This window comes from Somniosus microcephalus, chromosome 10, assembly GCF_052327205.1.
Source record: "Somniosus microcephalus isolate GS21.2 chromosome 10, FLI_Smic_1.0, whole genome shotgun sequence".
Taxonomy (NCBI): domain Eukaryota; kingdom Metazoa; phylum Chordata; class Chondrichthyes; order Squaliformes; family Somniosidae; genus Somniosus; species Somniosus microcephalus.
In genome coordinates this window covers 117,525,191-118,607,789 of record NC_140996.1, presented here as the reverse complement: position 1 = coordinate 118,607,789, position 1,082,599 = coordinate 117,525,191, and the positions used below count along the sequence as shown (strand labels likewise).

The window sequence follows — 1,082,599 nt, the reverse complement described above, 5'->3', positions numbered from 1 at the left end:
TCCCCTGTCCCTCTCCGTCCCTCCCTCTCCTCTCCCTCCCTCATCTCCCTTCCCCTCTCCTCACCCTCCCCCTCTCCTCCCCCTCCCTCCCCCTCTCCTCTCCCTCCCTCCCCCTCTCCTCTCCCTCCCTCCCCCTCTCCTCTCCCTCCCTCCCTCCGTCCTCTCCCCCCTGTCCTCTCCCTCCCCCTCTCCTCACCCTCTCCTCACCCTCCCTCCCCCTCCCTCCCTCCCTCCCCCTCTCCTCCCTCCCCATCCCCCTCTCCTCCCTCCCCCTCCCCTCCCTCCCTCCTTCCTCCCTCCCTCCCCCTCTCCTCCCTCCCTCCTCCCCCCTCCCCTCTCCTCCCTCCCTCCTCCCTCCCTCCCTCCCTCCTCCCTCCCTCCCTCCCCCTCTCCTCCCCCTCCCTCCCCCGCTCCCTCTCCTCTCCCTCCCTCCCCCTCTCCTCTCCCTCCCCCTCTCCCTCCCGCCTCTCCCTCCCTCCCTCCCCCCCTCTCCCTCCCTCCCTCCCCCCTCTCCCTCTCTCCCTCCCTTTCCCCTCCCTCCCCCTCTCCCTCCTTCCTTTCCCCCCTCTCCCTCCCTCTCTCCTCTCCCCCCCTCTCCCTCCCTCTCTCCTCTCCCCCCTCTCCCTCTCCTCTCCCTCCCCCTCTCCTCTCCCTCTCCTCTCCCTCTCCTCTCCCTCTCCTCTCCCTCCCCCTCTCCTCTCCCTCTCCTCTCCCTCTCCTCTCCCTCCCCCTCTCCTTCTCCTCTCCCTCCCCCTCTCCCTCCCCCCGCGGACCAGCACCTCAGGGCCGGCCGGCCGGTGTGCGTCCTAGCGCGTGAGGCCCGGCGGGACTCACCTTAGCAACGGTCCGGGCCGACATTGATGTGCGCGCTGACTCCCGCCCCACCCGCCTTTACTAAGATGGCGGCGGTGGCGACACTCGGCTCAGGCCCGCCCCTCCAGCCTTCACAAAGATGGTGGCGATCGCGGGCCGCTTGTTGACCGGGACGGGAGGTGCCTAGCTCGGGCGTGGCTGCGGAGGAGAGGCCCAGGCTTCGAGGCCTGCAAAAACGGTGAAAGGTAGGAAAATGAATGAGGTTAGAGAAAATATCTACAAATTAATTAACATTTTTTAAAAACAATTTAATTGTGTTTTAAAAGCAATTTTTTTTTGCTGGAAATGTAGATTTGAAAATAAACACGCAGAAAGCGGGAAAAAGAAATTAAGAGTTTGGAATCAAGATGGCGGCCACTCACTTCAGCTCAGAAGGATTAGGCCCGCCCACACATGCACCGATTGGTCAACCGTCAGGTCACTGAACTGTAGGATTGGTCAATCATCACGTCACGCAACTCTAGGATGGCCCGCCCGCACACACAATGGACCCGCCCCCGTGATGCAGCGATTGGTCAACCGTCAGGTCGCTCGACTGTACGATTGGTCAACCTTCACGTCACTCAATGATAATGAGCGGAATTTTGAACGTATTTTGGATACCGTCGGCACAATTTTTGTCTGACCGAAAAGTAAATACGCTTATGGCCATTCTGGAATCATAAGCTTTCTTTTGATGTAACACACGTTATAGGTATGTTCTATAACTTCTGAGTGTATAGAGGACAGACAGACAGACAGACAGACAAAAGAGCTATTTTATATATATAGATATATATAAAAAAGATGTATTGGCCTCTACTACCTTCTGTGGTAGAGAATTCGACAGGTTCACCACTTTCTGGGTGAAGAAATTCCTCTTCATTTCTGTCCTAAATGACCTACCCCTTATCCTTAGACTGTGACCCCTGGTTCTGGACTCCCCGACCATCGGGAACATCCTTCCTGCATCGAGTCTGTCCAGTCCTGTCAGAATTTTATAAGCTTCAATGAGATCCCCTCTCATTCTTCTAAACTCCAGCGAGTACAAGCCCAATCGTCCCACTCTCTCCTCATACGTCATTCCTGCCATCCCAGGTATCAGCCTGGTGAATCTTCGCTGAACTCCTTCCATGGCAAGAACATCCTTCCTCAGATAAGGCGACCAAAACTGCACACAATACTCAAGATGTGGTCTCACCAAGGCCCTGTACAACTGCAGCAAGACACCCTTGTTCCTGTACTCAAACCCTCTCGCTACGAAGGCCAACATACCATTTGCCTTCTTAACCGCCTGCTGCACCTGCATGCTTACCTTCAGCGACTGGTGCACAAGGACGCCCAGGTCTCGTTGCACTTCCCCTTTTCCCAATCTATTGCCATTCAGATAATAATCTGCCTTCCTGTTTTTGCCACCAAAGTGGATAACCTTGCATTTATCCACATTATATTGCATCTGCCATGCTTCTGCCCAATCACCCAACCTGTCCAAATCATCCTGTAGTTTCTCGGCATCCTCCTCACAGCACACATGCCCACCCAGCTTTGTGTCGTCTGCAAATTTGGAGATATTACATCTAGTTCCCTTGTCTAGATCATTAATATATATTGTGAATAGCTGGGGTCCAAGGACTGATCCCTACGGTACCCCACTAGTCACTGCCTGCCATTCAGAAAAAGACCCATTTATCCCAACTCTTTGCTTCCTGTCTGCCAACCAGTTCTCTATCCAAGTCAATACCTTGCCCCCAATCCCATGTGCCTTAACTTTACATGCTAATCTCTTATGCGGGACCTTATCGAAAGCCTTCTGAAAGTCCAAATACACCACATCCACTGGTTCTCCCTTATCTATTTCACTGGTTACATCCTCAAAAAATTCCAGTAGATTAGTCAAGCACGATTTACCTTTTGTAAATCCATGTTGACTTTGTCCAATCCTGTCACTGTTTTCCAAGTGCTCTGCTATTACATCTTTTATAATGGACTCTAGCATTTTCCCCACTACCGATGTCAGGCTTACCGGTCTGTAATTCCCCATTTTCTCTCTACCACCTTTTTTGAATAATGGGGTAACATTAGCTACCCTCCAATCCATGGGTACTGTTCCAGATTCTATCGAATGTTGGAAGATGACCAGCAATGCATCTACTATTTCTAGGGCCACTTCCTTAAGTACCCTAGGATGTAAATTATCAGGCCCTGGGAGATTGCTTGGACTGGGAATTAGCACGGGGATCTTCAAACATTGGTTCGCTGTAGAAGATTGCACATAGTTCACATACTGCACAACCTACCTCCCTGAAAAGCAGTTTCAGTGTCATAAGGTGCTAGATGAACAATTTAACTGCAGCAGAACAGTTGTCACTTCCACATTTTTTTCCTGTGTGTCAGGAAGTCTCGCACCACTTTGTCCTTCTTTTGTCTTTGTATCAGTTGCAAAGCCAACTTTTTAAACTTAAAATTCAAATTCAAACATAATCCAAATAGTCCAATGGACCATCTCTTTAAGTTTCTACTGTCAGAAAACAGCCAACTGTTCCATCAGCTGCTTTTGCACCTTAGAAACATCACCAGCAGTCAGAGGCCCAGTGAGCAGAGTCACTTTACTTGTCCTTGACAATATGATTCAATGCTATCTGCTCATTCTGCTCTAAAAATAGTGTCAGTGTCAAATTAGCGGGTGATAACCAGCAACAGCAAACTCACAGGAAGGGAAACTTGTACGATTTTGCTGAAACCACAGATGTGGTCATACCATTTTATATGCAGTTATTTGGATTTGACTGACCTATCAAATATCACTCACTCTGGAGTGAAACACACTTGGAAAGGAAGTGCAGGACACCATGATCAACTGTGTCTTGGGATATTTCACTAGGTTAAAGGCGCTATATAAATGCAAGTAACTGTGCCAAGCGCTGTGGAAAGACAAGGAAGGATAAGACATCACAGTTGCAGAGGATTTAATTTGAGACTTTGGCTAGAGTAGTCTCGATGATTTAGCAGGATGGAACCCAGACTGAAGGGATTTGAAAAGGGAGCTTCAACAGAAATGGGCAGAGAAATGGGAAGCAATCACACATTCAAGGATCTTAGAGAGGAAAGGGTGGTAAGAGATGGGGCAATAACAAAGGAACACAGATGGGTCGTGGGTGGGTTTTGTTGAGGAAGGGGTGATCGCAGGAGTTTTGAAGAGGAGAGGGATGGTGCCTGAGAAAAGAGAACAGTTAACAACGTCAAGTAGGTTTCTACATGTTGGTTTCCAGCTTGTTGCATATTCTGGGCTTTAACATTCATAAGACATAGAAACTGAGTACATTAGTAAAGAAACATGTGCAAGAGTCTTACAGAGAGATACAGAAGTGAAAGGGGACAAAGGAGAGCCATAGACAAAGATGATAGAGAAAGAATGAGCAAGAGTCAAGACACAGAGAACAGGCAGATGAGATCTTAGTTTAACTTGTCATCCAAAGTATGGCACCTCTGGCAGTGCAGCACTCCTTCAAACTGAACTGTCTGCCTAGATTATGCATCCAAGAAAAAGAGAGACACAGTTTTATTTGTACCTGAGCAATTCCAGAGATCAACTATCTGAATAATATTAAGAAGTTTGCATGCTGTGCTTACGTCCTGTTCACAAACCATTACTTTCAGTTGTCGCGATTTTTGGTCGCACTTTGGTGTCAACATTTCCCATTCTATATTGCTATGCCAGCTGTCACAATGTAGTTGTGGGTTCTGGCCAATAGATGGCTCTGTAGAGCAGTTTTCTGAAGTTTCGCTCTCAACTCTGTTGCCATGTAAAAATATATATATAACTGTGGGCAACTCCACGGGCAATTTAGTGGGGTTATAGGATAACGCACTGTAACCCTGATTTTGAGAGTCCAGCAAATGAGGTTGAAATCCCCTATAGTGGAAATTAAGTTATGCTGGCAACCCGGAGGGTATATTACATCAGATTACATAGGATATATGGCACAGAAACAGGCCATTCTGCCTAACCAGTCCATGCCAGCGTTTATGCTCCACTCGAGCCTCCTCCCGTCTTTCCTCATTTAACTCTATCAGCATAACTGTCTATTCCCTTCTCCCTCATATGCTTATCTAACCGCCACTTAAATGCATCTATACTATTCGCTTCAACCACTCCCTGTTCCACATTCTCACCACTCTTTGGGTAAAGAAGTTTCTTCTGAATTCCCCATTTGATTTCTTGATGACTATCTTATATTGATGGCCTCTAGTTTTGCTCTTCCCCACAAGTAGAAACGTTCTCTCTGTATCTACTCTATCAAAACCTTTCATAATTTTAAAGACCTCTATTAGGTCACCCCTCAGCCTTCTCTTTTCAAGAGGAAAGAGACCCAGCCTGTTCAGCCTTTCCCGATAGGTAAAACCTCGCTTTTCTGGTATCATCCTTGTAAATCTTTTTTCCATCCTCTCTAGTGCCTCTATACCCTTTTTATAATATGGTGACCAGAATTGTACACAGTACTGCAAGTGCAGTCTAACCAAGGTTTGATACAAGTTTAGCATAACTTCTCTAATTTTCAATTCTATCCCTCTGGAAATAAACCCTAGTGCTTGGTTTGCTTTTTTATGGCCTTATTAACCTGTGTCGCTACTTCCAGTGATTTGTGTACTTGTACTCCCAGATCCCTTTGCACCTCTACCCCACTTAGAATCTTATTTTCCAAGTAATATGTGACCTCCTTATTATTCTTACCACAATGTAATACCTCACATTATCTGTGTTGAAATTCTTTTACCAAATAATGTTATGCCAAATATTGACAAAGATGAAACTTAAAGGCTGATTTTAACCCTGCCCACGCAGTCACTAACCTGGTAAGTGAGCTATTAAAATGGCCCATGGGACTTACCCACACCGATCCTACTGCTTTCCTGCAGGTTGTGTTATTAACCTGCTCTTCTAAGCAGCCGCGAGGGACACCCACCGGAAGACAGTACAGTTTATATCTTTAAATATCCATATGACATCATCGGGTCCCAACTGCCATTTTAATTGAAGCCTGCATAGGCCTTCCCTCCCAGACCAACCTGACAGCAAGAGGAGCCTGGGCCAGAGGAGGCCCCAAAAGGTGAGTGGATTTTATTTTTTCTAGTTTCCTTGTGGGCCAGGAAGAGCAGGGACCAATGGGGGGATGCTGAAGGGGTGCTTGGTTGTTTGCAGGACTGTTTTGTATCAGTGGGATGGGGGATGGGGCGGGAAGGGAAGAGTGCCGTTGCATGTGCTTGTGAAAAGTGTGAGGTGATGCATTTTGGGAGGACTCACTACCTCACACTTCTCCAGATTGAATTCCATTTGCTACTGTTCTGCCCACCTGACCAATCCATTGATATCTTCCTGCAGTCTACAGCTTTCTTCTTCATTATCAACCACACGGCCAATTTTTGTATCATCTACAAACTTCTTAATCATACTTCCTACATTCAAGTCATAATCATTGATATATACAGGAAACTTTGGTTTATCCGGAGGTTAACTGTCCGGAATGCTCGAGCCACCGGCAAAATTCAGGAGTCGGTTCAGTAAGTTTTTTTTCTTTTCGTTGCTTTTTTTTCACCAGTCAGGCTCTGCAAGGTCTAGCTAAAGCTGTTGCTTAGCTACAGAGACGCTTGCAAGCTACGGCCGACTGTTTAGAAGCAAGCAACAGAGTTTGTTGCTAGATACGGAGCTCAAAAGCTTCCGTATGTTTTAACATTAGCACTGGTTTGTCCGGCAGTTTTGATGGGACGGCAACAGCTCGGTCCCGTCGGTGCCGGATATCACAAAGTTTCCTGTACCACAAAAGGCAAAGGACCCAGTACTGAGCCCTGTGGGACCCCACTGGAAACAGCTTTCCAGTCACACAAACACCCTTCGACCATTACACTTTGTTTCCTGCCTCTGAGCCAATTTTGGATCCACCTTGCCACTTTGCCTTGGATCCCAAGGGCGTTTACTTTCATGACCAGTCTGCCATGCGGGACCTTATAAAAAGCCTTGCTAAAATCCATATAGACTACATCAAACGCACTACCCTCATCGACCCTCCATGTCACCTCCTCAAAAAATTCAATCAAGTTAGTCAGACATGACCTTCCCTTAACAAATCAATGCTGACTGTCCCTAATTAATCCGTGCCTTTCTAAATGAAGATTTATCCTGTCCTTCAGAATTTTTTCCAATAATTTTCCCACCACTGAGGTTAGGCTGACTGGCCTGTAATTACTCAGTCTATCACTTTCTCCCTTTTTAAACAATGGTACCACGTTAGCAGTCCTCTGGCACCACACCTATAGCCAGAGATAATTGGAAATGACAGAGCCTCTGCTATTTCCTCTCTTACTTCTCTTAACAGTCTGGGATACATTTCATCCGGGCCTCCTTAATACTTATTCTTTCACTATGTTTATTTCATCTACTATTTCACACTCCTCCTCCCTGATTGCAATGTCTGCATCGTCCCTCTCTTTTGTGAAAACAGACACAAGGTATTCATTAAGAACCATACCCATGTCTTCTGCTTCCACACACAGGTTACCTTTATGGTCCCTAATAGGCCCTACTCTTACTTTAGTTAACCTCTTGCTCTTAATGTATTTTTAAAACATCTTGGGGTTTTCCTTGATTTTTCTTGCCAATATTTTTTTCTTTCCTAATTTCCTTTTTGATTTCACCCCTGCACTTTCTATACTCCTCTCGGCTTTCTGCAGTATTGAGTCCCTTTTTTTCTTTATCCTACCCTGTATGCACCTTGACATCAAGGGAGCTCTAGATTTGTTAGTCCCACCCTTTTTCTTTAAAGGAACATACTTGCTCTGAACCCTCATTATCTCCTGCTTGAATGCCTCCCAATGCTCTGACACTGATTTACCTTCAAGTTTCTGTCACCAGTCCACTTTGGCTAAATCACCTCTCAGCTTAGTAAAATTAGCTTTTCCCCAATTGAGAACTTTTATTCCTGGTCCATCCTTGTCCTTTTCCATAACTAAATCTAAATGAATTATGATCACTACCACCAATATGCTCTCCCACTGATACCCTTTCCACCTGCCCAGCTTCATTCCCTAAAACTAGGTCCACAACCATCGGCTCTCTTGTTGGGCTTGCTACGTACTGGCTAAAAAAGTTCTCCTGAATGCATTTTAAGAATTCTGCTCCCTCTATGCCTTTCACGCTAATCTTATCCCAGTTAATATTAGGGAAGTTGAAATCCCCTACTATTACTGCCCTATTTTTGCACATCTCAGAAATTTGCCTACATATTTGCTCTTCTATCTCCCTCTGACTGTTTGGAGGTCTCTAGTACACTCCCAGCAGTGTGATTGCTCCTTTTTTGTTTTTCAGTTCAACCCAAATGGCTTCATTTGATGATCCTTCTAGGATATCCTCCCTCCTCACAGCTGTAATTGACTCTTTAATCAATATTGCGACCCCCGCCCTTTTATATCCCCCTCTCTATTTCGTCTGAAAACCCTGTAACCAGGAATGTTGAGCTGCCATTCCTGCCCTTCTTTCAGCCACATCTCAGTAATAGTTATAATACCATACTCCCACGCGTTTATCTGTGCCCTCAGCTTATCTGCTTTATTCCCTAGAGACTCCTTGCGTTGAAGTATATACCATTTAGCCTCTCCTGAGTGGGTTGTGCAAATGCAGTCTAACGCACTCAAGTGCAGTGCGGAAGTCGGCAGGTTGGAGCTGACATCCTGATACACTGTCATTTTTCAAGATTTTCACCCCACACCTGCACCCAAACCCACATGCTCCAGCATGTTAAAATTCCCCTAAAAATCACACGTAAATAATGACCACTTGGGTGAGGTAACTGAGAGAAACAATTGCCGGTGGAACCATTTCCTAGCAAAGGGGCAACACATTTAGGAGAGGAGGAGAGGGCAGAAAATTGATGAGAAAGAAAAAATTATTTTTAAAGAAAGTCATAATCAACAGAAGATTGGAAGCAGGTATTTTGTGTAGAAAGTTCTCGTGGTGAAATAATGTCACAAATAGGGAAAGAAACATAAAAACCAGTTAAAATTTTGTAGTTAAATGAAGTAGAAGTTATCAATCAGGAGGCAGTTGTCTTTGGGCAGCACTCTTCATTTGTAAAGCCACCAGAAGAGAACTTCCAGTTTTTGGCACAATGGAATTTTACACACACAAATTTGGGGGGCAATTTTAACACCCAAGGATGGGTGGGTTGGAGGTGGGTGTGAAGTAAAACATTTTAAACTCTCAAATCCGACCCCAACATGCCCAGTTTTAATGAAGACGTGTCATGGGTTAGGGGTTGGACGACCAATCTGCTCTCAGGAGGCGGGTCGGTCAGTAAAAGCATTTAAGGAGGCTGCGGCCTCCATTTTAACAGGGTTTTTATTTTTAACCCATGGAGGCCGGGTTTCCCAGGGCTCAAGATTCTTGGCAGGTAAACGGAGGCGCGAAGGGCCAGATTCATAAAGAAAATGCCTCAACAGCACTGCATGTGGGACAGGAGGAGCTGGAGTGTTTCAACCCGGCCCAACCAGCTAACACACCCCGCGATCGGCCAAGCCCCTACACCCTCCTGATCTCCGACCCCCCACCCCGATCTCCGACCCCCCCGATCTCCAACCCCCCACCCCTGATCTCCGACCCCCCACCCCTGATCTCTGACCTACCCCTGATCTCCGACCCACCACCCCTGATCTCCGACCCCCCCATATCTCAAACCCCCCACCCCTGATCTCCGACCCCCCTGATCTCCAACACCCCACCCCTGATCTCCGACCCCCCAACCCCTGATCTCCGATCCCCCACCCCCGATCTCCGACCCCCGATCTCCAACTCCCCCGCAATCTCTGACTCTCCCATCCCTCTGATCTCCAACTCCCCCAACCCGATCTCCAATCCCCCCAATCTCCGACTCCCCCCCACAATCTCGATAGCCCCCCTTGCAATCTTCTACTTACCTGGCATCCGCTCCCTGGCTGCTTTCCTGAAAAAATTTAAAAGACCCCCTGCGGTTAATTTGAGCAGGACGCCCGAAAAACACTCTGTTCATGGCCCCGAGTGAATATTGGGGCCAGAATGTCTGTTTGCAGATGTTGAATCCGTGATTCTTAAAGTATGATGTTTTCCAATAACTAGACGGAGGCTGTAAATTAACAATCAACAGGTGTTTACTGGAGGAGGGTACTAACAGTACAGAGGCATGCTCAAGGCTTATATACAGGTGTGGTCACTGCCAGTACTACAGTATACAGGAGCTGTAAAAGTAGTTCTCTCTTAAAGGTACATACACTACAATTCCTCCCCTTTTAGATTAACAGTACCCATAACATTCAAATAACAGTTAGCACTTTAACATGCACATTAAACTGAAATAGTCCATTTATAGATTCAGTCTTTGGGGCGGCTTCCTGATCCTTTCTGGATAGCGCCTTTCCTGAGGTTCTTGTTCTTGGTGCGGAGGCGATTCTGGCCCCCTTTCGTCGGTTAGTTCATCAGGTTCCGCTGCTACTGTTTCTGAGGTAGATGCTACCGGTATGTCGGGTTCATCCCCAGGTACGCGAGACATGGGGTTGACTCGTTCCTGTGATGCTAGGATCTGGTCGACGTGGCGTCTCACAATGTTCTCCCCGACATCCACTGTGTACATTAATGGCCCCTGCCGTGTGCATATCGTTCCGGGTTGCCATTTCTCTGTTCGGTAGTCGCGGGCCAAAACTGGTTGTCCTACATTGAAGCTCCTTGTCGGCTTTTCATTGATGTGCTGGAATTGCTTATCCTCAACATTTCTTCGCACATTTGGTCTGAGCAAATCCAGATGAGATCTCAGCCTTCGGTTAAAGAACATCATGGCCGGGGTCTGGTTGGTAACTGCATGTGTCGCATTTCTGTAGGCTAACAGGAAATTGTCCACCTTATGCTGTAGTGGAATTTCATCAACGCACATGGCCCTTATCGCCTTTTTAAAGGTTTGTACGAACCTCTCAGCCAATCCATTTGTGGCTGGATGATACGGGGCGGATGTGTAATGCCTTACCCCATTCCTTCTCATAAATTTCCGAAACTCTTCGGACACAAACTGTGGTCCGTTATCAGAGCAAATCTGCTCTGGCAAGCCGTTCCTGGCAAATATGGTCCGTAGGACTGCAATCGTTTTCTCTGTAGTGGTTGAGGACATTTTGATCACCTCAGGCCATTTCGAGTGCGCATCCACTGCTATTAAGAACATTGAGTCCATGAATGGACCAGCAAAATCAATATGCACCCATTGCCATGGAGAGGAGGGCCACTCCCATGGGTGTAGAGGGGCATGTGGTGGTGCATTTTGGACCTTCTGGCATCCTGAGCAGCTCTTTGTTAGGTCCTCGATTTGTTGATCGATCCCCGGCCACCACACATAAGCCCTAGCAAGGCTTTTCATTTTCACCCCTCCCAGATGGCCTTAGTGAAGCTCATTGAGCACTCTCTCCCTTAACTTGGGTGGAATTACCACTCGGGATCCACACATCACTGTCCCCTGGCATACTGACAGCTGTTCTCTTCTGGATGAGAATGCTGGCAACAGTGAGTCGCCATGTGTTGGCCATCCCTTGCAGGACTTGATCCATTACCCTTTGCCAAATAGCCGGAGCTGATGCTACCCCGAACACCAGCCGGTTGTATTGGTAGAGACCTTTATGAGTGTTGATCGTGAGGTATTGTTTTGAGGCTTCTTCTGCCTCCATTTGCAGGTACGCCTGGGCCAGATCAATTTTGGTGAAGCATTTACCTCCAGATAGCGAGGTGAAAATATCCTCAATCCGTGGAAGTGGATATTGTACCGTGTGAAGGACTGGGTTCACTGTCACCTTAAAATCCCCACAGATGCGGACCTTCTTTGGTTCCCCAGGCGTATTACTCAACGACCTCTTCATTACAGGAACGATGGGTGTAGCCCACTCACTCCAGTCTACTTTGGACAGTACCTCTGAACGTTCCAACCTTTCCAGCTCTGCTTCGACGGCTGGTCGGATCGCATAAGGCACCGGTCTGACCTTAAAAAACTTTGGGCTTGCATTTTCCTCTATTTTAATCATCGCTGTTATGCCTTTTAGTGTTCCGAGTCCCTCCTGGAACACTTCTTGTGCATCAGTTAGCATTTTTGACAGTCGTCCAGGTGTGACGTGGTCATCCTTTTTGGCCTCAACCTTCAGTGCCTGTATGGAATGCCAATCTAATTGTATCTTCCGGATCCATTCATGTCCTAGTAGTGGTGGTCCTCCATCTGGCAATACATATAGGTCCATTTTGGGTATTTCCTGGCCTTTGTATATCACGTTCACCCTTATTTTTCCTTTGGGGTAGACTTTTTGCCCCGTGTACGTCTTCAAGACAATCTCTGTAGCTTTCAAGGGTATCTGTGAAAATAGCCGCTTGTAGTCCCTTTGGTTTATGACTGTTAGGGCTGATCCTGTGTCCAATTCCATTTTCACTTGGACTCCGTCTATCTTGAGTGTGACCCAGATAGTCTGGTGATCCTCCATTTTGATTACCTTATGTAGTTTCAGACAACCCAGCTCCTTGCTTCCGGAGTCTGTATCACTTTTCTGTTCGTCTGAACTACTGTCCATCACCTTATGTACCTTTTTGTACTTCTCCTGTGGAGATTTCTTGCTGCTGGTTTTCTTCCCTGACCTGCAGACTCTTGCTATGTGTCCTGCTTTTCCACACTGTCTGCACACTTGGTCCTTGAACCAACAATCCTTCTGGTCGTGTGTTGTTCTGCCGCAGCGATAACACTTCCCTGCTCCATATGACATTTCATTGGTGCCATATTCTTGCGGTCTCCGTTGTATCTCTGCAGCGCCCCGTGCGGCTGCTTCGTGTGATACTGCCATGCTGAAAGCCTTGTCCAGCTTAAGATCCTTTTCTGATAGAAGCCGTTTCTGGGTTCCTTCACTTTGAAGCCCACACACAAACTTGTCCCTTAACGTATCTGCTAGTCCCAATCCAAACTGGCAGTGTTTCGACAGCTTGTGCAGTTCCGTTAAGTACTCAGCATTACTTTCGTCTTTATGCTGGTTCCTTTTGTGGAACTTAAATCTTTCTGCTATCAGCAGCAGTGTGGGGTTTAAGTGGTCCTGTAGGATTTCCACTATGCTTTCGAAATTCTTATCCACTGGCTTCTCTGGGGTTATTAGGTTTTGCAGTAAGCCATAAGTTTTTGCACCCATGGAATTCAACAAAACCTGTGCTTTCCTAGCATCTGGCGCTTCATTCACCTTGCAGTGCACCTCAATGCGTGTTCCACATATGTCGCCCAATCTTCGACTTCATTGTCGAACGCAGTGATACTGCCACTCTTCGGCATCCCTGGGTGTGATTAAACTGTCTAAAATGGCGTCTCCTGTGCTCTCCCTTCTTCTCCGCTGGCACAAAATGGCGTCTCCCGCGCTTTCCTTTCTTCCGGCGCTCGCCCTTCTTCTCCGCTGCGGCTTCTAAAATGGCGTCTCCCACGCTCTCCCTTCTTCTCTGTGGCTCAATGGCGTCTCCCGCGCTTCCTTTCTTTCCCCCGCGGACGCTGTTCAGCCCTTGAGCCCTGGCTGTGCTCTGCGTGTTCTCCTGTGCGCCTCTCTCATTGCCGCCGCTCGGTCCTGAACCCGGCTGCTGCTTTACCCTCTCTCTCTTTTTGTTTTCCGTCGACGCCGCTCGGTTTTCAACCCCCGGCTGCGCCCTGTGTGCTTCACCCTCTCTCTTACCCCGTCAACGCTGCTCGGCCTTTTCTGTGCCGTCGGTCGGCTCCAGCCGCCGCTGTCCGGGAAGGGTCTGCGCTGTACCTGTTGCCAGTCTGTTGCTGGATCATCGTGGCTGGAGAACCAAGCCCAGCTCTCAACAGCCTCCCCTGCGATGTTCACTCTCTGCCGGATGACTGGGCGGTTGCTCGTGGTCGACGCCCGTGCTTCTGGCCTCGACTTTCTTCCACCGTCCTCCCGGAGCGAATCCTTGAAAGGAAATGCAGAGTTGCAGGTAGATTCGAATCAACCTCGGCGCCACTGTTGAATCCGTGATTCTTAAAGTATGATGTTTTCCAATAACTAGACGGAGGCTGTAAATTAACAATCAACAGGTGTTTACTGGAGGAGGGTAGTCTAAAGACTAACAGTACAGAGGCATGCTCAAGGCTTATATACAGGTGTGGTCACTGCCGGTACTACAGTATACAGGAGCTGTAAAAGTAGTTCTCTCTTAAAGGTACATACACTACAGCAGACTGCCTCTCAACTCGTGAATCCGATGAATCTGACTCAAGGACAAAAAGTTGCATTGTGAAGATGAAAAGGTACAAAAGGAGTCTCTTGAAGGCGGCTAACTAACTCTACAATTAACCCTGTCTCCTGGCAAATGAGGAATAATACTGAGTACATTTTTAGCCATGAAAAGTAACAAAATTGCTCACCAGATTAACCAATGTAAGTTCAGTTGAACAGACTATCTGCAAATGTGATATACTGACATGCAGCATCAGAATGAAAAGGCAGGGACCGGTACACATCAATCTTTGTAGGCCTAATGGGTTCTCTTCTGAACAGCTTCTAATTTTGGTCAGTGAATGCTTGTGATTCTGATACGTGTGCACAGTTGTAGGTAAGCAGCCCAAGGTTCAAATTTACTTTTAACTTCAACATATTTCAGTGTTCATACTCTATCCAAAATTCTCCTTGTATAGCGTGTACTTTCAGTCAGTCAGTTGACATAACCAAGTTGCCCACAGATGACAAAACATTGCCATCATGCTCTCCCTGCTTATACCTCCCTGAGCTGACTCCATTATGCTGCACTTCCGTTCAGTTACAGTCCCACCATCTCAACTTTGGTCTTCTAAATGGCCTTCTCCCAGCTGGTACCCATTCCATCACTGAGGGTGCCACGCCAATCTTCAACCATATCACACAAGTATTCTTAGACAGTGGAATCTTTTCACAGCAGTACACTTTGTTACTGCACATAAACTCCTCCTCACTGTTTCAATATTGGTAACTCTTTCCTTCCAGGTAACATCTAAAATCCTTCTTGTACAACACATTTGAAAATTACATCTAGTGTGTAACTTTGCAATATATATGCACTGGTGTGTCGGTGAACTCTTTCTGGCCACATAGGGTTCGAGACTTTTATAATAATGTCACCCATGAGATTTTTTACTGCATAAATCATGCAACATGAAACACAAAAAATTAAGGAAGTGTTGTCACAGTGAATTAAAACCAATTAACCAAACTTATTTACATGTCCCTTTTCTGCTGGTGTTTGGAGGTTGTATCAGACCTGGAATCCTATGTTCATCTAACATGCAAATTGTTTTACAGCCTTGCTGTCAAGCAAGCAAGGCTGTGTCATCGCACCAACGCTCTTCTCAATCTTCCTTGCTGCAATGCTCCATCTCACCCTCAGTAAGCTCCCCACTGGAGTGGAGCTAATCTACAGAACAAACGGGAAACTGTTCAACCTCCGTCGCCTCCAGTCCAGATCCAAGGTCATCCCATCCTCTGTCGTCGAATTACAGTATGCAGACGATGCTTGCGTCTGCGCTCACTCGGAGGTCGAACTCCAAACCATCGTAAACACCTTCACCGAAGCATACAAAAGCATGGGCCTCACAGTAAACATCCGTAAGACAAAGGTCCTCTACCAACCAGCCCCCGCCACACAGTGCTGCCCCCCGATTATCAAAATCCACAACAAGGCCTTGGACAACGTGGACCACTTTCCATACCTCGGGAGCCTACTGTCAACAAGGGCAGACGTCGACGACGAAGTCCAACACCGCCTTCAGTGTGCCAGTGCAGCCTTCGGTCGCCTGAGGAAGAGAGTGTTTGAAGACCAGGACCTCAAACCCGGCACTAAACTCATGGTCTACAGAGCAGCAGTGATACCTGCCCTGCTGTATGCCTCAGAGACATGGACCATGTACAGCAGGCACCTCAAAGCACTGGAGAGGTACCACCAACACTGCCTCCGCAAGATCCTGCAAATCCATTGGCAGGATAGGCGCACCAACGTCAGTGTTCTTGCTCAGGCCAACATCCCCAGCATCAAAGCTGACCACGCTCAATCAGCTCCGATGGACGGGTCACATTGTCCGCATGCCCGATATGAGACTCCCAAAACAAGCACTCTACTCGGAGCTCCGGCACAGCAAGAGAGCCCCAGGTGGGCAGAGGAAACGCTTCAAGGACACCCTCAAAGCCTCCTTGAAAAAGTGTAACATCCCCACCGACACCTGGGAATCCCTGGCCCAAGACCGCACAGAGTGGAGGAGAAGCATCCGGGAAGGCGCCAAACACTTCGAGTCTCTTCGCCGGGAGCAAGCGGAAGCCAAGCGCAGGCAGCGCAAGGAGCGCACGTCAACCCAAGCACCCCACCCACCCGCCCCTTCAACCACCGTCTGCCCCACCTGTGACAGAGGCTGTAGGTCCCGCATTGGACTCATCAGTCACCTGCGAGCTCATTTTTAATGTGGAAGCAAGTCATCCTCGGTTCCGAGGGACTGCCTAAGAGAAGAAATTGTTTTAGATTATAAAGTTGCAGGGACAATCTTTAGGCAGCAATGCCATCTTTCTGACAGTCAAAGTAACAATAGTTCTCAATTTTTTTGGCATTGGTAGCTTTCAAGCCCCTACAGAGACATCACAGGGATGAACTGCTATTCAGTTGACACAGCCATTAAACCAGTGAGTGATGGGCTGCTTGACTGTGTGTCAGTTCATGCAATATGGCATTGAACTGCGCCTGTGACCCCCAGAGAAACAGGATTTCTATCAACTTGTCAGTTCCTTTAGGTTCAGGGAATGATCATTGTTCCCATGTTGCTATTTGGCACTGTTCAGCAATTCTATGGAATACATACATTAACACTTACATTTTCTTAATTTGCAGATGGTACAAGACCCAAATTTACCTGCACATGAACTACTTCCCCAGGTGTACCCGTGATTCATCTATTAGCAACAACACAATGACCGGAATTTTCTGTACCTGGGCAGGACGGGTGCGGGTGGTCGCCGTGGCGGGTTGCGACCCCGTTCTTCATACCATGTCGCTCCTGAGATTGGCTTTGCGTTAATGGGGCATATTAAACCGCCCTGCGTGTTACCCAGCCCAATTAAATGGTACAGGTCTGATGACGCCAGCGATGATGCGTTTTCACTGGGATGTTTAAAGGAGCCATGGCCACATTGCATTTGAAGGTTCATCTAGGAGTGTGCAGGCAGCACACTGCACAATTGGACTGCTGGAAAGAGTGCCAAATGTGACTGCACTGAGACAGAGGGCTGCACCCAGGATCTCCGATGACTCCCTCCATATGCTTGTGGAGGGAATGAGAGCACGCAGGGAGGTTCTCTTCCCTTCTAATGGGCAGAAGAGACCTCCCAGGGGACCAAGAGAGCCTGGCTCCAAATAGCAGAGGAGGTGACCAGCAGAGATGTTGTGAGGAGGACCTGGGTGCAGTGCCGCAAACGTTTCAATGATCTCATTAGATCAGCAAAGGTGAGTGCAAAACCACACTCAACTTTATCCTGTTGCACCTCTCATCTCATCCCCATCACTCTGCCTTCCCAACCCTACTCCTGCACATCCTCACACCAACATACCTTGCACCTCCAACCAATGCCTCTCTATCTACATTTTCACATTCCCATCTGACGAGCCACCCCTCACACTCACCCTCATCCTAATGCAATCATACCAACTAACAACATAAAAGGAGGCCACTTGGCATTGCCACCCCAATCCATCATAGTCTCCCTCTAAAGATGTAACCCATTCATTCCTTACACTCATTCCATCACTGTCACTCAACCTTCTCTTCTTTCCCTCTTTGCAGGAAAAGAGAGCCCACAATAAGAGGGTGAGAGAGAGAACTGGAGGTGGCCCTCCATCACTGGCCACCCTGATCACAGCAGAAGAGGCTGCCTTGGAAGTCTCTGGAGTCACCAAGCAGCTGGAGGTGGGAGATGGAGAGAGGGGGACATCTCAGCAACCTGGAGACAGAATTACATATCATACAGCTACATGGCAAACAGCAGTCACTCATATGGGGACTGATGTCAGCAGCTAGTGAATGTTCATCATGTGCATAATGGTATCTGTAGCCATTCTTCATATGACATATCTAACTCATATCTTTACTCTCCCCCAGGTCCATCAAGAGCACCCGTGCCCCCCCCCCCATCACTGTCCAGGCGGAAAAGGTAGACGATGTCTCAGAGCAGCATCCAGCCTCTGAGGGTGCACTGTCTCCAGACGTAAGCGCACCCAGCACCAGCGCAGATACACCTCGGTGGCTGCCACGCGAGATAGAATATTGTTGTCTCCTGGTGTTTCACAACCTGAGCAAGAGCAGATGGTAGAGACAGGACCAGCAGGGGAGACTCCTTGCTGGAGGGCACAGGATGCTCCCAGCTCTGCTCAGCTGCATGCAGACGCTGAGCCTCGGGGCCATCCAGAAAGAGGGCGTTCCTGGAGGTGCAGCAAGAAGTGCAGGAGGCTTTGACAGGTTTTGCGAGCGTGATGTCTTCAAATGTGCAGAGAATGGAGGAGTCCATCTCCAACATGAGCACCACCGTGTCGCAGGCGATGGCAACTGTAGGCTCTTCCATGGATAGGATGGCCATGTACATGGAGCAGCTAATGCAGCACTCACAGGAGCTCATGGTCTCAATGAAGAACAGATGGCTATCTATGGAGAACAGATAGCTATCTATGGAGAATAGATGGCAGAGGCTCAAAGATGTCCTCTCTAGGAGGGATGTCAATGTAGAAATGGGTCCTCATGGCCCCACTGCTGTGCAACAAGGTGCTCTCCAGCTCCTTGCTATCAGGGAAGTGCAGGTGGCCCCTGAGAGGAATGATGGTGAGAGGGGACATGCAAGTGGGGGCTCCTCTCAAAGCACTCACCCTGTGTTGGGGGTATCACCTGCGCTGATGCCCTCTGCCCTGTGCAGCATCAGATGGTTGAGAAGGTTGGTGGTGTTTTTGTTGGTGCTGCTGGTGTTGGGGCTGATTGTGGTCCGATTCTGAGGACGAAGGTGAGACAGTGTAAACGTTACCCATGTTGATGGAATAGATGGCAGGTCAAGTAGAAAGAAGCAATAGGTTCTACCAATGAGGTGACACTGGATGCTGACATTGCTGGAAACATTTGCAACAACCTCTAGAAAGCTAAATCTGTACTGACAATGCAGTCAGCAACAGCATCTGCCATATGAAAGCGATCAACTGTGAGGTTGGAGATTTTATTACTTTTCATGCTGTGCACTAAGGAGGTGGATCAATAGTCACTGAACTTCCGCCTCAGGATGACAGACGTGATTCCCGAGCTCCTCCAGAGAAATTTGAAAGGTATTGTGAAAAAGGCGCTTAAGGGTCTGACAAGTACCTCATAATGATTTAAATTAGCTCGCCTGCCTGTGCCGTTCGGGTCACTGCCGTGCCGGCAAACGCGCCCGAGGGAAAGGCGCGTGGGGATGGGATGACGGTGGGTTCCCGACCCGCTGCAAGCTATTTCAAATTTTCCTCTCGACCCGCATCCAATTGCACCTGCACGCACCCCAGAAATTTCCGGCCAATGTTACCAAGTTCTTTAAATCAAGGGAATGTTTGACAGCAGACTGCTGAGAAATATGTTGCTACTGTTTATAATAAAATCCATGCTTGTTTCAGGATGTTTTTTGAGCAAGCATCTAGTACCTGGACTGCTCTGGATGTTGCCTTATGTATATGACTCTATAGAGGCAACTCTTACAGAAATAATCTAATTTGCAATTTTCCACAACAGATAGACGGTACAAACATACAAAAATGATGCGTAGGCAAAGACCAGCTGGTCCATCAAAGTCATCCCCAAAAGATATTTTTGAAGTAAATTTTGGTACCTCATGCTCTGTTAGGGCAGTGTTGTCCAATAGAAATTGTTGACTAACCACGGGTGTGGCTACGGTGAAACAATTTTAGCCACATGCCCTAATTCTAGTAGAAAACTTCTCACGTGTATATTTACTTAATGAACATCTTACCGCCATTCAGTAACTAAACAAGTAAAGCACTCACAATGATCAAAAATCACTCACGCTGCTTTTCATTTGACCATTTAACCAAAAAATGCATAAAAAGTACACATGTATATGGTGTGCGAATGAGTATTGAGGTTACATGCCAAATGACGCTGCCTATTACTCAATTTTAATTTACTGGTCAGAAATGCAACTAGTCACATCTGGATTGTCAGGAGCAGTGAGAGCGGAGACTCAGTAAGTATTTAAACTCACTTTTGCGGGCTTTTTTTACAGAGGCTTACCAATCTCGCAGACTGGCGGCGGCGTTCCAGAGCCACGTCACAATTCAAAACGTGACGCGGGCAGGAGGAAGCAGCTGATTGGGTGAGTATTTATACTACTCTATAATTTGACAGTTAAGGTTCATAGGCTTGGAAATTCAGTGGCGCCAGCCTCGCCTGGGAGCCGGAAGTACCACCCCGGAAGTAGTCGCGGCCGCCCGCCGCAAATTCAGTTTGAGTGCCCCAGAGGGAAGCGCTGCGGTATGGCGCGCTGCGGTACTGCAGGCCTTCCTCCCCTTTTTAAAGGGGAGGGGCCTGCTGCAGCGCGGGTGACGATCGCGAGTGCCGGCAAAAGAGCCCGGCACCGAGGAGAAGTGCTGGGCTCTTGGGACACAGCCAGCACTCTGCGGTGGGGGGGGGGCTCAGGAGGCCGGGGATGGCGGCACGGAGAGGTGCTGGCAGGCAGCCAGCAAAAAAAATGGCCGCTCAGCGCCTCTACCGCCGCAGGTAGGCCCCCTTGAACCGGTCGCAAATAGCGACCGGCGTTAAAGCAGGGGGCGCTACTAAATTTCACGATCGGGGCGGTAGCGGGACGCTGCGCACACCGATGACGTCATCGGTAGCGGCGCAGTGCTAACGGCCAGTGCCGCCATTAGTGCACCACTAAATTTAGCGGAAGGCGTGGGCAGTGGCGTCCAACCCACTAAGTGCCCCCCTAAGGCGCTAACGGGTGGCGCAGCCCACTGAATTTCTAGGCCATAGTTTATAAAGTTTAGACGGTCTTAATTTTGTGGTTATAGTTTCTAAGGTCACTGTTGTGTAGCGGGGAGTGCTAGGAAACAAGGGCCCTTGAGTATATCATTTAATTGTAGTATAATTGGTGGTATTAATTTAATTTAAATTAATTAAAGGGTAAGTCATGGCAGCACAGCTCGGCCCTGTGGCATGCTCCTCCTGCACTATGTGGGAAATCAGGGACACTTCCTATGTCTCTGACGACCATGTGTGTGGGAAGTGTATCCAGCTGCAGCTACTGGCAGACCGCATTGCGGCGCTGGAGCTGCGAATGGATACATGCTGGAGCATTTGCGATGCTGAGGATGTCATGGATATCACGTTTAATCAGTTGGTCACACCGCAGGTAAAGGCTGCACAGGCAGGAAGGGAATGGGTGACCGCCAGGCAGAGTAGTAGGCACAGGCAGGTAGTGCAGGGGTCCCCTGTGGCCATCCCCCTCTCAAACAGATATACCACTTTGGATATTGTTGGGGAGCATTGGCTTATCGGGGGAAGGCAGCAGCAACCAACTTCCTGGCACCATGGGTGGTTCTGCTGCACGGGACGGGAGGAAAAAGAGCGGGAGAGCTATAGTGATAGGGAATTCTATTGTAAGGGGAATAGATAGGTGTTTCTGCAGCCGCAAACGAGACTCCAGGATGGTATGTTGCCTCCCTGGTGCAAGGGTCAAGGATGTCTCCGAGCGGCTGCAGGGCATTCTGGAGGGGGAGGGTGAACAGCCAGTTGTCATGGTGCATATAGGTACCAATGATATAGACAAAAAATGGGATGAGGTCCTAAAAGCTGAATATAGGGAGTTAGGAGGTAAATTTAAAAAATAGGACCTCAAAGGTAGTAATCTCAGGATTGCTACCAGTGCCATGTGCTAGTCAAAGTAGAAATAGAAGGATATTTCAGATGAATACGTGGCTAGAAGAATGGTGCAATGGGAAGGGATTCAAATTCCTGGGATATTGGAATCGGTTCTGGGGGAGGTGGGACCAGTACAAACTGGATGGTTTACACCTGGGCAGGACTGGGACCGATGTCCTAGGGGGAGTGTTTGCTAGTGCTGTTGGGGAGGGTTTAAACTAAACTGGCAGGGGGTTGGGAACCTGTGCAGGGAGACAGAGGAAAGGGAAGCAAGGATGGAAACAAAAGACAGGAAGGAGAAAAGCAAAAGTGGAAGTCAGAGAAATCAAGGGTCTAAATCAAACATGGCCGCAGTAAACAATAATTCTAAAAGGTCTAAGAGTGTTAAGAAAACAAGCCTGAAGGCTTCGTGTCTTAATGCGAGGAGCATTCGTAATAAGGTGGATGAATTAGCTGCGCAAATAGATGTAAACGGAAATGATATAATTGGGATTATGGAGACATGGATTCAACATCCAGGGGTATTCAATATTCAGGAAGGACAGGCAAAAAGGAAAAGGCGGTGGGTTAGCATTGCTGGTTAAAGAAGAGATTAACACAATAGTAAGGAAGGATATTAGCTCTGATGATGTGGAATCTGTATGGGTAGAGCTGAGAAATACCAAGTTAGTGGGAGTTGTATAAAGACCCCCAAACACTAATGCTGGGGTTGGTGATGGCATTAAATGGGAAATTAGAGATGCGTGCAATAATGTCACAGCAGTTATCATGGGTGACTTTAATCTACATATAGATTGGTCTAGCCAAATTAGTAACAATACTGTGGAAGAGGAATTCCTAGAGTGTATACAGAATGGTTTCCTGTCACTGAACGGCTGCAGGGCATTCTGAAGGGGGAGGGTGAACAGTCAGAGGTCGTGGTTCACATTGGGACCAATGACATGGGTAGGAAGAGGGATGAGGTCCTGCAGCAGGAATTTAGGGAGCTAGGTAGCAGACTGAAGAGCAGGACCTCAAAGGTTGTAATCTCTGGATTGCTCCTGGTGTCACATGCTAGTGAGTATAGGAATAGGAGGATAGAGCAGATGAATGCGTGGCTAAAGAGTTGGTGCAGGAGGGAGGGCTTTAGTTTCCTGGATCACTGGTCCTGCTTCTGGGGAAGGTGGGACTTGTACAAGTCGGACGGGTTACACCTGAACCAGAACGGGACAAATATCCTTGCGGGGAGGTTTGCTAGCACTGTTCGGGGGGGTTTAAACTAACTTGGCAGGGGGATGAGATACAGAGTGGAGCTATAATAGGGGGTGATGTACAGCCAAATATAGAGGAAAAAATAAGTCAGACTGGAAGACAGAGCAAATATATAACGGCACAAGGGAGTAGGGCAAGGCTAAATGGCATTTATTTTAATGCAAGGAGTCTTACGAATAAGGTGGATGAACTGAAGTTGTTGATGAACACATGGGAGTATGATATTGTTGCTATCATGGAGACATGGTTGAGGGAGGGGCAAGACTGGCAGCTCAATATTCCGGGGTATAGAATCTTCAGGCGAGACAGGGGGGGGGGGTAAAAGAGGAGGGGGTGTCGCAATATTAATTAAGGAGACAATTACTGCTGTAAGGAGGGATGATATATTAACAGGTTCCTCTAATGAGGCCATATGGGTTGAACTTAAAAACAAAAAGGGGGCTAGCACTTTGCTGGGAGTGTACTATAGGCCCCCAAACAGCCAGGGGGAGATAGAGGAACAGATATGTAGACAAATCTCAGAGAAGTGTGCAAATAATAGGGTAATTATAGTGGGGGATTTCAACTTCCCCAATATTAACTGGTATAGTCAGAGTGTGAAAGGCTTAGAGGGTGCAGAATTCTTAAAGTGCATCCAGGAGAGCTTTTTGAGCCAGCATGTAGAAAGTCCTACAAGAGAGGGGGCGGTACTGGACCTAATTCTAGGGAATGTGGCCGGGCAAGTGGTAGAAGTGTTAGTAGGTGAGCACTTTGGTGACAGTGACCATAATTCGGTGAGATTTAAGGTAGTCATGGAAAAGGACAAGGATGGCCGGAAATAAAGGTTCTAAATTGGGTGAAGGCCGATTTTAATATGATAAGGCAGGATCTGGCCAATGTGGACTGGGATCAGCTACTTGAAGGAAAATCCACATCAGAGCAATGGGAGTCTTTCAGAAAGGAAATTGAGAGAGTACAATGGCAACATGTTCCCGTAAAGGTCAAGGGTGGGACCAACAAGCCCAGGGAACCTTGGATGTCATGGGATATAAGAGAATGGATTAGAAAAAAAAGGGGGGCTTTTGCCAGATACAAAGGACTAAAGACAGAGGAAGCCCTAGAGGAGTATAACAAGTGCAGGGGGATACTTAAAAAAGAAATTAGGAGAGCGAGGAGGGGCCATGAAATAACACTGGCGAGCAAAATAAAGGAAAATCCTACGGTGTTTTATATGTATATTAAGGGCAAGAGGATAACTAGGGAAAGAGTAGGGCCCATTAGGGACCAAAGTGGCAAACTGTGTAGAGCCAGAGGATGTAGGTGGGGTTTTAAATGAATTTTTTGCATCTGTGTTCACTATGGAGAAGGACGATGTGGACATAGAAATCGGGCAGGGGGACTGTGATATACTTGAACATATTAGCATCGAGAGGGAGGAGGTACTAGCGGTTTTAGCAGGCTTAAAAGTGGATAAATCCCCAGGCCCGGACGAGATGTATCCCAGGCTACTATGTGAGGCAAAGGAGGAGATTGCAGGGGCTCTGACACAAATTTTCAGAACCTCTCTGGCCACAGGGGATGTGCCAGAGGACTGGAGAACAGCTAACGTAGTACCATTATTCAAGAAGGGTAGTAGGGATAAACCAGGGAATTACAGGCCAGTGAGCCTAACATCAGTGGTAGGGAAATTATTGGAAAAAATTCTGAGGGACAGAATTGGTCTCCACTTGGAGAGGCAGGGATTAATTAGGGATAGCCAGCATGGCTTTGTCAAGGGAAGATCATGTCTGACCAATTTGATTGAATTTTTCAAAGGGGTGACTAGGTGTGTGGATGAGGGTAGTGCAGTGGATGTGGTTTACATGGATTTCAGTAAGGCTTTTGATAAAGTCCCGCATAGGAGACTGGTCAGGAAGGTAAGAGCCCATGGGATCCAGGGTGCCTTGGCACATTGGATCCAAAACTGGCTTAGTGGCAGAAGGCAGAGGGTGATGGTGGAAGGTTGTTTTTGTGATTGGAAGCCTGTGTCCAGTGGGGTACCGCAGGGATTGGTGCTGGGTCCCTTGCTGTTTGTGGTCTACATTAATGATTTGGATGTGAATGTAAAAGGTATCATCAGTAAGTTCGCAGATGACACGAAAATTGGTGGGGTGGTAAATAGCAAGGCGGGAAGCCTCAGGCTACAGGACGATATAGATGGGTTGGTCAGATGGGCGGAACAGTGGCAAATGGAATTTAACCCTGAAAAGTGTGAGGTGATGCATTTTGGACGGACTAACAAGGCAAGGGAATACACAATGAATGGTAAGACCCTAGGAAAGACAGAGGATCAGAGGGACCTTGGTGTGCATGTACATGGATCCCTGAAGGCAGCAGAACAGGTGGATAAGGTGGGTAAAAAGGCATATGAGATACTTGCCTTCATTAGCCGAGGCATAGAATATAAGAGCAGGGAGGTTATGATGGAGCTGTACAAAACGCTGGTAAGGCCACAGCTGGAGTACTGTGTGCAGTTCTGGTCGCCACACTATAGGAAGGATGTGATTGCTTTGGAGAGGGTGCAGAGGAGATTTACCAGGATGTTACCTGGGCTGGAGCACTTCAGCTATGAAGAAAGACTGGACAGGCTGGGGTTGTTTTCCTTGGGGCAGAGAAGGCTGAGGGGGGACCTGATTGAGGTATACAAAATTATGAGGGGCATAGATAGGGTGGATAGAAAGGAACTTTTCCCCTTAGTAGAGGGGTCAATAACAAGGGGGCATAGATTCAAGGTAAGGGGCAGGAGGTTTAGAGGGGATTTGAGGAAAAACTTTTTCACCCAGAGGGTGGTTGGAGTCTGGAACTCACTGCCTGAAAGGGTGGTGGAGGCAGGAACCCTCACAACATTCAAGAAGCATTTGGATGAGCACTTGAAATGCCATAGCATACAAGGCTACGGACCAAATGCTGGAAAATGGGATTAGATTAGACAGGGCTTGATGGCCGGCGCAGACGCGATGGGCCGAAGGGCCTCTTTCTGTGCTGTATAACTCTATGGCCTAGAAATTCAGTTGGCTGCGCCAGCCGTTAACGCCTTAGGAGGAGCAGATCTCGAGCGCTAGGCGCTTAGCGCCCGGGCGCAGCGCGATCTGCGCCTCGCCCCAACTTCAGTAGACATTTAGCGCCGGCGCAAAGTCTTTGCGCGCGCTCAGCTGCGCGCGCAGATCATGACGTCATTTCGTCGTGCAACGCCCTTTGTGCGCCCGGAACTTCACTCGCGCCGCCCCATTGTGCGCCTGGCGGCCCGAACGACTGTGAAGTGGAACGGTACACAGCCGGGGCGGGCCGCGGGGAGTGCAAATTAAAGGGCACTCCTGCAGTAGAAAAGGCAGCCATTTTGCAACACTTTGTGAGAGACAAAGATGGTGATGATGGAGATGATGATGGATGATGATGATGATGATGAGGAGGAGGAGGGGAGGAGGAGGAGGAGGAGGAGTAGTAGTAGTAGTAGTAGTAGTAGTAGTCGTAGTACCGGTACCACATAACAAACTGATGGAGAGAAGCCCTCCCCAACAACACAAATACAGCAGCCTCGGCCTTTCAAAAAAACAAATCCACCCTCCCCCGTTAAGAGCTCACCGGAGCCAGAGTGTCTGCCGTTAATCAGCAGCTCGCCGCACCTGCCCTGCGCCCACCTTCCGGTGTTAGCGCCCGGGCCGGCTTAGCGCCTAAAGAGAGCCATGCATCGCCAGTTTTAGCGCTCGAGCAAACTCTTAGGGCGAAGCTAATGAATATCGGCGAAGTGGCCTCGAATTTGCGCCGGGCGCAAAGTTTAGCGGCCGCCCGACTTTACCGCCCCAAAAGTGGCTATAATGAATTTCTAGGCCTATGACTCTATGACCAATATGTCGAGGAACCAACTAGAGATCAGGCCATCTTAGACTGGGTATTATGTAATGAGAAAGGATTCATTAGCAATCTTGTTGTGCGAGGCCCCTTGGGGAGGAGTGATCATAATATGATAGAGTTCTTCATTGAGATGGAGAGTGAAGTAGCTGATTCAGAGACTTGGGTACTGAATTTAAATAAAGGAAACTATGATGGTACGAGGTGCGAGTTGGCTAGGATGGATTGGGGAATGTTACTTAAAGGGTTGATGGTGAATAGGCAATGGCAAACATTTAAAGATCGCATGGATGAACTACAGAATTTGTTCATCCCTGTTTGGCATAAAAATAAAACAAAAAAGGTGACTCAACATTGGCTAACAAGGGAAATTAGGGATAGCATAAGATCCAAGGAGAGGACATATAAATTGCCCTGAAAAAGCAGCAAACCTGAGAATAGGGAGCAGTTTAGGATTCAGCAAAGGAGGACAAAGGTATTAATTAAGAGGGGGGAAATAGAGTATGAGAGTAAGCTTTCAGGGAACATAAAAACTGACTGTAAAAGCTTCTATAGATATGTGAAGAGAAAAAGATTGGTATAGTCAAGCGTAGGTCCCTTGCAGTCAGAATCAGGGGAATTTATAATGGGGAACAAAGACATGGCAGACCAATTAAATGCATACTTTGGTTCTGTCTTCACAAAGGAGGACACAAATAAACTCCCAGAGATGTCGGGGAACATAGGGTCTAATGAGAGGGAGTAACTGAATGAAATCAGTATTTGTAGGGAAATGGTGTTAGGGAAATTGATGGGATTGAAGGCCGATAAATCCCCAGGGCCTGATAATCTACATCCTAGGGTACTTAAGGAAGTGGCCCTAGAAATAGTAGATGCATTACTGGTCATCTTCCAAAATTCTATAGACTCTGGAACAGTTCCCATGGATTGGAGGGTAGCTAATGTAACCCCACTATTTCAAAAAGGTGGTAGAGAAAAAACGGGGAATTATAGACCAGTAAGCCTGACATCGGTAGCGGGGAAAATGCTAGAGTCCATTATAAAAGATGTAATAGCAGAGCACTTGGAAAACAGTGACAGGATCAGACAAAGTCAACATGGATTTACAAAAGGTAAATCATGCTTGACTAATTACTGGAATTTTATGAGGATGTAACTGGTAGAATAGATAAGGGAGAACCAGTGGATATGGTGTATTTGGACTTTCAGAAGGCTTTTGATAAGGTCCTGCATAAGAGATTAGCGTGTAAAGTTAAAGCACATGGGATTGGGGGTAAGGTACTGACTTGGATAGAGAAATGGTTGGCAGACAGGATGCAAAGAGTTGGAATAAACGGATCTTTTTCCGAGTGGCAGGCAGTGACTAGTGGGCTACCGCAGGGATCGGTGCTAGGACCCCAGCTATTCACAATATATATTAATGATCTAGACGAGGGAACTAGATGTAATATCTCCAAGTTTGCAGATGACACAAAGTTGGGTGGGCGTGTGTGCTGTGAGGAGGATGCCGAGAAACTCCAGTATGATTTGGACAGGTTGGGTGATTGGGCAGATGCATGGCAGATGCAGTATAATGTGGATAAATGCGAGGTTATCCACTTTGGTGGCAAAAACAGGAAGGCAATTATCTGAACAGCAATAGATTGGGAAAAGGGGAAGTGCAACGAGACCTGGGTGTCCTTGTGCACCAGTCACTGAAGGTAAGCATGCAGGTGCAGCATGCGGTTAAGAAGGCAAATTGTATGCTGGCCTTCATAGTGAGAGGATTCGAATACAGGAGCAAGGATGTCTTGCTGCAGTTGTACAGGGCCTTGGTGAGACCACACCTTGAGTACTGTGTGCAGTTTTGGTCGCTTTATCTGAGGAAGGATGTTCTTGTCATGGAGGGAGTGCAGCAAAGATTCACCAGACTGATACCTGGGATGGCAGGAATGACGTATGAAGAGAGATTGGGTCGATTAGGCTGATATTCGCTAGAGTTTAGAAGAATGAGAGGGGATCTCATTGAAACTTATAAAATTCTAACAGGATTAGACAGACTAGATGCAGGAAGGCTGTTCCTGATGGCGGGGAGGTCCAGAACCAGGGGTCACAGTCTAAGGATAAGGGGTAAGCCATTTAGGACTGAGATGAGGAGGAATTTCTTCACCCAGAGAGTGGTGAACCTGTGGAATTCTCTACCACAGAAGACAGTTGAGGCCAATTCATTAAATATATTCAAGAAGGAGTTAGATATATTTCTTAAGGCTAAGGGGATCAAGAGATATGGGGAGAAAGCAGGGACAGGGTACTGAATTTGGATGATCAGCCATGATCGCATTGAATGGTGGAGCAGGCTCGAGGGGCTGAATGGCCTACTCCTGCTCCTATCTTCTATGTTGCTATGATTCCCAATTAGCCAAATGTGGATTCCCAATGTGGCTAGTGACTAATGTATTGGACAACACTGTGTTAGACAAGTGTTTATTCTCAAATCTCCTTAATATCTTTTATTACAGATGAAACCACTTTAATTCAATGAACCTGTGGAGTTCATTTCCATTTCCCAATTTTCTCCTCTGCTGTCCTGAAGGTATTGTTTATTGCTGAACTAGTTCCATGGGGAACTGGCTGCCTAAATGCCTGGTGTAGTACTCATCAAAGCAAATCAAATTCACAAGTCAGTTAGGACAGCAATTAAGCAACCATACAGTTGGTGCCGGCTTCCCTGGGCTCGGGAGGGGAAAATCAGACACCGTTCCCACTTCTACTCTGTATCCAGTGACCCTGTTGGAAAGTGTATGTGTGGACATTGACTGGACTGGGCTGGGCTATAAAGCCCATGATTGAATAGCAAATGTGAAAAAGATTGCCTTGGGCGAAGGTCGTGAGGGAGGGTGGACCCTGTAGAACTGTGATGCAGTGTACTTCAGCACTGAGAACTGCGTGAAAAAAATGGAGGTGAAGGGGAAAACACCCAAATTGTTCCCTTTTAATCATATTGTATATCAGAAAGAGAATAAAATTGTGAATAAAACTTTATAAGCACTGAAATACAGCATGGACTAATGCTGTAACCCCTCCAATACAAGCACATCCTCACATTCACCATTCCCATTTCCCCACTCCCCCCCGAGTTGGTCCAGTCACAAACCATGGCAAAATTGAAGAACGCTACAGTAATGGTGATAGAGAATATTGCAGCATTGGACTCGCTGCTAATAGTTGCTCTGTTTGGTTCTCTCTGTTCCATTGCTTCTTTGCTGTTTAGCCTGCTCAGCTGTATTGCCATTTTTCCAAAATGAATTTAATGACAGCTTTTTAAAGTTGGACGCCATCAGTATCTGTGCCTGTTTCCCCAAGGATATTTCATTGTGTGCTGCCAAAATAAGAGCGATGATCACTTTTTATTTGCAAGTGGAGACGCAGGAAGAAGAGGATTGGAATGCCACTACATACCAGACATGCAGTGGCACCTTAGGGGATCACTTAAGACCCACCCTTATGACACCACCCATGTTTGTGAGTCAATCATACATGTGCATAACCAAAGAAACCTATATATGAAAATTACCATTTCCCAAGGAGAGTGTCACAGAACTATGCAGCCACTTGCAAGATAGTTATGGTTTTGTTAATGATTGTCAAAGTAACTATCACATGTTTGGGTTTCTCCTCTCTTCAAAAGGAAGGCAATCAGACTGAGGTCAGGTTCTTAACTAAACAGGTGGTTTATTTAACTGAAACAGTTAAATGAACAGTATTCAGTACAAAACAATGAATCATCCTCCGCAACACGTAAAGTAATAAAGACACCACTCACTTCATCTCTATACATATACATTAAAAAATGTCCATGCTACTGGCCAAAATGTTGTAAAAACCCAAGTGGTTCACTAATGTCCTTCGGGGAATGGAACCTGCTATGTCTACCCAGTTCAGCTAAAATCAGAGCATGTGGAATCAGGGGACAAGTAGAAGAATGGAGAGCAAGCTGGCTTCAAAACAGAAAACAGAAAGAAGGGGTTAAAGGTAGTTACTCAAACTGGTAAAAGGTGGGAAGTGGTGTTCCACAAGGATCAGTGCTGGAACCACTGCTGTTCACCATTTACATAAACGATTTGGACTCAGGAATTAGAAGGACAATTTCATAATTTGCGGATGACACCAAATTGCGGGGTATAATTAATACTGGGGAGGGCTGCAACAAGATACAAGAAGACCTTAATAAATTTGTAGAATGGACATGTATATGGTAAATGAATTTCAATATAGATGAAGGTGAGGTGGCACATTTTGGTCGGAAGAATAAGGAGGCCACATACTCCTTGGAAAATTAGACTATAAATGGGGTAGAGGAGCAAAGGGATCTAAGGGTACAGATAAACAAATCACTATAAATAGCGACACACGTTGATACAACCATAAAATAAGCAAAGCACTGGGGTTCATTTCTGGAGAGATAGAATTGGAAATACATAGCAAGTCAGTCACCATCTGTAAAGAGAAAAGACAAGTTACCTCTTTGGATAAAACCCTTTGTCGGATTATTTTGCTTACACCTGAAATGTTAACTTGTCTTTCTTCCTTACAGATGCTGTTTACCTGCTGCGCATTTCCAACATTTTCTGTTTGTTTCAGACTTTTCAGTCTTTTATTTACAATTTGAGTAATGTGTTTGATTCTATTCACCACATCACAAAAACACGTATATGCATTGGAGAGGGCGTGGAGAAGAGCAACAAGAATGATCCCAAGTGCAAAACAAATGAGCTATAGAAAACATAAGAGAAGCTCTATAATCTAGAAAGAAGAGTAAGAGGGAATCTCATATTGGTGTATCAAATATTAAATTGTATATACAAGGAAAACATAGAATAGTACTTCAACATGTCAGGCGTGTTGGACCAGAGGACATAAATTTAAACAGGGTGATAAATTTATCGAAAGGTTATAAATATTGGAATAATCTGTCAAATTAGGTAGCAGAGACACAGACATTAGGCGTGATCGAAGTGCAGTTGGCTATTTGGCTCAGAGTTAGAAATATTAGAGGGATGAGCTTCTATAGACCAAATGGCCTTTTCTTTTGCCTTGACTGTTCATATGTTAATGAGTTATGTTTGCACTAATCCTTGGCTTCAAGCTGACCTGTAGAGAAGTTTAGAAAACTTTAGCATTAGGATAGATAGCTCCCGTTCAAGAGCTAGCACCCTGAATAGCCACCTTGTGTGCTGCAATTTTTATAATTGTATGATTCTATGAAAACTGTGTGAAGGACAGTGGGGATTCTACAACAGGCAGGCAATCACTCTGCCAGATTACTGCCCAGGTGATGAAGATGAAGCTTTATCCCAATGTCTCACATGTGATAGTGGGGTTGCGAGTGGTACAAAAGATAAACAAGGCTCCTCAGAATTTTTTGAAAATAAAACCTCTGGTATTCTGTTTAGTGTTGAATGATTTTGGTCCCTTTTAAAATGAAGAGGAGATGGGGGTGTTGATGGTGGGGTGGGGGGTGGAGGGGGTGAGCAGCCTGTTTCCAGGCAGCTGTTAATATTGCTCTTAATTGGCTCCCACAAGATACCCGAGAGTAGCTCAATGGAGATACACCATCCAGTTTCCCCTGCCTCCTCCAGCAGTTGCCTGGCCTTTACTCTGTGCCCACATGTGTAGGGTGACTCAGGTAAGAACTTCAGTGGAGTGAAAGGGTCAAACCTACACCCCTTTATTTGGAGGCACTGCATCGTGTTCAGGGCAGATATCTTTTCTTTCATTGCATTTCCACATTTACACTGCATCCTCATCCTGTTTCAATATGCCGACCTGCATAAAGTACAAAGGATAGTTAAACAGGGTTATTAAACAATAAAATATTAAGGGTTAAAATGATTTTGAAAGTTACTATACAAAATGCCCAGTAGAGGTCCTCTTATAATCACTTATCAGCACAACTGAATGGAAGGATGGTTGTACTTTTGAATTTACCAAAATAAATTATCACTTTTGTTTTCATTTTACTAGTTCTCTAATTTAGTGAACTAAAAAGTAATATGTGCTGGGGTTTTTTAGAGTTACATTCATTTACAATATATTATAATAAATGTATTTAATCTGTCCTGTATTTTCTGAAAAATTATATCCTTATAATCTGTATGTTCTTACATCAGAATTTACAGGTTATTTTCCAGAGGGTCTGTTGACACCCAGTGTCAGCCAATAACTTGGAGGCAGCTGTAAAAGGCTTTGTGGTGTCCTGAGGTCATGAAAGGCACTATATAAATGCAAGTTTTTCTTTTAAAACTGCATCTTTTAACAATGACTTTACATACAGTCTGTTGCATGACCCCCTCCCACACATAGAACATCCTGCCTTGCTCTAGTTATCTCTCTCTAATGGGTTCAGAAGGATTACTGCATTGGGGTGAGTCTACCCAGGATATATGTTTTTATTCTTTTGAAATTCATAGGATATACAGCACAGAAACAGGCCATTCGGCCCAACCAGTCCATGCCGGCGCTTATACTCCACACGAGCCTCGTCCCGTCTTTCCTCATCTAACTCTATCAGCAGAACCCTCTATTCCCTTCTCCCTCATATGCTTACCTAGCCTCCCTTTAAATGCATCTATACTATTCGCTTCAACTACTTCCTGTGGTAAAGAGTTCCACATTGTCACCACTCTCTGGGTAAAGAAGTTTCTTCTGAATTCCCTATTTGATTTCTTGGTGACTATCTTATATTGATGGCCTCTAGTTTTTCTCTTTCCCGCAAGTGGAAACACTCTGTAGCTACGCTATCAAAACCTTTCATAATTTTAAAGACCTCTCTTAGGTCACCCCTCAGCCTTCTCTTTTCAAGAGGAAAGAGACCCAGCCTGTTCATCCTTTTCCGATAGGTGTACCCTCGCATTTCTGGTATCATCCTTGTAAATCTTCTCTGCACCCTCTCCAGTGCCTCTATATCCTTTTTATAATATGGCAACCAGAATTGTACACAGTACTCCAAGTGTGGTCTAACTAAGGTTCGATTCAAGTTTAACATAACTTCTCTACTTTTGAATTCTATCCCTCTAGAAATAAACCCTATGGTTTGCTTTTTTATGGCCTTATTAACCTGCATCACTACTTTTTAGTGATTTGTGTATTTGTACTCCAAAATCCATTTGCTCCTCTACCCCATTTAGATTCTTATTTTCCAAATAATGTGACCACCTTTATTTTTCTTACCAAAACGTAATACTTCACATTTATCTGTGTTGAAATTCATTTGCTAAAGATATGCCCATTCTGCAAGTTTATTAATGTCTTCTTGCAATTTGTTGCAGTCCACCTCAGTATTGACTATCCCTTTTAATTTGGTGTCATCCGCAAATTTAGAAATTGTGTTTGTGATTCAAAACTCTAAATCGTTAATATAAATTGTGAACAACATTGGTCCCAGCACTGATCCCTGTGGGACCCCACTTTCTACCTTCTGCCTCTCTGAACATCTACCCTTTACCCCTACTCTCTGCTTTCTGTCTTGAAGCCAGCTAGCTATCCATTCTGCTACTTGTCCCCTGACTCCACATTCTCTGACCTTATTCATTAGTCTATTATGTGGTACCTTATCGAAGGCCTTTTGTAAATTTAGATGAATTACATCTACTGCATTACCCTTGTCTATTCTCTTTGTTACCTCTTCAAAAAATTCAATGAGGTTAGTCAAGCAAGACTTTCCCTTTTGAAATCCATGCTATTCATTATTTTATTTTTGGTTTCTATATGTTCTTCTATTTTTTCCTTTAGTAGGAATTCCATTATTTTTCCTACCAACGATGTTAAGCTGATTGGTGTATAGTTCCTTGGACATGTTCTATTTCCATTCTTAAATATAGGTATTACGTTAGCGAGCCACCAGTCCTCTGGCACTACACCTTTTTTGAACAAATTATTAAATATGTATAATAGTGTCTCTGCTATCTCTTCCCTAGATTCTTTTAAAATGCGTGGATATAATCCATCCGGACCAGGGGTTTTATCCTTTTTGAGTTTGATTAGTTTACTTAATATTTCTCTTTTTATTTTAAATGTGGTTATATCATTTCTAATCTCATCTTCCAATGTAATGTTCACCTGATCTGTCTCCCTGGTAAATACTGAAGCAAAGTAATTATTTAATATTTCTGTCATTTTACTATCGCTGCCTGTGATTTTATCCTAATCATCCCTTAGTGGTCCTATTCCCATCCCTACTTTCATTTTTTATTTATGTGCCTGTAGAATATTTTATTATTTTGTTTTATGTTCCTTGATAATTTAATTTCATAGTTCCTTTTTGCCTTCCTAATTGTTTTTTTGACTTCTCTCCTAACCTCTTTGTATTCTCCCTTGTCATACTTTGCCCTGCTGTTCATATACTTAGTGTATGCCTCTTTCCTTACCCTCAATTTTCCCTTATTTCTTTAGTCATCCATGGTGTCTCATTAGTGTTTGGCTTGTTCTTTTTTTATGGCAGAATATATTTTTCCTGTGTTCTGTTGAACACCATTTTAAATGTTTCCCATTGCTGTTCTACACCATTGTTTGCCAATATTGTTGTCCATTTTATTTTCCCCAGTTCTATTCTCATCCCCTCAAAATTGGCTTTTCTCCAATCTATTACCCTGGTCTTTGTCATACTTATGTCTTTCTCAATTACTATCTTTGTGATGAAATAACTCTGTGTTCTGGATTGTCCTCTTTTTGATTGGACCAAGCAAATTAAACAAATAGACTGTAACTAAGTGTTCTGGATTGTCTGTTGTTCCTCTTTTGATAGGACCAATCAAAATAAACAAATAAACTGTAACTAATAAAACTTTAAATAAACGTTAACAAATCAAATTAAAATTTGGTTGTCCAAATCAATTATGCACTCCAGTCCCCGCGGCGCCCTCCGGTCACGGAAGTACTCGAGCGTGATTGTCTGTTGTTGTACTTGTTAATGTCTGTAAATGTTTTACAGGTGTAACCACTAATGTTCCTCCCTAGCTCCGCCTTTATGGCTCCTCCTGATTGGTGTGAGTCTTATTTATAAGAGCTGGGTTTTACTCATAAGGGCTGGGTCGGTGATGAATGATGGTTGCCCTGTGTTAACTTGATGCCAAGATTCTTACTTAATAAAAGCCTTTAGTTTTAAGTTGCAACCTCATGGATTCAGGCAGTTATTTGGCACATCAATTTTATTAAGTAATAACTTTGGAAGATGGATCGATTTTTGAAACCAGAGCGTCTGGATATTGATCCCCATTCGGCAGATGCATTGAAGAAATTTACGCATTGCCTTCGATGTTTTGAATACTTCATCGCATCGATCGATCCGACAGTTAACAAGTTGGGTCTTTTAACCAACTTGGTAAGTCATCAAACTTACTCTATATTTGAAGATATTACTACGTATGAAGAGGCCCTTGCAGCTCTTAAGGCCCAGTACCTTAAGTCGGTTAATGAAGTATACGCCAGGTATCTTTTGTCTACTCGCAGGCAATTACCCGAGGAATCCCTGGATGATTTTCTGCAGGGTCTTAAAGCTTTGGCTAAGGATTGCAACTACAAGGCTGTCTCTGCTATATTGTATCAGGAAGAAGCCATCCGTGATTCTTTCCTATCTGGCCTTCGATCTAATTATATTAGACAGAGACTCCTCGAGAATGACTCGTTAGTTTTAAAAACAGTCGTTGTTACGACTCGATCGTTAGATGTAGCCCAGAAGAATTTAGAAGTGTATGCATCAGCCCATGCGTCTCTCTCAGCCTCGTGTGTTCCGAGTATGGAGGCATCCATAACGTCAATGGAGCCTCCACTTAATCCTACTGTTGTGGTTGTACCCCACGGGTCTAAGTGTTATTTTTGTGGCCAACCTAAACACTCCAGGCAAAGATGCCCAGCCAGAGAGGCTACTTGTTTTAAATGTAAGAAACGGGGACATTTTAGTAAAGTGTGTAAGGGTAATCCTGTACCTGATGTCTTCTCTGCTGCCGCCTATCGTTTTACTCTAGCCTCGGTTACGGTTGACCAGACCATACCGTGTTCCTTGTCGAAATCTATGATGGCATAGTGGTTAGCACTGTTGCCTCACAGCGCCAGGGACCCGGGTTCGAATCTGGCCTCGGGCGACTGTCTGTGTGGAGTTTGTGATTCTGTGATTGATGCGCTATCAATAACTCAAAAGACTGAAATTAAGCGAGTAATTAACAGGCTCTTATTAACAAGAGAATGAAGGTGTGCCTCGAGTGGTCGACCGGTCCAGAATACAGAGGGACTGTGGAGCAGTCACCTTTATACCTGGACTCGTGGGAGGAGTCAGCCGAGACATGTACAGGCATGTACACAGTGGAATACAAACAGTGGTTTACCACATTCACCCCTTGTTTAAAATGAGTCCGGCGGGGTGAAGTGTATTAAAAGTTAGTGTATTGGAGTCTCTCCGGAGGTCTTGTCTGCCGCTGTGATCGACGTGGCGACGGCAGGGGTAGTGAAGCTTCCGGCGTCGAGTCCCGCGTAGGCTGGGGCACTGGTGTGTAGTCCTCGTAGGTGTCGAGCGGGTCGCAGGGCCCAGGCCCGCCGTCTGCTGGGGCTGGATATCGGGTCGTGGGGGGGGGGGAGGTGGTAGTGGGTTACTGCGGCCCCCGAGGGTGCGAGGTCTCGTATGGAGACTGTGTCCTCCCGCCCGTCCGGGTACGCAATTTAAGTATACTGGGGGTTGGCGTGGAGGAGGTCGACCCTTTCGACCAGGGGGTCCGTTTCATGGGTCCTCACGTGTCTTCTCAGTAGGACCGGCCCTGGGGACGTCAGCCATGGCGGTAGCGATGTCCCCGATGTGGACTTCCTTGGGAAGACAAACATTTTCTCATGAGGGGTGGCGTTAGTGGCAGTGCAGAGCAGTGACCGAATAGAGTGGAGTGCATCGGGGAGCACATCCTGCCAGCGGGAGGTCGGAAGGCCCCTAGACTTTAAGGCTAGCAGGGCGGCCTTCCAAACTGTCGCATTCTCTCTTTCCACCTGTCCGTTCCCCCGGGGGTTGTAACTGGTGGTCCTGCTTGTGGCAATACCCCTAGCGAGCAGGTACTGACGGAGTTCATCGCTCATAAACGATGAGCCCCGGTCGCTATGGATATAGCTGGGGAAGCCGAACAGGGTGAAGAGGTCGTTCAGACATTTAATGACCGTGGCACTGGTCATGTCCGGGCAGGGGATGGCGAACGGGAAACGGGAGTACTCATCAATAATGTTGAGGAAGTACACGTTGCGGTCGGAGGAGGGGAGAGGCCCTTTAAAATCAACGCTCAGGCGCTCGAAGGGGCGAGTGGCTTTTATCAGGTGAGCCCTGTCTGGTCTATAAAAGTGCGGTTTGCACTCAGCGCAGACTTGGCAGTTCCTGGTCATGGTCCTGACCTCCTCAATGGAGTAAGGCAGGTTGCGGGCCTTGATGAAGTGGAAGAACCTGGTGACCCCCGGGTGGCAGAGGTCATTGTGGAGGGCCCACAGTCTATCGATCTGCACGCTGGCGCAGGTGCCACGCGATAGAGCATCCGGGGGTTCATTGAGCTTCCTGGGCCGGTACAAGATCTCGTAATTGTAGGTGGAAAGTTCGATTCTCCACCTCAAGATCTTGTCGTTATTGATTTTGCCCCTCTGCTTGTTGTTAAACATAAAAGCAACTGAACGCTGGTCAGTGAGCAGGGTAAATCGTTTTCCGGCCAGGTAGTGCCTCCAATGACGCACAGCCTCCACAATAGCCTGGGCCTCCTTCTCAACAGCGGAGTGTCTGGTCTCCGGTCCCTGGAGGGTTCGTGAAAAGAAGGCCACGGGTCTCCCCGCCTGATTAAGGGTAGCAGCCAGGGCAAAGTCGGACGCGTCGCTTTCCACCTGGAAGGGGATGGATTCGTCCACTGCGTGCATGGTGGCTTTGGCAATGTCTTCCTTGATACGGTGGAAGGCTAAGCGGGCCTCTGCCGTCACGGGAAAAGAGGTGGACTTGATCAGCGGACGGGCCTTGTCCGCATAGTAGGGGACCCACTGGGCGTAATAAGAGAAAAACCCTAGGCACCTCTTCAGGGCCTTGAGGCAGTGGGGCAGTGGGAGTTCCATAAGGGGACGCATCCGGTCGGGGTCGGGACCGATGACTCCGTGTTCCACAACACAGCCAATGATGGCGAGGCGGGTTGTGCGGAATATGCACTTCTCCTTGTTATACGTCAGGTTGAGGAGTTTGGCGGTGCAGAGGAATTTTTCGAGGTTTGCGTCATGGTCCTGCAAGTCATGGCCGCAGATGGTCACATTGTCCAGATATGGGAAGGTGGCCTGCAACGCATTTTGATCGACCATCCGGTCCATCTCCCTTTGGAAGACGGAGACCCCGTTGGTGACGCCAAAGGGAACCCTAAGGAAGTGATAGAGGCGGCCGTTTGCCTCAAAGGCAGTATACTGGCGGTCCTCAGGGCGGATAGGGAGCTGGTGGTACGCTGATTTCAGGTCAATGGTCGAGAAGACGCGGTACTGCGCGATCTGGTTGACCATATCAGCTATACGGGGGAGTGGGTAAGCGTCCAGCAGGGTGTAGCGATTTATTATCTGGCTGTAGTCGATGACCAGGCGCTGCTTCTCGTCGGTCTTAACGACCACAACCTGGGCTCGCCAGGGGCTGGTGCTGCCCTCAATAATCCCCTCCTTCAGGAGCCGCTCCACTTCGGTTTTAATGAAAACCCTGTCCCCGGCACTGTATCGCCTGCTCTTTGTGGCGATGGGCTTACAGTCGGGGGTGAGGTTAGCAAACAGTGGGGGGGGGGTGACTCTGAGTGTGGAGAGGTTGCACCTGGTGCACGGCGGGCAATTTGGAAGCTGCTGGCTGCGGACTGTGAGTGGGGGGAGGGGTCCACCGTACGCCATCGTAACACTTTTAAGGTGGCACTGAAAATCTAACCCCAGTAGAACGGCAGCGCAGAGGTGGGGCAGGACCAGAAGTTTAAAATTATCGTACACAGTCCCGTCTACTACTAGTGTCACCACGCAGTAGCCGCCAATGTCCGCCGACTGGGACTCAGAGGCCATAGAAATCCGCTGGTGCGCAGGCAGGACTGGGAGAGAGCAACGACGCACCGTGTCAGGGTGGATGAAGCTCTCCGTGCTCCCAGAGTCAAAAAGGCAGATTGTTTCGTGACCATTTACCTTAATGTCCATTGTGGACCGGGCCAGCTGGTGCAGTCTCGCTCGGTCCAGCGTAACGGAGGCCAGCGTAGGGGTCGGTGTGTCGCTGCGGGTAGCAGATGAGGCGGTGTTGGGGGCCTGCTGCGTCCCGGCTGTCGTCCAAGATGGCGGCGTCCATGATCCCCATGTGGCTGGAGGCGTCCAAAATGGCCGCTGTTCCGGTGGTTCGCACATGGCTGGGGAGGCCCAAGATGGCGGCCCGCACGGCCCACACGCGGCGCTGTTGGGGTTCGGGGTGGCTTTGGCCCTGCAGACGCTGGCGTAGTGTCCTTTCTTCCCGCAGCCCGAGCAGATCGCATTCTTCGCTGGGCAGCGCGCTCTGGGGTGTTTGGCCTGGCCACAGAAGTAGCATTTCTGGCCTTGGGGCACTGCTGTCTGGCCTTGGGACACTGCTGCGGTAGTTGTGTCGTTGCTGCGATGTGGCTGGGGTGGCACGGCGCTATGAGACGGTCCTACTGTGTCCCAGGCTGTCGTTCCCCGCGGTGTCCACGGTGCAGAGGAGTAGGCGTCCATGCCCCGGTAGGCTGCGTCCAATGATAGTGCGAGTTCAGAGGCCTTGTTGAGATCGAGGTCACTCTGCTCCAACAGTCGCTGTCGGGTGTAATTGGACCTGTGGCCCGCTACAAAAGCGTCCCGGATAAGTTCCTCTGTGTACACGGCGGCCTTTACATCCTTACAACCACAGGCCCGGCCAAGCACAGACAGTGCCTGAAGGTATTCCTCGGTCGATTCCCCAGGTTGTTGTTTACGACTCCCCAGGAGGTGCCTAGCGTACACCTCGTTCACTGGGCGCATGTACTGGTCCTTGAGGAGCTTGATAGCATCCGCGTACGAGGTCGTGTCCTGGATGACCGAGTACACTCGGTGGTTCACTTTGGAGGTCAGGACATCCAGTTTGTCCTCGTCCGATTTGACCGTTTCAGCGGAGGCGATCAGAAATTTTTCAAAACACCTAAGCCAGTGAGTGAACTTGGTGGATGAGTCCGCCTCCTGATGATCTAAGTCCAGGCATGCTGGTGTGAGGATCTTCTCCATTATAAAAATCTTGTTAATAAAATTGATGCGCTATCAATAACTCAAAAGACTGAGATTAAGCGAGTAATTAACAGGCTTTTATTAACAAGAGAATGAAGGTGTGCCTCGAGTGGTCGACCGGTCCAGAATACAGAGGGACTGTGGAGCAGTCACCTTTATACCTGGACTCGTGGGAGGAGTCAGCCGAGACATGTACAGGCATGTACACAGTGGAATACAAACAGTGGTTTACCACAGACATTAAGATTAATGGTCGTCCTACTGGGTGTTTGATAGACTGTGGCAGTACTGAAAGTTTTATACATCCCAACCTTGTTAACTCCTGTTCATTGAAGGTGTATCCGACTCGAAGTGAAATTGTGATGGCGTCCAAGTCCCTTACTTCGGAGGTAACTGGATATTGTAAAGTCACATTGACCGTTAAGGATACGGAGTATAAGGACTTTAAACTCCTTATATTACCTCAGTTGTGTGTGAACTTAATTTTAGGTTTGGACTTCCAGTGTCAGCATGAGAGCGTTACCTTTAAGTATGGTGGGTCTCAGCCTCCACTCACAGTCTGCAGCCTTTCTACTTTAAAAGTAAGTCCGCCTTCTTTGTTCGTGAACCTTGCTCCTAATTGTAGACCTATAGCGACTAAGAGTCGACGGTATAGTTCAGAAGATAAACCATTTATAAAAGAGGAAATGGAAAGGCTTCAACGGGAGGGAATCATCGAACACAGTAATAGCCCGTGGCGTGCCCAGGCGGTGGTGGTTAAAACTAATGAAAAGAAAAGGCTTGTCGTCGATTATAGCCAGACTATAAACTTGTATACCCAATTGGACGCCTATCCTTTGCCTCGTATTTCTGAGATGGTGAACCAGATAGCTCAGTATCGCGTGTTCTCCACCATTGATTTAAAGTCTGCCTACCATCAACTCCCTATCAAAATAGAAGACCGACCTTATATGGCCTTCGAAGCTAATGGGCGCCTGTATCAATTTCTTAGGGTGCCCTTTGGAGTGACGAATGGGGTATCCGTCTTCCAACGGGAGATGGATCGTATGGTGGATGAATACGCATTGGAAGCAACATTCCCGTACCTGGACAATGTTACTATCTGTGGGCGTGACCAACGGGAGCATGATCAAAATCTCGCGAAGTTCCTAGAGACGGCAAAGAGGTTAAACCTGACCTATAACGAAAACAAGTGTACCTTCAATACTACACGTTTGTGTATTCTTGGTTGCGTTGTGGAGAATGGGGTAATCGGGCCGAATCCTGAAAGATTACGTCCACTTAAGGAATTACCTTTCCCTCACACTGTAAAAGCTTTAAGAACGTGTCTGGGATTCTTTTTGTACTATGCCCAGTGGGTGGCTAGCTACTCAGATAAAGTCCGACCTCTTATTAAGTCGACGTCTTTTCCGCTATCGGCGGAAGCTCAGGAGGCTTTCTGTAATATCAAACGGGACATTGAGAAGGCAGTGGTATGTGCCGTGGATGAGAAGATCCCTTTTCAAGTGGAAAGTGATGCATCTGATTTTGCGTTGGCAGCAACTCTTAACCAAGCTGGTAGACCAGTAGCTTTCTTCTCTCGTACATTGCAAGGACCAGAAGTTCGACATTCTTCAGTGGAAAAGGAGGCGCAGGCGATTATCGAAGCAGTCAGGTATTGGAGACATTATCTCGCTGGCTGACGTTTTACGCTTATTACTGACCAGCGATCTGTGGCCTTTATGCTCAATACTAAGCAGAGAGGCAAGATCAAAAATGATAAGATTTTAAGATGGCGAATAGAACTGTCAACATATCACTATGATATTCAGTACAGGCCTGGAGTATTTAATGAGTCATCGGATGCTTTGTCACGAGGAGTATGTGCTAGTCTAGGTATAGATAAGCTTCAAAGTCTCCACGATGCACTCTGCCACCCTGGGGTTACCAGAATGAACCACTTCATTAAGTCCCACAATCTACCCTACTCTATTGAGGAGGTCCGGACAATGACCAGAACCTGTCGTGTTTGTGCTGAATGCAAACCCCGCTTCTATAAGCCATCCGAGCCAGCTCATCTTATTAAAGCAACTCAACCATTTGAGCATTTGAGTCTCGATTTTAAAGGTCCCCTTCCATCGAGCGACCGTAATGTCTATTTTCTTAATATTATAGACGAGTACTCTCGGTTCCCTTTTGTTATCCCCTGTCCGGATGTGACCAGTGCTGTTGTAATTAAATGCTTCTGCCAACTGTTTTCTTTGTTTGGCATGCCTAACTATATACATAGTGATAATGGTTCTTCCTTTATGAGCGACGAATTGCGACAGTTTTTGCTATCGAAAGGAACTGCAACAAGTAGAACTACCAGCTATAACCCTCGTGGTAATGGGCAGGTCGAGAAAGAAAATGCAACAGTGTGGAAGGCTATCGTATTGTCTCTGAAGTCGCGAGGCCTGCCGACCTCTCGCTGGCAGGATGTCCTGCCAGATGTGCTACATTCTATAAGGTCTCTTTTGTGTACAGCGACGAATGCCACCCCTCATGAAAGGATGTTTAGCTTTCCAAGAAAAGCTACTAATGGAGTATCGTTACCCACATGGTTGACGACCACTGGCCCTGTGCTGTTGCGCAGACATGTGAGAGGCCACAAGACTGATCCACTGGTGGAGGAAGTACAACTCCTTCATGCTAATCCCCAGTATGCGTACATCCAATATCCGGATGGGCGAGAGGATACGGTCTCTATTAAAAAATCTTGCACCTGCTGGAGCTCAAAGAGTTCGACTCTGAGAGTAGAGTTTTTAATCGTGGTATTGGACCTTCAGAGACACAAACCCTCAGTGTGGAAAACACTGATGATTCTGGGAATTCGGATGAACCGAAGTTGGTACTCCAGGAGGAGCCTTGGCAAGAGTTCCGTCGTTCCCAGAGGACTATCAGACCTCCTGACAGATTGAATCTGTAGCAGGGGGTGAATGTGATGAAATAACTGTTCTGGATTGTCTGTTGTTGTACTTGTTAATGTCTGTAAATGTTTTACAGATGTAACCACTAATGTTCCTCCCTAGCTCCGCCTTTATGGCTCCTCCTGATTGGTGTGAGTCTTATTTATAAGAGCTGGGTTTTACTCATAAGGGCTGGGTCGGTGATGAATGATGGTTGCCCTGTGTTAACTTGATGCCAAGATTCTTACTTAATAAAAGCCTTTAGTTTTAAGTTGTAACCTCATGGATTCAGGCAGTTATTTGGCACATCAATCTTAAAGCGTATTATATTATGGCCAATATTGCCTAGATGTTCCCCTACTTTTACTTCTCTTATCTGCTCTGGTTCATTCCCCATTACTAGATCCAATAGCGAATCCTCCCTCGTCAGGCTTCTTGCATATTGGGTTAGAAAGGAGTCCTGTACACATTGTAGGAACTCCATTTCCTTATCCCCTTTACCTACCTCTTCTGGCCAATTAATGTTAGGGTAGTTGAAATCCCCCATGATTATTGTTCTATGTTTTTTACTAATTTCCCTAATTTGTTTGCTTATTTCTTCGTCCACCTCCCTTCCACTATTAGGTGGCCTGTAAACTACCCCTATTAGTGTGATTAATCCTTTATTATCTTTTATCTATATCCACATGGATTCTATTTCTGTCTTACTGATAGCTGTGTCACTTTTTTCTACTGCCATTATGTTATCTATCTATAATAAATACAGCTGCTCCACCTCCTTTTTCCCTATCTTTTCTAACTATGTTGTACTCTGCAATGTTTAATTCCCAGTCCTGATTTTTCTGTACAACTTGTTTGAGATCATTAAATTTCTTCCTGTACTGCATCCATGTTCATCGAGCAACACTCCTGGCATTGACCTCCGCCGCTATTTCTTCCCACTGCCTCGTGAGCATATGTCCGGAGGGCCTCCTGCTCGCCCCCCTGTGGATACAGGGCGTCTCTCCTTTCCATCTCTTCCACCAAGACCTCCAGTATAGTGTCTGAAAACCTTAGTGATCACTCACTCGCAAGTTCAGCCATTGCTCAAAGTATCAGAGCACAGATTCAGTTTTGAAGAAACTTCCACCTCTTCTTGCAGCCACAATGCACCTCCCATGTAAGAGGTGAAGGCTGCCTTTCTGTAGCGCTAGACACTCACGATAACGGGCCCTCTGCTGATGCAACCAATGAACAGTGCAGGGAGTGCTGCCTGCACGCAGAAATCATTTAAAAGAGCAGGCAGCACCAATTTGACCTGCCTGCAACGCTATGAACGGGCACGGGTTAATTGTGCCCGTTTTCAGGTCTTATCCAAGTTCTTCCCCTAGATATATGTAACGTCCGTGTGTAATTGAGACACGGACTGCAGAAGTTGGTTATAACAGGTGTTTACTGAATGGAGACAAAACTGGAACTACTATACAAAGTTACTCCACAGGCTTATATACAGGGGTGGTCACTACTGGTACTGCAGTGTACAGGGGCTGCAGAATATAGTTCCTTCTTCAAGGTACATACACTACAATTCCTCCCCTTTTAGCTAAACAGTACATAACATTCGATTAATAATTAAATAACATATTTACAATTACAGTTGCTATATACATTAGCTGAAGTTAATCAATTATAAATTCAGTCTTTGAGGAGGCTTCCTGATTCTGTCTGGATAACGCCTCTTTGGGGTATCAGGTTCTTCTGGCAAAGTTGATTCGGGATCAACGTCGTTGTTTGGTTCGTCTGCTTCCAATATCACCGATTCTGAGGTAGATGCAATTGGTACTTCGGTTTCATCACCAGGTGTATCGGATCGTGGTGTGGAATTGACGTTTTCCAGTGACTCTAGAATCTGGTCAGCATGGCGTCTTACAATGCTCTCTCCAACGTCCACGGTATACATGAGAGGTCCTTGCCGTGTGCAGATCGTTCCTGGCTGTCATTTCTCTGTGTGGTAGTCCTGGGCCAAAACTGGTTGACCTATCTTAAAACTCCTGGTTGGCCTTTCATTCATATTCTGAAACTGCCTGTTCTCCACATCTCTTCTGATATTTGGCTTAACCAAATCCAAGCGGCATCTTAGTCTTCGATTGAAGAACATCATGGCTGGAGTTTGGTTGGTAACCACATGTGTCGCATTCCGGTAGGCAAACAAGAAGTTATCCACCTTGTGTTGTAGGGGTATGTCTTCATTACACATTGCCTTGATAGCCTTCTTGAATGTTTGAATGAACCTCTCAGCCATCCATTGGTGGCTGGATGATATGGGGCGGATGTGTAATGCTTAACACCATTGTTCTTTAAGAACCTCCGGAACTCTTCAGACACAAACTGTGGTCCATTGTCGGAGCAAATCTGTTCAGGCAGCCCATTTCTGGCGAATATGGTTCGTAAGACTGTGATAGTTTTTTCTGTGGTGGTTGAGGACATTTTTATTACCTCTGGCCACTTTGAATGTGCATCCACCGCAATTAAAAACATCGAGTCCATAAATGGACCAGCAAAATCAATGTGTACCCTTTGCCATGGAGATGAGGGCCACTCCCATGGATGTAGAGGGGCTTGTGGTGGGGCGTTTTGGACCTTCTGGCATCTTGTACAGCTCTTGGTCATCTCTTCGATTTCTCTATCGATTCCCGGTCACCACACAAACGCTCTGGCTAAGTTCTTCATTTTTACCCCTCCCAGATGACCCTCATGAAGCTCATTGAGCACTCTATCCTTCAATTTGGGTGGAATTACTACTCTGGATCCACACATCAAGGTTCCTCGGCACACTGACAGCTGTTCTCTTCTCGGAGAGAATGCTGGCAACAGTGGTTCGCCATGTGCTGGCCATCCCTTCACCGTTAAATAATAGACCCTGGAGAGTGTCGGGTCATTTCGTGTTTCCTTTTCTATGTTTGCACTCGTCACAGGTAGACATTCGACTATGGTCGAGTGGAATATCTCCACAGGATCCACTGCAGGTGCTTCTTCCACCGTCGACAACGGTAGGCGCGACAATCCATCAGCATTCCCATGCTGTTTAGTTCCTTTGTACTCGATGTCATATTGGTGTGCCCCTAGGAAAAGGGACCACCTCTGTAGCCGTTGTGCTGTCATTATCGGGACGCCCTTCTTAGGGTTGAAAATGGAGACAAGAGGTTGATGATCAGTTAGTAGAGTAAATTTCTGTCCGTGCAGTTAGTGATTGAACTTCTTCACCCCCCACACCAGGCTGAGGGCCTCTCTGTCAATCTGGGCGTAGTTACGCTCGGCTGCAGTTAACGAGCGTGACGCAAAAGCTGTCGGCCTCTCTGAACCATCAAGGGATTTACGTGACAGAACCGCTCCAACGCCGTAGGGAGACGCATCACACGCCAGTCTTATCGGTAGTGATGGGTTGTAGTGAGCCAATACTTCTCTTGAAGTGATCAGGCCTTTACACTTCTGAAAGGCCCGCTTACATTCATCGCTCCATTTCCATGCTACTCCAGTTTGTAGCAGGGCGTTCAGTGGGTGCAGAATTGTGGACAAATTCGGCAAAAACTTATGGTAGTAATTCACCAATCCGAGGAATGACCTCAGTTGCGACACATTTTCAGGCGCTGGAGCCTTAACTACCACTTCAATTTTGTCAGGGGACTTATGTAACCCCTCTTCATCAATCACGTGGCCACAATACGGTATTTGTTTTTTTTTTAAACTCGCACTTGGGGCGATTGGCTCGTAGCCCATGTTCTCTTAATCTAGTGAGCACCTGCTCTAGGTTGGCAAGGTGTTCACTGTCATTTTCACCCGTCACTAGGATGTCGTCCAAGTAACACTGAGTCCCCGGAATCCCTTGCAGGACTTGTTCCATCGCTCTTTGCCATATAGCCGGAGCTGATGCAACTCTGAATACCAGTCGATTATACTGGTAAAGACCTTTGTGAGTGTTTATCATGAGATATTTCCTAGAGGATTCTTCAACCTCCATCTGCAAATATGCTTGCGCTAGGTCAATTTTTGTAAAACGTTTCCCTCCAGATAGTGAGGCGAAAATATCTTCTATCCTCGGAAGAGGATACTGTAGTGTGAAGGACTGGGTTCACAGTCACCTTGAAGTTCCCACAGATGCGAACCTTCCTTGGCTCTTCAGACTTATTGTTTAACGTTTTCTTCATGACAGGAATGATGGGTGTCGCCCACTCGCTCCAGTCTACCTTAGTTAACACGCCTGCATTCTCCAGATTCTCCAGCTCTGCCTCGACGGCTGGGCGAATTGCATACGGTACCGGTCTTGCTTTGAAAAACTTGGGAATTGCATTCTCTTCTATTTTTATCGAGGTGGTAACGCCTTTAAGAGTTCCCAGTCCTTGCTAAAATACCTCTTTAGCGTTAGCTAAGATTTTTGACAATCGTCCAGGTGTGACGTCATCCTTTTTACCAGCCACAGTCAGTGCCTGAATGGAGTGCCAGTCTAAACTTATCTTTCTGATCCATTCACGTCCCAATAACGGTGGTCCACCATCTTGCAGTATGTACAGATACAATTTCTGTATTTCCTTGCCGTTGTATTCGACAGGCACCCTTATTTTCCCTCTGGGGTATGCTTTCTGCCCCGTATATGTCTTCAAGACAATGGATGTGTCTTTCAAGGGTAGGTGTGCGAATAGCCGCTCGTAGTCTCGTCGATTCATGACGGTCAGGGCTGATCCTGTATCCAATTCCATTTTGACTTGGGACCCTGCTATCGTGAGGGTGACCCAAATGGTTCAGTGATCCTCTTTTGCGATTACGTTGTGTAGTTTGAGACAGCTTAGTCTCTTGTTCCCGGATTCACTATCGCTCTTCTGGTCTTCGGAACTACTGTCCGTCATCTTTCGTACTTCCCTGTACTTTTCCTTAGTAGTCTTTTTGTTGTCGTTAGTCTTCTTCCCGGACCTGCAAACTCGTGCAATGTGTCCCATCTTTCCGCGTTGCCTGCATGTTTTGTCCTTGAACCAGCAGTCCTTCTGGTCATGGGTTGTTCTGCCGCAGCGATAACATTTTTCAAATCCCCGTGTCATTTCATGGGTGCCGTATTCCTGTGGCTTTTGCTGTATTTCCGCAGCTCCCCTTGCTGCTGCTTCGTACGATACTGCCACGCTGAAAGCCTTATCTAGCGTCAGCTCTTTCTCTGAGAGTAACCTCTTCTGGGTTCCTTCACTCAGGAGTCCACAGACAAATTTGTCCCATAGGGTATCTGCCAGTCCTGCGCCGAACTGGCAGTGCTTTGATAGCTTGCATAGTTCCGTAAGGTAATCAGCATTGCTCTCATCTTTATGCTGATTTCTCTTGTGGAATTTAAATCTTTCTGCTATCAGCAGCGGTGTAGGATTTAGGTGTTCCTGTAGGATATCAACAATTTCGTTAAAACTCTTCGCCATCGGTTTGACTGGAGTGATCAGGTTCCGCAATAGGCCGTACGTTCTTGCGCCCATTAAGTTTAGTAGTACTGATGCCTTTTTCTCATCGGCTACTTCATTTGCCTTGCAATATACTTCGACTCTTTCCACATACGTGGTCCAGTCTTCTATTGCATTATCGAAGGCAGTGATATTGCCAGTCTTCGGCATCTTGGAGATCTAAGATGGCGCCTCCCGCTTTGCCTTCTTCCCCGATTTAACAAAATGGCGCCTCCCGCGCTTTGCCTTCTTCCCCGCTGGATTAAGATGGCGCCTCCCGCGCTTTCTGTCTTTTCCGCTGCTGCTAGCGCTGTTGCTGCTGTTTTTATGCCTTGATGGTGACGCCCTATGGTCTTCGCGCACTTCCCCCCCGCGCTGCTGCCAACGCCGCTCTCCGCGGTCCCTGTGGCAAACTGCAGCTCCTCGCGGCTTTCTTCGCTTCTAATTTCTTTTATTTTAATTACTGTTCCCGTCGTCAGAGCAGACCCTATGGGACACTTTCCTCCCTCTTCTCGGGTCTGTACGCTGCCCGGCTTCGTAGCACCGGCCGCGCCGTGTGCTCCACCCTCTCTCTCTCTCTCCTCTTCCCGACAACGCTGCTCGGCCCCGTTGAAAAGCCACCCGATCGAGCTCTAGCCCGCCGCAGCCCAGGAAGGATCAGTGTACTACCTGCCACCAGCCCGATTAGCTGGAACACCATAGACTGGATAACCAAGCCCAGCTCTCGACAGCCTCTCCTGCAAATCTTCGAATTCGATGAATCAGTGGGCGGTTGCCCACGGTTGACGCCCGTTTCTTCTGTTTGTTTTTTTTTTCTTTTTGGATTTCTTCCTTCTGGCCTCGACCTCTAACAACTTCGCTTCAGGGATGGATCCCCGTGAGGTGGTGTGGAACTGTAGGTAAGTTCGGATCTGTTCGTCGCCAGTGTAACGTCCGTGTGTAATTGAGACACGGACTGCAGAAGTTGGTTATAACAGGTGTTTACTGAATGGAGACAAAACTGGAACTACTATACAGGCTTATATACAGGGGTGGTCACTACTGGTACTGCAGTATACAGGGGCTGCAGAATATAGTTCCTTCTTCAAGGTACATACACTGCAATTTACATAGCATGACAAAATATATCCATAAGGCCTGAGCATTCCAGAATCTGCCGACAGCATGAAAGTCAGGAATCTGCCAGTATCATAGCCTGCATGAAGCAGGTATTGAGAAATATATGCAAACTTGCCTAATGGTAAGGCATCAATTTTTTTTTATAGGCACTTTTTTTTAAAGAGTGCACTCTGGTTTTTTAGGCATAAGCTTTGGAATTGGCATAGGCATAGGCAAAGGACTGGATTATCAGCCCCAATATGTTGGGGGGAATTTTAACCCCCAAAATAGAGTGGGTTTGGGTCAGGTGGGATGTTAATATGTAAAACATCTCAAACCTGAAGCCAACCCCCCCTCAAACCCGCCTACTTCCGGTTTTAACAGACATGACGGGGGCGGACAACCCAGCCGTTCCCAGGAGGTGGATTGCTCATTTAAATATTTTAATATGGCTGCGTGCCTCAGATTTTATCACCGTTCCAGCTTTTAATGCCGGAAGCTAAAGGGAGGCAAGGACGGCTGCATGGAAGAGATAAGTGCTTTTCCAGCACTGCTTGTGGGCTAGGAGGAGCAGGCGTGCTTTCCCTCGGCCCCCCCCAGCAAACCTGTTTCCCCTTCCACACAATCGGACCGCCCCACCCCCTCGCGATTAGCGACCCCCACGATCTCCGACCCTCGCAACATCACCGCCCCCCACACGATCACTGAGCCCCCCCGCAATCACCAACCCCCTCCGCAATCACTGATCCCCCGCAATCATCGACTCCGCCCCCTGCCCCCAATCCCTCTCCGACCCCCTGACCCTCCAAACCATGCTGTACCTAGCCCCTTCGCAATCTCTACCCCAGCAGGAAGAAACCTACCAGCTCCTGGGCTACGGCCTCTGCTGCAGGGCTCCCCGCCCGACAGGGAGCCAGGCCTGTCAATCAGGCCGACTTCCGGGCACGGAACCAATTAAAAAATGCACGCACGGTGTGGGGATAAACTCCACGGCATTCGGACCAGAACTCCTCCACCCTGCTTGGAAATCCAGCCCCAGTAAATGTCAGAGCTGTTAGTTCCGTACAATGTGACCAATCACTAGGGAACCTAGATACTGAATTTGAAATCTCCAATCGGTTAGTTGGACTTTAAAAAAAATGATTTTTATGTATTATTTGATATTAACATTTAGGGCTGGATTTTGCCGGCGCTCAGAGGGCAGGTTTGGAGGCGGGTCCGCTGTCAAAATAGCAAAGATTGACAGCGGGTAGGAAACTCGCTGTCAACCCGCCTCCACGCGAGTCTCCCGTGTGTCGGGTCTGTCAGCGGCGAACTGACCCGACACCAAGCAGTGGGGGGAGACAATTGAGATCATTAAATGGCTTGTTAACAGCCAATTTAATGGTATTTTGAGACTTCCTTCCAATTTTTCATGCTCCCCCACTGGTTACCTGCTGCTCGGGGAACACGCCAGCTCACCCTGGTGTGAGTTGAGTCTGCTCTGATGTTTCTGATAAGCTGACAGCTGCAGAAGTGGTGTGAAGGATGCCATGTTGCAGATGGTCAGTTTCAGAGCACAGAAACTGTTGGTTACTGAATTTGTAAGACATATAGAGATTTCTTTAGCTTGCAAGTGTTTAGAGCCAATTGTATGTCCAGTGCAACCTCATTGGAACAACCTCTCTCACCATTGACAGATCGCTTCTGTCATCTCACCTGCAGCTGTCATCTATTGCAGCAACATCGGTGCCCTAGAAACTATCTCACCTTGGTCCTCTGATTCCTTCCACGATCAGCCCCAACACCAATAACACCAGCAGCACCAACAACAACACCAACCTTCTCTGCCATCACCTGATGCTGCACAGGACACAGGGCATCAGCAAACAACAACATTGCTGCCCGGGAGGCCAGCGAAGGCATCACCATGGCCAATTTACTTCACTTGATGCTGTAAACCCTGGCTGCCACATGATGCGCCAAGTTGACACCATCCCACACCAGCACCATAAAGCATCCCTTTAATGTCCAAGCCATTCCATGCACACTCATCATCTTAGTGAGGGTGATGGGGAAGTTATGTCTATAGACCAGTTAGCCTAACATCTGTGGTTGGTAAAATGTTGGAGTCCATTATTAAGGAAGCAGTAACAGGACATTTGGATAAGCATAATTTAATCGGACAGAGTCAGCATGGTTTTATGAAGGGGAAGTCATGTTTGACAAATTTGCTCAAATTCTTTGAGGACGTAACAAACAGGGTGGATAAAGGGGAACCAGTGGATCTGTATTTGGACTTCCAAAAGACATTTGACAAGGTGCCACACAAAAGATTACTGCACAAGATAAAAAATCACCAGGATTGGGGGTAATATACTGGCATGGGTGGAAGATTGGCTATCTAACAGAAAACAGAGTTGGGATAAATGGTTCATTCTCGGGTTGGCAATCAGTGACTAGTGGTGTTCCGCAGGGGTCAGTGCTGGGACCCCAACTCTTTACAATCTATATTAACGATTTGGAGGAAGGGACCGAGTGCAACATATCCAAGTTTGCCGACGATACAAAGATGGGAGGGAAAGCAGTGAGTGAGGAGGACATAAAAAACCTGCAAAAGGACATAGACAGGCTAAGTGAGTGGGCAGAAATTTGGCAGATGGAATATAATGTTGGAAAGTGTGAGGTTATGCACTTTGGCAGAAAAAATCAAAGAGCAAGTTATTATCTAAATGGAGAGAAACTGCAAAGTGCTACAGTACAAAGGGATCTGGGGGTCCTGGTGCATGAAACATAGAAGGTTAGTATGCAGGTACAGCAGGTGATCAGGAAGGCCAATGGAATCTTGGCTTTTCTTGCAAAAGGGATGGAGTATAAAAGCAGGGAAGTCTTGCTTCAGTTATACAGGGTACTGGTGAGGCCACACCTGGAATACTGCGTACAGTTTTGGTTTCCATATTTAAGAAAAGCTATACTTGCTCTCGAGGCAGTTCAGAGAAGGTTCACTCGGTTGATTCCGGAGATGAGGGGGTTGACTTATGAGGAAAGGTTGAGTAGGTTGGGCCTCTATTCATTGGAATTCAGAAGAATGAGAGGCGATCTTATCGAAACATATAAGATTGTGAGGGGGCTTGATCGGGTGGATGCGGGGAGGATGTTTCCACTGATGGGTGAGACTAGAACTAGGGGTCATAATCTTAGAATAAGGGGCTGCCCTTTCAAATCTGAGATGAGGAGAAACTTCTTCACTCAGAGGGTAGTAAATCTATGGAATTTGCTACCTCAGAGAGCTGTGGAAGCTGCGACATTAAATACATTTAAAACAGAGATAGACAGTTTCCTAGCTGATAAGGGAATTAGGGGTTACGGGGAGCGGGCAGGGAAGTGGACGTGAGTCTAGGTTTGAATCAGCCATGATCTTATTGAATGGCGGAGCAGGCCCGAGGGGCCGTATGGCCTACTCCTGCTCCTACTTCTAATGTTCTTATAAAACACTGACAGAACAACTGTCAAACTTAGTGTGGCCATGGTCCCTTTAAGGAAACCGGCTGATGACGCGTCATCAAATGACGTCATCAGACCCGCTTCCTGTTAATTGGCCGGGAAGCCCGCAGGGCAGGCTTAACAAGACCAGTCAAGGGAAAATTCCGTTTGACAGAACAGCTGCAGCCGGGAGTGGACCGGAACCCAGCAACCAGCTATCCCGTCACCATCCTGCCTCCGCAGAGAAAATCCAGCCCATAAACTCAGATGTTCACATAGTGATGGTTACGCTAAGACTTTATAGAGTAACAAACAGGAGATGGACTGTTCAGAGCTTAAAGAACAGGCTGACTAACTCCGATGCAGAAAAAATATATGGGCTTTTGAGGTTTCTACAGTTTTGATTTCTCTTTCTTAATATGGAAGCAAACACCAATAGTCACATTTAATTTAACTAGTAAAGGCTGAAAGCTAGTTTTTGTTCATCGTTGCCAGTGGTGATTTGAAGTTGGTTGACAGGTAGAAAGGAATCATTTATGATTGGATAAAACATGAAAAGTGAAAAGGAGAAGTGAGTTTTGATTAGCTGCATCAGAATGTTTGAATAGATTGAATATTCCAATCGTATGCCACTAATATGGTGCTGTCCTCTTACTTGATACACAAGTTTCTTGGTTTAAGTGTTGATTGATCAAAGACATGGAATTACAGTAAGATTTAGGCAGCTTATGGTTTTATAATCTTTAAGTCATTATATTCCTAGTTAGTAATATATGAATGACAGTGTGATGATGAAGAGAGGGCTGTAGAGAGGGCTTTAAACTAATTAGTCGGGGGGAGGTTTCAAGAGAGCGAAAAATAAAAATGTTAGCGGGGAAGGCAATAGAGCAAAGTAGTAGTGGGGAAATTAAAAACCAGAGCGTGTCAGGAAGGGACAGAATATATAAAGATAAAGGTAAAGTAGTAAAGGGGGTAAAAGCAGGAATAAATTGTCACAAAACATATTTAAAAGTCCTTTATCTGAATGCACGCAGCATTCGTAACAAAATAGATAAACTGACGGTACAAATAACTACACATGGGTATGATCTGGTGGCTATTACAGAAACATGGCTGCGAGGTGACCATGACTGGGAACGAAACATCCAGGGGTATTTGACTATTAGGAAGGACAGACAGGAAGGAAAGGGAGGTGGGGTGGCTGTGTTAATAAATGATGGAATCACTGCAATAGTGAGAAATGATATTGGGTCAAAGGATCAGGATAGTGAAACAGTTTGGGTGGAGATAAGGAATAATAAGGGGGGAAAAGCCACTAGTGGGCATAGTCTATAGGCCTCCTAACAGTTGCAACTCTATTGGTTGGAGTGTAAATCAGGAAATAGTTGGGGCTTGTAATAAGGGAACAGCTATAATCATGGGAGATTTTAACTTTCATATTGACTGGACAAATCAAATTGGGCAGGGCAGCCTTGAGGAAGAGTTCATAGAGTGCATTAGGGACGGGTTCCTTGAGCAGTATGTTACTGAACTAACCAGAGGGCAGGCAATCTTAGATCTGGTCCTGTGTAATGAGACAGGATTAATAAAAAATGTCCTAGTAAAGGATCCCCTTGGAATGAGTGACCATAACATGGTTGAATTCCAAATTCAGTTGGAGGGTGAGAGAGTTGGATCTCAAACCAGCATACTAAGCTTAAATAAAGGAAACTATGAAGGTATAAGAGCAGAGTTGACTAAAGTGGACTGGGAAAATAGATTATGGTGTAAGATGGTACATGAGCAGTGGTGTACATTCAAGGAGATATTTCACAACTTACAAGAAAAATATATTCCACTGAGGAAAAAAGGGCGTAAAAGAAAAGACAGCCATCCGTGGCTAAGTAAAGTAATAAAGGACAGTATCCAACTGAAAACAAGGGCATATAAAGTAGCCAAATCTAGTGGGAGGATAGAAGATTGGGAAGCATTTAAAAGCCAGCAAAGAATAACTAAAAGATTAATTAAGAAAGGGAAGATAGATTATGAAAGTAAACTAGCAAAAAATATAAAAACAGATAGCAAGAGTTTCTACAGTTATATAAAAAGAAAAAGGGTGGCTAAAGTGAATGTTGGTCCCTTAGAGGACGAGACCAGGAAATTAGTAGTGGGGAACATGGAGATGGCAAATACGCTGAACAAATATTTTGTATCAGTCTTTACAGTAGAGGACACTAAAAATATCCCAACACTCGACAAACAGGGGGCTATAGGGGGGGAGGAGCTAAACACGATTAAAATCACTAAGGAGATGGTACTCGGTAAGATAATGGGACTTAAGGCGGATAAATCCCCTGGACCTGATGGCTTACATCCTAGGGTCTTGAGAGAAGTAGCGGTAGGGATTGCGGAAGCATTGGTGGTAATTTTCCAAAACTCCCTGGATTTAGGAAAGGTCCCAGCAGATTGGAAAACTGCTAATGTAACGCCCTTATTTAAAAAGGGAGGTAAACAAAAGGCTGGAAACTATAGACCAGTTAGCCTAACATCTGTGGTTGGTAAAATGTTGGAGTCCATTATTAAGGAAGCAGTAACAGGACATTTGGATAAGCATAATTTAATCGGACAGAGTCAGCATGGTTTTATGAAGGGGAAGTCATGTTTGACAAATTTGCTCGAATTCTTTGAGGACGTAACAAACAGGGTGGATAAAGGGGAACCAGTGGATGTGGTGTATTTGGACTTCCAAAAGGCATTTGACAAGGTGCCACACAAAAGATTACTGCACAAGATAAAAAATCACGGGATTGGGGGTAATATACTGGCATGAGTGGAAGATTGGCTATCTAACAGAAAACAGAGAGTTGGGATAAATGGTTCATTCTCGGGTTGGCAATCAGTGACTAGTGGTGTTCCGCAGGGGTCAGTGCTGGGACCCCAACTCTTTACAATCTATATTAACGATTTGGAGGAGGGGACCAAGTGCAACGTATCCAAGTTTGCCGACGATACAAAGATGGGAGGGAAAGCAGTGAGTGAGGAGGACATAAAAAACCTGCAAAAGGACATAGACAGGCTAAGTGAGTGGGCAGAAATTTGGCAGATGGAATATAATGTTGGAAAGTGTGAGGTTATGCACTTTGGCAGAAAAAATCAAAGAGCAAGTTATTATCTAAATGGAAAGAAACTGCAAAGTGCTACAGTACAAAGGGATCTGGGGGTCCTGGTGCATGAAACATAGAAGGTTAGTATGCAGGTACTGCAGGTGATCAGGAAGGCCAATGGAATCTTGGCTTTTATTGCAAGGGGGATGGAGTATAAAAGCAGGGAAGTCTTGCTTCAGTTATACAGGGTACTGGTGAGGCCACACCTGGAATACTGCGTACAGTTTTGGTTTCCATATTTAAGAAAAGATATACTTGCTCTCGAGGCAGTTCAGAGAAGGTTCACTCGGTTGATTCCGGAGATGAGGGGGTTGACTTATGAGGAAAGGTTGAGTAGGTTGGGCCTCTATTCATTGGAATTCAGAAGAATGAGAGGCGATCTTATCGAAACATATAAGATTGTGAGGGGGCTTGATCGGGTGGATGCGGGGAGGATGTTTCCACTGATGGGTGAGACTAGAACTAGGGGTCATAATCTTAGAATAAGGGGCTGCCGTTTCAAAACTGAGATGAGGAGAAACTTCTTCACTCAGAGGGTAATAAATCTATAGAATTTGCTACCTCAGAGACCTGTGGAAGCTGCGACATTAAATAAATTTAAAACGGAGATAGACAGTTTCCTAGCTGATAAGGGAATTAGGGGTTACGGGGAGCGGGCAGGGAAGTGGACGTGAGTCTAGGTTCGGATCAGCCATGATCCTATTGAATGGCGGAGCAGGCCCGAGGGGCCGTATGGCCTACTCCTGCTCCTACTTCTTATGTTCTTATTAAGAGAGGTAAATAAAGCTGATCTTTCACATGTACAACTTTTGGCACACATCTTTCCTTTTCAAGCAAACATTATAATCCTTATCTCAAGATGAAGTACTTAAATTGTAAATGAATTACCCTACTAATGATCTGCGTACTTATCCTAATTAAAAAATGAGGTCGTGAGCAAATAGATCATCATAATAAAATAATCACAAATGCAAGAGTCACTTCACCTTTATCCTAATTTGAGGACATTATATTTATATTAAGTGGTACTCTGCAGAATGGAGACAAAATATTACTTGCAGGTCCCAGGAAAATTGTATTTTTTGCTTTCCATTCAACGCCACGTGTCAGGAACCCTGCACTGAGGAACCTTAAAGGAGATATAACAGCTCATTCTAGAGTTTTTTTTAATTGTTCTCAGGATATGGGCGACATTATTACGGCTGTATTTATTACCCGTCCCTAGTTGCCCTGAGAAAGTGGTGGTGGCCCTACTGATTGAACTGCTGCAGTCCTTGTTATGATGGTGCTCCCATAATGGTGTTAAGTAGGAAATTCCCAGATATCGACCCAGCAACAATGGCCCCGATATTAACTGGGAGCGGGGGATGGTCTGATATCGCATGGGAAACACGAAAATAAGTTCAGCGCATCTGTCAGTGGCTTTTTAACTCAGCCACCTCATTATCATATTATGTCCAGGTTTCCCGTCCAATCAGCGGCAGCAGGCATGAGGTGGACCCGCATGACATGATCTCAACGCCAGTATTTAAAGGGACAATCCAAAGATGTAATTTGGAGGAGCTTGGAGTTGGAAGCAACAGAGTAAGAACTCTCAGAATGGTATCAGGACGCTCAAAGGCTGCGCCCCACATAAATAATGCCTCCCTCGATGTGCTGCTGGGCTCAGTGAGAAGTTGGAGAGAGGTACTATTCACCAGCAACGGGAGGAAGAAACCTGCTGCTGACACCAAGAATGCACGGCTGGAGGTGGCCCAAGAGGCCAGCAGCAGGAGCATTGTGCCACGCTCATGCATTCAGTGCAGGAAGCGCTTTAATGACTTAACCAGGTCAGGAAAGGTGAGTACAGTTGCACATTTAGCAGTTGTGCGCATCATCCGAACTTCTCACTCTGCCTTCTCATAAGAAATAGGAGCAGGAGTAGGCCATTCGGCCCTTCGAGCCTGCTCCGCCATACAATGAGATCATGGCTGATCTTCTGCCTCAACTCCATTCACCAGCACTTTCGCCATATCCCTTGGTGCCCATACTAGTCAGAAATCTGTCGACTTCTGTTTTGAATATACCCAATGACTGAGCCTCCACAGCCCTCTGGGGTAGAGAATTCCAAAGATTCACCACCCTCTGTGTGAAGAAATTTCTTTTCATCTCAGTCCTGAATGGTCTACCCTTTATCTTGAGGCTGTGGCCCCTGGCTCTAGACTCCCCAGCCAAGGGAAACATTCTCCCAGCATCCACCCTATCAAGCCCTGTAATAATTTTGTATGCTTCAATGAGATCCCCTCTCATTTTTCTGAATTCAAGAGAATACAGGCCTAGTTTACTCAATCTCTTCTCATATGACAGTCCCGCCATCCCAGGAATCAATCTCGTGAACCTTCGTTGTACTCCCTCTATGGCAAGTATATCCTTCCTTTGATAAGGAGACCAAAATTGTACACAGTACTCCAGGTGTGGTCTCACCAAGGCCCTATATAATTGGAATATGACTTCTTTACTCCTGTTCTCAAATCCTCTTGTAATGAAGGCCAGCATACCATTTGCCTTCCTAATGGCTTGCTGCACCTGCACATTCACTTTCAGTGATTCATGTACAAGGACACCCAGGTCCCTTTGAGCATCTGCATTCCCCAATCTTTCACCATTTAGGAAATACTCTGCCTTTCTGTTTTTTCTACCAAAGTGGATAACTTCACATTTATCCACATTATATTCCATCTGCCATGTTCTCGCCCACTCACTGAGCCTGTCAAGATCCCCTTGAAGCCTCTTCACATCCTCTTCACAACTGACACTGCCACCTAGCTTTGTATCATCAGCAAATTTGGAAATGTTACATTTAGTCCCCTCATCCAAATCATTGATACAGATTGTGAATAGCTGGGGCCCAAGCACCGATCCTTGCGGTACCCCACTAGTCACAGCCTGCCATCCTGAAAAAGACCCGTTTATCCCTACTCTTTGTTTTCTGTCTGTTAACCAATTCTCAATCCATGCAAATATATTACCCCCAATTCCTTGTGCCCTTATTTTGTTCACCAACCTCTTGTGTGGGACCTTATCGAAGGCCTTCTGAAAATCCAGATACACCACATCTACCAGTTCCCCTTTGTCCACTCCATTAGCTACACCCTCAAAGAACTCTCAAGCCTACTCCTCACTCCTCACACCCACTTACCTTGCACACCCACCCATCCTTCTCTTTCTATGCACTTCCTCACATCCCCATCTATCCATCCACCATTCCCACTCATCCTCATCCTTATGCAATTTAATGCCTCTCCCTCAGTCACCCTCACCAAATGCTCTCCATCCATCCGTTGAATACTTGCCATTACACTCACTCATAGGTCTGTTATTTCCTTCCTTGCAGGAGAAGAGAGCACAGAACACCAGGGAGAGGGAGAGAACCGGAGGAGGCACTCCACAGATCTCACAACTAACAACTGCAGAGCAGGAGGCACTGGAAATCAGTGGAGTTTTGGCATCCCTGGCTGTCAGAGATGAGGAGACGGGGAGCTCCCAACTACCTGGCGACACAATTAAATGGAAGCCACCCACATGTCATACGGCACTCAGTCATGTTGACTTGGTTTCAACAGCGAGTGAAATATGATCATCTTCATCATGATAACTTGCAACATATTCTTCCCTTGCCAGGACTAATTCATGTCTTTTATCTCCCACAGGGCCTTCACACATGCATCGGGAGTCTATGGAGGTGGCCGGCGATGAATCCTCAGAGGAGCTGAATCCTTCTGAGGGTGCACCGACACAGGACTCATGCAGAACATGCTCCAGCTCAGAGGCTCGCACTTCAGAGGGACCAATAAGACAGATAGTTGGGGTTTCACCTAGTGACTCACACGTCACAGTGAGTAGCTGTGAGTACTGAGTATTTAGCTATATCTCCATGAGACAGATTGACCCCCTCAATTGCTGCTGTGTACTCACCTTGCTTTCACTGGCGAATTTCAGGAAGCCCAGGAAACTCGTGGACCCGATGTTAAAGTCAAAAGTGTGTTGAAATATCGCTGTAATTAACAGATGTTAATTGGCAACTTGCCTCTCCCGAGGGAGTTACACATACACAACCTAATGTGCTCGAGTGAAATGTGGAAGTTGGCGGGATGGAGCCGGCTTCCTGACATGCTGTCAATTTCCCCTCTTTTGACCTCTCACCTGCACCTAAACCCATGCGCTCCAGCAAGTTAAAATTCAGTCCATTTGGCTGAATATTATCAACAGTGATATTTGTCCAGGTCAGGATGGTGTGTGACTTGGATGGAACTTGGAGGTAATGGTGTACTCATGACATTGCTGCTCTATCATTCTCGGTGGTAGGGGTCGCTAGGGAGGAAGTGCGGTCAAAATAACCTTAGTGAGTTGCTGCAGTGCATCCTGTAGATTGTACATTCTGCAGCCACTGTGTGCCGGTGCAGATGCAGAGGGCTGGACATTGAGTCCAGTGGAGGGCCACCAACCAAGTGAATTGCTCCAACCTGGATGGTGTTCATCTTCTTGAGTGTTGCAGTTGCACCCATCCAGGATAGTGGTGAGTATTCTATTACATTCCTTACGTGAACCTTGTAGATCATGGAGGAGCTTTGAGAGGTCAGGAAGTGAGCCATTCATGCAACCTCTGTCCTGCTCTTGTAGCCACAGTGTTGATATAGCTGGTCCAATTAAGCTTTTGTCCCAAGATGTTGATCATGAAGGATTCAGTGATGGTTGTGCTGTTGAAGGTCAAGGGAAGATGGCTAGGCTTTCTCTTGTTGGAGATGGCAGGTATCATTCACGCCACACAAGTGCCAGGCAATGACTATCTCCAACAATCGAGCGTCTAACCACCGCCCCTTGACATTCGTAGAAACATAGAAGATAGGAGCAGGAGTAGGCCATTCGGCCCCTCGAGCCTGCTCCGCCATTCAATGCAATCATGGCTGATCATCCAAGTTCAGTACCCGGTCCCTGCTTTCTCCCCATACCCCTTGATCCCTTTAGCCTTAAGAAATATATCCAACTCCTTCTTGAATATATTTAATGTATTGGCCTCTACTGCCTTCTGTGGTAGAGAATTCCACAGGTTCACCACTCTCTGGGTGAAGAAATTCCTCCTCATTTCTGTCCTAAAAGGCCTACCCCTTATCCTTAGACTGTGACCCCTGGTTCTGGACTCCCCGACCATCGCGAACATCCTCCCTGCATCTAGTCTGTCTAGTCCTGTCAGAATTTTATAAGTTTCAATGAGATCCCCTCTCATTCTTCTAAACTCCAGCGAGTACAAGCCCAATCGTCCCAATCTCTCCTCATACGTCATTCCTGCCATCCCAGGTATCAGCCTGGTGAATCTTCGCTGAACTCCTTCCATGGCAAGAACATCCTTCCTCAGATAAGGCGACCAAAACTGCACACAATACTCAAGATGTGGTCTCACCAAGGCCCTGTACAACTGCAGCAAGACATCCTTGTTCCTGTACTCAAACCCTCTCGCTATAAAGGCCAACATACCATTTGCCTTCTTAACCGCCTGCTGCACCTGCATGCTTACCTTCAGCGACTGGTGCACAAGAACACCCAGGTCTTGTTGCACTTCCCCTTCTCCCAATCTATTGCTATTCAGATAATAATCTGCCTTCCTGTTTTTACCACCAAAGTGGATAACCTCACATTTATCCACGTTATATTGCATCTGCCATGCTTCTGCCCAATCACCCAACCTGTCCAAATCATCCTGTAGTTTCTCAGCATCCTCCTCACAGCACACACACCCACCCAGCTTTGTGTCGTCTGCAAATTTGGAGATATTCACAGAATCACAGAAACCCCACAGTGCAGATAGAGGCCATTCGGCCCATCGAGCCTGCACCGACACATATCCCACCCGATCCCCGTAACCCCTACACCAACACATATCCCACTCTATCCCCGTAACCCCATGTATTTAATCCCCCTAACACTAAAGGTCAATTTATCATAGCCAATCAACCTAACCCGCACATCTTTGGACTGTGGGAGGAAACCGGAGCACCCGGAGGAAACCCACGCAAACACGGGGAGAATGTGCAAACTCCACACAGACAGTCACCCGAGGCCAGATTCGAACCCGGGTTTCTGGCGCCATATCTAGTTCCCTTGTCTAGATCATTAATATATATTGTGAATAGCTGGGGTCCAAGGACCGATTCCTGCGGTACCCCACTAGTCACTGCCTGCCACTCAGAAAAAGACCCGTTTATTCCAACTCTTTGCTTTCTATCTGCCAACCAGTTCTCTATCCAAGTCAATACCTTGCCCCCAATCCCATGTGCCTTAACTTTACACGCTAATCTCTTATGTGGGACCTTATCAAAAGCCTTCTGAAAGTCCAAATACACCACATCCACTGGTTCTCCTTATCTATTTTACTAGTTACATCCTCAAAAAATTCCAGTAGATTAGTCAAGCACGATTTACCTTTTGTAAATCCATGTTGACTTTGTCCGATCCTGTCTCTGTTTTCCAAGTGCTCTGCTATTACAACTTTTATAATGGACTCTAGCATTTTCCCCACTACCGATGTCAAGCTTACCGGTCTGTAATTCCCCGTTTTCTCTCTACCACCTTTTTTGAATAGTGGGGTAACATTAGCTACCCTCCAATCCATGGGTACTGTTCCAGATTCCATCGAATGTTAGAAGATGATCAGCAATGCATCTACTATTTCTAGGGCCACTTCCTTAAGTACCCTAGGATGTAGATTATCAGGCCCTGGGGATTTATCGGCCTTCAATCCCATCAATTTCCCTAACACCATTTCCCTACAAATACTGATTTATTTCAGTTCCTCCCTTTCATCAGACCCTATGTTCCCCGACATCTCTGGGAGGTTATTTGTGTCCTCCTTTGTGAAAACAGCATTACCATCGCCGAATCCCCCACCATCAATATCCTGGTGGTCACCATTAACCAGAAACTTAACTGGGCCAGCCACATAAATACTGTGGCAACAAGAGCAGGTCAGAGGCTGGGTATTCTGCGGCGAGTGTCTCACCTCCTGATTCCCCAAAGCCTTTCCACCATCTACAAGGCACAAGTAAGGAGTGGTGATGGAATACTCTCTACTTGTCTGGATGAGTGCAGCTCCAACAACACACAAGAAACTTGACACCATCCAAGACAAAGCAGCCCGCTTGATTGGTACCACATCCACCACCTTAAACATTCACTCCCTCCACCACCGGCGTACCGTGGCTGCAGTGTGTACCATCTACAAGAAGCACTGCAGCAACTTGCCAAAGCTTCTTTGGCAGCACCTCCCAAACCCGCGACCTCTACCACCTAGAAGGACAAGGGTAGCAGGCACATGGGAACACCACCACCTCCAAGTTCCCCTCCAAGTCACACACCATCCTGACTTGGAAGTGTATCACCGTTCCTTCATCGTCGCTGGGTCAAAGTCCTGGAACTCCCCCCCTAACAGCACTGTGGGAGTACCTTCACCACAAGGACTGCAGCGGTTCAAGAAGGTGGCTCACCACCACCTTCTTAAGGGCAACTAGGGATGGGCAATAAATGCTGGCCTTGCCAGTGACACCACATCCCATGAACGAATGACATTTTTATTTGCACTTACGTGGCATGAATGTTACCTGCCACTTGTCAGCCTAAGCCTGATTGTTGTCCAGGTCCTACAGTAGGTTGGCATGGGATGCTTCACTTCAGGATGAGTTATGTATGGCGTTGGACACTGTGGAATCATTAGAGAACAGCCCTACTCCTAACCTAATGATGGAGGGAAGGTCATTGATGAAGCAACTGAAGATAGTTGGGCTGAGGACACTACCCTAGGAACTCCTGCAGCAATGTCTTGGGGCTGTGATGACTGGCCTCCAACAATCACAACCATCTTATTTTGTGTCAGGTATGACTCCAGCCACTGGAGGGTTTTCCCTTTGACTCCCATTAACTTCAGCTTTGCCTGGGCTCTTTGGTATCATACTCGATTAACTACTACCATGATGTTGAGGGCAGCTGCTCTCACCTCTCTTCTGGCATTCATCTCTTGTGTCCGTATCTAGATTAAGACTGTGATGAGGTCTGAAGCTGAGTGGTTCTAAATGAACCTGAACTGAGTATTGGTTAGCAGATTATTAGTGAATAGGTGTTGCTTGATGTCACTACTGATGACTCATTCTATCACTTGACTGATGATTGAGAGGCGATTAATAGGGTGGTAATTGGCTGGGTTAGATTTATCCTATATTATGTGGATAGGAAATACCTGGGCAATCTTTCACATTCTTGGGTAAATGCCAGTCTCATAGCTGTACTGGAACAGCTTGGTAAGGGTAACAACTAACTCTGCTGCACAGGTCTTCAATACTTCAACTGAGATGTTGTCAGGGCGCAGAGCCTTTGCTGCAGCTAAGTGCACTGGACACAGCAAAGGCTATGGGCCCTGACAACATATTAATGTCACGTGGAGTGAACTGAATTCTTCTTCTCTCTTAGGCAGTCCCTCGGAACCGAGGATGACTTGCTTCCACGTTAAAAATTAGTTCTCAGGTGACTGATGAGTCCAATGCAGGACCTACAGTCTCTGTCACAGGTGGGGCAGACGGTGGTTGAAGGGGTGGGTGGGTGGGGTGCTGGGTTGACGTGCGCTCCTTGCGTTGCTTGCGCTTGGCTTCCACTTGCTCCCGGCGAAGAGACTCGAGGTGTTCGGCGCCTTCCTGGATGCTTCTCCTCCAGTTTTTGCGGTCTTGGGCCAGGGATTCCCAGGTGTCAGTGGGGATGTTACACTTTTTCTTTGAAGGTGTCCTTGAAGCGTTTCCTCTGCCCATCTGGGGCTCTCTTGCCGTGTCAGAGCTCCGAGTAGAGCGCTTGTTTTGGGAGTCTCGTATCGGGCAGGCGGACGATGTGACCCGTCCATTGGAGCTGATCAAGCATGGTCAAAGCTTTGATGCTGGGGATGTTGGCCTGAGCGAGAACACTGACATTGTTGCGCCTATCCTGCCAATGGATTTGCAGGATCTTGCGGAGGCAGCGTTGGTGGTACCTTTCCAGTGCTTTGTGGTGCCTGCAGTACATAGTCCATGTCTCTGAAGCATACAGGAGGGCGGATATCACTGCTGCTCTGTAGACCATGAGCTTAGTGCCGGGTCTGAGGTCCTGGTCTTCAAACACTCTCTTCCTCAGGCGACCGAAGGCTGCAATAGCACACTGAAGGCGGTGTTGGACTTCGTCATCAATGTCTGCCATTGTTAACAGTAGGCTCCCGAGGTATGGAAAGTGGTCCACGTTGTCCAAGGCCTTGTCGTGGATTTTGATAATCGGGGGGGCAGTGCTGTGTGGCAGGGGCAGGTTGGTAGCGGAGCTTTTTCTTACAGATGTTTAGCGTAAGGCCCATGCTCTCGTACGCTTCGGTGAAGGTGTTGACGATGGTTTGGGGTTCGACCTCCGAGTGAGCGCAGACGCAAGCGTCGTCTGCATACTGTAATTCGACGACAGAGGATCTGGACTGGAGGCGACGGAGGTTGAACAGTTTCCCGTTTGTTCTGTAAATTAGCTTCACTCCAGCGGGGAGCTTACTGAGGGTGAGATGGAGCATTGCAGCAAGGAAGATCAAGAAGAGCGATGGTGTGATGACACAGCCTTGCTTGACCCCGGTCCGTACGTGAATTGGGTCTGTGGTGGAACTGTTGGTCAGGTTCAGGTTCACGGCTTGCATGTCGTCGTGAATCAGGTGGAGGATGGTGACAAACTTTTGAGGGCAGCCGAATTTGAGGAGGACACTCCATAATCCCTCATGGTTGACAGTGTCGAAGGCCTTTGTGAGATCAAAGAAGGCCATGTACAGCAGTTGGTGCTGTTCCCTGCATTTCTCTTGTAATTGACGCGTGGTGAAGATCATGTCCATTGTGCCCCTTAGTGGGCGGAATCCGCATTGCGACTCTGGGAGGGGCTCTTTGGCCACTGAGAAAAGGCGATTGAGGAGGATTCTTGTGATGACTTTCCCTGTGGCAGACAGCAGGGAAACTCCTCTGTAATTACCACAATCGGACTTGTCACCTTTCTTGAAGATGGTCACAATTACAGCGTCTCTGAGATCCCCTGGCATGCTCTCCTCCTTCCAGATAAGAGAAATGAGTTCATGAATTCGTGCCAGTAGTGCTACTCCGCCATGCTTTAGTGCCTCAGCAGGGATTCCATCTGCTCCTGAGGCCGCCTTGTTCTTCAGTTGTTGATGGCCTTTTCAACCTCATGCCGGGCTGGGGTTGTGCTGAGATGGTGGCGGGTAGCATGCTGCAGGATAGAGTTGAGGACACTCGCGTCAAAGACAGAGTCTCAGTTAAGGAATTAGCTGGACACGGGCATCGATAATGGGGACTCCAGGAAGAAGTCTAATAAGATCATCCACTCGCATTTTTGGCTGTAGACACTTGCAAACACTTCAGCCTTGTCTCTTACACTCAATTACTGGGCTCTACCATGGTTGAGGGTGGGAATGTTCATGGATCTTCCTACTGTTAGTTGACTGGTTGTTCAACACTATTCTTGATTGGATGGGCTATATTTTCATCTGTTCAAAAAAAGCTGGGAGGAATTCTGTTTTTCTGTTCGCAACCTTGGTGTCATATTTGACCCCGAGATGAGCTTCCGACCACATATCCACACCATCAATAAGACCACCTATTACCACCACCGTAACATCACCCGACTCCGCCTCTGCCTCTGCCTCAGCTCATCTGCTGCTGAAACCCTCATCCATGCCTTTATTACCTCAAGACTTGACTATTCCAACGCACTCCTGGCCGGCCTCCCATCTTCCACCCTCTATATAAGCTTAAGGACATCCAAAACTCTGCTGCCCATATCCTAACTCGTACCAAGTCCCATTCACCCATCACCCCTGTGCTCGCTGACCTACAGTTGAGCAATGCCTTGATTTTAAAATTCTCATCCTTGTTTTCAAATCCCTCAGTGGCCTCGCCCCTCCCTATCTCTGTAACTTCCTGCAGCCCTACAACCCTCCAAGATATTTGCACTCCGTCAAATCTGGCCTCTTGCGCATCCCCGATTTTAATCGCTCCACCACTGTTGGCCATACCTTCAGCTGCCGAAGCCCTAACCTCTGGAATTCTCTCCCTAAGCCTCTCCGCCTCACTCTCTCTCTCTCCTCCCTTAAGACGCTCCTTAAAACCTACTGTTTTGACCAAGCTTTTGGTCATCTGCCCTAATATCGCCTTGTGTCTCGTGTCAAATTTTGTTTTATAACGCTACTGTAAAGCACCTTGGGATGGTTTACTACATTAAAGGTGCCATATAAATACAAGTTGTTTCTGCGTAATTTTTACCAACTGAGATGTACAATTTCTGAAACTGTAATTTCATTACTGAAAAGAAAAAGTAACAGCCAATCAAAATGATCAGGAATTTCCCCGGAGTTGCTCCTACTCTGTTGCCGTAATCTCACTAGAGGTGCGGCGGTTAACTCCTTTACATGTGTGAAGTGAATTTCCGCCGAAGTTAGAGAAGCAAAATAAGAGCAGCTCTGAAAAAATTCCTTGCCATTAGAATCATAGAAACTTACAGCACAGAAGGAGGCCATTCGGCCTGTCTTGCCTGTGCTGGCTCATTGAAAGAGCCGTCGTGCTTTAGTCCCACACCCCCACGTTTAGTCCGTAACCCTGCAAGTTCCTCATCCTCAAGCACCTTTCTAACTCCTTTTTAAATTATTTATGGAATCAGCTTCCACCACCTTTTCTGCAATAATAATGTATTTTTTTGTCTCCAATTTTCTTCTCTTCCCTCCTGACAAGATTATTACAGATGAAAAAGACCATTCAACCCATCTCAGACCATTTGACCATTTCGTAAAGCTTACATTTCCCCCATGAGCACATCCAACAATCTCTTAAACTGACTCCAAAGCTTTTGCCTTCATTATACTACCCAGAAGTCTATTTCAAGTGTTAATTGCTCCTAACATGAAGATTTTCCTGGAAGAGTGTCAACTTGATTGTTCAGCTGTACATGTTTTGTGGTTTCATCACTAATGTGGGTGGAAGGAAAGAAATAGATAATGCAAACAAATCGAGCATTTAAAACGACAAAATTCAATGAACTTTTACTTCCATTGTCTGACCAGTCCAAGTTTGCTATTTTTCCTTACTTTTTGTTTCTTCTCCTACTTTCTCTGTGGCCCCATTTTTTAATAAGATATCTCCTTCTGCCACCTTATGCTCTCTTGCACCACATCCCAGCTTGTGAAATGTGGCCTTCTCCTGCCTATTTAGTTGGTAGAGTGCTAAAATCCTGCTGAGGAGCTCCAGTGAATGATATGCCTCCAATTGCGTATGGCTCTATCTTGGATATGCTAACACGTGCAACACCAAACAAGCTTAGTTTACCGCAAGGGGCAGCACAATGACATGCGCCGTGCAGCCTCACAACACCGATAAGTTAAGGTCGTGAATTTTTGATTTACATTGCAGGCTGCTGAGGCTAAGCTAGTTCCTCCCCCTACCTCCCCTAAACAAAAATTCAAACTGTGCTGTTAATATCTTTATAATCCTCAATCTCCCTTCTCAACAGATTTTGATCTGTTTCTCTTTTAAAGGTACCAATTGATCCCGAATCAGTTTCATTAATTGGGACTCTGTTCCACATGCCCATTATCCTGTGGGGGAAAAAAGTAGTTTTATTTAAAGTTTTTAAATGAGAAATAAAATATTTATTAAACATTTTACACCACCAGAAATTGTTACGGCATGGGAAAAATTCAGATGTTGAATGTGTTTCTTGTTTCTTGGAACAAAACTAGCATTACTTTGTATTCATATTGCCACACAATTAAAGTATTTTATTTGTTTAGTTTTATGTTTCCATTTTAATGGGCTCGGATAAACCAAGCATTTATCATGGGATTCACCCCAGTTACCAAGCAACCAGACTGCTGGATCCTCACTAATAATCCCATAATCTAATGAGTACCTTAGTGCTTTGCTACAAAGCCAAACTGGCTTTAAGGTAAGAATTTAAGGTTAGCCTTGAGAATTAACATCAGGAGTGCCTGCTCAAATTTTAAGACAATTATATATGATAGTTTATTCAAGATAACCTTTGCCAGTACAATAAAGCTTCAAATTTAGCTGCAAGCAAGTTTAGTTAGAACAGATTTTTATTCATCCAGAAATACATGTGAAGTAAATCTATAAAGCTTTTAAAATATTTTTTCTAACTAGAATCATGTATTTAATTCTGAGGCATTGAGAAGAATATGGCCATAAACAAGATGGCAACCATGCAGAAGTAGAGGCAGCAGAGGACTCATTGCAGTTATTGGGTGATTCGTTAGTGAAATGTTGGCAATAATTCCAGTTTTCCATTAACGATATCTGCCATAAAGCAAAGCACAGAAACTTATTTTTCTGAAAGCAGTAAAATGTTCTCCTCTACTACAATGTGGTTTAATGACAGCAATTATATAATATCATAACTTGTATTATTACTTTCTATTGTGTAATTTAATTGTATTGGGGTTAAATTTAACTGTTGGGTGACTGACCAGCAGAGGGTGCTGGCCAGCTGCCTGATCCTGCCAGTGGGAGGCCTGGTCCATTTTGGGAACCAGGTCTCATTATCAGACCGCTGACGAGCTACAGGCGCCAAATGAGCGGCCTGCTGCATCTCACCAACCAGCACAGTATGTACATCATAGGCCCCAATTTGCATATTGAAAGGGTCAACCACTCAACAGAAGCCCCCTTTTAGGATGACAGGTACCAAAGAACCAGTGTTAGTGGGGTGCTAAGCCATTTTCGTGCTGCTACCGCCTATTTGCCCCAGGTGTCCCAAGTAAAATCCACCCTATTGTGTTTTGCTCTTCACAAACTGTGGTACTGGACTGTCATAATTATCAAAAAATAAATGGGTGCATAAAATTCCTACGCGTTCAAAATCAAATTAAACACTAATTGTATTAATGAAAACACAATACCAGTTACAGTATCATTATTGGAAATGGCAGCAGCTGCCACTGCTCTCTTGTACAAGGATATTGCTTGCTTAGCAGATCTGTGCCTTTCAATATCTTGGAAAGTCATTATATAAATAACCGCTGTAGAGGGATGAGGTTGGGATTATGCTGGAGACCAGCCATAAACAGGCGTGGTTATTTTTTTTTGGAACTGATTTGCACTATTTATAGCTTCTAGACCTATTTCAGTGTTGATTTATACTAGTTCATTTCCTCATTTCACTGGAACACCCCTCTCCATTTTAGTAAACACGCAAAGGATCATGATTCAGAAGTCTGAGGTCTGATGCAGTTCAGATGATCTGGAAATGAAGCCTAAACTAAACTGATTTTCTCAGTAGTTCTTCTCTTCTAAGCTGAAGCTTGAATTATCAGAAAAACCCAAAGGAGGTGATTTTGCCAATGGGGGCGCGTTGGAGGTGGGAGTTCTGCTTGGCGCGTCGATGTCCCGTCTCCATCGATTTGTGGCCAACCCACGGTATTTTCCCTTGATTGACCTTGCGGCTTAACAAGGTCAATCTGTCAAAAAATTTTGACAGATGAATTGTCATCGTTTGACAGCTCTGTGAAGCTGTCAAACAGTGACATTCTCTGTAGTTTGATGAGTTCTTGAATTCAAGACCTCATCAAACCTCTTTCTTTTATAAAAATGAGATGGTTGTTGCATCTGAGAATGCAACGGCCATCTGTCATCTCCAACACGGAAGTCCGAGATTCTCCGCATACACACTGACTGAAGCCTGCAGGAAGAAACAAAGATAAGTACACTTTTACTAACAGTTTGCACTTACCCTAGATACTCACCTCTCCACTCTTGCACCCATCACTTACCTTCACAGCACACTTTTGCACCCCCCGACCCCCGCAGACACAGTACCCGTCTCGATGACCTGGTGGGTTTCGGAGCCTTCGGGAAGCCCGCACTTGTGAGGGCAATAAAAGGATAATCCTATTTTCTGCCAGTTAACTACCTGTTAACAGGCAGTTAATAGGCTTCAATCCCTTCCCGCCTCCAAGGAGACGGGACCCGGCCCGGGACGGCTACCTGCCTCCTAGGAAAATGGCATGGAAGCGGGTTGGGCACCTGCCGCCAAATTCTGCCATTTTCCCGGTAGTCCCGCCTCCATACCCACTTTGGGGGCAAAATCGCCCCCAAAGTGTTCAAAATATTCACACTGCATCCAAAACCAAAGACCTAAAACTTCCATCCAGAGACATACCTTTTAAATGTGTAAAACATTAACAGTGCAAATTGTTTTTCTTAAATATAAAAAGCCAAACTATTCCTCTACTTTTTATGTGAAATTACATCGAATTTACAGCACAGAAACAGGCCATTCGGCCCAACTGGCCTGTGCCAGTGTTTATGCTCCACACGAGCCTCCTCCCACTCCTCTTCATCTCACCCTATCTGCATATTCTTCTATTGCTTTCTCCCTCATGTGCTTATCTAGTTTCCCCTTAAAGGCACCTATGCTATACGCTTCAACTGCTCCATGTGGTAACAAGTTTCCACATTCTAAGAATCTCTGGGTAAAAAAGTTTCTCCTGAATTCTTTATTAGATTTATTAGTGACTATCTTATATTTATGGCCCTTAGTTTTGGACACCCCACAAGTGGAAACATCTTCTCTATGTCTACCCTATCAAACCTCTTCAGAATTTTAATGACCTCTGTCATGTCACCTCTCAGCCTACTATTTTCTAGAGAAAAGAGCCCCAGCCTTTTCAGTTTTCCCTCATAGTTGTAACCAATGATGTGTATCATCTATCCATATGACTAAAGTTTCTGTACATAATACCTTAAGGGAGTAATTTTATGGGGTTCCATTACTAGCATAAAGTCTCCCTTGTGTTGAACATGCTTTGGAAAATCAGGACTACAACATTCTAGCCCCATCTCCATTAATGTGCTTGCTACTTGTGAGGCTCTGCACCAGAAGTGGAGCCTAATCAAGTTAGCCGTAAATGTGAAGGATGGCACAATAAATCTATCTATCGCACAAAAAAATCCATTTGTCACAATTTTTGATTGGCCTTAAATGACTACCCATCTGTTAAGGTAACCATACTGATTCACTCAAGTATATATCAGGAAAGCTATCAATCATGAATGAGCATCCTGCACAAAACCAATCAATTCAATCACTCAATTTCTTTCTAAAGGTACCAATCTGGTAGCATCAGCTACCACACAATGAACCATCAGACAACCAACTATCACACAATGAACACTCAATTTATTTTTTCAATTTGTTTTCAGCCATCATCTTGATTTCTGACCCAGTTGAATATATAATCATATAGAATATAACATAGAATGCTACAGCACAGAAGTAGATCATTTGGCCCATTTAAGTATGAACCAGTGTTTTTCTCCTCATTAGCACCCTAGTCTAATCCAAATCTCCTGCTTGCTGTCCATACCCTTTAATATTCCTCTTTTTCAAGGAACCATTTAATTTCCTTTTAAAGTACTTATTGATTCTGCTTCAACAATGTTTCATGGCAGAGAATTCCACATTGTAACCATTCTCTAGGTAGAGAAATTTGTTTCTAATCTCCTCTTTAATTCTTTTTGTGATTATCTTAAATTTGTGCCACCTCATTACGGACTTGTCGATCAGTGGAAACAATCTATCATATTTACCTTATCATAACCCTTCAGAATGTTAAACATCTCCAGCAGATCACTGCTCAACCTTCTTGGCTCCAGTGAAAAAACTCCAACTTCTTTAGTTTCTCTTCATAACTTCATAACCCTGGTAACATCCCAGTGAATCTATGCTGCAACTTTTCCACTGCTTTTGTATTTTTCCTATAATGCCGTGCCCAAATGCTATGCACAATGTTCCGACTGCAGCTTAGCTAAGGTCTTGTACATGCTCATTATTACCTCATCTGTTTTGTATTCTATGCCTTAGGTACAAAATCAAGCATTTTGTTTGTCTTGCTTTTGGCTTCATCTACTTTCATTGCCACATTTTGTGACCTTTGCAACTGCACACCACTGTCTCTCTGTTCTTCTACTCCATTTAAAACTTGCCATTTAAGGTGCACTTACTTTCCTTATTCTTACTTCAAAAATGTATTTCTTCACATTTCTCTACATTGAACTGCATCTGAACCTACCTTCCCATCCTGCTAGCCTATCTATGCCCTCCTGCAGTCTCTCACAGTCCTTGTCAAAACTTGCCATGCTCCCCATACCAATTTGAAGTCATCAGCAAAGTTCAATGTTGCTCCCTTGATGCTCAAGTCCAGATCATTTATGTATATAGTAATTAAGAGCGGTTCCAACACAGACCAAGGCCTAGAAATTCAGTTGCGTTCGCCAGCCGCTAACGCCATAAGAGGGGTAGATTTGCAGCGCTAGGCACTTAGCGCCCGGGCGCAGAACGATCTGCGCCTACGCCCAACTTCAGTTGACATTTAGCGCCGGCGCAAAGTGTTTGCGCCCGCTCAGCTGCGCGCGCAGCTTATGACGTCATTTCGTCGTGCAACGCTGTTTGTGCGCCCCAAACCAGAAATTCAGTGGCGCCCGGCCAATGTGGGCGTGGCGCTGTTAAGAACTGTGAAGTGGAACGCAACAGAGGCCCTGTGGGCCTTGGGGAGCGCTAATTAAAGGGCACTTACACTGACCTATAAAGCCCAGCCATTTTGCTGCAATGACTTCAGTGCTTTGGATTTCTGGACAGAGACCAAGGAACAGAGCTTACTGATTTGGGACAACATAGGAGAGGTCTTTTTGGCTTCTGGCTAGAGCTTGGAAATTTGAATCATTGTGATTTAACTGTTTGCAAGTTTATTATGGGGGCTGTATGGGGTTCCAACCCTCAGTTCCAGCATTATGTGCGAAGGGCTCGCAGACGCTGTGTGAGAGGGCCAGCCATGCCTAGACGCAGAGGGGCCATCAGGCGTCGGCAACGTAGGCCTTACCCACTCAGGGAATACCGGCAGCAGGTGTCCTATCTCACCATGACTGCCGCGCATTGTGTTAAGAGGCTGCGCTTCAGAAGGGAGGTGGTTGCAGAGATCTGCCAGCTGCTTCACAGAGATCTGCGTCCACAGCTGATGTGCAGGACGTCTCTCTCGGTGGCTCTGAACTTTTATGCAAGCGGCTCCTTCCAAGCCGCTGCTGGGGACATAGCGAACATCTCCCAGTTCGCCGTGCATCGCTGCATCCGGCAGGTCACCGATGCCCTTTTCGCGAGGAGACACCAATTCATCTCCTTCCCCATGACCCTAGAGAGGCAGGAGCAGCGTGCAGTCGGATTTGGCAGGATCGCGGACTTCCCCATGGTGCAGGGCGCCATTGACTGCACGCATGTGGCTATGCGGGCACCTATCGACAATGCCGAGAATTACCGCAACCGGAAGGGCTACCATTCCCTCAATGTACAGCTGGTGTGTGACCACAGGCAGCGCATCCTAGCTGTCAATGCCCGCTTTCCAGGAAGCAGCCACGATGCATTTATCCTGCGCCAGACTACTGTGGCTGACATGTTCGAGGCACAGCCTCCACCAAGGGGATGGCTTATTGGGGACAAGGGCTACCCTTTGTGTACATGGCTCATGACCCCGCTCCGCGCGCCCAGGACCCCTGCGGAGGAGGCATACAACGAAAGCCATCAAGCCACAAGGAACATCATAGAGCAAACGATTGGCGTCCTCAAGCAACGGTTCCGCTGCCTGGATCGCTCCGGCGGATCTCTACAGTATTCGCCGGATAGAGTCTCCCAGTTCGTCGTCGTTTGCTGCATGCTGCACAACCTGGCTATCCGCAGGACTCAGGCACTGCCACCTCACGTTGGACCACCACCTCAGGAGGACGAGCAGGAGGACCATGAGGAGGAGGAGGAGGAGGAGGAGGAGTACCAGCCCAGGAGGGAGCCACAAGGTCCAAGGGCCGTCCGCCGGCGGCTTATTGAACGACACTTCTAGGCCCCCTGTCAGGGAATGGCTTGTGGCAATGAACGCACCTGAATGCAGCCGCTCCGCAAGCCCTCAGCCGCTTAACGCAACAACCACTGGAAACATGACACCTGGACAAGCTGAATAAATAAAAAGCTTTATTTAACAAACTCAGGGCCCTTCCCACATGAAACAGAAAAACAGACAAGACCCCCAAAAAACAGTCACAAAAATATCTCACTCCCACAACCTGGGGAGGAATAACAAAACTTGCCCATCCAATTGGCCTTCATCCTCGGCCTTACCAAAATAAGCACCCCCCACAACACAAACACCCCCATATAAAAAAAACCGTTGCCAACACACTCTACTGGGTGTGCCGAGAGGGCGAGTCCTTGTACAGCCTTGTGCGGCCCCTGCCCGACCTGTTGCTGCGCCTCAACCTGGGCCCTGTGGGTGTTGCAAGGCTGGGGGAAGGCTCCTGAGGGGCAGAATGCGTGACGGCAGATGCCCTTGGGGGTCGGCCTAGACGAGGACCGGCCCTGGAGGGGCCGGCTGCTGACTGCTGCAGCTGTGGCTGGGCAGCATCAGTCTCTGCAGCAGCTCGTCGCACCTTGGCTGGGGGAGTTGCAGTGGCGGCTGCAGCAATGGGGGCAAGCTGGCTGATGCCAGGCGCTCGCTGGTCGCCAGAGACACTGGCACTCGGCCGGGCTGGCAGTGCAGCAAGCGCAGCAATCTGGTGGAGGCCAGACCGCTGTGCTGCAGCAGGGCGGCGGGTGCCCTGGCGATGCTTCCGCGACACAGCGAGTGTGGCAGAAGTGAGTGCCCGAACTGCCCTGGTCTGTGCCCGCATCAGATCAGTGAGTGTCTGCACGGCACCACTCATGAACTCGCGACTCGCGTCCTGCGCTGCCGCGAGTTGCTGGACACCCCTGTCCTGTGCTGCCGCGAGTTGCTGGACACCCCTGTCCTGTGCTGCCGCGAGTTGGTCGACACCCCTGGCCTGTGCTGCCGCGAGTTGTTCGACACCCCTGGCCTGTGAGTCCCCGAAAGCGGCCACACTATGAGCCAGGGACTCAATGGCCTGAGGCAACTGTCCCACAACCCCCATGAACTCCTTGTGGCGGCGCTCAGAATCCGCGGACATTTCATCTAGGAGGCGCACCTCCTGGGCGAGGACCGTCTCCGGACTGGAGGCCGGACTCTCCCTCTGGGGAGAAGGCCGCCGTTCTGCCCGACCCTTCCCACGTGCCTGGACGCCACTGGGCCCAGGAACTGGCCTCCCCTGCAACACTTGCCCCCTCTGGGGAGAAGGCCGCCGTTCTGCCCGACCCTTCCCACGTGCCTGGACGCCACTGGGCCCAGGAACTACACCCCCCTGCAGCACTTCCCCCTGGCTCTCCTCCAGGCAAGACGTCTCCCCTCCATTGCCATCCCCTGGCGCGGATGAGGCTTCGCCCGATGTGCCGCCTTCCTGTTGGTCCTCATCATCCTCCTCTTCCGAGGGACTGGCACTCTCAGCTTCAAGGACCTCCTCCTCACCAGCTGAAAGCAGGAAGGCACAAGAGTAGCTTTAGAGTGAGGACAGGGCGTCAGCGAGGGAGGCATGAGTGGTGGCATTCAGCGCATTGGTCGGACAGTGGCAAAGGATGTAGATCTGATGCGCTAGGGGAACGAGAGAGGTCCAAACGGTCATGTCCTTACCATTGGGTCGCAGCACAGGGTCGGCATCTCCAATGGCAACAGGGCCAGTCACCCGGCCACGCATGAGTCGAGCCACGCTCTCCTCCAGCTCACTGAGCTCCTGGAACTGGGCACGGCCTCCCCCGGTGACATTCTGGCTCTTCAAATTCCGGGCCATCTTGGCCTGCAAGAGAAAGGACGGCCTCTAAGTACATTGTGGTGGCCTGTTGTTGTGTGCACTGCCTCCCATGGTGGAATAGCTTGGCCAGTGTGGTGGCCTGTTGTTGTGTGCACTGCCTCCCATGGTCGAATAGCTTGGCCAGTGTGTTAAGTGCAGAAAGTGCTATTGAGGATCATGCCAGTGCCATAGCTGCGGGAGGAGGGCTGGCCATTAGGCCTTTGAGGTCCCTTTGCCCATAATGTGAGGTGCACATGCAAGGATGAGGAGGACACTGGAAAGGGTACTCACCTTGACCATCCGAGTGAGGTCATTGTACTTCTTGCGGCATTGGTCACCAGTCCTGGGGACATCGCTGTTGACTGACACCCTGTGGGCGATTTTCCTCCAGGCTCTCCTGTACTGCCTCCTGGGAGCCTTCTTGCCACTGTCCGGGCACAAGATCTCTTTGTACCTTTCCAACCCCCTAACCAGCACCCTCAAAGCATGCTGGGAGAAGCGCTGCGCTCGTTCACGGGCCTTCTCCATGGCTTCAGGCGCTATTTGGGTCCACCAGCAGTGTTCAGGCCTAGCTGCAGGGCTCCACTATCCAGGGCGTGGCTGCAGACCAAGTCGACCCTTCCCCCTTTAAGAGCTGGCCGGCGTCAGCGTGTCTGCTGTCAATCAAAACATGACCGCACCTGCGCTGCGCCCGGCCTCAGCGTTATCAGTCCGCACCGCCGGCTTAGCGCCTAAAGATAGGAGTGCAACGCCAGTTTCAGCGCTCGCCCAAACTCTTGGCCAAATCTACTGAATTTCGGCGAACTGACCTGCACTTTCCGGCGGGCGCTAACTTTAGCGACCGCCCGACTTTACCGCCCCAAAAGTGGCTATACTGAATTTCTAGGCCCAAGTCTTTCTATTCTAAAAAACTTCCCTTTACCCCTAACCTTTGGTTGATGTCCTCCAAGCATGTCAATCCATGTGGCTACATTCCCTTTAATTGAGTGTGCCATTATATTTGCCATAAGTCTTTTTGTGGTTACTTATTAAATGCTTTTTGAAAATCTATATTAAGCACAACTATTGTAGCTCCTTTATCAATATTAGCTAAGCTCAAAGCTATGGAATTTCAAGGTAAATCTTGGCTATGGATAAGAAATTGGCTGAAGGGTAGACGCAATGTGTACTTGCAAGAGGAGCTACTTCAGGGTGGGAGAAAGTACTGAGTGCGGTGCCCCAGATATAGATCTTTCTAATTTACGTCAATGATTTGAACTCAGAAACCTAATAAAAATTGCAGATGATACTAAACTAAGTGGGACAGCGGAATTGAAGAAGGCAGCTCAGAAGTTACAGAATGAGTTGGACAAAACATGCAAGTGGGCAGGACAATGGAGATGATATTTAATTCAGACAAGTGCAAAGTATTGCACACAGAAACGAACATGGGCAACACACATACTTAATGAATGGTGATAAGTTAGCTAAGAATGAAGCTGAAAAAGACCTAGCTGTTTTAGCAACATGTCCAACCAAAGTTAAACATTATCAACAAAGCCAATAGAATGTAGAACTATATGGTCAAATGCAAGTCGGAGGAAATTATGATTAAACAATATTTTGCCTTGGTCACAATACATCTTGAGTACTTTGTTCATTTCTGGTCACTGAGACACAAGGGAGACATTCAAATGGCGGAAGCAGTGCAGAGAAGAGCCAAAATGCCAATCCCTAGTCTTAGAGGTCTAAATTATAGCAGAGACGAAAGAAACTCAGGTTTTTCATCTTTGAACAGAGACATCTGAGAGGTGATTTTGAAGAGGTATATGATTGTAAATAACATGGAGAAGGTAAATCCAGAAAATTATTTCAAATTAAATGGCAGGAGTGGACAAAGGGGCACAGGCTCAAACTTATAAAAGGCTAATATAGGGCTAATATCAAGATTCTCTTCTCCACACAAATAGTGATCAACACATGGAGTGGACTTCTGGATAAAATAATGGAAGCAAAAATCCTGGAATAATTTAAGAACCAATTGGATACAACAATGGGGAGACTTTAGAGTCATTCTGGGTGGATGAACTAAGATGGGCCAAATGGCCTCCCTCATCAGCAATTATATTATGATCTTGTGATCCTCTGTTATTTCTTCAAAGAATTCTATTAGATTGACCAAACATAACCTGCCCTTTAGAAATTAATGATGACTAGCTCTGTCGTGTTTCTCCAAGTGCTTAGTAATTTCAGCCCTGATTATAGATTACCAAATGTCCTAAAATTTTAAAATTAAATACTTAAGAAAAAAGTTAACTTTGTTTGAATATTAGCCATTTAAAGTTGGAAGTGTAGGAACTGGGGTTCCTAGCCGAAGAATTGAGATCGACTCAGAAAATCAAAAACAATAAAATTTAATGAACAAACGAAGCTGTACAGGAAACTGTAGGATACAATGCAAATAGGTCTGGTCTGCTTGAAAGCCTCTCTGGAAACTGCTAGAAGGTTCTGAGCTCAACTGCTAGCAGGTTCCGAGCTCAACTGCCAGCAGGTTCCGAGCTCAACTGCTAGCAGGTTCCGAGCTCTACTGCTAGAAGGTTCCGAGCTCTGACGTCATGACATCATCACGTTCTTCCCGCCGTTGAGAGATCACGTGATGGACGGCATGACGTCATCACGCGGAGTACAGGAAAGAAGCCCTAGTACAGTTAACAGATACATCAAAGGTGCAGCTCCCAGCTGTACTACATTGCTGTAAAAGGAATTATATACAATTGTCCGTAATCCTCTGGTGGTTCCGCCACAGAAGTTTGCCCTGCCTCGTTCTCTATGGAGCCTGGAGCTCAAGTCCTGCTGCCTTCTACATTTCCATTGTGTTTCTGGATCTTCCTTCACTGAATAGGCTCAACCAAGTAGTGGGCTCCCAAAATGCACCAGTGTCATTCTGTATATGTCCTACTAGTGTTAATGTGCATGCCACTCTGAGAGACTGCAACTGCTGGAATTTAGCTTAAGTCTGCCCCTTTCTCCTCTATCTAATGCAGCATTGATCCAGAGGGCCGAGCGTATACATAGGAAATTGTAGCATCTTCTGTGAATGACAGTTCATTTTTAATTCAGTGTCATTTCACTTGTGCTTATTTATAATTTTATTTGCCTCCTTTCACATTCCCTGAGCTGTCCAAATAACCTTTCAATTCATTTTTATTTCCCATTTCCTGACTCAGGCACATATGTTTTAATTCATTTTTTTTAATTCTTTGGGAGGTCTACAGTTTATTTTCCATAAATTGGCAGTTCATTTTTTATTTGGTGCCACTTCATTTTCTCTAATTAATTAATTTATTGCTCACATTTCCCACTCCTATTCCCTGATCCATCTAAATAATGTTTTAATTAGTTAAATTCAGTGACACTTCCTTTTTAATTCCTCGTGGAAACTTGGTCCCTATACCCTGTTCCCGACCTGACATGATGCCAATTCTAAACCTACAGTTAATTTTCAATTCATCGGTCCCCAATGTTTCTTTATAGTAAATAAATATATAAAGTTCAGTTTGTTTTCAATTCATTGGTCCCAACTGAGGGCAGTACATAAATTTTTAATTTTTCTTTAATTCACTGGTCCCAGTTCCCATTCCCAACCCCAGGATAAGCTTTCTCCAGACACCATTTTACTTAATTAATTCATTATGGAGAAGCCAATGCTTTTCACTGGGACTTGTTTTGCTGTAAAAGTCATCACTTATTTCCTGTAACATGTTACCCATCACATTTTATTGGTAGCACCCACAGGAGACTTGCTAGTGATATTATAAGGCGTGTATGCTCACCAGTCCACAGTTTGCCCCCATTCATTTTAAATGGACAGGAAAATTACATGCTCATGAATACAAAAGTAGAAAATCTAGCATTCAATTTCCTGTCCTTTACACTTCTGGATCACACTTCAAATGTCACTGTAGGGGGGTGGCGTTTGCGCCCAGTCAGCTTCACCTCTGACTGTCCTTTGAGCAGTTTGAATCGCTCCCACACCCCTGGGTTCTAGACACTGGACTTAGGTACAGGCGGCGATACAGAATTAGAGTAGACAAATGGTTTGGTGCAAGAAAACCAAAATTTTATTAAAACAGAATAAAACACAATCTTATGAGAATTACTGATATGAATACAAGCATAAACAATTACACTTATATGGGAATGGGGAACACACGGCACATCGAGGGAAAACAACTACATTAACAATCCCCTTATCCTTATCCCACCCCCTACACCTAACTAGATTAAGCTATGAGGGGTCAGAATTCATGCTCACCAATCCGAAACCTGTTGCTTTAACTGGGTTGGTTTTGAGGTCAGCTCTTTCTGTCCTTTGGGGTATCCTGTCGCCACGTGGTTTCAGGGCATGGCGCTGAAGTTGTTTATGCAAAGCACCCTCCAGGAAATCACCTGGACCTGATGGCTTACATCCTAGGGTCTTGAGGGAAGTGGCGGTAGGGATTGTGGATGCATTGGTAATAATTTTCCAAAACTCCCTGGACTCGGCAAAGGTCCCGGCAGACTGGAAAACTGCTAATGTAACACCCTTATTTAAAAAGGACAGCAGACAGAAGGCTGGAAACTATAGACCGGTTAGCCTAACATCTGTGGTAGGTAAAATTTTGGAGTCCATTATTAAGGAGACAGTAACAGGACATTTGGATAATCACAATTTAATGGGACAAAGTCAGCATGGTTTTATGAAGGGGAAGTCATGTTTGACAAATTTGCTGGAGTTCTTTGAGGAAGTAACATATAGGGTGGATAAAGGGGAACCAGTGGACGTAGTGTATTTAGACTTCCAAAAGGCATTTGACAAGGTGCCACACAAAAGATTATTGCTTAAGATAAAAAATCACGGGATTGGGGGTAATATTCTGGCATGGATAGAGGATTGGCTATCTAATAGAAGGCAGAGAGTTGGGATAAATGGTTCATTCTCAGACTGGCAATCAGTAACTAGTGGTGTTCCGCAGGGGTCAGTTCTGGGTCCCCAACTCTTTACAATCTATATTAATGATTTGGAGGAGGGGACCGAGTGTAACATATCAAAGTTTGCAGATGATACTAAGATGGGAGGGAAAGTAGTGAGTGAGGAGGACATAAAAAACCTGCAAGGGGACATAGACAGGCTAAGTAAGTGGGCAGAGATTTGGCAGATGGAATACAATACTGGAAAGTGTGAGGTTATGCACTTTGGCAGGAAAAATCGCAGAGCAAGTTATTATCTTAATGGCAAGAAACTGGAAAGTACTGAAGTACAAAGGGATCTGGGGGTCCTGGTGCACGAAACTCAAAAGTTTAGTATGCAGGTGCAGCAAGTGATTAAGAAGGCCAATGGAATGTTGGCTTTCATTGCTAGGGGGATAGAATATAAAAATAGGGAGGTATTGCTTCAGTTGTACAAGGTATTGGTGAGACCGCACCTGGAATACTGCGTACAGTTTTGGTGTCCATACTTAAGAAAGGACATACTTGCTCTCGAGTCAGTACAAAGAAGGTTCACTCGGTTAATCCCGGGGATGAGGGGATGGACATATGAGGAGAGGTTGAGTAGATTGGGACTCTTCTCATTGGAGTTCAGAAGAATGAGAGGCGATCTTATTGAAACATATAAGATTGTGAAGGGGTTGGATCGGGTGGATGCGGGGAAGATGTTCCCGATGATGGGTGAAACTAGAACTAGGGGGCATAGTCTTAGAATAAGGGGCTGCTCTTTCAAAACTGAGATGAGGAGGAACTACTTCACTCAGAGGGTGGTAGGTCCATGGAATATGCTGCCCCAAAAAGCTGTAGAAGCTACATCATTACATACATTTAAAACAGAAATAAACAGTTTCCTAGAAGTAAAGGGAATTAAGGGTTACGGGGAGCGGGCAGGAATTTGGACATGAGTCTAGGTTCGGATCGGTCATGGCCCTGTGGGTAGCGGAGCGGGCCCAGGGGCCGTATAGCCTGATCCTGCTCCTATTTCGTGTGTCTAATTCTGTTAGATTCAGGAGATGGTTCTGTGATAGTGGATTGGCGGTTAGGATCAGATCAGCCATGATCTTATTGAATGGCGGAGCAGGCTCGAGGGGCCGATTGGCCTACTCCTGCTCCTATTTCTTATGTTCTTATGTTCTTATGTTTTCCTCAGCTAACGTCATCGTCGAGTCACGATGGGTCTTCTTCTTCTTCTTCTTCCTTGGGCAGTCGTCGACGGTATTGCTGCGGTTGGGGGTCAGTTGGCGGTCTTTATCGTCTAATGATTTTGCTACCCAAGCTTCGAACGCCAGTTTATTCTTAAACTGGGCTATTATTGTCCATTGATTTTGCTACCCATCCTTCGAACGCTAGTTTATTCTCAGACTGGGCTATGATTCTGGGGTTTTACTGTCCATGCATGTAAACGCCAACTTACTCTTCAAACGCCAGCTTATAACTAGGCATTTGTCCCCCAATGCGTCTTTCCGCTGCCCTTCTCTGCTCTTATCGGTTTACCGTATTCTTCATCTTGTCTCATCTGCCCGTTTGTGGCCTGTGTGTCCTGTGTACTTTCGAATCGGGTCCGTTCTCCTCCCGCGTTTGGCCCCGGTGTAATGGGCGTCCTTGGTGTTGAGCGGCGTGGGGAGCGAGAAGAGAGCCTGCCACGAGGCCAGGGCACGAGAATGAGAGGCAGGAGCCCAAGAGTAATGAGCCAGAGATAAGAGAGCGATCACCGCTGATGAGCCTACAATTATACCCATTCTTCACCCCCTTATCTGCGCGCCAAATCAGGTCAGTCCTTTGTCTAAGTTTTGGCGGGCTTGTTTAAAATGATTACAGCCATTTACTTTAACGACTTCTGGAGTGGTTGTTTCCGTGCTTAATGGCCTCGATGTCCTGGTTGTTTGTCATTTATGAAACTTAATTGTCCCATCCTGACCTGATGGCTACTGTGAGCTGTTACCGATTAAATATGCAGAAACCTAATGGCCTCGATTTAGGCCCATTCTAACTTGATTTGTTTCAAGGCGAATGAATGTATATTCTGTGTTTGCTTTAGCTGTCTGGCTCCACAGAGGGGGAGAAATTGGGTATAGCCCCACTCGGGGCGCTCGAATTGGCGATGCACAAATTTTATCGCCAGGCGCAACTTATCGCCACCTCCAGCGATACTGGGTTGCTGCGCCCCTGAAGGTGATTGCGGCGTTAAATCAGGCGCTGCACGGGACTCCTAAGGCGCTAACCTGGCGGCGCTACTCAATATCTGGGTGGACGGGCGCAGCGCAGGTGCTGTCAATAATCGATGACCACGAGACATGCTGGCGCCGGCCAGCTCTTAAAGGGGTGGGTCATTTAGGTTCAGCAGCCAGACTCATCGCTCTGTAGGCCTCAAAATCGGCGCTGTGCAATCTAAGGCGTTAGAAACTTTGACCAGATGGAGAGGGTGAGGCAGAGAGCGGAGCGGTTTTCCGAAAGGACATTGGATGCTTTGGTTGACGCAGTGGAGCGCCAGCGAGCAGTGCTGTACCCTGACAATGGCAGGAGGCCTCATCAGAACGAGTACCGCAGAGCTTGGAGGGAAGTTTGTCAAAGAGTCAACTCCAGCAGCGTGGCGCCCAGGACTCCTGTGCAATGCAGGAAGAAGTTCAACGATCTCACTCGGGTCGTTAGGGTGAGTGGCTTGTTGGCAATCATCTTCATCCCTCCATCTGCACCTGACTTTATGGCCAGAGGGTGCGCAATGCCCCAATGGCCATCTGTCAGCCAGCACACATCGCCCTTTCTGGGAACGCACACGCACATTCAACTCAGGGCATCATGTAAGGGCTGATCCACCATGGGGGGGCATGAGATGACAACTCAGGACATAATGTAAGGGCTCATCCACCATGGGGGGGGCATGCGATGACAACTCAGGGCAGCATGTTTCAGAACTTCCCGTCCTTTCTCCTGCAGGGCAAGCTGGCCAGGAACCGGAGGGAACAGATTCATACTGGCGGGGGCCCGCCTCAGCTGCAGGAACTCACGGACCTGGAGGAAAGAGTCCACCAGATTGTTGGAGGCCGGATGAGTGGTCCTGTCACCACTGGAGCTGCCGACCCCATTGTGCACAGCGATGGTAAGGTCATCACCTTTTTGAACTCTCTCCTTCCACTTGTTCCCCCCACCAACATGCTTTTTCAGCCTGGACCCATGTCAGAGCATTGCAGCACTCTTGCATCCCTTGCTGCCACCCTCTCCTTTCGCTAAAGCCACTCTTCAACCTCCCTGCTTTTAGATGCTGCATCACCAGCTCGGGAGCCGGGCCATCTAGCTGCCAGGGACACTGACTCCGGAGGCGACGAGCAGGAGGAAGCCAGACCATCCGTCCCACCCTCAGGCGAGCCAGCCCATCTGCAGACTGGGGATCGTGTTTCCCTGGAAGGGAGTGGGGGGGATGGCTCTGAGGAGGAACCAGTTGCAGGAACCAGCGGCCTCCAGCAGCGCAAGGGGGGTAGGGAAGTTCGGGAGCCATCCCCCCGGAGGGCGCATCAGGCCACGATGACTGCTGCACAGAGCACAGAAGAGGTGCGTTCCCTCGCAGAAATGAGCGCCCAGGCTCGACTCAGGCACACTGAGCTGATGGCCGCAGTTGCAAGGATGCCTGAATCCATTGAGACACTGGCAAGGAGTGTGCAAGACTTCAGGACAGCCCTGGAAAGGAGTGCCCAGGGCTTCGGGGGAGCCCTGGAAAAGACTGCCCAGGGCGTCGGCACATCACTGGAAAGGACTGTCCAGGGCGTCGTGACATCACTGGAAAGGACTGTGCAGGGCATCACGACATCACTGGAAAGGACTGTCCAGGGCTTCACCGAAGCACTTGCGTGGCAGGTGCCAGTGCTGAGTGCTGCCACGCAGTCCCTCGCTGGCCTCATGCAGAGGCAGATTGAGGCCACACAAGCACTGACTGCTGCCACCCTCGATGGATCAGGCAGGATTATCCGGGGCCCTTGCAGCACCACAGCAGGCCAGCAATCTGTGGACCAGCGGATTGGTGCGCATGCTGCGGTGCTACCCTGTCAGAGTGCCAGTGTGTCGGCCGACCACGGAGCAGGTGTCCGCTCTCAGGATGTCAGCATTCCTGATGCCAACGCTGGCACGTCTCCACTGCAGCTGCCATCACCTGCAGGACAGACTGCTTCCACCCATGCCCATTTGGAGCAGTCAGCATCCGGCCCCTCGAAGCCCAGAGTCCGTCCAGGCCGTCCCTCAGGGGCATCAGCGCTTTCGGACAGTCAGCAGGCGTCCCCCAGCCTTCATGCAGCCAATGGGGTCCCATTACGGAGGAGCTGCAAGGAGGGAAGGGGCCGTTCTCGCAAGAGAAGTAGATCACCATCAAAGGGAAAAGAGTAGAAGGTGCTGCTGAAACGTCCTATTTCTAGAAATCAAGGCCGTGGATGTTGTTCTGAATGTTAGTCATGTTTTGGATAGTCTCCCGGGTGTGCGAGTCACTTGTTCTGAATGTTAGACATGTTTTGGATAGTCTCCCGGGTGTGTGAGTCACGTATGTGTTAGTTTGTTAGTTAAGCTTTCTGTTGCCATTGCTTTGTCATGTTGGAAGGAAGCACAGTTTTCAAAATAAACAAAAAATTTTAATGTCATTGGCCATGTCTGCTATTTACAATCATTGTGGCCTTCATAGGCTTTTGGTTATCCGAATGGTTCCATTCCTGGTCTTCGAATGGCACCAAGCAGTCCGTGAGAGGGGCCTAGAACCGACTCCTTATCAGCCTCAGACGGACGGCCCTTCCAGTTTCTCGGACCCTCCCGTCTTGGTCCTCCTCCTCCTCCTCCTGCTCCTGCTCCTCCTCCTCCTCCTCCTCTGCTGGTCCTTCAATGTCTGCTGGCATTGGCTGGGTGCGCAGGGTGGCGAGGTTATGGAGCATGCAGCAGACAACGATGAAGTGGGAGACTCTCTCTGGTGAGTACTGCAAGGCTCCTCCCGAATGGTCCAAACAGTGGAACCGCTGCTTCAGCACGCCGATTGTGTGCTCCACAATGTTCCTCGTCGCCTGATGGCTGACGTTGTAGTGCTCTTCTGCAGGGGTGCTGGGCGTCCGGAGCAGGGTCATCAGCCATGGGCACAGTGGATAGCCCTTGTCGCCGAGAAGCCAGCCTTCTGGGTGAGCCGGGGCCTCGAAAAGGTCAGCGACTGAAGTCTGGCACAGGACGAAAGCGTCGTGGCTGCTGCCTGGGAACTGTGCATTGACCGCCAGGATCAGCTACCGGTGGTCACAGACCAGCTGCACATTCAAGGAGTGGAACCCCTTGTGGTTGCGGAACTCCTCAGGATTCTGTACAGGCGCCCGCAAAGCCACGTGCGTGCAGTCAATGGCGCCCTGCACCATGGGGAAGTCCACTATTGCCGCGAAGCCCTCTGCGCGCTCCCGCTGCTTCTCCGGTGTCACATTGAAGGATATGTACTGACGCCGCCTTTTAAACAGGGCATCTGTAACCTGCTGGATGCAGCTATGCACCGCAAACTGGGATATGTTGGCAATGTCCCCAGTTGCTGACTGGAAGGAGCCGGTCGCATAGAAATTCAATGCCACTGTTATCTTCACAGCCACCGACAGAGAGGTCCTGCACCTTATCTGCGGCTGCAGATCTTCCTGAAGCAGGTGGCACAGCTCAGTCACCACCTCCTTTCGGAATCGCAGCCTCCTAACACACTGCTGCTCCCGAACTGCTGCCTGAAAACCCTGGCAGCGTAAGGTCTGGTGTGGCGACGTCTGTTGGCCCTCCTCCGTCTGGCCATTCCTGGCCCTCTCTCCCTCCGTCCCTGTGCCCTTTCCAGATGGTCAAGCAGCAGGACGTTCCCCTCCAAAGCAGCCCCCATAATAATAGGTCAGCAGAAATTAAATAGGGTGTAAACGCTCACCAGCAGCAGGGTGATGGTATGAAGGCTGAAGGTCCTCTGGCAGCGCTGGGTCACTAGTGAAATGGCTCAGAGTTCAACTTTGCAACTCTGTGTAAATCTCAAATAAGTTGTGCTCCCAAAATGGCTGCCGCTTTTATACCAGTGCAGTCCCCTTTAAAGAGCGCCTCCCCTAAGCCTGAGAGCCACTGGGGAACGTTCCAGGAAGATGTCCTTATTAGCGCCGGTCGGAACAGAGGGGGGCGCCACTGAATTTCCGGTCCGGGGCGCCAAAAAGGTGTTGCACACTGAAATGACATCATGATCTGCCTGCGCCCGCGAGCGGGCGCTAAGATTTAGCGCCGGCGCTAAAAGCCCACTCAATATGGCAAGAGGTGCTGGGTTCACTGCGCCCGCCCGAAAATTGGGTAACGCCCCAATTCTCAGCCACTTTAGGCGCTAATCACTGGCACTAACAACCGAATTTCTCCCCCAGAGTCTTTTCACAGATTCCTGCATTTTAAGTTTCGTTTCAGGGCCTGCCTGTTTGCAGGGCCTTGCTTTTAAAATCCTGTCGGTTTTGGTCACGAGGTTACAGAAGCCATTTTGGGTACCCTGTTTTTAATAACTTGTCCATACAGGGTCCCTTTATCCATAACTTTGGGGAAGGCGGGAATTTTGAGAACCCTACAGTCACACTCAAATTTCTGTGTCACATCTCAAAGAAAAACATAAAGGAATAAAGGAACTTTCCAAGAACACAAAATACCAGAGCCAAGATATCTGTAGTTCCTTAACTGACCTCTGTATGAACCCACACAGTGTTTACTTAACAGCAATTAGACTATAGGCTGAAAGTGAAAAACAACTATTCTTTAGCGGAAGAATAGTACTTTGAGTTTTACATGGTATAATGGTCATATTCTTACAAAAAAGCAATCTTTTGACTTAACATGAGCAGCACCACAGGCAATTTGCGAATATAATTTAAAGTCTTGCATCTAACACATGTCCGTCACACTTTAACATGTTACACTTGCAGTATGTATGTCATACTGTATATCACATTTGCTTGATTGACAAAAATATTATCAAATGGCAACAAATCATTGTTAACTGAGCAGTACAAATTGATGAAAAATGATTAACGTGTTGGAAACTTACCAATGAACAAGCAGCAAACAGGTAGGAAAACTATCATTGAAGAACCAACAAACACCAATCAACCAGACTCCAGGATGGTATGTTGCCTCCCTGGTGCAAGGGTCAAGGATGTCTCGGAGCGTTGCATGGCATTCTAGAGGGGGAGGGTGAACAGCCAGTTGTTGTGGTGCATATAGGTACCAACGATATAGGTAAAAACCGGGGTGAGGTCCTAAAAGCAGAATATAGGGAGTTAGGAGGTAATTTAAAAAATAAGACCTCAAAGGTAGTAATCTTACGTGCTAGTCAGAGTAGAAATAGAAGGATATTTCAGATGAATACGTGACAAGAGGAATGGTGCAAGGGGGAGGGATTCAAATTCTGAGATATTGGAACCGGTTCTGGGGGAGGTGGGACCAGTACAAACTGGACGGTTTGCACCTGGGCAGGACCAGCACCAATGACCTAGGGGGAGTGTTTGCTAGTGCTGTTGGGGAGGGTTTAAACCAAACTGGCAGGGGGTTGGGAACCTGTGCAGGGAGACAGAGGAAAGGGAAGCAAGGATAGAAGCAAAAGACAGGCAGGAGAAAAGCAAAAGTGGCAGTCAGAGAAATCAATGGTTTAAATCAAACATGGCCACAGTAAATAATAATTCTAAAAGGTCTAAGAGTGTTTAAAAAACAAGCCTGAAGGCTTTGTGTCTTAATGCAAGAAGCATTCGTAATAAGGTGGATGAATTAGCTGCGCAAATAGATCTAAGCGGATATGATATAGTTGGGATTATGGAGACATGGCTACAGGGTGACCAGGGCTGGGAATTCAACATCCAGGGGTATTCAATATTCAGGAAAGATAGGCAAAAAGGAAAAGGAGGTGGGGTAGCATTGCTGGTTAAAGAGGAGATTAACACAATAGTAAGGAAGGATATTCGCTCTGATGATGTGGAATCTGTATGGGTAGAGCTGAGAAATACCAAGGGACAGAAAAAGATAGTGGGAGTTTTACACAGACCCCCAAAGAGTAATGCTGAGGTTGGGGATGGCATTAAACGGGAAATTAGAGATGCATGCAACAAGGCCACAGCAGTTATCATGGGTGACTTTAATCTACATATAGATTGGGCTAACCAAATTAGTAACAATACTGTGGAGGAAGAATTCCTGGAGTGTATACGGGATGGTTTCCTGGACCAATATGTCGAGGAACCAACTAGAGACCAGGCCATATTAGACTGGGTATTATGTAATGAGAAAGGATTAATTAGCAATCTTGTTGTGCGAGGCTCCTTGGGGCGGAGCGATCATAATATAATATGATAGAATTCTTCATTAAGATGGAGAGTGAAGTATTTGACTCAGAGACAAGGGTCCTGAATTTAAATCAAGGAAACTACGATGGTATGAGGTGCGAGTTGGCTAGGATGGATTGGGGAATGTTACTTAAAGGGTTGATGGTGGATAGGCAATGGCAAACATTTAAAGATCGCATGGATGAACTACAGAATTTGTTCATCCCTGTTTGGCATAAAAATAAAACAAAAAAGGTGACTCAACTGTGGCTAACAAGGGAAATTAGGGATAGCATAAGATCCAAGGAGAGGACATATAAATTGGCCAGAAAAAGCAGTAAACCTGAGGATTGGGACCAGTTTAGGATTCAGCAAAGGAGGACAAAGGGATTAATTAAGAGGGGGAAAATAGAGTATGAGAGTAAGCTTGCAGGTAATATAAAAACTGACTGTAAAAGCTTCTATAGATATGTGAAGAGAAAAAGATTGGTGAAGTAAAGCATAGGTCCCTTGCAGCCAGAATCAGGGGAATTTATAATGGGGAACAAAGAAATGGCAGACCAATTAAATACATACTTTGGTTCTGTCTTCACAAAGGAGGACACAAATAACCTCCCAGAGATGTCGGGGAACATAGGGTCTAATGAGAGGGAGGAACTGAATGAAATCAGTATTTGTCGGGAAATGGTGTTAGGGAAATTGACGGGTTTGAAGGCTGATAAATCCCCAGGGCCTGATAATCTACATCCTAGGGTACTTAAGGAAGTGGCCCTAGAAATAGTAGATGCATTGCTTCCAAAATTCTATAGACTCTGGAATAGTTCCCATGGATTGGAGGGTAGCTAATGTAACCCCACTATTCAAAAAAGGTGGTAGAGAGAAAACGGGGAAGTATAGACCGGTAAGCCTGACATCGGTAGTGGGGAAAATGCTAGAGTCCATTATAAAAGATGTAATAGCAGCACACTTGGAAAACAGTGACAGGATCGGACAAAGTCAACATGGATTTACAAAAGGTAAATCGTGCTTGACTAAGCTATTGGAATTTTTTGAGGATTAACTAGTAAAATAGATAAGGGAGAACCAGTGAATGTGGTGTATTTGGACTTTCAGAAGGCTTTTGATAAGGTCCCACATAAGAGATTAGCGTGTAAAGTTAAGGCAAATGGGATTGGGGGCAAGGTGCTGACTTGAATAGAGAACTGGTTGGCAGACAAAAGCAAAGAGTTGGAATAAACAGGTCTTTTTCCGAGTGGCAGGCAGTGACTAGTGGGGTACCGCAGGGATCGGTCCTAGGACCCCAGCTATTCACAATATATATTAATGATCTAAACGAGGGAATTAGATGTAATATCTCCAAGTTTGCAGACGACACAAAGCTGGGTGGGCGTGTGTGCTGTGAGGAGGATGCCGAGAAACTCCAGTATGATTTGGAAATGTTGGGTGATTGGGCAGATGCATGGCAGATGCAGTATAATGTGGATAAATGCAAGGTTATCCACTTTGGTGGCAAAAACAGGAAGACAGATTATCTGAATGGCAATAGATTGGGAGAAGGGGAAGTGCAACAAGACCTGGGTGTCCTTGTGCACCAGTCGCTGAAAGTAAGCATGCAGGTGCAGCAGGCGGTTAAGAAGGAAAATGGTATGTTGGCCTTCGTAGCGAGAGGATTCGAGTACAGGAACAAGGATGTCTTGCTGCAGTTGTACAGGGCCTTGGTGAGACCACATCTTGAGTATTGTGTGCAGTTTTGGTCGCCTTATCTGAGGAAGGATGTTCTTGCCATGGAGGGAGTGCAGCAAAGATTCACTAGACTGATGCCTGGGATGGCAGGAATGATGTATGAGGAGAGATTGGGTCGATTGGGCTTATACTCGCTGGAGTTTAGAAGAATGAGAGGGGATCTCATTGAAACTTATAAAATTCTAACAGGACTAGACAGACTAAATGCAGGAAGGATGTTCCCGATGGCCGGGGAGTCAAGAACCAGGGGTCACAGTCTAAGGATAAGGGGTAAGCCATTTAGGACAGAGATGAGGAGCAATTTCTTCACCCAGAGAGTGGTGAACCTGTGGAATTCACTACCACAGAAGGCAGTTGAGGCCAATTCATTAAATATATTCAAGAAGGAGTTAGATATATTTCTTAAGGCTAAAGGAATCAAGGGATATGGGGAGAAGGCAGGGACAGGGTACTGAATTTGGATGATCAGCCATGATCGCATTGAATGGCGGAGCAGGCTCGAGGGGCCGAATGGCCTACTCCTGCTCCTATCTTCTATGTTTCTATGTTGCATAAATGATTTGGACTCAGGAATTAGAAGGACAATTTCATAATTTGCGGATGACACCAAATTGCGGGGTATAATTAATACTGGGGAGGGCTGCAACAAGATACAAAGGTATGTTGGCCTTCATAGCGAGAGGATTCGAGTACAGGAGCAAGGATGTCTTGCTGCAGTTGTACAGGGCCTTGGTGAGACCACACCTTGAGTATTGTGTGCAGTTTTGGTCGCCTTATCTGAGGAAGGATGTTCTTGCCATGGAGGGAGTGCAGCGAAGATTCACCAGACTGATCCCTGGGATGGCAGGAATGACATATGAGGAGAGATTGGGTCATTTGGGCTTATACTCGCTGGAGTTTACAAGAATGAGAGGGGATCTCATTGAAACTTATAAAATTCTAACAGGACTGGACAGACTAGATGCTATAAGGATGTTCCCGATGGTCGGGGAGTCCAGAACCAGGGGTCACAAGCTAAAGATAAGGGATAAGCCATTTAGAACAGAGATGAGGAGGAATTTCTTCACCCAGAGAGTGGTGAACCTGTGGAATTCACTACCACAAAAGGCAGTTGAGGACAATTCATTAAATATATTCAAGAAGGAGTTAGATATATTTCTTAAGGCTAAAGGGATCAAGGGATATGGGGAGAAAGCAGGGACAGGGAACTGAACTTGGATGATCAGCCATGATCTGATTAAATGGCGGAGCAGGCTCGAGGGGCTGAATGGCCTACTCCTGCTCCTATCTTCTATGTTTCTATAAACAACTAGCAAAGAACAGACAAACAAAATCACAAATCATTTCTTTGCACACTTTTCAGAAGCTATTTTCACTCAGACCAATGTATATGGCTTAAAATAACATTTAAGGCATAACTTACACATATAATTGCTCAACTTCCGGTTGACAATTGAGGCAGCTATTCAGAAGTGCTTCTAAAAATATCTTCAGCCCTTGAGAAAATTTAAATAATGGCAGAGGAAAATTAAGGGGACTGCAGACTCCATCGAGAGTTGTGAATATTGTAAGTAAAATAAGACAAAAATAAAAAAAATCAATGCAGCTGGACATCACAGCAAAGCGCTTCTCAGTCCAGCTACTGAAAGGTTAGAGAAATGCATGTGAGGGCACAAGCAAAAGAGACAATATCTGGTTTGGCTCACACAGGCATCCTATAGTTACACCCTGATTTACTCTATCACATAATTAGATATTGGGTAGTACAAACATACTCTGGACATAAGACACTCAGACCACTTACAGGAGAGACTAGAAGGACTGTAGCTGAGAGACTATCTAAGGCAGACGTGAAACTTGTAACATGCCCTTTTATTTCCAATAGGGAACTTCTGCCAGTAACATTTCCTTGTCTTAAGTTGCTGGTGACCAAGTAAATGTGAGGAAACAGCACAGAATCCCACCATTGTCAGCAGCATCCAGTTGGGCAGTTGAAGGGGAGGAGGGCAATAAATGACCCTGGCTCAGCTAAGATTACCACAGAACTACGCAATTATTTGGAAACTAGACAGTCATTTAAAACAATTTGTTTCAACCACCCTCTCCACTAACTAAATCAGCTGTCAAAAACACTTGTACGATAGCAAAATACTGCAGATGCTGGAAATCCAAAATAACAACAGAAAATGCTGGAAAAACTCAGCAGGCCAGGCAACATCCATGGAGAGAAATTAGAGTCGATGTTTCGGGTGAACCCTTTTTCAAAACTGGAAAGGAAATGAAATAGATCGAAGGCAGGGCTGCGATAGAACAAAAGAAGTAAAGAGACATTAAGAGGTATTCAAAACTAGACGAGATGGTAATAGGACAGTGGAGACAAATGACGGCTCAGATTAGGTGTGAAGTGTACTGGCAGGATGAGAGACAGCTGCCATGTGGGAGAGAGAAAAAAAAAGGAAAGGGGGGGAGGGGAGGGGAAAAAAAGTAAAATTGTAATAGGGGCCGAGGTTATGATCTGAAATTGTTGAACTCGATATTGAGTCCGGAAGGCTGCAAAGTGCCTAATCGGAAGATGAGGTGCTGTTCCTCGAGTTTACGTTGAGCTTCCGTGGAACAATGCAAGAGACCAAGGACAGTGAGGTCCGAGTGGGAATGGAGCGGTGAATTAAAATGACAGGCGACTGGAAGCTCGGGGTCACCCTTACGGACTGAATGGAGGTGTTCCGCAAAGCGGTCACCCAATCTGCGTTTGGTCTCCCCAATGTAGAGGAGACCACATCGTGAGCAGCGAATACAGTATACTAGATTGCAAGAAGTATAAGTAAATCGCTGTTTCACCTGGAAGGGGTGTTTGGGGCCCTGGACAGTTGAAAGGGGGGAGGTATGGGGCAGGTGTTACATCTCCTCCGCTTGCACGGGAAGGTGCCAGGCGAAGGGGAAGGGCTGTTGGGGGTGATAGAGGAGTGGACTAGGGTGTCTCGGAGGGAGTGGTCCCTACGGAATGCTGAAAGGGGAGGGGAGGGGAAGATGCATTTGGTGGTGGGATCACTTTGGAGGTAGCGGAAATGGCGGAGGATGATCCGTTGAATGTGGAGGCTGGTGGGGTGAAAGGTGAGGACAAGGGGAACCCTATCGTGGTTCCGGGAGGGAGGGGCAGGGGTGAGGGCAGAAGTGCGGGAGATAGAACGGACACGGTCGAGGGCCGTGTCAACCACGGTAGAGGGGAATCCTCGGTTGAGGAAAAAGGAAGACATGTCAGAAGCACTGGTGTGGAAGGTGGCATCGTTGGAGCAGATACGGCGGAGACGGAGAAACTGGGAGAATGGAATAGAGTCCTTACAGGAGGCGGGGTGGGAGGAAGTGTAGTCCAGGTAGCTGTGGGAGTCAGTGGGCTTGTAGTGAATATTGGTCGATAACCTATCCCCAGAGATGGAGACGGAGAAGTCGAGGAAGGGAAGGGAAGAGTCAGAGATGGACCATGTGAAGGTGAGGGAAGGGTGGAAATTGGAGGCAAAGTGAATGAAATTGTCTAGTTCGGGGCGAGAGCAGGAAATGACACCGATACAGTCATCAATGTATCGGAAAAAGAGGTGAGGGAGGAGACCTGAGTAGGACTGGAACAAAGAGTGTTTCACATATCCCACAAAAAGTCAGGCATAGTTAGGACCCATGCGGGTAACCATAGCAACGCCTTTGATTTGGAGGAAATGAGTGGAGTTAAAGGAGAAGTTGTTCAATGTGAGAACAAGTTCAGCCAGGCGGAGGAGGGTGGTGGTGGATGGGGACTGGTCGGGCCTCTGTTCAAGGAAGAAGCGGAGCGCCCTCAGGCCATCCTGGTGGGGGATGGAGGTGTAGAGGGATTGTATGTCCATGGTGAAAAGGAAGCGGTTGGGGCCAGGAAACTGTTAAAGTGGTGGAGGGCGTCCGAAGAGTCGCGGATGTAGGTGGGAAGAGACTGGACAAGGGGAGAAAAGATAGAGTCGAGATAGGAAGAGATAAGTTCCGTGGGGCAAGAACAGGCTGAAACGATGGGTCTACCAGGGCAGTCCTGTTTGTGGATCTTGGGAAAGAGGTAGAAGTGATCCCACCACCAAACGCATCTTCCCCTCCCCTCCCCTTTCAGCATTCCGTAGGGACCGCTCCCTCCGAGACACCCTAGTCCACTCCTCTATCACCCCCAACAGCCCTTCCCCTTCGCCTGGCACCTTCTCATGCAAGCACAGGAGATGTAACACCTGCCCCTATACCTCCCCCTTTCCCACTGTCCAGGGCCCCAAACACACCTTCCAGGTGAAACAGCGATTTACTTGTACTTCTTGCAATCTAGTATACTGTATTCGCTGCTCACGATGCGGTCTCCTCTACATTGGGGAGACCAAACGCAGATTGGGTGACCGCTTTGCGGAACACCTCCGTTCAGTCCGTAAGGGTGACCCCGAGCTTCCGGTCGCCTGTCATTTTAATTCACCGCTCCATTCCCACTCGGACCTCACTGTCCTTGGTCTCTTGCATTGTTCCACGGAAGCTCAACGTAAACTCGAGGAACAGCACCTCATCTTCCGATTAGGCACTTTGCAGCCTTCCGGACTCAATATCAAGTTCAACAATTTCAGATCATAATCTTGGCCCCTATTACATTTTTACTTATATTTTTTTCCACCCCTTTGTTTTGGGTTTTCCCTCCCCCCTTTCCTTTTTCTTCTCTCTCCCACATGGCAGCTGTCTCTCATGCTGCCAGTACACTTCACACCTAATCTGAGCCGTCTTTTGTCTCCACTGTCCTATTACCATCTCATCTGGTTTTGAATACCTCTTAATGTCTCTTTACTTCTTTTGTTCTATCACAGCCGTGCCTTCGATCGATTTCATTTCCTTTCCAGTTTTGAAAAAGGGTTCACCTGAAACGTCGACTCTAATTTCTCTCCACGGATGTTGCCTGGCCTGCTGAGTTTTTCCAGCATTTTCTGTTGTTATGTCAAAAACACTTTCTGAGTCTTTATAAGGAACCTTTATACGTGAATGTGTCAAAGCTTCATAATCCACCCTGCCATGTGAAAAGAATCCTCTTATTGCATTATCTAATTAAAAATCCTCTTTCCATATGTCACACTGTAGAGCAGACATTTTCCAGATGGATTGTTTGTTGAATTAAACTGACTTAATCTGAGATAGGGAAATCCTCAAAATAAATATAAATCAGGAGAGAAGATTTCTCCTATTCAACATTGTAGTAAAATCATAAATGCGTTTCTCATACTCACATTTACAAATAGCAAACAAATCTTCTCCCCAGGTATAAATGTGGCGTTTTGGATCTTATTGAATTATTCCAACAAAACACTGACATGGGTAATCTGTTTTCAATTGCATGTAAATAGTCATGTTAGTCTTAAGCTTCATTTCTTTGATGAATTGTGCTACATATTTTCTAAGAACAGTTCCTTTATATTGCATTTTTCAGGATTCTGTCAAATAAATTACAAATTATCCAGCCATTGAATGATTTTTTTAAATACTAGTCAATCTCCCATGGTGTTCCATATAAAGAGTGAAGACCAAGAGCATTCTTAGATGAAGGAGACTTAGAAAGCAAGGGATAATGAGAGCAGCGTAATTCAATCCCCATTTTAAAAGTCATACATTCTCTCCTTACTTTATATTCCTATGTCCACATTTATAATAGTTACTCCTCAGGCTATAATTACACCTTCCCACCAGTGGTGGCACCACTGTGTCTCCACTAGAAGAACAGTGTAATTATAGTGCAACAAGTTGACATAGGCAGTTTCCATTATAAGTGAGAACATAGGAATTTATCATGGAAAAAGTTAACAAGAAATGTGCATGAAAGTAAGATTTTCAACATGTGATAGAGATTGATAATCAACTCTGACTATAAGACCAGTTCTGACGAAGGGTCATCGACCTGAAACGTTAACTCTGTTTCTCTCTCCACAGATGCTGCCTGACCTGCTGCGTATTTCCAGCATTTTCTGTTTTTATTTCAGATTTCCAGCATCCGCAGTATTTTGCTTTTGTATGACTATACTTTCTTCTGTTTGGGAAAATATAAAAAAATGTCTTCATTAGTTTTGTCGTATTAATAAAATTGTGGGAAATGTGTAGTTTTGAAAGTGTGAATTTTGTTAGTGGTAAAAAACAATGACAAAAATATCAATATTTTTTTTACACATCTCAAGAGACTAATGAGCCATTTAAAAAGGAAAGAAAGACTTGCATTTATATAACGCCTTTCACAACTACCAGACGTTCCAAAGTGCTTTACAGCCAATGAAGTACTTTTGAAGTGCAGTCACAGTTGTAATGTAGGAAACGCAGCAGCCAATTTGCATGCAGTAAGCTCCCACAAACAGCAATGTGATAATGACCTGATAATCTATTTTAGTTATGTTGATTGAGGGATAAATATTGGACAGGACACCAGGGATAACTCCCCTGCTCTTCTTCAAAATAGTGTCATGGGATCTTTTACATCCACCTGAGAAAGCAGATGGGGCCTCGGTTTAACGTCTCATCCAAAAGACGGCACGTCCGACAGCCTAGATTTTTGTGCTCAAGTCTCTGGAGTGGGACTTGAACCCACAACCTGCTGACTCAGAGGTGAGGGTGCTACTCACTGGGCCACAATTGACACGTTTGAACCAGTTAACCAGTATAATATTTTAAAGTTTCCTAATCACTCTGAGAAGTGCAAAATATTTGTGCTAAATGGCTCACTATAAATTGAGAATATCTTGCTTCACCCAGGAGGCATCGGGTTTCTAGGCAGACCTATGTAACGTACAACATATTATTAGGGCCACTGATAATGTAGTGATTGAATAAGTTAAATTGTGTTTTATTATAGAACTATGTAGAAGAGCTGGAATAACTTTGGGCTTAAATACTATGGGGGAGAAATTCGTGTTCGCTAGGAAAGTTGCCGATGTCACTGGCAACTGGAGTTAACAGCCGCTGAAAATGGCTGCAATGCTAACAGGACAAAATTCGTCTGGGGGGCTGGAGATTAGTGGCACAGCATTTACCTTCCATGCAACACCGACCTGTGGCGTTAGTGGAAGCATCTGACCCAAAGTTCCTGTCCAGGTGCAGCGTTGGAGCTTCGCACAGCCTCTGGAAGGTAGGTGACTCATACGGTAACGGGCAGAAGACGGAGGGCCATTGTAAATTAATGGGAAACCACTTAACCCAAGATCAGGTGAGAAGTGCGACCCATCATCTGCCATTAACACCAGCACCTAGATGAGATAGCCCCGAAAGGCGGGAACCGGACAAAGGAGGGCCATTGGAAACTAATGGGAAACCACTTAACCCAGGATCGGTTAAGAAGTGCAGCCCATCATCTGCCATTAACACTAGCAACTAAATGGGATAGCCCCGAAAGGCGGGAAACCAGACAAAGAAGGGTGATTAAAAAGACATCACTGCAATACACAGATCTTAACAAACTTTTAGGGTATAAGAGAAGGCAGCTTTGGCCATTCTCGCTCTCTCTTGCTTGCTCTTGCCTTCGCGTGCCCTCATCGCTGAACCAAGAACCGAGCACTCCGTCCGAGACGGAGAAAAGAAACCACCATGAGCGACAAGAGCATCACCTTGCTCTTTGACTGTAGGAACGAACCTCGAGACTGGGACTTGGATACTGCATCAGCGATACGGAACCAAAAGACACGTTCTACACAGGGAAGCAGCGAGCAAGAAAATGGACAATCGGGGTGAGCATTGTCCAAGCCCACGCATCCTTAAGACCACCGGTACTGTGTGAGGGGGTGTTGTGTGTCCCAACCAATCCAGAGGGGCTTAGTGGGGAGGCTCTGTGTATTATATAGTGTATGTTCCGGGGTTTGTGGGACAAGTCCATGTTATACTCTGTATAGCAACACAGTGTGATTTTAGGCGTCTTAGTATGAGACAGGGGCCTGTTCGACGGGCCAAGTTGTATTGTTGTACTGTTTGTTTTACGCCACCGGGCATTTTACGTACTGGAGGTGGGTGTGTGTATTAACCTTATTAAACACCATACGGTTGAGTCCAAAAAGCTTGTCTGTGTTCCAATCCTGTTCACCGTAATTCCTGTCATCTAGAACTAAGTAGGAGAGGTGATTAGGACCACCAAGGCAAACCACCTACAACTGGCAACAGCAGCGCTATCGACCTCTCCAAAATGGCAGCTGCTGTGTCCCGCACCGGAACCGGGCGGAAACGAGGCAGCCGCCATTTTTTCATGAAGACCAGCGTTAACGGTCAGCGCTAAGGAAAAGAATTTCTAGACCACCAATTGTTACAGGTGCAATTTTCCATTTTCAGGTTTCAAAATGTACTGTACCAATTTTCCATGCCAGGGGACTGTGCCTGATGTCTTTCCTTGCATATAGGACTATCAGGTGAGTTAAAGTTCCTGGCAATTGCTAGTTGTGGGGGGATGCTGGTATTAGGAGAAAACAGATTATTAATGAAAGAAAGACTTGCATTTATATAGCGCCTTTCACAACCTCAGAACGTCCCAAAGCCCTTTACAGCCAATGAAGTACTTATGAAGTGTAATCACTGTTGCAATGTAGGAGAATTATAGAATCATAGAATAGTACAGCACAGAAGGAGGCCATTCGGCCCATCGAGTCTGTGCTGGCTCTTTCGAAGAGCAGTCCAGTTAGTACCAACCCCTGCTCTTTCCCCATATCCCTGCAATTATTTTCTTCTTCAAGTATTTATCCAATTCCCTTTTGAAGGCTACTATTGAATGTTTATCCATCACCCTATCAGGCAGTGCATTCCAAATCCTAACCACTCATTGCATAAAAAAAGTTTTTCCTCATGTCGCCTCTGGTTCTTTTGCCAGTCACCTTAAATCTGTGCCCTCTGGTTATTGCCCTTCAGACACTTGAAACAATTTCTCTTTATTTACACTGTCTAAACCCTTCATGATTTTAAATATCTCTATGAAATCTCCTCTTAACCTTCTCTGCTCTAAGGAGAACAACCCCAGCTTATGTAACTGTAATCCCTCATCCCTGGAACCATTCTAGTAAATCTCTTCTCTACACTCTCCAAAGCCTTCACGTCTTTCCTAAAGTGTGGTGCCCAGAATTGGACACAATACTCCAGCTGGGGCAGAACTAGTGTTTTATAACTCGATGCCTCTATATATTATAAGTATTTAATTCAAGCTTCCTGATGTGACGATTCCTTTACAATGAATGTAGTTTGCATTGGCATTAGTTAACCATTGCTGATGGCTTTTCTCTAAAAAGTCACTGTTGGGGATATCTGAGGTTTTATTTAATTTGCCGACAGGACAAAGTTTTAGCTGAGGGTAGGTTTCAGAACAGAAACTTAAATTAATCAGGGTAAATGTCACTTTCAAATGTCTGGAGGAGGAGGGAGAGTGCAGCAGCCGGTTATGTAACATTAATGACACACATTGTTTACAATGGGCCATGTAATGTACCATTTACAGTGCCACATACTAGTACAGTATCTTCAGACAATTGAGGCCATTCACCATTTTTAATATATAATGGATAATTTGTTGATCTCCCATGGTGTTACATATGGGATACCAGAGGCAGTGGATCTGTTGTAGTATTTGTTATGGTAGGCAAGACAATGTGGTTTGAGGTAACAGATTATTTGGTTTGTAGGATTTGAAAGGGGTGCAGGAGTAATTGGTTTGGGGAAGTCAGCTGAAGAGGTATTCAGTAGTGCCAAGGAAAGACTTTTAGGGATAGTTGGTACTTGGGATATACTAATGAAAGGGGAATGGTGAGATAGAGAGTAGTTGGGAGTGTGCAGGAAATAATGGGGTAGTGTGTATTTGGGGCTATTGGAGGATTGAGGAATTGGAATGTGTTAAGTGGGATACTTAGATTCTGGAAAAGGTGCCGGGAGAAAAAAAGACAACGGAGAACAGGCCTTGAAATAAAAGACAATCAGGAACAGGCTTTCAATAAAACCGTTGTGAAGAGCAGGCTTTGAACAGAAAAGACAATGAGGAACAAAGAGAGAAAACAACAAAAACACGCAGCACGGCTTAACAAAAAGAGAATGGGGAAAGAGAGCACACCGTGCAATGGGCTTTTAGAAAAGACAGGAAAAACACCTGGCTTTAGGGAACCGTTATTCAATAAACAAATAGATTGTGGGGAAATGGGTCTTCAAGAAAAAAGCGACAGCCAGCAACAAGACTTGAAAAAAGGACAGTGGGGAAGAGGCCATGGAAAATTCAAAAACAATAAGGAAAGCAACAAAGCTTTTTTTTAAAAAAGCAGGGAAAAAAAACTAAGCAGAACAGGACCACTTTAAAAAAGACCCAAACTTGCATTTATATAGTGCCTTTCTCCTCCTCAGGCTATCTCAAAGCACTTCACAGTCAAATAATGACTTTTGAAGTGTAGTTACTATTGTTTTGTAGGTAAGTGCAGCAGCCAATTTGTACACAGCAATATCCTACAAACACCAATGAGATGAATGGTCTGTTAGCCATGATTTGCTAGTGTTGGCTGAGAGATGAATTTTAGCCAGGACACTGGGAGAACTCCCTGCTCATCTTCAAAAAATAACGATGGGATCTTTTACATCTATCTGAACAGGCAGATGATACCTTTGTTCAACATTTCATCCAGTGCCTGTGATAATGCAGCAGTCCCTCAGTACTACAGTGAAGCATCAGCCTAGATTGTGTGCTTGAGTCCAGGAATAGGGTTTCAACTCACAACTTTCTGGTTCAGGAATGAGATTACTAAAGTGAGCCAAGCTGACAATTTTAGTTTCATGTCAGTGGCCAGACATACAGCACTGCCTCATGTCAAATGATGTCAGTCCTCTGTACAGCTACCACAGTTGTGTGTTGGTGGGGGAGGCCTGGAAGCTAAAAGTGAAACTGGCTGACGGTAGTGGCTTGTGCTATTTTGTAGCACATTTTAACCACATGAAAAAAAGCCTTCAAACAAAGACAGTAGTGTGAAAACATCTGGCAAACATCACTGAAACTGCTGAAGATACCAATAAACATGGCATTAGATGATTTCACCTTGTATAATAACATTTTCCTGCTGAATCATCTCCTTTTCTCTCTGTTAATTCTTTATTAAGCGAGTATTAACCTTACTTCCCTTACCCACCATAAACAACATATATAAATACTGTTAGCATAAGATACCAAAGGCCACCTTGTAAAGTATTTTCTTTAATGAGCATGACCCCTCAGCAGAATCCCGCATACATGTGCAAAGCTCACGTTGTATAGTTTACAGCAGGTTAGGTACTGAATATGGACTCTAATTAAACAAGGAATAAAAATCCCGGAGAATCCAGCTCCTTCTTTCTTTCCAGCTGTTCTCTTCCTTTACCCCACGTCAGCTGCATTTAATTTAGTGACTTGTTCAAACCATCCAGGATCCCCTCACCACCATCTAGGCTTGAGCTATTCACTTTTATCACTCCTGTAGTGATATTTTCAAATCATTCAATTATTTATACTCACTAATTCCAGGCATGACTTAAAGTAAACGACTTGATTTTGATTTGAATGCATTAACCCATTTATTGTGAATGAGAGTTAGTGGGGGCATGAGGCAGGAGGGGCGAGAGCAGCGGCCACCTGCAGGAGTCAGCGGGCATCCCAGTTTCCGGGTTGCCCATCATTTGCATGGTGGAGGCAAACTGCCAGTTCAAAACATACTCCCCATAGGCAGATTAGGAAGCAGGGAATTCAGTGTTGCTGCAGGGTCTTCAGGGCCTGCAATAGCTTAAAGAGGAGGTCCTTTCTCTGTGGGCAAAAGAGCAAAGCAGCACAGTGGAGCTACAGGAAGATGTCTGTTGTTGAGTCTGAGTGTCCCAGATATGCTTATTCTAAATCACTGGACACAGACAACAAGAATAACTTAAACAGGTCTTTACTAATCGAAGGTCAGGGCTGAACTGCTTAGCAAATTACTACACAGAGTTTATATACCGGTGTGGTCACCACCGGTACTACAATATACAGTAGCCAAGAGAAAGTAGTCCATCTCTTAAGGTAGTCTCTTAAGGTGGTACAGGTTACATACACCACAATTCCTCCCTTTTTAGCTTAACAGTGTACATCCCAATTTAAACATAACATGGATAACATATATACAACTTCATGCAAAACAGTTCAAAGATTCAGTCTCTGAGGAGGCCTCCTGATCCGAGTTGGATAACGCCTTTCAGGGGTCTCTGATTCTCGTTGCTGGGGTGACTCATCTAGTTGATCTCTTATGGATTGGACATCATCAGATACATTGGCGTCTGAGGTAGATGCTTCAGGTTCACTAACTTCTTCCACTGGTGTCTCTGTCGTAGTTATGGGTTCGACCCTTGTTCTCGATTCTACAAGTTGGTCAGCATGACGTCGTATTACGTTTTCACCAATATCTACCGTGTACATCAGGGGTCCTTGTCTGGCACGAATTGTTCCAGATTGCCATTTCTCATTCTTATAGTCCCGGGCTAACACTGGTTGTCCTATTTCGAAACTCCGAGTGGTCTTGTTATTTATATGCTGGAACTGTTTGTTTTCGACTTCCCTCCGCACATTTGGTTTTAACAAGTCCAACCTGGACCGCAACCTCCTGTTATAGAACATCATGGCAGGGCTTTGATTTGTCACTGCATGAGTGGCGTTTCGATATGCCATTAGGAAATTGTCCACCTTGTGTTGTAGTGGAATCTGGTCTTCGCTCATGGCCTTTATTGCCTTTTTGAACGTTTGTACAAATCTCTCGGCCAACCCATTTGTAGCCGGATGATATGGGGCAGAGGTATAATGTTTCACCCCATTCTTCTTCATGAATTTCTGGAATTCTTCTGACACGAACTGCGGTCCGTTGTCTGAACATATTTGTTCTGGCAATCCATTTCTTGCGAATATCGTTCTTAGAACTGCGATCGTCTTTTCCGAGGTAGTGGTCGCCATCTTAATCACTTCTGGCCATTTAGAATGTGCGTCTACCGCAATTAAAAACATGGAGTCCATGAATGGACCTGCGAAGTCAATATGTACACATTGCCATGGGGTTGAAGGCCATTCCCATGGATGCAGCGGTGCAATTGGAGGTGCATTTTGAACTTTTTGGCACCCTGAGCAGCTTTTAGTCAGATCCTCTATTTATTGGTCGATACCTGGCCACCACACATAAGCCCTAGCAAGGCTTTTCATCTTGACTCCGCCCAGATGACCTTCATGCAGTTCCTTTAGAACTCTCTCCCTTAATTTAGGAGGAATAATCACCCTTGTTCCATACATCAATGTTCCTTGACAGACGGACAGCTGTTCTCGTCTGGCTGAGAATGCCGGTAACAGTGGTTCACCATGAGCTGGCCATCCCTTCACTGTCAATTCGTAGACCCGAGACAGTGTCGGGTCATTCCTGGTTTCTCTCTCAATACTTGCATTGGTGACTGGTAAACATTCGATGATGGTCGAGTGAAATAACTCAACAGGGTCAACTGTCGGTGCCTCTTCTGCTGTAGGTAGTGGCAGGCGCGACAGCCCATCAGCATTACCATGTTGCTTTGTACCTTTGAATTCGATCTGATATTGATGTGCCCCTAGGAAAAGGGACCATCTCTGGAGCCTCTGCGCTGTCATCACCGAAACACCCTTCTTAGGGTTAAAAATGGAAACCAACGGCTGGTGGTCTGTCAGCAGCGTAAACTTTTGCCCTTGCAGGTAATGATTACATTTTTTTACTCCCCACACAAGGCTGAGAGCCTCCCTATCTATCTGAGCATAGTTGCGCTCAGCGGAGGTCAATGATCTGGATGCGAATGCGATTGGTCTTTCCAAGCCATTTGGCAACTTATGTGAGAGCACTGCCCCAATACCATATGGAGAAGCATCACAAGCTAAACGAATAGGCAGCGTTGGGTTAAAGTGAGCCAACAATTCCTTAGAGGTGATCAATGCCTTGCTTTTGTGAAAGGCCCGCTTACAGTCCTTGCTCCACTTCCATGGCACTCCCTTCTGCAAAAGAGCGTTCAGCGGGTGTAGCACCGTGGATAAATTTGGCAGAAACTTATGGTAATAGTTAATCAACCCTAGGAACGACCTCAACTGGGATACATTTTCCGGAGCGGGAGCCTTCACAACAGCTTCGATCTTGTCAGGTGACTTGTGAAGCCCCTCCTGGTCAATGACGTGACCACAGTACGAGATTTGCTTCTGAAAGAACTCACATTTCTGGTGATTAACTCGAAGTCCATATTCTTTCAATCTGGTGAGCACCTGTTCCAAATTTGCAAGGTGTTCCTCATCATCATCTCTTGTAATCAGAATGTCGTCCAGGTAGCATTGTGTGCCTGGAATTCCCTGCAATACCTGCTCCATGGCCCTTTGCCAAATCGCTGGAGCCAATGCCACTCCAAAAACCAGTCTATTATACCGATATAAGCCCTTATGCGTGTTGATCGTGAGATACTGGCGTGACGCTTCACCAACTTCCATCTGTAAGTACGCCTGCGCCAGGTCTATCTTGGTGAAGTGTTTCCCGCCAGACAACGAAGCGAAGATATCCTCAATCCGTGGAAGCGGATATTGTACCGTGTGAAGCACCGGATTAACAGTGATCTTGAAATCGCCACAGATGCGAACCTTCCCTGGTTCCCCCGGCTTGTTACTCGATGAACGCTTCATGACGGGAACAATGGGCGTGGCCCATTCACTCCAGTCCACCTTTGACAGTACTCCGGAACGTTCTAGTCCTTCCAGCTCAGCTTCCACAGCAGGTCGTATCGCATAAGGTACCGGTCTAGCTTTGAAAAATTTCGGGTTTGCATGTTCTTCAACCTTGATGTTTGCCGTAATTCCTTTCAGTGTTCCCAGTCCCTGCTGGAACACCTCTTTAGCATCGTCCAATATTCTGGACAGTCATTTAGGTTTGACATCGTCCTTTTTACCGGAATCTACAGTTAGTGCTTTTAAGGAATGCCAGTCCATATTTATTCTCCTGATCCATTCCCGTCCCAGTAGTGGTGGGCCTCCCTCAGGTAACACATATAAGTCCATTCCTCGGCTTTCTTTACCCTTGTGGACCACCTTTACCTTTATCTTTCCAATGGGGTATACTCTTTGCCCCGTATATGTTTTCAATACAATCTCCGTATCCCTTAGGGGAATGTGTGGAAATAACCTTTTGTAATCTTGCTTATTCATGACCGTCAATGCCGATCCAGTGTCCAATTCCATCTTCACTTGGACTCCTGCTATCTGAAGTGTGACCCAGATAGTTTGGTGGTCTACTGTGTTACCCACATTATGTATTCTTAGACAACCCAGTTCCTTACTGCTGGAGTCTGAATCCGTCTTCTGTTCATCTGAACTGTTCTCTGTCACCTTGTGTACCTTTTTGCACTTTTCCTGCGGTGACTTTTTGTTGCTGGTCTTCTTTCCTGACCGGCATACTTTAGCTATGTGACCGAGCTTGCCACATTTTCTGCATTCCTGATTTTTGAACCAGCACTGGTTCTGATCGTGCGTTGTCCTTCCGCAACGATAACACTTTACTGCACCCAATGCCATTTGATTGGTGCTGAGTTCCGATGACCCTAGCTGCATTTCCGCGGTGCCTCTTGCTGCGGCCTCGTGCGATGCTGCAATGGTGACAGCTTTATCAAGCGTAAGGTCCTTTTCCTCTAGCAGTCACTTTTGTGTTCCTTCTTTTAATAATCCACACACAAATTTATCTCTCAGAGCATCTGCTAGTCCTGTACCAAACTGACAGTACTTTGATAGCTTGCGCAGTTCAATTAAGAATTCAGCGTTGCTTTCCTCTTTCAGCTGCGTTCTTCTGTAAAATTTAAATCGTTCCACTATCAGCAGCGGCGTGGGGTTTAAATGTTCTTGCAGGATAGTAACAATATTCGCGAAAGCCTGATCCGCCGGTTTATCTGGTGTTACAAGGTGCCTCAATAACCCGTACGTCTTCGCACCCATTGAGTTTAATAAGGTTATTGCTTTCTTATCATCTGGTACCTCATTTGCTGTACAATAAACTCCAATGCGTTCTACATACGTGGCCCAATCTTCAACATCGCTATCAAAAGCAGTGATGTTACCGTGTTTAGGCATCCTTGAGAGTTTCTTTAAATATTTTATTTTCCCAAAATGGCGGCTTCCCGCGCTTGTCTTCTTCCCCCGCCTACTAAAATGGCGGCTTCCCGCGCTTGGCAGCTTTTCCCGCGCTTGTCTTCTTCCCCCGCATTAACGCTTCCCTTGTTGCTGCGCCTCTCAGCCCCGATTACAGCCCGGCCCTTTACACTGGCTGCGGTCGAGTTCTCCGCGGTTCTCGTGGCATTAACGCTGCCCTTGTCGCTGCGCCTCTCGGCTCCGATTGCAGCCCGGCCCTTTTCACCGGTTGCGGTCGAGTTCTCCGCCCTTTTTCCTCCGGTTTCCCTCCCCTTCTCCACTGACAACGCGGCCGACTTTCTGCCCGTGTCGCTAGATCGGCTTACCCACCACCGTGGTAGAAGGATGATCACTGCCTGTCGCTGATGGAGGACTTCGTGGTCAGTAATTTCAACCCGGGTTCTCGATGCCTCCCGTGCGATGCGGTGCTCAGCAGGCTGATGAGGGCGGATGCCTCTTCTCGACGCCCGTTCTGAGGACGAAGCTGCCTTGGATGCAAAACTGCCGCAGGGTAAGATCGGACTCGTCGCCACTGTTGAGTCTGAGTGTCCCAGATATGTTTATTCTAAATCACTGGACACAGACAACAAGAATAACTTAAACAGGTCTTTACTAATCGAAGGTCAGGGCTGAACTGCTTAGCAAATTACTACACAGAGTTTATATACCGGTGTGGTCACCACCGGTACTACAATATACAGTAGCCAAGAGAAAGTAGTCCATCTCCTAAGGTAGTCTCTTAAGGTGGTACAGGTTACATACACCACATCTGTGGGCAGCATGAATTGCAGTAGGGCCCTGAGGCTTTCAGATGTAGCCGTGGAGATACTGGTAAAGCAAGTGAACAACAGAAAGAAGCTCCTCTTGCCCATGGATGATAGACGGGTACCATGGCGAATTGGTAAAGGGGCATAGCAAGAAGTGGCACAACACATTAATGCCATCATTATTTTCACCAGGATCTGGCAGCAATGCTGAAGGAAATTTAATGACCTCAGCAGGAGGGCCAAAGTAAGACTTCCCATCAGATCTCTTTTCTGCAGAGTCCATCAAGGACCCAACATTTGCCTCAGCACTATGAATCCTTTCTTTTCCCGCTTGCCATGACTGCATAATTCAACTGGAAAGAAGTCACTGCAACTCCTTTCTGCTTGCACTCATACCCCAAAAGCTGCTATTGCCCTCACAACTACTTCTCCCTCTTGACCTCAATTGCTGCTTTTACCTGTCCTCATAAACACTATGATAAACTGGCACTCATGTGTTGAAAACGCTTGCCCGGGCAGATATTCACTCACATCCACTCTTTTTGCAGGAGAAGCTGGCAGACAATAGGAGGGAGCCAACCATCATAGGAGGAGTTTCTGCTACAATGCAAACACTGACGTCTATGGCAGAGGTCATCATTGGCATCATTGGAAGACACACAGCAGTCAGCATCAGAGATGGTGAGCCTGGAGGCCTGACACAGCAGGGTGTCTTGGCATCTTCCTTTCCACAGTGAGCATGACAACCTTGTGGTGTATTGGGCTGCCCCTGATTTGTTAGTGCTTACCCTCACACTACACCCTAACCCTTGTCCCTCCTGTCTTTCTACACCAGTCAGACGGAGAGGCAGCTCATCAGGACCTCACCTAGAATTGTGTGGAATTCCATGCTGTGAGATGCGTGTCAGAATTCCTGGCGAGTCCTTTGGCTCAAGGTTCTCCTTCCTTTCTCTTGTAACTCCTCTATCCAGTTAGCAGAGGTAGGGTGCATGGGTTGATATTGAGTACAAGCTTGACCCTGTTCACCACTGCCTTTTGTTTATATGGTTCTGTTTAAGAACAGAAAGATTCCGTTGAAAATCACCTGAGAACCAAGATCAAACACCAAATCCCTCAGTGATTTGGCTGAATTATTTGGGATTCTGACGTGCTGCCTTTTCAATGCGACATCATAAGGTTCAAAGAATGAGAAAATAATTCCAACAGGTTAGATTACAACAGATTTTTTTGAATGTTGTAAAGTTGTAGTTGATTGCGCATGCGCAAAGGTCCATTGCCATGGTAACAAGCTGCTGTGATTCGGCATGTATAGCATGTGCCTCACCTGTTAAAAGGGCACCAGCCGCCACTGGTCAGATGACTTAGTTGCTACTACCAGACAGACTGATGGAGATGATGCTGAAGATAATGCACCTGCACTCACTCTTATCCTGCCAAGCACCAGCACAGAAATGGGTATCCCAAGTGACTTAGATCGAGAGTTCAAGAGGACTGCACTGGGGAATACACAGTCAGCAGAAGCAGCTGCAGGTGGCCCAGGAAAGAGCTAACCAAAAGGCCAGCTCATGTCCTAGCTCTGATGCAAAGGACAGTGATGCAGACTTCACTGACCCAGCAATGAAAAGAAAGGTGATTTCTGTACACCAGCAATTGCTGAATGCATTGGACTGCCTGCAGAACTCTTCCAAAAATGTCAGATAGTATGGTGGAGTCCACTACCAACTTAGGTGGGGTTCACATGCATGAATTCAACATTCTGTAGTTACCATGGAGCATGTGGTCTCCTCAATGGCCACTGCAGCTGAGCCCCCATGCAAGAGTCTATCATCAGTAATAACATCTCTCAGGGATGCTCATACTGTGATCATGCAGGCTCTGGACTCCACCAACTCTTTCACCTTGGACAGGCTGGTAGTGCAAATGGATATGGACTTCAATCAGATCACTGATCTCCAGGAGTCTGCTGTATTGCAAATCAGTGGATGAACTTAACACAAAAATTAGAATTTTAAATTCGAGGCGTTACTGGACCGGGACCCAATTTAGGTCAATGAGCACAAGGGTGATGGGTGAATGGGACTTGGTGCGAGTTACAATACGAGCAGCAGAGTTTTGGATGAACTCAAGTTTATGGAGGGTGAAAGAGGGGAGGCCGGCCAAGAAAACATTGGAATATTTGAATCTGGAGGTAATAAAAGCCTGGATGAGGGTTTCAGCAGCAGATGGGCTGAGGCAGACAGGCAATGTTACTGAGGTGGAAGTAGGTGGTCTTTGTGATGGAGAGGATATGGGGTCCAAAGCTCAGCTTAGGATCAAAACTGACGCTGAGGTTACGAAAAGTGTGGTTCAGCTGGAGGCAGTGGCCAGGGATGAAACCGAGGCAGACTGGACCGGAATGTTTGAAATAGGAGGGAGCCAAGGATAGATCCATGGGAGACTCTAAAGGTAATGGCGTGGGGTGGGAAGAGAAGCCATTGCAGGAGATTCTCTGGTTACGACTTGATAGGTAAGAGTAGAACCAGGCGCGTGCAATCCTATTCATCTGGACAACGTAAGAGCGGCGTTGGAGAAAGATGGCGTGGTCAACCGTGTCAAAGGCTGCAGGTTGAGAAGGACGAGGAGCGATACTGCATCACGGTCACACTCACATAGAATCTAATTTGTGAATTTGATAAGGGCAGTTTCAGTGCTGTGGCAGGGGCATAAACCTGACTGGAGAAATTCAAACATGGAATTGTGGTAAAGATGGGCATAGATTTGGGAGGGGACAACACGTTCAAGGAGCGGAAGAGAGGTTGGAGATGGGGGCGGTAGTTTGCAAAGGCAGAGGGGTCAAGGGAGGGTTTTTGAGGAGGTGGGTAAAGATGGTAGATTTAAAAGGGAGTGGGACAGTGCCAGAGGAGAGTGGGACAGTGCCAGAGGAGAGTGGGACAGTGCCAGAGGAGAGTGGGACAGTGCCAGAGGAGAGTGGGACAGTGCCAGAGGAGAGTGGGACAGTGCCAGAGGAGAGTGGGACAGTGCCAGAGGAGAGTGGGACAGTGCCAGAGGAGAGGGAACCAATTACCATGTCAGCTAGTATAGGAGCCAGGAAAGGAAGTTGGCTGATCAGCAGTTTAGTGGGAATAGGGTCAAGGGAGCTGAAGGTGGGTCTCATGGACAAGGTGAACAATTGGGAGTGTGATAGTGCCGTGCAAGAAACTGAAGATCCAGTTCAGAACACAAGGGGGTTTCATTATTATCCTCCCAGATCCAACTATTCTACAACTAGGTATAGGGTAATATGAGTCAACTCCCATAAAAATAAGATGCTCACAGTGCATCACAGGAGAGGGTTGGGGGAGAAGCAGTAAAAAGAAATGTGTCAATTCTAAATTTGATTCCTAGAACCTTGTGAGCAGGGGGCTAAAACACTAAGGCCTAGAAATTCGGTTGTTTGCGCCAGCGATTAGCGCCTAAAGAGCCCGAGAATTGGGGCGTTACCCAATGTTCGGGCGGGCGCAATGAAGATAGCGACACCTCCCATATTGAGTATCCATTTAGCACCTGCGCTAACTCTTAGCGCGCGCCCGCGTGCGCAGGCAGATCATGACGTCATTTCAGTGTGCAACGCCTTTTTGGCGCCCCTGACCGGATATTCGGTGGCACCCGGAACCTTTCCACCTGGCGCCATTAGTGACAGTTGGATGGAACGTTCCCAGGCCCTTCTCGGAGTCGGGGGGCACTATTTAAAGGGGACAGCTCTAGTATAAAAGCTGCAGCCACTTGGCCTGTTCATTCTGAGCATTGCTGGAGAGAGTTGGTGAACTACTGTTGCACAGTCTTTTTCGGATTTAGCCTTCGGAGACTTGGGACCTGCAGCCCTGTCCGGAGCAGTTGGAGCACTAGACATTACTGCGTGTTGCCCGTCTGGTATAGCAATGGGAGCTGCTTTGGAGGGGAACGTCCTCATGGCCGGACACTTGGAAGGGGCACAGAGACGGCGGGAGAGAGGGCCGGGATTGGCCAGAAGGAGGAGGGGCAATGGAGGTCTCCCAATCCGACGATACGCTGCGAGGGTTTTCAGGCAGCAGGTGTCATACCTTACCATGTCGGAGGAGCAGTGTCTGCGAAGGCTCAGATTCGGTAAGGAAGTTGTGACTGAGCTGTGCCAGCTGCTTGCTGAAGATCTGCAGCCGCGTCTACGGTGCAGGACCTCTCTGTCGGTGGCCGTCAAAGTGACTGTTGCCCTGAACTTTTACGCCAGCGGATCCTTTCAGTCAGCCACTGGGGACATCGCGAATATATCTCAATTTGCAGTGCATTGTTGCATCCGGCAAGTGACAGCTGCCCTCTATAGAAGGAGGCGTCAATTAATCACCTTCCCTGTGACCCTGGAGAAGCAGGCGGAGCGTGCGCAGGGATTCGCTGATATTGCGGACTTCCCCATGGTGCAGGGGGCCATTGATTGCATACACGTGGCTTTGCGGGCGCCATTACACAATCCTGAGGAGTTCCGCAACCGCAAGGGGTTCCACTCCCTCAATGTCCAGCTGGTCTGTGACCACCGCCAGATGATCATGGCAGTCAACGCACAATTCCCTGGGAGCAGCCACGATGCGTTCATCCTGCGGCAGACCTCAGTTTCTGACCTTTTTGAGGGCCCGGTTCATCCACGAGGCTGGCTTCTTGGCGACAAGGGCTATCCTCTCTGCCCATGGCTCATGACCCCACTCCGTTTGCCCGCCACCCCGGCAGAAGAGCTTTACAACAGCAGCCATCAGGCGGCCAGGAACATTGTGGAGCACACTATTGGTGTGCTCAAACAGCGTTTCCGCTGTCTAGACCATTCGGGGGGAGCCCTGCAGTACTCGCCGGAGCAAGTGGGTCGCATCGTCATCGTCTGCTGCATGCTCCACAACTTGGCCATTCGACGAGTCCAGCCAATGCCAGCCGACCCTCAAGGTCCAGCAGAGCAGGCGGACAAGGAGGAGGAGGAAGAGCAGGCGGACGAGGAGGAGGAGGAGGAGGAGGAGGAGGATGGGAGGGCTCCTGAAACTGGAAGGGCCGTCCGTCAGAGGCTCATAAGGACTCGGTTCTAGGCCCCTCTGACGGAATGATGGGTGTCATTCGTCCTGCGCACTTCGGATCGTACAAAGCCTATGAAGGCCATCATGAGTGTAAATAGTTACGAGTACCATTGTAAATAAAAAAAATTCTTTATTGTCAAAAAAGTGCTTCCTTCCAGCATAACAACGTCATGTCAACAGAAACCATAACTAACAAAATAACAGTTAACTCTCTGGCAAAGCCGCAAAACTAAACAAACCATCACAAACAATCACAACAGGTGAGGGCGTCCTTGAATTTGGAGAAAGAAACGTCTCAGCAACTCCCTCTACTGCTGGCCCCTTGATGGAGACCGACTTCTCTTTCAAGGTCGGCCCCTTCCCTACCTGCTGCTCCTACGTAATTGAACCTCAGTGGCGGCGTCAAGGCTGGGGGACGCCTGCCGTCTGGAAGCACAGAAGCCCCTGAGGGACGGGCTGGACGACCTCTGGGCTTGGAGGGTGCGGAGGCTGGCTGCTTGATCTGGGCATGGCTGGAAGCAGTGTGCACTGCAGGTGGTGGCAGCTGCACTGCAGACGTTCCAGCGGTGGCATGAGCAATGGTCATCTGCCGAGAGAGGACACCTGCACCATGGTCGGACGACACACTGGCTCTTTGAGGGGACCGGTTCGGCTCATCCGCCACAATCGACTGCTCCACTGCTTCCTAGCCTCGTGTGGTACTGGAAGGGCCCGGGGTGATCCTAGCTGATGCAGATAGGGTGGCAGCAGTGAGAGTTCACGTAGCCTCAATCTGGGTGTGGACGAGGCCTGCAAGTGACTGCGTGGCAGCAGTGAGGACCTGTGTGGCAGGTGCCAGTGCTTCGGAGAAGCCCTGGACAGTTCTTTCCATTGCTTCGGACAAGGCTGGAGCAGTCCATTCCACTGCCTCGGACAAGCCCTGGACAGACCTTTCCAGGGATTGTCCGAAGCTCTGAACAGTCCTTTCCATAGCGGCCTCGAAGCCCTGGACACTCCTCTCCATTGCTGCCCCGAAGCCCTGGACAGTCCTCTCCATTGCTGCCCCGAAGCCCTGGACAGTCCTCTCCATTGCTGCCCCAAAGTCCAGCACACTCTTTGCCCGTGTTTCTATCGACTGAGGCATCCTCCCCACTGCAGCCATAAGCTCAGTGTACCTGAGCCGGGCCTGGGTGCTCATTTCAGCCAGGCTACGCACCGCCTCTGCACTCTGTGCAGCAGTCATCGTTCCCTGCCTTGCCCTGCGGGGAGCCGGTGCCCGAACTTGCCTACGCCCCTCGTGTTGCTGCAGGCCGCTTGTTCCGGCAACTGGCTCTTCATCAGAGCCCCCCCCTCCCCTCCAGGGAACTACTATCCCCAGTCTGCAGATGTGTAGGCTCCCCTGAGGCTGGAACGGATGGTCCGGCTTCCTCGTGATCCTCGCCTCCGGAGGCACTGGCACTGGCAGCTTCAGGGCCCGGATACCGAGCTGGTGATGCAGCATCTGAAAGCAGGGAGGTGGAAGAGTGGCTTTAGCAAAAGGACAGGTTGGCAGCAAGGCATGCCAGATTGCGGCAAGGCTATGACATGGCTCCACAGTGAGAAAGCATGCTGGCGGGGGGACCAAGTGGAAGGAGACAGCTGAAAAAGGTGAGAACCTTACCATTGCTGTCGACAATGGGGTCGGCAGCTGCAGTGGTAACAGGACCACTCAGACGTCCTCCAAGAATCTGGTGCACTCTCTCCTTGAGATCCGTGAGAGTGACCACTTGTGGAGGTCCTCTACCGGTTCGAAGCTGGTCTTTGCGAATCTTCGCCAGCTTGGACTGCAGGGGAAAGAAGGGGAAGTTATGTTACATGATGCCCTGAGTGATCATCTCATGCCCCCCATGGTGGAAGAGCCCTTACATGATGCCCTGAGTGACCATCTCATGCCCCCCATGGTGGAAGAGCCCTTACATGATGCCCTGAGTGATCATCTCATGCCCCCCATGGTGGAAGAGCCCTTACATGATGCCCTGAGTGATCATCTCATGCCCCCCATGGTGGAAGAGCCCTTACATGATGCCCTGAGTGATCATCTTATGCCCCCCATGGTGGAAGAGCCCTTACATGATGCCCTGAGTCAAATGTGCATGTGTGTGCCCAGAAAGGGCCATGGGTGCTTGCTGACACATGGCCATTGGGGCATCGCGCACCCTGTAGCCATAAAGTCAGGTGCAGATGGAGGGAATCAGAAGTTTGCATAAACACCACTCACCCTCACGACCCGAGTGAGGTCGTTGATTTTCTTCCTGCACTGTACAGGGCTCCTGGTCACCATGCTGCTGGAGTTGACCCTCTGAGAAACATCCCTCCAAGCTCGGCGGTATTCCTTTTGATTCGGCCTCCTGCCATTGTCTGGATACAGAACATCTCGACGGCGCTCCACTGCGGCCACCAATTGCTCCAGAGCCTCATTGCTGAAGCGCTCTGCTTTCTGTCTCACCTTCTCCATCTGGTCCAAGTTTTTTGCGCCAGAGAAGGGCCTGCGCCGATTCTGAGGCCTACAAGGCGCAGATTGTGGAAGCTGAGGCTGACTGACCCACCCTTTAAGAGCCGGCTGGCGCCTGGAAGTCTCGTGGTTATCGGTAATTGAGAGCACCTGCGCTGTGCCTGTCCGCGCCGATATTGGGTTGCGCCGGAAGTTTAGTGCCTTAGGAGTCCCGTGCAACATCTGAATTCACGCCTCAATCACCTTTGGGGGCGATGCAACCCAATATCGCGCCAGGCAGCGATAAGTTGCGTCTGGCTATAAACTTTGCACAGTGCCAGTTCTAACGCCTCAAGCGGGGCTATACCCAATTTCTAGGCCTTAGTACATTTACCCTCTGAGTCACGTGTACCGTATAATTTTGAAAGTATAAGTATGTCAATAGTTTCTTGTTTCTCCTCCTTAAATGGAATAATTTTGATCAGCTTTGATCCTTGAAAATGATATTGCTCATCACTTATTGACAGGAATTAAACAAATAAAATATGACTCACCAGGACTCAGAATAGACATTGGGCTTGTCCTAGATCTCAGTAGCAATCAAGAGCAGGAACACAAAATGATTTTTCATGGGGGACACTGAAGCCAATTGTGGAACTCCTACTGATACCCAGCCTGAGATGAGATGTCAACACTGATTAGAGATTGAACCGGAGACCTTTCTGTTGTGTGTGGCTCAGCTTGACACAATGTGGCGCCCTTTGTCCACTGAACCACTGGGAGAACGGCTTCCCAAACAATATCTTTTCTTCTCTTTCCATCTGTTTTCTCCCCTCCTCTTCGAAAGATGTCCCGGCAATCTGTACATATTCATCAATTTCAAGGTCATATATAAGCCAAATGATCACTACTTCTATCAACAGTGAGCTGGAGTCTCTCATTAGCAGTATCCCTATGACCTCCCGGGTAAAGTTTGACATGGTAGACTGCATCATGCAAATATAAACCCTCCCTGTTGCCTGGTAGGAGCTTCTGTTGTGAAAATTCATGGACTGGTGTTACCATCACAGCTACAGATAAAAGTTCCTCTCAAAAAGGGTGATTCCAGCTCAGGGTTTAACAACCAACAGATTAATAAGCACCTCTCTGCTGTGGCAAAAAAAACACCAATGCTGCTGTTTTGTCAATGACAAGTAGTTAGCTGTTGGCTTGTAAATTCTAGGGAAAGAAAAATCTTTCATTGTCCAGTCTCCGCCCAACATCTGCAAACATTCCACTTATTTGAGACACCGATGAAGTCAATTACATGGCTAAAGGAATGAGAGTGGGTTAGCAGTATTTAAAATCTACTTCAACTGTGGCTTATAGCACTAATGGAGTATGTGGATATTTAATGTTGAAAGTGACTAGTTAGCTTAGTTTAGTCAGAATCACTCCCTATTAGCGTGCTTAATTGATGTTTTAGTCACTGTGCACTAATCTATCATCATTATCATTGTTTAATTTAAAGTAGAAAATGCAGACTGACGGTAATTACACTGATTACCACTGAAAAAGAAACATGCCATTACAAGTGGTAAGCATGCAACAACACTAATGCACATAGGAGGATTCTAGCCACAGATATTAAACTGTACACTCCATTACTAGAGCTGGTTATGTAATGAATAATATTGGATAGCTAAATGTGGGAGTAGTGACCACAATATGCTAAAGCTTAAGATACAACTAGAAAGGAGAAAGTCAGTAGAAAAGTTAGACCACCATTTGGATGAGGGTGGATTTTAGAATGATAAGGAGTGAGACAGCTGAGGTGAGATGGAAAGAGAAATTAGCACAGAACTGTACAGCACAGTGGGATGTTTTTAAGAAAGAGATTCTAAAGGTATAGAATAAGTATATTTCATTAAAAAAGGAAACTACTACAGTAATAGTTCAGGATTCTATGGCTAAATAAAGAGGTTAGAAACCAAGTAAAATTGAAAAGAGCCTACAAGAATAATAATCAAAAAACTAAAGTCTGGATAATTTTAGCTATGAGGAAATATTAGATAAGCTGGTGTTGTTTTCTTTGTAACAGAAGAAGCTGAGGGGAGACTTAATTGAGGTGTATAAAATTATGAGGGGCCTAGATAGAATGAATAGAAAGGACCTATTTCCCTCAGCTAAAAGGTCAATAACCAGAGATCATAGATTTAAAGTAATTGGTAGAAGGAGAAGAACTTTTTTTCACCCAGAGGGTTGTGGGGGTCTGGAACTCACTGCCTGAAAGGGTGGTAGAGGCAGAAACCCTCACCGCATTTAAAAAGTACTTGGATATGCACTTGAAGTGCCGTAACCTACAGGGCTACGGACCAAGAGCTGGAACGCGGGATTAGGCTGGATCGCTCTTTTTCAGCCGGCACAGACACGATGGGCTGAATGCATAAATTTCTATGATTCTAAAGGAGAATATGAGAAAATAAGAAGAGGTTTAAGAGTAGGATAAGCAAAGCTAAGAGGGAGTGTGAGGGAAAATATATCAAAGGTACAGTAGAGTATTTTACAAGTCTATTAGGAAGAAGAGCATTGTTAAAAGTGTGAGAGGAGAGGATAATCAATTTGTAGATGATGATTAAAAATGGTGGAAACATTTAATAAGTATTTGCACCAGTCTTTATTAAAGAGAAGACTGTCAGAGAGGAGGTGAATCCTGAAGTGGTTATCAAGAGTTTTCCTAAAGTCCATGCTCACTACATACAGTGTGAGATGATTGATACTCAAAATACTAGTTGTTAATTATGGTGTGGAGATGCCGGAGTTGGACTGGGGCGGACAAATGTTACTTCTTACAGTTGTTAATTAGACTATGGGAAGACAAAGCGCCAGGGCCTGATGCGATGCATCCTGGGATCCCGAGGGAGCTCAGGGAGGAAATTGCGAGTCCTAAAAAATATATTTTAGGGCTGTTTTGAGTGTGAATTAATGGGAGGATTGGAGAGTGGTCAATGTAATACCCATTATTAAAAAGAGAGACAGAGCTAATCCAAGTAATTACAGGCCAGTTATCTTAGACTCTTTAAGGATGGAATTATCCTGTATCCAGATACAGAGAAAATAGTTAAGAGGTAGCCAGCTTGGATTTTGAAAGGGATACTCGTGCTCGACAATCCTCATAAAATTCTATAAAAATTGAATAGTCGTGATAGTTGGAGGAAATGCAGTGGATGTAGTGAACATGGACTTTAGGGAAACCTTTACCAAGGCATCACATAGGAAATTACTGGAGAAAATTAAAGAGGTATTGAATTAGGTGTTGAAATTTATAAACTAGAAGGTATAGTTGTAATATCTCCAAGTTTGCAGACGACACAAAGCTGGGTGGGTGTATGTGCTGTGAGGAGGATGCCGAGTAACTTCAGTATGATTTGGACAGGTTGGGTGATTGGGCAGAAGCATGGCAGATGCAGTATAATGTGGATAAATGCGAGGTTACCCACTTTGGTGTCAAAAACAGGAAGGCAGATTATTATCTGAACAGCAATAGATTGGGAAAAGGGGAAGTGCAACGAGACCTGGGTGTCCTTGTGCACCAGTCACTGAAGGTAAGCATGCAGGTGCAGCAGGCGGTTAAGAAGGCAAATGGTGTGTTGGCCTTCGTAGCGAGAGGGTTTGAGTACAGGAACAAGGATGTCTTGCTGCAGTTGTACAGGGCCTTGGTGAGACCACACCTTGAGTATTGTGTGCAGTTTTGGTCGCCTTATCTGAGGAAGGATGTTCTTGCTATGGAGGGAGTGCAGCGAAGATTCACCAGACTGATACCTGGGATGGCAGGAATGACGTATGAGGAGAGATTGGGTCGATTGGGCTTATACTCGCTGGGGTTTAGAAGAATGAGAGGGGATCTCATTGAAACTTATAAAATTCTAACAGGACTAGACAGACTAAATGCAGGAAGGATGTTCCTGATGGTTGGGGAGTCCAGAACCAGGGGTCACAGTCTAAGGATAAGGGGTAAGCCATTTAGGACAGAGATGAGGAGGAATTTCTTCACCCAGAGAGTGGTGAACCTGTGGAATTCTCTACCACAGAAGGCAGTGGAGGCCAATTCATTAACTATATTCAAGAAGGAGTTTCTTAAGGCCAAAGGGATCAAGGGGTATGGGGAGAAGGCAGGGACAGGGTACCGAATTTGGATGATCAGCCATGATCTCATTGAATGGCGGAGCAGGCTCGAGGGGCCGAATGGCCTACTCCTGCTCCTATCTTCTATGTTTCTATGTATAGTTAATTCTTTAGAAGATCAATGGAAACTGCAAAGGGACATTGATAAGATGGGAGAACGGGCTAAAAATTGACAGATAGAATTCAATGTCAGTGTGAGATGAAGCACTTTGGTAAAAAGAAACAGCAGTACTTATATTCTGAATGGAAGTAAGCTCGGTGCTGTGGATACAGATTCACAGGTCATTAAAACCAGCACCTCAGGTTGATAAGGCTGTAAAATAAAAAGCCGACAGAATCCTATGTTTTATCAAGATGCATAGACTATAAAAGCCAAGAGGTAACGATGAGCTTATATAAAACCTTAATAAGACTTCAGTTAGAATATTTTGTGTAGTATTGGGTTTAACTATACAAAGGATATTGATGCTTTAGAGAGGGTACAATGCAGATTCACAGGGATGATGCCTGTTACATAGAAATACAAATACGAAGAGTAGAAAAATGTGATCTTTTTTCATTACAATACACATTAGGGCAATGATAGAGGTGTTTAAAATTTTGAAAGGATGAGATAGGGTAGATAGAAGCAGACTGTTACCAGTAATTGTGGGACCTAGAATGAGAGGTCATAGATACAAGATTAAATATAAGAGAGCAAGAGAAACTTCAATTGTTGTGAGGCTGTAATTCACTTCCAGGGTTGGTGGTGAAGAAACTCTCTATCAACATTTAAAATAATATTGGATGGGTAGATGAAGGAAGTGGGGATGAAACAATATGGGAATAGGATGGGTAAATGTGATTGGGACTATCTGCTCGCGAGGCACTGCCACAGATTGATTGGGTCGAATGTTGAACCTTCTATGTATTTCCTTAAAATTACATTTCTGGTCCCTTCTTGAAACACTTCAGAACTAAACAATGTGGAGTATTTCATGTTGTTGATAGGGATGAATGATCAATTCACATGTGCTATATGTATCTCCAAAGTATTTTAGCCATGAAAATTTGACTAGATTTTCTCACCCAATTTGACTGAGAATGGCACCAAGAAACCCTAATAAAACTAAATCAAAAGGAAAACTCTCTAGCTGGAGTCATAGCTAACACAAAAGTAAATGGTTGCTGCAGCCCATATCATCACTTGCTCCAGGACACCACTACAAGAGTTCCTCAACCCAATCATCTTCAGTTGCTTCAATGATGACCATCACTCCATCATAAGGTGTTTGCTGACGATTCCACAGAGTTCAACTCTATTCACAACTCTTCTGATAATGAAGTAGCCCAAGCTGGTCTACAGTTGGACCTGTCCACATCCAGGCTTGGGCTGACAAGTGATAGGTAATATTCCAGTCACGTAAATGCCAGGAAATTACTCTGAACAGAAGAAAGCCCAACCATCTCCCCTGACCTTCAACTGCACCACCATCGCCAAGTCCCCCACCATCAATATCTTAGTGGTCATCACTAATCAGAAGTTTAACTGGACCAGCCACATTAACACTTTGGCTACAAGTCTGGGTACTCTGCAATGAGTGGCCTGCTTCCTGACCTCTCAAAACATCTCCACTATCTACAAGGGTCAGCTGGAGTGTGATGGAATAACAGCAACTCAACTGAAAGGAATAGCTGCAACAACATTAGAAGCTGACACCATCCTGGTCAGAGCAGTTTGCTTGATGGGCACCCCTGGCACTGGACGTATTATGCAGCCTTTTGCACTACCACTGGTACACTGTGGCTGCAGTATTTCTGATCTACAGGATGCACTGCAGCAACTCACCAAGGTTACTTTGGCAGCACACCTCCCCCCTGTGACCACTATTACTGAATTACATAAAATTTACAGCACTCCCCCACCCCCGATGCCACCCCCTCGATCACTCACCCCCAGCCCCAAAGCTGACTCCTAGACCCTGATCGCATTGGGCCCAACTGGTCTATACCAGTGTTTACGCTCCACACAAGTCTCCTCTCACCCCTATTCATCTAACCCTATCAGCATATCAAGAAGTACAAAAGCAGCAATGTCATGGGATGGCCATCATCTCCAAGTCACACACCATCCTGACAAATATATATTGTTACGATAGCAAAATACTGCGGATGCTGGAAATCCGAAATAACAACAGAAAACGCTGGAAAAACTCAGCAGGCCGGGCAACATCCATGGAGAGAGAAAGAGAGTTAACGTTTCAGGTCAAAACCCTTCTATATATATATTGTTGTTCCTTCATCGTCCCTGGGTTAAAATCTTAGAATTTCCTACCCACCGTGATTGTGGGAGCACCATCGCTTTAAGGACTGTAGTGATTCAAGAATACCCACTACCGCCTTCTCAGAGCAACTAAGGATGTGCAATAAATGCAGCCTTGCCAGCATTGCCCACATCGTCAGAACAGATTTTTAAAAGTTATAACGCTGTTCTCAATGACAGCACCAATTTGTTTTCAGCTAATTTATATTGATATACAGGATTTGGTTAACAGTAATAGTCTTCTTTTCATTCAAAAGGTTATTTCCTCCCATTTGCTAGTTAGATCTGTGTATTATGCACTATCCATTACTAAAAGAATGCAAGAGGTCAGCTCCCATACCTCCACAAATGCTGCTCTAAAATTGAGTCCTGGAAGATATAGAAGCCTGGGGTTTCCTTCACATTTGCACCTAGATACACCTGTAACTACAATACGCCTACGTTTCCTCAATTTTTTACGTCTGTCCATCAAACCCTCCGTTGCAACGAATCTCTGCCCACGCATTCGACTCTCAAATGCGAGTATCCTCCAATTGCACTTTTTCGGGGGTCTCTTAACATTTCAACCGGATATTCAGGTGCAGCAGGAAACAAAGTCATTTTTCTGGTCTTTTCATTGGAATTTTTGTTTCATTTAAAAAAAAATATCCTCAGAGACCTGCTCTCTTTTCTGTTTCTTTTAATACATTTTCATGGCATAGTATACGTCACATTGAAAACTGAAAAGCTTCCCCAATTGCAGATTCTTGTTGGGGCTAAATTGGGCTGCGTAGCTTTTCAGGCACTATGTGGCCTCCTAAGGCCCCAAAATGGAGGGCAGGAAATGTGAGCACACTTCCAACTTGAAGTGCGCCACCCTCCATATTGGGTAAGGACAAACAAGAGGCATCCTTTACCCATGCCTGAAGTTGGCGTGATTTCATTTGCATATGCAAATAAGGGGTCTAATGCCTGCTTCAAGACCCTGCTGCAACATTGGTTTGCCCTGAGGGGAAAACCAGCCCGCTCCTGATCTTGAGACCCCTGGGGCTGGATTTTCATTCAGGTGCGGGTTGGTGTCGTGTAATCCGCATTTCGTGTTAGCCACATGAATCTAAATGGATGTGGGAGATTGATGCAATTTTAACTTAGTTGTCCAATTGATTTCCAACGTGCGGGAACCCTTGGCAAATGAGTTTCTCCTGACTAAAAGTTGCCTCCGATGAAATCATCATTGCTGCTGCATTTAAGGTCTACAGCAAGCCTTGCTTCTTCTGCAGACTGCCAAGCTTTTTGACTGTGGAGTGAGTGGGACCTGGAGGCACCATGAGCAGCGGGAGACCCAGATCAGTTCCTCGTTTTGACGAGGTGGCATTGCAGGCTTTAGTAGATGGTGCTGCAGCCAACAGGGAGGTGCTCTTCCTTTCTACAGGGAGGAAGAGGCTTCCCAAGCAGACCAAGGCAGTGTGGATGCAGGTGACTGAGGAGGTCAACTCCTTGGGAGTCACCCGCAGAACTTGGATTCAGTGCTGCAAGAGATTTCATGACCTTCTCCGCACTGGAAAAGTGAGTGTGATTTTCCCATCACCCTCAATCTGATCCCCATTGCCTTTCCTCACCAGCACTCAGCTTCAGCAATCTCTTCCTCCACATCCCACTTGACACTGACATCCATGCACCCTTACCCATTCCCTTTCTATGGTCACATTCACATAACTATTCGACTATGCAGCCCTCACACTCCCTATCACTCTGATGCTTTGCAAACAACTGACAACACACAGGGAGGGCACTTGCCACCTCACTCCATCTTTGTCTCCTTCTAAGTATCGATGCTATGGAATCTCTACACTCACTCCTTCATTCTCACTTTGTTGCAGCATTGTGCAGATGTCACTCACTACCTCTCGCGAAAGTCGGAGCCGCCTTTGGCACTGCTGCTCAGACATGTTGAGGTAGCTGACCCTGTGTCTGTAGACCCTGTTTGGGGGGTATATCCTGCACCGACGGGCTTCCAAGCGCTGACCCCTTCTGGCCTGTGCAGCTTCAGGTGGGTGAGCAGCAGCCTGCCGTTCCTGTTGCTGCTGTTGTTTCTGGTTCTGCTGGTGCCGCGGCTGGTGCTCGAGCTCATCTAATGCCCAGAAGGGAAGGAAATAAATGGCTGCCATGCTTCTGGTATATGCCACAGTTGTGGAAGCGCTGGGTGAGGGTGGCGAGAGGGGTCTCGCAGGAGGTCACACTGGAAATGGGTGTCAGGCTCCAAACTTCCACAGCTGTGGTTATGCCTTCTAAAAGTTCCCCCAGAGCTGAGACTACAAAGTCTTGCCACCTGCAAATGATGGCTGATCAAATCTCCTCTTTAATGGTTGACCTGCAGCTGATAGTCAGCAATCCAGTAGTGTTCCTGCCAGGTTTCACCATCGTGTTTCCCACCAGGTGTGTTTCACGTGGGAAAAGGGTTAAATTCGCAAGGGCCTTTCAAACTAGGATTATAGAGGCCATTTAGTGCTTGTTAAGGGCCTTAACAACCTATCGCGCCTGTTGGAGGCGGGACGGAGTCGGGACCATTAGACACGACTGAGTCAAAGTTGCTCGGAGTCGGGAACCAGGCAGTGGGGTGGAGGGGGTCCCGACCGCCAGTTTTCGCAATTTTAACCCCCCGCACGCCTCCACGGCCCAATGAAAATCCTGGCCCTGATCTCCAGGCCCTGGCTCCGACACAAGCAGCTGCTACTCCCCAGGCCCCGAAGCCGACCCCTCGATCACTCCCCCCGGCCCCGATGCCGACCCCTCGATCACTCCCCCCGGCCCCGATGCCGACCCCTCGATCACTCCCCCCGGCCCCGATGCCGACCCCTCGATCACTCCCCTCGGCCCCGATGCCGACCCCTCGATCACTCCCCCCGGCCCCGATGCCGACCCCTCGATCACTCCCCCCGGCCCCGATGCCGACCCCTCGATCACTCCCCCAGGCCCCGATGCCGACCCCTCCCCCCAGGCCCCGATGCCGACCCCTCGATCACTCCCCCAGACCCCGATGCCGACCCCTCGATCACTCCCCCCGGCCCCGATGCCGACCCCTCGATCACTCCCCCAGGCCCCGATGCCGACCCCTCGATCACTCCCCCCGGCCCCGATGCCGACCCCTCGATCACTCCCCCCGGCCCCGATGCCGACCCCTCGATCACTCCCCCAGGCCCCGATGCCGACCCCTCGATCACTCCCCCCGGCCCCGATGCCGACCCCTCGATCGCTCCCGCGGCCCCGATGCCGACCCCTCGATCGCTCCCCCCGGACCCAATGCCGACCCCTCGATCGCTCCCCCCGGCCCCGATGCCGACCCCTCGATCGCTCCCCCCGGCCCCGATGCCGACCCCTCGATCGCTCCCCCCGGCCCCGATGCCGACCCCTCGATCGCTCCCCCCGGCCCCGATGCCGACCCCTCGATCGCTCCCCCCGGCCCCGATGCCGACCCCTCGATCGCTCCCCCCGGCCCCGATGCCGACCCCTCGATCGCTCCCCCCGGCCCCGATGCCGACCCCTCGATCGCTCCCCCCGGCCCCGATGCCGACCCCTCGATCGCTCCCCCCGGCCCCGATGCCGACCCCTCGATCGCTCCCCCCGGCCCTCGATGCCGACCCCTCGATCGCTCCCCCCGGCCCTCGATGCCGACCCCTCGATCGCTCCCCCCGCCCTCGATGCCGACCCCTCGATCGCTCCCCCCGCCCTCGATGCCGACCCCTCGATCACTCCCCCCGGCCCCGATGCCGACCCCTCGATCACACCCCCCGGCCCCGATGCCGACCCCTCGATCACACCCCCCGGCCCCGATGCCGACCCCTCGATCACACCCCCCGGCCCCGATGCCGACCCCTCGATCACACCCCCCGGCCCCGATGCCGACCCCTCGATCACTCCCCACAGCCCCAATGCTGACTCCGAGGCCCTGATCCCCCGGTTGCTCCTCCAAGTCCCCAATCCCAAGCTTAAGCAAGTATCTCCTTCTGCAGCATCTTCAAGATGCACTGCAGCAACTCGCCAAGGCTTCTTCGGCAGCACCTCTATCGCCTAGGACAAGGTAGCAGGCGCAGGGAAACACCATCACCTCCAAGTTCCCAAGTCACACACCATCCTGACTTAGAAATAGATCACCGTTCCTTCATCGTCTCTGGGTCAAAATCCTGGAACTTCCTCCCTAACGGCACTGTGGGAGTACCTTCACCACACAGACTGCAGCGATTCAAGAAGGCGGCTCACCACTACCTTCTCAAGAGCAATTAGGGATGGGCAATAAATGCTAGCTGTGCCAGCGACGCCCACATCCCATGAACGAATAAAAAAAGTGCCATCTTCATTTTGACGCGGCCTGAGGCCCAATATTCGGGGCTCCTTGGCTCTCAACATTTGTGCGCAGGGAAATATTGCTGCGTGGGGTGGCACCCAAATGTGGGTGCTCCCGAATTTAACCCCTGTTGTATATGAGCATGAATAATGGTTAAATCAGTTGAAACTTAAATTTTAAGACTCATAGAAGAAATAATACTGGTGTGGGTTCGGCATTTCCTTGGGTCACGATTGTTTACGCTGATTTATGCCCACCTTTAAGTTCGGGCGTATTCTAATAAGATTGGGAGGACACTTGAGTGTAATTCGCTATCAGCAAAAGGACTGCAGCTTCAGGTGCAATTTCGGGTGCAAATTCCAGTTGCCCACGGAGGAATCTCTAAGTCAGAGTGCCCCAAGAATGACTCTCCTTCCAATAATTCCCACTTCCCTGTGGGGGAAATGACTGTGCTTCTCTCCGTGGTTCCTCAGAGGAAAGTGACAGATCTTGAATTCATTTGGAACTGTAAGGGAAAAAAATCAAGTATTTTTTCTGTTAAGAGAGCATTGGGCTTCCCCCAATGGTTCAAAGGATAAATACCTCAAATGGTGTGTTAACCAGAATCTCAAATGGGTAGTGGACCTATAATTAGCCTGTGTGATAGATTTTTGCTGGGTAAGGGCATCAAGAGATATGGAGCAGAGGCGGGTAAATGGAGTATAGGTACAGATCAGCCATGATCTAATTAAATGACAGAACAGGTTTGAGAGGCTAAATGGCCGACTCCTTTCCCTATATTCCTGAGTAAAGGAGGGGAAAGTTGGCCACGTGAATTTCCCCCTGCACCTGTTGACATAACCTGCTGAAACTCACTATCTAGGTTTGCACATGAAGAATAGCCACTTGAGTGATGTTCTGAAGAGTTGCTGGTGCCTGTGGGAACTGAACTCCACAGTGTAAGTCACCACCATTGATATGGGAGGTATCATAGTCATGCCTGGTCCGTTTAGAGTCTATACATACCCTTTCCAGCCAGAGTTACAAGATAGTAGTGAAGAAAAGGAACTGTGGCTGATTTATTTTCTCTGCCCTTAGCCACAGGACACTACTCAATACTCCCCTGGCTGAGACCAGATAACTCAGCACAGATGAAGGGTCAAGCCTAGAGGCTCATAGTCTTTCACAATTTTTTTTGAACGATGCTGTTGAAAATTTTTAGTTGCAGTACCATTGGTAGAGCTAAAGTTCATTAAATGCACAGAATGTGGTCTGTAATCAGAATAGCTTGTAGTTTAATTACAAAGAAAAATAAATCACAGCAGTTTCATGACACGTTGCTTGTTGCATCTGCAGTAGTGTATTTGGAAATACTTCAAGAAAGATACTGTATTACAATAAAATACAAAATGCAGTATAATAATATTGTTTCAATAGAACTTTTACAAAATCTATTATACAAAAGTACCATTTCTCATGGTCTGCATATCTAAAAGACTTGGTTCTGTTATTTTCATTGATTGTTTCAGTTTGCAAGTCAATCTTGTGGCATGAACTAAAAACTCCAACATCATTAGCCACCTAGCTGAAAATTAAAAAAACATATTGGTTGCACGGGTTTAACCTGAACTCAAAACAAGTGTGCTTGACTCTAATAACTTACAACAGATACGAAATGACCCAATAACAAAAGATGATTAGATAACGCCATTAGTTTTCAGATCTGCCCTAAAAATGAAGTGCTCAGGCCCCAGCTAATTCAGTCTCTATGGTTTTATTTAATCTATTAGTCCAAATCTCAGCACCAAAAAATGCAGAATTAAAATGACAATGCTAGTGCTTTGTTTCTGACCCACATGTCAATATGTTCATATGTTTGGTGTTATCAACAATATTAAACTGACATTGAGTGGATAAGCTTTTTCTTAACACATTCAAAAGTACAGTGCTGTCATTTCTTACTGTTGATGTTAAGTTGTGGTAGAGAATGGCACGTGTTTCCACCCTGTATCTGGTGATAAGCCAGCATTGCCCAAGGTGAGCATCAGTATCAGACATATTTTACAAGGTCTAAGATTGTAGCCTAACCTCAATCAGAGAACACAATTTGAATTCTCTATACCTCTGCAACCTTTGGGCATAAAACATGGCCAATTGAGGCTAATTTTACTGGAACTGATTTAATTTATAATCCTAGGTTAACTTCTGCACAACAGTAATCTTTTCAATCAACCTTCCGGTCACTGCACCTCTTATTGTGAAGGACATTTCAATCTGCTGTTATAGCACCACTTTGTTTTACACACTCAAAAATTTCTCATGAACTATGGCTAAATTATTGGTTGGAAATGGGAAGTTGTGTTAATGTACTATTATATTGTCTTTGAAAATCACAAAACAATGATACGGCAGTTGAATTGAAACATATTTTAATAAGAGCTTGGGATCAGATGAATATGTGCACTAGTGCCATTAGCAATACTTTATCAGGGGTTAAGGGTGTCACCATTAAGTTAGAAAAATACACTTTGTACTGCCACAAATCCACAAAACTATTTGAGCAACTTATAACCATTTTCTCTTACCCGCTTTTTAAAGTGTCTCACTTCCACAATAAACCTTCAAACTGGGAACCACTCTGCAAAATGAGCAATGATAGTGCTCCATGGATTGGCTCTTTGGAAGTATGATTGCTGAAATGAAAATCTTAAGGAAGTTGCGTTTCCCAGATGGGCTGCTCCACCACAAAGCCAAGCTGAAAACTGAGGAAGCTCAAACAATATGTAGCAGGCAGGCTGGAATGTCACCTTCTCTCCAGATTTGTACCTGGAAGTGTAGAGGCTTATAAACATTCATAGTTGACAAACACAACCTTTCTTCATGATAAAGTGGAAACACAGTGACACTGAAATCCCATGCCTATTGTTGCACTCACAAATAGGTTGAAGCGGCTTAATGATAATGAAGTTTATCATTAAAACAAATAGTTTTAGGAAGTTTGGCCACAGAAGCTCACAATGGATAAATGTGATGTAAGTGAAGATAAAATACTCTGTTGGGACTGTAACAAAATCAATGAAACCAGAACAGGTCGTTTATAAAACAATAACTATACTGTAAAACACTTAAGCAAACTACTGTATGCATTTGAAACTGGTAATAAGTAGACTGCTGATCTAACATGTAAGTCAATTTAAAACTATAACACAAAACAAACATGTACAATTTAATTTTTGTAAGTAAAAATGTTTCACTACAATGATTCACAGAATTTTTTTCAGAAAAAAAGTATAAATATAATCTTCTTACAGAGAATATGATTTTCAGTAAAAAACATATTTTACAAAACTTCTTTTTACTAAGCACATAAAATCTATGCATTTTGAGCCCAGTAATATACACTTGGGGGGTAGGGCGTACTGGTACGTTTTTACACTGGTAATCCATTCGGCAACATGTATCGAATCGGGCACAACTGTGCACACCTGCGATTTGCTGTGGGGCTCTTTGCCAGCTGGCTATAGGCACAGATAAATTCTGTCCATCAGTACTTCTCCAACAGATGGATAATATTTACCAATCCTCAGGCTTTTTCATGAATGCTGCCCCAAAATTTCATCAAGATTTAAGTCTTTCATCCAGTCATCATTGCCAGTGCTATTTTTTATCAATGAGTCAAGGAAATCAGAGTCACTGCTGAGTCCAGACAGTGCATTGTCGCCTTGTTGGCTGAGAAAGTCAAATGCCAAGTCACTGTTGTGATTTGTTCCCTGGTAACCTCTAGGGGTCTGGTTGGTGGAAGGAAAATTGGTTGTGGGCAATGTTTGCACTGAAGGTGCCTGGCTCATTACAGCCATGCTTGCGGCTGACTGGCTCATTACAGACATAGCTTGTGGTTGTGGTCTTGGCTGATTAGCTCGAGGAGATGGCCCACTCAGTGAGCCTATTGTCTGTCCACTCATAGCTTGGTTCATTTGGGTCAAAGGTCGCATCTGAACGCCTGGAGCTATCTGGTTTGGTGGTGCCATGCCTCGCTGAGCAAAATGTTGATTGGACATATTAGGTTGCACAGACTGATTTGGGAAAGGAGGGTTATTAGAGAATCTTACATTAGGTCCCATTTGTGTCTGTTTTGGAGTTACCTGCACCCCCTGGGGTGTCCAGTTCTGCGCCGCCATACTGGAATTGGTCATCATATTTGTAAGTCTCTGTGCAGACATACTGGTGTTTATGTGGTTCAAAACCGGTCTCATCTGCTGCTGAGAAATGGCAGAACTCCCAACAGACCCAGTGCCAAACCCTGACATTGTGGTCCCTTGACCTAATGTTGGCTGCCTTGGCATCATTATGTTGTTCTGGGTTATTCCCATTTGACTTTGGCTTGTGTGATGCTGCAGTTGATTAACACTAGAAGAAACAGTATATGCTCCCTGCTGGGAAGCGGGGACACTTCCATATATTCCTATGGTTCTGTCACTTTGAGTTCCTGATATAGGAGGCATTCTAGGTCCTTGGCTGCTTGGTGGATTCACCTGCAAAAGGCTAGAGCTTGGAGGCATCACACGGTGATTAGGAGCAGGGTTTGACAGAGGCTGAGAGGCGTTCAATCCCATTGCAGCTGCAGCACCTGTAAGATTAAATTAAAGTAATTAATTTCCATAATACACACTCTGATATAGAATAACATACCATATACAGTAATATAGTGGCATAAATACAGAAAATAGATTAATTGCTACGAATGAAAAGTCATCAGTAAGGCCTTTCATAATTCAAATTTTACTAATGATAATGGGTAATGAAATCTGTCAGCAAGATGGATCCAGGATTTGGAGGTTGGTTGGGGGGGGCGGGGTAGAGTAGGAGTGATCATAATGGATTTAAATTCATTGCAAAGGGCACACAAATCAATGTAATTACATGCAGCCAATGACCAGGATTTCAAGTGAGGGGAAGAGGCAATGTTATCTCTCATCTCACAGCTGCATGCTGTACATTATTTAAAATAATAAACTGGATCGTTCGACCAACGAGTCAGTGGGTAAATATACCCTTTATTGGCCCAGAAATTTGGGTCGGGGGCTTCCCGCGGGTGCAAGCCCCTGACCTGCACTTACCTTGCGCGCCGGCCGTTGAACTGTGGGCCCCCATGGGATTCCGATCCGGGGCCTGGTCCAGCTGCCGGCGCGCAGTGCTTGTGTATCCCAGGGGCGCAGTTAGTTCGATGCGTCCCCTGGGATCACGTGGGCCATGGGGAGCCAATCGGAGCAGGGAATGCTCCATTCATAAGTCTGACAGGAAGTGCTGTCAAGACTTATAAATACTACGGCCCCAAAATAGCACTAAATCTTCAAATAAATTTAAAAAAAACACATTTTTTAAATAAACTATAAATTACATGAAATAACTATTTTAAACAATAATTTAAATTTTTGAAAAAAATAATTTTATTTTCTAACGGGGCTAAAAATAAACTACCCTTGCTTTAAAGTATTTAAAAATAATAAACCTGTGGGAAAAATGTTGTAATTTTAATTAATTCACCACTTACCTTGTACAAAGCAGGCCTTACGCCTGCTTTTTACATTTCTAAATTCTGCAGGCTTACGTTCCCGGGAAAACCTGTAAAAAAGACCGAAGTTCGATGCGCACGCGCAGCCCCTCCTGCGCACGCATTCGACCTCTGAACCCCTTTGTTCAGAGGAACGGAAGTGCCGGTTTCCCGTGCATGCGCAGTGCATGCAGGAAACCGGCACTTCCATTGGGCTTACGGGTGAGTACCCCGTGGAGACCCCAATTTCTGGGCCATTATTTTCTGAGCTACACAGGACAATCAAAAATCTCTCAGTTTAACCCCTAGTCTGTGCTAAATTAGCTGATCTTGGGTCGGGTAGCTGTCATAGAATCATAGAAGTTTATGGCACAAAAGGAGGCCATTCGGCCCTTCGTGTCTGTGCCGGCCGAAAAAGAGTTATCCAGCCTAATCCCACTTTCCAGCTCTTGGCCCGTAGCCTTGTAGGTTACGGCACTTCAAGTGCATATCCAAGTTCTTTTTAAATGTGATGAAGATCTCTGCCTCTACCATCCTTTCGGGCAGTGAGTTCCAGACCCCCACCAGCCTCTGGGTGAAAATATTTCTCCTCAACTCCCCTCTAATCCTTCTACCAATTACTTTAAATCTATGCCCCCTGGTTATTGACCTCTCTGCTAAGGGAAATAGGACCTTCCTATCCACTCTATCTAGGCCCCTCATAATTTTATACACCTCAAATGAAGTCTCCCCTCAGCCTCCTCTGTTCCAAAGAAAGAAAATGCAGCGTATCCAATCTTTTCTCATAGCTAAAATTCTCCAGTCCTGGCAACATCCTCGTAAATCTCCTCTGCACCCTCTCTAGTGCAATCACATCTTTCCTGTAATGTGGTGACCAGAGCTGTATGCAGTATTCTAGCTGTGGCCTAACTAGTGTTTTATACAGTTCTAGCATAACCTCCCTGCTTCTATATTCTATGCCTCGACTAATAAAGGAAAGTATCCCGTATGCCTGTAGGGAATTACCATTGAGGAGATTGAGAAAAAATCAACCAGGGAGCAGAAAAAGGCAGTAGCACAATAAACTTGTATGTTTTTGTTAGATCTCAACCCTAGCTAGCTGCTTGTTCATCATTGTCTCTCAAACCCTTTCTCATCAGCAGCGAAACTAATTCGGGGTGAAATTCAACTTTGGCGTGAGTGCAAAACAGGTGGTAGCAGATCAGCTGGAATATAATTGGGCCAATGTATAACTGGCAGCCTATTCACTACCGCCTGTTTTGTGCCCCTGCCAAAGTTGAATTTCACCTCTATTATACATTAAGTCCATTTCTCCCTGATAACTTGCTCCTCAAGTCTATTATACTTTTTGTAAAAAAGTTCCACTTGATGTAAAAAAAAAGTTCACCTTGAAAAAGTTTACTGTATCAAATACCATCAGGCTGATGGCCTCTAAATTAAAGCAATTTGAATGTAAAATTTAAAATATTGTGCATGCACACTATTCCACAAATACAGTGTCTATGTACTTCCATTTTTTTACAACTTACGTACAACAGGAACTCAACAATTCTGGTAGTTTTAACATATCCAATGTACTTATTGGCTGAGGATGCTGCAAAATCACTAAAGGAGTGATTTTAACCCTGCCTGCCTTGGCCCCCACCCAGCCGATTCCCGTTCTGTCTTAAAAGCGGGAGTTAAAGGTCTGAGAACAAGGGGGGGAAAATTGGGTCGTGTCCCCTTTGGAGCGCTAACTTCGCCGGGGCCCAAAAATGTTAGCGCCCCCATGCCCAAAATTGAATGGTAGCACCTCAAGCAGGAGGCAGGGCACTACTGGAAGCGCTCTCCCTCCCTCTTGGGGCGCTCCCATTGAATATCGCAGCGCTAGGTGCAACAGCACCACATGTGTCAGCACATAGCGCCATGGTATTACAGGCCTCCCCCCCCCCCCCGATTAAAGGGGAGGGTCCCAGTGCAGCGTGCACCAGGGTTCTGCAGGACCACCGGGGAGCGGGGTGCCGGCAAAAGAGCCCGGCACTCAAGAGGAGCGCCGGGCTGACCGATCGCGGCCGGCACCCCGCAGGAGGAGGCAGGTGCTGGCAGGTGGCCCAAAAAAAAAGGACGCCCGGCACCTGCCCTTTAATTTGCGCCGCCCCGACTGCAAACACAGCACCCTGACCCTGTCGGACATAGCGTGCGGCAGTAGGTCAGGGGGTGCAAGCGAAGTTTGCGGCTGGGGCGCTGTGCACGGCGGTGACGTCATCGCGGAAGGCGCAGCACCATGGGGCGATACTGGAGCCGCTAACCTCCTGCTGAATTTTGTGGGAGGCGTTAGCGGTGCCACGCTCGGGCGCTAGGTGCTTTGCGACCCCCGTTACCGCGAGCTGCAAAGCAACCAAATTTTTCCGCCAAGAAGTTCTGGCACTTTAGAATTTAACTTTACCATTTCTAGGGCAATTTACCTTGAAATCTATAAATAAATGAAATAAACTTCAATTTCTGAATATTAGGAATACCAATTTATAAAAAAAATTTCTATGATACAAGCAGAATGTGTGACAGTGCTGGTCACCAATCAATTCTTATTGACAACTCCAGTTGGCATTGTCTCCAAACCTTTAGTTCTGGGACGGCACCAGGTGACACAATTAGTCCAGCTGTGGAGAACAGATCGGGGCTGTAGAACGTGACATCAGAACCGCAGTGTGCTGGCAATGAATTTCATGACAATTGTAAAGGATGGTAAGAATCTTCCCCGTATACAAGTGTTATTTGAAGTCTTCTCCCTTTTTGTTATTGTATTTATTCTGAACGGTATCTCTTTTCACTTCCCATTTTCCAGTACAAGTCTCGAATCACCATGCCTCCTCCTCTCTCCAGAAGCTCTCAGAAAACCAGGTGGGTGGGCAGTTAAAAAGACCCAGGTTACTTACCAGCCAGAAAGCTGCCAGGATCCCACCATCCAGGCTTTTAACCTGCTCTCCTGAGCAGGCGGCAACGTCACCCATCGAAAGCTAACGGGGTCCTTCTTTACATATGCATGCCAATTACATCATCAGGACAGGACTGCAATTTTAGCTCAGGCCTGAGTCAGGCGGAATAGGATCAGCCATAGAAGAGGCTAAAAAAGGAGAGTTTTTTTCTTTCCTTTGTGGTGACAGCTGGAGTAGGAAAGCTTAGGCCTACCCTGCCCCAGACCACCCCACCACCTTTACCTAATACATGACTCCCGTGAAACGCCTCTGGAATCCGATTCTTTCACCTAATTTGTGTTGGTGGGCGGCCTCCAGGCCACACAATTTTCCACCATTTCCTGCCGACTTGCCACCCAGAATGGGCTGGAAGTTGGCTGGGGCGTTAAAATGGCTGGGCTCTGTCATTGACCACAACATCACACGTACAGTCTGCAAGTACAGTACTCAACCTGCTTCAGGAGCAGCAGAACACAGAGCAAGTTCCACTTGAAGCCCAAGTAGAGTGCTAAAAAGTTTATTTCCAACTTCCATCTTACCCTAACATTAAAATGAAAGGAAAAGTGTAAGTGGAAAGACCACATGCTGTATAAAGTGCTTCCCCACCTGAAATCCTGAATTTGATACTTTTGTGTAAGAAAACGCTCTTATTTTAACTTACAAACAGTGGCATTCATTTTTGTCTTACATGTGGTAATAGTGTATACTGCAGGCTCTGCTGATACGGGAATTGAGGGCAGACCTACTGTACAGCCGGCAGACGCTCCTCGATATCGGGGCCGACTGCGTGCAGCTCACATTCGGCGCCGTCGATCTGCCTCCCGACATCGCCCGACCCCCGGGACCAGCGTGGCGTCCTTCCCCAGCCGGAAGTCGGCGCAGACCGCGCAGGGAACGCAAGCAGAAGCGGGGTAAGAGGGCCGGAATCCAAAATAGGCTGAAGAGGGCCCCACACAAACCCTCCCTCCCAAGTATTTTCCTGGCCAACGTCAGGTCACTAGAAAATAAAATGGAAGAGATCAAACTTGATCTCTCCTCACAGAAAGGACAAAGGAATGCTGCGCCATGATCTTCACAGAGACCTGGTTGAACAATGGCATCCCTGACACCACCATCCAGCTAGAAGGACGCACGGTCTTCCGCGCCGACAGAACTGCAGACTCCGGTAAGAGCAAGGGAGGCGGTTTGTGCATTTACACTAACAATGCCTGGTGCACTAACACGGACATAATCGACAGATCCTGTTCGGCTGATTTGGAATTCCTCATGGTAAGGTGCAGACCCTTCTACCTGCCTCGGGAATTCACGGCTGTTATCATCACTGCGGTTTACATCCCACCACACGCTAATGCCAAACTAGCACTGAAGGACCTCTACAGGGCCATCAACGAACAACAAACTGCGCACCCAGACGGAGCTTTTATCGTCGCGGGGGACTTCAATCACATAAACCTAAAATCTGTACTACCGAAATTCCACCAGAATGTTTCCTGCCCCACAAGAGGGGAGAACACACTGGATCAAGTCTACACGAGCATTGTAGATGCTTATAAGGCCATTCCCTGCCCCCACCTTGGGAAGTCTGACCACCTCTCCCTGTTTCTAGCCCCGGCATTCAAACCGCTCATCAAAAGAGTGAGAACATCAGTGAGATCAGTGAAAGTATGGCCAGAGGGGGCAGTCTCGGAGCTTCAGGATTGCTTCGAACGCACTGATTGGGGCATGTTTGCCCATAATGACATCGAGGAATACGCATCCACAGTGCTATTAAGAACATAAGAAATAGGAGCAGGAGTAGGCCAATCGGCCCCTCGAGCCTGCTCCGCCATTCAATAAGATCATGGCTGATCTGATCCTAACTGCCAATCCACTATCACAGAACTATCTCCTGCATCTAACAGAATTAGACACACGAAATAGGAGCAGGATCAGGCTACACGGCCCCTGGGCCCGCTCCGCTACCCACAGGGCCATGACCGATCCGAACCTAGACTCATGTCCAAATTCCTGCCCGCTCCCCGTAACCCTTAATTCCCTTTACTTCTAGGAAACGGTCTATTTCTGTTTTAAATTTATGTAATGATGTAGCTTCTACAGTTTTTTGGGGCAGCATATTCCATGGACCTACCACCCTCTGAGTGAAGTAGTTCCTCCTCATCTCAGTTTTGAAAGAGCAGCCCCTTATTCTAAGACTATGCCCCCTAGTTCTAGTTTCACCCATCATCGGGAACATCTTCCCTGCATCCACCCGATCCAACCCCTTCACAATCTTATATGTTTCAATAAGATCGCCTCTCATTCTTCTGAACTCCAATGAGTAGAGTCCCAATCTACTCAACCTCTCCTCATATGTCCATCCCCTCATCCCCGGGATTAACCGAGTGAACCTTCTTTGTACATTAACAGTTGCGTTGAGGTCGTCACGACCCATAAAAATATCAGGACATACCCCAACCAGAAACCCTGGCTGAACGGAGAGGTCCGCTCGCTGTTGAAAGCACGTGACGCAGCATTTAAAGCTGGCGACGCGGCGGCTTACAGTGCAGCTACGACCAACCTAAAAAAGGGTATCAGGACTGCCGAAAGGAAACAGACACTGCGGATAGAGGATCATTTCCACAACAACTCGGACCCCCGGCGCATGTGGCAAGGCATCCAGTCCATCACTGACTACAAGAGTAAAAACACCAGCCCCCCGGTTAGCGATGCCTCCGTTCCGGAGGAGCTTAACAACTTCTACGCTCGCTTTGACAGGGACAACAGGGAGCCGGCTACCAAAGCCTTGCCACCCCTGGAAGACCAGGTGCTCACTCTGTCGACCTCCGACGCAGAGTGAACACACGAAAGGCTGCTGGACCTGATAGCATCCCTGGACGGGTACTCAAGGAATGTGATCAGCTGGCTGATGTCTTCACCGCCATCTTCAATCTGTCATTGGCCCAGGCAGTAGTCCCTACATGCTTCAAGACCGCTACCATTATTCCTGTGCCAAAGCAAACGGCTGTGACGTGCCTGAACGACTATCGACCTGTCGCACTCACACCCATCATAATGAAGTGTTTCGAGAGACTGGTCCTGGCTCACATCAAAGCCAGTGTTCCCGCCTCTCTTGACCAACACCAGTTTGCCTATCGTGCAAACAGATCAACGGAGGATGCAATCACAACTGCTCTACACTCTGCACTGAATCACTTAGATGGTAAAGAGACCTACATCAGAATGCTGTTCATAGACTACAGCTCAGCATTCAACACTATCGTCCCCAACAAGCTGGCCACCAAACTCCACACTCTTGGCCTGAACACTTCCCTCTGCAACTGGACCCTGGACTTCCTAACAAACAGACCCCAGTCTGTCAAATTAGGTAACCACACCTCCCCCCCCGACCCTGAACACAGGGGCCCCACAAGGATGTGTGCTGAGCCCCCTCCTCTACTCCCTCTTCACCCACGACTGTGTGGCTGTTCATGGTTCCAACACCATCATCAAGTTTGCGGATGATACCACGGCAGTAGGCCAGATCACCAACAACGATGAGTCAGCCTACAGGGAGGAGGTCCAGCATCTCGTGAAGTGGTGCGCCGATAACAACCTGGCCCTTAACATCAAGAAAACCAAAGAAATCATTGTGGACTTCAGGAAGTCTAAAGGCGGAAGTCACACCCCCATCCACATCCATGGGGCTGTGGTGGAAAGGGTGGACAGCTTTAAGTTCCTCGGAGTCCACATCACGGAAGACCTCTCCTGGTCCCTCAATACCTCCTCTCTGGTGAAGAAGGCCCAGCAGCGCCTATATTTCCTAAGGAGGCTGAAGGGATATAACCTGTCACCCCTGATCCTCTCTAACTTTTACCGCTGCACAATAGAGAGCATCCTGACGAACTGTATCACAGTATGGTATGGCAGCTGTAGCTACTATGACCGGAAAGCCCTGCAGCGGGTAGTCAAAACTGCCCAACACATTACCGGCACCCGGCTACCGACCATAGAGCATATATACCAGAAACGCTGTTTACGGAGGTCACGGACCATCATCAAAGACCCTACCCACCCCAGCCACAGTCTGTTCGCCCTCCTGCCATCTGGGAGACGCTACAGATGCATTCGCACCCGAACGACCAGATTTAGGAACAACTTCTTTCCCAGGGCTGTCATCCTACTGAACTCCACAAATAAACTCTAAAGCCTGCACATCTGCCAATGCACTTTATTATGGTTATGTTCATGTTAATGTATTACAAGCCAAATGAATGTTGAATGTTTAAATGTCTTAATCTAAATGTACACTCTCGGGAGCCGCAAGCCTACATTTCGTTGTACTGCACTTGTGCACTAACAATGACAATAAAGTTGATTATTATTATTATCTGCAACTTATAGCCTTAAACACCTATTATAATCTGTGCTATCCAGAAAAAATTTTATACAAAATAACTTTATATTATGCTTCTTTATTGTTGCAATGTACAGAAAATAAATTTCAAAGTGCAATGCTAAGTTGTGTAATTTGCTGTCCTTTTTTTATTACCTGAATATTGACTTGGCTGTGGGATTCCAACCAGATTTCGCCTCTGCTCTTTATAATCTGGAGGCGGCCTTGTCAAATGCCTGTTAAGTTGATCTTGCGTGTTCATTTTCTCCTAAAAAAATAAAACCTCAATAATCAGTCATTAAGCTTTCCAGAAAACAAGACAATTATTCCCCCCCCCCCCCACTTTTCTCCCCTTCATAGAATCTCCATGGGCATACACCTTCGCAGGTGAGAGGATGAGCTGGACATGTGCTATCCAGGACTCCACCAATGCTGCGCATCAGCCAGTTGCAAGATGTGTGACAGCAGCCTGGCTGACTGGACCACTGTGTGGGGAAGCGGCTGATTTCCACTTGACACTTCCACACGACAGCACAGCTGAAATCAGGCAGTCGCTGTGTGGGGAATCATGTGTCTGAGTCCATATTCTGGCACAGTTCACTGAAGTATTGTTTAATAACAGAGATGCTCTGGGGTGAAAGGTGTGTAGATAACAGGAGAGATTTTCCTTTCCCAGAGCTTCCCCAGTGCAACTTGGACTCTGCTTGGACCTTGACCTTAATGCATGAAGTTCCTCACAGTGGATGTGCACTGGGGACATGTAATGGCGCATTACTGGGCAAAGGCCTACAGGGGAGAGGAAGTTTGGTGCTTCTCGGGCCTTAAAGGCAGCAACTGCATTGAAGAGCCTGGTGCAGGAGCAGCCCCATGACAGAAGCTTCTGCTGAAACTGGGTTTTTGTGGGTGTGTGAGGTTTCTAGAGCAGGTTTGATATAATTTTAGCTGTTTTTGCATGTTTTAAATTGCTAGAATCTATTGTTGCCTTTGCTTTGTGTGCCTCTGCTCTTGACATTGCTTTTAATATGCCTTCCCCTGTCAATGTGCTATTGCTTCTCTGGAAATCTTGGAGGGCATCAGTAGCGGAAGCAAGAGCCAGGGCACACCATTTCTACGATTAAACCATCAACATACTGCTACACGTGGTGCAGCAAAGAAGGGCTGTGCTGTTTCCTGCCACAAAGGCAAAAAGTAATCAAGACCACAGGCCAAAGAGTGTGACAGGAGGGGGTGAAACAAGTCAATCCGTCAGCGCTGTATGCTGCACATTGCTGCAGTGACAGAAAAAGTGTCTTGACATCACCAGATGGGACAAGGTAGGCCAATGGTGGGTTATTCTTTTCAACAAGGGATGTTTGTGTGTAGATCAAAGCGCTGTCCCCACAATTTTTATTGTTTGGTACAGTCCTGAAATCATCCTGGTTTCACTCTTCTCTATTTTCCAATTCCTTGATCACGACGTCTTTCCCCAACACAAGCATGCCCACTAGTAAGCTAGCAAGGCATCTCTTTTGTAGAATTCACTTCTCTCTCTTATTAGTCTCCCTTATCACATGGGATTGGTAACGGGAACTGTACACTCTTTAATTTGCTGCATCACTGTTTCATCTCTTACAGGAGAAACCAGCACATAATAACAGGGAACCCTCTGTAACAGGAGATGGGGAAACCTCCATCAGGGACCTCACCCTCTTTGAGAAGTGGGCCATTAAGATTCAAGGGTACTTTTGCCAAAAGCTGACTGGAAGTGGAGAAGCAGGAGGGTGAGCCCAAGCACAGAGTTTGTATCCAAAGGCTCCATCGTGCACACTGCAATCTAACATCTATTGGAAGAACTAACACACACGGTGTCCAGGAACCAAGTGCTTGAAAATGATAGTTCAAGAGTACCAATTATCTCAGTTCCTTCTTATTAACACTGCCCCTTTTATACTTTTGCAGGATCCTCTCAGGCTTGAGGAGTTGGTCCCACATAGCACTCATCAGCAAGCAGCCCCATGCTGAGGAGCAGCAGCACACCAAGCACTTTGAATACATTGATACACTGACATTCACCAATTCAGGGGCATTCACCCTGGAAGCTTTGGATATTCAGTAGATGGCAACACAGAGGGTGAGGCACAGATCACAAGTAGACAGGAAGAGGAGTGGAAACAGGTGGAGGAAGAGGAGCAGGAAGCTCCTTAGCAGACGGTGAGGTCATTCCGCTCCCACCCACCCCCCCTCCGCCCCAGCCCATAAAGTTAGGGAGCCAGAACTCTGTTGTCTGGTTTTCAAGAAAAGAATGCTATCTGAGCATGAGAATTTGTTGGTACAGGAAACTTTGGTTTATCCGGAGGCTGTATGTCCGGAATACTCGATCTAACGGCAAAAATCAGGAGCCGTTTTCTATAAGTTTTTTTAGTTCTCGTTCTTTTTTTTCCCCAGTCAAGCACTGCAAGGTCTGTAGCTATAGCAACAGCTTCAGCTAGAGATGCTTGCAGCTGCAGCCGACTCTTTAGAAGCTGTTGCTAAGCAACAGTGTTTGTTGTCAGATACGGAGATGAAAACCTCCGTATGCTTCAACATTAACTTTGTATGTCCGGCAGTTTTGATAGATCGGCAACACGCCGGTCCCGTCGGTGCCGGATATCACAAAGTTTCCTGTATCATTGGGGGATCTACCCAGAAGCTTCTTGTGGTAAACCACTGTTGTTGTTGTTACACACTGTTGTACCTATGCATGCCTCAACATGTCTCGGCTGGCTCCACCCACACAGGCCCAGGTATAAAGGTGATTGACCTGCAGCCCCCTGCCTTCTTGGAACCCAGTCAACCACGAGAGGCATGCTCTGTTCTTTGCTAATAAAAGCCTTTAGTTACTCTCTTAACTCTCAGTCTTTTATGAGTAATTGATAGCGCATCAATTTTATTAGCAAAAACAAAATGTCGACATTTGCTGAACAGCAGGCTGCTGCACCAAACGCGGAACAGCAGGCTGCTGCACCAAACGCTGAACAGCAGGCTGCTGCACCAAACGCTGAGCAACAGGAGCTGCTGCGAGCCCTCAGACCAACATGCCTGAACCTAGACCCCCAAGAAGCGGGTTCGGGTACCAAATTCGCGCATTGGCTGCGTTGCTTCGAGGCCTACCTGCAAGCCTCAACTGTGACCCTGGACGAAAACAAGTTGGAAATCCTGGCCTCAAAGGTGAGCCACCAAGTTTATACAATAATCCAGGACGCGACGACCTACGCGGCGGCTATCGGTCTGCTAAAAGGGCAATACGCACGCCCGGTAAATACGGTCTATGCCCGGCACCTCTTAAGATCCCGCAGACAGCAGCCCGGGGAATCGGTGGAGGCCTTCCTACGGGCACTACGGATACTCGGCCGAGACTGCGATTGCAAAGAAGCATCAGCCGCAGCACACACGGAGGGACTGATCCAAGATGCTTTCATTGCGGGTCTAAGGTCCGACTACTCCCGGCAGAGACTGTTGGAAAAGGGAGAAATGGACCTGAGAAAGGCAGTGTCCCTCGCGCTCTCGCTCGACGCGGCCCATAGGAATATGGACGCCTTCTCCCCTAACCGCTCCGCAACGTGGACGCCACAACCTTGGGTCATGGGACCGCCACCTTCAACTGCTGCTGCGATGTCCAAGGCGCAGAAATGTTATTTTTGTGGCCAGGCAAAACACCCCAGAGCACGCTGCCCGGCGAGAAACGCTACCTGCTCCGGCTGCGGGAAGAAAGGACACTATGTCAGCGCCTGCAAAGGTAAAACCGCTAACACCAGCAGCGCCGCGTGCGAACCGTGGGGGCAGCCATCTTGTTCGCCATCTTGGGCTCCCCCAGCCGCGTGGGGATCGGGACCATGGGCGCCGCCATTTTGTCCGCCATCTCGGACGTCTCCAACTTCAACCACGGGGGACCCGGACTCAACCACCGCCTCATCTGACGACCACATCGACTCGCTCGACCATACGCTGGCCTCCGTGACGCTGGACCAATCTCTCCCTCATCAACTGTCCAGGTCCATGATGGACATTAAGGTAAACGGCCGCGCCACTACCTGCCTTTTTGACAGCGGGAGCACGGAAAGCTTTATCCACCCCGACACGGTGCGCAGTTACTCTCTCCCGGTCCTGCCGACGCAACATCGGATCTCTTTGGCTTCCAAAGCCCAGTCAGCGGACGTCGGTGGCTACTGTGTAGTGACCCTTTCAGTAAGGGGCACAGAGTACAAAAATTTTAAACTCCTGGTCCTGCCCCATCTTTGCGCTGCCGTTCTACTGGGGTTGGATTTTCAGTGCAACCTTAAGAGTGTCACATTAGCATACGACGGACCCCTCCCCCCACTCACAGTCTGCAGCCAGCAGCTTTTAAACCGCCCGCCGCGCACCATTTGCAGCCTCTCCACTCTTAAAGTCCCCCCCCCCTCCTTGTTCGCTAACCTCACCCGCGACTGTAAGCCCATCGCTACCAAAAGCAGGCGTTACAGTGCCGGGGATAGGAGCTTCATTAAATCCGAGGTAGCAAGACTCCTGAAGGAAGGGATTATTGAAAGTAGCACCAGCCCATGGCGAGCACAAGTGGTGGTAGTGAAGACTGGCGAAAAACAGCGCCTAGTTATTGACTACAGCCAGACGATCAATCGCTACACCCAGCTAGATGCATACCCACTCCCCCGCATATCTGACATGGTCAATCAGATAGCACAATACCGGGTGTTCTCGACGATTGATCTGAAGTCGGCATACCACCAGCTCCCCATCAGGGCTGAGGACCGCCAGTACACAGCTTTTGAAGCTGACGGTCGTCTCTACCACTTCCTCAGAGTTCCCTTCGGCGTCACCAACGGGGTTTCAGTCTTCCAACGGGAGATGGACCGGATGGTCGACCAGAACGCGCTCCAGGCCACTTTCCCCTATCTAGACAACGTCACCATCTGCGGCCGCGACCAGCAGGACCATGATGTTAATCTAGAGAAATTCCTCCGTACGGCCCAGCGGCTGAACCTAACAAACAACAAGGACAAATGTATGTTTCGTACCAAGCGCCTTGCCATTCTTGGCTGTGTAGTGGAGAACGGAGTCATCGGCCCCGACCCCGACAGGATGCGCCCCCTTATGGAGTTCCCCCTCCCCCACTGCCAAAAAGCACTGAAGAGATGCCTAGGGTTTTTCTCGTACTATGCTCAGTGGGTGCCCAACTATGCGGACAAAGCCAGACCCCTCATCAAGTCCACCTCCTTCCCCCTGACAGCAGAGGCCTGTGCAGCCTTCACTCTCATAAAAGGAGATATTGCGAAGGCCACAATGCACGCAGTGGATGGGTCCATCCCTTTCCAAGTGGAGAGCGACGCATCCGACTTTGCCCTAGCTGCAACCCTTAACCAGGCGGGGAGACCCGTGGCTTTTTTCTCAAGGACCCTCCAGGGCCCCGAGATTCGACACTCCTCTGTCGAAAAGGAGGCCCAGGCCATTGTGGAAGCTGTGCGACATTGGAGGCATTACCTGGCCGGAAAACGATTTACCCTGCTCACTGACCAGCGTTCAGTAGCTTTTATGTTTAATAATAAGCAGAGGGGCAAAATCAAGAACGACAAGATCTTGAGGTGGAGAATCGAACTCTCCACCTACAATTACGATATCTTGTACCGGCCCGGGAAACTCAATGAGCCCCCAGATGCCCTATCACGTGGTACATGCGCCAACGCGCAGGTCGATAGACTGAAGACCCTCCACAATGACCTCTGCCACCCGGGGGTCACCAGGTTTTTTCACTTCATCAAATCCCGTAACCTGCCCTACTCCATCGAGGAGGTCAGGACCATGACCAGGAACTGCCAAATCTGTGCCGAGTGCAAACCGCATTTTTATAGGCCAGACAGAGCAAGCCTGATCAAAGCCACGCGCCCCTTTGAACGGCTGAGCGTCGATTTTAAAGGGCCCCTCCCCTCCTCCGACCGCAATGTGTACTTCCTCAACATAACTAATGAGTACTCCTATTTCCCGTTTGCCATCCCTTGCTCAGACATGACCAATACCACGGTCATTAAATGTCTGAATGACCTCTTCGCCTTGTTCGGTTTCCCTAGCTATATTCATAGCGACAGGGGCTCATCCTTTATGAGCGACGAACTCCGGCAGTACCTGCTCTCGAGAGGTATCGCTACAAGCAGGACCACCAGCTACAACCCCCGGGGGAATGGCCAGGTGGAAAGGGAGAATGCGACGGTCTGGAAGGCAGTCCTTTTAAACTTGAAATCTAAGGGGCCTTCCGACCTCTCGCTGGCAGGAAGTCCTCCCTGCGGCGCTCCATTCCATTCGGTCACTGCTCTGTACAGCCACCAATGCTACCCCTCACGAGAGAATGTTCTCCTTCCCCAGGAAGTCCACATCGGGGATCTCGTTACCGACATGGCTGACTTCTCCAGGACCCGTCCTACTGCGGAAGCACGTGAGGTCCCATAAGACGGACCCCCTGGTCGAGAGGGTGAGCCTCCTCCATGCCAACCCTCAGTATGCTTACGTGGTGTACCCGGACGGGCGGGAGGACACAGTCTCCATACGAGACCTCGCACCTTCGGGTGCTCCCGAAACACCTCCCTCGTCATCCACCACTACCCACGCCTACCCCCAGTACGCTTACGTAGCGTACCCGGACGGGCGGGAGGACACACCCCCCACACGAGATCTCGCACCTTTGGGTGCCCCTGAAACACTACCATTGCCATCCACCATTACCCACAACCCAACCCCGCTAGACGGCATGCCGCAGCCCCAGGACCCGTCATTGACCACCCAACCACTCAATGAGACGCCAGACTCAACGTTGGATGCTGCACCATCACCGCCGCCACCACGACGATCAGGACGGCATACAAGGCCACCTGATAGACTTACTTACACGAACCTTTAGTACACTTCACCCCGCCGGACTCAATTTTAAACAAGGGGTGAATGTGGTAAACCACTGTTGTTGTTGTTGTTGTTACACACTGTTGTACCTATGCATGCCTCAACATGTCTCGGCTGGCTCCACCCACACAGGCCCAGGTACAAAGGTGATTGACCTGCAGCCCCCTGCCTTCTTGGAACCCAGTCAACCACGAGAGGCATGCTCTGTTCTTTGCTAATAAAAGCCTTTAGTTACTCTCTTAACTCTCAGTCTTTTATGAGTAATTGATAGCGCATCACTTCTAACAAATGGTGTTGAGTATGGAGGAGCCCACCAGTCACATGTGGGGAGGGGCTGCATTCAGAACCTGCACTCAGCCTTGGAAGGAGTGGCAATTCTAAGGCCATCTGCATTGCAACCTTTCAGTGCCATCCAGGCCTTGGGCTGCAGTCCAGCCACATAATTGGGCAGAATTTCTAATGAGCTTACCCAAATGAGGTGTAAGATAGTGATGGACTTCCCAAGATGTGATTGCCACCAACCAGTCTGCACACCCACAGATCAGATGGCATGGTGACATGGAGGGGTAGGACCGAAGTGGCCACGATAGGTGAGCTTCTCTCTCTCAGGATAACCAGGGCTTCCACACTACTCCTCTGTCCATCCCCCATGACTGTCCAGGAGCCAGAAGGCCGGTTGGACCAGGCTGTCATTGCAGCAGCAGGAAGTTCACAGCCTGCAGTGAGACAATCTGGGGTCGGTGCTCAAAGAGTTCCCAGCACCCTTTCCTAGAGACTGTACTTGAGACACAGCTGAGTCCCCTCTCCCGGTGTCCTGTCAGTGAGAGTTCACTTAGAAGAAGCACTGGATAGGTAGATGCGCCCCTCAGATGACAACTTGGAAAAGGGGCTAAAGGGAAACACATTGGTGCGAAGCAGTAAACACACAATACTCTTGCTAGTCTCATGTTGGTCTAAAAGTTTTAAATTTAGTGAACAGGGAGATAAGTATGGGTATCAAGGATGATGGTGTGGGAATACATAGAAACATAGTAGGAGCAGGAGTAGGCCATTCGGCCCCTCGAGCCTGCTCTGCCATTCAATGAGATCATGGCTGATCATCCAAGCTCAGTACCATGTCCCTGCCTTCTCCCCATATTCCTTGATCCCTTTAGCCTTAAGAAATATATCTAACTCCCTCTTGAATATACTTAATGAATTGGCCTCAACTGCCTTCTGTGGTAGAGAATTCCACAGGTTCACCACTCTCTGGATGAAGAAATTCCTCCTCATCTCTGTCCTAAATGGCTTACCCCTTATCCTTAGACCCCTGGTACTGGACTCCCCCGCCATCGGGAACATCCTTCCTGCATCTAGTCTGTCTAGTCCTGTTAGAATTTTATAAGTTTCAATGAGATCCCCTCTCATTCTTCTAAACTCCAGCAAGTATAAGCCCAATCGACCCAATCTCTCCTCATACATCATTCCTGCCATCCCAGGTATCAGTCTGGTGAATCTTCACTGCACTCCCTCCATGGCAAGAACATCCTTCCTCAAATAGGGCGACCAAAACTGCACACAATACTCAAGGTGTGGTCTCACCAAGGCCCTGTTCAACTGCAGCAAGACATCTTTGCTCCTGTACTCGAACCCTCTCGCTACGAAGGCCAACATACCATTTGCCTTCTTAACCGCCTACTGCACCTGCATGCTTACCTTCAGCGACTGGTGCACAAGGACACCCAGGTCTCGTTGCACTTCCCCTTCTCCCAATCTACTGCCGTTCAGATAATAATCTGCCTTCCTGTTTTTGCCACCAAAGTGGATAACCTCGCATTTATCCACATTATACTGCATCTGCCATGCATCTGCCCAATCACCCAACCTGTCCAAATCATACTGGAGTTTCTCGGCATCCTCCTCACAGCACACACGCCCACCCAGCTTTGTGTCGTCTGCAAACTTGGAGATATTACATCTGGTTCCCTCGTCTAGATCATTAATATATATAGTGAATAGCTGGGGTTCTAGGAACGATCCCTGCGGTACCCCACTAGTCACTGAATAGAGGGAGGGGGATCTTAGCAACAACTTGCGCCTTTATCGTAGGAAAACGTCCCAAGGCGCTTTGCATGAGCACAATCAGACAAAAATTGACACAAACTAAAGAAGGAGATACTAGGAGGGGCAAGTGGTAGGTTTTAAGCAGTGTCTTAACGGTGGAGAGGCGGAAGGGCAGAGAGGTTCAGGGAGGGAATTCTAGAGCTTAGGGTCTAGACGGCTGAAGACAGGGCTGACAAAGGTGGGATGAAAGAAATGGGAGATGCACAAAAGGCCAGAGTTGGAGGACCACAGAGATCTTGGAGGATTGTAGGGCTTGAGGAGGTGACAGAGATAGGAAGGGGTGAGGGATTTGAACATGAGGATGAGAATTTTAAAAGTGAGATAGTGGTGGACTGGGAGCCAATGTAGGTCAGCGAGCACAGAGGTGATGGGTAAGCTTTTTATTCAAGGTGGGATGAAGTAGTTGTATGGTCAGGGGCAAGAAGGATTCTTTCTATATGGTAAGGAAACCGTTGTTGGTGGCTCATGAGTTCAGAGCCAAGCAAAATACTTCAGCGGCCATCAAGAGGGGGTGGGTGAGAACTTACGGTTGTTACCCCCAAATAAATCACATTGCAAAAGAGTGGGCAGGGGGGGCGCAGAATACAACTTCAACCACTTTGTAGGAGATTAGCAACCTTTTGGCAACAAGTACTGAGGCAGCAAAATCATTTTTAATGTTAAAAGTCAAAGATAAAGACCTTTCTTGTCAATACCAGCCAGTCCCTTCAACAGAGATAATGCCTAAAGGACAGCTCAGGAAGTAGTAGCAGCAGGTTTAAATGGGAGCAGGCTACCCTTGGTCTGCACCCAACATTATTGGAGGCAATATGGGCGCAGGCCCAAGTGATCTGTCTGGTGCCATTTCGTGTAATTTAAATTGCTGCGCCCTCTTGAGGTGCACTCATGCACGGACATCAGAAAAGCCAAAGTAGCTGCACTATTTCAGCACAGAGCCGAGGCAAAGGATTAGCATCTTCTTTTCGTCTGTGTTGTGCCCATAATTCAGGCATTATTTGGGAGCAGTGCAGAGGAAAATCTACCCCAACATTTCTGTATTATTGTAAGAGACTTGAGCACACAATCTAGGCTGACACTCCAGTGCAGTACTGAGGGAGAGCTGCACTGTCAGAGGTATAGTCTGTCAGATGAGATGTTAAACTGAGGCCCTGTCTGTGATGAGGACAATTTCTTATGAGGTGGAACATGATAGGTCATCAGGCAAGAGAATTCAGTCTATGCTGTGGGCACTCAGTAACCAGTTCAGAGGTCACAGGCAGGCACTTATTGCCAGGGAGTTGGGCCCAGGGGCTTTCAGGCCCAATAACTTTGTTTGGCTACTTGAAATGGCTAAAAATGGCAAAGCAGCCGACAACTCACTGGTGAGCCTTATTGCCTGGTGATAAGACTTCAGCAGAGATAAAGTACGCACCCAGAGGAAGAGGAAAAAATAGAACGCAAGCAAATCTGCATCACTGTCTACTGACTGCCTTAACCTCCCTTTTACACTCTGTACAGTGGTTCTGGGGGAGATGTGCTCAAATGGAAACCCACAACCTCTGCACACTGCTCTTTTGTTGTTGTTGCTGCTGTTATTAATTGAGACTGGAGACCTATAATTCACATGGCTAAAAAGGAGGGAATCCAGCTCTGCACATTTAGCTGTAACTGGAGACCTGAGGGCAGTTCATGAGACCATCTACCTTGTGCCCGTGAGTGACCTCTGGGCCTCACGATTTTCTGCTGCTTCCTGTCAGTGTAGACAGTGGGAAGAGGAGCCGGAAGTTGGCAGGTTGCATTTAAATGAGGTCCAGGAGTTAAGATAGCCCGGGCCTCACTTCTGGAGCAGCAGGTGAGTTCTCAACTCATCTCATTACTCACCACCCAAAACCCACTCAGAGTTAAAATCAGGGCCCATTTATCTGCCATCAATGGCAGTCCCCGAAGGCAAAACAAGTTTGAGAGCAGCACAGACCTGGGGAAAACACTGCCTGGTTGCTCTCTCAATAATGGACAAGAGACAAGAGGAAACAACTTCAAAATGGATGGGAGGTTTAGACATTGTGCTTTGTGATTCGATGCAAAAATAAATAAAAACTTTATTCATAAAATACAGGCGTGTTAGCAAAGTGATCAGGAAAATACTGTACCGAGTCTGCTAGGATTTGTTGTCGAAGGAGCAGCTGTTTCTGATGCTCTATCATCTGCCTCTGCATGGCCTGTTTCTTCTCCATCAATTGCTGCTTTAACACAGCCTGATGTGAGTTGTTAATGTAGCTGTTGCCAGGATTTGGGTTTGGACAGGTATTTGGAGTTTGGCTCGGGCCCGGACCTGGCCCCACCACAGAGTTCTGATCCTGAGAAAGGAAAGAAAAGACAAGTCATTTCTTGTCTGAACTTTATAAATTTCAGCTTTGTATAGGGAAAAATGTATCATAAGAAATATGGTATGAGATTCAGAAAAAAATCATTTATAGTTAATTCATAATTGTTTCACAAGATTTGATTAATTCTGTATACATCTTTGTAAGCTTTTTTTAAGTTTAATCTAAGCAATTGCAATTTGTAGAGAGACCAAGTGACCTTTTTAAAGGCTTACATCTGTAACCATCCATGATGACAGCTGAAATCCAGAAGTCACTGTGCGGTGGAATCTTACACACAAACCTGTGTCAAACAACTCAGTGGAAGCATGTATTTAAACTTAAATTATTATTGCAATAATCAGTTAGGATATTTCAGTTAGGCTCCCATCATTACTAGAAACAAAACCACTACAGTACAATAACAATGTTTGTCCTGTTATATGGAACAAAAAAGATTTAAGATAAGTTTCCATAGAATTACATAGGGCCCGACTTTCTGGATCATGCGGGAAATTTTCGGGTTCCGACCCGAAAAAAAATGGGTCAGCCAGCTGCACGCAATTTTCCCTCAATTGGCCAATTAAGTTCCAGCGTGTGGGCAGCCTTGCTAATTGTCCATTTCCAGTCAGAAAGCCCCACAGTATGATGTCATCATTCGTGGTGCTTTCAAGGTCCACAGCAAGCATTGCTGCCTCTGTTGGCTTCCAAACGAACCATACAGGATGGCAGAGGAGCCTGCAGCAGCTGTGGCCAGTGCCAGATCCCGAGCTGCCTCCAAATTCGACGAAGCTTCACTGCAGGCATTATTGGATGGGGTTAGGGCCCACAGGGAGGTCCTCTTCCCTAGGTCAGGCAGGAAGAGGCCTCCCACTGAGACCAAGGCTGCATGGATGCAGGTGTCAGCATATGTCAACTCGCTGGGAGTCACCAGAAGAACCTGGATACAGTGTCGGAAAGGATTCCATGACCTTCACCGTACAGGAAAAGTAAGAATGAAGTTTCCAACACCCTCAGCCTGATCCCCATTGCCTTTCCCCACCAGCACTCAGCTTTAGCACTCTCTTCCTCCACATCCCACTTCACAATCACATCCATGCACCCTTACCCATTTCATCTCTCTCTATGCTCACATTCACATAACTATTCCACCATGCAGCCCTCACACTCCCTCTCACTCTGATGCTTTGAACACAGCTGACAACATACAGGGAGGGCCCTTGGTCTTGCAGCCTCACACCATCTTTGTCTCCCTCTAAGTATCTATGTTATGCAATCTCTACACGCACTCCTTCCTTCTCACTCAAACTCCACTTGTCTCCCTCATTGCAGGAAAAGAGAACTCACAACAGAGAGCGAGCCAGGACTGGAGGAGGCCCACCCTCAGTAGCCCACCTGACCCCCTGGGAGGAAGGAGTGCTGGAAATTGTTGGGGCTGATGTGGCCGCGGAAGTTGGGGAAGGAGAGACGGGGGCAGTCCCGCAAGCTGGTGACAGAATAGTTTGCCATCTCTCTCATTGACATAGCATGAGTCGCTGTTATGATTCTGAAGCTACATCATTTGGACTTATGAACATCTGCCAACTCCAATGTGCATGTAACCTTGGCATCACATCTCTAACTCCTTCCTCTACTCCCCCACAGGACCATCCAGAGCCCCCGTCCCCACTGTGGAGGAGGAAGAGGCTGTGCAGCCAGACTCCTCAGAGGAAGCTCCAACCTCTGAGGGCGCAGCGTCAGCAGACGTAAGCGCACCCAGCACCAGCGCAGACACTCACACCTCGGGGGGACCTTCGGGACATAGAGTAGTGTTGTCACCTGGTGTTTCACAGCTCACAAGTGAGCCTCAGCAGATTCTGGAGACATGGACAGCAGTGGAGAGTCCTCGTCGGAGGGCGCAGGACTCTGCCAGCTCAGCTCAGCTGCGCTGCATGTCGACCCTTTGCCTCTGGGTCCATCCGCAAGAGAAGAGGTGATGGATCTCCATGCACAGATGCAGGAGTCTCTGGCAGGTTTTGTCTCCAGGGTCGCTGCGAGTGTGGAGCGAATGGAGGAGTCCATAGCGACCGTGAGCAGAGCCTTTGTGGAGTCATTGGCGCATGAACGCATCACCATGGAAAGGTTGGCAATTTCCATGGAGGAGATAAGTCGCCAGGGTATGGAAAACATGGTGAGTGCTCATAAGAGAATGACATCTCTTGAGGAGCGATGGCCATCTGTTGAACAGAGAAACCAGACCTTCATGGAAGTCCTTCTGAATAGGACTGCCAGTGCAGATACGGGTCCCCATGGCCCCCTAATGCACAGCAAGGTGCTCTCAAGCCACTTCCAAGCGCTGGCCCCTTCTGGCCTGTGCAGCTTCAGGTGAGTGAGCAGCAGCCTGGTGCTCCTGGTGCTCATCCTGCTGTTCCTGGTTCTGCTGCTGCTGCCTCTGCTGCTGGAGATCCTCTAATGGCAAGAAGGGAAGGAAAAAAAGGCGTCCCATGCTTCTGGTAGATGCCTCTGCTGAGGAAGCGCTGAGTGAGGGTGGCAAGAGGGGCTTCCCAGGAGCTCACATTGGAGAAGTGTGGAAGGCTCCAACCTTCCACAGCTGTGCCTAAGCCTTGAACAAGTAGCCCCAAGCCTGCAACAACAAGGTCCTTCAACATACAAATGCTCTCCGATTAAATCTCAGCTTTCCCAAATGACCTGCAGCTGAGAGCAAGCAAGCCGGGATGCTTCACGCCAGGTTTCATCAGCGGGGTTCCCCGCAGGCGTGTTTAGCGTGGTAAACCCTTGAAAATAGCAAGGGCCCCTTAAAATGGCATTAAACATGCCAATAATTGCTGATTAGGGTCCTGACTGCCAGTCCCGCCAGCGGCGGGCGGGACTGATTCGGGTCGGGGAGAAACGGCAGTCCGAAAATCGGACGGGGCGGGGAATCAGGCGGGGGGGGGGGTCGCGACCCCGTTTTTGCGATTTTCCCCGCCCACACGCCCGAAAACCCGCCCGACGGCTGGGGGAAAATCGGGGCCATAGAGTCTACAGCACAGAAACAGACTATTCGGCCCAATTGGTCCATGCTGGAGTTTGTGCTCCACATGAGCCTCCTCCAACTTCTCTTCATCTCACCCTATCAGCATATCCTTCTATTCCTTTCTCTCTTATATACTTACCTAGCTTCCCCTTAAATGCATCTATGTTGATCGCCTCAACTACTCCATGTGGTAGTGCGTTCCACATTCTAACCACTCTCTGGGAAAAGAGGTCTCTCCTGAATTCCCTATTAGATTTATTAGTGGCTATCTTATATTTATGTCCCCTAGTTTTGGACTTTATTAGTGGCTATCTTATATTTATGTCCCCTAGTTTTGGACTCCTCACTAGTGGAAATATCTACCTTATCAAACCCCTTCATAATTTTAAAGACCTCTATTCTAGAGAAAAGAAACCTAGTCTATTCAGCCTTTTCTGATAAGTTGTAAGGATCGCAAAATTACACAATTTTCCCCCAATGTAAGAAAAGAGATATTGGACTGTTTGAAGGAAATATTGGGCCAAAGGGATTTAAAAATCAAAACCCCAGGAAGATTTGGCTGGTTTAAAAGGCATGTTCAGACCTGCAAAAAACGGTGACAAAGGAAGGTGGGATGGGTCCCCGAGTTTGGATATTGGGCCGTCTGGGAATGTTCTGGGCCACCCCAACCTTTACATAAAGACAATAAAGCCTGTTCCCACCGAAACTCACAGAGCCAAAGTACATGAATAAAACAGTACATGCCCACAGCAACACAAAAGAAAGAACATGGCCCAACAGGAAACAACAATCAAACAGCAGTCCAAAACCAATCACAGAGATTTCCAAAACGTTTTACATTTTTAAACTGGTTTCAAGGCAATCCCGAAACCAGTCAATGGCCAATTAAAAATCGATGGACCATCCCCGAAGCTCGTTAAAGTTTAAAAACATATTAAAAATAACGAGCCCGCCAAAACTTAAAGAAACCAGAGATTTGGCGGTCAGATAAGCCAGGCCTCAAACCAGTATAATTGAGGCCCACTTGTTCAGTTCAGCCAGCGAGAGCACAGTACAGTTCATCGGATCATCAGCAGAATCGGAGACTTGAAGTAAAGAAGAAGAAAGGAGATCGCGGCAACCGAAGGCCTCAAGAAACCAACAACTACCAATATTACCACCAACCAGGTAATACTGAGTCACCGCGACCAACCACCGAAAATTAGAAAATGAAAGACTTGTTTCCACTCTACAGGCTAGTCTGACTTACCCCTGGGTAAGATTTTGACACTAAAGACCCTAAAATTTAGCCTAACCAAAGAAAATTGGGTACTTACCCAATACATCCAAACTACGCAGCTAACCGCATCAGCGGACAAACCCAAACTGAAGACCCAACGCAGGTGCAGTCTTCTACCACGTCCAGGGTACGGCAGGCCCCAACCGCCACAACTAAGGAGAACCCCAAAATCGCGAACCTCTACAATCTGTCAAGAAAGTCGTTTGGTGAGCATTTCCTGGTCCTCTGGATTTCAACCTAGTTAGGATAGTGGGGTTGGGAGGGTAAGGGATTTTGTCTATTGTAATTCTCCCTCGTATATTCCAAGTGTTTCCCACCCTTTTAGAGCATAAGTTTTATTGTACTGTATATTTTCCTGTCTCAAAATAAAAAGATCTCAGTTCTTTTGACCAACCCAGGTGTCTGTTGCACTTTCATTACAACCCCCAAATTAAGTCCAAAGTCTAGAACAAAAGGGAGTGGGAGCGATTCGAACCGCTCAAAGGAGTCAGAGGTGAAGCTGACCAGACCCACACCACCACCCCTTACAAAGTATATCCTCTCAGTTCTGGTATCATCCTTGTGAATCTTTTTTTTAACCTTCTCAAGTGCCTCAAAATCCCTTTTATAATGTGGAGTTCAGAAATGTACTCTAAATGTGGTCTAACCAAGGTTCTATACTAGTTTAACATAACTTCTCTGCTTTTCAATTCTATCTCTAGAAATGAACCCCAGCGCTTGGTTTGCTTTTTTACGGTCTTATTAACATAGAAACATAGAAGATAGGAGCAGGAGTAGGCCATTCGGCCCCTCGAGCCTGCTCCGCCATTCAATGCGATCATGGCTGATCATCCAAATTCAGTACCCGGTCCCTGCTTTCTCCCCATACCCCTTGATCCCTTTAGCCTTAAGAAATATATCCAACTCCTTCTTGAATATATTTAATGAATTGGCCTCTACTGCCTTCTGTGGTAGAGAATTCCACAGGTTCACCACTCTCTGGGTGAAGAAATTCCTCCTCATTTCTGTCCTAAATGGCCTACCCCTTATCCTTAGACTGTGACCCCTGGTTCTGGACTCCCCAACCATCGGGAACATCCTTCCTGCAACTAGTCTGTCCAGTCCTGTCAGAATTTTATAAGTTTCAATGAGATCCCCTCTCATTCTTCTAAACTCCAGCGAGTACAAGCCCAATCGACCCAATCTCTCCTCATACGTCATTCCTGCCATCCCAGGTATCAGCCTGGTGAATCTTCGCTGAACTCCTTCCATGGCAAGAACATCCTTCCTCAGATAAGGCGACCAAAACTGCACACAATACTCAAGATGTGGTCTCACCAAGGCCCTGTACAACTGCAGCAAGACATCCTTGTTCCTGTACTCAAACCCTCTCGCTACGAAGGCCAACATACCATTTGCCTTCTTAACCGCCTGCTGCACCTGCATGCTTACCTTCAGCGACTGGTGCACAAGGACACCCAGGTCTCGTTGCACTTCCCCTTCTCCCAATCTATTGCCATTCAGATAATAATCTGCCTTCCTGTTTTTGCCACCAAAGTGGATAACCTCACATTTATCCACATTATATTGCATCTGCCATGCTTCTGCCCAATCACCCAACCTGTCCAAATCATCCTGGAGTTTCTCGGCATCCTCCTCACAGCACACACGCCCACCCAGCTTTGTGTCGTCTGCAAATTTGGAGATATTACATCTAGTTCCCTTGTCTAGATCATTAATATATACTGTGAATAGCTGGGGTCCAAGGACCGATCCCTGCGGTACCCCACTAGTCACTGCCTGCCACTCGGAAAAAGACCCGTTTATTCCAACTCTTTGCTTCCTGTCTGCCAACCAGTTCTCTATCCAAATCAATACCTTGCCCCCAATCCCATGTGCCTTAACTTTACACGCTAATCTCTTATGCGGGACCTTATCGAAAGCCTTCTGAAAGTCCAAATACACCACATCCACTCGTTCTCCCTTATCTATTTTACTAGTTACATCCTCAAAAAATTCCAGTAGATCAGTCAAGCACGATTTACTTTTTGTAAATCCATGTTGACTTTGTCCGATCCTGTCACTGTTTTCCAAGTGCTCTGCTATTACATCTTTTATAATGGACTCTAGCATTTTCCCCACTACCGATGTCAGGCTTACCGGTCTGTAATTCCCCGTTTTCTCTCTACCACCTTTTTTGAATAGTGGGGTAACATTAGCTACCCTCCAATCCATGGGTACTGTTCCAGATTCCATTGAATGTTGGAAGATGATCAGCAATGCATCTACTATTTCTAGGGCCACTTCCTTAAGTACCCTAGGATGTAGATTATCAGGTTCTGGGGATTTATCGGCCTTCAATCCCATCAATTTCCCTAACACCATTTCCCTACAAATACTGATTTCTTTCAGTTCCTCCCTTTCATCAGACCCTAAGTTCCCCGACATCTCTGGGAGGTTATTTGTGTCCTCCTTTGTGAAGACAGAACCAAAATATGAATTTAATTGGTCTGCCATTTCTTTGTTCCCCATTATAAATTCCCCTGATTCTGACTGCAAGGGACCTACGCTTGACTTCACCAATCTTTTCCTCTTCACATATCTATAAAAGCTTTTACAGTCAGTTTTTATGTTCCCTGCAAGCTTACTCTCATATTCTATTTTCCCCTTCTTAATTAATCCCTTTGTCCTCCTTTGTTGAATCCTAAACTGCTCCCAATCCTCAGGTTTACTGCTTTTTCTGGCCAATTTATATGTCCTCTCCTTGGATCTTATGCTATCCCTAATTTCCCTTGTTAGCCACGGTTGAGTCACCTTTTTTGTTTTATTTTTATGCCAAACTGGGATGAACAAATTCTGTAGTTCATCCATGCGGTCTTTGAATGTTTGCCATTGCCTATCCACCATCAACCCTTTGAGTGACATTCCCCAATCAATCCTACCCAACTCGCGCCTCAGACCATCGTAGTTTCCTTTATTTAAATTCAGGACCCTAGTCTCTGAGTCAACCAGTTCATTCTCCATCTTAATGAAGAATTCTATCATATTATGATCGCTCCGACCCAAGGGGCCTCGTACAACAAGATTGCTAATTAATCCTCTCTCGTTACATAATACCCAGTCTAAGATGGCCTGATCTCTGGTTGGTTCCTCGACATATTGGTCCAGGAAACCATCCCGTAAACACTCCAGGAATTCCTCCGCCACAGTATTAATCTGCATTGCTACTTTTAGTGATTTGTGTATCTGTACTCCGAGATCCCCTTACTCCTCGACTCCATTTGGACTCATTATCCAAGGAGTATGCGGCCTCCTTATTCTTCCTACCAAAATGTAACACCTCACACTTAGCTATATTGAAATTCATTTGCCAATTACTCGCCAAATTCTGCAAGTTTATTAATAGCGTCCTGTATTTTGCTGCAGTCGCGTTCAGCACCCTCCACTTTGGTGTCATCCACAAATTTTGAAATTGTAGTTTCAAATCATCATCAACAACTGAACAATGAGTGACCACAATGAGCAAATGATCAGGCTCTTATCAGAATCTAGACCATCAGTGCACATTTGCTTTGATGCAACAGATATGCTCCCATATAGATAGAATTCCAACTTAAACAGAAAGCTCTCATTTAGGCCTTTAATATCAGACTGTTGCCAACCAAACCCAAACAAACAAAATATACTGGTCTTGTAAAATAAAGAAAAGATGCACAGCATTACAGATTGGTAGGAAGCAGAGTCACATCCCATCATTTTCCATGCGTCAAGATCCAATTCTTTGGCTGAATTATCTTGGGAGGTGCCAGGCAGATATTGAGTCAATCAGGATAATTCTTGTACATCCAGAGACCTCAACATTTGAAAATTCCTCATAATCACATAAGCAGCAAGAAGCTCTACAAATAGACGTACAAAGCTGCAAGTTCTTTGAACATTAGGCCCCACATGTTTTGATAGCACTCTAGCTGACATCGTACATGAGTATTTTACAATCCTATATATGCGGGCAGTGCTTTCAGTCCAATCTAGTATGAGGATATGGAGCCCCTGAAAGGGCCTCCACTCAATTTTTCAGTATACATGTGTGGATAGAAAATAATGGCTACCCGGGAATGACAACAAGTAATCTAAATGCAGGTTAAGGTGAGGTCATAAACCACAGGAACAGTTTATAATTATCATCTAAACTCCCAAAATGGGATTACTGCCAGAAATCATTCCCAAGAATAAATTTTTATATATTTACTAGCTGGAGTGCCCGGCGGTGCCGAGGGTTTTTTGAGGGCATGTTGTTATGAAAAAAGTAGAAATAATTTTAATATATATAAATGAGTTTGTCTGTCTGTCTGTCTGTGTGGGAAGGAGAGAGAGAGAGAGGGAAAGAGAGAGAGACTGGGGTGGGGGGGAGAGAGGCCCGGGGATCGAGAGAGAGACTGGGGGGAGAAGAGAGAGACCGGGGGGAGAAGAGAGAGACGGGGGGGGGGGGGAGAAGAGAAAGACGGGGGGGGGGGGGAGAAGAGAGAGACGGGGGGGGGGAAAAGAGAGAGACGGGGGGGAGAAGAGAGAGACGGGGGGAGAAGAGAGAGACGGGGGGGAGGAGAGAGACGGGGGGAGAAGAGAGAGACGGGGGGGAGAATAGAGAGACGGGGGGGGAGGAGAGAGACGGGGGAGAAGAGAGAGACGGGGGGGGAGAAGAGAGAGACGGGGGGGAGAAGAGAGAGACGGGGGGGAGAAGAGAGAGATGGGGGGGAGAAGAGAGAGACGGGGGGGAGAAGAGAGAGACGGGGGGGAGAAGAGAGAGACGGGGGGAGAAGAGAGAGACGGGGGGAGAAGAGAGAGACGGGGGGAGAAGAGAGAGACGGGGGGAGAAGAGAGAGACGGGGGGGGAGAAGAGAGAGACGGGGGGAGAAGAGAGAGACGGGGGGGAGAAGAGAGAGACGGGGGGAGAAGAGAGAGACGGGGGGAGAAGAGAGAGACGGGGGGGAGAAGAGAGAGACGGGGGGAGAAGAGAGAGACGGGGGGGAGAAGAGAGAGACGGGGGGGAGAAGAGAGAGACGGGGGGGAGAAGAGAGAGACGGGGGGGAGAAGAGAGAGACGGGGGGAGAAGAGAGAGACGGGGGGAGAAGAGAGAGACGGGGGGAGAAGAGAGAGACGGGGGGGAGAAGAGAGAGACGGGGGGAGAAGAGAGAGACGGGGGGGAGAAGAGAGAGACGGGGGGAGAAGAGAGAGACGGGGGGAGAAGAGAGAGACGGGGGGGAAGAGAGAGACAGGGGAGAAGAGAGAGTGACTGGGGGGGGAGAGCGCGACTGGGGGGGAGAGAGCGACTGGGGGGGAGCGAGCGACTGGGGGGGAGCGAGCGACTGGGGGGGAGAGAGCGACTGGGGGGGAGAGAGAGAGAGGGAGAGAGCGATGGGGGGAGAGAGAGAGAGACTGGGGGGGAGAGAGAGACTGGGGGGAGAGAGAGAGAGACTGGGGGGGAGAGAGAGAGAGAGACTGGGGGGAAGAGAGAGAGACTGGGGGGAAGAGAGAGAGAGAGAGAGAGACGGGGGAGAGAGAGACTGGGGGGAGAAGTGAGAGAGAGAGAGACTGGGGGGAGAAGAGAGAGAGACTGGGGGGAGAAGAGAGAGAGAGAAAGAGAGACTGGGGGGAGAAGAGAGAGAGAGAGACTGGAGGGAGAAGAGAGAGAGAGAGAGACTGGAGGGAGAAGAGAGAGAGACTGGAGGGAGAAGAGAGAGAGAGAGACTGGGGGGGGAGAGAGAGAGACTCGGGGGGGGGGGCAGGCCTGGCGCGACTCACCTGGGTACCAGAACGGAGTCAGTCCGACACCGGGAGGCTGGGTGCCCATCGCTCCGAAGCGAGCCCGGGGATCCTCTCTATCTCTGTATCTATCTCTCTCTCTCTTTGTATTTCTGTCTCTCTCTGATGTCTGTCTGTTGACTCTTCCCCTCTGCTGCTGTCAGTTTTTCTGCCATTATCTCTCTCCCTTCCTGCTGCTGCCGCTCCCCGGCTGTCGGCTGCGCTGTATTTATTTTCTCTGGTTATTTAGCCGGTGCCGGGTTCGCCGGCCGCTGAGGCGCTGTATCGGGTCGCGTCGCGTCGGGCTGACTCTGCCTGGACAGCGCACACCAAGCCCACAACTGGGGGCCGCGCCCCTGATCAGGGGCCTGTCGGGCCAGCCGGCCGGCTGGTTGACTGTCTGAAAAGACGGGCACTCGGTGCCCTCGCCGGGCCCTGCTTCCCCCTCACTCACTCAGCAAACGGCAGACGAGCGCCTTTCGCTGTGGACTCCAGGTGTCCGATTTCGGTCGGGGACGGCTCGTTGGAAAGCCCTGGTTTTCCCGGTCCCGCATGCACGGCAAGAGAGGGGGAAGGAGAGAGAGGGAAGGAGAGAGAGAGAGAGGGAAGAAGAGAGGGAAGAGGAGAGAGAGAGAGGAAAGGGGATGCAGAAAAATCAAGATGGCCGAATTAACGGCAGTTTGAAAGATTAAGCCCCGCCCACAAACACCATATGAAACGCCCCCCGTGACGCAGCGCGCTCCCCCCGTAGGATTGGTCAACCTTCACGTCACTCAATGCTAATGAGCGGATTCCCCCGTATGATTGGTCAACCATCACGTCACTCAACGCTAATTCCCCCGTAGGATTGGTCAACCGCTAATGAGTGGGCTAATGAGCGGAATTTTGAACTTTTTTGTCTAATGTCCAAACAATTTTTGTCTGACCAAAAAGTAAATACGCCTATGACGCTCCCCTAATCATAAGCTTTCTTTTGATATAACATATGTGTTGGTACGCTCTATAACTTTTGAGTGATGCCCGGACATACACACAGACAGAACGATCCTTTTATACATAGATAGATAGATAGATAGCTAGATAGATAGACTAGCTGAAGTGCCCGGCGGTGCCGAGGGTTTTTTGAGGGCATGTTGTTGTTGGAAGAGAGTGAGAGAGCGACTGGGGGGGAAGAGAGAGAGCGACTGGGCGGAAGAGAGAGAGCGACTGGGGGGAAGAGAGCGACTGGGGGGAAGAGAGAGAGCGAGAGGAGAGAGAGAGAGAGGGAAGGAGAGACAGAGAGCGAAGGAGAGAGAGAGAGGGAAGGAGAGAGAGAGGGAATGAGGGAGAGAGAGAGAGAGAGGGAATGAGAGAGAGAGGGAAGGAGAGAAAGGGGAAGGGGGGGTGGGGGGGAAGGGGAGGGAAGGGGGGGTGGTGGGGAGGTGGGAGGGAAGGGAGGGGTGGTGGGGGAAAGGGAAGGGGAAAGGGGGTGGGGGAGGAAGGGGGGTGGGAAGGGGGTGGGGGAGGAAAGGGGGTGTGGGGGAAGGGGGGAAAGTGAGGGGGGAGGAGGGGGTAAGGGGGGAGAAGGAGGGGGGCGGAGGGGGGGAAGGGAAGGAAGGGGAAAGGGGGTGGGGGAGGAAGGGGGGTGGGAAGGGGGTGGGGGAGGAAAGGGGGTGTGGGGGAAGGGGGGAAAGTGAGGGGGGAGGAGGGAGAAGGAGGGGGCGGAGGGGGGGAAGGGGGGGTGGGAGGGGGGGAAGGGAAGGGGGAGGGGGGAGAGGGAGGGGGAAGGGAAAGGGGGTGTGAGGGGGAGGAGGGAGGGGGGAAAGGGGGTGTGAGGGGGAAAGGGTGGGGAGGGGGGAAGGGGGGTGGGAGGGTGTGGGGGTAGGAGGGGAAGGGAGGGGGAGAGGGAGTGGGGGAGCTAGCAGACCCTTTCCCCTCTGCCAGTGTTGAGAGTTGCGCTGTCGGCGGTTGTAAAAGGCTAGGCCCCGGGGCCTCGGGCACCCGCACTGACATGGCTCAGCCGAGCCCAGCGCCCCGGGCAGCCCGAGCTCCGCAGCCACCGTTCGACCGCAGGCCACAAAGCACCCGAGCCCAGCGCCGGTGATGGCTCCGTACCGCCCCGCCAGCCTTTACAAATATGGCGGCGGTGGCTACGCTCGGCTCATTCCTGCCCAGCCAGCCTTTACAAAGATGGCGGCGACCGCGGGCCGCATGTTGAGCGGGACGGGAGGTGCCTAGCTCGGGCCTGGCTGGGAAGGAGACGCCGAGGCTTCGAGGCCTGCAGTCGGGGTAAACCTGGAAGGTTGCGGCGCCCGGCGGAGGTAGCGAGTCAACAGGAAAAAAAGAGGGTGAAAGGTAGGAAAATTAATCAGCTTAGAAAAAATATTTACAAATTAATTTACTTTTTTTAAAAACAATTTATTTGTGATTTAAAAGCAACTTTTTTTTTGCTGGAAATCTATATTTGAAAATAAACACGCAGAAAGTGGGAAAAATAAATGAAGAGTTAGGAATCAAGATGGCGGCCGCTCACCTCAGCTCAGAAGGATTAGGCCCGCCCACACACACAATGAAACGCCCCCCCGTGACGCACCGATTGGTCAACCATCAGGTCACTCAACTGTAGGATTGGTCAATCATCACGTCACTCAACTCTAGGATGGCCCGCTTGCACACGCAATTAACCCGCCCCCGTGACGCAGCGATTGGTCAACCGTCACATCGCTCGACTGTACGATTGGTCAACCTTCACGTCACGCAATGCTAATGAGCGGATAATGAGCGGAATTTTGAACGTTTTTTGTGTACCGTCTGAACAATTTTTGTCTGACCAAAAAGTAAATATGCTTATGACCATTCCAGAATCATAAGCTTTCTTTTGATATAACACATGTGTAGGGACGCTCTATAACTTTTGAGTGTATAGAGGACAGACATACAGACAGATAGACTGAAAGACAGACAGACAGAAGAGCTCTCTTCTTATTTATATATATATATAGATATATACTGTGCAATTATTCTGTTTTACTCTATTTTTGTGGGTGGCAGTTTTCATGGCACATCTCAATGATCTGGATGCTCAGCAGAGGTGGCGCATGATCACATCCTCAATGAGGGTTAATAATTCTGATTATAGGTACTGCAAATTTACCAAGTGATAGTCTGTATTATAAAACAACACAGTGAGTATAATACTTAATGCTAATAGAGTAGTGCTGTTGCCCGTGGATAAAAATTAAGAAAGGAATAAATGAACATGTAAACAAATCTGTGCTCCTCACACAACCTACTTACATAAAATTAATTATTATATGCTCCTCACTCATCTGTAAAAAAAACATTGGTCTCGAACAATCTTGCGGCATCCAGGACGGCTGCCTAAAACAGGAGTTAGGCTCCTCATTAGCATATTCAAGGGGCCCAATGCCTGTTTTAGGACCCTTTTGAGAAATTGAGCTTCCCTGAATGGAGCAGGTGCTGGGATTTTCCTGGCATTGGAACTGCCACCAATCGAAAAGGTAAGTTTTAATTTTTTTAATTTATAGAATCATCGTTAGGCTGTGGCCTAACTAGTGTTTTACACAGTTGTAGCATAACCTCCCTACTCTTATATTCTATGCCTCGGCCAATAAAGGAAAGTATCCCGTATACTTTCTTAAACACTTTATCTAGCGCTGCTACCTTCAGGGATCTGTGGACATGCACTCCAAGGTCCCTCTGTTCCTCTACACTTCTCAGTATCCTACTATTTATTGCGTATTCCCTTGCCTTGTTAGCTCTCCCCAAATATATTACCTCACACTTCTCTGGATTGAATTCCATTTGCCACTTTTCTGCCCACCTGACCAGTCCATTGATATCTTCCTGCAGTCTACAGCTTTCTTCTTCACTATCAACCACACAGTCAATTTATGTGCAGCCGGGGGTACTCCTCTTTGCAGCTCCTGGCAGCATTTGGAGTGGGGGTTGGTGGGAGATGAGGGGAAAATGTGACCTCAGCGACTCCCTTCTCATCCTCTGCACCAATCATTTATGATTTCCCCATACCCTCGCTCCCATCGTGCCCCTATCCCTTCAATTTCCCATCACCCATTCCCCTTCTTACCTCTTCCACAGCCCCATTACTACCCCTACTTCTTCCCATTTGACCTACCTGCTCAACCTCTTCATCTACCTTCTTCCACTGTCACTCACCTCATCCTTAACCCTCTATCCACTTGCCCCACTCCCACGAACTTCCTCCAGGCAGATGGCAAGAGGCCCTCTCACCCTCAACCAGTTTCTTTCCTCCACCCCACCCTGCCCCCCCATTTTACGTTACTTCAACTTTAAATAAAATCAAATCAGAATGAGGAAAGAAAATGCCAGCATGCCTTTCTCTCTATTTGAGCCTTTCTCTTTCTTTCTCCCTCTGACTCATGGGTGTTAGAAATTAGAATCTCTGGGCCCGATATTTACGGGGAGGCAAGGTGGAGCGCAGTAGCGGGATGGAAACACGGAAATCACGGGGACACGGAGGTCCTACAATATTAAGCCCTGGTATTATTCTGGTGAATCTTTGCTGCACCCCATCCAAAGCCAATGGGGTAGATTTTGCCGAACCTGTCGGGAAGAAGGCGAGACTTCCCCTTTCGGGTTTTTGACCCGCCTACTTCGACGTCCGGCCAATCCGCGCAATTTTCCCTTGATTGACCTTGTTGAGCCCGGCCAATTAAGGGCCACCCGGCAACAGGTGATGTCACAGACTGAAATTTCATCTGTCAAGAGTCCTTGACAGATGAAATATCAGCGTTTGACAGCTGTTTGAAGCTGTGAAACACTGGCAGTCTGAGTTCTGACATGAGTCATTCTGCACAGACTCAGTTAGAACTCACACCGGCACTCAAAGCTGAAGGCTGTCACTTTTGACAGATCGCAGCCGTTCAGCTTTAAGTTCCGGCTGAGTGATACGCTCCTGACGGCTACAGGAAGAAAGCCTGTTAAGGTAAGTACAGGTAAGTAAAAGTTCTTTACACACTTTAGACACACCAAACACACTTACCTTTGCACTCATACACCCATCACTCGCCTGAGCGCCGACATCGCGACCCCTCCAACTCCTTCAATCCGACGGCCCGCCTGCTCTACCTGGCATGGTTTGGAGCCGTCGGGAAACCCACACGAAACCCCTCAAAATAGGGATTAGGCTAAAAACTGCCTGTTAACTACCTGTTAACAGGCAGTTCATTGGCACTAATCCCTTCCCGCCTGGTTTCGCCGGGTCCCAGTGCGGGGCGGGTACCCGCCGCCCCTGAAACTTACGCGGGGCGGGGTTTTGGGCGGGATGGTGTCGGGATCCCCAAATTCAGGGTTGCCCCCCCCCCCCCCACACGCCTGAAACCCTGCCTGACGGCTCCCTGAAAATCTAGCCCTATATATCTTTCCTGAGGTTTATGCCCAAAACCGATCACAGTCTCCAGATGGGGTCTGACCAAGGCTTGTACAACTGAAGCATCACTTCCTCCCCTTTGCACTGTATTCCAAATCCCTTAACACAAAGGATAACATTCTATTAGCCTTTTTGATTACTTATTGTACCTGTTCACTAGTATTTAGTGATTTGTGTACATGGACACCTAAACCCACAGTTCCTTGTCTCTCACCATTAAGAAAATATTCCGATTTGTCTTTCTTGGATCTTAAGTGGATGACTTCCCCGCATTGAAATCCATCTGCCTGCTCACTTAGTCTGTCTGTATCCCTTTGTAACTTCCTGCTCCAATCTACACAACTTACTGTGCGTACTAATTTAGTGTCATCTGAAAACTTGGATGTACAACTGTCTATTCCTTCATCCAAGGCATTAATATATGGTGAAAAGTCCCAATTCAGATCCCTGGGGAAAACCACCTGTCACATCCCGCCAATCACAGTTCCTTTCCTTTTTCCCTACTTTCAGTCTCCTACCTCGCAAACAATTACCAACCATGTCACATGGTTATCTCCAATTCCTTGCGCTTTCATCTTTGCTAATAACCTCTTATGCGGTAGTGATCAAATAAATGCCTTCTGGAAGTCCATTCGACAACATCCATAGACAATCCCCTATCCACTATAACTGGATAGCGGTGAAGTGTTTTCTTTGACTGGTTGCTGGGAAATCTGAGTTAGTTCATATAAATTGACAGTAGTAAAGTGTTTTCTGATTGTTACTTGAGAAATTTGAGTCAATCGGAAAAGCATGACAGATTGTTTTGTGCTGGACACATTTAAAGTGTGATGCATAATATATGCAAAACTTTTAATCCAAAGTTTATCCAATAGATGCTCCAAGGGTCATTTTACAACTTTGCACTCCTGACATGGAGCTTTACCCAGAGCAAGATTTTAAAGCTAAAGTACAAAAAACTCTGCAGAGTCCGCTGGCCTCCTTGCCCGAACTCCCAATATGTGCTTCCAATTGTGAAGCTCTACGCCAGGACTGCTATCCTAAGATTTACCCGCCAATGCACACAATGTTCTACCTCCTGTATCTGTCTTCAAGTTCAATATTGCAGTTATTTTGCAAGGATTTTCACTTTAAAAAAAAAACCTTTCCACAGCTTAGCAGGTTTCAGAGGCAGGCCTGTTTAAGGTGATCTATTAAAGCCATGGAGCAATCTAATGGTAGAAATTAAGCCCTTCCAAACCCTTTTTTCATTTTTTTGGATCAATATTAACATTTGTCTTCAGAACAGGTCTCATTTCAGATCTACCTTTTTGTCAGGATATTAAAACAGATCCTAAGGAGCCATAGCTACATATTTGATTCTGCTCAAAATAATAGATAGGTATAAGCCCAAGTTATGTTCCTCCTAACTTAACTCCTACAAACATAGTAATAACTGCTTAAAAGGGCTGGCCAATGACAATAGTGCTGCACAAAAACCCCATCAGTAATCCCTTTTCCTTGTAAATTCCCAACTAAAAAATTGTAACAGGTGTAGAGGTAAACAAGGGAGAACCATTTGAAATTCAATGTCATTTTGTTCCACTGTTCTGGAAAAAAGGGGCCTATTTCTTGAAGTCAATTATAAAGCAGCAGCTGAAGGTCCTAATGCTTCCTGGAACTCAGAGTCTGTCTCTACAGTCCCAAAATCTATTAGCCTGAGCTGTCAATGTCCTAACAGCATTGTCTAATAATTGTATATTCCGCAACAAACAAGAGGCAGTTTGTGTTCTAATTTTATTCCTGTGATAAATTTAAATTGATGATCTTGCTGTGTTTTTATTCATATTACTTTAGTATTTTAGGCGTTTCATGCTCTCATGAGATTCTTTTTTTTAAAAACACCCACATCCGGCTGCCTCCAGATTTTATTATTCTGTTGTCAACTCTAGGAGATAGTCACCGTTAAAATGTATGTGCTTTTATCCTAATTCTTATAAACATATATAAATTAATTATCACTGAAGGTTTATGTGCCGAGCAACCAAACAGGAAGGAGGTTACAAATCACTGAGCTAGTTTAAAAAGAAAAGAAAAATCACATAACCATTTATTTTAGGAATCATTTTGTATGACATAATATGTAGAGGGCAGGAGTCGTGAAAACTACAGGACTGGGGAGGGAACTTGGGAGAATTGTGAGTCAGAGCAAGTGGGCCTGCACTTGCACTAAGGATGAACAAAAGATGAAAATGCTCACTTTACTTCAAAAAATAGCATGGGTGGGTAGGGGGCGGTGTTAGCCTTGTAGATGGTTTGGCTCGGTTTCAGATTCTATTTTGTGCTCCTTTAAGGGACTGTACTAGAAATTAAAACAATTAAAGTGTTTCCATAAATGAATGATAAAAAGAACATATTCTAGGTTGAAAGGGGATGAATAATCAGATTTCTTTGTTCACTCCTAGGTCTAGATAATCAGTGGAGGTACCTGCACATGTGTGCAATAGGGAGGTGGGGAGAGAGAGAGAAAGAGACTGTATTATACAAAAACAAAACATTGAAAACCCCCAAGAATTATACTGGGTATACAGATGAGTGCTGGGAACCTGAATAGTTTATTTTGACTGTTAGCATCACTGTCAGCAAAGTTCAGCACTAACACTCAACAGCGGTAGGAATGCTGGTTACCAATATTCCCCCTAATTTTTTGGGGGGGCTGCGCGGCCCATTCACAGTTTCGCGCATGCATGAAATTTAACATAAAAAAAGCCAGTCCCGGGCTGTGCGGGACCGCCGTTTAGAGGGTATGTTGCTGGTTACCATCTGAGCTTATTACTGAAGGTTGACTATATTGAAGAGTAGTACACACATCATAGTTAAGAACACAGAAATTATTCAGCCAAAGGCAAGATCTCAGTAGGTCTTCTGCAGTGGTGTGAGGAGCACCTCAAAAATGGAGCCTGGTTGAAGGTAAGTCCTCTTCTTTCTTTCCTCCACGGTGGAGCTTCAGGTCCTGAGGCTGGCGGCCAGATGTGCTACTGTTTCAACCCTCCATTCCCAATACAGGGTCCTGCCGAGGAGTGGGCCTGCCTTCACAGGGCACCTGGCCCTACTCATCTGGCATTGGTAATTTGGTCACTTTTCCCTCGCAAAGGAAAAAAGTATTGGCATTTATATAGTGCATTTCATGGCCTCAAGACATCCCAAAGAGCATTAGAGCCAATGAGGTGCTTTTGAGGTGTAGTCACTGGTGTAAGGTAGGAAACGCGGCAGTCAATTTGCAAACAGCAAGGTCCCACAAACAGCAATTGGTAAATGACCAGATAATGGATTTTGCAGTCAGCGGCGAAGTGATGGCACTCGCCCCTGATCTCAAAGAAAGCTGCACACAAAGATCCAGCGATATCTGTGGCATGGATTTCATCTTTCTCGACATTAATTTGATTCTGGCCAAGTCGAGGGGATCTCCAGTGTCCAGCAACAGTGATGTCATAAAGCAGGTTAAGCAGCCAATCACACTGAAGAAATCTCACAGTCAGCAAACCAGGAAGTAAAATGCACTGATTATCCTTCACTTTTTATAAATTTTATAGAGCGAAATAAAGATTGGGACATACACATGGGAGTAAGGTAGAAGCTGAAATATTATACAACTTTAAAACATTTTTTCTTATTGGCCCTGAAATTGCAGTCGGCGGAGTAGCTAAGGAGTATGCCGCCAACCTCCGAATGAAATCTGCACTTAACTGGTGTGAGGCCCCAAATGATAACTTGCTTTGTAATGCTGCAGAGTTGTGTGCAGCGTAGTGGCCCACGGATCCCAGGGGCGTACCATTATGCGCAAGTGTACCTGGGATCATGTGGGGCGGTGTTCCTTTCACTAGCCAATCAGGAAACAGATTAAAACACCTCATCCCTCAAATCAACCCATTATGGCTGCTTCATATGTTGATACATGGCACTTTTCTGTGTTCGTTTTTAATTATTTATACAATTTTCTCATCCCCCCCTCCTCTTACTTTGTGCAAACAGGCTCCTGCGCCTGTTTGCACCAGCCATAAGGTTTTCCAGCGTAATTGCTGCACAGTTGGTGGGCAATTAGCCCAACTTCTCACTAGCAATGATGACTTAACAGTCGCAGCGGATGGTCTGTCTAGTCGGAACTTGACAGATTGCAAGTTCGGAATTTAGGCAGTACACCGTCATACCGACCACAAATTCTGCCCCAATATATTAAAAAATATGGATTTTTTATCATAATGGAGAAACTTGACTTTCTACAAATAAAAAAATAGTTTTTCTGGGCCAGAGATGTTGTTCAGCAGTATTTATAACTTAGTACGCAATTAAAAACCTAGTTACACCTTACTGAACAAGGCTTAATTTTTTCAGGGTTTTATAACAGCAATATTACAGCATAAAAGGGGAAGTTCTCGTCAGTTCAGTAATTTCTCAAAGACTGCCGTCTGTGGGGTCTTCAACAGCGTGTCCCGTGGGGGAGCAGGGAATCGGTGACAGTAATTTCTGGATTTCTGCGTTTAACTGCGCATGTGTGAATGCCAGATGTTGCTGTCAGTTTCACAGGGAAATGACGACAAATGCTGACAGTTTCGCCGTCATTACAACTGCAAAATCTGGGCCAATTTGTTTTCGCGAAGTTAGTTGAGGTATAAATGTTGGCCGGGACACCGAGACAGCTAACCTGTTCTTCTTCGAATAGCGCCATAGGATCTTTTACGTCTATCTAAGAGGGCAAACGGGACCTCGGTTTAACTTCTCATCCGAAAGATGACACCCTTGACAGTGCATCACTCACTCATTACTGCACCAAACTGCCAGCCTAGGTTATGTGCTCAAGTCTCTGGAGTTTGCCTTAAACCAACGATTGTCATTAGGTGCAAAATGATAGTTAAAAACTGTCATTGTCCTCTTGTTTACAATGCTATCTAAAGTTTGAGAAAATTACAATCTTCTAATCATTCATAGAAAGTTACAGCATGGAAGGAGGCCATTTCAGCCCATCGTGTCCACGCTGGCCAACAAAGAGCTATCCAGCCTAATCCCACTTACCAGCTCTTGGTCCGTAGCCCTGCAGGTTAGAGCATCCCAAGTGCACATCCAAGTACTTTTTAAATGTGGTTAGGGTTCCTGCCTCTACCACCCTTTCAAGCAGTGAGTTCCAGACCCCCACAACCCTCTGGGTGAAGAAATTTCCCCTCAAATCCCCTCTAAACCTTCCCGCAATTACTTTAAATCTGTGCCCCCTGGTTTTTGACCCCTCTGCTAAGGGAAATAGGTTGTTTCTATCCACTTTATCTATGCCCCTCATAATTTTATACACCTCAATAAGATCTCCCCTCAGCCTCCTCTGTTCCAAGGAAAACAGACCCAGCCTATCCAGTCTTTCTTCATAGCTAAGATTCTCTACTCCCGGCAACATCCTTGTAAATCTCCTCTGTACCCTCTCTCGTGCAATCACATCTTTCCTGTAATATGGTGACCAGAACTGCACGCAGTACTCTAACTGAGGTCTAACTACTGTTTTATACAGTTTAAGCATAACTCACCTGCTCTTGTATTCTATGCCACGGCTAATAAAGGCAAGCATTCTGTATTCCTTCTTAACCACCTTATCTACCTGGCCTGCTACCTTCAGGGATCTGTGGACATGCACTCCAAGGTCCCTTTGTTCCTCTACACTACTCAGTGTCCTACCATTTAATGTGTATTCCCTTTCCTTGTTAGCCCTCCCCAAATGCATTACCTCACACTTCTCCGGAGTGAATTCCATTTGCCACTGTTCTGCCCATCTGACCAATTTATTGATATCTTCCTGCAGTCTACAGCTTCCTTCCTCAGTATCAACCACACAGCCGATTTTAGTATCATCTGCAAACTTCTTAATCATATCCCCTATATTCAAGTCAAGATCGTTGACATATACCACAAAAAGCAAGGGACCTAGTACTGAGCCCTACGGAACCCCACTGGAAACAACCTTCCAGTCACAAAAACACCCATCAACCATTACCCTCTGTGTCCTGTTATCAAGCCAGTTTTGAATCCAACTTGACACTTTGCCCTGGATCCCATGGGCTTTTAACTTCGTGACCAGTCTGCCATGTGGAACCTTATCAAAAGCCTTGCTAAAGTCCATATACACTACATCAAACACACTACCCTCGTCTACCCTCCTTGTTAACTCCTCAAAAATTTCAATCAAGTTTGTCAGACACGACCTTCCCTTAACAAATCCGTGCTGACTATCCTTGAGTAATCCGTGTCTTTCTAAATTAAGATTTATCCTGTCCTTCAGAATTCTTTCCAATAATTTTCCCACCACTGAGGTTAGGCTGACTGGCCTGTAATTACTCGGTCTATCCTTTTCTCCCTTTTTAAACAAGGGTACCATATTAGCAGTCCTCCAGTCCTCCGGCACCACACCTGAAGCCAGAGGATTGAAAAATGATGGTCAGGGCCTCTGCTACTTCCCCTTTTGCTTCGCTAAACAGCCTAGGATACATTTCATCTGGGCCTGGGGATTTATCCAATTTGAAAGCGGTTAATCCCCTTAATACTTCCTCTCTCACTATGCTTATTTCATCTAATATTTCACACTCCTCCCCCGATAGCAATGTCTGCTTCGTCCCTCTCCTTTGCGAAAACAGACGCAAAGTATTCATTAAGAACCCTACCGACATCTCCCGCCTCCACACACAGATTACCCTCATGATCGCTAATAGGCCCTACCCTTTCTTTAGTCATCCTCTTACTCTTAATATATTTATAAAACATCTTTGGGTTTTCCTTGATTTTACTTGCCAAGAATTTTTCATGCTCTCTCTTTGCTTTCCTAATATCATTTTTAATTGCACCCCTGCACTTTCTGTACTCCTCTAAAGATTCTGGAGTATTTAGCCCTCAGTATCTGTCATACGCCTCCGTTTTTTTCTTTATCCTACCCTGTATGTCTCTAGACATCCAGAGGGCTCTAGATTCGTTAGTCCCACCTTTTTTCTTTAAGGGCACATGTTTGGTCTGAACCCTCTGGATCTGCTCCTTGAATGCCTCCCACTGCTCTGGCACTGATTTACCTTCAGTAGCTGTTTCCAGTCCACTATGGCTAAATCCCCTCTGAGCTTAGCAAAATTTGCTTTTCCCCAATTTAGAATTTTTATTCCTGGTCTATCCTTGTCCTTTTCCATAACTACCTTAAATCTAACAGAATTATGATCACTAGCACCAAAATGCTCCCCCACTGATAAGCCTTCTACCTGCCCAGCTTCATTCCCTAAAACTAAGTCCAGATCCGCCCCCTCCCTTGTTGGGCTTGCTACATACTGGCTAAAAAAGTTCTCCTGGATACATTTTAGGAATTCTGCACCTTCTATACCCTTCACACTAATTTTATCCCAGTTAATATTGGGGTAGTTGAAATGCCCTATAGTTTTTGCACTTCCCAGAAATTTGTCTGCATATTTGTTCTTCTATCTCCCTCGCACTGTTTGGGGTCTGTAGTACACTCCCAGGAGTGTGATCACCCCTTTTTGTTTTTCAATTCGACCCATATGACCTCGTTTGATGATCCCTCCAACATATCATCCCTCCTCACAATTGTATTGGTTTCTTTAATCAATACCGCGACCCCCCCTCCCTTTCTACCTCCCTCTCTGTCCAGTCTGAAAATCCTGTAACCAGGAATGTTGAGCTGCCATACCTGCCCCTCTTTCAGCCACGTCTCTGTAATAGCTATAATATCATAGTCCCAAGTATCCACCTGTGCCCTCAACTCATCTGCCTTGTTCGCTATACTCCTTACATTGAAGTATATACCATTTAGTACAGGCAAACCTTCTTGTTGACCACTATCTAGTCCTTGATTCCTCTGTCCTTCCAATTTACTTTCTACATTTTTGTTTTCCAATTCCAGTTTTTCTTCCCTCCCTATTGACGCTACACTTAGGCTCCCATCCCCCCTGCCAAGCTAGTTTAAACCCTCCCCAACAGCACTAGCAAACCCTCCCGCAAGGATATTGGTCCCGTTCCCGTTGAGGTGCAACCCGTCTGGCTTGTAGAGGTCCCACCTCCCCCAGAAATGGTTCCAACTCCTCAGGAATCTAAAGCCCTCCCTCCTACACCATCTCTCCAGCCACTCATTCATCTGCTCTATCTTCCTATTTCTGAACTCACTAGCACGTGGCACTGGTAGGGAGATTACTACCTTTGAGGTCCTGCTTTTTAATCTCTTTCCTAGCTCCCTAAACTCTGCCTGCAGGACCTCATCTCTCTTCCTACCTATGTCGTTGGTACCGATATGGACCACGACCTCTGGCTGTTCACCCTCCTCCCTCAGAATGCCCTGCAGCCGTTCAGTAGTAGCTTACATTCATAAGTAGCTTACGTAGTCTCTATTTAATCTTTATTATTAAAAATAGATCAGGAATGAGCATACCTATTGATTATCTGAATACCATTTAATCTAAATTAGACAACACTCACTGAAGCTACTCATTTATACCTGATAATTAACAGGATATTTAAGGCATCAAGGAGTATGGGGAGAGAGTGGGAATATGGTATTGAGATAGAGGATCAGCCATGATCATATTGAATGGTGGAGCAGGCTCGAAGGGCCGAATTGCCTACTCCTGCTCCTATTTTCTATGTTTCTACCCACACAGAAGCCCTGACAATCCTTGCTCATGCACATGTACTCCAAATGTACATGTTTTCTTTCTCTTCTGATCAGTTTGCTTTGTATACTGTGTTGACAGAAGCTGTCATGATGACTTTCTTAGAATAAAACCAGAACTGAGACATATTTAAGACACCTTTGAGGGTTTGAAAATTCCATATATTAACCCCTTGAGGGCTGATTAACGAATCAATGATCAAATGTAAAATAAAAACCTAGCCAGGACTATCCTGTTAATTATCAGAGAACTTGGTGATATTAAGAAGTGTCCAATGTTTCTATTTCATGTTTTTTTTTAAATCCTAGTTTCAAATATTAATCATCAAAATGTGGCAGGACTTTCTCACTACTGATGTTGTGTAAAAGAAAAGATGTGGAAATTTTGGAAGTAGCAAGGAAGGCTCAGTGTTTAGATGCTTTTATACCATGCTTTGGCCAAATGTGACATCACTTGATGTCACTCTTCACTGCTCCGATCCGATCCATGATAAATTCTCTTGTAAAAACTGCAAACTATACTAAAAGTTAACAAAATGCTTTCAAATATGAATACATTTGACTATCTTATTTGCCCTTTCGCCTAACTACCTTTATTTTGATCACTTTTGTAGTCTGTACCTAGCATATAGCTACTATTCAAAAATTAGCAGCCCAATGTCTTCCGTTTGGCTTGTTCAGTCTGCTTTCAACAAATCTACTTAAATAGGCAACATTTCAACCACATGGCAACCAGAGTCGAATTGCACGATCCGATCACAGTGTAGAAAATGAGTTCACCATCTGGTTAAAAATCTGTCAAAACAGGTTAAATTTTCACCACTTGCAGGCTTTACAAGTGAGGGGCAGAAGCTTCACTTCTAAAGATCAGTCGCACTTTGGCTACAATATTTTTTTTTGCCAGGATACTAAATTGTTAAACAGCTGCCAAGGAAATAGAGCTATGATTGTTGACCCTGACTTAGTGTATGAATGACATTCTAAATAAAACAAATAGAGTATCTAATTGACAAATGCTAAATACAAATATTATTTCACTTGTGACCGTCTAACACTCAGGTTGTGAAGGCTCAGTCATTTTTTATATTTGACCACTGTCTAATGGAAAACCGTTTATTAAATTATCATTCCTGACTCCCTCCCTTTAAAAAAACCTTCACTGCCTAAAGTTTCCTCAGGATCATTTAGTTGAATAAATTCCAATTATCACTGCTTGTCAAGTCACACAATTGAACCGTGGGAGTCATTTATCCCTTGCTTTCCGCAATGATACCCTACCAGCAAAAAAAAAGTTCAAACAGAAAAGCTGCAAGAGAAATTGTTAACTTTATGTTCATTACCTGATGTCCTTTAGGGAACGAAACCTGCCATCCTTACATGGTTTGGCCTATGTGACTGAAAACCCACACCAACATGGTTGACTTTTAACTGTTCTCTAAAGTGGCCTAGCAAGCTAATCAGTTGTATCAAACCACTACAAAAAATTAACTACAGTGGTTCAAAAAGGCCCACCACCACCACCTTCTCAGGGCAACTGTGGATGGGCAAACGTCAGCCATGCCAGCGGCGCCAACATCCTAAGAATGAATTTTTAAAAAACCAGAACACCATCACTGTACAGAAGACATCATGAGCCACTTGAGTTTTTCTCTGCTTAGTTTATGGCATCATAGGAAGATAGGATTGTACAAGACCAGAAAATACCACTGCGGTCTATCTGACCATCCCATCTCAATCCCTCAATGTATTACCTTGTTGTGTACACCAGAATGTGTAATCTTACATAATATATAACATATGCCATACAATATATGGTCCAGCCATAAACACCTGGTAATAATCTATATATATAAACCGGTATGTCTATCTGTCTGTCTCTCTGTCTGTCTCTCTGTCTGTCTGTCCGGCTATACAATCAAAAGTTATAGAGCGTACCTACACGTATGTTATATTGAAAGAAAGCTTATCGTTAGGGGACTCTCGTAGGCGTATTTACTTTTTTGTCAGACAAAAATTGTTTGGACAGTATACAAAAAACGTTAAAAAATCCACTCATTAGCGGTTGACCAATCCTACCTCTCATTAGCGTTGAGTGACGTGCTCCTTGACCAATCCTACAGTTCACTCACCTGATGGTTGACCAATCAATGTGTCACGGGCGAGTCCTAATCCTCCAGTCTCCCTAAACTTCGCCGCCATTTTTTCCATCCCCACAGGGACAGCAGCAGCAAAAGAAAGCCCCACATTACGGCTCCCGATCCCGCTCCCGCCCTGCCGGAGTGGCAGGTAAGTTGGGCTCACTTAGGCCGTGCCTCGCAACCGCTCGGCCCGACACACACAGCAGTCGGGGGAGCGGCAGCAGCCGGCCGTCAGCCGCGCGATCCACGGGGGAGCTCAGCTCGGGTCCGTCTCGGCCCGACAGCCCGGCCGCGCCTCAAGCGCTAGGCCCCGCACGGCCATTATCACAACGGCACCGGGCCTCAGGCGCTAGACAGGGAGAGGGGAGGGAGGGGGAGGGAGGGAGAGGACAGCACAGGGAGAGGGGGAGAGGGAGAGAGAGGGGGGACAGACAGGGGCAGGGAGACCGCGCGGCCCAAAATTGCCCTGGCAACGCCGGGCACCCCTGCTAGTATAGTATAATATAGGAATATGGAATCAGCTAATATACCTGTATCATTTTTATTTCCCTTTCATGTATATATTTAGCTCAATGTGACCAGCATATAAAGGTAATCATTGAAAAAATATTATTTTTGAAATAAAATAAACTGTAGATGATACGTTAAAAGATTAAAACAAGTATTACAGCAATTCAATCTTGTGTTTCTGTTGATGTTTATAAATCGCATGCGTTTTGCTCTCATGGTTTATGTAAATTAAATTTTTGCTCCGTAACTCATTGACAGCAGTCTGCATTTACTGAATACACTGATTAAAATCCTAACAGCAAAATTTATTGGTTGCAATTTCTTCATCATAGATGCTTCTCCTTTATCAACATCTAGAGCGGGAGTGTTCAAACTATGGCCCATAGGCTACAAGCAGCCTGCAAGCCCAGGTAATCCAGCCCATGAAGCCCAGGCAACTAAGTTCTACACTTATATTTTTTTCTGTTTGAAATTTATGGCCCTGCGGGTTTGGAAAGACTCATTCTTCGCACTGTTGCCTCATTAGTAGATAAATCCTCAACTGAAAACTGAAATCTGCTTCTACAGCTTAAGTATATGCAAATTCATGGGAACTTTCATTAAACTTTCTATGTGGCCCAAGAGGCTCAGTAGTATGCACTTAAAAAGTTTACAAAGATATAAAGCTTGGACACCTCCACGAGATCCAGAGGGCTGTAAATCGTCCATTTTAGTTTTATTCTTAGTTGTCGTGATTTTTTAATGATATATATGACTAGCTGGAGTGCCCGGCGGTGCCGAGGGTTTTTTGAGGACATGTTGTTATGAAAAAAGTAGAAATAATTTTTATATATATATAAATGAGTTTGTCTGTCTGTCTGTCTGTGTGGGAAGAAGAGAGAGAGACAGAGAGAGACTGGGGGGGGGGGGGGAGAGCGGCCCGGGGATCGAGAGAGAGAATGGGGGGAGAAGAGAGAGACGGGGGGGGGGGGGGGAGAGAGAGAGACTGGGGGGAGAGAGCGACTGGGGGGGAGAGCGCGACTGGGGGGGAAGAGAGAGAGAGACTGGGGGGAGAGAGAGAGAGAGAGACTGGGGGGGAGAGAGAGAGGCTGGGGGGGAGAGAGAGACTGGGGGAAGAGAGAGACTGGGGGGGAGAGAGAGAGGCTGGGGGGGAGAGAGAGACTGGGGGGAAGAGAGAGAGACTGGGGGGAGAGAGAGAGAGAGACTGGGGGGAGAGAGAGAGAGAGACTGGGGGAAGAGAGAGAGAGAGACTGGGGGAAGAGAGAGAGAGAGACTGGGGGGGAGAGAGAGAGAGAGACTGGGGGGGAGAGAGAGAGAGAGAGACTGGGGGGGAGAGAGAGAGAGAGAGACTGGGGGGGAGAGAGAGAGAGAGAGAGACTGGGGGGGAGAGAGAGACTGGGAGAGAAAGAAAGACACGGGGGAGAGAGAGACGGGGGGGAGAGAGAGAGAGAGACTGGGGGGGAGAGAGAGAGAGACTGGGGGGGAGAGAGAGACTGGGGGGAAGAGAGAGAGAGAGAGAGAGAGACTGGGGGAAGAGAGAGAGACTGGGGGGAAGAGAGAGAAACGGGGGAGTGAGAGAGAGAGAGAGACTGGGGGGAAGAGAGAGAGAGAGACTGGGGGGGAGAGAGAGAGAGACTGGGGGGAGAAGAGAGAGGCGGGGAAGAGAGAGAGAGAGAGAGAGACTGGGGGGAGAAGAAAGAGAGAGAGAGAGACTGGGGGGAGAAGAGAGAGAGAGAGAGACTGCTGGATTTAGTTCGGGACTAGCCTGGAGAGGGGGGGGAAGGAGCGCCTCAGGCCTGGTCCGATGGACCCCCGCGAAGGAAGGAAGGAAGAAGGCGAGCTCTCCCACCCCCTCACTCTTTCCCTCCCTCACCCTCTCTCTCCCTCCCCCTCCCTCACCCTCTCTCTCTCCCTGCCCGTCTCTCCCCTCTCCCCCCTCCCTCCCCGCTCTCTCCTCCCCTCTCTCTCCCTCCCTCCCCTCTCTCCTCTCCCTGCCTCTCTCCCTCCCTCCCCCTCTCTCTCTCCCTCACCGTCTCTCCCTGCTTTCCTCTCTGTCCCTCCCTCACCTCTCCCTCGCGCCTCAGGGCCGGACACTGAGCCGAGCCCCGGGACCGGGCTGAGGGGGGGAAGGCCGAGCCCCCGGCCCGCGGCCACAAACGGAGCCCAGCCCCGGGACCGGGCCGAGGGGGGGAAAGGCCAAGTCCCCGGCCCGCGGCCGCAAACGGAACCGAGCCCCGGGACCGGGCCGAGGGGGGGAAAGGCCGAGTCCCCGGCCCGCGGCCGCAAACGGAACCGAGCCCCGGGACCGGGCCAAGGGGGGAAAGGCCGAGTCCCCGGCCCGCGGGCGCAAACGGAGCCGAGCCCCGGGACCGGGCCGAGGGGGGGAAAGGCCGAGTCCCCGGCCTGCGGGCGCAAACGGAGCCGAGCCCCGGGACCGGGCCGAGGGGGGGAAGCCCGAGTCCCCGGCCGCAAACGGAGCCGAGGACCGGGCCGAGGGGGGGAAAGCCCGAGTCCCCGGCCACAAACGGAGCCGAGGACCGGGCCGAGGGGGGGAAAGCCCGAGTCCCCGGCTGGGGCCTCCAGCTCCACAAGGTGGGGAGACCTTCCCTGGAAGACAACTGAGTTCCTTCATACTTGAAATGGATCACTTCATTTCTAACTGTTCCTAAATACTATTTAAAACTGAATTAATTTGTTCTTTTCCTTAGTTCCCTGTATTAAAGTTCAGGTTTTTAAGCACCCCATAGCTAAGAAGACAACTGCACTACATGATCTGGCATTAAGCCATATAGAACAGGAAGGTGGCATCTGTTAAAATGTGAATAAAAGTAAAAGCTGAGGTAAAGATGGCCGAATTAACAGCTGTTTGAAAGATTAGGCCCCGCCCACACACACCATGAAATGCCCCCCGTGACGCAGCGCGCTCCCCCTGTAGGATTGGTCAACCTTCACGTCACTCAATGCTAATGAGCGGATTTCCCCCATATGATTGGCCAACCGCTAATGAGCGGAATTTTGAACGTTTTTTGTCTACTGTCCGAACAATTTTTGTCTGACCAAAAAGTAAATATGCCTCGGACACCCTCCTAATCATAACCTTTCTTTTGATATAACATATGTGTAGGTACGCTCTATAAATTTTGAGTGATGCCCGGACAGACAGACACCACTATCCTTTTATATAATAATAACTCGAGTTGCGCTGCTGGCAGTTGGAGAAGCCGAGGCCCCGGGCCTGGAAAAACGGTGAAAGGTAGGAAAATTATAGAGGTTAGAGAAAAGATTTACAAATTAATTAACTTTTTTTAAAAACAATTTGGCCTAGAAATTCGCTATCGCCGCGCCAGGTCTTTAGCGCCCGAAAGTTAGCGCACGCCCGGATTCCCGTAGCGCCCGCCTGAAATTCAGTTGCAGCGCCCCAAGACGGAGGCGGGCGCTATTGCAGGGTTTGGCCGCCTCCGTTTGGGGCGCTGAAAGTCAATTTCAGGCGTCCAGCTGCCGCAGCGCCACCCAATGCGGTGCGGCAGGCTGGGGTACTGCAGGCCTCCTCCTTCTCTTAAGGAGGAGCTGCCTGCACCCGTGAGATCGCCGCTGGATTCCCCCGGCAAATGAGCCCGGCACCACGGAGAAGTGCCGGGCTCGCGGGGGTCAGAGCCCAATGCCGCGGGGGGGGGGGGGGGGGTGGGGTGGTGTGGGAGTCCGGGGAGGAAGGTGCGGCCAAGCGGCCGCCGGGAAAGCGGCCGGCCGCACCTCCACCTTTACGCCCCGGCCTCTCGGAGCTGCAAGGCCCCGTTTTACAAACGCTCTTTGCGCCCGCTACGGGAGAGGCGGCCGCAACTGAATTTGGGCGTCGGGCCGGCATCGCGTTGGAACCGGGGCGCTGCGCACACCGATGACGTCATCGGTGCCGGCGCAGCGCTACCGGCTAACGCCACCATTTGCGCTACACTGAATTCCAGGCTACCAACAGCGCCGGCGCAAAAGACCTCTTTAGGCGCTAAGTGGGCGCTAACACCACTGAATTTCTAGGCCTTTGTGTTTTAAAAGCAACTTTTTTTTGCTGGAAATGTAGATTTGAAAAGAAACACGCAGAAAGTGGGGAAAAAGAAATGAACAGTTTGGAATCAAGATGGCGGCCACTCACCTCGGTTCAGAACGATAAGGCCTGCCCACACATGCACCAATTGGTGAACCGTCATGTCACCGCAGCGTAGGATTGGTCAATCGTCCTGTCACTCGACTCTAGGAGGGCATGCGCGACGAATCCGCCCCCGCAATGCAGCGATTGGTCGACCGTCGGGTCGCTCGACCGTACGATTGGTCGACCTCGACATCACTCGATGCTAATGAGCGGATAATGAGCGGAATTTTGAACGGTTTTTGGATACCGCGGGCGCAATTTTTGTCCGGCCGAAACGTAAATACGCTTATGACCGTTCTGGAATCGTAAGCTTTCTTTTGATGTAACGCACGTGTAGGTACGCTCTATAACTTTAGAGTGTATAGCCGGACAGACACACCGAAGGACAGACAGATCCTTTTTCATATATATATAGATAAAAAATAGATAGATAACCTGCAATATCTTGGTTAACTTGAATCTCATTCGACAGTGAAAGCTACAATATTCAACATTCATTTGGTCCAATACAAAGCAATTATTCATTTTCACCCCAATTTTCTTGGAGCAATATTGCGGTGACTTAATTTTTGCATCCATTTTCAAATCCAGTGTAGCTTCTTGACGATTATGTTACTTGTGGTTGACGGGTCCTAGCCAAGCATGTTATGCGTGGCTTCTTTCGATTGTGAAATTGTCCATAATTTGAAGGGGAAGGTGCTAATACTCTGAATCAGTTTGCTGATCTAACACAAAGGACAGCTGTGTCCGCAGAGTTGCTGAGATTGCTTCTTGGCAGCAGTCAGCAAGTGAAACTTTTCCTTGCCCAATAATCTGCACTTTTATTGCACTGAGCCACAAATTATCGTGACCATACAAAAACAGATGCTGCCATTATTCCCTGAAGGACAGGCTTCTTCAACCCATTTACTATTTAATCTTGGCCTCTTTGACACCACAGATCAAAGGATAATTGTTACAAAACTGTCACAAAATATTCATAATCACTTAGTTTGGAAAATCGTAAGTCTTGGCATTTTTACTGGAAACTTAGCCCTTTAATCCAGGTACAAAAATGTAATGGATGTATTGTAGGAGTCGCTGGAAATCAACAGACTGCGAGACTTTCATAGCAGCAAAGAAAAACGTGTGTTAGCTTTATTAATTCTCCGCATGGACTGAGGGACTCGGCCTCGTCGCAGGGCTATGACGTCATCACACAATCGACGACTCTTAAAGGGACCCTGCCCCGATAACCCAACCAAGTTCCATACATAACGTGGAGCGATAACAACATTGGTTATATAGTGAATTGTGTTACTGTCCCTATGTGGTCTCCGCCACATACGTCCCCGCAAAATTCACTAGAACTGGCAATGTCAGTCGTTGAGGGGCCCAGATCACACGGCCGAAACGGCTCCTTAAGTCCGGGGCGGAGACCGGGGGGGGGGGGGGTCGCAGGAGGGTCCCCGGGCGCTCGGTGGTGGACTGAGGGTGCAGAAGCTGGAGGTCGGCTCCGCCGCGGGGGCTGAGCCAACCCAACAGGTCGGTCCAGATCCAGGTGGGCCGGCTTAAGACGGTCCACGGAAATGTAGTCCGGCTTACCGCCAACATCCATCACGAAGGCCTTGTCCCCGGCTTCCAGGACGCGGAATGGTCCGTCGTAGGGTGGGTGAAGAGGTCCCCGGTGGGCGTCGTGGCGGACGAAAACGTACTCCGCCGCACGAAGGTCGGGCGGAACGTGGGACTGAGGGAGACCGTGCTGCGACATGGGCACCGGCACGAAAACCTTGGCGTTGTCCAGGAGGGCGGACTGCTGACGGGCTGCAGACCAAGGGTCTGTGGCGTTGGGGACGAAATCCCCGGGAACCCGCAGCGGCTGCCCGTAGACGAGCTTGGCGGACGAGGACTGGAGGTCCTCCTTGGGGGCGGTCCTGAGTCCCAGCATGACCCACGGGAGTCTGTCGATCCAACTGTCGTCCTGGAGGCTGGCCCGGAGCGTGGCCTTCATGGAGCGATGAAACCGTTCGCACAGCCCGTTAGCCTGAGGGTGATATGCGGTGGTGCGGTGGAGTCTCAACCCGAGGCCTTGGGCGACAGCGTTCCAGAGCTCCGACGTGAACTGGGGCCCCCGGTCGGAGGAGACGTCAGATGGGGCGCCGAACCGGGCGACCCAAGTGTTGATGAACGCCCGAGCCACATCGGCGGACGTTGTTGACGACAGCGGGACGGCTTCCGGCCATCGGGTGGTTCTGTCGACCATCGTGAGGAGGTGGGTGAACCCGCGGGAGGGCGGCAAGGCCCCCACCAGGTCCACGTTAACGCCTCTCGGGCAGCACGAAAGGCACTAACGGGGCCTTAGTATGGCGATGCACTTTCGAGCGCTGGCATACCACGCAGGTATTGGCCCAGTCGCGAACGTCCTTCTTGAGCCTGTGCCAGGCGAACTTAGCCGCCACCAGCTTCTGTGACGGCTTCCTGCCCGGGTGGGAAAGGCTATGGACGGCGTCGAAAACCTGCCATCTCCACCCATTGGGCACAACGGGGCGTGGCTGCCCAACGGAGACGTCGCACAGGAGCATGGTACCGGCATCGTCAAACACGACGTCCGCTAACTGAAGGCCCGTGACAGCTGTCCTGTAGGCCTGGACGTCCGGGTTGGAGGCCTGGTCGGCCGCCATGCGGGTGTAATCGATGCCGAGGTGTACGGCGTTGGCGACGGCCCGGGAGAGAGTCGGCGACTGTGTTGTTTTTCCCAGCCACATGCTGGATGTCCGTCGTGAACTCGGAGATGAAGGAAAGCTGGCGCTGCTGACAGGCCGACCACGGCTCGGAAACTTTGGCCATGGCGAAGGTCAACAGCTTGTGGTCCACGAACGCCGTGAACGGGCGGGCCTCCAGCAGGATATGGAAGTGTCAGACGGCGAGGTAGAGGCTGAGAAGCTCGCGATCGAAGGTGCTGTACTTACGCACGTTGGGACGGAGTTGTCGGCTGAAGAAAGCAAGCGGCTGCCACGTGCCGTTGACCCACTGTTCGTAGACGGCGCCGACAGCATAGTCCGAAGCGTCAGTGGTGAGAGCAATTGGCGCATCGGGCAACGGATGCGCCAGCATGGTCGCTTTAGCCAGGGCCCTTTTCGTGTCCGTGAAAGAATTGGCCATCTCCTCGGACCAGTCGACGGCAAGCATGGTGGGCTTGCCTTTGAGGGCCTCGTAAAGGGGCCGCATAAGCTGGGCTGCCCGGGGAACGAAGCGATGCCCAAAAACTCCTGCAGGGCCCTCACGGTGAGGGGTCGTGGAAAATCCTTCACGGCCTCCACTTTCGACGGCAGTAGCACCGCCCCATCCTTCGTGATGCGGTGCCCGAGAAAGTCGATTGAGGACAGCCCGAACTGGCACTTGGCCGGATTGGCGATTAGGCCGTACTGGCTGAGGCGTTCGAAGAGAGTCCGGAGGTGGGACACATGCTCCGTCCTGGAGGCACTGGCGATGAGAATGTCGTCCAGGTAGACGAACAGGAATGGCAGGTCCCATAACACGGTGTCCATTAGGCGTTGAAAAGCCTGAGCGGCGTTTTTGAGACCGAATGGTATGCGGAGGAATTCGAACAGCCCGAACGGGGTGATCACCGCGGTTTTCAGGATGTCCTGCGGCCGAACGCGGACCTGGTGGTAACCCCAAACGAGGTCCACTTCAGAGAAAACAACTTTCCCGGCCAGGCGGGCGGAAAAGTCCTGGATGTGTGGAATCGGGTAGCGGTCGGGGGTCGTAGCGTCGTTGAGGCGCCGGTAATCGCCGCACGGGCGCCAACCGCCGCCTGGTTTCGGTGCGATGTGGAGGGGCGAGGCCCACGGACTGTTTGACCGGCGAATGATGCTGAGGCGCTCCATCGTGTCGAACTCGGCTTTAGCGATGGCGAGTTTCCCCGGGTCGAGGCGCCGAGCGCGGGCATAGACAGGCGGACCGGTGGTCGGGATGTGGTGTTCTACCCCGTGCTTGGTGGCGACAGACGAGAAAGTGGGCTTCGTGAGGTCCGGGAACCTGGCGAGGAGGCGGGAAAGCTCGTCGGAGGCCGAGAGTACGCTGGACAACTTCGTCGTGCCGGAACCACTGAGCGAACATGGGAGCGAACTGAAAGTCTCAGCGTTGACGAGACGTCGGTTCTTGACATCCGAAAGTACGGATGGAACTGCCGTTGGCTGCTTCGAGGGCGGGGCCGTGGTTCCCCCCCTGTATATCTACGATTGACGCGGGCAGGACACTCACCTGGGCACCCGTGTTGCAGAGGAAACGACGTCCAGAGTCAGTGTCCGTAATGAATAACAGACTACCTGAACGGCCGACAGCCATGGTAGCTAATGAGTGGGCCTTCGCGTTTCCCGATGCGGTAAAGCTGCACGGGGGCTGGCACATCTTAGCGTTGGGACCGAACTGCGCGTGGTAGAAGCACATGCTTGGGGGCTGCCGCCATTGGGCTGTGGCGGTGGGGGCAGGGCCCCGCATGGCCGCGCAGTCCTGTTGCCTGGCGGAGAAAAATTAGTCAGTCTCCTTGGCCAGGGCGCGGAAATCACTAATATGAGAGTTGGCTAAAGCCGACCGTACCTGCCCTGGCAGCTGTTGTAAGAACAGTTCTCTGAAGAGGAAGCACGGCTTGTGCTTGCCCAGGAGGGTTAACATGTGGTCCATCAGTTCTGAGGGCTTGGAGTCGCCAAGCCCGGGTAGAGAGAGAAGCTGGCGTGCGCGCTCAGGTTCAGTTAGTCCAAAAGTCTCTAGGAGGTGCGTTCTCAGCGTCGCAAATTTGTGGTGCTCCGGGGTTCCTCGAGCAGGCTCACGACTCTGGCCGCGGTGGAGCTGCCGAGAGCAGAGACGACGTAATAATACTTCGTGTCGTCCGTGGTGATGTCCCGGAGTGCAAACTGAGCCTCGGCCTGGGCGAACCAAGCGGCAGCCTGCCGTTCCCAAAACTCTGGTAATTTGAGAGAAACGGCGTTCATTGCCATCTCGGATAAAGTCTTTGGAAACATTCAAAAGAGAAACGGGGTCACCAATGTAGGAGTCGCTGGAAATAAACAGACTGTGAGACTTTCATAGCAGCAAAGAAAAACGTGTGTTAGCTTTATTAATTCTCCGCATGGACTGAGGGACTCGGCCTCGTCGCAGGGCTATGACGTCATCACACAATCGACGACTCTTAAAGGGACCCTGCCCCGATAACCCAACCAAGTTCCGTACATAACGTGGAGCGTTAACAACATTGGCTATACATAGTGAATTGTGTTACTGTCCCTATGTGGTCTCCGCCACAGTATTTTTTTAACCCGTTTTGTGACCTATCTCAAGGGGGAAAATGTAACAAAAAATTAGGCTTGTCTATAAAAATTGACGTTATTAAATTTTACTTATTCTTTTCTTATGTCTTTTCCTATCTTCATTCTTATCATCTGCCTCCTTTGTTTTATGTCTTTCTTTTGCCTCTTTGGAGTTGTTTTGTCTTTTTGGTTAACTGTTTGATTCCTTTCTGCTTTTACTCAACTCTTGATATTTTCACTTATGCTATTTCTGTCATTTTGCTTTTGCCTTAATTTTGTTTCCTGTTTTGTTTTAGAATTATTTGATTTTAAATGTGGGGCTTTTCTCTCTGTTTTAAAGGATGCAGCTGGGCAGAGGTTGCACGTGACAACTCTGAGGCTGGGTCAGAGGTTGTGCCTCTGGTGGTAATCCACACCGAGGTCGTGCATGGTCGAGGTCTGAAAAGTATGAAGAGAATGAATGTAAAGTAAAGTAAGACTGTTATGTCTTCTAGCGCTCGTAGTGCTTTGTAAAGACGCCTCTGGACTTGGTAGTTTGTAATTATAAACTACTGTTTTATTTGAGTTGTAATGGCTGCCTGCCGCATGGTGCGGGGTGATATTTCCTAGTGCCCTGTGTGGCGTCTGCGCACTACTTTCCCAGCATCGTAGTGCTGCTACACTTGATTTGAGTGTTAGTACACTTGTACAATGTAGTCCCAACATAACTATGTAACATCCCTCTTTCGCAACAAAACTAATTACATCAATTTTTCTATTTTACAATGTTTCCAGTTGAATAACGTTAACAAAATACAGAACGTGAGCTTTCTTTGCTCAATTTATATACAGATATTTGTCCATGTTGTTTTACTGTTCTGTGCGAATTATAATTGTCTTTATAATTATTCGCGATACCGCTCAGGTGGTTGTATGTTACTCCTCCATCTTGTGGACTTGGCTGTAACTATTCCTTTCTGCAGTGTTTTGGTGTGTTCATTTCTTGTTGCCGGTGCTGTCATGTTTGGCTCTGGAGAGTGCATGTTTGCAGTTGTTGTATTTGAGGTGTTTGTTTCTGGCGTTATATTGTTTTCCGTGTCTGGTACCATAACTGCTGTTAATGTTGTTCGCTGTTTGACAGCTTCAGGTGAGGGTCTGATATGGATCCTGTTTCGCCTGTATTGGTTTCCAGGTTCTGTCTCTACCAAGTAAGATCTTGGAGTATCAGCTTTTCCAATAACCTTGGCTGGACTCCATGTTCTCAACAACGGATCTTGTATATGCACTGATTGCCCATTTCGCAGCTCCGGTAGTGCTTTTGCATGCTTGTTGTAGTGTGTGCTCCCCGTAGCTTGTGTTTCCATCAGCTTCTGCCGAACGTCCTCTTGGTCCTGGGGAGGATATATCTTTGCTGGTAGAGTTGTTTTGTATTTTCTACCGTTTAGTAGTTCTGCTGGTGATTTCGAGTCTGCTCTCAAAGGTGTCGACCTGATTGCCAACAGGGCGAGGTCTTGGTCTTCTCCCATCTCCTTGCTTTTAATGAGAGCTCTTTTGACTGTTTGGATCTGTCTTTCAATAAATCCATGTCCCCTTGGGTAATGTGGGGATGAGGTAATTATTTTAAATCCGTATTTTCCAGCCAGTGCTCTGAATTCGCTGGAGGTGAATTGTGTCCCATTGTCGCAGATGACCTTCTCTGGGATGCCCTGTTCTGCGAATAAGTTTTTCGCAATTTTTGTGATTGTTGTGGCTCTCATGTCGTTTATCCTTCTGACAAAAGGAAATTTTGAGTAGTAGTCTGCTACTATGATGTACCACTCCTGGTTGCACAGGAACAGATCTGTTCCGTGTGCCATGGTCTCGGGGGTACTTCCATTTGAATCATCTCCTCCTTCTGCTGTGTGTTTTGGTATTTCTGGCATATGCAGCATGTGGAGACCATTTGTTCTATGCTTTTGTACATGCCTATCCAGTACACAGCTGATCTGGCTCTTAGTTTACATTTCCCCATCCCCATATGGCCTTGGTGTATTAAGCGGAGAAGTTCCGTTTGCATCGTTTTTGGTATTATGATTCTTGAGCCAGCAAGGAGAACACCGTCCTCCACCGAGATGTCGTCTCTGATTGTCCAGTACTGTCGGATTTGGTTTTGGACCTGCTGGATCTTCTCCGGCCACCCCTGTATTACCTGTTGCATGAGTAGTAGCAACTCCTCTTCTTTACCAGTCTCCTCTTGAATTTGGCTGAGCTTTGTGGGAGTAACATTTATGAGGTGGTGTATTTTTACTGTCAGGCCCTTCATCTCGTGTTTTTTGTGTGGTGACAATCGAGACAATGCATCTGCCAGTGCCATTTCTTTTCCTGGCCGGTATTTTAATTCGAAGCCGTAACTTTGGAGTCTTAACAGTAACCTTTGCAGTCTTGCTGGGGCCTTGCTTAGGTTTTTCTTGTAAATTTGTTCGAGTGGCCGATGGTCACTCTCTACCTCGAATTTTCTTCCGTATAAGTAGGTGTGGAACTTTTTGCATCCGTATACTACTGCCAATAGCTCTCTTTCGATGTTTGCGTATCTTGTCTCTGTTGATGTCAATGCCTTCGATGCGAAAGCTATTGGTTTTCCTTCCTGCACGAGGGCTGCCCCTAGCCCCCTGGTAGAGGCATCTACCTGTAGGGTGACAGGTTTTTTTCTATCGTAATAAGACAGGCTGGTTTCTTTACATAATAATTCCTTTAGGTGTTTGAAGTTCCTCTCATGGGATTCTGACCATTGGTATTCGGTGTCTTCTTTTAGTAATTCTCTTAGGTTCGCTGTGTAGTCTGACATGTTCGGGATGAAAGAGCTCATATACTGGACCAAGCCGAGGTAGCTTCTCAGCTCCTTGTCGTTTGGAGGTTTCATCTCTGCTATCGCCTCGACCTTTTCGGGATTAGGCTTGACACCATCCGGTGTGTAGATCATGCCAAAAAATTTGCATTTCGTACTTTTAACGATGCATTTCTCGGCGTTCAGCTTGATGCCAGCCGTTCTGGTGCGCTCCATGGCCTCGTGCAAGTGCATGTCGTGGTCTCTTTCATTTGTTCCGTAAACTTGGATGTCATCAGCGATTCCAATGGCTCCTTCACAGCCTTTGTATGTTTCATCGATCTTTTGTTGGAAGATGTCTTGGCTGACTTTCAACCCAAATGGCAGCCGCAGGAATTTATAACGCCCCAATGGTGTATTAAAAGTCGTCAGGTTAGTTGATTCTTCGTCCAGTTTTACGTTCCAGTAGCCGTTTCTGGCATCCAGTTTGGAGAAGACTTTGGCTCCTGCCAGTGCTGGTGTGATTTCTTCTAATGTTGGTGTGGGGTAGTGGTCCCGCTTTATTGCCTGGTTTAAGTCTTTGGGGTCCAGACAGATTCTGAGCTGCCCGTTCGGTTTTTCCCGTACCACAATCGAGTTTACCCAGTCTGTGGGTTCAGTGACCTTTGCGATGATTTCTTTCTCTTCCATTTCTTTTAGTTCGGTGTATAATTTTTCTTTTAGCTCGATGGGTATTTTTCTTGGAGCGTGGATGACGGGTTTTACCTCTGGATCTATTGTTATATGGTACTTGAACTCCCCGAAGCATCCTACAGTGTCATCAAAACACTCTGGATACATGTCCATCAAATGTTTCGTGTCCATGATTTGTGGACGATTTTCCAGTGGGGTGTTGCTGTCGACTTTCAGTGATGTTTTTGTTAGTTCGTGGTTTACCGAGATTAACCCCAGCTTCTCGCAGCTGTTTAATCCCAGGATCGCCGGTCCCTCGGAGTCGGTCACATAGAACATGCAGTTGATGTTTCTGCTTTCGTGTGTTCCTTTTATATAGGTTGTTCCGAGTTGTCTGATCTCGCTCCCCCCATATGCTGTCAGCGTGACGTTGTTTGCTTTTAAACATCCTCTTTTCGGGTATCTATCTTCGCCCAAGTTTTCGGGGAAGATCCTCCGGTATAGCCTCAGTGGTAGGATGTTGCTCTGAGCTCCTGTGTCCAACTTTACTTTTAGATTGACGGTTGTGGGCTGTCCTTTGATCCTCTTTTTAATCTGGATGATAGTGTGCCATTCTTTCTTTGGGGTGCTTTCTGCTTTGGACGTTTCATGTAAGAGAACCTTTATGGTTTCAATGTTCAGAGCTTTGTCGTACCCGCAGTCTTCGTCATCTTGCTCACCCATGGTATGGATTTTGTTTTTCTTTTGTTGGTTCTGCTGTCCACCTCTGCTTTTGGTGTGTAGCCCCTCTCTTTTAGCTCTGCACATCTTTTGCCAGTGGTTTGCTTTACCACTGCAGCTTGTTCCATACGCTGGGCATTTTCTTCTGTCTGTGTAGTTGTGTTGTCTTCCGCATTTTCTACACGTATTCTTCCCGCTGTCATATACTTGTTTTTGTGTGCTGTGCTTTTCGTGCACTGCATCTACTCTGTGATCCGGTTCGGGAGTTGTCCACACGTCAGCCGTATGAGTATTCAGCATTGTTTTGTGGCTTCGTGAGCCCTCGCTGTATCTATGGCTTCTGATATTCCGAGCTTTTCTTTTCCTATTAGTTCTTTTTGCACTTCTGGATGTGCTGATCCCCATATTAGTTGGTCTACTTGCTTTCTTCTAGTTCCGTAAACTTGCATTTGCTGGCTTCGTTTTTTAATCTCGTCGGGAAATTGTCAGCTGTTTCACCAGGTTCCTGTCTTAAGCTTTGGAATTTATACCTGTGTATGCGGTGGTTTGATTTAGGCTCGGGATGGTTACTGAACTTTTCATAAATCTCCGTAGGATTCGTTTTATCCTCTTCGGATAAACTCCAGCTGTTAGAGATCTAAGCCTTTTTCTCCCGCCCACAGTAGAATGTAGCTGACTTTTTCCTCATCGGAGGAGCCTTTCAGGAAACTTTTAAATGTAAGCTCGCATTTTTGCTTAAATTTCCAGAAAGCTTCCACGATATTGTCGGCTTCCCAGTTCATGATGGGGAGCATATTCGCGGTCAGTGCATTGGACGCTGCCATTTTAGCTGCCTGTACGATTCGCAGTTAAAACGCTGCAGAGTTTACTTTTAAATTTCTTTCTTCAATCTGATATCGTTTTTATTTGCGTAAGTTTTACTCACTTATACCGCTGCCACCATGTTATGTCTTCTAGCGCTCGTAGTGCTTTGTAAAGACGCCTCTGGACTCGGTAGTTTGTAATTATAAACTACTGTTTTATTTGAGTTGTAATGGCTGCCTGCCGCATGGTGCGGGGTGATATTTCCTAGTGCCCTGTGCGGCGCCTGCGCACTACTTTCCCAGCATCGTAGTGCTGCTACACTTGATTTGAGTGTTAGTACACTTGTACAATGTAGTCCCAACATAACTATGTAACAAAGACAATGAAGAATTTGAACTCTAGAATGGAGGAGAAGATAAGCCCGAGACCCCCAAGAGGCGAGGCCTATGCAAGGGAAAAGTTAGAACCAATCAAAAACACTCAAACATAGACCGTGCACTTCACTGTATCGCAATACAATTTCCCATTACATCCCTGGAAATATTAGAAAAGCTTGAACTATTGAAATGTTATCACTGTGAGGTGGGTTGGGATCAACGTGACCACACAAAGGACTTTGAATTTTGTTTGCAGGGATGTGATTGAGAATTATTTGAGAGCCAGTGAAGTGCTCTGTTTATGTCTTAAGTCTTTATGATTGGTTGCATTTTAATAAATGTTAAATTTGAGACAATCAGCCGCTTCATATGCTACATACACGTTGCACATGTGCTCCATGCAAACAGGAACTTACAGGACCAGAAAACATTCTCCAGTCCATCCGTCTCAAAAACTAATAATTCACAATCACCCAATCCCTCAAACATCTACCCAATTCTACCATATATTTTTCCACATTATTTGCCTCCAATGCTTCCCATGGCAAGCCATTCCCCATTTTCACTACCCTCTGTGTAATCTAGTTAAATTTAAACAGTTTGCACACCTTCCCTATTTTAAGGTTCAGCTTAAGAACATAAGAAATAGGAGCAGGAGTAGGCCAATCGGCCCCTCGAGCCTGCTCCACCATTCAATAAGATCATGGCTGATCTGATCCTAACCGCCAATCTACTATCACAGAACCATCTCCTGAATCTAACAGAATTAAACACACGAAATAGCAGCAGGATCAGGCTACACGGCCCCTGGGCCCGCTCCGCTACCCACAGGGCCATGTCCGATCCAAACCTAGACTCATGTCCAAATTCCTGCCCGCTCCCCGTAACCCTTAATTCCCTTTACTTCTAGGAAACTGTCTATTTCTGTTTTAAATTTATGTAATGACGTAGCTTCTACAGCTTTTTGGGGCAGCATATTCCATGGACCTCCTGTTGTGTCTGTGTGTTGATAGAGACACTGAAGACAGGAGTTGGTTCATAGGTGTTTACTAAGCAAAGTCTGGAGGGGAACTAACGGATATAACACAATATACAGGCTTATATAGCCCGAGTGGCCATTACCGGCATTACAGCACACATGGGGCTCTTAAAGGCACATACACTACAATTCCTCCCCTTTTAGCTAACCAGTACATAATATTTTAAGTAATTATTAATTACATGTTATAAGAAAAATAATATACACATTGCTGCAGTTAATTAATTATAAGTCAGTCTCTCTGGAGGCTTCCTGACTCGGTCCGGATAACGCCTCGGTGGTGTAGTAGTTTCTGGTGGTGTAGTAGGTTCTTTTGGCAAGGCTGATTCGGCTTGAATGCCAGTGTCGGGTTCATCGGGTTCCAGTATCACCGGATCGGAGGTAGATATGGGTATCTCTACTTCATCGTTAGGCGTATAGAGTTGTGGTGTAGGTTGTCCCTTTTCGGATGACTCTATGATTTGGTCAGCATGGCGCCTTATTATGCTTTCTCTGATGTCCACGGTATACATCAGTGGTCCTAGTCGTGTGCAGATAGTTCCAGGCTGCCATTTCTCGGTACGGTAGTCCCGGGCCAAAACTTGTTGACCTATCTGGAAGGTTCTTCATTTTCACACCACCCAGATGCCCCTCGTGAAGCTCCTTTAGCACTTTATCCTGGAGTTTGGGTGGAATCACCACTCTGGATCTACACATCAAGGTTCCTCGGCATACTGACAGCTGTTCTCTTCTTTGCGAGAATGCTGGCAACAGTGGTTCGCCATGTGCTGGCCATCCCTTCACCGTTAAGTCGTAGACTCGTGAGGGAGTCGGGTCATTTCTCGTTTCCTTTTCAATGGCAGAATTTGTTATTGGTAGACATTCCACTATGGTTGAGTGGAACATCTCCACTGGGTCTACTGTAGGTGCCTCTTCTACCGTTGGCAACAGTAGGCGCGATAAACCGTCAGCATTCCCATGCTGTTTTGATCCTTTGTATTCTATGTTGTATTGGTGTGCCCCTAGAAAAAGGGACCGCCTCTGTAGCCTTTGCGCTGTCATAATGGGAACACCCTTTTTAGGGTTGAATATGGAGATGAGGGGTTGATGGTCAGTCAACAAGGTAAACTTTTGTCCGTGTAGGTAATGGTTGAATTTCTTCACTCCCCATACCAGGCTGAGTGCTTCCCTGTCGATTTGGGCATAGTTACACTCAGCTGAGTTCAATGAGCGTGACGCAAAAGCTATCAGCCATTCCGAGCCATCAGGGAATTTATGCGATAATACTGCTCCTATGCCGTAAGGGGATGCATCGCACGCCAGTCTGATTGGCAGTGATGGGTTGTAATGAGCCAAAACTTCTTTGGATGTGATTAAGTCTTTGCATTTATGGAAGGCACGTTTACAGTCTTCGCTCCATTTCCAAATTACTCCTGTTTGTAGCAGTTCATTAAGAGGGTGTAGAAGAGTTGATAAGTTCGGTAAAAATTTATGATAGTAATTTATTAATCCCAGGAACGACCTTAATTGTGAAACATTTTCAGGTGCTGGGGCTTTTATGACCGCTTCAATTTTTTCAGGTGACTTATGCAACCCTTCCTTATTAATTATGTGGCCACAATATGATATTTGATTTTGGAAAAATTCGCACTTGGGGCGGTTTGCTCGTAGGCCCCGTTCTCTCAGTCTAGTGAGCACCTGCTCCAAATTGGCAAGGTGCTCGTTGTCGTTTTCTCCTGTTACAAGGATGTCGTCTAGGTAGCATTGAGTACCCAGAATCCCTTGGAGGACTTGCTCCATAGCTCTTTGCCAGATAGCTGGAGCGGATGCTACTCCGAAAACCAGTCGATTGTACTGGTACAGACCTTTGTGTGTATTTATCGTGAGATATTTTTTAGAGGCCTCTTCAACCTCCATCTGTAGATATGCCTGTGCCAAGTCAATTTTGGTGAAACGTTTCCCTCCGGATAGTGAGGCAAAAATATCTTCTATCCTCGGAAGAGGATACTGTACCGTGTGAAGGACCGGGTTTACCGTCACCTTGAAGTCTCCACAGATGCGAATTTTTCTCTGTTCTTCAGATTTATCATTATTCAATGCTTTCTTCATGACTGGAACGATGGGTGTTGCCCACTCGCTCCAATCTATTTTGGATAATAGGCCTGCATTTTCCAAATTCTCCAGCTCTGCCTCGACTGCTGGACGAATTGCGTATGGCACTGGTCTTGCTTTAAAAAACTTGGGAATTGCTGCATCTTCCACTTTTATTGAGGTGGTGATGCCTTTCAAGGTTCCTAGTTTCTCTTGAAACACTTCTTTGGCGTTGGCCAAGATGTCTTAATCGTTCAGGTATGACATCATCATCGTTTTTTTTTCTTACTGGTCACCGTCAGTGCCTGAATGGAGTGCCAGTCTAAACGTATTTTCCTGATCCATTCACGTCCTAACAGCGGTGGGCCACCATCTTGTAGAATGTATAAATACAACTTCTGTATTTCCTTGCCGTTGTATACAACAGGCACCCTTATTTTTCCTTTGAGGTATACTTTCTGCCCCGTATATGTTTTTAAGATAATGGATGTGTCTTTTAAAGGTATATGCGGAAATAGCCTCTCGTAATCCCGTCGATTTATTACGGTCAGAGCTGATCCTGTATCTAGCTCCATTTTAACTGGGGACCCTGCTATCGTGAGGGTAACCCAAATGGTCTGGTAATCATCTTTGGCAAGTACATTATGTAATTTGAGACAGCTTAGTCTCTTGTTTTCGGAGTCGCTATCGCTCTTCTGGTCTTCGGAGCTACTGTCAGTCATCATTTGTACCTTTCTGTACTTTTCTTTATTGATTTTTTTTTTCCTGTCTGTGGATTTATTTTGTCCAGATCGGCATACCCATGCAATGTGTCCAATCTTTCCGCATTGCCTGCATGCTTTGTCCTTGAACCAGCAGTCCCTCTGGTCATGGGTGGATCTGCCGCAGCGATAACATCTCCCGAAACCCTGTGTCATTTCATGGGTGCCGAAGTCCTGTGTCTTTTGTTGTATTTCTGCAGCTCCTCTTGCGGCTGCTTCGTATGATACAGCCATACTGAACGCCTTGTCCAATGTTAAATCTTTTTCAGAAAGCAGCCTTTTCTGTGTTCCTTCACTTAAGAGACCGCAGACGAATTTGTCTCGAAGATAATCTGCTAGTCCTGCCCCGAATTGGCAGTGTTTTGATAGCTTTCTTAATTCGGTGAGGTAATCAGCGTTACTTTCATTCTTGTGTTGATTTCTCTTGAAGAATTTGAATCGTTCTGCTATCAGCAGCAGTGTTGGGTTTAAGTGCTCCTGTAGGGTATCAACAATTTCTTTAAAATCCTTGTCCTTTGGTTTGGCTGGAGTGATTAAATTTCATAACAGCCCGTATGTCTTTGCGCCCATTAGATTCAGCAGTACTGAAGCTTTTTTTTCATCTTCTATTCCATTTGCAGTGCAATATACCTCCACTCTTTCCACATATGTGGTCTAATCCTCTATCTCGCTATCAAAAGCATCAATATTGCCAGACTTAGGCATCTTAGAAAAGATATGGCGCTTCCCGCGCTTTCCCGCCGCTGCTGCCGATGACAACGCTGTTTCCCGTGGTTTCCGTTCTTTTTTTAAATTTATTTACAGTTGGAGACTCGTTCCCGCCGGACTTTCTCTCTAGGTCCGAATGCCGACCTTATTGCAGCGCCGGCTGTCTCCCGAGTGCTCCCTCCCCGTCTGTTACTGCTTGCCTCCGCTTTCGCTGCTTGGCCCAGCTGTAAAACCAGCCGCTGGAGCCCCAGCCTGACGCCCAGGAAGGATTAGCGCAGTACCTGCCACTAGCTTGGCCAGCTGGTGAAACCACAGCTTTTTTCACTTTCTTGATTCTTCTGGACGCCAGAGGAATCGATGTCCTTGAGGTGCTGCCGAATTGCAGGTAAGTCCATTTCCACTTCGTCGCCACTGTTGTGTCTGTGTGTTGATAGAGACACTGAAGACAGGAGTTGGTTCATAGGTGTTTACTAAGCAAAGTCTGGAGGGGAACTAACGGATATAACACAATATACAGGCTTATATAGCCCGAGTGGCCATTACCGGCATTACAGCACACATGGGGCTCTTAAAGGCACATACACTACACCTACCACCCCCTGAGTGAAGTAGTTCCTCCTCATCTCAGTTTTGAAAGAGCAGCCCCTTATTCTAAGACTATGCCCCCTAGTTCTAGTTTCACCCATCATCGGGAACATCCTCCCCGCATCCACCCGATCCAACCCCTTCACAATCTTATATGTTTCAGTAAGATCGCCTCTCATTCTTCTGAACTCCAATGAGTAGAGTCCCAATCTACTCAACCTCTCCTCATATGTCCATCCCCTCATCCCCGGGATTAACCGAGTGAACCTTCTTTGTACTGACTCGAGAGCAAGTATGTCTTTTCTTAAGTATGGACACCAAAACTGTACGCAGTATTCCAGGTGCGGTCTCACCAATATCTTGTACAACTGAAGCAATACCTCCCTATTTTTATATTCTATCCCCCTAGCAATGAAAGCCAACATTCCATTGGCCTTCTTAATCACTTGCTGCACCTGCATACTAACCTTTTGAGTTTCGTGCACCAGGACCCCCAGATCCCTTTGTACTTCAGTATTTTCCAGTTTCTTGCCATTAAGATAATAACTTGCTCTACAATTTTTCCTGCCAAAGTGCATAACCTCACACTTTCCAGTATTGTATTCCATCTGCCAAATCTCTGCCCACTTACTTAGCCTGTCGATGTCCCCTTGCAGGTTTTTTATGTCCTCCTCACTCACTACTTTCCCTCCTATCTTAGTATCATCTACAAACTTTGATATGTTACACTCGGTCCCCTCCTCCAAATCGTTAATATAGATTGTAAAGAGTTGGGGACCCAGCACTGACCCCTGCGGAACACCACTAGTTACTGATTGCCAGTCTGAGAATGAACCATTTATCCCAACTCTCTGCCTTCTGTTAGATAGCCAATCCTCTATCCATGCCAGAATATTACCCCCAATCCCGTGATTTTTTATCTTAAGCAATAATCTTTTGTGTGGCACCTTGTCAAATGCCTTTTGGAAGTCTAAATACACTACGTCCACTGGTTCCCCTTTATCCACCCTATATGTTACTTCCTCAAAGAACTCCAGCAAATTTGTCAAACATGACTTCCCCTTCATAAAACCATGCTGACTTTGTCCTATTAAATTGTGATTATCCAAATGTCCTGTTACTGTCTCATTAATAATGGACTCCAAAATTTTACCTACCACAGATGTTAGGCTAACCGGTCTATAGTTTCCAGCCTTCTGTCTACTGCCCTTTTTAAATAAGGGTGTTACATTAGCAGTTTTCCAGTCTGCCGGGACCTTTGCTGAGTCCAGGGAGTTTTGGGAAATTATTACCAATGCATCCACAATCCCTACCGCCACTTCCCTCAAGACCCTAGGATGTAAGCCATCAGGTCCAGGTGATTTATCCGCCTTGAGTCCCATTATTTTACCGAGTACCACTTCCTTAGTGATTTTGATCGTGTTTAGCTCCTCCCCCCCCTATAGCCCCCTGTTTGTCCAGTGTTGGGATATTCTTAGTGTCCTCTACTGTAAAGACTGATACAAAATATTCATTCAGTGTTTTTGCCATCTCCATATTTCCCACCATTAATTTCCTGGTCCCATCCTCTAAGGGACCAACATTAACTTTAGCCACCCTTTTTCTTTTTATATAACTATAAAAACTCTTACTATCTGTTTTTATATTTTTTGCTAATTTACTTTCATAATCTATCTTCCCTTTCTTAATCAATCTTTTTGTTATTTTTTGCTGTCTTTTAAAGTTTTCCCAATCCTCTATCCTCCCACTAGATTTGGCTACCTTATATGCCCTTGTTTTTAGTCGAATACTATCCTTAATTTCTTTACTTAGCCACGGATGGCTGTCTTTTCTTTTACACCCTTTTCTTCTCAGTGGAATATATTTTTTTTGGAAGTTGTAAAATAACTCCTTAAATGTACACCACTGATAATGTATCGTCTTACCCTTTAATCTATTTTCCCAATCCACTCTACTCAATTCCGCTTCTAATTTTTTTGATAGCAATTTTGCTCATATTATTGGGGTTCAATTTATCTATTCCCTTAAGAATCTCCAATACTAGTTTCTTAATAGATTGATATACTATTGCTTCTCAACTACTAAATTATTCTTCCATCCTCATGCCCTCTTCTCCTGAAGGTGATGACTCAGGTGGGAGGGCAGATCCAGGGTCATTGGCAACCCTTCATGCATGACCCTAGATAGTGAGTGTTGACAGGCTACTTACACATAGGGAGAATCACTTGTCAGAAGTCCACACTTAGGTACAATCCAGCATTAGAAAATGTTAAGGGAAACTGTAGCTGCTGTGCCAGCTGAGATCAGCTAATGCACAACAGTCAAAAAACTGAACCCTAATCTTCCAGGGAAGTATCGCTCAGTACTAACATGCACTATTACTTATAGGCCCGGATTTTGCAGTTAGCGACGATGGGACGGCGCTCGCTGCTGACCTCAAAAAAAGCTGCCCACAAAGATATAGTGGGATCTAGAGCACAGGTTTCCTCTTTTTCGATGTCAGCTTCAACTTGGCACCTTCTATGGGGGATCTGTGGCGTCCAGCAACAGGGCAGGCAGGCTGATCAGCAAATCAGATTGACAAATTCTCACAGACAGCAAAGCAGGAAGTAAAAAGCAGGGACCATAAATCACATTTAAATCATTATACAGAAAGCAAAATAAAGATTGGCACATTCAAATGGGGTTAAGGGAGAAACATAAATATTAGAACAAAAACTTAATTCTTTTTTAAACTTTATTAAAAATCTGCAATTTTTAAATGTTCTTCTGAGGGAATGAGACTCCACACTTATAAAATTAGTTTTTCAGGGCCAGAGAGGTTGTTCAGCTGCAAAGTTCCCGCTAAGCTGCGCGGTTGTGCAGTGGGCTGGAGGTCCCGCACAGGCCGCTCACTGGCTTTTCAATGCAAGAAACCGCGCATATGCAAAAATTTGAATGGGCCGTGCAGACCATTAAAGGGACCGTTCACCAAAAAAAATTACAGGGAACATTGTTCAGCAGTAATTATGACTTAGGCCTAGAAATTGGGTTGGGGCGCCAAAGTGGCGCCAAAGTCGCCTGAGCGCAGGATTTAGCGCAGCGTTCGAGGCTTTGGCGATTGTCAGATATTCAGTTTCATTGCCCCTAGAGGGAGACGGGGTGAGGCTCGAGGCGCTCCGCGTCCCTCTTAGGGCGCTGAAACTGAATATCGCAGCGCAACGTGCCGCAGCGCCGCACGCTGCGGTACTGCAGGCTTTCCTCCCATTGTTAAGGGGGAGGGGCCTGCAACAGCGCGATCCCCGCTCGCGAGTGCCGGCAAACGAGCCCGGCACCAAGGAGAAGTGCCGGGCTCTCGGGAAAAAGCCGGCAATGCCGCGGGGGGGGGGGGGGGCGGGGGTGGGTGGGTGCGGGTCAGGAGGCCGGGGACGGAGGTGCTGGCAGGCGGCCGCCGAAAAAGGCGGCCGCCCTGCACCTCCACCTTAACTTGCGCCGCTGCCGGCACAGCAAGGCCCCGTGAACCGGGCGCAGGTAGCGAATGGCGCAACTGCACCGTTCGCTGCCAAATATCGCGACCGGGGTGCGAATGGGGTGCTGCGCACACCGATGACGTCATCGGTGGCGGCGCAGCGCAAATAGCTAACGCCACCATTAGCGCCCCTGTTGAATATCGCGGGAGGCGCAGCCAGTGGCGCTACAGCCACTGACTGCCTCTTTAGGCGCTAACAGGTGGCGCTACTCACCCCATTTTTCCCCCTTAGTATGTTGTTAAAAACTCAGTTACTCCTGATTGAACAAGGCGTAACATTTTCTTTGGTTTTTACAGCGCAAATAGTACGTAAATAGTTGAAGTTCATGACAAATCAGTGATTTCTAATGATTCCATCTGCGAAGACTGCAACAGTGCTCCCTGTGGAGCAGCACGGTATCACTGACAGCAACTTCCGAATTTCCGCATTTAACTGCGCCTGTGCGGACGGCAGAAATTGCTGTCAGTTTCACACAGTAATAATGGCAAGCGCTGACAGCCTCGCCGTTATTACTACTGCAAATTCCGGGCCATTGTTCTTTCTGTTTGTACTTTGTCGCTTGTGCTTTATTTAGGTAGGTCCACACGTTGGACTAAGACTATATTTAACAGCTCCCTGATATGTACACTCTATTTCCATTGTTGCTTATTATTTGATTATCCACACTCACATGCATATAAATAGTACTTCAGTATTCCCCATCAAATGATCACTGTCTTTATGGGAAAGTGTTTGAGAGGAAGATGAGCTGGAAGAGCTCAGTTTCATTTTTATCATGGTGCCATCAGGGCTAAATTTGTGATCATTTTTTTCAACAGGATTTGTTTGGAAGGAAACAGTTTGGCCACCACTTTTATCATTAAGTAACTCCACTGTGGATTCTAACACCCTGGGCATCGGAAACATAGTCACTGACTACAACTGGAGATTCCTATTATTGTCATGACTGTATTTGGATTAATACGGTTACTTCACTTTCTAAAGGTGCATTGTTATCTTCATTAATTCTCTGGGAAAATCCCAATGTAAAAAACTCAGAATTAGATGAATGTTTGTGCAAGCTATGTGTATACAGTAATGATATTAATAAATAATTGCCATGTTCTTTAAGCAAAAGTAAAGCACTTTTCCAACAAGGAGTCAGGGAATAGTTATCAGGTGAGACCTCCCTTCCCACCTCCACACTTCTTGTAACAAGTTACACTGAGACATCGGGAGGGAGTAGGAGCATCACACTTCACATGGGTCGGATTGATTGATTCTCATGGCATGTACTTTTATACTGTTGAGTCTCTGAAGTACCAGGGAAGTTGGGGAGGGTTTTTTTTGGAGAAAACAATGTAGTGAAAAATCTATAGTGCTACAAACTGAGAGCAGGGTTGCTGGGGCTGCAGAGCATTGCCCCACTGTCAGCTTCAGAAAAGAAAAGAAAGCTTTGGTGGGGGCGGGGGGTGGGGGGGGGGGGTGGAGAAATCAAATTTGGTATCTGACTGCAATAATACAGGCGATCACAAGAATAAATTCTTTCATGTTACAAGTCTGTTCTTAGGCACTTAACGGTGCTGCTTCCAGAGTCTCTAATATCAAAAGGAACCAAGAGAATGGTAAAAGAAGTTCTATCTGAAATAAAAACAGAAAATGCTGGCGATACTCAGCAGGTCAGGCAGCATCTGTGAAGAGAGAAACAGAGTTAACATTTCAGGTCGATGACCTTTCGTCAGAACTGGGGAAAAAACAGGAAATGGAACAGATTTGTAGGAGCAAGTGTGGGAGCTGGGAAAGGGGGGAGGGGATGAAAGAACAAAAGGGAAGGTCTGGGATAGGATAGAAGGCAGGAGAGGTTAAGAGACATTAAGAGATATTCAAGGCAAAAGGAGATGGTAATGGGACAGGTTAAGAAACAAAAGATGGCTCTAGATGAAGTGTAAATTGCGCTGGCAGAATGAAAGACAGCTGCCATGTGGGGGAGAAAAAAAAGTGTGGAAACAAAAGAGATAGGGGCTGAAGTTATGGTCTGAAATTGTTGAACTCTATGTTGAGTCCAGAAGGCTGTAAAGTGCCTAATCGAAAGATGAGGTGCTGTTCCTCGAGCTTATGTTGAGCAAGCTCTTTATCTGGTTCGATGAAAACTCAATAAAGAGTTTTAAAGTTGACAGGACAAGTTCATGTGCAGTTACAGAATATTTACAGACATATGATCCAAAGAAATGACAGTTCCTAGCAGGCCCATTTACAAAAGGAATCCAGAGGATGATAGCAGATTAAATTAAAATCCCCCCAAAAGATTTTTTTTTATATGATTGAGATGACACATTGGGGTCAATTTTATCTGCTGGTCACCCCATTTCCTGGCAAGAATGGGGTGGCAGTAACACGAAAATCAGCGAGACTCGCATCCTGCCAGTTCTCGTGAATGGTTGACTATTCAATCTTTGGAAGGACCTCAAAGTAGGCGTCCAACACTCCCACCCAGAAGCAGTGGGGTCTCATATCAATATGCAGAGAGGTCCTGCACTGCCAGGCTATTTTCATATGTAGTCATGTTGCTGATGCCATTTTTAGAACACGAGAACAATTCACTGGCATTGCATGTCAAGGGGGCACTATTCTGAGTGCTGTTTAAAGGGAGGCTCATCCGATGCAAGGTAAATCTCGGGATTGCTGGTTGGCGATAGTGTCTTTTTTTTAATTTCTGCACCTGCTGCTATTGCTGGGACTGCCTTTCATGTCTGTTGCACTGAGAAGGGGCATCTGTCAGCACTCAGGGTGTGGGAGTGGTGGTTGGATTACCATTGTGTCTAGAGGAGGAGGAACAGCAGCAGGATGGGCTACACAAAGCTGCAACTGCAGCGGGAGGGACACAAGGCAGAAGGGGCGAGTGAGAAGGTCTCCCTACCTAGCCCGACCCCAAACTTTGTACCTACAGCTTTTGGAGGAGCCATGTGTAAAGAGGCTGCGGTTCTGCAGAAAGGCAGTGTTGCATCACCACCTGCAGCAGAAACTGCAGCCCATTGCTGCAGCATGTACAGCCTTGTAACATTCCTTCAACCCTGCAGTGAGAGGCAACCGCCCACATGGAAGCCCTGTACCACCACACAACTAACTGAAAAAGCACAATCCCCTGGTCTCACCACAACATCCAACACAGACCCAGATATCTCCAATTCTTGTATTTTCCAGTTGGTTTCCTGACACAAGAGCGGTTATTGGTGAAAGGAGTAGCGAGGGAGCAAATGGACTGTCATCCTACATTATAACAGCGACTACACTTCAAATAAGTACTTCATTGGATGTAAAGCACTTTGGGACATCCTGAGGTTGTGAAAGGCGCTATATAAATACAAGTCTTTCTTTCTTGAGGCAACCGGTGCCACTTTGATAGCACCACTACCACTCCTATGGGGCAGCAGCACATCACTTTCATTAAACTCCCAGGCCTAGGCGTTTGCTGGGCACCTGGCAGCCATCACGTGGAAAAGGACTTCCCTCCTATTGGTAACTTGGTCTGCCAGTACTTCCACAAACCTGGATACAGTTATCTTCTTCTCTGACAGTGAAGAAACTTTTCCAATAGAGCCATGAAAAAAGTGCACCTCCCCTTTTAGAGGTGCAGACAGCCTTTATATCGTGGCAGCCCGGACGAATTTCCCACTCTCCCAATGGGCAAGTTGCCAATATATTGAGCAAATCACACTGACAGTTTGTCCTTGACACTAAAATGGGGCTGGTATATGAAAGTGGTTCAGGTCTCCCACTCCCACCAATGTCACCGAGTGGCAAACCAAAATCAGCCCCACAATTTCTTACAGAAGGTCGAACCTGGACATGAGGGCAGTGAACCATGTGGTTCATAAGGAATAGTTATGAAATTAAGTTAAGATCTAGTGAAGTCTTTTTAAAGGAATTAAATTCCTTATTTTAAAATTTTTGGGTGAATTCTTTGCACTTATCATTGTTGTGAATGGAATGCTTTTTCCATTCTGGCCACTCAGTGTCAGTATTGAGCACTCCCACATTGGTTTTTCACAATCAGCTGCAGGTTAAAGCCTTACACTGTCCCAACAATGGAGAAAGCTTTCTCCGGTTTGCCATTTGTATCAAAATAGTGAGTGTGAGCACAAATAATAATTTTTGTAAATAGTGAAGAAAATCTTCCTCTGATGTGTCTGAACCCCAACTTCAGAACATACTTCCTAATACACCTGTATGAATTTTTCCATTTCTCAACCAGCCATCCTTGTGGGCCCTCTGGGATTGCCAATTAGTGCTGAATCGTGAATAGTATGTTCCTGTGAATATGGTGTTCTGATTAAAGGACCCATCCAGTCCCCTGTAACCTTCCCATTTTTCTCCAACCTTTCCTCTGATTTTCCCTTTACACTCCTCCTTTGGAGGCAGAGACTCTGGGGACAGTTCCGCACATTGTTGCAGCCCTCCTGACCTTCCCCAAGTGGTCAGTCAGCATCCGTGGGGAAAATCAATAAGTTAACATTTCAGATGTAGACCCTTTGTTAGTTCTGATGAAGCTTCTATACCTGAATATTAACTTATCTGTTGTCGCCACAGATGCTGATTGATCCACTGAACATTGCCAACATTTTCGGTTTTTGTTTTGGATTTGCAGTGTTTTGCTTTTTGTGGCTATTCTTCACATGTGAGCTTGACGGATGAATTCAACAGGTCATAAACAATGTTCCCTGTAATTTTTTTTGGGGTGTGTGGCCCATTCACAGTTTCCTTTAACATTGTAAAAACCAGTCCCGGGCTGCGCGGGACCGGCAGAGAACGTTAATGGGAACGTTTGGTCATAAAACTGCCGGTTGCCTTCACAGCCGAGCCGAACCTTGCCCTCGCCTGGCATCCACAGACGTTCTCAGTAAAAGTCGCTGGGGAGTGATCAGGAACAGGAAACCTTGCCAATTTTTCCTCTCTATGACCCTGGGATCATGATGTCAATTCATTTAAGCACACGCCAGGGTTCAAACCTGGAAACTTTCTCAGTCTGTATGGCTCAGCTTCACATGTTACTGGGGATAGGGCGCAAAGATTCCTTATCTTTTTACATTTGTTTTTAAGGCACCAGAATATAATGTTCTCATATCTTTTTGGACAGTACTGTATTTCAAATCAGTAAGCAGAGAATCGCGTGTGTGTGAAGCAGTGTCCCATCACACACGGCACTCAAGCACTGTACTACACTGTGGAGGGGTGTTCAAAACACTCAGTTTTGCAACTGCATAATTACTGAGACATTAGCATCTAAAAACCTCTAAATTATCTTAATATTGTGTGAATGATTAGCAAGCAGGATATATCTTTTTTTTTAAAAACAGAAGAGTGATTTTATCAGGACTGACCTATTAAAGGTGAATACTATTGAATGTTTAATTTGTTTTATTTGTGGAGGAATGAAGCTTTAAGTGGGGCTATGGTGTAAATCGCCCAGTTCACAGAAATCCTGATTAACCAGAACATTCCCTGGGAGACTAGTTATGCATTTATCAGCACTGCAGCAACACCACTCGCTATATTGTAATTAATATGGACTACACTGTTTAGTACACGAACGTTTAAACAAACCACAGTGATCATTTGAAAAAAAAAGGTTGGAATATAGTGAAAGGTTATTTGAACAATGTCTTTGAAATGCAGCCAAGACAGAAGTAAAGAGAATATTGTCTTTGTAAATCTGCATGCTAGTGCTGAAAAGCAGCTGTATTACTTAACCATTCTATCAATAACAGTCTGCATCCAAACTCATTAAATGTGGGCTCAGAGCGATATCTTGCAGAGACCAAAGATCATCCCTCACAATCTCATAGCAACAGACACATAAACTGTGCCTCATTACCAGCTTGCTACAATAATCAGGTCTTTAACAGGAACAAAGGTTGACAGTGATTAATAATTAAACTCTCTTAGCTCCCAAGTCTTTTTGCACATGTCCAAGCAACTCGTTGGAAACCAGCGAGTCAGCTTTGCTTCCCTTTACAAAGCTGGATCCTGCTGTGCAGTAGTAGCTTTTACTTATTTCGTGTTATCTGCCCTTTGAAAAAAAGCAGTGCAAAACAGGTCTCTGTTGGTCATTTCTTAACACGTTGCTGTAAGGTTCTGGTGGCAACAGTTACCAATCACTGATGACGTAAATAATATGTCATAATGCCAGTGATGTGAAAAGGACACATTCCTGATGCTGGATGCTGATTTCAACCTCTTAAGCTGGAGTCTTAAGCTGCTTTTATATTGGTCTTGCTTTATTTCAGATTCTGGGAGCCAGAGGTCCAGAGCTGGCTCCCAGGGTTTATACTGTTAAATCCGTTTTTTGTAGAACCAATAAACTAGGTATACGAGTCTGCTGCTGTGCTACGGAATTCACAGCACAAGCGCCTGAAGCCAGTTCACAGACGCAGAGCTCCCAGAATCTGAACTAAAAATATAAAAACAGCTTTAAAGTGAACCAAATCTGTTTTGGGGCCTGCAATAGATGATTCTGCATTGCAACTTGGTTCTCTTTCAAGGTAATCAACTGACCACCACCAGTTTGCCAATCCAATTTTCTCTGATGCCCCCTTTATATTAGAGCACTGCTTCATGTAGAAGTGGCTCTGGAATATGCTGGGGCTGCCAATGCTGTGGAATGCACTTGATTTACACTGCAGGGTGGATTCTACTTCTTTTACTCCTGGCTGCCAGAACTTGTCCATTTACATTTGTTGCTGACTGCACTTCTTCTTTTGGAGGAGGGACAACATCAACTTGCATTTATATAGCACAATTTAGCTTGAAAAACATCACAAGGTGCTTCTTGGAATCATAATCAGGAAAAAAAATGGGCGCCCAACCAAAGAAGGAGATAAAAGGAAAGTCTTAAAGGAGGAGAGACAGAGGGATTTAGGGAGGGAATTCCAGTGTGTGGGGCCAAATAGACTAAAGGCACAGTTGCCAATTTTAGGGCAAAGGAAGTGGGATATGCACAAGAGGTTGGGGTCAGAAGAACAGAGAGTTTAGGGAGGAGGTTGTAGGGCTACAGGAAGTTACAGAGATAGGGAGGGGTGAGGTCATGAAGGGATTTAAATTTGAAGTTTGAGGGACCAGGAGCCAATATAGGCCAGTGAGGACAAGGATGATAGATGAGCTTGGTGCGAGATAAGATACAGACAGCAGAGTTTAGCTGAAATTTACAGAGGATGAAGAAATGGGAGGTTGGCCAGGAAAGCATTGAAATAGTTGATTCTGGAGGTGACATAGGTATGGATGAGGATTATTTTAATGGAATGTTATGGAAGTAGGTGGTCTTGGTAATGAAGAAGAGATAAGGTCAGAAGCTCAGCTTCAAATAGGACCCAGATGTTGCTAATAGTCTGGTCTGGCCTGAGACAACAGCTGTGGAGGGGCATGGAATTGGTGGCATGGATATGGAGATTGTTGTGAGGGGCCAAAGATGATGGCTTCGGTCTTCCCAAAGTTTAAATGGAGGAAATTGCGGTTCAGGCAAGACTGGATGTTGGCTAAGCAGTCTGACAACACAGAGGTAGTGGAGGGGCTGAGAGAGGTAATAGAGAGGTAGAGTTGTGTGTCGTCAGTGTAACTGTGGAAGCTGACCCCATGTCTGCAGATGATGTCACCATGGGGCAGCTTGTAGATGAAAAAGCAGATGATCAGCTGAACGTCAGCTTTTGAGGTGACTTTACACTCCTCCAGGAGCAATTGTGCTGCCTCACTTACATTACAGTGTCAGGATGGCTGTCAGTGACAGTGTTCTAATAAAAAAGAAAAAAAAAACTTGCATTTATATAGCGCCTTTCATGACCCTCAAGACATCCCAAAGCACTTTATAGTCAATGAAGTACTTTTTGAAGTGTAGTCACTGTTGTAATGTAGGAAACGCGGCAGCCAGCTTGCGCATTGCAAGCTCCCACAAACAGCAATGTGATAATAAGAACATAAGAAATAGGCCAACAGTTTTATTTGAAATCACAAACTTCACCTGACGAAGGAGCAGCGCTCCGAAAGCTTGTGATTTCAAATAAAACTGTTGGACTATAACCTGGTGTTGTGTGACTTCTTACATAAGAAATAGGAGCAGGAGTAGGCCATTTGGCCCTTTGAGCCTGCTCCACCATTCAATAAGATCATGGCTGACCTTTTACCTCATTTCCACTTTCCTGCACTATCCCCATATCACTTGATTTCCTTAATATCCAAAAATCTATCGATCTCCATCTTGAATATACTCAACGACTGAGCCTCCACAGCCCTCTGGGGTAGAGAATTTCAAAGATTCACCACCCTCTGAGTGAAGAAATTTCTCCTCATCTCAGTTCTAAATAGCTGACCCCTTATTCTGAGACTGTGACCCCTGGTTCTAGACTCCCCAGCCAGGGGAAACATTCTCCCTGCATCTACCCTGTCAAGCCCTGTAAGAATTTTGTATGTTTCAATGAGATCACCTCTCATTCTTCTAAACGCTAGAGAATATAGGCCTAGTCTACTCAATCTCTCCTCATAGGACAATCCCCCCATCCCAAGAATCAGTCTGGTGAACCTTTGTTGCACTCCCTCTATGGCAAGTATATCCTTCCTTAGGTAAGGAGACCAGTACACAATACTCCAGGTTTGGTCTCACCAGGGCCCTATATAATTGTAGTAAGGCGTCTTTACTCTTATACTCAAATCCTCTTGTAATAAAGGCCAACATACCATTTGCTTTCCTAATTGCTTGCTGTACCTACATGTTAACTTTCAGTGATTCGTGTACAAGGACACCCAGGTCCCTCTGAACACCAACATTTCCCAATCTCTCACCATTTAAAGAATACTCTGCTTTTCTATTTTTCCGACCAAAGTGGATAACTCCACATTATATTCCATTTGTCATGTTCTTGTCCACTCACTTAGCCCGTCTATATCCCCTTGAAGCCTCCTTGCAACTTACATTCCCCACCCAGCTTTGTAGAAGAATTCTTAGAAGAATGATAATGACCAGATAATCTGTTTTAGTGATGTTGATTGAGGGATAAATATTGGCGGGACACCGGCGATAACGCCCCTGCTCTTCAAAACAGTGCATGGGATCTTTTACATCCACCTAAGAGAGTAGATAGGACATCGGTTTAACATCTCATCCGAAAGACGGCACCTCCGACAGTGCAGCACACCCTCAGTACTGCACTGGGGTGTCAGCCTATATTTTTGTGCGTGGGTGTTCAGTGGGACTTGAATCCACAACCTTCTGACTCAGAGGTGAGAGTGCTACCAACTGAGCCATGGCTGACACAATAGAAATAAGGTATGAGATAGTTCATGCTGAAATCAGCCCAGCAACGTCATTGATATCACAACACTGTGTGTGGGTATTTATGCAGTTTTTTGCAAAACTAAAAGGTTGCAGATGGCTGTATTTTGATTTTTGGCATCAAAATAGCTTTGTAAGACCTTTATTAGTGCTGAGTTCTGAGTTTCTCAGATTGGAGTTCAAGGTAACATCTTTTAAAAAGAAAAAATGGTGGAATTACATAGTCGGTCTATCAGCATCTTTAAATGGAAAAGAGAGACTAATGTTTTGCGTAGATACCCTTAATCAGAACCGATGAAGGGTGCACGGTCAAATGTTAACCTATCTTTTCTCTTTTCAGATGCCCAGAAACCTGTTGTGTATTTCAGATTTGCAGTATTTTAAATTTTTTATCGTATCTTTCAAGGCAGGACCTCCTAGACAAACAGCCAGGTGCACCCAGAAACCAAAAAACCAGGACACATGCAACAAACTAAGCCCTGGTGGCTAGACTGTCAATGAACTGAAAGACAACTTATTATTGTGGCCAGTTTAAAATTATTATTATTTTTGAAGAACATAAAAACGACCCTGGATACTACATGTAGCCCAGTCACAGTTATTTAAATGGAAGGCAGTGATATCACGGCTTCTAGTTAGGAATCAATAATGCAACTGGGGCAGAAAGTTTCTGTTATATTGTGCTTCCTGTGCTAGGCTTAACAATATTGCTAGAACAATTGAACAAAGAAATGGAGGAAACCTCTGCAATGAGATCCTGGTGACTACAGAAACGGTTCTAACAGGAACTTTCTGTCCTCGGCTATATCATCACCTCAAGAAGAAAACACGGTGAGCTGGCCTTGTAGCAATTTATGTATATATTTAAAGATAAAATTGTGTTGGCTACATATAATTTCTGGCACTGAATAAAAAGTGTTAATTGTAAGTGATTTTTCAACCCAGCTCACACACCTCCTCAATTTTCTCTTCCACTGTTGAATGCCTGATTCATGCCAGGCTCTTATTGTACAGGCACATGAAGCCCTCTGGTTCCTCACCCAGGTCAGAGGCTAGGTATTCTGCGGCGAGTGTCTCACCTCCTGACTCCCCACAGCCTTTCCACCATCTACAAGGCACAAGTAAGGAGTGTGATGGAATACTCTCCACTTGCCTGGATGAGTGCAGCTCCAACAACACACAAGAAGCTTGACAAAGCATCCAAGACAAAGCAGCCCGCTTGATTGGTACCACATCCACCACCTTAAGCATTCACTCCCTCCACCACCGGCGTACCGTGGCTGCAGTGTGTACCATCTACAAGATGCACTGCAGGAACTTGCCAAGGCTTCTTCGGCAGCACCTCCCAAACCCGCGACCTCTTCCACCTAGAAGGACAAGGGCAGCAGGCGCATGGGAACACCACCACCTCCAAGTTCCCCTCCAAGTCACACACCATCCTGATTTAGAAGTATATCACCAATCTTTCGTCGTTGCTGGGTCAAAATCCTGGCACTTCCTCCCTAACAGCACTGTGGGAGTACCTGCTGTGGGAGCAGCGGCGGCAGTGCGGACCTGGGAGGAGCGGCGAGGCGGCGGTACAAACTCAGCACTGGCAGAATTTTCAAAGAGTGACGTCAGAAGTCAAAAGTGACGTCGGCACAAGGGGAGGGAGCTGATTGAGGCCAGTGTCGGGAGTGGAGAGAGCGGCGGTATAGTGAGTACTTAAACTCACTTTCGCGGGCTTTTTTACAGAGGCTTACCAATGTCACAGACCAGTGGCGGCATTCCGGAGCCACGTCACGATTCAAAAAGTGACGCGTGCAATAGGAAGCAGCTGATTGGGTGAGTACGGCCAGGTGAGTATATATACTACTCTATAGTTTGACAGTTAAGATTAATAGTTTACAAAATTTAGAAGGTCTTAATTTTTGTGGTTATAGTTTCTAAGGTCTCTCTTGTGTATTGGGGAGTGCTAATAACCAAGGGTCCTTGAGTATATCATTTAATAGTAATGTAATTAATGGTATTGATTTGATTTAAATTCATTTAAATTAATTAAAGGGTAAGTCATGGCAGGACAGCTCGGCCCCATGGCATGCTCCTCCTGCGCTATGTGGGAAATCAGGGAGATTTCCTGTGTCCCTGGTGACCATGTGTGCGGGAAGTGTATCCAGCTGCAGCTACTGGCAGACCGCATTATAGCACTGGAGCTGCGAATGGATACATACTGCAGCATTCGTGATGCTGCGCACATCGTGGATAACACGTTTAGGGAGTTGGTCACACTGCAGGAAAGGCTGCATAGGCAGGAAGGGAATGGGTGACCATCAGGCAGAGTAGTAGGCGCAGGCAGATAGTGCAGCGGTCCCCTGTGGCCATCCCCCTTTCAAACAGATACACCACTTTGGATATTGTTGAGGGAGATGGCTTATCAGGGGAAGGCAGCAGCAGCCAACTTCCTGGAACCCTGGGTGGTCCTGCTGCACAGGGCGGGAGGAAAAAGAGCGGGAGAGCTATAGTGGGATTCTATTGTAAGGGGAATAGATAGGCGTTTCTGCAGCCGCAAACGAGACTCCAGGATGGTATGTTGCCTCCCTGGTGCAAGGGTCAAGGATGTCTCGGAGCGGCTGCAGGGCATTCTGGAGGGGGAGGGTGAACAGCCAGTTGTTGTGGTGCATATAGGTAAAAAACGGGATGAGGTCCTAAAAGCTGAATATAGGGAGTTAGGAGGTAAATTAAAAAATAGGACCTCAAAGGTAGTAATCTCAGGATTGCTACCAGTGCCACGTGCTAGTCAGAGTAGAAATAGAAGGATATTTCAGATGAATACGTGGCTAGAGGAATGGTGCAAGGGGGAGGGGTTCAAATTCCTGGGACATTGGAACCGGTTCTGGGAGAGGTGGGACAAGTACAAACTGGACGGTTTGCACCTGGGCAGGACCGGAACCGATGTCCTAGGGGGAGTGTTTGCTAGTGCTGTTGGTGAGGGTTTAAACTAAAATGGCAGGGGGTTGGGAACCTGTGCAAGGAGACAGAGGAAAGGGAAGCAAGGATAGAAACAAAAGACAGGAAGGAGAAAAGCAAAAGTGGAAGGCAGAGAAATCAAGGGTGTAAATCAAACAGGGCCACAGTAAATAAGAATTCTAAAAGGACTAAGAGTGTTAAAAAATCAAGCTTGAAGGCTTTGTGTCTTAACGCGAGGAGCATTCGTAATAAAGTGGATGAATTAGCTGCGCAAATAGATGTAAATGGATACGATATAATTGGGATTACGGAGACATGGCTCCAGGGTGACCAAGACTGGGATTTCAACATCCAGGGGTATTCAATATTCAGGAAGGACAGGAAAAAAGGAAAAGGAGGTGGGGTAGCATTGCTGGTTAAAGAGAAGATTAACACAATAGTAAGGAAGGATATTAGCTCTGATGATGTGGAATCTGTATGGGCAGAGCTGAGAAATACCAAGGGGCAGAAAACGTTAGTGGGAGTTGTATACAAAACCCCAAACAGTAATGCTGAGGTTGGGGATGGCATTAAACGGGAAATTAGAGATGCGTGCAATAAGGGCACAGCAGTTATCATGGGTGACTTTAATCTATATATAGATTGGGCTAACCAAATTAGTAACAATACTGTGGAGGAGGAATTCCTAGAGTGTATGTGGGATGGTTTCCTGGACCAATATGTCGAGGAACCAACTAGAGATCAGGCCATCTTAGACTAGGTATTATGTAATGAGAAAGGATTAATTAGCAATCTTGTTGTGCGAGGCCCCTTGGGGAGGAGCGATCATAATATGATAGAATTCTTTATTAAAATGGAGAGTGAAATAGTTGACTCAGAGACTAGGGTCCTGAATTTAAATAAAGGAAACTATGATGGTATGAGGCACGAGTTGGCTAGGATGGATTGGGGAATGTTACTTAAAGGGTTGACGGTGGATAGGCAATGGCAAACATTTAAAGATCGCATGGATGAACTATAGAATTTGTTCATCCCTGTTTGGCATAAAAATAAAACAAAAAAGGTGACTCAACCATGGCTAACAAGGGAAATTAGGGATAGCATAAGATGCAAGGAGAGGACATATAATTTGGCCAGAAAAAGCAGCAAACCTGAGGATTGGGAGCAGTTTAGCATTCAGCCAAGGAGGACAAAAGGATTAATTAAGAGGGGGAAATAGATTATGAGAGTAAGCTTGCAGGGAACATAAAAACTGACTGTAAAAGCTTCTATAGATATGTGAAGAGAAAAAGATTGGTGAAGTCAAGCATAGGTCCCTTGCAGTCAGAATCAGGGGAATTTATAATGGGGAACAAAGAAATGGCAAACCAATTAAATACATACTTTGGTTCTGTCTTCACAAAGGAGGACACAAATAACCTCCCAGAAATGTTGGGGAACATAGGGTCTAATGAGAGGGAGGAATTGAATGAAATCAGTATTTGTACAGAAATGGTGTTAGGGAAATTGACGGGATTGAAGGCCGATAAATCCCCAGGGCCTGATAATCTACATCCTAGGGTAGTTAAGGAAGTGGCCCTAGAAATAGTAGAGGCATTGCTGGTCATCTTCCAAAATTCTATAGACCCTAGAACAGTTCCCATGGATTGGAGGATAGCTAATGTAACCCCACTATTTAAGAAGGGTGGTAGAGAGAAAACGGGGAATTATAGACCGGTAAGCCTGACATCGGTAGTGGGGAAAATGCTAGGGTCCATTATAAAAGATGTAATAGCAGCGCACTTGGAAAACAGTGACAGGATCAGACAAAGTCAACATGGATTTACAAAAGGTAAATCATGCTTGACTAATCTACTGGAATTTTTTGAGGATATAACTGGCAGAATAGATAAGGGAGAACCAGTGGATGTGGTGTATTTGGACTTTCCGAAGGCTTTCGATAAGGTCCCGCATAAGAGATTAGCGTGTAAAGTTAAAGCACATGGGATTGGGGGTAAGATACTGTCTTGGATAGAGAACTGGTTGGCAGACAGGAAGCAAAGAGTTGGAATAAACGGGTCTTTTTCTGAGTGGCAGGCAGTGACTAGTGGGATCGGTGCTAGGACCCCAGCTATTCACAATATATATAAATGATCTAGACGAGGGAACTAGATATAATATCTCCAAGTTTGCAGATGACACAAAGCTGGGTGGGCGTGTGTGCTGTGAGGAGGATGCAGAGAAACTCCAGTACGATTTGGACAGGTTGGGTGATTATACTGCATTTGCCATGCATCTGCCCAATGTGGATAAATGCGACGTTATCCACTTTGGTGGTAAAAACAGGAAGACAGATTATTATCTGAACGGCAATAAATTGGGAAAAGGGGAAGTGCAACCAGACCTGGGTGTCCTTGTGCACCAGTCGCTGAAGGTAAGCATGCAGGTGCAGCAGGCGGTTAAGAAGGCAAATGGTATGTTGGCCTTCATAGCGAGAGGATTTGAGTACAGGAGCAAGGAAGTCTTGCTGCAGTTGTACAGGGCCTTGGTGAGACCACACCTTGAGTATTGTGTGCAGCTTTGCTCGCCTTATCTGAGGAAGGATGTTCTTGCCATGGAGAGTGTGCAGCGAAGATTCACCAGACTGGTACCTGGGATGGCAGGAATGACGTATGATAAGAGATTGAGTCGATTAGGCTTATATTCGCTAGAGTTTAGAAGAATGAGAGGGGATCTTATTGAAACTTATAAAATTCTAACAGGACTAGAGAGACTAGATGCAGGAAGGATGTTCCCGATGGCGGGGGAGTCCAGAACCAGGGGTCACAGTCTAAGGATAAGGGGTAAGCCATTTAGGACTGAGATGAGGAGGAATTTCTTCACCCAGAGAGTAGTGAACCTGTGGAATTCTCTGCCACACAGGGCAGTTGAGGCCAATTCATTAAATACAGGAAACTTTCGTTTAACCGGAGGTTAAATGTCCGGAAAGCTCTATCTACCGGCAAAATTCAGGAGCCGTTTCCTATTAGTTTTTTTTACTTCTTGTTGCTTTTTTTTTTCCAGTCAGGCTCTGCAAGGTCTAGCTGAAGCTGTTGATTAGCTACAGAGACGCTTTTAAGCTGCGGCCGACTGTTTTGAAGCTGTTGCTAAGCAACAGGGTTTGTTGATTCACACGGAGCTCAAAAGCTCCGTATGTTTTAACATTAGCGATGGTTTCTACAGCAGTTTTGATGGTACGGCACCAGCTCGGTCCAGTCAGTGCCGGATACCAGAAAGTTTCCTGTATATTCAAGAAGGAGTTGGATATATTTCTTAAGGCTAAAGGGATATGGCCTACTCTTGCTCCTATCTTCTACGTTTCTATGTTACCACACGGACTGCAGCGGTTCAAGAAGGCAGCTCACCACCACCTAAGGGCAATTAGGGATGGGCAATAAATGTTGGCCTTGCCAGAGACACCCACATCCCATAACAACGAATAAAAAAAGTGGTCAATCAGTGTTGTTAGGCTATTCAACGGTGGGGGCATCACAATGATCCTTTCCCACCCAACATCCACTTTTCAGCAGGGGTGACTGAATTGTAATCAGAAGTAGGAAGCCTGGCTAATTTCCTCTCTTCAGCCTGGGGACTGAGAGTCTGGTCCAGGAAACTATAGTAATACCATTTGTACAAGATCTCCTTCATTATTTCAGCTTCTGAAGAATACAGTAACATATCTGCATAAGTTCCAAATTTTGTTATAGTTTTTTTCAGGAAAATAAAAAAAGTTCTTTGGCTGTAAATTAGAACACTCACCACTGAACACTCCACTTCTCAGTCCTGCATATGTCACAGGATAGAGATTATTAGATGGATGTTTGAAGAACCTCCAGTACGTAAAGGGTTCATGAATGCCAGAAACTGATCCAACAAAAGCAATAGGATTACAGTCATGATTTCCAGCTTTTTATTGATTGGTAGACAAAGGCTGAGCTTCTGCAGGGCAGCCCTGGTGCTGCAGGTTTTGTCCCTCACCCCCTCCCCCACACCGCCATCCCCTAGTGTAGTTGACATGGTCAAAAACTGGTTTGAAGTCCCCAGATAAGGGCAGGTGAATCAAAGGTTAGTTGAGGCTTTGAGTTCATACTTGAATTAACTCTTTGAAAGAAAGGAAGTCTTACATTTAGATAGTGCCTTTCATGACCACCGGACGTCTCAAAGCCCTTTACAGCCAATGAAGTACTTTTGGAGTGTAGTCACTGTAGTAATGTGGGAAATGTGGCAGCCAATTTGCGCACAGCAAGCTCCCACAAACAGCAATGTGATAATGACCAGATAATCTGTTTTTATTATGTTGATTGAGGGATAAGTATTGGACAGGACACTGGGGATAACTCCCCTGCTCTTCTTCAAAATAGTGCCATGGGATCTTTTACGTCCACTTGAGAGAGCAGACGGGGCCTCGGTTTAACGTCTCATCTGAAAGACGGATTGCAATCATCTACCAGGGTACCTTAGCCTATGTATCAAGATTTTCGCACCCCCACAGTAACTTCTTTCTTCTATTGATTAGAGCCATCCTAGCCTGTGGAAAAAGTAACACTCCCAGTATGGTACATTATGGCTCAGAAATTAGTGTCCCAACGCGCGAGTAAGCACCGTGTACTCACGCGTGGGACTGATGGAATTGCCGGTTTTCTGCATGCACAGCGCATGCGCGGGAAACCGGCATTTCCGATCCTCTGAACCAAGGGGTTCAGAGGTCGAACGCGTGCGCGTTGAACTTCCTTTTTTTTCCCCAGGTTTGCCCGTGCGTGAAGGCCTCCACTTTTTACACTTTAAAAAAGCAGACGTAAGGATTTAATTTTAAAAGGTAAGTGGTCTATTAATTAAAATTAGAATTTTTTTTCCACAGGTTTATTATTTTTAAAGACTTTACAGTAAGGTACGTGTATTTTTAGCCCCGATTTTTTATAAAATTATTTTTTTCAAAAATTTACATTATTGTTTAAAATAGTTATTTAAAGTTATTTATAGTTCATTTAAATAGTGTGATTTAAAAAAAAAATTATTTCAAGTTTAAGTACTGTTTTGGGCGCCCGGAGTTTTCATGAGTTTGACAGTTCTTATTGTCAAACTCATGAATGAACTTTTGCATCCTCCGATTGGTTGCCCAGTGCTCACGTGATCCCAGCCGACGCATCGCACTAAGTACGCCGCTGGGTCACGCAAGCACAGCGCGCCAGGAGCTGAACCGGGCCACAGACAGGAAATCCACGCAGGCCCAGGCTTCAACTGCCGGCGCACCAGGTAAGTGTAGGTCGGGGGCTTGAACCCGCGGGAAGCCCCCGACACGAATTTCTGGGCCTATGTAGTTGAACTGAAAATGCAAGACTTGTGCACTTGAGCACCAACATCCAATCTTCAACTCCAGATTCTACCAATCAGAGAGCCAGGCATTCAGCCAAGGAACTGATGTTAGCAGTGCTCCGCATGTACAAACTATATTTTCCATCTCAGCTATAAAAAATAAAATATTTTCATAATGTAAGAAACATGATTTTTTCCCTCTCTGACAGGTGAGGTTCCTTCAATCTGATCTCTTGATTATAGGGCACTGCAGTTTTAATGAGATTTTTCTTAATTTATCAAGTGCAATGGTAAAATCTTATAGTGTGGCGGAGCCACCAAGGGTCTCAGAACAATTAGTAATAATCCCTTTAACTACAGTGTAGTGCAGCCGCGGACTGCACCTTTAAACTACCTGTTAACTGTACTGTATTGTGTTTTCCTGCACTCCACGTGATGACGTCATGACGCCGATCACGTGACCACCAGTGGCGCGAAGAACGCAATGACGTCATGACGTCAGCTTCCAGAATCTTCCAGTAGTCGTCGAGTGCCCAGCAAGCTGATTAGACCTGTGTACCGTTTCTCCTGTAGTTTCCCTGTTAACTTCGTTGTTCATTAAAACCTGTTGATTTGATTCATCGAGTCGAATACCTTATTCAGATAGGAACCACCGTTCCTACATTGGTGACCCCGATCTCGTCGGACAACTTTCGTCGAGGATGAACACGAACGCCGTCGCCCTTAATCTGCCGCAGCTCTGGGAACGGCAGCCAGCAGCATGGTTTTTCCAGGCAGAAGCACAGTTCGCTCTCCGGGAGGTCACAGCGGATTCGACCCGTTATTATTATGTGGTTGCCGCTCTCGACAGTGCCACGGCCTCGCAGGTCGTCAGCATCCTTGGCATCCCACCGGAGGAGGGCAAGTACGAAGCGCTTAAAGCCCGTTTGCTACAGGTACTTGATCTTAATAAGTCGGAGCGGGCACGCAAGCTTATTTCCATGCCCGGCCTCGGGGTCTCAAAACCGTCAGAGCTGATGAGTCAAATGCTCACGCTGTTGGGCGCGGAACCCCAATGTTTTTTATTCCGTGAGCTTTTCCTCTGCCAGCTATCCGAACCGGTTCAGGCGGCATTGGCCAACACTGCCATCACAGACGGTGCTGAACTCGCTGCAGAGGCAGACAAGATATTTACTGTTACTCAGCAATGTTGTGCAGCCACGAGGCGCCTTTCCCCCACGCGAGCGAAGCCCAGCCCTCCCCCAGCAGGATGGTGCGTGTACCACGCCCGTTTTGGCGCCAAAGCTCGATGCTGCCGGCCTCCTTGCCGTTTCCCTCAAGAAAAAAAAAAACTCCAACAAGCCCGCGTCCTCCCGGACGGACGACAAGGTCTGAAAAGCACGGCAAGTTAGCTATGGCGGCGGGCTCAGCGGGCAAACTCATTTACGTTACGGATTCCGTTACGGGCCGACGATTCCTGTGTGACACTGGTTCACAGTGCAGCATCCTGCCAGCTTCAAAGCTGGACCTACTATCCGGCGGCCAGGGGCCTTCCCTCGTGGCAATAGACGGCGCTGCCATGCGTACGTTCGGTAAACGGACGGTTAACTTAACCTTCGCCGGTCAGCGTTTTGTCTGCGACTTTATTACAGCTAAGGTCTCACAGGCCATCCTGGGGGTTGATTTTTTCTGTGCCAACGGTCTGCTGGTCGACGTCCAACACTGCCAACTCATTAATGCGTCCACTTTCCACGCAGTGCCCTGCCACCGCAGCACCGCAGTGTCCTGGTCGGTGGCCTGTGCGGTTCCGTCGCAAGACGGGTTTACGCGCCTGCTCGGCGAATTCCCGTAGCTCACCAGGCCTACTTTTTCGGCTGCAGGCACACGGCACGGGGTGGAGCACCATATCTCCACGACCGGAGCACCCGTTTACGCTCGGGCGCGGCGATTAGAAGCCGGCAAGCTGGCAGCCGCAAAGGCTGAGTTCCAGACCATTATCATCGTTTCGTCCCCAAGGCGGCCCGGTTAATGCAACCTCTGTACGAAGCACTAAAAGGAAAGTCAGGCAAGGATGTTCTCACTTGGACACCGCAAATGGACCAGGCGTTCCGCGATACCAAGGCGGCGTTGGCGGATGCAACTATGCTAGCACACCCACTCCTGGGCGCGACTGTTGCCCTCACTACGGATGCCTCCGACTACGCCATCGGAGCAGTTCAAGAGCAGTGGGTCGACGGGGGTTGGCAGCCGTTAGCATTTTTCAGCCGCCAACTGCGCAAGAACGAGCGAAAGTATAGGACTTTTGACAGAGAGTTGCTAGCCCTGTTTTTGGCCATCCGGCATTTCCGTTTCCTTCTAGAAGGCCGTCCGTTCACTGCATTCGTGGACCACAAGCCGCTCACCTTCGCCATGGCCAAAACGGCGGAACCTTGGTCAGCTCGGCAGCAGCACCACCTCACGTTTATATCCGAATTCACAACGGATTTGCGGCACGTGTCAGGCAAGGATAATCTCGTGGCAGATTGCCTTTCCCGGGTTCCAGTCCAGGCAGTCCACCTGGGCATCGATTTCGTCGGACTGGCAGAGGATCAACTGGCAGACCCAGAGGTACAAGCGTTTAGGACCACGCCTTCCAGTTGGCAGGTTGCAGACGTGCCGTTTCAAGCGGCAGGTACCACGCTCTTGTGCGACACATCCATGGGAGTGCCCGGCCCATTGTGCCGGTCGAATGGCGCAAGAAAGTATTCCAGGCAATCCACGGGTTATCTCACCCGGGGATGCGGGCTTCTCAACGGCTAATGTCCCGCAAATTTGTTTGGAAAGGCATGCATTTGGACGTCCGGGACTGGACAAACAATTGCGTCGATTGTCAAAAATCCAAAGTCCACCGTCACATCAAGGCTCCGGTGGCCAACTTCCCGGTGCCTGAGCGCCGTTTCGACCACGTTCACGTGGATTTAGTAGGTCCCCTTCCCGGGTCACATGGATTCACACACCTCCTGACGGTGGTAGACCGGACCACCAGGTGGCCAGAGGCGATTCCCTTGGCCGCTACCACCGCAGCAGACGTCGCCAGGGCATTTCTTTCGTCGTGGGTGACTCGTTTCGGGGTGCCATCGGACATCTCCTCGGACCGCGGTCCGCAATTCACATCAGAGCTGTGGAATGCAGTGGCACAAGGCCTGGGTACCAAGCTGCACCGTACCACCGCGTACCATCCACAGGCGAATGGTCTGTGCGAAAGGTTCCATCGGTCTCTCAAAGCGTCCCTCCGTGCCAGCTTGAGGGGACCCAACTGGGTGGACAGGCTCCCTTGGGTGATGCTGGGCCTCCGGACAGCCCCAAAGGAGGATCTTCAGTCTTCATCGGCTGAGCTGGTTTATGGCCAGACACTCAGAGTACCAGGTGACTTTCTCCCTCCACACACCGAACCATGGTCTGCAGCTCAACAGCTCCTGCTACATCAGGAGGCGGCTAGGAATTTCCTGCCCATCCCAACCTCGCAGCATGACCTGCAGAGGCCTCACGTCCCGACAGAGCTCATGAGTTCGGACTATGTCTTTATTAGACAGGACGGTCAAGCCGCCGTATACCGGACCTTTTCGTGTCATCTCATCAGGGGAAAAGTTTTTCACAGTCGAAGTCGGTGGAAAGTCCGATACCATCTCTATCGACCGGCTCAAACCAGCCCACCTAGATCGGAGTGAGCCTGTCGTGGCTGCCCAACTGCCTCGCCGCGGCCGACCGCTGTTGGCCGCCAGACCAGCCGTGCACCAGCCCACCGTCGAACAGCCCGATTCGGCCTCAGACGCGCCTGCACCTCTGACTACCGTTTCTGCCTCGCCCGAGACGCCGCTTCTGCCGCAATCCGGCACTGGTTTGTCTACTAACGCCCCATTTCCGCTGCCTGAGTTTCGTCGCCGTTCGGCCAGGATCATTAAACCTCCTACTCGGTTGACAATGTCCGTTAAAGTGGATTCTGGGGGGGGCGCCTGTGGCGGAGCCACCAAGGGTCTCAGAACAATTAGTAATAATCCCTTTAACTACAGTGTAGTGCAGCCGCGGACTACACCTTTAAACTGCCTGTTAACTGTACTGTACAAGTAGACTATCCTTTATCCGAAAACCTCGGGACCAGCCGTGTTTCGGTTTACGGAGAATTTCGGATTTCGGAAGGTGGGTCGGCGGGGGGGTTGGCGCCGGCGGGGGTCGGGGCCGGTGGGGTCCGCGGGGGGGTCGGGGCGGGGGTCTGCGGGGGGTCGTGCGCACGACTTACGCTGACGCTCAGCGTAAGTAGGCGGGGTTCGGGGTCGGCGGGGGTCCGCGGGGGGTCGTGCGCATGACTTACGCTGATGCTCAGCGTAAGTCGGCGGGGGTCGGGGCCGGCGGGGGGGTCGGCGGGGGTCCGTGCGCACGACTTACGCTGACCCTCTGCTCAGCGTAAGTCGTGCGCACGACTTACGCTGAACGAAAAAACCTTCGGTTTTTATAGAGGGTTTCGGTTTTCGGAAGTTCGGATAAAGGGTAGTCTACCTGTATTGTGTTTTCCTGCACGCCACGTGATGACGTCATGACGCCGATCACGTGACCACCTGTGGTGCGAAGAACGCGATGACATCAGCTTCCAGAATCTTCCAGTAGTCGTCGAGTGCCCAGCAAGCTGATTAGACCTGTGTACCGTTTCTCCTGTAGTTTCCCTGTTAACTTCGTTGTTCATTAAAACCTGTTGATTTGATTCATCGAGTCGAATACCTTATTCAGATAGGAACCTCCGTTCCTGCAATAGTTTCCTTTAAACCAGTCCCCAAGCAGCTAGAGCCCTGGCTGGAATTTTGAATCTGATCGCCTAGCCGCTCTATGAGCTGGGTTTAAACTGCCATTTACAGAGAGGCTAGAGTAGAGTAAATAAAAAATAACTTCCATTATATAACAAGTGATACATTCGTACAATGCAGGAAATGGGGACTGCGTGGAAGGAGGGTCGGGTCAGCTTTCTTTGTGCTGGAATTTCTTGTTTTTAATTGAGGATGATCTGGTGCTTTAGCACGAGCGGACATCTGCACAACTTATAATATGACATAGGAGGCACCTATACATGTGCCTTAAAAACATGACCTTTGGGTTAGGGACTCCAGGCTCTGTTAGTGTTTATACAGCATGACAGAATCAAAGAATCAACTGAGGAAGGGAGTTAAAACTCTGAAACAAATCAAAAACCTGCCACTTGAGAAACAGCTTTGTGCTAGTGGCTGGCAAGGCTCAGGTTTACAAAAACAGTTCCTCCCATTGTGGATTCACAATTTCAGCTATGTCAAAATGGGGAGGTGCTGCACAGAGCCCAGCTGTCACCTCTCCCTCCCCCACCACACACACACAGCGAGAGAAGTTAAAACAGACACCCCAGGCCTCATGCACCTCCTTGTGGTTTCTTAACTGGACAACAACATATGCAAAGTGAAATTTAAAAGAGAATATGTAGAAAGAGAGAAAACGGCTTACTCAAAAATGTCAGTATTAGTTGATAAAGAGCTTATTCCACAGTAAAAAAAACAAATTACTGTAAATGAACTTTTAATATGAAACAAGCCAAGGTGTAAAATAAATGGAAGTTAGACATCAATGTAGTTATTGATAAGGCTTCCAAAAATGAAAATGCATTGCTATTGCTATATTTCAAATGAACTGATATTTATCTAAACCCATGCTCTTTTCCCTTGCACAACCACAAGGTAGCTGATTGTGTTTGTTACCCCTCATTAAAAATCATGCCCTATCCTTTACAAGCTGGGTTTGTTCCTGTGCTGCAGCTAAAATCCACTCTTCCTGGGAGCTGTGCCAGATACACACATCGGCCCAGATACCTGTTGCATGCTGGGACATTCTGCCCACAAGCACAGATTTGGCTCGTTTTATGTAATAGCAACTGGCATCTACGCTTAACATTTTATTACTTTCCCTGCTTGTATGTATTCAGGAAAAAAAGACACACACCATGGCAAGAAAGAGAGAGAGACTTTTTAGGGAAAAAAACATAATAATACCATATAAAAGTGCTAAAATATGAATTTTAGCCCAACTACAGTCCTGAAGAAACTGTTTTATTAACTGCAATACTATTTACAGGTCCAGAAAGTGGTACTGTGACAGGGACTGCTAGAAATGTACTCCTCTGCCCAATACCATACACTGCAGAGATGATTACATTTTGTACCAAGAAGGCCAATAATGTTGTCACCTATACAATCAACCCTATGAGCAATGAATGGCCTCTGGAGCTTTTAAAACATAAGGCTATATGTTCTTCAGTCTTTACAGGAGCAAGGATGTCTTGCTGCAGTTGTACAGGGCCTTGGTGAGACCACACCTTGAGTATTGTGTGCAGTTTTGGTCGCCTTATCTGAGGAAGGATGTTCTTGCCATGGAGGGAGTGCAGCGAAGATTCACCAGGCTGATACCTGGGATGGCAGGAATGACGTATGAGGAGAGATTGGGTCGATTAGGTTTATACTCGCTAGAGTTTAGAAGAATGAGAGGGGATCTCATTGAAACTTATAAAATTCTAACAGGACTAGACAGACTAGATGCAGGAAGGCTGTTCCCGATGGCGGGGGAGTCCAGAACCAAGGGTCACAGTCTGAAGATAAGGGGTAAGCCATTCCATTTAGGACTGAGATGAGGAGGAATTTCTTCACCCAGAGAGTGTTGAACCTGTGGAATTCTTTACCACAGAAGACAGTTGAGGCCAATTCATTAAATATATTCAAGAAGGAGTTAGATATATTTCTTAAGGCTAAGGGGATCAAAGGATATGGGGAGAAAGCAGGGACAGGGTACTGAATTTGGATGATCAGCCATGATCGCATTGAATGGCGGAGCAGGCTCGAGGGGCCGAATGGCCTACTCCTGCTCCTATCGTCTATGTTTCTATGTTTACAATATCTACCTATCTTATAAATCAAAAATTGATTGCTATTTTTTGCTTGGCTCTATTTGAAATGCCTTTCTGTCCTCTTTTTGCCATGCCCCATTCCGCAGCCAAGAGGCTATCCACTCGCAGGCCTCTGCTAATGCGATTCTTGAAACAGCTGCTTGTGAGAAACCCAGGCTGATTCAATCCATTGGTATTGCCCACTCTAGAGAAGATTTTCCTTCGTCGTTATGTTTTAACGGCATTGTAAATAAAGCAGGTTTCCTACATATAAAATCAATCATAAAAGAATAGGTTTACAATTTTGCTAGAAATAGCAATCAAAGACAATCTTTCAGTACATTTCCGGCATTGCCACATAGCGACCAGAAGAAATCTTCCCCCTCTATGAAAAACCGATTGGCCCCTGCTCCACAGTTTGGCACTCCCTTCCCGAAGGTATAGCAGGGAATAAGCCTGCTTCCTGCTACTGCTCCATAGCAAAGGTGTAGCTCTGTCTCTAAAGGAAATGAAATGCAAGCACTTACTGTGCATGCTAGAAGGCAAAACCAGTATCTTATTTCTTCTCTTCCAACATTTTAAATTTATTGCAACAATATGTTTTTACAGAACTATGGTGACCATTTTGGAATTTAAAAAAAATTCATTCACAGGATGTGGGCATTGCTGGCAAGTCCAGCATTTATTGCCCATCCCTAATTGCTCTCGAGAAGGTGGTGGTGAGCCGCCGCCTTGAACCGCTGCAGTCCGTGAGGTCTATAGCAGTTTTCATGCAACTGGGCCAGACGGCAGTTCAGAGTCAACCACATTGCTGTGGGTCTGGAGTCACATATAGGCCAGACCAGGTAAGGACGGCAGATTTCCTTCCCTAAAGGACATCAGTGAACCAGATGGGTTTTTCCAACAATCCGTTAGTTTCATGGTCTGTACTGATAGAGCTTTTTATTCCAACTGAATTTAAATTCCACAGCTGCCGTGGTGGGATTTGAACTCATGTCTCCGGATCATTAGTCCAGGCCTCTGGATTACTAGCCCAGTGACATAATCACTATACTACCTACAAGGGAAATTAGATGCGAGGAAAACAGCATTTTAAAAACATTTGGAAGTTCTCCACCTTAAATTATGCCACGTCACTGTGGTCTCACAATATATTGGCTTATAAATTCCACGTGGGGAGTTCTAACGCTTTTAAGCCAATGGGAAATGAGTTACATCTGGGGAGGTACTTACACCAATTCATTTGCATATCCACTGGAGTAGTGATTGGTGTAATGTGTCGGGATGCATGGAAATTAGAGTGCATTTTTTGAAAAGACTTGTACTGTATTTATATACAGGTACAACACCGGTAATCTGGCACCCTCGGGACCAGGCCGGTGCCGGACCACTGAAAATTCCGAACCACTGAAGGTGTCGAAAGTCACCAAACACCGCTACCACCTGCTCCTCCTCTTCCTGCTGCTGCCCTCCCTGTGCCACCGCCGACCCCGCGCTGCTCAGGCTCGGGCTCCATCGCTCTGCCGAGCCGTCGGTGATGCTGCGCGGTCCAGGCGCTGATCCTGACCCGGCGGCGGTCCCGGGACCCGAGCCGGACCCATCCCAGGGAGGGAATGTGACAGCAGGACCTTCTTCGTGCCGGACCACTGAAGGTGCCGGATTACCGGTGTTGTACCTGTAGTACCTTTCACGACCTCCCAAAGTGTTTTACAGCCAATGAAGTACTTTTGAAGTGTAGTCACAGTTGTAATGTAGGAAATATTAATCAATGTTTTTTGACTTCTATGGAGCAGTGCGTGTGTATGGATATTGGGCGAGGACAGGGCAGCCATGCCCTTCCATGGTGGGCTAGTTTGCCATTGTTTAAGCTCACACACATGAAGAATGCCTGCTTGCTGAGGTGCAATGTTGTCACTGCAGTTATATAATAAATTGGTGCGATTATTGTTATTGGCAAAAGAAAATTGACAATAACTTTCATTTTGCACTGATATGCTTTTTGTGCGGTACTTGCAACCTATCATCTTAAACTGCTATCACCAAAACGACAGATCTATAACCAACAATACTTTACCCGTATATTATATGAAACTCAAAATTCTTTTCCCAGACCCAACCCAAGTTTAAAATGACAAAAATCTACAGTCTAATTGTACTGTAGGGTGTTTCGCATTATGCAAAATATTGGGAAGACCGAAGCTATTGTCTTCGGTCCCCGCCACAAACTCCGTTCCCTAGGCACCGACCCCATCCCTCTCCCTGGCAACTGTCTGAGGCTGAACCAGACTGTTCGCAACCTTGGTGTCGTATCTGACCCCGAGATGAGCTTCCAACCATATCCACGCCATCACTAAAGCCGCCTATTTCCACCTCGGTAACATCACCCGACTCCACCTCTGCCTCAGCTCATCTGCTGCTGAAATGCTCATTTTTGCCTTTGTTGCCTTTAGACTTGACTATTTTAACGCACGCCTGGCCGGCAACATTCCCATTAAGCTGCGTGGCTGCACAGCTGTCTGGTGGTCTCGTGCAGGCCGCTCACTGGCTTTTCAATGAGAGATTTCACGCATGCACTAAATTTTGAATGGGCCGTGCAGCCCGTTAAAGGGACAGCGCACCCCCAAAAAAATTAGGGTTAACATTGCTGGCCGGCCTCCCGCATTCTACCCTCCGTAAATTTGAGGTCATCCAAAACTCTGCTACCTGTGTCCTAACTTGCAACAAGTCCCATTCACCCATCACCCCTGTGCTCACTGACCTACATTTGCTCCAGTTAAGCAATGCCCCGATTTTAAAATTCTCATTTTTGGTTTCAAATCCCTCCATGGCCTCACCCCTCCCTATCTCTGTAATCTCCTCCAGCCCTACAACCAATGTTCCCTCCTGTTTTTTTTTCGGCACGCGGGCCCTTTAATAGACTGCGTGGACCATTCAAATGTTCACGCATGTACGGCTCTTCTCATACAAAAGCTGGTGTGGGCCTGCGCGGGACCTTCAGAGCGTGGCGTGGCTGCGTAGCTTAATGGCAACATTGCCTACAACCCTCCGAAATATCTGCGCTCCTCAAATTCTGGCCCCTTGAGCATCCTCGATTTTAATCGCTCCACCATTGGCGGCTGTACCTTCCGTTGCCAAGGCCCTAAGTTCTGGAATTCCCTCCCTAAACCTCTCCGCCTCTCTACCCTCCTTTAAGACGCTCTTTAAAACCTATCTCTTTGACCAAACTTTTGGTCATCTGACCTAAAATCTCCTTTTGTGGCTTGGTGTCAAATTTTGTTTGATAATGCTTCTGTGAAGTGCCTTGGGACATTTTACTACGTTAAAGGCGCTAAGTTGTCGTTGTTTAAGTGGAAAATTATGAAAATCTCACATTGCACTTGACTAAAACTCTGGTGACAACACTGGGCACCTAAAGACTGCCAGCATCATGTGACTGTATTCGAACCTGAGACACAATTTTAGGAAATTTTGCTCTTTCCCCATGTTTTCAGGCATACACTCCCCATGATTTCCCATTTGACCTGCATTCCTACCAGAAGGGTGATTTCATAAAATCAGCTCTTGCATCTTCAAGAGAGAATTTTAGAACTAAGAAGCACTTCTATATCTTGCACAGATTCTATATAAACACAATGGGGGACAAATTGAAAATCATTACTCCTGTTTTCTGGGTAAAGAGTAAATGTTGTGGCATGGATTTCAGGCCACAATCTCCCGTGCCCAGTCTTTCCTGTAAGTATGGCAGATGCCCAATAAAAGCTGGTGACTTCCAAGTAAGCGGAGCACCAGCCTGACACAGGCGTTAGGCACTGTGCAAATGCAAATCTGGGTCCTAGCACCGGTTGTAGGACCTGATGCAAAATTGGTCTTCAAATGGGAGGAGCCTGCACCACGTATGCTCCGTGTTTTCAGCAGCCTAACCAGCAGTCCTTAAAGGGAGCGATGGAGGCCGCCCATAAAAAAGGCAAGAAAAGATTTTATAGTTAAATTTCTGTGGAGCCAGGAGGAGCAGGAGTGCTCCTCCTGACTCCATAAAAATACTCCATGCTGTTGCTAGCCCAGGCTCGTCCCTCTCTGCATCTCCTCCCATCCCAAAGATCTACTGGTGGGCCAGTTTGGCATGTGAGCCGGCCGAAATTCCTAAAGCCCCAAGTGACGAGCTGCATTGTGAGGCCTGATTCGTGTCCGTAGCTCACTGGTTTCATGCACGAGGCCTCAGGCGCACATTCCGATCGCGCCATCCATTTCTCACCGGAAACGAGCACCAGTTGAATTTCTCCCCAATCAATTCTCATCACATTGTCTAACCGGAAGCTCTATTTTTTGCTTTAAAATTGATTATTAATATATATGGCACTTTTGCAATTATCATCAGGGCAAAATGGAACAAAATATCATCTATAAACAAATTATATGACTGTGGAGTTTGATCATTTCTGTAAATTCATTTTTAAGTGAAATCTCTGGAAGAGGTTGCTTTTGAATGTTTTTTCAGTCAGTTCTAATATACTTTAATACGTGCGGGTGTGGTAGCTTTGCAGATTTAACTGGAGCTTCCAACTGAGAAACACACACAAATGAGAGTTTTCAACCAATGATCCACATTTTCATGAATCTCACCAATCGCATTTTCAGAAGTCTACACTGCTGGCAGAAAGAATAAAGACTGAAAAGCAGCTTTGCACAGCTCTGGATCAAAGGGCTCAATTCATGGTGAGTCCCTGCTACCTATACAGTTTCAAGTGCCTGGGTTTTAAATCATAATCCTCGAGATCCCTGTACCCTGGAAACTCAGCATAATGTTTCTTTCTTTTTTCACCTTCCATCTTATTTACATGTACCATGATTCATGAAGGGAGTTCAATGGGCCATTTTTATGTTTATTTTGTTACTACGGCAACTGAAGGAGGCACAGGGAGACACAAGTTAAAAAAAGAAAACTGAAGAACCAAAAACGAACTTTCACCTTTTAAACACTGAACTTTCTTTAAACCTTTGCAGACTATAAAACTTCAATTTTGTTCCGTCACTGTTCCTTTTTATTACTATTTCTCGCTCCCATTCAGTGCTTATGTCCTATATGCAATTCCCTGACTAAAGCCGGGTGTGGTGGGGCAGGAGGAGGGGAGAGGATTGGAGCAACAAGAACCTAAGACATTGCGGCTGCTGCTTTTCTATGTCTTACTGTTGTGAGAAATGCGAAAGTGTCTTTGGTTGATTTGTGCTTCAATTCTTCTTTCCACCCTCTGGGAAAACTATCTTCCCTTTCCCTGACACCCAGCTGTGGCTTAGCCGTGACGTTTCCTCGGATGAATTGCCTGCTAATGCTTATTCTATCTAGCTTGTTTTGCGAAGAAAGGGCATTGGGAAGGTACCAAAGAGTTTCTGCACTTCTGACATTTTGGAATCATATCGCAGCACGAGACACGGTTTTCAGGAAGGAAAACAGAGAGAAAAGAAGTGGTAACCTCGCTGACATCAGTGGGAAGGCCCCTATGATGCAAATACCAGGCATGCGTATGCAGCATGCAACCAGGAAATCCAGCACCTGCCGGGGGGTGGGGGGGGTGGTGGGTGGGAGGGGGGATTGTTGTCAAAACTCCTTCAGCCTTCGTGAAATGGGGGGGGGGGTCAAGAAATCTTTTTTTTTTAGAATGTTCTGTACCTTGCCTTGGGAGTCCAGGCCGTTTCGCTAGCTCCAGTACAATGTTGCGTCCTAACTGAGGCAAGGATATGGAATCTCCCAGACTAGGAGTTTCCTGCACCTAGCTCTGCACTCCCGAAAACATTTGCCTTGTATGGAGTGGGTGGGGGTTCAGCCCTGTCCCAAGGCATGCTGGAAAAGCCCAAAAATGGCAGGGACCCAGGGCAACCAGGGCCTTGTTATTTTCCGGTGAGTTCCATGAGGCCAGAGGAACCTTCAGCAGATTCTGTGACCAACATTTACATTATGAGACCCACTTCCTGCTCCCTTGACCTTATTCCCACCAAACTGCTGACCACCCTGTTCTGGCTCCCATGTTAGCTGACATTGTTAATGGGTTCTCTCTCCTCAGGTACTGTCCCCCTCTCCCTCAAGTCTGCCGTCATCACCCCTCTCCTCAAAAAACCAACCCTTGACCCCTCCGTCCTTGCAAACTACCTCCCCATCTCCAACCTCCCTTTCCTCTCCAAAGTCCTTGAATGAGTTGTCGCCTCCCAAATCCGTGCCCATCTTTCTCGCAATTCCATGTTTGAATCCCTCCAATCAGGTTTCCGCCCTTGCCACAGTACCGAAATAGCTCTCATCAAAGTCACAAATGACATCCTTTGTGACTGTGACAAAGGTAAACTATTCCTCCTCGTCCTTCTGAACTTGTCTGCAGCCTTTGACATGGTTGACCACTCCATCCTTCTCCAACACCTCTCCACCGTCGTCCAGCTGGGTGGGACTGCACTCGTCTGGTTCCATTCTTATCTATCTAATCGTAGCCAGAGAATCACCTGCAAGGGCTTCTCTTCCCGCTCCCGCATCGTTACCTCTGGTGTCCCCCAAGGATCTATCCTTGGCCCCCTCCTATTTCTCATCTACATGTTGCCCCTTGGCGACATCATCCGAAAACACAGCATCAGTTTCCACACGTACGCTGATGACACCAAGCTCTACCTCACCACCACTTCTCTCAACCCCTCCACAGTCTCTAAATTGTCAGACTGCTTGTCCGACATCCAGTTCTGAATGAGCAGAAATTTTCTCCAATTAAATATTGGGAAGGCCAAAGCCATTGTTTTCGGTCCCCACCACAAACTCCGTTCCCTAGCCACTGACTCCATCCCTCTCCCTAACATCTGTCTGAAGCTGAACCAGACTGTTCGCAAACTTGATGTCATATTTGAACGTGAAATGAACTTCCGATCAAATAGCTGCAGCATAACTAAGAACGCCTATTTCCACCTCAGTAACATCGCCCGTCTCCGCCCTTGCCTCAGCTCATCTGCTGCTGAAACCCTCATCCATGCCTTTGTTACCTCTAGACTTGACTATTCCAATGCACTCTGGGCTGGCCTCCCACATTCCACCCTACGTAAACTTGAGGTCATCCAAAATTCAGCTGCCCATGTCCTAACTCGCACCAAGTCCCGTTCACCCATCACCCCTGTGCTCGCTGACCTACATTGGCTCCCGGTTAAGCAGCACCTCGATTACAAAATTCTCATCCTTGTTTTCAAATCCCTCCATGGCATCACCCTCCCTATCTCTGTAATCTCCTTCAGCCCCACAACCCCCCGAGATATCTGCGCTCCTCTAATTCTGGCCTCTTGAGCATCCTTGATTATAATCGCTCAACCATTGGTGGCCATGCCTTCTGTTGCCTAGGCCCCAAGCTCTGGAATTCCCTGCCCAAACCTCTCTGCCTCGCTACCTCTCTTTCCTCCTTTAAGAAGCTCTTAAAACCTACCTCACCTGGCCTAATTTCTCCTTATGTGGCTCGGTGTCAAACTTTTGGGGGGAGAAATTAAGTCCTGTCCCTTTGGGGCGCTAACTTCGCCAGGGCGCTACTTTTAGTGCTCCCGCGGCTGAAATTGAGTGGTACTGGAAGCGCCCCGCCTCCCTCTTGGGGCACTGCGAGGGAATATCGCGGCGCTACATGCCGTGGTATTGCAGGCCTTCCGCCCCTTCTTAAAGGGGAGGGGCCTTGCACAGCGCGACCCGGGATTGGAGTGCCAGCAAAAGAGACCGGCACTCAAGAGAAGTGCTGGGCTCATGGAGCGCAGCCGGCACTCTGCGGGGGGGGGGGGGGGGGGCGGGGGTCAGGAGGCCAGGGACAGCAGCGGAGGCAGGTGCTGGCAAGCGGCCAGCAACAAAAATGGCTGCCCGGCACCTTAACATAAGAGCATAAGAAGTAGGAACAGGAGTAGGCCATACGGCCCCTCGGGCCTGCTCCGCCATTCAATAGGATCATGGCTGATCCGAACCTAGACTCACGTCCACATCCCTGCCCGCTCCCCATAACCCTTAATTCCCTTACCTTGCCTTAAATAGCGCCGCCCCAGCCGCAGGTAGGCCCCCCTGAACCCGTCGGACATAGCGTTTGGCGGTAAGTCAGGGGGCGCTACCGAAGATCGCGGCCGGGGTGCGAGTGGGGCAATGACCTCATCGCCGGCGGTGCAGCGCCACAGGGTGCTAACGGTTAGCGCTACCGATAACCTCCCGCTGAATTTTGTGGGAGGCGTTGGCGGCGCCGCGCCCGGGCGCTAGTTGCTTTGCACCCCATTAGCACTCTCTTAGGGTGCTAACAGGAGTCGCAAAGCAACCAAATTTTTCCCTCTGTCTTTTAATACTCCTGTGAAGAGCCTTGGAACGTTTTACTACGTTAGAGGCATTATATAAATACAAGTTGCTGTTGTTATTTGTTTGTTCAAATACCCAAATCTTGCCCGAGTAGTCTTTCCATCCTGAGGCTGCTATTTTGTTTGTCTACTGTTGAAAAGAGCACAGGAGACCAGCAGCTGATATTTCAGCTCGTGCATATTTGAAAACATAGAAACATGGGTTTGTGATTCGAGGATGTGTCCTACTGAGAGGAGAACCCCAGAATTCAATAGCATTAGGAACCATCAAGTGAGCAATGTCCTTCATTGATGGAGGGGAGAAGGCCAGCTTCTATTTGGATTCATCTATGCCTGGTGGCAATGTACACAGAATTACATAGAATATGCAGTACAGAAACAGGCCATTTGGCCAGACTGGTCCACGCCAGCGGTTATGCTCCACATGAGCCTCCTCCCACCCCTCTTCATTTAACCGTATCAGCATATCCTTCTATTCCTTTCTCCCTCATGTGTTTATCCGGCTTCCTCTTAAATGCATCTATGCCATTCGCCTCATCTACGCCTTGTAAAAGAAAATAGAGTGAAGGATATTACAGTAGATGGCTGATACCATCACCCCGTTACTTTCCCAGACTCCTAGCTGTACCTTTTCTTTCGCTAAGAGACATACGAAAATGACCAGTATTCAGGGACGAACAGCAATATTGCAATTTGATGGATCTGTTCAAAGGAAAAATGATAGCCAGTATGTGTTTCCTAGCATCTCCACTGCTTCCCTTCTTCTTTCTCGGCTATTGCTGCACCTGATCATTTCTGGCTTGTTGCTGTTCTTTCTTACTTCATATTCTTAACATGAAATTCCTCTGCTTAAATTCAAACAAGAGTTTATGGAGTGTGAAAAGTTAATCAGTGTTATTTTTCAGCATCGCTCACCAAGAAATAAGAGGATAACTTAAATAGTTTCAAAAGATACTACAAAAGCAAAACAATGTCGAGAGAACAATGTCCCAGAAAACGGTTATTTCTCTGATTCAATTTCCAAGGTCTTGTTTCTTTGAAAAAATGTATGAGATTTGGTAGCACTATGTGTTTGGGTTCCGTTTGAATTCCGTTTGAGGGTCTCTGATACAGCAGTTGGAAAGCTAGCCAAACTGACTAAGAAGATCCCACGCTCGATCCCTGGTTTATGCTGAGTTAGTTGATCTCAGCCAGGAATTACTGGATGGGTCACTTCTGAGCCTACGACTGAGTTAGTTTTATAGAGCAATGGAAGAAAAATCTACCACTTCAAGCCAAATTTATTTTACTTGGGGCAGTTTGATGCTGGCACTCGGCCCTAGGGAGGTAATCCGACTCAACTAAACAACTACTTAACTGGTATGATTAGCATCCTCTGGCATTCCAGCTGTGGATTGTTTAATTTCTGTGAGAAAGTTTTTGCTGGTCCTTATCCACAAACATGCGTATGGCTCTTTCCATGGTTATGTTGCACACCCCTGTCATTCATATTATTGCACTATTACCATATCATAGAGCGCCTGCATTGTAATTCAAACATCAGCTGTCAATTGTCTGCCTCTCACAAGTGCTTTGTTGTTGGCTTTTTTCTGTGTAGTGACGTCACAAGCCACATTTCGAGTCGGTTACCCATATCTGAGTCAGTAAGCCAGGTCATTCATCTCCCTGGAATATGTGAGGAACCCATGATTCCATTAAGATATAGTAGGAAGTCACACAACACCAGGTTATAGTCCAACAGCTTTATTTGAAATCACAAGCTTTCGGAGCGCTGCTCCTTCGTCAGGTGAAGTGAAGAGAAGCATACAGGCACAGCATATATAGTCAGAGTCTCTGACTATATATGCTGTGCCTGTATGCTTCTCTTCACTTCACCTGACGAAGGAGCAGCGCTTCGAAAGCTTGTGATTTCAAATAAAGCTGTTGGACTATAACCCGGTGTTGTGTGACTTCCTACATTTGTCCACCCGAGTCCAACACCGGCATCTCCACAGCATTAAGATATAGCACCATGGGCACTCCCTGGAAACCATCCAATCAAGATGCAGTTATTTGTTGCAAACCATTTGAACATGAATGGAATGGTATTCTTGTCTGTTGATGAACTCTATGGGATGCTTCACAGGTCCTTCCATGACTTATGGTTACAGTGGATGTACTTGGGAATTTCCTAAAGTCTTGTGTGATTATCCTGCTCCAGTCTGATGTTAAATTTAGGAACATAGGAACAGGAGTAGGCCATTCAGCCCCTCGAGCCTGTTCCGCCATTCAATGAGATCATGGCTGATCTGCGACCTAACTCCATATACCTGCCTTTGGCCCATATATCCCTTAATACCTTTGGTTAACAAAAAGCTATCAATCTCCAATTTAAAATTAACAATTGATCTAGCATCAATTGCTGTTTGCGGAAGAGAGTTCCAAATTTCTACAACCCTTTGCGTGTAGAAGTGTTTCCTAATTTCACTCCTGCAAGGTCTGGCTCTAATTTTTAGACTATGCCCCCTAATTCTAGAATCCACAACCAGCAGAAATAGTTTCTCTCTATCTACCCTATCTGTTCCCCTTAATATCCTGAAAACTTTGATCAGATCACCCCTACCGTCTAAATTCTAGGGAATACAACCCTAATTTGTGCAATCTCTCTTCGTAACTTAACCCTTGAAGTCCGGGTATCATTCTGGTAAACCTACGCTGCATATGTAGTCACTAACATGTTGATGTGGGGCACATGCGACCTCATTTATGTTGTGGTGAACCATAAAATGGCTGTTCCTTGCTTAATCTTTAGCTATTGCCTCGAAAGGTCCTATGGCAAAATAACTGAGTCACTTTTACCATTACAGGCTGATGTCGCAGATCTAGTTTCAGGAAATGGCACAATTCATCTATGACATCCTGGATGAGGCAAACCCTTCTCAGTGAAGTCAAGGTAGCTCTGTTGTCTGTAGAAGACTCAGGGGGAAAAATTCGGTTGCTTTGCGCCTTCCGTTAGTGTCCTAGCCCGGGCGAGGCGCCGCCAATGCCTCTCGCGAAATTCAGTGGGAGGTTAGTGGCAGCGGAAACCGTTAGCATCCCGCTGCGCTGCGCCCCGGCCGCGATCTTTGGTAGCGCCCCCCCGACTTACCACCGGACGCTATGTCCGACGGGGTCGGGGGACCTGCGGCCAGGGCAGTGCTATTTAAAGGCGAGGTGCTGGGCGGCCATTTTTTTTGCTGGCCTCCTGCCAGCACCTGCCCCCGTTGCCATCCCTGGCCTCCTGAGCAGCCGGACTCACGGGGTGCTGCCGGCACTCCGATCCCTGGCGGCCCAGCTGGGCCCCGAGTCACGCTGCGCAGGGCCCCTCCCCTTTAAGAAGGGGAGGAAGGCCTGCAGTACCCAAAGAGGGAGCTGCAAGAGCAAGAGGCAGCGCCCCGCTTCCCTCTTGGGGTGTGACTGATGAATTTCGGCCGCGGGGGTGCTAATTTTTTCAGTGCGCTAAAAGTAGTGCCCCGGCGAAGTTAGTGCCCCAAAGGGGGTGCGACTCAATTTTCGCCCCTCACTGTCTGAGGTAGAAGTAAGAAATGTGATCCTCCTTCTACGGTCCAGGGGCAGTTTCGCTTACTCTACTGCTGCTTCTCCTTCTCCAATGTGTCCAGCAAATCGAGACGTGGAATGCACCTTTGCTGCTGTGCAGACTAAAACAGCCGAGTCACTTCTTACAGCATTTCCTGCTCTGCTCCATGTTGGGCTGTTGTCAAATCTCTCCACTGCCTTAATGCCACTTTTAATGTGGGTATCATTAATGACATGTGTGCCTAAAGGCAAACATGAGTAAAGTTGCACGTTGACCATTAATTGGTCCTTAACAAGCTGAACATTAATGCCAGGACTGTCTTTTAAAGTGCACTAAACTGGATTGCTCCCCAGAGGAATTTTAGGGGCACTGCCAAAAATACTTGCATGCTCCATTACTGCTAACACACAAAGCTACTACAAAGTACTGCATACCTAGCTTCAACACATAGAATAATTTCATTCCCTAATTATCATGTTCTATTCGTTATAATCCCTTACCTCAAATAGCTCAAAAATTAGATCCAGGGGATAGTCATCCATCCTTCTGTTACAGCAGTAAAGTACCTTCCCTCATACTCTTAAAGAATGCCCTTTGTAATGTGCCCAAACATTTGCAATTAAGATCAACATTGGTATAAGCCAGCTTACCTCAGCACTATAAGCAAAAATTGAATAATGCTAATCAAACATCTGTTTCTGAGTAACTGAACAAGGGGACTCCACGGAGTGGATTCTTAACTTGACGCCCGGGCAGAAAGCGGGCATTGCTGATTGGCCATCGATTATAGAAACAATTCGAATTTCCAGTGGTGGAGCAGGCATGCTGGAATTTCCGTGCCACTAACTGATCATTTATCCCCATAGCTGTTTGTGGGACCTTGCCATGTGCAAATTGGCTGTTGGGTTTGCCTACAAAACAGTGACTGCACTTCAAAAGGTAATTAATTTTCTGTGGAAAGCTTTGAGGTGCCCCGAGGGCATGAAATGTGTCTCATAAATCTACGTTCTGTCAGAAATTATTTCAGAATAATTCAAGGATAAAGAATTCTCATCTCGAACATCTGTAGCATTTTAACTATCTCGTTCAAAATACAGACTACAATATAAAAAGGCTACATTAGAAAATATTTTTGAGGGTATTAACCTAACTGGAGTATCAAAGGTGATAGCGGGAATGCTCCAATTTTCACAATGACGTGTGTCTGCAGTTTCAGAGACGCGGGCCTGAATTTCCATCCTGCTGGTGAGTTAGCAACCAAGTGGAAATACTGCCTGCCAGTGTGAATCCACCACGAACCTGCTGCAACTTCCTCCTGGGGCTCTCATTTGCCATACAGGGGGAGTTTGGAGCAATAATCCCATTTCTGATAGGTTAGCTGCCACTGAGCGGGAGGGAAATACAGTACTGGTGCTGCCTTTAAAAGGTTGCAGCCAGGTAAAGATTTGATTTGTACAAGAATGGCTGAAGCAGCTGCAGCGGCTTCAGGGGTGTCAAAGGCCATCAGGGCTCCCAGATTGCCTGATGTATCCATGGAAGTTCTTTGGGCAAAAGTCAGGTCCAGAAGAGCAAGATTATTGGGAACTGAGGGCAGGAAGTGTTGGGGTGGTGCAGGCTGGCTGGACGGAGGTGACAGAGTTAGTCAGTGTAACCTTTACCACCCCAAGAACAGCCACACAGCGCAGGAGGAGGTTCGATGACCTCACAAGGTGGCCAAGGCACATCCACTCCCATTCAGACAGCTTCACTCACCTCATACTCTTTCTCTGAGCACCTGGGTGTTAGAGTTGACAGTACTCTCTGCAAACAGTCAAACACCATCTTTACTCAAAACCATTTCGGCAACTCATGTTGCCTGCCACAAGGAATCCTGCTAGTCCTCAATGTCACTTCTAAAGGGACCATGCACCTGCATCTCTCATCATCATGGGATGCATATACTCATCTGGGGGAAATACCCATGGCACCCACATCTTTAACATTGTTCTCTGACTACAAAGGAAATGCTTGTCCATAACCCACGCCAGAGAAATGGCAGAGGAGCACCAGCACAAAGATTCACGAATCCACATGAAGAGGTGCCGTTAGACATCATAGGTCAACAGGAGAGGTGTGGGAAGACAGTAAGGTTGGAGGCCAGGTGGCAAGTGAAGATTGGTAAAGGCTGGGTAATGCTCATATCAGGTAGTGCCAGCTTTATGCGTTTTCCAAAGTACTGCAATGCCCTTGCACTCAGCCACTATTTCACCAAGAGCGAACGTCACTAGTATACAGCTAAACAAGCTCTTCTGTGTTTTAAATCATAGGGAGTGTTTGCAGGAAGATGCCAACTACAACGATCACTACCCAAGCACTTCCATTGAGGAATTCTCTGCTGGAACCACAGCCTCAGCTGCTGCTACTTTCTCACCAACTGCATCATGGCATCTTTCTTGTGCAAGCAGCAGCACAGAGATACCCACTTGGGAGGATGCAGCTAGTGAGTCTCATTGGGTGAAGCACTGAGAATTAATAAGAATGAGGACTAGGGAGTGGAAGAGAGGTTGAGTGGCATGCCTCCATGGAGCGCAGAGAAATGACCAGCCTTGGCTCAGGAGCCTGGAGACCTTGGGGCTAGAAATTCATCTATTTATCACCATTCCGTAGCGCCATGAAAGGGCGATAAAATGGCCACTGCCACTCGTTCGTCAGCTGGTGGTGAGTCCCGCAGCGGCCAACATATTCATGTCCCCCTTTGCACTGCCTGACCAGCGGAGTATTTCCAGCATTTAATGCTGTCATTTCACATTTACAGCATCCGCTTAGAGAGAGAAGAGGAGGAATTAGAAGAGGAGGATGCATCCCAGACAGCCCCTTTGTGGCCGGGATATCCAGGATGGAATCATCCGCCTCCGGCCCCAGTGACCCCAATTCCCCTTTCAACATTAGTCCCAGACCTTACCTTTCACCTGTTACTGACCGTCTCAACATCCTCTTGGCCACGATGCTAAAATAAAAGCCACCACAAAGCAAACTTTCCAATCCACCTATATACATCTATCCATTCAATGTGACATCAAGAAATCAACTCATCACCTGTATGCATTCTCTTAGTGACTGTCTTGTGTATGCCTTTGCCTATCCTACTGATGTCACGCAGTGTTACCCCAGTGGCTGCAGCATGGCTGGTGAAAGGCTGCTGACTTTCAGTGGGGGGACACTGCAAATGGCCTTGCTGGTTGACCTTGAGGAGCTGGTGGCTAGGAGTGACAAATCAATCTTCATCTGTTCTTGTTCTTCTTCACTCTCCTCTCCCTCTTCCTGGTCACCCACTGGCTGGGCAGGCTGCATTTCTTGGACTTGTGAAATGAGGTGGTGATGGGAGGGCGGGAAAGCATGAGGTACATGCCAGAGGAGGATAACGTATGAGGATTACAGCATCTTGTATCCTTTCAGCCCTGCCACTGGCCAAGGGCTCAGCCATGCCCTTGCCAAGAATGACCAGCACCGTCTCCTCCAAGGGGGTGAGGTGAGACTAGGAATGGGAGATGTACCTTGTGATTGGTGTAGATTGTTGGTAGGTGAGTGATTGGGAGTTGTGCATTGAGCAGTGTTTGAGGCTAGTGGTGCAGTTGGTAGGAAACGGCTTTTGAAGATGCATTCACTGACCTTGATCAGTGGTCTGAGGTCAATAAGCTTCTTTGGGCACTAGAGCCAGATGGTGGCCTCAGTGATGTACTCCCACGTCATTCTTACTGGAGGGCCTCCTGTCCCTTGTGGGCGGAGGGCCTGTCTTGCAATGTTGACCCCCTGCACAAAGCTGGAATGCTGCGTGTGAGTCCCTCGGTGCCCCTTCCCTGGCTTGATGAGCCATTTGTTTTGGTGCTGAGGCAGATTTCCCATTTGTTGAGGTTAGGAAGGTAGTTCAGCTTTAACAGCTGAATATTCACATTTGGGACTTCTTTTAAATGTTAAATATTTTTTAAAAGGCAGAAAGGGCTGAAAGCTGCATTGTTTCACTTTATTTTAATTTGTATTGTTTCAGTGTGCATGGCCCCTTTAATTCTCAGACCTCTTCATTACCCATAATTCCTTGCAAGCTCCAGCGCCTCGATTCCAGAGGCTCTGGGAAGCTGCAACGCCGCACCTGGACAGGAACTTCGTCTCGGATGCTTCCAGCACCACCAATCTCAATGCCCCTCAGACCAATTTTGCACCGTGAGCGTTGAAGCCATTTTCAGCGGCCGTTAAGTCCAATTGCCGATGACACCGGCAACTTTGCTGGCGAACACAAATTTCTCCCCTCCCATTTCTTCAAAAGAGTTATGCTTAGTGTTGTGTATTTTGAATGTTGTATTTGAATTGTCCCACATAGCTTACCGTAGTTGTGATGTGCAATGCACTATGGGAAATAGAGTGCATGAAGTGAAGAAGATTCTCTGGAAAGTCATGGCTGTTAACTGAACTCTGTCTCCTGCGTACTCTCTTAATTGTTATACAAGCAAGGTTATTAAACTCTTGAGATTTAACAAAAGTGGCGACGAGGACGTCTGAACTTACGTGGCTCTGCTGTGCGGAAGATAGACGGGTTTTACGTGTTTAAAACTGTTATTTTTGCCGTGGACAGTTAAATAAAGTGAGGCTGGCTCGAGGATAAAGGAGCTTGCAATGGCGGGAAGATGAGACGGCGTATAAGGTACTAACGACTTGAGAAAGGGGAGGAAAAGCAGTGGGTAAATCGGGAAGGACATTTATTCAACAGTGAAATGATCGGTAAATTGAAGCACTAAATAATTGATAGTGATTTTAGTTGAATTCAACATTGGAAGGATCCTTAGTGAATGATAATTAGGAGCCTGAGAGAAGGAAAATGGCTGGAATTATCGGTAACATTGGACCATTTGATGAGAATGTCGAACAATGGAGCTCATACACAGAACGATTTGAATACTTCACACAAGCAAATGACATTGGAGGGAACAAAGTAGTACCTACATTGTTAAGTGTGATGGGACCAAAGACTTTCAATCTTTTGCGTACTTTAGTGCATCCAGATAAACCAACGGACTAAGCAATATAGCGAAATTGTGGAGATACTAAAAGGGCATTTTTCACCCAAACCCCTAGTCATAGCTGAGAGGTTTAGGTTCCACAGGCGTAACCAGGAAGAAGGAGAAACAGTGACCATGTTTGTAGCTGCACTAAAAAGACTATCAGAGCACTGTGAGTTTAATGACATGCTAAATGATACTATAAGAGACAGGCTAGTGTGTGGTATGAGAACTGAAGCCATACAGAAGAGACTATTAACGGAGAGTAATCTGACTCTACAAAAGGCCATTGAAATCAGTATTTCCATGGAATTGGCAGCTAAGGAAGCTCAACAGTTGGGTGCAACAGAAAAAGTGCACAAAGTAAGAACAGAGAGCCAAGGGCCATGCTTCCGTTGCGGCAAAACGGGGCATCTTGCGTCTGCATGCTGGTGTGTGGACATGGATTGCCACAGCTGTGGTAAAAAGGGACATATTCAGCGTGCATGCAGAAATAAAAAGGACACAGAGAAAACGTCAAAGGCGGAAGGAAGAAAAAAAACATTCAGACAAAAGACAAAGAAGCATGTCCGCTCTGTAGAACAGGACAAAACAGAGGCAAGTGACACTTCAGAGGAGGAACTATTACTGAATGTGCTGACTATAGCTGGGGATTCGCATGGCTACTGGGTCTCACCCTTGCTAGAGGGGCAGCCTGTGCGAATGCAGATCGATACCGGGGCAGCAGTATCTCTTATGTCAGAGACAGTCTACAAAAAGACATTAAAGCACCTTCCACTTCAGCCAGCTAACATAGCGTTAAAGACATATACCGGTGAAAGAGTAACCGTGAGAGGTATCACTGAGGTCACAGTTCAGTTGACTGGACAAACTAGGAAGTTACCACTCTACGTAGTTAAAGGAGACAACCCCTCCCTGCTGGGACGTTCGTGGATGGAGAGAATAAAATTAGACTGGTCATCAGTCTACATGCTGTCACACAATGATCCAGGCTTACCCGCCATCTTAAAGAAACATGCAGAAGTCTTTAATGGAGAACTGGGTAGCATGAAAGATATTACTGTGAAGCTTCGTATTAAGCAGGATAGCAAACCCAAGTTCATGAAGGCACGACCTAGAAGCTCTAGTTGAAAGCGGAGTACTAGAACCAGTCAGCGTGAGTGAATGGGCAACGCCCATCGTACCAGTGCTCAAGAAAGGGGGTGGAGTTAGGATATGTGGAGATTTTAAAGTAACTGTTAACCCTGTATTGTCAGTGGAGCAATATCCGCTCCCCCATATTGATGATTTGTTTGCGGGACTTGCTGGGGGCCAGAAGTTTAGCACAATCGACCTCTGTCAAGCCTACCTGCAAATGCATGTGGATGAACAGTCACGAGAAATGCTGACTATTGTGACGCACAAGGGCCTATTTAGGTATCGCCGACTTCCTTTCGGAATGACATCAGCTCCAGCGCTTTTCCAACGTGCTATGGACCAGATCCTTAGTGGATTGCCTGGAGTCCAGTGCTACTTAGATGATATCTTAGTTACTGGGCGTGATGACCAAGACCATCTGTGTAACTTGGATGCAACGCTACAGAGACTGAGGGATTACGGACTCAGAGTTCGCAGGGATAAATGCAAATTTTTTCAGGCATCAGTTGAGTACCTCGGTCATGTGATTGATGCCACAAGCCTTCACAAGGCACCATCCAAGACCAAGGCAATCGTAGATGCCCCAGCACCTGAAAATATCAGCCAGTTGCGTTCTTTTTTAGGGTTACTGAACTACTATGGACGGTTCATACCGAACCTAGCCTCGATGCTGAGGCCGCTGCATTGGTTGCTATGTAAAGACAAGAAGTGGGAATGGACTAACAAGTGCCAGGAGGCGTTCATGACAGCAAAGGACACGCTCCTGAAGTCAGAGGCTTTGACGCACTTTAACCCTTCATTACCAATACAGTTAGCTTGCGATGCATCGTCATATGGTGTGGGAGCGGTCGTTTCTCATATCACGCCAAACAGAGAAGAGAAGCCGATAGCATTTGTATCTAGGACTTTGAACAGAGCTGAAACTACGCCCAAATAGAACGAGAAGCACTGAGCATCGTTTTTGGCATTCGCAAGTTTCACCAATATTTGTACGGGAGACAGTTCACCCTACTAACAGATCACCGCCCTCTCATGACCATCTTCGGGCCACATACAGGGATTCCGTCACTTGCTGCGAGCAGAATGCAAAGGTGGGCGCTGCTGTTGTCTGCACACACATTTGACATTAGATATCGCAAGTCTGACCTGCACGGCAATGCCGACGGTCTTTCCAGGTTACCGCTGCCTGTCACCAAGCCTATGACGCGTAGCATGGGCATCTGCTATTTTAGGCAGGTGGAGAACGCGCCTGTTACTTCGACACAGGTCCGACGAAACACCAGAAACGACCCAGTGTCGTCTGCAGTGCTGGACATTATCGTCAGGGGCAAGCTTGACAGCGATGACCCAAACCTAAAACCATATCTCTTAAGGAGAAACGAACTGTCGGTGCAGTCTGGATGTTTGCTGTGGGGGAGGAGAGTGGTTATTCCACCATCGCTACGGAAACCAGTGTTGCAGCAACTACACTCCGGACACTGCGGAATGGTTCATATGAAAGAAATAGCGAGAAGCTACTTCTGGTGGCCGGGTATGGATGGACAGATTGAGGACAAAGCTAAAACCTGTTCCTCATGTCAGAGAGTTCGTAATGTGCCACAGCTTGCACCTCTTCACCCCTGGGACTTTCCGGAGGAAGCATGGCACCGCATTCATGTAGACTTTGCAGGTCCATTCGAGGAGAGAATGTTCCTGGTGGCTGTTGACGCGCACAGTAAGTGGCCAGAGGTTGTTATAATGAAGTCCACCACCGCTGAGAAGACCATCGAGAAGTTAGATGAGGTGTTCAGCCGATTTGGATCTCCGATGCAACTTGTCTCAGACAACGGTCCACAGTGGGTGTCACAAGAAATGGCTATATTCCTGCAGGTGAATGGCGTACAACATATCAGGGCTGCACCATACCACCCTGCGACCAATGGTCTAGCTGAGAGGCTTGTTCAGACCATGAAAGACTCTCTAAAGGCATCGCAAGGCCAGGGAACGCTTCATCAGCGCCTGAATAGTTTCCTGTTGAGTTACAGGAACACACCACATGCGACCACAAAAGCATCACCTGCCACTCTACTGCTCAAAAGAGAGCTACGAACCAACTTTGACCTGCTGAAACCGCCAAAGGTGAAAGACGTGGTACAATATCAGCAGGACAAGCAGATCAAGCGACGTGAACAACGCTCCAAAGACAGAGTCTTCAGTCCAGGTGAACATGTGTTGGCACGGAACTACAGTGGTGGACCTAAGTGGGTTCCTGCTACTGTCATTGCACAGACTGGTCCAGTATCCTACACTGTACAGACACCCGAGGACATTGTCTGGAAGAGACCACCGATCAGCTTCTATGAAGTGCAGCAACACCCAATGAACCACCAACAGCAGTTTATCTGCCATTGGGTGACGCTGTGGGTCATCCGCCTTCTACACCGAGAGGCTCACCTTCTGAGGAAGCAGCCGCTTCAGCTCCTATCTCATCAGCAAGGGAGACCTCTATACAGGCACCTCAGCCGCCTACACCTGTGTTGACGTCACCTGTGAGAGACAATGAACTGGAGAGCCAGGTTGACCGCCGGTATCCTAAGTTTGAACTTATAGTTCAGAGGCTTATCCTTTATCTGTGTTTTATTGTGTTATTATTGTGTTTTAAAAATTTTGAATTATTATTGTGTTTTTAAATGTTGTGGTTCTATTGGGACATCTAATGTAAGAGGGGAGGAGATGTTGTGTATTTTGAATGTTGTATTTAAATTGTCCCACATAGCTTACTGTAGTTGTGATGTGCAATGTACTGTGGGAAATAGAGTGCATGAAGTGGAGAAGATTCTCTGGAAAGATGGCTGTTAACTGAACTCTGTCTCCTGCGTACTCTTTTAATTGTTATACAAGCAAGGTTATTAAACTCTTGAGATTTAACACTTAGGGAGCATCAATCTCATGTGAAGCAGTGGAGATAGTCTCCATGCATATAGCTGCGATGCGAGATCTGCAACACACTGGAGGAAATTTATCACAACCTGCAGAACACCCTACAGACTGTGACAGTCTGGTAGATTTCTCTGGTATCAAGATGCCAGGAAGAGCTTCTAAGGGCATTGCTGATTTCTGGGGTGGCAGCTAATGGTGCTGCAATATATGCTTTGAACTTGGCACTTTTGCAGGGCTTCCATGACCTGGTTACCTTCTTGCAACTTCTAATTATTTGGATCTAATTATTATTAAGAAGTTGGGGGAAATGGTTGGAAGGTTAGTCACGCTCCTGATACATTTACATGTCGCTGTCTCTGTCTGTGTGTGTGTCGCTGTCTCTCTCTCTCTGTGTCGCTCTCTCTCTCGCTCTCTCTGTCTGTGTCGCTGTCTCTCTCTCTCTCTCTGTCTGTGTCGCTGTCTCCCTCTCTCTCTCTGCCTGTGTCGCTGTCTCCCTCTCTCTCTCTGCCTGTGTCGCTGTCTCTCTCTCTCTGTCTGTGTCGCTGTCTCTCTCTCTCTCTGTCTGTCTGTGTGTCGCTGTCTCTCTCTCTGTCTGTCTGTCTGTGTCGCTGTCTCTCTCTCTCTGTGTGTCGCTGTCTCTCTCTCTCTCTCTCTCTCTCTGTGTCGCTGTCTCTCTCTCTGTCTGTGTCGCTGTCTCCCTCTCTCTCTCTGCCTGTGTCGCTGTCTCTCTCTCTCTGTGTGTCGCTGTCTCTCTCTCTCTCTGTCTGTCTGTGTGTCGCTGTCTCTCTCTCTGTCTGTCTGTCTGTGTCTGTGTCGCTGTCTCTCTCTCTCTCTGTCTGTCTGTCTGTGTCGCTGTCTCTCTCTCTCTCTCTCTCTCTGTGTCGCTGTCTCTCTCTCTGTCTGTGTCATAAGAACATAAGAAATAGGAGCAGGAGTAGGCCAATCGGCCCCTCGAGCCTGCTCCACCATTCAATAAGATCATGGCTGATCTGATCCTAACCTCAAATCTTCTATCACTCTCCATCCCACCTGAACCCATGTGATCTCCCGGGAGAGGCGAAAAACCAGATAAAAAACCCAATGGCCAATTTGGGAGAAAAAATCTGGGAAATTCCTCTCTGACCCATCTAGGCGATTGAAACTCTTCCAGGAGATCACTCTGTCCCTATATTTTCTACAGTACTTACCTTCTGTAAAGGCGATCTCCACCCCAGCCAGGAACAGGAATAAAACCATCTCCTGAAATCTAACACAGAATTAGAACACAAGAAGTAGGAGCAGAACCAGGCTACACGGCCCCTGGGCCCGCTCCACTACCCACAGGGCCATGACCATTCCGAACCTAGACTCATGTCCAATTTCCTGCCCGCTCCCCGTAACCCTTAATTCCCTTTACTTCTAGGAAACTATCTATTTCTGTTTTAAATTTATTTAATGATGTAGCTTCCACAGCTTTCTGGGGCAGCAAATTCCACAAACCTACCACCCTCTGAGTGAAGAAGTTTCTCCTCATCTCAGTTTTGAAAGATCAGCCCCTTATTTTAAGATTATGCCCCCTAGTTCTAGTTTCACCCATCATTGGGAACATTCTCACCGCATCCACCCGATCAAGCCCCTTCACAATCTTATATGTTTCAATAAGATCGCCTCTCATTCTTCTGAGCTCCAATGAGTAGAGTCCCAATCTACTCAACCTCTCCTCATATGACCACCCCCTCATCCCCGGGATTAACCGAGTGAACCTTCTTTGTACTGACTCGAGAGCAAGTATGTCTTTTCGTAAGTATGGACACCAAAACTGTATGCAGTATTCCAGGTGCGGTCTCACCAATACCTTGTATAACTGCAGCAATACCTCCCTGTTTTTATATTCTATCCCCCTAGCAATAAAAGCCAACATTCCATTGGCCTTCTTGATCACTTGCTGCACCTGCATACTAACTTTTTGAGTTTTGTGCACCAGGACCCCCAGATCCCTTTGTACTACAGTACTTTCCAGTTTCTTGCCATTAAGATAATAACTTGCTCTATGATTTTTCCTGCCAAAGTGCATAACCTCACACTTTCCAGTATTGTATTCCATCTGCCAAATCTCTGCCCACTTACTTAGCCTGTCTATGTCACTTTGCAGGTTTTTTATGTCCTCCTCACTCACTACTTTCCCTCCCATCTTAGTATCATCTGCAAACTTTGATATGTTACACTCGGTCCCCTCCTCCAAATCATTAATATAGATTGTAAAGAGTTGGGGACCCAGCACTGACCCCTGCGGAACACCACTAGTTACTGATTGCCAGCCTGAGAATGAACCATTTATCCCAACTCTCTGCTTTCTGTTAGAGAGCCAATTCTCCACCCACGCCAGAATATTACCCCCAATCCTGTGATTTTTTATCTTGAGCAATAATCTTTTGTGTGGCACCTTGTCAAATGCCTTTTGGAAGTCTAAATACACTACATCCACTGGTTCTCCTTTATCCACCCTGTATGTTACTTCCTCAAAGAACTCAAGCAAATTTGTCAAACATGACTTCCCTTCATGAAACCATGCTGAGTTTGTCCTATTAAATTATGTTTATCCAAATGTCCCGTTACTGTCTCCTTAATAATGGACTCTAACATTTTACCAACCACAGATGTTAGGCTAACAGGTCTATAGTTTCCAGCCTTCTGCCTACTACCCTTTTTAAATAAGGGTGTTACATTAGCAGTTTTCCAATCTGCCGGGACCTTTGCTGAGTCCAGGGAGTTTTGGAAAATTATTACCAATGCATCCACAATCCCTACCGCCACTTCCCTCAAGACCCTAGGATGTAAGCCATCAGGTCCAGGGAATTTATGCGGCTTAAGTCCCATTATTTTACCAAGTACTACTTCCTTAGTGATTTTAATCGTATTTAGCTCCTCTCCCCCTAGAGCCCCCTGTTTGTCCAGTGTTGGGATATTCTTAGTGTCCTCTACTGTAAAGACTGATACAAAATATTTGTTCAGCGTTTTTGCCATCTCCATTTTTCCCACCATTAATTTCCCAGTCTCATTCTCTAAGGGACCAACATTTACTTTAGCCACCCTTTTTCTTTTTATATAACTATAGAAACTTTTGCTATCCGTTTTTATATTTTTTGCTAATTTACTTTCATAATCTATCTTCCCTTTCTTAATCAATCTTTTAGTTATTTTTTGCTGTATTTTAAAGACTTCCCAATCTTCTATCCTCCCACTAGATTTGGCTACCTTATATGCCCTTGTTTTTAGTCAGATATTATCCTTAATTACTTTACTTAGCCACGGATGGCTATCTTTTCTTTTACACCCTTTTTTCCTCAGTGGAATATATATTTTTTGGAAGTTGTAAAATAATTCCTTAAATGTACACCACTGATCATGTACCGTCTTACCCTTTAATCTATTTTCCCAGTCCACTCTAATCAATTCCGCTCTCATACCTTCATAGTCTCCTTTATTCAAGCTCAGCACGCTTGTTTGAGCTCCAACCTTCTCACCCTCTACTTGAATATGGAATTCAACCATGTTATGGTCACTCATTCCAAGGGGATCCTTTACTAGGACATTTTTAATTAATCCTGTCTCATTACATAGGACCAAATCTAAGGTTGCTTGCCCCCTGGTCGGTTCAGTTACATACTGCTCAAGAAACCCATCCCTAATACACTCAATGAACTCATCCTCAAGGCTGCTCTGCCCAATTTGATTTGTCCAGTTAATATGATAGTTAAAATCCCCCATAATTATAGCTGTTCCCTTATTACAAGCCTATTTCCTGATTAATACTCCGTCCAACAGAGTTGCAACTGTTCGGAGGCCTATAGACTACGCCCACTAGTGTTTTTTTCCCTATTATTCCTTATCTCTACCCAAACTGTTTCACTATCCTGCTCCTTTGACCCAATATCATTTCTCTGTATTATACTGATTCCTTCCTTTATTAACATAGCCACCCCACCTCCCCTCCCTTCCTGCCTGTCCTTCCTGATTGTTAAATAACCTGGTATGTTTAATTCCCAGGCATTGTCACCCTGCAGCCATGTTTCTGTAATGGCCACAAGATCATACCCATATGTAGTTATTTGTGCCGTTAACTCATTCATTTTGTTACGAATGCTACGTGCATTCAGATAAAGAACTTTCAAATATGTTTTGTGACACTTAGTTCCTGTTTTTTCCCCTTTTACTACTTTACCTTTTACTTCATAACTTCTGTCCCTTCCTGACACGTTCTGTTTTTTAATTTCCCCACTGCTACCTAAGTCTATGACCTTCTCCGTTGTCATTTCTGTTATTTGTTCTCTAGAAACCTCCCCCCAACTAATTAGTTTAAAGCCCTCTCTACAGCCCTAGTTATATGATTCGCCAGGATTCTAGTCCCAGCACTGGCCAAGTGGAGTCCGTCCCAACGGAACAGCTCTCTCCTGTCCCAGTGCTGGTGCCAGTGTCCCAAGAAGCAAAACCCATTTCTCCCACACCAGTCTTTGAGCCACGCATTTAACTCTTTAATTTAATTTATCCTAGCCAAATTCGCTCGTGGCTCAGGTAATAGCCCAGAGATTATTACCCTTGAGGTTCTGTTTTTTAATTTGACCCCTAGCTGCTCATACTCCTTTAACAGAACCTTCTTCCTTGTCCTATCTACGTCATTTGTACCAACATGGACCACGACAACTGGATCCTCCCCCTCCCACTCCAAGTTTCTTTCCAGCCCAGAAGAGATGTCCTTAACCCTGGCACCGGGCAGGCAACACTGCCTTCGGGACTCCCGCTCTTGACTGCAGAGAACCCTATCTATCCCCCTAATGATACTATCCCCTACCACTACAACATTTCTTTTTACTCCCTCCACTTGAACGGCCCCCTGTACCACGGTGCTGTGGCCAGGTTGCTCATCCTCCCTGCAGTCCCCACTCCTGCCCTCAACAGGGAGTAAGAACCTCAATCCTGCTTGACAAGAGCAAGGGCTGTGGCTCCTTCAACACTACATCCTGGATCCCTGTACCTTCCTCACTCGTAGTCACACCGTCCTGTCCCTGACCACGGACTACATCTGCAGTCATTAATTTCATAGGTGTGACCAACTCCTGAAACATAGAGTCCAGGAACTTCTCCCCCTCCCTGATGTGTCGCAGTGTCTGAAGCTCGGTCTCAAGCTCTTTAACATGGAGCTTGAGTTCCTCTAGCAGCAAACACTTATCGCAAATGTAATCACCGTGAGCCTCAATGGGGTCCACCAGCTCCCACATTTCGCAACAGTGACACATCACCTGTTCACCCATATCTGTGGAATTAATTAAATTTCTTATTATTAGTTATGAAGACCCTCTGCCCCAATATAGATAATAATATTACACCACTATTTAATAGGACTTACCAACTTAAAGGTATAGAAGAGAAGGAAGAGAACCTACCAACCAGCTGATCACCAACCTCCCTCGTGGAAGCTGTCTGGGGGACCTGTCTGGTTGAATTGTCTCACTGCTCCACGTCCGCAGTGTTGGATTAGCCTGAGAGAGGGAAGCAAAACAGAGCAACAAGCACCCCCTCACCTCCCACTTGCCCGAAAGCCCGCCCCTTTTTATACCCGGATTCTACTTCCGGTTTCAACTCCCCAACAGCTTAATTTACTCTAAAAAATTTAACGTACTTCAAATAATTCACTTTTTTACTCACTAAAATTCAGTAAATGCACTTAAAAGACTTTTTCTGCCACTTACCAAAGTCACTGTCTCTCTCTCTCTCTGTCTGTCTGTGTGTCGCTGTCTCTCTCTCTCTGTCTGTCTGTGTCGCTGTCTCTCTCTCTCTCTGTGTGTGTCGCTGTCTCTCTCTCTGCCTGTCTGTGTCGCTGTCTCTCTCTCTCTCTGTGTGTGTCGCTGTCTCTCTCTCTCTGTCTGTCTGTGTCGCTGTCTCTCTCTCTCTGTGTGTGTGTCGCTGTCTCTCTCTCTGCCTGTCTGTGTCGCTGTCTCTCTCTCTCGCTCTGTGTGTGTCGCTGTCTCTCTCTCTGTCTGTGTCTCTCTCTCTCTCTGTCTGTGTCGCTGTCTCTCTCTCTGTCTGTGTCGCTGTCTCTCTCTGTCTGTCTGTGTCGCTGTCTCTCTCTCTCGCTCTGTGTCGCTGTCTCTCTCTCTCTCTCTGTCTGTGTCGCTGTCTCTCTCTCTCTCTGTCTGTGTCGCTGTCTCTCTCTGTCTGTGTCGCTCTCACTCTCTCTCTCTCTGTCTGTGTCGCTGTCTCTCTCTCTGTCTGTCTGTCGCTGTCTCTCTCTGTCTGTCTGTGTCTGTGTCGCTGTCTCTCTCTCTCTCTGTGTGTGCCGCTGTCTCTCTCTCTCTCTCTGTCTCTCTGTGTCACTGTCTCTCTCTCTCTCTCTGTGTCGCTGTCTCTCTCTCTCGCTGTCTTGTGTGTGTGTCGCTGTCTGTGTGTGTGTGTGTGTGTGTGTGTGTTGCTCTCTCTCTCTCTGTGTCGCTGTCTCTCTCTCTCTGTGTCGCTGTCTCTCTCTCTCTGTCTGTGTCGCTGTCTCTCTCTGTCTGTCTGTGTGTCGCTGTCTCTCTCTCTCTGTCTGTCTGTGTCGCTGTCTCTCTCTCTCTCTGTCTGTCTGTGTGTCGCTGTCTCTGTGTGTGTGTGTGTTGCTGTCTCTCTCTCTCTCTGTCTCGCTGTCTCTCTCTCTCTGTGTGTCGCTGTCTCCCTCTCTCTCTCTGTCTGTCTGTGTGTCGCTGTCTCTCTCTCGCTCTGTGTGTGTGTCGCTGTCTCTCTCTCTGGTTGGAAGGTTAGTCACACTCCTAATACATTGACATGAAGTGGATTGGGTCCCCAGCGAGCCTTACAGTGACTGGTGCTTGGGTGGATAATTTAGGTGTAGATTTTTTGAGGGCATATTAGCAAAAATTATTAACTCATTTTACTCCATTTACCGTCCCAAATCTGACACGAATTTGGAGGAAAGTATGAACATCACAGTTTTGGAAGTCATTGAAAAATATTTATTGTGGCATCTTCATAATCTTTCTCCCTATCTTTAACACTCCAAGCTAGCTGCTGATTGTACTTTCCGTTTGTACACGGGAATTCTTGGCTTGCAAGCCAAAAGATGGACAGGCTTCTTGATGAAACAATTGACGACACCACGGCAAGTACTTAAAAATACGTAAACACCTTTCCCAACCCAACAATTACTGCTTGGACTTTTGTGGAGGTTGAGCTTGATGTATTATGAGATTCATGCCTTTTCTATAAAGGAGGGCACTGAATAGGATTATGTCTGCATTATGTTTTGGTTATAGAGAAATATAGATATTTTATGTATATATAGAGGAACAGTGTTACTATGTACATTCTGGCTGGTGGGAGAAGAATGCTAAATAGCCAGTCTTCTGAACTACAGGATTTTTTATACATATGTTCCAGACATGACTTTTTCTAACGGATCATCAGGAAAGTGTTTCATCAGTACAGTATCCCGCCACCGTTCAAAGGTACCAATATTAAAAGACTTAACCAAGTTGAAAATGATGAATTTCAATAGGTTGTTCACAAGCAGAATTTCCCATTGCTGTTCCAATCTATTTATTAATGTGTTTTGGAAGAATCCAACTCCAACTACACTTTTGCACCACACGATGCTGTGAGGCTTCACCTTCTTTCTATCCATGGTGGATGGATTTTCCAGTAGAATGGCCGCAGGCGAGTGTGAGTGCAATGGTATTGAAAACATTGTACTCTGGATAACACATCGTGTCTATCCAAGCATTTGTTCTGTCAGCTGTGGCTAAGTGGGTAGCACACTCGTCTCTGAGTCAGAAAGTTTTGGTTCAAGTCCCACTCCAGCGACTTGAGCAAATAAAGCTAGGCTGACATTCCAGTGCAGTGCTGAGGGAGTGCTGCACTTTTGGAGGTGCCGTCTTTCGGATGAGACATTAAACTGAGGCCCCATCTGCTCTCTCAGGTGGATCTAAAAGATCCCATGGTACTATTTCAAAGAAGAGCGGGGGAGTTATCCCCGGTGTCCTGGCCAATACTTACCCCTCAACCAACATAACAAAAACAGATTATCTGGTCATTATCACATTGCTGTTTGTGGGAGCTTGCTGTGCGCAATTTGGCTGCCGCATTTCCCACATTACAACGGTGACTACACTCCAAAAGTAAGTCATTGGCTGTTTGAGACATCCGGTGGTCGTGAAAGGCACTATATAAATGCAAGTCTTTCTTTTTTTTCTCCACAGCCAGTTTGTTAATGCCAATTTTTCAGGCCAATTTTAACTAATTTAAAAATAACTCACTTTGTTTATATTTCGGACACCCCATTTATATTTCAGAACAGTAATAACCAATACAATAACTCAGCAGATAGTACAAGTCAACATCTTAATTAACTAAGAAATATCTTTGTACACATTGGAGATACTTGGCCCAGAAATTCGGGTCTCCACGGGTGAGTACGCACGGGGTACTCATCCATAGGCCCAATGGAAGTGCCGGTTTCGTGCATGCACTGCGCATGCGCGGGAAACCGGAACTTCCGTTCCCTTAAAGGAAGGGGTTCAGAGGTCGAACGCATTCGCCGGAGAGGCAGCGCGTGCGCCTGGAACTTCTGTTTTTTTTCCAGGTTTTTCCGGGAGGGTAAGTCTCCAGCAGCTACACTTTTAAAAAGCAGGCGCAAGGCCTGCTTTTAACAAGGTAGGTGAATTAATTAAAATTAAAACATTTTTTCCACAGGTTTATTATTTTTAAATACTTTAAAGAAAGGTAAGTTTATTTTTAGCCCCGTTAGAAAATGTAATTAATTTTATCAAAAATTTAAATTATTGTTTAAAATAGTTATTTTATGTAATTTATAGTTATTTTAAAAATGTGATTTTTAAAAATGTATTTGAAGTTTTAGTTATGTTTTGGGGCTTATAGTATTTATAGTTTTGACAGCTCTTCCTGTCAATTTTATGAATGGGCACTTCCCTGCTACCATTGGCTCTCCATGGCCCACGTGATCCCAGGGGACGTTTCGAACGTCCTGGGATACGCAAGCACTGCACGCCGGCAGTTGGAGCAGGCCCAGGATCAGAATCAGAATCCCACGCGGGCCCACAGCACAACGGCTGGCGCGCTAGGTAAGTGCAGGTTGGGGGCTTGCACCCGCGGGAAGCCTCCGACCCGAATTTCTGGGCCCTTATGTTTACCATACTAAAAACTAGAACTGCTCAAGTAGTACGGACACCCCCCAGGGTGAATGCAACATGTAGAATTACACAGCTTGTGGCCGAGTAGGCCAATTAGGGTGCCTGGTTGATCTAATTTTCTTAGTGACTTTTTAATTGTTCAAGAATTGATGTAGGTTGCACGTCCACATAATCTGAAAGCTTACAGTTTGGAGAGAAAGGTTCACACCTTCACAGGTGCTCTCATTCCTTCCTTACACTCAAGTTTATCCTTTAAACTCCTGGCCAAAGGCTGCCTAACAGAAGTAATTTTCAGCAGAATGTTCCTCTGCAGAAATGTCATGAAGTTCTGCTCCAGTGATATCACGAATGGGGATCACTGGCGGAGAACATCAGGATGTCACTAGAGGGGCAATTTTCTGCTTCGTGTGTCTGTTCCCAGGCTGCCTCTGACCAGTAGTTTTAAAAAGGCATTGTCTTTGTTAATTAATATTTAGCAAATCCTTTTTATTGTTTATGAAGTTAAAAAAGCGTGTAGAGCCCTGCATCCTTTTCATCATGATGAGATCAGATGTGAGTGATGTGGTCTGATGTGATATACATCATTTTTCATTGAAAACAGCCCAGTAGTCTGCTGACTCTCACTATCAAGGGTCACACTTGAAAAATGGCCACTGAGGCAAGATAACAGAGGGCAGCTGATGCACTTGGAGCTACAGCTCAGCAAGGAGAGAGGAAGCAAGGGAAGAAAATTGGCGTTTGAATTATTGGGAACCAGAGAGAACACTAGCAAGTGTAAAATCTCCCACTGTAATATATAACTGCTTGTATGCAGACACCAGTTGATCGCCCGTGGTGTTGCACATGGGGGTTGGGTCAAGATCAATTCCAGTCTTTAGGTGAAGCAAAGTTAGACACTGGAGAATAATTGGATCAGGGCATGTAGACATAATTCACCGTCCTCTGCCAAAACTGCAAAGGGGGCGGTGAATGGTACCTGCCAACATGTCAGGTAGCAGCAATGATTCCTTAGGGCAAGACCCAGAGGCCAGACGTAATGGAGGCAGTCACCAGGCTGGCAGGGTCACAGTACAACTGGCAGGATATCAGGGCTGAAGAGGATGCCCAGAGCAGCAAGCTGGGCCCGCTAAGGGTTGGGCAGCAGCAGAGATTTCCTAGAGTGGAAGGAGATTTCCTAGAGTGGTGGGGCCAGGGTTATGAGTGGGGCCTGCCAACTCAGCAAGGTAGAAGCAGGATTTTCCTAAGCGGGGGCCATGAATTTTAGGCAGTGGGGTTCCAACAGAGAGGGGGGACGATTTTAACTCCTAGGTGGGAACCCACAGGAGTCAGTTAGTTTCTGAGCTGTCTGCAGCGGAATGAGGCAACGGCGATTTTAACCACCAAGCATCATTACCAAGTAGATAGCTGTAGGGAGGGGGCTGGCAGCGGCAGCAATGGGAGTGGCGGACCTGCGAGGGAGCAGCGGCTGTGGGAGAAAATAAAGGTCGGTGATTTTCAGGCGCAGTCGAGCAGCAGCAGAATTCGAGAGTGACGTCACAGTACAGAAAGTGACGCCGGTGCAGGGGAAGAAGCTGATTGGTGAGTGGTGGGTGAGTGCTTTTTTTTCTTCAATTTTAAGTTTATTTCTTTTAAGGTAGTTCGGGAGAGTGAGAATACGAGAGTTTAAATTTGAGGTAAGAGTTTTTTAAATTAAAAGTATGGCAGGGGACCTCAGTCCCGTGTGTTGCATGGAATGCAGCATGTGGGAATTCCTAGACGCTTCTTGCAGTCAGGATGACCATATGTGTAGTAAGTGCCAATGGTTTGGCCAACTTGAGATCCGGTTTTTGGAGCTAGGGCATCAGCTGGAGGCACTGCGGTGTATCCGCGAGGCTGAGAGTTACGTGGATAGCACGTTTTTAGACATGGTCACCCCGCAGTTTAAGAAAGTGCAGTCAAAGAGGGAATGGTTGACCACCACTCATAGAAACATAGAAAATAGGAGCAGGAATAGGCCATTCGGCCCTTCAAGCCTGCTCCGCCATTCAATGAGATCATGGCTGATCATCCAAATTCAGTACGCTGTTCCTGCGTTCTCCCCATATCCCTTGATCTCTTTAGCCTTAAGAAATATATCCAACTCCTTCTTGAATATATTTAATGAACTGGCCTCCACCGCCCTCTGTGGCAGAGAATTCCACAGGTTCACCACTCTCTGGGTGAAGAAATTCCTCCTCATTTCAGTCCTAAATGGCTTACCCCTTATCCTTAGACTATCACCCCTGGTTCTGGACTCCCTGACCATCGGAAACATCCTTCCTGCATCTAGTCTGTCCAGGCCTGACAGAATTTTATCGGTTTCGATGAGATCCCCTCTCAATCTTCTAAACTCCAGTGAGTATAAGCCCAATTGACACAATCTCTCCTCATACGTCATTCCTGCCATCCCAGGTATCAGCCTGGTGAATCTTCGCTGCACTCCTTCCAGTCAGAAGGGGGGCAGGCAGGTAGTCAGGGAAGCCCCAGAGTGCATCTTACTCAACAACCGTTTTTCTGTGTTGGAAAACGGTGAAAGTGACGGTTCCTCTGGGGAGTGCAGCCAGAGCCAAGTTCACAGCACTGTGGGTGGCTCAGCTGCACAAGGGGGGAGGAGTAAGAGTGGAAGGGCAATAGTGGTAGGAGACTCAATAGAGAGGGGTGCAGACAGGCGTTTCTGCGGCCGCAGACGTGACTCCAGGATGGTATGTTGCCTCCCTGGCGCCAGGGTCAAGGATGTCACTGAACAGCTGCAGGGCATTCTGAAGTGGGAGGGCGAACAGTCGGAGGTCGTGGTTCATATTGGTACCAATGACATAGGTAGAAAGAGGGATGAGGTCCTGCAACAAGAATTTAGGGAGCTAGGTAGCAAATTAAAAAGCAGGACCTCAAAGGTTGTAATCTCTGGATTACTCCCGTGCTACGTGCTAGTGAGTATAGGAATAGGAGGATAGAGCAGATGAATGCTTGGCTAAAGAGTTCGTGCAGGAGGGAGGGCTTCAGTTTCCTGGATCACTGGGTCAGGTGGGACCTGTACAAGTCAGACGGGTTGCGTCTGAACTGGAACGGGACCAACATCCTTGCGGGGAGGTTTGCTAGTGCTGTTGGGGGTGGGGTGGGGTTTAAACTAACTTGGCAGGGGGATGGGATACGGAGTGGAGCTATAGTAGGGGGTGATGCACAACCAAATATAGAGGAAAAAACAAGTCAGTCTGGAAGGCAGAGCAAATATGTAACGGCACAAGGGAGTATGGCAAGGCTGGATGGCATTTATTTTAATACAAGGAGTCTTACAAAAAGGGGGCAAGCACTTGCTGGGAGTGTACTATAGGCCCCCAAACAATCAGGGGGAGATAGAGGAACAGAGATGTAGGCAAATCTCAGAGAAGTGTAAAAATAATAGGGTAATAATAGTAGGGGATTTCAATATCCCCAATATTAACTGGGATAGTCAGAGTGTGAAAGGCTCAGAGGGTGTAGAATTCTTAAAGTGCATCCAGGAGAGCTTTTTGAGCCAGCATGTAGAAAGTCCTACAAGAGAGGGGGCGGTACTGGACCTAATTCTAGGGAATGTAGCCGGGCAAGTGGTAGAAGTGTCAGCAGGACAGCAATTTGGTGACAGTGACCATAATTCGGTGAGATTTATTTATTTATTTATTATTCATTGATGGGATGTGGGCGTCGCTGGCTGGCTAGGTCTGCATTTAGTGCCCATCCCTAATTGCCCTTGAGAAGATGGTGGTGAGCCGCCTTCTTGAACCGCTGCAGTCCATATGGTGTAGGTACACCCACAATGCTGTTAGGAAGGGAGTTCCAGGATTTTGGCCCAGCGACAGTGAAGGAACGGCGATACAGGTCCAAGTCAGGATGGTGTGTGGCTTGGAGGGGAACTTGCAGGTGGTGATGTTCCCATGCGTCTGCTGCCCTTGTCCTTCTAAGTGGTAGAGGTCGCGGGTTTGGAAGGTGCTGTTGAAGGAGCTTTGGCGAATTGCTGCAGTGCATCTTGTAGATGGTACACACTGCAGCCACAGTGCGCCGGTGGTGGATGGAGTGCCAATCAAGCGGGCTGCTTTATCCTGAATGGTGTCGAGCTTCTTGAGTGTTGTTGGAGCTGCACTCATCCAGGCAAGTGGAGAGTATTCCATCACACTCCTGACTTGTGCCTTGTAGATGGTGGAAAGGCTTTGGGGAGTCAGGAGGTGAGACACTCGCCGCAGAATTCCCAGCCTCTGGCCTGCTCTTGTAGCCACAGTATTTATATGGCTGGTCCAGTTCAGTTTCTGATCAATGGTAACCCCCAGGATGTTGATAGTGGGGGATTCAGCGATGGTAATGCCATTGAATGTCAAGGGGAGATGGTTAGAGTCTCGCTTGTTGGAGATGGTCATTGCCTGGCACTTGTGTGGTGCGAATGTTACTTGCCACTTGTCAGCCCAAGTCTGAATGTTGTCCAGGTCTTGCTGCATATGGACACGGACTGCGTCAGTATCTGACGAGTCTTGAATGGTGCTGAACAGTGTGCAATCATCAGTGAACATCCCCACTTCTGACATTATGATGGAGGGAAGGTCACTGATGAAACAGCTGAAGATGGTTGAGCCTAGGACACTGCCCTGAGGAACTCCTGCAGTGATGTCATGTGAATGAGATGAATGACCTCCAACAACCACAGCCAACTTCCTTTGTGCTAGGTATGATTCCAACCAATGGAGAGTTTTCCCCTTGATTCCCATTGACTTCAGTTTTGCTAGGGCTCCTTGATGTCACACTCGATCAAATGCTGCCTTGATGTCAAGGGCAGTCACTCTCACCTCACCTCGAGTTCAGCTCTTTTGTCCATGTTTGGACCAAGGCTGTAATGAGGTCAGGAGCTGAGTGGCCCTGGCGGAACCCAAACTAGGCGTCAGTTAGCAGGTTATTGCTGAGTAAGTGCCGCTTGATAGCACTGTCGACGACACCTTCCATCACTTTGCTGATGATTGAGAGTAGACTGATGGGACGGTAATTGGCTGGGTCGGATTTGTCCTGCTTTTTGTAGACAGGACATACTTGGGCAATTTTCCACATTGCCGGGTAGATGCCAGTGTTGTAGCTGTACTGGAACAGCTTGGCTAGGGGCGCAGCTAGTTCTGGAGCACAAGTCTTCAGTACTATTGCCGGAATGTTGTCAGGGCCCATAGCCTTTGCAGTATCCAGTATCTTCAGCCGTATCTTGACATCACGTGGAGTGAATTGAATGGGCTGAAGACTGGCATCTGTGATGCTGGGGACGTCAGGAGGAGGCCGAGATGGATCATCCACTCGGCACTTCTGGCTGAAGATAGTTGCAAATGCTTCAGCCTTGTCTTTTGCACTCACGTGCTGGGCTCCACCATCATTGAGGATGGGGATATTTTTGGAGCCTCCTCCTCCTGTTAACTGTTTAATTGTCCACCACCACTCACGACTGGATGTGGCAGGACTGCAGAGCTTTGATTTGATCCGATGGTTGTGAGATCGCTTAGCTCTGTCTATCGCATGTTGCTTCCGTTGTTTGGCATGCAAGTAGTCCTGTGTTATAGCCTCAACAGGTTGACACCTCATTTTTCGGTATGCCTGGTGCTGTTCCCGGCATGCTCTCCTGCACTCTTCGTTAAACCAGGGTTGATCTCCCGGCTTGATGGTAATGGTAGAGTGAGGGATATGCCGGGCCATGAGGATACAGATTGTGGTTGAATACAATTCTGCTGCTGCTGATGGCCCACAGCGCCTCATGGATGCCCAGTTTTGAGTTGCCAGATCTGTTCGAAATCTGTCCCATTTAGCACGGTGGTAGTGCCACACAACACGGTGGAGGGTATCCTCAACATGAAGACGGGACTTCGTCTCCACAAGGACTGTGCGGTGGTCACTTCCACCAATGCTGTCATGGACAGATGCATCTGCAACAGGTAGATTGGTGAGGACTAGATCAAGTAGGTTTTTCCCTCTTGTTGGTTCCCTCACCACCTGTCGCAGACCCAGTCTGGCAGCTATGTCCTTTAGGACTCGGCCAGCTAGGTCATTTGTGGCACTACCGAACCACTCTTGGTGATGGACATTGAAGTCCCCCACCCAGAGGACATTTTGAGCCCTTGCTACTCTCAGTGCTTCTTCCAATTGGTGTAAGGTAGTCATGGAAAAGGACAAAGATGGACTGGAAATAAAGTTTCTAAATTGGGGGAAGGCCGATTTTAATATGATAAGGCAGGATCTGGCCAAAGTGGACTGGGATCAGCTACTTGTAGGAAAATCCACATCAGAGCAGTGGGAGTCTTTCAGAAAGGAAATAGAGAGAGTACAACTCCAACATGTTCTCGTAAAGGTCAAGGATGGGACCAACAAGTCCAGGGAACCCTGGATGTCAAGGGATTAACAAGAATGGATTAGGAAAAAAAGGAAGGCTTTTGGCAGATACAAAGGACTAAAAACAGTGGAAGCCCTAGAGGAGTATAGAAAGTGTAGGGGGGTACTTAAAAAAGAAATTAGGAGAGCAAAGAGGGGGCATGAAAAAACACTGGCGGGCAAAATAAAGGAAAATCCCAAGGTGTTTTATAAATATATTAAGGGCAAGAGGATAACCAGGGAAAGAGTAGGGCCCATTAGGGACCAAAGTGGCAATGTGTGTGTAGAGCCGGAAGATGTAGGTGAGGTTTTAAATGAATATTTTGCATCTGTGTTCACTATGGAGAAGGACGATGTAGGCATAGAAATCAGGCAGGGGGATTGTGATATACTTGAACAAATTAGTATTGAGAGGGAGGAGGTACTAGTGGTTTTAGCAGGCTTAAAAGTGGATAAATCCCCAGGCCCAGATGAGATGTATCCCAGGCTGCTGTGAGAGGCAAGGGAGGAGATTGCAGGGGCTCTGACACAAATTTTCAGAACCTCTCTGGCCACAGAGGAGGTGCCAGAGGACTGGAGGACAGCTAATGTAGTACCATTATTCAAGAAGGGTAGTAGGGATAAACCAGGGAATTACAGGCCAGTGAGCCTAACATCAGTGGTGGGGAAATTATTGGAAAAAGTTCTGAGGGACAGAATTAATCTCCACTTGGAGAGGCAAGGATTAATCAAGGATAGTCCGCAATGGCTTTGTCAGGGGGAGATCATGTCTAAACAATTTGATTGAATTTTTCGAGAGGGTGACTCAGTGTGTGGATGAGGGTAGTGCAGTTGATGTAGTCTACATGGACTTCAGTAAGGCTTTTGACAAAGTCCCACATGGGAGACTGGTCAAGAAGGTGTAGTGTACATTAATGATTTAGATATGAATGTAGGAGGTATGATCAGTAAGTTCGCAGATGACACGAAAATTGGTGGAGTGGTAAATAGCGAGGAGGGAAGCCTCAGACTACAAGATGATATAAATGGGTTGGTCAGATGGGCAGAACAGTGGCAAATGTAATTTAACCCTGAAAAGTTTGAGGTGATGCATTTTGGGAGGACTAACAAGGCAAGGGAATACACAATGAATGGTAGGACCCTAGGAAGGACAGAGGAGCAGAGGGACCTTGGTGTGCATGTACATAGATCCCTGAAGGCAGCAGGACAGGTAGATAAGGTGGTTAAAAAGGCATATGGGATACTTGCCTTCATTAGCTGAGGCATAGAATATAAGAGCAGCGAGGTTATGATGGAGCTGCACAAAATGCTAGTTAGGCCACAGCTGGAATACTGTGTGCAGTTCTGGTCGCCACACTATAGGAGGGATGTGATTGCATTGGAGAGGGTGCAGAGGACATTCACCAGGATGTTACCCGGGCTGGAGCGCTTCAGATATGAAGAGAGACTGGACAGGCTGGGGTTGTTTTCCTTAGAGCAGAGAAGGCTGAGGGGGGGCCTGATTGAGGTGTACAAAATTATGAGGGGCATAGATAGGGTAGATAGAAAGGAACTTTTCCCCTTAGTAGAGGGGTCAATGACCAGGGGGCATAGTTTCAAGGTAAGGGACAGGAGGTTTAGAGGGGATTTGAGGAAAAACGTTTTCACCCAGAGGGTGGTTGGAATCTGGAACTCACTGCCTGAAAGGGTGGTAGAGGCAGGAACCCTCACAACATTCAAGAAGCATTTAGATGAGCACTTGAAATGCCATAGCATACAAGGCTACGGACCAAGTGCTGGAAAATGGGATTAGAATAGAGAGGGCTTGATGGCCGGCGCAGACACGATGGGCCGAAGGGCCTCCGTTTGTGCTGTATAACTCTTTGGGCTCGATTTTGTTACTGGGGCAGGCTGGGGTCGTGTAATCCGCTTTTCGTGTTAGCCACCCGATTCTAAATCGATGTGGGAGAATGAAGCGATTTTAACTAAGTAGGCAGTTGAGTTCCAGCGTGTGGGAACCCATGGCCCAATTAGTTTTTTCAGTCTGAAACTCGCCTCCGATGACGTCATCATTGCTGCTGCATTTAAGGTCTGCAACAAGCCTTGCTTCTTCTGCAGACTGCCAACCTTTTGGCCTTTCATGTTAGAGGGACCTGGAGGCAGAATGACCAGCGAGAGACCTAGGTCTGCTCCCAGGTTTGAAGACGTTGCCCTGCAAGCTTTAGTGGAGGGAGCAAGAGCAAATAAAGAGGTGCTCTTCCCTTCTTCAGGGAGGAAGAAGCCTCCCCAGCAGACCAAGGCTGTGCGGATCCAGGTGGCCCAGGAGGTCAACTCTTTGTCGATAACCCGCGCACTGGAAAAGTGAGTATGACTTTCCCATCACCCTCAATCTGATCCCCATTGCCTCTCCTCACCAGCACTCAGCTTTAGCAATCTCTTCCTCCACATCCCACTTGACACTGACATCCATGCACCCTTACCCATTCCCTCTCTCTCTCTATGGTCACATTTACCTAACTATTCGACTATGCAGCCCTCACACTCCCTATCACTGTGATGCTATGAAAACAACTTACAACACACAGGGAGGCCCCTTGGTCTTGCCACCTCACTCCATCTTTGTCTCCTTCTAAGCATCTATGTTATGGATTCTCTACACTCACTCCTTCATTCTCACTCAAACACCACTTGTCTCCCTCTTTGCAGGAAAGGAGAGCTCACAATAAGAGGGAAAGAGCGAGGACAGGAGGAGAGCCACCCTCAGTAGTCCAGCTCACCCCCTGGGAGGAGGCGGTCCTGGAGATCGTGGGAGTGGAGGACGATGCGCAAATGGGGGATGGACAGACGGGTGCATCACAGCAAGCTGGTGACAGAATAGTTTTCCATCTCTCTCATTGACATTGCATGAGTCGCTGATCATGATTCTGAAGCTCTAACAGATGGACTTATGATCATCTGCAATATCCAATGTGCATGTAACCTTGGCATCACATCTTTGACTCTTTCCTTTACTCCCCCACAGGACCATCGACAGCACCCGTCCCCACTAGCCAGGAGGAAGAGCCTGAGCATCCAGACTCCTCAGAGGAAGCTGCAACCTTTGAGGGCGCAGTGTCAGCAGAATTCAGCACACCCAGCACCAGTGCAGACACTCACACCTCGGTGGGACCTTCGCGAGATAGAGTAGTGTTGTCACCTGGTGTATCACAGCTCACAAGTGAGCATCAGCAGATGGTGGAGACAGGGACAGCAGTGGAGAGTCCTCGTTGGAGGGCGCAGGACTCTGTCAGCTCGGCTCAGCTGCATGTCGACCCTCTGCCTCTGGGTCCATCCACAAGATCAGCGGTGCTGGAACTCCAGGAAGAGATGCAGGAGTCTCTGGCAGGTTTTGTCTCCAGGGTCGCTGCGAGTGTGGAGCGAATGGAGGAGTCCACTGCGAACATGAGCAGAGCCTTTGTGGAGTCATTGCTGAATGAACTCATCACCATGGAAAGGATGGCAACCTCCATGGAGGTGATAAGTTGCCAGAGTGCAGAAAACATGGTGAGTGTTCTGAATAGAATGACATCTCTGGAAGAGCGATGGTCATCTATTGAACAGAGAAACCAGGCCTTCATGGAAGTCCTTCTGAGTAGGACTGCCAGTGCAGATACGGGTCCCCATGGCCCCCCTGATGTGCAGCAAGGTGCTCTCAAGCCACTTGCAAGCGCTGAGGGGGACCTGACCCACGAGAGGGAAGTTGGTGGCAGACATCAAGGAAGTGGGGCTCCTCTCCAAGCGCTCACACTTCCATGCTACTGCAGAGCCCTTGGTCAGAGCCCCACCAGAGTCCACACCCAACGGAGATCGGCGTCTCAGCCCCTGCACAGCCTCAGGAGCAGCAGACTGTTGGCGAGCCCTCACAGGTTCGCAACCCCAGAGGGCGCCCGCCAAAGGTGTTGAGACAGGAGCAGCAAGAAACTGAGTAAGGAGCCTCCACATCTGCTGAAGCCACAGGGGAAGCACCACGTAGGAGCACGCGTAAGAAAAAGATACTGCACAAATAGTCACAACGGTAGTCACTTGGGTGAAATTTGATGTTTAATGTTAAAAAGCCATCAGGAGGCGATCTTATTGAAACATATAAGATTGTGAAGGGGCTTGATCGGGTGGATGCGGTGAGGATGTTCCCAATGATGGGTGAAACTAGAACTAGGGGGCATAATCTTAAAATAAGGGGCTGCTCATTCAAAACTGAGATGAGGAGAAACTTCTTCACTCAGAGGGTGGTAGGTTTGTGGAATTTGCTGCCCCAGAAAGCTGTGGAAGCTACATCATTAAATAAATTTAAAACAGAAATAGATAGTTTCCTAGAAGTAAAGGGAATAAAGGGTTACGGGGAGCGGGCAGGAAATTGGACATGAGTCTGGGTTCGGAATGGTCATGGCCCTGTGGGTAGTGAAGCGGGCCCAGGGGCCGTGTAGCCTTGTTCTGCTCCTACTGTGTTCTAATTCTGTTAGATTTCAGGAGATGGTTTTATTCCTGTTCCTGGCTGGGGTGGAGATCGCCTCTACAGAAGGTAAGTACTGTAGAAAATATAGGGACAGAGTGATCTCCTGGAAGAATTTCGATCGCCTAGATGGGTCGGAGAGGAATTTCCCAGATTTTTTTCTCCCAAATTGGCCATTGGGTCTTTATCTGGTTTTTCGCCTCTCCCGGGAGATCACATGGGTTCGGGTGGATGCAGAGTGATAGAAGATTTGAGGTTAGGATCAGATCAGCCATGATCTTATTGAATGGTGGAGCAGGCTCGAGGGGCCGATTGGCCTACTCCTGCTCCTATTTCTTATGTTCTTATGTTCTTATATGCCTCAGTTGAGGAAGCGCTCAGTGAAGGTGGTGAGAGGGGTTTCCCAGGAGGTCACACTGGAGATGGGTGTCAGGCTCCAAACTTCCACAGCTATGGTTATGCCTTCTAAAAGTTCCCCCAGGCCTGAGACAACAAAGTCCTGCCACCTGCAAATGATGGCTGATCAAATATCCTATTTACTGGTGGAGCTGCAGCTAATAGTCAGCAATCCAATTGTGCTCCCGCCAGGTTTCACCGTCGTGTTTCAGAGCAGGCATGCTTCACGTCGGAAAAGGGTTAAAATCACCAAGGCCTTTCAAAATGGGATAATAGAGGCAATTTAGTGCTTGTTAAGGGCCTTAAGGGCTTAGCCCGCCTCTTGGAGGCGGGACGGAGACGGGAGCAGTAAACACGATTTCTTGAAAATTGCTTGAAGGTGGGATGGAGGTGGGATTGGGCCCGCCCGCCACTTTTTGCAATTTTAACACCCCACACGCCTCCATGGCCCTGAGAAATTCGAGCCCTATGACTCTATGGGTGGGGCGGGGGGGGGGGGGCGGTGGTGATAGTTCAGGGCAATGGAGGCCTAAACTTTCCTCGTGGGGCTAGAAGGAGCACTTCTGCTTCTGCTGGCCCCACAAAAAAAAGTTTTAAAAAACTTACATTTCAGGGCCTCTTCGGGCTCCGATTCTCTTATAGGCCTGTTGCAGCCTGGTGAGAAAGCCGCAGCGGCTTCCCTGCTAAGGCCCCGAGTTAAAATGGCATTGGAGTCTGATTGTCGCTATCGGACCCTGATCTGCATATGTCAATTAGGCCTTTGCCTCCCGTTCAGAAGGGCAGGTTAAACTTGGACATGGTGGGATCCAGGTGGCTTACCAGTGGATAAGTAACCAGGGGCATTTTAACTGCCCTCCTGTCCTGTTTCCGCTAGGTGGGGAGGATTAAGATCTCCACCCACCAGCCCCCGCCACCCCCCCCCGTCCCCCCAGGGTTTGGGCCAGGGAGTGAGACCTGAGATCACGCCAGAGCAAGGTTCCAAGGGAGTAGGGGTGCAAGATTTCAGCAGCTTGACAATCTCAAAGGAAATGTTGAGAGAAACGTAACTTGAAATTAAATGGTTCAAAATGCATATTTTAAAATTTCTGGCAGATGCAGCTGTGGTGGGGGGCTGAGTGGCTCTCCACCACACGGTGGTGTAACAGGGAACGATCATACGTCAGGCTATGCCACACTGGAAATCCTAATAAATCCCCACATAGGGATGTTACAGAGGTGAGTGTTGACACACAGATTAGTGTGTATTATTACAATTCTCCCATGTATAACAGACAGGACAAATTGCAACTTTCCAGCTGTTATCTTGAAACACACAATGATTTAATTTTGTAGACATTAAATTGAAGTTCAGCAGAGAATTCTAACTGCAAACACGTTGATTTTCAATGTGTTTCCCTGATTCAGCAGTATTCCAATTTATATTTTAGCAAACTGTACAATGGAATTCTACGAATATAAGTAAAGAAATCTTGTCTGCCATTCCTACACATCTAGAAACAAAGATATAAATCCACATCACTGCCTCCTCCGTTTCTCACAGAGTTTATATCCTCTCCCGAGCATGAGCTGCTCCCTGGGGAAAACTTAGGCATGTCAACTTGGCAGTAACTACCATTCCCAGGAAATCGGCACAACGTTCACACTACCATCAAATAACAGGGTAACATTCTCATACATTTTACTCATTTCCTCACTCCCTCACCCATGGACAGCTCTTAAAAGGTTTCAGCCTGTGTGAAGAACTGTATCACATTTATCATGTTTTCCTTTTGACCACTGTGAACCTGAGACAGCCAAAGAGAGAGCATAGTTCTCTACTTTTGTACAGCATATTTTACATTAACAATAATAAAAAATAGCTTTTTACACACGTAACCTGCAGTGAGCATTTTCTCTTCAGACTTCTGAGGAACCACAAAAAGAAAATGCTGGGATAAAAAGATTGAAAGGCATGTCATCCAAGAGGTTGCACCTGGGTTGGGGTATCCAGCACTGAAAAGCATCTTGGCAGCATCAGTAACCACATCGTTTGAGGGGTTGTGCTTTGATCAATTTGGGGCCTATGTTTGCTTAGGGAGCTAGTTAGTCTTGTATCTCAGTTCTGGTCTAAGGGGAGCTGACAAAGTTCCTGGTAAAAACACCCAAATTTTGCTGAGATAGCAAACAGAAATTCATAGAATGGTTACAGCACAGTAGGAGGCTATTCAGCCCGTCGAGCCCGTGCTGGCCCTCTGCAAGAGCAATTCAGCTAGTCCCACTCCCCCACCCTTTCCCCATAGCCCTGCAAATTTTTTTCCTTCAGGTACTCATCCAATTCCCTTTTGAAAGCCACGATTGAATCTGCCTCCACCACCCTTTCAGGAAGTGCATTCCAGATCATAACCACTCGCTGCATAAACAAGTTTTTCCTCATGTTGCCTTTGGATCTTCTGCCAATGACCTTAAATCTGTGCCCTATGGTTCTCGACCCTTCCACCAATGGGAACAGTTTTTCTCCATCCAGTCTGTCTAGACCCCTCATGATTTTGAAGACCTCTATTAAATCTCCTCTCAATCTTCTCTGCGCTAAAGAGAACAACCCCAGCTTCTCCAGTCTATCCACGCAACTGAAGTCCCTCATCCCTGGAGCCATTCTCGTAAATCTTTTCTGCACCTTCTCTAAAGCCTTCACATCCTTCCTAAAGTGCAGTGCCCAGAATTGGACACACTCTAATTGTGGCTGAACCAGTGTTTTATAAAGGTTCATCATAACTTCCTTGCTTTTGTACTCTATGGGCTGGATTTTAACTCAGGTGCGGGCTGGTGTTGCATTATCCGAATTTCGTGTTTCCCACACGAATCTAAATGGATGTGGGAGATTGATGCAATTTTAACTTAAGTGGCCAATTGATTTCCAACGTGTGGGAAGCCTTTGCAAATGTGTTTTTCATGACTGAAAGTCCCCTCCGATGACATCATCATTGCTGCTGCATTTAAGGTCCACAGCAAGCCTTGCTTCTTCTGCAGACTGCCAAGCTTCTTGACTGTGCAGTGTGAGGGAGCTGCAGCAAAAATGACAAGCGGGAGGGCAACAGCAGCTCCTCGATTTGACGAGGCGGCACTGCAGGCATTAGTGGATGGGGCTAGGGCCAACAGGGGGGTGCTCTTCCCTTCATCAGGGAGGAAGAGGTCTCCCACTCAGGCCAAGGCTGTCTGGATGCAGGTGGCTGAGGAGGTCAACTCCTTGGGAGTCACCCGCAGAACCTGGATACAGTGCAGGAAAAGATTTCATGACCTTCAGTGCACTGGAAAAGTGAGTATGAATTTCCCATCACCCTCAATCTGTTTTCCTCACCAGCACTCAGCTTTAGCAATCTCTTCCTCCGCATCCCACTTGACACTGACATCCATGCACCCTTACCCATTCCCTCTCTCTCTATGCTCACATTCACATAACTATTCAACTATGCAGCCCTCACACTCCCCATCACTCTGATGCTTTGAACACAACTGACAACACACAGGGAGGGCCCTTGGTCTTGCAACCTCATTCCATCTTTGTCTCCTTCTAAGTATCTATGCTATGTAATCTCTACACTCACTCCTTCATTCTCACTCAACCTCCACTTGTCTCCCTCATTGCAGGAAAAGAGAGCTCACAACAAAAGAGAGCGAGCCAGGACAGGAGGAGGGCCACCCTCCATAGCCCACCTGACACCCTGGGAGGAGGCCGTCCTGGAAATTATGGGCATTGAGGATGATTTGCGCGTGGGGGACGGACAGACGGGTGCAACACAGCAAGCTGGTGACAGAATAGTTTCCCATCTCTCTCTTTGACATTGCATGAGTCGCTGATCATGATTGTGAAGCTGTAACAGATGCACTTATGAGCATCTGCAAAAAGCTATGTGCATGTAGCCTTTGCATCACATCTCTGACTCTTTCCTTTACTCCCCCACAGGACCATCACAAGCATCCGTCCCCCCTAGCCAGGAAGAAGGGGCTGAGCAGCCAGACTCCTCAGATGAAGCTGCAACCTCTGAGGGCGCAGCATCAGCAGAATTCAACACACCCAGCACCAGCGCAGACACTCACGCCTCGGTGGGACCTTTGGGACATAGAGTAGTGTTGTCACCTGGTGTATCACAGCTCACAAGTGAGCATCAGCAGATTGTGGAGACAGGGACAGCAGTGGAGAGTCCTAGTTGGAGGGCGCAGGACTCCGCCAGCTCGGCTCAGCAGCATGTCGTCCCTCTGCCTCTGGGTTCATCCATAAGATCAGAGGTGATGGAACTCCAGGCACAGATGCAGGAGTCTCTGGCAGGTTTTGTCTCTAGGGTCGCTGCGAGTGTGGAGTGAATGGAGGAGTCCATAGCGAACATGAGCAGAGCCTTTGTGGAGTCATTGGCACATGAACGCATCACCACGGAAAGGATGGCTACCTCCCTGGTAAGGCTGGCTACTGTAGAGGAGAGGATGGCTACGGTAGAGGAGAGGAGGGCTACGGCCATGAAGGAGCTTAGTCGCCAGGGTATGGAAAACATGGTCATTGTTCAGAATAGAATGACATCTCTTGAGGAGCGATGGGCATCTATTGAACAGAGATACCAGACCTTCATGGAAGTACTTCAGAGTAAGACTGCCATTGCAGATACGGGTTCCCATGGCCCCCCCTGATGTGCAGCAAGGTGCTCTCCAGCCACTTGCAGGCGCTGACGGGGACCTAACCCATGAGAGGGAGGTTGGTGGCAGACCTCAAGGAAGTGGGGGTTCCTCTCCAAACGCTGACACTTCCATGCCACTGCAGAGCCCCACCGGAGTCCACACCCAAGTGAGATAGATGTTTCAACCCCTGCACAGCCGCAGGAGCAGATGTTGACGAGCCCTCACAGGCTCGCAACCCCAGAGGACGCCTGCCAAAGGTGTCGAGACAGGAGCAGCAGGAAAGTGAGCAAGGGGCATCCACATTTGCTGAAGCCACAGGGGAAGCACTACGTAGGAGCACGCGTAAGAGGAAGATAAAGCACAAGTAGTCACAAGGGTAGTCAATTGGGTGGAATTTTGTGTTTAGTGTAAAACTGCCATCACGTCGTAATTGTGCATAAAAATTCTGATGGCAAATGTTGCAGTTGTGGCATCTGTCATTTCGCTATTGGGACTTCCACAATGAGGCCTTAGGAATACTTGCAACTACCAGTATGGTGGTCAGAGTGCTAGGAATCCTCTGGTTCTTGGACATTGTCAATGCTCTGGTAAGAAGCTGCGAGGCAAAAGTGCTTGATTGACTAGGCTAAGCAAATCTGGCCAGGATGAGTGCGTTCCTTGCATCCCGGGCAGCAATGTTCTTGCGTACTGCTACCGTTGGTTGATGGGCCTCTGCAGGATGTTCGTTTTCGCCCTCCTCCTCCTCCTCCTCATCTGAGGAGAATATGTGAGGAGCAGGAATCTGCAAGCCATGACGCTGTGCCATGTTGTGAAGTGCACAGCAAACCACGACAATTCTGGAGACCCTGGCTGCTGAGTACTGCAGGGCTCCACCTGATCTATCCAGGCATCTGAAGCGCATCTTCAGCAAACCGATGGTTTGTTCGATAAGTGCGGTGGTGACTTTGACGGCCACTGGTAATGCTTGTCCACCTGGTCCTCTGGGCAGCAGGTCTTGCTGTAGCATTGCGCAGATGTCAGTCACTACCTCTCGTGAAAGTCGGAGCCGCCTTTGGCACTGCTGCTCAGACATGTTGAGATAGGTGACCCTGCGTCTGTAGACCCTGTTTGGGGGGTATCTCCTGCGCCGACGGGCTTCCAGCCACTGGCCCCTTTTGGCCTGTGCAGCCTCAGGTGGGTGAGTAGCAGCCTGGTGCTCCTGCTGCTGCTGCTGTTGCTAGTGTTGCTGTTGTTCCTGGTTCTGCTGCTGCCGCGGCTGGTGCTCGAGCTCCTCTAATGCCCAGATGGGAAGGAAATAAATGGCTCCCATGCTTCTGGTATATGCCTCCGTTGAGGAAGCGCTGAGTGAAAGTGGCGAGAGGGGTTTCCCAGGAGGCCACACTGGAGATGGGTGTGAGGCTCCAACCTTCCACAGGTGTGGTTAAGCCTTCTAAAAGTTGTCCCAGACCTGAGACCACTAAGTCCTGCCACCTGCAAATGATGGCTGATCAAATCTCCTCTTTAATGGTTGACCTGCAGTTGATAGTCAGCAATCCAATAGTGCTCCCGCCAGGTTTCACATTCGTGTTTCCCACCAGGCGTGTTTTACGTGGGAAAAGGGTTAAATTCACAAGGGCCTTTTAAAATAGGATTATAGAGGCCATTAACTGGTAATTAAGGGCCTTAAAGACCAGTCCCGCCTGTTGGATGCGGGGCGGAGTCGGGACCATCAGACACGCCTGAGTTAAAATTGCTCGGAGTCGGGAACCAGGCAGGGGAGGGGGTGTCCCGCCCGCCAGCTTTTGCGATTTTAACCCCCCGCACGCCTCCAAGCCCAACTCCACGGCTCAATGAAAATCGAGCCCTATGCCTCTGTTTATGAAGCCCAGAATCCCATATGCTTTTTTAACCACTTTCTCAACCTGCCCTGCCACCTTTAACGATTTGTGCACATATACCCCCCAGGTGTCTCTATTCCTGCACCCCCTTTAGGATTGTACCCTTTAGTTTATATTGCCTCTCCTTGTTCTTTCTACCAAAATGTATACACTTTGCACTTTTCTGCGTTAAATTTCATCTGCCACATGTCCACCCATTCCACCAGCCTGTCTATGTCCTCTTGAAGTCTATCACTATCCTCCTCACTGCTCACCATACTTCCAAATTTTGTGTCATATGCAAATTTTGAAATAGTGCCCTGTAAACCCAAGTCCAAGTCATTAATATATCTCAAAAAAAGCAGTGGTCCTAGTACCGTCCCCTGGGGAACACCGCTGTGTACCTTCCTCCAGTCCGAAAAAGAACCGTTCACCACTACTCTCTGTTTCCTGTCACTTAGCTCATTTCGTATCCATGCTGCCACTGTCCCTTTTATTCCATGGGCTTCAACTTTGCTGGCAAGCTTATTACGTGATAATTTATCAAATGCCTTTTGGAAGTCCATGTACGCCACATCAACCGCATTGCCCTCATCAACCCTCTTGTTACCTCATCAAAAAACCCTATCAAGTTAGTTAAACACGATTTGCCTTTAACAAATCCGTGCTGGCTTCCGATAATTCATCTAGTCCAAGTGACTGTTAATTTTGTCCCGGATTATTGTTTCTAAAAGATTCCCCACTGCCAAGGTTAAACTGACTGGCCTGTAGTTGCTGTGTTTATCCTTACACCCTTTTTTGAACAAGGGTGTAACATTTGCAATTCTCCAGTCCTCTGGCACCATCCTTTATCCAAGGAGGATTGGAAGATTATGGCCAGTACTTCTGCAATTTCCACCTTTACTTCGCTCAGCACCCTAGGATGCATCCCATTCGGTCATGGTGACTTATCTATTTTAACTACAGCCAGCCTTTCTAGTACCTCCTCTTTCTCAATTTTTAACTCATCCAGTAGCTCAACTACCTCCTCTTTCACTATGACTTTGGCAGCACCTTCTTCCTTGGTAAAAACAGATGCAAAATACTTATTTAGTTCCACAGCCATGCCCTCTGACTCCATGCATAGGTTTCCAGTTTGGTCCCTAATCGGCCCCACCCCTCCTTTTACTACCTGTTTACTATTTATATGCCTACAGAAGACTTTTGGATTTCCTTTTATGTTAGCTGCCAGTCTATTCTCATACACTCTCTTTGCCCCTCTTATTTCCTTTTTCACTTCCCCTCTGAACTTTCTATATTCAGCCTGGTTCTCACTTGTATTCTCAACCTGACATCTCATAAGCCCCTTTTTTCTGCTCATTTACTCTCTATCTCTTTCGTCATCCAGGGAGCTCCGACTTTGGTTGCCCTACATTTCCCCTCGTGGAAATGTACTTCAACGGTACCCGAACCATCTCCTCTTTAAAGGCAGCCCATTGTTCGATTACAGTTTTGCCTGCCAATCTTTAATTCCAATTTACCCGGGCCAGGTCCATTCTCAACCCCCTGAAATTGGCCTTCCTCCAATTAAGTATTTTTACTCTAGATTTCTCACTGTCCTTTTCCGTAGATAATCTAAACCTTATGATACTATGATCACTGTTCCCTAAATATTCCCATACTGACACTTGATCCACCTGACCCACCTCATTCCCCAGAACCAGATCCAGCAATGCCTCCTTCCTCATTGGGCCGGAAGCATACTAATCAAGAAGGTTCTCCTGAATACACTTCAGAAATTCTTCCCCCTCTCTGCCCTTTACACTATTACTATCCCAGTCTATATTAGGTTAATTGATGTCCCCCATTATCTATAGTTCTAGAACTATATCTAGAACCTATCTAGAACTACTCTATAGTTCTTGCACCTCTGTAATTTCCATGCAAATTTGCTCCTCTATATCCTTTCCACTAGTGGGTGGCCTATAGAGTACACATAGTAGTGTACTAGTAGTGTACAAAAATATATATATTTTTAGTTATTAGCCCAGTCTTTAAGTTGTGCTAGTATGTAGTTGAGTTTTCTTTAAACTCCAGTACGAGGGTTTCTAGTGAAAAAAAATCAAATTTAGTCTTAACTATATCTTAATAAACATGGATTACTGATGTGGTTCTTTTTACAATAATGGAATAAAATGGAAGAACTACTTCTTAAAATATTATTTTTCTCCAAAAGTTTCCAAAATATTCAAAGGGATGGTTAACGGCATCACATGGTTTTTTTTGCCCCAACTGATTCAGTTAGTTTGTGGGACTGGGGCTTAGTTTCATGCAGTTGTTGGGCCTGCCCTGAGGAAAATGTTTGTAATCACTTTACTATATTGGCAAACATGAGTACCGATACTACACCGACCCCAGAACCTGAAGGAATGCTGATTCTGATCTGAAATAGTTTTGATATTGAGATGCAGATATCAGGATAGAATCTCAACTGCTAATATTTGTAAAACACTGTCTCGCACATCAAGCTTTCTTGTACAGTTATGTGATGCCAGCACTGGTCAGCCACTAAGATCCATCATATACAGAAATACTTTAAAACTATTTCCTGTTAACAAATCCTTAAAATTCAATAGGTTGCAAAGTCTTGACAAAGTTAATTATATAAGAAAAATGTTCTAAAATCTGAGTAAGAACATCCTTTTACTTGGTGTTGTGTCTCAAGGGGTTTTATACCCTTACCTATATAACAATTAAGAAGGACTCCGGGGTGGTGAGTTTAGTTAGCGGCCATTTTATTTACAATGTGCTTCTTCACTCAATGCACTACATTTCCCATAGTGCATTGCAAATCACCACTACGGTATCCCATGTGGGACAATTCTAATACACATCCAAAATACACAACATATTTCCTCCCCCTTAAAATAGAATGTCCACAAAACAGAATAACTGAAAATGACTATAACTTTGGAAGAGAGGGTAGACTGCCTCTACATTCCGCTAACCCTGGGGATTATTCTGCCCCATGCACACAGGTTAGCACTAACTGTAACTAAGGCGCTCTGGAGGCTGCCTTTCTCTTTGGGGGTAACGCCTAGTCTCAGGAGCAGGCTCTGGCTGGCTCTCCCGTGACCCTGCAGGCGTGGCTTCCTCCCTCGATGGCACAAGAGTGGATGGTGCCACTGTCTCAGGGTCGGATGACCAGTCCCTGCTGGAGCCCCCAGCAGGTCCTTGATCCTCTGTTTCTTGGGTTACCTGTGGCGACTGTCTTGGCAGTAACTGGTCTACATGCCGTCTCCATGTTCGGTCGTCTCCGGTGCGGACTCGGTATGAAACGGGGCCCGTCTTTTGAATGACCGTAGCCGGGACCCACCGCTCCGGGGTGGTGTAGTTACGCGCGAGGACTTTGCCCCCCACCACAAAGTGTCGTTCTTTGGACCTCTGAGCTCGTCTGCTGACTTGATCTTGCTGAATGGCGTGCACCACTGCTTCTGTGGACGTTGGCCTCAGCAGGTCAAGGCGTGTCCGTAGCTGCCTTCCCATGAGTAGGTAAGCAGGAGATGCTCCAGTCGTAGCATGAGGCGTGTTTCGGTATTTCAGCAAGAAAGCATTCAGGCGCTGCTTTAGAGAAGCATCACTTCTTGCCGCTTTCAACGTGCGTTTCAGCGTTCTGACAAATCTCTCCGCCAATCCATTCGTGGATGGATGATAAGGCACGGAGAACATGTGCTGAATTCCATTGCTCTTGAGGAACTCCTCCATCTCCTGGGATGTGAACTGTGTTGCATTGTCGGTTACGATCTGCTCCGGCAGACCAAATCGCCCGAACATCTCTCTCAGAGTCTCGATGGTTTTCTCCGTAGTGGTAGTGGACATTACTGCAACCTCCGGCCATTTGGAATGGGAGTCCACCGCGACCAGGAACATCGCTCCTTCCACTGGTCCCGCGAAGTCCAGATGGATCCGTTGCCACGGTGTCGCCGGCCATTCCCATGGATGCAGTGGCGCTGCTCTTGGCGTATCCCTGGTTGTCTCGCATGATGGGCATGATTTCGCTTCAACTTCAATTTCATGATCCAGACCGGGCCACCAGAAGTAGCTTCGTGCCAGCTCCTTCATGCGGACAATACCACAATGTCCTGAGTGCAGCTCGTTGAGGACATGTTTCCACAGCTTTGGTGGTATGATCACTTGCGTGCCCCAAAGGAGGCATCCTGACATAAGAACTAAGAACATAAGAAATAGGAGCAGGAGTAGGCCAATCGGCCCGTCGAGCCTGCTCCGCCATTCAATAAGATCATGACTGATCTGATCCTAACCGCCAATCCACTATCACAGAACCATCTCCTGAATCTAACAGAATTAGAAGCAGGATCAGGCTACACGGCCCCTGGGCCCGCTCCGCTACCCACAGGGCCATGACCGATCCGAACCTAGACTCATGTCCAAATTCCTGCCCGCTCCCCGTAACCTTTAATTCCCTTTACTTCTAGGAAACTGTCTATTTCTGTTTTAAATTTATGTAATGATGTAGCTTCTACAGCTTTTTGGGGCAGCATATTCCATGGACCTACCACCCTCTGAGTGAAGTAGTTCCTCCTCATCTCAGTTTTGAAAGAGCAGTCCCTTATTCTAAGACTATGCCCCTAGTTCTAGTTTCACCCATCATCGGGAACATCTTCCCCGCATCCACCCGATCCAACCCCTTCACAATCTTATATGTTTCAATAAGATCGCCTCTCGTTCTTCTGAACTCCAATGAGTAGAGTCCCAATCTACTCAACCTCTCCTCATATGTCCATCCCCTCATCCCCGGGATTAACCGAGTGAACCTTCTTTGTACTGACTCGAGAGCAAGTATGTCCTTTCTTAAGTATGGACACCAAAACTGTACGCAGTATTCCAGGTGCGGTCTCACCAATGCCTTGTACAACTGAAGCAATACCTCCCTATTTTTATATTCTATCCCCCTAGCAATGAAAGCCAACATTCCATTGGCCTTCTTAATCACTTGCTGCACCTGCATACTAACCTTTTGAGTTTCGTGCACCAGGACCCCCAGATCCCTTTGTACTTCAGTACTTTCCAGTTTCTTGCCATTAAGATAATAACTTGCTCTATGATTTTTCCTGCCAAAGTGCATAACCTCACACTTTCCAGTATTGTATTCCATCTGCCAAATCTCTGCCCACTTACTTAGCCTGTCGATGTCCCCTTGCAGGTTTTTTATGTCCTCCTCACTCACTACTTTCCCTCCCATCTTAGTATCATCTGCAAACTTTGATATGTTACACTCGGTCCCCTCCTCCAAATCATTAATATAGATTGTAAAGAGTTGGGGACCCAGCACTGACCCCTGCGGAACACCACTAGTTACTGATTGCCAGTCTGAGAATGAACCATTTATCCCAACTCTCTGCCTTCTGTTAGATAGCCAATCCTCTATCCATGCCAGAATATTACCCCCAATCCCGTGATTTTTTATCTTAAGCAATAATCTTTTGTGTGGCACCTTGTCAAATGCCTTTTGGAAGTCTAAATACACTACGTCCACTGGTTCCCCTTTATCCACCCTATATGTTACTTCCTCAAAGAACTCCAGCAAATTTGTCAAACATGACTTCCCCTTCATAAAACCATGCTGACTTTGTCCTATTAAATTGTGATTATCCAAATGTCCTGTTACTGTCTCCTTAATAATGGACTCCAAAATTTTACCTACCACAGATGTTAGGCTAACCGGTCTATAGTTTCCAGCCTTCTGTCTACTGCCCTTTTTAAATAAGGGTGTTACATTAGCAGTTTTCCAGTCTGCCGGGACCTTTGCCGAGTCTAGGCAGTTTTGGAAAATTATTACCAATGCATCCCCAATCCCTACCACCACTTCCCTCAAGACCCTAGGATGTAAGCCATCAGGTCCAGGTGATTTATCTGCCTCGAGTCCCATTATTTTACCGAGTACCACTTCCTGAGTGATTTTGATCGTGTTTAGCTCCTCCCCCCCTTTAGCCCCCTGTTTGTCCAGTGTTGGGATATTCTTATTGTCCTCTACTGTAAAGACTGATACAAAATATTCATTCAGTGTTTTTGCCATCTCCATATTTCCCACCATTAATTTCCCGGTCCCATCCTCTAAGGGACCAACATTAACTTTAGCCACCCTTTTTCTTTTTATATAACTATAAAAACTCTTACTATCTGTTTTTATATTTTTTGCTAATTTACTTTCATAATCTATCTTCCCTTTCTTAATCAATCTTTTTGTTATTTTTTGCTGTCTTTTAAAGTTTTCCCAATCCTCTATCCTCCCACTAGATTTGGCTACCTTATATGCCCTTGTTTTTAGTCGAATACTATCCTTAATTTCTTTACTTAGCCACGGATGGCTGTCTTTTCTTTTACACCCTTTTCTTCTCAGTGGAATATATTTTTTTTGGAAGTTGTAAAATAACTCCTTAAATGTACACCACTGATCATGTATCGTCTTACCCTTTAATCTATTTTCCCAATCCACTCTACTCAATTCCGCTCTCATACCTTCATAGTCTCTTTTATTCAAGCTTAGCACACTTGTTTGAGATCCAACCTTCTCAGCCTCTAATTGAATAGGGAATTCAACCATGTTATGGTCACTCATTCCAAGGGGATCCTTTACTAGGACATTTTTAATTAATCCTGTCTCGTTACACAGGACCAGATCTAAGGTTGCTTGCCCCCTGGTCGGTTCAGTTACATACTGCTCAAGAAACCCATCCCTAATACACTCAATGAACTCATCCTCAAGGCAGCCCTGCCCAATTTGATTTGTCCAATTAATATGATAGTTAAAATCCCCCATAATTATAGATGTTCCCTTATTACAAGCCTCAATTATTTCCTGATTGATACTCCGTCCAACAGAGTTGCCACTGTTCGGAGGCCTATAGACTACGCCCACTAGTGTTTTTTCCCCCTTATTATTCCTTACCTCCACCCAAACTGTTTCATTATCCTGATCTTTTGACCCAATATAATTTCTCTGTATTACAGTGATTCCTTCCTTTATTAACATAGCCACCCCACCTCCCCTTCCTTCCTGCCTGTCCTTCCTGATCGTTAAATAACCTGGTATGTTTAATTCCCAGGCATTGACGTGACAGACAACTCCTTCCCTCTTGACAGGTAAGGTAGGAGCTCAGGTGGTGTGTCTGACACACGTGATCCGTCTCCTCGCATCACCCGATCCAGCACCTTGGGTAGCGTAGGGTCCACTCTGGTCTCTTTCTTGACCTGCCGGGCCGTGACAGGGGCATTGCTCACCATGTCAAAGTAGAAAATCTTCTGCTCACAGCCTTCAGAGGGCACAGGCAGCGGAGGTCTTGACAATCCGTCCGCATTTCCATGTGCTGCTGACCTCCGGTATTAGATGTTGTAATTGTGAGCGCTTAACATCAGCACCCAGCACTGCATCCTGCACGCTGCCAGGGAGGGTATTCCTGTGTGGACCAAAGATCGATGTCAGAGGACGATGATCCGTCAGCAAGGTGAATTTCCTTCCGAACAAGTAGTGATGGAACTTTTTGATTCCAAAGATGATGCCCAAAGCCTCTTTTTCGATCTGCGGGTATTTCACCTCCGCCTTGCTCAGGGACCTTGACGCGAATGCAATTGGCTTCTCTTCGCCTGAGGGAAAGTTGTGGGACACGACCGCGCCGACGACATAAGGCGATGCGTCACAGGCCAGCTGAATCTGCAACGACGGGTCAAAGTGCGTCAACACTCTGGGGTCAGTCAAAGCTGCTTTGGCTTTCTTGAATGCAGCTTCGCACTCCTTCGTCCATGCCCAGGCCTTGCCCTGACACAGCAACTCATGTAATGGCTTCAACAGTGATGCCAGCTGTGGAATAAACTTTCCGTAACAGTTCAGGAGACCTAAGAATGACTGCAGCTGGCCGACATTTGTAGGTGCAGGAGCGTCGGCAATGGCTTTCACTTTCGACGGTGCTGTGTGTAGGCCGTCCGCGTCGATGACATGGCCTAGGTACTCCACTGATGGCTTGAAAAATTCGCATTTGTCCTTGCGAACGCGTAAGCCATATTCTTCAAGTCTTCCCAGTGTCTTCGTCAGGTTCTGCAGATGCTCGTTGTCGTCCTTGCCTGTGACAAGGATATCGTCGAGATAACATTGTACCCCTGGAATGCCGCTTAAGATCTGGTCCATAGCCCGCTGAAACAATGCTGGTGCTGACGTTATACCAAAGGGTAGGCGGCAGTACCTGTAGAGGCCCTTGTGGGTGGTGATGGTGAGGTACTTCTATGAGTCCTCTTCTACATGCATCTGCAAGTAGGCTTGGCATAGATCAATCTTGCTAAACTTCTGACCGCCTGCTAGACCCACGAAAAGGTCTTCAATGATGGGGAGGGGGTACTGTTCAGCTGACAGCACAGGATTCACTGTTACTTTGAAATCTCCACATAAGCGAACCGCGCCGTCACTCTTCATCACTGGTACCACGGGTGTGGCCCACTCACTGTGCGAAACCGGCACCAGGACCCCTATCTTGACCAGACGCTCCAGGTCAGCCTCCACCTTTGGTCTGAGGGCGTAGGGAACGTTCCTGGCCTTCAGGAATCGTGGCTGGCTGTCAGGCTTCACCTTGAGTTTGACCGTAATCCCCTTCATACTCCCCAATTCTCCGTCAAAGACAGCCGCATGCTTTGTCAACACTGCCGCTAGCCCCGCCTCTTCGACTGACACCGCATTCACTTTTTTCCAATCCAGATGAATTTTCTCCAACCATGGCCTGCCCATCAGGGATGGATAGTCACCCTTGACCACGTAAACTGGCAGCATCACGGTTTGTCCATTAAGCTCCACCTTGACCTCCGTCTTACCCAGCATTGGGACTGTTTCCCCAGTGTAGGTCTTTAAGATGAGCTTGGCCGGCATCAGTGATAGATGGTTCAGTTTTTCTTTGAATAGCTTCTCTGAAATCAAGGAGACAGCGGCCCCCGTATCCAGCTCCATTTTGACCGGTATTCCCTCTAGTAGTGGAGTGACTCCATAGCCTGATGAGCCTCCATTCATCGTTAACACATGGAGATTCAGCTCCCCATCAGAGTCTATGTCACTGTCTTCCTGTTCTTGTTTCACCATGTGTAGGTTTTTCTTTTTAGAACGCCAGTTGGATGTGTTTCCTTGTTTGTTTTTGTGTGTCTCTGTGTAGGATTGTTTGCTTTGCTCTTTACACACACGTTCAATGTGTCCTTTCTTTTCACATTTCCGACAGGTCAGGTCTTTACACCAGCAGTCAGATGGCTGATGACCTGACCTTCCACATCTGTAACACTCTCTGGCGCCCCTTGCATGCTTATCCGGTGTAGCTGCTACCCTGTGCACTCTTGTTGCAGCCCCCAACAGCTGTGCATCTTTAGCTGCTAACTCCATAGACACAGCGAGCTCCACTGCTGATTTAAGTGTCAATTTGTCAGTCATGAGCAAGCGCTTCTGTGTTGCTTCACATCTTAACCCACACACAAACCTATCACGGACAGTGTCATTTAGAGTTTCACCAAACTCACAATGCTCAGTTAGCTTCTTTAGCACTGCAACATATTCGGCTATGGACTCACCCTCCCCTTGGTTTCGTTTGTGAAACCTGAACCTCTCGGCAATCAGCAGCGGCTTGGGTGCGAAATGTGTTTCCAAAACTTCCACAATCTGATCATATGTCTTAGCGCCGGGCTTATCCGGGTGCATCAAGCTCCGTAAGAAGCCAAATGTTTTTGCGCCAATCACACTGAGGAACGTCGCCACTTTCACGTCATCTTTAATGCCATTTGCAGTCACGAAAAATCCGAAATGCTCTGTATAAGCACTCCATTGCTCCGCCATTTCATCAAATGGTCCAAACGCTCCGGTTAGCATAGCCATTTTGTTTTCTTTTTTTTAATCTTTACAGTCCTTTTCCTCGACATTTAAAAAAAATTTTACAGTCCTTTTCCTCCACTTCGTTTCACTGTATCGTTACTCTCCCCCTTCTTATTTGTGTAACACACGAACCGCCACCTTTACGAGGCGATTGCATCAGCACTAAATTGCGGGCGTGCCATTAAGAAAAGACAGGAACTTCTTACTTTAAACATCGCCGATTCCAGTGCAAAGTGATGCGCAAGTCCGTCGTCCTCGTCGCCAGTTTTGTTGTGTCTCAAGGGGTTTTATACCCTTACCTATATAACAATTATGAAGGACTCCGGGGTGGAGAGTTTAGTTAACGGCCATTTTATTTACAATGTGATTCTTCACTCAATGCACTACATTTCCCATAGTGCATTGCAAATCACCACTACGGTATCCCATGTGGGACAATTCTAATACACATCCAAAATACACAACACTTGGTCAAATAGCACAAATTTCTGGTCTCTCTCAAGTGATCATTCTACATTGAAAGAAATCATGTGAAGATTACTTTATTTGTTAGTCAATTCTGTGGAACTCACCACTTCCCTCAAGCCCCCCCCCCCCAGAATATAGAGGCTTTACAAACCTTTGGACCCGATTTTAATAGCCCCGAGGAGGCAGGTTGGCAGCGAAAATCAGAAAAAATGGCTTCAGACTGCCAACCCGCCTCCATCCCACCCCCACGCGATTTTTGTGATTGTCGGGTCAGCTGCTCCTAAACTGACCAGACGGGAACCAGTGGGACAGGCAGTTAACAGCCTGTTAACTGCCTTGCTAATCCTATTTTTATATGGTTTCCCATTTTCGTGTTTCTGGCTCCTGTTTCCCGTCTTGTCAGAAACAGGCCAGGTTCAAGGAGACGAGTTTCTCGAGGACATGATTTGGAGTCATTGGTGGAACACTTTAAAAGCGCTCCTGTAACATGGCTGACATTCAAATGCAACAACTTTGTTGTTGGAGGTTTGGGATAAGATTTTGCAAATCTACTGACCTTGTGACTGTTCAAGCTGACAGCCATCTGCAGTGTGACCTGATTGGAATAATTTCAGGCCACTTCGACTGTGAGCTTGCAAGCTTCTTGCCTCAAATGAAATCTATAGCAAGGGTATAGGAACCATTTATATCCTCTCACCCTGGTCGTCAGATTCGGAGGCAGAGCAGCCACGGCAGCACCACAACCGCAGCACCAGTACCAGGAGCACCAACCTCCTCCTCACCCACCTGATGATGCACAGGGTGGAGGGCGTCAGCGCAGGGCTGCACCTCACCTCAGGAGGATCAACTTCTTCAGCATGACTGAGCAGCAACGCCAAAGGAGGCTGAGACTTTTGCGAGAGGTAGTCGCTGACATCTGTGCAATGCTGCACTAGCAATTGGAGCCCAGAGGAGCACGTGGACACTCCTTACCAGTTCCTGTCAAAGTCACTACCGCACTCAACATCTTTGCTTCGGGCTCCTTCCAGGACTCATCTGCAGACATCAGCGGCATCTTACAGTCGGCCGCACACACCTGCATCACGCAGGTCACTGATGTCCTCTTTGCAAAGGCGCACAATTACATCCACTTTTCCACGGATGGCCCAAGTGTGACGGCGCGTGCGGTTGGCTTTGCAAATATGGCAGGCTTTCCAATGGTGCAGGGCATCATAGACTGCACACATGTAGCCATTAGGGCCCCCTATCACAACCCAGATGTATTTGTCAACTGCAAGTGATTCCAGTCCCTGAACGTCCAGCTGGTGTGTAACCACAGGAAGATCATCATGCATGTTTGCGCAAAGTACCCTGGCAGTTGCCATGACTCCTTCATCCTGCGCCAGTCTACTGTGCCTCAGCTCTTCCATCCGCCAAACCAACTTTCCAGATGGCTTCTTGGCAACGAGGGCTATCCCCTGAAAAAGTGGCTTATGACACCAATGAGGAGGCCATCAAACAGTGCTGAAGAGCGGTACAATGTGAGTCACATATCCACCAGAAGCATCATCAAGCAAACCATCAGCTTGCTCAAAATGCGCTTCTGATGCCTAGACAGATCTGGAGGAGCCTTGCAGTATGCACCAGCCAGGATGTCCAGAATCGTTGTGGTCTGCTGTGCCCTGCACAACATCGGACAGCAGCGCTGCTTAGTGCTGCTGGATGAACAAGTGGCTCAGCACACAGCCTCCTCGGAGGAAGAGGACGAGGAGGAGAACGAGGATGTGAACGAGGAAGAGGAGAGGGAGCGACGCTTTACGGGGTTGGATGTGGCCAATCCAGCAGCAGGCGACCACATTGCTGGCCATCAGGCAAGGGATGCACTCATCCATGCCAGATTCGCGTAAGCTTACGCTTCAACCACAGGTGGCTGGCACATGGAGATGAATATAAGTCCAGCATTCTCAAAACCCCAGGCATCATCTGTCCAACAGACGGTGGTTTGCACTCAGTGTCACCACCAACATTCTACATGGAATTCGCCCTGAGCCCTCACTCTCGAACTTCCATTTCCCAGAACACAGAGGCCACACTTTAGGTGATCTCAGCAGATCATTAAACGTCTGCACACAGACCTTGAACTCACCTCCTCAGCAATTCGCAGCCTGTGGTAAACCACTGTTATACCTGCCTGTGTGGGTGTTTGTATTCCACTGTGTACATGTCTGTACATACCTCGGCTGACTCCTCCCACGAGTCCAGGTATAAAGGTGACTGCTCCACAGTCCCTCTGTATTCTGGACTGGTCGACCACTCGAGGCACACCTTCATTCTCTTGTTAATAAAAGCCTGTTAGTTACTCGCTTAACCTCAGTCTTTTGAGTAATTAATAGCGCATCAATTTTATTAACAAGATTTTTTTATAATGGAGAAGATCCTCACACCAGCATGCCTGGACTTAGACCATCGGGAGGCGGACGCATCCACCAAGTTTGCTCACTGGCTTAGGTGCTTCGAAAGATTCCTGATCACCTCCGCTGCAACGGTCAAATTGGATGAGGACAAACTGGATGTCCTGACCTCCAAAGTGAACCACCGAGCGTACTCGGTCATCCAGGACGCGACCTCGTACACGGCTGCTCTCAAGCTCAAGGACCAGTACACGCGCCCAGTGAACGAGGTGTACGCCAGGCACCTCCTGGGGAGTCGTAAACAACAACCTGGGGAATCGACCGAGGAATATCTTCAGGCACTGTCTGTGCTTGGCCGGGCCTGTGGTTGTAAGGATGTAAAGGCCGCCGTGTACACAGAGGAACTTATCCGGGACGCTTTTGTAGCGGGCCACAGGTCCAATTACACCCGACAGCGACTGTTGGAGCAGAGTGACCTCGACCTCAACAAGGCCTCTGAACTCGCACTATCATTGGACGCAGCCTACCGGGGCATGGATGCCTACTCCTCTGCACCGTGGACGCCGCGGGGAACGACAACCTGGAACACGGTAGGACCGTCTCATAGCGCCGTGCCACCCCAGCCACATCCCAGCAACGACCCAACTACCGCAGCAGTGTCCCAAGGCCAGAAATGCTACTTCTGTGGCCAGGCCAAACACCCCAGAGCGTGCTGCCCGGCGAAAAATGCGATCTGCTCGGGCTGCGGGAAGAAGGGCCAAAGCCACCCCGAACCCCAGCAGCGCCGCGTGTGGGCCGTGCGGGCCGCCATCTTGGGCCTCCCCAGCCATGTGCGAACCACCGGAACAGCAGCCATTTTGGACGCCTCCAGCCACATGGGGATCATGGACGCCGCCATCTTGGACGACAGCCGGGACGCAGCAGGCCCCCAACACCGCCTCATCTGATACCCGCAGCGACACACCGACCCCTACGCTGGCCTCCGTTATGCTGGACCAAGCGAGACCGCACCAACTGGCCCGGTCCACAATGGACATTAAGGTAAATGGTCACGAAACAACCTGCCTTTTTGACTCTGGGAGCACGGAGAGCTTCATCCACCCCGACACGGTGCGGCGTTGCTCTCACCCAGTCCTGCCTGCGCACCAGCGGATTTCTATGGCCTCCGAGTCCCAGTCGGCGGACATTGGCGGCTACTGCGTGGTGACACTCTTAGTAGACGGGACTGTGTACGATAATTTTAAACTTCTGGTCCTGCCCCACCTCTGCGCTGCCGTTCTACAGGGGTTAGATTTTCAGTGCCACCTTAAAAGTGTTACGATGGCGTACGGTGGACCCCTCCCCCCACTCACAGTCCGCAGCCAGCAGCTTCCAAATTGCCCGCCGCGCACCAGGTGCAACCTCTCCACACTCAGAGTCACCCCCCCCCACTGTTTGCTAACCTCACCCCCGACTGTAAGCCCATCGCCACAAAGAGCAGGCGATACAGTGCCGGGGACAGGGTTTTCATTAAAACCGAAGTGGAGCGGCTCCTGAAGGAGGGGACTATTGAGGGCAGCACCAGCCCCTGGCGAGCCCAGGTTGTGGTCGTTAAGACCGGCGAGAAGCAGCGCCTGGTCATCGACTACAGCCAGACAATAAATCGCTACACCCTGCTGGACGCTTACCCACTCCCCCGCATAGCTGATATGGTCAACCAGATCGCGCAGTACCGCGTCTTCTCGACCACTGTCCTGAAATCAGCGTACCACCAGCTCCCTATCCGCCCTGAGGACCGCCAGTATACTGCCTTTGAGGCAAACGGCCGCCTCTATCACTTCCTTAGGGTTCCCTTTGGCGTCACCAACGGGGTCTCCGTCTTCCAAAGGGAGATGGACCGGATGGTCGATCAAAATGCGTTGCAGGCCACTTTCCCATATCTGGACAATGTGACCATCTGCGGCCATGACTTGCAGGACCATGACGCAAACCTCGAAAAATTCCTCTGCACCGCCCAACTCCTGAACCTGACGTATAACAAGGAGAAGTGCATATTCCGCACAACCCGCCTCGCCATCCTTGGCTGTGTTGTGGAACACGGAGTCATCGGTCCCGACCCCGACCGGATGCGTCCCCTTATGGAACTCCCACTGCCCCACTGCCTCAAGGCCCTGAAGAGGTGCCTAGGGATTTTCTCCTATTACGCCCAGTGGGTCCCCTACTATGCGGACAAGGTCCGTCCGCTGATCAAGTCCACCTCTTTTCCCTTGACGGCAGAGGCCCGCTTAGCCTTCCACCGTATCAAGGAAGACATTGCCAAAGCCACCATGCACGCAGTGGACGAATCCATCCCCTTCCAGGTGGAAAGCGACGCGTCCGACTTTGCCCTGGCCGCTACCCTTAATCAGGCGGGGAGACCCGTGGCCTTCTTTTCACGAACCCTCCAGGGCCCGGAGACCAGACACTCCGCTGTTGAGAAGGAGGCCCAGGCTATTGTGGAGGCTGTGCGTCATTGGAGGCACTACCTGGCCGGAAAACGATTTACCCTGCTCACTGACCAGCGTTCAGTTGCTTTTATGTTTAACAACAAGCAGAGGGGCAAAATCAAAAACGACAAGATCTTGAGGTGGAGAATCGAACTTTCCACCTACAATTACGAGATCTTGTACCGGCCCGGGAAGCTCAATGAACCCCCGGATGCTCTATTGCGTGGCACCTGAGCCAGCGCGCAGATCGATAGACTGCGGGCCCTCCACAATGACCTCTGCCACCCGGGGGTCACCAGGTTCTTCCACTTCATCAAGGCCCGCAACCTGCCTTACTCCATTGAGGAGGTCAGGACCATGACCAGGAACTGCCAAGTCTGCGCTGAGTGCAAACCGCACTTTTATAGACCAGACAGGGCTCACCTGATAAAAGCCACTCGCCCCTTCGAGCGCCTGAGCGTTGATTTTAAAGGGCCTCTCCCCTCCTCCGACCGCAATGTGTACTTCCTCAACATTATTGATGAGTACTCCCGTTTCCCGTTCGTCATCCCCTGCCCGGACATGACCAGTGCCACGGTCATTAAATGTCTGAACGACCTCTTCACCCTGTTCGGTTTCCCCAGCTATATCCATAGCGACCGCGGCTCATCGTTTATGAGCGACGAGCTCCGCCAGTACCTGCTCGCTAGGGGTATTGCCACAAGCAGGACCACCAGTTACAACCCCCAGGGGAACGGACAGGTGGAAAGAGAGAATGCGACAGTTTGGAAGGCCGCCCTGCTAGCCTTAAAGTCTAGGGGCCTTCCGACCTCCCGCTGGCAGGATGTGCTCCCCGATGCGCTCCACTCTATTCGGTCACTGCTCTGCACTGCCACTAACGCCACCCCTCATGAGAAAATGTTTGTCTTCCCAAGGAAGTCCACATCGGGGACATCGCTACCGCCATGGCTGACGTCCCCAGGGCCGTTCCTACTGAGAAGACACGCGAGGACCCATAAAACGGACCCCCTGGTCGAGAGGGTCGACCTCCTCCACGCCAACCCCCAGTATGCTTACATTGCGTACATGGACGGGCGGGAGGACACAGTCTCCATACGAGACCTCGCACCCTCGGGGGCCCCAGTAACCCACTACCCACTACCACCCCCCCCCCCAACGATCCAATATTCAACCCCAGCAGACGGCACGCCTGGGCCCCGCGACCCGCTCGACACCCACGAGGACTACACACCAGTGCCTCAGCCTACGCGGGACTCGACGCCGGAAGCTTCACTACCCCTGCCATCGCCACGTCGATCACAGCGGCAGACAAGACCTCCGGAGAGAGTCCAATACACAAACTTTTAATACACTTCACCCCGCCGGACTCATTTTTAAACAAGGGGTGAATGTGGTAAACCACTGTTATACCTGCCTGTGTGGGTGTTTGTATTCCACTGTGTACATGTCTGTACATGCCTCGGCTGACTCCTCCCACGAGTCCAGGTATAAAGGTGACTGCTCCACAGTCCCTCTGTATTCTGGACTGGTCGACCACTCGAGGCACACCTTCATTCTCTTGTTAATAAAAGCCTGTTAGTTACTCGCTTAACCTCAGTCTTTTGAGTAATTAATAGCGCATCACAGCCAAGCTGCCTTGGTTTGCCGAGGAGGCCTCCTCCTTTTGTTTCCAGGGAAGAGGACCTCCTGATATCCTCTAACTCCCTCAACAAGAGCATGGAGAGAGCCCTCATTGAACCTGGGTGCAGGCTTAGTTTTTGGGGCTGCCATTCCTGCAGGAGCCAGCATCTTTAGGAGAAAAAACCTAATGCTTTTGCAAAGAGGACTTGGCCCCTTTAAATTTTTACTCAAACAACGCATCAGAGGCGAGAATCTGACCTGCTCCAAGCAATTACCTGGAGGGACCCGCACGTCGGCCGTAACAAGGCCAATCAAGGTAAAATTGTTACTGCTGGGCGACGGCATCTGGGAGTGGGTCCGAAAGCTGCCGAGCAGCGGGCCCACCCTCAACCTGCCTCCGTTATTAAAATCGCAGCCTTAGTGTCACCTAATCACTGCACTTTGGTCTCAACTTCTATCCTATCCCTTTCAACGCTGTTACAATAAAGGCCTGATCCCTCACCCAATAATAACTATAGGCCACAGTGCAAATATTTGTACTCTCTCTTTTTACCACATATAGTAAGAAGTAGATTTTTCTGATAATCCATAACTGAAAAACAAATTGAGGATATTATGAACCAGAAAATCATGGGAACTTTACATTACCAGAACAGGAGGCGTCAGCTCGACTCAGCTGGCAGCACTTGCTTCTCTGAGTCAGAAGATTATGGGTACAAGCCCCACTCCAGAACTTGTGCACAAAATCTGGGCCAGTGGTGGACACAATATGACGCAGGCCATATCTGGCCCACCAAGTCATTCTATCCGGCCCGCTGGACGGGACAGAAATAGAACATGAGCCGGAGCTGGAGCTGTATATTAGTCTATCCACTTTCACTTCTCATGGGTCGGAGACGGACTCGAACCGCAGTCAAGGAAAAAACATAGTAATACTTAATACAAATTAATAATTCGCAAAAGCGATTCTCCCCGGCCTGCTCTTAAAAGGATCAGTTCCGCGATTCTGGTCTCCAATGGTGGACGCCCGTACCCAGAATGCACTGCGTACTCGAATATGTCCTACCCATTTTAGAGTCGAGTCATGGTTGCTCATCTCCATGACTCTTTTACCGAAGAAAGAGACCGGCGCTGCGTCTTTCCTCTCCCGCTACCCAGAGTATGATGGCAGGGGAGTTCTCATCGCCATCTTAGACACAAGAATGGATCCCGGAGGACGAGGACTCCAGGTAACGCGATTGTAGGGCTTGCGAAGCCTCGGGCTCCCGAAGCCTCAGGCTCCTGTACTCAGCACACTAAAAAGAGAAAATCTCTCGCGTCAGAGGCCCCGCAGACTCGAGCCACATAGACTTTCAGTACAACATGTAATCAATCGATCAATCGTTTCATTCATTTAGTAATGGAAGATTTATTATTTTACACTGCATTTTGTGTATTTAAGGCAGTATCTGACTACTTTCTGAATTTATGTTTACATTTATGCAACGTTTATTATGTTTATATAATGATCCCTCTTATTTTTTTTTCGTGCGCGGTCCCTTTAAATTTGCTGCGCAGTATCTCTTCCAGTGGCAGGAGCTGCTGAGCGGTATGCGTGGGAACTCGCGATTGCTGCGCAGCCACGCACCTTAGGGGGGATCATTGGCGTGCGTCCCTCAACAGCTCACCAGAACTTGTTAAGTGGCCCTCCAGCCCAAATTATTGCCCAACCTTGATCCTGGTTGACACTTCACTGCAGTACAGAGGGAGTGCTGCATTGTACGAGGGGCCATCTTACGAATGAGACGTTAAACCGTGGCCCTGTCTGCTGCGATCATAAAGACCCCACAGCACTATTTGAAGGAGTGAAGGTTCTAATCCCCTGACTAACATTCTTCCCTCAACCAACACCAACAAAAACAGATTATCTGTTTCTCATTCATTTGCAGTCATCAGAACTTGCTCTGTGCTTATTGGTTGTATCATCTGGCTACAAAACAACAGTGACTGCATTTCAAAATTAAATTAGCTGGCTGTAAAATGCTTTGGGACATCATGCAAGTACTTTCTATACCAGTTTACTGGATGTTTACACCTCCAGAGCCTATATCACTATTAGCCTGTTATCTTTTCACTTATGTCATTCCGTCTCTAACATGCTCAGTGTGACCATGCGTGTACTGGCATAACCAATAACATTCAAAATGTACATTAGTTTTAAAATATAATCCATTGGCTGCATACAATATAACAAATAATAAACTGGCAGTAAATTTAAAGCAGTAATTCAATCTCATGTTTTGCTACTGTTCATATAAACCACAGGAGCAAAACGCAAATGGTTTATCAGAAATATTCAATTGAATTACTGCCTTGTAACTCACTGGCAGTCATTTATTAACCTATAACAGAAGTATGCCCTCATTCAAGACCAGGGTTCCAATATTCCAGGGACTATGTTGTATCCACTAAGAGAGTGTGTTAAAAAGTTGGACAGTGACTCACTTAACAATATTTCCCCTCGCTCTGTGGGGAAGCAACTAGTCTCTGATTACTGTCTTTCCCTGATGGAATATCTGGGATCACGCACTCTATGAGGAACTGTGCACCCTGACACAACAATGCCACTTGACGCCTTTAATGTCTCTTCACTTCTCACAAACTTTCCCTTTTGTTTTTTCGTCCCCTCCCCCATTTCCCAGCCCCCAACTTGCTTTTTCATCTGTTTCATTTCCTGCTTTTTTTCTCAGTTCTGAAGAAGATGTTGCATGGCCTGCTGAGTTTTTCCAGCTTTTTCTGTTGTTATTTCAGATTTCCAGCATCCACAGTATTTTGCTATTGTTTTATACTTGATGCCACTGTTGATTGGAGCCTCAGCACAATTGCACTTTCAGGTTTTTTTCAAATCCTTTGTCTCTGAAGGTCTCCTTTCTATTTGTCTTGTAATCTTGGCAGTCGGAGTACAGGTAATTTAAGCTGTAATGATGTTGTACTAAACAGTCATGACTTTCACAACCATACTCACTGACTCCAGATTTCCAGAAACAAAACTGTATCTTGCAAGAAAAATCTCATGAACTCATCAACAGCAGAGAACCTTCATGCTGAACAAGTAATTTGCCTTGTTCTCCACCCCTTTAAGTATAGCTCTGACAGGTCTCTTCCAATCTCATATCATACCCACTCTCCTCTCACCTCCTCCTACTTCCCCCCCCCCCCCGCCCATAGATTTGGGGTTACAAAATGTCAGTTAGCAACAGAAATACAATGACATATCCTCAAGTTCCAATTAAAATTCTGCAGTAAAACTTACATGATTAATAAAAGTGTCTAAGAACCTAATGTTTGCAACATCTTTCACTTACAGTGCAATGAGAATCTGGTTCGATTAACCCCAAGCAGTCCAGTGTCATTACTTTCCACATGACTCCTTTACCACATTTTTCTCTCTTATTTGAACTGCTCCCTGTTAGCATACCTCACAATTACATTGGCAGCAAGTGCATTAGCACTGCAGCATTAATCCAGGGATAATCCATTTCAATCACTGCTGTCCAAAGAAAGCCCACTGATAACAACTGGCAATGGGAAGCTGCCCTGGTTTCAAACCTGCAGTAGGTTACAGGCCAGGAAGGGTATAAGTTCAGATAATTAAAATATTTAAGGCTTCTCCTCATTTCGAATCAACCTTAAATACTAGAATAATGAAGTGGTCATGTCTGAGTGTTAACACCCCATCCCCCCCCAAGCTGGAAAGCAGGTGAGTGGACAACACATTTATGATTTTGGATGCCAACGGTACTGTGCAGTTGCAAAGGCAGAAATGCACATTCACCAAAGTAGAACACCTAACCTAGAGAGCCAGGAGAACTGCCAAAACTTAACACATGCATCAGTAAGTACCCTGGAGTGTGCATCTTCAGAGGGATCTGAATCCAGACCCCAGAAAGTTAAGGGGGCATCGACCTGAAACGTTAACTCGGTTTCTCTCTCCACAGATACTGCCTGACCTACTGAGTATTTCCAGCATTTTCTGTTTTTATCCCAGAAAGTTAATCAAGGCACTGAAGCAGGCTGCTTGAGAAACACAACATCAATTTGTCTCGGTAAAGTTTTGTAGCATCAAAATCACAATTATGCTGCTGAAGGCAACTTTGCCGTAGATCAGTATCATAATCCAGCTTCTAGCTCAAAATAAATTCAGAGCCCGAGTTGGTGGCTGCCTCTCCAATGTTGGATTATAAACAATTAAGCAAATAGAATAAAAATCACTATTATTGATGATTTGAAGCTGCTTTTGTTGTTTCTGAGAGCCCACTATTACCTCGACTTTCATGGATATTGAAGAATGTAGATAATTGGAGTACAGATAATTTAAAAAATCTTTTCTCTCCCCCCCCCCCCCCCCCCAGTGTGTTGATTCCTTGCTGAGGTATGGTTGCTGGTCACTATTGCCATTATTTATGAGTGTGCCTTGACAGTGAGTAACAGTAGGCTATTCAATAATAAGGACTATTATTTATATTCAATAAGCAAACCCAAACCTGATGTTCACATATGCACTTCCAGTAGGGGTCACTCGATAGCAATCAGGAGCTGGAACCTTGGCCAATTTTTCCCCTCCTAGTTGACGGGTACTGAGGCCAATTAAAGGACTCCTATTGACCCCACATCTAACTCAGCACAGACTGCAGATTAAATCTGAGCCCCTCCTGGTCTACACTGCTCAGCTATTTACTGGGTAAACTCACTCAGTCATTCTGGAAACTCCTCAGGGCTGTTTGCATTGGTCTTCCAGTGAGAGACAAGTGCACACAGGTACAGTGAAAATGGAAGACTTCAATGGGAATTAAGATCAGGAAAGATGTATAACAGGTGGCTGGTCCGATATCACACATTTTACATTATCACCCAAAGTCAAAATTATCCCATGTAGGTCCATCTAGTCCTCCTTCCTCATGTCCTACCAGCTGTGTCTGATAATGTGTTTCTCTCTAAGGCACTTGTCCAATTTTGCCTTGTACATATTTGTAAAATCACAAGATACTTAAGGATGAAGAAAACCATTCAAGCCATCTTAATTCATCCATCCAGTACAACCATGCACACCCACCATTATTTATTCCAATTGTTTCTTAAGTGATTCCAAGGTTTTCATCTCCATCACTCTTCTTGGAAGTCCATTTCATATGTTGGACACTCTCTGCATGAAGAAGAACCTCCTGACATCCTAAAGTTACTCTCAGATAACTCCTTTTCAGATTGAAAAGCCCAAGTCTCTAGAGTTCTTCCTCATAACTCATTGTATAATTTCTGGGCTGCGTCCTTCGATTCCATTGCCCCTCTGAATTTGGTATCATCTGCAAATTTAGCAACAGTGAAACCTGTAAATTAGGGACACCTAAGGGAGTTGCATCAGGGGCTCTTTTTTGACAGGTGTCCTTATTTTCAAAATGGTCATTGCATATACAGAAAACCGGATGAACCAAATATCCCGGGATTGACTGGATCTCCTGCAGCATTTCTTCTTTTTTTTCATTCTCACCTGGGATCGTGCCTAATTCTGGAGCCCTGCCAGTGGGATGTGATTAAAGTTCATTTTCTGTTTGTTGGGTTTCCCAGTTCATTGCCATTCCACAGTCCTTTTCTATTATGGGAGGGCTGTTGTGATTGTGGGATCTGCTACGTTGGCAGCCTGCACAGGGTGAGGTTGCTGCAGTAGGGCCGGAGTACCTGGCAGATCCCAGCCAAATTCTGATTGGGCAGGGGGTAGGATTAATGTCCTGCAGACCCCTGTTTGGGACCCACTCCCGCCGTGTGCTGCAGCTGCTAATGTTTGAAATGCTGGGGTGGGTAGGAGGCTGTTAACAGCTCATCAGTACCTAACATACTGGCGGAGTGAGATGTCCAGGGTTGTCAACTCTGGTTAGAGGCATTACTGGAGGTTTGATCTCGTGATGTTCTGACTACTGACATTTGACCTTTTCACATATGATCACGTGACACCTGATCATGAGCAGCCATTCCCAGCTCTCTCCCGAGTCTCCATTCCCCAGTCTCTCCCCAAGCTCCCATTCCCCAGTCTCCCCCGAGCCCTTATTTCCCAAACTCCCCCATCTGCCATTTCTCCCCATAGCCCCCAATCTCCCTCTCCCCCCGAGCCTTCAAACCCCAATCTCCCTCTCCCCGAATCCCAAGGCCCCCCAGAGTGCCGACTCCTGAGCCCCCCACGATCCCCCTGATTCCGACCCTCGATTGTTCCCGACACCCGTGTAGCTCATTATTCGCCAGAATCCCGAACAGCTGGTCCCAGCTCTCTGTGGCGGTGGGGGTTACATGACCGGACTGGAGGAGGGAAATTACACAGTGGAGCCCAGTGAGATGAGTACCTGAATGTAAATTGAAGGTGAGGCAGAATGGGTGATCTTTACCAGGAGTTTAGAAACCGCTCTATCCCTGGGATAGAGCAGTGCAAGTATTCAATTCCAGAGATAGAGTGGCTTCAGTGCCACTATGGATGCTGGGTGAAGAGATCTCCATTCCACAAAATCCGTTTCTTTCACTCGCTGCCGCCTCGCACTTACCTGCGTGTCCCATGTTTTAAGTTGTAAACGGACTTGGTGCATTGAAGGCTGTCTGCTGTTTGTAATTTGGGAGTGTCCGTGGTTTCAAAATGCAGTTTGTATCTATTACATTGTAAGTTATTTGGGACTGTCAAAAGGTGTCCATTTGTACAGGTTTCACTGTAATTTGTGTTTAGTTTCTGAACCCGTTATTGATGTAAATTAGAAACAGGAGTGGCCCTACTATTGAGTCCTGGAGCACCACACTTTGTACTTGCCCACACCCTGACATTACCCGTTTAACCAGTACCCATTGTTTTCTGCATTTCAGCCAATTTCTTATCCATACCCAAGTATTGCTTTGAATTCCCACAGGATTGAGCTTAAAATGTAACCATTCATGTGGAACTTTATCAAATGCCTTTTGGAAGTCTAAGTGTAAAACATCATAGGCTTTCCCACAGTTGATTAGGGTTGTCACTGTGGGACTCCACTAGCTACAGCTCTCCGTCTAGAATCAGGGCCTAAATGTTTGGGAATTTGCTATTTTACATTTACAGTAATAGGCAGTTCAGGACTGTTTGAAGAGTTTAAAATGTGAGATTTACACTGGTGAGACTCGAGCAGAAAATGGAACAATTAACAGATTAGCAATTGCAATGGTGAGAATGGGGGTGTGGGCTGGAAAAGTAAACATGAGAAAATTACCCTCATTATACATTTAACAGAAGTCATCTACAGAAACAAGAGAAACTGGCATTTTAAAAAAGATGTAATTAAAGGAGAGTTGGTAGGGTCTGCTCATGGTGCAGCGCCAAATTGCCATAATGCCTCTATTATTGTAAATATTGAACAGCACAGCTCACTAACTTCCCCAAAATATACCATGATAAACCTGTATAGGTTGTGGGAAGCTAGTTACATGCTTGAAAAGATTTGTGCTCATCATACTCAAAAAACTGTCTCAGTTTTATGGAAGTGAGGTGTATAATGCACTTTGTATGTATGAGAGGGGTGAGTTTAGGTTAATAAAACCCTAAGCATTACTGGTACAGATAGGGTACTGAAGGAGACCAAGGAGCAGATTTGGGCACACACACACCACACTGGTTATCATCACGGCAGAATCATCAGGTGTTGATGGGTTTTAAGGGTGAAAATCTGACTGAGGCAACACCAAGCCTATCACCAACATACAAGATAATGGAAACTATTCTAAAGGATGAGCTGAAGGAGTACCTGTACATCAATAAATGAATAGCCAGCCAGCATGGATTTAATTGGGACAGATTCTGTCTGGCAAACCTGCTCTGTTGGGGATGTTATAAAAAGTAGATCATTACAATGCTCCAGAATATAGTTTGGTTGGGCTTTCTGAATGTTTTTTGACAAGGTTCCACATGAAAGGTTTTTAATTAAATTAAAAGCCATTGGAATCTAGAGCAAAACATGGGACTTCATAAGAAATTGATTAAAAACATAGGAAATAGTGTATCCTTGTGAGAGATGCAAGGGGTCATTTTCCAACTTCGCACTACAGTAGGGAGCCTCGCCAGCACAGTGTGCATCAGAACTAAAGGTCAGAAAAGCACGTGCAATGTACACCAAAGTTTTCAATATGTGCAGCCAGCAGGTGAGGCTCAGCAGGGAGTGTGAAGTCAGAGAATTACCCCTGTAATGTCAAACTGGGTAGAGGTGTTGATTAGAGAATACAGGAGTCAGTGTTGGATCCCTGCTGTTTCTAATCTATATTAATGACTAGGAAAACAAAACGCAAATGTAAACTTGTAAATCTGATGAGCAGTAGAGGCAGAGGATACAGCTAAAGATTTGCAGACGGAAATGGAACAGTTATATAAGTCGGCAGACAAATGTGAAATGAAAATGAACACTGATAAATGTAAAGTATTACACATTGTATATTTACAATACACATTTTTTTGACCAATGAATGGAACTGAATTGGCAGTGGGAGACTTAGAAAGTGACCCGAGGCTCATAGTAGACTTCTCAACTACAATGTTCAGACAACAAAATGTTCAGACAACGACTTGCATTTATGTAGCGCCATTATCGTAGTAAGGAGACGACATCAGGCCAGATGACCAAAAGCTTGATCAAAGATGTAGTTTTTAAGGAGCGTCTTAAAGGAGGAGGGAGAGATGGAGCGGTTTAGGGAAGGAATTCCAGAGCTTAGGGCCTAGAATGCTGAAGTCACGGCTGCCATGGTGGGACAGAAAAAGTGGTGGATGCCCAAGAGACCAGAGTTGGAGGTCCGAGTTCTAGAGCCGAAGGAGGTTAGAGAGATGGGGAGCGAGGAGGCCATGGAAAGCTATGAACACGAAGATGAGAATTTTAAAATCGAGTTTGTTGGTTGACCAGGAGCCAATGCAGGTCAGCGAAGACAGAGGCAATAGGTGAATGGGATTTAGTGCGAGTTAGGACACAGGCAGCAGAGTTTTGGATGGCCTCAAGTATATGGAGGGTGGAAGATGGGACGCTAGCTAGGAGACCATTAAAATAGTCGCGACTAGAGGTGACAAAAGCATGGATGAGGGTTTCAGCAGCAGATGTGCTGAGGCAGGAGTGGAGACAGGTAATATTAGAGGTGAAAATAGGCAGTCTTTGTGATGGAGAGGGTATGGGGCCTAAAGCTCAGGGTCAAATAGGTTCGCAAGGTTGCGAACAGTCTGTTTCCACCTGGTACAGTGGCCAGGGCGGGGGATGGAATCAGTGGCTAGGGAATAGAGTTTATGGTGGGGGCCACCCAATAGTCTTCCCAATGTTTAACTGGAGGAAAGTGCGGCTCATCCAAGGTTTGGATGTCGGATAAGCAGTCTGACAACACAGAGGCAGTGGAGGGGTTGAGAGAGGTGGCGGTGAGGTAGAGCTGGGTGTCGTGAGCATACATGTGGAACCTGATGTTATGTTTTCTGATATGTTTTCTGATGATTTTGCCAAGACCATCAAGTAGATGAGAAATAGGAGAGGTCCAAGGCTAGATCCTTGGGGGACTCCAGAGGTAACAGTGCTAGACAGCAGGTTTTCTGGCTACGACTGGGTAGGTAAGAGTGGAACCAGTTGAGGGCAGTCCCACTTAACTGAACAATAGAGGAGACACGTTGAAAGAGGATGGTGTGGTCAGTCATATCAACAGATGCAGACAGATGGAGAAGGATGAGGAGAGATAGTACACCACGATCACAGTCACATAGGGGTCAATTTTCTGGCCGCCGTCGGGCGGCTTTTCATGTGGCCGGGGGCCGAAAATCAGCGAAAAAGCGGTTCGGGAACCCCCCCCCGGCTAATTCCCCGCCCCGTCCGACTTTCGGACTGCCGATTCCCCGCGATCCGCTTCAGTCCCGGCCACCGCTGGCGGGACTGGTCGTCGGCACACTAATTACCAATTATCAGCTTGTTGAGGTAGTTATTCCGGGGCCGTTACAACTTTGGGGCTTTCCCCACATCAAACCCGCCTGCGGGGAACCCCGCTGCTGAGACCTGGCGTGAAGCTTGCCAGCTTGCTTGCTGTCAGCTGCAGGTCAATCGGAGAAGCTGCGATTTAAAGGGACAGCACTTGTATGTTGAAGAACCTTGTTGCAGGTTTGGGGCTACTTCTTCAAGGCTTAGGCACAGCTGTGGAAGGTTGGAGCCTCACACACTTCTCCAATGCGATCTCCTGGGAAGCCCCTCTCGCCACCCTCACTCAGCGCTCCCTCAGCGGAGGCATCTACGAGAAGCATGGGACGCCTATTTTTCCTTCCCTTCTTGCCATTAGAGGATCTCCAGCAGCAGAGGCGGCAGCCGCAGAACTAGGAACAGCAGGATGAGCACCAGGAGCACCAGGCTGCTGCTCACTCACCTGAAGCTGCACAGGCCAGAAGGGGCCAGCGCTTGGAAGTGGCTTGAGAGCACCTTGCTGCGCTTTAGGGGGCCATGGGGACCCGTTTCTGCACTGGCAGTCCTACTCAGAAGGACTTCCATGAAGATCTGGTTTCTCTGTTCAACAGATGGCCAACGCTCCTCAAGAGATGTCATTCTCTTATGCGCAATCACCATGTTTTCCGTACCCTGGCTAGTTATCTCCTCCATGGAGGTTGCCAACCTTTCCATGGTGATGCGTTCATGCGCCAATGACTCCACAAAGGCTCTGCTCATGGTCGCTATGGACTCCTCCATTCGCTCCACACTCGCAGCGACCCTGGAGACAAAACCTGCCAGAGACTCCTGCATCTGTCCATGGAGATCCATCAGCTCTTCTCTTGCGGATGGACCCAGAGGCAGAGGGTCGACATGCAGCGCAGCTGAGCTGAGCTGGCAGAGTCCTGCACCCTCCGACGAGGACTCTCCACTGCTGTCCCTGTCTCCAGAATCTGCTGAGGCTCACTTATGAGCTGTGAAACACCAGGTGACAACACTACTCTATGTCCCGAAGGTCCCCCCGAGGTGTGAGTGTCTGCGCTGGTGCTGGGTGCGCTTACTTCTACTGGCGCTGCGCCCTCAGAGGTTGGAGCTTCCTCTGAGGAGTCTGGCTGCACAGCCTCTTCCTCCTCCACAGTGATGATGGGGGCTCTGGATGGTACTGTGGGGGAGTAAAGGAAGGAGTTAGAGATGTAATGCCAAGGTTCTTCTGGTGACTCACAGCGAGTTGGCATCTGCTGACACCTGCATCCATGCAGCATTGATCTCAGTGGGAGGCCTCTTCCTCCCTGACCTAGGGAAGAGGACCTCCCTGTGGGCCCTAACCCCATCCAATAATGCCTGCAGTGAAGCCTCGTCGAATTTGGAGGCAGCTCGGGGTCTGGCACTGGCCACAGCTGCTGCAGGCTCCTCTGCCACACTGTATGGTTCGTTTGAAAGCCTTCAGAGGATGCAGTGCTTGCTATGGACCTTGAAAGCACCACGAATGATGACATCATACTGTGGGGATTTCTGACTCGAATTGGACAATTAGCAAGGCTTCCCACATGCTGGGAATTAATTGGCCACTTGAGGGAAAATTGCGTGGAGCTGGCTGACACTTTTTTATGTGTCAGAAACCCCACATTCGGGGAAACCCGACCATTTCCCACACAAGCCGAAAATCGGGGCCATAGAATATCATTTATGACTTTGATTTGGGCTGTTTCAGTGCTGTAGTAGGGGTGGAGACCTGATTGGAGTGGTTCAAACAAAGAGTTGTGGGAAAGATGGGCACAGATTTGAAAAGCGACAACAGCTTCATGGACTCGAGAGGAAAGGGAGATTGGAGCACGGTGCTGGGCAGCACGGTGGCATAGTGGTTAGCACTGTTGCCTCACAGCGCCAGGGACCCAGGTTCAAATCTGGCCTCGGGCGACTGTCTGTGTGGAGTTTGCACATTCTCCCCGTGTTTGCGTGGGTTTCCTCCGGGTGCTCCGGTTTCCTCCTACAGTCCAAAGATGTGCGGGTTAGGTTGATTGGCTATGATAAATTGACCCTTAGTGTTAGGGGGGATTAAATACGTGGGGTTATGGGGATCGGGTGGGATATGTGTCGGTGCAGGCTCGATGGGCCGAAATGGTCTCTATCTGCACTGTGGGGTTTCTGTGATTCTGTGATTGGAGATGGGATGGTAGTTGTGCAAGGACGGAGGGGTCAAGAGTGGGTTTTTTGAGGAGCGGGGTGATGACGGCAGATTTGAAAGGGAGAGACACAGTACCCGAGGAGAGGGAACAGTTTAAAATATCAGCTAACATGGAGGCCAGGAAGAGAAGTCCATGAAGCCCTCGCACTTGTTGTTGGTGGGGAGGGTGGAGGGGGCAGGGAAAGGGAAGAATGGTTTAAGGAAACGGTTGGTTGTGGACAATATAATAAAGCAATTAAAAAAATAACAATGTTGGGATTTGCAGCCAGAACAATAGAATGCAAGTTTCCAGATTATGTGCTAAGGTTTTATGTTGCAATGGTCTGACCCACTTGGAGTACTGTGTTCAATTCTATTCACCATGGAATAACAACATTTACATGTATTGTACTGTACATGGTGCAGAGAAGAGGAGTAAGATTGATCATAAGTGTACAGATAATAAGCTGCAAAAAAAGATCAGAGATAGTCAAGCTCTACAGTCTCGCAAAAATGCTGTTAAGGGAGGGCCCGACTTCACTGAAGTATACCAATTAAATGGTATAGATAAAATAAATCCAGAATGCTACTTTAAAGTGAGCCAGGACCGTACCCAGAAGACATAAATTTAAATGAGAAAATGGTAGATTTAAAACAGATGTTAAAAAGAACTCCTTTACTCAAACTATGATAAATGTCTGGAGTAATGTGCCAAGCAAGGTACTGGAGTCAAAACCATTCGGGACATTCAAAATGCAGCTGACTGCCAGAGGAATAAGCCTTGATGGGCTGAATGGCCTTTCTTATACTTAATTCACTCAAAGATCACGGGATGGTTCAGTGTGTGAAATGGAGAGGGGGAAAAAACCTCCCGAAGTTTGGGGCAAGGCAGAGGCATCATTTCTCTGTAACTGATACCCCTGACCTGGGAGTGCTTGATGCTGAGACCAGATGCCAAAAGTAAGAAAATATTCTGCTCCACACGGACAACGCTCACCTTGATGCAGTATCCCAGAAGGTTACATTAGTGATGAAACTGCATCCCTATCACCATACTAAATTCTTGTACCTAGTAACGTGTCGCTTTGGTTAAAGCTCAGGCTACTGTATTGCTGGAAATAACAACAGAAAATGCTGGAAAAACTCAGCAGGTCAGGCAACATCCGTGGAGAGAAATTTGAGTTGACGTTTCGGGTCGAACCCTTCTTCAAAACTGGAAAGAAAAGAAAATAGATCGAAGGCAGGGCTGCGATCGGACAAAAGAAGTAAAAGAAACAAAAGGTGTAAAAGAGACAATAAAAGGTATACGAAGCTAGACGAGATGGTAATAGGCTGAGATTAGGTATGAAGTGTACTGGCAGGGCAAGAGATAGCTGCCAGGTGTGAGAGAGAAACAAAAGGAAGGGGGGGGGGGGGGGGAAGGAGTGGAAAAATTACAAGTGAAAATGTAATAGGGGCTGAGGTTATGATCTGAAATTGTTGAATTCAATATTAAGTCCGGAAGGCTGCAAAGTGCCTAATCGGAAGATGAGGTGCTGTTCCTTGAGTTTACGTTGAGCTTCCGTGGAACAATACAAGAGGCCAAGGACGGTGAGGTCCGAGTGGGAATGGAGCGGTGAATTAAAATGACAGGCGACCGGAAGCTCGGGGTCACCCTTACGGACTGAACGGAGGTGTTCCGCAAAGCGGTCACCCAATCTGCGTTTGGTCTCCCCAATGTAGAGGAGACCGCATCGTGAGCAGCGAATACAGTATACTAGATTGCAAGAAGTACAAGTAAATCGCTGTTTCACCTGGAAGGGGTGTTTGGAGCCCTGGACAGTGGGAAGGGGGGAGGTATAGGGGCAGGTGTTACATCTCCTCCGCTTGCACGGGAAGGTGCCAGGCGAAGGGGAAGGGCTGTTTGGGGTGATAGAGGAGTGGACTAGGGTGTCTCGGAGGGAGCGGTCCCTACGGAATGCTGAAAGGGGAGGGGAGAGGAAGATGAAGATACGTTTGGTGATGGGATCACTTTGGAAGTAGCGGAAATGCCGGAGGATGATCCGTTGAATGTGGAGGCTGGTGGGGTGAAAGGTGAGGACAAGGGGATCCCTATCGTGGTTCCGGGAGGGAGGGGCAGGGGTGAGGGCAGAAGTGCGGGAGATAGAACTGACACGGTTGAGGGCTGTGTCAACCACGGTAGAGGGGAATCCTCGGTTGTGGAAAAAGGAAGACATGTCTGAAGCACTGGTGTGGAACGCCCGTCATTTTAATTCACCGCTCCATTCCCACTCGGACCTCACCGTGCTTGGCCTCTTGTATTGTTCCACGGAAGCTCAACGTAAACTCGAGGAACAGCACCTCATCTTCCGATTAGGCACTTTGCAGCCTTCCGGACTTAATATTGAATTCAACAATTTCAGATCATAACCTCGGCCCCTATTACGTTTTCACTTGTAATTTTTCCACTCCTTTTCCCCCACCCCTTTCCTTTTGTTTCTCTCTCACACCTGGCAGCTATCTCTTGCCCTGCCAGTACACTTCACACCTAATCTCAGCCTATTACCATCTCGTCTAGCTTCGTATACCTTTTATTGTCTCTTTTACACCTTTTGTTTCTTTTACTTCTTTTGTCCGATCGCAGCCCTGCCTTCGATCTATTTTCTTTTCTTTCCAGTTTTGAAGAAGGGTTCGACCCGAAACGTCAACTCAAATTTCTCTCCCCGGAAGACCAGGTGCTCACTCTGTCGACCTCCGACATAAGGGGTGTTCTACGCGGAGTGAACACACGAAAGGCTGCTGGACCGGATAGCATCCCTGGACGGGTACGCAAGGAATGTGCTGATCAGCTGGCTGATGTCTTCACCGCCATCTTCAATCTGTCATTGGCCCAGGCAGTAGTCCCTACATGCTTCAAGACCGCTACCATTATTCCTGTGCCAAAACAAACGGCTGTGACGTGCCTGAACGACTATCGACCTGTCGCATTCACACCCATCATAATGAAGTGTTTCGAGAGACTGGTCCTGGCTCACATCAAAGCCAGTGTTCCCGCCTCTCTTGACCAACACCAGTTTGCCTATCGTGCAAACAGATCAACGGAGGATGCAATCACAACTGCTCTACACTCTGCACTGAATCACTTAGATGGTAAAGAGACCTACATCAGAATGCTGTTCATAGACGACAGCTCAGCATTCAACATTATCGTCCCCAACAAGCTGGCCACCAAACTCCACACTCTTGACCTGAACACTTCCCTCTGCAACTGGACCCTGGACTTCCTAACAAACAGACCCCAGTCTGTCAAATTAGGTAACCACACCTCTCCCCCCCCTGACCCTGAACACGGGGGCCCCACAAGGATGTGTGCTGAGCCCCCTCCTCTACTCCCTCTTCACCCACGACTGTGTGGCTGTTCATGGTTCCAACACCATCATCAAGTTTGCGGATGACACCACAGTAGTAGGCCAGATCACCAACAATGATGAGTCAGCCTACAGGGAGGAGGTCCAGCATCTCGTGAAGTGGTGCGCCGATAATAACCTGGCCCTTAACATCAAGAAAACCAAAGAAATCATTGTGGACTTCAGGAAGTCTAAAGGCGGAAGTCACACCCCCATCCACATCAATGGGGCTGTGGTGGAAAGGGTGGACAGCTTTAAGTTCCTCGGAGTCCACATCACGGAAGACCTCTCCTGGTCGCTCAATACCTCCTCTCTGGTGAAGAAGGCCCAGCAGCGCCTATATTTCCTAAGGAGGCTGAAGGGATGTAACCTGTCACCCCTGATCCTCTCTAACTTTTACCGCTGCACAATAGAGAGCATCCTGACAAACTGTATCACAGTATGGTATGGCAGCTGTAGCTACTATGACCGGAAAGCCCTGCAGCGGGTAGTCAAAACTGCCCAACGCATTACCGGCACCCGGCTACCGACCATAGAGCACATATACCAGACACGCTGTTTACGGAGGTCACGGTCCATCATCAAAGACCCTACCCACCCCAGCCACAGTCTGTTCGCCCTCCTGCCATCTGGGAGACGCTACAGATGCATTCACACCCGTACGACCAGATTTAGGAACAGCTTCTTTCCCAGGGCTGTCATCCTACTGAACTCCACAAATACATTCTAAAGCCTGCACATCTGCCAATGCACTTTATTATGGTTATGTTTATGTTAATGTATTACAAGCCAAATGTATGTTGAATGTTTAAATGTCTTAATCTAAATGTACACTCTCGGGAGCCGCAAGCCTACATTTCGTTGTACTGCACTTGTGCACTAACAATGACAATAAAGTTGATTATTATTATTATTATGGATGTTGCCTGGCCTGCTGAGTTTTTCCAGCATTTTCTGTTGTTATTTCGGATTTCCAACATCTGCAGTATTTTGCTATCGTACTGTATTGCTGGATTCACTTCACTCTCATTTGGTATATAAAAGTACCTGTAATAGCTTGCATATATAAAAGTGTGCTTTTCAGAAAAGCACATTAAAAAAGTGTGTGAAAGTGCAATACTTCTAATGCAAAAGCAGTGTCAGTGATAACCCTTCTTCATGCAGCCTTTCATTCCTAACTGTGGCAAACTCAGCTACAGCAAACTGAAATTTGCACGATAAAAGTCACGGTGTAAACACAATCGCATTTAATCAGTGCAGCCAACACCCTCGCCCACCCCCTCTCCCATCTGAAACTACTTCTACAGCTTTGTGATTCCTCATGTCTGTAGCAGTGAAGCGGTGCTCAGAAATTAAATCAACCACATGCTCAATGCAAAATTTCGGATTTCCAGCATCTGCAGTATTTTGCTATCGTACATGCTCAATGCAGTTCTTCAATCCACCGAGTAGCTCTCTTCACAAACTGCAGTGAAGACATTTTAAACTTTTCAAATGGACCCCAGATGTCTGGTCCTCTTGTTTCCAATATCATAAAATAAACAACAACAAATGTCTTTTTTTAGCAAGATAATCCCAAACTAAATTACTAACAACAAACACAAACTTTTTTTTAGTAGCAACTGATTATTTATTAAATTTAAATATGCAATTTCAATTTTATTTTCAAACTTCTGTTTCTTCCTCTTTTCCAAACAGGGTATTGCAGTGATGATGCAATGTTAAATATCCTGCCATGATCCTCTCATCTGTCAATCTCAATCTAGATCTAAATCATAATCCAGTAGAAGAATGATAGCCTTGGCTCAGTGGTAGCACTCGTGCCTCTGAATCAGAAGGTTGTGGGTTTGAGCCCCAATCCAGAGACTTGCGCACGTAATCCTGGCTATCATTTCAGTGCAGTACTGAGTTCTGCACTATCGGAGGTGCCATCTTTCCGATGAGACGTCAAACCTAGCCCTCAATAGCCCTCTCGGGTGGACGTAAAAGATCTCCTGGTGCTATATGAAGAATTGCAGGGGAGTTCTCTGTGTCCTTGACCGATATTTATCCCTGGATCAATATCATAGGAACATAGGGACTTAGGAACAGGAGTATGTCATTCAGCCCCTCGAGCCTGTTCCGCCATTCAATGAGATCATGGCTGATCTGCGATCTAACTCCATATACCTGCCTTTGGCCCATATCCTTTAATACCTTTGGTTAACAGAAAGCTATCAATCTCAGATTTAAAATTAACAATTGATCTAGCATCAATTGCCGTTTACGGAAGAGAATTCCAAACTTCTACCACCCTTTGTATGTAGAAGTGTTTCTTAATTGCACTCCCGAAAGGTCTGGCTCTAATTTTTAGACTATGCCCGCTAGTCCTAGAATCCCCAACTAGCGGAAATAGTTTCTCTCTATCTACCCTATCTGTTCACTAAAAAAAAATATTTGGTCAGGTTGCTGCTGTTTGTGGGAGTTTGCTGTGCACAAATTGACTGCTGAGTTTCCCTTCATTACCATGAATACACTTAAAAAAAAAAAGTACTTAATTGGCTGTAAATTGCTTTGGGTGACCTGAGATTGTGAAAGCTGCTGTATAAGTGCAAGTTGTTTCCTTTCCTTATATGTATTAAGGGAACATAATTAGAAAGGAAATCTAAAGAGAATGTATTTTTATCCAGTACTAATTTGCTGTCAAAAATTTTAAAGTATGCCGTTAGCTGAACAGTGCAGGAAGGCCCCGAAAATATCCCGGCTGTCGTGCTGAAGACTTGTGCTCCAGAACTAGCCGCGCCTCTAGCCAAGCTGTTCCAGTACAGCTACAACACTGGCATCTACCCGACAAAGTGAAAAATTGCCCATGTATGTCCTGTCCACAAAAAAGCAGGACAGTTCGGGTTCCGCCAGGACCACTCGGCTCCAGACCTCATTACAGCCTTGGTCCAAACGTGGACAAAAGAGCTGAATTCCAGGAGGTGAGGGGAGAGTGACTGCCCTTGACATCAAGGCAGCATTTGACCGAGTGTGGCATCAAACAGGCCTAGTAAAACTGAAGTCAATGGGAATCAGGAGTGAAACTCTCCACTAGCTGGAGTCATACCTAGCAGGAAGATGGTTGTGGTTGTTGGAGGCCAATCATCTCAGCTCCAGGACATCGCTGCAGGAGTTCCTCAGGGCAGTGTCCTAGGCCCAACCATCTTCCGCTGCTTCATCAATGAGCTTCCCTCCATCATAAGGTCAGATGTGGGGATGTTCACTGATGATTGCAGAGTGTTCAGTTCCATTCGTAACTCCCTCGGATAATGAAGCAGTCCGTGCTCGCATGCAGCAAGACCTGGACAACATTCAGGCTTGGGCTGATAAGTGGCAAGTAACATTCGCGCCACAGAAGTGCCAGGCAATGACCATCTCTAACAAGAGAGAGTCTAGCTACCTCACCTCGACATTCAATGGGATTACCATCACCGAATCCCCCACCATCAACATCCTGGGGGTCACCATTGACCAGAAACTTAACTGGACCTGCCACATAAATACTGTGGCTACAAGAGCAGGTCAGTGGCTGGGTATTCTGCGAGGAGTGACTCACCTCCTGACTCCCCAAAGCCTTTCAACAACAGCAACAACAACTTGTATTTATATAGCGCCTTTAACATAGTAAAACGTCCCAAGGCGCTTCACAGGAGTACTATAAGACAAAAAATTTGACACTGACCCACATAAGGAGAAATTAGGGCAGATGACCAAAAGCTTGGTCAAAGCGGTAGGTTTTAAGGAGCATCTTGAAGGAGGAAAGAGAGGCAGAGAGGTTTAGGCAGGGAATTCCAGAGCTTAGGACCTAGGCAACAGAAGGCACGGCCACCAATGGTTGAGTGATTATAATCAGGAATGCTCAAGAGAGCAGAATCAGAGGAGCGCAGATATCTCGGGGGGGGGGGGGGGGCGGTTGTGGGGATGGAGGAGATTACAGAGATAGGGAGGGGCGAGGCCTTGGAGGAATTTGAAAACAAGGGTGAGAATTTTGAAATCGAGGTGTTGCTTAACCAGGAGCCAATGTTAACCGGGAGCCAATGTAGGTCAGCGAGTACAGGGGTGATGGGTGAATGGGACTTGGTGCGAGTTCGGACATGGGCAGCCGAGTTTTGGATGACCTCAAGTTTATGTAGGGTAGAACATGGGAGGCCAGCCAGGAGTGCGTTGGAATAGTCAAGTCTAAAGGTAACAAAGGCATGGGTGAGGGTTTCAGCAGCGGATGAGCTAAGGCAACAGCGGAGACGGGCGATGTTACGGAGGTGGAAATAGGTGGTCTTAGTTATGCCACGGATATGTGGTCAGCAGCTCATTTCAGGGTCAAATATGACACCAAGGTAGCGAACAGTGCGTTTCAGCCTCAGACAAGATGCTAGGGAGAGGGATGGAGTCAGTGGCTAGAGAATGGAGTTTGTGGCGGGGACCGAAAACAGTATTTAATTGGAGAAAATTTCTGCTCATCCAGAACTGTTTGTCGGACAAGCAGTCTAACAATTTAGAGACCATGGGGGGTCTGAGAGAAGTGGTGGTGAGGTAGAGCTGGGTGTCATCAGCGTACATGTGGAAACTGACGCTGTGTTTTCAGATGATGTTGCCAAGGGGCAGCATGTGGATGAGAAATAATCGACAAGGCTCAAGTCAGGAGTGTGATGGAATACTCTCCACTCGCCTGGATGAGTGCAGCTCCAACAACACACAAGCTCAACACCATCCAGGACAAAGCAGCCCGCTTCATTGGCACCCCATCCACCACCTCATTCACTCCCTCCACCACCGGCGTACCATGGCTGCAGTGTGTACCATCTACAAGATGCACTGCAGCAACTCGCTGAGTGTTCTTCGGCAGCACCTCCCAAACCTGCGACCTCTTCCACCTAGAAGGACAAGGGCAGCAGGCGCATGGGAACACCACCACCTCCAAGTTCTCCTCCAAGTCACACACCATCCTGGCTTGGAAATATATCGCCGCTCCTTCATCGTCGCTGGGTCAAAATCCTGGAACTCCCTCCCAAACAGCACTGTGGGAGTACCTTCACCTCACTGACTACAGCGGTTCAAGAGGGTGGCTCACCACCACCTTCTCAAAGGCAATTAGGGATGGGCAATAAATGCTGGCCTTGCCATCGACACCCACATATCATGAATGAATAAAAAAAAATTAAATCCCCGTGTTACTGAGTTTTCTGATTCTAGCCAGGGTAGCAGCAGGGATGCATTAATAGGCCTCAGTACTCCTGGTTTCAGGAGAGAGGGGGGGGGGAATTTTAGCCAGGGTACATACTTCCAAATTAACTGTGTGATGTTAGGGGGAAAATCAAGCTCAGTTCTGATGCCCCACATTTGAATCGGCTTACAATACTCACTGTTTGGCTCACGCATGAAGAGTGACTACTTTGGTAAATTACCGGAGGGCTGCCAGGATCTGTGGCATCATTTCACAGCATGAGTCAGCGTCTTCACGGGGACAAAATGAATCATGGTCCAATGATATTTGGAATGGGGCCCTTGCTGTTGGTCATAAACAACTAGACTGCTTTTAGTTGTGGGAGTAACACCCCTACTTCCACCCGGGCAAGATCAGCTAATTCAGTACAGACCAAGGGTCAAATGAGAGACCTTCCTGTTCTGTATGATTAACTGGGGACCCATACCCCAGGATGAGCCACTCCTTCAGTAAGGAATGAAATGAAACCTACAGCTTTTCTGCTGCCAAATGGGTGATGAATGGGTCTGGAAATCCTCTCTGATTCATCTACTGTACCCCTACCCATGATTAGCTACCCTTTGCTGCCTGTCTCATCTGCTTCAAACCAGTTTTTTCTAGCCATCTTTCAAATTAATTATTTTCCTCTGGCCTGCACAAAGGCATACAGTATCCATTTGTATGAGTCTACCACCCGATATATCCAGACACACACAGCATGCATCCATTAAAAAAAATTACACTCGTGGAATTACCCCACAGCAGCGTTAACGAAGCAGCTCCACTCACTCTAAATTCATGGATTGATACACTAAGTCCAGATCACAGCCCTGAACTCACTGCTCTGGGCACATCGGGGACTTATGACAGAGCAGCTGCAATTCTGTAGAAAATATTCATTTGCGGCTCTACAATAAATGGTGTTGAAGTCTCAACTCTCAGGAAGGTTTTCAGCTTTCAGTTATGGCTTTCTGCAACTACTTCAGCAAGGGAAATGCAGAGCACATCCCGTTTCATTTAAGCGTCTTCTGTGATGAAATAAGACAAAGAAATGCAGCGACTCCACTAAATGCTCACTATTACATCTGCAAGGGCATCTGTTGGGTGTGTGCATGGGAGTGAGTGAGTGAGTGATTGCAATTCCTGTACACTCTTCAGCACTTTGCTGAGATTACAGCTTATTCAGTTGTCCCCAGGGCTCGAGGCCTCCAATTAGTAAAGCTCAGCACTAACTATCTCCAACAATCTGACATGAAGTGGGTATGACAGGCAAAGAAATTATGAGCACCGTATGCTGATTTAGTAAGGCCTCAGGAATTTACGTCATATCCAAATGCTTTTAGGGAACCGTAAAAAAACAGCAAAACAGAGTATTAACTGTTCAAACCAACAATGTTAAAAGCCTAAGGCGTCTGCATTCTGGCACTGAGTCACATTTACTCTCTGCAAAAGGGGTTGAAATTAATCATGGTCATGAAATGTAGCAATCACAGTAAAATATTAATTGTACGAGCTTCCCTTGTCTAATCCAATTCATTTAAAAAAAATTCACGATACGTATGATTACAAGCATCCACAAATGAACCGCTGATAGTAATATAATATTAGTTAATTAAAGAGGCGATGCCCAAGACCCTGATTGTTAGTTACATGGAGGGAATGGAGGGCATACTAAATGTCTTGATTTCAAAATAAGACCACGTAATAACAGATGATATAGTTCAGTGAATGTATACTATATTATATATTTATGTGTTTAGATGAATCAAAGCAATTTAAAGATCCAGAGGGATTGTTTTAACTTACAGTTCTGTTCAAATAACCACTTTCTATGCTGAAATGTTACTACAGACCTCAAACTGGGTGTCACTGGGTTGAATTCTATTCAGTTTGTGTCACAGCACAGATATGTTGGTGCACATTTCCCAATACATTTGCTACAACACCATTCAACCTATTCAGGACCTAATCTGCCCTGTTGTGCAATTCTTAAAGTCAGTAATGAGTCAATGCCCAAGAATTTCAAATGGTATTGTGTACCAAACCACGCTGTAGCAGTCTACAGAGCCAAGGTAGCAAATATGAAGTATTTTTCAAAGGAAAAACATTCTATCATTTTTTTTCTTTTAATAAATACACTTTAGGGTTTTATTGTGGGGGCGGAGGAAATCGGCAAATGACTTCTGAATGCCCTGTTCAACTACATGATATCATTCACCCCAGCCACACGCATGGGTTTCTGGCAAACCTACTTGAAAGTATGATGGAAGTGGAAGCAACTAACCATGTTAATATCTGTTGCTGCAAACTGGCACTTCATGCTGCCAAATCATATAAGAAGAATAGAGCCTTAAGGCACATTGTGACTGCTAAGGCATTGTTAAAAATAATAAAATTCAGCTCGGAGTGCGACTACTGTTAGCCAAGACAGAACAGTGATGACAGATGGAGATGGTGGAGAAGTCTGACTCAGTCCACCCTGTATTCCTGGCTGAAGGAGGATTGTATGGATTAGAGAGGCCGGATATGGAGATATAAATTGTTAGTGGGGACCAGAGGAGCAGCACGTCTACAAAAACAAAAGTTGGTATAAAATCATTAGAGTTAAATAAAAAAGGGATCAGACAAGCTGCAAGTGGCTCAGTAAGCAAATGCTTCACTGCAGTTTTGTTTCATTGAAGTTCCTAATTCTAATTCTGAACCACATAACCACTGACTTAAGATACAGGGCAAAAATCAATGTGTGTTGAATTACTTTGCGTTTGTGAAATCAAAACAGAAAGTTTGCTGAATAGAGTTTGAAGAGCCAGACACTTATTTTTATTGCGCTCTCACTCTGCTAACATTTCATTGCATGTGACGACAGGCGTACTTCAACTTCAGAGAAATTTAAACCCTTTTCACCCGGTAGGAACTGGGCAGGTGGGCAGTTAATATGGCCTGCTGGACTAGGACACACCGATCCCTCTGTCTTCCTGTGGGTTCTGATCTTCTGAGCAGGCGAGAGGGACACCCGCTGGAAGCAAGCATGGTCCTTCTTTAAATATGCAGATCTGATGATGCCATCGGGGCACGGCTTTAATTTTAACCGAAGGCCTGTGCAGGGAAGCTGGTGCTGCTTTTCTGCCAGACCAACCTAGTGGGTTGAGGAGCCATGTCCAGAAGAGGCCCAAAAAGATAAGCGGTTTTCTTTTCCTTGCAGGGGCAGGAGTACATACTCCTGCTTCTCCAGGCCCCACAAGGAAAGTTTAGGCCTCCCCTGCCCTGGGCTTCCCACTCAACCCCCGCCCCTCCACCACCTCGACCGCAAGACCTCCCAGAACCCCCTCCCAACCCGAGTGCTGGTGACTGCTCCTTCGGGTCTCTGATTGCGGACTCTGGCTGGCCGCCCGACAGGGCCTAAGCAGCCGAGGCCTGGGAGTTAAAATTTCCCTGGCCTCATGCTGCCGAGGATCGGGCGGTTTGCTGCTCGCTTCGGCCCTCACTCACACGACTTATGCCCAAAGTTAAAATTAAGGCTTAAATGTTAGCTTTCACTAATTAACATTGATTTTAATCTTTTGATTATAGCTTTAGCCCCAAAGTGCTGAGATCCTGGCTGACACATTTCCTCCTCCCTCTATGTGCTAAAATCAACATTTCTTTCAGCTTCCTTTTCTAACTCATCCTTTCCCAGAACCTCAAAACTATAGGACTTTTTCCTTCTCACATTTTTTTTGTTCAGACTTTTAAAATCCAAGTTTAGCCGTGTCTAATTACTTCTTCCTGATTGAACTTGTGTACTTTCCTGCTCTTTCCAGCTTTGGTGGTTTCCTGCACTAAGGATTTGGCTCTTCACCTATGTGTCTGATTAATAATAAAAAACGCAGCTTTAAAGAGATGAATATTACCATGCAAAAGGGTCTTACAATATGCTTTCCCATGTTTGCATACAGAGGAGAGCACTATGGTATGATTGGAGGTGCAATGATGCAATGTGGCACTAAATGAATCTCAGCTAGAAGTTATAATGGGGAAAGATTTCCTCTGTGTTTGGTGTAGTGAAATCAAAGATTTTTCTACACCCAGTACACGAAGGGAATATTTTCCATTAGAATTTAAAAACAAGGTTAAACATGGCGGAAACCTGCATCCACTACAGAACAAGCTTTCCCCTGAAGTCAGTGGGGTAATGATACAGTGAAAGTTTTGGAGCAAGCTATAATTGGCTATTTAGGCACTGAGCCTGAACAACCCTTCGATGTAGTTACACACCCACTTTAAGCTGCTATTTCCCACTGCGGCTGTAGGAGACGCTTCAACTGAACACAGCCAATTTCTGACTAGACTTAGACTGCTGCTTCAAGAAATGACTTAGATTGCTGAAGCTTGAACAATCCCTCACAACTTCCTGTCATAAGTTGTAAAGAATTCAAAGGAGAAAAGACAGGTTAATGTTTCAGGTGTCAGTTGCCACACCTCACTGAATTCTAATGAAGAGTCTCTACCTGAAATGTTAACCCATCTTTTTTCATTTCAGATTTTGATAGACCTGCTGTATATTTCTAGTATTTTTCTGCTTTTATTTTTAATCAGCTTCCATGGAACTGCATAAGCTAAACACTGGTACACACTGCATCATATAACAACAGCCATTTATCATTAGTTGACGTGACCTGGTCTGCCATGGGGTTGATTGGAATATCAGATAAATCAAGAGCCATAAATTTTTGGCCATTAAAAAAAATCATTGACCTTTACTCCATCTATGGGCAGGTGCAGAGATTTATATATGCATTTAGAATTACATGTAAAAAACTTAAAATGTAAAAATTCATTTTGAAAGGTATGATTGCAAATCTAGTCCTAGTTTTCTCTAGGTCAGGTACAGTAACAGATATGAGTGTGCGGATTGCATCCAAAAAATCTGCTTCCTACTAAATGGAGGTCTGACTGTCGGTTAGCGACACTGTGCATCCTCTATATTGAAAATGGGAGTCCATGCTTCGGAGCGCTACTCTGTTATAACTATTTTGCTTATGTATTACTTTTTAATTTGAATTAGTTATACGATGAAATTTAACCTAAGGTATGCCTAAAATGAATTGAGTACTGGAGGAAACCATAGTCACATCTTGCTGTTGCTGCTGTCTAAAAGGTGTGAATAAAGGGCTCTGCAGAAAGCAATCTCAGCAACACCTCATCACAGTTTTGTGTCAGTCATACGCATGCACACTCAGCATGTTGTGTGCATGCTCTCCTCTGCCAAATATGTTGCTTCCATACTCACCGAGGTACAGTAACAAGATGTGGAATATCAACATGCCAGTCCAGTGAAACTCATTCTTCTGAGCATGTCAGAATCCATCAATGGCATGCCAGAGACTTCGGAATGTTGCAGGACAATGGATTCACCTTAGCATCTGTGCCAACAGTTGACGATAGTTTTAACTGTTTTTGCTGTAGGAACTTGCCCATTTGCACAGGAAAGATAAAAAAATAAGCAACCTTACAAAGTCACAAATTTTCTTTTAAAGGTGTTCTGTTGAAATAAATGAAAGGCAACTTCTCTTTGGTGTCAGTGTGGCACCATAAGCCACGCACAAAAGTTATAGCTTTTCTCATCAAACCTTTACATTTATTAAAATAGCACACACTTGGTGAAAAAAAAATTGGCAATTTATTTTTGTTTGTAGAGGCACTAGGAGAGAAGATTTCCTCAGCTGCTATGTGTAACAAAATCATAAATCCATTTATAAGAAGCAGGTTTTCAATTTCATTACACATAGTGCACTGAGGAAATCTTCTCCTTTAGTGACGGCATAAATCATTAAATGGATTATAAAATGTCAGCAGCATGATGAAAATGATCAATGACTGTTTTGAATTTTTTCTGACCCGAATAAAAAAAGTTTTCAATTAGGCTTTTCTGGAAGACCATGCCCCTTTAAAGATTAGGGACTTGTCAAATTTATGTCATGCCCTTTACCCCTCACCCCAACCCCCCCACAAATTTTCTCCCCTTTTTTCTGAAGACACTGAATTATTCTGAGTGTGGTTTCTTAGAAATCAGCTGTCCTCCAGTAACACTCCCAAGTGATCATTCGTCAGTGTAAACCTGTATAGTGAAGGTGGCAGGCCCTGCTCCCCCTAGGGTGCGTGGCTGCGCACCAATCATGAGGTTCCGTGCAGGCCGCTCACCAGCCGCTGCCGCTGGAAGTGATATCACGCATGCGTGGCCATGCAGCAAATTCAAAGGGCTCACACAGGAAAAAGAGAGGGAACATTGGTGGCAGGTTATTTGAACCGGCAAACAATTGTAGCCTCTATTGCTGCCAGACCAGCCGGGGACAAGAGTCAAATCAGATTGTGGATCAAACCCCAGTTGAGCCTGGTCTGTAGGATTCAGTTCTACCAGATCCATACATTAGGAGTTTGGGTGGTATAGATGATTTTTTTTATTTGCCAATGATCAAGCTTAAATTGTGAAGTTGACTCAATATGTTTGCGCTCACATTTCAGACACTTAACTTGGCGAGCAAATCCAACTTGGCGAGCAAATCCTCGCTTTGACTGCTCTGCTGTTTGGCACCGAGTATGCGCTGCATTTTGGTGGGAGGTGGTTGTGACACTGCATGAAGAGAATAACATGTCACTCTGTATATTAAAAAAACTAAGTGTGCTGCAGGATTAGAAAATCATGATGGGTCAGCTGATATCCTTGTATTACATGGTCTGATGATGAACCATGTAGTGTAATGGGGAGTGTAGCTGAGATGTTTGTGGAGACCATCAATTTTTCCTTACACAGCATGTTGAGTCCTGTGCAATAAGGTTTTAAGTAGGTTCACAGACTCCCAGGCCGCCTGCCTTTTCTGCGGCCTGGAGGATTCCGTGTTCCACGTTTATATGGAATGCGAAAGGTTACAGCTCCTCTTCCATTATTTGAAGGGGCTGCTCCTCGATTTTTGGCTGCACTTCAGTCCCACACTCCTGATCTTTGGTCACCCGGTGCGGAGGGGAGCGGGCAGATCGGGGGACCTCCTGGTAGGACTGCTCCTGGGCCTGGCCAAAGTGGCCATCAACTGGTCCAGGCAGTGGGCGGTCGAGGGGTCATTCGGCCTGACTGCCTACCTCTCTTCCGCAGCCACGTTCGCGCCCGGGTGGCCCTGGAGATGGAGCACGCGGTGTCCGCCGGCACTTTTGAGGCCTTCCGCGACCAGTGGGCACCGCAGGGGCTGGAGTGCATTATCAATGGAATTTTAATTCAATTTATTAAGTTTCCTTTAATGTTTTAAGTTACAGTTTATTTGTTTACTGCTTCACCAAAAGAGTACACAGTCTGTTGGTGAGGCAACTAGAGATAAACAGATTCTATATCTGTTTTTTTTAGCAGTGACCCTAGTGCTTTATCAAACCTCCATGTGGGGGAACACCTGGCCAGCTCTGATCATAATATAATTTGGATTAATCTTATTGGCCAATCTAAGGCTGTAGCCAATCTAATGCTGGTCCCAGATTTTAAGAGGGTTAACTTTACAAAAATGGATGAAGGTCTGGCAAAAGTTGATAGGTCAACCCTACTACATAGGCAATTAAGCACAAAGGACAATTGGGCTCTATTTAAAACCACACTCAAGACAGAATGAAGCCATGTACGTCCCAATGGTTAAGAGAAGGGCACATGGTAAAACAAAACCATTATGGTTGACTAGGAATATACAGAGGCAAATTCGATTGAAACAGAAGGTATTCTACACATTTAAGGCATTTAACTCATGGGAGAACAGGGTTTAACAAATTAATTTGAGGTTTTTTTAGGATGTAACTAGCAGGGTAGATAAAGGGGAACCAATGGATGTAGTATATTTGGATTTCCAAAAGGCATTCGATAAGGTGTCACATCAAAGGTTGTGACGCAAGGTAAGGGCTCATGTGGTTGGGGGTAATATATTCGCATGGATAGAGGATTGGTTAACGGACAGAAAATAGAGAGTAGGGATAAACTGGCTATTTTTCGGTTGGCAGGCTGTAACTAGTGGGGTGCTGCAAGGGTCAGTGCTTGGGCCTCACTAGTTACAATCTATATTAATGACTTAGATGAAGGGATCGAGTGCAATGTATCCAAGTTTGCTGATGATACAAAACTAGGTGGGAAAGTAAGCTATGAGAAGGATACAAAGAGCCTGCAATGGGATATAGTCCGGTTAAGTGAGTGGGCAATAAGGTGGTAAATGGAGTATAATGTGAGATTATTCACTTTGGTAGGAAGAATAGAAAAACATAATATTTCTTAAATGGTGAGAAACTATTAAATGTTGGTGTTCAGAGAGACTTAGGTGTCCTTGTACAGGAAACACAGAGTTAGCATGCAGGTACAGCAAGCAATTAGGAAGGCAAATGGCATGTTGGCCTTTATTGCTAGAGGGCTGGAGTACAAGAGTAAGGAAGTCTTATCACAATTGTACAAGGCTCTGGTGAGACCACACCTGTGCACAGTTTTGGTCTCCTTATCTGAGAAAGGACATACATGACTTAGAGGCGGAGCAACCAAGGTTCGCTAGATTGATCCCTGGGATGGAGAGATTGAGTCGATTGGACCTATACTCTCTGGAGGCTAGAAGAATAAGAGGTGATCTCATTGTAACATACAAGATCCTGAAGGGGATTGACAGGGTAGATGCTGAGAGGTTGTTTCCCCTGGCTGGAGTGTCTAGAACTAGGGGGCAAAGTCTCAGGATAAGGGGTAGGCCACTTAAGACTGAGATGAGGAGGAATTTCTTCATTCAGAGTGTTGTGAATCTTTGGAATTCTCTGCCCCAGAGGGCTGTGAATGCTGAGTCTTTGAGTGTATTCAAGGCTGAGATAGATAGATTTTTGGACTCTAGGGGAATCAAGGGATATGGAGATTGGGCGGGAAAGTGGGGTTGAGGTCGATGATCAGCCATGATCTTATTGAATGGCGGAGCAGGCTCGAATGGCTGACTCCTGCTCTTATTTCTTATGTAATTGTGAGCCTCCGGAATACACTGCCGGCTGGTGTGGTGGGTGCTGACTCTCTGCTGGTCTTCAAGAAGAAGCTGGACTGGTTCCTGACTGGGGCAGAGATTGCAGGTCTTCAAGAAGAAGCTGGACTGGTTCCTGACTGGGGCAGAGATTGCATCCTATTGAAGGTAAGTGTCTTCATAGGTAACACTTGGTCTATATGATCTCTTGAACTGGTTTCGATAGCCTGAGGGGGGTCACAGAGGAATTTTACAGTGTATTTTTTACCCTTATTGGCCCTGCATTTTCTCTCTGGTTTTCTGCCTCTCCCAGGAGATTACATGGCTGCAGGGGTGGGTGTAAGGTGGGGGGGAGAGGTCAGGGAGGGTAGAAGTGTTTTGACCCTCTTTATCCATTTGTCAAAGTTGGACCTTTCATGGTTGTATAGGTAGGGTATTCTGGCCCACAAATACAACATTGGATGGCTACAATGTCACTCGTAGTAAACCGCACAGGACAATCGATCTATAAGGTGGGGGATCACAAGGCACCTAAGAAACAAGACATTTCCCACACCATAGAACTGTGTACTGCAATCACTGGAGGGCTATCCGCAGCCATAGAACTGCACACTGTAATCACTGGAGGACTACCCGAACCCATAGAACTGCACACTGTAATCACTGGAGGACTACCCGAACCCATAGAACTGCACACTGTAATCACTGGAGGACTACCCGAACCCATAGAACTGCACACTGTAATCACTGGAGGACTACCCGAACCCATAGAACTGCACACTGTAATCACTGGAGGACTACCCGAACCCATAGAACTGCACACTGTAATCACTGGAGGACTACCCGAACCCATAGAACTGCACACTGTAATCACTGGAGGACTACCCGAACCCACAGAACTGCACACTGTAATCACTGGAGGACTACCCGAACCCATAGAACTGCACACTGTAATCACTGGAGGACTACCCGAACCCACAGAACTGCACACTGTAATCACTGGAGGACTACCCGAACCCATAGAACTGCACACTGTAATCACTGGAGGACTACCCGAACCCAAAGAACTGCACACTGTAATCACTGGAGGACTACCCGAACCCATAGAACTGCACACTGTAATCCCTGGAGGACTACCCGAACCCACAGAACTGCACACTGTAATCACTGGAGGACTACCCGAACCCATAGAACTGCACACTGTAATCACTGGAGGACTACCCGAACCCATAGAACTGCACACTGTAATCCCTGGAGGACTACCCGAACCCATAGAACTGCACACTGTAATCACTGGAGGACTACCCGAACCCATAGAACTGCACACTGTAATCACTGGAGGACTACCCGAACCCATAGAACTGCACACTGTAATCACTGGAGGACTACCCGAACCCACAGAACTGCACACTGTAATCACTGGAGGACTACCCGAACCCATAGAACTGCACACTGTAATCACTGGAGGACTACCCGAACCCATAGAACTGCACACTGTAATCACTGGAGGACTACCCGAACCCACAGAACTGCACACTGTAATCACTGGAGGACTACCCGAACCCACAGAACTGCACACTGTAATCACTGGAGGACTACCCGAACCCATAGAACTGCACACTGTAATCACTGGAGGACTACCCGAACCCACAGAACTGCACACTGTAATCACTGGAGGACTACCCGAACCCACAGAACTGCACACTGTAATCCCTGGAGGACTACCCGAACCCATAGAACTGCACACTGTAATCACTGGAGGACTACCCGAACCCATAGAACTGCACACTGTAATCACTGGAGGACTACCCGAACCCATAGAACTGCACACTGTAATCCCTGGAGGACTACCCGAACCCACAGAACTGCACACTGTAATCACTGGAGGACTACCCGAACCCATAGAACTGCACACTGTAATCACTGGAGGACTACCCGAACCCATAGAACTGCACACTGTAATCCCTGGAGGACTACCCGAACCCATAGAACTGCACACTGTAATCACTGGAGGACTACCCGAACCCATAGAACTGCACACTGTAATCACTGGAGGCCTACCCGAACCCATAGAACTGCACACTGTAATCACTGGAGGACTACCCGAACCCATAGAACTGCACACTGTAATCACTGGAGGCCTACCCGAACCCATAGAACTGCACACTGTAATCACTGGAGGACTACCCGAACCCATAGAACTGCACACTGTAATCACTGGAGGACTACCCGAACCCATAGAACTGCACACTGTAATCACTGGAGGACTACCCGAACCCATAGAACTGCACACTGTAATCACTGGAGGACTACCCGAACCCATAGAACTGCACACTGTAATCACTGGAGGACTACCCGAACCCATAGAACTGCACACTGTAATCACTGGAGGACTACCCGAACCCATAGAACTGCACACTGTAATCACTGGAGGACTACCCGAACCCATAGAACTGCACACTGTAATCACTGGAGGACTACCCGAACCCATAGAACTGCACACTGTAATCACTGGAGGACTACCCGAACCCATAGAACTGCACACTGTAATCACTGGAGGACTACCCGAACCCATAGAACTGCACACTGTAATCCCTGGAGGGCTACCCGAACCCACAGAACTGCACACTGTAATCACTGGAGGACTACCCGAACCCACAGAACTGCACACTGTAATCACTGGAGGACTACCCGAACCCATAGAACTGCACACTGTAATCACTGGAGGACTACCCGAACCCATAGAACTGCACACTGTAATCACTGGAGGACTACCCGAACCCATAGAACTGCACACTGTAATCACTGGAGGACTACCCGAACCCATAGAACTGCACACTGTAATCACTGGAGGACTACCCGAACCCATAGAACTGCACACTGTAATCACTGGAGGACTACCCGAACCCATAGAACTGCACACTGTAATCCCTGGAGGGCTACCCGAACCCACAGAACTGCACACTGTAATCACTGGAGGCCTACCCGAACCCACAGAACTGCACACTGTAATCACTGGAGGACTACCCGAACCCACAGAACTGCACACTGTAATCACTGGAGGACTACCCGAACCCACAGAACTGCACACTGTAATCACTGGAGGACTACCCGAACCCACAGAACTGCACACTGTAATCCCTGGAGGACTACCCGAACCCATAGAACTGCACACTGTAATCACTGGAGGACTACCCGAACCCACAGAACTGCACACTGTAATCACTGGAGGCCTACCCGAACCCATAGAACTGCACACTGTAATCCCTGGAGGACTACCCGAACCCATAGAACTGCACACTGTAATCACTGGAGGACTACCCGAACCCACAGAACTGCACACTGTAATCACTGGAGGACTACCCGAACCCACAGAACTGCACACTGTAATCACTGGAGGCCTACCCGAACCCATAGAACTGCACACTGTAATCCCTGGAGGACTACCCGAACCCACAGAACTGCACACTGTAATCACTGGAGGACTACCCGAACCCATAGAACTGCACACTGTAATCACTGGAGGACTACCCGAACCCACAGAACTGCACACTGTAATCACTGGAGGACTACCCGAACCCATAGAACTGCACACTGTAATCACTGGAGGACTACCCGAACCCATAGAACTGCACACTGTAATCACTGGAGGCCTACCCGAACCCATAGAACTGCACACTGTAATCACTGGAGGACTACCCGAACCCACAGAACTGCACACTGTAATCACTGGAGGCCTACCCGAACCCATAGAACTGCACACTGTAATCACTGGAGGACTACCCGAACCCATAGAACTGCACACTGTAATCCCTGGAGGACTACCCGAACCCATAGAACTGCACACTGTAATCACTGGAGGACTACCCGAACCCATAGAACTGCACACTGTAATCCCTGGAGGACTACCCGAACCCATAGAACTGCACACTGTAATCACTGGAGGACTACCCGAACCCATAGAACTGCACACTGTAATCACTGGAGGACTACCCGAACCCATAGAACTGCACACTGTAATCACTGGAGGACTACCCGAACCCACAGAACTGCACACTGTAATCCCTGGAGGACTACCCGAACCCACAGAACTGCACACTGTAATCACTGGAGGACTACCCGAACCCACAGAACTGCACACTGTAATCCCTGGAGGACTACCCGAACCCATAGAACTGCACACTGTAATCACTGGAGGACTACCCGAACCCACAGAACTGCACACTGTAATCACTGGAGGCCTACCCGAACCCATAGAACTGCACACTGTAATCCCTGGAGGACTACCCGAACCCATAGAACTGCACACTGTAATCACTGGAGGACTACCCGAACCCACAGAACTGCACACTGTAATCACTGGAGGACTACCCGAACCCACAGAACTGCACACTGTAATCACTGGAGGCCTACCCGAACCCATAGAACTGCACACTGTAATCCCTGGAGGACTACCCGAACCCACAGAACTGCACACTGTAATCACTGGAGGACTACCCGAACCCATAGAACTGCACACTGTAATCACTGGAGGACTACCCGAACCCACAGAACTGCACACTGTAATCACTGGAGGACTACCCGAACCCATAGAACTGCACACTGTAATCACTGGAGGACTACCCGAACCCATAGAACTGCACACTGTAATCACTGGAGGCCTACCCGAACCCATAGAACTGCACACTGTAATCACTGGAGGACTACCCGAACCCACAGAACTGCACACTGTAATCACTGGAGGCCTACCCGAACCCATAGAACTGCACACTGTAATCACTGGAGGACTACCCGAACCCATAGAACTGCACACTGTAATCCCTGGAGGACTACCCGAACCCATAGAACTGCACACTGTAATCACTGGAGGACTACCCGAACCCATAGAACTGCACACTGTAATCCCTGGAGGACTACCCGAACCCATAGAACTGCACACTGTAATCACTGGAGGACTACCCGAACCCATAGAACTGCACACTGTAATCACTGGAGGACTACCCGAACCCATAGAACTGCACACTGTAATCACTGGAGGACTACCCGAACCCACAGAACTGCACACTGTAATCCCTGGAGGACTACCCGAACCCACAGAACTGCACACTGTAATCACTGGAGGACTACCCGAACCCACAGAACTGCACACTGTAATCACTGGAGGACTACCCGAACCCACAGAACTGCACACTGTAATCACTGGAGGACTACCCGAACCCATAGAACTGCACACTGTAATCACTGGAGGCCTACCCGAACCCATAGAACTGCACACTGTAATCACTGGAGGACTACCCGAACCCATAGAACTGCACACTGTAATCACTGGAGGACTACCCGAACCCATAGAACTGCACACTGTAATCACTGGAGGACTACCCGAACCCACAGAACTGCACACTGTAATCACTGGAGGACTACCCGAACCCATAGAACTGCACACTGTAATCACTGGAGGACTACCCGAACCCATAGAACTGCACACTGTAATCACTGGAGGACTACCCGAACCCATAGAACTGCACACTGTAATCACTGGAGGACTACCCGAACCCACAGAACTGCACACTGTAATCACTGGAGGACTACCCGAACCCATAGAACTGCACACTGTAATCACTGGAGGACTACCCGAACCCATAGAACTGCACACTGTAATCCCTGGAGGACTACCCGAACCCATAGAACTGCACACTGTAATCACTGGAGGCCTACCCGAACCCACAGAACTGCACACTGTAATCCCTGGAGGCCTACCCGAACCCATAGAACTGCACACTGTAATCACTGGAGGACTACCCGAACCCACAGAACTGCACACTGTAATCACTGGAGGACTACCCGAACCCATAGAACTGCACACTGTAATCACTGGAGGACTACCCGAACCCATAGAACTGCACACTGTAATCACTGGAGGACTACCCGAACCCACAGAACTGCACACTGTAATCACTGGAGGACTACCCGCAGCATGGAATTACGCACTACAATCAAAATGTTGACTTTTCAGGTTAATTGCAAATTTTTCCTGTAATTGATAGCAAGTAAGTTAACGTTTAAAACCTCGCCCCAGTGTTCATTATACCTGCAAAATTTATCTATTGCTGACAAAAATATTAAAAGAGGATGTTTAAAGAAGCGTCATGTAAACCCAACTGACACTTCTGTCTTGTGTGTTGAATTATGAGTAAATCATACACCCTGGTTCCAGAGTTAATGAATAGCCATGTTTCTCAACTGTAGAAGAGGAATACTAGAGTGGAACCTCCAACATTAGTAGTCCAATTATGTCCTACCTCGATTATCCACCAGAATTTTTGTGCAACAAAACCTTGCACGCAGCTTTGAAATTAAATAATGTTTCCTTTGTTATTTGTGTTAATTTCCATTCCTCGGGCATTACTGTATCAGATGGCCAATGGTGCACATCCTCAGTGTCCTGTTTAACTTGGAGATGAGGTTCAAACCCCACACTGTTGCAACCATAAAGACCACCTATTACCACTTGCATCACTGCTTTCATCCCTACTTCACCCCACTGCCACTGAAATGCTTATCCTCATCTTCATTACCCCACTGCACTCCTTGCCAGCCTCCTGTGTTCATAGAATCAAAGAATAATACAGCACAGAAGGAGGCCATTCGGTCCATCGAGTCTGTGCCAACTTTTTCGAAGAGCAATCCAGTTAGTCCCACCTCTCCCGCTCTTTCCCCATAACCCTGCAATTTTTTCTCCTTCAAGTATTTATCCAGTTCCCTTTTGAAGGCTACTATTGAATCTGTTTCCACCGCCCTATCAGGCAGTGCATTCCAAATCCTAACCACTTGTTGCGTAAAAAACGTTTTTCCTCATGTCGCCTCTGGTTCTTTTGCCAATCAACTTAAATCTGTGCCCTCTGGTTATTGACCCTTCAGCCATTGGAAACAGTTTCTCTTTATTTACTCTATCTAAACCCTTCATTCCTACATTGCAACAGTGACTACACTTCAAAAGTAAAGGCTGTAAAGCGCTTTGGGACGTCCTGAGGTCGTGAAAGGCGCTGTAGAAATGCAAGTTCTTTCTTTCATGATTTTAACCACCTCTATCAACTCTCCTGTTAGCCTTCTCTGCTTGAAGGAAAACAACCCCAACTTCTCCAGTCTATTCACGTAACTGTAATCCCTCATCCCTAGAACCATTCTAGTAAATCTCTTCAGTACCCTCGCCAAAGCCTTCATGACCTTCCTAAAGTGTGGTGCCCAGAATTGGACACAATACTCCAGATGGGGCCAAACTAGTGTTTTATATACTTACAAATTACAAGTCGTTCAAAGCTCGATCGCCCACACTCTATCCTGCAATAAATTACAGCGGGAGACTCCCTACGGTATTTCAATACTGGTATACTTAATCTTACTATAATTTCCCACATTACAACAGTGACTCCACTTCAAAAGTACTCCATTGGCTGTAAAGCGCTTTGAGACGTCCGGTGGTCGTGAAAGGCACTATATAAATGCGAGTCATAGAGTAATACAGCACAGAAAGAGGCCCTTCGGCCCATCGTGTCCGCGCTGGCCATCAAACCCTATCTATTCTAATCCCATTTTCCAGCACTTGGTCCGTAGCCTTGTATGCTATGACGTTGCAAGTGCTCATCTAAATGCTTCTTGAATGTTGTGAGGGTTCCTGCCTCTATCTCTCTCTCTCTCTATCTATCTATCTTTCTTTCAACAGCACAGTTCAGATACTTTTTAATTGATTATTATGTTTAAGTTAAAAGTTCTTTTAAAAATATTATTTTGCATCACAATAAAAATCTTCCCATTGGAACCTTTTCATAAATTCCAAGCAATGACTTTTAACTTTTAATGACATTGGAAATTATTATTTTTAATTTGTTTAGAGTAGATATGACATGGTAAAGCCACAATGCATTGAGCCCATTACATCGTTAACACGTGTGATAAACATCAGTGCTGATTTTGCTGGCAGGAGATGTGTTCAATTCGTGAGAAAAGTATGTATGAACAATATACCTCACCCTGTCAGCCAGTACAGCAGACATGTTGCTTTAGTAGCAGTAGGTTGACCGTGATAAGCAGTTGACGTGACAAATTTGCTGAATATGGTGTTGGATTAGAAAAAAAATGGGGGAACAAGAAACTGATGTTTGTTTTGTGGATGCACTCAAACATTTGAAAAAGGCTAACTCGTACCTGTCGGTGTTGGGGCAGAGGATACTGCAACCCTGAAGGCTGTTGGTTTTGTTGCATCTTCTGCAGCAGCATCTTTTGTTGCAGTGCAATTGGTATGCTCTGTGCCCGCTGCATTGCCTGATTTTGGAGGTGACCTGTTGGCGGTGGCGGCTGCTGCTGCATTGGTGCTGAAGGCTGCTGCTGCTGAGTGTAATGCAAGACAGAAGGTTTGCTCTGGGAACCCAATATCGAAGAGATCTGGCCTGGCTCTGGATCAAAATGAGACAAGGGCTTGGTGTTATTGTATGAAAGCTGGTCTGGTGATGCAGAATTGGTATTCATCATGCTGCGATTTATACTGTGTGCCTGCTGCTGCTGGTGAATTATCATATCCATGTGGCTCGTCTGTGCTGCAGTTGGAGTCTTGTAGAGGCAGTTATTCATGTTTTTTGCCTGACTGTTGTTGGTTGACACCCCAGTGAGCAGAGAGTTTTGGGGGCTAAAGGGCTGTTGGTGGAGGGAGGGACTGGGTATTTTCTCCTGGCCAAAATTTCCTGATGAAGGGCCTGACTGTGGAGCAGGCGGCCAGCTAGTTGCCTGATTTTGCTGTTGGTGCTGCAGCATGGCATGCTGTTGTCGATTGTCCGCAATCTTTTTCAGCTGCTGTGCATGAGACAGGTCATGCCAATTGGATAGAGCTCTGTTTGCTGCAGCAGGTAAAGATTGCTGTGGCTGGTTCTGACTTTGAGGTGCTGAGGAGATGGGTGAAGGAGTGGACATGGCTGCATTTGTCATGGAATATGGTGGTCCTGCGGAAGGGGGCCGCATTTGGGGTGACCCTACCGGCGCCTGGGTAAAACCAGGTGAGTATTCAGTTTTTACTGTTGGATTTTCCAACTGTGAATGCGGCTTCGGTGTACTGCTCTGGTTTTGCTGGCCAAGGTCCATGTTGAATGATTCTTCGTTCCTAATGCTGGGGTTTAACATGTTGTCCAGGTCAATATCACTCAGCGGAGGAACACCTGACATATTTGTCAGTTCATCAAATAAATCCTGCAAATCTGGATCAAGCAACTGCATTCCTAGATCATCTTTGGGTTCGAATAACATATCGTTGTTGGAGATTTGGTTGTTTAAATGCTCGCTGCATGAAACACTCTCCACCGGCTCCTGTTTCATCTCCTTGTTGAGTGGCAAGTTGAACCCAGAATTGACATCACCACCATTGGCTTGAGTGCTTCCAATCAAGCCACCATCTTTTCCTGGTGTTCCAGATCCCATTGTGACCGAACCCTGCAACGTTTGGCCTTGCCCATTACTAAGCGGATGCCCACTTTGGCCTATTGCAAGACCACCTTCATCCATTCGTATTCTCTTGATATCCATTTGGAAAGGCCCATCAGAGATCCCATTTTGTCTATCGTTGCTGACAGGTGAACCATTTCCTTCCAGCTTTCTCTTTATTGAACCCTGTAACTAAAAGAAAGAAAATGTATTAATTTTTTTTAGTAGTAACATTTCCCATCACTTACCCTCCCTAAAAAAAAATTCAGATACTACTTGATTATTTAATGCTTAAGCATTAAGGCCCCTAAAATCTACGTGCCACAATTTGATTGACCATTGGAGTTTGAAGAGCCAGCGGAAGAGCACCTGATCTCCCTGGTTCTGGTGGGCATCCATGCCACTATAGCTGCATCTCTGGCGTCTGCCTGCCTCATGGGGTCGGAAAATGCAGCGCTTGCGCCATCCATCTCCCCCTTGGCCCCTCTTTTTAAGGGGGTCAATCCAAACTTTTAAAAAACAAAATGACCCCGCTGTTGGGGGCCATTTGTGCCCATTTAGAGGCTGTTACGCCTCATCTCTCAGCATACTAGCCTCCAGTAATACGCCAGATCCCTTCTGAGTCGGTGAAGCAGGAACTCCCAGCGTAGGAGTCCCTGTCCCCTTGGTGTCATTGACCTTAGGTGCTGGACGGGTAGAGGCGAGTGCCTGTATTCGCCAAGCTTTATCAGTGCATTGGTATCAATTAATTACACGAGAAAAAAAAATCAGCTTATACGTGCTTTTCAAGACCTCAAATTAATTCCACCACTACCATCGCCAGTGGCAGGTCTGCAACCAGTGGTACTTTACTTTAATATAATAGCAAAATACTGCGGATGCTGGAAATCTGAAATGACAAAATCATACTGCATACTTTCGATTGGGCACTTTGCAGCCTGCTGGACTCAACATAGAGTTAAACAATTTCAGATAATAATCCCTGCCCCATTTTTCATGCAGTATGATTTTGCCATTCCCATTTATAACATTTTCACAGCATGTTCTTTCAATTCCTTCCTCCCCTCCTAAACCCCTCCCCCCCCCCCCCCCCCGGTCTCTGCACCTGCTTAATATCTATTACATTTCCAGCTTTTTCCAGTTCTGATGAAGGGTCCCAGACCTGAAATGTTAACCCTGTTTCTCTCTCTCCACGGATGCTGCCTGGCCTGCTGAGTATTTCCAGCATTTTCTGTTGTACTTTACTCTAATGTTACTTATCTTAAAATGCTCTCTCCAGACACAATTGATGCTTGAAAAGACAACAGCAATAACTGTACTGCTAGCTTGTTTTTGCAGATCAAGTGTACACAGTACGAAAATATATTTCCACCATTACACTTTACCAAAATACTAGTGACGACAATACAATCAAATGTCTGATTTTTTTTTTAAATTGTCCACAAGACTAGTTTGTGTAAATACAGAGATACACACACACACTACTGTACATGGAGCTGAAAATCCACAGCCGTGCTCCACTGTGGGAATCACACCCTGCTGGTGACCCTGCAATTCTGGGGTCAGGCTATTTAAATATAACCCAGTGGGCACCCGTATCAGCACATCTTGGGCACCCGCTAGGCGGAGGGGTGCGGGTAATGTAGCATGGTTCAGCCCACTTGTGAGGGAAGCCAGTAAGTCCAGTTGCATCACTGGTTAAAAGTTGATTGAGCATCTTTCTAAGAGGGCCATTTTCACTAGGGCTGAAAATTTCTGTTTTGAAATGCTCCAGGCAATTGGAGGCCCTTGTATGTATGTTTTTAACCAAATAAATTTGCAGAACTTTTGATATTTGAATATTAGCTTCTTCTATTTAGTAAAATAATTCTTGCCTTCTAAAGAATGAACCGTTGTAGAAATATTGGTCTTTAAAATTCTTGGACCACAATCCCAGTAGTTACACCAGGATCCCACCAGCCCGCACCCTCTGGCACTGATCCTGACTATGTGGGGAAAGTGGGAGGGCACCCGAGTTGCATGGGGTCAACATGCACCTATGCCACTGAGTGAATCATGGGAACTTGCCTGCCCCATGCTGCCAGAAACTCCAGTCCCTGGCTGCCATCCAGATGGATGGGGATGGGGGGCGGCGGGGGCAGGTGTTCCTGTCCCCTATCCACTTGGGGAAAGGCTTTAATCTGCTCCCTTACTAAGGAAGCCAATACTTAATTATCTCCATCTTTGGGAGTGCAGGCCGTTTCCCCTTGCAGCATTCTGGAGGCTGATATAGCTCACCTCACCCGGTTCCAACCTTGTGGCGGGTCCCACTGAGGGATGTGTAAACTCACAGCGTAGGGTGAATGCTCCGCCCTTACAAGGAACTCCTAGCGTAGGCATAGTAACATAGCAATAGGAATAGGCCATTTAGCCCCTCGAGCCTGTTCCGTCATTCAGTGAGATCATGGCTGATCTATGACCTTACTCCATATACCTGCCTTTGATCCATATTCCTTAATACCTTTGGTTAACAAAAATCTATCAATCTCAGATTTTAAATTAACAACTGACCTAGCATCAATTGTCGTTTGTGGAAGAGAGTTCCAAACCGCTACCACCCTTTGTGGGTAGAAGTGTTTCCTACTTTCATTCCTGAAAGGTCTGGCTCTAATTCTTAGCCTATGTCCCCTAGTCCTAGACTTCCCAACCAGCAGAAACAGTTTCTCTCTATCTACCCTATCAGTTCCCCTTAATATCTTGAAAACTTTGATCAAATCACCCCTTAACCTTCTAAATTCCAGGGAATACAACCCTGTTCCAGTTGTCCACATATTTCTGGACTGTTTTGCTGGATTCCTGCAGGAGTTAGAATGAGAGTCTGTCAAAATGGCCAAGTAAATTCAGCCTCATTGGAGGGTTCATTTCTAAACTATTGCAACACAATATATAAACACTCAGATTACAAGTAGGCCCTAGATTAAAAAAGCCATGCAGAAAAAGTGCTAATCCTTTATGTTTTTTTGACAAGTCATTTTTTTTTTTACTGTGTATCCAATCTGTCAGGAAATAATACCAGCAATGAAACCACAAACCAGCAAAAATTAAATACACAGCATAGAATCCTCCAGATGCTAAAGTAAACGCCTCGATAATCAAGCAACTTTTTATTCTGTATTTTGCAGGATTCGCACTTGGGGATGGTATCAGGAGATACCTGCAGGATTGTAAATTGAATATTTTAGTTTTTATTTCCTGCCAGCTCTTGGCTAGTGATATCTGGCAAGCTGTTGGATTTAACAATACATATAAAATTAACATCCCTACTGAAAACAAACATTGCACTAGCAAATTACGTAATATGTAAGCAAATCATTTCTGCTTTTGCACAAGAGAACAGCCAAATAGTAACAGCGGCTCTCCCATTACAGCTGTTACTGCAACTATCGCTGCTCCCCCAGCCTACCTACCACCCAGATGAAACAACTCTAATATCTACTACAACTGGCATTGCCAGACTTGAGCAGGCATCTGGAAGTATGTGCCCAATGGAAAGAAATCTGAAATTGGAGACAACAAAACAAAATTGCAAAAATAGTCTCATTAATTTGCCAGGGTAACTTAGAATCAGTTGATTATAGAGATAATGTACACCAAGCCAGCTCAGTAGGTCTCCGTTATTTAACTGCAATAATTTTTTTCTTTATGTACAAACCACAAGTTACACACAAAGTGGGGCCAAATATCCCCGGCCTTTCCGACACACTCCTGTTATAATTGCCAGACTGGCCCTGTGTTAGGTGGCGAGGGAACCAACCTACCTGTCACAGGCATGTCTACGATAACTAGTAGGAGTGACCAACACACAGTCCTTGTGAAGTCAAAGTCCCATCTCCACAGTGAGGATATCCTTCATCATCTACTGTAGCACTATCACCATGATATGTGGGATAGACTAAGGACAGGTCTAGCAGTCCAAAAGTGGGCATCCAAGAGGTGCTGTGGACCATCAGCAGCAGAAAGGCATACCACCACAATCTGTAACCTCACTTCCCAGCACACTTTATTCCTCCAAGCCAGAAGACTAATAACTCTGTTACAATGGGGAGTGCAGAAGGGAGCAGGATCAGACATCTTAGACTATCTTCACCAACCTAGTGAAGCTATAACGCAGGCTACCTGCACGCTAAACATAAAAATCTGCAGTAGTCCCACAACCAACAGATCAAAGCAAAGTACTCTAGTCCTCCCACACCCAGTTGAGAATGGTTGTGGACAATCAGGCAACTAATCAGAGAACGAGGCTCCATCAACACCTCAATCATGGTGAAGCCTCACACTTGAATGCAAGATACAATGCTGAAGTGTTTGCAAGTGTCTTCAGCCTAAAGTGTCTAGTTCACAATCCCACTCAACCCCCACCATCATAGATGCCAGTGTCCAGGAAATTCCAGCCTGATTATACGAAGAAGCAGAGGAGTGCATTGGACACAGAAAAGGCTGTAATGCTGAAGGCCTGTGCACCAGAGAGTGCTGTTCCTCTAGCTAGGTTATTCCAGTGCAGCTATGGCACTGGTGTCTGTCTACCTAATAATGTGGAAGATTGTCCTATTCACGAAAAACAGGCTAAATCTAACCCGGCAACCCCCAGACTCGGCACACTTGCATTGCAGTATTTCGGCTCTTTGGCCCAAGAGGCATCCATAGTGGCGTGGGCACTAGCCATTGGAATACAAAGTAGGGAACCCTCACCTGACCCAGAAAGTGTGCCTGAGCCAGCAGTGAAGGTTCCCAGCTGACACATCTCGACACTTGTCTGGTTGAGGGTTTTCATACTGGTGGGGGTGGTAGGAATCTGCTCCAATAGGAGGATAGAGCAGATGAATGCATGGCTGGAGAGATGGTGCAGCAGGGAGGGCTTTAGAGTCCTGGGACATTGGGACCGGTTCTGGGGGAGGTGGGACTTGTACAGGCCAGACGGGTTGCACCTCAACAGAGCCGGGACCAATATCCTCACAGGCTGGTTTGCTAGTGCTGTTGGGGAGGGTTTAAACTAATTTGGCAGGGGGGTGGGCACCAGGATGTAGCATTAGAAAGGAGGAACAAGGTGCACAAAGGATTAGGAGCGACAGATAGCACTAGAGTAAGAAATAGTACGGTATTAGGTGGGGTCAGACGAAGAGAGGATACAAGAAGGTCTCAGATAGGTTTACACTGCATGTGTGTAAATGCATGAAGCACGGTAAATAAAGTTGGTGAGCTGCAGGCACAAATAGCCACATGGGAATATGATGTTGTGGTGATAACGGAGTCCTGGCTCAAAAAAGACAGGTTTGGGTTTTAAATATTCCTGGTTGTAAGGTGTTCAGGAAAGATAGGGAAGGAAAGTAAGGAGGTGGGGTGGCAGTATTGATTAAGGAGAATATTACAGTGCTGGAGAGAGGATGTCCTGGAGGGGTCAAGGACAGAATCTATTTGGTTAGAGTTAAGAAACAATAGAGGTGCCATTTCACTGCTAGGTGTATTCTATAGACCACCACCTAGTGGGAAAGATATAGAGGAGCAAGTTTGCAGGGAAATTACAGAGAGGTGCAAGAACTATAGAGTAGTGATAATGGGGGACTTCAACTATCCTAATATAGACTGGGATAGTAATAGTGTAAAGGGCAGAGAGGGGGAAGAATTTCTGAAGTGTGTTCAGGAGAACTTTCTTGATCAGTACGTTTCTGGCCCAACAAGGAAGGAGGCCTTACTGGACCTGGTTCTGGGGAATGATGCGGGTCAAGTGGAGCAAGTGTCAGTAGGGGAACATTTAGGGAACAGTGCCCATAGTATCATGAGGTTTAGATTAGCTGTGGAAAAGGACAGGGAGCAATCTAGAGTAAAAATACATACAGTAATTGGAAGACGGCCAATTTCAATGGGTTGAGAATGGATCTGGCCCGGGTAAATTGGAATCAAGGATTGGCAGGCAAAACTGTAATCGAACAATGGGCTGCCTTTAAAGAGGAGATGGTTCAGGTACAGTTGAGGTACATTTCCATGAGGGGAAAGGTAGGGCAACCAAAGTTAGAGCTCCCTGGATGACGAAAGAGGGAAAGAGTAAGATGAAGCAGAAAAAGGGGGCATATGACAGATGTCAGGTTGAGAATAAATGTGAGCACTAGGCTGAAAGTTCAGAGGGGAAGTGAAAAAGGAAATAAGAGGGGCAAACAGAGAGTATGAGAACAGATTGGCAGCTAACATAAAAGGGAATCCAAAAGTCTTCTATAGGCATATAAATAGTAAACGGGAAGTAAGAGGGGTGGGTCGATTAGGGACCAAAATGGAGACCTACGCATGGAGGCAGAGGGCATGGCTGAGGTACTAAATTAGTACTTTGCATCTGTCTTTACCAAGGATGAAGATGCTGTCAAAGTCACAGTGAAAGAGGAGGTAGTTGAGATACTGGATGGGATAAAAATTGATAAAGTGGAGGTACTAGAAAGGCTGGCTGTACTTAAAGTAGATACGTCACCAGGATCGGATGGGATGCATCCTAGGATGCTGAAGGAAGTAAAGGTGGAAATTGCAGAGGTACTGACCATAATCTGAACTGTGCTGTTGAAAGAAAGATAGATAGATAGAGAGAGATAGAGGCAGGAACCCTCACAACATTCAAGAAGCATTTAGATGAGCACTTGCAACGTCATAGCATACAAGGCTACGGACCAAGTGCTGGAAAATGGGATTAGAATAGATAGGGTTTGATGGCCAGCGCAGACACGATGGGCCGAAGGGCCTCTTTCTGTGCTGTATTACTCTATGACTCGCATTTATATAGTGCCTTTCACGACCACCGGATGTCTCAAAGCGCTTTACAGCCAATGGAGTACTTTTGAAGTGGAGTCACTGTTGTAATGTGGGAAATTATAGTAGGATTAAGTATACCAGTATTGAAATACTGTAGGGAGTCTCCCGCTGTAATTTATTGCAGGATAGAGTGTGGGCGATCGAGCTTTGAACGACTTGTAATTTGTAAGTATATAAAACACTAGTTTGGCCCCATCTGGAGTATTGTGTCCAATTCTGGGCACCACACTTTAGGAAGGTCATGAAGGCTTTGGCGAGGGTACTGAAGAGATTTACTAGAATGGTTCTAGGGATGAGGGATTACAGTTACGTGAATAGACTGGAGAAGTTGGGGTTGTTTTCCTTCAAGCAGAGAAGGCTAACAGGAGAGTTGATAGAGGTGGTTAAAATCATGAAAGAAAGAACTTGCATTTCTACAGCGCCTTTCACGACCTCAGGACGTCCCAAAGCGCTTTACAGCCTTTACTTTTGAAGTGTAGTCACTGTTGCAATGTAGGAATGAAGGGTTTAGATAGAGTAAATAAAGAGAAACTGTTTCCAATGGCTGAAGGGTCAATAACCAGAGGGCACAGATTTAAGTTGATTGGCAAAAGAACCAGAGGCGACATGAGGAAAAATGTTTTTTACGCAACAAGTGGTTAGGATTTGGAATGCACTGCCTGATAGGGCGGTGGAAACAGATTCAATAGTAGCCTTCAAAAGGGAACTGGATAAATACTTGAAGGAGAAAAAATTGCAGGGTTATGGGGAAAGAGCGGGAGAGGTGGGACTAACTGGATTGCTCTTCGAAAAAGTTGGCACAGACTCGATGGACCGAATGGCCTCCTTCTGTGCTGTATTATTCTATTCTATTCTAATCTTCCAATCCTCCGGGGGTGGTGCTAGAGGACTGGAGAATTGCAAATGTTACAGCCTTGTTCAAAAAAGGGTGTAAGAATAAACCCAGCAACTAGAGGCCAGTCAGTTTAACCTTAGTAGTGGGGAAGCTTTTAGAAATGATAATCCAGGACAAAATTAACAGTCAGTTGGACAAGTGTGGATTACTTAAGGAAAGCCAGCACGAATTTGTTAAAGGCAAATCGTGGTTAACTAACTTGATTTGAGTTTTTTGATGAGGTAACAGAGAGGGTTGATGGGGTGTACATGGACTTCCAAAAGGCGTTTTGATAAAGTGCCACATAATAGGCTTGCCAGCAAAGTTGAAGCCCATGGAATAAAAGGGACAGTGGCAGCATGGATACGAAATTGGCTAAGTGACAGGAAACAGACAGTAGTGGTGAACAGGTATACAGTGGTGTTCCCCAGGGGTCAGTACTAGGACCACTGCTTTTCTTGATATATATTAATTAAATGGATTTGGGTGTACAGGGCACAGTTTCAACATTTGCAGATGAGACAAAACTTGGAAGTATAGTGAACTGTGAGGAGGGTAGTGATAGACCTCAAGAGGACATAGACAGGCTGGTGGAATGGGTGGACACGTGGCAGATGAAATTTAACGCAGAAAATTGCAAAATGATACAGTTTGGTAGGAAGAATGAGGGGCAATATAAACTAAAGGGTACAATTCTAAAGGGGGTGCATGAACAGAGAGACCTGGGGGTATATGTGCACAAATCTTTGAAGGTGGCAGTGCAGATTGAGAAAGTGGTTAAAAAAGCATATGGGATCCTGGGCTTCATAAACAGAGGCATAGGGCAGGATTTTCATTGGGCCGTGGAGTCGGGATTGGAGGCGTGGGGGGGGGGGGGGGGTTAAAATCCCAAAATCAGGGGTCCCAACCCCATCCCGCACCCAAACCCGCCTCCATGTAAGTTTCAAAGGAGGCGGGTACCCGCCCCGCACTGGGACCCGCCTACCCGAGGTGGGAAGGGATTAGTGCCAATTAACTGCCTGTTAACAGGTAGTTAATAGGCAGTTTTTAGCCTAATCCCTATTTTTAAGGTTGAAGTGTGGGATTCCCGATGGCTCCAAACTACGCCAAGTTAGAGGAGGCGGGCCATCGTGTTGAAGGACTTGGAGGGGTTGAGATGTCGGTGTTCAGGTGAGTGATGTGTGCATGAGTGCAAAGGTAAGTGTGTTTGGTGTGTCTAAAGTGATTAAATAAGTTTTACATACCTTTTCTTACCGTTTCAGCCTTCCTTCCTTTAGGTCTCGGGACTCCCTCATCTCACCAGCACAGAAAGCAGAATGGCTGCGAACTGTCAAAAGTGACAGCCTGCAGCTTTTTGTGCAGGAGAGATTTCTAACCGAGTCTGTGGAGAAGGACTCATGTTAGAAGTAAGACCGTCAGTGTTTGACAGCTTCAAACAGCTGTGAAACACTGATATTTCATCTGTCAAAACCTCTTGACAGATGAAATTTCAGTCTGTGACGTCACCTGTTGCCAGGTGGCCCTTAATTGGCCTGCTGAGCCTGCTGGGCGGGCTCAACAAGGTCAATCAAGTTAAAATTGCGTGGATTGGCCGCATCTCGATGGAGGCGGGACCTACAACCCCGAAAGTTGTAGTCCCGCCTCGCACCCGACTCCTGGATGAAAATCCTGCCCATAAAGTACAAAAGCAAGGAAGTTATGATGAACCTTTATAAAACACTGGTTCGGCCCCAACTGGAGTATTATTTCCAATTCCGGGTGCCACACTTTAGGAAGGATGTGAAGGCCTTAGAGAGGGTGCAGAAAAGATTTACAAGAATGGTTCCAGGGATGAGGGACTTCAGTTATGTGGATAGACTGGAGAAGCTGGGGTTGTTCTCCTTAGAGCAGAGAAGGTTGAGAGGAGATTTGATAGAGGTGTTCAAAATCATGAGGGGTCTAGACAGAGTAGATAGAGAGAAGCTGTTCCCATTGGAGGAAGGGTCGAGAACCAGAGCACACAGATTGAAGGTGATTGGCAGAAGATCCAAAGGCGACATGGGGAAAAACTTTTTTATGCAGTGAGTGGTTAGGATCAGGAATGCACTGCCTAAAAGGGTGGTGGAGGCAGATTCAATCGTGGCTTTCAAAAGGAAAAAAATGTGCAGGGTTACGGGGTAAGGACGGGGGAGTGGGACTAACAGAAGTGCTCTTGCAGAGAGCCGGCATGGGCTTGATGGGCCAAATGGCCTCCTTCTGTGCTGTAACCATTCTATGATTCTTGTTGAATGTCTATTCCCCCCCTTTCTCGCCCACGTTTGAAATAGCTTGGGACGTTTTGCATGTCAAAGAAGTCATCATTTAGGCAGAAGATCGGCAAAACCCCATTTAAGTGGTTTATCTGTGGCTTCCGCTGAAGTTACTGTGGCCGATCAGGAGAATCCCAGAAGAAATTCCTGGCACCCCTCTTTGAATGTGAATTTCTTCCACGTGGGACAAAAACACCTAATCCTAGTTGTTCCAGTGTGCAGTATCTTGCAATAGGAATTAAATTCATCTTACTAGACAGTACACAGACTCTAGCCTTTTTCTGCATCCTATGTTATTCCTGTGCAGGACTATAGTAGTAATGGACAGTATAAAAGGAGAACTGTTATTTGAAGTCTATAAAATTTCAGCATGGTTTATTCCAATGTGACTGACTCTTTTAGTGAAAACATTGTGGTCTAATAGTCATCTTTGCTGCTGGCTCATATGTTGTAGACTGGAAAATAATGATTTCAAGTTAAACTCGAGAGAACAGATAAAGCACTTCACTAAAAATGATTTCAAAAGGACACTGTTAAGACTTCCCAATGGTACAGTCGGTAAACCAGCAATGCAGACCAGGAAAGTTCCAAGTTTGATCATTAGTTAGGTCATTTCAGTTGGGGCATTGGTGGGTACTATCATTGGCCTCAGCAGGCTCGGGATGCTTTTGGACAGTGCATGTTGATGTCAGATAAGGACAGAACTCATTTTAACTGATACCCTCCATAGTCTAGAACCGAGGTATCCAACCTTTTGGAGCAGGGGCCAGATCCACATTAAGTGGATCACACTAAAATCCACCCCCACTCACTAAAAAGCATGCTATCAAATAATAAAAATCGACCCACCCCCACCAAATTAGACCCTACCTTGCATATATTTCTGCTCTTCCTGGTCTGCTATCCTCAGCTCCACTACATTCTCTACTACTGCTTGGCTTGATCCATTACCTTCTTTGTTTTGTTCTGCTCCTAGCCTTACCACCAGTAGGTCTCCCTTTGTTTCGGGTTTTTTAAATTGCTTGGGCTCAAAGACTGCTTCCTGCTTAGCTCGATAATGCTGCTTTTTCAGTTGTCTAAATGAACCAATCAGGAAGCAACCTTTTCTAATTCTCTCAGTCCAGGATTTGTAAACCATGCAAAAGCTCCCAACATTACACCAGGAAACGAGAGAAATATAGGTTGGACTAAAGGAATTTGGGGGTGAATGTGGCACGCAGGCCATGTGTTGCACAATGGCAGTCTAGGTTACTCACTGGTCAGGCTCACATAAGAAGAATATACACTTGGGCAAGGGACTAGATGGCTACCAGAGCCTGGCGGACCATACCATAGTATGAGTCACTGCCTTCAAGAGAGATGGGGAGAACAGCTGAGAAAATCAGGGGATGGGGGTGGGGGTAGGGTGAGGGAGAAATAAAGAGCAGACTGCTCTTATGGAACAGACAGTTATAAAAAAAAAATTGTTGTACCCAATTAAACACTAGCCGCTGTAGACTCAGACAGAGATACTGCCACACACGTGAACATGCAAAGCGCAACAAGCCAGACTGTTGCTTTGTTTTATTAAAGATTTACACAAGATAACCCAGTTCAGTTTGAAAGCTTGTTTGCAATGAATTCACTGCCCAAGGGCAGGCAACAGACTCAACACAGCACAGCACAGGAGAGAAAGCAAATACAATATGGATCAGCGTGGTGCAGTCTTCAACGTCTTGGAATTCATGAGTTCAACACTGTTGTCATTTCATAATAATGTTCAATCTTTTGTTTAAAATTTGTGAGGCTAAAAGCTGACTGCACATTGACAGGGAGTAAATTGTACTGACCTGAATATTAAGCATTGTATTACTGTGCTGAGCGTACTAGACTGGTGCAGACTACAATAGTCTTCATTCTTTACTTTCTAGCATTGTTCTGTTGCAGTTTGACAATGGCTACGAGGGTGGCACGCTGGGGCTGGGCATTCAAGTGCCAGTGCGCTGCCCCATAGTGGAATAATGCTTCAATCTGAGCTGTGTTGTACAGAGAGATGTCAGATTTTGGTAAAAAAATCTTTCTGGGAGGGGAGAGAGAAAATTGGCTGGAGAGTCTTCACTGCACTACTAGCCTGTAACCCCGGTGGTGGTTTGGGAGCAGGCAACTGATTTACCCTCAAAACCAAAGACAAGGATAATATTTTGGGGGGGGGGGGGGGGGGGGGGGATATTTTGAATTCATTAACCAGGATCATGTTGGGAGGAGTTACTTATTTGACAGAGATGGGGAGCTGAGTTAATGTCAGTGGATCTAATTACTGGCCTGGAATTAGCGGTCAGCGGCGAAGCAAATGTATTTGCCGCTGGCACCGAAGTAAGCTTTGCACAAAAATTTTGAAATCTCTGTGTCGAAGTTCGGGTTTTCTGACGTGAAGTTCAAATCAACAGAGTTTAGTGGGGATCCCCTAGTGCGAGCTACTGTGACATCAACAAGCTGTCTAAGCAGCCAATTAAAACGCAGAATTCTCAGTGAACAAGGAAGTGAGTAAGCTCTTAAAATTCCAACTTTAAAAAAATGTTAGAGACATGGGGAAAAGGCAAACCTGAAAAGGAGGAACAAACTTTAAATTTTTTAATAAAAAGTTTCTTAAAAATTTAATATTTTTATTAAAATGGATAAATGTGACATTGCACAAAATTAAAATTAGTTTTTCAGGACCATAGCCTTTGTTTAGCAGTCAAAACACTGTTAAAACCTCAGTTACACCTAATCCCTTTGGGTTTAACTTTTAGTTGGAAATTTAACAGCGGAATTACTGCAGAAGGGATGACGGCCTAGAAATTCACTATAGCCACTTTTGGGGCGGTAAAGTCGGGCGGCCGCTAAAGTTTGCGCCCGGCGCAAATTCGAGGCCACTTCGCCGATATTCATTAGCTTCGCCTTAAGAGTTTGCTCGAGCGCTAAAACTGGCGATGCACGGCTCTCTTTAGGCGCTAAGCCGGAGGTGCTGAGCGATACCGCCGAGGCCGGGCGCAGCGCAGGTGCGGCCATTTCTTGATTGACAGCAGACACCCTGGCGCCGGCCAGCTCTTAAGGGGGAAGGGTCGACTTGGTCTGCTGCCACGCCCTGCACACTGGAGCCCTCCAGCTAGGCCTGAACACTGCTGCTGGACCCGTATAGCGCCTCAAAGTATGAAGAAGGCCCATGAACGAGCGCAGCGCTTCTCAGAGCTTGATCTGAGGGTGCTGGTTAGCGCTGTGGAGAAGAGACGCCATATTTTGTTCCCAGACAATGGGAGGAAGCCGCCGACCCGCGTCTACCGGAGAGCCTGGAGGCATGTCGCCACCAGGGTGACATCGAAGAGTGAGGTCCCCAGGAGCGCGGTACAATGCCGCAAGAAACTAAATGACCTCGCCAGGATTGTCAGGGTGAGTACCCTTTCCAGTGTCCTCCTCATCCTTGCATGTGCACCTCACATTATGGGCAAAGGGACCTGAAAGCCCTAATGGCCAGCCCTCATGCAGCAGCTATGGGTCAGTCATGAACATCAATTGCACATTGTACACTTAACACACTGGCCAGGCTATTCGACCATGGGAGGCAGTGCACACAAGATCAGGGCTACACACTGGCCAGGCTATTCGACCATGGGAGGCAGTGCACACAAGATCAGGGCTACACACTGTACTTAGAGGCCGTCCTTTCTCTTGCAGGCCAAGCTGGCCAATAATAAGAGGAGCCGGACTGTGACCGGGGGAGGCGGACCCCAGATCCAGCCGCTCACCGAGCTGCAACAGCACGTGGAGCGCATCATGGGTGCCCGGGTGATTGGCCCCGTTGCATCTGGAGATGCCGACCCTGTTCTGGCCACCAATGGTAAGGACATCATTTTTTGGACCTCTCTCGTCCCACTTGCGCATCAGATCTACATCCTTTGCCACTGTCCGACCAATGCGCTGAATGCCACCACTCATGCATCCCTCGCTGACGCCCTCTCCTCACTCTAAAGCTACTCTTGTGCCTTCCTGCTTTCAGATGGTGAGGAGGAGGTCCCTGAAGTTGCCAGTGACAGCCCCTCAGAAGAGGAGGAGGAGGAGGAGCAAGAGGAAGGCGGCCCATCAGGGGAACCCTCAGCCACGGCAAGCCATGCCACTGTAGGGGAGACGTCTTCCCTGGAGGGGAGCATGGGGGAAGTGTCGGAGGGGAGTGTAGCTCCTGGGACCAGCGGCCTGCAGAAACGCGGGAGGGGGGTGGAAGCTCAGCGGCCTTCTCGCCAGAGGGGGGAAGGGTCGGAGGGGAGTCCAATTGCTGGGCCCAGCGGCGTCCAGCAACGCAGGAAGGGTCGGCCAGCTCGGCGGCCTTCTCCCCAGAGGGAGAGTCCGGCCTCCAGTCCGGAGATGGTCAACGCCGAGGAGATGCGCCGCCTCGAGGACATGTCCGCGGACTCGGAGCGCCGGCACACGGAGCTCATGGGGGTAGTGTCACGGATGCCTGAGGCCATCGAGTCCGTGTCTCGGAGTGTGACCGAATTCGGGGCCTCACAGGCCACCGGTTTGGCGGAATTCGGGGCAGGTCAGGCAGCGACTGGCCAGGTGATCAGTGGTGTCGTGCAGTCACTGGCTGCTCTGATGCGGTCACAGAACAGGGCAACACGGGCACTCACTGCTGCCACACTCGCTGTGTCAGCCAGGCATCGCCAGGGCACCCGGCGCGCTGCAGCAGCACAGCGGTCTGTCCCTCGGCAGATTGCTGCGCATGCTGCAGTGCTGGCCCGGCCGAGTGCCAGTGTCTCAGGCGACCAGCGAGCGTCTGCCATCCGCCAGCTTGCCCCCATTGCTCCAGCCGCCACTGCCACTCCCCCAGTGGAACTGCCACGAGCTGCTGCAGCGACTGATGCTGGCCAGCCACAGCTGCAGCATTCACCAGCCGGCCCCTCGAGGGCCAGACCTCGTCTAGGCCGACCCCCAAGGGCATCTGCCGTCACGACATGTGCCCCTCAGGAGCCTTCCCCCAGCCTTGCAGCAGCCACTGGCCTCACTTTGAGGAGGAGCAGCAGGGCGTCCAGGGGCCGGCAAAGTTTGCAGAGGGCATCGCCCTCGCGGGACACAAAGTAGAGGGTGTGTCCAAATGTTGTGTTTTGTGGAATGGTTGTTTTTTGAAGGCCGAGGATGAGGCCATTTTTATTTACATCTTTGGTTAATCCTCCCCAGGTTGTGGGAGTGAGTCATGTGTGTGAGTGTTTTTTGGGGGTTTCGTGTGTTCTTGGTTTTCATGTGGGAAGGGCCCCGAGTTTGTACAATAAACCATTTTATTTATTCACATTGTCCATGTTTGATCTTTGAAGTGTTTGTTGCCTTAACCGGCTGAGGGCTTGCGCAGCGGCTGCAATCATGTTCTTTCATTGGCACAAGCCATTCCCTGACAGGGGGGCCTAGAAGTGACGTTCAATAAGCCGCCGACAGGCGGCCCTTGGACCTTCTGCCTCCCTCCTGGGCTGGTACTCCTCGTCCTCCTCCTCCTCATGCTCCTCCTCCTGAGGTGGTGGTCCAACATGAGGTGGCAGTGCCCGAGTCCTGCGGATAGCCAGGTTGTGCAGCATGCAGCAAACGACGACGAACTGGGAGACTCGCTCCTGCGAATACTGGAGGGCTCCCCCGGAGCGATCCAGACAGCGGAACCGTTGCTTCAGGACGCCGATTGTTTGTTCGATGAGGTTCCTGGTCGCTTGATGGCTCTCGTTGTATGCCTCTTCAGCAGGGGTCGTGGGCGCGCGGAGCGAGGTCATGAGCCAGGTACACAAAGGATAGCCTTTGTCCCCGATAAGCCATCCTCTTGGGTGAGGCTGTGCCTGGAACATGTCAGCCACAGTTGTCTGTCGCAGGATAAAGGCATCGTGGCTGCTGCCTGGAAAGCGGGCATTGACAGCTAGGATGCGCTGCCTGTGGTCACACACCAGCTGTACGTTGAGGGAATGGTAGCCCTTCCGGTTGCGGTAATCCTCGGCATGCTCCAGAGGTGCCCACAAAGCCACATGCGTGCAGTCAATGGCGCCCTGCACCATGGGGAAGCCCGCTATTCTTGCAAATCCCACTGCACGCTGCTGCTGCTTGTCCAGGGTCATGGGGAAGGAGATGAATTGACGTCTCCTTCTGAAAAGGGCATTGGTCACCTGGCGGATGCAGCAATGCACGGCGAACTGGGAGATGTTAGCGATGTCCCCAGTAGCGGATTGGAAGGAGCCGGTGGCATAGAAGTTGAGAGCCACCGTCACCTTCACTGCCACCGACAGAGACGTCCTGCGCATCAGCTGTGGACGCAGATCTCTGTGAAGCAGCTGGCAGATGTCTGTGACCACCTCCCTTCTGAATCGCAGCCTCCTAACACACTGCGCGGCAGACATGTTGAGATAGGAGAACTGCTGGCGGTATACCCTGGGTGGGTAAGGCCTCACTTGGCGACGCCTGTTGCCCCCTCTGCGTCTAGCCAGGGCTGCCACTCTCTCACGGCGTCTGTAAGCCCTTCCGACATAAGGCTGAAACTCAGCGTTGGCACCCAATGCAGCCCCCATAATATGCTGGCAAACACTGAGATCTCAATGAAGGCAAAGAGAATTGCACAGCTCTGGCCTGAAGCCAAAAAGACCTGTCCTAGTGTTGGGCCAAAGCAGTAAGCTCTCTTCCTTGGTCTCTCTCCAAAAATCCGTTGCACAAGAGTGAATGCTGCAAAATGGCTGCCATTTATAGTGCAGGGTAAGTGCCCTTTAATTTGCGCTCCCCGCGGCCCGCCTCGGCTGTGTACCGTTCCACTTCACAGTCGTTAGGGCCGCCCGGCGCACAATGGGGCGGCGCGAGTGAAGTTCCGGTTCCGGGCGCACAAAGGGCGTTGCACGACGAAATGACGTCATGATCTGCGCGCGCAGCTGAGCACGCGCAAAGACTTTGCGCCGGCGCTAAATGTCTACTGAAGTTGGGGTGAGGCGCAGATTGCGCAGCGCCCGGGCGCTAAGCGCCTAGCGCTCGAGATCTGCTCCTCCTAAGGCGCTAACGCCTGGCGCAGCCAACTGAATTTCTAGGCCGAAGTTTTCGTCAGTTTCCCTGATTTGAGAGATTTCATTGATTGCCGCCTGTGTGGGGGGGGGGGGGGGGCGGTGAGGCGGGCACAGCATAGCCTGTGTTGGAGCAGTAAACGACAGACCACAACTTCAGGATTTCCACATGTGCCTGCGCATGTGCCAAATCCCAAAGCTGCGGTCAGTTTCAATGGCGGAATGACGGCAAACAGTGCCAGTTCACCATCATCCCGACCGCAAATTCCAGGCCAATTCTGGAGTGCTTCAGCAATCTTTTCAATTCAACTGTTCTTCATAACTAACTAGTTGAATTACCTGGGCTCAGTAACTACTATCAGTGCCGATCATTCTTTATGTACTTAAGCATCAGCAGGTCATTTGTCACTGCTATAATCAGTTGAACCCTATCCTGTCTGCACTCAATGTGCTTTCCAGCTGGGGTTACTGGTTTCTTTTTTCTCCTCCCTAACTCAGGACACTTAGGCCAATTTTAGCACCATAGCACCACTCCAGCGGAGATCTGAAAACTCAACAGTAACTTCGAGTCTGACTCAGTCCCATTTGACACAGCTCACTGACCCACTGGGAAAACTGAATGCACCCAGTTCTTCCAATTTTCTCCCCTCCTCTCCTAAAATCTGCTGGCTCTTTGTTGGGGTACACGGTATCTTATCCAGAGGGGCAATCTTTAAATCCAAGTCTAAACAATGAGTGTTGAGTGGCGCATCGATTGCAGTGGAGGGAAAACGGGAATATGATCAAGAGTGGTAACCCGAGTTCATTTTTCCTCCCCTGGCCTAGGAATGCTGAGGCCAATTGTCACAGCCTCTGTAAGTTTCGTTAACACAGACCTACGATCGAACTTGGGACCTTCTGATCTCCATAGCATAGTACGAAGCTGGGTGGTGCCTTTACTCACTAGGCCATTGAGGGAGCTATTTGCTCATTTTTGAAGGAACTAATTGACATAGCATTAAATGTTTTTGTTGAGAGTTTGTTCCACATAGCCACCGCTTTGTAGGAAAATATGGTTCTTCTAATCAGTAGTCTTGCTTGAGGATCATTAGTGATGTATTCAGATCATTCAGTTAAAAGAGAAGGCTGAGGGGTGACCTAATAGAGGTCTTTAAAATTATGAAAGGTTTTGATAGAGTAGATACAGAGAGTGTTTCCACTTGTGGGGAAGAGCAAAACTAGAGGCCATCAAGATAAGATAGCCACCAATAAATTAAATAGGGATTTCAGAAGAAACTTCTTTACCCAGAGTGGTGAGAATGTGGAACTCGCTACCACAGGGAGTAGTTGAGGCAAATAGTATAGATGCATTTAAGGGGAGGCTAGATAAGCATATGAGAGAGAAGGGAATAGAGGGTTATGCTGATAAAAGTTAGATGAGGATAGATGGGAGGAGGCTCGAGTGGAGCATAAACGCCGGCATGGACTGGTTGGGCCGAATGGCCTGTTTCTGCGCCGTATATCCTATGTAATCTTATGTGCACACAGTCCAAGTAAAACAACCTGCTTACATCTACAATTTTTATGCCAATCATCATTTTGTAGACTCGCTTTTCCAAACTTCTTTTCTGCAGTAGAATGAGTTCAATTCTGTGAACTTTAATCCTAAAATCCTGTATTCATCCTTGAACTCCTCCTCTTAAACCCTCCAACATTTCGGAAGGTAGGGAGTGCAAAACTGCACATAATATTCAATCATGAAGTAATAAGAAAAGGATGTTGAAGCTGATGGTGCTTCTTTCTAACTTGAACTTTTAAAAGTGCTCCTTAAAAACTCTCTAAGTGGAATAAAATTGATGAACTTGTGCCAGAGACTTGAATATTAAACTTGTACTTGGTTCAGCACATTGGTTCCCATCTGGTAAGGCAGACCAGTACTGTGTTCATGTGCATATAAATTATACCCCCAACTTAAGTTGATTTACTCTTTGAAAAAAATGTGCTCTATATCCCAGCACTGCGAAACCCTGGTCCCTCTGACGTGCAAGTTAATATGGTAGTTATTGCATTTGTCCCATAACTAGGCAAATCATGGCACATGATAAAACACAATCCTCCTAGAGCTTGAACTTGCTCTGATAGTCAATCTGTGCCTGTGGGAACATTCTCACATAGAAAGTAAATAATTTCAGAGAGGAAAGAGGGAAAAAGTGGCAGTGAATAAAGAATGCAAGGATAAGAGGCAGAGAGAACAGACTGAAGAAAGAGAAAATTGACACCAGAACAAAATGCTAGAGGATATAAAGTAATAAGGAAGATGAAGGGGAAAAAATGAGATTACATGAAAAGAAAAACTGTGAGGAAAATTTAATTTAAGTCTGTTTCAAACTCTTAAAAAAAAACTGCAAACATTATAGTTTAGGGCATTGAAGGCCGACTGATGGAATCACAGTGTGTTAGAATGTGAGTTTGTGCACACGATTCCCAATACCGGAGTTCCTGAATTCAACTACGTCACCGTGGGGAATCCAGCATCTTCCCCATCATCCTTAGGTGTTCCCATCCACTTCCTAGGGTTGAAGTGACATCAGAAAGTCCTTGGAACAGGTCACTTGCCTGTCCACTCTCATGAATGCACAACATCGACTCCATTAAGCAGAAATGTAACACCATTTTCCAAAGTCAAAGCTAATTCCATCTCTTTTTGCACTGACTGTGCACACCAGTAGCTAGTTCAGTTAAATGGTGACAGGAGCCAGAAAGAAACACGAGTGACATCATCAGCGTTAAAAGAAAAGTTCACGGGAATCTGATGTAAATAACTAAGATCTTATTAACACAATTTTGACAAATTAAGCTGATACAATTCCTGTAACATAGAAACATAGAAGATAGGAGAAGGCCATTCGGCCCCTCGAGTCTGCTCTGCCATTCAATGGGATCATGGCTGATCATCCAAATTCAGTACCCTGTTCCTGCCTTCTCTCCATATCCCTTGATCCCTTTAGCCTTAAGAAATATATCTAACTCCTTCTTGAATATATTTAATGAATTGGCCTCTACTGCCTACTTTGGCAGAGAATTCCACAGGTTCACCACTCTCTGGGTGAAGAAATTCCTCCTCATCTCTGTCCTAAATGGCTTACCCCTTATCCTTAGACTGTGACCCCTGGTTCTGGACTCCCCGACCATCGGGAACATCCTTCCTGCATCGAGTCTGTCTAGTCCTGTTAGAATTTTATAAGTTTCAATGAGATCCCCTCTCATTCTTCTAAACTCCAGCGAGTACAAGCCCAATCGACCCAATCTCTCCTCATACGTCATTCCTGCCATCCCAGGTATCAGCCTGGTGAATCTTCGCTGAACTCCTTCCATGGCAAGAACATCCTTCCTCAGATAAGGCGACCAAAACTGCACACAATACTCAAGATGTGGTCTCACCAAGGCCCTGTACAACTGCAGCAAGACATCCTTGTTCCTGTACTCAAACCCTCTCGCTACGAAGGCCAACATACCATTTGCCTTCTTAACCGCCTGCTGCACCTGCATGCTTACCTTCAGCGACTGGTGCACAAGGACACCCAGGTCTCGTTGCACTTCCCCTTCTCCCAATCTATTGCTATTCAGATAATAATCTGCCTTCCTGTTTTTGACACCAAAGTGGATAACATCACATTTATCCACGTTATATTGCATCTGCCATGCTTCTGCCCAATCACCCAACCTGTCCAAATCATACTGGAGTTTCTTGGCATCCTCCTCACAGCACACATGCCCACCCAGCTTTGTGTCGTCTGCAAACTTGGAGATATTACATCTAGTTCCCTCGTCTAGATCATTAACATATATTGTGAATAACTGGGGTCCAAGGACCGATCCCTGGGGTATTCCAACTCCTTGCTTTCTGTCTGCCAACCAGTTCTCTATCCAAGTCAATACCTTGCCCCCAATCCCATAGATGCCAGCACTTGGCTCCAGGATTCCAACGTACTTGCATCATAACAGATTTTAACTTGATCATTTCCCCAATGGATCAGTGCGGTCTTAGGCCAGAGGCAGCAGAAAGGACCCGAGTTTTATCGCTGATCTATGCGGAGTTAGTTGACCTCAACCAGCGTGGGAATAGGGGCATTATAATTGGTCTCAACAGGAAAACTCAGTCAGGGTACCTGATGTCTGTCGGAAAGTTTGCACTGTTGATTACACTGCGGTGTAAAGACAGAATCTGGCTTGGCTGTGATGCTCTCCACTGTCAAACAGCCGAACAGTACGCACTGTTTTGGCTCACACATGAAGAATGAACACTTGGGTGAGATATTAGAGAGCTGCTGGCCCCTGTGGAACCACACTACAGCATGAGTCAATGCCATCAAAAAAGGGAGCCAATTAGAAGGAAAAAGAAGCCTATCATTTTTCTCCTCATGCCATGGGAAACTGGGAAAATAGGCTTTTGTGCAAGCGGGCAGGAATGAACGATGCCAGTTCCCTCAATCCACCCACGTTGAAAATGGCAACAGGGGAAACTAACAACATTTATTTAACTTTTAATGAACTAAATTTAAAAAGTTATGGCTCTTAAAAAGTATTTTTTTTAAATCTATTTCTTTAATTGGGTAATTATTAGCAATAAAATTGCGTTATTAATAAGTGTATCAATTGAGGCCTAAAGGATTTGCCTCTTGGAGCAACAAGGACGCAATTTTTTCTACTTAAGCTTCAACTAATGGGTAACATGGTTTATTAGCCATCTCCTTGTGCCATGAAATATCATTTACCACAAAATTTGCAGCAGATGAAAGAAAACTTATATGTAAGGACTTCCTTGTACCTCAGGCTACTTTTGTATTGAGCTGTAAAAATCACTGTGTGAAAACAATTTGTGATAAGGTGATATATAGTGCATGACCTGACTTCATAATAGGACATCTATAAAATATAGAGTATCAGCACTCTATTTCGATTCCTTTCCTTGATACACTGGACTGGATTCTCCTCCCATTGGTGGTATTGCAGCAGGGATGGAATTCTGCCACCCGCCGCCCAATCGCGACCCTGCCCAATTTTCCTTGGTGGGGGGTGGGGGTGTTCAGTGACTATGCAGATCGAGCTTCTTGAAAGATTTCTGCGATCAAGAAGGAGCCCACCACTGCAAGGCTGAATAATACGGACAGTGCAGCACCTGAAGAGGAAGAGTTAAAGGGGCAGAAGAACCTTGAAGCTTGAGGAGACTACTTATCTAGTAAGTCGCTGCAGCCTGAAGAGTGGGACAGGTGCTCACGAACAGTGAACATAGCAAAACTTCAAAGTACTCACACTGAAAATATTGAAACAGACTCCCCCAGTGGCTCCTTGGTAAATGCAATGTCTAATGTGGGACTGATCCATACAGGCTGGAAAGGTCCCAATTTCAATCCTAAACCCATCTCATCCATGTTGACAGTAGGGTGACACCACTGGCCTTAGTGGTCTTGCAAAAATCATACAGCATTGTTATTCCTGTTTCTTATCTAGAGCAGATGTTGAGCTCAACTGTGATGCCACCCGTGGTAATAGGCTGCCGACACTCACTGTCTCGGATTACACAAAGAAAACTGCCACTTTGGTGAGGTAATGTAGGGCTGGCAGTACCTGTGAACCATCTTTGCAATATTCACCAACTTTAGATGAAGAGGAATAAAATTGGGGGGAAAAGAAAAGATTGAGATGTATGTGTCCATGTTGGATGGAGCCATTGTTATTGGTAACAGCACAGACAGTTGTAAGCAGTTACCATAGTCACTAGTTTCTTCTCAGAAAGATAGCAATGCTCCTTTGAGTAGCTGGATGTACAATCATTTGGATGTTAAACTTCAGAATTCTAATTCATACTGCCACTTGTTTGAATAATCTGAGCTCTTTGTTGTGAACTAAAGACACAGTTCCCAGGGGAGAATCATCCTGTTTACAGAGAACTAAAAGCTCCAACACACAAATTTACAAATTGGCTGTGAATCCTCAATTTGTAATGTAAGCACACAGTGTGGTGATTGGTGGGGCTTCATAGTCTGCATTGCAAGACTCTTAGAAATCAAATACACACAGGCTACTCTTTCACTCCTTTCCAGAACAGACAACAAAAAATCTTTCCTAGTTGTGGTAAAGCCAAGGGTAATAGCTGCTGGTTGGACTAAAATTGTGAAAATCTTATTGATGAGGTCAAAGTGATCTTAGAAATTTCATGTTTGTCCAAATCAGTATAACCAGGGTTCCATCACCCTTCAATGACAAACCATCAGAAAACTACAGTGGCTTTTTTTCTTTTTCCACCACAAATAAGATTGTGAACAATTATATATCTGTTCGTCATCATTATGTATTTTGTTTATTTTCAAGGGAATGAAAAGTGAGTGGAGGTTTAGCAGAAGTGACCAAAAGAAACACATTTGAAGGGGTAGATTTTAAGAAGATTTTTGAAGGTGAGGCAGAGATGTAACAAGACAGAGGCATAGGGAGAGAATTCTAGAATGTGTGGGCACGATGGCTGAAGGCTCTGGTAGAGTGCAGAGAAGGGGGGGTATGCAATAGATTAGAGATGGAAGAGTGGAGGGTACAGGTAGAAGAGTGGAGGATACAGGTAGAAGAGTGGACGGTACAGGTAGAAGAGTGGACGGTACAGGTAGAAGAGTGGACGGTACAGGTAGAAGAGTGGAGGGTACAGGTAGAAGAGTGGACGGTACAGGTAGAAGAGTGGACGGTACAGGTAGAAGAGTGGAGGGTACAGGTAGAAGAGTGGAGGGTACAGGTAGAAGAGTGGACGGTACAGGTAGAAGAGTGGAGGGTACAGGTAGAAGAGTGGACGGTACAGGTAGAAGAGTGGACGGTACAGGTAGAAGAGTGGAGGGTACAGGTAGAAGAGTGGACGGTACAGGTAGAAGAGTGGAGGGTACAGGTAGAAGAGTGGAGGGTACAGGTAGAAGAGTGGACGGTACAGGTAGAAGAGTGGACGGTACAGGTAGAAGAGTGGAGGGTACAGGTAGAAGAGTGGACGGTACAGGTAGAAGAGTGGAGGGTACAGGTAGAAGAGTGGACGGTACAGGTAGAAGAGTGGACGGTACAGGTAGAAGAGTGGAGGGTACAGGTAGAAGAGTGGACGGTATAGGTAGAAGAGTGGAGGGTACAGGTAGAAGAGTGGAGGGTACAGGTAGAAGAGTGGAGGGTACAGGTAGAAGAGTGGAGGGTACAGGCAGCACAGTAGGGCTAAAATTAGATTGTAATGGGGCTAAGCCATACAAGGATTTGAAGACAAAGAGGAGGATTTTGAAATCAATGTGCTGAGGGACTTGGAGCCTTTAACAAAGATTGCTGTATAGGTGAGCAAGATTCAGTGCAGAATAGGATACAAGCAACATAGTTTGAGTTTGACTCTGAGGAAAGGTCATTGAACTGAAACGTTAACTCTGTTTCTCTCTCCACAGATGCTGCCTGACCTGCTGAGTATTTCCAGCATTTTCTGTTGTTATTTCAAATTTCCAGCATCCGCAGTATTTTGCTTTTGTAGTAGTTCGAGCTTGTGTTTTTGTAAAATGGGGCTTGGGAGGCCAGCAAGGATGGGACTTAAAAAGTAAACTCTAGAGCTGATAAGGACAATGACAAATGATGAAGGTCTCAGTAGCAATGGGAGGGTGAATGAGGACAGAGACAGGTAGAAAAAGGCAGTTTTGGTAATGAACCTGTTTACAGTTCAGCTCAGCAGCGAGAAGAACTTTGGGGTTGCATGTTAACTGATTGAGTTTGAGCAGGTATCCAGGAAAAGGGATCCATGGTTTAGGGTGTGGAGTTTCTGACAGGAGGCAAACAAGATTGGTTTGGTTTTGCCAATGTTAAGTTCCAAGAAATTCTGGCTCATCCACAACTTGACGTAGGACAAGCAGTCCTACAAAACATTGATAGTCATGAAATCAAGCAGTGTTAGTGGAGAAGTAAACAGGTGTACATATAAAAGCTGACCCCATGCTTGCAGATATACTCCCGAGGGTGACATAAAGATGAGTAATAGAAGGCCAAGGATGGAAACGGGGCATGCAAATGGCAGCGAGGGGACCCAGGTCCCAGCAGGATTTCCTTCTCATTCATCTCACTTAGCACTGCTGCTATACAGAAAGTGGTTGTAAGCCCCAGAAAGCAAGAGTAAAGACCTGGAGATCCCTCAATAGAGGGAGAAAGATTAGTTGCGGCCTCATCTCCCTCCTCTTCGATTACAGCGCTTACATGCTGAAGGCCTCGGTTGAGGTCTTTACTGGGAGCCTTGATGCCATCTTCAGGGTGTTTCTGCCCCTTTAAGGTTTCTAACTTCCTATTATGGTGTTGAAGCAGCATCCCCACTGCAACACATTCAGGCTTGTCCTTTTCACAATGGTGGGCTTCCTCTTGGTGGTGGGATTTCCACTGTGCATCGCAAATGAACCATGATCCAGGAGTATGATTTGGAGCAGATTCAGATGGGCTGGCAGAAGTCCTGCCCTGCCAGGACTCCACCACAAGAACCAAAATCCCAGCCCCACTGTCTAGAGTCACATGTGAAGAATAACCATTTTGGTGAAGTATTGGTGGGCAACTGCCATATGTGAGTTAGTGCAAAATGGCAGGAGATACAATGAAAAACCAGCATCAGAAAGGGGTTCCAATCCTACTGCTACACTTTTGGGAGGTTGAGAAATTATGTCACTTAATATTAAAAGTGTCAAATTAAGTTGTTGGGATGCAGTCTTGACAATTGCTGGTGTGTCTAGCTTGTTTGGTTCCTTAAGAAGCTGTTAAAACTTAAAAGCAAAAGATAGGAAGGAGAAAAACAAAAGTGGCAGTCAGAGAAATCAACGGTTTAAATCAAACATGGCCACAGTAAATAATAATTCTAATAGGTCTAAGAGCGTTAAAAAAACAAGCCTGAAGGCTTTGTGTCTTAATGCGAGGAGCATTCATAATAAGGTGGATGAATTAGCTACGCAAATAGAGGTAAACGAATATGATTTGATTGGGATTACGGAAACATGGCTCCAGGGTGGCCAAGGCTGGGAACTCAACATCCAGGGGTATTCAATATTCAGGAAAGATAGGCAAAAAGGGAGGTGGGGTAGCATTGCTGGTTAAAGAAGGGATTAACACAATTGTAAGGAAGGATATTAGCTCTGATGATGTGGAATCTGTATGGGTAGAACTGAGAAATACCAAGGGGCAGAAAACGTTAGTGGGGGTGGTGTATAGACCTCCAAACAGTAATGCGGAGGTTGGGGATGGCATTAAAAGGGAAATTAGAGAAGCGTGCAATAAGGGCACAGCAGTCATCATGGGTGACTTTAATCTACATATAGATTGGGCTAAACAAATTGGTAACAATACTGTGGAGGAGGAATTCCTGGAGTGTTTACGGGATGGTTTCCTGGACCAATATGTCGAGGAACCAACCAGAGATCAGGCCATCTTAGACTGGGTATTATGTAACGAGAAAGGATTAATTAGCAATCTTGTTGTACGAGGCCCCTTGGGTCGGAGCAATCATAATATGATCGAATTCTTCATTAAGATGGAGAATGAAGTAGTTGACTCAGAGACTAGGGTCCTGAATTTAAATAAAGGAAACTACGATGGTCTGAGGCGCGAGTTGGGTAGGATTGATTGGGGAATGTCACTCAAAGGGTTAACGGTGGATAGGCAATGGCAAACATTCAAAGACCGCATGGATGAACTACAGAATTTGTTCATCCCAGTTTGGCATAAAAATAAAACAAAAAAGGTGACTCAACTGTGGCTAACGAGGGAAATTAGGGATAGCATAAGGTCCATGGAGAGGACATATAAATTAGCCAGAAAAAGCAGTAATCCAGAGGATTGGGAGCAGTTTAGGATTCAACAAAGGAGGACAAAAGGATTAATTAAGAAAGGCAAAATAGAATATGAGAGTGAGCTTGAAGGGAACATAAAAACTGACTGTAAAAGCTTTTATAGATATGTGAAGAGAAAAAGATTGGTGAAGTCAAGCGTAGGTCCCTTGCAGTCAGAATCAGGGGAATTTATAATGGGGAACAAAGAAATGGCAGACCAATTAAATACATATTTTGGTTCTGTCTTCACAAAGGAGGACAAAAATAACCTCCCAGAGATGTTGGGGAACATAGGGTCTGATGAAAGGGAGGAACTGAAAGAAATCAGTATTTGTAGGGAAATGGTGTTGGGGAAATTGATGGGATTCAAGGCCGATTATTCCCCAGGGCCTGATAATCTACATCCTAGGGTACTTAAGGAAGTGGCCCTAGAAATAGTAGATGCATTGCTGATCATCTTCCAACATTCAATGGAATCTGGAACAGTACCCATGGATTGGAGGGTAGCTAATGTTACCCCACTATTCAAAAAAGGTGGTAGAGCGAAAACGGGGAATTACAGACCGGTAAGCCTGACATCGGTAGTGGGGAAAATGCTAGAGTCCATTATAAAAGATGTAATAGCAGAGCACTTGGAAAACAGTGACAGGATCGGACAGTCAACATGGATTTACAAAAGGTAAATCGTGCTGGACTAATCTACTGAAATTTTTTGAGCATGTAACTAGTAAAATAGATAAGGGAGAACCAGTGGATGTGGTGTATCTGGACTTTCAGAAGGCTTTCGATAAAGTCCCACATAAGAGATTAGCGTGTAAAGTTAAGGCACATGGGATTGGGGGCAAGGTATTGACTTGGATAGAGAACTGGTTGGCAGATAGAAAGCAAAGAGTTGGAATAAACGGGTCTTTTTCCGAGTGGCAGGCAGTGACTAGTGGGGTACCGCAGGGATCGGTCCTTGGACCCCAGCTGTTCACAATATATATTAATGATCTAGACAAGGGAACTAGATGTAATATCTCCAAATTTGCAGACGACACAAAGCTGGGTGGGCATGTGTGCTGTGAGGAGGATGCCGAGAAACTTCAGGATGATTTGGACAGGTTGGGTGATTGGGCAGAAGCATGGCAGATGCAATATAACGTGGATAAATGCGAGGTTATCCACTTTGGTGTCAAAAACAGGAAGGCAGATTATTATCTGAATGGCAATAGATTGGGAGAAGGGGAAGTGCAACGAGACCTGGGTGTCCTTGTGCACCAGTCGCTGAAGGTAAGCATGCAGGTGCAGCAGGCGGTTAAGAAGGCAAATGATATGTTGGCCTTTGTAGCAAGAGGATTTGAGTATAGGAACAAGGATGTCTTGCTGCAGTTGTACAGGGCCTTGGTGAGACCACATCTTGAGTATTGTGTGCAGTTTTGGTCGCCTTATCTGAGGAAGGATATTCTTGCCATGGAAGGAGTTCAGCGAAGATTCACCAGGCTGATACCTGGGATGGCAGGAATGACGTATGTGGAGAGATTGGGACGATTGGGCTTGTTCTTGCTGGTGTTTAGAAGAATAAGAGGGGATCTCATTGAAACTTATAAAATTCTGGCAGGACTGGACAGGCTAGATGCAGGGAGGATGTTCCCGATGGTCGGCGAGTCCAGAACCAGGGGTCACAGTCTAAGGATAAGGGGTAGGCCTTTTAGGACAGAGATGAGGAGGAATTTCTTCACCCAGAGAGTGGTGAACCTGTGGAATTCTCTACCACAGAAGGCAGTAGAGGCCAATACATTAAATATATTCAAGAAGGAGCTGGATATATTTCTTAAGGCTAAAGGGATCAAGGGGTATGGGGAGGAAGCAGGGACCGGGTACTGAACTTGGATGATCAGCCATGATCGCATTGAATGGCGGAGCAGGCTCGAGGGGTCAAATGGCCTACTCCTGCTCCTATCTTCTATGTAAACTTAAATTTGAAGATCATCATTCCTCAGAAAGGTAAAAACTGTACATAGCTGAACTTGGATCATAATGTACCCATCGGGAAGGATACAGCTCTGATCTGTGGAAGACATGGAAATTGTGAATGGGCTTCTAGCTTTCTTGCTGGCTGTAATCATCACACTGCCAAGCTGACCCCAGCATCATATATGTCTCATTTCTTTTGAGAGACTTCACTGATTCATCTGCTGCAGGTTAATAGGGATTCCTCCTTTAACTAATACTCTTAAGGTTCCTCACTTGAAAGCGATACTCTCCCTTTTTAAAATCCTAACCTTTGAATTTACATTTAATCCCACTTAAGATACCATCACTGCTTCACCACACAATTGGAACAGCTTAAAGCATAATGATTCCCCACAAATCTAATTTGCAAAAGGGAGTCTTTCCTGATCTTTAAAAAAGTCAAGGTCAAAATAGTAGCCGCGGGGGAGGAACACAATGACAATATTTTGTTTACAGCACAAAAGCCAGGAAAAAAGATTAGGAAAATATATGGTGTGTTGGGATTAGAAAGAATCTTTCCTGATGTTTAGGTGTAATGTACATCTAAAGTATATTAAAGTGGAGGTAAAATAAGGGGTGAGGTGCCTTTTAGACAGGGACCACATGTAATATGGGTGGAGGGTACAGAAGAGCGGGAATGAAAGTAGCCGTTCAGCCAGCACAGATATATATCCCCTTCAGGGTAGAGTGTCTGAGTCAGAGATTGTCAGATCAGGCTCAGTTTGTTCCTGTACACTATACACTTACCTGAACCATATCCCAAAAGGTTTTCTTGTGTGCACACAGTAAGAATGTAACAAGGAAAATGATGGAAATAGAATTGTAAAGAATATTCAAGGACAAAGCATTACTGTCACACTCTAGTATTTGTGGAAAAATGAAACCTCTTTATATCTAACTACATTGAAGTTCTTCTTAGATTTCAGATGGGCTTCCCAGTGGGCATATTCTCCATGTGGTGCAGTGTGATACTGAAACAGACTGATCAGGAAGCTCCAAGGTTCAATCCCTAGTCTGTGCAGAGCTAAATGATCTCAGCCAGGTTGGCTGGCAGGTTTTACAATTGGCTTCAGTGCTCCCGAGCTGCAAGTGAAAAAATCAGCCAGGATTCTAATTGTTACCAAGGGACCCTTACTGAAATGAGAATCTTAGGTGGGGATAGATTTGGGCCTGGCTATGTTGCATCCTACCACAGCTGAATAGTTAGCCTACCTTAAGAGTTGGGCCCTCACATGAAGAATGGTTACTTGGGTGAGGTACCAGAAGGCTGCCAGTACTCACAGCGCCATACCTCAAAATAAGTAGGGGGAAATATTACTTCCACATTACAAGCGTCAGCCATGGTAGCACTCTCGTCTCTGAGTTACAGGAACCTTTCGATTAACCGGCCCCTAAATAACCGGAAATGTCGGTTAACCGGCAAAATTCAGGAGTAGGTTCAGGTAACTTTTATTACTTGCCTTGCTCCATGTGTTGCTGTGCAAGGGTGTGGCTGCAAGCTGTTGCTAAGCTACAGAGACGCTTGCAACTTGTGGCCATTGTTTTGAACCTGTTGCTAAGCAACAGGGTTTGTTGCTTTATACGGAGGTCTCAGCTCCGTATCTTTTACTATAGCGTTCGGTTATCCGGAATTTTTGATGAACCGGCACCACGTCGGTCCCGTCTGTGCCAGATAAAAGAAAGTTTCCTGTTAAAGGTTGTGGCTTCAAGTCCCACTCCAGAGAATTGAGCACAAAATCTAGGCTGGCACTCCTGTACAGTGCTGAGGAAGCGCTGCACTGTTGGAGGTGCCATCTTTCAAATGAGATGTTAAACCGAGGCCCTGTCTTCCCTCTTAGGCGGATGTAAAAGAACCCATGGCACTATTTCGAAGAAGAGCAGGGGAGTTCTCCTTGGTGCGCTGGCCAATGTTTACCCTCAATCAACATCACTGAATTATCATTATCTCCTTGTGGTACCTTGTGCGCAAATTGGCTGCTGTGTTTCCTACATTACAACGGAGACTACACGTCAAAAGTACTTCATTGGCTGTAAAACGCTTTGGCATGTCCTGAGGTTGTGAAAGGCGCTATATAAATGTTTCTGTATGTCTTTTTTGAATTCTAACTTTTACTTCCTGACAATTTTCTCCCGTTCCCTTCTATCCTTTCTGAGGTACACGTTATCCAGTAGCCATTATTCATGTGTGAGGCTTGACAGCGAATACCTATTCCATCATGATGGAGGAGGGTGATCACAGTTGAACTAGGTCTTATCCTCACCTGACATCCACAAAGTCAGACTTCCAATATGGATCACTGGAGAGCAGTCAGGAGAGGTCAATTATGACACCCCTACTGATGCCTTGGCTTAAAATTAAATAACTAAGCGCAGACAACCTTCCCGGTCTGTATAGCTCAGCTACTGGCTCTACTGATAAACTGACAAGCGGCGCAGTGAGACCAACTGTGGTAAAGAGGGGAAAAAACACACTGTACCAAAAATATATATTTGCAGATCTCCTGTGGTGTTGCTCATAATCAGCAGAAGAGTGTAATAGGCAAAGTGGGGCAGATAAAGTCTTACAGGAAGTTAAGTGTGACACTTACAGGAAGTATATATTAATTTTCAAAATGACAAGCTTTTCAGGAGCTAATTTCCTAAATAATCCTGAAAGAATAAAGAACAAGTGTGGGCTGATGGGCATTAGAAAAACACACTATTAAAAATCAATGGAGCACTTTGAGGATGGGGAAAAATGGGAGGGAAAAATAAATAAACTATCACTATACAGAGAAATGTGAATCAGTCTATTAGTTTCCTATTGACAAAGATTACCATCAAGATGAAGGGCTTTATGTTCAGAATAATGAAAATCACCATTCATTACAGGCTGGACTTCTGGAGCAAACAATTATACAATCCTGTGTAGAACCACATGCTCCAGACAACAGGTACCTATCTGGTGTTTAGCTATAGAAAATCATGTTCAAGCCTCCAGCAAACAACCGCATTATAATTAGTTCATATGCATCTATGTGCATGGAGAGAGGGGAAGAGAAGGTAACTTTCTCTTTCAGTCATATCAGCCTCTTATTAGAACTGAGAGCGCAACAGAGCAACCTCCGCTTAATGACATCTCCACAATCTCCACTCATTCACATACTTCATCTTTATGAGTCAAAGTACTTTCCAGCCCATGACCAGTAAAAAAAACAGCTGTACACCCACAATCCCTTTCACTCTATGGTGTCTCAGGGAGTTTGCGTGAAACTATCTTACGTCAAATGCTCTTTGTGGCTTTCCCCAAGGGAAATCCCATTAGGGCTGGCTCATTACACTCATTCTTCTTTGCACACCACTGCAGAATTAATGAGAAATCAAAGAAGAAAAAAAAAAGCGTGTTCACTGTTTACTGGACTTCCACAACTCAGTGAGAACATCAGGCCAAATGAAAGATTAGCTGCTGTATCTCACGCTCACTTCTTTAACAGTCTGACTTTGTAGGAAATTACCTTTAATTCACAACAATTACTTTAAGTGGCACAACAACCCCACGTTTCCAACACCACGTCCTGAAGCAAACTGGAAATTCAGATAGCTGCTTTTTTGTCATTAACATTGCATGTTTTTTTACATCACACTTATGGAACATGGAACGACAGCAGTTACCAGAAAACGTTGATGAGGTCAGGCAAGGTAACAAACCGGCCACTCTCCCTTTTCTTCCTTGGGCACCAACACACTGTTCACCCTCTAAAATGATTAACTACACAAGTAACCCTTCACAAAGGGGGGAGTCACAAACTCAGGAAATTACATAATTATCCCCCCCCCACCACCACCACCAACAGCAATTATTTGCATAAAGAGCTTAAAAACCTTTTCCCCACTTTCACAGGGTGAACTCAGCAGATCTATTACATCAACTGTCTGATGCCACCTGGGAGACATCCTTCAATTGTGCACCTCCAGCTAATTCCCTTAAACTTGATACAGAAACTTATGCACAATGCATGTGAACGGCAGGGGTCCAGAGGGGTCTTTCGGGATAACAGCGAGCTGACCCCTACACGGAGCAGCCATGAAGCTGTTGGGGAGGCACACTTAGCCACGAGACGCGGCAATATCGCTGGCAAAGTTAGTGTCACCATGGCATCCCTAAGAAGAGGCAGTCTGCAAGAAACTTCCACATCCTTTCCTGTCTCCTTAATCCCAAGGTGGTTACGTTGACCCATTCTTATCTTATGCCCTTCTTTCCAGCAGATCCATCACAGCAATGGGGGCAGAGGATGATGAAGTCGAGTAAATTGGTGATGAGGAAATGGAAGAGGAGCAGGAGGGAAGAAAATGCTTTCTGGTGGACTATGATGATGACAATGAGAATGATGATGAGGAAGAGCATGTTGAGGACATGGACACACAAGAGTCCCTGGAGCAACATCCTGCCCCATGTTCCTCTGCCTCAACCCTCTTGATTAAACAGCACCCTTTGTTTCGGCTTCCAGACATAGAAACATAGAAGATAGGAGCAGGAGTAGGCCAATCGGCCCCTCAAGCCTGCTCCGTCATTTAATGAGATCATGGCTGATCATCCAAATTCAGTACCCTATCCCTGCTTTCTCCCCATATCCCTTGAGCCTTAAGAAATATATCTAACTCCTTCTTGAAGATATTTAATGGATTGGCCTCAACTGCCTTCTGTGGTAGAGAATTCCACAGGTTCACCACTCTCTGGGTGAAGAAATTCCTCCTCATCTTAGTCCTAAATGGCTTACCCCTTATCCTTAGTCTGTGACTCCTGGTTCTGGACTCTCTTGCCATCGGGAACATCCTTCCTGCATCTAGTCTGTCTAGTCCTGTTAGAATTTTATAAGTTTCAATGAGATCCCCTCTCATTCTTCTAAACTCCAGCAAGTATAAGCCCAATCGACCCAATCTCTCCTCATACGTCATTCCTGCCATCCCAGGTATCAGTCTGGTGAATCTTCACTGCACTCCCTCCATGGCAAGAACATCCTTCCTCAGATAAGGCGACCAAAACTGCACACAATACTCAAGGTGTGGTCTCACCAAGGCCCTGTACAACTGCAGCAAGACATCCTTGCTCCTGTACTCTACAATAGCACAATACAGGCATCTAGCCTTCCCCTGTAGAGCACCACATAAGTTGTGTTTGGGAGGTGATGCCAGGCACACGCCCCAGTGCAGCCAGCAGCAGCTCCCTCCCAGGACTAAGGTGGTACAAGAGGAGGGCCACTTCAGTTACATGAGTCTTTGTAACACTGAAGCAACCAATCCACTCTTTTGATCTTGTCCCTCAGCTTGAACCTTAAAGCAGTAAAAAAAAAAGTGCAAAGAAAGGCATGTTTAGCTACCCAGGGGAAGCATAATGTGAGCAAAAATTGGCTGGTTTAGGGTCACCTTTGAGCTCATTCTAATAAAGGTGAATGTGCATTTATCTGATGCTCAGCAATTTGTGCAGATTATAGTCATACATGAAAGGGTGAACTTACACGTCACGCTCAGGATTTCAATCAGATGATTAAGACTTCTAAGGCTATAAAGTCTGATGTGATGTGATATGATATTCTAGGATGGGTACTGGATAGATGGTTTTGTTATTTATTTGAAGGTGGCATAGAAGGAGTTATGGCAATGTGCCAAAAGTGGACTACGTTAAAGTTGAGAAGACCGCATTGATAAGCTAAGTTTTGATTCCTCCTTGCAGTCATCACCAAGGAGTCGTCTGATTGACGGTCTTCATGCCTCCGGGACATTAGGGGCCACCCCCTCCAGGAATCTCCATGTCTAGATCTTTTTGGATGACAAAATAGAGCAGCGGACAGCAAGCTTACAACTATGCAGGAAACGTGTACTGGAGCATATTAAAGACCCCCTCCTGATCTATCACAGCAGTGGAAACACTGCTATAAGACTCCAATGGTCTTCTCAATGACTACTCTGTTAGAGGCATGTGCCTCATTTTAGCACTCCTCTGCTGCTATTCCTGCAACTCTTACGGGATCATTATTGATGCCAGCAAGGGGTACATCTCGTCACTCACAGGCCACCCACTCACTCAGGGAGGGCAGAATTCCTGAGGATGAATGAATCATGACAATTTCCAGCAAATCAGGCATTCATTTCAAAGATTTTTTGTATTTGGTGACACAATCTGGACAGTCAGTGGAACCCCTTTCTATTAAGAATGTTGAGGGGCTTAAAGTAGGAACTCACAATATTACATGCTGCCATCTATTGCACCCTTATTTTAAGGAACTCGCAACGTGATTAAACAGGATGGTCCTATTACATGCTGCCATGCTGTCCCAGAACCCACCATTAAAAAGGTGCTGTACCTAAACAGGGCCCCAGAAACACCAGTGATTTTGGGGCCAATAGTTCTTTCCTTCCACTGCGACCGAGAGAGAGATAAATTGGGGGACATTGCTGTGGTATGATTTGGTGCTGGCAGCCTTCTGGCACCTTTCTTCATATGCGAGCCCAGATTGTGAGTGCTGGCAGGATATTTGACTGTAGGTTCATCACAGCTAAACCCAATCCTATCTTCACTCATGGTAGAAACACCCTGACTTGGGTAAAGTGCCGAAGGCTACCAGTGCCACTGACTTCAGGAAACTAGGGATTACGGGACAAACTGGATGGTGGGAGGGGAAGAAATATTCGAGTGTAAGTCAACCCAGCCACCTCAACATTCGAGAGAGGCCGGAGAGTTTGTTTTCCTGTACTTTCAGCTGGGGAATTGCATGGTGCAGGTAGAGAGGCCTGGTGGGGTGGGTGGGGGGAGACAATTCTGAAAATAGAGAAGTTTTATTTAAGTGGTAATTCAGTATAAACCATTTAATGGACATCCTGTCTGTGTAAAGTGCATTTAAGAGGAAACTGTGTTTAAAGGAAGCACATGCTCAGAACTATGCTTTAATCTTCACATACCTAGAGTGTTTGCAATTGGATAAAGAGAGGATACTGATTAACACGGGAGGGGAAGGTCTCAACTAAGAGGCCTCTGGAGTAAATGAAAATCCAGACATCAAGGTCAATCACACTGCTGTTACGTTTATTCTGCTTCACTATTTTATGTCTGGGTTGTTAGATAATCTGTACCAGGTCCTGTAAAATCCAAAGGAAAAAGAGTTTACTATTCCACAATTGAAAAGGAAAACTGACTCACTGCCAGGGTTTTACATCAGGGCTTGATCATGATCCCAGCAATTCTTACTCACGGCCAAAACCTTTTCAGGGTCCTTAGTTTCTTACTAACCCCCTCGAGCAGAAAAAGTGTACAGAATGACAATGGAAAATTAGGTCATTGAGAACAAGAAGTATGACTTATCTAAACAGCCAATCCTAATGAAATGCCACAGCTGTTAGCTGAAGACAGGAAGACAACTACTGCGCTATGGTTGATAGTTTTTTCCTCTTCCACCCACATCACTGTTTCCACACCTTCTACAAGTGAGGAGGGACACCAAAAAGCAGAGCTTCACAGTATATGGGGGAACTGAATTGAAATAACATATATTCACCCCTTCCACTGCTTTGATGTAGCCTTAACTCAGAAACATTCATTCAACTTCCACTGTTAAGTAACATCCAGAGCAGTTTAACTGCCTCTGGTATTCAATAAAGATTGTGTCCATCACATGTGGCATAAGTCATCACTTACACAGAAATCTTGCTTCAGTTAAAATCTTTAGAATTCAGCACCCCATCAACATTTCTTAAGATATTTGGGCTGCGTTGCTTACACCTTGATTAAATTGTATGCTGGCAGACAGGCCTTCCATTTGTGTGTGCTTTATAAAATTTAATTTTCTGGTTGCTGCTGTTAACATTCAACCATTTTATTCTGATCCTTCCTCTGTGTGGACTTTACCCCAATTCAAATTTTTATGTATAAACTGCACTCAAACAGAAATAAAATCCTCACTTTTGTTTGAACCATAAACACTCACTTTGGGCTGTGCACACATACTACTGTAATATGAATCCAAACTTTCCAGCTGCACATGTGAAAAATAATGCTAGTTATCCCCTGAACTTGTACAAGTAAACAGATGTTGTTTAACACAAAGGAGAATATTGCTGTAGCACCAAAGTGCTTAAAAGGAGGATAGTGTCAGGGATGGAGAAGCGGCACATGAGACGATGATTTTTCCTGTGACATAATTACACAAACTACAACAATGTGTTTAAAGTAATGAAGGGCATATGCAAGGTTAATAGCAAACAAATATTTCCTCTAGTAGGGAAATCATAACAAGGAGACGTAATCTTACAATTCACAAGATCAGAAGGTAATTATGGATGAAGTCAGTCTCACTCATCCAGGGTAATTCTAAAGTCCCCCAATGCAGCAACCAATTGGTTCTTAAATGACTAAAAGATTTTCACCTCCATTACTTTATCCAAGGCTCCATCCTATGTACTGATTACTCAGTGTGAAAATGGTCCCAAATTTGGCGTGCAGATTGTAAAAAGATCTCAGCAAGGATCTTTGCATACAAAGACTGTGCTTCATCAAACGGGCAATAGAGGAGCTGTGCCAGTGATGACCACACTCAACTTTTATGCTGCAGGCTCATTTCAGACAGCCATGGGGGAGCTGGACAATATCGCCAAGGGTGCCTTCCATATTTGTATTTATCAGGTCACTGACAAACTTTTCAAGGAGAGCTGTGGTATTTATCCATCTTTGCATAGCAACAGTCCGGTGTCACCTCCTAAGTGTCACATGTGTGATCCTCCGAACAGGAAAGCTGGATGCCTAGAAAAAGCTAGTGTCTTAAAGAAACAGCAGACTCATGCAGGTCACTTCCTGTTATCGGCATTACACTGGACCCTGGATCTGTATCCCCACTGACCAGATATCATATCCTGAAATACGTCTGCTGGCACCCAGTTTCTGAAAGGACGTTATATAATCTGTCCCCTATTGCCACCAGGGCAGCAGTCTGCTTCTGTGGAGGTGGTGTCACCGACTGGTCCATGCCCACTGGTGGGGGACTGCTACAGAATCCAATGAAGCTGCCACATGCTCCACTGATGTGTACAATGAAGCAAAAGCTTCCATAATATTACCATAAATGAGGACTGCAGACTCTAGAGGCACAGCTGGCAGCTGCAGAAATTCCCCAGAGACTGAGCTCAGAGCCTGCAGGTAGATATAATGTTATTTGAACATCCTATTTTTCAGGCGAGTACCCATGGGTTCTGGGTCTGACAACTCTGAAGCGATATGCACGTTACTCCTGCTGCCACATCCCCGCTAATTCCCCATAAATGGCAGGATCTGAGCTAGTGAGAAAACAAATGACCCAGGGTTGACATTGAGGGGGTTGTGACAGACGAACATGGGGCAGGATGCTGTTCCAGGAACTCTTGTGTGGCCTTGTCCTCAGCATGCTACTTCTCGTCATTGTCGTCCACATAGTCGACAAGGAAGTAATTGCAGACCTCCTAATCCTCCTCCTCCTCCTCATCTTCCTTGTCTTCATCATCTTCTGCCCGGTTGCTGCAATAGATCTGCAGTAAACAAGAGCTAAGCATGGGCATCAAAATTCTGGCAGACTGCTGCTTCATGGGGATGCCATGGTAACTTCTTAAGTGTGCACGCTCCCTCTGACTTTGCTTTCATCCATGGCTAGAGCAGAGTGGCTCCCCAGCAGCTCAATGGCCTGTTCCTCATAGCGGGCCCCTTGAGTCTCCTGCCTTTCATCATCATTGTGCACAAGTTTTTCCTCTAACAGATTGAGGGAATTAGGTGAAGAGTAGTGTAATGATCAGTAACATGTCATCCTAGAATGGTACACTAGGTGGAGCTGTATGTATATAAGAGTGGGCTACCTACGACACACTAGGCTACCCACAAGGCAGTAGTCAAGATGGATGCCTGCACACGAAGTCCACATGGCTGAATACATGACTAGCTCTAAGCTAGCTGTTCATAATGAAAACGTCTAGTTATTTATGAACATAACATGGTACCAGGATTGGTAAAATCTGCTGAATATTGTGAAACGCGACATGGAGAATTTGAAGCCACCGGAGGGTTTGAAACTCAAGGGGAATGTTGACTGCAATTGGCGGACTTTCAAACAACAATTCGAACTCTACATTGCTGCCATCGGGTTCAGTACGAAGCCAGACGCAAGGAAAATGGCGTTGCTGCTCACGGTTGCAGGCCCACAGGCGATAGAGGTATTTAATACATTTGTATTTGATCAAGAGGAGAACAGAAAAAAATTGGACGATGTGCTAAAGAAATTTGATACACATTGTTCTCCCAAAAAGAATGAGACCTATGAGAGATACGTGTTCCGTTCACGGACACAGCAGCAAAATGAGATTTTTGATAGCTTTATGACCGATCTGAAACTGAAAGCACAGACATGTAATTTCTCTGAGCTGAAATCATCCATGATTCGTGACCAGATTGTGTTTGGTATTCATGATAAAAAGGTCAGGGAACGTCTGTTGAGAGAAACCGAACTAACATTGGAGAATGCTGTGAAAATATGCCAAGCCAGTGAGCTAGCTCAAAAGCACGCGAAGACTTTCAGTGAAATTAATAATAATGCGATTGTAGTAAGTAACTGTGCTGCTGTCAGTGCTGTGTCCTACAAGGGGAAGAAACGTGGGCAGAACAGAGATGCAAAGCAATCGGAGGATGGAATTTTTAATTGTAAACGCTGTGATTACAAACACCAGTCACGACAATGCCCTGCGTTTGGGAAAATGTGCACAAAATGTTATGGAACGAATCACTTTGCCAAACAATGCTTTTCAAAAGTAAAAACAAAGAAAGGGCAACAAGTCAATGTGATTGAGGACACTGATTTAAGTGAGACATTTTTTGTACGAATGGTGTCATTTGACAATATAGAAAAGGATACAGAAAATGTGCAGCCCTCAGGAATGGACAATGCTGAATATAAAGTTAATGCGGTAAAAGAGGACAAATGGATGATGCCACTGCAGGTAAATGGAGCATTAGTTACATTGAAACTAGACACTGGGGCAAAAGCAAACTTAATCAGTATGAGTGACATTAAAAATATGAAAGAAAAGCCCAAAATACAGAAAAAGTCAGTACTACTGAAGGACTATAATGGACAGAAAATAGATAGCTTAGGTGTATGCAGACTTAAAGTGACAGTCAAAGACAAAGTGCATCATCTCATGTTTTCTGTTGTGGCTGAAGGACTTGATTCACTACTAGGTGACAAAGCTTGTGAGGACTTAGAACTGGTCAAGAGAGTCTACCGTATAAACTGTGCCATAAGCAGACCAGATGACTCGGTGGATTCTGTAGTGAGTAATTTCCAGGATGTGTTCAAAGGATTTGGAGTTCTACCATTCACTTACAAGATCCAGCTAAAGGAGGATGCTCAGCCAGTGGTACATGCTCCATGGAGAGTTCCAGCACCCCTGCGTGACCGGCTCAAGAATGAACTGGACAGAATGACCACACTAGGAGTCATCAGGAAAGTCGAAGAGCCAACAGACTGGGTTAACTCCATGGTATGTGTAAAGAAAAAGAACAATGATCTAAGAATATGCATGGATCCAAAGGACTTAAATGCAAACATAAAACGTGAACACTACCAGGTTCCCAAGTGAGAAGAAATCACCAGTGAAATGTTAGGTGCCAGATACTTCACAAAGCTCGATGCCTCACAAGGATTTTGGCAACTAAAACTGGATGAAGAGAGCACCAAATATTGTACCTTCAACACACCATTTGGCAGGTATTGTTTCCTCAGAATGCCTTTCGGGATAATATCTGCATCTGAAATCTTTCATAGAGCGATGGAACACATAATTAAAGATCTGGAAGGAGTTCGGGTCTATGTTGATGACATCATCATCTGGGGCTCCACACTGAAAGAACACAATGAGAGACTGACTAAAGTGCTACAGAGCATACGCCGGAATGGACTGAAGCTCAACAAAGCCAAGTGTCAGTTTGGCGTCCAGGAAGTCACTTTCCTAGGAGGTAATCTATCTGGTAAAGGAATAGAGCCAGATATGGAAAAAGTAAACGCCATACGCAAAATGCCCCGACCCACTGACAAAAAAGGAGTGCTACGCATCATGGGGATGATAAACTTCATTGGAAAGTTCATTCCTAACTTGTCAGCCAAGACAGCCTGTCTGCGAGACCTGCTACGTAAAACAAATGAGTTCGCATGGACAGAAAGACATGAACAAGAGTGGATGAACCTCAAAACAGTGCTGACAACCACACCTGTACTCACCTTCTTTGACCCAACAAAGAGAATCAAAGTGTCAACGGATGCATCAAAAGATGGCCTAGGCGCGGTCTTGCTACAAGCAGAGGGTGAAGATTGGAAGCCTGTTGCCTATGCCTCCAGGTCTATGACTGATTCTGAGTGTCGATACGCCCAGGTTGAAAAGGAATGTCTCGGCTTGGTAGTTGGACTAGAAAAGTTTCATGGCTACATATATGGACTTCCCACCTTCACAGTTGAGACAGACCACTGCCCACTGGTTGCCATCATAAAAAAAAACCTGAATGAGATGTCTCCAAGGATTCAACGACTCATGATGAAGCTGCAAAGTATTGACTTTGAACTGATCTACACACCAGGCAAACACATAGTGTTAGCAGATGCAATATCCCGAGCACCCACAATGAGTCATGTGAGCTCTACTGAGGAAGACGTGGATGTTCATGTGAGTATGGTCACTGCTGCGCTGCCCGTGTCAGACACAAAATCAAAGCAAATAGCAGAAGAAACAGTAAAAGATACAGTGTTACAAACAGTAATAGAGAACATTCATCATGGTTGGCCAAAAGGTTCCTGTCCAAAGTACTATCACATAAGGTCAGAGTTGAGTGTCGCAAGTGGACTATTACTAAAACAGAACAGAATAGTCATTCCACAGGCTCTACGTCGAGACATGCTCAAAAGGATTCATGAGGGACACCTCGGAATTGAAAAATGCAAAAGGAGAGCAAGAGGGTTGATTGGCTATGATAAATTGGCCCTTAGTGTTAGGGGGATTAAATATGTGGGGTTACGGGGATAGGGTGGGATATGTGTTGGTGTAGGGGTTACGGGGATCGGGTGGGATATGTGTCGGTGCAGGCTCGATGGGCCGAAATGGCCTCTATCTGCACTGTGGGGTTTCTGTGTGATTCTGTGACACTGTTTATTGGCCTGGCATAAATAAGGACATTGAGAACATGATAGGCAAATGTGAGACATGTCGGAAACACCAAAACAAACAAGCAAAGGAACCAATGATAGTAGCTGACTTACCAACAGCACCATGGCAAAAGGTTGGTATGGACCTTTTTCATTTGAATGGTAAAGACTATCGAATAGTGATTGACTACTATTCTAACTATCCTGAGATGGCGCTGCTCTCAAGCACCACAGCAAGCAGTGTCATAATGCATGTGAAATCCGTCTTCGCCAGACATGGAATTCCCAGGATTGCCGTTAGCGACAATGGTCCGTGCTTCAACTGTAAGGAGTGGCAACAGTTTGCAGCACAGTATGACTTTCAGCACATCACATCCAGTCCTTTGTATGCTCAGTCGAATGGTAAGGCAGAGAAAGGTGTTCAAGTTCTCAAACAGCTACTGAAGAAAGCAACAGAAAGCAAGTCTGATCCTTATCTCGCCCTGCTGAGCTACCGAGCCTCACCTTTAGACTCTGGTTCTTTACCTGCTGAACTCCTAATGGGTCGCAAGTTGCGCACCACGCTACCCTGCTGTGCAAAAGAAAAGCAGAGTAAGGAACTGAGACAGAGACTTCAACTGTTAAAGCTGAAACAGAAATCACACTATGACAAGTCATCTAAAACTCTGAAACCATTGACAAGGGATGATGTTGTCAGGATTGAGGATCCAGATGCATGGAACAGGAAAGCTACAGTTCTTGAGGAAGTAGGACCAAGGTCATACACTGTTAGAACTGAGGAAGGGCAGATTCTCAGGAGGAACCACCGTTCCCTCTTGAAAACACAAGAAACTATCCAAGAGCAAATCGATGACAATGCCGCAACTGAATCTTGTCACTCACCACCAGAACAATCTAACACAAACACACATACAGGCTCTCATGAAAACACATCAGACTCATCTGTGCTGAGAAGATCCACACGTGAAGTAAAAAAGCCTGATAGACTTAATTTTTGAGTATAAAGTAAAGCTTTGAAAATGTGTTGACTGTTGTGAAAATGTTTATGTTTATAGAGCACTAACAAAAGTGTTACTGATATCATCTTTATCGTGTTTCTTGAAAGTTGATTGATATTGATTTTGTTTAACCTCAAAGAATGGGGGATGTAATGATCAGTAACATGTCATTCTAGAATGGTACACTAGGTGGGGCTGTATGTATATAAGAGTGGGCTACCCACAATGCACTAGGCTACCCACAAGGCAGTAGTCAAGATGGATGCCTGCACACGAAGTCCACATGGCTGAATAAATGACTAGCTCTAAGCTAGCTGTTCATAATGAAAACGTCTAGTTATTTATGAACATAACAAGTAGCACTTGAGAGATGTCCCAGGTCGCATCAGACAGCTGATGTAATAGATCTGCTGAGTTCAACTTGTCAAATTGGAGGGAGGGGTTTCAAAGCCCTGTGGCATGTAATTGCTATTAGGGGACTGTCAACATAGATATCGTCAATCCTTAACCATAATGCAGTATGAAAGATAACTTATGCAGCTTTTCTTTAATTAATTCTTGGGATATAGGTATCACTGGCAAAGCCAGAATTTATTGCCCATCCTTAGTTGCCCTCGAGAAGGTGGTGGTGGGCCTTCTTCTTGAACCGCTGCAGTCCGTGTGGTGAATGCTGTTAGGGAGGGAGTTCCAGGGTTTTGACTCGGCAACGATGATGGAACGGTGATATATGTCCAAGTCGGGATGGAGTGTGACTTGGAGGAGAACTTGGAAGTGGTGGTGTTCCCTTGCACCTGCTGCTCTTGTCCTTCTAGGTGGTGGAGGCCACGGGTTTGGGAGGTGCTGCCAAAGAAGCCTTGGTGAGTGGCTGTAGTGCATCCTGTTAGCACTGTTGCCTCACAGCACCAGGGACCCGGGTTCGAATCCGGCCTCGGGTGACTGTCTGTGTGGAGTTTGCACATTCTCCCTATGTTTGCGTGGGTTTCCTTCGGGTGCTCCGGTTTCCTCCCACAGTCCAAAGATGTGCGGGTTAGGTTGATTGGCTATGATAAATTGACCCTTAGTGTTAGGGGGATTAAATACGTGGGGTTACAGGGATAGGGTGGGATATGTGTTGGTGTAGGGGTTACAGGGATCGGGTGGGATGTGTGTCGGTGCAGGCTCGATGGGCCGAAATGGCCTCTATCTGCACTGTGGGGTTTCTGTGATTCTGTGAATACACACTGCAGACAAGGTATGGTGGCGGTGAAGGGAGTGGATGTTTAAGTTGATGGATGGGGTACTGATCAAGCGGCTGCTTTGTCCTGGATGGTGTTGAGTTTCTTGAGTGTTGTTAGACTTATGCCTTGTAGGTGGTGGAGAGGTTTTTGGGAGGCAGGAGGTGAGCCACTTGCCGCAGAATACTCTGATATGCTCTAGTGGCCACGGCATTTATGTGGCTGGTCCAGTTGCGTTTCCAGTCATTCGTGACCCAAAGGATGTTGATGGTGGGGGATTTGGCAATGGTAATGCCATTGAATGTCAACAACAACAACAACTTGTATTTGTTTAGCGCCTTTAACGTAGTAAAACGTCCCAAGGCGCTTCACAGGAGTATTAAAAGACAAAAAAAATGACACCGAGCCACATAATGAGAAATTAGGGCAGGTGACCAAAAGCTTGGTCAAAGAGGTAGATTTTAAGGAGCGTCTTAAAGGAGGAAAAGGAGGTAAGCAAGGCGGAGATGTTTAGGCAGGGAATTCCAGAGCTTAGGGCCTAGGCAACAGAAGGCATGGCCACCAATGCTTAAGCGATTATAATCAGGGATGCTCAAGAGGGCAGAATTAGAGGAGCACAGACATCTTGGGGGGTTGTGGGGCTGAAGGAGATTACAGAGATAGGGAGGGGCGAAGCCATGGAGGGATTTGAAAACAAGGATGAGAATTTTGAAATCGAGGTGTTGCTTAACCGGGAGCCAATGTAGGTCAGCGAGCACAGGGGTGATGGGTGAACGGGACTTGGTGCGAGTTAGGACACGGGCAGCCGAGTTTTGAATGACCTCAAGTTTACGTAGGGTAGAATGTGGGAGGCCAGCCAGGAATGCTTTGGAATAGTCAAGTCTAGAGGTAACAAAGGCATGGATGAGGGTTTCAGCAGCGGATGAGCTGAGCAAAGGCAGAGACAGGCGATGTTAGAGGTGGAAATAGGCGGTCTTAGTTAGGCTGCGGATATGTGGTTGGAAGCTCATTTCAGGGTCAAATATGACACCAAGGCTGCGATAAGTCAGACAGATGTTAGGGAGAGGGATGGAGTCAGTGGCTAGGGGAGGTAGTTAGCTAATAATTTTAGAGCGTGAACAATGTGTTGGTGCCACACGTTGCCCAAGGAAGAAAAGGCAAAGTGAGCAGTTGGTTACCTTGCCTGACTTCGTCAGGTCATTGCACTATTTTCCAGCATTAGTCTGCAGCCCTGGTGGGGAGGGATGTGGCACGAAGTCTTTTAATGATAATTTTCAATTGACAACCACTTGTCACTGATTTCCCAACCAGCAAAAATAGTCTTTCCGCAATTCACTTTAACAAAATCCTTCATAATTTCATATCCTTCCATTGTATCCAACCTTTTAGCTTGAAAACATACTTAATAGCATCCATCTTAATTGTATTTCTCTCAGTTGCTTCAGTTTTAAATTTGCTTCTCCTAGGTGCTCCTGTTAATTTCACTTCTGTCATGTCCCTACTTGTTTGTATTTCTCTAGGGTGCTCGATTTATTTCTCTTGGGTGCTTCCTTTTGTTTCAGTTAACTTCTCTCAGGTGCTTCCTTTAATTTTCGCTTCCCTCTGACGTTACCCTTTTGGCTTCTCCCACCTGACTAAGTTTATTCAGGTGCTTTAAAATTACTTCTGCTAACCGTTTTAACTTTCCTCAGGCTGTGGATCCTGTTTTAATTTTTCCCTGCACTTTCATATTACCTGCTCCCAGCTGAAGCTCTGCAGCATTCTGCGAGCCTAGGAGAGTGGAATTGTTCCACTGCACCATTTTGTTTTGCTCTTACTTACAATACTCACAGCTATCGATACAGTCTGTGATCCATGTAAACTTCTTTTGCCCGTTTTCTGTTTTTCGGCGTCTGTGTGCTCAGATGCTTCTGGATATTTAAAAAAATTGCAGTAGCTCTCTCAAGCATCTGCCATGCCGGTCAAGCAGAAGCTGACACAGCTGGGACCCAGCTAAACCAGCTAAAAATTAATCTAGGAAAAATATCTTCACACATGGAGTTGCAAGTACGTGTAACGCACCACCCCAGAAGGCCATAGATGCAAGTCAACTGAGATGTTCAAAATGGGAGCTAGATAATTGGGAAGCAAAGGTATTAAGGAATGTGGATGAAAAGCAGGGAATTGGGATTTCAAAGATAGAGCAGGTATGGCTAACAAAAATGGCAGTAAGGGTCCAATTCTATGCTCTGAATATAAATACGTGGGTGCTCCTTTCACCAACCCAAAAAAGCAGCAATGATGCAGTAACATCTGTATATTATGAGCTCGTAAAATAGTTTATAGATTCAAAAACAATTGCAGGAATATTGGTTACTGTTTATCCAGTTCTCTCAGGAGATCTTTGAGTTGGTTAGACTCCACGTTAGTGAAAATTGTACATGGTTTCTTTCACAATTTCCTCTGCTGTTATAAAAGCTTCTTTAATTTTAAAGTGCAACTATTCCACATTCATTCAGCAGGAATATATACACTATATTCTACTGCTGATCTCCGAGAATGATTATGAATGACGCAAATTTTAAGCGTGAGGTGGGTTGGAAGCGGCGGCGGGGGGGGGCGGGCGGCACGGGGTGGTGGGGGGAGATTAGGAAGGTCGGGAAACCCAGGAAAATGGGTTTCCCCACAGGCCTTGCCAAATTTAACGCCAAGACCTGATTAGCATTTGAAACGTCTGCTTCCCACCCGCAGCCAGCCAGATGGAGAGGCTGGCTGCGGGCGGGTAGGCCTGCGGCACTAGGCCGCAGAGAGGAGGGAGAAAAGGATCGAGTGGGGGCCTGGGGCGGGGGATGTGTGTGGTCGTGGGCCGGACTCGAGCATCGGGGGGTGGTGGGAGGGAGAGAACATCGGTGACTGGCATCGAGGATTCGAGTGGGGTCGGGTGGGGTTTGGGGGGGGGGGGGGAAGAGTGGCGTTTATGCTTCCACATGACATCAGTGCTCCAATAAGCAACTGGAGTCAGGATATCCTGACTGTTCACACTGAGTTTTTTGAAACACAGCCACAACCGGAAATGTTAATATACACTGCAAAGGTGTTTATTGAATTAATTTTTCAGAAATGTTTTGTAAGCTTGACCACAACTGATACTGCCTCTTTAAAACAGGCTTATCTACGGGGTTTCTCCTGTAGGAAGTCTTGTGCTTCCTGATATTATTTGTAGTACTTTTCAAGGAGCACAGAGCAGTGTCATGTCAACAGATTCCTGGACTGTAAAGATAACAGATATGGAGGAGGTTATATTTGTTCTGCATTATCAAATTTAATTGATAACTTATGTCATTTCACTATAAAGACAGTCATAATGTCACCAGGTGCCTTAAAATCATGTATTAAATGTCCCTCCACATGGCAAAATACCCTCGAATAGACTGATTAACATATTGCTCTGCCCTTTATCAATTGTCATTTTTTAAATATATAGAACACATGGTGGACTCTGCTATTGTCCGACCAACGTGCAGCCCCCTAGGCTTTACAAATCATAAAATCATTGTTTATTATTGCCAATACCTTCATCTGTTGGGAAATACATTCTGAATATTACATTATGGGAGGAAGGAGGAAAATTAGATCTTTAAAATAAAAATACAACAGAAATTGATCTATTTGTAAATAAAGCTAAATTAGATTAAACCACACTTTATTTCTGCGAGAAGTGTTAATCACACTGAAAGATTTATTAAACACTATTTCATTCTCTTCCTTTTCACCAGTAATTTGCTTCCTGAAGACATTGGCTCTTTGCTGGGTCACTGGGCTCCCTTTGGTATCTCACTTAAGTAGCCATTACTCATGAGTGACCCTAGACAATGAGTGTATGTGAACTATTCGATTACAGGGGGCATCACAGCCGAGTTCAATCCTCGCCTCACCCAAAATCTGCACACTTGCACTTTAAGCACAGATCACTGGACAGCGATCAGGAATGGAACCCTGGTTGATTTTTCACTTCCTAATCCCAATGAGGCTAAATTTAACCTCCCTGCTGCCAGCATGGCTGAGATCAGCTGATTCAGCACAGGCAGCGATCAAACTTGCCTGATAATCGATAAACTTGTTGAGTCATTGGGAGACCCCGATAAACAAATTTAAAAGATACCTCAAGTATATCAAATGAAAACTTTCAGTGTTGTAGTGAGCCACAAAGCCCAGGGAAATCCTGGGTTTGATCCATGATCTGTGTTACGTTGGCTGATCACAGCTGTTACAGGGGTGGGGCACTAAGATTGGTCTCAGCATCCCGAGGCTAGAGAGCCCAAAGAAAAACCAAGCTGGGTCCCTGTTGCTGGTTGTTACCCAGTGGCTCCTGCTGCAGTGTGCTCGTGTTTGTAAGGTGAGGACAAGATCACAACTGCAGCATCCGCACATCAACGCTCATTGTCTGAGCTCCCCCATTAAGAACAGGTATTTCAGAGACGTACTCCCGGAGGCCTGCTAGTGTCTCTGGAATTGTATCCTAGTGTGAGTCAGTGCTTTCAGGACAGAAGGGGGAAAAATAGGATAAATTGAGAAAATGAAGATCCTGTTACTGTCTCAATCGCACTGATAAAACAGTAACACTCTGATATGAATATATAATGTTGAGAATTTGCTTTATTCGGCTTCACAAAGGATCTAAATAAATAGATCACAATCAAGTAGTTCAGATCAATTTGAATGCCATTACCCTGCACAATAAACTGTTTATTCACAAATGATATCCATTTCCAATGGTTCTCTATTTCCCAACACCAAAGCAAAAACAAAATGCAGTGAATAGACTGGAGTGTTGTTATGGTCATTCACTTAAACTACATTAATGTGCAGCTTCTTCCCTCCCTCACTACCATTTGCAATAGTGTGTTTTCCTTGAAATTTCTGCCTTACTCTTCTGAAGGCAGTGACTCATGAAGGAGAATAGTTCTTCATGTGTGAGCCCAGACTTAGTTTAAGCAAGTTATGTTGATTATGAAGGAAATTACAGCTAAGCTTAATCCGATCCTCAGTCAAAGTAAAACGTACATGGCAATTCCAGTTCAGGTCAATAGCAAGCAATCATAATCATAATCATAATCAACTTTTATTGTCATTGTTAGTGCACAAGTGCAGTACAACGAAATGTAGGCTTGCGGCTCCCGAGAGTGTACATTTAGATTAAGACATTTAAACATTCAACATTCATTTGGCTTGTAATACATTAACATAAACATAACCATAATAAAGTGCATTGGCAGATGTGCAGGCTTTAGAATTTATTTGTGGAGTTCAGTAGGATGACAGCCCTGGGAAAGAAGCTGTTCCTAAATCTGGTCGTTTGGGTGCGAATGCATCTGTAGCGTCTCCCAGATGGCAGGAGGGCGAACAGACGGTGGCTGGGGTGGGTAGGGTCTTTGATGATGGTCCATGACCTCCGTAAACAGCGTTTCTGGTATATGTGCTCTATGGTCGGTAGCCGGGTGCCGGTAATGCGTTGGGCAGTTTTGACTACCCGCTGCAGGGCTTTCCGGTCATAGTAGCTACAGCTGCCATACCATACTGTGATACAGTTCGTCAGGATGCTCTCTATTGTGCAGCGGTAAAAGTTAGAGAGGATCAGGGGTGACAGGTTACATCCCTTCAGCCTCCTTAGGAAATATAGGCGCACCAGAGAGGAGGTATTAAGGGACCAGGAGAGGTCTTCCGTGATGTGGACTCCGAGGAACTTAAAGCTGTCCACCCTTTCCACCACAGCCCCATGGATGTGGATGGGGGTGTGACTTCCGCCTTTAGACTTCCTGAAGTCCACAATGATTTCTTTGGTTTTCTTGATGTTAAGGGCCAGGTTGTTATCGGCGCACCACTTCACGAGATGCTGGACCTCCTCCCTGTAGGCTGACTCATCGTTGTTGGTGATCTGGCCGACTACCGTGGTATCATCCGCAAACTTGATGATGGTGTTGGAACCATGAACCATGAACAGCCACACAGTCGTGGGTGAAGAGGGAGTAGAGGAGGGGGCTCAGCACACATCCTTGTGGGGTCCCCGTGTTCAGGGTCAGCGGGGGGGAGGTGTCGTTACCTAATTTGACAGACTGGGGTCTGTTTGTTAGGAAGTCCAGGGTCCAGTTGCAGAGGGAAGTGTTCAGGCCAAGAGTGAGGAGTTTGGTGGCCAGCTTGTTGGGGGCGATAGTGTTGAATGCTGAGCTGTCGTCTATGAACAGCATTCTGATGTAGGTCTCTTTACCATCTTTACCATCTAAGTGATTCAGTGCAGAATGTAGAGCAGTTGTGATTGCATCCTCCATTGATCTGTTTGCACGATAGGTTCAAATGTCAAAGGTCTTTTTATACTGCGTCTTTCGGAGTGAACCAAGGGTGCCCTTCTCCCAAATTTACACTGCATCAAAGTTCATTCCAAAGGGTTGTGCGTTCCAAGGGGGCCGCGCGTTCCAAGGGGATATACATGGTGCGGCTGCTGCCACAGATTTGAGCGTGTACAACATAATTATGTCATGACATCACAAGAAGATGCCGCCATGATGTGCAAAGTGCCCCAGACTTTCTTCAGCAAGTTACATCATGATGTCAAATGGGGCTGAAAATCTTTGCCATTAGTGGCCAGAGGCTGAAACTTTACGTTGTTACACTAGTGGCAGCAGATCCAGGCTATGGGATCCTTTGGCCAAAGATTTATATCAAAGCAGCTCAAGAGGAGCAACTGTCACTAGTTTTCTCCATCGCCAATAATACATCACGTACTGCCTCTGAGATCAGCTAACACAGCTCATGGCGGGAACTGAACTTGGGATCTTCCTGGTCTGTATGGCTCAATATCATGTCACATGATGCATTTTTCCACTGAGCAGTTGATGAGCTCCAATGATTGCTATTATGAGTCTTGCCTTTCTCTTCACAATGCGGAATGATACCAAGGATGAAAACCTATAGTTATGAGGAGAGACTCGAGATACTGGGCCCATTTCTCCATTATATCTAAATCAGCCTGCAGTCTATTTATTTTGTCTAAAGTCCTAGGCCTAGAAATTGGAGATCGCTAAAAATCTGGCGGCCCCACCGCGGGCCTGATTTAACAGCCGTCGAAATTGATGATGCTGGCAGGATCGGTAAATTGGCGCTGGTTGCTAATTAACATTAGCCCAGCACCAAACTTACCGTGCCAGGCCATTTTCGTGATGTTAGTCCTGGCAGGAGGCCCAATGTAGCATGGTCGTGGCATCACTGCAGCAAGAACAGCCTTTTCTTAAAGCAAGGCTGTCATTTTAGAGAGCAGAACGGCCTTCTAAAATGAAAAAAATAAAAATAATTTAAAAAGGCAGTTTTTAGCCCTTACAGCTCAACTGCCTTCTAAAAAAAATTATAAGGATTCCCAAATGGGAGTCTTCAGCTCTTAAAGTTGCCCAAAGAAGCTTCATGACCTCAGACCAGAGGTCAAGGTCAGTGAATGCAGCTTCAAAAGCCGTCTCCTACCAACTGCACCACTAGCCTCACACACTTCTTAACGCACGACTACCCCTCCATCGTCAAATCACTCACCTACCAACAATCTGTACCAAACACGAGGCACACCTCCCATTCCTAGCTTCACCTCACCCCCTTGGAGGAGATGGTGCTGGCCATTCTTGGCAGGGGCATGGCTGAGTCCTTGGCCAGTGGCGGGGCTGAAAGATGCTGGTATTTTCATACGTTATCCTCCTTCTCGCATGCACCTCTTGTTTTCCCGCCCTCCCCTCACCACAACTCCACCCTTATGCCTTCCTAATTTCATACACCCAAGAAATGCAGCCTGCCCAGCCAGTGGTTGACCAAGAGGGACAGGAGAGTGAAGAAGAAGAAGAAGAAACAGTCACTTGATTTCACACTCCCAGCTACCAGCTCCTCAAGGTCGACCTGCAAGGCATTTGCAGTGACCCCCACTGAAAGTCAGCAGCCTTCCACCAGCCATGCTGCAGCCACTGGGGTAGCACTGCGTGACATCACTAGGATAGGCAAAGGCAGATGCAAGACAGCCACTAAGGGAATGCATAAGGGTGATGAATTGATTTCTTGATGTCATATTGGATGGATAGATGTATAAAGTTGGATTGGAAAGTTTGCTTTGAGGTGGCTTTTATTTCAGTATTCTTTTCCAAGAGGACGCTGTGATGGTCAGTAACAGAGGGAAGGGAAGATGTGGGACAAATATTGAAAGGGGAATTGGGCTCGATTTCACTTGTACTTCAGGCGGATGATTCCATCCCAGATATCCCGGTCAGAAAGGGGCTGTCCGAGTTGCAACCTTCCTTCTGCTTCCTCCTCTTCTGCTTCCTCCTCTTCTGCGTCTTCCTCTTCCCTCTGTGAGTGGATGCTTTCAATCTGAAATAAAAGCATAAAATTCAGGAAATACTCAGCAGGTCAGGCAGCATCTCGACCTGAAACGTGAACTCTGTTTCTCTCTCCACAGATGCCGCCTGACCTGCTGAATATTTCCAGCATTTTCTGTCTTGTCAGAGGCCTTCCTTTATCAGCCAAGGCGTTGCAAGCGTCCAGCAGCATTCCCTGCACACTTAAAAAAAAAACTTTTAACATGTACTGCACCAAGCTACCACTTCAATAAAATATAAAAAATCCAAAAGCTTAAATGCAAACTTACCTGAAAGATGTGTGTGTCCCTTTAAGAGGTGCTGACAGCGTCTGTCTGCTGCACGCTCGCTTTTCAGAACGGAACTCAGCGCTAAGGTCCAAGTTCGCAGAGCGTGACATTATGCTGACAGCACACTCTCCATATTTGCCTCTCCAGGGCCAGCGGCCGCTGAGTGCTGCACCAGAGAAGAGCTTGAGAGTGGCGGCCACCATTTTTTCCAGGATTGAGGCAGTAACTTGTGGCGGTAAGTAGCCCAATTTCTGGGCCCTAATTCCTGCGCAAACCTTAGTGTCATCAGAAAACTTAAGGACTGTGCTTTCATCTAATTCATTGCTAAAGATGGTGAAGATAAACATTCCTAACATAGATCCCCGTGGGACTCCACGAGTGTCCGTATCCCATGCAGAGCTGCTACATTAATAACCACCCTCTGCCGATGCAACTGCAACAAATTCACAATCCATCTTAAAATGTGACCTCCAATCCCACAGGATGCAACCTCACTTAAAAGTCGTCTTTGTGGCATTCTAGCCAAGGCTTTTTGGAAATCAAGGTATACAACATCTGCCAAGCTACCATTATCCACCAAAATTGAGACATTTTCAATAATCCAGTACAGCTACAACACTGGCATCTACCCGGCAATGTGGAAAATTGCCCAAGTATGTCCTGTCTACAAAAAGCAGGACAAATCCGACCCGGCCAATTACCATCCCATCAGTCTACTCTCAATCATCAGCAAAGTGATGGAAGGTGTCGTCGACAGTGCTATCAAGCGGCACTTACTCAGCAATAACCTGCCAACTGACGCCTAGTTTGGGTTCCGCCAGGGCCACTCAGCTCCTGACCTCATTACAGCCTTGGTCCAAACATGGACAAAAGAGGTGAGGTGAGAGTGACTGCCCTTGACATCAAGACAGCATTTGATCGAGTGTGGCATCAAGGAGCCCTAGCAAAACTGAAGTCAATGGGAATCAAGGGGAAAACTCTCCATTGGTTGGAATCATACCTAGCACAAAGGAAGTTGGCTGTGGTTGTTGGAGGTCATTCATCTCAATCACATGACATCACTGCAGGAGTTCCTCAGGGCAGTGTCCTAGGCCCAACCATCTTCAGCTGTTTCATCAATGACCTTCCCTCCATCATAAGGTCAGAAGTGGGGATGTTCGCTGATGATTGCACACTGTTCAGCACCATTCGAGACTCGTCAGATACTGACGCAGTCCGTGTCCATATGCAGCAAGACCTGGACAACATTCAGACTTGGGCTGACAAGTGGCAAGTAACATTCGCACCACACAAGTGCCAGGCAATGACCATCTCCAACAAGCGAGACTCTAACCATCTCCCCTTGACATTCAATGGCATTACCATCGCTGAATCCCCCACTATCAACATCCTGGGGGTTACCATTGATCAGAAGCTGAACTGGACCAGCCATATAAATACTGTGGCTACAAGAGCAGGCCAGAGGCTGGGAATTCTGCGGCGAGTGTCTCACCTCCTGACTCCCCAAAGCCTTTCCACCATCTACAAGGCACAAGTCAGGAGTGTGATGGAATACTCTCCACTTGCCTGGATGAGTGCAGCTCCAACAACACTCAAGAAGCTCGACACCATTCAGGATAAAGCAGCCCGCTTGATTGGCACTCCATCCACCACCGGCGCACTGTGGCTGCAGTGTGTACCATCTACAAGATGCACTGCAGCAACTCCCCAAAGCTCCTTCAACAGCACCTTCCAAACCCGCGAGCTCTACCACTTAGAAGGACAAGGGCAGCAGACGCATGGGAACATCACCACCTACAAGTTCCCCTCCAAGCCACACACCATCCTGACTTGGACCTGTATCGCCGTTCCTTCACTGTCACTGGGCCAAAATCCTGGCACTCCCTTCCTAACAGCATTGTGGGTGTACCTACACCATATGGACTGCAGCGGTTCAAGAAGGCGGCTCACCACCATCTTCTCAAGGGCAATTAGGGATGGGCACTAAATGCAGGCCTAGCCAGTGAAGCCCACATCCCATCAATGAATTAAAAAAAAAAAAAATTTGACCAAGTTGGTGAGATAGCACCTCCATTTCTAAAAGCCATTTTAACATTACATAATAACCGCTGCTGAATCATACAGTGCATCTTTAATAATTCCTTCTAGCAACTTGCCTGTACCAACGTCAAACTAGCTGGCCTAGAATTTCCAGATTTTTAATAGCTCCCCTTTTTGAATTTAGATATCACATGGGCCTCCTGCCAGTCCATGGGACCGATCCCAAACCTGAACAATGTTGATTTAGCACATCATTCATTAACTATCAGAGGTTCATGTTACAAAGCCCAAATATAAATCTCTACAATGTGTTCAATACGCCAAGAAGCTTCTTGTATTCTTCCATTTAAGAATTGATTTGAAAACACTGGTGCTGTATTTAGAGAAGCACACTATCAAAATGGCTGGTTCTATCATCCCTGTGCTCATCCAAGGTCTGGTATAGAGCTAGTCAGTGATGCAGGAGTAAGCCAATTACATCTTTCTGCAGAATGAAAGATAACTGACAAGGAATGCACAGCCTGATCTATTGTGAGGTGACGGGACCAGTTCACGTGCTGGTCTCCCCACCACGAAACAGAGTTAGCAATGCTTTCTTTGCCAGTTCTTGCTGATTCTGCAGAGAGTAGCACTCTCTTGCTGTCTTAAACAGTGCAGTTTGATTATATATATATATATAGAGAGAGAATAGCTGACATTGAAATGATTACAAGGCAGTAATCTCATCAAGGGGTTCAGTGGGTAGCACTCTCACCTCTGAGTCAGAAGGTTATGGGTTCAAGTCCCACTCCAGAGACTTGAGCATGAAAATCTAGGCTGACACTCCAGTGCAATGCTGAGGGAGTGCCGCACTGCCAGAGATGCCGTCTTTCAGATGAGACGTTAAGCCTATGCCCTGTCTACCCTAATAAAAACAGAAAATGTTGGAAATACTCAGCAGGTCAGGCAGCATCTGTGGAGAGGGAAACAGAGCTTTCATCAGAACTGGAAAATGCTACAGATGTAACAGGTTTTAAGCAAGTACAGAGGCAGGGAAAGGGGAGGAAAGAATAAAAGGGAAGGTCTATGATAGGGTGGAAGGCAGGAGTGATTGAATGACAAAAGGGATGATGGTGCAAAGCAAAAATGAGTGGCAATGAGACGAGTAAAGAAACAAAAGATGGGTCTAGAAGAGGTGTAAATGGGAATGGTGTGGAGATGCCGGTGTTGGACTGGGGTGGACAAATGTAAGAAGTCACACAACACCAGGTTATAGTCCAACAGTTTTATTTGAAATCACAAGCTTTCGGAGCGCTGCTCCTTCGTCAGGTGAAGTGGAGAGATGCATAAAGACACAGCTTATATAGTCAGAGAATAATGCCAGATGATTACAGGTAATCCTTCTAACTGCCATTTGTCGCACCTCGGCAGAGAGATAATCACAGCAATCAAAGGTGTGAATGGTGTCCAAACAGGTCAGTCAGGAAAACATTACATCAAAGAACAATGAGGTGGGGTCACAAGGGGTCAAATGTTGCAGATGCTGGGGTCTGTATGAAAAACAAAACAAACAAAAAAACATTTTTTTTGCTGGAAATCACAGCAGGTCCGGCCGCATCTGTGTTTCTGCCCCACCACCAAAATGGACCCCATCGGTCTCGCGGCAGACACAGAGGAATTCATCAGGAGAATGAGGCTCCGGAAATTCTTCCACAAATCCCAAGATGTCAACAGCGAACCCAATGAGACAACCAATGATCCGGAACAGCAGACAGAGGGATCCGCAGTGCAGCAACCGAAGAAGAAAGAGTCAAATTGGACCACTCCGGAGGGTCGCTGCCCTAAGCTTGACATGTATGCTCAAGCTGTCAGGAGATGCATCAACGCCAGATTCATCAGCCGCACTCACAAGACAGTCCAGAATGTCACCCGAGCACAACGCAACGCCATCCACGCTCTCAAGACCAACCGCAACATCGTCATCAAACCAGCAGACAAAGGAGGAGCCATCGTCATACAGAACAGAACGGACGATTGCAAAGAAGCATACTGATAACTGGGCAACCAGGAACACTACAGACAGTTACCCGCAGATCCGACCAAAGAACACACCCGCCAACTCAACAGACTGATCAAGACCTTCGATCCAGACCTTCAAAGCATCTTACGCGCTCTCATCCCACGTACTCCCCGCGTGGGAGACTTCTACTGCCTCCCAAAGATACACAAAGCCAACACACCCGGACGTCCTATCGTATCAGGCAACGGAACCCTGTGTGAGAACCTCTCTGGATACGTCGAGGGCATCCTGAAACCCATCGTACAGGGAACCCCCAGCTTCTGTCGCGACACTACAGACTTCTTACAGAAACTCAGCACCCACGGACCAGTTGAACCAGGAACACTCCTCGCCACGATGGACGTCTCGGCACTCTATACCAGTATCCCCCACGATGACGGCATCGCTGCGACAGCCTCAGTACTCAACACCAACAACAGCCAATCTCCAGACACCATCCTACAACTCATCCGCTTCATCCTTGACCACAATGTCTTCACCTTCGACAACCAGTTCTTTACCCAAACACACGGAACAGCCATGGGGACCAAATTCGCACCCCAATATGCCAACATCTTCATGCACAAGTTCGAGCAAGACTTCTTCGCTGCACAGGACCTCCAACCAACGCTATACACCAGATACATTGACGACATTTTCTTCCTATGGACCCATGGCAAAGAATCACTGAAAAGACTACACGATAACATCAACAAGTTCCATCCCACCATCAAACTCACCATGGACTACTCCTCAGAATCAGTTTCATTCTTGGACACACGAATCTCCATCAAAGACGGACACCTCAGCACTTCACTCTACCGCAAGCCCACGGACAACCTCAGGATGCTCCACTTTTCCAGCTTCCACCCTAACCACGTTAAAGAAGCCATCCCCTATGGACAAGCCCTGCGAATACACAGGATCTGCTCAGACGAGAAGGAACGCGATGGGCACCTGCAGACGCTGAAAGACGCCCTCGTAAGAACGGGATATGATGCTCGACTCGTCGATCGACAGTTCCGACGGGCCACAGCAAAAAATCGCATAGACCTCCTCAGAAGACAAGCACGGGACACAACCAACAGAGTACCCTTCGTCGTCCAGTACTTCCCCGGAGCGGAGAAACTACGCCATGTTCTTCGCAGCCTTCAACATGTCATCGATGACGACGAACACCTCGCTAAGGCCATCCCCATGCCTCCACTACTCGCCTTCAAACAGCCGCCTAACCTCAAACAGACCATCGTTCGCAGCAAATTACCCAGCTTTCAGGAGAACAGCGACCACGACACCACACAACCCTGCCACGGCAACCTCTGCAAGACATGCCAGATCATCAACACGGATACCATCATCACACGTGAGGACACCACCCACCAGGTACATACGGATGTGACTAGGCCAACGTTGTCTACCTTATACGTTGCAGGAAAGGATGCCCCGGAGCATGGTACATCGGAGAGACCATGCAGACACTGCGACAACGGATGAACGGACACCGCGCAACAATTGCCAGGCAGGAGTGTTCCCTCCCAGTCGGGGAACACTTCAGCAGTCAAGGACATTCAGCCTCCGATCTTCAGGTAAGCATTCTCCAAGGCAGCCTTCGAGACACACGACAACGCAAAATCGTCGAGCAGAAACTGATAGCCAAGTTCTGCACTCATGAGGACAGCCTCAACCGGGATCTTGGGTTCATGTCACGCTACATGTAACCCCACCTGACGTAGGGTCATCCAGACTCGAGTCGTCATTGGCTTGTTCTCTCTACACAGATGCGGCCGGACCTGCTGTGATTTCCAGCAAAAAAACATTTTTTTTGTCTGTTTTTTGTTTTTTTGTCTGTTTTTTGTTTTTCATACAGACCCCAGCATCTGCAACATTTGACCCCTTGTGACCCCACCTCATTGTTCTTTGATTGCTGTGATTATCTCTCTGCCGAGGTGTGATAAAAGGCAGTTAGAAAGATTACCTGTAATCATCTGGCATTATTCTCTGACTATATAAACTGTGTCTTTATGCATCTCTCCACTTCACCTGACGAAGGAGCAGCGCTCCGAAAGCTTGTGATTTCAAATAAAACTGTTGGACTATAACCTGGTGTTGTGTGACTTCTTACATTCATAAATGGGAATAGCAGAATCATCAACAGCTGCCATCCAAGAAAATAGGGGCATTATGATCTGAAATAGTTGTACTCAATGTTGAGTCCAGAAGGTTGTAAAGTGCCCAATAGAAAGATGAGGCGCTGTTCCTTGAGCTTACGGTGAGCTTCATTGAAACAGTGTAGGAGGCTGACGACAGAGAGATCAGATTGGGAGTGGAGCGGAGAATTAAAGTGACAGGCAACTGGAAGCACAGGGTCAGACTTGCGGACTGAATTGAGGTGTTCCGCAAAGCGGTCACTCAATCTGCGTTTGGTCTCCCCAATGTAGAGGAGACTGCATTGTGAGCAGTGAATACTGTACACTAAATTGAAAGAAGTACAATCGCTGTTTCACCTGGAAGGAGTGTTTGGGGTTAATTTTCCCTTTAAATTTTGAGTGCACGGCCCCTTTAAGGGGCTGCGCAGTCCATTCAAAATACCGCGTATATGTGGTTTTTCCCATTTAAAAGCCAGTGAAATGGCTGCGTGGGAGCTCCAGAGCACTGCATAGCCATGCAGCTTAAAGGGAACATTGTTTGGGGCCCTGGATGGTGGGCCAGGAGGAAGTAAAAGGGCAGGTGTTGCATCTCCTGCGCTTGCACGGGAAGGTGCTGTGGGAAGCGGAGGGGGTGTTGGCCATGATTGAGGAGTGGACCAGGGGTCGTGGAGGGAACGGCCCCTTTCGAATGTTGAAAGGGGAGGTGAGGGGAAGATGTGTTTGGTGATGGGATCATGCTGGAGGTGGCAGAAATGGCGGAGAATGATCCGTTGAATGTGGAGACTGGTGGGATGGAAGGCGAGGACAAGGGGAACCCTATCATGGTTCTGGGAGGGAGGGGAAGGGGTGAGAGCAGAAGTGAGGAAAATGGAACAGACACAGTCGAGGGCCTGGTCAACCATGGTGGAGGGGAATCCTCAGTTGAGGAAAAAGGAAGACATGTCAGAAGCACTGGTATGGAAGGTGGCATCATCAGAACAGATGAGACGGAGAAGGAGAAACTGGGAGAATGGAATAGAGTCCTTACAGGAAGCGGGGTGGGAGGAAGTGTAGTCAAGGTAGCTGTGGGAGTCAGTGGGCTTGTAGTGGATATCGGTCGATAGCCTATCCCCAGAAACCATGTGAAGGCGAAGGAAGGGTGGAAATTGGAAGCAAAGTTGAAAAAGTTTTCTAGTTCAGGGCAAGAGCAGGAAACGGCACCGATACAGTCATCAATGTACCAGAAAAAGATCAGCGGGACCTTGGTGTGCATGTACATAGATCCCTGAAGGCAGCAGGACAGGTAGATAAGGTGGTTAAAAAGGCATATGGGATACTTGCCTTCATTAGCCGAGGTAAGAATATAAGAGCAGGGAGGTTATGATGGAGCTGTACAAAATGCTAGTTAGGCCACAGCTGGAATACTGTGTGCAGTTCTGGTCACCACACTGTAGGAGGGATGTGATTGCATTGGAGAGGGTGCAGAGGAGATTCCCCACGGTGTTACCTGGGCTGGAGCGCTTCAGCTATGAAGAGAGACTGGACAGGCTGGGGTTGTTTTCCTTAGAGCAGAGAAGGCTGAGGGGGGGACCGGATTGAGGCGTACAAAATTATGAGGGGCATAGATAGGGTAGATAGAAAGGAACTTTTCCCCTTAGTAGAGGGGTCAATAACCAGGGGGCATAGTTTCAAGGTAAGGGGCAGGAGGTTTAGAGGGGATTTGAGGAAAAACTTTTTCACCCAGAGAGTGGTTGGAATCTGGAACTCACTGCCTGAAAGGGCGATAGAAGCAGGAACTCTCACAACATTCAAGAAACATTTAGATGAGCACTTGAAACGCCATAGCATACAAGGCTACGGACCAAGTGCTGGAAAATGGGATTAGAACAGACAGGGCTTAATGGCTGGCGCAGACATGATGGGCTAAAGGGCCTCTTTCTGTGCTGTATAACTCTATGACTCTAATGTGAGAACAAGTTCAGCCAGGCGGAGGAGGGTGGTGGTGGAAGGGGACTGGTTGGGCCTCTGTTCAAGGAAGAAGCAGAGCGCCCTCAGGACGGAGGTGTAGAGGGATTGGACGTCCATGGTGAAAAGGAGACGGTTGGGGGCGGGGAAACTGTGGTGGAGGGCGTCGGGAGAGTCGCGGATGTAGGTGGCAAGAGACTGGACAAGGGAAGAAAAAAAGAGTTGAGATAGGAAGAAATCAGTTCTGTGGGGCAAGAACAGGCTGAAACGATGGGTCTACCAGGGCAGTTCTGTTTGTGGATCTTGGGAAGGAGGTAGAAGCAGGCTGTGCGAGGCTGGGGGACTATGAGGTTGGAGGCCGTGGAGGGAAGATCTCCAGAGGAGATGAGGTCAGTGACAGTCTTGAAAACAATAGCTTGATGTTCGGAAGTGGGGTCATGGTCCGGGGGAGGTAGGAGAAGGTGTCGGAGTTGGCGTTCAGCCTCCGCAAATTAGAGGTTGGTTCGCCAAACAACAGCAGCGCCACCTTTGTCAGCAGGTTTAATGACAATGTTAGGGTTGGATCTGAGAGAATAGAGTGCTGCAAGTTCAGAGGGATATAGGTTGGAGTGAGTGACGGGAGCAGAGAAATTTAAATGGCTGATGTCACACTGGCAGTTCCCAATGAAAAGATCTAGAGAGGGTAAGAGGCCAGAGGGAGGGGTCCAGGTAGAGTGAGAATTCTGAAGATGGAAGGGTCAGCTGTGTGGGGGGCGGGGGGGGGGGAAGACTCCTGCCCAAAGAAGGCGGTGCGAAGGCGATGGAAAAGGAGTCCTGTCTGCCCTCTCAGGTTGATGTAAAAGACCTCACGGCACTATTTCGAAGAAGAGCAGGAGAGTTATCCAGTGTCCTGGCCAATATTTATCCCTCAACCAACACCACTTAAAAAAAAAATCTGATTATTATCACATTGCTGTTTGCGGGACCTTGCGTGTGTCAATTGGCTGCCGCATTTCCTGCATTACAACAATAACTATTGTATAAAAGTATTTCAATGGCTGTACAGCGCTTTGAGACGTCCCGAGGTTGTGAAACGTGCTATATACAGTAAATGCAAGTTCTTCCTTTCTTATAATGCAAGAGCAAGGAATTTTCTGGATTAATTTGCGTAGTTAGCTCCCCATTTTGTGAATTATTTTCTTTCCCTCTGGAGGAGCTGCCATGATAGCCTCCATTCTCTGGAGAGGGTAGACAGACTCAGATTCTCTTTTCCCAGGCCACTTGCCAGTATCGAGCTACCATGATAGTAGTACATGCTAATTCACCCTTCTGTTATCCTTCAAATGCTTTGCTTCGACGAACTGCTGCTTTGTTCAGGTAACGCAGCTGCAACCAGTGTAAAATCACATGGCACTACTCCCATTTTAATATTCCAAGTACAGTGCACTGGTACACCAGTACATGGCATCACTGTGCTGCCCAATCGAATGCCATTTGTACTGACGTCTACTTTATATTCATTCCTTGTGTATATCTTCAATAAGCATACAGCATAAAAATAGTGGAAAATCATTTATATATTTAGGATGAGAAGAAGAATACTGTGCACTTGGTCTGTGGAAAGACAAAGCCTAAGGGACTGAATAGCATTTTCTTCCACTAAGCTTGCTCATGTTTTAATGCGCTGCATTTCTAAAATCATCAGCCATTTAATTATTGCTTGACCAACTGCATCATCTCGAAGGAAAAGGTGGCTCTGTCACTAAGATCAATCTAATCTAAACATTGTAGCTTGAGAGAAGAGCTGTCCAGTTCTGGTGTACATCTTGCACTAAAGCCAGTGTCTGACTAAGGTGGCAAATTTCCATTGAGAATACAGGAGACCAGTCATTGTACTGACCATGTTCTCTTCCAGATGGCAGGTACAAATAGCAACAGATGTTCAACATGATTTTAAAATGGATTTTGTTAAGAAGGATCAAGCCCTATATTTCAGGAAATCATTTGACAGTCACCAAAAATAGTTTCATGATTTACACAGGACTAAGCTTAGTTCCATATGCAATTTTATTGTAAAGCAGGATGGATACAAGCTTCAGTTTACTTGACTCCAGTGAGCCACCCCTGGACTTTCCAAATCTCCTTTATCTTTTCCATTCATTCTTTTTCCAATTTCCCCCACTCCTCTGCTTGTGAAGACAGAGACTCATGCTGGGTTATGATTACATAAGTACCATTAGCTCTCCACTAATTTGCACAAGTGACCATATTGCATGTCTCAGCCTGGATACTATCTTCAAGCAATTCAACTATGGAGGGCATCACTGTCAAGGCTAATCCGGTCCTCCCCCAACATCCACACATGTACTTTCCACCATGGAAGTAACTGAACAGTGAAAAGGAATGGAAACCCTGGTTGATTTTCTATTTCCCTAACCAGAGGACAAAGGTCAATTGTAGGACTCGCATAAGCATTAACTAACTGGAAATAGGTAAGGGCTGAATGTGGGCCCTTCCTGATCTGTATGGTTCAGTGTTACAACATAATACCTTTATCCATATCTATCAAGAGTTTCCGACCCAAATAAACTCTTTGGCTGTGTTCTTTGACATGTCAAAATCTTAGTTACCCAAATCTAGTTTATCATGTCTGGAGTACTTTTATACAGATGGGTGTGTAGTGTGCTTCCTGCATGAACAACGCATTTTTCCACTAGCAGACAGAAATTTCACTGCTTGAAAGCTGCACTCTGAGCTGGTAAGGTCACCATGCCACCCACATACTGCAAGTTGGCTAACTTTTTCAGAAGGGAGCACATTTCAAAATGTGGCCCAAGAGTTTATTTTTGTCTCAGGTTTTCACTTGGTTACGGTTGCACAGACCTTTCAGATTCTGAATAGCACTAAAGCTGTGGCACAAACACCTGCAGAAGTAACTTTGAATCAGTTTCATTTCCCAGCAAAATGAATGAAAAGAAACCTAACACTTTCTGGCAATCTCACTTGGCACAAGATATGCTTCATACTGTTTGCTATTATGAGGACAGATTTGTTACAGTTTGCATTTTGATTTTTTTTACAAAAGTAGAATGCATTTTATCCAACTGCACCTCTTTTGCTAAATCCATCTGCCCAGTGCTTTTGCCAAACCAGGGAACAGTAATGAGCAACTTGGGTAAGTGTAGAAGCTGGGGAAGGGAGGAGAGAGGTCCAATCCACAAAAGGAACTGATGGATGTATTAGCAATTCATGATGATACTGTTGTTACTGGTGTTTGCTAATCTGACTCCTGCCTACAATGTTTTAGCATTTGTATTAAATCAGGCAGAGTTGAACTACTTTTATACTTGATGAACTAAAATAAAGCAATACTCTATCTATAATGGATGATAATCTATCCAGCCCAGCAGAATCGCTGTTATTAAAACATGGAAGTGTATGGTAAACCAAAACTCTCAATGTTAGAATACAACTGCGCATGGCAGTCAATGGTAGTATATAGCAGCATATGGCAATTGGGAGTGTGCAGAATTCAGGCTCAGTTATACACTCTTGATGCTAATGCTACTCTTTTTATCAATAGTCAATCACAGTTTTCGCTTCCTTAAGCTGTATATTATGAGATGAGGCTTGCAAAATTGAACTTGTTTTGACTGGAGAGAAAAAAAGATCGAGAAAGACAAATCCAAAATTCCCCAAGGCGTGGATAATGTGCATGCAAGTGCATTGTTCAACTGAAACTGTGATTGCAGAATTGAAGGACACAAGTAGAAGATTGGCAAGCCTCAAGCAAGACTTGTGATCAAAACAATCCCCCATCCTCGTCTCTCTCTCACACGCACGCACACATACAATAATGTGTGTGGAATAGATGCCCATCCATAGTAATTGATACCATTTTGATGAACTCCTTTCTAGCATTTCCATGCAATGAGGGAATTCTGCATTTTTCTGCATTCATATTATACATTGGATGAAATGTTAAACCAAGGTCCATCTATCTATTCAGGTAGACATTAAGCGTCCCACAGCAATATTTGGAGAAAAACAAGGAGGCCCAGAAATTCCGTTCGTAGGCCTCCTGCGGGCGGAGGGCCGCGATCTGGAAAAATCTGCGCCTGGACCAGAGGGCTCCCGGGAGGCGCAGAGTTCCGTTGCTGGGCCTCTCCAAACTGCTGGTAGAGGAACAGAGGGACCTTAAAGTGCATGTCCACAGATCCCTGAAGGTAGCAGGACAGGTAGATAAGGTGGCTAAGAAAGCATATGGGATACTTTCCTTTATGAGCCAAGGCACAGAATATAAGAGCAGAGAGGTTATGCTTAAACTATATAAAACACTAGTTAGGCCACAGCTGGAGTACCGCATACAATTCTGGTCACCACATTACAGGAAAGATGTGATTGCACTAGAGAGGGTACGGAGGAGATTTATGAGGATGTTGCCAGGACTGGAGAATATTAGCTATGAGAAAAGATTGGATAGGCTAGGGTTGTTTTCTTTGGAACAGAAAAGGTGGAGGGGAGACTTGATTGAGGTGTATAAAATTATGAGGGGCCTAGATAGAGTGGATAGGAAGGACCTAGTTCCCTTAGCAGAGAGGTCAATAACCAGGGGGCATAGATTTAAAGTAATTGGTAGAAGGATTAGAGAGGAGTTGAGGAGAACATTTTTCACCCAGAGGGTGGCGGGGGTCTGGAACTCACTGCCTGAACGGGTGGTAGAGGCAGAACCCCTCATACATTTAAAAAGTACTTGGATATGCACTTGAAGTGCTGTAACCTACAAGGCTATGGACCAAGAACTGGATAGCTCTTTTTTGGCTACCACAGACACAATGGGCCGAATGGCCTCTTTCTGTGCTGTAAATTTCTACGATTCTATGAATCTTGATCCATCCTCTCTTTAACAACTTGCATTTATATAGCAGATATATTATGTATATAGAAATACATATAGATAATATAAGACATTTCACAGAGGAAGAAAGGAATGGTTATATTGGTTATGAATGTGATGCAGTTGGTAAAGCACGCCACCATTCACAGCCCAACAGAATTGCAAACTAGCAACTGTAGTAGGATTTGTGAAGCAGGCAGTTCTGGGATTCCAACCCAGCCTGTCTTACTGCTATCCCACTGAATATTCAGTTATAAATGTTAACAGTAAATTAATACATGTATCCACTCTCTTGCCAAATTCAAGGCGGAGATGGAGTCTCTCCACCCAGTTTTTGGGCAATCCTCACATTTGTTGGGAAGGACATATTGCTATAGTTTGTGCTTTTTCCCAAAACATTTATAATTTGTATAATTAATGTTTGTTCATATTTCAGCTTCTACCTTATCCACATGTGGAAGCCCTGATCTTTATTTTGCTCTCTAACATTTTTTAAAAGTGAGAATAAAAGCTGTTTTTTATTTCCTGGTTTGCTGTCTGTGTGAATTCTTCAATGTGATTGGCTGCTTAAACAGCTCGATGACGGCATGGCTGCATCATTCTAGGAATCCCCTATTCACAGTGCTACAATCAATTACACGTCGAGAAACCTCAAGTTTTCGCCACAGAGATGGCGAGATCTCTGTGGGACGCTTTCTTCGAGGTCAGCGGCGAACACCTTTGCTTTGCTGCTGACCGCAAATTATGGGCCCATAGATTCAGTTTGTCAATTGCCTGTCCTATCCTCAATTAACAAGAATGAATACATGCAGTCTATTAGTGCTGTTAATGACCTTAAAAAGAGGCATTTATGACAAAAGTGTATTTAAAAAAAAGATAATTATACAATTCTCATATCACCCATGGTTGAATGTACTGTGACATAGCAGCACCATGTTATCGTTACTTCATCTTAAGTGTGTTGGAGCACCAACATGCCTTTGTTACCTCTAGACTTGACTATTCCAACGCACTCCTGGCTGGCCTCCCACGTTCTACCCTCCGTAAATATGAGGTCATCCAAAACTCTGCTGCCCGTGCCCTAACTCGCACCAAGTCCCATTCACCCATCACCTCCATGCTCTCTGACCTACATTGGCTCCCGGTTAAAAAAGTCTCAATTTTAAAATTCTCACCCTTGTTTTCAAATCTCTCCACGGCCTCGCCCTCCCTATCTCTGTAATCTCCTTCAGCCCCACAACCCTCCGAGATATTTGTTACAACAAAGATAAAAGTAATAGGTTGGTGGCATTGGAACTGTGGATTAAAATCATACAGTACAATATTAGTAACAAACACTTCAATGTATTTTAACAAAGGCATTAAGTCTTTTAAAGTAAAACCCATTGATTGGAAAACACTTAAAACGTCTTACGTAACATTTATCAGGGATCAATGCCTCATTAATTAACTGGACACACTTTCAACCAATTTGATCAATTATTTAAATGACCAATATGCATGAACATAAGGCCCAAGAGTAAATAGGAAAAAGATTCCTTCAACTGTTCAAACGACGGAGTTATATTTAGGGGCATCATCTTTATCAACAATCCTTCCTAGGTTTGTTTAGAAACACAGTGATATGAATTAGGTTGACACAGGTAAGAGTGAATTTGCCAATCTCACGCTACTAGTGGAGAGTCTAGCTCAAAGGGAGTGCAGGTCAGAAATAGGATTACAATACTGTAGCACCAAATCTCCAGCTTGCACTCCCTTCATTTCAGCTGGGAGCATAGGATTGATGAATTTCCCCCATAATCATGGCTCTATCTGCTCAGAGAAATGGTTTACCGAACAAAGTTTCATGAATTAAAAACAGAAAATGCTGGAAAAACTCAGAACTGACAAAAGTTCATCGACCTGAAAGGTTAACTCTGTTTCCTTCTCCACAGATGCTGCCTGACCTGCTGAGTATTTCCAGCATTTTTCTGTATTTATTTCAAATTTCCAGCATCTGCAGTATTTTGCTTTTGAATTTTTCATGAATATAATTTTCTCCTCTCCTCTCCTGTAGCAGTGATTCAGCAGTGTGGCGAGGGGGGGGGATGCAGAGCTAAGCCCCATCATGTTCTCATCTGACGTCCACACACAAACGTCCCAGCAGGAAATCACAGAATCACAGAAACCCCACAGTGCAGATAGAGGCCATTTCAGCCCATCGAGGCTGCACCGACACATATCCCACCCGATCCCCGTAACCCCTACACCAACACATATCCCACCCTATCCCCGTAACCCCACGTATTTAATCCCCCTAACACTAAGGGTCAATTTATCATAGCCAATCAACCTAACCCGCACATCTTTGGACTGTGGGAGGAAACCGGAGCACCCGGAGGAAACCCACGCAAACACGGGGAGAATGTGCAAACTCCACACAGACAGTCACCCGAGGCCGGATTCGAACCCGGGTCCCTGGCGCTGTGAGGCAACAGTGCTAACCACTATGCCACCGTGCTGACTGATTATTCTCATCTCCAGTTTAGGAATACTGATGGCAATTGTAGCTCCCTTACCAGCACCTCAGCTGACATCAGCTCACTCAGCAAAGACCAGGGATGAAATCTGGGGCCTTTCTGGTTTGCGTGACTGAGCATCATAGTTCATTTATCCACTGTGCTATCAAGCAAAGCAGAAAACAACTTTTCATGAAGGTAGGCACATGTCTCTTAATTTTTTTTTAAAACATACTTTCATGTCATCAAAAAGACGACTGATGTTCTATTGCCCGTCAGATAGCACAGCTGCCAATTTAATGTTGGGAAAACTTGATGTGTTTACAATTCAAGTGCAACCACCCCATCATGCTCAGTAATGGCTCTAATTCACTGCTCTCACCACAGCTACCAAGAGCGCATGTTGCTGTGAATAAAATGGTCACTGCTGCCGCTGGCTTTTTATTGCATTAGACCCTCTTTTGTTCCTGGAATTAGCTGAAAGCCCCCTGTGGCTCTGTGGCTGCACTGCTGGAAGCAAGACTGTTTGTTCTTATGATTAACTTACGAAGAACTGAGTCCCCTTGGAGCCAAGCAGGACACCACCATGCGTTCTGTCACTTACACATTGCGCTCTTTTTGATTCAATATACAGAACGGATTTAGAAGTTAAAACTCCACATTTTCTTATATACCACTCCTCCCTTAATTGCACAACATGGACTGAAGAATTTTCAACTATTCAGCAGATTATGTAATTAATCTATCTCTGTTAAAATATGGGAATCAGTTCAGTTCTCAGGTGATTTGGTTTTTCTATTTTCACTCGTTGGTGGTGTATTCTGCTGTATGTGTCAAGGCAGTGGAGGGGGAGCAAGGGGTGCGTGATAGTTGGCTAGTTAATGAGGTAAATCATCATAAAATGTGTAAATATGTAGGTGGGAATCAATGTGAAGGCAAAATCTTCTGCAAACAAGGAATTTATCCTTATAAATGTAGTCAAATATGTACATTGTGGTTACATAAGAAATAATGGCAGACAAAATCATAAGCAGGAAGCACCATGCTTTGTCTGACCCTGCTAGAATGCGATCATGTAAAGCGGTCATACTCAGGCATGTTGCCTCAGGATGGTCTATCTGGGTTGAATCATCTTTCTTTTAAGAACGTTGGTAACAGTATGTATGGCATTGCTAATTACTAGACTTGTTAGTCTCTTTTGCACACACCTAACAGTGCACTGGCGGTAGTGGTGCCACTCGGAAATCATTGCTACTGGATCACAGCCCAAGCTGTTCCAGACACCACGCACCTGCCCATAACAGCTGGCGGGACAACTGGGCCCTTTCCACTTTGCTGCCGTTCTTTCAGACGGCCTTTTAGATTATTTACTATACTGCGAACCAACAGTTTGTGGTTGCAAAAATGTTTACACTATTGACGAACTCCCAGCCTACCATAAACATTTTTCTAGACATGAACAGGGCACATTTAAATTAAAACTATCTTTAAGTCTCATGATATTAGTGGAGTGAGAAAATAAATAAATTCAGATGTGAATGTATTTTTTTTAGCGGACCACAAAATATTTACAGCACAGATTTTTGCAAGTTATTCTTTGTCTTTTTCTCCTCTTTTTCAGGTCTTTCCAGCCCACCTACAACTCTTTAACTAAGATGGTGGACAATAAGCTAGGTATCTCTCATTACCCATCTGAGAGGTATAGGACAGCAGGCCAAAATGACTCTCCCTCCAATAGGCCTTTATGCCTATGAAGGAGCATATGATCTCCACTCGTCAAATCACACCTATAGCAACGTATCATGTGGTAAATTGTGGATATGAACTCTGCATGTTGCCAAAGGTTGAAACATTTTAAGTTTACAACAACTTGCATTAATATAGTGCCTTTAATGTAATAAAATATCCCAAAGCGCTTTACGTGGAGGGATTAGATAATTAGAGTTAAGAGAGATGACCAAAACCATAGTTCAAGAGTTTGAGGATGCTTTTAAAGGTGGGGAGAATAGCAGTTAGGTGACAAAATTTCAGGAGACAGTTCAGAGAGAACGAGCCAAGACAGCTGAAGGCTACAAGGAACAGTTTGAGAAGATGCACTGGAGACCATAGTCAGATTACAGACACCACGGGCAGGATTTTCATTGGGCCGTGGAGGCAGGATTGGAGGCGTGTGGGGGGTTAAAATCTCGAAATCGGGGGGGCACGAACCCATCCCGCCCCAACCCGCCTCCATGCCAGTTTCCAACCTGTGCTGGGACCCGCCTCCCCGAAGCGGGAAGGGGATTAGTACCAATTAACTGCCTGTTAACAGGTAGTTAACAGGCAGTTTTTAGCCTCATCCCTATTTTTATTGCTGAAGTGCGTGATTCCCGATGACTCCAAACCATGCCAAGTTAGCGAGGCAGGCCGTCGGGCTGAAGGGCTTGGAGGGTTCGAGATGTCCGGTGTTCAGGTGAGTGATGGGTGCATGAGTGAAGAGGTAAGTGTGTTTGGTGTCTGTAAAGTGTTTAAAGAAGTTGAATTACCTTTACTTACCTTTACAGCCTTCCTTCCTTCAGGACTCGGGAGTCCCTCATCTCACCGGCACAGAAAGCAGAATGACCGCGAGCTGTCAAAAGTTGCAGCATTCAGCTCTCTGTTCTGGAGAGATCTCTAAATCAGCCTGAGAGGAAGGAATTAACTTAGTGTACAGATTGTCAGTGTTTGACAGCTTCAAAGAGCTGTCAAACGCTGATATTTCATCTGTCAAAAGTTCTTGACAGATGAAATGTCAATCTGTGACATCACCTGTTGCCGGGTGGCCCTTAACTGGCCTGCTGAGCCCGCTGGGTGAGCTCAACAAGGTCAATCAAGTGAAAATCGCATGGGTTGGCCACAACTCGATGGAGGCGGGACTACAACCCTGAAAGTTGTAGTCCCGCCTCCTACATGCCTCCAGAATCAAAATCCAGCCCCACCAGTCAAATGCATCAAAGTTAAAAGCTACAGGGTTGGTGAACTGTAATATATGGAATTGCTCTGCAATTGGAAAAGCTCTCCTCATATATAGGAATGAACCCTCCCAATAACTTTATTACATTAGAGACTTGTATCACAAAACCAACTACCCTGCTACAGATACAGATGGCCACACATTTTAGGCTTAGTGGCAGGTCAGCATTTAGTTTCTCAGCAATTTTTACATCAGACTTGAAACAGAATTAAGTTTATAGTTTGGAAGTGAGCCAGAAACACATTTGTAGTCACCATTAGAGTTAAGCCTTCTAATTGTGAGTCGTGTAATATTAATAGCCAGAAAATCTAGAGCAAAGCAAATTAGATGTACTGACCTCCATGTGCGATTCACTGATCTGCACTCTTGGTATTTTGGGGCCCTAAAGTTTCAGTCTCTCCTGTTACAAGACCATTTTGGTAGTGAAAACACAGTGGAAACAATGTGTAATACATGAATGAAAAGGAATTCCACGTGTGGTATTGCAATGACTATCACATTCGCAATTATTTATCATGACGTTAGATTTCTGATACTGGGGTATTGTCTCAAAGATTGACAACCGAGAATAAAACCCTATCTTGAACTCATTTCCCTGTAACTAATATGGCAGAGAACATGTTTACAATATGAAAGAATCCAACTCTACTCTGTAAACATTTTTTATTACCTAATGATAAATCAGAATAAAAATTAGAAAGTGACAGTGAAAAGCAGATCTGTAATATTTAAACTTAATTATGATTAGAAAAAAATCTGCTTTTCCATGACTAAAATCTGGAAGATGTTCCCTCAAAATCCCTTGAAAAATTATTTTAGAGTTATAGCAAATTGCAAATAGTTTCTATCTAATAATATTACTAAAACGCTAACTCCAACATAGTCCAGCTTTATCAGGAGAAAAGTTGTTCAGAACTTTCAAAATAGGTTCTTCGATCATATCAGCTGATCATTTTACAAGACTGAAGAAAGCATACTGGCAAGCACATAACATTTTGGACACAGTTAATATAATTCATAGGGTTTGATTTTCTCATAATAGTAAGACTTGTATTTAAAATTTTCACACCATTAATGAGCTTTTTTCCCCTGAAACACATGGCTCTCATTGCTGCGTGCAATCCATGGCAGTATTCAACTGGTACAAAACAGCATTGATCAGAGGTTTCATTGAGATTAAACTCAATATGGCCTATAGAAATGTCACAGGAGTTGTTAAATCACTATTTTAATTCACTAGATACGACAGTTGTAATAACTGAAATTCTGGAGTATTCAATTTCAATCTTTACACGCACAGGACTTTTACATGGGCTATTTGCAGATAAATTGACAGAGTTCTCTTACCAATCAGGGATGAATGGAGGACTGAACTACAAACTGTATCTGAACCTGAAGTAGATGAATTGAACTAGTTTGAGTTAACTTGGCAAATGCTCCAATTTTTATACTTGTTAGTTTGCATTCACCTGTTTCTTTGTTAACAATGGTGACCCAGAAGTACATTATTGACTCAAGTTTGAGTAGCTGAACTATACTGACCAGGAGGATCTTGAAACTGAAACAGCCTTAATCAAAGTCACAAAGGACATGCTCTGTGACTGTGGTGTACTATCCCTCCTCGTCCTTCTCTATCTCTCTCCAGCCTTTGACATGGTTGACCACACCATCCTCTCCTCCATTGAGCCGTCTTTTGTCTCCACTGTCCTATTACCATCTCGTCTGGTTTTGAATACCTCTTAATGTCTCTTTACTTCTTTTGTTCTATCGCAGCCCTGCCTTCGATCTATTTCATTTCCTTTCCAGTTTTGAAAAAGGGTTCACCCGAAACGTCGACTCTAATTTCGCTCCACGGATGTTGCCTGGCCTGCTGAGTTTTTCCAGCATTTTCTGTTGTTATTTCCTCTCCTCCATTGTCCAGCTAAGTGGGACTGCCCTCGCTTGTGGTTCCATTCATCTATCCAGTCGTAGCCAGAGAATTCTCATCCTCATGTTCAAATCCCTCCATGGTCTGGTCCCTCCCTATCTCTGTAACCGACAACACTCCAAGAACCGTGCGATCTTCCAACTCTGGTGTCTTGCCCATCTTGTCCCTTCCTTCATACCACCATTGATAGCCAAGCCTTTTGCAGTCTTGGCCCTAATCTCTGGAATTCCTTCCATATATCTCTCTGCCTCCACCTTTCTTTCCTCCATTAAGACCCTCCTTAAAACCTATCTCTTTAACCAAGCTTCTAGTCACCCAACCTAATATCTCCTTCTTTGGTTTGGTGTCAGTTGTTGTCTGATTAAGCTCCTTGGGAAGTTCTCCTATGTTAAAAGGCACTATATAAATGCATGTTGTTGTCCTAGATTCAATCTTAAGTCTGTTCTGAGCTAGCTGATCTCAGCTGGTAGAAATGCGACAGTTAGTCTCCATATTTATGGGTTAAATAGGGTAACATTTTCCAAGGATTCGTGCTCCCAATTGCTCTTCAGCAAGATCTGCTCGAAATACATGCATATGGACATCCATAGAACCACATCCTGAAAGGAATAAACACCTTCGGAGATGAGAAAAGGGGTAAAAATAGGCAAAGAAAGAGAAAAGAATGGTGACAAATATGTATAAAGGTCTGCGTTCAATCGCTGGAGATATAGATATGAGTATTCATTCATAATGACCTATTGATTTTGTGAAAGGGGTTGTATCCATGTTCCCGGATGGTCTAAGGAAATCCATGTGACTTCCTAGAGATATTAGGATTGCATTTTGCAAACACCTGAATGTCAAGATCTTCAGATCTCCATCAGAAACATGGAAATCCCTGAACATCATTCTTAGTATCAATTCATTCTATTCGTATAGATGTTCCAGAACTTTTCATTTGCTAAGTGAATGCTGTAACGTCTGTTTTTTTTGAAGACTCACTTTTCTTAAAAAGTATTTTTTCCCTTTCCATTCAAGTCACTGGAAAAGAAAATCGAGCAGTGTGTAAAACGAGCAGCTGATTAGTTATCATCCATTTTCTGTCCGACAATAAAAGTTAAAATTTCCCCCAATGTTACTGTAACAAAAAAGAACCTCTGGAGATGGTCGCTCATTTTACACTACTCATAAACCTGCTCCTGAAACTCTGCACTTATTCTAAAGCAGGCTCAGACAGCCTTAGTAACATATCTTCAGAGAATATTATTGTTTACAACATAACAAAATAAACATCTTCTCCTGCTTTCCTGACTGACATGTTGCTGTAATTGGACAATCAATTGTTTGACAATTTTATTGTGAGCAAATTTGGACAAACAAGTCATTGTGGTAAACAGGTTGCACCAGTTGGGTTTTTAAATATATAATCTGGTATGCACATTTCACCTGAAGCATCTACACAGAATCTGTTGTTCCATAACATGGTAAAGGTATGAATCAAAACATTAAAATTCTAATCAGCAGCTGAAGTGACTTCAAGCTAGATACAGTATTCAAGGACCTAATAAAATGAATCTATCTGCCAGCATTATTAGACCTCTTCTGACACTACTTGTACAAAAAATATGTACTGCACCTGCTAATTGGAAGGCAACGAGTACTGATTAGCTGCAGATACTGATTAAAGGGGCCACATCTTGTAAAAATAATATGCAAGTGAAAAACCTCTGAGGCCAAATTTGTGGTATTCAAATATGGTGGTGGTCAATTGAGTCCAGTCACTTTCATAACTAATATGGTTTCCAATTAAAACATTTCAAAGATGCAAGCGATTCACATCTTTGATTGTGTCTTGAGGTACTAAACTACCCTTTTAAATAGTAAGATTAAACAGAATAGGGAACATGGACTGGGGATGATCTCTTACGTCTGTGAAATAGCACCACTGTTCACAAAAACTACAAGGGTTATGTCCACATAAGTGAGAGAACGCCTGAATTCAGAAGTCCCAAGTGAGCTATTCTATGCATGGGCTATAAACAATACATGATGAGCAAGTTTGTCATCTTTTGCCAGTAGCTATTTGCCCAAGAGTTTCAAAACCCTACATTATTTGGTACTGCAGATTTCTTTTAACTATTTGCAGAAGAGTGTCCTTAATATACAGCACCAAAGTTGCAGCATGCACTCATTCTTACCACACTGTACCGCTCCATGAGAGTCTCTTTAATATTCAAAAGTACTTATTTAACATTGGAGAATGTAAACCAAGTGTGATAAATTCAAGCTGCACAGTCTCAGAGTCAGTACCAATAGGAAGAACAAGCAAACTTACATACATTTATATAGTGAATCCTGTAAATTAGGGACACCAAAGGGGCTCTCATCAGGTGTCCTGCATTTGCAGGTGTCTTTATTTTCAAAATAGTTATATGTACAGTAAACCGGATGAGCTAAATATCCTGGGATTGGCTGTATCTCCTGTCTAATTCTGGAGACCTGCCAGCAGGATGTGATTTCAGTTCTTTTTCTGTTTGTTGCATTTCCTAGTTCATTGCCACTCCATGGTCCTTTTCCATCGAAGGAGGGGTGGCCTGATCCTTAAATCTGTCAGATTGGCAGCCTGCACAGGGTAAGGTGGCTGCTACAGGGCCGCAGTGCCTGGCAGATTCCAGCCAAATTGGGTGGGGGGTGGGATTACTGTCCTGTAGACACCTGTCTGGGACCCCCTTCCTCCGTGTGCTGCAGCTGCTAATGTTTGAAGTGCTAGGGGGTGGGAAGGGGATTATTAACAGCTCATCAGTACCTCAGGTACTGGTGGTGAAGGGTTGCCATCTCTGGTGGGAAACATTCCTGGAGGTTTGATCATGTGATGTTCTGACCACATGAGATCTGACCATGTGACGCCAGATCATGAGACATCAGATCACATGACAGCAGATCACATGATTTCTACAAATGTTATGGAGTTACCCTATAAAGGTTGGGTCCCCTGTAGTCCAGAATCTTTATTTGTGGTTTTGCTCCAGCAGCTGTTGCGTGAGAAGTTCCAATGACCAGGAGGGCGCCAGTGAGCAGGCGGAGAGGGGAAACCGAGGAAACCATTCGCTCGATCTCTCTCCCCCCGCCCCCATTCCACAGTTCTTCTCTCTCCAACTCTTGAGCACCAACCCCCCCCTCCCCCTGCCCTGCAATATCAGCCCCACCCTCCATGCAATTTCAGCAGCTCCACCCCCCCCCCCCAACGTTCAGGTCCTCGACTCCTCCTCCCTCTGCACCCCCACCCCCCACACCCTGCGTTGGCCAGAACAGCAAGATAACTTCACTGCTCTTTTTCAACTTGGGCCATGGGATCTTTTACATCCAAATGAGAGAGCAGACGGGGCCTCGGTTTAGCGCCTCATTGAAAGACACATGAATGAAGTACTCCTGCAGTACTGCACTGAAATGCCAGCCTACACTTTGTGCTCACATCTTCAGAATGGGACTTGAACCCAAGACCTGCTGGTTCAATGCCGAGCATGCGATTACAAAGCCACAGCTGATGCGCTAATAATTAATATTGCAAGATTCCTTTTCTTATTAATACAATGTGGAGTTATAAGAGCAGCAATTAAACGTAAGAGGGCCGTTACTGCCCACATACAAATGTATTAGCATTGGTCTTTCAAGTAATCTTTTTGCTGACTGTACATCTCATTTGCTTTTCACTGTAGTTTGGCTATATTTGTGCAGAGGGACTAATTTTTATCTTGAGATCTTACGTTTCGTGTATTTGATATTTTACTACATTGTAAGCTTGTTGCTGAGTTCCCGTTATTGGCATAACGTATTTAATGTTTCATTTACTGAGTATAACAATTTTTTTTTATTATTGGCAAGACTGCATTTATTGCCCATCCCTAGTTGCCCTGAGGAGGTGGTTGTGTGCAATGTTCCTTTTAAGCTGCGCGGCGGTCTGGACCTCCTGTGCAGCCAGCCCACCGGCTTTTAAATGCATAAACTGCGAATGCGTGGATTTCTGAATGGGCCACGTGGTCCCCCCGCAAAAAAATTAGAGGGAACATTGGTTGTGGGCCTTTTTCTTGAAGCACTGCAGTCCTGGTGATGATGGTGACTCCACAGTGGTGTTTGGTAGAGAATTCCACGATTTTGACCCAATGACGGTAAAAGAATGGCAAGTCAGGATGGTGTGTCATTTGGAGGGGATCTCGGAGGTAATGGTATTCCCATGATATTGCTGCTCTTGCTCTTCTTGGTGGTAGGGGCTGTGGGTCTGGAACGTGCTCCATGTGCTGCTGTTATGGTGCATTACTAAGATAAATTATGGCTCCACATGAAGGGATAATACACCAGTCCACTGTAAAATAAAGGTCACTAATAGGCCATCAATTGACCATCCATTATAAGCAGGTTTTAGTGTAATTTAATAGTCTTGTGCCATAACATCCCACAGCACGTTACATGAATGCTGTCTTTGTTGTATTTTACGTAGAAGATATGACTCATACCAGGCTCAGTCAGGATCCAAAAAACTAACAGGAGCTTGTAAATGCTTCACTATACTGGTTCAACCCCTCCCCTGCTTTCAGCCCTGTTCTGCTGTTGTCAGCGTCTAAAGTTTTCGGTGCCACAGAACATGTGTTACCCAAGTTTCAACAGCTTTTGTTATTGAAAAAGAGCTGCTCTTTACATTTGCAAACAGACATTTCTTTTGCTATTTTTTATTAATATCTGAAGTAATGTTAAAATGCACCAGTAAGAGATACTTGATCCCTAACTCTTTGAACATGCAAGTTTTTTTGGGGATGGGGGTAGACTACAAGAACACTCTTGTGCAAGCTTACCTGAAAAAGATAAGCAATGTTTGTACAGTTTAAACAAAATGGTCAACAGCAATCAGCATGTGGATTAACTGGTATTAATTTTACGATTGGGAGCAACCATAAGCGCCCAACCTGTCATGTGCTGACCACAACTGTAGTTTCAGCGTCAGCCTAATTTTAATATTGTGGACAAACTCGACAGGTGGAAAGCACCTGTGATTTAGAGCGTGTCTGTCTGGTTGTGAAATTGCATGTTCCCGCAGGAATTAAAGTGACAGCTTAAAGGTCTATTAATTTCTCCAATTTGGAAGGAAGGAAGCTAAAAACAATGTCTGTAAGGAGTGGAGCAGACTAGAGTGGCCCATTTCTCCAATGTCATGGCCACATTTCCAAGCTAAGAGAAGGGCCTAGATTATCGTTGGAAACATGGTGGAGCAGACATCTGCCCACTCCTGTGATCCCACCGACATCCGACTACATTTCCCCGAGAGCTGGAAAAGTTCAAGGTGGGAATCCCGCTGATGACTGGCTCTCCAGCACTGGGAGGGAGAGAAATGCAGTTAAAAGGCTGCTACCGCTAAAAAGGCCAGAAGGCATCGCAAGTCTTAAGGAGATACAGTGAGAGGAGAATGGACCAGCATCAGGGTGTCTTCTGTGGTAAAAGCCCCAAAGTTGTCAGAAGGTGCTGTGCAGGTGATGTTGGCAAAGATAAGTGGAAGGAAGGCAAAACTATTTGGATCCCAAGAAGGGCACCCTTGTCATGATGAGGAGATTGATGGCTTCCACTTACTTCCTCTCCATCTTCTGCGAATGGAAGGTTTAATCACTTCCTAACTGCAAAATTATGCAACATGTAGCATGTCACTATAATTCTCGACACCCTTGCTGGGCTGTACTATAGGGCTCCCCCATATCTATCCAGTAAATGGAAGCGAGAGTTCAGAATGCCGAATGTCTATTCATTAATGATGTGTGTACCATACTCGGCTTAATTAAATCTGTAGTTGCTCTCAACCCTGGATGATGTCATCAGCCATGGTTGAAGTGTGTAACTCTGATCTCCAAACAACCATCCTGACATTGTTCTGGCTGAACAATGCCGGTAACTTTGATTGTTAGAGAACCAAAGAATCATGGCAGCTTCCACAGTAGCAAGCATTCACACGCAGAATGATGTGGTTGGCATCACTTACAAACTGTACATTCAGAGAATGAAAACCTTTCCTGTTGATGAAATTTTGGGAGTGCTTAATTTGGGTCTTTAATGCCTCCTCTACTATTCCCTGTCTTCATCAACTTCCTTTTCAAACAGAGGAATAATGGATATTCCAAGAGGGAAATCCATCATTTTTGTACAGTTATTCTGCCTTTAATTCCTTTGCAAATAGCAGCAACCACCTGATAGCTCAGTAATAAAGTGTCATGAGTGTTGCTTCTGGTTCCCTGACACTTGCATTTATGGGATGATGAAGGGCCCTTAAAATGAAGGCATCATGACAGCTGCCTGGGAAGTGAGCACTGATTTACATAATCTAGTGTTGATGATTCCAAATAAACTGAACATTGAGAGAGTGGAATCTTTCCTATTCATCTAGATTGTGCCCAAAGTACACAGGATAGGATCTATAACCCCACAAATCCTACCACTCTATAAAATTGCACATCCTGCTGTCAGTGTCCATGAGGTCAGTGTCCATGAGGAAGTAGACAACATTGCTTCCTTGAAGAAACAAGGCATCAGTCACTTGCTTTACACTTCTCTTGACTGCTGATTGGCTTTTGCTGATTTGTTGATGATGTCTCCAGCAGCAGCGTGAAATTATCCCAAGCATAAAAGCTCAAGATGGATCAATGTGGCATTAACACCACTATGATGGAGTATGGCTGCAGATCTGCCTGATACCTCTTGTAAATCACAGCCTCCACAGACACTGCTCCTCTGGTAAATGGAGGTATGTGCGTTTCTGCCTGTGGATTCTGGTGTGTGTACAAGCAAGTGGGTGCAGAGCACCTCCAATGCAGCCTCTGGTGCCTGGCACCTTCCATTGGTCCTCTTCTTTCTCCAAAAAGCAGAAATATAGAGGGAATCCTATGAGGAAACCTACCGTGGTGCTAATGGAGCTGCTGGGAAAAAAGGCAGCATCAAATGATCAAAAAGCTCCTGGAAACCTAAGCGGCTAACAAAATAAAACAAACTAAGTCAAGAAAAAAACGTTGAGAAATGGATGCAAATTAGTCAAAGAATCTTCTTACTGGACTCTTTAAATGAACTATTGTATACAACTCAGTACCTAGTAATCTTGGACACCCATTTGATATGGGTAAGAAATGCAGACAGTCCTCTGCTGGACAATAGTCTGGATGACATCACAATGTCATTTTGGCCTCATTTACATGCATCTGCTCACAACCTGCCATGTACTTCCTTAAATCATTTAATTCAAAATTGGACATGGTGAAAAATCGGCAGATCTCCACCCCATTTTCCAATTGGCAACACACATTTTACATCTTAACATCAGACATTAGCAATTGGAAAATCTATCTTAAATTACACCCATCGTCATCATCAGAAAGGATTTCTGCAATTTGTACAGAATATAGAGTACTGCCCCCAATAAGCTGATTTTCATTCAAATTGCATGTTTCCAACCCCTTTTTTATTAAGGTACATAGGAGGTAACTTTCAACAATGTCATAAGGGCAGTAACCTGGCACACATTCGCCCACTGTAGAATGAGCTCGATTTTTCTTCCAACTATGTTAATGGAATGAAAACTGATTGGGTTCTACAACGTGTGGGCAATCTGCTCAGCCAGGTTACCACCCAGGTGGCAAGGTGGAAAATGACCCATACTCTCCTATTTCCCATTCACAAGTTCTCATGGGCTTTCTTGTAGCTCTGCTGCAGTTGATGTGTTTGATGCAAGATCTTCAAAAGTTCTTAAACAAGATTTCATAAAGACACAAAGAAAAAGAACACAATCTTTGACATTCTTTGCAACAAACCAGGTTAGCAATACAATCCCAAAATATAGGTAAATTGGACAAATTGACAACAGCTCAGATCGAAGGATGAAAAGATCCCAAACGGCTTATGAAAAATGCTACATCTTTTTCCACTTTTGTGGGATTTGTCAACATAACATTGTTACTGCCTAGCCACAGCCTGTGACTACAACTTACCTACCACGAATCACCCATTTACTTTGCTTTAAATATTGGTATTTTAATGAGACTCAAATGACAACCACATAGCATAAGCACTAAACCAATGATTCATAAAACTTAAGGCTAGACAAAATGTCTCCACTGTTTCCCAACAAGGGACTTGCTTCTAAATAACCTAGGCATACACAGGCGCTTTAATAGCAAAGACTTGAGCAAAGGAACAGGAGCTGACATGTAGGTCATGGAAGGCACACAAATGGGATTTTCTAAAATTCTTGTGTTAAACACTCATCAAACTGACCAACAAGTCACCTGAGTGTAGGTAAGAAATTTCTCCATTCCCCATCTTCTAATAAAACTCTTGCCATGTTGAGGTCAGTGGTGTCTATAGTATACAAATTTAAAAATAGATTTCCACATCTCTAATTTGCAAGTTTGAATCCAGATGTGTATTTTGATATTATAACAATTCAGCTGTTCTCTTTTTCTCTCCTCATATGCCAAAGATGAAGAGTCCAGTTGAAGTACAGTACCAGAGGTACCAAGGGCCCTCTAGTACCTCACCCAGCATGGTTATTCTTCATCTATGAGCTTAGGCAGCAAGTGTGAATGTTTAACCATGTATTGAGCCATATAGACTAAGATTCCAAATTTAATCCCAGGTCTGAGTTCACTGATAAGTCTGAGCAGTATGTGAGCATAATCAACATCAGTGTTCCTACACTAGAGCAGAAAAAAAGTCTTTTTATTAACCTTAGCTGCTGTCCTGTTGCTCCATATCCCTCGATACCCTTAACTAACAAAAATCTATCGATCTCAGTCTTGAAAATTTCGATTGACCCAGCAACCACAGCTTTTGGGGGAACAAGTTCCAGATTTTCACTACTCTTTATGTGAAAAAGTTCTTCCTGATTTCACTCCTACATGGCCGAGCTTTAATGCTAAGATTGTGCCCCCTTGTTCTGGATTCCCCACCAAAGATTGAATCACTTCATCATTTTGAAGTACAGGTAGACTATCCTTTATCCGAAAACCTCGGGACCAGCCGTGTTTCGGTTTTCGGAGAATTTCGGATTTCGGAAGGTGGGTCGGCGGGAGTCCGCGGGGGGTCGTGCGCATGACTTACGCTGACGCTCAGCGTAAGTTGGCGGGGGTCCGCGGGGGGGGGGGGTCGGCGGGGGGTCGTGCGCACGACTTACGCTGATGCTCAGCGTAAGTCGGTGGGGGTCGGGGTCGGCGGGGGTCCGCGGGGGGGTCCGCGGGGGGTCGTGCGCACGACTTACGCTGAACGAAAAAACCTTCGGTTTTTAGAGGGTTTCGGTTTTCGGAAGTTCGGATAAAGGGTAGTCTACCTGTAATGCCAATAGAGTACTTTTTTGAAGTGTAGTCACTGTTGTAAATGTAGAAAACACAGCAGCCGATTTGCACACAGCAAGCTGATAATGGCCAGTTAATCTGTTTTAATGATGTTGATTAAGGAATAAATATTGGCCAGGACACCGGGGATAACTCCCCTGCTCTTAAGAACATAAGGAATAGGTGCAGGAGTAGGCCATTCGGCCCCTCGAGCCTGCTCGCCATTCAATAAAATCATGGCTGATCTTTTACCTCAACTCCACTTTCCTGCGCTATCCCCATATCCCTCGATTCCCTTAACATCCAAAAATCTATCAATCGCTGTCTTGAATATAATCAACGACTGAGCCCCCACAGCCCTCTGGGGTAGAAAATTCCAAAGATTCACCACCCTCAGTGAAGAAATGTCTCATCTCAGTCCTAAATGGCCGATCCCTTATTCTGAGACTGTGACCCCTGGTTTAGACTCCCCAGCCATGGGAAACAGCCTCCCTGCATCTACCCTGTCAAGCCCTGTAAGAATTTTGTATGTTTCAATGAGATCACCTCTCATTCTTCTAAACTGTAGAGAATATAGGCCCAGTCTACTCAATCTCTCCCCATAGGACAATCCCCCCATCCCAGGAATCAGTCTGGTGAACCTTCGTTGCACTCCCTCTATGGCAAGTATATCCTTCCTTAGGTAAGGAGACCAAAACTGTACACAATACTCTAGGTCTGGTCTCACCAGGGCCCTATATCATTGCAATCCTCTTGTAATAAAGGCCAACATACTATTTGCTTTCCTAATTGTTTGCTGTACCTGCATGTTAACTTTCAGTGATTTATGTACAAGGACACCCAGGTCCCTCTGAACACCAACATTTCCCAATCTCTCACCATTTAAAAAATACTCTGCTTTTCTATTTTTCCTACCAAAGTGGATAACTTCACATTTCTGCACATTATATTCTATTTGCCAAGTTCTTGCCCACTCACTTAGCCTTGAAGCCTCTTTGCATCCTCCTCACAACTTACATTCCCACCTAGCTTTGTATCATCAGCAAACTTGGATATATTACATTTGGTCCCCTCATCCAAATTATTGATATAGATTGTGAATAGCTGAGGCCCAAGCACTGATCATTGCGGTACCCCACTAGTTACAGCCTGCCAACATGAAAATGACCCGTTTATTCCTGCTCTCTGTTTTCTGTCTATTAATCACTCCTCAACCCATATTACCCCCATCCCATGAGCCCTTATTTTGTTTATTAACCTCTTGTGTGGAGTGGGCCTTTGGCGTAGCGGTAGCATCCCCGCTGCTGGGCCAGAAGGCGTAGGGTTTCGAACCCCGCTCCAGACAGTCCCGGCAAGTGGAGTCGGAGCTCCAGCTCTAAATTCTGGGTTGACATCCAGCGGGATACTTGCGTCCGTGGGTGTGGGTGGCCCCCCCCCCTCGTATGGGTTGTGGGAGCCCGTAAAACCCTCCCACCATAGGACTAACCACCCTAATAGCTGGTACGAAGATGGTTACGGTCACGGAAGGAGCGTTAATCGCGGCCAGAAATCCTTCCACCACTTCATACAGTTCCCCAAAGGGAACAGTATGAAGACACGTACGACGACCTCTTGCGTGGCACCTTATCGAATGCCTTCTAAAAATCCAAATACACTACATCCACTGGTTCACCCTTATCTATTCTGCTAGTTACAACCCCAAAAAACTCTAACAGATTCGTCAAACATGATTTCCCTTTCATAAATCCGTGTTGACTCTGCCCAATCCTATTATTATTTTCTAAGTGTCCTGTTACCACTTCCTTAATAACAGATTCTAGCATTTTCCCTACTACTGATGTCAGGCTAACTGGTCTGTAGTTCCCAGTTTTCTCTCTCCCGCCTTTCTTAAATAGTGCCATGGGATTTTTTTACATCCACCTGAGAGAGCAGACGGGGCCTCGGTTTAACGTCTCATCCGAAAGACGGCACCTCTGACAGTGCAGCACTCCCTCAGTACTGCACTGGTGTGTCAGCCTAGATTTTGTGCTAAAGTACCTAGAGTGGGACTTGAACCCACAACCTTCTGACTCGGGCGAGGGTGCTACCAACTGAGCCACGGCTGACACTAGATAACATCCATAACTCCCCTGTCCACCATGTTAGTGACATCCTCAGAAAAACTCAATTAGATTTGTCAGACATGACCTACCTTTCACAAATTCATGCTGACACACTTGTCCAAGTGCTCAGTCACTCTGTCCCTGACGATATATTCCAGTAACTTCCCCACAATTGATGTTAAACGGACATATCTGTAGTTTCGTGGTTTCTCTCTCCATCCCTTCTTAAATAATGGAGTGATATTTGCAATTTTCCAATCCAAAGGCATAATTCCAGAATACAGAGAACCTTGGCAAATTATGACTAACACATCTGCAATTTCCTCACATATTTCTGTTAATACCATGGGGTGGAAAGCATCAAGTCCTGGACACTTGTCTATCTTACGTACCATTATTTTCTTTATTACCATTTTTTACTTATATTAAATCAAATAGGTTCCTCCCATTTACTTATTTTTAGGTTCCGTTATACCGCTGGTATTTTGTCTCCTTCCTCGACTGTGAAAATGGATACAAAGTATTCATTTAACTAGTCTGCCATTTCCTTATTGTCCATTATAGTCTCAGCTACATCTGTCTTTAATGGGCCCACATTCCCCCTTACCACTTTCTTTCTCGTAATATATTAATAAAAACCTTTACTGTTAGCTATGATATCCCTTGCAAGTTTTTATTTCATATTCCTGTTTTGCACCTCTTATTAATTTCTTTGAATCCCTTTGTTGTTTTTATAGCTCTCTCAGTATGCTGGATTTCCACTTTTCCTTGCATTTATGTAACTCTTTTCTTATTTCTTTTAGCTTCAAAAGAGCAGAGGAGAAAAGGGAAGGAAAAACTATTCCTCTCCTATTGGAATGTAGAGTGAAACCACAGACTGCTTACCCAACCTTAAGGGGAAGCTAGATAAGCACATGAGGGAGAAAGGAAAAGAAGGATACTGTGGCGACACGCCACCATTGGACATAATCCGCTCACGGCGGCACGGACAGTTTACGCAGGCGCACTGCCGGCAGCAGCCGCCCCCAGCCGGGGGCCCTTTCCTCCGGCAACTCGTTTCCCGCAGGGACAGGCTGCCGGGAGCACTTCCCGTCTGGGGAGTATTTAAGTGGTTGCGCGGGCTTTTCAAGCTCTCTTTTTGCCATGATGTAAAATAAAGCAGTTGTGTTCCATCAACTCTGGTCTCGACTCCCACGTTTGCCGCGGTATCTCAACAATACTGTATATTGATGGGGTTAGATGAAGAAGGGTGGGAAGAGGCTGGTGTGGGGCTTGGATCTGTCGAGCCAAATGGCCTGTTTCTGTGTTGTAAATACTTTGCAACCTTTGGCAATGCTCAGGCCTCATTTTGTCAACCTTTTCGGCCACCCAGTAATCCATTTTTTGAGTTGCTCTCTTAACTTCTTCATTCTCTTATCAGTGTCCCCTTGAATCGTAGTGGCCATACCTTATATTGTTGTCACTAATTTCACTTTTAAATCAGTTCCTGAATATTATTTGACAGTGTAGTAAACTTCATTTGAAAGACAAACAAAAAAAAAAAATGAGGTTAGGCCAATTGCAAACTTCAAAACTGAGATTGATAGATTTTTATTAGGAAAGTGTATTAAGCGTTATCGAACCAAGGCGGGTAGATGGAGTTAAGATACAGATCAGCTATGATCTAATTGAATGGCGGAACAGGCTCGAGGGGCTGAATGGGCTACTTTTGTTCCTATGTTACTTTCTTGACTAAATATCAATAAAGGCTTGTTTAAATACATCAGCGTTGTACATTTTTAGTCAAATGCTCTGATTATCTTTATTGACATCATAATGGTTTAGTTACCATCTTATGCAATAGATGCTCACTCATTTCTTAATGCAAATCATTACAATTGACAAATTTTTAAAAAAACAAACAAAACTAATATGCAAGACTTGGAAATGCATTAAATCAAAAATTGACAACTTTCAACAATTGTTGGACATTCAACAACAAAATCAAATTTGTAATTATGTATTTACATATTTAAAGAGGTATACAGTGGTGTTCCCCAGGGTTCAGTACTAGGACTACTACTGTTTTTGATAGACATTAATGACTTGGACTTGGGGGTACAATTTCAAAATTTGCAGATGACACGAAACTTGGAAGTGTAGTAAACAGTGAGGAAGATAGTAATAGACTTCAAGAGGACATAGACAGGCTGGTGGAATGAGCGGACAAAGAAAAGTGTGAGGTGATACATTTTAAGGGAGACAATGCAAGCTAAATGGTACAATTTTAAAGGAGGTGCAAGAAGAAAGAGACCTGGGGGTGTTTGTGCACAAATCTTTGAAGGAGGCAGGGCAGGTTAACAAAGCAGTTAATAAAGCCTATGGGATCCTGGGCTTTATGGAGAGGCATAGAGTACAAAAGCCAGGAAGTTATGCTAAACCTATATAAAACACTAGTTTGACCCCAGCTGGAATACTGTGTCCAATTCTGGGCACCACACTTTAGAAAGAACGTGAAGGCTTTGGCAAGGGTACAGAAGAGATTTACTAGAATGGTTCCAGGGATGAGGGATTACAGTTCCGTGGATAGACTGGAGAAGCTGGGGTGGTTCTCCTTTGAGCAGAGAAGGCTAAGAGGAGATTTGATCGAGGTGTTTAAAATCATGAAGGGTTTAGATAGAGTAAATAAAGAGAAACTGTTTCCAATGGCTTAAGGAGCACAGATTTAAGGTAATTGGCAATACAACCAGAGGCAACATGAGGAAATGTTTTTTTACGCAATGAGTGGTTAAGATTTGGAATGCACTGCCTGATAAGCGTGGTGGAAACAGATTCAATAGTTGCTTTCAAAAGGGAATTGGATAAATACTTGAAGAAAATATTACAGGGATATGGGGAAAGAACTGGCAAGTGGGACTAACTGATTGTTCTTTGAAAGAGCCGGCGCCGACTGGATGGGCCGAATAGCCTCCTTCTGTGCTGTACTATTCTATGATTCTATGTTATAGTCTTGGACCAATGCAAACATTTCTAGTAACAAAAAAGTGGAATAGAAATGTTTATATCATAATAAATGTAAACATGTACCTTGAGCAGCCAGCAATGTGTGATTGAGGAAGTTCTACAACAGAACAGAGGACTTCAGCTGATGGATGCACTCGACTATTACTGGTACTTTAATCAGCCCTCTGTGCCCTAGTCCAGTGTGCAGTCTCCTCAATCATATGTTGCAGCCTCAGCAAGATAAGCATAAAGAAATATTTTGCACAATAGTCTGAAATGCAGAGATACCACTGGTACCATTCAAGGATTTACCCAGTTTCAGAACATTTTATTTTTCTCTCTTCCTTTTAGGCTTCTCTGTGCAGTCATCATTTGCCAGCTGAGAATGTGGGCCGGCAACCGCTGCCAATGTTGCCAGTGGCTACAAAATGTACAAGAGAAGCTTGCAGTGACTCACTTGCCCATTTTCGTTCCTTCCCCACCAGAAAGTTCTTAAATCTCTGTGCATTTCCTCTTTCTGATGGCAATATCAAAATTGACAGCTCAAGTGCTGAAGAATCACAGGCAAGAACTGGCAGACTGCCACTCTACAGCACAGTACATTGTGCCACTGTATCACAGTGCAGAGTTTTCAGATCTATCTCCGACAGGAGAAATGATGTTGTTCAGGAGCACATAGAATGGGATCACGACAAATTAATCTAATGTCCAAAGATGTACGGGTTAGGTTGATTGGCCATGATAAAAAATTGACCCTTAGTGTTAGGGGGGATTAAATACGTGGGGTTACGGGGATAGGGCTTGGGTGGGATGGCTGTCGGTGTAGGGACCGGGTGCTAGGGTTTGGATGATCAGCCATGATCTCGTTGAATGGCAGAGCAGGCTCGAAGGGCCGAATGGCCTACTCCTGCTCCTATCTTCTATGTTTCTATGTTTCTATGTCCACCCTCAATATGCTGAACATATGTATTTTACATGCCTGTGCAAAACATTTCTTGCTGAACCCAAGGCCGAGCTAGATTCAGTTACCAGTTGCGCTCAACACAAGCTAACCTTCCACTTCTCTCAACGTTAGCAGTCACACAAGAAAAAGAAAATGATTTATGACTTTTTTTCAATGAAAGCAGCAGTGTCTCATAACCATTCGTTTAAAATGTCTTCCTAATGTTTTGCAAGCCTTAACTGGCTGCTTCTCCGCAGCGATAGGAGAAGCTCAATGGTTACAACACCAAAAGCATTCAGTGGTGCTCGTTTTCTATTTAAAAAAAATTGAAAATACATCACAGCAACTCAACAGCATTATGTTGAAAAATTAATCATCACGGAGAACAATTAGTTGTTTTTCTTTGTTTTTGCAACTTTCCACCCTCACTTCCTGAAAGCGGTGACTCATGTCCTGAAGTGGCAGCTCTCCTGTGCCTCACCTAAGTGCCAATTTTTCATGTGTGAATCTAGATAGTAGTTCCATTGGTCTCCTGCTGTAACTTCGGGAGACGCAAGCAGAACCCTCAGGAGAACAGCAGCGATCTGGTTGTGCCAGGTCGCCGCTATTTCCGAGAGTTTCCCGGTTGACTTGTAAAGAACGGATAATATATACGAGAATGCCAGCAACTAATTATCCCACTGATTTTCCCTTCATCGCAGGTCTGTAAACACCTGGCCTATCTTCAGCACTTCCTCACAACGATGTAGCGGAAATCAGGAATGTGATGATGTAGGCGATCATGAACCTGACATCTTATTATCCAAGACACCACATATTAGCACCCTAATGGTCCACTAACCCTCAGCTGCCAACCTTCTTCACACTGAAGAGAAGAGTCACAAGCAGGGCCACAAGCACTGTGGTTTTATTGTCTTTGTTCTTTTCTTCTCCCTTTTAATTTTACTCAAGAATTTAGGTTTTTAAATTGCAGCGACTGGAATAGGTTCTGTAGGTTTCTAGTAAAGAACAGGTTAGAACAGCATCTACCTCAATTACTAGTAGCTTCTTTAATCTCATGGCTGGTCCCTTGGCTCCAAACGCCCATGACTTAGCAACAAGTTGCTGTAATTGGTAACTGTCAAAATACCTAATCATGGTTTACTACACCATTATCATTACTGTCACAATTACACCATTTATCATGATGGAATCACTGATAGGACTAAGGCCATCAGTCTCCCATTGTAACTTTGCTGCTACAGTAAGCTACACTAAATTGCAGCATCTTTAACTCCAGCACAGAGCTGGCATTAAACTCAAAATTCTCTCGAAAATAAAAAAGGCGATTTATAAACCTCAAAGAACTTCTCATACATTGCCTTGAATTTATAGTTTTAAAAGATAGTGACAGCATTACCTTCTCTAGGTTTTGGTCTGGTTGATAAGCTCCCTCTTTTAAGGTATTTAAAGCATTATTTGGGTCTTCCAGCATCACACACCATACCCAGCTGGTGATTTTTATCTAGGCCTCCATCAATGCAACTTTGCAACCAGCTGCTAACAATTGGGTGTAAGCATCCTAGATTTCATAAGGTGTCAGTCGGAGCTCAGTGCTTGACCTCAAGAAAATACCATTAAAACAGATTATCTGGTCATTACCATACTGCTGTTTGTTGGACCTTGCTGAGCACAAATTGGTTGCCGCGTTTTCTACATTACAACGGTGACTGCACTTCAACAGTACTTAATTGGCTGTAAAGCACTTTGGGATGCGGTAAGGTCGTGAATGGTGCTATATAAATGCAAGTTCTTCCTTCTTTCCAGAGCGTTTCTACTTTTGGATTCCCTTCTGACCCTGGATCTGGGTCCAATCGGCATCTTGTTAAATTGGCATGGCTGAAATTAAGAACTCAGCAGCTGGTGGATCATGGGCACTGACCCATTTCTTACTTTATTGCAGGGGAAAAATTCCATAGAATTGTATCAAGTTCTGTGAGGAAGCATTGGGGGGAGGGAGGAGGGCAATGGCATTGGCACAGTGGGTAAATGTACATGACGTGATATTGAACTAAAGACTAAAAAGGTTCACAGAAGACTCAACAACAACTTGCATTTATATAGCGCGTTCAGTGAAATGTCCCAAGTTGCTTCAGAGAAGTGTTATAAAACAATATTTGACACCAAGCCATATAAGGAGACATTAGGGCAGATAGAGGTAGGTTATAAGGAGTGTCTTAAAGGAGAAAAGAGACGTAAAGAGGCAGAGAGGTTTAGGGAGGGAATTCCAGAGCTTAGCACTTTGGCAGCTGAAGGCATGGCCACCAATGGTGGAGCGATTGAAATTGAGAATGCTCAAGAGGCCAGAATTAGAGGAGATCAGATATCTCGGAGGGTTGTGGGGCTAGGAGAGATCACAGAGATAGGGAGGGGCGAGGCCATGGAGGAATTTGAAAACAAGGATGAGAATTTTAAAATCGAGGCTTTGCTTAACCGGGAGCCAATGTAGGTCAGTGAGCACAGGGGTGGTAGGTGAACAGAATTTGGTGCGAGTTAGGACACAGGCGGTGTTTTAGATGACCTCAAGTTTACGGAGGGTAGAACGTGGGAGGCTGGCCAGGAGTGCGTTGGAATAGTTAAGTCTAGAGGTAACAAAGGCATGGATGAGGGTTTCAGCAGCAGATGAGCTGAGGCAGGGCCAGAGTTATGTGATATACCGGCGGTGGAAATAGGCCGTCTTATTGATGGCACGGATGTGTGGTTGGAAACTCATCTCGGGGTCAAATATGACACCAAGGTTGCGAAGTTTGGTTCAGCCTCAGACAGTTGCCAGGGAGAGGGCTGGAATCGGAGGCTAGGAAACGGAGTTTGTGGTGAGGACTGAAGACAATGGCTCAATTCCCATTCAATAATAAGGTACGGTAAGAAAGAAAGACTTGCATGTAGTGCCTTTCATGGCCACCAGACATCCCAAAGCGCTTTACAGCCAATTCAGTATTTTTTGAAGTGTAGTCACTGTGGTAATGTAGGAAACACGGCAACCAATTTGCACACAGCAAGCTCCCACAAACAGCATTGTGATAATGACCAGATAAAATTTTTTTTAGTGATGTTGATTGTGGGGTAAATATTGATATAACTCCCCTATTCTTCTTCGAAAGTGATGGTAGTGCAGTGGCTTTGTTACTAGACTAGCAATCCAGAGGTGTGGACTAATAATCCAGAGAAGGTGAGTTAATATCCCACATGGCGGTTTGAGAATTTGAATTCTGGAAATAAAATACTGCATCAGTAAAAGAGACCATGAAGCTTTCGTATGGTCATAAAAATGCAACTGGTTCACTGATGTTTGTCCTTACCTGGTCTGGCCGAAATATGGCTCCGGTCCCATCCTAACATGGCTGACTTTTAGCTGCCGTCTCAAGTGGCCTAGTAAGCTAGGGATGGACAAAAAATAGTGGCCTTGCCAACGCTGCCCACATCCCAAAAATGAATTAAAGAAATACCAAGTTACCAGATCTTAAGTAGGCCACCATCTATCATCTTGAGGCAGCAGCTCAAAGACCAGGATTCCCAATTCTTCCCACTTCCCTGGGAACAAGTGCAAAAGTAAATACGAAGGATCTTGGTTTGCATCAACGTACAAATATTCTATTTTCCACGAACAGAAGTCATTTGTGAGTATTTCACATTTTCCATAAAGAGTTGAGTGTGTGAGCATGCATCCTTTCATGCTAATACATAGTGCTGCTCAAGACAGCCACGCTGCCATTTTTCCTGATTTAAGTTTTTTTTGAGGTAGTTTATTAGTTCCGTTCAGCTCACTTAATTGGAATCTTGCCCCAAGGGGATTTAACTTTGATTCTCTGAGAACATTTTAGCCATCACCCAATGAATCAGTGGATAAAGGCACTGACTGTTGCTGTCCACAGGCACCAGCAGCCCCCATGGTGCCTCACTCAATTAGCCATTCTCCACTTGTTAACATGAGTTAGTGCTACTGGGAGAGAAGAGGAGAGAGAAATTATCACAAGGAAGCCAGTATGTTGTCGCCATGTGGCCTCACTGGCATTCCTATATTCTGGACATGTGTGGCTTACATCTAAGTACTTCCAGAGTGGTTATAGGTCTCTGTTCGCACGGAAGCTGAATATGAAAGGTGTACCTGGATATTGTCTTCTGCATTCATTGCAGAGCAAGCACTTTATTGAAGACTGAAACTGCATTTATAAATTGTTATTTCTGTGATACTTTTTCAATCATAAATGCACTCACATCATGACTCAAGCAGTTATGCTTCCTATCTGGTTTAGTGAAGCTTGCTCAGCACCACCTCATATGATGCACAGAACATGAGTCGAATTGCAGAAAGCCAAAAGGCAAATAGGGCTGGCATCTGTACATCAAAAACAATAAAAAATTAACAAAACCCAAGGTACTGAAGCATTGAATCCTCGGGGGTCCAAACTTCAACATGACTAGCTGCAGCAGTGTGGTTTAGGGAGCAATCCCTAATGTCTCAAAACTCATTCCTGGAGGGCAACCATCCAGGCTACATGACATGAAACAGCAACAATTGGAAGACATCTGCCTTCAACATCACACAGCTAAGACATGCGTTTTCACAATGGCTGCCAGCAATTCTCTTACTTTCTCAGATACAGTCATGTCCTAAATGTCTACCCTGTGGGTACAATTAAACAGGTTTCTGATAGAACCAACTTCCTTGCCTTTTTGGTCAAATTAGCTGTCAAGCAGCAACACAGACAGACAATAATGCACGTTAAGCCTTTGCTATTGAAAACAACCCTTCTACCAGTTACATCAGTACATCCATAAACATGGACCTGCTTACTACAAAACATCCAAAATCACTGTCTACTGCCACTCATTTTACTGGGAAACTCTACATACCACTAAATGACTAAAAATTTCCAAGTTCAATAAATTAAAATTAAGATTTAGTATAAAAAATGTACAAAAGTCAAGAGCCAGTAACAAAACTGCGTAAAGCGATGACTCAATTTGGGGTAATGCAAGCACAATCTTGTTGCCAACCAATGCCAAGCTTGCAATTGTAGTCAAAACAAAATTCAATTTGAAATGTTTTAGCAATCATTTTAAAGTGCTGCACTATGAAGGGGTGGCCATTAAGTTAATAAATCATTCTCTTGAATGTTATCAATCAAGAAAAGTTATATACACCCAATGTGCTACAGGAGTCGTGCCTCTTCAATTTTACTTGATTAACCATTGCCTCACAAGCATACAGTGGATTGAAAGTACAATGGGTTTTGATGACTGCTCCCCAGATGGTTTTTGCTTATGTAATTTTTCTTGTGTACTTTTATGCTTATCAAAAGGAAGGATTTTAGTGCTGGGAATGAAACACTTTCCATTTCGAGTACCAGCGTCAGCAGCAAGCAGTCTCTGGTCTGATATAACATGGTTAGATGCAGAGTACAGCTTCCTCTTTTCTGTCCCAACAATGTGCCTCTGCCCCAACCTCAAAAGAGAAAGCCCTCCCACACCAGCTATTCTTTGGTCTCTAAGTGAGATAGGAAGGAAATGAAAATTTATATAGCACCTAACTTGTCTCTCAAAACATCTAAAAGCTATTATATGGGCAAGTGTGGCAGATATTTTGTGCACAGCAAGGTCCTACAAACAGCAATGATATGAATAACCAGTTGCAGGAAACTCTCTCTTAACCGGCAAAATTCAGGAATAGTTCGAGTAAGTTTTACTATATATTAGTGGCCGTGTAACCGGGGTTCCTGCACCTGTGGCCGTGCAACAGGGACCCCAGGATCTGTGGCCGTGTAACCGGGACTCCTGCACCTGTGGCCGTGTACGGGGCTCTCGTACCCTGGTAAGTACACCTCTCTGGACTTTTTGATCAACCGGCACCACGTCGGTCCCGTCGGTGCCGGATAAAAAAGTTTCCTGTAATTGTTGGGTGAGGTTGATTGGGGTTTCAGAAGAACTACCTGCTCTTATTAGAATAGTGCCATTGTTCCTTTAACATCCATCAGAACCACTGGAGTAGACGGACAGGTCTCAGTTTAAAGTATCATCCAAAGGATGGCACCTCATACAATACAACAATTCCTCATTACTTCACTGGAGTATCAGCATACATTATGTGCTCAAGTCCTGGGGTGGAGCTTGAACTCAGAGCCTTCAGACTCAGAGGGTTAATAATAAATTAGCTTTGTGCAGAGGTACCACACCCAACAGTAACTGGATTGTCTAAACTCATTTCATGTAGGGCTATTATTGCCAGAAAATAGAAAAGACTTCCGTGCCATCAAATTTGGCTGGCTTTGAATCTAGATTCCAGAAGAGAAAGGCGAGTATTTAATCCAGTGCACCACACAGCCCCTGCCCTGATGGTTTAGTGGGTAAATGTTTTATATGGGGCAGTACTCAGCAATACAGGCCAGGAAGGTCAAGGTTCAATTCATGGTGCTAAGTTAGCTCACCTTCGTCAGAGCAACAGTAGAGGGTATACAGTTAATCACAATGTCCCTGAATTAGGACGGTGGTAATCAGCCTGGGTTCCCATTTTTGACTGTTATCCAGTGTACCCTGATAGAAAGTGAGTGAGCATAGAGACTGGGAGAGAACACAATTAAACTCAGTTGTGTTCTAGTAGCCTGATGGCACTCACCACTAGGCTTCACACAAAAAGAATGGCCAGTTGGGAAAGCGCAAGAGTCAATGGGGGTAATTTTCAACGTCAGCCGAGGCAGAAAACTGGCGGTATTGATCGGTCGCTCGTTGTACACCTGCCTGATTTTCCTTGGTGTTGACTTTTTACCTAGTCTACAGAAACCAGAATTAATTTTCTGCTGGGTGCTGGGCTCCCAGATTTCAAATTAAAAGACTATTATAAAAGCTCCTTTACTGTTTCACTTAAGAAAATCATGCAAATTTATTATATTATCCTTAAAAAGGGTGAGAACTGTCCTAATAACAGACAAGATCAGCCTTGGATCTGTGCTGTATATCTTCAGACAATAAAAGGTGCATATCAGGGTCATATGAAGTCACTGGACTGCCATGCCTCAGGTGTGCCTGCATGATTGGACTGACCAGTCTGAGGACTTGCACACACACGTCTTGGCAGAGCTTGGGGAAATATTACCTGTTTGCCAAGGCTAATGCCTCCCCAATCAGCATCCTAGATAACGGACATATTAAACTGCACTGATTTAGCACTTATATCTCCAACCCAAATTCCAACTCCGACCTTGCATCAATCACTTCACTTGATTACATGGGTTCAGCCAATACAGGTTTGTAGCCAATCTACAACTAAGTTACCACCACAAACACAAATCATGCATTCCCTGCATGTTAAGGGTACCATTCTTTCCTGTGTTTAAAGTGTAGACTCGGTGTCAAATTTTGTTTGATAACGCTCCTGGGACGTTTTACTGCGTTAAAGCCGCTATATAAACGCAAGTTGTTGTTGTTGTGAAGCATGACGCAGAATGTGAAGCCTCTAGGTCAAATGCTTCGGTTTCACTGAGCCGCACTAATACAAACAAAAGGCAAGCAAGAAAGAACCTTGTGAAAGGTAAATAAAAAAGGTATTTTTTAAAGAAACAGTTTGTGCAAAACAGGGCTAGAAACGTGAAAAACTTCAAGCACACTGGAAACATCTGGCTTATGTTTGAATGTAGGTAACTGCAGTGAGGAGTCCCATTTGCTGTTGCTGCTAGTCCTGCTTTTTGTGCTACACTGCTTAACAGGCCCTTTAACAGTCTTTAGTTACAGCCACTGACTTCACACTTCTCAAATAACTTGATAATATCTTTAAACTAACAGTCAGGGGGATACTCTACAAGCAGCAGTCTGTCAACTGCAGGCCTGAGATCCATCAACACAGTGAGCACTTCAACAAAGATGCTATGAGAGGCCTCATTCCTGCTACACAGATCTCCAATGAATGGGGACTCTCAAGCACAAGTCTCCCTTTGCAGCAGTCTCTAGCAAAACTAGCGTTCCCCACTGACTAACAGTGCTTGAAAATAAAATCCAATTACTGAGCCACTATGTAAATTTAACAACGGTAAGATCCAGAAGCAAAGCCAAAGCTACTTTGTGCATATGCCCTCATCTCTAATTTTATTATGATCTTACTGTTGCTATTTTATTGCAGGCCTTTGTCAGTGCAGCTGCTCACTGGTAGGCAATTGCCACTGGTACATTTTCAGACTATCACATTGACTTGCAAATTTGTTAGTAGCTAGTGCCAGTTTCAGACACTAATGCAAGATTTGATGTTCAGCTGAAGTGATGTGCCACCCATAATTTCACAGTTTAATGTCATTTTAACTAGTGCAGGTCACAGTTTCAAAAGAGGCTGCAGCCAATAAACATCTGTGATTACTGGTCAATTTGGTGCATCCACAAAGAAAGGGACTGTACCCTACGAGTTTTACACAAACCGAGATGCTTTCAGAGCCCCAATTTTTTTTCACCATTCCTGATTTATTCTTTTCTGATGCATAGCAATAGTTAGTTAGTGCTGCATGTAATTTTGATGACGCTTCTGTGCCTACAATATTATACCCCCATGTTTTATCTGCTAACAAAAAAAATCACATTCTTCAGGTTAAGGTTTGTTTTCTGTCGTCTTGAGAAGGTTTTCTCTGCTCACCCAACATACTGAAGTGAGCAGAATTATACAACAGTTTGATCTAACTCAGATCCTCTTTATAAATATTTTAAACAATCTCTGTCGCTGAAAATTTGTGGCCCTTCCAGAACACTTCTGCTGTAACACCACTGGGAGTTCGGTGGAAGGACTGCAAACTACATGTCCCGACCTGGTAAATCTGACCTTGCCCGGAGTTTCAGTCTAGCCTCCTGCGATCAGAGCCTCCACACCAGCCTTATATAAGACCACTGATGTGAGACAAGGCAAGGACAGTGACAGGGTTTCCTAATGTTGGAGTTCCTGTATGGCGGAGAACCGTGCCGGGATGAGGCCTGCACGGCCCATTTTGTGGCACAGGAATTTTCAGGGGGTGGGGGAGGGGTAGCCAGTAACCCACCCGCCCCCCACCTTCCAGAGCACCCTAGACGCGCTCATAATGACATAGGCAGCCACCATTCCAATGGTAATGTGAGAACCTCTCTTTGATACAGGGTCAGCGGTGGGAGTTTTTAGCAGGCGCAATCACTGCATAAGTGCTAGAATCGTTGCTCTGTGGATTTTCAGCCTGTCTTTTTTCTTATGTGTGCTCCATGGTGTCAGATTGGCTGAGTTGGGAATACTTGTGCCTCTGAGTCAGAAGACTGTGGTTCAAGCTCCACACCAGGACTTGAGCATGTAACCTGGTCTGATGCTCCAACACAGTGCACTGTGTGGGAATGTTGCATTGTCGCATGTGCTGTCCTTTGAATAAGTTGTTAAACTGGGACCCTATACCATATAGGTGCACACGGATTCTTTTGCTGAATGTTCACTCAAGCAAACTGTCATTCTCGACAATAAATTAGATCAAAACTATCCAATTCAATGGTTCTTAAACTGTTTTGAGCTGGATGCCACCAAAAAATTCCTAGCCACTTAACTCCACCCCCCCCCCCATTAACTGACGTCTGCAAATAATGTCTCTCCTTACCCTCTGCCAGTTGTTTTTCCCTCTCCTCCTTTCTGATTCTATTTTACTCTTCTCCTTCACTTCTGTGTTACTTTCATTCCTTCTACTCCAATTCTGTTTCTTGAGCTTTCTCTCACCTTTGTCTCCTTCTTTTCCATTTCCCTCACTTTTATTTCTCCTTTTCTCAATTTTTTTTTACTCCTTTCTCCTTTTACTTCCAACAGTTTGCAGGGAAAAGAGAAAGGAAGGCGAAAAGGAGGAGAGCAGGAGGAAGGCTCGAGCTGCTTTGTCTGGGGCACTTGAATTTTTGTATATGGAGGGTTTTGAATTTTTTTGTGCATGAGGGCTCAGGTTTTTTGTGTATAAGAGCTCACATTTCTTTAGCGCATGTGGCTTGCACATTTTGTGCATGGGCAGTGTTGCGACTTTGTGAATAGGTGGGCGGGCAGGGGGCACACTTTTCTACATAATCATATGTGGCCCACTCACTGGTTGTAACATGTGCATCAGGCCTCAGCTCCAAAAGACTGGATTTCCCTGTCCGACAACATTGGACATACCGCACAGGGAACAGCATGGGAAGAGAAGGGAGCCAGCCAGATGGGTCTCCCAATCAGCCAGGGAGTGGGGCTTCAAAAAGATCAGGGGCAGCTGACCTTCAACAAGAGCAGAGGGAGCAGTGCTACAAAAAGAGTCCATGCAAAATAGTAACTGCATTTCTAATTCATTGTATGCAAGATGCTTCTGAAAGGTGTGATGAGATAATATATAATTGCAAATCTCTGGGTTTTTTTCTGCAGGATTATTCTCCCCTCATAGAGTAGCAGTTCAGACACAAATAAAGACAACCACTGGCAATATTGCTGAATAATTACCCAAAAGGAGTTTCATCTACAGCAGGGCAAAAGCAGCCAGTCATCTCAGGGTTGTGTTCTTAAGTTATTTCAAGATTCTCTGCTTTTAGTTCTCTCCTTTTCACACAGCATACCTCAGTGGACAGATCATAAGTAGGTATCAATCCTCTATTATCACTAATACATATAGAAGAGTGACGAAGGGTAGCTATCAATTCTGGTTTCACTTTCTCAGCATCTGAAACAGCACATTTATATGCTACTGTAACATCTGCATCCTTCCTTCCATCCTAAGGTGAGAACCGCTACTTCCAAGAAGTGACCCCTGCACTGACAAAACTCATCCCTACAAAGAATCAGGCAATAAAGTAAACACTTGAGAGGCAACACACATTGCTGCCACTCACAAGTATCTGTCTCATTCAAAAAGAGATCACAACACATTAAAGCCTCAACATTAACCCAGGGGGTGAACGGGTTGTTAAAATGGCAGTGGGCGGCCTGCGCCGTGTTTCTGACACATTCCCGTCACCGCCCCGCCCTGCGCCCCCCCCCCCCCCGCTATTTTGCCCACGCAAAATTCAGACGCGAGAGGTCTGCCCGCCCCAGGCAGGCGAGGGCCTATTTAACATGCTGAATTCATGGCCTAATGATGTCATTGGTGCCGCAATGCAATTTTAACTCCAGAAATCGGGATCCAAGCACAGCACCAAAGCCGCCAGCAAAACCAGTTGGGAGGCAACAAAGTGCTCAAAAAAGCCAAGTAATTATTTTAAAAAATTTCTGTGAGGATTCTTTATAGGTTAGAAGGACCGTTACCTTGGGTCCCTGGCAGCATCCATATGCTGACCCAATTCCCACTCCCACCCACCAGTGTTGACACTATTTAGTGTGGCCCGGACGTTAAAATCAGCCAGGTTTCATGCTCCAGAAGGCCAGTATTGCATCTTGACCGAACAGTAATGAATAGAGGAGACGGAATGTACCTTTTACTATTTACTGAGTAATTGGGTGGACATTACAGCACATTGTCTTTCACTTTCAGTTTCGGGTTCTGCCATGCAGACAAAGTAAAACCGAGACCCCCAGCACCCCCTTCAGGTAACACCCGGGAACTGGGACAAACTTAATTGAAGCAAAACTCAAAACACAACACTTCTTTCCCCCAGATAAAACCCCTTAGTCCTCCAGGCGTCTGGGACGGAATCTAACCCGACTTGAGCGTCGCTGGACAGGCATAGTCGGGGTGCCACTGCTAGCCGCAGGAAAACCTTCCTCCGTGGCTGATGACTCCGTGACACCTTCTGTCGATGTGGCTTCCGTCATTGTTGCAGGAAGCAGGCCATCATTGCCTGGCAGAGGTGGCGGAGACAATGGCCTAGCCTGTGACGTCTCTGTTACTCGCACCGGAGTACGACCCCGTAGCTGGTCTACATGGCGTCTGTGTAGCTGGCCATCAGGTGTACGGACGCTGTACGACAGGGGACCTGTGGCCTGCTCCACCACGGCAGGCATCCATTTGTCTCCTCCTGCATAGCAACGGGCAAACACAGTCTCTGACGGCTCGAACTGCCTGGCGGTGCCCTGGTGCTTCTTAGCCAGCTCCTCTTGCTTTGTGTGTATCTCATCCCTGTAGTCCGGGTGTAGCTGGTCGAGTGCAGTCGCCAGCCGGTGACCCATCAGCATCTCGGCAGGACTCTTCCCCGTCGCTGAGTTTGGTGTGGTATGCTGTGATAACAGGAACCTGGCCAATCTGGTTTGCCAGTCCCCCACCGATATCCTCACCAGTGCCTCTTTTGTGGTTTGCACCATCCTCTCTGCCTGCCCGTTAGAGGAGGGGTGATAGGACGCTGTGGTCACGTGGCGGATCCAGTTTCTGCCTGCAAAAGCCTTGAACTCCACTGACGTGAAGGCTGCTCCATTGTCTGAAACCAGCACGTCGGGGACCCCATGTGTGGCAAACAGCAAACGCAACGCGTTGATTACTGCACTGGATGTCATGGAGCTCATGATAGCCACCTCCAGCCATTTCGAATGAGAATCCACCACTATCAAAAAGACCTTCCCCTGAAATGGCCCTGCAAAGTCAATGTGGAGTCTTGACCATTTACGAGTGGTCCACTCCCAGGGGTGAAGGGGAGCCTTGGATGGGCTATGGCGAGTCAGCTGACATGTCCCACAGCTCTTTACCACCTCCTCCACGTCTCGGTCCAACCCCGGCCACCAGACGTAGCTTCTCGCCAACGCCTTCATGTGCACAATCCCAGGGTGTGAGTCATGCAGCATTTTCAGCACTTCCTCTCTTGCGGCGGCAGGAACCACCACACGGCTTCCCCAGAGCACGCAGTTCTTGTGTGCAGACATTTCATGGTGCCTCTGAACGAAGGGCTTGAAATGCTCCTCCTGGACCTCGGAGGGCCAGCCATGCAGCAGCCAGCGTAGCACCCGTGATAAGACTGGATCTTTCTGTGTGAGGCTGCCAATCCGCTGGGCATGGAGTGGGGCCTCCGGAACCCCCTCCAGTAGCAGCACCTCCAGGGATGGTGGCGTCTCAGCCAGCGGCCGGTTCAAAGGCAAGCGACTCAGAGCATCAGCATTAGCCAGCATCTTCCCAGGCCTGTAGCAAAGTTCATAACTGTAGGCCCCCAACATCAGACTCCACCGAAGCATATGCGGTGATATGATCTGGGGCATGGGCTTGGAGTGATGCAGGAGCCCCAAGAGTGGCTTGTGGTCTGTGTAGATGACGAACTGTCTCCCTAACAGGTACTGGCTGAACTTCTTTACCCCAAATATGATGGCTAGGGCCTCCTTAATCATAATAATCATAATCAACTTTATTGTCATTGTTAGTGCACAAGTGCAGTACAATGAAATGTAGGCTTGCGGCTCCCGAGAGTGTACATTTAGATCAAGACATTTAAACATTCAACATTCATTTGGCTTGTAATACATTAACATAAACATAACCATAATAAAGTGCATTGGCAGATGTGCAGGCTTTAGAGTTTATTTGTGGAGTTCAGTAGGATGACAGCTCTGGGAAAGAAACTGTTCCTAAATCTGGTCGTTCGGGTGCGAATGCATCTGTAGCGTCTCCCAGATGGCAGGAGGGCGAACAGACTGCGGCTGGGGTGGGTAGGGTCTTTGATGATGGTCCATGACCTCCGTAAACAGCGTTTCTGGTATATGTGCTCTATGGTCGGTAGCCGGGTGCCGGTAATGCGTTGGGCAGTTTTGACTACCCGCTGCAGGGCTTTCCGGTCATAGTAGCTACAGCTGCCATACCATACTGTGATACAGTTGTCAATCTGGGCGTAATTACGTTCTGTTGTTGAGAGTGTTCTTGAGGCAAAACTGATGGGCGCTTCCCGGCCATCTGGCTCTATATGACCCAACAGAGCTCCCAGCCCGTATGGTGAGGCATCACACACCAACACCAATGGCTTGTTTTCATCATAGTGTGCCAGAACCTTATCTGCTTGTAGCAGTTCCTTTGCCTGTCTGCAGGCTGTTTCATGAGCTGTGGTTCAGTTCCACACTGTTGCTTGGTCTAACAGCCTGTGCAGTGGCTCTAAGATTGTGGCTTTGCCCTTGAGAAAACAACTGTAGAAGTTTAACAGTCCGAGGAATGCCTGCAGTTCGGTCTTGTTCTTGGGGGTGGGAGCGCTCCCGATAGCCTCCACCTTCTCCGTAGTCGGATGCACACTGTCTTTGTCCACTCGGAATCCCAAGAACTCCACCCCATTGGTAGCGAACACACATTTCTCCTTCTGAAGGCGTAGTCCTACCTCAGCCAGCCGGCGTAGTACTTCCTGCAGCCGCTCATCATGGGCTTCCTGTGTCTTGCCTGTAATCAGTATGTCATCCAAGTAAGGCTGAACTCCCGGAACACCAGCCAACAGGGTGTCCATGAACCTCTGAAAGATTGCCACAGCCGTAGACACCCCAAACTGCAGCCTTGTGGCTCGGAAAAGTCCTCTGTGGGTGTTGATTGTCAACAGCTCGGCTGACTCTTCATCCAGGACCAGTTGCTGGTATGCTTGCTTGAGATCCAGCTTGGTGAACAGAGTGCCTCCAGCCAGTGTTGAAAACAGCTCTGTAACTGTTGGTAAGGGATACACATCTGGTAACACAGCAGTATTAACCGTACATCTATAATCTCCACAGATTCGCAGGCCCCCATCCTTCTTTGCAATGGGCACGATAGGGGTGGCCCAACAGGAGTTCTTCACTGGCAAGAGAACCCCTTGGTTCACCAGCTTATCCAGGGCCTCATCCACCTTCTTGCGCAACGCAAAAGGAACTGGTCGCGCCTTGAAGAACTTAGGCGCTACCCCTGGGTCCACTTCGATTGAGACTGGCGGTCCCCGACAGGCCCTGAACTCACCAAAAACCTCTTCATAGTTCTCCAACATAGGCATTATGGGCTGTCGCTGTACCGTGTGTACTCCTGTCACTTCAATGCCGAGGGGCTCAAACCAATCTCTGCCCAGCAGGCTTGTGCCCTGCCCCGCCACCACATAAAGTGGAAGTGTGTCCTTGACTGCCTGATACTTAACTTCCACATGAATCATACCCAGCACCTGGAGTTGAGCTTGGGACCACTGCCGTAGCACGCCACTGACCTGAGCCATCGCCGGGGGTTCACTTGGCCACAGCCTATTGTAAGTCTGTTCACTTATCAACGAACACGCTGAGCCTGAATCCACCTCCATGCAGAGTGGTGCCCCATTCATGATCACATTTGCTGTGTATCCCCACCGTCTGTGGGGTAGCTGCTCAGCTTCCGTGGTATACACTGTGTACTCATTGTTGTCCTCCAGTGTCAGGGTGTGTGTCTGCGATGCTTGTGTTGGCTCTGCTGCAGCAGCCTGAGCTTTCTTCATGCAGACACGAGCTATGTGTCCTCTTTTCTTACAGAAATGACATACCGCTGACACAAATTTGCATGTAGTGGAACCATGGAGAGCCCCACAGTGGAAACATTTTCTTCCTGTCTCTTTAGTTGCCTCCATGTCTCTCGCAGCAGCAGCTGCGTGTGTGGTCTTGTGCACCTCCTCGGCGGCCTGAGATGGTGCTGCCTCTGTACGGAGCATACGTGTGTTCATCGATGCAGCTTCTGCTGCTAAAGCCTTCTCCTCGACCAGTCGGAACGTCAGGGCCTTCTCCGCTAACAGCTGTCTCTGCAATGCCGAGTCCAGCACTCCACACACAATCCGATCACGGAGCATATTGTCTAAATGGTCACCAAAATTACAATGTAATGAGCGTTTCCTCAACTCAGCAATGTAACTTGAAATAGATTGTCCAGGCTGTTGTTTACAATTGTGAAAATGGAAATGCTGCACAATCTCTGAGGGTTTTGGGTTAAAATGTTTCTGCAGCTTCTCAATCAAATCAGCATAATCCACCTCACTAGGTTTACGAGGGGCCACCAATGAACGCAGGACGGAGTAAGTAGCAGCTCTGCATACACTTAGCAACACTGAGCGCTTCTTCTCTTCTTTGTCAATATTATTGGCCTCAAAGAAACACCCCAGTCTTTCTGCGTATTCCTCCCATGAACTGTCCTTATCCCCAGAGAACTCTTCAATACGTCCCAAAGTTGTCATAGTTTTAATGTGCACTGTCCCTTTAAGATCCACGGACTTTTTTCTTTTTTTTAAAATTCTTTTTCTCCTCCAGCCAGAGTTACGGTAGCTACACTCACGGTAGTTGCCTGGCCCGCACAATACTCTGTCCGCCGTCTACGTCGCAGCTAGCCAACTATCAAAATGCCGTTGATGTTGCTAGCTGAGTGCCCCGCTCGTCGCAATTTCCAATATCACGGCTGTAGGTTCGCATGTCTATCTCCGTCGTTCTAGAGAGTTCAACAGCCGCCTCGTTGCCAGTATTACATCTTGACCGAACAGTAATGAATAGAGGAGACGGAATGTACCTTTTACTATTTACTGAGTAATTGGGCGGACATTACAGCACATTGTCTGCATGGCAGAACCCAAAACTGAAAGTGAAAGACAAAGTAAAACCGAGCCCCCCAGCACCCCCTTCAGGTAACACACGGGAACTGGGACAAACTTAATTGAAGCAAAACTCAAAACACAACAGCCAGAAGGATTGCTGCCCACTTCGGCCCTCGCACCACCAATTCCTGCCCCAGTTTAAAATCGGGGCTTAAGTGTCAGTTTGGACCTATAGTTGCGCACTTAGCTCTCCAGGACTTGAGTACATAATCTAGGCGGACACTTTAGTACAGTACTGATGCGTCATAAGCGTCATATTTGGATGTGGTGTCAATCGGAGGCCCTGCCTGCTTGTTCAGGTGGACACAAAAGATCGCATGACAATATTCGAAGAGGAGCAGGGGAGATTTCCCAGTATTCTGGCTAACATTTATCCCTCAACAAACACCCCAAAAAACAGCTTAACTAGTCATTTATCTCATTTGCTATTTGTGGGACTTTGCTGTGTACAGATTGGCTTCTCTGTCTGCCTACATATTCATCAGCCACAAAACGGCACTGTTTAAATGCAAGCTTTTTTTTTTACAGGCTGCACAGAACCATATATTAACACATGTGCATATATTAACACTGGGGATCTGCACTGTGAATTAAGCAGAAAGTATCACTACAGCGTATCAGATCACATTGTAATTCAGTTTTATGAATCACCCATTACATTTCAATGGCGTTTGACAAAACATAATAGCAAGTAATGAGTGTGAGGCTGTGCATTAATCACAGATAATGCACAGCTCAATTACTTCACATAACTGCCTTCACCTCATTCCCCATTTAATCTTGGCATGATGTGCATTTATTTACTTAAAATACAGCATATAACTGGTCACTTTTTCTTAAATGACAGGTATAGAATTCCAATAACAAAACAAGGCCTAGATTCCATCCTGACTTGACTTAATTTACTGTAAAATTAAACACAGTTTATTTTTGATTTGATATCACAACACAGTGTGCAATTTGTATTCTTACTGCTTCAATAAAAACACATGTTGTATGTATCTCTCCCCACCCTTTGACTATGTTCAACAAGGTGCAGAGTCTGCTTAATAGTGTGTTAATCATTAATACTAGAGTAATAGCTACAAGCACTTGTTCAAGACCAAATAAACTGCTTTGATACATTAGCGAAGGCGGTCGTCATGGTTTCATGTGCATGCTGGTTAGTTTAGGCTGCCTCTGCACCTTTTATACCCATTAGAGTTGTAAAGGATATATCCATTTTGTTTACCCACACAGGCTATTTTTCACAATTAGGAGAGTCAGGCTTAAGTAAGACTTTCTTTAAAGGGGCAGCATCAGCACATTGGGAAGAATTAAAGACAGGCTCAGTTCTAAGAGCAACCTGCTTCAAAAACAACGACGTCAACTTGCACTTATGTAGTGCCTTTAACCTAGAAAAATGTCTTAATGTGCTACACAAAGATGTGAGCAAACAAAAAAAACTTGAGTGCAAAACCATGATGTTGGATACTGTGGCATATAGACACGGCAACAGATGCTGTATCTATTGTGGTATGAAAATACCCAACACAGTTGTCACATTCTTAGGGGTCGATTTTCCTGGAGCCGTCAGGCCTGGGGGGGGGGGGAAATTCGGGGGTCCCGACACCATCCCGCCCAAAACCCGCCTCCATGTAAGTTTCACAGGAGGCGGGTACCCGCCCCACACTGGGACCCGCCAACCCGAGGCGGGAAGGGATTAGTGCCAATTAACTGCCTGTTAACAGGTAGTTAACAGGCAGTTTTTAGCCTAATCCCTATTTTGAGGGGTGTCGTGTGGGATTCCCGACGGCACCAAACCACGCCAGGTTAGAGCAGGCGGGCCGTCGGGTTGAAGGACTTGGAGGGGTCGCGATGTCGGTGTTCAGGTGAGTGATGGGTGCATGAGTGCAAAGGTAACTGTGTTTGGTGTGTCTAAAGTGTGTAAAGAAGTTTAAATTACCTGTACTTACCTTAACAGCCTTTCTTCCTCTAGGTTTCAGGAGTCCATCACTCAGCCGGCACTGAATGCAAAATGGCTGCGATGTCAAAAGTGACAGCCTTCAGCTTTCATTGCCGGTGTGATTTCTAACTGAGTCTGTGGAGAAGGACTCAGGTTAGAAGTCAGACTGTCAGTGTTTGACAGCTTCAAACAGCTGTGAAACACTGATATTTCATCTGTCAAGACCTCTTGACAGATGAAATTTCAGTCTGTGACGTCACCTGTTGCCGGGTGGCCCTTAATTGGCCTGCTGAGCCCGCTGGGCGGGCTCAACAAGGTCAATCAAGGGAAAATCGCGTGAATTGGCCAGACGTCGATGTAGGCGGGACTAAAACTCGAAAGTTGTAGTCCCACCTCCTTCCCGACAGCTTAATGAAAATCGACCCCTTAGTCTTTGTTAAAACTAGGACAAGAAAGCCCCATCCTGATGGCTCAGTGAATAAACGCAGTACAAAGTGTGGGACCGAGTCATATGACACATAAAGATCTTTGCCAGGTTAGGTAATCTTGGCCAGATAAACAGTGGGGTGTGCTACAATTGGTCTCAGTGGCTCTGGGCTGCAGAGAAGAACTGGTCAGTGTTCCCACTCTTGAGTAACTCTGGTTGCAAGTGTAAATTTGTGGACACAGGCAAAAACAGGATCAAGCTTAACTATAATGCCCCCCTCCTCTCCCACTGCTGAAACGCCTGCCAATAATCATGCTCTAGGTTTACAAAAGAAGTATAGCTATTAGAAAAGTTTAGCTGAGGACTGCAAGTGCTTTGGAATGGTACTTCAATGCCTTCAGGAGATAGGGGCATGTGGAGAAAAGAAATAAGGAAAAACATAGCTGTCTATTAAGTATTTTCAGATCCACGCCTTTTCTATTCTTTTTCAGATCTCCCTCAAATGCAATTAATAACCTTTTGCAAACACCAACCTAAAAATAAGATTAAAAGTTACAAAAATTCAGCCCTTCTAGTGTAATACATTCTACAGAGCTGGAGAAGCTCCAAAACAACTGAACATCTGGTAAGAAATTTAGTGTAAACACATTTTGGCACCATTTCCAGCACTCAAGTCCAACATATTAGCAGCTCCTGTACAGTATTGTTCTGTCTCAAGGATTTCAAAAACCCAAAAGAACTTCATAAAGGCCCAGGCTTCCTTTCCTTGTTTGCTGTTTTTTTTTGTCAGTGCTAACTTTTTATTCAAGCACTTTTTAGTGAGGGAGTGTAGACACCTGGCCGATTCACCACAAAATCAACACATCACAGCTTCTAAATGCTTTTCAAATTACTTCGAACAGTTTATTCCTGCAATACTTTCCTCTTGAAACTTTGATGATGAACTTTTGTTACTAACTCAGATCAACATGAAGATTTCTTCACTACATTACAGGTCTATGGAAAGATGAAAATGAATAGTATTTTTTTAAACAGATCCTATTTCAATAACTGCAGGGAATGAGTAAAATGTTAACCTTGGATTATAAATACTCTCCCCGCAATCTCAAGATAGCAAACCACAAGCAAGGAGAGTATTATGTAAACACGGAGTAGCCGGTCCCACCTGAGATCGGTTTTACTGGATATGCTGAATATGATTGAATCAAGGAAACCAGCAGGTCACATAGTGCAACGCTGGAAGCATGATTGCTTCAAGACAAAACATCAAGAATCAAAAGAAGAAAGAAGATTGTGTTGGTCAGAGGCTATCCATGTGTCATCCTGTTCAGAAGAGTAGAGATATTTTGCTGTGCCTGTATATACAGTAAGGTAGTAGGGGAAACGTTCCTTGTAGGATTTATTTATATAGAGTAAGGGGGGAAAATTTTAGCGCCCCGAAAAAATTAACGCCCCCGCGGCTGAAATTCACCGGTAGCGGCCCAAGAGGGAGGCGGGGCGCTACTGGAAGCGCCCCGCCTCCCTCTTGGGGCGCTGCGAGCGAATATCGTAGCGCTACGTGCCGCAGCGCCACGCTCTGCGGCACATTACGCCACGGTACTGTAGGCCTTCCTCTCCTTATTAATGGGGAGGAGCCTAGCGCAGCGCGACCTGGGGCCCAGCTGGGCCACCAGGGATTGGAGCGCCAGCAAAAGAGCCCGGCAATCAAGAGCAGTGCCGGGCTCACGGAGTGCAGCCAGCACTCTACAGGGGAGCTGCTCAGGAGGCCGGGGACGGCAACAGGGGCAGATGCTGGCAGGCGGCCAGCAACAAAAATGGCTGCCGGGCACCTCCCCCTTAATTTGCGCCACCCCAGCCACAGGTAAGCCCCCCTGACCCCATCGGACATAGCGTCCAGCAGTAAGTCAGGGGGGGATACCGAAGATCGCGGCCGGGGCGCTGCGCACGGCGATGATGTGCCGTGGGGCGCTAGTGGTTACTGCCGCCACTAACCTCCCATTGAATTTTGCGGGAGGCGTTGGTGGCGCCGCGCCCAGGCACTAGTTGCTTTGCGCCCCATTAGCGCCCTCTTCGGGCAAACGGGAGGCGCAAAGCAACCGAATTTTTAGGCCTAAAAGTCTTACTTTGCACACATTTCAGTCAACTTTTTCCATTCTAAATTCCGATGTTCACATTTATAATGGAAACCGTCTATGTAAACTCATCATGCTGCAATTGCACTCTCCCACCACAGGATATTATCAAACTCCTTTGTCTTTTACAGTCGACGTTTTGCAGAGCAGGGTAAAGCAGAACAGCACACTGCACTCTTGTGAAAGGGAAGACAATTATGGATGGCCCTATAGCAACCTGTAAAAATGTATCATGCAAAAAGGTACAGGTTTCCCATATAAGTACCACATGTCTTGGTGTGGTACTGAGCCTTACAGACCAGGAAGGCCCTAGATTTGATCCCTAGACTGTGCGGAGTTAGCTGCTCTCAACCAGGTTGACAGTAGAGGCTCAACAAATTAGCCTCATTACCATCAAACAAAAAAGTAGAAGATCAGCCAGGGTTCATAGCCCTAAATCAGTACCAAGTAACCACTGCTGGAAAATGCATGTGTGCAGAGATTAAATATGGGCAGGGCCAGGCTCAACTGAGAACACCCATGCTCAAGAAGTCTCCTTACAGACAATGTCTGGACGAAGAGAGGAAGAATGATTCATTTGCTGCGGTACGTTAGCACGAGTTTAGGAAAGGAAAATATTGGAAACACACAAAAAATAGGACTGAGTTGCCCATTAAAAGGAAAGGACTGGAATAAAAACATAGCCAACATTTGTTTTTAAATGGATACTGCAACTTTGAGTTGTTACTTGGATCACAAAATGTAATTTAGTCATCGTCAGCTAATAATTCATTAGGTGACAGGACTGGAAAATTGCTCATCAAAAACTCAAAGAAGGTAATGCCCATTCTTCAATGCACAGTGTGTTTTAGTAATTAGTTGTTTTCAGAGACACACTCGATTGTCTTTAGGAGTACAGCAGGAAAAATACCAGCTGTCAGCATTTTGTACAAAGCCAACAACTAGTTGTTGGAAAACCCAAGCGAACTCTTGGTAATGGCCCAGCTTTAGAACACACAGTCTGGTACATCATAGTTAAGCAGCTACACTGTTTAGGAACAGTTTTTTCTCCAGATGCAGAACAAAGCTGGTCAGAGTCACTACAGCTAAGATCATTTTCCTTACAACGTAGCTATCTACTTGCTTTTATTTAAAAGTTTCATTTTTTTCCAATTTTCTTTGCAAGGGAAGGGGCTACTATAATTCTTAGCTTTCAACTAAAAACAATGGAACTGCTTTCCAGTCTACGAAATGTTTGTTAACAGGCAATACCATGAAGCTCAAACACACCCATGAAACCTTATGCAAATCCTGGTGTGACCATTCATCCTCCTGCAAGTGGATTGGTACTCAGCCCTACTTGATCATTTAGAATTGCAATATGACCTCAGTGCTAAAATAAATCATTCACCCATTACCAGTGTGCCCACAGTGCAGGCCAGCCATAGAATTTTTAAAGTGGAACCATCCTGATGAAAAAGGGGTTACCAAACTTTTTTTCATGGTTTACAAACGCTCCAACGTATGATAAAAATGATGCATGGTTCTTCTGGGTACAGAGCATCTATGACCAAATAGGCCACAAGCATTCAGTCTACTCTCACACACGAAGAACAGCCATTTGCACCAGGTAAAGGAGCGCTCTCCGTATCCATGGTTCTGTACACCAGCATGAGTCATTGCCTTCTGGACAATTGGCAACAAAATAAAGACAGTGTTTCTTTAAACACATTTTAGTTGCAGTCCAAATAAAACATCCAGAAACCAATGTTGTTGTGATAATAGAGTGGAGGCTGTAGTGTATGTATCCGTCTACCTTTAAGAAAACCATTGTATGTAACCGTTCACCTTTAAGAGAACTATTTTAGGTGTGGCACTACTTTGTTGGCTTCTGTATACTGTAATACCGACGGTGACCACACCGGTATATAAGTGCTGTGTCAGGATTTATTTGGCAGATTCGCCCTGACCTTCGAATAGTAAAGTCCTGTTTTAAGTTACTCTGGTAGTCTGTGTATTAATTAACTAAACAACTCACAGACTTTACAGTGGCGACGAGTCCGATCGTACCCTGCGGCAACAATACTTCCGAAGCAGTTAACGAGCGTCGAGAAGAGGCAACCGCCCTCGTCGTTCTGCTGGGAGAAAACTCGAGGCTGCAGAACTAGAAAGGAAGAAGAAGTTAGAGACAAAGACTTCCATCAGCAACAGGCACTGACTGTCCCTTCTGCCACGGTGAGGAGTGAGCCGATCAGCACGAGAAGCAAGGCGGCCACGGTGACTGTGAGTAAGGGAAAGTAAAAAGAATAACCGGAGGATAAGGGCGGTGCACTCAACCACGGTCGAGGGGGAAAGGAGCCGGACAGAAGTCGGGTCCAGAGGCGCTGAGACTGGGGCAGCGTGGAGCAAGGAAGCCGCGGTACAGACAGGCTGGGGGACGCAACGGCGTCGTGAGACAGCTAGACCGCAACCGGCGAAAAAGGCCGGGCAGCGACCGAAGCCACGAAGCGCTGCGACCGGGAGCGTAGGCGCGGGAAGAGATAAACTCAGCCGCAGCCGGGGAGGGAAGCACCGGACTGCGAGAGGGCTGGGAGGCGCGATTGGGAGCCGAGTGAGCGGGAGAGGCAGAGCCGACCAAGGGGGAACTGAGCGAGAGCCAGTCCAGCGGCTGAAACTGTTCTCCGTCAATGGGGTGTACCCAGCGCCGGTAGAGCCGAGCGAGCGGGAGAGAGACAGAGCCTGAGCAAGGGGAACCGAGCGAGAGCCAGCCCAGCGGCTGAAACTGTTCGCCGTCAACGGGGTGTACCCAGCGCCGGTTGCCCTGCCGAGAAAAGGGAAAGCCCTGAAGCCGACGCGCAGGCTGTGAACCTGAAAGCCAGCGGCCGTCGCCCGTGGGGAAAGTGTACCCCTCCCGCTAGGGAAGAAACGCGGGAAGCCGCCATTAGGCGGGGAAGAAGACAGAAGCGGGAAACCGCCATTGAAGTGGGCAGGGAGAGAAGAGAAGCGCGGGAAACCGCCATTTTCGCGGGAACCGCCATCTTGGAAAAAAAAATAAAAGAAAATTTAAAGAAATAATTCGTGGTGTTATCAGGAAGAGAGGAAGATGCCTAAGCGTGGTAACATCGACGATTTTAATTCCGAGGTAGAAGACTGGGCCACGTATGTGGAACGCATTGAGATCTATTGTGAGGCCAATAAAATAGAAGAAGATGACAAAGCTATAACCTTGCTAAACTCGATGGGCGCGAAGACATACGGGCTCTTGAAGCATCTACTAGCACCAGCTAAACCGGCGGATCAGACTTTCGATGATATTGTGACTGTTCTGAAGGATCACTTGAACCCCACACCGTTGATGTTGGTGGAACGATTCAAATTCTATGCGAGAACGCAAAGGAAAGACGAAAGCAACGCAGAATACTTGGTCGAACTGCGTAGACTAGCGAAACACTGCCAGTTTGGAGGGAATCTGTCAGAGGCATTGCGAGACAAGTTCGTGTGCGGGTTGTCAAAGGAAGGAACGCAAAAGCGACTACTCGAAGAGAACGACCTTACACTTGACAGGGCTGTCCTTATTGCAGCATCGCACGAAGCCGCAGCGAAGGGAACTGCGGAAATGCAGCTAAAGGCAGCGGCACTCAGTGTGGATCAAATTACCTCGAGTACAACAAAATGCTATCGTTGTGGGAAGACAACACACGACCAGAACCAATGCTGGTTTAAGAACCAGGAATGTAGGAAATGTGGCAAACTGGGTCACATAGCTAAGGTATGCCGGTCAGGGAAGAAGACCAACAACCAAAGGAAGCCATCACAGGAAAAGTACAACAAGGTACACAAGGTGGCTGAGAAGAGTTCAGACGAACAGAATTCGGACTCAGACCCAAACGGCCAGGAGCTGGGCAGTCTGAGAATTCACAATGTGAGTAAGGAAGCTGACCTACAAACTATCTGGGTCATGCTAAAAATAGCTGGAGTCCAAGTGAAAATGGAGTTGGACACTGGATCAGCTCTATCAGTCATAAATCGAAGGGATTACCACCGGCTATTCTCACATATACCCTTAAGAGATACCAAGTTCGTATTGCAGACATACACGGGGCATAAAGTATACCCCATGGGGAAGATAAGAGTCAAGGTGAGAGATGGGGGTAAAGAACACCCAAGAATGAACTTATACGTACTACCTGAGGGAGGACCACCACTTCTGGGACGGGAGTGGATCAAGAAAATAGACATGGAATGGCACTATCTAAAAGCCATAACGAGTGAGGACTCGGTGCAGACAATCAGCTCAGATTCTGAAACGGATGACGATAAGACCAACCCAAATATGAAAGACAAGGCTAAAATGGACTTGCCGACTAAGGTTGGAAGAACGAAGGCATGCATAAAGGCTTATGCTCCAGAGAAGAACAAAGTTTCAGAACAGAACTCCACCGAACAACGACAACATAGTTTGACAGAGAATTCTGAGTCTGTTCAAGTTACGGACATATCCATGACTGACGAACACTGAGCTCGGACTCAACTTTATTTCAAATTACGACAGCAAGTAGAACAAGTGAGTTACCGTCTCGAACAAGAGATGAAAACAATGAAAAAGTTCTATGACACCGAATGGGAGAATCTGGAAAGACAACAGAAGCAGCTAGCTCAAGCAGAGAGCGACCATAGAGCCATTGTGACCAATTACCGATCACATCTCCCTTATGCTGTTCAGTAGTTAGAATATTTGCAGGAAGGAGCAAATGAAGAGGAATCTTCAGGAAGCCAGGATTTTATTCCCGTTCTTCTCTACGACTCCTTACAAGCAGAGTTTGAGAAGTTGAAGGAACAGTATGAACAGGCCCAAGCTACAATCCTGGAGGGGATTAACTCAGCAACCTCCGAAAAGCTAGTTTCAGTAGAAGCATATGAGCAACTAAAGGTTGAACATGAGCAAGAAGTCCAAAGGCTGCAGGAAATTCTTGATGAGCTCAAGGCCAAGACAGACTCATCGGTAGAAGTTCCATCCATAGATGAGAAATTAGAGGTGAAAGACATGGCAGAACATGAAAGACAAGATGTCCAAGAACTCATAAAAATATTGAAGGAAACCCAAGACAAATATGAGGCGGCAATGACCGAGGTTCAACAACTTGAAGAACAGATTCAACTGGGAATCCTTTCAGTGGAAGAAAAGGAAACTGTAAGAAACACAGAGACTGTAAGAATGGCCCCTGAACATGAGCTAGAGAGCATCAAGGCGCAACTTCTCCGAGCGCTGAAAGCCAAAGTACAAGAGGAAAAGAAGGTGAAAGCATTGGAGGAAAAGGTGGATGAAATGGAGAAGACTCTGATCCACAGTGTTCCCGTGGAAGAGTTAACGGTCAGCCAACTCCTTCATATGCTGAGGGACAAGACTCTGCAATGGGAACAATCTGAACACGAGCTTCAATCTTCAAAGGGAAGGAGTTCGGAGCTCTCAAAAGTTATGGAAATAGCTGAGGTTGCAACACAGATTTTACTGGGATGCCAAAAGTACGCTGAATCACGTCTATGTGAACAACAGAATGTTGAAACAGCTGCTCCAGTAGAAGGATTGAATAGCCCGATCAATCAATCCCCGATGGAAGGGGAAGTATTGAAATCACAAATGAGGTCATTAGTGAAGGATTTGCAGGAAACCCAGGAAGAGCGGGATGAATATGAACGCATGAAGAAGTCTCTTCAGGAAAGATGTCTAGGGAGGGAACAACAGTCGGCTAACGTCCAGTTGGGTAAGGAAGAAGTAGCAGGCCCTCTCGCTAGACTAGTTCAGGACGACACCGAATATTACCATGACCTGTTGAGTGACACGGAATATTACGAGGACTTGGTCTGCCCAGCTTGTGATGAAAACTCCCAAAGTGCAGAAATCAGGATGAAGCACTTAAAGTCTAAGGAACATAGGGAGATGGTGGCGCTACAGCTGGCAGCTGATAAGGGAGCCCCGAGAGTCTCCAAGAAGCAGAAAAGAAAAAGACGAAGCAGAAGGTGATAACCATCTAAATCATTATCACTTCTACCAGATCATGTACGTGGGCCCTACGAAGGGAGCCAAATCAGTTGGCAAGTAGGAAAAATTACCAAGGCAGTCCAGCTGTTTGTAAAAGTCAGCACTGCTGGTTCAGCAGGACGGAAGTTCAAGCTGTTAAGTCAAGGGAAAGACTATTGGATGAGTCACGCTAGCAATGTGAACCGGCTACACCACAGAGATGTTGTTCGGACCGAGTCAAGACCAGAGACTGAATCTGTGAACTGTTCCCGCAGAGACTGAATCTGTAAACTGTTTCCCGCATAGATTATACCTGTGAATTGTTTTACATGAAGTTGAATATATGTTATGTTTAATGGGGGACTAAGTATGTTGTAAGCTAAAAAGGGAGGATTGTAGTGTATGTATCCGTCTACCTTTAAGAAAACCATTGTATGTAACCGTTCACCTTTAAGAGAACTATTTTAGGTGTGGCACTACTTTGTTGGCTTCTGTATACTGTAATACCGACGGTGACCACACCGGTATATAAGTGCTGTGTCAGGATTTATTTGGCAGATTCGCCCTGACCTTCGAATAGTAAAGTCCTGTTTTAAGTTACTCTGGTAGTCTGTGTATTAATTAACTAAACAACTCACAGACTTTACAGAGGCCGACATTACTGAGAAAGGAAAAAGAGTGTTCTAATCCATATCTAGTGGCAGGATACGATAAGATAGCTCCCCAGTGAAGAAGTTACAGTTCTTATTTGAAGAGTGTGAAAGGCTCAGAACTCACCACTTGTGAATTATGATCATCTTTCACACAAGCTAAAGGAACTCGCTGTCACTGATCCTGCTCCAGAACTGAATGTTAGGCAGACCTTTAAAAGAATTCTAAAATCGTGTGTGTTATGGCTGGCCAGTAAGTGTTACCTCACACATGAGAAATAACAGTCTGGATTTTCACATATGTGAAGTAACAATTCTGTGGGCAGTAAAATTTCCCAATACACCCACAGAGTTATTTGTACTTCTGTATCAGGTGTGCAGCAAGTCACCAACTGAAAGCAGTTGTTTGTAGCTGTGATACTGTAACCCCTCAACCCAGAGTCTGAACAGCACCCTCCACTGCAACAGGTGGTGTTTTTCTTGCCTCCCATCTTGCACACATTGGTGAATTAATGATTCCCCCATTACCGAGATCAGTACTTTCGCTTTCATCATCTGGATGAAAATTATTTTCTAGTGATGTATTTCCTGTGTGAAAGCCAAGTGCTCAATGATGACATATACCCCGTGATTAGTTGGGAAAAAAATGGTTACACTCGCATACACTAAACAAGTCAACAAAAGTGGATTTAACCAGATGAACTGCAGGCAAACTGTAGAGAAACACAAGTAATCTAACAATAAATCTGACCACTAATTGCATTTAAAGAAAAAAAAACGCTTGCATTTATATAGCACCTTTCACGACCTCAGGACATCTCAAAGTGCTTCACAGTCAATGAAGTGCACAACTTTTGAAGTGTAGTCACTGTTGTAATGTAGGAAACGTGGCAGCCAAGCTGCACACATCAAGACCCCCACGAACAGCAACGTGATCAGTTCATGGGCCGCATTTTGCGACCGCTACGGGTGTGTACGAGGTGCGTATGCGCAAGTTCCAGGTTAAGCACGCGAAGCGCATGCACTAAAACCTGGCACTTGCGATCTGTCAAGAATCCTCTTTCATCCGCATCCCCGGGAGATGGGCCTCTGCGGGTGGAGAGTTGCGCTATTTGCACAACTTCCGCCCACTGAATGCCTGTCAAATTCTTACGCCTGATAAACAAGCATAAGAGTTTTAAAAACTAGAAAAATAAAATGTGATCCCTCATTTATAAATTAAAAAATACCCTTCAATAAGGTAAGTTTATTTTTAGTCAGTAAAAACATCTTTTTTTTCAAAACATTAAATTTGTTTAAAATATTTAATGAAATGACATTTTAATTAATTTTAAATATATAATTTAAAAAAATTATTTCATGTGCTCGTGTATTTTTTAAGTGATCTCTATTCATACTTATTGGAGTTTCGTACGTACGGAACTCGCATAAGTATGAATGGGGATTCCCTTTTATTGGTTGGGCTGGCCCACGTGATCCCAAGGGTGCTTGCAAACCACATGCGCCCCTGGGATACGTGGGCCTCTGCCTGCGCGAACCCGGAGAGACCCAGGATCACAAGCCTCCGTATCTTCCGGGCCACCAGGTAAATTCGTAGATTTTTTTAATTTTTTTTTTATACAGGTTGGAGGCATCCGCCCGCGGGAAGCCTCCGATCACAAATGTTGGCCCAATCTGTTTTAGTGATATTGATTGTGATAAATATTGGCCGGGACACCGGGGAGAAATCCCCTGCTCTTCTTTTAGACTATGGGATCTTACACCCGAGAGCGCAGACAGGGCTTCGACTTATCGAAGGACGTCACCTCCAACAATGCAGCACTCCCTCAGTACTGGATTGAGGTGTCAGCCTAGATTTTGTGCTCAATTCTCTGAAGTAAGACTTATACCCGCAAACTTCTGACTCAGAGGCAAGAGTGCTACCACTGAGCCATGGCTGACACTGCACCTTTTAATGATTCATGACCATTACAGATGTCACCAAGACTCTCAATCTCATTTGAACTGTGGTTCTAGTAACTTGAAAAACTGGCACCTTATTTGTTGCCCTGTTCGACCCTATGCTGTCTTCATTAACTGTCATTTTCACAGATGCGGCATGAATTATGAGCTGTGAAAACGACACCCTGGTCAGCTTCCCTGCTCAATGGCTCCGATCACAGAGCACGTGCCAACTGCACGGTGCAGGCACAACCAGTCTCCTCAGTACCAGTGTCTGGGAGTCCACTCAGGTAGCTAAACAACGTCACATTCCACATGTACGTTGATGACACCCAGTTCTATCTCACCCCCACCTCTTTTGACTCCTTCACTGCCTATGATTTGTCAAACTGCTTGTCCAACATCCAGTGAGTAGAAATTTCCTCCAATTAAATATTGGGAAGACCAAAGTCATTGGGGGAACAATTTGGTTGTTAGTGCCTCCTGTTAGCGACTCCGGGAGGTGCTAACAGGGTACTAGGAACTTAGCGCCCGAGTGCGTCGATTTTAGCGCCGCTCATGAAATTGACCAGTCGTTTTGCAGCGGCGCTAAACACAGCTGCCACGATCTCCTGCACCCGCAGATCGTGATGTCAGTTGAGCGTGCAATGCCCCGGAACGGATACTGAGTCGCGCCCCCTGCCTTTCCGCCCGCCGCTAGGAACGACAGGTAATGGGGAACGCTTTCAAGTCGGGAAGGAGCTGGGAGAGCGCTATTTAAAGGCAGGCGCTTCCTGCTTTTTCTTGTCAGCAAAATATTTGCTACACACAGGTTGAGGGAGAGACACGTCTGGAGAGATTTAACGCTATGCTAAGGAGTTTTAGTCCTCAGCACCACTTTTGAGGTTCCTAAGCACCGAGCTCTTTCCCTGGGCCTAGCCATTAGTGCTTCCAACACAATTGCTTTAGAGGTCTCTCCAGGCCGAGATTCAAGGCTACAATGAGCAGGGTGTGGCTGGCCAGCAAGATGTTTGCTGTTAATGCGGCTCTCCATCATTAGTTAGATAAAGCCCAGCTTCCAATAGAAGCACTTCAGATCAATGTCTTTGTCACAATCCGCATCAAAAACACCTCACATTGTACCTGGCCTATAGTGTCAAATCTACTCATTTGAAATCAGTTCTTGCAAGCTGAAGTTTTACGATTCACTACTTCTGAATTTCCTCCAGTTTCACTACAACACAAGGAACAGCATGTATCCTGCCAAGGAGAATCCTTGGAAACAAAGCCACTGTAATGTCAGAAAAACAAAAGGCAACAATTGGTATTAGTGAGCTGAGCAATTATGAATAAAGTTCAAGGTTACCCATTACTCTCTTAGAACGCACACACCCTCTCTTTCTCAGTTGTAGACAACAAATGTAGGTGGACGTAGGTTATACGCATTGCAATTTAATAAGAAGATGCATGGCTTTAAAAATTGATTTGCCAGAAGGGTCAGTAACCAGAGGTCACAGATTTAAGGTAATTGGCAAAAGAACCAGAGGTGACAGCGAGTTGTTATGATCTGGAATGCACTGTCTGAAAGGGTGGTGGAAGCAGATTTAATGATAATTTTCAAAAGGGAATTGGATAAATACTTGAAGTGGAAAAATTAGCACGATTATGAGGAAAGAGCAGATGAGTGGGACTAAATAGATAGCTCTTTCAAAGAGGTGGCACAGGCACAATGGGCCGAATGGCCTCCCTCTGTGCTGTATCATTCTGTGATTCTATGATTTAAGGAAAGATACACTCCTATGAAGCCACAGGAAGTCAAACTGTTGGCTATCAATCACTGCCACTTCCCATATACAAATGCAATTAAACCATAAAAGGAAATACTCCAGAAAAAACTCCAGGAAACAACATTTACATAATAGCTATGATTTTACTGTTGATTTAAATTAACAGCACAGTACAAACAGTACATAATAACATGATACAAATTACGCTGAGAATTTCTTATTCTTACAGCAGATTTTGCTCAGAAATGATTCTTGTCCCACTTCAGACTCATCTCCCTGTGCTGTTCACTGTGGATCAGGGTAGCTCCAAATTCAGCTAAGTTCAGTCCCTGATGCCTCGTATAATCATTCAATCTGAACAAATAAGAACAAAGGACACCAGTACCCCTTGATGGTTTTGTTCTCGGTTACTTTTTTTCTTGAATTCACAGAAGATCAAACTCTGCACTGGAAATGGGGCTCCTGGAGGTCATATTACATACTGATTACCACAATCAACAGTTTATAGACAAGTTTATATACAGAATTAACTCCTTCACCCAGAGGCCCAATATTAGACTGGCCTTTGTTGACTCAATTACTCCTTACAGATATACATCTATAATATTAATTAAAAAAAGTAAGACTTTGCACATGTCCTGGGCATCATGTCACACTTCATTATAGGTATATTTTGTGCAGCTGATTGGCTCCTATGCCAATTTATTACAACAACTTTAAAATAAGAGAAAGATAGTCATTTGGATTGCACAGAGAAACCACCCACCACTGCCCCCCCCAAAATCAACAAAAAATCTTACTGAGACAGGAGTCAGAGGTCAGTAGAACCGAAAAAAATTAGCATTCACACTTAAAAAAAAAGGAAGACAGCCATTTTATCTTGGATTCTTACTTGCAGCCTGAAGAGCAATGAAACTCTGATTGACCTCATTCTTCACAGTTGCCTCACCAAACAAGTAAACTCTGATCTCAACCTTCAAAATTCTTCACCAAACAATTACATTCTGACTGCCCTCAGGCTCCGTTTACTTAACAATTGGACTTTGTGATCCTAAAAGGACACAGCACTTTAGAACTGGGATAATGCATTGTGTATGGTATAATACTCCTGTCCTTATAAGATAGTATATCATCTAACTTACTTTGAGCAACGCCATTTGAGATCTGCAGGTTCATGTGCGTGCGAGTGTGTGGACACTTAAATTTGCGTTGCCGTTGCACAGAGCGAGTCAAGACCAAGTGCAATCTTCAGATGAAGCAAGATTAGACACTGGGGGATAATTGGATCAGGGCACACAAACATAACTTAGTCCCCACTTTAAAGTCATATATTCTGTCCGTACTTTTATATTTCCACTATAAATTCCTATCTCCACATTTATAATGGAAATTGCCAATGTAAACTTGTCACACTATGATTACACCCTCCTGCCAGTGATGGTACTGCGGTGTCTCCATTTGGGAAGTGTGAAATTACAATGCGACAAGTTTACATCAGAAATTTTAATTATAAATGTGGATATAGGAAATTCTAATTAAAAAAAGTTAAATATCTGCATACTAGAGCTAGTTGCTGTCCCAGCCAAGCTGACCCAGTTCTGGCATCTAGTTGACAATGTGGAAAATTACCCACAAAAAAAGGATAAAAATAAAAAATAAAGCATAAAAATTACCACCCTGTCAGCCTACTCCCCATCATCAATAAAGTGATCAAAGGAGCCATCAACAGTGCTATCAAGCAGCACCTACCTACCAATAGCCTGCTCACCAACAGTCAGTTTGGGTTCCACCAGAACCACTCAGCTCCAGACCTCCTCACAGCCTTTATCCAGACATGGAGACAAGAGCTGAATGGCAGAGGAGAAGTAAGAGTAGCTGACTTGCACATCAAGGCAGTGTTTGACTGAGTACGACACCAAGGAGCCCTCGCAAAACAGAAGTCAATGGGGGTCAAAGGGAAAACCATCCAGTGACAGGAGTCATACCTCATGCAAAGGAAAGTGGTTGTGGTTGTCAGAAACCAGTCATCACAGCCCCAGGACATCAGTACAGGAGCTCCTCAGGCAAGCGCTTTCAGCCCAATCATCTTCATCTGCTTTATCAATGACCTTCTCTCCATCATAAGCTCAGGAGTGGTGGTGTTCATTAACAATTCCACAGCATTCAGCAACATTGGTAACTCCTCCAATAATGAAGCAACCCACGCGAGCCTACAGCAGGTGCTGAATAGGATCCAGGTTTGGGCTTACAAGAAGCAAGTAACATAATGACACATGAGTGCCAGGTAATGACCATCTCGAACAAGAGAATGCCCAGTCACCTTCCCTCGTCCTTAAATAGCATCACAATTGCCAAATCTACCACCAACATCTTGGAAGTCACCAATAACCAAAAGGTGAATGGAACCAGCCATATCAACATTGTGGCAACAAGAGCAGAGTAGAAGCTGGATACTCTGCAACAAGTGGTTCAGCTCCTGACCTCTCAAAGCCTCTCCAACATCTACAAGGCTCATGTCAAGTGTGATGGGTACTCAACATTCACCTGAATGGATGCAGCTGCAACAACACTCAAGAAACTCATCACCATCGAAGACAAAACAATGTGCTCGACTGATGACCCTATCACTGGACTCAATAGCCACTCCTTCCATCATTGGCACAGTATTTATGATCTACAGGATGCACTGTAGCAACTCACCAAGGTTACTTTGACAGGACTTCCCTCCCCTGCGACCTCTATCACCTCTATCTATAAGAGCATAAATGTCATGGGAACATCACCTCCAAGCTCCCCTCCAAGTTGCACACCATCCTGACTTGGACATATATCGCTGTTTCTTCATCATCACTTGGTCATTAACTTGGAATTACCTACCTAACACCATTGTGGAACCATCAGCACCACAAGGACTGCAGCAGTTCATGAAGGAGACCCACCACCAGTTTCTCAGAAGAAGAACAATAAATGCACCTTGCCAGAATTGCCAACATCCCAAGAACAAATAAAAAAGTTGAGAGGAAGTGTGCACAGAAGAAAGATTATATGAAAAATCTGCCTGTATAGTTTTTTATGCTTTATACAAGAATGTTTTGAGTCCATCACATTTCACCCATTATAGGTCATTACAAATACTAGGATCTACATAGGATGTTCCTATGTAGATCACCTCCCAATAGGGAGCAGCTGATCCCTTAGGGAATAGGTCAGGTTAAATACAGCTCCAACATAGTTGCTAAACATCACAACTATGCTTCACATCCTAGATTACCCGTGAACAATGTCACAACAGATCAACTAGTTGTAATATAAGAAACTGTCATAACCTATAAGCCAGGTACCAGTTAGGGCTAAACATTGACTGGGTGCCAATCTCTGGACAAGTTGAGCTAGTTTTCAGTTGTAATGATAAACCTCCTCATTTGTGGAGGGAAGGAAAAACTGCAAGGGAAACCAAATTCTTTCACAAAGGATGCCTTCTTTGAGCCATTGCACAGTGAGGCTGAGTGCATTTACAGGGAAGTCCACGGCCTAGTCTGTTTTCCAACTTTGTTAACTAATGGTGGGGATAGTGTGAAAGCAGAAAGATGGTGAAAGACAACAAAATAGGGCTAGGTGATCTTTTTTTAAAATTCTAGTAAGCAAATTTTAAATGGTGCAGGGTAGTCTAGTCTTGAAAGTCCAAGATAGCTGACTTAATACTTGCATATCCTGAGAACCAGAACCATAGTGCAGTAAAGGCATACTAATTTACGATTCATTAGATTCTGACCAGTGAGACAGGTCTTTGCCACACATAATGCATGTTCTGATAGGTTTATGGATTCTGAATTTAGCCAAATTCTATTTATTATGAGGTGTTTTTTCTGCTTGCTTGTAAATTAGGATAACAAAATAAACAAAGACAAGCTATGGAAGCAGTTAAAATCATCAAATAAAGTCTTTATCAGCTGATTAAACCACAAAATGAAGACACATCCATCAGCTCCTCTGCTGGTGTAGTGGTATTTGTAACTCCATTACACTGAGTTTCAGATTGCTGTTGCATTGCTAAGCATTTCCCCATAGAATCAAGGATAAAACTGGCCCGAACATCATTGTATTTCCTGGGAGCCAGCCAGCGTGGTATTGACAAGAGGATTGGGAGCAGGTTGGACAGCACATGTGGCCCTATGAAACCACAAATGCGGAGATAAAGGGGATTAACATACAGGAAACTCTTTTTTATCCGGCTCCGATGGGACCGGCGTGGTGCCGGTTGATCAAAAAGTCCGGATTACAGAGAGGTATACTTACCAAGGTACAAGAGCCCCATACACAGCTACAGGTGCAGGAGCCCCGGTTACACGGCACTTGTGCAGGAGTCCTGGTTACACGGCCACAGATCCAGGAGTCCCTGTTGCACGGCCACAGGTGCAGGAACCCCGGTTACACGGCCACAGATCCAGGAACCCCGGTTACACGGCCACTAATATATAGTAAAACTTACCTGAACCTACTCCTGAATTTTGCCGGTTAAGAGAGATTGCCGTATATTTAGGTGAGGGTGGGGGTGGGGGAAGAAACTTAAAGTTGTCCTCTCTACAGCAAAAGTAAGAGTGAACAGGGCTTGTTTCAAATCAAAATCAGTTTGGTCCAATTGGTAACACTCACATCTCTGAATCAGAAGATTGCCAGTTCTACACTCTAGTACTTGAGTACATTATCTAGGCTGACAATCCAGGGCAATGGTAAGAGTGTTATATTGCTGTAGGTGCCATCTTTTGGATGTGATGTTAAGCTGAGGTCCTGTCTGTCGGATGATTTTTAAAGGCCTCCTGACATTCTTAAAAGAGCAGGGAGTTCTCCCTATGCCTCACATCCATCCTGCAACCAAAAACTGGTTAACTGATCATTCATCTAATTACTGTTTGTGGGATCTTGTTGTGTACATTAGCTGCCACATTTTTCTACATAATATAAGGCCTTTGCACTTCAAAGCAACTGTATACATTCAGGATGTTTGAGATACATGATAAACAAAGTGCGAGAAAAATGAAAGTATTTTTTCCCCCGAGTTTAATCGTTCGGAGCATGATCCACCACTGACTAAATTCTGCTGGGTAAGCGGCACAGTCTACTTTAAAGGCTAATATTACCTCGCACAAAGTATGAGAAAGCATATTTAACCCCTCAAGGTAAATTTATTTTATCTAGGATTAAGATTTTACCCCTTTAGCGATGTACAATAAATGAGAACATGCTTGAGTCAGGACCCATAACACTCAGTTCGGTACAGAGGATGTAAGGGGATGGGGGGAGGGGGCGAGGAGAAGATAGCAACTGTAAACAGTCCCACCCTGCCCACCCCCCTTAAAAGTTAAATAAAAAAGGCAGTATTCAAAGCAATAATACCCAGGTTAGACCAAATGACCCAGTAATCCTTTATACAGGTCATTGCATATGACCTTTAACCTTTTGGTCACTCAGGTAGAAGGGGTGAACAATATTTTAACCCTTTGAGTTCTACAACCCTTTACAAGCATAATTTCAATCCATACTCAGAATCCCAAAGTACTACTTACTATTCATTCTGATCAGATGGAATCTCCAATTGAGGTTTAACATTGTAAAGTGCATTGCCCCCATCAAAGCAAAATATTTTCTCTTGTTGTTCAAGCTTCCAATCTTCAGCAGTCTGAATGTAGTCACGTCTAGACCAATCTCACCTAAATGCAACAGCACATGCTACAAGTCTCATCTTGCAGATATTAGCACCATCTTGTAAAATGTTTGTGCTTGAATTCAGTTGTATAATGAATGACCAAAGGATTGAGATGCACAGAGTACAATCTGATTAATTTTAGTTGAAATAAAAATTGTTAAACACAGTCTATAGAAATCCTGATCCAAGAATGCCTTGGCAAGTTACTTATTTGTTTATCAGGGGCTCCACTGTTCTTCAACAGTTTCCTGTTCGCAGAAGGAAAAGGTGCTGGCACTGCACATTTTTACTAATTGCTGCAACACCAACAATGACTCTACGCCGTTAATGTGATAAAGGGTCCTCAGTGTGACCAGCGCCACCCGTCTACTAGCACACAAGTGCAAAGAAGGTCCTTCTTAGAGAAACAAAAGAGCCATTCATCCACAACCTTCTGCCATTCACTCCAACACAATCTGGCTAATTACCTACTGCTGAAATTCAGGATACAGAGAGCTTTCACTACACATTCAGCATACGGAGACAAGAGGCTGGTTAATAATTCTGGTATCTATGAATTTGCTTACATCCACGGCTGCACCCTTCACATATAAATTTAAAAAACACTTTTTGAATGAATAAGGCTTTTTATTGCATGTCAGCTACCCTAGGAAGTCATCTTGTCTAGCACTTAAAAACAGGTCAGCAACGATTCATTACCCTGGCAAAGCAGCGATGTACCAACAGATCTCTGACAATTAAGACTGATCACTGGAAACTTGTATTAAAATTTCATTTTGCAATATTAAGTCAATTTTATTCCTTCATACAAAGGTTTTGCATCGGTCATCCCCATTCTCTTTCTACCCCCTCCAATCATAGAATGGTTACAGCACAGAAGGAGGCCATTCGGCCTGTCGAACCCACACTGGCTCTCTGCAAGAGCACCAGTTTCACAATGTTGCTTGCTCTTATGCTGTCAAGAAGAACAGAATGGCCAGGAAGATTTCCATTGTCAACATCAATACAAGTTGATGTCACCCGGCACCAAGCTCATGGTCTACAGAGCAGTAGTGATACCCTTCCTCCTGTATGCCTCAGAGACATGGACCATTTACAGCAGGCACCTCAAAGCACTGGAGAGGTACCACCAATGCTGCCTCCACAAGATCCTGCAAATCCATTGGCAGGATAGGCGCACCAACGTCAGTGTTCTTGCTCAGGCCAACATCCCCAGCATCGAAGCTTTGACCACGCTCGATCAGCTCCGATCGACGGGTCACATTGTCCGCATGCCTGATACGAGACTCCCAAAACAAGCGCTCTACTCGGAGCTCCGACATGGCAAGAGAGCCCCAGGTGGGCAGAGGAAACGCTTCAAGGACACCCTCAAAGCCTCCTTGAAAAAGTGCAACATCCCCACCGACACCTGGGAATCCCTGGCCCAAGACCACACAAAGTGGAGGAGAAGCATCCGGGAAGGCGCCGAACACCTCGAGTCTCTTCGCCGGAAGCCAAACGCAAGGAGCGCATGTCAACCCAAGCACCCCACCCACCCGCCCCTTCAACCACCGTCTGCCCCACCTGTGACAGAGGCTGTAGGTCCCGCATTGGACTCATCAGTCACCTGAGAACTCATTTTTAATGTGGAAGCAAGTCATCCTTGGTTCCGAGGGACTGCCTAAGACAGACAGAAAAGGGAAATTACAGATACTATCGGTTGTTCCTTCCCAAAACATGGAATATCTCATGAAACTTAATCAACCAAGGCCAGACCAATGAGTGAAATGACAAGAGGCAGCTCTCAGACTTGAACTAGTGACCGTCTGGTTGGTAGTCAAGTGCTCATCCACTTGTTTTTGCTTTATTCTATGTAAATTTGATAATACACCCTTCAGACTGATTCTAAATTAAGAGCTAGCTAAGTTAGTGCGGTGCTTTTTTTTGACTGAATATTAATAGTTACTTAAAGAAAATGTGCTGCCCAGAGGAATGCATGTTCAAATTAGTTCAGTCTTCAAAGCAAAAGCAAAATAAAACAATATTTTGACATTGTCAAGGTTTATAGGGAGAACATTCCCAGAATGAGGGAGAGAAACAGGTGCCTCAGATGAATACTACACCACCAAGGAAACCGCCAGGTACATAGTTCCATTGTACCACTGTGAAAGCAATGACTTGGGTGAAAGTCACTAGACCATAGTCACTAGGTGGTTTGATCAGGTAGTGACCATTACAACATAAAATAATCACTTGCTAGTCCCGTCCTTTCAGCGGCTGACATAGAAACCCATAAAACATAAAGTGAGGTGTTCTGCTGGAAGTAGAGGGGAAAGAAGAAAACGAGAGAAGCCGGTAGTATCCAAATTTTTGGCATAGAAAAAGAATACAAACACACATGCAGTAGGAACCAAACTGTCACAGCATGACACCAGGTTCAAAAGGGACATAAAAGTCCAAATGGAGAATTTATTCAATCGCAAAAAAGAAATCAAAACCTGCCAGTAAGTTTTGGTTCAAATTAAACGCCTTGAAGCCCATCTAAGCTGCCTTCTATGTGTTTTCTATATGCTATTAAAATTATGATATTGTCTGCACCATCACACAGCAAAAGTATTAACAGGCTCCATTTTGTTTCATGGAAGTGAATGAGAGGGGATGGAGAACCAGGTTGCATAGACTGAAATATTCAAAACTCAAATCATTGAATCTCAATCAGAAAACAAAGTACTAGTAAAAATATATATTAACAAATTTACATTTGCACACACTTCCTGTCCGTGTCACTGAACTCCCAGTTGTCACATTTTTGTCACACGTTTTGTGTCAACTTTACAATTATAAGTTCTTACGTCCCCATTTAGAATGTAAACACATCACTCTGATTGGTGACCAGATTGAACAATCACCCCCAACACCCACTCCTCTTCCCGTGCAAGTGTAGAAGATGCAACGCCTGCCCTTTTACCTCCTTCCTTCCCACCGTCTAGGGCCCCAAATACTCCTTCCAGGTGAAACAGTGATTTACTTGTACTTCTTTCAATTTAGTATACTGTATTCGTTGCTCACGATGCAGTCTGCTCTACTTTGGGGAGACCAAACACAGATTGGGTGATCGCTTTGCAGAACACCTCTGTTCAATCTGCAAACGTGACCCTGAGCTTCCGGTTGCCTATCATTTTAATTCTCCGTTCCACTCCCACTCTGACCTCGGTCTCTTACACTGTTCCAATGAAGCTCAACAGAAGCTTGAGGAACAGCACCTCATCTTTCGATGAGGCACTTTACAGCTTTCCGGACTCAACACGGAGTTCAACTATTTCGGATAATAACCACTGGTCCCATTTTTTTCCGACAGCAGCTGTTGATAATGACTCTGATATTCCCATTTAACCTTCCTCTAGACCCATTTTTGTTTCTTTACTTGTCCCATTACCACCCCCTTTTGCCTTGCACCATCATCCCTTTTATCATTTACTCTCTCCTGCCTTCCACCCAATCACAGACCTTCCCTTTTGTTCTTTCCTCCCATCCCCCCCTTTCCCTGTCTCTGTACTTGCTTAAAACCTGTTATATCTCTAATGTTTCCCAGTTCTGATGAAAGGTCATCGACCTGAAACGTTAACTCTGTTTCTCTCTCCACAGATGCTGCCTGACCTGCTGAGTATTTCCAGCATTTTCTGTTTTTACTACACAATCTGGCCACTGGGTTCACATAATTCTCTTGAAATGCTTTCTTAATTTTTTTTTAACTGCCATTTTCTCCTCGGTGACTGAAATTTCTATTGTCCATAATAAGGGTTTAACCAAAATATAAATTTTTAAAAATATATATGTATTTTTTTTAATGTAGATTTTGGTTAAACCATTATTATGGACAATTCAGATGATAAATGCAATTTCACAATAACATGATTGCATTTATCATCTGAATTTTCATTTGTGCATTTCAATGCCTTCATTAAAGTTTTTAATGAAGGCCTTAGCTTCTGCAAATAGCCAGGAGTTGGGAGTTCATTTTTTTGCCCAGAGCTGTAACACTGTGAACTGAACTTTGATTATGTAGTCTAAGCATATGCACTGTACCTAAATTTCCAGGATGCATCAGTACCATTCAGTTAGCAATACCGAGGAATATTTTTCTGTAGCTTCCAGCAGTTTCTGTTCAAAAGTTCTTCAAAATTATTTAAAAAACCAAAGGACAAATTTCAACGGCTTCATTAAGGTAGAATTCATTTTGAGCTTATTGTGGAAAAACAGGGAGGCTGTGTAAAGGAAAAAAATGGCAATGTTCTGATTACACACATGTTGTATCCTTTGTTTTGTGTTATATAAAGTTTAGAAAATGTTTGTGTGAGAGAGGGAGAAAGAGAATGAGATAGAGAAATAGGCTGGGATCAGAGGTGGGTTGGGAGAGAGACAGCCATTGCGTTAAAAAGAGAGAGATTGAGACAAAAAAACATGTCTTTCTCCATGTAATGGGATTTCAGTTAAAAAAAAGTGAATTATGAAGCTAGCCAATTACCTCACCTGTGTTTTGTTGACAGAGAAAGTCAGTCCAAACAGGCGAGACAAGAATTCTAATTACTAACACCTATGCAACAGAGATAGAGAAAGGAACAAATAGGAAGAAGGGCAGAGTGGCAGTTTTCCACCTTACTCTAATTTGATTGTTTTTAAATTAAGTTGAATTTTGAAAGCAAACAAAGTCTCTTCTGAGTGAAACAGAAAGGAAGGTAGGGAGACCAAACGCAGATTGGGTGACCGCTTTGTGGAACACCTCCGTTCAGTCCGTAAGGGTGACCCCGAGCTTCGGTCGCCTGTCATTTTAATTCACCGTTCCATTCCCACTCAGACCTCACCGTCTGCGGCCTCTTGCATTGTTCCACGGAAGCTCACCGCAAACTCGAGGAACAGCACCTCATCTTCCGATTAAGCACTTTACAGCCTTCCGGACTCAATATCGAGTTCAACAACTTCAGATCATAACCTCGGCCCCAGTTATATTTTTATATTTTTTATCCACACTTTTGGTTTGTGTCTTTTCCTTCTTTTTCCTCTCTCTCCCACATGGCAGCTGTCTCTCTCTGCCAGCGCGTTTCACACGTCATCTAGAGCCAGTCTGTTTCTTTACCTGTCCTATTACTATCTCGTCTCACCTTGAATATCTCGTAATATCTCTTCTTTCATCCCCTCCCCCATACTGCCTTTTGTTTCATTTCCTGCCTTTTCTCTCACTTCTGTAGAAGGGTTTCAACCCGAAACGTTGACTCTATTTCTCTTTCCACAGATGTTGCCTGGTCTGCTGAGTTTTTCCAGCATTTTCTTTTGTTATTTAGAAAGGAAGGTAGCACAGGCGTGAGAAGGGAGGATAGAAACAGGTGGAGGGTGAGGGGGTCTCTCTTCAGCCTCTCACCACCTGCTTTGCGGGTGGGGGTGATCGGGTTTGGTGGAAGTGGATGGAGAGTTAAGAATGAGGTGCATAATAATGGAGCAAGAGGGACAGGTGGATAATAGGGCTGAGCAGGCAATTCAAAAGAGAAGAGGTAATGATAGGGATGAAGAGGTGGTAGGAAGGTGAATGGGTATGGGGCATGATGGGAGTGAAAGGATGGCAGGGAAGCATTAGTCATTAGGAAGGGAGCTGCTGAGGGCTGCATTTTCCCCATAACCTGTACACCAAATCATCCCTGGATATGCCATGTCCCACCGGCAGGACAGACCCACCAGAGGTGGCGGCACAGTGGTATACAGTTGGGAGGGAGTGGCCCTGGGAGTTCTCAACATTGACTCCAGACCCCGTGAAATCTCATGGTATCAAGACAAGCATGGTCAAGGAAACCTCCTGCTGATTACCAGCTACCGCCCTCCCTCAGCTGATGAGTCAGTGCTCGTCCATGTTGAACACTACTTGGAAGAAGCACCGAGGGTACCAAGGGCACAGAATGTACTCTGGGTGGGGGATTTCAATGTTCATCACCAGGAGTGGCTCAGTAGCACCACTACTGACCAAGCTGGCCGAGTCCTGAAGGACATAGCTGCCAGACTCGGCCTGCGGCAGGTGGTGAGAAAACCAACACAAGGGGAAAAACCTATTTGACCTCGTCCTCACCAATCCACCTGTCGCAGATGCATCTGTCCACGATGGTACTGGTAGCAGTGACCACTACACAGTCCTTGTGGAGATGAAGTCCTATCTTCACAATGAAGACACCCTCCATTGTGTTGTGTGGCACTACCATCATGCTAAATGGGATAGGTTCAGAACAGATTTAGCAGCTCAAAACTGGGCATCCATGAGGCTCTGTGGGGCATCAGCAGCAGCAGAATTGTACTCCACCACAATCTGTAACCTCATGGTCCGGTATATCCCTCACTCTACCATTACCATCAAGCCAGGGGACCAACCCTGGTTCAATAAGGAGTGTAGAAGAGCATGCCAGGAACAGCACTAGGCATACCTAAAACCTGGGGAAGCTGCAATACAGGACTACATGCATGCTAAAGAGTGGAAGCAGCATGCTATAGACAGAGCTAAGCAATCCCACAACCAACGGATCAGATCAAAGCTCTGCCATCCTACCAGTCGTGAATGGTAGTGGACAATTAAACAATTAACAGGAGGAGGGGGCTCCATGAACATCCCCATCCTCAATGATGGCGGAGCCCAGCACGTGAGTGCAAAAGACAAGGCTGATGTGTTTGCAACCATCTTCAGCCAGAAGTGCCGAGCGGATGATTCATCTCGGCCTCCTCGCGAGGTCACCACCATCACAGAACCCAGTCGTCAGCCAATTCGATTCACTCCACGTGATATCAAGAAATGGCTGAACGCACTGGATACAGCAAAGGCTATGGGCCCCAACAGCATCCCGGCTGTCATGCTGAAGACTTGTGCTCCAGAGTAGCCGCGCCTCCAGCCAAGCTGTTCCAGTACAGCTACAACACTGGCATCTACCCGACAATGTGAAAAACTGCCCAGGTATGTCCTGTCCACAAAAAGCAGGACAAATCCAATCCAGCCAATTACCGTCCTATTAGTCTACTCGCAAAGTGATGGAAGGTGTCGTCGACAGTGCATTCAAGCAGCACTTACTCACCAATAACCTGCTCACTGATGCACAATTTGGGTTCCGCCAGGACCACTTGGCTCCAGACCTCATTACAGCCTTGGTCCAAACATGGACAAAAGAGCTGAATTCCAGAGGCGAAGTGAGAGTGACTGCCCTTGACATCAAGGCAGCATTTGACTGAGTGTGGCATCAAAGAGCCTTAGTAAAACTGAAGTCAATGGATATCAGGGAGAAAACTCTCCACTGGCTGGAATCATACCTAGCACAAAAATAGATGGTTGTGGTTGTTGGAGGCCAATAATCTCAGCCCCAGGACATCACTGCAGGAGTTCCTCAGGGCAGTGTCCTAGGCCCAACCATCTTCAGCTGCTTCATCAATGACCTTCTCTTCATCACAAGGTCAGAAGTGGGGATGGTGGCTGATGATGGCACAGTGTTTAGTTCCATTCGCAACTCCTCAGATAATGAAGCAGTCCATGCCCGCATGCAGCAAGACCTGGACAACATTCAGGCTAGGGCTGATAAGTGACAGGTAACATTCGCGCCATACAGGTGACAGGCAATGACTATCTCCAACAAGCGAGAGTCTAACCACCGCTCCCTGACATTCAACGGCATTACCATCGCCAAATCCCCCAACATCAACATCCTGGGGGGTCACCATTGACCAGAAACTGAACTGGGCCAACCACATAAATACCATGGCTACAAGAGCAGGTCAGGCTGAGCATTCTGCGGCGACTGTCTCACCTCCCGACTCCCCAAAGCCTTTACACCATCTACCAGGCACAAGTCAGGAGTGTGATGGAATACTTTCCACTTGCCTGGATGAGTACAGCTCCAACAACACTCAAGAAGCTCGACATTATCCAGGACAAAGCAGCCCACTTGAATGGCACCCCATCCACCACCTTAAACATTCACTCCCTTCACCACCGGCGCACCGTGGCTGCAGTTGTACCATCTACAAGATGCACTGCAGCAACTCGCCAAGGCTTCTTCGACAGCACCTACCAAACCCACGACCGCTACCGCCTAGAAGGACAAGGGCAGTAGGTGCATGGGAACACCTGTTAGCATATGGAACTCAGTTAATTCAGCTTCTGAAAGGTGCTCATGTTTAGTTCATTCGATATAGGGAAAAAATGTGGTTGGTATCATTGGAGAGAGACACAGATTTCATTTAGCAACAACTGGTGTTTGCAACCAACCGGGCTTGGATAGTTTCAGAATAGAATGTTTAGAGTAGAAATATTATGTTAGGATAAAAGTCTAGAGACTAGAAGGTTTATGCTTACCACAGCAAGCCCACAATGTTTTTATGTGCTTCTAACATTGTTGATGTATGTTGAAGAAAATGCAGACTTGTGTCTCTGGACTATGCAGTAGCCAGGGACTATTATATTAGGCAATGCCTGCTCCAGTTTGATAAGAAAACAGTGTATAAATGTAAGCTTTTTCCTTTGTTCAAGCAGCACGAAAAGATCCATGCCTGGGCTTGCATGCTCTATCTGTGACGATACGCCGCTTGTAAATTGCTTTTTATGCTGAAGTTAAAGAATAAAATGATTATAACCCGAAGTCTGAATTCGTTACTACTCAAGTGAACAACAACAACTTGCATTTATATAGTGCCTTTAACGTAGTAAAACGTCCCAAGGCACTTCACAGGAGTATTGAAAGACAAAAAATTTGACACCGAACCACATAAGGAGAAATTAGGGCAGGTGACCAAAAGCTTGGTCAAAGAGGTAAGTTTCAAGGAGCGTCTTAAAGGAGGAAAGAGAAGTAGCGAGGCAGAGAGGTTTAGGGAGGGAATTCCAGAGTTTAGGGCCTAGGCAACAAAAGGCACAGCCACCAATGGTTGAGCGATTATTATCAAGGATGCTCGAGAGGGCAGAACTAGAGGAGTGTAGATATCTCGGGGGGTTGTGGGGCTGAAGGAGATTACAGAGATAGTGAAGGGAGAGGCAATGGAGGAATCTGAAAACTAGGATGAGAATTTTGAAATCGAGGCGTTGCTTAACCGAGAGCCAATGTAGGTCAGCGAGCACAGGGGTAATGGGTGAATGGGATTTGGCGCGAGTTAGAACACGGGCAGCCGAGTTTTGGATCACCTCAAGTTTATGTAGGGTAGAAAGTGGGAGGCCAGCCAGGAGTGCATTGGAATAGTCAAATCTAGAGGTAACAAAGGCATGGATGAGGGTTTCAGCAGCGGATGAGCTGAGGCAAGGGCGGAGTTACAGAGGTGCAAATAGGCAGTCTCAGTTATGCTGCAAACAAACAGAAGTATATTTAAAACAACAACACCATCACCTCCAAGTTCCCCTCCAAGTCACAAGCTATCCTGACTTGTAAACATATCGCCGTTCCTTCATCTTTGCTGGGTCAAAATCTTGGAACTCCCTCCCTAACAGCACTGTGGAAGTACCTTCACTACACGGACTACAGTGGTTCAAGAAGGTGCTCACCAGCACCATCTGAAGGGCAATTAGGGATGGGCAATAAATGCTGGCATTGCCAGCGATGCCTATATCCCACGAACAAATAAAAAAATTGAAGCCCGCAGCCATCGGTGGCTCCGTTCCCTAGCCATACCACTCACCAACTCCCAACAGAAAGGAAAGAAGAAAGAGAGAAGCAAAAAGTAGACTTATGGGGAGAGAAGCAGAAGAGAAGAAAAAGACACTCAAAATCAGAAGAGGAGAGGCAGAGACAACAGCAACAGAGACAGGTAACAGAGAGATCATTCTCTCATGCTCTGTACAACTCCATGGAAGGTTGATTAATAATATATTAAAAATGTTAAAATGTGTCTACGCTCATTTCCTTACTTCCTATTGTCATGTTTTTGTCACTTTTGTGTCAACTTTTTCTATTATAAATTCTTATGCCCACATTTATAATGGAAACTGCCTATGTAAACATGTCACATTGTAATTACATCGTCCCACCAGTAATGGTACTGAAGCACCTCAGTTTTGCATCTCCCAGCAAATCAACCTTTATTGCAGACAAGCTCTTTTACTGCAACTAACTCTGCTTCCATGCTTTCCAAATAGCCCTAAGTTTTGCTATTTAACTATAAATAATAATATAAAATCAAAGTAATTTACAAAATTAAAGACAGAATGTATGGCTTTAAAATGAGGACTGAATTATATCTGTGTGACTTGGTCCAATTATCCCTTGCCCTCGGTTATCAACAAGTATTGTATATATAGATAATAAAGTTAATAATCCAAACTGAAGCATAGATGGTACAGGAAACTTTCTGGTATCCGGCACTGACGGGACCGAGCTGGTGCCGGTCGATCAACACTGCCGGAAAAACGAGCGCTAATGTTAAAACATACGGAGCTTCTGAGCTCCGTCTGAAGCAACAAACCCTGTTGCTTAGCAACAGCCTCAAAACAGTCGGCGCAGCTTGCAAGCGTCTCTGTAGCTAAGCAACAGCTTCAGCTAGACGCTCGCAGAGCCACGAATGGAGAAAAAAAGCAACGAAAAGTAAAAAAAGTTATCTGAACCGACTCCTGAATTTTGCCGGTGGATAGAGCATTCCGGATATTTAACCTCCAGTTAAATGAAAGTTTCCTGTAAATACCTTAGAAGACCTAATTTGCCTTTCTGTCTAGGTATCTACAATAAATTGACGTCTTAATTTGGTGCTGTACCTTTTCCCCAGTAACATTCAGCAATACATTTTCAGAAAACCTCATCAGGAAAAAAGTGCATATGCAGAAAGGAAGTTGTCTTCCTGTTTTTCCCTGTCAGGGTGTTCACATACACTAGTTTCTTGTCTCCACAGCTCCAGCACACAAATACTACCAAATCATAAGTTCACCAAATACTTAACAGCTATAGATTTAGGTATTCCTTTTTTAAGAATTTTAATTTTTAGAATTAGAAATTTAGCATTAAAGTGCTGCGTTTCAAATAAGCAGCCATTACCTTAAGATTTATTAATGTTATATTCTTGGTTGTTAAGAAGAAATATGCGAAGCTGTGTGAGGAAGCGTGTCAATGAGATTTAGGGAAGTTCTTTGTTAGGTATCATGACCTCCCCTGGTTATAACTGAACTAGCTTAAATATAAACCCCCCACAATATTGGTGGAACAGCACACTGGAACACCAACGATTACCATTACAAGGGGGAGGAGGTAGCCCCACTCCAATCAGTTGTCAAGCTCAGCCAGTTTGCCTGTGGAGAGGTGCGAAGTGCAAACCAGACAAGGAGCTAAGTAACAGAGACTGTAGCATTTGCCTAGGTGTTTGCATGATGCCTGCGACCCCCTACAGATCAAAAGGAGAGAAAAACAAGAATACATTAAAGTACCCTAAAGGAAACCCACATCACAGGTGGAGTGGTGGATAGGGACATGCAAAGCCAAAAAAAAACTGTAGAATACATCTCTTTTCAATGACTGCCTGCAACGAACCTGCTTCCTTCAGGCCCCTTCCAGTGCCTGCACAAGGAGGAGCTTCAGGCATTAAACCAGCACCTCTTGACACAGCAAGAGAATGACTGCCAGAAGCTGATCTCTCTGGGACAATTGCTTGATTGAGACAAGAATAACCTCAGGCCTCGAAGACTTTGGGAGACTTTCACAGCAATGCTCCATGCATCTGTGGGCACCCTGCCAGCCTGCAGAATTACAAAGCTTTCTCTTTTTGCTTAGCTGATTCCATTGAGAAGAAAATGGACTGCATGGCCCATCTGAAGAAGCATCAGTAACAATGGTGAGCTGCTGCCTGACTATTGTGTTCACAAGATATTGTCTAGAAAGATCCAGTTGTAAAGAAGTTTAAGGCAGCGGTGACTTTGACTGATACGGACAATGCTGCTCTTCTGGTAGAAGTGGGTTGCAGGTCTTCAGACAGCAGTTGACATAGCTACCCACTGCTTGACCTTACCACCACCTCTCTCGACCACTCCACTGCCTCCGATTTGTCACGCTGCTCGTCCGACATCCAGTATTGGATGAACAGAAATTTCCTCCAATTAATCATTGGGAAGACCAAAGCAATTGGGTTCAATTTTAACTCAGCCGTTAGGCGAGCTTTGAGGCGTGTGGGGGGTTAAAATCGCAAAACCTGGGGGTCGGGACCCCCCGGCCTGGTTCCCGACACCTAGCCATTTTAACCCAGGCGTGTCTGATGGTCCCGAATCAGTCCCGCCTGCAACAGGTGGGACTGGTCTTTAGGACCCTTAAACAGCACTTACTGGCCTTTATAATCCCATTTTAACAGGCCCCTGCCTGTTTAACCCTTTTCCCACGTAAAACACGCCTGGTGGGGATCACGCCTGTGAAACCTGGCGTGAGCACTATTGGCTTGCTGACTATCAGCTGCAGCTCAACCATTGAAGAGGAGATTTGATCAGCCATCATTTGCAGGTGACATGACTTTGTAGTCTCAGATCTGGGGGAACTTTTAGAAGGCATAACAACAGCTGTGGAAGTTTGGAACCTGACACCCATCTCCAGTAGACCTCCTGGGAAACCCCTCTCGCCAACTTCACTGAGCGCTTCCACAACTGAGGCATATACCAGAAGCATGGGAGCAATTTATTTCCTTTCCTCCTGGACATTAGATGAGGACGAAGACCAGCAGCGGCACTAGCAGAACCATGAACAGCAGCAGCACCAACAGGAGCGCCAAGCTGCTGCTCACCCACCTGAGGCTGCACAGGCCAGAAGGGGCCAGCACATGGAAGCCCATCAGCGTAGGAGATACCCCCCAAACAGGGTCTACAGACACAGGGTCAGCTACCTCAACATGACTGAGCAGCAGTGCCAAAGGCAGCTCCGACTTTCGTGACAGGTAGTGACTGACATCTGCGCAATGATACAGCAAGACCTGCTGCCCAGAGGACCAGGTGGACACTCCTTACCAGTGGCCATCAAAGTCACCACAGCACTCAACTTTTTTGCCTCAGGCTCATTCCAGGGATCAACAGCAGACATCAGCGGCATCTCCCAGTCAGCCGCACACACTTGCATCAGGCAAGTAACCGATGCCCTCTTTGCCCTCGCGCACAATCACATCCATTTCACCAGGGATCGCGCAAGTGTGATGGCGCGAGCAGTTGGATTAGCTCATCTGGCAGACTTTCCAAGGGTGCAGGGCATCATTGACTGCACACGTGGCCCTTAGGGCACCCCATCGCAATCCAGGTATTTTTGTCAACTGCAAGGGCTTCCACTCCCTTAACGTTCAGCTGGTGTGTGACCACAAGGAGGAGATTTTGCATGTTTGTGCCAAGTACCCTGGCAGTTGCCATGACTCCTTCATACTGCGCCAGTCTAGTGTGTCTCCGCTATTCAGGCCACCAGACTAACTTCACGGATGGCTACTTGGAGACAAGGGCTATCCCCTGAGGACTTGGCTAATGACACCGTTGAGAAGGCCAGCCAACGAAGCTGAGGAGCGCTACAACTCCAGCCACATTTCCACCAGATCCATAATCGAGCAAACCATCGGCTTGCTGAAGATGCGCTTCAGATGCCTGGATAGATCAGGTGGAGCCCTACAGTACTCAGCAGCCAGGGTCTCCAGAATCGTCATGGTTTGCCATGCACTCCACAACATGGCATAGCGTCGTGGCTTGCAGATTCCTGAGGACCAAGTGGCTCTTCACATACCCTCCTCAGATGATGATGATGATGGAGGAGGAGGAGGAGGATGAAGGAGTGAGTGTAGAGATTGCATAGCATAGATACTTAGAAGGAGACAAAGATGGAGTGAGGTTGCAATACCAAGGGCCCTCCTTGTGTGTTGTCAGCTGTGTTCAAAGCATCAGAGTGAGAGGGAGTGTGAGGGCTGCATGGTCGAATAGTTAGGTGAATGTGAGCAGAGAGAGAGAGGGAATGGCTAAGGGTGCATGGATGTGAGTGTCAAGTGGGATGTGGAGGAAGAGATTGCTAAAGCTGAGTGCTGGTGAGGAAAGGCAATGGGGATCAGATTGAGGGTGATGGAAACTTCATACTTACTTTTCCAGTGCGATGAAGGTCATGGAATCTTTTCCTGCACTGCATCCAGGTGCGCCATGAGAGCCCCAAGGAGTTGACTTCCCCAGCCACCTGTAGCCACACAGCCTTGCTCTGAGTGGGAGGCCGCTTCCTCCCTGAAGAAGGGAAGAGGACCTCCCTGTGGGCCCTAGCACCACCTAGCAATGCCTGGAGTGAAGCCTCATCAAATTTTGGGGCAGCTCTTGCCCTCCTGCTGGCCATAGCTCCCGTGCTATCTTAATGGTAACGTTTGGAAGCCTGCAGAAGATGCAAGGCTTGCTGTGGATCTTAAAAGCAGCAGCAATGATGATGTCATATTCTGCGACTTTCTGGCTGGAAATACGCAATTGCTAAGGGTTCCCACACGTTGGAAATCAATTGGCCAATTGAGTTAAAATTGCATCAATCTCACAGACCCATTTAGATTCGTGTGGGAAACACTAAATTCGGGGAACCCGACAATTCCCCGCACCCGAGTTAAAATTGGCCCCATTGTCTTCGGTCCCCCACCACAAACGCCATTTCCTAGCTACCAACTCCATCCCTTTCCTTGGCCACTGTCTGAGGCTGAACCAGATTGTTCGCAACCTGGGCAACCTATTTGATCCTGAGCTCAGCTTCCAACTCGATAGTCTCTCAATCACAAAGACCGCCTACTTCCACCTCTGTAACATCACACATCTCTGCCCCTGCCTCAACTCATCTGCTGCTGAAACCCTCCTCCATGCCTTTGTTACCTCTAGACTTGACTATTCCATGCCCTCCTGGCCGACCTCCCACCTTGCATCCTCCATAAACTTGAGCTCATCCAAAACTCTGCCGCTCGTATCCTAACTCGCACCAAGTCCCGTTCACACATCACCCCTGTGCTCACTGACCTACATTGGTTCCTGGTCTGGCATCACCTTGATATTAAAATTCTCATCCTTATTTTCAAATCCCTCCATGGCTTCGCCGCTCGTTATCTCTGTAATGCCCTCCAACCCTCCAATATCTCTATGTTCCTCCAATTCTAGCCTCTTGCGCATCCCTGATTTTTTTCCTTCCACCATTGGTGGCCGTGCCTTCAGCTGCCAAGGCCCTAAAGCTCTGGAATTCCCTCCCTAAACCTCTCTGCCCCTCTACCTTGCTCTCCTCCTTTAGAAACATAGAAACATAGAGATAGGAACAGGAGTAGGCCATTCGGCCCTTCGAGCCTGCTCCGCCATTCAATGAGATCATGGCTGATCTTCGTCTGAGATCATAGCTGATCTTACCAGTTCAGTACCCCGTCCCCGCCTTTTCTCCGTAACCCTTAATCCCCTTAGCCTTCAGAAATATATCCAATTCTCTCTTGAAAATATTTATTGAATTAGCCTTCACAGCCCTCTGTGGCAGGGAATTCCACAGGCTCACCACTCTTTGAGTGAAGAAATTCTTCCTCATCTCTGTTTTAAATGATTTGCCCGCTATTTTTAGACTGTGGCCCCTGGTTCTGTGCTCCCCGGCCATTGGAAACATTCTCTCTGAATTCAGCCTGTCCAGGCCTGCCATAATTTTATATGTTTCAATGAGATCCCCTCTCAATCTTCTAAACTCCAGTGAGTACAAGCCCAAACTATTTAATCTCTCTTCGTAGGTCATTCCCGCCATTCCAGGTATCAGCCTGGTGAATCGCCGTTGCACTCTTTCCATGGCAAGAACATCCTTCCGCAGATGGGGCGACCAAAACTGTACACAATACTCCAGATGCGGTCTCACCAGCACCTTGTACAGCTGTAGTAAGGTATCCCTATTCCTATACTCAAACCCCCTTGATATGAAGGCCAACATACCATTTGCCTTCTTGATCGCCTGTTGCACCTGCATGCTCTCCTTCAGTGACTGGTGCACAAGAACACCCAGGTCCCTCTGCACTTCCCCATCTCCCAATCTATTGCCATTTAGATAATAATCTACCCTCCTGTTTTTACCCCCAAAGTGGATAACCTCGCATTTATCCACATTATAGTGCATCTGCCACGTATCTGCCCATTCCCCCAACCTGTCCAAATCGCACTGTAGCCTCCTGACATCCTCATCAGAGCCCACCCCTCCTCCTAGTTTAGTGTCGTCAGCGAATTTGGAAATATTGCATCCAATTCCCTGATCCAGATCATTTATATATATTGTGAACAGCTGGGGTCCCAGGACAGACCCTTGCGGCACCCCGCTGGTCACTGCCTGCCACTCCGAAAACGAGCCGTTTATTCCAACTCTCTGTTTTCTATCCGCCAGCCAGTTCTCTATCCACGTTAATACTTTGCCCCCAATCCCATGAGCCTTAATTTTGCATGATAATCTTTTGTGTGGAACCTTATCGAAGGCTTTCTGGAAGTCAAGGTACACCACATCCACTGGCTCTCCCCCATCTATTTTACCAGTTACTTCCTCAAAAAATTCCAGCAGATTAGTCAAACACGATTTACCCTTTGTAAATCCATGTTGACTCTGTCCGATCCTTTCCCCATTTGTCAAGTGCTCCGCTATTTTATCCTTAATAATGGACTCTAGCATTTTGCCCACAACCGATGTAAGGCTTACTGGTCTATAATTCCCTGCTTTCTCTCTACCCCCCTTTTTAAATATTGGGGTAACATTAGCTACCCTCCAATCCACGGGTACTGTTCCCGAGTCAATGGAGTTCCGGAAGATGATCCTTAGAGCATCTGCTATCTCCAGGGCCACCTCCTTAAGTACCCTAGGATGTAGTTTATCAGGCCCCGGGGATTTGTCGGCCTTCAGTCCCCTCAACTTACCCAACACCATATCCCTAGAGATACTAATTTCTGTCAGCTCCTCCCTCTCATTAGTCCCTATGTTTGCCGATATTCCTGGGAGGTTATTTGTGTCCTCCTTTGTGAATACAGAACCAAAGTATGAGTTTAATTGGTCTGCCATTTCCTTATTCTCCATTATATATTCTCCCGAATCGGACTGCAAGGGACCGACTTGGGATTTTACCAGTCTTTTCCTCCTGATATACCGATAAAAGCTTTTGCAGTCTGTCTTTATGTTTGCTGCAAGTTTACTTTCGTATTCTATTTTCCCCTTCCTGATTAATCCCTTTGTCCTCTTTTGCTGTATCTTGTACTGCCCCCAATCTTCCGGTCTGGTGCTTTTTTTTGCCAGTTGATATGCCCTTTTTTTTGATTTTATGCTGTCCCTAATTTCCCTCGTTATCCACGGTTGAGTCACCTTTTTAGGTTTATTTTTATGCCAAACCGGTATAAACATGTTCTGGAATTCTTCCATTCTATCTTTGAATGCTTGCCATTGTCTCTCCACTGTCAATCCCCCCAGAAACACCACCCAATCAATCTTACCCAATTCCCGTCTCATACCCTCGTAATTCCCTTTATTTAAGTTCTGGACCTTAGTCTCTGATTCAATTTCCTCACTCTCCATCTCGACTGAGAGCTCGATCATATTATGATCGCTCTGACCCAAGGGGCCTCGTACAAGAAGATTGCTGATAAGTCCCTTCTCATTGCACAATACCCAGTCTAAAATGGCCTGATCTCGAGTCGGCTCCTCGACATATTGGTCCAGATAACCGTCCCGAAAACATTCCAGGAATTCCTCCTCCTCAGAATTTTTACTAATTTGGGTAGTCCAATCAATATGTAAATTAAAGTCACCCATGATGACAGCTGTGCTCTTATCGCACGCTTCTCTAATTTCCCTTTTTATGCCTTCCCTCACCTCCATATTACTATTTAAGACGCTCCTTAAAACCTACTTCTTTGACCAAACATTTGGTCACCTGTCCTGATATCTCCTTAAATTTTGTGTGATATTCGCTACTGTGAAGAGCCATAGGACGTTTTACTATGTTAAAGGCACTATGTAAATGCAAGTTGTTGTAATTTTATTTTATATAATTAGTGCAAATTAATTTATGCTGTTTTCTCACATCTCCCAGCAACCTGTTACATTGGTATCTCTTAGGTGACACCTAATGAAAATAAAATGGGCTACTTGGTCCAATTATCCCATGCCCTCTAACACTGCTACTCCTTCTCTTAGCCAGCTACTTCACTGCTATTGAGCTTTATTTTAGCTGAATGCTTAGCTCTGTAATCCCAGAGATTAAATATTGTTAACATATTCACTCGCTCCTACAAACAGCTCCTTGACTTTCTCCTGGGTGACGCCCAAACACAACGTAAGCACTACATCATGAAACCTTTGAAGCAAAGGGCTGTTCAGGTTCAGGGTGACTATCTGAGGACTGTACTGGTGTTTATCTTCAATAAACTGAAGTGCTCAGCTTTTTCCTTTTAATATCAACACTCTCAGCAAGGATTTTTATTAATGACAGTAGCTTAAGAAAAATAAGACACCCCCATATAAATTTTGCCCATCTCCTAAAGGCATTGACTTTTGCGGGCACAGTTACAGAGTATGATACATGGGCAGAGACATTCTTTATATACGAGGCTTAATATAAGTACGAGCAAGCTATGCAAGCATGGAGGGCATCACAGACAAGACCTGGTCTTGTCCTCACACATGCCCTTTCCAGCAGGGGCACTGAACAGTGATCAGATGAAGAAGGCCCTGATCTTATCCTTCCAGAATTTAACATCCACTGGAATAGGCAGGACATCAGTTTAACTTTTCATCTGAAGTATGGCATCGCTGGCAAAACACCACTCCCGCTATTCAAACAACTTACATTTATAAACTGCTTTTAAATGTAGAAAAATGTCTCTAGGCACTCTTTCTGTACAAATAACACCAACAACTTGCATTTATATCACACTTTAATGTAGAAATAAATCCTAAGTAACTTCACAGAGGCCTAATCAGACAAAATAGACACTGAGACAAGAGAGATATTCGGAGGGGTGACCAAAACCTTGTCCAAAGAGGTTGGTTTTAAAGAGAGCCTTAAAGGAGGAAGGGGAGGTGGAGAGGCAGAGGGGTTCAAGGAGGGAATTCCATAGGGTGAAGCCTAGATAGTTGAAGGACAGAGGTGATGGGTGAGCAGGACTTGGTGTGGAATAAGATATGGGCAGCAGAGATTTGGATGAGCTGAAGTTTATGGAGGATGCAGGGTGGGAGAGCATTGGAAGTAGAGCATGGAGGCGACAAAGGCATGGATGAGGGTTTCAGCACCAGCTTGGCTAAGCCAGAGCCGGAGGCGGGCGATGTTATGGAGGTGGCAGTCTTTGTGATGAAGAGGATATGGGGTTGGAAGCTCAGCTCAGGGTCAATAGGACACCGAGGTTATAAAGTCTGGTTCCGTCTAAAGCAACATGGAATCAGTATGGAGTTTGTGGCACAGGCCGAGGACAATGGCTTTGGCGTTCCAATGCTTAACTAAAGGAAACTGCAGTCATCAAAGTCTGAATATTAGACAAGCAGCCTGATACAGGTGCAGTGGAAGGGTCGAGAGATGTTGTGGAGAGGTACAGCTGGGCGTCATATGGCCTAGATTGTGTCACTGTTATTCTGGATTATGAACTCAATGAGACCCACTAGTGTGGGTATCAATACATCAGCTTTCTGACTCAATGGTAAGGTATGCCAACTGAGCCAAGCTGACAGACAAATAAACAGTTATCAGAAGTGGCTAATCTTTCCCTTTCCTAACCCAGGAGCATTGTTGCTGTGGCTGAGATCAGATTGGGAATCAGACCTTGGACCTTCCTGGTCTGACTGACTCATTAGTGCACCAAGTGGTCTATTAACCTAATGAGCTATTGGGAGAAAATAAACAATTTTCTTCTTTAAAAACTTGAAATGTAAAATATCAGGTTTGCAATTACAATAAAACTCGCAAAAACAGTAAGTGGAATTCCTGACACCATTCCTCACTATGTTTTCCATTGGACTGTGCACTGCATTCTGAACTCCTACAAATAGTATTCAGATTCATCCATTTAAATTTCTAAGAACATTTGTTCATTAATGTGGGGCAATTCTATTAATTTTCATATGAATTAGATTGTACACATACTGGGTCTAAAATTCCATGGGTATTCACTGATCTATACTGGCTCCCTATCCTCCAACGAATTGTATTTAAACTCATACGCCTATCATTCCATGGTCACAGACCACCATCCCTCTGCAACCTCTTCCAACCTCATGTTACTCCTTACATCCTTCAGGATACACCATCAACTCTGGTCTTGTGTGTATTCCCCCATCCCTTCGACCGCCTCTCCCACCCGTTCCCCTCACGGTTGATGACAGAGCTATCAGCTGCTTTGGCCCTCCTACTCTCTGGAATTCCCTCCCTAAATCCTTTCACCTCTCTACTTCTTTCTCCTTGAAAAGCCTTCTTAGCATCTATCTTTTTGACCAAGCTTTCAATTACTTCTGCTAACTCTCCCAGCATGACTTGGTAGCCATTTTTTTGTATCCCTTTATAAAGAGCCTTCGGATACTTTTCTATGTTGAAAGCACTGTATAAATGCAAGTTGTTCCTGCTGGATTACAATACATTTGCAGATTGCGTTTTCCACATTCCATAGTACAGTCTGTTCATAGTACATCACCCAACCTTACATTGTACTTGTTCAGTATCCTCTTGTACTTTATTTCCAGGTCTGCATCAACCTACTTTTGAAGTTGCAGCGCTAAATTACATAGATTGTCCCGAATGAGTGATGGCATGGTGAACAGGTTTTGTTGTCCCCAGTCTTCCTCAAATATAGACGAGTATGATGGGCTGTCCAGGTGGTTATCTTCAGTCTTACTGCGGGTCTCTCGCTCTCTCTGTGCTGCTTGAAGCTACGTCCAAGCTTCCTGTATTTTTGGGGCTGTTCTCAGGGCTCTCTCCCTTTCTGGGTCTCTCAGAGTTCTTTTAATTCTTGGCTGTTCTCCAGGGGCTTTCCCTCTCTTTGCTTAGGCTCTCTCTCAAGTGCTCTTACACTGTACTGGGCTTCTCTATGGCTCAGGCATTCCCACAATCAGCGATCTCCACCATACAATTCCTTGCTGTGTCCCTGTCCTGTTGTGTTTCTCTCCCTCTGCTACTTTCATGCACTCATCGTCCCTCACTTATACCCTTGACCTCCAAGTTCTCATTTGGATGTCCTAGTATCTCTCCCCGTCACTGCTCCTGCTTTTTACAGGTTTCTTTTCCCCATGCACCCTTCCTTTTCACACTGCTCTCCCCATAGTCTTCCTGTGTTCTGCTTGTCCTCAGGCTTCCTGCACATCATATTCTCACTGGCTCCAGCCCCAAATCTGCTGATTTACACAAGTCGGTTTCTTTTCGCTAGCCTTCTCCATGCTCTCCTTCCACACATAGTTATTTGTGCTCCTCGGACACGCGTCAGCCGGTTTCACTGTACCTAACTGGTCTATGAACCAATCTTTCTCTCACAGGTCTTTTTAATTAAAAATAAAGACTGAGTCGTACTGGTTGTGTTGCCTTCCGAGCACCCTACACTCCCCTCCCACTGGCGATGCTTTCTTCCTACCACTACAAAGTGACTTGTGACACTCTATAACACCACCCTCTTTCCTATTTCTGTGGTGTTTTACAAAAATATCTCCTGATTAAAGGCACTCTTGAGTTTTACATTTCCAAAGGATTGGTGTATAAATTATTGTTTTCATATGCATAATAAGAGGACATTAGGGCAAGAAGGTCAATGTTCCAGCTATACCTGTATCTGTACACACATGTACAAATGTTGATCATATGTATCTAAATGTCATTTTTTTTTTTTTTACAGGGTACATTTCAGATGCAGGAATAAAGAAATATTCTTGTAAACTTCCCCCAAAACTGTAGGTGACTGAAAATCACTTGCTGTGCTGCTGTTTATAGCAACAATAGTTAATGTTTTGTAATTACTTGTACAAGGGGTCTTAAATCAGAATACAATACATTATTAACAAAGGGGCACAGCCTTTATTCACTGTAGATTCTAAGCCATATCCCAGGCAGGCCAGCAACAAGTAGCACTTTCTCCCAAAAGACTATTCATATGCATGAAAGCACCTCAGCAACTGGTGAAGCATTTAGTATTTAATGAATTGTTTGTGAACAGTACATCGAGGCTCGCATTGATGAGCGCTGCATTGGCCTAATTAACATTATCCCTTATCCTGTTAACTGGAAAAATAACAGCTCCTTCTAGTCCCATCACAGTACAGTTATCTCCCTCCACATCGTTTCATTTACCCCAATCTCTACTGGCTCATGCCCCAAGCCATGCTGCATTTCAACCCCCAGCAACCACTCATATCCTAATTTGATGCTTTGCGCTCTCTATCATACACCTCCATTTCCCTGTTACTTCTTGCTGCTTGACTGTGCAACACCTACCTAAAACCATTGATACCATGAAGTGTCTCATTATTTTTGATATATGTACAAAGAAATATGTATATATTTATGCCGGGGGGGGGGCGGGAGGGAGCAGTTTATCAGTCGGGAAATCCGGTAGAACGGGTTTCCCTCAGCAGGACCTGATTGCCATTATTGGAATCCGTTACCCGGCCCAGGAAATCCAGCTGACCAGTGTTAAAGCTAGAACAGAGGAAAAATCTTAGGTACGCAGCCTCATTAAAATATTTAAATGAGGATCCACCTTCTGAAAGAAGGCTGGTCGCCCGCCCCCGTTCCAGCCTCCATTAAAACCGAAGTTGCCAGGTTTGAAATTTTTTACTCGTTAACTTCCCACCCAACCCAAACCCACCCGTTTTTGGGGTTAAAATTAACCCCAGTGAGTCTATGTGATGGATCACACATAACATTGTTATAATCCATAACATTGTTACACATCGCAGCACTTGTTACTCTTAAGTTCCCTTTCTTCTGAACTACAGTCTGCCTTGTTTTCACATTATGCAGAGCATCAAAAGAGAATAAATAGAAGGTCCACAAGTGCTTCCATATAAATAGTGGCAGCCTTTACATATAAAATTTCTGGGTGAGTCTCATTTAAGAGGGAGATTTCATTTAGCAATTCTTTATTTGGATACAGTCAAGAGATTAGATTTGGTTAACTGTACTTGCCTATTTTACTCAAGAATTTCCAGTGGTTTTTGTGAGCTGTTTTCATCTTTTCTGTATTGTGCATGGAAAGGGTTAAAGCTGCAGGATCCCACTTTCCACTTCTCCTCTACCCACAGGAAGTACAGTACTCGTTGCCGGTTTAAATTTCTATAAGTAACTCGCCCTTTACCTCTGACATAGCATCTGATGGACCGAGACAGAAAAATCACCAGTATCTGGAGGAGTATCAGAAGTTTCAATAAATGTACAAGAAATTAATTTTAAAGCCCAAATGATCTAAGCCAATTTTAAACAAAGAATTCTGCTGGATGTGAGTCAACATGAAAATCAATTGATCCTTGTAACTTTAAGCCTTATAGCTGTTTAGCTCCAAGCTACCTGTAAGAACATGGATGGATTCACTTGTTTTAATCTCTTTGGGCTCAGCAGCTTCCGAATGTGCCGTCTCCTGTGTCTGCTCTAAGTTCTGGTGCTGCCACTCCCTCAAATGTACTCCATGGAGCCTCCAGAAGCTGCCTCACAGCTGTTGGTGTACTGCAAGGCTTAACAAAGTGTTTCCAATCTCCCATTCCCTTGTGTTTTTCCCATTTCCTCTCAGTTTCCGCCAGTACTTTGCCACTCAATCACTTCTGCTTAACTAGCCTGAGTATCCTAAACAGCAACTCTTTGGGTGCATTAAAACCAGATTGCTGTACTCAGGGGAAACATTTGCATGTAAATCTTCTCAAAGACACAATTTTGACTTAGGCTTCACTTAACTGTTAATCCCACAGCTGTCAAATTTACTACAAACAACTGTCCAGTACTGAGGTTCACGCTCTTGACCTTGCGTACAGAAAGCAAAAAATTGTATGAACCAAAACAGAATTAAATGACAAGACATCCAAAAAACCTTTCAAAACCAGAATGTACAGTGTGAAAGAAATCATAGAAACTGGAATCAGATAGAAACTGTACATGGGTGCAGTTAAATCGAAACAGAGTTTGCAACAGAAGGAACCCTACACACGCCCTGCACAAGATTCTTATTCAGATGCCCGCTATATTAATCCCAACAAAATCACGAAGAATGGAAATACAAAGCCCAAAATTCACAAAAAAGGAGCACTTAACAAGAAAGATGGAAGGCTACAGACAATGATGATCACTCCGATCTGAACTAATCAAACCTTACTCTGTTAATTACTCCAACATTCCCACTTCTCACATGTCTGCATTACATTCTCTGGCTGTTTTGCGGTTTTGTTAGCCTTACATTTCCTGGTATCGCCCTTAACTTTAATTCTATATGGTTCAAGGAAAACGTAACACAAATGTTTTTTTATACTGTCATAAAAGTTGCACACTATTTAATTTTTTTAAAATTTAAATCACAATAATGTCAATTTGTTGGGACTACCAAGAAGCTTGCGTGCAATTTAAAACATGGCAAACACTGAAAGAATAAAGTGGGCCTTCAGACTGTTAACTACGCACAGAAACCTACACAGTCAGGTTCCATTGAACTACAGCCGGTCTGGGAAAAACCTCTTAAGGTATGACATTCCATGGTTGTCACAATCCATGATCGGTTGCCCAGGGAGGCACTTTCCTTGCCCAGTATGATGAAAGTGTAAAGAGCACTACATTAATTCTCTGTCTGTGCTTTCTGGAACAGCAACCTGCACAGCAGCTGAAGACTAAAAGTATCTGAATGATAACTATCATGCAACGCTGTTCTGTGAAGAAAAAGTTCTTCCTTTTCTTGGAGAATATGTGAGCTGGCACCCTTGCCTTCTACTTGCCTACAACTTCATCCCCAAGCTGGTCACTCCACCAGGTAACTCACCTCCTGTTAGTGATGTATCTGTACACATTTAGTCCTCTGGAATGGCACATCAACTGACAGCCCCTTGAGGTCTGGCGGGAATGCATTGCCTTTCCAGTCCTTGATGTTCTCACTGCTGGCCCCAGCTGTAGTTTGCTCTGAGGCAGACTCTGTGCTACAGATTGCAAGAGGGGTTTCCAAGTCTCAACAGATGAGGAATTCCCACTCTCCCTTGTTGATGATCTTCTCACTGCCCGTGCATGTTGCAGCCTCACTCAAGAGAAGACTCTGTTGAAGATCTAGCATGGAACAGGCACAACAGGCCGAATGGCCTCCTTTGATTCTGTAATTTCTATGATTTCATGAAATATTATTTTTACAGTATATACTTAATCAGTGTAAAATGTACTCCAAGCAAAGTCAAGTTATTCTGAATCTGGTACAGGATGGCTATATCTTCAACGTCACATTAAACTGTCCACTAATCTTTCCAATCTATTTAAGGCCATCAGACAACATCCTAGGCCCGATTTTAACCCTGCCTGCCTGGCAGGATTAGGATGGTTAAAATGGCAGTTGGGCACTTCTCACTGCGTTTGCCCCCGCTGCCATTTCAAACGGCAGGTTTTCAGCAGTGTTGGGGCCGCTTGACACGGGCAGGCAGAAGCCTAATTTATATTTAAACTAGCTGGAGTACCCGGCGTTGCTGAGGGAACTGAAGAACCCTCTGCCATGTTTATAAAACTGTTGGGATTGAAGAACTCTTGCTAAGCACCCAGGAGGTGGTTGTTTAACTTGTTTTTTTGTTAATGGGGATCGCCAGTAGCCATATACTCCAGGTTTTACAGTTTTCCTTCTATGTGAATTTGGAGGTAGCAAGCAGAATTATAATTTTGCAATGTTATCATTGACATTAATGAGAGAGAGGGGGGAAGGAGAGAGAGAGAGAGAGGAGGGGAAGGAGAGAGAGAGAGAGGAAGGAGAGAGAGAGAGAGAGAGAGAGGGGGGAAGGAGAGAGAGAGAGAGAGAGAGAGAGAGAGAGAGAGGGAAGGAGAGAGAGAGAGAGAGAGAAAGAGAGGGGAAGGAGAGAGAGAGAGAGAGAGGGGGGAAGGAGTGAGAGAGGGGGAAGGAGAGAGAGAGAGAGGGGGGAAGGAGAGAGAGAGAGAGAGAGAGAGGGGGGAGGAGCGAGAGAGAGAGAGAGAGAGAGAGGGAAGGGGAGAGAGAGAGAGAGAGAGAGAGAGAGGGAAGGGGAGGGAGAGAGAGGGAAAGAGAGAGAGGGAAGGAGAGAGAGGGGGAAGGAGAGAGAGAGAGGGAAGGAGAGAGAGACGGGAAAGAGTTACAGAGACAGAGAGAACCGCGCGGCCCGAGAGCCAGCGAGCGGGGGAGCGACGGCGGCGGGCCGGAACGGGAGCTGAGGTGAGTCGGGCCGGGCCTGAGGCGCTAGGCCACGCACGGGGGCTCCGGGTCACCGCGGCCGGGCTCTGAGTCCAACCCCTTCCCCGGGGTGTCTTCCTCTCTTTATCTCCTTCCCTCACTCTCTCCTTCTCTCTCTCTCTCTCTCTCTCTCTCCTTCCCCCTTTCTCTCTCTTTCCCCCTCTCTCTCTCTCCTTCATTCTCTCTCTCTCCTTCCCTCTCTTTTCCCGGTCCCGCACTCACGGCAGGCCGCAGGCTTAGGCCCCACCCGCACACGCCATGAAACGCCCCCCGTGACACATCATACCACGGTTCCCCCGTAGGATTGGTCAACCATCACGTCACTCAACACTAATGCGGCCCGTCGATTGGTCCATCCACTCGTCAGTCACGCCGAAGAAGCTTTGTTAAAATAAGCGGATTTTGTCCGTTTTTTGTAAACTGTCCGAACAATTTTTGTATGACCAAAAAATAAACACGCCTATGACACTCCCCTAATCATAAGCTTTCTTTTGATATAACATATGTGTTGGTACGCTCTATTACTTTTGAGTTTACCGCGCGCACATACACAGGCAGACAGACTCATTTATATATATATCTAGCTGGAGTGCCCGGCGGTGCCGAGGGTTTTTTGAGGGCATGTTGAAAAAAGTACAAATAATTTTTATATATATATAAATGAGTTTGTCTGTCTGTGTGGGAAGGAGAGCGAGAGGGAGAGAGAGAGAGACTGAGACTGGGGGGGGGGGGGGAAAGAGAGGCCCGGGGATCGAGAGAGAGACTGGGGGGAGAAGAGAGAGACGGGGGGGGGGGGAAAGAGAGAGTCGGGGGGGGGGAGAGAGAGACGGGGGGGGGGAGAGAGAGACTGGGGGGGAAGAGAGAGAAAGAGAGAGAGACTGGGGGGGGAGAGAGAGAGAGAGAGAGAGAGAGAGAGAGAGAGAGAGAGAGAGACGGGGGAGTGAGAGAGACGGGTGAGTGAGAGCGAGACTGGGGGGAAGAGAGACTGGGGGGGGAGAGAGAGAGAGACTGGGGGAGAGAGAGAGAGAGAGAGACTGGGGAGAGAGAGAGAGAGAGAGACTGGGGGGGAGAGAGAGAGGGAGAGACTGGGGGGGAGAAAGAGAGAGAGAGAGACTGGGGGGGAGAGAGAGAGAGAGAGAGACTGGGGGGAGAGAGAGAGAGAGAGAGAGAGAGTGCGAGAGAGACTGGGGGGGAGAGAGAGACTGGGGGGGGAGAGAGAGACTAGGGAGGGAGAGAGAGAGAGACTGGGGGGGAGAGAGAGAGAGAGAGCGCGAGAGAGACTGGGGGGAGAGAGAGAGAGAGAGACTGGGGGGGAGAGAGAGACTAGGGAGGGAGAGAGAGAGAGACTGGGGGGGGAGAGAGAGAGAGCGAGACTGGGGGGAGAAGAGAGAGACGGGGGGGGGGGAGAGAGAGAGAGAGAGAGAGACTGCTGGATTTAGTTCGGGATTAGCCTGGAGAGAGAGGGGGGGAAGGAGCGCCTGAGGCCTGGCCCGATGGACCCCTGCGAAGGAAGGAAGGCGGCGAGCTCTCCCTCCCTGTCCTACCCCCTCACTCTTTCCCTCCCTCACCCTCTCTCTCCCTCCCCGTCTCTCCCTGCTTTACTCTCTCCCTCCCTCCCCTCTGCCTCTCTCCCCCTCTCCTCACCCTCCCTCCGCCTCTCCTCACCCTCCCTCCCTCCCCTCCTCTCCTCTCCCTCCCTCCCCTCCTCTCCTCTCCCTCCCTCCCAGCCGAGACGCGGTGACCTGAAGCCCCCGATCACAATGCTAGATCGGCGATTTTCTGCCACTCACCTCAACGGCCCGCAGAGCCCGAGCCCAGGAAACGACAATTCCCAGACTCCTGTGCGTCTTCCTTCCGCGTAGCGCCTGAGGCCCGGCCCGACTCACCTTAGCTCAGGTCCTGCTCCGGGCTGCCGCCGACGTTCACGCGCTCGCTGTCTCCCGCCCCACCAGCCTTTACCAAGATGGCGGCGATGTCGGGCCGCTGGTTTGGAATCGGGCCCAGCGGGACGGGCGGTGCCTAGCTCGGGCGTGGCTGGCGAGGAGAGGCCGAGGCTTCGAGGCCTGAGGCCTGCAGGCAGCTTATCCACCGTGGATGCAAACAACCCGCGAGCGGAGAGGCCGGGTTGACAGGAGGGGAGAAAGCGGAGAGAAGGAGGAGGGTGAGGGTGGGACTGGGGCCCATGGTCGGACAGAGGCAGAGTTGCTCCATCACAAACAACAATGGCCGCCGCTTGCTTTTCAGTTTGAAGGATTAGGCCCCGCCCACACACGCCATGAAACGCCCCCATGACGCAGCGCGCTCCCCCCGTAGGATTGGTCAACCTTCATGTCACTCAATGCTAATGAGCGGATTTCCCCCGTATGATTGGCCAACCGCTAATGAGCGGAATTTTGAACATTTTTTGTCTACTGTCCGAACACTTTTTGTCTGACCAAAAAGTAAATACACCTAGGACACCCTCCTAATCATAACCTTTCTTTTGATATAACATATGTGTAGGTACGCTCTATAACTTTTGAGTGATGCCCGGACAGACAGGCAGACAGACAGCACTATCTTTTTATATATATATATATATATATAATAAAACTAGCTGAAGTGCCCGGCGGTGCCGAGGGTCTTTTGAGGGCATGTTGTTGTTGGAAGAGAGAGAGCGAGCGACTGGGGGGGGGGAAAGAGAGAGAGCGACTGGGGAGAAGAGGGGGGAAGGGGAGGGGGGGAGAAGAGGGGGGAAGGGGAGGGGGGGAGAAGAGGGGGAAGGGGAGGGGGGGAGAAGAGGGGGAAGGGGAGGGGGGGAGAAGAGGGGGGGAGGGGAGGGGGGGAGAAGAGGGGGGGAGAAGAGGGGGGAAGGGGAGGGGGGAGAAGGGGAGGGGGGGGAAGAGGAGGGGGGGGAAGAGGGGGGAAGGGGAAGAGAAGATAGGGGGGAAGGGGAGGGGGGAAGGGGAGGGGAGGGGGGAGGGGAGGGGGGAGGGGATTCCCAGAGCCCCGCCCCCCGATGTCCCAAGCCCCGCCCTCCCAAGGCCCAATCTCCCGCGCCCCGCTCTCCGATCTCCCGAGGCCCGATCTCCCGAGCCCCCCCCCCCCCCGATCTCCCGAGGCTCGCCACCACCCCCCCCTGATCTCCGGAGGCCCGATTTCCCGAGCCCCGCCCCCCCGCTTCAAGAGCAGAGAGAGAGACGCCGCCGCGCAACCTACCGCGAGGCCCGGACGGACTCAAGTCGCGCGCGCTGACTCCTGCCCCACCTGCCTTTACTAACATGGCGGCGGTGGCGACGCTCGGCTCAGGCCCGCCCCCTCCAGCCTTCACAAAGATGGCGGTGATCGCGAGCCGCTTGTTCAGCGCGACGGGAGGTGCCTAGCTCGGGCGTGGCTGGGCAACAGAGGCCCAGGCTTACAGGCCTGGAAAAACGGTTAAAGGTAGGAAAATTCTAGATGTTACAGAAAAGATTTACAAATTAATTAACTTTTTTTAAAAACAATTTGGCCTAGAAATTCAGTCTGGACACTTTTGGGGCGCTAAAGTCGGGCGTTCGCTAAAGTTAGCGCCCGCCGGAAAGTGTAGGCCACTTCGCCGAAATTCAGTAGATTTGGCCAAGAGTTTGGGCGAGCGCTGAAACTGGCGTTGCAATGCTATCTTCAGGCGCTAAGCCGGAGATGCGGCCTGATAACGCCGAGGCCGGGCGCAGCGCAGGTGCGGGCATGTTTTGATTGACAGCAGACACCCTGACGCCGGCCAGCTCTTAAAGGGGGAAGGGTCGACTTTGACTGCTGCCACGCCCTGCATAGTGGAGCCCTGCAGCTAGGCCTCAACACTGCTGGTGGGCCAAAATAGCGCCTGAAGCCATGGAGAGGGCCCGTGAACGAGCGCAGCGCTTCTCAGAGCATGCTCTGAGGGTGCTGGTTGATGGTGTGGAAAACAAAAGAGAGATCTTGTGCCCGGACAGTGGCAAGAAGGCTCCCAGGAGGCAGTACAAGAAAGCCTGGAAGAAAATCGCCCGCAGGGTGTCATCCACCTGCGATGTCCCCAGGAGTGCGGACCAATGCCGGAAGAAGTACAACGACCTCACTCGGTTGGTGAAGGTGAGTACCCTTTCCAGTGTCCTCCTCATCCTTGCATGTGCACCTCACATTATGGGCAAAGGGACCTCAAAGGCCTAATGGGCAGCCCTCCTCCCGCAGCTATGGCACTGGCATGATCATCAATAGCACTTTCTGCACTTAACACAGTGGCCAAGCTATTCGACCATGGGAGGCAGTGCACACAGCAACAGGGTACCACACTGGCCAAGCTATTCCACCATGGGAGGCAGTGCACACAGCAACAGAGCACCACACTGGCCAAGCTATTCCACCATGGGAGGCAGTGCACACAGCAACAGGGCACCACACTGGCCAAGCTATTCCACCATGGGAGGCAGTGCACACAGCAACAGGGCACCACACTGTACTTACAGGCCGTCCTTTCTCTTGCAGGCCAAGCTGGCGCGGAATTTGAGGAGCCAGTCTGTCACCGGTGGAGGCCGTCCCGAGTACCAGGCGCTCAGTGAGCTGGAGGAGAGCGTGGCTCGGCTCATGCGTGGCCGGGTGACTGGCCCTGTTGCCATCGGAGATGCGGACCCTGTACTGGGACCCACTGGTAAGGACATGACCGGTTGGACCTCTCTCGTTGCCCTTGCGCTTCAGATCTACATCCTTCCCCACTGTCCGACAAATGCGCATAATGCCACCACTCAGGCCTCCCTCGCTGACGCCCTGTCCTCACTCTAAAGCTACTCTTATGCCTTCCTGCTTTCAGCTGGTGAGGAGGAGGTGGTCCCTCAAGCTCAGAGTGCCAGGCCCTTGGAGGAGGAGGACGACGAGGACCAGGAGGAAGGCGGCACATCGGGGGAACCCTCATCCGCGCCAGGGGATGGCAATGGAGGGGAGACGTCTGGCCTGCAGGAGAGCCAGGGGGAAGTGTTGCAGGGGAGGGCAGTTCCTGGGCCCAGTGGTGTTGATGCACGCGGGAAGGGTCGGGCAGCACGGCGGCCTTCTCCCCAGAGGGAGAGTCCGCCCTCCAGTCCGGAGACGGTCCTCGCCCAGGAGGTGCGCCTCCTCGATGAGATGTCGGCGGCGTCGGAGCGGCGCCACCAGGAGTTCATGGGGGTTGTGCAACAGATGCCTCAGGCCATTGAGTCCCTGGCTCATAGTGTGGTCGCTTTCGGCGAATCACAGGCCAGGGGGGGTCCAACAACTCGCGGCAGCGCACGACAGGGGTGTCCAGCAACTCGCGGCAGCGCAGGACGCGAGTCGCGAGTACATGAGTGGTGCCGTCCAGACACTGGCAGAGCTGATGCGGGCACATACCAGGGCAGTTCGGGCACTCACTTCTGCCACACTCGCTGTGGCGCGGAAGCATCGCCAGGGCACCCGCCGCCCTGCTGCAGCACAGCGGTCTGGCCTCCACCAGCTTGCTGCGCTTGCTGCACTGCCAGCCCGGCCGAGTGCCAGTGTCTCTGGCGAACAGCGCGCGCCTGCCATCAGCCAGCTTGCCCCCATTGGTGCAGCCGACACTGCCACTCCCCCAGCCAAGGTGCGACGAGCTGCTGCTGAGACTGATGCTGGCCAGCCACAGCTGCAGCAGTCACCAGCCGGCCCCTCCAGGGCCGGGCCTCGTCTAGGCCGACCCCCAAGGGCATCTGCCGACACGCATTGTCGCCCTCATGAGCCTTCCCCCAGCCTTGCCACAGCCACAGGGCCCAGGTTGAGGCGGAGCAGCAGGTCGGGCAGGGGCCGGAGAAGCCTAAGGACTCGCCCTCTCGGCACACCCAGTAGAGTGTGGTGATAGCGTTTTTTTTTATATGGGGGGGCTTGTGTTCTGGGGGGGGATTATTTTGGTAAGGCCGAAGATCAAGGCATTTTTTGTTTTTATGGGGGTGTTTGTGTTGTGGAGGAGGGGGCTTATTTTTGTAAGGCCGATGATGAAGGCCATTTGGATGGGCAAGTTTTGTTAGTCCTTCCCAGGTTTTGGGAGTGACAGATGTTTTTGACTGTTTTTTGGGGGTCTTGTCTGTTTTTCTGTTTCATGTGGGAAGGGCCCTGAGTTTGTGAAATAAAGCTTTTTATTTATTCAGCATGTCCAGGTGTCATGTTTCAAGTGGTTGTTGCGTTAACCGGCTGAGGGCTTGCGGAGCGGCTGCCTTCAGGTGCGTTCATTGCCACAGGCCATTCCCTGACAGGGGGCCTAGAAGTGTCGTTCAATAAGCCGCCGGCGGACGGCCCTTGGACCTTGTGGCTCCCTCCTGGGCTGGTACTCCTCCTCCTCCTCCTCCTCCTCCTCATGGTCCTCCTGCTCGTCCTCCTGAGGTGGTGGTGCAATGTCAGGTGGCAGTGCCCAAGTCCTGCGGATAGCCAGGTTGTGCAGCATGCAGCACACGACGACGAACTGGGAGACTCTATCCGGCGAATACTGTAGAGATTCGCCGGAACGATCCAGGCAGCGGAACCGTTGCTTGAGGACGCCTATCGTTTGCTCTATGGTGTTCCTTGTGGCTTGATGGCTTTTGTTGTATGCCTCCTCCGCTGGGGTCCTGGGCGCGCGGAGCGGGGTCATGAGCCATGTACGCAAAGGGTAGCCCTTGTCCCCGATAAGCCATCCCCTTGGTGGAGGCTGTGCCTCGAACATGTCAGCCACAGTAGTCTGGCGCAGGATAAATGCATCGTGGCTGCTTCCTGGAAAGCGGGCATTGACAGCTAGGATGCGCTGCCTGTGGTCACACACCAGCTGTACATTGAGGGAATGGTAGCCCTTCCGGTTGCGGTAATCCTCGGCATTGTCGATAGGTGCCCGCATAGCCACATGCGTGCAGTCAATGGCGCCCTGCACCATGGGGAAGCCCGCGATCCTGCCAAATCCGACTGCACGCTGCTCCTGCCTCTGTAGGGTCATGGGGAAGGAGATGAATTGGTGTCTCCTCGCGAAAAGTGCATCGGTGACCTGCCGGATGCAGCGATGCGCGGCGAACTGGGAGATGTTCGCTATGTCCCCAGCAGCGGCTTGGAAGGAGCCGCTTGCATAAAAGTTCAGAGCCACCGTGACCTTCACTTCCACCGAGAGAGACGTCCTGCACATCAGCTGTGGACGCAGATCTCTGTGAAGCAGCTGGCAGATCTCTGCAACCACCTCCCTTCTGAAGCGCAGCCTCTTAACACAATGCGCCGCAGTCATGGTGAGATAGGACACCTGCTGCCGGTATTGCCCGAGTGGGTAAGGCCTACGTTGCCGACGCCTGATGGCCCCTCTGCGTCTAGGCATGGCTGGCCCTCTCTCACAGCGTCTGCGAGCCCTTCGCACATAATGCTGCAACTGAGGGTTGCACCCCCATAATAAAGTTGCAAACAGTGAAATCACAATGATTCAAATGTAAAAGCTCTGGCCAGAAGCCAAAAATACCTCTCCTATGTTGTCCCAAATCAGTAAGCTCTGTCCCTTGGTCTCTGTCCAGAAATCCAAAGCAGTAAAGTCATTGCAGCAAAATGGCTGGGCTTTATAGGTCAGTGTAAGTGCCCTTTAATTAGCGCTCCCCGAGGCCCACAGGGCCTCTGTTGCGTTCCACTTCACAGTTCTTAACAGCGCCACGCCCACATTGGGCGGGCGCCACTGAATTTCCGGTTTGGGGCGCACAAACAGCGTTGCACGATGAAATGACGTCATAAGCTGCGCGCGCAGCTGAGCGGGCGCAAACACTTTGCGCCGGCGCTAAATGTCAACTGAATTTGGGCGTAGGCGCAGATCGGTCTGCGCCCGGGCGCTAAGTGCCTAGCGCTGGAAATATACCCCTCTTATGGCGTTAACGGCTGGCGAACGCAACTGAATTTCTAGGCCTTTGTGTTTTAAAAGCAACTTTTTTTTTGCTGGAAATGTAGATTTGAAAAGAAACACGCAGAAAGTGGGAAAAAGAAATGAAAAGTTTGGAATCAAGATGGCGGCGACTTACCTCGGTTCAGACCGATAAGGCCCGCCCACACACGCACCGATTGGTGGACCGTCAGGTCACCAAAGCGTAGGATTGGTCAATCGTCCCGTCACTCGACTCTAGGAGGGCCCGCCCGCACGCGCCAGGAACCCGCACGCGCCAGGAACCCGCCCCCACCACGCAGCGATTGGTCAACCGTCGGGTCGCTCGACCATACGATTGGTCGACCTCGACGTCACTCGATGCTAATGAGTGGATAATGAGCGGAATGTTGAACGTTTTTTGGATACCACGGGCGCAATTTTTGTCTGGCCGAAACGTAAATACGCTTATGACGGTTCTGGAATCGTAAGCTCTCCCCCCCCCCCCCCCGCGATTTCCCGAGGCTCTCCCCCCCCCCCGCGATTTCCCGAGGCTCTTCCCCCCCCCCCCGCGATTTCGTGTAGGTACGCTCTATAACTTTCGAGTTTATACAATACAGACAGACAGACAGACAGACGGAATGACAGACAGACAGATGTATCCTTTTATGTATAGACTAGCTGGGGAGCCCCGCGTTGCGAGGGCAATTTTGGGGCGCTTGGTCAGTGTGGGCGGCGCGAGGCGGCCCGCGGGGAGCAGGCAAGACTGCCGGCGTGCCCCGTTGCCGGGGTAACGGGGGCCGTGCGAATGCGTGCCGTCGTCAAGGCGGCCGCGCAACTGGCGGCCTCTTTTTTAAAACTCATCAGCTCTCCCCCCCCCCCCGCGATTTCCCAAGGCTCTCCCCCCCCGCGATTTCCCGAGGCTCTCCCCCCCCCCCCGCGATTTCCCGAGGCTCTCCCCCCCGCGATTTCCCGAGACTCTCCCACCTGCGATTTCCCGAGGCTCTCCCCACCCCCCGCGATTTCCCGAGGCTCTCCCCCCCACCCCCGCGATTTCCCGAGGCTCTCCCCCCCCCGCGATTTCCCGAGGCTCTTCCCCCCCCCCGCGATTTCGTGTAGGTACGCTCTATAACTTTCGAGTTTATACAATACAGACAGACAGGCAGACAGACGGAATGACAGACAGACAGATGTATCCTTTTATATATAGACTAGCTGGGGAGCCCCGCGTTGCGAGGGCAATTTTGGGGCGCTTGGTCTCCCTGCCCCTGTGTGTCCCCCCCTCTCCCTGTCATGTCCTCTCCCTGTCCTATCCCTCCCTCCCCTCCTCTCCCTCCCTCCCCTGTCTCCCTCCCTCCCCTCGCCCACCCCCACCCCTCCCCTCTGTCCCGCTCTCCGGCCCCTCCCCCTGCCTAGCGCCTGAGGTCCGGAGCTGAGGTCCCCCGCGTATCACGCGGCTGATGGACGGCCGCTGCGGGCGGCGCATGCGCGGTCAGTGTGGGCGGCGCGAGGCGGCCCGCGGGGAGCATGCAAGACTGCCGGCGTGCCCCGTTGCCAGGGTAACGGGGGCCGTGCGAATGCGTGCCGTCGTCAAGGCGGCCGCGCAACTGGCGGCCTCTTTTTTTAAACTCATCAGCTCCCCCCCCCCCGCGATTTCCCAAGGCTCTCCCCCCCGCGATTTCCCGAGGCTCTCCCCCCCGCGATTTCCCGAGGCTCTCCCCCCCCGCGATTTCCCGAGGCTCTCCCCCCCCCCAGCGATTTCCCGAGGCTCTCCCCCCCCCCCACGATTTCCCGAGGCTCTCCCCCCCCCCCGCGATTTCCCGAGGCTCTCCCCCCCCCCCGCGATTTCCCGAGGCTCTTCCCCCCCCCCGGCGATTTCCCGAGGCTCTTCCCCCCCCCCGCGATTTCCCGAGGCTCTCCCCCCCCCGCGATTTCCCGAGGCTCTCCCCCCCCCCCATTAAATTGTTATTTAATTCCCTAACACATCATTAAAATATTTACCTTACTTCCCTAACACACTGAAAGTGTGGGGAAAAAAGTGAAAAATCAAGATGGCGGCCACTCACCTCGGTTCAGAAGGATAAGGCCCGCCCACACACGCACCGATTGGTCGACCGGTCAGGTCACCGAAGCGTAGGATTGGTCAATCGTCGAGTCACTCGACACTCAACTGTAGGAAGGAACCCGCCGTCCGATTGGTCGACCTCGACGTCATACGGTCGCTAATGAGATGCTAATGAGCGGAAGGCTGAACGTTTTTCGGATACCGCGGGCACGGTTTTTGTCCGGCCGAAACGTAAATACGCCTATGACCGGTCCGGAATCGCAAGCTTTCTTTTGAGGCGACGCGCGTATCGGTACGCTCTGTAACTTTCAAACGTATAGAGAACGGACAGACATCGGGACAGACAGACAGACAGACATCGGGACAGACAGAAGAGCCGCTTTATATATATAGATAATAAAAAAGATGTCAAGGTCCAATGAGATAATTCAGACCCTGACATGATTTTAACTGTCATTCACTGCAGTGATGTCCAGTGCTGGAGCCACCAGTGAATGCCACTAGCAAGCAGGATCGTGGCTAGAAGAGACCCAGGTAAGTTGATGTTTTTATAAGATTCCCTTGTGGTGTGTTCTTCCAAGCCCCACAAGGTAGCCTTGGGCTTCTGGGCCCCCTCATCACTTACCGCAGTGCCAGGGACTGTTCCATCAGTTCTAAGGCAATGGCCTCCTGCCACCCAAAATCCCACTGCCGCCTGCCGGCATCGTCATCATTCTCGTTGGGTTTGGGTGGGAGTCCAACATGGAACACTGAACTGAGGACCGGGAGTTAAAATCTCTCGGGCCTTGTGTTGTGGGGAATGTGGGGTTTGCTGTCTGCCTCGGCTCCCACATGCAGCACTCACATCCCAGGTTAAAATCAGGCCTCATGTTTCCCTGCCTATCAAAGCAGAAATGTAAAAATAGTAATTTTTGTTTTAAAAAAACCACACACCGTTGGATACGTTGTCTTTTTAAATTTTATTTCTCAATTAGATTGTAGAGAATTATCAACAACAACTTGTATTTATATAGCGGCTTTAACGCAGTAAAACATCATCTCGAGGCACTTCGCAGGAATGTCATAAAACAAAATTTGACACCGAGACACATGAGGAGAAATTAGGGCAGAGGTCAAAGAGGTAGGTTTTAAGGAGGTAGAGAGGCGGAGAGGTTTAGGGAGGGAACTCCAGAGCTTAGGGCCTAGGCAGATGAAGGCACGGACACCAATGGTTGAGCGACTAAATCAGGGATGCTCAAGAGGCCAGATTAGGGGAGTGCAGATATCTCAAGGAGTTGTGGGGCTGGAGGAGATTAGAGATATAGGGAGGGGGCGAGGCCATGGAGAGATTTGAAAACTAGGATGAGAATTTTGAAATCGAGGCGTTGCTTAACCAGGAGCCAATGTAAGTCAGTGAGCACAGGGGTGATGGGTGAACAGGACTTGGTGCGAGTTAGAACACGGGCAGCCGAGTTTTGGATGAGCTCAAGTTTTCGTAGGGTAGAACATGGGAGGTCAGCCAGGAGTGCGTTGGAATAGTCAAGTCTAGGAGGTATGTGGTCAGAAGTTCATTTCAGGGTCAAATATGACACCAAGGCCTAGAAATTGGGTATAGCCCCGCTTGAGGCGTTAGAACTGGCGCTGCGCAAAGTTTATAGCCAGACGAAACTTATCGCTGCCTGGCGAGATATTGGGTTGCATCGCCCCCAAAGGGGATTGAGGTGCGAAATCAAACGTTGCGCGGGGCTCCTAAGGCGCAAAAGTTCAGGCGCTACCCAATATCGGCATGGACGGGCGCAGCGCAGGTGATCTCAATTACCGGAAACCACGAGACTTCCAGGCGCCAGCCGGCTCTTAAAGGGGTGGGTCAGTCAACCTGAGCTGCCACACTCAACGCCCTGTAGGCCTCAGAATCGGCGCTCACCCTTCTCTGGCGCAAGAAACTTGGTCAGGATGGAGAAGGTGAGACAGAGAGCAGAGCGCTTCAGCATTGAGGCTCTGGACCAGTTGGTGTCTGCAGTTGAGCGCCGTTGAGATGTTCTGTATCCTGACAATGGCAAGAGGCCGAATCAAAAGGCTTACCGGTGATCTTGGAGGGAGGTTTCTCTGAGGGTCAACTCCAGCAGCATGGCGACCAGGACCCCTGTTCAGTGCAAGAAGAAATTCAACGACCTCACTCGGGTCGTTAGGGTGAGTGTTGGTTATGCAAACTTCTGATTCCCTCCATCTGCACCTGACTTCGAGCACCCTGTTGCCATGATGCCCCAATGGCCATCTGTCAGCAAGCACCCATGGCCCTTTCTGGGCACACACATGGACATTTCACTCAAGGCCACATGTAAGGGCCCTTGCACCATGGGGGGCATGCGATGATCTCTCAAGGCCTCATGTTACAGAACTTCCCCTTCTTTCCCCTGCAGTCCAAGCTGGCAGCAAGGCGAAATGACCAGAGTCGAACAGGTGGCGGGCCTCCACAAGTCGTCACTCTGACGGATCTCGAGGAGAGAGTGCACCAGATTCTTGGAGGATGTCTGTCTGGTCCTGTTACCACTGCAGCTGCCGACCCCATTTCCGACAGCGAGGGTAAGGCTCTCTCCTTTTTCAGCTGTTTCCTTCCACTTGGTCCCCCCGCCAGCATGCTTCCTCAGTGTGCAGCCATGTCAGAGCCTTGCCGCAATCTGGCATGCCTTTCCGCCAACCTGTCCTTTTGCTAAAGCCACTCTTCCACCTCCCTGCTTTCAGATGATTCATCACCAACTCGGGCTCAACGCCCTGAAGCTGCCAGTGCCAGTGCCTCCGGAGGCGAGGATCAGGAGGAAGCCGGACCATCCGTTCCAATCTCAGGGGAGCATACACATCTACAGACTGGGGATAGTAGTTCCCTGGAGAGGAGGGGGGGGGGCTCTGAGGATCAGCCAGTTGCCGGAACAAGCGGCATGCAGCAACGCAAGGGGGGTAGACAAGTTCGGCCACCGTCTCCCCGGAGGGCAAGGCAGGTAGTGATGACTGCTGCACAGAGTGCAGAGGAGGTGCGTCGCCTGGCTGAAATGAGCACCCAGGCCCGGCTCAGGCACACTGAGCTGATGGCTGCAGTGGGGAGGATGCCTCAGTCAATAGATACACTGGCAAAGAGTGTGTTGGGACTTCGGGGCAACAATGGAGAGGACTCTCCAGGGCTTCGAGGCCGCTATGGAAGGGACTGTTCAGGGCTTCGGACAATCCCTGGAAAGGTCTGTCCAGGGCTTGTCCGAGGCAGTGGAGCAGTCGGCACCGGCCTTGTCCGAAGCAATGGAAAGAACTGTCCAGGGCTTCTCCGAAGCACTGGCACCTGGCACACAGGTCCTCACTGCTGCCACGCAGTCACTTGCCGGCCTCGTCCACACCCAGATTGAGGCAACGCGAACTCTCACTGCAGCCACCCTATCTGCATCAGCTAGGATCACCTCGGGCCCTTCCAGTCCCATACAAGGCCAGGAATCAGTGGAGTATGCGATTGTGGCGGATGAGCCGAGCCGGTCCCCTCAGAGAGCCAGTGTGTCATCCGACCATGGTGCAGGTGTCCTCTCTCGGCAGGAGACCATTGCACATGCCAGCGCTGGTACGTCTGCAGTGCAGCTGCCACCACCTGCAGGGCACACTGCTTCCAGCCATGCTCAGATCAAGCATCCTGCGTCCGCACCCTCCAAGCCCAGAGGTCGGCCAGGCAGTCCCTCAGGGGCTTCTGCGCTTCCACACAGTCAGCAGGCGTCCCCCAGCCTTCACCCCGCCACTGGGGTTCAATTCCGTAGAAGCAGCAGGGAGGGAAGGGGCCAACCGCGAAAGAGAAGTCGTTCTCCATCAAGGGGCCAGCAGTAGAGGGAGGTGCTGAGACGTTTCTTTGGCCAAATTCAAGGACACCCTCACCTGTTGCAATTGTTGGAAATGGTTTGTTTAGTTTTGTGGTTTGCCGAAGAGTTAACTGCTTTTTTGTTCGTTGTGGTTTCTGTTGACATGACGTTGTTTTGCTGTAATGAAAGACTTTTGTGACAATAAAGAGAAGTTTTAATGTGCTATGGTGCACGTGACTAATTACAGTGATGCTGGCCTTCAGAGGCTTTCAAACATCCAAAGTGCACAGGAGTAAAGACACTCATCATTCCACCAGAGGGGCCTCGAAACGAGTCCTCATGAGCCTCTGACGGATGGCCCTTCCACTTTCAGGAGCCCTTCCATCTTCCTCCTCCTCCTCCTCCTCCTCCTCGTCCGCATGCTCCTCCTCCTCCGCCTGCTCTTCCTCCTTCTCCTCCTCCTCCTCCTCCTCCTCCACCGCCTGCTCTGCTGGTCGTTGAGGGACAGCTGGAATTGGCTGGGTGCGTCGAATCGCCAAGTTGTGGAGCATGCAGCAGACGACAACGATGTGACCCACTTGCTCCGGCGAGTACTGCAGGGCTCCCCCAGAGTGGTCCAGACATCGGAAACGCTTTTTGAGCACACCAATAGTGTGCTCTACAATGTTCCTGGTCGCCTGATGGCTGCTGTTGATCAGCTCTTCTGCTGGGGTGGCGGCCACATGGAGTGGTGTCATCAGCCATGGGCAGAGAGGATAGTCCTTGTCCCCAATAAGCCAGCCTCGTGGTCGAGCCGGCCACTCAAAAAGGTCACAAACTATGGTCTACCGCAGGATAAAGGCATCGTGGCTGCTCCCTGGGAATTGGGCGTTGACTGCCATGATGATTTGGCGGTGGTCACAGGCCAGCTGCACGTTGAGGGAGTGGAACCCTTTGCGGCTGCGGAAGTCCTCAGGATTCTGGAATGGCGCCCTCAAAGCCACGTGTGTACAGTCAATCGCCCCCTGCACCATGGGGAAGTCCGCAATAGCAGCGAAGCCCTGCGCGCGCTCCGCCTGCTTCTCCAGGGTCAGAGGGAAGATAATGAACTGACGCCTTCGCCTATAAAGGGCAGCTGTAACTTGCCGGATGCAACAGTGGACTGCAACCTGAGAGATATTCGCAATGTCCCCAATGGCTGACTGAAAGGATCCGTTGCCATAAAAATTGAGGGCAACAGTCAGTTTAACGGCCACCGACAGAGAGGTCCTGCACCGTAGACGCGGCTGCAGATCCTCAGCAAGCAGGTGGCACAGCTCAGTAACAACGTCCCTCCCGATTCGGAGCCTTCGCACACACTGCTCCTCCGACATGTCAAGGTATGACACCTGCTGCCTAAAGACCCTCGCAGCATACCCTCGGATTGGCCGACCTCCATTGTCCCTCCTCCTTCTGGCCAATCCCGGCCCTCTCTCCCGCCGTCTCTCTGCCCTTCATAGTGTTCGGCCATGAGGCCGTCGCCCTCCAAAGCATCTCCCATTCCGATGCCAGTTGGTCAAAAGGCTGTTAGGTCTAGTGCTCCAACTGCGCCGGACAGGTTTGAAGGTCCCAAGTACTCTAATGCTAAATTCCAAAAACTCTGCTCCACAGTAGCTCACCAACTCTCTCCACCAACGATCGCAATGAACAGGCCAAGTGGCTGAAGCTTCTATACTAGAGCTGTCCCCTTTAAATAGCGCCCCCCCGACTCCGAGAAGGGCCTGCTAACGCTCCTTCGAACTGTCACTAATAGCGCTAGGCGTAAAGGCTCCGGGCGCCACCCAATATCTGCTCAGGCGCCCCTAAAAGGCATTGCACACTGAAATGACGTCATGATCTGCTTGTGCTCGCGGGCGCGCGCAAACACTTAGCGCAGGCGTTAAATGTATAGTCAATATGGGAGTTGTCGCTATCTTCATTGCGCCTGCCCCAACATTGGGTAACGCCCAATTCTCGGTCTCTTTAGGCGCTAACCGCTGGCGCAAACAACCGAATTTCTAGGCCCAAGGCTGCAAACAGTCTGGTTCAGCCTCAGACAGATGTTAGGGGGAGGGATGGAGACGGTGGCTGGGGAACGGAGTTTGTGGCGGGGACCGAAGAGAATGGCTTCGGTCTTCCCAATATTTAATTGGAGAAATTTCTGCTCATCCAGTGCTGGATGTTGGACAAGCAGTCTGACAATTTAGAGACTGTGGAGGGCTGAGAGAAGTGGTGGTGAGATAGAGCTGGGTGTCATCAGCGCATATGTGGAAATGGATGCTGTGGTTTTGGATGATGTCGCTGAGGGGCAGCGTGTAGATGAGAAATAGGAGGGGGCCAAGGATAGATCCTTGGGTGACACCAGAAGTAACGATGCGGGAGCAGGAAGAGAAGCCATTGTAGGTGATTCTCTAGCTGCGATTAGATAGTTAAGAATGGAACCAGGCGAGTGCAGTTCTACCCAGCTACGTGACAGTGGAGATGCGTTGGAGGAGGATGGAGTGGTCAACTGTGTCATAGGCTGCAGACACGTCGAGAGGGACGAGGAGGGATAGTTTACCTTTGACACAGTCACATAGGATATCATTTGTGACTTTGTTAAGAGCCGTTTTGGTACTGTGGCGGGGCGGAAACCTGATGGGAGGGCTTCAAACTTGGAGTTCCGGGAAACATGGGCACGGATTTGGGAGGTGACAACACATTCAAGGACTTGAGAGGAACGGGAGGTTGGAGATGGGGCTTTAGTTTGCAAGGACAGAGGGGTCAAGGGTTGTTTTTTTGAAGAGAGGGGTGATGACTGCAAATTTGAAGGAGAGGGGGACAGTACCTGAAGAGAGAGAACCGTTAACAATATCAGATAGCATGGGAGCCAGAAAAGGAAGTTGGGTGGTCAGCAGTTAGGTGGGAATAGGGTTGTTGGAGCAGGAAGTGGGTCTCATGGACAAGATGAGCGCGAGAGGTCATGAGGGGAGATCAGAGAGAAACTGGAGAAAGATGAGAGTTCAGGGCAAGGGCAGGGAGGAACCTTAGAGGAAGTTTGGACCTCACTACCTCTTCTCTCAACCCCTCCACGGTCTCTAAATTGTCAGATTGCTTGTCCGGCATATAGTTCTGGATGAGCAGAAATTTTCTCCAATTAAATATTGGGAAGACCGAAGCCATTGTTTCCGGTCCCCACCACAAACTCTAGCCACTGACTCCATCCCTCTCCCTAACATCTGTCTGAGGCTGAACCACACTGTTCGCAACCTTGGTGTCATATTTGACCCTGAAATGAGCTTCCGACCACATATCCGCAGCATAACAAAGACCGCCTACTTCCACCTCCATAACATCGCCAGTCTCCGCCCTTGCCTCAGCTCATCCGCTGCTGAAACCCTCATCCATGCCTTTGTTACCTCTGGACGTGACTATTCCAATGCACTCCTGGCTGGCCTCCCACATTCCACCCTAAGTAAACTTGAGGCCATCCAAAACTCGGCTGCTCGTGTCCTAACTCGCACCAAGTCCCGTTCACACATCACCCTTGTGCTCACTGACCTACATTGGCTACTGGTTAAGCAGCACCTTGATTTCAAAATTCTCATCCTTGTTTTCAAATTCTTCCATGGCCTCGCCCCTTCCTATCTCTGTAATCTCCTTCAGCCCCACAACACCACCCCACCCACCGCCCCCAACCCCGGAGATATCTGTGTTCCTCTAATTCTGCCCTCTTGAGCATCCCTGATTATAATCGCTCAATCTTTGGTGGCCGTGCCTTCTGTTGCCTAGGCCGTAAGCTCTGGAATTTCCCGACTAAACCTCTCTGCCTCGCTACCTCTCTTTCATAGAGTCATAGAGTTTTACAGCACAGAAAGAGGCCCTTCAGCCCATCGTGTCTGCGCCGCCCATCCATCCCTGTCCTGTCTAATCCCATTTTCCAGCATTTGGTCCATAGCCTTGTATGCAATGGCATTTCAAGTGCTCATCCAAATGCTTCTTGAATGTTGTGAGGGTTCCTGCCTCTACCCCCCTTTCAGGCAGTGAGTTCCAGATTCCAACCACCCTCTGGGTGAAAAAGTTCCTCCTCAAATCCCCTCTAAATCTCCTGCCCCTTACCCTGAATCTATGCCCCCTTGTTATTGACCCCCCTACTAAGGGGAAAAGTTCCTCTTTATCTACCCTATCTATGCCCCTCATCATTTTGTACACCTCAATCAGGTCCCCCCTCAGCCTTCTTTGCTCCAAGGAAAACAACCCCAGCCTGTTTAGTCTTTCTTCATAGCTGAGGCGCTCCATCCCAGGTAACATCCTGGTGAATCTTCTCTGCACCCTCTCCAAAGCAATCACATCCTTCCTATAGTGAGGCGACCAGAACTGCACACAGTACTCCAGCTGTGGCCTCACCAGCGTTTTGTACAGCTCCATCATAACCTCCCTGCTCTTATATTCTATGCCTCGGCTAATGAAGGCAAGTATCCCATATGCCTTTTTAACCACCTTATCTACCTGTTCCGCTGCCTTCAGAGATCTATGTACATGTACACCAAGGTCCCTCTGACCCTCTGTACTTCCTAGGGTCCTACCACTCATTGTGTATTCCCTTGCCTTATTTGTCCGTCCAAAATGCATCACCTCGCACTTTTCAGGGTTAAATTCCATTTGCCACTTTTCCGCCCATCTGACCAACCCGTTTATATCGTCCTGTAGCCTGAGGCTTTCCTCCTCGCAATTTACCACCCCACCAATTTTCGTGTCATCTGCGAACTTACTGATCATACCTTTTACATTCTCATCCAAATCATTTATGTAGATCACAAACAACAAGGGACCCAGCACCTTTCCTCCTTTAAGACGCTCCTTAAAACCTACCTCTTTAACCAAGCTTTTTGTCACCTGCCCTAATTTCTCCTTATGTGGCTCGGTGTCAAATTTGTCTTAAAATACTCTTGTGCAGCACCTTGGGACGTTTTACTACGTTAAAGGCGCTATATAAATACAAGTTGTTGTTGTTGGTGGTGGTGGTGGGCTAGGGGAAAGAAGGGAAGTAGCAGAGGCAGCTGATCGGATGGTCTCAATCTTAGAGACAAAGAAGTCCATGAGCTCCTCAAACTTGTTGGAGGTGAGGGTGGAGGAGACAGGGGCGAGGGGTTTAAGAAGACGGTTTGCAGTAGAGAATAGAAGCCGGGGGTTATCTTTGTATGCCAGAATGATCCTGGAATAGTGAGCAGCTTTGGCAGATGAGAGCAGGACCCAATAATGCTTTGTGTGGTCCAGCCAGATCTGGCGGTGAATGGCTAAACCAGTTGTCTGCTATATCTATTCAAGTACCGGGGGAATGGCCAGGGTGAGAGAAAGTAATGGTTTTAACAGGGACTAGGGCATCAAAGGCGGTGGTAAGGGTGTGGTTGATCAGATCGGTAGCTGCAGAAAGGTCATGGTGAATGGAGGGCCAAAGACTAGAGAGTTGGGATTTTGTAAGTGCAGTTGTAAGAGAGTTGGGAGGGAGTTTTTTTCCAGGGGCAGACACAGAAAGAAGTAGGGTTGGTGGGGGAAAAGGGGGATGTGGGTGGAGAGCAATACAAGGAAGTGGTCAGATATGGTCTTATCTGTGATTGACACAATAGGAGTAGCGAGGCCACAAGAGATGGCAAGATTAAGGGGGTGGCCGTGAATACATGTTGGGGAGTTTAGATAGAGGGAGAGATTAGATAAGGGAGAACCAGTGGATGTGGTGTATTTGGATTTTCAGAAGGCCTTTGATAAAGTCCCACATAAGAGGTTAGTGTGCAAAATGAAAGCACATGGGATTGGGGGTAATATACTGGCATGGATTGAAAATTGGTTAAGAGACAGGAAACAGAGAGTAGGAATAAATGGGTCTTTTTTGGGGTGGCAGGCGGTGACTAGTGGGGTACCACAGGGATCAGTGCTTGGGCCCCAGCTATTTCACAATATATATCAATGATTTGGATGAGGGAACCAAATATAATATTTCCAAGTTTGCTGATGACACGAAACTAGGTGGGACTGTGAGTTGTGAGGAGGATGCAAAGAGGCTTCAAGGCGATTTAGACAAGTTGAGCAAGTGGGCAAATACATGGCAGATGCAGTATAATGTGGATAAATGTGAAGTTATCCACTCCGGTAGGAAAAACAGAAAGGCAGAGTATTACTTAAATGGTGATAGATTGGGAAATGCTGATGTACAAAGGGACCTGGGTGTTCTTGGACACCAGTCACTGAAAGCAAACATGCAGGTGCAGCAAGCAATTAAGAAGGCAAATGGTATGTTAGCCTTCATTGCAAGAGGATTTGAGAACAGGAGCAAGGATGTCTTACTACAGTTATACAGGGCCTTGGTGAGACCACACCTGGAGTACTGTGTGCAGTTTTGGTCTCCTTACCCAAGAAAGAATATACTTGCCATAGACAGAGTGCAGCGAAGGTTCACCAGATTGATTCCTGGGATGGCAGGACTGTCGTATGAGGAGAGATTGGGTCGACTAGGCCTGTATTCACTAGAGTTTAGAAGAATGAGAGGGGATCTCATGGAAACGTATAAAATTCTGACAGGGCTAGACAGACTGGATGCAGGGAGGATGTTTCCCCTGGCTGGGGGGTCTAGAATGAGGGGGTCACAGTCTCAGAACGGGGTAGGACATTTAGGACTGAGATGAGGAGAAATTTCTTCACTCAGAGGGTGGTGAACCTATGGAATTCTATACCACGGAAGGCTGTGGAGGCCAAGTCACTGAATATATTTAAGAAGGAGATAGATAGATTTCTAGACACAAAAGGCATCAAGGGGTATGGGGAGAGCAGAAATATGGTATTGAGATAGAGGATCAGCCATGATCATATTGAATGGCAGAGCAGGCTTGCAGGGCCGAATGGCCTACTCCTGCTCCTATTTTTCTATGTTTCTATTAAGAGAGGATAGGAGGGTAGTGAACTCAGAGGAGAGAGGGTTGATGAATTGAGGTGGAGGTTGAAATCACTGAGGATGAGAAGTCGCTTGGTGCAGAGGCTGAGGGAGGAAAGCAGTGAAGATATCTCGGCGAGAAAGCTTTTATGGTACTTGGGTGGATGGTAGGGAACGAGAATTTTAAATGAGAGGTGAGAGGGGTGGAACAAGGCGAGATGCTCAAAGGTGGAGAAAGTGCCAGAGGAGTAGGGGGACAGACCAAGGTGTGATTTGGTGATGAGAGCCACACTGCCACCACGGCGGTCTGGGCAGGTCAAGTGGTGAAAGGTATAGCTAGATGGGGCAGCTTCATGTAGGGGGAAGATGTCATCATCCCTCAGCCAGGTTTCTGTCAAGGCCATGATATCGATGCAATCATCCACGATAAGGTCATGGATGGCAAGGGCCTTGTTCGCCAGTGAACGGACATTCTAGAGAGAGATGTGGAGAGGGTCGGTGATGGCTGATCCGCTGCCAGAGTCCACAGGGTCAGCGCTGGGAGGGGTGAGTTGGACGGGGAGGAGATTGGCAAGATTATCCCCCAGCAGGCACGCTGGGTGGGAAAGTCGTCAAGAAAAGAAAAAGGGGGAGAAAAAAGTGTAAATAGCAGTGATGGGCTTGGGTCCGGAGCGGCAGCCAAAGTGCACACACGAATGGACACTGGGAAAACTGAAGTTACACAGGCCTGATTATGTAGCAATTTTTGGGATATATATTTCCTGGTAGTAACAGGGAATAGATAGGAGACAATAGGAGGGAGTCCAGAGTTAAGTCAGAGGTCCCATGGAGGGATAAAGTTGACGTAGGGTAGGGTGGAGTCGGCATGGAGCATTGACAAACTGTTGTCCAAGTTCGGAGACAGGTGTAGCGAGCGAGTGAAATCCAGAAGCTATTTGAAGTGTAGAGAATGGAGGGTTTCACTTATCAAAGTGAAGTAGTACAATCTTATGAGAGTGTTTTTCACTAATTCAACATTTGATTTGTAATTGTGACAATCTGTGGCGCCCACATGGACTGGTATCACCATAAACTGCTTTCTTTTAAATATAACCTGTGTGTGAATGCTAATTTGTTTTATGTTTGAGACGTAGAGATCCAGCAGGGAGGGGTGCATGGTTTTCATGTAGAATACTGCTTATTTCCACATTTCTGGATATATACATAAATATGTCTGACAGAACTTAAAGGTGTATGCCCTAAACTACGTTGAAGATCGTCTGAAATTGTCCAAACCATTCGACCGCTAGCTGAGCTTCCGACGCCATATCCTGCCCATCACAAAGACTGCCTAATTCGACCTCCATAACATCAGCTGTCTGCCCACCTCAGCCCATCTGTTGCTGAAACCTTCATCCATGCCTCCGTCACCTCTAGACTTGACTATTCCAATGCTGTCCTGGCCGGCCTCCCATCCTCCACCCTTCATAAACTTCACTTCACCCAAAACTCTGCTGCCTGTATTCTATCCCACACCAAGTTCCACTCACTCCTCACCAATGTTCCCTTTCATTTTTTTGGGAGCGTGGCCCATTTTTTGGCAGCCGCGCAGCTTAAGGGAAAATTGTCCATCACCCCCGTCTTGCTGACTTGCAATGGCCCCCAGTCCCTCAAATTTAAATTTAAAATTCTCATCATCTTGTTTAAATCCCTTCATGGCCTGTCCCTTCCCTAACTCTGTAACCTCCTCTGACCCTACAAACCCTCTACCCCCGAACCCGCTGCTTCTCGGACACTGGTCTCTTGTACATCCCCCAGCCCACCTTCATGCCACCATTGGCGGCTGTGCAATCAGTTTCCTAGACCTCACATTCTGGAATTCCCACCAAACCCCTCCCGCCTCTCCATCTCCCTCCTCCTTGAAGGCCCTCCTTAAAACTCACCTCTTTGACCACATTTTTGGTCAACCCTTCTAATATATCCATTTTATTTTTGTTATGCCACTTTGAAGCACCTAGGTAAGTATTTCTATGTTAAAGCCCTGTATAAATGTTAGTTGTTGTTGGTTATGGTGTTGGTGTTGGCCACAGAGTTGTGTAACTGGAGCCCAGGGTGACTTGCTCTCAAATTGTTGCTCCCTCCCTACCTCCCCATGCAGATTGCTTAGTGCTTTCCCATGAGTTTAAGAATTTAGCACAACAGGATTTACCAGTAGCAACATGCAGTGCTTTGGAACTCCAATATTCTGTTCCACCATGCTGTTCCATGATAATTAAAAGTCAATTTGGGAAGTTTAAAATAAAGAGTTAGTAACCCAAAAGTAAAAAGGCAACCTTATTTCTTTATATTTTCCTGTTAATTTTCAGCCCTCACTCCTTTTCTGAAGGTGTTAGAGACTCCTTGCTGGGATATGGTCCCACAGGTGCTAGAAGCCTTCTGGCATCTTGCCCAAATGGCCATTCTTCATGTGTGAGCCTGTAGGTGTTGATAGGCTATTCAATCATATGTAGCTCAACATACTGGGTATGTGGTGTTTAACACAAGAATCAGAGAGTTAAAGAACGCCGAGAGTCAAGCTGTTTTATGCTAATTATACCTGTGCTATCGAGAGAAAAATAATAAGTGAATAACACAACTGCCGATTTCTCACCTTACAAGGCAAATGATGCACAAGAAAAATACAAGGCGGCAAAACGACTGAAACTGCAGTTTTAGTCAAAATGTGAATTATGGAATGCAAAAATCTTCAAATGAGTGGAGCTATCCACCACTATCAATGGTCTGAAACAATGCAGCATGTTAGTGCCTCTGAAAAATTACATTTAACAAACACACCAACACTGCAAAAAGCCAGTCACTCTTCAACTTCTCCTTCTCTTTCTTTATGCCAGTATTTAACTTGTTAACATTCATGACAGTAAACATAAAATCTCTACAGGTCATGAAATCATTCTTTCAAGCAACTTTTCAGAATTCTCTTTTTGATCTAATAAAGAAATAAAACATTTAGAAAAAGTAAGACTTTGCCGAGGTTTCTCTCAACCACATGGATCAACAACTATTTAGCAAAAGAACTCTGCAGCTTGGGAAAGATCACACTGTGGAGAACTGTGGTCCCATTTTAATAATTAGAGTGTTGATGCAAAATAGAAATGGCATATTAGTACAGCTTTGAAGTACAATACCTACAAACCATCACATTTTAAAGTCCCCCTGGAAATCCAAGCAATTGCCATAAACACAGCCAGATTATTTCTTACAAATTTTGCTTTAAATTAAAAATGAACATGTGTCAGGAGAGATAGAAGTGTTCAATGCAAGGGATCTTTCTCAGTGAGTGCAGGCAAAAATATGGAATCTGGTCCAGAGCTTCAACTGATTTACTGTCCGGTAACCTAAACAGGCTCCGTTTGTCGCATTCAAAGAAAATTGTCCTTTTTCTCAGCACATTGCTGCCAAATGCTCTCTTGTATATGCTAGCTGTTTCGTCACTTAATCAAAATGTCAAAAATTCCTCCAGAAGCTCACCAAAACATATCTTGAATTCACCATATATGTGCCCTCTGAATAGTTCCACAGCTGCTCTGAAAATCACATTCACTGCATTATGACACCACCTTGGGCAGCTTAACATTTCAACACTTTAGTAAGTCAGAGAGAATTACAGGTGGTCATTCTCTCCTGTAGATTTCAACAATTCAATGACTGAATCGTGTTAAGGTATTTGGTATGTTGGTCAGATGTCAATCATATAGCTTTATGGCACAACTCAAATAAAACAAAACACAGAAGGTATTAAAACCATGTGGATCATGACACAATCCCCTAGGCTGGGGATCATAAAAATAAAACTACAGATCTACAGGAGGGAGATGTGTTTGCAAAAATATAATTTAAAAAAAACTGGGATTTGGGTAGCCCAATAATAGTGAACACTGGAGCTTTGAGTTCAATCTTAAAATAGTGGGCCAAGAGCGCTGAACTCAAGAAATATTGCTGTCCCTTATCGTGGGTGTTTAGGGAGCCAAGAAAAAAAGCAATCAGTTCATCTTTCCAGTCCAAGGGCTTAAGTATTAAGAGCTCATGCTGCAAAACCAGACATGTCAGCCGTGGCGGAGTGAGTAGTACTCACGTCTCGGAGTCAGAAGGTTGTGGGTTCAAGTCCCACTCCAGGGACTGAAGAACAAAAATCTAGGCTGACACTCCAGTGCAGTGCTGAGGGAGTGCTGCACTGTTGGAGGCGCTGTCTTTTGGATGAGACATTAAACCGAGGCCCCGTCTGCTCTCTCAGGTGGACGTAAAAGATCCCACGGCACTATTTCGAAGAAGAGCAAGGGAGTTATCCCTGGTGTCCTGGCCAATATTTACCCCTCAATCAACAGAACAAAAACCGATTATCTGGTCATTATCACATTGCTGTTTGTGGGAGCTTGCTGTGCGCAAATTGGCTACCGCGTTTCCTACATTACAACAGTGACTACACGTCAAAAGTACTTCATTGGCTGTAAAGCGCTTCGAGACCTCCAGGGTCATGAAAGGCGCTATATAAATGCAAGTCTTTCTTTCTTATAGACCCACATATGGGTTACTTATATTGAGGAGGAAGATTTTCTTTGCACTATATGTATAACAAAATCATAAACCCATTCTCAATAATAAAGATTACGATTTGTTACACATAGCACACAGGGGAAATCTTCCCCCACTAAGTTAATATGCATTGCAGGACTAATCATTTTCCTGCACAACAATTTTGAAGATTGAGTAGTAGAAAGTTTCTTAAAATAATTCTTCAACAGGTCAGACTGGCAGCCAAAAAAAATACTATGTATATGGAAGAACCCAACTCTCACCAGACTTGTCAAATGGAGAGTGGAGATGCTGCGGAGTTTGAAGACTTGCAATTTAGTGGAATGGGGGAGGGATTGGTAATGTATTACAAGGGTATGAAAGAAGTTCTTACTTGAAGCAAAAGCTGCCTGGACAAAAAAGCCATGGGAAGGAAAACTCAACTCAAAGATTATTGGGACTTAATATGATAAGATAGAGTCAAAGGTTACTCCAGGAATTTGACACTAGCAGGTAAGGAAGAACATCCACTTTAACATTTACAGTAAATAATGTGAAAATAAACTGCACAATGTTTAGTAGAAATAGATGTACTACGTGAACATGGGGATATTTAGTTTGGCAAGTGTAAAGATATTTCAATAAATGATATTTTTTTAAAAATGAACTTGATACTAAATTTGATTTCAAATTTAGCAAATTGCACTACTGCAAAGTTGAGCTGTGAAGCGGAGGGTGTTGTTTAAACACTCAGATTGTGCATGCAGACAGTCGCATAGTCTCCAAGCCTTCAGCTCCACCCATGGCAGCATCAGACAGATGTCACTAAGGTCTGGTGCTACTCCAGCTTGTTTATCATTATGAAAAGCTGAGGCGCAATGCACCGTTCACTTTCAATTGTCAATTAGTTATAAATACCAGATTTGTAATTATTACTTGTTTAGGAACACTCCTGCTTTAAAAAGCCTCTTATTTCTTTCAGTTTATTGCACTCTGGAACACACCATGTGCATTCCTATGTGCGCACACATAGGGTTAAATGCCTTCATTTGTATAATGTTTGAATAAAAGACAATTTACAGCTGAAATAACAAATGATCTCGTGTTATGATCTATGAGATTATTGTACAGCAGCAGCATAAAGCAAATTAGAGATAATTAATACAAAATAAATTCCACTACAAGTTGTTACTCGCAGTACTTCAGCAGTTAAACCTGAAGAGGTAGTTACAAAGAGCTTTTTGAAGCAATCAAAGGGCTCCATTCCAGCTGGCTAACCAGTGAGAGTAAGAACACACTGAACCTGGGCTCCAGCCAGTTGTGGATGAAAGGAGGCTCACTTGTTAAATAAAAGACGAAAGAGTTTTTCCCCTCCCTCTTTTGGTGGCTGTTGTTTTCATAGATACGAGAGAAAGAGTGAGAAACAGAGATAGAGGAGACACACACACACGCATACACAGCAGGGAGACAAAGAGACAAGGAAAGATATTATATATCAGACAAAAGAAGCCAAAAAACTTAAACTACAAATATATGTGACAAACGTGGAATATCTTAAATCTTAATTTTTTTTTAGCTCTCAAGAGGTACATTGCCTGAATATTGTAAAGAGCAATGTCATATCTTAAGCAGAAATACTTGATTTCAACATTGTGATGTAACCTTAGATTCAGAGTGATGCCACCATATTGGTTTCAACATGGGGCTTAATTGGTATATCAGCATTACAAGCGAGAAATACTACACCTTTCGTAATTTTTTTTGGGCTACTTTGAAATGACAGCTGCGATATCCGTGGATCTTTGCAGACTTTCAGTGCACTAAGCTGGAGGAAAACAGAAGCACCTTGGTTCCTATTTCTTCATTTACTGACTGAATCTTCCACTACCGTCAGTCAGTAGTGTTTTGACAACTACTAAAACTTGACACATATGCACATACAATTATAATGTTGTTGCAGCTCCTGAGTTTGGTACAAAAATAGTCCTCCAAGCGTAACTTTGTCCATCTCCACAACAGCAGAAAACAGTCCCAATGCCTGAAAAGTGCCTTTAGTATGTTAGGGATGCCATCAACCCTACCAGCAGACCTAGTTTGATCACATCTCTGTGAAATATAGCAACTGAAGTCTGAGCCTGCACGCTGGTTCAAGGAGAGTGCAAGTCCCTGGAAGAACACTTTTAAATGCGCCATATGACAGGCAACATCTTCCATCCAAACAGTCACAGTCATCATTAGCAGGTGTGCAAATGTCACTACCATGAATGGAAACTGAGGATCCCCCTCCTCCGCCCCCCCAGAAAATCAGATACCATGAATGTGTGAGCTGTGTACAGTTCCAGGATATGGAGAACTGAGGCTTCAAAAAAATACTGAGGAACAATGAAAATAAAAAAGGTATAAGCTAAGAGAAAAAAAAACAAAAATAAAGCAAAAGGGAAAAAAGGAACTGAAAAAAGGAAGGTAATGAAATCCCTCACAGAAAGGAAAAACAAAGAAATTAAATGGGATAATGGGGAAAAATGTTATTTCCAAGCTCTTAAAATGGTTAAACACACTCTTGGCTCAGGTTCAAGCAAAAAGTGTCTCAAAGGTAATTTGCTCAAACATAGATTACTGCTGCCAATAGGGTTATGTACACAATTACACAGTAAATCTCAATCACATATTCTTAAAGTACTGTCTGATCTTCTGCTATGGCTCAGTGAGTAGCACTCTCGCCTCCGAGTCAGAAGGTTCGGGGTTCAAGTCCCACTCCAGAGATTTGAGCACAAAAATCTAGGCTGACTCTCCAGTGCAGTACTGAGGGAGTGCTGCACTGTCCGAGGTGCCGTCTTTCGGATGAGACGTTAAACCCATCTGCTCTCTCAGGTGGATGTAAAAGATCTCATGGCACTATTTCGAAGAGGAGCAGGGGAGTTATCCCCAGTGTCCTGGACAGTACTTATCCCTCAAGCAATGTCACTAAAACAGATTATCTGGTCATTATCACATTGCTGTTTGTGGCAGTTAGCTGTGCACAAATTGGCTGCCGCGTTTCCTACATTACAGTGGTGGCTAAACTTTAAAAGTACTTCATTGGCTGTAAAGCGCTTTGGGACGCCCCGAGGTCGTGAAAGGCACTATATATAAATAAAAGTCTTTCTTTCTTTAAATTTAAACAGTATTGAGAGAAGTAAGGAAGGTTAATTCACCGCTCCATTCCTACTCAGACCTCACCGTCCTCGGTCTCGTGCATTGTTCCACGGAAGCTCAGCGTAAACTCGAGGAACAGCACCTCATCTTTCGATTAGGCACTTTACAGCCTTCCGGACTCGACATCGAGTTTAACAATTTCAGATCATAACCTCAGCCCCTATCATACATATATATATAATATATATCCACACTTTTTGTCTGTGTCTTTTTTTCTTCTCCCCCACAGGGCAGCTGTCTTTCATTCTGCCAGCACAATTTACACTTCATCTAGAGCCAGCCTTTGTTTCCTGTTCCATTACCATCTCCTTTTGCCTTGAATATCTCTTAATGTCTCTTAATCTCTCCCGCCTTCCATCCTATCACAGACCTTCCCTTTTGTTCTTTCATCCCCTCTCCCCTTTCCCAGCCTCTTCACTTGCTTAAAAATCTGTTCCATTTCCTGCTTTTTTCCAGTTCTGACGAAAGGTCATCGATCTGAAACGTTAACTCTGTTTCTCTCTTCACAGATGCTGCCTGACCTGCTGAGTTTCTCCAGCATTTTCTGTTTTTATTTCAGATTTCCAGCATCTGCAGTATTTTCTTTTTGTAAGGAAGGTAAGACAATGTGCAAGACCAAACACGTTCTCTGAACAATGCAGCCCCAGTATTTACGGGAACCTGGGGGGGGGGGGGGGGGGGAGGGGGGCGTGTTTGGGGCGGAGGAGGAATCCGGAAATGCCAGGAACACGGAATTCCTGATAAATTTAACGGCAGGAACTCATTATCATAAGTTCTTTGCTCCGTTTCCTGACCGGCAGCCGACCAGACTTTCACTGGGAGAGATTGCAGGGGGTGGTGTCAGACCGGTAAATTGGGAGGAAGGGGGGACCGAGAAGCGCTGCAGGTTTTGGGGGGGGGGGGGGGGGGGGTTGAGACCGGCAAACAGAAGGGATGGTGGGCCATGAGAGGTTGCAGGTTTGGGGGTGGGGGGGGGGGGGTGGCGGGGTGGGACAGCCGATCACGGCAGAAGATTTGCTTGAGCACTCCTGCTTCTCCTGGACCACAAACATTGCTATAAAAAGCACTTAACCGCTGGATCTGGCTGTTCTCGCCTTCCTTTAGCTGCTGTGTTTTTCAGGCCCGGAGGCCCCCAGCCGGCCAATGTTTTTTTTTTTGGCAGCCATTTAAAATTATCAGGAATGGAGTCTCATTTACATATCATGACGGACCCGCCTCTCCAGAGGAGACTTACTTCTCGGACACCCTGAAACCCGCCGCAGTTAAAACAGGAGTAGGCGCGTTTGCAGCGGGTTGGGGTTGGATTTTGTATATTTTCCAATTGAACCCCTCCCCCCACCCCTCCGCCGTCCATTGTGGGAGGATTAAAACTGCCCCCTGCGTGTGCATCTTCCACGTTCCCCTCCTGTGCCAATGCGTGATCTGCAAAAGTAGCCAGGAAAATATCTCACAGTGATCACTAACTCAGGTCACACATAAACTTCAACAAGTTAAAGAGAAAGCTTGGATTGGAATCAGCCACTCTTCAATACACAGTACCCCACTTGATTGGTGCTAGTGCAGAAAATAAATTCTGCTCCACATAACCGGTCAGAAACATTAAACGTTGGAAGAAAATACTAATAAACAAAAACTGAAAAGAAGTAATCCAACAAACTTGGACTCAGGCACTGTGGAGGAGACAGCTGTGCAATTCAGCACCATCAATGTTAAGATTATTATTTTATATGGCATAAATGATTCTACAAAATTTTAATCTGGCAAAATACTCAACATGACAGCTTAAAAATAACCTTTTTTCTGTAGAAAAATGAATGTAGAGAAGGCTCCATTATATATTTTTTAAGGATTTTATTTACATTTTTCTCCTTCCACTCTTCTTAAGGCGTTGGCTCTTGCTGGTTCATGGTGCCATAAGTACCATTTGCTCGCCAGTATCTCACCCAAGCAGCCATTATCCATGTATGGAGAACAAACTGGGGATTGAACCTAGCCTCATGTCCGGAAGGATGACATTTTTTGAAAACAGCAAGTTCTCACAAACAGCAAAGAACATGAATGAGTAGTTCATCTGTGGTGTTAGTTGAGGGAAGCATGCTGGCCAGAGGACCAGAAGAACTCTGTGCTCCTCCTCCAATAGTGCCAAGGAATCACTAGAATCTACCTGAACAGGCACACTGGGCCTCAGTTTAATGTTTCATTCGAAAGACAGTGCAGCACTTACTCATTACTGCACAGAGGTGAAAGCTGGAATGGCTTCAGCTGTGATGCCCTCCCCAGTTTAATAGATACCAACACTCACTGTTACGACTCACAAACAAAGAATTGCTCTGGGGTGAGGTACCAGAAAGCTGGCAAGACCTGGGAAACATACTCCACGGAAAGGAACAAATGTGTCCAAATAGGAGCACTTAGCAATACAAATTATTGATTGCTCCAGCATTACCATTCTGCCACTAGATGTTGCTAGCTGCTATATCCTGTCATATTTACAAAGTATGCCAAGGATATCTCGGGCACATCATTAATGCAACACCTTTTCTTCACTTTGACTTCTTGAATCTAATACTGCACTCCTGAAATGTGGGCACTGAAGACTGCATAGTCTCCTAGCTTTATAATTATTTAATTGTTAAAATAACACTGGTCACTGCAACAGCGCGAGAGGCGTGCTGAGTAAGTATTGCCACTAGATTAGCTTTTAAAGCAAACAGTGCATTAACAAACAGTCCACACTGAAAATATGCACGTATTATAAAGTGACATTTAGAGTACAACAAAAGATGTACATTTTATAGTATAATGAAATGCATATATGAGTAACACAAGGTGAACAATAACTTGCATTTATATATCATTTAACATAGAAAAGAATATCCTAAAGCGTTTCTATTATGTCCGTGAATAATTGAGACACGGACAGCAGGAGTTGAACAAAACAAGTCTTTACTGAATGAAGTCAATCGGGAAACTGAAACTACAGAGGCTCACTAGCGCCTTTTATACAGGGGTGGTCACTGCCGGTACTGCAGTCTGAGACCAGTTATTCTCTTAAAGGTACATACACAACAATTCCTCCCCTTTTAGATAAACAGTACATAACATTCATTTAACAACTAAATGATAACTAATTACAATCACAATTATGGTTGCTAGATACATTGGTTAAGTTTAAGCAATTATAAGTTCAGTCTTTGAGGAGGCTTCCTGATTCTGTCTGGATAATGCCTCTTTGGGGTATCAGGTTCTTCTGGCAAGGTTGAGTCGGGATCAATGTCGTTGTTTGGTTCATCTGCTTCCAATATCACCGATTCTGCGGTAGCTGCAATTGGTACGTTGATTTAATTGCCAGGTGTATCAGATCGTGGTGTGGAGTTGACGTTTTCCAGTGACTCTAGAATCTGGTCAGCATGGCGTCTTACAATGCTCTCTCCAACGTCCACGGTATACATGAGAGGTCCTTGCCGTGTACAAATTGTTCCTGGCTGCCATTTCTCAGTGCGGTAGTCCCGGGCCAAAACTGGTTGACCTATCTTAAAACTCCTGGTCGGCCTTTCATTCATATTCTGAAACTGCCTGTTCTCCACATCTCTTTGGACGTTTGGCTTAACCAAATCCAAGCGGCATCGTAGTCTTCGATTGAAGAACATCATGGCTGGAGTTTGGTTGGTAACCGCATGTGTCGCATTCCGGTAGGCAAACAAGAAGTTGTCCACCTTGTGTTGTAGGGGTATATCTTCATTACACATTGCCTTGATAGCCTTCTTGAATGTTTGAACAAACCTCTCGGCCAATCCATTAGTGGCTGGATGATATGGGGCAGATGCGTAATGCTTAACACCATTGTTCTTTAAGAACCTCTGGAACTCTTCAGACACAAACTGTGGTCCATTGTCAGAGCAAATCTGTTCAGGCAGCCCATTCCTGGCGAATATGGTTCATAAAACTGTGATAGTTTTTTCCGTGGTGGTTGAGGACATTTTTATTACCTCTGGCCACTTTGAATGTGCATCCACCGCAATTAAAAACATCGAGTCCATGAAGGGACCAGCAAAATCAATGTGCACCCTTTGCCATGGAGATGAGGGCCACTCCCATGGATGTAGAGCAGCTTGTGGTGGGGCGTTTTGGGCCTTCTGGCATCCTGCACAGCTCTTGGTCATCTCTTCGATTTCTCTATCGATTCCCGGCCACCACACAAACGCTCTGGCTAAGTTCTTCATTTTTACCCCACCCAGATGACCCTCATGAAGCTCATTGAGCACTCTATCCGTCAACTTAGGTGGAATTACTACTCTGGATCCACACATCAAGGTTCCTCTGCACACTGACAGCTGTTCTCTTCTCGGCGAGAATGCTGGCAGCAGTGATTCGCCATGTGCTGGCCATCCCTTCACCGTTAAATCATAGACCCGTGATAGTGTCGGGTCATTCCGTGTTTCCTTTTCTATGTTTGCATTCGTCACAGGGAGACATTCGACTATGGTCGAGTGGAATAACTCCATTGGATCCACTGCAAGGTCTTCTTCTTCCACCGTCGGCAACGGTAGGCGTGACAATCCATCAGCATTCCCATGCTGTTTAGTTCCTTTGTACTCGATGTCATATTGGTGTGCCCCTAGGAAAAGGGACCACCGCTGCAGCCGTTGCGCTGGCATTATCGGTACGCCCTTCTGAGGGTTGAAAATGGAGACAAGAGGTTGATGATCGGTTAGTAGAGTAAATTTTTGACCGTGCAGGTAGCGATTGAACTTCTTCACCCCCCACACTAGGCTGAGGGCCTCTGTCAATCTGGGCGTAGTTACACTCGGCAGAAGTTAACGAGCGTGACGCAAAAGCTATCGGCCTCTCTAAACCATCAAGGAATTTATGTGACAGTACCGCCCCAATGCCGTAGGGAGACGCATCACACGCCAGTCTGATCGGCAGTACTGGGTTGTAGTGAGCCAATACTTCTCTTGAAGTGATTAAGTCCTTACTCTTCTGAAAGGCCCGCTTACAGTCATTGCTCCATTTCCATGCTACTCCCATTCGTAGCAGGGCGTTCAGTGGGTGCAGAATTGTCGAAAAATTCGGCAAAAACTTATGGTAGTAATTCACCAATCCGAGGAATGACCTCAGTTGCGACACATTTTCAGGCGCTGGGGCCTTAACAACCGCTTCAATTTTGTCAGGGGGCTTATGTAACCCCTGTGGTAAACCACTGTAGTTCACTGTGTTCACTGTTGTTGTTGTTGTTGTTGTCGTTCACTCTTGTTTCACTGTTGTGCCTGACTATGCCTCAGCTGACTCCGCCCCTGGGCTACCGAGTATAAGAGCGGCCGCATGGCAGCTCCTGGCATTCGGTCGTCCACTAGAGGCATAGTCCTGATCTGTCTGAAGTGCAATTCAGTAGTTAATAAAAGCCTGTCGTTCTGAACTCTGCTCAGCCTTTTATTAGAATTGATAGCGCATCAACCCCTCTTCATCAATCACGTGGCCACAATACGATTATCTGTTTCTTAAAAAACTCGCACTTGGGGCGGTTGGCTTGTAGCCCATGTTCCCGTAGTCTAGTGAGCACCTGTTCTAGGTTGTTAAGGTGTTCACTGTCATCTTCACCTGTCACAAGGATGTCGTCCAAGTAACACTGAGTCCCCGGAATCCCTTGCAGGACTTGTTCCATCGCTCTTTGCCATATCGCCGGAGCTGATGCTACTCCGAATACCAGTCGATGATACTGGTAAAGACCTTTGTGGGTGTTTATCGTGAGATACTTCCTAGAGGATTCTTCAACCTCCATCTGCAAATATGCTTGTGCTAGGTCAATTTTTGTAAAACGCTTCCCTCCAGACAGTGAGGCGAAGATGTCTTCTATCCTTGGAAGAGGATATTGTACTGTGTGAAGGACTGGGTTCACCGTCACCTTGAAATCCCCACAGATGCGAACCTTCCTTGGCTCCTCAGACTTATTGCTTAACGTTTTCTTCATGACAGGAACGATGGGTGTCGCCCACTCGCTCCAGTCGACCTTAGACAACACTTCTCCAGATTCTCCAGCTCTGCCTCGACGGCTGGGCGAATTGCATATGGTACCGGTCTTGCTTTGAAAAACTTGGGAATTGCATTCTCTTCTATTTTTATCGAGGCGGTTACGCCTTTAAGCGTGCCCAGTTCTTGTTGAAATACCTCTTTGGCGTTAGCTAAGATTGTTGACAATCGTCCAGGAGTGACGTCTTCATCTTTTTTACCGTCCACCGTCATTGCATGAATGGAGTGCCAATCTAAGCTTATCTTCCTGATCCATTCACGTCCCAATAACGGTGGTCCACCATTTTGCAGTATGTCGAGATACAATTTCCGTATTTTCTTGCCGTTGTATTTTTCCTCTGGGGTATACTTTTTGCCCCGTATACGTCGTCAAGACGATGGATGTCTCTCTCAAGGGTATGTGTGAGAATAGCCGCTCGTAGTCTCGTCGATTCATGACGGTTAGCGCTGATCCTGTATCCAATTCCATTTTAACTTGGGACCCTGCTATCGTGAGGGTGACCCAAATGGTTCGGTGATCCTCTTTTGCGATTACATTGTGAAGTTTGAGACAGCTTAGTCTCCTGTTCCCAGATTCACTATCGCTCATCTGGTCTTCGGAACTACTGTCCGTCATCTTTTGTACTTTCTTGTACGGTTTCTTAGTAGCCTTTTTGTTGTCGCTGGTCTTCTTCACAGACCTGCAAACTCGTGCAATGTGTCCCATCTTTCCGCATTGCCTGCATATTTTGTCCTTGGACCAGCAGTCCTTCTGGTCATGGTTAGTTCTGCCGCAGCGATAACATTTTGCAAATCCCCGTGTCATTTCGTGGGTGCCGTATTCCTGTGGCTTTTGTTGAATTTCCGCAGCTCCCCTGGCTGCTGCTTCGTACGATACTGCCACGCTGAAAGCCTTATCTAGCGTCAGCTCTTTCTCCGACAGTAACTTCTTCTGTGTTCCTTCACTCAGGAGTCCACAGACAAATTTGTCCCGTAAGGTATCTGCCAGTCCTGCTCCGAACTGGCAGTGCTTTGGTAGCTTGCGTAGTTCCATAAGGTACTCAGCATTGCTCTCATCTTTATGCTGAGTTCTCCTGTGGAATTTAAATCTTTCTGCTATCAACAGCGGTGCAGGGTTTAGGTGTTCCTGTAGGACAGCAACAATTTCGTTAAAACTCTTCGCCTTCGGTTTGGCTGGAGTAATCAGGTCCCGCAATAGGCCGTACGTTCTAGCGCCCATTAAGTTTAGCAATACCGATGCCTTTTTCTCATCGGCTATTTCGTTTGCCTCGCAATATACCTCGACTCTTTCCACATATGTGGTCCAGTCCTCTATTGTATTATCAAAGGCAGTGCCATACAGCCAGTCTTCGGCATCTTGAAAATGTAAAATGGCGCCTCCCGCGCTTTGCCTTCTTCCCCGATTTAACAAAATGGCGCCTCCCGCGCTTTGCCTTCTTCCCCGCTGATTAAGATGGCACCTCCCGCGCTTTGCCTTCTTCCCCGCTGTTGCTAGCGCTGCTTTCCACGGTTTCCGTTGCAACCTGCAGCTCCTCGCGGTTTCCTGCGCGTTTAATATTTCTTTTTTTTATTATTTTCCCGTCGTGGAACAACCCTGTGGGACTCTTGCCTCCCTCTTCTCGGGTCTATACGCAGCCCGGCTTCGTAGCACCGGCCGCGCCCTGTGTGCTCCACCCTCTCTCTCTCCTCTTCTCGACAACGCTGCTCGGCCCCATTGCAAGCCACCCGCTCGAGTTCGCGACCGCCGCAGCCCAGGAAGGATCAGTGTACTACCTGCCACCAGCCCGATTAGCTGAAGCACCGTCGACAGGAACCAGGCTCCGCTTTCGACAGCTGCTCCAGCAATCTTCAACTCCGCTAACACAGGGGCGGATGCCCACGGTTGATGCCCGTTTCTACTGCTTCTTTCTTCCTTCTGGCCTCGACCTCTGCTCACTTCGCTGCAGGAATGGATCCCAGGAGGTGGTGCAGACTGTAGGTAAGTTCGTATCTGCTCGTCGCCAGTATTATGTCCGTGATTGATTGAGACACGGACAGCAGGAGTTGAACAAAACAAGTCTTTACTGAATGAAGTCAATCGGGAAACTGAAACTAGAGGCTCACTAGCGCCTTTTATACAGGGGTGGTCACTGCCGGTACTGCAGTCTGAGACCAGTTATTCTCTTAAAGGTACATACACAACAGTTTCGTAGAGGTGTATGAAAGAAAATGGACGCCGAGCCAAAGGATATATTAGGTGGGCTGACCAAAAGCTAGTGGAAGAGATGGGTTTTAAGAGGCATCATAAAGGAGGAGAGGGAGGTGGAAAGGTGGAAGGGTTTAGGACTGGAATTCCAGAGTGTGGGGCATAGGCAGCTGAACCCAGAGCTGCTAATAGTGAGGCAAAGAAAGGGGGGATACACAAGAGACCAGAGTCAGAGGAAGAGTGTGTTTGGGGCGGAGGGTGGTAGGGCTGTCAGATGTTACAGAGGTCAGGAAGGGCGAGGTTATGAAGGGATTTAAACACATGGATGAGAATTTTAAACTGGAGACACTGGGTTCAGGAGCTAATGTATGTCAGTGAGGACAGGAATAATGGGTGAGCGGGACTTGGTGTGGGATAGGATATGGACAACAGCGTTTTAGATGAGCTGAGGTTTATGGAGGATGAGAGCCCAGCCTGGAGAACATTTGAATAGTTGAATCTGGAGGTGACAAAGCCATGAATGAGAGTTGCAGCAGCAGATGGGCTGAGGCAGGGGATGTTATGGAGCTGGAAGTAGACGGGTAGTCTGTGTGATGGAGAGGATATGGGGTCAACAACATCAGCAAAGGACAATATAGTACAAGGGTCAAACTATTGTATTATAGGTGGTGCAATCAGCAAACATTCAGTGTCAAACTTATCCCCCGTCACCACACTCTACGTTTTCACCTTTTTAAAATTAAATATTCAACCTGACATAGTATGCTCTGAAGCTCAGCTTGACGTTCTATTTTGACTAGGCTATAGTTCAGTGTTGTCTTTTTTATCATCTCCCAATTTTCTCTTGTCTCCTCGTTTCTCATGAAAACTCTGAATCATGCTGGGGTAGGGCTGTCAGATGTTAGAGGCCAGGAAGGGCGAGGCTATGAAGGGATTTAAACACATGGATGGGAATTTTAAATTGGAGGCACCGGGGGATCAGGAGCTAATGGCCCGTATTTTCTGATCGCAGGCCTCCCGCGTGCAGAGGCCTGCGATCTGGAAAAATCTACGCCCTTACCCGATTGCATACACTTCCAATCCTGGGCCTCTCCAAAAACTCCAAGTGTGCAGCGCCCACGTATCTCAGAGGCGCAGGCAGTGCGCAGCGTCCCTGGGATCACGTGGGCCATGGGGAGACAATCAAAGAAGGGAATCTCCCTTCACACACTTGACAGGAAGACCTGTCAAATATATGAAGGGAGATCACCCCAAAAACATAGTAAAACTTTAAGTAAATTTTTTTTTAAATCACATTTTTAAAATGACTTGAAATTACAATAAATTAATTATTTTAAACAAAAATGTAAATTTTTGAAAAAAATAATTAACGTTTCTTACAGGGCTAAAAATAAACGTACTTTTTAAAAAGTATTTTTAAATGATAAATCAGTGAAAAAATTAGGATTTTTAAAAAACTTTTTTCAACTCTTATCCTGGTAAAAGCAGGCCTTACGCCTGCTTTTACCAGGCATAAGAATTGTAAGGGTTTTCTGCGGGCGGAGGGTCTCCAAAAAGCGGAACTCTCCACCTGCAGAGGCCCTTCTCCAGGGCAGCCGGAGGATCTGTCAAGAGCATTCTTGACAGGTCGGAAATGCCAGTTTTCAGCGCATGCACTGTGCATGCCTGAAACCAGTATTTCCGATGTCCCTACAGGTGGGTACACAGCGCGTACCCACCCGTAGGGATCGGAATATCTGGGCCAATGTATGTCAGTGAGGACAGGAATAATGGGTGAGCGGTCATGACCAGTCATCCTCCAGTACACTGACCAAATACCCATTCTTCACATGCGAGCTAGACAGCAGGCAATTTGACCAAAGGAAACATAGAAGATAGGAGCAGGAGTAGGCCATTCGGCCCCTCGAGCCTGCTCCGCCATTCAATGAGATCATGGCTGATCATCCAAATTCAGTAACCTGTCCCTGCTTTCTCCCTATATCCCTTGATCCCTTTAGCCTTAAGAAATATATCTAACTCCTTCTTGAATATATTTAATGAATTGGCCTCAACTGCCTTTTGTGGTAGAGAATTCCACAGGTTCACCACTCTCTGGGTGAAGAAATTCCTCATCTCTGTCCTAAGTGGCTTACCCCTTATCTTTAGACTGTGACCCCTGGTTCTGGACTCCCCCGCCATCGGGAACATCCTTCCTGCATCTAGTCTGTCTAGTCCTGTTAGAATTTTATAAGTTTCAATGAGTTCCCCTCTCATTCTTTTAAACTCCAGCGAGTATAAGCCCAATCGACCCAATCTCTCCTCATACGTCATTCCTGCCATCCCAGGTATCAGTCTGGTGAATCTTCGCTGCACTCCCTCCATGGCAAGAACATCTTTCCTCAGATAAGGCGACAAAACTGCACACAAGGGGTCGGCACGATAGCCAAGCCGGATCCAATACTCACCCAACGCCCACACAATATCCAGAAAGCGAACAGGAGTGGGCATCCTGACCGTTTTTCACCTTCTTAGTCCGGGATTCCCAGAATAATTCTCCCTTTGACTTGACCAGGGTGGGATAACTCAACACAGGCGGATGGGCCAAATGGCCTTTCTGTGCTGTCTAATTCTATGAACACATACTGTGGATCACAACTGAAACTTTCCTGGTCTGTGGGGTTCAGTACTGCCCTAGACAATTCTTTAACTCACTAAGGCAATTTACATCAGCATTGAATTAATTGAAGATATAAGGCCATAAGTCAGATTTAAAGATATAAATACAGTATCCTTAGGAGAGGTGAGTGTAAATAATAATCCAATTAAACACATTTAATTTCAATTTATGGCATACTATTCTTTTGAAAGGACAATGTTGCCTAAAAGTATCTTGTACCCTCACAGTATTCAGTGGCACGACTGGTGATGAGATTTTGGCAGATGTTGCACACTAAATTACTCTAGCAGTCAATATGGCACCAGGAGAGCCAAGTCTTTAAAGCAGTCTGCTCCAGATAGTTAGCCTGATACTGCCTGAAAACTTTAAAATACAGTGGCAATACCCCTTTAAATGTCTTTTATTTGGTATTTCATGCCCTCCGCTCTGAATGGGATGCTCTTTTGTTCAAAATCATTAGTATTCTAAACTCTCAAAATTCAATATTATCGATAGGGTTATGTTAATTAATCTCTATAAAATTCTGATATTTCACTATATACTGTATAATCACTGTATAATGTGTGTATTTAATTTCACTATACAATGTACATGACTTATGCCTTGTGACATAATGAACAACAGTGGGCAAAATGGACAGTGAATTTGAATTTTATCCCTAACAAGTGCCACATGCATTAACAGGGCTGCATATCTACATGTGTGAGTGTGTAAGGATTATTGTATCTTATCCTGTCTTTGAGGCAGAGCACTTTTCCACCATAAAGAAACACAATGAGACAGATTGAATTACAGGCAGGAAAGGATTGCTCATGAACAATCAAAAATAAACCCTGTGTCGCTTGTCAGAACCACTTCCTCTGAGCCTCCCAAACATCTGCTTCTCCTGTGCACCCAAAAGTGTGTGGCTTGATCAGTAAAGAAAACAACCACTCAGCAAAATTTCCCTCTACATGCAACATTTCCCCCACATAAACAAAGTTAAGTTTTTAGATTTATTTAAAAGCTGGTTAATTGCTTCCTCTTTGCTGTCTTTTCCACTCAGCTTCATATTCTGGAACATCTCAAACTGACAAATGGACATTTTCCATCAAATGAAGCTTGTTTTCCGCCCCGACACAGTGGTTTGGGACCAATAGGAACTGCCTGAGCTGGTGTGTAAAGCAGTCTCGAGCCAGAGTCTGGGCTTTCTCCTTATTTGGCAGATACTTCCTGTGAGAGGCAGTCTGAGCTGGAGAGAACCAACCATCAGACCAGGCAGCTGAGGATAGGGAAGAGACAAGGGAGGAGCAACTGGAGGCCAGGCTACTCTGTGCGTGCGAGGCTGCAGCTGGCAAGAACAAACACTTAGTAAGAGCTGTCACCTGATATAACCACCAGTCATTTCTCAATAGCCTCACAGCACTGCCTAGTACTTTTTACACATGCTTCAGAGACGGGCTTAACCTAACAAAGAACACGTTCAATAGGCAGACACTGAGAAGCCATGCGGAGCTGCAGTACTTTTTCAAAACAATTTTACTATTCTGAAAACTCCCTAACAACTTGCCTTTTAGGCTATAGCTTACTTTCAAAATGCTCCAGATTGAAGCTGTCCTTGTTACCAATGGGTTGGAGAAGCTGAACCAAAGACACAGCCCCCTCACCATCAATGATAACCATTTGGCTGACTGGCCATTTTAGTTGTAGCGTGACAGACATCAGGTGTTACGCATAGGTTTGGGCAGCCGGAAAGTAAGGATTTGAACTTAACATATCTTTTCTAGGGCTTGGTAGTAACCTTATCAGGTGCATAAAAATGAGCCAATGCTCTCCGATAGCTCAGGTAGTTATGCCAGTATATAATTTAGCACTGCAGACCAGAAAGATCCCAGGTTCAATCCCCGATTTGTACTGAATTAGTTGATTTCATTTGAAGTGGCAATAATGGTGTCACAATCAGGCTCAGTGTCCCTGAGTTAGGGTGAGAAAGACAAATTAGCCAAGATTTCTGCTCCTGATCACTGTCCAGTGACCATTGTTGGAAAATGTACATCTGGATGTCAGGAGTTGAAGGGATCAAGCTCAGTTGTGATGCCCCCATGGTCCAATATCCTGAAAAGTTCACCACCTAGGCTCACACATGAAGGATAGGCACATGGGTGATGTAGTAGAGGGCAACTAGTACATCTGAAACTGTAACTCAGCATCAGTCAGAAAACAAGGGGAGAATGTTGGGGGGAGCCCTCCTCAAAAAGAAATCAGAACATTTGTCTATTTCTAATCTGATAAGCGCAGAGTGGCACAAGAGTTACAGGTACAGAAGATGCCACTTCCACAATCCCAGATCATTTAACCTCTTCATTGAGCCTATAAAATATACATCTGAATTTCGCTTGAAAGCCATAGTAGCTTTAAGAGGTCCATAAAATAAACAAGAATTTCATAAGGCATATATATATCACTTTGGTACTCTGGTCTGCTTATGTCAGGCTCATCTTACACAGATTTGCCCTTTGTATCAGGCAGTTTCCTCTTGCTGGAATACAATCAATCTACCTGCAGTCTCCCATCAGTTTGTTGCTGGTTCGCTTCTATTTTTAAAGGTTTCTAAGTGGGCTTTTGCATGCAGATGAAAAAAGGATTTGGACTCATCAAATGACATTCATCCTTTAGCAGTGTCTCTGGATTGAATAGAAATAGAACAAGTTTTTATTTCTTTTTACTATTTGAGAATATGGAGACTGCAGAATCTTTTGGTGGTTCTGGAGTCTGTTGTCTTTTATATACCGTGAAATCTTTGTAAAACTAATACATTTACAGTGTAACACCTCACTTAATGAAAACATTCCAGTTCTCCAATTCACTCACTGGCTACATATTGTGACAATTAAAGACAAATAACCTAAAACCCCCTTACAATGAAATCACCACCCGTTTATAGTGCAAAAAATAAGCCAGTGCAGCTCTTCATTAGAGTAATTCAAAGGCAGCGGCTCAGTTACACGGTCTTACACATTCGCCCCACAGCGTGTTTGAGTCCTGAATGAATGACTCAGCAATGCTAACTTTTGATATACCAGGTAGCCCATTTGCACATCTATGCAATAACTTTGTGCTTTCCATCCACTCGGGTGCAGCAATATGTATTAACACACCACACTGCATCACTGGTTTTCCACACAACATAGGAACATGGAAACAGGAGTAGGCCATTCAGCCCCTCAAGCCATTCAATCAGATCATGACAGATCTGTACCTCAAATCCATTTATCCGCCTTTGATCCTGATCTTTTGATACCTTAACCGTACAAAAATCCATCAACCTCAGTCTCAAGAATTTCAATTGTCTCAGCATCCACAGCCTTTGGGGAGAGTTTTCCAGCTTTCAACTACTCTTTGTGTGAAAAACTGCTTCCTGATTTCACTCCTAAATGTCCTAGCTCTAATTTTAAGATTGTACCACCTTGCTCTGGATTCCTCCAAGGAAATAGTTTCTCTCTATCTACCCTATGGAATCACTATCATGTTAAGCACCTCGAGTAGATCAGCACTCAACCTGCTAAACTCAAGGGAATACAAACCAAGTTTATGAAACCTGTTCTCATAATTTAACCCATTAAGCCCCGATATCATTCTGGTGAATCTGCACTGTACGCTTTCCAATCTTTCCTGAGGTCCAGTACCCAAAACTGAATGCAGTACCCCAGATGGGGTCTGACCAAAGCTCTGTACAACCGAAGCATAACTTCCTTGCGATAACAGTCAACATTTACACAACTGGAGGAGGGCTAATTTCAGTGAGTTAAAAGGGGATCTGGCCCAGGTGAATTGGAATCAGATTGGCAGGTTACACAGCAAATGAGCAATGGGAGGCCTTCAAAGAGGAGATAGTTTGGGTACAGACTAGACACATTCCCACAAGGGGGAAAGGAAGGGCATCCAAAGTTAGAGCTCCCTGGATGACTGAAGATATAGAGATTAAAATGAAACAGAAAAAGGAGGCTTATGATAAACGTCAGGCTCATAATACAGTAGTGAACCAAGCTAAATACAGAAAGTACAGAGAACTGAAAAAGGAAATAAGAGGGGCAAAGAGAGTGCCTTAGAATAGATTAGTGGGTAACATAAAAGGGATCAAAAAGTCTTTCATAAACATATAAATAGTAAAAAAGTCAATGGGTGAAGCCAGTTAGGGACCCGTTCACCCATCACTCTTGTGCTCGCTGACTTACATTGGCTCCCGGTTAAGCAACGCCTCGATTTAAAAATTCTCATCCTACTTTTCAAATTCCTCCATGACCTCGCACCTCCCTATCTCTGTAATCTCCTCCAGCCCCACAACCCACCGAAATACCTGCGCTCCTCCATTTCTGGCTTCTTCAGCATCCCCGATTTTAATCGCTCCACCATTGCTGGCTGTGCCATCAGCTACCAAGGCCCTAAACTCTGCAATTCCCTCCCTAAACCTCTCCGCCTCTCTTTCCTCCTTTAAGACGCTCCTTAAAACCTACCTCTTTGACCAATCTGCCCTAGTATCTCCTGATGTGGCTCGGTGCCAAATTTTGTTTGGTAACGCTCCTGTGAAGCGCCTTGGGACGTTTTACTACATTAAAGGTGCTCGATAAATACAAGTTGTTGTTGTTTTTAACCAAAAAGGAGATCTTCTTGTGCAGTCAGAGAGCATGGCCGAGGTACTAAATGAGTAATTTGCATCTGTCTTCACTAAAGAAGAGGATGCTGCCAATGTCACAGTAAAAGGAGATGGTAGCAAAGAAATTGGATAGGATAAAAATAATGTAGAAAAGTCACCCCGTCCAGATGGGATGCATCCTAGGTTGATAAGGGAAGCAACGGTGGAGATAGCAGAGGCTCTAACCACAATATTTCAATCCTCCTTAGATATGGGAGTGGGGCCAGAGGACTTGGGAGTGCAAATGTTACACCCCGTTCAAAAAAGGGGAGAGGGATAAACCCGGTAACTACAGGCCAGTCAGCCTAACATCGGTGATGAGAAAATTTTGAGACAATAATCTGAGACAATATTAATTGTCAGTTGGAAACATATGGGTTAATAAATGATAGCCAGCACAGATTTATTAAAGGAAAATAGTGTTTGACTAACGTGATTGAGTTCTTTGATGAAGTAACGGAGAGGGTTGATGAAGGTAGTGCGGTTGATGCTGTGAATATGGACATTCAAAAAGGCATCTGATAAAGTACCACATAATAGTTAGCAAAATTGAAGTCCATGGGATTAAGAATATAAGAAATAGGAGCAGGAGTGGGCCATTCGGCCCCTTGAGCCTGCTCCGCCACTCAATGAGATCATGGCTGATCTTCTGCCTCAACTGCATTCACCGGCCCTATCGCCATATCCCTTGATGCCCTTACTAGTCAGAAATCTATCGACTTCTGTTTTGAATATACCCAATGACAGCCTCCACAGCCCTCTGGGGTAGAGAATTCTAAAGATTCACCACCCTCTGTGTGAAGAAATTTCTTCTCATCTCAGTCCTGAATGGCCTACCCTTTATCCTGAAGCTGTGGCCCTTAGTTCTAGACTCCCCAGCCAAGGGAAACATTCTCCCAGCATCCACCCTATCAAGCCCTGTAATAATTTTGTATGCATCAATGAGATTCCCTCTCATTCTTCCGAATTCAGGCCTAGTTTACTCAATCTCTTCTCATATGACAGTCCCACCATCCCAGGAATCAATCTTGTGAATCTTCACTGCACTCCCTCTATGGCAAGTATATCCTTCCTTAGGTAAGGAGACCAAAATTGTACACAGTACTCCAGGTGTGGTCTCACCAAGGCCCTATATAATTGGAGTGAGACTTCTTTACTCCTGTACTCAAATCCTCTTGTAATGAAGGCTCTTTTTGATATTTTTAATGACCTGGATATAGAGGGCATGTTCAAAGCTTGCAGATGACAGGAAACTCGGAAATGTAATAAACAGTGAGGAGGATAGTAATAGACTTCAGGAGGGCATAGACTGGTGAAATGGGCCGATATATTGCAGATGCAATTTTAATGCAGAGAAGTGTGAGGTGATTCATTTTGGTAGGAAGAATGAGGAGAGGCAATATAAACTAAATGGTACAATTTTAAATGGGGTGCACGAACAGAGAGACCTGAGGTTATACTTAAACAAATCTTTGAAGGTGGCAGGACAAGTTGAGTAGGCAGTTAAAAAAGGCATACGTGATCCTTGGTTTAATAAACCGAGGCAGAGAGTACAAAAGCAAGGAAGTTATGCTAAACCTTTATAAATCACCGGTTAGGCTCCAGCTGGAGTATTGTGTCCAATTCTGGGCACCACACTTTAGGAATTGTGTCAAGGGCTTAGAGAGGGTGCAGAGGAGGTTTAGTAGAATGGTACTAGGGATGTGGGACTTCAGTTACATGGCAAGACAAGAGAAGCTTGGGTTGTTCTCCTTAGAGCTGGGAAGGTTAAGGGGAGATTTAGAGGTGTTCTAAATAAGGAGAAACTGCTTCCAGTGGCAGAAGGGTCAGTAGCTAGAGGACACAGATTACAGGTAATTGGCAAAAGAACCAGAGGCGACATGGAGGAAATTTTTTTTATTTTTTTTTTGACACAGAGAGTTGTTGTGATCTGGAATGCATTGCCTGAAAGGTGGTGGAAGCAGATTCAATTGTAACTTTCAAAAAGAAATTGGATAAATACTTGAAACTGAAAAACCTGCAAGGCTATGGGGAAAGAGCAGGGCAGTAGGATGAATTGGATAGCTCTTTCAATGAGCCAGAACAGGCACAATGGGCAGAATGGCCTCCTTCTGTGCTGCACCATTCTATGATTCCACTAGCCTTTTTGATTACTTTTTGTACCTGTGCGCTAGCTTTTAGTGATTGCGTACATGGACACGCAAATCCATTTGTTCCTCCACAGTTCCTTGTCTCTAACCATTAAGAAAACTGCAATCTTGGGCTGGGTCAACAGGCAGCAAGTCACTCCCTGCAGGGCAAGCACTCAGGCCCACTCTGGTGTCCTCCCTCTTGGTTAGTTACAGAATAGAATTGGAAGAGGGTTGGGGTAGTGGGGGGGTGGTACGGGGAGATCTCCTGTTTGCCCTCAAGGCAACCAATAGTGAAGTTGCATGTTTGGCCATGAGGAGGAAAAAGAAAACATTATAAAATGCAGGGGAGGGATTGCAAATAAATAGTATTATCAAAGAAGTCGGTCTTAAAACATAGTCCACTTATGAGCAATGCTGAAAACAAAGGTTGTTTTGCCTCTCATAAAAGCACCCATCACAGGATATCACTGATATAAAACTGCACATATAATTCAGCACTCATTGAAACATAACATTTTTACAGGGCTCGACAGGGTAGATGCTGGGAGGATGTTTCCCCTGACTGGGGAGTTTAGGACCAGGGGTCACAGTCTCAGAATAAGGGGTCTGCCATTCAGGACGGAGATGAGGAGAAATTTCTTCACTCAGAGCGTTGTGAATCTTTGGCATTCTCTACCCCAGAGGGCTGTGGATGCTCAGCCATTGAGTATATTTAAGACAGAGATCAATAGATTTTTGGATATTAAGGGAATCAAGGGATATGGGGATAGTGTGGGAAGGTGGAGTTGAGGTAGAAAATCAGCCATGATCTTATTCGATGGCGGAGCAGGCTCGAAGAGCCGAATGGCCTACTCCTGCTCCTATTTCTTATGTTCGCTGTTTATGCTAACGATACCACATTTAGATGAGACATAATCAATTGGATTAATTACATGCATATACAATGTGATCTTTGGTACACAATGGAATAAGAAGTTAAACCTGTGAATTCTGACAAAGATGCATAATCTACACACACAACCAAACCTTGCAGAGGTTGAAACTACAGCTGTAGAAGTGTGGTATGAAGTACTGCAGACAGATTCTGAGGAGTTTTCTGTGCAGGCTGTTCCAGGAGTTAAATCTACCTGGTAAATCCCCAAGTTCAGATCTGTACTTTCACAAGTGATGGGTCAACAATGGCAAACTGTGATGTTACGACTGGCAAGATAAAACCAATTTTGAAACTTGTCCTGTTCCTGCGAGACATGCGCGAGTACTACAGATGCTACTGTACAGCACTGTGGATTGATCAAGTCTTGCTTTACAGGCTGGGTCATTATCATTTTCACATCTGGAGTACGGCTCCATGGGCTGAGATCAATTTATTTGCTACTCAATATGGCTCAGCCTCACAAAGAGCAGTGCCCACACCAACTGAACCACCAGGAGAGCATATCTGCTATTTTTACAGCAAATTTACAACTTGTAACTATAAACTTGGGACACAATTTGCTGTAAAGTAAGGACCCCGTTGAGAATTTTCAGCTACAGATCACAGTACATTTGTAAAGAGATTACTTTGAACAGATAGGCAGCACAGAACTTTAACTGTATCTGTGAACAGGAATAGAGTTGAGAATGTTTCGAGCAAAAAAGCTGGACAAGGAAGAAGACCCATGCTGCATAAACATTCCTCAGCCAGCCTTGATTTTCAAGGTGAATTTCCTAATTGGCAGAGTAACATAGAGTGTGTCGTTCATAAGCTTATTTGGAGTTGGAAACTGTACATCAAAGACCCATGTTACTCTCCAATCTAAATAAATCATATGGGATAATACAACACTCCCACAACATCAGGTGTAATTCAAAATAATTAATAACTTTGTTTACAGGAAATGAAGTAGAGTGATTCCCATTGGGAGCTGGTGTGGGAAGGAGGGGGTCTTTCTGTCTATTTTGCAATCTGTGTCAAACTTAAGTGTCTATAAATCACCTATAGTTGACTAATCCATGGGTGCATTCCATCTCCAAATCAGACACTGGTCTGAAAAATGCAATTCATTGTATGAAGCGCTTTGAGGTATGTAACAAATGTTTTTACTTATTTTCAGATGCCTTAAATATTATAAAACCCAATGGGGGAGAAATTTGTGTGTTTAGCGCCACACATTAGCGCCATGACATGGCGCTAAAACGCCGTTCAGAGCTCCACCGCCAGCTGATGGCGGTTCCAGCACCGCATGCCATATCCATCTTACCAGTAGTGCTGCCAGTAAACTCGATCGCTAGGGACATCGCAATCACGAAGATCATGACGTCAGTGAGTGTGCAACGCTCACTTGATGCCCGATCTCCCAACTTCGTTTCGACATTGAACTTACCGGCTGGAGAAAGCAACGACAGGTAGAGCTGGCATGCAACAGCAGGAAGCCGGCTCCAGCGACACTATTTAAAGGGATCATCACTAATCACTCGCACCTAACAGGGTTTTGCAGTTTGAGTGTCTGTGTGCTACTTCAATTAAGCGAGGAGCAGTGTATTAGGAGTAACAACAGAAAATGCTGGAAATACTCAGCAGGCCAGGCAGCATCCGTGGAGAGAGAAACAGAGTTAACGTTTCAGGTCTGGGACCCTTCATCAGAACTGGAAAAAGCTGGAGATGTAACAGATATTAAGCAGGTGCAGAGACAGGGAGGGCGGGGGGTGGTTAGGAGGGGAGGAAGAAATAGAAAGAACATCCTGTACTTTTGTAAGAGGCAGGAAAGATAAAATGTTGCAAATGGGAATGGCAAAAATCATACTGCATGAAAAATGGGGGCAGGGATAATTATCTGAAATTGTTGAACTCAATGTTGAGTCCGGCAGACTGCAAAGTGCCCAATCGAAAGATGAGGTGCTGTTCCTCGAGCTTACGTTGAGCTTCATTGGAACAATGCAATAGCCCGAGGACAGAGATCAGAGTGGGAGTGAAGCGGTGAATTAAAGTGACAGGCGACCGGAAGCTCAGGGTCACCCGTACGGACTGAACGGAGGTGTTCTGCAAAGCAGTCGCCCAATCTGCATTTGGTCTCCCCAATGTAGAGGAGACCGCATCGTGAGCAGCGAATACAGTATATTAAATTGCAAGAAGTACAAGTAAATCGCTGTTTCACCTGGAAGGGGTGTTTGGGGCCCTGGACAGTGGGAAGGGAGGAGGTAAAAGGGCATGTGTTGCATCTTCTGCGCTTGCACGGGAAGGTGCCAGGTGAAGGAGCAGGGCTGTTGGGGGTGATTGAGGAGTGGACTAGGGTGTCGCGGAGGTGAGGGGAAGATGTGTTTGGTGGTGGGATCACGTTGGAGGTGGTGGAAATGGCGGAGGATGATCCGTTGAATGTGGAGGCTGGTGGGGTGAAAGGTGAGGACAAGGGGAACCCTATCGTGGTTCTGGGAGGGAGGGGCAGGGGTGAGAGCAGAAGTGCGGTAAATAGAACGGACACGGTCAAGGGCCGTGTCAACCACGGTAGAGGGGAATCCTCGGTTGAGGAAAAAGAAAGACATGTCAGAAGCACTAGTATGGAAGGTGGCATCGTCAGAACAGAAGCGGCTGAGACGGAGAAACTGGGAGAATGGAATAGAGTCCTTACAGGAAGTGGGGTGGGAGGAAGTGTAGTCCAGGTAGCTGTGGGAGTCGGTGGGCTTATAGTGGATGTTTGTTGAAAGCCGATCACCAGAAATGGAGACGGAGAAGTCAAGGAAGGGAAGGGAAGAGTCGGAGATGGACTATGTGAAGGTGAGGGCAGGGTGGAAAGTGGAAGTAAAGTGAATGAACTTATCCAATTCAGGGCGAGAGCAGGAAACGGCACCAATACAGTCATCGATGTACCGGAAAAAGAGGTGAGGGAGGGGACCTGAGTAGGACTGGAACAAAGAATGTTCCACATGTCCCATGAACAGGCAGGCATAGCTAGGGCCCATGCAGGTTCCCATAGCAACACCTTTAATTTGGAGGAAGTGAGTGGAGTCAAAGGAGAAGTTGTTCAATGTGAGAACAAGTTCAGCCAGGCGGAGGAGGGTGGCGGTGGATGGGGACTGGTTGGGCCTCTGTTCAAGGAAGAAACAGAGCGCCCGAAGGCCGTCCTGGTGGGGGATGGAGGTGTAGAGGGATTGGACGTCCATGGTGAAAAGGAGACGGTTGGGGCCAGGAAACTGGAAACTGTTAAAGTGACGGAGGGCGTCGGAAGAGTCGCGAATGTAGGTGGGAAGAGACTGGACAAGGAGAAAAAATAGAGTCGAGATAGGAAGAGATAAGTTCCGTGGGGCAAGAACAGGCTGAAACGATGGGTCTACCAGGGCAGTCCTGTTTGTGGATCTTGGGAAGGAGGTAGAAGCGGGCTGTGCGGGGTTGGGGGACTATGAGGTTGGCGGCCATGGAGGGAAGATCTCCAGAGGAGATGAGGTCAGTGACACACTTGGAAACAATGGCTTGATGTTTGCTAGTGGGGTCATGGTCCAGGCGGAGGTAGGAGGAGGTGTTGGAGAGTTGGCGTTCAGCTTCCGCACGGTAGAGGTCGGTTCACCAAACAACAACAGCACCACCCTGATCAGCAGGTTTAATGATAATGTTAGGGTTGAATCGGAGAGAATGGAGTGCTGCATGTTCAGAGGGAGTTAGGTTGGAGTGAGTGAGGGGAGCAGAGAAATGGAGATGGCCAATGTCACGTCGGCAGTTAGCAATGAAAAGATCTAGAGAGAGTAGAAGGCCAGAGGGAGGGATCCAAGTAGAACGAGAATTTAGAAAGCGGGAGAAAAGATCAGCCGTGCGGGGGGAAGACTCTTGGCCAAAGAAGTGGGCATGGAGACAAAGGCGACGGAAGAAGAGCTCAGCATCGTGCCGAGCTCGAAATTCATTCAGGTGGGGGCGTAAGGGGATGAAGCTCAGGCCTTTGTTGAGGACTGAACGTTCGGGGTCAGAGAGGGGAAGGTCAGAGGGGATAGTGAAAACACGGCAGGGGGTGAGACTGGAAGAAGGGATCGGATCAGAGGAAAGTAACGGGGAAGAAGGTTCTGGGGGGGGGGGGGGCATTGGTGTCCACGAGTTGACGAAGCTTGCGATCCTTGACATCAGAAAGGAAGAAAAAAAGTTTTTTGTTGAAGCGTCGGATGAGTTGAAGGATGAAATGGAACTGCGGACCCGGACAGCATTGAAATAGAGTGCGTCGGTGCTGCTGAAGAGAGGGGTCGAGGTTGTTCATGTGGCGGCGCATGGCGTTGAGCGTGGATCTCAAGATGCGGCGAGAGCAGTAGCTTGAAGAACGATGAATATCGAGGAGATATTTGTAATCCTGGGTGGATCCAAAACATGAAGGGTGGAAGTTTAGTTGGAATCCACGTGGAATAACTCTGAACCGGAGACAGTTACTGAGGAAAGAGATGTGGCTGTGAAACCGAGTCTTGGCAGATATTAGGAGGCTTCACTTCGCCAAGGAGCTGGTCACAGAACCCTGCCACCTCCTGCAGCCAGACCTCCAGCCTCAGACCAGGGTGACCACAGCGCTCCCAGTGGCAGTCAAGGTCACCGTAGCCCTCAATTTCTTCGCCAGCAGATCCTTCCAGTCTGCAACAGGAGACATAGCTAATATCTCACAGTCCGCCGTCCATCGCTGCATCCTGGAGGTCACTGAGGCTCTCTTCACCAGGAGAAGGGACTGCATTGCCTTCCCAATCACCAGAGAGAAGCAGGACGAGCATGCATGTGGCTTTGCCAGGATAGCGGGCTTCCCCATGGTGCAAGGCGCCATCGACTGCACCGATGTGGCTTTGTGGGCACCGCATAGCAATCCTGAGATCTTCCGTAACCGCAAAGGCTACCACTCACTTAATGTGCAGTTGGTGTGACCGCACACAGTGAATCCTCAATGTCAATGCCCGCTATCCTGGCAGCAGCCACGATGCTTTCATCCTGCACCACACCTGTGTGCCAGCAATCTTACAGCCACCACGTCAAGCTCGCGGCTGGCTGTTCAGAGACAAGAGCTATCCACTCTCCACCTGGCTCATGACTCTCCTCCGCAACCCCAACACTCGTGCCCAGCACTCATACAATTGAGAAATGTGCTGCCACCAGGAACATCATTGAGCAGACCATATGGCTACTGAAGCAATAGTTCCGCTGCTTTGACCGCTCAGGAGGTGCTCTCCAATACTCACCGGAGCAGGTGTCCCATTTCATCGTGGTCTGCTGCGTGCTCTACAACTTGGCCATCATGAGGGCGCAGCCCTTGCTACCAGGGGTTGTGGGACCACCTCAGGAGGAGGACGAGGGAGAGGAGGAGGATGAGGAGAGAGAAGAACAGCAGGGAGGGAGGGAGGGAGGAGGCAGCGAGACAATCAGTCTTCTGGACGAGTTGTGCGTGTCCGGCTCATCTTACTCCAATTCGCATGAATAAAACCCCAGAACCCCGTAGCTCACCACATCCCCATCATACCATCCCTGTCTCATGGTGTATCACAGCATCCTCCTGGGCACAAAGGTGAAATGAGAGAGAGCACAAAATATTCCAAACACAATTAATAAATTTATCTATACATATATCACTTGAATTCTAATAACTAATGACCCTTGCACCTGCCATAGTTGAATAGCTGTTATTGTGTGCAAGGTGTGAGATGTGGGTGTTGGTGGGTGAGTGTCGGGGGTGTGGTGCATTGAGCATTGCGTGAAGCTTGTGGTACAGATGGTGGTACGTAGCATTTGTTGAAGCCTTCACTCACCCTGACCACCCATGTGAGCTCATTAAACTTCTTCCTGCACTGTGTGGGGGTCCTGGGGACCATAGTGCTGCCCGTGATGTGGTGTGCCATCTCCATCCACATAGTCTGGTAGACTTGTGGCGAGGGCCTCCTGCCAGTTGGCAGGTACAGGGCTACCCGCCTTCTCTCCACTGCTAAAACCAATGCCTCCAAAGCTTCATCGGAAAACCTCCGGGCTCTCTCCCTGGGGCAGCGATCTGCCATCAAGATTTGTAAATAAGTGCTCCTTCTCCTTGTCCTTGACCTTCTTCTTATGGTTGTTGAGGCAGCTGCACATCCAACAATGCTGAGAATGAGGTGCTGCAGCATCAATGAACCTCCCCTTTAAGTAGTGAAAAAAAGCCTGTGGCAATCATTACTTGCGTTTCGACGGTCCATGATATTGGTCCATTTTTTCAGTGTAATGCCAATGAGCTTGGGTTTTTAGACGAGAATCATGACTGCAATCATTTTAATGAGGAGTGAGGACGAATTTTGTGTGTAGCCTAGACGATGTTCAGGTGGCACTGCTTAATCATTTTTAGTCTAAACACTGCCCATTTCTTGGCTATAATGAATTGCTAGCCCAGTATCTCAAAGTCAATTAGAGAAATAATAGTGTGTGAGTTACATTATATAGCATGGTGTGGAAAATAGGTTCTGTGCATCCACTACCTCCTCCAGCTGGAATTATCCCATTGTGAGAAAGGGAGAATTTTTTCAAGAAGCATTAGTTTTTAAATTTAAAATGTTCTTCCTCCTTTTTTCTGCTCATTATGCCACTACCTCCTTCCTGTGAAATGGTTCCATAAACAACAGTTGCCCTCCAGTATCTGACCCAAGTAGCCATGTGAGAGCCTAGATGCTGAGTATTGGCAGGGGATAAGAGGTGGGGTGGCCGGAGAAGATCGCAACTAAGCTAAATCCTGTCGTTACTTGATATATGCTTCCAGCAGCGGTCACTGGATAGAATGGACAAACAGGAATCATTGGAGGGGCCCAGAGGCCAATTACAGCCTCCTCATTGGCTAACAGCACAGAATGGGGATCAAACATGGGGCCTTCCTGGTTTGTTAGCTCAACTATTCACTACTTCAACCAGCTGAGCTATCAGAGCAGCAATTTAAGCACTTTAATGTTCAATATACAGATATATAATCTGTTGAATTGTGAAATGATCAGCCTCCTCAGGTTACAGATTTAAAATTATGTTTCAGTAGTAGCTGGAGGTTTTAACATCTGTAGATGAACTGTAATTGTTTGGTATTTCATTAACCTGCAAAACTAAATACCTTATGGAACATATAATTTAAACTAAAATTTCTACAAAGTTCATGGAGAATAGGGGTTCACTGGCGTTCCCTCCCACAATGACCAAGAATTCGCCATGTGGGGAATCAGGCTCACACCTTTACATCCTACCATACTTGTACACAATAAACGGCGCAAGATACATCTGAATGGTACCACTCAAATTTGGGTAGAAACATGTGGTGAGTTCCTGGTCTCAGTGTGCTGTCAGGTAGAAGCACTGCATTGCATTCACTGTGAACTTTTGAAGTCAATTCAGTTTGAATGCGTTCTCCTAAAAACCACTGAACACAATGTATAATAACTATGGTGATCGAGGATGTCTGGAAAGAACTCAACACGTCATTGTAAGAAAAGCAAAATTGAGATTTCAATAGAAATTACAATCAACATTCTTTTGTTGAGGGTCCTCTGCTCGCACTGCAGTAGTCAACTGAGTTGCCCTTAAATGTGGGTGTCACCCATAATGTGCAAAAGCAATGTAAAGTACACTGCAGACATTTAAGCCATCCCTGGAAAAACCTTCCAGAGATTCAGCTGACAGGTAATGAATGAACAACTTTGCTATTAGTTCCAAAAGTCTCCAACCCCCGAGTAACTTACAATCAAAAAGCTGGGAGGCTCCTGCATAGAAGTCAACCAGGTCTGGGTAAAAAACCTCCAATTTTCAATGCAGTGACGTGCCTGGAAGCAAGAACATCTGAGTTCTGCTGGTGAAGTACATTACACTGCAGAGCACATGAATGATTATAAAGTGAACAGTTAAATCTTTTAAGAAGCGAGCCCTTAGAAGCTGCAGGAGCTGGCGTGAATATAATCTAACTGCATGATCCCGCAGCCCTGTAGAGATCTGACAAGCACAACAATGTAAAGGAAGAGTGTGTAATAATAGAAAAACTTCCTGCCTTCCAATCCGTCACTGGCAGGGAGGGACTTGCTGTGCAGCCACAAAGCCATTCATCAGCTCTGTGCAAATGCAGCCACAGGCAACAGCACACAGTAGAAAGCAGCAGATGATGTGGGCAAATTACAAACAGTTTAGCAGCAGTTTGTTTTCCTACCATTTTTGGTTGGATGTAAAATAAAATGATTGATTGTTTCTTAACTGGGGGAGCCATTTTTCTAGGTTAGCTTTACTTTCCTCCGACATTTCTACACCAGTGCGATGTGGGGATTTATACCTACACCACTTTATAGTTGGTTAGAGCTAATCTCAAAACTCTTTCCAACGCTATAGAACCGCAAGCCATTATTGTACATGGTATTAGAGGACGTGGAGTATTTTCATTCCATTTACTTTTAAAGTCCAGAGAGTACAAAAGAGAAGCATTCTTAACCATTACTAACAGTGACAAAGGAGGTTGGATTCAGCCAGAAAGTCAACTTCCATTCACCACTACAAATGGGCTGAATTAACAAGATCCAAAACGGAATCAGAAATAACATCAGCATCGATGAGATGCATCTCACCCCACTGCAGATTTGCATGCAAGTACCTGACTCACCACTCCGGTATAGTACTGAGCCAGATGACTACTACAGGTAGACTATCCTTTATCCGAAAACCTCAGGACCAGCCGAGTTTCGGATAAAGGAGAATTTCGGATTTCGGAAGGTGGGTCGGCGGGGGGTCGTGCGCACGACTTACGCTGACGCTCAGCGTAAGTCAGTCGGGGTCGGCGGGGGTCGGGGCCGGCGGGGTCCGCGGTTGTCGGGGTCCGCGGGGGGGTCGGCGGTTGTCGGGGCTGGCGGGGTCGGCGGTTGTCGGGGCCGGCGGTTGTCGGGGCCGGCGGGGTCCGCGGGGGGGTCGGCGGCGTCGGCGGTTGTCGGGGCTGGCGGGGTCCGCGGGGGGGTCGGCGGTTGTCGGGGCTGGCGGGGTCGGCGGTTGTCGGGGCCGGCGGGGTCCGCGGGGGGGTCGGCGGTTGTCGGGGCTGGCGGGGTCCACGGGGGGGGTCGGCGGTTGTCGGGGCTGGCGGGGTCGGCGGCTGGCGGGGTCGGCGGTTGTCGGGGTCCGCGGGGGGGTCGGCGGTTGTCGGGGCTGGCGGGGTCCGCGGGGGGGTCGGCGGTTGTCGGGGTCCGCAGGGGGGTCGGCGGTTGTCGGGGCTGGCGGGGGGGGGTCGTGCGCACGACTTACCCTTTATCCGAACTTCCGCAACCGGAACCCTCTAAAAACCGAAGGTTTTTTCGTTCAGCTTAAGTCGTACGCACGACTTACGCTGAACGAAAAAACCTTCGGTTTTTAGAGGGTTTCGGTTTTCGGAAGTCCGGATAAAGGGTAGTCTACCTGTACTATACAACTACTAGTTTTCAACAGCCCCTCCCAAACCTGCGACCTCTTCCACCTAGAAGGACAAGGGCAGTAGACACATTGGAACACCACCACCTCCAAGTTCCCCTCCATGTCACACACCATCCTGACTTGGAAGTATATCGCCGTTCCTTCATCGTCGCTGGGTCAAAATCCTGGAACTCCCTCCCTAACAGCACTGTGGGAGTACCTTCGCCACACGGACTGCAGCAGTTCAAGACGTGGCTCACCACCACCTTCTCAAGAGCAATTAGGGATGGGCAATAAATACTGGCCTTGCCAGTGACACCCACATCCCATGAATGAATGCACTTTAAAAAGTACTACTATTAATACAAAAGCAACTTGCATTTCACCTATAACATAGAAACATTTCTCAAGCTGCTTAACAGACACTTAACCAAAAATGGGAACCCAACTACAGGAGGATATATTAAGAGGGGTGACCACATTTTTGGTCAGAGATGTACCTTAAAGAGGGTCTTAAAGGATGGGAGGCAAGTGGAGAGCTGAAGTAGTTTGGGGCAGTGTTGTCCAATACTTAAGCCACTAACCACATGTGGCTAATTTGGAATCCAGATGTGGCTAATTGCATTTCTGATTAGTAAATAAAAAATAAGTAATAGACCATTGTGATCATGTGATCTCAATACTCAAATTTGGTGGCGTATACATGTGTACTTCAATCTTTTTGTGCGCTTGTTGATAAAATGGTAAGACAAAAAAGCAGAGTATGCAAGTGTTTTTTGATTGTTGTTTATGCTTTGCTTCCTTGGTTACTGCTTATAGGTTACATGTTAAAATGGAGTGTAACATGTGATCAGCTTCATGGAAACACCAGCAGCATTGTATGAAGAGTGGAGCTGTCATCGTGGTCAGCTCGACCAATTGGAATAACCGCTCCAGGCCAGAAGAAACCAAGCACAATCAATAATGTGCAGCTCCAACAGGGCACGTACGTCATGGCAAAGGGCAAGCAGCATCTAACCGGGTTCCAGATGGAGAACTGGGGTGGGTCTGGCACATCTTGTTGGGTGAGTCAACATTCTCAGCAATCACTCTGAAGTCAATGTATCGCTCGCTGAACAAAAGCCTAGAAGCTGCATTAAGATGTGCGGCGTCTGATAAATCCATGCCAGAATTCCAAACTTTTTGAAAAGGACTTAAAATTCTTGCAGTGGGTGGTAGATGATGTCTGTTAAGTAAATGTACATTTACCTGGATTGTATGCAAGGTGTTTTCTACTAAAATGAATACATGTGGTTAAAATGGTGTTGCCATAGCCACACCCATGGCTAGTCAGCAATCTCTATTGGACGATACTAGTTTCAGGAAGGAATTGCAAATAAATGGGGGTTCAGGGCTAGGGTAGGAGGGAGCCTGTGGGGAGGGGAAAATCCAGGATAGTGATTTATTATCTAGAAAGTTCAACCCTGATCAGCACACCCCGCAGATAATGTTCCAGGGCCCCAGCAGCACAACAACCATAGCATTCTATAGAATATTTGGTCATTTGTCTATAATTATCTTTGTAATCTTCAATCCTGTTCCTAACCAGATACAGTAGTAATTCAGGACTTTCTGAAAGAAGTTAATTGACATCACTTTGATTGCAGTTGTCGAGATTCTATTTCATACATCTAAGATTTGTGAAGGAAAATTTTCTAGGCCTTGAAATTCCTGGGGCGGGGGGGCATAGACCTGGGGGAGAGCAAAACTTTCTTCTTCATTGACATTGTCCTTGACCACATTGAAAATCCTACTGTCAGGACAATCTCCTGGGCAGGTGTCAACTGGAGTGTCACCTGAGCTGGGCGGTGGTGGGAGGGTGGTGGGGAAGAGGGGGTTGGGAGAAAAAAAAGAGTGCTTTTAGGCCTGCAGGCTCAATTAGTAGCTCCAAACGTGTACGGAATTCCTCCTCTTTTTCTGCAATGCAATCCATCACACTCCGATCGGCGACATTGTGAAACCGGCTTTTAAAACTTCCCACACTCAAGGCCCGAGGAACACTGACTGTCTCATGGGTGTCTATTATATGTGCATCCCCAAAAATACAATCATTTTTAGCAGGGCCAGAAAGGAGCCAGATCCGGCTTCTACCGCAAATCCCGTTCTCCCCCCCCCCCCCACCCCCCACAGACATTGAGCTACAAAACTGCTCTCTCCAGCCCTTAATTTCAGGGACCTGATCTCTAATCTTGCTTTATGTTTACTAAATTGTACCCCAGCTCTCTAGTTCTGTGATCTGCACAGCTTTTACTAACATTCAGTCATATAGTGCTTCCTCTGCAGTAATGGAAAGTTGTGGGTAGCAAGACTAACTGTGCACACAACAGCCACTGCACAGGCAAGATTTTTCAAAAAACATTCCTTCCCATAACCTTCCATTGCAATACTAGAACCACTGTTCCAGTATTAAAGCTGCTTTAATAGGGGGTGTTACCGGAGGGGGGAGGGCGGGGCAGAGGGAGAACACATATCAAATGATAGATTTGGGCTCAGCTGCAATGCTCGCTGTGGTTGAATAACCTGCCAACACTCAATGTCTGGGCTCACATATGAAGCATGGTCACTTTGGCAAGGTACCCGAAGGGTTCAACAACCATGTACCATGGAGGCGATTTTCCATTAGCATGTCCAATGCACGCAGCCGATGATGTCAGTGTGAGGCCTGAACCATTTTCACGGTCAGGACTCAGTACAATAATATCAGTGAGCTGCCAGCGCTGGACAAGCGCTGGACAAGCGCCGATAGACAGCTCACTGATGAGAGATTTCGGAATTCCGGCAGTTCCTCCATGGAACGGAGCCTGAATTGGGAGCTCTAAAGCGAGTAGGTAATCCAGGAGATGGAGTCACGGAGGGACTGGCATTGAGCGAGAAGATTTTTGTGCAGCCAGGAGACTCAATCATTCTCCTTCTGGCCTCACAAAAATGATTGGAAAAGCTTTTTTTTTCCTCAATTATTTTTCTGAGCGGCCTGCAGCAGTGTCTTTAAGAACCACTGGTTTGGCCACTCAGTGCTCAGTCCAATTGAGTGGAGCGCACTCCCCAACCAGTGAAAGACCTAAATTACAGCACGGTCCTAAAAACCATGCACGGCACCAAATTTGCAAATGGCACATACGTTCCTGCTTGTTTTGGGCAGTGGCACTGATGGTCTGTTTCCCAGCCAACTCCATGATCACAGCCAGCTGGTCATCAGTGGGAACACAGTGCCTAGTGCTGCACTGCACGTCTTGAGCCACGATTGCACCATTCCCGACTGGGATGAAAACTGCCTCCTAAACCTCAGGAGACAGCACTTACAGGAAAGGTGGTTAAAAAAAAAAAAAACTGGCAGCTGAAAGTGCACAATTTCTGCTCACCCATCCGTCATTTCTCCCTTCCACCAATATTTTCCCACCTCCGAGGTGGCTATATTAATAAAATTAAGAACTATTAAAAGCATCTACCCACGAACATGGACACGTATCACACATGGTGCAAAGCCAAACACAAAGATACAGACTGCATGCGCAATTTTTTTAATAAGGCTGAGACTATCACTGGATATGGCAAACAGAATAACTGGATTGTGGTCTCAATTTAAAGATACTGAGCTAAAAATTGGATATGGCCAGAATAAAGGCAGTGTCATGACCCAACGATATTCAGCTGCGCCGGGTCAAACTGGTCTAGGTAGCACGCAAAATTCGTGCTCAGCCCTCATTAACATGATTATAGTGCTGATCTGAACACAAAAACGGCTGCTCCTTGGCTTACCGCTCAACAGGTGGGCCATTATCAGGTCCAGTCTCATTCCCAGTCATGTTTGGCACAGGCTTTATTCGGTACTTAAAGGGGAGGTGCATTGATGCTACAGCACCTCATTATCAATCCAGTTCGAACCCCACCTGGAAGCAGATGGTACTGGAAACAGATGGCTGAACCTCAGCACAGGGAGAACCCACAGATTCTCAGATGCGGCTCTGGAGGCACTGGTGGTGGCCATGGAGATGAGGCGGGCTGTCCTCTTCCCGCAAGTTGTATCGCCCCATACATCCAGAAGGCTATGGTGGGAGATAGTCGACTATGTGACGGCCAGCACTGTGGTCCCCACGTCATCGATCTAATGCTGCAAGAAGTTTAATGACCTCACATGGCAGGTCAAGGTGAGTGAAGGCTTCAGCAAATGCCATCTCTCACCATCTGCACCACAAGCCTCGCACACTGTTCAATGTACCACACCCCCATCACTCACCTACAAACAATCTCTACCTATCACCATTCAGACCTCACAATCGTGACTTCACTTCACCCTCACAACCTTACCACTGCTGCAACACTCACACCCACATCTCACACCTTGCACACACTGACAGCTATTCAACTATGGAAGGAACATCACCCAAACAAATTGCACCACACTCACTGACACACTTCCCTTTCCCTTGCAGGCCAAGGTGGTGCATAACCGCCGGGAACAGCGGCAGACAGGAGGGGGGGCAATCTGCCTGGCAGGACCTCAGCCAACTGAAGGAGCGAGTGCTGGAGCTCATTGGGCGGCAAGTCATGGAGACCGTGGCAACCAGCAAGGTTAAAGCCCTTGGGGGAAAACAACAGTCTGTTCATTCCTAATCCTTCTTCTCACATCCCACTTCCCCCTCATCCACAATCTCTTCTCATTTTCAAGCTGCTGATGCTGTATGCATGCATATCTTGCTCCCCATTATAACCCGACTCGCGTGCCGTTCTGCTTTCAGATAACCAAGAACAAGCACCAGCCTAGCCTATCCCGAAGGCGATGGAGGAGAGCGAGGGGGGAAGAGAAGACGATGACGACACAACGTCACTGAATCTGTCACTCGCAGACACCACCTCAGAAACTGGCACTGTGCATACTTTAGTGTAGAAGCGGGATCGGCACAGGATGAGGCACCAGGCACGAGTGGGCTGCAGCAAGGCCAGGGGGAAAGGGTAGCTCGGGGGCCAGCTCCCTGGAGGGCGAGTTTGCACGCAAGTTCTGCTGCACAGGACTCAGATGAGGACCTCGATGGGACAGCCTTTAGAAGGGTGATGGGCATGCACACCGAATTATTAGGTGCAATGGCAAGCCTGCTAGAGAGCATCTTGGCATCGTCAAGGAGCATGGAGGAGTCCGCCTCCAACATTGCACAGGGCTTTGCGCAGAACTTGGAGCCCTGGATTTCCGGGCTGGAAATGATGGACAACTCCCAGAGAGACCATGTTGACCCAGACATGATGCTGCATGTGATGGACGATGTCGCAGCTGCCACTGCAGCACAGGCGGAAGCAACCCAACATCTTAGTGCTGCAGCGGAAGCGCAGACCGCTGTCCTGCAGTCTCAGCTTGCTGCCAACCAAGCTCAGACTGCTGCCATCGCGGCTGGGTTTACATAGAATATACAGCACAGAAACAGGCCATTCAGCTCAACCAGTCCATGCCGGCGTTTATGCTCCACTCGAACCTCCTAGGAACATAGAAACAGGAGTAGGCCTTTGAGCCCCTCGAGCCTATTCCGCCATTCAATGAGATCATGGCTGATCTGCGACCTAACACCATATAGCCGCCTTTGGCCCATAACCCTTATTACCTTTGGTTAACAAAAAGCTATCAATCTCCGATTTAAAATTAACAATTGATCTAGCATTAATTGCCATTTGCGGAAGAGAGTTTCAAACTTCTACCACCCTATGTGTTTTTTTGTAAGGTCCAGCTATAATTTTTAGACTATGCCCCCTAGTCTTAGAATCCCCAACCAGCGGAAATAGTTTCTCTCTATCTACCCTATCTGTTCCCCTTAGAATCTTGAAAACTTCGATCAGATCACCCCTTAACCATCTAAATTCTAGAGAATACAACCCTAATTTGTGTAGGCTCTCCTCGTAACTTAACCCTTGAAGTCCGGGTATAATTCTGGTAAACCTACGCTGCACTCCCTCCAAGGCCAATATATCCTTCCTAAGGTGTGGTACCCAGGAATGTTCAGAGTACTACAGGGGTAGTCTAACCAGGGTTTTGTATAGCTGTAGCATAACTTCTACCCTTGTATTCTAGTCCTCTAGATATGAAGGCCAGCTTTCCAGTAGCCTTTTTGATTATTTTCTGTACCTGTTCACGACATTTTAATAATCTATGTACCTGGACCCCCAAGTCTCTTTGGACCTCCACTGTTTTTAGTTCTTCACCATTTTAGAAAGTACCCTGTTCTATCCTTTTTAGGTCCACAGTGGATGATCTCACATTTGCCTACATTGAAATCCATTTGCCAGAGTTTTGCCCATTCACTTAATCTGTCGATATCTCTTTGCAATGTTATGCTTTCATCGACACTGCCCACAATGCCGCCTGTCTTTGTTTCATCGGCAAATTTGGATATATGGCTTTCTATGTCATCATCTAAGTCATTAATAAATACTGTGAATAGTTGAGCCCCCAACACAGATCCCTGTGGGACACCACTAGTCAATTCAATTCAATTCAATTCAAATCGCTTTATTGGCATGACAAGTTACATCTTATGTTGCCAAAGCATCGGAAAACATTCATGTTTGTTCACAAAAATACAGATCTATCCATACAGTATATAAACAGATATATCCCTGAGTGTATAAATATACTTTCATATAATTTATATATACTCTTTTCTTATCTTTAGTGGTTGTCCCTCTGTTTATGGCAAGCTGTAACATAGAGTGCCGCTAGTGTTACGCAATTTCTCTCTTCCCCTAGTAGGTATGGGAGTTTTTGGTCGTCATTCAAATTTCTGAATTCCGGGCATATTTTTGTGAATTTTGGGTAGAAATTCTCCCTTATGCCCTGATATTTCCTACAAGCTGTGAGGAAGTGCATCTCTGTCTCCACCACTCCCTGACTGCAGTGAGAGCATATCCTGTCCTCTCTTGGTAGCCGGGTCTGCCTGTGTCTACCTTTTTCGATCGCCAGGTTATGTTCACTAAGTCTGTACATTGTCACAGTTTTTCTCAGTTTGCTATCCTTTACCATGGTCAGGTAATCAGCCATGTTGTATTGTCTGTTTAGGGCCAAGTAGCAATTGAGTTTGCTTTGGGTTTTTGTTGTTTCTGCCCAATATGACAAGATATTTTTCCTTTTGCTTAGCGACGATTGTGTTGGGTCGAATTCTTTGTGTTACGCTGTCACACATCCTGCCAATTTGAGTACCTGCCCATTATCCCTACCGCCTGTCTCCAGCTGCTCAGCCAATTTCCTAACCAGGTCAATAAGTTGCCCTCAATTCATGGGCTTCTACCTTAGTGATGTCACTCCTTGCTTTTTTTGAACTCGCCGGATTTGTACTGCCTCCTCCACTGCTGCCACCACTCAGGTCCACACTGCCTCGCCTCCTGTTTTATATCTTGCCACCTCCTCCGATGCTGCTGCTGTTTATGTCTCGCGGCTTTCCTCATCTAACTCTTATCAGCATAACCCTTTATTCCTTTCTCCCTCGTATGTTTATCTAGCCTCCCCTTAAATGCATCTATACTATTTGCTTCAACCACTCCCTGTGGTAGTGAGTTCCACATTCTCACCACTCTCTGGGAAAAGAAGTTCCTTCTGATTTCTTGGTGAATATCTTATATTGATGGTCTCTAGTTTTGCTCTTCCCCACAAATGGAAACATTCTCTCCGTGTCTACTCTATCAAAACCTTTCATAATTTTAAAGACCTTTGTTAGGTCACCCTTCAGCCTTCTCTTTTCAAGAGAAAAAAGAGACCCAGCCTGTTCATCCTTTCCTGATATGTATACCCTCGCAATTCCAGTATCATCCTTGTAAATCTTTTTTGCACCTTCTCCAGTGCCTCTATATCCTTTTTATAATATGGCGACCAGAATTGTACGCGGTACTCCAAGTGTGGTCCAACCAAGGTTCGATACAAGTTTAGCATAACTTCACTATTTTTCAATTCAATCCCTCTAGAATAAACCCTAGTGCTTGGTTTGATGAAACTTATAAAATTCTGACAGGACTGGACAGACTAGATGCAGGAAGGATGTTCCCGATGGTCAGAGGGTCCAGAACCAGGGGTCACAGTCTAAGGATAAGGGGTAAGCCATTTAGGACAGAAATGAGGAGGAATTTCTTCACCCAGAGAGTGGTGAACCTGTGGAATTCTTTACCACAGAAGGCAGTTGAGGCCAATTCATTAAATATATTCAAGAAGGAGTTGGATATATTTCTTAAGGCTAAAGGGATCAAGGGATATGGGGAGAAGGCAGGGTACTGAATTTGGATGATCAGCCATGATCGCATTGAATGGCGGAGCAATCTCGAGGGGCCGAATGGCCTACTCCTGCTCCTATCTTCTATGTTTCTATGTTTGCTTTTTGTGGCCTGGTTAACCTATGTCGCTACTTTCAGTGATTTGTATATTTGTACTCAGAGATCCCTTTGCTCTTCTACCCCACTTAGATTTGTATTTTCCAAGTAATATGTGACCTGCCTATTTTTCTTACCAAAATGTAATACCTCACATTTATCCGAGTTGAATTTCATTTGACAATTATATGGCCATTCTTCAAGCGTATTAATGTCTTCTTGTAATTTGTTGCAGTTCTCCTCAGTATTGACTATCCCCCCCAATTTGGTGTCATCTGCAAATTTAGAAATTTTGTTTTTGATTCCAAAGTCTAAATCGTTAATATAAATTGTGAACAACAGTGGTCCCAGCACTGATCCTTATGGAACACCACTTCCTACCTTCTGCCATTCTGAATAGCTACCCTTTACCCCTACTCTCTGCTTTCTGTCTTGAAGCCAGCCAGCAATCCATTCTGCTATGTGTCCCTTGACTCCGCATGCTCTGACCTTATTCATCAGTCTATTATGTGGTACCTTATCAAAGGCCTTTTGAAAATCTAGATAAATTACATCTACTGCATTACCCTTGTCTACTCTCTCTCTTACCTCTTCAAAAAATTCACTGAGGTTGGTCAAACAAGACTTTCCCTTTTGAAATCCATGTCGACTAGTCATTATTATATTTTTGGTTTCTAGATGTTCTTCTGTTTTTTCCTCTAGTAGGGATTCCATTATTTTTCCTACCACCAATGTTAAGCTGACTGGTCGATAGTTCCCTGGGCATGTTCTATCTCCCTTCTTAAATATAGGTATTACGTTAGCTATCCACCAGTCCTCTGGCACTACACCTTGTTCTAACAAATTATTAAATATGTGTAGTAATGCCTCTGTTATCTCTTCCCTAGATTCTTTTAAAATGCACTGATGTAATCTGTCCCGACCAGGGGTATTATCCTCTTTGAGTTTGATTAGTTTATTTAATATAGCCCCTCTTTATTTTAAATGCATTTATCTCATTACTAATCTCATCATCCGATGTCACGTCCACCTATTCTGTCAATGATTGGCTAATTAAAAAAAAAATGTTAAACATATAAATTTATTAGCTCCCCAATGTCTCAACTGCAACGAGGCCCCCCAACTCTCTTCACCGATTCAGCTAACTTTGAGTATTTCTGAATATATTTACCAAACGCCCTCCATTAGATCACCTAAATGAACATTACTTACATGTGAGTCTAAACAATAGACGGCATCACAGTCAATCAATATCCTTTTCTTATCCAATATATACACATGCAGACTTTTCAACAGAAGCCACACAATAGCGACTTTTCTCCTCCCCACGAGTACTGAGGTCAACTGTAGCATGCAGCTGAAATAGATAAATTGGCACAATCTAAGGAGCAAGCCTGGGATCTTTTGGTCTGTATGGCTCAGTGCGACAGCAGGCTGGTGCCTTTATCCATTAGGCCATCAGCGAAGCTTGGAAATTTTCCACGTTAGTTATTAACCAAGGTTTCTTAACCAGGCATATGAGATCTACTCAAATACAAAGTGACTTCCACACTTATGTGCCTGGGATGCAGTCACCAATACCTACAGTGTTGTGTCGTTAACTATTTGTAATTTCTGCTAGTCCTCAACTCTTTGACCCCATTAATGAATGCTGTACAGTACTTTAATTTATTTTCCCCCCACCACCTCTCAAGAAGGCACTCATTCATAATGTAATACACTTCTATGAGCACCAGTAGCCTTCAGTACTTCCAAATGGCCATTCTTTATGAATGAGCCTTGTCTGTGCTCATGTTGTTATTCAATCATGCCAAGCCCAATTTTGTCTTCAAATTATGTCCAAGGTCGTATACTTTCTGATATCACTGAATAGAAAGAGTTCCGTCTGATTCATCACCCCCCCTGCCCAGCCTAGGAATCCTGAAGCCAATTATGAATGTCTCATTGCTAGCCCAGCTGAGTATCAACCATGAATTAAACATAGTCTCTATGGTTCAGTAGCACATCGGTCTGAACGGCAGCCATCGTTGGGTTGGATTGCAGGCCCTCCTGACAGGAGTCCAAAGCTACAATTTGGACTCAGCAGACTAAAAGTGCATTACTAAGTTATGGAACACACACTGCACCTTTAAACTTGCACTGCACATCATTGCTATAGATTTCTTAAGTGATGAAAAAGTAGCTTAGCAGTGTTTGCAAAGTGCCAGGAACATTCAGTCCAAGGTTAGATACCTATAACAATGTAATCCTTATTAGATTTTGCAGCAGAAACTGCCTTGGGTTTTAGAAAATTAAACAAAAAGCAAATTATTCCACATTGAAGCAGTGAAGGACGGAGTACTGGAATCTCCAAGTTTGGCATGCCAGTAGCTTTCTGTTATTTAGAAGGAAGCCGAGATCACTTCCTGTGCTCCAGTCAATAACATGTTTTGCAAAACCCTCTCTATCTTGCGGACCAAAGCAGCTTAAAGATCAATGCAAGAAAATAAATACTCCCTCCTCCCCACAGGAAAAGGTGAACAACGACAATAAAGCTCATGCTAAATTTAAATTGGTCCATATTTAGTCCCGGGCCTGTTTCAGAAGCCTTGTAAAGGATCAATCAAGTTCCATTGCCTTTTGTGAATGAATGAAATGACTTAAAATTTCTAACAACCTGCTTGTCAATTTCAGGTCCAATCAAAATGAATTCGCCCCCACTCAGAAGTGCCAAAAGCAGCTCCCAGGTAGCGGCTGCAGACTCTTCCAGAATTACACAGAAAATGTGACTGGACATTGTTTAAGTACAAGGTTAGCCAAGATTAAAATTAGACTTTTTTTTTAAGGAGTATGCATTTCCTTGCTAATGGCAGTGATGTGGGCCTGCACTAACCTCACTGTATACTGTGAAAATCAGAACACCAAGTCAGAAAATTCCTAGCCTGCTTTACCTCTATAGGCATATGAACAAGCTGGACTCTAAGTAAACAGTTCATAAAGCAAATAGTTTATTTTGCAAATAAATGACTTAGATTAAAAAGAAAAGCTTGCATTCATATAGCACCAGAAACATCTCCAAGCACTTGATACACAAATTGAAACTGTCCCTTTATTCTAATGATGATCTACTTATCAATTTCAGATAAAATCAAAATGAATCATCTCCCATTCAGGCAAACAGTACAGCCATTCTGAACACACTCAGAAATGAGATGAATGACCAGTTCATCTGTTTTCAGTGATGTTGGTTCAGGGAACAATGCTCTTTTTGAATGTTGCCATGGGATTTTAACATTCACCTGAACCATCAGAACAGGCAGATGGGGCCTCATTTCATCCGAAGGATAACCATCTAACAATGCAGCACTCAGTTTACTAGTCTCGATCATGTGCTCTCAAGTTCTGAAGGCTTGACTCATTTGGCTAAATAAATAAATGCATAAAATGGCACATTTCACTTGGGGATGCTCAACATTTTTGTTATGGATTTTAATAAATGCAATAATAATCAGTGAAATTAAAGCATAGAATTTCCACTGTGCTGGTGTCAGGTATAGAGAAAAGAAATACTGGGAATGGCTGTGATCTACAGGAGAAATGCAGCATTTAGCATTCCGCCAAATTCATATACAGTTTCAAAACTTTACCAACCAACTTACCTGCTGGATCTGGCCTTTCTCGTCTCCCTTCAGCTGCTGGGTTTCCCGAGCCCTGGAAAACCTGGCCCACATTAGTTTATCCTGAAAACCTGTAAACATTTGAGGCATGCAGCCTCATTATCATATTTAAATTACCGACCCGCCTCTGGAGAGCAGGTAAGTTGCCCCCCCACCCCCACCAATCGTGCCTCGTTAAAACTGGAAATGGGCTTGTTGTAGTCGGGTTTTAACTCCGCTCCCCACCCCCTATGTTACAGGGGCCCTCTATGAGCGTGGAAGGTCCAAAGTCACCAGCTTCATAGCCACAAGTTGTGGAAAACTGACTCCTACAGGAATGAAAGTTCCTCTGTAGTACAGGTAGCCAATGAATTATTTTTGACGTGTAGTCACTATTGTTATGCAGACAAACATGTCAGCTAATTTGCACACAGCAAGGTCCCACAAACAGCAATGAGACAATAACCAGGTACTCCGTTTTGCTGATGTTGAATGTTGGCCAGAACTCCCCTGCTCTTTCTCAAATGTTCCATTGGATCTTTAATGTCCACCTTAACAAGCACACAGAACCTCGGTTTCAAGTCTCATTCAAAAGGCAGTACCTCCAACAGTACAGCACTCCCTCAGTACTGCACTGAAATGTCGGCCAAGTCCTGGAGTGCAGCTTGAACCCACAACCTTCAGATTCTGAGTTGAGAGTGCTGCCACTGAGCCAAACTGACAGGTAAAGATTAACATGACTTCAACTGGATGAATGGCACAGATATCTATATCATAAAATAAAAAATTATGAGCAGAGACACAAATACAAGTTTCCTGAAACTTTACTTTCAATTCTAGACAAGTACCCCACAAATTATTTGCTTTCACTTGGTGTAAAGTGCCATCTGTAAAGGGGAAGGAAACTCTAGGGGCAAGTGTATGACTGGGAAGCAGTGACCTCTAGACGTGTATGGAAACCTAACAGTTCATGATTAAATATACTTAGTTACAGCCTGCACTTCATCAACCAAGAGTTTAAAGGGGCACAGGGAAGTAACATGAAATTAGAGAGTCCCTTTGCAATATCCCCATTTCCTAACAACTTACACTCATGTTAGTGTGATTAATCAAATCAAATCAATCAACTATTTTTCAGCACGCACCAAGTTTTTGTTGTTTTATTTTACGAGGGGTATGTAACCTGTTTTTTTTAAATCAGTGATTTAAACATAAATTTTATTGTTGTGTTATCAATTGGTTCACAAAACATTGAAAAAGAAATCAAATCTGGGGATAGATACTGTACATTATTTAGTTACTAATTAAGTGACCTAAAAATATTACAAGATCACAAGAAAAATAAAGGAGGATAGGAGCTAGTGTTAACTTCCAACAAAGATGTTAAAGAGACATTTGTACCAGACATATTACTGGTGTTGGGATCCATACACTGACAGTTTCCTTTATATCTGTGGAAGGGCAGTCAGCACACAGCTCCATTATTCATCAGCCTTACCACCAAAGATGCCAAGTCTAAAAATAATCTTTTCAAAATCAGCAATTTAGTGTCTCATCACAACAACTGTTGAATTCATTGCCATTGGATTTAAAAATTTGGATTGTTCATTATAATGCAATACCATGCCGATAATTTAGTTAATATTTTGAATGATTACTTCCTCAAAGTATTCACAAAGGAAGACATGAGTAAGATGCCCTCCCCAAATAAATGTATCCTAAGTAAAATCAATGACTTTGATATGAAATGAGATGTAAGTCTTAGAAAACCTAAAAGGGCTGAAAATAAATTAATTTTTAGAGATAGATATTTATTCCAGAGAGCTGAGAGACAAGGGACGTAATTTTGACTTTGAGCAATAGTGTAAAACAGGCGATATCGATTCAGCAGCCCATTATAAATCTCTCCACATTTTCATTTCCATTGAAGTCGGTGTTACTGTTCAATTAAGCAACTAGCAGGCTGTTACACTAAGACACTGACTCTAAGGGGACAGGGTGGTTGTTATATGAAGGAGTGGACTTCATTAATAATCTACCAAACTATTGGAAGTGTGACACTGTTATCTGGAAAATTTCTGCTCTCATTGATAATTTATGAGTTCACAAAGCTGGAAACTGCAGCATACAAATGCCATTTTTACCCAACTATCATCCAAAGTGTTGTGTTCTGAAGGAGAGTGAACCCAGCAAAGGCTGTGTGACGGATGACCTAATCAACTTGGTCCCTGAGACAACTAGCTATAAACATCAAACTCACAAGGAATGAAAGTGAGACATACAGTAGGAAGCCTGTGTGTACATATTATCAGCTCAACCATAATGAAAACCACACATGAGCAAAACATTTCCTCCTACTTCCTGTCCCTTTTAAATCCAACAATTCAACCCCAGATCCGAACAATTAGCTTTCGTTGTTAAACTTATCTGTTAATGAAGAATTTCTGTAAAACCCACAAGTGCTATTCAGCTATTTCATTTTTTTGGCTCTACACAGCATGAAGAGCTGTCAGTTTGTTAAAATGCCTTTTCAATGTTCTCTCCTCTCCTGAATGCATTGACTCTTGTGGTGGTACAGTTCCATTCTTCTAGTAAAAGCTTTGACAGTGACTGTCAACAGGCTTATTGACAATACAAAGTATCACAGCTGATCCCAATCCTGTCCTCACCCAACACCCACAGTGATTTCTGGAGAGAGATCAGCTTCAGGAACCAGAAGTGTTTTTCCCCTTTTCCTAGTAGATAGTTCCCCAACTGCTACTCCAACTGAGATCACCTAACTCAGAACAGACTGGGAATGGAAACTTTATGGATTAGTACTACACAACACAGTGCATTTACATACTATTCCTTCAGGGGAAATCTCTCGAATATTTTTTATCTGGCAACAATGACTACACTTCAAAAATATTTCACTGGCTGTAAAGCGCTGTGGGACATCCTGAGGTTGTGAATGGCACTATATAAATGCAAGTCTTTCTTTTTATTTTACAGACAATTTCCCATGACTGACTTTTCTAGTTGCGATCACTGACTGCAGCTGAAGCATCGCGGGTGAAGAGGTTGCCTGATGCTTTACACGTGGTATTATAGTTGCAGAGACACTACAGCTTTAAATCACGAACCAAAATGACATTTCTGAGCAAGCTTACCAATTCATTTTGTGCTTGGATCGGGATTTCTACAACCTGCTTATGACAAGTGATCCATTTGGAATATTTGTGTCTCGCCCCATTTAATCGCATCTGTTGCAAATGAAACTAAAGCAGAAACACTTTACTGCAAAAACAATGAATGATCTTTGAAAAGTTGATTAGTATGTGAAAGAGGATTGACATGTGGCGAGCTGAGCGATGAAAGCATCAATAATGACAGGAACATTTTACGCCCAGCTGAGGAACTATGTACAGCGGCCTTACTTAAACATAGTCTACAACACTGGCTTCTTTGACAAATCATTACTCTAGTCTGCTTATGCGTAGCTTGACACTTCATCAACAAATGTAGAAATAATGACCTGTTCTAATTATCTGGTGCAAAGTGAAAGTTAGAAAACCTAATGATTTGTGGATTGCCCCAAAATGTGTGTGATTGCCATCACATACAAGTGGCTTAAAATACATTTTGATCTGATTTACATTTTCACTGTCTTTTTCTACAGAAACTAAAAGTCAAATTTGCCCAACACTTTTTCACCAAGATGATGCCCTTTAAAAGTTAACAAAGCCTAAACCACATGCATAAGCTACAAATGGACACTAAGTATTATGATACAGTACAGTTTTGGGCAGACTGACTAAAGCAGTTGCTTCATATTTTTTAAATTAAGTATCCACCTTTGCTCCCTGCTGAAAGCTTGTCTGTGGCATGGAGAAAAGGAAGTTCATGTTGCAAGCACTTCCTGTAATACAGAGGAAGTCTTGTTGCAATGATTTAGGCCACTTCGCTATTAACTCAGACATACAGAAGAAACCAATTCACAAAGCTTACAGAATTCAGTTCTACAGTTCTGGATGCTTGTTCCCAGATGTGTTTACAAAAAGGTACTTCCTGTCTTCAGTTACATCATCTTTTCTCAATAGAAAGGCGTGATGTTAATGGAGATGAGCTAGGAACTGAAGCGTGCTGTATGATGTTCCAGTTACCAGAGGAGCCACTTGGTTGAGCAGAAACACCAACTGACCATAATATCAAATCATGAAACCACACTTGTGATGTAGGTTTAGCTGCCCTTCGATCCCTGGACTGTGGTGAATTAGCAGATCTTGGAGGGCGACAATGGAGGCAAAATTGGCCTCATCATCCTTGAGCTTAGGAAATTCAGCCAGTGTTCCCACTTTTGATTGCTTTGTAGTGCCCCTGCTGAAAAATGAGTGACTGAGGATCAGAACAGGCTTAGCTGTGATACCTCCACGGTCAAACAGCCTGCCCACAATTCACTGTTTAGGTTTACACAAGCTACTTGGGTGACTCAGTGCCTTCAGAAGAAGAGAGAAAATCAAACTGCATTTACATTATGCAAGACCCATGCTAGCACCATGACACGCAGGTCATGCTAGCCGGCTGTGATCCCAATGTAAACCTGCCAGGAAGACCCATTTTTTACCTGGCAGCTGGTCTTAGCATGTCAGGCAGCCATACTTTCGGGTTGCAGTTGGCTGTGCATGGGCTGTTCTTCAGAAACTGAACGTGCTGGCACAGCTCTTGTATAATATAAAAAGTAGCTTCAGAGATAAAATAAATTGTCAGCGCATTGATAAGGGCTATCTCTATCTTTCCTCAAGAGCACTTCTTACAAAACTGTTAAAAGACCAAGAACCAGGCAGTAATTCCAGCAGCTATCTCCTCATTATATTTCCCTCACAAGGGTGGTAAACAATTGCCACCTGCACAGAAACCACTGGGAAAATGGTTTTATTTGGTAAAAAGCTGTTCTCCTTAAATTTCTCTCTCCATATAAACTCTCCTACGCATATTCATGGCAACCCTTGACCCTCGACCTATCTCCGGTAGCCTCTCTATCCCCGTGGTCTCTGTCAGCACTATCTCTTGACACTTTCTTCTATCTCTCATCAGCTACATCTCTCTGCTCTCCTCCACTTCCTTCTGCATCCATTTCTGGAAAAGAATTCTTCCCCAAGTCTCTTACAAGTGCACTTTCAAACTCCTAACTGTCTAGCCTTTCGACCTCCATTCACCATGATACTTCAGCAGCAGTTCATTTGTTAAACCACTCCCTCACCACCATCTTCAATGCTCTCATCCCCAGCAAAAACTTCACTGGTTCCCATCCTGGTCATTCCTCCTGTTATCATCCCTATCTTCACTCCCTCAAGTTCAAGGGGCACAAGTGTGATACTTGGCTCACAACTGGCTTAGCCATCCAATGCCAGATCTGGCTCAAGCACTTCAAGCTCTACTGGGACTCATTCACCACTGCCAAAACTACCCACTACTCCAGGATCATCCTGGAAGGCAAAGATAACTTGCGGCTTCTTTTCTCCATCACCAACTTTCTCCTTAAACCCCACTCCTCTGCCCTGCTGCCCTCACCTCTGACAAATGCAAAGAGCCAATACATTTTCTTCATCACCAAGATTGAAACCATCTGTTCAGCTGCCTCTGTTGTTGCCCATTCCCCACCAAACCAAACCTCCCAAGAGTTCCCCTGCTACCCTATCCCTGACCCCCATCCTGGTCTAGTTTCTCTCCCATTTCCTCCCATGCCCTTTCCAAGCTCATCTCATCCATGAGATCAACCTTCTACTGCCTCCAACACCATTCCACCAAAACTCCTGACCATTCAACTTTTCTTCTTGGATCCTATCCTAACTGACATTGTAAATGATTCCCTCCCTTTCAAAACTGCCGTGATCAATCACCTCCTCAAAAATCCTACCCTCCATCCAATGTCTTCGCTAAATAACATCCCATCTCCAACGTCCCTGAATGTGTTGTCGCTTCCCAGTTACTTCTCTGTTTATGTACTGTGATCATGGTGCATTATCCTTCCTTGTATCTCTCTGCAGCTTTGAACACTGTCAATCAAACTATCCTTGTCCAACGCCTCTCCTCCACTGTCCAGTTCGGTGGGACTGCCCTCGTTTGATTTTTCTCCTCACTATCTGATCATTCACAGAGCTACCAATGTCTTCTCTTCCCATCCCACATCATCACCTCAGCAGTCTCCCAAGGAACCCTCTTTGGCTCCCTCATCTTCATGCTGCCCCTTGGCAACATCATCTGCAAACATGGAGTCAGCTTCCATCGTCTTCGGCCCCTGGTGCAAACTCAATATCCTCAACACGGCCTCCATTCCCCTCTCTGGCCATTATCTTAGGCAGAATCAGACTGTTCATAATCTCAGTGTCCTATTCGACCTCAAGCTGAGGTTCCAAATGCATTTCCTCCCCCATCACAAAGACCTTTGCCTTCATTATATTGCCCTCCTCTGTCCCTACCTCAGCCTATATGTTACTGAAACCCCCATTCATTCGCTTGTTACCTCCAAAACTCTGCTGTTCATATCCTATCCCACAGCAAGTCCCACCTGCTCATCACCCCATCCTTGCTGACCTACATTGGCTTGCAGTCCCACAGTGCCTCAATTTTAAAATGATCATCCATGTGATTCAATCCCTCCATGGCCCCCTCCTTAACCACGTTCAGCCCCACAACCCTCTCCACTCCTCAGACTCTGGCCTTCTGTGCAATCCCCTCCCATTATCTATCATTGGCGGCCATGCCACCAGCTCCTAGGCCCATGCTCTGTAATTCCTTCCCTAAACCCTTCCACTTATCCACCTCCCTCACTTCTGTCAAGGTCCTCTTTAAAACCCACCTCTTTGATGATGCTGCTGGTCACTCCTCCGAAACTTTCCATCTTTGACTCAGATCCAGTTTCCCCTCACACTTCTGTAAAGTGCCTTGGGATGTCCTATTACATCAAAGGCCCTTAATAAATGCAAGTTGTTATTGTTGTAGTGGAGTCCACTCATGACAAGCAAAATCATGGAGGGGGACAGGTAACGAGAGAGACAAGGAATGTGGGGTCAAATTTCCACCCACAGCAGAATCCAGGTCAAGATTGGCATATCAAGCAGAAACCTCTTAAGGTTTTATGTTTACTCCAATAAAAATAATTTTGTATTTAGAAAACAATCTTTTGTGAAGCACCATGATAAGGTTCAGTAATACAGCAGGCAGTGGATCCAGATTCACAGTTGCTTTGCTCTACTGAAGCAAATAGTCTTTTTCTTCGTTCTACATTAAGTCTCTGCAAACAGTCAGTGTCATGGTGGAGACCCATGAAATCTCCTCCAGCAGAAACATTATCTCTGCAGCGTTTAAACTAACCAACACCAAAAAGGGACAAAACATCCTTTGATGCCGGATGTGAGAAAATACACAAAATGTAAAAAAGGAAACAGGAAGTTCAAGAACCTCACAAATGAGTGGGAGTGAGAAAGGAATGCTGTCTTCTGTTCTCAAAGGCTCCCACAGCTGTTTGTGTGAAAGGTGCAATGCTTCAGGCCACACTTCCATTTTCCCCGAAACTCCAGCCATGCAATGGCAAATTAAAATTATGTAAAAAAGAATGCTCAAGGACAACAGAAGTTCAACGGGACCATGAAGAAATTCAATGCAACAAATCCTGTCTGATTGAACATTATCTCATTTATGTATAATGGGGAAAAAAACAAATGTAGCAGGGCAGAGTTCTAAGCTTATCCCATAGTGACTGGTTTCCCACAAAGCATTTTAATTTGAATGATTCAAAATAAGCTGATGATTCTTTTGCTACAATTCACTCAGGAATGCTCAGAATAAAACTCTTGAGCAAGTCAGGCTTTGGCAACAACAGCGGAATTGCTAGCCGAGAAAATACCAGGGTCCATCTAGTTTGCCTTGTACCATCACGGTAGTCACAGGATATGATGATAATGGAGTTGCCGACTAATCATAGCACTTAATTTCTATCAATGGGGTAGAGTTTCTGCTTTGGACACAATTGGAGATCCGGGCGCAAAGTGCGCCCAAAGTTGCGCTCGTTTTGAGAAGTGTTTTCTTTCTCAAGTTTCCGTTCAAACTCATTTGCATATCGACAAATGCAAATTCTGCCATGAACCAGCGCAATTGGGCAGCGTTTTAGAAAGTAATTTTTAAAAAATATAGTTTTGCTTTAAAAAAAAATTCCGTGATATATTTAAGAGTGGTAATTTGGTGCAGTTTGATTAATACAGTTGAAAATGGGTTTATTATAAAAAACAATAAGCACTTTAATCAGAGTGTCTAGTCAGCCATCTGGGAGTAACCAGGTTTTAAATAACTGAAAATGACTTTAAAAAATACAGAACCATTTGCTAGTTATATTGGGGTACAGTAGTCAGTTTCTTAATAAAATTAAAAATGACATTCAAAAGCATTTAAAATATGCCTCTTAGTATCTTTGCACCAAAAAAACCTTAATTTTTAGAGCCTCCCCTAAAGCTGACAAACGAGCGCAATTAGTGGAAATTCGCACTGTTGATTAATTCGATTTGGGGGTGTGGCCAGTTGTGTGCGGGGCTTGCATCTAGCGCGATTTTTTAAAACTAGTGCAATAGATCTGCGGAAACTCGATCTGTGCCGAATATAATTTATGCTTAAAATGCCGCAATCTTTTGCGCTGGTTTGGCCGATTTCGGGTGAATTGCGCCAAAAAAAGCGCAACCGAGCGGAAACTCCAGCAATTAGTCTACTACAGACCCAGACATAACACAAGTCAGTCTTGTTGGAACTTTGAGTCGGGGAAATAGGCGCTAACATTTTTATAATGGCCCAGAAATTCGGGTCGGGGGCTTCCCGCGGGTGCAAGCCCCCGACCTGCACTTACCTTGCGCGCCAGCCGTTGAGCTGTAGGGCCCCGTGGAATTCCGATCTGGGGCTGGTCCAGCTGCCGGCATGCAGTGCTTGCGTATCCCAGGGGCGCAGTTAGTTCGATGCGTCCCCTGGGATCACGTGGGCCATGGCAGCCAATCGGAGCAGGGAATGCTCCATTCATAAGTCTGACAGGAAGTGCTGTCAAGACTTACAAATACTACGGCCCCAAAATAGCACTAAACCTTCAAATAATTTTTTTAAAAACCATCACATTTTTAAAATAAACTATAAATTACATGAAATAACTATTTTAAACAATAATTTAAATTTTTGAAAAAAATAATTTTATATTCTAACGGGGCTAAAAATAAACTTACCTTGCTTTAAAGTATTTAAAAATAATAAACCTGTGGAAAAAATGTTTTAATTTTAATTAATTCACCACTTACCTTGTAAAAAGCAGGCCTTACGCCTGCTTTTTATATTTCTAACTTCTGCAGGCTTACATTCCCGGAGAAGCCTGTAAAAAAAACCTAGGTTTGACGTGCACGCGCAGCCTCCCCTGCGCACGCGTTCGACCTCTGAACCCCTTCGTTCAGAGGAACGGATGTGCCGGTTTCCTGCGCATGCGCAGTGCTTGCAGGAAACCGGCACTTCCATTGGGCCTACGGGTGAGTACCCCGTGTGTACTCACCCATGGAGACCCCAATTTCTGGGCCATTGAAAGCCGGTGACAATGAGATGTGCAGTACTCTAGAGGTATAATGTGGGTTCCCCACACAGCGCGTTCCCAATTTCAACAATGCCAATGTGCACAGATGTTGAACAGAGGGAGGATCACTGGTGGGGGCTGGGATGCAGATCTTTTAAATCCTGTACTTTATTTTGCATTTTAGTCTAGTACAATGGCAACAATTCTATTGCTTCTGTGCATTTTACTTATACTTGTACCTCAGTTTCAAGCAAGTGACATTATCATCTATCAGCTTCGGGTAACAGGAGAGTTTATTCTGTAGCTGCTCTTTTTACATTCCTTTTACATTCTTTATTTCTCATGTATTGTCCTCTTCCACTCTAGCCTAGTTGATTACTCTGTAATTTACATCCTTAAAATAGCTTTGTAACCACAGAGAAAACTCCCCTGCAATGGTGAGGTAAAGATTAACTTAATTATTTAACTTTTTAAGTACATGGGAACCTGGAGGCGACTTTCTCCTTACTGAAAGAATTGTGCCATTGCACGGAGATGATGGGAGGCCATGTGATTGTGGTAACAGCTTAGTACAGCCTAAGCTATTTACATAAAGGATCAGTTCAGTCAAAGATGGTGGAGGAAGGGAAGCGCAGCATCTTCACCAAAAGTGGGTTCTGGAAAATGGAGGTGGATGATATCTATCTAAAATCTTTTGCACACAGATCATGCTCCTGAAAGAACATCACTGCACACGTCGAGATATTTTCATTTCCACCAGTAACTTTGATGCTCCACACAGTTTTGTAAGCTGAATGTGTCCGTGTCTCTCAAAAAGGGCCTGAACTAGCACATGCGCACACACACCTTGAACAAGGCAACAGTTCATTGTTGTTTTGCATGTGCGTGTATACATATGTATCTGTTTTTCAATCTGACAAATAAAAGGACCAGCTCTCAAGCACTGACTGAAATGTGAAAGTGAACCGACTGATTGTCGAAATGCTGGAAATACTCAGGAGGTCAGGCAGCATCTGTGGAGAGAGAAACAGAGTTAACGTTTCAGGTCGATGACCTTCAGCATTTATAAATTTTGTCTAGTGGGGCTGGGACAGGAATCAGATCTCTGGACAAGGAGGCCAGTGATTTTTTAAACAAAAAATTTGTGCACATGAATGAAATAGGTCTGATGCTGCAAACACAAACACAAAATGGGTCCATTGCCATGGACGATCCTCATTTTTTTTTTTTTAAAAAGGAAACTTGAAAACCAGACTTTCAAAATGAACTGTCCAAAGGTTGAACCTGTGGTCAACTGAGGGAAATGCACCATATGAACTAAAGAGAACAGGAAATTCACTGGTTTGATCGATAGTCTATCCTGCATTAGCTAATTGCAAGGCACAAATGCAACACTACAATTGCCCTCAATGCCTGTGAGTTAGGAAGGGGAGGGGGAAAAAAAACACAAGGTTCATGCTTTTGATCGCTATCATGTGATTTCCCCACCCACTTAAACGTCAATCAGTTTTGATGTCATTTGAGTATTGGGGTTGGCTCTGATGATCCTCTGCTCAAATAGCCTACCAACTCTCATTTTTCAGACTCACATATAAAGAATGGCCACTCAGGCAAGGTATTGCGAGGCTCACTTGTAGCCATATCAGAATGAGCCAGTGCAATTAAGAGAGAAAGGAGAAAGTTGGAAAAAAATGGTGCGGTTGAGATTGGGGCCGTTAATCTGTTTTAGTGCACTTTATGGGGTTGACAATATGGCCCCTGTACCGCGCTGCCACCCAAGCATAGCATGAGTCTTTGCACAAACCAGCTGACTTCTCCGGATAATGTGTGGTCAGCTCATTTACCCAATTTCCTGGTGCTTCAAGTGGGTCACTCCTAATATAAAGTGAGTAGCAGTGTCAGAGTCAGGAGCCAGCAGCTGCTGGTTACCTGCTTTGCACCGGGCACTAGGTTCCCCCCATTGCTGCACCATTTCCAAACTCCAGCTGCATTACGGGGTGGCCATTAAATCTGTCTGGGAGTTAGTGACCTAATGAGCCCTGTGCGCAAGCTCCCACCGCTTGCCACCTACATTGGGCTTCCTCGGCCATGTTAGAGGCCTCTGGCTTCCGTGCCCTCAAATACAGAACTTAATGCACTGAAGCCCATCAGGTGCCCGCCATCACATTAACAGCCCCTATGTTTACATACTGTGTCACTACCCACTCACATGAGAATCAGCCATACTGTAAGCACTAAATTAACAGGACAGACTTCCATAAAAATTGATAGAAATGGAAGGGGGGCGGGGGGGAGATTTGAGCTTTTTGAAGATCAGGTGCATAGTTGGTTGCAAAACAGTACTATTTGTGTGAAATGAAAAACTGTCTTCATAAAAGGACATTTTAGATGTAAAGATCCATCAGTTTCTGAAGAATAAAAACCTATGTATATTGGACAGTATATGGCAGATTGTTAGTAAGTCAGTCAGAGAAAGTTCCAAGGCTCAGTTTATTCTCTGCATGATGCATTTGAAACCTCTGGCATTTCAGTACGTTTTGCAAGAAGGCAGTTACTTCAATCTAACGATTCAAAGCACAGTCATCCCATAGCCTTAAAATGCTCCAGTTTGCTCATGTTCATTATTGTCCTATCAATTTCCCACCACAATATCCCTTGTATCAGTCACAATTGTGGCACATTTGACAAAAGAACTCTCACATAAGCCACACATCTAGGTTTACAGGTCAGTGAAACATCTGAAGATACTGTTTATTTATTGGGGCCATACCATAATAATTTTATACTTCAAATTAGTTCAGTCCCTCTATTCCAGGATACATCACACTGGAACATTAATTCTAATTTTATCATTAATCAATAAATGAAGCAATATCACGATGGACTGGCCAATCACCAATAATCCTAGGTTGAGGCCTTTTCCAACAATTTCTAACTTCTTAGTCCATGTAAAATAATTTTATTCTTGATTTTTTTCTGAGAACACAAGTTAAATTCATACTAACACAATAAAGCAGATTAGAAAAATTCTTCAAGTGACAGACTCTGAATTAACTATCAGCATAAGAAAAACAGAATGATAGACAGTAGTTATCTTTGGATGCCTTCCCTCACATACAGTGCTGACAAACATTGCTGCTACTATCCCCGAGGCGTACTTTTCCTGCGATCACCACCATCTTTTCGGAGGCCCCTCAATAGCCATCACTACTGACCCATATAAATACAGCCCACTTTGGAGTAAAATATCTCCACTCGGCAGGCCATTTTCAAGCAATTTTCAAATGAGTTCAACTGTCTCCAACTGACAACTGATTACACCTTTCAGTAAATCTGTTTTTTTGTCTGACTGAATTAGGCAATAGTAAATGAGAATGTGCATGCTCAGTGTTCGTTTTAGCACAGCAGGGATCATGCTGGCCTGGTACAAGACCTGGTGTAAAATCTTGTTAAACATATGCTTTCCTGTTGATTAGATTATGGGTAGGGTGTATGAGTTTAGCGTTTCTCTCTTTGTGAGAACCTTTATATTTTCTGCTGTTGTGATGCTTTTGACTTCACAGCAGCAGCTCTGAGGCAGAATGGTAAAAAGGATCTGAGGCAGAGGGAAACTGTGTATATATATAGATATGTGTGTGCGTCTGTGTTGTGGCTTTTACAATGGTTATTAGGCAGACTGAACATTATTTCTGGCCTATTACCGAGGGTTGAATAGTCCAATACTCATTTTCTACTGTGACACCAAACTGTCACTGCAGCATCCCTGCTCTTCATACAACCTCAATCAGATGGGCTTCAAATGTGATCCTCCCCAAATTCCTGCTACACTCCCCCCCCCACCCCGCCCCAGCCCCCCGCCCCCCCCCCCAGTTTTTCTCTGCAGCGAGAGCTACTGGCTCAAATTACCCGACAGTAACCAGTCAAATCCATATCTCTGGAGAAAATGTCAGAACAAGGTTGTTTGTTTTTCATTATTTTAAGAATACCAACAAAATAGATGAAGAATGAATCAGTTTCTATATTTGGAAGTAGAGTGCCCGTCAGAAAACAGATGGTCTGTCATGCTGGTTTACTGGAAAATACACCAACCACAATATTGTATTCAGCATGATACATCTTCGAGTTACTCCAGTGTAAGGCAAAGTAACAAAAAGCTTTCTGGGGCCTGAAGGAGGAGATCACACATTCCAGAAAGCCTGACAGACTTGCTGTGATGCCTGGATAAAATGACAGCCAAACTCTGATTCTGGACATGGTGTGGGTGAAATGGGTCTATGTCAGGAGCATGAAACAGGGGCATTGCGAATCGGCAGCCCATTTTACACTGCACTCAATTTTCTTTTCCATTGAGGTCATTGGCGTAGGCCAATTTTGTCTCTCAGTAATCTTTATGAACAGGACTATTTAACCATTTCCAGTGCCAAGTCAAACACACCAAACATTTCCCCCCCTCCCTTGTTAAAATATTAGTGGCCACAAATGTTTTTGGTCATATTTTTCCTCAGCAAGAAGGATACTGAAAGCTGTGGGTTGAAGCCTCACTCCAGGAGTTGAGCATGTAATCTGGGCTGACACTTCAGTGCAGTACTGCAGGAGTGCTGCATGGTCAACGGAGCTGTCCTTCAGATGTGACATTGAACTGAGGCATCGTCGCTTTTTCAGGTGAATATTAAAGATCTCATGGTGCGATTCAAAGAAGAGCAGGGGGCCCTCTTGGTGCCCTTGCCAACATTCCTCCCTAACTAATGCCACCAAAAACAGGTTCACAAGTCGTGTCTCTCTGTTTGTGGCATTTCATTGTGTACAAATTGCTTGTTAGGTTTGCCGACATAACAGTGACAGTAAAGCATTTCTAAAGTAATCAGTATGAATCGCTTTGTGATGTTTCTCAGAGATGTGATCAGGTGCTATGAAAATGCAAGTCTTTCTTTTGTATAGGACTCTTAATGCCAGCAGTCAGACTCTCTGCCCATTTCTGGGCTGGATCCAAGCTCTAAAGGTGAAAGGCCAGTGTCCAACACACTGCACTATGGAGTTGAGGTACAGATCAGCTATGATCTGTGTGAATAGTGGAACAGGCTCGAGGGGCTGAATAGCCTCCTCCTGTTCTTATATTCCTGTGCACTATCCAGCTCCCAGGACTTCAGAGGGTAAGGTGCTTTCTTGAGAAATTATCACACAAAATGAATGGCTGCTGTGAAATATTTCAGCCCTGCCTGGTCACTTTGATGTTTCATGTAAGACAAAGAAGCTCCCTTTTCCGCACCACGTTTTCCCCTTCCCTCGCGAGGTGTTCACTTCTTACTGTTCCACAGGCACTGGTCACCTCAATTCAGTCACCATAGCTGCCATTATTTGCAAGTGAGGCGTAACAGTATCTGCAGACTATTCAACCACGGTGGTGGTGGTGGTGGTGGGGGGCAGTAGGCAGTTAGACTCAGTATGGCCCTGCCCTCACCCAATATCTACACACATGCCCAGCATTGGCTTCTGGATATCCAACAGGAACAGGAACCCTGGCTGATTTCCCTCCCTCTAAACTAGGGATGCTGAACCCAAGTATAGTGAGTGCCCGACTACCAGCCAAACTAAGAACAGCTAGCTCAGACAAACTGAAGATCAAAGACAAGGCTTTCCCTAATCTATGTGGCTCAGCTACTCAATGGATAAATTCACTGAACCATCAGGGGAGCAATGAAATGTTCTGTAATTGTACTCTTAGTTTCAAAAATGAAAACCGGGTAGAACAAGTCCTATGCTGTAACCTAACATTTAGTGGGTGGAGAATCAAATTGGCATTAACCATTACCCTCCTGATTTCATGCTCCACCCTCACCTTGTTATTGGTTTGATCATTTTGAATGTATGAGCTAGGTCTCCCTCCTAACCCAGCTGATATCAGTCTTAGCCCTTTCTCCCAATTCCTTCCCGGCAGGTCTGTTTGTTGATTTCTATGCCCGCAGAATCCTTGTCCCTGTTCTTGAATTAAACCCATGTGTTTGTTTGCGGGTGATGGCTTTAGCAGAGGCAGTTAGTTGAGGTGGGGGTGGAGCAGATTTGGCCGATTTCCGAGGAGAATGGTGGTTAATCTCTATTCTGCCACTAGCTGCGCGGGGGTCTGTCTGATTACTGTATTTGTGGTCAATTGTTTGCATACCCTTGTCACCACAACACTTTAACTCTTCAAGTACTGAATCGCTCCCTCTCCCTCCAAAGCAGAAGCCTTTCAATTGCCGCACCTAACATCTGCAATGGAATATTTTTCCATACTATGAAAAGGGGAGAATGATAAGAATTTAACAGGAGGTGAACTCGACGAGAGGCTTCTGTGCATTGTGCTGCATTAGCAAAGCCACAAACCCCAAGGATCAAAATCCGGTTTCATTTATCAATGTGGGCAACAAGGTTACCAGAAGTACTTAAAATGTTCAAAATAGTTTTCCTTTCCTTCCCTTTCTTTGATTCCTGACAGAAGTCTATAAATAGCTCAAGGAATTGCTGAAATGTCATTTTCCAGCAAACAATAGGCACTTTCTGACTCACACTTTCCTTTCACTCAGAGATTTATCAGCCTTGACAGAGTTTATACAGCGATGTAAAACTGAATTCACACCACTCACCACTTCTTCCCCATCGGATACATTTTAATTATGTGGGTAACAAGGACCTTGTTTTAATATATTAAACAAAAACCTCAATATTAAACAACAACCTCAAAGACCACAAAAGGGCACATGTAAAGTCAGAACTATGAAGTTTAGTGCAATATTAAACTAAATATTATAAAAAGTAATTCATTGGCCGTGGAGAGCTTCAGGACATCCTGAGAACATTTTATGGTACTACGTAAAAACAAATTCTTTCCTTTTTATTTATGAATAGTAACCTCTGCTGGGCAGAAAACTTGATGGAAACAGTTCCCAGAAATGATTTCTCAGCAGTGTTCCTTCTGCCCTCACTGGAGGTGACCATGATATGAACAATCACTTCATGCACAGGATTGATGTATGTGGCAATACAAAAAAATGGCCTTCTTTCTGAAAGGAAGTCAACTATAAGTAAAAGTGCAGTCACCACACTCAGACCTCTAGATCCAGGTTAATGTCAACTATTTCTTTCATGAGAGCTGCCATAATAGGACTATTACACAAATGATATGGCCCCTTTATATTATAGCACTGACTACAGCAGCAGAATTTAAACAAGGTATTGCTGCTGCTCTGGAAACACTGAAATTTACCTCAAGGAGCAGTAGTCAAGGTCCCATCCTCATCCTCATCTGCATGCTGATCTTTGAGGACATCATCCATTGCCATGGGATCAGCTTCCACGTGTATGCTGATGACACCCAACTCTACCTCTCCAGCCCCTCTCGTCATTGCCTTTGAGCCGACAGGCTGCTTGTCCAGCATTGAGTCAAAGACCACCTATTTCCAGCTCCATAATATCGCCTGCCTCCATCTCTACTTCAGCCCATCTGTTGCTGAAGGCCTCACTCATGGCTTTGTCACCTCCAGACTCTATTCCTCCAACGCACTCATGACCAGCCTCCTATCTGTCACCCTCCGTAAACTGCAACTGATTTAAATCTCTGTTGCCTGCATCCTATACCACACCAAGTCCTGCTTGCCCACCAAACTCATCCTGGAGTTTGAAACCTTCTGTGGCCTTGCCTCTTCCTATCTTTAGCCTCCTCCAGCCCTAATACTCACCCCCCACCCCACCCCCAACTCTCTTCTGTTATTCTGACTCCAGCCTTTTGTGCATCCCACTCCCTTTGCCTCTCCAACATCCTCTCAAGACCCTTCTTAAAATCCAACTCATTGACCCCCCCCCTTGTTTTCCTTACACCTCTGAAGTGGCTTGGGACATTTTTCTATATTAAAAGGCACTATATAAATGCAAGTTGGTGTTGTTATTTTCTCTCATACGTTTGGCAGCAAATATAAACTTTGCCATCAGCCACACCAGTCAACATTTTTTCCTGGTCGCTGAGGAAGTTTCAGTGGCCAGAAAAAAAGTAATGATTGATAACTTTCAAATAACTGAAAACTCCAGCAGATTACAGATTTACTTCTACCTGAAGAGCTTGTGCAGTTCAAAACAGGAATCAGAGAACACTTCCTTCAGACATCAAACAAGACATAGCCGAATATCAGCCCAATTTCACATCAGATTTATGTCACTGTGAATCAGACCTTTGTGGCAGGCATGAAGAAAAACAAGGTTTTGCAAAATCCTAGAAAAAAAACAAATTATTTATACATTATAGGCCCAGGTGAGACAAATTTGATGTGTGGCAAATTGGGAGGAAGTGTCTGAACTTCAAGTGCCACAGTTTGCAACTGATATGGAGAACCATGGATGAATGGGAGCAATTGCACAAAGGTAATCTCATTGAGGACTCCAGACGTCAGTTCATATTTCTCTAACTACTTGAGTGCTGGCAGCCCTCTGGTACCTTGCCCAAATGGTCACTCTTCATGTGTGAGCCAAAGCATGAAGGCTAGCAAGCTATTTTACCATAGGGGCAACACATCAGAACCCAATCATGTCCTCACTTGGCAGCCACAGATCTATCTAAACAATTAAAATTGTATCTACCACACGTCTGATGTGTTTGTTCAGTGCAGCAAAGTGTCCAACCTGTCTGTAGGGCGGGGCAAAGTGTCCAACCTGTCTGGAGGACGGGGCAAAGTGTCCAATCTGTCTGGAGGACGGGGCAAAGTGTCCAACCTGTCTGGAGGACGGGGCAAAGTGTCCAACCTGTCTGGAGGACGGGGCAAAGTGTCCAACCTGTCTGGAGGGCGGGGCAAAGTGTCCAACCTGTCTGGAGGGCGGGGCAGAGTGTCCAACCTGTCTGGAGGGCGGGGCAGTGTCCAACCTGTCTGGAGGGCGGGGCAAAGTGTCCAACCTGTCTGGAGGGCGGGGCAAAGTGTCCAACCTGTCTGGAGGGCGGGGCAGTGTCCAACCTGTCTGGAGGGCGGGGCAAAGTGTCCAACCTGTCTGGAGGGCGGGGCAAAGTGTCCAACCTGTCTGGAGGGCGGGGCAGAGTGTCCAACCTGTCTGGAGGGCGGGGCAGTGTCCAACCTGTCTGGAGGGCGGGGCAAAGTGTCCAACCTGTCTGGAGGGCGGGGCAAAGTGTCCAACCTGTCTGGAGGACGGGGCAAAGTGTCCAACCTGTCTGGAGGGCGGGGCAGAGTGTCCAACCTGTCTGGAGGGCGGGGCAGTGTCCAACCTGTCTGGAGGGCGGGGCAAAGTGTCCAACCTGTCTGGAGGGCGGGGCAAAGTGTCCAAGTGTAAAGCATCCTGAATTGGCTCAAATTTGACATATTCCGAGCCATCTGCATACGTGGACCCAGAGAACTATGCTGCCCAGTGATACTCCTCAGCCATGCCACAGGACAGCTACAAACGTATTATAATAAACAATATATTCAAAAGGAATCAGTGACATTTTTGAATCAGAGTATAGTATCATAAGAATTGCAATATCAGGTCTTATCAGCCTTAGGTGCAGTCAACAGTATCTCAATGCTGATATCACAAAACTACAGTGTTAAAATAAAGTCTGCCAGCCCTCAGCTAGCAAGCAGGTTTTTTTCTAATTCATTTATGCCATTCATCAAAAGCTGGTGAATTCTGGCACAGTTGTTTTAGAAATCTGACTGACAGCAAAAATTCAGACAATAACAGAATGGCCATTTGGCTAAATGTGGTGCCCCACAACGATGGAGTCTCGTCAGTCTGTGGCCACCACATTGGCAACTGTAAGTTTTTTCTGGGAAGATTGGTTTCGGGGGGTTCTATGAGGGAAGGGCACTCCTGCTACAGACTTAAACAGAACCTACAGACTGCAGTTGTAGGAGTTCTATTTGTCCACTGAAAAGCAGAAACACATAAAACAAGCCCGGGTTTCAGCTTCTGTATTTTTTTGAGGGGGGTTGGGGGTGAAGAAAGAAAATGTTACTTAGAACACTGAAAATATTTGAAAAGCATGAGTTTTTTTTAAAACTTGGCTTACAATACTGTTGGAAGTTAACTTTGTAAAAGACTGCTAATTCTTCAAACTAATTTAAAAGCCGGGAATTTAATCAAAGTCCTCATAATATTGAGTGGTGCCAAAACAGAAAGCCAGGATTTAAATACACACCCTCCTGAGAAGAGCTCTCTAAAGTGACAGTCGAATCCCATACAACTGCTGGAGGGTAGCATATATGTTAAAGGAAAGGGAAGTTGGAAGATCCTTTCAATCTAATGCATAGTACATTGCATGTTCCACATATTTACCAAACTCTTCAGTACAGCCCAAACGACAGCCATTTTATTTAGGTAGAAATGAACCGGACCCTCTGTGCTAATCAGGTGGAAGGACTCCTTCACAACACAGCCAATATCTGGCAGTGATTTCCACAAACTCAGCTACTTCCGAGATCAATTGGGAGTCATTTTTGCCTTTATCTAATATTATCTCCTCTAGATTTTATTACAAACACTTCACTTCCCTTTGATTGAAATGCTTTTCCAAGGCTACGCAGGAGACAGCTTTAAGTAAAGACTGCACTTCAGCTCCCCAGATTTATCCAGTGAGTAGCTCAGCCAGACAGACCAGGAGAAAAAATGGCAAAAGGAAAAATAAACAAAAAAAATTGGATTACACTTTACTCTAAATAGGAGATTTCTCCCTATCTAACAATGTATTCCTTCTCGAGGCACTGATTCAGGCTGAGGGATGGTTCCATAGACACCAACAGTCCTCCAGTCGCTGAAGTTACCATTTCCTATATATGAACCGAAATGTTGAAGGTTGCCAAGCTATTTAACCATAGGGGGCCTGACAAATGCTCGCACATGCACTTTCGAGCAGAAGTCATTAGTTGCCGATCAGACCACTGATTAACTCAACACAAGATAAAACCCCTTCCTCCTCATCCTGGTCACAGAGAGAGACCAATGCAATCATCTCCTCTCCTTGCTGAGACAGCTCACAAGGTAATGGAGAGTCTTATCGACAGGGGTTCATCTCCCCATCAATAACCCAGTCTCTGTGTGAAAACCTTCCTGGAAACAAACCAATTAGTAAGATTGTTGGATGGAATTGATGTCATGAGAAACATAGAAGATAGGAGCAGGAGTAGGCCATTTGGCCGCTCGAGCCTGTTCCACCATTTAATGAGATCATGGCTGATCATCAAAATTCAGTACCCTGTCCCTGCTTTCTCCCCACCTTGATCCCTTTAGCCTTAAGAAATATATCTAACTCCTTCTTGAATATATTTAATAAGTTGGCCTCAACTGCCTTCTGTGGTAGAGAATTCCACAGGTTCACCACTCTCTGGGTGAAGAAATTCCTCATCTCAGTCCTAAATGACTCACCCCTTATCCTTAGACTGTGACTCCTGGTTCTGAACTCCCCCACCATCGGGAACATCCTTCCTGCATTTAGTCTGTCTAGTCCTGTTAGAATTTTATAAGTTTCAATGAGATCCCCTCTCATTCTTCTAAACGCTAGTGAATATAAGCGCTATCGACTCAATCTCTCCTCATACGTCATTCCTGCCATCCCAGGTATCAGTCTTGTGAATCTTCACTGCACTCCCTCCATGGCAAGAACATCCTTCCTCAGATAAGGTGACAAAGGTGACAAAAACTGCACATTCAATACTCAAGGTGTGGTCTCACCAAAGCCCTGTACAACTGCAGCAAGACATCCTTGCTCCTGTACTCGAATCCTCTCGCTATGAAGGCTAACATACCATTTGCCTTCTTAACTGCCTGCTGCACCTGCATGCTTACCTTCAGCGACTGGTGCACAAGGACACCCAGGTCTCATTGCACTTCCCCTATTCCCATTCAGATAATAATCTGTCTTCCTGTTTTTGCCACCAAAGTGGATAACTTTGCATTTATCCGCATTATGCTGCATCTGCCATATCACCCAACCTGTCCAAATCATGCTGGAGTTTCTCTGTATCCTCCTCACAGCACACACGCCCACCCAGCTTTGTGTCATCTGCAAACTTGGAGATATTACATCTAGTTCCCTCGTCTAGATCATTAATATATATTGTGAATAGCTAGGGTCCTAGCACCGATCTCTACGGTACCCCACTAGTCACTGCCTGCCACTCGGAAAAAGACCCGTTTATTCCAACTCTTTGCTTTCTGTCTGCCAACCAGTTCTCTATCCAAGTCAGTACCTTACCCCCAATCCCATGTGCCTTAACTTTGCACACCAATCTCTTATGCGGGACCTTATCGAAAGCCTTCTGAAAGTCCAAATACACCACATCCACTGGTTCTCCCTTATCTATTCTACCAGTTACATCCTCAAAAAATTCCAGTAGATTAGTCAAGCATGATTTACCTTTTGTAAATCCATGTTGACTTTGTCCGATCCTGTCACTGTTTTCCAAGTGCTCTGCTACTACATCTTTTATAATGGACTCTAGCATTTTCCCCACTACCGATGTCAGGCTTACTGGTCTATAATTCCCCATTTTCTCTCTACCACCTTTTTTAAATAGTGGGGTTACATCAGCTACCCTCCAATCCATGGGAACTATTCCAGAGTCTATAGAATTTTGGAAGATGACCAGCAATCCATCTACTATTTCTAGGGCCACTTCCTTAAGTACCCTAGGATGTAGATTATCAGGCCCTGGGGATTTATCAGCCTTTAATCCTGTCAATTACCCTAATACCGTTTCCCTACAAATACTGATTTCATTCAATTCCTCCCTTTCATTAGGCCCTATGTTCCCCGAAATCTCTGGAAGGTTATTTGTGTCCTCCTTTGTGAAGACAGAACCAAAGTATGCATTTAATTGGTCAGCCATTTCTTTGTTCCCCATTATAAATTCCCCTGATTCTGACTGCAAGGGACCTATGCTTGACTTCACCAATCATTTTCTCTTCACATATCTGTAAAAGCTTTTACAGTCAGTTTTTATGTTCCCAGCAAGCTTACTCTCATATTCTATTTTCTCCCTCTTAATTAATCCCTTTGTCCTCCTTTGCTGAATCCTAAACTGCTCCCAATTCTCGGTTTTGCTGCTTTTTCTAGTCAATTTATATGTCCTCTCCTTGGATCTTATGCTATCACTAATTTCCCTCATTAGCCATGGTTGAGTCACCTTTTTTGTTTTATTTTTATGCCAAACAGGGATGAACAAATTCTGTAGTTCATCCATGCGATCTTTAAATGTTTGCCATTGCCTATCCACCGTCAACCCTTTAAGTAACGTTCCCCAATCCATCCTAGCCAACTCGAGCCTCATACCATCGTAGTTTCCTTTATTTAAATTCAGGACCCTATTCTCTGAGTCAACCATTTCACTCTCCATCTTAATGAAGAATTCTATCATATTATGATCGCTCCTCCCCAAGGGGTCTCGCACAACAAGATTGCTAATTAATCCTTTCTCGTTACATAATACCAGGTCTAAGATGGCCTGATCTCTAGTTGGTTTCTCAACGTATTCGTCCAGGGAACCATCCCGTATACACACTAGGAATTCCTCCTTCATAGTATTGTTACTAATTTGGTTAGCCCAATCTATATGTAGATTAAAGTCACCCATGATAACTGCTGTGCCCTTATTGCATGTGTTTCTAATTTCCCGTTTAATGCCATCCCCAACCTCAGCATTACTGTTTGGGGGTCTGTATACAACTCCCACTAACGTTTTCTGCCCCTTGGTATTTCTCAGCACTACCCATACAGATGCCACATCATCAGAGCTAATATCCTTCCTTACTATTGTGTTAATCTCCTCTTTAACCAGCAATGCTACCCCACCTCCTTTTCCTTTTTGCCTGTCCTTCCTGAATACTGAATACCCGTGGATGTTGAATTCCCAGCCTTGGTCACCGTGGAGCCATGTCTCCGTAATTCCAATTACATCATATCCGTTTACATCTATTTGCGCAGCTAATTCATCCACCTTATTACGAATGCTCCTTGCATTAAGACAAAAAGCCTTCAGGCTTGTTTTTTTAACACTCTTAGGGGGAGAAATTGGGTATAGCCCCGTTTGGGGCGCTAGTTCTGGCGAAGCGCAAAGCCTAGCGCCAGCTGCGATTTAGCGCCACCTGGCGCGATATTGGGTTGCAGCGCCCCTAAAGGTGATTGCGGCACTAAATCAGGCGCTGCACGCTACTCTTAAGGCGCTAACCCGGCGGCGCAACCCAATTTCGCGGCGGTGGGGCGCAGCGAGGGTGCTGTCAATAATCACTTTCCCTGAGACACAGTGGCGCCAACCAGCTCTTAAAGGGGCAGGTCAATTGGCATCACCAGACACACTCACTGCCTTGTAGGCCTTCAAAGCGGTGGGAGCCTACCTGTGGCGCACCAGCCTAGCAAGACATGGAAAGGGTGAGGCAGAGGGCGGAACGACTCACTGATGGGGCATTGGATGCTTTGGTTGGCGCAGTGGAATCAAGGCCAAGGAAGATGGTCGGAATGTGATTTATGTTTTGGACAGTCTCCCGGGTGTGAGAGGCAGTTATGTGTCAGTGTATTCGTTTTGCTTTCTGTTGCCATAGCTTTCTCATGTTTGAAGGAACCACATTTTGTTTAATGAAACACTTTCTTCATTTACAATGGCCATGCCTGCTATTTACATGCATCTTGCCCTTCACAGGCTTGGGGGTATCAGTCCGGTTCCATTCCTGTTCTTGGAATGGCAGCAAGCATTCCGTGAGAGGGGCCTAGAAGCTACTTCTGATCAGCCTCTGACGCGCAGCCTGAGAAGAGCTGCTCGCGTAGAAGTTCAGGCCAGCAGGCATCTTCTCAGCCACCGACAAAGATGTCCTGCACCTTATCTGAGGCTGCAGATCTGGCTGAAGCAGCTGGCACAGCTCAGTCACCACCTCCTTTCTAAATCGCAGCTTTCTGACACACTGCTCCTCCGGCATGTTCATGTAGGAAAACTGCTGTCGGAAAACCCTGCCAGCGTAAGGTCTGCTGTGGTGACGTCTGTTGGCCCTCCTCCGTCTGGCCATGCCCGCCCCCCTCTCCCAGCGTCTCAGTGCCCTTTCCAGATGATTCAGCAGCAGGACGTCCCCCTCCAATGCAGCCCCCATAATAAGTGCCCACAGGAAGGTTCCCCATTGTCAAGGCTCACCAACAGCAAGGTGATGGTCAGAAGGCTGAAGATCGTCTGCCTGCGCTGGCTCAGTGGTTAAATGGCTCTCAGTGTGCAGCTCAGCAACTACAGAAACCACCACAGAAACCCCACAGTGCAGATAGAGGCCATTTCGGCCCATCGAGCCTGCACCGACACATATCCCACCCGATCCCCGTAACCCCTACACCAACACATATCCCACTCTATCCCCGTAACCCCACGTATTTAATCCCCCTAACACTAAGGGTCAATTTATCATAGCCAATCAACCTAACCCGCACATCTTTGGACTGTGGGAGGAAACCGGAGCACCCGGAGGAAACCCACGCAAACACGGGGAGAATGTGCAAACTCCACACAGACAGTCACCCGAGGCCGGATTCAAACCCGGGTCCCTGGTGCTGTGAGGCAACAGTGCTAACCACTATGCCACCGTGCTGCCCCTTGTAGCTCTTTGTAGCTCTCGAGGAAGTTGTGCTCCAAAAATGGCTGCCGCTTTTAAACCACACCAGTCCCCTTTAAATAACGCTCCTCTAGCCCGAGAGCGACTTGGTAAGGTCCAGGTAAACTGTCACTATTAGTGGCAGGCGCTACGGAGGGGGGGTGCCACTGAATTTCCAGTCCGGGGCGCCCAAAAGGCGTTGCACACTCAAATGACGTCATAATCAGCCTGCGCCCATGAGCGGGCGCTAACCGGCGCTAAATGCATGCTCAATATGGCACGAGGCGCCTTGCACCCGCCTGGAAATTGGCTAGCGCCCCACTTCTCGGCCTCTTTAGGCGTTAATCGGTGGCGCTAACAACCAAATTTCTCCCCCTTAGACCTTTTAGAATTATTATTTACTGTGGCCCTGTTTGATTTACACCCTCTGCCTTCCACTTTTGCTTTTCTCCTTCCTGTCTTTTGCTTCTATCCTTGCTTCCCTTTCCTCTGTCTCCCTGCACAGGTTCCCAACCCCCTGCCATTTTAGTTTAAACCCTCCCCAACAGCAATAGCAAACACTCCCCCTAGGACATCGGTCCCGGTCCTGCCCAGGTGCAAACCGTCCAGTTTGTACTGGTCCCACCTCCCCCAGAACCGGTTCCAATGTCCCAAGAATTTGAATCCCTCCCCCTTGCACCATTCCTCTAGCCACGTATTTATCTGAAAAATCCTTCTATTTCTACTCTGACTAGCACGTGGCACTGGTAGCAATCCTGAGATTACTACCTTTGAGGTCCTACTTTTTTTTTTAAAATGAGGTTATTCTCTTACTCTTTTGATTAAACAAATTGACTGTAACTTAAGCAAACTTTAAATAAAACTTAACAAATTAAATTAAGATTTTGTTGGCCGGGGTGATGATGCACTCCAGTCCCCGCGGCGCCCACCGGTCGCGGAAGGCCTCAAGCGTGCCGGCGGACACCGCGTGCTCCATCTCCAGGGACACCCGGGCGCTAAACATAGCCGCGGAAGAGAGGCAGGCAATCGGGCTGAACAACCCCCTCGACCGCCTGCTGCCTGGACCAGTTTATGGCTATCTACGCCAGGGCCAGGAGCAGTCCTACGAGGTGGTCCTCCAATCTGCCCACTCCCCTCTGCACCGGGTGACCAAAGATCAGGAGCGTGGGACTGAAGTGCAGCCAAAAATCGAGGCGCAGCCCCTTCAAATAATGAAAGAGGGGCTGAAACCTTTTACATTCAACGTAAATGTGGAAAATGGACTCCTCTAGGCCACAGAAAAGGCAAGCGGCCTGGGAGTCCGTGAACCTGCTTAGAATGTTATTGCAAGGGACTGCTCCGTGCAACACCCTCCAGGCCAAGTCCCCAATAGAAAAAGGGAGGGCTCCCGCGTAGAGAGCCCTCCATTGGGGACCTCTGCCGGATGGCAAGATGGCACGCCATTTAGACAGTACCTCCAACAGTGCAGTGCTCCCTCAGCACTGCACTGGAGTGTCAACCTAGCTTTATGTTCAAGTCCCTGCAGTGGGTCTTGAACCCACAACCTTCTGACTCAGAGGCGAGTGTGCTACCAACTGAGCCACAGCAAAACCCCTTCCTGTGCTCCGATGGCTCAATTGTTAAACGCTGGGTATGTGTAACATAAAGATCATGAGGTTACAGCTTCAATTCCTGGTCCGTGCTGAATTAGCCCAGTAGTGGGGTTATGCTGGCCTTAGCACCCCTAGCTAATGAGGGTAAAAATCAGCCAGTTTCATTCTTCATTCGTATGCAGTGACCCATGTTGGCAGTGCACAGGTGTATAATGTAGATGAGGACTAGATTAGATTTACTTGTAATGTTCCTTTTGGTCAACATTCACAGTTGAAGAATGACTACTAGGTTGAGGTACCAGAGAGTGATCAGTGCCCATAAAACTGTACCCAACAAGCCTTCAGGAGAGGAATGGGGTAAAATAGATGGGGGGGAGGAGCGGGAGAAGAAAATCACATGTACAATCTGTATGGCTCAGTACCACAACATACATTAAGACGTGCCCATCAGGGGAGCGGTTTGGCCATTTGTACCAGCATATTTCATTTTAAAAGACCAGAGAAACTCTCTTTTACATTCATAAACACTGAACCAATGACATAAGTGAGGCACAAAGATGTTTAGCCTGGTTGCTAGATACTACACAAGAAAAGAAAATTAACCAACATTTTTCCAATTACTGTAGGAGGAAAACAATCCCTAGTCTTCACCTCATGCTACAACAAGGGATATTATGCTACATGGGTCAAAGTTCCCAGAGCCATACTACATCACTGCACATCACCACACATCAAGAAACAAAGCCACTCCTGGTGAGAGTGTGCTGGATGCCCAGAGCTGAAAAACTCCCATCAAGCAACTGAATATCTGCACAATACACGCCTACTTCATTGAATGCGACAAAGCACCGAAGCTCGATCTCCAGGGTGGAGGGTCACACCCTAAATGTTAACATATTCTCCTTCAGATTCTGACTGACCCATTGTGCATCATTTTCATCATTTCATGTTTTATTACAACGTGACATTGACTGTGGGCATGAAGTGCATGGGCTAGACCACCTCAGTTTTCTACCTGCAGGAGGCAAGTGTAAAGGGAAAGGGGAGTAAAGTGGAGTATAGAGGTTAAATTTGACATTAGATATCAGAAAATAAAATATGTAACAAGAAAGTCATAAACACTGTACAAATCTGCATTGAGGAGTTAATTTAAAGCTGTGCGCTATGCTTTCTTGGTTATGGTGAACTCAAGATTACATCAAAGCACTCCTCTCAAATGGTTTCATGTTTATACTATTAATCCTCAGTTGACTGTAACCAGAATTGAACTGAATAACCCAGACCGATTTAAAACTACATTTTTACTTGGGCTGCCATTGGAGAGCTTCCATGAGAACACAGTATGCATACTGGGAAGTCTAAGCCATGCCAACAATGTCACTAGCACGGATATCACCAGTTTTCCTATTAACGTCACCAGCACTGACAGCACCAACCTTCCCATTAACGTCACCATCCATGCACCTGCACTGGGAGGCTTATGCATTCGCAGCTCAAGATAGACTGTCCCTTGTATCCCAGTCAGTAACACACATCAACGATCTGATCATTGTTGTACTGCTCGCAAACAGCTAAACCCCAGGTACTGACAAACATCTAATTTTTAGGTCCAAGTGAGGGCATTTAAAGAACATGTAATCAGTAGTGTGTACATCCAGAGAGTAACATCATGTAAAGTTTGTGAATCACAAGTTGAAGCTTGTATCTGAGAAAATTTTAGAAGTCAGCACATTTAAAACAACAGAAAGCACATTGATTCTGGAAGTTACAGAATCAAATCAGGCACTGCTTTATACCTAAATTCCCATCATCTTAATCCTAAGTGGATCAGCTCCATTCTGCGGTTTAGTATTATCTGTCTGATTCTTCAAAAGGAGATAATGTAGGTTTGAAGAATGCAATCCGATAAGCTAAGAATATTTTGCTTTTCGTTGCTGACATATCTGTTCCAAGGACCGGTTGTATCTCTGTATCCCGAGGTCAAGTAATCCATTGATCGAACACTAACTAGTCTGGTCTTACCTATTCTTATACCCAGAGGTCAAGTAACCCTTTCGTAGTACATGAACACTGACTAGTGCACTAGGCTGTTCCTTGTTCCTACTGATGACCTACTGCTCAAATCACTCATCCAGTCTTTCACTCCTTTCTTGGTTCGGCTACTCACTGACGTCAGTGAAAAGGAATACAATTGATGCTGCTTTACAGTTGCATCATTTAAAGGGGTACTGTTGCCTGAATTAAAAATTATTCCTAGCCATCCAGCCAAATTTATAAATACAGGTGTACATGATGACAAGGGTGCAAGAATATCATGAATCTAAATATCACACTGCAGCGGTACTACCGAGTGTCCCTTACTTACCGGACATAATTCCCTTTAACGATGTAGCCGGTGCGGGGCTTTCCTCCTTTGGGAGCGCGGGCGAACGCGATGACGTGGGTTAACGCGATGACGTCACGTCGCACATCACGTGACCGTCCCAAGCGCAGGCAAACGCGATGACGTCATCACGCAAGTCACGTGACTACCCAAGCGCAGGAAGAACGCGATGACGTCATCACGCAATCCACGGGACTGCCTACTCAGTCCTCGTGGCGTCTCCGTCTGGTGAAGACCTATTTTATGGCTCTCCTGTACCTAGCTCTGCAACCTGTTTGAATTCCTCTGTTCCTGCATTAAAAACCTTTTTGATTGTTCTCCTGGAGTCGAACTCGATTATTAAGTAGGAATTCATCCAATACCTACATCGGTGAACCCGAATACCTACAACACAAACCTTTTCCCCAACTAAGAACAATTAAAACAATATAACCTCCTGCGCTCCTATACAGTTTAGACTTAACTACTTTACACAGAGGGTAGTGGATGCATGTAATGGACTGCCCAGGGAGTGGTAATTGATAGACAATAGTTTTTGGAATCAACCCGATAAACAGCAGGGGCTTTTCCAGTCCTTATGTGCTTAAACTCTGCACTACAAAAGTTCAAATTGCAGAAGACAGTCAAGCATCAGATAAGAAAAAATGACCTAGAATCAGATTCTCCCTCAAAGCACTTCTTGTGCCAGCTGTATGCAGTTTATGTTTACTTAGCAGGGTACAAGTTAGGTGTCTGAGGAGTACATTCTATCTGGACATAAGAAAAAACTTTTCAATGGTCAGCATTTGCTCTGAACAGAATTTCTAGCGCTTTAAAATAAAACTTTGAACAACAGGAGAACAAATTAATTTCACTTTCTAGTCGGACACAACCACATTTCTGTGGGACTGGTTTGAGTTGAAATATTTACCAGGCAGTATTTATGTTTACACTATTTCCCCAGGAACCAGGTTATGTATGACCGTGGCTAAAAGCAAGTACTGAAACTGCCTACAAATCCATCAGTTTGTATCTCATTTTTTGCTAAGCAAGATGTTAGGATTACTTTTAAATCACTGATAAAAATCTAGTTATCTTTGCAGACTGCCAACACAATTTGCTTGCGACTTGTGAGAACATTGTTCAAGGTCAGAAGGCTACGATGATGTGGGGACACCGTGCTGTCTCAGCTCCAGTGCATCACACAGTGATAGGACATGGTTTAGTACCAATAATGGCACACACAGGAGTTCGATTGCAATGCCATGCAAAGTGGCAGTGAGTGGCGATAGGTTTTTTCATCTCAGTGAATAACCAACAGTGAATCACTTCAGAGTGGCATCTCATGTCATCTCCCAGCAGTCAATTACAGTACAGCATTGAGATGAGCCTTCTTGGTGGGAGACAGCACGTAGCGGGAGCAGCTTGAAAGAGAGGAGGTTCAGAAAATGGAAAATAACTTTACACAAACAAAGACAGGAAAAGAAAATCAGAAAGTTGGCTGTTCTGTTTCAAAGTGTCATTACAGGCTCGTGCTGCACTGTGAACAGTGAAAAAACTCCCCCCTTCCCATCAGTGCGACAGACTTGTACCACTGATTTGCAAATTTTTTGCAGCCAACGCATGTTAAGAGTTGTTGTCACTCTTCTGGATTAACTGGTTAGTTGGCATCATGGAGTGCCTGTAGCTTTGGACTGCACAGCTAAGTGGACGTAAGTAGAGACCCTAAACATTTATACTGGTGACATGCTGTTCATGAACCAGAAGCAATGAGGGCATAGTGTCCTGTATGCTCTTTTCCTTCACATTAGACAACAAGAAATAGGACATGAAATGATTACTTGAAAGTCTCATGGGGAAAATGGATTTTGTTTAAATTTTTTGTAATAAAAAGTATGTTAGTAAAGATTTGCTAAATTAAACTTCCTATTGCCTTTGATGCAGCAGGCATTTGGCTCAATTTTCAGAGTAAACATCCTCTTAGTCAATCCCAGCTGCTTCAAAAGCTGGAGCACATTTCAACATAAAAATACACCTGGACGAGTGTCCCAATTCATTACATTGCAGCTATGGTGATCAGGTTGAGAACCCTGCAGAAGATTAAAAGTTCCCAAATAACAAAACACAGAGAAATTAAGCTTGGGAGTTAAAGACCTCCAAAACTTCACAAGTCATCCAAAGCATTGTGATCAGTTGACCTTCAGTTCCAGCACCTAATCCAAGCCCATACTGAAATATAACCATATAAAATCACCCCCTTGATACTGAAGGAGAACTTCTACAGCAAAACAAAGTCTAAACAAATTCATCAGTATTACATGTTTCTTCATTTACTCCGACAATACTGTGCATCAAGAAATGTTTCATATGTTTCTATAGTTCTGCTTTACACTTTTTTTGATTCCCCATGCCCCATTACAAGTTATTGTCTCCTCTGGTTGGATCCTCCACATGACTACTATTTTTTGACAATGAGGAGGACAATCAATTTCCTCCCAAGCCCTTGCCTGTCAATTCTGAACCTGTTGTTATGAAGTGCAATGGTTGGTCTTTCCAGAGGTCCAATCACATAAGAAGAGTTGTGGGGAGGACATCAGGGGTAATTGCAGGATTTGGAACGGGGCGAGGGGACACACAATACCCAAAATATTTTAAGTAACTGTGCCACATCCCCCTAGTAGTTGTGCCTATTGTCCTAATATTTAGCCTTACAAAATGCACAGAAAATGTTTATTTCAGATGCTCCATATAATAGGAAACTTGTACACAGTGTTAAAGCAACCAGCTCTGGGAACGTGTGCCCTATTGGAATACTGGCACCTGGTCATAAACCGATAGATTGAGTCAGTCACTACAATATTAGTAAACTGGTGGCTTCTTTGATGTTGCTGCCAGGAGAACGTAGCAGTGCCCAATATATTAACGGGAAAAATATCTTCTTTGTCTTTAGCAAATTGACACAATAAAGTCACACTGCACACATGATGGATTATAAACAGATTGCATCACTGTACTGGGGTTTAGGAGCTTCGAGTCACCATTGAAGGAATTGGCACTGCCACACAACTGCTCTGACCATCGACCCATAGCCTCCATGCAACTTGCACTGTACATCAAAAGCAAACAACAACCTAATGTCCACTATATTCAAGTAACAAAATGAATGGTTCAAAAATGGCACAAGCCAAATATGCTCCCAGACATGTCTCCCTGTGTCATCCTGTAACAGTCAGCTAGAAGTAGCCTGGGCTGACTTGCTCAAGTGCCTTTCAGTATCTCTTGGGATTAACTGGGCAGTGAAGAGTCCATCATAGGTTAAACTATACAGAATCTCTGGAGGGAGCAGGCTTGATGGGATGAATGGCATTTTCTTGTTCAAACTTTATGTTTTATGAAGTTTCCCCCCAATGTCTCGGTTGAGCTGCGAAACTCGTGATGCGGCAAATCTCAGCGTCATGTCATTCCATGCTGCAGCATGTTGCTAAACCATCTCCGTGCCCCACAGTGCTGCTCATTCCAAAAATACTAACTTCACAAAATCATCTTCTCCAACAGAAACTACACAGTTCGGAATCATTGTTTAGAATTCTTTTACTATAAAATAGCCAGTGACACACCCTCTCTTATTTTTGTCCCTTCAAATGTTTTATACTGCGCTGAAAAATGAAACAAGAAATAGTGGAAAATGAAATAGATAAAAGTCTCTTGGCTGTTTTTAGCTCTGACCCATCTTGTCTATGATCTGGTGTCATTTGCTCACCAACATTAAGCAGAATTCCCAGCAGTTAAGCAATTATATCACATTCATCATGCAATAAAATCTCAATGCTTTACCAGGTGCACACCCCCTAGAGAACTGGCTGGTGCTACAGTTGATGGTTTAGGTATTAGGATGTTTTTGAAGGTAGGGAAACAGTTAACAAGACAAATGATTTTGTAAGAGAGCTCCAAAGGGCAGGGTTACAATGGCTGAACAAATCACCTCCAATGATGGAGAGGAAGAGATGGGGAAAAGCAGCAATCCTGAGAGGAATAGAGGGTTCAAGGCTGAAACTTATGAAAACATGAGAGGATTGCCCAAATAGGATAGAAAGAGTTAATGGAGGGATTTCAAAGAAAGCATATAGATCAGGAAATAGATTCACTGAGGCAGAATGACTCATTGCAGCTGGGTGAAGTCAAAGGTGATGGGTGTGTGGGACTGTGCATAGGTGAGGACACAGGCCATGTAGTTCATGATTAACTAAATTTGTAAAGGGTTTGGGAGGATACTGGCAAAGAGGGCATTTAAGAAAGAGACCCCTGAGGTGATGAATGGGTGGATGAGTATTTTAGCAGTGGAGGAGTTGGGGTAGAGTGTAAGCAGTGTTCCAGAGGTAAAAGTGGTGGTCTTGATGATGGAATTAGATGTGGGGTAGACAACTCAATTCAGGATCAAACAGAACACTGAAGTGGCACACCAATGGGCCCAATTTGATCAAACAGGCAGGTAGGATGATCGAGTCCGTGCTAGAGCATATAGGTTTTGATGAGAGATGATCAGGATGGTTTCAGTTTTGCCAACAGTGAGTTGCAAGAAGTGACTACTGATCCAGGACTTGATGACAAATAGACAGTTGAATAGTACAGCAGCAGCATCAATGATGGTGGCGGAAAAGTGGAGTTGGAGATCATGTGAAAGCTAATCCCTTGCTTGCAGATGACAAGGGGTAGTATGTAGGTGATGAATAGGAGGGAACCAAGGATGAAGTCCTGGGTACACCAGAGCTGATGGTACCGGAATGGAAGACAAACTAAGGACACCATTACTAAGGCCACCATTTCAGCTTCATTAATTCTCATTTCTGTTTCTAACTATGCTACAAACCCTCTCTTTATAGAAACACTAATAATGAGCCTGCTACAATTACACACTGCAATTATTGTGATAAGAAATTGCCTCAAGCACAGGCAAATGAGAAGGACGGTAAAGTGTCATGCAAGATATCATGGGGGAGAAATTCAGTATCGCCCCATTTGGGGCGCAATTATCGGGTGTGCGCAAAGTTTAGTGCCTGGCACTAATTATCGCCTCTGACTGCAAACTTGGCTTCTATCGCCCTGGAGGTGATTTGAGCACTAAATCAGGCGCTACACACCTCTCTTAAGGCGCTAACGCAGAGGAGCGAGGCGCTACCTCAGAGCGCTGGCAAATCTCATGTGATGTCAGTTAGCAATGGAACACAGACACACTGGCGCCGGCCAGTTCTTAAAGGGGAGGGTCGATCTTGCTCTCCATCCACACCCTGCTCATTGCAGCCTTGAATCTCAGCCTGGAGAGACCTGTACATCAATTCTGCTGGAAAGAACAATGGAGAGGCCCAGGGAAAGAGCTTAGAGTGCAGCCCCCATAGTCTCTTCTAAATCGATGCAAGGTCAAATCAAAATGAACCTGCAAAGTGCTGCTCAGTACCCAAAACTCCTTCACACAGCGTTTAATCTCTCCAGAAGTCTCTCTCTCTCTCAGAATGCGTGGTGCAAAAATGTCACAAACAAAAAAAGGCAGGAAGCGGCCGCCTTTAAATAGCGCTCCCCCAGTCCCTTACCAACTGCAAAGCGTTTCCCTCTACCTGTTGTTGCTAGCGGCAAGCGGAAAGCAGGGGACGCCACCCAATATCCAGTCTGGGGCGCTACTGGGCATTGCACGCACGACTGACGTCACAATCTGTGGGCGCAGGAGATCGTGGCGGTAGTGTTTAGCGCCGCCGCAAAATGTCTGGCCTATTTCACGAGCAGCGCAAACATCATTGCGCCCGGGCGCTAGTTGCTTTGCGCCCCGGTTAGTGCCCTCTTAGGGCGCTAATCAACCAAATTTCCCCCCCCCCCCATGAAGAGCACACTCTCAACAACAAAAAACTAATGTACCCTGTACGCTAATATCTAATAAACCACCAAGAAATTAAATTGTGGGCTTACCTTTATAAAATTTATAAATCCTCAAGGTGGTGCAGGCAGGGTAAATTTACAGTGTCAGGTGAGCTGATAAATCATCTGTTTAAAATACCAGCTTTTACTGTAAATAAGTAGATTCACACTACCAATGACATTATCTGATTGACCTCTTTTCACTCAACCCAAAGAGTGACTAAACTCTTACTATAAGCAATTTTTTGTTCAAAATCCAAAGACACACTGCAGTTATTAGTTACTAATGACAAAGCCTTCAATATGTACCGATCAGGGTGGATAAACTTTCACCGCTGCCTAATCTTGTCCATCAACGTGATCAAAGATCGAATTATGTGCCTGTAATTTTCCCTGCCTTATGTCAGTAATTTGCTTCAGTTTCAAAGTTTGTTAATAATTAGACCGTTGCCTTGCATTGGTTTGTTCTGTGGCAGTAACCCTTCAAGTGCTGGATTTTATTTGCGGCTTTCCGAACCTGCTCTGGTTTTGCTACCGCACAATATCAGTAATAAAGCAGCTGCCGAATTTACAGAGGTGAACAATAACAATTCTCATAGCACGAGCAAAAAAAATAATTTCTACCTAATTTCACCAGCATCTGCCTTCCTCCACCCCACTCTGAAGAAGAAATGTGTCAGCATATTTGAAAAGAAATGTAACAGTGTCAGCTGTGGCTCAGTGGGTAGCACTCCTCGCCTTGGAGTTAGAAGGTTGTGGGTTCAAGTCCCACCCCAGAGACTTAAGCACAAAATCAGTGCCGTCTTTCAGATAAGACGTGAAACCGAGGTCCCGTCTGCTCTCTCAGGTGGATGTAAAAGATCCCATGGCACTATTTTGATGAAGAGCGGGGGAGTTAACCCCGGTGTCCTGGACAATATTATCCCTCAATCAACATCACTGAAACAGATTATCTAGTCATTATCACGCTGCCATTTGTGGGAGCTTGCTGTGCGCAAATTGGCTGCCGCGTTTCCTACATTACAACAGTGACTTCAAAAGTACTTCACTGGCTGTAAAGCGCTTTGGGACGTTCGGAGCAAGTCTTTCTCTTTTTCATATTTACAGCAGCTTTCACATACTCAGGACAGCTCAAAGCCAATGAGTTTTGTTTGAAGAGTAGTCACCGAGGAACAAAACCTTGGCAAGGATACTCGGTGAACTCCCCTGCCCTTCTATGAATAGTGACACTGGATTTTTTAACATCCACCTGAAAAAGCAGATGGGGCAGCCGTTTCATGACTCATCTGAAAGATGACGGGGGAAAAATTCAGTTGCTTTGTGCCTAAGAGGGCGCTAACGGGGCACAAAGCAACAAGCGCCCAAGCGCGGTGCCGCTAATGCCTCAGCGGGAGGTTAGCGGCGGTGGTAACCATTAGTGCCTCGCGGCGCTGCCCCTCCGGCGATAACGTCATCACCGTGCGCAGCGCCCCACTCGCACCCCGGCCGCAATCTTTGATAGCATCTGGCACTAATTCAGGAGGTGCTATGTCCGACAGGGTCAAGGGGGCCTACCTGCGGCCAAGGCGGCGCAAATTAAAGGGGAGGGGCTGGGCGGCCATTTGTGTTGCTGGCCTCCTGCCAGCACCTGCCCCCGTTGCTGTCCCCGGCCTCCTGTGCCTTACATCTCGAGTGCCGGGCTCTTTTGCCGGCATTCCGATCCCTGGCGGCCCAGCTGGGCCCCAGGTCCCCTTTATTCACTCGCAACGCCCCAAGAGGGAGGCGCGGCGTTTCCAGTAGCGCCCCGCCTCCCTCTTGGGGCGCTACCAGTGAATTTCGGGCGAGGGGGCGCTAACTTTTTCAGGGCGCTAAAAGTAGCACCCTGGCAAAGTTAGCACCCCAAAGAGAGCACGACCCAATTTTGCCCGACATCTTCAACAATGCAGCACTCGCCTAGCACTGCATTGTGGTGTCAGCCTAGATTGTGGTTAAATCCCTAGAGTAAGACTTAAACTCACAACCTTCTGACTCAGCAGTGATAGAGCTACCACCGAAATTTCTTTAACATTTTCCCGCCAATTTTCTCACCTGCTGCCTTGAAAGCATCATGTCCTGCTGCGCTCCAATAACTCAACCAAGTGGCCATTGCTTGTCTGCAAGCCTGGACAGTAAGTTATTTGTTCATGGTGGGGTGGGGGCAACACAACCAAGCCCTATTATGTTCTCATAAACCTTACAAATCCAAACGGATTCAAAACTGAGGACAAGCACAATATTTTGAAGGAGTACTTCCTTGACATATTCACAAGAGAAAACAGGAGCAATGTGCCCGACCCAGAGTTAATCCAAGCATAATTAGTGACTTTGATATAAATGAAATCGAAGTCCTGGGGAAAGAGCTCAAACACAAAAGATCCCCAGGGATTGATGTTATTTATCTTAGAATCCTTAACGACTAGGGAGGAGACTCTTGAGGTATTGACAATCATTATGAGGGAGTCAGTGGACACTGTGGAGGTACCAGTAGATTGGAAACAGGTAAATGTGGTGCCCATGTTCAAAAAGGGCAACAAATCAAACACATGCAACTACAAACCCGGCAGTCTTACTTCAGTCCTGTGTAAGATAACGGAACTGATTATCAGATGTAAACTTTAAGATTATCAGTACACTAACTCAGTAAACAGCAGGCAACAGGGACTCAGAAGGAGAAGATCCTGCCTAACTTCACTTTGTTTATGAAGTAATATCCCAAGTGGACTGTGGTAAGCCCTACAACATGTTGTATCTCAACTTCTCCCAGGAAACACCTGACAAAGTTCCAAACAAAGGCATTATGGTAAAGCTCAAAGCTGTAGGGATAGAGAATAAATCATATGTATAGATATTAAACTGGCTTAAGGGTAGGAAAGAACAGTTACATCAGGTGGGAGAAGTTGTTGAGAGTGGGGTACCTCAGAGATTAGCGTTGCAACCACCGCTGTTTCTAATTTACCTCAATGACTCTGATTTAGAAACCCAGTGTGAAGTGATCAAATCTGCAGATTAACTAAACTAACAGGGGCAGTGGAGTTGGTGGATAAAAGATAGACTTTCACGACCTCAGGATGTCCCAAAGCCCTTTATATACAATGATGAAGTACTTTTTGAAGTATAGTCACTGTTGTAATGTAGGAAACGTGGCAGCCAATTTGCGCACAGCAAGCTCCCACAAACAGCAATGTGATAATGACCAGATAATCTGGTTTAGTGATGTTGATTGAGAGATAAATATTGGCCAGGACACTGGGGATAATTCCCCTGTTCTTCTTTAAAATAATAACCAAAACTAATATGTTTTATAGAGTGTAACTCCAGAATGACTTTTACGTCCACCCGAGAGAGCAGACGGGCCCTCGTTCAATGTCTCATCCGAAAGACGGCACCTCTGACAGTACAGCACTCCCTCAGTTGTCTTCTCCATCTGTTGCCTTCCCCTCACCACGTGCAGTATACATGCAAACACTTTTACACATGCCTATGTTTAGGCAAAGCCAGAAACAGTGGAAGTCCAAAGAGACTTGGGGGGTCCATGTACATATATCATTAAAATGTCATGGACAGGTACAGAAAATAATCAAAAATGTTAATGGAATGTTGGCCTTTTTATCGAGAGGACCAGGATACAAGGGGTAGAAGTTATACTACAGCTATACAAAGCACTTTATATAGATGACACCTGGAGTATTGTGAGCAGTTCTGGGCACCGTACCTTAGGAAGGATATATTTGCCTTGGAGGGAGTACAATGTGGATTTACCAGAATGATACATGGACTCCAAGGGTTAAATTACGAGGAGAAATTACACAAACTAGGATTGTATTCCCTGGAATTTAGAAGGTTAAGGGATGATTTGTTCCAAGTTTTCAAGATATTAAGGGGAACAGATAGGGTAGATAGAGAGAAACTATTTCCGTTGGTTGGGGAATCTAGGACTAGGGGGGCATAGTCTAAAAATTAGAGCCAGGCCTTTCAGGAATCAAGTTAGAAAACATTTCTACATGCAAAGGATGGTAGAAGTTTGGAAAACTCTACTGCAAACGGCAACTGATGCTAGGTCAATTATTAATTTTAAATCTGAGACTGATAGATTTTTGTTAACCAAAGGTATTAAGGGATATGGGGCAAAGGTAGGTATATGGAGTTAGGTCGCAGATCAGCCATGATCTCATTGAATGGCGGAATAGGCTCGAGGGGCTCAATGGCCTACTTTTGTTCCTATGCACATCTTAACATTCTTCTTCTCTAGGTGGATTTGTTCAGCTGAAATAACCAAAACTAATGTGTTTTATAGAGTGCAACCCCAGAATGACTTAATCTGAAGTAGTAAGCACTAGTTTCACTGCTAATACTAAAAAAAAACTTCATTTAAAATTACTTCATAGAGCACTGGCGATGCCTCACTTGTTTAGTGTATTGCCCAGTATGGAACTGAACCACAAGACCAGGAAGATCCCGGATTTGATCACAATCAATTTTGAATTGGTTGATCTCAACTGAGATGACAATAGCGGCATTGCATTTAGCCTCAGCATCCCTAGGGCGGGGAGAAAGTGTTGTTTGGTTTCTCATTCCTTATTGTTATCCTGTGACTCTTGCTTGAAATTTGTATGTATTTATCATTTGTTCATTTTCCCCCATTTAAAGCTGAAAAATTAAGGATTACGCGTTATTTTGATTTAAAACGAGATGGTGCAATTCAAATAGTCTTCAAAAAAGGGTTAAGTACACCTCAAGTTGAGTGTAATATGAGCCAAATCCTTCCCTGCTCTGTGTCGAGTTGTAAAAAATTAGATGCCTGTTCTTTTGATGCTGTGATGATAAATGTGTTTCATTACCAAGCCCTTTTCCACTGTCAGTCCGAGACACAGGAAGCACGCTTTACTGCCTGGCGCCATAATTGTGACACTATGCAGGCTGAGATGGGCTAGAAAACATTAACTGCAACCCAGCATTACTGTACAACACCACAGGAAACAATACTGGCACATTTACACTAAGATGACAAATTGGTATAAGGGAGCAATTCCACTTGGAGCCAGCACATTCTCCCTTACAAAGTTGACGGTGTTTCTTAAGGCAAGAATAACTATCTAAAAAGCTCCTTTGACTATTTCTCATCAAAATTGCTTAACCTCACTGAATACGTAGTCATTCGATACAGCTATTATTAACAAATATCTGTCATATTTTAACTCAAACCGTGCTCTGACATCGTGCCAAGATCAAGAGCTCAGGACCATGCTGGTTTGCTACAGCAACCGGTTTGTAGAATCTCTGGCTATTTAATTGGCTTTACATAGTGAACTTATTCAGAGCTCTCAGCCTCCACATGTATCTATCAGTTGGTGGTACTTAAACAATGTCATTATATTTCTGCATTGGCCATTTAAATACTTGCCAGGGCAAAGCGGAAAAACTGGTCGCAGAAAAATTGTTGGACAATTTATCCTAAATTGTGAAGTGAACTAACTCCCAAAGAAACTAAAAATCGCACCATTTTGTACGTGGCAGTAACACCTTCACCAGCAATAGGAAACTGGATTTAATGGGGAAATTCACAGTGCTCTCATTTCCAATTGCGAGCATAATGGAGCATCAGATACGGTATAATACTTCGGTGCACATCATTTTATGTGTAATATCAGTCATACAAGAACTCTTGGGCATCCAAATTCTGCTTCTGGATCACAATGGCACAGAGCTACCACTGTGTTGGGGGGGGGGGGGGTTCAGAAGAGTCCCATTACTCCTCAAAAATTATTCAATCAAATATCAATTATTAGTCATTATTTAGGTTTTGAATTAGTTACATCCACTGGGAACTGTGTGGCAACTGACCAACCCATTTTATGAAAAAAAAATGTTGCAAATACACAGCAAGTTATCTGAAAGAGAAAGGCAGGTTGATGTTCTGAATGGAATGCTTTATCAGAACTGGCATGGGAAGGGAGCAGAGTTCCTCTGCTGGACAGGCTGAGAAAAGGACAGAGAACAGAACAGTCAGAAATCAAAACCCTTAGCAACTTAATACAGCAAAGAGAGGGGACGGAGGGTAGAGAGAGTGCAAGGGGGCAAATGGACGTTCCTGCTAACTGGCTGCAGGGTGAGAACAGCACCAAGCTCTGCTGCAGTGTCCACTGAGGTGGAATAGCCTGCAGAGCCTCAGTGTTGAGGTTTACACATGAATAATGACGACTTCGGCAAGGTGCAGGAGGGCGAGTGTGCCCGTCGAGCAATATCCGAACAAGAGGAATCAAAGCTTCAGGAGAAGAGGGGGAAAATTGATAAGCAAGTGGAAAAACAAATCAACTATTAATGTAGCTAAAGTAATGTAGTCAAATTTAATGTAATGGCCCTTCTGAACTGACAGGCAGCCATAGAAGAGAAGCAGGAAGATTACAAAAAAAATTACATTTGGAATCTTACTGGATTTGAGCTTTCACCCCTCCTCCAACACACACAGAAGGGAAAAAGTGCTTTATGAGGTTTGGGATTATGTTCTTCAAATAAATCTCTCCCAAATGCCAACAGTTACACAAACATTACTGTTAAATGTAAACCTATTGTTTCAAGCAAATTACAACAAAACAAAAAACAACTACAAGAAATGCAATCTTAAAACTGTCAAGATTTACTCAATGTACAATATTTCCATGTTAAGTCTAACCCAAGCAGGCCAACAGTATGCCTTGAGAGCAAAAATATGCTAACTTTGAGTGTATTTATTTAAAATACATCCCTCCTCTGAAACTCAGTGAAGACCTGAACAAGTCAATGTAAATCCAAGTAGCTTACTCCCGTTGTTGCCACTCAGACACTTGCATGGACTCCATGAACACGAGAGTTGCTGGAAGAGTCAGTATGGCGCGGCAGAGAGGGGGAGGGGACTGAGACACAGAGGGACTATAAATAGTTATTAGTCTAGACTGGAAAAGTCCTACTTTGAAAGGGGTACTTGTCCCCACTCCATCAAAGATCAAAGCACAGTTATATCCAAGTGTCCATCAAATGGTGCTGTTCAGTGCACTGTAGAGTTTCACATTTTGGCAATTTATTGGGTTGCTTTTGCTGATTATGCCAGCTTGAAGTTCTTGCCAGTTATTTTGCTTACAACTGAATATGACTGGAAGCTTTGTTTAGACCAACAGATTTTCTATAAATTCACACATAATTCTGGAAATGCCAATGATTCTTCTAGCTCTCATTGGCTGCACAGTACCTTACTCTCATGAATAGAACCACACCTTCTTAGAGGCCCAAAAAAGGTCAACTTAAAATTTAAAAAACTAAGCATCTGTACACAAAACACCAGTATAATTTAGATACAACCATACTTAACCACAAGCTGCAATTATATACACTTCGCTTTAAGAAACACTACAAATCTCTGTTATAATGCATAAAATGTTAAAAGACCCAAATTGTGCTTTTTTAATTTAATCCACCTTTAGCAAACTTATCAACTTTCAAATTCTCAACAGCAAACACAATATATTTTCTTATTGGTCAGTCTAATTCCATCTGACCAATGGGCACCTCTTCACAAATTTAAAGAGTGAATCAAAAAGCTTGCATCAGCACAGAGTGCAATACTTTTCCTAAACTATTCAATGGGTTGTCTACTTCCATTCATTACTTCTGAATTAACTGCTGGAATCTCGGTCCTGGCCCAGCATGCAGTGCCCTCCGTACAATGCCGTCTGAATTCCCATTCAGACACACAATTCACTTCCATCTGAAAAAGCGATTTACTTTTCACAGGACGGTAACTCGGAACAATTGGGTAACTCGCGTCCCACTGAGAACGGCAGTCAGCAGGACACAGGTGAGCTTTCTCTATCTGTCCCACGTCTACAACATTACCACAAACAACGTGAAAAAATAGAATTTTGTATTTCTGTTCTGGAATCATCCTTTTAGAATCACACATTTTAGGATCTCTTTGTACTTTAATATCCTTTGCTTTCCAAATACAGTGAGGATTGAACCTGCTTTGTACAACTGTATTCTTCTTTTGATTTTAAGGGGGATTCATAAATGTAGCCCCCTGGCATTCATATTGACCTTAGTAACTTCAGACCTTAACTTCAACTCCTACTTTCTTTATAGCAGGGGATGCTGGCAATGCAAGGTGGGTGTGAGGGCATTTTAGAGGGGGGGGGTGCGGGGGGGGGAGAGGAAAACAGTTTGGCATTTGGAGTTCTGATGAGGTCATCTGCACCCTCGATGTCTCTCTGCTTTTCTCTTCTCCTTGGCTGCTGGATTCTGTTCCACTTTGCCAGCTTTTCCTGTTACCACTTCAGTTCTGCCTTATGCCCCATCACCTAAACTACTCACATGTCCTGTCTGTTAAACGTGTTTAATTTATTTTATTATGCTTCCTCCTACTGTCTCATGTTAATATCACTTTCACCATTTAAGCATCTCCTTTGTTTGTGTGTGTGTGTTTTAAATACTGTTCATCTGTAATTGTTTCCATTTTTTACACATGGAACTTTAACTTATCTGTCCTGATCTGCTAAGTATTTCTAGGATTTTCTTTCTTTTGTAAATGGCTATTCTGTGCAGTAAAACAGTTTACTTTGAAAACATGTTGCATGTATTTTTCATCAATGCTTCATTATGTTGTGATTCCATCCTCACGTTACACCATTATTACTAAAGGAATACTCATTTCATTGTCACGTTGATTCTGAAGAAAATAAAACTTCAATAAAAGGTTTCTAAATAAAAGTTTAGGTCAAACTGTGATGGCTTAAAAACCAAAAAGCTCAGAAACAAAGATAGTTTTATTATCATCACCTGAAGAAACAAACAGCTTACGAAGGGACTGCAAGGTGCTACTACCTCAGTCCCAGATTAGCAACGCTTCCAAGTACTGAAGGTGGAAATTCACAGCGAACATAAAAACAAGCAAGCTTACAGCTTTCAGTTGTCCCTACTAATAACAGTTTAAAAGAAAAAACAGTGTGAATGCTATAGGTACTCAGCCTAGACCAGCAAGAGTGTTACTGCTAACGATGCACTAGCAGCCACTACAGCCATGTCCGAATGGCTCAAACCTTTTTCAGCGCTGTTGGGTTTTATAAGGCTCGATCTGTAACTATTGAAACTTGATTAAAAACCAAAATACAAGTTCCCCCATGGCTCAACAGGCTTAAAACAATCACTCAATCACTATCACTAGAGGAAAAGTACTAGGCAAACTAATGGGACGAAAGGTGAACAAGTCCCCTGGATCCGATGGTCTGCATCCGAGGGTCTTAAAAGAGGTGGCTGCAGAAATAGTGGATGCATTGGTTGTAATCTACCAAAATTCCCTGGATTCTGGAGAGGTCCCAGCAAATGCAACACCCCTATTTAAGAAAGGAGGGAGACAGAAAGCAGGTAACTATAGACCAGTTAGCCTAACATCGGTCATTGGGAAAATGCTGGAGTCCATCATTAAGGAAGTGTTAGCAGGACATTTAGAAAATCATAATATTGTCAAGCAGAGTCAGCATGGTTTTATGAAAGGGAAATCATGTTTGACATATTTTCTGAAGTTCTTTGAGGATGTAAAGAACAGGTTGGATAAAGGGGAACCGGTAGAATTCGTGTATTTGGATTTCCAGAAGGCATTCGATAAGGTGCCACATAAAAGGTTACTGCACAAGAGCTCACGGGGTTGGGGGTAATATATTAGCATGGATAGAGGATTGGCTAACTAACAGAAAACAGAGAGTCAGGATAAATGGGTAATTTTCAGGTTGGCAAACTGTAACTAGTGGGGTGCTGCAGGGATCAGTGCTGGGGCCTCAACTATTTGCAACCTATATTAATGACTTGGATGAAGGGACCGAGTGTACTGTAGCCAAATTTGCTGATGATACAAAGATAGGTGGAAATTGTGTGGAGGACACAAAGAATCTCCAAAGGGATATAGATAGGCTAAGTGAGTGGGCAAAAATCTGGCAGATGGAGTATAATGTGGGAAAATACAAGGTTATCCATTTTGGTAGGAAAAATAAAAAAGCAAATTATTATTTAAATGGGGAGAGATAACGGGCCTGATTTTGTGGCTTGTGTGGGAAATGGTCGGATTCCCCCGAATGTGGGGTTCTGACACAAAAAAATGTCAGCCAGCTCCGCGCAATTTTCCCTCAAGTGGCCAATTAATTCCCAGCATGTGGGCAGCCTTGCTAATTGTCCATTTCCAGTCAGAAAGCCCCACAGTATGATGTCATCATTTGTGGTCCATAGCAAGCACTGCATCCTCTGAAGGCTTCCAAACGAACCATACAGGATGGCAGAGGAGCCTGCAGCAGCTGTGGCCAGTGCCAGACCCCGAGCTGCCTCCAAATTCGACGAAGCTTCACTGCAGGCATTATTGGATGGGGTTAGGGCCCACAGGGAGGTCCTCTTGCCTAGGTCAGGCAGGAAGAGGCCTCCCACTGAGACCAAGGCTGCATGGATGCAGGTGTCAGCAGATGCCAACTCGCTGGGAGTCACCAGAAGAACCTTGGCATTACATCTCTAACTCCTTCCTTTACTCCCCCACAGTACCATCCAGAGCCCCCGTCCTCACTGTGGAGGAGGAAGAGGCTGTGCAGCCAGACTCCTCAGAGGAAGCTCCAACCTCTGAGGGCGCAGCGTCAGCAGAAGTAAGCGCACCCAGCACCAGCGCAGACACTCACACCTTGGGGGGACCTTCGGGACATAGAGTAGTGTTGTCACCTGGTGTTTCACAGCTCACAAGTGAGCCTCAGCAGATTCTGGTGACAGGGAGAGCAGTGGAGAGTCCTCGTCGGAGGGCGCATGACTCTGCCAGCTCAGCTCAGCTGCGCTGCATGTCGACCCTCTGCCTCTGGGTCCATCCGCAAGAGAAGAGGTGATGGATCTCCATGCACAGATGCAGGAGTCTCTGGCAGGTTTTGTCTCCAGGGTCGCTGCGAGTGTGGAGCGAATGGAGGAGTTCATAGCGACCATGAGCAGAGCCTTTGTGGAGTCATTGGCGCATGAACGCATCACCATGGAAAGGTTGGCAACCTCCATGGAGGAGATAACTGGCCAGGGTACGGAAAACATGGTGAGTGCTCATAAGAGAATGACACCTCTTGAGGAGCGTTGACCATCTATTGAACAGAGAAACCAGATCTTCATGGAAGTCCTTCTGAGCAGGACTGCCAGTGCAGAAACGGGTCCCCATGGCCCCCTAAAGCGCAGCAAGGTGCTCTCAAGCCACTTCCAAGCACTGGCCCCTTCTGGCCTGTGCAGTTTCAGGTGAGTGAGCAGCAGCCTGGTGCTCATCATGCTGTTCCTGGTTCTGCTGCTGCCGCCTCTGCTGCTGGAGATACTCTAATGGCAAGAAGGGAAGGAAAAAAAGGCGTCCCATGCTTCTCGTACATGCCTCCGCTGAGGAAGCGCTGAGTGAGGTTGGCGAGAGGGGCTTCCCAGGAGATCACATTGGAGAAGTGTGTGAGGCTCCAACCTTCCACAGCTGTGCCTAAGCCTTGAAGAAGTAGCCCAAAGCCTGCAGCAACAAGGTCCTTCAACATACAAGTGCTGTCCCATTAAATCGCAGCTTCTCCGAATGACCTGCAGCTGACAGCAAGCAAGCTGGCAAGCTTCACGCCAGGTTTCATCAGCGGGGTTCCCCGCAGGCGTGTTTGATGTGGGGAAAGCCCCAAAATCGCAACGGCCCCTGAAAATTGACTTAAACAAGGTAATAATTGCTCATTAGTGTTCTGATGGCCAGTCCCGCCAGCGGCGGGCGGGACTGAAGCGGGTCGCGGAGAAACGGCGGTCCGAAAGTCGAACGGGGCGAGAAATCAGGCGGCGGGGGGGGGGGGGTCGTGACGCGCTTTTTCGGCGATTTTCGGCCCCGGCCACCTGGAAAGCCGCCCAACGGCTGGCAGAAAATCGGGGCCAACAAAATTCTGAGGTACAGAGGGATCTGGGGGTCCTTGTACATGAATCACAAAAGTTAGCATGCAGGTACAGCAAGTAATTAGGAAGGCAAATGAAATGTTGGCCTTTATTGCAAGGGAATAGAGTATAAAAGTAGGGAAGTCCTGTTAAAACTGTACATGGTGTTGGTGAGACCACACCTGGAGTACTGCGCAGAGTTTTGGTCTCCTTATTTAAGGAAGGAAAAACTTGCATTGGAGGCAGTTCAGAGAAGGTTCACGAGGTTGATTCCGGAGATGAAGGGGTTGTCTTATGAAGAAAGGTTGAGCAGGTTGGGCCTAGACTCATTGGAGTTCAGATGAATGAGAAGGGGATCTTATTGAAACATATAAGATTCTGAAGGGGCTTGACAGAGTAGATGCAGAGAGGATGTTTCCCCTCGTGGGGGAATCTAGAACTAGGGGGCATAATTTCAGAATAAGGGGGCACCCATTTGAAATGGAAACGAGGAGGAATTTCTTCTCTCAAAGGGTCATGAATCTTTGGAATTCTCTTCCCCAGAGAGCTGTGGAGGCTGGGTCATTGAATATATTTAAGGTGGAGAGAGACAGATTTTTGAAAGGTAAGGGAGTCAAGGGTCATGGGGAGCGGGCAGGGAAGTGGAGTTGAGGCCAAGATCAGATCAGCCATGATCTTATTGAATGGCAGAGCAGGCTCGAGGGGCCAAATGACCTACTCCTGCTCCTACGTCTTATGTTCTTATGTTCTTATCCATTGAGTAACTGAGCCATACAAAACAGCACGGTTCCAGGTTTGATCCTTGGTCTGTGCTGAGTTAGTTGCTGTCTGCCATAATAGCAGCAGGGGTGCTGCAATTAGCCAAAGCACCCTAAGATAGGGAGGAGGGGGAAAAATGTCAGCAAGTGTTCGCTCTCCTGATCAATATCTAGCAATCCCTGCTGAAAATGCATGGACACTGGGCTCAAACAGCACTGGGCTCATCTCTGATGCCTTTGTAATTCTATAGCCTCACTATCTGGGATCACACATGAATAATGGCCATGAATAATAAACGCTAGCTCAGAGACACTGAGATGAACTGCAATAACCTCCTGGTGCACCAGCTGAGCTCAACTAACACAGCACAGACCAGGGGTCAAACCTGTCTGTATCGCTCAGGTACAATACCATGCAATGTACTTGCACAAATTGGCTACTTTTGATATTTTTACCCCCTTTAGGACATCAAGGAAATTCTTTCTGATATAAAAGGTTAACCTGCCAATATATGAAACTGACAACTTTCATTGCACACAGAGACAGAACAGCACTGATGGACAAGGGCAAGTTTGTACAGCCCTAACATTTGTCTGTAATTGGCTCTAGATATTACAAATAAGAGGAAATTAAAAAGTGCAACTATTTTCACTTTAGACAACAGGCACATTGAGACACTGGGCCATATTTTGCGACCCCTACGGGTGCGTACGAGGTGCGTTAAAACTCGGCACTTGCGATCTGTCACGAATCTTCTTGACAGATCCTCCGCATCCCCAGGAAAAGGGCCTCTGTGAGTGGAGAGTTGCGCTATTTACCCAACTTCCACCCACTGAAAGGCCGTGTAATTCTTACGCCTGGTAAAAGCAGGCATAAGGCCTACTTTAACAGCATAAGAGTTTATAAAAATAGAAAAATAAAATTTTATCACTCATTTGTACATTAAAAACCCTGTCCAATAAGTTAAGTTTATTTTTAGCCCCGTTAAAACAATTTTTTTTCTCAAAAAATTACATTTTTGTTTAAAATATTTAATTAAATGCCATTTTAATTAATTTTATATGTAATATTAAAAAAATTCTCTCATGTGTTTGTGTATTTTTTAAGTCATCCCCATTCATACTTACATGAGTTCCATACGTACGGAATCCCCATAAGTATGTATGGGGATTCCCTTCTTTTTGGTTGGGCCAGCCCATGTGATCCTAGGGGTACTTGCGAACCGCCTGCGCCCCTGGGATACGTGGGCCTCTACCAGGAGATGCCCAGGATCGCAAACCTCAATATCTCCCGGACCACCAGGTAAATGCATAGAAAATTTGATGTTCGGAGGCATCTGCCCGCGGGAAGCCTCCGATTGCAAATTCAGGCCCACTGTTTTTATTCATGGTAGCTAATATGAATCTATCTTCAGCAGAAAGCAATTAACCTTCCTGGTTCCACTCACCTGATTTGTCACAGGTACAGAATAAAACGGATTGCTTAGTTACTCCTCCACAAAGCCAATGACAACAGAATCCACTACAGTAAATATTTCAATGACTATATTACATTCCTAATTAGCATATTTATTGTGGATTTCCTACTCCAAGTGCAACAGGAATATAGGACGTTTTTTTTTAGTGGTTGGTTACTTTACTCGTTCCTGTTTGTTATTCTACAGTTGTATAGTTATAAAAAGTTTAAAGGGCAATTCAGCACATTTAAAAAAAAAATGCTTCTATCGTCTACTCATAAACCAAATCTTTTCACTGCACGGGTTGCAAAGTATCATTGCGGTAAAGCACTGTACTTCAGATAATGTGTGCTGCCAGGGGCCATTTTGACTAAGTCACCATTGAGTTCAGAAGGCAATCGGAAAGAAACCAAAATGCCACCAGCCATGTGGTGAAAAAATAGTGTTTGCAGAGTTCTCCACAACTTCACCATGAACGATTCAGAACAGTGGGCAGATGTTTCAGTGTGAGCATAATCCTGAAATGCTCCACCGATGCTGCCTGGCCTGCTGTGTTTTTCCAGCATTTCCTGTTGTTATTCCTGAAATGGACATGTTGCTATACAGTTATGCAGATCTATCACTGTTTGATTGTCTGCCCGGGAATATACAAAGATGGATGGACATGAGAACACAGGCTTTGCAAACAGCCCTCTCCACTCAGCCCATACAGCTTGCTTACCAAAGTAATCTGTGTTGTAACTGCGTTGCAGAGGCATTTAAATAAACCCTTTGTTTTCAGAGTACGAAAATGACATACTTAGCAAATAAAAATGCAGACTAGTTTCAGCACTTTAGCAGTATATAAAGAAAGACTTAATATACACAAAGTCTGCTGCTGCGGATATTGCGGATCTGCCATCTGCATTAGCCCCAATTTAGGCACAGGAGCTATAATATAAATGAGGTGGCACTAGTGCCTCCAGTGGCACAGAGTCCAACACCATGATTTTTTCTGGCCACAAGCAGTTTTTCCATTGTCTTGCTTGCTTACACGTTAGGCAAGGTGCATGGGCCGATGACTAAAGGCACAATTGTTAATATCAAAAACATAGACAATTATTTTTGTATTGCCACCAAACCTCTAATCTGCTCTACAATATTAACAAAGAGTAAGTAAATACAGAACCGCTTCCTTTGAAGCACCTCTGTACAGTAAAAACTGATGCCACAGGCTGACCTCTGTGATAACTGTTCCTTAATAACTTCAGTTAACATGGTAGTAAAACTAGGTGAGAGGATTAGTCAAATAAAAAATTTAAATTTGTTTCATATTATTTGACTAATCCTCTCACCTAGTTTTACTACCATGTTAACTGAAGTTATTAAGGAACAGTTATCACAGAGGTCTATTGAAGTTACACACATTAACTGGGGCTTCAAATAGAGATAACATCCCGTCACCATGCTCGCCATAGATTGGGTTGTTGTTGGTACGACATTTCATAAATGTTGCAAAAGTCACAAAATTTCAGAGTTAGGAAGCAACTTAACATCAGTCAACTGATGTATTATTGATAAAAGTTTCCACTAAAATAAAATGTAAAGTAGTACCTGAAATGTGCTTATTTCAATTTACTTCAAGTCCACCTCTCGAGCTAGGCTTTTTGCCACTTTCGACAATTTTCTGTCTGTCTTGAGGGCACTGACTCTTTCTGATGTATGACGTCAGCGGTGCCAACAACTATTGGGTAACTTTCCCATGTGACCATTCTTCAGGGTAAGCCTTAAACAGTGAGCACCAACAGGCTATTCCACTGCAGAAGGCTGACAGCCAAGCCCGATCCTATCCTGACCGACAACCATGCACAAGCATTTTCCACCAGTTGTCACTGCATGTGTACCTATTTTTATTTTAATGCCATATTACTAGAACCAGCATGTCCTTTTTACATTACACTTTACAGAGAATGAAGAATATTCTGGAGTGATTTCATCAAGTGGTTCAGAAGAAATCATAAACCCCAAGAGCAAAGGTTCAGTGTTGCACTTGTACCCTGAAATCCAGTATTTTGCCTGCCTTGAAATCATGCGGTTTGTTTTCTAGAATGAGTATAATATATTCAAAATCTGCAACTGTGCTCATTTCCTGTCCACAAACCTTACTTGCTGTTGTCACAAATTTTGCGCAATGATTTTTATGTCAACAATAACAATCAAAGTCACTTTGTAAACATTTATCATGGAAAAAGCTATGAAGGGTTATGGCAGCACTTTTTATCATGTGCCCACGGTGGCCTTCGAACATTCTTACCATCTCAGTGACCAGCCAGTCCTCATTCCCAGCTGCACCTGTACCTACAACTCCCCTTGCAGGTCTGCCTCTGGCTGGCCCCACACCTGCCTCTTCTGCACTCCAGCTCCGACTCACCTCCTGGCTCCACCTCCAGCCCCACTCTGATCAATGTTTCCCAGCCTCACTGAACCTCCAGTTCCCCTCCCAAATGCCTTGCCAGGCTAACTGTTCTCCTGACTCCCCTCCCAGTTCTGCTTCTGCTCCACTCCCATTAAAAGTAAAAAATGTTTCCCCACTCCCATATCCCTCTCAGCTCCTGTAGTTGTTTATTTAGGCCTAGTCACACTCCATGCCCCACTGTAACCTCTCCTGCCTGGTGGCATCTCTGCACCCTCCCCATCCTAGCCTAAGCAAGCATTTGTCTGGAGGGTATAACCCAATCAAAACAATGGATCTCCCATTGTTTTTCTGACTTCCTATCAGCAACGCAACAGGAAATGTCCAATATTTTAGTTTTAATAAATATATCCATCTCAGGTCCAATTTTTTCCCTAGCTGGCAGAAAACATTGACAGCCAGAAAGCTCCAAGTCTTGTGATGACTTAAGAATTAAATGATTGTAGCAGAATCACTGGAAACTTATGAAGTGACAGTCCACCACTAATTTCCAGGAAGTAACACAGTTAAGTATATTTATATTAGAAAGAAATAAAAAAAGAGACCACCCGATCTGTCTACAGAAACCTGCTGATGTCAGCACAGCAACAAAACAAACACATCAAAATTCAGGATCAAAAAAGCTATCTTAATGAACTGGGGTTTGTCTCTCGACATAAGCTCTGGGACAAGGATTAACTAGCAGGCTCTATTCTTCTCAGAGCAGTTTAACCTGTCTGGATAGTACATTAGTTGTTCCATTTGTTTTTAAATTGAAAGATATTTGATTACCAAAATAACTGGTTGGTACTGCCCCAAATGCTCATGCTCATGACTGGTGCAGTCCCAAGTATTCATGTGAAACTAAATCTGACTTGGCACATTTGAACAGAATATTGGTACATTCTGGGAAATTTTACAACAGGGAAAGAAGCTGCCTTACTTAAAAATTATGGGAGGATACTCCCAGCCTAAGTATCAAAAGCAAAGAGTTGCAATGTTAACCATTTGAGGACTGCAGTGACATTCTCCACAAAATTTTAAAATATAGGATAACATGTTTCTAATTATTCGGAGTGCACTATGAAAAAATGTTTTTAAATTATAGAGGAACTGAATCAGCGAGAGAAAATATCAAAAAGTTGCTTTAAAGAGTAGATGAGTACAAGGTGAAGAAATGTCCAACTCCCAGTGCGCCAACATGTAGCTAATTTGATGCAGCATTGTAAAATTTACAGAAAATAATTTTGGCATTTATGATAGAAAATTCATAGAAACATAGAAGATAGGAGCAGGAGTAGGCCATTCAACCCTTCGAGCCTGCTCCGCCATTCAATGAGATCATGGCTGATCATCCAATTTCAGTACCCTGTCCCTGCCTTCTCCCCATATCCCTTGATCCCTTTAGCCTCAAGAAATATATCCAACTCTTGCTTGAATATATTTAATGAACTGGCCTCCACCGCCCTCTGTGGCAGAGAATTCCACAGGTTCACCACTCTCTGGGTGAAGAAATTCCTCCTCATTTCAGTCCTAAATGGCTTACCCCTTATCCTTAGACTATGACCCCTGGTTCTGGACTCCCCAGCCATCAGAAACATCCTTCCTGCATCTAGTCTGTCCAGACCTGACAGAATTTTATAGGTTTCGATGAGATCCCCTCTCAATCTTCTAAACTCCAGTGAGTATAAGCCCAATCGACACAATCTCTCCTCATACGTCATTCCTGCCATCCCAGGTATCAGCCTGGTGAATCTTCGCTGCACTCCCTCCATGGCAAGAACGTCCTTCCTCAGGTAAGGTGATCAAAACTGCACACAATACTCAAGGTGCGGTCTCACCAAGGCCCTGTACAACTGTAGCAAGACATCCTTGTTCCTGTACTCGAACCCTCTTGCTACGAAGGCCAACATACCATTTACCTTCTTAACCGCCTGCTGCACCTGCATGCTTACCTTCAGCAACTGGTGCACAATAACACCCAGGTCTCTTTGCACTTCCCCTTCTCTCAATCTATTGCCATTCAAATAATAATCTGCCTTCCTGTTTTTGCCACCAAAGTGGATAACCTCACATTTATCCACATTATAGTGCATTTGCCATGTTTCTGCCCAATCACCCAACCTGTCCAAATCGTACTGGAGTTTCCAGACATCCTCCTCACAGCTTACCCTCCCACCCAGCTTTGTGTCATCTGCAAATTTGGAGATATTACATCCAATTCCCTCGTCCAGATCATTAATATATATTGTGAACAGCTGGGGTCCTAGGACCGATCCTTGCGGTACCCCACTAGTCACTGCCTGCCGCTCGGAAAACGACCCGTTTATTCTGAATGGAAAAATCAACCTACAAATGGCTACGGACCAAGAGCTGGAAAGTGGGATTTGGCTGGATAGCTCTCTTACGGCTGGCACAGACGCGATGGGCTGAATGGCCTCCTTCTGTGCCGTAAGTTTCTATGATTCCATGAAATTTTTAAAAGTGTAGTCTTCACTCCCAAGATAAAATGTGCTCTAATGTTTCTCTTTAGCTGCTAACTTTGGTTTTCTCAATCCAAATTCTATTGTTGAACATTAATGTGAACTAACTACTGGTTTAAAACAATCTGCATTTAAGATTTCTGTTACGTTGTTTTTAAGCATATTTTACATTTGCAATTCATCAGTTAGCATGCAAACTTGAAAGTCGTCACCACTGCCAGACACAATTTCAAAATCCATTTTGCCTCTTGGGCCACCATATTTCAAAATCATCCCCCATGGAATGGCAGGAGAGACATGTGAAGAGTGAAAGTGTAAAGAAAATTAAAAGCTAAAACAAAAACCAAGAAAAATGAAAAACTACAATGTCTGTAAAAATCCACTCAAAACATTTAAAACTGATTAAAAATCTTTACTCGAAGGTGTACATAAACTCTTTCTTGACTACCAGACGAGTTGTATGTGCTCTAACTTGACCTGCTTCTAAGACTACTCCCACTACAGCACGGGGACAGTACAGATTGATTTTTCAAGCTCTTAAAATCTAAAGGGAGTAAACATCGCAGATTCTCCTAGGGCACGATTAAAGGTATATACTCTTCTCCCCTGTATTAAATTACCTTCTCCATAACTTGCTTCCCTTTAATAACGCTGCAGTCACCAAGTTGTAAATCATACAAGGTTGGCATGCTTCCCAAGGAAACACAGCCTCCCTTAAGTCTTCAGCTTTTCCATGACAACATCACATTCATCCAAGTTGCAAACAATTGTTCAACCCACAATGGTTCCATCCGTTCAGCTAAGCAAAGCATTTCAGGGCAGACAGCCTTCGTGGACTAGCAGTAATTACTCTGTGTCATTGCAGACTACAGCTAATATCAGCACAGCCTCCTGCTTAAGTCTACCTCCTTGCCACTTCGAATATAGCAGGATGACATTAATCTGACAGGCGCCTAAAGAACCTCCACATTCGCTAAGTACTTGATTGGAGATTACACCGAGAGCAAACTTCTTAATATTTTGGCTGTCAGTTTTCTCTTGCTTTTCCCAGACACGCCTCCAGAAATAGCTCTATAAATGTTTGAAATTTACAGGATATGATATCCTCCAGGAACACCTGGGGTCTTGCCTTAACATTCTACATTAATTATGTCTAATAATTCAACTGCAAGTGTTGTCAAATTTTTTTGTTTAATACCTAAAAACAGTTAGAATGAGAATTACTTATCTCTTGACTTCGAACTGACCCCTCCTCCTACCCACATACATCACCTGAGTAGGTCATACACGTGTCACTGTATGATGGCCAAGCTTGTAAATGTTACACACAAGGTGAAAAAGACTGAATAATTGAAGTTGCTGAACAAGACTAAAATCTTTTGTTAATGAACTTCACTGGTTTTTACATACACTCAGGATATGCCTGAATTTGCTCTTTTTAAAAAATAATTTTACCAGCTTTGTTTCATCCCAAAACCTTTCTCCATGGACAAGGCACTCCTGTGAAGTGGAAGTAAAGCCCAATTGAGGCTACTGAAGTACAAACTGGAATCCCCCTCCACAGTACAGACACAACCTTTAAATATATTGGCCCTAAAATTGTGGTGTCACTGACAAGTACGCCATCGTAATCCATTTCAAAATGTCCCGCAACTTCCGGGTTTCCGCATGCGCTTGCGATCTGTCAAGGAACGCATCGACAGACCATCCAAACCAACTGTAAAATGAGTATCGCTGGCACAGAGTTGGACTATTTGCCCAACAACTGCCCAGCAATTACCCACAAAATTTCAACGGGCCTGCTTTCATCAGCGTAAGGGTATATATAAGCCTTAATTTAAATATTTAAAAATTAAAAAAAATGATGCACCTACACTTTAAATTAGTTTATGCAAATATTGGCCCGGATTAAGACGTTTAAAATTATTTATCAAAAAATAAAATATTTATTGAGGTTGATGCAATGAAGGGATTTATGAATAAAATTGAAATTCAGTAATTTGTATTTATTAGAATTGTGTAAATTGTATAATTGTTTGGGGATTCTATTGTATATCATATAGGGATTCCCTTCGTAAATGATTGCAATGGAATCCTCCTTTATCATTGAAGGACCAGGCCCACATGATCCCAGGGACGCTTCCGAACTGCCTGCATCCCTGGGATCCATAGACCTTTACGGTGACATCCACCTGGAGACCCGAGACTGGAACTCTTCTATGCCTGGACGATGGAGGTAGGTTCGGATTTGTTTTGCAGGTCGGAGGCTTACTCCAGGAGGTACACCTCCGACCGCAATTTCTACCCCATTAGTATCGTGCGGCAACAGTGCAAGTCCTTTGTTTCTGCCAATTTTTGCACCTCACCTCAAGATGTTGACTCTCTACTGTAGTGCAGGGACTTGGTGAGCACCCTCAACCACCTCACCCAAGTAATCCTTGACAGTGTGTGTCAACATGCTATTTATCTATAGCAGTGGTTCTCAAACTTTTTTGGTTGCAAGACTCCTTTTCAAATGGATTAGTAATCACTTTCCATGCCTTGGGATCCTACTATCAACAAGGGCAGACGTCGACGACGAAGTCCAACACCGCCTTCAGTGTGCCAGTGCAGCCTTCAGTCGCCTGAGGAAGAGAGTGTTTGAAGACCAGGACCTCAAACCCGGCACTAAGCTCATGGTCTACAGAGCAGCAGTGGTACCTGCCCTGCTGTATGCCTCAGAGACATGGACCATGTACAGCAGGCACCTCAAAGCACTGGAGAGGTACCACTAACGATGCCTCCGCAAGATCCTGCGAATCCATTGGCAGGATAGGCGCACCGACATCAGTGTTCTTGCTCAGGCCAACATCCCCAGCATCGAAGCTTTGACCACGCTCAATCAGCTCCGATGGACGGGTCACATTGTCCGCATGCCCGATACAAGACTCCCAAAACAAGCGCTCTACTCGGAGCTCCGGCACGGCAAGAGAGCCCCAGGTGGGCAGAGGAAACGCTTCAAGGACATCCTCAAAGCCTCCTTGAAAAAGTGTAACATCCCCACCGACACCTGGGAATCCCTGGCCCAAGACCGCACAAAGTGGAGAAGCATCCGGGAAGGCGCCGAACACCTCGAGTCTCTTTGCCGGGAGCAAGCAGAAGCCAAGCGCAGGCAGCGCACGTCAACCCAAGCACACCACCCACCCACCATCTGCCCCACCTTGTGACAGAGACTGTAGGTCCCACATTGGACTCGTCAGTCACCTGAGAACTCATTTTTAATGTGGAAGCAAGTCATCCTCAGTTCCGAGGGACTGCCGAAGAAGAAGAGTAATCACAGACCTCCCCCACCCCCCCACCCCCATCTAAATTATAATACTATAAACTCCTTGCACGATTACATTTCTGAATGTAAAGTTCATCAGTGTCCTGTTAAAGGGACTTGCATGAAATTTTGCCAGGGCTGTCCGATATAGTGAACACTGATGTGATGGGAAGATGAAAGTCTTCACATCACCAATCAGCTGAAAGGTAACCTTACAGGTTCAGCAACATGCCCGTTGAATATTGAACTGCACAACATCTTCCCTGCTCTTCCTGGAGTGGGATTGGGCTCGGTGGCTCCTGTTGGGAACGCTGGCACCATTTCAGGTGTATCCTTCCATCGCCCGCCTACTCACTGCACAGCTGCTGAGTGTTTCAAGGTTTTTTTCCTGCCCCTCTGCTGTTTACCGGCCTCTCTGTGCTGGAATATCACCGACACACTGCCTGGAGTGCGGCGTTTCTGCCACCGGGACACCACCAGTAACTGGGACCGCGGCTTCAGTCTGGGTCCAGTCATAGGCCCAGCTGCCGTACTCAGTGAATGAAGCTTGGCTTGATCGTCATTCCAGGCCCTTAGACAAGGCTGACGTGGCGGATCCTTCCTACCCTCCCCCAGCCTCAGCCCTGCGAATCCATTCCTGGTGTCTCTGGGGCCTCGCGTCTCCTCTCTCGGGATTCTCAGTCAGTCCGGGGCCCCACTAATCCGGTTACGTGTCAGTTTCCAGAGCTACCTTGGCCCTAGTGCCCGCCTGACGATCGCTTACCAGTGTCTCGCTGTGTGAGTGCACCACACCCCCGTGCCCGATATCAAACTCCCTGGTGCGCAAGCTCTCGGCTGCGCTGCTCAAGCGGACGAAGGAAATCAAAATAACGGCCAACAGCGCGTGCCCGACCCGTGCTATCGCAGCAATGGATCTCGTTCAGATTACTTCGCAGACCCCCTGGAAAGTCTCTATGGACCCCCAGGGCTCCGTGAATCCCAGTTTGAGAACCACTGATCTATAGGGCACATTAACAGTTACAGCAGGGTTATGTATTTTGTTAAATAACAGCATTGCGGGTGTACCTACACCATATGGACTGCAGCGGTTCAAGAAGGCGGCTCACCACCATCTATTCAAGGGCAATTAGGGATGGGCACTAAATGCAGGCCCAGCCAGCGACGCCCACATCCCATCAATGAATAATTTTTTTTTTTTTTTTTTAATTATAGCCTAGCTCAATTCTGTCATCAATCGACATGTATGCAAGCACACTTCCAGCAGAGCCCAGTGGATAGTAATCAGTAATGGGAGTCCGGAGTGATTTTCCCCTCCTTAACCTGGGGCACTGAAGTGAACTCCGGGATCATTTACTTCCACCCCAGCGGAGATTAGCCAAGTTAGCTCAGACTGGGGATCGGATCAGCGACCTTCCTTGTGGCTCAGTTATTGTGCTTACGTATTTGGACATATTTCTGTTGATAATTTTATATTTAACAAAATACATAACCCTGCCGTAACTGGGTGAAAAGCTGTCCTTGCATTGCATCCTTGACTTTTCTCGTAGTTTCTCAACTCCCACGTGTCTCCGCAGTTTTTCTCATATTCAAACCAGCCTCCATTCTCTATTCAGGCCTCAGGCTGTTGGGACACCTGTTTCCCCACCATAAATTCTGGGTAAAGGATATCACTGAAGTTTATTGCTCCTCTGTAATGTTTGCTTTGCCCTCCGTCTCTCCTAATATTCTCATTCCTTTTGATGCTATTTGTGCATTAAAGAATTTGCACGATGATTCTTGTAGACGGAAATCCAGAAGCTTCAGCCACATAAAGCTCTCCTGTGTATACCTGAGCATGCACTACTTTTAACACATTGGTTAACGCTGTCCCATCAAATTCCTGTTTGCACTATTTTCACACAGTCTTTAACCCATTGCATTAAAGAGTGACACAGGAAATTAAACTCCCGGGTGAACATACCTCATTTGGGGGGAAGGGTAAGACAGCCTGTCTATCATCCATTTCCATCACAGAGCTGCCCTGACTTTGGTAAGTGTTGTAAATGTAGATCAGGTTGCACACATTTGGTGACAAATATAAACAGCAGTTCACTGCACAGCCCACCATTTCTTCTGGCTTTGGGCAGACAGAAGCACGGGAAATTCCTTCCCCAAATCTCTCCACCTCTCTCTCTTCTCCTTTAAGATGCTCCTTAAAACTTACCTATTTGACCAAGCTTTTGAGGAAAAGAGCAGCAAAAGTAAACGTTGGTTCTTTAGAGGCCGAGACAGGAGAAATTGTTATGGGGAATAAGGAAATGGCAGAAACGTTAAACAAATATTTTGTATCTGTCTTCACAGTAGAAGACAAAAAAAAGCATACCAAAAATGGTGGGGAACCAAGGGACTAATGAGGGTAAGGAACTTAACGTAATTAATACAAGTAGAGAAAAAGTACTAGAAAAACTAATGGGACTAAAAGCCGACAAATCCCCTGGACCTGATGGCCTACATCCTAGGGTTCTAAAAGAGGTGGCTGAAGAGATAGTGGATGCATTGGTTTTGATCTTCCAAAATTCCCTAGATTCTAGAATGGTCCCAGCGGATTGGAAGATCACAAATGTAACATCGCTATTTAAGAAAGGAGGGAGAGAAAAAACAGGGAACTACAGGCCAGTTAGCCTGACATCAGTCGTCGGGAAAATGTTAAGGAAGTGGTATCAAGTCACTTAGAAAATCATAACATGATTAGGCAGAGTCAACATGGTTTTATGAAAGGGAAATCATGTTTGACAAATTTATTAGAGTTTTCTGAGGATGTAACTAGCAGGGTAGATAAAGGGGAACCAGAAGATGTAGTATATTTGGATTTCCAAAAGGCATTCAATAAGGTGCCACATAAAAGGTTATTACACAAGATTAGGGTTCATGGGGTTGGGGGTAATATAGTAGCATGGATAGAGGATTGGTTAACGGACAGAAAACAGAAAGTAGGGATTAACAGTTCTTTTTCAGGTTTGCAGGTTGTAACTAGTGGGGTGCTACAAGGATCAGTGTTGGGGCCTCAGCTATTTACAAACTATATTAATGACCTAGATGAAGGGACCGAGTGTAATGTATCCAAGTTTGCTGATGATACAAAGCTAGGTGGGACAGTAAGCTCTGAGGAGAACACAAAGGCCTAGAAATTCAGTATAGCCACGTTTGGGGCGCTACAGCATGGCGTTCGCTAACTTCTGCGCCCGGCGCAACTTAGCGCCACCTTCGCCGATATTCAGTTGCATCGCCCCAAGAGGTTGCTGCTGCGCTAAAGCAGGCGATGCATGACTATCATTAGGCGCTAAGCCGGCGATCCGGGGCGCAAACACCGAAGGCGGGCGCAGCGCAGGTGCGGCAAGTTGCTCATTGAGGGCAGACAGTCAGGCGCCGGTCAGCACTTAAAGGGGGAGGGTGGAATTGCTTGGCTGCCACGCCCTGCACACTGCAGCCCTAAGGCAAGGCCTGAACACTGCTTCTGGAACAGCTCCACGCCCAGGAGAATGGAGAAGGCCAGGGAGAGAGTGCAGCGCTTCGGCGAGGGTGACCTGAGGCTGCTGGTTGGCGCAGTGGACCGCAGGCGCCATATCCTCTTCCCTGAGGGTGGCAGGAGGCCGCTGCCCGCCGAATATCGGAAAGCATGGAGGGATGTGGCAAACCGGGTCACGTCCAACAGCGTGGTTGGCAGGACACCAACCCAGTGCCGGAAAAAATTCAACGACCTCACTCGGGTTGTCAGGGTGAGTACCCTTTCCAGTATCCTCCTCATCCCTGCATGTGCACCTCACTTTATGGCCAAACAGGTCTGAAAGCCCTAATGGCCAGCCCTCATCCAGCAGCTATGGGACTGTCATGAAAAGCATTTGCGCAATCAGGACTTTAGACACTGTCAGGGCTATTCGACCATGGGAGGCAGTGCGGGCAAGATCAGGGCTTGACACTGTCAGGGCTAATCGAACATGGGAGGCAGTGCGGGCAAGATCAGGGCTTGACACTGTACTTAGAGGCGGTCCTTTCTCTTGCAGGCCAAGCTGGCACATAACAGAAGACAGCAGCGACAGACCGGGGGAGGCCGTCCTGACCTGAAACAGCTGAGCGACCTCGAGCAGCGAGTGGAGCGGATCATGGCAGGCCGGCTGAGTGGCCCCGTCGCCACTGGAGATGCTGACCCTGTTCTGGGCACCAATAGTAAGGTCATCACCTTTTTGACCTCTCCCTTTCCACTTGCGCCTCACACCAGCATCCTTTGCCACTATCGAACCAATGCAGTGCACAGCAGCACTCATGCCTCCCTCGCTGCCGCCCTGTCCTCACTCTAAAGCAACTCTTGTGCCTCCCTGCTTTCAGATGGTGACTCGCCAGGTGGGGAGGCGGCCCCTCATGCTGGCACTGTGTCCGAGTCAGACATAGAGGAGGAGGAAGAGGAAGCCAGCCCATCGGGGACACCCTCAGCCGAGGCAGCCCATGGCCATGATGGTGACACGTCTTCCCTGGAGGGCAGCAGGGGGGGAAGGGTCGGAGGACAGTGAAGCTCCGGGGACCAGAGGGCTGCAGCAACGCGGGAGGGGTGGGGAAGCTCGGCGGCCTTCTCCCCGGAGGGTGAGTGCGGCCTCCAGTCCTGCTATGGTGAGCGCAGAGGAGGTGCGGCTCCTAGCGGAAATGGGCGCCCAGGCTGAGCGCAGGCACACTGAGCTCATGGCTGCAGTGGCAAGGATGCCTGACTCCACAGAGTCACTGGCAAGGAGTGTGCAGGAATTCGGGGCAGCACAGGCCAGGAGTCTGCAACAATTCAGTGCAGCACAGGCCAGGAGTCTGCAACAATTCAGTGCAGCACAGGCCAGGAGTCTGCAGGACATCGCGGCAGCACAGGCTAGGAGTCAGCAGGACTTCGCTCCTTCATAGGCGGCTTCTAGCCAAGTGCTCAGTCGTGCCGTGCATTCACTGGCTGCTGTCATGCAGACACAGACCAGGGCCACACGGGCACTAACTGCTGCCACACTCGCTGGATCGGCCAGGCATCGCCGGGGCACTCGCTGTGCCGCAGCAGCCCAGCAGTCTGTGCCTCAGCAGATTGCTGCGCATGCTGCAGTGCTGGCCCGTGCCAATGTATCAGCTGACCAGGGAGTGCCTGTGATCTGTCAGGTTGGCAGCATTCCTGCAGCCAACACTGTCACTCCTCCATTGCAGCTGCCACCAGCTGTTGGACAGACTGCTGCCGCCCAAGCAGAGTTGGAGCAGTCAGCAGCCGGCCCCTCCAGGCCCAGAGCTGGTCCAGGCCGACCCCCAAGGGCATCTGCCGTCTCACCATCTGACCCTCAGCAGCCTTCCCCCAGCCTTGCTGCAGCCACTGGGGTCCCATTGAGGAGGAGCTGCAGGGCGGGTAGGGGCCAGTCACGGAAGCGAAACAGATCACCCTCGCAGGGGAAAAAGTAGAAGGTGTGGCCAAATGTTTTGTTTTACTTATAAAAGCCGAGACTGGTGTATTTGTTTCATATTTAAAGGCCGAGACTGGTCTATTTGTTTTACTTGTAAAGGCCGAGACTGGTGTATTTGTGTTTTTGTGGGGGGTTTCTCTCCATTAGTTTGTCATGTGGGAAGGGCACAGAGGTATCATAGTAAAAAAATTTCTTAAATCGCACTGTCCATGCTTTCTTTTGGAAGTCCTGGTTGCCCTGCTCGGCTGAGGGCTTGTGGAGCGGCTACATTCATCTTCTGCCATTGGCACAAGCCATTCCCTGAGAGGGGGCCTAGAACCGACTTGCAATAAGCCGCCGACGGGCGGCCCTTGCACTTTCTGCCTCCCTCCTGTGCTGGTCCTCCTCCTCCTCCTCCTCTGGTGGTCCTCCAATGTCTACTGGCAGTGGCTGAGTCCTGCGGATAGCCAGGTTGTGCAGCATGCAGCACACGACAACAAAATGGGAGACTCGCTCAGGCGATTACTGTAGGGCTCCTCCGGAACGATCCAGACAGCGGAACCGTTGCTTCAGCACGCCGATTGTTTGCTCAATGATGTTCCTGGTTGCTTGATGGCTGTCATTGTATCCCTCTTCAGCAGGGGTGCTGGGCGCACGGAGCGGGGTCATCAGCCAGGTGCACAAAGGATAGCCTTTGTCCCAGAGAAGCCATCCTCGTGGGTGAGGCTGGGCCTCGAACATGTCTGCCACAGAAGTCTGGCGCAGGATAGAAACATAGAAGATAGGAGCAGTGAAGGCATCGTGGCTGCTGCCTGGAAAGCGGGCATTGACAGCTAGGATGAGCTGCCTGTGGTCACACACCAACTGCACGTTGAGCGAATGGTAACCCTTCCGGTTGCGGTAATCCTCGGCATTCTCTAGAGGTGCCCGCAAAGCCACATGCGTGCAGTCAATGGCGCCCTGCACCATGGGGAAGCCCGCTAATGCTGCAAAGCCCATTGCACGCTGTTGCTGCTTGTCAACGGTCATGGGGAAGGAGATGAACTGACGTCTCCTTCTGAAAAGGGCATTGGTCACCTGGCAGATGCAGCAATGTACCGCAAACTGGGAGATGTTGGAAATGTCCCCAGTAGTGGATTGGAAGGAGCCGGTGGCATAGAAGTTGAGAGCCACCGTCACCTTCGCTGCCACCGACAGAGACGTCCTGCTCCTCCGCTGTGGGCTGCAGATCTCCGCGAAGCAGGTGGCAGATCTCAGTGACCACCGCCCTTCTGAATCGCAGCCTCCGAACACACTGCTCCTCAGACATGTTCAGATATGAGAACTGCTGGCGGTATGCCCTGGGTGGGTAAGGCCTCCTTTGCCGACACCTGTTGCACCTTCTCCGTCTGGCCATGACTGGCACTCTCTCACGGCGTCTCTGAGCCCTTTGAATGCAATGGAGAAGCCCAACGTTTCCACCCATTGCAGCCCCCATTATATGTTTCCAATCAATGCTATGACTCTGAAGTTAAAGACAAGTGCAAAGCTGTGGCCTGAAGCCACAAGTACCTGTGCGAGTGTTGAGCCAAACCAGAAAGCTCTCTACCTTTGTCTCTCTCCAAAGATCCGTCTCTCACAAAGAAGGAGTGGTGCAAAATGGCTGCCATTTATACTGCAGGAGGAGTGCCCTTTAATTAGCGCCCCCCGCACCCTGCAGCGACTGGGAACCGTTCCCCTCTACCAGTCGTTAGGGGTGCCAGGCGCACAATAGGCCGGCGCCACTGAATTTCCGGTTTGGGGCGCACAAAGGGCGTTGCACCATGAAATGACGTCAGGATCTGCGCGCGCAGCTGAGCGCCGCCGCTAAATCTTAACTGAAGTTCGCGAGAGGCGCAGATCGCGCTGCACCCGGGCGCTAGCCGCTTAGCACCCCACTTCTCCTCCTCCTAAGGCGCTAGCGGCTGGCGCAAACAACTGAATTTCTAGGCCAAAGAGTCTACAAAAGGATATAGATAGACTAAGTGAGTGGGCAGTAAGGTGGCAGATGGAATATAATGTAGGGAAATGTGAGGTTATTCACTTTGGTAGGAAGAATAGAAAAACAATATTTTTTTAAATGGTGAGAAACTTTCAAATGTTGGTGCTCAGAGAGATTTGGGTGTCCTCGTGCCAGAAACACAGAAAGCTAGCATGCAGGTACAGCAACCAATAAGGAAGGCAAATGGCATGTTGGCCTTTATTGCAAGGGGGTTGGAGTATAAGAGTAAGGAAGTCTTGCTACAATTGTACAGGGCCTTGGTGAGACCACACCTGGAGTACTGTGCACAGATCCTTATCTAAGGAAGGATATACTTGCCTTGGAGGCGGTGCAACGAAGGTTCACTAGATTGATTCCTGGGATGAGAGGGCTGTCCTGTGATGAGAGAGAGTGTGTAGAATGGGCCTATACTGTCTGGAGTTTAGAAGAATGAGAGGTGATCTAATTGAAACAGACAAGATTCTGAAGGGGATTGACAGGGTAGATGCTGAGAGGTTGTTTCCCCTGGCTGGAGTGTCTAGAACTAGGGGGCATAGTCTCAGGGTAAAGGGTAAGCCATTTAAGACTGAGATGAGGAGGAATTTCTTCACTCAGAGGGTTGCGAATCTTTGGAATTCTCTGCCCCACAGGGTTGTGAATGCTGAGTCTTTGAGTATATTCAAGGCTGAGAGATTGATTTTTTGACTCTAAGGGAATCAAGGGATATGGAGATCGGGCGGGAAAGTGGAATTGAGGTCGATGATCAGCCATGAGCTTACTGAATGGCGGAGCAGGCTCGAGGGGCCGTAAGGCCTACTCCTGCTCTTATTTCTTATGTTATGATTGCCTGTTTTAGTATCTCCTTCTGTGGCTTGGTGTCGGATTTTGTCTGCTAACATTCCTGTGAAGCGCCTTGGGATGTTTAACTACATTAAAGGCGCTATAGAAAGTTGTTGTTATTGTTGAGTACACAGCCTCCCTGTACTGGCAAGCAGCATAGTTTTCTCCAGCCAGTGGGGACCGTCCAGTAGTGAGGAATGGAAAGCTGTGCTATTGGCGCGAGACCTGTGCCTGTAGCGCAGTTCCCAACGCGTGGCATCACGCACGGCCAACTGCAACCTGAAAGTAAACCTGCTGGGACTTACCAAGATTGGCAGCTGGAAATACCCAGTAAGAAAGCACAGGTCTTAGCGCAACATAAAAGCAGCTAAAATTGCAATGGTAGTTGTTTTTTCTGTTGCAAACAGGTCAAATTACAGCACTGACATATTGCAGAACTGCAGTTTAAAGGACTGCATCTTACAGCACTGACAGGGAGGTCAAGCAATCCCTCATTTTTTTGTTCATGTTGCCTTCCTGGATAAATAAAAAAGTATGACTGCCTGGAAAAGGAGAAAACAAGGTTACTACAGCAGAGGAAGGGGGAACCAAAAGAAAAGTAAAATAGTATCGGCTCAAAATGTTGTGGTGTCCCAACCGATAATTTATACCACTGCTTGGATGGCCTGAAGGATCAGGTTTTGAAGTTTAAAGCAGCAGGCTACCATTGACAGATTAATGCCCTCAAACCCTCAGGTTTATTCATGAGAGCCCATTACTTGAGTATTACAGATAAATTTCTGAATAATCGTCAAGTACAACATGTATGTTGGTTGGAAAATTCCAGAGAAACATTAACTACCACTGATTCATAGTCTGAGAAAGGAGAACATGTGTATTATTTGTTAGTTTTGACCTTTGCATTCAGGCTTTTGCAAAAATCTCAGCCTTGTCAGCCGACTGATCCATCTCCATCACAAAAACAAGCCAAGCTTTTTAGCCCTTTTCACTGAAATGTCTCTATATTTAGGTTGGAACCAGATCTCGTTACATGACGTAAGCCTATGTGCGGATTTGCGCTGCAAGCTATTTCTTAGGGAGCTTCCCAAACTTTCGCACATGGTAGAATGTTAAAAGAAAAGTACTCCAGGGAAGGCCTACAAAAGAGAAGTGTGCCCCTCACCCAGTTCCTGATAAGTTTTTTTAATTCATTCACGGGATCTGGGTGTCGCTGGCAAGGCCAGCATTTATTGAACATCCCTAATTGCCCTCGAGAAGGTGGTGGTGAGCCGCCTTCTTGAACCGCTGCAGTCCGTGTGGTGAAGGCACAGTGCTGTTAGGGAGGGGTTCCAGGATTTTGACCCAGCGACGATGAAGGATCGGCGATATACTACCAAGTCAGGATGGTGTGCGACTTGGAGGGGAACTTGGAGGTGGTGGTGTTCCCATATGCCTGCTGCCCTTGTCCTTCTAGGTGGTATAGGTCACGGGTTAGGGGCATAGAATACAAGAGCAAGTAATGATAAATTTGTACAAAACATTGATTAGGTCACAGTTAGGATATTGCGTTCAGTTTTATACAATGGACATTAAAGCCACAGAGATCGGTTATTGATGATGAACTTACCTGCTTTAGATAGAAAAATCCATTAGTGGCTGACTTATGCCCCAGGATTATTGTTGCCATTATTCCATTACATAGAATATACAGCACAGAAACAGGCCATTTGGCCCAAACAGTCCATGCTAGCGATTCGGATCTTCACTTTGGTTCTTTAAATTATGGGAGTGCTAGTCACAGAGTAGAGCAGTAAGCAACGACCTGTTGATATCAGGATTGATCCTGGCACTGATTGAAAATTAAACTATGTTTCAATATATTGGTTAGGCCACAATTGAAGTACATATTCAATGGAAAGACACTGAAGGGTACAGATGAACAGAGGCACCTAGGCTTCAAGTACCTAATTCCCTTAAAGTGTGAGTGCAGGTTAGCAAAAATATATATATAATATATATATATATATATACACACACAGAATACAAGGGCAAGTAATGATATATTTGTACAAAACATTGGGTAGGTCACAGTTAGAGTATTGCATGCAGTTTTATAGAAAGACACATTAAAGCCACAGAGATTAGCTCACATTCAACAGGATTATACCAGGGATATGAAACTATAGTTATGAGGGGAGACTTGGGACTTTTCCACTTGAGCAGAGAAAGCTAAGAGGAGATTTAATCAAGGATTTTAAAATTCAGAAGGGAATGTTTCACTACAGAAAATAGTTGCGGTGGAGACCATTCACCTTTTAAGGGAAAATTAGATAAGGATTTGAAACAGAGGAAAATACAGGGCTGCACGAGAGCAAGGCAATGGGTTTAATTTTGGATTGTTCTAACAAAGAGCCAGCACAGATATGATGGGCTAAATGGCCTCCTTCTGTGTTGTAAACTAAACTTTTATTTCTACCTCAGTAGCAAGTACATTTTCACATTCTTCCAATAAAATAACATTTTACTAATCTAATATAATTTTATTTCCAGTCGGTGCTCGGCTCATCCCAGGTGTCAGGTGAGTGAAGGTCCAACACTTGCACGTTATTTTACAAAGAATGATCCACTCCAAAACCTTTTTTTTCTCCTTCTATTTGTGTTTATTTTTCGAACATTTTTATTTCAGCAGCGAGGGCTGTTGATGTTATCGGGACAGCAGCTTGATCAGGAAACGGAACCAGACAGTGATAGCTGAATTAACATACACATCCATGGCAGAATGCGGTGCTAATGGCAGTAGTTACTTTTCTATTAGTTTCATATCATCCTATATTACAACAGTGACGACACTTCAAAATATAGTTCACCGGCTATAAAGCACTTTGGGACGTTCCGAGGTTGTGAAAGGCGCTATATAAAATGCAAGTCTTTCTTTCTACTACTGCTGGCTCCCAATGAACGGCTCTCACACAGCCGGTGGCAACCCCACAGTAAACTTTCTGCATTCACTATGCCAACAGTTGGGAAGCCGTGTTCCCCCTGCACCCCCCCCCCCCCCAACCATTAGGTCTCCTCAGCTTCCAACGTTAGCAAATCCATTAGGTTTACCCTGGTGTTGCCACTGGCGTACGAGACCCACATGCTGGGAGCTGGCGACACTAGCATGGCACAAAGCCAACAGAAAAGCTAGTGCATCTCTGTTTGACAATACATCAGTCCCTCTCACACTGAGCTCAGTAACACTTCCCAACCAGCTCGCCCCACATCATCATCATCAGCTTTTACTGTTTAAATAACCAAACTGGCCAATATCCACATGTGATTCTTGACCGCAAGTGCTGGGGAGGCTACTTGGTGATGGGATGCATCATAGCAGAGCCCAACCCTGCCCTTATCCCAACCAGCTCGCCCCACATCATCCTCATGAAATAACTTTCCAGAAAGAGGGAGAAAAAACATCATGTACATCTACCTATGCCAAGCCACTATGCTTATAGTACAGTATATAGGCAGAGGTCTAAATATAGGTCTTCCCTCCCTTCCTGTCAGCAAAGAATCAAGAAAGGGGAAAGAGGGGAAATAGATATGTGGAAAAAGCAAGGCCACAATAAAACTAAGTGTATGTGATTGAATACTGAGACAGTCCCTTACTATCATGCAACTACTGGAAGGAAACTTTATTACCTGAAACACATTAAAACTGAATTAAAAAAAGAAAAAAAATTAACAAACGTAATTTAAAAATAAACAAAGCAAGCTTCAAAGGCAGCATGACAACAACCACAAGACAGCACCAGACTTTGCAGCTCACAGCGAGCGACAGTGGCACAAAGGAAATTTGACAGTTGTTGAGTGTTCATTTAAAAAAACGTTATGGCTCTTGCAAGGAAATATGTTGTGCAAATATATATGATGCACAGAAACTAATTTAATGGCAACCTGTGCTAAACCTAGTTTGATTTTCATTGTCCAAAGCAAATGGATATCCTTTGCAGGGATAATTCACTGTTTTGAAATCTGCAGCCAAAGAACAGGATCTGAAATGCTTGAGAGTTCTGAATGCTTTCATATGCCTTTTATTTATTTCTGTTCCCACACTATCACAACTGCTGCTCTGCAGTGAAAGAATGGCCTGGTCAGGGCAAACGGTTAAGTACAGTACATGGATTTACTGTATTATGAAAGAAACTATCCTTGATATACTTTGGATTTAATTGTGAAACAATGGTTCCACAAAACCCAAGGGAGTTTAACTCACACAATTTTAATTCACTGTATATAACTGCAGGCACAAACTTAAATATGTAAAGTTATGTAGAAGTAAAAAAAAGTATCCTAATTATCCCACACATCCTGTCACATTTTTGTGACTGGAGACTGTACATTAATGTCTTTGGACTAGGTTTACTCCACTATATAGGAACAGCATCTATTATTATGGTTGCACCGTGTATTATATATCCTTCCCATCGACCACTGGGTGATTTAAAGTCACTGACAATATATGGCTGAATAAACCAAACCATGTACATTATGGAAACAAACTGGATTTCCAAGATGGCTCCTCTGAGTTGCCATGCATGGTGTAGCCCCTGTATAACTGAACATTAAAGAAATCATGTCGTCTCAAAAGGACTGACATTCATTACTGAGAGGTTGCACTGCTTTGTTGTCGTTTAAAAAGATAGCATAATAAGGGTGATCCACTAAGAGTGCCACTATCTGTAGATATATGCTCATCAATCCACAATGTTCCATCATTCATTTTAATGGACAGGCAAATCACAGCCTAGCGAGTGCACAAGCAGAAAACTCCAGCCACAAAGGCGACGTGCGGTCATCTGGTGTGAAAATGCCATGTTCTCAGTCACTGGACCTAAAGATTCTTTCAAGAGAACCAACAACTTCTATGGTAAAACTGGTATGCAGTTCTACATCCAACATCCCAGCCAAAGGAAGAAGTATCAAATCAACTTTTATTGTCATTGTTAGTGCACAAGTGCAGTACAACGAAATGTAGGCTTCTGAGAAGGTTTTAAAGGATTACAGGAGGGTTGCTTTTTGCTGTTCTTGGTGGGATGGGGTAAGCATTAGATTTTTTTTGTATCCAAGGGCTCTGCCTGAAATGGGATCCAGTGCATCAGATAAAATGACCTCATTTACCACCATATTTTCAAAACCATTCCTTCGGCCCAGGATCAAACTAGCCATTTAATTGTCATCTTCCAATTATGGAGAGAGGGGAAGAGATCTATTTTGAGATTAAGGCTAGTAATCCCAACCTGTTTTATCAGGAAGATAGCTGTGGTGGCTTTTAAAGCCAAAGGAGAAGGGGAGAGGGGGATGGAGGGAGAAGGAGGGGGAGGAGGAAGTAGATCAGGACTCAATTGACCTGACGTTCATTTCCACCCAGTTTTCAGTTATTCCCAGAGCAGCTTGTACATGTCATAAAGATACTGCACTGATGCTTCCTCTCTGACAGCTACTTCACCATAAGTGCTGTGCTTATCAGCCTACTTTGCTCACTATTAACAAACTCAAAGGCTGACCAATCAGAACCTGGCTGATATCACACTCAAATACTAGTAAGGAGTTGGTGCACTTTTACTGCTGCATTACAATACCTTTGGCTAGTCAGATAAGTGCTTCCCTAGATTTGAAATGAAATGAGCATTTTACTGCAGGGGCCCTGAAACCATCAATCAAAACTGACGAGCTGTTCGCCAAAATTCCAGAGTCAAGGTTTCATGCAGCAGGGGACATAGATTGTGAGGCTTTCATTAACATTGTAACATAGTAATGTTTTGGGCAGGGAAGATCATTGGTCCATCCAGCTTATCCTTCCAAATCTCCAGTCAGGTTCCTTACCATGATTCTGCAACTCGTAGTCCTGTATCCCCCTGCCATGCCTTTCTGTTCCACGCCACTGTTGTTCCATAATTCTAATATCCACTTGTTAAAAATGGCTGTCCAAATGTCTCATTTTTCTTCAACACCTTTCACTTTAAATCTGTCCCCAGCCCCTGAATCCTGTGCCTGACAGAAGAACTTTGGAACACATCTGCCCCAACCGCTGCAAGACGATCATCAGCCCTCTGTAATCAGAGCACAACATTTAGGACAACACCTTTTTAATAGGTAAAGATTGGGGCAAAAATAGAATTATATATCAACTAATTACAAAAATTTGTGTGTTATGGTTACTGAGCAAAAGATTATGAAGCTACATGTTTCTTTGTTGATCACAGATGGAATGTATTGACTCAGATTCACCCAACTTCTCTGACCAGCATGACACTCTCCCTGTGAACCTGTAATTAAGGTGGCAGGTTTCTGTATGAAAACAAACCTATATACAATTGAGTCCGTTTTTTTTAAAGAACAAAGTCACAAAATGTATTCATCACCAGTGTTAGGCAAGAAAGGTATCGAGCAAAAGAAAGTGACTTACTAATAGGCAGAAAATGCAGCGAATCTGGAAACACATTGGCCTAGAAATTCAGTGGCCTGCGCCACCCATTAGCGCCTTAAGAGGGCGCTAAGTGGGTCGGGAGCCACTGGCCACGCCTCCCGCTAAATTTAGCGGGATGCTAATGGTGGCACTAGCTGTTAGCGCTGCGCCGCTACCGCTGACATCATCGGTGTGCGCAGCGCCCCGCTACCGCCCCGATTGCAAAATTTAGTCGCGCCCCCTGCTTTAACGCCGGTTGCTATTTGCGACCAGTTCAGGGGGGTCTACCTGCGGCGGTAGAGGCGCTGAGCGGCCATTTTTTTTTGCTGGCCGCCTGCCAGCACCTCTCCGCGCCGCCGTCCCCGGCCTCCTGAGCCCCCCAACCCCCCCGCGGAGTGCCAGCTGTGTTCCAAGAGCCTGGCACTTCTCCTTGGTGCCGGGCTCTTTTGCCAGCGCTCGCGATCTTCGATCGCGCTGCAGCAGGCCCCTCCCCTTTAAGAAGGGGAGGAAGGCCTGCAATACCGCAGCGTGACGTGCCGCAGCGTGTGGCGCTGCGGCACGTTGCGCAGCGATATTGAGTTGCAGCGCCCCAAGAGGGATGCGGGGTGCCTCCAGTAGCGCCGCACTTCCCTCTGGGGCGCGCAAAGTCAATTTCCGGCGGGCGGCCGCAACTACTTCCGGGGCGCTACTTTTAGCGCCTCGGGGCGCCACTGAATTTCTAGGCCATTGAGATTGCTGCTTTTTGTACTGGTACAAAAATTTTTTTAAAAGGATGAATATTCTTGCAATATGCTATTAAAAATAACCCTGTAACACCACTGGACCAAAGTTACAGGTCTAACACAACTTCAGATCCTCCAATATAAAATCGGTAATACTCTAACCACACACATGCATTTTCCATTTGGGATCATTGCAGAGCATTGAGGGACAGGCTTGTGCTATGCTCTTAACTGAAATAATGCCTTTGAATTCACTGAGAGGCATCCACGATCCTTTACACATTACAATGGAGAAGTTTGCGATCAGAGTACATGTGGATATCATTACTGGGAGCTGCGACCTTTGACCTGAAGGTACAGAGTAGCATATGATAAGCCCTATTGTATCACATAGCATTTGCAGTTTTTATCTTTTTATCTCTAATGGGTGAGGCAGTGCTTTATAGATTCGACATTCCTTTGTCTACTTCGTTCTATTAATACTCAATGTTCTTTTTTTGCCTGGGGTAGTTATGCATCAGTAAAATTTTATGATATTTACTTTTTTTATATAAAAAATAACTTACTTTTCCTACCTACCAGGCATAATATTTGCCATGAACCCTTTTAATTTAAAAAACAAGCTGATCACAACAGCAGTTGTACAAAGTAATAACATTTAGAGCACCAGTTAATATTTATCACTGGGGAAATGACAACAGGGAAAATCAATGATGGGGAGTGCAGAGAATTCTGATGAGAGATGGAGGTTTTTCTGTAGCTCATTAAGAACTGTGCATTGCAAGTTATGAAACGGTTACTATTAAAATCAGTGTGTGATGATATCCACATAGTAATTTACAACAAACACCTTTGCACTTTAGTGATTTGTTGTAATACAGTGATAAATTTAAGTATGCATTTATCCTTAGGTGATGGATTAGCTTCATTAAGGTAAACTCTTTCTGGAATGAAAAACTACCAGAATAAAACTAGGACAAACGCTTCAATGAAACTCAGTTAAAACAAGATGCAAACGGGGAGATTTTATTCAATACCAGTGCTCTTCGGTATTTCTGGGAGAAAAATTAGTGTCTTTAAAAAAATTATTATACAGCGGCTGAAGCAATTACTTGGCAATTATCCCGGACATTTTCAAAATGTTCTCAATACATCTTAGAGCAGGATATAGACCTTCAGAGCCTCCCTCCCCAAACCCCTTAAACAAAAGGCAGTCAAATATTCTGAAGCCTGTCTCAATATCCCAAGAACGCTTACTGATGAGAGTAAACACTCAGTTCTAGCCCAAACTGAAGTGTGTGTGTGTGTGCGCAATTGGAGAATGGGTGTTTAGGTGGCAACTATTTCATCGTTCAGTGCTGAGCTGAAAAATTGGTTCTGCTGACAGACCCTCGATAGACACCAGCATTCAGTGACAACAAGGTACCTGATTATAGCAGCACCAGTGGAAATGAATCGCCTCCACCATTCCTCCATCCCCACTGCATAAAGCTTGGAGTTCAAGGTAAACCCTTTAACATATGAATACTTAACAGCCAGTGGCAATCCTGCAGCTGCTGTCATCATCAGCACCAGTTCAGAAAAGGCATCAGTGATTTAATTTGTTTATTTTCACTTGTGCACAAACTACGGGCTAATGCGATCCACAGAGGGTACCCTACAGGTGCATGTAGCCTTTCTGCCCTGGACAATTAAACACACAAGCCTAGACTTTCTGACCAGCTTTATTTCAACATCAACAGTAACTCATTTAAGGGTTCAGTTAACTGGCATTAAATAAAGTTGATCAGAAAACCTTGGCTGCAGTAACTGAAGACAATAACAACAACAAATTAAACACAATAAAGAGTGAAATGTGATGCCAGCATGGGCAATCATACATCAATAATTCAGGACCGCTCTCCCTCACTAATCTGCAGCTGTCAGTTAGTGCCATCCACTCGGGTACATCACCAGAATACACAAGCCTCGCATTGCCAGTGATATTAATATTAATCAAACAGTTGAATATTAACCTGGAGGAGGGAAAAGAGCTGCTACAGATTACAGTGATCAATTGAAAGCAGCTCATTTAATAATCCTGCCAAATTGCTTTACATCCTTGTAAAATGCAGCTACATCAGTCCTTAGCAAATTACATGTGTGGGGTTGTTATTTTTTATTTGATACTGTTGGTGCTGTGAAGCTACACTCAGCTCACCAAAGTCCTTTATCATCGGCAGCAGTGCAGGAAGTGCATCAGATACAAGAAGGTTAATGCAGGCATTATAACATTTGAAAGAAACGGATCTATTAGTTCACTGCAAAATTTGATAGCCAGCTCGCTCAATGCCAGGGATTAAGGTGATGCCATAAAATGCCTTCTAACCTTCAATGACTTAATGGGTAACTGCAGTTTCTAAATCATCCAGACCAGACTAGGTCAATCTGTAGTCTACTCTGAGATAAGGGCTCTCAGCCAGGACTGTAGTAAGTATGTTACAAGTGGCCCCGTGTCGCTCAGTCACTCACCAAGGTTAATTTGACAGCACCTCCCTCCCCTGCAACATCTACCACCAAGAACAAGAGCAGAAGTGTTGTGAGATCACCATCACCTTCCAAGTCACACCCCATCCTGACTCAGAGATACATCATCATTCCTTCATCGTTGCTGGGTCATAATCCTGCAATCCCCTACCTAATAGGAGTTGATCCTAAGGTCAAAAGATTGGGGGCTGGGGGGTCAAAATTCAGATTTGGGCAACTTGGCACAACAATGTCCTCCAATGCTGCATTGTTCTTTGTGTCAAACTCAAAACAATAACGCAATTGTAATCAAGAATTTCAAAGTTTAGTCAATAAATTATTTGTAGTCAGTTTTGGCCAAGTCCTGGCATACAAAATTGGCCGACCGCAAAGTGATGTGAGGGGGAGGGAGGGGTCATGGCACCCCTCCCCCCCCCCCCCCCCCCCCCGCCACCCCGGCTCTGCCACTGCTACCGAGGATTGCAGTGGGTCGAAAAGGCCTATCCCCACCTTCTCAGGGCAACGAGGGATGAAGAAAAAATGATCCTCCTTGCCTGCATTGCCCCACATCCCAAGAACAAATTTTTAAAAACAGCTTTCTTGACAATCATTCTGGACTTTCAGGGTTAGGGTTAGGGTTAGGTCGTATAGACCTAAAGCTTCAACAAACTTTTTTCGTGCAGGAGGCACACTACAGCTAGTCTCACATGCACACATCACATGCAGTCCTAGCAGACCGAAAGAAATAACTTTTATTTATATAGCACCTTTCATGGCCTTAGGACATTCCAAAGCGCTTTACAGTCAATGAAATACTTTTGCAATGTAGTAACCGTTGTAATGTAGGAAACACAGCAGCCAATTTGCGCACAGCAAGTTCCCAAAAACAGCAATGTGATAGTGACCAGATAATCTGTTTCTGTTTAATGGTGTTGGTTATGGGATTAATATTAGCCAGGGCACTGGGATGGGATATTTTATGTCCACCCGAGAGAGCAGATGGGACCTCGGTTTAACGTCTAATCCGAAAGATGGCACCTACGAGAGTGCAACATTCCCTCAGTTCTGCACTGGAGTGCCAGCTTAGATTGTGCTCAAGTTGCTGGAGTGGGACTTGAACCAACAACCCTCTGACTCAATGTTGAGAGTGCTACAACTGAGCCATGGCTGACTTTGCAGATAACCTAATGCAGAATCAGAAGAAGCCGTACCTGCAGACACCTCGTTGGGCTGCACAATCAGTTTGTTACACAACCACTGGTATGTTAACTCTTTGCATCTTGACTGTTCTTTGGTGACTGGCCTTACAATAAACAGCGAGCTTTTTGCATAACCTGCCTGAATCTAGCTCCAACTTACTCCGAAACCATGTAAAAAGTTCTAACTGCAATAAAAATGCAGTGGTTAAAAGCACTAGCCCTGCAATTATGTATTTAAATGCCACACAAAAAACAATGGCATCAAACCAAGCCACAACTGACAGATCTGCAAGGAACAACATCCATCAATGGTGCACCAATTACTTATAGGTGACATCTGTGGCCTCTAAGTATTAAACCATCAGTTATTAAGGATCAGCAAGAACTGCAGGCATTTATCTGGTATCTTCAGCCTTTCGTAATCGGGTCACTAGCCTATGCTATTAAGACTGTTCGTATTAAAAATCTGATCAGACTTTATTCATGAATATCACCTCCAGCCAAAATAAAAGGCGCGTGAGTCGTCACTCGGACTTCTTCTTTCTAACAGATCAGCAAATCAGAACTGGAAAGCATTCAAGGCAGTGAATAATCAACATTAGGACAACAAGAAATTAATCAAGTTACAAGACTGGAATAAAATAACCATAATATCTTTCTACCAGTCTCTTCATGAAGATCATGCCTCTGCTTACATCACAAAGTCTTGTACTTTGCACTCACGCCACACGATCTACAGCAGTTCAAGAAATAAAGAATGACCCTGTCCCCATAGATTAATTACTAAATTTTGCCCAAGGAATTTATAAATTAAATGATTCAAAGAAAAACATTTGTGTAATGTGTTATTAGGGAAAAGTAGCAGATAGCTAGGAGGGAGTTAACAGTAGTAACATATCCTCAGGGGTTCAAATGACTTGTTTGAAATGCTCAAGCTCTGCTCTTGTGGCTTTGTGTTACTAGCCTGGTATCTCCCTCCTAGCTATCAATTACTGTATTCTATATGTCACACACTACCCTCCATGCTGCGTTCCTTTGTGTCCAGGCAGCACAACTCAGACCCAAAGAGATGGAAAGAGGAGTCATGTGGTGCGACTCTACTTTGTTCACGTAGCTGCCATTAGGCTCTTGCCTCATCCAGATCGGCACAATGCTGACAATTTAAAGTTCAAGAAGCTCCCATCAGCTACACCAAACAGTCCAGGCTGCTTAGCAGAATTAACTGCAGCCACAGGCTGAGAAAATGAACATATATAAGCACATAAAGCACATAACACACACAAACAAAAGACCTTACAGCACTTAACAGTGTATGAGCTGCACAGTTGCACTAAGTATTAACACTCTAGGCCACAAAGTGAGGATACAAATTCAATCCCACACTATTCGTTATTTGAGCCATGCCAAAATAAGAAAGACTTGCTTTTATATTGCACCTTTCACAACTTTAGGACGTCCCAAAGCGCTTTACAGCCAATGAAATACTTTTGAAGTGTAGTCACTGTTGTAAGGTAGGAAAGTCAACTGCTGAGCAGGACCTACAACATCTCTCAATGGAGGGAAGGAAAACTGGACACAGTAGTCCAGCCTGAGCAATAATTCACTCTTTCTAGCAGCTGGGCAAAGGTCTAAAAGCAGGTCACTCGATTGTACTCTTGGCATCAGAGATGCACGTTCCAGGAGGAATCGAGAAGGGGGAATTGTTTTTAAATGCTGCAATAGCTCACCAATTACAGCTGGTAATGGCAGCAAGTAGCTGAGCCAAAAACACCATGTTCAGTTCATTGTCTTTGCCAAGTTCGCTGATCATAACTAAGGAAACAGTAGGCGCACTAGAATTGGCCTAAGCTTCTCTGGGTTAGGAAGAGGAAAATTAGCTTGAATTCCCATTCCTCAACACTAATCATTAGTCAATGATGGAAAGTGTCCATACATAGATGCAAGCTGAGAACAAGACCAGGTTCCTCTGTGATGCCCCATGCGGATTAATGCCATGTTGACATTTACAATCAGGGCTCATATGAAGAATACCCACTTGGATGAGGTGCGAGTGGGAATCATACCACATTAAGAAGTCAACACCTTCGGGAAACAGAACAGGAGGGAAACAAAACAAATGTCTTCTCTGTTCATTTTTACTGTACATGCATAAAACGCAATAGGCATACTACAGTTCTCTGTGCACAGCGTGCAAAATTACACAGTAACAATGTCTTTGTTCAGAAATGACTACTTTATAAACGCAATCTGGTTAACAAGATGCAAACCTACCGATTAAGGATAATAAACACCTTATTTTCTCCCGAAAGGAAGTCATTTCAGGAACTCTGATTTGCATATTTACTGCTTTTTGTTCCCGTCACATCGCGACATGTGCTTTCTGTTACTGCTTTCTGCCATGTGACGGTAAAGGGTGACATAGCACATAAGAAGCTTCAACCGAGCTTTCCCAATTCAGTTGGTAAAATCACCAGGTAACTGAGTGTTATAGACCACAAAGTGTCAGGCTGATATCCAGGCTGCACCGAATTATTGGATCTCAGCCACAGTAGCAGTGTCAGTGTTATAGCTGGCCTCGGCACTCACTCACTTAAGCAAAGTACTGGAAGGTGACCAGCATCTGTTAAATCACCACAACACTTTCAGGAGAGAAAACTGCAAGGAAACATTGTGTAATTGTTGGTAAACAGGGAGCACCGAAAGCTTTTATCAGAATCCATTCACACTAAAAGCTGTTTTACAGACACCACATAACAGTGCCAGCCTTGGCTCAGCACTCTTGTGTTCAAACCCAACTCCAAGACTTGAGCTAGGCTGATCTATGTTGACTCTTTAGAGCAGTACTGAGGGAGTGCTGCACTGTCAGAGGTAACGTCTTTCAGATGAGATGTTACACCGAGGTCCTGTCTCTTGTTCAGGTGGATACAAAAGATCCTGTGCATTATTCAAAAAAAGAGCAGTGAAGTTCGGCAGGTGTTCTGACCAACATTAACCCTTCAATCAACATCACCAACAGATTAACTAGTCATTCATCTCATTATTGGATTATAATAATCCAACAATCATTATCCAATCACCATAACATTATATCTCAAACAAAATGTAACAATTTATATTATAACCCATGTTATTTTAGAACATTAAGCTGCACAGCCATTTCTCATTCATTTGTAGGTAATTAATCCCATGATTATGTCAAAATAGAGCTGGTTTTGTCAATGATTTCTAAATGAAAGTCACCTCACCTAGCAACAACTAGCTTTAGTTAATTTTAATATTCAAACTCTCCAACATTTATTTATATCTAGAAATGGGCACAGCTCGATCATTAACATGTGAATAGCCCAGATTGTCCAGATAACCCTTTAATCCCTTATGCAGTATTTCTACAATCGCCCCCTTCTGCTGAGCAGCACACGATGAAGAGAATCCTACTTTACCAGCATTTGTAAACATCTATCCAAACTGTGGTTAATGGCTCAAAACTACTTCGAACAGCATTTCTTCACTTTTTTTTCCATTAAGTGAAACACTTCAGACCATAATGAAAACAGAGTGCAAAATTACTGCTGCAAATACATCTGGAAGTAACAATGGTGATTGCTATGATTCTATTCACATGTCAGTTGATTATGTTCAATTTATATCTTTGTAATATTTTGGTATCTGTCTTGTATGTTTAAGATCATCTATGGCAAATCCACTTGCTTCCTCCTAAACGATTAAATCTCTGGGTCAAAAATCCAGGGTGGGGGGGGGGGGGGTTATCTACGCATAAGTGCCCTGATGCACCTGCCTGGGGACCTCTGCCACTGACCCCATCAACATTTGATCTACCACTAGGGACACATCTGAGGTGCCTGACTACCAAACAGGCCTCATACTGCAGCCCTGAGGAAAGAATACCCCCACCACCACCCGGAAAGAATACTTTCTTTCCACCTGAGCAAAGGGGGCAGATACTAAAATCAAACAAAAACAAATCTTACCCTTTGAATCTTCAAGGGTCTTTGGTAATGAACCAAGCCTGCATCATCAGGTAGCTCCACTTCTAGCATATGGCAGCCTGGTACATCCAGTCTCGCCCAGGCATAATGGATGCCAAAGATCTGCTAGTTAATGGTGAGGCCTGGCATTAGGATTCCCCCTCCTCTGCCCCAACCCCTCCTGCACCATTGACTTTCTTTAAGAAGAAAGAATTTGCATTTATAGCGCACCTTTTATGACCTCAGGATGTCTCAAAGTGCTTCACAGCCAATTAAGACTTTTTGGTGTATGCACAAATCGTTGAGCCATTTGCACACCTCTCGACGTGCAAACCAGCCAGCTGACTCTCGACACGAAGGCAGCCTCTGACACATGCACAAACCGGCAAGATGAATTCCTGAATTTTGAACCATGGCGTTGAGAGGAACAAACAGAAAACAGGACGGGATAGCAACCAGGCCAGAAGACACATAATGTACAGCAAATCATGTTGTAACACAGCTGTGGAATTATGAACTAAAATAAAAACAATCAGAGAGAGAAGAGCAGGGAATGAGCTCCCAGAATGAAAAACAACTTGGAGGCAGAGAAAGAGAGCAGTCTTCCCTTCTGATCATGGCCTGCTGCACACTACCCAACAGCAGAAGACAGAGGAAAGAGGCTAATCCTTATAAATCTGTGAGCACTACCATGGACGATCACTCAGTAAAAATGGTAATTGATAGTTCATATAAGAAATCCGTGCAAAAATAATGAATGGCACAAGGAATTAAATGAGCGAGATGGTTGGAGGTCAGAAAGCAATGGATTGGGGCTAAACTGAGTTTCTCAAACTGAAAAGATATGGTGGGTAGTGTTCCACATTGAGGTGGTCTTATTTACATAATGAATCTGGATTTAAGAATTGACACCACATTGAGATGAAATGTTGTGATGACGATTCTAAAAAACTACAGGTGGACATAGGCAGGCTAGAAGGATGGGCAGATATGTGGCAGAAGCAGTTCAATGTAGAAATACATCATAATTTGTAAGATTTTAAATGGAGTAGAGCAGAGGGATTTTGGTGCCAGATACACAGGTCTTTAAAGGTAGCAGCACAAGTAAATGAGGCAAACCGAACCTTTGATTTTATATCTGAAAGGTGTACAATTAAAAAACAAGGAGATAATGTTGAACTTGTATTTCGGCCATAGCTGGAGACTTGTGTACAGTTTTGAGCACCCCATTACAGGAAAGCTATAAAAAGCAATTGAAAAAATACAGCATAGATTCACTGGGATATTCACAGGGATGAAGGTTTACAGCTATGAAGAAAAACTTGAGCGCTTAGGGCTTTTCTCGCTATAGCTGATAACGAGATCTTCAAGATTATGAGGCATTATAAGGTAAATAGTGATGGATTGCTTCCACTGATTGGTGAGATGAGAGAGAGAGCATGAATGTAAGATTATCACAAAGGGTAGTTAGAAAGTGGAGTTTTCTGCTATAACCTGTTTTTGAAGCAGAGTTGATAAATTATTTTAAAAGGGAATCATAGATGTTGAAAAAGAGGCCTGTTAAAGTTAAGAGAAATGAGAGGATAGTGGTATTAAACTAGGTGGCTCATGTGGAGAAAAACACCAGTACAGACTTGGTGGGCTGAATAGCCTGTTTCTGTACTGTAGCATTGATATATTCTGGAACAGATATGACAACCTCAAACTCAGTATTAAGAATGTTATTATTCACAATAGTGTGACTGTGTGCTTCCTTCATAAAACTGGCTCAAATACTAATAGATTGATTCAGGATGGTGATCATGACTATAAATCCATCAGCCAAGTAGCTTTGATCCAGATCCTTGTTCAAAGTAGGAATGACAGAACTGCCTGCTGTGCTAATATGTCATGCAGACCACAGCTATTCCTGAGTTAGCTTACTCTAGCTGGGCCAGCAGTTGGGATGCTACAATTGGTCTCAGTTGCCTTGGCTCAAGAGAGGGGCTCTGTGTTCCCAACTGCTATCCAGTGAAGGCTGCTGGAAAGTGTACCTGCGGACTTCAGCTGAATACAGGATCGGCCTCTGCCGTGATGCCCTGTCAGCCCTCAGTATTTAAACTCCAAACATGAAGAATGGCCACTTGGGTAAGACACTGAAGGACTGCCGTGCCTGTGTAACATATCTCAGCAAGATCAGCACCTTCAGGAGAAGCAGAGACAAAAGCAAGAAAACGGGGGGGGGGGGGTAAAATATAACAAAGAGGTGACTACAGGGTGCTTGCAGCTTCCCTCCGCTATGGAGACTAGGGAGAAAAATAAAGCAGCCAGGTCCCTGCTTCTGACCACCATAAAGTGTGAAATAGCTGTTGGAAATGTGGATGCTGGTCAAGGAGAGGATTGGATTTGGGCTCTGCTGTGATGTCCCTCCCACACAGTGTAATTGTCCACCAACATTCACTGCTACCACCACACTTGAAGAATGACCAGGTGAGTGAAGAGCCAGAAGGCCACAAGCACCCATGGAGTTGCACGCTACCCTGAGTAACAGCCATGAGGGCAGGGAGGAATTTCACAAAAATCTCTTTAAAAAAAATGGTTTCAAAAGAGAAAAACTAAACAATTCATTCACACTGCAGCACACTTTGAATTGTTTTCTGTAAGCATTTAGATGCAGAAATGTATCTATAAGAGTATAACATGTTGAGAAATAGCTAAAGTATAATATATTTATAGTTTGGTACATTATCTATCAATTTGTAGCAATAGGCTGCCCAGAATGAGAAAGTATTCTTGAATTACTTATCCAATGAGGCAATTATTTGCCAACAATCTTTGTCAAGGAGTCACATTAACGTGCTCCCTGTGTTAGGTTCTACTTCTCTATTCATTTCAACAGGTTCTGAGGCGTCAAGTTTCAAAACTCCACTCGGAGAAGTGAACTTCTGTCATAATATCAAAGCAACTTTACACCAAACTAACGTCTGCCTGAGACTGTGCAGCACAAAGCACGTGAACTGCACCCACAGCTCCTTACAAATCCAAAAAGCAGGGGCCTCAGGGTGGTTGTCTACCTAGTAACACAGTTTAGTGATTATATGATGTCCGCAGCTACCAAGCTACAGATTTGTTTAATGATGTGAATAAGTTTCATTAAGAGATGATCAAATTGAAAGTTGTACTTTAACAGGTGGACAAGGCATGAGAACACGGCATGACACAGTTCATTGCTTGCAATAATCCCGATAGTCATTAATTACCATGTCACAGGGTACCAACTGTGCCTCTGAATAATTTACTACATGGGTCCAGCGTCTGGAGATGTTCAAATGACAAGATTTCCACCTGGCACAGCACGGGTAGCTCATTCATTCCGTGATCTGAAACATTTATTTTCATTTTTATTTAAAGCAAAATGCTGAACACATGAATACATTTCAATAATTTCAAATGTGTGTGTGTTGGGGGAGCTCTTGCATTTATTAATGTACCATACAGTATTTGAAAATGAAAAAGATGGAAAGACTTTAAAAGCTACTGCGAATATTATGGGAGGTTCAGACATCAACACTGCACTTAAAATATCAACACTCTGATTAAATAAAAAAAATTCTCATTATTTTGAATACATTTAGAGGGCTTTCCATCAAAATGTCTGGTAAATTGGCAGTGAAGAGACACATGCAAAAGATTGAAATGCTTAGGGACATATATACACATGAAGGGAGAGTGGTGTTAAAGGTTTGTGCTAACAAACAGACAGAATCACAGTACAGTGACATGTGCATACATCAGTATACTACAAGGAGATAGGAGACCCTGAGGACAGTGCCAACACACACAAGTGCAAAAGCATTTGCATGTACATAGACACACATACATACTAAAGGACAGTGGGTGGTTAAAATTGAAACATCTAATTCATCTTGGAAAAATCTAATTCTGTTATATTCTGGGGCACAGTTCTCAGAAGGGTTTGAATTTCAGTCAGTGTGTGTGTTGCTCACATTTTAGTAAGAAAGAATTTCTAGGCTGTTATGTACAGATGGCAGACTGGATAAGATCACCTTCTTTTGAAGAGCAGTTATTTTCTCTTGAAAGAAGAAGATACAGGAAACTCTCGATTTACCGGCACCTAAATAACAGGAAATCTCTGTTAACCGGCAAAATTCAGGAGTAGGTTCAGGTAAGTTTTACTTCATATTAGTGGCCGTTCCTGGATCTGTGGCCATGTAACCGGGGTTCCTGCACCTGTTGCTATGCAACAGGAACGCCTGGCTCTGTGGCCGGGGTTCCTGCACCTGTTGCCATGCAACAGGGACGCCTGGATCTGTGGCCGTGTACAGGGCTCTCGTACCTTTTACTATACCTCTCGATAATCCGGATTTTTTGATAAACCGGCACCACGCCGGTCCCGGATAAAAAAGAGTTTCCTGTACTTCCTGAAGATTATTGTGTATAAGATAGCACAGGAATTTAAATAGTTAAAAAAAATAAGGAAAAGAAATATAGTTTGACATATTCTCAATCTAAATAGAGATAGTGATTAGACTTTTGTTTAATAAGTATAATCAAACTGGATTCCCAGAGTTAAACCACTGGAATGATCTATGCGACTGAGTGGTAACAACCTACTGCAAACAGATACAACCAGCAACTCCAAAACAATGGATCCAAGTTTCCAAACTTGGAAAACAAGGCACGGTAAGTTGTTGTCATGGATCACTCCGTTCTGGAGGAAAATGGTAGCAGATTTCAACATCTGCCGTCTGATATTGAGAACTTTCCAAACAATCCATCACCACTTGGGTTTTACCAGCTACAATACAGATTGACAAAAAATCCATCAACTTACATTTCTAGTGTTCCTCAAAAAAGAGACAGAGATCTGAGGCTGCTTTACAAGATGGAGGATATGAATAGATACTGAGTGGGAGGGAAATAAGGGAAAGATAGCAAGTTTGGAGTAAGCAAAGTCATAGTTAAGAGAAAGGGTTTTTATGAGTCTGGCTTTTATGAGGCAAGCAGACAGGAAGGAGGCAAGACAGATGGATTTAGGAAGGGAGTTTCAGTGGGCAGGAGAATAGTGGCTGAAAGAGCAGCCACCAATGATAAATTTTAAGTGTTGGTAAATGGTGATCTGGGAAACAGGGGCAAGTGATCTTCAGCTTTTATAAGTCATTCTCTTTCTATTCCAGACCCATTATATCAGGACACAGTTGGAGGAGAATGGAAAATTGTTTCAATCCAATGACAGTATTTGAAGATGTTAAAGTGTTTCTCAATAAATGCAACAGATCAAAGGGTTGTACTCTCCAACCTGAAGAAGAGTGCAAGCTCCTATAACTGGTACCTTTTTTTGAAGGAACCCTCTGAAACATCTTCCTCTGACTGAAATCCACTCATCCCTCCTCATTTGATTCAGTCTCAAGAGATCCAAAGTAAACAGACTAGCCTTTAGCATCTCACAACAACAACTTCAAAGCAGTCAGTTCAATTGCACGTGGACAAAGCTATTCTGTCTGTAAGTTAATGAAGAATTGGTGCATGCTTCAGATACTGCTTCATTCCCCACCAAACTGGCACAGTAAAATCTTGCTGGAAAAACTGATGCAGAAACTTACAAGAGTTTTAATAGTGTTAATCCAAATGCCTGGTATGTATATGTCATATATAACATTGTGAAATACATGAAGGCATGAACATGGGCATGAGACATTGTCAGTGATGGTATATATAGAGTATAAATATCACAATGCATTAAAGACCTGCTACCTTCTCTTTAGTTTCACAATGATGAGACTTCTGTACAACTATATAATATGCACCAATATGGCCTAACCCAAAATCCTTTAGGACAAAACATTTCCACTTCTGTATCTGAGCCAATGTTTCTAAAGAATGTCAGTGAGATAGTCAAGAGTGAAAGAAAAAAGTACTTCTTGTCTAAATTAACCCCTCCGGCCCCGATTTCCTCTCCTCTTCTGAAGTTCATGCTCGAGTACAATCCCACAAATGCTGGCAGCCCTCCATTATTTCGTCCAAGTAGCTATTCTTCATTTAGGAGCCTAGACAATGAGTGCCCACAGACTAATTGCTCGGGGCATCACGGCCAAGTCTTATCCTATCCCCACCCAACATCCGGACAGAGACATGTTCCAGCACAGATTACTGGATATACCCCTCCCTGGCCTAGAGATGCTGAAGCCAATTGAGCCAAATGTACTGCTCCAACTACCACTCCAGCTGAGACCAGCTACTCAACATAGACTAGGAATTGAATCTTGGACCATTTGGTTGTATGGTTCAGCTATACACTCTCTGTATCAATTGAGTCATCAAGGAGGTGTTAGGACTTCATAATCTCATGAAATAGTGCATCCTGGCAGTCATTTTACAGAACTGTCACTCAGTTCAATTTACCAATATCAGAAACTCAAGCAGTGATCACACATGTAAATAAGTGGGTGGTAACTACTGGAAAGCCAAAACGCTATCCAAATTAGCCATTTATGTTTATACATTCAATTAAGTGGATTATGTTCACAGAAGTAACAGGAAAGATCAGGACATTGGGCTCATATGTGATTAAGTACTATGGAATTAAATGGGAGGCACTGTTTTTGATAAAGCTTTAATTACACACCACCTCACATTTTAATTTCAAAGTACTACATTTTAAAATAAAATATAAATGAATCATGTAACCTTTTCACATTATTTACAGAGTATGTCTGATTCTCCCGTTACATTTAGTGATATAAAACCTCATCAGTCTCGTCAAGTGACATGGTATCAAATTATTTATTGTAATTTTTGTTCTCATTAATGTGAGGGTTGTTAATGTTAAGGCATGGAACAGTTTTTCCCATTCTAGATACCCAGTGTCAGCATCAAGCACGCTCGGGTCATGACCAGCTGCCGAGATAAAGCTCCCTCTACTCTAGACATGCTGAACTCTAGACATGCTGAATGTCACTCATTAGGATTGGCAATCACTCATTTTTATTTAAACCGGTGAACATGCTCCCCAATGGTTCAACAAATTTATCCAATGAGTAACAGCCATACAGGCCAAGAAGGTTCTAGGTTTGATCCCTGGTCTACAGAGTTAACTGGTCTCAGCCAGCACAGCAGTATGGGCACTACACTAAAGAAAGGCTTGCATTTATACAGCACCTTTCACAACCTCAGGTACCAGATCATTGGAGGGTGATTGGTGCCTGTGGAACTGAACCTTGGGAAGAAATCAGTGCCTTCTGGAAAAGAGGAGAATATCGGGAAGGAAGTGTTTTCTTAATAAAAAAAAGAATTGTGACCTATTTTATTGTATCTTACTCTTAGAAATAAACACAGCTCTACATCTGAATTCTGCGTCACAGTCATCACTCCCAACACCTTTATTTTCCCAATGTGGAGAGCTCAACTTAACCCTGACAATGCAGCATCAGTGTGATCTTGTCTATTTTCCACACGAACCACTCTTCGGCCTGAGTGCAATTGCCAATTTAGTGTTAATTAAAATGATGACCAGCTGTGTGCTCTGGGCCCGTGCCACCAATTGGTCTGGGACTGCCCAAACATTTTATTCAAGTATTCAAAGAGGAGACTTTCATCCAGTCAGTCTGGGCTGGATTCAAAGCAAGGTCCAAGGGGTAAAAAGACAGTGAATAATAATTCAGTACAAATCAAATATTTCAACTGAGGGAGCCTGCTGGTGGCAACTACCAAATACTTGCCAAAAACTGAATAAGCCAGCTGCCAAAACGTAGAATGGAGCATGTTTCAAACACATGAACTCTTTGGGGCTCTGATAACATTGATAAACTCTACAATCTTTGCTTTTCTGACTTACTTGAACCCATATAAATTACAATGTATGTTATTAACATTCTAGCCTATATGTCGTGCTGTATGTAACAGACTATCTGCTACATTATTCAATGAATGCTGTCAAACTCTGGAGTTGAGAGGGAAAGTTAACCGATATGAATCAGAATTTATCTTTAGGACCCAGTGAAAATCCTCAGATTACTGGCAGAACTACACCACAGACCCCAGCTCAGTAGTTTTCAAAATAACCCAGCCAAAATAACATACAACACTCATCACCTCTAGCAACTCTTCAGGACTTAGTACAAATTCATTTCAACCTCACCACCTTGTTATAGCTAAAATGTTATTCTTTACCCTGGCTACCCCAACTAGATACTTGTCCGCTTGCAGTACAAGCTAGTTGGCTTTCTACTGACCTCCACTTGGAAAACTTTCAAACTATACAAAAATGAACAGCATTCACTTTCATCTTAACTGACTGCCATAGACACCAAGACAGGTGCTATATCACTATGAAAACCAAAGTAAAAATGTTGTCTTTTTTTAAACAGTTTTTTTTTAATTTTGAAGAAAATGTCATGCCTGGGCTATTAATTGTTGGATGCTTCCCAATTATCCTGTTCAAATTTACTTGTAATCTGTTTCTTTGTAATGTTTAGTTTCTTGAAATGAAATGTATGAGTAAACTATACACAAATATAAGGCATTTTATTGAGGTTCTCTGCCAATAAGAAAAGCTTTAAAAATCAGGCATCAATACACACACAAGACCCCTGAAAATGACCTTGAAATATATTGGCCTGGATTTTGCGGTCAGTTGTTCATTACACTTACACTTGCCCACAGACTTTCTATGGACTTTTGCACTGGAACTTGCTGTGATTAGTGAACCAAAACAGTGCGGCGCACTCTACAGGGGATCTGGTACCTGTGTGAACAGGGAAAGCAACTGTGTATCCCCTTAACCAATCAGATTGAAAAATCCTTACTGAGGCATGCAGTGTCTGAATCAGGAAGTCTATATTAGAATAGTTAATTAAATGTAAAATCATGTACAGAAAGTAAAATGAGAGGGAAAGAAAGATGGAATTAAGAGATATAAAACAGACAGAAAGAAAAAGTTTTAAAAAATTTAATGTTTTTAAATCTCCAACAATAATTAAAATCTGAAGGAATTTAATTTTCAGTGCCAGAAAGATTGTTTATCAATAATTTTGACTTAACATGCCATTAAAAATTTACTTACACTGGAATGGACAAGCCCTAACTTTCTGGTGAGTTTAGTGGGTATCTATCAAGTAGGTACTGGAACTTCACGCTATTGCATGTATTTTAATGCCGAGTCTCTCAGCGAAATAATGTTATAGTAAAGCTTCTGCAGGAGCAGGGCAACTTGGACAGCTACTTCCGGATTTTTGCATGTGGGGTCGCTGGAAGTTGCTGTCCCATTTACTCTTTAATGAGACTGACTGCCTCACCGTTATTATTTTACCACAAAATCCGGGCCAATGTTTAACATTTAATTTAAACAAAGTCTACGAAATTACACAAAATAATTTCAGTGACAAAAGATATTTTCTGGTAAGTACATTATATGCTCTGAACCCCGAGAGTTGAGGTTTGCATGTCATTGTACGAATACATTCTTTATTGGTTAATTTGAAATGCTGGAAAATTTGAAAAAGGCTTGCTGGACAGTGTCCTAACAAAATTGGATATTTGAGGTCTGATTCAAACCCATCTGAAAATTAGGTTAACGAACTAATAGATTTTAAAATAATAATCTGTTTTTTGACTAAAAAGGTTTTAAAATTCAACAGAATTTCTGCAAAATAAAGTTATTCCAATGAAAACAAGTGACTTAAAACCAGATTCAATAGGTGAATCTGGTTTTACACACAGTATCAAATCTGATAATACTGATAGATTTTTTATGATTAAAAACAGACACAGGTTTGGCATAGAGTTCAACAATTTCAGATTCCGGTCGCCTGTCACTTTAATTCTCCACTTCACTCCCACTCTGATCTCTCTGTCCTCGGGCTATTGCATTGTTCTAATGAAGCTCAATGTAAGCTCGAGGAACAGCACCTCATCTTTCGATTGGGCACTTTACAGCCTGCCGGACTCAACATAGAGTTCAACAATTTCAGATAATAATCCCTGCCCCCATTTTTCATGCAGTATGATTTTGCCATTCCCATTTGCAACATTTTCACAGCATGTTCTTTCAATTCCTTCCTCCCCTCCTAAACCGCCCCACCCCGTCTCTGCACCTGCTTAATATCTGTTACATCTCCAGCTTTTTCCAGTTCTGATGAAGGGTCCCAGACCTGAAACGTTAACCCTGTTTCTCTCTCCACGGATGCTGCCTGGCCTGCTGAGTATTTCCAGCATTTTGTGTTGTTATTTCAGGTTTGGCACAACCTGTCCTGGCATTAAAACATGTTCTCCCCACTATATGCCAACTGGAGAATTACAGGTGAAAGCTGAGAGTCAACTTATTTTCTCTTTTCAGATGCTGATGGTCTTGTCATCAATTTTCCACCTTATTATGTTTGCATGAAAGATTATTTCTTGATTTTGTTTGCCTGTGATACTCTTGTGCCACAGTTTTTTTTTCTGAATGCTGTCAGGGAGACAATAGAGTATTAATTATAATGTATGTAACAACAATGGAAGTGGAGAGCCAGCTCCTTGCCATTATTCTCTGTATCATCCTATAGTGTCCATTTGGCACAGTTAGTTGCACTCCCACCTCAGAGTCAGACGTTTGTGAGCTCAAGCCTTGTTCTTCCAGTATATAATCTAAACTAATACTTTGTGTATTCCTGAAGCAGTGCTATGCTTTTCACGGTGTTGTCTTTCGGATGAGACATTAAACTCTGCCTGTCTGCCTGCCTGTCGAGGTAGATGTAAAAAGCCCCATACTACTCTTTGAAGAGCAGGGAGGTGTTCTAACCAACATTGCTCCTTCAGCTAAAACACCAAAAGCAGATTAACTGATCATTGCGGTGTGCAAATTGGTTGCCATTTTGTTACATAAGATTAATGACTTCAAAAATAATACACTGGATTTGAAGTGTTTTGGAACATCCGGAAAATGCTGCATAAATACAAGTTCTTTCTTTTCTTAATACTTTCAAGCAATATAGCAAATATTGCTCATCAAATACATTAATTAACAATTCAGGTTCAGGTGGCTCACAATCTACTCTACACAAGCTGTCACAATATGTGCAAATGTAGCTATATATTTTTAGACTCAGGAGTTTGTTGGAGCCACACAATACTATAGTTGGGCATCTGATTTGATTTATCTCAGCTTTATTACCCTTTCACCCAGAATGATACCAAGACTTAGAGGGTTAAATTATGAGGTCAAGTTGCATAATCTTGGTTTGTATTCCATTGAGTTTAGAAGATTGTGGATGCTATAAATCAAGGTCTTAAAGGGATTCAATAGGGTAGATACAGAGAAACTATTTCCTCTGGTGGGGAATCCAAAACAAGGGGGCATAATCTTATAATTAGAGCTGGGCCATTTAGGAGTAAAATCAGCAAGCACTTTTCACATAAAGGCTAGTGGAAATCTGGAAAACTCTTCTCTCAAAAGACTGTGGATGCTGAGTCCATTGAAATTTTTAAGACTGAGATTGATAGGCTCGAGGTGCTCAATGGTCTACTCCTGCTCCTATGTTCATATATTCCTGTATTATCCCACCTTTACTGTCATAAAGGCATCTCTCATGGTCTGGTAAGATTATTTAAAAAACACACATTTCTGCTTTTTAGAGAAAATCCACGTCCCAGATCTGTTTCGCATTGTTATCTGAATGATAATGAACTGGATTCTCTTGATGCCTTCGTCTTCATCCTCCTTTTACCATTATTTAAGCTGTCCAAAGATAATGACTACTATGTATAATTATATTGAATGTGTATATACAATGATGGCATTAGGACTTCAGTAAAGTGCGATGTTATGCTTGTTCATTTTTCACACTTTAACCACTTGAACTGTAAAAAACAATGTGCAGTAAAATTGTTCACCTTTGTTTTCCCAAGCTTAGTTGTGGCTGGAGAGAGTGTTTTGAGCAACAGAACGCTAGACTAAAATCCTGATGGTTACAGGTCTACCACAGGCGGTGGTAGTGGTGACAGCAATTTGAGGTGGAGTGAAGATATCACACAGGTGTATCGTTACAACCTTAAGAAAAATCATACTTAAGTGAACATTCTTTATAGAGTACTGATCCCATGCCCTAAATAAGCCATTTGTCAACATTATATAAACTTGCAGAAATATAATTATTGTACTTATTGTTTTTCTGTTGTTTTTATAATTTAAAACTTGCAAAAGTATTTGTTTTTATGAAAAAGTGTCAATAAGCAATTATTTTGAAAAGGTGATTTTTAACTATTTAGTATTAATGATATAAAAGCAAATGGCTGGCATTGAGTTTAAGGCTGTAATTCAATCTCAACGCTGTGCTGAAGTTTATAATCTGCTAAAGCTTCAACTTCACAGTTTGAGATGTCATCACAATTGCTTGAGTGAATTACAGCTTTGTAACTATTTATATAAATATGTATGTTTATATATATACACACACACACACATACAAGTGTACAGACAGTGCTCTCCTAATGGCTCATCAGTTTATCCAGTGAGTAGCTAGGCTATACGGAGTAGGAAAGTCCCTGATTTGATCTGTTTTCTGTACTCAGTTAGCTGATCTCTGCCACAGCACGGTAGGCACACTACAGTTGGCCTCAGCACCCGTGTGTTATTGAAGGAAAAATCACTGGGCTTCCTGTTCACTACCCAGCAACCCCCGTTGGAAGTGTGCACATCAGATGAGCGCAGGTATGAGAACAGGTATGATACGCCCCATTACTGCCAGTTAGATATCCTACTGACACTCATTGTCAAAGCTCGTATAAACAACACGCATTTGTGTAATATGTAGAGGGCAACTGGCACCTGTGGAACCATACCCCAGTTAGGAATCAGCACTTTCAGGAGGAGGACAAGGGAGAAAATTAACTGTACAGGTGTACAATACTGAAATCTCTTTTTCACGAAACTATGGCTCAAAGAGCAGAAAAACTATGTACCAATGTCAACAAGTTTTAGTCCTGGTGATATACACAAAGGTTTCAATTGACCAAGAAACTTAACTTTCACACACAAACACTAACAGATAGCTGTGAGTGAGCTGCAAACTGAGAATTGCAGATACTGCAGAAACATAAATCTGGCAATGTACATCAATCCAAACCCTGAGAATTATATAACTGCCTTTGATTTCCTAATTGCCATTTGTTATTTGGTTTAACACACACACACAGTGACTGTTATTCAAAACTGTAGATTATAAACATCAACAAACTTGCTTAAATTAAAGCCATTCTTACCCTAATATTTACCAACCATTAATATAAGCAGGTGCAACTTATTGGCCAATTCAGAAGTTTTGAGTGAGCAAACTCAATGTATTGATCACATGTCTGCTCGGCTGTTTCTTCCAATGAGAGGCGAGGGTCATTCAGTTCAGTATAGGCAAGCTTTTTCAGAGTATACACCAGACTGAACCCTCCACACAGGTCACAGCTTATTATTTCACAAAATAGATAAGGGAGCCAATAGACCGGGCTTCTTTGATGATACTTGTGGAACTTTAAATAAATTACAGAAATACAATACTGTGGCACATAGGGCCATTTTAGAAGGGACAACCTTTTGGAACATTGCAATGCATTTTTCTTAAAATTAATCCAAACTGACATTTAATTCTTCACAATTTCATGCAAATCATTTTAAGTAAGGTCTGACAACAAGCTGGAGAAAGGACAGCTTTAAGACACACTTTTCAAAGTCTGATTGCTCGTTTTGGAAAAAACAGCTGCTAATGCAGATCCAATCTTTTGAACAAAAACAACCAAAACAACAACAAAGGGAATTCCAAATAGATCAACAAAGCGTGTCGCTTTTTTTCTTTAAAGATAAGATAAGGAGGCAAAGTGAGCGAGCAAAGGAAGCAAACTTACAGCGATCAGAGTGAGATTCCTGTGTTCGCTGGATGCGTTAGGTCCTGGAGGCTGTTCGCTGTCGCAGTTTTTGGTGGCCCGGTTGCTTTCGTGTTGCTGCTGCTGCTGTTTGGCTTTGGGGGTCTTCTTGCTGCGTGTTTCCAGGTACTTCTGGTGCAGGGCGAGTTTGTCCCTTCGCTCCTGTTCGATGCGCTGCGGCTGGTTCTGCTCGTAGCGGACCTGGCAGACTGCGTGGTGCCGGCGGCACAGCTCGATCCGCTGCCTCAACCTCTCCACGATCGCGCTGTGCTTCGGGTTTGGGGGCATGTTGTAATCCCCCATCCTAACCTCCCAGCACACTATGTTGACAAGTTTTTGTTTTCTGATTTATTTTTTTTAACCCCGGGGGGATTGCAAAGGAGTATATTGCAATAAAAAAGTCTTGGATTCCTTTTTGTTCGAATTCAATCAAAATCTCAACAACACTTTGCACCCTTCAATCCACCTCCTTCAAGATGATTGAAACCCATTTTTCTCTTGTATTACGGTAATATTCCTTCAGACGATCGCAATGGTGACACCGGCCCCTTTAATGCACCCACAGATACTTTCTCTTTCTCTCTCTCTTCACACACAACACACACAAGATTATGTTTGGATCTCCCTCTTCCCTGCTCGCACGACCCCCTCTCCTGTCCCGACCAGCAGAGAAAAAAAATACTCGAGAAAAAATGTGAGGAGAGAGGAGGGGGAGGAAAAGAAAAGACACAACACACAAAAAAAGTCTTCAGAAAAAGCAGATCGCGCTGAAACTTGGTAAGTTGCGGCCGGTGGCAGGCGGAATCCGGCTGGGGATGTCCGTGCTGCCGCTCCCGGCCATCCAGATGCGGGAGCTTTTCAGCGCTGGCGCCGGGGATCTGCGGCAAGTTTGTGGGCGAGAGGAGGCAGTGGGACTCGGCGCTGTCTCTGCTCGCTGTGGGCTGCTGCTGCCGCCGCTGTCTGATGGCTCATTGCACGGAGCTGGGAGTCACATTGTGTAAAGAGAGAGAGAGAAAGGGGGCGCTTCTTTCCCCAGACTAGCGGAATGATACCGCCACTGCCTGAGTAAACAAGGGAAGGGAAAGGAAAATAAAACCACAGACTCCAAATAGCAAACAAAATGGGCGAAGGGGCAATTAAAAAAAATATTATTAAAAAAAGGCAACTGATTCAGATTCACTGAAAAAAAGTAAACCTAAAAAAGTGGAATCTTCACCCTCTGCCACTGCCCGGAGAGTTCGCTCGTCCGCTTTTAGTCAACGATTCTTCCAGCTTTTCTCTCACGATTAAGTTTCTTGACAATTTTACGTAAATTTGTAAACAGGGAAACTTTTTTTTAAATGCTTTCTTTTCTTTGAAAGCAATCTAATTTAAACCCCCTCCCCTCGAATTAGAGATTGTTTTTTCTGTGTTAAATATTTCTATTCTATACAATTGGAGAAATGCTTGAACACACATGTCTTTAAGGGGCAGTGTTGGAAATCCCGGTGTGTGAGAGGAGTGCGTCCTAAATGCCTCACATCACAATGCATATCACATCCTCACTGACCCCCAAGTTCATAGGTTTTTTAAAAATAAAATGAAGTGTGATCCCAATTTTTGTCGAAAACTTTTTTTTAGATCTATGCTACTACCCATTCTCCTACTCCGGCACAGCGACCGACCGTGACAGCCACTGGAAGGTGTGTGTCAACAACCCACAGTGTGATGGATGACCACCCACCCCCAGTGAGGAAGCACCTTACCTTCTCTTAACCACAACAGCCAAATGCAGATCAGAAGTCACCAGGTGGGGAATGATAGGCAAACACCTGTGCCCTCTCCAGTCTGTACACTCATACGCCAATACACTGTGCCATGTAATCTTCACATTAAAAATGTTAATGTAGATCACACAATTCAAAGATAGCTTGGGGTGCACTTGCACTGCAAGTTTAACATCAGTGAAGTGATTTCCACTTTGCACCAACACTAAACTGACAATGTAAACCTGGCATCAGGACCCAAGCTGAATATAATTTTTTGATAAAGAGAATGGTTGGTTTTGCAATAGCTTATCAAGGGAGCGTGCAGGGATAGTAGCTTAAATCTCTTCAAGGCAAAGTTGGACAAGTATCTTGAAAAGACACACATTATTGGATACAACTGCAAGGACAGCAGAATGGAAAACTAGATGGGCCTGTGGTCTCTTGCAGGCTTGAGATTTTCTATGTTTCTATGACCTGACTCTGGAGTAAAGCAGTGTAAAACTCCCTGAAGGGGTAGTCTCACACTGTTTTGTTTTGGCACCACATGGAAGGGTCAATTCTGGGAAGGTGCGCTCAGGGAATGGCCCCTCGCGAGTAAAATGTATGGACCTCAATTAGGTAGATAAGACTACACTACAAAGTTATGTTCATTAATATAAGCTGGTACCGCTCCAGATTCTCCATGTAATTTTGCAGTGCAGCTCTTAATTCACTGAGCACTTGTATAAAATACATACCAGGAGGCCTGAAAGTTGTTCGTTGAAGAGCTCCACCATCGAAAATGAACTTGTCATATTATTGAGATTTGCCTTCTGACTACTATTGTCGTCTTGAGTTTGTGCATTGGAGCAAGTGAATTTTTGCCTGTTGTTTGCTGTTTCCCACCCCCTTCCCCTTGAATTCAGCACTCCTTTCCTGCTATGACCAGTGGCTGACCATGGACATTCCATTAGGCCTGCCAATGGATTTGTAGGAGTAATGGGAACTCTTGAGGAGGGAGGAGAAGCAGGTGTACTGGCACGGCAGCCAGCTGGCACCCACCTGTAGGTGGCCCAAATATTACATTGTACAATCAGCACAACTACTTGTGCATGTCAGTGGAGACCTGCCTTCACCATCTGCACTTAAGCAGGGAGACAGTCACTGAGTTGTGCTATATACTGAAGTCTGACCTGCAAGTGACATTCAGCACATGGACAACCATGCCTGTTGTGGTGAAAGTCACCACTGTAACTGTTGGAGCAAAACAAATGGACAGATGGCTGCTGGGGAACCAGGGATACCCGTTGCTTCCCTAGTCTAAAACCCCCACAGCAGCGCAGAAAGGAAGTGTAATAAGGCTCGTGCCTTTACCCAAATTCTCAAAGAAATTAACAATCAGCCTGTTGAAATAGTACCTCCGATGACTAGACATATCAAGTGAGCCTTACTCTGCAGCCTGAGGAAGGGTCAAAGATCATTTGCGTCTCTTGTGCTCTACAGAAATTCTTCACTATAGGAGGGGAACTCATGCAGCTAGAAGGACTGAAAGGCAAGCCTGTGGTCTTGCCTGCAGAGGAAAAAGAGAAGAGGAGGTGGAAGAGAAAGAAAGAAATATGGCCCCAGCTGATGTATGGACAGAGAGATTGGTGTGGCAAGGACTGTGACCACTTTTTAGTCAAAAACACCCTGTCATGTAGACAGCATCTCCAGAACCTTGGGAAGAAACTAAAGAGTAGGGTCAACTTGATCCAGAAACTTGGCGGAGCCACATGGGGAGCAGATGCTCAAACCCTCCATATGGCAGCACTCGCCCTGTTATACTCTACAATGGAGTACTGCTCTCCGGCATGGCTATCAAGTCCGCATGTCAAACCCGTTGATGTCCAGCTGAATTCTACGATGAGAATTATCACCGGTACGCTTTTATCAACACCAACACGTTGGCTGCCCGTGCTTGCAAACATCGCACCACCACACCTATACCGCGAATATGCAGTCTCCAGAGAATACAACCGCTACACCAACAAAGACATGGCCGACTTGAACAACCTACCACCAACCCATCTCAAATCTAGAAGGTCATTTTGGACCGTTGCCAAAACCCTTCAGCGATCTCCCCTCAGCCTTGATGACCGATGGAGAAATGTTTGGAAGTACTGCGACATACGGAATGGATTCCTTATAGAGGACCCCACAGTACAACCTGAAGGATCAAATCTTCCTCGCAAACAGTGGACATCCCCCTGGCCTAGCCCTGAACCTGCCTCTTTCTCTAGTTTCTTCACCACATCCCCTCATGCCCTCCTCTGAGCTCAGCTTGTCCATGAGGCACACTTTCTGCTCTTTTGACCCACTTCCTATTAAGCTACTAAGCTGCTGACCACCTACCCTTTCTGCCCCCCATGCTAGCTGACATTGTAAATGGTTCCCTCTTGTTAGATCCTGTCCCCCTCCCTTTCAAAACTGGCATCATCACCCAGTCACCAAAAAACCCACCCCCAAATCTCTCAGTTCTTGCAAACTACCACTCCATCTCCAACCTCCCTTTCCTCTCTAAGGTCCTCGTTGCCACCCAAATCTGTGCCCATCTTTCCCACAACTCCATATTAGAATGTCTACAATCAGGTTTCTACTCCTGCCACTGCACCAATATAGCTCTAATCAAAGTCACAAATAATATCCAGTGACTGTGGTGCATTTTCCCTCCTCATCCTCCTTGATCTTTCTGCAGACTTTGACACCATCCTCCTCCAATGCCTTTTCCTCCCTTGTCCAGATCAGTGGGACTGCCCTTGCTTGGTTCCACTCTTACCTATCCGATCATAGCCAGAGCATCTCCAGCAATGGCATCTCTTCCCATCGCCTCACCGTTACCTCTGTAATCCTCCAAGTATCTATCCTTGGCGTCTTTCTTTTCCTTATCTATATCCTGTCCCTTGAAGACATCATCCAAAGAGCTGGGGTCATGTTCCACATGCTGATGACACCCAGCTCTATCTCTCCACTCCCTCTGTGTTGTCAAACTGCTTATCTGATATCCAGTCTTGGATGAGACAGAATTAGCACTGGAATGACTCAAGCCATCATCTTCAGCCCGCACCGTGAACTCTATATCCCTGCCACTGATTACATCCTTTTCTCCAGCCATTGTCTCAGGCTGAACCAGATTGTTTGCAACCTCAGCAATCTAATCAACCCGAAGCTGAGCTTCCAAACCTATATCCACCCCATCATAAAGACTGCTTATTTCCACCTCTGTAACGTTGCCCGCTTCCAACACGGCTCAGCCTATCTGTTACTGAAACTCTCATCCATGTCTTTGATATCTTCTGGCTGGCCTCTCACCCTTCACCCTCCTTAAACTCCAGTCACCCAAAACTCTACTGCCTGTGTCCTATCCCACCCCAACTCCAGCTTATCCAAAACTCTACTGCCTGGGTCCTGTCCCACCCCAACTCCAGCTCATCCAAAACTCTACTGCCTGGGTCCTGTCCTACCACAACTCCAGCTCACCCAAAACTCTACTGCCTGGGTCCTCTCCCACCCCAACTCCAGTCATCCAAAACTCTACTGCCTGTGTCCTATCCCACCCCAACTCCAGTCATCCAAAACTCTACTGCCTGGGTCCTGTCCCACCCCAACTCCAGCTCATCCAAAACTTTACTACCTGGGTCCTGTCCCACCCCAACTCCAGTCATCCAAAACTCTACTGCCTGTGTGCTGTCCCACCCCAACTCCAGTCATCCAAAACTCTACTGCCTGTGTCCTATCCCACCCCAACTCCAGTCATCCAAAACTCTACTGCCTGTGTCCTATCCCAGCCCAACTCCAGCTCAGCCAAAACTCTACTGCCTGTGTCCTGTCCCGCCCCAACTCCAGTCATCCAAAACTCTACTGCCTGTGTCCTATCCCACCCCAACTCCAGTCATCCAAAACTCTACTGCCTGTGCCCTATCCCGGCCCAACTCCAGTCATCCAAAACTCTACTGCCTGTGTCCTGTCCCACCCCAACTCCAGTCATCCAAAACTCTACTGCTTGTGTCCTGTCCCACCCCAACTCCAGTTATCCAAAACTCTACTGCCTCGGTCTTGTCCCACATCAACTCCAGTCATCCAAATCTCTACTGCCTGTGTCCTGTTCCACCCCAACTCCAGTCATCCAAAACTCTACTGCCTGGGTCCTGTCCCGCCCCAACTCCAGCTCATCCAAAACTCTACTGCCTGGGTCCTGTCCCAACTCAACTCCAGCTTATCCAAAACTCTACTGCCTGTGTCCTGTCCCATCCCAACTCCAGTCATCCAAAACTCTACTGCCTGTGTCCTGTCCCACCCCAACTCCAGCTTATTGAAACTCTACTGCCTGTGTCCTATCCCACCCCAACTCCAGTCATCCAAAACTCTACTGCCTGTGTCCTGTCACATCCCAACTCCAGTCATCCAAAACTCTACTGCCTGTGTCCTGTCCCACCCCAACTCCAGCTTTTCCAAAACTCTACTGCCTGGGTCCTATCCCGGCCCAACTCCAGTCATCCAAAACTCTACTGCCTGTGTCCTGTCCCACCCCAACTCCAGCTTTTCCAAAACTCTACTGCCTGGGTCCTATCCCGGCCCAACTCCAGTCATCCAAAACTCGACTGACTGGGTCCTGTCCCACCCCAACTCCAGTCATCCAAAACTCTACTGCCTGTGTTCTGTCCCACCCCAACTCCAGACATCCAAAACTCTACTGCCTGTGTCCTATCCCGGCCCAACTCCAATCATCCAAAACTCTACTGACTGTGTCCTATCCCACCCCAACTCCAGTCATCCAAAACTCTACTGCCTGTGTCCTATCCCGGCCCAACTCCACTCATCCAAAACTCTACTGCTTGTGTCCTGTCCCACCCCAACTCCAGCCTTCCAAAACTCTACTGCCTCTCACCTGTCCCGCCCCAACTCCAGCTTATCCAAAACTCTACTGCCTGGGTCCTGTTCTGCCCCAAATCCAGCTTATCCAAAACTCTACTGCCTGTGTCCTGTCCCACCCCAACTCCAGCTTATCCAAAACCCTCCTGCCTGTGTCCTGTTCTGCCCCAACTCCAGTCATCCAAAAATCTACTGCCTGGGTCCTGTCCCACCCCAACTCCAGTCATCCAAAACTCTACTGCCTGGGTCCTGTCCCGCCACAACTCCAGCTCATCCAAACGTCTACTGCCTGGGACCTGTCCCACCCCAAATCCAGTCATCCAAAACTCTACTGCCTGTGTCCTGTCCCACCCCAACTCCAGCTCATGCAAAACTCTACTGCCTGTTTCCTGTCCCACCCCAACTCCAGTCATCCAAAACTCCACTGCCTGTGTCCTGTCCCACCCCAACTCCAGCTTCTCCAAAACTCTACTGCCTGTGTCCTGTCCCACCCCAACTCCAGCTCATCCAAAACTCTACTGCCTGGGTCCTGTCCCACCCCAACTCCAGTCACCAAAACTCTACTGCCTGTGTCCTGTCCCACCCCAACTCCAGCTTATCCAAAACTCTACTGCCTTTGTCCTGTCACACCCCAACTCCAGTCATCCAAAACTCTACTGCCTGTGTCCTGTCACACCCCAACTCCAGTCATCCAAAACTCTACTGCCTGTGTCCTGTCCCACCCCAACTCCAGCTTTTCCAAAACTCTACTGCCTGGGTCCTATCCCGGCCCAACTCCAGTCATCCAAAACTCTACTGCCTGTGTCCTGTCCCGCCCCAACTCCAGCTCATCCAAAACTCTACTGCCTGTGTTCTGTCCCACCCCAACTCCAGACATCCAAAACTCTACTGCCTGTGTCGTATCCCGCCCCAACTCCAGCTCATCCAAAACGCTACTGCCTGGGTCCTGTCCCACCCCAACTCCAGTCATCCAAAACTCTACTGCCTGGGTCCTGTCCCACCCCAACTCCAGTCATCCAAAACTATACTGCCTCGGTCCTGTCCCACCCCAACTCCAGTCATCCAAAACTCTACTGCCTGTGTCCTGTCCCGCCCCAACTCCAGCTTATCCAAAACTCTACTGCCTGGGTCCTGTCCCACCCCAACTCCAGTCATCCAAAACTCTACTGCCTGTGTCCTATCCCAACTCAACTCCAGCTTATCCAAAACTCTACTGCCTGTGTCCTGTCCCACCCCAACTCCAGCTTCTCCAAAACATTACTGCCTGTGACCTGTCCCACCCCAACTCCAGTCATCCAACACTCTACTGCCTGTGTCCTATCCCACCCCAACTCCAGTCATCCAAAACTCTACTGCCTGTGCCCTATCCCATCCCAACTCCAGTCATCCAAAACTCTACTGCCTGTGTCCTATCCCGGCCCAACTCCAGTCATCCAAAACTCTACTGCCTGTGTCCTATCCCACCCCAACTCCAGTCATCCAAAACTCTACTGCCTGTGTCCTATCCCGGCCCAACTCCAGTCATCCAAAACTCTACTGACTGTGTCCTATCCCACCACAACTCCAGTCATCCAAAACTCTACTGCCTGTGTCCTATCCCGGCCCAACTCCACTCATCCAAATCTCTACTGCCTGGGTCCTGTCCCACCCCAACTCCAGTCTTCGAAAACTCTACTGCCTGTGACCTGTCCCGCCCCAACTCCAGCTTATCCAAAACTCTACTGCCTGGGTCCTGTTCTGCCCCAAATCCAGCTTATCCAAAACTCTACTGCCTGTGTCCTGTCCCACCCCAACTCCAGCTTATCCAAAACCCTACTGCCTGTGTCCTGTCCCGCCCCAACTCCAGTCATCCAAAAATCTACTGCCTGGGTCCTGTCCCACCCCAACTCCAGTCATCCAAAACTCTACTGCCTGTGTCCTGTCCTGCCCAAAGTCCAGCTCATCCAAAACTCTACTGCCTGGGGCCTGTCCCGCCACAACTCCAGCTCATCCAAACCTCTACTGCCTGGGTCCTGTCCCACCACAACTCCAGCTCATCCAAAACTTTACTGCCTGGGTCCTGTCCCGCCCCAACTACAGCTCATGCAAAACTCCAGTGCCTGTGTCCTGTCCCACCCCAAATCCAGTCATCCAAAACTGCCTGTGTGCTGTCCCACCCCAACTCCAGTCATCCAAAACTCTACTGCCTGTGTCCTGTCCCACCCCAACTCCAGTCATCCAAAACTCTACTGCCTGTGTCCTGTCCCACCCCAACTCCAGCTTCTCCAAAACTCTACTGCCTGTGTCCTGTCCCACCCCAACTCCAGCTCATCCAAAACTCTACTGCCTGGGTCCTGTCCCACCCCAACTCCAGTCATCCAAAACTCTACTGCCTGTGTCCTGTCCCACCCCAACTCCAGTCATCTGAAACTCTACTGCTTGTGTCCTGTCCCACCCCAACTCCAGTCCATCCAAAACTCTACTGCCTGGGTCCTGTCCCACCCCAAATCCAGTCATCCAAAACTCTACTGCCTGGGTCCTGTCCCGCCCCAACTCCAGTCATCCAAAACTCTACTGCCTGTGTCCTGTCCCACCCCAACTCCAGCTTATCCAAAACACTACTGCCTGTGTCCTGTCCCACCCCAACTCGTCATCCAAAACTCTACTGCCTGTGTCCTGTCCCGCCCCAACTCCAGCTTATCCAAAACTCTACTGCCTGGGTCCTGTCCCACCCCAACTCCAGTCATCCAAAGCTCTCCTGCCTGTGTCCTATCCGAACCCAACTCCAGCTTATCCAAAACTCTGCTGCCTGTGTCCTGTCCCACCCCAACTCCAGCTCATCCAAAACTCTACTGCCTGGGTCCTGTCCCGCCCCAACTCCAGCTCATCCAAAACTCTACTGCCTGGGTCCAGTCCCACCCCAACTCCAGTCATCCAAAATTCTACTGCCTGTGTCCTATCCCACCCCAACTCCAGCTTATCCAAAACTCTACTGCCTGTGTCCTGTCCCACCCCAACTCCAGCTCATCCAAAACTCTAATGCCTGTGTCCTGTCCCGCCCCAACTCCAGCTTATCCAAGACTCTACTGCCTGGGCCCTATCCCGTCCCAACTCCAGTCATCCAAAACTCTACTGCCTGTGTCCTATCCCGGCCCAACTCCAGTCATCCAAAACTCTACTGCCTGTGTCCTGTCCCACCCCAAATCCAGCTCATCCAAAACTTTACTGCCTCTGTCCTGTCCCGCCCCAACTCCAGCTTATCCAAAACTCTACTGCCTGGGTCCTGTTCCGCCCCAACTCCAGCTTATCCAAAACTCTACTGCCTGTGTCCTGTCCCACCCCAATTCCAGCTTATCCAAAACCCTACTGCCTGTGTCCTGTCCCACCCCAACTCCAGTCATCCAAAACTCTACTGCCTGTGTCCTGTCCCACCCCAACTCCAGTCATCCAAAACTCTACTGCCTGGGTCCTGTCCCACCCCAACTCCAGTCATCCAAAACCCTACTGCCTGTGTCCTGTCCCACCCCAACTCCAGCTTATCCAAAACTCTACTGCCTTTGTCCTGTCCCACCCCATCTCCAGCTTATCCAAAACTCTACTGCCTGGGTCCTATCCCGGCCCAACTCCAGTCATCCAAAACCCGACTGCCTGTGTCCTGTCCCACCCCAACTCCAGCTCATCCAAAACTCTACTGCCTGGGTCCTGTCCCGCGCCAAATCCAGCTCATCCAAAACTCTACTGCCTCGGTCCTGTTCCAGCCCAAATCCAGTCATCCAAAACTCTACTGCCTGTGTCCTGTCCCACCCCAAATCCGGCTTATCCAAAACCCTACTCCCTGTGTCCAGTCCCGCCCCAACGCCAGTCATCCAAAACTCTTCTGCCTGGGTCCTGTCCCACCCCAACTCCAGTCATCCAAATCTCTACTGCCTGTGTCCTGTCCTGCCCGAATTCCAGCTCATCCAAAACTCTACTGCCTGGGTCCTGTCCCGCCCCAACTCCAGCTCATCCAAAACTCTACTGCCTGTGTCCTGTCCCACCCCAACTCCAGTCATCCAAAACTCTATTGCCTTTGTCCTGTCCCACCCCAACTCCAGCTTATCCAAAACTCTACTGCCTGGGTCCTATCCCGGCCCAACTCCAGTCATCCAAAACTCTACTGCCTGTGTCCTGTCCCACCCCAACTCCAGCTCATCCAAAACTCTACTGCCTGGGTCCTGTCCCACCCCAACTCCAGTCTTCCAAAACTCTAATGCCTGTGTCCTGTCCCACCCCAACTCCAGCTTATCCAAAACACTACTGCCTGTGTCCTGTCCCACCCCAACTCCAGTCATCCAAAACTCTACTGCCTGTGTCCTGTCCCGCCCCAACTCCAGCTTATCCAAAACTCTACTGCCTGGGTGCTGTCCCACCCCAACTCCAGCTCATCCAAAACTCTACTGCCTGGGTCCTGTCCCGCCCCAACTCCAGCTCATCCAAAACTCTACTGCCTGGGTCCAGTCCCACCCCAACTCCAGTCATCCAAAATTCTACTGCCTGTGTCCTATCCCACCCCAACTCCCGTCATCTAAAACTCTACTGCCTGTGTCCTATCCCACCCCAACTCCAGTCATCCAAAACTCTACTGCCTGGGTCCTGTCCCGCGCCAACTCCAGCTTATCCAAAACTCTACTGCCTGGGCCCTATCCCGTCCCAACTCCAGTCATCCAAAACTCTACTGCCTGTGTCCTATCGCACCCCAACTCCAGTCATCCAAAACTCTACTGCCTGTGTCCTATCGTGGCCCAACTCCAGTCATCCAAAACTCTACTGCCTGTGTCCTATCCCGGCCCAACTCCAGTCATCCAAAACTTTACTGCCTCTGTCCTGTTCCGCCCCAACTCCAGCTTATCCAAAACTCTACTGCCTGGGTCCTGTTCCGCCCCAACTCCAACTTATCCAAAACTCTACTGCCTGTGTCTTGTCCCACCCCAACTCCAGCTTATCCAAAACACTACTGCCTGTGTCCTGTCCCACCCCAACTCCAGTCATCCAAAACTCTACTGCCTGGGTCCTGTCCCACCCCAACTCCAGTCATCCAAAACTCTACTGCCTGTGTCCTGTCCCGCCCCAACTCCAGCTTATCCAAAACTCTACTGCCTGGGTCCTGTCCCACCCCAACTCCAGCTCATCCAAAACTCTACTGCCTGGGTCCTGTCCCGCCCCAACTCCAGCTCATCCAAAACTCTACTGCCTGGGTCCTGTCCCGCGCCAACTCCAGCTTATCCAAAACTCTACTGCCTGGGCCCTATCCCGTCCCAACTCCAGTCATCCAAAACTCTACTGCCTGTGTCCTATCGCACCCCAACTCCAGTCATCCAAAACTCTACTGCCTGTGTCCTATCCCGGCCCAACTCCAGCCATCCAAAACTCTACTGCCTGGGTCCTATCCCACCACAACTCCAGTCATCCAAAACTCTACTGCCTGTGTCCTATCCCGGCCCAACTCCAGTCATCCAAAACTCTACTGCCTGGGTCCTGTCCCACCCCAAATCCAGTCATCCAAAACTTTACTGCCTCTGTCCTGTCCCGCCCCAACTCCAGCTTATCCAAAACTCTACTGCCTGGGTCCTGTTCCACCCCAACTCCAGCTCCAACTGAAGTTGTTGTTGAACACATGGGAGTACGATATTGTTGCTATCACGGAGACATGGTTGAGGGAGGGTCAGGACTGGCAGCTCAATATTCCGGGGTATAGAATCTTCAGGCGAGACAGAGGGGGGTGTAAAAGGGGAGGGGGTGTTGCAATAGTAATTAAGGAGTCAATTACTGCTGTAAGGAGGGATGATATATTAGCGGGTTCCTCTAATGAGGCCATATGGGTAGAACTTAAAAACAAAAAGGGGGCAAGCACTTTGCTGGGAGTGTACTATAGGCCCCCAAACAGTCAGGGGGAGATAGAGGAACAGATATGTAGGCAAATCTCAGAAAAGTGCGAAAATAATAGGGTAATAATAGTGGGGGATTTCAACTTCCCCAATATAAATTGGGATAGTCAGAGTGTGAAAGGCTTAGAGGGTGCAGAATTCTTAAAGTGCATCCAGGAGAGCTTTTTGAGCCAACATGTAGAAAGTCCTACAAGAGAGGGGGCGGTACTGGACCTAATTCTGGGGAATGTAGCCGGGCAAGTGGTGGAAGTGTCAGTAGGAGAGCATTTTGGCGACAGCGACCACAATTCGGTGAGATTTAAGGTGGTCATGGAAAAAGACAAAGACGGCCCGGAAATAAGGGTTCTAAATTGGGGGAAGGCCGATTTTAATATGATAAGGCAGGATCTGGCCAAATTGGACTGGGAGCAGCTACTTCTAGGAAAATCCACATCAAAACAGTGGGAGACTTTCAGAAGGGAAATAGAGAGAGTACAACGCCAACATGTTCCTGTAAAGGTCAAGGGTGGGACCAGCAAGCAAAGGGAACCTTGGATGACAAGGGATATACAAAAATGCATTAGAAATAAAAGGGGGGCTTTTGGCAGTTACAAAAGACTAAAGACGGAAGAAGCCCTAGAGGAGTATAAAAAATGCAGGGGCATACTTAAAAAAGAAATTAGGAGGGCGAGGAGGGGCCATGAAATAACACTGGCGAGCAAAATAAAGGAAAATCCTAAGATGTTTTATAAGTATATTAAGGGCAAGAGGATAACCAGGGAAAGGGTAGGGCCCATTAGGGACCAAAGTGGCAATCTGTGTGTAGAGCCAGATGATGTAGGCGGGGTTTTAAATGAATTTTTTGCATCTGTGTTCACTATGGAGAAAGACGATGCAGACATAGAAATCGGGCAAGGGGGCTGTGACATACTTGAACATATTAGCATCGAGAGGGAGGAGGTGCTAGCGGTTTTAGCAGGCCAAAAAGTGGATAAATCCCCAGGCCCGGACGAGATGTATCCCAGGCTGCTGTGGGAGGCAAAGGAGGAGATTGCAGGGGCTCTGACACAAATTTTCAGAACCTCTCTGGCCACAGGGGATGTACCAGAGGACTGGAGAACAGCTAACGTAGTACCATTATTCAAGAAGGGTAGCAGGGATAAACCAGGGAATTACAGGCCAGTGAGCCTAACATCTGTGGTAGGGAAATTATTGGAAAAAATTCTGAGGGACAAAATTAGTCTCCACTTGGAGAGGCAAGGATTAATTGGGGATAGTCAGCATGGCTTTGTCAAGGGTAAATCATGTCTGACAAATCTGATTGAATTTTTCGAGGGGGTGACTAGGGGGGTGGATGAGGGAAATGCTGTGGATGTGGTTTACATGGACTTCAGTAAAGCTTTTGACAAAGTCCCGCATAGGAGACTGGTCAAGAAGGTAAGAGCCCATGGGATCCAGGGTGCCTTGGCGCGTTGGATCCTAAACTGGCTGAGTGGCAGGAGGCAGAGGGTGATGGTCGAAGGTTGCTTTTGTGACTGGAAGCCTGTGTCCAGTGGGGTACCTCAGGGATTGGTGCTGGGTCCCTTGTTGTTTGTGATCTACATAAATGATTTGGATGAGAATGTAAAAGGTATGATCAGTAAGTTCGCAGATGACACGAAAATTGGTGGGGTGGTAAATTGTGAGGAGGAAAGCCTTAGGCTACAGGACGATATAAACGGGTTGGTCAGATGGGCGGAAAAGTGGCAAATGGAATTTAACCCTGAAAAGTGCGAGGTGATGCATTTTGGACGGACAAATAAGACAAGGGAATACACAATGAGTGGTAGGACCCTAGGAAGTACAGAGGGTCAGAGGGACCTTGGTGTACATGTACATAGATCCCTGAAGGCAGCGGAACAGGTAGATAAGGTGGTTAAAAAGGCATATGGGATACTTGCCTTCATTAGCCGAGGCATAGAATATAAGAGCAGGGAGGTTATGATGGAGCTGTACAAAACGCTGGTGAGGCCACAGCTGGAGTACTGTGTGCAGTTCTGACCGCCTCACTATAGGAAGGATGTGATTGCTTTGGAGAGGGTGCAGAGAAGTTTCACCAGGATGTTACCTGGGATGGAGCGCCTCAGCTATGAAGAGAGGCTGGACAGGCTGGGGTTGTTTTCCTTGGAGCAAAGAAGGCTGAGGGGGGACCTGATTGAGGTGTACAAAATGATGAGGGGCATAGATAGAGTAGATAAAGAGGAACTTTTCCCCTTAGTAGGGGGGTCAATAACAAGGGGGCATAGATTCAGGGTAAGGGGCAGGAGATTTAGAGGGGATTTGAGGAGGAACTTTTTCACCCAGAGGGTGGTTGGAATGTGGAACTCAATGCCTGAAAGGGTGGTAGAGGCAGGAACCCTCACAACATTCAAGAAGCATTTGGATGAGCACTTGAAATGCCATTGCATACAAGGCTATGGAACAAATGCTGGAAAATGGGATTAGACTGGACAGGGATGGATGGGCGGCGCAGACACGATGGGCCGAAGGGCCTCTTTCTATGCTGTAAAACTCTATGATGACTATGATTTATCCAAAACTCTACTGCCTGTGTCCTGTCCCACCCCAACTCCAGCTTATCCAAAACCCTACTGCCTGTGTCCTGTCCCGCCCCAACTCCAGCTTATCCAAAACTCTACTGCCTGTGTCCTGTCCCACCCCAACTCCAGTCATCCAAAACTCTACTGCCTGGGTCCTGTCCCACCCCAACTCCAGTCATCCAAAACCCTACTGCCTGTGTCCTGTCCCACCCCAACTGCAGCTTATCCAAAACTCTACTGCCTGTGTCCTGTCCCACCCCAACTCCAGTCATCCAAAACTCTACTGCCTGTGTCCTGTCCCGCCCCAACTCCAGCTCATCCAAAACTCTACTGCCTGTGTCCTGTCCCACCCCAACTGCAGCTTATCCAAAACTCTACTGCCTGTGTCCTGTCCCGCCCCAACTCCAGCTCATCCAAAACTCTACTGCCTGGGTCCTGTCCCACCCCAACTCCAGTCATCCAAAACCCTACTGCCTGGGTCCTATCCCACCCCAACTCCAGTCATCCAAAACTCTACTGCCTGTGTCCTATCCCGGCCCAACTCCAGTCATCCAAAACTCTACTGCCTGTGTCCTGTCCCACCCCAACTCCAGCTCATCTAAAACTCTACTGCCTGTGTCCTGTCCCACCCCAACTCCAGTCATCCAAATCTCTACTGCCTGTGTCTTGTCCCACCCCAACTCCAGCTTATCCAAAACCCTACTGCCTGTGTCCTGTCCCGCCCCAACTCCAATCATCCAAAACTCCACTGCCTGGGTCCTGTCTCACCCCAACTCCAGTCATCCAAAACTCTACTGCCTGTGTCCTGTCCCGCCCCAACTCCAATCATCCAAAACTCTACTGCCTGGGTCCTGTCCCGCCCCAACTCCAATCATCCAAAACTCTACTGCCTGGGTCCTGTCCCACCCCAACTCCAGCTCATCCAAAACTCTACTGCCTGGGTCCTGTCCCACCCCAACTCCAGCTCATCCAAAACTCTACTGCCTGGGTCCTGTCCCGCCCCAACTCCAATCATCCAAATCTCTACTGCCTGTGTCCTGTCCCGCCCCAACTCCAGCTCATCCAAACCTCGACTGCCTGGGTCCTGTCCCGCCCCAACTCCAGCTCATCCAAAACTTTACTGCCTGTGTCCTGTCCCGCCCCAACTCCAGCTCATCCAAATCTCTACTGCCTGGGTCCTGTCCCACCCCAAATCCATTCATCCAAAACTCTGTTGCCTGTGTCCCGTCCCACCCCAACTCCAGCTCATCCAAAACTCTACTGCCTGGGTCCTGTCCCGCCCCAGCTCCAGCTTATCCAAAACTCTACTGCCTGGGTCCTGTTCCGCCCCAACTCCAGCTTATCCAAAACTCTACTGCCTGTGTCCTGTCCCACCCCAAATCCAGCTTATCCAAAACCCTACTCCCTGTGTCCAGTCCCGCCCCAACGCCAGTCATCCAAAACTCTTCTGCCTGGGTCCTGTCCCACCCCAACTCCAGTCATCCAAATCTCTACTGCCTGTGTCCTGTCCTGCCCGAACTCCAGCTCATCCAAAACTCTACTGCCTGGGTCCTGTCCCGCCCCAACACCAGCTCATCCAAAACTCTACTGCCTGGGTCCTGTCCCGCCCCAACTCCAGCTCATCCGAAACTCTACTGCCTGGGTCCTGTCCCACCCGAACTCCAGTCATCCAAAACTCTACTGCCTGTGTCCTGTCCCACCCCAACTCCAGTCATCCAAAACTCTACTGCCTGTGTCCTATCCCACCTCAACTCCACTCATCCAAAACTCTACTGCCTGTGTCCTGTCCCACCCCAACTCCAGTCATCCAAAACTCTATTGCCTTTGTCCTGTCCCACCCCAACTCCAGCTTATCCAAAACTCTACTGCCTGGGTCCTATCCCGGCCCAACTCCAGTCATCCAAAACTCTACTGCCTGTGTCCTGTCCCACCCCAACTCCAGCTCATCCAAAACTCTACTGCCTGGGTCCTGTCCCACCCCAACTCCAGTCTTCCAAAACTCTACTGCCTGTGTCCTATCCCGCCCCAACTCCAGCTCGTCCAAAACTCTACTGCCTGTGTCCTGTCCCACCACAACTCCAGCTCATCCAAAACTCTACTGCCTGGGTCCTGTCCCGCCCCAACTCCAGCTCATCCAAAACTCTACTGCCTGGGTCCTGTCCCAACCCAACTCCAGCTCATCCAAAACTCTACTGCCTGGGTCCTGTCCCAACCCAACTCCAGCTTATCCAAAACTCTGCTGCCTGTGTCCTGTCCCACCCCAAATCCAGTCATCCAAAACTCTACTGCCTGTGTCCTGTCCCACCCCAACTCCAGCACATCCAAAACTCTACTGTCTGTGTCCTGTCCCACCCCAACTCCAGTCATCCAAAACTCTACTGCCTGTGTCGTATCCCACCCCGACTCCAGTCATCCAAAACTCTACTGCCTGGGTCCTGTCCCACCCCAACTCCAGCCATCCAAAACTCTACTGCCTGTGTCCTGTCCCACCCCAACTCCAGCTTATCCAAAACTGTACTGCCTGTGTCCTATCCCGCCCCAAATCCAGCTCATCCAAAACTCTACTGCCTGTGTCCTGTCCCACCCCAACTCCAGTCATCCAAAACTGTACTGCCTGTGTCCTGTCCCACCCCAACTCCAGCTTAACCAAAACTCTACTGCCTGTGTCCTGTCCCGCCCCAACTCCAGCTCATCCAAAACTCTACTGCCTGGGTCATGTCTCACCCCAACTCCAGTCATCCAAAAATCTACTGCCTGTGTCCTGTTCCACCCCAACTCCAGTCATCCAAAACTCTACTGCTTTTGTCCTGTCCCACCCCAACTCCAGTCATTCAAAACTCTACTGCTTGTGTCCTGTCCCACCCCAACTCCAGTCATTCAAAACTCTACTGCCTGGGTCCTGTCCCACCGCAACTCCAGTCATCCAAAACTCGACTGCTTGTGTCCTGTCCCACCCCAACTCCAGTCATCCAAAACTCTACTGCCTGGGTCCTGTCCCACCCCAACTCCAGTCATCCAAAACTCTACTGCCTGTGTCCTATCCCACCCCAACTCCAATCATCCAAATCTCTACTGCCTGTGTCCTATCCCACCCCAACTCCAGTCATCCAAAACTCTACTGCCTGTGTCCTGTCCCACCCCAACTCCAGTCATCCAAAACTCTACTGCCTGTGTCCTGTCCCACCCCAACTCCAGCTTATCCAAAACTCTACTACCTGGGTCCTATCCCGGCCCAACTCCAGTCATCCAAAACTCTACTGCCTGTGTCCTGTACCGCCCCCACTCCAGCTCATCCAAAACTCTACTGCCTGGGTCCTGTCCCACCCCAACTCCAGTCATCCAAAACTCTGCTGCCTGTGTCCTGTCCCACCCCAACTCCAGTCATCCAAAACTCTACTGCCTGTGCCCTATCCCGCCCCAACTCCAGCTCATCCAAAACTGTACTGCCTGGGTCCTGTCCCACCCCAACTCCAGTCATCGAAAACTCTTCTGCCTGGGTCCTGTCCCGCCCCAACTCCAGTCATCCAAAACTCTACTGCCTGTGTCCTGTCCCACCCCAACTCCAGCTTATCCAAAACTCTACTGCCTGTGCCCTGTCCCACCCCAACTCCAGCTTATCCAAAACTCTACTGCCTGTGTCCTATCCCACCCCAACTCCAGTCATCCAAAGCTCTACTGCCTGTGTCCTGTCCCACCCCAACTCCAGTCATCCAAAACTCTACTGCCTGTGTCCTGTCCCACCCCAACTCCAGCTTATCCAAAACTCTGATGCCTGGGTCCTACCCCGGCCCAACTCCAGTCATCGAAAACTCTACTGCCTGTGTCCTGCCCCGCCCCAACTCCAGCTCATCCAAAACTCTACTGACTGGGTCCTGTCCCACCCCAACTCCAGTCATCCAAAACTCTACTGCCTGGGTCCTGTCCCACCCCAACTCAAGTCATCCAAAACTCTACTGCCTGGCTCCTGTCCCGTCCCAACTCCAGTCATCCAAAACTCTATTGCCTGTGTCCTGTCCCACCCCAACTCCAGCTTATCCAAAACATTACTGCCTGTGTCCTGTCCCACCCCAACTCCAGTCATCCAAAACTCTACTGCCTCGGTCCTGTCCCACCCCAACTCCAGCTTATCCAAAACTCTACTAGCTGGGTCCTGTCCCACCCCAACTCCAGTCATCCAAAACTCTACTGCCTGTGTCCTATCCCAACTCAACTCCAGCTTATCCAAAACTCTACTGCCTGTGTCCTGTCCCACCCCAACTCCAGCTTATCCAAAACATTACTGCCTGTGTCCTGTCCCACCCCAACTCCAGTCATCCAAAACTCTACTGCCTGTGTCCTATCCCAACTCAACTCCAGCTTATCCAGAACTCTACTGCCTGTGTCCTGTCCCACCCCAACTCCAGCTTATCCAAAACATTACTGCCTGTGTCCTGTCCTGCCCCAACTCCAATCATCCAAAACTCTACTGCCTGGGTCCTGTCCCACCCCAACTCCAGTCATCCAAAACTCTACTGCCTGGGTCCTGTCCCACCCCAACTCCAGCTTATCCAAAACTCTACTGCCTGTGTCCTGTCCCACCCCAACTCCAGCTCATCCAAAACTCTACTGCCTGTGTCCTGTCCCGCCCCAACTCCAGCTCATCCAAAACTCTACTGCCTGTGTCCTGTCCCACCCCAACTGCAGCTTATCCAAAACTCTACTGCCTGTGTCCTGTCCCGCCCCAACTCCAGCTCATCCAAAACTCTACTGCCTGGGTCCTGTCCCACCCCAACTCCAGTCATCCAAAACCCTACTGCCTGGGTCCTATCCCACCCCAACTCCAGTCATCCAAAACTCTACTGCCTGTGTCCTATCCCGGCCCAACTCCAGTCATCCAAAACTCTACTGCCTGTGTCCTGTCCCACCCCAACTCCAGTCATCCAAATCTCTACTGCCTGTGTCTTGTCCCACCCCAACTCCAGCTTATCCAAAACCCTACTGCCTGTGTCCTGTCCCGCCCCAACTCCAATCATCCAAAACTCCACTGCCTGGGTCCTGTCTCACCCCAACTCCAGTCATCCAAAACTCTACTGCCTGTGTCCTGTCCCGCCCCAACTCCAATCATCCAAAACTCTACTGCCTGGGTCCTGTCCCGCCCCAACTCCAATCATCCAAAACTCTACTGCCTGGGTCCTGTCCCACCCCAACTCCAGCTCATCCAAAACTCTACTGCCTGGGTCCTGTCCCACCCCAACTCCAGCTCATCCAAAACTCTACTGCCTGGGTCCTGTCCCGCCCCAACTCCAATCATCCAAATCTCTACTGCCTGTGTCCTGTCCCGCCCCAACTCCAGCTCATCCAAACCTCGACTGCCTGGGTCTTGTCCCGCCCCAACTCCAGCTCATCCAAAACTTTACTGCCTGTGTCCTGTCCCGCCCCAACTCCAGCTCATCCAAATCTCTACTGCCTGGGTCCTGTCCCACCCCAAACCCATTCATCCAAAACTCTGTTGCCTGTGTCCCGTCCCACCCCAACTCCAGCTCATCCAAAACTCTACTGCCTGGGTCCTGTCCCGCCCCAGCTCCAGCTTATCCAAAACTCTACTGCCTGGGTCCTGTTCCGCCCCAACTCCAGCTTATCCAAAACTCTACTGCCTGTGTCCTGTCCCACCCCAAATCCAGCTTATCCAAAACCCTACTCCCTGTGTCCAGTCCCGCCCCAACGCCAGTCATCCAAAACTCTTCTGCCTGGGTCCTGTCCCACCCCAACTCCAGTCATCCAAATCTCTACTGCCTGTGTCCTGTCCCGCCCCAACACCAGCTCATCCAAAACTCTACTGCCTGGGTCCTGTCCCGCCCCAACTCCAGCTCATCCAAAACTCTACTGCCTGGGTCCTGTCCCACCCGAACTCCAGTCATCCAAAACTCTACTGCCTGTGTCCTGTCCCACCCCAACTCCAGTCATCCAAAACTCTACTGCCTGTGTCCTATCCCACCCCAACTCCACTCATCCAAAACTCTACTGCCTGTGTCCTGTCCCACCCCAACTCCAGTCATCCAAAACTCTATTGCCTTTGTCCTGTCCCACCCCAACTCCAGCTTATCCAAAACTCTACTGCGTGGGTCCTATCCCGGCCCAACTCCAGTCATCCAAAACTCTACTGCCTGTGTCCTGTCCCACCCCAACTCCAGCTCATCCAAAACTCTACTGCCTGGGTCCTGTCCCACCCCAACTCCAGTCTTCCAAAACTCTACTGCCTGTGTCCTATCCCGCCCCAACTCCAGCTCGTCCAAAACTCTACTGCCTGTGTCCTGTCCCACCACAACTCCAGCTCATCCAAAACTCTACTGCCTGGGTCCTGTCCCGCCCCAACTCCAGCTCATCCAAAACTCTACTGCCTGGGTCCTGTCCCAACCCAACTCCAGCTCATCCAAAACTCTACTGCCTGGGTCCTGTCCCAACCCAACTCCAGCTTATCCAAAACTCTGCTGCCTGTGTCCTGTCCCACCCCAAATCCAGTCATCCAAAACTCTACTGCCTGTGTCCTGTCCCACCCCAACTCCAGCACATCCAAAACTCTACTGTCTGTGTCCTGTCCCACCCCAACTCCAGTCATCCAAAACTCTACTGCCTGTGTCGTATCCCACCCCGACTCCAGTCATCCAAAACTCTACTGCCTGGGTCCTGTCCCACCCCAACTCCAGCCATCCAAAACTCTACTGCCTGTGTCCTGTCCCACCCCAACTCCAGCTTATCCAAAACTGTACTGCCTGTGTCCTATCCCGCCCCAAATCCAGCTCATCCAAAACTCTACTGCCTGTGTCCTGTCCCACCCCAACTCCAGTCATCCAAAACTGTACTGCCTGTGTCCTGTCCCACCCCAACTCCAGCTTAACCAAAACTCTACTGCCTGTGTCCTGTCCCGCCCCAACTCCAGCTCATCCAAAACTCTACTGCCTGGGTCATGTCTCACCCCAACTCCAGTCATCCAAAAATCTACTGCCTGTGTCCTGTTCCACCCCAACTCCAGTCATCCAAAACTCTACTGCTTTTGTCCTGTCCCACCCCAACTCCAGTCATTCAAAACTCTACTGCTTGTGTCCTGTCCCACCCCAACTCCAGTCATTCAAAACTCTACTGCCTGGGTCCTGTCCCACCGCAACTCCAGTCATCCAAAACTCGACTGCTTGTGTCCTGTCCCACCCCAACTCCAGTCATCCAAAACTCTACTGCCTGGGTCCTGTCCCACCCCAACTCCAGTCATCCAAAACTCTACTGCCTGTGTCCTATCCCACCCCAACTCCAATCATCCAAATCTCTACTGCCTGTGTCCTATCCCACCCCAACTCCAGCTTATCCAAAACTCTACTACCTGGGTCCTATCCCGGCCCAACTCCAGTCATCCAAAACTCTACTGCCTGTGTCCTGTACCGCCCCCACTCCAGCTCATCCAAAACTCTGCTGCCTGTGTCCTGTCCCACCCCAACTCCAGTCATCCAAAACTCTACTGCCTGTGCCCTATCCCGCCCCAACTCCAGCTCATCCAAAACTGTACTGCCTGGGTCCTGTCCCACCCCAACTCCAGTCATCGAAAACTCTACTGCCTGGGTCCTGTCCCGCCCCAACTCCAGTCATCCAAAACTCTACTGCCTGTGTCCTGTCCCACCCCTACTCCAGCTTATCCAAAACTCTACTGCCTGTGCCCTGTCCCACCCCAACTCCAGCTTATCCAAAACTCTACTGCCTGTGTCCTATCCCACCCCAACTCCAGTCATCCAAAGCTCTACTGCCTGTGTCCTGTCCCACCCCAACTCCAGTCATCCAAAACTCTACTGCCTGTGTCCTGTCCCACCCCAACTCCAGCTTATCCAAAACTCTGATGCCTGGGTCCTACCCCGGCCCAACTCCAGTCATCGAAAACTCTACTGCCTGTGTCCTGCCCCGCCCCAACTCCAGCTCATCCAAAACTCTACTGACTGGGTCCTGTCCCACCCCAACTCCAGTCATCCAAAACTCTACTGCCTGTGTCCTGTCCCACCCCAACTCCAGACATCCAAAATTCTACTGCCTGGGTCCTGTCCCACCCCAACTCCAGTCATCCAAAACTCTACTGCCTGGGTCCTGTCCCACCCCAACTCAAGTCATCCAAAACTCTACTGCCTGGCTCCTGTCCCGTCCCAACTCCAGTCATCCAAAACTCTATTGCCTGTGTCCTGTCCCACCCCAACTCCAGCTTATCCAAAACATTACTGCCTGTGTCCTGTCCCACCCCAACTCCAGTCATCCAAAACTCTACTGCCTCGGTCCTGTCCCACCCCAACTCCAGCTTATCCAAAACTCTACTAGCTGGGTCCTGTCCCACCCCAACTCCAGTCATCCAAAACTCTACTGCCTGTGTCCTATCCCAACTCAACTCCAGCTTATCCAAAACTCTACTGCCTGTGTCCTGTCCCACCCCAACTCCAGCTTATCCAAAACATTACTGCCTGTGTCCTGTCCCACCCCAACTCCAGTCATCCAAAACTCTACTGCCTGTGTCCTATCCCAACTCAACTCCAGCTTATCCAGAACTCTACTGCCTGTGTCCTGTCCCACCCCAACTCCAGCTTATCCAAAACATTACTGCCTGTGTCCTGTCCCGCCCCAACTCCAATCATCCAAAACTCTACTGCCTGGGTCCTGTCCCACCCCAACTCCAGTCATCCAAAACTCTACTGCCTGTGTCCTGTCCCACCCCAACTCCAGTCATCCAAAACTCTACTGCCTGGGTCCTGTCCCACCCCAACTCCAGCTTATCCAAAACTCTACTGCCTGTGTCCTGTCCCACCCCAACTCCAGTCATCCAAAACTCTACTGCCTGGGTCCTGTCCCACCCCAACTCCAGTCATCCAAAACCCGACTGCCTGGGTCCTGTCCTGCCCCAACTCCAGTCATCCAAAACTCTACTGCCTGTGTCCTGTCCCACCCCAACTCCAGCTTATCCAAAACACTACTGCCTGTGTCCTGTCCCACCCCAACTCCAGTCATCCAAAACTCTACTGCCTGGGTCCTGTCCCACCCCAACTCCAGTCATCCAAAACTCTACTGCCTGTGTCCTATCCCGGCCCAACTCCAGCTCATCCAAAACTCTACTGCCTGTGTCCTGTCCCGCCCCAACTCCAGTCATCCAAAAGTCTACTGCCTGTGCCCTATCCCGGCCCAACTCCAGTCATCCAAAACTCAACTGCCTGGGTCCTGTCCCACCCCAACTCCAGTCATCCAAAACTCTACTGCCTGTGTCCTGTCCCACCCCAACTCCAGACATCCAAAATTCTACTGCCTGGGTCCTGTCCCACCCCATCTCCAGTCATCCAAAACTCTACTGCCTGGGTCCTGTCCCACCCCAACTCAAGTCATCCAAATCTCTACTGCCTGGGTCCTGTCCCTTCCCAACTCCAGTCATCCAAAACTCTACTGCCTGTGTCCTGTCCCACCCCAACTCCAGACATCCAAAATTCTACTGCCTGGGTCCTGTCCCACCCCAACTCCAGTCATCCAAAACTCTACTGCCTGGGTCCTGTCCCACCCCAACTCCAGTCATCCAAAACTCTATTGCCTGTGTCCTGTCCCACCCCAACTCCAGCTTATCCAAAACATTACTGCCTGTGTCCTGTCCCACCCCAACTCCAGTCATCCAAAACTCTGCTGCCTAGGTCCTGTCCCACCCCAACTCCAGCTTATCCAAAACTCTACTACCTGGGTCCTGTCCCACCCCAACTCCAGTCATCCAAAACTCTACTGCCTGTGTCCTATCCCAACTCAACTCCAGCTTATCCAAAACTCTACTGCCTGTGTCCTGTCCCACCCCAACTCCAGTCATCCAAAACTCTACTGCCTGGGTCCTGTACCACCCCAACTCCAGCTCATCCAAAACTCTACTGCCTTTGTCCTGTGCCACCCCAACTCCAGCTTATCCAAAACTCTACTGCCTTTGTCCTGTGCCACCCCAACTCCAGCTCATCCAAAACTCTACTGCCTGGGTCCTGTCCCACCCCAACTCCAGTCATCCAAAACTCTACTGCCTGTGTCCTGTCCCACCCCAACTCCAGCTTATCCAAAACTCTACTGCCTGGGTCCTGTTCCACCCCAACTCCAGCTCCAACTGAAGTTGTTGTTGAACACATGGGAGTACGATATTGTTGCTATCACGGAGACATGGTTGAGGGAGGGTCAGGACTGGCAGCTCAATATTCCGGGGTATAGAATCTTCAGGCGAGACAGAGGGGGGTGTAAAAGGGGAGGGGGTGTTGCAATCGTAATTAAGGAGTCAATTACTGCTGTAAGGAGGGATGATATATTAGCGGGTTCCTCTAATGAGGCCATATGGGTAGAACTTAAAAACAAAAAGGGGGCAAGCACTTTGCTGGGAGTGTACTATAGGCCCCCAAACAGTCAGGGGGAGATAGAGGAACAGATATGTAGGCAAATCTCAGAAAAGTGCGAAAATAATAGGGTAATAATAGTGGGGGATTTCAACTTCCCCAATATAAATTGGGATAGTCAGAGTGTGAAAGGCTTAGAGGGTGCAGAATTCTTAAAGTGCATCCAGGAGAGCTTTTTGAGCCAACATGTAGAAAGTCCTACAAGAGAGGGGGCGGTACTGGACCTAATTCTGGGGAATGTAGCCGGGCAAGTGGTGGAAGTGTCAATAGGAGAGCATTTTGGCGACAGCGACCACAATTCGGTGAGATTTAAGGTGGTCATGGAAAAAGACAAAGACGGCCCGGAAATAAGGGTTCTAAATTGGGGGAAGGCCGATTTTAATATGATAAGGCAGGATCTGGCCAAATTGGACTGGGAGCAGCTACTTCTAGGAAAATCCACATCAAAACAGTGGGAGACTTTCAGAAGGGAAATAGAGAGAGTACAACGCCAACATGTTCCTGTAAAGGTCAAGGGTGGGACCAGCAAGCAAAGGGAACCTTGGATGACAAGGGATATACAAAAATGCATTAGAAATTAAAGGGGGGCTTTTGGCAGTTACAAAAGACTAAAGACGGAAGAAGCCCTAGAGGAGTATAAAAAATGCAGGGGCATACTTAAAAAAGAAATTAGGAGGGCGAGGAGGGGCCATGAAATAACACTGGCGAGCAAAATAAAGGAAAATCCTAAGATGTTTTATAAGTATATTAAGGGCAAGAGGATAACCAGGGAAAGGGTAGGGCCCATTAGGGACCAAAGTGGCAATCTGTGTGTAGAGCCAGATGATGTAGGCGGGGTTTTAAATGAATTTTTTGCATCTGTGTTCACTATGGAGAAAGACGATGCAGACATAGAAATCGGGCAAGGGGGCTGTGACATACTTGAACATATTAGCATCGAGAGGGAGGAGGTGCTAGCGGTTTTAGCAGGCCAAAAAGTGGATAAATCCCCAGGCCCGGACGAGATGTATCCCAGGCTGCTGTGGGAGGCAAAGGAGGAGATTGCAGGGGCTCTGACACAAATTTTCAGAACCTCTCTGGCCACAGGGGATGTACCAGAGGTCTGGAGAACAGCTAACGTAGTACCATTATTCAACAAGGGTAGCAGGGATAAACCAGGGAATTACAGGCCAGTGAGCCTAACATCTTTGGTAGGGAAATTATTGGAAAAAATTCTGAGGGACAAAATTAGTCTCCACTTGGAGAGGCAAGGATTAATCGGGGATAGTCAGCATGGCTTTGTCAAGGGTAAATCATGTCTGACAAATCTGATTGAATTTTTCGAGGGGGTGACTAGGGGGGTGGATGAGGGAAATGCTGTGGATGTGGTTTACATGGACTTCAGTAAAGCTTTTGACAAAGTCCCGCATAGGAGACTGGTCAAGAAGGTAAGAGCCCATGGGATCCAGGGTGCCTTGGCGCGTTGGATCCTAAACTGGCTGAGTGGCAGGAGGCAGAGGGTGATGGTCGAAGGTTGCTTTTGTGACTGGAAGCCTGTGTCCAGTGGGGTACCTCAGGGATTGGTGCTGGGTCCCTTGTTGTTTGTGATCTACATAAATGATTTGGATGAGAATGTAAAAGGTATGATCAGTAAGTTCGCAGATGACACGAAAATTGGTGGGGTGGTAAATTGTGAGGAGGAAAGCCTTAGGCTACAGGACGATATAAACGGGTTGGTCAGATGGGCGGAAAAGTGGCAAATGGAATTTAACCCTGAAAAGTGCGAGGTGATGCATTTTGGACGGACAAATAAGACAAGGGAATACACAATGAGTGGTAGGACCCTAGGAAGTACAGAGGGTCAGAGGGACCTTGGTGTACATGTACATAGATCCCTGAAGGCAGCGGAACAGGTAGATAAGGTGGTTAAAAAGGCATATGGGATACTTGCCTTCATTAGCCGAGGCATAGAATATAAGAGCAGGGAGGTTATGATGGAGCTGTACAAAACGCTGGTGAGGCCACAGCTGGAGTACTGTGTGCAGTTCTGACCGCCTCACTATAGGAAGGATGTGATTGCTTTGGAGAGGGTGCAGAGAAGTTTCACCAGGATGTTACCTGGGATGGAGCGCCTCAGCTATGAAGAGAGGCTGGACAGGCTGGGGTTGTTTTCCTTGGAGCAAAGAAGGCTGAGGGGGGACCTGATTGAGGTGTACAAAATGATGAGGGGCATAGATAGAGTAGATAAAGAGGAACTTTTCCCCTTAGTAGGGGGGTCAATAACAAGGGGGCATAGATTCAGGGTAAGGGGCAGGAGATTTAGAGGGGATTTGAGGAGGAACTTTTTCACCCAGAGGGTGGTTGGAATGTGGAACTCAATGCCTGAAAGGGTGGTAGAGGCAGGAACCCTCACAACATTCAAGAAGCATTTGGATGAGCACTTGAAATGCCATTGCATACAAGGCTATGGAACAAATGCTGGAAAATGGGATTAGACTGGACAGGGATGGATGGGCGGCGCAGACACGATGGGCCGAAGGGCCTCTTTCTGTGCTGTAAAACTCTATGATGACTATGACTTATCCAAAACTCTACTGCCTGTGTCCTGTCCCACCCCAACTCCAGCTTATCCAAAACCCTACTGCCTGTGTCCTGTCCCGCCCCAACTCCAGTCATCCAAAACTCTATTGCCTGGGTCCTGTCCCACCCCAACTCCAGTCATCCAAAACTCTACTGCCTGTGTCCTATCCCAACTCAACTCCAGCTATCCAAAACTCTACTGCCTGTGTCCTGTCCCACCCCAACTCCAGCTTATCCAAAACATTACTGCCTGTCTCCTGTCCCACCCCAACTCCAGTCATCCAAAACTCTACTGCCTAGGTCCTGTCCCACCCCAACTCCAGCTTATCCAAAACTCTACTGCCTGTGTCCTATCCCACCCCAACTCCAGTCATCCAAATCTCTACTGCCTGTGTCCTATCCCACCCCAACTCCAGTCATCCAAAACTCTACTGCCTGGGTCCTGTCCCACCCCAACTCCACTCATCGAAAACTCTACTGCCTGGGTCCTGTCCCGCCCCAACTCCAGTCATCCAAAACTCTACTGCCTGTGTCCTGTCCCACCCCAACTCCAGTCATCCAAAACTCTACTGCCTGGGTCCTGTCCCGCCACAACTCCAGCTCATCCAAACCTCTACTGCCTGGGTCCTGTCCCACCCCAACTCCAGCTCATCCAAAACTTTACTGCCTGGGTCCTGTCCCGCCCCAACTTCAGCTCATGCAAAACTCTCGTGCCTGTGTCCTGTCCCACCCCAAATCCAGTCATCCAAAACTCTACTGCCTGTGTCCTGTCCCACCCCAACTCCAGCTCATGCAAAACTCTACTGCCTGTTACCTGTCCCACCCCAACTCCAGTCATCCAAAACTCTACTGCCTGTGTCCTGTCCCACCCCAACTCCAGCTTCTCCAAAACTCTACTGCCTGTGTCCTGTCCCACCCCAACTCCAGCTCATTGAAAACTCTACTGCCTGTGTCCTGTCCCACCCCAACTCCAGTCATCCAAAACTCTACTGCCTGGGTCCTGTCCCACCCCAAATCCAGTCATCCAAAACTCTACTGCCTGTGTCCTGTCCCACCCCAACTCCAGCTTATCCAAAACTCTACTGCCTTTGTCCTGTGCCACCCCAACTCCAGCTCATCCAAAACTCTACTGCCTGGGTCCTGTCCCACCCCAACTCCAGTCATCCAAAACTCTACTGCCTGTGTCCTGTCCCACCCCAACTCCAGCTTATCCAAAACTCTACTGCCTTTGTCCTGTCCCACCCCAACTCCAGTCATCCAAAACTCTACTGCTTGTGTCCTGTCCCACCCCAACTCCAGTCATCCAAAACTCTACTGCCTGGGTCCTGTCCCGGCCCAACTCCAGTCATCGAAAGCTCTACTGCCTGTGTCCTGTCCCACCCCAACTCCAGCTCATCCAAAACACTACTACCTGTGTCCTGTCCCACCCCAACTCCAGTCATCCAAAACTCTACTGCCTGGGTCCTGTCCCACCCCAACTCCAGTCATCCAAAACTCTATTGCCTTTGTCCTGTCCCACCCCAACTCCAGCTTATCCAAAACTCTACTGCCTGGGTCCTATCCCGGCCCAACTCCAGTCATCCAAAACTCTACTGCCTGTGTCCTGTCCCACCCCAACTCCAGCTCATCCAAAACTCTACTGCCTGGGTCCTGTCCCACCCCAACTCCAGTCTTCCAAAACTCTACTGCCTGTGTCCTATCCCGCCCCAACTCCAGCTCATCCAAAACTCTACTGCCTGGGTCCTGTCCCACCCCAACTCCAGTCATCCAAAACTCTACTGCCTGGGTCCTGTCCCGCCCCAACTCCAGTCATCCAAAACTCTACTGCCTGTGTCCTGTCCCACCCCAACTCCAGCTTATCCAAAACACTACTGCCTGTGTCCTGTCCCACCCCAACTCCAGTCATCCAAAACTCTACTGCCTGTGTCCTGTCCCGCCCCAACTCCAGCTTATCCAAAACTCTACTGCCTGGGTGCTGTCCCACCCCAACTCCAGCTCATCCAAAACTCTACTGCCTGGGTCCTGTCCCGCCCCAACTCCAGCTCATCCAAAACTCTACTGCCTGGGTCCAGTCCCACCCCAACTCCACTCATCCAAAATTCTACTGCCTGTGTCCTATCCCACCCCAACTCCCGTCATCTAAAACTCTACTGCCTGGGTCCTATCCCACCCCAACTCCAGTCATCCAAAACTCTACTGCCTGTGTCCTATCCCGGCCCAACTCCAGCTCATCCAAAACTCTACTGCCTGGGTCCTGTCCCGCGCCAACTCCAGCTTATCCAAAACTCTACTGCCTGGGCCCTATCCCGTCCCAACTCCAGTCATCCAAAACTCTACTGCCTGTGTCCTATCGCACCCCAACTCCAGTCATCCAAAACTCTACTGCCTGTGTCCTATCCCGGCCCAACTCCAGTCATCGAAAACTCTACTGCCTGGGTCCTGTCCCACCCCAAATCCAGTCATCCAAAACTTTACTGCCTCTGTCCTGTTCCGCCCCAACTCCAGCTTATCCAAAACTCTACTGCCTGGGTCCTGTTCCGCCCCAACTCCAGCTTATCCAAAACTCTACTGCCTGTGTCCTGTCCCACCCCAACTCCAGCTTATCCAAAACTCTACTGCCTGTGTCCTGTCCCGCCCCAACTCCAGTCATCCAAAACTCTACTGCCTGGGTCCTGTCCCACCCCAACTCCAGTCATCCAAAACTCTACTGCCTGTGTCCTGTCCCGCCCCAACTCCAGCTCATCCAAAACTCTACTGCCTGGGTCCTGTCCTGCCCCAACTCCAGTCATCCAAAACTCTACTGCCTGTGTCCTGTCCCACCCCAACTCCAGTCATCCAAAACTCTACTGCCTGTGTCCTGTCCCACCCCAACTCCAGTCATCCAAAACTCTACTGCCTGTGTCCTGTCCCACCCCAACTCCAGTCATCCAAAACTCTACTGCCTGGGTCCTGTCCCACCCCAACTCCAGTCATCCAAAACTCTACTGCCTGTGTCCTGTCCCGCCCCAACTCCAGTCATCCAAAACTCTACTGCCTGGGTCCTGTCCCACCCCAACTCCAGTCATCCAAAACTCTACTGCCTGTGTCCTGTCCCACCCCAACTCCAGTCATCCAAATCTCTACTGCCTGGGTCCTGTCCCACCCCAACTCCAGCTTATCCAAAACTCTACTGCCTGTGTCCTGTCCCACCCCAACTGCAGCTTATCCAAAACTCTACTGCCTGTGTCCTGTCCCGCCCCAACTCCAGCTCATCCAAAACTCTACTGCCTGGGTCCTGTCCCACCCCAACTCCAGTCATCCAAAACTCTACTGCCTGTGTCCTGTCCCACCCCAACTCCAGTCATCCAAAACTCTACTGCCTGGGTCCTGTCCCGCCCCAACTCCAGCTCCTCCAAAACTCTACTGCCTGTGTCCTGTCCCACCCCAACTGCAGCTTATCCAAAACTCTACTGCCTGTGTCCTGTCCCGCCCCAACTCCAGCTCATCCAAAACTCTACTGCCTGGGTCCTGTCCCACCCCAACTCCAGTCATCCAAAACCCTACTGCCTGGGTCCTATCCCACCCCAACTCCAGTCATCCAAAACTCTACTGCCTGTGTCCTATCCCGGCCCAACTCCAGTCATCCAAAACTCTACTGCCTGTGTCCTGTCCCACCCCAACTCCAGTCATCCAAAACTCTACTGCCTGTGTCTTGTCCCACCCCAACTCCAGCTCATCTAAAACTCTACTGCCTGTGTCCTGTCCCACCCCAACTCCAGTCATCCAAATCTCTACTGCCTGTGTCTTGTCCCACCCCAACTCCAGCTTATCGAAATCCCTACTGCCTGTGTCCTGTCCCGCCCCAACTCCAATCATCCAAAACTCTACTGCCTGGGTCCTGTCTCACCCCAACTCCAGTCATCCAAAACTCTACTGCCTGTGTCCTGTCCCACCCCAACTCCAGTCATCCAAAACTCTACTGCCTGTGTCCTGTCCCGCCCCAACTCCAGCTTATCCAAAACACTACTGCCTGTGTCCTGTCCCAACCCAACTCCAGCTTATCCAAAACTCTGCTGCCTGTGTCCTGTCCCACCCCAACTCCAGCTTATCCAAAACACTACTGCCTGTGTCCTGTCCCACCCCGACTCCAGTCATCCAAAACTCTACTGCCTGGGTCCTGTCCCACCCCAACTCCAGTCATCCAAAACTCTACTGCCTGTGTCCTGTCCCACCCCAACTCCAGCTTATCCAAAACTGTACTGCCTGTGTCCTATCCCGCCCCAAATCCAGCTCATCCAAAACTCTACTGCCTGTGTCCTGTCCCACCCCAACTCCAGCCATCCAAAACTCTACTGCCTGTGTCCTGTCCCACCCCAACTCCAGCTTAACCAAAACTCTACTGCCTGTGTCCTGTCCCGCCCCAACTCCAGCTCATCCAAAACTCTACTGCCTGGGTCATGTCTCACCCCAACTCCAGTCATCCAAAAATCTACTGCCTGTGTCCTGTTCCACCCCAACTCCAGTCATCCAAAACTCTACTGCTTTTGTCCTGTCCCACCCTAACTCCAGTCATCCGAAACTCTACTGCTTGTGTCCTGTCCCACCCCAACTCCAGTCATTCAAAACTCTACCGCCTGGGTCCTGTCCCACCGCAACTCCAGTCATCCAAAACTCTACTGCTTGTGTCCTGTCCCACCCCAACTCCAGTCATCCAAAACTCTACTGCCTGGGTCCTGTCCCACCCCAACTCCAATCATCCAAAACTCTACTGCCTGTGTCCTATCCCACCCCAACTCCAATCATCCAAATCTCTACTGCCTGTGTCCTATCCCACCCCAACTCCAGTCATCCAAAACTCTACTGCCTGTGTCCTGTCCCACCCCAACTCCTGTCATCCAAAACTCTACTGCCTGGGTCCTGTCCCGCCCCAACTCCAGCTCATCCAAAACTCTACTGCCTGGGTCCTGTCCCGCCCCAACTCCAGCTCATCCAAAACTCGACTGCCTGGGTCCTGTCCCACCCCAACTCCAGTCATCCAAAACACTACTGCCTGTGTCCTGTCCCACCCCAACTCCAGTCATCCAAAATTCTACTGCCTGGGTCCTGTCCCACCCCAACTCCAGTCATCCAAAACTCTACTGCCTGTGTCCTGTCCCACCCCAACTCCAGTCTTCGAAAACTCTACTGCCTGTGACCTGTCCCGCCCCAACTCCAGCTTATCCAAAACTCTACTGCCTGGGTCCTGTTCTGCCCCAAATCCAGCTTATCCAAAACTCGACTGCCTGTGTCCTGTCCCACCCCAACTCCAGCTTATCCAAAACCCTACTGCCTGTGTCCTGTCCCGCCCCAACTCCAGTCATCCAAAAATCTACTGCCTGGGTCCTGTCCCACCCCAACTCCAGTCATCCAAAACTCTACTGCCTGTGTCCTGTCCTGCCCAAAGTCCAGCTCATCCAAAACTCTACTGCCTGGGTCCTGTCCCGCCACAACTCCAGCTCATCCAAACCTCTACTGCCTGGGTCCTGTCCCACCACAACTCCAGCTCATCCAAAACTTTACTGCCTTGATCCTGTCCCGCCCCAACTACAGCTCATGCAAAACTCCAGTGCCTGTGTCCTGTCCCACCCCAAATCCAGTCATTCAAAACTGCCTGTGTGCTGTCCCACCCCAACTCCAGTCATCCAAAACTCTACTGCCTGTGTCCTGTCCCACCCCAACTCCAGTCATCCAAAACTCTACTGCCTGTGTCCTGTCCCACCCCAACTCCAGCTTCTCCAAAACTCTACTGCCTGTGTCCTGTCCCACCCCAACTCCAGCTCATCCAAAACTCTACTGCCTGGGTCCTGTCCCACCCCAACTCCAGTCATCCAAAACTCTACTGCCTGTGTCCTGTCCCACCCCAACTCCAGTCATCTGAAACTCTACTGCTTGTGTCCTGTCCCACCCCAACTCCAGTCCATCCAAAACTCTACTGCCTGGGTCCTGTCCCACCCCAAATCCAGTCATCCAAAACTCTACTGCCTGGGTCCTGTCCCACCCCAACTCCAGTCATCCAAAACTCTACTGCCTGTGTCCTGTCCCACCCCAACTCCAGCTTATCCAAAACACTACTGCCTGTGTCCTGTCCCACCCCAACTCCAGTCATCCAAAACTCTACTGCCTGTGTCCTGTCCCGCCCCAACTCCAGCTTATCCAAAACTCTACTGCCTGGGTCCTGTCCCACCCCAACTCCAGTCATCCAAAGCTCTACTGCCTGTGTCCTATCCCAACCCAACTCCAGCTTATCCAAAACTCTGCTGCCTGTGTCCTGTCCCACCCCAACTCCAGCTCATCCAAAACTCTACTGCCTGGGTCCTGTCCCGCCCCAACTCCAGCTCATCCAAAACTCTACTGCCTGGGTCCAGTCCCACCCCAACTCCAGTCATCCAAAATTCTACTGCCTGTGTCCTATCCCACCCCAACTCCAGCTTATCCAAAACTCTACTGCCTGTGTCCTGTCCCACCCCAACTCCAGCTCATCCAAAACTCTAATGCCTGTGTCCTGTCCCGCCCCAACTCCAGCTTATCCAAGACTCTACTGCCTGGGCCCTATCCCGTCCCAACTCCAGTCATCCAAAACTCTACTGCCTGTGTCCGATCCCGGCCCAACTCCAGTCATCCAAAACTCTACTGCCTGTGTCCTGTCCCACCCCAACTCCAGCTCATCCAAAACTCTACTGCCTGGGTCCTGTTCCGCCCCAACTCCAGCTTATCCAAAACTCTACTGCCTGTGTCCTGTCCCACCCCAATTCCAGCTTATCCAAAACCCTACTGCCTGTGTCCTGTCCCACCCCAACTCCAGTCATCCAAAACTCTACTGCCTGGGTCCTGACCCACCCCAACTCCAGTCATCCAAAACCCTACTGCCTGTGTCCTGTCCCACCCCAACTCCAGCTTATCCAAAACTCTACTGCCTTTGTCCTGTCCCACCCCATCTCCAGCTTATCCAAAACTCTACTGCCTGGGTCCTATCCCGGCCCAACTCCAGTCATCCAAAACCCTACTGCCTGTGTCCTGTCCCACCCCAACTCCAGCTCATCCAAAACTCTACTGCCTGGGTCCTGTCCCGCGCCAAATCCAGCTCATCCAAAACTCTACTGCCTGGGTCCTGTTCCAGCCCAAATCCAGTCATCCAAAACTCTACTGCCTGTGTCCTGTCCCACCCCAAATCCGGCTTATCCAAAACCCTACTCCCTGTGTCCAGTCCCGCCCCAATGCCAGTCATCCAAAACTCTTCTGCCTGGGTCCTGTCCCACCCCAACTCCAGTCATCCAAATCTCTACTGCCTGTGTCCTGTCCTGCCCGAATTCCAGCTCATCCAAAACTCTACTGCGTGGGTCCTGTCCCGCCCCAACTCCAGCTCATCCAAAACTCTACTGCCTGTGTCCTGTCCCACCCCAACTCCAGTCATCCAAAACTCTATTGCCTTTGTCCTGTCCCACCCCAACTCCAGCTTATCCAAAACTCTACTGCCTGGGTCCTATCCCGGCCCAACTCCAGTCATCCAAAACTCTACTGCCTGTGTCCTGTCCCACCCCAACTCCAGCTCATCCAAAACTCTACTGCCTGGGTCCTGTCCCACCCCAACTCCAGTCTTCCAAAACTCTACTGCCTGTGTCCTATCCTGCCCCAACTCCAGCTCATCCAAAACTCTACTGCCTGGGTCCTGTCCCGCCCCAACTCCAGTCATCCAAAACTCTAATGCCTGTGTCCTGTCCCACCCCAACTCCAGCTTATCCAAAACACTACTGCCTGTGTCCTGTCCCACCCCAACTCCAGTCATCCAAAACTCTACTGCCTGTGTCCTGTCCCGCCCCAACTCCAGCTTATCCAAAACTCTACTGCCTGGGTGCTGTCCCACCCCAACTCCAGCTCATCCAAAACTCTACTGCCTGGGTCCTGTCCCGCCCCAACTCCAGCTCATCCAAAACTCTACTGCCTGGGTCCAGTCCCACCCCAACTCCAGTCATCCAAAATTCTACTGCCTGTGTCCTATCCCACCCCAACTCCCGTCATCTAAAACTCTACTGCCTGTGTCCTATCCCACCCCAACTCCAGTCATCCAAAACTCTACTGCCTGGGTCCTGTCCCGCGCCAACTCCAGCTTATCCAAAACTCTACTGCCTGGGCCCTATCCCGTCCCAACTCCAGTCATCCAAAACTCTACTGCCTGTGTCCTATCGCACCCCAACTCCAGTCATCCAAAACTCTACTGCCTGTGTCCTATCGTGGTCCAACTCCAGTCATCCAAAACTCTACTGCCTGTGTCCTATCCCGGCCCAACTCCAGTCATCCAAAACTTTACTGCCTCTGTCCTGTTCCGCCCCAACTCCAGCTTATCCAAAACTCTACTGCCTGGGTCCTGTTCCGCCCCAACTCCAGCTTATCCAAAACTCTACTGCCTGTGTCCTGTCCCACCCCAACTCCAGCTTATCCAAAACACTACTGCCTGTGTCCTGTCCCACCCCAACTCCAGTCATCCAAAACTCTACTGCCTGGGTCCTGTCCCACCCCAACTCCAGTCATCCAAAACTCTACTGCCTGTGTCCTGTCCCGCCCCAACTCCAGCTTATCCAAAACTCTACTGCCTGGGTCCTGTCCCACCCCAACTCCAGCTCATCCAAAACTCTACTGCCTGGGTCCTGTCCCGCGCCAACTCCAGCTTATCCAAAACTCTACTGCCTGGGCCCTATCCCGTCCCAACTCCAGTCATCCAAAACTCTACTGCCTGTGTCCTATCGCACCCCAACTCCAGTCATCCAAAACTCTACTGCCTGTGTCCTATCCCGGCCCAACTCCAGCCATCCAAAACTCTACTGCCTGGGTCCTATCCCACCACAACTCCAGTCATCCAAAACTCTACTGCCTGTGTCCTATCCCGGCCCAACTCCAGTCATCCAAAACTCTACTGCCTGGGTCCTGTCCCACCCCAAATCCAGTCATCCAAAACTTTACTGCCTCTCTCCTGTCCCACCCCAACTCCAGCTTATCCAAAACTCTACTGCCTGGGTCCTGTTCCACCCCAACTCCAGCTCCAACTGAAGTTGTTGTTGAACACATGGGAGTACGATATTGTTGCTATCACGGAGACATGGTTGAGGGAGGGTCAGGACTGGCAGCTCAATATTCCGGGGTATAGAATCTTCAGGCGAGACAGAGGGGGGTGTAAAAGGGGAGGGGGTGTTGCAATAGTAATTAAGGAGTCAATTACTGCTGTAAGGAGGGATGATATATTAGCGGGTTCCTCTAATGAGGCCATATGGGTAGAACTTAAAAACAAAAAGGGGGCAAGCACTTTGCTGGGAGTGTACTCTAGGCCCCCAAACAGTCAGGGGGAGATAGAGGAACAGATATGTCGGCAAATCTCAGAAAAGTGCGAAAATAATAGGGTAATAATAGTGGGGGATTTCAACTTCCCCAATATAAATTGGGATAGTCAGAGTGTGAAAGGCTTAGAGGGTGCAGAATTCTTAAAGTGCATCCAGGATAGCTTCTTGAGCCAACATGTAGAAAGTCCTACAAGAGAGGGGGCGGTACTGGACCTAATTCTGGGGAATGTAGCCGGGCAAGTGGTGGAAGTGTCAGTAGGAGAGCATTTTGGCGACAGCGACCACAATTCGGTGAGATTTAAGGTGGTCATGGAAAAAGACAAAGACGGCCCGGAAATAAGGGTTCTAAATTGGGGGAAGGCCGATTTTAATATGATAAGGCAGGATCTGGCCAAATTGGACTGGGAGCAGCTACTTCTAGGAAAATCCACATCAAAACAGTGGGAGACTTTCAGAAGGGAAATAGAGAGAGTACAACGCCAACATGTTCCTGTAAAGGTCAAGGGTGGGACCAGCAAGCAAAGGGAACCTTGGATGACAAGGGATATACAAAAATGCATTAGAAATTAAAGGGGGGCTTTTGGCAGTTACAAAAGACTAAAGACGGAAGAAGCCCTAGAGGAGTATAAAAAATGCAGGGGCATACTTAAAAAAGAAATTAGGAGGGCGAGGAGGGGCCATGAAATAACACTGGCGAGCAAAATAAAGGAAAATCCTAAGATGTTTTATAAGTATATTAAGGGCAAGAGGATAACCAGGGAAAGGGTAGGGCCCATTAGGGACCAAAGTGGCAATCTGTGTGTAGAGCCAGATGATGTAGGCGGGGTTTTAAATGAATTTTTTGCATCTGTGTTCACTATGGAGAAAGACGATGCAGACATAGAAATCGGGCAAGGGGGCTGTGACATACTTGAACATATTAGCATCGAGAGGGAGGAGGTGCTAGCGGTTTTAGCAGGCCAAAAAGTGGATAAATCCCCAGGCCCGGACGAGATGTATCCCAGGCTGCTGTGGGAGGCAAAGGAGGAGATTGCAGGGGCTCTGACACAAATTTTCAGAACCTCTCTGGCCACAGGGGATGTACCAGAGGACTGGAGAACAGCTAACGTAGTACCATTATTCAAGAAGGGTAGCAGGGATAAACCAGGGAATTACAGGCCAGTGAGCCTAACATCTGTGGTAGGGAAATTATTGGAAAAAATTCTGAGGGACAAAATTAGTCTCCACTTGGAGATAGTCAGCATGGCTTTGTCAAGGGTAAATCATGTCTGACAAATCTGATTGAATTTTTCGAGGGGGTGACTAGGGGGGTGGATGAGGGAAATGCTGTGGATGTGGTTTACATGGACTTCAGTAAAGCTTTTGACAAAGTCCCGCATAGGAGACTGGTCAAGAAGGTAAGAGCCCATGGGATCCAGGGTGCCTTGGCACGTTGGATCCTAAACTGGCTGAGTGGCAGGAGGCAGAGGGTGATGGTCGAAGGTTGCTTTTGTGACTGGAAGCCTGTGTCCAGTGGGGTACCTCAGGGATTGGTGCTGGGTCCCTTGTTGTTTGTGATCTACATAAATGATTTGGATGAGAATGTAAAAGGTATGATCAGTAAGTTCGCAGATGACACGAAAATTGGTGGGGTGGTAAATTGTGAGGAGGAAAGCCTTAGGCTACAGGACGATATAAACGGGTTGGTCAGATGGGCGGAAAAGTGGCAAATGGAATTTAACCCTGAAAAGTGCGAGGTGATGCATTTTGGACGGACAAATAAGACAAGGGAATACACAATGAGTGGTAGGACCCTAGGAAGTACAGAGGGTCAGAGGGACCTTGGTGTACATGTACATAGATCCCTGAAGGCAGCGGAACAGGTAGATAAGGTGGTTAAAAAGGCATATGGGATACTTGCCTTCATTAGCCGAGGCATAGAATATAAGAGCAGGGAGGTTATGATGGAGCTGTACAAAACGCTGGTGAGGCCACAGCTGGAGTACTGTGTGCAGTTCTGACCGCCTCACTATAGGAAGGATGTGATTGCTTTGGAGAGGGTGCAGAGAAGTTTCACCAGGATGTTACCTGGGATGGAGCGCCTCAGCTATGAAGAGAGGCTGGACAGGCTGGGGTTGTTTTCCTTGGAGCAAAGAAGGCTGAGGGGGGACCTGATTGAGGTGTACAAAATGATGAGGGGCATAGATAGAGTAGATAAAGAGGAACTTTTCCCCTTAGTAGGGGGGTCAATAACAAGGGGGCATAGATTCAGGGTAAGGGGCAGGAGATTTAGAGGGGATTTGAGGAGGAACTTTTTCACCCAGAGGGTGGTTGGAATGTGGAACTCAATGCCTGAAAGGGTGGTAGAGGCAGGAACCCTCACAACATTCAAGAAGCATTTGGATGAGCACTTGAAATGCCATTGCATACAAGGCTATGGAACAAATGCTGGAAAATGGGATTAGACTGGACAGGGATGGATGGGCGGCGCAGACACGATGGGCCGAAGGGCCTCTTTCTGTGCTGTAAAACTCTATGATGACTATGACTTATCCAAAACTCTACTGCCTGTGTCCTGTCCCACCCCAACTCCAGCTTATCCAAAACCCTACTGCCTGTGTCCTGTCCCGCCCCAACTCCAGTCATCCAAAACTCTACTGCCTGTGTCCTGTCCCACCCCAACTCCAGTCATCCAAAACTCTACTGCCTGAGTCCTGTCCCACCCCAACTCCAGCTTATCCAAAACTCTACTGCCTGTGTCCTGTCCCACCCCAACTCCAGTCATCCAAAACTCTACTGCCTGGGTCCTGTCCCACCCCAACTCCAGTCATCCAAAACCCTACTGCCTGTGTCCTGTCCCACCCCAACTGCAGCTTATCCAAAACTCTACTGCCTGTGTCCTGTCCCACCCCAACTCCAGCTCATCTAAAACTCTACTGCCTGTGTCCTGTCCCACCCCAACTCCAGTCATCCAAATCTCTACTGCCTGTGTCTTGTCCCACCCCAACTCCAGCTTATCCAAAACCCTACTGCCTGTGTCCTGTCCCGCCCCAACTCCAATCATCCAAAACTCCACTGCCTGGGTCCTGTCTCACCCCAACTCCAGTCATCCAAAACTCTACTGCCTGTGTCCTGTCCCGCCCCAACTCCAATCATCCAAAACTCTACTGCCTGGGTCCTGTCCCGCCCCAACTCCAATCATCCAAAACTCTACTGCCTGGGTCCTGTCCCACCCCAACTCCAGCTCATCCAAAACTCTACTGCCTGGGTCCTGTCCCACCCCAACTCCAGCTCATCCAAAACTCTACTGCCTGGGTCCTGTCCCGCCCCAACTCCAATCATCCAAATCTCTACTGCCTGTGTCCTGTCCCGCCCCAACTCCAGCTCATCCAAAACTTTACTGCCTGTGTCCTGTCCCGCCCCAACTCCAGCTCATCCAAATCTCTACTGCCTGGGTCCTGTCCCACCCCAAATCCATTCATCCAAAACACTGTTGCCTGTGTCCCGTCCCACCCCAACTCCAGCTCATCCAAAACTCTACTGCCTGGGTCCTGTCCCGCCCCAGCTCCAGCTTATCCAAAACTCTACTGCCTGGGTCCTGTTCCGCCCCAACTCCAGCTTATCCAAAACTCTACTGCCTGTGTCCTGTCCCACCCCAAATCCAGCTTATCCAAAACCCTACTCCCTGTATCCAGTCCCGCCCCAACGCCAGTCATCCAAAACTCTTCTGCCTGGGTCCTGTCCCACCCCAACTCCAGTCATCCAAATCTCTACTGCCTGTGTCCTGTCCTGCCCGAACTCCAGCTCATCCAAAACTCTACTGCCTGGGTCCTGTCCCGCCCCAACTCCAGCTCATCCAAAACTCTACTGCCTGGGTCCTGTCCCACCCGAACTCCAGTCATCCAAAACTCTACTGCCTGTGTCCTGTCCCACCCCAACTCCAGTCATCCAAAACTCTACTGCCTGTGTCCTATCCCACCCCAACTCCACTCATCCAAAACTCTACTGCCTGTGTCCTGTCCCACCCCAACTCCAGTCATCCAAAACTCTATTGCCTTTGTCCTGTCCCACCCCAACTCCAGCTCATCCAAAACTCTACTGCCTGTGTCCTGTCCCACCACAACTCCAGCTCATCCAAAACTCTACTGCCTGGGTCCTGTCCCGCCCCAACTCCAGCTCATCCAAAACTCTACTGCCTGGGTCCTGTCCCAACCCAACTCCAGCTCATCCAAAACTCTACTGCCTGGGTCCTGTCCCAACCCAACTCCAGCTTATCCAAAACTCTGCTGCCTGTGTCCTGTCCCACCCCAAATCCAGTCATCCAAAACTCTACTGCCTGTGTCCTGTCCCACCCCAACTCCAGCACATCCAATACTCGACTGTCTGTGTCCTGTCCCACCCCAACTCCAGTCATCCAAAACTCTACTGCCTGTGTCGTATCCCACCCCGACTCCAGTCATCCAAAACTCTACTGCCTGGGTCCTGTCCCACCCCAACTCCAGCCATCCAAAACTCTACTGCCTGTGTCCTGTCCCACCCCAACTCCAGCTTATCCAAAACTGTACTGCCTGTGTCCTATCCCGCCCCAAATCCAGCTCATCCAAAACTCTACTGCCTGTGTCCTGTCCCACCCCAACTCCAGTCATCCAAAACTCTACTGCCTGTGTCCTGTCCCACCCCAACTCCAGCTTAACCAAAACTCTACTGCCTGTGTCCTGTCCCGCCCCAACTCCAGCTCATCCAAAACTCTACTGCCTGGGTCATGTCTCACCCCAACTCCAGTCATCCAAAAATCTACTGCCTGTGTCCTGTTCCACCCCAACTCCAGTCATCCAAAACTCTACTGCTTTTGTCCTGTCCCACCCCAACTCCAGTCATTCAAAACTCTACTGCTTGTGTCCTGTCCCACCCCAACTCCAGTCATTCAAAACTCTACTGCCTGGGTCCTGTCCCACCGCAACTCCAGTCATCCAAAACTCTACTGCTTGTGTCCTGTCCCACCCCAACTCCAGTCATCCAAAACTCTACTGCCTGGGTCCTGTCCCACCCCAACTCCAGTCATCCAAAACTCTACTGCCTGTGTCCTATCCCACCCCAACTCCAATCATCCAAATCTCTACTGCCTGTGTCCTATCCCACCCCAACTCCAGTCATCCAAAACTCTACTGCCTGTGTCCTGTCCCACCCCAACTCCAGTCATCCAAAACTCTACTGCCTGTGTCCTGTCCCACCCCAACTCCAGCTTATCCAAAACTCTGGTACCTGGGTCCTATCCCGACCCAACTCCAGTCATCCAAAACTCTACTGCCTGTGTCCTGTACCGCCCCAACTCCAGCTCATCCAAAACTGTACTGCCTGGGTCCTGTCCCACCCCAACTCCAGTCATCGAATACTCGACTGCCTGGGTCCTGTCCCGCCCCAACTCCAGTCATCCAAAACTCTACTGCCTGTGTCCTGTCCCACCCCAACTCCAGCTTATCCAAAACTCTACTGCCTGTGTCCTGTCCCACCCCAACTCCAGCTTATCCAAAACTCTACTGCCTGTGTCCTATCCCACCCCAACTCCAGTCATCCAAAGCTCTACTGCCTGGGTCCTATCCCGGCCCAACTCCAGTCATCGAAAACTCTACTGCCTGTGTCCTGCCCCGCCCCAACTCCAGCTCATCCAAAACTCTACTGACTGGGTCCTGTCCCACCCCAACTGCAGTCATCCAAAACTCTACTGCCTGTGTCCTGTCCCACCCCTACTCCAGACATCCAAAATTCTACTGCCTGGGTCCTGTCCCACCCCAACTCCAGTCATCCGAAACTCTACTGCCTGGGTCCTGTCCCACCCCAACTCAAGTCATCCAAAACTCTACTGCCTGTGTCCTATCCCACCCCAACTCCAGCTTATCCAAAACATTACTGCCTGGGTCCTGTCCCACCCCAACTCCAGTCATCCAAAATTCTACTGCCTGTGTCCTGTCCCACCCCAACTCCAGTCATCCAAAACTCTACTGCCTAGGTCCTGTCCCACCCCAACTCCAGCTTATCCAAAACTCTACTAGCTGGGTCCTGTCCCACCCCAACTCCAGTCATCCAAAACTCTACTGCCTGTGTCCTGTCCCACCCCAACTCCAGCTCATCTAAAACTCTACTGCCTGTGTCCTGTCCCACCCCAACTCCAGTCATCCAAATCTCTACTGCCTGTGTCTTGTCCCACCCCAACTCCAGCTTATCCAAAACCCTACTGCCTGTGTCCTGTCCCGCCCCAACTCCAATCATCCAAAACTCCACTGCCTGGGTCCTGTCTCACCCCAACTCCAGTCATCCAAAACTCTACTGCCTGTGTCCTGTCCCGCCCCAACTCCAATCATCCAAAACTCTACTGCCTGGGTCCTGTCCCGCCCCAACTCCAATCATCCAAAACTCTACTGCCTGGGTCCTGTCCCACCCCAACTCCAGCTCATCCAAAACTCTACTGCCTGGGTCCTGTCCCACCCCAACTCCAGCTCATCCAAAACTCTACTGCCTGGGTCCTGTCCCGCCCCAACTCCAATCATCCAAATCTCTACTGCCTGTGTCCTGTCCCGCCCCAACTCCAGCTCATCCAAAACTTTACTGCCTGTGTCCTGTCCCGCCCCAACTCCAGCTCATCCAAATCTCTACTGCCTGGGTCCTGTCCCACCCCAAATCCATTCATCCAAAACACTGTTGCCTGTGTCCCGTCCCACCCCAACTCCAGCTCATCCAAAACTCTACTGCCTGGGTCCTGTCCCGCCCCAGCTCCAGCTTATCCAAAACTCTACTGCCTGGGTCCTGTTCCGCCCCAACTCCAGCTTATCCAAAACTCTACTGCCTGTGTCCTGTCCCACCCCAAATCCAGCTTATCCAAAACCCTACTCCCTGTATCCAGTCCCGCCCCAACGCCAGTCATCCAAAACTCTTCTGCCTGGGTCCTGTCCCACCCCAACTCCAGTCATCCAAATCTCTACTGCCTGTGTCCTGTCCTGCCCGAACTCCAGCTCATCCAAAACTCTACTGCCTGGGTCCTGTCCCGCCCCAACTCCAGCTCATCCAAAACTCTACTGCCTGGGTCCTGTCCCACCCGAACTCCAGTCATCCAAAACTCTACTGCCTGTGTCCTGTCCCACCCCAACTCCAGTCATCCAAAACTCTACTGCCTGTGTCCTATCCCACCCCAACTCCACTCATCCAAAACTCTACTGCCTGTGTCCTGTCCCACCCCAACTCCAGTCATCCAAAACTCTATTGCCTTTGTCCTGTCCCACCCCAACTCCAGCTCATCCAAAACTCTACTGCCTGTGTCCTGTCCCACCACAACTCCAGCTCATCCAAAACTCTACTGCCTGGGTCCTGTCCCGCCCCAACTCCAGCTCATCCAAAACTCTACTGCCTGGGTCCTGTCCCAACCCAACTCCAGCTCATCCAAAACTCTACTGCCTGGGTCCTGTCCCAACCCAACTCCAGCTTATCCAAAACTCTGCTGCCTGTGTCCTGTCCCACCCCAAATCCAGTCATCCAAAACTCTACTGCCTGTGTCCTGTCCCACCCCAACTCCAGCACATCCAATACTCGACTGTCTGTGTCCTGTCCCACCCCAACTCCAGTCATCCAAAACTCTACTGCCTGTGTCGTATCCCACCCCGACTCCAGTCATCCAAAACTCTACTGCCTGGGTCCTGTCCCACCCCAACTCCAGCCATCCAAAACTCTACTGCCTGTGTCCTGTCCCACCCCAACTCCAGCTTATCCAAAACTGTACTGCCTGTGTCCTATCCCGCCCCAAATCCAGCTCATCCAAAACTCTACTGCCTGTGTCCTGTCCCACCCCAACTCCAGTCATCCAAAACTCTACTGCCTGTGTCCTGTCCCACCCCAACTCCAGCTTAACCAAAACTCTACTGCCTGTGTCCTGTCCCGCCCCAACTCCAGCTCATCCAAAACTCTACTGCCTGGGTCATGTCTCACCCCAACTCCAGTCATCCAAAAATCTACTGCCTGTGTCCTGTTCCACCCCAACTCCAGTCATCCAAAACTCTACTGCTTTTGTCCTGTCCCACCCCAACTCCAGTCATTCAAAACTCTACTGCTTGTGTCCTGTCCCACCCCAACTCCAGTCATTCAAAACTCTACTGCCTGGGTCCTGTCCCACCGCAACTCCAGTCATCCAAAACTCTACTGCTTGTGTCCTGTCCCACCCCAACTCCAGTCATCCAAAACTCTACTGCCTGGGTCCTGTCCCACCCCAACTCCAGTCATCCAAAACTCTACTGCCTGTGTCCTATCCCACCCCAACTCCAATCATCCAAATCTCTACTGCCTGTGTCCTATCCCACCCCAACTCCAGTCATCCAAAACTCTACTGCCTGTGTCCTGTCCCACCCCAACTCCAGTCATCCAAAACTCTACTGCCTGTGTCCTGTCCCACCCCAACTCCAGCTTATCCAAAACTCTGGTACCTGGGTCCTATCCCGACCCAACTCCAGTCATCCAAAACTCTACTGCCTGTGTCCTGTACCGCCCCAACTCCAGCTCATCCAAAACTGTACTGCCTGGGTCCTGTCCCACCCCAACTCCAGTCATCGAATACTCGACTGCCTGGGTCCTGTCCCGCCCCAACTCCAGTCATCCAAAACTCTACTGCCTGTGTCCTGTCCCACCCCAACTCCAGCTTATCCAAAACTCTACTGCCTGTGTCCTGTCCCACCCCAACTCCAGCTTATCCAAAACTCTACTGCCTGTGTCCTATCCCACCCCAACTCCAGTCATCCAAAGCTCTACTGCCTGGGTCCTATCCCGGCCCAACTCCAGTCATCGAAAACTCTACTGCCTGTGTCCTGCCCCGCCCCAACTCCAGCTCATCCAAAACTCTACTGACTGGGTCCTGTCCCACCCCAACTGCAGTCATCCAAAACTCTACTGCCTGTGTCCTGTCCCACCCCTACTCCAGACATCCAAAATTCTACTGCCTGGGTCCTGTCCCACCCCAACTCCAGTCATCCAAAACTCTACTGCCTGGGTCCTGTCCCACCCCAACTCAAGTCATCCAAAACTCTACTGCCTGTGTCCTATCCCACCCCAACTCCAGCTTATCCAAAACATTACTGCCTGGGTCCTGTCCCACCCCAACTCCAGTCATCCAAAATTCTACTGCCTGTGTCCTGTCCCACCCCAACTCCAGTCATCCAAAACTCTACTGCCTAGGTCCTGTCCCACCCCAACTCCAGCTTATCCAAAACTCTACTAGCTGGGTCCTGTCCCACCCCAACTCCAGTCATCCAAAACTCTACTGCCTGTGTCCTATCCCAACTCAACTCCAGCTTATCCAAAACTCTACTGCCTGTGTCCTGTCCCACCCCAACTCCAGCTTATCCAAAACATTACTGCCTGTGTCCTGTCCCACCCCAACTCCAGTCATCCAAAACTCTACTGCCTGTGTCCTATCCCAACTCAACTCCAGCTTATCCAAAACTCTACTGCCTGTGTCCTGTCCCACCCCAACTCCAGCTTATCCAAAACATTACTGCCTGTGTCCTGTCCCGCCCCAACTCCAATCATCCAAAACTCTACTGCCTGGGTCCTGTCCCACCCCAACTCCAGTCATCCAAAACTCTACTGCCTGTGTCCTGTCCCACCCCAACTCCAGTCATCCAAATCTCTACTGCCTGGGTCCTGTCCCACCCCAACTCCAGCTTATCCAAAACTCTACTGCCTGTGTCCTGTCCCACCCCAACTCCAGTCATCCAAAACTCTACTGCCTGGGTCCTGTCCCACCCCAACTCCAGTCATCCAAAACCCGACTGCCTGGGTCCTGTCCTGCCCCAACTCCAGTCATCCAAAACTCTACTGCCTGTGTCCTGTCCCACCCCAACTCCAGCTTATCCAAAACACTACTGCCTGTGTCCTGTCCCACCCCAACTCCAGTCATCCAAAACTCTACTGCCTGGGTCCTGTCCCACCCCAACTCCAGTCATCCAAAACTCTACTGCCTGTATCCTATCCCGGCCCAACTCCAGCTCATCCAAAACTCTACTGCCTGTGTCCTGTCCCGCCCCAACTCCAGTCATCCAAAAGTCTACTGCCTGTGCCCTATCCCGGCCCAACTCCAGTCATCCAAAACTCAACTGCCTGGGTCCTGTCCCACCCCAACTCCAGTCATCCAAAACTCTACTGCCTGTGTCCTGTCCCACCCCAACTCCAGACATCCAAAATTCTACTGCCTGGGTCCTGTCCCACCCCAACTCCAGTCATCCAAAACTCTACTTCCTGGGTCCTGTCCCACCCCAACTCAAGTCATCCAAAACTCTACTGCCTGGGTCCTGTCCCTTCCCAACTCCAGTCATCCAAAACTCTATTGCCTGTGTCCTGTCCCACCCCAACTCCAGCTTATCCAAAACATTACTGCCTGTGTCCTGTCCCACCCCAACTCCAGTCATCCAAAACTCTACTGCCTAGGTCCTGTCCCACCCCAACTCCAGCTTATCCAAAACTCTACTACCTGGGTCCTGTCCCACCCCAACTCCAGTCATCCAAAACTCTACTGCCTGTGTCCTATCCCAACTCAACTCCAGCTTATCCAAAACTCTACTGCCTGTGTCCTGTCCCACCCCAACTCCAGCTTATCCAAAACATTACTGCCTGTGTCCTGTCCCACCCCAACTCCAGTCATCCAAAACTCTACTGCCTGGGTCCTGTACCACCCCAACTCCTGTCATCCAAAACTCTACTGCCTGTGTCCTATCCCACCCCAACTCCAGTCATCCAAATCTCTACTGCCTGTGTCCTATCCCACCCCAACTCCAGTCATCCAAAACTCTACTGCCTGGGTCCTGTCCCACCCCAACTCCACTCATCGAAAACTCTACTGCCTGGGTCCTGTCCCGCCCCAACTGCAGTCATCCAAAACTCTACTGCCTGTGTCCTGTCCCACCCCAACTCCAGTCATCCAAAACTCTACTGCCTGGGTCCTGTCCCGCCACAACTCCAGCTCATCCAAACCTCTACTGCCTGGGTCCTGTCCCACCCCAACTCCAGCTCATCCAAAACTTTACTGCCTGGGTCCTGTCCCGCCCCAACTTCAGCTCATGCAAAACTCCAGTGCCTGTGTCCTGTCCCACCCCAAATCCAGTCATCCAAAACTCTACTGCCTGTGTCCTGTCCCACCCCAACTCCAGCTCATGCAAAACTCTACTGCCTGTTTCCTGTCCCACCCCAACTCCAGTCATCCAAAACTCTACTGCCTGTGTCCTGTCCCACCCCAACTCCAGCTTCTCCAAAACTCTACTGCCTGTGTCCTGTCCCACCCCAACTCCAGCTCATCGAAAACTCTACTGCCTGTGTCCTGTCCCACCCCAACTCCAGCTTATCCAAAACTCTACTGCCTTTGTCCTGTGCCACCCCAACTCCAGCTCATCCAAAACTCTACTGCCTGGGTCCTGTCCCACCCCAACTCCAGTCATCCAAAACTCTACTGCCTGTGTCCTGTCCCACCCCAACTCCAGCTTATCCAAAACTCTACTGCCTGGGTCCTGTTCCACCCCAACTCCAGCTCCAACTGAAGTTGTTGTTGAACACATGGGAGTACGATATTGTTGCTATCACGGAGACATGGTTGAGGGAGGGTCAGGACTGGCAGCTCAATATTCCGGGGTATAGAATCTTCAGGCGAGACAGAGGGGGGTGTAAAAGGGGAGGGGGTGTTGCAATAGTAATTAAGGAGTCAATTACTGCTGTAAGGAGGGATGATATATTAGCGGGTTCCTCTAATGAGGCCATATGGGTAGAACTTAAAAACAAAAAGGGGGCAAGCACTTTGCTGGGAGTGTACTATAGGCCCCCAAACAATCAGGGGGAGATAGAGGAACAGATATGTAGGCAAATCTCAGAAAAGTGCGAAAATAATAGGGTAATAATAGTGGGGGATTTCAACTTCCCCAATATAAATTGGGATAGTCAGAGTGTGAAAGGCTTAGAGGGTGCAGAATTCTTAAAGTGCATCCAGGAGAGCTTTTTGAGCCAACATGTAGAAAGTCCTACAAGAGAGGGGGCGGTACTGGACCTAATTCTGGGGAATGTAGCCGGGCAAGTGGTGGAAGTGTCAGTAGGAGAGCATTTTGGCGACAGCGACCACAATTCGGTGAGATTTAAGGTGGTCATGGAAAAAGACAAAGACGGCCCGGAAATAAGGGTTCTAAATTGGGGGAAGGCCGATTTTAATATGATAAGGCAGGATCTGGCCAAATTGGACTGGGAGCAGCTACTTCTAGGAAAATCCACATCAAAACAGTGGGAGACTTTCAGAAGGGAAATAGAGAGAGTACAACGCCAACATGTTCCTGTAAAGGTCAAGGGTGGGACCAGCAAGCAAAGGGAACCTTGGATGACAAGGGATATACAAAAATGCATTAGAAATAAAAGGGGGGCTTTTGGCAGTTACAAAAGACTAAAGACGGAAGAAGCCCTAGAGGAGTATAAAAAATGCAGGGGCATACTTAAAAAAGAAATTAGGAGGGCGAGGAGGGGCCATGAAATAACACTGGCGAGCAAAATAAAGGAAAATCCTAAGATGTTTTATAAGTATATTAAGGGCAAGAGGATAACCAGGGAAAGGGTAGGGCCCATTAGGGACCAAAGTGGCAATCTGTGTGTAGAGCCAGATGATGTAGGCGGGGTTTTAAATGAATTTTTTGCATCTGTGTTCACTATGGAGAAAGACGATGCAGACATAGAAATCGGGCAAGGGGGCTGTGACATACTTGAACATATTAGCATCGAGAGGGAGGAGGTGCTAGCGGTTTTAGCAGGCCAAAAAGTGGATAAATCCCCAGGCCCGGACGAGATGTATCCCAGGCTGCTGTGGGAGGCAAAGGAGGAGATTGCAGGGGCTCTGACACAAATTTTCAGAACCTCTCTGGCCACAGGGGATGTACCAGAGGACTGGAGAACAGCTAACGTAGTACCATTATTCAACAAGGGTAGCAGGGATAAACCAGGGAATTACAGGCCAGTGAGCCTAACATCTGTGGTAGGGAAATTATTGGAAAAAATTCTGAGGGACAAAATTAGTCTCCACTTGGAGAGGCAAGGATTAATCGGGGATAGTCAGCATGGCTTTGTCAAGGGTAAATCATGTCTGACAAATCTGATTGAATTTTTCGAGGGGGTGACTAGGGGGGTGGATGAGGGAAATGCTGTGGATGTGGTTTACATGGACTTCAGTAAAGCTTTTGACAAAGTCCCGCATAGGAGACTGGTCAAGAAGGTAAGAGCCCATGGGATCCAGGGTGCCTTGGCGCGTTGGATCCTAAACTGGCTGAGTGGCAGGAGGCAGAGGGTGATGGTCGAAGGTTGCTTTTGTGACTGGAAGCCTGTGTCCAGTGGGGTACCTCAGGGATTGGTGCTGGGTCCCTTGTTGTTTGTGATCTACATAAATGATTTGGATGAGAATGTAAAAGGTATGATCAGTAAGTTCGCAGATGACACGAAAATTGGTGGGGTGGTAAATTGTGAGGAGGAAAGCCTTAGGCTACAGGACGATATAAACGGGTTGGTCAGATGGGCGGAAAAGTGGCAAATGGAATTTAACCCTGAAAAGTGCGAGGTGATGCATTTTGGACGGACAAATAAGACAAGGGAATACACAATGAGTGGTAGGACCCTAGGAAGTACAGAGGGTCAGAGGGACCTTGGTGTACATGTACATAGATCCCTGAAGGCAGCGGAACAGGTAGATAAGGTGGTTAAAAAGGCATATGGGATACTTGCCTTCATTAGCCGAGGCATAGAATATAAGAGCAGGGAGGTTATGATGGAGCTGTACAAAACGCTGGTGAGGCCACAGCTGGAGTACTGTGTGCAGTTCTGACCGCCTCACTATAGGAAGGATGTGATTGCTTTGGAGAGGGTGCAGAGAAGTTTCACCAGGATGTTACCTGGGATGGAGCGCCTCAGCTATGAAGAGAGGCTGGACAGGCTGGGGTTGTTTTCCTTGGAGCAAAGAAGGCTGAGGGGGGACCTGATTGAGGTGTACAAAATGATGAGGGGCATAGATAGAGTAGATAAAGAGGAACTTTTCCCCTTAGTAGGGGGGTCAATAACAAGGGGGCATAGATTCAGGGTAAGGGGCAGGAGATTTAGAGGGGATTTGAGGAGGAACTTTTTCACCCAGAGGGTGGTTGGAATGTGGAACTCAATGCCTGAAAGGGTGGTAGAGGCAGGAACCCTCACAACATTCAAGAAGCATTTGGATGAGCACTTGAAATGCCATTGCATACAAGGCTATGGAACAAATGCTGGAAAATGGGATTAGACTGGACAGGGATGGATGGGCGGCGCAGACACGATGGGCCGAAGGGCCTCTTTCTGTGCTGTAAAACTCTATGATGACTATGACTTATCCAAAACTCTACTGCCTGTGTCCTGTCCCACCCCAACGCCAGCTTATCCAAAACCCTACTGCCTGTGTCCTGTCCCGCCCCAACTCCAGTCATCCAAAACTCTATTGCCTGGGTCCTGTCCCACCCCAACTCCAGTCATCCAAAACTCTACTGCCTGTGTCCTATCCCAACTCAACTCCAGCTATCCAAAACTCTACTGCCTGTGTCCTGTCCCACCCCAACTCCAGCTTATCCAAAACATTACTGCCTGTGTCCTGTCCCACCCCAACTCCAGTCATCCAAAACTCTACTGCCTAGGTCCTGTCCCACCCCAACTCCAGCTTATCCAAAACTCTACTGCCTGTGTCCTATCCCACCCCAACTCCAGTCATCCAAATCTCTACTGCCTGTGTCCTATCCCACCCCAACTCCAGTCATCCAAAACTCTACTGCCTGGGTCCTGTCCCACCCCAACTCCACTCATCGAAAACTCTACTGCCTGGGTCCTGTCCCGCCCCAACTCCAGTCATCCAAAACTCTACTGCCTGTGTCCTGTCCCACCCCAACTCCAGTCATCCAAAACTCTACTGCCTGGGTCCTGTCCCGCCACAACTCCAGCTCATCCAAACCTCTACTGCCTGGGTCCTGTCCCACCCCAACTCCAGCTCATCCAAAACTTTACTGCCTGGGTCCTGTCCCGCCCCAACTTCAGCTCATGCAAAACTCCCGTGCCTGTGTCCTGTCCCACCCCAAATCCAGTCATCCAAAACTCTACTGCCTGTGTCCTGTCCCACCCCAACTCCAGCTCATGCAAAACTCTACTGCCTGTTTCCTGTCCCACCCCAACTCCAGTCATCCAAAACTCTACTGCCTGTGTCCTGTCCCACCCCAACTCCAGCTTCTCCAAAACTCTACTGCCTGTGTCCTGTCCCACCCCAACTCCAGCTCATTGAAAACTCTACTGCCTGTGTCCTGTCCCACCCCAACTCCAGTCATCCAAAACTCTACTGCCTGGGTCCTGTCCCACCCCAAATCCAGTCATCCAAAACTCTACTGCCTGTGTCCTGTCCCACCCCAACTCCAGCTTATCCAAAACTCTACTGCCTTTGTCCTGTGCCACCCCAACTCCAGCTCATCCAAAACTCTACTGCCTGGGTCCTGTCCCACCCCAACTCCAGTCATCCAAAACTCTACTGCCTGGGTCCTGTCCCGCCCCAACTCCAATCTCCCAAAACCCAACTGCCTGGGTCCTGTCCCACCCCAACTCCAGCTCATCCAAAACTCTACTGCCTGGGTCCTGTCCCGCCCCAACTCCAGCTCATCCAAACCTTGACTGCCTGGGTCCTGTCCCGCCCCAACTCCAGCTCATCCAAAAATTTACTGCCTGTGTCCTGTCCCGCCCCAACTCCAGCTCATCCAAATCTCTACTGCCTGGGTGCTGTCCCACCCCAAATCCATTCATCCAAAACTCTGTTGCCTTTGTCCTGTCCCACCCCAACTCCAGTCATCCAAAACTCTACTGCCTGTGTCCTATCCCAACTCAACTCCAGCTATCCAAAACTCTACTGCCTGTGTCCTGTCCCACCCCAACTCCAGCTTATCCAAAACATTACTACCTGTGTCCTGTCCCACCCCAACTCCAGTCATCCAAAACTCTACTGCCTAGGTCCTGTCCCACCCCAACTCCAGCTTATCCAAAACTCTACTGCCTGTGTCCTATCCCACCCCAACTCCAGTCATCCAAATCTCTACTGCTTGTGTCCTATCCCACCCCAACTCCAGTCATCCAAAACTCTACTGCCTGGGTCCTGTCCCACCCCAACTCCACTCATCGAAAACTCTACTGCCTGGGTCCTGTCCCGCCCCAACTCCAGTCATCCAAAACTCTACTGCCTGTGTCCTGTCCCACCCCAACTCCAGTCATCCAAAACTCTACTGCCTGGGTCCTGTCCCGCCACAACTCCAGCTCATCCAAACCTCTACTGCCTGGGTCCTGTCCCACCCCAACTCCAGCTCATCCAAAACTTTACTGCCTGGGTCCTGTCCCGCCCCAACTTCAGCTCATGCAAAACTCCCGTGCCTGTGTCCTGTCCCACCCCAAATCCAGTCATCCAAAACTCTACTGCCTGTGTCCTGTCCCACCCCAACTCCAGCTCATGCAAAACTCTACTGCCTGTTTCCTGTCCCACCCCAACTCCAGTCATCCAAAACTCTACTGCCTGTGTCCTGTCCCACCCCAACTCCAGCTTCTCCAAAACTCTACTGCCTGTGTCCTGTCCCACCCCAACTCCAGCTCATTGAAAACTCTACTGCCTGTGTCCTGTCCCACCCCAACTCCAGTCATCCAAAACTCTACTGCCTGGGTCCTGTCCCACCCCAAATCCAGTCATCCAAAACTCTACTGCCTGTGTCCTGTCCCACCCCAACTCCAGCTTATCCAAAACTCTACTGCCTTTGTCCTGTGCCACCCCAACTCCAGCTCATCCAAAACTCTACTGCCTGGGTCCTGTCCCACCCCAACTCCAGTCATCCAAAACTCTACTGCCTGGGTCCTGCCCCGCCCCAACTCCAATCTCCCAAAACCCAACTGCCTGGGTCCTGTCCCACCCCAACTCCAGCTCATCCAAAACTCTACTGCCTGGGTCCTGTCCCGCCCCAACTCCAGCTCATCCAAACCTTGACTGCCTGGGTCCTGTCCCGCCCCAACTCCAGCTCATCCAAAAATTTACTGCCTGTGTACTGTCCCGCCCCAACTCCAGCTCATCCAAATCTCTACTGCCTGGGTCCTGTCCCACCCCAAATCCATTCATCCAAAACTCTGTTGCCTTTGTCCTGTCCCACCCCAACTCCAGTCATCCAAAACTCTACTGCTTGTGTCCTGTTTCACCCCAACTCCAGTCATCCAAAACTCTACTGCCTGGGTCCTGTCCCGGCCCAACTCCAGCTTATCCAAAACTCTACTGCCTGGGTCCTGTCCCACCCCAACTCCAGTCATCCAAAGCTCTACTGCCTGTGTCCTATCCCAACCCAACTCCAGCTTATCCAAAACTCTACTGCCTGTGTCGTGTCCCACCCCAACTCCAGCTCATCCAAAACTCTACTGCCTGGGTCCTGTCCCGCCCCAACTCCAGCTCATCCAAAACTCTACTGCCTCGGTCCAGTCCCACCCCAACTCCAGTCATCCAAAATTCTACTGCCTGTGTCCTATCCCACCCCAACTCCAGCTTATCCAAAACTCTACTGCCTGTGTCCTGTCCCACCCCAACTCCAGCTCATCCAAAACTCTACTGCCTGGGTCCTGTCCCGCCCCAACGCCAATCATCCAAAACTCCACTGCCTGTGTCCTGTCCCGCCCCAACTCCAATCATCCAAAACTCTACTGCCTGGGTCCTGTCCCACCCCAACTCCAGCTCATCCAAAACTCTACTGCCTGGGTCCTGTCCCGCCCCAACTCCAGCTCATCCAAACCTCGACTGCCTGGGTCCTGTCCCGCCCCAACTCCAGCTCATCCAAAACTCTACTGCCTGTGTCCTGCCCCACCCCAACTCCAGCTTATCCAAAACATTACTGCCTGTGTCCTGTCCCACCCCAACTCCAGTCATCCAAAACTCTACTGCCTGGGTCCTGTACCACCCCAACTCCAGTCATCCAAAGCTCTACTGCCTGTGTCCTATCCCACCCCAACTCCAGTCATCCAAATCTCTACTGCCTGTGTCCTATCCCACCCCAACTCCACTCATCCAAACCTCTACTGCCTGGGTCCTGTCCCGCCCCAACTTCAGCTCATGCAAAACTCCAGTGCCTGTGTCCTGTCCCACCCCAAATCCAGCCATCCAAAACTCTACTGCCTGTGTCGTTTCCCACCCCGACTCCAGTCATCCAAAACTCTGCTGCCTGTGTCCTGTCCCACCCCAACTCCAGTCATCCAAAACTCTACTGCCTGTGTCCTATCCCGCCCCAACTCCAGCTCATCCAAAACTGTACTCCCTGGGTCCTGTCCCACCCCAACTCCTGTCATCGAAAACTCTACTGCCTGTGTCCTGTCCCGCCCCAACTCCAGTCATCCAAAACTCCACTGCCTGTGTCCTGTCCCACCCCAACTCCAGCTTATCCAAAACTCTACTGTCTGTGTCCTGTCCCACCCCAGCTCCAGCTTATCCAAAACTCTACTGCCTGTGTCCTGTCCCACCCCAACTCCAGACATCCAAAATTCTGCTGCCTGGGTCCTGTCCCACCCCAACTCCAGACATCCAAAACTCTACTGCCTGGGTCCTGTCCCTTCCCAAATCCAGTCATCCAAAACTCTACTGCCTAGGTCCTGTCCCACCCCAACTCCAGCTTATCCAAAACTCTACTACCTGGGTCCTGTCCCACCCCAACTCCAGTCATCCAAAACTCTACTGCCTGTGTCCTATCCCAACTCAACTCCAGCTTATCCAAAACTCTACTGCCTGTGTACTGCCCCACCCCAACTCCAGCTTATCCAAAACATTACTGCCTGTGTCCTGTCCCACCCCAACTCCAGTCATCCAAAACTCTACTGCCTGGGTCCTGTACCACCCCAACTCCAGTCATCCAAAACTCTACTGCCTGTGTCCTATCCCACCCCAACTCCAGTCATCCAAATCTCTACTGCCTGTGTCCTATCCCACCCCAACTCCACTCATCCAAACCTCTACTGCCTGGGTCCTGTCCCGCCCCAACTTCAGCTCATGCAAAACTCCAGTGCCTGTGTCCTGTCCCACCCCAAATCCAGTCATCCAAAACTCTACTGCCTGTGTCCTGTCCCACCCCAACTCCAGCTCATGCAAAACTCTACTGCCTGTTTCCTGTCCCACCCCAACTCCAGTCATCCAAAACTCTACTGCCTGTGTCCTGTCCCACCCCAACTCCAGCTTCTCCAAAACTCTACTGCCTGTGTCCTGTCCCACCCCAACTCCAGCTCATTGAAAACTCTACTGCCTGGGTCCTGTCCCACCCCAACTCCAGTCATCCAAAACTCTACTGCCTGTGTCCTGTCCCACCCCAACTCCAGCTTATCCAAAACTCTACTGCCTTTGTCCTGTGCCACCCCAACTCCAGCTCATCCAAAACTCTACTGCCTGGGTCCTGTCCCACCCCAACTCCAGTCATCCAAAACTCTACTGCCTGTGTCCTGTCCCACCCCAACTCCAGCTTATCCAAAACTCTACTGCCTTTGTCCTGTCCCACCCCAACTCCAGTCATCCAAAACTCTACTGCTTGTGTCCTGTCCCACCCCAACTCCAGTCATCCAAAACTCTACTGCCTGGGTCCTGTCCCGGACCAACTCCAGCTTATCCAAAACTCTACTGCCTGGGTCCTGTACCACCCCAACTCCTGTCATCCAAAACTCTACTGCCTGTGTCCTATCCCAACCCAACTCCAGCTTATCCAAAACTCTACTGCCTGTGTCCTGTCCCACCCCAACTCCAGCTCATCCAAAACTCTACTGCCTGGGTCCTGTCCCGCCCCAACTCCAGCTCATCCAAAACTCTATTGCCTGGGTCCAGTCCCACCCCAACTCCAGTCATCCAAAATTCTACTGCCTGTGTCCTATCCCACCCCAACTCCAGCTTATCCAAAACCCTACTGCCTGTGTCCTGTCCCACCCCAACTCCAGCTCATCCAAAACTCTACTGCCTGGGTCCTGTCCCGCCCCAACACCAATCATCCAAAACTCTACTGCCTGGGTCCTGTCCCGCCCCAACTCCAATCATCCAAAACTCTACTGCCTGGGCCCTGTCCCACCCCAACTCCAGCTCATTCAAAACTCTACTGCCTGGGTCCTGTCCCGCCCCAACTCCAGCTCATTCAAACCTCGACTGCCTGGGTCCTGTCCCGCCCCAACTCCAGCTCATCCAAAAATTTACTGCCTGTGTCCTGTCCCGCCCCAACTCCAGCTCATCCAAATCTCTACTGCCTGGGTCCTGTCCCACCCCAAATCCATTCATCCAAAACTCTGTTGCCTGTGTCCCGTCCCACCCCAACTCCAGCTCATCCAAAACTCTACTGCCTGTGTCCTGTCCCACCCCAACTCCAGTCATCCAAAACTCTACTGCCTGTGTCCTATCCCATCCCAACTCCAGTCATCCAAAACTCTACTGCCTGGGTCCTGTCCCACCCCAACTCCAGTCATCCAAAACTCTACTGCCTGTGTCCTGTCCCACCCCAACTCCAGCTTGTCCAAAACTCTACTGCCTGTGTCCTGTCCCACCCCAACTCCAGCTTATCCAAAACTCTGCTGCCTTTGTCCTGTCCCACCCCAACTCCAGTCATCCAAAACTCTACTGCTTGTGTCCTGTCCCACCCCAACTCCAGTCGTCCAAAACTCTACTGCCTGGGTCCTGTCCCGCCCCAACTCCAGCTCATCCAAACCTCGACTGCCTGGGTCCTGTCCCGCCCCAACTCCAGCTCATCCAAAACTCTACTGCCTGTGTCCTGCCCCACCCCAACTCCAGCTTATCCAAAACATTACTGCCTGTGTCCTGTCCCACCCCAACTCCAGTCATCCAAAACTCTACTGCCTGGGTCCTGTACCACCCCAACTCCAGTCATCCAAAACTCTACTGCCTGTGTCCTATCCCACCCCAACTCCAGTCATCCAAATCTCTACTGCCTGTGTCCTATCCCACCCCAACTCCACTCATCCAAACCTCTACTGCCTGGGTCCTGTCCCGCCCCAACTTCAGCTCATGCAAAACTCCAGTGCCTGTGTCCTGTCCCACCCCAAATCCAGCCATCCAAAACTCTACTGCCTGTGTCGTTTCCCACCCCGACTCCAGTCATCCAAAACTCTACTGCCTGGGTCCTGTCCCACCCCAACTCCAGTCATCCAAAACTCTACTGCCTGTGTCCTGTCCCACCCCAACTCCAGCTTATCCAAAACTGTACTGCCTGTGTCCTATCCCGCCCCAAATCCAGCTCATCCAAAACTCTAATGCCTGTGTCCTGTGCCACCCCACTCCAGTCATCCAAAACTCTACTGCCTGTGTCCTGTCCCACCCCAACTCCAGCTTAACCAATCTCTACTGCCTGTGTCCTGTCCCGCCCCAACTCCAGCTCATCCAAAACTCTACTGCCTGGGTCATGTCTCACCCCAACTCCAGTCATCCAAAAATCTACTGCCTGTGTCCTGTTCCACCCCAACTCCAGTCATCCAAAACTCTACTGCTTTTGTCCTGTCCCACCCTAACTCCAGTCATCCGAAACTCTACTGCTTGTGTCCTGTCCCACCCCAACTCCAGTCATTCAAAACTCTACTGCCTGGGTCCTGTCCCACCGCAACTCCAGTCATCCAAAACTCTACTGCTTGTGTCCTGTCCCACCCCAACTCCAGTCATCCAAAACTCTACTGCCTGGGTCCTGTCCCACCCCAACTCCAGTCATCCAAAACTCTACTGCCTGTGTCCTATCCCACCCCAACTCCAATCATCCAAATCTCTACTGCCTGTGTCCTATCCCACCCCAACTCCAGTCATCCAAAACTCTACTGCCTGTGTCCTGTCCCACCCCAACTCCAGCTTATCCAAAACTCTACTGCCTGTGTCGTGTCCCACCCCAACTCCAGCTCATCCAAAACTCTACTGCCTGGGTCCTGTCCCGCCCCAACTCCAGCTCATCCAAAACTCTACTGCCTGGGTCCTGTCCCGCCCCAACTCCAGCTCATCCAAAACTCTACTGCCTGGGTCCAGTCCCACCCCAACTCCAGTCATCCAAAATTCTACTGCCTGGGTCCTATCCCACCCCAACTCCAGCTTATCCAAAACTCTACTGCCTGTGTCCTGTCCCACCCCAACTCCAGCTCATCCAAAACTCTACTGCCTGGGTCCGGTCCCGCCCCAACTCCAATCATCCAAAACTCCACTGCTTGGGTCCTGTCCCGCCCCAACTCCAATCATCCAAAACTCTACTGCCTGGGTCCTGTCCCACCCCAACTCCAGCTCATCCAAAACTCTACTGCCTGGGTCCTGTCCCGCCCCAACTCCAGCTCATCCAAACCTCGACTGCCTGTGTCCTGTCCCGCCCCAACTCCAGCTCATCCAAAACTCTACTGCCTGTGTCCTGCCCCACCCCAACTCCAGCTTATCCAAAACATTACTGCCTGTGTCCTGTCCCACCCCAACTCCAGTCATCCAAAACTCTACTGCCTGGGTCCTGTACCACCCCAACTCCAGTCATCCAAAACTCTGCTGCCTGTGTCCTATCCCACCCCAACTCCAGTCATCCAAATCTCTACTGCCTGTGTCCTATCCCACCCCAACTCCACTCATCCAAACCTCTACTGCCTGGGTCCTGTCCCGCCCCAACTTCAGCTCATGCAAAACTCCAGTGCCTGTGTCCTGTCCCACCCGAAATCCAGCCATCCAAAACTCTACTGCCTGTATCGTTTCCCACCCCGACTCCAGTCATCCAAAACTCTACTGCCTGGGTCCTGTCCCACCCCAACTCCAGTCATCCAAAACTCTACTGCCTTTGTCCTGTCCCACCCCAACTCCAGCTTATCCAAAACTGTACTGCCTGTGTCCTATCCCGCCCCAAATCCAGCTCATCCAAAACTCTACTGCCTGTGTCCTGTCCCACCCCAACTCCAGTCATCCAAAACTCTACTGCCTGTGTCCTGTCCCACCCCCACTCCAGCTCATCCAAACCTCGACTGCCTGGGTCCTGTCCCGCCCCAACTCCAGCTCATCCAAAACTCCACTGCCTGGGTCCTGTCCCGCCCCAACTCCAATCATCCAAAACTCTACTGCCTGGGTCCTGTCCCACCCCAACTCCAGCTCATCCAAAACTCTACTGCCTGGGTCCTGTCCCGCCCCAACTCCAGCTCATCCAAACCTCGACTGCCTGGGTCCTGTCCCGCCCCAACTCCAGCTCATCCAAAAATTTACTGCCTGTGTCCTGTCCCGCCCCAACTCCAGCTCATCCAAATCTCTACTGCCTGGGTCCTGTCCCACCCCAAATCCATTCATCCAAAACTCTGTTGCCTGTGTCCCGTCCCACCCCAACTCCAGCTCATCCAAAACTCTACTGCCTGTGTCCTGTCCCACCCCAACTCCAGTCATCCAAAACTCTACTGCCTGTGTCCTATCCCATCCCAACTCCAGTCATCCAAAACTCTACTGCCTGGGTCCTGTCCCACCCCAACTCCAGTCATCCAAAACTCTACTGCCTGTGTCCTGTAGCACCCCAACTCCAGCTTGTCCAAAACTCTACTGCCTGTGTCCTGTCCCACCCCAACTCCAGCTCCTCCAAAACTCTACTGCCTGGGTCCTGTCCTGCCCCCACTCCAGTCATCCAAAACTCTACTGCCTGTGTCCTGTACCGCCCCCACTCCAGCTCATCCAAAGCTCTACTGCCTGGGTCCTGTCCCACCCCAACTCCAGTCATCCAAAACTCTACTGCCTGTGTCCTGTCCCACCCCAACCCCAGCTTATCCAAAACACTGCTGCCTGTGTCCTGTCCCACCCCAACTCCAGTCATCCAAAATTCTACTGCCTGGGTCCTGTCCCACCCCAACTCCAGTCATCCAAAACTCTACTGCCTGTGTCCTGTCCCGCCCCAACTCCAGCTTATCCAAAACACTACTGCCTGGGTCCTGTCCCACCCCAACGCCAGTCATCCAAAACTCTACTGCCTGTGTCCTATCCCAACCCAACTCCAGCTTATCCAAAACTCTACTGCCTGTGTCCTGTCCCACCACAACTCCAGCTCATCCAAAACTCTACTGCCTGGGTCCTCTCGCGCCCCAACTCCAGCTCATCCAAAACTCTACTGCCTGGGTCCTGTCCCAACCCAACTCCAGCTCATCCAAAACTCTGCTGCCTGTGTCCTGTCCCACCCCAAATCCAGTCATCCAAAACTCTACTGCCTGTGTCCTGTCCCACCCCAACTCCAGCACATCCAAAACTCTACTGTCTGTGTCCTGTCCCACCCCAAATCCAGTCATCCAAAACTCTACTGCCTGTGTCGTATCCCACCCCGACTCCAGTCATCCAAAACTCTACTGCCTGGGTCCTGTCCCACCCCAACTCCAGTCATCCAAAACTCTACTGCCTGGGTCATGTCTCACCCCAACTCCAGTCATCCAAAAATCTACTGCCTGTGTCCTGTTCCACCCCAACTCCAGTCATCCAAAACTCTACTGCTTTTGTCCTGTCCCACCCTAACTCCAGTCATCCGAAACTCTACTGCTTGTGTCCTGTCCCACCCCAACTCCAGTCATTCAAAACTCTACTGCCTGGGTCCTGTCCCACCGCAACTCCAGTCATCCAAAACTCTACTGCCTGGGTCCTATCCCACCCCAACTCCAGTCATCCAAATCTCTACTGCCTGTGTCCTATCCCACCCCAACTCCACTCATCCAAACCTCTACTGCCTGGGTCCTGTCCCGCCCCAACTTCAGCTCATGCAAAACTCCAGTGCCTGTGTCCTGTCCCACCCCAAATCCAGCCATCCAAAACTCTACTGCCTGTGTCGTTTCCCACCCCGACTCCAGTCATCCAAAACTCTACTGCCTGGGTCCTGTCCCACCCCAACTCCAGTCATCCAAAACTCTACTGCCTGTGTCCTGTCCCACCCCAACTCCAGCTTATCCAAAACTGTACTGCCTGTGTCCTATCCCGCCCCAAATCCAGCTCATCCAAAACTCTACTGCCTGTGTCCTGTGCCACCCCACTCCAGTCATCCAAAACTCTACTGCCTGTGTCCTGTCCCACCCCAACTCCAGCTTAACCAAACTCTACTGCCTGTGTCCTGTCCCGCCCCAACTCCAGCTCATCCAAAACTCTACTGCCTGGGTCATGTCTCACCCCAACTCCAGTCATCCAAAAATCTACTGCCTGTGTCCTGTTCCACCCCAACTCCAGTCATCCAAAACTCTACTGCTTTTGTCCTGTCCCACCCTAACTCCAGTCATCCGAAACTCTACTGCTTGTGTCCTGTCCCACCCCAACTCCAGTCATTCAAAACTCTACTGCCTGGGTCCTGTCCCACCGCAACTCCAGTCATCCAAAACTCTACTGCTTGTGTCCTGTCCCACCCCAACTCCAGTCATCCAAAACTCTACTGCCTGGGTCCTGTCCCACCCCAACTCCAGTCATCCAAAACTCTACTGCCTGTGTCCTATCCCACCCCAACTCCAATCATCCAAATCTCTACTGCCTGTGTCCTATCCCACCCCAACTCCAGTCATCCAAAACTCTACTGCCTGTGTCCTGTCCCACCCCAACTCCAGCTTATCCAAAACTCTACTGCCTGTGTCGTGTCCCACCCCAACTCCAGCTCATCCAAAACTCTACTGCCTGGGTCCTGTCCCGCCCCAACTCCAGCTCATCCAAAACTCTACTGCCTGGGTCCTGTCCCGCCCCAACTCCAGCTCATCCAAAACTCGACTGCCTGGGTCCAGTCCCACCCCAACTCCAGTCATCCAAAATTCTACTGCCTGGGTCCTATCCCACCCCAACTCCAGCTTATCCAAAACTCTACTGCCTGTGTCCTGTCCCACCCCAACTGCAGCTCATCCAAAACTCTACTGCCTGGGTCCGGTCCCGCCCCAACTCCAATCATCCAAAACTCCACTGCTTGGGTCCTGTCCCGCCCCAACTCCAATCATCCAAAACTCTACTGCCTGGGTCCTGTCCCACCCCAACTCCAGCTCATCCAAAACTCTACTGCCTGGGTCCTGTCCCGCCCCAACTCCAGCTCATCCAAACCTCGACTGCCTGTGTCCTGTCCCGCCCCAACTCCAGCTCATCCAAAACTCTACTGCCTGTGTCCTGCCCCACCCCAACTCCAGCTTATCCAAAACATTACTGCCTGTGTCCTGTCCCACCCCAACTCCAGTCATCCAAAACTCTACTGCCTGGGTCCTGTACCACCCCAACTCCAGTCATCCAAAACTCTGCTGCCTGTGTCCTATCCCACCCCAACTCCAGTCATCCAAATCTCTACTGCCTGTGTCCTATCCCACCCCAACTCCACTCATCCAAACCTCTACTGCCTGGGTCCTGTCCCGCCCCAACTTCAGCTCATGCAAAACTCCAGTGCCTGTGTCCTGTCCCACCCGAAATCCAGCCATCCAAAACTCTACTGCCTGTATCGTTTCCCACCCCGACTCCAGTCATCCAAAACTCTACTGCCTGGGTCCTGTCCCACCCCAACTCCAGTCATCCAAAACTCTACTGCCTTTGTCCTGTCCCACCCCAACTCCAGCTTATCCAAAACTGTACTGCCTGTGTCCTATCCCGCCCCAAATCCAGCTCATCCAAAACTCTACTGCCTGTGTCCTGTCCCACCCCAACTCCAGTCATCCAAAACTCTACTGCCTGTGTCCTGTCCCACCCCCACTCCAGCTCATCCAAACCTCGACTGCCTGGGTCCTGTCCCGCCCCAACTCCAGCTCATCCAAAACTCCACTGCCTGGGTCCTGTCCCGCCCCAACTCCAATCATCCAAAACTCTACTGCCTGGGTCCTGTCCCACCCCAACTCCAGCTCATCCAAAACTCTACTGCCTGGGTCCTGTCCCGCCCCAACTCCAGCTCATCCAAACCTCGACTGCCTGGGTCCTGTCCCGCCCCAACTCCAGCTCATCCAAAAATTTACTGCCTGTGTCCTGTCCCGCCCCAACTCCAGCTCATCCAAATCTCTACTGCCTGGGTCCTGTCCCACCCCAAATCCATTCATCCAAAACTCTGTTGCCTGTGTCCCGTCCCACCCCAACTCCAGCTCATCCAAAACTCTACTGCCTGTGTCCTGTCCCACCCCAACTCCAGTCATCCAAAACTCTACTGCCTGTGTCCTATCCCATCCCAACTCCAGTCATCCAAAACTCTACTGCCTGGGTCCTGTCCCACCCCAACTCCAGTCATCCAAAACTCTACTGCCTGTGTCCTGTAGCACCCCAACTCCAGCTTGTCCAAAACTCTACTGCCTGTGTCCTGTCCCACCCCAACTCCAGCTCCTCCAAAACTCTACTGCCTGGGTCCTGTCCTGCCCCCACTCCAGTCATCCAAAACTCTACTGCCTGTGTCCTGTACCGCCCCCACTCCAGCTCATCCAAAGCTCTACTGCCTGGGTCCTGTCCCACCCCAACTCCAGTCATCCAAAACTCTACTGCCTGTGTCCTGTCCCACCCCAACCCCAGCTTATCCAAAACACTGCTGCCTGTGTCCTGTCCCACCCCAACTCCAGTCATCCAAAATTCTACTGCCTGGGTCCTGTCCCACCCCAACTCCAGTCATCCAAAACTCTACTGCCTCTGTCCTGTCCCGCCCCAACTCCAGCTTATCCAAAACACTACTGCCTGGGTCCTGTCCCACCCCAACGCCAGTCATCCAAAACTCTACTGCCTGTGTCCTATCCCAACCCAACTCCAGCTTATCCAAAACTCTACTGCCTGTGTCCTGTCCCACCACAACTCCAGCTCATCCAAAACTCTACTGCCTGGGTCCTCTCGCGCCCCAACTCCAGCTCATCCAAAACTCTACTGCCTGGGTCCTGTCCCAACCCAACTCCAGCTCATCCAAAACTCTGCTGCCTGTGTCCTGTCCCACCCCAAATCCAGTCATCCAAAACTCTACTGCCTGTGTCCTGTCCCACCCCAACTCCAGCACATCCAAAACTCTACTGTCTGTGTCCTGTCCCACCCCAAATCCAGTCATCCAAAACTCTACTGCCTGTGTCGTATCCCACCCCGACTCCAGTCATCCAAAACTCTACTGCCTGGGTCCTGTCCCACCCCAACTCCAGTCATCCAAAACTCTACTGCCTGGGTCATGTCTCACCCCAACTCCAGTCATCCAAAAATCTACTGCCTGTGTCCTGTTCCACCCCAACTCCAGTCATCCAAAACTCTACTGCTTTTGTCCTGTCCCACCCTAACTCCAGTCATCCGAAACTCTACTGCTTGTGTCCTGTCCCACCCCAACTCCAGTCATTCAAAACTCTACTGCCTGGGTCCTGTCCCACCGCAACTCCAGTCATCCAAAACTCTACTGCTTGTGTCCTGTCCCACCCCAACTCCAGTCATCCAAAACTCTACTGCCTGGGTCCTGTCCCACCCCAACTCCAGTCATCCAAAACTCTACTGCCTGTGTCCTATCCCACCCCAACTCCAATCATCCAAATCTCTACTGCCTGTGTCCTATCCCACCCCAACTCCAGTCATCCAAAACTCTACTGCCTGTGTCCTGTCCCACCCCAACTCCAGCTTATCCAAAACTCTACTGCCTGTGTCGTGTCCCACCCCAACTCCAGCTCATCCAAAACTCTACTGCCTGGGTCCTGTCCCGCCCCAACTCCAGCTCATCCAAAACTCTACTGCCTGGGTCCTGTCCCGCCCCAACTCCAGCTCATCCAAAACTCTACTGCCTGGGTCCAGTCCCACCCCAACTCCAGTCATCCAAAATTCTACTGCCTGGGTCCTATCCCACCCCAACTCCAGCTTATCCAAAACTCTACTGCCTGTGTCCTGTCCCACCCCAACTCCAGCTCATCCAAAACTCTACTGCCTGGGTCCGGTCCCGCCCCAACTCCAATCATCCAAAACTCCACTGCTTGGGTCCTGTCCCGCCCCAACTCCAATCATCCAAAACTCTACTGCCTGGGTCCTGTCCCACCCCAACTCCAGCTCATCCAAAACTCTACTGCCTGGGTCCTGTCCCGCCCCAACTCCAGCTCATCCAAACCTCGACTGCCTGGGTCCTGTCCCGCCCCAACTCCAGCTCATCCAAAACTCTACTGCCTGTGTCCTGCCCCACCCCAACTCCAGCTTATCCAAAACATTACTGCCTGTGTCCTGTCCCACCCCAACTCCAGTCATCCAAAACTCTACTGCCTGGGTCCTGTACCACCCCAACTCCAGTCATCCAAAACTCTACTGCCTGTGTCCTATCCCACCCCAACTCCAGTCATCCAAATCTCTACTGCCTGTGTCCTATCCCACCCCAACTCCACTCATCCAAACCTCTACTGCCTGGGTCCTGTCCCGCCCCAACTTCAGCTCATGCAAAACTCCAGTGCCTGTGTCCTGTCCCACCCGAAATCCAGCCATCCAAAACTCTACTGCCTGTATCGTTTCCCACCCCGACTCCAGTCATCCAAAACTCTACTGCCTGGGTCCTGTCCCACCCCAACTCCAGTCATCCAAAACTCTACTGCCTTTGTCCTGTCCCACCCCAACTCCAGCTTATCCAAAACTGTACTGCCTGTGTCCTATCCCGCCCCAAATCCAGCTCATCCAAAACTCTACTGCCTGTGTCCTGTCCCACCCCAACTCCAGTCATCCAAAACTCTACTGCCTGTGTCCTGTCCCACCCCCACTCCAGCTCATCCAAACCTCGACTGCCTGGGTCCTGTCCCGCCCCAACTCCAGCTCATCCAAAACTCCACTGCCTGGGTCCTGTCCCGCCCCAACTCCAATCATCCAAAACTCTACTGCCTGGGTCCTGTCCCACCCCAACTCCAGCTCATCCAAAACTCTACTGCCTGGGTCCTGTCCCGCCCCAACTCCAGCTCATCCAAACCTCGACTGCCTGGGTCCTGTCCCGCCCCAACTCCAGCTCATCCAAAAATTTACTGCCTGTGTCCTGTCCCGCCCCAACTCCAGCTCATCCAAATCTCTACTGCCTGGGTCCTGTCCCACCCCAAATCCATTCATCCAAAACTCTGTTGCCTGTGTCCCGTCCCACCCCAACTCCAGCTCATCCAAAACTCTACTGCCTGTGTCCTGTCCCACCCCAACTCCAGTCATCCAAAACTCTACTGCCTGTGTCCTATCCCATCCCAACTCCAGTCATCCAAAACTCTACTGCCTGGGTCCTGTCCCACCCCAACTCCAGTCATCCAAAACTCTACTGCCTGTGTCCTGTAGCACCCCAACTCCAGCTTGTCCAAAACTCTACTGCCTGTGTCCTGTCCCACCCCAACTCCAGCTCATCCAAAACTCTACTGCCTGGGTCCTGTCCTGCCCCCACTCCAGTCATCCAAAACTCTACTGCCTGTGTCCTGTACCGCCCCCACTCCAGCTCATCCAAAGCTCTACTGCCTGGGTCCTGTCCCACCCCAACTCCAGTCATCCAAAACTCTACTGCCTGTGTCCTGTCCCACCCCAACTCCAGCTTATCCAAAACACTGCTGCCTGTGTCCTGTCCCACCCCAACTCCAGTCCTCCAAAATTCTACTGCCTGGGTCCTGTCCCACCCCAACTCCAGTCATCCAAAACTCTACTGCCTGTGTCCTGTCCCGCCCCAACTCCAGCTTATCCAAAACACTACTGCCTGGGTCCTGTCCCACCCCAACGCCAGTCATCCAAAACTCTACTGCCTGTGTCCTATCCCAACCCAACTCCAGCTTATCCAAAACTCTACTGCCTGTGTCCTGTCCCACCACAACTCCAGCTCATCCAAAACTCTACTGCCTGGGTCCTCTCGCGCCCCAACTCCAGCTCATCCAAAACTCTACTGCCTGGGTCCTGTCCCAACCCAACTCCAGCTCATCCAAAACTCTGCTGCCTGTGTCCTGTCCCACCCCAAATCCAGTCATCCAAAACTCTACTGCCTGTGTCCTGTCCCACCCCAACTCCAGCACATCCAAAACTCTACTGTCTGTGTCCTGTCCCACCCCAAATCCAGTCATCCAAAACTCTACTGCCTGTGTCGTATCCCACCCCGACTCCAGTCATCCAAAACTCTACTGCCTGGGTCCTGTCCCACCCCAACTCCAGTCATCCAAAACTCTACTGCCTGTGCCCTGTCCCACCCCAACTCCAGCTTATCCAAAACTGTACTGCCTGTGTCCTATCCCACCCCAAATCCAGCTCATCCAAAACTCTACTGCCTGTGTCCTGTCCCACCCCAACTCCAGTCATCCAAAACTCTACTGCCTGTGTCCTGTCACACCCCAACTCCAGCCTAACCAAAACTCTACTGCCTGTGTCCTGTCCCGCCCCAACTCCAGCTCAAACAAAACTCTACTGCCTGGGTCATGTCTCACCCCAACTCCAGTCATCCAAAAATCTACTGCCTGTGTCCTGTTCCACCCCAACTCCAGTCATCCAAAACTCTACTGCTTTTGTCCTGTCCCACCCTAACTCCAGTCATCCGAAACTCTACTGCTTGTGTCCTGTCCCACCCCAACTCCAGTCATTCAAAACTCTACTGCCTGGGTCCTGTCCCACCGCAACTCCAGTCATCCAAAACTCTACTGCTTGTGTCCGGTCCCACCCCAACTCCAGTCATCCAAAACTCTACTGCCTGGGTCCTGTCCCACCCCAACTCCAGTCATCCAAAACTCTACTGCCTGTGTCCTATCCCACCCCAACTCCAATCATCCAAATCTCTACTGCCTGTGTCCTATCCCACCCCAACTCCAGTCATCCAAAACTCTACTGCCTGTGTCCTGTCCCACCCCAACTCCAGTCATCCAAAACTCTACTGCCTGTGTCCTGTCCCACCCCAACTCCAGCTGATCCAAAACTCTACTGCCTGGGTCCTATCCCGGCCCAACTCCAGTCATCCAAAACTCTACTGCCTGTGTCCTGTCCCACCCCAACTCCAGTCATCCAAAACTCTGCTGCCTGTGTCCTGTCCCACCCCAACTCCAGTCATCCAAAACTCTACTGCCTGTGTCCTATCCCGCCCCAACTCCAGCTCATCGAAAACTCTACTGCCTGGGTCCTGTCCCGCCCCAACTCCAGTCATCCAAAACTCTACTGCCTGTGTCCTGTCCCACCCCAACTCCAGCTTATCCAAAACTCTACTGTCTGTGTCCTGTCCCACCCCAGCTCCAGCTTATCCAAAACTCTACTGCCTGTGTCCTGTCCCACCCCAACTCCAGACATCCAAAATTCTACTGCCTGGGTCCTGTCCCACCCCAACTCCAGTCATCCAAAACTCTACTGCCTGGGTCCTGTCCCACCCCAACTCAAGTCATCCAAAACTCTACTGCCTGGGTACTGTCCCTTCCGAACTCCAGTCATCCAAAACTCTACTGCCTAGGTCCTGTCCCACCCCAACTCCAGCTTATCCAAAACTCTACTACCTGGGTCCTGTCCCACCCCAACTCCAGTCATCCAAAACTCTACCGCCTGTGTCCTATCCCAACTCAACTCCAGCTTCTCCAAAACTCTACTGCCTGTGTCCTGTCCCACCCCAACTCCAGCTTATCCAAAACATTACTGCCTGTGTCCTGTCCCACCCCAACTCCAGTCATCCAAAACTCTACTGCCTGGGTCCTGTACCACCCCAACTCCAGTCATCCAAAACTCTACTGCCTGTGTCCTATCCCACCCCAACTCCAGTCATCCAAATCTCTACTGCCTGTGTCCTATCCCACCCCAACTCCACTCATCCAAACCTCTACTGCCTGGGTCCTGTCCCGCCCCAACTTCAGTTCATGCAAAACTCCAGTGCCTGTGTCCTGTCCCACCCCAAATCCAGTCATCCAAAACTCTACTGCCTGTGTCCTGTCCCACCCCAACTCCAGCTCATGCAAAACTCTACTGCCTGTTTCCTGTCCCACCCCAACTCCAGTCATCCAAAACTCTATTGCCTGTGTCCTGTCCCACCCCAACTCCAGCTTCTCCAAAACTCTACTGCCTGTGTCCTGTCCCACCCCAACTCCAGCTCATCGAAAACTCTACTGCCTGGGTCCTGTCCCACCCCAACTCCAGTCATCCAAAACTCTACTGCCTGTGTCCTGTCCCACCCCAACTCCAGCTTATCCAAAACTCTACTGCCTTTGTCCTGTGCCACCCCAACTCCAGCTCATCCAAAACTCTACTGCCTGGGTCCTGTCCCACCCCAACTCCAGTCATCCAAAACTCTGCTGCCTGTGTCCTGTCCCACCCCAACTCCAGCTTATTCAAAACTCTACTGCCTTTGTCCTGTCCCACCCCAACTCCAGTCATCCAAAACTCTACTGCTTGTGTCCTGTCCCACCCCAACTCCAGTCATCCGAAACTCTACTGCCTGGGTCCTGTCCCGGCCCAACTCCAGTCATCCAAAGCTCTACTGCCTGTGTCCTGTCCCACCCCAACTCCAGCTTATCCAAAACACGACTGCCTGTGTCCTGTCCCACCCCAACTCCAGTCATCCAAAACTCTACTGCCTGGGTCCTGTCCCACCCCAACTCCAGTCATCCAAAACTCTACTGCCTGTGTCCTGTCCCGCCCCAACTCCAGCTTATCCAAAACTCTACTGCCTGGGTCCTGTCCCACCCCAACTCCAGTCATCCAAAACTCTACTGCCTGTGTCCTATCCCAACCCAACTCCACCTTATCCAAAACTCTACTGCCTGTGTCCTGTCCCACCCCAACTCCAGCTCATCCAAAACTCTACTGCCTGAGTCCTGTCCCGCCCCAACTCCAGCTCATCCAAAACTCTACTGCCTGGGTCCAGTCCCACCCCAACTCCAGTCATCCAAAATTCTACTGCCTGTGTCCTATCCCACCCCAACTCCAGCTTATCCAAAACTCTACTGCCTGTGTCCTGTCCCACCCCAACTCCAGCTCATCCAAAACTCTACTGCCTGGGTCCTGTCCCGCCCCAACTCCAGCTTATCCAAGACTCTACTGCCTGGGCCCTATCCCGTCCCAACTCCAGTCATCCAAAAGTGTACTGCCTGTGTCCTATCCCGGCCCAACTCCAGTCATCCAAAACTCTACTGCCTCTGTCCTGTCCCGCCCCAACTCCAGCTTATCCAAAACTCTACTGCCTGGGTCCTGTTCCGCCCCAACTCCAGCTTATCTAAAACTCTACTGCCTGTGTCCTGTCCCACCCCAACTCCAGCTTATCCAAAACCCTACTGCCTGTGTCCTGTCCCGCCACAACTCCAGTCATCCAAAACTCTACTGCCTGGGTCCTGTCCCACCCCAACTCCAGTCATCCAAAACTCTACTGCCTGTGTCCTGTCCCACCCCAACTCCAGTCATCCAAAACGCTCCTGCCTGGGTCCTGTCCCACCCCAACTCCAGTCATCCAAAACTTTACTGCCTCTGTCCTGTCCCGCCCCAACTCCAGCTTATCCAAAACTCTACTGCCTGGGTCCTGTTCCGCCCCAACTCCAGCTTATCCAAAACTCTACTGCCTGTGTCCTGTCCCACCCCAATTCCAGCTTATCCAAAACCCTACTGCCTGTGTCCTGTCCCACCCCAACTCCAGTCATCCAAAACTCTACTGCCTGTGTCCTGTCCCACCCCAACTCCAGTCATCCAAAACTCTACTGCCTGGGTCCTGTCCCACCCCAACTCCAGCTTATCCAAAACTCTGCTGCCTGTGCCCTGTCCCACCCCATCTCCAGCTTATCCAAAACTCTACTGCCTGGGTCCTATCCCGGCCCAACTCCAGTCATCCAAAACCCTACTGCCTGTGTCCTGTCCCACCCCAACTCCAGCTGATCCAAAACTCTACTGCCTGGGTCCTGTCCCGCGCCAAATCCAGCTCATCCAAAACTCTACTGCCTGTATCCTGTCGCAGCCCAAATCCAGTCATCCAAAACTCTACTGCCTGTGTCCTATCCCGGCCCAACTCCAGTAATTTAAAACTCTACTGCCTGGGTCCTATCCCACCCCAACTCCAGTCATCCAAAACTCTACTGCCTGTGTCCTATCCCAGCCCAACTCCAGTCATCCAAAACTCTACTGCCTGGGTCCTGTCCCACCCCAACTCCAGTCATCGAAAACTCTACTGCCTGGGTCCTGTCCCGCCCCAGCTCCAGCTTATCCAAAACTCTACTGCCTGGGTCCTGTTCCGCCCCAACTCCAGCTTATCCAAAGCTCTACTGCCTGTGTCCTGTCCCACCCCAAATCCAGCTTATCCAAAACCCTACTCCCTGTGTCCAGTCCCGCCCCAACGCCAGTCATCCAAAACTCTTCTGCCTGGGTCCTGTCCCACCCCAACTCCAGTCATCCAAATCTCTACTGCCTGTGTCCTGTCCTGCCCGAATTCCAGCTCATCCAAAACTCTACTGCCTGGGTCCTGTCCCGCCCCAACTCCAGCTCAGCCAAAACTCTACTGCCTGGGTCCTGTCCCACCCCAACTCCAGTCATCCAAAACTCTACTGCTTGTGTCCTGTCCCACCCCAACTCCAGTCATCCAAAACTCTACTGCCTGGGTCCTGTCCCACCCGAACTCCAGTCATCCAAAACTCTACTGCTTGTGTCCTATCCCACCCCAACTCCACTCATCCAAAACTCTACTGCCTGTGTCCTGTCCCACCCCAACTCCAGTCATCCAAAACTCTATTGCCTTTGTCCTGTCCCACCCCAACTCCAGCTTTTCCAAAACTCTACTGCCTGGGTCCTATCCCAACTCAACTCCAGCTTATCCAAAACTCTACTGCCTGTGTCCTGTCCCACCCCAACTCCAGCTTATCCAAAACATTACTGCCTGTGTCCTGTCCCACCCCAACTCCAGTCATCCAAAACTCTACTGCCTGTGTCCTATCCCACCCCAACTCCAGTCATCCAAATCTCTACTGCCTGTGTCCTATCCCACCCCAACTCCAGTCATTCAAAACTCTACTGCCTGTGTCCTGTCCCACCCCAACTCCAGTCATCCAAAACTCTACTGCCTGGGTCCTGTCCCGCCACAACTCCAGCTCATCCAAAACTTTACTGCCTGGGTCCTGTCCCGCCCCAACTCCAGCTCTTACAAAACTCTACTGCCTGTTTCCTGTCCCACCCCAACTCCAGTCATCCAAAACTCTACTGCCTTTGTCCTGTGCCACCCCAACTCCAGCTCATCCAAAACTCTACTGCCTGGATCCTGTCCCACCCCAACTCCAGTCATCCAAAACTCTACTGCCTGTGTCCTGTCCCACCCCAACTCCAGCTTATCCAAAACTCTACTGTCTTTGTCCTGTCCCACCCCAACTCCAGTCATCCAAAACTCTACTGCTTGTGTCCTGTCCCACCCCAACTCCAGTCATCCAAAACTCTACTGCCTGGGTCCTGTCCCGGCCCAACTCCAGTCATCCAAAACTCTACTGCCTGTGTCCTGTCCCACCCCAACTCCAGTCATCCAAAACTCTACTGCCTGTGTCCTGTCCCACCCCAACTCCAGTCATCTAAATCTCTACTGCTTGTGTCCTGTCCCACCCCAACTCCTGTCCATCCAAAACTCTACTGCCTGGGTCCTGTCCCACCCCAAGTCCAGTCATTCAAAACTCTGCTGCTGGGTCCTGTCCCGCCCCAACTCCAGTCATCCAAAACTCTGCTGCCTGTGTCCTGTCCCACCCCAACTCCAGCTTATCCAAAACACTACTGCCTGTGTCCTGTCCCACCCCAACTCCAGCTTATCCAAAACTCTACTGCCTGGGTCCTGTCCCACCCCAACTCCAGTCATCAAAAATCTACTGCCTGTGTCCTATCCCAACCCAACTCCAGCTTATCCAAAACTCTACTGCCTGTGTCCTGTCCCACCCCAACTCCAGCTCATCCAAAACTCTACTGCCTGGGTCCTGTCCCGCCCCAACTCCAGCTCATCCAAAACTCTACTGCCTGGGTCCAGTCCCACACCAACTCCAGTCATCCAAAATTCTACTGCCTGTGTCCTATCCCACCCCAACTCCAGCTTTTCCAAAACTCTACTGCCTGTGTCCTGTCCCACCCCAACACCAGCTCATCCAAAATTCTACTGCCTGGGTCCTTTCCCGCCCCAACTCCAGCTTATCCAAGACTCTACTGCCTGGGCGCTATCCCGTCCCAACTCCAGTCATCCAAAACTCTACTGCCTGTGTCCTATCCCGGCCCAACTCCAGTCATCCAAAACTCTACTGCCTGGGTCCTGTCCCACCCCAACTCCAGTCATCCTAAACTTTACTGCCTCTGTCCTGTCCCGCCCCAACTCCAGCTTATCCAAAACTCTACTGCGTGGGTCCTGTTCCGCCCCAACTCCAGCTTATCCAAAACTCTACTGCCTGTGTCCTGTCCCACCCCAACTCCAGCTTATCCAAAACCCGACTGCCTGTGTCCTGTCCCACCCCAACTCCAGTCATCCAAAACTCTACTGCCTGTGTCCTGTCCCACCCCAACTCCAGTCATCCAAAACCCTACTGCCTGTGTCCTGTCCCACCCCAACTCCAGCTTATCCAAAACTCTACTGCCTGTGTCCTATCCCACCCCATCTCCAGCTTATCCAAAACTCTAGTGCCTGGGTCCTATCCCGGCCCAACTCCAGTCATCCAAAACCCTACTGCCTGTGTCCTGTCCCACCCCAACTCCAGCTCATCCAAAACTCTACTGCCTGGGTCCTGTCCCGCGCCAAATCCAGCTCATCCAAAACTCTACTGCCTTTATCCTGTCGCAGCCCAAATCCAGTCATCCAAAACTCTACTGCCTGGGTCCTATCCCGCCCCAACCCCAGTCATCCAAAACTCTACTGCCTGGGTCCTGTCCCGCCCCAACCCCAGTCATCCAAAACTCTACTGCCTGTGTCCTGTCCCACCCCAACTCCAGCTTATGCAAAACTCTACTGCCTGTGTCCTGTCCCACCCCATCTCCAGCTTATCCAAAACTCTACTGCCTGGGTCCTATCCCGGCCCAACTCCAGTCATCCAAAACCCTACTGCATGTGTCGTGTCCCACCCCAACTCCAGCTCATCCAAAACTCTACTGCCTGGGTCCTGTCCCGCGCCAAATCCATCTCATCCAAAACTCTACTGCCTGTATCCTGTCGCAGCCCAAATCCAGTCATCCAAAACTCTACTGCCTTTGTCCTATCCCGGCCCAACTCCAGTCATTTAAAACTCTACTGCCTGTGTCCTATCCCACCCCAACTCCAGTCATCCAAAACTCTACTGCCTGTGTCCTGTCCCACCCCAACTCCAGTCATCCAAAACTCTACTGCCTGTGTCCTGTCCCACCCCAACTCCAGCTTAACCAAAACTCTACTGCCTGTGTCCTGTCCCGCCCCAACTCCAGCTCATCCAAAACTCTACTGCTTTTGTCCTGTCCCACCCTAACTCCAGTCATCCGAAACTCTACTGCTTGTGTCCTGTCCCACCCCAACTCCAGTCATCCAAAGCTCTACTGCCTGGGTCCTGTCCCACCGCAACTCCAGTCATCCAAAACTCTACTGCTTGTGTCCTGTCCCACCCCAACTCCAGTCATCCAAAACTCAACTGCCTGGGTCCTGTCCCACCCCAACTCCAGTCATTTAAAACTCTACTGCCTGGGTCCTATCCCACCCCAACTCCAGTCATCCAAAACTCTACTGCCTGTGTCCTATCCCACCCCAACTCCAGTCATCCAAAACTCTACTGCCTGTGTCCTGTCCCACCCCAACTCCAGTCATCCAAAACTCTACTGCCTGTGTCCTGTCCAACCCCAACTCCAGCTTAACCAAAACTCTACTGCCTGTGTCCTGTCCCGCCCCAACTCCAGCTCATCCAAAACTCTACTGCCTGGGTCATGTCTCACCCCAACTCCAGTCATCCAAAAATCTACTGCCTGTGTCCTGTTCCACCCCAACTCCAGTCATCCAAAACTCTACTGCTTTTTTCCTGTCCCACCCCAACTCCAGTCATCCAAAGCTCTACTGCCTGGGTCCTGTCCCACCCCAACTCCAGTCATCCAAAACTCTACTGCTTGTGTCCTGTCCCACCCCAACTCCAGTCATCCAAAACTCTACTGCCTGGGTCCTGTCCCACCCCAACTCCAGCTCATCCAAAACTCTACTGCCTGGGTCATGTCTCACCCCAACTCCAGTCATCCAAAAATCTACTGCCTGTGTCCTGTTCCACCCCAACTCCAGTCATCCAAAACTCTACTGCTTTTTTCCTGTCCCACCCCAACTCCAGTCATCCAAAGCTCTACTGCCTGGGTCCTGTCCCACCGCAACTCCAGTCATCCAAAACTCTACTGCTTGTGTCCTGTCCCACCCCAACTCCAGTCATCCAAAACTCTACTGCCTGTGTCCTAACCCGCCCCAACTCCAGCTCATCCAAAACTTTACTGCCTGGGTCCTGTCCCACCCCAACTCCAATCATCCAAAACTCTACTGCCTGGGTCCTGTCCCGCCCCAACTCCAGTCATCCAAAACTCTACTGCCTGTGTCCTGTCCCACCCCAACTCCAGCTTATCCAAAACACTACTGCCTGTGTCCTGTCCCACCGCAACTCCAGTCATCCAAAACTCTGCTGCTTGTGTCCTGTCCCACCCCTACTCCAGTCATCCAAAGCTCTACTGCCTGGGTCCTGTCCCACCGCAACTCCAGTCATCCAAAACTCTACTGCTTGTGTCCTGTCCCACCCCAACTCCAGTCATCCAAAACTCTACTGCTTGGGTCCTGTCCCACCCCAACTCCTGTCATCCAAAACTCTACTGCCTGTGTCCTATCCCACCCCAACTCCAATCATCCAAATCTCTACTGCCTGTGTCCTATCCCACCCCAACTCCAGTCATCCAAAACTCTACTGCCTGTGTCCTGTCCCACCCCAACTCCAGTCATCCAAAACTCTACTGCCTGTGTCCTATCCCACCCCAACTCCAATCATCCAAATCTCTACTGCCTGTGTCCTATCCCACCCCAACTCCAGTCATCCAAAACTCTACTGCCTGTGTCCTGTCCCACCCCAACTCCAGTCATCCAAAACTCTACTGCCTGTGTCCTGTCCCACCCCAACTCCAGTCATCCAAAACTCTACTGCCTGTGTCCTGTCCCACCCCAACTCCAGTCATCCAAAACTCTACTGCCTGTGTCCTACCCCGCCCCAACTCCAGCTCATCCAAAACTGTACTGCTTGGTTCCTGTCCCACCCCAACTCCAGTCATCCAAAATTCTACTGCCTGGGTCCTGTCCTGTCCCAACTCCAGTCATCCAAAACTCTACTGCCTGTGTCCTGTCCCGCCCCAACTGCAGCTTATCCAAAACTCTACTGCCTGGGTCCTATCCCACCCCAACTCCAGTCATCCAAAACTCTACTGCCTGTGTCCTGTCCCGCCCCAACTGCAGCTTATCCAAAACTCTACTGCCTGGGTCCTATCCCACCCCAACTCCAGTCATCCAAAACTCTACTGCCTGTGTCCTATCCCAACCCAACTCCAGCTTATCCAAAACTCTACTGCCTGTGTCCTGTCCCACCCCAACTCCAGCTTATCCAAAACACTACTGCCTGTGTCCTGTCCCACCCCAACTCCAGTCATCCAAAACTCTACTGCCTGTGTCCTGTCCCACCCCAACTCCAGTCATCCAAAACTCTACTGCCTGGGTCCTGTCCCACCCCAACTCCAGTCATCCAAAACCCTACTGCCTGTGTCCTGTCCCACCCCAACTCCAGCTTATGCAAAGCTCTACTGCCTGTGTCCTGTCCCACCCCATCTCCAGCTTATCCAAAACTCTACTGCCTGGGTCCTATCCCGGCCCAACTCCAGTCATCCAAAACCCTACTGCCTGTGTCCTGTCCCACCCCAACTCCAGCTCATCCAAAACTCTGCTGCCTGGGTCCTGTCCCGCGCCAAATCCAGCTCATCCAAAACTCTACTGCCTGTATCCTGTCGCAGCCGAAATCCAGTCATCCAAAACTCTACTGCCTGTGTCCTATCCCGGCCCAACTCCAGTCATTTAAAACTCTACTGCCTGGGTCCTATCCCACCCCAACTCCAGTCATCCAAAACTCTACTGCCTGTGTCCTATCCCACCCCAACTCCAGTCATCCAAAACTCTACTGCCCGTGTCCTGTCCCACCCCAACTCCAGTCATCCAAAACTCTACTGCCTGTGTCCTGTCCCACCCCAACTCCAGCTAAACCAAAACTCTACTGCCTGTGTCCTGTCCCACCCCAACTCCAGCTCATCCAAAACTCTACTGCCTGGGTCATGTCTCACCCCAACTCCAGTCATCCAAAAATCTACTGCCTGTGTCCTGTTCCACCCCAACTCCAGACATCCAAAACTCTACTGCTTTTGTCCTGTCCCACCCTAACTCCAGTCATCCGAAACTCTACTGCTTTTGTCCTGTCCCACCCTAACTCCAGTCATCCGAAACTCTACTGCTTGTGTCCTGTCCCACCCCAACTCCAGTCATCCAAAGCTCTACTGCCTGGGTCCTGTCCCACCGCAACTCCAGTCATCCAAAACTCTACTGCTTGTGTCCTGTCCCACCCCAACTCCAGTCATCCAAAACTCTACTGCCTGGGTCCTGTCCCACCCCAACTCCAGTCATTTAAAACTCTACTGCCTGGGTCCTATCCCACCCCAACTCCAGTCATCCAAAACTCTACTGCCTGTGTCCTATCCCACCCCAACTCCAGTCATCCAAAACTCTACTGGCTGTGTCCTGTCCCACCCCAACTCCAGTCATCCAAAACTCTACTGCCTGTGTCCTGTCCCACCCCAACTCCAGCTTAACCAAAACTCTACTGCCTGTGTCCTGTCCCGCCCCAACTCCAGCTCATCCAAAACTCTACTGCCTGGGTCATGTCTCACCCCAACTCCAGTCATCCAAAACTCTACTGCCTGTGTCCTGTTCCACCCCAACTCCAGTCATCCAAAACTCTACTGCTTTTGTCCTGTCCCACCCTAACTCCAGTCATCCGAAACTCTACTGCTTGTGTCCTGTCCCACCCCAACTCCAGTCATCCAAAGCTCTACTGCCTGGGTCCTGTCCCACCGCAACTCCAGTCATCCAAAACTCTACTGCTTGTGTCCTGTCCCACCCCAACTCCAGTCATCCAAAACTCTACTGCCTGGGTCCTGTCCCACCCCAACTCCAGTCATCCAAAACTCTACTGCCTGTGTCCTATCCCACCCCAACTGCAATCATCCAAATCTCTACTGCCTGTGTCCTATCCCACCCCAACGCCAGTCATCCAAAACTCTACTGCCTGTGTCCTGTCCCACCCCAACTCCAGTCATCCAAAACTCTACTGCCTGTGTCCTGTCCCACCCCAACTCCAGTCATCCAAAACTCTACTGCCTGTGTCCTGTCCCACCCCAACTCCAGTCATCCAAAACTCTACTGCCTGTGTCCTACCCCGCCCCAACTCCAGCTCATCCAAAACTGTACTGCCTGGGTCCTGTCCCACCCCAACTCCAGTCATCCAAAACTCTACTGCCTGGGTCCTGTCCCGCCCCAACTCCAGTCATCCAAAACTCTACTGCCTGTGTCCTGTCCCACCCCAACTCCAGCTTATCCAAAACACTACTGCCTGTGTCCTGTCCCACCCCAACTCCAGTCATCCAAAACTCTACTGCCTGTGTCCTGTCCCACCCCAACTCCAGTCATCCAAAACTCTACTGCCTGTGTCCTACCCCGCCCCAACTCCAGCTCATCCAAAACTGTACTGCCTGGGTCCTGTACCACCCCAACTCCAGTCATCCAAAACTCTACTGCCTGGGTCCTGTCCCGCCCCAACTCCAGTCATCCAAAACTCTACTGCCTGTGTCCTGTCCCACCCCAACTCCAGCTTATCCAAAACACTACTGCCTGGGTCCTGACCCACCCCACCTCCACTCATCGAAATCTCTACTGCCTGGGTCCTGTCCCGCCCCAACTCCAGTCATCCAAAACTCTACTGCCTGTGTCCTATCCCACCCCAACTCCAATCATCCAAATATCTACTGCCTGTGTCCTATCCCACCCCAACTCCAGTCATCCAAAACTCGACTGCCTGTGTCCTGTCCCACCCCAACTCCAGTCATCCAAAACTCTACTGCCTGTGTCCTGTCCCACCCCAACTCCAGCTTATCCGAAACTCTACTGCCTGGGTCCTATCCCGGCCCAACTCCAGTCATCCAAAACTCTACTGCCTGTGTCCTGTACCGCCCCCACTCCAGCTCATCCAAAACTCTACTGCCTGTGTCCTGTCCTGCCCCAACTCCAGCTCATCCAAAACTGTACTGCCTGGGTCCTGTCCCACCCCAACTCCAGTCATCCAAAACTCTACTGCCTGGGCCCTGTCCCGCCCCAGCTCCAGTCATCCAAAACTCTGCTGCCTGTATCCTGTCCCACCCCAACTCCAGCTTATCCAAAACACTACTGCCTGTGTCCTGTCCCACCGCAACTCCAGTCATCCAAAATTCTACTGCCTGGGTCCTGTCCCACCCTAACTCCAGTCATCCAAAACTCTACTGCCTGTGTCCTGTCCCGCCCCAACTCCAGTTTATCGAAAACTCTACTGCCTGGGTCCTATCCCACCCCAACGCCAGCTCATCCAAAATTCTACTGCATGGGTCCTGTCCCACCCCACCTCCACTCATCGAAAACTCTACTGCCTGGGTCCTGTCCCGCCCCAACTCCAGTCATCCAAAACTCTACTGCCTGTGTCCTGTCCCACCCCAACTCCAGTCATCCAAAACTCTACTGCCTGTGTCCTGTCCCACCCCAACTCCAGCTTATCCAAAACTTTACTGCCTGTGTCCTTTCCCAACCCAACTCCAGTCATCCAAAGCTCTACTGCCTGTGTCCTGTCCCACCCCAACTCCAGCTTATCCAAAACTCTGATGCCTGGGTCCTATCCCGGCCCAACTCCAGTCATCGAAAACTCTACTGCCTGTGTCCTGTTCCGCCCCAACTCCAGCTCATCCAAAACTCTACTGACTGGGTCCTGTCCCACCCCAACTCCAGTCATCCAAAACTCTACTGCCTGGGTCCTGTCCCACCCCAACTCCAGTCATCCAAAACTCTACTGCCTGGGTCCTGTCCCACCCCAACTCCAGTCATCCAAAACTCTATTGCCTGTCTCCTGTCCCACCCCAACTCCAGCTTATCCAAAACATTACTGCCTGTGTCCTATCCCACCCCAACTCCAGTCATCCAAAACTCTACTGCGCGTGTCCTGTCCCACCCCAACTCCAGTCATCCAAAACTCTACTGCCTGTGTCCTGTCCCACCCCAACTCCAGCTCATCCAAAACTCTACTGCCTGGGTCATGTCTCACCCCAACTCCAGTCATCCAAAAATCTACTGCCTGTGTCCTGTTCCACCCCAACTCCAGTCATCCAAAACTCTACTGCTTTTGTCCTGTCCCACCCTAACTCCAGTCATCCGAAACTCTACTGCTTGTGTCCTGTCCCACCCCAACTCCAGTCATCCAAAGCTCTACTGCCTGGGTCCTGTCCCACCGCAACTCCAGTCATCCAAAACTCTACTGCTTGTGTCCTGTCCCACCCCAACTCCAGTCATCCAAAACTCTACTGCCTGGGTCCTGTCCCACCCCAACTCCAGTCATTTAAAACTCTACTGCCTGGGTCCTATCCCACCCCAACTCCAGTCATCCAAAACTCTACTGCCTGTGTCCTATCCCACCCCAACTCCAGTCATCCAAAACTCTACTGGCTGTGTCCTGTCCCACCCCAACTCCAGTCATCCAAAACTCTACTGCCTGTGTCCTGTCCCACCCCAACTCCAGCTTAACCAAAACTCTACTGCCTGTGTCCTGTCCCGCCCCAACTCCAGCTCATCCAAAACTCAACTGCCTGGGTCATGTCTCACCCCAACTCCAGTCATCCAAAAATCTACTGCCTGTGTCCTGTTCCACCCCAACTCCAGTCATCCAAAACTCTACTGCTTTTGTCCTGTCCCACCCTAACTCCAGTCATCCGAAACTCTACTGCTTGTGTCCTGTCCCACCCCAACTCCAGTCATCCAAAGCTCTACTGCCTGGGTCCTGTCCCACCGCAACTCCAGTCATCCAAAACTCCACTGCTTGTGTCCTGTCCCACCCCAACTCCAGTCATCCAAAACTCTACTGCCTGGGTCCTGTCCCACCCCAACTCCAGTCATCCAAAACTCTACTGCCTGTGTCATATCCCACCCCAACTCCAATCATCCAAATCTCTACTGCCTGTGTCCTATCCCACCCCAACTCCAGTCATCCAAAACTCTACTGCCTGTGTCCTGTCCCACCCCAACTCCAGTCATCCAAAGCTCTACTGCCTGTGTCCTATCCCACCCCAACTCCAATCATCCAAATCTCTACTGCCTGTGTCCTATCCCACCCCAACTCCAGTCATCCAAAACTCTACTGCCTGTGTCCTGTCCCACCCCAACTCCACTCATCCGAAACTCTACTGCCTGTGTCCTGTCCCACCCCAACTCCAGTCATCCAAAACTCTACTGCCTGTGTCCTGTCCCACCCCAACTCCAGTCATCCAAAACTCTACTGCCTGTGTCCTACCCCGCCCCAACTCCAGCTCATCCAAAACTGTACTGCCTGGGTCCTGTCCCACCCCAACTCCAGTCATCCAAAACTCTACTGCCTGGGTCCTGTCCCGCCCCAACTCCAGTCATCCAAAACTCTACTGCCTGTGTCCTATCCCACCCCAACTCCAATCATCCAAATCTCTACTGCCTGTGTCCTATCCCACCCCAACTCCAGTCATCCAAAACTCTACTGCCTGTGTCCTGTCCCACCCCAACTCCAGTCATCCAAAACTCTACTGCCTGTGTCCTATCCCACCCCAACTCCAATCATCCAAATCTCTACTGCCTGTGTCCTATCCCACCCCAACTCCAGTCATCCAAAACTCTACTGCCTGTGTCCTGTCCCACCCCAACTCCAGTCATCCAAAACTCTACTGCCTGTGTCCTGTCCCACCCCAACTCCAGTCATCCAAAACTCTACTGCCTGTGTCCTGTCCCACCCCAACTCCAGTCATCCAAAACTCTACTGCCTGTGTCCTACCCCGCCCCAACTCCAGCTCATCCAAAACTGTACTGCCTGGGTCCTGTCCCACCCCAACTCCAGTCATCCAAAACTCTACTGCCTGTGTCCTGTCCCACCCCAACTCCAGCTTATCCAAAACACTACTGCCTGTGTCCTGTCCCACTGCAACTCCAGTCATCCAAAACTCTACTGCTTGTGTCCTGTCCCACCCCAACTCCAGTCATCCAAAGCTCTACTGCCTGGGTCCTGTCCCACCGCAACTCCAGTCATCCAAAACTCTACTGCTTGTGTCCTGTCCCACCCCAACTCCAGTCATCCAAAACTCTACTGCCTGGGTCCTGTCCCACCCCAACTCCAGTCATCGAAAACCCTACTGCCTGTGTCCTGTCCCACCCCAACTCCAGCTCATCCAAAACTCTACTGCCTGGGTCCTGTCCCGCGCCAAATCCAGCTCATCCAAAACTCTACTGCCTGGGTCATGTCTCACCCCAACTCCAGTCATCCAAAAATCTACTGCCTGTGTCCTGTTCCACCCCAACTCCAGTCATCCAAAACTCTACTGCTTTTGTCCTGTCCCACCCTAATTCCAGTCATCCGAAACTCTACTGCTTGTGTCCTGTCCCACCCCAACTCCAGTCATCCAAAGCTCTACTGCCTGGGTCCTGTCCCACCGCAACTCCAGTCATCCAAAACTCTACTGCTTGTGTCCTGTCCCACCCCAACTCCAGTCATCCAAAACTCAACTGCCTGGGTCCTGTCCCACCCCAACTCCAGTCATTTAAAACTCTACTGCCTGGGTCCTATCCCACCCCAACTCCAGTCATCCAAAACTCTACTGCCTGTGTCCTATCCCACCCCAACTCCAGTCATCCAAAACTCTACTGCCTGTGTCCTGTCCCACCCCAACTCCAGTCATCCAAAACTCTACTGCCTGTGTCCTGTCCCACCCCAACTCCAGCTTAACCAAAACTCTACTGCCTGTGTCCTGTCCCGCCCCAACTCCAGCTCATCCAAAACTCTACTGCCTGGGTCATGTCTCACCCCAACTCCAGTCATCCAAAAATCTACTGCCTGTGTCCTGTTCCACCCCAACTCCAGTCATCCAAAACTCTACTGCTTTTTTCCTGTCCCACCCCAACTCCAGTCATCCAAAGCTCTACTGCCTGGGTCCTGTCCCACCGCAACTCCAGTCATCCAAAACTCTACTGCTTGTGTCCTGTCCCACCCCAACTCCAGTCATCCAAAACTCTACTGCCTGGGTCCTGTCCCACCCCAACTCCAGTCATCCAAAACTCTACTGCCTGTGTCCTATCCCACCCCAACTCCAATCATCCAAATCTCTACTGCCTCTGTCCTATCCCACCCCAACTCCAGTCATCCAAAACTCTACTGCCTTTGTCCTGTCCCACGCCAACTCCAGTCATCCAAAACTCTACTGCCTGTGTCCTATCCCACCCCAACTCCAATCATCCAAATCTCTACTGCCTGTGTCCTATCCCACCCCAACTCCAGTCATCCAAAACTCTACTGCCTGTGTCCTGTCCCACCCCAACTCCAGTCATCCAAAACTCTACTGCCTGTGTCCTGTCCCACCCCAACTCCAGTCATCCAAAACTCTACTGCCTGTGTCCTAACCCGCCCCAACTCCAGCTCATCCAAAACTTTACTGCCTGGGTCCTGTCCCACCCCAACTCCAATCATCCAAAACTACTGCCTGGGTCCTGTCCCGCCCCAACTCCAGTCATCCAAAACTCTACTGCCTGTGTCCTGTCCCACCCCAACTCCAGCTTATCCAAAACACTACTGCCTGTGTCCTGTCCCACCGCAACTCCAGTCATCCAAAACTCTACTGCTTGTGTCCTGTCCCACCCCTACTGCAGTCATCCAAAGCTCTACTGCCTGGGTCCTGTCCCACCGCAACTCCAGTCATCCAAAACTCTACTGCTTGTGTCCTGTCCCACCCCAACTCCAGTCATCCAAAACTCTACTGCCTGGGTCCTGTCCCACCCCAACTCCTGTCATCCAAAACTCTACTGCCTGTGTCCTATCCCACCCCAACTCCAATCATCCAAATCTCTACTGCCTGTGTCCTATCCCACCCCAACTCCAGTCATCCAAAACTCTACTGCCTGTGTCCTGTCCCACCCCAACTCCAGTCATCCAAAACTCTACTGCCTGTGTCCTATCCCACCCCAACTCCAATCATCCAAATCTCTACTGCCTGTGTCCTATCCCACCCCAACTCCAGTCATCCAAAACTCTACTGCCTGTGTCCTGTCCCACCCCAACTCCAGTCATCCAAAACTCTACTGCCTGTGTCCTGTCCCACCCCAACTCCAGTCATCCAAAACTCTACTGCCTGTGTCCTGTCCCACCCCAACTCCAGTCATCCAAAACTCTACTGCCTGTGTCCTACCCCGCCCCAACTCCAGCTCATCCAAAACTGTACTGCTTGGTTCCTGTCCCACCCCAACTCCAGTCATCCAAAATTCTACTGCCTGGGTCCTGTCCTGCCCCAACTCCAGTCATCCAAAACTCTACTGCCTGTGTCCTGTCCCGCCCCAACTGCAGCTTATCCAAAACTCTACTGCCTGGGTCCTATCCCACCCCAACTCCAGTCATCCAAAACTCTACTGCCTGTGTCCTATCCCAACCCAACTCCAGCTTATCCAAAACTCTACTGCCTGTGTCCTGTCCCACCCCAACTCCAGCTTATCCAAAACACTACTGCCTGTGTCCTGTCCCACCCCAACTCCAGTCATCCAAAACTCTACTGCCTGTGTCCTGTCCCACCCCAACTCCAGTCATCCAAAACTCTACTGCCTGGGTCCTGTCCCACCCCAACTCCAGTCATCCAAAACCCTACTGCCTGTGTCCTGTCCCACCCCAACTCCAGCTTATGCAAAGCTCTACTGCCTGTGTCCTGTCCCACCCCATCTCCAGCTTATCCAAAACTCTACTGCCTGGGTCCTATCCCGGCCCAACTCCAGTCATCCAAAACCCTACTGCCTGTGTCCTGTCCCACCCCAACTCCAGCTCATCCAAAACTCTGCTGCCTGGGTCCTGTCCCGCGCCAAATCCAGCTCATCCAAAACTCTACTGCCTGTATCCTGTCGCAGCCGAAATCCAGTCATCCAAAACTCTACTGCCTGTGTCCTATCCCGGCCCAACTCCAGTCATTTAAAACTCTACTGCCTGGGTCCTATCCCACCCCAACTCCAGTCATCCAAAACTCTACTGCCTGTGTCCTATCCCACCCCAACTCCAGTCATCCAAAACTCTACTGCCCGTGTCCTGTCCCACCCCAACTCCAGTCATCCAAAACTCTACTGCCTGTGTCCTGTCCCACCCCAACTCCAGCTAAACCAAAACTCTACTGCCTCTGTCCTGTCCCACCCCAACTCCAGCTCATCCAAAACTCTACTGCCTGGGTCATGTCTCACCCCAACTCCAGTCATCCAAAAATCTACTGCCTGTGTCCTGTTCCACCCCAACTCCAGTCATCCAAAACTCTACTGCTTTTGTCCTGTCCCACCCTAACTCCAGTCATCCGAAACTCTACTGCTTGTGTCCTGTCCCACCCCAACTCCAGTCATCCAAAGCTCTACTGCCTGGGTCCTGTCCCACCGCAACTCCAGTCATCCAAAACTCTACTGCTTGTGTCCTGTCCCACCCCAACTCCAGTCATCCAAAACTCTACTGCCTGGGTCCTGTCCCACCCCAACTCCAGTCATTTAAAACTCTACTGCCTGGGTCCTATCCCACCCCAACTCCAGTCATCCAAAACTCTACTGCCTGTGTCCTATCCCACCCCAACTCCAGTCATCCAAAACTCTACTGGCTGTGTCCTGTCCCACCCCAACTCCAGTCATCCAAAACTCTACTGCCTGTGTCCTGTCCCACCCCAACTCCAGCTTAACCAAAACTCTACTGCCTGTGTCCTGTCCCGCCCCAACTCCAGCTCATCCAAAACTCTACTGCCTGGGTCATGTCTCACCCCAACTCCAGTCATCCAAAAATCTACTGCCTGTGTCCTGTTCCACCCCAACTCCAGTCATCCAAAACTCTACTGCTTGTGTCCTGTCCCACCCCAACTCCAGTCATCCAAAGCTCTACTGCCTGGGTCCTGTCCCACCGCAACTCCAGTCATCCAAAACTCTACTGCTTGTGTCCTGTCCCACCCCAACTCCAGTCATCCAAAACTCTACTGCCTGGGTCCTGTCCCACCCCAACTCCTGTCATCCAAAACTCTACTGCCTGTGTCCTATCCCACCCCAACTCCAATCATCCAAATCTCTACTGCCTGTGTCCTATCCCACCCCAACTCCAGTCATCCAAAACTCTACTGCCTGTGTCCTGTCCCACCCCAACTCCAGTCATCCAAAACTCTACTGCCTGTGTCCTATCCCACCCCAACTCCAATCATCCAAATCTCTACTGCCTGTGTCCTATCCCACCCCAACTCCAGTCATCCAAAACTCTACTGCCTGTGTCCTGTCCCACCCCAACTCCAGTCATCCAAAACTCTACTGCCTGTGTCCTGTCCCACGCCAACTCCAGTCATCCAAAACTCTACTGCCTGTGTCCTGTCCCACCCCAACTCCAGTCATCCAAAACTCTACTGCCTGTGTCCTACCCCGCCCCAACTCCAGCTCATCCAAAACTGTACTGCTTGGTTCCTGTCCCACCCCAACTCCAGTCATCCAAAATTCTACTGCCTGGGTCCTGTCCTGCCCCAACTCCAGTCATCCAAAACTCTACTGCCTGTGTCCTGTCCCGCCCCAACTGCAGCTTATCCAAAACTCTACTGCCTGGGTCCTATCCCACCCCAACTCCAGTCATCCAAAACTCTACTGCCTGTGTCCTATCCCAACCCAACTCCAGCTTATCCAAAACTCTACTGCCTGTGTCCTGTCCCACCCCAACTCCAGCTTATCCAAAACACTACTGCCTGTGTCCTGTCCCACCCCAACTCCAGTCATCCAAAACTCTACTGCCTGTGTCCTGTCCCACCCCAACTCCAGTCATCCAAAACTCTACTGCCTGGGTCCTGTCCCACCCCAACTCCAGTCATCCAAAACCCTACTGCCTGTGTCCTGTCCCACCCCAACTCCAGCTTATGCAAAGCTCTACTGCCTGTGTCCTGTCCCACCCCATCTCCAGCTTATCCAAAACTCTACTGCCTGGGTCCTATCCCGGCCCAACTCCAGTCATCCAAAACCCTACTGCCTGTGTCCTGTCCCACCCCAACTCCAGCTCATCCAAAACTCTGCTGCCTGGGTCCTGTCCCGCGCCAAATCCAGCTCATCCAAAACTCTACTGCCTGTATCCTGTCGCAGCCGAAATCCAGTCATCCAAAACTCTACTGCCTGTGTCCTATCCCGGCCCAACTCCAGTCATTTAAAACTCTACTGCCTGGGTCCTATCCCACCCCAACTCCAGTCATCCAAAACTCTACTGCCTGTGTCCTATCCCACCCCAACTCCAGTCATCCAAAACTCTACTGCCCGTGTCCTGTCCCACCCCAACTCCAGTCATCCAAAACTCTACTGCCTGTGTCCTGTCCCACCCCAACTCCAGCTAAACCAAAACTCTACTGCCTGTGTCCTGTCCCACCCCAACTCCAGCTCATCCAAAACTCTACTGCCTGGGTCATGTCTCACCCCAACTCCAGTCATCCAAAAATCTACTGCCTGTGTCCTGTTCCACCCCAACTCCAGTCATCCAAAACTCTACTGCTTTTGTCCTGTCCCACCCTAACTCCAGTCATCCGAAACTCTACTGCTTGTGTCCTGTCCCACCCCAACTCCAGTCATCCAAAGCTCTACTGCCTGGGTCCTGTCCCACCGCAACTCCAGTCATCCAAAACTCTACTGCTTGTGTCCTGTCCCACCCCAACTCCAGTCATCCAAAACTCTACTGCCTGGGTCCTGTCCCACCCCAACTCCAGTCATTTAAAACTCTACTGCCTGGGTCCTATCCCACCCCAACTCCAGTCATCCAAAACTCTACTGCCTGTGTCCTATCCCACCCCAACTCCAGTCATCCAAAACTCTACTGGCTGTGTCCTGTCCCACCCCAACTCCAGTCAATCAAAACTCTACTGCCTGTGTCCTGTCCCACCCCAACTCCAGCTTAACCAAAACTCTACTGCCTGTGTCCTGTCCCGCCCCAACTCCAGCTCATCCAAAACTCTACTGCCTGGGTCATGTCTCACCCCAACTCCAGTCATCCAAAAATCTACTGCCTGTGTCCTGTTCCACCCCAACTCCAGTCATCCAAAACTCTACTGCTTTTGTCCTGTCCCACCCTAACTCCAGTCATCCGAAACTCTACTGCTTGTGTCCTGTCCCACCCCAACTCCAGTCATCCAAAGCTCTACTGCCTGGGTCCTGTCCCACCGCAACTCCAGTCATCCAAAACTCTACTGCTTGTGTCCTGTCCCACCCCAACTCCAGTCATCCAAAACTCTACTGCCTGGGGCCTGTCCCACCCCAACTCCAGTCATCCAAAACTCTACTGCCTGTGTCCTATCCCACCCCAACTGCAATCATCCAAATCTCTACTGCCTGTGTCCTATCCCACCCCAACGCCAGTCATCCAAAACTCTACTGCCTGTGTCCTGTCCCACCCCAACTCCAGTCATCCAAAACTCTACTGCCTGTGTCCTATCCCACCCCAACTCCAATCATCCAAATCTCTACTGCCTGTGTCCTATCCCACCCCAACTCCAGTCATCCAAAACTCTACTGCCTGTGTCCTGTCCCACCCCAACTCCAGTCATCCAAAACTCTACTGCCTGTGTCCTGTCCCACCCCAACTCCAGTCATCCAAAACTCTACTGCCTGTGTCCTGTCCCACCCCAACTCCAGTCATCCAAAACTCTACTGCCTGTGTCCTACCCCGCCCCAACTCCAGCTCATCCAAAACTGTACTGCCTGGGTCCTGTCCCACCCCAACTCCAGTCATCCAAAACTCTACTGCCTGGGTCCTGTCCCGCCCCAACTCCAGTCATCCAAAACTCTACTGCCTGTGTCCTGTCCCACCCCAACTCCAGCTTATCCAAAACACTACTGCCTGTGTCCTGTCCCACCGCAACTCCAGTCATCCAAAACTCTACTGCCTGTGTCCTATCCCACCCCAACTCCAATCATCCAAATCTCTACTGCCTGTGTCCTATCCCACCCCAACTCCAGTCATCCAAAACTCTACTGCCTGTGTCCTGTCCCACCCCAACTCCAGTCATCCAAAACTCTACTGCCTGTGTCCTGTCCCACGCCAACTCCAGTCATCCAAAACTCTACTGCCTGTGTCCTGTCCCACCCCAACTCCAGTCATCCAAAACTCTACTGCCTGTGTCCTACCCCGCCCCAACTCCAGCTCATCCAAAACTGTACTGCTTGGTTCCTGTCCCACCCCAACTCCAGTCATCCAAAATTCTACTGCCTGGGTCCTGTCCTGCCCCAACTCCAGTCATCCAAAACTCTACTGCCTGTGTCCTGTCCCGCCCCAACTGCAGCTTATCCAAAACTCTACTGCCTGGGTCCTATCCCACCCCAACTCCAGTCATCCAAAACTCTACTGCCTGTGTCCTATCCCAACCCAACTCCAGCTTATCCAAAACTCTACTGCCTGTGTCCTGTCCCACCCCAACTCCAGCTTATCCAAAACACTACTGCCTGTGTCCTGTCCCACCCCAACTCCAGTCATCCAAAACTCTACTGCCTGTGTCCTGTCCCACCCCAACTCCAGTCATCCAAAACTCTACTGCCTGGGTCCTGTCCCACCCCAACTCCAGTCATCCAAAACCCTACTGCCTGTGTCCTGTCCCACCCCAACTCCAGCTTATGCAAAGCTCTACTGCCTGTGTCCTGTCCCACCCCATCTCCAGCTTATCCAAAACTCTACTGCCTGGGTCCTATCCCGGCCCAACTCCAGTCATCCAAAACCCTACTGCCTGTGTCCTGTCCCACCCCAACTCCAGCTCATCCAAAACTCTGCTGCCTGGGTCCTGTCCCGCGCCAAATCCAGCTCATCCAAAACTCTACTGCCTGTATCCTGTCGCAGCCGAAATCCAGTCATCCAAAACTCTACTGCCTGTGTCCTATCCCGGCCCAACTCCAGTCATTTAAAACTCTACTGCCTGGGTCCTATCCCACCCCAACTCCAGTCATCCAAAACTCTACTGCCTGTGTCCTATCCCACCCCAACTCCAGTCATCCAAAACTCTACTGCCCGTGTCCTGTCCCACCCCAACTCCAGTCATCCAAAACTCTACTGCCTGTGTCCTGTCCCACCCCAACTCCAGCTAAACCAAAACTCTACTGCCTGTGTCCTGTCCCACCCCAACTCCAGCTCATCCAAAACTCTACTGCCTGGGTCATGTCTCACCCCAACTCCAGTCATCCAAAAATCTACTGCCTGTGTCCTGTTCCACCCCAACTCCAGTCATCCAAAACTCTACTGCTTTTGTCCTGTCCCACCCTAACTCCAGTCATCCGAAACTCTACTGCTTGTGTCCTGTCCCACCCCAACTCCAGTCATCCAAAGCTCTACTGCCTGGGTCCTGTCCCACCGCAACTCCAGTCATCCAAAACTCTACTGCTTGTGTCCTGTCCCACCCCAACTCCAGTCATCCAAAACTCTACTGCCTGGGTCCTGTCCCACCCCAACTCCAGTCATTTAAAACTCTACTGCCTGGGTCCTATCCCACCCCAACTCCAGTCATCCAAAACTCTACTGCCTGTGTCCTATCCCACCCCAACTCCAGTCATCCAAAACTCTACTGGCTGTGTCCTGTCCCACCCCAACTCCAGTCAATCAAAACTCTACTGCCTGTGTCCTGTCCCACCCCAACTCCAGCTTAACCAAAACTCTACTGCCTGTGTCCTGTCCCGCCCCAACTCCAGCTCATCCAAAACTCTACTGCCTGGGTCATGTCTCACCCCAACTCCAGTCATCCAAAAATCTACTGCCTGTGTCCTGTTCCACCCCAACTCCAGTCATCCAAAACTCTACTGCTTTTGTCCTGTCCCACCCTAACTCCAGTCATCCGAAACTCTACTGCTTGTGTCCTGTCCCACCCCAACTCCAGTCATCCAAAGCTCTACTGCCTGGGTCCTGTCCCACCGCAACTCCAGTCATCCAAAACTCTACTGCTTGTGTCCTGTCCCACCCCAACTCCAGTCATCCAAAACTCTACTGCCTGGGGCCTGTCCCACCCCAACTCCAGTCATCCAAAACTCTACTGCCTGTGTCCTATCCCACCCCAACTGCAATCATCCAAATCTCTACTGCCTGTGTCCTATCCCACCCCAACGCCAGTCATCCAAAACTCTACTGCCTGTGTCCTGTCCCACCCCAACTCCAGTCATCCAAAACTCTACTGCCTGTGTCCTATCCCACCCCAACTCCAATCATCCAAATCTCTACTGCCTGTGTCCTATCCCACCCCAACTCCAGTCATCCAAAACTCTACTGCCTGTGTCCTGTCCCACCCCAACTCCAGTCATCCAAAACTCTACTGCCTGTGTCCTGTCCCACCCCAACTCCAGTCATCCAAAACTCTACTGCCTGTGTCCTGTCCCACCCCAACTCCAGTCATCCAAAACTCTACTGCCTGTGTCCTACCCCGCCCCAACTCCAGCTCATCCAAAACTGTACTGCCTGGGTCCTGTCCCACCCCAACTCCAGTCATCCAAAACTCTACTGCCTGGGTCCTGTCCCGCCCCAACTCCAGTCATCCAAAACTCTACTGCCTGTGTCCTGTCCCACCCCAACTCCAGCTTATCCAAAACACTACTGCCTGTGTCCTGTCCCACCGCAACTCCAGTCATCCAAAACTCTACTGCCTGTGTCCTGTCCCACCCCAACTCCAGTCATCCAAAACTCTGCTGCCTGTGTCCTGTCCCACCCCAACTCCAGTCATCCAAAACTCTACTGCCTGTGTCCTACCCCGCCCCAACTCCAGCTCATCCAAAACTGTACTGCCTGGGTCCTGTACCACCCCAACTCCAGTCATCCAAAACTCTACTGCCTGGGTCCTGTCCCGCCCCAACTCCAGTCATCCAAAACTCTACTGCCTGTGTCCTGTCCCACCCCAACTCCAGCTTATCCAAAACACTACTGCCTGGGTCCTGACCCACCCCACCTCCACTCATCGAAAACTCTACTGCCTGGGTCCTGTCCCGCCCCAACTCCAGTCATCCAAAACTCTACTGCCTGTGTCCTATCCCACCCCAACTCCAATCATCCAAATATCTACTGCCTGTGTCCTATCCCACCCCAACTCCAGTCATCCAAAACTCGACTGCCTGTGTCCTGTCCCACCCCAACTCCAGTCATCCAAAACTCTACTGCCTGTGTCCTGTCCCACCCCAACTCCAGCTTATCCGAAACTCTACTGCCTGGGTCCTATCCCGGCCCAACTCCAGTCATCCAAAACTCTACTGCCTGTGTCCTGTACCGCCCCCACTCCAGCTCATCCAAAACTCTACTGCCTGTGTCCTGTCCCGCCCCAACTCCAGCTCATCCAAAACTGTACTGCCTGGGTCCTGTCCCACCCCAACTCCAGTCATCCAAAACTCTACCGCCTGGGCCCTGTCCCGCCCCAGCTCCAGTCATCCAAAACTCTGCTGCCTGTATCCTGTCCCACCCCAACTCCAGCTTATCCAAAACACTACTGCCTGTGTCCTGTCCCACCGCAACTCCAGTCATCCAAAATTCTACTGCCTGGGTCCTGTCCCACCCTAACTCCAGTCATCCAAAACTCTACTGCCTGTGTCCTGTCCCGCCCCAACTCCAGTTTATCGAAAACTCTACTGCCTGGGTCCTATCCCACCCCAACGCCAGCTCATCCAAAATTCTACTGCATGGGTCCTGTCCCACCCCACCTCCACTCATCGAAAACTCTACTGCCTGGGTCCTGTCCCGCCCCAACTCCAGTCATCCAAAACTCTACTGCCTGTGTCCTGTCCCACCCCAACTCCAGTCATCCAAAACTCTACTGCCTGTGTCCTGTCCCACCCCAACTCCAGCTTATCCAAAACTTTACTGCCTGTGTCCTTTCCCAACCCAACTCCAGTCATCCAAAGCTCTACTGCCTGTGTCCTGTCCCACCCCAACTCCAGTCATCCAAAACACTACTGCCTGTGTCCTGTCCCACCCCAACTCCAGCTTATCCAAACCTCTGATGCCTGGGTCCTATCCCGGCCCAACTCCAGTCATCGAAAACTCTACTGCCTGTGTCCTGTTCCGCCCCAACTCCAGCTCATCCAAAACTCTACTGACTGGGTCCTGTCCCACCCCAACTCCAGTCATCCAAAACTCTACTGCCTGGGTCCTGTCCCACCCCAACTCCAGTCATCCAAAACTCTACTGCCTGGGTCCTGTCCCACCCCAACTCCAGTCATCCAAAACTCTATTGCCTGTCTCCTGTCCCACCCCAACTCCAGCTTATCCAAAACATTACTGCCTGTGTCCTATCCCACCCCAACTCCAGTCATCCAAAACTCTACTGCGCGTGTCCTGTCCCACCCCAACTCCAGTCATCCAAAACTCTACTGCCTGTGTCCTGTCCCACCCCAACTCCAGCTCATCCAAAACTCTACTGCCTGGGTCATGTCTCACCCCAACTCCAGTCATCCAAAAATCTACTGCCTGTGTCCTGTTCCACCCCAACTCCAGTCATCCAAAACTCTACTGCTTTTGTCCTGTCCCACCCTAACTCCAGTCATCCGAAACTCTACTGCTTGTGTCCTGTCCCACCCCAACTCCAGTCATCCAAAGCTCTACTGCCTGGGTCCTGTCCCACCGCAACTCCAGTCATCCAAAACTCTACTGCTTGTGTCCTGTCCCACCCCAACTCCAGTCATCCAAAACTCTACTGCCTGGGTCCTGTCCCACCCCAACTCCAGTCATTTAAAACTCTACTGCCTGGGTCCTATCCCACCCCAACTCCAGTCATCCAAAACTCTACTGCCTGTGTCCTATCCCACCCCAACTCCAGTCATCCAAAACTCTACTGGCTGTGTCCTGTCCCACCCCAACTGCAGTCATCCAAAACTCTACTTCCTGTGTCCTGTCCCACCCCAACTCCAGCTTAACCAAAACTCTACTGCCTGTGTCCTGTCCCGCCCCAACTCCAGCTCATCCAAAACTCTACTGCCTGGGTCATGTCTCACCCCAACTCCAGTCATCCAAAAATCTACTGCCTGTGTCCTGTTCCACCCCAACTCCAGTCATCCAAAACTCTACTGCTTTTGTCCTGTCCCACCCTAACTCCAGTCATCCGAAACTCTACTGCTTGTGTCCTGTCCCACCCCAACTCCAGTCATCCAAAGCTCTACTGCCTGGGTCCTGTCCCACCGCAACTCCAGTCATCCAAAACTCCACTGCTTGTGTCCTGTCCCACCCCAACTCCAGTCATCCAAAACTCTACTGCCTGGGTCCTGTCCCACCCCAACTCCAGTCATCCAAAACTCTACTGCCTGTGTCCTATCCCACCCCAACTCCAATCATCCAAATCTCTACTGCCTGTGTCCTATCCCACCCCAACTCCAGTCATCCAAAACTCTACTGCCTGTGTCCTGTCCCACCCCAACTCCAGTCATCCAAAGCTCTACTGCCTGTGTCCTATCCCACCGCAACTCCAATCATCCAAATCTCTACTGCCTGTGTCCTATCCCACCCCAACTCCAGTCATCCAAAACTCTACTGCCTGTGTCCTGTCCCACCCCAACTCCACTCATCCGAAACTCTACTGCCTGTGTCCTGTCCCACCCCAACTCCAGTCATCCAAAACTCTACTGCCTGTGTCCTGTCCCACCCCAACTCCAGTCATCCAAAACTCTACTGCCTGTGTCCTACCCCGCCCCAACTCCAGCTCATCCAAAACTGTACTGCCTGGGTCCTGTCCCACCCCAACTCCAGTCATCCAAAACTCTACTGCCTGGGTCCTGTCCCGCCCCAACTCCAGTCATCCAAAACTCTACTGCCTGTGTCCTATCCCACCCCAACTCCAATCATCCAAATCTCTACTGCCTGTGTCCTATCCCACCCCAACTCCAGTCATCCAAAACTCTACTGCCTGTGTCCTGTCCCACCCCAACTCCAGTCATCCAAAACTCTACTGCCTGTGTCCTATCCCACCCCAACTCCAATCATCCAAATCTCTACTGCCTGTGTCCTATCCCACCCCAACTCCAGTCATCCAAAACTCTACTGCCTGTGTCCTGTCCCACCCCAACTCCAGTCATCCAAAACTCTACTGCCTGTGTCCTGTCCCACCCCAACTCCAGTCATCCAAAACTCTACTGCCTGTGTCCTGTCCCACCCCAACTCCAGTCATCCAAAACTCTACTGCCTGTGTCCTACCCCGCCCCAACTCCAGCTCATCCAAAACTGTACTGCCTGGGTCCTGTCCCACCCCAACTCCAGTCATCCAAAACTCTACTGCCTGGGTCCTGTCCCGCCCCAACTCCAGTCATCCAAAACTCTACTGCCTGTGTCCTGTCCCACCCCAACTCCAGCTTATCCAAAACACTACTGCCTGTGTCCTGTCCCACTGCAACTCCAGTCATCCAAAACTCTACTGCTTGTGTCCTGTCCCACCCCAACTCCAGTCATCCAAAGCTCTACTGCCTGGGTCCTGTCCCACCGCAACTCCAGTCATCCAAAACTCTACTGCTTGTGTCCTGTCCCACCCCAACTCCAGTCATCCAAAACTCTACTGCCTGGGTCCTGTCCCACCCCAACTCCAGTCATCCAAAACCCTACTGCCTGTGTCCTGTCCCACCCCAACTCCAGCTCATCCAAAACTCTACTGCCTGGGTCCTGTCCCGCGCCAAATCCAGCTCATCCAAAACTCTACTGCCTGTATCCTGTCGCAGCCCAAATCCAGTCATCCAAAACTCTACTGCCTGTGTCCTATCCCGGCCCAACTCCAGTCATTTAAAACTCTACTGCCTGGGTCCTATCCCACCCCAACTCCAGTCATCCAAAACTCTACTGCCTGTGTCCTATCCCACCCCAACTCCAGTCATCCAAAACTCTACTGCACGTGTCCTGTCCCACCCCAACTCCAGTCATCCAAAACTCTACTGCTTGTGTCCTGTCCCACCCCAACTCCAGCTTAACCAAAACTCTACTGCCTGTGTCCTGTCCCACCCCAACTCCAGCTCATCCAAAACTCTACTGCCTGGGTCATGTCTCACCCCAACTCCAGTCATCCAAAAATCTACTGCCTGTGTCCTGTTCCACCCCAACTCCAGTCATCCAAAACTCTACTGCTTTTGTCCTGTCCCACCCTAACTCCAGTCATCCGAAACTCTACTGCTTGTGTCCTGTCCCACCCCAACTCCAGTCATCCAAAGCTCTACTGCCTGGGTCCTGTCCCACCGCAACTCCAGTCATCCAAAACTCTACTGCTTGTGTCCTGTCCCACACCAACTCCAGTCATCCAAAACTCTACTGCCTGGGTCCTGTCCCACCCCAACTCCAGTCATCCAAAACTCTACTGCCTGTGTCCTATCCCACCCCCACTCCAATCATCCAAATCTCTACTGCCTGTGTCCTATCCCACCCCAACTCCAGTCATCCAAAACTCTACTGCCTGTGTCCTGTCCCACCCCAACTCCAGTCATCAAAAACTCTACTGCCTGTGTCCTACCCCACCCCAACTCCAGCTCATCCAAAACTGTACTGCCTGGGTCCTGTCCCACCCCAACTCCAGTCATCCAAAACTCTACTGCCTGGGTCCTGTCCCGCCCCAACTCCAGTCATCCAAAACTCTACTGCCTGTGTCCTGTCCCACCCCAACTCCAGTCATCCAAAACTCTACTGCCTGTGTCCTGTCCCACCCCAACTCCAGTCATCCAAAACTCTACTGCCTGGGTCCTGTCCCGCCCCAACTCCAGTCATCCAAAACTCTACTGCCTGTGTCCTGTCCCACCCCAACTCCAGCTTATCCAAAATACTACTGCCTGTGTCCTGTCCCACCGCAACTCCAGTCATCCAAAACTCTACTGCTTGTGTCCTGTCCCACCCCAACTCCAGTCATCCAAAGCTCTACTGCCTGGGTCCTGTCCCACCGCAACTCCAGTCATCCAAAACTCTACTGCTTGTGTCCTGTCCCACCCCAACTCCAGTCATCCAAAACTCTACTGCCTGGGTCCTGTCCCACCCCAACTCCTGTCATCCAAAACTCTACTGCCTGTGTCCTATCCCACCCCAACTCCAATCATCCAAATCTCTACTGCCTGTGTCCTATCCCACCCCAACTCCAGTCATCCAAAACTCTACTGCCTGTGTCCTGTCCCACCCCAACTCCAGTCATCCAAAACTCTACTGCCTGTGTCCTATCCCACCCCAACTCCAATCATCCAAATCTCTACTGCCTGTGTCCTATCCCACCCCAACTCCAGTCATCCAAAACTCTACTGCCTGTGTCCTGTCCCACCCCAACTCCAGTCATCCAAAACTCTACTGCCTGTGTCCTGTCCCACCCCAACTCCAGTCATCCAAAACTCTACTGCCTGTGTCCTGTCCCACCCCAACTCCAGTCATCCAAAACTCTACTGCCTGTGTCCTACCGCGCCCCAACTCCAGCTCATCCAAAACTGTCCTGCTTGGTTCCTGTCCCACCCCAACTCCAGTCATCCAAAATTCTACTGCCTGGGTCCTGTCCTGCCCCAACTCCAGTCATCCAAAACTCTACTGCCTGTGTCCTGTCCCGCCCCAACTGCAGCTTATCCAAAACTCTACTGCCTGGGTCCTATCCCACCCCAACTCCAGTCATCCAAAACTCTACTGCCTGTGTCCTATCCCAACCCAACTCCAGGTTATCCAAAACTCTACTGCCTGTGTCCTGTCCCACCCCAACTCCAGCTTATCCAAAACACTACTGCCTGTGTCCTGTCCCACCCCAACTCCAGTCATCCAAAACTCTACTGCCTGTGTCCTGTCCCACCCCAACTCCAGTCATCCAAAACTCTACTGCCTGGGTCCTGTCCCACCCCAACTCCAGTCATCCAAAACCCTACTGCCTGTGTCCTGTCCCACCCCAACTCCAGCTTATGCAAAGCTCTACTGCCTGTGTCCTGTCCCACCCCATCTCCAGCTTATCCAAAACTCTACTGCCTGGGTCCTGTCCCGCCCCAACTCCAGTCATCCAAAACTCTACTGCCTGTGTCCTGTCCCACCCCAACTCCAGCTTATCCAAAACACTACTGCCTGGGTCCTGACCCACCCCACCTCCACTCATCGAAAACTCTACTGCCTGGGTCCTGTCCCGCCCCAACTCCAGTCATCCAAAACTCTACTGCCTGTGTCCTATCCCACCCCAACTCCAATCATCCAAATCTCTACTGCCTGTGTCCTATCCCACCCCAACTCCAGTCATCCAAAACTCGACTGCCTGTGTCCTGTCCCACCCCAACTCCAGTCATCCAAAACTCTGCTGCCTGTGTCCTGTCCCACCCCAACTCCAGCTTATCCAAAACTCTACTGCCTGGGTCCTATCCCGGCCCAACTCCAGTCATCCAAAACTCTACTGCCTGTGTCCTGTACCGCCCCCACTCCAGCTCATCCAAAACTCTACTGCCTGTGTCCTGTCCCGCCCCAACTCCAGCTCATCCAAAACTGTACTGCCTGGGTCCTGTCCCACCCCAACTCCAGTCATCCAAAACTCTACTGCCTGGGCCCTGTCCCGCCCCAGCTCCAGTCATCCAAAACTCTGCTGCCTGTATCCTGTCCCACCCCAACTCCAGCTTATCCAAAACACTACTGCCTGTGTCCTGTCCCACCGCAACTCCAGTCATCCAAAATTCTACTGCCTGGGTCCTGTCCCACCCTAACTCCAGTCATCCAAAACTCTACTGCCTGTGTCCTGTCCCGCCCCAACTCCAGTTTATCCAAAACTCTACTGCCTGGGTCCTATCCCACCCCAACGCCAGCTCATCCAAAATTCTACTGCATGGGTCCTGTCCCACCCCACCTCCACTCATCGAAAACTCTACTGCCTGGGTCCTGTCCCGCCCCAACTCCAGTCATCCAAAACTCTACTGCCTGTGTCCTGTCCCACCCCAACTCCAGTCATCCAAAACTCTACTGCCTGTGTCCTGTCCCACCCCAACTCCAGCTTATCCAAAACTTTACTGCCTGTGTCCTTTCCCAACCCAACTCCAGTCATCCAAAGCTCTACTGCCTGTGTCCTGTCCCACCCCAACTCCAGTCATCCAAAACACTACTGCCTGTGTCCTGTCCCACCCCAACTCCAGCTTATCCAAAACTCTGATGCCTGGGTCCTATCCCGGCCCAACTCCAGTCATCGAAAACTCTACTGCCTGTGTCCTGTTCCGCCCCAACTCCAGCTCATCCAAAACTCTACTGACTGGGTCCTGTCCCACCCCAACTCCAGTCATCCAAAACTCTACTGCCTGGGTCCTGTCCCACTCCAACTCCAGTCATCCAAAACTCTACTGCCTGTCTCCTGTCCCACCCCAACTCCAGCTTATCCAAAACATTACTGCCTGTGTCCTATCCCACCCCAACTCCAGTCATCCAAAACTCTACTGCGCGTGTCCTGTCCCACCCCAACTCCAGTCATCCAAAACTCTACTGCCTGTGTCCTGTCCCACCCCAACTCCAGCTCATCCAAAACTCTACTGCCTGGGTCATGTCTCACCCCAACTCCAGTCATCCAAAAATCTACTGCCTGTGTCCTGTTCCACCCCAACTCCAGTCATCCAAAACTCTACTGCTTTTGTCCTGTCCCACCCTAACTCCAGTCATCCGAAACTCTACTGCTTGTGTCCTGTCCCACCCCAACTCCAGTCATCCAAAGCTCTACTGCCTGGGTCCTGTCCCACCGCAACTCCAGTCATCCAAAACTCTACTGCTTGTGTCCTGTCCCACCCCAACTCCAGTCATCCAAAACTCTACTGCCTGGGTCCTGTCCCACCCCAACTCCAGTCATTTAAAACTCTACTGCCTGGGTCCTATCCCACCCCAACTCCAGTCATCCAAAACTCTACTGCCTGTGTCCTATCCCACCCCAACTCCAGTCATCCAAAACTCTACTGGCTGTGTCCTGTCCCACCCCAACTCCAGTCATCCAAAACTCTACTGCCTGTGTCCTGTCCCACCCCAACTCCAGCTTAACCAAAACTCTACTGCCTGTGTCCTGTCCCGCCCCAACTCCAGCTCATCCAAAACTCTACTGCCTGGGTCATGTCTCACCCCAACTCCAGTCATCCAAAAATCTACTGCCTGTGTCCTGTTCCACCCCAACTCCAGTCATCCAAAACTCTACTGCTTTTGTCCTGTCCCACCCTAACTCCAGTCATCCGAAACTCTACTGCTTGTGTCCTGTCCCACCCCAACTCCAGTCATCCAAAGCTCCACTGCCTGGGTCCTGTCCCACCGCAACTCCAGTCATCCAAAACTCCACTGCTTGTGTCCTGTCCCACCCCAACTCCAGTCATCCAAAACTCTACTGCCTGGGTCCTGTCCCACCCCAACTCCAGTCATCCAAAACTCTACTGCCTGTGTCCTATCCCACCCCAACTCCAATCATCCAAATCTCTACTGCCTGTGTCCTATCCCACCCCAACTCCAGTCATCCAAAACTCTACTGCCTGTGTCCTGTCCCACCCCAACTCCAGTCATCCAAAGCTCTACTGCCTGTGTCCTATCCCACCCCAACTCCAATCATCCAAATCTCTACTGCCTGTGTCCTATCCCACCCCAACTCCAGTCATCCAAAACTCTACTGCCTGTGTCCTGTCCCACCCCAACTCCAGTCATCCAAAACTCTACTGCCTGTGTCCTGTCCCACCCCAACTCCAGTCATCCAAAACTCTACTGCCTGTGTCCTGTCCCACCCCAACTCCAGTCATCCAAAACTCTACTGCCTGTGTCCTACCCCGCCCCAACTCCAGCTCATCCAAAACTGTACTGCCTGGGTCCTGTCCCACCCCAACTCCAGTCATCCAAAACTCTACTGCCTGGGTCCTGTCCCGCCCCAACTCCAGTCATCCAAAACTCTACTGCCTGTGTCCTATCCCACCCCAACTCCAATCATCCAAATCTCTACTGCCTGTGTCCTATCCCACCCCAACTCCAGTCATCCAAAACTCTACTGCCTGTGTCCTGTCCCACGCCAACTCCAGTCATCCAAAACTCTACTGCCTGTGTCCTATCCCACCCCAACTCCAATCATCCAAATCTCTACTGCCTGTGTCCTATCCCACCCCAACTCCAGTCATCCAAAACTCTACTGCCTGTGTCCTGTCCCACCCCAACTCCAGTCATCCAAAACTCTACTGCCTGTGTCCTGTCCCACCCCAACTCCAGTCATCCAAAACTCTACTGCCTGTGTCCTGTCCCACCCCAACTCCAGTCATCCAAAACTCTACTGCCTGTGTCCTACCCCGCCCCAACTCCAGCTCATCCAAAACTGTACTGCCTGGGTCCTGTCCCACCCCAACTCCAGTCATCCAAAACTCTATTGCCTGTCTCCTGTCCCACCCCAACTCCAGCTTATCCAAAACATTACTGCCTGTGTCCTATCCCACCCCAACTCCAGTCATCCAAAACTCTACTGCGCGTGTCCTGTCCCACCCCAACTCCAGTCATCCAAAACTCTACTGCCTGTGTCCTGTCCCACCCCAACTCCAGCTCATCCAAAACTCTACTGCCTGGGTCATGTCTCACCCCAACTCCAGTCATCCAAAAATCTACTGCCTGTGTCCTGTTCCACCCCAACTCCAGTCATCCAAAACTCTACTGCTTTTGTCCTGTCCCACCCTAACTCCAGTCATCCGAAACTCTACTGCTTGTGTCCTGTCCCACCCCAACTCCAGTCATCCAAAGCTCTACTGCCTGGGTCCTGTCCCACCGCAACTCCAGTCATCCAAAACTCTACTGCTTGTGTCCTGTCCCACCCCAACTCCAGTCATCCAAAACTCTACTGCCTGGGTCCTGTCCCACCCCAACTCCAGTCATTTAAAACTCTACTGCCTGGGTCCTATCCCACCCCAACTCCAGTCATCCAAAACTCTACTGCCTGTGTCCTATCCCATCCCAACTCCAGTCATCCAAAACTCTACTGGCTGTGTCCTGTCCCACCCCAACTCCAGTCATCCAAAACTCTACTGCCTGTGTCCTGTCCCACCCCAACTCCAGCTTAACCAAAACTCTACTGCCTGTGTCCTGTCCCGCCCCAACTCCAGCTCATCCAAAACTCTACTGCCTGGGTCATGTCTCACCCCAACTCCAGTCATCCAAAAATCTACTGCCTGTGTCCTGTTCCACCCCAACTCCAGTCATCCAAAACTCTACTGCTTTTGTCCTGTCCCACCCTAACTCCAGTCATCCGAAACTCTACTGCTTGTGTCCTGTCCCACCCCAACTCCAGTCATCCAAAGCTCTACTGCCTGGGTCCTGTCCCACCGCAACTCCAGTCATCCAAAACTCCACTGCTTGTGTCCTGTCCCACCCCAACTCCAGTCATCCAAAACTCTACTGCCTGGGTCCTGTCCCACCCCAACTCCAGTCATCCAAAACTCTACTGCCTGTGTCCTATCCCACCCCAACTCCAATCATCCAAATCTCTACTGCCTGTGTCCTATCCCACCCCAACTCCAGTCATCCAAAACTCTACTGCCTGTGTCCTGTCCCACCCCAACTCCAGTCATCCAAAGCTCTACTGCCTGTGTCCTATCCCACCCCAACTCCAATCATCCAAATCTCTAGTGCCTGTGTCCTATCCCACCCCAACTCCAGTCATCCAAAACTCTACTGCCTGTGTCCTGTCCCACCCCAACTCCAGTCATCCAAAACTCTACTGCCTGTGTCCTGTCCCACCCCAACTCCAGTCATCCAAAACTCTACTGCCTGTGTCCTGTCCCACCCCAACTCCAGTCATCCAAAACTCTACTGCCTGTGTCCTACCCCGCCCCAACTCCAGCTCATCCAAAACTGGACTGCCTGGGTCCTGTCCCACCCCAACTCCAGTCATCCAAAACTCTACTGCCTGGGTCCTGTCCCGCCCCAACTCCAGTCATCCAAAACTCTACTGCCTGTGTCCTATCCCACCCCAACTCCAATCATCCAAATCTCTACTGCCTGTGTCCTATCCCACCCCAACTCCAGTCATCCAAAACTCTACTGCCTGTGTCCTGTCCCACGCCAACTCCAGTCATCCAAAACTCTACTGCCTGTGTCCTATCCCACCCCAACTCCAATCATCCAAATCTCTACTGCCTGTGTCCTATCCCACCCCAACTCCAGTCATCCAAAACTCTACTGCCTGTGTCCTGTCCCACCCCAACTCCAGTCATCCAAAACTCTACTGCCTGTGTCCTGTCCCACCCCAACTCCAGTCATCCAAAACTCTACTGCCTGTGTCCTGTCCCACCCCAACTCCAGTCATCCAAAACTCTACTGCCTGTGTCCTACCCCGCCCCAACTCCAGCTCATCCAAAACTGTACTGCCTGGGTCCTGTCCCACCCCAACTCCAGTCATCCAAAACTCTACTGCCTGGGTCCTGTCCCGCCCCAACTCCAGTCATCCAAAACTCTACTGCTTGTGTCCTGTCCCACCCCAACACCAGCTTATCCAAAACACTACTGCCTGTGTCCTGTCCCACTGCAACTCCAGTCATCCAAAACTCTACTGCTTGTGTCCTGTCCCACCCCAACTCCAGTCATCCAAAGCTCTACTGCCTGGGTCCTGTCCCACCGCAACTCCAGTCATCCAAAACTCTACTGCTTTTGTCCTGTCCCACCCCAACTCCAGTCATCCAAAACTCTACTGCCTGGGTCCTGTCCCACCCCAACTCCAGTCATCCAAAACCCTACTGCCTGTGTCCTGTCCCACCCCAACTCCAGCTCATCCAAAACTCTACTGCCTGGGTCCTGTCCCGCGCCAAATCCAGCTCATCCAAAACTCTACTGCCTGTATCCTGTCGCAGCCCAAATCCAGTCATCCAAAACTCTACTGCCTGTGTCCTATCCCGGCCCAACTCCAGTCATTTAAAACTCTACTGCCTGGGTCCTATCCCACCCCAACTCCAGTCATCCAAAACTCTACTGCCTGTGTCCTATCCCACCCCAACTCCAGTCATCCAAAACTCTACTGCACGTGTCCTGTCCCACCCCAACTCCAGTCATCCAAAACTCTACTGCTTGTGTCCTGTCCCACCCCAACTCCAGCTTAACCAAAACTCTACTGCCTGTGTCCTGTCCCACCCCAACTCCAGCTCATCCAAAACTCTACTGCCTGGGTCATGTCTCACCCCAACTCCAGTCATCCAAAAATCTACTGCCTGTGTCCTGTTCCACCCCAACTCCAGTCATCCAAAACTCTACTGCTTTTGTCCTGTCCCACCCTAACTCCAGTCATCCGAAACTCTACTGCTTGTGTCCTGTCCCACCCCAACTCCAGTCATCCAAAGCTCTACTGCCTGGGTCCTGTCCCACCGCAACTCCAGTCATCCAAAACTCTACTGCTTGTGTCCTGTCCCACCCCAACTCCAGTCATCCAAAACTCTACTGCCTGGGTCCTGTCCCACCCCAACTCCAGTCATCCAAAACTCTACTGCCTGTGTCCTATCCCACCCCAACTCCAATCATCCAAATCTCTACTGCCTGTGTCCTATCCCACCCCAACTCCAGTCATCCAAAACTCTACTGCCTGTGTCCTGTCCCACCCCAACTCCAGTCATCAAAAACTCTACTGCCTGTGTCCTACCCCGCCCCAACTCCAGCTCATCCAAAACTGTACTGCCTGGGTCCTGTCCCACCCCAACTCCAGTCATCCAAAACTCTACTGCCTGGGTCCTGTCCTGCCCCAACTCCAGTCATCCAAAACTCTACTGCCTGTGTCCTGTCCCACCCCAACTCCAGCTTATCCAAAACACTACTGCCTGTGTCCTGTCCCACCGCAACTCCAGTCATCCAAAACTCGACTGCTTGTGTCCTGTCCCACCCCAACTCCAGTCATCCAAAGCTCGACTGCCTGGGTCCTGTCGCACCGCAACTCCAGTCATCCAAAACTCTACTGCTTGTGTCCTGTCCCACCCCAACTCCAGTCATCCAAAACTCTACTGCCTGGGTCCTGTCCCACCCCAACTCCAGTCATCCAAAACTCTACTGCCTGTGTCCTATCCCACCCCAACTCCAATCATCCAAATCTCTACTGCCTGTGTCCTATCCCACCCCAACTCCAGTCATCCAAAACTCTAATGCCTGTGTCCTGTCCCACCCCAACTCCAGTCATCCAAAACTCTACTGCCTGTGTCCTATCCCACCCCAACTCCAATCATCCAAATCTCTACTGCCTGGGTCCTGTCCCACTCCAACTCCAGTCATCCAAAACTCTACTGCCTGGGTCCTGTCCCACCCCAACTCCAGTCATCCAAAACTCTATTGCCTGTCTCCTGTCCCACCCCAACTCCAGCTTATCCAAAACATTACTGCCTGTGTCCTATCCCACCCCAACTCCAGTCATCCAAAACTCTACTGCGCGTGTCCTGTCCCAGCCCAACTCCAGTCATCCAAAACTCTACTGCCTGTGTCCTGTCCCACCCCAACTCCAGCTCATCCAAAACTCTACTGCCTGGGTCATGTCTCACCCCAACTCCAGTCATCCAAAAATCTACTGCCTGTGTCCTGTTCCACCCCAACTCCAGTCATCCAAAACTCTACTGCTTTTGTCCTGTCCCACCCTAACTCCAGTCATCCGAAACTCTACTGCTTGTGTCCTGTCCCACCCCAACTCCAGTCATCCAAAGCTCTACTGCCTGGGTCCTGTCCCACCGCAACTCCAGTCATCCAAAACTCTACTGCTTGTGTCCTGTCCCACCCCAACTCCAGTCATCCAAAACTCTACTGCCTGGGTCCTGTCCCACCCCAACTCCAGTCATTTAAAACTCTACTGCCTGGGTCCTATCCCACCCCAACTCCAGTCATCCAAAACTCTACTGCCTGTGTCCTATCCCACCCCAACTCCAGTCATCCAAAACTATACTGGCTGTGTCCTGTCCCACCCCAACTCCAGTCATCCAAAACTCTACTGCCTGTGTCCTGTCCCACCCCAACTCCAGCTTAACCAAAACTCTACTGCCTGTGTCCTGTCCCGCCCCAACTCCAGCTCATCCAAAACTCTACTGCCTGGGTCATGTCTCACCCCAACTCCAGTCATCCAAAAATCTACTGCCTGTGTCCTGTTCCACCCCAACTCCAGTCATCCAAAACGCTACTGCTTTTGTCCTGTCCCACCCTAACTCCAGTCATCCGAAACTCTACTGCTTGTGTCCTGTCCCACCCCAACTCCAGTCATCCAAAGCTCTACTGCCTGGGTCCTGTCCCACCGCAACTCCAGTCATCCAAAACTCCACTGCTTGTGTCCTGTCCCACCCCAACTCCAGTCATCCAAAACTCTACTGCCTGGGTCCTGTCCCACCCCAACTCCAGTCATCCAAAACTCTACTGCCTGTGTCCTATCCCACCCCAACTCCAATCATCCAAATCTCTACTGCCTGTGTCCTATCCCACCCCAACTCCAGTCATCCAAAACTCTACTGCCTGTGTCCTGTCCCACCCCAACTCCAGTCATCCAAAGCTCTACTGCCTGTGTCCTATCCCACCCCAACTCCAATCATCCAAATCTCTACTGCCTGTGTCCTATCCCACCCCAACTCCAGTCATCCAAAACTCTACTGCCTGTGTCCTGTCCCACCCCAACTCCAGTCATCCAAAACTCTACTGCCTGTGTCCTGTCCCACCCCAACTCCAGTCATCCAAAACTCTACTGCCTGTGTCCTGTCCCACCCCAACTCCAGTCATCCAAAACTCTACTGCCTGTGTCCTACCCCGCCCCAACTCCAGCTCATCCAAAACTGTACTGCCTGGGTCCTGTCCCACCCCAACTCCAGTCATCCAAAACTCTACTGCCTGGGTCCTGTCCCGCCCCAACTCCAGTCATCCAAAACTCTACTGCCTGTGTCCTATCCCACCCCAACTCCAATCATCCAAATCTCTACTGCCTGTGTCCTATCCCACCCCAACTCCAGTCATCCAAAACTCTACTGCCTGTGTCCTGTCCCACGCCAACTCCAGTCATCCAAAACTCTACTGCCTGTGTCCTATCCCACCCCAACTCCAATCATCCAAATCTCTACTGCCTGTGTCCTATCCCACCCCAACTCCAGTCATCCAAAACTCTACTGCCTGTGTCCTGTCCCACCCCAACTCCAGTCATCCAAAACTCTACTGCCTGTGTCCTGTCCCACCCCAACTCCAGTCATCCAAAACTCTACTGCCTGTGTCCTGTCCCACCCCAACTCCAGTCATCCAAAACTCTACTGCCTGTGTCCTACCCCGCCCCAACTCCAGCTCATCCAAAACTGTACTGCCTGGGTCCTGTCCCACCCCAACTCCAGTCATCCAAAACTCTACTGCCTGGGTCCTGTCCCGCCCCAACTCCAGTCATCCAAAACTCTACTGCCTGTGTCCTGTCCCACCCCAACACCAGCTTATCCAAAACACTACTGCCTGTGTCCTGTCCCACTGCAACTCCAGTCATCCAAAACTCTACTGCTTGTGTCCTGTCCCACCCCAACTCCAGTCATCCAAAGCTCTACTGCCTGGGTCCTGTCCCACCGCAACTCCAGTCATCCAAAACTCTACTGCTTGTGTCCTGTCCCACCCCAACTCCAGTCATCCAAAACTCTACTGCCTGGGTCCTGTCCCACCCCAACTCCAGTCATCCAAAACCCTACTGCCTGTGTCCTGTCCCACCCCAACTCCAGCTCATCCAAAACTCTACTGCCTGGGTCCTGTCCCGCGCCAAATCCAGCTCATCCAAAACTCTACTGCCTGTATCCTGTCGCAGCCCAAATCCAGTCATCCAAAACTCTACTGCCTGTGTCCTATCCCGGCCCAACTCCAGTCATTTAAAACTCTACTGCCTGGGTCCTATCCCACCCCAACTCCAGTCATCCAAAACTCTACTGCCTGTGTCCTATCCCACCCCAACTCCAGTCATCCAAAACTCTACTGCACGTGTCCTGTCCCACCCCAACTCCAGTCATCCAAAACTCTACTGCTTGTGTCCTGTCCCACCCCAACTCCAGCTTAACCAAAACTCTACTGCCTGTGTCCTGTCCCACCCCAACTCCAGCTCATCCAAAACTCTACTGCCTGGGTCATGTCTCACCCCAACTCCAGTCATCCAAAAATCTACTGCCTGTGTCCTGTTCCACCCCAACTCCAGTCATCCAAAACTCTACTGCTTTTGTCCTGTCCCACCCTAACTCCAGTCATCCGAAACTCTACTGCTTGTGTCCTGTCCCACCCCAACTCCAGTCATCCAAAGCTCTACTGCCTGGGTCCTGTCCCACCGCAACTCCAGTCATCCAAAACTCTACTGCTTGTGTCCTGTCCCACCCCAACTCCAGTCATCCAAAACTCTACTGCCTGGGTCCTGTCCCACCCCAACTCCAGTCATCCAAAACTCTACTGCCTGTGTCCTATCCCACCCCAACTCCAATCATCCAAATCTCTACTGCCTGTGTCCTATCCCACCCCAACTCCAGTCATCCAAAACTCTACTGCCTGTGTCCTGTCCCACCCCAACTCCAGTCATCAAAAACTCTACTGCCTGTGTCCTACCCCGCCCCAACTCCAGCTCATCCAAAACTGTACTGCCTGGGTCCTGTCCCACCCCAACTCCAGTCATCCAAAACTCTACTGCCTGGGTCCTGTCCTGCCCCAACTCCAGTCATCCAAAACTCTACTGCCTGTGTCCTGTCCCACCCCAACTCCAGCTTATCCAAAACACTACTGCCTGTGTCCTGTCCCACCGCAACTCCAGTCATCCGAAACTCTACTGCTTGTGTCCTGTCCCACCCCAACTCCAGTCATCCAAAGCTCTACTGCCTGGGTCCTGTCCCACCGCAACTCCAGTCATCCAAAACTCTACTGCTTGTGTCCTGTCCCACCCCAACTCCAGTCATCCAAAACTCTACTGCCTGGGTCCTGTCCCACCCCAACTCCAGTCATCCAAAACTCTACTGCCTGTGTCCTATCCCACCCCAACTCCAATCATCCAAATCTCTACTGCCTGTGTCCTATCCCACCCCAACTCCAGTCATCCAAAACTCTACTGCCTGTGTCCTGTCCCACCCCAACTCCAGTCATCAAAAACTCTACTGCCTGTGTCCTACCCCGCCCCAACTCCAGCTCATCCAAAACTGTACTGCCTGGGTCCTGTCCCACCCCAACTCCAGTCATCCAAAACTCTACTGCCTGGGTCCTGTCCTGCCCCAACTCCAGTCATCCAAAACTCTACTGCCTGTGTCCTGTCCCACCCCAACTCCAGCTTATCCAAAACACTACTGCCTGTGTCCTGTCCCACCGCAACTCCAGTCATCCAAAACTCGACTGCTTGTGTCCTGTCCCACCCCAACTCCAGTCATCCAAAGCTCGACTGCCTGGGTCCTGTCGCACCGCAACTCCAGTCATCCAAAACTCTACTGCTTGTGTCCTGTCCCACCCCAACTCCAGTCATCCAAAACTCTAATGCCTGTGTCCTGTCCCACCCCAACTCCAGTCATCCAAAACTCTACTGCCTGTGTCCTATCCCACCCCAACTCCAATCATCCAAATCTCTACTGCCTGGGTCCTGTCCCACTCCAACTCCAGTCAGCCAAAACTCTACTGCCTGGGTCCTGTCCCACCCCAACTCCAGTCATCCAAAACTCTATTGCCTGTCTCCTGTCCCACCCCAACTCCAGCTTATCCAAAACATTACTGCCTGTGTCCTATCCCACCCCAACTCCAGTCATCCAAAACTCTACTGCGCGTGTCCTGTCCCAGCCCAACTCCAGTCATCCAAAACTCTACTGCCTGTGTCCTGTCCCACCCCAACTCCAGCTCATCCAAAACTCTACTGCCTGGGTCATGTCTCACCCCAACTCCAGTCATCCAAAAATCTACTGCCTGTGTCCTGTTCCACCCCAACTCCAGTCATCCAAAACTCTACTGCTTTTGTCCTGTCCCACCCTAACTCCAGTCATCCGAAACTCTACTGCTTGTGTCCTGTCCCACCCCAACTCCAGTCATCCAAAGCTCTACTGCCTGGGTCCTGTCCCACCGCAACTCCAGTCATCCAAAACTCTACTGCTTGTGTCCTGTCCCACCCCAACTCCAGTCATCCAAAACTCTACTGCCTGGGTCCTGTCCCACCCCAACTCCAGTCATTTAAAACTCTACTGCCTGGGTCCTATCCCACCCCAACTCCAGTCATCCAAAACTCTACTGCCTGTGTCCTATCCCACCCCAACTCCAGTCATCCAAAACTCTACTGGCTGTGTCCTGTCCCACCCCAACTCCAGTCATCCAAAACTCTACTGCCTGTGTCCTGTCCCACCCCAACTCCAGCTTAACCAAAACTCTACTGCCTGTGTCCTGTCCCGCCCCAACTCCAGCTCATCCAAAACTCTACTGCCTGGGTCATGTCTCACCCCAACTCCAGTCATCCAAAAATCTACTGCCTGTATCCTGTTCCACCCCAACTCCAGTCATCCAAAACTCTACTGCTTTTGTCCTGTCCCACCCTAACTCCAGTCATCCGAAACTCTACTGCTTGTGTCCTGTCCCACCCCAACTCCAGTCATCCAAAGCTCTACTGCCTGGGTCCTGTCCCACCGCAACTCCAGTCATCCAAAACTCCACTGCTTGTGTCCTGTCCCACCCCAACTCCAGTCATCCAAAACTCTACTGCCTGGGTCCTGTCCCACCCCAACTCCAGTCATCCAAAACTCTACTGCCTGTGTCCTATCCCACCCCAACTCCAATCATCCAAATCTCTACTGCCTGTGTCCTATCCCACCCCAACTCCAGTCATCCAAAACTCTACTGCCTGTGTCCTGTCCCACCCCAACTCCAGTCATCCAAAGCTCTACTGCCTGTGTCCTATCCCACCCCAACTCCAATCATCCAAATCTCTACTGCCTGTGTCCTATCCCACCCCAACTCCAGTCATCCAAAACTCTACTGCCTGTGTCCTGTCCCACCCCAACTCCAGTCATCCAAAACTCTACTGCCTGTGTCCTGTCCCACCCCAACTCCAGTCATCCAAAACTCTACTGCCTGTGTCCTGTCCCACCCCAACTCCAGTCATCCAAAACTCTACTGCCTGTGTCCTACCCCGCCCCAACTCCAGCTCATCCAAAACTGTACTGCCTGGGTCCTGTCCCACCCCAACTCCAGTCATCCAAAACTCTACTGCCTGGGTCCTGTCCCGCCCCAACTCCAGTCATCCAAAACTCTACTGCCTGTGTCCTATCCCACCCCAACTCCAATCATCCAAATCTCTACTGCCTGTGTCCTATCCCACCCCAACTCCAGTCATCCAAAACTCTACTGCCTGTGTCCTGTCCCACGCCAACTCCAGTCATCCAAAACTCTACTGCCTGTGTCCTATCCCACCCCAACTCCAATCATCCAAATCTCTACTGCCTGTGTCCTATCCCACCCCAACTCCAGTCATCCAAAACTCTACTGCCTGTGTCCTGTCCCACCCCAACTCCAGTCATCCAAAACTCTACTGCCTGTGTCCTGTCCCACCCCAACTCCAGTCATCCAAAACTCTACTGCCTGTGTCCTATCCCACCCCAACTCCAGTCATCCAAAACTCTACTGGCTGTGTCCTGTCCCACCCCAACTCCAGTCATCCAAAACTCTACTGCCTGTGTCCTATCCCACCCCAACTCCAGTCATCCAAAACTCTACTGGCTGTGTCCTGTCCCACCCCAACTCCAGTCATCCAAAACTCTACTGCCTGTGTCCTGTCCCACCCCAACTCCAGCTTAACCAAAACTCTACTGCCTGTGTCCTGTCCCGCCCCAACTCCAGCTCATCCAAAACTCTACTGCCTGGGTCATGTCTCACCCCAACTCCAGTCATCCAAAAATCTACTGCCTGTGTCCTGTTCCACCCCAACTCCAGTCATCCAAAACTCTACTGCTTTTGTCCTGTCCCACCCTAACTCCAGTCATCCGAAACTCTACTGCTTGTGTCCTGTCCCACCCCAACTCCAGTCATCCAAAGCTCTACTGCCTGGGTCCTGTCCCACCGCAACTCCAGTCATCCAAAACTCCACTGCTTGTGTCCTGTCCCACCCCAACTCCAGTCATCCAAAACTCTACTGCCTGGGTCCTGTCCCACCCCAACTCCAGTCATCCAAAACTCTACTGCCTGTGTCCTATCCCACCCCAACTCCAATCATCCAAATCTCTACTGCCTGTGTCCTATCCCACCCCAACTCCAGTCATCCAAAACTCTACTGCCTGTGTCCTGTCCCACCCCAACTCCAGTCATCCAAAGCTCTACTGCCTGTGTCCTATCCCACCCCAACTCCAATCATCCAAATCTCTACTGCCTGTGTCCTATCCCACCCCAACTCCAGTCATCCAAAACTCTACTGCCTGTGTCCTGTCCCACCCCAACTCCAGTCATCCAAAACTCTACTGCCTGTGTCCTGTCCCACCCCAACTCCAGTCATCCAAAACTCTACTGCCTGTGTCCTGTCCCACCCCAACTCCAGTCATCCAAAACTCTACTGCCTGTGTCCTACCCCGCCCCAACTCCAGCTCATCCAAAACTGTACTGCCTGGGTCCTGTCCCACCCCAACTCCAGTCATCCAAAACTCTACTGCCTGGGTCCTGTCCCGCCCCAACTCCAGTCATCCAAAACTCTACTGCCTGTGTCCTATCCCACCCCAACTCCAATCATCCAAATCTCTACTGCCTGTGTCCTATCCCACCCCAACTCCAGTCATCCAAAACTCTACTGCCTGTGTCCTGTCCCACGCCAACTCCAGTCATCCAAAACTCTACTGCCTGTGTCCTATCCCACCCCAACTCCAATCATCCAAATCTCTACTGCCTGTGTCCTATCCCACCCCAACTCCAGTCATCCAAAACTCTACTGCCTGTGTCCTGTCCCACCCCAACTCCAGTCATCCAAAACTCTACTGCCTGTGTCCTGTCCCACCCCAACTCCAGTCATCCAAAACTCTACTGCCTGTGTCCTGTCCCACCCCAACTCCAGTCATCCAAAACTCTACTGCCTGTGTCCTACCCCGCCCCAACTCCAGCTCATCCAAAACTGTACTGCCTGGGTCCTGTCCCACCCCAACTCCAGTCATCCAAAACTCTACTGCCTGGGTCCTGTCCCGCCCCAACTCCAGTCATCCAAAACTCTACTGCCTGTGTCCTGTCCCACCCCAACACCAGCTTATCCAAAACACTACTGCCTGTGTCCTGTCCCACTGCAACTCCAGTCATCCAAAACTCTACTGCTTGTGTCCTGTCCCACCCCAACTCCAGTCATCCAAAGCTCTACTGCCTGGGTCCTGTCCCACCGCAACTCCAGTCATCCAAAACTCTACTGCTTGTGTCCTGTCCCACCCCAACTCCAGTCATCCAAAACTCTACTGCCTGGGTCCTGTCCCACCCCAACTCCAGTCATCCAAAACCCTACTGCCTGTGTCCTGTCCCACCCCAACTCCAGCTCATCCAAAACTCTACTGCCTGGGTCCTGTCCCGCGCCAAATCCAGCTCATCCAAAACTCTACTGCCTGTATCCTGTCGCAGCCCAAATCCAGTCATCCAAAACTCTACTGCCTGTGTCCTATCCCGGCCCAACTCCAGTCATTTAAAACTCTACTGCCTGGGTCCTATCCCACCCCAACTCCAGTCATCCAAAACTCTACTGCCTGTGTCCTATCCCACCCCAACTCCAGTCATCCAAAACTCTACTGCACGTGTCCTGTCCCACCCCAACTCCAGTCATCCAAAACTCTACTGCTTGTGTCCTGTCCCACCCCAACTCCAGCTTAACCAAAACTCTACTGCCTGTGTCCTGTCCCACCCCAACTCCAGCTCATCCAAAACTCTACTGCCTGGGTCATGTCTCACCCCAACTCCAGTCATCCAAAAATCTACTGCCTGTGTCCTGTTCCACCCCAACTCCAGTCATCCAAAACTCTACTGCTTTTGTCCTGTCCCACCCTAACTCCAGTCATCCGAAACTCTACTGCTTGTGTCCTGTCCCACCCCAACTCCAGTCATCCAAAGCTCTACTGCCTGGGTCCTGTCCCACCGCAACTCCAGTCATCCAAAACTCTACTGCTTGTGTCCTGTCCCACCCCAACTCCAGTCATCCAAAACTCTACTGCCTGGGTCCTGTCCCACCCCAACTCCAGTCATCCAAAACTCTACTGCCTGTGTCCTATCCCACCCCAACTCCAATCATCCAAATCTCTACTGCCTGTGTCCTATCCCACCCCAACTCCAGTCATCCAAAACTCTACTGCCTGTGTCCTGTCCCACCCCAACTCCAGTCATCAAAAACTCTACTGCCTGTGTCCTACCCCGCCCCAACTCCAGCTCATCCAAAACTGTACTGCCTGGGTCCTGTCCCACCCCAACTCCAGTCATCCAAAACTCTACTGCCTGGGTCCTGTCCTGCCCCAACTCCAGTCATCCAAAACTCTACTGCCTGTGTCCTGTCCCACCCCAACTCCAGCTTATCCAAAACACTACTGCCTGTGTCCTGTCCCACCGCAACTCCAGTCATCCAAAACTCGACTGCTTGTGTCCTGTCCCACCCCAACTCCAGTCATCCAAAGCTCGACTGCCTGGGTCCTGTCGCACCGCAACTCCAGTCATCCAAAACTCTACTGCTTGTGTCCTGTCCCACCCCAACTCCAGTCATCCAAAACTCTACTGCCTGGGTCCTGTCCCACCCCAACTCCAGTCATCCAAAACTCTACTGCCTGTGTCCTATCCCACCCCAACTCCAATCATCCAAATCTCTACTGCCTGTGTCCTATCCCACCCCAACTCCAGTCATCCAAAACTCTAATGCCTGTGTCCTGTCCCACCCCAACTCCAGTCATCCAAAACTCTACTGCCTGTGTCCTATCCCACCCCAACTCCAATCATCCAAATCTCTACTGCCTGGGTCCTGTCCCACTCCAACTCCAGTCATCCAAAACTCTACTGCCTGGGTCCTGTCCCACCCCAACTCCAGTCATCCAAAACTCTATTGCCTGTCTCCTGTCCCACCCCAACTCTAGCTTATCCAAAACATTACTGCCTGTGTCCTATCCCACCCCAACTCCAGTCATCCAAAACTCTACTGCGCGTGTCCTGTCCCAGCCCAACTCCAGTCATCCAAAACTCTACTGCCTGTGTCCTGTCCCACCCCAACTCCAGCTCATCCAAAACTCTACTGCCTGGGTCATGTCTCACCCCAACTCCAGTCATCCAAAAATCTACTGCCTGTGTCCTGTTCCACCCCAACTCCAGTCATCCAAAACTCTACTGCTTTTGTCCTGTCCCACCCTAACTCCAGTCATCCGAAACTCTACTGCTTGTGTCCTGTCCCACCCCAACTCCAGTCATCCAAAGCTCTACTGCCTGGGTCCTGTCCCACCGCAACTCCAGTCATCCAAAACTCTACTGCTTGTGTCCTGTCCCACCCCAACTCCAGTCATCCAAAACTCTACTGCCTGGGTCCTGTCCCACCCCAACTCCAGTCATTTAAAACTCTACTGCCTGGGTCCTATCCCACCCCAACTCCAGTCATCCAAAACTCTACTGCCTGTGTCCTATCCCACCCCAACTCCAGTCATCCAAAACTCTACTGGCTGTGTCCTGTCCCACCCCAACTCCAGTCATCCAAAACTCTACTGCCTGTGTCCTGTCCCACCCCAACTCCAGCTTAACCAAAACTCTACTGCCTGTGTCCTGTCCCGCCCCAACTCCAGCTCATCCAAAACTCTACTGCCTGGGTCATGTCTCACCCCAACTCCAGTCATCCAAAAATCTACTGCCTGTGTCCTGTTCCACCCCAACTCCAGTCATCCAAAACTCTACTGCTTTTGTCCTGTCCCACCCTAACTCCAGTCATCCGAAACTCTACTGCTTGTGTCCTGTCCCACCCCAACTCCAGTCATCCAAAGCTCTACTGCCTGGGTCCTGTCCCACCGCAACTCCAGTCATCCAAAACTCCACTGCTTGTGTCCTGTCCCACCCCAACTCCAGTCATCCAAAACTCTACTGCCTGGGTCCTGTCCCACCCCAACTCCAGTCATCCAAAACTCTACTGCCTGTGTCCTATCCCACCCCAACTCCAATCATCCAAATCTCTACTGCCTGTGTCCTATCCCACCCCAACTCCAGTCATCCAAAACTCTACTGCCTGTGTCCTGTCCCACCCCAACTCCAGTCATCCAAAGCTCTACTGCCTGTGTCCTATCCCACCCCAACTCCAATCATCCAAATCTCTACTGCCTGTGTCCTATCCCACCCCAACTCCAGTCATCCAAAACTCTACTGCCTGTGTCCTGTCCCACCCCAACTCCAGTCATCCAAAACTCTACTGCCTGTGTCCTGTCCCACCCCAACTCCAGTCATCCAAAACTCTACTGCCTGTGTCCTGTCCCACCCCAACTCCAGTCATCCAAAACTCTACTGCCTGTGTCCTACCCCGCCCCAACTCCAGCTCATCCAAAACTGTACTGCCTGGGTCCTGTCCCACCCCAACTCCAGTCATCCAAAACTCTACTGCCTGGGTCCTGTCCCGCCCCAACTCCAGTCATCCAAAACTCTACTGCCTGTGTCCTATCCCACCCCAACTCCAATCATCCAAATCTCTACTGCCTGTGTCCTATCCCACCCCAACTCCAGTCATCCAAAACTCTACTGCCTGTGTCCTGTCCCACGCCAACTCCAGTCATCCAAAACTCTACTGCCTGTGTCCTATCCCACCCCAACTCCAATCATCCAAATCTCTACTGCCTGTGTCCTATCCCACCCCAACTCCAGTCATCCAAAACTCTACTGCCTGTGTCCTGTCCCACCCCAACTCCAGTCATCCAAAACTCTACTGCCTGTGTCCTGTCCCACCCCAACTCCAGTCATCCAAAACTCTACTGCCTGTGTCCTGTCCCACCCCAACTCCAGTCATCCAAAACTCTACTGCCTGTGTCCTACCCCGCCCCAACTCCAGCTCATCCAAAACTGTACTGCCTGGGTCCTGTCCCACCCCAACTCCAGTCATCCAAAACTCTACTGCCTGGGTCCTGTCCCGCCCCAACTCCAGTCATCCAAAACTCTACTGCCTGTGTCCTGTCCCACCCCAACACCAGCTTATCCAAAACACTACTGCCTGTGTCCTGTCCCACTGCAACTCCAGTCATCCAAAACTCTACTGCTTGTGTCCTGTCCCACCCCAACTCCAGTCATCCAAAGCTCTACTGCCTGGGTCCTGTCCCACCGCAACTCCAGTCATCCAAAACTCTACTGCTTGTGTCCTGTCCCACCCCAACTCCAGTCATCCAAAACTCTACTGCCTGGGTCCTGTCCCACCCCAACTCCAGTCATCCAAAACCCTACTGCCTGTGTCCTGTCCCACCCCAACTCCAGCTCATCCAAAACTCTACTGCCTGGGTCCTGTCCCGCGCCAAATCCAGCTCATCCAAAACTCTACTGCCTGTATCCTGTCGCAGCCCAAATCCAGTCATCCAAAACTCTACTGCCTGTGTCCTATCCCGGCCCAACTCCAGTCATTTAAAACTCTACTGCCTGGGTCCTATCCCACCCCAACTCCAGTCATCCAAAACTCTACTGCCTGTGTCCTATCCCACCCCAACTCCAGTCATCCAAAACTCTACTGCACGTGTCCTGTCCCACCCCAACTCCAGTCATCCAAAACTCTACTGCTTGTGTCCTGTCCCACCCCAACTCCAGCTTAACCAAAACTCTACTGCCTGGGTCCTATCCCACCCCAACTCCAGTCATCCAAAACTCTACTGCCTGTGTCCTGTCCCACCCCAACTCCAGTCATCCAAAACTCTACTGCCTGTGTCCTGTCCCACCCCAACTCCAGCTCATCCAAAACTCTACTGCTTGTGTCCTGTCCCACCCCAACTCCAGCTTAACCAAAACTCTACTGCCTGTGTCCTATCCCACCCCAACTCCAGTCATCCAAAACTCTACTGCCTGTGTCCTGTCCCACCCCAACTCCAGTCATCAAAAACTCTACTGCCTGTGTCCTACCCCGCCCCAACTCCAGCTCATCCAAAACTGTACTGCCTGGGTCCTGTCCCACCCCAACTCCAGTCATCCAAAACTCTACTGCCTGGGTCCTGTCCTGCCCCAACTCCAGTCATCCAAAACTCTACTGCCTGTGTCCTGTCCCACCCCAACTCCAGCTTATCCAAAACACTACTGCCTGTGTCCTGTCCCACCGCAACTCCAGTCATCCAAAGCTCGACTGCCTGGGTCCTGTCGCACCGCAACTCCAGTCATCCAAAACTCTACTGCTTGTGTCCTGTCCCACCCCAACTCCAGTCATCCAAAACTCTACTGCCTGGGTCCTGTCCCACCCCAACTCCAGTCATCCAAAACTCTACTGCCTGTGTCCTATCCCACCCCAACTCCAATCATCCAAATCTCTACTGCCTGTGTCCTATCCCACCCCAACTCCAGTCATCCAAAACTCTAATGCCTGTGTCCTGTCCCACCCCAACTCCAGTCATCCAAAACTCTACTGCCTGTGTCCTATCCCACCCCAACTCCAATCATCCAAATCTCTACTGCCTGTGTCCTATCTCACCCCTACTCCAGTCATCCAAAACTCTACTGCCTGTGTCCTGTCCCACCCCAACTCCAGTCATCCAAAACTCTACTGCCTGTGTCCTGTCCCACCCCAACTCCAGTCATCCAAAACTCTACTGCCTGTGTGATGCGCCATCAATTACTCAAAAGACTGAGGTTGAGCGAGTAACAATCAGGCTTTTATTAACTAAAGAATGAAGGTCTTGTCTCGAGTGGTTGACCCGTCCAGAATACTAAGGGACTGGGAGGTAGTCACTTATATACCTGGAATAGTGGGAGGAGTCAGCCGAGGCATGTCCAGACCTGTACCTAGTGGAATACACATACAGACACAGACAGGTATGACAGTGGTTTACCACACTGTGTCCTGTCCCACCCCAACTCCAGTCATCCAAAACTCTACTGCCTGTGTCCTACCCCGCCCCAACTCCAGCTCATCCAAAACTGTACTGCCTGTGTCCTGTCCCACCGCAACTCCAGTCATCCAAAATTCTACTGCCTGGGTCCTGTCCCACCCTAACTCCAGTCATCCAAAACTCTACTGCCTGTGTCCTGTCCCGCCCCAACTCCAGCTTATCCAAAACTCTGCTGCCTGGGTCCTATCCCACCCCAATGCCAGCTCATCCAAAACTCTACTGCCTGGGTCCTGACCCACCCCACCTCCACTCATCGAAAACTCTACTGCCTGGGTCCTGTCCCGCCCCAACTCCAGTCATCCAAAACTCTACTGCCTGTGTCCTATCCCACCCCAACTCCAATCATCCAAATCTCAACTGCCTGTGTCCTATCCCACCCCAACTCCAGTCATCCGAAACTCTACTGCCTGTGTCCTGTCCCACCCCAACTCCAGTCATCCAAAACTCTACTGCCTGTGTCCTGTCCCACCCCAACTCCAGCTTATCCAAAACTCTACTGCCTGGGTCCTATCCCGGCCCAACTCCAGTCATCCAAAACTCTACTGCCTGTGTCCTGTACCGCCCCCACTCCAGCTCATCCAAAACTCTACTGCCTGTGTCCTGTCCCGCCCCAACTCCAGCTCATCCAAAACTGTACTGCCTGGGTCCTGTCCCACCCCAACTCCAGTCATCCAAAACTCTACTGCCTGGGCCCTGTCCCGCCCCAGCTCCAGTCATCCAAAACTCTGCTGCCTGTGTCCTGTCCCACCCCAACTCCAGCTTATCCAAAACACTACTGCCTGTGTCCTGTCCCACCGCAACTCCAGTCATCCAAAATTCTACTGCCTGGGTCCTGTCCCACCCTAACTCCAGTCATCCAAAACTCTACTGCCTGTGTCCTGTCCCGCCCCAACTCCAGCTTATCCAAAACTCTACTGCCTGGGTCCTATCCCACCCCAACGCCAGCTCATCCAAAATTCTACTGCATGGGTCCTGTCCCACCCCACCTCCACTCATCGAAAACTCTACTGCCTGGGTCCTGTCCCGCCCCAACTCCAGTCATCCAAAACTCTACTGCCTGTGTCCTGTCCCATCCCAACTCCAGTCATCCAAAACTCTACTGCCTGTGTCCTGTCCCACCCCAACTCCAGCTTATCCAAAACTTTACTGCCTGTGTCCTTTCCCAACCCAACTCCAGTCATCCAAAGCTCTACTGCCTGTGTCCTGTCCCACCCCAACTCCAGTCATCCAAAACACTACTGCCTGTGTCCTGTCCCGCCCCAACTCCAGCTTATCCAAAACTCTGATGCCTGGGTCCTATCCCGGCCCAACTCCAGTCATCGAAAACTCTACTGCCTGTGTCCTGTTCCGCCCCAACTCCAGCTCATCCAAAACTCTACTGACTGGGTCCTGTCCCACCCCAACTCCAGTCATCCAAAACTCTACTGCCTGGGTCCTGTCCCACTCCAACTCCAGTCATCCAAAACTCTACTGCCTGGGTCCTGTCCCACCCCAACTCCAGTCATCCAAAACTCTATTGCCTGTCTCCTGTCCCACTCCAACTCCAGCTTATCCAAAACATTACTGCCTGTGTCCTATCCCACCACAACTCCAGTCATCCAAAACTCTACTGCCCGTGTCCTGTCCCACCCCAACTCCAGTCATCCCAAACTCTACTGCCTGTGTCCTGTCCCACCCCAACTCCAGCTTAACCAAAACTCTACTGCCTGTGTCCTGTCCCACCCCAACTCCAGCTCATCCAAAACTCTACTGCCTGGGTCATGTCTCACCCCAACTCCAGTCATCCAAAAATCTACTGCCTGTGTCCTGTTCCACCCCAACTCCAGTCATCCAAAACTCTACTGCTTTTGTCCTGTCCCACCCTAACTCCAGTCATCCGAAACTCTACTGCTTGTGTCCTGTCCCACCCCAACTCCAGTCATCCAAAGCTCTACTGCCTGGGTCCTGTCCCACCGCAACTCCAGTCATCCAAAACTCTACTGCTTGTGTCCTGTCCCACCCCAACTCCAGTCATCCAAAACTCTACTGCCTGGGTCCTGTCCCACCCCAACTCCAGTCATTTAAAACTCTACTGCCTGGGTCCTATCCCACCCCAACTCCAGTCATCCAAAACTCTACTGCCTGTGTCCTATCCCTCCCCAACTCCAGCTCATCCAAAACTCTACTGACTGGGTCCTGTCCCACCCCAACTCCAGTCATCCAAAACTCTACTGCCTGGGTCCTGTCCCACTCCAACTCCAGTCATCCAAAACTCTACTGCCTGGGTCCTGTCCCACCCCAACTCCAGTCATCCAAAACTCTATTGCCTGTCTCCTGTCCCACCCCAACTCCAGCTTATCCAAAACATTACTGCCTGTGTCCTATCCCACCCCAACTCCAGTCATCCAAAACTCTACTGCCCGTGTCCTGTCCCACCCCAACTCCAGTCATCCAAAACTCTACTGCCTGTGTCCTGTCCCACCCCAACTCCAGCTTAACCAAAACTCTACTGCCTGTGTCCTGTCCCACCCCAACTCCAGCTCATCCAAAACTCTACTGCCTGGGTCATGTCTCACCCCAACTCCAGTCATCCAAAAATCTACTGCCTGTGTCCTGTTCCACCCCAACTCCAGTCATCCAAAACTCTACTGCTTTTGTCCTGTCCCACCCTAACTCCAGTCATCCGAAACTCTACTGCTTGTGTCCTGTCCCACCCCAACTCCAGTCATCCAAAGCTCTACTGCCTGGGTCCTGTCCCACCGCAACTCCAGTCATCCAAAACTCTACTGCTTGTGTCCTGTCCCACCCCAACTCCAGTCATCCAAAACTCTACTGCCTGGGTCCTGTCCCACCCCAACTCCAGTCATTTAAAACTCTACTGCCTGGGTCCTATCCCACCCCAACTCCAGTCATCCAAAACTCTACTGCCTGTGTCCTATCCCACCCCAACTCCAGTCATCCAAAACTCTACTGGCTGTGTCCTGTCCCACCCCAACTCCAGTCATCCAAAACTCTACTGCCTGTGTCCTGTCCCACCCCAACTCCAGCTTAACCAAAACTCTACTGCCTGTGTCCTGTCCCGCCCCAACTCCAGCTCATCCAAAACTCTACTGCCTGGGTCATGTCTTACCCCAACTCCAGTCATCCAAAAATCTACTGCCTGTGTCCTGTTCCACCCCAACTCCAGTCATCCAAAACTCTACTGCTTGTGTCCTGTCCCACCCCAACTCCAGTCATCCAAAACTCTACTGCCTGGGTCCTGTCCCACCCCAACTCCAGTCATCCAAAACTCTACTGCCTGTGTCCTATCCCACCCCAACTCCAATCATCCAATCTCTACTGCCTGTGTCCTATCCCACCCCAACTCCAGTCATCCAAAACTCTACTGCCTGTGTCCTGTCCCACCCCAACTCCAGTCATCCAAAACTCTACTGCCTGTGTCCTATCCCACCCCAACTCCAATCATCCAAATGTCTACTGCCTGTGTCCTATCCCACCCCAACTCCAGTCATCCAAAACTCTACTGCCTGTGTCCTGTCCCACCCCAACTCCAGTCATCCAAAACTCTACTGCCTGTGTCCTGTCCCACCCCAACTCCAGTCATCCAAAACTCTACTGCCTGTGTCCTACCCCGCCCCAACTCCAGCTCATCCAAAACTGTACTGCCTGGGTCCTGTCCCACCCCAACTCCAGTCATCCAAAACTCTACTGCCTGGGTCCTGTCCCGCCCCAACTCCAGTCATCCAAAACTCTACTGCCTGTGCCCTATCCCACCCCAACTCCAATCATCCAAATCTCTACTGCCTGTGTCCTATCCCACCCCAACTCCAGTCATCCAAAACTCTACTGCCTGTGTCCTGTCCCACCCCAACTCCAGTCATCCAAAACTCTACTGCCTGTGTCCTATCCCACCCCAACTCCAATCATCCAAATCTCTACTGCCTGTGTCCTATCCCACCCCAACTCCAGTCATCCAAAACTCTACTGCCTGTGTCCTGTCCCACCCCAACTCCAGTCATCCAAAACTCTACTGCCTGTGTCCTGTCCCACCCCAACTCCAGTCATCCAAAACTCTACTGCCTGTGTCCTGTCCCACCCCAACTCCAGTCATCCAAAACTCTACTGCCTGTGTCCTACCCCGCCCCAACTCCAGCTCATCCAAAACTGTACTGCCTGGGTCCTGTCCCACCCCAACTCCAGTCATCCAAAACTCTACTGCCTGGGTCCTGTCCCGCCCCAACTCCAGTCATCCAAAACTCTACTGCCTGTGTCCTGTCCCACCCCAACTCCAGCTTATCCAAAACACTGCTGCCTGTGTCCTGTCCCACTGCAACTCCAGTCATCCAAAACTCTACTGCTTGTGTCCTGTCCCACCCCAACTCCAGTCATCCAAAGCTCTACTGCCTGGGTCCTGTCCCACCGCAACTCCAGTCATCCAAAACTCTACTGCTTGTGTCCTGTCCCACCCCAACTCCAGTCATCCAAAACTCTACTGCCTGGGTCCTGTCCCACCCCAACTCCAGTCATCCAAAACCCTACTGCCTGTGTCCTGTCCCACCCCAACTCCAGCTCATCCAAAACTCTACTGCCTGGGTCCTGTCCCGCGCCAAATCCAGCTCATCCAAAACTCTACTGCCTGTATCCTGTCGCAGCCCAAATCCAGTCATCCAAAACTCTACTGCCTGTGTCCTATCCCGGCCCAACTCCAGTCATTTAAAACTCTACTGCCTGGGTCCTATCCCACCCCAACTCCAGTCATCCAAAACTCTACTGCCTGTGTCCTATCCCACCCCAACTCCAGTCATCCAAAACTCTACTGCACGTGTCCTGTCCCACCCCAACTCCAGTCATCCAAAACTCTACTGCACGTGTCCTGTCCCACCCCAACTCCAGCTCATCCAAAACTCTGCTGCCTGGGTCATGTCTCACCCCAACTCTAGTCATCCAAAAATCTACTGCCTGTGTCCTGTTCCACCCCAACTCCAGTCATCCAAAACTCTACTGCTTTTGTCCTGTCCCACCCTAACTCCAGTCATCCGAAACTCTACTGCTTGTGTCCTGTCCCACCCCAACTCCAGTCATCCAAAGCTCTACTGCCTGGGTCCTGTCCCACCGCAACTCCAGTCATCCAAAACTCTACTGCTTGTGTCCTGTCCCACCCCAACTCCAGTCATCCAAAACTCTACTGCCTGGGTCCTGTCCCACCCCAACTCCAGTCATCCAAAACTCTACTGCCTGTGTCCTATCCCACCCCAACTCCAATCATCCAAATCTCTACTGCCTGTGTCCTATCCCACCCCAACTCCAGTCATCCAAAACTCTACTGCCTGTGTCCTGTCCCACCCCAACTCCAGTCATCCAAAACTCTACTGCCTGTGTCCTATCCCACCCCAACTCCAATCATCCAAATCTCTACTGCCTTTGTCCTATCCCACCCCAACTCCAGTCATCCAAAACTCTACTGCCTGTGTCCTGTCCCACCCCAACTCCAGTCATCCAAAACTCTACTGCCTGTGTCCTGTCCCACCCCAACTCCAGTCATCCAAAACTCTACTGCCTGTGTCCTGTCCCACCCCAACTCCAGTCATCCAAAACTCTACTGCCTGTGTCCTACCCCGCCCCAGCTCCAGCTCATCCAAAACTGTACTGCCTGGGTCCTGTCCCACCCCAACTCCAGTCATCCAAAACTCCACTGCCTGGGTCCTGTCCCGCCCCAACTCCAGTCATCCAAAACTCTACTGCCTGTGTCCTATCCCACCCCAACTCCAATCATCCAAATCTCTACTGCCTGTGTCCTATCCCACCCCAACTCCAGTCATCCAAAACTCTACTGCCTGTGTCCTGTCCCACCCCAACTCCAGTCATCCAAAACTCTACTGCCTGTGTCCTATCCCACCCCAACTCCAATCATCCAAATCTCTACTGCCTGTGTCCTATCCCACCCCAACTCCAGTCATCCAAAACTCTACTGCCTGTGTCCTGTCCCACCCCAACTCCAGTCATCCAAAACTCTACTGCCTGTGTCCTGTCCCACCCCAACTCCAGTCATCCAAAACTCTACTGCCTGTGTCCTGTCCCACCCCAACTCCAGTCATCCAAAACTCTACTGCCTGTGTCCTACCCCGCCCCAACTCCAGCTCATCCAAAACTGTACTGCCTGGGTCCTGTCCCACCCCAACTCCAGTCATCCAAAACTCTACTGCCTGGGTCCTGTCCCGCCCCAACTCCAGTCATCCAAAACTCTACTGCCTGTGTCCTGTCCCACCCCAACTCCAGCTTATCCAAAACACTACTGCCTGTGTCCTGTCCCACTGCAACTCCAGTCATCCAAAACTCTACTGCTTGTGTCCTGTCCCACCCCAACTCCAGTCATCCAAAGCTCTACTGCCTGGGTCCTGTCCCACCGCAACTCCAGTCATCCAAAACTCTACTGCTTGTGTCCTGTCCCACCCCAACTCCAGTCATACAAAACTCTACTGCCTGGGTCCTGTCCCACCCCAACTCCAGTCATCCAAAACCCTGCTGCCTGTGTCCTGTCCCACCCCAACTCCAGCTCATCCAAAACTCTACTGCCTGGGTCCTGTCCCGCGCGAAATCCAGCTCATCCAAAACTCTACTGCCTGTATCCTGTCGCAGCCCAAATCCAGTCATCCAAAACTCTACTGCCTGTGTCCTATCCCGGCCCAACTCCAGTCATTTAAAACTCTACTGCCTGGGTCCTATCCCACCCCAACTCCAGTCATCCAAAACTCTACTGCCTGTGTCCTATCCCACCCCAACTCCAGTCATCCAAATCTCTACTGCACGTGTCCTGTCCCACCCCAACTCCAGTCATCCAAAACTCTACTGCTTGTGTCCTGTCCCACCCCAACTCCAGCTTAACCAAAACTCTACTGCCTGTGTCCTGTCCCACCCCAACTCCAGCTCATCCAAAACTCTACTGCCTGGGTCATGTCTCACCCCAACTCCAGTCATCCAAAAATCTACTGCCTGTGTCCTGTTCCACCCCAACTCCAGTCATCCAAAACTCTACTGCTTTTGTCCTGTCCCACCCTAACTCCAGTCATCCGAAACTCTACTGCTTGTGTCCTGTCCCACCCCAACTCCAGTCATCCAAAGCTCTACTGCCTGGGTCCTGTCCCACCGCAACTCCAGTCATCCAAAACTCTACTGCTTGTGTCCTGTCCCACCCCAACTCCAGTCATCCAAAACTCTACTGCCTGGGTCCTGTCCCACCCCAACTCCAGTCATTTAAAACTCTACTGCCTGGGTCCTATCCCACCCCAACTCCAGTCATCCAAAACTCTACTGCCTGTGTCCTATCCCACCCCAACTCCAGTCATCCAAAACTCTACTGGCTGTGTCCTGTCCCACCCCAACTCCAGTCATCCAAAACTCTACTGCCTGTGTCCTGTCCCACCCCAACTCCAGCTTAACCAAAGCTCTACTGCCTGTGTCCTGTCCCGCCCCAACTCCAGCTCATCCAAAACTCTACTGCCTGGGTCATGTCTCACCCCAACTCCAGTCATCCAAAAATCTACTGCCTGTGTCCTGTTCCACCCCAACTCCAGTCATCCAAAACTCTACTGCTTTTGTCCTGTCCCACCCTAACTCCAGTCATCCGAAACTCTACTGCTTGTGTCCTGTCCCACCCCAACTCCAGTCATCCAAAGCTCTACTGCCTGGGTCCTGTCCCACCGCAACTCCAGTCATCCAAAACTCTACTGCTTGTGTCCTGTCCCACTCCAACTCCAGTCATCCAAAACTCTACTGCCTGGGTCCTGTCCCACCCCAACTCCAGTCATCCAAAACTCTACTGCCTGTGTCCTATCCCACCCCAACTCCAATCATCCAAATCTCTACTGCCTGTGTCCTATCCCACCCCAACTCCAGTCATCCAAAACTCTACTGCCTGTGTCCTGTCCCACCCCAACTCCAGTCATCCAAAACTCTACTGCCTGTGTCCTATCCCACCCCAACTCCAATCATCCAAATCTCTACTGCCTGTGTCCTATCCCACCCCAACTCCAGTCATCCAAAACTCTACTGCCTGTGTCCTATCCCACCCCAACTCCAGTCATCCAAAACTCTACTGCCTGTGTCCTGTCCCACCCCAACTCCAGTCATCCAAAACTCTACTGCCTGTGTCCTGTCCCACCCCAACTCCAGTCATCCAAAACTCTACTGCCTGCGTCCTATCCCACCCCAACTCCAGTCATCCAAAACTCTACTGCTTGTGTCCTGTCCCACCCCAACTCCAGTCATCCAAAGCTCTACTGCCTGGGTCCTGTCCCACCGCAACTCCAGTCATCCAAAACTCTACTGCTTGTGTCCTGCCCACCCCAACTCCAGTCATCCAAAACTCTACTGCCTGGGTCCTGTCCCACCCCAACTCCAGTCATCCAAAACCCTACTGCCTGTGTCCTGTCCCACCCCAACTCCAGCTCATCCAAAACTCTACTGCCTGGGTCCTGTCCCGCGCCAAATCCAGCTCATCCAAAACTCTACTGCCTGTATCCTGTCGCAGCCCAAATCCAGTCATCCAAAACTCTACTGCCTGTGTCTTATCCCGGCCCAACTCCAGTCATTTAAAACTCTACTGCCTGGGTCCTATCCCACCCCAACTCCAGTCATCCAAAACTCTGCTGCCTGTGTCCTATCCCACCCCAACTCCAGTCATCCAAAACTCTACTGCACGTGTCCTGTCCCACCCCAACTCCAGTCATCCAAAACTCTACTGCTTGTGTCCTGTCCCACCCCAACTCCAGCTTAACCAAAACTCTACTGCCTGTGTCCTGTCCCACCCCAACTCCAGCTCATCCAAAACTCTACTGCCTGGGTCATGTCTCACCCCAACTCCAGTCATCCAAAAATCTACTGCCTGTGTCCTGTTCCACCCCAACTCCAGTCATCCAAAACTCTACTGCTTTTGTCCTGTCCCACCCTAACTCCAGTCATCCGAAACTCTACTGCTTGTGTCCTGTCCCACCCCAACTCCAGTCATCCAAAGCTCTACTGCCTGGGTCCTGTCCCACCGCAACTCCAGTCATCCAAAACTCTACTGCTTGTGTCCTGTCCCACCCCAACTCCAGTCATCCAAAACTCTACTGCCTGGGTCCTGTCCCACCCCAACTCCAGTCATTTAAAACTCTACTGCCTGGGTCCTGTCCCGCCCCAACTCCAGTCATCCAAAACTCTACTGCCTGTGTCCTGTCCCACCCCAACTCCAGCTTATCCAAAACACTACTGCCTGTGTCCTGTCCCACCGCAACTCCAGTCATCCAAAACTCGACTGCTTGTGTCCTGTCCCACCCCAACTCCAGTCATCCAAAGCTCTACTGCCTGGGTCCTGTCCCACCGCAACTCCAGTCATCCAAAACTCTGCTGCTTGTGTCCTGTCCCACCCCAACTCCAGTCATCCAAAACTCTACTGCCTGGGTCCTGTCCCACCCCAACTCCAGTCATCCAAAACTCTACTGCCTGTGTCCTATCCCACCCCAACTCCAATCATCCAAATCTCTACTGCCTGTGTCCTATCCCACCCCAACTCCAGTCATCCAAAACTCTAATGCCTGTGTCCTGTCCCACCCCAACTCCAGTCATCCAAAACTCTACTGCCTGTGTCCTATCCCACCCCAACTCCACTCATCCAAATCTCTACTGCCTGTGTCCTATCCCACCCCAACTCCAGTCATCCAAAACTCTACTGCCTGTGTCCTGTCCCACCCCAACTCCAGTCATCCAAAACTCTACTGCCTGTGTCCTGTCCCACCCCAACTCCAGCTTATCCAAAACTCTACTGCCTGGGTCCTATCCCGGCCCAACTCCAGTCATCCAAAACTCTACTGCCTGTGTCCTACCCCGCCCCAACTCCAGCTGATCCAAAACTCTACTGCCTGTGTCCTGTCCCGCCCCAACTCCAGCTCATCCAAAACTGTACTGCCTGTGTCCTGTCCCGCCCCAACTCCAGCTTATCCAAAACTCGACTGCCTGGGTGCTGTCCCACCCCACCTCCACTCATCGAAAACTCTACTGCCTGGGTCGTGTCCCGCCCCAACTCCAGTCATCCAAAACTCTACTGCCTGTGTCCTGTCCCACCCCAACTCCAGTCATCCAAAACTCGACTGCCTGTGTCGTGTCCCACCCCAACTCCAGCTTATCCAAAACTCTATTGCCTGTGTCCTATCCCAACCCAACTCCAGTCATCCAAAGCTCTACTGCCTGTGTCCTGTCCCACCCCAACTCCAGTCATCCAAAACTCTACTGCCTGTGTCCTGTCCCGCCCCAAATCCAGCTTATCCAAAACTCTGATGCCTGGGTCCTGTACCGCCCCAACTCCAGTCATCGAAAACTCTACTGCCTGTGTCCTGTCCCGCACCAACTCCAGCTCATCCAAAACTCTACTGACTGGGTCCTGTCCCACCCCAACTCCAGTCATCCAAAACTCTACTGCCTGTGTCTTGTCCCACCCCAACTCCAGACATCCAAAATTCTACTGCCTGGGCCTGTCCCACTCCAACTCCAGTCATCCAAAACTCTACTGCCTGGGTCCTGTCCCACCCCAACTCAAGTCATCCAAAACTCTACAGCCTGGGTCCTGTCCCGCCCCAACTCCAGTCATCCAAAACTCTATTCCCTGTGTCCTGTCCCACCCCAACTCCAGCTTATCCAAAACATTACTGCCTGTGTCCTGTCCCACCCCAACTCCAGTCATCCAAAACTCTACTGCCAATGTCCTGTCCCACCCCAACTCCAGTCATCCAAAACTCTACTGCCTGTGTCCTGTCCCGCCCCAACTCCAGCTTATCCAAAACTCTACTGCCTGTGTCCTATCCCAACTCAACTCCAGCTTTTCCAAAACTCTACTGCCTGTGTCCTGTCCCACCCCAACTCCAGCTTATCCAAAACATTACTGCCTGTGTCCTGTCCCACCCCAACTCCAGTCATCCAAAACTCTACTGCCTAGGTGCTGTACCACCCCAACTCCAGTCATCCAAAACTCTACTGCCTGTGTCCTATCCCACCCCAACTCCAGTCATCCAAATCTCTACTGCCTGTGTCCTAGCCCACCCCAACTCCAGTCATCCAAAACTCTACTGCCTGGGTCCTGTCCCACCCCAACTCCACTCAACGAAAACTCTACTGCCTGGGTCCTGTCCCGCCCCAACTCCAGTCATCCAAAACTCTACTGCCTGTGTCCTGTCCCACACCAACTCCAGTCATCCAAAACTCTACTGCCTGTGTCCTGTCCCACCCCAACTGCAGATTATCCAAAACTCTACTGCCTGTGTCCTATCCCACCCCAACTCCAGTCATCCAAAGCTCTACTGCCTGTGTCCTGTCCCACCCCAACTCCAGTCATCCAAAACTCTACTGCCTGTGTCCTGTCCCACCCCAACTCCAGCTTATCCAAAACTCTGATGCCTGGGTCCTATCCCGGCCCAACTCCAGTCATCGGAAACTCTACCGCCTGTGTCCTGTCCCGCCCCAACTCCAACTCATCCAAAACTCTACTGACTGGGTCCTGTCACACCCCAACTCCAGTCATCGAAAATTCTACTGCCTGGGTCCTGTCCCGCCCCAACTCCAGCTCATCCAAAACTCTACTGACTGGGTCCTGTCACACCCCAACTCCAGACATCCAAAATTCTACTGCCTGGGTCCTGTCCCACCCCAACTCCAGTCATCCAAAACCTTTCTGCCTCTGTCCTGTCCCGCCCCAACTCCAGCTTATCCAAAACTCTACTGCCTTGGTCCTGTTCCGCCCCAACTCCAGCTTATCCAAAACTCTACTGCCTGTGTCCTGTCCCACCCCAACTCCAGCTTATCCAAAACCCTACTGCCTGTGTCCTGTCCCACCCCAACTCCAGTCATCCAAAACTCTACTGCCTGTGTCCTGTCCCACCCCAACTCCAGTCATCCTAAACTCTACTGCCTTGGTCCTGTCCCACCCCAACTCCAGTCATCCAAAACCCTACTGCCTGTGTCCTGTCCCACCCCAACTCCAGCTTATCCAAAACTCTACTGCCTGTGTCCTGTCCCACCCCATCTCCAGCTTATCCAAAACTCTACTGCCTGGGTCCTATCCCGGCCCAACTCCAGTCATCCAAAACCCTACTGCCTGTGTCCTGTCCCACCCCAACTCCAGCTCATCCAAAACTCTTATGCCTGGGTCCTGTCCCGCGCCAAATCCTGCTTATCCAAAACTCTACTGCCTGTATCCTGTCGCAGCCCAAATCCAGTCATCCAAAACTCTACTGCCTGTGTCCTATCCCGGCCCAACTCCAGTCATCCAAAACTCTACTGCCTGGGTCCTGTCCCGCCCCAACTCCAGCTCATCCAAAACTCTACTGCCTGGGTCCTGTCCCGCCCCAACTCCAGTCATCCAAAACTCTACTGCCTGGGTCCTGTCCCACCCCAACTCCAGTCATCCAAAACTCTACTGCCTGGGTCCTGTCCCGCCCCAGCTCCAGCTTATCCAAAACTCTGCTGCCTGGGTTCTGTTCCGCCCCAACTCCAGCTTATCCAAAACTCTACTGCCTGGGTCCTGTCCCACCCCAACTCCACTCATCGAAAACTCTACTGCCTGGGTCCTGTCCCGCCCCATCTCCAGTCATCCAAAACTCTACTGCCTGTGTCCTGTCCCACCCCAACTCCAGTCATCCAAAACTCTACTGCCTGTGTCCTGTCCCACCCCAACTCCAGCTTAACCAAAGCTCTACTGCCTGTGTCCTGTCCCGCCCCAACTCCAGCTCATCCAAAACTCTACTGCCTGGGTCATGTCTCACCCCAACTCCAGTCACCCAAAAATCTACTGCCTGTGTCCTGTCCCACCCCAACTCCAGCTTATCCAAAACTCTACTGCCTGGGTCCTATCCCGGCCCAACTCCAGTCATCCAAAACTCTACTGCCTGTGTCCTGTACCGCCCCCACTCCTGCTCATCCAAAACATTACTGCCTGTGTCCTGTCCCGCCCCAACTCCAGTCATCCAAAACTCTACTGCCTGTGTCCTGTCCCACCCCAACTCCAGTCATCCAAAACTCTACTGCCTGTGTCCTGTCCCACCCCAACTCCAGCTTATCCAAAACACTACTGCCTGTGTCCTGTCCCACCGCAACTCCAGTCATCCAAAATTCTACTGCCTGGGTCCTGTCCCACCCTAACTCCAGTCATCCAAAACTCTACTGCCTGTGTCCTGTCCCGCCCCAACTCCAGCTTATCCAAAACTCTACTGCCTGGGTCCTATCCCACCCCAACGCCAGCTCATCCAAAACTCTACTGCCTGTGTCCTGTCCCGCCCCAACTCCAATCATCCAAAACTCTACTGCCTGTGTCCTGTCCCACCCCAACTCCAGTCATCCAAAACTCTACTGCCTGTGTCCTGTCCCACCCCAACTCCAGCTTATCCAAAACTCTACTGCCTGTGTCCTATCCCACCCCAACTCCAGTCATCCAAAGCTCTACTGCCTGTGTCCTGTCCCACCCCAACTCCAGTCATCCAAAACTCTACTGCCTGTGTCCTGTCCCACCCCAACTCCAGCTTATCCAAAACTCTGATGCCTGGGTCCTATCCCGGCCCAACTCCAGTCATCGAAAACTCTACTGCCTATGTCCTGTCCCGCCCCAACTCCAGCTCATCCAAAACTCTACTGACTGGGTCCTGTCCCACCCCAACTCCAGTCATCCAAAACTCTACTGCCTGTGTCCTGTCCCACCCCAACTCCAGACATCCAAAATTCTACTACCTGGGTCCTGTCCCACCCCAACTCCAGTCATCCAAAACTCTACTGCCTGGGTCCTGTCCCACCCCAACTCAAGTCATCCAAAACTCTACTGCCTGGGTCCTGTCCCGCCCCAACTCCAGTCATCCAAAACTCTATTGCCTGTGTCCTGTCCCACCCCAACTCCAGCTTATCCAAAACATTACTGCCTGTGTCCTGTCCCACCCCAACTCCAGTCATCCAAAACTCTACTGCCTAGGTCCTGTCCCACCCCAACTCCAGTCATCCAAAACTCTACTGCCTGTGTCCTGTCCCGCCCCAACTCCAGCTTATCCAAAACTCTACTACCTGGGTCCTGTCCCACCCCAACTCCAGTCATCCAAAACTCTACTGCCTGTGTCCTATCCCAACTCAACTCCACCTTATCCAAAACTCTACTGCCTGTGTGCTGTCCCACCCCAACTCCAGCTTATCCAAAACATTACTGCCTGTGTCCTGTCCCACCCCAACTCCAGTCATCCAAAACTCTACTCCCTGGGTCCTGTCCCACCCCAACTCCAGTCATCCAAAATTCTACTGCCTGGGTCCTGTCCCGCCCCAACTCCAGTCATCCAAAACTCTACTGCCTGTGTCCTGTCCCACCCCAACTCCAGTCATCCAAAACTCTACTGCCTGTGTCCTGTCCCACCCCAACTCCAGCTTATCCAAAACACTACTGCCTGTGTCCTGTCCCACCGCAACTCCAGTCATCCAAAATTCTACTGCCTGGGTCCTGTCCCACCCTAACTCCAGTCATCCAAAACTCTACTGCCTGTGTCCTGTCCCGCCCCAACTCCAGCTTATCCAAAACTCTACTGCCTGTGTCCTATCCCACCCCAACTCCAGTCATCCAAAGCTCTACTGCCTGTGTCCTGTCCCACCCCAACTCCAGTCATCCAAAACTCTACTGCCTAGGTCCTGTCCCACCCCAACTCCAGTCATCCAAAACTGTACTGCCTGTGTCCTGTCCCGCCCCAACTCCAGCTTATCCAAAACTCTACTCCCTGGGTCCTGTCCCACCCCAACTCCAGTCATCCAAAACTCTACTGCCTGTGTCCTATCCCAACTCAACTCCAGCTTATCCAAAACTCTACTGCCTGTGTCCTGTCCCACCCCAACTCCAGCTTATCCAAAACATTACTGCCTGTGTCCTGTCCCACCCCAACTCCAGTCATCCAAAACTCTACTGCCTGGGTCCTGTACCACCCCAACTCCAGTCATCCAAAACTCTACTGCCTGTGTTCTATCCCACCCCAACTCCAGTCATCCAAATCTCTACTGCCTGTGTCCTATCCCACCCCAACTCCAGTCATCCAAAACTCTACTGCCTGTGTCCTGTCCCACCCCAACTCCAGCTTATCCAAAACATTACTGCCTGTGTCCTGTCCCACCCCAACTCCAGTCATCCAAAACTCTACTGCCTGTGTCCTGTCCCACCCCAACTCCAGCTCATCCAAAAGTCTACTGCCTGTGTCCTGTCCCACCCCAACTCCAGTCATCCAAAACTCTACTGCCTGTGCCCTGTCCCATCCCAACTCCAGTCATCCAAAACTCTACTGCCTGGGTCCTGTCCCACCCCAACTCCAGTCATCCAAAACTCTACTGCCTGTGTCCTGTCCCACCCCAACTCCAGCTTATCCAAAACTCTACTGCCTGTGTCCTGTCCCACCCCAACTCCAGCTCATCCAAAACTCTACTGCCTGGGTCCTGTCCCACCCCAACTCCAGTCATCCAAAACTCTACTGCCTGTGTCCTGTCCCACCCCAACTCCAGTCATCCAAAACTCTACTGCCTGTGTCCTGTCCCACCCCAACTCCAGCTTATCCAAAACTCTACTGCCTGGGTCCTATCCCGGCCCAACTCCAGTCATCCAAAACTCTCCTGCCTGTGTCCTATCCCACCCCAACTCCAGTCATCCAAAACTCTACTGCCTGTGTCCTATCCCGGCCCAACTCCAGTCATCCAAAACTCGACTGCCTGTGTCCTGTCCCACCCCAACTCCAGTCATCCAAAACTCTACTGCCTGTGTCCTGTCCCACCCCAACTCCAGCTTATCCAAAACTCTACTGCCTGGGTCCTATCCCGGCCCAACTCCAGTCATCCAAAACTCTACTGCCTGTGTCCTATCCCACCCCAACTCCAGTCATCCAAAACTCTACTGCCTGTGTCCTATCCCGGCCCAACTCCAGTCATCCAAAACTCGACTGCCTGTGTCCTGTCCCACCCCAACTCCAGTCATCCAAAACTCTACTGCCTGGGTCCTGTCCCACCCCAACTCCAGTCATCCAAATCTCTACTGCCTGTGTCTTGTCCCACCCCAACTCCAGCTTATCCAAAACCCTACTGCCTGTGTCCTGTCCCTCCCCAACTCCAGCTCATCCAAAACTCTACTGCCTGGGTCCTGTCCCACCTCAACTCCAGTCGTCCAAAACTTTACTGCCTGTGTCCTGTCCCACCGCAACTCCAGCTTATCCAAAACTCTACTGCCTATGTCCTGTCCCACCCCAACTCCAGCTCATCCAAAACTCTACTGCCTGGGTCCTGTCCTGCCCCCACTCCAGTCATCCAAAACTCTACTGCCTGTGTCCTGTACCGCCCCCACTCCAGCTCATCGAAAACTCTACTGCCTGGGTCCTGTCCCGCCCCATCTCCAGTCATCCAAAACTCTACTGCCTGTGTCCTGTCCCACCCCAACTCCAGTCATCCAAAACTCTACTGCCTGTGTCCTGTCCCACCCCAACTCCAGTCATCCAAAACTCTACTGCCTGTGTCCTGTCCCACCCCAACTCCAGCTTAACCAAAGCTCTACTGCCTGTGTCCTGTCCCGCCCCAACTCCAGCTCATCCAAAACTCTACTGCCTGGGTCATGTCTCACCCCAACTCCAGTCACCCAAAAATCTACTGCCTGTGTCCTGTCCCACCCCAACTCCAGCTTATCCAAAACTCTACTGCCTGGGTCCTATCCCGGCCCAACTCCAGTCATCCAAAACTCTACTGCCTGTGTCCTGTACCGCCCCCACTCCTGCTCATCCAAAACATTACTGCCTGTGTCCTGTCCCGCCCCAACTCCAGTCATCCAAAACTCTACTGCCTGTGTCCTGTCCCACCCCAACTCCAGTCATCCAAAACTCTACTGCCTGTGTCCTGTCCCACCCCAACTCCAGCTTATCCAAAACACTACTGCCTGTGTCCTGTCCCACCGCAACTCCAGTCATCCAAAATTCTACTGCCTGGGTCCTGTCCCACCCTAACTCCAGTCATCCAAAACTCTACTGCCTGTGTCCTGTCCCGCCCCAACTCCAGCTTATCCAAAACTCTACTGCCTGGGTCCTATCCCACCCCAACGCCAGCTCATCCAAAACTCTACTGCCTGTGTCCTGTCCCGCCCCAACTCCAATCATCCAAAACTCTACTGCCTGTGTCCTGTCCCACCCCAACTCCAGTCATCCAAAACTCTACTGCCTGTGTCCTGTCCCACCCCAACTCCAGCTTATCCAAAACTCTACTGCCTGTGTCCTATCCCACCCCAACTCCAGTCATCCAAAGCTCTACTGCCTGTGTCCTGTCCCACCCCAACTCCAGTCATCCAAAACTCTACTGCCTGTGTCCTGTCCCACCCCAACTCCAGCTTATCCAAAACTCTGATGCCTGGGTCCTATCCCGGCCCAACTCCAGTCATCGAAAACTCTACTGCCTATGTCCTGTCCCGCCCCAACTCCAGCTCATCCAAAACTCTACTGACTGGGTCCTGTCCCACCCCAACTCCAGCTTATCCAAAACATTACTGCCTGTGTCCTGTCCCACCCCAACTCCAGTCATCCAAAACTCTACTGCCTAGGTCCTGTCCCACCCCAACTCCAGTCATCCAAAACTCTACTGCCTGTGTCCTGTCCCGCCCCAACTCCAGCTTATCCAAAACTCTACTACCTGGGTCCTGTCCCACCCCAACTCCAGTCATCCAAAACTCTACTGCCTGTGTCCTATCCCAACTCAACTCCACCTTATCCAAAACTCTACTGCCTGTGTGCTGTCCCACCCCAACTCCAGCTTATCCAAAACATTACTGCCTGTGTCCTGTCCAACCCCAACTCCAGTCATCCAAAACTCTACTCCCTGGGTCCTGTCCCACCCCAACTCCAGTCATCCAAAATTCTACTGCCTGGGTCCTGTCCCGCCCCAACTCCAGTCATCCAAAACTCTACTGCCTGTGTCCTGTCCCACCCCAACTCCAGTCATCCAAAACTCTACTGCCTGTGTCCTGTCCCACCCCAACTCCAGCTTATCCAAAACACTACTGCCTGTGTCCTGTCCCACCGCAACTCCAGTCATCCAAGATTCTACTGCCTGGGTCCTGTCCCACCCTAACTCCAGTCATCCAAAACTCTACTGCCTGTGTCCTGTCCCGCCCCAACTCCAGCTTATCCAAAACTCTACTGCCTGTGTCCTATCCCACCCCAACTCCAGTCATCCAAAGCTCTACTGCCTGTGTCCTGTCCCACCCCAACTCCAGTCATCCAAAACTCTACTGCCTAGGTCCTGTCCCACCCCAACTCCAGTCATCCAAAACTGTACTGCCTGTGTCCTGTCCCGCCCCAACTCCAGCTTATCCAAAACTCTACTCCCTGGGTCCTGTCCCACCCCAACTCCAGTCATCCAAAACTCTACTGCCTGTGTCCTATCCCAACTCAACTCCAGCTTATCCAAAACTCTACTGCCTGTGTCCTGTCCCACCCCAACTCCAGCTTATCCAAAACATTACTGCCTGTGTCCTGTCCCACCCCAACTCCAGTCATCCAAAACTCTACTGCCTGGGTCCTGTACCACCCCAACTCCAGTCATCCAAAACTCTACTGCCTGTGTTCTATCCCACCCCAACTCCAGTCATCCAAATCTCTACTGCCTGTGTCCTATCCCACCCCAACTCCAGTCATCCAAAACTCTACTGCCTGTGTCCTGTCCCACCCCAACTCCAGCTTATCCAAAACATTACTGCCTGTGTCCTGTCCCACCCCAACTCCAGTCATCCAAAACTCTACTGCCTGTGTCCTGTCCCACCCCAACTCCAGCTCATCCAAAAGTCTACTGCCTGTGTCCTGTCCCACCCCAACTCCAGTCATCCAAAACTCTACTGCCTGTGCCCTGTCCCATCCCAACTCCAGTCATCCAAAACTCTACTGCCTGGGTCCTGTCCCACCCCAACTCCAGTCATCCAAAACTCTACTGCCTGTGTCCTGTCCCACCCCAACTCCAGCTTATCCAAAACTCTACTGCCTGTGTCCTGTCCCACCCCAACTCCAGCTCATCCAAAACTCTACTGCCTGGGTCCTGTCCCACCCCAACTCCAGTCATCCAAAACTCTACTGCCTGTGTCCTGTCCCACCCCAACTCCAGTCATCCAAAACTCTACTGCCTGTGTCCTGTCCCACCCCAACTCCAGCTTATCCAAAACTCTACTGCCTGGGTCCTATCCGGCCCAACTCCAGTCATCCAAAACTCTCCTGCCTGTGTCCTATCCCACCCCAACTCCAGTCATCCAAAACTCTACTGCCTGTGTCCTATCCCGGCCCAACTCCAGTCATCCAAAACTCGACTGCCTGTGTCCTGTCCCACCCCAACTCCAGTCATCCAAAACTCTACTGCCTGTGTCCTGTCCCACCCCAACTCCAGCTTATCCAAAACTCTACTGCCTGGGTCCTATCCCGGCCCAACTCCAGTCATCCAAAACTCTACTGCCTGTGTCCTATCCCACCCCAACTCCAGTCATCCAAAACTCTACTGCCTGTGTCCTATCCCGGCCCAACTCCAGTCATCCAAAACTCGACTGCCTGTGTCCTGTCCCACCCCAACTCCAGTCATCCAAATCTCTACTGCCTGTGTCTTGTCCCACCCCAACTCCAGCTTATCCAAAACCCTACTGCCTGTGTCCTGTCCCTCCCCAACTCCAGCTCATCCAAAACTCTACTGCCTGGGTCCTGTCCCACCCCAACTCCAGTCGTCCAAAACTTTACTGCCTGTGTCCTGTCCCACCGCAACTCCAGCTTATCCAAAACTCTACTGCCTATGTCCTGTCCCACCCCAACTCCAGCTCATCCAAAACTCTACTGCCTGGGTCCTGTCCTGCCCCCACTCCAGTCATCCAAAACTCTACTGCCTGTGTCCTGTACCGCCCCCACTCCAGCTCATCCAAAACTCTACTGCCTGGGTCCTGTCCCACCCCAACTCCAGTCATCCAAAACTCTACTGCCTGTGTCCTGTCCCACCCCAACTCCAGCTTATCCAACACTCTATTGCCTGTGTCCTGTCTCACCCCAACTCCAGTCATCCAAAATTCTACTGCCTGGGTCCTGTCCCACCCCAACTCCAGTCATCCAAATCTCTACTGCCTGTGTCCTGTCCCGCCCCAACTCCAGCTTATCCAAAACACTGCAGCCTGGGTCCTGTCCCACCCCAACTCCAGCTCATCCAAAAGTCTACTGCCTGTGTCCTGTCCCACCCCAACTCCAGTCATCCAAAACTCTACTGCCTGTGCCCTGTCCCATCCCAACTCCAGTCATCCAAAACTCTACTGCCTGGGTCCTGTCCCACCCCAACTCCAGTCATCCAAAACTCTACTGTCTGTGTCCTGTCCCACCCCAACTCCAGCTTATCCAAAACTCTACTGCCTGTGTCCTGTCCCACCCCAACTCCAGCTCATCCAAAACTCTACTGCCTGGGTCCTGTCCCACCCCAACTCCAGTCATCCAAAACTCTACTGCCTGTGTCCTGTCCCACCCCAACTCCAGTCATCCAAAACTCTACTGCCTGTGTCCTGTCCCACCCCAACTCCAGCTTATCCAAAACTCTACTGCCTGGGTCCTATCCGGCCCAACTCCAGTCATCCAAAACTCTCCTGCCTGTGTCCTATCCCACCCCAACTCCAGTCATCCAAAACTCTACTGCCTGTGTCCTATCCCGGCCCAACTCCAGTCATCCAAAACTCGACTGCCTGTGTCCTGTCCCACCCCAACTCCAGTCATCCAAAACTCTACTGCCTGTGTCCTGTCCCACCCCAACTCCAGCTTATCCAAAACTCTACTGCCTGGGTCCTATCCCGGCCCAACTCCAGTCATCCAAAACTCTACTGCCTGTGTCCTATCCCACCCCAACTCCAGTCATCCAAAACTCTACTGCCTGTGTCCTATCCCGGCCCAACTCCAGTCATCCAAAACTCGACTGCCTGTGTCCTGTCCCACCCCAACTCCAGTCATCCAAATCTCTGCTGCCTGTGTCTTGTCCCACCCCAACTCCAGCTTATCCAAAACCCTACTGCCTGTGTCCTGTCCCTCCCCAACTCCAGCTCATCCAAAACTCTACTGCCTGGGTCCTGTCCCACCCCAACTCCAGTCGTCCAAAACTTTACTGCCTGTGTCCTGTCCCACCGCAACTCCAGCTTATCCAAAACTCTACTGCCTATGTCCTGTCCCACCCCAACTCCAGCTCATCCAAAACTCTACTGCCTGGGTCCTGTCCTGCCCCCACTCCAGTCATCCAAAACTCTACTGCCTGTGTCCTGTACCGCCCCCACTCCAGCTCATCCAAAACTCTACTGCCTGGGTCCTGTCCCACCCCAACTCCAGTCATCCAAAACTCTACTGCCTGTGTCCTGTCCCACCCCAACTCCAGCTTATCCAACACTCTATTGCCTGTGTCCTGTCTCACCCCAACTCCAGTCATCCAAAATTCTACTGCCTGGGTCCTGTCCCACCCCAACTCCAGTCATCCAAATCTCTACTGCCTGTGTCCTGTCCCGCCCCAACTCCAGCTTATCCAAAACACTGCAGCCTGGGTCCTGTCCCACCCCAACGCCAGTCATCCAAAACTCTACTGCCTGTGTCCTATCCCAACCCAACTCCAGCTTATCCAAAACTCTACTGCTTTTGTCCTGTCCCACCCTAACTCCAGTCATCCGAAACTCTACTGCTTGTGTCCTGTCCCACCCCAACTCCAGTCATCCAAAACTCTACTGCCTGGGTCCTGTCCCACCGCAACTCCAGTCATCCAAAACTCTACTGCTTGTGTCCTGTCCCACCCCAACTCCAGTCATCCAAAACTCTACTGCCTGGGTCCTGTCCTACCCCAACTCCAATCATCCAAAACTCTACTGCCTGTGTCCTGTCCCACCCCAACTCCAGTCATCCAAAACTCTACTGCTTGTGTCCTGTCCCACCCCAACTCCAGTCATCCAAAATTCTACTGCCTGGGTCCTGTCCCAGCCTAACTCCAGCTCATCCAAAACTCTACTGCCTGTGTCCTGTCCCGCCCCAACTCCAGTCATCCAAAACTCTACTGCCTGTGTCCTGTCCCACCCCAACTCCAGTCATCCAAAACTCTACTGCCTGTGTCCTGTCCCACCCCAACTCCAGCTTATCCAAAACTCTACTGCCTGTGTCCTATCCCACCCCAACTCCAGTCATCCAAAGCTCTACTGCCTGTGTCCTGTCCCACCCCAACTCCAGTCATCCAAAACTCTACTGCCTCTGTCCTGTCCCACCCCAACTCCAGCTTATCCAAAACTCTGATGCCTGGGTCCTATCCCGGCCCAACTCCAGTCATCGAAAACTCTACTGCCTGTGTCCTGTCCCGCCCCAACTCCAGCTCATCCAAAACTCTACTGACTGGGTCCTGTCCCACCCCAAACTCCAGTCATCCAAAACTCTACTGCCTGTATCCTGTCCCACCCCAACTCCAAACATCCAAAATTCTACTGCCTGGGTCCTGTCCCACCCCAACTCCAGTCATCCAAAACTCTACTGCCTGGGTCCTGTCCCACCCCAACTCAAGTCATCCAAAACTCTACTGCCTGGGTCCTGTCCCGCCCCAACTCCAGTCATCCAAAACTCTATTGCCTGTGTCCTGTCCCACCCCAACTCCAGCTTATCCAAAACATTACTGCCTGTGTCCTGTCCCACCCCAACTCCAGTCATCCAAATCTCTACTGCCCAGGTCCTGTCCCACCCCAACTCCAGTCATCCAAAACTCTACTGCCTGTGTCCTGTCCCGCCCCAACTCCAGCTTATCCAAAACTCTACTGCCTGGGTCCTGTCCCACCCCAACTCCAGTCATCCAAAACTCTACTGCCTGTGTCCTATCCCAACTCAACTCCAGCTTATTCAAAGCTCCAATGCCTGTGTCCTGTCCCACCCCAACTCCAGCTTATCCAAAACATTACTGCCTGTGTCCTGTCCCACCCCAACTCCAGTCATCCAAATCTCTACTGCCTGGGTCCTGGACCACCCCAACTCCAGTCATCCAAAACTCTACTGCCTGTGTCCTATCCCACCCCAACCCCAGTCATCCAAATCTCTACTGCCTGTGTCCTATCCCACCCCAACCCCAGTCATCCAAATCTCTACTGCCTGGGTCCTGTCCCACCCCAACTCCACTCATCGAAAACTCTACTGCCTGGGTCCTGTCCCGCCCCAACTCCAGTCATCCAAAACTCTACTGCCTGTGTCCTGTCCCACCCCAACTCCAGTCATCCAAAAGTCTACTGCCTGGGTCCTGTCCCGCCACAACTCCAGCTCATCCAAACCTCTACTGCCTGGGTCCTGTCCCACCCCAAATCCAGTCATCCAAAACTCTACTGCCTGTGTCCTGTCCCACCCCAACTCCAGCTCATGCAAAACTCTACTGCCTGTTTCCTGTCCCACCCCAACTCCAGTCATCCAAAACTCTACTGCCTGTGTCCTGTCCCACCCCAACTCCAGCCTCTCCAAAACTCTACTGCATGTGTCCTGTCCCACCCCAACTCCAGCTCATCCAAAACTCTACTGCCTGGGTCCTGTCCCACCCCAACTCCAGTCATCCAAAACTCTACTGCCTGTGTCCTGTCCCACCCCAACTCCAGCTTATCCAAAACTCCACTGCCTTTGTCCTGTGCCACCCCAACTCCAGCTCATCCAAAACTCTACTGCCTGGGTCCTGTCCCACCCCAACTCCAGTCATCCAAAACTCTACTGCCTGTGTCCTGTCCCACCCCAACTCCAGCTTATCCAAAACTCTACTGCCTTTGTCCTGTCCCAACCCAACTCCAGTCATCCAAAACTCTACTGCTTTTGTCCTGTCCCACCCTAACTCCAGTCATCCGAAACTCTACTGCTTGTGTCCTGTCCCACCCCAACTCCAGTCATCCAAAGCTCTACTGCCTGGGTCCTGTCCCACCGCAACTCCAGTCATCCAAAACTCTACTGCTTGTGTCCTGTCCCACCCCAACTCCAGTCATCCAAAACTCTACTGCCTGGGTCCTATCCCACACCAACTCCAATCATCCAAATCTCTACTGCCTGTGTCCTATCCCACCCCAACTCCAGTCATCCAAAACTCTACTGCCTGTGTCCTGTCCCACCCCAAGTCCAGTCATCCAAAACTCTACTGCCTGTGTCCTGTCCCACCCCAACTCCAGCTTATCCAAAACTCTACTGCCTGGGTCCTATCCCGGCCCAACTCCAGTCATCCAAAACTCTACTGCCTGTGTCCTGTACCGCCCCCACTCCAGCTGATCCAAAACTTTACTGCCTGTGTCCTGTCCCACCCCAACTCCAGTCATCCAAAACTCTACTGCCTGTGTCCTATCCCGCCCCAACTCCAGCTCATCCAAAACTGTACTGCCTGGGTCCTGTCCCACCCCAACTCCAGTCATCCAAAACTCTGCTGCCTGGGTCCTGTCCCGCCCCAACTCCAGTCATGCAAATCTCTACTGCCTGTGTCCTGTCCCACCCCAACTCCAGCTTATCCAAAACACTACTGCCTGTGTCCTGTCCCACCGCAACTCCAGTCATCCAAAATTCTACTGCCTGGGTCCTGTCCCACCCTAACTCCAGTCATCCAAAACTCTACTGCCTGTGTCCTGTCCCGCCCCAACTCCAGCTTATCCAAAACTCTACTGCCTGGGTCCTGTCCCACCCCACCTCCACTCATCGAAAACTCTACTGCCTGGGTCCTGTCCCGCCCCAACTCCAGTCATCCAAAACTCTACTGCCTGTGTCCTGTCCCACCCCAACTCCAGTCATCCAAAACTCTACTGCATGTGTCCTGTCCCACCCCAACTCCAGCTCATCCAAAACTCTACTGCCTGTGTCCTATCCCAACCCAACTCCAGTCATCCAAAGCTCTACTGCCTGTGTCCTGTCCCACCCCAACTCCAGTCATCCAAAACTCTACTGCCTGTGTCCTGTCCCACCCCAACTCCAGCTTATCCAAAACTCTGATGCCTGGGTCCTGTCCCGCCCCAACTCCAGCCATCGAAAACTCTACTGCCTGTGTCCTATCCCACCCCAACTCCAGTCATCCAAATCTCTACTGCCTGTGTCCTATCCCACCCCAACTCCAGTCATCCAAAACTCTACTGCCTGGGTCCTGTCCCACCCCAACTCCACTCATCGAAACCTCTACTGCCTGGGTCCTGTCCCGCCCCAACTCCAGTCATCCAAAACTCTACTGCCTGTGTCCTGTCCCACCCCAACTCCAGTCATCCAAAACTCTACTGCCTGTGTCCTGTCCCACCCCAACTCCAGCTTATCCAAAACTCTACTGCCTGTGTCCTATCCCACCCCAACTCCAGTCATCCAAAGCTCTACTGCCTGTGTCCTGTCCCACCCCAACTCCAGTCATCCAAAACTCTACTGCCTGTGTCCTGTCCCACCCCAACTCCAGCTTATCCAAAACTCTGATGCCTGGGTCCTATCCCGGCCCAACTCCAGTCATCGAAAACTCTACTGCCTGTGTCCTGTCCCGCCCCAACTCCAGCTCATCCAAAACTCTACTGACTGGGTCCTGTCACACCCCAACTCCAGTCATCCAAAACTCTACTGCCTGTGTCCTGTCCCACACCAACTCCAGACATCCAAAATTCTACTGCCTGGGTCCTGTCCCACCCCAACTCCAGTCATCCAAAACTTTTCTGCCTCTGTCCTGTCCCGCCCCAACTCCAGCTTATCCAAAACTCTACTGCCTTGGTCCTGTTCCGCCCCAACTCCAGCTTATCCAAAACTCTACTGCCTGTGTCCTGTCCCACCCCAACTCCAGCTTATCCAAAACCCGACTGCCTGTGTCCTGTCCCACCCCAACTCCAGTCATCCAAAACCCTACTGCCTGTGTCCTGTCCCACCCCAACTCCAGCTTATCCAAAACTCTACTGCCTGTGTCCTGTCCCACCCCATCTCCAGCTTATCCAAAGCTCTACTGCCTGGGTCCTATCCCGGCCCAACTCCAGTCATCCAAAATCCTACTGCCTGAGTCCTGTCCCGCGCCAAATCCAGCTCATCCAATACTCTGCTGCCTGTATCCTGTCGCAGCCCAAATGCAGTCATCCAAAACTCTACTGCCTGTGTCCTATCCCGGCCCAACTCCAGTCATTTAAAACTCTACTGCCTGGGTCCTATCCCACCCCAACTCCAGTCATCCAAAACTCTGCTGCCTGTGTCCTATCCCAGCCCAACTGCAATCATCCAAAACTCTACTGCCTGGGTCCTGTCCCGCCCCAACTCCAGCTCATCCAAAACTCTAATGCCTGGGTCCTGTCCCGCCCCAACTCCAGTCATCCAAAACTCTACTGCCTGGGTCCTGTCCCACCCCAACTCCAGTCATCCAAAACTCTACTGCATGGGTCCTGTTCCGCCCCAGCTGCAGCTTATCCAAAACTCTGCTGCCTGGGTCCTGTTCCGCCCCAACTCCAGCTTATCCAAAACTCTACTGCCTGGGTCCTGTCCCACCCCAACACCACTCATCGAAAACTCTACTGCCTGGGTCCTGTCCCGCCCCATCTCCAGTCATCCAAAACTCTACTGCCTGTGTCCTGTCCCACCCCAACTCTAGTCATCCAAAACTCTACTGCTTTTGTCCTGTCCCACCCTAACTCCAGTCATCCGAAACTCTACTGCTTGTGTCCTGTCCCACCCCAACTCCAGTCATCCAAAACTCTACTGCCTGGGTCCTGTCCCACCCCAACTCCAGCCATCCAAAATTCTACTGCCTGTGTCCTATCCCACCCCAACTCCAATCATCCAAATCTCTACTGCCTGTGTCCTATCCCACCCCAACTCCAGTCATCCAAAACTCTACTGCCTGTGTCCTGTCCCACCCCAACTCCCGTCATCCAAAACTCTACTGCCTGTGTCCTGTCCCACCCCAACTCCAGCTTATCCAAAACTCTACTGCCTGGGTCCTATCCCGGCCCAACTCCAGTCATCCAAAACTCTACTGCCTGTGTCCTGTGCCGCCCCCACTCCAGCTCATCCAAAACTTTACTGCCTGTGTCCTGTCCCACCCCAACTCCAGTCATCCAAAACTCTACTGCCTGTGTCCTATCCCGCCCCAACTCCAGCTCATCCAAAACTGTACTGCCTGGGTCCTGTCCCACCCCAACTCCAGTCATCCAAAACTCTGCTGCCTGGGTCCTGTCCCGCCCCAACTCCAGTCATCCAAAACTCTACTGCCTGTGTCCTGTCCCACCCCAACTCCAGCTTATCCAAAACACTACTGCCTGTGTCCTGTCCCAGCGCAACTGCAGTCATCCAAAATTCTACTGCCTGGGTCCTGTCCCACCCTAACTCCAGTCATCCAAAACTCTACTGCCTGGGTCCTATCCCACCCCAACGCCAGCTCATCCAAAACTCTACTGCCTGGGTCCTGTCCCACCCCACCTCCACTCATCGAAAACTCTACTGCCTGGGTCCTGTCCAGCCCCAACTCCAGTCATCCAAAACTCTACTGCCTGTGTCCTGTCCCACCCCAACTCCAGTCATCCAAAACTCTACTGCCTGTGTCCTGTCCCACCCCAACTCCAGCTTATCCAAAACTCTACTGCCTGTGTCCTATCCCAACCCAACTCCAGTCATCCAAAGCTCTACTGCCTGTGTCCTGTCCCACCCCAACTCCAGTCATCCAAAACTCTACTGCCTGTTTCCTGTCCCACCCCAACTCCAGCTTATCCAAAACACTGATGCGTGGGTCCTATCCCGGCCCAACTCCAGTCATCGAAAACTCTACTGCCTGTGTCCTGTCCCGCCCCAACTCCAGCTCATCCAAAACTCTACTGACTGGGTCCTGTCCCACCCCAACTCCAGTCATCCAAAACTCTACTGCCTGTGTCCTGTCCCACCCCAACTCCAGACATCCAAAATTCTACTGCCTGGGTCCTGTCCCACTCCAACTCCAGTCATCCAAAACTCTACTGCCTGGGTCCTGTCCCACCCCAACTCCAGTCATCCAAAACTCTATTGCCTGTGTCCTGTCCCACCCCAACTCCAGCTTATCCAAAACATTACTGCCTGTGTCCTGTCCCACCCCAACTCCAGTCATCCAAAACTCTACTGCCTAGGTCCTGTCCCACCCCAACTCCAGTCATCCAAAACTCTACTGCCTGTGTCCTGTCCCGCCCCAACTCCAGCTTATCCAAAACTCTACTGCCTGTGTCCTATCCCAACTCAACTCCAGCTTATCCAAAACTCTACTGCCTGTGTCCTGTCCCACCCCAACTCCAGCTTATCGAAAACATTACTGCCTGTGTCTTGTCCCACCCCAACTCCAGTCATCCAAAACTCTACTGCCTGGGTCCTGTACCACCCCAACTCCAGTCATCCAAAACTCTACTGCCTGTGTCCTATCCCACCCCAACTCCAGTCATCCAAAACTCTACTGCCTGTGTCCTGTCCCACCCCAACTCCAGTCATCCAAAACTCTACTGCCTGGGTCCTGTCCCACCCCAACTCCAGCTTATCCAAAACTCTACTGCCTGTGTCCTATCCCACCCGAACTCCAGTCATCCAAAGCTCTACTGCCTGTGTCCTGTCCCACCCCAACTCCAGTCATCCAAAACTCTACTGCCTGTGTCCTGTCCCACCCCAACTCCAGCTTATCCAAAAATCTGATGCCTGGGTCCTAGCCCAGACCAACTCCAGTCATCGAAAACTCTACTGCCTGTGTCCTGTCCCGCCCCAACTCCAGCTCATCCAAAACTCTACTGACTGGGTCCTGTCACACCCCAACTCCAGTCATCCAAAACTCTACTGCCTGTGTCCTGTCCCACCCCAACTCCAGACATCCAAAATTCTACTGCCTGGGTCCTGTCCCACCCCAACTCCAGTCATCCAAAACTCTACTGCCTGGGTCCTGTCCCACCCCAACTCAAGTCATCCAAAACTCTATTGCCTGTGTCCTGTCCCACCCCAACTCCAGCTTATCCAAAACATTACTGCCTGTGTCCTGTCCCACCCCAACTCCAGTCATCCAAAACTCTACTGCCTTGGTCCTGTCCCACCCCAACTCCAGTCATCCAAAACTCTACTGCCTGTGTCCTGTCCCGCCCCAACTCCAGCTTATCCAAAACTCTACTACCTGGGTCCTGTCCCACCCCAACTCCAGTCATCCAAAACTCTACTGCCTGTGTCCTATCCCAACTCAACACCAGCTTATCCAAAACTCTACTGCCTGTGTCCTGTCCCACCCCAACTCCAGCTTGTCCAAAACATTACTGCCTGTGTCCTGTCCCACCCCAACTCCAGTCATCCAAAACTCTACTGCCTGGGTCCTGTACCACCCCAACTCCAGTCATCCAAAACTCTACTGCCTGTGTCCTATCCCACCCCAACTCCAGTCATCCAAATCTCTACTGCCTGTGTCCTATCCCACCCCAACTCCAATCATCCAAAACTCTACTGCCTGTGTCCTGTCCCACCCCAACTCCAGCTTATCCAAAACATTACTGCCTGTGTCCTGTCCCACCCCAACTCCAGTCATCCAAAACTCTACTGCCTGTGTCCTGTCCCACCCCAAATCCAGCTCATCCAAAAGTCTACTGCCTGTGTCCTGTCCCACCCCAACTCCAGTCATCCAAAACTCTACTGCCTGTGTCCTATCCCATCCCAACTCCAGTCATCCACAACTCTACTGCCTGGGTCCTGTCCCACCCCAACTCCAGTCATCCAAAACTCTACTGCCTGTGTCCTGTCCCACCCCAACTCCAGCTTATCCAAAACTCTACTGCCTGTGTCCTGTCCCACCCCAACTCCAGCTCATCCAAAACTCTACTGCCTGGGTCCTGTCCTGCCCCCACTCCAGTCATCCAAAACTCTACTGCCTGTGTCCTGTACCGCCCCCACTCCAGCTCATCCAAAACTCTACTGCCTGTGTCCTATCCCACCTCAACTCCAGTCATCCAAAGCTCTACTGCCTGTGTCCTGTCCCACCCCAACTCCAGTCATCCAAACCTCTACTGCCTGTGTCCTGTCCCACCCCAACTCCAGCTTATCCAAAATTCTACTGCCTGGGTCCTATCCCGGCCCAACTCCAGTCATCCAAAACTCTACTGCCTGTGTCCTATCCCACCCCAACTCCAGTCATCCAAAACTCCACTGCCTGTGTCCTATCCCGGCCCAACTCCAGTCATCCAAAACTCGACTGCCTGTGTCCTGTCCCACCCCAACTCCAGTCATCCAAAACTCTACTGCCTCTGTCCTGTCCCACCCCAACTCCAGCTTATCCAAAACTCTACTGCCTGGGTCCTATCCCGGCCCAACTCCAGTCATCCAAAATTCTACTGCCTGTGTCCTATCCCACCCCAACTCCAGTCATCCACAACTCTACTGCCTGTGTCCTATCCCGGCCCAACTCCAGTCATCCAAAACTCGACTGCCTGTGTCCTGTCCCACCCCAACTCCAGTCATCCAAAACTCTACTGCCTGGGTCCTGTCCCACTCCAACTCCAGTCATCCAAATCTCGACTGCCTGTGTCTTGTCCCACCCCAACTCCAGCTTATCCAAAACCCTACTGCCTGTGTCCTGTCCCACCCCAACTCCAGCTCATCCAAAACTCTACTGCCTGGGTCCTGTCCCACCCCAACTCCAGTCATCCAAAATTCTACTGCCTGTGCCCTGTCCCACCCCAACTCCAGCTTATCCAAAACTCTACTGCCTGTGTCCTGTCCCACCCCAACTCCAGCTCATCCAAAACTCTACTGCCTGGGTCCTGTCCTGCCCCCACTCCAGTCATCCAAAACTCTACTGCCTGTGTCCTGTACCGCCCGCACTCCAGCTCATCCAAAACTCTACTGCCTGGGTCCTGTCCCACCCCAACTCCAGTCATCCAAAACTCTACTGCCTGTGTCCTGTCCCACCCCAACTCCAGCTTATCCAAAACTCTATTGCCTATGTCCTGTCCCACCCCAACTCCAGTCATCCAAAATTCTACTGCCTGGGTCCTGTCCCACCCCAACTCCAGTCATCCAAAACTCTACTGCCTGTGTCCTGTCCCGCCCCAACTCCAGCTTCTCCAAAACACTACAGCCTGGGTCCTGTCCCACCCCAACGCCAGTCATCCAAAACTCTACTGCCTGTGTCCTATCCCAACCCAACTCCAGCTTATCCAAAACTCTACTGCCTGTGTCCTGTCCCACCACAACTGCAGCTCATCCAAAACTCTACTGCCTGGGTCCTGTCCCGCCCCAACTCCAGCTCATCCAAAACTCTACTGCCTGTATCCTGTCCCACCCCAACTCCAGCTCATCCAAAACTCTACTGCCTGGGTCCTGTCCCACCCCAACTCCAGTCATCCAAAACTCTACTGCCTGTGTCCTGTCCCACCGAAACTCCAGCTGATCCAAAACTCTACTGCCTGGGTCCTGTCCCACCCCAACTCCACTCATCGAAAACTCTACTGCCAGGGTCCTGTCCCGCCCCAACTCCAGTCATCCAAAAGTCTACTGCCTGTGTCCTGCCCCACCCCAACTCCAGTCATCCAAAACTCTACTGCCTGTGTCCTGTCCCACCCCAACTCCAGCTGAACCAAAACTCTACTGCCTGCGTCCTGTCCCGCCCCAACTCCAGCTCATCCAAAACTCTACTGCTTGGGTCATGTCTCACCCCAACTCCAGTCATCCAAAAATCTACTGCCTGTGTCCTGTTCCACCCCAACTCCAGTCATCCAAAACTCTACTGCTTTTGTCCTGTCCCACCCTAACTCCAGTCATCCGAAACTCTACTGCTTGTGTCCTGTCCCACCCCAACTCCAGTCATCCAAAACTCTACTGCCTGGGTCCTGTCCCACCCCAACTCCAGTCATCCAAAACTCTACTGCCTGGGTCCTGTCCCACCCCAACTACAGTCATCCAAAACTCTACTGCCTGTGTCCTATCCCACCCCAACTCCAATCATCCAAATCTCTACTGCCTGGGTCCTGTCCCACCCCAACTCCAGTCATCCAAAACTCTGCTGCCTGTGTCCTGTCCCACCCCAACTCCAGTCATCCAAAACTCTACTGCCTGTGTCGTACCCCGCCCCAGCTCCAGCTCATCCAAAACTGTACTCCCTGGGTCCTGTCCCACCCCAACTCCAGTCATCCAAAACTCTACTGCCTGGGTCCTGTCCCGCCCCAACTCCAGTCATCCAAAACTCTACTGCCTGTGTCCTGTCCCACCCCAACTCCAGTCATCCAAAACTCTACTGCCTGTGTCCTGTCCCACCCCAACTCCAGCTTATCCAAAACACTACTGCCTGTGTCCTGTCCCACCGCAACTCCAGTCATCCAAAATTCTACTGCCTGGGTCCTGTCCCACCCTAACTCCAGTCATCCAAAACTCTACTGCCTGTGTCCTGTCCCGCCCCAACTCCAGCTTATCCAAAACTCTACTGCCTGGGTCCTATCCCACCCCAACGCCAGCTCATCCAAAACTCTACTGCCTGTGTCCTGTCCCGCCCCAACTCCAGTCATCCAAAACTCTACTGCCTGTGTCCTGTCCCACCCCAACTCCAGTCATCCAAAACTCTACTGCCTGTGTCCTGTCCCACCCCAACTCCAGCTTATCCAAAACTCTACTGCCTGTGTCTTATCCCACCCCAACTCCAGTCATCCAAAGCTCTACTGCCTGTGTCCTGTCCCACCCCAACTACAGTCATCCAAAACTCTACTGCCTGTGTCCTGTCCCAACCCAACTCCAGCTTATCCAAAACTCTGATGCCTGGGTCCTATCCCGGCCCAACTCCAGTCATCGAAAACTCTACTGCCTGTGTCCTGTCCCGCCCCAACTCCAGCTCATCCAAAACTCTACTGACTGGGTCCTGTCCCACCCCAACTCCAGTCATCCAAAACTCTACTGCCTGTGTCCTGTCCCACCCCAACTCCAGACATCCAAAATTCTACTGCCTGGGTCCTGTCCCACCCCAACTCCAGTCATCCAAAACTCTACTGGCTGGTCCTCTCCCACCCCAGCTCAGGTCATCCAAAACTCTACTGCCTGGGTCCTGTCCCGCCCCAACTCCAGTCATCCAAAACTCTATTGCCTGTGTCCTGTCCCACCCCAACTCCAGCTTATCCAAAACATTACTGCCTGTGTCCTGTCCCACCCCAACTCCAGTCATCCAAAACTCTACTGCCTAGGTCCTGTCCCACCCCAACTCCAGTCATCCAAAACTCTACTGCCTGTGTCCTGTCCCCCCCCAACTCCAGCTTATCCAAAACTCTACTGCCTGGGTCCTGTCCCACCCCGACTCCAGTCATCCAAAACTCTACTGCCTGTGTCCTATACCAACTCAACTCCAGCTTATCCAAAACTCTACTGCCTGTGTCCTGTCCCACCCCAACTCCAGCTTATCCAAAACATTACTGCCTGTGTCCTGTCCCACCCCAACTCCAGTCATCCAAATCTCTACTGCCTGGGTCCTGGACCACCCCAACTCCAGTCAATCAAAACTCTACTGCCTGTGTCCTATCCCACCCCAACTCCAGTCATCCAAATCTCTACTGCCTGTGTCCTGTCCCACCCCAACTCCAGTCATCCAAAACTCTACTGCCTGGGTCCTGTCCCACCCCAACTCCACTCATCGAAAACTCTACTGCCTGGGTCCTGTCCCGCCCCAACTCCAGTCATCCAAAACTCTACTGCCTGTGTCCTGTCCCACCCCAACTCCAGCTCATCCAAAACTTTACTGCCTGGGTCCTGTCCCGCCCCAACTCCAGCTCATGCAAAACTCCAGTGCCTGTGTCCTGTCCCACCCCAACTCCAGTCATCCAAAACTCTACTGCCTGTGTCCTATCCCACCCCAACTCCAGTCATCCAAATCTCTACTGCCTGTGTCCTGTCCCACCCCAACTCCAGTCATCCAAAACTCTACTGCCTGGGTCCTGTCCCACCCCAACTCCACTCATCGAAAACTCTACTGCCTGGGTCCTGTCCCGCCCCAACTCCAGTCATCCAAAACTCTACTGCCTGTGTCCTGTCCCGCCCCAACTCCAGCTCATCCAAAACTTTACTGCCTGGGTCCTGTCCCGCCCCAACTCCAGCTCATGCAAAACTCCAGTGCCTGTGTCCTGTCCCACCCCAAATCCAGTCATCCAAAACTCGACTGCCTGTGTCCTGTCCCACCCCAACTCCAGCTCATGCAAAACTCTACTGCCTGTTTCCTGTCCCACCCCAACTCCAGTCATCCAAAACTCTACTGCCTGTGTCCTGTCCCACCCCAACTCCAGCTTCTCCAAAACTCTACTGCATGTGTCCTGTCCCACCCCAACTCCAGCTCATCCAAAACTCTACTGCCTGGGTCCTGTCCCACCCCAACTCCAGTCATCCAAAACTCTACTGCCTGTGTCCTGTCCCAACCCAACTCCAGCTTATCCAAAACTCTGATGCCTGGGTCCTATCCCGGCCCAACTCCAGTCATCGAAAACTCTACTGCCTGTGTCCTGTCCCGCCCCAACTCCAGCTCATCCAAAACTCTACTGCCTGTGTCCTGTCCCACCCCAACTCCAGTCATCCAAAACTCTACTGCCTGTGTCCTGTCCCACCCCAACTCCAGACATCCAAAATTCTACTGCCTGGGTCCTGTCCCACCCCAACTCCAGTCATCCAAAACTCTACTGCCTGGTCCTGTCCCACCCCAACTCAGGTCATCCAAAACTCTACTGCCTGGGTCCTGTCCCGCCCCAACTCCAGTCATCCAAAACTCTATTGCCTGTGTCCTGTCCCAGCCCAACTCCAGCTTATCCAAAACATTACTGCCTGTGTCCTGTCCCACCCCAACTCCAGTCATCCAAAACTCTACTGCCTAGGTCCTGTCCCACCCCAACTCCAGTCATTCAAAACTCCACTGCCTGTGTCCTGTCCCCCCCCAACTCCAGCTTATCCAAAACTCTACTGCCTGGGTCCTGTCCCACCCCGACTCCAGTCATCCAAAACTCTACTGCCTGTGTCCTATACCAACTCAACTCCAGCTTATCCAAAACTCTACTGCCTGTGTCCTGTCCCACCCCAACTCCAGCTTATCCAAAACATTACTGCCTGTGTCCTGTCCCACCCCAACTCCAGTCATCCAAATCTCTACTGCCTGGGTCCTGGACCACCCCAACTCCAGTCATCCAAAGCTCTACTGCCTGTGTCCTATCCCACCCCAACTCCAGTCATCCAAATCTCTACTGCCTGTGTCCTGTCCCACCCCAACTCCAGTCATCCAAAACTCTACTGCCTGGGTCCTGTCCCACCCCAACTCCACTCATCGAAAGCTCTACTGCCTGTGTCCTATCCCACCCCAACTCCAGTCATCCAAATCTCTACTGCCTGGGTCCTGTCCCGCCCCAACTCCAGTCATCCAAAACTCTACTGCCTGTGTCCTGTCCCACCCCAACTCCAGCTCATCCAAAACTTTACTGCCTGGGTCCTGTCCCGCCCCAACTCCAGCTCATGCAAAACTCCAGTGCCTGTGTCCTGTCCCACCCCAACTCCAGTCATCCAAAACTCTACTGCCTGTGTCCTATCCCACCCCAACTCCAGTCATCCAAATCTCTACTGCCTGTGTCCTGTCCCACCCCAACTCCAGTCATCCAAAACTCTACTGCCTGGGTCCTGTCCCACCCCAACTCCACTCATCGAAAACTCTACTGCCTGGGTCCTGTCCCGCCCCAACTCCAGTCATCCAAAACTCTACTGCCTGTGTCCTGTCCCACCCCAACTCCAGTCATCCAAAACTCGACTGCCTGTGTCCTGTCCCACCCCAACTCCAGCTCATGCAAAACTCTACTGCCTGTTTCCTGTCCCACCCCAACTCCAGTCATCCAAAACTCTACTGCCTGTGTCCTGTCCCACCCCAACTCCAGCTTCTCCAAAACTCTACTGCATGTGTCCTGTCCCACCCCAACTCCAGCTCATCCAAAACTCTACTGCCTGGGTCCTGTCCCACCCCAACTCCAGTCATACAAAACTCTACTGCCTGTGTCCTGTCCCACCCCAACACCAGCTTATCCAAAACTCTACTGCCTTTGTCCTGTGCCACCCCAACTCCAGCTCATCCAAAACTCTACTGCCTGGGTCCTGTCCCACCCCAACTCCAGTCATCCAAAACTCTACTGCCTGTGTCCTGTCCCACCCCAACTCCAGCTAATCCAAAACTCTACTGCCTTTGTCCTGTCCCACCCCAACTCCAGTCATCCAAAACTCTACTGCTTGTGTCCTGTCCCACCCCAACTCCAGTCATCCAAAACTCCACTGCCTGGGTCCTGTCCCGGCCCAACTCCAGTCATCCAAAACTCTACTGCCTGTGTCCTGTCCCACCCCAACTCCAGCTTATCCAAAACACTACTGCCTGTGTCCTGTCCCACCCCAACTCCAGTCATCCAAAACTCTACTGCCTGGGTCCTGTCCCACCCCAACTCCAGTCATCCAAAACTCTACTGCCTGTGTCCTGTGTCGCCCCAACTCCAGCCTATCCAAAACTCTACTGCCTGGGACCTGTCCCACCCCAACTCCAGTCATCGAAAACTCTACTGCCTGTGTCCTATCCCAACCCAACTCCAGCTTATCCAAAACTCTACTGCCTGTGTCCTGTCCCACCCCAACTCCAGCTGATCCAAAACTCTACTGCCTGGGTCCTGTCCCGCCCCAACTACAGCTCATCCAAAACTCTACTGCCTGGGTCCAGTCCCACCCCAACTCCAGTCATCCCAAATTCTACTGCCTGTGTCCTATCCCACCCCAACTCCAGCTTATCCAAAACTCTACTGCCTGTGTCCTGTCCCACCCCAACTCCAGTCATCCAAAACTCTACTGCCTGTGTCCTGTCCCACCCCAACTCCAGCTTATCCAAAACTCTTCTGCCTGTGTCCTGTCCCGCCCCAACTCCAGCTCATCCAAAACTCTACTGCCTGGGTCCTGTCCCACCACAACTCCAGTCATCCAAAACTCTACTGCCTGGGTCCTGTCCCACCCCAACTCCAGTCATCCAACACTCTACTGCCTGTGTCCTGTCCCACCCCAACTCCAGTCATCCAAAACTCTACTGCTTGTGCCCTGTCCCACCCCAACTCCAGTCATCCAAAACTCTACTGCCTGGGTCCTGTCCCACCCCAACTCCAGTCATCCAAAACTCTACTGCTTGTGCCCTGTCCCACCCCAACTCCAGCTCATGCAAAACTCTACTGCCTGTTTCCTGTCCCACCCCAACTCCAGTCATCCAAAACTCTACTGCCTGTGTCCTGTACCACCCCAACTCCAGCTTCTCCAAAACTCTACTGCATGTGTCCTGTCCCACCCCAACTCCAGCTCATCCAAAACTCTACTGCCTGGGTCCTGTCCCACCCCAACTCCAGTCATCCAAAACTCTACTGCCTGTGTCCTGTCCCACCCCAACTCCAGCTTATCCAAAACTCTACTGCCTTTGTCCTGTGCCACCCCAACTCCAGCTCATCCAAAACTCTACTGCCTGGGTCCTGTCCCACCCCAACTCCAGTCATTCAAAACTCCACTGCCTGTGTCCTGTCCCCCCCCAACTCCAGCTTATCCAAAACTCTACTGCCTGGGTCCTGTCCCACCCCGACTCCAGTCATCCAAAACTCTACTGCCTGTGTCCTATACCAACTCAACTCCAGCTTATCCAAAACTCTACTGCCTGTGTCCTGTCCCACCCCAACTCCAGCTTATCCAAAACATTACTGCCTGTGTCCTGTCCCACCCCAACTCCAGTCATCCAAATCTCTACTGCCTGGGTCCTGGACCACCCCAACTCCAGTCATCCAAAGCTCTACTGCCTGTGTCCTATCCCACCCCAACTCCAGTCATCCAAATCTCTACTGCCTGTGTCCTGTCCCACCCCAACTCCAGTCATCCAAAACTCTACTGCCTGGGTCCTGTCCCATCCCAACTCCACTCATCGAAAACTCTACTGCCTGGGTCCTGTCCCGCCCCAACTCCAGTCATCCAAAACTCTACTGCCTGTGTCCTGTCCCACCCCAACTCCAGCTCATCCAAAACTTTACTGCCTGGGTCCTGTCCCGCCCCAACTCCAGCTCATGCAAAACTCCAGTGCCTGTGTCCTGTCCCACCCCAACTCCAGTCATCCAAAACTCTACTGCCTGTGTCCTATCCCACCCCAACTCCAGTCATCCAAATCTCTACTGCCTGTGTCCTGTCCCACCCCAACTCCAGTCATCCAAAACTCTACTGCCTGGGTCCTGTCCCACCCCAACTCCACTCATCGAAAACTCTACTGCCTGGGTCCTGTCCCGCCCCAACTCCAGTCATCCAAAACTCTACTGCCTGTGTCCTGTCCCACCCCAACTCCAGCTCATCCAAAACTTTACTGCCTGGGTCCTGTCCCGCCCCAACTCCAGCTCATGCAAAACTCCAGTGCCTGTGTCCTGTCCCACCCCAAATCCAGTCATCCAAAACTCGACTGCCTGTGTCCTGTCCCACCCCAACTCCAGCTCATGCAAAACTCTACTGCCTGTTTCCTGTCCCACCCCAACTCCAGTCATCCAAAACTCTACTGCCTGTGTCCTGTCCCACCCCAACTCCAGCTTCTCCAAAACTCTACTGCATGTGTCCTGTCCCACCCCAACTCCAGCTCATCCAAAACTCTACTGCCTGGGTCCTGTCCCACCCCAACTCCAGTCATACAAAACTCTACTGCCTGTGTCCTGTCCCACCCCAACTCCAGCTTATCCAAAACTCTACTGCCTTTGTCCTGTGCCACCCCAACTCCAGCTCATCCAAAACTCTACTGCCTGGGTCCTGTCCCACCCCAACTCCAGTCATCCAAAACTCTACTGCCTGTGTCCTGTCCCACCCCAACTCCAGCGAATCCAAAACTCTACTGCCTTTGTCCTGTCCCACCCCAACTCCAGTCATCCAAAACTCTACTGCTTGTGTCCTGTCCCACCCCAACTCCAGTCATCCAAAACTCCACTGCCTGGGTCCTGTCCCGGCCCAACTCCAGTCATCCAAAACTCTACTGCCTGTGTCCTGTCCCACCCCAACTCCAGCTTATCCAAAACACTACTGCCTGTGTCCTGTCCCACCCCAACTCCAGTCATCCAAAACTCTACTGCCTGGGTCCTGTCCCACCCCAACTCCAGTCATCCAAAACTCTACTGCCTGTGTCCTGTGTCGCCCCAACTCCAGCCTATCCAAAACTCTACTGCCTGGGTCCTGTCCCACCCCAACTCCAGTCATCGAAAACTCTACTGCCTGTGTCCTATCCCAACCCAACTCCAGCTTATCCAAAACTCTACTGCCTGTGTCCTGTCCCACCCCAACTCCAGCTGATCCAAAACTCTACTGCCTGGGTCCTGTCCCGCCCCAACTACAGCTCATCCAAAACTCTACTGCCTGGGTCCAGTCCCACCCCAACTCCAGTCATCCCAAATTCTACTGCCTGTGTCCTATCCCACCCCAACTCCAGCTTATCCAAAACTCTACTGCCTGTGTCCTGTCCCACCCCAACTCCAGTCATCCAAAACTCTACTGCCTGTGTCCTGTCCCACCCCAACTCCAGCTTATCCAAAACTCTTCTGCCTGTGTCCTGTCCCGCCCCAACTCCAGCTCATCCAAAACTCTACTGCCTGGGTCCTGTCCCACCACAACTCCAGTCATCCAAAACTCTACTGCCTGGGTCCTGTCCCACCCCAACTCCAGTCATCCAACACTCTACTGCCTGTGTCCTGTCCCACCCCAACTCCAGTCATCCAAAACTCTACTGCTTGTGCCCTGTCCCACCCCAACTCCAGTCATCCAAAACTCTACTGCCTGGGTCCTGTCCCACCCCAACTCCAGTCATCCAAAACTCTACTGCTTGTGCCCTGTCCCACCCCAACTCCAGCTCATGCAAAACTCTACTGCCTGTTTCCTGTCCCACCCCAACTCCAGTCATCCAAAACTCTACTGCCTGTGTCCTGTACCACCCCAACTCCAGCTTCTCCAAAACTCTACTGCATGTGTCCTGTCCCACCCCAACTCCAGCTCATCCAAAACTCTACTGCCTGGGTCCTGTCCCACCCCAACTCCAGTCATCCAAAACTCTACTGCCTGTGTCCTGTCCCACCCCAACTCCAGCTTATCCAAAACTCTACTGCCTTTGTCCTGTGCCACCCCAACTCCAGCTCATCCAAAACTCTACTGCCTGGGTCCTGTCCCACCCCAACTCCAGTCATCCAAAACTCTACTGCCTGTGTCCTGTCCCACCCCAACTCCAGCTAATCCAAAACTCTACTGCCTTTGTCCTGTCCCACCCCAACTCCAGTCATCCAAAACTCTACTGCTTGTGTCCTGTCCCACCCCAACTCCAGTCATCCAAAACTCCACTGCCTTGGTCCTGTCCCGGCCCAACTCCAGTCATCCAAAACTCTACTGCCTGTGTCCTGTCCCACCCCAACACCAGCTTATCCAAAACACTACTGCCTGTGTCCTGTCCCACCCCAACTCCAGTCATCCAAAACTCTACTGCCTGGGTCCTGTCCCACCCCAACTCCAGTCATCCAAAACTCTACTGCCTGTGTCCTGTCCCGCCCCAACTCCAGCTCATCCAAAACTCTGCTGCCTGGGTCCAGTCCCACCCCAACTCCAGTCATCCAAAATTCTACTGCCTGTGTCCTATCCCACCCCAACTCCAGCTTATCCAAAACTCTACTGCCTGTGTCCTGTCCCACCCCAACTCCAGTCATCCAAAACTCTACTGCCTGTGTCCTGTCCCACCCCAACTCCAGCTCATCCAAAACTCTACTGCCTGGGTCCTGTCCCACCACAACTCCAGTCATCCAAAACTCTACTGCCTGGGTCCTGTCCCACCCCAACTCCAGTCATCCAACACTCTACTGCCTGTGTCCTGTCCCACCCCAACTCCAGTCATCCAAAACTCTACTGCTTGTGCCCTGTCCCACCCCAACTCCAGTCATCCAAAACTCTACTGCCTGGGTCCTGTCCCACCCCAACTCCAGTCATCCAAAACTCTACTGCTTGTGTCCTATCCCACCCCAACTCCAGTCGTCCAAAACTCTACTGCCTGTGTCTTGTCCCACCCCAACTCCAGTCATCCAAAACTCTACTGCCTGTGTCCTGTCCCACCCCAACTCCAGCTTATCCAAAACTCTACTGCCTGGGTCCTATCCCGGCCCAACTCCAGTCATCCAAAACTCTACTGCCTGTGTCCTGTACCGCCCCCAATCCAGCTCATCCAAAACTCTACTGCTTGGGTCCTGTCCCACCCGAACTCCAGTCATCCAAAACTCTGCTGCCTGTGTCCTGTCCCACCCCAACTCCAGTCATCCAAAACTCTACTGCCTGTGTCCTATCCCGCCCCAACTCCAGCTCATCCAAAACTGTACTGTCTGTGTCCTGTCCCGCCCCAGCTCCAGTCATCCAAAACTCTACTGCCTGTGTCCTGTCCCACCCCAATTCCAGCACATCCAAAACTCTACTGTCTGTGTCCTGTCCCACCCCAACTCCAGTCATCCAAAACTCTACTGCCTGTGTCCTATCCCACCCCAACTCCAGCCATCCAAAACTCCACTGCCTGGGTCCTGTCCCGCCCCAACTCCAGTCACCAAAACTCTACTGCCTGTGTCCTGTCCCGCCCCAACTCCAGCTCATCCAAAACTCTGCTGCCTGGGTCATGTCTCACCCCAACTCCAGTCATCCAAAAATCTACTGCCTGTGTCCTGTTCCACCCCAACTCCAGTCATCCAAAACTCTACTGCCTGTGTCCTGTCCCACCCCAACTCCAGTCATCCAAAACTCTACTGCCTGTGTCCTGTCCCACCCCAACTCCAGCTTATCCAAAACTCTGCTGCCTGGGTCCTATCCCGGCCCAACTCCAGTCATCCAAAACTCTACTGCCTGTTTCCTGTACCGCCCCCTCTCCAGCTCATCCAAAACTCTACTGCCTGGGTCCTGTCCCAACCCAACTCCAGCTTATCCAAAACACGACTGCCTGTGTCCTGTCCCACCCCAACGCCAGTCATCCAAAACTCTACTGCCTGTGTCCTATCCCAACCCAACTCCAGCTTATCCAAATCTCTACTGCCTGTGTCCTGTCGCACCCCAACGCCAGCTCATCCAAAACTCTACTGCCTGGGTCCTGTCCCGCCCCAACTCCAGCTCATCCAAAACTGCACTGCCTGGGTCCTGTCCCACCCCAACTCCAGTCATCCAAAACTCTACTGCCTGTGTCCTGTCCCACCCCAACTCCAGCTTATCCAAAACACGACTGCCTGTGTCCTGTCCCACCCCAACTCCAGCTCATCCAAAACTTTACTGCCTGGGTCCTGTCCCGCCCCAACTCCAGCTCATGCAAAACTCCAGTGCCTGTGTCCTGTCCCACCCCAAATCCAGTCATCCAAAACTCGACTGCCTGTGTCCTGTCCCACCCCAACTCCAGCTCATGCAAAACTCTACTGCCTGTTTCCTGTCCCACCCCAACTCCAGTCATCCAAAACTCTACTGCCTGTGTCCTGTCCCACCCCAACTCCAGCTTCTCCAAAACTCTACTGCATGTGTCCTGTGCCACCCCAACTCCAGCTCATCCAAAACTCTACTGCCTGGGTCCTGTCCCACCCCAACTCCAGTCATCCAAAACTCTACTGCCTGTGTCCTGTCCCAACCCAACTCCAGCTTATCCAAAACTCTGATGCCTGGGTCCTATCCCGGCCCAACTCCAGTCATCGAAAACTCTACTGCCTGTGTCCTGTCCCGCCCCAACTCCAGCTCATCCAAAACTCTACTGACTGGGTCCTGTCCCACCCCAACTCCAGTCATTCAAAACTCTACTGCCTGTGTCCTGTCCCACCCCAACTCCAGACATCCAAAATTCTACTGCCTGGGTCCTGTCCCACCCCAACTCCAGTCATCCAAAACTCTACTGCCTGGTCCTGTCCCACCCCAACTCAGGTCATCCAAAACTCTACTGCCTGGGTCCTGTCCCGCCCCAACTCCAGTCATCCAAAACTCTATTGCCTGTGTCCTGTCCCAGCCCAACTCCAGCTTATCCAAAACATTACTGCCTGTGTCCTGTCCCACCCCAACTCCAGTCATCCAAAACTCTACTGCCTAGGTCCTGTCCCACCCCAACTCCAGTCATTCAAAACTCCACTGCCTGTGTCCTGTCCCCCCCCAACTCCAGCTTATCCAAAACTCTACTGCCTGGGTCCTGTCCCACCCCGACTCCAGTCATCCAAAACTCTACTGCCTGTTTCCTATACCAACTCAACTCCAGCTTATCCAAAACTCTACTGCCTGTGTCCTGTCCCACCCCAACTCCAGCTTATCCAAAACATTACTGCCTGGGTCCTGTCCCGCCCCAACTCCAGCTCATGCAAAACTCCAGTGCCTGTGTCCTGTCCCACCCCAACTCCAGTCATCCAAAACTCTACTGCCTGTGTCCTATCCCACCCCAACTCCAGTCATCCAAATCTCTACTGCCTGTGTCCTGTCCCACCCCAACTCCAGTCATCCAAAACTCTACTGCCTGGGTCCTGTCCCACCCCAACTCCACTCATCGAAAACTCTACTGCCTGGGTCCTGTCCCGCCCCAACTCCAGTCATCCAAAACTCTACTGCCTGTGTCCTGTCCCACCCCAACTCCAGCTCATCCAAAACTTTACTGCCTGGGTCCTGTCCCGCCCCAACTCCAGCTCATGCAAAACTCCAGTGCCTGTGTCCTGTCCCACCCCAAATCCAGTCATCCAAAACTCGACTGCCTGTGTCCTGTCCCACCCCAACTCCAGCTCATGCAAAACTCTACTGCCTGTTTCCTGTCCCACCCCAACTCCAGTCATCCAAAACTCTACTGCCTGTGTCCTGTCCCACCCCAACTCCAGCTTCTCCAAAACTCTACTGCATGTGTCCTGTCCCACCCCAACTCCAGCTCATCCAAAACTCTACTGCCTGGGTCCTGTCCCACCCCAACTCCAGTCATACAAAACTCTACTGCCTGTGTCCTGTCCCACCCCAACTCCAGCTTATCCAAAACTCTACTGCCTTTGTCCTGTGCCACCCCAACTCCAGCTCATCCAAAACTCTACTGCCTGGGTCCTGTCCCACCCCAACTCCAGTCATCCAAAACTCTACTGCCTGTGTCCTGTCCCACCCCAACTCCAGCTAATCCAAAACTCTACTGCCTTTGTCCTGTCCCACCCCAACTCCAGTCATCCAAAACTCTACTGCTTGTGTCCTGTCCCACCCCAACTCCAGTCATCCAAAACTCCACTGCCTGGGTCCTGTCCCGGCCCAACTCCAGTCATCCAAAACTCTACTGCCTGTGTCCTGTCCCACCCCAACTCCAGCTTATCCAAAACACTACTGCCTGTGTCCTGTCTCACCCCAACTCCAGTCATCCAAAACTCTACTGCCTGGGTCCTGTCCCACCCCAACTCCAGTCATCCAAAACTCTACTGCCTGTGTCCTGTGTCGCCCCAACTCCAGCCTATCCAAAACTCTACTGCCTGGGTCCTGTCACACCCCAACTCCAGTCATCGAAAACTCTACTGCCTGTGTCCTATCCCAACCCAACTCCAGCTTATCCAAAACTCTACTGCCTGTGTCCTGTCCCACCCCAACACCAGCTGATCCAAAACTCTACTGCCTGGGTCCTGTCCCGCCCCAACTACAGCTCATCCAAAACTCTACTGCCTGGGTCCAGTCCCACCCCAACTCCAGTCATCCCAAATTCTACTGCCTGTGTCCTATCCCACCCCAACTCCAGCTTATCCAAAACTCTACTGCCTGTGTCCTGTCCCACCCCAACTCCAGTCATCCAAAACTCTACTGCCTGTGTCCTGTCCCACCCCAACTCCAGCTTATCCAAAACTCTTCTGCCTGTGTCCTGTCCCGCCCCAACTCCAGCTCATCCAAAACTCTACTGCCTGGGTCCTGTCCCACCACAACTCCAGTCATCCAAAACTCTACTGCCTGGGTCCTGTCCCACCCCAACTCCAGTCATCCAACACTCTACTGCCTGTGTCCTGTCCCACCCCAACTCCAGTCATCCAAAACTCTACTGCTTGTGCCCTGTCCCACCCCAACTCCAGTCATCCAAAACTCTACTGCCTGGGTCCTGTCCCACCCCAACTCCAGTCATCCAAAACTCTACTGCTTGTGCCCTGTCCCACCCCAACTCCAGCTCATGCAAAACTCTACTGCCTGTTTCCTGTCCCACCCCAACTCCAGTCATCCAAAACTCTACTGCCTGTGTCCTGTACCACCCCAACTCCAGCTTCTCCAAAACTCTACTGCATGTGTCCTGTCCCACCCCAACTCCAGCTCATCCAAAACTCTACTGCCTGGGTCCTGTCCCACCCCAACTCCAGTCATCCAAAACTCTACTGCCTGTGTCCTGTCCCACCCCAACTCCAGCTTATCCAAAACTCTACTGCCTTTGTCCTGTGCCACCCCAACTCCAGCTCATCCAAAACTCTACTGCCTGGGTCCTGTCCCACCCCAACTCCAGTCATCCAAAACTCTACTGCCTGTGTCCTGTCCCACCCCAACTCCAGCTAATCCAAAACTCTACTGCCTTTGTCCTGTCCCACCCCAACTCCAGTCATCCAAAACTCTACTGCTTGTGTCCTGTCCCACCCCAACTCCAGTCATCCAAAACTCCACTGCCTTGGTCCTGTCCCGGCCCAACTCCAGTCATCCAAAACTCTACTGCCTGTGTCCTGTCCCACCCCAACACCAGCTTATCCAAAACACTACTGCCTGTGTCCTGTCCCACCCCAACTCCAGTCATCCAAAACTCTACTGCCTGGGTCCTGTCCCACCCCAACTCCAGTCATCCAAAACTCTACTGCCTGTGTCCTGTCCCGCCCCAACTCCAGCTCATCCAAAACTCTGCTGCCTGGGTCCAGTCCCACCCCAACTCCAGTCATCCAAAATTCTACTGCCTGTGTCCTATCCCACCCCAACTCCAGCTTATCCAAAACTCTACTGCCTGTGTCCTGTCCCACCCCAACTCCAGTCATCCAAAACTCTACTGCCTGTGTCCTGTCCCACCCCAACTCCAGCTCATCCAAAACTCTACTGCCTGGGTCCTGTCCCACCACAACTCCAGTCATCCAAAACTCTACTGCCTGGGTCCTGTCCCACCCCAACTCCAGTCATCCAACACTCTACTGCCTGTGTCCTGTCCCACCCCAACTCCAGTCATCCAAAACTCTACTGCTTGTGCCCTGTCCCACCCCAACTCCAGTCATCCAAAACTCTACTGCCTGGGTCCTGTCCCACCCCAACTCCAGTCATCCAAAACTCTACTGCTTGTGTCCTATCCCACCCCAACTCCAGTCGTCCAAAACTCTACTGCCTGTGTCTTGTCCCACCCCAACTCCAGTCATCCAAAACTCTACTGCCTGTGTCCTGTCCCACCCCAACTCCAGCTTATCCAAAACTCTACTGCCTGGGTCCTATCCCGGCCCAACTCCAGTCATCCAAAACTCTACTGCCTGTGTCCTGTACCGCCCCCACTCCAGCTCATCCAAAACTCTACTGCTTGGGTCCTGTCCCACCCGAACTCCAGTCATCCAAAACTCTGCTGCCTGTGTCCTGTCCCACCCCAACTCCAGTCATCCAAAACTCTACTGCCTGTGTCCTATCCCGCCCCAACTCCAGCTCATCCAAAACTGTACTGTCTGTGTCCTGTCCCGCCCCAGCTCCAGTCATCCAAAACTCTACTGCCTGTGTCCTGTCCCACCCCAATTCCAGCACATCCAAAACTCTACTGTCTGTGTCCTGTCCCACCCCAACTCCAGTCATCCAAAACTCTACTGCCTGTGTCCTATCCCACCCCAACTCCAGCCATCCAAAACTCCACTGCCTGGGTCCTGTCCCGCCCCAACTCCAGTCACCAAAACTCTACTGCCTGTGTCCTGTCCCGCCCCAACTCCAGCTCATCCAAAACTCTGCTGCCTGGGTCATGTCTCACCCCAACTCCAGTCATCCAAAAATCTACTGCCTGTGTCCTGTTCCACCCCAACTCCAGTCATCCAAAACTCTACTGCCTGTGTCCTGTCCCACCCCAACTCCAGTCATCCAAAACTCTACTGCCTGTGTCCTGTCCCACCCCAACTCCAGCTTATCCAAAACTCTGCTGCCTGGGTCCTATCCCGGCCCAACTCCAGTCATCCAAAACTCTACTGCCTGTTTCCTGTACCGCCCCCTCTCCAGCTCATCCAAAACTCTACTGCCTGGGTCCTGTCCCAACCCAACTCCAGCTTATCCAAAACACGACTGCCTGTGTCCTGTCCCACCCCAACGCCAGTCATCCAAAACTCTACTGCCTGTGTCCTATCCCAACCCAACTCCAGCTTATCCAAATCTCTACTGCCTGTGTCCTGTCGCACCCCAACGCCAGCTCATCCAAAACTCTACTGCCTGGGTCCTGTCCCGCCCCAACTCCAGCTCATCCAAAACTGCACTGCCTGGGTCCTGTCCCACCCCAACTCCAGTCATCCAAAACTCTACTGCCTGTGTCCTGTCCCACCCCAACTCCAGCTTATCCAAAACACGACTGCCTGTGTCCTGTCCCACCCCAACGCCAGTCATCCAAAACTCTACTGCCTGTGTCCTATCCCAACCCAACTCCAGCTTATCCAAATCTCTACTGCCTGTGTCCTGTCCCACCCCAATGCCAGCTCATCCAAAACTCTACTGCCTGGGTCCTGTCCCGCCCCAACTCCAGCTCATTCAAAACTGTACTGCCTGGGTCCTGTCCCACCCCAACTCCAGTCATCCAAAACTCTACTGCCTGTGTCCTGTCCCACCCCAACTCCAGTCATCCAAAACTCTACTGCCTGTGTCCTGTCCCGCCCCAACTCCAGCTTATCCAAAACACTACTGCCTGGGTCCTGTCCCACCCCAACGCCAGTCATCCAAAACTCTACTGCCTGCGTCCTATCCCAACCCAACTCCAGCTTATCCAAAACTCTACTGCCTGTGTCCTGTCCCACCCCAACTCCAGCTCATCCAAAACTCTACTGCCTGGGTCCTGTCCCGGCCGAACTCCAGCTCATCCAAAACTCTACCGCCTGGGTCCTGTCCCAACCCAACTCCAGCTTATCCAAAACTCTACTGCCTGTGTCCTGTCCCACCCCAACTCCAGTCATCCAAAACTCTACTGCCTGTGTCCTGTCCCACCCCAATTCCAGCACATCCAAAACTCTACTGTCTGTGTCCTGTCCCACCCCAACTCCAGTCATCCAAAACTCTACTGCCTGTGTCCTATCCCACCCCAACTCCAGCCATCCAAAACTCTACTGCCTGGGTCCTGTCCCGCCCCAACTCCAGTCACCAAAACTCTACTGCCTTTGTCCTGTCCCACCCCAACTCCAGTCATCCAAAACTCTACTGCCTGTGTCCTGTCCCACCCCAACTCCAGCTGAACCAAAACTCTACTGCCTGTGTCCTGTCCCGCCCCAACTCCAGCTCATCCAAAACTCTACTGCCTGGGTCAAGTCTCACCCCAACTCCAGTCATCCAAAAATCTACTGCCTGTGTCCTGTTCCACCCCAACTCCAGTCATCCAAAACTCTACTGCCTGTGTCCTGTCCCACCCAAACTCCAGTCATCCAAAACTCGACTGCCTGTGTCCTGTCCCACCCCAACTCCAGCTTATCCAAAACTCTGCTGCCTGGGTCCTATCCCGGCCCAACGCCAGTCATCCAAAACTCTACTGCCTCTTTCCTGTACCGCCCCCTCTCCAGCTCATCCAAAACTCTACTGCCTGGGTCCTGTCCCACCCCAACTCCAGTCATCCAAAACTCTGCTGCCTGTGTCCTATCCCGCCCCAACTCCAGCTCATCCAAAACTGTACTGCCTGGGTCCTGTCCCACCCCAACTCCAGTCATCCAAAGCTCTACTGCCTGTGTCCTGTCCCACCCCAACTCCAGCTTATCCAAAACACTACTGCCTGTGTCCTGTCCCACCCCAACTCCAGTCATCCAAAACACTACTGCATGGGTCCTGTCCCACCCCAACGCCAGTCATCCAAAACTCTACTGCCTGTGTCCTATCCCAACCCAACTCCAGCTTATCCAAATCTCCACTGCCTGTGTCCTGTCCCACCCCAACGCCAGCTCATCCAAAACCCTACTGCCTGGGTCCTGTCCCAACCCAACTCCAGCTTATCCAAAACTCTACTGCCTGTGTCCTGTCCCACCCCAACTCCAGTCATCCAAAGCTCTACTGCCTGTGTCCTGTCCCACCCCAACTCCAGCACATCCAAAACTCTGCTGTCTGTGTCCTGTCCCACCCCAACTCCAGTCATCCAAAACTCTACTGCCTGTGTCCTATCCCACCCCAACTCAAGTCATCCAAAACTCTACTGCCTGGGTCCTGTGCCACCCCAACTCCAGTCATCCAATACTCTACTGCTTGTGTCCTGTCCCACCCCAACTCCAGCTTGTCCACAACTCTACTGCCTGTGTCCTGTCCCGCCCCCACTCCAGCTCATCCAAAACTCTACTGCCTGGGTCCTGTCCCACCCGAACTCCAGTCATCCAAAACTCTGCTGCCTGTGTCCTGTCCCACCCCAACTCCAGTCATCCAAAACTCTACTGCCTGTGTCCTGTCCCACCCCAACTCCAGCTTATCCAAAACTCTACTGCCTGGGTCCTATCCCGGCCCAACTCCAGTCATCCAAAACTCTACTGCCTGTGTCCTGTACCGCCCCCACTCCAGCTCATCCAAAACTCTACTGCTTGGGTCCTGTCCCACCCGAACTCCAGTCATCCAAAACTCTGCTGCCTGTGTCCTGTCCCACCCCAACTCCAGTCATCCAAAACTCTACTGCCTGTGTCCTATCCCGCCCCAACTCCAGCTCATCCAAAACTGTACTGCCTGTGTCCTGTCCCACCCCAACTCCAGTAATCCAAAACTCTACTGCCTGTGTCCTGTCCCACCCCAACTCCAGCTTATCCAAAACACTACTGCCTGTGTCCTGTCCCACCCCAACTCCAGTCATCCAAAATTCTACTGCCTGGGTCCTGTCCCACCCCAACTCCAATCATCCAAAACTCTACTGTCTGTGTCCTGTCCCGCCCCAACTCCAGCTTATCCAAAACACTACTGCCTGGGTCCTGTCCCACCCCAACGCTAGTCATCCAAAACTCTACTGCCTGTGTCCTATCCCAACCCAACTCCAGCTTATCCAAAACTCTACTGCCTGTGTCCTGTCCCACCCCAACTCCAGCTCATCCAAAACTCTACTGCCTGGGTCCTGTCCCGCCCCAACTCCAGCTCATCCAAAACTCTACTGCCTGGGTCCTGTCCCACCCCAGCTCCAGTCATCCAAAACTCTACTGCCTGTGTCCTGTCCCACCCCAATTCCAGCACATCCAAAACTCTACTGTCTGTGTCCTGTCCCACCCCAACTCCAGTCATCCAAAACTCTACTGCCTGTGTCCTATCCCACCCCAACTCCAGCCATCCAAAACTCCACTGCCTGGGTCCTGTCCCGCCCCAACTCCAGTCACCAAAACTCTACTGCCTGTGTCCTGTCCCGCCCCAACTCCAGCTCATCCAAAACTCTGCTGCCTGGGTCATGTCTCACCCCAACTCCAGTCATCCAAAAATCTACTGCCTGTGTCCTGTTCCACCCCAACTCCAGTCATCCAAAACTCTACTGCCTGTGTCCTGTCCCACCCCAACTCCAGTCATCCAAAACTCTACTGCCTGTGTCCTGTCCCACCCCAACTCCAGCTTATCCAAAACTCTGCTGCCTGGGTCCTATCCCGGCCCAACTCCAGTCATCCAAAACTCTACTGCCTGTTTCCTGTACCGCCCCCTCTCCAGCTCATCCAAAACTCTACTGCCTGGGTCCTGTCCCAACCCAACTCCAGCTTATCCAAAACACGACTGCCTGTGTCCTGTCCCACCCCAACGCCAGTCATCCAAAACTCTACTGCCTGTGTCCTATCCCAACCCAACTCCAGCTTATCCAAATCTCTACTGCCTGTGTCCTGTCGCACCCCAACGCCAGCTCATCCAAAACTCTACTGCCTGGGTCCTGTCCCGCCCCAACTCCAGCTCATCCAAAACTGCACTGCCTGGGTCCTGTCCCACCCCAACTCCAGTCATCCAAAACTCTACTGCCTGTGTCCTGTCCCACCCCAACTCCAGCTTATCCAAAACACGACTGCCTGTGTCCTGTCCCACCCCAACGCCAGTCATCCAAAACTCTACTGCCTGTGTCCTATCCCAACCCAACTCCAGCTTATCCAAATCTCTACTGCCTGTGTCCTGTCCCACCCCAACGCCAGCTCATCCAAAACTCTACTGCCTGGGTCCTGTCCCGCCCCAACTCCAGCTCATTCAAAACTGTACTGCCTGGGTCCTGTCCCACCCCAACTCCAGTCATCCAAAACTCTACTGCCTGTGTCCTGTCCCACCCCAACTCCAGTCATCCAAAACTCTACTGCCTGTGTCCTGTCCCGCCCCAACTCCAGCTTATCCAAAACACTACTGCCTGGGTCCTGTCCCACCCCAACGCCAGTCATCCAAAACTCTACTGCCTGCGTCCTATCCCAACCCAACTCCAGCTTATCCAAAACTCTACTGCCTGTGTCCTGTCCCACCCCAACTCCAGCTCATCCAAAACTCTACTGCCTGGGTCCTGTCCCGGCCGAACTCCAGCTCATCCAAAACTCTACCGCCTGGGTCCTGTCCCAACCCAACTCCAGCTTATCCAAAACTCTACTGCCTGTGTCCTGTCCCACCCCAACTCCAGTCATCCAAAACTCTACTGCCTGTGTCCTATCCCACCCCAACTCCAGCCATCCAAAACTCTACTGCCTGGGTCCTGTCCCGCCCCAACTCCAGTCACCAAAACTCTACTGCCTTTGTCCTGTCCCACCCCAACTCCAGTCATCCAAAACTCTACTGCCTGTGTCCTGTCCCACCCCAACTCCAGCTGAACCAAAACTCTACTGCCTGTGTCCTGTCCCGCCCCAACTCCAGCTCATCCAAAACTCTACTGCCTGGGTCAAGTCTCACCCCAACTCCAGTCATCCAAAAATCTACTGCCTGTGTCCTGTTCCACCCCAACTCCAGTCATCCAAAACTCTAAAGCCTGTGTCCTGTCCCACCCAAACTCCAGTCATCCAAAACTCTACTGCCTGTGTCCTGTCCCACCCCAACTCCAGCTTATCCAAAACTCTGCTGCCTGGGTCCTATCCCGGCCCAACGCCAGTCATCCAAAACTCTACTGCCTCTTTCCTGTACCGCCCCCTCTCCAGCTCATCCAAAACTCTACTGCCTGGGTCCTGTCCCACCCCAACTCCAGTCATCCAAAACTCTGCTGCCTGTGTCCTATCCCGCCCCAACTCCAGCTCATCCAAAACTGTACTGCCTGGGTCCTGTCCCACCCCAACTCCAGTCATCCAAAGCTCTACTGCCTGTGTCCTGTCCCACCCCAACTCCAGCTTATCCAAAACACTACTGCCTGTGTCCTGTCCCACCCCAACTCCAGTCATCCAAAACACTACTGCATGGGTCCTGTCCCACCCCAACGCCAGTCATCCAAAACTCTACTGCCTGTGTCCTATCCCAACCCAACTCCAGCTTATCCAAATCTCCACTGCCTGTGTCCTGTCCCACCCCAACGCCAGCTCATCCAAAACCCTACTGCCTGGGTCCTGTCCCAACCCAACTCCAGCTTATCCAAAACTCTACTGCCTGTGTCCTGTCCCACCCCAACTCCAGTCATCCAAAGCTCTACTGCCTGTGTCCTGTCCCACCCCAACTCCAGCACATCCAAAACTCTGCTGTCTGTGTCCTGTCCCACCCCAACTCCAGTCATCCAAAACTCTACTGCCTGTGTCCTATCCCACCCCAACTCAAGTCATCCAAAACTCTACTGCCTGGGTCCTGTGCCACCCCAACTCCAGTCATCCAATACTCTACTGCTTGTGTCCTGTCCCACCCCAACTCCAGCTTGTCCACAACTCTACTGCCTGTGTCCTGTCCCGCCCCCACTCCAGCTCATCCAAAACTCTACTGCCTGGGTCCTGTCCCACCCGAACTCCAGTCATCCAAAACTCTGCTGCCTGTGTCCTGTCCCACCCCAACTCCAGTCATCCAAAACTCTACTGCCTGTGTCCTATCCCGCCCCAACTCCAGCTCATCCAAAACTGTACTGCCTGGGTCCTGTCCCACCCCAACTCCAGTCATCCAAAACTCTACTGCCTGGGTCCTGTCCCGCCCCAACTCCAGTCATCCAAAACTCTACTGCCTGTGTCCTGTCCCACCCCAACTCCAGCTTATCCAAAACACCACTGCCTGTGTCCTGTCCCACCCCAACTCCAGTCATCCAAAATTCTACTGCCTGGGTCCTGTCCCACCCCAACTCCAGTCATCCAAAACTCTACTGCCTGTGTCCTGTCCCGCCCCAACTCCAGCTTATCCAAAACACTACTGCCTGGGTCCTGTCCCACCCCTACGCCAGTCATCCAAAACTCTACTGCCTGTGTCCTATCCCAACACAACTCCAGCTTATCCAAAACTCTACTGCCTGGGTCCTGTCCCACCCCAACTCCAGTCATCCAAAACTCTACTGCCTGTGTCCTATCCCAACCCAACTCCAGCTTATCCAAAACTTTACTGCCTGTGTCCTGTCCCACCCCAACTCCAGCTGATCCAAAACTCTACTGCCTGGGTCCTGTCCCGCCCCAACTCCAGCTCATCCAAAACTCTACTGCCTGGGTCCAGTCCCACCCCAACTCCAGTCATCCAAAATTCTACTGCCTGTGTCCTATCCCACCCCAACTCCAGCTTATCCAAAACTCTACTGCCTGTGTCCTGTCCCACCCCAACTCCAGTCATCCAAAACTCTACTGCCTGTGTCCTGTCCCACCCCAACTCCAGCTTATCCAAAACTCTTCTGCCTGTGTCCTGTCCCGCCCCAACTCCAGCTCATCCAAAACTCTACTGCCTGGGTCCTGTCCCACCACAACTCCAGTCATCCAAAACTCTACTGCCTGGGCCCTGTCCCACCCCAACTCCAGTCATCCAACACTCTACTGCTTGTGTCCTATCCCACCCCAACTCCAGTCATCCAAAACTCTACTGCCTTTGTCCTGTCCCACCCCAACTCCAGTCATCCAAAACTCTACTGCCTGTGTCCTGTACCACCCCCACTCCAGCTCATCCAAAACTCTACTGCCTGGGTCCTGTCCCACCCCAACTCCAGTCATCCAAAACTCTACTGCCTGTGTCCTATCCCGCCCCAACTCCAGCTCATCCAAAACTGTACTGCCTGTGTCCTGTCCCACCCCAACTCCAGTAATCCAAAACTCTACTGCCTGTGTCCTGTCCCACCCCAACTCCAGCTTATCCAAAACACTACTGCCTGTGTCCTGTCCCACCCCAACTCCAGTCATCCAAAATTCTACTGCCTGGGTCCTGTCCCACCCCAACTCCAGTCATCCAAAACTCTACTGCTGTGTCCTGTCCCGCCCCAACTCCAGCTTATCCAAAACACTACTGCCTGGGTCCTGTCCCACCCCAACGCCAGTCATCCAAATCTCTACTGCCTGTGTCCTATCCCAACCCAACTCCAGCTTATCCAAAACTCTACTGCCTGTGTCCTGTCCCACCCCAACTCCAGCTCATCCAAAACTCTACTGCCTGGGTCCTGTCCCGCCCCAACTCCAGCTCATCCAAAACTCTACTGCCTGGGTCCTGTCCCACCCCAGCTCCAGTCATCCAAAACTCTACTGCCTGTGTCCTGTCCCACCCCAACTCCAGCTTATCCAAAACTCTTCTGCCTGTGTCCTGTCCCGCCCCAACTCCAGCTCATCCAAAACTCTACTGCCTGGGTCCTGTCCCACCACAACTCCAGTCATCCAAAACTCTACTGCCTGGGCCCTGTCCCACCCCAACTCCAGTCATCCAACACTCTACTGCCTGTGTCCTATCCCGCCCCAACTCCAGCTCATCCAAAACTGTACTGCCTGGGTCCTGTCCCACCCCAACTCCAGTCATCCAAAACTCTACTGCCTGGGTCCTGTCCCGCCCCAACTCCAGTCATCCAAAACTCTACTGCCTGTGTCCTGTCCCACCCCAACTCCAGCTTATCCAAAACACCACTGCCTGTGTCCTGTCCCACCCCAACTCCAGTCATCCAAAATTCTACTGCCTGGGTCCTGTCCCACCCCAACTCCAGTCATCCAAAACTCTACTGCCTGTGTCCTGTCCCGCCCCAACTCCAGCTTATCCAAAACACTACTGCCTGGGTCCTGTCCCACCCCTACGCCAGTCATCCAAAACTCTACTGCCTGTGTCCTATCCCAACACAACTCCAGCTTATCCAAAACTCTACTGCCTGGGTCCTGTCCCACCCCAACTCCAGTCATCCAAAACTCTACTGCCTGTGTCCTATCCCAACCCAACTCCAGCTTATCCAAAACTTTACTGCCTGTGTCCTGTCCCACCCCAACTCCAGCTGATCCAAAACTCTACTGCCTGGGTCCTGTCCCGCCCCAACTCCAGCTCATCCAAAACTCTACTGCCTGGGTCCAGTCCCACCCCAACTCCAGTCATCCAAAATTCTACTGCCTGTGTCCTATCCCACCCCAACTCCAGCTTATCCAAAACTCTACTGCCTGTGTCCTGTCCCACCCCAACTCCAGTCATCCAAAACTCTACTGCCTGTGTCCTGTCCCACCCCAACTCCAGCTTATCCAAAACTCTTCTGCCTGTGTCCTGTCCCGCCCCAACTCCAGCTCATCCAAAACTCTACTGCCTGGGTCCTGTCCCACCACAACTCCAGTCATCCAAAACTCTACTGCCTGGGCCCTGTCCCACCCCAACTCCAGTCATCCAACACTCTACTGCCTGTGTCCTGTCCCACCCCAACTCCAGTCATCCAAAACTCTATTGCTTGTGCCCTGTCCCACCTCAACTCCAGTCATCCAAAACTCTACTGCCTGGGTCCTGTCCCACCCCAACTCCAGTCATCCAAAACTCTACTGCTTGTGTCCTATCCCACCCCAACTCCAGTCATCCAAAACTCTACTGCCTTTGTCCTGTCCCACCCCAACTCCAGTCATCCAAAACTCTACTGCCTGTGTCCTGTACCACCCCCACTCCAGCTCATCCAAAACTCTACTGCCTGGGTCCTGTCCCACCCCAACTCCAGTCATCCAAAACTCTACTGCCTGTGTCCTATCCCGCCCCAACTCCAGCTCATCCAAAACTGTACTGCCTGTGTCCTGTCCCACCCCAACTCCAGTAATCCAAAACTCTACTGCCTGTGTCCTGTCCCACCCCAACTCCAGCTTATCCAAAACACTACTGCCTGTGTCCTGTCCCACCCCAACTCCAGTCATCCAAAATTCTACTGCCTGGGTCCTGTCCCACCCCAACTCCAGTCATCCAAAACTCTACTGCTGTGTCCTGTCCCGCCCCAACTCCAGCTTATCCAAAACACTACTGCCTGGGTCCTGTCCCACCCCAACGCCAGTCATCCAAATCTCTACTGCCTGTGTCCTATCCCAACCCAACTCCAGCTTATCCAAAACTCTACTGCCTGTGTCCTGTCCCACCCCAACTCCAGCTCATCCAAAACTCTACTGCCTGGGTCCTGTCCCGCCCCAACTCCAGCTCATCCAAAACTCTACTGCCTGGGTCCTGTCCCACCCCAGCTCCAGTCATCCAAAACTCTACTGCCTGTGTCCTGTCCCACCCCAACTCCAGCTTATCCAAAACTCTTCTGCCTGTGTCCTGTCCCGCCCCAACTCCAGCTCATCCAAAACTCTACTGCCTGGGTCCTGTCCCACCACAACTCCAGTCATCCAAAACTCTACTGCCTGGGCCCTGTCCCACCCCAACTCCAGTCATCCAACACTCTACTGCCTGTGTCCTGTCCCACCCCAACTCCAGTCATCCAAAACTCTACTGCTTGTGCCCTGTCCCACCTCAACTCCAGTCATCCAAAACTCTACTGCCTGGGTCCTATCCCACCCCAACTCCAGTCATCCAAAACTCTACTGCTTGTGTCCTATCCCACCCCAACTCCAGTCATCCAAAACTCTACTGCCTTTGTCCTGTCCCACACCAACTCCAGTCATCCAAAACTCTACTGCCTGTGTCCTGTACCACCCCCACTCCAGCTCATCCAAAACTCTACTGCCTGTGTCCTATCCCGCCCCAACTCCAGCTCATCCAAAACTGTACTGCCTGTGTCCTGTCCCACCCCAACTCCAGTAATCCAAAACTCTACTGCCTGTGTCCTGTCCCACCCCAACTCCAGCTTATCCAAAACACTACTGCCTGTGTCCTGTCCCACCCCAACTCCAGTCATCCAAAATTCTACTGCCTGGGTCCTGTCCCACCCCAACTCCAGTCATCCAAAACTCTACTGTCTGTGTCCTGTCCCGCCCCAACTCCAGCTTATCCAAAACACTACTGCCTGGGTCCTGTCCCACCCCAACGCCAGTCATCCAAATCTCTACTGCCTGTGTCCTATCCCAACCCAACTCCAGCTTATCCAAAACTATACTGCCTGTGTCCTGTCCCACCCCAACTCCAGCTCATCCAAAACTCTACTGCCTGGGTCCTGTCCCGCCCCAACTCCAGCTCATCCAAAACTCTACTGCCTGGGTCCTGTCCCACCCCAGCTCCAGTCATCCAAAACTCTACTGCCTGTGTCCTGTCCCACCCCAATTCCAGCACATCCAAAACTCTACTGTCTGTGTCCTGTCCCACCCCAACTCCAGTCATCCAAAACTCTACTGCCTGTGTCCTGTACCACGCCCACTCCAGCTCATCCAAAACTCTACTGCCTGGGTCCTGTCCCACACCAACTCCAGTCATCCAAAACTCTACTGCCTGTGTCCTATCCCGCCCCAACTCCAGCTCATCCAAAACTGTACTGCCTGTGTCCTGTCCCACCCCAACTCCAGTAATCCAAAACTCTACTGCCTGTGTCCTGTCCCACCCCAACTCCAGCTTATCCAAAACACTACTGCCTGTGTCCTGTCCCACCCCAACTCCAGTCATCCAAAATTCTACTGCCTGGGTCCTGTCCCACCCCAACTCCAGTCATCCAAAACTCTACTGCTGTGTCCTGTCCCGCCCCAACTCCAGCTTATCCAAAACACTACTGCCTGGGTCCTGTCCCACCCCAACGCCAGTCATCCAAATCTCTACTGCCTGTGTCCTATCCCAACCCAACTCCAGCTTATCCAAAACTCTACTGCCTGTGTCCTGTCCCACCCCAACTCCAGCTCATCCAAAACTCTACTGCCTGGGTCCTGTCCCGCCCCAACTCCAGCTCATCCAAAACTCTACTGCCTGGGTCCTGTCCCACCCCAGCTCCAGTCATCCAAAACTCTACTGCCTGTGTCCTGTCCCACCCCAACTCCAGCTTATCCAAAACTCTTCTGCCTTTGTCCTGTCCCGCCCCAACTCCAGCTCATCCAAAACTCTACTGCCTGGGTCCTGTCCCACCACAACTCCAGTCATCCAAAACTCTACTGCCTGGGCCCTGTCCCACCCCAACTCCAGTCATCCAACACTCTACTGCCTGTGTCCTGTCCCACCCCAACTCCAGTCATCCAAAACTCTACTGCTTGTGCCCTGTCCCACCTCAACTCCAGTCATCCAAAACTCTACTGCCTGGGTCCTATCCCACCCCAACTCCAGTCATCCAAAACTCTACTGCTTGTGTCCTATCCCACCCCAACTCCAGTCATCCAAAACTCTACTGCCTTTGTCCTGTCCCACACCAACTCCAGTCATCCAAAACTCTACTGCCTGTGTCCTGTACCACCCCCACTCCAGCTCATCCAAAACTCTACTGCCTGGGTCCTGTCCCACCCCAACTCCAGTCATCCAAAACTCTACTGCCTGTGTCCTATCCCGCCCCAACTCCAGCTCATCCAAAACTGTACTGCCTGTGTCCTGTCCCACCCCAACTCCAGTAATCCAAAACTCTACTGCCTGTGTCCTGTCCCACCCCAACTCCAGCTTATCCAAAACACTACTGCCTGTGTCCTGTCCCACCCCAACTCCAGTCATCCAAAATTCTACTGCCTGGGTCCTGTCCCACCCCAACTCCAGTCATCCAAAACTCTACTGTCTGTGTCCTGTCCCGCCCCAACTCCAGCTTATCCAAAACACTACTGCCTGGGTCCTGTCCCACCCCAACGCCAGTCATCCAAATCTCTACTGCCTGTGTCCTATCCCAACCCAACTCCAGCTTATCCAAAACTATACTGCCTGTGTCCTGTCCCACCCCAACTCCAGCTCATCCAAAACTCTACTGCCTGGGTCCTGTCCCGCCCCAACTCCAGCTCATCCAAAACTCTACTGCCTGGGTCCTGTCCCACCCCAGCTCCAGTCATCCAAAACTCTACTGCCTGTGTCCTGTCCCACCCCAATTCCAGCACATCCAAAACTCTACTGTCTGTGTCCTGTCCCACCCCAACTCCAGTCATCCAAAACTCTACTGCCTGTGTCCTATCCCACCCCAACTCCAGCCATCCAAAACTCCACTGCCTGGGTCCTATCCCGCCCCAACTCCAGTCACCAAAACTCTACTGCCTTTGTCCTGTCCCACCCCAGCTCCAGTCATCCAAAACTCTGCTGCCTGTGTCCTGTCCCACCCCAACTCCAGCTTAACCAAAACTCTACTGCCTGTGCCCTGTCCCGCCCCAACTCCAGCTCATCCAAAACTCTACTGCCTGGGTCATGTCTCACCCCAACTCCAGTCATCCAAAAATCTACTGCCTGTGTCCTGTTCCACCCCAACTCCAGTCATCCAAAATTCTACTGCCTGTGTCCTATCCCACCCCAACTCCAGCTTATCCAAAACTCTACTGCCTGTGTCCTGTCCCACCCCAACTCCAGTCATCCAAAACTCTACTGCCTGTGTCCTGTCCCACCCCAACTCCAGCTTATCCAAAACTCTTCTGCCTGTGTCCTGTCCCGCCCCAACTCCAGCTCATCCAAAACTCTACTGCCTGGGTCCTGTCCCACCACAACTCCAGTCATCCAAAACTCTACTGCCTGGGTCCTGTCCCACCCCAACTCCAGTCATCCAACACTCTACTGCCTGTGTCCTGTCCCACCCCAACTCCAGTCATCCAAAACTCTACTGCTTGTGCCCTGTCCCACCCCAACTCCAGTCATCCAAAACTCTACTGCCTGGGTCCTGTCCCACCCCAACTCCAGTCATCCAAAACTCTACTGCTTGTGTCCTATCCCACCCCAACTCCAGTCGTCCAAAACTCTACTGCCTGTGTCTTGTCCCACCCCAACTCCAGTCATCCAAAACTCTACTGCCTGTGTCCTGTCCCACCCCAACTCCAGCTTATCCAAAACTCTACTGCCTGTGTCCTATCCCGGCCCAACTCCAGTCATCCAAAACTCTACTGCCTGTGTCCTGTACCGCCCCCACTCCAGCTCATCCAAAACTCTACTGCTTGGGTCCTGTCCCACCCGAACTCCAGTCATCCAAAACTCTGCTGCCTGTGTCCTGTCCCACCCCAACTCCAGTCATCCAAAACTCTACTGCCTGTGTCCTATCCCGCCCCAACTCCAGCTCATCCAAAACTGTACTGCCTGTGTCCTGTCCCACCCCAACTCCAGTAATCCAAAACTCTACTGCCTGTGTCCTGTCCCACCCCAACTCCAGCTTATCCAAAACACTACTGCCTGTGTCCTGTCCCACCCCAACTCCAGTCATCCAAAATTCTACTGCCTGGGTCCTGTCCCACCCCAACTCCAATCATCCAAAACTCTACTGTCTGTGTCCTGTCCCGCCCCAACTCCAGCTTATCCAAAACACTACTGCCTGGGTCCTGTCCCACCCCAACGCTAGTCATCCAAAACTCTACTGCCTGTGTCCTATCCCAACCCAACTCCAGCTTATCCAAAACTCTACTGCCTGTGTCCTGTCCCACCCCAACTCCAGCTCATCCAAAACTCTACTGCCTGTGTCCTGTCCCGCCCCAACTCCAGCTCATCCAAAACTCTACTGCCTGGGTCCTGTCCCACCCCAGCTCCAGTCATCCAAAACTCTACTGCCTGTGTCCTGTCCCACCCCAATTCCAGCACATCCAAAACTCTACTGTCTGTGTCCTGTCCCACCCCAACTCCAGTCATCCAAAACTCTACTGCCTGTGTCCTATCCCACCCCAACTCCAGCCATCCAAAACTCCACTGCCTGGGTCCTGTCCCGCCCCAACTCCAGTCACCAAAACTCTACTGCCTGTGTCCTGTCCCGCCCCAACTCCAGCTCATCCAAAACTCTGCTGCCTGGGTCATGTCTCACCCCAACTCCAGTCATCCAAAAATCTACTGCCTGTGTCCTGTCCCACCCCAACTCCAGTCATCCAAAACTCTACTGCCTGTGTCCTGTCCCACCCCAACTCCAGTCATCCAAAAATCTACTGCCTGGGTCCTGTTCCACCCCAACTCCAGTCATCCAAAACTCTACTGCCTGTGTCCTGTCCCACCCCAACTCCAGTCATCCAAAACTCTACTGCCTGTGTCCTGTCCCACCCCAACTCCAGCTTATCCAAAACTCTGCTGCCTGGGTCCTATCCCGGCCCAACTCCAGTCATCCAAAACTCTACTGCCTGTTTCCTGTACCGCCCCCTCTCCAGCTCATCCAAAACTCTACTGCCTGGGTCCTGTCCCACCCCAACTCCAGCTTATCCAAAACACGACTGCCTGTGTCCTGTCCCACCCCAACGCCAGTCATCCAAAACTCTACTGCCTGTGTCCTATCCCAACCCAACTCCAGCTTATCCAAATCTCTACTGCCTGTGTCCTGTCGCACCCCAACGCCAGCTCATCCAAAACTCTACTGCCTGGGTCCTGTCCCGCCCCAACTCCAGCTCATCCAAAACTGCACTGCCTGGGTCCTGTCCCACCCCAACTCCAGTCATCCAAAACTCTACTGCCTGTGTCCTGTCCCACCCCAACTCCAGCTTATCCAAAACACGACTGCCTGTGTCCTGTCCCACCCCAACGCCAGTCATCCAAAACTCTACTGCCTGTGTCCTATCCCAACCCAACTCCAGCTTATCCAAATCTCTACTGCCTGTGTCCTGTCCCACCCCAACGCCAGCTCATCCAAAACTCTACTGCCTGGGTCCTGTCCCGCCCCAACTCCAGCTTATCCAAAACTCTTCTGCCTGTGTCCTGTCCCGCCCCAACTCCAGCTCATCCAAAACTCTACTGCCTGGGTCCTGTCCCACCACAACTCCAGTCATCCAAAACTCTACTGCCTGGGCCCTGTCCCACCCCAACTCCAGTCATCCAACACTCTACTGCCTGTGTCCTGTCCCACCCCAACTCCAGTCATCCAAAACTCTACTGCTTGTGCCCTGTCCCACCTCAACTCCAGTCATCCAAAACTCTACTGCCTGGGTCCTGTCCCACCCGAACTCCAGTCATCCAAAACTCTACTGCTTGTGTCCTATCCCACCCCAACTCCAGTCATCCAAAGCTCTACTGCCTTTGTCCTGTCCCACCCCAACTCCAGTCATCCAAAACTCTACTGCCTGTGTCCTGTACCACCCCCACTCCAGCTCATCCAAAACTCTACTGCCTGGGTCCTGTCCCACCCCAACTCCAGTCATCCAAAACTCTACTGCCTGTGTCCTATCCCGCCCCAACTCCAGCTCATCCAAAACTGTACTGCCTGTGTCCTGTCCCACCCCAACTCCAGTAATCCAAAACTCTACTGCCTGTGTCCTGTCCCACCCCAACTCCAGCTTATCCAAAACACTACTGCCTGTGTCCTGTCCCACCCCAACTCCAGTCATCCAAAATTCTACTGCCTGGGTCCTGTCCCACCCCAACTCCAGTCATCCAAAACTCTACTGCTGTGTCCTGTCCCGCCCCAACTCCAGCTTATCCAAAACACTACTGCCTGTGTCCTGTCCCACCCCAACGCCAGTCATCCAAATCTCTACTGCCTGTGTCCTATCCCAACCCAACTCCAGCTTATCCAAAACTCTACTGCCTGTGTCCTGTCCCACCCCAACTCCAGCTCATCCAAAACTCTACTGCCTGGGTCCTGTCCCGCCCCAACTCCAGCTCATCCAAAACTCTACTGCCTGGGTCCTGTCCCACCCCAGCTCCAGTCATCCAAAACTCTACTGCCTGTGTCCTGTCCCACCCCAACTCCAGCTTATCCAAAACTCTTCTGCCTGTGTCCTGTCCCGCCCCAACTCCAGCTCATCCAAAACTCTACTGCCTGGGTCCTGTCCCACCACAACTCCAGTCATCCAAAACTCTACTGCCTGGGCCCTGTCCCACCCCAACTCCAGTCATCCAACACTCTACTGCCTGTGTCCTGTCCCACCCCAACTCCAGTCATCCAAAACTCTACTGCTTGTGCCCTGTCCCACCTCAACTCCAGTCATCCAAAACTCTACTGCCTGGGTCCTATCCCACCCCAACTCCAGTCATCCAAAACTCTACTGCTTGTGTCCTATCCCACCCCAACTCCAGTCATCCAAAACTCTACTGCCTTTGTCCTGTCCCACACCAACTCCAGTCATCCAAAACTCTACTGCCTGTGTCCTGTACCACCCCCACTCCAGCTCATCCAAAACTCGACTGCCTGGGTCCTGTCCCACCCCAACTCCAGTCATCCAAAACTCTACTGCCTGTGTCCTATCCCGCCCCAACTCCAGCTCATCCAAAACTGTACTGCCTGTGTCCTGTCCCACCCCAACTCCAGTAATCCAAAACTCTACTGCCTGTGTCCTGTCCCACCCCAACTCCAGCTTATCCAAAACACTACTGCCTGTGTCCTGTCCCACCCCAACTCCAGTCATCCAAAATTCTACTGCCTGGGTCCTGTCCCACCCCAACTCCAGTCATCCAAAACTCTACTGTCTGTGTCCTGTCCCGCCCCAACTCCAGCTTATCCAAAACACTACTGCCTGGGTCCTGTCCCACCCCAACGCCAGTCATCCAAATCTCTACTGCCTGTGTCCTATCCCAACCCAACTCCAGCTTATCCAAAACTATACTGCCTGTGTCCTGTCCCACCCCAACTCCAGCTCATCCAAAACTCTACTGCCTGGGTCCTGTCCCGCCCCAACTCCAGCTCATCCAAAACTCTACTGCCTGGGTCCTGTCCCACCCCAGCTCCAGTCATCCAAAACTCTACTGCCTGTGTCCTGTCCCACCCCAATTCCAGCACATCCAAAACTCTACTGTCTGTGTCCTGTCCCACCCCAACTCCAGTCATCCAAAACTCTACTGCCTGTGTCCTATCCCACCCCAACTCCAGCCATCCAAAACTCCACTGCCTGGGTCCTATCCCGCCCCAACTCCAGTCACCAAAACTCTACTGCCTTTGTCCTGTCCCACCCCAACTCCAGTCATCCAAAACTCTGCTGCCTGTGTCCTGTCCCACCCCAACTCCAGCTTAACCAAAACTCTACTGCCTGTGCCCTGTCCCGCCCCAACTCCAGCTCATCCAAAACTCTACTGCCTGGGTCATGTCTCACCCCAACTCCAGTCATCCAAAAATCTACTGCCTGTGTCCTGTTCCACCCCAACTCCAGTCATCCAAAATTCTACTGCCTGTGTCCTATCCCACCCCAACTCCAGCTTATCCAAAACTCTACTGCCTGTGTCCTGTCCCACCCCAACTCCAGTCATCCAAAACTCTACTGCCTGTGTCCTGTCCCACCCCAACTCCAGCTTATCCAAAACTCTTCTGCCTGTGTCCTGTCCCGCCCCAACTCCAGCTCATCCAAAACTCTACTGCCTGGGTCCTGTCCCACCACAACTCCAGTCATCCAAAACTCTACTGCCTGGGTCCTGTCCCACCCCAACTCCAGTCATCCAACACTCTACTGCCTGTGTCCTGTCCCACCCCAACTCCAGTCATCCAAAACTCTACTGCTTGTGCCCTGTCCCACCCCAACTCCAGTCATCCAAAACTCTACTGCCTGGGTCCTGTCCCACCCCAACTCCAGTCATCCAAAACTCTACTGCTTGTGTCCTATCCCACCCCAACTCCAGTCGTCCAAAACTCTACTGCCTGTGTCTTGTCCCACCCCAACTCCAGTCATCCAAAACTCTACTGCCTGTGTCCTGTCCCACCCCAACTCCAGCTTATCCAAAACTCTACTGCCTGGGTCCTATCCCGGCCCAACTCCAGTCATCCAAAACTCTACTGCCTGTGTCCTGTACCGCCCCCACTCCAGCTCATCCAAAACACTACTGCTTGGGTCCTGTCCCACCCGAACTCCAGTCATCCAAAACTCTGCTGCCTGTGTCCTGTCCCACCCCAACTCCAGTCATCCAAAACTCTACTGCCTGTGTCCTATCCCGCCCCAACTCCAGCTCATCCAAAACTGTACTGCCTGTGTCCTGTCCCACCCCAACTCCAGTAATCCAAAACTCTACTGCCTGTGTCCTGTCCCACCCCAACTCCAGCTTATCCAAAACACTACTGCCTGTGTCCTGTCCCACCCCAACTCCAGTCATCCAAAATTCTACTGCCTGGGTCCTGTCCCACCCCAACTCCAATCATCCAAAACTCTACTGTCTGTGTCCTGTCCCGCCCCAACTCCAGCTTATCCAAAACACTACTGCCTGGGTCCTGTCCCACCCCAACGCTAGTCATCCAAAACTCTACTGCCTGTGTCCTATCCCAACCCAACTCCAGCTTATCCAAAACTCTACTGCCTGTGTCCTGTCCCACCCCAACTCCAGCTCATCCAAAACTCTACTGCCTGGGTCCTGTCCCGCCCCAACTCCAGCTCATCCAAAACTCTACTGCCTGGGTCCTGTCCCACCCCAGCTCCAGTCATCCAAAACTCTACTGCCTGTGTCCTGTCCCACCCCAATTCCAGCACATCCAAAACTCTACTGTCTGTGTCCTGTCCCACCCCAACTCCAGTCATCCAAAACTCTACTGCCTGTGTCCTATCCCACCCCAACTCCAGCCATCCAAAACTCCACTGCCTGGGTCCTGTCCCGCCCCAACTCCAGTCACCAAAACTCTACTGCCTGTGTCCTGTCCCGCCCCAACTCCAGCTCATCCAAAACTCTGCTGCCTGGGTCATGTCTCACCCCAACTCCAGTCATCCAAAAATCTACTGCCTGTGTCCTGTCCCACCCCAACTCCAGTCATCCAAAACTCTACTGCCTGTGTCCTGTCCCACCCCAACTCCAGTCATCCAAAAATCTACTGCCTGGGTCCTGTTCCACCCCAACTCCAGTCATCCAAAACTCTACTGCCTGTGTCCTGTCCCACCCCAACTCAAGTCATCCAAAACTCTACTGCCTGTGTCCTGTCCCACCCCAACTCCAGCTTATCCAAAACTCTGCTGCCTGGGTCCTATCCCGGCCCAACTCCAGTCATCCAAAACTCTACTGCCTGTTTCCTGTACCGCCCCCTCTCCAGCTCATCCAAAACTCTACTGCCTGGGTCCTGTCCCACCCCAACTCCAGCTTATCCAAAACACGACTGCCTGTGTCCTGTCCCACCCCAACGCCAGTCATCCAAAACTCTACTGCCTGTGTCCTATCCCAACCCAACTCCAGCTTATCCAAATCTCTACTGCCTGTGTCCTGTCGCACCCCAACGCCAGCTCATCCAAAACTCTACTGCCTGGGTCCTGTCCCGCCCCAACTCCAGCTCATCCAAAACTGCACTGCCTGGGTCCTGTCCCACCCCAACTCCAGTCATCCAAAACTCTACTGCCTGTGTCCTGTCCCACCCCAACTCCAGCTTATCCAAAACACGACTGCCTGTGTCCTGTCCCACCCCAACGCCAGTCATCCAAAACTCTACTGCCTGTGTCCTATCCCAACCCAACTCCAGCTTATCCAAATCTCTACTGCCTGTGTCCTGTCCCACCCCAACGCCAGCTCATCCAAAACTCTACTGCCTGGGTCCTGTCCCGCCCCAACTCCAGCTCATTCAAAACTGTACTGCCTGGGTCCTGTCCCACCCCAACTCCAGTCATCCAAAACTCTACTGCCTGTGTCCTGTCCCACCCCAACTCCAGTCATCCAAAACTCTACTGCCTGTGTCCTGTCCCGCCCCAACTCCAGCTTATCCAAAACACTACTGCCTGGGTCCTGTCCCACCCCAACGCCAGTCATCCAAAACTCTACTGCCTGCGTCCTATCCCAACCCAACTCCAGCTTATCCAAAACTCTACTGCCTGTGTCCTGTCCCACCCCAACTCCAGCTCATCCAAAACTCTACTGCCTGGGTCCTGTCCCGGCCGAACTCCAGCTCATCCAAAACTCTACTGCCTGGGTCCTGTCCCAACCCAACTCCAGCTTATCCAAAACTCCACTGCCTGTGTCCTGTCCCACCCCAACTCCAGTCATCCAAAACTCTACTGCCTGTGTCCTGTCCCACCCCAATTCCAGCACATCCAAAACTCTACTGTCTGTGTCATGTCCTACCCCAACTCCAGTCATCCAAAACTCTACTGCCAGTGTCCTATCCCACCCCAACTCCAGCCATCCAAAACTCTACTGCCTGGGTCCTGTCCCGCCCCAACTCCAGTCACCAAAACTCTACTGCCTTTGTCCTGTCCCACCCCAACTCCAGTCATCCAAAACTCTACTGCCTGGGTCCTGTCCCACCCCAACTCCAGTCATCCAAAACTCTACTGTCTGTGTCCTGTCCCGCCCCAACTCCAGCTTATCCAAAACACTACTGCCTGGGTCCTGTCCCACCCCAACGCCAGTCATCCAAATCTCTACTGCCTGTGTCCTATCCCAACCCAACTCCAGCTTATCCAAAACTATACTGCCTGTGTCCTGTCCCACCCCAACTCCAGCTCATCCAAAACTCTACTGCCTGGGTCCTGTCCCGCCCCAACTCCAGCTCATCCAAAACTCTACTGCCTGGGTCCTGTCCCACCCCAGCTCCAGTCATCCAAAACTCTACTGCCTGTGTCCTGTCCCACCCCAATTCCAGCACATCCAAAACTCTACTGTCTGTGTCCTGTCCCACCCCAACTCCAGTCATCCAAAACTCTACTGCCTGTGTCCTGTACCACGCCCACTCCAGCTCATCCAAAACTCTACTGCCTGGGTCCTGTCCCACCCCAACTCCAGTCATCCAAAACTCTACTGCCTGTGTCCTATCCCGCCCCAACTCCAGCTCATCCAAAACTGTACTGCCTGTGTCCTGTCCCACCCCAACTCCAGTAATCCAAAACTCTACTGCCTGTGTCCTGTCCCACCCCAACTCCAGCTTATCCAAAACACTACTGCCTGTGTCCTGTCCCACCCCAACTCCAGTCATCCAAAATTCTACTGCCTGGGTCCTGTCCCACCCCAACTCCAGTCATCCAAAACTCTACTGCTGTGTCCTGTCCCGCCCCAACTCCAGCTTATCCAAAACACTACTGCCTGGGTCCTGTCCCACCCCAACGCCAGTCATCCAAATCTCTACTGCCTGTGTCCTATCCCAACCCAACTCCAGCTTATCCAAAACTCTACTGCCTGTGTCCTGTCCCACCCCAACTCCAGCTCATCCAAAACTCTACTGCCTGGGTCCTGTCCCGCCCCAACTCCAGCTCATCCAAAACTCTACTGCCTGGGTCCTGTCCCACCCCAGCTCCAGTCATCCAAAACTCTACTGCCTGTGTCCTGTCCCACCCCAACTCCAGCTTATCCAAAACTCTTCTGCCTTTGTCCTGTCCCGCCCCAACTCCAGCTCATCCAAAACTCTACTGCCTGGGTCCTGTCCCACCACAACTCCAGTCATCCAAAACTCTACTGCCTGGGCCCTGTCCCACCCCAACTCCAGTCATCCAACACTCTACTGCCTGTGTCCTGTCCCACCCCAACTCCAGTCATCCAAAACTCTACTGCTTGTGCCCTGTCCCACCTCAACTCCAGTCATCCAAAACTCTACTGCCTGGGTCCTATCCCACCCCAACTCCAGTCATCCAAAACTCTACTGCTTGTGTCCTATCCCACCCCAACTCCAGTCATCCAAAACTCTACTGCCTTTGTCCTGTCCCACACCAACTCCAGTCATCCAAAACTCTACTGCCTGTGTCCTGTACCACCCCCACTCCAGCTCATCCAAAACTCTACTGCCTGGGTCCTGTCCCACCCCAACTCCAGTCATCCAAAACTCTACTGCCTGTGTCCTATCCCGCCCCAACTCCAGCTCATCCAAAACTGTACTGCCTGTGTCCTGTCCCACCCCAACTCCAGTAATCCAAAACTCTACTGCCTGTGTCCTGTCCCACCCCAACTCCAGCTTATCCAAAACACTACTGCCTGTGTCCTGTCCCACCCCAACTCCAGTCATCCAAAATTCTACTGCCTGGGTCCTGTCCCACCCCAACTCCAGTCATCCAAAACTCTACTGTCTGTGTCCTGTCCCGCCCCAACTCCAGCTTATCCAAAACACTACTGCCTGGGTCCTGTCCCACCCCAACGCCAGTCATCCAAATCTCTACTGCCTGTGTCCTATCCCAACCCAACTCCAGCTTATCCAAAACTATACTGCCTGTGTCCTGTCCCACCCCAACTCCAGCTCATCCAAAACTCTACTGCCTGGGTCCTGTCCCGCCCCAACTCCAGCTCATCCAAAACTCTACTGCCTGGGTCCTGTCCCACCCCAGCTCCAGTCATCCAAAACTCTACTGCCTGTGTCCTGTCCCACCCCAATTCCAGCACATCCAAAACTCTACTGTCTGTGTCCTGTCCCACCCCAACTCCAGTCATCCAAAACTCTACTGCCTGTGTCCTATCCCACCCCAACTCCAGCCATCCAAAACTCCACTGCCTGGGTCCTATCCCGCCCCAACTCCAGTCACCAAAACTCTACTGCCTTTGTCCTGTCCCACCCCAGCTCCAGTCATCCAAAACTCTGCTGCCTGTGTCCTGTCCCACCCCAACTCCAGCTTAACCAAAACTCTACTGCCTGTGCCCTGTCCCGCCCCAACTCCAGCTCATCCAAAACTCTACTGCCTGGGTCATGTCTCACGCCAACTCCAGTCATCCAAAAATCTACTGCCTGTGTCCTGTTCCACCCCAACTCCAGTCATCCAAAATTCTACTGCCTGTGTCCTATCCCACCCCAACTCCAGCTTATCCAAAACTCTACTGCCTGTGTCCTGTCCCACCCCAACTCCAGTCATCCAAAACTCTACTGCCTGTGTCCTGTCCCACCCCAACTCCAGCTTATCCAAAACTCTTCTGCCTGTGTCCTGTCCCGCCCCAACTCCAGCTCATCCAAAACTCTACTGCCTGGGTCCTGTCCCACCACAACTCCAGTCATCCAAAACTCTACTGCCTGGGTCCTGTCCCACCCCAACTCCAGTCATCCAACACTCTACTGCCTGTGTCCTGTCCCACCCCAACTCCAGTCATCCAAAACTCTACTGCTTGTGCCCTGTCCCACCCCAACTCCAGTCATCCAAAACTCTACTGCCTGGGTCCTGTCCCACCCCAACTCCAGTCATCCAAAACTCTACTGCTTGTGTCCTATCCCACCCCAACTCCAGTCGTCCAAAACTCTACTGCCTGTGTCTTGTCCCACCCCAACTCCAGTCATCCAAAACTCTACTGCCTGTGTCCTGTCCCACCCCAACTCCAGCTTATCCAAAACTCTACTGCCTGGGTCCTATCCCGGCCCAACTCCAGTCATCCAAAACTCTACTGCCTGTGTCCTGTACCGCCCCCACTCCAGCTCATCCAAAACTCTACTGCTTGGGTCCTGTCCCACCCGAACTCCAGTCATCCAAAACTCTGCTGCCTGTGTCCTGTCCCACCCCAACTCCAGTCATCCAAAACTCTACTGCCTGTGTCCTATCCCGCCCCAACTCCAGCTCATCCAAAACTGTACTGCCTGTGTCCTGTCCCACCCCAACTCCAGTAATCCAAAACTCTACTGCCTGTGTCCTGTCCCACCCCAACTCCAGCTTATCCAAAACACTACTGCCTGTGTCCTGTCCCACCCCAACTCCAGTCATCCAAAATTCTACTGCCTGGGTCCTGTCCCACCCCAACTCCAATCATCCAAAACTCTACTGTCTGTGTCCTGTCCCGCCCCAACTCCAGCTTATCCAAAACACTACTGCCTGGGTCCTGTCCCACCCCAACGCTAGTCATCCAAAACTCTACTGCCTGTGTCCTATCCCAACCCAACTCCAGCTTATCCAAAACTCTACTGCCTGTGTCCTGTCCCACCCCAACTCCAGCTCATCCAAAACTCTACTGCCTGGGTCCTGTCCCGCCCCAACTCCAGCTCATCCAAAACTCTACTGCCTGGGTCCTGTCCCACCCCAGCTCCAGTCATCCAAAACTCTACTGCCTGTGTCCTGTCCCACCCCAATTCCAGCACATCCAAAACTCTACTGTCTGTGTCCTGTCCCACCCCAACTCCAGTCATCCAAAACTCTACTGCCTGTGTCCTATCCCACCCCAACTCCAGCCATCCAAAACTCCACTGCCTGGGTCCTGTCCCGCCCCAACTCCAGTCACCAAAACTCTACTGCCTGTGTCCTGTCCCGCCCCAACTCCAGCTCATCCAAAACTCTGCTGCCTGGGTCATGTCTCACCCCAACTCCAGTCATCCAAAAATCTACTGCCTGTGTCCTGTCCCACCCCAACTCCAGTCATCCAAAACTCTACTGCCTGTGTCCTGTCCCACCCCAACTCCAGTCATCCAAAAATCTACTGCCTGGGTCCTGTTCCACCCCAACTCCAGTCATCCAAAACTCTACTGCCTGTGTCCTGTCCCACCCCAACTCCAGTCATCCAAAACTCTACTGCCTGTGTCCTGTCCCACCCCAACTCCAGCTTATCCAAAACTCTGCTGCCTGGGTCCTATCCCGGCCCAACTCCAGTCATCCAAAACTCTACTGCCTGTTTCCTGTACCGCCCCCTCTCCAGCTCATCCAAAACTCTACTGCCTGGGTCCTGTCCCACCCCAACTCCAGCTTATCCAAAACACGACTGCCTGTGTCCTGTCCCACCCCAACGCCAGTCATCCAAAACTCTACTGCCTGTGTCCTATCCCAACCCAACTCCAGCTTATCCAAATCTCTACTGCCTGTGTCCTGTCGCACCCCAACGCCAGCTCATCCAAAACTCTACTGCCTGGGTCCTGTCCCGCCCCAACTCCAGCTCATCCAAAACTGCACTGCCTGGGTCCTGTCCCACCCCAACTCCAGTCATCCAAAACTCTACTGCCTGTGTCCTGTCCCACCCCAACTCCAGCTTATCCAAAACACGACTGCCTGTGTCCTGTCCCACCCCAACGCCAGTCATCCAAAACTCTACTGCCTGTGTCCTATCCCAACCCAACTCCAGCTTATCCAAATCTCTACTGCCTGTGTCCTGTCCCACCCCAACGCCAGCTCATCCAAAACTCTACTGCCTGGGTCCTGTCCCGCCCCAACTCCAGCTTATCCAAAACTCTTCTGCCTGTGTCCTGTCCCGCCCCAACTCCAGCTCATCCAAAACTCTACTGCCTGGGTCCTGTCCCACCACAACTCCAGTCATCCAAAACTCTACTGCCTGGGCCCTGTCCCACCCCAACTCCAGTCATCCAACACTCTACTGCCTGTGTCCTGTCCCACCCCAACTCCAGTCATCCAAAACTCTACTGCTTGTGCCCTGTCCCACCTCAACTCCAGTCATCCAAAACTCTACTGCCTGGGTCCTGTCCCACCCGAACTCCAGTCATCCAAAACTCTACTGCTTGTGTCCTATCCCACCCCAACTCCAGTCATCCAAAGCTCTACTGCCTTTGTCCTGTCCCACCCCAACTCCAGTCATCCAAAACTCTACTGCCTGTGTCCTGTACCACCCCCACTCCAGCTCATCCAAAACTCTACTGCCTGGGTCCTGTCCCACCCCAACTCCAGTCATCCAAAACTCTACTGCCTGTGTCCTATCCCGCCCCAACTCCAGCTCATCCAAAACTGTACTGCCTGTGTCCTGTCCCACCCCAACTCCAGTAATCCAAAACTCTACTGCCTGTGTCCTGTCCCACCCCAACTCCAGCTTATCCAAAACACTACTGCCTGTGTCCTGTCCCACCCCAACTCCAGTCATCCAAAATTCTACTGCCTGGGTCCTGTCCCACCCCAACTCCAGTCATCCAAAACTCTACTGCTGTGTCCTGTCCCGCCCCAACTCCAGCTTATCCAAAACACTACTGCCTGTGTCCTGTCCCACCCCAACGCCAGTCATCCAAATCTCTACTGCCTGTGTCCTATCCCAACCCAACTCCAGCTTATCCAAAACTCTACTGCCTGTGTCCTGTCCCACCCCAACTCCAGCTCATCCAAAACTCTACTGCCTGGGTCCTGTCCCGCCCCAACTCCAGCTCATCCAAAACTCTACTGCCTGGGTCCTGTCCCACCCCAGCTCCAGTCATCCAAAACTCTACTGCCTGTGTCCTGTCCCACCCCAACTCCAGCTTATCCAAAACTCTTCTGCCTGTGTCCTGTCCCGCCCCAACTCCAGCTCATCCAAAACTCTACTGCCTGGGTCCTGTCCCACCACAACTCCAGTCATCCAAAACTCTACTGCCTGGGCCCTGTCCCACCCCAACTCCAGTCATCCAACACTCTACTGCCTGTGTCCTGTCCCACCCCAACTCCAGTCATCCAAAACTCTACTGCTTGTGCCCTGTCCCACCTCAACTCCAGTCATCCAAAACTCTACTGCCTGGGTCCTATCCCACCCCAACTCCAGTCATCCAAAACTCTACTGCTTGTGTCCTATCCCACCCCAACTCCAGTCATCCAAAACTCTACTGCCTTTGTCCTGTCCCACACCAACTCCAGTCATCCAAAACTCTACTGCCTGTGTCCTGTACCACCCCCACTCCAGCTCATCCAAAACTCGACTGCCTGGGTCCTGTCCCACCCCAACTCCAGTCATCCAAAACTCTACTGCCTGTGTCCTATCCCGCCCCAACTCCAGCTCATCCAAAACTGTACTGCCTGTGTCCTGTCCCACCCCAACTCCAGTAATCCAAAACTCTACTGCCTGTGTCCTGTCCCACCCCAACTCCAGCTTATCCAAAACACTACTGCCTGTGTCCTGTCCCACCCCAACTCCAGTCATCCAAAATTCTACTGCCTGGGTCCTGTCCCACCCCAACTCCAGTCATCCAAAACTCTACTGTCTGTGTCCTGTCCCGCCCCAACTCCAGCTTATCCAAAACACTACTGCCTGGGTCCTGTCCCACCCCAACGCCAGTCATCCAAATCTCTACTGCCTGTGTCCTATCCCAACCCAACTCCAGCTTATCCAAAACTATACTGCCTGTGTCCTGTCCCACCCCAACTCCAGCTCATCCAAAACTCTACTGCCTGGGTCCTGTCCCGCCCCAACTCCAGCTCATCCAAAACTCTACTGCCTGGGTCCTGTCCCACCCCAGCTCCAGTCATCCAAAACTCTACTGCCTGTGTCCTGTCCCACCCCAATTCCAGCACATCCAAAACTCTACTGTCTGTGTCCTGTCCCACCCCAACTCCAGTCATCCAAAACTCTACTGCCTGTGTCCTATCCCACCCCAACTCCAGCCATCCAAAACTCCACTGCCTGGGTCCTATCCCGCCCCAACTCCAGTCACCAAAACTCTACTGCCTTTGTCCTGTCCCACCCCAACTCCAGTCATCCAAAACTCTGCTGCCTGTGTCCTGTCCCACCCCAACTCCAGCTTAACCAAAACTCTACTGCCTGTGCCCTGTCCCGCCCCAACTCCAGCTCATCCAAAACTCTACTGCCTGGGTCATGTCTCACCCCAACTCCAGTCATCCAAAAATCTACTGCCTGTGTCCTGTTCCACCCCAACTCCAGTCATCCAAAATTCTACTGCCTGTGTCCTATCCCACCCCAACTCCAGCTTATCCAAAACTCTACTGCCTGTGTCCTGTCCCACCCCAACTCCAGTCATCCAAAACTCTACTGCCTGTGTCCTGTCCCACCCCAACTCCAGCTTATCCAAAACTCTTCTGCCTGTGTCCTGTCCCGCCCCAACTCCAGCTCATCCAAAACTCTACTGCCTGGGTCCTGTCCCACCACAACTCCAGTCATCCAAAACTCTACTGCCTGGGTCCTGTCCCACCCCAACTCCAGTCATCCAACACTCTACTGCCTGTGTCCTGTCCCACCCCAACTCCAGTCATCCAAAACTCTACTGCTTGTGCCCTGTCCCACCCCAACTCCAGTCATCCAAAACTCTACTGCCTGGGTCCTGTCCCACCCCAACTCCAGTCATCCAAAACTCTACTGCTTGTGTCCTATCCCACCCCAACTCCAGTCGTCCAAAACTCTACTGCCTGTGTCTTGTCCCACCCCAACTCCAGTCATCCAAAACTCTACTGCCTGTGTCCTGTCCCACCCCAACTCCAGCTTATCCAAAACTCTACTGCCTGGGTCCTATCCCGGCCCAACTCCAGTCATCCAAAACTCTACTGCCTGTGTCCTGTACCGCCCCCACTCCAGCTCATCCAAAACACTACTGCTTGGGTCCTGTCCCACCCGAACTCCAGTCATCCAAAACTCTGCTGCCTGTGTCCTGTCCCACCCCAACTCCAGTCATCCAAAACTCTACTGCCTGTGTCCTATCCCGCCCCAACTCCAGCTCATCCAAAACTGTACTGCCTGTGTCCTGTCCCACCCCAACTCCAGTAATCCAAAACTCTACTGCCTGTGTCCTGTCCCACCCCAACTCCAGCTTATCCAAAACACTACTGCCTGTGTCCTGTCCCACCCCAACTCCAGTCATCCAAAATTCTACTGCCTGGGTCCTGTCCCACCCCAACTCCAATCATCCAAAACTCTACTGTCTGTGTCCTGTCCCGCCCCAACTCCAGCTTATCCAAAACACTACTGCCTGGGTCCTGTCCCACCCCAACGCTAGTCATCCAAAACTCTACTGCCTGTGTCCTATCCCAACCCAACTCCAGCTTATCCAAAACTCTACTGCCTGTGTCCTGTCCCACCCCAACTCCAGCTCATCCAAAACTCTACTGCCTGGGTCCTGTCCCGCCCCAACTCCAGCTCATCCAAAACTCTACTGCCTGGGTCCTGTCCCACCCCAGCTCCAGTCATCCAAAACTCTACTGCCTGTGTCCTGTCCCACCCCAATTCCAGCACATCCAAAACTCTACTGTCTGTGTCCTGTCCCACCCCAACTCCAGTCATCCAAAACTCTACTGCCTGTGTCCTATCCCACCCCAACTCCAGCCATCCAAAACTCCACTGCCTGGGTCCTGTCCCGCCCCAACTCCAGTCACCAAAACTCTACTGCCTGTGTCCTGTCCCGCCCCAACTCCAGCTCATCCAAAACTCTGCTGCCTGGGTCATGTCTCACCCCAACTCCAGTCATCCAAAAATCTACTGCCTGTGTCCTGTCCCACCCCAACTCCAGTCATCCAAAACTCTACTGCCTGTGTCCTGTCCCACCCCAACTCCAGTCATCCAAAAATCTACTGCCTGGGTCCTGTTCCACCCCAACTCCAGTCATCCAAAACTCTACTGCCTGTGTCCTGTCCCACCCCAACTCAAGTCATCCAAAACTCTACTGCCTGTGTCCTGTCCCACCCCAACTCCAGCTTATCCAAAACTCTGCTGCCTGGGTCCTATCCCGGCCCAACTCCAGTCATCCAAAACTCTACTGCCTGTTTCCTGTACCGCCCCCTCTCCAGCTCATCCAAAACTCTACTGCCTGGGTCCTGTCCCACCCCAACTCCAGCTTATCCAAAACACGACTGCCTGTGTCCTGTCCCACCCCAACGCCAGTCATCCAAAACTCTACTGCCTGTGTCCTATCCCAACCCAACTCCAGCTTATCCAAATCTCTACTGCCTGTGTCCTGTCGCACCCCAACGCCAGCTCATCCAAAACTCTACTGCCTGGGTCCTGTCCCGCCCCAACTCCAGCTCATCCAAAACTGCACTGCCTGGGTCCTGTCCCACCCCAACTCCAGTCATCCAAAACTCTACTGCCTGTGTCCTGTCCCACCCCAACTCCAGCTTATCCAAAACACGACTGCCTGTGTCCTGTCCCACCCCAACGCCAGTCATCCAAAACTCTACTGCCTGTGTCCTATCCCAACCCAACTCCAGCTTATCCAAATCTCTACTGCCTGTGTCCTGTCCCACCCCAACGCCAGCTCATCCAAAACTCTACTGCCTGGGTCCTGTCCCGCCCCAACTCCAGCTCATTCAAAACTGTACTGCCTGGGTCCTGTCCCACCCCAACTCCAGTCATCCAAAACTCTACTGCCTGTGTCCTGTCCCACCCCAACTCCAGTCATCCAAAACTCTACTGCCTGTGTCCTGTCCCGCCCCAACTCCAGCTTATCCAAAACACTACTGCCTGGGTCCTGTCCCACCCCAACGCCAGTCATCCAAAACTCTACTGCCTGCGTCCTATCCCAACCCAACTCCAGCTTATCCAAAACTCTACTGCCTGTGTCCTGTCCCACCCCAACTCCAGCTCATCCAAAACTCTACTGCCTGGGTCCTGTCCCGGCCGAACTCCAGCTCATCCAAAACTCTACTGCCTGGGTCCTGTCCCAACCCAACTCCAGCTTATCCAAAACTCTACTGCCTGTGTCCTGTCCCACCCCAACTCCAGTCATCCAAAACTCTACTGCCTGTGTCCTGTCCCACCCCAATTCCAGCACATCCAAAACTCTACTGTCTGTGTCATGTCCTACCCCAACTCCAGTCATCCAAAACTCTACTGCCAGTGTCCTATCCCACCCCAACTCCAGCCATCCAAAACTCTACTGCCTGGGTCCTGTCCCGCCCCAACTCCAGTCACCAAAACTCTACTGCCTTTGTCCTGTCCCACCCCAACTCCAGTCATCCAAAACTCTACTGCCTGTGTCCTGTCCCACCCCAACTCCAGCTGAACCAAAACTCTACTGCCTGTGTCCTGTCCCGCCCCAACTCCAGCTCATCCAAAACTCTACTGCCTGGGTCAAGTCTCACCCCAACTCCAGTCATCCAAAAATCTACTGCCTGTGTCCTGTTCCACCCCAACTCCAGTCATCCAAAACTCTACTGCCTGTGTCCTGTCCCACCCAAACTCCAGTCATCCAAAACTCTACTGCCTGTGTCCTGTCCCACCCCAACTCCAGCTTATCCAAAACTCTGCTGCCTGGGTCCTATCCCGGCCCAACGCCAGTCATCCAAAACTCTACTGCCTCTTTCCTGTACCGCCCCCTCTCCAGCTCATCCAAAACTCTACTGCCTGGGTCCTGTCCCACCCCAACTCCAGTCATCCAAAACTCTGCTGCCTGTGTCCTATCCCGCCCCAACTCCAGCTCATCCAAAACTGTACTGCCTGGGTCCTGTCCCACCCCAACTCCAGTCATCCAAAGCTCTACTGCCTGTGTCCTGTCCCACCCCAACTCCAGCTTATCCAAAACACTACTGCCTGTGTCCTGTCCCACCCCAACTCCAGTCATCCAAAACACTACTGCATGGGTCCTGTCCCACCCCAACGCCAGTCATCCAAAACTCTACTGCCTGTGTCCTATCCCAACCCAACTCCAGCTTATCCAAATCTCCACTGCCTGTGTCCTGTCCCACCCCAACGCCAGCTCATCCAAAACCCTACTGCCTGGGTCCTGTCCCAACCCAACTCCAGCTTATCCAAAACTCTACTGCCTGTGTCCTGTCCCACCCCAACTCCAGTCATCCAAAGCTCTACTGCCTGTGTCCTGTCCCACCCCAACTCCAGCACATCCAAAACTCTGCTGCCTGTGTCCTGTCCCACCCCAATTCCAGCACATCCAAAACTCTACTGTCTGTGTCATGTCCTACCCCAACTCCAGTCATCCAAAACTCTACTGCCAGTGTCCTATCCCACCCCAACTCCAGCCATCCAAAACTCTACTGCCTGGGTCCTGTCCCGCCCCAACTCCAGTCACCAAAACTCTACTGCCTTTGTCCTGTCCCACCCCAACTCCAGTCATCCAAAACTCTACTGCCTGTGTCCTGTCCCACCCCAACTCCAGCTGAACCAAAACTCTACTGCCTGTGTCCTGTCCCGCCCCAACTCCAGCTCATCCAAAACTCTACTGCCTGGGTCAAGTCTCACCCCAACTCCAGTCATCCAAAAATCTACTGCCTGTGTCCTGTTCCACCCCAACTCCAGTCATCCAAAACTCTACTGCCTGTGTCCTGTCCCACCCAAACTCCAGTCATCCAAAACTCTACTGCCTGTGTCCTGTCCCACCCCAACTCCAGCTTATCCAAAACTCTGCTGCCTGGGTCCTATCCCGGCCCAACGCCAGTCATCCAAAACTCTACTGCCTCTTTCCTGTACCGCCCCCTCTCCAGCTCATCCAAAACTCTACTGCCTGGGTCCTGTCCCACCCCAACTCCAGTCATCCAAAACTCTGCTGCCTGTGTCCTATCCCACCCCAACTCCAGCTCATCCAAAACTGTACTGCCTGGGTCCTGTCCCACCCCAACTCCAGTCATCCAAAGCTCTACTGCCTGTGTCCTGTCCCACCCCAACTCCAGCTTATCCAAAACACTACTGCCTGTGTCCTGTCCCACCCCAACTCCAGTCATCCAAAACACTACTGCATGGGTCCTGTCCCACCCCAACGCCAGTCATCCAAAACTCTACTGCCTGTGTCCTATCCCAACCCAACTCCAGCTTATCCAAATCTCCACTGCCTGTGTCCTGTCCCACCCCAACGCCAGCTCATCCAAAACCCTACTGCCTGGGTCCTGTCCCAACCCAACTCCAGCTTATCCAAAACTCTACTGCCTGTGTCCTGTCCCACCCCAACTCCAGTCATCCAAAGCTCTACTGCCTGTGTCCTGTCCCACCCCAACTCCAGCACATCCAAAACTCTGCTGTCTGTGTCCTGTCCCACCCCAACTCCAGTCATCCAAAACTCTACTGCCTGTGTCCTATCCCACCCCAACTCAAGTCATCCAAAACTCTACTGCCTGGGTCCTGTGCCACCCCAACTCCAGTCATCCAATACTCTACTGCTTGTGTCCTGTCCCACCCCAACTCCAGCTTGTCCACAACTCTACTGCCTGTGTCCTGTCCCGCCCCCACTCCAGCTCATCCAAAACTCTACTGCCTGGGTCCTGTCCCACCTGAACTCCAGTCATCCAAAACTCTGCTGCCTGTGTCCTGTCCCACCCCAACTCCAGTCATCCAAAACTCTACTGCCTGTGTCCTATCCCGCCCCAACTCCAGCTCATCCAAAACTGTACTGCCTGGGTCCTGTCCCACCCCAACTCCAGTCATCCAAAACTCTACTGCCTGTGTCCTGTCCCACCCCAACTCCAGCTTATCCAAAACACTACTGCCTGTGTCCTGTCCCACCCCAACTCCAGTCATCCAAAATTCTACTGCCTGGGTCCTGTCCCACCCCAACTCCAATCATCCAAAACTCTACTGTCTGTGTCCTGTCCCGCCCCAACTCCAGCTTATCCAAAACACTACTGCCTGGGTCCTGTCCCACCCCAACGCTAGTCATCCAAAACTCTACTGCCTGTGTCCTATCCCAGCCCAACTCCAGCTTATCCAAGACTCTACTGCCTGTGTCCTGTCCCACCCCAACTCCAGCTCATCCAAAACTCTACTGCCTGTGTCCTATCCCACCCCAACTCCAGCCATCCAAAACTCCACTGCCTGGGTCCTGTCCCGCCCCAACTCCAGTCACCAAAACTCTACTGCCTGGGTCATGTCTCACCCCAACTCCAGTCATCCAAAACTCTACTGCCTGTGTCCTGTCCCACCCCAACTCCAGTCATCCAAAACTCTACTGCCTGTGTCCTGTCCCACCCCAACTCCAGCTTATCCAAAACTCTGCTGCCTGGGTCCTATCCCGGCCCAACTCCAGTCATCCAAAACTCTACTGCCTGTTTCCTGTACCGCCCCCTCTCCAGCTCATCCAAAACTCTACTGCCTGGGTCCTGTCCCACCCCAACTCCAGCTTATCCAAAACACGACTGCCTGTGTCCTGTCCCACCCCAACGCCAGTCATCCAAAACTCTACTGCCTGTGTCCTATCCCAACCCAACTCCAGCTTATCCAAATCTCTACTGCCTGTGTCCTGTCGCACCCCAACGCCAGCTCATCCAAAACTCTACTGCCTGGGTCCTGTCCCGCCCCAACTCCAGCTCATCCAAAACTGCACTGCCTGGGTCCTGTCCCACCCCAACTCCAGTCATCCAAAACTCTACTGCCTGTGTCCTGTCCCACCCCAACTCCAGCTTATCCAAAACACGACTGCCTGTGTCCTGTCCCACCCCAACGCCAGTCATCCAAAACTCTACTGCCTGTGTCCTATCCCAACCCAACTCCAGCTTATCCAAATCTCTACTGCCTGTGTCCTGTCCCACCCCAACGCCAGCTCATCCAAAACTCTACTGCCTGGGTCCTGTCCCGCCCCAACTCCAGCTCATTCAAAACTGTACTGCCTGGGTCCTGTCCCACCCCAACTCCAGTCATCCAAAACTCTACTGCCTGTGTCCTGTCCCACCCCAACTCCAGTCATCCAAAACTCTACTGCCTGTGTCCTGTCCCGCCCCAACTCCAGCTTATCCAAAACACTACTGCCTGGGTCCTGTCCCACCCCAACGCCAGTCATCCAAAACTCTACTGCCTGCGTCCTATCCCAACCCAACTCCAGCTTATCCAAAACTCTACTGCCTGTGTCCTGTCCCACCCCAACTCCAGCTCATCCAAAACTCTACTGCCTGGGTCCTGTCCCGGCCGAACTCCAGCTCATCCAAAACTCTACTGCCTGGGTCCTGTCCCAACCCAACTCCAGCTTATCCAAAACTCTACTGCCTGTGTCCTGTCCCACCCCAACTCCAGTCATCCAAAACTCTACTGCCTGTGTCCTGTCCCACCCCAATTCCAGCACATCCAAAACTCTACTGTCTGTGTCCTGTCCCACCCCAACTCCAGTCATCCAAAACTCTACTGCCAGTGTCCTATCCCACCCCAACTCCAGCCATCCAAAACTCTACTGCCTGGGTCCTGTCCCGCCCCAACTCCAGTCACCAAAACTCTACTGCCTTTGTCCTGTCCCACCCCAACTCCAGTCATCCAAAACTCTACTGCCTGTGTCCTGTCCCACCCCAACTCCAGCTGAACCAAAACTCTACTGCCTGTGTCCTGTCCCGCCCCAACTCCAGCTCATCCAAAACTCTACTGCCTGGGTCAAGTCTCACCCCAACTCCAGTCATCCAAAAATCTACTGCCTGTGTCCTGTTCCACCCCAACTCCAGTCATCCAAAACTCTACTGCCTGTGTCCTGTCCCACCCAAACTCCAGTCATCCAAAACTCTACTGCCTGTGTCCTGTCCCACCCCAACTCCAGCTTATCCAAAACTCTGCTGCCTGGGTCCTATCCCGGCCCAACGCCAGTCATCCAAAACTCTACTGCCTCTTTCCTGTACCGCCCCCTCTCCAGCTCATCCAAAACTCTACTGCCTGGGTCCTGTCCCACCCCAACTCCAGTCATCCAAAACTCTGCTGCCTGTGTCCTATCCCGCCCCAACTCCAGCTCATCCAAAACTGTACTGCCTGGGTCCTGTCCCACCCCAACTCCAGTCATCCAAAGCTCTACTGCCTGTGTCCTGTCCCACCCCAACTCCAGCTTATCCAAAACACTACTGCCTGTGTCCTGTCCCACCCCAACTCCAGTCATCCAAAACACTACTGCATGGGTCCTGTCCCACCCCAACGCCAGTCATCCAAAACTCTACTGCCTGTGTCCTATCCCAACCCAACTCCAGCTTATCCAAATCTCCACTGCCTGTGTCCTGTCCCACCCCAACGCCAGCTCATCCAAAACCCTACTGCCTGGGTCCTGTCCCAACCCAACTCCAGCTTATCCAAAACTCTACTGCCTGTGTCCTGTCCCACCCCAACTCCAGTCATCCAAAGCTCTACTGCCTGTGTCCTGTCCCACCCCAACTCCAGCACATCCAAAACTCTGCTGTCTGTGTCCTGTCCCACCCCAACTCCAGTCATCCAAAACTCTACTGCCTGTGTCCTATCCCACCCCAACTCAAGTCATCCAAAACTCTACTGCCTGGGTCCTGTGCCACCCCAACTCCAGTCATCCAATACTCTACTGCTTGTGTCCTGTCCCACCCCAACTCCAGCTTGTCCACAACTCTACTGCCTGTGTCCTGTCCCGCCCCCACTCCAGCTCATCCAAAACTCTACTGCCTGGGTCCTGTCCCACCTGAACTCCAGTCATCCAAAACTCTGCTGCCTGTGTCCTGTCCCACCCCAACTCCAGTCATCCAAAACTCTACTGCCTGTGTCCTATCCCGCCCCAACTCCAGCTCATCCAAAACTGTACTGCCTGGGTCCTGTCCCACCCCAACTCCAGTCATCCAAAACTCTACTGCCTGTGTCCTGTCCCACCCCAACTCCAGCTTATCCAAAACACTACTGCCTGTGTCCTGTCCCACCCCAACTCCAGTCATCCAAAATTCTACTGCCTGGGTCCTGTCCCACCCCAACTCCAATCATCCAAAACTCTACTGTCTGTGTCCTGTCCCGCCCCAACTCCAGCTTATCCAAAACACTACTGCCTGGGTCCTGTCCCACCCCAACGCTAGTCATCCAAAACTCTACTGCCTGTGTCCTATCCCAACCCAACTCCAGCTTATCCAAGACTCTACTGCCTGTGTCCTGTCCCACCCCAACTCCAGCTCATCCAAAACTCTACTGCCTGTGTCCTATCCCACCCCAACTCCAGCCATCCAAAACTCCACTGCCTGGGTCCTGTCCCGCCCCAACTCCAGTCACCAAAACTCTACTGCCTGTGTCCTGTCCCGCCCCAACTCCAGCTCATCCAAAACTCTGCTGCCTGGGTCATGTCTCACCCCAACTCCAGTCATCCAAAAATCTACTGCCTGTGTCCTGTCCCACCCCAACTCCAGTCATCCAAAACTCTACTGCCTGTGTCCTGTCCCACCCCAACTCCAGTCATCCAAAAATCTACTGCCTGGGTCCTGTTCCACCCCAACTCCAGTCATCCAAAACTCTACTGCCTGTGTCCTGTCCCACCCCAACTCCAGTCATCCAAAACTCTACTGCCTGTGTCCTGTCCCACCCCAACTCCAGCTTATCCAAAACTCTGCTGCCTGGGTCCTATCCCGGCCCAACTCCAGTCATCCAAAACTCTACTGCCTGTTTCCTGTACCGCCCCCTCTCCAGCTCATCCAAAACTCTACTGCCTGGGTCCTGTCCCACCCCAACTCCAGCTTATCCAAAACACGACTGCCTGTGTCCTGTCCCACCCCAACGCCAGTCATCCAAAACTCTACTGCCTGTGTCCTATCCCAACCCAACTCCAGCTTATCCAAATCTCTACTGCCTGTGTCCTGTCGCACCCCAACGCCAGCTCATCCAAAACTCTACTGCCTGGGTCCTGTCCCGCCCCAACTCCAGCTCATCCAAAACTGCACTGCCTGGGTCCTGTCCCACCCCAACTCCAGTCATCCAAAACTCTACTGCCTGTGTCCTGTCCCACCCCAACTCCAGCTTATCCAAAACACGACTGCCTGTGTCCTGTCCCACCCCAACGCCAGTCATCCAAAACTCTACTGCCTGTGTCCTATCCCAACCCAACTCCAGCTTATCCAAATCTCTGCTGCCTGTGTCCTGTCCCACCCCAACGCCAGCTCATCCAAAACTCTACTGCCTGGGTCCTGTCCCGCCCCAACTCCAGCTTATCCAAAACTCTTCTGCCTGTGTCCTGTCCCGCCCCAACTCCAGCTCATCCAAAACTCTACTGCCTGGGTCCTGTCCCACCACAACTCCAGTCATCCAAAACTCTACTGCCTGGGCCCTGTCCCACCCCAACTCCAGTCATCCAACACTCTACTGCCTGTGTCCTGTCCCACCCCAACTCCAGTCATCCAAAACTCTACTGCTTGTGCCCTGTCCCACCTCAACTCCAGTCATCCAAAACTCTACTGCCTGGGTCCTGTCCCACCCCAACTCCAGTCATCCAAAACTCTACTGCTTGTGTCCTATCCCACCCCAACTCCAGTCATCCAAAACTCTACTGCCTTTGTCCTGTCCCACCCCAACTCCAGTCATCCAAAACTCTACTGCCTGTGTCCTGTACCACCCCCACTCCAGCTCATTCAAAACTCTACTGCCTGGGTCCTGTCCCACCCCAACTCCAGTCATCCAAAACTCTACTGCCTGTGTCCTATCCCGCCCCAACTCCAGCTCATCCAAAACTGTACTGCCTGTGTCCTGTCCCACCCCAACTCCAGTAATCCAAAACTCTACTGCCTGTGTCCTGTCCCACCCCAACTCCAGCTTATCCAAAACACTACTGCCTGTGTCCTGTCCCACCCCAACTCCAGTCATCCAAAATTCTACTGCCTGGGTCCTGTCCCACCCCAACTCCAGTCATCCAAAACTCTACTGCTGTGTCCTGTCCCGCCCCAACTCCAGCTTATCCAAAACACTACTGCCTGTGTCCTGTCCCACCCCAACGCCAGTCATCCAAATCTCTACTGCCTGTGTCCTATCCCAACCCAACTCCAGCTTATCCAAAACTCTACTGCCTGTGTCCTGTCCCACCCCAACTCCAGCTCATCCAAAACTCTACTGCCTGGGTCCTGTCCCGCCCCAACTCCAGCTCATCCAAAACTCTACTGCCTGGGTCCTGTCCCACCCCAGCTCCAGTCATCCAAAACTCTACTGCCTGTGTCCTGTCCCACCCCAACTCCAGCTTATCCAAAACTCTTCTGCCTGTGTCCTGTCCCGCCCCAACTCCAGCTCATCCAAAACTCTACTGCCTGGGTCCTGTCCCACCACAACTCCAGTCATCCAAAACTCTACTGCCTGGGCCCTGTCCCACCCCAACTCCAGTCATCCAACACTCTACTGCCTGTGTCCTGTCCCACCCCAACTCCAGTCATCCAAAACTCTACTGCTTGTGCCCTGTCCCACCTCAACTCCAGTCATCCAAAACTCTACTGCCTGGGTCCTATCCCACCCCAACTCCAGTCATCCAAAACTCTACTGCTTGTGTCCTATCCCACCCCAACTCCAGTCATCCAAAACTCTACTGCCTTTGTCCTGTCCCACACCAACTCCAGTCATCCAAAACTCTACTGCCTGTGTCCTGTACCACCCCCACTCCAGCTCATCCAAAACTCTACTGCCTGGGTCCTGTCCCACCCCAACTCCAGTCATCCAAAACTCTACTGCCTGTGTCCTATCCCGCCCCAACTCCAGCTCATCCAAAACTGTACTGCCTGTGTCCTGTCCCACCCCAACTCCAGTAATCCAAAACTCTACTGCCTGTGTCCTGTCCCACCCCAACTCCAGCTTATCCAAAACACTACTGCCTGTGTCCTGTCCCACCCCAACTCCAGTCATCCAAAATTCTACTGCCTGGGTCCTGTCCCACCCCAACTCCAGTCATCCAAAACTCTACTGTCTGTGTCCTGTCCCGCCCCAACTCCAGCTTATCCAAAACACTACTGCCTGGGTCCTGTCCCACCCCAACTCCAGCTCATCCAAAACTCTACTGCCTGGGTCCTGTCCCGCCCCAACTCCAGCTCATCCAAAACTCTACTGCCTGGGTCCTGTCCCACCCCAGCTCCAGTCATCCAAAACTCTACTGCCTGTGTCCTGTCCCACCCCAATTCCAGCACATCCAAAACTCTACTGTCTGTGTCCTGTCCCACCCCAACTCCAGTCATCCAAAACTCTACTGCCTGTGTCCTATCCCACCCCAACTCCAGCCATCCAAAACTCCACTGCCTGGGTCCTATCCCGCCCCAACTCCAGTCACCAAAACTCTACTGCCTTTGTCCTGTCCCACCCCAACTCCAGTCATCCAAAACTCTGCTGCCTGTGTCCTGTCCCACCCCAACTCCAGCTTAACCAAAACTCTACTGCCTGTGCCCTGTCCCGCCCCAACTCCAGCTCATCCAAAACTCTACTGCCTGGGTCATGTCTCACCCCAACTCCAGTCATCCAAAAATCTACTGCCTGTGTCCTGTTCCACCCCAACTCCAGTCATCCAAAATTCTACTGCCTGTGTCCTATCCCACCCCAACTCCAGCTTATCCAAAACTCTACTGCCTGTGTCCTGTCCCACCCCAACTCCAGTCATCCAAAACTCTACTGCCTGTGTCCTGTCCCACCCCAACTCCAGCTTATCCAAAACTCTTCTGCCTGTGTCCTGTCCCGCCCCAACTCCAGCTCATCCAAAACTCTACTGCCTGGGTCCTGTCCCACCACAACTCCAGTCATCCAAAACTCTACTGCCTGGGTCCTGTCCCACCCCAACTCCAGTCATCCAACACTCTACTGCCTGTGTCCTGTCCCACCCCAACTCCAGTCATCCAAAACTCTACTGCTTGTGCCCTGTCCCACCCCAACTCCAGTCATCCAAAACTCTACTGCCTGGGTCCTGTCCCACCCCAACTCCAGTCATCCAAAACTCTACTGCTTGTGTCCTATCCCACCCCAACTCCAGTCGTCCAAAACTCTACTGCCTGTGCCCTGTCCCGCCCCAACTCCAGCTCATCCAAAACTCTACTGCCTGGGTCATGTCTCACCCCAACTCCAGTCATCCAAAAATCTACTGCCTGTGTCCTGTTCCACCCCAACTCCAGTCATCCAAAATTCTACTGCCTGTGTCCTATCCCACCCCAACTCCAGCTTATCCAAAACTCTACTGCCTGTGTCCTGTCCCACCCCAACTCCAGTCATCCAAAACTCTACTGCCTGTGTCCTGTCCCACCCCAACTCCAGCTTATCCAAAACTCTTCTGCCTGTGTCCTGTCCCGCCCCAACTCCAGCTCATCCAAAACTCTACTGCCTGGGTCCTGTCCCACCACAACTCCAGTCATCCAAAACTCTACTGCCTGGGTCCTGTCCCACCCCAACTCCAGTCATCCAACACTCTACTGCCTGTGTCCTGTCCCACCCCAACTCCAGTCATCCAAAACTCTACTGCTTGTGCCCTGTCCCACCCCAACTCCAGTCATCCAAAACTCTACTGCCTGGGTCCTGTCCCACCCCAACTCCAGTCATCCAAAACTCTACTGCTTGTGTCCTATCCCACCCCAACTCCAGTCGTCCAAAACTCTACTGCCTGTGTCTTGTCCCACCCCAACTCCAGTCATCCAAAACTCTACTGCCTGTGTCCTGTCCCACCCCAACTCCAGCTTATCCAAAACTCTACTGCCTGGGTCCTATCCCGGCCCAACTCCAGTCATCCAAAACTCTACTGCCTGTGTCCTGTACCGCCCCCACTCCAGCTCATCCAAAACACTACTGCTTGGGTCCTGTCCCACCCGAACTCCAGTCATCCAAAACTCTGCTGCCTGTGTCCTGTCCCACCCCAACTCCAGTCATCCAAAACTCTACTGCCTGTGTCCTATCCCGCCCCAACTCCAGCTCATCCAAAACTGTACTGCCTGTGTCCTGTCCCACCCCAACTCCAGTAATCCAAAACTCTACTGCCTGTGTCCTGTCCCACCCCAACTCCAGCTTATCCAAAACACTACTGCCTGTGTCCTGTCCCACCCCAACTCCAGTCATCCAAAATTCTACTGCCTGGGTCCTGTCCCACCCCAACTCCAATCATCCAAAACTCTACTGTCTGTGTCCTGTCCCGCCCCAACTCCAGCTTATCCAAAACACTACTGCCTGGGTCCTGTCCCACCCCAACGCTAGTCATCCAAAACTCTACTGCCTGTGTCCTATCCCAACCCAACTCCAGCTTATCCAAAACTCTACTGCCTGTGTCCTGTCCCACCCCAACTCCAGCTCATCCAAAACTCTACTGCCTGGGTCCTGTCCCGCCCCAACTCCAGCTCATCCAAAACTCTACTGCCTGGGTCCTGTCCCACCCCAGCTCCAGTCATCCAAAACTCTACTGCCTGTGTCCTGTCCCACCCCAATTCCAGCACATCCAAAACTCTACTGTCTGTGTCCTGTCCCACCCCAACTCCAGTCATCCAAAACTCTACTGCCTGTGTCCTATCCCACCCCAACTCCAGCCATCCAAAACTCCACTGCCTGGGTCCTGTCCCGCCCCAACTCCAGTCACCAAAACTCTACTGCCTGTGTCCTGTCCCGCCCCAACTCCAGCTCATCCAAAACTCTGCTGCCTGGGTCATGTCTCACCCCAACTCCAGTCATCCAAAAATCTACTGCCTGTGTCCTGTCCCACCCCAACTCCAGTCATCCAAAACTCTACTGCCTGTGTCCTGTCCCACCCCAACTCCAGTCATCCAAAAATCTACTGCCTGGGTCCTGTTCCACCCCAACTCCAGTCATCCAAAACTCTACTGCCTGTGTCCTGTCCCACCCCAACTCCAGTCATCCAAAACTCTACTGCCTGTGTCCTGTCCCACCCCAACTCCAGCTTATCCAAAACTCTGCTGCCTGGGTCCTATCCCGGCCCAACTCCAGTCATCCAAAACTCTACTGCCTGTTTCCTGTACCGCCCCCTCTCCAGCTCATCCAAAACTCTACTGCCTGGGTCCTGTCCCACCCCAACTCCAGCTTATCCAAAACACGACTGCCTGTGTCCTGTCCCAACCCAACTCCAGCTTATCCAAATCTCTACTGCCTGTGTCCTGTCGCACCCCAACGCCAGCTCATCCAAAACTCTACTGCCTGGGTCCTGTCCCGCCCCAACTCCAGCTCATCCAAAACTGCACTGCCTGGGTCCTGTCCCACCCCAACTCCAGTCATCCAAAACTCTACTGCCTGTGTCCTGTCCCACCCCAACTCCAGCTTATCCAAAACACGACTGCCTGTGTCCTGTCCCACCCCAACGCCAGTCATCCAAAACTCTACTGCCTGTGTCCTATCCCAACCCAACTCCAGCTTATCCAAATCTCTACTGCCTGTGTCCTGTCCCACCCCAACGCCAGCTCATCCAAAACTCTACTGCCTGGGTCCTGTCCCGCCCCAACTCCAGCTCATTCAAAACTGTACTGCCTGGGTCCTGTCCCACCCCAACTCCAGTCATCCAAAACTCTACTGCCTCTGTCCTGTCCCACCCCAACTCCAGTCATCCAAAACTCTACTGCCTGTGTCCTGTCCCGCCCCAACTCCAGCTTATCCAAAACACTACTGCCTGGGTCCTGTCCCACCCCAACGCCAGTCATCCAAAACTCTACTGCCTGCGTCCTATCCCAACCCAACTCCAGCTTATCCAAAACTCTACTGTCTGTGTCCTGTCCCACCCCAACTCCAGCTCATCCAAAACTCTACTGCCTGGGTCCTGTCCCGGCCGAACTCCAGCTCATCCAAAACTCTACTGCCTGGGTCCTGTCCCAACCCAACTCCAGCTTATCCAAAACTCTACTGCCTGTGTCCTGTCCCACCCCAACTCCAGTCATCCAAAACTCTACTGCCTGTGTCCTGTCCCACCCCAATTCCAGCACATCCAAAACTCTACTGTCTGTGTCCTGTCCCACCCCAACTCCAGTCATCCAAAACTCTACTGCCAGTGTCCTATCCCACCCCAACTCCAGCCATCCAAAACTCTACTGCCTGGGTCCTGTCCCGCCCCAACTCCAGTCACCAAAACTCTACTGCCTTTGTCCTGTCCCACCCCAACTCCAGTCATCCAAAACTCTACTGCCTGTGTCCTGTCCCACCCCAACTCCAGCTGAACCAAAACTCTACTGCCTGTGTCCTGTCCCGCCCCAACTCCAGCTCATCCAAAACTCTACTGCCTGGGTCAAGTCTCACCCCAACTCCAGTCATCCAAAAATCTACTGCCTGTGTCCTGTTCCACCCCAACTCCAGTCATCCAAAACTCTACTGCCTGTGTCCTGTCCCACCCAAACTCCAGTCATCCAAAACTCTACTGCCTGTGTCCTGTCCCACCCCAACTCCAGCTTATCCAAAACTCTGCTGCCTGGGTCCTATCCCGGCCCAACGCCAGTCATCCAAAACTCTACTGCCTCTTTCCTGTACCGCCCCCTCTCCAGCTCATCCAAAACTCTACTGCCTGGGTCCTGTCCCACCCCAACTCCAGTCATCCAAAACTCTGCTGCCTGTGTCCTATCCCGCCCCAACTCCAGCTCATCCAAAACTGTACTGCCTGGGTCCTGTCCCACCCCAACTCCAGTCATCCAAAGCTCTACTGCCTGTGTCCTGTCCCACCCCAACTCCAGCTTATCCAAAACACTACTGCCTGTGTCCTGTCCCACCCCAACTCCAGTCATCCAAAACACTACTGCATGGGTCCTGTCCCACCCCAACGCCAGTCATCCAAAACTCTACTGCCTGTGTCCTATCCCAACCCAACTCCAGCTTATCCAAATCTCCACTGCCTGTGTCCTGTCCCACCCCAACGCCAGCTCATCCAAAACCCTACTGCCTGGGTCCTGTCCCAACCCAACTCCAGCTTATCCAAAACTCTACTGCCTGTGTCCTGTCCCACCCCAACTCCAGTCATCCAAAGCTCTACTGCCTGTGTCCTGTCCCACCCCAACTCCAGCACATCCAAAACTCTGCTGTCTGTGTCCTGTCCCACCCCAACTCCAGTCATCCAAAACTCTACTGCCTGTGTCCTATCCCACCCCAACTCAAGTCATCCAAAACTCTACTGCCTGGGTCCTGTGCCACCCCAACTCCAGTCATCCAATACTCTACTGCTTGTGTCCTGTCCCACCCCAACTCCAGCTTGTCCACAACTCTACTGCCTGTGTCCTGTCCCGCCCCCACTCCAGCTCATCCAAAACTCTACTGCCTGGGTCCTGTCCCACCCGAACTCCAGTCATCCAAAACTCTGCTGCCTGTGTCCTGTCCCACCCCAACTCCAGTCATCCAAAACTCTACTGCCTGTGTCCTATCCCGCCCCAACTCCAGCTCATCCAAAACTGTACTGCCTGGGTCCTGTCCCACCCCAACTCCAGTCATCCAAAACTCTACTGCCTGTGTCCTGTCCCACCCCAACTCCAGCTTATCCAAAACACTACTGCCTGTGTCCTGTCCCACCCCAACTCCAGTCATCCAAAATTCTACTGCCTGGGTCCTGTCCCACCCCAACTCCAATCATCCAAAACTCTACTGTCTGTGTCCTGTCCCGCCCCAACTCCAGCTTATCCAAAACACTACTGCCTGGGTCCTGTCCCACCCCAACGCTAGTCATCCAAAACTCTACTGCCTGTGTCCTATCCCAACCCAACTCCAGCTTATCCAAAACTCTACTGCCTGTGTCCTGTCCCACCCCAACTCCAGCTCATCCAAAACTCTACTGCTTGGGTCCTGTCCCGCCCCAACTCCAGCTCATCCAAAACTCTACTGCCTGGGTCCTGTCCCACCCCAGCTCCAGTCATCCAAAACTCTACTGCCTGTGTCCTGTCCCACCCCAATTCCAGCACATCCAAAACTCTACTGTCTGTGTCCTGTCCCACCCCAACTCCAGTCATCCAAAACTCTACTGCCTGTGTCCTATCCCACCCCAACTCCAGCCATCCAAAACTCCACTGCCTGGGTCCTGTCCCGCCCCAACTCCAGTCACCAAAACTCTACTGCCTGTGTCCTGTCCCGCCCCAACTCCAGCTCATCCAAAACTCTGCTGCCTGGGTCATGTCTCACCCCAACTCCAGTCATCCAAAAATCTACTGCCTGTGTCCTGTTCCACCCCAACTCCAGTCATCCAAAACTCTACTGCCTGTGTCCTGTCCCACCCCAACTCCAGTCATCCAAAACTCTACTGCCTGTGTCCTGTCCCACCCCAACTCCAGCTTATCCAAAACTCTGCTGCCTGGGTCCTATCCCGGCCCAACTCCAGTCATCCAAAACTCTACTGCCTGTTTCCTGTACCGCCCCCTCTCCAGCTCATCCAAAACTCTACTGCCTGGGTCCTGTCCCACCCCAACTCCAGCTTATCCAAAACACGACTGCCTGTGTCCTGTCCCACCCCAACGCCAGTCATCCAAAACTCTACTGCCTGTGTCCTATCCCAACCCAACTCCAGCTTATCCAAATCTCTACTGCCTGTGTCCTGTCGCACCCCAACGCCAGCTCATCCAAAACTCTACTGCCTGGGTCCTGTCCCGCCCCAACTCCAGCTCATCCAAAACTGCACTGCCTGGGTCCTGTCCCACCCCAACTCCAGTCATCCAAAACTCTACTGCCTGTGTCCTGTCCCACCCCAACTCCAGCTTATCCAAAACACGACTGCCTGTGTCCTGTCCCACCCCAACGCCAGTCATCCAAAACTCTACTGCCTGTGTCCTATCCCAACCCAACTCCAGCTTATCCAAATCTCTACTGCCTGTGTCCTGTCCCACCCCAACGCCAGCTCATCCAAAACTCTACTGCCTGGGTCCTGTCCCGCCCCAACTCCAGCTCATTCAAAACTGTACTGCCTGGGTCCTGTCCCACCCCAACTCCAGTCATCCAAAACTCTACTGCCTGTGTCCTGTCCCACCCCAACTCCAGTCATCCAAAACTCTACTGCCTGTGTCCTGTCCCGCCCCAACTCCAGCTTATCCAAAACACTACTGCCTGGGTCCTGTCCCACCCCAACGCCAGTCATCCAAAACTCTACTGCCTGCGTCCTATCCCAACCCAACTCCAGCTTATCCAAAACTCTACTGCCTGTGTCCTGTCCCACCCCAACTCCAGCTCATCCAAAACTCTACTGCCTGGGTCCTGTCCCGGCCGAACTCCAGCTCATCCAAAACTCTACTGCCTGGGTCCTGTCCCAACCCAACTCCAGCTTATCCAAAACTCTACTGCCTGTGTCCTGTCCCACCCCAACTCCAGTCATCCAAAACTCTACTGCCTGTGTCCTGTCCCACCCCAATTCCAGCACATCCAAAACTCTACTGTCTGTGTCCTGTCCCACCCCAACTCCAGTCATCCAAAACTCTACTGCCTGTGTCCTATCCCACCCCAACTCCAGCCATCCAAAACTCTACTGCCTGGGTCCTGTCCCGCCCCAACTCCAGTCACCAAAACTCTACTGCCTTTGTCCTGTCCCACCCCAACTCCAGTCATCCAAAACTCTACTGCCTGTGTCCTGTCCCACCCCAACTCCAGCTGAACCAAAACTCTACTGCCTGTGTCCTGTCCCGCCCCAACTCCAGCTCATCCAAAACTCTACTGCCTGGGTCAAGTCTCACCCCAACTCCAGTCATCCAAAAATCTACTGCCTGTGTCCTGTTCCACCCCAACTCCAGTCATCCAAAACTCTACTGCCTGTGTCCTGTCCCACCCAAACTCCAGTCATCCAAAACTCTACTGCCTGTGTCCTGTCCCACCCCAACTCCAGCTTATCCAAAACTCTGCTGCCTGGGTCCTATCCCGGCCCAACGCCAGTCATCCAAAACTCTACTGCCTCTTTCCTGTACCGCCCCCTCTCCAGCTCATCCAAAACTCTACTGCCTGGGTCCTGTCCCACCCCAACTCCAGTCATCCAAAACTCTGCTGCCTGTGTCCTATCCCGCCCCAACTCCAGCTCATCCAAAACTGTACTGCCTGGGTCCTGTCCCACCCCAACTCCAGTCATCCAAAGCTCTACTGCCTGTGTCCTGTCCCACCCCAACTCCAGCTTATCCAAAACACTACTGCCTGTGTCCTGTCCCACCCCAACTCCAGTCATCCAAAACACTACTGCATGGGTCCTGTCCCACCCCAACGCCAGTCATCCAAAACTCTACTGCCTGTGTCCTATCCCAACCCAACTCCAGCTTATCCAAATCTCCACTGCCTGTGTCCTGTCCCACCCCAACGCCAGCTCATCCAAAACCCTACTGCCTGGGTCCTGTCCCAACCCAACTCCAGCTTATCCAAAACTCTACTGCCTGTGTCCTGTCCCACCCCAACTCCAGTCATCCAAAGCTCTACTGCCTGTGTCCTGTCCCACCCCAACTCCAGCACATCCAAAACTCTGCTGTCTGTGTCCTGTCCCACCCCAACTCCAGTCATCCAAAACTCTACTGCCTGTGTCCTATCCCACCCCAACTCAAGTCATCCAAAACTCTACTGCCTGGGTCCTGTGCCACCCCAACTCCAGTCATCCAATACTCTACTGCTTGTGTCCTGTCCCACCCCAACTCCAGCTTGTCCACAACTCTACTGCCTGTGTCCTGTCCCGCCCCCACTCCAGCTCATCCAAAACTCTACTGCCTGGGTCCTGTCCCACCCGAACTCCAGTCATCCAAAACTCTGCTGCCTGTGTCCTGTCCCACCCCAACTCCAGTCATCCAAAACTCTACTGCCTGTGTCCTATCCCGCCCCAACTCCAGCTCATCCAAAACTGTACTGCCTGGGTCCTGTCCCACCCCAACTCCAGTCATCCAAAACTCTACTGCCTGGGTCCTGTCCCGCCCCAACTCCAGTCATCCAAAACTCTACTGCCTGTGTCCTGTCCCACCCCAACTCCAGCTTATCCAAAACACCACTGCCTGTGTCCTGTCCCACCCCAACTCCAGTCATCCAAAATTCTACTGCCTGGGTCCTGTCCCACCCCAACTCCAGTCATCCAAAACTCTACTGCCTGTGTCCTGTCCCGCCCCAACTCCAGCTTATCCAAAACACTACTGCCTGGGTCCTGTCCCACCCCTACGCCAGTCATCCAAAACTCTACTGCCTGTGTCCTATCCCAACACAACTCCAGCTTATCCAAAACTCTACTGCCTGGGTCCTGTCCCACCCCAACTCCAGTCATCCAAAACTCTACTGCCTGTGTCCTATCCCAACCCAACTCCAGCTTATCCAAAACTTTACTGCCTGTGTCCTGTCCCACCCCAACTCCAGCTGATCCAAAACTCTACTGCCTGGGTCCTGTCCCGCCCCAACTCCAGCTCATCCAAAACTCTACTGCCTGGGTCCAGTCCCACCCCAACTCCAGTCATCCAAAATTCTACTGCCTGTGTCCTATCCCACCCCAACTCCAGCTTATCCAAAACTCTACTGCCTGTGTCCTGTCCCACCCCAACTCCAGTCATCCAAAACTCTACTGCCTGTGTCCTGTCCCACCCCAACTCCAGCTTATCCAAAACTCTTCTGCCTGTGTCCTGTCCCGCCCCAACTCCAGCTCATCCAAAACTCTACTGCCTGGGTCCTGTCCCACCACAACTCCAGTCATCCAAAACTCTACTGCCTGGGCCCTGTCCCACCCCAACTCCAGTCATCCAACACTCTACTGCCTGTGTCCTGTCCCACCCCAACTCCAGTCATCCAAAACTCTACAGCTTGTGCCCTGTCCCACCTCAACTCCAGTCATCCAAAACTCTACTGCCTGGGTCCTGTCCCACCCCAACTCCAGTCATCCAAAACTCTACTGCTTGTGTCCTATCCCACCCCAACTCCAGTCATCCAAAATTCTACTGCCTTTGTCCTGTCCCACCCCAACTCCAGTCATCCAAAACTCTACTGCCTGTGTCCTGTACCACCCCCACTCCAGCTCATCCAAAACTCTACTGCCTGGGTCCTGTCCCACCCCAACTCCAGTCATCCAAAACTCTACTGCCTGTGTCCTATCCCGCCCCAACTCCAGCTCATCCAAAACTGTACTGCCTGTGTCCTGTCCCACCCCAACTCCAGTAATCCAAAACTCTACTGCCTGTGTCCTGTCCCACCCCAACTCCAGCTTATCCAAAACACTACTGCCTGTGTCCTGTCCCACCCCAACTCCAGTCATCCAAAATTCTACTGCCTGGGTCCTGTCCCACCCCAACTCCAGTCATCCAAAACTCTACTGCTGTGTCCTGTCCCGCCCCAACTCCAGCTTATCCAAAACACTACTGCCTGGGTCCTGTCCCACCCCAACGCCAGTCATCCAAATCTCTACTGCCTGTGTCCTATCCCAACCCAACTCCAGCTTATCCAAAACTCTACTGCCTGTGTCCTGTCCCACCCCAACTCCAGCTCATCCAAAACTCTACTGCCTGGGTCCTGTCCCGCCCCAACTCCAGCTCATCCAAAACTCTACTGCCTGGGTCCTGTCCCACCCCAGCTCCAGTCATCCAAAACTCTACTGCCTGTGTCCTGTCCCACCCCAACTCCAGCTTATCCAAAACTCTTCTGCCTGTGTCCTGTCCCGCCCCAACTCCAGCTCATCCAAAACTCTACTGCCTGGGTCCTGTCCCACCACAACTCCAGTCATCCAAAACTCTACTGCCTGGGCCCTGTCCCACCCCAACTCCAGTCATCCAACACTCTACTGCCTGTGTCCTGTCCCACCCCAACTCCAGTCATCCAAAACTCTACTGCTTGTGCCCTGTCCCACCTCAACTCCAGTCATCCAAAACTCTACTGCCTGGGTCCTATCCCACCCCAACTCCAGTCATCCAAAACTCTACTGCTTGTGTCCTATCCCACCCCAACTCCAGTCATCCAAAACTCTACTGCCTTTGTCCTGTCCCACACCAACTCCAGTCATCCAAAACTCTACTGCCTGTGTCCTGTACCACCCCCACTCCAGCTCATCCAAAACTCTACTGCCTGGGTCCTGTCCCACCCCAACTCCAGTCATCCAAAACTCTACTGCCTGTGTCCTATCCCGCCCCAACTCCAGCTCATCCAAAACTGTACTGCCTGTGTCCTGTCCCACCCCAACTCCAGTAATCCAAAACTCTACTGCCTGTGTCCTGTCCCACCCCAACTCCAGCTTATCCAAAACACTACTGCCTGTGTCCTGTCCCACCCCAACTCCAGTCATCCAAAATTCTACTGCCTGGGTCCTGTCCCACCCCAACTCCAGTCATCCAAAACTCTACTGTCTGTGTCCTGTCCCGCCCCAACTCCAGCTTATCCAAAACACTACTGCCTGGGTCCTGTCCCACCCCAACGCCAGTCATCCAAATCTCTACTGCCTGTGTCCTATCCCAACCCAACTCCAGCTTATCCAAAACTATACTGCCTGTGTCCTGTCCCACCCCAACTCCAGCTCATCCAAAACTCTACTGCCTGGGTCCTGTCCCGCCCCAACTCCAGCTCATCCAAAACTCTACTGCCTGGGTCCTGTCCCACCCCAGCTCCAGTCATCCAAAACTCTACTGCCTGTGTCCTGTCCCACCCCAATTCCAGCACATCCAAAACTCTACTGTCTGTGTCCTGTCCCACCCCAACTCCAGTCATCCAAAACTCTACTGCCTGTGTCCTATCCCACCCCAACTCCAGCCATCCAAAACTCCACTGCCTGGGTCCTATCCCGCCCCAACTCCAGTCACCAAAACTCTACTGCCTTTGTCCTGTCCCACCCCAACTCCAGTCATCCAAAACTCTGCTGCCTGTGTCCTGTCCCACCCCAACTCCAGCTTAACCAAAACTCTACTGCCTGTGCCCTGTCCCGCCCCAACTCCAGCTCATCCAAAACTCTACTGCCTGGGTCATGTCTCACCCCAACTCCAGTCATCCAAAAATCTACTGCCTGTGTCCTGTTCCACCCCAACTCCAGTCATCCAAAATTCTACTGCCTGTGTCCTATCCCACCCCAACTCCAGCTTATCCAAAACTCTACTGCCTGTGTCCTGTCCCACCACAACTCCAGTCATCCAAAACTCTACTGCCTGGGCCCTGTCCCACCCCAACTCCAGTCATCCAACACTCTACTGCCTGTGTCCTGTCCCACCCCAACTCCAGTCATCCAAAACTCTACTGCTTGTGCCCTGTCCCACCTCAACTCCAGTCATCCAAAACTCTACTGCCTGGGTCCTATCCCACCCCAACTCCAGTCATCCAAAACTCTACTGCTTGTGTCCTATCCCACCCCAACTCCAGTCATCCAAAACTCTACTGCCTTTGTCCTGTCCCACACCAACTCCAGTCATCCAAAACTCTACTGCCTGTGTCCTGTACCACCCCCACTCCAGCTCATCCAAAACTCTACTGCCTGGGTCCTGTCCCACCCCAACTCCAGTCATCCAAAACTCTACTGCCTGTGTCCTATCCCGCCCCAACTCCAGCTCATCCAAAACTGTACTGCCTGTGTCCTGTCCCACCCCAACTCCAGTAATCCAAAACTCTACTGCCTGTGTCCTGTCCCACCCCAACTCCAGCTTATCCAAAACACTACTGCCTGTGTCCTGTCCCACCCCAACTCCAGTCATCCAAAATTCTACTGCCTGGGTCCTGTCCCACCCCAACTCCAGTCATCCAAAACTCTACTGTCTGTGTCCTGTCCCGCCCCAACTCCAGCTTATCCAAAACACTACTGCCTGGGTCCTGTCCCACCCCAACGCCAGTCATCCAAATCTCTACTGCCTGTGTCCTATCCCAACCCAACTCCAGCTTATCCAAAACTATACTGCCTGTGTCCTGTCCCACCCCAACTCCAGCTCATCCAAAACTCTACTGCCTGGGTCCTGTCCCGCCCCAACTCCAGCTCATCCAAAACTCTACTGCCTGGGTCCTGTCCCACCCCAGCTCCAGTCATCCAAAACTCTACTGCCTGTGTCCTGTCCCACCCCAATTCCAGCACATCCAAAACTCTACTGTCTGTGTCCTGTCCCACCCCAACTCCAGTCATCCAAAACTCTACTGCCTGTGTCCTATCCCACCCCAACTCCAGCCATCCAAAACTCCACTGCCTGGGTCCTATCCCGCCCCAACTCCAGTCACCAAAACTCTACTGCCTTTGTCCTGTCCCACCCCAACTCCAGTCATCCAAAACTCTGCTGCCTGTGTCCTGTCCCACCCCAACTCCAGCTTAACCAAAACTCTACTGCCTGTGCCCTGTCCCGCCCCAACTCCAGCTCATCCAAAACTCTACTGCCTGGGTCATGTCTCACCCCAACTCCAGTCATCCAAAAATCTACTGCCTGTGTCCTGTTCCACCCCAACTCCAGTCATCCAAAATTCTACTGCCTGTGTCCTATCCCACCCCAACTCCAGCTTATCCAAAACTCTACTGCCTGTGTCCTGTCCCACCCCAACTCCAGTCATCCAAAACTCTACTGCCTGTGTCCTGTCCCACCCCAACTCCAGCTTATCCAAAACTCTTCTGCCTGTGTCCTGTCCCGCCCCAACTCCAGCTCATCCAAAACTCTACTGCCTGGGTCCTGTCCCACCACAACTCCAGTCATCCAAAACTCTACTGCCTGGGTCCTGTCCCACCCCAACTCCAGTCATCCAACACTCTACTGCCTGTGTCCTGTCCCACCCCAACTCCAGTCATCCAAAACTCTACTGCTTGTGCCCTGTCCCACCCCAACTCCAGTCATCCAAAACTCTACTGCCTGGGTCCTGTCCCACCCCAACTCCAGTCATCCAAAACTCTACTGCTTGTGTCCTATCCCACCCCAACTCCAGTCGTCCAAAACTCTACTGCCTGTGTCTTGTCCCACCCCAACTCCAGTCATCCAAAACTCTACTGCCTGTGTCCTGTCCCACCCCAACTCCAGCTTATCCAAAACTCTACTGCCTGGGTCCTATCCCGGCCCAACTCCAGTCATCCAAAACTCTACTGCCTGTGTCCTGTACCGCCCCCACTCCAGCTCATCCAAAACTCTACTGCTTGGGTCCTGTCCCACCCGAACTCCAGTCATCCAAAACTCTGCTGCCTGTGTCCTGTCCCACCCCAACTCCAGTCATCCAAAACTCTACTGCCTGTGTCCTATCCCGCCCCAACTCCAGCTCATCCAAAACTGTACTGCCTGTGTCCTGTCCCACCCCAACTCCAGTAATCCAAAACTCTACTGCCTGTGTCCTGTCCCACCCCAACTCCAGCTTATCCAAAACACTACTGCCTGTGTCCTGTCCCACCCCAACTCCAGTCATCCAAAATTCTACTGCCTGGGTCCTGTCCCACCCCAACTCCAATCATCCAAAACTCTACTGTCTGTGTCCTGTCCCGCCCCAACTCCAGCTTATCCAAAACACTACTGCCTGGGTCCTGTCCCACCCCAACGCTAGTCATCCAAAACTCTACTGCCTGTGTCCTATCCCAACCCAACTCCAGCTTATCCAAAACTCTACTGCCTGTGTCCTGTCCCACCCCAACTCCAGCTCATCCAAAACTCTACTGCCTGGGTCCTGTCCCGCCCCAACTCCAGCTCATCCAAAACTCTACTGCCTGGGTCCTGTCCCACCCCAGCTCCAGTCATCCAAAACTCTACTGCCTGTGTCCTGTCCCACCCCAATTCCAGCACATCCAAAACTCTACTGTCTGTGTCCTGTCCCACCCCAACTCCAGTCATCCAAAACTCTACTGCCTGTGTCCTATCCCACCCCAACTCCAGCCATCCAAAACTCCACTGCCTGGGTCCTGTCCCGCCCCAACTCCAGTCACCAAAACTCTACTGCCTGTGTCCTGTCCCGCCCCAACTCCAGCTCATCCAAAACTCTGCTGCCTGGGTCATGTCTCACCCCAACTCCAGTCATCCAAAAATCTACTGCCTGTGTCCTGTCCCACCCCAACTCCAGTCATCCAAAACTCTACTGCCTGTGTCCTGTCCCACCCCAACTCCAGTCATCCAAAAATCTACTGCCTGGGTCCTGTTCCACCCCAACTCCAGTCATCCAAAACTCTACTGCCTGTGTCCTGTCCCACCCCAACTCCAGTCATCGAAAACTCTACTGCCTGTGTCCTGTCCCACCCCAACTCCAGCTTATCCAAAACTCTGCTGCCTGGGTCCTATCCCGGCCCAACTCCAGTCATCCAAAACTCTACTGCCTGTTTCCTGTACCGCCCCCTCTCCAGCTCATCCAAAACTCTACTGCCTGGGTCCTGTCCCACCCCAACTCCAGCTTATCCAAAACACGACTGCCTGTGTCCTGTCCCACCCCAACGCCAGTCATCCAAAACTCTACTGCCTGTGTCCTATCCCAACCCAACTCCAGCTTATCCAAATCTCTACTGCCTGTGTCCTGTCGCACCCCAACGCCAGCTCATCCAAAACTCTACTGCCTGGGTCCTGTCCCGCCCCAACTCCAGCTCATCCAAAACTGCACTGCCTGGGTCCTGTCCCACCCCAACTCCAGTCATCCAAAACTCTACTGCCTGTGTCCTGTCCCACCCCAACTCCAGCTTATCCAAAACACGACTGCCTGTGTCCTGTCCCACCCCAACGCCAGTCATCCAAAACTCTACTGCCTGTGTCCTATCCCAACCCAACTCCAGCTTATCCAAATCTCTACTGCCTGTGTCCTGTCCCACCCCAATGGCAGCTCATCCAAAACTCTACTGCCTGGGTCCTGTCCCGCCCCAACTCCAGCTCATTCAAAACTGTACTGCCTGGGTCCTGTCCCACCCCAACTCCAGTCATCCAAAACTCTACTGCCTGTGTCCTGTCCCACCCCAACTCCAGTCATCCAAAACTCTACTGCCTGTGTCCTGTCCCGCCCCAACTCCAGCTTATCCAAAACACTACTGCCTGGGTCCTATCCCACCCCAACGCCAGTCATCCAAAACTCTACTGCCTGCGTCCTATCCCAACCCAACTCCAGCTTATCCAAAACTCTACTGCCTGTGTCCTGTCCCACCCCAACTCCAGCTCATCCAAAACTCTAATGCCTGGGTCCTGTCCCGGCCGAACTCCAGCTCATCCAAAACTCTACTGCCTGGGTCCTGTCCCAACCCAACTCCAGCTTATCCAAAACTCTACTGCCTGTGTCCTGTCCCACCCCAACTCCAGTCATCCAAAACTCTACTGCCTGTGTCCTGTCCCACCCCAATTCCAGCACATCCAAAACTCTACTGTCTGTGTCCTGTCCCACCCCAACTCCAGTCATCCAAAACTCTACTGCCAGTGTCCTATCCCACCCCAACTCCAGCCATCCAAAACTCTACTGCCTGGGTCCTGTCCCGCCCCAACTCCAGTCACCAAAACTCTACTGCCTTTGTCCTGTCCCACCCCAACTCCAGTCATCCAAAACTCTACTGCCTGTGTCCTGTCCCACCCCAACTCCAGCTGAACCAAAACTCTACTGCCTGTGTCCTGTCCCGCCCCAACTCCAGCTCATCCAAAACTCTACTGCCTGGGTCAAGTCTCACCCCAACTCCAGTCATCCAAAAATCTACTGCCTGTGTCCTGTTCCACCCCAACTCCAGTCATCCAAAACTCTACTGCCTGTGTCCTGTCCCACCCAAACTCCAGTCATCCAAAACTCTACTGCCTGTGTCCTGTCCCACCCCAACTCCAGCTTATCCAAAACTCTGCTGCCTGGGTCCTATCCCGGCCCAACGCCAGTCATCCAAAACTCTACTGCCTCTTTCCTGTACCGCCCCCTCTCCAGCTCATCCAAAACTCTACTGCCTGGGTCCTGTCCCACCCCAACTCCAGTCATCCAAAACTCTGCTGCCTGTGTCCTATCCCGCCCCAACTCCAGCTCATCCAAAACTGTACTGCCTGGGTCCTGTCCCACCCCAACTCCAGTCATCCAAAGCTCTACTGCCTGTGTCCTGTCCCACCCCAACTCCAGCTTATCCAAAACACTACTGCCTGTGCCCTGTCCCACCCCAACTCCAGTCATCCAAAACACTACTGCATGGGTCCTGTCCCACCCCAACGCCAGTCATCCAAAACTCTACTGCCTGTGTCCTATCCCAACCCAACTCCAGCTTATCCAAATCTCCACTGCCTGTGTCCTGTCCCACCCCAACGCCAGCTCATCCAAAACCCTACTGCCTGGGTCCTGTCCCAACCCAACTCCAGCTTATCCAAATCTCTACTGCCTGTGTCCTGTCCCACCCCAACTCCAGTCATCCAAAGCTCTACTGCCTGTGTCCTGTCCCACCCCAACTCCAGCACATCCAAAACTCTGCTGTCTGTGTCCTGTCCCACCCCAACTCCAGTCATCCAAAACTCTACTGCCTGTGTCCTATCCCACCCCAACTCAAGTCATCCAAAACTCTACTGCCTGGGTCCTGTGCCACCCCAACTCCAGTCATCCAATACTCTACTGCTTGTGTCCTGTCCCACCCCAACTCCAGCTTGTCCACAACTCTACTGCCTGTGTCCTGTCCCGCCCCCACTCCAGCTCATCCAAAACTCTTACTGCCTGGGTCCTGTCCCACCCGAACTCCAGTCATCCAAAACTCTGCTGCCTGTGTCCTGTCCCACCCCAACTCCAGTCATCCAAAACTCTACTGCCTGTGTCCTATCCCGCCCCAACTCCAGCTCATCCAAAACTGTACTGCCTGGGTCCTGTCCCACCCCAACTCCAGTCATCCAAAACTCTACTGCCTGGGTCCTGTCCCGCCCCAACTCCAGTCATCCAAAACTCTACTGCCTGTGTCCTGTCCCACCCCAACTCCAGCTTATCCAAAACACCACTGCCTGTGTCCTGTCCCACCCCAACTCCAGTCATCCAAAATTCTACTGCCTGGGTCCTGTCCCACCCCAACTCCAGTCATCCAAAACTCTACTGCCTGTGTCCTGTCCCGCCCCAACTCCAGCTTATCCAAAACACTACTGCCTGGGTCCTGTCCCACCCCTACGCCAGTCATCCAAAACTCTACTGCCTGTGTCCTATCCCAACACAACTCCAGCTTATCCAAAACTCTACTGCCTGGGTCCTGTCCCACCCCAACTCCAGTCATCCAAAACTCTACTGCCTGTGTCCTATCCCAACCCAACTCCAGCTTATCCAAAACTTTACTGCCTGTGTCCTGTCCCACCCCAACTCCAGCTGATCCAAAACTCTACTGCCTGGGTCCTGTCCCGCCCCAACTCCAGCTCATCCAAAACTCTACTGCCTGGGTCCAGTCCCACCCCAACTCCAGTCATCCAAAATTCTACTGCCTGTGTCCTATCCCACCCCAACTCCAGCTTATCCAAAACTCGACTGCCTGTGTCCTGTCCCACCCCAACTCCAGTCATCCAAAACTCTACTGCCTGTGTCCTGTCCCACCCCAACTCCAGCTTATCCAAAACTCTTCTGCCTGTGTCCTGTCCCGCCCCAACTCCAGCTCATCCAAAACTCTACTGCCTGGGTGCTGTCCCACCACAACTCCAGTCATCCAAAACTCTACTGCCTGGGCCCTGTCCCACCCCAACTCCAGTCATCCAACACTCTACTGCCTGTGTCCTGTCCCACCCCAACTCCAGTCATCCAAAACTCTACTGCTTGTGCCCTGTCCCACCTCAACTCCAGTCATCCAAAACTCTGCTGCCTGGGTCCTATCCCGGCCCAACGCCAGTCATCCAAAACTCTACTGCCTCTTTCCTGTACCGCCCCCTCTCCAGCTCATCCAAAACTCTACTGCCTGGGTCCTGTCCCACCCCAACTCCAGTCATCCAAAACTCTGCTGCCTGTGTCCTATCCCGCCCCAACTCCAGCTCATCCAAAACTGTACTGCCTGGGTCCTGTCCCACCCCAACTCCAGTCATCCAAAGCTCTACTGCCTGTGTCCTGTCCCACCCCAACTCCAGCTTATCCAAAACACTACTGCCTGTGCCCTGTCCCACCCCAACTCCAGTCATCCAAAACACTACTGCATGGGTCCTGTCCCACCCCAACGCCAGTCATCCAAAACTCTACTGCCTGTGTCCTATCCCAACCCAACTCCAGCTTATCCAAATCTCCACTGCCTGTGTCCTGTCCCACCCCAACGCCAGCTCATCCAAAACCCTACTGCCTGGGTCCTGTCCCAACCCAACTCCAGCTTATCCAAAACTCTACTGCCTGTGTCCTGTCCCACCCCAACTCCAGTCATCCAAAGCTCTACTGCCTGTGTCCTGTCCCACCCCAACTCCAGCACATCCAAAACTCTGCTGTCTGTGTCCTGTCCCACCCCAACTCCAGTCATCCAAAACTCTACTGCCTGTGTCCTATCCCACCCCAACTCAAGTCATCCAAAACTCTACTGCCTGGGTCCTGTGCCACCCCAACTCCAGTCATCCAATACTCTACTGCTTGTGTCCTGTCCCACCCCAACTCCAGCTTGTCCACAACTCTACTGCCTGTGTCCTGTCCCGCCCCCACTCCAGCTCATCCAAAACTCTACTGCCTGGGTCCTGTCCCACCCGAACTCCAGTCATCCAAAACTCTGCTGCCTGTGTCCTGTCCCACCCCAACTCCAGTCATCCAAAACTCTACTGCCTGTGTCCTATCCCGCCCCAACTCCAGCTCATCCAAAACTGTACTGCCTGGGTCCTGTCCCACCCCAACTCCAGTCATCCAAAACTCTACTGCCTGGGTCCTGTCCCGCCCCAACTCCAGTCATCCAAAACTCTACTGCCTGTGTCCTGTCCCACCCCAACTCCAGCTTATCCAAAACACCACTGCCTGTGTCCTGTCCCACCCCAACTCCAGTCATCCAAAATTCTACTGCCTGGGTCCTGTCCCACCCCAACTCCAGTCATCCAAAACTCTACTGCCTGTGTCCTGTCCCGCCCCAACTCCAGCTTATCCAAAACACTACTGCCTGGGTCCTGTCCCACCCCTACGCCAGTCATCCAAAACTCTACTGCCTGTGTCCTATCCCAACACAACTCCAGCTTATCCAAAACTCTACTGCCTGGGTCCTGTCCCACCCCAACTCCAGTCATCCAAAACTCTACTGCCTGTGTCCTATCCCAACCCAACTCCAGCTTATCCAAAACTTTACTGCCTGTGTCCTGTCCCACCCCAACTCCAGCTGATCCAAAACTCTACTGCCTGGGTCCTGTCCCGCCCCAACTCCAGCTCATCCAAAACTCTACTGCCTGGGTCCAGTCCCACCCCAACTCCAGTCATCCAAAATTCTACTGCCTGTGTCCTATCCCACCCCAACTCCAGCTTATCCAAAACTCTACTGCCTGTGTCCTGTCCCACCCCAACTCCAGTCATCCAAAACTCTACTGCCTGTGTCCTGTCCCACCCCAACTCCAGCTTATCCAAAACTCTTCTGCCTGTGTCCTGTCCCGCCCCAACTCCAGCTCATCCAAAACTCTACTGCCTGGGTGCTGTCCCACCACAACTCCAGTCATCCAAAACTCTACTGCCTGGGCCCTGTCCCACCCCAACTCCAGTCATCCAACACTCTACTGCCTGTGTCCTGTCCCACCCCAACTCCAGTCATCCAAAACTCTACTGCTTGTGCCCTGTCCCACCTCAACTCCAGTCATCCAAAACTCTACTGCCTGGGTCCTGTCCCACCCCAACTCCAGTCATCCAAAACTCTACTGCTTGTGTCCTATCCCACCCCAACTCCAGTCATCCAAAACTCTACTGCCTTTGTCCTGTCCCACCCCAACTCCAGTCATCCAAAACTCTACTGCCTGTGTCCTGTACCACCCCCACTCCAGCTCATCCAAAACTCTACTGCCTGGGTCCTGTCCCACCCCAACTCCAGTCATCCAAAACTCTACTGCCTGTGTCCTATCCCGCCCCAACTCCAGCTCATCCAAAACTGTACTGCCTGTGTCCTGTCCCACCCCAACTCCAGTAATCCAAAACTCTACTGCCTGTGTCCTGTCCCACCCCAACTCCAGCTTATCCAAAACACTACTGCCTGTGTCCTGTCCCACCCCAACTCCAGTCATCCAAAATTCTACTGCCTGGGTCCTGTCCCACCCCAACTCCAGTCATCCAAAACTCTACTGCTGTGTCCTGTCCCGCCCCAACTCCAGCTTATCCAAAACACTACTGCCTGGGTCCTGTCCCACCCCAACGCCAGTCATCCAAATCTCTACTGCCTGTGTCCTATCCCAACCCAACTCCAGCTTATCCAAAACTCTACTGCCTGTGTCCTGTCCCACCCCAACTCCAGCTCATCCAAAACTCTACTGCCTGGGTCCTGTCCCGCCCCAACTCCAGCTCATCCAAAACTCTACTGCCTGGGTCCTGTCCCACCCCAGCTCCAGTCATCCAAAACTCGACTGCCTGTGTCCTGTCCCACCCCAACTCCAGCTTATCCAAAACTCTTCTGCCTGTGTCCTGTCCCGCCCCAACTCCAGCTCATCCAAAACTCTACTGCCTGGGTCCTGTCCCACCACAACTCCAGTCATCCAAAACTCTACTGCCTGGGCCCTGTCCCACCCCAACTCCAGTCATCCAACACTCTACTGCCTGTGTCCTGTCCCACCCCAACTCCAGTCATCCAAAACTCTACTGCTTGTGCCCTGTCCCACCTCAACTCCAGTCATCCAAAACTCTACTGCCTGGGTCCTATCCCACCCCAACTCCAGTCATCCAAAACTCTACTGCTTGTGTCCTATCCCACCCCAACTCCAGTCATCCAAAACTCTACTGCCTTTGTCCTGTCCCACACCAACTCCAGTCATCCAAAACTCTACTGCCTGTGTCCTGTACCACCCCCACTCCAGCTCATCCAAAACTCTACTGCCTGGGTCCTGTCCCACCCCAACTCCAGTCATCCAAAACTCTACTGCCTGTGTCCTATCCCGCCCCAACTCCAGCTCATCCAAAACTGTACTGCCTGTGTCCTGTCCCACCCCAACTCCAGTAATCCAAAACTCTACTGCCTGTGTCCTGTCCCACCCCAACTCCAGCTTATCCAAAACACTACTGCCTGTGTCCTGTCCCACCCCAACTCCAGTCATCCAAAATTCTACTGCCTGGGTCCTGTCCCACCCCAACTCCAGTCATCCAAAACTCTACTGTCTGTGTCCTGTCCCGCCCCAACTCCAGCTTATCCAAAACACTACTGCCTGGGTCCTGTCCCACCCCAACGCCAGTCATCCAAATCTCTACTGCCTGTGTCCTATCCCAACCCAACTCCAGCTTATCCAAAACTATACTGCCTGTGTCCTGTCCCACCCCAACTCCAGCTCATCCAAAACTCTACTGCCTGGGTCCTGTCCCGCCCCAACTCCAGCTCATCCAAAACTCTACTGCCTGGGTCCTGTCCCACCCCAGCTCCAGTCATCCAAAACTCTACTGCCTGTGTCCTGTCCCACCCCAATTCCAGCACATCCAAAACTCTACTGTCTGTGTCCTGTCCCACCCCAACTCCAGTCATCCAAAACTCTACTGCCTGTGTCCTATCCCACCCCAACTCCAGCCATCCAAAACTCCACTGCCTGGGTCCTATCCCGCCCCAACTCCAGTCACCAAAACTCTACTGCCTTTGTCCTGTCCCACCCCAACTCCAGTCATCCAAAACTCTGCTGCCTGTGTCCTGTCCCACCCCAACTCCAGCTTAACCAAAACTCTACTGCCTGTGCCCTGTCCCGCCCCAACTCCAGCTCATCCAAAACTCTACTGCCTGGGTCATGTCTCACCCCAACTCCAGTCATCCAAAAATCTACTGCCTGTGTCCTGTTCCACCCCAACTCCAGTCATCCAAAACTCTACTGCCTGTGTCCTGTTCCACCCCAACTCCAGTCATCCAAAACTCTGCTGCCTGTGTCCTATCCCGCCCCAACTCCAGCTCATCCAAAACTGTACTGCCTGGGTCCTGTCCCACCCCAACTCCAGTCATCCAAAACTCTACTGCCTGTGTCCTGTCCCACCCCAACTCCAGCTTATCCAAAACACTACTGCCTGTGTCCTGTCCCACCCCAACTCCAGTCATCCAAAACACTACTGCATGGGTCCTGTCCCACCCCAAAGCTAGTCATCCAAAACTCTACTGCCTGTGTCCTATCCCAACCCAACTCCAGCTTATCCAAATCTCTACTGCCTGTGTCCTGTCCCACCCCAACGCCAGCTCATCCAAAACTCTACTGCCTGGGTCCTGTCCCGCCCCAACTCCAGCTCATTCAAAACTGTACTGCCTGGGTCCTGTCCCACCCCAACTCCAGTCATCCAAAACTCTACTGCCTGTGTCCTGTCCCACCCCAACTCCAGTCATCCAAAACTCTACTGCCTGTGTCCTGTCCCGCCCCAACTCCAGCTTATCCAAAACACTACTGCCTGGGTCCTGTCCCACCCCAACGCCAGTCATCCAAAACTCTACTGCCTGTGTCCTATCCCAACCCAACTCCAGCTTATCCAAAACTCTACTGCCTGTGTCCTGTCCCACCCCAACTCCAGTCATCCAAAATTCTACTGCCTGGGTCCTGTCCCACCCCAACTCCAGTCATCCAAAACTCTACTGCCTGTGTCCTGTCCCGCCCCAACTCCAGCTTATCCAAAACACTACTGCCTGGGTCCTGTCCCACCCCTACGCCAGTCATCCAAAACTCTACTGCCTGGGTCCTGTCCCACCCCAACTCCAGCTCATCCAAAACTCTACTGCCTGACTCCTATCCCGCCCCAACTCCAGCTCATCCAAAACTCTACTGCCTGTGTCCTGTCCCACCCCAACTCCAGTCATCCAAAACCCTACAGCCTGGGTCCTGTCCTGCCCCAACTCCAGTCATCCAAAACTCTACTGCCTGTGTCCTGTCCCACCCCAACTCCAGCTTATCCAAAACACTACTGCCTGTGTCCTGTCCCACCCCAACTCCAGTCATCCAAAACTCTAATGCCTGGGTCCTGTCCGACCCCAACTCCAGTCATCCAAAACTCTACTGCCTGTGTCCTGTCCCACCCCAACTCCAGTCATCCAAAACTCTACTGCTTGTGCCCTGTCCCACCTCAACTCCAGTCATCCAAAACTCTACTGCCTGGGTCCTGTCCCACCCCAACTCCAGTCATCCAAAACTCTACTGCTTGTGTCCTATCCCACCCCAACTCCAGTCATCCAAAACTCTACTGCCTTTGTCCTGTCCCACCCCAACTCCAGTCATCCAAAACTCTACTGCCTGTGTCCTGTACCACCCCCACTCCAGCTCATCCAAAACTCTACTGCCTGGGTCCTGTCCCACCCCAACTCCAGTCATCCAAAACTCTACTGCCTGTGTCCTATCCCGCCCCAACTCCAGCTCATCCAAAACTGTACTGCCTGTGTCCTGTCCCACCCCAACTCCAGTAATCCAAAACTCTACTGCCTGTGTCCTGTCCCACCCCAACTCCAGCTTATCCAAAACACTACTGCCTGTGTCCTGTCCCACCCCAACTCCAGTCATCCAAAATTCTACTGCCTGGGTCCTGTCCCACCCCAACTCCAGTCATCCAAAACTCTACTGCTGTGTCCTGTCCCGCCCCAACTCCAGCTTATCCAAAACACTACTGCCTGGGTCCTGTCCCACCCCAACGCCAGTCATCCAAATCTCTACTGCCTGTGTCCTATCCCAACCCAACTCCAGCTTATCCAAAACTCTACTGCCTGTGTCCTGTCCCACCCCAACTCCAGCTCATCCAAAACTCTACTGCCTGGGTCCTGTCCCGCCCCAACTCCAGCTCATCCAAAACTCTACTGCCTGGGTCCTGTCCCACCCCAGCTCCAGTCATCCAAAACTCTACTGCCTGTGTCCTGTCCCACCCCAACTCCAGCTTATCCAAAACTCTTCTGCCTGTGTCCTGTCCCGCCCCAACTCCAGCTCATCCAAAACTCTACTGCCTGGGTCCTGTCCCACCACAACTCCAGTCATCCAAAACTCTACTGCCTGGGCCCTGTCCCACCCCAACTCCAGTCATCCAACACTCTACTGCCTGTGTCCTGTCCCACCCCAACTCCAGTCATCCAAAACTCTACTGCTTGTGCCCTGTCCCACCTCAACTCCAGTCATCCAAAACTCTACTGCCTGGGTCCTATCCCACCCCAACTCCAGTCATCCAAAACTCTACTGCTTGTGTCCTATCCCACCCCAACTCCAGTCATCCAAAACTCTACTGCCTTTGTCCTGTCCCACACCAACTCCAGTCATCCAAAACTCTACTGCCTGTGTCCTGTACCACCCCCACTCCAGCTCATCCAAAACTCTACTGCCTGGGTCCTGTCCCACCCCAACTCCAGTCATCCAAAACTCTACTGCCTGTGTCCTATCCCGCCCCAACTCCAGCTCATCCAAAACTGTACTGCCTGTGTCCTGTCCCACCCCAACTCCAGTAATCCAAAACTCTACTGCCTGTGTCCTGTCCCACCCCAACTCCAGCTTATCCAAAACACTACTGCCTGTGTCCTGTCCCACCCCAACTCCAGTCATCCAAAATTCTACTGCCTGGGTCCTGTCCCACCCCAACTCCAGTCATCCAAAACTCTACTGTCTGTGTCCTGTCCCGCCCCAACTCCAGCTTATCCAAAACACTACTGCCTGGGTCCTGTCCCACCCCAACGCCAGTCATCCAAATCTCTACTGCCTGTGTCCTATCCCAACCCAACTCCAGCTTATCCAAAACTATACTGCCTGTGTCCTGTCCCACCCCAACTCCAGCTCATCCAAAACTCTACTGCCTGGGTCCTGTCCCGCCCCAACTCCAGCTCATCCAAAACTCTACTGCCTGGGTCCTGTCCCACCCCAGCTCCAGTCATCCAAAACTCTACTGCCTGTGTCCTGTCCCACCCCAATTCCAGCACATCCAAAACTCTACTGTCTGTGTCCTGTCCCACCCCAACTCCAGTCATCCAAAACTCTACTGCCTGTGTCCTATCCCACCCCAACTCCAGCCATCCAAAACTCCACTGCCTGGGTCCTATCCCGCCCCAACTCCAGTCACCAAAACTCTACTGCCTTTGTCCTGTCCCACCCCAACTCCAGTCATCCAAAACTCTGCTGCCTGTGTCCTGTCCCACCCCAACTCCAGCTTAACCAAAACTCTACTGCCTGTGCCCTGTCCCGCCCCAACTCCAGCTCATCCAAAACTCTACTGCCTGGGTCATGTCTCACCCCAACTCCAGTCATCCAAAAATCTACTGCCTGTGTCCTGTTCCACCCCAACTCCAGTCATCCAAAACTCTACTGCCTGTGTCCTGTTCCACCCCAACTCCAGTCATCCAAAACTCTGCTGCCTGTGTCCTATCCCGCCCCAACTCCAGCTCATCCAAAACTGTACTGCCTGGGTCCTGTCCCACCCCAACTCCAGTCATCCAAAACTCTACTGCCTGTGTCCTGTCCCACCCCAACTCCAGCTTATCCAAAACACTACTGCCTGTGTCCTGTCCCACCCCAACTCCAGTCATCCAAAACACTACTGCATGGGTCCTGTCCCACCCCAAAGCTAGTCATCCAAAACTCTACTGCCTGTGTCCTATCCCAACCCAACTCCAGCTTATCCAAATCTCTACTGCCTGTGTCCTGTCCCACCCCAACGCCAGCTCATCCAAAACTCTACTGCCTGGGTCCTGTCCCGCCCCAACTCCAGCTCATTCAAAACTGTACTGCCTGGGTCCTGTCCCACCCCAACTCCAGTCATCCAAAACTCTACTGCCTGTGTCCTGTCCCACCCCAACTCCAGTCATCCAAAACTCTACTGCCTGTGTCCTGTCCCGCCCCAACTCCAGCTTATCCAAAACACTACTGCCTGGGTCCTGTCCCACCCCAACGCCAGTCATCCAAAACTCTACTGCCTGTGTCCTATCCCAACCCAACTCCAGCTTATCCAAAACTCTACTGCCTGTGTCCTGTCCCACCCCAACTCCAGTCATCCAAAATTCTACTGCCTGGGTCCTGTCCCACCCCAACTCCAGTCATCCAAAACTCTACTGCCTGTGTCCTGTCCCGCCCCAACTCCAGCTTATCCAAAACACTACTGCCTGGGTCCTGTCCCACCCCTACGCCAGTCATCCAAAACTCTACTGCCTGTGTCCTATCCCAACCCAACTCCAGCTTATCCAAAACTCTACTGCCTGGGTCCTGTCCCACCCCAACTCCAGCTCATCCAAAACTCTACTGCCTGACTCCTATCCCGCCCCAACTCCAGCTCATCCAAAACTCTACTGCCTGTGTCCTGTCCCACCCCAACTCCAGTCATCCAAAACCCTACAGCCTGGGTCCTGTCCTGCCCCAACTCCAGTCATCCAAAACTCTACTGCCTGTGTCCTGTCCCACCCCAACTCCAGCTTATCCAAAACACTACTGCCTGTGTCCTGTCCCACCCCAACTCCAGTCATCCAAAACTCTAATGCCTGGGTCCTGTCCGACCCCAACTCCAGTCATCCAAAACTCTACTGCCTGTGTCCTATCCCGGCTCAACTCCAGTCATCCAAAACTCTACTGCCTGTGTCCTGTCGCACCCCAACTCCAGTCATCCAAAACTCAACTGCCTGGGTCCTGTCCCACCCCAACTCCAGTCATCCAAATCTCTACTGCCTGTGTCCTGTCCCACCCCAACTCCAGCTTATCCAAAACCCTAATGCCTGTGTCCTGTCCCGGCCCAACTCCAATCATCCAAAACTCTGCTGCCTGGGTCCTGTCCCACCCCAACTCCAGTCATCCAAAACTCTACTGCCTGTGTCCTGTCCCGCCCCAACTCCAGCTCATCCAAATCTCTACTGCCTGGGTCCTGTCCCACCCCAAATCCATTCATCCAAAACTCTGTTGCCTGTGTCCTATCCCGCCCCAACTCCAGCTCATCCAAAACTGTACTGCCTGGGTCCTGTCCCACCCCAACTCCAGTCATCCAAAACTCTACTGCCTGTGTCCTGTCCCACCCCAACTCCAGCTTATCCAAAACACTACTGCCTGTGTCCTGTCCCACCCCAACTCCAGTCATCCAAAACACTACTGCATGGGTCCTGTCCCACCCCAAAGCCAGTCATCCAAAACTCTACTGCCTGTGTCCTATCCCAACCCAACTCCAGCTTATCCAAATCTCTACTGCCTGTGTCCTGTCCCACCCCAACGCCAGCTCATCCAAAACTCTACTGCCTGGGTCCTGTCCCGCCCCAACTCCAGCTCATTCAAAACTGTACTGCCTGGGTCCTGTCCCACCCCAACTCCAGTCATCCAAAACTCTACTGCCTGTGTCCTGTCCCACCCCAACTCCAGTCATCCAAAACTCTACTGCCTGTGTCCTGTCCCGCCCCAACGCCAGCTTATCCAAAACACTACTGCCTGGGTCCTGTCCCACACCAACGCCAGTCATCCAAAACTCTACTGCCTGTGTCCTATCCCAACCCAACTCCAGCTTATCCAAAACTCTACTGCCTGTGTCCTGTCCCACCCCAACTCCAGCTCATCCAAAACTCTACTGCCTGGGTCCTGTCCCGCCCCAACTCCAGCTCATCCAAAACTCTACTGCCTGGGTCCTGTCCCAACCCAACTGCAGCTTATCCAAAACTCTACTGCCTGTGTCCTGTCCCACCCCAACTCCAGTCATCCAAAACTCTACTGCCTGTGTCCTGTCCCACCCCAATTCAAGCACATCCAAAACTCTACTGTCTGTGTCCTGTCCCACCCCAACTCCAGTCATCCAAAACTCTACTGCCGGTGTCCTATCCCACCCCAACTCCAGCCATCCAAAACTCTACTGCCTGGGTCCTGTCCCGCCCCAACTCCAGTCACCAAAACTCTACTGCCTTTGTCCTGTCCCACCCCAACTCCAGTCATCCAAAACTCTACTGCCTGTGTCCTGTCCCACCCCAACTCCAGCTTAACCAAAACTCTACTGCCTGTGTCCTATCCCGCCCCAACTCCAGCTCATCCAAAACTCTACTGCCTGGGTCAAGTCTCACCCCAACTCCAGTCATCCAAAAATCTACTGCCTGTGTCCTGTTCCACCCGAACTCCAGTCATCCAAAACTCTACTGCCTGTGTCCTGTCCCACCCCAACTCCAGTCATCCAAAACTCTACTGCCTGTGTCCTGTCCCACCCCCACTCCAGCTCATCCAAAACTCTACTGCCTGTGTCCTATCCCGCCCCAACTCCAGCTTATCCAAAACACTACTGCCTGGGTCCTGTCCCACCCCAACGCCAGTCATCCAAAACTCTACTGCCTGTGTCCTATCCCAACCCAACTCCAGCTTATCCAAAACTCTACTGCCTTTGTCCTGTCCCACCCCAACTCCAGCTCATCCAAAACTCTACTGCCTGGGTCCTGTCCCGCCCCAACTCCAGCTCATCCAAAACTCTACTGCCTGGGTCCTGTCCCACCCCAGCTCCAGTCATCCAAAACTCTACTGCCTGTGTCCTGTCCCACCCCAATTCCAGCACATCCAAAACTCTACTGTCTGTGTCCTGTCCCACCCCAACTCCAGTCATCCAAAACTCTACTGCCTGTGTCCTATCCCACCCCAACTCCAGCCATCCAAAACTCCACTGCCTGGGTCCTGTCCCGCCCCAACTCCAGTCACCAAAACTCTACTGCCTTTGTCCTCTCCCACCCCAACTCCAGTCATCCAAAACTCTGCTGCCTGTGTCCTGTCCCACCCCAACTCCAGCTTAACCAAAACTCTACTGCCTGTGTCCTGTCCCGCCCCAACTCCAGCTCATCCAAAACTCTACTGCCTGGGTCATGTCTCACCCCAACTCCAGTCATCCAAAAATCTACTGCCTGTGTCCTGTTCCACCCCAACTCCAGTCATCCAAAACTCTACTGCCTGTGTCCTGTCCCACCCCAACTCCAGTCATCCAAAACTCTACTGCCTGTGTCCTGTCCCACCCCAACTCCAGCTTATCGAAAACTCTGCTGCCTGGGTCCTATCCCGGCCCAACTCCAGTCATCCAAATCTCTACTGCCTGTGTCCTGTACCGCCCCCACTCCAGCTCATCCAAAACTCTACTGCCTGGGTCCTGTCCCACCCCAACTCCAGTCATCCAAAACTCTGCTGCCTGTGTCCTGTCCCACCCCAACTCCAGTCATCCAAAACTCTACTGCCTGTGTCGTACCCCGCCCCAGCTCCAGCTCATCCAAAACTGTACTCCCTGGGACCTGTCCCACCCCAACTCCAGTCATCCAAAACTCTACTGCCTGGGTCCTGTCCCGCCCCAACTCCAGTCATCCAAAACTCTGCTGCCTGTGTCCTGTCCCACCCCAACTCCAGTCATCCAAAACTCTACTGCCTGTGTCCTGTCCCACCCTAACTCCAGCTTATCCAAAACACTACTGCCTGTGTCCTGTCCCACCGCAACTCCAGTCATCCAAAATTCTACTGCCTGGTTCCTGTCCCACCCTAACTCCAGTCATCCAAAACTCTACTGCCTGTGTCCTGTCCCGCCCCAACTCCAGTCATCCAAAACTCTACTGCCTGTGTCCTGTCCCACCCCAACTCCAGTCATCCAAAACTCTACTGCCTGTGTCCTGTCCCACCCCAACTCCAGCTTATCCAAAACTCTACTGCCTGTGTCCTATCCCACCCCAACTCCAGTCATCCAAAGCTCTACTGCCTGTGTCCTGTCCCACCCCAACTACAGTCATGCAAAACTCTACTGCCTGTGTCCTGTCCCAACCCAACTCCAGCTTATCCAAAACTCTGATGCCTGGGTCCTATCCCGGCCCAACTCCAGTCATCGAAAACTCTACTGCCTGTGTCCTGTCCCGCCCCAACTCCAGCTCATCCAAAACTCTACTGACTGGGTCCTGTCCCACCCCAACTCCAGTCATCCAAACCTCTACTGCCTGTGTCCTGTCCCACCCCAACTCCCGACATCCAAAATTCTACTGCCTGGGTCCTGTCCCAACCCAACTCCAGTCATCCAAAACTCTACTGCCTGGTCCTGTCCCACCCCAACTCAGGTCATCCAAAACTCTACTGCCTGGGTCCTGTCCCGCCCCAACTCCAGTCATCAGTCATCCAAAACTCTATTGCCTGTGTCCTGTCCCACCCCAACTCCAGCTTATCCAAAACATTACTGCCTGTGTCCTGTCCCACCCCAACTCCAGTCATCCAAAACTCTACTGCCTAGGTCCTGTCCCACCCCAACTCCAGTCATCCAAAACTCTACTGCCTGTGTCCTGTCCCGCCCCAACTCCAGCTTATCCAAAACTCTACTGCCTGTGTCCTGTCCCACCCCAACTCCAGCTTATCCAAAACATTACTGCCTGTGTCCTGTCCCACCCCAACTCCAGTCATCCAAATCTCTACTGCCTGGGTCCTGGACCACCCCAACTCCAGTCATCCAAAACTCTACTGCCTGTGTCCTATCCCACCCCAACTCCAGTCATCCAAATCTCTACTGCCTGTGTCCTGTCCCACCCCAACTCCAGTCATCCAAAACTCTACTGCCTGGGTCCTGTCCCACCCCAACTCCACTCATCGAAAACTCTACTGCCTGGGTCCTGTCCCGCCCCAACTCCAGTCATCCAAAACTCTACTGCCTGTGTCCTGTCCCACCCCAACTCCAGTCATCCAAAACTCTACTGCCTGGGTCCTGTCCCGCCACAACTCCAGCTCATCCAAACCTCTACTGCCTGGGTCCTGTCCCACCCCAACTCCTGCTCATCCAAAACTTTACTGCCTGGGTCCTGTCCCGCCCCAACTCCAGCTCATGCAAAACTCCAGTGCCTGTGTCCTGTCCCACCCCAACTCCAGCTCATGCAAAACACTACTGCCTGTTTCCTGTCCCACCCGAACTCCAGTCATCCAAAACTCTACTGCCTGTGTCCTGTCCCACCCCAACTCCAGCTTCTCCAAAACTCTACTGCATGTGTCCTGTCCCACCCCAACTCCAGCTCATCCAAAACTCTACTGCCTGTGTCCTATCCCGCCCCAACTCCAGCTCATCCAAAACTGTACTGCCTGGGTCCTGTCCCACCCCAACTCCAGTCATCCAAAACTCTACTGCCTGGGTCCTGTCCCGCCCCAACTCCAGTCATCCAAAACTCTACTGCCTGTGTCCTGTCCCACCCCAACTCCAGCTTATCCAAAACACTACTGCCTGTGTCCTGTCCCACCCCAACTCCAGTCATCCAAAATTCTACTGCCTGGGTCCTGTCCCACCCCAACTCCAGTCATCCAAAACTCTACTGCCTGTGTCCTGTCCCGCCCCAACTCCAGCTTATCCAAAACACTACTGCCTGGGTCCTGTCCCACCCCAACTCCAGCTCATCCAAAATTCTACTGCCTGACTCCTATCCCGCCCCAACTCCAGCTCATCCAAAACTCTACTGCCTGTGTCCTGTCCCACCCCAACTCCAGTCATCCAAAACCCTACAGCCTGGGTCCTGTCCTGCCCCAACTCCAGTCATCCAAAACTCTACTGCCTGTGTCCTGTCCCACCCCAGCTCCAGCTTATCCAAAACACTACTGCCTGTGTCCTGTCCCACCCCAACTCCAGTCATACAAAACTCTAATGCCTGGGTCCTGTCCGACCCCAACTCCAGTCATCCAAAACTCTACTGCCTGTGTCCTATCCCACCCCAACTCCAGTCATCCAAAACTCTACTGCCTGTGTCCTATCCCGGCTCAACTCCAGTCATCCAAAACTCTACTGCATGGGTCCTGTCCCACCCCAACGCCAGTCATCCAAAACTCTACTGCCTGTGTCCTATCCCAACCCAACTCCAGCTTATCCAAATGTCTACTGCCTGTGTCCTGTCCCACCCCAACGCCAGCTCATCCAAAACTCTACTGCCTGGGTCCTGTCCCACCCCAACTCCAGCTCATCCAAAACCCTACTGCCTGGGTCCTGTCCCAACCCAACTCCAGCTTATCCAAAACTCTACTGCCTGTGTCCTGTCCCACCCCAACTCCAGTCATCCAAAACTCTACCCCCTGTGTCCTGTCCCACCCCAACTCCAGCACATCCAAAACTCTACTGTCTGTGTCCTGTCCCACCCCAACTCCAGTCATCCAAAACTCTACTGCCTGTGTCCTATCCCACCCCAACTCAAGTCATCCAAAACTCTACTGCCTGGGTCCTGTGCCACCCCAACTCCAGTCATCCAATACTCTACTGCCTGTGTCCTGTCCCACCCCAACTCCAGCTTATCCAAAACTCTACTGCCTGTGTCCTGTCCCGCCCCCACTCCAGCTCATCCAAAACTCTACTGCCTGGGTCCTGTCCCACCCGAACTCCAGTCATCCAAAACTCTGCTGCCTGTGTCCTGTCCCACCCCAACTCCAGTCATCCAAAACTCTACTGCCTGTGTCCTATCCCGCCCCAACTCCAGCTCATCCAAAACTGTACTGCCTGGGTCCTGTCCCACCCCAACTCCAGTCATCCAAAACTCTACTGCCTGGGTCCTGTCCCGCCCCAACTCCAGTCATCCAAAACTCTACTGCCTGTGTCCTGTCCCACCCCAACTCCAGCTTATCCAAAACACTACTGCCTGTGTCCTGTCCCACCCCAACTCCAGTCATCCAAAATTCTACTGCCTGGGTCCTGTCCCACCCCAACTCCAGTCATCCAAAACTCTACTGCCTGTGTCCTGTCCCGCCCCAACTCCAGCTTATCCAAAACACTACTGCCTGGGTCCTGTCCCACCCCAACTCCAGCTCATCCAAAATTCTACTGCCTGACTCCTATCCCGCCCCAACTCCAGCTCATCCAAAACTCTACTGCCTGTGTCCTGTCCCACCCCAACTCCAGTCATCCAAAACCCTACAGCCTGGGTCCTGTTCTGCCCCAACTCCAGTCATCCAAAACTCTACTGCCTGTGTCCTATCCCACCCCAACTCCAGTCATCCAAAACTCTACTGCCTGTGTCCTATCCCGGCTCAACTCCAGTCATCCAAAACTCTACTGCCTGTGTCCTGTCGCACCCCAACTCCAGTCATCCAAAACTCTACTGCCTGGGTCCTGTCCCACCCCAACTCCAGTCATCCAAATCTCTACTGCCTGTGTCCTGTCCCACCCCAACTCCAGCTTATCCAAAACCCTAATGCCTGTGTCCTGTCCCGGCCCAACTCCAATCATCCAAAACTCTACTGCCTGGGTCCTGTCCCACCCCAACTCCAGTCATCCAAAACTCTACTGCCTGGGTCCTGCCCCGCCCCAACTCCAGCTCATCCAAACCTCGACTGCCTGGGTCCTGTCCCGCCCCAACTCCAGCTAATCCAAAACTTTACTGCCTGTGTCCTGTCCCGCCCCAACTCTAGCTCATCCAAATCTCTACTGCCTGGGTCCTGTCCCACGCCAAATCCATTCATCCAAAACTCTGTTGCCTGTGTCCTGTCCCACCGCAACTCCAGCTCATCCAAAAGTCTGCTGCCTGTGTCCTGTCCCACCCCAACTCCAGTCATCCAAAACTCTACTGCCTCTGTCCTATCCCATCCCAACTCCAGTCATCCAAAACTCTACTGCCTGTGTCCTGTCCCACCCCAACTCCAGCTTATCCAAAACTCTACTGCCTGTGTCCTGTCCCACCCCAACTCCAGCTCATCCAAAACTCTGCTGCCTGGGTCCTGTCCCGCCCCCACTCCAGTCATCCAAAACTCTGCTGCCTGTGTCCTGTCCCACCCAAACTCCAGTCATCCAAAACTCTACTGCCTGTGTCCTGTCCCACCCCAACTCCAGCTTAACCAAAACTCTACTGCCTGTGTCCTGTCCCGCCCCAACTCCAGCTCATCCAAAACTCTACTGCCTGGGTCATGTCTCACCCCAACTCCAGTCATCCAAAAATCTACTGCCTGTGTCCTGTTCCACCTCAACACCAGTCATCCAAAACTCTACTGCCTGTGTCCTGTCCCACCCCAACTCCAGTCATCCAAAACTCTACTGCCTGTGTCCTGTCCCACCCCAACTCCAGCTTATCCAAAACTCTGCTGCCTGGGTCCTATCCCGGCCCAACTCCAGTCATCCAAAACTCTACTGCCTGTTTCCTGTACCGCCCCCTCTCCAGCTCATCCAAAACTCTACTGCCTGGGTCCTGTCCCACCCCAACTCCAGTCATCCAAAACTCTGCTGCCTGTGTCCTATCCCGCCCCAACTCCAGCTCATCCAAAACTGTACTGCCTGGGTCCTGTCCCACCCCAACTCCAGTCATCCAAAACTCTACTGCCTGTGTCCTATCCCAACCCAACTCCAGCTTATCCAAATCTCTACTGCCTGTGTCCTGTCCCACCCCAACGCCAGCTCATCCAAAACTCTACTGCCTGAGTCCTGTCCCGCCCCAACTCCAGCTCATTCAAAACTGTACTGCCTGGGTCCTGTCCCACCCCAACTCCAGTCATCCAAAACTCTACTGCCTGTGTCCTGTCCCACCCCAACTCCAGTCATCCAAAACTCTACTGCCTGTGTCCTGTCCCGCCCCAACTCCAGCTTATCCAAAACACTACTGCCTGTGTCCTGTCCCACCCCAACTCCAGTCATCCAAAATTCTACTGCCTGGGTCCTGTCCCACCCCAACTCCAGTCATCCAAAACTCTACTGCCTGTGTCCTGTCCCGCCCCAACTCCAGCTTATCCAAAACACTACTGCCTGGGTCCTGTCCCACCCCAACTCCAGCTCATCCAAAATTCTACTGCCTGACTCCTATCCCGCCCCAACTCCAGCTCATCCAAAACTCTACTGCCTGTGTCCTGTCCCACCCCAACTCCAGTCATCCAAAACCCTACAGCCTGGGTCCTGTCCTGCCCCAACTCCAGTCATCCAAAACTCTACTGCCTGTGTCCTGTCCCACCCCAACTCCAGCTTATCCAAAACACTACTGCCTGTGTCCTGTCCCACCCCAACTCCAGTCATACAAAACTCTAATGCCTGGGTCCTGTCCGACCCCAACTCCAGTCATCCAAAACTCTACTGCCTGTGTCCTATCCCACCCCAACTCCAGTCATCCAAAACTCTACTGCCTGTGTCCTATCCCGGCTCAACTCCAGTCATCCAAAACTCTACTGCATGGGTCCTGTCCCACCCCAACGCCAGTCATCCAAAACTCTACTGCCTGTGTCCTATCCCAACCCAACTCCAGTTTATCCAAATGTCTACTGCCTGTGTCCTGTCCCACCCCAACGCCAGCTCATCCAAAACTCTACTGCCTGGGTCCTGTCCCGCCCCAACTCCAGCTCATCCAAAACCCTACTGCCTGGGTCCTGTCCCAACCCAACTCCAGCTTATCCAAAACTCTACTGCCTGTGTCCTGTCCCACCCCAACTCCAGTCATCCAAAACTCTACCCCCTGTGTCCTGTCCCACCCCAACTTCAGCACATCCAAAACTCTACTGTCTGTGTCCTGTCCCACCCCAACTCCAGTCATCCAGAACTCTACTGCCTGTGTCCTATCCCACCCCAACTCAAGTCATCCAAAACTCTACTGCCTGGGTCCTGTGCCACCCCAACTCCAGTCATCCAATACTCTACTGCCTGTGTCCTGTCCCACCCCAACTCCAGCTTATCCAAAACTCTACTGCCTGTGTCCTGTCCCGCCCCCACTCCAGCTCATCCAAAACTCTACTGCCTGGGTCCTGTCCCACCCGAACTCCAGTCATCCAAAACTCTGCTGCCTGTGTCCTGTCCCACCCCAACTCCAGTCATCCAAAACTCTACTGCCTGTGTCCTATCCCGCCCCAACTCCAGCTCATCCAAAACTGTACTGCCTGGGTCCTGTCCCACCCCAACTCCAGTCATCGAAAACTCTACTGCCTGGGTCCTGTCCTGCCCCAACTCCAGTCATCCAAAACTCTACTGCCTGTGTCCTGTCCCACCCCAACTCCAGCTTATCCAAAACACTACTGCCTGTGTCCTGTCCCACCCCAACTCCAGTCATCCAAAATTCTACTGCCTGGGTCCTGTCCCACCCCAACTCCAGTCATCCAAAACTCTACTGCCTGTGTCCTGTCCCGCCCCAACTCCAGCTTATCCAAAACACTACTGCCTGGGTCCTGTCCCACCCCAACTCCAGCTCATCCAAAATTCTACTGCCTGACTCCTATCCCGCCCCAACTCCAGCTCATCCAAAACTCTACTGCCTGTGTCCTGTCCCACCCCAACTCCAGTCATCCAAAACCCTACAGCCTGGGTCCTGTTCTGCCCCAACTCCAGTCATCCAAAACTCTACTGCCTGTGTCCTATCCCACCCCAACTCCAGTCATCCAAAACTCTACTGCCTGTGTCCTATCCCGGCTCAACTCCAGTCATCCAAAACTCTACTGCCTGTGTCCTGTCGCACCCCAACTCCAGTCATCCAAAACTCTACTGCCTGGGTCCTGTCCCACCCCAACTCCAGTCATCCAAATCTCTACTGCCTGTGTCCTGTCCCACCCCAACTCCAGCTTATCCAAAACCCTAATGCCTGTGTCCTGTCCCGGCCCAACTCCAATCATCCAAAACTCTACTGCCTGGGTCCTGTCCCACCCCAACTCCAGTCATCCAAAACTCTACTGCCTGGGTCCTGCCCCGCCCCAACTCCAGCTCATCCAAACCTCGACTGCCTGGGTCCTGTCCCGCCCCAACTCCAGCTAATCCAAAACTTTACTGCCTGTGTCCTGTCCCGCCCCAACTCTAGCTCATCCAAATCTCTACTGCCTGGGTCCTGTCCCACGCCAAATCCATTCATCCAAAACTCTGTTGCCTGTGTCCTGTCCCACCGCAACTCCAGCTCATCCAAAAGTCTGCTGCCTGTGTCCTGTCCCACCCCAACTCCAGTCATCCAAAACTCTACTGCCTCTGTCCTATCCCATCCCAACTCCAGTCATCCAAAACTCTACTGCCTGTGTCCTGTCCCACCCCAACTCCAGCTTATCCAAAACTCTACTGCCTGTGTCCTGTCCCACCCCAACTCCAGCTCATCCAAAACTCTGCTGCCTGGGTCCTGTCCCGCCCCCACTCCAGTCATCCAAAACTCTGCTGCCTGTGTCCTGTCCCACCCAAACTCCAGTCATCCAAAACTCTACTGTCTGTGTCCTGTCCCACCCCAACTCCAGCTTAACCAAAACTCTACTGCCTGTGTCCTGTCCCGCCCCAACTCCAGCTCATCCAAAACTCTACTGCCTGGGTCATGTCTCACCCCAACTCCAGTCATCCAAAAATCTACTGCCTGTGTCCTGTTCCACCTCAACACCAGTCATCCAAAACTCTACTGCCTGTGTCCTGTCCCACCCCAACTCCAGTCATCCAAAACTCTACTGCCTGTGTCCTGTCCCACCCCAACTCCAGCTTATCCAAAACTCTGCTGCCTGGGTCCTATCCCGGCCCAACTCCAGTCATCCAAAACTCTACTGCCTGTTTCCTGTACCGCCCCCTCTCCAGCTCATCCAAAACTCTACTGCCTGGGTCCTGTCCCACCCCAACTCCAGTCATCCAAAACTCTGCTGCCTGTGTCCTATCCCGCCCCAACTCCAGCTCATCCAAAACTGTACTGCCTGGGTCCTGTCCCACCCCAACTCCAGTCATCCAAAACTCTACTGCCTGTGTCCTATCCCAACCCAACTCCAGCTTATCCAAATCTCTACTGCCCGTGTCCTGTCCCACCCCAACGCCAGCTCATCCAAAACTCTACTGCCTGAGTCCTGTCCCGCCCCAACTCCAGCTCATTCAAAACTGTACTGCCTGGGTCCTGTCCCACCCCAACTCCAGTCATCCAAAACTCTACTGCCTGTGTCCTGTCCCACCCCAACTCCAGTCATCCAAAACTCTACTGCCTGTGTCCTGTCCCGCCCCAACTCAAGCTTATCCAAAACACTACTGCCTGGGTCCTGTCCCACCCCAACGCCAGTCATCCAAAACTCTACTGCCTGTGTCCTATCCCAACCGAACTCCAACTTAACCAAAACTCTACTGCCTGTGTCCTGTCCCACCCCAACTCCATCTCATCCAAAACTCTACTGCCTGGGTCCTGTCCCAACCCAACTCCAGTCATCCAAAACTCTACTGCCTGTGTCCTATCCCACCCCAACTCCAGCCATCCAAAACTCTACTGCCTGGGTCCTGTCCCGCCCCAACTCCAGTCACCAAAACTCTACTGCCTTTGTCCTGTCCCACCCCAACTCCAGTCATCCAAAACTCTACTGCCTGTGTCCTGTCCCACCCCAACTCCAGCTTAACCAAAACTCTACTGCCTGTGTCCTGTCCCGCCCCAACTCCAGCTCATCCAAAACTCTACTGCCTGGGTCATGTCTCACCCCAACTCCAGTCATCCAAAAATCTACTGCCTGTGTCCTGTTCCCCCCCAACACCAGTCATCCAAAACTCTACTGCCTGTGTCCTGTCCCACCCCAACTCCAGTCATCCAAAACTCTACTGCCTGTCTCCTGTCCCACCCCAACTCCAGCTCATCCAAATCTCTACTGCTTGAGTCCTGTCCCACCCCAAATCCATTCATCCAAAACTCTGTTGCCTGTGTCCTGTCCCACCGCAACTCCAGCTCATCCAAAAGTCTACTGCCTGTGTCCTGTCCCACCCCAACTCCAGTCATCCAAAACTCTACTGCCTGTGTCCTATCCCATCCCAACTCCAGTCATCCAAAACTCTACTGCCTGTGTCCTGTCCCACCCCAACTCCAGCTTATCCAAAACTCTACTGCCTGTGTCCTGCCCCACCCCAACTCCAGCTCATCCAAAACTCTGCTGCCTGGGTCCTGTCCCGCCCCCACTCCAGTCATCCAAAACTCTGCTGCCTGTGTCCTGTCCCACCCAAACTCCAGTCATCCAAAACTCTACTGCCTGTGTCCTGTCCCACCCCAACTCCAGCTTAACCAAAACTCTACTGCCTGTGTCCTGTCCCGCCCCAACTCCAGCTCATCCAAAACTCTACTGCCTGGGTCATGTCTCACCCCAACTCCAGTCATCCAAAAATCTACTGCCTGTGTCCTGTTCCACCCCAACACCAGTCATCCAAAACTCTGCTGCCTGTGTCCTATCCCGCCCCAACTCCAGCTCATCCAAAACTGTACTGCCTGGGTCCTGTCCCACCCCAACTCCAGTCATCCAAAACTCTACTGCCTGTGTCCTATCCCAACCCAACTCCAGCTTATCCAAATCTCTACTGCCTGTGTCCTGTCCCACCCCAACGCCAGCTCATCCAAAACTCTACTGCCTGGGTCCTGTCCCGCCCCAACTCCAGCTCATTCAAAACTGTACTGCCTGGGTCCTGTCCCACCCCAACTCCAGTCATCCAAAACTCTACTGCCTGTGTCCTGTCCCACCCCAACTCCAGTCATCCAAAACTCTACTGCCTGTGTCCTGTCCCGCCCCAACTCCAGCTTATCCAAAACAATACGGCCTGGGTCCTGTCCCACCCCAACGCCAGTCATCCAAAACTCTACTGCCTGTGTCCTATCCCAACCGAACTCCAACTTATCCAAAACTCTACTGCCTGTGTCCTGTCCCACCCCAACTCCAGCTCATCCAAAACTCTACCCCCTGTGTCCTGTCCCACCCCAACTCCAGCACATCCAAAACTCTACTGTCTGTGTCCTGTCCCACCCCAACTCCAGTCATCCAAAACTCTACTGCCTGTGTCCTATCCCACCCCAACTCCAGCCATCCAAAACTCCACTGCCTGGGTCCTGTCCCGCCCCAACTCCAGTCACCAAAACTCTACTGCCTGTGTCCTGTCCCGCCCCAACTCCAGCTCATCCAAAACTCTGCTGCCTGGGTCATGTCTCACCCCAACTCCAGTCATCCAAAAATCTACTGCCTGTGTCCTGTTCCACCCCAACTCCAGTCATCCAAAACTCTACTGCCTGTGTCCTGTCCCACCCCAACTCCAGTCATCCAAAACTCTACTGCCTGTGTCCTGTCCCACCCCAACTCCAGCTTATCCAAAACTCTGCTGCCTGGGTCCTATCCCGGCCCAACTCCAGTCATCCAAAACTCTACTGCCTGTTTCCTGTACCGCCCCCTCACCAGCTCATCCAAAACTCTACTGCCTGGGTCCTGTCCCACCCCAACTCCAGCTTATCCAAAACACGACTGCCTGTGTCCTGTCCCACCCCAACGCCAGTCATCCAAAACTCTACTGCCTGTGTACTATCCCAACCCAACTCCAGCTTATCCAAATATCTACTGCCTGTGTCCTGTCGCACCCCAACGCCAGCTCATCCAAAACTCTACTGCCTGGGTCCTGTCCCGCCCCAACTCCAGCTCATCCAAAACTGCACTGCCTGGGTCCTGTCCCACCCCAACTCCAGTCATCCAAAACTCTACTGCCTGTGTCCTGTCCCACCCCAACTCCAGCTTATCCAAAACACGACTGCCTGTGTCCTGTCCCACCCCAACGCCAGTCATCCAAAACTCTACTGCCTGTGTCCTATCCCAACCCAACTCCAGCTTATCCAAATCTCTACTGCCTGTGTCCTGTCCCACCCCAACGCCAGCTCATCCAAAACTCTACTGCCTGGGTCCTGTCCCGCCCCAACTCCAGCTCATTCAAAACTGTACTGCCTGGGTCCTGTCCCACCCCAACTCCAGTCATCCAAAACTCTACTGCCTGTGTCCTGTCCCACCCCAACTCCAGTCATCCAAAACTCTACTGCCTGTGTCCTGTCCCGCCCCAACTCCAGCTTATCCAAAACACTACTGCCTGGGTCCTGTCCCACCCCAACGCCAGTCATCCAAAACTCTACTGCCTGTGTCCTATCCCAACCCAACTCCAGCTTATCCAAAACTCTACTGCCTGTGTCCTGTCCCACCCCAACTCCAGCTCATCCAAAACTCTACTGCCTGGGTCCTGTCCCGGCCGAACTCCAGCTCATCCAAAACTCTACTGCCTGGGTCCTGTCCCAACCCAACTCCAGCTTATCCAAAACTCTACTGCCTGTGTCCTGTCCCACCCCAACTCCAGTCATCCAAAACTCTACTGCCTGTGTCCTGTCCCACCCCAATTCCAGCACATCCAAAACTCTACTGTCTGTGTCCTGTCCCACCCCAACTCCAGTCATCCAAAACTCTACTGCCTGTGTCCTATCCCACCCCAACTCCAGCCATCCAAAACTCTACTGCCTGGGTCCTGTCCCGCCCCAACTCCAGTCACCAAAACTCTACTGCCTTTGTCCTGTCCCACCCCAACTCCAGTCATCCAAAACTCTACTGCCTGTGTCCTGTCCCACCCCAACTCCAGCTGAACCGAAACTCTACTGCCTGTGTCCTGTCCCGCCCCAACTCCAGCTCATCCAAAACTCTACTGCCTGGGTCAAGTCTCACCCCAACTCCAGTCATCCAAAAATCTACTGCCTGTGTCCTGTTCCACCCCAACTCCAGTCATCCAAAACTCTACTGCCTGTGTCCTGTCCCACCCAAACTCCAGTCATCCAAAACTCTACTGCCTGTGTCCTGTCCCACCCCAACTCCAGCTTATCCAAAACTCTGCTGCCTGGGTCCTATCCCGGCCCAACGCCAGTCATCCAAAACTCTACTGCCTCTTTCCTGTACCGCCCCCTCTCCAGCTCATCCAAAACTCTACTGCCTGGGTCCTGTCCCACCCCAACTCCAGTCATCCAAAACTCTGCTGCCTGTGTCCTATCCCGCCCCAACTCCAGCTCATCCAAAACTGTACTGCCTGGGTCCTGTCCCACCCCAACTCCAGTCATCCAAAGCTCTACTGCCTGTGTCCTGTCCCACCCCAACTCCAGCTTATCCAAAACACTACTGCCTGTGTCCTGTCCCACCCCAACTCCAGTCATCCAAAACACTACTGCATGGATCCTGTCCCACCCCAACGCCAGTCATCCAAAACTCTACTGCCTGTGTCCTATCCCAACCCAACTCCAGCTTATCCAAATCTCCACTGCCTGTGTCCTGTCCCACCCCAACGCCAGCTCATCCAAAACCCTACTGCCTGGGTCCTGTCCCAACCCAACTCCAGCTTATCCAAAACTCTACTGCCTGTGTCCTGTCCCACCCCAACTCCAGTCATCCAAAGCTCTACTGCCTGTGTCCTGTCCCACCCCAACTCCAGCACATCCAAAACTCTGCTGTCTGTGTCCTGTCCCACCCCAACTCCAGTCATCCAAAACTCTACTGCCTGTGTCCTATCCCACCCCAACTCAAGTCATCCAAAACTCTACTGCCTGGGTCCTGTGCCACCCCAACTCCAGTCATCCAATACTCTACTGCTTGTGTCCTGTCCCACCCCAACTCCAGCTTGTCCACAACTCTACTGCCTGTGTCCTGTCCCGCCCCCACTCCAGCTCATCCAAAACTCTACTGCCTGGGTCCTGTCCCACCCGAACTCCAGTCATCCAAAACTCTGCTGCCTGTGTCCTGTCCCACCCCAACTCCAGTCATCCAAAACTCTACTGCCTGTGTCCTATCCCGCCCCAACTCCAGCTCATCCAAAACTGTACTGCCTGGGTCCTGTCCCACCCCAACTCCAGTCATCCAAAACTCTACTGCCTGGGTCCTGTCCCGCCCCAACTCCAGTCATCCAAAACTCTACTGCCTGTGTCCTGTCCCACCCCAACTCCAGCTTATCCAAAACACCACTGCCTGTGTCCTGTCCCACCCCAACTCCAGTCATCCAAAATTCTACTGCCTGGGTCCTGTCCCACCCCAACTCCAGTCATCCAAAACTCTACTGCCTGTGTCCTGTCCCGCCCCAACTCCAGCTTATCCAAAACACTACTGCCTGGGTCCTGTCCCACCCCTACGCCAGTCATCCAAAACTCTACTGCCTGTGTCCTATCCCAACACAACTCCAGCTTATCCAAAACTCTACTGCCTGGGTCCTGTCCCACCCCAACTCCAGTCGTCCAAAACTCTACTGCCTGTGTCCTATCCCAACCCAACTCCAGCTTATCCAAAACTTTACTGCCTGTGTCCTGTCCCACCCCAACTCCAGCTGATCCAAAACTCTACTGCCTGGGTCCTGTCCCGCCCCAACTCCAGCTCATCCAAAACTCTACTGCCTGGGTCCAGTCCCACCCCAACTCCAGTCATCCAAAATTCTACTGCCTGTGTCCTATCCCACCACAACTCCAGCTTATCCAAAACTCTACTGCCTGTGTCCTGTCCCACCCCAACTCCAGTCATCCAAAACTCTACTGCCTGTGTCCTGTCCCACCCCAACTCCAGCTTATCCAAAACTCTTCTGCCTGTGTCCTGTCCCGCCCCAACTCCAGCTCATCCAAAACTCTACTGCCTGGGTCCTGTCCCACCACAACTCCAGTCATCCAAAACTCTACTGCCTGGGCCCTGTCCCACCCCAACTCCAGTCATCCAACACTCTACTGCCTGTGTCCTGTCCCACCCCAACTCCAGTCATCCAAAACTCTACTGCTTGTGCCCTGTCCCACCTCAACTCCAGTCATCCAAAACTCTACTGCCTGGGTCCTGTCCCACCCCAACTCCAGTCATCCAAAACTCTACTGCTTGTGTCCTATCCCACCCCAACTCCAGTCATCCAAAACTCTACTGCCTTTGTCCTGTCCCACCCCAACTCCAGTCATCCAAAGCTCTACTGCCTGTGTCCTGTACCACCCCCACTCCAGCTCATCCAAAACTCTACTGCCTGGGTCCTGTCCCACCCCAACTCCAGTCATCCAAAACTCTACTGCCTGTGTCCTGTCCCGCCCCAACTCCAGCTTATCCAAAACACTACTGCCTGTGTCCTGTCCCACCCCAACTCCAGTCATCCAAAATTCTACTGCCTGGGTCCTGTCCCACCCCAACTCCAGTCATCCAAAACTCTACTGCCTGTGTCCTGTCCCGCCCCAACTCCAGCTTATCCAAAACACTACTGCCTGGGTCCTGTCCCACCCCAACTCCAGCTCATCCAAAATTCTACTGCCTGACTCCTATCCCGCCCCAACTCCAGCTCATCCAAAACTCTACTGCCTGTGTCCTGTCCCACCCCAACTCCAGTCATCCAAAACCCTACAGCCTGGGTCCTGTCCTGCCCCAACTCCAGTCATCCAAAACTCTACTGCCTGTGTCCTGTCCCACCCCAACTCCAGCTTATCCAAAACACTACTGCCTGTGTCCTGTCCCACCCCAACTCCAGTCATACAAAACTCTAATGCCTGGGTCCTGTCCGACCCCAACTCCAGTCATCCAAAACTCTACTGCCTGTGTCCTATCCCACCCCAACTCCAGTCATCCAAAACTCTACTGCCTGTGTCCTATCCCGGCTCAACTCCAGTCATCCAAAACTCTACTGCATGGGTCCTGTCCCACCCCAACGCCAGTCATCCAAAACTCTACTGCCTGTGTCCTATCCCAACCCAACTCCAGTTTATCCAAATGTCTACTGCCTGTGTCCTGTCCCACCCCAACGCCAGCTCATCCAAAACTCTACTGCCTGGGTCCTGTCCCGCCCCAACTCCAGCTCATCCAAAACCCTACTGCCTGGGTCCTGTCCCAACCCAACTCCAGCTTATCCAAAACTCTACTGCCTGTGTCCTGTCCCACCCCAACTCCAGTCATCCAAAACTCTACCCCCTGTGTCCTGTCCCACCCCAACTTCAGCACATCCAAAACTCTACTGTCTGTGTCCTGTCCCACCCCAACTCCAGTCATCCAGAACTCTACTGCCTGTGTCCTATCCCACCCCAACTCAAGTCATCCAAAACTCTACTGCCTGGGTCCTGTGCCACCCCAACTCCAGTCATCCAATACTCTACTGCCTGTGTCCTGTCCCACCCCAACTCCAGCTTATCCAAAACTCTACTGCCTGTGTCCTGTCCCGCCCCCACTCCAGCTCATCCAAAACTCTACTGCCTGGGTCCTGTCCCACCCGAACTCCAGTCATCCAAAACTCTGCTGCCTGTGTCCTGTCCCACCCCAACTCCAGTCATCCAAAACTCTACTGCCTGTGTCCTATCCCGCCCCAACTCCAGCTCATCCAAAACTGTACTGCCTGGGTCCTGTCCCACCCCAACTCCAGTCATCGAAAACTCTACTGCCTGGGTCCTGTCCTGCCCCAACTCCAGTCATCCAAAACTCTACTGCCTGTGTCCTGTCCCACCCCAACTCCAGCTTATCCAAAACACTACTGCCTGTGTCCTGTCCCACCCCAACTCCAGTCATCCAAAATTCTACTGCCTGGGTCCTGTCCCACCCCAACTCCAGTCATCCAAAACTCTACTGCCTGGGTCCTGTCCCACCCCAACTCCAGCTCATCCAAAATTCTACTGCCTGACTCCTATCCCGCCCCAACTCCAGCTCATCCAAAACTCTACTGCCTGTGTCCTGTCCCACCCCAACTCCAGTCATCCAAAACCCTACAGCCTGGGTCCTGTTCTGCCCCAACTCCAGTCATCCAAAACTCTACTGCCTGTGTCCTATCCCACCCCAACTCCAGTCATCCAAAACTCTACTGCCTGTGTCCTATCCCGGCTCAACTCCAGTCATCCAAAACTCTACTGCCTGTGTCCTGTCGCACCCCAACTCCAGTCATCCAAAACTCTACTGCCTGGGTCCTGTCCCACCCCAACTCCAGTCATCCAAATCTCTACTGCCTGTGTCCTGTCCCACCCCAACTCCAGCTTATCCAAAACCCTAATGCCTGTGTCCTGTCCCGGCCCAACTCCAATCATCCAAAACTCTACTGCCTGGGTCCTGTCCCACCCCAACTCCAGTCATCCAAAACTCTACTGCCTGGGTCCTGCCCCGCCCCAACTCCAGCTCATCCAAACCTCGACTGCCTGGGTCCTGTCCCGCCCCAACTCCAGCTAATCCAAAACTTTACTGCCTGTGTCCTGTCCCGCCCCAACTCTAGCTCATCCAAATCTCTACTGCCTGGGTCCTGTCCCACGCCAAATCCATTCATCCAAAACTCTGTTGCCTGTGTCCTGTCCCACCGCAACTCCAGCTCATCCAAAAGTCTGCTGCCTGTGTCCTGTCCCACCCCAACTCCAGTCATCCAAAACTCTACTGCCTCTGTCCTATCCCATCCCAACTCCAGTCATCCAAAACTCTACTGCCTGTGTCCTGTCCCACCCCAACTCCAGCTTATCCAAAACTCTACTGCCTGTGTCCTGTCCCACCCCAACTCCAGCTCATCCAAAACTCTGCTGCCTGGGTCCTGTCCCGCCCCCACTCCAGTCATCCAAAACTCTGCTGCCTGTGTCCTGTCCCACCCAAACTCCAGTCATCCAAAACTCTACTGTCTGTGTCCTGTCCCACCCCAACTCCAGCTTAACCAAAACTCTACTGCCTGTGTCCTGTCCCGCCCCAACTCCAGCTCATCCAAAACTCTACTGCCTGGGTCATGTCTCACCCCAACTCCAGTCATCCAAAAATCTACTGCCTGTGTCCTGTTCCACCTCAACACCAGTCATCCAAAACTCTACTGCCTGTGTCCTGTCCCACCCCAACTCCAGTCATCCAAAACTCTACTGCCTGTGTCCTGTCCCACCCCAACTCCAGCTTATCCAAAACTCTGCTGCCTGGGTCCTATCCCGGCCCAACTCCAGTCATCCAAAACTCTACTGCCTGTTTCCTGTACCGCCCCCTCTCCAGCTCATCCAAAACTCTACTGCCTGGGTCCTGTCCCACCCCAACTCCAGTCATCCAAAACTCTGCTGCCTGTGTCCTATCCCGCCCCAACTCCAGCTCATCCAAAACTGTACTGCCTGGGTCCTGTCCCACCCCAACTCCAGTCATCCAAAACTCTACTGCCTGTGTCCTATCCCAACCCAACTCCAGCTTATCCAAATCTCTACTGCCTGTGTCCTGTCCCACCCCAACGCCAGCTCATCCAAAACTCTACTGCCTGAGTCCTGTCCCGCCCCAACTCCAGCTCATTCAAAACTGTACTGCCTGGGTCCTGTCCCACCCCAACTCCAGTCATCCAAAACTCTACTGCCTGTGTCCTGTCCCACCCCAACTCCAGTCATCCAAAACTCTACTGCCTGTGTCCTGTCCCGCCCCAACTCAAGCTTATCCAAAACACTACTGCCTGGGTCCTGTCCCACCCCAACGCCAGTCATCCAAAACTCTACTGCCTGTGTCCTATCCCAACCGAACTCCAACTTAACCAAAACTCTACTGCCTGTGTCCTGTCCCACCCCAACTCCATCTCATCCAAAACTCTACTGCCTGGGTCCTGTCCCAACCCAACTCCAGTCATCCAAAACTCTACTGCCTGTGTCCTATCCCACCCCAACTCCAGCCATCCAAAACTCTACTGCCTGGGTCCTGTCCCGCCCCAACTCCAGTCACCAAAACTCTACTGCCTTTGTCCTGTCCCACCCCAACTCCAGTCATCCAAAACTCTACTGCCTGTGTCCTGTCCCACCCCAACTCCAGCTTAACCAAAACTCTACTGCCTGTGTCCTGTCCCGCCCCAACTCCAGCTCATCCAAAACTCTACTGCCTGGGTCATGTCTCACCCCAACTCCAGTCATCCAAAAATCTACTGCCTGTGTCCTGTTCCCCCCCAACACCAGTCATCCAAAACTCTACTGCCTGTGTCCTGTCCCACCCCAACTCCAGTCATCCAAAACTCTACTGCCTGTCTCCTGTCCCACCCCAACTCCAGCTCATCCAAATCTCTACTGCTTGAGTCCTGTCCCACCCCAAATCCATTCATCCAAAACTCTGTTGCCTGTGTCCTGTCCCACCGCAACTCCAGCTCATCCAAAAGTCTACTGCCTGTGTCCTGTCCCACCCCAACTCCAGTCATCCAAAACTCTACTGCCTGTGTCCTATCCCATCCCAACTCCAGTCATCCAAAACTCTACTGCCTGTGTCCTGTCCCACCCCAACTCCAGCTTATCCAAAACTCTACTGCCTGTGTCCTGCCCCACCCCAACTCCAGCTCATCCAAAACTCTGCTGCCTGGGTCCTGTCCCGCCCCCACTCCAGTCATCCAAAACTCTGCTGCCTGTGTCCTGTCCCACCCAAACTCCAGTCATCCAAAACTCTACTGCCTGTGTCCTGTCCCACCCCAACTCCAGCTTAACCAAAACTCTACTGCCTGTGTCCTGTCCCGCCCCAACTCCAGCTCATCCAAAACTCTACTGCCTGGGTCATGTCTCACCCCAACTCCAGTCATCCAAAAATCTACTGCCTGTGTCCTGTTCCACCCCAACACCAGTCATCCAAAACTCTGCTGCCTGTGTCCTATCCCGCCCCAACTCCAGCTCATCCAAAACTGTACTGCCTGGGTCCTGTCCCACCCCAACTCCAGTCATCCAAAACTCTACTGCCTGTGTCCTATCCCAACCCAACTCCAGCTTATCCAAATCTCTACTGCCTGTGTCCTGTCCCACCCCAACGCCAGCTCATCCAAAACTCTACTGCCTGGGTCCTGTCCCGCCCCAACTCCAGCTCATTCAAAACTGTACTGCCTGGGTCCTGTCCCACCCCAACTCCAGTCATCCAAAACTCTACTGCCTGTGTCCTGTCCCACCCCAACTCCAGTCATCCAAAACTCTACTGCCTGTGTCCTGTCCCGCCCCAACTCCAGCTTATCCAAAACAATACGGCCTGGGTCCTGTCCCACCCCAACGCCAGTCATCCAAAACTCTACTGCCTGTGTCCTATCCCAACCGAACTCCAACTTATCCAAAACTCTACTGCCTGTGTCCTGTCCCACCCCAACTCCAGCTCATCCAAAACTCTACCCCCTGTGTCCTGTCCCACCCCAACTCCAGCACATCCAAAACTCTACTGTCTGTGTCCTGTCCCACCCCAACTCCAGTCATCCAAAACTCTACTGCCTGTGTCCTATCCCACCCCAACTCCAGCCATCCAAAACTCCACTGCCTGGGTCCTGTCCCGCCCCAACTCCAGTCACCAAAACTCTACTGCCTGTGTCCTGTCCCGCCCCAACTCCAGCTCATCCAAAACTCTGCTGCCTGGGTCATGTCTCACCCCAACTCCAGTCATCCAAAAATCTACTGCCTGTGTCCTGTTCCACCCCAACTCCAGTCATCCAAAACTCTACTGCCTGTGTCCTGTCCCACCCCAACTCCAGTCATCCAAAACTCTACTGCCTGTGTCCTGTCCCACCCCAACTCCAGCTTATCCAAAACTCTGCTGCCTGGGTCCTATCCCGGCCCAACTCCAGTCATCCAAAACTCTACTGCCTGTTTCCTGTACCGCCCCCTCACCAGCTCATCCAAAACTCTACTGCCTGGGTCCTGTCCCACCCCAACTCCAGCTTATCCAAAACACGACTGCCTGTGTCCTGTCCCACCCCAACGCCAGTCATCCAAAACTCTACTGCCTGTGTACTATCCCAACCCAACTCCAGCTTATCCAAATATCTACTGCCTGTGTCCTGTCGCACCCCAACGCCAGCTCATCCAAAACTCTACTGCCTGGGTCCTGTCCCGCCCCAACTCCAGCTCATCCAAAACTGCACTGCCTGGGTCCTGTCCCACCCCAACTCCAGTCATCCAAAACTCTACTGCCTGTGTCCTGTCCCACCCCAACTCCAGCTTATCCAAAACACGACTGCCTGTGTCCTGTCCCACCCCAACGCCAGTCATCCAAAACTCTACTGCCTGTGTCCTATCCCAACCCAACTCCAGCTTATCCAAATCTCTACTGCCTGTGTCCTGTCCCACCCCAACGCCAGCTCATCCAAAACTCTACTGCCTGGGTCCTGTCCCGCCCCAACTCCAGCTCATTCAAAACTGTACTGCCTGGGTCCTGTCCCACCCCAACTCCAGTCATCCAAAACTCTACTGCCTGTGTCCTGTCCCACCCCAACTCCAGTCATCCAAAACTCTACTGCCTGTGTCCTGTCCCGCCCCAACTCCAGCTTATCCAAAACACTACTGCCTGGGTCCTGTCCCACCCCAACGCCAGTCATCCAAAACTCTACTGCCTGTGTCCTATCCCAACCCAACTCCAGCTTATCCAAAACTCTACTGCCTGTGTCCTGTCCCACCCCAACTCCAGCTCATCCAAAACTCTACTGCCTGGGTCCTGTCCCGGCCGAACTCCAGCTCATCCAAAACTCTACTGCCTGGGTCCTGTCCCAACCCAACTCCAGCTTATCCAAAACTCTACTGCCTGTGTCCTGTCCCACCCCAACTCCAGTCATCCAAAACTCTACTGCCTGTGTCCTGTCCCACCCCAATTCCAGCACATCCAAAACTCTACTGTCTGTGTCCTGTCCCACCCCAACTCCAGTCATCCAAAACTCTACTGCCTGTGTCCTATCCCACCCCAACTCCAGCCATCCAAAACTCTACTGCCTGGGTCCTGTCCCGCCCCAACTCCAGTCACCAAAACTCTACTGCCTTTGTCCTGTCCCACCCCAACTCCAGTCATCCAAAACTCTACTGCCTGTGTCCTGTCCCACCCCAACTCCAGCTGAACCGAAACTCTACTGCCTGTGTCCTGTCCCGCCCCAACTCCAGCTCATCCAAAACTCTACTGCCTGGGTCAAGTCTCACCCCAACTCCAGTCATCCAAAAATCTACTGCCTGTGTCCTGTTCCACCCCAACTCCAGTCATCCAAAACTCTACTGCCTGTGTCCTGTCCCACCCAAACTCCAGTCATCCAAAACTCTACTGCCTGTGTCCTGTCCCACCCCAACTCCAGCTTATCCAAAACTCTGCTGCCTGGGTCCTATCCCGGCCCAACGCCAGTCATCCAAAACTCTACTGCCTCTTTCCTGTACCGCCCCCTCTCCAGCTCATCCAAAACTCTACTGCCTGGGTCCTGTCCCACCCCAACTCCAGTCATCCAAAACTCTGCTGCCTGTGTCCTATCCCGCCCCAACTCCAGCTCATCCAAAACTGTACTGCCTGGGTCCTGTCCCACCCCAACTCCAGTCATCCAAAGCTCTACTGCCTGTGTCCTGTCCCACCCCAACTCCAGCTTATCCAAAACACTACTGCCTGTGTCCTGTCCCACCCCAACTCCAGTCATCCAAAACACTACTGCATGGATCCTGTCCCACCCCAACGCCAGTCATCCAAAACTCTACTGCCTGTGTCCTATCCCAACCCAACTCCAGCTTATCCAAATCTCCACTGCCTGTGTCCTGTCCCACCCCAACGCCAGCTCATCCAAAACCCTACTGCCTGGGTCCTGTCCCAACCCAACTCCAGCTTATCCAAAACTCTACTGCCTGTGTCCTGTCCCACCCCAACTCCAGTCATCCAAAGCTCTACTGCCTGTGTCCTGTCCCACCCCAACTCCAGCACATCCAAAACTCTGCTGTCTGTGTCCTGTCCCACCCCAACTCCAGTCATCCAAAACTCTACTGCCTGTGTCCTATCCCACCCCAACTCAAGTCATCCAAAACTCTACTGCCTGGGTCCTGTGCCACCCCAACTCCAGTCATCCAATACTCTACTGCTTGTGTCCTGTCCCACCCCAACTCCAGCTTGTCCACAACTCTACTGCCTGTGTCCTGTCCCGCCCCCACTCCAGCTCATCCAAAACTCTACTGCCTGGGTCCTGTCCCACCCGAACTCCAGTCATCCAAAACTCTGCTGCCTGTGTCCTGTCCCACCCCAACTCCAGTCATCCAAAACTCTACTGCCTGTGTCCTATCCCGCCCCAACTCCAGCTCATCCAAAACTGTACTGCCTGGGTCCTGTCCCACCCCAACTCCAGTCATCCAAAACTCTACTGCCTGGGTCCTGTCCCGCCCCAACTCCAGTCATCCAAAACTCTACTGCCTGTGTCCTGTCCCACCCCAACTCCAGCTTATCCAAAACACCACTGCCTGTGTCCTGTCCCACCCCAACTCCAGTCATCCAAAATTCTACTGCCTGGGTCCTGTCCCACCCCAACTCCAGTCATCCAAAACTCTACTGCCTGTGTCCTGTCCCGCCCCAACTCCAGCTTATCCAAAACACTACTGCCTGGGTCCTGTCCCACCCCTACGCCAGTCATCCAAAACTCTACTGCCTGTGTCCTATCCCAACACAACTCCAGCTTATCCAAAACTCTACTGCCTGGGTCCTGTCCCACCCCAACTCCAGTCGTCCAAAACTCTACTGCCTGTGTCCTATCCCAACCCAACTCCAGCTTATCCAAAACTTTACTGCCTGTGTCCTGTCCCACCCCAACTCCAGCTGATCCAAAACTCTACTGCCTGGGTCCTGTCCCGCCCCAACTCCAGCTCATCCAAAACTCTACTGCCTGGGTCCAGTCCCACCCCAACTCCAGTCATCCAAAATTCTACTGCCTGTGTCCTATCCCACCACAACTCCAGCTTATCCAAAACTCTACTGCCTGTGTCCTGTCCCACCCCAACTCCAGTCATCCAAAACTCTACTGCCTGTGTCCTGTCCCACCCCAACTCCAGCTTATCCAAAACTCTTCTGCCTGTGTCCTGTCCCGCCCCAACTCCAGCTCATCCAAAACTCTACTGCCTGGGTCCTGTCCCACCACAACTCCAGTCATCCAAAACTCTACTGCCTGGGCCCTGTCCCACCCCAACTCCAGTCATCCAACACTCTACTGCCTGTGTCCTGTCCCACCCCAACTCCAGTCATCCAAAACTCTACTGCTTGTGCCCTGTCCCACCTCAACTCCAGTCATCCAAAACTCTACTGCCTGGGTCCTGTCCCACCCCAACTCCAGTCATCCAAAACTCTACTGCTTGTGTCCTATCCCACCCCAACTCCAGTCATCCAAAACTCTACTGCCTTTGTCCTGTCCCACCCCAACTCCAGTCATCCAAAGCTCTACTGCCTGTGTCCTGTACCACCCCCACTCCAGCTCATCCAAAACTCTACTGCCTGGGTCCTGTCCCACCCCAACTCCAGTCATCCAAAACTCTACTGCCTGTGTCCTATCCCGCCCCAACTCCAGCTCATCCAAAACTGTACTGCCTGTGTCCTGTCCCACCCCAACTCCAGTAATCCAAAACTCTACTGCCTGTGTCCTGTCCCACCCCAACTCCAGCTTATCCAAAACACTACTGCCTGTGTCCTGTCCCACCCCAACTCCAGTCATCCAAAATTCTACTGCCTGGGTCCTGTCCCACCCCAACTCCAGTCATCCAAAACTCTACTGCTGTGTCCTGTCCCGCCCCAACTCCAGCTTATCCAAAACACTACTGCCTGGGTCCTGTCCCACCCCAACGCCAGTCATCCAAATCTCTACTGCCTGTGTCCTATCCCAACCCAACTCCAGCTTATCCAAAACTCTACTGCCTGTGTCCTGTCCCACCCCAACTCCAGCTCATCCAAAACTCTACTGCCTGGGTCCTGTCCCGCCCCAACTCCAGCTCATCCAAAACTCTACTGCCTGGGTCCTGTCCCACCCCAGCTCCAGTCATCCAAAACTCTACTGCCTGTGTCCTGTCCCACCTCAACTCCAGCTTATCCAAAACTCTTCTGCCTGTGTCCTGTCCCGCCCCAACTCCAGCTCATCCAAAACTCTACTGCCTGGGTCCTGTCCCACCACAACTCCAGTCATCCAAAACTCTACTGCCTGGGCCCTTTCCCACCCCAACTCCAGTCATCCAACACTCTACTGCCTGTGTCCTGTCCCACCCCAACTCCTGTCATCCAAAACTCTACTGCTTGTGCCCTGTCCCACCTCAACTCCAGTCATCCAAAACTCTACTGCCTGGGTCCTATCCCACCCCAACTCCAGTCATCCAAAACTCTACTGCTTGTGTCCTATCCCACCCCAACTCCAGTCATCCAAAACTCTACTGCCTTTGTCCTGTCCCACACCAACTCCAGTCATCCAAAACTCTACTGCCTGTGTTCTGTACCACCCCCATTCCAGCTCATCCAAAACTCTACTGCCTGGGTCCTGTCCCACCCCAACTCCAGTCATCCAAAACTCTACTGCCTGTGTCCTATCCCGCCCCAACTCCAGCTCATCCAAAACTGTACTGCCTGTGTCCTGTCCCACCCCAACTCCAGTAATCCAAAACTCTACTGCCTGTGTCCTGTCCCACCCCAACTCCAGCTTATCCAAAACACTACTGCCTGTGTCCTGTCCCACCCCAACTCCAGTCATCCAAAATTCTACTGCCTGGGTCCTGTCCCACCCCAACTCCAGTCATCCAAAACTCTACTGTCTGTGTCCTGTCCCGCCCCAACTCCAGCTTATCCAAAACACTACTGCCTGGGTCCTGTCCCACCCCAACGCCAGTCATCCAAATCTCTACTGCCTGTGTCCTATCCCAACCCAACTCCAGCTTATCCAAAACTATACTGCCTGTGTCCTGTCCCACCCCAACTCCAGCTCATCCAAAACTCTACTGCCTGGGTCCTGTCCCGCCCCAACTCCAGCTCATCCAAAACTCTACTGCCTGGGTCCTGTCCCACCCCAGCTCCAGTCATCCAAAACTCTACTGCCTGTGTCCTGTCCCACCCCAATTCCAGCACATCCAAAACTCTACTGTCTGTGTCCTGTCCCACCCCAACTCCAGTCATCCAAAACTCTACTGCCTGTGTCCTATCCCACCCCAACTCCAGCCATCCAAAACTCCACTGCCTGGGTCCTATCCCGCCCCAACTCCAGTCACCAAAACTCTACTGCCTTTGTCCTGTCCCACCCCAACTCCAGTCATCCAAAACTCTGCTGCCTGTGTCCTGTCCCACCCCAACTCCAGCTTAACCAAAACTCTACTGCCTGTGCCCTGTCCCGCCCCAACTCCAGCTCATCCAAAACTCTACTGCCTGGGTCATGTCTCACCCCAAATCCAGTCATCCAAAAATCTACTGCCTGTGTCCTGTTCCTCCCCAACTCCAGTCATCCAAAACTCTACTGCCTGTGTCCTGTTCCACCCCAACTCCAGTCATCCAAAACTCTGCTGCCTATGTCCTATCCCGCCCCAACTCCAGCTCATCCAAAACTGTACTGCCTGGGTCCTGTCCCACCCCAACTCCAGTCATCCAAAACTCTACTGCCTGTGTCCTGTCCCACCCCAACTCCAGATTATCCAAAACACTACTGCCTGTGTCCTGTCCCACCCCAACTCCAGTCATCCAAAACACTACTGCATGGGTCCTGTCCCACCCCAAAGCTAGTCATCCAAAACTCTACTGCCTGTGTCCTATCCCAACCCAACTCCAGCTTATCCAAATCTCTACTGCCTGTGTCCTGTCCCACCCCAACGCCAGCTCATCCAAAACTCTACTGCCTGGGTCCTGTCCCGCCCCAACTCCAGCTCATTCAAAACTGTACTGCCTGGGTCGTGTCCCACCCCAACTCCAGTCATCCAAAACTCTACTGCCTGTGTCCTGTCCCACCCCAACTCCAGTCATCCAAAACTCTACTGCCTGTGTCCTGTCCCGCCCCAACTCCAGCTTATCCAAAACACTACTGCCTGGGTCCTGTCCCACCCCAACGCCAGTCATCCAAAACTCTACTGCCTGTGTCCTATCCCAACCCAACTCCAGCTTATCCAAAACTCTACTGCCTGTGTCCTGTCCCACCCCAACTCCAGCTCATCCAAAACTCTACTGCCTGGGTCCTGTCCCGCCCCAACTCCAGCTCATCCAAAACTCTACTGCCTGGGTCCTGTCCCAACCCAACTCCAGCTTATCCAAAACTCTACTGCCTGTGTCCTGTCCCACCCCAACTCCAGTCATCCAAAACTCTACTGCCTGTGTCCTGTCCCACCCCAATTCCAGCACATCCAAAACTCTACTGTCTGTGTCCTGTCCCACCCCAACTCCAGTCATCCAAAACTCTACTGCCTGTGTCCTATCCCACCCCAACTCCAGCCATCCAAAACTCTACTGCCTGGGTCCTGTCCCGCCCCAACTCCAGTCACCAAAACTCTACTGCCTTTGTCCTGTCCCACCCCAACTCCAGTCATCCAAAACTCGACTGCCTGTGTCCTGTCCCACCCCAACTCCAGCTTAACCAAAACTCTACTGCCTGTGTCCTATCCCGCCCCAACTCCAGCTCATCCAAAACTCTACTGCCTGGGTCAAGTCTCACCCGAACTCCAGTCATCCAAAAATCTACTGCCTGTGTCCTGTTCCACCCCAACTCCAGTCATTCAAAACTCTACTGCCTGTGTCCTGTCCCACCCCAACTCCAGTCATCCAAAACTCTACTGCCTGTGTCCTGTCCCACCCCAACTCCAGCATATCCAAAACACTGCTGCCTTGGTCCTATCCCGGCCCAACTCCAGTCATCCAAAACTCTACTGCCTGTTTCCTGTACCGCCCCCTCTCCAGCTCATCCAAAACTCTGCTGCCTGGGTCCTGTCCCACCCCAACTCCAGTCATCCAAAACTCTGCTGCCTGTGTCCTATCCCGCCCCAACTCCAGCTCATCCAAAACTGGACTGCCTGGGTCCTGTCCCACCCCAACTCCAGTCATCCAAAACTCTACTGCCTGTGTCCTGTCCCACCCCAACTCCAGCTTATCCAAAACACTACTGCCTGTGTCCTGTCCCACCCCAACTCCAGTCATCCAAAACACTACTGCATGGGTCCTGTCCCACCCCAACGCCAGTCATCCAAAACTCTACTGCCTGTGTCCTATCCCAACCCAACTCCAGCTTATCCAAATGTCTACTGCCTGTGTCCTGTCCCACCCCAACGCCAGCTCATCCAAAACTCTACTGCCTGGGTCCTGTCCCGCCCCAACTCCAGCTCATCCAAAACCCTACTGCCTGGGTCCTGTCCCAACCCAACTCCAGCTTATCCAAAACTCTACTGCCTGTGTCCTGTCCCACCCCAAATCCAGTCATCCAAAACTCTACCCGCTGTGTCCTGTCCCACCCCAACTCCAGCACATCCAAAACTCTACTGTCTGTGTCCTGTCCCACCCCAACTCCAGTCATCCAAAACTCTACTGCCTGTGTCCTATCCCACCCCAACTCAAGTCATCCAAAACTCTACTGCCTGGGTCCTGTGCCACCCCAACTCCAGTCATCCAATACTCTACTGCCTGTGTCCTGTCCCACCCCAACTCCAGCTTATCCAAAACTCTACTGCCTGTGTCCTGTCCCGCCCCCACTCCAGCTCATCCAAAACTCTACTGCCTGGGTCCTGTCCCACCCGAACTCCAGTCATCCAAAACTCTGCTGCCTGTGTCCTGTCCCACCCCAACTCCAGTCATCCAAAACTCTACTGCCTGTGTCCTATCCCGCCCCAACTCCAGCTCATCCAAAACTGTACTGCCTGGGTCCTGTCCCACCCCAACTCCAGTCATCCAAAACTCTACTGCCTGGGTCCTGTCCCGCCCCAACTCCAGTCATGCAAAATTCTACTGCCTGTGTCCTGTCCCACCCCAACTCCAGCTTATCCAAAACACTACTGCCTGTGTCCTGTCCCAGCCCAACTCCAGTCATCCAAAATTCTACTGCCTGGGTCCTGTCCCACCCCAACTCCAGTCATCCAAAACTCTACTGCCTGTGTCCTGTCCCGCCCCAACTCCAGCTTATCCAAAACACTACTGCCTGGGTCCTGTCCCACCCCTTCGCCAGTCATCCAAAACTCTACTGCCTGTGTCCTATCCCAACCCAACTCCAGCTTATCCAAAACTCTACTGCCTGGGTCCTGTCCCACCCCAACTCCAGCTCATCCAAAACTCTACTGCCTGACTCCTATCCCGCCCCAACTCCAGCTCATCCAAAACTCTACTGCCTGTGTCCTGTCCCACCCCAACTCCAGTCATCCAAAACCCTACAGCCTGGGTCCTGTCCCACCCCAACTCCAGTCATCCAAAACTCTAATGCCTGGGTCCTGTCCGACCCCAACTCCAGTCATCCAAAACTCTACTGCCTGTGTCCTATCCCAACCCAACTCCAGCTTATCCAAAACTTTACTGCCTGTGTCCTGTCCCACCCCAACTCCAGCTGATCCAAAACTCTACTGCCTGGGTCCTGTCCCGCCCCAACTCCAGCTCATCCAAAACTCTACTGCCTGGGTCCAGTCCCACCCCAACTCCAGTCATCCAAAATTCTACTGCCTGTGTCCTATCCCACCACAACTCCAGCTTATCCAAAACTCTACTGCCTGTGTCCTGTCCCACCCCAACTCCAGTCATCCAAAACTCTACTGCCTGTGTCCTGTCCCACCCCAACTCCAGCTTATCCAAAACTCTTCTGCCTGTGTCCTGTCCCGCCCCAACTCCAGCTCATCCAAAACTCTACTGCCTGGGTCCTGTCCCACCACAACTCCAGTCATCCAAAACTCTACTGCCTGGGCCCTGTCCCACCCCAACTCCAGTCATCCAACACTCTACTGCCTGTGTCCTGTCCCACCCCAACTCCAGTCATCCAAAACTCTACTGCTTGTGCCCTGTCCCACCTCAACTCCTGTCATCCAAAACTCTACTGCCTGGGTCCTGTCCCACCCCAACTCCAGTCATCCAAAACTCTACTGCTTGTGTCCTATCCCACCCCAACTCCAGTCATCCAAAACTCTACTGCCTTTGTCCTGTCCCACCCCAACTCCAGTCATCCAAAACTCTACTGCCTGTGTCCTGTACCACCCCCACTCCAGCTCATCCAAAACTCTACTGCCTGGGTCCTGTCCCACCCCAACTCCAGTCATCCAAAACTCTACTGCCTGTGTCCTATCCCGCCCCAACTCCAGCTCATCCAAAACTGTACTGCCTGTGTCCTGTCCCACCCCAACTCCAGTAATCCAAAACTCTACTGCCTGTGTCCTGTCCCACCCCAACTCCAGCTTATCCAAAACACTACTGCCTGTGTCCTGTCCCACCCCAACTCCAGTCATCCAAAATTCTACTGCCTGGGTCCTGTCCCACCCCAACTCCAGTCATCCAAAACTCTACTGCTGTGTCCTGTCCCGCCCCAACTCCAGCTTATCCAAAACACTACTGCCTGGGTCCTGTCCCACCCCAACGCCAGTCATCCAAATCTCTACTGCCTGTGTCCTATCCCAACCCAACTCCAGCTTATCCAAAACTCTACTGCCTGTGTCCTGTCCCACCCCAACTCCAGCTCATCCAAAACTCTACTGCCTGGGTCCTGTCCCGCCCCAACTCCAGCTCATCCAAAACTCTACTGCCTGGGTCCTGTCCCACCCCAGCTCCAGTCATCCAAAACTCTACTGCCTGTGTCCTGTCCCACCTCAACTCCAGCTTATCCAAAACTCTTCTGCCTGTGTCCTGTCCCGCCCCAACTCCAGCTCATCCAAAACTCTACTGCCTGGGTCCTGTCCCACCACAACTCCAGTCATCCAAAACTCTACTGCCTGGGCCCTTTCCCACCCCAACTCCAGTCATCCAACACTCTACTGCCTGTGTCCTGTCCCACCCCAACTCCAGTCATCCAAAACTCTACTGCTTGTGCCCTGTCCCACCTCAACTCCAGTCATCCAAAACTCTACTGCCTGGGTCCTATCCCACCCCAACTCCAGTCATCCAAAACTCTACTGCTTGTGTCCTATCCCACCCCAACTCCAGTCATCCAAAACTCTACTGCCTTTGTCCTGTCCCACACCAACTCCAGTCATCCAAAACTCTACTGCCTGTGTTCTGTACCACCCCCACTCCAGCTCATCCAAAACTCTACTGCCTGGGTCCTGTCCCACCCCAACTCCAGTCATCCAAAACTCTACTGCCTGTGTCCTATCCCGCCCCAACTCCAGCTCATCCAAAACTGTACTGCCTGTGTCCTGTCCCACCCCAACTCCAGTAATCCAAAACTCTACTGCCTGTGTCCTGTCCCACCCCAACTCCAGCTTATCCAAAACACTACTGCCTGTGTCCTGTCCCACCCCAACTCCAGTCATCCAAAATTCTACTGCCTGGGTCCTGTCCCACCCCAACTCCAGTCATCCAAAACTCTACTGTCTGTGTCCTGTCCCGCCCCAACTCCAGCTTATCCAAAACACTACTGCCTGGGTCCTGTCCCACCCCAACGCCAGTCATCCAAATCTCTACTGCCTGTGTCCTATCCCAACCCAACTCCAGCTTATCCAAAACTATACTGCCTGTGTCCTGTCCCACCCCAACTCCAGCTCATCCAAAACTCTACTGCCTGGGTCCTGTCCCGCCCCAACTCCAGCTCATCCAAAACTCTACTGCCTGGGTCCTGTCCCACCCCAGCTCCAGTCATCCAAAACTCTACTGCCTGTGTCCTGTCCCACCCCAATTCCAGCACATCCAAAACTCTACTGTCTGTGTCCTGTCCCACCCCAACTCCAGTCATCCAAAACTCTACTGCCTGTGTCCTATCCCACCCCAACTCCAGCCATCCAAAACTCCACTGCCTGGGTCCTATCCCGCCCCAACTCCAGTCACCAAAACTCTACTGCCTTTGTCCTGTCCCACCCCAACTCCAGTCATCCAAAACTCTACTGCCTGTGTCCTGTCCCACCCCAACTCCAGCTTATCCAAAACTCTTCTGCCTGTGTCCTGTCCCGCCCCAACTCCAGCTCATCCAAAACTCTACTGCCTGGGTCCTGTCCCACCACAACTCCAGTCATCCAAAACTCTACTGCCTGGGCCCTGTCCCACCCCAACTCCAGTCATCCAACACTCTACTGCCTGTGTCCTGTCCCACCCCAACTCCAGTCATCCAAAACTCTACTGCTTGTGCCCTGTCCCACCTCAACTCCAGTCATCCAAAACTCTACTGCCTGGGTCCTGTCCCACCCCAACTCCAGTCATCCAAAACTCTACTGCTTGTGTCCTATCCCACCCCAACTCCAGTCATCCAAAACTCTACTGCCTTTGTCCTGTCCCACCCCAACTCCAGTCATCCAAAACTCTACTGCCTGTGTCCTGTACCACCCCCACTCCAGCTCATCCAAAACTCTACTGCCTGGGTCCTGTCCCACCCCAACTCCAGTCATCCAAAACTCTACTGCCTGTGTCCTATCCCGCCCCAACTCCAGCTCATCCAAAACTGTACTGCCTGTGTCCTGTCCCACCCCAACTCCAGTCATCCAAAACTCTACTGCCTGTGTCCTGTCCAACCCCAACTCCAGCTTATCCAAAACACTACTGCCTGTGTCCTGTCCCACCCCAACGCCAGTCATCCAAATCTCTACTGCCTGTGTCCTATCCCAACCCAACTCCAGCTTATCCAAAACTCTACTGCCTGTGTCCTGTCCCACCCCAACTCCAGCTCATCCAAAACTCTACTGCCTGGGTCCTGTCCCGCCCCAACTCCAGCTCATCCAGAACTCTACTGCCTGGGTCCTGTCCCACCCAAGCTCCAGTCATCCAAAACTCTACTGCCTGTGTCCTGTCCCACCTCAACTCCAGCTTATCCAAAACTCTTCTGCCTGTGTCCTGTCCCGCCCCAACTCCAGCTCATCCAAAACTCTACTGCCTGGGTCCTGTCCCACCACAACTCCAGTCATCCAAAACTCTACTGCCTGGGCCCTTTCCCACCCCAACTCCAGTCATCCAACACTCTACTGCCTGTGTCCTGTCCTACCCCAACTCCAGTCATCCAAAACTCTACTGCTTGTGCCCTGTCCCACCTCAACTCCAGTCATCCAAAACTCTACTGCCTGGGTCCTATCCCACCCCAACTCCAGTCATCCAAAACTCTACTGCTTGTGTCCTATCCCACCCCAACTCCAGTCATCCAAAACTCTACTGCCTTTGTCCTGTCCCACACCAACTCCAGTCATCCAAAACTCTACTGCCTGTGTTCTGTACCACCCCCACTCCAGCTCATCCAAAACTCTACTGCCTGGGTCCTGTCCCACCCCAACTCCAGTCATCCAAAACTCTACTGCCTGTGTCCTATCCCGCCCCAACTCCAGCTCATCCAAAACTGTACTGCCTGTGTCCTGTCCCACCCCAACTCCAGTAATCCAAAACTCTACTGCCTGTGTCCTGTCCCACCCCAACTCCAGCTTATCCAAAACACTACTGCCTGTGTCCTGTCCCACCCCAACTCCAGTCATCCAAAATTCTACTGCCTGGGTCCTGTCCCACCCCAACTCCAGTCATCCAAAACTCTACTGTCTGTGTCCTGTCCCGCCCCAACTCCAGCTTATCCAAAACACTACTGCCTGGGTCCTGTCCCACCCCAACGCCAGTCATCCAAATCTCTACTGCCTGTGTCCTATCCCAACCCAACTCCAGCTTATCCAAAACTATACTGCCTGTGTCCTGTCCCACCCCAACTCCAGCTCATCCAAAACTCTACTGCCTGGGTCCTGTCCCGCCCCAACTCCAGCTCATCCAAAACTCTACTGCCTGGGTCCTGTCCCACCCCAGCTCCAGTCATCCAAAACTCTACTGCCTGTGTCCTGTCCCACCCCAATTCCAGCACATCCAAAACTCTACTGTCTGTGTCCTGTCCCACCCCAACTCCAGTCATCCAAAACTCTACTGCCTGTGTCCTATCCCACCCCAACTCCAGCCATCCAAAACTCCACTGCCTGGGTCCTATCCCGCCCCAACTCCAGTCACCAAAACTCTACTGCCTTTGTCCTGTCCCACCCCAACTCCAGTCATCCAAAACTCTGCTGCCTGTGTCCTGTCCCACCCCAACTCCAGCTTAACCAAAACTCTACTGCCTGTGCCCTGTCCCGCCCCAACTCCAGCTCATCCAAAACTCTACTGCCTGGGTCATGTCTCACCCCAACTCCAGTCATCCAAAAATCTACTGCCTGTGTCCTGTTCCTCCCCAACTCCAGTCATCCAAAACTCTACTGCCTGTGTCCTGTTCCACCCCAACTCCAGTCATCCAAAACTCTGCTGCCTATGTCCTATCCCGCCCCAACTCCAGCTCATCCAAAACTGTACTGCCTGGGTCCTGTCCCACCCCAACTCCAGTCATCCAAAACTCTACTGCCTGTGTCCTGTCCCACACCAACTCCAGATTATCCAAAACACTACTGCCTGTGTCCTGTCCCACCCCAACTCCAGTCATCCAAAACACTACTGCATGGGTCCTGTCCCACCCCAAAGCTAGTCATCCAAAACTCTACTGCCTGTGTCCTATCCCAACCCAACTCCAGCTTATCCAAATCTCTACTGCCTGTGTCCTGTCCCACCCCAACGCCAGCTCATCCAAAACTCTACTGCCTGGGTCCTGTCCCGCCCCAACTCCAGCTCATTCAAAACTGTACTGCCTGGGTCCTGTCCCACCCCAACTCCAGTCATCCAAAACTCTACTGCCTGTGTCCTGTCCCACCCCAACTCCAGTCATCCAAAACTCTACTGCCTGTGTCCTGTCCCGCCCCAACTCCAGCTTATCCAAAACACTACTGCCTGGGTCCTGTCCCACCCCAACGCCAGTCATCCAAAACTCTACTGCCTGTGTCCTATCCCAACCCAACTCCAGCTTATCCAAAACTCTACTGCCTGTGTCCTGTCCCACCCCAACTCCAGCTCATCCAAAACTCTACTGCCTGGGTCCTGTCCCGCCCCAACTCCAGCTCATCCAAAACTCTACTGCCTGGGTCCTGTCCCAACCCAACTCCAGCTTATCCAAAACTCTACTGCCTGTGTCCTGTCCCACCCCAACTCCAGTCATCCAAAACTCTACTGCCTGTGTCCTGTCCCACCCCAATTCCAGCACATCCAAAACTCTACTGTCTGTGTCCTGTCCCACCCCAACTCCAGTCATCCAAAACTCTACTGCCTGTGTCCTATCCCACCCCAACTCCAGCCATCCAAAACTCTACTGCCTGGGTCCTGTCCCGCCCCAACTCCAGTCACCAAAACTCTACTGCCTTTGTCCTGTCCCACCCCAACTCCAGTCATCCAAAACTCTACTGCCTGTGTCCTGTCCCACCCCAACTCCAGCTTAACCAAAACTCTACTGCCTGTGTCCTATCCCGCCCCAACTCCAGCTCATCCAAAACTCTACTGCCTGGGTCAAGTCTCACCCGAACTCCAGTCATCCAAAAATCTACTGCCTGTGTCCTGTTCCACCCCAACTCCAGTCATTCAAAACTCTACTGCCTGTGTCCTGTCCCACCCCAACTCCAGTCATCCAAAACTCTACTGCCTGTGTCCTGTCCCACCCCAACTCCAGCATATCCAAAACACTGCTGCCTTGGTCCTATCCCGGCCCAACTCCAGTCATCCAAAACTCTACTGCCTGTTTCCTGTACCGCCCCCTCTCCAGCTCATCCAAAACTCTGCTGCCTGGGTCCTGTCCCACCCCAACTCCAGTCATCCAAAACTCTGCTGCCTGTGTCCTATCCCGCCCCAACTCCAGCTCATCCAAAACTGGACTGCCTGGGTCCTGTCCCACCCCAACTCCAGTCATCCAAAACTCTACTGCCTGTGTCCTGTCCCACCCCAACTCCAGCTTATCCAAAACACTACTGCCTGTGTCCTGTCCCACCCCAACTCCAGTCATCCAAAACACTACTGCATGGGTCCTGTCCCACCCCAACGCCAGTCATCCAAAACTCTACTGCCTGTGTCCTATCCCAACCCAACTCCAGCTTATCCAAATGTCTACTGCCTGTGTCCTGTCCCACCCCAACGCCAGCTCATCCAAAACTCTACTGCCTGGGTCCTGTCCCGCCCCAACTCCAGCTCATCCAAAACCCTACTGCCTGGGTCCTGTCCCAACCCAACTCCAGCTTATCCAAAACTCTACTGCCTGTGTCCTGTCCCACCCCAAATCCAGTCATCCAAAACTCTACCCGCTGTGTCCTGTCCCACCCCAACTCCAGCACATCCAAAACTCTACTGTCTGTGTCCTGTCCCACCCCAACTCCAGTCATCCAAAACTCTACTGCCTGTGTCCTATCCCACCCCAACTCAAGTCATCCAAAACTCTACTGCCTGGGTCCTGTGCCACCCCAACTCCAGTCATCCAATACTCTACTGCCTGTGTCCTGTCCCACCCCAACTCCAGCTTATCCAAAACTCTACTGCCTGTGTCCTGTCCCGCCCCCACTCCAGCTCATCCAAAACTCTACTGCCTGGGTCCTGTCCCACCCGAACTCCAGTCATCCAAAACTCTGCTGCCTGTGTCCTGTCCCACCCCAACTCCAGTCATCCAAAACTCTACTGCCTGTGTCCTATCCCGCCCCAACTCCAGCTCATCCAAAACTGTACTGCCTGGGTCCTGTCCCACCCCAACTCCAGTCATCCAAAACTCTACTGCCTGGGTCCTGTCCCGCCCCAACTCCAGTCATGCAAAATTCTACTGCCTGTGTCCTGTCCCACCCCAACTCCAGCTTATCCAAAACACTACTGCCTGTGTCCTGTCCCAGCCCAACTCCAGTCATCCAAAATTCTACTGCCTGCGTCCTGTCCCACCCCAACTCCAGTCATCCAAAACTCTACTGCCTGTGTCCTGTCCCGCCCCAACTCCAGCTTATCCAAAACACTACTGCCTGGGTCCTGTCCCACCCCTACGCCAGTCATCCAAAACTCTACTGCCTGTGTCCTATCCCAACCCAACTCCAGCTTATCCAAAACTCTACTGCCTGGGTCCTGTCCCACCCCAACTCCAGCTCATCCAAAACTCTACTGCCTGACTCCTATCCCGCCCCAACTCCAGCTCATCCAAAACTCTACTGCCTGTGTCCTGTCCCACCCCAACTCCAGTCATCCAAAACCCTACAGCCTGGGTCCTGTCCCACCCCAACTCCAGTCATCCAAAACTCTAATGCCTGGGTCCTGTCCGACCCCAACTCCAGTCATCCAAAACTCTACTGCCTGTGTCCTATCCCAACCCAACTCCAGCTTATCCAAAACTTTACTGCCTGTGTCCTGTCCCACCCCAACTCCAGCTGATCCAAAACTCTACTGCCTGGGTCCTGTCCCGCCCCAACTCCAGCTCATCCAAAACTCTACTGCCTGGGTCCAGTCCCACCCCAACTCCAGTCATCCAAAATTCTACTGCCTGTGTCCTATCCCACCACAACTCCAGCTTATCCAAAACTCTACTGCCTGTGTCCTGTCCCACCCCAACTCCAGTCATCCAAAACTCTACTGCCTGTGTCCTGTCCCACCCCAACTCCAGCTTATCCAAAACTCTTCTGCCTGTGTCCTGTCCCGCCCCAACTCCAGCTCATCCAAAACTCTACTGCCTGGGTCCTGTCCCACCACAACTCCAGTCATCCAAAACTCTACTGCCTGGGCCCTGTCCCACCCCAACTCCAGTCATCCAACACTCTACTGCCTGTGTCCTGTCCCACCCCAACTCCAGTCATCCAAAACTCTACTGCTTGTGCCCTGTCCCACCTCAACTCCAGTCATCCAAAACTCTACTGCCTGGGTCCTGTCCCACCCCAACTCCAGTCATCCAAAACTCTACTGCTTGTGTCCTATCCCACCCCAACTCCAGTCATCCAAAACTCTACTGCCTTTGTCCTGTCCCACCCCAACTCCAGTCATCCAAAACTCTACTGCCTGTGTCCTGTACCACCCCCACTCCAGCTCATCCAAAACTCTACTGCCTGGGTCCTGTCCCACCCCAACTCCAGTCATCCAAAACTCTACTGCCTGTGTCCTATCCCGCCCCAACTCCAGCTCATCCAAAACTGTACTGCCTGTGTCCTGTCCCACCCCAACTCCAGTAATCCAAAACTCTACTGCCTGTGTCCTGTCCCACCCCAACTCCAGCTTATCCAAAACACTACTGCCTGTGTCCTGTCCCACCCCAACTCCAGTCATCCAAAATTCTACTGCCTGGGTCCTGTCCCACCCCAACTCCAGTCATCCAAAACTCTACTGCTGTGTCCTGTCCCGCCCCAACTCCAGCTTATCCAAAACACTACTGCCTGGGTCCTGTCCCACCCCAACGCCAGTCATCCAAATCTCTACTGCCTGTGTCCTATCCCAACCCAACTCCAGCTTATCCAAAACTCTACTGCCTGTGTCCTGTCCCACCCCAACTCCAGCTCATCCAAAACTCTACTGCCTGGGTCCTGTCCCGCCCCAACTCCAGCTCATCCAAAACTCTACTGCCTGGGTCCTGTCCCACCCCAGCTCCAGTCATCCAAAACTCTACTGCCTGTGTCCTGTCCCACCTCAACTCCAGCTTATCCAAAACTCTTCTGCCTGTGTCCTGTCCCGCCCCAACTCCAGCTCATCCAAAACTCTACTGCCTGGGTCCTGTCCCACCACAACTCCAGTCATCCAAAACTCTACTGCCTGGGCCCTTTCCCACCCCAACTCCAGTCATCCAACACTCTACTGCCTGTGTCCTGTCCCACCCCAACTCCAGTCATCCAAAACTCTACTGCTTGTGCCCTGTCCCACCTCAACTCCAGTCATCCAAAACTCTACTGCCTGGGTCCTATCCCACCCCAACTCCAGTCATCCAAAACTCTACTGCTTGTGTCCTATCCCACCCCAACTCCAGTCATCCAAAACTCTACTGCCTTTGTCCTGTCCCACACCAACTCCAGTCATCCAAAACTCTACTGCCTGTGTTCTGTACCACCCCCACTCCAGCTCATCCAAAACTCTACTGCCTGGGTCCTGTCCCACCCCAACTCCAGTCATCCAAAACTCTACTGCCTGTGTCCTATCCCGCCCCAACTCCAGCTCATCCAAAACTGTACTGCCTGTGTCCTGTCCCACCCCAACTCCAGTAATCCAAAACTCTACTGCCTGTGTCCTGTCCCACCCCAACTCCAGCTTATCCAAAACACTACTGCCTGTGTCCTGTCCCACCCCAACTCCAGTCATCCAAAATTCTACTGCCTGGGTCCTGTCCCACCCCAACTCCAGTCATCCAAAACTCTACTGTCTGTGTCCTGTCCCGCCCCAACTCCAGCTTATCCAAAACACTACTGCCTGGGTCCTGTCCCACCCCAACGCCAGTCATCCAAATCTCTACTGCCTGTGTCCTATCCCAACCCAACTCCAGCTTATCCAAAACTATACTGCCTGTGTCCTGTCCCACCCCAACTCCAGCTCATCCAAAACTCTACTGCCTGGGTCCTGTCCCGCCCCAACTCCAGCTCATCCAAAACTCTACTGCCTGGGTCCTGTCCCACCCCAGCTCCAGTCATCCAAAACTCTACTGCCTGTGTCCTGTCCCACCCCAATTCCAGCACATCCAAAACTCTACTGTCTGTGTCCTGTCCCACCCCAACTCCAGTCATCCAAAACTCTACTGCCTGTGTCCTATCCCACCCCAACTCCAGCCATCCAAAACTCCACTGCCTGGGTCCTATCCCGCCCCAACTCCAGTCACCAAAACTCTACTGCCTTTGTCCTGTCCCACCCCAACTCCAGTCATCCAAAACTCTACTGCCTGTGTCCTGTCCCACCCCAACTCCAGCTTATCCAAAACTCTTCTGCCTGTGTCCTGTCCCGCCCCAACTCCAGCTCATCCAAAACTCTACTGCCTGGGTCCTGTCCCACCACAACTCCAGTCATCCAAAACTCTACTGCCTGGGCCCTGTCCCACCCCAACTCCAGTCATCCAACACTCTACTGCCTGTGTCCTGTCCCACCCCAACTCCAGTCATCCAAAACTCTACTGCTTGTGCCCTGTCCCACCTCAACTCCAGTCATCCAAAACTCTACTGCCTGGGTCCTGTCCCACCCCAACTCCAGTCATCCAAAACTCTACTGCTTGTGTCCTATCCCACCCCAACTCCAGTCATCCAAAACTCTACTGCCTTTGTCCTGTCCCACCCCAACTCCAGTCATCCAAAACTCTACTGCCTGTGTCCTGTACCACCCCCACTCCAGCTCATCCAAAACTCTACTGCCTGGGTCCTGTCCCACCCCAACTCCAGTCATCCAAAACTCTACTGCCTGTGTCCTATCCCGCCCCAACTCCAGCTCATCCAAAACTGTACTGCCTGTGTCCTGTCCCACCCCAACTCCAGTCATCCAAAACTCTACTGCCTGTGTCCTGTCCAACCCCAACTCCAGCTTATCCAAAACACTACTGCCTGTGTCCTGTCCCACCCCAACGCCAGTCATCCAAATCTCTACTGCCTGTGTCCTATCCCAACCCAACTCCAGCTTATCCAAAACTCTACTGCCTGTGTCCTGTCCCACCCCAACTCCAGCTCATCCAAAACTCTACTGCCTGGGTCCTGTCCCGCCCCAACTCCAGCTCATCCAGAACTCTACTGCCTGGGTCCTGTCCCACCCAAGCTCCAGTCATCCAAAACTCTACTGCCTGTGTCCTGTCCCACCTCAACTCCAGCTTATCCAAAACTCTTCTGCCTGTGTCCTGTCCCGCCCCAACTCCAGCTCATCCAAAACTCTACTGCCTGGGTCCTGTCCCACCACAACTCCAGTCATCCAAAACTCTACTGCCTGGGCCCTTTCCCACCCCAACTCCAGTCATCCAACACTCTACTGCCTGTGTCCTGTCCTACCCCAACTCCAGTCATCCAAAACTCTACTGCTTGTGCCCTGTCCCACCTCAACTCCAGTCATCCAAAACTCTACTGCCTGGGTCCTATCCCACCCCAACTCCAGTCATCCAAAACTCTACTGCTTGTGTCCTATCCCACCCCAACTCCAGTCATCCAAAACTCTACTGCCTTTGTCCTGTCCCACACCAACTCCAGTCATCCAAAACTCTACTGCCTGTGTTCTGTACCACCCCCACTCCAGCTCATCCAAAACTCTACTGCCTGGGTCCTGTCCCACCCCAACTCCAGTCATCCAAAACTCTACTGCCTGTGTCCTATCCCGCCCCAACTCCAGCTCATCCAAAACTGTACTGCCTGTGTCCTGTCCCACCCCAACTCCAGTAATCCAAAACTCTACTGCCTGTGTCCTGTCCCACCCCAACTCCAGCTTATCCAAAACACTACTGCCTGTGTCCTGTCCCACCCCAACTCCAGTCATCCAAAATTCTACTGCCTGGGTCCTGTCCCACCCCAACTCCAGTCATCCAAAACTCTACTGTCTGTGTCCTGTCCCGCCCCAACTCCAGCTTATCCAAAACACTACTGCCTGGGTCCTGTCCCACCCCAACGCCAGTCATCCAAATCTCTACTGCCTGTGTCCTATCCCAACCCAACTCCAGCTTATCCAAAACTATACTGCCTGTGTCCTGTCCCACCCCAACTCCAGCTCATCCAAAACTCTACTGCCTGGGTCCTGTCCCGCCCCAACTCCAGCTCATCCAAAACTCTACTGCCTGGGTCCTGTCCCACCCCAGCTCCAGTCATCCAAAACTCTACTGCCTGTGTCCTGTCCCACCCCAATTCCAGCACATCCAAAACTCTACTGTCTGTGTCCTGTCCCACCCCAACTCCAGTCATCCAAAACTCTACTGCCTGTGTCCTATCCCACCCCAACTCCAGCCATCCAAAACTCCACTGCCTGGGTCCTATCCCGCCCCAACTCCAGTCACCAAAACTCTACTGCCTTTGTCCTGTCCCACCCCAACTCCAGTCATCCAAAACTCTGCTGCCTGTGTCCTGTCCCACCCCAACTCCAGCTTAACCAAAACTCTACTGCCTGTGCCCTGTCCCGCCCCAACTCCAGCTCATCCAAAACTCTACTGCCTGGGTCATGTCTCACCCCAACTCCAGTCATCCAAAAATCTACTGCCTGTGTCCTGTTCCTCCCCAACTCCAGTCATCCAAAACTCTACTGCCTGTGTCCTGTTCCACCCCAACTCCAGTCATCCAAAACTCTGCTGCCTATGTCCTATCCCGCCCCAACTCCAGCTCATCCAAAACTGTACTGCCTGGGTCCTGTCCCACCCCAACTCCAGTCATCCAAAACTCTACTGCCTGTGTCCTGTCCCACACCAACTCCAGATTATCCAAAACACTACTGCCTGTGTCCTGTCCCACCCCAACTCCAGTCATCCAAAACACTACTGCATGGGTCCTGTCCCACCCCAAAGCTAGTCATCCAAAACTCTACTGCCTGTGTCCTATCCCAACCCAACTCCAGCTTATCCAAATCTCTACTGCCTGTGTCCTGTCCCACCCCAACGCCAGCTCATCCAAAACTCTACTGCCTGGGTCCTGTCCCGCCCCAACTCCAGCTCATTCAAAACTGTACTGCCTGGGTCCTGTCCCACCCCAACTCCAGTCATCCAAAACTCTACTGCCTGTGTCCTGTCCCACCCCAACTCCAGTCATCCAAAACTCTACTGCCTGTGTCCTGTCCCGCCCCAACTCCAGCTTATCCAAAACACTACTGCCTGGGTCCTGTCCCACCCCAACGCCAGTCATCCAAAACTCTACTGCCTGTGTCCTATCCCAACCCAACTCCAGCTTATCCAAAACTCTACTGCCTGTGTCCTGTCCCACCCCAACTCCAGCTCATCCAAAACTCTACTGCCTGGGTCCTGTCCCGCCCCAACTCCAGCTCATCCAAAACTCTACTGCCTGGGTCCTGTCCCAACCCAACTCCAGCTTATCCAAAACTCTACTGCCTGTGTCCTGTCCCACCCCAACTCCAGTCATCCAAAACTCTACTGCCTGTGTCCTGTCCCACCCCAATTCCAGCACATCCAAAACTCTACTGTCTGTGTCCTGTCCCACCCCAACTCCAGTCATCCAAAACTCTACTGCCTGTGTCCTATCCCACCCCAACTCCAGCCATCCAAAACTCTACTGCCTGGGTCCTGTCCCGCCCCAACTCCAGTCACCAAAACTCTACTGCCTTTGTCCTGTCCCACCCCAACTCCAGTCATCCAAAACTCTACTGCCTGTGTCCTGTCCCACCCCAACTCCAGCTTAACCAAAACTCTACTGCCTGTGTCCTATCCCGCCCCAACTCCAGCTCATCCAAAACTCTACTGCCTGGGTCAAGTCTCACCCGAACTCCAGTCATCCAAAAATCTACTGCCTGTGTCCTGTTCCACCCCAACTCCAGTCATTCAAAACTCTACTGCCTGTGTCCTGTCCCACCCCAACTCCAGTCATCCAAAACTCTACTGCCTGTGTCCTGTCCCACCCCAACTCCAGCATATCCAAAACACTGCTGCCTTGGTCCTATCCCGGCCCAACTCCAGTCATCCAAAACTCTACTGCCTGTTTCCTGTACCGCCCCCTCTCCAGCTCATCCAAAACTCTGCTGCCTGGGTCCTGTCCCACCCCAACTCCAGTCATCCAAAACTCTGCTGCCTGTGTCCTATCCCGCCCCAACTCCAGCTCATCCAAAACTGGACTGCCTGGGTCCTGTCCCACCCCAACTCCAGTCATCCAAAACTCTACTGCCTGTGTCCTGTCCCACCCCAACTCCAGCTTATCCAAAACACTACTGCCTGTGTCCTGTCCCACCCCAACTCCAGTCATCCAAAACACTACTGCATGGGTCCTGTCCCACCCCAACGCCAGTCATCCAAAACTCTACTGCCTGTGTCCTATCCCAACCCAACTCCAGCTTATCCAAATGTCTACTGCCTGTGTCCTGTCCCACCCCAACGCCAGCTCATCCAAAACTCTACTGCCTGGGTCCTGTCCCGCCCCAACTCCAGCTCATCCAAAACCCTACTGCCTGGGTCCTGTCCCAACCCAACTCCAGCTTATCCAAAACTCTACTGCCTGTGTCCTGTCCCACCCCAAATCCAGTCATCCAAAACTCTACCCGCTGTGTCCTGTCCCACCCCAACTCCAGCACATCCAAAACTCTACTGTCTGTGTCCTGTCCCACCCCAACTCCAGTCATCCAAAACTCTACTGCCTGTGTCCTATCCCACCCCAACTCAAGTCATCCAAAACTCTACTGCCTGGGTCCTGTGCCACCCCAACTCCAGTCATCCAATACTCTACTGCCTGTGTCCTGTCCCACCCCAACTCCAGCTTATCCAAAACTCTACTGCCTGTGTCCTGTCCCGCCCCCACTCCAGCTCATCCAAAACTCTACTGCCTGGGTCCTGTCCCACCCGAACTCCAGTCATCCAAAACTCTGCTGCCTGTGTCCTGTCCCACCCCAACTCCAGTCATCCAAAACTCTACTGCCTGTGTCCTATCCCGCCCCAACTCCAGCTCATCCAAAACTGTACTGCCTGGGTCCTGTCCCACCCCAACTCCAGTCATCCAAAACTCTACTGCCTGGGTCCTGTCCCGCCCCAACTCCAGTCATGCAAAATTCTACTGCCTGTGTCCTGTCCCACCCCAACTCCAGCTTATCCAAAACACTACTGCCTGTGTCCTGTCCCAGCCCAACTCCAGTCATCCAAAATTCTACTGCCTGGGTCCTGTCCCACCCCAACTCCAGTCATCCAAAACTCTACTGCCTGTGTCCTGTCCCGCCCCAACTCCAGCTTATCCAAAACACTACTGCCTGGGTCCTGTCCCACCCCTACGCCAGTCATCCAAAACTCTACTGCCTGTGTCCTATCCCAACCCAACTCCAGCTTATCCAAAACTCTACTGCCTGGGTCCTGTCCCACCCCAACTCCAGCTCATCCAAAACTCTACTGCCTGACTCCTATCCCGCCCCAACTCCAGCTCATCCAAAACTCTACTGCCTGTGTCCTGTCCCACCCCAACTCCAGTCATCCAAAACCCTACAGCCTGGGTCCTGTCCCACCCCAACTCCAGTCATCCAAAACTCTAATGCCTGGGTCCTGTCCGACCCCAACTCCAGTCATCCAAAACTCTACTGCCTGTGTCCTATCCCGGCTCAACTCCAGTCATCCAAAACTCTACTGCCTGTGTCCTGTCGCACCCCAACTCCAGTCATCCAAAACTCAACTGCCTGGGTCCTGTCCCACCCCAACTCCAGTCATCCAAATCTCTACTGCCTGTGTCCTGTCCCACCCCAACTCCAGCTTATCCAAAACCCTAATGCCTGTGTCCTGTCCCGGCCCAACTCCAATCATCCAAAACTCTGCTGCCTGGGTCCTGTCCCACCCCAACTCCAGTCATCCAAAACTCTACTGCCTGTGTCCTGTCCCGCCCCAACTCCAGCTCATCCAAATCTCTACTGCCTGGGTCCTGTCCCACCCCAACTCCAGTCATCCAAAACTCTACTGCCTGGGTCCTGTTCCACCCCAACTCCAGTCATTCAAAACTCTACTGCCTGTGTCCTGTCCCACCCCAACTCCAGTCATCCAAAACTCTACTGCCTGTGTCCTGTCCCACCCCAACTCCAGCATATCCAAAACACTGCTGCCTTGGTCCTATCCCGGCCCAACTCCAGTCATCCAAAACTCTACTGCCTGTTTCCTGTACCGCCCCCTCTCCAGCTCATCCAAAACTCTGCTGCCTGGGTCCTGTCCCACCCCAACTCCAGTCATCCAAAACTCTGCTGCCTGTGTCCTATCCCGCCCCAACTCCAGCTCATCCAAAACTGGACTGCCTGGGTCCTGTCCCACCCCAACTCCAGTCATCCAAAACTCTACTGCCTGTGTCCTGTCCCACCCCAACTCCAGCTTATCCAAAACACTACTGCCTGTGTCCTGTCCCACCCCAACTCCAGTCATCCAAAACACTACTGCATGGGTCCTGTCCCACCCCAACGCCAGTCATCCAAAACTCTACTGCCTGTGTCCTATCCCAACCCAACTCCAGCTTATCCAAATGTCTACTGCCTGTGTCCTGTCCCACCCCAACGCCAGCTCATCCAAAACTCTACTGCCTGGGTCCTGTCCCGCCCCAACTCCAGCTCATCCAAAACCCTACTGCCTGGGTCCTGTCCCAACCCAACTCCAGCTTATCCAAAACTCTACTGCCTGTGTCCTGTCCCACCCCAAATCCAGTCATCCAAAACTCTACCCGCTGTGTCCTGTCCCACCCCAACTCCAGCACATCCAAAACTCTACTGTCTGTGTCCTGTCCCACCCCAACTCCAGTCATCCAAAACTCTACTGCCTGTGTCCTATCCCACCCCAACTCAAGTCATCCAAAACTCTACTGCCTGGGTCCTGTGCCACCCCAACTCCAGTCATCCAATACTCTACTGCCTGTGTCCTGTCCCACCCCAACTCCAGCTTATCCAAAACTCTACTGCCTGTGTCCTGTCCCGCCCCCACTCCAGCTCATCCAAAACTCTACTGCCTGGGTCCTGTCCCACCCGAACTCCAGTCATCCAAAACTCTGCTGCCTGTGTCCTGTCCCACCCCAACTCCAGTCATCCAAAACTCTACTGCCTGTGTCCTATCCCGCCCCAACTCCAGCTCATCCAAAACTGTACTGCCTGGGTCCTGTCCCACCCCAACTCCAGTCATCCAAAACTCTACTGCCTGGGTCCTGTCCCGCCCCAACTCCAGTCATGCAAAATTCTACTGCCTGTGTCCTGTCCCACCCCAACTCCAGCTTATCCAAAACACGACTGCCTGTGTCCTGTCCCAGCCCAACTCCAGTCATCCAAAATTCTACTGCCTGCGTCCTGTCCCACCCCAACTCCAGTCATCCAAAACTCTACTGCCTGTGTCCTGTCCCGCCCCAACTCCAGCTTATCCAAAACACTACTGCCTGGGTCCTGTCCCACCCCTACGCCAGTCATCCAAAACTCTACTGCCTGTGTCCTATCCCAACCCAACTCCAGCTTATCCAAAACTCTACTGCCTGGGTCCTGTCCCACCCCAACTCCAGCTCATCCAAAACTCTACTGCCTGACTCCTATCCCGCCCCAACTCCAGCTCATCCAAAACTCTACTGCCTGTGTCCTGTCCCACCCCAACTCCAGTCATCCAAAACCCTACAGCCTGGGTCCTGTCCCACCCCAACTCCAGTCATCCAAAACTCTAATGCCTGGGTCCTGTCCGACCCCAACTCCAGTCATCCAAAACTCTACTGCCTGTGTCCTATCCCAACCCAACTCCAGCTTATCCAAAACTTTACTGCCTGTGTCCTGTCCCACCCCAACTCCAGCTGATCCAAAACTCTACTGCCTGGGTCCTGTCCCGCCCCAACTCCAGCTCATCCAAAACTCTACTGCCTGGGTCCAGTCCCACCCCAACTCCAGTCATCCAAAATTCTACTGCCTGTGTCCTATCCCACCACAACTCCAGCTTATCCAAAACTCTACTGCCTGTGTCCTGTCCCACCCCAACTCCAGTCATCCAAAACTCTACTGCCTGTGTCCTGTCCCACCCCAACTCCAGCTTATCCAAAACTCTTCTGCCTGTGTCCTGTCCCGCCCCAACTCCAGCTCATCCAAAACTCTACTGCCTGGGTCCTGTCCCACCACAACTCCAGTCATCCAAAACTCTACTGCCTGGGCCCTGTCCCACCCCAACTCCAGTCATCCAACACTCTACTGCCTGTGTCCTGTCCCACCCCAACTCCAGTCATCCAAAACTCTACTGCTTGTGCCCTGTCCCACCTCAACTCCAGTCATCCAAAACTCTACTGCCTGGGTCCTGTCCCACCCCAACTCCAGTCATCCAAAACTCTACTGCTTGTGTCCTATCCCACCCCAACTCCAGTCATCCAAAACTCTACTGCCTTTGTCCTGTCCCACCCCAACTCCAGTCATCCAAAACTCTACTGCCTGTGTCCTGTACCACCCCCACTCCAGCTCATCCAAAACTCTACTGCCTGGGTCCTGTCCCACCCCAACTCCAGTCATCCAAAACTCTACTGCCTGTGTCCTATCCCGCCCCAACTCCAGCTCATCCAAAACTGTACTGCCTGTGTCCTGTCCCACCCCAACTCCAGTAATCCAAAACTCTACTGCCTGTGTCCTGTCCCACCCCAACTCCAGCTTATCCAAAACACTACTGCCTGTGTCCTGTCCCACCCCAACTCCAGTCATCCAAAATTCTACTGCCTGGGTCCTGTCCCACCCCAACTCCAGTCATCCAAAACTCTACTGCTGTGTCCTGTCCCGCCCCAACTCCAGCTTATCCAAAACACTACTGCCTGGGTCCTGTCCCACCCCAACGCCAGTCATCCAAATCTCTACTGCCTGTGTCCTATCCCAACCCAACTCCAGCTTATCCAAAACTCTACTGCCTGTGTCCTGTCCCACCCCAACTCCAGCTCATCCAAAACTCTACTGCCTGGGTCCTGTCCCGCCCCAACTCCAGCTCATCCAAAACTCTACTGCCTGGGTCCTGTCCCACCCCAGCTCCAGTCATCCAAAACTCTACTGCCTGTGTCCTGTCCCACCTCAACTCCAGCTTATCCAAAACTCTTCTGCCTGTGTCCTGTCCCGCCCCAACTCCAGCTCATCCAAAACTCTACTGCCTGGGTCCTGTCCCACCACAACTCCAGTCATCCAAAACTCTACTGCCTGGGCCCTTTCCCACCCCAACTCCAGTCATCCAACACTCTACTGCCTGTGTCCTGTCCCACCCCAACTCCAGTCATCCAAAACTCTACTGCTTGTGCCCTGTCCCACCTCAACTCCAGTCATCCAAAACTCTACTGCCTGGGTCCTATCCCACCCCAACTCCAGTCATCCAAAACTCTACTGCTTGTGTCCTATCCCACCCCAACTCCAGTCATCCAAAACTCTACTGCCTTTGTCCTGTCCCACACCAACTCCAGTCATCCAAAACTCTACTGCCTGTGTTCTGTACCACCCCCACTCCAGCTCATCCAAAACTCTACTGCCTGGGTCCTGTCCCACCCCAACTCCAGTCATCCAAAACTCTACTGCCTGTGTCCTATCCCGCCCCAACTCCAGCTCATCCAAAACTGTACTGCCTGTGTCCTGTCCCACCCCAACTCCAGTAATCCAAAACTCTACTGCCTGTGTCCTGTCCCACCCCAACTCCAGCTTATCCAAAACACTACTGCCTGTGTCCTGTCCCACCCCAACTCCAGTCATCCAAAATTCTACTGCCTGGGTCCTGTCCCACCCCAACTCCAGTCATCCAAAACTCTACTGTCTGTGTCCTGTCCCGCCCCAACTCCAGCTTATCCAAAACACTACTGCCTGGGTCCTGTCCCACCCCAACGCCAGTCATCCAAATCTCTACTGCCTGTGTCCTATCCCACCCCAACTCCAGTCATCCAAAACTCTACTGCTTGTGTCCTATCCCACCCTCAACTCCAGTCATCCAAAACTCTACTGCCTGGGCCCTTTCCCACCCCAACTCCAGTCATCCAACACTCTACTGCCTGTGTCCTGTCCTACCCCAACTCCAGCTCATCCAAAACTCTACTGCCTGGGTCCTGTCCCACCACAACTCCAGTCATCCAAAACTCTACTGCCTGGGCCCTTTCCCACCCCAACTCCAGTCATCCAACACTCTACTGCCTGTGTCCTGTCCTACCCCAACTCCAGTCATCCAAAACTCTACTGCCTGGGTCCTATCCCACCCCAACTCCAGTCATCCAAAACTCTACTGCTTGTGTCCTATCCCACCCCAACTCCAGTCATCCAAAACTCTACTGCCTTTGTCCTGTCCCACACCAACTCCAGTCATCCAAAACTCTACTGCCTGTGTTCTGTACCACCCCCACTCCAGCTCATCCAAAACTATACTGCCTGTGTCCTGTCCCACCCCAACTCCAGCTCATCCAAAACTCTACTGCCTGGGTCCTGTCCCGCCCCAACTCCAGCTCATCCAAAACTCTACTGCCTGGGTCCTGTCCCACCCCAGCTCCAGTCATCCAAAACTCTACTGCCTGTGTCCTGTCCCACCCCAATTCCAGCACATCCAAAACTCTACTGTCTGTGTCCTGTCCCACCCCAACTCCAGTCATCCAAAACTCTACTGCCTGTGTCCTATCCCACCCCAACTCCAGCCATCCAAAACTCCACTGCCTGGGTCCTATCCCGCCCCAACTCCAGTCACCAAAACTCTACTGCCTTTGTCCTGTCCCACCCCAACTCCAGTCATCCAAAACTCTACTGCCTGTGTCCTGTCCCACCCCAACTCCAGCTTATCCAAAACTCTTCTGCCTGTGTCCTGTCCCGCCCCAACTCCAGCTCATCCAAAACTCTACTGCCTGGGTCCTGTCCCACCACAACTCCAGTCATCCAAAACTCTACTGCCTGGGCCCTGTCCCACCCCAACTCCAGTCATCCAACACTCTACTGCCTGTGTCCTGTCCCACCCCAACTCCAGTCATCCAAAACTCTACTGCTTGTGCCCTGTCCCACCTCAACTCCAGTCATCCAAAACTCTACTGCCTGGGTCCTGTCCCACCCCAACTCCAGTCATCCAAAACTCTACTGCTTGTGTCCTATCCCACCCCAACTCCAGTCATCCAAAACTCTACTGCCTTTGTCCTGTCCCACCCCAACTCCAGTCATCCAAAACTCTACTGCCTGTGTCCTGTACCACCCCCACTCCAGCTCATCCAAAACTCTACTGCCTGGGTCCTGTCCCACCCCAACTCCAGTCATCCAAAACTCTACTGCCTGTGTCCTATCCCGCCCCAACTCCAGCTCATCCAAAACTGTACTGCCTGTGTCCTGTCCCACCCCAACTCCAGTCATCCAAAACTCTACTGCCTGTGTCCTGTCCAACCCCAACTCCAGCTTATCCAAAACACTACTGCCTGTGTCCTGTCCCACCCCAACGCCAGTCATCCAAATCTCTACTGCCTGTGTCCTATCCCAACCCAACTCCAGCTTATCCAAAACTCTACTGCCTGTGTCCTGTCCCACCCCAACTCCAGCTCATCCAAAACTCTACTGCCTGGGTCCTGTCCCGCCCCAACTCCAGCTCATCCAGAACTCTACTGCCTGGGTCCTGTCCCACCCAAGCTCCAGTCATCCAAAACTCTACTGCCTGTGTCCTGTCCCACCTCAACTCCAGCTTATCCAAAACTCTTCTGCCTGTGTCCTGTCCCGCCCCAACTCCAGCTCATCCAAAACTCTACTGCCTGGGTCCTGTCCCACCACAACTCCAGTCATCCAAAACTCTACTGCCTGGGCCCTTTCCCACCCCAACTCCAGTCATCCAACACTCTACTGCCTGTGTCCTGTCCTACCCCAACTCCAGTCATCCAAAACTCTACTGCTTGTGCCCTGTCCCACCTCAACTCCAGTCATCCAAAACTCTACTGCCTGGGTCCTATCCCACCCCAACTCCAGTCATCCAAAACTCTACTGCTTGTGTCCTATCCCACCCCAACTCCAGTCATCCAAAACTCTACTGCCTTTGTCCTGTCCCACACCAACTCCAGTCATCCAAAACTCTACTGCCTGTGTTCTGTACCACCCCCACTCCAGCTCATCCAAAACTCTACTGCCTGGGTCCTGTCCCACCCCAACTCCAGTCATCCAAAACTCTACTGCCTGTGTCCTATCCCGCCCCAACTCCAGCTCATCCAAAACTGTACTGCCTGTGTCCTGTCCCACCCCAACTCCAGTAATCCAAAACTCTACTGCCTGTGTCCTGTCCCACCCCAACTCCAGCTTATCCAAAACACTACTGCCTGTGTCCTGTCCCACCCCAACTCCAGTCATCCAAAATTCTACTGCCTGGGTCCTGTCCCACCCCAACTCCAGTCATCCAAAACTCTACTGTCTGTGTCCTGTCCCGCCCCAACTCCAGCTTATCCAAAACACTACTGCCTGGGTCCTGTCCCACCCCAACGCCAGTCATCCAAATCTCTACTGCCTGTGTCCTATCCCAACCCAACTCCAGCTTATCCAAAACTATACTGCCTGTGTCCTGTCCCACCCCAACTCCAGCTCATCCAAAACTCTACTGCCTGGGTCCTGTCCCGCCCCAACTCCAGCTCATCCAAAACTCTACTGCCTGGGTCCTGTCCCACCCCAGCTCCAGTCATCCAAAACTCTACTGCCTGTGTCCTGTCCCACCCCAATTCCAGCACATCCAAAACTCTACTGTCTGTGTCCTGTCCCACCCCAACTCCAGTCATCCAAAACTCTACTGCCTGTGTCCTATCCCACCCCAACTCCAGCCATCCAAAACTCCACTGCCTGGGTCCTATCCCGCCCCAACTCCAGTCACCAAAACTCTACTGCCTTTGTCCTGTCCCACCCCAACTCCAGTCATCCAAAACTCTGCTGCCTGTGTCCTGTCCCACCCCAACTCCAGCTTAACCAAAACTCTACTGCCTGTGCCCTGTCCCGCCCCAACTCCAGCTCATCCAAAACTCTACTGCCTGGGTCATGTCTCACCCCAACTCCAGTCATCCAAAAATCTACTGCCTGTGTCCTGTTCCTCCCCAACTCCAGTCATCCAAAACTCTACTGCCTGTGTCCTGTTCCACCCCAACTCCAGTCATCCAAAACTCTGCTGCCTATGTCCTATCCCGCCCCAACTCCAGCTCATCCAAAACTGTACTGCCTGGGTCCTGTCCCACCCCAACTCCAGTCATCCAAAACTCTACTGCCTGTGTCCTGTCCCACACCAACTCCAGATTATCCAAAACACTACTGCCTGTGTCCTGTCCCACCCCAACTCCAGTCATCCAAAACACTACTGCATGGGTCCTGTCCCACCCCAAAGCTAGTCATCCAAAACTCTACTGCCTGTGTCCTATCCCAACCCAACTCCAGCTTATCCAAATCTCTACTGCCTGTGTCCTGTCCCACCCCAACGCCAGCTCATCCAAAACTCTACTGCCTGGGTCCTGTCCCGCCCCAACTCCAGCTCATTCAAAACTGTACTGCCTGGGTCCTGTCCCACCCCAACTCCAGTCATCCAAAACTCTACTGCCTGTGTCCTGTCCCACCCCAACTCCAGTCATCCAAAACTCTACTGCCTGTGTCCTGTCCCGCCCCAACTCCAGCTTATCCAAAACACTACTGCCTGGGTCCTGTCCCACCCCAACGCCAGTCATCCAAAACTCTACTGCCTGTGTCCTATCCCAACCCAACTCCAGCTTATCCAAAACTCTACTGCCTGTGTCCTGTCCCACCCCAACTCCAGCTCATCCAAAACTCTACTGCCTGGGTCCTGTCCCGCCCCAACTCCAGCTCATCCAAAACTCTACTGCCTGGGTCCTGTCCCAACCCAACTCCAGCTTATCCAAAACTCTACTGCCTGTGTCCTGTCCCACCCCAACTCCAGTCATCCAAAACTCTACTGCCTGTGTCCTGTCCCACCCCAATTCCAGCACATCCAAAACTCTACTGTCTGTGTCCTGTCCCACCCCAACTCCAGTCATCCAAAACTCTACTGCCTGTGTCCTATCCCACCCCAACTCCAGCCATCCAAAACTCTACTGCCTGGGTCCTGTCCCGCCCCAACTCCAGTCACCAAAACTCTACTGCCTTTGTCCTGTCCCACCCCAACTCCAGTCATCCAAAACTCTACTGCCTGTGTCCTGTCCCACCCCAACTCCAGCTTAACCAAAACTCTACTGCCTGTGTCCTATCCCGCCCCAACTCCAGCTCATCCAAAACTCTACTGCCTGGGTCAAGTCTCACCCGAACTCCAGTCATCCAAAAATCTACTGCCTGTGTCCTGTTCCACCCCAACTCCAGTCATTCAAAACTCTACTGCCTGTGTCCTGTCCCACCCCAACTCCAGTCATCCAAAACTCTACTGCCTGTGTCCTGTCCCACCCCAACTCCAGCATATCCAAAACACTGCTGCCTTGGTCCTATCCCGGCCCAACTCCAGTCATCCAAAACTCTACTGCCTGTTTCCTGTACCGCCCCCTCTCCAGCTCATCCAAAACTCTGCTGCCTGGGTCCTGTCCCACCCCAACTCCAGTCATCCAAAACTCTGCTGCCTGTGTCCTATCCCGCCCCAACTCCAGCTCATCCAAAACTGGACTGCCTGGGTCCTGTCCCACCCCAACTCCAGTCATCCAAAACTCTACTGCCTGTGTCCTGTCCCACCCCAACTCCAGCTTATCCAAAACACTACTGCCTGTGTCCTGTCCCACCCCAACTCCAGTCATCCAAAACACTACTGCATGGGTCCTGTCCCACCCCAACGCCAGTCATCCAAAACTCTACTGCCTGTGTCCTATCCCAACCCAACTCCAGCTTATCCAAATGTCTACTGCCTGTGTCCTGTCCCACCCCAACGCCAGCTCATCCAAAACTCTACTGCCTGGGTCCTGTCCCGCCCCAACTCCAGCTCATCCAAAACCCTACTGCCTGGGTCCTGTCCCAACCCAACTCCAGCTTATCCAAAACTCTACTGCCTGTGTCCTGTCCCACCCCAAATCCAGTCATCCAAAACTCTACCCGCTGTGTCCTGTCCCACCCCAACTCCAGCACATCCAAAACTCTACTGTCTGTGTCCTGTCCCACCCCAACTCCAGTCATCCAAAACTCTACTGCCTGTGTCCTATCCCACCCCAACTCAAGTCATCCAAAACTCTACTGCCTGGGTCCTGTGCCACCCCAACTCCAGTCATCCAATACTCTACTGCCTGTGTCCTGTCCCACCCCAACTCCAGCTTATCCAAAACTCTACTGCCTGTGTCCTGTCCCGCCCCCACTCCAGCTCATCCAAAACTCTACTGCCTGGGTCCTGTCCCACCCGAACTCCAGTCATCCAAAACTCTGCTGCCTGTGTCCTGTCCCACCCCAACTCCAGTCATCCAAAACTCTACTGCCTGTGTCCTATCCCGCCCCAACTCCAGCTCATCCAAAACTGTACTGCCTGGGTCCTGTCCCACCCCAACTCCAGTCATCCAAAACTCTACTGCCTGGGTCCTGTCCCGCCCCAACTCCAGTCATGCAAAATTCTACTGCCTGTGTCCTGTCCCACCCCAACTCCAGCTTATCCAAAACACTACTGCCTGTGTCCTGTCCCAGCCCAACTCCAGTCATCCAAAATTCTACTGCCTGGGTCCTGTCCCACCCCAACTCCAGTCATCCAAAACTCTACTGCCTGTGTCCTGTCCCGCCCCAACTCCAGCTTATCCAAAACACTACTGCCTGGGTCCTGTCCCACCCCTACGCCAGTCATCCAAAACTCTACTGCCTGTGTCCTATCCCAACCCAACTCCAGCTTATCCAAAACTCTACTGCCTGGGTCCTGTCCCACCCCAACTCCAGCTCATCCAAAACTCTACTGCCTGACTCCTATCCCGCCCCAACTCCAGCTCATCCAAAACTCTACTGCCTGTGTCCTGTCCCACCCCAACTCCAGTCATCCAAAACCCTACAGCCTGGGTCCTGTCCCACCCCAACTCCAGTCATCCAAAACTCTAATGCCTGGGTCCTGTCCGACCCCAACTCCAGTCATCCAAAACTCTACTGCCTGTGTCCTATCCCGGCTCAACTCCAGTCATCCAAAACTCTACTGCCTGTGTCCTGTCGCACCCCAACTCCAGTCATCCAAAACTCAACTGCCTGGGTCCTGTCCCACCCCAACTCCAGTCATCCAAATCTCTACTGCCTGTGTCCTGTCCCACCCCAACTCCAGCTTATCCAAAACCCTAATGCCTGTGTCCTGTCCCGGCCCAACTCCAATCATCCAAAACTCTGCTGCCTGGGTCCTGTCCCACCCCAACTCCATTCATCCAAAACTCTGTTGCCTGTGTCCTATCCCGCCCCAAATCCAGCTCATCCAAAACTGTACTGCCTGGGTCCTGTCCCACCCCAACTCCAGTCATCCAAAACTCTACTGCCTGTGTCCTGTCCCACCCCAACTCCAGCTTATCCAAAACACTACTGCCTGTGTCCTGTCCCACCCCAACTCCAGTCATCCAAAACACTACTGCATGGGTCCTGTCCCACCCCAAAGCCAGTCATCCAAAACTCTACTGCCTGTGTCCTATCCCAACCCAACTCCAGCTTATCGAAATCTCTACTGCCTGTGTCCTGTCCCACCCCAACGCCAGCTCATCCAAAACTCTACTGCCTGGGTCCTGTCCCGCCCCAACTCCAGCTCATTCAAAACTGTACTGCCTGGGTCCTGTCCCACCCCAACTCCAGTCATCCAAAACTCTACTGCCTGTGTCCTGTCCCACCCCAACTCCAGTCATCCAAAACTCTACTGCCTGTGTCCTGTCCCGCCCCAACGCCAGCTTATCCAAAACACTACTGCCTGGGTCCTGTCCCACCCCAACGCCAGTCATCCAAAACTCTACTGCCTGTGTCCTATCCCAACCCAACTCCAGCTTATCCAAAACTCTACTGCCTGTGTCCTGTCCCACCCCAACTCCAGCTCATCCAAAACTCTACTGCCTGCGTCCTGTCCCGCCCCAACTCCAGCTCATCCAAAACTCTACTGCCTGGGTCCTGTCCCAACCCAACTCCAGCTTATCCAAAACTCTACTGCCTGTGTCCTGTCCCACCCCAACTCCAGTCATCCAAAACTCTACTGCCTGTGTCCTGTCCCACCCCAATTCCAGCACATCCAAAACTCTACTGTCTGTGTCCTGTCCCACCCCAACTCCAGTCATCCAAAACTCTACTGCCGGTGTCCTATCCCACCCCAACTCCAGCCATCCAAAACTCTACTGCCTGGGTCCTGTCCCGCCCCAACTCCAGTCACCAAAACTCTACTGCCTTTGTCCTGTCCCACCCCAACTCCAGTCATCCAAAACTCTACTGCCTGTGTCCTGTCCCACCCCAACTCCAGCTTAACCAAAACTCTACTGCCTGTGTCCTATCCCGCCCCAACTCCAGCTCATCCAAAACTCTACTGCCTGGGTCAAGTCTCACCCCAACTCCAGTCATCCAAAAATCTACTGCCTGTGTCCTGTTCCACCCGAACTCCAGTCATCCAAAACTCTACTGCCTGTGTCCTGTCCCACCCCAACTCCAGTCATCCAAAACTCTACTGCCTGTGTCCTGTCCCACCCCCACTCCAGCTCATCCAAAACTCTACTGCCTGTGTCCTATCCCGCCCCAACTCCAGCTTATCCAAAACACTACTGCCTGGGTCCTGTCCCACCCCAACGCCAGTCATCCAAAACTCTACTGCCTGTGTCCTATCCCAACCCAACTCCAGCTTATCCAAAACTCTACTGCCTTTGTCCTGTCCCACCCCAACTCCAGCTCATCCAAAACTCTACTGCCTGGGTCCTGTCCCGCCCCAACTCCAGCTCATCCAAAACTCTACTGCCTGGGTCCTGTCCCACCCCAGCTCCAGTCATCCAAAACTCTACTGCCTGTGTCCTGTCCCACCCCAATTCCAGCACATCCAAAACTCTACTGTCTGTGTCCTGTCCCACCCCAACTCCAGTCATCCAAAACTCTACTGCCTGTGTCCTATCCCACCCCAACTCCAGCCATCCAAAACTCCACTGCCTGGGTCCTGTCCCGCCCCAACTCCAGTCACCAAAACTCTACTGCCTTTGTCCTCTCCCACCCCAACTCCAGTCATCCAAAACTCTGCTGCCTGTGTCCTGTCCCACCCCAACTCCAGCTTAACCAAAACTCTACTGCCTGTGTCCTGTCCCGCCCCAACTCCAGCTCATCCAAAACTCTACTGCCTGGGTCATGTCTCACCCCAACTCCAGTCATCCAAAAATCTACTGCCTGTGTCCTGTTCCACCCCAACTCCAGTCATCCAAAACTCTACTGCCTGTGTCCTGTCCCACCCCAACTCCAGTCATCCAAAACTCTACTGCCTGTGTCCTGTCCCACCCCAACTCCAGCTTATCGAAAACTCTACTGCCTGGGTCCTATCCCGGCCCAACTCCAGTCATCCAAATCTCTACTGCCTGTGTCCTGTACCGCCCCCACTCCAGCTCATCCAAAACTCTACTGCCTGGGTCCTGTCCCACCCCAACTCCAGTCATCCAAAACTCTGCTGCCTGTGTCCTGTCCCACCCCAACTCCAGTCATCCAAAACTCTACTGCCTGTGTCCTGTCCCACCCTAACTCCAGTCATCCAAAACTCTACTGCCTGGGTCCTGTCCCGCCCCAACTCCAGTCATCCAAAACTCTGCTGCCTGTGTCCTGTCCCACCCCAACTCCAGTCATCCAAAACTCTACTGCCTGTGTCCTGTCCCACCCTAACTCCAGCTTATCCAAAACACTACTGCCTGTGTCCTGTCCCACCGCAACTCCAGTCATCCAAAATTCTACTGCCTGGTTCCTGTCCCACCCTAACTCCAGTCATCCAAAACTCTACTGCCTGTGTCCTGTCCCGCCCCAACTCCAGTCATCCAAAACTCTACTGCCTGTGTCCTGTCCCACCCCAACTCCAGCTTATCCAAAACTCTACTGCCTGTGTCCTATCCCACCCCAACTCCAGTCATCCAAAGCTCTACTGCCTGTGTCCTGTCCCACCCCAACTACAGTCATGCAAAACTCTACTGCCTGTGTCCTGTCCCAACCCAACTCCAGCTTATCCAAAACTCTGATGCCTGGGTCCTATCCCGGCCCAACTCCAGTCATCGAAAACTCTACTGCCTGTGTCCTGTCCCGCCCCAACTCCAGCTCATCCAAAACTCTACTGACTGGGTCCTGTCCCACCCCAACTCCAGTCATCCAAACCTCTACTGCCTGTGTCCTGTCCCACCCCAACTCCCGACATCCAAAATTCTACTGCCTGGGTCCTGTCCCAACCCAACTCCAGTCATCCAAAACTCTACTGCCTGGTCCTGTCCCACCCCAACTCAGGTCATCCAAAACTCTACTGCCTGGGTCCTGTCCCGCCCCAACTCCAGTCATCGAAAACTCTATTGCCTGTGTCCTGTCCCACCCCAACTCCAGCTTATCCAAAACATTACTGCCTGTGTCCTGTCCCACCCCAACTCCAGTCATCCAAAACTCTACTGCCTAGGTCCTGTCCCACCCCAACTCCAGTCATCCAAAACTCTACTGCCTGTGTCCTGTCCCGCCCCAACTCCAGCTTATCCAAAACTCTACTGCCTGTGTCCTGTCCCACCCCAACTCCAGCTTATCCAAAACATTACTGCCTGTGTCCTGTCCCACCCCAACTCCAGTCATCCAAATCTCTACTGCCTGGGTCCTGGACCACCCCAACTCCAGTCATCCAAAACTCTACTGCCTGTGTCCTATCCCACCCCAACTCCAGTCATCCAAATCTCTACTGCCTGTGTCCTGTCCCACCCCAACTCCAGTCATCCAAAACTCTACTGCCTGGGTCCTGTCCCACCCCAACTCCACTCATCGAAAACTCTACTGCCTGGGTCCTGTCCCACCCCAACTCCAGTCATCCAAAACTCTACTGCCTGGGTCCTGTCCCGCCACAACTCCAGCTCATCCAAACCTCTACTGCCTGGGTCCTGTCCCACCCCAACTCCAGCTCATCCAAAACTTTACTGCCTGGGTCCTGTCCCGCCCCAACTCCAGCTCATGCAAAACTCCAGTGCCTGTGTCCTGTCCCACCCCAACTCCAGCTCATGCAAAACTCTACTGCCTGTTTCCTGTCCCACCCGAACTCCAGTCATCCAAAACTCTACTGCCTGTGTCCTGTCCCACCCCAACTCCAGCTTCTCCAAAACTCTACTGCATGTGTCCTGTCCCACCCCAACTCCAGCTCATCCAAAACTCTACTGCCTGTGTCCTATCCCGCCCCAACTCCAGCTCATCCAAAACTGTACTGCCTGGGTCCTGTCCCACCCCAACTCCAGTCATCCAAAACTCTACTGCCTGGGTCCTGTCCCGCCCCAACTCCAGTCATCCAAAACTCTACTGCCTGTGTCCTGTCCCACCCCAACTCCAGCTTATCCAAAACACTACTGCCTGTGTCCTGTCCCAGCCCAACTCCAGTCATCCAAAATTCTACTGCCTGGGTCCTGTCCCACCCCAACTCCAGTCATCCAAAACTCTACTGCCTGTGTCCTGTCCCGCCCCAACTCCAGCTTATCCAAAACACTACTGCCTGGGTCCTGTCCCACCCCAACTCCAGCTCATCCAAAATTCTACTGCCTGGGTCCTGTCCCGCCCCAACTCCAGCTCATCCAAAACTCTACTGCCTGGGTCCTGTCCCAACCCAACTCCAGCTTATCCAAAACTCTACTGCCTGTGTCCTGTCCCACCCCAACTCCAGTCATCCAAAACTCTACTGCCTGTGTCCTGTCCCACCCCAATTCCAGCACATCCAAAACTCTACTGTCTGTGTCCTGTCCCACCCCAACTCCAGTCATCCAAAACTCTACTGCCTGTGTCCTATCCCACCCCAACTCCAGCCATCCAAAACTCTACTGCCTGGGTCCTGTCCCGCCCCAACTCCAGTCACCAAAACTCTACTGCCTTTGTCCTGTCCCACCCCAACTCCAGTCATCCAAAACTCTACTGCCTGTGTCCTGTCCCACCCCAACTCCAGCTTAACCAAAACTCTACTGCCTGTGTCCTATCCCGCCCCAACTCCAGCTCATCCAAAACTCTACTGCCTGGGTCAAGTCTCACCCGAACTCCAGTCATCCAAAAATCTACTGCCTGTGTCCTGTTCCACCCCAACTCCAGTCATTCAAAACTCTACTGCCTGTGTCCTGTCCCACCCCAACTCCAGTCATCCAAAACTCTACTGCCTGTGTCCTGTCCCACCCCAACTCCAGCATATCCAAAACACTGCTGCCTTGGTCCTATCCCGGCCCAACTCCAGTCATCCAAAACTCTACTGCCTGTTTCCTGTACCGCCCCCTCTCCAGCTCATCCAAAACTCTGCTGCCTGGGTCCTGTCCCACCCCAACTCCAGTCATCCAAAACTCTGCTGCCTGTGTCCTATCCCGCCCCAACTCCAGCTCATCCAAAACTGGACTGCCTGGGTCCTGTCCCACCCCAACTCCAGTCATCCAAAACTCTACTGCCTGTGTCCTGTCCCACCCCAACTCCAGCTTATCCAAAACACTACTGCCTGTGTCCTGTCCCACCCCAACTCCAGTCATCCAAAACACTACTGCATGGGTCCTGTCCCACCCCAACGCCAGTCATCCAAAACTCTACTGCCTGTGTCCTATCCCAACCCAACTCCAGCTTATCCAAATGTCTACTGCCTGTGTCCTGTCCCACCCCAACGCCAGCTCATCCAAAACTCTACTGCCTGGGTCCTGTCCCGCCCCAACTCCAGCTCATCCAAAACCCTACTGCCTGGGTCCTGTCCCAACCCAACTCCAGCTTATCCAAAACTCTACTGCCTGTGTCCTGTCCCACCCCAAATCCAGTCATCCAAAACTCTACCCGCTGTGTCCTGTCCCACCCCAACTCCAGCACATCCAAAACTCTACTGTCTGTGTCCTGTCCCACCCCAACTCCAGTCATCCAAAACTCTACTGCCTGTGTCCTATCCCACCCCAACTCAAGTCATCCAAAACTCTACTGCCTGGGTCCTGTGCCACCCCAACTCCAGTCATCCAATACTCTACTGCCTGTGTCCTGTCCCACCCCAACTCCAGCTTATCCAAAACTCTACTGCCTGTGTCCTGTCCCGCCCCCACTCCAGCTCATCCAAAACTCTACTGCCTGGGTCCTGTCCCACCCGAACTCCAGTCATCCAAAACTCTGCTGCCTGTGTCCTGTCCCACCCCAACTCCAGTCATCCAAAACTCTACTGCCTGTGTCCTATCCCGCCCCAACTCCAGCTCATCCAAAACTGTACTGCCTGGGTCCTGTCCCACCCCAACTCCAGTCATCCAAAACTCTACTGCCTGGGTCCTGTCCCGCCCCAACTCCAGTCATGCAAAATTCTACTGCCTGTGTCCTGTCCCACCCCAACTCCAGCTTATCCAAAACACTACTGCCTGTGTCCTGTCCCAGCCCAACTCCAGTCATCCAAAATTCTACTGCCTGGGTCCTGTCCCACCCCAACTCCAGTCATCCAAAACTCTACTGCCTGTGTCCTGTCCCGCCCCAACTCCAGCTTATCCAAAACACTACTGCCTGGGTCCTGTCCCACCCCTACGCCAGTCATCCAAAACTCTACTGCCTGACTCCTATCCCGCCCCAACTCCAGCTCATCCAAAACTCTACTGCCTGTGTCCTGTCCCACCCCAACTCCAGTCATCCAAAACCCTACAGCCTGGGTCCTGTCCCACCCCAACTCCAGTCATCCAAAACTCTAATGCCTGGGTACTGTCCGACCCCAACTCCAGTCATCCAAAACTCTACTGCCTGTGTCCTATCCCGGCTCAACTCCAGTCATCCAAAACTCTACTGCCTGTGTCCTGTCGCACCCCAACTCCAGTCATCCAAAACTCAACTGCCTGGGTCCTGTCCCACCCCAACTCCAGTCATCCAAATCTCTACTGCCTGTGTCCTGTCCCACCCCAACTCCAGCTTATCCAAAACCCTAATGCCTGTGTCCTGTCCCGGCCCAACTCCAATCATCCAAAACTCTGCTGCCTGGGTCCTGTCCCACCCCAACTCCAGTCATCCAAAACTCTACTGCCTGTGTCCTGTCCCGCCCCAACTCCAGCTCATCCAAATCTCTACTGCCTGGGTCCTGTCCCACCCCAAATCCATTCATCCAAAACTCTGTTGCCTGTGTCCTATCCCGCCCCAACTCCAGCTCATCCAAAACTGTACTGCCTGGGTCCTGTCCCACCCCAACTCCAGTCATCCAAAACTCTACTGCCTGTGTCCTGTCCCACCCCAACTCCAGCTTATCCAAAACACTACTGCCTGTGTCCTGTCCCACCCCAACTCCAGTCATCCAAAACACTACTGCATGGGTCCTGTCCCACCCCAAAGCCAGTCATCCAAAACTCTACTGCCTGTGTCCTATCCCAACCCAACTCCAGCTTATCGAAATCTCTACTGCCTGTGTCCTGTCCCACCCCAACGCCAGCTCATCCAAAACTCTACTGCCTGGGTCCTGTCCCGCCCCAACTCCAGCTCATTCAAAACTGTACTGCCTGGGTCCTGTCCCACCCCAACTCCAGTCATCCAAAACTCTACTGCCTGTGTCCTGTCCCACCCCAACTCCAGTCATCCAAAACTCTACTGCCTGTGTCCTGTCCCGCCCCAACGCCAGCTTATCCAAAACACTACTGCCTGGGTCCTGTCCCACCCCAACGCCAGTCATCCAAAACTCTACTGCCTGTGTCCTATCCCAACCCAACTCCAGCTTATCCAAAACTCTACTGCCTGTGTCCTGTCCCACCCCAACTCCAGCTCATCCAAAACTCTACTGCCTGCGTCCTGTCCCGCCCCAACTCCAGCTCATCCAAAACTCTACTGCCTGGGTCCTGTCCCAACCCAACTCCAGCTTATCCAAAACTCTACTGCCTGTGTCCTGTCCCACCCCAACTCCAGTCATCCAAAACTCTACTGCCTGTGTCCTGTCCCACCCCAATTCCAGCACATCCAAAACTCTACTGTCTGTGTCCTGTCCCACCCCAACTCCAGTCATCCAAAACTCTACTGCCGGTGTCCTATCCCACCCCAACTCCAGCCATCCAAAACTCTACTGCCTGGGTCCTGTCCCGCCCCAACTCCAGTCACCAAAACTCTACTGCCTTTGTCCTGTCCCACCCCAACTCCAGTCATCCAAAACTCTACTGCCTGTGTCCTGTCCCACCCCAACTCCAGCTTAACCAAAACTCTACTGCCTGTGTCCTATCCCGCCCCAACTCCAGCTCATCCAAAACTCTACTGCCTGGGTCAAGTCTCACCCCAACTCCAGTCATCCAAAAATCTACTGCCTGTGTCCTGTTCCACCCGAACTCCAGTCATCCAAAACTCTACTGCCTGTGTCCTGTCCCACCCCAACTCCAGTCATCCAAAACTCTACTGCCTGTGTCCTGTCCCACCCCCACTCCAGCTCATCCAAAACTCTACTGCCTGTGTCCTAACCCGCCCCAACTCCAGCTTATCCAAAACACTACTGCCTGGGTCCTGTCCCACCCCAACGCCAGTCATCCAAAACTCTACTGCCTGTGTCCTATCCCAACCCAACTCCAGCTTATCCAAAACTCTACTGCCTTTGTCCTGTCCCACCCCAACTCCAGCTCATCCAAAACTCTACTGCCTGGGTCCTGTCCCGCCCCAACTCCAGCTCATCCAAAACTCTACTGCCTGGGTCCTGTCCCACCCCAGCTCCAGTCATCCAAAACTCTACTGCCTGTGTCCTGTCCCACCCCAATTCCAGCACATCCAAAACTCTACTGTCTGTGTCCTGTCCCACCCCAACTCCAGTCATCCAAAACTCTACTGCCTGTGTCCTATCCCACCCCAACTCCAGCCATCCAAAACTCCACTGCCTGGGTCCTGTCCCGCCCCAACTCCAGTCACCAAAACTCTACTGCCTTTGTCCTCTCCCACCCCAACTCCAGTCATCCAAAACTCTGCTGCCTGTGTCCTGTCCCACCCCAACTCCAGCTTAACCAAAACTCTACTGCCTGTGTCCTGTCCCGCCCCAACTCCAGCTCATCCAAAACTCTACTGCCTGGGTCATGTCTCACCCCAACTCCAGTCATCCAAAAATCTACTGCCTGTGTCCTGTTCCACCCCAACTCCAGTCATCCAAAACTCTACTGCCTGTGTCCTGTCCCACCCCAACTCCAGTCATCCAAAACTCTACTGCCTGTGTCCTGTCCCACCCCAACTCCAGCTTATCGAAAACTCTACTGCCTGGGTCCTATCCCGGCCCAACTCCAGTCATCCAAATCTCTACTGCCTGTGTCCTGTACCGCCCCCACTCCAGCTCATCCAAAACTCTACTGCCTGGGTCCTGTCCCACCCCAACTCCAGTCATCCAAAACTCTGCTGCCTGTGTCCTGTCCCACCCCAACTCCAGTCATCCAAAACTCTACTGCCTGTGTCCTGTCCCACCCTAACTCCAGTCATCCAAAACTCTACTGCCTGGGTCCTGTCCCGCCCCAACTCCAGTCATCCAAAACTCTGCTGCCTGTGTCCTGTCCCACCCCAACTCCAGTCATCCAAAACTCTACTGCCTGTGTCCTGTCCCACCCTAACTCCAGCTTATCCAAAACACTACTGCCTGTGTCCTGTCCCACCGCAACTCCAGTCATCCAAAATTCTACTGCCTGGTTCCTGTCCCACCCTAACTCCAGTCATCCAAAACTCTACTGCCTGTGTCCTGTCCCGCCCCAACTCCAGTCATCCAAAACTCTACTGCCTGTGTCCTGTCCCACCCCAACTCCAGTCATCCAAAACTCTACTGCCTGTGTCCTGTCCCACCCCAACTCCAGCTTATCCAAAACTCTACTGCCTGTGTCCTATCCCACCCCAACTCCAGTCATCCAAAGCTCTACTGCCTGTGTCCTGTCCCACCCCAACTACAGTCATGCAAAACTCTACTGCCTGTGTCCTGTCCCAACCCAACTCCAGCTTATCCAAAACTCTGATGCCTGGGTCCTATCCCGGCCCAACTCCAGTCATCGAAAACTCTACTGCCTGTGTCCTGTCCCGCCCCAACTCCAGCTCATCCAAAACTCTACTGACTGGGTCCTGTCCCACCCCAACTCCAGTCATCCAAACCTCTACTGCCTGTGTCCTGTCCCACCCCAACTCCCGACATCCAAAATTCTACTGCCTGGGTCCTGTCCCAACCCAACTCCAGTCATCCAAAACTCTACTGCCTGGTCCTGTCCCACCCCAACTCAGGTCATCCAAAACTCTACTGCCTGGGTCCTGTCCCGCCCCAACTCCAGTCATCGAAAACTCTATTGCCTGTGTCCTGTCCCACCCCAACTCCAGCTTATCCAAAACATTACTGCCTGTGTCCTGTCCCACCCCAACTCCAGTCATCCAAAACTCTACTGCCTAGGTCCTGTCCCACCCCAACTCCAGTCATCCAAAACTCTACTGCCTGTGTCCTGTCCCGCCCCAACTCCAGCTTATCCAAAACTCTACTGCCTGTGTCCTGTCCCACCCCAACTCCAGCTTATCCAAAACATTACTGCCTGTGTCCTGTCCCACCCCAACTCCAGTCATCCAAATCTCTACTGCCTGGGTCCTGGACCACCCCAACTCCAGTCATCCAAAACTCTACTGCCTGTGTCCTATCCCACCCCAACTCCAGTCATCCAAATCTCTACTGCCTGTGTCCTGTCCCACCCCAACTCCAGTCATCCAAAACTCTACTGCCTGGGTCCTGTCCCACCCCAACTCCACTCATCGAAAACTCTACTGCCTGGGTCCTGTCCCACCCCAACTCCAGTCATCCAAAACTCTACTGCCTGGGTCCTGTCCCGCCACAACTCCAGCTCATCCAAACCTCTACTGCCTGGGTCCTGTCCCACCCCAACTCCAGCTCATCCAAAACTTTACTGCCTGGGTCCTGTCCCGCCCCAACTCCAGCTCATGCAAAACTCCAGTGCCTGTGTCCTGTCCCACCCCAACTCCAGCTCATGCAAAACTCTACTGCCTGTTTCCTGTCCCACCCGAACTCCAGTCATCCAAAACTCTACTGCCTGTGTCCTGTCCCACCCCAACTCCAGCTTCTCCAAAACTCTACTGCATGTGTCCTGTCCCACCCCAACTCCAGCTCATCCAAAACTCTACTGCCTGTGTCCTATCCCGCCCCAACTCCAGCTCATCCAAAACTGTACTGCCTGGGTCCTGTCCCACCCCAACTCCAGTCATCCAAAACTCTACTGCCTGGGTCCTGTCCCGCCCCAACTCCAGTCATCCAAAACTCTACTGCCTGTGTCCTGTCCCACCCCAACTCCAGCTTATCCAAAACACTACTGCCTGTATCCTGTCCCACCCCAACTCCAGTCATCCAAAATTCTACTGCCTGGGTCCTGTCCCACCCCAACTCCAGTCATCCAAAACTCTACTGCCTGTGTCCTGTCCCGCCCCAACTCCAGCTTATCCAAAACACTACTGCCTGGGTCCTGTCCCACCCCAACTCCAGCTCATCCAAAATTCTACTGCCTGACTCCTATCCCGCCCCAACTCCAGCTCATCCAAAACTCTACTGCCTGTGTCCTGTCCCACCCCAACTCCAGTCATCCAAAACCCTACAGCCTGGGTCCTGTCCTGCCCCAACTCCAGTCATCCAAAACTCTACTGCCTGTGTCCTGTCCCACCCCAACTCCAGCTTATCCAAAACACTACTGCCTGTGTCCTGTCCCACCCCAACTCCAGTCATACAAAACTCTAATGCCTGGGTCCTGTCCGACCCCAACTCCAGTCATCCAAAACTCTACTGCCTGTGTCCTATCCCACCCCAACTCCAGTCATCCAAAACTCTACTGCCTGTGTCCTATCCCGGCTCAACTCCAGTCATCCAAAACTCTACTGCATGGGTCCTGTCCCACCCCAACGCCAGTCATCCAAAACTCTACTGCCTGTGTCCTATCCCAACCCAACTCCAGCTTATCCAAATGTCTACTGCCTGTGTCCTGTCCCACCCCAACGCCAGCTCATCCAAAACTCTACTGCCTGGGTCCTGTCCCGCCCCAACTCCAGCTCATCCTAAACCCTACTGCCTGGGTCCTGTCCCAACCCAACTCCAGCTTATCCAAAACTCTACTGCCTGTGTCCTGTCCCACCCCAACTCCAGTCATCCAAAACTCTACCCCCTGTGTCCTGTCCCACCCCAACTCCAGCACATCCAAAACTCTACTGTCTGTGTCCTGTCCCACCCCAACTCCAGTCATCCAAAACTCTACTGCCTGTGTCCTATCCCACCCCAACTCAAGTCATCCAAAAATCTACTGCCTGGGTCCTGTCCCACCCGAACTCCAGTCATCCAAAACTCTGCTGCCTGTGTCCTGTCCCACCCCAACTCCAGTCATCCAAAACTCTACTGCCTGTGTCCTATCCCGCCCCAACTCCAGCTCATCCAAAACTGTACTGCCTGGGTCCTGTCCCACCCCAACTCCAGTCATCCAAAACTCTACTGCCTGGGTCCTGTCCCGCCCCAACTCCAGTCATGCAAAATTCTACTGCCTGTGTCCTGTCCCACCCCAACTCCAGCTTATCCAAAACACTACTGCCTGTGTCCTGTCCCAGCCCAACTCCAGTCATCCAAAATTCTACTGCCTGGGTCCTGTCCCACCCCAACTCCAGTCATCCAAAACTCTACTGCCTGTGTCCTGTCCCGCCCCAACTCCAGCTTATCCAAAACACTACTGCCTGGGTCCTGTCCCACCCCTACGCCAGTCATCCAAAACTCTACTGCCTGACTCCTATCCCGCCCCAACTCCAGCTCATCCAAAACTCTACTGCCTGTGTCCTGTCCCACCCCAACTCCAGTCATCCAAAACCCTACAGCCTGGGTCCTGTCCCACCCCAACTCCAGTCATCCAAAACTCTAATGCCTGGGTCCTGTCCGACCCCAACTCCAGTCATCCAAAACTCTACTGCCTGTGTCCTATCCCGGCTCAACTCCAGTCATCCAAAACTCTACTGCCTGTGTCCTGTCGCACCCCAACTCCAGTCATCCAAAACTCAACTGCCTGGGTCCTGTCCCACCCCAACTCCAGTCATCCAAATCTCTACTGCCTGTGTCCTGTCCCACCCCAACTCCAGCTTATCCAAAACCCTAATGCCTGTGTCCTGTCCCGGCCCAACTCCAATCATCCAAAACTCTGCTGCCTGGGTCCTGTCCCACCCCAACTCCAGTCATCCAAAACTCTACTGCCTGTGTCCTGTCCCGCCCCAACTCCAGCTCATCCAAATCTCTACTGCCTGGGTCCTGTCCCACCCCAAATCCATTCATCCAAAACTCTGTTGCCTGTGTCCTATCCCGCCCCAACTCCAGCTCATCCAAAACTGTACTGCCTGGGTCCTGTCCCACCCCAACTCCAGTCATCCAAAACTCTACTGCCTGTGTCCTGTCCCACCCCAACTCCAGCTTATCCAAAACACTACTGCCTGTGTCCTGTCCCACCCCAACTCCAGTCATCCAAAACACTACTGCATGGGTCCTGTCCCACCCCAAAGCCAGTCATCCAAAACTCTACTGCCTGTGTCCTATCCCAACCCAACTCCAGCTTATCGAAATCTCTACTGCCTGTGTCCTGTCCCACCCCAACGCCAGCTCATCCAAAACTCTACTGCCTGGGTCCTGTCCCGCCCCAACTCCAGCTCATTCAAAACTGTACTGCCTGGGTCCTGTCCCACCCCAACTCCAGTCATCCAAAACTCTACTGCCTGTGTCCTGTCCCACCCCAACTCCAGTCATCCAAAACTCTACTGCCTGTGTCCTGTCCCGCCCCAACGCCATCTTATCCAAAACACTACTGCCTGGGTCCTGTCCCACCCCAACGCCAGTCATCCAAAACTCTACTGCCTGTGTCCTATCCCAACCCAACTCCAGCTTATCCAAAACTCTACTGCCTGTGTCCTGTCCCACCCCAACTCCAGCTCATCCAAAACTCTACTGCCTGCGTCCTGTCCCGCCCCAACTCCAGCTCATCCAAAACTCTACTGCCTGGGTCCTGTCCCAACCCAACTCCAGCTTATCCAAAACTCTACTGCCTGTGTCCTGTCCCACCCCAACTCCAGTCATCCAAAACTCTACTGCCTGTGTCCTGTCCCACCCCAATTCCAGCACATCCAAAACTCTACTGTCTGTGTCCTGTCCCACCCCAACTCCAGTCATCCAAAACTCTACTGCCGGTGTCCTATCCCACCCCAACTCCAGCCATCCAAAACTCTACTGCCTGGGTCCTGTCCCGCCCCAACTCCAGTCACCAAAACTCTACTGCCTTTGTCCTGTCCCACCCCAACTCCAGTCATCCAAAACTCTACTGCCTGTGTCCTGTCCCACCCCAACTCCAGCTTAACCAAAACTCTACTGCCTGTGTCCTATCCCGCCCCAACTCCAGCTCATCCAAAACTCTACTGCCTGGGTCAAGTCTCACCCCAACTCCAGTCATCCAAAAATCTACTGCCTGTGTCCTGTTCCACCCGAACTCCAGTCATCCAAAACTCTACTGCCTGTGTCCTGTCCCACCCCAACTCCAGTCATCCAAAACTCTACTGCCTGTGTCCTGTCCCACCCCCACTCCAGCTCATCCAAAACTCTACTGCCTGTGTCCTAACCCGCCCCAACTCCAGCTTATCCAAAACACTACTGCCTGGGTCCTGTCCCACCCCAACGCCAGTCATCCAAAACTCTACTGCCTGTGTCCTATCCCAACCCAACTCCAGCTTATCCAAAACTCTACTGCCTTTGTCCTGTCCCACCCCAACTCCAGCTCATCCAAAACTCTACTGCCTGGGTCCTGTCCCGCCCCAACTCCAGCTCATCCAAAACTCTACTGCCTGGGTCCTGTCCCACCCCAGCTCCAGTCATCCAAAACTCTACTGCCTGTGTCCTGTCCCACCCCAATTCCAGCACATCCAAAACTCTACTGTCTGTGTCCTGTCCCACCCCAACTCCAGTCATCCAAAACTCTACTGCCTGTGTCCTATCCCACCCCAACTCCAGCCATCCAAAACTCCACTGCCTGGGTCCTGTCCCGCCCCAACTCCAGTCACCAAAACTCTACTGCCTTTGTCCTCTCCCACCCCAACTCCAGTCATCCAAAACTCTGCTGCCTGTGTCCTGTCCCACCCCAACTCCAGCTTAACCAAAACTCTACTGCCTGTGTCCTGTCCCGCCCCAACTCCAGCTCATCCAAAACTCTACTGCCTGGGTCATGTCTCACCCCAACTCCAGTCATCCAAAAATCTACTGCCTGTGTCCTGTTCCACCCCAACTCCAGTCATCCAAAACTCTACTGCCTGTGTCCTGTCCCACCCCAACTCCAGTCATCCAAAACTCTACTGCCTGTGTCCTGTCCCACCCCAACTCCAGCTTATCGAAAACTCTACTGCCTGGGTCCTATCCCGGCCCAACTCCAGTCATCCAAATCTCTACTGCCTGTGTCCTGTACCGCCCCCACTCCAGCTCATCCAAAACTCTACTGCCTGGGTCCTGTCCCACCCCAACTCCAGTCATCCAAAACTCTGCTGCCTGTGTCCTGTCCCACCCCAACTCCAGTCATCCAAAACTCTACTGCCTGTGTCCTGTCCCACCCTAACTCCAGTCATCCAAAACTCTACTGCCTGGGTCCTGTCCCGCCCCAACTCCAGTCATCCAAAACTCTGCTGCCTGTGTCCTGTCCCACCCCAACTCCAGTCATCCAAAACTCTACTGCCTGTGTCCTGTCCCACCCTAACTCCAGCTTATCCAAAACACTACTGCCTGTGTCCTGTCCCACCGCAACTCCAGTCATCCAAAATTCTACTGCCTGGTTCCTGTCCCACCCTAACTCCAGTCATCCAAAACTCTACTGCCTGTGTCCTGTCCCGCCCCAACTCCAGTCATCCAAAACTCTACTGCCTGTGTCCTGTCCCACCCCAACTCCAGTCATCCAAAACTCTACTGCCTGTGTCCTGTCCCACCCCAACTCCAGCTTATCCAAAACTCTACTGCCTGTGTCCTATCCCACCCCAACTCCAGTCATCCAAAGCTCTACTGCCTGTGTCCTGTCCCACCCCAACTACAGTCATGCAAAACTCTACTGCCTGTGTCCTGTCCCAACCCAACTCCAGCTTATCCAAAACTCTGATGCCTGGGTCCTATCCCGGCCCAACTCCAGTCATCGAAAACTCTACTGCCTGTGTCCTGTCCCGCCCCAACTCCAGCTCATCCAAAACTCTACTGACTGGGTCCTGTCCCACCCCAACTCCAGTCATCCAAACCTCTACTGCCTGTGTCCTGTCCCACCCCAACTCCCGACATCCAAAATTCTACTGCCTGGGTCCTGTCCCAACCCAACTCCAGTCATCCAAAACTCTACTGCCTGGTCCTGTCCCACCCCAACTCAGGTCATCCAAAACTCTACTGCCTGGGTCCTGTCCCGCCCCAACTCCAGTCATCGAAAACTCTATTGCCTGTGTCCTGTCCCACCCCAACTCCAGCTTATCCAAAACATTACTGCCTGTGTCCTGTCCCACCCCAACTCCAGTCATCCAAAACTCTACTGCCTAGGTCCTGTCCCACCCCAACTCCAGTCATCCAAAACTCTACTGCCTGTGTCCTGTCCCGCCCCAACTCCAGCTTATCCAAAACTCTACTGCCTGTGTCCTGTCCCACCCCAACTCCAGCTTATCCAAAACATTACTGCCTGTGTCCTGTCCCACCCCAACTCCAGTCATCCAAATCTCTACTGCCTGGGTCCTGGACCACCCCAACTCCAGTCATCCAAAACTCTACTGCCTGTGTCCTATCCCACCCCAACTCCAGTCATCCAAATCTCTACTGCCTGTGTCCTGTCCCACCCCAACTCCAGTCATCCAAAACTCGACTGCCTGGGTCCTGTCCCACCCCAACTCCACTCATCGAAAACTCTACTGCCTGGGTCCTGTCCCACCCCAACTCCAGTCATCCAAAACTCTACTGCCTGGGTCCTGTCCCGCCACAACTCCAGCTCATCCAAACCTCTACTGCCTGGGTCCTGTCCCACCCCAACTCCAGCTCATCCAAAACTTTACTGCCTGGGTCCTGTCCCGCCCCAACTCCAGCTCATGCAAAACTCCAGTGCCTGTGTCCTGTCCCACCCCAACTCCAGCTCATGCAAAACTCTACTGCCTGTTTCCTGTCCCACCCGAACTCCAGTCATCCAAAACTCTACTGCCTGTGTCCTGTCCCACCCCAACTCCAGCTTCTCCAAAACTCTACTGCATGTGTCCTGTCCCACCCCAACTCCAGCTCATCCAAAACTCTACTGCCTGTGTCCTATCCCGCCCCAACTCCAGCTCATCCAAAACTGTACTGCCTGGGTCCTGTCCCACCCCAACTCCAGTCATCCAAAACTCTACTGCCTGGGTCCTGTCCCGCCCCAACTCCAGTCATCCAAAACTCTACTGCCTGTGTCCTGTCCCACCCCAACTCCAGCTTATCCAAAACACTACTGCCTGTGTCCTGTCCCACCCCAACTCCAGTCATCCAAAATTCTACTGCCTGGGTCCTGTCCCACCCCAACTCCAGTCATCCAAAACTCTACTGCCTGTGTCCTGTCCCGCCCCAACTCCAGCTTATCCAAAACACTACTGCCTGGGTCCTGTCCCACCCCAACTCCAGCTCATCCAAAATTCTACTGCCTGACTCCTATCCCGCCCCAACTCCAGCTCATCCAAAACTCTACTGCCTGTGTCCTGTCCCACCCCAACTCCAGTCATCCAAAACCCTACAGCCTGGGTCCTGTCCTGCCCCAACTCCAGTCATCCAAAACTCTACTGCCTGTGTCCTGTCCCACCCCAACTCCAGCTTATCCAAAACACTACTGCCTGTGTCCTGTCCCACCCCAACTCCAGTCATACAAAACTCTAATGCCTGGGTCCTGTCCGACCCCAACTCCAGTCATCCAAAACTCTACTGCCTGTGTCCTATCCCACCCCAACTCCAGTCATCCAAAACTCTACTGCCTGTGTCCTATCCCGGCTCAACTCCAGTCATCCAAAACTGTACTGCATGGGTCCTGTCCCACCCCAACGCCAGTCATCCAAAACTCTACTGCCTGTGTCCTATCCCAACCCAACTCCAGCTTATCCAAATGTCTACTGCCTGTGTCCTGTCCCACCCCAACGCCAGCTCATCCAAAACTCTACTGCCTGGGTCCTGTCCCGCCCCAACTCCAGCTCATCCTAAACCCTACTGCCTGGGTCCTGTCCCAACCCAACTCCAGCTTATCCAAAACTCTACTGCCTGTGTCCTGTCCCACCCCAACTCCAGTCATCCAAAACTCTACCCCCTGTGTCCTGTCCCACCCCAACTCCAGCACATCCAAAACTCTACTGTCTGTGTCCTGTCCCACCCCAACTCCAGTCATCCAAAACTCTACTGCCTGTGTCCTATCCCACCCCAACTCAAGTCATCCAAAAATCTACTGCCTGGGTCCTGTGCCACCCCAACTCCAGTCATCCAATACTCTACTGCCTGTGTCCTGTCCCACCCCAACTCCAGCTTATCCAAAACTCTACTGCCTGTGTCCTGTCCCGCCCCCACTCCAGCTCATCCAAATCTCTACTGCCTGGGTCCTGTCCCACCCGAACTCCAGTCATCCAAAACTCTGCTGCCTGTGTCCTGTCCCACCCCAACTCCAGTCATCCAAAACTCTACTGCCTGTGTCCTATCCCGCCCCAACTCCAGCTCATCCAAAACTGTACTGCCTGGGTCCTGTCCCACCCCAACTCCAGTCATCCAAAACTCGACTGCCTGGGTCCTGTCCCGCCCCAACTCCAGTCATCCAAAACTCTACTGCCTGTGTCCTTTCCCACCCCAACTCCAGCTTATCCAAAACACTACTGCCTGTGTCCTGTCCCACCCCAACTCCAGTCATCCAAAATTCTACTGCCTTGGTCCTGTCCCACCCCAACTCCAGTCATCCAAAACTCTACTGCCTGTGTCCTGTCCCGCCCCAACTCCAGCTTATCCAAAACACTACTGCCTGGGTCCTGTCCCACCCCAACTCCAGCTCATCCAAAATTCTACTGCCTGACTCCTATCCCGCCCCAACTCCAGCTCATCCAAAACTCTACTGCCTGTGTCCTGTCCCACCCCAACTCCAGTCATCCAAAACCCTACAGCCTGGGTCCTGTCCTGCCCCAACTCCAGTCATCCAAAACTCTACTGCCTGTGTCCTATCCCACCCCAACTCCAGTCATCCAAAACTCTACTGCCTGTGTCCTATCCCGGCTCAACTCCAGTCATCCAAAACTCTACTGCCTGTGTCCTGTCGCACCCCAACTCCAGTCATCCAAAACTCTACTGCCTGGGTCCTGTCCCACCCCAACTCCAGTCATCCAAATCTCTACTGCCTGTGTCCTGTCCCACCCCAACTCCAGCTTATCCAAAACCCTAATGCCTGTGTCCTGTCCCGGCCCAACTCCAATCATCCAAAACTCTACTGCCTGGGTCCTGTCCCACCCCAACTCCAGTCATCCAAAACTCTACTGCCTGGGTCCTGCCCCGCCCCAACTCCAGCTCATCCAAACCTCGACTGCCTGGGTCCTGTCCCGCCCCAACTCCAGCTAATCCAAAACTTTACTGCCTGTGTCCTGTCCCGCCCCAACTCTAGCTCATCCAAATCTCTACTGCCTGGGTCCTGTCCCACGCCAAATCCATTCATCCAAAACTCTGTTGCCTGTGTCCTGTCCCACCGCAACTCCAGCTCATCCAAAAGTCTGCTGCCTGTGTCCTGTCCCACCCCAACTCCAGTCATCCAAAACTCTACTGCCTGTGTCCTATCCCATCCCAACTCCAGTCATCCAAAACTCTACTGCCTGTGTCCTGTCCCACCCCAACTCCAGCTTATCCAAAACTCTACTGCCTGTGTCCTGTCCCACCCCAACTCCAGCTCATCCAAAACTCTGCTGCCTGGGTCCTGTCCCGCCCCCACTCCAGTCATCCAAAACTCTGCTGCCTGTGTCCTGTCCCACCCAAACTCCAGTCATCCAAAACTCTACTGCCTGTGTCCTGTCCCACCCCAACTCCAGCTTAACCAAAACTCTACTGCCTGGGTCATGTCTCACCCCAACTCCAGTCATCCAAAAATCTACTGCCTGTGTCCTGTTCCACCTCAACACCAGTCATCCAAAACTCTACTGCCTGTGTCCTGTCCCACCCCAACTCCAGTCATCCAAAACTCTACTGCCTGTGTCCTGTCCCACCCCAACTCCAGCTTATCCAAAACTCTGCTGCCTGGGTCCTATCCCGGCCCAACTCCAGTCATCCAAAACTCTACTGCCTGTTTCCTGTACCGCCCCCTCTCCAGCTCATCCAAAACTCTACTGCCTGGGTCCTGTCCCACCCCAACTCCAGTCATCCAAAACTCTGCTGCCTGTGTCCTATCCCGCCCCAACTCCAGCTCATCCAAAACTGTACTGCCTGGGTCCTGTCCCACCCCAACTCCAGTCATCCAAAACTCTACTGCCTGTGTCCTATCCCAACCCAACTCCAGCTTATCCAAATCTCTACTGCCTGTGTCCTGTCCCACCCCAACGCCAGCTCATCCAAAACTCTACTGCCTGAGTCCTGTCCCGCCCCAACTCCAGCTCATTCAAAACTGTACTGCCTGGGTCCTGTCCCACCCCAACTCCAGTCATCCAAAACTCTACTGCCTGTGTCCTGTCCCACCCCAACTCCAGTCATCCAAAACTCTACTGCCTGTGTCCTGTCCCGCCCCAACTCCAGCTTATCCAAAACACTACTGCCTGGGTCCTGTCCCACCCCAACGCCAGTCATCCAAAACTCTACTGCCTGTGTCCTATCCCAACCGAACTCCAACTTATCCAAAACTCTACTGCCTGTGTCCTGTCCCACCCCAACTCCAGCTCATCCAAAACTCTACTGCCTGGGTCCTGTCCCGCCCCAACTCCAGCTCATCCAAAACTCTACTGCCTGGGTCCTGTCCCAACCCAACTCCAGTCATCCAAAACTCTACTGCCTGTGTCCTATCCCACCCCAACTCCAGCCATCCAAAACTCTACTGCCTGGGTCCTGTCCCGCCCCAACTCCAGTCACCAAAACTCTACTGCCTTTGTCCTGTCCCACCCCAACTCCAGTCATCCAAAACTCTACTGCCTGTGTCCTGTGCCACCCCAACTCCAGCTTAACCAAAACTCTACTGCCTGTGTCCTGTCCCGCCCCAACTCCAGCTCATCCAAAACTCTACTGCCTGGGTCATGTCTCACCCCAACTCCAGTCATCCAAAAATCTACTGCCTGTGTCCTGTTCCCCCCCAACACCAGTCATCCAAAACTCTACTGCCTGTGTCCTGTCCCACCCCAACTCCAGTCATCCAAAACTCTACTGCCTGTCTCCTGTCCCACCCCAACTCCAGCTCATCCAAATCTCTACTGCTTGGGTCCTGTCCCACCCCAAATCCATTCATCCAAAACTCTGTTGCCTGTGTCCTGTCCCACCGCAACTCCAGCTCATCCAAAAGTCTACTGCCTGTGTCCTGTCCCACCCCAACTCCAGTCATCCAAAACTCTACTGCCTGTGTCCTATCCCATCCCAACTCCAGTCATCCAAAACTCTACTGCCTGTGTCCTGTCCCACCCCAACTCCAGCTTATCCAAAACTCTACTGCCTGTGTCCTGTCCCACCCCAACTCCAGCTCATCCAAAACTCTGCTGCCTGGGTCCTGTCCCGCCCCCACTCCAGTCATCCAAAACTCTGCTGCCTGTGTCCTGTCCCACCCAAACTCCAGTCATCCAAAACTCTACTGCCTGTGTCCTGTCCCACCCCAACTCCAGCTTAACCAAAACTCTACTGCCTCTGTCCTGTCCCGCCCCAACTCCAGCTCATCCAAAACTCTACTGCCTGGGTCATGTCTCACCCCAACTCCAGTCATCCAAAAATCTACTGCCTGTGTCCTGTTCCACCCCAACACCAGTCATCCAAAACTCTACTGCCTGTGTCCTGTCCCACCCCAACTCCAGTCATCCAAAACTCTACTGCCTGTGTCCTGTCCCACCCCAACTCCAGCTTTTCCAAAACTCTGCTGCCTGGGTCCTATCCCGGCCCAACTCCAGTCATCCAAAACTCTACTGCCTGTTTCCTGTACCGCCCCCTCTCCAGCTCATCCAAAACTCTACTGCCTGTGTCCTGTCCCGCCCCAACTCCATCTTATCCAAAACACTACTGCCTGGGTCCTGTCCCACCCCAACGCCAGTCATCCAAAACTCTACTGCCTGTGTCCTATCCCAACCCAACTCCAGCTTATCCAAAACTCTACTGCCTGTGTCCTGTCCCACCCCAACTCCAGCTCATCCAAAACTCTACTGCCTGGGTCCTGTCCCGCCCCAACTCCAGCTCATCCAAAACTCTACTGCCTGGGTGCTGTCCCAACCCAACTCCAGCTTATCCAAAACTCTACTGCCTGTGTCCTGTCCCACCCCAACTCCAGTCATCCAAAACTCTACTGCCTGTGTCCTGTCCCACCGCAATTCCAGCACATCCAAAACTCTACTGTCTGTGTCCTGTCCCACCCCAACTCCAGTCATCCAAAACTCTACTGCCTGTGTCCTATCCCACCCCAACTCCAGCCATCCAAAACTCTACTGCCTGGGTCCTGTCCCGCCCCAACTCCAGTCACCAAAACTCTACTGCCTTTGTCCTGTCCCACCCCAACTCCAGTCATCAAAAACTCTACTGCCTGTGTCCTGTCCCACCCCAACTCCAGCTTAACCAAAACTCTACTGCCTGTGTCCTATCCCGCCCCAACTCCAGCTCATCCAAAACTCTACTGCCTGGGTCAAGTCTCACCCCAACTCCAGTCATCCAAAAATCTACTGCCTGTGTCCTGTTCCACCCCAACTCCAGTCATCCAAAACTCTACTGCCTGTGTCCTGTCCCACCCCAACTCCAGTCATCCAAAACTCTACTGCCTGTGTCCTGTCCCACCCCAACTCCAGCATATCCAAAACACTGCTGCCTGGGTCCTATCCCGGCCCAACTCCAGTCATCCAAAACTCTACTGCCTGTTTCCTGTACCGCCCCCTCTCCAGCTCATCCAAAACTCTACTGCCTGGGTCCTGTCCCACCCCAACTCCAGTCATCCAAAACTCTGCTGCCTGTGTCCTATCCCGCCCCAACTCCAGCTCATCCAAAACTCTACTGCCTGGGTCCTGTCCCACCCGAACTCCAGTCATCCAAAACTCTGCTGCCTGTGTCCTGTCCCACCCCAACTCCAGTTATCCAAAACTCTGCTGCCTGTGTCCTATTCCGCCCCAACTCCAGCTCATCCAAAACTGTACTGCCTGAGTCCTGTCCCACCCCAACTCCAGTCATCCAAAACTCTACTGCCTGTGTCCTGTCCCGCCCCCACTCCAGCTCATCCAAAACTCTACTGCCTGGGTCCTGTCCCGCCCCAACTCCAGTCATCCAAAACTCTACTGCCTGTGTCCTGTCCCACCCCAACTCCAGCTTATCCAAAACACTACTGCCTGTGTCCTGTCCCACCCCAACTCCAGTCATCCAAAATTCTACTGCCTGGGTCCTGTCCCACCCCAACTCCAGTCATCCAAAACTCTACTGCCTGTGTCCTGTCCCGCCCCAACTCCAGCTTATCCAAAACACTACTGCCTGGGTCCTGTCCCACCCCTACGCCCGTCATCCAAAGCTCTGCTGCCTGTGTCCTATCCCAACCCAACTCCAGCTTATCCAAAACTCTACTGCCTGGGTCCTGTCCCACCCCAACTCCAGCTCATCCAAAACTCTACTGCCTGACTCCTATCCCGCCCCAACTCCAGCTCATCCAAAACTCTACTGCCTGTGTCCTGTCCCACCCCAACTCCAGTCATCCAAAACCCTACAGCCTGGGTCCTGTCCTGCCCCAACTCCAGTCATCCAAAACTCTACTGCCTGTGTCCTGTCCCACCCCAACTCCAGCTTATCCAAAACACTACTGCCTGTGTCCTGTCCCACCCCAACTACAATCATCCAAAACTCTAATGCCTGGGTCCTGTCCGACCCCAACTCCAGTCATCCAAAACTCTACTGCCTGTGTCCTATCCCACCCCAACTCCAGTCATCCAAAACTCTACTGCCTGTGTCCTATCCCGGCTCAACTCCAGTCATCCAAAACTCTACTGCCTGGGTCCTGTCCCACCCCAACTCCAGTCATCCAAATCTCTACTGCCTGTGTCCTGTCCCACCCCAACTCCAGCTTATCCAAAACCCTAATGCCTGTGTCCTGTCCCGGCCCAACTCCAATCATCCAAAACTCTACTGCCTGGGTCCTGTCCCACCCCAACTCCAGTCATCCAAAACTCTACTGCCTGGGTCCTGTCCCGCCCCAACTCCAGCTCATCCAAACCTCGACTGCCTGGGTCATGTCCCGCCCCAACTCCAGCTAATCCAAAACTTTACTGCCTGTGTCCTGTCCCGCCCCAACTCTAGCTCATCCAAATCTCTACTGCCTGGGTCCTGTCCCACGCCAAATCCATTCATCCAAAACTCTGTTGCCTGTGTCCTGTCCCACCGCAACTCCAGCTCATCCAAAAGTCTACTGCCTGTGTCCTGTCCCACCCCAACTCCAGTCATCCAAAACTCTACTGCCTGTGTCCTATCCCATCCCAACTCCAGTCATCCAAAACTCTACTGCCTGTGTCCTGTCCCACCCCAACTCCAGCTTATCCAAAACTCTACTGCCTGTGTCCTGTCCCACCCCAACTCCAGCTCATCCAAAACTCTGCTGCCTGGGTCCTGTCCCGCCCCCACTCCAGTCATCCAAAACTCTGCTGCCTGTGTCCTGTCCCACCCAAACTCCAGTCATCCAAAACTCTACTGCCTGTGTCCTGTCCCACCCCAACTCCAGCTTAACCAAAACTCTACTGCCTGTGTCCTGTCCCGCCCCAACTCCAGCTCATCCAAAACTCTACTGCCTGGGTCATGTCTCACCCCAACTCCAGTCATCCAAAAATCTACTGCCTGTGTCCTGTTCCACCCCAACACCAGTCATCCAAAACTCTGCTGCCTGTGTCCTATCCCGCCCCAACTCCAGCTCATCCAAAACTGTACTGCCTGGGTCCTGTCCCACCCCAACTCCAGTCATCCAAAACTCTACTGCCTGTGTCCTATCCCAACCCAACTCCAGCTTATCCAAATCTCTACTGCCTGTGTCCTGTCCCACCCCAACGCCAGCTCATCCAAAACTCTACTGCCTGGGTCCTGTCCCGCCCCAACTCCAGCTCATTCAAAACTGTACTGCCTGGGTCCTGTCCCACCCCAACTCCAGTCATCCAAAACTCTACTGCCTGTGTCCTGTCCCACCCCAACTCCAGTCATCCAAAACTCTACTGCCTGTGTCCTGTCCCGCCCCAACTCCAGCTTATCCAAAACACTACGGCCTGGGTCCTGTCCCACCCCAACGCCAGTCATCCAAAACTCTACTGCCTGTGTCCTATCCCAACCGAACTCCAACTTATCCAAAACTCTACTGCCTGTGTCCTGTCCCACCCCAACTCCAGCTCATCCAAAACTCTACCCCCTGTGTCCTGTCCCACCCCAACTCCAGCACATCCAAAACTCTACTGTCTGTGTCCTGTCCCACCCCAACTCCAGTCATCCAAAACTCGACTGCCTGTGTCCTATCCCACCCCAACTCAAGTCATCCAAAACTCTACTGCCTGGGTCCTGTGCCACCCCAACTCCATTCATCCAATACTCTACTGCCTGTGTCCTGTCCCACCCCAACTCCAGCTTATCCAAAACTCTACTGCCTGTGTCCTGTCCCGCCCCCACTCCAGCTCATCCAAAACTCTACTGCCTGGGTCCTGTCCCACCCGAACTCCAGTCATCCAAAACTCTGCTGCCTGTGTCCTGTCCCACCCCAACTCCAGTCATCCAAAACTCTACTGCCTGTGTCCTATCCCGCCCCAACTCCAGCTCATCCAAAACTGTACTGCCTGGGTCCTGTCCCACCCCAACTCCAGTCATCCAAAACTCTACTGCCTGGGTCCTGTCCCGCCCCAACTCCAGTCATCCAAAACTCGACTGCCTGTGTCCTGTCCCACCCCAACTCCAGCTTATCCAAAACACTACTGCCTGTGTCCTGTCCCACCCCAACTCCAGTCATCCAAAATTCTACTGCCTGGGTCCTGTCCCACCCCAACTCCAGTCATCCAAAACTCTACTGCCTGTGTCCTGTCCCGCCCCAACTCCAGCTTATCCAAAACACTACTGCCTGGGTCCTGTCCCACCCCTACGCCCGTCATCCAAAGCTCTGCTGCCTGTGTCCTATCCCAACCCAACTCCAGCTTATCCAAAACTCTACTGCCTGGGTCCTGTCCCACCCCAACTCCTGCTCATCCAAAACTCTACTGCCTGACTCCTATCCCGCCCCAACTCCAGCTCATCCAAAACTCTACTGCCTGTGTCCTGTCCCACCCCAACTCCAGTGATCCAAAACCCTACAGCCTGGGTCCTGTCCTGCCCCAACTCCAGTCATCCAAAACTCTACTGCCTGTGTCCTGTCCCACCCCAACTCCAGCTTATCCAAAACACTACTGCCTGTGTCCTGTCCCACCCCAACTCCAGTCATCCAAAACTCTAATGCCTGGGTCCTGTCCGACCCCAACTCCAGTCATCCAAAACTCTACTGCCTGTGTCCTATCCCACCCCAACTCCAGTCATCCAAAACTCTACTGCCTGTGTCCTATCCCGGCTCAACTCCAGTCATCCAAAACTCTACTGCCTGCGTCCTGTCGCACCCCAACTCCAGTCATCCAAAACTCTACTGCCTGGGTCCTGTCCCACCCCAACACCAGTCATCCAAATCTCTACTGCCTGTGTCCTGTCCCACCCCAACTCCAGCTTATCCAAAACCCTAATGCCTGTGTCCTGTCCCGGCCCAACTCCAATCATCCAAAACTCTACTGCCTGGGTCCTGTCCCACCCCAACTCCAGTCATCCAAAACTCTACTGCCTGGGTCCTGTCCCGCCCCAACTCCAGCTCATCCAAACCTCGACTGCCTGGGTCCTGTCCCGCCCCAACTCCAGCTAATCCAAAACTTTACTGCCTGTGTCCTGTCCCGCCCCAACTCTAGCTCATCCAAATCTCTACTGCCTGGGTCCTGTCCCACGCCAAATCCATTCATCCAAAACTCTGTTGCCTGTGTCCTGTCCCACCGCAACTCCAGCTCATCCAAAAGTCTACTGCCTGTGTCCTGTCCCACCCCAACTCCAGTCATCCAAAACTCTACTGCCTGTGTCCTATCCCATCCCAACTCCAGTCATCCAAAACTCTACTGCCTGTGTCCTGTCCCACCCCAACTCCAGCTTATCCAAAACTCTACTGCCTGTGTCCTGTCCCACCCCAACTCCAGCTCATCCAAAACTCTGCTGCCTGGGTCCTGTCCCGCCCCCACTCCAGTCATCCAAAACTCTGCTGCCTGTGTCCTGTCCCACCCAAACTCCAGTCATCCAAAACTCTACTGCCTGTGTCCTGTCCCACCCCAACTCCAGCTTAACCAAAACTCTACTGCCTGTGTCCTGTCCCGCCCCAACTCCAGCTCATCCAAAACTCTACTGCCTGGGTCATGTCTCACCCCAACTCCAGTCATCCAAAAATCTACTGCCTGTGTCCTGTTCCACCCCAACACCAGTCATCCAAAACTCTACTGCCTGTGTCCTGTCCCACCCCAACTCCAGTCATCCAAAACTCTACTGCCTGTGTCCTGTCCCACCCCAACTCCAGCTTATCCAAAACTCTGCTGCCTGGGTCCGATCCCGGCCCAACTCCAGTCATCCAAAACTCTACTGCCTGTTTCCTGTACCGCCCCCTCTCCAGCTCATCCAAAACTCTACTGCCTGGGTCCTGTCCCACCCCAACTCCAGTCATCCAAAACTCTGCTGCCTGTGTCCTATCCCGCCCCAACTCCAGCTCATCCAAAACTGTACTGCCTGGGTCCTGTCCCACCCCAACTCCAGTCATCCAAAACTCTACTGCCTGTGTCCTATCCCAACCCAACTCCAGCTTATCCAAATCTCTACTGCCTGTGTCCTGTCCCACCCCAACGCCAGCTCATCCAAAACTCTACTGCCTGGGTCCTGTCCCGCCCCAACTCCAGCTCATTCAAAACTGTACTGCCTGGGTCCTGTCCCACCCCAACTCCAGTCATCCAAAACTCTACTGCCTGTGTCCTGTCCCACCCCAACTCCAGTCATCCAAAACTCTACTGTCTGTGTGCTGTCCCGCCCCAACTCCAGCTTATCCAAAACACTACTGCCTTGGTCCTGTCCCACCCCAACGCCAGTCATCCAAAACTCTACTGCCTGTGTCCTATCCCAACCGAACTCCAACTTATCCAAAACTCTACTGCCTGTGTCCTGTCCCACCCCAACTCCAGCTCATCCAAAACTCTACTGCCTGGGTCCTGTCCCGCCCCAACTCCAGCTCATCCAAAACTCTTCTGCCTGGGTCCTGTCCAAACCCAACTCCAGCTTATCCAAAACTCTACTGCCTGTGTCCTGTCCCACCCCAACTCCAGTCATCCAAAACTCTACTGCCTGTGTCCTGTCCCACCCCAATTCCAGCACATCCAAAACTCTACTGTCTGTGTCCTGTCCCACCCCAACTCCAGTCATCCAAAACTCTACTGCCTGTGTCCTATCCCACCCCAACTCCAGCCATCCAAAACTCTACTGCCTGGGTCCTGTCCCGCCCCAACTCCAGTCACCAAAACTCTACTGCCTTTGTCCTGTCCCACCCCAACTCCAGTCATCCAAAACTCTACTGCCTGTGTCCTGTCCCACCCCAACTCCAGCTTAACCAAAACTCTACTGCCTGTGTCCTGTCCCGCCCCAACTCCAGCTCATCCAAAACTCTACTGCTTGGGTCATGTCTCACCCCAACTCCAGTCATCCAAAAATCTACTGCCTGTGTCCTGTTCCCCCCCAACACCAGTCATCCAAAACTCTACTGCCTGTGTCCTGTCCCACCCCAACTCCAGTCATGCAAAACTCTACTGCCTGTCTCCTGTCCCACCCCAACTCCAGCTCATCCAAAACTCTACTGCCTGTGTCCTATCCCATCCCAACTCCAGTCATCCAAAACTCTACTGCCTGTGTCCTGTCCCACCCCAACTCCAGCTTATCCAAAACTCTACCGCCTGTGTCCTGTCCCACCCCAACTCCAGCTCATCCAAAACTCTGCTGCCTGGGTCCTGTCCCGCCCCCACTCCAGTCATCCAAAACTCTGCTGCCTGTGTCCTGTCCCACCCAAACTCCAGTCATCCAAAACTCTACTGCCTGTGTCCTGTCCCACCCCAACTCCAGCTTAACCAAAACTCTACTGCCTGTGTCCTGTCCCGCCCCAACTCCAGCTCATCCAAAACTCTACTGCCTGGGTCATGTCTCACCCCAACTCCAGTCATCCAAAAATCTACTGCCTGTGTCCTGTTCCACCCCAACACCAGTCATCCAAAACTCTACTGCCTGTGTCCTGTCGCACCCCAACTGCAGTCATCCAAAACTCTACTGCCTGTGTCCTGTCCCACCCCAACTCCAGCTTATCCAAAACTCTGCTGGCTGGGTCCTATCCCGGCCCAACTCCAGTCATCCAAAACTCTACTGCCTGTTTCCTGTACCGCCCCCTCTCCAGCTCATCCAAAACTCTACTGCCTGGGTCCTGTCCCAACCCAACTCCAGCTCATCCAAAACTCTACTGCCTGACTCCTATCCCGCCCCAACTCCAGCTCATCCAAAACTCTACTGCCTGTGTCCTGTCCCACCCCAACTGCAGTCATCCAAAACCCTACAGCCTGGGTCCTGTCCTGCCCCAACTCCAGTCATCCAAAACTCTACTGCCTGTGTCCTGTCCCACCCCAACTCCAGCTTATCCAAAACACTACTGCCTGTGTCCTGTCCCACCCCAACTCCAGTCATCCAAAACTCTAATGCCTGGGTCCTGTCCGACCCCAACTCTAGTCATCCAAAACTCTACTGCCTGTGTCCTATCCCACCCCAACTCCAGTCATCCAAAACTCTACTGCCTGTGTCCTATCCCGGCTCAACTCCAGTCATCCAAAACTCTACTGCCTGTGTCCTGTCGCACCCCAACTCCAGTCATCCAAAACTCTACTGCCTGGGTCCTGTCCCACCCCAACTCCAGTCATCCAAATCTCTACTGCCTGTGTCCTGTCCCACCCCAACTCCAGCTTATCCAAAACCCTAATGCCTGTGTCCTGTCCCGGCCCAACTCCAATCATCCAAAACTCTACTGCCTGGGTCCTGTCCCACCCCAACTCCAGTCATCCAAAACTCTACTGCCTGGGTCCTGTCCCGCCCCAACTCCAGCTCATCCAAAACTCTACTCCCTGGGTCCTGTCCCGCCCCAACTCCAGCTAATCCAAAACTTTACTGCCTGTGTCCTGTCCCGCCCCAACTCTAGCTCATCCAAATCTCTACTGCGTGGGTCCTGTCCCACGCCAAATCCATTCATCCAAAACTCTGTTGCCTGTGTCCTGTCCCACCGCAACTCCAGCTCATCCAAAAGTCTACTGCCTGTGTCCTGTCCCACCCCAACTCCAGTCATCCAAAACTCTACTGCCTGTGTCCTATCCCATCCCAACTCCAGTCATCCAAAACTCTACTGCCTGTGTCCTGTCCCACCCCAACTCCAGCTTATCCAAAACTCTACTGCCTGTGCCCTGTCCCACCCCAACTCCAGCTCATCCAAAACTCTGCTGCCTGGGTCCTGTCCCGCCCCCACTCCAGTCATCCAAAACTCTGCTGCCTGTGTCCTGTCCCACCCAAACTCCAGTCATCCAAAACTCTACTGCCTGTGTCCTGTCCCACCCCAACTCCAGCTTAACCAAAACTCTACTGCCTGTGTCCTGTCCCGCCCCAACTCCAGCTCATCCAAAACTCTACTGCCTGGGTCATGTCTCACCCCAACTCCAGTCATCCAAAAATCTACTGCCTGTGTCCTGTTCCACCCCAACACCAGTCATCCAAAACTCTACTGCCTGTGTCCTGTCCCACCCCAACTCCAGTCATCCAAAACTCTACTGCCTGTGTCCTGTCCCACCCCAACTCCAGCTTATCCAAAACTCTGCTGCCTGGGTCCTGTCCCACCCCAACTCCAGTCATCCAAAACTCTGCTGCCTGTGTCCTATCCCGCCACAACTCCAGCTCATCCAAAACTGTACTGCCTGGGTCCTGTCCCACCCCAACTCCAGTCATCCAAAACTCTACTGCCTGTGTCCTATCCCAACCCAACTCCAGCTTATCCAAATCTCTACTGCCTGTGTCCTGTCCCACCCCAACGCCAGCTCATCCAAAACTCTACTGCCTGGGTCCTGTCCCGCCCCAACTCCAGCTCATTCAAAACTGCACTGCCTGGGTCCTGTCCCACCCCAACTCCAGTCATCCAAAACTCTACTGCCTGTGTCCTGTCCCACCCCAACTCCAGTCATCCAAAACTCTACTGCCTGTGTCCTGTCCCGCCCCAACTCCAGCTTATCCAAAACACTACTGCATGGGTCCTGTCCCACCCCAACGCCAGTCATCCAAAACTCTACTGCCTGTGTGCTATCCCAACCGAACTCCAACTTATCCAAAACTCTACTGCCTTTGTCCTGTCCCACCCCAACTCCAGCTCATCCAAAACTCTACTGCCTGGGTCCTGTCCCGCCCCAACTCCAGCTCATCCAAAACTCTACTGCCTGGGTCCTGTCCCAACCCAACTCCAGCTTATCCAAAACTCTACTGCCTGTGTCCTGTCCCACCCCAACTCCAGTCATCCAAAACTCTACTGCCTGTGTCCTGTCCCACCCCAATTCCAGCACATCCATAACTCTACTGCCTGTGTCCTGTCCCGCCCCAACTCCAGCTCATCCAAAACTCTACTGCCTGGGTCATGTCTCACCCCAACTCCAGTCATCCAAAAATCTACTGCCTGTGTCCTGTTCCACCCCAACACCAGTCATCCAAAACTCTACTGCCTGTGTCCTGTCCCACCCCAACTCCAGTCATCCAAAACTCTACTGCCTGTGTCCTGTCCCACCCCAACTCCAGCTTATCCAAAACTCTGCTGCCTGGGTCCGATCCCGGCCCAACTCCAGTCATCCAAAACTCTACTGCCTGTTTCCTGTACCGCCCCCTCTCCAGCTCATCCAAAACTCTACTGCCTGGGTCCTGTCCCACCCCAACTCCAGTCATCCAAAACTCTGCTGCCTGTGTCCTATCCCGCCCCAACTCCAGCTCATCCAAAACTGTACTGCCTGGGTCCTGTCCCACCCCAACTCCAGTCATCCAAAACTCTACTGCCTGTGTCCTATCCCAACCCAACTCCAGCTTATCCAAATCTCTACTGCCTGTGTCCTGTCCCACCCCAACGCCAGCTCATCCAAAACTCTACTGCCTGGGTCCTGTCCCGCCCCAACTCCAGCTCATTCAAAACTGTACTGCCTGGGTCCTGTCCCACCCCAACTCCAGTCATCCAAAACTCTACTGCCTGTGTCCTGTCCCACCCCAACTCCAGTCATCCAAAACTCTACTGTCTGTGTGCTGTCCCGCCCCAACTCCAGCTTATCCAAAACACTACTGCCTTGGTCCTGTCCCACCCCAACGCCAGTCATCCAAAACTCTGCTGCCTGTGTCCTGTCCCACCCAAACTCCAGTCATCCAAAACTCTACTGCCTGTGTCCTGTCCCACCCCAACTCCAGCTTAACCAAAACTCTACTGCCTGTGTCCTGTCCCGCCCCAACTCCAGCTCATCCAAAACTCTACTGCCTGGGTCATGTCTCACCCCAACTCCAGTCATCCAAAAATCTACTGCCTGTGTCCTGTTCCACCCCAACACCAGTCATCCAAAACTCTACTGCCTGTGTCCTGTCCCACCCCAACTCCAGTCATCCAAAACTCTACTGCCTGTGTCCTGTCCCACCCCAACTCCAGCTTATCCAAAACTCTGCTGCCTGGGTCCGATCCCGGCCCAACTCCAGTCATCCAAAACTCTACTGCCTGTTTCCTGTACCGCCCCCTCTCCAGCTCATCCAAAACTCTACTGCCTGGGTCCTGTCCCACCCCAACTCCAGTCATCCAAAACTCTGCTGCCTGTGTCCTATCCCGCCACAACTCCAGCTCATCCAAAACTGTACTGCCTGGGTCCTGTCCCACCCCAACTCCAGTCATCCAAAACTCTACTGCCTGTGTCCTATCCCAACCCAACTCCAGCTTATCCAAATCTCTACTGCCTGTGTCCTGTCCCACCCCAACGCCAGCTCATCCAAAACTCTACTGCCTGGGTCCTGTCCCGCCCCAACTCCAGCTCATTCAAAACTGCACTGCCTGGGTCCTGTCCCACCCCAACTCCAGTCATCCAAAACTCTACTGCCTGTGTCCTGTCCCACCCCAACTCCAGTCATCCAAAACTCTACTGCCTGTGTCCTGTGCCGCCCCAACTCCAGCTTATCCAAAACACTACTGCATGGGTCCTGTCCCACCCCAACGCCAGTCATCCAAAACTCTACTGCCTGTGTGCTATCCCAACCGAACTCCAACTTATCCAAAACTCTACTGCCTTTGTCCTGTCCCACCCCAACTCCAGCTCATCCAAAACTCTACTGCCTGGGTCCTGTCCCGCCCCAACTCCAGCTCATCCAAAACTCTACTGCCTGGGTCCTGTCCCAACCCAACTCCAGCTTATCCAAAACTCTACTGCCTGTGTCCTGTCCCACCCCAACTCCAGTCATCCAAAACTCTACTGCCTGTGTCCTGTCCCACCCCAATTCCAGCACATCCATAACTCTACTGCCTGTGTCCTGTCCCGCCCCAACTCCAGCTCATCCAAAACTCTACTGCCTGGGTCATGTCTCACCCCAACTCCAGTCATCCAAAAATCTACTGCCTGTGTCCTGTTCCACCCCAACACCAGTCATCCAAAACTCTACTGCCTGTGTCCTGTCCCACCCCAACTCCAGTCATCCAAAACTCTACTGCCTGTGTCCTGTCCCACCCCAACTCCAGCTTATCCAAAACTCTGCTGCCTGGGTCCGATCCCGGCCCAACTCCAGTCATCCAAAACTCTACTGCCTGTTTCCTGTACCGCCCCCTCTCCAGCTCATCCAAAACTCTACTGCCTGGGTCCTGTCCCACCCCAACTCCAGTCATCCAAAACTCTGCTGCCTGTGTCCTATCCCGCCCCAACTCCAGCTCATCCAAAACTGTACTGCCTGGGTCCTGTCCCACCCCAACTCCAGTCATCCAAAACTCTACTGCCTGTGTCCTATCCCAACCCAACTCCAGCTTATCCAAATCTCTACTGCCTGTGTCCTGTCCCACCCCAACGCCAGCTCATCCAAAACTCTACTGCCTGGGTCCTGTCCCGCCCCAACTCCAGCTCATTCAAAACTGTACTGCCTGGGTCCTGTCCCACCCCAACTCCAGTCATCCAAAACTCTACTGCCTGTGTCCTGTCCCACCCCAACTCCAGTCATCCAAAACTCTACTGTCTGTGTGCTGTCCCGCCCCAACTCCAGCTTATCCAAAACACTACTGCCTTGGTCCTGTCCCACCCCAACGCCAGTCATCCAAAACTCTACTGCCTGTGTCCTATCCCAACCGAACTCCAACTTATCCAAAACTCTACTGCCTGTGTCCTGTCCCACCCCAACTCCAGCTCATCCAAAACTCTACTGCCTGGGTCCTGTCCCGCCCCAACTCCAGCTCATCCAAAACTCTTCTGCCTGGGTCCTGTCCAAACCCAACTCCAGCTTATCCAAAACTCTACTGCCTGTGTCCTGTCCCACCCCAACTCCAGTCATCCAAAACTCTACTGCCTGTGTCCTGTCCCACCCCAATTCCAGCACATCCAAAACTCTACTGTCTGTGTCCTGTCCCACCCCAACTCCAGTCATCCAAAACTCTACTGCCTGTGTCCTATCCCACCCCAACTCCAGCCATCCAAAACTCTACTGCCTGGGTCCTGTCCCGCCCCAACTCCAGTCACCAAAACTCTACTGCCTTTGTCCTGTCCCACCCCAACTCCAGTCATCCAAAACTCTACTGCCTGTGTCCTGTCCCACCCCAACTCCAGCTTAACCAAAACTCTACTGCCTGTGTCCTGTCCCGCCCCAACTCCAGCTCATCCAAAACTCTACTGCTTGGGTCATGTCTCACCCCAACTCCAGTCATCCAAAAATCTACTGCCTGTGTCCTGTTCCCCCCCAACACCAGTCATCCAAAACTCTACTGCCTGTGTCCTGTCCCACCCCAACTCCAGTCATGCAAAACTCTACTGCCTGTCTCCTGTCCCACCCCAACTCCAGCTCATCCAAAACTCTACTGCCTGTGTCCTATCCCATCCCAACTCCAGTCATCCAAAACTCTACTGCCTGTGTCCTGTCCCACCCCAACTCCAGCTTATCCAAAACTCTACCGCCTGTGTCCTGTCCCACCCCAACTCCAGCTCATCCAAAACTCTGCTGCCTGGGTCCTGTCCCGCCCCCACTCCAGTCATCCAAAACTCTGCTGCCTGTGTCCTGTCCCACCCAAACTCCAGTCATCCAAAACTCTACTGCCTGTGTCCTGTCCCACCCCAACTCCAGCTTAACCAAAACTCTACTGCCTGTGTCCTGTCCCGCCCCAACTCCAGCTCATCCAAAACTCTACTGCCTGGGTCATGTCTCACCCCAACTCCAGTCATCCAAAAATCTACTGCCTGTGTCCTGTTCCACCCCAACACCAGTCATCCAAAACTCTACTGCCTGTGTCCTGTCGCACCCCAACTGCAGTCATCCAAAACTCTACTGCCTGTGTCCTGTCCCACCCCAACTCCAGCTTATCCAAAACTCTGCTGGCTGGGTCCTATCCCGGCCCAACTCCAGTCATCCAAAACTCTACTGCCTGTTTCCTGTACCGCCCCCTCTCCAGCTCATCCAAAACTCTACTGCCTGGGTCCTGTCCCAACCCAACTCCAGCTCATCCAAAACTCTACTGCCTGACTCCTATCCCGCCCCAACTCCAGCTCATCCAAAACTCTACTGCCTGTGTCCTGTCCCACCCCAACTGCAGTCATCCAAAACCCTACAGCCTGGGTCCTGTCCTGCCCCAACTCCAGTCATCCAAAACTCTACTGCCTGTGTCCTGTCCCACCCCAACTCCAGCTTATCCAAAACACTACTGCCTGTGTCCTGTCCCACCCCAACTCCAGTCATCCAAAACTCTAATGCCTGGGTCCTGTCCGACCCCAACTCTAGTCATCCAAAACTCTACTGCCTGTGTCCTATCCCACCCCAACTCCAGTCATCCAAAACTCTACTGCCTGTGTCCTATCCCGGCTCAACTCCAGTCATCCAAAACTCTACTGCCTGTGTCCTGTCGCACCCCAACTCCAGTCATCCAAAACTCTACTGCCTGGGTCCTGTCCCACCCCAACTCCAGTCATCCAAATCTCTACTGCCTGTGTCCTGTCCCACCCCAACTCCAGCTTATCCAAAACCCTAATGCCTGTGTCCTGTCCCGGCCCAACTCCAATCATCCAAAACTCTACTGCCTGGGTCCTGTCCCACCCCAACTCCAGTCATCCAAAACTCTACTGCCTGGGTCCTGTCCCGCCCCAACTCCAGCTCATCCAAAACTCTACTCCCTGGGTCCTGTCCCGCCCCAACTCCAGCTAATCCAAAACTTTACTGCCTGTGTCCTGTCCCGCCCCAACTCTAGCTCATCCAAATCTCTACTGCGTGGGTCCTGTCCCACGCCAAATCCATTCATCCAAAACTCTGTTGCCTGTGTCCTGTCCCACCGCAACTCCAGCTCATCCAAAAGTCTACTGCCTGTGTCCTGTCCCACCCCAACTCCAGTCATCCAAAACTCTACTGCCTGTGTCCTATCCCATCCCAACTCCAGTCATCCAAAACTCTACTGCCTGTGTCCTGTCCCACCCCAACTCCAGCTTATCCAAAACTCTACTGCCTGTGCCCTGTCCCACCCCAACTCCAGCTCATCCAAAACTCTGCTGCCTGGGTCCTGTCCCGCCCCCACTCCAGTCATCCAAAACTCTGCTGCCTGTGTCCTGTCCCACCCAAACTCCAGTCATCCAAAACTCTACTGCCTGTGTCCTGTCCCACCCCAACTCCAGCTTAACCAAAACTCTACTGCCTGTGTCCTGTCCCGCCCCAACTCCAGCTCATCCAAAACTCTACTGCCTGGGTCATGTCTCACCCCAACTCCAGTCATCCAAAAATCTACTGCCTGTGTCCTGTTCCACCCCAACACCAGTCATCCAAAACTCTACTGCCTGTGTCCTGTCCCACCCCAACTCCAGTCATCCAAAACTCTACTGCCTGTGTCCTGTCCCACCCCAACTCCAGCTTATCCAAAACTCTGCTGCCTGGGTCCGATCCCGGCCCAACTCCAGTCATCCAAAACTCTACTGCCTGTTTCCTGTACCGCCCCCTCTCCAGCTCATCCAAAACTCTACTGCCTGGGTCCTGTCCCACCCCAACTCCAGTCATCCAAAACTCTGCTGCCTGTGTCCTATCCCGCCCCAACTCCAGCTCATCCAAAACTGTACTGCCTGGGTCCTGTCCCACCCCAACTCCAGTCATCCAAAACTCTACTGCCTGTGTCCTATCCCAACCCAACTCCAGCTTATCCAAATCTCTACTGCCTGTGTCCTGTCCCACCCCAACGCCAGCTCATCCAAAACTCTACTGCCTGGGTCCTGTCCCGCCCCAACTCCAGCTCATTCAAAACTGCACTGCCTGGGTCCTGTCCCACCCCAACTCCAGTCATCCAAAACTCTACTGCCTGTGTCCTGTCCCACCCCAACTCCAGTCATCCAAAACTCTACTGCCTGTGTCCTGTCCCGCCCCAACTCCAGCTTATCCAAAACACTACTGCATGGGTCCTGTCCCACCCCAACGCCAGTCATCCAAAACTCTACTGCCTGTGTGCTATCCCAACCGAACTCCAACTTATCCAAAACTCGACTGCCTTTGTCCTGTCCCACCCCAACTCCAGCTCATCCAAAACTCTACTGCCTGGGTCCTGTCCCGCCCCAACTCCAGCTCATCCAAAACTCTACTGCCTGGGTCCTGTCCCAACCCAACTCCAGCTTATCCAAAACTCTACTGCCTGTGTCCTGTCCCACCCCAACTCCAGTCATCCAAAACTCTACTGCCTGTGTCCTGTCCCACCCCAATTCCAGCACATCCATAACTCTACTGCCTGTGTCCTGTCCCGCCCCAACTCCAGCTCATCCAAAACTCTACTGCCTGGGTCATGTCTCACCCCAACTCCAGTCATCCAAAAATCTACTGCCTGTGTCCTGTTCCACCCCAACACCAGTCATCCAAAACTCTACTGCCTGTGTCCTGTCCCACCCCAACTCCAGTCATCCAAAACTCTACTGCCTGTGTCCTGTCCCACCCCAACTCCAGCTTATCCAAAACTCTGCTGCCTGGGTCCGATCCCGGCCCAACTCCAGTCATCCAAAACTCTACTGCCTGTTTCCTGTACCGCCCCCTCTCCAGCTCATCCAAAACTCTACTGCCTGGGTCCTGTCCCACCCCAACTCCAGTCATCCAAAACTCTGCTGCCTGTGTCCTATCCCGCCCCAACTCCAGCTCATCCAAAACTGTACTGCCTGGGTCCTGTCCCACCCCAACTCCAGTCATCCAAAACTCTACTGCCTGTGTCCTATCCCAACCCAACTCCAGCTTATCCAAATCTCTACTGCCTGTGTCCTGTCCCACCCCAACGCCAGCTCATCCAAAACTCTACTGCCTGGGTCCTGTCCCGCCCCAACTCCAGCTCATTCAAAACTGTACTGCCTGGGTCCTGTCCCACCCCAACTCCAGTCATCCAAAACTCTACTGCCTGTGTCCTGTCCCACCCCAACTCCAGTCATCCAAAACTCTACTGTCTGTGTGCTGTCCCGCCCCAACTCCAGCTTATCCAAAACACTACTGCCTTGGTCCTGTCCCACCCCAACGCCAGTCATCCAAAACTCTACTGCCTGTGTCCTATCCCAACCGAACTCCAACTTATCCAAAACTCTACTGCCTGTGTCCTGTCCCACCCCAACTCCAGCTCATCCAAAACTCTACTGCCTGGGTCCTGTCCCGCCCCAACTCCAGCTCATCCAAAACTCTTCTGCCTGGGTCCTGTCCAAACCCAACTCCAGCTTATCCAAAACTCTACTGCCTGTGTCCTGTCCCACCCCAACTCCAGTCATCCAAAACTCTACTGCCTGTGTCCTGTCCCACCCCAATTCCAGCACATCCAAAACTCTACTGTCTGTGTCCTGTCCCACCCCAACTCCAGTCATCCAAAACTCTACTGCCTGTGTCCTATCCCACCCCAACTCCAGCCATCCAAAACTCTACTGCCTGGGTCCTGTCCCGCCCCAACTCCAGTCACCAAAACTCTACTGCCTTTGTCCTGTCCCACCCCAACTCCAGTCATCCAAAACTCTACTGCCTGTGTCCTGTCCCACCCCAACTCCAGCTTAACCAAAACTCTACTGCCTGTGTCCTGTCCCGCCCCAACTCCAGCTCATCCAAAACTCTACTGCTTGGGTCATGTCTCACCCCAACTCCAGTCATCCAAAAATCTACTGCCTGTGTCCTGTTCCCCCCCAACACCAGTCATCCAAAACTCTACTGCCTGTGTCCTGTCCCACCCCAACTCCAGTCATGCAAAACTCTACTGCCTGTCTCCTGTTTCACCCCAACTCCAGCTCATCCAAAACTCTACTGCCTGTGTCCTATCCCATCCCAACTCCAGTCATCCAAAACTCTACTGCCTGTGTCCTGTCCCACCCCAACTCCAGCTTATCCAAAACTCTACCGCCTGTGTCCTGTCCCACCCCAACTCCAGCTCATCCAAAACTCTGCTGCCTGGGTCCTGTCCCGCCCCCACTCCAGTCATCCAAAACTCTGCTGCCTGTGTCCTGTCCCACCCAAACTCCAGTCATCCAAAACTCTACTGCCTGTGTCCTGTCCCACCCCAACTCCAGCTTAACCAAAACTCTACTGCCTGTGTCCTGTCCCGCCCCAACTCCAGCTCATCCAAAACTCTACTGCCTGGGTCATGTCTCACCCCAACTCCAGTCATCCAAAAATCTACTGCCTGTGTCCTGTTCCACCCCAACACCAGTCATCCAAAACTCTACTGCCTGTGTCCTGTCGCACCCCAACTGCAGTCATCCAAAACTCTACTGCCTGTGTCCTGTCCCACCCCAACTCCAGCTTATCCAAAACTCTGCTGGCTGGGTCCTATCCCGGCCCAACTCCAGTCATCCAAAACTCTACTGCCTGTTTCCTGTACCGCCCCCTCTCCAGCTCATCCAAAACTCTACTGCCTGGGTCCTGTCCCAACCCAACTCCAGCTCATCCAAAACTCTACTGCCTGACTCCTATCCCGCCCCAACTCCAGCTCATCCAAAACTCTACTGCCTGTGTCCTGTCCCACCCCAACTGCAGTCATCCAAAACCCTACAGCCTGGGTCCTGTCCTGCCCCAACTCCAGTCATCCAAAACTCTACTGCCTGTGTCCTGTCCCACCCCAACTCCAGCTTATCCAAAACACTACTGCCTGTGTCCTGTCCCACCCCAACTCCAGTCATCCAAAACTCTAATGCCTGGGTCCTGTCCGACCCCAACTCTAGTCATCCAAAACTCTACTGCCTGTGTCCTATCCCACCCCAACTCCAGTCATCCAAAACTCTACTGCCTGTGTCCTATCCCGGCTCAACTCCAGTCATCCAAAACTCTACTGCCTGTGTCCTGTCGCACCCCAACTCCAGTCATCCAAAACTCTACTGCCTGGGTCCTGTCCCACCCCAACTCCAGTCATCCAAATCTCTACTGCCTGTGTCCTGTCCCACCCCAACTCCAGCTTATCCAAAACCCTAATGCCTGTGTCCTGTCCCGGCCCAACTCCAATCATCCAAAACTCTACTGCCTGGGTCCTGTCCCACCCCAACTCCAGTCATCCAAAACTCTACTGCCTGGGTCCTGTCCCGCCCCAACTCCAGCTCATCCAAAACTCTACTCCCTGGGTCCTGTCCCGCCCCAACTCCAGCTAATCCAAAACTTTACTGCCTGTGTCCTGTCCCGCCCCAACTCTAGCTCATCCAAATCTCTACTGCGTGGGTCCTGTCCCACGCCAAATCCATTCATCCAAAACTCTGTTGCCTGTGTCCTGTCCCACCGCAACTCCAGCTCATCCAAAAGTCTACTGCCTGTGTCCTGTCCCACCCCAACTCCAGTCATCCAAAACTCTACTGCCTGTGTCCTATCCCATCCCAACTCCAGTCATCCAAAGCTCTACTGCCTGTGTCCTGTCCCACCCCAACTCCAGCTTATCCAAAACTCTACTGCCTGTGCCCTGTCCCACCCCAACTCCAGCTCATCCAAAACGCTGCTGCCTGGGTCCTGTCCCGCCCCCACTCCAGTCATCCAAAACTCTGCTGCCTGTGTCCTGTCCCACCCAAACTCCAGTCATCCAAAACTCTACTGCCTGTGTCCTGTCCCACCCCAACTCCAGCTTAACCAAAACTCTACTGCCTGTGTCCTGTCCCGCCCCAACTCCAGCTCATCCAAAACTCTACTGCCTGGGTCATGTCTCACCCCAACTCCAGTCATCCAAAAATCTACTGCCTGTGTCCTGTTCCACCCCAACACCAGTCATCCAAAACTCTACTGCCTGTGTCCTGTCCCACCCCAACTCCAGTCATCCAAAACTCTACTGCCTGTGTCCTGTCCCACCCCAACTCCAGCTTATCCAAAACTCTGCTGCCTGGGTCCGATCCCGGCCCAACTCCAGTCATCCAAAACTCTACTGCCTGTTTCCTGTACCGCCCCCTCTCCAGCTCATCCAAAACTCTACTGCCTGGGTCCTGTCCCACCCCAACTCCAGTCATCCAAAACTCTGCTGCCTGTGTCCTATCCCGCCCCAACTCCAGCTCATCCAAAACTGTACTGCCTGGGTCCTGTCCCACCCCAACTCCAGTCATCCAAAACTCTACTGCCTGTGTCCTGTCCCACCCCAACTCCAGTCATCCAAAACTCTACTGCCTGTGTCCTGTCCCGCCCCAACTCCAGCTTATCCAAAACACTACTGCATGGGTCCTGTCCCACCCCAACGCCAGTCATCCAAAACTCTACTGCCTGTGTGCTATCCCAACCGAACTCCAACTTATCCAAAACTCTACTGCCTGTGTCCTGTCCCACCCCAACTCCAGCTCATCCAAAACTCTACTGCCTGGGTCCTGTCCCGCCCCAACTCCAGCTCATCCAAAACTCTACTGCCTGGGTCCTGTCCCAACCCAACTCCAGCTTATCCAAAACTCTACTGCCTGTGTCCTGTCCCACCCCAACTCCAGTCATCCAAAACTCTACTGCCTGTGTCCTGTCCCACCCCAATTCCAGCACATCCATAACTCTACTGTCTGTGTCCTGTCCCACCCCAACTCCAGTCATCCAAAACTCTGCTGCCTGTGTCCTATCCCACCCCAACTCCAGCCATCCAAAACTCTACTGCCTGGGTCCTGTCCCGCCCCAACTCCAGTCACCAAAACTCTACTGCCTTTGTCCTGTCCCACCCCAACTCCAGTCATCCAAAACTCTACTGCCTGTGTCCTGTCCCACCCCAACTCCAGCTTAACCAAAACTCTACTGCCTGTGTCCTGTCCCGCCCCAACTCCAGCTCATCCAAAACTCTACTGCCTGGGTCATGTCTCACCCCAACTCCAGTCATCCAAAAATCTACTGCCTGTGTCCTGTTCCCCCCCAACACCAGTCGTCCAAAACTCTACTGCCTGTGTCCTGTCCCACCCCAACTCCAGTCATCCAAAACTCTACTGCCTGTCTCCTGTCCCACCCCAACTCCAGCTCATCCAAATCTCTACTGCTTGGGTCCTGTCCCACCCCAAATCCATTCATCCAAAACTCTGTTGCCTGTGTCCTGTCCCACCGCAACTCCAGCTCATCCAAAAGTCTACTGCCTGTGTCCTGTCCCACCCCAACTCCAGTCATCCAAAACACTACTGCCTGTGTCCTATCCCATCCCAACTCCAGTCATCCAAAACTCTACTGCCTGTGTCCTGTCCCACCCCAACTCCAGCTTATCCAAAACTCTACTGCCTGTGTCCTGTCCCACCCCAACTCCAGCTCATCCAAAACTCTGCTGCCTGGGTCCTGTCCCGCCCCCACTCCAGTCATCCAAAACTCTGCTGCCTGTGTCCTGTCCCACCCAAACTCCAGTCATCCAAAACTCTCCTGCCTGTGTCCTGTCCCACCCCAACTCCAGCTTAACCAAAACTCTACTGCCTGTGTCCTGTCCCGCCCCAACTCCAGCTCATCCAAAACTCTACTGCCTGGGTCATGTCTCACCCCAACTCCAGTCATCCAAAACTCTACTGCCTGTGTCCTGTTCCACCCCAACACCAGTCATCCAAAACTCTACTGCCTGTGTCCTGTCGCACCCCAACTCCAGTCATCCAAAACTCTACTGCCTGTGTCCTGTCCCACCCCAACTCCAGCTTATCCAAAACTCTGCTGGCTGGGTCCTATCCCGGCCCAACTCCAGTCATCCAAAACTCTACTGCCTGTTTCCTGTACCGCCCCCTCTCCAGCTCATCCAAAACTCTACTGCCTGGGTCCTGTCCCACCCCAACTCCAGTCATCCAAAACTCTGCTGCCTGTGTCCTATCCCGCCCCAACTCCAGCTCATCCAAAACTGTACTGCCTGGGTCCTGTCCCACCCCAACTCCAGTCATCCAAAACTCGACTGCCTGTGTCCTGTCCCACCCCAACTCCAGCTTATCCAAAACACTACTGCCTGTGTCCTGTCCCACCCCAACTCCAGTCATCCAAAACACTACTGCATGGGTCCTGTCCCACCCCAACGCCAGTCATCCAAAACTCTACTGCCTGTGTCCTATCCCAACCCAACTCCAGCTTATCCAAATCTCTACTGCCTGTGTCCTGTCCCACCCCAACGCCAGCTCATCCAAAACTCTACTGCCTGGGTCCTGTCCCGCCCCAACTCCAGCTCATTCAAAACTGTACTGCCTGGGTCCTGTCCCACCCCAACTCCAGTCATCCAAAACTCTACTGCCTGTGTCCTGTCCCACCCCAACTCCAGTCATCCAAAACTCTACTGCCTGTGTCCTGTCCCGCCCCAACTCCAGCTTATCCAAAACACTACTGCCTGGGTCCTGTCCCACCCCAACGCCAGTCATCCAAAACTCTACTGCCTGTGTCGTATCCCAACCGAACTCCAACTTATCCAAATCTCTACTGCCTGTGTCCTGTCCCACCCCAACTCCAGCTCATCCAAAACTCTGCTGCCTGGGTCCTGTCCCGCCCCAACTCCAGCTCATCCAAAACTCTACTGCCTGGGTCCTGTCCCAACCCAACTCCAGCTTATCCAAAACTCTACTGCCTGTGTCCTGTCCCACCCCAACTCCAGTCATCCAAAACTCTACTGCCTGTGTCCTGTCCCACCCCAATTCCAGCACATCCAAAACTCTACTGTCTGTGTCCTGTCCCACCCCAACTCCAGTCATCCAAAACTCTACTGCCTGTGTCCTATCCCACCCCAACTCCAGCCATCCAAAACTCTACTGCCTGGGTCCTGTCCCGCCCCAACTCCAGTCACCAAAACTCTACTGCCTTTGTCCTGTCCCACCCCAACTCCAGTCATCCAAAACTCTACTGCCTGTGTCCTGTCCCACCCCAACTCCAGCTTAACCAAAACTCTACTGCCTGTGTCCTGTCCCGCCCCAACTCCAGCTCATCGAAAACTCTACTGCCTGGGTCAAGTCTCACCCCAACTCCAGTCATCCAAAAATCTACTGCCTGTGTCCTGTTCCACCCCAACTCCAGTCATCCAAAACTCTGCTGCCTGTGTCCTGTCCCACCCCAACTCCAGTCATCCAAAACTCTACTGCCTGTGTCCTGTCCCACCCCAACTCCAGCTTATCCAAAACTCTGCTGCCTGGGTCCTATCCCGGCCCAACTCCAGTCATCCAAAACTCTACTGCCTGTTTCCTGTACCGCCCCCTCTCCAGCTCATCCAAAACTCTACTGCCTTGTTCCTGTCCCACCCCAACTCCAGTCATCCAAAACTCTGCTGCCTGTGTCCTATCCCGCCCCAACTCCAGCTCATCCAAAACTGTACTGCCTGGGTCCTGTCCCACCCCAACTCCAGTCATCCAAAACTCTACTGCCTGTCTCCTGTCCCACCCGAAATCCAGTCATCCAAAACACTACTGCATGGGTCCTGTCCCACCCCAACGCCAGTCATCCAAAACTCTACTGCCTGTGTCCTATCCCAACCCAACTCCAGCTTATCCAAATCTCTACTGCCTGTGTCCTGTCCCACCCCAACGCCAGCTCATCCAAAACTCTACTGCCTGGATCCTGTCCCGCCCCAACTCCAGCTCATCCAAAACCCTACTGCCTGGGTCCTGTCCCAACCCAACTCCAGCTTATCCAAAACTCTACTGCCTGTGTCCTGTCCCACCCCAACTCCAGTCATCCAAAACTCTACTGCCTGTGTCCTGTCCCACCCCAACTCCAGCACATCCAAAAATCTACTGTCTGTGTCCTGTCCCACCCCAACTCCAGTCATCCAAAACTCTACTGCCTGTGTCCTATCCCACCCCAACTCAAGTCATCCAAAACTCTACTGCCTGGGTCCTGTGCCACCCCAACTCCAGTCATCCAATACTCTACTGCCTGTGTCCTGTCCCACCCCAACTCCAGCTTATCCAAAACTCTACTGCCTGTGTCCTGTCCCGCCCCCACTCCAGCTCATCCAAAACTCTACTGCCTGGGTCCTGTCCCACCCGAACTCCAGTCATCCAAAACTCTGCTGCCTGTGTCCTGTCCCACCCCAACTCCAGTCATCCAAAACTCTACTGCCTGTGTCCTATCCCGCCCCAACTCCAGCTCATCCAAAACTGTACTGCCTGGGTCCTGTCCCACCCCAACTCCAGTCATCCAAAACTCTACTGCCTGGGTCCTGTCCCGCCCCAACTCCAGTCATCCAAAACTCTACTGCCTGTGTCCTGTCCCACCCCAACTCCAGCTTATCCAAAACACTACTGCCTGTGTCTTGTCCCACCCCAACTCCAGTCATCCAAAATTCTACTGCCTGGGTCCTGTCCCACCCCAACTCCAGTCATCCAAAACTCTACTGCCTGTGTCCTGTCTCGCCCCAACTCCAGCTTATCCAAAACAGTACTGCCTGGGTCCTGTCCCACCCCTACGCCAGTCATCCAAAACTCTACTGCCTGTGTCCTATCCCAACCCAACTCCAGCTTATCCAAAACTCTACTGCCTGGGTCCTGTCCCACCCCAACTCCAGCTCATCCAAAACTCTACTGCCTGACTCCTATCCCGCCCCAACTCCAGCTCATCCAAAACTCTACTGCCTGGGTCCTGTCCCACCCGAACTCCAGTCATCCAAAACTCTGCTGCCTGTGTCCTGTCCCACCCCAACTCCAGTCATCCAAAACTCTACTGCCTGTGTCCTATCCCGCCCCAACTCCAGCTCATCCAAAACTGTACTGCCTGTGTCCTGTCCCACCCCAACTCCAGTAATCCAAAACTCTACTGCCTGTGTCCTGTCCCACCCCAACTCCAGCTTATCCAAAACACTACTGCCTGTGTCCTGTCCCACCCCAACTCCAGTCATCCAAAATTCTACTGCCTGGGTCCTGTCCCACCCCAACTCCAGTCATCCAAAACTCTACTGTCTGAGTCCTGTCCCGCCCCAACTCCAGCTTATCCAAAACACTACTGCCTGGGTCCTGTCCCACCCCAACGCCAGTCATCCAAAACTCTACTGCCTGTGTCCTATCCCAACCCAACTCCAGCTTATCCAAAACTCTACTGCCTGTGTCCTGTCCCACCCCAACTCCAGCTCATCCAAAACTCTACTGCCTGGATCCTGTCCCGCCCCAACTCCAGCTCATCCAAAACTCTACTGCCTGGGTCCTGTCCCACCCCAGCTCCAGTCATCCAAAACTCTACTGCCTGTGTCCTGTCCCACCCCAATTCCAGCACATCCAAAACTCTACTGTCTGTGTCCTGTCCCACCCCAACTCCAGTCATCCAAAACTCTGCTGCCTGTGTCCTATCCCACCCCAACTCCAGCCATCCAAAACTCCACTGCCTGGGTCCTGTCCCACCCCAACTCCAGCTCATCCAAAACTCTACTGCCTGGGTCCTGTCCCGCCCCAACTCCAGCTCATCCAAAACTCTACTGCCTGGGTCCTGTCCCAACCCAACTCCAGCTTATCCAAAACTCTACTGCCTGTGTCCTGTCCCACCCCAACTCCAGTCATCCAAAACTCTACTGCCTGTGTCCTGTCCCACCCCAATTCCAGCACATCCAAAACTCTACTGTCTGTGTCCTGTCCCACCCCAACTCCAGTCATCCAAAACTCTACTGCCTGTGTCCTATCCCACCCCGACTCCAGCCATCCAAAACTCTACTGCCTGGGTCCTGTCCCGCCCCAACTCCAGTCACCAAAACTCTACTGCGTTTGTCCTGTCCCACCCCAACTCCAGTCATCCAAAATTCTACTGCCTGTGTCCTGTCCCACCCCAACTCCAGCTTAACCAAAACTCTACTGCCTGTGTCCTATCCCGCCCCAACTCCAGCACATCCAAAACTCTACTGCCTGGGTCAAGTCTCACCCCAACTCCAGTCATCCAAAACTCTACTGCCTGTGTCCTGTCCCACCCCAACTCCAGTCATCCAAAACTCTACTGCCTGTGTCCTGTCCCACCCCAACTCCAGCATATCCAAAACTCTGCTGCCTGGGTCCTATCCCGGCCCAACTCCAGTCATCCAAAACTCTACTGCCTGTTTCCTGTACCGCCCCCTCTCCAGGTCATCCAAAACTCTACTGCCTGGGTCCTGTCCCACCCCAACTCCAGTCATCCAAAACTCTGCTGCCTGTGTCCTATCCCGCCCCAACTCCAGCTCATCCAAAACTGTACTGCCTGGGTCCTGTCCCACCCCAACTCCAGTCATCCAAAACTCTACTGCCTGTGTCCTGTCCCACCCCAACTCCAGCTTATCCAAAACACTACTGCCTGTGTCCTGTCCCACCCCAACTCCAGTCATCCAAAACACTACTGCATGGGTCCTGTCCCACCCCAACGCCAGTCATCCAAAACTCTACTGCCTGTGTCCTATCCCAGCCCAACTCCAGCTTATCCAAATCTCTACTGCCTGTGTCCTGTCCCACCCCAACGCCAGCTCATCCAAAACTCTACTGCCGAGGTCCTGTCCCGCCCCAACTCCAGCTCATCCAAAACCCTACTGCCTGGGTCCTGTCCCAACCCAACTCTAGCTTATCCAAAACTCTACTGCCTGTGTCCTGTCCCACCCCAACTCCAGTCATCCAAAACTCTACTGCCTGTGTCCTGTCCCACCCCAACTCCAGCACATCCAAAACTCTACTGTCTGTGTCCTGTCCCACCCCAACTCCAGTCATCCAATACTCTACTGCCTGTGTCCTGTCCCACCCCAACTCCAGCTTATCCAAATCTCTACTGCCTGTGTCCTGTCCCGCCCCCACTCCAGCTCATCCAAAACTCTACTGCCTGGGTCCTGTCCCACCCGAACTCCAGTCATCCAAAACTCTGCTGCCTGTGTCCTGTCCCACCCCAACTCCAGTCATCCAAAACTCTACTGCCTGTGTCCTATCCCGCACCAACTCCAGCTCATCCAAAACTGTACTGCTTGGGTCCTGTCCCACCCCAACTCCAGTCATCCAAAACTCTACTGCCTGGGTCCTGTCCCGCCCCAACTCCAGTCATCCAAAACTCTACTGCCTGTGTCCTGTCCCACCCCAACTCCAGCTTATCCAAAACACGACTGCCTGTGTCCTGTCCCACCCCAACTCCAGTCATCCAAAATTCTACTGCCTGGGTCCTGTCCCACCCCAACTCCAGTCATCCAAAACCCTACTGCCTGTGTCCTGTCCCGCCCCAACGCCAGCTTATCCAAAACACTACTGCCTGGGTCCTGTCCCACCCCTACGCCAGTCATCCAAAACTCTACTGCCTGTGTCCTATCCCAACCCAACTCCAGCTTATCCAAAACTCTACTGCCTGGGTCCTGTCCCACCCCAACTCCAGCTCATCCAAAACTCTACTGCCTGACTCCTATCCCGCCCCAACTCCAGCTCATCCAAAACTCTACTGCCTGTGTCCTGTCCCACCCCAACTCCAGCTCATCCAAAACACTACTGCCTGGGTCCTGTCCTGCCCCAACTCCAGTCATCCAAAACTCTACTGCCTGTGTCCTGTCCCACCCCAACTCCAGTCATCCAAAGCCCTACTGCCTGGGTCCTGTCCCACCCCTACGCCAGTCATCCAAAACTCTACTGCCTGTGTCCTATCCCAACCCAACTCCAGCTTATCCAAAACTCTACTGCCTGGGTCCTGTCCCACCCCAACTCCAGCTCATCCAAAACTCTACTGCCTGACTCCTATCCCGCCCCAACTCCAGTCATCCAAAACTCTACTGCCTCTGTCCTGTCCCACCACAACTCCAGTTTATCCAAAAGTCTACAGCCTGTGTCCTGTCGCGCCCCAACTCCAGCTCATCCAAAACTTTACTGCCTGTGTCTTGTCCCGCCCCAGCTCCAGTCATCCAAAACTCTACTGCCTGGGTCCTGTCCCACCCGAACTCCAGTCATCCAAAACTCTACTGCCTGTGTCCTGTCCCACCCCAACTCCAGCTTATCCAAAATACTACTGCCTGTGTCCTGTCCCACCCCAACTCCAGTCGTCCAAAACTCTACTGCCTGGGTCCTGTCCCGCCCCAACTCCAGCTTATCCAAAACTCTACTGCCTGGGTCCTGTCCCGCCCCAACTCCAGTCATCCAAAACTCTACTGCCTGTGTCCTGTCCCACCCCAACTCCAGTCATCCAAAACTCTACTGCCTGGGCCCTGTCCAGCCCCAACTCCAGCTCATCCAAAACTCTACTGCCTGTGTCCTATCCCACCCCAACTCCAGTCATCCAAAACTCTACTGCCTGTGTCCTGTCCCACCCCAACTCCAGCTTATCCAAAACTCTGCTGCCTGGGTCCTGTCCCACCCCAACTCCAGCTCATCCAAAACTCTGCTGCCTGTGTCCTATCCCGCCCCAACTCCAGTCATCCAAAACTCTACTGCCTGTGTCCTGTCCCAACCCAACTCCAGTCATCCAAAACTCTACTGCCTGTGTCGTATCCCACCCCAACTCCAGTCATCCAAAACTCTACTGCCTGTGTCCTGTCCCACCCCAACTCCAGCTCATCTAAAACTCTACTGCCTGGGTCCTGTCCCACCCCAACTCCAGGCATCCAAAACTCTACTGCCTGGATCCTGTCCCACCCCAACTCCAGTCATCCAAAACTCTACTGCCTGTGTCCTGTCCCACCCCAACTCCAGCTTATCCAAAATACTACTGCCTGTGTCCTGTCCCACCCCAACTCCAGCCATCCAAAACTCTACTGCCTGGGTCCTGTCCCACCCCAACTCCAGTCATCCAAAGCTCTAATGCCTGTGTCGTGTCCTGCCCCAACTCCAGCTTATCCAAAACTCTACTGCCTGTGTCCTATCCCAACCCAACTCCAGCTTTTCCAAAACTCTACTGCCTGTGTCCTGTCCCACCCCAACTCCAGCTTATCCAAAACTCTACTGCCTGGGTCCTGTCCCGCCCCAACTCCAGCTCATCCAAAACTCTACTGCCTGTGTCCTGTCCCACCCCAACTCCAGTCATCGAAAACTCTACTGCCTGTTTCCTGTCCCACCCCAACTCCAGTCATCCAAAACTCTACTGCCTGTGTCCTGTCCCACCACAACTCCAGCTCATCCAAAACTCTACTGCCTGTGTCCTGTCCCACCCCAACTCCAGTCATCCAAAACTCTACTGCCTGGGTCCTGTCCCACCCCAACTCCAACTCATCCAAAACTCTGCTGCCTGTGTCCAATCCCACCCCAACTCCAGTCATCCAAAACTCTACTGCCTGGGTCCTGTCCCATCCCAACTCCAGTCATCCAAAACTCTACTGCCTGGGTCCTGTCCCGCCCCAACTCCAGCTCATCCTAAACTCTACTGCATGTGTCCTATCCCACCCCAACTCGAGTCATCCAAAACTCTACTGCCTGTCTCCTGTCCCGCCCCAACTCCAGTCATCCAAAACTCTACTGCCTGTGTCCTGTCCCACCCCAAATCCAGCTCATCCAAAATACTATTGCCTGTGTCCTGTCCCACCCCAACTCCAGTCATCCAAAACTCTACTGCCTGGGTCCTGTCCCACCCCAACTCCAGTCATCCAAAGCTCTGCTGCCTGTGTCCTGTCGCGCCCCAACTCCAGCTTATCCAAAACTCTACTGCCTGTGTCCTGACCCACGCAACTCCAGTCATCCAAAACTCTACTGCCTGTGTCCTATCCCAACCCAACTCCAGCTGATCCAAAACTCTACTGCCTGGGTCCTGTCCCGCCCCAACTCCAGCTCATCCTAAACTCTACTGCATGTGTCCTATCCCGCCCCAACTCCAGTCATCCAAAACTCGACTGCCTGTGTCCTGTCCCACCCCAACTCCAGTCATCCAAAATTCTACTGCCTGTGTCCTGTCCCACCCCAACTCCAGCTTATCCAAAACTCTACTGCCTGTGTCCTGTCCCACCCCAACTCCAGTCATCCAAAACTCTACTGCCTGGGTCCTGTCCCGCCCCAACTCCAGTCATCCAACGCTCTACTGCCTGTGTCCTGTCCCACCCGAACTCCAGTCATCGAAAACTCTACTGCCTGTCTCATGTCCCACCCCAACTCCAGCCTATCCAAAACTCTACTGCCTGGGTCCTGTCCCGCCCCAACTCCAGCTTATCCAAAACTCTACTGCCTGGGTCCTGTCCCGCCCCAACTCCAGTCATCCAAAACTCTAATGCCTGTGTCCTGTCCCACCCCAACTCCAGTCATCCAAAACTCCACTGCCTGTGTCCTGTCCCACCCCAACTCCAGCTTATCCAAAACTCTACTGCCTGGGTCCTGTCCTGCCCCGACTCCAGTCACCCAAAACTCTACTGCCTGCATCCTGTCCCACCCCAACTCCAGTCATCCAAAGCTCTACTGCCTGTGTGCTATCCCACCCCAACTCCAGTCATCCAAAACTCTACTGCCTGTGCCCTATCCCACCCCAACTCCAGTCATCCAAATCTCTACTGCCTGTGTCCTGTCCCACACCAACTCCAGCTTTTCGAAAACTCTACTGCCTGGGTCCTATCCCGGCCGAACTACAGTCATCCAAAGCTCTACTGCCTGTGTCCTCTCCCGCCCCAACTCCAGCTCATCCAAAACTCTACTGCCTGGGTCCTGTCCCACCCGCACTCCAGTCATCCAAAACTCTACTGCCTGGATCCTGTCCCGCCCCAAATCCAGTCATCCAAAACTCTACTGCCTGTGTCCTGTCCCACCCCAACTCCAGCTTATCCAAAATACTACTGCCTGTGTCCTGTCCCACCCCAACTCCAGTCATCCAAAACTCTACTGCCTGTGTCCTGTCCCACCCCAACTCCAGCTTATCCAAAACTCTACTGCCTGGGTCCTGTCCCACCCCACCTCCAGCTCATCCAAAACTCTGCTGCCTTTGTCCTATCCCGCCCCAACTCCAGTCATCCAAAACTCTACTGCCTGTGTCCTGTCCCACCCCAACTCCAGTCATCCAAAACTCTACTGCCTGTGTCGTATCCCACCCCAACTCCAGTCATCCAAAACTCTACTGCCTGTGTCCTGTCCCACCCCAACTCCAGCTCATCTAAAACTCTACTGCCTGGGTCCTGTCCCGCCCCAACTCCAGCTTATCCAAAACTCTACTGCCTGGGTCCTGTCCCGCCCCAACTCCAGTCATCCAAAACTCTACTGCCTGTGTCCTGTCCCACCCCAACTCCAGTCATCCAAAACTCTACTGCCTGGGCCCTGTCCAGCCCCAACTCCAGCTCATCCAAAACTCTACTGCCTGTGTCCTATCCCACCCCAACTCCAGTCATCCAAAACTCTACTGCCTGTGTCCTATCCCACCCCAACTCCAGTGATCCAAAACTCTACTGCCTGTGTCCTATCCCACCCCAACTCCAGCTTATCCAGAACTCTACTGCCTGTGTCCTGTCCCACCCCAACTCCAGCTTATCCAACACTCTACTGCCTGGGTCCTGTCCCGCTCCAAATCCAGTCATCCAAAACTCTACTGCCTGTGTCCTGTCCCACCCGAACTCCAGTCATCCAAAACTCTACTGCCTGTGTCCTGTCCCACCCCAACTCCAGCTTATCCAAAATACTACTGCCTGTGTCCTGTCCCACCCCAACTCCAGTCGTCCCAATCTCTACTGCCTGGGTCCTGTCCCGCCCCAACTCCAGCTCATCCAAAACTCTACTGCCTGGGTCCTGTCCCGCCCCAACTCCAGTCATCCAAAACTCTACTGCCTGTGTCCTGTCCCACCCCAACTCCAGTCATCCAAAACTCTACTGCCTGGGCCCTGTCCAGCCCCAACTCCAGCTCATCCAAAACTCTACTGCCTGTGTCCTATCCCACCCCAACTCCAGTCATCCAAAACTCTACTGCCTGTGTCCTATCCCACCCCAACTCCAGTGATCCAAAACTCTACTGCCTGTGTCCTATTCCACCCCAACTCCAGCTTATCCAGAACTCTACTGCCTGGGTCCTGTCACACCCCAACTCCAGCTTATCCAAAGCTCTACTGCCTGTGTCCTGTCCCATCCCAACTCCAGCTTATCCAACATTCTACTGCCTGGGTCCTGTCCCACCCCAACTCCAGTCATCCAAAACTCTACTGCCTGGGTCCTGTCCCGCCCCAACTCCAGTCATCCATAACTCTACTGCCTGTGTCCTGTCCCACCCCAACTCCAGTTTATCCAAAACTCTACTGCCTGTGTCCTTTCCCACCCCAACTCCAGCTTATCCAAAACTCTGCTGCCTGGGTCCTGTCCCACCCCAACTCCAGCTCATCCAAAACTCTGCTGCTTGTGTCCTATCCCGCCCCAACTCCAGTCATCCAAAACTCTACTGCCTGTGTCCTGTCCCACCCTAACTCCAGTCATCCAAAACTCTACTGCCTGTGTCGTATTCCACCCCAACTCCAGTCATCCAAAACTCTACTGCCTGTGTCCTGTCCCACCCCAACTCCAGCTCATCTAAAACTCTACTGCCTGGGTCCTGTCCCACCCCAACTCCAGTCATCCAAAACTCTACTGCCTGGATCCTGTCCCACCCCAACTCCAGTCATCCAAAACTCTACTGCCTGTGTCCTGTCCCACCCCAACTCCAGCTTATCCAAAATACTACTGCCTGTGTCCTGTCCCACCCCAACTCCAGCCATCCAAAACTCTACTGCCTGGGTCCTGTCCCACCCCAACTCCAGTCATCCAAAGCTCTAATGCCTGTGTCGTGTCCTGCCCCAACTCCAGCTTATCCAAAACTCTACTGCCTGTGTCCTATCCCAACCCAACTCCAGCTTATCCAAAACTCTACTGCCTGTGTCCTGTCCCACCCCAACTCCAGCTTATCCAAAACTCGACTGCCTGGGTCCTGTCCCGCCCCAACTCCAGCTCATCCAAAACTCTACTGCCTGTGTCCTGTCCCACCCCAACTCCAGTCATCGAAAACTCTACTGCCTGTGTCCTGTCCCACCCCAACTCCAGTCATCCAAAACTCTACTGCCTGTGTCCTGTCCCACCACAACTCCAGCTCATCCAAAACTCTACTGCCTGTGTCCTGTCCCACCCCAACTCCAGTCATCCAAAACTCTACTGCCTGGGTCCTGTCCCACCCCAACTCCAGCTCATCCAAAACTCTGCTGCCTGTGTCCAATCCCACCCCAACTCCAGTCATCCAAAACTCTACTGCCTGGGTCCTGTCCCATCCCAACTCCAGTCATCCAAAACTCTACTGCCTGGGTCCTGTCCCGCCCCAACTCCAGCTCATCCTAAACTCTACTGCATGTGTCCTATCCCACCCCAACTCGAGTCATTCAAAACTCTACTGCCTGTCTCCTGTCCCGCCCCAACTCCAGTCATCCAAAACTCTACTGCCTGTGTCCTGTCCCACCCCAACTCCAGCTTATCCAAAATACTACTGCCTGTGTCCTGTCCCACCCCAACTCCAGTCATCCAAAACTCTACTGCCTGGGTCCTGTCCCACCCCAACTCCAGTCATCCAAAGCTCTGCTGCCTGTGTCCTGTCGCGCCCCAACTCCAGCTTATCCAAAACTCTACTGCCTGTGTCCTGACCCACCCAACTCCAGTCATCCAAAACTCTACTGCCTGTGTCCTATCCCAACCCAACTCCAGCTGATCCAAAACTCTACTGCCTGTGTCCTGTCCCGCCCCAACTCCAGCTCATCCAAAACTCTAGTGCCTGGGTCCTGTCCCACCCCAACTCCAGTCATCCAAAGCTCTACTGCCTGTGTCCTGTCCCGCCCCAACTCCAGCTTATCCAAAACTCTACTGCCTGTGTTCTGACCCACCTGAATTCCAGTCATCCAAAACTCTACTGCCTGTGTCCTATCCCAACCCAACTCCAGCTTATCCAAACCTCTACTGCCTGTGTCCTGTCCCACCCCAACTCCAGTCATCGAAAACTCTACTGCCGGGGTCCTGTCCCACCCCAACTCCAGTCTTCCAAAACTCTACTGCCTGTGTCCTGTCCCACCCCTACTCCAGCTCATCCAAAACTCTACTGCCTGTGTCCTATCCCACCCCAACTCCAGTCATCCAAAACTCTACTGCCTGGGTCCTGTCCCACCCCAACTCCAGCTTATCCAAAACTGTACTGCCTGGGTCCTGTCCCGCCCCAACTCCAGCTCATCCAAAACTCTACTGCCTGTGTCCTGTCCCACCTCAACTCCAGTCATCGAAAACTCTACTGCCTGTGTCCTGTCCCACCCCAACTCCAGTCATCCAAAACTCTACTGCCTGTGTCCTGTCCCACCCCAACTCCAGTCGTCCAAAACTCTACTGCCTGGGTCCTGTCCCGCCCCAACTCCAGCTTATCCAAAACTCTACTGCCTGGGTCCTGTCCCGCCCCAACTCCAGTCATCCAAAACTCTACTGCCTGTGTCCTGTCCCACCCCAACTCCAGTCATCCAAAACTCTACTGCCTGGGCCCTGTCCAGCCCCAACTCCAGCTCATCCAAAACTCTACTGCCTGTGTCCTATCCCACCCCAACTCCAGTCATCCAAAACTCTACTGCCTGTGTCCTATCCCACCCCAACTCCAGTGATCCAAAACTCTACTGCCTGTGTCCTATCCCACCCCAACTCCAGCTTATCCAGAACTCTACTGCCTGTGTCCTGTCCCACCCCAACTCCAGCTTATCCAACACTCTACTGCCTGGGTCCTGTCCCGCTCCAAATCCAGTCATCCAAAACTCTACTGCCTGTGTCCTGTCCTACCCGAACTCCAGTCATCCAAAACTCTACTGCCTGTGTCCTGTCCCACCCCAACTCCAGCTTATCCAAAATACTACTGCCTGTGTCCTGTCCCACCCCAACTCCAGTCGTCCAAATCTCTACTGCCTGGGTCCTGTCCCGCCCCAACTCCAGCTTATCCAAAACTCTGCTGCCTGGGTCCTGTCCCGCCCCAACTCCAGTCATCCAAAACTCTACTGCCTGTGTCCTGTCCCACCCCAACTCCAGTCATCCAAAACTCTACTGCCTGGGCCCTGTCCAGCCCCAACTCCAGCTCATCCAAAACTCTACTGCCTGTGTCCTATCCCACCCCAACTCCAGTCATCCAAAACTCTACTGCCTGTGTCCTATCCCACCCCAACTCCAGCTTATCCAGAACTCTACTGCCTGGGTCCTGTCCCACCCCAACTCCAGCTTATCCAAAACTCTACTGCCTGTGTCCTGTCCCATCCCAACTCCAGCTTATCCAACACTCTACTGCCTGGGCCCTGTCCCACCCCAAATCCAGTCATCCAAAACTCTACTGCCTGGGTCCTGTCCCGCCCCAACTCCAGTCATCCATAACTCTACTGCCTGTGTCCTGTCCCACCCCAACTCCAGTTGATCCAAAACTCTACTGCCTGTGTCCTGTCCCACCCCAACTCCAGCTTATCCAAAACTCTGCTGCCTGGGTCCTGTCCCACCCCAACTCCAGCTCATCCAAAACTGTGCTGCCTGTGTCCTATCCCGCCCCAACTCCAGTCATCCAAAACTCTACTGCCTGTGTCCTGTCCCACCCCAACTCCAGTCATCCAAAACTCTACTGCCTGTGTCGTATCCCACCCCAACTCCAGTCATCCAAAACTCTACTGCCTGTGTCCTGTCCCACCCCAACTCCAGCTCATCCAAAACTCTACTGCCTGGGTCCTGTCCCACCCCAACTCCAGTCATCCAAAACTCTACTGCCTGGATCCTGTCCCACCCCAACTCCAGTCATCCAAAACTCTACTGCCTGTGTCCTGTCCCACCCCAACTCCAGCTTATCCAAAATACTACTGCCTGTGTCCTGTCCCACCCCAACTCCAGCCATCCAAAACTCTACTGCCTGGGTCCTGTCCCACCCCAACTCCAGTCATCCAAAGCTCTAATGCCTGTGTCGTGTCCTGCCCCAACTCCAGCTTATCCAAAACTCTACTGCCTGTGTCCTATCCCAACCCAACTCCAGCTTATCCAAAACTCTACTGCCTGTGTCCTGTCCCACCCCAACTCCAGCTTATCCAAAACTCTACTGCCTGTGTCCTGTCCCACCACAACTCCAGCTCATCCAAAACTCTACTGCCTGTGTCCTGTCCCACCCCAACTCCAGTCATCCAAAACTCTACTGCCTGGGTCCTGTCCCACCCCAACTCCAGCTCATCCAAAACTCTGCTGCCTGTGTCCAATCCCACCCCAACTCCAGTCATCCAAAACTCTACTGCCTGGGTCCTGTCCCATCCCAACTCCAGTCATCCAAAACTCTACTGCCTGGGTCCTGTCCCGCCCCAACTCCAGCTCATCCTAAACTCTACTGCATGTGTCCTATCCCACCCCAACTCGAGTCATTCAAAACTCTACTGCCTGTCTCCTGTCCCGCCCCAACTCCAGTCATCCAAAACTCTACTGCCTGTGTCCTGTCCCACCCCAACTCCAGCTTATCCAAAATACTACTGCCTGTGTCCTGTCCCACCCCAACTCCAGTCATCCAAAACTCTACTGCCTGGGTCCTGTCCCACCCCAACTCCAGTCATCCAAAGGTCTGCTGCCTGTGTCCTGTCGCGCCCCAACTCCAGCTTATCCAAAACTCTACTGCCTGTGTCCTGACCCACCCAACTCCAGTCATCCAAAACTCTACTGCCTGTGTCCTATCCCAACCCAACTCCAGCTGATCCAAAACTCTACTGCCTGTGCCCTGTCCCGCCCCAACTCCAGCTCATCCAAAACTCTAGTGCCTGGGTCCTGTCCCACCCCAAGTCCAGTCATCCAAAGCTCTACTGCCTGTGTCCTGTCCCGCCCCAACTCCAGCTTATCCAAAACTCTACTGCCTGTGTCCTGACCCACCTGAATTCCAGTCATCCAAAACTCTACTGCCTGTGTCCTATCCCAACCCAACTCCAGCTTATCCAAACCTCTACTGCCTGTGTCCTGTCCCAGCCCAACTCCAGTCATCGAAAACTCTACTGCCAGGGTCCTGTCCCACCCCAACTCCAGTCTTCCAAAACTCTACTGCCTGTGTCCTGTCCCACCCCAACTCCAGCTCATCCAAAACTCTACTGCCTGTGTCCTATCCCACCCCAACTCCAGTCATCCAAAACTCTACTGCCTGGGTCCTGTCCCACCCCAACTCCAGCTTATCCAAAACTGTACTGCCTGGGTCCTGTCCCGCCCCAACTCCAGCTCATCCAAAACTCTAGTGCCTTTGTCCTGTCCCACCTCAACTCCAGTCATCGAAAACTCTACTGCCTGTGTCCTGTCCCACCCCAACTCCAGTCATCCAAAACTCTACTGCCTGTGTCCTGTCCCACCCCAACTCCAGCTCATCCAAAACTCTACTGCCTGTGTCCTGTCCCACCCCAACTCCAGTCATCCAAAACTCTACTGCCTGGGTCCTGTCCCACCCCAACTCCAGCTCATCCAAAACACTGCTGCCTGTGTCCAATCCCACCCCAACTCCAGTCATCCAAAAATCTACTGCCTGGGTCCTGTCCCATCCCAACTCCAGTCATCCAAAACTCTACTGCCTGGGTCCTGTCACGCCCCAACTCCAGCTCATCCTAAACTCTACTGCATGTGTCCTATCCCACCCCAACTCGAGTCATCCAAAACTCTACTGCCTGTCTCCTGTCCCACCCCAACTCCAGTGATCCAAAACTCTACTGCCTGTGTCCTATCCCACCCCAACTCCAGCTTATCCAGAACTCTACTGCCTGGGTCCTGTCCCACCCCAACTCCAGCTTATCCAAAACTCTACTGCCTGTGTCCTGTCCCATCCCAACTCCAGCTTATCCAACACTCTACTGCCTGGGTCCTGTCCCACCCCAACTCCAGTCATCCAAAACTCTGCTGCCTGGGTCCTGTCCCGCCCCAACTCCAGTCATCCATAACTCTACTGCCTGTGTCCTGTCCCACCCCAACTCCAGTTTATCCAAAGCTCTACTGCCTGGGTCCTGTCCCACCCCAACTCCAGCTCATCCAAAACTCTGCTGCCTGTGTCCTATCCCGCCCCAACTCCAGTCATCCAAAACTGTACTGCCTGTGTCCTGTCCCACCCCAACTCCAGTCATCCAAAACTCTACTGCCTGTGTCGTATCCCACCCCAACTCCAGTCATCCAAAACTCTACTGCCTGTGTCCTGTCCCACCCCAACTCCAGCTCATCTAAAACTCTACTGCCTGGGTCCTGTCCCACCCCAACTCCAGTCATCCAAAACTCTACTGCCTGGATCCTGTCCCACCCCAACTCCAGTCATCCAAAACTCTACTGCCTGTGTCCTGTCCCACCCCAACTCCAGCCATCCAAAACTCTACTGCCTGGGTCCTGTCCCACCCCAACTCCAGTCATCCAAAGCTCTAATGCCTGTGTCGTGTCCTGCCCCAACTCCAGCTTATCCAAAACTCGACTGCCTGTGTCCTATCCCAACCCAACTCCAGCTTATCCAAAACTCTACTGCCTGTGTCCTGTCCCACCCCAACTCCAGTCATCGAAAACTCTACTGCCTGTGTCCTGTCCCACCCCAACTCCAGTCATCCAAAACTCTACTGCCTGTGTCCTGTCCCACCCCAACTCCAGCTCATCCAAAACTCTACTGCCTGTGTCCTGTCCCACCCCAACTCCAGTCATCCAAAACTCTACTGCCTGGGTCCTGTCCCACCCCAACTCCAGCTCATCCAAAACTCTGCTGCCTGTGTCCAATCCCACCCCAACTCCAGTCATCCAAAACTCTACTGCCTGGGTCCTGTCCCATCCCAACTCCAGTCATTCAAAACTCTACTGCCTGGGTCCTGTCCCGCCCCAACTCCAGCTCATCCTAAACTCTACTGCATGTGTCCTATCCCACCCCAACTCGAGTCATTCAAAACTCTACTGCCTGTCTCCTGTCCCACCCCAACTCCAGCTTATCCAAAATACTACTGCCTGTGTCCTGTCCCACCCCAACTCCAGTCATCCAAAACTCTACTGCCTGGGTCCTGTCCCACCCCAACTCCAGTCATCCAAAGCTCTGCTGCCTGTGTCCTGTCGCGCCCCAACTCCAGCTTATCCAAAACTCTACTGCCTGTGTCCTGACCCACCCAACTCCAGTCATCCAAAACTCTACTGCCTGTGTCCTATCCCAACCCAACTCCAGCTGATCCAAAACTCTACTGCCTGTGTCCTGTCCCGCCCCAACTCCAGCTCATCCAAAACTCTAGTGCCTGGGTCCTGTCCCACCCCAACTCCAGTCATCCAAAGCTCTACTGCCTGTGTCCTGTCCCGCCCCAACTCCAGCTTATCCAAAACTCTACTGCCTGTGTCCTGACCCACCTGAATTCCAGTCATCCAAAACTCTACTGCCTGTGTCCTATCCCAACCCAACTCCAGCTTATCCAAACCTCTACTGCCTGTGTCCTGTCCCACCCCAACTCCAGTCATCGAAAACTCTACTGCCGGGGTCCTGTCCCACCCCAACTCCAGTCTTCCAAAACTCTACTGCCTGTGTCCTGTCCCACCCCAACTCCAGCTCATCCAAAACTCTACTGCCTGTGTCCTATCCCACCCCAACTCCAGTCATCCAAAACTCTACTGCCTGGGTCCTGTCCCACCCCAACTCCAGCTTATCCAAAACTGTACTGCCTGGGTCCTGTCCCGCCCCAACTCCAGCTCATCCAAAACTCTACTGCCTGTGTCCTGTCCCACCTCAACTCCAGTCATCGAAAACTCTACTGCCTGTGTCCTGTCCCACCCCAACTCCAGTCATCCAAAACTCTGCTGCCTGTGTCCTGTCCCACCCGAACTCCAGCTCATCCAAAACTCTACTGCCTGTGTCCTGTCCCACCCCAACTCCAGTCATCCAAAACTCTAGTGCCTGGGTCCTGTCCCACCCCAACTCCAGCTCATCCAAAACACTGCTGCCTGTGTCCAATCCCACCCCAACTCCAGTCATCCAAAAATCTACTGCCTGGGTCCTGTCCCATCCCAACTCCAGTCATCCAAAACTCTACTGCCTGGGTCCTGTCCCACCCCAACTCCAGCTCATCCTAAACTCTACTGCATGTGTCCTATCCCACCCCAACTCGAGTCATCCAAAACTCTACTGCCTGTCTCCTGTCCCACCCCAACTCCAGCTTATCCAAAACTCTACTGCCTGGGTCCTGTCCCGCCCGAACTCCAGCTTATCCAAAACTCTACTGCCTGGATCCTGTCCCGCCCCAACTCCAGTCATCCAAAACTCTACTGCCTGGGTCCTGTCCCACCCCAACTCCAGTCATCCAAATCTCTACTGCTTGTGTCCTGTCCCACCCCAACTCTAGTCATCCAAAACTCTACTGCCTGTGCCCTGTCCCACCCCAACTCCAGTCATCCAAAACTCTACTGCTTGTGTCCTGTCCCACCCCAACTCCAGTCATCCAAAACTCTACTGCCTGGGTCCTGTCGCGCCCCAACTCCAGTCATCCATAACTCTACTGCCTCTGTCCTGTCCCACCACAACTCCAGTTTATCCAAAAGTCTACAGCCTGTGTCCTGTCGCGCCCCAACTCCAGCTCATCCAAAACTTTACTGCCTGTGTCTTGTCCCGCCCCAGCTCCAGTCATCCAAAACTCTACTGCCTGGGTCCTGTCCCACCCGAACTCCAGTCATCCAAAACTCTACTGCCTGTGTCCTGTCCCACTCCAACTCCAGCTTCTCCAAAATACTACTGCCTGTGTCCTGTCCCACCCCAACTCCAGTCGTCCAAAACTCTACTGCCTGTGTCCTGTCCCGCCCCAACTCCAGCTCATCCAAAACTCTAGTGCCTGGGTCCTGTCCCACCCCAACTCCAGTCATCCAAAGCTCTACTGCCTGTGTCCTGTCCCGCCCCAACTCCAGCTTATCCAAAACTCTACTGCCTGTGTCCTGACCCACCTGAATTCCAGTCATCCAAAACTCTACTGCCTGTGTCCTATCCCAACCCAACTCCAGCTTATCCAAACCTCTGCTGCCTGTGTCCTGTCCCACCCCAACTCCAGTCATCGAAAACTCTACTGCCGGGGTCCTGTCCCACCCCAACTCCAGTCTTCCAAAACTCTACTGCCTGTGTCCTGTCCCACCCCAACTCCAGCTCATCGAAAACTCTACTGCCTGTGTCCTGTCCCACCCCAACTCCAGTCATCCAAAACTCTGCTGCCTGTGTCCTGTCCCACCCGAACTCCAGCTCATCCAAAACTCTACTGCCTGTGTCCTGTCCCACCCCAACTCCAGTCATCCAAAACTCTACTGCCTGGGTCCTGTCCCACCCCAACTCCAGCTCATCCAAAACACTGCTGCCTGTGTCCAATCCCACCCCAACTCCAGTCATCCAAAAATCTACTGCCTGGGTCCTGTCCCATCCCAACTCCAGTCATCCAAAACTCTACTGCCTGGGTCCTGTCCCGCCCCAACTCCAGCTCATCCTAAACTCTACTGCATGTGTCCTATCCCACCCCAACTCGAGTCATCCAAAACTCTACTGCCTGTCTCCTGTCCCACCCCAACTCCAGCTTATCCAAAACTCTACTGCCTGGGTCCTGTCCCGCCCGAACTCCAGCTTATCCAAAACTCTACTGCCTGGATCCTGTCCCGCCCCAACTCCAGTCATCCAAAACTCTACTGCCTGGGTCCTGTCCCACCCCAACTCCAGTCATCCAAATCTCTACTGCTTGTGTCCTGTCCCACCCCAACTCTAGTCATCCAAAACTCTACTACCTGTGCCCTGTCCCACCCCAACTCCAGTCATCCAAAACTCTACTGCTTGTGTCCTGTCCCACCCCAACTCCAGTCATCCAAAACTCTACTGCCTGGGTCCTGTCGCGCCCCAACTCCAGTCATCCAAAACTCTACTGCCTGTGTCCTGTCCCACCCCAACTCCAGCTTATCCAAAATACTACTGCCTGTGTCCTGTCCCACCCCAACTCCAGTCGTCCAAAACTCTACTGCCTGGGTCCTGTCCCGCCCCAACTCCAGCTTATCCAAAACTCTACTGCCTGGGTCCTGTCCCGCCCCAACTCCAGTCATCCAAAACTCTACTGCCTGTGTCCTGTCCCACCCCAACTCCAGTCATCCAAAACTCTACTGCCTGGGCCCTGTCCAGCCCCAACTCCAGCTCATCCAAAACTCTACTGCCTGTGTCCTATCCCACCCCAACTCCAGTCATCCAAAACTCTACTGCCTGTGTCCTATCCCACCCCAACTCCAGTGATCCAAAACTCTACTGCCTGTGTCCTATCCCACCCCAACTCCAGCTTATCCAACACTCTACTGCCTGGGTCCTGTCCCGCTCCAAGTCCAGTCATCCAAAACTCTACTGCCTGTGTCCTGTCCCACCCGAACTCCAGTCATCCAAAACTCTACTGCCTGTGTCCTGTCCCACCCCAACTCCAGCTTATCCAAAATACTACTGCCTGTGTCCTGTCCCACCCCAACTCCAGTCGTCCAAATCTCTACTGCCTGGGTCCTGTCCCGCCCCAACTCCAGCTTATCCAAAACTCTACTGCCTGTGTCCTATCCCAACCCAACTCCAGCTTATCCAAACCTCTACTGCCTGTGTCCTGTCCCACCCCAACTCCAGTCATCGAAAACTCTACTGCCGGGGTCCTGTCCCACCCCAACTCCAGTCTTCCAAAACTCTACTGCCTGTGTCCTGTCCCACCCCAACTCCAGCTCATCCAAAACTCTACTGCCTGTGTCCTATCCCACCCCAACTCCAGTCATCCAAAACTCTACTGCCTGGGTCCTGTCCCACCCCAACTCCAGCTTATCCAAAACTGTACTGCCTGGGTCCTGTCCCGCCCCAACTCCAGCTCATCCAAAACTCTACTGCCTGTGTCCTGTCCCACCTCAACTCCAGTCATCGAAAACTCTACTGCCTGTGTCCTGTCCCACCCCAACTCCAGTCATCCAAAACTCTACTGCCTGTGTCCTGTCCCACCCCAACTCCAGTCGTCCAAAACTCTACTGCCTGGGTCCTGTCCCGCCCCAACTCCAGCTTATCCAAAACTCTACTGCCTGGGTCCTGTCCCGCCCCAACTCCAGTCATCCAAAACTCTACTGCCTGTGTCCTGTCCCACCCCAACTCCAGTCATCCAAAACTCTACTGCCTGGGCCCTGTCCAGCCCCAACTCCAGCTCATCCAAAACTCTACTGCCTGTGTCCTATCCCACCAGAACTCCAGTCATCCAAAACTCTACTGCCTGTGTCCTATCCCACCCCAACTCCAGTGATCCAAAACTCTACTGCCTGTGTCCTATCCCACCCCAACTCCAGCTTATCCAGAACTCTACTGCCTGTGTCCTGTCCCACCCCAACTCCAGCTTATCCAACACTCTACTGCCTGGGTCCTGTCCCGCTCCAAATCCAGTCATCCAAAACTCTACTGCCTGTGTCCTGTCCTACCCGAACTCCAGTCATCCAAAACTCTACTGCCTGTGTCCTGTCCCACCCCAACTCCAGCTTATCCAAAATACTACTGCCTGTGTCCTGTCCCACCCCAACTCCAGTCGTCCAAATCTCTACTGCCTGGGTCCTGTCCCGCCCCAACTCCAGCTTATCCAAAACTCTGCTGCCTGGGTCCTGTCCCGCCCCAACTCCAGTCATCCAAAACTCTACTGCCTGTGTCCTGTCCCACCCCAACTCCAGTCATCCAAAACTCTACTGCCTGGGCCCTGTCCAGCCCCAACTCCAGCTCATCCAAAACTCTACTGCCTGTGTCCTATCCCACCCCAACTCCAGTCATCCAAAACTCTACTGCCTGTGTCCTATCCCACCCCAACTCCAGCTTATCCAGAACTCTACTGCCTGGGTCCTGTCCCACCCCAACTCCAGCTTATCCAAAACTCTACTGCCTGTGTCCTGTCCCATCCCAACTCCAGCTTATCCGACACTCTACTGCCTGGGTCCTGTCCCACCCCAAATCCAGTCATCCAAAACTCTACTGCCTGGGTCCTGTCCCGCCCCAACTCCAGTCATCCATAACTCTACTGCCTGTGTCCTGTCCCACCCCAACTCCAGTTGATCCAAAACTCTACTGCCTGTGTCCTGTCCCACCCCAACTCCAGCTTATCCAAAACTCTGCTGCCTGGGTCCTGTCCCACCCCAACTCCAGCTCATCCAAAACTGTGCTGCCTGTGTCCTATCCCGCCCCAACTCCAGTCATCCAAAACTCTACTGCCTGTGTCCTGTCCCACCCCAACTCCAGTCATCCAAAACTCTACTGCCTGTGTCATATCCCACCCCAACTCCAGTCATCCAAAACTCTACTGCCTGTGTCCTGTCCCACCCCAACTCCAGCTCATCCAAAACTCTACTGCCTGGGTCCTGTCCCACCCCAACTCCAGTCATCCAAAACTCTACTGCCAGGATCCTGTCCCACCCCAACTCCAGTCATCCAAAACTCTACTGCCTGTGTCCTGTCCCACCCCAACTCCAGCTTATCCAAAATACTACTGCCTGTGTCCTGTCCCACCCCAACTCCAGCCATCCAAAACTCTACTGCCTGGGTCCTGTCCCACCCCAACTCCAGTCATCCAAAGCTCTAATGCCTGTGTCGTGTCCTGCCCCAACTCCAGCTTATCCAAAACTCTACTGCCTGTGTCCTATCCCAACCCAACTCCAGCTTATCCAAAACTCTACTGCCTGTGTCCTGTCCCACCCCAACTCCAGCTTATCCAAAACTCTACTGCCTGTGTCCTGTCCCACCACAACTCCAGCTCATCCAAAACTCTACTGCCTGTGTCCTGTCCCACCCCAACTCCAGTCATCCAAAACTCTACTGCCTGGGTCCTGTCCCACCCCAACTCCAGCTCATCCAAAACTCTGCTGCCTGTGTCCAATCCCACCCCAACTCCAGTCATTCAAAACTCTACTGCCTGTCTCCTGTCCCGCCCCAACTCCAGTCATCCAAAACTCTACTGCCTGTGTCCTGTCCCACCCCAACTCCAGCTTATCCAAAATACTACTGCCTGTGTCCTGTCCCACCCCAACTCCAGTCATCCAAAACTCTACTGCCTGGGTCCTGTCCCACCCCAACTCCAGTCATCCAAAGGTCTGCTGCCTGTGTCCTGTCGCGCCCCAACTCCAGCTTATCCAAAACTCTACTGCCTGTGTCCTGACCCACCCAACTCCAGTCATCCAAAACTCTACTGCCTGTGTCCTATCCCAACCCAACTCCAGCTGATCCAAAACTCTACTGCCTGTGCCCTGTCCCGCCCCAACTCCAGCTCATCCAAAACTCTAGTGCCTGGGTCCTGTCCCACCCCAAGTCCAGTCATCCAAAGCTCTACTGCCTGTGTCCTGTCCCGCCCCAACTCCAGCTTATCCAAAACTCTACTGCCTGTGTCCTGACCCACCTGAATTCCAGTCATCCAAAACTCTACTGCCTGTGTCCTATCCCAACCCAACTCCAGCTTATCCAAACCTCTACTGCCTGTGTCCTGTCCCACCCCAACTCCAGTCATCGAAAACTCTACTGCCAGGGTCCTGTCCCACCCCAACTCCAGTCTTCCAAAACTCTACTGCCTGTGTCCTGTCCCACCCCAACTCCAGCTCATCCAAAACTCTACTGCCTGTGTCCTATCCCACCCCAACTCCAGTCATCCAAAACTCTACTGCCTGGGTCCTGTCCCACCCCAACTCCAGCTTATCCAAAACTGTACTGCCTGGGTCCTGTCCCGCCCCAACTCCAGCTCATCCAAAACTCTAGTGCCTGTGTCCTGTCCCACCTCAACTCCAGTCATCGAAAAATCTACTGCCTGTGTCCTGTCCCACCCCAACTCCAGTCATCCAAAACTCTACTGCCTGTGTCCTGTCCCACCCCAACTCCAGCTCATCCAAAACTCTACTGCCTGTGTCCTGTCCCACCCCAACTCCAGTCATCCAAAACTCTACTGCCTGGGTCCTGTCCCACCCCAACTCCAGCTCATCCAAAACACTGCTGCCTGTGTCCAATCCCACCCCAACTCCAGTCATCCAAAAATCTACTGCCTGGGTCCTGTCCCATCCCAACTCCAGTCATCCAAAACTCTACTGCCTGGGTCCTGTCCCGCCCCAACTCCAGCTCATCCTAAACTCTACTGCATGTGTCCTATCCCACCCCAACTCGAGTCATCCAAAACTCTACTGCCTGTCTCCTGTCCCACCCCAACTCCAGTGATCCAAAACTCTACTGCCTGTGTCCTATCCCACCCCAACTCCAGCTTATCCAGAACTCTACTGCCTGGGTCCTGTCCCACCCCAACTCCAGCTTATCCAAAACTCTACTGCCTGTGTCCTGTCCCATCCCAACTCCAGCTTATCCAACACTCTACTGCCTGTGTCCTGTCCCACCCCAACTCCAGTCATCCAAAACTCTGCTGCCTGGGTCCTGTCCCGCCCCAACTCCAGTCATCCATAACTCTACTGCCTGTGTCCTGTCCCACCCCAACTCCAGTTTATCCAAAGCTCTACTGCCTGGGTCCTGTCCCACCCCAACTCCAGCTCATCCAAAACTCTGCTGCCTGTGTCCTATCCCGCCCCAACTCCAGTCATCCAAAACTGTACTGCCTGTGTCCTGTCCCACCCCAACTCCAGTCATCCAAAACTTTACTGCCTGTGTCGTATCCCACCCCAACTCCAGTCATCCAAAACTCTACTGCCTGTGTCCTGTCCCACCCCAACTCCAGCTCATCTAAAACTCTACTGCCTGGATCCTGTCCCACCCCAACTCCAGTCATCCAAAACTCTACTGCCTGGATCCTGTCCCACCCCAACTCCAGTCATCCAAAACTCTACTGCCTGTGTCCTGTCCCACCCCAACTCCAGCCATCCAAAACTCTACTGCCTGGGTCCTGTCCCACCCCAACTCCAGTCATCCAAAGCTCTAATGCCTGTGTCGTGTCCTGCCCCAACTCCAGCTTATCCAAAACTCGACTGCCTGTGTCCTATCCCAACCCAACTCCAGCTTATCCAAAATTCTACTGCCTGTGTCCTGTCCCACCCCAACTCCAGCTTATCCAAAACTCTACTGCCTGGGTCCTGTCCCGCCCCAACTCCAGCTCATCCAAAACTCTACTGCCTGTGTCCTGTCCCACCCCAACTCCAGTCATCGAAAACTCTACTGCCTGTGTCCTGTCCCACCCCAACTCCAGTCATCCAAAACTCTACTGCCTGTGTCCTGTCCCACCCCAACTCCAGCTCATCCAAAACTCTACTGCCTGTGTCCTGTCCCACCCCAACTCCAGTCATCCAAAACTCTACTGCCTGGGTCCTGTCCCACCCCAACTCCAGCTCATCCAAAACTCTGCTGCCTGTGTCCAATCCCACCCCAACTCCAGTCATCCAAAACTCTACTGCCTGGGTCCTGTCCCATCCCAACTCCAGTCATTCAAAACTCTACTGCCTGGGTCCTGTCCCGCCCCAACTCCAGCTCATCCTAAACTCTACTGCATGTGTCCTATCCCACCCCAACTCGAGTCATTCAAAACTCTACTGCCTGTCTCCTGTCCCACCCCAACTCCAGCTTATCCAAAATACTACTGCCTGTGTCCTGTCCCACCCCAACTCCAGTCATCCAAAACTCTACTGCCTGGGTCCTGTCCCACCCCAACTCCAGTCATCCAAAGCTCTGCTGCCTGTGTCCTGTCGCGCCCCAACTCCAGCTTATCCAAAACTCTACTGCCTGTGTCCTGACCCACCCAACTCCAGTCATCCAAAACTCTACTGCCTGTGTCCTATCCCAACCCAACTCCAGCTGATCCAAAACTCTACTGCCTGTGTCCTGTCCCGCCCCAACTCCAGCTCATCCAAAACTCTAGTGCCTGGGTCCTGTCCCACCCCAACTCCAGTCATCCAAAGCTCTACTGCCTGTGTCCTGTCCCGCCCCAACTCCAGCTTATCCAAAACTCTACTGCCTGTGTCCTGACCCACCTGAATTCCAGTCATCCAAAACTCTACTGCCTGTGTCCTATCCCAACCCAACTCCAGCTTATCCAAACCTCTACTGCCTGTGTCCTGTCCCACCCCAACTCCAGTCATCGAAAACTCTACTGCCGGGGTCCTGTCCCACCCCAACTCCAGTCTTCCAAAACTCTACTGCCTGTGTCCTGTCCCACCCCAACTCCAGCTCATCCAAAACTCTACTGCCTGTGTCCTATCCCACCCCAACTCCAGTCATCCAAAACTCTACTGCCTGGGTCCTGTCCCACCCCAACTCCAGCTTATCCAAAACTGTACTGCCTGGGTCCTGTCCCGCCCCAACTCCAGCTCATCCAAAACTCTACTGCCTGTGTCCTGTCCCACCTCAACTCCAGTCATCGAAAACTCTACTGCCTGTGTCCTGTCCCACCCCAACTCCAGTCATCCAAAACTCTGCTGCCTGTGTCCTGTCCCACCCGAACTCCAGCTCATCCAAAACTCTACTGCCTGTGTCCTGTCCCACCCCAACTCCAGTCATCCAAAACTCTACTGCCTGGGTCCTGTCCCACCCCAACTCCAGCTCATCCAAAACACTGCTGCCTGTGTCCAATCCCACCCCAACTCCAGTCATCCAAAAATCTACTGCCTGGGTCCTGTCCCATCCCAACTCCAGTCATCCAAAACTCTACTGCCTGGGTCCTGTCCCACCCCAACTCCAGCTCATCCTAAACTCTACTGCATGTGTCCTATCCCACCCCAACTCGAGTCATCCAAAACTCCACTGCCTGTCTCCTGTCCCACCCCAACTCCAGCTTATCCAAAACTCTACTGCCTGGGTCCTGTCCCGCCCGAACTCCAGCTTATCCAAAACTCTACTGCCTGGATCCTGTCCCGCCCCAACTCCAGTCATCCAAAACTCTACTGCCTGGGTCCTGTCCCACCCCAACTCCAGTCATCCAAATCTCTACTGCTTGTGTCCTGTCCCACCCCAACTCTAGTCATCCAAAACTCTACTGCCTGTGCCCTGTCCCACCCCAACTCCAGTCATCCAAAACTCTACTGCTTGTGTCCTGTCCCACCCCAACTCCAGTCATCCAAAACTCTACTGCCTGGGTCCTGTCGCGCCCCAACTCCAGTCATCCATAACTCTACTGCCTCTGTCCTGTCCCACCACAACTCCAGTTTATCCAAAAGTCTACAGCCTGTGTCCTGTCGCGCCCCAACTCCAGCTCATCCAAAACTTTACTGCCTGTGTCTTGTCCCGCCCCAGCTCCAGTCATCCAAAACTCTACTGCCTGGGTCCTGTCCCACCCGAACTCCAGTCATCCAAAACTCTACTGCCTGTGTCCTGTCCCACTCCAACTCCAGCTTATCCAAAATAGTACTGCCTGTGTCCTGTCCCACCCCAACTCCAGTCGTCCAAAACTCTACTGCCTGTGTCCTGTCCCGCCCCAACTCCAGCTCATCCAAAACTCTAGTGCCTGGGTCCTGTCCCACCCCAACTCCAGTCATCCAAAGCTCTACTGCCTGTGTCCTGTCCCGCCCCAACTCCAGCTTATCCAAAACTCTACTGCCTGTGTCCTGACCCACCTGAATTCCAGTCATCCAAAACTCTACTGCCTCTGTCCTATCCCAACCCAACTCCAGCTTATCCAAACCTCTGCTGCCTGTGTCCTGTCCCACCCCAACTCCAGTCATCGAAAACTCTACTGCCGGGGTCCTGTCCCACCCCAACTCCAGTCTTCCAAAACTCTACTGCCTGTGTCCTGTCCCACCCCAACTCCAGCTCATCCAAAACTCTACTGCCTGTGTCCTATCCCACCCCAACTCCAGTCATCCAAAACTCTACTGCCTGGGTCCTGTCCCACCCCAACTCCAGCTTATCCAAAACTGTACTGCCTGGGTCCTGTCCCGCCCCAACTCCAGCTCATCCAAAACTCTACTGCCTGTGTCCTGTCCCACCTCAACTCCAGTCATCGAAAACTCTACTGCCTGTGTCCTGTCCCACCCCAACTCCAGTCATCCAAAACTCTGCTGCCTGTGTCCTGTCCCACCCGAACTCCAGCTCATCCAAAACTCTACTGCCTGTGTCCTGTCCCACCCCAACTCCAGTCATCCAAAACTCTACTGCCTGGGTCCTGTCCCACCCCAACTCCAGCTCATCCAAAACACTGCTGCCTGTGTCCAATCCCACCCCAACTCCAGTCATCCAAAAATCTACTGCCTGGGTCCTGTCCCATCCCAACTCCAGTCATCCAAAACTCTACTGCCTGGGTCCTGTCCCGCCCCAACTCCAGCTCATCCTAAACTCTACTGCATGTGTCCTATCCCACCCCAACTCGAGTCATCCAAAACTCTACTGCCTGTCTCCTGTCCCACCCCAACTCCAGCTTATCCAAAACTCTACTGCCTGGGTCCTGTCCCGCCCGAACTCCAGCTTATCCAAAACTCTACTGCCTGGATTCTGTCCCGCCCCAACTCCAGTCATCCAAAACTCTACTGCCTGGGTCCTGTCCCACCCCAACTCCAGTCATCCAAATCTCTACTGCTTGTGTCCTGTCCCACCCCAACTCTAGTCATCCAAAACTCTACTACCTGTGCCCTGTCCCACCCCAACTCCAGTCATCCAAAACTCTACTGCTTGTGTCCTGTCCCACCCCAACTCCAGTCATCCAAAACTCTACTGCCTGGGTCCTGTCGCGCCCCAACTCCAGTCATCCATAACTCTACTGCCTCTGTCCTGTCCCACCACAACTCCAGTTTATCCAAAAGTCTACAGCCTGTGTCCTGTCGCGCCCCAACTCCAGCTCATCCAAAACTTTACTGCCTGTGTCTTGTCCCGCCCCAGATCCAGTCATCCAAAACTCTACTGCCTGGGTCCTGTCCCACCCGAACTCCAGTCATCCAAAACTCTACTGCCTGTGTCCTGTCCCACCCCAACTCCAGCTTATCCAAAATACTACTGCCTGTGTCCTGTCCCACCCCAACTCCAGTCGTCCAAAACTCTACTGCCTGGGTCCTGTCCCGCCCCAACTCCAGCTTATCCAAAACTCTACTGCCTGGGTCCTGTCCCGCCCCAACTCCAGTCATCCAAAACTCTACTGCCTGTGTCCTGTCCCACCCCAACTCCAGTCATCCAAAACTCTACTGCCTGGGCCCTGTCCAGCCCCAACTCCAGCTCATCCAAAACTCTACTGCCTGTGTCCTATCCCACCCCAACTCCAGTCATCCAAAACTCTACTGCCTGTGTCCTATCCCACCCCAACTCCAGTGATCCAAAACTCTACTGCCTGTGTCCTATCCCACCCCAACTCCAGCTTATCCAACACTCTACTGCCTGGGTCCTGTCCCGCTCCAAGTCCAGTCATCCAAAACTCTACTGCCTGTGTCCTGTCCCACCCGAACTCCAGTCATCCAAAACTCTACTGCCTGTGTCCTGTCCCACCCCAACTCCAGCTTATCCAAAATACTACTGCCTGTGTCCTGTCCCACCCCAACTCCAGTCGTCCAAATCTCTACTGCCTGGGTCCTGTCCCGCCCCAACTCCAGCTTATCCAAAACTCTACTGCCTGGGTCCTGTCCCGCCCCAACTCCAGTCATCCAAAACTCTACTGCCTGTGTCCTGTCCCACCCCAACTCCAGTCATCCAAAACTCTACTGCCTGGGCCCTGTCCAGCCCCAACTCCAGCTCATCCAAAACTCTACTGCCTGTGTCCTATCCCACCCCAACTCCAGTCATCCAAAACTCTACTGCCTGTGTCCTATCCCACCCCAACTCCAGTGATCCAAAACTCTACTGCCTGTGTCCTATTCCACCCCAACTCCAGCTTATCCAGAACTCTACTGCCTGGGTCCTGTCCCACCCCAACTCCAGCTTATCCAAAACTCTACTGCCTGTGTCCTGTCCCATCCCAACTCCAGCTTATCCAACACTCTACTGCCTGGGTCCTGTCCCACCCCATTCCAGTCATCCAAAACTCTACTGCCTGGGTCCTGTCCCGCCCCAACTCCAGTCATCCATAACTCTACTGCCTGTGTCCTGTCCCACCACAACTCCAGTTTATCCAAAACTCTACTGCCTGGGTCCTGTCCCACCCCAACTCCAGCTCATCCAAAACTCTGCTGCCTGTGTCCTATCCCGCCCCAACTCCAGTCATCCAAAACTCTACTGCCTGTGTCCTGTCCCACCCCAACTCCAGTCATCCAAAACTCTACTGCCTGTGTCGTATCCCACCCCAACTCCAGTCATCCAAAACTCTACTGCCTGTGTCCTGTCCCACCCCAACTCCAGCTCATCTCAAACTCTACTGCCTGGGTCCTGTCCCACCCCAACTCCAGTCATCCAAAACTCTACTGCCTGGATCCTGTCCCACACCAACTCCAGTCATCCAAAACTCTACTGCCTGTGTCCTGTCCCACCCCAACTCCAGCTTATCCAAAATACTACTGCCTGTGTCCTGTCCCACCCCAACTCCAGCCATCCAAAACTCTACTGCCAGGGTCCTGTCCCACCCCAACTCCAGTCATCCAAAGCTCTAATGCCTGTGTCGTGTCCTGCCCCAACTCCAGCTTATCCAAAACTCTACTGCCTGTGTCCTATCCCAACCCAACTCCAGCTTATCCAAAACTCTCCTGCCTGTGTCCTGTCCCACCCCAACTCCAGCTTATCCAAAACTCTACTGCCTGGGTCCTGTCCCGCCCCAACTCCAGCTCATCCAAAACTCTACTGCCTGTGTCCTGTCCCACCCCAACTCCAGTCATCGAAAACTCGACTGCCTGTGTCCTGTCCCACCCCAACTCCAGTCATCCAAAACTCTACTGCCTGTGTCCTGTCCCACCCCAACTCCAGCTCATCCAAAACTCTAATGCCTGTGTCCTGTCCCACCCCAACTCCAGTCATCCAAAACTCTACTGCCTGGGTCCTGTCCCACCCCAACTCCAGCTCATCCAAAACTCTGCTGCCTGTGTCCAATCCCACCCCAACTCCAGTCATCCAAAACTCTACTGCCTGGGTCCTGTCCCATCCCAACTCCAGTCATCCAAAACTCTACTGCCTGGGTCCTGTCCCGCCCCAACTCCAGCTCATCCTAAACTCTACTGCATGTGTCCTATCCCACCCCAACTCGAGTCATCCAAAACTCTACTGCCTGTCTCCTGTCCCGCCCCAACTCCAGTCATCCAAAACTCTACTGCCTGTGTCCTGTCCCACCCCAACTCCAGCTTATCCAAAATACTACAGCCTGTGTCCTGTCCCACCCCAACTCCAGTCATCCAAAACTCTACTGCCTGGGTCCTGTCCCACCCCAACTCCAGTCATCCAAAGCTCTGCTGCCTGTGTCCTGTCGCGCCCCAACTCCAGCTTATCCAAAACTCTACTGCCTGTGTCCTGACCCACCCAACTCCAGTCATCCAAAACTCTACTGCCTGTGTCCTATCCCAACCCAACTCCAGCTGATCCAAAATTCTACTGCCTGTGTCCTGTCCCGCCCCAACTCCAGCTCATCCAAAACTCTAGTGCCTGGGTCCTGTCCCACCCCAACTCCAGTCATCCAAAGCTCTACTGCCTGTGTGCTGTCCCGCCCCAACTCCAGCTTATCCAAAACTCTACTGCCTGTGTCCTGAGCCACCCGAATTCCAGTCATCCAAAACTCTACTGCCTGTGTCCTATCCCAACCCAACTCCAGCTTATCCAAACCTCTACTGCCTGTGTCCTGTCCCACCCCAACTCCAGTCATCGAAAACTCTACTGCCTGGGTCCTGTCCCACCCCAACTCCAGTCTTCCAAAACTCCACTGCCTGTGTCCTGTCCCACCCCAACTCCAGCTCATCCAAAACTCTACTGCCTGCGTCCTATCCCACCCCAACTCCAGTCATCCAAAACTCTACTGCCTGGGTCCTGTCCCACCCCAACTCCAGCTTATCCAAAACTGTACTGCCTGGGTCCTGTCCCGCCCCAACTCCAGCTTATCCAAAACTCTACTGCCTGGGTCCTGTCCCGCCCCAACTCCAGTCATCCAAAACTTGACTGCCTGTGTCCTGTCCCACCCCAACTCCAGTCATCCAAAACTCTACTGCATGTGTCCTGTCCCACCCCAACTCCAGCTTATCCAAAACTCTACTGCCTGGGTCCTGTCCCACCCCAACTCCAGCTCATCCAAAACTCTGCTGCCTGTGTCCTATCCCGCCCCAACTCCAGTCATCCAAAACTCTACTGCCTGTGTCCTGTCCCACCCCAACTCCAGTCATCCAAAACTCTACTGCCTGTGTCGTATCCCACCCCAACTCCAGTCATCCAAAACTCTACTGCCTGTGTCGTATCCAACCCCAACTCCAGTCGTCCAAATCTCTACTGCCTGGGTCCTGTCCCGCCCCAACTCCAGCTTATCCAAAACTCTACTGCCTGGGTCCTGTCCCGCCCCAACTCCAGTCATCCAAAACTCTACTGCCTGTGTCCTGTCCCACCCCAACTCCAGTCATCCAAAACTCTACTGCCTGGGCCCTGTCCAGCCCCAACTCCAGCTCATCCAAAACTCTACTGCCTGTGTCCTATCCCACCCCAACTCCAGTCATCCAAAACTCTACTGCCTGTGTCCTATCCCACCCCAACTCCAGTGATCCAAAACCCTACTGCCTGTGTCCTATCCCACCCCAACTCCAGCTTATCCAGAACTCTACTGCCTGGGTCCTGTCCCACCCCAACTCCAGCTTATCCAAAACTCTACTGCCTGTGTCCTGTCCCATCCCAACTCCAGCTTATCCAACACTCTACTGCCTGGGTCCTGTCCCACCCCAACTCCAGTCATCCAAAACTCTACTGCCTGGGTCCTGTCCCGCCCCAACTCCAGTCATCCATAACTCTACTGCCTGTGTCCTGTCCCACCCCAACTCCAGTTTATCCAAAACTCTACTGCCTGGGTCCTGTCCCACCCCAACTCCAGCTCATCCAAAACTCTGCTGCCTGTGTCCTATCCCGCCCCAACTCCAGTCATCCAAAACTCGACTGCCTGTGTCCTGTCCCACCCCAACTCCAGTCATCCAAAACTCTACTGCCTGTGTCGTATCCCACCACAACTCCAGTCATCCAAAACTCTACTGCCTGTGTCCTGTCCCACCCCAACTCCAGCTCATCTAAAACTCGACTGCCTGGGTCCTGTCCCACCCCAACTCCAGTCATCCAAAACTCTACTGCCTGGATCCTGTCCCACCCCAACTCCAGTCATCCAAAACTCTACTGCCTGTGTCCTGTCCCACCCCAACTCCAGCTTATCCAAAATACTACTGCCTGTGTCCTGTCCCACCCCAACCCCAGCCATCCAAAACTCTACTGCCTGGGTCCTGTCCCACCCCAACTCCAGTCATCCAAAGCTCTAATGCCTGTGTCGTGTCCTGCCCCAACTCCAGCTTATCCAAAACTCTACTGCCTGTGTCCTATCCCAACCCAACTCCAGCTTATCCAAAACTCTACTGCCTGTGTCCTGTCCCACCCCAACTCCAGCTTATCCAAAACTCTACTGCCTGGGTCCTGTCCCGCCCCAACTCCAGCTCATCCAAAACTCTACTGCCTGTGTCCTGTCCCACCCCAACTCCAGTCATCGAAAACTCTACTGCCTGTGTCCTGTCCCACCCCAACTCCAGTCATCCAAAACTCTACTGCCTGTGTCCTGTCCCACCCCAACTCCAGCTCATCCAAAACTCTACTGCCTGTGTCCTGTCCCACCCCAACTCCAGTCATCCAAAACTCTACTGCCTGGGTCCTGTCCCACCCCAACTCCAGCTCATCCAAAACTCTGCTGCCTGTGTCCAATCCCACCCCAACTCCAGTCATCCAAAACTCTACTGCCTGGGTCCTGTCCCATCCCAACTCCAGTCATCCAAAACTCTACTGCCTGGGTCCTGTCCCGCCCCAACTCCAGCTCATCCTAAACTCTACTGCATGTGTCCTATCCCACCCCAACTCGAGTCATCCAAAACTCTACTGCCTCTCTCCTGTCCCGCCCCAACTCCAGTCATCCAAAACTCTACTGCCTGTGTCCTGTCCCACCCCAACTCCAGCTTATCCAAAATACTGCTGCCTGTGTCCTGCCCCACCCCAACTCCAGTCATCCAAAACTCTGCTGCCTGGGTCCTGTCCCACCCCAACTCCAGTCATCCAAAGCTCTGCTGCCTGTGTCCTGTCGCGCCCCAACTCCAGCTTATCCAAAACTCTACTGCCTGTGTCCTGACCCACCCAACTCCAGTCATCCAAAACTCTACTGCCTGTGTCCTATCCCAACCCAACTCCAGCTGATCCAAAATTCTACTGCCTGTGTCCTGTCCCGCCCCAACTCCAGCTCATCCAAAACTCTAGTGCCTGGGTCCTGTCCCACCCCAACTCCAGTCATCCAAAGCTCTACTGCCTGTTTGCTGTCCCGCCCCAACTCCAGCTTATCCAAAACTCTACTGCCTGTGTCCTGACCCACCCGAATTCCAGTCATCCAAAACTCTACTGCCTGTGTCCTATCCCAACCCAACTCCAGCTTATCCAAACCTCTACTGCCTGTGTCCTGTCCCACCCCAACTCCAGTCATCGAAAACTCTACTGCCTGGGTCCTGTCCCACCCTAACTCCAGTCTTCCAAAACTCTACTGCCTGTGTCCTGTCCCACCCCAACTCCAGCTCATCCAAAACTCTACTGCCTGTGTCCTATCCCACCCCAACTCCAGTCATCCAAAACTCTACTGCCTGGGTCCTGTCCCACCCCAACTCCAGCTTATCCAAAACTGTACTGCCTGGGTCCTGTCCCGCCCCAACTCCAGCTTATCCAAAACTCTACTGCCTGGGTCCTGTCCCGCCCCAACTCCAGTCATCCAAAACTCGACTGCCTGTGTCCTGTCCCACCCCAACTCCAGTCATCCAAAACTCTACTGCCTGTGTCCTGTCCCACCCCAACTCCAGCTTATCCAAAACTCTACTGCCTGGGTCCTGTCCCACCCCAACTCCAGCTCATCCAAAACTCTACTGCCTGTGTCCTGTCCCACCCCAACTCCAGTCATCCAAAACTCTACTGCCTGTGTCGTATCCCACCCCAACTCCAGTCATCCAAAACTCTACTGCCTGTGTCCTGTCCCACCCCAACTCCAGCTCATCTAAAACTCTACTGCCTGGGTCCTGTCCCACCCCAACTCCAGTCATCCAAAACTCTACTGCCTGGATCCTGTCCCGCCCCAACTCCAGTCATCCAAAACTCTACTGCCTGTGTCCTGTCCCACCCCAACTCCAGCTTATCCAAAATACTACTGCCTGTGTCCTGTCCCACCCCAACTCCAGCCATCCAAAACTCTACTGCCTGGGTCCTGTCCCGCCCCAACTCCAGCTCATCCAAAACTCTACTGCCTGTGTCCTGTCCCACCCCAACTCCAGTCATCGAAAACTCTACTGCCTGTGTCCTGTCCCACCCCAACTCCAGTCATCCTAAACTCTACTGCCTGTGTCCTGTCCCACCCCAACTCCAGCTCATCCAAAACTCTACTGCCTGTGTCCTGTCCCACCCCAACTCCAGTCATCCAAAACTCTACTGCCTGGGTCCTGTCCCACCCCAACTCCAGCTCATCCAAAACTCTGCTGCCTGTGTCCAATCCCACCCCAACTCCAGTCATCCAAAACTCTACTGCCTGGGTCCTGTCCCGCCCCAACTCCAGCTCATCCTAAACTCTACTGCATGTGTCCTATCCCACCCCAACTCGAGTCATCCAAAACTCTACTGCCTGTCTCCTGTCCCACCCCAACTCCAGCTTATCCAAAACTCTACTGCCTGGGTCCTGTCCTGCCCGAACTCCAGCTTATCCAAAACTCTACTGCCTGGATCCTGTCCCGCCCCAACTCCAGTCATCCAAAACTCTACTGCCTGGGTCCTGTCCCACCCCAACTCCAGTCATCCAAAACTCTACTGCTTGTGTCCTGTCCCACCCCAACTCCAGTCATCCAAAACTCTACTGCCTGTGACCTGTCCCACCCCAACTCCAGTCATCCAAAACTCTACTGCTTGTGTCCTGTCCCACCCCAACTCCAGTCATCCAAAACTCTACTGCCTGGGTCCTGTCCCGCCCCAACTCCAGTCATCCATAACTCTACTGCCTCTGTCCTGTCCCACCACAACTCCAGTTTATCCAAAAGTCTACAGCCTGTGTCCTGTCGCGCCCCAACTCCAGCTCATCCAAAACTTTACTGCCTGTGTCTTGTCCCGCCCCAGCTCCAGTCATCCAAATCTCTACTGCCTGGGTCCTGTCCCACCCGAACTCCAGTCATCCAAAACTCTACTGCCTGTGTCCTGTCCCACCCCAACTCCAGCTTATCCAAAATACTACTGCCTGTGTCCTGTCCCACCCCAACTCCAGTCGTCCAAAACTCTACTGCCTGGGCCCTGTCCCGCCCCAACTCCAGCTTATCCAAAACTCTACTGCCTGGGTCCTGTCCCGCCCCAACTCCAGTCATCCAAAACTCGACTGCCTGTGTCCTGTCCCACCCCAACTCCAGTCATCCAAAACTCTACTGCCTGTGTCCTATCCCACCCCAACTCCAGTGATCCAAAACTCTACTGCCTGTGTCCTATCCCACCCCAACTCCAGCTTATCCAGAACTCTACTGCCTGTGTCCTGTCCCACCCCAACTCCAGCTTATCCAACACTCTACTGCCTGGGTCCTGTCCCGCTCCAAATCCAGTCATCCAAAACTCTACTGCCTGTGTCCTGTCCCACCCGAACTCCAGTCATCCAAAACTCTACTGCCTGTGTCCTGTCCCACCCCAACTCCAGCTTATCCAAAATACTACTGCCTGTGTCCTGTCCCACCCCAACTCCAGTCGTCCAAAACTCTACTGCCTGGGTCCTGTCCCGCCCCAACTCCAGCTTATCCAACACTCTACTGCCTGGGTCCTGTCCCGCTCCAAATCCAGTCATCCAAAACTCTACTGCCTGGGTCCTGTCCCGCCCCAACTCCAGTGATCCAAAACTCTACTGCCTGTGTCCTATCCCACCCCAACTCCAGCTTATCCAGAACTCTACTGCCTGGGTCCTGTCCCACCCCAACTCCAGCTTATCCAAAACTCTACTGCCTGTGTCCTGTCCCACCCCAACTCCAGCTTATCCAACACTCTACTGCCTGGGTCCTGTCCCACCCCAACTCCAGTCATCCAAAACTCTACTGCCTGGGTCCTGTCCCGCCCCAACTCCAGTCATCCATAACTCTACTGCCTGTGTCCTGTCCCACCCCAACTCCAGTTTATCCAAAAGTCTACAGCCTGTGTCCTGTCGCGCCCCAACTCCAGCTCATCCAAAACTCTACTGACTGTGTCTTGTCCCGCCCCAGCTCCAGTCATCCAAAACTCTACTGCCTGGGTCCTGTCCCGCCCCAACTCCAGTCATCCAAAACTCTGCTTCCTGTGTCCTGTCCCACCCCAACTCCAGCTTATCCAAAATACTACTGCCTGTGTCCTGTCCCACCCCAACTCCAGTCGTCCAAAACCCTACTGCCTGGGTCCTGTCCCACCCCGACTCCAGTCATCCAAAACTCTACTGCCTGTGTCCTGTCCCACCCCAACTCCAGCTCATCCAAAACTCTACTGCCTGTGTCCTATCCCACCCCAACTCCAGTCATCCAAAACTCTACTGCCTGGATCCTGTCCCGCCCCAACTCCAGTCATCCAAAACTCTACTGCCTGTGTCCTGTCCCACCCCAACTCCAGCTTATCCAAAATACTACTGCCTGTGTCCTGTCCCACCCCAACTCCAGCCATCCAAAACTCTACTGCCTGGGTCCTGTCCCGCCCCAACTCCAGCTCATCCAAAACTCTACTGCCTGTGTCCTGTCCCACCCCAACTCCAGTCATCGAAAACTCTACTGCCTGTGTCCTGTCCCACCCCAACTCCAGTCATCCAAAACTCTACTGCCTGTGTCCTGTCCCACCCCAACTCCAGCTCATCCAAAACTCTACTGCCTGTGTCCTGTCCCACCCCAACTCCAGTCATCCAAAACTCTACTGCCTGGGTCCTGTCCCACCCCAACTCCAGCTCATCCAAAACTCTGCTGCCTGTGTCCAATCCCACCCCAACTCCAGTCATCCAAAACTCTACTGCCTGGGTCCTGTCCCGCCCCAACTCCAGCTCATCCTAAACTCTACTGCATGTGTCCTATCCCACCCCAACTCGAGTCATCCAAAACTCTACTGCCTGTCTCCTGTCCCACCCCAACTCCAGCTTATCCAAAACTCTACTGCCTGGGTCCTGTCCTGCCCGAACTCCAGCTTATCCAAAACTCTACTGCCTGGATCCTGTCCCGCCCCAACTCCAGTCATCCAAAACTCTACTGCCTGGGTCCTGTCCCACCCCAACTCCAGTCATCCAAAACTCTACTGCTTGTGTCCTGTCCCACCCCAACTCCAGTCATCCAAAACTCTACTGCCTGTGACCTGTCCCACCCCAACTCCAGTCATCCAAAACTCTACTGCTTGTGTCCTGTCCCACCCCAACTCCAGTCATCCAAAACTCTACTGCCTGGGTCCTGTCCCGCCCCAACTCCAGTCATCCATAACTCTACTGCCTCTGTCCTGTCCCACCACAACTCCAGTTTATCCAAAAGTCTACAGCCTGTGTCCTGTCGCGCCCCAACTCCAGCTCATCCAAAACTTTACTGCCTGTGTCTTGTCCCGCCCCAGCTCCAGTCATCCAAATCTCTACTGCCTGGGTCCTGTCCCACCCGAACTCCAGTCATCCAAAACTCTACTGCCTGTGTCCTGTCCCACCCCAACTCCAGCTTATCCAAAATACTACTGCCTGTGTCCTGTCCCACCCCAACTCCAGTCGTCCAAAACTCTACTGCCTGGGCCCTGTCCCGCCCCAACTCCAGCTTATCCAAAACTCTACTGCCTGGGTCCTGTCCCGCCCCAACTCCAGTCATCCAAAACTCGACTGCCTGTGTCCTGTCCCACCCCAACTCCAGTCATCCAAAACTCTACTGCCTGTGTCCTATCCCACCCCAACTCCAGTGATCCAAAACTCTACTGCCTGTGTCCTATCCCACCCCAACTCCAGCTTATCCAGAACTCTACTGCCTGTGTCCTGTCCCACCCCAACTCCAGCTTATCCAACACTCTACTGCCTGGGTCCTGTCCCGCTCCAAATCCAGTCATCCAAAACTCTACTGCCTGTGTCCTGTCCCACCCGAACTCCAGTCATCCAAAACTCTACTGCCTGTGTCCTGTCCCACCCCAACTCCAGCTTATCCAAAATACTACTGCCTGTGTCCTGTCCCACCCCAACTCCAGTCGTCCAAAACTCTACTGCCTGGGTCCTGTCCCGCCCCAACTCCAGCTTATCCAACACTCTACTGCCTGGGTCCTGTCCCGCTCCAAATCCAGTCATCCAAAACTCTACTGCCTGGGTCCTGTCCCGCCCCAACTCCAGTGATCCAAAACTCTACTGCCTGTGTCCTATCCCACCCCAACTCCAGCTTATCCAGAACTCTACTGCCTGGGTCCTGTCCCACCCCAACTCCAGCTTATCCAAAACTCTACTGCCTGTGTCCTGTCCCACCCCAACTCCAGCTTATCCAACACTCTACTGCCTGGGTCCTGTCCCACCCCAACTCCAGTCATCCAAAACTCTACTGCCTGGGTCCTGTCCCGCCCCAACTCCAGTCATCCATAACTCTACTGCCTGTGTCCTGTCCCACCCCAACTCCAGTTTATCCAAAAGTCTACAGCCTGTGTCCTGTCGCGCCCCAACTCCAGCTCATCCAAAACTCTACTGACTGTGTCTTGTCCCGCCCCAGCTCCAGTCATCCAAAACTCTACTGCCTGGGTCCTGTCCCGCCCCAACTCCAGTCATCCAAAACTCTGCTTCCTGTGTCCTGTCCCACCCCAACTCCAGCTTATCCAAAATACTACTGCCTGTGTCCTGTCCCACCCCAACTCCAGTCGTCCAAAACCCTACTGCCTGGGTCCTGTCCCACCCCGACTCCAGTCATCCAAAACTCTACTGCCTGTGTCCTGTCCCACCCCAACTCCAGCTCATCCAAAACTCTACTGCCTGTGTCCTATCCCACCCCAACTCCAGTCATCCAAAACTCTACTGCCTGGGTCCTGTCCTGCCCGAACTCCAGCTTATCCAAAACTCTACTGCCTGGGTCCTGTCCCGCCCCAACTCCAGTCATCCAAAACTCTACTGCCTGTGTCCTGTCCCACCCCAACTCCAGTCATCCAAAACTCTACTGCCTGGATCCTGTCCCACCCCAACTCCAGCTTATCCAAAATACTACTGCCTGTGTCCTGTCCCACCCCAACTCCAGTCGTCCAAAACCCTACTGCCTGTGTCCTGTCCCGCCCCAACTGCAGCTTATCCAAATCTCTACTGCCTGTGTCCTGACCCACCCCAACTCCAGTCATCCAAAACTCTACTGCCTGTGTCCTGTCCCACCCCAACTCCAGCTCATCCAAAATACTACTGCCTGGGTCCTGTCCCACCCCAACTCCAGTCATCCAAAGCTCTGCTGCCTGTGTCCTGTCCCGCCCCAACTGCAGCTTATCCAAATCTCTACTGCCTGTGTCCTGACCCACCCCAACTCCAGTCATCCAAAACTCTACTGCCTGTGTCCTGTCCCACCCCAACTCCAGCTCATCCAAAACTCTACTGCCTGGGTCCTGTCCCGCCCCAACTCCAGCTCATCCAAAATTATACTGCCTGGGTCCTGTCCCACCCCAACTCCAGCTCATCCAAAACTCTACTGCCTGGGTCGTGTCCCACCGCAACTCCAGCTTATTCAAACCTCTACTGCCTGTGTCCTGTCCCACCCCAACTCCAGTCATCCAAAACTCTACTGCCTGGGTCCTGTCCCACCCCGACTCCAGTCATCCAAAACTCTACTGCCTGTGTCCTGTCCCACCCCAACTCCAGCTCATCCAAACCTCTACTGCCTGTGTCCTATCCGACCCCAACTCCAGTCATCCAAAACTCTACTGCCTGGGTCCTGTCCTGCCCGAACTCCAGCTTATCCAAAACTCTACTGTCTGGGTCCTGTCCCGCCCCAACTCCAGTCATCCAAAACTCTACTGCCTGTGTCCTGTCCCACCCCAACTCCAGTCATCCAAAACTCTGCTGCCTGTGTCCTGTCCCACCCCAACTCCAGTCATCGAAAACTCTGCTGCCTGTGTCCTGTCCCGCCCAAACTCCAGCTTATCCAAAACTCTACTGCCTGGGTCCTGTCCCACCCCAACTCCGGTCATCCAAAACTCTACTGCCTGGGTCCTGTCCCACCCCAACTCCTGTCATCCAAAACTCTACTGCCTGTGTCCTGTCCCACCCCAACTCCGGCTGATCCAAAACTCTACTGCCTGGGTCCTGTCCCGCCCCAACTCCAGTCATCCAAAACTCTACTGCCTGTGTCCTGTCCCACCCCAACTCCAGCTTATCCAACACTCTACTGCCTGGGTCCTGTCCCACCCCAACTCCAGCTTATCCAACACTCTACTGCCTGGGTCCTGTCCCACCCCAACTCCAGTCTTCCAAAACTCTACTGCCTGGGTCCTGTCCCGCCTCAACTCCAGTCATCCAAAACTCTACTGCCTGTGTCCTATCCCACCCCAACTCCAGTCATCCAAAACTCTAGTGCCTGTGTCCTATCCCTCCCCAACTCCAGTCATCCAAAACTCTAGTGCCTGTGTCCTGTCCCGCCCCAGCTCCACTCATCCAAAACTCTACTGCCTGTGGCCTGTCCCACCCCAACTCCAGTCATCCAAAACTCTACTGCCTGTGTCCTGTCCCACCCCAACTCCAGTCTTCCAAAACTCTACTGCCTGGGTCCTGTCCCGCCTCAACTCCAGTCATCCAAAACTCTACTGCCTGTGTCCTATCCCACCCCAACTCCAGTCATCCAAAACTCTAGTGCCTGTGTCCTATCCCTCCCCAACTCCAGTCATCCAAAACTCTACTGCCTCTGTCCTGTCCCGCCCCAGCTCCACTCATCCAAAACTCTACTGCCTGTGGCCTGTCCCACCCCAACTCCAGTCATCCAAAACTCTACTGCCTGTAACCTGTCCCGCCCCAGCTCCTGCTCATCCATCACCACTGTCTTCACTGACCTATATTGGCTCTCAGTCCCCCAATGCCTCCAGTTTAAAATTCACATCCGCATGTTTAAAACCCTTCATGGCCTTGCCCCTCCCTATCCCTGTAACCTCTTCCAGCCCTACAACCTCCCCCTCCCCACCCACCCCCACTCTTCATTCCTCAGACTGTGACCTGTTGTGCATACTCCGCTTCCTTTGCCCCACCATCAGCAGCTGTGCCTTCAGCCATCTAGGCCCCGTGCTCTGAATTGTCCCTCCCTAAACCCCTAGATCTCTCCATTTCACTCTTCTCCTTTAATACTTTCCTTAAAACCTTCCACTTTGACCAATATATTGAACAGCCCTAATATCTCCTTCTTTGATTGGTGTCCTTTCTTTTCTGATTATACCTCTGTAAAGGTGCTATATAAATACAAGTTTTTGTTGTAAATAATATGAAGCCTGCCATCAAGTGCTCTTCAGCCAGTCCCCTAAACTCTGTGGACCAGAGGCAACAGTCTTCTGTAAATTCTCTATAGTGGTAGACACAGTGTCGGTGAGCAAAACTGCATCAGCGCTTGGGCCCTGAAAACTTGGGAGGTTCACTGTAGAAGTCCCTGGAGTTGTTGCTCACTCCATGGTATTCTACAGGTTCCTGGAATCCTCTCACAAGCCTATGCAGATGTTAGAGCAACACGGCTATTTGTTCTCTGACTTTCCATGCAGGAAGTTCTGAAGATTTTCAAAGTCTGCATGAAGAACTTCTGCTGATTAATAAGTGCAGCTTGGCAAGCAGCCCCTGTAAGATATGAGTTAGTGGGTCTCACGGCAACTGCCTGTTGACCCTAACTCTCTCATCCTCTGGTTGCTATTTGTCTGCTGGCATCTTCACTTGCAGTGGTGCTCAATGCTTCACATGATGCTCCCTCCTGACCTCCCCTATCTAATTCCCCAAAGCCTAGGCTGATGTTTGCAGGGTTTGGAGTGCTTGGCGGATGCTGATGTGATGTGATGGGCTGCTTCCTTTTCCTCCCTCGTCTAGCTTTTCCATCTCACATAAGTAGGAAGGGAACAACTGTCAGCAAAGGGAAGGTAGCTAAATAGCTGTACACACAGTAACAATACCACTAATGTGTCACTGACTGTTTTGTACTAACACCAAGAGGAATTTGATGGGAATCCTGGCTCGGTTGGCACAAAGCCACCAAGCTCTCCCTTGCCCTCTACCTCAATGGCCTCTACCCTAATTATTTGGAGGGTTTGCTCCTTATGGCAAGTGAGGTGTTACAGGTTTGCTGTTGCATCAATAGTGGGGGTTCACTGCTTATTATTATGTGCTGCCTTCTCATTTGAACAAAGAAAGAGAGACCCTTTGAGCATTAGGAGGCAACAGGAAGAGCACCCCAATGGACAATCTATATTATATCTGGTGTGAAAGGAACAGCAGAGAGAATGTAAGTAGTTCCAGGACCAATATAGTAAGTTGGTGCAAAAACATGCCAGAGTTGTATGAGTGAAAAGAGGTTGATCCTTTTTGAAACTCGCCAAGTTGGAGGTGCAGCTTGAAAGATATGGGCATTTAAAGTGAGAGCGGAGGTCAGTGGTTTGCAGGCTGCATTGCAGATGTGGCAGAATATTGTTGGAAGAGTGCTTGTTGCATTCCAGTTTAGCTATCTCCTTTATTTTAGTGGGCATTCATTCATCTTCTCTACCTAGGCACTCTTCCTGAGTCTGGAGAACATGTTTTTCATTTGCTCCTATTTGTGGCATGTCGAGGAGACAGCATTCATATGATTGGCCACCACCTGCCATGTTTGCTCTTTTTGAAGGATTTCCGTCTGACCCCAAAATTGTGATTTTCCTAAGGATTATAACCTCTAATAAAGTTTCCAGGCTCTCTTTACTGAAGGGAACAGTTCTGGGAGCTCGTGCAGCCATATTGTCTATTAGCTCAGCCTCCAAAAAAAAATGCTGCATCCCTTTAAGAGTGCAGCAGCCCTTTCAGAGCTGCTGTACTTCTGATTCCACCTCCACCCCCCCCCCCACCACAATAATACTCCCTGCACATGGAAAAATTATGTCGAGACCCTATTTAAATGAGTTGACCCTGCAAAATCCAGTGGGATCAGCCTTCCAATCAACCAGAGCAGGAGCTCCAGGAATGCTGGTTCTAGTGCAGAATTGGCCTTTGAGTGTATATTCCCACATTACAACAGTAACTACAGTCCAAATGTACTTCATTGGCTGTAAAGCGCTTTGAGACGTCCGGTGGTCATGAAAGGCGCTATATAAATGCAAGTCTTTCTTTCTTTTCTTTCAATGCCATGTCAAACCTGGTTTGCAATCTGCTCATAGGGTCCACTAAACCTCCTAGACTGATTGTAAACCTGCTTGATCTGAACATAAATGTTTAGAGAGCAGAGATTCCCCTCCCCACTTTCTAAACATTTAAACTTTTAACTTTCAGGGAACAGTTCTACTGTCTTCACATGTGTGTTTCCAGGAATGTCCCAAGCTTTCTCCTAAACAGAACAGTTAAAGTTCCAGCCAGACATAAGACAAGCAATGTAAACAGGGTTCTGCCTGGCTGGAACCCAAACTGCAGCTACTTATCTCAGACTGATACCTACAATGTTAATTGGCCCTCAGTAGTAATTTAACAATTTCAAGTCAGGAAGTTCAGATGTCAATACCCCTTTAATTCACACTATTCTTATAATAGTGCACAGAGCTGTGAGATTGCTAGCCCTGACAATGTTATCCACTTTGGTGGCAAAAACAGGAAGGCAGATTATTATTTGAATGGCAATAGATTGGGAGAAGGGGAAGTGCAAAGAGACCTGGGTGTTCTTGTGCACCAGTCGCTGAAGGTAAGCATGCAGGTGCAGCAGGCGGTTAAGAAGGCAAATGGTATGTTGGCCTTCGTAGCAAGAGGGTTCGAGTACAGGAACAAGGATGTCTTGCTGCAGTTGTACAGGGCCTTGGTGAGACCACACCTTGAGTATTGTGTGCAGTTTTAGTCGCCTTATCTGAGGAAGGATGTTCTTGCCATGGAAGAAGTGCAGCGAAGATTCACCAGGCTGATACCTGGGATGGCAGGAATGACGTATGAGGAGAGATTGGGTCGATTGGGCTTGTACTCGCTGGAGTTTAGAAGAATGAGAGGGGATCTCATCGAAACCTATAAAATTCTGTCAGGCCTGGACAGACTAGATGCAGGAAGGATGTTCCCGATGGCCGGGGAGTCCAGAACTAGGGGGCATAGTCTAAGGATAAGGGGTAAGCCATTTAGGACTGAGATGAGGAGGAATTTCTTCACCCAGAGAGTGGTGAACCTGTGGAATTCTCTGCCACAGAAGGCAGTTGAGGCCAATTCATTAAATATATTCAAGAAGGAGTTGGATATATTTCTTAAGGCTAAAGGGATCAAGGGATATGAGGAGAAGGCAGGGGCAGGGTACTGAATTTAGATGATCAGCCATGATCTCATTGAATGGCGGAGCAGGCTCGAGGGGCCGAATGGCCTACTCCTGCTCCTATCTTCTATGTTATGTTTACTGGGATATTTTTTCTCCTCAAATTTTCTCTTATTTTTCTTCTGATATTTCTGTTCTCATGAAGTGAATTCCGATGGGTATGGTTCCACAGGTAGTGGCAGCCCTCCAGGACCTTTTCCAACTTGTCAGTCTTCATGTATGAGCCTGGATAGTGAGTGTCAACGGACAATTTGATTGTGGGAGGCATCATTGCCAAGCCCAATCCTGTTCTCTTCTGATGTAAGTTTAAGTTGTTGTTGATGTGCATTTCCAACAGGGGTCAGTTAATGGCAGCCAACAATGAAACCCTTGATCAGTAACAGCTCAACTCCTGAGCTCAAGCCTATTAAAGTCTTTAACACTACATTGGCTCTAATTGGCTACTGTACAGAGCAAGAGTCAAAAGATAGAAACCTCTGGTCTGTGTAACTCAGTGCCACACCACAATCCATTTTAATTACTTTGGGGTGGGTTGCAGTTTTGTTGTTAAGAGTTAACCTCCATAGTCAACAAAAAGAAATGGAAAAAATATCCTTACCTGCAAAATTCAAATCGGTTTTGCTCCAAGTAATGAGTTAATCAACTGCCATGTTCTTTAATAATTTATTTGAGTGCAGAAATGTTCCAGTAGCCCTCAAATGGTTAATGGGGGAGAAAGGGACAGAAGTACAATAGTGTGGCAGTTATTAGGCTCACTTCACCACAGCATGGTTCAGCTGCTGGTGTTGAATCACGTGGAGTAATTTGTGGTGTCTGTATTATATTTCATCAGTTCTTAAGCAAAAGTTTCACCAACCCCACACCAATACAAGACTATGCTGAGCTTTGAATTAAAATACACTCTGGATGGTGCTAACCTATTTATAGGTTTGAATGGCATTTACATAATACATTAGCACAAAGTACCTGTCGTACCAAATAGCATTAGCAGGAGCAGCTCACCAGACCAGTGGGTAAGTTAAGTAGGACACTTCCCAGAAGCAGAGTATCAGCCTCTGGGCAAAAAAAAATGAATTTGACAACCGTGTCTATGAACTTATTATCAAACCCAATTTGCCAGGCAGTGATATTAAAGGTACATTACTTACTGATTACAATTTATTAATCATTTACTTAAAGTATTGAGAGCAAAATGTATATTTATTTCTGCATAAGGAATGTTTTTTAAAAAATTATTTAATAAAACTCTACACCCCGCCCAACCAAGCTGATACTACCCAACTTCCATTAAATCAGCTGGAGTGACAGACACAGTAATGGGCATGTCACGTCTGTCACTTGTTACCTAGGGGATGGCGGGGGGGGGGGAGGTTGTGGTGAGTGGGGGCTGCGGTGGGGAGAGTCGGGCTGCAGGTGGCCAGAATACACAGCCACAGTTTTCTCAGTCCACCTATAATTTAAACAGATGTAGCTTGGATTGAATGTAAAACAAATATACATTTTGAATTGCCAGATTGTCGGTGATAGAATTGCAGTCAAAAGTATTAACATCAAATAAGGTGCATGTCTTTCCTTTAAGGAAACTCCAACAGGATTAATAAAGGGAATGTAACATTTTACAAACCAAATTACACAAACAAATCTAAGGATATGAAAGGAGGGAGGTGACCATGACCTGTACTGCTGCATTTATATTGCGCAGCCGATTCCAGAGTAGTCAGAAGGTCAGAGAAAACAACTGCACCTGCACAGTGGTTTTTAAGTTGTGATTTGTGTCTTTGTTTCTGGCCTGCATACCTTTACCAACAGTGGATGAAATGTAGGGACAGGCCAAAATCATTTCACTGACCTGTTCAAGCAGGCTGAGTCACTCAGCTGACAGGCAGCCAGAAATCATCATGGTTAACTCTTTATCTGACTGCAAGATGTTTTGTGTTTATATTGCCTTCGGGCACCACTGCTTCTGCAGCCATCTACAGATATCACATCTGTTGATGAACCTTAGACCCTCTGAGGCAGCTACAGTGCTTTCCTTGACCCCGCACTGGCCTTCCTTCCCCACTTCTTTCCACCTTCTTCTACCTCTGTAACATCATCTTGCCTCTGCCTCTTCCCTTTCGAACCTGCTGCTGAAACCCCAATCCACACCTTTATCACCTCCACGCTCAACTTTTCTAATGCCCTTCTAGTTAGGCTTCGTGGATCCACCTGCACAAGAGGTTATTAAAAATGAGAGCGTGCAAAATTGGAGGCAACCTTGTGACATGGGTCGGTAATTGGTTGAGGAAGTATGAGACAGAGAGTTGGGATAGAGGGAATGTTCTTTAATTGGCAGGATGTGTCAAGCAGTGTTGCCTATGGATCTGTACTGGGGTCTCAGTTTTCCACCATTGTTGACGGATGAAGGAATAGAGTTGTATATTCAAATGTGCAGGCAACACTAAGTTAGGAGGCACAGTGGGGAGGAATTTTAACCCCAAAAAACAGGTGGGTTGAGGTCAGGTGGGAGGTTAAAGTGTTAAAAAACTGAATCCTGACCACAACCCGCCTCCAATCTGCCCACTTCCAGTTTTAATGGAAGCGGGATGGGGACGTGCAGCCAACCCACTCCCAGGAGGCGGGTTGTCCGTTTAAATATTATAATGAGGCTGGCATGCCTCAGAACCACCATTACAAATTTAACTCTAGCTGGTCGGGTTTCTCAGGCCTCAAATAACTCACCAGCTAAAGTGCCTTTACACTTACCCCCTGGATCCAGCATCCCTGCCGAATCCACCCCATGTGATCAGACAGCCCCACGAGGCTGCCGATCCCCCCCTCCCCTGAGACCTCCAATCCCCCCACTAGGCCCCCGATTCCACCCCCCCCCCGAAGCCTCTGATTCCACCACTGCCGCCGCACCACCCCCCCCCCGAGGCTGCCAATCTCCTCCCCCAACCCCGATGCTCCTCCAGCCCCGATCTTTCCATTCCCGACACTACAGCATCGATCCTCCCATCCTCCCCCCTCTGATGCTGCGGCCCCGATCCTTCCCCACCCCTGATGCTGCGGCCCTGATCCTTCCCCCCGCCCCCCCCACCAATGCTCCGGCCCCAATCCTCCCCCCACCCCTGATGCTGCGGCCCCAATCCTTCCTATTTTCTTAATGGTGACGGACTAGGAGCTGTGATGAACAAAGGAATTTAAGTGTCCATATGCACAAGTCACTAACGTTGGTGCACAGGTACAAAAAGTAATCAATAAGGCTAATGGAATGTTGACCTTTATGTCAGGGGGCTTGGTATACAGTTCTTCAGATGCTTCAGTTGTACAGAGCCTTGGCCAGACCCAGCTGGAGTACTGAGTTCAGTTTTGGGCACTGAACCTTAGGAAAGATATATTGGTGTTGGAGGGGGTACCACGCAGGTTCACTAGATACGTGAGCTTGAAGGTTAAATTATGAGGATAGGCTGCATAAACTTGGCTTGTATTCTCTTGAGTTGAGATGGTTGAGGGGTGATCTAATTAAGGTGTTTAAAATGATAAGGGGATCTGATAGGGTAGATATAGAGAACCTTTTTCCTCTGATGGGGAAACTTAGAACAAAAGGGCATAATCTCCAAAATTAGAGCTCGGCCATTTAGGAGTGAAATCAGAAAGCACTTTTTCACACAAAGGGTAGGGGGAATTTGGAACTATCCCCAAAAGGCTGTGGATGCTGGGTCAATCAACATTTTCAAGGCTAAGATCGATAGATTATTGTTGGGTAAGGGTATCAAGGGCTATGTATCAAAGGTAGGTAAATGGAATTGAGGTACAGAAAAGCCATGATCTAATTGAATGTTAAAAAAAACTTGAAAGACTTGCATTTATATAGTGCCATTCACAACCCCAGGGCGTCCCAAAGTGCTTTACAGCCAATTAAGTACTTTTGAAGTGTAGTCACTGTTGTAATCTAGGAAACGCAGCAGCCAATTTGCACACAGCAAGCTCCCACAAACAGCAATGTGATTATGATCAAATGTTGGAACAAGCTCATGGGGGATGAATGGCGTACTCCTGGGCAGTCTAGTACTATGGGCAAGACAAAAGCCAGTCTGAAAGGATTTAAACAAGGTGTGGTGACAACAGCTTCGATAGGAAAGGCAGGTTGGAGATGGAGTTGTAGTTGGAGAGGACAGATGGTAAAAGCTACGCTTTTTATGTAGCGGAGAGATAATGGCAACATTGAAATAAGGGGAACAGTACCTGAAGAGAGAGAGCAGTTCACTATGTTGGCAAGCATTGGACTAAGGAGGGGAAGTTGAGTGATCAGGAAGTGATCCAGGAATGAGTCATGGGAACCTGAGTCGGGTCTCATAGAGGAAATGAGTGTGGAGAAGGGTGGTGTGAAGATAAGAGAGAAGCTATGGTTTGGGGTCAGGGACAGCAAAGGGCTGGAGGAGACTGAGTAGCTGAACTGATAGCCTTGATTTTGGAGACAAAGAAATCTATGAGCTCCTCACATCTGGGATCAAAAATAAGGACAGGGGAGGAAGTATGAACAAAGTGGTTTATAGTGGAGAAAAAAGGTTTGGAATTTACCTTGCTACCCAGGATGATCCTGAAGTAATAGGATGATATGGGTGTAGAGAGGGAGCCAAAATACCACAGGTCTTAAACCTAGGCCAATGAGTGCATCGCCTCAACTGCCTTTCCCCAACCCGCTTGAAACGCAACTCCACACTTTCACTAAGATGAAGTACGGCTCCTAATACATTGAACACACTTGCATCACACTCTGTATGAGTTAATATAATTTAGTATGACTGACACTGTATTGTGTCATGACAGTTCCTTGGGTGTGAGATAAATTAATGTAGTTAGAGTGAAATGCTGTTGTACTCGTGGGTCTTGATGTACAGCTGTGGCTAATGGATGCATTGCTTTATTTGGCAAAGGAAATGGGCACACATGCAGATGAGTGCTGTACATTGACTCTTTGGGCACTTAACTAAATGTGTCATCCATGAGAGCCTACCTTACTACTCTTGCTGAGTGACCAGTTTGTTGTGCAGGCACATCTTTTGTTTCCTGGTTGGGATCATCTGCCACTGGTTGCTGGCGCCCACCTTCTCCATGGAAGCACCCCTTCCTGCAGTCATACCAATTGCTTTTGTCCATTGGTCCAATTCTGCACAGAAAGACTGATCAGAAGCAGCGAAGGTGAAGTTCTGATATACCTTTCTTCACACCCTCTTCTGTCGGCTGATGACCCCATGGTCAGTGAACCAACGCCTTTTAAATTGAGGTATGTAGTGATTAGTAAGACAAAAGACTGGATAGAAGAACAGATAAAAAGAGTAAAAAAATACTTTTAGATATTGGAACATCCTTGTAGGACTTACCAGTGTAGTGTCTATGGGAGGTGGCTGATAGTGCCTGGTGATCCAAGAAAATTTACCACCTATTAGAATTTCTGATCTGTGTAAGTACTATCTGACTGAACACATGTGGAAATGTTAAGACAAAGTCTTTGCTTCATAATTTTGAAGGACATTAGATTTCTTTTTATCTCTCTGTGTTTTTTCCTCAATGTTTCCCCATTATCTTTCTCCTTACCCTTTCTTTCCTGAATACAGTGACTCATTGTGGGGCAGAGTTTCCATAAGCACTGCCAGCACTTGGGCAATCTGCCAAAGTAACCACCCTTCATACGTGAACTGGGACAGTTAGTGTTGATAGGCTGCAGCACTTAATAACATGTTTTAATACTGAACTTTAAAAGTCTGAGATCCAAAATTCAATAGTAGCAGTTCAGACACATTCTGTGAATGTCACACACCAATGGTCTCAGCTTACCATAAAAACCCAAGGGGCCAAGCAAAATAGTCCTTCAAACCTATAAATTAAAACCTTTTTTTGTTATCTTTTTTGAATCTGTGGTTATGTTAACTCTTACTTTATCATGGTTACTGATAGTGACAGATAAGGTACAGTCTATTCCACCATGATCTATTGTTCAATCTATGAGATTAAACTCATTGAGATTGAATTTCCACAGGCTTTCTTCTAATTTTCCATCATAACTTTGGCAGGAGACCTGTGGAAACCTTGGAGCAATTGCATAGTATTTATGGCGTTTCTCTGGAGCTTTCATGGATCTTCTGCCGAAGTTACAGTAAACAATTGGGAGAACCCCCATGAAAATTTATGAATGATGCTATGAATGACATTCATGTCTTTCCAGTACCACAATCAACTGAACATTCTTCAATAGTGATACTGGCAGACAGTAAGCTAGTCCCTTGTGTAGCGTTTCAAAGCCAAGCTTGATACTGTCCTCACCTGACATTCACTCATGTATTGAGCAACGGTCACTGTTTAAGGATCAGGAACTAGAGGCTTGAACAATATTCCCCCTCTCTAGCTCTGGGGCACCACTGCCTCTCCAGGTGAGATCAATTAACTCAGTGGATGGTACAATTGTCCAAAATCTGGAATTTTCATGGTCTCTATGTTCAATTAATTGTATGTAAATTCTGACTACATCTTAGTATTTTACTAAAATATGCCCTCTCTACGAGTAAACTTCAGTCACCTTCAAGTGAAGTGAGAGTGACTGCCCTTGACATCAAGGCAGCATTTGACCAAGTGTGGCATCAAGGAGCCCGAGTAAAACTGAAGTCAATGGAAATCGGGGAAAACGTTCCACTGGCTGCACAGTGTTCAGTGCCATTCGCAACTCCGCAGATAATAAAGCAGTCCATGCTCACATGCAGCAAGACCTGGACGACATTCAGGCTTGGGCTGATAAGTGGCAGGTAACATTCGCGCCACACAAGTGCCAGGCAATGACTATCTCCAACAAGCGAGCATCTAACACCGCCCCTTGACATTCAACGGCATTACCATTGCTGAATCCCCCACCATCAATATCCTGGGGGTCACCATTGACCAGAAACTTAACTGTACCAGCCACATAAATACTGTGTCAACAAGATCAGGTCAGAGGTTGGGTATTCTGTGGTGAGTGTCTCACCTCCTGACTCCCCAAAGCTTTTCCACCATCTATAAGGCACAAGTCAGGAGTGTGATAGAACACTCTCCACTTGCCTGGATGAATGCAGCTCCAACAACACTCAAGAAGCTCAACACCGTCCAAGACAAAGCAGCACGCTTGATTGGCAACCCATCCACCACCTTAAACATTCACTTCCTCCACCGTGGCTGTAGTGTGTCCCATCTACAAGATGTACTGCAGCAACTTGCCAAGGCTTCTTCGGCAGCACCTCCCAAACCCGCGACCTCTTCCACCTAGAAGGACAAGGGCAGCAGGCACATGGGAACACCACCACCTCCAAGTTCCCCTCCAAGTCACACACCATCCTGTCTTGAAGTATATTGCCGATCCTTCATCGTCGCTGGGTCAAAATCTTGGAACTCCCTCCCTAACAGCACTGTGGGAGTGCCTTCACCACATTGACTGCAGCGGTTCAAGAACACGGCTCACCACCACCTTCTCAAGGGCAACTAGGGATGGGCAATAAATGCTGGCCTTGCCAGTGATGCCCACATCCCATGAAACAACAAAAAAAAAAGTAACTGGATCAGTTCTTCCTAATAACTCGCAGATTATTATTTAAAATTTAAGGGGGAAAAAATTGAGTTGCTTTGCACCTCCCCTTAGCGCACCCAGGGGGCACTAAAGGGCGCAAAGCTCCTAACGCCTGGGTGCGCTCCGCTAACGCCTCCCGCGAAATTCAGCAGAAGGTTAGCGGCGGCAGTAGCTGCTAGCGCCCTGTGGCGCTGCGCCTCCGGCGATGACATCATTGCCATGCACAGCGCCATGCTCGCGCCCCAGCCGCAAACTTCGGTTGCGTCCCTGACGTACCGCCGGACGTTATGTCCGACAGGGTCAGGTGTCAGGCGGCTATTTTTGTTTGGTCGCCTGCCAGCGCCTGTCCACTTCCGCTTTTTTATGCTGGGTGGTCCAGCAGGGCTCCGGTGCGAGCAGCGCTTGGCCCCGCCCCTTTAATCAGGGGAGGGAGGCCTGCAATACCGTGGTGCTATGTGCCAACGCGCATGGCGCTGTTGTTCGTAGCACCACGATATTCAATGGTAGCGCCCCAGGAAGGAGGGGGCGTGTTTCCAGTAGCGCCCCGCCTCCTGCTGGGGCTCTACCACTCAATTTACGGTGCAGGGGCGCTAACTTTTTCAGGGCGCTACGAATTTTTCCCCCTAATAGTTTAGAACTCAGTCATAAACACAATCAATAATCAATAATGCAGAAATAACAACAGAAAATGCTGGAAATACTCAGCAGGCCAGGCAGCATCCGTGGAGAGAGAAACAGAGTTAACGTTTCAGGTCTAATGCAGAGTTGAATTTAAATCTGCTGCATTTGTTTTTGAAAATACCGATTTAAAGATACTTGAAATGATTCTCACACCATCAAGCAAAGAGCTGGCACAGACAAATTTTGTGCCCAATGTGGGCGTGGCGCTGTTAAGAACTGTGAAGTGGAACGCAGCAGAGGCCCTGCGGGCCTCGGGGAGCGCTAATTAAAGGGCACTTAGACTGAACTATAAAGGGCAGCCATTTTGCTGCAATGACTTTAGTGCTACGGATTTCTGGACAGAGACCAAGGAAGAGACCTTACTGAATTGGGCCAACATAGGAGAGGTATTTTTGGCTTCTGGCCAGAGCTTGCAAATTTGTCTCATTGTGATTTCACTGTTTGCAAGTATATTATGGGGGCTGCATGGGGTTCCAACCCTCAGTTCCAGCATTATGTGCAAAGGGCTCGCAGACGCTGTGTGAGAGGGGCAGCCATGCCTAGACGCAGAGGGGCCATCAGGCGTCGGCAACGTAGGCCTTACCCACTCAGGGAATACCGCCAGCAGGTGTCCTATCTCACCATGACTGCCGCGCATTGTGTTAAGAGGCTGCGCTTCAGAAGGGAGGTGGTTGCAGAGATCTGCCAGCTGCTTCACAGAGATCTGCGTCCACAGCTGATGTGCAGGACGTCTCTGTCGGTGGAAGTGAAGGTCACGGTGGCTCTGAACTTTTATGCAAGCGGCTCCTTCCAAGCCGCTGCTGGGGACATAGCGAACATCTCCCAGTTCGCCGTGCATCGCTGCATCCGGCAGGTCACCGATGCCCTTTTCGCAAGGAGACACCAATTCATCTCCTTCCCCATGACCCTAGAGAGGCAGGAGCAGCGTGCAGTCGGATTTGCCAGGATCGCCGACTTCCCCATGGTGCAGGGCGCCATTAACTGCATGCATGTGGCTATGCGAGCACCTATCGACAATGCCGAGGATTACCGCAACCGGAAGGGCTACCATTCCCTCAATGTGCAGCTGGTGTGTGACCACAGGCAGCGCATCCTAGCTGTCAATGCCCGCTTTCCAGGAAGCAGCCACGATGCATTTATCCTGCGCCAGACTACTGTGGCTGACATGTTCCAGGCACAGCCTCCCCCAAGAGGATGGCTTATCGGGGACAAAGGCTATCCTTTGTGTACATGGCTCATGACCCCGCTCCGCACGCCCAGGACCCCTGCTGAGGAGGCATACAACGAAAGCCATCAAGCCACAAGGAACATCATAGAGCAAACGATTGGCGTCCTCAAGCAACGGTTCCGCTGCCTGGATCGTTCCGGCGGATCTCTGCAGTATTCGCCGGATAGTGTCTCCCAGTTCGTCGTCGTTTGCTGCATGCTGCACAACCTGGCTATCCGCAGGACTCAGGCACTGCCACCTCACGTTGGACCACCACCTCAGGAGGACGAGCAGGAGGACCATGAGGAGGAGGAGGAGGAGGAGGAGGAGTACCAGCCTAGGAGGGAGCCACAAGGTCCAAGGGCCGTCCGTCGGCGGCTTATTGAACGACACTTCTAGGCCCCCTGTCAGGGAATGGCTTGTGGCAATGAACGCACCTGAATGCAGCCGCTCCGCAAGCCCTCAGCTGGTTAACGCAACAACCACTTGAAACATCACACATGGACAAGCTGAATAAATAAAAAGCTTTATTTAACAAACTCAGGGCCCTTCCCACATGAAACCCAAAAACAGACAAGACCCCCAAAAAACAGTCAAAAACATATCTCACTCCCACAACCTGGGGAGGAATAACAAAACTTGTCCATCCAAATGGCCTTCATCCTCGGCCTTACCAAGACAAACCCCCCCATACAGAACACAAACACCCCCATATAAAAAAACATTTGCCTTCATCTTCGGCCTTACCAAAATAAACCCCCCCCATATAGAACACAAACACCCCCATACAAAAAAACATTTGCCTTCATCTTCGGCCTTACCAAAATAAACCCCCCCCCATATAGAACACAAACACCCCCATATAAAAAAACATTTGCCTTCATCTTCGGCCTTACCAAAATAAACCCCCCCCATATAGAACACAAACACCCCCATATAAAAAAACATTTGCCTTCATCTTCGGCCTTACCAAAATAAACCCGCCCCCATAGAGAACACAAACACCCCCATATAAAAAAACATTTGGCAACACACGCTACTTTGTGTGCCGAGAGGGCGAGTCCTTGTCCAGGCTTTTCCGGCCCCTGGCCGACCTGCTGCTCCGCCTCAACCTGGGCCCTGTGGGTGTTGCAAGGCTGGGGGAAGGCTCCTGAGGGGCACAATGCGTGACGGCAGATGCCCTTGGGGGTCGGCCTAGACGAGCTCCGGCCCTGGAGGGGCCGGCTGCTGACTGCTGCAGCTGTGGCTGGGCAGCATCAGTCTCTCCAGCAGCTCATCGCAGCTTTGCTGGGGGAGTGGCAGTGGCGGCTGCAGCAATGGGGGCAAGCTGGCTGATGCCAGGCGCTCGCTGGTCGCCAGAGACACTGGCAGTCGGCCGGGCTGGCACTGCAGCAAGCGCAGCAATCTGGTGAAGGCCAGACCGCTGTGCTGCAGCAGCGCGGCGGGTGCCCTGGCGATGCGTGCGTGACACAGCGAGTGTGGCAGCAGTGAGTGCCCGTACTGCCCTGGTCTGTGCCCGCATCAGACCAGCCAGTGACTGCACGGCACCACTCATCAACTCTGCACTCGCTGCCTGTGCTGCCCTGAAATCGGCCCGACTCGCGTCCTGTGATGCCCTGAATTCTTCGTGACCCCTGGCCTGTGCTGCCCCGAATTGTTCGTGACCCCTGGCCTGTGCTGCCGCGAGTTCTTCTAAACCTCTGGCCTGTGAGGCCCCGAAATCGGCCACACTATGAGCCAGGGACTCAATGGCCTCAGGCAACCGTCCCACAACCCCCATGAACTCGGTGTGCCGACGATCCGAGTCCGCGGACATTTGATCAAGGAGGCGCACCTCCTGGGCGAGGACCGTCTCCGGACTGGAGGCCGGACTCTCCCTCTGGGGAGAAGGCCGCCGAGCTGCCCGACCCTTCCCGCGTGGCTGGACGCCACTGGGCCCAGCAACTGCACTCCCCTGCAACACTTCCCCCCTCTGGGGAGAAGGCCGCCGTGCTGCCCGACCCTTCCCGCGTGGCTGGACGCCACTGGGCACAGGAGCTACACCCCCCTGCAACACTTCCCCCTGGCTCTCCTCCAGGCAAGACGTGTCCCCTCCATTGCCATCCCCTGGCGCGGATGAGGGTTCCCCCGATGTGCCGCCTTCCTCTTGCTCCTCGTCGTCCTCCTCTTCCGAGGGACTGACACTCGCAGCCTCAGGGACCTCCTCCTCACCAGCTGAAAGCAGGAAGGCACAAGAGTAGCTTTAGAGTGAGGACAGGGCGTCAGCGAGGGAGGCATGAGTGGTGGCATTATGCGCATTGGTCGGACAGTGGCAAAGGATGTAGATCTGAAGCGCAAGGGGAACGAGAGAGGTCCAAACGCTCATGTCCTTACCATTGGGGCCCAGCACAGGGTTGGCATCTCCAATTGCAACGGGGCCAATCACCCGGGCACCCATGAGTCGACCCACGCGCTCCTCCAGGTCACTGAGCTCCTGGAACTGGGCACGGCCTCCCCCGGTGACAGTCCGGCTCTTCAGATTCTGGGCCAGCTTGGCCTGCAAGAGAAAGGACGGCCTCTAAGTACAGTGTGGTGCCCTGTTGATGTGTGCACTGCCTCCCATGGTGGAATAGCTTGGCCAGTGTGGTGCCCTGTTGTTGTGTGCACTGCCTCCCATGGTCGAATAGCTTGGCCAGTGTGTAAAGTGCAGAAAGTGCTATTGATGTTCATGCCAGTGCCATAGCTGCTGGAGGAGGGCTGGCCATTAGGCCTTTGAGGTCCCTTTGCCCATAATGTGAGGTGCACATGCAAGGATGAGGAGGACAATGGAAAGGGTACTCACCCTGACCAACCGAGTGAGGTCGTTAAACTTTTTCCGGCATTGGTCACCAGTCCTGGGGACATCGCTGTTGGCTGTGACCCTCTGGGCGATTTCTCTCCAGGCTCTCCTGTACAGCCTCTTGGGAGCCTTCTTGCCACTGTCCGGGCACAAGATATCTCTTCTCTTCTCCAAACCCCGAAGCAGCACCTTCAAATCATGGGCAGAGAAGCGCTGCGCTCGCTCACGGGCCCTCTGCATCGTTGCTGGCGCTATTTCTCTCCAGCAGCAGTGTTTAGGCCTAGCTGGAGGGCTGCAGTATCCAGGGCGTGGCAGCAGACCAAGTCGACCCTTCCCCCTTTAAGAGCTGGCCGGCGCCAGGGTGTCTGCTGTCAATCAAAACATGACCGCACCTGCGCTGCGCCCGGCCTCGGCGGTATCAGTCTGCACCGCCGGCTTTGCGCCTAAAGATAGGGGTGCAACGCCAGTTTTAGCGCTCGAGCAAACTCCTTGGCCAAAGCTACTGAATATCGGCGAAGTGGCCTCCACTTTCCGGCGGGCGCAAACTTTAGCGCCCGCCCGACTTTACCGCCCCAAAAGTGGCGCGACTGAATTTCTAGGCCACTGTATCTGGCTCCCTAATACACCATGTAGAACTATAGGGCCTAGAAATTCTACCCCTCTTATGGCGCTAACGGCTGGCGAACGCAACTGAATTTCTAGGCCAGTATGTGTAAACTTCAATAGCTGTTTTCAAGGGATTTTGGTTTATGTTGAGGTCATGTCTTCTATACACTTGTGACATCATTGGCTGCTCCATCACCTTCACGGATCTACTGTTCAATACATGCTTTTCTTTATTATTTAATTTTCTCCCCTGGGATACATCTCCACAGGTATAAGATGCCCACTGCTACCTCATCCAGGTGTCTGAGCCCAAACAGTGCATGTTGGCAGGGTATTCAACCATGGAGGACACAGCTAAGACTAATCCTATTCACACCCAAAGGCCACACACAAATATTTTGCATTTAGGATCACTGGATAGTGATCAGGGGTGGGAATTCTGGCTGATTTTCCCACCCCCAACTCAGGGATGTTGAGGACAATTGTAGTGCCCCTACTTTAAAAAAAAATTGTTTATGGGATGTGGGCGTCGCTGGCAAGGCCAGCATTTATTGCCCATCCCTAATTGCCCTTGAGAAGGTGGTGGTGAGCCGCCTTCTTGAACCGTTGCAGCCCATGTGGTGAATGTACTCCCACAGTGCTGTTCGGGAGGGAGTTCTAGGATTTTGACCCAGCGACGATGAAGGATTGACGATATACTTCTAAGTCAGGATGGTGTGTGACTTGGAGGGGAACTTGGAGGTGGTGGTGTTCCCATGTGCCTGCTGCCCTTGTCCTTCTAAGTGGAAGAGGTTCCGGGTTTGGGAGGTGCTGCCAAAGAAGCCTTGGCGACTTACTGCAGTGCATCTTGTAGATGGTACACACTGCAGCCACAGTACGCCAGTGGTGGATGTAGTGAATGTTTAAGGTGGTGGACGGGCTGCTTTGTCCTGGATGATATCGAGCTTCTTGAGTGTTGTTGGAGCCGCACTCATAAAGGCAAGTGGAGAGTATTCCATCACACTCCCTACTTGTGCCTTGTAGATGGTGGAAAGGCTTTGGGGAGTCAGGAGGTGAGACACTCGCCGCAGAATACCTAGTCTCTGACCTGCTCTTGTTGCCACAGTATTTATGTGGCTGGTCCAGTTAAGCTTCTAGTCAATGGTGAACCCCAGGATGTTGGTGGTGGGGGATTCTGCAATGGTAATGCTGTTGAATGTTAAGGGGAGGTGGTTAGACTCTCGCTTGTTGGAGATAGTCATTGCCTGGCACTTCTGTGGCACGACTGTTACCTGCCACTTATCAGCCCAAGCCTGAATGTCGTCCAGGTCTTGTTGCATGCAAGCATGGACTGCTTCATTATCTGAGGAGTTGCGAATGGCGCTGAACGCAGTGCAGTCATCAGTGACCATCCCCATTTCTGACCTTACGTTGTAGGGATGGTCATTGATGAAGCAGCTGAAGATGGATGGGCCGAGGAAACTGCCCTGAGGAACTCCTGCTGCGATGTCCTGGAGCTGTGATGATTGACCTTCAACCACCACAACCATCTTCCTTTGTGCTAGGTTTGACTCCAGCCAGTGGAGCGTTTTCCCCCCAATTCCCATTGACTTCAGTTTTACTAGAGCTTATTGATGCCACACTTGGTCAAATGCTGCCTTGATGTCAAGGGCAGTCACTCTCACTTCACCTCTGGAATTCAGCTTCTTTGTCCATGTTTGGACCAAGGCTGTAATGAGGTTGGGAGCTGAGTGGTCTTGGCAGAACCCAAACTGGGCATCAGTGAGCAGGTTATTGGTGAGTAAGTGCTGCTTGATAACACTGTCGCTGACACCTTCCATCACTTTGCTGTTGATTGAGAGTAGACTGATGGGGCGGTAATTGGCCGGGTTGGGTTTGTCCTGCTTTTTGTGGACCGGACAATACCTGGGCAGTTTTCCACATTGTCGGATAGATGCCAATGTTGTAGCTGTACTGGAACAGCTTGGCTAGAGGCGCGGCTAGCTCTGGAGCACAAGTCTTCAGCATGATAGCCGGGATGTTGTCGAGGCCTATAGCCTTTGCTGTATCCAGTGCGCTCACGTGGAGTGAATCGAATTGGCTGAAAACTGGCTTCTGTGATGGTGGAGACCTCAGGAGGAGGCCGATATGGATCATCCACTCGGCACTTCTGGCTGAAGGTGGTTGCAAACGCTTCAGCCTTGTCTTTTGCACTCACGTGCTGGGCTCCATCATCATTGAGGATGGGGATATTCATGGAACCTCCTCCTCCCGTTAGTTGTTTAATGGTCCACCACCATTCACGACTGGATGTGGCAGGACTGCAGAGCTTTGATCTGACCCGTTGATTGTGGGATCACTTAGCCCTGTCTATAGCATGCTGCTTCTGCTTTTTAGCATGCATTTAGTCCTGTGTTGCAGCCTCCCCAGGTTGGCACCTCATTTTTAGATATGCCTGGTGCTGCTCCTGGCATGCTCTTCTACACTCCTTATTGAACCAGGTTTGGTCCCCTGGCTTAGTGGTAATGGTAGAGTGAGGGATATGCTGGGCCATGAGGTTACAGATTGTGGTGGAATACAATTCTGCTGCTGCTGATGGCCCACAGTGCCTCATGGATGCCCAGTTTTGAGCTGCTAGATCTGTTCTGAATCTATCCCATTTAGCACGGTGGTAGTGCCAAATAACATGATGGAGGGTGTCCTCAGTGTGAAGACGGGACTTCGTCTCCACAATGACTGTGCGGTGGTCACTGCTACCAATACTGTCGTGGACAGATGCATCTGCGACAGGTAGATTGATGAGGACGAGGTCAAGTAGGTTTTTCCTTCGTGTTGGTTCTCTCACCACCTGTCGCAGGCCCAGACTGGCAGCTATGTCCTTCAGGACTCGGCCAGTAGTGGTGCTACTGAGCCATTGAAGTCCCCCACCCAGAGTACATTCTGTATCCTTGCTACTCTCAGTGCTTCTTCCAACTCGTGTTCAACATGGAGGAGTACTGATTCATCAGCTGAGGGAGGGCGGTAGGTGGTAATCAGGAGGAGGTTTCCTTGCTTATGCTTGACCTGAAGCCATGAGGCTTCATGGGGTCCGGAATCAATGTTGAGGATTCCCAGGGCCACTCCTTCCCGAATGTATACCACTGTGCCGCCACCTGGTGGGTCTGTCCTGCCGGTGGGACAGGACATACCCACGGATGGTGATGGAGGAGTTTGGGACATTGGTGAAAGGTATGATTCTGTGAGTATGACTATGTTAGGCTGTTACTTGACTAATCTGTGGGACAGCTCTCCAAATTTGGCACAAGTCCCCAGATGTTGGTGAGGAGGACTTTGCAGGGTCGACTGGGTTGGGTGTGCCATTGCCGTATCCGTAGCCAGTGCTGATGTCGATGCCGGGTGGTGCATCCGGTTTCATTCTTATTGTGTTTTGTAGTGGTTAGTTACAACTGAGTGACTTGCTAGGCCATTATCAGAGGGCAGTTAAGAGTGGGTCTGGAGTCACATATTGGCCCGACCAGGTAAGGATGGGAGATTTCTTTCCCTAAAGGACATTAGTGAACCAGATGGGTTTTTAACAACAATCCGATAGTTTCATGGTTACCATTACTGATACTAGCTTTTTATTTCAGATTTATTTAATTAACTGAATTTAAATTCCCCAGCTGCGTGCCGGGATTTGAACTCACGTCTTTGGATCATTAGTCCAGGCCTCTGGATTACTAGCGCAGTTACGTTACCACTACACTACTCTGGCTGAGTTCAGCTATTTCAGCACAGACTGGAAATCAAACTGAGAACCTTTTACTGTATACAGCTCAGCTACACAGTGCCTTTCCAACTGAACCATCACGCAAAATTTAATTTCTATCCTTTGCATATTCATTTTGTTTTGTTGTCCAGAATGGTACCGCTTGTAATTCATAGTCTATTGAACTTACAGTGTAAAAACGTTGGTTAGAAATGGTGCCAAATGTTAGTTCAATGATGACTTTGAGCTGTTATCTCCATAGTCTCATGTTTCTTTTCCCACGTATCAGATTGGCCTTGGCTTCACAAAAATATTTACCATTCCATAGGTTTTGAGGCTTATTTCATACAGGCATCTGAATTACATTTTGAATGCAGCAAAGAAAACTTGTCTTTCATGTTTGTTTTAATTCCAAACCATTTGCCGAGTGAAAAGAATAAGATGGAGACTTGAGAAATTGAATGAGAACGATATTGGCAGTGGTTGGGAAGAAGGAGTGCTTAGGAAATCATGTAACGAGTGATGCATGTGTTAATGGTATTTCTTTGAAGTGAGCCACTTGGCTTTTATACTTCATTATTATGTGTTATGTAAGGACTTTTACAATTTGCTGGCACTTACACCCAGCGCTGCAGATTCTGGCATACGGAATGATCACAGCATTTATTAAATAGAATTCGGCAGTTTTTAACCCTTTAAAATACAGGAACATGCAAGATGTCGTTATTCAGTCTGACAGTTGCTTGGAGTCTCCTCTTTACTTCTAACTTCTACTTTCTTGGAAGCTCAGTGATTACTGTAAATATGTCTTATTACATCGAAGAGCTTTTCAATGTGTTTTCAGCTGGTATTTTTTCAATTTCCACTTTTTCTTAAAGGCAGTGACTGCTGCTGGGTCTGGGGTACAGTTCCATTGGTGGCCTCAAAAATGAGCATTTTTCATTTCCAAGTCTAGGCACTGAATGTTGGCAGACTATTTCACCATGGGAGGCATCATAGGTGAGCCAAATTCCGTCTTCACCCAATATCCACAGGTGCAGATATTTCCAACAAGGATAATGATCAGAAACAAGAATTTTGGTTGATGCTGAACTATATAGCCATCAGACACTAATATGCTAATCAGACCACACCTCGAGTACTGTGTCCAGTTTTGATCTCTGAGACACAAAGGAGGCATTTAAACCAGGGAAGCAGTTCAGAGAAGAGCTACAAGGCTCAGCTGCACTGTCAGAGGTCTGAATTATGAGGAAAGTCTTGAGAAATATGGACTTTTTGGCCTTGAAAAGACTGAGAGGTGATTTCATAGAGATAATAAATGAAAAACTAAATCCAGAATATTACTTCAAACTAAATTGTGAGAGTAGGACAAGTTTGCAAAAATTCAAGCTAAGAAAAGGAAAATTCAGGACTAAGGTCAGGAAGTTCTTCACACAAGAGAGTGATCAATACATGGAATGAACTCCTGGACTGAGAAGTTAAAGATGAAAATCTTGAAATAATTTAAGAAAATATTAGATGCTGTAACGGGACTGGACGGTCTTCTGATTGAATAAACTAAGACGGCATTCCTCATCCATAAATAGCTTGTGAATTTTCCCTTTCCTACCTCAGATATGCTGAAGTGAATTATGTTGCCCCCTCACTAACTCAACTAACTGCACAGTTAAAGGATCAAACCTGAGACTTTCCTGCTATCTATGGTTCAGTATCACACTGGATGATCTATTTACGCACTAAACATTTGGGCAGCTCTGCACAGCTGATACTTTTATCTGTAATGTTAAGAAAAATCCATCAGTTTATGTGGTCTGATGTTTAGTTTTTGTTTTGAAGAACATTGTTTTGTGACTCTAGGTGCGGTTAAGAGTTATTGCACGAACAATCAACGGCATGGAGCAGAGGTGGACACAGGTTCAAGTTTCGCTCCACTCAGTACTTGATCTAAGCCATGTTACATGAAGAAGCTACATTGGAGGAGGCACCAAGCTAAAGCTGTAGCAACTAACACCAAGGGACAGAACCTCAGACGTGAGTATTAAACTGAAGCAGTTTTTGGTCCTTCCTGGTGGCCAGTTATACAGACCATTGGCAGTGGTCTGGAAACAGCTGTCAGGCCAGGCAGATAAAGAAAGAAGGTAAATGATGCAAAAAAAGTGAAAACATATTCACATTATTTCCCTCTCCAGAAAAAATAGTTTTAAAACAAAGTGTTTTGGTCTCTTGCTCTGGAGGAAATTTCAGTCCATTTTTTTGGTAAACATTTCCCATGTTTTGTTGTTTGCATTCATGTCTTGTAATGTCACTGCCAAGTTTTACATTACCATTGCCAACCACCATTATATGCATGGATATTTGTTATTTTAGTAGGTGAGCTTGAGTGACTTGCAGCCCGGACCTTAAAACCTGCAGAATTCTGAGGGAGTGAGGTGCTGTGTGGCTTATGGTGCTGGGCCATTACAGCACCATGAGGACACAGGATTGCCCTCATTTGACTTACTGTTTGAGTATTGGATTCTGGAAATCTGTAGAAAAAAAAGTGTTCTGAAACAGTTTTGGCTGGTGCGTTGTTAGGGTAAGGTATAGGGACCTGATTAATGAACATTAATTTCATGGCATCGCGATTGCAGAATACATTTTGACAAATTTAAGGGAGAATCGTCTCCATGAAAAAGTGTCAGAAACTTTTTTTTGCTTGTCAAATTTTTTACTATTAAGAAACCAAGGTGAACGGCCAAAGCCCATTATGTAGGACACCACTAAAGTGGAAAAGTGTTTCCTGACCAGGAGTTGAGAGAGGTGAAGCAAGAGCTCCCCAGGTATTCAGTTTTGAATAAATTTAAGCTCTATAGAGAATTGAGCTATTGAGAGGGTAAAGACAGGTTAGGCAAGAAAGAAGAAATCAATGTTTAGGGGAGGTCTTTCAACATAATGGACACCTTAAGAGTTAGCAGCAGCTTCCATAAATTTAGAGAATACCAATGTAAAGTTAATAGGGTAGGACCTTGAGGTTTAAATCAGTTACACTTCTTTGAGATGGGTGAACATGAGCAAATTTTCAAGCAGAAGGAAAGATGGACTGAAGAAGAGATTGAACAGGACAGGGTAAGTTCAGAAGCTACAGATCTTGAGTACAATAGGAGGGATTTCATCAGGACCAGAGGTCGTCTTGAAGTTGAGAGAACTGAGACCTATGTTCCCTATAATTTTTTTTGGCCCTGCGCGGCCCCTTTAAGGGGCTGCATGGGCCATCCAAAATACCTCGCATGCGTGGTTTTTACATTGAAATGCCGGCAAGCTGGCTGCGTGGGTTCCCTGGAGCAGTGTGCGGCCACACACCTTACAGGGAACACAGCTGAGGATCCAACAGTTCTGATGAAGATGAAACTTTGGGCTGAGTTTTAATCTGCAGGAGCACGTGGGTTTGGGTGCGGGGGGGGGGGGGGGCGGTTAAAACCGGTGAAATTGACAGCACATCAGGAAGCCAGCTCCAACCCGCCAACTTACGCATTTCAAGCGAGCCCATAAGGTTGCGTGCGCGCAACTCCCTCAGGAGAGGTGGGTTGTCAATTACTATATGTTAATCGTTCAATCAGAGCGATATTTACACATACTTTTGACTTTAATGTCAGGTCCATGGGTTTCCCGGGCTTCCTGAAACTTGCCAGTGAAAGCAAGGCAAGTACACAGCAGCAATTGAGGGGGTCAATCCATCTCACGGAAATATGGCAATAAAAACTCCGTATTCACAGCTGCTTTCTTATCTGCTAGTGGGAAAGGGTTTGTTCACAGTACTTTTGCTGAGAGTTGAGGTTTGATCTATCACATCAGGATGAGTGTCGCTTATGCTGCCTTAGATTGGATCTCAGATGAGGACCAAGATGACCAGCATCAGCACCAGCAGCCTGCTGGTCACAGACCTGTAGCTGCAAACCACAGAGGGGACCAGCGGAGAGGGGAGCAGCGAAGAGGGGCAGCTCGCAGGAGGCACTACCCACGAAACAGGGTGTACAGGCAGAGGCTCAGTTTCCGTGACATGTCTGAACAGCAGTGTCTCAAGAGGCTCAGGATGTCCCATCAGGTGATAGCAGACATCTGCAGCCTCCTAGAAGATCTGCTGCCTGCTGGACTTGGTGGCCGCATGTTACCAGTGGCTGTCAAAGTCACCAGCGCCTTCAACTTTTTTGCCTCTGGACTCTTCCAGGGCTCTGCTGCAGACATATCCAGGATCTCCCAGTTATTTGTATAAGACACAGATAGGTTGTTTGCCGGCAATTATGTCAACTTTGCCTGCGATGGTGCCAGTCAGAATGAGCTCAGCTTTGTGGCTCTGGCTGGCTTCCCACAGGTGTAGGCCACCATCAACTGCACACGTGTTAATCTGAGCACCCCCAGATGAACCAAGAGTATTCCTAAACCGCAAGAGCTTCCACTCCAAGAATTTGCAGCTGGTGTGCAACCACAAAAAGATGTTTATGCAGGTGTGCGTCCTGGATAGCTGCCATGATGTTTTCATCTTGTGGTAGTCCAAGCTCCCTGATCACTTCAGACCTGCAAGCAGACTTAAGGGGTGGCTGCTAGGCGACAAGGGATAGCCACTGCAAACTTGGTTCAAGACATCCGTCAGAAACCCCAACACTGAAGTGCAACAGTGCTACAATGAATGCCATATCACCACCAGATGTCCGACTGAACAGGCCATCGGTATGCCGAAGTTGCGCGTCAGGTGTCTCAGCAGATCTGGAGGCGTCCTTCAGTACACGCCAGCCAGGGTCTCCAGAATGGTTGTGGTTTGCTGTGCTCTGCACAACATTGTGCAACGGCAAGGCTTGGACCTGCAGCAGGAACAAGGCACAGAGCTCAGATACTCCTCGGACGATTTGGAGGGGGAGGAAGAAGAAGAGGAGGAGGAGGAGGGTGATGAGGGCGATGCACGCCCAGCTGCTCACATTGCTGCCAGGGATGCCCTTGTTAATGCACGGTTCACTTAGGTTGCAGCAGTGGACCCATGTCAACAAAAAATGCAAAGGCCACTGTTCCCCCTTCAATCTCCCATGCCACTGTCATAAAGCAGTCCTGCAACCAGTCAACCACCCCTTGAACATGCCTCCATTGGTTCCCATCAATTCATGTTTTTGCATCCATCATCAAACAAGTTAAACGGCCATTTACCACCCAACACCCAGGCTCCGTCAAACATCAGATGAGAGGCACCCTCTGCATTGTCATACACCTACACCCAGCCGTCTAAAGTCAAGGAAGAGCTTCATGAACAGTGTTGTTCCATTACAATCAACCTCATCTGAAGCCCGCATCGCCTTGTGGAAAGACCGGCTCGCCAGTCTTGAACAACCCCCAGCGATGGAAATTTTACCTGATGAAAGCCTTCCCCCAGGAGCTAATTGCAACTGGGCAATCTGGAAGTGCCTTAACAGACTTAGGACCGGTGTAGGTTGCTCAAAGGTGTCACTAAGCAAATGGGGATATTCAACCAGCCCGACAACTTGTGAATGTGGAACTGAGGCACAGACTATGCAACATCTCCTGCAATGCCCATCGTTAGATGAACCCTGCACTGTTGCAGATCTTGCCGAATCCAACAACAAGGCGCAAAAATGTGTCCAGTTCTGGTTGGGCTATGTATAGACTGTCCGTGGACACGATAAGAAGAAGACCCAAGAATGGACAAGATGGGAAAGTGATAACATAGAAACATAGAAGATAGGAGCAGGAGTAGGCCATTCGGCCCCTCGAGCCTGCTCTGCCATTTAATGAGATCATGGCTGATAAAAAAGAATAAAATTTATGTGAGCTAAATAAAGAACAAAAACTTATCAAACCAACATTTTCTCAGACACCCATTTGCATTCCTTAGTGAAACCACAAAGCCTTACTGTTCCTTTTTCTTATACTCTACGCAGTGCAACCTGTGTGGCTTTAGCAGAGGTAGAGTCAGGCTGCTCAGATCCCTGCTCTGACAGCTGAGATGCTCATGTCCAACGTCCTCTGGGTTTTGGAGCCCATGAGGGCCCCAGCAAAGACTGCTCCACCGGCACCGGTGCAGGGGCAGACTTGGCCATCGGGAGGCGAGGCAGAGGGAAAGTTATAGTTGATAGATTTGAATTTGCTTGTCAAAAAGTTTGAAAGTTATGATTATAAGTGTGAATTTAATGATATTAGTGAGATATATTTTTAGCTAGAGAAAATCCAAGTGAAGTATTTCAAATAAGCGAAGGTGATCAGTTGGGACATCAGAATGAACATAAGCACATGCATCTCCCTTGGATCGGAAGTTAGAGGGAAATTCAAAAGGAGTGGGAGTCAGAAAGAGGTGAAATTTGATTTTCTGTGAGAAACAAAAGATGAGGGCATGATGACTGGAGATGAGAATGGATAACACAGGACACAATGGTGTAAATCATGTCAAAATACATAATTGTTCCTTGAAACATCCTTGTATCACTTGTGTGTGACATTACTGCAATGTCAATGATGCCCATCTCTTCTGGTTCTTCTCTCTCCTGACTCAGTTTGAAACATGCTACGAGAAATCATACAATATTTTACTAAGCACAACCTCCTATGTCTTGGTTCATGTACAATCTCATACATAATTTATAATTTTAATTTTAATTAGGTTAATGCAGAAAAAAGCCAAGTTAGAACATTTGTTTCAAATATTTTCAGCTTACATCAAGATGTTGCTGATTTTACAAAACTAAAAGCTGGAATGCAATAAATACAATGAAAGTCAAAATGACTTAGGATTTCAGCTCATTTCATTATAAAAATTGAGAGTACACAAAATTCAGTCCTTCAACCTGAATGATCAGAGCCTGAAGACTAAACCAGTTACTTGACCCTGAGCCTCAGTGATTTCTCGGAAAATACTGTCTCGATGTCTGTGGGATTCACAACAGACAATACCAGTTCAGAGGTGCGGGCTATGGAAAGGGGGACTTATACAGGTGCAGTTGCGTTCAGTCTGACAGAGCAAAAGGTTGGGCCTATCTGAAATGGCAAAGATTTGAACTGAATTCATCTGAATTGGCCAAAATCAGATGGGCCCATTTTTCTGGCCCAAATTGTTGGATTATCAACCTCAATGGTTTACATATGCATAGAGAAGGCTTAAAAATATGGTTTGCAATATATTTCTTAAAAACATTTCCTACAGTGAAGTATACTTTTGTTTCCCCCCCCCTCCCCCCCTTTCCTGAATGAACCAAACCTTTACAGTGTATGATTCTGCAGGCACTCGGTACACTCTGGTAGCTCATCGGAGATACCATTCTTCATGGGGTCGCCTGCACAACTGTCAGCAGATTACAGAGAAACTATTTCCTCTGGTGGAGGAATCCAGAACATGAGGGAGTAATCTCAAAATTGGAGCTAGGCCATTTAGGAGTGAAATTAGGCAGCACTTTTTCCACAGAAAGGGAAGCGGAAATCTGGAACTCGCTCCTCAGAAAAGCTGGGGATGTTTCAAAACTGAGATCGACAGATTTTTGTCAGGTAAGGGTACAGAGAAAAGGGACAGGATTTTAACTCAGGTGCGGGATGGTGTCGTGTTATCCGCATTTCGTGTTAAACACCCGAATCTAAATGGCTGTGGGAGATTGATGCAATTTTAACTTAATTGTCCAATTGATTTCCAACGTGTGGGAACCCTTGGCAAATGGGTTTTTCATGACTGAAAGTCGCCTCCAATGACGTCATCATTGCTGCTGCATTTAAGGTCAGCAGCAAGCCCTGCTTCTTCTGCAGGCTTCCAAGCTTCCTCCATTTGGTGTAAGAGGGACCTGCAGGAAAGATGACAAGTGGGAGGCCCAGATCAGCATCTCGTTTCGATGAGGTGGCCCTGCAGGCATTGGTGGATGGGGCTAGGGCCAAGAGGGAGGTGGCTTCTCTTCCTCAGGGAGGAAGAGGCCTCCCAAGCAAACTAAGGCAGTGTGGATGCAGGTGGCTGAGGAGGTCAACTCCTTGGGAGTGACACGACGAACCTGGATTCTGTGCTGGAAAAGATTTCATGACCTTCAACGCACTGGAAAAGTGAGTATGAGTATCAATCTGATCCCCATTGCCTTTCCTCACCAGCACTCAGCTTTAGAAATCTCTTCCTCCGCATCACACTTGACACTGACATCCATGTACCCTTACCCATTCCCTCTCTCTCTATGCTCACATTCACATAACTATTCGACTATGCAGCCCTCACACTCCCTATCACTCTGATGCTATGAAAACAACTGACAACACACAGGGAGGGCCCTTGGTCTTAGCATCTCACTCCATCTTTGTCTCCTTCTAAGTATCTATGCTATGAAATCTCAACACTCACTCCTTTATTCTCACTCAACCTCCACTTGTCTCCCTTATTGCAGGAAAAGAGAGCTCACAACAAAAGAGAGCGAGCGAGGACAGGAGGAGGGACAGCCTCAATAGTCCACCTGACCCCCTGGGAGGAGGCGGTACTCGAAATAGTGGGACTGGAGGATGATGCACATGTGGGGGACGGACAGACGGGTGTAACACAGCAAGCTGGTGACAGAAGAGTTTCCCATCTCTCTCTTTGACATTGCATGAGTCGCTGATAATGATTGTGAAGCGCTAACAGATGGACTTATGAGCACCTGCAAAAAGCAATGTGCATGTAGCCTTGGTATCACATCTCTGACTCTTTCCTTTACTCCCCCACAGGACCAACACAAGCATCCATCCCCCCTAGCCAGGAAGAAGAGGCTGAGCAGCCAGACTCCTCAGAGGAAGCTGCAACCTCTGAGGGCGCAGCGTCACCAGAAATCTGCACACCCAACACCAGCACAGACACTCACACCTCGGTGGGACCTTCGGGACACAGAGTAGTGTTGTCACCTGGTGTATCACAGCTCACAAGTGAGCATCAGCAGATTGTGGAGACAGGGACAGCAGTGGAGAGTCCTCGTCGGAGGGCGCAGGACTCTGCCAGCTCAGCTCAGCAGCATGTCGACCCTCTGCCTCTGGGCCCATCCATAAGATCAGCGGTGATGGAACTCCATGCACAGATGCAGGAGTCTCTGGCAGGTTTTGTCTCTAGGGCCGCTGCGAGTGTGGACTGAATAGAGGAGTCCATTGCGAACATGAGCGGAGCCTTTGTGGCATCATTGGCGCATGAACGCATCAGCACGGAAAGGATGGCAACCTTCGTGGAAAGGATGGCTACCGTAGAGGAGAGGATGGCTACGGTAGAGGAGAGGATGGCTACGGCCATGGAGGAGCTTAGTCGCCAGGGTATGGAAAACATGGTCATTGTTCAGAATAGAATGACATCTCTTGAGGAGCGATGGGCATCTATTGAACAGACAAACCTGACCTTCATGGAAGTCCTTCTGAGTAGGACTGCCATTGCAGATACGGGTCCCCATGGCCCCCCCCTGATGTGCAGCAAGGTGCTCTCCAGCCGCTTGCAGGCGCTGAGGGGGACCTGACCCATGAGAGGGAGGTTGGTGGCAGACCTCAAGGAATTGGGGGCTCCTCTCCAAGCGCTCACACTTCCATGCCACTGCAGAGCCCTCGGTCAGAGCCCCACCGGAGTCCACACCCAAGTGAGATAGGCGTCTCAACCCCCTGCACAGCCGCAGGAGCAGCAGACTGTGGACGAGCCCTCACAGGCTCGCCACCCCAGAGGATGCCCGCCAAAGGTGTCGAGACAGGAGCAGCAGCAAAGTGAGCAAGGGGCCTCCACATCTGCTGAAGCCACAGGGGAGGCACCACGTAGGAGCACGCGTAAGAGGAAAATTGTGCACGAATAGTCACAAGGGTAGTCACTTGGGTGCAATTTTGTGTTTACTATAAAAATGCCATCACTTCATTACTGTACATAACATTTCTGATGTCAAATGTTGCAGTTGTATCGTCTGTCATTTCGCTATTGGGACTTCCACATTGAGGGCTTAGGCATACTTGCAACTGTCGGTATGGTGGTCAGAGTGCTAGGAATCCTCTGGTTCTTGGCCATTGTCAATGCTCTGGTAAGAAGCTGCGAGGCAAAAGTGTTTGATTGACTAGGCTAAGCAAATCTGGCCAGGATGAGTGCGTTCCTTGCATCCCGGGCAGCAATGTTCTCGCGTAATGCTGCGGCTGGTTGATGGGCCTCTGCAGGATGCTTGTTTTCGCCCTGCTCCTCCTCCCCCTGCTCATCTGAGGAGGATATGTGAGGAGCCACTTGGTCCTCAGGAATCTGCAAGCCACGACGCTGTGCCATGTTGTGAAGTGCACAGCAAACCATGATGATTCTGGAGACCCTGGCTGCTGAGTACTGCAGGGCTCCACCTGATCTATCCAGGCATCTGAAGCACATCTTCAGCAAACTGATGGTTTGCTCGATTATGGCTCTGGTGGACATGTGGCTGGAGTTGTAGCTCTCCTCAGTTTCGTTGGATGGTCTCCTCAGCAGCGTCATTAGCCACGTCCTCAGGGTATAGCCCTTGTCTCCAAGTAGCCATCCGTTAAGTTGGTCTGGTGGACTGAATAGCGGAGGCACACTAGACTGGCACAGTATGAAGGAGTCACGGCAACTGCCAGGGTACTTGGGACACAATGCAAAATTTCCTTCTTGTGGTCACACACCAGCTGAACGTTAAGCGTTAAGGGAGTGGAAGCCCTTGCGATTGACAAAAATACCTGAATTGCGATGGGGTGCCTTAAGGGCCACATGTGTGCAGTCAACGACACCCTGCACCCTTGGAAAGCCTGCTAGATGAGCTAATCCAACCGCTCACGCCATGACACTTGCTCGATCCTTGGTGAAATGGATGTGATTGTGTGCGAGGGCAAAGAGGGCATCGGTTTCCTGCATGAGGCAACTGTGTGCGGCTGCCTGGGAGATGCTGCTGATGTCTGCTGCTCATCCCTGGAATGAGCCTGAGGCAAAAAAATTGAGTGCGGTGGTGACTTTGATGGCCACTGGTAATGCTTGGCCACCTGGCCCTCTGGGCAGCAGGTCTTGCTCTAGCATTGCGCAGCTGTCACTCACTACCTTTTGCGAAAGTCGGAGCCGCCTTTGGCACTGCTGCTCAGACATGTTGAGATGGCTGACCCTGTGTCTGTAGACCCTGTTTGGGGGGTATCTCCTGCGCCGACGGGCTTCCAGGCGCTGGCCCCTTCTGGCCTGTGCAGCCTCAGGTGGGTGAGCAGCAGCCTGGCGCTCCTGCTGGTGCTGCTGTTGCTGGTGCTGCTGTTGTTCCTGGTTCTGCTGGTACCATGGCTGGTGCTCGAGCTCCTCTAATGCCCAGATGGGAAGGAAATAAATGGCTCCCATGCTTCTGGTATATGCCTCAATTGAGGAGGCGCTGAGGGAAGGTGGCGAGAGGGGTTTCCCAGGAGGTCACACTTGTAACATTTGCATATTGAATTATCATTGGCCCACAGGCATCTGTAAGGAATACCTATTATATTCACATGTGATCACATGCGGAGTTGTCATTGGCCTGCAGGCATCTGTAAGGACTACTATTGTTTTGGAAGACCCAGGCTAGGGGTCCTAATGCCATGCTTTTCCTCACTGGTGCTGCTATGAGTAAGATTACAGACCTAATGCTTAATAAAAGAGTTAAACTCTAATACTCCGTTGTCCTGCAATTTATTATTTTTATACAAAGTGTGTAAAACAAGACATGGTGTCAGAACAGGGATTTGAAATGGACATTGTTGGAGCTCCCTTGCCTCGAATGAATTGGGAATCTTTGAACTTACGTGGAGAATGGCGCAAGTTCAAGCAACACGTGGAGTTGATGTTCTCGGGTCCGCTGAAAAGCAAAGGGGAGGAAGAAAGATGCAGCTACCTACTCCTGTGGATCGGAGAAAAAGGGAGAGACATTTTTAACACATGGTCTCTCACCGCGAATGAAGCAAAGGTACTGAAAAGTTATTTTGACCGTTTTGGATCATATGTGATGCCCAAGACAAATACGATATTTGCTAGGTACAAGTTTCAGGAGAAAGTACAAGGAGCTAGTGAGTCGTTTGAACAGTTCGTGACTGAGTTAAAACTGCTGGTAAAGGACTGAATATGCAGATAAAGATGAGATGGTCAGAGACCGCATCGTGTTTGGAATACATTCAGCTAAAGTGAGAGAGAAACTTTTGAATGTTGGGTCCGGGCTAATGCTGGACAAAGCTATGGACATAGCTAAATCACACGAGATAGCCCAAGCACAGTTGAAAACCATAACTGGTGCCACGAGCAGCTCGCGTAAACAGGCAGTGCACGCAGTTAATAGACACACACCAAAGAACACCGCCCAGAGAGCATGTTTCAGAACAGAAAGAACAGAGAGAGTTCTAAAAATGAGTGACACAGACATAAAACACTTCAAAAACTGTGGATATTGTGGAAACAAGATGCATGGAGAAAAGGAGCACTGCCCTGCCAAAGGAAGGCAACGTGCTAAATGTGGTAAACGGAACCACTTTGCTAAAGTTTGCAGGACTGTTTTTGGATTGCAGTACACACAGTGAGTGACAGCCAAATGCCAGATAGAGAGCCAAATGCAGAGGAACTGTTTATTGATTCTGTGTCACAGAAAAAACAGATTTCAGAGACTGAGCAAGCCTTTGCAGATATTGAGATAGGAAAACAGGGCAAAGAGCTTAAGTTTAAACTAGACACTGGAGCTCAGGTTAATATAATTCCTCTGAGTGAGCATCACCGCTTGAAGGATGAGTGTGAGCTACAGCCCACCTCATGCAGACTGACCAGCTATGGGGGTGAGCAGCTCATTGTAAAAGGCACATGCGTGATGAAATGCAAGTACAAAGAAAGCGACATGATGTTGGACTTTTACATTGTTGACACTCAAGCACCTCCAGTGCTAGGTCTAAAGGCATGTTCAGACATGGACCTCGTCAAGCTAGTGCTATCATTGACAGCACCAGTTGAGAAGCAGACAGTCATGGAGGAGTTTGCTGACGTTTTCAAAGGAATCGGACTATTCCCAGGTGAATGCACTATTCACCTTGACCCAGCAGCAACCCCTGTGGTTTGCCCACCGAGAAGGACACCCCTTGCTCTACATAGTCACCTGAAGGAGGAGCTGCAGAGCATGGAGAATACAGAAATCATCGTCCAGGAAACAGAACCGACAGAGTGGGTCAACGCATTAGTAGTGGTTGAGAAACCATGTACAGGCAAGCTCAGAGTCTGTCTCAACCCCAGAGATTTGAACAAGGCTATCAAGCACCCTCACTACCCTCTACCAACACTAGATGACATCACACCCAAGATAGTGAGAGCACGTTACTTTAGTGTAATGGACGCACGATCAGGATACTGGACTAGCAAGCTCACGGAAGAGTCATCTAAGCTAACAAACGTTCAACACACCATTTGGACGCTACCGATTTCTGCGTTTACCGTTTGGTCTTATCTCAGCTCAGGATGAATTCCAGTGGAAGATCGACAAAACCTATGAAGGCCTCGACGGTGTTGTGTCTGTGTGTTGATAGAGACACTGAAGACAGGAATTGGTTTGATAGGTGTTTACTAAACAAAGTCTGGAGCGGAACTAACGGATACAACACAATATACAGGCTTATATAGCCCGAGTGGCCATTACCGGCATTACAGTACACATGGGGCTCTTAAAGGCACATACACTACAATTCCTCCCCTTTTAGCTAACCAGTACATAATATTTTAAGTAATTATTAATTACATGTTATAAGAAAAATAATATACACATTGCTGCAGTTAATTAATTATAAGTCAGTCTCTCTGGAGGCTTCCTGACTCGGTCTGGATAACGCCTCAGTGGTGTAGTAGTTTCTGGTGGTGTAGTAGGTTCTTTTGGCAAGGCTGATTCGGCTTGAATGCCAGTGTCGGGTTCATCGGGTTCCAGTATCACCGGATCGGAGGTAGATATGGGTATCTCTACTTCATCGTTAGGCGTATAGAGTTGTGGTGTAGGTTGTCCCTTTTCGGATGACTCTATGATTTGGTCAGCATGGCGCCTTATTATGCTTTCTCCGATGTCCACGGTATACATCAGCGGTCCTAGTCGTGTGCAGATAGTTCCAGGCTGCCATTTCTCGGTACGGTAGTCACGGGCCAAAACTTGTTGACCTATCTGGAAGGTTCTAGTTGGCCTTTCATTCATGCCTTGAAATTGCCGGTTCTCCACGTCCCTTCTGATGTTGGGCTTGATCAAATCCAGCCGGCATCTTAGGCTTCTATTGAAGAACATCATGGCGGGAGTTTTGCATTTATGGAAGGCACGTTTACAGTCTTCGCTCTATTTCCAAATTACTACTGTTTGTAGCAGTTCATTAAGAGGGTGTAGAAGAGTTGATAAGTTTGGTAAAAATTTATGATAGTAATTTATTAATCCCAGGAACTACCTTAATTGTGAAACATTTTCAGGTGCTGGGGCTTTTATGACCGCTTCAATTTTTTCAGGTGACTTATGCAACCCTTCCTTATTAATTATGTGGCCACAATATGATATTTGATTTTGGAAAAATTCGCATTTGGGGCGATTTGCTCGTAGGCCCCGTTCTCTCAGCCTAGTGAGCACCTGCTCCAAATTGGCAAGGTGCTCGTTGTCGTTTTCTCCTGTTACAAGGATATCGTCTAGGTAGCATTGAGTCCCCGGAATCCCTTGGAGGACTTGCTCCATAGCTCTTTGCCAGATAGCTGGAGCGGATGCTACTCCGAAAACCAGTCGATTGTACTGGTACAGACCTTTGTGTGTATTTATCGTGAGATATTTTTTAGAGGCCTCTTCAACCTCCATCTGTAGATATGCCTGTGCCAAGTCAATTTTGGTGAAACGTTTCCCTCCGGATAGTGAGGCGAAAATATCTTCTATCCTCGGAAGAGGATACTGTACCGTGTGAAGGACCGGGTTTACCGTCACCTTGAAGTCTCCACAGATGCGAATTTTTCTCTGTTCTTCAGATTTATCATTATTCAATGCTTTCTTCATGACTGGAATGATGGGTGTTGCCCACTCGCTCCAATCTATTTTGGATAATAGGCCTGCATTTTCCAAATTCTCCAGCTCTGCCTCGACTGCTGGACGAATTGCGTATGGCACCGGTCTTGCTTTAAAAAACTTGGGAATTGCTGCATCTTCCACTTTTATTGAGGGGGTGATGTCTTTCAAGGTTCCTAGTTTCTCTTGAAACACTTCTTTGGCGTTGGCCAAGATGACTTTTAATCGTTCAGGTATGACGTCATCATCGTTTTTTTTCTTACTGGTCACCGTCAGTGCCTGAATGGAGTGCCAGTCTAAACGTATTTTCCTGATCCATTCACGTCCCAACAGCGGTGGGCCACCATCTTGTAGAATGTATAAATACAACTTTTGTATTTCCTTGCCGTTGTATACAACAGGCACCCTTATTTTTCCTTTGGGGTATACTTTCTGCCCCGTATATGTTTTCAAGATAATGGATGTATCTTTTAAAGGTATTTGCGGAAATAGCCGCTCGTAATCCCGTCGATTTATGACGGTCAGAGCTGATCCTGTATCTAGCTCCATTTTAACAGGGGACCCTGCTATCGTGAGGGTAACCCAAATGGTCTGGTAATCATCTTTGGCAAGTACATTATGTAATTTGAGACAGCTTAGTCTCTTGTTTTCGGAGTCGCTATCGCTCTTCTGGTCTTCGGAGCTACTGTCCGTCATCATTTGTACCTTTCTGTACTTTTCTTTATTGATTTTTTTTTTCCTGTCCGTGGATTTTTTTTGTCCAGATCGGCATACCCGTGCAATGTGTCCAATCTTTCCGCATTGCCTGCATGCTTTGTCCTTGAACCAGCAGTCCCTCTGGTCATGGGTGGATCTGCCGCAGCGATAACATCTCTCGAAACCCTGTGTCATTTCATGGGTGCCGAAGTCCTGTGTCTTTTGTTGTATCTCTGCAGCTCCTCTTGCGGCTGCTTCGTATGATACAGCCATACTGAAAGCCTTGTCCAGTGTTAAATCCTTTTCAGAAAGCAGCCTTTTCTGTGTTCCTTCACTTAAGAGACCGTAGACGAATTTGTCTCGAAGATAATCTGCTAGTCCTGCCCCGAATTGGCAGTGTTTTGATAGCTTCCTTAATTCGGTGAGGTAATCAGCGTTACTTTCATTCTTGTGTTGGTTTCTCTTGAAGAATTTGAATCGTTCTGCTATCAGCAGCGGTGTTGGGTTTAAGTGCTCCTGTAGGGTTTCAACAATTTCTTTGAAATTCTTGTCCTTTGGTTTGGCTGGAGTGATTAAATTTCGTAACAGCCCGTATGTCTTTGCGCCCATTAGATTTAGCAGTACTGAAGCTTTTTTTTCATCTTCTATTCCATTTGCAGTGCAATATACCTCCACTCTTTCCACATATGTGGTCCAATCCTCTATCTCGTTATCAAAAGAATGAATATTGCCAGATTTAGGCATCTTAGAAAAGATATGGCGATTCCCGCGCTTTTCTTTCTTTTCTGCAGAAAAGATATGGCGCTTCCCGCGCTTTCCCGCAGCTGCTGCCGATGACAACGCTGTTTCCCGATGTTTCCGTTCTTTTTTAAAATTTTTTAATTTATTTACAGTTGGAGACTCGTTCCCGCCGGACTTTTTCTCTCTAGGTCTGAACGCTGACCTGCTTGCAGCGCCGGCCTTCTCCCGAGTGCTCCCTCCCTGTCTGTTACTACTTGCCTCCGCTTTTGCTGCTTGGCCCAGCTGTAGAGCCAGCCGCTGGAGCCCCAGCCTGACGCCCAGGAAGGATTAGCGCAGTACCTGCCACCAGCTTGGCCAGCTGGTGAAACCACAGCTTCTTTCACTTTCTTGATTCTTCTGGACGCCAGAGGAATCGATGTCCTTGAGGTGCTGCCGAATTGCAGGTAAGTCCGTTTCCACTTCGTCGCCACTGTTGTGTCTGTGTGTTGATAGAGGCACTGAAGACAGGAGTTGGTTTGATAGGTGTTTACTAAACAAAGTCTGGAGGGGAACTAACGGATACAACACAATATACAGGCTTATATAGCCCGAGTGGCCATTACCGGCATTACAGTGCACATGGGGCTCTTAAAGGCACATACACTACAGACGGAGTAGTCGCAATCGTAGACGACATCCTCATCTATGGCAGGAATAGAGAGGAACATGACAGGAACCTCCGTGCGATGCTACAAAGATCACGGGAGAAAAGTATCCAGCTCAACCCCGAGAAAAGCATAATCGGATCTACCGAGATCAGTTATTTCGGGCATCGCCTCTCAACTAATGGCATTAAGCCGGATCCAGAGAAAATCGCCGCCATCAAGAAGATGGAGCCGCCGAAGAACCGCGCAGAGCTAGAGACAGTACTAGGCATGGTTAACTACTTAGCCAAGTTTGCCCCGAGCCTCTACGAAATCAACGCACCCATGCGTCAGCTGCTCAAACAATCCAATGAGTTCCTGTGGGACAAACAACATGACAGCATTTCAGAAAATGAAAGACCTAATCACCAAAGAACCAGGACCAGTTCTTGCCTACTTCGACCCCAACAAAGAGCTCAGACTACAAGTGGACGCATCAAAGTACAGACTAGGTGCAGTATTACTGCAAGGAGGAAAGCCTATCGGCTACGCTTCCAGATCTCTCACAGACAGTGAAATCAACTATGCTCAAATCGAAAAAGAGCTATATGCAATTCTGTTTGGATGTAAGCGTTTCCACCAGTACGTCTATGGCCGACAAGTCATTGTGGAATCCGACCACAAGCCCCTCGAGTCAATCATGAGGAAACCACTAGCCGCAGCCCCACCAAGGCTACAGAGAATGATCCTTCAGCTACAGAAATACGACTTCACAATCATTCACCGTCCAGGCAAAGACATTCCTGTCGCAGACACGCTCTCCAGAAAGTCTCTTAGCTACCAGGACAGCAGCCTCAGTGAAGGCATGGATGTGCAGGTGCACATGGTGTACAACAGCTTACCTGTGAGTGACTCAAAACTGAAGGAGATCCGAGCAGGAACAGAGAAAGATGCACAACTCACACTGCTGAGCAAAGTCATACATGAAGGATGGCCTGAGGAAAGGAGGAAATGCCCTCAGAGCATATCTGAATTCTGGAACCACAGAGATGAACTGTCACAAATCAACAGAATTGTCTTCAAAGGGGAGAAAATCATCATTCCTACCAGTCTCAGCGAAGAGATGTTGACAAACATTCATGCTGGACATATGGGCATGGAAAAATGCAAACAAAGAGCACTGTCAGGGCGAGGCTGGTTCTGGACCCAAGTGCAGACAGACGAGGCGAGAAGCAGGTATGCAGTCTTAAATAAAAGTACTTTACTAGAATCACACAGGTAAACAGTTACAAACATAGGGGCTCAAGATAAGCAACCACTAGGCCAATGGCTTGTCAAGACTGAGCACAGAGGGAAGAAACCACAGAACTTAAATACAAGCAAAACCAGGTGAAACCTATGAACCTGATAAAAGGCAGTTAAGTAAACAAGTAACAATTTAGCAAAAGGAAACAAACAAGTGAAGGTGCCATCTAGGGGTTACTGAGGGAACTAACTGGCACCCTCACAGGACCCCCTCCCCTAGGAACGGCTCCTGACGTTCCTCCTGGACGATCAGGGTGGTGACGGCAAAAATCCCTGATGAGTTCAGGATCCAAAATGTCCCGGGCCGGAACCCAGGAACATTCTTCAGGACCATAACCCTCCCAGTCGACCAGGTATTGAATGCTCCTCCTAACCCGGCGACTATCAAGGAGGCGACGGACAGTGTAGGCTTGCTGACCGTCGATCATGCGGGGCGGGGGGGGGGAGGTCTGGAAGCAGGGGCCAAGGGACTGGTAAGTACCGGCTTGAGGTGAGAGACGTGGAACGTGGGATGTATCTTCATCGACCGAGGAAGGAGGAGCCGGTAGGCCACAGGGTTTACTTTTTCCAAGATCCTAAATGGTCCGATGAACCGGGGAGCCAACTTGCGGGACTCCACATGGAGCGGAAGATTCCGGGTAGACAGCCAGACCTTCTGTCCGGTCCGGAACCGAGGAGCTGGGCGGCGGTGTCGTTCAGCCTGCACTTTCTGCCGAGAAGAAGCGAGCTGCAAGGCGGATCGGACCCTTCTCCAGGTACGGCGGCAGCGTTGGACGAACCCCTGGGCAGCCAGGACTCCTACCTCCCTCTCCTGTTCAGGGAAGAGTGGCGGTTGGAAGCCATATTGACATTTGAACGGTGAGAGGCCAGTGGAGGAGCTCTGAAGGGTATTGTGCGGGTACTCTGCCCAGACCAGATACTTGCTCCAGGTGGAAGGGTTGGAGGACACAAAGCTTCTTAGCACCCTTTCCAGATCTTGGTTGGTTCTCTCAGTCTGGCCGTTCGACTGTGGGTGGAACCCAGAGGAGAGACTGACGGAAGCGCCCAGGAGGGAACAAAAAGCCTTCCAGAACCTGGATGAGAACTGGGGACCACGGTCAGAGACGACATCCAGGGGCAAGCCATGGAGGCGGAAGACATGCTGGACAACCAGCTGGGCAGTCTCTCTGGCAGAGGGAAGCTTGACAAGAGGGACGAAGTGAGCAGCCTTGGAAAAGCGATCGACCACAACTAGGATGGTAGTGAATCCCTCAGATGGAGGTAGCCTGGTGATGAAATCCAGGGCGCTATGAGGCCAGGGACGGCTGGGGATGGGCAAGGGATGCAGGAGACCAAGCGGGGGTTGTTGGGATGTCTTGTTCTGGGCACAGACGGGACAAGCGGAGACAAAGGCCCGGGTGTCGGCTTCAATAGAGGGCCACCAGAACCTCCTCTTCAGGAACTCGAGAGTCCGACGGATCCCAGGATGACCAGTCAATCGAGAAAAGTGCCCCCATTGAAGGACCTGGGCGCGCACCTGACTGGGGACATAAAGGCTATTAGGAGGGCCTCCTCCAGGGTCAGCCTCCTGACGTTGGGCCTCTTGCATCACCGTCTCAATCTCTCATGCGACAGGAGCAACGATGCAGGAACTGGGGATGATAGGTTCCGGGGTCCGGTCCTTTTCCGAGGGGTCAAACTGGCGAGAAAGGGCATCTGGTTTGAGGTTCTTAGACCCTGGGCGGTACGACAGGAGAAAGTTGAACCGGTTAAAGAAGAGAGCCCACCTGGCCTGCCGAGGGTTGAGGCGCTTGGCGTCCTGGATATATGTCAGATTTTTATGGTCAGTCCAGACGACAAAAGGATGCTCTGCTCCCTCCAACCAGTGTCTCCACTCCTCCAAGGCCAACTTAACTGCCAAGAGCTCCCTGTTGCCGACATCGTAGTTACTCTCTGCTTGCTTCAGATGACGGGAAAAGAAGGCACAGGGATATAGCTTTTGGTCCTTAGGGGAGCGCTGGGACAGGACAGCCCCGACTCCAATATCCGAGGCGTCCACCTCTACGATAAAGGGCAGGGTGGGGTCCGGGTGTACCAGGATGGGAGCAGAGGTGAAACGTTGTTTGAGCTCCTGGAAGGCCCGTTCTGCTTCAGAAGACCAACTGAACCGTAGAGACAAGCCTTTGGTCAATGCGGAGAGGGAGGCGGCATTGGAGCCAAAGTTGCGGATGAAGCGTCTGTAAAAGTTGGCGAATCCCAGGAACCACTGAACCTGCTTAACCGACGTGGGACGCGGCCAGTTCAAGACGGCTTGAACCTTGCTAGGATCCATCTGGACGCTTCCACAGGAGATGACGTAGCCCAGGAAGGTGACCTTAGAGACGTGGAATTCACATTTCTCGGGTTTGACAAAGAGACGGTTCTCCAAAAGCCTCTGCAGAACCTGTCTGATGTGTTGGATATGCTGCTGGGGGGACTTGGAGAAGATGAGAATGTCATCCAAATAAACAAACACGAACTGGTTCAGCAGGTCCCGGAGCACGTCATTGACCAGAGCTTGGAAGACAGCAGGAGCATTAGTGAGACCAAAGGGCATGACGAGGTATTCCCAGTGACCGCTAGGGCTGATAAAGGCAGTCTTCCATTCATCCCCCTCCCTAATGCGGACCAGGTTGTACGCGTTGCGGAGGTCAAGTTTGGAGAAGATGGTAGCTCCCTTCAGCTGCTCAAATGCTGAAGACATCAAAAGGAGAGGATAGCGGTTCTTAATGGTAATTTTGTTAAGCCCCCGATAGTCTATGCATGGCCTGAGACCACCATCCTTCTTCTTTACAAAAAAGAAGCCAGCACCCGCTGGGGAGGTGGAAGGGCGAATGAAACGTGTAGCGAGGGCTTCCTTGATGTATTCCTCCATGGAAACATTCTCAGGGCCAGAGAGAGAGTAGAGCCGACCCCGAGGGGGGCTAGTGCCAGGCAGGAGATCAATGGCGCAGTCGTAGGACCGGTGTGAGGGGAATGTAGTGGACCGCTTCTTACTAAACACAGCATAGAGGTCTGAATATTCAGGGGGCACATGAGCAAGGTCCAGCTGATCAGCTGGCTCGGAAGAGGAAGGATGGGACGGACTAGGGAAGACCTTAAGACAGTTGGTTAGACATGAAGGACCCCACTCCAGCACAGTCCTGGTAGTCCAGTCAATGTGAGGGTTGTGAAGAGAGAGCCACGGATGTCCAAGAATGAGAGGGAGCTCAGGTGAATCGATAAGGTGAATCTGCAGCAACTCTTGATGTCTCTCCCCTACTTGGACATGTAATACTCCGGTGATATGATGAATACGCCCAGAACCAAGGGGCCTGCCGTCGAGGGCGGTGACTTGTAAAGGCTTGTCAAGGCGGGAGAAAGGAATTTTCAGGCTGCGCACAAGGGTGGCATCAATAAAACAGCTAGCGGCCCCGGAGTCAACAAACGCCTGGAGGTTGTACTGTTGTCCCTCCCAAGTGAGACGAGCGGGAAGCAGGGTTTGGAAGACAGAAGGGGTAGGAGAAGGGATTTGATCTGTCTGTATTTTCCCAATCCTCCTGGCTTTTTCCTGAAGCTCAGGGCATGTGGCTCTGAGATGGCCAGACAGGCCACAGTAAAGACAACACCCCTCTCTCAATCTCCTCTGTCTCTCAAACTGAGAGAGCCGAGTTCTGCCGAGTTGCATAGGTTCCTCTTCGGTGCTAACAGGTGGACTCGGGGGTACTTGGAAACTCTTGGTCCGATTCGAAACACCGGAAGATCTCACCTCTGTGGAAGTAGTGAATCTCCTCTCTCTACTATGCTCCCGGAGGCGGTTATCCACTCTGATGGCAAGGGAGATGAGCATGTCAAGGTCTTCCGGAACCTCTCTGGACGCCAGTTCACCTTTGATAGATTCGGAGAGGCCATGAAGAAACGTGGAGAGAAGGGCCTCGGTGTTCCAGCGGCTCTCCGCAGCGAGTGTGCGGAACTCAATGACGAAGTCGGCTATGCTGCAGTTGCCCTGGCGGAGATTCAAAAGTCTCTTAGCTGCCTCCCGTCCACTCATAGGATGGTCAAAGATTTTGCTCATCTCTTCGGCGAAAAGGAGAATGCCTGAGCAGATGAAAGATTGCTGCTCCCAGATAGCGGTAGCCCAGGCGAGAGCTTTTCCCGAGAGTAGTGATATGATGAACGCTACCTTAGAGCAGGGTGATAGGAACATGGAGGGTTGGAGTTCAAAAACTAGGGAGCACTGGGTCAAGAAGCCGCGACACTTGCCCGGATGACCATCATAGCGCTCTGGCGTGGATAGGCGAGGCTCTCAGTGAGTCTGGAGATCGGCGACCGGTGGGGTGGTATCCAAAGGAACTGACTGAAGAGGAACATCCGGAGCAGAAGCCACAGCGGCTGGGTGCTGAATGGTCTTAGTCCACGTATCTGTCTTGTCCGAAATGCTTTGGAGAAGTTGCTCAAGGCGGCCGAGGAAAGCACCTTGATGGGAGAGAATGGAACGAAGTTCCTCCATCACTGCTGGGTCCATACTGGCTCAGTCTTGCTGTCAGGGCGAGGCTGGTTCTGGACCCAAGTGCAGACAGACGAGGCGAGAAGCAGGTATGCAGTCTTAAATAAAAGTACTTTACTAGAATCACACAGGTAAACAGTTACAAACATAGGAGCTCAAGACAAGCAACCACTAGGCCAACGGCTTGTCAAGACTGAGCACAGAGGGAAGAAACCACAGAACTTAAATACAAGCAAAACCAGGTGAAACCAATGAACCTGATAAAAGGCAGTTAAGTAAACAAGTAACAATTTAGCAAAAGGAAACAAACAAGTGAAGGTGCCATCTAGGGGTTACTGAGGGAACTAACCGGCACCCTCACAGAGCACGTGACATCATGTTTTGGCCCGGAATGTGCAAACACATTGTCGGAACATGTTCCATTTGTCTAGAATGTCGCCCATCAAATGTCAAAGAGCCCATGATACATCACCGTATCCCAGACAGGCCCTGGCAGGTCGCGGCAACGGATCTGTTCACATGGAAAAACGAGGACTACATAGCAACTGTTGATTACTACAGCAGATTTTTTGAACTGGACAAGCTTCACAGCACCACATCTGCAGCTGTAATCCACAAGCTAAAGGCAGCCTTTGCCAGGCATGGCATGGTAGAGACTTTAGTCTCAGACAATGGCCCCCAATACAAATCAAAAGAGTTCGAGTTGTTTGCCAAGGCATGGGATTTCACACATGTCACATCAAGCCCACATTATCCTCAAAGTAATGGCCTTGCTGAAAAAACTGTCCAGGTTGCAAAAACACTCATGGACAAAGCCAAAGTGGACAAAAGAGACCCTTACATCAGTCTCCTTGAGTACCGCAACACTCCGGTTGACAACTTCAAGTCACCAGCACAGCTGTTGATGAGCCACAGACTTCACTCAATCCTTCCAAGCACCAACCAGCAGCTGCAACCAGAGGTCGTCAGCTGCAAGCAAGTGCATGCAAAACATGTACAGAGACAGCAACACCAAAACAGATATTATGACAGGTCAGCTGGACTACTGCCGCCGCTGCACAATGGAGAATCCGTCAGAATCCAGGAGCATGACTACTGGAAGCCAGCAGTCGTCATCCAGCCAGCTGACACTGAGCGATCGTATCATGTCCGCACCCCAGAATAACAGGTGTACCGCCGCAATTGCAGGCACCTCCTCAACACCAAGGAACAACACCGTCATTCTGACGAGAGGATCAGTTCAACAGAGTGTGATGAACAGAGCAATACACAAAACACATCATACTTACTTGAACCTAAACCTGAACCTGAATTGTTGACCGATTCAGGAGCATGCTCAGTTTCATACCACACAAGGTCGGGACGAGAGGTCAAGCCTAGAGTTATCCTTGACTTGTGAACTGTCAAAGGGTGTAGGCGGATCGCTGCTCTAAAATAAAACTGTACGTCGTTATTGAAACGTTGAGATGTTTTCAGTGCTAGTTAAATAGTGAGTTTACTTATATGTTTATGCTACCGAGAACATTATGTAGAAGAAAGGTTTAAAAGTAATGCATAACATTTTTCTTTTAAAAGAAAGGGGATGTGACATTTGCATATTGAATTATCATTGGCCCACAGGCATCTGTAAGGGATACCTATTATATTCACATGTGATCACATGCAGAGTTGTCATTGGCCTGCAGGCATCTGTAAGGACTACTATTGTTTTGGAAGACCCAGGCTAGGGGTCCTAATGCCATGCTTTTCCTCACTGGTGCTGCTATGAGTAAGATCACAGACCTAATGCTTAATAAAAGAGTTAAACTGTAATACTCCATTGTCCTGCAATTTATTATTTTTATACAAAGCCTAACATCTGTGGTAGGTAAAATATTGGAGTCCATTATTAAGGAGACAGTAACAGGACATTTGGATAATCATAATTTAATAGGACAAAGTCAGCATGGTTTTATGAAGGGGAAGTCATGTTTGACAAATTTGCTGGAGTTCTTTGAGGAAGTAACATATAGGGTGGATAAAGGGGAACCAGTGGACATGGTGTATTTAGACTTCCAAAAGGCATTTGACAAGGTGCCACACAAAAGATTATTGCTTAAGATAAAAAATCACGGGATTGGGGGTAATATTCTGGCATGGATAGAGGATTGGCTATCTAACAGAAAGCAGAGAGTTGGGATAAATGGTTCATTCTCGGACTGGCAATCAGTAACTAGTGGTGTTCCACAGGGGTCAGTGCTGGGTCCCCAACTCTTTACAATCTATATTAACGATTTGGAGGAGGGGACCGAGTGTAACATATCAAAGTTTGCAGATGATACTAAGATGGGAGGGAAAGTAGTGAATGAGGAGGACATAAAAAACCTGCAAGGGGATATAGACAGGCTAAGTAAGTGGGCAGAGATTTGGCAGATGGAATACAATACTGGAAAGTGTGAGGTTATGCACTTTGGCAGGAAAAATCGTAGAGCAAGTTATTATCTTAATGGCAAGAAACTGGAAAGTACTGAAGTACAAAGGGATCTGGGGGTCCTGGTGCACGAAACTCAAAAGGTTAGTATGCAGGTGCAGCAAGTGATTAAGAAGGCCAATGGAATGTTGGCTTTCATTGCTAGGGGGATAGAATATAAAAATAGGGAGGTATTGCTTCAGTTGTACAAGGTATTGGTGAGACCGCACCTGGAATACTGCATACAGTTTTGGTGTCCATACTTAAGAAAAGACATACTTGCTCTCGAGTCAGTACAAAGAAGGTTCACTCGGTTAATCCCGGGGATGAGGGGATGGACATATGAGGAGAGGTTGAGTAGATTGGGACTCTACTCATTGGAGTTCAGAAGAATGAGAGGCAATCTTATTGAAACATATAAGATTGTGAAGGGGTTGGATCGGGTGGATGCGGGGAGGATGTTCCCGATGATGGGTGAAACTAGAACTAGGGGGCATAGTCTTAGAATAAGGGGCTGCTCTTTCAAAACTGAGATGAGGAGGAACTACTTCACTCAGAGGGTGGTAGGTCCATGGAATATGCTGCCCCAAAAAGCTGTAGAAGCTACATCATTACATAAATTTAAAACAGAAATAGACAGTTTCCTAGAAGTAAAGGGAATTAAGGGTTATGGGGAACGGGCAGGAATTTGGACATGAATCTAGGTTCAGATCGGTCATGGCCCTGTGGGTAGCGGAGCGGGCCCAGGGGCCATGTAGCCTGATCCTGCTCCTATTTCATGTGTCTAATTCTGTTAGATTCAGGAGATGGTTCAGTGATAGTAGATTGGCAGTTAGGATCAGATCAGCCATGATCTTATTGAATGGCGGAGCAGGCTCGCGGGGCCGATTGGCCTACTCCTGCTCCTATTTCTTATGTTCTTATGTTCTTAAAGTGTGTAAAACAAGACAACACTGGAGATGGGTGTCAGGCTCCAACCTTCCACAGGTGTTGTTAAGCCTTCTAAAAGTTGCCCCAGACCTGAGACCACTAAGTCCTGCCATCTGCAAATGATGGCTGATCAAATCTCCTCTTTAATGGTTGACCTGCAGTTGATAGTCAGCAATCTAATAGTGATCCCGCCAGGTTTCACTGTCGTGTTTCCCACCAAGCGTGTTTCATGTGGGAAAAGGGTTAAAATTGCAAGGGCCTTTTAAATTAGAATTATGGAGGCCATTTAGTGCTTGTTAAGGGCCTTAACGACCAGTCCCACCTGTTGGATGCGGGACGGAGTCGGGACCATCAGACACACCTGAGTTAAAATTGCTCGGAGTTGGGAACCAGGCAGGGGTAGTCCCGCACGCCACTTTTTGCGATTTTAACCCCCCACATGCCTCCAATCCCGCCTCCACGGCTCAATAAAAATCCTGCCCAAGGTGTGTAAATGGAGTTGAGGTACAGGTCAGCCATGATCTAATTGAATGGTGGTACAGGCTCGAGGGGCTGAATGGCCTACTCCTGTTCCTATGATTCTATGTACTTGACCGCGCAGGCATCAAAGACAAACTTTGTCCTCTCCTCACATGAGGTCCACAACAAATGCACACTTTCCAGCAATGATTATTGACAAGTAGATTAGGATTGCGAATCCTGACTGATTTTCCACTCCCTAGCCTATGGACAGCTGGGGACAATTGTAATGTCCCCTTTTCTATCCAAATTGATATCAGCTAGTTCAGAAGAGACTAGGAGCTGGATTTTCTCAATGGGAAGCTTTTGGAGGTGGGACTGCTGCTTGCCGGCTTTCAATCCCGCCTCAATCAGCTTCTGGCCAACCAGCGGGATTTTACCCTGATTGACCTTGTTAAGCCTAATTAGGGGGAAGTCAGTGACAGAGCACGTCAACATATGACGTGTCATCTGTCAAGAACTTTTGAAAGAAGAAATGTCATCATTTGACAGCTCTGTGAAACTCTCAAACACTGGCATGCTGTGTAGTTTGATGAGTCCTTGTGTTCAGGACTCATCAAACCTTTCAACTTTGCATTAATCAGCTGGCTGTTGGGTTGGAGGATCCAACAGCCAGTCTGTGATCTCTACAATGGAGATGTCGGGGACTACGACTCCACAGTGGCTGAATGCTGTAGATAGAATCAAAGGTAAGGTAACATTTTCTAACACTATACACTCACCTCACATACTTACCACGCCACACTTGCACCCATCACTCACCTCTACATTGCACTTTCAGACCCCTCCGACCCCCGCAGACCTCCTCTTCGCCTCCTACACCCTGGCGCGGTTCCCCCAGGTCGGGAAGCCTGCACTTCAGCGCCAAAAATGGGGATAATCCTATTTTCTGCCTGTTAACTACCTATTGACAGGCAGTTAAAAGGCTTTAATCCCTTCCCGCCTCCAAGTGTAATGATATCAGCAAATAGTGATGGTATTTGCCTGTTTGATTATTTATGCCTTACCAGCATATTTGCCTGATTGATTATTTATGCCTGACCAGCAGAGGGCATGTGAGAGACAAGCAGTTTAGTTTTAGTTTTGTTTTAGATGAATCTCTAAGATGGTGTCTCCTGTAATGCTGTTAACTGAGTTGAACATACTTTAGATAAAAAGTCATTCTCTTTCATGAATGTGTCGTCATTGAACCCACATACAAATCAATACATGGTGTCAGAAGTGATTGAAAGAGATGAAGAGGAAAAATCTGAAGTTAGCAACTCAACGAGATAGTGGCAAGCAATCTATCCAGCGAAATCAGCTCTCCACATATTAGCAAGCCAAAAGAGAACATCGTTACTTACCATTGGAGAATGGCTAACGAAGTGAAAAATGGAAGGTTTACACCCACCGGCGAAGCTTCAGTTGACAGGTAATGTGGCTGAAAATTGGAGGAGATTCAAACAACGTTTGGAGTTGTATTTAGCGGCAATCGGAGCTGACGAGAAAAGTGATAAAATGAAAGCGTCAGTGTTCTTACATGTCGTGGGTGATGAAGCGCTGGAGGTGTATAATAACTTCACATTCGCTGCTGATGGAGACAAAATGAAGTTGGATAAAATAATGGAACAGTTTGAGGCCTACTGCATACCTAAACGTAACGTGACGTTTGAGAGGCACAGATTTTTCACATGTGTACAGAAAACGGGAGAGACTATTGATCAGTATGTGACTGAACTGAGAAACAGAAGCAAATCGTGTGAATTTGGGGGACTGACAGACTCGCTGATAAAAGACAGACTGGTGTGTGGTATTCCAGATAATGGTCTAAGGGAAAGACTGCTAAGAGAGCAAAATCTAGACCTGGGAAAAGCCATAGCACTGTGTAGAGCTACAGAGACTGTGAAGTCGCAGGCAAAGGAGCTGTTCAGTGACAGTAGCTGCAACGTGGATGCAGTGAGTAAGAATGGACACAAACCGTTTAACAAAAAGAGCGCCAATGTGAAAAAAGAGGCGTGGCCAGCGAACAAAAATGAAAGGGACAATCGAAAGTCATGTAGTCGATGTGGTACACAGCATCCACCAAGAAAGTGTCCAGCATATGGTAAAACATGCAATAGTTGCAACAAAAACAACCATTATGCCCGTTGCTGCAAGAACCAAGCGCAACAAAGCAAGGTCCATGCAGTAGATGAAAGCGAGATAGAGGAGTTCAATGTGGATGTTGTGTCAGAAAACAAAAAAGAAAAAAGAGACTGGATGTTGACACTAAAAGTGAATGACATACACATTCCATTTAAATTGGATACTGGAGCACAAGTTAATGTGATATCAGAGACTGATTTTAAGAAAATTAGACCCAGACCAAAGATACATGGAATCAAAGTGAAAGTGACAGGATACTCAGGTACTGATATACCAGTGAAAGGAAGATGCATTGTCAAAGTGACACACAAGGACAGAGAGCACACGCTAGCATTAATCGTGGTGCCAAAGGATGTGCAAGCCATACTAGGTTTAAAAGCCTGTGAGAGACTGAACCTGGTAAAGAGAGTCCTTGTTGTGGAAAGCGAAGGAGAGACAGTGTATGATGAACTCATGAAAGAGTACAATGACCTATTTCAGGGTCTAGGCTGCCTTCCAGGAGAACACATGATCAGAGTAGATAAAAGTATGCCAACGGTCATACATCCATGCAGAAAAGTTCCGTTTGCTCTTCAAAAGCAACTGAAGGCAGAGTTGGACAGGATGGCAAGCCTGAACATGATTCAGAAGATAGATGAGCCAACTGAGTGGGTGAGTTCCCTCGTCGTTGTGGACAAAAAGAATGGAAAGCTCAGAATTTGCCTGGATCCAAGAGATCTAAGCAGAGCAATAAAGAGAGAGCACTTCAAGCTTCCTACACGTGAGGAAATCATGTCACAGTTTGCAAATGCAAAGTATTTCAGCAAGTTAGATGCATCATCAGGATTTTGGCAGATGAAACTGGATGAGGCAAGTTCAAGACTGTGCACGTTCAACAGTCCATTTGGCAGATACAGATTCCTAAGGTTACCATTTGGCATTGCCTCAGCCCCTGAAGTGTATCACAAAACTAACCATATGATCTATGAGCACCTGGAGGGAGTTGATACATCAATGGATGACATCATCGTATGGGGAACCATGAGAACTGAGCATGACGAGAGACTGAAAAAAGTGCTGGAAGCAACAAGGAAAACAAACCTGAAGCTGAATAGAGAGAAATGCCAGCTCGGGGTGACAGAACTGACATTCGTGGGAGATATCCTTAGCAGTGAGGGCATCAGACCAGATCCCAGAAAGGTGTCCGCCATTGAGAATATGCCAAAGCCACAATGCAAAAAGGACGTGCAGAGGTTTAATGGAATGATCAACTACATGGGTAAATTCATATCCAACCTCTCAGAAAAGATGGCGCCACTGAGAAGACTAACTGAAAAGAACATAGAATGGGAATGGAATCATGAGCATGAGAAGTCATGGAGCGATCTAAAGAAACTGCTCACAGAGGAACCAGTTCTGAGGTTTTATGACCCAGCAAGACCCATCAAGATATCATCAGATGCATCACAGAGTGGGCTCGGTGCCGTTCTTCTGCAAAAATATGACTACTGGCAACCTATTGCATATGCATCGCGCTCAATGACAGACGCGGAGACGCGATATGCTCAAATAGAAAAGGAGCTGCTCAGCATCACATACGCCTGTGAAAGATTTCACCAGTTTGTGGCAGGACAAGCAATCAGTGTAGAGACTGACCATAAGCCCTTGATTGCATTGTTCCAAAAGCCACTAAATAGCTGTCCGCTTAGAATACAAAGAATGATGATCAGGCTGCAACGCTATACACTGAATGTTGCGTACACACCGGGTAAGCTGATGTATACAGCAGACACGTTGTCCAGAGCTGTTGACCCAAGTGAGCCCGCAAACACCAAAATGGATGAAAAAGTGAACGCCTACGTGGACATGATCACAAGTGCACTGCCCATAGCAGATGCAAAAATGGAGCTCATAAAGACTGAGACAAACAAAGATGAAACAATGAGACGACTGAGGAAAAGCATCTTGGATGGATGGCCCAACATGAAGCAAGACTGCTCACCTGACATGGCAGAGTATTGGAACTGCAGGGCGGAACTATCAGTGGTCGAACACATCATCTACAAAGGAAGTAAAATAGTTATCCCAAAGAGTCTGAGAAAAGAGATGCTAAAAAGGATCCATGGAGGACATCTGGGAATCGAAAAGTGTAAGAAAAGAGCACGAGAGGTGATGTACTGGCCACGAATCAACCAAGATGTGACAAATGAGGTGTCAAACTGCACAATATGCCTGAAATATCGAGCAAGCAATCCGGTAGAACCACTAAAGCCACACCCAGCGCCAGACAGACCTTACCAGAAGGTAGGCGCTGACCTATTCGTATGTCAAGGGAAGGACTATCTTGTAGTCACAGACTATTACTCCCTGTATCCAAAGGTTTGTAGACTGTACACCACCACTGCAGATGCTGTGATAACATGTATGAAAGCCATATTCTCCAGACATGGCGTGGCAAGCGAGGTCTTCACAGACAACGGACCCCAGTTTTACAATGCAAGTTTCTGACACTTTGCCAAAGAGTGGGACTTTGTCCACACAACGTCAAGTCCTCACTTTCCACAGTCCAATGGACTAGTGGAAAAATCGGTCCAGACAGTGAAAAGACTGATGTACAAGGCAAAAGACACTGGAACTGACTTCTACCAGAGCATGCTTGTATACCGCACAACGCCGCTCAAGTGTGGTATGTCACCAGCCCAACTCCTTATGGGACATCTGCTAAGGTCAAACCTACCTGTCCCGGAGAACCTCCTGAAAACAAAAGAGGGGGAGAAAGTGAGGAAGTTCAAAGAACAACAGAAAGAAAAGCAAAAGTACTACTATGACAGAGGAACACAAAACCTACCTGAACTCCACACTGGTGACCAAGTAAGGTTCAAAGACAAAACAAACATATGGACTCAGAAGGGAACTGTCCTGAGTGAAGTTCAACCAAGATCATACACCATTCAGACAGATGAGGGTGCTGTTCTGCGAAGAAATCGTCGGGATCTTCTCATGGGACCAGCCACAGCAAGTCAAAAGACTGATACTGTTGAACAACCTGATCACACAGCAGGTCAAGAGACTGATACTGTTGAACAACCTGATCACACAGCTGAGAAACCATCATCTGAGGCAACAACTCAGATTCAAGGACAATCAATCAGAAAATCCTCAAGACGCGTGAAGCCTCCTGAGAGACTCATTGAGCAAGTTTAAGGACTCTTGTTATAGAAGGAAGTAATGTTATCTTATTCTCTCTTCAAGTTCTAGGTATTTACATATTTCATGTGAACACACAAAACAAGGTTAAAAAACCTTGATAATGATAATGATAATGTAAGTTCATTAAGTGTTACAGTTAAAATGCAGAGTAATACAAAGAAAACATGTTGTTAGATAAAAGTAAAATACTTTTGTTTTAAGAAAGGGAGATGTAATGATATCAGCAAATAGTGATGGTATTTGCCTGTTTGATTATTTATGCCTTACCAGCATATTTGCCTGATTGATTATTTATGCCTGACCAGCAGAGGGCATGTGAGAGACAAGCAGTTTAGTTTTAGTTTTGTTTTAGATGAATCTCTAAGATGGTGTCTCCTGTAATGCTGTTAACTGAGTTGAACATACTTTAGATAAAAAGTCATTCTCTTTCATGAATGTGTCGTCATTGAACCCACATACAAATCAATACACCAAGGAGACGGGACCCGGGGCCGTGTGGCTTCCCGCCTCCTGGCAAGAGGGCATGGAGGTGGGTTGGGGGCGGGTTTGCCATCTGCCCCCAAATTCTGCAACTTTCCCGGCAGTCCCGCCTCCATACCCGCCTCCTCGGGGCTGAGAAAATCCAGCCCTAGGAGTCGAACCTAGACCTTCAGGTCTAGATGGATTCATTGCACACTGTCTTATAGAATCATAGTATGCTACAGCACAAAAATAGGCCAATTGGGCCAATAAGACTGTCAGTGTTTTTTTCTACATGAACCATCTAGTCTAATCTCACTCGCCTGTTCACTCCCCCTATCCTTTAATATTCCTCTTTTTCAAGTAACCTTCTAATTCTCTTTTAAAAGAATTTATTGACTTCAATGGAAAGGGAAATTAGGAGAGGTGTAGAACGAGTGGCTGATTTGATTATCTGTTTCACACGATGGCTAAAAGTTAAATTACCCCATGACTCTGCTTCCAAAACAGTTTGTGACAATTAATTTACAATCTCACATCCTTTGTGAAAAGAAATGTTTTCTAACTTCCTTTTAATTCTTTATGTGACTCTCAAACTTATGCTCTCCTTTTACCATCTCCTCAAACAGTGGAAATAATCTGTTACTATTTACCTTATCTTAACCCTTCATAATCTCAAAGATCTCCAGCAGATCACTGCTTAACCTTCTTAGCTCCAGTGAAAAAGCTCCAACTTCTCTAGCCTCTCTTCATAATTGCAACCCTTCATCCCTGACAACAACCTCGTGAATCTATGCTACACCTTTTCCATTGCTTTTATATCCTCCCTATAATGGGATACCCAAAATTAAGTCTAATTAAGATTTTGTGCAAGTCCAACCTTACTGTTGTGCCTCTAAATACAAAGCCAGTCTTAACCAACTGAAATAACAACAGAAAATGCTGGAGAAACTCAGCAGGCCAGGCCACATCCGTGGAGAGAAATTAGAGTCAACGTTTCGGGTGAACCCTTTTTCAAAACTGGAAAGGAAATGAAATAGATCGAAGGCAGGGCTGCGATAGAACAAAAGAAGTAAAGAGACATTAAGAGGTATTCAAAACCAGACGAGATGGTAATAGGACAGTGGAGACAAAAGACGGCTCAGATTAGGTGTGAAGTGTACTGGCAGGATGAGAGACAGCTGCCATGTGGGAGAGAGAAAAAAAAAGGAAAGGGGGGAGAGAAAACCCAAAACAAACGGTTGGAAAAAAAATAAGTAAAAATGTAATAGGGGCCGAGGTTATGATCTGAAATTGTTGTACTCGATATTGACTCCGGAAGGCTGCAAAGTGCCTAATCGGAAGATGAGGTGCTGTTCCTCGAGTTTACGTTGAGCTTCTGTGGAACGATGCAAGAGGCCAAGGATGGTGAGGTCCGAGTGGGAATGAGGCGGCGAATTAAAATGACAGGTGACTGGAAGCTCGGGGTCACCCTTACGGACTGAACGGAGGTGTTCCGCAAAGCGGTCACCCAATCTGCGTTTGTTCTCCCCAATGTAGAGGAGACCGCATCGTGAGCAGCGAATACAGTATACTAGATTGCAAGAAGTACAAGTAAATCGCTGTTTCACCTGGAAGGGGTGTTTGGGGCCCTGGAGAGTGGGAAGGGGGGAGGTATAAGGGCAGGTGTTACATCTCCTGCGCTTGCACGGGAAGGTGCCAGGCGAAAGGGAAGGGGTGCTGGGGGTGACAGAGGAGTGGACTAGGGTGTCTCGGAGGGAGCGGTCCCTACGGAATGCTGAAAGGGGAGGGGAGGGGAAGATGCGTTTGGTGGTGGGATCACTTTGGAGGTGGTGGAAATGGCGGAGGATGATCCGTTGAATGTGGAGGCTGGTGGGGTGAAAGGTGAGGACAAGGGGAACCCTATCGTGGTTCCGGGAGGGAGGGGCAGGGGTGAGGGCAGAAGTGCGGGAGATAGAACGGACACGGTCGAGGGCCGTGTCAACCACGGTAGAGGGGAATCCTCGGTTGAGGAAAAAGGAAGACATGTCGGAAGCACTGGTGTGGAAGGTGGCATCGTCGGAGCAGATGCGGCGGAGACGGAGAAACTGGGAGAATGGAATAGAGTCCTTACAGGAGGCGGGGGGAAGATCTCCAGAGGAGATGAGGTCAGTGTCAGGCCACCAACCTCATAGTTCCCCAACCCCCCACAGCCCGCTTCTACCTCCTTCCCAAGATCCACAAACAGGACTGCCCTGGTAGACCCATCGTTTCAGCCTGTTCTTGCCCCACGGAACTTATCTCTTCCTATCTCGACTCTATCTTTTCTCCCCTTGTCCAGTCTCTTTCCACCTACATCCGCGACTTTTCGGACGCCCTCCGCCACTTTAACAGTTTCCAGTTTCCTAGCCCCAACCGCTTCCTTTTCACCATGGACGTACAATCCCTCTACACCTCCATCCCCCACCAGGATGGCCTGAGGGCACTCCGCTTCTTCCTTGAACAGAGGCCCGACCAGTCCCCATCCACCACTACCCTCCTCCGCCTGGCTGAACTTGTTCTCACATTGAACAACTTCTCCTTTAACTCCACTCATTTCCCCCAAATCAAAGGTGTTGCTATGGGTACCCGCATGGGTCCTAGCTATGCCTGCCTTTTCGTGGGATATGTGGAACACTCTTTGTTCCAGTCCTACTCAGGTCCCCTCCCTCACCTCTTTTTCCGATACATTGATGACTGTATCGGTGCCGCTTCCTGCTCTCACCCTGAACTAGACAACTTCATTCACTTTGCCTCCAATTTCCACCCTTCCCTCACCTTCACATGGTCCATCTCTGACTCTTCCCTTCCCTTCCTCGACTTCTCCGTCTCCATCTCTGGGGATAGGTTATTGACCAATATTCACTACAAGCCCACTGACTCCCACAGCTACCTGGACTACACTTCCTCCCACCTCGCCTCCTGTAAGGACTCTATTCCATTCTCCCAGTTTCTCCGTCTCCGCCGCATCTGCTCCGACGATGCCACCTTCCACAACAGTGCTTCCGACATGTCTTCCTTTTTCCTCAACCGAGGATTCCCCTCTACCGTGGTTGACACGGCCCTCGACTGTGTCCGTTCTATCTCCCGCACTTCTGCCCTCACCCCTGCCCCTCCCTCCCGGAACCACAATAAGGTTCCCCTTGTCCTCACCTTTCACCCCACCAGCCTCCACATTCAACGGATCATCCTCCGCCATTTCCGTCACCTCCAAAGTGATCCCACCACCAAACGCATCTTCCCCTCCCCTCCCCTTTCAGCATTCCGTAGGGACCGCTCCCTCCGAGACACCCTAGTCCACTCCTCTGTCACCCCCAGCACCCCTTCCCCTTTGCCTGGCACCTTCCCGTGCTAGCTTAGGAGATGTAACACCTGCCCTTATACCTCCCCCCTTCCCACTCTCCAGGGCCCCAAACACCCCTTCCAGGTGAAACAGCGATTTACTTGTACTTCTTGCAATCTAGTATACTGTATTCGCTGGTCACGATGCGGTCTCCTCTACATTGGGGAGAACAAACGCAGATTGGGTGACCGCTTTGCGGAACACCTCCATTCAGTCCGTAAGGGTGACCCTGAGCTTCCGGTCGCCTGTCATTTTAATTCACCGCCCCATTCCAACTCGGACCTCACCGCCCTTGGCCTCTTGCATTGTTCCATGGAAGCTCAATGTATACTCGAGGAACAGCACCTCATCTTCCGATTAGGCACTTTACAGCCTTCCGGACTCAATATCGAGTTCAACAATTTCAGATCATAACCTCGGCCCCTATTACATTTTTACTTATATTTTTTATCCACACCTTTGTTTTGGTTTCCCCCCTTTCCTTTTTTTTTCTCTCTCCCACATGGCAGCTGTCTCCCATTCTGGCAGCACATTTCACACCTAATCTAGAGCTGTCTTTTGTCTCCACTAGTCCTATCACCATCTCGTCTCGTTTTGAATACCTCTTAATGTCTCTTCTCTTTTGTTCTCTCCCAGCCCGGCCTCTTAATCTATTTCATTCCCTGTGCCTCTTTAGTCTTGATAAAGGGTTTTGACCCGAAACGTTGACTCTAATTTCTCTCCACGGATGTTGCCTGGCCTGCTGAGTTTTTCCAGCATTTTCTGTTGTTATTTTGGTTTTCCAGCATCTGCAGTATTTTGTTATCGTATTAACCAACTGAAACATTGGTGGAGCCATATCTCTCTTTCTATGGAATTGCTTGGTTTGATCTAAACATTTGCCAGTCGAGTGGTCCAAACTTCATATTTCTTTTTACCTCTGTACACTTGTAGTTGCCCGCAGTCAATACCTTGGAACTGGTACTGAAGATGATTCCCTTGATGCCAACGGGTAAATAGGGTAACCACTGAGCATCAGGGGAATCAATTAAATCAAAGGACAGAAAATCACATACCATGCACCCAGGGTTACCTGATAAATGGTGGCTGCATGCAAAGCTCTGCGCTGATGGCGTGGCCTTGCAATACCTACCATTATGTCGTATTAAAGCACATGGGACCAGGAATGTCCTAGGTTCATTTTCAGCACTGTCCTGAGTTTGGTGATCTCAAATAGTGTGGTGGTGGGATGCAACGATTCATCTCCATGTCTTCAAGCTAAAGAAGAGAAAAACATCAGCAAGGGTTCTTGCGCAGGCTTGTTATCCAGTGACCCATGCTGGGTGTTGAGTGAGGATGGGGTTGGGCTCAGCTATGATACCTCTTATGGTTGAATACCATCCTGAGACTCACTGTCTAGGTTCACACATGAAGAATGGTAAGGTGCTGCTGGTGTCTGCAGAACCATACTCCAACACGAGTCATTGCATTCAGAAAAGAAAATGGAAGGAATGAGCTGCAGATTCAAGTATCCATTTTCTAGCATTATTTCATTCTTAGAGCTCCACCTATACAGAAAAAAGAATACTGTGGATATTTCCCACTTACAGTAGGCAGCAATTAACTGGTTTCTAGAGAGCATTTGCAAGCTTTTGTCCTCAACTGATAGATTTGCTCTGCTGTCTGTGAGTTGAAATTACATGGAAGGGGTTATGTTAATTTCAACAGATTGCAATTTAACCATGAATGCCCATAAAACTCACTTTTGTTTAATTAGTGGAAAGCAACAAATTTATGAAATCTTCTGATTGAAATTAGCCTATGTCGACATTGGGCAATAAGGTGTATAATGTGGGAAAATGTGAAGTTATTCACTTTGGTAGGAAGAAGAGAAAAACAGAATATTTTTTAAATGGTGAGAACCTATTAAATGTTGGTATTCAGAGAGATTTAGGTGTCCTTGTACAGGAAACACAGAGAGTTAGCATGCAGGTACAGCAAGCAATTAGGAAGGCAAATGGCATGATGGCCTTTATTGCAAAGGGGTTGGGGTATGAGAGTAAGGAAGTCTTACTACAATTGTACAGGGCTTTGGTGAGACCACACCTGGAATACTGTGTCTCCTTATCTGAGGAAGGACATAAACTATTGGATTGTCATAAAAACCCACCTGGTTCACTAATATCCTTTAGGAAAGGCAATCTGCTGTCCTTACCTGGTCTGGCCTATAGGTGACTCTAGACCCACAGCGATGTGGTTGACTCTTAACTGCCCTCTGAAATGGCGGCTCACCACCACCTTCTCAAGGGCAATTAAGGATGGGCAATAAATGCTGGCCTTGCCAGCGACGCCAACATCCCAGGAACGAATTTAAAAAAAATTGCCTTACAGGCAATGCAACGAAGGTTCACTAGATTGATTCCTGGGATGAGATGGTTGTCCTATGAGGAGAGATTGTTTAGATTGGGCCTTTACTCTCTGGAGTTTAGAAGAATGAGAGGTGATCTCATTGAAACATATATGGGGAAAAATTCGGTTGATTTGTGCCTCCCGTTAGCGCCTTAAGAGGGAGGTTAGCGGCGACGGTAACCGTTAGCGCCCCGCAGCGTTGCGCCTCCAACAATGACATCATCACTGTGCACAGTGCCCCGCTCGTGCCCCAGCCGTGATATTCGGTAGTGCCCCCTGACTTACCGCCAGATACTATGCCTGACAGGATCGGGGTGGGGGGGCTACATGCGGCCGGGGTGTCGCAAATTAAAGGGGAGGCGCTGGACGGTCATTTTTGTTGCTGGCCACCTGCCAGCACCTGCCCCCGTTGCTGTCCCCGGCCTCCTGTGAAGCCCCCCTCGCGGGGTGCCGGCTGCGTTTCATGAGCCTGGCACTCCTCTTGAGTGCCGGGCTCTTTTGCGGCACTCCGATCCCTGGTGGCCCAGCTTTAATAAGGGGAGGAAGGGCTGCAGTACCGTGACGTGATGTGCCGCGATATTTACTCGCAGCGCCCCAAGAGGGAGGCGGGATGCTTCCAGTAGCGCCCCACCCTCCTCTTGGGGCGCTCCAAGTGAATTACGGGCGCGGGGCGCTAACTTTTTCAGGGCGCTAAAAGTAGCGCCTCTGCGAAGCAAGTGCCCCAAAGAAGTCGCGAGGCAATTTTGCCCCCATAAGATTCTGAGGAGGATTGACAGGGTAGATACTGAGAGGTTGTTTCCCCTGGCTGGAGTGTCTAGAACTAGGGGGCATAGTCTCAGGATAAAGGGTCGGCCATTTAAGACTGAGATGAGGTGGAATTTCTTCACTCAGAGG

General features: G+C 49.1%; 2 protein-coding genes and 2 long non-coding RNA genes across 4 annotated transcripts; 2 read left to right on the top strand and 2 right to left on the bottom strand.

Moving 5' to 3' along the window:
* Positions 1–30,625: 30,625 nt before the first annotated feature.
* Positions 30,626–51,657, bottom strand: LOC147111654 (uncharacterized). Its single transcript, XR_015079722.1, has 2 exons — positions 51,519–51,657; positions 30,626–32,744 (listed from the first exon to the last, which is right to left on the bottom strand). It is a non-coding gene; the product is annotated as an uncharacterized LOC147111654 (long non-coding RNA).
* Positions 51,037–70,119, top strand: LOC147111653 (uncharacterized). The gene is made up of 3 exons (XR_015079721.1): positions 51,037–51,076; positions 60,950–61,144; positions 69,065–70,119. It is a non-coding gene; the product is annotated as an uncharacterized LOC147111653 (long non-coding RNA).
* Positions 70,120–129,607: 59,488 nt separating this feature from the next.
* On the bottom strand, positions 129,608–647,191 carry maml2 (mastermind like transcriptional coactivator 2). The gene is made up of 5 exons (XM_085998741.1): positions 645,959–647,191; positions 329,932–331,386; positions 152,340–152,546; positions 141,364–141,475; positions 129,608–132,957 (listed from the first exon to the last, which is right to left on the bottom strand). Exons 1-5 carry the CDS (start codon positions 646,277–646,279, stop codon positions 131,924–131,926), a joined length of 3,129 nt encoding a protein of 1,042 aa, XP_085854867.1. The 5' UTR covers positions 646,280–647,191; the 3' UTR covers positions 129,608–131,923.
* On the top strand, positions 487,601–488,887 carry LOC147111652 (uncharacterized). Its single transcript, XM_085998742.1, has 2 exons — positions 487,601–487,896; positions 488,056–488,887. Exons 1-2 carry the CDS (start codon positions 487,614–487,616, stop codon positions 488,850–488,852), a joined length of 1,080 nt encoding a protein of 359 aa, XP_085854868.1. The 5' UTR covers positions 487,601–487,613; the 3' UTR covers positions 488,853–488,887.
* Positions 647,192–1,082,599: the final 435,408 nt, after the last annotated feature.

Bases quoted from the DNA above. Each gene is read 5' to 3' on its own strand.
- LOC147111652 (XM_085998742.1), top strand. From the start codon at position 487,614: ATGGGAGGCAGTGCACACAGCAACAGGGCACCACACTGGCCAAGCTAT. The intron at 487,897-488,055 runs GTAAGGACATGA...TCCTGCTTTCAG, and splicing joins CCCTGTACTGGGACCCACTG to CTGGTGAGGAGGAGGTGGTC.
- maml2 (XM_085998741.1), bottom strand. From the start codon at position 646,279: ATGGGGGATTACAACATGCCCCCAAACCCGAAGCACAGCGCGATCGTG. The intron at 331,387-645,958 runs GTAAGTTTGCTT...TCTTTCTTTTAG, and splicing joins GGAATCTCACTCTGATCGCT to TTACAGGGTTCAATAAAGAG. The intron at 141,476-152,339 runs GTACAGTATTTT...TTATTTTTTTAG, and splicing joins AACAAATCCTAGCAGACTCG to GAGAAAATGAACACGCAAGA.